Source organism: Anser cygnoides, chromosome 1, assembly GCF_040182565.1.
Source record: "Anser cygnoides isolate HZ-2024a breed goose chromosome 1, Taihu_goose_T2T_genome, whole genome shotgun sequence".
NCBI classification, from domain to species: domain Eukaryota; kingdom Metazoa; phylum Chordata; class Aves; order Anseriformes; family Anatidae; genus Anser; species Anser cygnoides.
This window is the reverse complement of record NC_089873.1, coordinates 46,384,991-47,392,938: the sequence shown is the minus strand read 5'-3', so window position 1 is coordinate 47,392,938 and position 1,007,948 is coordinate 46,384,991. Positions and strand designations below refer to the sequence as shown.

General features: G+C 38.0%; 9 protein-coding genes, 3 long non-coding RNA genes and 4 other non-coding genes across 45 annotated transcripts; 11 read left to right on the top strand and 5 right to left on the bottom strand.

Annotated features, from left to right (window-relative positions):
- The first annotated feature begins 4,902 nt into the window (after positions 1–4,902).
- LOC125182472 (uncharacterized) lies at positions 4,903–24,678 on the top strand. The gene is made up of 6 exons (XR_007162360.2): positions 4,903–5,043; positions 5,696–5,806; positions 21,304–21,521; positions 23,082–23,198; positions 23,791–23,890; positions 23,969–24,678. It is a non-coding gene; the product is annotated as an uncharacterized lncRNA (long non-coding RNA).
- Positions 24,679–112,812: 88,134 nt separating this feature from the next.
- Positions 112,813–131,881, bottom strand: LOC106036884 (uncharacterized). Of its 2 annotated transcripts, none has more exons than XR_001207710.3 (3): positions 131,761–131,881; positions 129,601–129,806; positions 112,813–113,026 (listed from the first exon to the last, which is right to left on the bottom strand). It is a non-coding gene; the product is annotated as an uncharacterized lncRNA (long non-coding RNA). The 2 variants fall into 2 exon arrangements; XR_007162353.2 differs by lacking the exon at positions 112,813–113,026 and adding an exon at positions 128,787–129,466.
- A 157,454-nt stretch (positions 131,882–289,335) lies between these two features.
- On the top strand, positions 289,336–289,407 carry TRNAD-GUC (transfer RNA aspartic acid (anticodon GUC)). The gene has a single exon. It is a non-coding gene; the product is annotated as a tRNA-Asp (tRNA).
- A 179-nt stretch (positions 289,408–289,586) lies between these two features.
- On the bottom strand, positions 289,587–289,658 carry TRNAD-GUC (transfer RNA aspartic acid (anticodon GUC)). The gene has a single exon. It is a non-coding gene; the product is annotated as a tRNA-Asp (tRNA).
- Positions 289,659–290,086: 428 nt separating this feature from the next.
- On the top strand, positions 290,087–290,158 carry TRNAW-CCA (transfer RNA tryptophan (anticodon CCA)). Its single transcript has one exon. It is a non-coding gene; the product is annotated as a tRNA-Trp (tRNA).
- An 8,251-nt stretch (positions 290,159–298,409) lies between these two features.
- Positions 298,410–321,334, top strand: TMPO (thymopoietin). 6 transcript variants are annotated; one of them, XM_048061075.2, is made up of 11 exons: positions 298,413–298,850; positions 307,775–307,901; positions 309,552–309,710; positions 311,177–311,277; positions 315,911–316,030; positions 316,134–316,229; positions 316,784–316,894; positions 317,783–317,872; positions 317,955–318,020; positions 318,183–318,277; positions 319,533–321,334. In XM_048061075.2, exons 1-11 carry the CDS (start codon positions 298,608–298,610, stop codon positions 319,822–319,824), a joined length of 1,500 nt encoding a protein of 499 aa, XP_047917032.1. In that variant the 5' UTR covers positions 298,413–298,607; the 3' UTR covers positions 319,825–321,334. The 6 variants fall into 6 exon arrangements, with proteins under 6 accessions (XP_047917036.1, XP_047917032.1, XP_047917033.1 ...); XM_048061076.2 differs by lacking the exon at positions 317,955–318,020 and having other exon boundaries at positions 298,414–298,850; XM_048061079.2 differs by lacking the exons at positions 315,911–316,030; positions 316,134–316,229 and having other exon boundaries at positions 298,410–298,850.
- Positions 321,335–325,552: 4,218 nt separating this feature from the next.
- Positions 325,553–334,976, top strand: SLC25A3 (solute carrier family 25 member 3). 2 transcript variants are annotated; one of them, XM_048061085.2, is made up of 8 exons: positions 325,553–325,710; positions 325,840–325,993; positions 329,772–329,893; positions 332,534–332,713; positions 332,824–333,005; positions 333,669–333,841; positions 334,423–334,533; positions 334,642–334,976. In XM_048061085.2, exons 2-8 carry the CDS (start codon positions 325,846–325,848, stop codon positions 334,800–334,802), a joined length of 1,077 nt encoding a protein of 358 aa, XP_047917042.1. In that variant the 5' UTR covers positions 325,553–325,710; positions 325,840–325,845; the 3' UTR covers positions 334,803–334,976. The 2 variants fall into 2 exon arrangements, with proteins under 2 accessions (XP_047917042.1, XP_066850735.1); XM_066994634.1 differs by lacking the exon at positions 329,772–329,893 and adding an exon at positions 329,486–329,607.
- LOC125182482 (small nucleolar RNA SNORA53) lies at positions 333,171–333,411 on the top strand. Its single transcript, XR_007162381.1, has one exon. It is a non-coding gene; the product is annotated as a small nucleolar RNA SNORA53 (small nucleolar RNA).
- Positions 334,977–340,419: 5,443 nt separating the features above from the next.
- Positions 340,420–350,662, bottom strand: IKBIP (IKBKB interacting protein). 6 transcript variants are annotated; one of them, XM_048061083.2, is made up of 5 exons: positions 350,251–350,581; positions 349,508–349,662; positions 349,199–349,427; positions 347,468–347,585; positions 344,164–346,108 (listed from the first exon to the last, which is right to left on the bottom strand). In XM_048061083.2, exons 3-5 carry the CDS (start codon positions 349,390–349,392, stop codon positions 345,278–345,280), a joined length of 1,143 nt encoding a protein of 380 aa, XP_047917040.1. In that variant the 5' UTR covers positions 349,393–349,427; positions 349,508–349,662; positions 350,251–350,581; the 3' UTR covers positions 344,164–345,277. The 6 variants fall into 6 exon arrangements, with proteins under 6 accessions (XP_066850724.1, XP_013038131.2, XP_047917040.1 ...); XM_066994623.1 differs by lacking the exons at positions 344,164–346,108; positions 349,199–349,427 and adding an exon at positions 340,420–341,474; XM_013182677.3 differs by lacking the exons at positions 344,164–346,108; positions 349,508–349,662 and adding an exon at positions 340,420–341,474.
- Positions 350,649–387,684, top strand: APAF1 (apoptotic peptidase activating factor 1). 4 transcript variants are annotated; one of them, XM_048061071.2, is made up of 28 exons: positions 350,649–350,806; positions 351,247–351,322; positions 352,686–352,827; positions 353,112–353,301; positions 354,178–354,375; positions 355,402–355,585; positions 359,524–359,636; positions 360,168–360,299; positions 360,675–360,913; positions 361,506–361,673; positions 362,849–362,980; positions 364,129–364,242; positions 364,581–364,759; positions 366,807–366,933; positions 368,997–369,122; positions 369,967–370,098; positions 372,155–372,280; positions 373,335–373,493; positions 373,766–373,894; positions 374,663–374,788; positions 375,594–375,713; positions 378,165–378,290; positions 378,621–378,746; positions 381,059–381,178; positions 381,458–381,583; positions 382,374–382,499; positions 382,942–383,088; positions 386,057–387,684. In XM_048061071.2, the coding sequence occupies exons 3-28, from the start codon at positions 352,690–352,692 to the stop codon at positions 386,198–386,200; spliced, it is 3,747 nt and encodes a 1,248-aa protein (XP_047917028.1). In that variant the 5' UTR covers positions 350,649–350,806; positions 351,247–351,322; positions 352,686–352,689; the 3' UTR covers positions 386,201–387,684. The 4 variants fall into 4 exon arrangements, 3 of the variants coding, with proteins under 3 accessions (XP_047917028.1, XP_047917030.1, XP_047917031.1); XR_010830471.1 differs by lacking the exons at positions 373,766–373,894; positions 374,663–374,788; positions 375,594–375,713; ... (5 more) ...; positions 382,942–383,088; positions 386,057–387,684 and having other exon boundaries at positions 369,967–370,054; positions 373,335–373,471; XM_048061073.2 differs by lacking the exons at positions 368,997–369,122; positions 369,967–370,098; positions 372,155–372,280; ... (9 more) ...; positions 382,942–383,088; positions 386,057–387,684 and adding an exon at positions 367,521–368,976.
- A 13,423-nt stretch (positions 387,685–401,107) lies between these two features.
- Positions 401,108–842,396, bottom strand: ANKS1B (ankyrin repeat and sterile alpha motif domain containing 1B). Of its 11 annotated transcripts, none has more exons than XM_048061068.2 (27): positions 841,926–841,962; positions 791,609–791,689; positions 790,719–790,786; positions 787,807–787,963; positions 775,471–775,767; positions 767,219–767,294; positions 763,940–764,041; positions 755,364–755,474; positions 752,067–752,242; positions 729,994–730,134; positions 707,575–707,740; positions 684,286–684,422; positions 665,133–665,313; positions 623,496–624,079; positions 621,422–621,494; positions 598,766–598,872; positions 571,662–571,760; positions 559,230–559,382; positions 453,847–453,954; positions 448,323–448,502; positions 435,741–435,815; positions 430,480–430,608; positions 426,105–426,176; positions 415,914–416,000; positions 411,147–411,284; positions 404,339–404,506; positions 401,108–403,023 (listed from the first exon to the last, which is right to left on the bottom strand). In XM_048061068.2, exons 5-27 carry the CDS (start codon positions 775,603–775,605, stop codon positions 402,913–402,915), a joined length of 3,309 nt encoding a protein of 1,102 aa, XP_047917025.1. In that variant the 5' UTR covers positions 775,606–775,767; positions 787,807–787,963; positions 790,719–790,786; positions 791,609–791,689; positions 841,926–841,962; the 3' UTR covers positions 401,108–402,912. The 11 variants fall into 11 exon arrangements, with proteins under 11 accessions (XP_047917025.1, XP_047917022.1, XP_047917021.1 ...); XM_048061065.2 differs by lacking the exon at positions 841,926–841,962 and adding an exon at positions 793,893–799,309; XM_048061064.2 differs by lacking the exon at positions 790,719–790,786 and having other exon boundaries at positions 415,914–415,997; positions 841,926–842,396.
- LOC136790477 (uncharacterized) lies at positions 404,806–408,248 on the top strand. The gene is made up of 3 exons (XR_010830468.1): positions 404,806–405,205; positions 406,825–407,014; positions 407,935–408,248. It is a non-coding gene; the product is annotated as an uncharacterized lncRNA (long non-coding RNA).
- A 15,078-nt stretch (positions 842,397–857,474) lies between the features above and the next one.
- Positions 857,475–914,335, bottom strand: BLTP3B (bridge-like lipid transfer protein family member 3B). 3 transcript variants are annotated; one of them, XM_048061147.2, is made up of 22 exons: positions 914,110–914,333; positions 906,711–906,857; positions 896,943–897,105; positions 895,856–895,894; positions 892,725–892,816; positions 891,034–891,223; positions 888,695–888,835; positions 887,993–888,163; positions 886,505–886,685; positions 885,041–885,124; positions 879,544–879,726; positions 879,326–879,444; positions 877,362–877,503; positions 876,044–876,237; positions 873,550–875,039; positions 872,942–873,117; positions 871,387–871,523; positions 869,766–869,916; positions 866,307–866,563; positions 864,056–864,164; positions 861,343–861,512; positions 857,475–859,543 (listed from the first exon to the last, which is right to left on the bottom strand). In XM_048061147.2, exons 3-22 carry the CDS (start codon positions 897,003–897,005, stop codon positions 859,418–859,420), a joined length of 4,215 nt encoding a protein of 1,404 aa, XP_047917104.1. In that variant the 5' UTR covers positions 897,006–897,105; positions 906,711–906,857; positions 914,110–914,333; the 3' UTR covers positions 857,475–859,417. The 3 variants fall into 3 exon arrangements, 2 of the variants coding, with proteins under 2 accessions (XP_047917104.1, XP_047917103.1); XM_048061146.2 differs by lacking the exon at positions 906,711–906,857; XR_007162318.2 differs by lacking the exons at positions 857,475–859,543; positions 861,343–861,512; positions 864,056–864,164; positions 871,387–871,523; positions 906,711–906,857 and having other exon boundaries at positions 866,417–866,563; positions 914,110–914,335.
- A 4,997-nt stretch (positions 914,336–919,332) lies between these two features.
- On the top strand, positions 919,333–928,266 carry ACTR6 (actin related protein 6). 2 transcript variants are annotated; one of them, XM_048061148.2, is made up of 11 exons: positions 919,333–919,548; positions 919,854–919,971; positions 920,961–921,029; positions 922,423–922,546; positions 923,292–923,427; positions 923,518–923,574; positions 924,286–924,384; positions 924,571–924,649; positions 925,988–926,159; positions 927,023–927,161; positions 927,979–928,266. In XM_048061148.2, exons 1-11 carry the CDS (start codon positions 919,481–919,483, stop codon positions 928,106–928,108), a joined length of 1,191 nt encoding a protein of 396 aa, XP_047917105.1. In that variant the 5' UTR covers positions 919,333–919,480; the 3' UTR covers positions 928,109–928,266. The 2 variants fall into 2 exon arrangements, with proteins under 2 accessions (XP_047917105.1, XP_047917106.1); XM_048061149.2 differs by lacking the exons at positions 925,988–926,159; positions 927,023–927,161; positions 927,979–928,266 and adding an exon at positions 926,210–926,896.
- A 2,204-nt stretch (positions 928,267–930,470) lies between these two features.
- SCYL2 (SCY1 like pseudokinase 2) lies at positions 930,471–968,443 on the top strand. 2 transcript variants are annotated; one of them, XM_048061113.2, is made up of 18 exons: positions 930,471–930,712; positions 935,460–935,657; positions 943,845–944,002; positions 946,307–946,451; positions 947,010–947,159; positions 947,803–948,024; positions 948,885–949,001; positions 950,583–950,708; positions 952,089–952,265; positions 954,932–955,054; positions 956,170–956,283; positions 956,758–956,890; positions 958,721–958,839; positions 959,518–959,618; positions 960,299–960,365; positions 960,493–960,582; positions 961,767–961,886; positions 962,516–968,443. In XM_048061113.2, exons 2-18 carry the CDS (start codon positions 935,481–935,483, stop codon positions 963,167–963,169), a joined length of 2,793 nt encoding a protein of 930 aa, XP_047917070.2. In that variant the 5' UTR covers positions 930,471–930,712; positions 935,460–935,480; the 3' UTR covers positions 963,170–968,443. The 2 variants fall into 2 exon arrangements, with proteins under 2 accessions (XP_047917070.2, XP_066850637.1); XM_066994536.1 differs by having other exon boundaries at positions 930,579–930,712; positions 935,460–935,661; positions 943,849–944,002.
- Positions 968,444–977,486: 9,043 nt separating this feature from the next.
- Positions 977,487–1,007,394, top strand: SLC17A8 (solute carrier family 17 member 8). Its single transcript, XM_013182552.3, has 12 exons — positions 977,487–978,048; positions 984,683–984,935; positions 987,279–987,397; positions 993,630–993,744; positions 994,212–994,299; positions 996,955–997,041; positions 997,807–997,946; positions 999,567–999,716; positions 1,000,533–1,000,665; positions 1,002,007–1,002,117; positions 1,003,500–1,003,627; positions 1,004,279–1,007,394. The coding sequence occupies exons 1-12, from the start codon at positions 977,948–977,950 to the stop codon at positions 1,004,615–1,004,617; spliced, it is 1,764 nt and encodes a 587-aa protein (XP_013038006.2). The 5' UTR covers positions 977,487–977,947; the 3' UTR covers positions 1,004,618–1,007,394.
- Positions 1,007,395–1,007,948: the final 554 nt, after the last annotated feature.

Below are 1,007,948 nucleotides of genomic sequence, written 5' to 3'. Positions count from 1 at the left end.
CATACATACTCCATGCTGGATGGACAACAGGGCTGGGCTAGATGTTCTCTCTTCCTTCTGGCCAGGCAAAGCAAAGTGAGGAGGGGACTAATAATCTCTTGCCAGGGGCATGAAAGCTGTTCCAAATTCACCAGAAATAGGTGAAGCTTTACTTCCAGGAGAAAGCAAATGCTCCTTGAGCAGCATTGGGGTGGTTCTACTGCACTTAGCAAAGCAGGTCAGAGTATGTCTTGTCACTTCAAGTAATTTCTACTGGTTTAAAATTATCTCCAGAGAATTAAAAAACAAAGACACCCCAGAGTCTCCACTCTATCACCTCAGGCAAGCATATACCTGTTAAATATGCTGGGGGACTTCAAAGAAATTTCTTGTGTTTGTTTGTTTGTTTGCTTGCTTTGTTTTGCTTTTCAGCTGATCAACTGATGCAATATAAATTATGCATGTGTTTTGAGAGGGGATGCAGCCAAACATATTGATATCTGAAGAGTTTTGTTTCAGTGGTTTGAAAAGGGAAGCAGCTATGCCATGTCCTGAACAGTCTTTGCTCCAAACCTCCAACTACAGCAACCCCGAAAAGGGCTATTTATGGAGGGGAAGTACTAGCATTTTAGAGCAAATTTGGTAAGAGATATACAAATGCATAAGGAAAAACTAACACTGCTTGTACATCACTGAGACTGGACTGAAAATCCTGTTTGGGGTAGGTTGTTTGCTTAGATTTTTAGTTGTTGCTTGGTTGTTTGTTTTCATACATTTGTATGAGTAGCTATATTTCTATTTAGAAAAGCTGACTGTCCAAGAGTTGTGCTATGGAAAGGGAATTTATAGAGGGAATATGGAATTTTGGTAATGGAGGAGCAGAGAGGTCAGCCATGTAAGACCATTCCAGGAGCTTCTGCTTCCCACAAGGGAACAGCCAGTTAGATAATAGTGGTCCCCCTCAAGAAAGCCATCACCCTGCAGTGCCATGACCAGTGCCAGGAGATGCCTGCAATCCTGCTCCTATGGCAACACTGCCATGATGTGCAAGCTCACCAGCTTTCTCTAAAAACCTCTTCCCTCACCACCTTCTTCCATAAAAGTATGTGTATGTGCATGTGTATACAGAAGGTAATATCAGCAGACATTAAGATAAAATAATTAAACATAGCAATGGTGAAAAATAGTGGTCAGAACCACTTACAAGACCTGGTTTAGTCCTTTGTGAATTCTCATATTTTACTATTATTAGCTTGTTCTCTGAAAAGGGACTTAAGGTAGGTTACAGCTTTTCTTTGCATTTGACTATTATTGTATCCAGAATTTTCAGCATATATCAAATCAGATGTGTTGCTCCTTTACTTTTCAGGTGCTAAATTTCAACCTAAAGTTGGACTTAGGCTCACATCCCACCTTTTCCTGAATCATTACCTTTAATATCAGTCTGGCAGGCAAAGAGCGGTGACACCTGGGCAACCTCCCTGACCATATGGGCTTTGCACATGTGTGACAGGGTGGAAACTGGCAAGCAATTCAGATGGCAATGTGGTATAGTGTAGAGGAAACAGAGTCCATCCATCCCTCCGTCTGTCTCTCTCTCTCATTGTTGAGACTTCAAGAAAAGTAACATGCCATTTTAGTTTCCGTAAGTGGAAAATGCTTGATTGGCATAGTCATTTCCTGAATGACAGCTGCATTTTGATTCCATGTTCTTTGATAGAGGAACACTCTGATAGGTCTAATCAGTGCTATGCTTTGGAGGAGTTGAGTTAATAGATACATACATTTATTTATTTATTGTATATCTATGTATGTATCTATACATTATGCAAAATTAACTTAGTTTTACTTCCAAATCTGTTTTTACCATAAACTTAGAAGCCACATGGCACAGCTGGAATGAAGAGTAACTTTCAATTATTCATTGCCTTGATTCCATCAAGAAAAATGTATACCTTCTTTCATCATAGTACAGTACCTTTGAAAGAAGTAATAAAATGATGAACATTGCTTTTTGTGAAATAAAAGAAACAGCATTTTATAACATTGCAATAAAAAACAAAAACAAAAACAAAAACAAAAACAAAAACAAAAACAACTGTATAAGATTAAAAAGAAAAAAAGTTTTACACTCATGAATACACTCATTTGCTGGGAACTTTGTTAAATGCTTTGTGCTGCTTGGCACAGGTTGGTGTCTGCTGCTTTGTTAGAAGATACCCATCGCAGCCACTTTAACTTTTTGAGGTTGCACTTATTTTAATCCCCCAAATGCTTCTGGCAGGGTTACTTACACTGAATCAAGGTTATTATTATAAAAATTCCACATTTCTGCCAATGAGAATGAGATAGTAAGCCATCTTGGCAGGCTAATTTAGGTAACTTTTCAGGTATGCTTATTTAAACAAGGGATGCATGAGAAATGTGAAAAATGCTAGCACTTATCGGAAATGCAAATGTGGCATTTGTTCAGCTTAATATGAATGCCTCTGCACCAGGCAACAACACCAGAAGTGCCAATTAGGATGCAGTCATGGTTCCAAAAATTCACCCTTTCTTTTCAGCTAATATGACATTTTTGTGCTGATTTTTTTTTTCTTGAAGAGTAGCTGTGCTTCAACCTACCTGCACAGAAATGCCAGTCTTGCTGAATTTTAACTAAAAACCTGTTATTGTGCCAGGCATCAATACAGAAGTGTTATGCCTATAATGTGTTTTATTATGGTTAGAATTTAAAGTGCTGTGCCATATAGGTCAATCACTGTTACGAATGACAGCAGTTGTTATCTGCTAGTGAGGACAGCAGTATAATAATAATGTTTATTGCACATCATTTTTCAATGATTTTATGCTATCATTTAGGAGATGAATGAAATGGCTCCCTAGCAGACATGAATGTAAATAAATTAAACATTAAGAACCAGTGAGTTCTAATCATCTTTCTTTAAGATTGCACTAAATGGTTGCAATCAGTGAAATAGATGAGAGATTGCATTAAATTGCCTTTCCAGATACTATATCATGCCAGCTCAAACAAGGTTCACACACATTACAAAACAGCTCAGGTTGAAGGAGCAGCTGGAATGCCTCATAGGCATGCATTAGCTGAGAGTAATGCACTGGTCGCGTAACACTGCTTACAGTCTTTTATATTAACAGACATGGAGCAACAAAGAGAAACCCAAACAAATAAACAAGGGAAAACCTGTAATGTTTTGTTCCTAGGCTTGACTTATATTATAGCTTTATATTAATATATGCCATGGGTTAGGGGATTATGCAGGAGCACAACTTAGGTAGCAATATTATCTTAGCTCTTTCACTCAGCCTCTGCTGTTTTTTTCAGGATTCTGTTGGAAATTCACAGGGCAAAAAGATGACAGGTTGGAGAATGAAGGGTGGTTTGTTACTGTTATGAGATCTATGAGGAAAGAATACAGACACTGTGATATGGGTAGCAGATAGGCAATATCTGAGAAGCTGTCAACAGGAAATGTTAAGGCTAGGTTTTCAGGAACTGACCTCTTATTCTGCCAGCACAAATCCACAAATTAAATTGTGTGAGCAGTTGGGTCACAGAGAGGGATAGACTTCTGCAACCATCTGACCTCAGGTACAGGCACGAAAGTGAACCTGAAATAGGGAGGGCCTCAGGGTCAGCAAAGACAGATTGGAAATCTGTCTCTTAGAGTCTTTAAATGGCAGAAGAGTGAGCACAATTAAAATTGTGATCATTCAGTTCCTCTGCTGCCAATGGTAGGAGTATTGCCTCTTTTCATTTAGCAGTAATACAGCCCAAAGCTATTAAGGCTCTTGCTCTGCTGAACAGTTTTCCTATTAAGAATATTCCTCTTTAAAATAAAAATTAAAAAAAAAAAAATATTTCTAGGTTTCCTTCCCTTCCCAAGTGGCTACTGTTTATCAAATGCACCTCACCTTCCTCCTCAGCCCTCTTAATTTTCATTCCCAGCTCATTGCACGCTGTGTGTTTCAGGAGGATTTTGCTGGAGTGCAGAGAGCAGGACAGGACTTAGCAATGTACAAACCACCTAAGCTTTGGCATTCACCCTCTCCCCAAAACATGCCTTGAACTCACTCTGCTGCTCTGCTGCAGTCTAAGAGGGGATGTTTGTTAGACCCTGCACAGAAACACTCCTTTTGGAGAGGTCAAAATCTGTCTTTTCAATTTCTCTGGACTTTTTATTTTTATTTTTTATTTATTTTTTAAATGTATCCTCACCTTGATCTGTAGTTTTAGTCCACATTCTGAATAGAGACAATTTGGAGCTCAGGTATCTGAAGATGCAACTTGGCTTCTTTGGATTCAGAAAGAAGTGTTAATATTCCTATATTGTTTGTCTTACCTTTTGTTTAGAGCATTGTAGGCTTTTCCTTTCATGAAAAAGAGTAAGAAGTCTGGGAATGAAGGGAAGATTTCTTGACATGTTTTTTGTGCAAATGAGATATAATGTGTGAGAATGTAGCAACTACCTTAAAAATAACTGGCCCCCCCACCCCCCAAAGATTTTGACATTTTTCTTCATTGTGGTCTTTCTTCATCATTTTGGTCTAGCTGAAAAGGATTTGTCAGTGATTTGCTTTGCTTCAAGCCCACGCCAAACTTTGGTACTGACCAGAGCAATTGGTGATGGACTTTCAGGCAGCAGGAGGAGCTGTGCCAGCTGTGCTCAGCTCTCCTTGTTACTTCTGTTCCCAAGCTGCAGAAATGAGAGGCAGAAGAGGGATCTGCTATTCCTACTGTATGGTACAGCCTGGTGGTTTATGGTAATGAAACGTGAATTTTTTCCTGAACTTTCATTTCTAGTTTTAGCATTCAATATCTCTTCCAACAGGAAAACCCAAGATACGGCTGAAACATTTCTCCAGTGTACCAAGCTGACTATGCTATTTATTATTTAACTGAAATAATGAGTTTATATTGAATGCCTAGATGTAGTATCTCTTCACCCCAATAAGAGAAAATAGTGGATGACAGAAAGAGCTCCTGAATTTACTTCTTCTTAAGCTCCAAGCTCTGTCTTCAGGTTTTATTCAGTCTTTCCAGTGAGTACTTTGATTGTAAAACCTTTTAATTTTTTTTTAATTATTATTATTTTATTGTTGTTGATGATTTTAAACTGCACATTCATTCAGTATCTCTCACTCAGCAGTAGACAGAAATCAGCTAGCTCATATCCAACACAAACATCAGAAACAAAGACTTGAGTCAACATCTGGGTGTATATGTTGTAATTGAACTCTTCACAGTTTCAATGAGTGACACCAAAATCTTTAAATGCCTTAAGATTCAATAAAAGAGACCCTCAGGAAGATAGCTCTTTCAAGACCCAACACGAGACAAAGGGAATGATTTTCTGGGTTTTATTTATTTATTCATTTATTTGTAGTATTACTCATCCTTGTGAGTGGGCCAAAATTTATGGCAAAGAGCAGCAAGGTTCAGATGACTTCTCCAAGTGTTTCAGACAGTTGCTGACTCACTCCACAGGAAAAAAAAAATCCATTCTTATCCCTTAATTGCAGGAAAAACAGATGGGAGTCTCTAGGTTCTCCCTATAGCTCCTAACTTTACCTGTCATCACCACAAACCTCCTTAGCAGTGACTATCTGCAGTGTCTGCTGATTTCAAAATCTTGAAGTACTTCCACCAAAAGTGCTTTTCTGAACCCAACAAAAACATATTCTCTAAATTTAGAGAGTCTTGAGGCTACAGAGGACTCCCTTTCATGGACTTTCTGGCATCGCTAGTGTCTGAGGACTGAAGCAGTTTGTGGACTGTGCTAGAAGGAGACATCATCTGTATTTGGTAAGTTACATCTGATCCTATTGCCTGCTGAGCGATCCAACATTTTGCCTGTAGTTTTCATATATGAGGTGAAGTTTTCATCACTGCAGAAAACTTGTGATTTCAGTCTCCAAAATATGAAGTTTTAAGACCCCACAATTCTCACTAAGTTTAATAGAAGCTGTGGGAGACATGTACTTTAAACAAAAAAACTTTTGGTACCCGTGGGATACTGAGACTTCAGTTGCCTTTCTATTAATGCTAGCCATTATGTTTGGGTGGCCTGCTGTCCTTTGTCTTGTTTGACTGTTTAATCTTTTAACTTACAGGCAAAAATATGCATTAGTTCTAAACATGAAAGCTGGCAACATAACTTAGGACCACTTGATTTATATAGGCAACAGTTAGTTATCTACTGTGGGAAGACAGGAAAAATAAACATAACACCTTTTTTGTTATTATTTTACGGTGTTTTGTAGTTGTTGTTGCAGTTTGTCCATGTTCTCATAATTAGCAATTTGGAGGTGATGCCTCTGGTCTGCAAAGAGAGCTTTTCATCCAAAGCCAAATCCAAGGGAGAAGTGCACTGAAACTGATGAAAGTCACCCCAGCAAGATAAGGCACACAGAGCAGGAGGATTCAAGGATATTACCTGTGTTCTGCATCCCTGTAGTAGAAGTGATTTTGATAAGTGAAACTGTGGTTAGACTACAAGATGCAAGTAAAAGAAGGGCAGCTATTGCCTGAAACTATGTACTGTTTTTGCTGACTGGCATTCTAAGATTTTTATGACACATATTCAGGTACTTGAGGCTGGACTTGGACATTAGAGGAAAAATGTATAGGAAGGAGTGTTGTCCATTTGCAAAACATCCAGAGAGCTGTGAAATATGATATGGTGATGAAAACCTGTTTGTATAGTGCTAAAAAACTTGAAATGTGTGCTGTTTTGAGGTTCAAGGGTCGGGAGGGACATTGCACGGAATGGAAATTGGTGTATATCTGGCAAGAGACTAGCAATGTATCTACATAAAGGATCAAAATGATGATAGGGACAAGACAGCATCTCAGCTTGTGGAACCATGATGCAAAATCTTTGCTAACAAAACAGGCTAATGCCCTACAAAGGGAGTGTTCTCCTATCCAGCAGTGCCAACTCAGCTGCTTGCATATGGCAGCTCTGTGAGTTGAAGCAAAAGGCCCCACAGCTTTCTCTTCCTCTTCACTTCCTTTATTATTATTATTATTAATTTATTTATTTTTCATTTATTTGTTTTGTTTCATCTTGTTTTGTTTTGTTTTCAACCAGTTCAACCCCAGGCTGGTTTACTGTGTGGTTGGGTGTTGGCCAGCAGAGCAGCGACTCTTTCAAGGTGTTGACACCAGTGATTCTCCCTTGTGCATTCCCAATTGGTGTAAGGTCCACAAAACAGAATGTCACCAGGTTTCGCTTATGTGTATTGCTTGTATTGTTCTAGACTTCCACTTGACGGCAGTTTTTTAATTGCTATAACTCTATCTGATAAGGGTATAATCTTTTTATCTCACAAAACTGTAAATCCAAGCACTGATACCATTAGGCCAGCATCACAGTATCATCAACCAGTACAATTTCTTACCCTATGGCAGCTAAAAACAAAATCACGTGCTGATACAAGCATTTTCTGTGGGTTCATGTATGTTCACAGCCAGTTTTGACCCTAGAGTATTTAAGACCACACATTTGTCACAGTTTTATCCTTTTATCTCCAGATGACTATCAGGCTGCCTCACATTGCAGGGGAAGTGCATTAACCATTTACAATGGAAAGATCAGTCCCTGGCAGTGATGCAAAGGGTGTGTGATGTCTGCTTTGGTTGGTGTTTTCAGGGTGAGCCTTGGAGATGATCAGCTCGGGAACTAACATTCCTGAAGTGCAACAGTCATAAATCTAACTGATAGGTGCACTTGGGAATGCTGTTGGCTCAAGGACCATTGCAATTCCTCCCAGTATATCAAAGAACCTGGGAACCCATGGAAGTATTAACACAAGTCCTGAGGAGGGCCACAAAGATGGTTAAGGGGCTGGAGTACCTCTCCTACGAAGACAGGATGAGGGAGTTGAGGTTGTTCAGCCTGGAGAAAAGAAGGCCCTGGGGAGACCTTACAGTGGCCTTCCAGTACCTAAAGAGGGTCTACAGGGAAGGGACTTCTTGTCAGGAGTACAGTAATAGGACAAGTATAATGGCTTTAAACTAAAAGAGGTTAGGTTTATGTTAGATACTGGGAGGAAATTCTTCACTCAGAGGGTGGTGAGGCCCTGGAACATGTTGCCCAGAGAAGCTGTGGATGTCCCATCCCTGGAAGTGCTCAAGGCCAGGCTGGATGGGGCTTTGGGCAACCTGGTCTGGTGGGAGGTGTCCCTGCTCATGGCAGGGGGTTGGAACTAGGTGATCCTTAAGGTCCCTTCCAACACAAACCATTCTGTGATCCTGTGATTCTACGATTCTATAATTCTATGACTCTGTGAAACCTTTTTTTCCCCAAAAGTTTTTAATGACAGAATTTCAGAGGGCTTAGAAGTTTCTACACAGCAGCCACAAATGGCCCATAGGTGCACCACCACTGGTCTGCTCTCCACAGACTGGAAACACTGCTGCCTTGGTACTGCACTTACAGCTCTGGAAGTCATCAGATGTAGGCTGCCCTGAGATGCCTTCAAGATCCAGAGACCTTCATGTTCCATTGATCCAAAGGAAAATGAGAGATCGCAGAAACTGCATGATTAACCTGGAGATGATTCATGTCTCACACTGTTTTCAGAGTATAAATCAAAGCTAAATTTGTTGAAGGCTATTTTGGAAGGAAAACCAGCAGTGATTAGGGTACGAAAGCAATATTCATGCTAACTTGGGTAAATTATGATTGTAAGTACCCCCAAATCTCTGTCATCATGCTACCAAAAGCTACTAATATTCCCATCACCTTTTTAAAAAAATAACGTGAATGGGTCAAATTAAATCTAGTGATTTCAGGAGTATTTACTGCTTTTAATTAAGCAAAATACAGAGTTCTTTTTCATGTATTTCTTCCCTGTGTAATTTATTTATCTTAAAAAGAGAGAGAAAGAGAGAGAGAGAATACTTTCCTCTAATTCGGGAATGAAGGTCCTTGCAAATAATTACTTTGTTGACTAATTGCACATTTTCCATAGTGGCATTCTTTAAAGATAATACTTTCTGGTATTTTAAGTGGAAGGAATGTGACGTACTGCTAAACCACAGGCTTTGCTTTTGTATTGTACCAATATTGGGAAATGATGTTGGATGGGTGATGGAAAATATATTTTGAAGACAAATAATAGTGCTAGTAAGGGAACTGAAGCTTTAAGCTGTTAAAGGTGTTTCTCTCTACTGCTTGCTAAAAAAAAATAAAAGGTAGGAATTGGAAGCTCTACAAGTCATCAGCAGGAATTATCTTCCTGGAGATACAGGAGAAAATACAAATCTGCAGGCAAGACCACTTCTAACAGATCTGAACAGTAAAAGCTTACTGAACAGGCTATTTTACTTGCTGGTAAAAACATCTTCTTCTAAAAGAGTTTCATTTAATCGTATCTTGCTCCTGATTTTTCTCTTGACTGAGCAGGTATTTTTCAAGGGGCAAATGAGAATAAACTGGTATTTTATTTATTTATTTATTTATGATGGTTATCTTTACTCAACAATAATCTGTGCAGAGCAGGAATATAGATGTTCTGAAACATCTTACTATTAAATCAATAAAAAACATGAGGAAAGGTCTCAGAGGAGACAATCAAGATAGCTGGAGGACTGGTGGTAAGTGTACCCTTTACCTCACTGTAATCACTTTGAGGTTTTTGATAATATGTTGTTAAATCTGCATTTTCCTTCAGTCTGTCACTGTAGTCAAGGATTCCAAGGATGCAATGTTTTAAAGGGTGTCTTAATAGCTTCTGACATTTTGAATTGTTTACACAGAGTGAAAAAGCTGTGATGACAAACAGAGGAGGTAATTTCAGTGAGAACCTTGAGTGGAGCCAAGTTACACAATGCAGATGAATGGAGGCTGACACAGAGTCCGCTGGGACTGGAAGAGTTGACTATCCTGCTCAGCTTTAGGACTCAGCTTTTGGATATCAGTAACAAAAGTGCAGACACAATGAAAGATCTAAGCAAATTCTTAACGGCTTGACCTTTCAGAAGACTCTATCTATGTGGCTTTTGCCCTTTTCATTGTGACCATCCAGTAGCCTTTCCTTAAAAAAGAAAAAAGAAGAAAAAAAAAAGTCTATGATAAAAGATACAAGCCCTGAATTAATTAATGTGAATATGACAACTTATAGGATGATCTCCTGGGAGCCAGGCAGAGATATGGCTGGGATTTCTAAATATCTCACTTGCATGTGAAGAATGACATTTATGCACAGTCCTCATCATTGTATATGATGAACTTTGTATCCAGGCTTAATGAGACTGTGTATAGCTTTAGTGTTTCTTTCTTCTTTAACAGAAAATACCACTGGAAATAATAGAGGAAAGAAAACAGCAATAACAGAAGGAAAGTCAGAACCCAGCTAGAGCACATCCCTAATGGACTTTGGCAAAGGGCTTTTGCAATAACCAAGGGCAGACTCACCGAGGTTTCTTCACACAGATCATTTCTTTCAGCTTTTGGACTGAAAACAGAGGTAAAACACCTTGTCACAGGCAGAACATGGCACACATTCCAGCCTAAAGCTTTTCCTAGAGCAGTAGGATATGCCAGCCAACACCCAGCTTAATTCCTGTTAATTTTTTCCAATATTCATTATTCAGGTGTTTGTAAAAACAGAAATTAAGTGGATCCATGAGAACATATATCCCGTAAGTACATATCCTATACAAAGTAGCATTGGAAACTGAAAGGCAATGCAGCTAAATTCACAGGAAGTGGGCTGCAGGCTGACAGCAGTGTGGTGAGGAGTAAGTCAGTGGTAACACGCAGCACGCAGCTGGACAAAATAAATGCACTGGCTGAATAGATGATAAAAGATGCAGATGAGTTTTGATAATGGTATTTTCCCCATAGTACTTGGCGTATCCAAGCATCTAGGGGAGGAAACAATTGTTTATAGCAGTAAAAAAGGGCAATAATGACCTTACTGGGCTCTTAGGGAATAGAGCACCAGGGGGCTGGAAAATTCTGGCTGACTGCTTGTAAATACCAATCCTAGCAGCAATACTAGATTAGGGAATGACTTTCCAAGAAAAATCATCGGATCACTGTTGCACGGGTCGTTTACAACCACAAACAGACACTAGACACTGTAAAGGAGTTCTGTACAATATTTCCCTTTATTTTTCTGTGATTAATTCTGAGATGATATACCACCTGAGGTTTCCTGTGATGCTAAATCAATTTCCTTTTGTTCATATTTTATTGTTATAGTTATTGGTTCTGTATAACCTCTAAAAGCTTATTGCCAAGTGTGAAACCTCCTTCATTAGTGCCTGAAGATTCACAAGGTTGTTTTCATGGAAACTTCTACATCTTGACCTCAAATTTGTAGTTTTCGAACAATCTCGGTTGTTGAGATGAAGAATTATTTATTTGTAGAGTCAACAGTGTCTTTACCCCTAAGCTATAATAAAACTGTTAAAACCAAGTGTTCGGTAACTTCCCCGCCAGGAAACATTTTCTGAACCTTTCCCTGTGTAGTTTTCTGTGGTTTGAATTATCATTTGTTAAATATATTATGACATACTATTTACCACAGACCACAGCTTTGAGACCTTTGTGTAGCTATGTCCCCTAGGAATTTCATAAATAAATCACTGCAAACTAGACATGCACTTCAATCCCTTTTGCTGTACTTTACGTCCTCTGAATGATATCTGCTTTGACTTGGAATAGACCAGGTTTATTAATGTTGCTTTATCAGTTGCTAAGGGCTGCAATGTGCTGAAGTGGAATTTGGACATTGCTTCTTCTTAGTATGTGTGGCTTGTAGACCATAAAGCTATTATCCAAGCTGAAGAGGGGAAAAAAAGAGAAAAAAAGAAAAAAAAAGAAAAAAAAAAAAGGAAAGGAAAAACAAGGTACTTGTTATTCAAGACAGCTGAGCAAATTAAAAACTCTTGGTTCATCTAAAAACCTCTACTGAACTTTCCCCAAACAGGAAAATTAATGAAATGTTGCTTGAATATTTGGCTTTTTCCTCCTTATATTCTGACATTAATTTGATCTGAAATTTCATTCTGACACCTAGTCAGTGTCCTTAATATTCATACTGCTTTGGTGGCCCAGGTCTGCACACTCAAGGATTTGCTGGTGAAATAGCAGTGTTTTGTAAAAGTTGGCATTTTTTCTCAGTTGCTTACAGAAAGTAAGTCTTAGAGAATTGGTCAATTATTGGATGTACATCTGATCCGAGTCAGTGAGAGCTGTAGAGATTCAACATTTCTCATTACTGAGCCGTACAGATAAGGAGGTGCCTCAGACTACCTCATGCAGACTTTTGAAAAACAAACAAACAAACAAAAAAAACCTCATTCTGAGTTGCTCTGTTCAAATACTACTGTTTATCCTTCAGGCCTTGTCCATTCAATGATGAATGCATATATATTATAGAATATATATATATATATAATACAACACATTTAAGCACGTAATGAAACTGTAGTTCATGCTTTGGTAGAATACTGAATATGGATAGGTTTAAAGGATGTAGTTTTAGATCTTATTGCTGGAGCATATGTGAACTCTTCCCAAGAAAAGCTCATCTCAGCACTAACAAATGCCCATGCTTATTGTCTTGCCACACTGGGACCAATTGCTATCCTCCCATCCTGTAAAATACATTCCCTGTCCTGTTTTTTGTTTGAATTCAATATGAATACTTCTGCACAGCTTTTGCAATATTCATTTTGTGAGTGGACATTTTTTTTTATTTATTTTTTAATCTGAGTGGCCTTTCTTGTCCTATTTCCATTAAATAACCAGAGGAAAATAATTTTTTTAGGAGTTATATTTATGTTTGTAATAAAAATTAGATGTGTTCCTCACTTGTCATAATTGTTATTTTTTTAATCATGCACCATGTTATCCGCTACTTTGGCTATATATAGCCTCTTTCTATTTAAGTTATAATGAAACAGAAATTTTTTATTTGTTCTTGTTACATAAATATATTTGACTATTTTTTCACATGTACGTTTAAGAAGTTCTTGTTTTGAATCAGTTTAGTGTATTGTTACTTCATGTATTTCAGCACAAAGCATACCAAAGTACTTTGGGCTGTACTGTACTGGGATCAGCCATCCATTTCTGAAATGCCCTCCTGGCATTTCAAAGCTGAATCCATTCTGCAAGAGCAACAATGTGTGAAAACCCATAGCAAAGAACATAAATAATGGTTTATCCAGTTGAAAAGTAGATCCACTGGTTTGTAAATAGGATAGATGTAATTATTGTGCTGCGATTTGGATGCTACTCTGTCGTAAAAGCAACTAACTTTTGCTGTGCCTGAGACATATGTCAATATATTGCCTACTTCATACTCTGTAGATGGTGGATTACCTTTGGTGATCTTTGAGAAGTTAATTATTAGATCTAATGGCTTTATGAGATTAGGTAAATCCCAAAATGAAGTAGGACATCTCTAGTGTATCTCCCACTGTTCTGAGCCTTTGAGTGCCTTTCAAACAGCAGATATCCTATTTATCCTTAATTATAAATAGGTGATGTGTATTTGTATTAACATTTATTATGCAATTGGACGAAGTAAATTAGTGGCACTGAGGCTATAACTGGTATTAAACAATGTAGCCAACTGATCTGCTATAATCTCACAGTGCAAAGCTGACAGATAAAGGTGTTTTTGGAAACTCTGAGATTTCTAAACTTAACAGTAGAGAACTAAGATTTTTGTGTGCTGTGGAATAATTTGTCTTGTAATTTAGCTTTAATTCACATTTTCACAATTAATTAAACATCAACCTAATCATTATACACATAAAGCATTTAAATTGATGTATGAAGAATGATGGGGAATGAATAATGCTTTGAAGATCCATTTCAAATTAGTTGTTTGATTAATGAATATTCCACAAGGGCATTTGTGTGATGACCTCTGTTGATGAGTTAAGGAAAGGCATGTCTGTTTAGATAATGAGAAGACAAAGTGAGTGAGAGTTATCTCTGCATGTAAGTTGTGTAGAATTATGAGGATTAATCTATAAAAAGCATATTACTTTTTCACATTTTTTGTAAGAGATAACATGGAACTATAAGATCACTAAATAAGTTTGGCATTTGAAAGATGCTGTTTAATGATAAAATGTGTTAGCTCTGTATGGCAGTCATCTTTCTCTGGTTACAGAGAACCATAGTGGAGGGCCATTCTCTCTCTCTGAGCCTGTTATGATCCTTCACAGCACCTGACATTTTGATTTCTTGCATGCAACAGAAGATAAATATTTCACACTCTAGCACATTCACTTTTGGTTGCTTCTGTAGTTATAGAAATGAAATAGAAATGTTTTACCTGGTAAAATTATGTAATAGATTGGGTTTCCAGCTGTTTAACTTCAGCAGAGTACAAAATGTTGTGTGTTAAAGTAGTGGTATTCTTATCTATCATAACTGCAGTGTACTTTGGCACCTAGCACCTGGTGTAGGGTTCCTGCCCCTCGTTGGCACCCTCCAAGCTGCTGAACATTCAAGGCAGGATGCAGCACTGGATGAGACAAGCAGGTATTCAGTCTTCTCATGTCTACCTTCTGCAACAACAGAAATGTTGGGAAGAAATTGTTGCTGGGCAGTCTGACTGGTTTTTATGTTTATCACAGGGTACAAATGAAATATTTTATCAATACTTTGGGCAGCAGTCAACTGCCTTTCTGCTCCCTGCATTCAGCTTGTAGCACCAGGGTAATATAGCAACAATAAAACCCTTTGGAAACCACTCCTGAAATTGCTGGAGACAGAGGAGCTCTTCAACAGACAAGGGATACATGATGGGCATCATGACATGGCCACCACTGCCCAGTTGCCCCCTCCAGTGCTGTCAGAGTTATTTACTCCTGTTGTATTTGCCTTTGGGTATCTACACTTTACAGAAGGTGTAAATTGTGCAGAAAACCCATCAGTCAGATTTTTCTTACTTTCCCTTCTCCTAGGCTGTTCTGACTGTGGGAAAAGGGTGCTGTTTGTCAGTAAGAATTCAGCAGGGGTGAGAAAAATCCACTCCAGCCCCTCCTGAGAGTGTCCCCACAGCTGACAAGACTGTGGGTATTAGATCTGGTCAAGAATCTTTTCATATAGCACTTTTTCATTGCAAAATGCATGTGTGTGTGTGTGTGTCTGTGTCTGTGTCAGGATGAAGTTTGCAGTCCAACCCTGACCCTCTAAGCACACAGAATGGGACACAATGGGCCAAACTAAAGATGTCCCAAGTCCATTAGTCTCTCTCCAGAAAGGATAGTTGCTGAGGTGCAAGGAAAGACATGCAAGGAAAGGCTAAGCAGATAGTTTGTTTTCCCTGAGATTCCAGCAGGCCTGGGGTTTCCTTCACTGAAGGTGATGTATTTGTTTTTAGAGAGATACAAAGCTTGTTTGGTTCAGTCAAAGGTCAGGATAGAATCTCCCACATCCTAGTCAATAATATTTATATTCACTGTTTCCCTTTGGTTCAGTGACTACTGAATAATTAAAAGAAAAAGAGAATGCTTCTCATGCAGTCTGGTCCAGAACAAAGATGTGAATGCAGGTTTCAGACACCTTCCCTCACTTCTGTTCCCATTCCCCTGAGTCCCCTTTTCCAATATTTTTTGTTCCCTTAGTAGTAGTCTCAGCAAAAACTGAAACAAAATTCTAATATTTCATCTTCACCCAGGCAGTCACAGAGCAGCCAGGTTTATTCTCTTTGCCCTGAAACAGAGAGAGCAGTCAGAACACGCAGGGCACCCTAGCTCCTCTCTGGAGTATATTGGCTCATTCAGGCTTGATATGACAGCTTGGGGAAGATGTTACCAATTCATTATCAAACACACCATTTTTTCCTTAAGCTGTGTGATTTCAAGGGCCGCATATGAGAATCTGAAAAGGGTGGGGGGGGCGTTGGATGAGGGACAGGGTCAAGGCACTTGTGCATTGAACATCCACAGCTTTTAAGCCACTCAGACTGAAAAATCCCATGTCTCTCAGGTGCTCATCCACTCTTCTTCCTCGGAAGAGGTGGAGAACTTTGTCTGGACCTGCACACAGATATCTTGACTGGGAGGTAATATTTCAAACAACAGTTAATCCTTGTAGGATGACTGCCTGCATATCGGATGGGGTCTGAGGTGTCTGAGGTGATGCATTAAAACAAGACAGATCCTGCCCTCCTCCTCTTGACATAACTTCTCCTGTCTAATGGCATCCCTGCTTTCTCAGGCCTGGGCAGGAGGGATTTCTGCAGACTCAGGTACAGGTAAAGCAAGAGATCCCATTTCCCCAGTTTACGTATTATCGAAAATAATTAGAAGGCAAATTAAAGCAGGCTTGAAGTAAGGGATAAAGCAGTGAAAACAGTGAAATAAGTTTAGAAGTGAAAACATCAGCACAGAGATGTCAATCACATCAGGATAAAACACAGTATTTACACAGGAGAAACCAGGATCATGCCCACTGAGCTGTCTGCCAATATGCTCCTACAGAAAGGCACTATTTATAGCACAGTCATTTTACAGCCTGTAGAAGCCCATAAATATAAGTGCTTAAAATATAGAATACCTTTGCAGTCATCAATGGGTAATCAAGATTTGAAGTTTATAACCCAAAAGGAGTGTTATCATACTGAGGTTTGTCATTATTCTTAGCTTTATTTTTGAATTTTGCTTTGGGTAAAATTAATTCTGTCTTGTGAATGCAGTGAATAAGTGAGAATGACAGCAAAATATATTTATTAATGAGTTCTTTTTAAATAAGACTTTGAATCAATAAATGCAGATGAAGCTGAACTTACACAGAACATTAAGCTGTGACCAGACAAAGCTGTAAAAATAATAAGGTGACTATAATGTTAACATGGTAATTTGTTCAATGCTAATATTCATTTTTCATTGGGCAGTAGATAAAATATTCAGATAAATCTACACCTGCTTTTCTACACAATAAGCACTTAAAAGCTTATGACTGACTTTTGGTGAGGCTTAGGAGCATATAGAATAAATTTATTTTGAAACTGGGGCACAAGCTCCTATTAAATATTAACTTTGAAATCTACCTGGGTAAAGAATCCCTCAACAAAATTTAGAAAGTTACTACACTGTGGAAGTTAGAAAAGGCACCTATAGTGGGATGCTAGTAAACAGAAGTGCTAGGCAAAGGAAATGTCATTTCTTGATTCACACTGAATACCTAATTCCAACTAGTGTAATGTATGGCCTGTCACATGGCATTGATTACATTAAAAGTACGTCACTAGTTAAATAAAATACCTTTAAAACATCCTGTATAATTAGTTCATTTCTAATGATCCACATAGCCTACAGGAATGATCGCAGAAAACAAATAAAGCATCTTCCCCCTCAGCAGGGAGAGCTGGAGCCCTGCACTTTTAGTCCTTGTCTGGTATAAATCGGTTCCTCCACCGACTTTGTTGCTTGGGGATTTGCTGCATTATGTATTTGTCTTTCCTCTTCAGCTCTACCATAAGCAAAGAAGGCAACTGCTAATCTCTAAGCCTCTTATCTTGAGAACAATATCCATGTGTGTGTGTGTGCACGCGCATGCATAGATTCAAAGTTATCACCGGAATAATGAAAGTGCTGGTAACCAGAGATTTTCAGAAAATCTTGACTTCCCCCAAAAGACGCTAAGTGTTGTTAAAATCCTGTGATAGAAGACTGATTGAAAGATCAGATGTAAGGTTTCACCTCCCAGTGCTCAGCTGCATCCAGCATCTCCCAGAGGAACACCCCTCCCAGTGTCCCCAGGAGAAGGGTGTCTAAAGAGGGAGCAACTGGGACAAATTGGCTCAGCTCCACCAGCAGGACAGAATAATATGTCATCACTAAAGGGACTCTTATAATTGTTCAGCAATTTCTTTGACACCTGTGTATGCCATTTTATTTTTTATTATTTTATTTTATTTTATTTTATTTTATTTTATTTTATTTTATTTTATTTTATTTTATTTTATTATTTTTATTTTATTTTATTTTATTTTATTTTATTTTATTTTATTTTATTTTATTTTATTTTATTTTATTTTATTTATTATTATTTTTCCCTATACAGGCTTCTTCTCATTAGTGTCCTGAAAAGAAATAGCCCTTCTGTGAAAAATAAAATGTTGAAAGACTACTTCTAAGTGTGTACTGTTCCACACTTGCATTTGCAGTGGTGAAAACCAGTTGTTACATCTACTGCTGAACCCTTCACAGTCCTGAGCTTATTGAAAGAACAGGGATCAATTTTGAAACTGTGCTGGGAAGAAAAAAAAAAAAAAACTGAGGGGAAAGTATTCAATGACAAGGTATCCAGCCGTGCAAAGATGTTATGAAGGGAGAGCTGCTGCCTTTATTCTTGAACGGCACAATTCAGAGCTTTCAGAGCAATAAAATCACACCTTTGGCAATCATGGGGGATGATTTCTGCACAGAACTGTTGCAATGTAAAACTCGAGGCAACGGACCTTGCATTTGTTTTCCTGGTGCACCTGGAGGAACCTGAGGTGTCGTTTATGAGTTGCCATTCTGGTCCTACAGACGTACCCATGGGAGGGGATGCGCTCCTGGCCTCCCTGCCCGCAGAGCATGGCTGGTGGCCATGGGACAGGACTGTGGGCAACAGAGGCCGTTCATTTCCAAAGAGCTGGGAGGTTCACTCCACATGTGGAGGACCTTGTGTGATCTTTTTCCCCACCCTGCAGTCCCTGGTACAAACAGACTCTTAGCTTTCTAGGCAGGCAGGTTTCTAAATTTTCATCCAAATTTTCAATATATTTTCAGGTTTAACCAAAAGTGATATAGTAAAGTGAGACTCAGCAAAGCAATGGCTTTATTTTGTTTGGTCTCATTTAAAAACTGTGTGGACCAGACCATGAGGCATGCAGACTGTTAGGTACCTGTCTCTCTGAGAATAAACTGTAGCTCCATTGAAGCACCATGGCAGCTCAAGGAAAGATTAATGTTGAACTGTCCTGAGACAAGATATTTTAATTCTATTTAGCAAACTAAATTAGTTCTGCATGGATCAATCCAACCTAAGCCAATCAGTTTCATTTGAATTTTGCATGTAGGAAATTGAAATATGACAGAAAAATTTTGATTCTCCCAAGTTTACTTTCTATTAAAACAAAATCCATTCCACCTCCAAATTCTATATAGAATTCTCAGCTGACATGTAACATTTACTTTTTTCTATTCATGGCTGAAAGCCAACTTCCTTCAAGGTTACTGTTTGTAAAATCCTTTTGCTGGATGGAAGACATGCAAATATCAAAGCTGTCCCTGGACTGACTGGTGTCAGCACAGAAAGGTGCTTCTCCAGCTCATCAAAACATACACTCTGAAACTGGGCAAACATCTCTGAATAAATATTGTATAATGATTTCACCCAAAGGGGCAGGTTTGGGGTTGTAGCCATGCTGGCATGAACTTCCATAGCTTTCGGTCAGCATGGACAGTGGGTTGTGCTTGCTTCTGTCTGCAACAAAATGAGCTGTTTTGAAGAATCATAAGCCAAAAAATTCAACAGCAAGAGTGAGAGAGAGGGGGCATTGTGGAGTCATTTCATGAGGACCAGTGGCTGCTGCTTGCTGGTGAGAGCCATTCCAGACCTTATGCTTGTAATTGGCACTCTAAGATGCTTTTGCTTTTTATGTTTCCAAGTGAGCCATTCAACTAACGTTAATTTCATTCAACGGTAATAAAGGTGAAATCTCTCTAAAAATAATTCTCTTTCTTTGCATTAAGATACGATCCCTAAGTAAACAGGCTTTAATTAATGGCAGAGAGTATTCTGTCAGCTCGCAATACTCCCTTCCTCTGTGGAGCTGCACTAAATTCATGGAGCTTTTAAAATGACTCCTCAGACACAGCATCACTGTTTCCCTTTCATCCTAGCGCCCAACACCCCTCTCTGCAGCGAGACGCAGTGGTTTTGAGCGATATGATACAAAAATAGCTCCTAAGCAGCTGTACTAAGAGTCTGCTGTGCTGTTAGAAAGGAGAAAACCTTTCAGTTTGCTTTATGGAGGTTTGTACAGTGGTGGCATTTCAATATTTTTTAAAACCTCTCATCTTTTTCTGTGCCCTTACTGAGAGGTGAGTCTCCAGCAAACACGGCATGCATACCAGAAGCTGCTTTGTCTTGGAGCTATCCTCACCAGGAGTCAGGGAATGAGATTGTTTTGATGACTCACAGATTAGGTAAAATAGCACTCTAGTTTTCATCAGCCACGGGTCATCTGAGCCTAGCTTTGGTGCTGCAGGGCCAGACACAAGACAGGTTATCTTAGCCCTCAGAAGTGTTTCTGGGAACAGCTTGCTCCTGGCCCCAAGTACCCCAGTTCCAGCCCTGTTTCTCTCTGCAGTGCCTATGAGTTGGGCAGAGCAGACACTGCTGTTCCTGAGTGTTTTCTCAGCCCTTATGGCTACTTGAAATTAGCTCTCTCTGCTGGTAATTTTTCTAAACTGATGTTTGGCTCCCTGCTAGAGCGGTGCTCAGTGCACACAACTTGTTTTGCAGAATCTTGCTGGAAGAGTCCGATGTGAAAACACTGAACAAGCCAAGCAGTGCAAGCTCTCTTTTGCTGTATAGGACCCCCATAACACAAGGGAAAAGGCTTTGGGAAGTACTGCATCCCTAAAGATGTCAATATCTCCCGTGTTACCACTGCAAGGGCAACTCATTGACAACCTGCATATGTTACATACCAGCAAGACTGATCTTTTCCCTGTATCAGAAAGGCATTTAATGATCATTCAGCTAATTTCGAAATGTCCTTGTGATATCTCTCAGGGAAGAAGGCAAACAGTGGTTTTGCTATATTTAACTGCTTTGCTGGTACACAAAGCCAGTGAAGAAACCCTTGCCAGCAGTTACGACCTAATTGATAGCTGGTGACCAAATGGAAGAAGGACCATCTCTGCTGACCTGCTCTAGTGAGTACTGGCATTTCTCACTGTGCACAGAGCAAGACAGGCATTAGTGGTAAGCGGAGCCTAAGCCTTCACACACTGAGGAATTTTGTGCTTAGAAACACAAGAAAGGAGACAGAACTTCAGTTAGAGACACACTGATCAGAATCAAATAGGTAACAGGTGAGGGTGTTGTGGACACGGTGAGTTGAATAGCTTTTTGGTGGCTACACCAGCACGAGCAGGAACTGCCCCTGCTGCTGGCTTTTGCCTGTGTTTCATGCCTCTCTCCTCACCCTGCAGTCCTGTGCTGGCATAGCTTTTTGTTCAGGCAGGCAGTGAAGCAGGCTGGAAGTTAAACAGTCTCGATCATTTTCTTCCATCTTCCATCTTCCATTCTTCAGCTGGATCAAATTTCTCCAGCCTACCTGAGTGCATGGACATGAGTGCAGCAGCAGGGACACAACAATTAAGAGCCAGGAGCAAAACATTGGAAAGGATGGCTGGACGGGGCAGTGACCGGCCTGAGCGGATCTGCCACCATATGCCAGACCACCACTTTGGTCCAGGGAGTGCCATGGAAAGTCTCTGTCTTTTGATTTAACATGGAAAAACCTGCAAGGTAGGAATTATGCCACTTCACTGACTGGATTTCTGGAAAAGAGCTCCAAATTGTATTTTAAAGAGCTTTGATCATACAAAATAGCATACACACGTAGCTTTGGCTTTCCTGTATCTTTTTTGCAGCAAAGAATCAATATGGTTGCTGCAGGTTTTTTTTTAAAAAGTGGTAACCCGATGGCAACTACTTGCTTGTAAAAACGTATTATGGTGGTTCTTACCTTTCTTGGCCATGAAGAATAAGGAAGAATAGTTCTTTCTTTACTTGACTCAAAAATAAGAGATGTATCCATGGAATATGCAGCTCTGTTAATTGGGAAATTCTCCATAGTTGCAGGCAGGCTCCTTGCCTGGTCTCCCCCTTGCTGTAGGGAGCACCCTCTTAACCCAGAACTGCACTATGGCTGCTGAACAAAGGTGAGGCTGGGGGTCTGTGAACAAAAGACAACCAAACCAAGATCTCCTTTTTCCCCAGCCAGGATAGAAATCATGAACTGGAATTGTTTAAAGCAAAAATAAATTTTAAATGAAAGCAAACAATAAAAATGGCTCATTTCTACTTTGTGCAGAAGACTACAGAGGAGTTTTAAAGGGGTCACTTGCAGACGGCATAATTGCCACATGGCAAAATAAACCAAAATTGCTCCTTTTATGTCAGAGATATAACCAAGACTTGGCCTACTTGTTGCACATTTCATATTATAGGCAGAAGTTACGGGTTTATGTACTGGAACTCTCTTTATAACAGCATATCAAAAGTGCTTCACATGAACATATGTTTTCCCATGGTTGTGTTTTCTGAGCATGCTGAACGATTTAGTAATGCCAGCTAATGATGCAAAATGGGTTTCAATAGCAGTTTTAGTGGCTAAATGAATCATACTTAGATAAGGGAAATCTGAAACATTCCAATTTATGCAAAATTGCTAAATGACCTATCCAACACATCTCTAAGGAGAAGTTAACACAGGGTGGTACATGGAACTGGAAAAATACAGCAATGTTTTCTCCTTTATAAAATGAATAGGATTTTAAAGAGAACTTCTGCATGCAATACCAAGTATTTTCTTTATGTTTGTTGTCCTTAAAAAGATTGATACAAGTATTTGGAGATGAATTCTGTTTTTACTTTTTGTTTCTAGTCTGCTGAAATAATAGCTAATTGTCATTTGTTTCGTTTTCTAGTGATTTCTCTCTCTCTTTTTTTTTTTCTTTCTTTTTCTCATTAGATATTAACAAACAGGAAAATAGAAAAATACAAGTACTGTGACTAGCCAAACAAGTGCTGTAGTGCATATTTTATCCTACTTTATTTTATAGACCTATCAAATGTTTTTTTCCTCCAAAAGGAGTTTTTCAAATCTACACAGAATATATGAGAGGATTTCTTACACTGTTTTGGACATGCCAGAGTTGATTAACAAATGCATTCATATTCGTGGAACTAAAATCAAATTACCATAAAACTTACATAAAAGAAATATGGAATTAGCTGAGTTCCATGCCGTGATTTCTATCAGAAAATTATTTGGACTATCAATCTGCTTTGTTTATTTTTTAGGTCATTATATGAAACATTATCAAAAACTTGCTCCTTTGGGAACACTAGAAAATAGGAATGGACAGTAAACCAGTAGAAAATCTTGTTGACATAATAAAAGGCAAGCTGTCCAGAAAAGTAAGTGTTACTCTCAAAACACTAATCACTAAAGATGTTCATGGTATGTGAATTTCATTCAGTCTTCTAGTATTGCTAGATTGTATTTCTAAAAATGGTGCCTGAAAAAAGTGCTTTATTAGGGACATCTGTACTATTTACTGCAGCACTGTGTAGCATTTTATATGGCAAAACACTTCTTAAGTTTTAAATAAATTTTATCCCTGGCGACAAGTTAATAGATATCACACTAGGCTATTTGCTCTGAATTGATTTATGCTGATAGTAGGCAGAAATGGTAGCCTTCATATTCTGAGAGAAAATTGGGAGTGGGATGTGGAGGAGGAAGTAGAGGAAAAATGAATTTTATAGTGATCTTAATTAGAAAAATATTACAGCACTGGGGTCACACAAAGGGAGTAAAGCATTCTTTTACTTTATGGCAGGATGATTGATAGATTCTGCAGAGGATTTGTGGCAAAACCCAACAGTAAATTGCCATAAAGAACAAAAACAACAACAAAAAATACAGCCAGAAACATTTTATTTATTTATTTATTTATTTTTGTGCAACGGGCCCACATAATTAGGATTTTTTTTCCTTTTTTTTAAGATACTTCATATAGTCTTAACCAAGGAATTTTCAAAACAATCTCTACTGAGACATGAAAAACCTATCAACAGAATATAAGACTTAAAATGAATCTGTGAGGGTAAGTATTATTCAGTGCACATAATGAGAAAAATAGAATGTTTAAAGATGACACTGACTTATTTTAATTATTCTTAAGCTTCTCAGACACTGAGACGTGAAGCTGGGGACCAGCAGCACCCAGAATGTGTCTCCTCAATAGCTTGGAAGCGTAAGCAAGGTCTCCATTCAGCTGTAAAGGAACATTATAGGGTGGTGAGATAACTGATAGAAGATTACAGACTGATTAAATTACTGCAAACCAAAAGCAATGAAAATAGCACAAGAAATTAATTTACAGAAAAATCAGTCTTGAAATGTTCTCAAGCAACACTAATTTAAGCTTTTCATTGCTTTGAAGAAATGGTGTTACATGAAACTCAGAACACATTTCAAAGACCTTCAAAACCCTATAGAGGCTTAAATGATTTTCAAATCACAGCCCTTCCTACCTTTCTTTTCTTTTGGTATCACTTAGGAGCATGGTGGGAAAGTAAAGATCTGTATCAGGATAAGGTGTGAGTATTTTTTGTGTCTGGAAAGTGATAAAATGTCCTCTAGAAATCTCAGAGCCCTAGATCTATGTGCATCAAAATATACTGTCAAACATTAAATCTGACCCCAAGACAAGCAAACAAATGCCAACAAATAGCTCCAAGACATGAATAAATTAGAAAATTCATTACTTTTGTGGGCTTTTATAACTTCTCCACTTTGTCTCTAAGAAATACCACAAACAGGAGATCATTTAGAGGACTGGGTTTTAAAGTAGTGGACACCTTAATATATAGTACAGATGGACATGTAAGCAATATAAACTCAGGTATCTACATTTAAACATCTAATTGCATATGGTAAATTATTATCAGCTGCTTCAATGGAAAGTGCAGGGATTCCTTCCAAATGCAGGTATGCAGTTCTCTGCCTCAGTAAGTTCCCTGCCTGCTTCCAGCAGCTGACTCCATGTAGGCTGACTCCTACCTCAAAGGCCATTCCTTGTTCCAAAGATGCTTCTTATTTTTCAAGTCTTCTGTAGGTTAAATGTTCATCATGTGGAAAGTCACTCTCCTTGAATTTACTAAATTTGATGTTATCACATTCCCTGGCTTTCTTCCTTTTTGTTACTGTTTTCATATCCAAAACACAGAAGGTCAAAAAATGTTATTGCATTGATTCTGTATCAATATGTTTTCATATGAAAAGGACACCTTTGGATGTCAGAACAGAAATTGAAAGACAGTAGAATATATTTTAATGTAAATCCAATGATATGTTTTAAAAGCAGAAATTAAACATGTTTCTAAAGAAACAGATTTACAATGTAATTAATAGCTAATTGTACAGTGTTTATATTCTTACTCTCTTGAAGCAGACTGTTTTCTTTAAATATTTCTTTTAAGTCTGAAAGCAGCAGCTGTCTGAAAGGAAGATTTAAATTTTACTTGAAAATTAATCCTGGGTGTAGCAAGTATCAAAAAAGAAAGATAAAAAGTAAGATGACATCCCTCTTTTTTTCTCAACTGTGAAATTATACAAATGACATTACAACATTTCAGAGTGGTTTTTTTTATATATATAAATAATTTTCACTTTACATTGAATATTTGCACATTAATAACTTGGTGATTTTGTCATTTTCAGTGTACTCTTCTTTCATGAACACTGTGTGATTATTCATAATGAGCAGCCGGTGTCTTTGAAAGTACTGTAGACTGTGCAAGTAAGATAAAAAAAAATTATTTTTGTAGTGACTGCAAATGAAAGACCTCATTAATCAACTAGACTCCATTTAAACATTAGCATTAGAAACTTCAGTATGTAATCATTATATGTTTAACCCTTTAAATGCCACACTTTTCAAAGTCACCTGTTGGAACCTGTGAGGCAACATTTCATTAACTCAATGTACGTATTCTGTATGCAACGTGTACTCCAGACGGAAAGTGGAGCTGAAGTCTCCTCCTAGATTCTCAGACTTCTCACTATGTTCACTGAAAGCACTATCTGAGTACTGATGGGAGAAACAGCTGCCTTTCCAAAGCATTTGGATGGGTTAAGAAACTGCTGATACCACAGTAAAGGGTATTTATGAAGTTAATGTGGATGGATTTTTGTATTATAAAGTTAGCCCAGTGATGCTGACTGCATTTGCTTTTCTCTGTATATGTGTGTATTAGCATCCCATTTTATAACTGAAGAAATATTTGAAGTATTATAGAAATGTACCACTTTTCTCTGGGGAAGCTATGGAGATATCTTTTGCAGGTCCCCACTTAAAGCTGAGATGCATTTTGCATTAGTCGTTCAGCCCCTGTTAATTCTGAAATTAACATTTTAGGACCATATTCTGGAGATGTTATAAGAAAAAGGGAAAACAGCCTAAAACTGTGTATCTTTCAACTCAGTTTAATCAGGAGATGGGAGCATAAGACACAAAGTTCCTTTCTTGTAAATTTTGTTTATTACAGGGTGTCAGCAGTTATAGCTTTTTCTTCTTCTTGTTTTTTTCTTCTTGTCTATTTAGTAAAAGGTGAGTCTGATGAAGGCATAAAAAGCACCCTAAAAACTTCTACATTTGTCTCAGTTTGGTGTGCTGCATCCATATGTTTTGAACTCATCTGCTTTTGTCTGGATATTGCCAAGCCCCCCTGGATTCAAGGTTGGATTTTTCCAGGTGTTGCATCCCTACAAGATACAGCTTCTTCAGAGGACCAAGGGCTTACAAGTCATTAAGCTCATAACTTAGTTTGGGCTCACTCACAGCCCAACTATTTAGGGCTTTTAAGAGAAGAACAGAGACCTGAAACAGCGTCAGACTAAAGAAACACTGACTGCTGGTTAGGTAGCCACTGCCAACTGTGCAGTACTGGTCTAGACTCAGATCCAGCTGAGCAAAACTGTGGCTTCCCTGAAGACCTGAAGTATTTGAGGACTTCTGAGGACTGAAAATTAATGTGACACAAGTTTGGTTACTAGGACATATGCATCATAAATGCTAATATAAAATTAGTATTTCAGTGACATCTCAAGATGTTGTTGGAAGATAAATTCTTCTAAAATCTGTATTTACATTAGCTTCAGCAGGACTCCACAGCTCAGAAGCTGCTGGGCAGAGAAGACCACAATCCCAAGGAAACCCATAAACTGTGCCTTCTGCAGTGGAAAAAATGGGAGCTGGGTCAAATACTGTTCTCACATGTTTGCTGAGGAAACATGCTTACCTGAATCCATTTCCTCTTCTGCATTAGCTTCCCTCATTTTGAGACAATAGAAGTGTCCATGTGGACAGGCAACTTGTGCTTGATTTATTGTCATTGATGCTGACACAAGTAATAAATTCAAAGGAAGATGAAAATTGCCTAGCAAGAATGATTCAAATAACGCCTGCCTTCCTGGGCAAAGGAGCACTGATTTGCTTCTCCTCCAATGACAGCATACTCACTGACCTTTACAGGAATGGTGAAAACTGCACACATGCCAATACTTTAGAAATTAATGTCTTTTTATATCTCATCTCTACAAAAACATAAAGAAAAAAATTCAGAAAGAGTTCAATCTGTTTTCTGGCACTTATTCTATGGCAAAAATATGAAAATTAACTCTCCTACCTAAAAAGGGTAGAAATCCTAATTACTCAATAAAAATGTAAAGATGTATTAGAGTGATGTCAAAGTGGTATAAATTCTGAAATGTTGAAGAATATTTTGAAATGATGTGTTTAATATGTGATTCTCTTGTAACAGCCAGCAATCTCAGAAAAAGGCCAATAGAAGTTTCTGTCCACATATTAAGTGCAAGCTACAATTTTCCAAAGTGAATGAAATTAAGGTTTGAAGTTGAAGAGCAATTTGCATCTTAAAACCAATACACCTCATTGAGCACAGTTGATATTAGCATACATTCAAGATAGGAAATAATTGTTGGAAATGTAGTGTGTCTTTGTGTGTCTTTATAACTAGAGATGCTTCTATAGAAAAATATAGACTAACTCTCTTTGCTGCCCAAAGTTATTCTTAAGATGAAGTTTCCTGGGAATACTGTATGTGTTAACTTCAGATGATGCATTATGCGAACTGCTATGCAGAGCTCATACTGGTCCTGCAGAACAAACAGCCTTGAACTTTTGTTAGTTTTCTTGCAGCTTTTCTAGTGTTAAATCTGAATTTGGCTGCCATAAGGAATGATATGGTTTAATGAAAGTGCCTGGCTGGATCTCCTCCTTCCTAAGCCTTCTCAGTGTGTCCATATTCAGGGTGGGCCCTGCCTGAGCAGTGGAACAGAAATTGCACAGCCAAAGCTTCAGCTGAAGGTGGGGTTCAGGGCCTGCAGAGATAGTGGTATCTCGCTGCCAGAGATTAAGAACTCAAACTGAGAAGGCCTGGAGCTACCCTACCTTGCTGGAATGCCTTCGAGTGGCATGCTGGACCAGAAGACCTCTGGAGATCCCTTCCAGCTGCTTTAATCTGGGAGCCTCTAAAATCTTTTGTGCTTCCTGGCTAGCTCACACAAACCTTGCATTAAGAATTGTGTGATTTCTGGAATAGTTAAAGGGCTAAGAGATGATGTAGAAGAAGGGCAAAGGGAGAGGTCAAAAGCACTGATTTGTTAGGGTGGGGGTACCTCTCTGCTTCCTTTTCAAATTAGGATCGAAGTCTGGAACCGAACCTCTCCAAAAAAGTGACGTTTTAACATAAATGGCAGTAAATTGTCTCAAGGTAGAAGACATTCAGGTATGAGTGGTGATAAGCAAAACTCAAAGTATTTTTGACTATTTTGCAATAAGATAAAAATATATGGGGAAATTTTCTGAGGAAAATCTCTGTAACTGGGTTCCTAACCCTTTCAACTGTGAGAACTGAGATGTATAGTGAACCAAAATGAAAAGTACTTGCCAATCTCTCCAGTCCCAGTGAGGTTTGAGATGAACACCTCTTCACCCAGCTGCAGCTGTGCATCAGGCGCATGCTTTCTTTTATTTGGCTCTTGGGACAGACCAAACCTGGAGCCTGATGGACTGCTCAGTAGATAAGAATAAAAGTTCTTCTTCATCATAATTTGCACTGCACTGTTTGGTCAACTTCCATTACAGCTGTCTGCTGTGATGATAGATAGCCCATACCATCTGAGTCACCCAATATTCCTTCCCAAATTAAGTAAAGGAGGAAAAAAACTTAAAATATTTATAATGAAAGTCTGCATATCAAGTTATAGATAACCTCAGCTATGAGCTGGAGTCAGATATCCTCATTTTTCTTGTGTAATTCTGCACATTTTGGTATGAGTCTGACACAGGTCATAGCCCTGGGTTTCTGAGCAGGAGACTGATAACACTATAAGTTGTGACTGTGGGACCAAGAGATAGAAATATCCTTTGGAGTGTGAGTAATAGACAGAAATGTTTTCTACAATGACCAAATATTATTTTTCATCAGCCCTTTAAAAAGTTTCAACCTGCCCTAATTTTCTCCATTGAATTTAATAGAACTGGATTAAACTACAGGGGAGATGAGAACATAAATTTGATTCCTTTCATTCCATGTAATATTAGGGTTTGTATTCTTTCAAGCTGTAATAACCTCTAGACTTCAGCAAAATTGAAAACCTTTAAATAGCCTTTCACAACCTTTCAGCGTAGTAATGAAGTTTTAAGTGCTCACTGGGGATTTTTAGTTCAGAAAAATCTAAGCAGCAGTAGATATTAAAATCTAATGTTTACTTCAACTCTTTTACAGCCTAATGGGTTTTTCTGACAGTGTAATTTTTAAAAGGTTGGGTTTCATTTATTAATACAGTATACTCACCCTGGAACTCTTTCTTCTATAAGGATTCTGGTAGGAGACTTATATTTTGTTGGAGCACCTGAAAACCCAGCTAGAACAAGGAAAAAGAGAAACTTCCTAGGAACAACCAGACAACAAGCAGGTCTTTTTTTTTTTTTTAAAGAAAAAAAAAAAGACTCATGATTTAAACACCACAGGAGGCAAAAAACAAATTAAGAATGTAGATTCCCTGGGTGCACATAATTACAAGTATGTGAGTCACTGGATTCAGCACAGTTGCTCATCTACCTAAAGACCTGGAGAGGATGTCTGCCTGCACACAACTGAGGGAGAGCTAAATGGGCTTTATTTATTTATTTATTAACCTGTTGCTCAAGGGGGTAGTGGTAGGGAGAGAAAATTGCAGGGTGAATTTACACTGATTAAAGAAATGCAGTCTGTGTACACAAGCATTTCTGTGGCACAGTGTGGGACTGGAAGAATTCCGAATTTGTGTGCTGTTAAATTAGTGGAGAAAAGAGGATCTGAATTTCATTGAAACAGTAACAGTATAAGTCCCAGAGGGATATTTTTCATCCCTATATCATTCTACATATGATGTTTTATAAACATATATTTTTATTATGCATAGAAACCGTTATTAGTATTTGCTGGGGACATACAGTAATGTGACTGGAGCTTTGCTTCTTTTTATAATAACACATTCAGATGGCACTTAGATATCTTTTTTTGTTAGTTTTTTTTTTTTGTCTTTCATTTTCTTCTTAAATCATAAAATTAAAGTGTAAGGAAATACAGAAATAAGGACATGAGATAGTGCTCTAAAATTCACGTATCTGTCAGATAAAAGTCCAGTGCTACTAAAGCATAAATTACAGTGTATTTTCATAAAGAAAATAAACGTGTGGGTGACAGAAGATTTTATTATGAATATCTCTTAAGTACATAAGTACATGCATGTGAAAAGAAAGAAGTCCCAACATAGACATACGTGTAGAAACAAAACATCCCATGCTTGGTTTCCAATTTCTAACTAACCTTGACTATTGGTGTGTGCTAAACTTTAAGAGTGTGTTTATTTCTATCAGTTGAACAAAATGTTATTTGGCTGACTACCAGTGCAAAGTGCCCAAAGTCAGCTACTGAAATCCCTGTTATAGATCCTTGTTTACTCGTTCAGGCCAGTGCAGGCTTCTCAGGGAAAGGAGTTTCCTGACATTCCTCTGATGCTCTGCTCTTCCTCTCAGGCTGTACTTCATGGATAAATGCAAGGAGAATCACAAATCTGTGGTAGAAAGTAAGAGCTAAAAACCATTACTGAAGAATAGGAATGACTGTGCTCAGCAACTTGCTCTTCCAGTTACTGGAAGAGCTGCTCTTCCAGTTGCTCTGCCAGTTCCTGGAAGAGCTGAATACAACTATTCAGCACTCCTTGCTCAATAATTGAAAAGTGTTAACATCGCTGAGGATGTCAGTTGTTGAGCAGTGAAAATGGCACAACTCTTCAATCTTCCTGAGTTGAAAAGAGACTAGAGACTTTAGGCAAAGGGAAGAAGCTAAGAAACCACAGAAGTGCTTGCAATATGGTGAGAAAAGCATGAGATGAGAGAGGGAGGGAGAGGGAGAGGAACAAAACATACACTGAAAGAGATTTGAGGGCAATGTTGCTGTTTCAGAACAGGCAGATGTATGAACACTGCAAGAAATGTTATTTCATGAGAAACTCTAGGATACTGAAATGTGGGCTTTGCCATTTCATGTGTCATGTGATGCTCAGGATTTTATACTTGTAATGACTGAGATGTTTTCAAGTTGTTATTTGAATCCCTGCAATGGATATGGCTGTGGCTGCTGTTGCTGCTAGAGGCAAAAGTCTCTAGTCAGCATTCCTCCCCCTCTCCAGATATATGCACTGTTTTTGACCATGTGAATGTAGCTTTCTACATCATGTATGGAATTGAAATGCAGTGCCACTGGAGAGCCACTTGCCTTCAGTCATTACAGACAAAAGGTGTATTAAAATAACTTTGCCATGGAACATCTGGTAGCACACACTGGGCAAAATCCCTCACTGGTATAACTACTGATTCTGTAAGTAATTTAAAGTGCCTCTAACAGAGGAGGCGATGTGTCAGACCCACAGAGGCTCTAAGCCTATGTCTAGTTCTAGACAAGTCAAAGGGATGTTCTGGCCTTTCTTTAGAGTTAACACACTGGTGTTTGTTCACTGCGTTTGGAAAGTTTTGTTCTCTCCACCATGATCCATGGGGCTCCAACCTAGTGTCCTGAGGGAGGAAAGTATGAACTTCAGGCAGACCAAAACAAAAGGACCAGCTAGCACAGCGGCAAATGAAATCACTGCTGTTGAAGATGGGTAATGGGCTTAAGAGAGAATAATCAGGGTATTCATACACATTGTAACTTTGAAAATAGCTATAATCAATAAGGAAAAAAAAAAAAAAAGAAAAAAGATACCTCTGTGAACAGGTCACTAAACCTCTGCTTAATAAGCAAAGGTGAGGGCAGTAGATTAAGAAGCAACCCTGTCATACTGGCTATCTAAGGAACTGGATGCAAAATAATACTGAAAACATCAACAGGTCCACGATTTAAAAAAATTCCCTTCTTCCTCTCTAATGTTGTTTCTCAGTCCTCTTTTTATTTGGAAAGATATAATAACATGAGAATGGACGTCAAAAGACAAGTTTCTGGTACGGTTTTTGGTAGAGTGAGATTTTGAAATGGGAAGTGTCTGAAAATAAGTCAGGACTGTTATGTATGAAGGGGCATTGCCCAGAAGAGGTGGTTTACTCTTGTAGCCCCTTTTACTAAACAACACATATGAGAAGACAAAGTAAAACTGAGAAAAGATCAACTTTAAAAATAAAAATAAAAAAGTGTACTTTAACCAGTATACCCAGACATTAAAGATACTTCCAAATTTCAGGAGCTAAAACAAGAACTGAACATTTGCACGGACAATGAAAACCTACAGTTGTGTTGGATAGAATTCTCTTTTTACACAGTTAAATTAGTCAGGATTATAAAAACTGAAATTGTGGGGCATGAGCCTGTTGCCAGGGGCATGCCTCCAATCCAAAATGGAGCACTCTGTGGATATGACCATATTAACCAAGCAAGAGATGGAACACAGATATCAGCCAGAATTACGCTCTCTGTTACTTCAGTCACTTGAAATCACCATGTTTGTAGAGAGTTTGGGTATGTTCCCATGACACTACACTGAACTTCCTGCCCTATAAGTGACAAAAATAGATATAAACTTCTCTTGTCAGAGGTTGCCACATATGCCTTGCACCTTTCTCTGATTTTAGAACTGCATGAAAAGATCATCTGAGAAAAGAGCTCGAGATCATCCTAGTCAGTCTCTCTTCTGTAGAGCAGGAATAAAAAAAACAGTGTCTCACGTACATTTGTCTCTCTCTGACACAAAAGAATAGACATTCCATGGCCTGTTTATCCATAACCATAAAAAAAAAAAAATCTTTTTTTTGCAGGAGCTTTTTTTTTTTTTCTTTTTTGGTGCTTGCTATTTTCTCTTCTCTCAGTCTCATAAATTGACCCAGTTTTTTCAGTCTTTCATTACAGATCATTCCCATTTCTCCTTCCTCTCCGACTGATGAACAGCTATTCTTCAGTTTCTTCAAAACTCAACATGGCATGTTAGCTTAAGGTTCTTCAGCACTGGTTGTTTATTTTGTGAGCATCTTTATGTGCTTCTTGACCTCTCATACCAGCACTTTTGAAAGAACAGGGCATTGGTTATTCGCATTAGTAACACGGTATGCTGTTTAAGATTTTAGGCTCTGTTCTGACATCTGGTAGGCTAATGGAAATATCGGAGAACAGCAGACTCAGGTGCAATACAGTGCAGAACCCTGATTGATATAGTCCTCTGTTTGATAATGAACCCCTGGTAGCTGCATTTAAATATGTTTTCAACAGTTACACCCCGCCTGGAATAATTTCCCCCAGAACAGTTTTCACGGGCTTTCTTAAGAGGCAGTGTCAAAAGCTTTACTGAAGAGAAGGTCTGTGACATCTACTATAGGTTCCATATCCACTAGTCATTCTCCTGTCACAGGAAGAAATTAGATTGTTTTGATGTGATTGTTCCTGACAAACCAACATTTATTGTTGCTTATCTTGTTTTCTTTTTAGGGTGTACAAATAGTCCTTTCTTTAATAGTTTGTTCCAGTGCTTTTTGGGCATTTGATATTAGGCTAGTAGCTCTCTGGCTCCTCTTGTAGAAATACCATTTTTCTATTGTCCCATCCAAGTTTTCTAATGTCTCACTCGTCATCCATGAATTCTCAAAGATAATGGGTAAAGATTCTGACATTCCTTTAGCCAGCTCTTTGAATACTGTAATTCAGCTGATTATTTTTTAACCTTTTATTTGCCTACATTAACCTGAGACATTACATAGAATATTTGAGTTGGAAGGGACTCACAAGGATCATCTAGTCCAGCTCCTGGGTCCTCAAAGGACCACCCAAAAAATCAGACCATGTGTCTGAGAGCATTGTCTAAACGCTTCTTGAACTCTGGCAGGCTCTGTGCCATGACCACTTTCCTGAGGAGTCTGTTCCAGTGCGTGATCACCCTCTGATTGAAGAATATCCTGATATCCAGTCTGAATCTCCCCTGTTGCAGCTTTAGGTTGTTCCCTTGGGTCCTATTGCTGGTCACCAGAGAGAAGATCTCAGAGCCTGCCTCTTTGCTCCTCCTCATGAGGAAAATGTAGACTGCAATGAGATCTTCCCTCAGTCTCCACATCTCCAGGTTGAACAATGCAAGTGACTTCAGCCGCTCCTTGTATGTCTTCCCCTCTAGACCCTTACCATCTTTGTTGCCCTCCTTTGGACACTCTCTAACGGCTTTATGTCTTTCTTATACTATGGTGCTCAAAACTGCACACAGTACTCAAGGCGAGGGCACAGCAGCACAGAGTACAGCAGGACAATCCCTTCCCTTGACCGACTAACAATGCCGTTTTTGATGTACCCCAGTGTACAGTTGGCCCTCCTGGCCTCCAAGGCACACTGCTGGCTCACATTCAGCTTGTTGTGGACCAAAATCCCCAGATCCCCTTCTGCAGGGCTCCTCTCCAGCATCTCATCCCCCATTCTGTACATATAACAAGGGCTGCCCCTTCCCAGGTGCAGAATCCAACACTTGCTCTTTTTAATCTTCATATTGTTGGTGATTGCCCAGCTCTCTAATTTGTCCAGATCTCTCTGCAAGGCCTCACCACCCTCAACAGAGTCAGCAGCTTCACCCAGTTTGGTATCATCTGCAAACTTACTCAAAAAACCTTCAAGTCCTTCATGCAAATCATTTATGAAAACATCGAAGATGACTGGTCATAAAATGGAGTCCTGGGGAACCCCACTAGTGACAGGTCGCCAGCCTGATGTAACCCCATTTACAAGAATCCTCTGGGCCCAACACATCAGCCAATTGTTCAACCATCTTATTATGCTTTTATCTAACTGTATTCTGGTCATTTTGTCCAGAAGGATACTGTGAGAGACAGTATCAAAAGCTTTACTGAAATCCAGAAAGATTATATAAACATTATCCTGCTGTCCTTGGTATTGGTGGCCATCATATTGTAGCTGGCCTCTCTAGTAAAGACAGATAGAAAAGAAGCAGTACTTCTGGTCTTCTCATCACTACCCGTTGATAATTCTTCCTTTGCAATTTGTGATCCAGCAATTTCTTTCATCTCTTTTTATTACTCATGTTCTTGAATGATTTCTAGTTATGCACCATGTCACTTCATAGTTTTATCTCATTTCATGCTTTTCTGAGTCTATCCCTATAGTCTTATGCTACTCCTGTAAGCCTGTCAGTAAACTGACATCATTTTTGCCTCCTGTATGTGTCTTGAAGTATTTCTGCTAAGTGAAAAGATTATTGTTTACTGAACTCTCTCATTCACTTTATTTTGATTTGCGCTTGTGTCCTTGGTACAGTCATGCTGAAGAACTGCCATCTTTCATGAACTCTTTTTCCCCTTCCGCTTCGCTCCTGGAGATCTGGTCAGTCAATTTGTTGAGGTTATCTTGAAGCTTACTGGTTTCTGTTTTGTTGTTCTCTCTCCATAATGATGCCCACTAAACTTGTTTTCTATATTCAAGTTTTCAAAAGATTCACACCACTAGAATCAAATCTAGAAATATTTTATTTTTTTTTCTCCTGCCAGTTTCTTTGCTATCTCTATCAAGTAGTAGTTGTCAGAGCATCTGGAGAAGAACAGGGTTCTGTTTCCTGGTACATCCAGTTTCCATTAGTTGCCTGAGTAGTTGAAATGCTTGAGTGCCGCCAAATCCTTTTATTTAAATGATCCTGCACATTGCTCGTAAGAGCATGTTCTGTCAGATCATTCAGTTTTGATAGCTTTAATAGATAACCACCACATGTATTTCCTTTTAATTATTACTTAAGAGTTCTTCAGCTACTCAAAAGCCCTCTATGTTCTGGGACCTCGGAGTAAATGAATGCGTCTTTATATCTGAAATACCTGATCCTTCATTTTTTGTCTACCTTTACTTCTCAAGTGAGTTTCATATCCCTTCATATGTTAGTTCTCGGAGTGTGATTGGACTCAGCCTCTTAGGCCAAGTAAGTACTAATTTTGATCACATGTGAAGACTTCAAGTTTCTCTTGTTTCTCCCACAAACCTCATGTATTAGTATGCAGATGTCTAAGATAATCACTGAATTTGATCCATTATTCTCTTCCTTTTCTCATCTCTGATCCCATTTTGAAAAGGTCCCTTCCTACAAAATGGCAGGGCCTGACCAGATAACTCCTGCTAGTACGTATCCATGGTGGCTTGCTTGTTTTGTCACTTCTCCCTCTCAGTCCTGAGGCCTACTTACATAGTCTTTACCAGCTCATGTGAAAAATTGACCTCTGGTGGATTAGAAGGGCTACTGGTGTGATCCATTTAGGACGTTTCTGTATCTCCTGTACTTCCATATACTTTGGAGCTGAAGTTCCGGAAAATGGCAGGGGAGACCTCACTTGGTTCTTTCTGCATCTGTATGAGCTGGAGCCTAATGGCTCCACAGGTGATACATCTGCAAATGCCCATCTATTTCACTTGTCTTTAAGTATAAACCTGAGAAGTTTAGATGTGTTTTATTTATAAGCATAGACCAGGGAGGGAACTGCAGAAGGTAGTTAGTCAGGAGGAAACATCTTCTCTGCAGCTGCATTGTATGTGCACAGAATTTTGCTTCTGTGTCAGCCTTTCAAAAGAGGTCATTACTTGTGGAAGATATAGTGGAAATCACAAAGCTGGAAATCACAACATGTTCTTAAGCCTGCAATGCAACTCACAACTTTATTTTCCTCATAATATCCCTTTTCTGTGGATATTTTTGAGAATTTTATTCCAGAAAGAATATGTAACCCCAGCAAGCACTGCACTTTAGACAAAACTGTGTTGTAAACTGGGCTTTGACCATTTGACCATTGGCCAGTGGTATAGCATTCACGCTTTTACGTTCTCCAATCTTCAACCCACGTATAGCAATGAAACAAATGTGTCTCCAGCATAGTGTAAGTCAACATGCTTATTTTTAGATTTTTTGTGTCTTATGTCTTTGTTTTCATAGCAATTTTAATTCCTACAAAATCACATTTGTGGATAGTGTTTTCCCCTGCTTGCTCTTCAGGAGATGGTGACTATTTCCAGGTAGGTATAAAGAACATATAGCAAAACCATCCACTTGAAAAATTGGGGAACATCAAAGTACAAAAATCAATGACTTGAAAACTGGACATCTTGCCATATGGCTTGTGTGTCCCCTGGGGATGCCAATGGGAAATGCCTGGCCCTAGGTGTACCCAAAGAGGTACCTGCCCTTGGGCTGTACAGCTAGAATCAGGTTCCTCTCCATGTGCTTGGTCCTCCTTGGACTACCAGGCAGCAAGGTGGGAGAGGAAGAGGTAGAGATGGAGGTAGAGGTTCTCTCTCACCCAAGTACCTTGTGGTGAGAATACTTGCCTTGTGCTGGAGGGTTTCCATATGTCAGCAGAGAAAGGAGAGGAATCCAAGAGTCTCGCTTCTCTCACTGAATTTTTAACCAAGAAGCATATCTCCTTCACCTATTCTCTAGTTTTAAACTTGAGAGTTTTAAACTTCAAAACTCTCCTCTCCTCTCCTCTCCTCTCCTCTCCTCTCCTCTCCTCTCCTCTCCTCTCCTCTCCTCTCCTCTCCTCTCCTCTCCTCTCCTCTCCTCTCCTCTCCTCTCCTCTCCTCTCCTCTCCTCTCCTCTCCTCTCCTCTCCTCTCCTCTCTCTCCTCTCCTCTCCTCTCCTCTCCTCTCCTCTCCTCTCCTCTCCTCTCCTCTCCTCTCCTCTCCTCTCCTCTCCTCTCCTCTCCTCTCCTCTCCTCTCCTCTCCTCTCCTCATTATTTTTTTTTGGAAGTTATGTGACTTCTGTAAAAGAACTGATTTTTCTTTCAGATGGTGAGCAGTATAGTCAAATGCTGGAACTGGGTGGACATGAAACTGCTGCTGCTGCTCCTCTTTTTGTTTTATTTTCCTGCTGTTAGAAATTTATTTTTAAAATTGTGCGTAAGTGCATCTCACATGCTACTGTGAAAGACTGAGTTAGTTAAGAGCTACATGATTTGGTTTTATATTACAGATTGGATAAATAAGGGGAAATTCCAGAACTGGGGGTGGTGGTGGGGGAAGCTGAGTAACAGGCAGTAAATGTTGGCAAATCCTATACATTTTAAATAAAAAAATGATCTTTTTAAGCTCTTTTCTTTTGGCACTGCATTGTGTTGAACTATTCTGATGGACTGGACTACAAAGCCATGGGGAAATTCTTTAAAGGTCTGGCACAATCTGGGGCCTTGGTGTGCTTTGACGAATTTAATCGTATAGAGCTGGAGGTAATTGTAGTACCAGTTTCTTAGCAAAGTTGGTATTCAATGAAAGTGACAAGCTTGACAACTTCATTAACAGTACTGACATTAAACAACATTGACTGAAGCTTACTGTTAAATGAAAAAAATACAATTTTAGTACATTTTAATCAAACTCAACTGGTTGTCTATGTCAAATCTGTCCTTGTGATTTTTTTATGGTTTCCGCATTCTCTACTGTAAATGTAGCCAGAGAAATATTGCTTTTGCAACCTTCTGAGCACAGTAACAGAAGGAGGTTTGTGGGGAGACATTGCATTTTGTTGGTGATAGATTAGCTGCAAGATCTCTGTGCTCTGGTATGCAACCTGTCACTCACAGTGTTTTGAAAGACAGGAGTTAACTTTCATCTGCAGAAAGCTCACAGCCAGGGAAAGAGAACTGCTTTAATACCAGGTTTATTACCTTGATGGGGAGGGGGGACAACAACAACAACAACAAAAAATATATACTTCAGAGAGGCATCTGCAACAAACAAGAGCTTTGGTTTTTTTTTGTTTGTTCATTTTTATGGTTTGTTTATTTGCTTGTTGGTTTTGTTTGGTTGTTTTGTTGTGATTTTTTTTTCATTATTCAGAATAGGATTTAAGAAGGCAATTTACTACACTTGTACAAAATATAATTAAATGCCCATATAGGGAAATACTGTGTAACCTACCTTGTTGTATAAACTAAGGTGATCTGGTTGATTTTTTATACTTCCTACATTTTTCTGCCTTTTTTCTTTTTTTTTTTTAAGTCTCAGCTACTCAGAATGCTTGGTAGAAAGTACTGACACTGAATTATGTTATAAATGTTCTTTTAAACTTGTGCTTCTGAGCTAACAGAGGAACAAGCTTTAGAAATACAATATGATCGCTGTATTCTCCATTATATTGTATTAGACTGTTAGAGATACATAGCTATGTCTGGAAGATGCTATGGCTTTAGCATTTTCATTCATTTTGCAGGTTATCATTTAATGCATAGGGAATTTTCCAAAGCATTTGGCAATTTATTAGCTTAAGATTGTGATGGATTTTTGGTTTCATTACACTTAGTAGCACATTAAAACATCAATTTAAAGTTTAAAAACAAAAGTATTAATGTTTTCAAACTGAAAGAGCCTGCACTTCCTTCAGTGCTTATTGTAGCAAATGTTGACTCTTCAGACACCAGTATCTGAGCAGGTGCAGGTGTTGGAAGATATGTCTGGACTCAACCTCCATTATGTTTATTATCAGCAATTTGGGTGGGCTGGTGGAGTGAAGCTGTCAAAAAAATCCAAAAGCAACAATAACATAATGATTTTGCTAGGATGGGCAAAATTATGGGATTGTTTCTCCTTTATTGCTGTTTGCTCCTCTGCTAGAAGTAGAAAGGTTTTCTCACTGGATTGCAGTACCATGAAGAGCAACTGTGCCTGCACAGGTTCTGTTTCAAAAAAACAGGCAGCATGCTCTCCTTTTTATATTACAGTGAAGCACATACCTAGGAAATGCCTGATTGAAATCTTTTTTGCCTTTGTACACTTTTTCCCTTTGCCCAGTGACAGGAGATCCCTCAAGACCAGCACTAAGCTCTTCTTCATTAGAAGCCAGTTTTCAATTTAAATTTTAATTGGAATGGATGACTCAAATACTTACCATTTGCTGTAATTTCTTCATGCAGTTCATCAACAACACAAAGAATATTTCTTGTTTTTTTTTTTGTGTGTTTTTTTTTTTTTTTTAAAGCCAGGTTCCTTTTCTCTGAAAGATTTATTTCTGGTAATTAAAATTATTTTAGATCATTCCATACAGTTTCATTTTTAATAGGATTCATTCTTGCAAAAAGATTTTTTTTTTTTCTTTGAATGTAATGCCACCTAGATGAGTGGATTCTCACACTGTTAGGGTTAGGGTGCCGCTAGGGTTAGGGTTATACTGCATTCATATACAGTCCTAAATGTACTTTTTAACAGTTTTATGATCCATTACAATATGTTATACTAGGTCATATTTATGTATTATCATATACTGGAAGTAATTGTATATAGTTGATGAAAATAACCTGGAGGACTACGCCTCTCCAGTGTTTACTTGTCTTTTTCCTCTGAGGCCTAGACAGAATTTGAAATATTTTCACATTGGAAAGTAAAATATTAGGAAATGTATACAGTAATTTCTGGTCCTCAAACTGTTGAAGAAATGTATTGCCAAAGAAAAGAGTGTCATATAAACAGCAAAGGACTTTATCTAATCAAAGCACAACATACTTGATTAAAGCCTTTTGCATCATCTGGCACCCTGACTCTGCCATAGCTGGGGTGAGCTGGTACAGTCAAGCTTTGGTAGAGACCAGCTAGGAGTTTGAGTGGTCTGATACAATTTGAAGCCTTGTATAGTATATTTAAGATCAGTGCCTGGAAATCCATCAGACGCCAGTAGGTATCTTCTTCTAGTTCAGGTTTCTGGTCAATCCCCACGATCATTCCCAGCCATCGCTCATTATCTATGTAATTGCCCAGCAGTGAGATAGTTAGCTCTGTGTCAGAACGCCAACATCAGAGCTGTGAGTCAGGAAAGACTTTGGGATTTCTGAGGCTTTTTTATCTCTTAAAATGAGCTCAGATCTAACACAGCTCCCAGCCTGTAGACTTCAAGTGAAAAAAAAAAATCATGTTTACAACATGTCCAGTTGCTTCCCTCAGCCCAGTACCATGGCATTGATTTCATTTGCACAAGCTCGGCTAAACAACTGTCATCCTCTCTTGAATCAAGAAATTCACCAAGTTATTAATTCCTCTGCAACTGTCGGAATGGATGAGATAAAAACAGGGAGATCATAAAAGTCCTGTAGGGAGAACCATTGGGAATTCCAATGGGAATTTCACCATTAAAGTAAATAGATCCAAAATTTTGCCTCATCATCGTTAATTGCTCTTCAAAAGCCCTAATACCATCATTCTTAATTTTGTATGAGTATTTCCACAAGAACATTCAGAATACACAGTGGGGTTTGTGCAATTCTTAAATATTTTTGAAGTTACACACTTGAAAATTTTCTTAATGACACTGTAGGAATGAAATAATTGGAAGAAATGGGAAATAAGATATTCTTTATAATTCTGACTATAAAAATATAAAAGACTAAGTTCACCACCAGCCTGTTGCGGGGCCTGAGACTGTGTCACAGGGGTAAGTAGTTACAAGAATTTCAGACTGTAGAGGAATCTAGCCACTAAGCCACTGTATCAGAGCAGGTATTACATTATTATGGATCGCACAATTCAAATAAGTTCAGAATTTCTTTCATTTCATAAAAAGATGCTATGCTTCTTCTGCATGCTTAAGGAAAGTACATTTTGACACATCTATAATCACAGGAAAAGTAATATTCTAACAGGAAAATGGAATAGGACATTATTAAACTAGTAGCCGGCAAAAGAAGTGAACTAATTTTTTCTGCAGGTGCATACCACAAACTAGAGATAAAAACAGTGATGTAATTTCTGTAATAAATATTCTCAAATAAAGAAATCCAACCTTTTGCTTTGTAAACCCAAGAATATTTGTTATTCATAATGAACTGATTAGATTACTAATCTCAGCTATTTTCCCATTTCTTCTCTCTTTTTTTTTTTTTTTTTTCATAGAGTCATAGAATATCCAGAGTTGGAAGGGACCCACAAGGATCATCGAGTCCAACTCCCGGCTCCACATAGGTCTACCCAAAAATTCAGACCACGTGACTAAGTGCACAATCCGAATGCTTCTTAAACTCTGACAGGCTTGGTGCCGTGACTACGTCCCTGGGGAGCCTGTTCCAGTGCACGACAACCCTCTCAGTGAAGAACTTCTTCCTGATGTCCACCCTGAACCTCCCCTATTGCAGCTTGACACCATTTCCTTTGGTCCTATTGCTGCTCACTGAAGAGAATAGATCGGCACCTGCCCCTCCACTCCCTCTCATGAGGAAGCTGTAGACTGCGATGAGGTCTCCCCTCAGCTTCCTCTTTTCCAGGCTGAACAAACCGAGTGACCTCAGCCACTCCTCATGCGTCTTCCCCTTTAGGCCCTTCACCATCTTTGTAGCCCTTATCTGGACACTCTCTAGTAATTTCATATCTTTTTTGTACTGTGGTGCCCGAAACTGCACACAGTACTCGAGGTGAGGCTGCACCAGTGCAGAGTAGAGCAAAGACTAGCGTTTTTTTTGTTTGTTTTGTTTTGGTTTAGTTTGGTTTGGTTTGGTTGGTTCGTTTTGTTTGTTTGGTTTTGTTGTTTTTGCAATGTCTATTCCATGTTTGAAGACATGTGGAATGTGTAGTTAGGAGGGGGCTGTATAGAAATAAACAATACAGTCTTAGAGATACAGAATAATTTATACAGTATTTATTTGTCATTCTCCTCCTGGGGCTGCCATTGGATGCCACTGACCCAGGTGCCCTGCTTGGACATGATGGGTCAGGAGGCATTGCCTCAGGCCCTGTGATGTCTATGAAGACAGCACTCCTGGCTGAATCTGGTTTTCCCCAGATGGTCAGAAGAAATAGAGGATGTGTGTAAAAGCTGTTTCAGATGCACTTTGGGTAAGCTTATGCAAAACAGGTCATGTTACGAAGTGTTTTTGAAGATGCTGGCATCTTCAAAATGGATATGAATTGGATATCCATTGAACTGATATCAATGCAAGATTTCATCAGCCCATTGTTGAGTTAGTGGTTTGTTTCAAGATATCTAATATCTGCTTTGATACTGGCATTTATAAATAATAGAAATTGGTGGAATTATCCTAAAGAAGGGTTTAACTCCCAATTCACATCAGGTAGAAGAGAAAATAAGACCCTTTTCTTTGCTTCACCACACCTGCTTGATTTGATCTCCAGCATGTGTTTTCCCTCATTGGCAGGTTTTGTGTCCTAATGTCCAGCACCCTTCTCTACCCAGCTTCGTAGCCTTACCTGTCCTTTCTCTGCCTCTGATTACAGCCCAGTTTGGTTCCTGCATTATCCTGAAGAAGCTGAAGTATGCACACAGGTTCAGATTTAACACCATCTTCATAGCCACATGCTTTGCTCTGGGACAATGATAAGAATGTTAATAAGAAATCTGAGAATCCTCAAAAGATGTCATTAGTGCATCCTCTGCATCCAAGGAAAAGCACAGATTCAGCCTTGATACAGCCTCACCTTCCAGCTGTGACCTATGTTGCATGCAAAGACTTTTGTATTACAAGGTCATCTCTTTTAGAAACATTAATATTTGAAAGCATTATTGTTGTGTACTGGGAGATGTTCATTTCCAGCCTGTGTCTTCCAAACCCAAATCAACAACAGTAATGCAGATTGTATTTCTTTTTTTTTGCTGAGGCAGAAGTAAGGGAAGATCCATTCCTGCTCTCAGATGTGATGTCCTGATTTGCAACCAGTTCCCTCCAGCAGCATCCCCAGCTTTTCCTCTATCCTGAAAAGATGTGGTACCCTTCAACCACAGGAAATTACTAATTGAATGGCTACAGTTGAGCAGGCAGAGAGCAAAGGAAATCTTACTCCATACCCGTACACTGCCCAACATTTGTCTTGTATATTTGTACACAGATTCTTTCAAAAATATCCTTTTCCCACCAGTCAAGCATCTTCTGGTGTGTATCTCTGTATGCTAAAGATGGTAGTCTAATATTGTCAGTTTTGCACTACTTATGGTAACTTGCCAGGCTGCTTGATTTTCTCTGCAGATTTGTCATTCTCTTGTGCAAGGTATCACTTTACTATCATTATTTATTTACTTATTTATTTATTTAATATTTTTTAATGTATGTGTGTTTACACAGCTGCCTTGAAAGCAGTATGTGATCATTCTTTCCCTAAAAATGCAGGGAACAGATGACTTTTTCTATTTGTTTTCCAAATGTCTCTTTAAAACTTCAGCTCACTTCTAACCACTGAAACCTTCATGATTAGGTTTTGCTGTTTACTTAATAAATAAGCAAACTTGTAAACTCATTTTTCTTGTTTTAACATTTTTAATATCCTTTCTTGGAAATCTTCAGAAGACTCTAGATAATTAGTTTAAATGCCGAAATCCTGTTTTTTCAGTGGGCTGTTTTGATCTTCATGACTATGGGACTATTTGTAGGCTTTGTTCAAAAAATTAAGCATGAAAACATCAATTTTATCCTTTAAAAATAGTTACACTTAAAAATAATCATTTGCTATACTCTCCTAAGGATCTCATGCAATGTACCTCTTACTTTCTTTTATATCAAATGTATTCAAGTTAGGAAACTGAGCACTATGACCATCTTAAAATCTAATATCATCTTAAGACAGATTTAGGCTTTTTCCTGCTACTTAAAATTTTATGAGGTGCAAAGACTGTGCCCTGGAAATGTGTGCCAGCTCCTTTGCTGACAACGCAGAAGGCAGAAGAGGATTGAGATCATTCTTCCAAAGCTATGTACCAGCTCTGCAGTACAAGTCTTGGTAAAAATGCATTTAACATTTACAAAATGAAGCAACTTGAAATCCTGACCTCAGAGCAGTCAAAGAAAGCCTGGTCATTAATTTAGAAGGCATTGTGTGATCTTTTGCTAATTTAACAATGTGTGTTGGCATGTGACTAATGAAAGGAACTACACAAAGTGGTTTATTTGACTGAGGCTTGAATTGTTGCAGATTTAAAAAAAAAAAAAAAAAACAAGCTTTTGAATTCATACTTTCCTTATGACTACATTCCTATAAAACAATGACACTTTATTGGATAGTTGTTTTGTTTAGGAGAACGGTCTTGTTTTTAAGTGAACAATTCACGTCAGACTGGCACTTTCTTCGTGGACATATTGCCAAATTTATATTGAAAACCATGTTAAAATCTATTCTTCCCTTGATATAGTTTTGCATATTTATTTTATGTGAAAAGAATAGATAGTCTGAATAGCCTAAAGATGATATTGAAGCAGAATTGTTCATTACCCTGGCCATTTTAGATCTAACTGCGCACTAATTTTTCAAAGCTTTTGATTATTTGTCATTAAACTTATTATATTTCATTCAGGTAATGGCACCAATATGTTTATAGCATGCAAAAGACTCACTTGCATTTCACCAATGTATTTGACTGTGCTGGTATTTATTCCAAGTATGTAAGTTTCCAAAATTGATAACCACATATCTGTGTATATATTTCATCCTGATAAAAGGTTGCAGTATTTTCAATACATCCCATATTTTGTTTCTTCTTGCAGATGATGTTCAGAGAATTTTTTAACTAAGGGCTCAAGACAATGTTTTTCTGCTTATTTGTTTGTCTGGTTAAAAGAACAGTTAGGATGTTATTCTTAAGTGTACTGCCCTGTTTCTTTGAAAGTGAAAGAGAAACAGGCTTCTAGTTGCCTCAAACATTTGAAAGGATTTCTTCTGAAAAGGTGGATTCTTCTGTTGGAATTTTATATTTCCTTATCTTCAGTAGGGCCAGACTTGAAAGGACTGAAAGAGGTTCCCATTGATTTTTCTGAGAGTCCCTAATCAAGTATCCAAGAAAGAAATTTGACCCCAAAGAGGGATTTCTAGGGCAAGTGGGATTTGTCTGGGCAGTTTGCTTCTGAAGGAAGAAAGCTGTATTCTTTCCTTTCTTGAAAGGCAATTGATGAAAGAAACATAAGGAATGGCTCGGCAAAAAGAAAACGAAAAGCTTCTAAACTGCAGGTAGAAACAATATGTCTTTTGATAAAGCTAATGTTGCTTTGTGTTAAAAGCAGAGTTCAGATCGCCAGGAGTTACACTCTTTGTGCAATGATTTCCTACCTCACGCCATCAAAGGCTCACAAGCGCTGTGCTGAATAAACTACCACTCAAAAAGAAAACCAGGAAAAAGAATAACCCTGAAGGTAAGAGATGATGAACAGGTGCTATCTTTTATAGGGAATGTGATGCAGATCTCGCACAGCATGGTGATGGGGGCAGAGATATCATGGGAGGCATGTTTCAGCCATGTCAGCGCCATGCCTCAGAGCAGGAGCATAGCACTCCTTGGAAACACTGCTCTGGTTCTCAACAACAACAACCAACTAACCAACCAACCAAACAAAAAAAGAACAAAACCATGATTATCTCAGAGACAGGACAAAAGAAGAGTTTGGAGGTGGACTTTTGTGCCGAAGAAGGAGGAACCATACCCAGCCGGGAGCAGCCTCTGAGGCAGCTGTCCTCCAAGCACGAGGCTGAGCCTCCAGGTGGGAAGGCTTCAGGGGTGATACCCTGCCCTGTTCGGTGCTATCCCCATGCCATGCAGACAGTCACTGCCAATGGCACAGGGCAGAGAAAAGACATCCTGAGGGCCTCAGGTGGAAAGGATAATGTTGTTGCACTGGAGTCTGAAGAGACATATCTATAGAGATGCCCATACCTCAAGTAATCAGGTGTCTGTTTCCATTTTTTTTTTTTTTAATGGTCACATCCAGTTCCTGTTTTTATTTTTGTTTTTTCTTCTTCTTTATCCATCCTTCCTTCCTTCCTTCCTTCCTTCCTTCCTTCCTTCCTTCCTTCCTTCCTTCCTTCCTTCCTTCCTTCCTTCCTTCCTTCCTTCCTTCCTTCCTTCCTTCCTTTCTCTCTCTCTCTCTCACCACATTCTTAACCACAATAATTTGTGATGTTGAATCTACAAAACAAAATTCCAAACCTCTGAGTAAAATTTCTGTTCTCTACCCTCGCTTTGTCGAACTGAATTTCAAGCCAATCATTTATGCCAATTTTTTTTCTAAGAAATAAGTTATATTTAACATGCTCATATTAAAAAGGGGCTGTTTATCTATGTTCTTTTTAATACAACATGGAGAAAGTGATTAAAAGTCAAAATAAAATGGAATATTTATTATTTTGCCCATCTGTTAGTTACTTTTTTTTTTTTTTATCCCATCTCTGGACACAGTGGAAAAGAGATTGCATTAATTAATTCAAGCAATTCTCTGTTGTACTATCCAAACATGATGTCTAATATTTGCAGCCTACTTTAGATCTTAAAATACGTGAAGGGAAATTATACAGATATTTTTGAACAGGTGTAGTGATAACTTAGTGGATGATGAAGGTAAAAAGGTGAGGGGAGTGTTTTGTTATTTTTTTTTTCCTGGTATAATTGCATTCACACATACACACACACATGCACAAATAATCACTGAAATTCTTCCTTGCTATGCGCAGCTAAGTTGGAAACAACGTGTTCCCTGTACTTTTTACTCTACCCTGTATGACAACACTATATCTTTGATATTAGATTTCCAGTAGGCAACCTTTTTGCTTTGATGAAATGTGTTTGAGAGGTGGGTTCAAAGTAGAGACTATGCTAGCCTGACTGTCATAAAATGGGATTTTTAAAAGAAACAAGAATGCAAGCTACTTGCTCTCTAGGCATAGAGAAGGTTTTCTATCATGTCAAAGCCTGAAGATTTCATGTTTATACCAACCAGAAATTATTTTCACCTTAACTATGTCTTTTTTTCCAGGCTATATTGTTTTATTGTTTCATATTTTATGTTATGTTATGTTATGATTTTATTATTTTATTATTTTTTCATTTCATTTTATTTATTTTATTTTATTTTATTTTATTTTATTTTATTTTATTTTATTTTATTTATTTCATTTTATTTCTTACTGGCTTATTCCAGAGCTGTGTCCAGCAGCCCAGTACACAGAACAAGACACATCATCACTTCTCCCCATATGTCACAGCCACTCTCTAGGTTGGAAAAATACAAGGATTCCCAATGGCCCAGCAGGATGTCAGGATGGTCTGTTGGTGAGAGAGTCCGCAGACCTCTAGTTTCTACTGTAAGAAAAGCCACCATTTCATTACATGGCTTGTAGCAACTCAAACGGCTTTTCTTTTTAGCAGTCAAACTTGCTGTTAAATTGTGGAAGAACAAAACCTTGTGGAAAGACAAATATTTCATCTAAGCTGACTTTTTTTTCTGGTAAATAAATTTTCTAAAGCAGTTTCTTTGAGGTTTTTCATTATATTCAAGAGGGATTTATCAAGCTTTTTCCTGTTTCTTTGTGTTATCTTAGAGACTCCAGCTAGTCAAACTTTTTAACAGATAGCCAAGTAGCTTAGCTGTATGGGTGCTGAGGGGGAGTGGGCTACAGAGACTGCAAACACCAACAGTTTTGCTGAGGTAGTTTCATGGCCCTCTAACACGAAGCAAAGGCAATACCAACTCTTGATTAAAAAGAAATTCACTCATTTAACATTCTTACTTTTAATATCAATTCAGCATTCAAACAGCAAGTGTGAAAGCACATGCAATATTACTTGTCTTGCTGGTATACATTAAGCCCTTGAATATATTTGAATTCAGAGCTGAAGTTTGACCTAATTTAAAGTTTTCCAATATTATAATTTTAACTTAGATGTATTCCAATGGATGGTGTTATATCAGATATTAAAATGAATTTCAGATTCTTAGTCCTTGACACAGGATCCATCTTTGCAACCTGTGGGTGACAAGAGTAAGATCCATCCTCATTGTCACTGGAAATCTGAAAGTTAATTTCCAGGCACAGGCTTGTTTTGTCAGGATGATTTAAGACCATATACAGAAAAATAATCCCTCATTGAGGAGAATTAAGCTTTGGTCAGAGATGAGACTTGCACGGGATGGCAGGATATGGTCAGAGCAGCTGCCCACATGGCCCCGGGTACAGGGCTGGCCTGACTGGGTGGGGAGGCACTGTGGGGTGCCCCAAACACCCACAAACAGGCTGGGGCAGTGTGGGTACCAACGCCTCTTGGTCTTGTTCACTGAAGAATTTTTTCTGGGGAAATATACACAAAGCTTTCTGGGAGGAGAACTATCCTGGCAACTCTGGGTAAAAGATGTGCCTCGTACATAAGACAAACCCTGAGCTGGGATTTCAACTACATGGAAACAAGGTATGATCTCCACACATCAGAAACTACGTCTCAGTGGGAGGCTTTACCAGACAAAGTCAGCATGGCCCAGTGTGGTAGGCACTACAGCTCTTTAAATAAAATTTGTTTTAGAAGGCTCTTGCTGGAAATGAGAAATTATATATTCTAAATGGGCTTTTAAACTAAGGAAATAAAGACTCAGTGCTTCATTGCTGGATTTGGAAACTATCCAAGGAAGATTTTTAAAGTTTGTGTTCTGTTTACAGTGTGTTCTCACTCATAGTATCAGATAAAATGTTATATTTTCTTACTTTAAGAGTTGTTAATGAGAAAGTTCAACAAACAACCTAACAATGGAATTTACAAAAATAAAAATATTCAGGAGGATATAGAATACAGTTTTATCCAAGATAGTGTAGCTCATCAAAGTATAAACATTCCATTTTCTTTATTTTTATCATCAATGTAAATTCATGAGGATCACACCAACTTTGAATTCGGTTCATTTTATCTTGCCTTTTTTTAAGACAAGAAAATGAGAACAAAGCCATTAATATTTCCAGTTCATGTTTTCCCCCATTTATAATGACATACCAGGAGACTCATAAGGACTGGAAACAAATGTCTGCAAAAAATGTCGTGTTCTTTTTCTTCTAAGCAGGCAGTTGTACAATCAGAGTTGACTTTTTACTTCAATTGGTGTATAAAAAAATCTATAAAACATTCAAGATTCTATCCTAAAATCAATCAAGCATCTTTCTGACATGAAACCCCCCAGTTCAGATCCACCTTAAGCAGTAAATGATAAAGCAGGAGCAATTTCGCCCTCTTGTCATAGTTTAAAAAAAAAAAAAAAAAAAAAAAAAAAAAAAAAAAAGTGAACTCTGTGCAATAAGATTTTAGCACATTTTCTGAAGGTGTAATCCAACCAGAGGAGCAATTTTGCCAAACTTGAGGGTGTTTGTTTTTTTTTTAATAGAAACGTTCTTTTTCATTTGAAAAAACATAAGAGATGAAAGTGGTGATGGAAAGGGATTGTCCCTTACAGTTGTAGCTGTACTGGATTCATGAAGCCTTCTAAGATCCAAATGCATCATTTGAACATCTATTCAAAAGTTGCTGCCAAGGGGCCAACCACTAACACATCAACATCCAGACTAGGATGGCAGGGGGTTCTCTGTCCAGGCTGACAGGTGAACAAATACGGGGTTCAGGCAAAACATTACCCAAAGGATTTCTGTTACATAAGGCTTTCTGTAACCTCGAGTGCATTCATAATAATTTGTGTGTGGTTAAGAAATGTCTTTGCTGAGCATGTATTCCCTATTTGGAAGCATGGGAAGTATCTGATATCTGTGTCAAATATATCCTTTTTTCGGTGTATATTGTCATTACATTTACAAACACCTTGATTGGCTGATGGTGTTAGTTGGGCGAGATTTGGAAAGGTGTAACTTTTCAGCTAGGGACATCAAAAGCATTATCAGTAAAAGTGGCCAGAGGACATTTTTGATGTGGTGGCTCTTCAAATCCTTATAGATTTTTAAGGTGAGACTTTGCATTAAGGATCTATTTATAAACAGATTACAAAAGATTAATTAATTAATTTATTTATTTATTTTTCCCCAAGTGCTTAACTAGCTCTTATGACATACCTCCTGTCAGGTTACTTACTCCTCCCTCCACATATTGATTCTGTTGGTGTCCTTGTGACCATTTGTACTTTGTAGCTGCCTTTTTCTTTACCTCATAAACATGTATGGCACTTGATGCTCCTGCAGCAAGTACACTGAATCATTAAACTGCCCTGTAATCCCTTTCAACCTGTGCATAAAAATGGGACTGTGATGGACTCTCGGTGCACTGGGCCTCTGAGATTCACCTCAAAGTATTCTATTGAAATAATAGAATTATGAACATCGACCAAATATAACTGGTATGTACTAAAACAATAAAAATGTAACAAATATAACTAATCTCGTCTGGTTTTATCAGGAATATTCTGAATGAAGGCAACATACATACAAGTGTAAATAAAGGAACCCCTCCCAAATGCTATATAAATCAGGTGTTCTGTGAAATGGTCTGTAACATCTCCCTACACAAAAAAAAAAAAAAAAAAAAAAAAAAAGTCTAGTTAATTAGACAGCAATTCTGGAGCATAAAAGGGTATATTTCAAAATTCTACTTGCAACAATGGCTGATGCTCACTTTTGAACTGAGGACAAGAAAGAATAGTCTAGTAGTTAACTGGGCTTGAAAGATGAGATCTTTTTTCCAGTATTGCACTTTATGTAAATCTCCAAGGCCAGGATATGTTTCACCTGAATCTGATCCAATATTAAGATATCTTCCTTTGAGCTGACAACTTTGCACTGCCCTGGTGGAGGAGGTGGAGGAGGGGGTGCTTCCAGAGGGTTATTGAGCAGGTGAGCCTGGGGTGACATCTGACTTTCGATACTCAAATTAGGGCAGACAAACACTGTGCTTTGTTCGTCTGACTCACAAGATAATGGCACAAAGAGGCTGTGCAGTAAATGCGTTTAATACACAGAGGTACTCAGGAAGTCTGCTGCTGGAGGCTATATCAGTATCTGAAATAGACACACAGGCAGATTTTGCCAGGACATTCTCAGACAGGAGAGCACTTTCAGGGGTTCTGGGGTTTGCTTTGGTTTATTTTTAGGGTCTATTTGTTCAAAGTATAAGCGAGGATTTAATTGAGTGGGAAATTGGGAGAATACATTTCCTTTGGTAAAATAATTAACATTACTTTTATTAATGTTAAGTAATTAATGTTACTTTAATGTTAAGTGGGAGGAAAGAAATCTATTGCTCATGCCCTGATTATGAATTAACCACTTTTGTGGGAACTTTAAGGAAAGATCGATGTTCTCAATTTTGTTAACTATGTAAGTCTGAAGCTGCTGAGTTGCTGTGAGCTAGCTCACCTGGAAGTGGGGAAAAAGAATTGGTGACACTGGATTGAACTGATGTGGTTATTCTTTATTATTCACATACCTGATCAATTCACAAAGTTCCCACCCCACAGTCAAGGAAAAGTCCTCTTACAATAGATCTTAGCAGATTTATAATAATGCAAAGCAAACTGCAGTATTTACAGAAAGCTAGACATTTTATTTTAGATAAATATGAAATAGAAAGTATAGAAAACATTTTATTTTGTAAACATTGATTTAATTTTTGCATCTGTGTTTTATTATCATTTCTGATAGTCTTTTACAAGTGTTCACGGTGAAGCTGTTCCAGGAAAAAGCTTTTTATCATTTAGAACTTTTTTCTTCTTGATTTGTATAGTAAGAGGCATAGTTACTTGTATTGAACATGAGTGTCCATACCAATAGATTTTAATTTCATAAGGAAATTCCAAGTATCTGTAAAGAACTATAATATAATACGCTTTAAATTCTAAGGAGTGTATTCTCTAGTCTGGAGTTTAGTGGTTCTGGAAAATAAATTGATGGAAATAAATTAAAAGTTAACTGACTTTTATTTAATTTTCATGTTGCTAAGGCTTTAAATGACAGGTGTCACTTGGAATAGATCCTATTCTCCAGACCCACAATCAAAATAACCAATAAAACATATTTGCTTCAATGTTTCTCTACATGTAGAGAACAGAAACTCTCTCTTCTGCAATGTGCAACTCCTGATTCTCATGTGTTTAAGGTGCTGCTTTCCACAGTGAAAATTAAAAGGAAAAAGGAAACAATTTCTGTATACACGGTTATTTGAGCCTGCACCAAAGAGCTGGCTGGAGCCAGCCTTTTCACCCAGATATGGGCAGCAGTAATCAGATTGCTCCCTCAAAACTGCTCTGTTTTGGGTGCAGCTCCGGCCATGCTTAGGCTGTGATTTTTCTGTGCCACAGCACTGCCCTTTATTACCTGCAGGAATCCCAGGAGTAAAAAGGGATAAGTGGGAGAGGAGTGTGCACGCTCAGGATTTCACAGGAATAGCAGCCATTTCTACACTGTCTGTCTTAAAATGGAGACCAGTCAGGGTTTGCTCGTTCTGCAGAGAGACGATTTTCTGCTTGAGATCCTGCAAATTAATTGCCAAGTGTCTCAGCTGTCCCAGGAGAGGCAGTGGAAGGTGTATTGATAGTACCTGCAGATAGCCAGGAGAGATGAGCGGTTAATGGGATTCACCAAGTCACCTCCCCAGCGGGGAAAAGCACTCCTGGTCTTGACTTAAAAATCAAACTTGCCAGTTGGAGAAGCTCTCTGGCTTTGCAAGCTCAGAAACTTCTCCGCACAGCCAGGACTTCTAGGCAGAGTGGAGGGATTTCTGTGTGAAGGGTGGGCTTTGTCCTGGTCACTGTTCCTGTCACTGCAGTGTGAGGGCAAGTAAGAGCTCTTCCAGGGACAGCCAGAGGAGATTGTTCCATCAAGGTTCCTTCTGGACCTAGCCCTGGGAATGTGCTTCGGGAAGGGCTGGGAAAGTTCCCTGTCGTGATGATATCCACTGCAAAACATGGAATTTAATAATATTATTTTGGGGATCTATAAGCAAAGCTTCATCGGACAAAGAGCTGGGTTCCCTGCCTCTCACTGCTGCTGCAGGGGGAAATGCTGGGTCACACACACATGCACCCAGGGCTCTTGCAGACCTCAGCAGAGTTCAGTGGCAGGGTCAGACAATTTTGGAGGGTTTACAGAGCAGTCGAAGCGGTTGCATGCATACAGCTGAAGTGTCAGACAAGGTGAGATGCGAACGCTTGCAGGTTGTGTTCAGCGGTGCAATTTAGCGAAGAGCAACTTGGGGGAGTTCACCACACTGTGGAGTAAGGTGGCGTTGAGTGCAGTGTGTGCATCTGGGCAGACAAGGCAGGGTAGCAGGGGTTCTGGTGAAAATATAAGTGTACTATAGATTTCTTGTTCACATACGTTACTCAGAAAAAGATATATGAAAGCAAGGTCACTGCCAACAACTAATTGAAGCAGAATAAAAACCTTAAGAATTAAGAATTTGGGATTGTTCCATGGAAAACAAATAAGAGGCTCTTCTAACCTTAATATTTTTATCAAGATCCATGAGATTGGATGGCTGGGGCTGAGAGAGAGGAGACACAGTCACTAGGTTGAAACAACTGAACAAATGAGTGCCTGTATGGCTTAGTGAATACTGCACTTAGTTGTGTGAGGTAAGATGCCCAAAACCTCTGATGACAAGAAATGTTACAAATTCTCATCTGCAAGTGAAAATGAAGCAGTCCTTCTTGATTTTGAAAAGTTCCATTCCATGATTTTTTTATTTTATTATTATTATTTTGTCATTGCCTTTTCAAGCTGCTTCACACTGTCTGGGAAGGGGAGTAAAAATGCTCACTACCTCACTGTTAACCTTGTTTACATGAGTTTTAAGGTTGGTCCTATTGGCCTAAGGGGCTCGTCTGATCATCTGGACCATGTCATGAAAAAAATGACCTCCAAACCCTTAAAAGTATACTCAGCTCTACTCTGCAGTGAAGCTAATAGATATTATTACAATCAGGGGAAGCTAGGAGCTGCATTTGGCTCTGCACTGTGTTTTGCACCGTGCCAACCACACTGGGGCACCATGTTCCCCGCATCCCTGCTGAGCTTTTCTCTCCACTTCCAGCCACTCCTCGCCTGCTCTCACTGCTCTTCCCTGTTTGTGCTTCCAGCACTGAGGTGGTTTGTTAGTCCCAGCTGGGGACTCCACACCTCATGGGTCTCAGTCAGCATGCTTTGACTGCTGACGCTAACAGCTGATTTAACACATTTCCCAATTATGATATGCAAAGATGTCATGTGAAACAACCCCCAAGTTCTGTAGAAGTTTTGCTCTCCAGAAATAGTAATTGAAGAGGCAAAACTTCCCAAAAGACAGGGAAGGAGATGTGAGAAGGAGGCTGGCAAGAGAGCAGTGTGAGGGGATGGTGCAGGACTGCACATCTGATCTGACTTGCTTTGCACCTTGCCTTGCACCAAGCACCTTCTTTTTCTATTATCCACTTCAGCAAGTGCTTTTCAGACGTGTGTGGGGAGGAAGACATTTTAAAGGACTTATGTTGCTTCCTGCATTGAAAACAATAGGCTTTGGAAACTGTTTCTCTTAAGAGCTTTGCTGGTTTCTCCCCCAGCCACTTCCCCAGTCTTTCACACCTCTCTCCAGAGACCCCTTTATATTGGGATCATACCGGTCAATGGCCACAGGATAAGGTTATGCATGTATCATCTCTGTCTGGTAAATAAAGTTACGATTGCCATTTTATAGTGAGCACAGGCAGCAGCTCTTCACAAAAAGTTTCCCATTTGATATAAAAGGCCAGTGGAGAAACAGAGCTGGATGGAGACATTTTAACTGAGCTCAGCCAAATCTTTCATTGAAACAAGTGTATGCCAGTATAATTAATCATAGAAAGAGTACCCTGATATTTGGCTAATTTGGAGATGAAGTTCCTTGGACAAAGGGAAAACCAACTGGGATGAACCTAGGCAAATAAAAACAGATACATACCAATGAATCTTTATCAGACCTTCCCAACAAATGAATGAGAATGTATTACCCTTCTCATATATATGTGTAGTATACATGTACCCTACCTTGACACATTTTCCTAATATAATTGCCTTTTTCCGTCCTACCAAATTTCTGCCTCCATCTCCTGCTGTCTTCTCTCCATGGGAAATATGGATTTGCAATGTCTGACAAGTCCATGCTGATTTTAATAGAATTACTTCCAGTCTATGCTGGCATTGATGAGAGGGATGTCTGGTCATTCTCTGTGCCTACTATCTGCAGAAAATCATTCATCCTTAGTTACAATATGTTGACAGGGAGTGTCTGGGATACTGTTGCAGATACTAGGTATTTTGAAAGTGAAAGGGTTTTATCTATGTGAATCTGGTTCATCTAATCTATAAAAGAAATAGAACATAAAATTTCTTTGCTGATCAAACTTAATTTCATTACTTAATGAGTCACGTAATTAAAGGCAACGTGTCCATTTTCCTGTCTGGCCAGACAGTTCCTGGTAGGTGTTGCTGATGCCACCAGATGAAGGGGACTGCTGAGAGCACAAGACTAGTCAGAAGGGAACTGAACCCTGATTTTCTCCTTGCAAGTCTAGTTTTCTACTCTGTAGATATCTATAATCTCTTTTTATGAAATACGATTTCCATGTTGGGCACATTCTCCAATGATAAACCCTACTCTAAGATGCATGCCATCACAAGACAGTGGAGTGAATATGAAATTAGTAAGGACATTTTCTCTTCCTAAAATAAGAGTTTTACTGTGAGGGATATAAATCACAGCCACCTAGCTACCAGAGCGCTAGGTCCAGGAAATAATTAGAGTCTCTTAGCACAGTCCCTATGAAGATGCAACATCTGAGATGCAGATGTTAGGCCAGCAACCTCACAACTCCTGAACTCACAGTTGCAACAGTCTGCTCCTCTGGTCCCTTTTAGAGTGCCAGCTGTCCTGGAGCCTAGCTGCCCCAGGGTGTGCTAGCATCCCCGGAGTTTCCTTGTCTGCTTGGACCTGGATCCATGGATTCTGCTGGTTTCAGCACCTCTAACCTGCTGCTGCCAGAACCATGGAAAAAAAAGTGAAGTTTGTTTTCTATACCCTCAACCAACAGAGTCCTAAAGACATATTTTTCACTTCTTGTGTTCTTGCACAGAAGGAGATGACTTGCAAATATGTCCCTCTATGCTAGCTCATATTTCTTTATTTCCATGGCATTCTTCATTGTATATTTGCCAAGTAATTCCAGGTTGTAATTCATTCAAAACAAAGGGGTTTGTGTGGTGTTTATTCTTTAATGATTGGACAGTGGATTAGAGCAGACTTTTGGCAGAGATCCTTCAAACTTGTTTACATTTCCATCTGTCTCTGCATCTTCCTGAGGTTTTCAGATTATTGTGCATGTACCTTGTTTCATATTCCTAAGAGGAACAGGCATCTTAAAAATAGAAATAAATTAGATATTTCAGGTTTTGAAATTTCACACTTAGGTAATCCTCAGTGTCTAACAGGCAGTTTTTTAGTTGCCTTACGATTCAGAACACTTTTGTTTCTTCTACAGCTAATTTATTATACCCTCCTTGAGAAAACCTGATTGCTTGTTCTTTAGCCTTTAAATGCTTTGGTATAGCTTTTAGTCGTTGTCTTGCATTAATGCGGTGGATCTATAGTTAGGGAGACTAAGAAATATTTCACTTTCATGTGTTAGCTTCAACACTTTGAAAAATAGATCTTAGACTTGGTGTTTCATATTCATCTCCATTTTGCTTTTGAACAAGCATAGAAAAGTGGCATGGTAATTTAAGTTGTTTTGGCAGGGAATTTGCTAGTAGCCTTTACTTCTTGAAACGTATTTGGAAATGCTTTTTTTATTGTTTGAAAAATCTCGAAATGTCATTACAGCTGTGTAGAGTTATTAAATATGCATTTTAATGGAAGCTATGAACTGTTATTTTCTCTTGGATGCATACCTGTATGTGTATGGTGCAGGGGGAGGGGATTGTCAGGCTTTTCTTCTGGAAGTTGCCATTCTCCTTGTTGATCTGAATTATGTTTATTGTGCAATAAATTTCATTTTTTATGGTGTGAAACCTTCCTTCAGTGTGTTTATACTGCCTTGCAGCAACCTCAGTTTTTTATATGTCACAGTGAGCAGCCTGGTTCACAGTGTCTATGCGATTTGATCACAGGATAGTTTTCAAATGGTTCTTTTGGGCATGATTGCAACCTAATCTCTGATAGGACTAAAGCCACACTGATGAACATGAGGTTTTTGCCATATGAAATTTGGATTTGAGATATTTTTGTGTGTTGAAATGATATGACATTTGTGAGCTTAGAAATGCGAACTATGCCATTCTTACATGCTGTATCTGAAATAGTAGCATTCTTTCAAACTACCTGTTTGTGAATCTCAACCTAGCTCCATTAGCTTAAGAAAGGAGATCAAATTAGAACACCTCAGAAGGATAACTGTGCAAATCAGATCCATTTAAATGCCATTAAACTGGATAAACAAAAATGATTCACTTTTGAGAGACTTTTGAGAGTATATCCAAAATGTAATATGCATGTACACCATGGTTGGTGGGTTTATTTTTTCCTCTCCTTTTCCTTGCATATGAAGGTACATATCATTCACAAGAAATATACTGCATATACTTCTGTATTGCAATGGTAGAAAAAAGATCTATGCCTGTTCAGGTATTCCACTGAAAAATAAAATCTTGTTGGTGCAGCTCATCTTCCACAGCTGCAATACCATCACTAAAGGATCCTTGGCTTGTCTAATCATCTTAAGGGATGCCCCTGCCAGGGTTCCTCTCTCTGTGTAAGCATTATCAGCAGGAGCAAATCTCCTCTCCCATTCCCTGCCCTTATCTCATTCTGACACTGAGCATTGGGAGAGTATGGCTGGGAACTGGGGAGCAGAGAAAGGCACCAAAGAGATGGTTTGCTTGCATCCAGGTAGCATGTCATTTGCTTTCATAGCTGCAGGGGAAAAAAAAAAAAAGAAAAAAAAAGAAAAAAAAGAAAAAAAAAAGAAAAAAAAACTCTCTAAAGTGTGAACAGAATCTTCCTGGTTCAATTTCAGAAACACTATTGAAGAGAGAGGAGGAAGTGCTTGAGTGTGTGGACTGATCCAGAACAAATTAATTTATTTTCCTAGGTGCATGCCTCTCTCTATATATATGCAATAAGAACAATAGAAATGACAAAGAGTCATAATGTCTCCTTTCATGTTAAAACAATACCAAGTCCCAGACCTCTCAAGACAGCACCGCTGCTTGTTCTGTAGGTCATTCTGATGGCAAGAGGTTTATGAAGAGATGAAATGTTCTTTATGGGGGGAAAAAAAGGACAAACCTTCAGGTACCTGGGTTCTTTTCCAGTTCTGACACAGAATCAGTAAAGGGTCTCTTTTACACTCATTGTTGCTCTTAAGCCATTTGGGAAAGATTTTTTTTTTTTTAAGTATTATACCCAGAAATTCTTCCTAAACCACAAGACATTCAAAGGTAGAGAGGAGTCCTAGCTGAACAATGGATAAAAAAGAGTAGAGAAGAATGAAAAAGATCCTTTTTATATATAGCACTGTAGCTCTGGATCTGGTCCATGTTGCCTGCAACACACCATAGTCTTCTCAAAGCCTCTGGGTTTGGTCATAAGGGGAAATCCACCTTTTGACTCTTTGCTGCTCTGCTTACCTTCAGTATTGCAGCCTTTCAGACAGGTGGGTTAGCAGAGTGGGCTCTGTGTCACCCAGGGGTGGCAGTGCCTGCGTGTCCCCTGTGCCCCCTGTGCCCGCACCAGAGTGACACCAGTTCTTCTGCCAGAGGTCTTCAGTAGCCACAGATGTCCAGGCAGGGCTCATCCCACAGCACATGGCAAAGAGTAACAGCTGACAAATAGAAGTCTGGAGGCTGTGTCTGAGCTGCACGCTGTAAAGCCGCAGTGATGAGGGATAACACAACGTGGTGGCTCTGGGTGGCTGTTGATGCTCAAAAAGGATGAACTGGTTTCTGCTAGGACTGGCTGCACTCCGTCTCCTCCTGGTGATCATGCAGGGACAGCACGGGTCTCTGTCATGCTAGTAAAGGAAAGGCACACAGGCCCCTGCCTTCCTTACATACCACACTGGCTTATCTTTATGTGTTAAAAAATACTTTGAGCTGTTTAGCACAATCCAATACTCTGCTATGAAAACAGCCCTTTTGTGCATGTACAAATATCTTATCTGGGTCTAAAAGCACACAAAACTGTGTGGGTACAGTTCCTTTTCCATATTATGATTACTGACATTTCTGTTGTGAGAGTCCACATTTAACATTCTTTTGGGGTTGTTTCCATGCACTTACTTTTTACATCCATCTATATACCCATCTGTCTGACACTAATAGGTATGAGAAAGATAATCTTTGCACCTCTAATAGCTGGCTTACCTTTTATTTTAAATGAAAAATTATCCTCCAAAATACATAGAATGCTCTCTTTGATGCCAGCTCAGCATACCACTGAATATCATCTTGGCTTATACCTTTGCTGCTCTGTGGTGGGATTTTGACAACAAACTGTTCATTTTGGGCAGTTTTTTAACTTGTCAACCCTCAGAGATGTTTGAAAGAGACTTTTGATTCACAAAGTTTTATATATGTTTTAGATGATGAAAGGCCAGAATTTTACTTTCATGTTTCAGCAATAAGCATGGAACCCTCTGAACTTTTTTTAAATAGCAAATCTTATTAATTGTAGATGAAGGTTTAAAGGAGATTTAAATAAGAGAAGTTAAAGTGATTACATTAGTGGTAGCCCTGCCCGCACTTTTCTTATCTTTTTTTTTTTTTTGGTTGTTGTTTATTTAATTTCTATGCCTGTCCCACAGCATTCTGTTCTCTGATAACATCATTTCTGACCTCTTCACAGGGGTTGTTTTGCCATCTCCTGACCATGGCATCCTGAATGTATCCATCAGGGAAATCACACAGAAAATGAATCTGCAGCTGGTTTCCTGGTTCAATGGTTAGATAATATAAACCAGGACATTTTTCTTTCTAATACTTTAAAATGTGAATACAGAATTCTTTGGTTTAAGAAAATAATGTGAAAACATTTCAGTGAGATGGTGCATAGCCTTTCATATCCTTAAACAGTTATTGTTTTGAACTATGTATGTGTACTGTTTAAGTAAGTTGATAAATGGACTTCCAGGGCAAAATCTTTAGAAATGTAAAAGTGTATACCTGTATAAAAACAACCTTTCCTTTAAATCCATCCTCCTCTCCTTCCCCTTATCACACTCTTATTTAGGAATGGTACAATGTATTCCTTCATGGATCTGTAACCCTTTGTTATTATTTTGTATGTTGAATCATTTTATGTATTGCATGTTGTAAATTTAGGGCTGTACTACCAGTCCTTCTACCATCCCCCATTAAAAAAACAGAAACAGTTTACTTTAGGGCATATTGCAAATGTTTTCTTTTAAGGGGGGAAATTTAGACTACGCATAACAACAGCTGTCATGGAAAACTGAATAATCTCTTGGTTAAGCATTTTATCTCCATAGATTAATGCTTTTTTGTTGTTGTTGTTTGTTTGTTTGTTTTTTGACAGGTCTCTGAAATAGTGATAGTTTGCTATGATTATATGTTGGTGAGAAGCCCTCTAGGGTGTAAAAAGCTCTGCTTTGAATGTACTTGGTGGGTTCTTGAACAGCAGGAAGCAAAATGTCTAATGGATGAACATAGAGTAGAGCATGTTTTCATGAACCCAAGAACTATCACTATGGAGCAGTTGTGTGGCAGATTTGATTCAATTTCACATGAATGGAGTGATGGATGGTGTTTCAGAGAGCTGAACAGGGCTCCTGTAGTGAAAACTACTAACCACTTTAATTATATTTTCATGTGTGACCTATTTTATAGTGCAATTTTCCTGAAAAGCTTACAATTTGATTTCTCAGACTCAGGAGATTAGTTTGGTTTGAGTTTTCTTTGAAAACTAATGGATACCTGGCAAACTTTTTTCTCCATGTGTGAACATATGTTACAAATAAACCCGACTTATTTAAAGCTATTTTTAAATCTGATACTGAGTAAAAGGCCCATCTGAACCAGTAGTGTACAGTATGAATAAAGTGAACTGCAAAAGACTGAGGAACAGGTTGTGATGAAATCCCTGGTTACCGTCCAACTTGGTTCAGAAATTGTCTTTTCACTGCAGGACTTAAGTGTAGAGGATGACTGTAGGCAAATACGTACATATCTATCTACCTATCTGGAAAGCAAAGGTGTGGCCAATTTGGGGTGGTTTCTGCTGTGATTTACAAGCTGGTGTGCTCCTGAGTACAGTTAAGTGAGTTGAAGACCCAAACAGAATTTCGTTTCGAGGCAAAGGATATATTCTAAGCTTATGCTACTGAGTATAAAAATATTGGAGGAAAAACTGTTATGTACTCATTCTATTTACAGAATACATCTTCCTTTCAGTATAGTCCCTGTTAGTATTTGCTGTGAATTGGATAGCATAAAGATATTATTTTGCACTAGAGTTTAATCTGTTTCTGAAACAAACTGTCATAAGGGAGCACGATGCAAAAGCTGTCCAGAGATATCAGAAAGAAAGACATTTAGCCAACATGAAATTCTGAAAGGAAAACAAAGTTGTGTCTTGAATCAGCAGTAAGTAATCACGAACACACTCATTTTCTTAATGTCCTTGAAACAAATCTGCCATATGAGATAAAAACATAATGTATAAAAATACTGTGGCAAATGTAATGCAACAAGCTACTTTGGTATGACCTGCATCCAGGAGCCTGAGACAACGCTAAATAACAATATTAACATCTAAAATGGTACTGCTGAGAGAAAGGAAAAGGAATTAAGGAGGGCAAGGGAGAGAATGTTGCCAGCAGCAAATTGAAGTGAGATAGAGAACGGGTGAGACCAATGATATAGGAAGAAATTTCTCACAGATGGTGGGAGTGTGGAGGGGGGTGAATACTCCTGAGAGTAGCAGGCATTCAGGGGAGATGGCAGTGCCAGCTAAGTGGAGGAAAGGAGAGTGCAACAGCAGAGACTAATTCCACATTTTCTTATATGCATGTTAAAGAATCGGCTCTCCTGCTGGTTAGGGGCGTGTCTGTGTACTCATCATTGAAGATGCTGGTTTTAGTTTTGTAGGGGCACCTGCTCAGGCTCACACTCATTCTCCCATGTGAGGATTGCACTCTTAAAAAGAGCTCCAAATAATAGATACTTTATTTATTTATTTATCATATTTTCAGGAAGATAAAAATCCATGGAGAACATGTTTGTTTTAACGAGGTCACAAGTTTGCCAGTGGGACTGCTCTGAGACTTATCTGGCAAGAAATGGTTTGTTCGGTGCAGGTCATCTTTTCTTCCCCAGACCTGGGGGAAGAAAATTCCCCACTCCACACCTGTTAACAGTTCTTCAAACAGCTGGAACTTCATTACCTTACTAGTGGGCAAAGTGGCTTACCTCTTCTCATGTCATGACTCAGGACAGCCCACACATTGCTTCCAAATCTGGTTTAGCAGAGACCAGGCCCTGTCCTCCTCCACCCCAGCAATCACACTAAGCTGCAGTGAGCATCATCTGTGTTGTGTCTTTGTGGACTAAATGCCAGTTTCTATGGCTTGAATGGATAGTTTGGAGAATTTTTGTTGTTGTTGTTGTTACTGCTGTTGTTGTTTCAGTTTTTCCATCTTTCATTCAATTGCCCATTTTGAAAGAGAAACTCCTTCCTAGACCCTACATGAGAACCACAGTGACAATTACAAGAGTGCAAAACAATCATTTCTACTGTAGTTTTAAGGACGGCCAGGTCAAATCTGTTGATTCAGGTACACAGGAATATGTTCAGAGAAAGTGTTTATATATCCTGCTTTCAGCCAATGAGGAATCAATGGGTCTTCCTTGATCCTGCCATCATGCCTTCTTTCCTCTGTGCCATCTGTCACCTCTAACTCTGAGGATGTAGATCCTCACAAAGGGAGGAAGAGATGCCCCATAAGGTTGCCACATTTTGTACTGCCAAACTAGAAGTGTCCATGTAAAGCAGAGTAGAAGGACCTGACTTAGCTGGACTGGCAGTAACTTAGGTGCAAGATTAGTCTGCCCACTGATGCTGCAGTTTCCTGCAGGCCAACTTACCCTGCCAACATGGGACCTTCTCCTCCCTAACCAAATAGACATATCCTAGGCCTCTAGTCATTAAGTCACTTGCTTAAAGTTTGTTCAGGAATCTCTAAATGAAATCAAAAGTGCCTTTTGGATGACCTATCCTGTCTTTGAGGGAAAAGAAAAAAAAAAAAAAGTTTTTACTTTGAGGAATCTATTCCATTCTTCTCTTCTTGAGAGCTCGTAATGATCATGCAACACGCATGCAATAACAGTAGCTATCAGCAGGGACATCCGTCCTTTTCAAGAGGGTTCCCAGGAATTCTGGAGTTGTGGAGTTGTTAGTGAAATAGACTGGTGCAATGCAAAAACACATAAGACAATGAGACAAAGAAAAGACAATTCACTAACAGAAAGGCAAAGCAAAAACAATTCAGAAGACAAGATGACCCTAAAGATCAAGAGGAGACCACATGATAATTTTTCTTCATGCAAGAAAAATCTTACTAAAGAGAATTAAAATACGCAAGTACCTCTGTAATATGTCTGTTTTGTGTAGACAGTCACTGCGAGTGCTCCAGGGATGTTGAGTAATCATGACTGGAAGACTAGGAGGGTGATCGCTCTATTAGAGTGTGTCCCACACTGTGAGAAAATAATAATAAATGGATTGCTACATCTTCAACTCTTAATTTAATTTAATTTAATTGCATTTAATTAATATGATTTTTTAATCAAGAAGCAAAATCTAATGTATGATAATAACTCTGCTCTTCAGGAGAGCCTGTGAAAATCATGCATCTTGTTTGTAGATGGTACAAAAATCTGTTTAGCCTGGGGGATAAATGCCTTATATTTCAAGGATATTGAGTTCAAATCTTATGTAGTTTATACTTTCATTAAAATTTCTATTAACTTTTTCCATTGGTATAGGACTTATGATTTAATTCCTTCTTTTCTTTTTTTCTTTCTTTCTTTTTTTTTTTTTTTCAAAGCAGAAATTGATGTATAAGCTCACTTATTTCTCATGTAAGAGAGAGAAATTAACTGAGGGAAGAAGTAAGTGATCTGGTGACTACCTTTATGTCTTTTTGTTAATATAACAGTTTATTTCCAAAAATAAGGTATATTTTAATACGTATACCGATTTGAATAAGGTGTGATGTAAAACTGCTTTCAAATACTCAGGAAAGCTAAGATCTGATTCAGATACCACTGTTTTCCATCTTCATATTCTATAAAGTCCACAGTTCCCCAGTTTGATAAATAAATACATAAAAGTCTCCCATGGGGTGTCCAATACCTAAACTGAAATGCCTTAATGCTGAACAAATAGCTTCATTTTATACCCTGAAACAGGCTGGACAGCCAGCGAAAATCTTCTGTGATATTTCTTCTGCCTTTTTTTCCCTTGAACACAGTAAAATGATAAAACTTCAGAATTCTAATACAGCGTGTGGGATGTGTTCTGCACTCGATGCATTTACTGACACCAAGCTGTGAATTTTCATTACCTTGGGGCAAACGCCAAGGCCACATTTGTGAAGCTCTTTGCTGGTTATGTAGATGAACATCCTGGTGGGGACAATTTGGCTATAGCACCCACAGCAAGCTTTAGACTTCTGTTCCATATGGTCCAGTTGCCTGAGGATAAAATATCAAAATAAGAGCTATAGTATGTCATGTCCAGATGACAAGGATGTTATTAACATGTTACAAGAACAATAATAACTAAGTACTCTATGCTGAGACAGTTCTTCTCATATACTATGCATAACTTTTTATTATTGTTGATATTTAAAAATATACCTTTCAGGCTTGGTTCTTATTCCATTAGTCACACTGCTGTTTTTCAAGGTCTCTTTTTCCTACACAGATGTATTACACTCCAGTCTGAAAAGTAATTGCAAGTCCTTGAGGCTCATAAGGGATTTGAATCCTTTGCTGACTAAGGATGCAATTTAAATAAATGTTCATCGTTAAGCAGGTATGGAGAAGCTGTGTTACACTGGAACTTCAATGTGCTGTAGGTGAAATTTGGTATTACAAAGCACAAAGATATTCTTCTCAAAAAGACCCTTCTTGGAAAGGTCTCACATGAAGAAGAAGAAAAGAGTAAGAACAAGAAACTAAACTTTGTGAACTGCTCTCTCGCAATCCTCCCTCTGTCCTTTCACTCCTCTCATTTTGAAAAGGACCACACAAATACCATTTTATTGCACTGTGAACAAAGACTAGCTAAACCCATCTTGCTTTTCCTGGACATGGAAGGCCAGAGATGAATATACCTTCACAGAGCATGTCTAAAGACCTGAAAACAGGAAAGCTAGGGTGACCTTCGGCGACTCATTACCCTTGCAGGTTAGCGTTCCCTTCTCAGCATAACTGCAGTAGTGTTTTGCAGTTTGTGCCACATGTTCATATTAAACATAAACGAGGGTGCTGGGTGTTATTAGTGATATTATTATTATTAATATTAAGCTTTCCCCTGCTCCAGCACCCCCTTATTTTTTGCCTGTTGTTCCATGGCTTTCCAGAATTGCTAGAAGAAATTTTGAACAGACTACCACTGTAAGACTGGCATCAGGTGAAGTAAACTACAAAAAAAAGTTCTTCTATACAGCTTTAAAGAAAAAAGTTCCCCTTGTTGCCCTAAATAGAGAAACTGCAAAACAGAGGAACCAGCTACTTACTTGTGCACTGCTTCTTTTCCTCACATTTACTCACTGGCTTTGCTTACTTCTCCTTTTCTACCTCCAGGCATTATAAAGCCATAAAAGAGACAAGCAAGTCCATCAGCCCCACAGACTCTCCAGTTCTTCCCCTCTTTCATCCTGCATTTGCAGCTGCTCAGGGACTTGGGTCCTGAGGAACTGCAGTATGGCACGTGCTCAGCATTTTAGACTTAGGGATCCAGTCAGTGTGGGACGTGGTGGTTTAAGGGATAATTTAATGTTGAAGGCAAGTATCATAAGCATGGTTCTGTTGGTTTAGAGGAAGGTATAAAAGGCTGATTTTCTGGGGGTGCAGCAGGAGCCCATCAGCACAGAACCCTGCTCCCTGTTGGCTGTCCCTCCAATCAAGAGCTCATCCCTCCACACCTTAGCAGCATGGGCTAAATGTCAGCTGCTCCTTCCCTCTCCGCCTCAACTTTGCTCTATTCAAGCTGGCCTCATGTTCTTCTCCTCCTCTACTAAATCTGTCATTATCCCCACAGTACTCAAATACTGGTTTTGGTTTTGCATGGAAGGATTCTTCACTACCTCTGAGCATTCATCTGATATCTAGCGAGCAACTGCTAACCCTGTTTAATGCAACATGCTTTGCTGAACCTCTGTCACAGTCATTCCTATTTGCAGTGAGTTCAGCAGAGTCAGGAGGAAAGACTACGGTGGGCAAGCTGTACTTGGTGTCAGGCCACGAGAGGTCAAGAGGTCTGAGACTATAATTTCCCAAGACAAACAGATCTGACCAGAGAGCTATGTCCCCTAGAAACTTACAACCTCTCTCTATCAACTCACTGCACCTTTTCTCTTCCTTCAGATGATATTTAAATCACCTAAATGTCTTAGCATACTCAGTGCTGTGTAAAAACATACTGCTCTGGCATCAGCCACCACAACCATCGGGCTCTGAGCCAACAAGTAGAGGCATTGAGCCATCTCAGGTGAGGGTTCCATGATCTGTTAATGAAACAGAGGTGGTGTTTTAAGGGGTAACTGCTGGTCGTGGTTTTTTGTTGTTGTTGTTTGTTTGTTTGTTTTTATTTATTTTTGTTTGTTTGTTTGCTTGTTTTCATTTCAAGCTGTCTGAGCTAACCCAAAAACCTGAGGTATTTTCTGACTAGTGCTATGACAAGAGAAACTCTGCTTGGACATCAGGGAAAGTGGAACTGCAATTACACAGTGGTGTCTTTCAGCTTTTCTTGTGTTCAGTCTTAAAACCTCTTGGTGTTGTTGCTGTGACCAATAGCTGAAGACTGTGGTATGAGTATTGACTGTGTGATTTGTCTCTAGATCATCAAACCAACTCCTTCCCAGGACATTATATGGTATCTTGACCTGGATTTCCTCCAGAAACAAAGTTTCTATGATGTTGTCTGTGAGTTTCTGTGTCTAATACTTATGAATCAGTCAGTCAGTGTCAATCAGAATTGTGTAGAGGCACAGGGATCAGTGAACATGTTAAGAGACATGTTCATAGTCCTCTGCCCATACATGGTACAGACCAACCTGTGATCGTCCTACATTATCACCCTGAACATGACTGCACCTTTTCTCCCTCTATCCAGATTTCATTTGGGATCCCAAGTGTTGCCCAGTGCAAGGCATGCTTGAATCAGAGAGCATGAAGTGCTTCTGTGTTTCATAATCCAGACAGGAAAAAAAAATCTTAAAGTCCTTCAAGTTTTATGTAAATAGGACCAGGAGAAGACTGATATTTCTGGCGTGGCTTACACTGGAGGGAAGGCTGTGCATGAATCCATACTGTGCCAGACTTCAGGAAATCTGTGTAAGTAAGACTTGAACAGGCACATGTCCCCACCATACACCATGCACACGAGACACTCCCAGCTGCAGGAAAAGCTTCACTTGTAGCTTGTGTTTTGTTAGCCACCTGGCAGACCAAGCAGAAGACACAAACATGTTGGAAGATCATTCTCATTTGTTCTGCTGTTCACAATTACTTGTCTGAAGAAATAAAAGCACAACACTCTTTGCTTTCCTTCTTCCAGCTTATATGACTTTACCTTTATACTGTGCTAACCGTAAGCTTCAGTGTGTATAATATTTTGTTAGAGGCTATAACTGTTTTAGAGGCTGAAAATCAAAAGCTCTTGAGATTTAAACTCAAGCAATGTTTTCTTAGGAAAAGAGAGACTCTCAAAGGGGCTGAATGAACACTAGAATTAGATATTAGAAGTTAAATTTATTGAATTATTATATAAGAAAAGTCATTCTGATAACTTTGGAGAGTTTTCTCTTCCCTCAAGGCCTATAAAATGGCATTTGGAGTATTAAAACATCTCTTCCTTTATAAATAAGGAGGTGGTAAAACAGTGCATTTAAAAAGCAATGATTCAAAAGATTTCTGAAACAGGTCATCTACAAAGTATGTAGCTTGTACAGAATGCACTACAGAAAAATGGTGTGTCAGTCTAGACACCTGCACTGGAAACTAGGTCTTCCTAACTACTGCAGTTATTTGCATTTTAAGTTGAGCACCCAGACAAATTCCATGAGCCAAAGCTTATGAGACAGTAAATAGCTTTGTCTGCCATGTCTGTTGTACAGAAAACAGAGCATGGCACCAGAGGGTGAACACTAGAAATACTGAATTTAGTCTTTGGATAAAAACAGATTTTCTTAGCCATCATACTTGCAGGGTGGTTCACTGAGGGTCATGTCCCTGGGTAGGCACAGGTCTTTGGGCACTGCCAGGGAACAGTTCTGGCTGGGATTTTCAGTCCTGGCACTGCAGTCCCCAGGGTATGGGGACGGACACACTGGGACATCCTTTGCTCAGCCAGAACATCTGGAGGTCAACAAAAGAATAAACTTTGGTTTCATTAAAATCAAAAGCAGTTCCACTGAAAAGTTAGTACACAAAAAGAGGAAGAGTTATTGTGTGTGGCTTAAGTTCAAACAAATTTATGGAGTTGTTTAGTTTACTGCTTTGACTTTGTCTCTGTGACATTAACATTGGTCTAATATCCTTTTTATGTATGTGTAAAAGGTGTGCACAAATGTGTGTTTACACATGTATGCATATGTGAATACATAAGTATTTCTAAGTAACTTTCACTCATTTTCATTCTGTTATGTATGCATAGGTATAGAGAAACTCTCTCAAAAAGAAAAAATACTGGGAATAAGTGTACAGAACAGAAAATGATAAAGGATTGAAAGAGCTTCAAAAATTAGAAAATAAATGTGGAAAATTATTTAATATTTCTTTGGGATAAGTCAAGTATGAATGTGTTTAAAAAAAAAAAAAAGAGGGTAGAAAGAAAAGTGCAGAATGAGTAGGAGGAAGTCAAAGAGCATAGAGTTTATTCAGTAGATCTGCTAGCAAAAGTTTGTAATGAAATTTAACCAGATTGCCAAGTAAGGTAAGACGAGATAAGTACCAAGATCTAACCCTGATGTGCATCAGTGCGTGTTATCTGTAGGCTATAGGCCAATGATTCTTCGTCCTTAGACTTTCTTTATCTTGGTTACAGATTGTAAGGTAAATCTCCACCTTTCAGCACCACTCTGGGCTCTTCAGACATGTGTAGTGTCTTTAGTTTCAGTCCAATGGCTTGAATACATTCTTACTATTGTCTGGATATGGCCAGAAAAACTGTCTTCTGCTGTCTTCTATCATACGTCTCTACCTCTTGAAATATAAAAAATGGTCAAAAAAATATATATACATATACATATACATAAGGCAAAAGAGCATAAATGTTGCAAAGTCCAGCATTTGCAAGTTAGGCAATATCAGACTGAATTTTTCAGGGCATCCTTAATTTTGCCTCCTGGTGAATATGCATTATGATACAGTTTTAATTACAAGGTTGCATACTATTACTTTTCCCCAGGACACTTGCTTCAGCAGGGCACAGGATGGATGGTGCTCACTTAATGAGCAGCTATTCAATATGTTCTTTTATCCTTATTGCTTGGCGTTTGGCCCCAGGCCTTATTTACTGCACACTGCTCAGGCATGGCTCTAAAGACAGAATTATTCATTTCCTACTCAACCGTGCTGTAGTTCTTCTCACTATATCTAAACACATTACAAACCTTAATGAATCTTCACAATACCCTAGGAAGAGCAGGGTCAGCTGTCCCTCTTTTATAGGTAAGGACCTGCAACATTGCCACTTATCCTCAGTGCTAGCATATATTTGAATTTTCTCCTCTATCCCTCTATCCTTTCAAGAAAGATCCTTTTTTTCAAGACAGGCAAAAGAAGCTTCTCCCCACATTTTATTTGTTGAATGTTGTGGGTGAAAATAATAATAATAATAAAAAAAAACAGTACAATCACTCTCAGCTACATAAGCTGTGACCAGACTTCTTTCCTGTAGTATTTATGTACGTATTATATGTATGCATGTAGGAAACTAGGTACATGTATATGAGATACATGTGGCATGCATACCTCCGCGTGAAGGGATGCATGTAAAAGGTCCTAGGTCCTATAAGCAAAGAGACTATGTAAATAAACAAGGCTGAAGCTTTCCCCATCAGAAGGTCCACAGGCTTCAGCACGGCCCCTCCACCTGAGGAGCTGGCCAATGACTTCATGGCTGCTTCCTTAGTGATATATTGAACAGATTTGCTTATGAAATGTAAGACCCCTTATAAATTATATATATTGTGGACATTGGACTCTTTGCCAGCATATTAAGCTCTAAAGCCTTCCATAGTATGCCTGTTTCTAGTAACACACAATTTTAAACCACCTTTGTCTAACAAGGAAAAGAAACTGGGCACAAAAATTGAATGTTCTCTTTTCCTGCTTAACCTCTGCTGTTTAGCACATAAAAGCAGTGAGTTAAAATAAAGACCTGGTGATATTTTATCCTGGGCCAGTGAAATTCAATATCCAATATCCTTTGGTGGATTTCTTGGCTTAAGAAGATGGCAGTTTGCAGGTGCTCCAGAGAGATTAGCCTCTGCTTTGGAATCACTGAGAGGAAATAGTAGAAATGATGGCAGAAAGGCTCTCTTTGGTGTGCTGCTGGAAGAAGATTAAAACATTGACAAATTACTTAAGCATTGATGTACTTATTTTCATTTTTTTTTATTTTTTTTTTTAAGAAATCAGTACAAGCCAGTTGAGTAAGTTACTATATCATGTTTTAAATAAATGTTTGCTGAAGTTCACGACAAAACTCAGTGAAGTTAAGGTTAGGGCTGTAGAATTAGTTCTGTCTGAGATGAGAACATCTCAATGTTCAGATGAAGAAATTTTTAATCAGCAGGTAGATGGGTTTGAGGTTCAAAGCCAAATTCTCTTTGCTGTTTTTCAAATTTATTTATTTTTATTTTTATTTTGACCGGTCAGAACCATTAAGCACATTGAATATCTTGATTCATCTTCTCCATATTCATGATCCCAGTCTGTGAGTTTGTGTCTTTAAACAGATCATTCTCACTGATATTTTTCTGAACATTGTTCTCCACATTACAATAATAGACTCTTTTTAAACTATATGAATCTAATTAGCATACAAAGTTTTGCTCTGGAATGGTGCCTGTAGCTAAACTTTTTGACTGTTCATGAATGCTCATATCTGATGCTGAAATTTTGAGTATCTCTGAGTTCAGATATGAATTTAGATGTTCCCAGCCTTTGGGTTAAGGCATATACGTTTGACAAATCAAGATTTGTTTGAAAGTCATACAAGCATTCCTTTAGAGAGGACCCAATAAAAGCCGTACCCTCTGTGGACTTTGTGCAAGGATTTTGTAGTCACTTCAGTTTTCCAATAGAGGACCTCTCCACTTCTCTTTTGACACTGAGGATACAATGATATTTGCTTAGCCTTGACAACCAGTGAACACTGCTTTCTGAAATGCCATGAGATCAAGGAGAGAACTTAGGGTGAACTAGATTAATCAGGACTGTGTTGTTTTTCCTTTTCTGGTTCACAGAATATTCTCATTTAGTTCACAGTTTTCAGTACAAGATAAATGGGCAAAATACAATTACAGGAGACTGAGTTTCCTTTCTTCTCTTGCCTGATATCTGCTGTGTGTACATTCTCTTCTTATTTTTCCAGCTTTTAGACTTAAAGAGAAACCAAATCTTTCCTGAAGGATTCATGGGAGAAGGAAAATGTGTGTTCCTTAAAAAAACAGCATGTTCAAAGACTTTATTAATTTTTTTTTTATTTATTATTTTTAGACTGTAATTCCAATTAAAAATGAAATGTGTAATGTGTGATCTGATTTTCAGGTGGCTTGGACTTCCAGTTGGAACAAGAGTTTTGGAAGAACTGTGCTCTGTCTTCTGCTGTGTCCCATTCATTTGCAAATCTTTCTTTTAGTATCTGCTGAAGTACTTTCCAAAAGGATGGCCCAGATATTTTTGGCTTTTATTTTTCCTGTTTTCCTTGATCATTTTCCTTTGAATATTAACAGAGTGGTTTTTTTTGTTTGTTTGTTTGTTTGTTTGTTTGTTTGTTTTTAAATTATGGTGTGTGCAACCTGGTTAGAAAATAGCCTCAGTTTGAATAGTAATATAAATTGCACTGATTCTATACGGATGTAGAACATTACTGTGATATGAAAAAAAGTGTTTTGGTTTTTTTTTGTTTTTCCATCAGACTTCCTGGTATTTCATCATCCTTCACTATCACAGATGCTCATCCAGTGAGCTGCCAAGGAAATGGCAAAATAAAGGAATAGTGATTGTCAGGGACCAGTAAGTTAAAAGGTGAAATATGGCGACTTCATTGGGTAGGTACTTTACTGCACTTCCTCTGATATGTCTTCAGAAGTAAGTGACTCCAAAAGCCCGAGTAGCATTCAATAGGTTACTTTGAGCATTGATCTCTTCCCTCTACTTCTATCACTGTTTAAATCATTAGTATATTTATCCAGACTTTGCCATCAGAATGTCACCAGAATCTATTTGCAAGGAACTCAATCTGTTTTCTGTAATTAATACAATTCTAGTAACACGTATGGCTGGTTTTTATTTAAAAAGAGAATATATTAATGTGTGGTAATAATTCCTTTTCATTGAAACAATGAGACAAAGGCAGACTCCACGAAGAACGAAGAAAGGTTCCTGGTTTTGTACCTCCCCTTTGGGGGCGCTCAAAACAATAAGATTCAAAAAATACTATTAAAAGTCCAGCAAGTTCAACATCGATTATCTTCCTGTGATGTTTTCCCCATCCTGGTGACTGATGCCACATGATATGGTGCCAGAAAGTCATCAGTCTGGCAGCTGGGATGTTTTTGTTTTGTTTTGTTTTGTTTTGTTTCATTTTGTTTTGCTCTGCTTTGCTTTGCTTTTCTAACACTGATCCAGTAAATATTTGCTGGGCCATTTGCACCATCTGCCGTGCAAATGTTAGTCCAAGGAAGAATGACAGGCATAGGGGAATATCCATGTTAAAGCACCATTTAAAGTGGAAATGCTGGTGCCAGTGTCAGGAAACCATGAGAACAAAGAAGATGAGCAAGAAATACAAAGGAGAAAAGGATACAGCCTCTGCATCTCTGTAGAAAATTTTCTGATTCCTAGCACCTGTGACCAAAAGTGAAGAGCATGCATCTAACAGCTCCTCTCTCCCCTAAACATTATGAACATGGAAAACCAAGGAACTACATGCATATGGCTTGGCACTAGGAGAGGACAAACTGGTTTGGCTCAGTTGGAAAACATACTGAGCCTCTGTCCAATATCTGCAACTATAAATACTCATTTCTGTGGTTCAAAAACACTTCAGTTTCTGTCTGTCACTCTCAAGCGCTCAGGGGCTTTTGTCTGAGTCAGAAGCTGGGGGAGGTGTGATTTACAGCCAAGTAGGGATCATCTTGAGATATGGCAGTGTTGTTATAAACAAAAAGCCATGAGATGCACCGATGTAATGAAATGCCCATGTTGCCTCAGGCCAAAGATGAGAACTTGTGATATTCTTAAGATAAGTATCTGGTTTTGGTCCCTTCCTCAACTGCATGAGTCAGCTTCGCATTTAATAGATGAAAATCTCACTGTTTCTGAATGCATTTCCTCTTAATGGAACCAACCTTCTTTTGAAATTTTGGTACCCACAGTGTCAGTTCAGATGAACTCTCAAAAAAAAAAAAAGAGATGAATATATGCCTTTCTTTTGTCTGACCACTGGTACAGAGGAAGGAGCAAAGACCATTATATTTTCAGATGCCACATATCTCACAACAGGTCGAGTCAGTCTACAGTAAAACACAAGGGTCTCTGTAACACAAAAGGAAGCAATAAAAGGTGATTTCCTGGGCATCAGCCACTCACTGCTATTGTTGCTGCAACCATACAAAACCCTGTACACCTGATGCTTGACCTTCAATCATTGTAACAATACCACGTGGTTATGAAAGCACTGAATTTCACTTTCTTCCCTTGTAACATTCTCCACTGGCATTTGTGATAGGAATGACGGTTGTCAGAGAAAACGAGGTGTCAAGATGCTTGGACAAAGCCTCAAACATCCATACTGGTAGGAAATCACATACACAAACCAATGATATCTTGACAGCTGTACATTAACAGAGGAATGATTGTTTCAATGGTGGAAAAAATACACACACACAAAACTCAAAAATTTTCTTCTTTGACAAAGTAAAAAAGTGATTAGCATTGCTGATGTTCTTATTAATGACTTCTGCTTACACGTTTCCAGCTAACATCCGATGCATTTTTGCAGCCTAATGGGTTTTCTGGTCACTTTTCTTCCCCATGATGAAAACAAAAGAAAACCTCTGTGCACTAAAATGCAGAGTATCAGCCTTCTAGCTCTATTCAAGTCACGGTAACCATTCACAGGCAAGAAGACACCAATCAGCTGCATGTATTGATATTTCAGTGGAAAGTATAGCCAAGATCACATAATCCTTCCTACTGGAAGAAAGTATAAACAAGTCAGAGTTTGGGAAGCCAAAATTGAATGATCCTACTTATTTACTTTTTTTTTTTTTTGGTATTAAAATTATAAAATTGTTTTCCATGTGCTTCCATGGGATAGATATTTCTCATTTTGTATGTATGTGCAGGACCTTGAGAAAGAATTTTAATTTTTTCTTTCCTGTCAGTGTTCTCAGTGCATTCACAGACTCTTTCAAATCTGATAGAAACAAATTATACTCTCAGCAGGGAAATCAGGATGGCAATTCTTGCCTCTAAACTTTCTTTGCAACCATGTAGGTTATGTTTCCTTGTGTTGCAATGGGGAAGGTTATATATTGCTTCAGTGATGGACTTGCTGTTGTGGATTTGCAAAAGGACAGTGATGTGAGTGAATCTGAAACTGTCATCTTTTTATCGTTTGGTGAGACAAAAGGTAATTTTTAACTGAGTCCCATGTGTCATTCACATGCATTCATCATTCTCTGCAGTCCCATCTATCTGCCACCTTTACCCAACCTGAGGACTGGGAAGCCCACCTCTAGCAAATGGAAAGCATACATTAAAAATAATGAGCACTGTTTTTTTGCAGCATTCCAGAGCTTTTTTTTTTTTCACTGAGGTGTATGTGCAGGTTTATTAGTTTCATTTGGATTTTATTTCTGTTGTTTAACTCTCCTAATAGGTATACTAGCAGCAACCATTAACTGATTCATCATAGATGTACTGATCTGTCACAGAAGTAGAAGAAGGTCAGTGCCCAGTTCTTTCCAATTTTAATTCCAGATGATGCTTTTTACTATCTTGACCTGGTGAGCTCCCACTACATTCAGTTCTTTGTGTCTTGCTATGAGAAGAATGTGTCTTCCTTTCCTTTCAAGCTGTTTGACAGCCACTTCCAGGCAGGAGATAGCAGCTGCAGCAAACTCACATTCTCGTCTTCCTTGTTTGCCCCAAGTGAGATGAAACTATATAAAGGGAGTTTATTCTTCGAGATTGCCAAGGCTGAGGCTTGGGGCACTGTTCTATCATGTTTCACAGGACTGCCATGGATAAGCCATGCAGTTTTCAGACAAAAAATTCCATGTGCTTCCCTGAAAAGGATTTAAATTTTTGGAAAGATGCAACATACTTCTGAAAATATCTGTCTAATGATCAGATGTAGGAAGATGACTTTCATAAAGGGCATATTGTTATGTTAGGATTTGCAGTGTCATTGCTACAGGGACACAGTTAATGTATGCAGTACTTTTAAGCCCATGCATTGTTTAGCAGCTCACATATATTGTATTTTCCCCCTGCTGCCTGAAGGAAAGGAGAAATTTACTATATTAAGCAATAAATATAATATGTAATTGTATTTAGATATAAACTCATATTTCCATGTTATCATTTTTTAAAGGGGACACCCTGAAGGTAATGATTAATTATAAAGTGTGGCTGGATATCAGGAATGATTTTATAAAATTATAAGGAATCCTTTGACATAAAATATCTGTTGGTTTGTGGTGCTTACACATGCCTGGTTTCCATTTCCTCACTTTTTCTGGAGATACAAGTTGGGCATGAACTGAACAGCACACATTATCAATTGCAGATGCACACAGGGCACCAGAGCATCAGAGCATTTAACCTTGTCAAAGTGCTGTCTGTAGCAGGAAAGATGGCACTGCAAGGATCAGGTTGGATGCTTGGCACTCCCTCTGTGCCTCTGCCATCTTTGTGTGCTTGTTTTGCCTTTCAGACAGATGGACCTCAGCACAGCTTCATTTAGTCCAGACTCCAACATTTATATTCTCCAGATAGGTTCTCACCCTGTGGTCTTCATCTTGGTGCTTGAGAAACGTTGCTCACACAACCCTTATTAACAATGGGGGGAGCTGAGGATGCAGGAAGGTTCCTCCTTTCCTCAGAGTGCACACTATCCATCACCATCTTGGAGTTTCTAGAGGTGTCCATGCTTGTCTTCTCCAGTTGTTCAATGTGACAAAGTAATCTCTCGCTGAGAGCATAGACCTTTGGCTCAGTATGGATCTTGGATTTATCAAAGAGCCTATCAGGGCTTTCTAGGTGCCATGCTAACACGTGGGAAAGCATAATGGGTACTAAGCCTTCAGGAAGCAAGTTAACTGAGTTAGATTATACAATTATATTTCTCAGACTATTTTGTATCCTGATACCAATCAAGCATAATTAATCTGTATGTAAATATTATGATTATGTAGCAAGATAGATACATGACTTGCATCTTGGTGAAAACTTTTTCCCAAAATAGTTCTTGAGAAATAAGTCTTTTTCTAGCGGGATTTTTTGGCTTCAAAATCAATTTTCATTCATGTTGGAGAAGGTGGGGGAAGGTAACTAAAATATATTTTGTCATTTTTTCTTTTCTTCAGCATTTTTGCTTAAAAAATAAGGTTTATTCTTGACTGAATCTAGTCAGTGAGCAAGCCACAGGTTACTTAGAGTCTTGCTATATGGAAATGGATGCTCTTGCTGGCAGGAAGTATTTCTGGGGCAGTGGAACACGAGTCTCATATAAGTACAATTACTCGCATCCCGATGTCTTTGAAGCTTTGGGCTTCAGCCCGTTATGTATTGTAACCTGCAGGGCGGATCATTTAGCAACCGATGGAATTCGTTAGACTAGAACAATGATGACATTTGTATTGGCAGCTGTCTAGCAGCAAATATTTTAGTTTCATGCTAAGCGTGTTCAAACCAAATAGGAACTGATTATAAACTCAAGTCAATATTTTGCTGGCAAAAGTAAAGTATTCAGTGAGAAAAAAGTGGCCACTTTTCAGAGAAACTTATTGTAATGTATTATTAATGCAAAGATGATCAGATAAAAACTGGAACTTGGCAAGCTGTCAAAAACTCGGAGTGAATCAAAAATTTATAAAACACTATTGAGTTATAACAATCCTATTATAGATCCCAGCAATCATTTTTGCTGAAGCACGCTCCTTAGATTATTTTACTGTTCAGACATTAGGATACAAGGATTTAAAGCTTTGAAGCTTCTCTCTCTCACACATACTCTTTTCTTTTGGAATAGCATAAAATTAAAAATGAAATTTACACAGTGAATTATTTAGCTCCAGTTCACATTTGGATTGAATAAGAACAATAGAGTTTAAAGTAATGGCAGTATTTTTTCCTTTATGGATTGTATTTTGCTGACTTACATGAAAAATTACTGCTATTACATTCAAGCAGAATGAATTGCTTTATGAAATCTGTAAACTTAATTTGTGCATGCACTCAAACCACTAGCTGCAGACATGATGCTTTCAGGAAAAAAAAAATGGTGAAAAGCTTCTCTGTCTATGGATTTTCTCTCCTTAAGTGTGTTTTAAATTTTTATTACCTTTGTCATTCTTATATATGAGATCCATTCTTCCCAAATACTGGGCAGTGACATTAGGTGGATACATTCTGAAAGGGGCACCTACAATCGTCCATATCTCTGTCTGTCTGTCCCTTTTTGTACAGGGATTTCTAAAGTGCCTATCACTCCAGTATTTAAGCTTCATATTTCTTGCAAATAGCTTAAAGCAAATAAAGTCTTGAAATATCAGTTCTTCTTCTCGATTTCAGCTTTGTCTGTCTCACTTAGGGCTAAGCAATTATTGTTCCTGAGAAGAAAGACCAGGCCTAAAGGTTTCTGAGTTTAAAGCAATGTAGTTCTGAAATAAGGGTAAAACTTCACTTTCTTTCTTATCACATGTGTCTCAGAGCTGAAGATAATCTTATTAGGTCCTGTAAGTCCTAGATACTGTGATAAATGCATAGGAGGAGGGAGGCGTTACTTGCTCATTCTTCTTTGTTTTTTGTCATATTGTCAGATCTTTCAATATTATTCACTTATTACAATTTCTAAGTGATAAGGTAGCTGATTTTTAATAGCAGGCTTTCATAACAGGGAGCAAGGTGTTTAGGAGGGGCTGGAGGGTCTTTCTTTAACACAACAATTCTCCCATGGCTAAGTCACGTCACCATGGGAGAGCATGGACAGACAAGCTTTGTGTGTGTGCTGCAACACAGTTCCCATACAAAACACAGCAAGGCACATTGTCACAATGCTGAGACTGAGACGATGTACCAACTTCCTTGCCCAGCTGGCCGGCCACCTTCAGCATCATGCTAGCCACCAGCTTAGTGCAGATCTTGCAGGCTCAGACTTCAAGTAGAGCCCACCTGCATCGGTCTACACCCCATCATGGAGACCATCTTGTGTTCTCCTTTTGGAACACAGGAAAATGGAGACACTTCATAGGTATTTGAATAATTGATAATGTTAAAATGGAACAGATTAAGCCATTTACCATCCCACCTAAATTCTGAATGCCAGAGCAGCTTTCGTCTGCTCACAGACATAGTGTAATGAAACCACTGTTGAAACCAGTGTTGAAACCACTGTCACATGACCCGTGAATTGTTATTTTTAACTTGACATTTCTTTCATGTCACTGCAGGTGTTTTGAGAAATGGGAAGTAAATGAAATTACTGGGTTCTTTTGAACTAACAGTCTATTGTCAGGTTTATCGTGTTACAGTGGTAACAGCAATTGCCTTAAGTGATTTTTAATGGATAACAGTACACATCAAGTTATGATCTTGTCAGATGTGAAAACTAACCAGTGTTAAGTTTCACCAACATTTGGAAGGAAAAACAGAGAAAATCCTGAGGGTTAAATAAAGCTGGGAGAACAAGAGATTATTAGGAAAAGGAAATAGTAACAGAAAAAGTTATTACAGTTAATTAAAATTAATTGACCATACTGTTTAAAAAAAAAAAGTAATTGTAGCTGCTTATGCAAAATACAGATGAAGATTACTTTGTAATTAAGAAGAACAGAAAGTTGATAAACAGTCACAATTACTTCATTTACATATATATATGATTGGCTCCATATTCCCTAGTCTGACATTTGCCAGGTGAGGAATAGTCACATACGAGAAGAGGAGTAGTCACAGTGCACAATTCAGTTTAAGATGCCTAAATTTAGGTGGCTATTTGTAAGTGTCTGTCCATCTGCTCTACACGTCTAAGCTCCTACTGTGTTCCGTGGAAATTTAGTGGCAACAGGGGAATTTAAAGAGCCACTCAGCTCCCATACCCAGTGGTTTATCAGCCACATAGCTCCCAGAGACCTGTGTGGAAAGGAACATGCTCCTACATTGAAAGGGACATGACATATTCTTCCAGTCAACTGTTATACTGACTATGGTAACACCTTTCTACCTGAATACAAGGTACCTATATAATTCAGGTATTCTACCTGAATACAAGGTACCTGAATACCTGAATACAAATTGAATACAATTGAGACATTCAAAATGCCCTTAATTTATTTTAATTCTTAGTTAAGTCATTATTAGTATGAGAGAATATCTGTGACAGGGCTGCAGAATCACAGAGACTTTCCTTTCATCTAGTGAGAGGAAAGTGATGCATCTCAGCCACACAAATCTTCCCCAACCCTCCTGCAACCCACGTGTGAATTTTTGTCTTGGATACAAACATACATGTTTATTTATTTGACCTTTATTTTGTCTTACTTGGACTGCTCACTTGAATGATGCTCCACACATGTAAACTTAAACAGGCCATTTTTTATTTATTTATTTTTTATTGGGGCTTTTCAAAGGCACTCACTGCTCTCAGCATTTGAGCTCAGCACCCATGCCGAGCGAGTGAGCAGGAAACAGTCTCCTGGAGTCATTTTAAGAGCCTTTCTCTAAATGGTGTTGCACCAGTTACCTAACACTGCATGAAAGCAACATAAAACTGGAAATGCTCTTACCAATGTTTCTGCGCAATCACAGCACTAGGACACCAGCTCTTTGTTCTTGAACTTTTTGAATGGCATAGTATAGTTCAAGTATCACTTGATGCTCAGGTCTGAATCATCTCCCTTCTGCGCAGTGAGTGGCATTATGTCATGGTGGGATTGTAGTTGGTGTTTCTCTCAGATGGTGTTTCAGCATCAGGAATCAGATTTGTATTGGGGGAGGGGAGCAGTTGCATGTTCAGATCTGTCTTCTAGCAGCTGAGGTTAATTTTCTTTCTCTCCATTTTCTATCTGAATTTTAGATAAAGTGAATTGTTCCACAGGTACAGTTTCTAGGTGAGGATCCACCAGCCACATCATTATCTCTGATTTACCTAGAACTATGTTATAGTTTCTTGAATGATCATGCTGGCCTTGCTGCCTTCTTCTCCTCTCTGCTCCCCTCTTCCCTGTTTGGCTGTGATTTGCAGCTCTGGTGTGTAGAAAACTTTTCCACTGGCATTACTGAGCAGAGTTTTCAGCTTGTTAGTATCTGAGCCAGTAAAGCATCTGACTCCATAAGGGCTTGCCTATAAGTGTAAAGAAAGTTCTTGTCCATGTTATTATCTCTTTGGCTATTTGTGAGTGTTGGCCATCCCTTTAAACTGTCAGTTATAAGAACTACCATCTGTATTTGAAGCCCCAGTACTTTACAGATCTTCAGCGTTCCTTCAAAGTGTATGGTGGTCCATTATCTCAAATGAGCTCATTGCAAATACAGTATTTGGTGACTATTACCACAGTGCAATTCGCTAGAGTGCTGGCTAATGTGTTGCTTACTTCAGTTAGTTTCAAAAGAACAACTGTAATAATCAATTATCAGCAGGCAGTGGTTTCCTCCATGTTCAAATAAATCAATTGCCAATTGCTGCCAGGCTCTGCTGGGTGCATCACAAACTGTCATAGCCTCCCGATGCTTCTGTCCCTGGTACTTTGCACTATGGCAATGATTTCTGACCATTTTTACTGTCTGTGCATTCAAGTTGGCCCAATAAAGTCTGCTTGTTTCCCAGTCTTTTGCATAACGCCATCTAAGGTGTCCTCATGAATCTTTTTCAGTCTCTCTTAGTGCATTTTAATTGGAGTCTGTGTTTTCCCCTCTTTCTGCACTTGCTTATTCTCTCAGTCACCTCTGTGGTTTTTGTTTTGTTTTGTTTTGTTTTTTTCTATTTCCATTCCAAAAGTCTCCGGTAGTCAAGGGAACTAGTTTCTATGCAGCCTGGGCTGAGCTTATTATTTCTTTTAAAGGACTCATTGCATTGTCACTCTCAGTTTCTCTCTGGTTTTCAACTCACATATTTTTGCATATCTGGTAAACGGTACAGCAGTGTGTGCACTTGTTCTTCCAAAAACTTTTCTCAGCATTTTGTTTTGTTCTGCATTTTGTCAGTCTTTGAAATTACTCAGTTTTCTATTTCACATTTAAGTTGTACCTTTAATACTTTAGCACTGAGCATGGAAATCACTGTGCCACAAAAGACAAATGCTTGTCAATAATGTCCTTGTATTAATGTAATGCAATATAAAACTAGCCAGACAGGCAAAGGTCTGTCCAGCCCAATATTTTACCCTTGGCAATGGCCAACAGCAGAAGGTTGAGTTTTAATAGCTGTTGGGCATCTAATGATAATTCGGAAATGTTCTCCCATCCTCCAACAAGTTGCATATCAGTAGTTTCCTAAACCAATATGCTGTGGGGTTTTTGGCTTGTTTTTGTATGTTTGTTTGTTTGTTTGTTTGGGGGGAGGGGTTAGTTGTTTGGTTGGTTGGTTGGTTAGTTTGGTTTAGTTTGGTTTGGCTTCATTATTACTATTATTATTACTTATTTAATTACCCTAGGACTATTTTTCTTCTGTAAATTGGACTGGTTGCTTTTTGAATCTATGTGAACTTCTAGCATTCACAAGATGCTGAAGCAAGAAATTCTGCAGCTGAAGTACAATGTGTGTGAAGAACTACCTCCTTTCATCTTTTTGTGAACTTACCACCTCCTAGGGCTACATGATGTTTTCTTCTTCTTCTGCAGAAATAGATGGTGAAGAGCTCCTCCCTAACTGATCTCTCCCTGCTGCTCACAATTTCATAATCTTCTATTATATTCTTCCCTCAGTCATTTCTTTTGCAAGCATAATGTTGTTTTCTGTTTTCCTCTCTGTTCTTTTCCTGATAATTCTTTATGTTGGCTTTTTTTTTCTCACCATAACCATACACTTTGCCTACATTTTCATCTATTTACGCATTAGAAGACTAAGATCTTGCTCCTGAGTGGTAATATCAGATAAAATTGCTCTGTTATGTATCTACAGATTTTCCTCATTTTCCTCATTTTACTTTTCTTTAGTTTGAGTTCTGTTGCCCAGTCATTCAGTTTTAAGAAGTCCTTATGCAGTTTTCCACTGTTGGCTTTCAACTTTCCTACCCTGAATAACCCAGTATTCTCAGTAAACTTTGTCACTTCACTGCCCACCCTCTGCTTTACAGCATTTAAGAATATGTTAAACAGCATGAGTCCCAGCACAGTCCCTGTGGGACTCCATTGGTGACCTCCCTCTGCTGTGAAAATTGGCCATTTACTCTTACCCTTTCTTCCAATTGTTTAATCAATTATTTATTCATGCAACGACCTTCCTTTTTATCCCATGTCTATTTAGTCACTTTGGAAGCCTTTGTAGAAGGACCTTGCTGAATGTCTTTTGGAAATCCATGTAGATTATCAGCCAGATCTCTTTTATCCACATGAATGAAATAAGCAGTTTTTAAAGTGTGAATAATCTGACCTATTTCCAATCACCTACATTAGGTTCAAATGTAGCTACCCTTGGAGTGTTTATTCACTCCACTGACTTGAAAGGGGAATGTAGACACATAGCCATTGGCTTCAAGGAGCTTTCCACTGAAGACCACAGTTATCCTTGCCTTTCTATATAAAATGTATAAGGATATGGGTCTACATCTTCCTGGTCTGCAGGTCATTTATCAGTTGCAGTCCTACAGAAGTCAGCCCTTCTCTCCAAGTCCAGTTTTCTGAAATGGCCCTTGTTCCAGAGTCCATCCATTTGTGCAGGATTTTTAAAGACTGACTTCACTCTTAGCAACTCCGATCCATACACCTGGACGCAGAATAAGAAGCAATATGACAAGACACTTCCTTTGTGCCCCTGTATGTTCCCATTTGGCAATTTGTCATGTAACAATCTGAACATGTGCACTTTCCATTATTTAATAAGTTTATTTTCAGAACTGTGTGGCTTGGTTTTAAATGGGCTTTGTGGTTTCTCTAGCTTGTCCTTTTTTTTTTTTTTTTTTTTCCTTCCCCCCATAGGCTGTCTAATTTTCTTTCAGAATGACTCTTTTCCATGAATGAAAAGGTACAGATTAACACGTTCAATGTCTAGGTTAAATATTTCATCTGCTTATATAAATTGAGAGAGGTATTGATATATCTGTCAACTACTCTTATTGTAACAAAGAAATAATCCTTCACTTAATTCATTATGTTACTATAACAAATATTACTATTTGACCTTGTGAGTATGCTTCTGTAGATGCTTGTCATTTGAGAGTTTCTTTATTTGAATGTTTCAAATGATTGTTAGAATTAACCCAACCGGTTTTCCTTTATACTAATGATATGAATTATTAGAACTGGGATAACTATTCTCCATCTGTAGCATCTTAGCACACCAATTTAGATTTATGTAACAGTTTGGTTGGCTGCATTTCCACTGATAAAAAAATCTGTGTGGAGCAGCTTCTTGGTCCTTCTGGTCCACCAACATTTTTGTTTTCAGTTTCCTAAAAGAGTTCTTTTTTATTTAAATTTTCTTTTCCTTAATCTGCTGAGTTTGTTATTTAATGTGATTAATTCTGAAACATTTTCTTCCATGTCTGAGATGATATAGTAGCATCTATTTCAAAATCTTGCTGGCAGTTTCTGATTAGTTAATTTTAGTCTGAATGAGCTTAAAGTCTCACATGTTATTCTTAGGCATCAACTACAGCTGTCTTTACTGATTTAGACTAAATGCCTATAATTCTATAGTTAACAAATTTAAAACTTTGAATGCCCTATCTCTAGATTTAAATATCACAGTACTTCAGAAGCATGAATATTTTAGGGGGGTAAATTACATGATTTATAGTGATGTATCTGGGGATTTTATTATGTTTCCTTTGAAATACATAATATTATTTAATTCCAGATTAATTTTTCCAGTAGCAAGTCTCAGTATTTCTGAGTCAGCCTTCACAAGCCCTTGTTCTAACATCTGGCTGCTGTTGCCCTTGCCCATGCTCCCAGACCCAGCCTGTCAAACATCAGTTGTTTTGGGCCTCACACTCCTTCAAGGCAGGGTTTCTTCCTCACACATTTGCATTACAGTGCTGGGACATCTCTCCTGCTTTCAAGCCTTAGTGACAGCTGTGGAGCCCAGATCTCCTACTGAGATGTTCCTGGCATGAGGGACCTCCTTGTAGGAGCAGATACAGGCACAAGAACCCCAGCCTCCAGTAGGGCTTTTCTCATCAGGGCCACCCCAGCAGATACCCCCTGGGGTACATGCAACTTTCTACCATGTGCATTCCCATATGCACAGGACATGGTGCTCAGTCCTGCCACATTGCACCAGCCCCAGAAGGTCATTTCCCAGTGCTGGAAGAGCCCCCACCAAGGGCAGGGCCATGTTGGGTTGGATGTGTACGAACATCCCATGTCACATCCCGCTTTGCACTCCAGTTTGACGAGACAGGAAAAGGCTGGAGCAAATGGAGGCTGGTTGCTTCACTGTGTGTCCCAGGGAGGCAGAGTCATGAACAGATGGACTCACATCCCCACATTTGCACAGAAAGCATGTGGCAGATTGAGAAGTTGAGCCCAGACCTCCCAGCTGCCCAGTGTCTGAATGTCTCCACTGTGAAGATGAACTTTTTTTCAGATGAGTTGTAAAGCAGTTAGATTGCTCCTCTGCAGTCATTAAGGATCCCAAGGCTGCTTTTCATGAGCTTCCAATAGTATTACTTAGCTGAGTGTCCTGGCTACTGTCCAGTTTGGCTTACTGCAGGCTACATCTCTAGACTTCCATCATTTCAGTTGTGTAACATATACCATCTTAAAATGTCAGTCAGCACTGCTGATGCTGCCAAAAAGTTACATAGGCTTGCTGCATAGTCACTATATAGCCATGAAGTGAAGCAACGCTTTTATGCAAATGCTGTATGCAGAGTATACTGTCTGCAATTCCAGTGCATGGAATTTTTCATTGTTTTTATGACCATTATTCTTATTGTACGTATTCATATATGATCTCATGGACTAAGGAGCTCTGTGACATGGCAGTCTTTTGACTTGAACTTTAAACTGATTTTATGCACAGAAGTCAGTGTTTTGTTTCAACAGATTTTGGGGGAAAACTCTGGACAGACAGAAAGAGATGAATAATTCTGATCACTCTTTAGACTCTTGGGCGGAGTCTTAAGAAGTTCCTGAGCACCTCTAGAGAATTTTCTCTTCAGTTTGATATTAAAACACATATAGGTTTTCATCCTCTTCTTTTCCTCTTCATTTTGATATTAAAACACACATAGGTTTTCATCCTCTTCTTTTCCTGCCAGATGGCCCTCCCTGAACAATGCCAATGTTAACGAAGTTCTCTAAGTGTGATCCTGGGTCATTCAGATCTGGTAGACTGTGTAGTTTTTGATATTTGACTAGGCTATATAATCATAAATTGAAGTCCCATATGGTCAATGATCTTCACTTTTCCATTCTTTGTTAATGGGGCAAGGCTGTATTTTGAATACTCCTCCTCCTTAGAAAGACAGCTCAGGAAACGAGTCCCAGTACAGGGTATGGCTTCCTTGGCTATAAACTACACCAGGCACACCTTAGGCTGGCATTTACCAGTTGTTTGCAAAATGTATGCTAATCCCAGAACACATTTTAAACTTTGTATTTGTTTTCAGGCTTACTAGTTTCTAAAATGAAGCATGCTAGTTTTGTGAAAGTATTGCATTGACTCCATCTGACAATTGTACACAGTTTTCTCTTTACCACTAACATGATATTCATCAGCCTTCTTAAGAATTTTTTGCTCATTTTCCATACAGAGACTTTTGCCTTCCACTGCTTAAAATAGTGTTCAGGTTCATCTTGAGTTTCTTTCATGGATTTTTCCACTGTTCTATTTTTGTGCGCTCATTTCAAAGCCAGTATAGCTCTTTCTCAGATATGTAGAGAGGGCAAAACATTCTCTAAGCAAAAGACCATCAGTAGACTTCAGTTGCTTTCCTTCTTTCCAGCTAAGTACAGATATATTATTATGTCTACAGCAGCTTTGAATGTAAAGCCCTCTGTATGATGAGCAGTTTTAGATTATCTGGTTTTATTGCCTCTGTTCTTCTAGAGTCTAATCCATTACACCGATGCTGTATGAAATGACTAGAACAGCATGTAAGACCTGTTTGGGATATTAATTATCCCTCTGGGACAAAGATCTTGAAACTTTTCTAGATAAGAAGTGGAAATTGTATTCCTTATATTAGTTAGTAGTGTGAGTTAATATTTGAGACCTCTCGGTAGGTTTTCACTTTCTAGAAGCCTTACAAAGGTGCCATGGCATTGTCAGCCTGCCTTTTCGTTATATATCCTCAAGATATTTGCTGTACAAACTGTTAAAAATGTCCTTCCATGTTAAATGAAATCCAACATTTGTTATATATACTCACAGAAATGTGCTCTAGAAATTGCAGACTATAACCAATTTGAGAAAATGAAATCAATTAGTATCTCACCCACTAGATTATCAGAGCTTGATTTTAAGAAAAAGAAAAAGAAAAAAAAAAAAAAGCTAAAAAGAAAGGCCCAGAAAAAAAAAATGTAAAATCCCCCTGTTACATTCGTGTGTTATTGGCAGATGTCCGAAGCATCTCTGCTTTCTGTACCTCAGAAAGTGGAAGCTACCCTAGAGCATGGCATTTGAAAAGGTGTTGGAGTTCAGATAAACCGCAGGACAGAAACTGGGCTACCAGGGAGAAGGGATGACGAGGGCAAGGATTTCTCAGTCCCACCAGCTGCAGTTCTCTGCTATTGGGAAACTGAATGCTGGGGGGGGCGGGGGTCTTTTGGTGTCAGCCCTTTCTCCCTGTGGCTGAAGGGGGTGCCATGCTGCTCAGCGCTTGGGAAGGCAGTTGACACAACCTGCCCTGCCTGTCATTTCACGCAGCTTGCTCTCCTGGGAGAGAAAGCCATGTTGAAAGCTTAGGGATGAGTGTGAGGCAGTCATCCTGAGCAACGGTAACAATTTGCTCTTAACACAGCCTTTCTCCCATCAACTCTTTGTGCACAGACCTTCCCGAGAATACGAGTTTACTTTCCTTCAGTCCATCTGGAGTAATTTGTGATGACAAACAGATAGCGTGGAGGGAGCAGGCGCGACCCCACGGCAGGACCCTGGCTCCTGCCTAGCAACAGCAGCCGCTGGCCTGCTGGTGGGCCTGCCCCCCGCCCCACGAGGACAAACGCTGGCGTGCTTTGCATGCCGGGCCCCAAAGGGAATAACAGGAGCTGACCCGGCCAGAAATGCCAGGATCACAAAGTCTCGGGGGTTTGGTTGCTAACATAATGCATCATTACGCTGGTGAATCAAACTCCTTGCTTGCTGTTTACAGCCGCATTAAATATAAATAAGAGAACTAAACAAACCGCTGAAAAATAGTCTAATTAAATTGTGTGGTGAGATGGGCCCGTGGCTTTCAGTGCTTTTAATTCCCCATGAAGAAAAGCGTATTCGCTTTCCTTCTTTTTCATGACATTTGTTCCCACACAGAAAGGCTAAAAACAGCTGGCGTTGGCTTGTTATAATAAAGGACTTTTTCCTGTGAACTCGTCTGTGAATGACATTGCAGGGTTAAGCAAAGCGTCTGCAGGACCAAAACAAGACTTAAATCCACAGTAAATATGACCAAACTTTGTGTGCCTGCTGATCTGATTTGCAGAATAAACCTGCTGCTGGCAGGCTTCTTCACTCTCTAGCCTAAGAAAGGAGCAGTCGGGGGCACAGCATAACATGGCATGGCATGGCACGGCACAGCACAGCCCCCTTGCCTGCCCCTGCTAAAGTCTGTGCTCTGCTTTAAGGGAGTTATTTCTTCCAGGCTGGAAGGTAAGCAGGTGCCCAAGTGCCATGCAAGCCAAGGGTTAATTGAGAGTTCTTATAACTCCTTCCCACAAAGCATTCCCTTTGCAACTTTTACAAGATGTAAAAGTGACAGGCTTTGTCAGTGCCACTTGCGGTCTTTTATTTTTCAGTGCTCCTTCTCACTTCAGGTATTTATAAATTAACTTTCTTCAGCTCTAGCTGGCTGTAATTCTGCCTATGGGAGAGGTATCAAACTTCTTATGATTTGTAAACAAGTACATTTCCTTTAAAAATGACTGTGTTTTCACAAACAATGCCCCAGTCCCTAGATTTAGCTCCAGAGAGGTATTTTATGGAAAATACCTTCCAGTCACTCTGCTTCTGATCACAATAGCAGATCTGAAAAATGGCCACTTGCCACATAGTCCTCCAAGCACTTGTAATATCTCCCTTCTCCCAAATCAAATACATTTGAATCTCTTTGCCTCATAGAATCCAGCAGCTTTTTTGGGGGGTGAGGAAAAACACATATTGTGGAGAATGAGAGGCTGAATATTTCCCTCAGGATTCGGGTTGATAAATATTAAAGAATGGAAGCAGTTCTGATTTGTAGAGAAGAAAAAAGACACTACTCCAATCTCCTGGGCCATATTGGAAAGCTTATTTTATTTAGCAAAGAGTGATGAAAATTGCACTAGAGATGTCAACACTTCAGTAGCCCTGAAGCATTTTGGCACCCTCCAGTCGCAGGAACTGAATCGAGAGAGCCTCCCCATCTCCGTGCTCTCTGCCTGTTGTAACAGGTGTGTCAGCGAACACATGCCATGAGCCTGACCACCCCTTTGCCAAAAGGCGGAGAATGGCGCATTGCTGACGAGCCAGTGAGTGCCATTTGGCCAGAGACGGAGCTCGATGACAGTAATCTGTAAAAACAGAAGCAAAACATAACCTTGTGTGAATCTCTGACTGCTGTTTTTTCCTGCAGTGTGTAGCCTCTTGAAAAATATTAGGATTAGGCAATATATTTTAATTACATCAACAGCCATTTTTAGAAGAACACGCTGTGTGGGCTATACAACTCACCAATCACATAAAATGAAATAAGCCACAAGCACCCCCACCTAACCCCTCTTCTGGTCCTTAATCAAATTGTATAGCATTTTGAAATTCTCTAGCAACAGCATTTCTAAAAATAGACACTTAGGCTACCCACATGGAATATTCTTCTAACCTTTTCAAGTGTTTGCAATGACAAAATCATTCCTATTGTAATTAATGGTATCATGTTGAGGAAGATTGGGGAAACATACCTAAAGGCTCTGACAATAATTTTGTTACTAATATATTCCCCTGGTTTGCCTTTGAACTCTGTCATTCCTTGCCTTGCAGCTGTGTTTAATGAGTAGTGAGATTATTCAAATGAGCCCACAGCAAAACGTTGTTTTCTTAGTTCCCAGATCTTGAGAAGACATCTCCTGCCACAGTCAGTAGGCAAAACCTGAATCACAACCTTAGCATAGAATTCAATTTTATGCTTAAGGGTTTGTAAGTACCTTTGTACCCTATAAATATAATTGTGCTCACTTGTGATGGAGCTGATCTCTACTTACAGCAGCTGCCAATGAGCCGGCAATAAAACAAAGGGAGAAACAGTGCAGCCTGTCACCGATGAGTGAGAAGCCAAATGTGACTGTGCTTGTGCTGTAGCATACAGACTTCTGCAAGTAGATTGCAAAGAGAGCTTATAGGATGCTCAGACACAGCAGATTTGTATATGGGAGCTTGCCGCCATCTGTTATTTCCCATTCTTAACCAGTGGGTTTAGTCCCTTAGAGAGAAAAGGAAGACAGAAAGAAATTTAATTCCATTCAAAAATACGTTGTGTGAGAGATATTTTCCAACATAGGAAAAAAAATTAATAAGGTCCAATTTAAAACTGATAAATAGTCAATTCAGTATGGTAGGATTAAGGATTTTTCCTAAGGAATTTACAGAGAGATAAGCATCTCATGAATAAATAAATTTAGCTGCAGCAGACTAACGTATTTATTGATTTGCAAGCCATTTGTTTGAGAGTTTGCCCCTGAGGAGCAGAAGGTATCCTATTATTATTGATAATATATGAGTTACAGTTATATTCAGAAATGACAAACTACATTTAAATGATGTCTCAGGGTTAGAACAAAAACCCACCAAAGACAGGAAATTCAAAGTTAAGTCTGACACTGTGTCAGACTGCATGGTGTCAGGAAAAATGACAGTTGTGTCTTGTCTTTGCATGTCTTGGCTTCTGTGGCTTATATCTCAATTTTAATGGCATACGAGTGATATCATTTCCCTCTAAATTCATTTTTGTTTTACTTTATCATAAATAAAAAAGAACTGTGTAGGACTGTGAATATGGAAAGAGGCCACAACAGCTCTCCTGAGGTGATACCTGCCCATAACAGAAATAACTCTTTACAACCTATTTAAATACCTACTTTCCTCATTGATTCTTATTTATCAGTTATATGCCTATCTGGCTAAGCAATTTATTGATAGCTTTTGCAGACAGATATAAGGGCATAATACCTGGCCATGAAGCTTACAGAGGGGACAGGCAACAGAAAACCAAGGCTTGCAAGGAGGCAATAGAAACCACATGACTGTGACTCTGAGTAGGGACAGGATGTTGTTAGAACTATTTCAAAGACAGATTTGTTTTCCAGTTATCCCTTTTGCTAACATTTGTTGGGGGGAAAAACTTAAAATCAACATTCACTGTACTGGTGACTTGGGTATCCTCTCTACTCTGCCCTGATCAGGAGCTGCTGGTGTTCCTAGGCAAGATCACCTGCTGTAATAAGTCACACAGCTACACTGGTTTTCATCCACTGTCTTCACTGAGGAGCACATAGTAGGTCTTTGAGGACATTTTTCAAGATACTTTTGACCTTTTCTTAATCCACATCCTTGAAGAAGCCATGCCCGAGTCCCAGCTAGCTGTATTGTAGTTACAATTTCCTTGCAGAAAGGAGTTAGCTGAAGTTATACTTGCCTAGGTAGGGAAAAACCCACATTTGCCTTTACAGTGCCTTCTGAGGCAATTCATGAAGCTTAAATTATAATTGACAGGAATAAGAAATGTTCCTAATCTTCTTTATTTGTGTAGCTAACATAAGTCTCTCAGGTTGCATAAATGCTTACCCTTCTGTATTTCAGCTCCTAGATCCAAATGGGAAGCCTAGAGCTGTTTATGCAGCAAATTTGTTGCACTTCACACAGGACTATGCTGTTAAACAATCGACAGATTATATTCACACATCAATGTATTCATAGAAGTTACAAAGGTTACACTCCGGGTTAACTTGCAGGCAGCAAGTGGGGAATTCACCCACTGTAGGGAGGATGGTTCAGTGATACTGGACTATTTAAAGGGGTGATATAAGAAATGTTGCTAATGTGTATGGCAGAAACTGACAGCCTAGACCCTTTCTTTATGTATTTCAGTGCAATACAAGATGTGAGGTGGATGCCCAAACGAGGGCCCTCTGACTGAATATTGGGCTCAACAGTTATATTTCCCTTGAATGTATCCCAGGAGAGGTTTGCCTTCAAAGACTAACACAATATACGTATTTTGCCCACAGTGGGCAAATTCACAGACAGGTGAATTCATCACATTCATGAGATTTTTATGTTGATTAAAATATATATATATATAATAATATTTAGATTTTTTTCAAAGTTTGAAGAAATAAAATCACAGATGTGATGAATTTTAGGTGACCATTAATAGTTTGAACTTGTCTAAGTTAACAAACTGCCATAAATGCTAACAAAAGAATATGAAAAGCTAGTGCAGGTGAGATCTGTTTGATGTTTATTGGAAGCGGAGTGGGAGATAATGTTTTTTGAAGGCAATTTTACAAATAATTCCTACTCTGCTAGACTTGGTCAGCATTTCAGCATGTAACTAATAACTAGGCTCATGGACAGAACTCTTTTTTTTTTTTTTTTTTTTCCAATACCCTTACAGTGGTAATCATGCATCCTGTCAGTTGTTATAAAGATAAAGACAAATGTTCCCCATTGCTGTACTGTCAGCGCATTTCAGTACAAGCAGAAGGGTAGCATAGCACACCTGTTAGATGTGTGGAATATACCATTTGTCTTGTCATTGCTGCAGAATCAGGTGTACCCTGTACTGACAGGATCTTTGGAGCAGGAAAAATTTAGATCAGTCCTTTATGTTGCCGTTGGCCATTCTGCTGCCAGCTGTCCCCTCCTCAAGGCTCTTCAGTAAGTCAGGGGATACGGAGCATCCAAAATCCTAGTTTTTCCATGAGGAAAAGCTTGCATTTTAACTTGGTGCACATCATATAGAAATCCAGTGTGCTATACATTCATTATTAAATATACACAATGTGACTTGGAGGCAGAAGTTCATGATCATGAACTTTCTTCTTTTATTACATTCAGTTTTTGAAGAAACAGATGAGGTTTAGCTTAGCTGTTATCATAAATTGCCATATGGAACAAAACACAGATGATTATTATATTAACACCAATTTTAATATGTTTCATCATGTTATTTCAGCTCCAGTTGTCATGCTATTCTGTTCAGTATATTCATTCAAGAAATTTAATGTTGTATCTTACAAATTGAGATCCTATTACAAACATATGGTGTATAAATAGATTTTGCCACCTGGTGACTGTTAAAAATCTGTAAGGAAGAGATTGCCATAGTGTTAACTCCTCCCTGCTGGAAGTCAATTTTCCAATCACAGACTTTTTAAAGAAACACTAAGAGGTGGAAACTCTTGATTTGCTGCTGTGACAAAGGGTTAATTGTGCTAATTGCATTGTAATACCTGCTCAGTTTAAAGTCTTTCCCTGTTGTGATTGTCTTGGGAGTCAAATTGTTTTTAAATTGGTTTGTCACTTGAATGCATTTGGAACTTTGTGATTAGGGTTGTGGAAACCAAGATAATGTCTAAGTTATATAACAGTTCTTTCCATAATCAATCACTGTCTAGTTTTAGATCTACCTAAGAAGGTTCTTGCACACATGGGAATAAGCTGACTGAGGTAATAGATGAGGTAGGCTAGATGCTTGCTTTCTGCGAATGTTTTTGCTTCTTCCCACCAGCGAGAGCTGTACGGAATATTTGTGGGATTTCTGCTTTATAGAGTCAAGCCCATGACCTCTGAGATATATTACATACCACAAAATGAATGTTAAAAAAGAAAAATATCTCCTAATTCTTGAAAATGTTTGCTTAATCATGTTGTTCTTGTCTGCTCCAACAAATGGAGAAATAAAGCAGAAGACCCCATTTATTGACTGCTCAAATTGATGGACCAGTTTTTTTGGGCCTTGCACCATGGACGGGAATCTGACGATCTGCAAAGAAATTGGGGGGCATTGCTCTTAACGACAGCTTGTTCAGCTGTGCTTGGCAGAAAATATCTACAAACTCAAGTTTTCCAGGCTTCTTTTAATCTGCGTGGACTTCTTGTGTGTTCTTTTGTTTATAGATTGGTAAAGGTATGGAAATGTATGTATGAAGTAGAGGTAGAGAGAAAGGAATGAGACTACTAATAAAATATGTGATTAATGGGTTGAATGGTATGGAAGTGGCTCCAATGGTAACTGGTGATCTGGGGAAAGGTAGTGGTGCCTATGTTCTGTAATGACCTGAGTACCATAAATGCTGAAGATAGATGGGGAGACTTGCTAGGAATACAGTTACTCCAACAGTGTTATAGGGGCCAAGTAAAGGGCAAGTAATTCCCTAGGGAGGAAACTGATAAAAGGCATCAGGATAGATTGATGGAAGGAAAAAGAAATGGGTTAGCTGAAATTTATTGCAGGCCTGGGCAGTGCTTGCTGTGGATAGAGTGGAAATATGAAAGAGAATTGAGTGGCAGTAACAGTCAGATAGAAAAAGTGGAAGTGGCTAGCAGAGAAAAGAAACTGAAGATGTGATTCAGACATTGGATGTAGAAATACTTATAGGTGGGAGCTGGATGCACAAAAGACAGGCATGGGAGGCTGAACCATGGGGGATCAGCAGCTGAGCGGGACATGGACAGGGGATTCGTGGCACATGGGGATGAGCAGTGAAGAGGAGAGCAACACCAAAGGGGGACAGCGAGCATTATGAGTTGTCTGTGTATGTTGTGAGCTGTGATAATGATGGTGGGATGGACTGAAAGCTGTAGCACCCTTATCATGCTGGATACCAGTGTTATGTTTGGCCTCTGTGCAACTCTGAGGTGATGGGGCCATTGCTCATAGCTATGGGGTGCCTAATAAAAAGACAGTGCCTTAGGCACAGGCTACTGAAGATACAGGGATTGTCAGTGGGGAAAAAAAAAAAAAAAGGCAGTAACAACAAAGTGAGTTTTTTCCCCAGTGGGTCATCAATTCACTGTACAGTCAGCCTCCTTGAACCAGCCATGCCAGAGAACTATCAGGGGGACTGTGGAAAAATCACTGAAGACTTTTGTATCTAAAGCAAGTATCTGAGGTGTTATCAGGACTGGAAACAAAACAGGTAAGGCACAGAGGACTTGTCAGGCCATTCATGTATCCCCTCCAAAGCATTTGTGTTCAGCTGCTATGTCATAGTAGCTTCTCGTTTTCCTGTGGTGCATATACTCTTGTCATCCAGTGATGCACATTCATTGGGTCCCCTCGGCTGTTAATGCACAACTGATGGAAAGTTTAAAGATTTGGTTATCACCAGAATTTCTGTCTTAACTCTAGAATAATAATCTCTCTTTCCTTGAATCTTTCAATGGGCAGCCAATTTTAACTTTGACTACTGCAAGCAGGAAAGTGTTTTCATGCATTTGTTTTCTTACCTGCTCTGCACTTGGTTTCTTTCCCTTGGCTTAGATTTTTTTTGAAAATAGGTACAAGTTCCTGCTTCTGTTGTGCATCTGCCCATACTTCTGCTAATTATTTTTCCTGTAGAAATGCTTAAATCACTATTGTTAACAATGAATACATTATAGAACATACAATGTCCTGATGATAACATAGAATTTTACAATCAAGATAAATTATTGTCAGTACTTTTCTTAGTATTTTGTCAGATATAAACTGCATGTGACACAATTTGTTAGGGAGACAGAAATGTACTGTATCAAACTACTGTTCTGTGGCTTCTAAATGACTTTAAATCACATTGTATCCGATAATTACTAATGCTCCATTAAAGATTGGAAAGGCAATTTATTAGGAACTCCCAAAAGTCTTCTTTAAGCAGTGCAATCTGTGTTTGGTTAAAAGTTTACATAAAATCAATACAAAATTATAGCAGCATAAATAGTTAAACAGTTCTCTGTTAATGTTATACTTGAATCTGTTCTCCTCTTGACAGTTTGGAAAATGTAAGTTACAGAGGAAGGGTAACAGATCTCGGGAGAGGAAGATACAAACAGTTTTGCTGTTCTGAGTGCCACAGAATGGAAGAGCATTCATCTATTACTTGCCAGTTATGTCTTTTTGGCCTTCTTTTCATCTGATAGAAGAATCTTGAAAGTGTCATCAAGATAATAGAAAAAGAAACTTTTACTGCATGCTACTTCTTGCTAGTAAAATGTTTAATAAACTTCCATGGCAAGAAGTGATCCCAATTTTAATTAAGGTCCAAATCATCTCCTCTCTACATAAAAATAAGAACAATAAAGCAGCAGGTGCTGAGGCTGGAGAATAAGTGTTTCATTCCTTAAAATAAAATCGAGGACAAAAAAAAACAACCAAACAACAACAAAAAACAGCAACAACGACAAGACTTCAAACAAAACCACAAGTGAAAAATAAACTAAGGAAAATTTCTTTCACCTCCACCTACTCTGCCAGTTTATTCGCTGGGATGGTATTTACTGCTGCCTAGAATTCGCATAACCTTTTTTTTATTAAAAAAAAAAAAAAACTTGTTAAACTGCTCATCAATTTTCCAGCCTCACAGGGTAATTTCAACTGTTTGGTTATGAATTGAACGTATGTTCTACTTACTGAACTAAAGCAATGGATTAGTCATAGCTGGTGTCAAAAGTTGCTTTTGTTTACAATGTGGTGGTGTTGGGTATACAAAAAGAAAGACTCCCAAATGTCACATTTGTACCACAAGTAAATAGTTCAGACCTCAAGCTGGAAACATACATATTAATTCTTTTTCTCTTCTTGGCAAGTAATGTGAAAGAAATAATCTCAAAAGTCTGTGAAGAGCACTTTGCTTTTAAGAGGCACATAACAATTGCGTAAAACAGAACAGGGGCAGAGGCGGGTAGTCTGTTGATTCCCATTGTGTTATTGAAGAGTAAAGGAGGGGTGTTTTGTATCTGATTTGGAAGAGTATAAACAGCACAGTATTTGCAAAGGATTTAAGCAGTGCTCCACATTGCATGGTATCCATTTGTTTCTCTAGCTAGGTCTTTGAAAGCCGCTGCTGTCTGGGCTTTGAGAAACCCAGACAAAAGAATTTCCATTTTTAGGGCTTTTCATCCTACCCAAAAGCACAGTGACCTGCGACTTTGCTCCATAGTAAGTTTCCATAACTATCTTCATGTGAAGAACTCCTCTCTTCTCTCAGTACTGTAGATATCATGGAGACATGCAATTTTATGCCAAATGAAGGATATGGTGTTAAGCAACTCTGTTGCTTTTCTGGTAAAGCAGACTGAAAGCCATTACTTACTGGTGCAATGAACTTGCTTGCCTAACCACAGATAAACCTTAGGAAGAAAAATCCATACTTAGGTTCTGTTTAAAAAAAAAAAAAAAATCAGCAGTCCTTCCCTACCTGAACACCCTATTTGTTTTAGACATAAAATATAATTTCTTAATGAAGGTATGTGTGGATCTTATCAACCAGCAGTTAATGATAAAAGCAAATCTTATAAACAGGCAGACTTTAAATAATACATTAAAGCTTATCACTGATGATATCTTTAATTATAGTAAAGCAAATTGTAAGACAGTCTAATGGGAAATACAAATTACTTGTTAAAATTATTAACAGAGTTAATATGCTTACATTTGTTTATGTGTACAGGAATCATTTCAAATATTTGACTGCAATGACAGTATGTGTAAAGATCAATTAAAAGTCAGGAAGATGAGATATTGGATTTTCAGACCTTAATAGGATTTCATCTGCACTTGTTATATTATGTTATCCACTTATAATTGAGCTTCCATCATATCATAGAATCTGTCACTTTACCAATTTATATTTCTAACCTCTAATGAAACTTCTGTTTCCTAAGGAGAATTTTTGAAACCCATGGTCCTGGTAGAGCTATCTGGTACGAGCACTAATCTGCCCCAGCCTGAGATTGGGGTTCAGGCTATTGACATGAAAAACAAATGCCTACGTAGTTGCCCACTTCTCAAGCATCTCTGTTATCACAAACTGATCTAATAAATAGCCTAGATGGAATAAGAGGCAGTTTTATGCAAAACAAACAAGGTAAATTGATAAGATGAAAATTGCCAGGAGTTAGACTAGTATTAGCTTATTTAATTTGGTGGAATTAAAATAACCACTGCAAATGCAACTAAAATACTTTTGTTTACTGGCCTGTGCAGTCGGCTGAAAGGGTCTTTGATAATCTCTCAGCACTGTTTTTGGAGGGTTCACTTTGAGATGCTTCAACACACTGGTAGTTTCCAGCTATGTGATGCTGATGGGGGATCTTGCACAAGAGGTGCCCAGGGCCCCACTTCACCCAGCCCTGCTTATCTTTTGCATCGACAGAGATGCAGTGGAGAGATCTTGTGGAGCTTTGACTGGGCAGCATCAATGCTAGGATGAGCTGCTGGTTACATGAATGCAGACTCAAAAATAGTGTAAAGACACAGTCTTTTAGTGTTATCATACTGAAGCTATTGTAACTATCCTCATAGGGTAGCTTATCTCTTCTCGTTTCCATTCAATATTCCAAGACAATAACTTGTTCATAAAGTGGACCTTACCTTGGTCAAGGTATTTCTATAGCTAACTTTTTAGCAGTACTGTATTGTAACACCTAGCTTAACCTTGAAACCAACAGATGTAGCTTTGAAATGATCTAATGTTAGGTAGTTCCAAAGTTCATAAAGCCAAGCATTATATGATAACAAAGGGGGGGAAAATGCCAGAGTATATATGCATACTGTCTTTGAAAGCACCTGTTCACATTAAATTTCTGGCCAAAAAAAATACACATTTTTAAAAAGCTTTTTAGAAGGCAGAAGAATTTAAGTTTTTCCTGACATCAGGCTGACTTATGTAAACTCTCCACTGCTAGAGATTGTCTCAATTGATTACACCTGGGATATTAAGCAATGTGCTACAAAGATATCACATTGCACTCTGTCTTCTCCAATCATTTGTTCAGTTGCTTAAAATAAAGAAATATCTTTGGGGAAAAAAAAAAAAAAAAAAGCAGGAGGGGGAAAAAGGGCAGAGAATATGAAAGAATATATACCAGCTTCTTTCTTGATTCTTTGTTGACATTAAACTGGTATTGCTCCTGGCCTAGCCTCAGGTTTATTTACAGAGCCAGGTACTGTTGCTGAGCTGATTTTTAATGGCATGAGAAAAAGCTGAATAGAAATAGACCTGCAAAATAAGCCCAAACATGTATGATTAAAACTACAAGAATTTTCAGGAAAACAAGTCTCACACCATGGGTTTTCCACACTGACCAGTTAGCACTCTCTGTGGCACCCTGGTTATCAGTTGTACTGCTGTTCTCCAGCTGAATGATAAATCCCATTTTAAACACTAAGTACAGAGGAGCAAATGTTTTTATATGAGTGTAGGCTCCCACAAGCGTAAGGAGCTGTTGTGAGCATGCTCATTCCCCACCAACATCCCTTTCACCAACGTGCGAAAGAACTTCTTCACAGTGAGGGTGACGGAGCACTGGATCAGGCTGCCCAGGGAGGTTGTGGAGTCTCCTTCTCTGGAGATATTCAAGGCCTGTCTGGATGCCTACCTGGGCAACCTGCTCTAGAGAACCTGCTTTGGCAGGGGGGTTGGACCCGATGATCTCTTGAGGTACCTTCCAACCCCTACAATTCTGTGATTCTGTGATCCCCCGGCAAAGGAGATTAGAGAGGCCTCCAAAAGCCAGCAGAAACATCCAAAACAATCAGGCAGCCTCCTATTGCTCTGATTTAGGCCTGTCCTCACTGAAATATTGGAGATCCCATTCCCAAGTGAGTGTCCTGAGCACCACAATGGTTCTGGGGAGTTAATGCTCCAGCTCCCAGCAATGCTTCACCCACACCTGGGGTGAGCAACCAGAAGCAGACAAGGTCCTTACCCCACAGTGCTCCCTAGCTGGGTGTCTGTGCAGGGACCCCTGTCCTGGGGATCAGCCCTTTGGCATTTTGCTGTGCCTCAATCTGCAAGCTTGGGATGCTCCTTTCTAGTCCACTGCCTTTTTTTCAGGAAACCCTGTTTCATCATGTCAGATCTTGCACAGCAGCCATTTTGGACACTGAATTTACACAGGCACTGAAGGGGAGTTGATACTTCAAGAACATGGCTCTGGATTTCACTAGGCAGTTTAAAAAAATCACTTATTCCGTTTGTTGGTTTCACCTTAATTGTTTTAATTGCTTTGAAAACGCCAAGCTATATATCCCTGTACATACACAAGAATGTGCTATTTGAAAATCCTTTCATTATCATTTTTGCACTGGATTATTATTATTTTTTTCTGATTTGGTGTGCTTTGATTTTTGACCTTAGTTTTCTTTTAATAAAGAATGAAATGGAGCTGTATAATTTATTAAAGAAAAGAAAAAATATTTCCACTCATTGCAGTTAGATTCTGGGTGGTGCTCAAAGACTTATCTGATGCAGCATGAGGCTTGCTGAGGCACTCATTCCTGCCCTCTTCTGAAAGCTAAAAATGATCATAGAGAGTGAATCAGGATTGTGTATATGATGCAGGTATACACATTGCAGTTGCCTCAGAGTGTACAAACTGTCGAACTTTCACAGCCAATGGGCTAAAACTTGTAATTTCCCCCTTAAAAACAAGTGTCTGCTTTCATTATTTTACTTGCTGGCTTGTTACTATGGAAACATTTACATGAATAATTCATTTCTTCAACTTTATCTTAACAAAGTCAAAGACTGCATCCTAAATACCAAAGCAGACCAAACTTTTTTTTTTTTTTCACTTTCCTCCAGCTAAAATGGTGTTGCTATCTGTTACTATTATTGTGCCTGAGACAAGCATTATCCTTAATTATTATTGGTCATGGCCTTAAATTTTTATTATTCAGTATTTTCAATGATACTTGCACTTAGAGATTATTTTAGTCTATTATTTTCGTTAATTGATCTTCCTGAGACAAAACATTTGAAAATAACACTATGTATAACATTAGCCTTTAAAAAAAAAACATCATTTCTCAGAATTACTTTCCCCTTGCTGATATTTACTAATTGAATGAGAAAGATCAGCCAGACATGGTGATCAAAAGCCCCAAATTTCTCTTTGACTAGGAGATGCATTCCTGCATATGCAGTGAAACTGCTGAATGTGCTAGACCATGCTGCCTTCTGTCACATCAAGTGTGCCAGGAGAACACCAGAAAGCTCCCGGTCCTGCAGAAAGTGACACTGGCCTGGCCACCAGACAAAGGGTGATGGCCGTGGCAGCACGGCTAGTGTGAGAGTAGCAAAAGGTTTTGCAAAAAGCAGGAGAGATGCTCCCCAAGCCTGGCCTGACCACCATGGTGAGACTGCAACATGCAGGCAAGATCATGCAGCGGTCACAGAAAACAGGCATCCTGATGAACACTTTGCATTGCACTTTGAGGAGCATTGCTTGTCCCCCTCGCTGAAAGACACACTGATTTTCTGTTGGCTTTCATTTACCAACCGTGTTTTCACCAGAAAACTCACAGGATTGCTAGGAGGGTCTTGTGTCCCCTGCTAAAATATTTCCAGGCTGCTCATACCTGCAGTATGAGGAGGAAGACAAACTTTTCAGACTGGCTTTTGCAAAATATTTTGATTGTTAGAGGGAAGTGGAGCTGTTTCAAAGAGTTTTGAGTGATTTCCAGTGTCTCAAAAAATTAGTTCTAATTTAGTAGATCTTTTATAATAAGCAATTCATCTGATGACTCTTTAGCTGCTTCACCCTTCATCCCATCTCCTCTGCATATAGCCTGATATTTAATGACTTAGAATCATACCAAAAAAGGACTTGTGGAACTTTCGTAGAATTGAAAACAAGAAAGCCTGTCAATACTTTTAATATTGGAAAAAAAAAAAAAAAAAAAAAAGGCCACTTAGGGACAGCTGAAATCTTACAAAAGCAGCGCAACTGTTCAGCTATATTTTCAAAGATTTGGACAACTCCTGAAAAGAAAAAATGGGAAAAAGTGTTTCTGATTCTGAGTGAATACAGATTTTTTAATGATATTCTCAGTCAATTTCCTATGCAATATGAATGACCAGCAAGCAGAGTTGTCTGATTTTTGTCATATTTATTAATGATGTACAATAGTAGCGTGGTACCCTGTGCAAATTATAAGCTGATTAGTTTTCAGCCATGTCAGCTAGTACTTTGATCCTGTCTGAATTGATATGCTAAGCAAGGAGAAAGTAAATCATTGCTTAGGTGGGAAGCCTATATCAATACTGCATGCTTCTTAGCAAGGCAGGAGAGGAACAACATATAGTTCATCTAGGCTGTTTCTTGTGCTTGAGCCAGCCCAGCCAGAGCTGCCTCAGGCAAGCTGAGCACTGTCAGCTTGTGCTGCATAAGTGTATAGAAGCAGTATGTCCACGCTGCAGAAAATGGTGATGGGATTTTGGTAGGTCAAGGCTGAATCAGTGCTAAGTCCAAATGGCAGCAGAGATGGTGCTGCTGGAAATGCCCTGGCTTAACTTAGCCATAAAGCTGAGCATCTCACCATGTTTGTTCAGTACAGATAGCTTTGTATTCAAGTCTCTGACCATTAATCCTGATGGCTTTGCCAAATCTCTGTGACTGGTTTACTGTTATATCTCCTTCTACAGACAAGCCTCCAACTTCTTAAAATTAATGTGCATGACTGCATGCCATTAAATAGTTGCAAGAATTCACCCTCAAAAGGTCATATTTTATCAGTAGTCAGGGCACTCCTGTTGACAGGTTGAGTTAGGCATTGTGTATATGCACATTTGGGCATTCATATGTCTATGATGAAGTGCTGTGAACAATGTATAACAGGAAAGTTGGGCAAGGGTTCAAATAACTAGCCTCTCTCCATTACGTGAAAACAACACTGTCCTTTAATGTAGCATTATAAAAGCATGACACAGATAACAAGATTAAGAACAAGGACTTGAATCTACCTACTCTAATTCAATAGTTCCTTGAATTGTGATACTACGAAGATATGTACCATGTCTTGTGACAGAAAAGAGAAAGGCTTTAATAGTTTCTATTTAACAACTGCAACACATCCTACAATTTAACTCTTCTCATTATGGCTTTTATTTCAACACACTGTACAATATTTTGCCGTGAGAGATCTGTGTGTCTGTGTATATGAAATTAAGGTGATGGCATCGCAAGTATCTCAATCAGGCTACATCTTGCAAATCACTGTGCAGGGAGGGAATAAAGAGGAAGGAGAAGAGTTACATGGGAAATGACAGTAGAGCACTATCTTTTAAAGTACCTTGTCACAGAAGCACAGTTAGGATCATATTGATTGCAAAACTCACTGCCATGTAAGAATGATGTAGGATACACTAAGGCATTGCAAGTAATCGGAAATGAAACCTTCTGTTATTAGACAAATGGTTTTACTTTTCTTCAGTGTTTTGCAGAAAACAAAGAACTTTTTTTTTGTCAGGGGTGGGGAGGAAGGTAACAAAAAGCACATTGCACTGTAATTATCAGATGAGACCATCATGTTGATTTCTCTTATTTTTGTGTGCTACAGTTCCAACTCACTGATACTGCTCAGAGGGCAGACCCAAAATGAATCTGCTCATGCCTGACAGTAAGTATGAAAGCCCTTGATATATTCCTGTAGTCTCTTGGGTGCTTACAGTGAACAGCATTTTATTTTTTAAGTCATCCATAGTATACATGAGACTCCAATTTGGTGAAGCTTTCTTACTCAAAAAGCCATATAGGCATGGACCTTAATCAACAGGATTTAAAGAGAGTTTTAAAATAAGTCTTTAAGAATGTAGTCCTAGAGAACAATGCAAATGTACTTAAGTATGTACTTAAACGTATTCCTGAGTTAAATCTATTATTCATATGACCAATTTCTAAGAAAAATGTATAAGCTCTCAGCTGTTGTTATGCCCTCTGTAAAATGGGAGTTATTGTACTGATAGCGTGAGCCTTTTGGGAAATCTGTGATATAACACTGAAAACAGTTTGCATGCAGCAGTCTCCCAAGGGATGTGATGTCTTTTGCTGGCAGAGTGAAAGATGTGCTCCTCAGGTGCCGGCACACAGGAGGTTGTGCATAAGGATGTGAACATATATGATGTAGTAGCAGGATGCAGAGCGAGGGGGCTTGGCTTGGAGAAGGACCAAAAAGAAAGGGTATGAAATTTTGTCTGTTGAGTGCCCTGATCTTTTTAGCCATAGCTACTTTCCAAGCCTCCTTATCAGAAGCAACTCCCACAGAAAGATGTGAGGGTAACCACCTTGCCCTTCTATTTGATTTTTCCAGTGCCTTGCTGGTGAGACTTGGCTTATTCACTGGTAAGTGCTGGTTGAGGAAGTGGGAAAGTAATGGAGGTATAACTAGGAAATTTCCTGCTCAGCAGGAACTTGTTGTGTTACTTCCCACAAAGAGCCTCGTGGATCCATCTTGTTTGCAGCAGCTGGAGAGGAAATCCCTGCTAGAGGGATTCAGCCTCCTCTTTGCCGGAAGCCATTCCCTGCACCAGCGGGGAGCAAGCACGGACACAGCGGAGGTTGAAATGAGCTCTTTTATTGGCTGTGCTCAAATGGGGTGTTGCTTGCCTGATAGCCACATAATCTGTGAAGAAATCCACAGATACAAAGTTTCTCTGACAGATTTTCTATGTAACTTCAAAAATTAATTTTAAAGCTAAATCTTAAGTCTGAATTCTCTGACTGTTGTTGAGGGGCAGATTAAAATTGTATCGGTATCCTCGATATTGCATTTCTGACAGAGGACACATCGAGGTTCAAACACAATGTCTGAAGGACCTAAATGAAGGCCTAAGGGATAAACTAGTAATAGCACGCTCCTTTGGTTTATGCATATATAGCCAGAAAAAAAAAAAAAAAAAAAAAAGATACCCTTTCCAGACAATTTCCACATCATTTCCTGTTTCTCTGTGACCATGTTGATCCCATCACTTATTCTCCAGTATCATAAACAAGTCATAATATATTAGTAAAAGCAGTTGCCGAGTTCATATAGCTGACAGGAATCCCGAGAAATAGATTATACAGCATTGATCTCCCAGGAGGCCTTAAATAACAATCTAAAATGTATGGGACAGTGATCACTGGGTTTGATGCTGCAGTTTCAGTTTGGTATTTTGCAATTTATAGTTCCCTGATAAATTGGAATCCATTCAGCTGGTTCATATTATGTGGGACTACAAAACTGTCTATGTTACACTGAAGGATTAAAGTGAGTTGGAAATGACTTGGAGGTGTCTAATGACTTTGCATACAAAAATAACATCAATCCAAAATCATCTCCACCCCATTAGCAGGAATAAGATGCTACAACACATCAACATGTAGACAATGCATTAGTTCAGGGTGCCTCTCCACTCTAACAGGACATTCCAGCCCCTATTTTCAGAATTTCCCACTTGACTGTTTGAAACTATTGCCTTGGGCTAAAACTTGTATTTGTAAAACAGGGTTTCAGCTTGGTGAGATATTATTTTTCCACTCACATTTCTAACATTGCAGAAGGGGATGGGGGTTGAAAATCAAGTTGTCATTCAATTTGTAATGCTCTGAGAGTATAGAAAAGACAATTTGCAGTTTGAAATGTACTTTTCCTTCCTAATTAGTTTCTGGATGTTGGTAACAATCTGATTTTTCTGTGAAAGAATTCCAATAGTACAAGTGGACATACCATTAAATGTTTGCAAAATATTTTGGAAGGTTATGCTTTTCAAGCTAACATCTTTGATACTCTGAAGACTGAATGGGGATTGGTGCCTAAGAAAAAGTTTGTTAAGAACATTAAAGTTGGCAGAGTTGTCTCATTTGAAAATCAGTCTACTACATGTGAGTGATAATATTTTATCAACATGAAATATTTACAGATTTTGTGCATTCGATATAGCTTTTGTACAGTGTAACTGGTGATCTGCACCATGAAGGGTTTGCAGAGCTGTCTCTGAAGGAAGGACTCATTCCCTTATCCATGGTATGTGTGGGAACCCTAGCACTCGATATTGCAAGGATTGACTTTTAGGTACCTCGTTCCAGTGACTTTGGGGACATTTTGTTGCTGCTCTCTTTTGCTCAGCCACTGCACTCGAAGTCCACTTGACTACTTTTCCTCAGAAGCCATGTAGACAAAACCCACCCAGCAGCTGGCAAGCAGTTGGCCATCATTTGCAGCAGAGCAATATTTTGAGTAGATTTTTCTGCTTGGTTATTTCTTGTTTAAAACATTTCAACAGCCTTTTTTACAACCTGGTGACAGGAAGAGGGGTGCCAGGACAGCCCAGGGAGCAGTGGGAGGCCAGCAGGAGTTCTGCTGCCTTCAGCCCATGGCACTGGCCTAGAACTAGGCTGAAGCGCCTTCACTCCCCCAGGCCTTTTACTGAAGATTTCAAACTATCAGGACCATCCATTTTGTTCTACAAATCTGATCCCATGCCACAACTAATTAATTGTATGTTAACGGCAAATTGTGGCAGCTGTTCTTGAGAAAAGGTTTGAAACTGTAGTCTTTTCAAAGCAAGTGTTGTGCCACTCTGTTGAAGGATCCAGCTGGTCTTGCCATCATGCTCCTGCAGAATCGGGTTATTGCTAGTGACAGCATGCTACCCATGAAGCTCTGATGGAATAAAATCAATATCTTTGGTGAGCGTTTGCTCATTTAGATAGTTACTAGAAATGTCTCTTCCCCAATTCTGTAATGATTCCTCTGTTTTTCTGCAGTCTTTTTATGCAGCGGTGCTAAGACCTTATATACAACATGCACTCTCAGCTAGCACCACTCAGAGACAGGATTCTTGGGACAGATGTAAAAGACACACCACTGGCAGGACTCTCACATGAAGTGGAATTTGGGGTCAAGGTCATTTCCCTTCTTCCTGTTTCATCCTCTCCCCAGTGTGAAGGAGGTCACTCCCCCTTCATCTTCTCCATACTATTCAAGTTTCTGTAGGCTTTAATCTTACCACCCCTCAGCTGACTCTCTTCCAGGGTGAGGAATTCTAATCTATTTTTCTGTTCTTGAAAGGATGCCATAGCCTGGCTCTGTTTTCTTCTTCTTCCTCATGTTAGCCAGTTCTCTCACATCAGTTCTGAGGTGACTAAAATCACACAGAGTCATAAAAATGTGTGCACCCTGAATTTATAAATGACATAGGTTATTTTCTGTTTTGTTCTGATAACTTTTCCAATAACTCTGAATATCTGATTTGCCTTTTTTACTCATCATTGTGCTGAGGTGGCTACAAATACAGTATTTCTTTCTGAGTAATGATTGGTAAGTTATCACATCCCTGTACCTGTATAGTTTATGTTATTGTCCACACGCATTCCCTGTTTCATATTTATTACCACTGAACTTCATTTGCCATTTTATCACTCAGTCATATAATATCAGAAGATCCTTCTGCAATTATTCACAATCAACTTTGGTATGCACATGTAGTCACCTCTTTCCCATTTTATAGCTCAGTTCTGAATATCCTGCAGAGCACAGATGCATCCTGGACCTTATAGTAACATTCCTGTACTGTGAAAACTGGTTGTCTGTACTTACTGTGTAACATAAGCCTTTGTTTCCTAGTACTAGCTTTACCTTTTGATCTCAGAAAATCGCTTGCATAAATTTAAAGCAATTTTATATTGAAATGCTTGTAGCTCCTTGCCTCCAGTTTGGAAGGCTGATTCTGGGACTCCTGCTGGGAAGGATTCTGAATTCCTTTCTACATTAGGTATTTGTTTAAAGTTATGATACCTGTTTTGGATTTATTTTTTTTTTATGATTTTGCAAAGCTGCATTTTTATTTAAAAAAAAAAAAATGTGTTTTGCACTTCCACGATGTGGTGTATGGCAATGGTTTTCTTTCTTTTTTTTTTTTTTTTTTTTTAAGATTCTCCTGTGTCTAATATGGATTGCCTTACTTGTTTTTCAGTGGGATCATTGGTAAAACTTCTTTCTGCATAACTTTATCTTTGCAAAGCTTGTGAAAAGATTTTTAAAAAACTCCATTCTCTTTTTGTCTTCATCAAATTCGGTTGAAACTAGGTTCAAAAATTATGTGGGGGAAAAAAAGGCACACAGACACGTGCATGCAGGGTAACAGCATAAGCCTTATCCTTGGGCAGCTGGGCTGAAAGCAAAGTACAGAGGATGTACTCTGAATTCTCCTGTAGTCTTGTATGCTCACTCCATTTCTATACATCTGGCTTTTTGTAGTCTTTGTCAGAAATCTGACATCTCCGGGTATGCACAATGCATACTTCAAGAAAAGACAAAACCACATAGCTATACATACAGGCATATAATAATAGTGATACATTAATTGTTTTGTGAGCTTCCTAGAGTATTTCTATAGTGTCAACTAGTGTTGAATGGAATAATGTGAGTTTTAGCAAAAGCAGTTTCCATGGTTACACTGGAGGTATTCTAAATATAGCAGATGATGTAATCAGTTACAGGGACTAGATACAAGATTGCTGTTTATTTCAGTAAGAAGTTTCTTCTCTGGAGATACCTGTGAGAAAGTGTCTATATTACTTGAGGATACTATTTTTCAAATTATTTCTGTTGTCCCGTGATTTTCTGCTCCTCAGAGCCTTTCCATTTTTCCATTTACAGCCTGGTAGCTTCTTTATAGTTATTATAAATCATATACAACAGATCACTTTAATGCTTTTACAGAATTCTTAACGCCAAATGTAACATTTCAGAAAACAGTTTCCACGTCTGGCCAAAGGAAGATTGTAGTTTTTATAATCTCTTCTATCCCATATATTAAAACCCTGTTATCAGCATCTGTCATATCTGTCCATCCATCTTATCGGTGTATATGTTCATCTATCTTTTGCTCCCATTGCTGTCATGTCTCCAGTGCCCTCTGATCTGATTTTATCCAGAGAGAAAAGTATGGCTTAATGATCTGAACACATCTCCTTTTCCAAGATGTGTAATAAAACATTCCCCTTCCTCACCCCCAACTGAGCAATTATTTCCCAATGGAACACATTTCACTCCATGAAATTTGGGCTAACTACCTTGCATGTGATACACAAGAATGAGAAAATAGGTAGAATGAAGATTTGTTGTCACCAGGAAAAGAAATTAAGAAGGGGGAAGAGGGGAGATAATAATAATCAGGAAATTTATTTACAGTTGTTTTCCCAGCTCTCATTTGTGTCACCATTCTAGTCCCACTGACTCCTGTTGGAATTCTGGTTTCTTTCTGAGAGTATAGTTCATAGTATGTGCCAAGGGAAAATAAGTCACTCGCTATAGACAGAGCAGTTTTCTTCCACAGTCTTTTTTTTTTGTTGTTGTTGTTGTTGCTGTTATATCTACTTTGAGCATTCTTTCTTTAATCAAGAATTCATTTCCATTCCCACTGCTTATTTTACTGTTCTACCCCATATCAACTTTAATTCATTTCAAAAATGACACACTGCATTTCAGGAATGCTAAAAAAAAATATGGTAGGTAAGCTGGAAAAAATGTCCTTTCTGAAAGCACTGCTATACTCAGAGTCATATTTTCTTTGTTTATTAAAAGCAACTGGTCAAAAATTACTTGTCTTCTGAAAGCAGAATGTTGTGAACATGCCATATTTCCAATATCAGCAGAAACAGCATTCCTGTTTTCCATGGGCAAAGAGTCCTAAAGTGTGTAAGGTGCTGCATTAACAGCTAGAGGCTAAAAATCATGCATCCTATTGCATTTTCACCCCTTCCAATAAACCTGTTATTAATCTTAGTGCCTAAACACTTTTTTTTCTGGTGCAGATAGCCTGAAGACGATGATGTGACAGTGACGAAAGACTGCAATAAAGGGCAGCTGAAACTTTTTGGGGAGAGGTTTCTACTTCTGCAAGACAACAGGCAGTGGCAGCATTCGATGAACAGAAATGAATTTTATTTTCAAAATATGAAAGCTCATAGAATTATAGAAATTATGGAAGAAAAAGATATATTGTGCCATCTCTTCCATTCTGGAGGCTGCGGCAGCTTTGTCCCTGCCTTATAAGGTACTTTCTGAGTCTAGGTTTAAGGTCTCAGCAGACAGGGCTTAATAGCTTACTGTGAAAAACTGTTCTTGTACGTGGCAAGTTTCATTATCAAAGCTCGGTTTTATATTTAGATGTGAATGTATCATTTCTGAAAAGATGATCCTTCTATTGCTCCTGCTTTTATCTCTGATACCACTTTAATCAACTCCTTCCCATCCTTAGCATTCAGGTGTTTCTGATACTTCTGGATGGTCCATGTATCCTCCTACTCTTGGTGCTCAGCCTGCCTAGTCATATTTAGGTTTCTCACCTTTCTGTATATGTCAGACCCCCTGATTGCCACTTAACCTTTCCTGGCAAATGTCTCTTCTTCCAGATAGGTTACTGATGCAGTTGAGTAAGACTTTACCTCAGAGTAAGATTGTTTCTGCAGTAGAATTAACCAAGTTGAAGGCTGCAGTTGGTGCTGTATTCCTGACTGGAAGTTGACAGTAGTAGATTTGAAGGGAACAAAATGTAAAAAGCATCTGAGCATGGGAAATAACAATTAAACAGACTCAGTGGGTGAAATACTAGTCCTACTGAAGTCAAAGACAAAATGCAACTGGCCATGATGTTTCTTTGCACTTACAATGAAAGCAGAGCCACCCATGAGGACTCTTTTTTTTTTTTTTTTAACAAGATTGTTTGATCAAGTCCAAATTAGGGTTGTTAAAAACGGACCTGTCTACCAACAATCAGTTTCAAAAACAATACCCCGCTTTTCTTTCAGTCATTCTTTTAAAGGCCTCCTGATCCTGCCTTTCCATTTGGCACCCCAGAGGGAGGGAAGGATGAAGAAAGTGGATGGAGAATTGACAAAGATGATCTTCACAAATGGAGCAGAGGGCAGACATCTATCTGCTCTAGAAAACTCCCAATGCAAATCACCTAGTCTCCATACCTTTCCCTTCTCCATTGTGAGATCTTTCTGTCCCTGTAGTTGTTCCAGTTCAGTAGTTTATGTGGTTGAACTCTGAAGGGACAGATAAAGTACCTGTAATTTTTATGATTGTTTGTTTATTTGTTTTTCAGTTGTGCCTAGCAGGCAAAATTAACAGCCCCAGTGTAGGTTAACTCACTTTGTTCACTTACAGTATATATGCTTGATTCAAAACTAGTGGGAGTCATTTAGTGGCTTGTAACCTAGCAGTGATTTCTCTAAAACTTACCTATGGCTCCCAGATGTGGAGTTTTGCCACTAATTTCAATAGGGTTATCATGGGACTTCCCATGTGTCAGTCAGGTGAACTCTGCTGTCATTCTGGAGTCTGTGCAGAGAAGATAATCAGAGTTTTAACCCAAATCTATAAAAAAAAAAAAAAAAAAAAGCCCAGGAGCTCTCTAAGTGGGCTGGCCACATGAATGAGAGTTAGATGGGGATGAAGCTGGGTACCTGCCCCTTTTTGCCCAGCCAGCACATCTGTACAACAGACAGCGAGGAGTTTGGGAACATATTGTCAGCCTTGGAAGGGAGAAGAGAAACAGACCCATCCCTCTTCCCCTCCAGTCCTTCAACATTTCTGAGACTCAGGACAAGGTGAGAGATGCATGGTTTAGGCAGCAAGTTTATTACCTCTACCCCTCATCATTTAGCAATCCAGGGATGGATACTGACTATACTCTACAGTACAGGTCAGCCATCCTCCTTCAATAAGTTTAGCCAATTTGAGGGCTGCTGCATCCACTCTTCAGGCACGATGCCAATTCATTGTCAGTATCCCATTTTCCTCTCTTCATGCATGATGTACCAGGCTGAAGAGAAGTGGTTTTCTTCTTGATTTGAAGGCAGAGCAAAAGAGTTTGGCACAGGTCAGGAGCTCACCTGTGGTGAGGAAGAAGGAAGGAAGGGAAATGCATGTTCTGCTCGGGAGAAATTCAGTAAATAACTATAAACAGGGATTTGCAGCTGAGATGTGGGCAATGCCAGGCCAAGGTACTTAGAGGCAAAGAGAAGTTTCCAGAACGGCTCCTTCCCTTTCCTTCTGTTATCCACAGCAATAGGTAGGGTGTCTCCAAGCAATAGGGATAATTCTCTGCTCAGAGGGCTCTCCCAGTCACCAGCTGCACAGGCTCTCCAACAAACAGCACGCATCAACAAAATGGCACCACAGACCTCAACTCCCCACAGGCCAATGGTGAAGCTGTGAACCTAAAAGAAATCTTCTGCTACCACATGTAAGATGGGGGTTGGGAGACTCCAGAGGGCAACAGTGACCTCTGAAGGTGGGTGCACCAGAGCCTGAAACTGTTCTGCATACTCTGAAGTTTCAGAGCCAAGCAGGCTGTCGCAGGTCCATAGGACTAAATGCTCACACACACACACACACCTGGCACAAAACGTCCTCCCATCAGGGAGGGAATGAACTAAGCTACTATCTATGGGAAAAATCTGTGAGAAATATCCCTTGGAAGTGTGCCCTCCATTTCCCGCAGACCAGGCCTGGTCTTCACAGTATGTGAAGACAGTAGTTTGTGTTGAAGAAATGCGGAGAGGCCTTGGCCTGTCTCTGATCTTATGCAACCTATTTGCAGTCCTGCCCTAACCCCACCTATACTATTCCTGGATACATGTGGATTTCAAATGCTGGTATACTATAATTATCTCTTACAAGTTTATGTAAAACCTTTCCTACAGCTAGTCTGCATAAACCCAGCCTCTGGTTCTCATAAAAATGGCCTATATTCGCTTGGTTACTCTCTATCTCTGCTTTCCCACCTGTTGTGAACTCAAGTGGCAAGGACTTGGGTGGGGCAGGAGGGGCATTTTTGTATTGACAGTAAAGCCTATGTTACCATTTTGAAAGTCACAAGTTAGGTTAGTTATGGTTTTGGCACAACTAATAAAATACCAAGTACAGTGTTGATGGCCAAGGTGGGGTCCAGACCCTCAGAAGTGGAAGGGACAAATCATGAGAGGTGTGGGTCTGTTTCAGCCTCCTTGCTTTTGCAGATTTACAGGGTGTGAGTTCACAGGAGGCACAATGTTTTTGCATGGTTGGATGTCCACCTGTATTTGATGGGCAAGTGGTGAGACTGAGAGCAGCCTTCCCATGTGCTGCTGGAAGCTGAGCACCCCAAACCACAGCTCTTCTGGCAGCTAGGTTGTATGGAGGACAGACAGCAGCTATCACAGCTCTCTTCTGGACCAGGACTGTGGAGCAAAGCAGTGACAGGAAGCTGGAAGGGACCTCCAAATGGAAAATGGAAAGAGCACTTTGGGGGAGGAGCCCCCAGGAGTGTAAAGTGGAAAAATCCAAGCAGTTCTACTGTTTTTACCCGTCAACTTTGTTCTGTTGTTTCATCTGTGGGTTATTTTTCTTTTGTATACACACTTCACTGTTTCTGTCTCCTTAAAGCTTTCTCTATCTTTCTGTTCTGCTGTGCAAAGCATCAGGGATGCATGGCAAGTTGATTATCCTCATGAAGCAGCTAGCATAACATTGAGATTCAGGCATTTTCTTTATCATTAGCCTAACAAAGCATATAGAGTTGTAGCTAACTGGAAAGATACAGTACATTATTATTGTTATTATTTCTATTTTTGAAAATGAGGACACCGTGGTGTGGGGAGGGGGTGGGCTGCATGAGTGCCTAGACCGACAGTCATTTAATCTGAAATGGAGAGCGAAATGTAATTGGTAGGCTTATACTCATTAGTATGCTGCAGCCTGGATCTATGATTCCTATTAGAAAAAATATTAAAGGGCCACCGTTCGGGGAATTGAAGGTGGCACAAACAATTTAGTGCAGTTTTTCATCAATATCTTGTAGAAGGGTTGCACCTTTTTGACTTTTAAGATTAGAATGCAATATTTAAGGAGAATGTACTCCATCAGCTTTACTTGCAACCTGGCACATCGTCCTTTGAAATATAAATCTTTTGAAAGCAGAATAATTTCTTTGTTAGTCTTCAGTCTGTATCCTTGGGCTGGAATAGTTATTTGGGCTTTCGGTTTTATGTGGCTTATGTGCACCAAAATAAAACACAAGCAAAACAAAAAGCCAAAGGGAAAATGCCATTCATATTCTTATGATCTGACAGAAAGAAAAAGCATTACAAAATCAGAATGTGTATTTTTCTTATATATACTTCTAATAAAAAAAAAAAAGTGAATGATAATCTTTTCAATAAAACAATGGTACAAAAAACCTTCAAGGCTTCAGAGAAAATTACACTCTCTTTTCTTTATAAAACATTAAGTATTTAAAAGAATATAATTATTTATGCATTATTTATAGTCAATACTTCCATTTTTAATTGTGACCGAGTTAAGTTAGATTTGTTGCCAGACTTAATGATAAACTCCTTAACACAAGATATTTTCTCAGCCTGCTAGAGATGATCATAAACTCCCTGCTCTCTTAAGGAAAAATAAACCTATACAAAATGCTAGGTATGTGACAGCAGTGGAGATACATGGTACTCAAGTGGAGAAACATGATGCATCAAAGTCGTGTTATAAAATGGCTTTGTTTTGATACACCAAGATATGAATCAAAAGAGAGCCAATGAAAAAAATTCTTCATTAAGTTCCCAAAGTCAGAGTGTATCCGTAGCAAAGTCAGAGATCATGAGCTTAGAACGGATGGTATAGTTTCTTCTCAATTACTTATTTACGTATTTTAATAATAAGTTTTATTTGAAAGCATCCCCTTCCAGTTTTCTGAAACTATCACATATGCAATTGCTTAAACATGTTTTAGAAGCCCTCATACAAGCAAAGATTAAAGAGTCAGCCTAATTCCTTTCTAATACAGAGACAGTTTAATGTATTACATTTAATCACAATATTGTAATTCATTCACCTAGAAATTCATTAATCATAATTCACGCTGCAAGAAAGCATATTAAAACATAGTGACAGTGGCAAGCAGATCTGTGTTCACGGCAATGTTATTTAAACAACTGCATAGACTTGTAGTTATGCAATTAACCTGCAGTAATAATCTTTGTTTCTACTATTAAACATACCTCATCTGGAAGACAGCCCAAACTGACTGTATAAATATCACTGAGCTAATGGTTTTACTTTGGCTGGTACAGCGGCAGCCAGTCACTAGCAGTGTTCCCTCGGGCTCAATTGTAGGGCCAGTTCTGTTCAACATTTTTTTCAATGGTCTGGATGCAGGAGTTGAATGCATCCTTAGCAAGTTCACTGATGATACTAAACTTGGAGATGCTGTTGACTCTCTGGAAGAACAAGAGGACTTGCAGTGGGATCTAGATATCTTGGAACATTGGACAATCAACAACAGCAAGAAGTTCAACAAAGGTAAATGCAGGGTGCTGTACCTGTGATGGAATAATGCTGGACACGGGTACAGACTAGGAGATGGGTGCCTGGAGAGCAGCTCTAAAGAAAGGGATCTGGGGGGTGCTGCTCAACAGCAAGCTCAATATGAGCCAGCAGTATGCCCTGACAGCCAAGAGGGCAAATTTTGGGGTGCATTAAACACAGCATAGCCAGCCAGTCAAAAGAGATGATTCTCCCTCTATATTTAGCATTGGTGCATCCTCACCTTGAATATTGTGTGCAGTTCTGTACTCTAAAATATAAGAAGAATATTAAAATACTTGAAAGCATCCAGAGGAGGGCAACAAAGCTGATAAAAGGGCTGCATGGCATGTCCTATGAGGAGAGGCTGAAGACTCTTGGTTTGTCTTGTTTGGAGAAAAAGAGGCTAAGAGGCAACCTCATTGCTCTCTACAGCTTCCTGCGGAGCAAAAATGGAAAGTGAGGTGCCAGTCTCTTCTCCCCGATAACCAAAGATAGAACATTCAGGAATGGCACAAAGCTGCACCAGGGGTGGTTCAGACTAGATATTAGGAAAAAAGTTCTTCACCGTGAAAAAATTCTTTACCATGAATTTCTTTTCTGAAGGTGGCTAAACATTGGAACAGGCTTTGAAGTGAAGTGGCTGATGCTCCATGCCTGTCAGTGTTCAAGAGGCATCTGGATAATGTCCTTAATAATATACTTTAACTTTTAGTTATCCCTGAAGTGGTCTGGCTTCTAGATGATCTTTGTAGGTCCCTTCCAACTTAACTATTCCATTTTATTCTAGTATTTCTGTCCTGTATCTTGATGAAACAACTCTTGGGGGCCCCTTAATTTTTGAGTTCTTTGTGTTTAGGTCTTGGTCTCACTCATTTCACATTCTAACTTTGAACCTGAAATGGAAGTTCTCATTGCTGATGGGTAAGAAATTCAGATAAGATAGGAAGGTGGATACCTTTGTTTCTTCTGTTTTTTGTTTGTTTCTTTTATTTGTTTATTTTTTTTTTTTTATGGTGTTTTTCATTTAGTACTGATGAGGCTTCTATCTGGCTGTTTGGCTAGGATGAAAATGACAATTGTGGAATTGTGAATCGTATCAGCATGTCATTAGTAAAACTATGTATTATTTATATAGCGTGCACAGAATTCTGGAGATTTTACATGCACATAATCAAACTATTCCCTATTCCCAAAGTTAGGAGTTGTTGCTGAGTAGTTATTACTAATAAGTAAAAGGAGGCTGGGACACAATACAAGCATACAAACTCATGACTGCAATATTTGAAGTAATTTCTGTAGTCTTTTTCCTTAAGTCTTTTTCCTTTAGTCTTTTTCATGATTCTCTCTCATTTCCTTATCTTAACTAACTTCACAGCCATCCATGCCCACAACTGCTCCCATACCCGATGGAAGCAGATAACACAGCAGTGCGCAGCTGGCCCCAGCTCTTTAGAGTGCTTTCAAGGTGCTCAGGTTTTCTGGTGTATCCTATGGGATTGTAAGTTTTTAGCAGATGTCCTCTTTTTGCTTGGAAGATCCTGAGCCACTTCATATCATCTTGTTGGAAGCAGGAGCTTAGGCACAGGAGACCTGCGATCTCTGCCATTTGTTTCCAGCACTGGATCTCACAGCGAAGTCTAGAGGTACATCTGCATGGAGAAGCTAGCACAGCAACCAGCCCACATGAAAGCTGGCATATGCCTTCCTCTGCATGTCAACCATGCCAGCATGGGCTGAAGCTGATGTCCATCACAAGAAGGTTCTGTGAGCAGATGAGGTGAAATCAATGCCACCGGCATGCAAAAGGGGTGGGGTGGTGCTTAGCTAAAGAAGCCCTGAGGACCTGATGTGCTCACATGGCTCCCAGCACTTAGGTGGAAGCTGGCTGCTCTGAGTTGAAAGAAGGAGAACAAAAATCTTATTGCCTTGGTAGGGTGAAAAAATGGGTTTATGCCTCTTCCAGAAACTGTATGCTAGTAGAGTGGTTGACATTTAGTTGATTTGCAGAGACAATCTTTTTGCTGCCATTGGTCAATGGGGCATGCTTCAAATGTTGCCTGTAGACCTGTAGGTGCTTTGTAATAGGTGACTCCTGTAAAAAATGACAGAAAACTCATTTGCTGACAGCTGTGGGAACAGAGGTTTTTAACAGAATAGCAGTTTCACAATACACTGCTTATCAAGTGATTCCTCAGGGATTATTATTTACACTCGAGGAAATCAGCATTCAGAATCTAGTCGAACACAGGAGGTGTCATGCAATATTGGTGTGAAGAGGGGAGAAGCTGACATTTCAGGAGAATCACACTGGCACAGCCTTGACTGAAGGCAGCATGGTCAGACTGACAACAGAGCAAATATGAGATACCAGAAGATTTGGAGGGGGTGGGATTTTTTTGTCACCAGTGCACTACAAAAAAGAAGAGTATTACTCCACAAATACAAGTACAAAAACTTTGTATTTAGCCTGAAAGTCTGTAAATCAGGCTTTGATCATTTCAGTGTGGCTGCAGGCATGCAGGGGACCTGGGTGAAATGATTGAAGTAGATATCCAACCATTCCTGCTATTTTCTCTGTGAAAAGTTTCCAGAAAATGCCAAACTCCTCGGTGTAACTGTCAGGGCCCTGCAGGGGCTGGCAGACCCAGCCCCATGGGTTTGTCAGGGCAGGGCCTGCCAGCCAGAGCCTGTGCCACCCTCTAGTCGGGAGCAGGGCACCAGGGCAGCCACAGCCCCCTGGGGCACCGGACACGTCCCTGGGGTTAGGGTTTGGCTGAGACCAGGCTGGGATTTGGGCCCACTGGCATACCTGAGCATGGCAAGGCTGTGGGGAGACGGAGCCCAGCCCTGCTGCAGCCTTGCTGGGACAGGGGCTGACAGCACTGGAGGTGACGTGGTGTCCTGGGTCATGGGCCAGTGGAGGAGGCTTGGGGGTCTGAGCTGGGACAGGCAGAGTTGGGGGTGCCCTCAGGCCCCTGAAAATAGTCACTTACACCTCGTGTTTATTAAGACAAATGGATGTGCATGTGTGTAAGCATGCAGTCTGTGGTTTAAAATCAGAACTCAGAAGTACGACTGAACACTCAGAAGTGATGATATGGGGGTTAAAAAAAAAAAAAAAAACCAACAGTATGCTGCTATTTAGTCTTGTCTCCTCCCTGGAAAGCACCTATTTTGACTGTGAGAGTAAAATAAGTGCTTATGTTTGGAGGAAGAGACACGTTGAGTCTATGTGTGCTGTTTAGATAGCTTATACATAAAAGCTTGTGATTCAAGGAGCCAACTGTCTCGCTGAGATAGGCAGTACCAGAAGAAGAAGCATTAAACTGAGAGATCAGATAGCATGTAATAATGCAAAGGGAGACAAGCAAAATCCTCTTGGTGAGTGTATGCTGTGGGTGCAGATGTTATGGCGTTAAGTTTACACTTCCCAGGTTTCCTTAAATACTGCCTGACAGACTAGTCTGGCACTTGAGGTGATAGCAGAGGATGTCCAGGGAATGGAGCATTGTGCTGGCTGGGAAAACCTGAACCATAACCTCAAGACTATTGTGCCCAGCAGGAGAGAAAATATTCAAGCCACAAAAAAAAAAAAAAAAAAAAAAAAAAAAAAAAAAAAAAGGCTGTTAGCACAAGTTCAGGCATCTCAGATGGGAAGGGGAATACAAACCGATAGCTGAGAAGATATGACTGCAAAGCAGGAGAGAAGGAGATGAAGGCTATGGGCAGAGAGTAAAAATAGAGTCCAGGAGAGGAGTCTGAGACATCGGGCATAACGGGATCTCAGGGACTGAAGCAAGGGCAGAAGATTGCAGGTCCCTGGTTGCCTGGCTTACAGACAGTAGAGTCACTATCAAACAGTTGTTTCATGGTTGGCTGTCAAAATGACTATCAGCTTTGCAGAGGAAAGAAATTAAGGGTCAGTGAGAAAAAGGAAGGGTGCAGCATATGTTGTTACGAGGATGACCTGGTAGCTAAGTACCTAGGGTGGGATACAAAGGAGGAGGAAAGAAAAAAGTACTTGAGGGGTACAGTCTCCCTTGAAGCCATTAGAACCAGCCTGGTAGAGCCTGCAGCTAAAACCAGAGCTGTGCACAGCAGGTCAGACAGGTGGGGAAGCTGGCAAAAGAACATTGCTATATATAAAATTAAAAAAAAAAAAAAAAAAAAAGACAGCTGTAACTGTGCTTTTGACAGTTGATTTAACTGCTCACTTTTAATTATATTTTGTCATTTGAAGTGAAATGTATTCCCTTGAAATGTTTTACCCACATAGCTCTTAGCCTTTCTTCCAATTACATCGCACCCATCCTCTTAAAGATTAACAAGCTTTAATGAACTCTATTGTTGTTAATTCATCTCCCTTTTATTTTGACAGTGTGACTTTTGTTTACAATTAGTACTGCTAATGCTATGCAGGGTCGTGTGGGTCGAAAGAAAGAAAAAGATTTCTCTTCAACACGGTAAGACAACAAATGAGTCCATTCCTCTGGAGCGCTTGTTAGTTTTGTTTTGTTTTGTTTTTAATGAAGAAAAATCTCCCAGAAATAGATCTTCTGGTGGGACTTAATCAAACTTAAGCATCTGATTCCAAAAGGCACCTTTGAAAACTCTCCTTCAGCTGCAATGTATGTCTGGAAGGACCTAGGTTTCATAGATATTGGGGATTTTTGCTTAGTTTCTTAAGGAAGTAAGACTGATGTGATCATCCAGTACATTTTTTTTTAACCTACAAATCCTCTTCAAGTCCTTTTTGAACTCATTATTTAGTTTCAACCAGATTTGAAAGCAGAATGACAGTCTTAAATATATTAAATTCCACATGTTTGATGAAAATAAACAGCTGTGTAGAGGAGTAAGACTTTAATTAGGGTACCTACTATGAGAAAGCCTGCAGCATGAGCTTAATCCTTATTAGCCACTGAAGACTCTATGAGAGAGAAAGAGAGGGGGAATAAGAAATCCCAGCTGTGGTCTGAGACGTCTCTGGTCAGAACTCATATTCTCTCAGGCAGTAGCTAATCCAACAAAGAAACCAGCTTTGGGGTGCATTACTTGTAGAATTTCTCCTTTACCTCAAGTATTACATTAGTTAATTATTTTATTTATTTAACTGTGAAAATTTCTAAAAATTCAGTTTGATACCTATCAACTTCACCCAGTGTTAAAAGAGCCAAGCAGCCCATTCTCAACCTGAGATCAAGTGCCCAGGACTGCTCTTGGGCAAGGGCAGAGGTGCATCTGAAGCTCTGGCAGTGTGCACTAAATAAGCTCAAAGATGATGTAGTAGACTGTTTATGATGTTATAGATTGTACTGGTTTAGAGACTCACTTGGGATGTCAAACACTACACTTTGGTTCTTGTTCTGGAGTTGTTCCATTCAACAGTGTTGGAACCCAAGTCTCTCTTCTCACAAAAGCCGCATTCTTTCTTTAAGCTATGGGATTTATATTATCTGTGAGTTTTCTCTATAAATATCTCTCATCAGGCCCTTCCTCCTGGTTTTCATACCTGTCTTGCATTATTTTAATATAGTGGCACACACTCAGGAGAGGGGCTGCTTAGCATCCTTTCCCAAGCTAGCCTATAGCTCCCTTGCTTGTCCTGTGTATACAGAGTGAGGAGATATAAATAAGAATTAACTGGGCCAGAAGAGGAATTGGCATCAAGAACTGAGAACCCACTCAGGCCTTGTAAACAAAGAAGGAGTATAGAATAGCAGAATCACCGAGTGGCCGAGGTTGGAAGGGACCTCTGAAGATCACCCAGTCCAACCCCCCTGCCAAGCAGGATCACCTAGAGCACATTGAGCAGGACAGCATCCAGGTGGGTTTTGAATATCTCCAGAGAAGGAGACTCCACAGCCTCTCTGGGCAACCTGTTCCAGTGCTTTGTCACCCTCACAGTAAAGAAGTACCCTCTCATATTCAGCCAGAACCTCCTGTGCTTCAGTTTGTGCCCATTGCCTTTTGTCCTGTTGCTGGGCACCACTGAAAAGAGACCGACTCCATCCTTTCCGCACCCTCCCCTCAGATATTTATATACATCAGAAGTCAGTCTTCAAGAGGTAGTTCTGGCAGTGACTTCTGCCTGAGGGACAGGACTTACTGCTGTCATTAGCTGCATGTGTCAATTAGCTCCAGGCAGTTAGGAAATTATTCTCACCATATTCTCACTCCCTTATTTTTGCTGGTGTTCTACCTTCCCATACAAGAAGTCTTTGCACAGGTACAAGGGATAACAGTGCCTCTCTTTCCCTGGTACACTGCAGACTATTCAAGAACGCATGGGTCATACAATCCTACGACACCACCTCATAGGTAACACATATGTAGAGGCTCTGCAAGATGCTGAGCTCCGTTAGTTCCTACAGGACTACTGGTGTTCAGTTTGACTACGATGGGGAGCTGGCACTTCAGCAGAGAGCCCCAGGGTAATGATCACTAGGAGCACTAGTATGTGGCTTTTCAAACCTCTTCTGGATAATGCAAGAGTCTGATGAATATTATATTTTTAATAGTTCAACTCTGCTTGGCATAATAATTTTCTGCCTATGGTGTCATGGAGGTGTCTGTCTCAGAACAGCCAATAGCACAAAAAATGTGGTGTTCACAACTTCTTTTTTTCATGCATTCATGCAGAGGAGGTACCTTTAGATTCCTCTGGTGGCTGGTGAAATCTAAACATAAAAGAGTTCCTGTCTTTGATGAAGTCAAATATTAGACTCCTGAACTGAGATCAGAATCAACAGTGGAACATTTAGATGTAGGCACACATAACTTTGTTTGTTGTCAGTTTTCTCCCAGGAAAAAGGAGATGATCAGTGGTTTCAAACAGAGCATAGACTTTAATTGCTTAGTTATTTGCCAGGAGGTAGTAGTCACTAATATGTGACTACACTGTACAAATTGCTTCTGTAAAGTAAACTGGTATTTTTACAGGAACGTGAATGAGATGCTCAAACTGAATTTGAATAGAATTGGAGCAGCTGACTCTTTAAATCCCTTGTGAAAAACATGGACATAGCCTATTACCACTGTACCAGAGCATGTTTGGAACACTAAGGATTGGAATTATTTTTTCAGAACCTGAATACTGTTAAGTTTGAGCCATTTCGCATTCTGTGACAGCAAAACAGATTAATTGTATCTCAGGCTCCATTTTCAGTATGTTTGTCACCAGATTGGGTGAATAGGATCGTAATCCTTCTATTCAGCTGAACTGCAGCTTACTGCATGACCTTTTCAACAAATGTATTTTAATTAGCTGTATGTTCACCTTCTTCCTATTGCTGAAAGCAGGAAAAATGGATTATCGACAGTATGGGGTATTATATATTTAACCTTTTAGGCTGAGAATTTGGACTGGTGTGAAACCAATCTGTATGGATAGCTACCAATGTTGTACAGGTCAAACTGTGGCTAAGCCACAGCTTAATTTTGTACTTTCCGGTGTATATAGTGTACAACTCTGGAACCACAAAATGTTGGTGGTAATTAAATCATCTTTGAAGTTTTCTTCCCTAATTCTTGTCCTTCCCCTTTGTTAGTGGCACCCTCAATCTTTGCATCTAAATGGCATGACAAGGGTCCCTGGTACGTGTTTTGTGCAGAGGTGAAGCAATACTGAAAACATTTGCCCGTCTTGTAAAAATATCTAATTCCAGTCCATTGGTCAAGTACAGCCAGGTCCAATGGCAACATATGCAAAGGGAGAGGGCTGATCAGAGAATCGGTACTTCAGAACACTCCCTAAATGGAACTAATTCATATTTTACTAAAATGGGTAGGAATCCCATAGGAGGGCATATTCTACTGTGGAAGTGTTGGGCAGTGGCTTACCCTTCAATCTGCAGCCTTAAAAGTCTTCAGAGGCTTCTTGTTAAAATAAAAAGAATGTTGTTAGATCTCTACCCTCTGATGCATTTTGTGGTTTTGGCCATGGCTCTCTGTAAATGCTACAGGTGGACTCACTTGAGGATAGTGAGTCTTACTCAACAGCCTTATTCAGAAACCTCAGTTGTCTCCCATGGCATCCTGCTGGAACCCTAGAGTGAGTCACAGGCATTCAGAGACTATGTTAACATTTTTGTCCCAGAGGTGCTATTTTGACCTTGGGATATTGCTCCATCTCTCTGACACCCCCACCCCCATCACCCAACCCTTTATCTGTCTTGTCAGTTCAATGCAGTCTCTTGCAGGCGGTGGCTTACCATTACCTGTGTATCCACATGTTGCCTAGCTAAATGCAGCTGCATGCAGTGTAGCTGGTGTGATGCAAATGCATTGTCAGTGCTAATCCAGGACAAACGAGGGAGGACACCTGTGTGGTTCAACCTTAACCAGCAAGGGAGTTCATATGAAAAATGCAGCTACTACAGCATTCAGTCCTCTGCATTTCCACATCTCGACCCAAGTCCCTGCACCAGAGCCCACTCTGAGCTGCTGGGAAGCTCACTGGCTGTGCTGCGGCCAGGCTGTGCTGGGAGGAGAGACGCCAGCCCATGCACTGGGGCCAGCAATACAGCCTCAGCACTGTGTGCAGCCCTGGACTGCCATGGAGAATGAGGCACTCGCAGCTATGGGTGCTCACAGAACAATTTGGACCCCACTAGAGGGGACTGTGAATAGCTTCTGGTTTTCAGGAAACATAAATGACAAGCTATCAACCCCAGCAATTGGTTTCTATCAGCTTATATTGGTTACATTTTCAAAGCTATGTTCAAAAGAAAAAGGGCAAGAAATATAATGCTTCAATGATACTGCCATTTGCTAGATTCCCTTAATAAGCCAGCTGTGAATAGATGAAATTGCTTTGTGAACCTGCCGCATGAAGCACACGTTCCTGGTAGTTTTCTCATGCAGAGGAATAGCTGCAGAGGTTACAAAACGCCCGATGGATCAGCAGAGCAATTCTGCTGCCAATACCCTGAGTCAAGTTAACTCCTTTGGAAGGGTGCAAGGGAGGAGTACATGCAATGAGGTCATTTTGACCTCTCTCTAGCCAGACGCAGGCACCTATAGCAGCGATGAGGGCAGGAGGCTAACCCAGATAAGGGAGAACAAAACAAGTGCCAGTTTGATATACGAGTACATACTAAGCTTTAAGCCTGGCTCCTGCCCTTTTCTGTGTGTAATAAATGAAATGACCTTCCAGTTAAAGTGTAAGAGATTGGAAAAGACAAAGCCGAGCAGCGAGGCCCTTTTTCCCAGTGCATACCCACATTAGAATTCTGCTCTCACGCTCTCGCAAAGGAAAACTGTAGCTTGAAGAGAAAACAACATAGCATTAAGCCATCCTGGTGTCAAATATTGTAAAAGAAAACAGTTAACGACACAAACTCACTGCATTCTCATTAACAGCTTTGGGTATAATAGCCTCCCTCCCTCAACACCAAACAGGATTTCTTAGTACTCTTTTGTGCTTAAGCCTCCAACTTGGCAATTCCACCCGGCCTGCTGCTCATAAACTGTAACTCCTTTGTCATTCCCAGGTATTTTGTGTGGTTTTTGCTTTTATTGTGGCTTGAAACTATTTTATGACTGCGTTCTATTGTTGTTCTGTGTACAGTAGGTAATGAAACACCTTTATCTGCATCTTTTGCTTCTTTCTTTTATTCTCCCGGCTTAATGACATTATTGTGAGCACCACTGGGACTGTTATGCAGATGTACTGCATACTGGAGAAGTTGCTGCTTCAGGATAAGCCATTACTTTTTGTTGCCCCCACAGGCCTGGGAAAGATAGCTATTACAAACAACTTCCTGCGACAGTTACCTCATGAAAAATATGTTGTATGTCAAATTAACTTCTCAGCGCAGGCCTCAGCTAATCATACCCAGGACATCTTCCTAACGAAAGTCGAAAGGTACCCAGAGTTTTAATTAAAATCAAATATGTAATTGTGCTTAGTTTACTCCACAGAGATTATCCACAAAATAATATGAAATGCTCTCCTTCCATTCCTGACAGAACAAATGAAGGCTGATTTGTTTCTCCGTGTAATGTTTATTACTGGGGAAACTACACTTTAACCAATGTTGACAAATATTCTGATTTATGGGGAATTTCATACAGATATCATCCAGAAACTACATCTCCTTAACTTTGTCTTCTTAGCTGGTTTTGCTTAGAATGATTCAGCTGCCTGTCCCTGGATATTCTTCCATCTAAAGCATATTAAAAGGAATCACCAGATTGTGTCCCAACCAGTAAAGAGAGCCATCTGTTAGGGAAAGGTCTGAACAGTAGGCTATATATGGTACTCGCCAACACATGGAGGGCAAAAAGATCAACTGGAAGAATGGCAACATCCAGGGGATTATATCTAGAAAATGGCTAGCTCTTCAGCATCTAAATCATGCATTTTTAATTCATCACATGGCAGACAAACAAGTCAAACATTAATTGGCATGATAAAAGGGAGCTCATACTGTATTCTACACCTTTCAGTGTGGAGATCCTTGCCTGTCAGACAGCCTGGGCAAAATTTGGATCTTTGCATTTGCAAGCACCAGAAATGAGATCTGTGGGCAACACCAGTTATTAATGAAAATAAAAAAGTGAGGAGAAAGTGCTGAAAACACTCAGCATGGGCATGAGTCGTTAAGAATGTTATGGATGATATTTTTGCTGTTAAAATGTACTGTAATAATTGCAGCTTCCCTAAGCAAACAAAATTAAGAGTTAGACATAACATGAGTAGTTCAACTCCATCAAGAATACATTTTTATGCACACTGGAGTTTGATAAATATTATTATGAAAACTGACAGACTCTACTGAATGAAGAAATATATCCTACCAACAGTACAAAGGACTAGAAAATGCTGTGAGGCTATTTGCTGAAGAGGCTCACAAGTCACAATCATTTTCATCTCTAGATAGTCTAAGATAAAACCACTCCATCTATTTTTATTTTATATTTATATTTATATTTTTCTTTAAGCTGTGTTTCCAGACTTCTGTCATCATCAAAGAGAATATTAAGGTAGTTTAAGCAGGCGGTCTGGAATAACTAGACACCCAAAAATGGCGATTACCAGTGCTGGCAAGTTCACCATAAGATTGTGCTCTCTGAGGTGGGCAGCTGGACTGTTTTAGCCACATTGTAATAGAAATTTACTTGAAAATGAGGAAAATTCTCAGGAGGGAACCATTTGCAATTCATACACATACTATTTTTTATTATTATTATTTTTAATTTTTACGTACACAATGTCCCAAGAAATCCAATCCAGGTAGAGTTTATCTTAAAGAAATGGTATGCAAAGAAAAACTGACAAGCCCCGAGATTTAAAAAAAAAAAAAAGTATGGATACACTAAAATATGGTTTCCTCCCTTCTGGTACCTCTTCCCTCGGTCCCTATACTCATCTCTTCCATCACATACACACACACTGACTGCCTTCTTCATGAATAGGCTGTTCCAGTGTGTCTGGTTAGAAATATAGCACTTCAATAGGCTCTAGGAGAGTGCTAGTTCAACGTAGAGAAGGTCAAAATTGCCAAATTTTGATTACTAACATTATCATTTTCTTCTTTATAAAAATGATTAGAAAAGTCCATGTTTGGATGACTGATTGCAATGGATTAGCTATGAAATGAATGAGAACATGAAGATTTTAAAGAAAAGAAAAGAAAAGAAAAGAAAAGAAAAGAAAAGAAAAGAAAAGAAAAGAAAAGAAAAGAAAAGAAAAGAAAAGAAAAGAAAAGAAAAGAAAAGAAAAGAAAAGAAAAGAAAAGAAAAGAAAAGAAAAGAAAAGAAAAGAAAAGAAAAGAAAAGAAAAGAAAAGAAAAAAAAGAAAAGAAAAGAAAAGAAAAGAAAAGAAAAGAAAAGAAAAGAAAAGAAAAGAAAAGAAAAGAAAAGAAAAGAAAAGAAAAGAAAAGAAAAGAAAAAAGAAAAGAAAAGAAAAGAAAAGAAAAGAAAAGAAAAGAAAAGAAAAGAAAAGAAAAGAAAAGAAAAGAAAAGAAAAGAAAAGAAAAGAAAAGAAAAGAAAAGAAAAGAAAAGAAAAGAAAAAGAAAAGAAAAGAAAAGAAAAGAAAAGAAAAGAAAAGAAAAGAAAAGAAAAGAAAAGAAAAGAAAAGAAAAGAAAAGAAAAGAAAAGAAAAGAAAAGAAAAGAAAAGAAAAGAAAAGAAAAGAAAAGAAAAGAGAAAGAAAGAAAAGAAAGAAAGAAAGAAAAAGAAAGAAAAGAAAGAAGGAAAGAAGGAAAGAAAAAAGAAAGAAAGAAAGAAAGAAAGAAAGAAAGAAAGAAAGAAAGAAAGAAAGAAAGAAAAAGAAAGAAAGAAAGAAAAAAGAAAGAAAAAAAAAGAAAAAGTAACAAATATCTGGAAAAAGTTAAATATTTTGAAGAAAGTGACTCTCATGCTGTTTTTATATTTGCTTCTGAGCCAAAAGCTGCTGAAGAACTTGAAATGTGGTGTTCCAAATCCATAAGAAAGAGATGTACTTTTTAGTGAGAAACACCAGCTACACAGCTTTGAGAGTTTTTAGGACTCAGAGAGGTTTTCTGTCTGATTCTGCCTTGCCATGATCACTTGTGGTTATTCATTAGAGGCCAAGATCACAGTGGTACAACTTGTAGCATAGTTTCTCATCCACTGGAACAGATAGGGAACATTTCAGAAACATTTACTCAGACTGAGAGAATCTCTAATGTGTGCATCTATAAGCACTTCCTGGGAATGAAATCAAACTGTAGTACAGATGTTGCAGAGCTTCATTCTAAGGTTTCCAGTTGATCCCGGAGACTTGTAAAAGCAAAGAACAGAGAAACTGTTCTTGTACAAAAGGTCATTGTTTGTATTTTATTAACTTTTTTATTGCTAAACATCTGCCACTAAATTGGAAGCCTCAGCACAAAGCATGTTGCACTTTATGTACAAATCAACCCAGTCTAGTCTAGCAAAAGTTGATGCTGGGATGGCACAGCACCCAGCTTGGTCCGTATGGTATAGGTGGCGGTCGCCTTGATGCAGGTGCTCTGAAAGTTAAATGTTTGGAAGCACAGGTAGCAATTTGGAAAAAGGAACCTAGCTGTGGGTGGTCGTGGTGTCAGGGAAGCCCTCACAAAACATCTCCAGTGCAGGTGTTCATGGGGGGCCTGGCAGGGCTCACCTCTGGGTACAGAAGTAAGACGAAGGAAGTCAGATGAATACAGATCCATCCAGACAGTCATCCCCTGAGATCAGTGAGGTGGTGGCCCCAGAGGAGAGAGGCAGAGGGAGTCAGTCATACAGGGTTTTCAGGCAGATTGGAGGCAGCAGGAGGCTGTGACAGAAGTACACGGAGTGCCTTTGGTGTAACAAACACTGCCAAACTGCCTGATAAAAGAGGTGCTTAAGTTACATACAGCACAAGGCAACTTTCTGGTCTATAAAGAAATCAGCTAAAGGAGAACCCATCCTGGATCTGTCAGAGTGATTCAGTCAGTGATTATTTCAGTGGAGTATTTGATCAAATGACTCAAACTTCCAGGCATTTTGTCAACTGACTGAAAATGAACACCAGACGTCTGACTACATGCCTGAAGTCACGTACTGAATTAAGCAGTCAAATAAATAAGGGGACTAACAGTTAGCGCACACAGTGTGCTCTCAAAAATGAGATTTCTTTTATTCCCTGACGACAAAGATTGGACTGCCCTTCTTTGAACTGGTGGGGGAGGAAGGACATCCTGTACTTCTCTGTATCTTGTCCAAACCTTCTGCTGAAGGGCAGTGAGGGGGAGGCGAGGGCTGGAGTGTACCCTCTCCTGTGTCAGTCAAAATATTCTGGCCTGGTATATGAGATGGGGCAAGATGCTCTTCAGGGGCTGATGAAGCAACTTCATCTTCTTCTTTGGAGCTTTTTTTGTGCAGCCTATCTCTCAGAGCAGATTGCATTTACCCACCTGCTGAAGCAAATGTGGGTTGAGTGATGTTCATAGTTTTATTACAGCTTCTGTTTTTGAAGTTCTTTGCCTGAACTGCTTCATCTTTCCTTGGTGGCTGTATTTAATTCTTTTTTTTTTTAAAAAAAAAAAAAAAAAAAAAAAAAGAGGGCGATCTTTGCCAACTTCTCTCACAGACAAGGTGTTTTCAGGTTGTACAGTTAGGGCCCTGAGAAGAAACTTATCTGCTTGCGGTGTTATTTTCCATCAGGGCATAAAGGTAGGTTGCACTGTTAAGCACATCACTTCACGCCTGCTTGGGGAACATGAAGTGCTGTTCTGAAAGGCAAGGAGCAAACCAGCACTTTTCCATGCTTGTCTGCACAGCCCTCTGGTGAGTGAAGGGAACTCCACATCCAAGTTGTCCCTGGAGAGGTAGGGATTAATGCAAACCTTTCCTGTGGGGGGGAGTAAGGGGAAGAGCCTGTCCTTAGCAGCATATCTGGGCCCATTGGGCACTGCTGGAGCTGATGCTTGCTGCTGGGACAGAAATGAAGCCTTAGGACAGGTTATAAGGCAGAGAGAATCTTTGTGGCAGATTTCCCAACATGCAAAAATCTGAAAAGGTACTTTGTGAACTGAAAGTGATATTTCCGTATTCGGAAAAAGGACTTTCTGATTCTAAATATATTCCTGTGAATTTGTTTTATGCTCAGCTTCAAGCTGGAGAGAGCTTGCAGGAGCCCTCTAAACACCCAGTCCCCTTTTTCCTTCCATGCAAAGAAACTACCTGAGAATATGTGGCTGTACAGCTGTTCAACATGGAGGAAAAGTGACCTGCTATGAGTACTGCTGGCGGTTCCCTTCATCACCAGAGAAAAACCCCTCACAAATGGCATCCTGTTGGTATTTCTGCAGGGCTCCCTCATCCAGGTTTCAGAGCAGATCTTACTCATCTAGATGAGTTACCACTTCCATTTATTCTAGGCAAGAGGCCTAAGTTAAAATGGAAATTAATGTGTTTGTTAACTTCCCTCTCATTTATGTTTGTTAGCTTTTCTCTTATGCACAGTGAATTAAAAAATAATAATAGCTAATCATGGCCTGGCAGGGATTTTTAATGGATTTAATTTTTCTCCATCATGCTTACGTGTAATCTCTAACATTCAGTGTTTTATGGGCTTGTTATCACTCTAGTAGTGCTTGTAGAGCATGCTTGGAGTGCTTGCAGAAAAACTGCAGGAAATACGTGCTCCCCAAGACCAACAGGTGCTGGTTACCATTCCCAAGCCAAGCAGCGCATGTTTTGTATCTAGATGGCTGCTTTAGCATGATTCACATCAAAGGGGATTTTGTCTTTCTAACAACCACACTGAGGGAAGGGAGCATTTAAAGGAATGACTTACAGCACGTAATCGGTAGTTGGCCTGGAAACACGCTCGGGCTTGGCCCTTGAACTGCCCTTGCTGCGATGAAGCTGACAGACTCTGCGTGCTTTTTGTCAAAATGAAAGGTGGTTACCTTTCACTGCATTGTGACATATTACATATGAAATTATGACGTTATTACACATGAAATAGTAGAACCTGAACGTTGCCTATGTGGGTATGAGTGATGTGCATGTCGGCTGCCCGGGGGATCAGGACCAGCCGGGGTTCATCACTCTCCCCGCACAGGTCCTGCCACTACCCAGGGGGATATTTAGGTTTTGCCAATCAGCTTTGTTCTATAAAGCATGAATCCATTGTAATGCTCCAAAATAGTGAGGGATTGTTGGTCCATGCAGTGCAAGAAGCACTGTTGCTATGGTAACCAATCCTGTATCATTTTTGGTGTTTCTGCAATAAAAAACAATACATATATATATACGTGCATTACTTTTATTAGATTATTGTACCTTTGAAAAGCATTGCTCAGCTTTTTTACCTCAGAATCAACAGTTTAATTTCAGACTGGGTCAGTACCAAAATGATGATCATTGTTATTCCAGATGCTTTTTTGGTGGCCTTTGTGAATTTACTGATGGTCTCAGCTCAATAGATAGTGACAGGTGTCTACACTATTAGTGTCTACTACAATTAGCACTAATTGGTACCTCTATTGGCAGTAGAGATTGGCTAGGGATTTAATGGAGATGAGAGATGAACATGTTCTCTCTGTGTTCATCCCTTCTTTCCCCAAATATACAGCAACACACTTCTGAAATAAACACTCATGGTCAAAGTAAAGAGAAAAAGTTTCAATATTTATTACTTGGTTTGTTCCTGAGCTGTGGCTTAATGGAAGCATTCAATCTCTGAGACTTTCAATTTGGCACTTTTCAGGTGAAATATTCATTACTAGCCTAATTTTTTCCAGGTGCACTTCTGCAGCTGCAATGTATTGTGCCATAATTTAGCACCTGCAGTTCTCCCTAACAGCAAGAATTTCCAACCAGGAAAAAAAAATGGTTGGGTCCAGCCTTGATTTAAATAAATAAAATTTAAAAAGCAGCCCCATCATGAAAAGAGCAACAACAAGCTGCTTTCAAAGAAGGTTTAATCAAGCAAAAGTGTTAGTGATACAATACTGTTTGCTGATAAGCATTAACAAAAAAGAGGGAATCTGTGCATTGCATTTTAAAGCATCTCTTACAAGGCTGTTTTTTTTACTTAATTGTTACTTCCCTTTGTAGGAAAATCTCCCCCATTTGTTAATTTGTTTCTTTTCTTCTTATGCCTGACAAACAGCTCTAACCATGTTAAATTGTTCACTTGTGATAGGGGAAAGGGTTTTATTTATGCCTGTGAAGTTAGTTGAAAGTCTTAGACATGTGAAATATATAGTGAGTTCAAAACAGGTGAATTACACTCCAAATAAGTGTTGGCAGCTCTTTATCTTTTCCTTGTTTTCCATATTTAATTCCACCCTTGAAAGATGGAATATGCATCATTTCCCCATCGTCTCTCTCTGGTTCACATTGAGTGAAGTGTTTTGAATTAATTATGTTAAATTATTAATAGCTCAAGATTTGAAAACATTACAAGGTTTGAGTAATGTTTTATCAGGCAGTAGGTGTATGGTAATTCTGACGTTTTCATACAGTAGAGTACATTTCCAGCTGATAGGTAAAAATAACGACTATATGCTGGAAGCACTGAATTCAGTTCATTGTGAAGCATAATAAGGTAATGAATGTTTAGGCTGCATATTAGGAAAAAAACTGCCATTAATGAATAGACTCCAGGAGAAACAATGAAGGCAGCATTTTTTAGGTCATGTAAAATGAACTGTACAGAAGTATAGAATACAAAACAGTTCTGTATTGGTAAGGACACAAATAACATAAAAAGTTTCTTCTGCACCCGATTCCTGTGATTCTCTCATATGAAATATTCTCTGATATAGCACCTCTACCTGTCCGTTATTAACTGATGGCTAACTAACAGTTTGTTTGTCGGAGAAAAGGAAAAATGCCATAGCATTTAGCCCTCTAAACAAAGCATTGCACTGCTAGAATTATCCTAGCTTAAAGGGCCAAATACAAAGTTTATCTTCCGTTAAATCTCCCCAACATTTTAACTACGGCTGTGAAATAAATGGTCATCTAAATCAAGCTGTATTAATTTCAAGCATTATTTTGAACCTGTTTTATGGTGCTAACAACCATCCAACCGCATTTAAGGGAGAGGCAAGACAGCTGACAAAAGACCTGAGAATTAGCTCTATAATTATTTGCTCAGGGAAAATGGCTTCTTTCCACTTTCAGCCCACGGTGTAGCTGTTGATACATTTCATCAGCCTCGCGTAATAAACCCTGTGGAGGAATTAAGGAGCCAGGAAATATAGGTTAGACTCACAAGACAGACACCTGCACTTCGCGCTCCTTGATGCCCCTGGGTGCTCGCAGCCCACCCCGCCTGCTCTGCCCCCAGCTGCCCGTGTGTCCCCTGGCTCAAGGCACCTCTCCACCTGGGCTGGCATTTAGGCCATTTCTCAGGAGAACTGCCCTACCCCAGGCATTTTTCTGGGGTTGGCACAGTTTACGCTTCTCATACCAAGTAACAAGCTGTTACATGGGCTAACAAGAAATGAGAGCAAAGGGGCGTCTAACTCTCCTGAAAAAGTGGGATTTTGCCTTGCTCTGAGTCTTGCTGTCTCCTGGTGATTGAGGTCTCTGGGCAGGCAGTGGTTCTGGATCTGCTCTTCAGTGACCAGCTCTCTCCAGGTTGTATGCAGTAGCCTCCAGCATCCAGCCTGGGGCTGTGTGGAAGAAGGCAGAGTGCCTAAAAGCTGTGTGTGGCATGACCTAAATCTTCCCTGTGAGTTTAGATTCATTCAAGTAACAAGTCTTAGTGGGAGAGGAAAAATATGTATACATCTGTCCTCATATATCTAACCATAAAGGGTTATATTTCCAAAGGTATTTAGACATCTGTTGAGTCATGTAACTGCTAGAGTGATTTTCAAATGTACCTTAGTAGATCTGACAGCCAGTTCTTATTTCAAAGAGTTATTTGGACAGCCAGCAACATTCTCAAAACATATATCTATTTCTCTGTGTATTGCATATATACTGAAAATCCAGCCCACAGTCTTTTGCAGGGAGAAGCTTGAATGCTATTCATATACATCTATAATATTAAAATAGCCATTCACTGAGCATTTTATAGTACGTTCTACAAGTCTTGGCATCTGAATTAGGTGCTCACAAGGACTCCTGGAGCACTGGGCTTCGATAAGATGGTATCTGCCTTCTACAAAAGAAGAAAATGCATTACTCCTCCTCTAGTTGGGAGCTCTTCCAGTTGTTTCACAACTTGCACACTTGATAGCTGCCATTTCAACTCTACTTCATAACCTTGCATTGCCTGACCCTCATGTCTCAGCAGCGTGGGTACTTTTACATGTCAGCACAACAAATTCAGCTTCAGTAGACAAATATCTTATTTTTTACTATGCAGCTTACCTAGTGTCCACACTTGAGCGCAGTATCATTTTGCTGACAGCCCTACCAGGACTGGTAAGGCCAAAAAAAAAAAAAAAAGAAAGAGAAGTTCTTGCAGGGCCTGTAATTAAAATTTGTTTTCATACTACATACTGAAATGTAGGGTGTAATATCTCAGCTCACTTACATTTATGCTGTTATTTCACAGTGTCACCAGTGTTCACAGTGCAATCAGGATACAAACTGGCAGAACTGAAGCAATCTGCTCTGTAGTTGCCTTTAGTTCAAGTTCTCATTGTCTTGTAATTAGCTGGAGTGAATGCAGCTCCCCAGCAGCACGCTGTGCACAGTGACATGCTTTGGAACGAGGCGCAGGGCTGGAAATAAAAGCGTTTCACTCAGGGTGCCAAAGTGCCTACTGTAGGTGCAACACCGAAATTCGCTTATTATAATCCCTCTTGCCTAATTAATTCCATTGATAGCCATTCATGTTCATCAGTTTTGCTGACAGTCTTTTACAAAGATTTGTCTTTTCCTTTTTCTTTTTTTTCTTTTTTTTTTTTTTTTATTTAAACTGGAATAGTTTTATTAGGTTGTTTACTTCAGAGTAACGTGCCATCTTTGATTAAACTCCATGTGGATTTATAACTATGTCCTCCCCATGTTTCTGTGACCTTTACGGCACATCTGATAAAAATAAAAGGTCATGGATTCCAAAAGAACTGGTTCTAATAATAATGTCAGGCAAGCTCCCCTGAAAGTGTGTGATTTTCCTTCCTTCTTTCTTGTCTTTTCTTCTTCTTTTTTTTTTCCTCTCTCTCTTTCTTCTGCTGTTTCAAAGTAAGATGAAAATTAACATGAATAAAATTAATGGTTTAATTTTGCAGGAGAAAGAAGAGGGTTTACAGTGCTCCACTGGGGAAAAGGGCTTTTGTCTTTGTTGATGACCTAAACATGCCTGCCAAGGAGAAATATGGTGCCCAGCCTCCCATTGAACTGCTGCAGCAATGGATTGACCATGGCTACTGGTTTGACAGGTGCAATAAATATTAATTAGTGTGCTTGGCTACAGCGGAGTAATGATATACACTGTTTCTCTGAAGCGTTAAATTGTAGTGTTAGTCTTTTATAATTCCTCATCTTCTCAGTCACAACAGGAAAACACTCCGAGTTACAAGACTCCCTGTATAGAAAAAGGAATAAAGGCTTATATGTTGAACTGAATTACAGCATGAGAAAGGCAAGCCTATATGGGGGAGAGGCACAACATGCATTTTCATGTTTTTGAGAAAACATCATCAGTATTTAAGCCAGTGCAAAACAGTTCCAAATAAAATTTTAGTTCTTGGTTGTTAAAGGACTAAAACAGGATCATTTGTTTTTCAATGAATGGCTTTGAGGTTAAAACGCATTTGAAGATGGTTTTTCTAACATGCAGCCAGTGTTTAGGGGAAGAGTGGGTAATAGACTCAGGCCCTTTTCTGCATGATTCATGTTAATACTGGTTGTTAGAAAGACTTCAGATTCTTCCTTGTTTATGTCGCATATGTCTATATTCAAAAGAAGTTTACGTTGTTTAAGAGCAAGCCTCATTAATCTTCAGATAAAAAAAAAAAAAGAGTAAAATAGCACCTAGTCATGGAGACTCCATTACAGTGCTTGATTATTAGACAAATGTAACCATACTTTATGATACACTTAATTATATACACCTAAGGTATAAAGCAGCTGCACTTTTACCAAAAGAATGGGCCATTAATTAAGAACTGGTACTTCCTCTAAGCTTTATTACTATTATGGTTCACAATTATGCTTAAACCAGTCATTATGCATATTACTGTACTGAAGATCTTGTTTTCTAGTAATATGTGTTTAACATTGTATTACAACTTTACATGGCAGCCTCAGCCTGTTCCCTCTGTGCCTTTCAAAAGAGAGGCATGAAAGTTGGCAGGTAGTGTCTGCATTTCAATTGGAACTCCTACCTTTCTCTTTACCCTTAACCAAATAAAATAAAGGCTTTAGCTTTTCTGTAGTACAATACAAAGGAGCCAGGAAATAAAAGAGGAGACATGTGGGTGTTTTTAAGTCAGATGTTTTCTCAAAACTATAGAATATTTCTTAATATTTTCAAAGTGAAATTGCACTAGAAGCTTAAAGCATTAGGTAGAATCTTTTTATCATTTTATACTGAACTTGGGAAACAGTGATTGAAATGCATGTAATTTTCCAGCTCCAAAATCTCTCATTTTCTAATGAATAGAGCAGAGTTTCTTTCCTTTTAGGAACAATAAGGCTTTGCATTGTCAGCAGCATTCATATTACCTTACCCTCTGTATAAACCATGAGATGGTGTTTGGGAAGATGCAGGTAGGGACAATGAGAAAACAAACTCATACCATTTTAAATATAAAGGTTTTGCTCCTTTATATACTCAGAATTACTTCTGCTTGTGGGTGCAGCTTGTCACTTGTCAGCCTGTCTGGATGAGCAATATACACAGAAAGAACAATTCGAGGGAGACGATCTTCGCTGGATAAACAACAAAGCATTACTTACCTGGAAGGCAAGAAGACTGGCATGTTTTTTCCCCCAATGACAATCTATAACAAGCAAATATTTGCTGATAATGTCTGACAATATAGCCACAGGAAGACGCAGCTGAGGTAATTCGAGGTAGTATCTTTTACTGTTAGAGGGATCCATGGCTTTCTAAGGTGATTAAACTGTTGGCAGCAAAGCCATTGAGGATGCTAAATAGGAGAGACTTGCTGGTAAAAGACCCACCACTGCCTCAGAGCCTGCTTTACATCACGCTATCTGTGTGCTTACTGCAGACAATGAAAAAAGGTTCCTGGTTTCATGCAGGTAAGAAGTCCCAAGGAAATGGTGCTCTTGTGTTTGTATTGTCTGTTAGCCCCTACCCCCTGCCAACTTTTGAACCAGATTTGTCAGAGCTACTGCAGTCTCAGAGATGTAAAAACATCGTGAACACAGCAGGTGTGACCCTGGTGAGGGAAGGACAGGTGTGGTGCAGGACCAGGCCCACTGTGTGGACTGGGGTATTGGGCTGGGCATGTGGGGGAACCTGAAGCTGCAGTGTTATGTGAAGGGGTGAAAGCTCCCTTGGTTCCTCAGTCATTTGGAAAGAAGTCATTTTTTGTCATAAATAATCAAGAGAGCTTTGCAACTAGACCTTTACCTGGACAATCTGCTTCATGATATATTTTCATTTTTCTACTAGTCAAAGGCCTTTTATAAATTTCAGTGACTGCCGCAGTCCCCTAAAGATAGTCTTGGCCTGCATGAGCCCAATGTACTGAGCTCTGTGCTCAGACCCTTTTGAACATGCCCAAATACTTGTGTCAGAGGGAAAAGCAGATGGTGTGAACTCACTCATACCAGAATTACCCCACATGAAGACTGCCCAAATAGTTCCCAGCTGGATGTGCACAGCTCCATCACCTTTGTGCTACCTGAGCAGGAGCCAGGAGCTAATGTCTGGTCTCTGGAATAGCTCCATCTGGCAGAAGACCAGGGTTGCAGCTCCTTTCATGGCATGAGGAACACAGCACCCTTTACAGGGGAACATGAACTGCCAGAACAAAGTAGCAAACAAGACTTGCTTTCTTACTACGAGAGCTGTTATGACTTTCAATCTACTTTCTGGTAATTTGTTTTAAACCTGTTGCGAACCCACAAGGTATACTTGTGTTTGCTCATCTAGGTTTATTTGTTTGCGTCTGTGTGTATCACATTCAAGCCTACTGGGGGTATGTCTTGAATATGCTAATGAAATGCTTTGACAAACATAGATACCCTGTGCAAACGAGGTGTGGGAGAGGGAGTCACAAGTGCACTAAGGAGGGAAGGAAGATCTAAGCTTAGTTTTGGACTAGGAAGCCTTGCTGGCTGGATCTGCGCATACCGCCAGCAGAAGACAGGTGTACTCTGCAGGAGAAGCTGAATAAATCTGATTCTGAGCAGTATCATCATCATTTTGTATCCACAGCACGTTCATCCCCACGTTCATTTGCGCATCTGTTGTGTATTTAGGTCTTTGTACTCCAGCAAGCCTTAAGTTATGTAAGCGGTTGCACATCTACACCTAATAGACCATATGTTACAAAATGGCTCTGAGGTGGCAAAGTAAGGATGGGCTCAACATGAGGCAGAGAGCTTAACTGTACCAGTGAAGAAATGGAGGGAACATGTAGCAATAAAAAGGAATAAATCCTGCCTTAAGATACTGTGTGGTGGGTAACTTTTCCCATGATGACACAAACATTATTTCCTGATGCTAGGGAAAAAAGAAAAAAAAAAAAAAGAGAGATAAAACACTGCTTGTGTGCTTCTCTTTTCCACTCCCCCTACATAGGCATTGACTGCTTTATTTACTGATACCATTCCCAATGAAAGGATGTGTTTAAAAGGTTAATTTTAAATGCAGTACAGCTCAGTCTGATTTCTTTCATAACCAAGCTTTACATGTAGGGTTTGGACAGACAATCTTGTGTCCTCAACTTACATCAGTTTACAGCCAGTACTTTTTAGTGATGGATTTCTAGTGAACAACGTGAACCTTCAGAGATGTGTTTCTCAGGTGGTTTGGGAAGCAACTGGGTGTTTCTCCCAGTTTGGGAAGGGTGTTTTTTTTGTTAAGCAGGACTTGGCCTTTAGACTGGGCCTGAAGGAATGTGTGATCAGGGAATTTTGTAAAGAAAAATGAGATGTTCACTTGAGCCTTTGCAGGTTACTGGACTATCTGACTCAAGCTGTCTGAGATGGTTGTGTTCAGGTACAAATGGACTGAGACTCTTCTAGGGCAGGTGAATGGATGGAGATCAGTTCTTGCTGTGGACAAACAAATGAAAGTATGTCAGCCAGGCAAAGACAACAGAAGGCTGTCCTTATCCCTGTGCTTCCATCCAGGTAACCCATAAGACCCAGAAGATATTGCATATTTGACAAAGGTCAGCATTCTGGCCAATTTTGTGTAGTATTCTCTATTCCAGTAAATATCACGTTTCCTGGGTTAATCAAGAAACATCTGCTTCATCTGTCCACTACTTGCTTCTGTCTGCTCTAGGGAGAAAGAAATGTGCACATATACCAACTTTTATATATTTATATCTATGTGTCTGTGTATGCATATATGTATGTATGTATATAGTTAGTATAATATCATACAGATACTGAATAGGTCTGTAGATGCTTATGCCATTTCGCGTATTTATGAACACAGTAAGGACGCAGCCCATTATCTGGGGCTTTCCATCATAACAGCTGTGCATCAAAACAGCATCTTTTCTTTCATTTATCTCATTAAGAAAAGTCACCACCTACTCTGTGGCCATTGCTCAAGAATTCTGTGACTTTACGTGTTTGAACTTTGAATAGTATTGCAGAGTCTGACCCAGATACCACCGCAGGCTGCTTATTTGTACGAGATGGAAAAAACCTAACTCACCAGCTATGTTGGATGAGGACAAAAGGTCTAGAGCATTACAGTTTGTAAGTATGTGTGTAAGCAGAGAGTACTGTGTGACTGTACACTGAAGAGTCAGGCAAGTGCCACTTTGTACTGCTGTCAGGGCTGAGCCCAAGGGCTGACTGCCTGGTCCAGCCCTTCCGATGCCTCTTTGAAGTAGCTTGAAGCTACTGGAAGGGCAGTCATGGCAACAAAGGGCTCCTCATGGGCTTTGCATCAGCTGCAAAGCCTACCTGGAAATCTGAGCAAATGCATTTTTGTCTGTGCCAGTCTGTGTGTTGTCCCAGTTAAATAGTTAGTGTTACCCAAGCTGTTAGTAATGTACTCATTTAATATACTCATGTATATGAGCATGTATATAAGCATGTCTCTGGAGACTGTATTCACAGAAGTGTCTGTGGACCAGAACAGTCCTAAGGAGGTACGTATCTAGGGCTTAAGTTTTCAGCTCTGCTACTGAAGAAAGAAGATCATGGAATGTGGAAAGCTTGGGTGCAGACTGGCTGACTTCTCTGCAACTTTTCACCCTCCACATCCCACACCTACTGCTCCTCTGTTCCTATCCAGCCACTTTTTCCCCTTGTTTCCTTCTGAACCTCCAATTTTGAAAAATGAATCCTCTTGAGTAACACTTTTTCACTTTCAGATCTCATACTCTTCTACTTCTGGTGGTTCTGTGATGTTGTAGACAAGGGACAACAAAAGCATTTGTGGACTCAGCTGATATGACCTAGCGGGTTCCCTGTCTATAGTCCCTACCTTCTCCAGGCTGAATTCAGCCCCAAGTCACCAATGCAGACACAGAATATCAGTTGATTTACCTATAAAAGGACTATTGCAAATGATTTGGCTTCTCTGGAGGGCACTGGGAGAAGGCACCGAAGAAGAGAAATTATTTTCCCCATACTCCTCAAGCGATAGATGGTATGAATCTTGCTACAGCAATAAAATATTCTGGCAGCATCTGAAGCTGCATTATGGAGTGTATCATTTATTATTTCTTCATACAGTCATACTTATCATGAGATTATAAAGTTAAATTTATGTATATCATATTTTGAAAATTACCAGAGCCAACTGTGTGGGCTATTTATACTTGATCTATTAATGAGAAAAGTCACTTGGCAGGCACAAAAGAAAAGAAATATATGTTTCAACCCCTTCTTGGATTCTAGATTTTGGAGAGTATTTACACGAAAAAAAAAAAAGTTTCAGAGCATTAATCTTTTTAATCCTCCATCTTCTAAAACGTTATTTTAGAAGGCCAGGATTGAAGAAAGTATGCTGTTCTTCTGTTGAATGCAATCTCCCCCTAGAAAACTGGTTCACACTGTGCAAGGGGCAAGAATGAGGAAGACAAGATCAACTCAGAACCTTCTTCTTTCTCTTGGCTTACACCTCACAACAGCACTCATGAAGTCTTTGTGTGTATCACACAGCATATCTGAGAGGGAGATGTATAATGGAAACATACACATCTCCTTGGATTCACAAATTGGTGATTTACAGGATGTGCACACACTTGTCCATGATGGAGTTTATATAAACCATATGAGATTCACCAGTGTGTTTTTCTTCTGCCCCTCTTCTCAGTGGCCTTATCCCACACAAATCCTTCTTTACATGATGCAAGATGACAGTCTTTCTGTATGCTGTCCTGTTTGATTCTTCAGGTAGCTAACAAAGATTACTGGCCAGCTACTGAACGTTTCTTCTCCTCAAATGGAGCCCCATAGGGCCCCTTGGTCTTTTTCATATTCTGTGCAAATCTTTCCTTGGAAACTAGGTAAGGTTCCTAGCTGCATTTCTCTATATATCTCTTGCTCGCAAATCCTTTCAGTTTCCATAATGTATACCACTACTCCTTGGTGGTGGTATACATCAATCCACGATTTCAAAACACAGACTCCAGAAGGTCACCAGTAAGTGAATGGTGTTAAGTTTTGCATAAAATCCAGAATTGTTGTTATTGAAATGATGGACTCAGAAGTGTTAGTCTAACATTTTTGGGAGTGTTACTATTTCTACTGCTTACACCAATGCTCTTGGTAAATAGCATATGCATTTAACAGTTACTCCTAACAAATTGAGATATGCAAAAAAGATCATATCTTTGTCCCTATCACAATTATTTTAGTTTTGTTGCTCACTGAATAAGAGCATCACTGAAGCTGTCACACATTTCTAACAAGAAAGCAGTTCTTGCCAAGAAAATAAGGGTTTTTATTGAGAAGTCTAGATTTTTTAAAAAAGAAATTAAAACCAACTCTGATGAACAACAGAAAGCATTAAAATGAATAGCCAGGTAATTTTTAATACACAGTTTCAATTGAAAATTTGGAAACATAACTAATATTATTTGACTTTTCTTTATATTTTTATTTTATCTCATTTCATTTTTTTAAAACAAAAAATGTATATTTTTGTATTTACTTGTTCTGTTGTTGTTCTAGTAATACATACTGTTTTATTTCTCAGTCAGAAGTGCTCCCAAACTCCGCGTTATATATATATATGTATAGGTTATATATGTAACTCTCTCTATATATACACTTATATATATAGTATTTATGCTATATATTGTAAATACTTATATATAAGGATATATATAGCCTATACCTATCATGCAAATCACATTTTGAGTCAGTGCCTTGTTTACCTTCTCTACAGTCTTTTTACCATCAGAATGGGAACATTTCAGAGAAAAAAAAAAAAAAGGAAAGATTGTGGAGAAAGGCTATGCTTTGATATTTTTCTGCTGAAATGAAGCATTTTTGGTCAGAGTGTAACCAGCTTAAAATAACAGTCGTCCAATAGCCTCAAAACATGCAGATGAAGGAGCCCGACGGGAAACCATGAAGGATAGGTTTGTTTCACTGCCCAAGAAGAGAAGGAGACAGGAGAAGCCCCAAGGATGGGTAAGAAGATGCCTCCTGTATGTGTTAAGAGTCTGACACTTTAAATTGGTAAGGAAACTGAACTGGGGAAAATCAGGTGGGAGTGTTACTCTTTTGAATATATTTCTTATTTCTTGTGCAGTCTTGATATATGAGACCAGTGGGGCTAGAAACTTCTGCAAAAGCCTGCTGGACTTTTGAACTGTTGCACATTTGTGGAGAACTAAATGGCAAAGCAAAGAGCCTGCAGGGCTTGCACACTGGAAAACTCTTGGGTTAAGCAGTGAAGGGTTTATTGGTGGCCCTGAGAGCATGGCAGTCACATGCCAGGTCCCTACCTCTGTCAAGAGATAAAAGGGAATCTGTGGGGGGAAGCCTGACAGAGAGAAGACAGGGAGTCACCAAGTGCAGCTGAAACAGGAGCAAGCATTTCCATTGTTTTTGTTTGCAAAAGTTCCCAGCTGTTAATCATTTTCAGGAGGAAGAATAGTTGCCTGACAAACACTGACAATCACGAATCTTGTGTGTCACTGAAGAAAGCGAGACTTACTTCTTCCTCCCATTCCTCTGCTCAGGTTTTGCTGCTGCATTCCTCTCTCTGCTGCTCCTCTCTGCTGCTCTCTCTCTGGTGCACTGGCAGGCTGGGGTGACACTCAGCCTGTCGGTGGTGTCAGACAGTACCACGTTGCAGATCACAGCAGCGACCCTCTGTCTTCTCTGCTTCTTTCACGCGTGAAGGGAGCCGTGTGATTGTCTCACAGCAAGCCATAAAGAAGCCGAACCACCAGATGGACTGATCTAGCACCAGTCACGCAGCACTTTTCTAAGGCTCAGGCATCATCCGCATCTTCCCCTCCATCCCACCCCCAGGGGTAGTAGCTTTATGAACTGGAACAAAAATGTGATGAGGCTTTCAAGCCTTCTGACACTGCAGTCCAGGCTCTTTCCTTGTCCACTGCACACTTTCAGCTGAAATTTAGCAGCAGTTTTTCAGAGAAGAAAGAGACAGTGAGTTAACAGAATTACTGCCAAGACTGTTTAAGCAAAATAAAAGAAGCGAGCACAACAAAAGCAAGGGAGAAGTACTGATTGTCAAGAGGGAGCCTCAGAATTATTAGTAAAATAGGGATTAAGTCTCTGCTCTGTTAATCTGGTGTAACTGCAGACACTGGTGATGGCAAAGGCACCTGAGCAAACCTCCAGAGAAAGGAGGCGGCTCCAGTGTGTGAACAGAGGGAAAGGGGAAACACTGAGGAAATGTATTGCATGGCGTCCATCCCCTAACCACATCAGGTCACTGTGCGTTGCAAAAGGATGGCCTTTTGGGGGAATAGTGCCTGTCCCAAAGGCTGAACCTGGGCAGAACATGTTCTCTTGGGGATGTGGGTTTGCCTGTCTGGAGACAGGCAAGAGGACTGGAGACAGCAATTTATTCCTTCAATGTTTTTCCATTGTCTGATTGGCAGACCAGAGATTAAGCCTGTTCCAGTAACATCTCTGAGAATGCAAATCTTAATTTGCTGTTTGTTAAATGCTTAACTAAAATCTGAGGCCTTTATTTTAAACTACAACTGCTAGAACGGGCTCTGTCAGGCATCCATTTGCTTTAGAGAACAGCTCTTCCTGACAGCAGCAGAGATGCAGACAGTTACCTTTTAATACCAGGCTGTGAAAAGCTCACTTCCCCCCCTCCATGCCCCCCCTGCTTTCATTTGCAGTAAACAGCAAAGCCTGTCCTTATCCTGTGCTATGACTCTATTCCACTTTCTGAGGTGCACTTAATAGCACGGGGATGGCGTGGGGTGCTTTGCGCTATCCATTAAAGAGAGCTTGTGGATGGAGAGCAGGCAAATTCATTGGGTTTGGGGGTTGGCAATGATATGAAAAAAAAAAAAAAAAAAAAGAAGTCATTTTTGGTTTTGATGTAGAGAAGACACGGGTGTGGTACAAGTCAAGGACATGCTCTTGGTTGCAGCTATGGCCCCTCCTGGTGGTGGAAGCCATGCAGAGACTCGGTCTCGCTGTCAGTTTTTGATGTAATCTCCACTGATTCCTTCCCTAACAGGGGAAAGGGAAGGGAAACAGGAAGAGCATCTTTCCATTAGGAGCTGACTGAACGTTTTGATGCAGACTTTGCCACTTTTCTGGAATCGCATCCAAGCTCTAAAACTTTGTAACTGTGTGTCCTGCCTTTACTGCCCGTATTGACAGCACTGTGCCAAAGACTTGTGCCCCAAGGAAGAGAATAGGATTTCTGCGTTTGCCTAGAAGGAAGAAAGCAGTGCTATGATTATACCATTTTTCCAATAAAGAGAGAAAAAAAATGATATGCATTCATTAAAATAATTTTTCAATGGTTTTCAGGGCTGTAAGTCATGTATTAGCCATTTCCTACATTTAGGTCAGAACCAAGGTCTGTTTAATAGGCTATTCTATATCCAAAGTAACTAAGAACAAGTGTTTTGATAGGAAGGGATAAGGCTTTTACTGTAGGCAAACACAGCATGCCCTGCTAAGCTCTTAGCTAACTTGATATATAGCCCTGTTCAGGAAAAGGGAATTGTCACTAAATTGTTGCCTTATTTTACCCTTCAGTAGGAATAAAATCAGCCTATAAGAATGAAAAATTTTAATACATCTCTATTACTATACACTCTCCTAATTGGTATTGATCTTCCCTGTGGTACCTGAAATGCCAGAAATTATTTCAGCGAGATTTAAGCTAACACAAATGGGAAAAGGAGAGAAAGATTGACACCAAAAAATGAGGTGGGGAAGTGTAGGTGCTGGCAGAATATACGGCTTCAGCAGCAAGTAAAGAAAATACTTTTTACAAGGGGAGCAACTAAAAACCAGTCAGATTGCAACTGAGATGATAAACAGCTTTAAAAGGAGAGAAATAGAAGAAAATATGTGGTAAGGAAAAAAAAAAAAAAAAAAAAAAAGATTTTCTAAAGAGGGAGGGAGATCTTTTCCGTAAGCTACCAAAGTGGACAAGCTTCAGGAATGGATGCAGATGGGAACATAGCTCATGTCCAGCAAGCTCAGATGAGGTGAGACAATTCCCTGTTGGCAGCTCAGAGCCTCAGTAACGCAGCCAGTGCCAGAACCCTGCCAAGAAATGCCTCTGCAGGTGGCAGTGTGTTACAAAGAGGTAGGATCAGAGGAATTCCTGAGCTTAGTTGAAGCACATGTCATGGGATTTTTGTTCAGTTTGTTTTGCATCCCCTTCAGTTTATGAAGTTCAAATTATCCTAAACTGCATTGTGCCAAACAAGCAGACGCAGTCTCCCTTGCCACAAGCAATGCTTGACAACCCAATGGGCTGCATACAAGATAATGTTGTTTGCTAATAATACAGCCCCAAATGTATTTATCTTGCACCAGGTAAGTAATTAATTTAAAAGTCGATACATATGGCTTCCTTGAAATGGAGAACAACACTAGTACTGGAACATAAGATTTGTAATTTAGTGAGGATATTCAGCACTGTGTAGAAAGCCTGGTTAATCACAGTTTTTCAGCAGCCTTGTCCAATCCTCATAAACAGAATAATGTAATAATGAAGCTCTCTATCACTATGTCATAACGGAGCAAGGGGGGCAAAACTTCATTACACTCTTTTGTCTCACCTTCCATCAGTGTGAGTGAGATAAACAGAGGGACCCAAAATATTCCATCAGTTTCTGGATATCTAATTTAGTTCCTCGGTGGAAAGTTCTTCATTCTTCTTCAGCAATTGATGGGGAAACCACTGAGACAGGGTAACCCTCAAACATGAGCAGACCGGGTTATATATAATTTTAAGTGCTTTACAGCTTTGAAGTGCAGGTCTTAAATAACTTGAATTAGTTGCCTTTTTTCACATTTAACCTTGTATGTGTGCTTTCATCCACATTTTTCTGCAGTGGTGCAGCTACTTGGAAGATGGTATTCCAGCTAGAATACAGGTGCTGAGTTTTGTCTCTGAAACCTCCCTGAGTTGAATTTGAGCACTGACCAAAGTGACATAGAATAAATTTAATTCTCAGGCTTCATAACAGGGCTGAATTATTTTACTTCTTTGCCAGATAAACTTCAGGCTCTCTAAATTATTTCTGACTTACATGAATGAAAAGGAAGGGGAAGCATTTGTGGCATGTCCAAGGAGTAAATGTTTTCTGAAGAGTTCAAAGTTATACAGCTCACATTTCTGTGATGCTCCCAGGCTGCACTCGAAAAAGGTGCTTATTCAGGACCTCATTTTCATTTGCAAGACAACTGTAACTCTGGGATATCTAATGGGCTCTAATTCTGTCCAGTGCATCTGTTTTTACAAAAATCAATGCAATCCTTGGCTGTGTAAATCCTTGTTTCAGGGCCGCTGACATCCAGCCAACAGAGGGAGCACTAGTTTAATTAACAAACCCAATTTCCAGCACTGCCAATATTGCTGCTGGCTGCACAGATAAGAAGGTCAATATGGAAAAGCTATGCAAGCCTTTTCCCCTAAGAACTGGAGGAGGGCAAAATGATTGCCAACAGAACAAAAAGGAAACCTAGTGAGGAATCATTGTCAGGCCACTGTGTGGAACTGAAAAAAAAAAAAAAAAGGAGGGGGATTGGGATAGAGACAAAAATGTGAAGTGTTACTCATTAAGACAAAAGGCAGCTCCCAGGGTGCTGCCCAGTCCTGGGTTTCAGCTGCTACCCGTGAACAAGCAGAGCCCCCTGAGCCAGTGCAACCTTGTATTGAATTCAGGGCCATCTGCCACCTCATTTATCAGAACTAGTTAAAAAAAGATGAAATTCTTTGCAAAGAGACCTGGTAGTGAATTTTGGCATTTCTTTCAATGAAGACTTAATTGCAAATCTTATTTATCCAGTCTACAGATCTGCCACTCTCTGTCTATATGGCAATACACCGCTGCTGTGAACTGGAAAACCAAACAAAGCCAAATCTTCCACTACCATGCTAAAGTTTTGCATGTTTCTTTGTTTTCTTCTTTATAAAATAGGTCTCTGCTTTTTTTTTTTTTTTCCTTTAGTTTGTTTTTGTTTTGACAGGGAGTAGTACTCAAAGATTTGATCACTCAATATTTTGTCATGTTCAGGATATACTTGCCTACATCTTTAAACTCAGGTTTACTCTTTCCATAGCTGTGAAGAAGGAATTAAATACATGAAATCTGTACTTAAATATATGTGTATATATATCCCAAGAACTGTGGGTTACATGAAAATGAGAACTTTTAACAAGGCAAATTCTCTTGTCCTGAATCCTACTTTGGAAATGAATAGGGAAACTTTTCACAGAGGAGCCCCAACACAGCAGGGAGAGAAATATGCTTATGCTAAAAGAGCTCCACAAACACTCATCTCTGCTTGCTAGTCTTTTTCTTTTTTTTTTTTTTTCTTTTTGTGGTGCAGGCCGCTGCACTGGATAACCCAAGTAGGAGTATAAGGCCATAAGATAACAAGACAACTGCAAATGGCCAACCCTGAGGAAAAGTTAAGTTCTATTTGAATTTTCAGTCTTTCAGAAAACCTTCCCTCCTGCTGATAAAAGGCTCATGCCTCCTGTTTCTGTAGTGTACCCTTTCCAGTCTTTCCTGTCTGTAAAAGCCTGTAGAGCCTTTAAAATATCTGGAAAACATAAACTTAGGAGGAAAAGTAAAATGGGGAAGATACAACAGAGGCCCCAGCATTGTAAGAAGCAAAACCTAAGAGCAATAAAAATAGCAGAGAAAGCCATGGGTGAATTAAAACAATAAAGGAGTCATCATGTTAAATTTCGATGTTCTTTTATCAATTACTTCTTCACATTGATTCTCTTTTTTCTGGTGTTTTGATTACACCCATGCTTAGTCCTGTTGTATTGTCAAACTCATAGCTTCTCTGGCTTGATTGACTAGAAGCATGATCAAAGGGCAGAGGTTTATAACTCTGGAAAGTTTCCTTTCAAACGACTTTCATGCTCTCCTTGGAGTCCAAGGGCACGGGAAATGCAGGATACATCCAAGCTCACTTTATCTCCAAAGGATTTCTAAGAACTGCAGATGCTCATAAACAAGATTTGGCTGAACTCTTGACTGACAGTCTAGAGCTGCTGTTTGATATCAGTGTATCCAGTTTCCTGCTGATAAACCAGAGTTATAATATGGTGCTTTGAAACATCAATAGAAATGTACTTTCAAATTTTTATTTTATTTTTAGCGTTTTCTCTTTTTCAAGTTCTCATGTTGCCTCTATTCCACAACAGTTTTGGGCAACAACATGCATGAATGGTCAAGCTGTGGCTGGTGTTTATGTGAATCTTAGTAAACCTTCCCCAGAAAGGATTTTTTAGCAAAATCTCTGGGTAGCATATTCAGCTTGAAGTAGGTAAATGTAACCCATACAAAAATATTTTTGTGACTTTGAAAAGAAGTAAGTAAAAATTTGTATTCCCAATAAAAAAAATAATTAAAAAAGGGTAGGTAGGGGATGGGGGGGAGGGAACAGGGGAAGAGGAATGATGAGTGGCAAAAGTTGTTTGTAAGGCACTTTTTATATTAGTCAATCTGAACATAATTGAAGGCATGAAATTTGAAAGCAGTTTTAAGCTATGCTTCACCAACACAGGGAGGACTGGGTTGCTGAGGGTGTCCACTCCACTATGCTGAATTTAGGAGATGGTCAAAACCAGAGAAAGTCAAGGTTGTTAATCTGGTCTTTCAGTTTTATGGACCAAAAAAATGGAAAGTAAAAACACCGGAAACTGAGGCTAACTTTGAACAAGAACTGTTGCTGCAATGTGGACAAATGTGAAAACACACATCTTTGTGTCAGCCACCCTTCTCTCTCATCATTTCCTACTTCCAAACTCTGCACTTTTGTTGTAGGAAAGTGAACAGATGTGAGCGCGGAGCTCAGAATGAGTACTAAGAAAGACTTCAAGACATCCATACACAGCCTGCAAACATCTCAGATTCAGAAAAGCCTCTGTGTTTGAAAAGGTTGTACAGTTACAAGGAAACGGTTTGATATCTTGGAATTTGAAGACTGCAGGCTTCTTAAAAACATGACATCAATGTATTATTTAGGAAGCAGTGCATTCCCTAGAGCACCCACCAGCTAACTTCCTAATATGACTGAAAAACGTTGTGAAGAAGAGGAGTACCCCAGCCCTTCACCCAAGGGACTAGCTCCTTGCCGAACGTAGACTTTTCAAGCTGCTTTCAGCTTGCATTGTTCCAATCATATCTAACTAGCCTTGTGATTTTTCCTTCTGTAAGGCTGCCTCATGAATCCTCTTTGTACCATATAAATGGCTAGTGTGAAGGGTGAGCGCTGACATACGCTGTTTTGTTCTTTGCCACTTCATCTGAACTCTGCCATTTCAATGGGCAGCCAGCAGTAGAAAGTTTTTGATCACACTGAAAATCCTTGCATTTAAGTGGAGCCTGTTTTGTGAAAGCTGAGGGAATAGGCTGAGGAGTTAATACACCCACTCATCATCTAATCTTGACACCGGCTCATACAAAAGCACAAGTGAATAAAACTGCATCATTTTCTGCTACTTTTTGAAGGTTTTGAGATCACGGGTCTTGGGATTTGCTTTGACACGCTGGCTGTCACTAACATACTTGTGTAATTATTGTACATATTATTGATTTTGAAAGATTCATATTCTCTGCTTTTTTTATTGATTGGTAAGGGGTGATTTTATTGAAGGCAGAACAAGCACCTCCAGCTATTGAAGGAACATGAAAATTAATGCAACTATGGGTACAGGAAGTCTACTGGGTCCTTTGTGATAAAGTTGTAGACAGTCAAATCTGGCAGAGAGGGTACTTTCCTTTCAGACTGTGAAGGTAACAAGAAAATCAGCTAATGATTTCAGGCAATTCATAAAAGCCTTAAAGCTTCTAACAGTAGAAATATTATGAAAGATGCACTGACTCTTCTTTCTCTTGCTTGCTTGATTTTTAACTTGATGAGCCCAAAATATGTTCAGGTTAATGAAATTCTGCCCTTGGAACGTACATTGTACAGTGCAAAATCAAAATTGTTAATGGTAGTGTAGAAATGAGGTGTTCAGTCTAGCTGCCTATAAGCTTAATTTCACTTCACAAGTGATTACTGCTAGTCTGTTCTCTGGTTCCTGAGACAGAAATATTCATCCATTCATTTAGCGTATAATAATAAGCAAAGTCTATATTTGATGTTGTTCAGAACTTACTTTGAACTGTTAAATGGACAACAGTTACCATGCAACTAAAAGGCAATAAATTCTCTGTGATTCATGTTTTAAAGGGAGAGAAATTCTTTGATTTTTAACTTAGCGATGCTTCTCATGAAATATTCAGCTAAAGGTGTAAGCTATGAATTCCCTCCCCTGATGAAGACAAAAAGTGAACAAGTATCGCAACCACGCAGCCTCCTTCAGTCACATGTGAAACAAAGCCTCTCTGGCTCTGTGAAGAGGGTGTGCTCAGGAGTTAAAACAGGTTAAAACAGGACAGAAAAGTCACTTATTTTTTTGGTAGTCCTTGCAGGGAACTTAGCATCAAGTAAAGATGCAGTTTTGCTTTACCTTGCCATGGCAGGATTTAATACTAGGAAGAAACCAACAACATTGGAAAAAGTACCTCTGAAGACAATTTTTGTCTTGAGGCAAGCCCAGTGCCATGAAATGAAAGCAAGCACGTTCAGTTTGCAAAGGTCCAGAGGGCCCCTTTTGATGAATGAGTAATGGGGTAACATCAAAAGCAGATCCCTGGAAATTACAAAACACCTGATACAGGTTCCTGCATTTTGGAGATTTCATGATGTTGAAGAGAGATTTTGTACCAAAAGTGAATTGATGCAGTATTCATAACACACCAGTGATGAGTCATGTTCTGCTGAACAAACTTGCTGAAGCAAATGACCCTCAGCTCACCATCGGGCTTGCTCACTGGCAGATACTGACATTAACAATGGAGCAGGTGTTGTGAAGCTGTGATTCTTTTCCTTCTTTCCTTTTTTTTTTTTTACGCTTTAGATGGGCATATTCTCCTAAATTATTTTGTCAGATATTTCCTTTCTCCCCTCTTTCAAATCGTGCTCCTTTTGTACCTCCACTTTTTCCTCTGCATCCATCACCTCTCCTACACAACATGATCTTCTTTAAAAAATGGAGCATTTCTTCTACTTCTAAGATGTACCAGCATCTTGCAGTTGTAAGGGAAGCATCTCCCTGCAGCAGACAGTTGACAGATACAGGCAGATTGAGCTGTGGATATGCACTGATACAGCCATTGCTTATCCTAGTGACTTGATGAGCTATCCTAGGTGATAGCTCTGGGATTATGTATCACCGGGGCTTTTTTGACGACGATGACTTTATCACTGTGAAGCCTTTTTTACACCTGTGTTGAATATTTAAAGTCTTTTGTCTCATCCAGGATATGGGAAACAGAATGATCCTGTGACTAGAGATACACCACAAATCTTGCCATAGAAAGTCAAGGTTACCCTCATTTTGCAAAAAGGGTAACTCTCCTGAGGTTAACTGTAGTTTTAGCTGCACTTGATGGCTGGGAAACAGTAACAGTGAAATTTTCTTTAGGAGTCCATCGCTGGATTCTTGAGATCTATTGGAAAATGTTCAGTCATCATGCAGCCATTGAACTTGGAGGACAACAGCTGCTTTATCAAAGTCACAAAGCATGAACATGGTAGGGCATGCAGTAGCAGGGAGCAAGGAGCATTCAGCTTTTGAAGTGCTACTTAAGTCAAGTCGATCTTATCTGTCTCCAGGTAACTGCTTTGTCTCACATGGAGCTTCTCATCCTTTTCTTTGGGGTAAGCCTTGGAAATGGTCTTTGAAAAGTAACCAGGATGTAATGACTCTCTCCAAGGGAGTGTTCCAGGTTCAGTGACTCAGATGAATTCATTATTTCTTTTTGGAGAAGAAAAAAAAAAAAAAAACATACTCTGAATTCCTCAAATAATCTCTCTGAAAGACTGTCTAGGAGTATGGAAAAAGAAATGAGAATACACCAAAATGGAAGTTGTATACAAATCCAGACAGAAGGTCCTGTTTCTGTGCCAGCAAAGTAGAAAGGGCTGACAGTGGGGAACGTGGTCCTTCCAGGTCTTAACTGTTGGAGGGCAACACCCCTGATGAGGAAGAAATTTAATTAGTTCTGAATGTTTGTTACAGATCTAGTCTTCTTTCCTTCTAGGCATGTCAGTTCTGCAAAATGGCAAGAGGAGTTACTGGAAGCTCTGTGGTATTACCAAGATATTTCAGCTGTCTTAACACACTCTGTTTTTTTGAAGTAAATAAATGGCTCCAGCCAAAGTTTTCCATTTTGCACATGTAAGAGCACTGTCACTCACAAACAGGTTCAAAAGGTTCATTTGCATGGGTTAGCTGGCAACATTCACATTCCCAGAGATTAAATCTTAGCTGTAAAACCCCTACCATTATTGTACACTGTGGCTCGTAATTGTGTCCGGGTTTATGTGTCAAGAGCAGTCTCAGGCATGTCCATGTACTTTTCATCCTTTTATTGATTCCTTTGCACCTAAAAAGTCACAGCTTCTTCCATTTCAGGAGATGTACTATAGTTCTTCTTTTAAAACAGTATGACACAGTTCAGTAGCTGGAATGTGCTGCAGAGCTGGAACTGCTAGATAGCTTGTTTTTAATTTTCTCCACGGGAAAGAGTAATGTGTAACTTCTCAGCAGAGTAACTGTCACAAAGAAAGAGGATAGAATAAAAGGCATATTTTGGCTCATGTCAAGATAAAACTGAACAAAAAAAAATCTTTCTCACAGTTCTGTCTTTATAACTCTGAAACTGAATTTATATCAAGATTTCTAGTTCAAATACGAAATCAGCCTCAGCCACTCACTGGAGACTGAGACAATTCAAACTTTCCAACATTTTCAGTGTGTTGGATTTTAGTATTAGAAATAGATCTCCAATTAATCCTGAAAAAAAAAAATCCTGTAAAGAAACCAGTACCAGCAGAGAGTGCTGATGCAAGCATAGTGTTGAATTGTTATTTGTGGGAAAACTTCATTACACTTTTACATTTTGCAGGCTGCCTTTCACAAATACATGGGTAGCAATATTAGGACTCATGGGCAATGTCTATGGGGGCACTCTAAAGCAATAGGAACTTGATCTCATTGCTTTTATTTGCTAAAAATGTTTCACAACTTCTTTTATATATTCTGCTAGCATTGGCAGTAGTGATTTCTTTTTAATTAAAATCTCCTAAAAACTGATTTGACAGGGTTCTCTGAAAGAAGAAAAAAAATAAAAAGAAAAAAAAAAAAGAACTGGCAAATTAATTAACTAAACTAGAAGGTCAGTTTTAAAATCCTGCTGCAGACTAATTAAATCCTAGACACTGACATTTTTGGCTAAAAATTGCAACCATAGTAATTAGTGTTGCAGGAAATTTCCATATGCCATTGTGCCAAATGAATGAGAGTATTTCATAATTGTTCCTGTAGGACTTATTGCAAATAGCTGGGAGGGACATGATTCTATTGTAGGATATATGCAAAGGCATCATAGCACTTTCATTCCAGTAAAACTGGCTCCCCAGATTAGTTGCGTGAAAGAGGAAGAAGTCTGACAGATGTTAGGAATATTATAAATTATTATTATAGCGATCTCTTCTCCTTGTTGCCTAACCACTTTTTAAAATAGTGCTATTTTAAGCCGCTACCACTACTTAGAGAAATAGGGCAAGCTATTAGTCAAAAGGCTGTGAATAAATACATGCTGAATATGCAATTAAAAATCACCATTGTGAAGAGTTTTATATCATAAAATGAAAGGTGCTGTTAATTATTTTACTTGCATATATTTAAGCCAACTATACAAAGAGTTTTCTTTTTTCTTTTTTTTTTTTTAATCATTAACTTTTTCAAGACTGCTAAGGATTTGTTAAATGTCAGGCAGTAAAATTAAAATGTCAGTATATGATATAAGGGTCAAGTAGACTTAATAAACCTGAGCTACAGCATTCCACATTTATTTCCAAATATTCTTTTTCTACTGGTAAAAAATTTGAAATGTTTTTTTGTGCAGCTCATGTGCCTTTTGGATATAATAGATTGTTTGAGTGAGTTATTCAGACTTTTCTTATTTAGAAACGTTGTACAAACTTCACTCAGAGGGAAAAAAATTACTCCCATCTTGAGGGGCATTGACATAAGATGATGATCTTGGTAGCTTTTTCTTTAATTATTCTATCTCTTCAAAGAAAATTAAAATGTCAGAATAAGAAAATGACCAATTTACCAAATAATTAAAATAAGTAAAAGATAAATGACTGGTTCAGATGAGAACAAAAAGAGATCATGATGTTGCAGTGAAGGACCAGCCTGAAGAGTGGGCAGTCCGGGCTCACAGAGGCAAGTGTGTCTGAAATGGTGCTCCCAGATGGGCCATCTCCATCCTCCTGTTCCCAGGCACTATTTGTTCCTATTATGTCCATCTTTTATTCTCCACAAAAGTGGCATGATTAGCACTTGGAAAAATAGTTGACAGTCTCCTCTGCAGTTAGCTAAACTGCAAAATGTTCAGCAGAGCCACACCATGTGAGATGGGAGAGAAACTTCAGAGTGTCTCCAAGCCCTGCTGGCCTAATGTCCCCAAGTCTCTGCAGTCAGTCTGCAGTTTCTTCCTTCACAGACTAATGTGATGGTCTGTGACTGACTGCAGCAATCAAGGGGCATTCAGGTGCATGTAGAGAACAATTTTCTGGTTGATGTGTTCTTTCAGGTGAACTCATTCAGTAAAATGGCATTTATTTCATACTTCTCTTACAAAATTTCAGTATTTTATTTCAGGTAGAGAATATATGTCTTTCAAGCTATTGTTTCAGGCTCTATGCAAACTTAAGTCTTCCCACAGTAAAAGTCAGGGTGAGACTGAATAGCAAGTGGATATAATTCATGCTCATAATGGCAGAATTTCGGACACATGCAGTCTTATGTAACTGGTCACCTGTAAATCAACCAGAATGCATGGTTGTTTCAGCTCCTGGGTGCCCCAAGTTTTACACAAGATCTTGAAATTTAGGGAGATTTGTACAAAACTTGCTCCACAGGGTTGTCCAGTCCATAGCAGCCTCTCTCCACTGAGCCTGGGAGTGGGTTGGCTTTGAGAACACTTCTGCTAAAGAGATATATGCTTCTTCTGCTCCTTGCAGAAATGTAGTTTGGAGTTTAAAAAAAAAAAAAAGTTTCAATGCTAAATACTGCACAAATATACATCCAAGTAAAATTAAAGATAGGAACATGTGACCAAAGCACTTGTTTGGGACCCTCCTAAACAATACAACAAGCCTGGGCAGATTTTACAAATACAATTTTACCTGGTTGTTGTTGTTGTTTTATTTTGTTTTGTTTTCTGGATGTCTCAGAATTGTTTTTCCTTTGGGTGACCTTTCTTCAGCAACTATTTTTATACTGTCCAGGAGACACATGCCCCTCCATGTCCACTGCTAGGACATTATCCTTCCACAGAGGAAAACAATAAGCTGTAAGGATATCTCAACTGTTTTGTTCTTGTGGCACCAAACTGAGCTGTTAATCACAATAAATCATTTAGTTTCACAATAAAGCCATCATTCCTGTTTACCTTGGCAAGTTAACACCTTTGGTTTCTTCTAGAAATAACCCTTCAGGCTCTTTGAATGCTTAGGCAGAGGAGGGAGCTATGCTTTCCGTGTGTTCATCCCCAGAACTAGACTCCTGCATTTTTGCAAAGATTACAACAACAGGACAAAATCTTAACAAAGAGGGGCTCACGATCTGCAGGGACACAGGAGCCCTTTATTCAGGCCCAAACTTGAAACAACAGGTATTTGTCCAGTGGCAAATGTTGCTGTTAACTTGATATAGCTGTCAGTATGGACATTGTCATTAGAACTTACTTGTGTCGGCCATTTAACAATATTTGATTAGGGCACTGTGCAAGGGAGGTTTTTATAGATCTGCTGTACAACACCAAGATAGGTATCTCACATCTCTGGGGCTTATTTCCTCAGCCCTAAAAGGCAATATTGATGCTAAGCTTCCCTCACCTCATACAAAGTATATGTACAAATAGGGTACCTATGCTACTTTTACAGGCTTTGAAGTTTGGAAAGAGAAGAAGAACATGGGAGGGCTTTGTCATGCATAATTTGTCCTTTTGCGGCTTTCAAAGCACCCCAGTACATTTTCCCAAATGTCCAGTTTGTATAGAGCTGTCTGAAAACATTTTCAGTACAAGTGTATATCTAATGCAGGCATGGTGGTATAGTCTCCGTATTTTGAATGCATATTTAAAACAGAAATGGTCTTTCGATATCTTCAAATAGCAGCAGGATGCTGTATAATTTACATTGTACCTCATGCAGGCAGGCATATAATCCAGCACCCTGAAGCGGTGCGTGCCACACACTGAGTACTGAGAAGTTACTTGTGCTTGTAGCATATTTGAGAGGCGAGGAGAGACTGGTAAACTCCCTGAGCAGCAGTGCTTTTCTTGAGACAGAGTTCATCCTCTTTTGAAGGCTTTGGAGCACATGAAGCTGAGCTAATCACAAAGAAACCCTCTAATCTCTATCATTACTTCCGTTTTCATGTTAGGCATTGTGACAGCTTTTCCCCCTTGTCATCAGGAGGAGAAAGCCGTGGTTGCTCTCTGGTGAGACCGGAGCTGCTGATGGCAGCCTGAGCTTTCCCAAGTTAGTATTCAGGTTTCATACGCAGGCTGGAAACAGAGAGATGATCTCAGAATGGTGTCTAGAAGTGACTGGCACAATGGGGGTCCAACGTTGCGTCACTCTCGGCTGATTGTCAAACAAAGGTACAGCCAGCCATTACTGAAATGTATTAATTTGAGGAGAAATACAAAAATAAACCAATGACTTAGGGCCCTAACTATTACAGCTAAAGAAATAATACAATAAATCATCAAAATGAAGAAATGTGGCATGAGGCACTGGAAACTGAGAGATATTTTGTCACTAAATTGCGGCATTAATAGTGTTTTGAAGCTTCACATTTAAATTGCCTATTTCTGACACTCAAAATGCACATTAGGAAAATGATGCTTATTTTATAGTTACTCATTAAAAAGAAGGGGATAAATAAGATGGAGTTTTAAGCTATAAATCTTTTTCATAACAAACAACCAATAAGAAAGTATGGGGAAGACAAATAAATGGATAGCAAAAGAATGATTTTTAAAATGCTTTTGTAATCTGGGGTATAAATGAGCAACTGTCTCTTCTGGTCTAGGATGAGTCATTTTTAGAAAATCTGAGTATGATCCTGAATGCTGGAGCTATTCATGTGCTATTTGGTAATGAAGAAAAACTAGAAATAATAGAAAAGGTTATTTCTTTTCTGTTGCAATAATTCAGGCATTGTGCAATTATACTATTTGTCTCTTCTTTGCACGATAGTAATTCTACGTGTATTTCCCCACCTACAGATACATCATCTTTTCTCAGCTAACAAGGCATAACTTCAGATTACCTCGTATAGCCTGCATGACAAATTCAAGGAAAGTATCAGAAGGAACTCACACATCACTGTGGCATTTAGTCTTGCTGGAAAGGTCTTTCATGATCACCTGTGTAACTTTCCAGCACTCGTTAATGTCTGCTCAGTAGCCTGCTGCTGATCGACTGTTTGCATAGCATCTGCATTTATCTAATCTTTATTTATTTTTTAAAGACTGCAAAGTTACAGCTCATTTGCAGTGCTTCAGGATTTGAGTATTAAACAAAAATGCAAATACAGCAGTAAGCCCTTAATGAGATGTATCCAGCTCATTTTTTCAGCATTAACTCCAATCTTTATCTTGTTTGAGCACCCCAGTATAAACTAGTCATCAGTTCCAAAACTTCATTTTATTATATGATCAGCTGCTGCCATGTGTTTTACAAATTTAAATTCTAATTTTATCCACAATAAAAATAATAACGATGTTTCAAACTGGCATTTATTGTCCAAAGGAAAAGAGCTCAACTACTGTAAGAAACCATATCTTCTTCTGCAACTTACAGAGTCAACAAGCCAAAATGCAATGATACACACTGCTGGCTTGGTGGTACTTGACTGATACTTTGCACTGACTTGAAAAGCAATGAAGTCACAACCTAAGGTGATGCTAGTGCCACTCATTTATAACCATAAAAATAGGTCTTCTTGATTAAATTTAAATGCTCCAAGTGATATTCCTATCTGAAAGGATCTGAGCATACACCAAATTTTGGCTCCTAATTTTAGTCTTCTGAAGCAAATGGTATAAAACACAGTTTTGTGTCCAAGAAGAAGGAACACAGTTCTCTCCTAATGCTGCACTATGGTCTAAATCCTCTTGCCCAGGCCACCAGCTAGCTTGTGTCCTCTGACATTACCTATGCCTCACCCAGGTGCTCTGCTTAGCTTCCAGGTGCTCCAGCAGCCCTTCCTTAGGGCCTTTGGAGCTCCCCTTCATCTTCCTCATGTTTGGGCTGGATTGCACATGATAAGGAGAAAGGATGAAAGTGAGCAAGGCTTCCTCTGTCTTCAGTAGTAGTATTTATTCTTTGTCTCTTCTCAAGACTGAACTGTATGGGAGAGAACAGCCTGCAGTTTTGGTTACCCATGAATATAACTAGTTGGAGCAGTCACGGTCACATTCCTCTGCAATGACATGGTCTGCACTAAGGACCAACAGTCTCTCCATTAGCTTTGGGAGATCAGGTCTGTCCCTGATCACATTGATGGTCCTCATTCTGCTACATTTTTCCCAGAATTAAAACTGAAAAACAAAGTTCAAAGCCAAAAAGTGTCTGAGTATTTTGTGAATGTTTCTATTGCAGCATTGATGCTCACAGCAATTTTCCATTCATATTCACTACAAGCAAAATAAGGCTTTATAGGTTTTCCTTCCTATTTTAAAACATGCTTATATGAGTTACTGAATTTTATGCTCAGTTTGTTTTTTATTACTAATGGGTTTCTTTGGGGAACAGAGGCCAAAACTTTGTCACTGTGACAACTTTTATAGCATCTTTGGTATCTTGCTTGGGAAAGAACAAGCTTTCGCAATATTGGGTTGTTGGTCTTAAAATACTCATGATGAAGACTTCATCAGTGTGTCATCTATAAAGCTGATAATATAATATATATTGTAACATAATTAATATAATAAATATTATAAGTAATACGATAAAGATGGTAATATAATAAAATCCTGTGGTTTTTAATCTTCTACATTTTCTCTGGATGCTGCAATGTTTCTCAATTTTCACAGTGGAAAATTTTATAAGTGGCTTGTCTTTATTGTTAGTTCATTTGCACTAAAGAATTATCAGCTTCACAAACTTCTTTGTAGCTCCCAGTGGAACTAGTGCAATTATAAAGTTGTGCCAATTTGGCTTCTTAGCAGAAGGTATCTATTGGAAGAAAACAAATCTCTACATTAGATTCCATCATGAACAAACAAATCGTTTTAATTGGCTGCGTAATGAGATGGCCTTTTGTAAAATATGTACTTGGAAAGTTCACTGTTAAAGTGGATCTCAAGTTCTGCACAGGATGCAGCAAAACTAATTGTATGAAGTACAAGACAGCTATGTTTCAGCTTTTGAAATATACATCATTATGTATTGCTTTTTAGTATCTGTTTATATATTTTTAATAATTTAGCAGACTGAAATCCCACTATTCTATAACATTTTGTACCTGGTTTTATTTGTTAAGAGAAAATTGCAAAGTGTTATGCTGTAGTTATAGGTCCATGTCATTTCAAAAGTATGGTATAGCTCATTGTCTCTTAAAACATAACTGATTTTAAACAGATAGCTTAGAGTTTCAAAGACATTATGTTCAGACTGATAAAATCTACTGCAACCTTTTCTTTCTGTAGATGACTCTAATAACTATATGAACTGTTGTCTTTCTGGTAGTGGAGCAGTGGAGCAGCTCTCACCTTTGGGATCCATTCCCACAATAACTTTATAACTCTTGGTAAAAATTTTCTTATTCCCCTTTTGTGCACATGCCTGCACCCATCCCATACCATTGCACACCAGAAGTAGAAGCACAAACACAAAGGTGATTTCCTTGGCTATCTCCAAGGTCACAAATGCGGGCATGTGTCAGCTTGGGGAGAGGAAAAAGTGGCTTTTAGAATATAATTAGGAGGTCCCCAAAGCCATCCTGTCCTGTGATTCTGTTGATGAGTTAAGTGGTAAGAATCTCTTGTATGTAACTGAGTGCTTCAGCTGTACATTTTACAGTGATGCTGAACAAAGTAGATTGGCTTTTTGTTGAAAAACAAGTTCAATAAATCCATTCCAGAGCTCTCATAAATTTGTGTGCCTGCACAGCAGGTAGCTGTTAGTAGGGATTTTCTTGGCTTTCCCAAGCTCATAGAGGTGAGTATGTGGCAACTTTGCTGGAGCCTGATGAGAGGTCACAGAAGAAAGTTACAAGGCTCTTCATGGAATAACAGCCATTTTGTCTGTTTTCCAATGTCAAACAATTAAATATTTTTGTCTTGTTAAGATTATCTTTATAATGTATAACTTTACTGTTGTTTTGTGCAGTCTTACTCCCTTAAACATAAAGCACATGCACACACTCACCCCCATTTACTACAAAGTTTTCTGTTGAGATCCCTACCAGCTAAGAAGCCAACACTGTGGTATGTGAACAGTCTCAAAAGACTACAAAATATTCTTGAGGTTAGGCTTAGACATATCTAACTAATGAATGAAAAATGGAGTTGCACTTTTAATAGAAGTACTTCCATCAAGCTTTTAGAAATATTTTCATTAAGTACCTTAAGCTATCACATTTCTCTTCTTTATAATCAACGTATCTGAAATTCTTAAACTTCTGCTTTACTATACGCTATTTTATGCTACATATTTATATGCACTTTTACTACTTAGAAGATATTATCCCTGCTTGTTTTCCTTTTTTTCTTCTAAAAGAGGTGCTGTATAACATAAAAGCAGAAAGTGGGAAAGCCGTATCTGAAAACAAGGTCTTTAATTTGTGGTGGTTTAACACCAGTAGGTAACTAAGCACCACCATGCTGCTCTCTAACTCCCCCTCCACAATAAACAGAGGAAGAAAATCTGATGAAAAAAGGCTTGTGGGTTGAAATAAGGCACAATGGGTTTACTTGGCAAGGGGGGTTGCAGGGGTGACCTCCGTGAGAAGAATCAAGAAGCTGACCCATGTTAAATAAGAGCTAGTTTCAACTGGCTCCAAAAGGGATGCATTACTGGCCAGGGCCAAGCCAATAAGCCATGTTGTTTGCACCTCACTGAGAGCACATTTAAGAAACGGAAAAAACTGCTGTGCCACAGCAGCTGGGAGAGCAAGGACTGAGAACTTCCTAACATCAGTCCATGACACTTCCTCTCTGCTGCTCCTTCATGACCACTCTGCCCCTGCTCCACGTGGGGTCCCTCCCACGGGATGCCGTCCTTCCCAAACTGAGCCTGCGGGGGCTTCCCACAGGCAGCTGCTCTTCAAGAACTGCTCCAAGATGGCTCTGTACCACGGGGTCCATCCCCCAGGAACAAACTGCCTGTCCCCCATGGGCAGCAGCTTCCCCCAGACTCCCTGCTCCTGCGTGGGCTCCTCTCCACGGGCTGCAGCTCCGGCCCGGGGCCTGCTCCTGCGGGGGCTCTCCATGGGCCGCAGCCTCCTCCAGGCCACATCCACCTGCTCCACCGGGGGCTCCTCCACGGGCTGCAGCGTGGAGATCTGCTCCGTGTGGGACCCATGGGCTGCAGGGGGACAGCCTGCTCCACCAGGGGCCTCTGCACAGGCCGCAGGGGAACTGCTGCTGTGTGCCTGGAGCACCTCCTGCCCTCCTGCACTGACCCTGGTGATGGCAGGGCTGCTTCTCTCACATTTTCTAACTGCTCTTTCTCAGCTGCTGTTACGCTGCAGTCGTCTCTTTCTTCAATACGTTTTCTACCACTGCAGGAATTGGCTTGCAAAAAAAAAAACACCACTATTTTCTTTTGCATTAGTTAGCATCTCTTTAGTTGAAAAGTTAAAGATTAAATGGGCCACGGTAATAAGCAACTTTTACCCCTTGCAGGTTGCTCCAGGTCAGCTGGTGGCACACCATTTGCATGGCCTGGCTGCTGTCTTTGCTATATTTGGCTGCTACATTTGGCCCATTTGTTCTGGGGAGGGAAAAATAAATAAATAAATAAAGACAGAGAGAAAGAAAAAGAAAAAAGTGAGTGTTTCCTTTGCAGTGTCTTTTAAAAGCAGTGCGTTCACTATCATTAAATCTTTCTCTTTTTTTTTTTTTTTTTTTCCAAAAATACCTGTTCCAGTGGTAAATAAATGCAATTAATATTCAGCGGACACTTGCCTTGACTTCCCTTCTCCAAGTATCCAGGGTTTGTTGCTCTCCTTTATATCTACTGCGTGTCTCATAGCCTTTTGCAAAGCCTCAGACAAGCTTTTTGCTTGGCAAGTGCATCCTTTCCCTTTAGTATTGGTTGGATACAGGTATGATGCTTGCATTCAGGCTGAAAGATTGTTTGAACCATACTAATATTCAGTTGCCAGATTGCTGCTGAAGCTGAGGGTGCACCCTGCCTGACACCAGCATGCTGGTGCCTGAGCCACCAGGGCACATCTTGGCCATGAAAGTTTCTAGTGCAGCAGCAGTCCTGCTGCAGCCCCAGTGCTTCTTCAGAAGAGACCGAGATCTAGAAATTGGTGTCCCAATCTGTGCTTTTTATGAAATGTCTTCTACAGGGCATTTGGATGTTTTCATGAATCAGATATCTTTGAATTATTTACAGAATGTGCTAGCTTCAAAGAACCTAATTAGGGTAGAGTAGCATGTTTTAGGACTGAAAAAAGCAAGCTATGCTCTTGTAAGTAATTACTGCTCTAATGAACAAACTCAGGAGAGTGAAATGCATAAACAGATTTGGTGCGATCAGAACACAGAACATATTTTCATGTCCAAGGACTTCATCAGTGTAATATCTATGAAATGCCACAAGTATATTGTTGCAAAAAGAATAACAGTACTAAAAGCTTTATAGTGCAATATAATCTATTCGGCAACAAAGAGGCAAGTAAATTGTTTCAGTCTGAATTAATACAAAATCAGTACTTACAAACTGACAATGGAATTCTAATATTTCCAGAGAATATTATATTTGAATTTTGTATCAAAATGAATCATATTTAGCCTCTATGCTGCTGACACACCTGTTATCTCAAATTATTTGTCTTCATTTTAGCAGTCACAAACTTTGCCATAAACCTTAAGGAGTTTCATATACCACAATTCAGTTTATAGCATCTTCAGTTGCTGTAAGAAGTGTCCTTATAAAAATCACATCCAAATATACCCTACATATTTCTGCACAATAAATTCCATATGAAATTCCCTCAGTTTTAAAGTCAATTCAAGATTCTTTGATCAAGAGTGCAGATTCAGTCTGGTAGCTTCAAGTTAAACTATGTTATTTCTGTATTTTATGTATCATCGCTGACTATAAAAATTGTAGAATAAGAACTTAACTGGAAATTCTCCAGGGAAGTGTTTGAGACAGAATACAGTATGTTCACGTGTAGCTATATTGCCTCTACTCTGGTGACAGAAAGAAAAATATGTTGGTTTTTTTTTCAGTAAACTGAATGCATATCTCTCAAAAGTCTCACAGGGAATGGCTATTTATTCCAAGCTGCCATTTTAAGATATGTTGTTGGTTTTTTTTTTTGAATGCCACCAATAATAAGGATTCCAGGCAACAAATCAGATCCTGTAACGACTGTTTTACAGTTTCTGTTCTTGTTGATGTTTGATAAGATAATCTCAAACTTCTGTTGAGATGCTAAGGCTGAAATTTGGACCATTTTTGGTCATTAAAAACCCTGGTCCTAAATATATCAGGTCTGTTGGTGAGCAAAACCCCTCATCTATGGGCAGCTGCTAACCTGCTTACTTATTATTGTTCTTAAATCCCCACAGGGTGACAGAGAAATGAAAGATGTCACTGCTCTCCCCACCTTTTTTTATCTGTGGTGTATATGATCTGTATCTCAGTCCTTCAGTTATGATTTTACTCTGCACTATTTACTAAGCACAGGTTAACAGCAGCCTACCTTGTATACTCCCAATGAAAATCAAAGCATCTTCTGTATATTGAGTATATTCTGCTATTAAACCCCAACATTATTAGTTTTTCTTTCATTTTCACAACAGAAATAGAAACATGCCAGTAAGAGAAACTCTTCAATTATCTCTCTCTCTCTTTTTTTTTTTTTTAAGGGCAGATCTGAGCCTTCTGAATCTTGTCCTATTTTTAACAGTTTGCTACAGATAAGGAAAAAGTGGCTTGACTGCTTGCCAAATCCTCCAGATACAATTCAAACATCCCTTCCCTCTCTCTGGCTTTGTCTAGAGTAGGATTTGTAGGGAGGTTGTTTGCAAATGTTTTCTAACCCTTTCAAACCTGTGTGAAAAGTCATGCACTGTTAGGGCAGATTGCCTTTAACAAATGCTTATCTGACCTATCTAAAACTTCCCAAATGTTTGTAACCATGGTCGGCCACTGGCTGGCAGCTGCTTGTTCCTGTGCTGCTGAACACATCACGTCAGTGGATTTTTCTTCCTCGGAGTGCAGCATCAGCTCGAGATACCCCTAAATGTTGTTCAATCTAAGCCAATGAATATTGCACAGGGGCAGACTGGGAGCACACACATCCACTATATATGACTCAGTCAGCTAAACTGTCTTTGTGTGATGGCTGATTAGTCTATCAGAATCCATAGTCCTCAGCGAGGGTTTTCTCTGAGACAGAACTGTAGGACTGCACACAAACCAAATATCTGAGAAGGGAATGGCCTCAAAGAACATGCAGGAACACACGTTCAGAAAAAGTGCACATGATGCCCTGTCTTGCAATGTGCATCATCCTCAGGGATTCATTTAGGCACTCTTCATACAGAGCCTGACTTTGGGTCTCCCAAAGGTCATACTCAGAGCCTGCAGGCACCCAGCTTGCAGAAACTGTAAATGTTGAGCTAAAGATCATTTTCCGTGTTTTACTGTTAGTTTCTGGTCTGTCTCTTGAAAACATCTCCTAGTTATTAAATTCTTATCACAGGTACTTGTTCCTAAACATTAGAGAATGTTTATAGTCTCCATCCACTGCTGTTGCCCTTAGGATCCCAGTATATAGAAACAGGTTTTGTGAGGACCTTGTATAAGGTTTTTCTTTCTTATGAAGAATCTTAGTGATGTGAGCAAGAAGATATTTATCACTGCCACACAGACTGCCTCCTGCCAAAGAGAAAATTGCTTGCTGACTACCAAAGCCAGAGGAACAGAGAGAGATGGATCTATGGAGGAGCGAACAAAGGGAGTGGAAGACACCAGTCCTGAGATACATGTAGTTCTTTGCTATTGTGAAAGCCACACTCATTACTTTTGGAGTCTGAACAGTTATGTAGCAGGACATTCTCTTGACCAGCATTTACCTCATTTTTAAAATACAACTTTCAATATATGTTAGAGCTCATACAATATTCATAAACACAAGTGTCAGCATTGCTTCCCCTCCAACCTAGCCTTCAAGCTGCTGAAGTAGAAATTAGGTTTTGTTCTTGTTGCTGTTTTTAACTTGGCATAGTGTTTGCAAATGTTATTTGCTAGATTTTCTGAGGTGCAGAACAGTAGTTTTGCAGATTACACCTTCTCTGCAGAATGGGCCAACCAAAAGGAAGGTGGGGATATCTTTGTTTCTCTGTCAGGGATAATTGTCACTCCAACATGAAATTTTGGCTCATCTCCTGGTTTGAACAGGTGGACAGATTCTTTGAATCCCTGCTGAGAAAAAAAAAAATCCTTATGTGATTCTGCCTTCTTACCTTGAATTAATTAAGAGTTTTAAAAAATGTTGGAACATAAGGCTTGAGTCACTAACTAAGGCACATGGTTAAGACTTGAAATATTACACTTTTCTGCTTTGCAAATATATCTGAAAGGTTAGCACCCAGTGAAACATGCAGACTCATCTTATGAAAACAAAATCTGAGGAGCATCCATACAGATTTTTGGCCAAATTAAGACCCGATGTTTGAGCAGGTGCAGCTTCCTCATTGTGTGGATAGAGTTTGCCATAAACTGCAGCCTAGAGTTATTGACATTAAAAAGCAGGTGGAATAAGTTTATCCTCTTTTAATTGGACTATAATATTCTCTCATTAGAAAACAAAGCAGCCACCTTGGCATCAGAGGCACAGAAATCATCATGACTTTCTGCTGCCCAGAAAGGCTAGAAAGCTGCCTCTTTTTTCTTTTCTTGTCCTTTGATCAGGTATTTGGAACAAAAAGCTCACAATATGTTACTTTCTCTCCCAGACCTGGTGATTTTTAATACATATTCTCCATAGTCTGTGAAGCCTTAGCTTTATTTCTGGAAGAAAAGAGTAGCCATTGTCCCTTGCTGACTATCCAGGCATATCTGCAGCTTGTGTTGCTGGACCCAAATTAGCTTGCCCTGAGATGCTGGGCAAATTCTTGAAATATACTCATTCTCTGAAATAAGAAACCACTGGTGAGATTTAATTTATGTAGTTCTTTTTTGTATAGATATTTATACTTTTTTTTATTTTTATTTTTATTTATTCTGATGATATCTGAAAGGCGAGAAATGGTTTCAGTGTGAAGAATGTAACTGAGACTCAGGAGATCTGTGTCCTCCTCCTCCCTTCCACCACTCATTTCTCATCTGACTTTTGAATGAGTCATTTACATATCTTTGCATCAGTTTCCCAATGCAATAAAGGAGATTTTACTACTACTTCAGAATAATTCATTAATAGCACTATCATTATTTCCTATCTTCACCTCTATTGTTCCACTGGGAGGTAGACTGTGCCTCCACAGTAACTGGCAGGAGAAATCTGGTTAAGATCTGGTCTCTTTAAGTGTTTGTAAGTATCCAATTAGTAAAATTTGTTTGCCTAAACTCTTCTGCCACACATGTGGATGTGGCACATATTCAGGCAGTGAGACACCTCAGAAAAACAGTGATTCTCCAGCTGTCACTCATCATTTGTTTGACTCTGTTCGACTTTCAACGTCTCTTCCAGTGACAAGCAGGAAGACAAGCCCTCCTGTTTACAATGAATATAGTCTACAGACACAGACTGCGTATATTTATAGTTTCCATCCCACAACAACTGTAATGAACAACCATTTCTCCATACAGTCCTGACTTCCTACAGTGCTGTGTGCTTTCTGCTCCACATGAGGATGGAGAAAACTCAGTGTTTCTTTGGAGTCCTTCAATACCTTTCAGGTTTCAGCCTCTTTGCAATTAATGGATGGCTTGAAAGCTTGCTAGAAAATACAATTCTTTAGCACTGCAGCAGTTCTTCATTTAGTACTTTGCAAGTGAGTTGTAAAAATTTGCCCTGGAGACAGGGAAATGCAAATATAAATTAGATGGAGCACTAATAACATAACATTATGGAACAATGCAAACCGTTTTGGACACCCCACAGAGAAGAAATCCATGCATTCCTTTCTGAATCATCTTTATGGAAATTTCTGTAAACGTGCCATTATTAAAAGAGAGTAGCAATTATTTCCTTCTTTGGTTCATCAGTTGCAGGGAGGGGGAGAATCAACAGGGGAATTAATTTTGTTTTCTTCCCTCTTCTCTTTTCTTCCTTGTGCTTGTCGAAGGGCTATCACACAACAGGAACTGACAGCTCTGAAGCCTCTGCTGGTAGAACAGAGCAAAAAAGATGGGAGAAGTGGTCAACATTGTTACAGATGGGGCTCTGTAGGTGGAAGTAGTTAAGAGAGTAGCAGAAGCAGACAAGGTTGCAGCTAACAAGGCTGCTCAGGAAGCCAAAGCTATTAAGATATGTTGACATAACATTTGCAAGCTTCACAGGGGCCATCATTATAAATTAGATTTAGTATTGATCAGACAGTTCAGCATCGGGGCTGGAGGAAAACTGGACACAAAGTTCTTTACAAAATTGGCACTTAAGATTCTGCCTTCTGATTAACCCAGAAGAACAGAAAAACCTGGTCTCCCAACTGACCTCAAACAGTGTGACTGCTGTCCTCTTCCTGTGGGCACTTAGAAAGTTGCTGTCGTTTGAAGTTGGTATAATCTTTCAAAATTGCCATTGCAATCATAACAAGGACGTTAAAAACGTGCCTGTAAGATACAAGCTAAACCTAACGCATGGCTGCAAATGCTAGCAACTCCTTGCTAATGAGGCCTACTGGAGAATTTGCAAATGTATCATTCAGGATGAAAACCAGCTGGCAGTATATTACAAGGTGTACCAGGGAAGGCACCTGGTGATTTAACACATAGAGAGAAGCAACTTGTGAGACTCATTAGATCAATGGGGATTCCAGCCCTATACCTGAAATTATATGCTCTATCTTCTAGCATTCACCTTTGCTTTGCAAAGCCCACACCTTCATCATTTTTACCCTGTTCTCTCTCTCTCTCTTTTTTTTTTTTTTTTTTTTGATTCTTTTGTTTCAGAAATATTTTCTTGGCTTTCCAGTAAGCACCACCAGAGCAGAAAATACCTGAGGTTTGTAGGGAAGCCACAGGTAATTCACTGCAGCTGAATGTTTCTTTGTCCAGACTGAAGGTTTTGCCATGCTCTCTATTGCTTGGCAGCGTCTAAATCCCATGAGAAAATTGCTGCTGACAGGTTGACAGACTGCTCTGCACCAGCCTGCCACCTGGGTACCATATCATGCAGGGACCAGGTGCTCTCACCACGCCAAACCCCAAAGGAAACACATCCAGCATGGGGAGATGATGGTGGTCCATCCCATCCTGCTACCTGCTCAGTGGCCAAATATCCATCCTGTGGTGCTAGATAGTGATTGAGACTTTTTCCTCTGCCTGACTGACTTGAGTTCAAGCCTCGAACCAAGGTGTGCTGGTACTCACTTGCCCTGCTCCTTTCCTGTGCAAGAACTTAGCACTGTTGGGCTCCAAAACAAAACCAAAAACCAACCCGGTTCTAGCCCTGGGGGTCACCACCTGCACCTCTGCTGGGACTTCCCACTCCACAGCAAGGAAAGCTGGACTACTGTGCAGAAAACAGACACTGACTTCTGTGGCCACCCAGGCAGGGCAGGCCCAGGCCTTTCCTTACACTTCTCCCTATGCCCTTATGCATGGCTGCTTCCACACAAACATCTTGTGTCTTAACATGCGTCGTCTCCACTGGCAGCCAAGAGTCAAGTTTGCTCTTAGGCAACTCTGAACTGCTAACAGGTCCTTGGAAGTAGCTGCTGATAAAATGGAGAAACCTTGACACCATGTCAGCATTTAGCAATCAATAGTTAATGAAGCACAACCTCCCCTTTCCTCCCTGGTGAGGCAATGAAGCTCCACGGATGGTGATGCCCCACTGGGCTGAGCCCAGGGTGCTTGGCCTCACCAGGTCACTGCTGCCCTTCATCTACTCCTCCAAACTCTGCCTGCAGCAGAAAGTGTCCTCACAGAGCTACCCCCACCCTTCAGCTCTCTCACAGGACAGGGAAGTAGGGGATGCCCTTCAGAAGATGAGATGAGGAAACCAGGGCTGCTCAAGTGCCTGACTTTGGAGAGGGCTGGGAGGAACCAGCTCCCCAACTGAGACTGTTCAAGACTTTCTGTCTCATCTCTTCACCTGCAGTGTTCCAGGAAGGAACAGAGGCTGTCCATAAATTGCGGTTTAAATCCGTAATACCCCTACACTGAACTGTCATCAAATGGTTGCAGGTAAAATAACGAGACAAAAATGAAGGCTGGGGAAGGATTTTTATTGCTTTTAAAAGGTCTCTCTTGCAAGATGCTTGCCTTTTATTTCAAAGACGGTGTCAGAGAGTATTAAGAAGGTGGGGGGAAATACAGCCCCTGCATTTGAAGTGGGAAAAAACAATACTTTAATCACCACTCTTATTTATAAAGTAATGTTTTTTACATTTTGTTTCAGGGTGTTTTATTCAGTACATCTTTTGGAACCATTTCACTTTTGGCTTTCTAGGAGATTATGGTAAATGTCAAAATGTCTCTTTGGGCTCATAAAATGATGCCATAATAAAGCATCATTTTAACTTAGAATGGGTAAAACAACCTATAAAATAAAATGGGAGATTTTGACATTAATTGAAAAAGTTACCTGCTTTTCTAGTTTCAGCAGATTCATGTCAGCATTAAAAAAATAAATTAGGTTACAGTTTATTACAACATGTGATGACCTTTAAGTAATTTTATAGCCCATTCTGTTCTGTTGCAGTCTTCTAATCAGCATTGTGTCTGAAGGAAATGAGAAGCTGAATTTCTCCTTCCTCTAAAGTCCTGTTAATTTTAATCATTTTTCATGGAGCTGGATTCATTCCACAGCCAGGTGAGTCCATTTATTTTACAGTATCTGAATCTTGTAATATCCTATTGTTTACTTTTTTTTTTTTTTTACATATATTAACTTTTGAGAGTTTTAGAACTATTGCCAACTAAATGTGAATAAAAGCTAAATGTAGCCACTACAGCATTCAGACCTGTTCCTCTAACTTTGAACATCAGTAAACAGTTCTGCTAGAAACTGTGCATAATTTTCCATTGGAGGACTTTCTTGTACTAGCTGCCATTTATAGAATGAATGTACCCTCCAGGTAAATTTATACTGGCAGTCTTGACGCATGTTTACAAAAAGCTCAACCCTGCACAAACACATACACAGAAACACACACTAGGAGGGTGTTTTAATAAGGCTACAAAATTGTTTTAGAAAGTCTGTGAAGAATGACACCCTGCAAGTTTTCCTAAGTGGGTTTTGCAATTATTTTCTAAAAAAAGGGAGAGAAAAATACATTAACCAAATGCTTCTAGCTGAAATTAAAATGTCCATGATACATTACTTGATGATAATAAATTTATCCCTTCTGTTTTTTCTGATACAGTTATAACTGTATTAGAGTATAAAAGAAAAAACTTTATTCAAATTAAAGAGGTCAGAATTGAACGTTTCAGATAGTTCAATAAAAAGGAAAAGAGAACAGCGATGAAGAACAGCAAGACAGAGAAGCCAGCAGACAAAAAGCCAGCAAGGGACTGTCTTCTCTGTATGGACTGGTAACAGTTCCTAAACCAGGAAAAACCTCAGCTGACTGCTTAGATCAGTTTTCTTCTCAGCATATATCTCATCATTTCCCTTCATGTGTTAGGTCTATTATTACAAAGCATGATAATTTCCACTGTCATATGACTAAGAGAAAAGATTTCTAAAGCTTAGCAGTAAGTACACGTAATAGTTTAGTTTCCTTTGTCATCTGTAATCTGCTGAAGCACTTAATTCCTTTTATTACAATGAAAATACAATATTTCTGTTATCACGTCCAGAGAATTCTGGTGGAAATTATAAGTTTTCTCAGACAAAGTTGTGTTTGACTATTTCTCTGATGAGGTTAAAGGTCAATTTGCTTATAGTTTCCGTGCTTCATTAAAATTCAGCTTCTGTGCTGTGTAATGTGGGTAATATTAATTTTCTAAACATTGATGTACAGCAGCTGCTAACTAATTTCCATAATGGTTGTTCTATTCTAAGGGCATTAAACCTGAAACAAGGTGGATCCAAACGGAAAAAAATGTAGATGATTACTGGCCATCTGCCAAAAAAGACGCTTGGGGATGTGAAATTTCTGGAATCACTGAAGGTTCATTTTGATCAAATATTCATATTCTGAGCCATGTGTCAACAATTTTACTGTTTAAAGATAAGGAGGTTGTGGAGGGGAATATTGACACTATCCTTCACGTGGGAGTTTGCTTTCAGACTTATACAAAGTAGAATATGTTGCTAAAGAAGAATGGAGTTAACATTAAGATGTGTTCAAAGGAAGGTGCAAAAGTACTGGAGGCATGAGTTGCTTCCCTTGGGAAAAGGGAGTGGGTGGGGGAAAGACAGGTCATAGTAATGCACTCGGCTTTGAAGTCAAGAAGAGCCATATGCATGACCATTTGGGAAATGCTTCATATATTTTCATTTCCACAGATTCATTGTACTAATACCATTAGACAGGACTGTTTTTTAACTGAGGGAGCCACAGTCCTGCATTAATAGGTTCACATGCACAGGTGTAGTCCCTGGCTTGTGGGTCTGAACTGGTAGACCAGCCTACATCTTCTCATTGCATCCATTCTGTAATATTTTATTGCTCTGCTCCTAAAAGGCATCTCCTTCTCAGAGAAATTGTCTGCTCCATCCCATTTGGTCCACTTACTGCAGAATAGTTTACCAAGATCTTTCTGCGATCAGCAATGAGTTCTTCCAGCAGACTATTTTTCTATTCCTGGGAATTTCACAAACCACCCTTGATTTTCTCAAGTGGATTTGATAAGCGATGTTATTCAAATATACCTCAATTCATGGGCTATGCAGAATGTGGTTGTGTGATTTGTCTTCATTACTGTTCCAGACTGACTGTGCATCTTGGTCACGTGGCACCACACATGACAGACTGCTTCCTTCCTGGTAAGCTGAGCCTAAATGTGATAAACCAGGGAAGATCTGTAAACAAATGAAATGGTTAAGAGGGCTGTTCTGCCAGTGGAAGATTGGTTAGTACTCCACCTATTCTAGCCTCGTTTCCTTATCACTTGTATTTCCTCAACATACATGGTATGAATATAAAATTGTGAAAAATAAAAATAAAAATAAAAACCATCTACAGATGAAGGAATTCCTACTAATGGGAGATCCCTCTGGACTTACTGAATGCTGGCACAAGTATAGTTTTCTTCATTAGGAGCAATGAGAAGGGACAAGGCAGGGTCAGACATTTGGGGCCATACCTAGAGGAGAGCAATGGCATTCTCAGGATATTCACAGAATCACAGAACTGAAGGGGTTGGAAGGGACCTCGAAAGATCATTGGGTCCAACCCCCCTGCCAAAGCAGGTTCCTTAGAGCAGGCTGCCCAGGTAGGCGTTCAGATGGGCCTTGAATATCTCCAGAGAAGGAGACTCCACAACCTCCCTGGGCAGCTTGTTCCAGTGCTCCGTCACACTCACTGTGAAGAAGTTCTTTCGCATGTTGGTGCGGAACTTCCTGTGCTCTATCTTGTGGTCATTACCCCATGTCCTATCGCCACAAACCACTGAAAAGAGGTTGGCCAAATCCCTCTGTCTCCCACACCTCAGGTATTTATACACATCAATGAGATCCCCTCTCAGTCTTCTCTTCTCCAGGCTGAACAGACCCAGGTCTCTCAGCCTTTCTTCATAGGGAAGATGCTTCAGGCCCCGTATTATCTTTGTGGCCCTCTGCTGGACTCTTTCCAGGAGATACATGTCTTTTTTGTACTGGGGAGCCCAGAATTGGACACAGTACTCCAGGTGAGGCCTGACCAGGACAGAGTAGAGGGGGGGGGATCACCTCCCTTGACCTGCTGGCCACGTTCCTTTTAATGCATGCCAGGATCCCATTGGCTCTCTTGGCCACAAGGGCACACTGCTGGCTTATGGTCAACCTGTCACCCACCAGGACCCCCAGGTCCTTCTCCTCAGAGCTCCTCTCCAGCAGGTCATCCCCCAGCCTGTACTGATATGTGTGGTTGTTCCTTCCCAGGTGCAGGACTCTACGCTTGCTGTTATTAAACTTCATTTGGTTTCTTCCTGCCCATCTCTCCAGCCAGTCCAGGTCCCGCTGAATGGCAGCACAGCCTTCTGGTGTGTCAGCCACTCCTCCCAGCTTTGTGTCATTGGCGTATTTGCTGAGGGCAGACACTATTCCCTCATCAAGGTCATCGATGAAGATGTTGAATAAGACCGGACCCAGCACCGACCCCTGGGGAACGCCGCTAGTCACAGGTCTCCAGCCGGACTCTGCGCCGCCGATCACCACCCTCTGAGCTCGGCCAGTCAGCCAGTTCCCAACCCACCTTACTGTCCACTCCTCTATTCCACACTTTCTCAGCTTTGCTGTCAGGATGTCATGGGAGACAGTATCGAAAGCCTTGCTAAAGTCAAGGTAGATGACATCCACTGCTCTCCCCCCATCTACCCAGCTGGTGATGCCATCATAGAAGGCAATGAGGTTGGTCAAGCATGACTTCCCCTTAGTGAATCTATGCTGACTACTCCTCATACCATTCTTCTCTTCCAATATTCAGAATATTCATTCTCTAGCTTTTGTATGGCAGAGAGACAGCCCACCTTCCGCATCAGACTATGGGCAGAAATGAAGTTTTGTACCTACTCCTGGCTATGCAGACAGGTGCTGAACTGCCAGGGGTTTGCATGTCAGAAATGTCAAATACACCTTGGCAGTGGTCTATTTTTTACCTTTAATTTTCCTGCTGTCCAGGCTCCTCTGATTTCAACCTTGCTTCCCCTCCTTTATCCCCATCCCAGCAATGATTAGGTCAGCTATCGAAAGGATTTAGTGATGTGTGACCCGTAATGAAAAAGTTGTCATGAACATCACAAACCACTCACCCTGTGTGGGAACTGCACTCACCACTTCTGAATATTTCTAACTCACTTGGCAAGGCTTTTCTCTGCACGTGTGAAAACCTAAAAAGGTGTATCTCCATGTCTCCATTGCCCAATTTTCTCCAACCTAGACAATGCTGTGTGTTGCTGAGTATCATGGACTCCATAGGCACTCCCCTTACAGTGTGTGTAGTGGTGAGAATCTGGCTCCTGGTTTCTGGTGCAATCCATGCCAAAGAAATCCACATGAAAAATACATTAAAAAGGTATTTTTTGTTTTTGAGCTCTGGTTTTATAACATAAAAATAGCCAAGCCACCTCCAGTGGTATATCTAGACCAGCTCCATCTGGTCAAACACAAGAATAAAAGCAAGGTAAGAACTAAGAGTTATTTCAGTTTACAGTAATCCCAGAGACTTAGCTTAGTAGCTTTGTAAGACAAAGACTGAATTTGCACCTTCGTATTTAATAGTCCTTGATGGATGTTTCTTTTGTTTATTTATCTAACTGCCTTTTCAACTGAGATATACCTTGGCACCACTGATATTAAATGGGAAATGAAGACACTCACTGAGCCAGCTGGAGTTCAATAAGCATTTGGACAATACTCCCAGACACATAATCTGATTTTGTGTTTTTTTGGGGGGCAGTCTTTTGGGGACCCAGGAGTTGGACTCAATGATCCTTGAGGGTCCCTTCCAACTCAGATATTCTATGATTCTATAAGATGTTTACTAATGAGAATCCTCACTCATCTTTTTATACTGATATCATTTAAACACAAGTTTAACACTTTTTATTTTTTAGATATTTCAGAACAGGTTATTTCTGAAATGAGGAGAAACTTAATAATATCCAGTGAAAATGTGATATTTTGGGAAAGGTAGATATGTTGCTGTAAATAAGAGCTTGGAATGAGGGGGAAAAAAAAGAAAAAAAAAAAGACTTCTTTGCTCTAAATATAGCACTATAATGAGAGATTATGTAGAAAATTAATGACTGCATTTTAGCAGGCTGAACTGACTCTCTCTTCCTGCCCTCAGAGTGGCCATTCAATTTTAACCCTGTTTAAAAGTACCACGTAAATAATTAAAGCTGCCAGGTGGGATGAGTGGAAGGGGCAGTGGGCAGGCACGGCTGGGGACCCTGCTCCCACCCTGAAGGGCCGCATCTCCATCTCTCTCCCATGTGCAAAGGACTTAGGGACTGCTCCCCACCAGCCCCAAGACTGCCCGCCCAGCACTGAAATGTCTTCACCCCTTCACCCACTGGGGTACCAGCAGGCAGAGCAATGGGGGTCCCCTCCTGGTAAGAGGTCCCACCCCTCGCTGTCTGTCACCTGCCTTCCAGAGCTGCCTGTGTGGTTCATTTTGGCCAAAACTGCCAAGTTTGGAGTCTTTGGCTTACCCAATGGGTCTTGCTGGTCCTTAGCAGTTTCCCATCCCATGACGGCAGGTCCCAAAATAATATGACCATTTTATAAGTGTGAAATCCCAAGTTTTCGGTGTTTATCATAGGAAAATAAAGACAAACCGTGCAGGCATTATTTCCCCAGAGAATTAACAAGCTGGGAATGCCAGAATCTGGTGCGAAAGTTGTGCTCATGATCTATTCAAAATAAAGGCATTATGAACGGAGAGGGAGAACGTGGTTTTGTGTTTGCCATTAAAAGTGTCGTTGTGGTGTTCTGTGTTCAGTTACACATTTTATTAGGATAATAATTTCAGTAAACTACATCTGGCTTTCCTGAAGGCTGTCCCCTCAGGTTAAGCAGGCTGTCTAAAAATATCTCCGCTTTTTCTTAAATGTTCCTCCTTTTTATCTTCCTTTTGATAGCTTTTCATTTGAATTATTTCTCTCTCCTTTTTTTTTTAAGATTACATTAGCACTTTTTTTTTTCCATAATTCTATAATCTTTTCAACTCTAGGCTCCTTTGTACTTTGTGCTTTTGTACCCTTTTCTTCTCAAGTCCTTTTCATGTTTCCTCCCTTTTGTTTTTCCCTGGGAGCCTTTATTGTCATTTTATCCTTTATTTTTAGTCTTGAGCTGTACAGTAGGAACTAATACTAAGAAAATTGAAAAGGAAAAAGCTGCATAAGCCAATGTAGTAAAGAACAGTCATATACTGAGCCATAGGAGAACTTACAAATGAAGGCACAGTGGTGAAGCCCATATACTTTTGGTCTCTGTGGTGCAATACCCATGAAAAATAAAACAGTGACATTTCCTTTAAAAGCAAAAAAGGCAAGCCAATAAACAAATAAAAAAGCCCCACACCTGTATGCATCTATGACTTTGCTACAAAAATGGCCTGGAAATGGACCTCTTTGCAGTCGGAATCTGAGCTAAATCCCCCACGCATTAAGATAAATCTATTTTTAAGACACAGATGTGAGAGAATTTGCCTGGAGACTCCTACCAAGTGAGCAGAACCTGACAGTGACGTATTTTGGCTTGTGTTGGAAGCTGACTTATTGTTTTATGAGTTAACAACTTATTGTTTAAATGCTTTAATGCTGATTTATGCCAAGATTGCTTGTTTTGTATAAAGAGGTATAAAACCAGCTATCTTTTATATAAATCACATTCCTGATAAAGTCTCTTTTCAACTGAGGAGACAAACATGGGCAATTAATATTGGGAAAGTGACAGATCGTTGCTACCGTTAAGCTGAACTATCTTTGTGAGTATCAGATTTCTTCCTCGTGTTTTATTTTTCCATGCTGCAACTACAATTGAATAAAAATAAAAGTTTAAAAAAGAGGAGGCTCCAAGCAGTAGCAGACCCATTTTTTCTTCCTTGTTCATTGTTAATTTCTTTCATGCCCCTTCTTATGAGTCGTTCCGCTGATGTTGTTGGTTCCCACCAAACCCAGAGCCATGGGTAGACCCAGTCTTGGTCCCCATGGCAGAGGGGAGCACAAGGTATGCTGCATCCCACTGCTCCCCTGGGCCACCTTGTGTGGGCTTCCCAGGGGATGGAAATGACCAGGGAGGGAAGCAGGATGGCAACTTTTCTGATCCTGCCAGCCTCCCGAGGGAACCACTCCCACAGTTCATAGGGACCAGAGTGCAAAAAGAGATCTCACCCCTCATCTCTTTCCTCAAGTGCTGTATTCACGTATTCTCTATTTTTGATTGTTCCAGCTGTTTTAGACTTTGATGACTGTCTTAAAATTTCCTTTACCTCTATTTAGCATACATTATCATTTGATTCATCTAAGAAGCTACCTCTATGAGTTCCCTGTCTTTCTGTAGCTGCTTCTCTATCCCAGCTGTTCTGCTCCTTTATCCCTGGAGTCTATCTCTGCTGAACGTCTTTGTACTAGAGCTTATTTTAATAGTTTGATAGCATTATGTGTTGTTACAATATGTAAGCAAATAATCTCACTGTTTCAATATGAATTCAATATGCAAAACTACTAGCTGAAACTATGAACTAGAAAGAAAGAACAGAATTGGCTTTGTGGGGTGATGTCAGTTCAAGCATTTTCTCATCAGTATTTTAACCATAAAGATCAGGCAAGTCAGAGATACATTTAAAGCAATAGTCAGGCAACCTGGACTGGAATTCAGCTTCCAGGGACTAGAAAGAGTCACTCACCAACCCCACTACAAGCAGTTGGACCCAGCAGGGCAGTGTCAAGGTAGAGCCAATGGCTTGAGCTGGAGCCCAGGATCAGGTTTGTAACTGCTTCACTTTTCGTCCCTTTCCTCACTAGGCCACTGTGGGGGTCAGGAGGTGCAAAATGTCTCAAAAAATGTCTGAATGTCTGCTGCTGTGGGTGTGTGCAGCTGATGTGATTAGCCAGCTGCATGGCAATTGTTTCACAAATGTGTTCCTCCCACCCAAAAATCAAAAATAACCCTTTAAGTTAAATTCTTCAGTCAGGAGCCTTGGCAGAATGATGTTGCAATAAATTTTATGGAGATATTACCAGGGATGATGAGTTCTTGGGTTATGATGTTTATTAAAGTGTTTATTGGAACCTTGTGGTACAGTAACAAATGATATCATAAAACACATTGCATTACTTCTAATCAGCAAAACAACACAAAACTAGGATATTTGAGACAAACACATTTCTTCTTTTCCTTCATTTACCATTCCATGAAAAAAATCAGATATAATTCTAAAATCTTTTCAATCACACCTAATTTAGAGTACTATGCTATCAAGAATGTCCTTTCTCCCATCCTACATATTTCACCACCTATTCTGTAAGTATTTTGGTCTACTTCAGAGGTGATGTCCCTGGAGTCAATACTTCCCTCCTTGTTTCAGAGGTCTAAAACTTTCAATAGTCATGGCTTATAAACTTAGGGGCACCACCATGGATATCTAATATGTCATAATGTTTTTTCGTGTAACATCCTAAATTATTTTTCATATGAGCTAGGTTTTTAGAGGGTTAAATGTAACCTTTTCAAGGATCTCATGGTTGATCATAAAATATTGGTACCCCTGCTTTCTGTGAGTGATGGTCCCCTAGCCGTACCCTGTTCTTTTTGAAATACAGGTCCACATTAGCACATCTAGCTCTGAAGACATTACCAACGTCCTGTGTTGGGCTGTCATATTTCTTCTCTCTGCTTTACTGTTTCCCTTCTCACAAGACTGTGCTCATCCTGTCTACTGAGACTGTAATTTTTTCATCGCGGTGACTTTCATGGCCAGAGCTTTTGTCAGCTTTGCACAACCGGCATCCCAATGTTGAGGGGCTAGTGCATAGCCAACAGCTCCAGTTTGCTCCTCTTGGCCTGGCGGCAAGAGCTTGGGCTGGCCGAAGCTATGCCAGTGCATGGGCAAAGCTAACACATTGGCACAGCTCTGCTCCTAGAGCCAAGGAAGCTGGCATGATTTGGGGAGGATGGAAGTACACAAAGGGGATGGGAAAAAAGGAGCGCTTTGCTCTGAGATCAGGAAAGTTTATGTCAAATATATAGGTAGGAGCAACCAAACCCTGAGTGAAAAAGACCATCACAGGTGCAGCATAGGGATTGTGGGGAAAGGCGTGTGCCAACTGCGAAGTGATGTATCAGGGACTGGGAATGACAAATGCCTGGAGAGAAAGGAGAGAAGGATGAGGGCTGAGTGTTGCAGAGGAATGGAAATTTCAGTGGCCTGGGGAGTTTTGGGGAGAGTAAGGAAGATTTATGGTGGTTCTGGGTGATGACACAGGTCTCCTTCCTGCACATCCATCTGTGCAGGAAGCAAGAAATGTCCTCTCTGCAGTCACCTCGGCAGCTTAGACAGCCAGTCCCCAACCCTCCTAGCAAAAAAGATAGGCAAAAGCAGGCAAAGAAGCCAAATCTGCAGCAGCCAGAGCTGACCATAATTTTGCAGCCACCAGCAGTTAGCCATCCAAGGCAGCTACCTGCTCTGACTGTGCCTAAATTTTCTCCCAGCTGATCTCAAGTTGGAAGGATGATTCAAAAGGATAAACTGTATATATATGTCTGTTCATAACAAGAGATTTTTTTTTAGCTTTGGAGACTGGTGAGTAATCTGATGAAAATCATTTTAAATAACATGAGGCATGAAAGCATAGTTTATTTATTTATCTATCAGCATTTAATCTAAACCTACTTATTTCTATTCCTGAATGTCTACAGATGCAGAATTGAGGCCTACAATAAGTGGTGGTTTAAACTGAGTGTATTTGACCTAAAACACCTCATCTTCACAATAAAGCCCTTCAAAATGCAAATCTGTGGAAAGAAGGTTCATGTTCACCCCAGCATGACAGAACACTGAGGCTGCTGTCACATGCACTGTCACATCCCTGGCCACAGCCTTGCATGGCTACACAGTGCTCATTTTTCAGCCACAACTCTTACAATTTCTTGCTTGGCACAAGCTGTGAAAGGGAATATCTCCTTTTGACGTGCAGATTTCCTGTTTACATGAGCAACTTTTATCTCGGAAACCAAGAGGTCCATCCCCATCAGAACTTTATTATCTTGTTATAGTACTGTCTTAATACTAATATGGGTAATGTAAAGGAGGTGACTACAAGCTTCAGTCAAACCTGTTGCAACATGCAACAGTTTACCCCATGTAGTAACTATTATATAACACATTTTCTTTTTTTTTTGTGTGTGTGTGGTTTTTTGTTTGTTTGTTTTTCTAAGGTGGGGAGGCATTACTGAGTTCTCATGTATTTGTGCACTGGCACAGTTGTCCCTACTGGGGACTTCACTGCTTCATTCTAGCTTGCAGAGATGGGCATGTGGTGACAAGGGTTGAGCATGAAAAGGTGCTCACCAGAGAGAGCTAAGATGCTACTGGCCACTTTTTGGTTTTCTGACATATAACGACTTACGGTTTTCATCTTGTTGGTATTATCTTGATGATGAATAACATACAGAGAAAACATTTTCTTGCATTCTGTGGCAGAGCTCTCTTGAACCTCCTTTATCTTCAATACACAAGCATACAAACACATTAAAAGTTTTCTGTTGCAATCCCTGCTGGCTAAACATTGTCTTTGTCCAGGAGCCTGCTCTAGTGTGAAGTGGAGGAGATTAAAAAAACTCAGAAGGCTGGAAGGCAGCACCTCATCACCAAGCAGAAAGGCCAACACCAACAAACTCTCTGTGGAGAGAGATATTTGATTTTTGCTAATTTGGACAGCACAGTGGTCAAACAGGAGGCTCAGGTCTGGCCCAGAGATACCACATGGATATGTCAGTAAAAACCAGACTTTTGATAGTACTTAGTTTTAGCACTGTGGCTAGAAAGACCTGAAAAATCATTGCAACATTTGCCCAGGCCATAATGTTATTCTCTAAATATTTCCACACTGTTCCTGTACAATCATATCCATAATTCACTGCTCTCTCCAACAAAAGACAAAACCGGCCTTTTTTTTCACAAATTGAAAGCAGGGAAAGCAGGGACGTAACTGACAGAAATAGCGAGAGGGCAGAGCTGTATGCCAGCTCCGAGACATGAGGCCACGCCAGAGGCCGTGTGGGCAGTGGGAGAGTAGGGGAAGGTGGCAAGGGCCTGCAGAGGCTGGGTGGGCAGAGCCCTGACATGGCGAGCCAGGCAGGCCCCAACAGCTGGAGCGTTGATGGGCCGGAGGGGAGGGAGTGCAATCAGTGTTAATTAATTATGCCGTGTTTATTTTTACTCTGTTATGCTGTGCCCCAGGTGCTTTACTGGTGGAGAGGGAGGGCACACTAATAAATTGGTATTGCTGCTTATTATTATGTACTAATTTGTAGCAGCCATTTGTGGGCTTTTTTTTTTTTTTTTTTTTTTTTTTTTTTAAGCAAGTCAATAAAGATAATATTCCTCTAAGGTGATTTCAAGATAAGAAGGCAGTTTACCAGTGCTCCCAAATTTCAGTCAGCTGTCATTAAATGTGTCTCCGTGGCTGGTGGAAGGCTTTGTAGCTGGGTCAGGGCTGCAGGAGCGGGCTGCAGGGTTGCTAAGGGAACTGCTGTGTCCTGAGATCCTGCTTATGCATCAAACTTTCATCTCACAAAATTTCTGTAGGCAAATCACTGTGAGATGAATGTTAATGTGCTGCATGACTGGGACAAGTGGGCTGAGGTAGCTAGGAGGACTGAGTCACATTTATTTGATTCCATTTTTGTATTATGTGTGTGCACATATGCATATCTAATAGGATGTAAATATATGGTATTACACATGCATTTGTGCTTCTGATATATTAAACCACGGGGATTGTCAGTAATAGTATTTGGGTTTGGGGGAGGGGGTGCTAGGTTTTTTTGGAAGGTGCTGCACAAGAAAAAAAAAAAAAAACACACAGAAAGGTTACTAGAAGGACCTTCATTTTGACAGGCTTTGGATCAGGCTGAAGTGCCGGCAGTCTCGCTGGAGCATTTCTGTCTCTAAAACAGGAGGTAATGGTCAATCAAACAAGTGATACAGGTTAAACTGCACAACTCTTTGAGCTGAAAAATTTTGGCCAAGAATTTTAAACAAACTTTCACTTAAGAAAAAGGCAATAAGCTCTTTAATCTATACAGAGAATAGATCACATGTCTCTTTTTCAGGTGTCACCTTATCAGAGAGGTCCATAGGTAGTCTAGCACACTGCACGCCATTTATCTACCTCAAAAAGTGGAAGGGTTGAGTCAACCCTGCTGGGATTTAAACCTTTGTTTCCAGGGTGTCTGGATATTTCAAAGCTGATACTTAAACTACTAAGCCAACCCCTCTGGCTTAGTTCATTATACAGTGGAGCAGCTTATAGCGAACCCTGACCTATAGCGAAACTGTTTATACCAAAGGAAAGTGAAAATCCTGAATAGCTTCAGTGATGGTGCTGGCTTCTAGCAAGAGTATAATTGGTATATACACATCAATAAAAGTTATAGAAGTTAGTGTATTTTAACTATCGATTGCTGCAATCCTTCTTTAAGGCAATATTTGAATTTTACACAAGTTTTCACTTTAAATTAGTCTTACAATGAAATGTCGTGACTGTGTCATGGGATATGATCCATCAAGAGAGGACTGTAATAATTTTTTTGGTCTCAGAATTTCCCTTGTAGTTTCAGAAACTAGCCAGTTGTTTGATTTTAGATCAGTAAAATAAAAATAAAATAAAATGTTTGAAAAAAATCCTTCTTAACCAAGTTCTCTAGCCCTAAACAGTACAGGCTTGACAGACCATCTGACTATTATAAATTGCTCAGCTCTGCAATTTCCAGGAGCACAGAAGTCTGCTACAACATAGTCTTGTTTGTGTTTGTACTGACGAGCCTTAGATTGATGCAGTTCATAAAGACAAACAGATAACTTTCAATGGCTGACTTGTATCAGCCTTCAGCAGACCGTGAGAAGTAAGTTTTGACCTATATCAGGATTAAGACCTAGAGCATTCCACATTAGGGTAAATTAAACTTTTGTCATATCAACTGGCTCCACTAGAAAATTCAGTTTACAGGCTGTCTGGGCATGCTCTTCCACAAAGGAAAATGGATCATTGTGGAAGAGGGGATTATGCATTTTTCTTTGAAAATGCTTTTTTTTTGAAATGATACAATTCACAAAATTGCCACTGTTGTTATAACATGATAATCTACAGATATAAATGTGGCAAGGTTTGCAGGGGGAGATAGTATCTTTTATTAGACCCTACAGATTGTTGGAAAAAAGCAGTCAGCCTTTCGGATACAAGAGCCATTCTTCAAGGCTGAAATAAAAGCAGTATCTTCAGTCTTAAAGGCAATTGAACAGTTGGTCTTAGTTTAACTTGATTACATTAAATAGTTAGACTATCTGGGTGAGAAAGTGGTTGGTACCTGTGGAGCAGAAGAGTGGTATGAGCAAAGAAAAAGTTGATAAGATTATTAGCTCCTATTGGGGAAAAAGAGAAAAAGACAGGTAATTCATTGCCTGTGAAAGATGAAGGGGCTTGAGGAGGGAATTACAATGTGCCATAAAGTCAATATCTCTATTTAGTCTGTAATTTTTAGTGTCCAGCAGGGGTATGCATTTTAGTACGCTCACTCCTCTTCAAAGGTGCTTTATCATCTCCCTGGAGAGTTAGGCCTGAGTGGTAGCAGATGGAGTAGCTGTTTTGTGAAAAAAGTCCGTCTGCTAACTGGGAGGTTTTGTCCTTTAGTGATGATCTCTGTGAGCTTTTCCAGTGTGAGATTATTGTTATTTTACTCCCATGGAAACTGTGTGAGCATCTGTCTCACTGATCAGTGCATAGTGCTTTCTGGGATGTGCTTATGCAGAAGCCAGGGGGGTTGATGCTTCTGTAGTGGTGCATTTACCATGGTGATCATGGAAACATTGTCAAGTCTCTTGTTTTGCTCAGACACAGTATGGCTCATAGAGTCATTACAATTTTGACTGGAAGTGGTCACTTATTCCCAAGTCCTGTTTAAGCAAGTCTATTGTAAACGCTAAATCAAGATTTGTGGCTCTGTCTAGCCTAGCAAGTATTGAAAACCTGTGAAGTCAGAGATTCACCACCTCTCTGGGAAGTTTGTTCCACTGTTGCTCTACACTCCTAGTGAACAAGTCATTCCTGATGTCCACTCTGAACCTTCAAAACCATGGTTTGTGGTCTTTGCATGTTTTTATACCATCTGCTGCCTAATAGAAGATTTTGTCTATGTAACTTCCTTTTAACTTGTCATAGTCTGCTCTTGGATTCTCCCCTAGTAGTGGGTTTAGGTGGCAAGGTTTTGGTAGCAGGGGGCCATAAGGGTGACTTCTGTGAGAAGAGTCTAGAAGCTGCCCCATGTTTGGTAAGGGCCCCACTGCTGACCAGAGCCGAGCCAATAAGTGATGTTGTTTGCACCCCTGTGATAGCATAATTAAGAAAGGGAACAAAAAAAACAAAAAAAAACCAAAAAAAAAAACCACGCTGCCATACACAGCAGCTGGGAGAGTGAAAGGAGTGAGAAACAGCCTTGCAGGTGCCAAGGTCAGTGAAGAAGGAGGGGGAGAGGTGCTCCAGGTGTTGAAGCAGAAGTCCCCTGCGGCCTGTGGTGAGGACCATGGTGAAGCAGGCTGTCCCCCTGCAGCCCATGGAGTACCACGGTGGAGCAGGGTTCCACCCTGCAGCCCGTGGAGGAGATCACGGTGGAGCAGGTGGGCCTGCACTGATGGAGGCTGCAGCCTGTGGAGGACCCCTGCCAGAGCAGATTCTGGGCTGGACCTGTAGCCTGTGGAGAGGAGACCACATAGGAGCAGGTGACCTGGCAGGAGCTGCTGCCCATGGGAGATCCAGGTGGGTTGGAGCAGTTTGCTCCTGAGGGATGGACCCCGTGGTATGGACCCATATCTGGAGCAGTTCTTGAAGAGCTGCTGCCTGTGGGAAGCCCACGTCAGATCAGTTCAGCAAGGACTGCATCCCATGGGAGGGACCCCACAGCACAGGGGACGAGAGTGACTGAGAAGGAGCGGCGGCAAAGAAGCATTATAGACCGACCACAACCCTCGTTCCCCCATTCCCCTGTGCCGCTCGGGGGGAGGAGGTGGAAGAGGGCGGATGGGGGGAAGACGCTTTTGGTTTCTTTCCTTTCTATCTCACTTCTCTAGCTTGTTAATAATAGGTAATAAATCTTACTTTCTCCCTATGCTGAGTCTGTTTTGCCCATCGTGATAATTGTTGAGCAATCTCCTCGTCCTTATCTCAACCCTGGAGCCCTTTGCATCATATTTTCTCCCCTTTCCCTTTGAGGAGGGGGAGTGAGAGAGCGGTTGTGGTGGAGCTCGGCTGCGCACCCAAGTAAAACCACCACATAAATAGAGGGAAATAACCACCACCCTGTCTCAATCTGCTGGCTGTGATCTTTTAATGGAGCCCAGTACTCAGTTACACTGCACTTCTACAAATATGATTTACTTTAGTAAATCTGTTGATTGTTCCTGGTTACAACCTGTCCTTCATGTGTTTAGAAATGGATGTGCTCTGCTAGTTTTCAAAGTACTGAAGTGGGGCTAACCAGCCTACAGCTCTGTAAATCCAGTAAAGTTGGGTGTAACATCAGCCTTTTCTCAGTTATCAGCAAGCCCTCAAATGCTATGATTTTTCAAAAATGACAGTGGCCTCAGAAGCATATCAGCCATTCTTTCAGCACCTGCTGAGGTGCCCCAACTAGCCCCATGGACTGCAATACATCCACCCACCTTCCCTATATAGTCCCAAGTTGTTGTTTCCCCACAGAGTTGTTCTCATTCCCAAATTGCACTGATGTGTGCAGAGATCTGAGAGCAGGTTTTCTCTGAGACAAAAAGTCATTGAGTGCTTCAGCCTTTTCCACCACTGGGTTCTCTCCCATTCAGAAATGGAAGTGCATTTTCTCTGAGCTTGCTTTTACTTCTGTCATGCTTGTAAAATCACATCTTGTTACCTTTTATGTTTCTTCTCCAGTTTTAACTCCAATTCGGCTTTGGTCTTTCTGGTTTTGTCCCTACATGTCTGAGCAATACTTTTATACTTCTCCTTTGTTGTCTGCCCTTGTTTCCACTTCTTATGCACTTGGCATTTTAGTTCATTAGGAAGCTTCTTGCTTAGCCAAGTGGGCCTCCTGCCAAAATTCCCAGTCTTCCTGAACAATGGACTGAACAAGTGGTGCATGTTGATCTCCAGGAAACTTACTTTTGGCAATAAACTTAATGAGACTAGGGGAGGGAAAGTCTGGGAAATTATTTTCCAAGGAAGGATTCTAACTTTCTTTCCCTATGGAGGACATTTCAATATTTCAAGGTTGCAGTGTTAGCCAATTAGTTGCACACAACTGGTGTGATGCTTTAAATGGAAAGGAGTTCATATTTGGTATTGTAGTGTTTTGTTTAAAGGTGGGATCTATTTTAGCAAAAGAATTCCCTCACAGTGGTCTCGTTTTATTAGCTGTGGGGGTAATTGCATAGTTCTAAGATTTTCCTCAAAGCTAATACACCCCATGCTTCAGGGTCTAAGTGCATACCTCTAAGTGCATGCCTTGCTTTGTTTTAAATGATTAATTTTGGTGATTAGATGATCACAATGGTAGGTGTGCTGGTCTTGGTTCTGGACGTACTCTATCCATTTCTTATGTTGCTGGTTGTGACTAGGAAATTAGGGTTTGTACAGAAAGTGATTAATGAAGCTGTGGTAGAAATCAATTGGGATTCTAGGTTTTCAGTCCAGATGATGAGACTTTCTTAGGTTTATTGTAAGTTATTTATAATCTCTTTTTCATGGTGACTCCTATAGCATCTCGTGGGGGTATATTGTTTTCCCAGCTGTGACAATGCTTGAGGAAAGTGTTATTGAAGGCAAAGTTTTGGGTGCTAAAGGTTAAATGTGTGAGGCAGTCTTTGTTTCAAGGTGCTCTTTCTATCCTACAAATGCTTCTGTTTTCTAGCCTAAGATCCTTCTTTGCTCTGAAAGTACCTACTGCCTTTTTTCACTGCTAAATATAAACATAGAATTCAGAGCAATTGTTCTCTACTCATATTCAGCTTTGAAGAGCATCACTTGTCTTTCAAATCTAATAAAAGATATATCTGTTTTTCTCTTCCAGCTATACCAGTTGATCTAGTAAAATGTATTACTTCTCTACAATCCTCTTCTCCCTCTAATTCAGAGAACATAATGGACTGGATTTGAATAGCTACTCAAATCTGCTTTTTCATCTGTGTCTCCTCTCATTTAGCCACTTGCAGAGCAAGAATCATAAAATCATAGAATCAGAGAGCCATTAAGGTTGAGGAATTTCTGGAGGTCATCTATTCCAATTATTTATTCTAAGCAGAGCTAACTCATTTCTGGTTGCACTTATCTATTCTGAACTTCATGAGGTTCCCCTCAGTCCATTTCTCCAGCCTGTCCATGCCTCTGAGTGGCAGCCCCACCTTCCAACCATCTTCTTTCTCCACTTTTGTTGTCATCCAAAAACTTGCACTCCATCCTTGGAGATCAAACAGCTGTCCTGGGCCTCTTTGCCCTATGGAGAAAAAAAAAAAAATACTAGATGTATAGGAGCAAGCTAAATTATCAACTTCAGTTGGTGGGATTCCAAGAGTAAGGAAGAGGTTTGACCAGGAAGGCTAGAGTCAAGAAAGAAAATATCAGAGGGGACTTTTGTGCAGAAGAAATCTTTTTTCTGGCTTCTAAATCTGAGAAACACAGACATCAAGCAAGAAAGCCATAATATGAAGTACTTTATTTTTCTTTTCAATTTACTTTGATCAAAATACTATTAATTATCTCCACTAATAGAAACCCTCTTTCTATAAAAAGGCGCAGTATGGAACTGACTATCAACCAAGAAGCCAAAAGGGATTCTCTTCAGAAGAATATTTTCCAATTAAGACATCCTCAGTTGAAAAGCATATTCTATAAAACATTTATTTTTTTTTTTTTATAGACTGCTATACTAAGTTCTCTTACTTAGGCAGGTTGTTTCTGAAAAGTTTGCTCTGAGACCAGTTTTATTTGCCCTTGAAGTTTTCTTTCCCTTATGTTTACACATAAGTTTTACATTTTGAGTCTCAGTAGCTTGTGAAGATCTTTAAAACATATTTTAGTTTCGCAACTAAAATAATATTCATGGCATTATAAAAAAGACTTGATTTTTGCACAGTGAATTTCCTGCAAATTAAATAAAAGTATTTAAATAACTGATAAGAGTTAAAATTGAAAAAAAAAAATCTCTAAAAATCAATTCTGAGCATGCTTGTATCTTTGGCTAAATCTAAGCAGAACTGAGTCAACCCCCAACCCTTTTGTGATGCCATTTGACACTTTGTCCAGGTCCAGGCTGAAGAATTGTGAAAGTAGTCCCTGAGACAATTCACAAGATAACAATGTAGGTGTCTCACTGCATGCACACATTGAAGTGTGCTTTGTCTTGACGAAGTGAGAATGGTTTTCTGTTATAAACCAAGCTACTTTTATTTACATTGTTTACCAACCTGTAAACTCTAACCCTGGCACTGGGTTTGGGGGGGTGTTACTTTATAATTCAGTGTGCCTTCTAGTTTGAATGCACCTTCGCTTTAAAGTAAACGCTGTAAGAGAATTTTAGCTCAGGCAAATAAAGTAAATAGCCAAAATAGAAACCTGTGACACGGGTCTGAGGATCATTGTAGCCCATGTTAGCATAAATATATCTCTGGTATAGCAAGAGCCTGGGTTTTCTTTCAGTCTGCATTATCAGTATGTTTTTACCTCCACTGCCTTTTTGTCCGCTTGACTTGGTGTTGTCCTTTTCTTACTACTGAACTCCTCCTCCTGACTGAGGGCTGCGTGAATCTTCCCAGTCATGAACCGAGGGAGCTGCAGCTAGAAAGGGATGTCCTCTCTCTCACTTGATGTTAAAGCACAAAGTTACTTTCCCCTCATTGCACCTATGCTGCTCAGGAGCGAAGAAGAAACCTTTCATGATGTCTTTCAAGCCTAAGCAAGCAGCGGTCTGCTGGCAAGAAATGTAAGCTCAGACTTCAATGGCTATTTCCTGCTTGGGTTGGCTGCCAATACTATAACAAAGACAAAAACTTTGAAGAGAACAGGCCAGATGGCATAGAGGCTTGCAGACCTCTGATATAATGCTGGTCATAACTGATGTACTGATGCCAAACTGTTGTGTCTTAATTGTCCTATGTGGCTACCTTGCAGAGAGCATATATGTCCAGTTCCAGACCTTGATGGGAACTAGAAATGAAATGTCTCTCCTGAACCAGAAGCCGTCTGGCTTCACTTTTCATTCTGCAATAAACATCTCAGTGCCCATCACCCTGTCTGGAGGAGTGACTTGGTCCCATTAAAGGGTGTTCAAGCATGCAAGATACAGCTGATACCAGCTGAAAAATCCCTGAAATCAGATAGTCACTTGACTCTGTGGCTATGGTATATTCAAACCTTGCTATGAGATTTTTGGATTGTGCTGCTTCGCATGTCATCCAATCACCTTTGTCTTGCAAGCCTCAGCCTGCTCATCTGCATCAGTGCAGGGAGGTCAGTGTGGACGCTGACAATGTCATTCAGCATCTCAGCCATTCCTTCAATGTACATGAGAGCCTCACAGATGATCATGCTGCAGACCACTTGTGGACAGGACAAACGGAAGGTCCTTTCTACCTGTGATGTAAGTGCTTCTGGGACAGACATCAGACTTGTTGGCAGCCCACACGCCTTGCAGCATGGATACAAATGAGGTGCCTGGAGGCACTGCAGGGCCTGGAAGAAGAATATAAATGGTTGTCCTCGATGTGCTGCATTGGTCATCAAAAGCAATCTCAAAGGTTGCCTTTGTGATCACACATCAAAAAGCAATGCCCCAAAGAACTACGACATACCTGAGGGTGCCAAAAAGCTACCGGTAACTCCATTTTAAGTTACCTAAGTGCTGAAGCAAAGGCTTCCTAATGTATTTGAAACTATCATGTGTCAAAAGAAATAAATCTCCACTTCAGGTCCATCAGAAGTGCATCTGAAATAATTCAGTGTTACCCCTCAGGAAGGCCCCAGTAGTTTAGCTGTGGTCTAAGCACTCCTGGCTCACTGGGACTGCAGTAAGTCCAATTCAGCTGTGTCCACCTTTGATGTAGTGGTTGGTGCTGGGCATCTCTCTGTCTGGAGCACAGGAGCCCTCTCAGGCAGGACCTCAGGCTGTGCACTGCTCCCCTGGAGAGATGCTCTTCAGAAGACATCAGGAGCAACCTCTGCTTCCATTTGGCCAAAAAACTCTCTCCAGCAGCTTCTCTTGGGGTTGTGCACATAAGACTGGTTCATCCTGTCTAGTGCTTCTTGTCTCCTCCATCCTTCTCCAGCCATCACTGCTTCTCTATTCTTTCTCTGCTTCTTGTGCAGTTTGCAGAATGGGAGGCTGCAAACTCCTCTCACAGTACAGATGAAGCAAGAGCTGATGGTATTTTCAGTGCTTTGTTCTTCAGGACAGCTAAACTATTCCTTGCAGCTGTCCTGAATCAAGGCCAGAGGACCCACTTTATACTATCGAGCAATGACAGTTCTCTCACTTTCTCACTTTTGTTTAAAATAATATATGTAAATGGATGGGGGAAAAATGTCCCTGCAGTATAAGACTGCACAGTTAAATTCCCCACAAAGGCAGAATTTAACTTTCCATATTGAGTGCACCTTGCTACATATATACTATACCTGCTTTTTCTGGTTCTCAGTAAATATATTGAGAGTAACAACTACAATACTTTATTAAAATTTCTTGTGCAGGAGTGCATCACAGCTCACCATGATATTGCTTGACTACCTGTAACTGTGGTACAGAACATATAAAAATGGTGTGGCAATCAAAAGCAATTATAAATGTGGCAGTCTCATTACCAGACTATTTAATCTTAAATTCTGATTATATGTGTGCTCCTCTTTAAGAAGTTTATGATATATTCAACCCACAGTGCGCAGATTGCTGTGCTTTTCTGGTTAAATTAAAGCAAACAAGTGGCATTCATTTCTATCTATAAATTAACATACAAGACGAATGAGAAATTCAATAACTCTGTATGTTAATCATTTTGTAGATACAACAAGCAAAAACATCTTGAAAAACCTGGCTAAAATTCTGTATGTTTTCTTCCAAAAAAAAAAAAAAAAAGGCAGAAAATAATTTAAATCTCTCTCTCTCAAAAAAAAAAAAAAATGGAAAAAAGAAAAAAAGTCTTGTCATTTATAGTTGTGTACTTACCCAATTTTCTCCACCTTGGCTCTGTCTTTCTTTCTTTGTCTGACATGACTAACACCTTGAACACTGATAAAACAATATCTCCTAGAAAATCCTTTTAATTGTTCCACAGGTAATGTAAACACATGCCAGATTCTGAGATCTTTTACTTGGTTTCCACTAATTTGGTTTCTTTGAAATAGGATTTAAAAAAAAAAAAAGAATATATTAATGGTAGAAATCCAAAACTGCTTCTCAAGCTTGCCTGTCATTCTGGGCAAGAGATAATTGCTTTCTACATATATTTTAAAGAGTACTACAAAGTGACAGCAACTGGAAGCATAGAAAAACTACCTTAAAATGCACAAATTAAAACAAACAAGATGCCAGAGGCACTCTTAGGGAAAGAATGAAGTAGTATCCTCCAGGCTCAGCTCTTTCAGATGATCTTAGAGAAGAATGCTAGGGGAAAATGTTGAACTGTCAAAGTAACTGATTTACAAACTCATTCCTATAAAATGACTGTCATTATTCTTGCAGGCTAAAAAACTAGAGCAAGCTCAATGGGCCACAGAACCAAAAATCCAGTACAAATGTATTTTCATAATCACAGCCAGAAAAACCCTGCAGTTTGGAATATCTACCTTAGTTCTGTGAAGTATTAGTCTACGTTTAACATAGGTATCATGTATGTGTTTGAAAAAAAAATGGTACTTCAGAACTATACTTTTTATGTAAAGAAACTGCAGGCAGGACTTTGAGATGAGGGGAAACATTAAGATTATTTTGTGTTCTTTCACATTCATTTCATTTGCACTTTCTCTGCCATTCTCCATCTCAAGGACTTGGGCACTACAAATAAGTGTAGTCATTAAGACTATTTTGGTATGGTTTGTACAGATTTTTCCTCCCCTCTATAATCTGCATGTCTCACAGACAATGCCTGAATCCTGAGGCTTTCCTCTCAACTACATAATTTAAAGAAAGACAGGAAAAAAAAAAAAGTACTTCAGTATTGCTTTATAATATGTGGTTTAATCCACTGCCATCCATTGAACTGCTGAATTTGGTCTTGGGAAAAAATTATCAAATTATCAAGTGTAAAACATATGAACCAAACAGCAAAATAAAATAAAGTAAAATAAATCAAATATTTCCCTATGGTCTTAAAAAAAAAAAAAAAAAGCAGAATCAAGAGCTTCTTCTCCTCAAGCTTCACCAGAGACTCCAGAGACTTTTTTCTTGGAGTCATTCCTGCAGCCTATCCCAGTTTATGGTTTCAGTTCTTTCATACAACACAGCTATTTGTGTTGCTTCTGATCCTGCTGATTTCTTATTAGTGCACCTGCAGATCTTTAAATCTGCCATCACAAAGGCCGAATGAGAAACTGATTGCTTTGCAGATTTGAAGTAGATTCTCATTTTAAGTGCCTAAAATGCAGATGGGTATCTAGCGGGATTTTCAAATACAAATCATCACCTAACTCCCATTGCTTTTATCATTTCTTTTGCATTTTCAGAAGATAGTTTTATCTGTCTGGCAGGCCTTCAAGGTCAAGCTGATACACAAATTAAAAACATTGGGGGAAATTAAAATCCATTTCTGCGAAGCTGATAATATTTGAACTTTGCAGCTTCTATTTATGTAGATACAAATGGAAATGCCCTACTTCTATTAAGCCATATTGTTTACCTAAGAAATATTCTGCGAATTTTGGTTTTAAAATAAATTCCATTTTTCTTGTAGTTTCTCAGAATATCCAAGTTCCTGCAGAGCTGCCATGTTGTTCATCCAAACTCAAAACCCACATAGGGTAGCAAAGGAGAGTATAAGTACACGACTAATCAGAATTGTGCTTACTAAATCAATAGAAGTCATCTGTCTACAGATGACAATGAATTGATGTAAATTGGAGGGTTGCATTTTAGCATATATCATTAGAAGCCAGGATACGAACCTACAATCTGCAAATGCATATATATGTACCTGGAACTTTGTACAACAACAAATACAACTCTATGAATAAATTTGTACAGATCAGGGTCATATAAAATGCATAGATTTTGTGAAGGAATATAATTCTAATTTGTACTGCATCTTTAGGCTACTGAAGTGGACAGAAAGTTGAATGCAATTTGGATCACCAGCACTTTCCAACAAGTAGTCTTCTCTTTGTAGTAATGTCAAGATGGTACCTGGCACACCCTGGTACTTAACTAATGAATATGAACCACCCCATTTAATTTTGTATAGAGTCCCTGAACCACTGAGTTAGGTCCTGGGCACAGTTTCAGCTGTGAGGTCCTTCCTTCAACTCTTCTCAGTGCTGCCTCCTTTTTCCTCTCCAGCCTCTCAGTGAGGAAACATGGTTGAGCTTGTCAGTAATTGAGCAGTGAATGAAGAAGATTAATAAAACCAAGCATAAAATATCAGTGCAATCGAACAGAGAGATCCGATTGCACTCCTGCCTTCAGACATACCAAGCATTCATGACCCTGCAATAATTAAGCTTGAAATTCTTTTATCTTTTTTTTTTTTTTTTCCCCTTGGGAAATGAAACTTCTGCAACTTCTACAAATACACTGCATCTGGGCCTTCAAAGATATTTCCTCCCCTGTTCCAGACAACACTGAACATGGGCCAAAATGAATGATATTTAACAGAGAGACAGTGGTCTTGAAACTTTTATCTCCAGTAAGAGGAAAGACTCCGCTTTTGCCCCTCTGGACAGGTGAGCCTGCTTTTTGCTGTGGATAAGGGCAATCCTCTGCCTGTGGCTCCTTCCCTGGCTCTCTACCAGCATCCCATCAGGACAGAGCTTACTTGGAAACCTCTCCTTTCCAGTAGGTTTGGATCACCAATAGATAAGGAGAAAGATTTTCATCAGACATACTATGGGATGTTTCCTTTCATTTGACAATTTTATATTGTGGAAATTTTGAACATGTGAAAAGATCAGCATTAGACTATTTTCTGCCAAGAAAATATAAGCAAAACAATTTAGACAGGATAGAAAATATTACTATATAAGGCGCATTTTTCTTAGGCCTCCAGAAGCATGATGTTATTTCAAACAAGGTATTGCAAAATAAGTATATGGGAGCTCATTCCTAATATTTCTTTTGCCTCTCAGCTTGACTGCTCCTTGCATCATCCTTCAGCTTCCTTGCACCGTCACAAGATGGAGTGTAGCAAATTACATCCACCAACAGACAGTCAACTCCAGATGCTAACAGCCACTAATTAGTAAGGGAGAAAGGGAGAATGCTGTTTTGCTACCTGTTGCCATAGCATTTAATAGACTCTGTTCTCCCAAACCCCACAGTTTTCCATCCCTCCTGCTCCCCAGGTGCCATTAGTGGAGAATAATGGTTCCCAAGCTGAGGTCTGGAGATCACAGATGGGCTGCAAAGCCACACTTTGAAAGGCTTCCTAATTGGTAGCTCACACGTATGTTCCTGGCTGCAGCAGAGTATTAATGCTGCCTCCCTGGCTAGGTGAAAGCAGGTGTATTCTCCAGCATGAGAAAGGCCCACAGAAGGTCCAGCTGCTGCTTATTGGTCTGGGGAACTAACAGCAGAGGAGTTCATAGATGAATTTCTTGTTGAGCAGTAGTAAATTGCTTCAATAATAAAGTTGCATCTAGAGACAGTAGTTCAAAACTTACCCAGTTCCTGTTAGAAACTTTCAATACTGTGAAACCACAACAAAATATTTATGCCATCACATACTTTTAAAACGTGCTTAGAACATTTTTGAAACGTGCCACTACTGTTTGGTTTTGAGTTTTGGTTTTTACTTTATGTCTGTGTTTGCTCAACATCCATTCATACCCAGAGAAAGTGATATTTATTTGAAAGAAGCTTATTGTTGAAAGTCAGGGTAAATCTATCAGATGTTGAGGCTTCAAGACAGAGAGAAAAGAGGTAGCTATTACTGCTGAGTCCAATGACACTGTGAAATCTTTCTTCTATAGAAGTGGTTTATGTAGAAAAGGTTTATTCATTTATGTGTTAGGAAATTCAAAGACTGGCCTGTGTTCTATATTTATTCACTAACGTTGGTCCCTGGTACTGTTTTCTATCCAGAAGAGGGAACATACCTGTTTCAAAATGCTTATCTTAATTGCATTTCCACAGTAGCAGGAATTTTGTGAGAAGTACTAGTCACAAATAAAAAACACATAAAAAGACCAGCAAATCCTTAATAACTCTTATCACCAGCAAAAAACAGACAGCAGGTAACTTTATTTTAATAAACCTATTTCATTATTCTGAAGACATGTCTATTACAAACACTATTCCTATAAGTGGAGTGCATTATATTCATCACTTTGAATGAAGTAATTCACCTCTCTAATTTCCGAATGCACCAAATATCTAACTTTTCAGACTGTATTTTTGTATTCCTGTGAACAGGTAAAATGTTGTACCATGTGAAAAGAATATTTAAAATAGAAGCTGTAGCATAGAACGGTGTCATCCCCCAAAATCCTGCACAAATTTTCCTTCTATCTTAAGTGGGTAATTACAGCAAGAAATGGCCTTCCTCCTCCAGCCTACAATGCAATCTGGATGTGTAACTGAAGCTTTTCCTGTCAGAACAGGCACAGTGGTGTTCTTGGCAGTCACATCAGAGGATGGAGGGATTTCTGTCATTTCCCCTCTACTCTGCTTTTATGTCTTCTGTTCCTACTTTGTTGCATGACAATTTAACCTAGCTCCTGTTTGTCTTACTCTAACTATTCCTTCATTCTCTCTTTCTTTTACCCTCCTCCTGTTCCTCTTTACCTTTAGCTCCCTGTCCTTCATCTACTCACCTTCTTGTGTTTTATCATAAACCAACGGGCCCTGGGGTGTTCAGACTCCTCTCATGCCATCTGTGGCTTCTCTGCTCTCTCGGTGCATGTCCAACGACACATTGCTCTCTCGGCCATGTGTCGTTGAAGGGACAAATGGTCACCACGTGTTGCGGTGCCGAGGCATGCAAGCACAGGAATCAAAATGTTGTTACACTGCTTTGCCTTCCCCCAAACTCAGACCCAAGTGTGACCTGTGGTATTTTTTTTTGTTTGTTTTGTTTGTTTTTGTTTTTGTTTTTTTGATCAGCTAGATTTACTGAAAAGATCAGTAGAATCCGAGAAAACTGCTCAGGAAGAAAGGACATTGATCTTACCTGCCTTAATGACTGAATCAACAAGGAAACACTGGAGTATCGTGAGATGCCTAGGCTATCACAACTGCAAATAAGCCCCGCTTATCAAAGCAGTGAAATCCATTAAAGAAAATTTTAGTCCGTACCTTTTTGCTGTGTTGAAAATAAACATTATGGGTATGCTGATGAGCTGTGAAGAGAGAAAGAAACAGTGTCAAATTCAGATTATCTCCCCAAATTCCTGTCTGTAGGGAGGCTTTTCAAGCCGATGACAATGGCCACTCTGCACTTCCTCAGCCAGTATCCCATACGCAATTTTGGGATAGAGCATGAAAAGATATGAGGAGCGGCTGAGGTCACTGGGCCTGTTCAGCCTGGAGAAGAGGAGGCTGAGGGGGGACCTCATCACAGTCTACAACTTCCTCGCAAGAGGGAGTGGAGAGGCAGATGACCTATTCTCTGTTATCACCAGTGACAGGACCCGTGGGAACGGTGTGAAGCTGAGGCAGGGGAAGTTTAGGCTAGACATCAGGAAGAGGTTCTTCATCGAGAGGGCGGTCGCACACTGGAACAGGCTCCCCAGTGAAGCAGTCACTGCACCAAGCCTGTCTGAATTTAAGAAGCGATTGGACTGTGCACTTAGTCACATGGTCTAAACTTTTGGGCAGACCTGTGCGGTGCCAGGAGTTGGACTTGATGATCCTTATGGGTCCCTTCCAACTCGGGATATTCTATGATTCTATGATTCTATGATTCTATGAAGATAGGGAAAAGATAATCTCTATCTCTTTTAAATACCAAATGTCTGCATTCCTGCTGAAGAGCACTGGTGCAAAATGCCCCATGGGCTCTGTCCTGGCTTACATCCCCGGTCAGAAGCAATAAAATCCAGCTGGAAACATCTATCAAGTTAGGAGATGATAACTTTTTACCAAATCTCTTCATGTAGCCACCAGGAAGTTAATCTCTTGGAGACTTTCCTTTCAGTGAAGCAACTCCTGCTACTGCTACTATGGATGCTGCAGATGCTGTCAGGCAGTCATGATTCACCCAGTGTCATGGGGAGCTCTGGCATTGCCCTTCTCGTGCCAGGAGCTCCCATTGCATGCAGCAGTTTAAATGCACGGGTCAGCCTTGCATGGCAGTTATAGAGCTGCCATCCCACCCCCTGCAGCTGGCGTTAAAAAGAAGATAAACATCCAAAGTCAAGGGAAAAATAATTTCTGTAATGTTGTGAGTAGATATAATAGTTACACTGAGGAACCAAAATCAAGTCCCGTTATAACAAGAGGAGAAAACTTTTCATCATCTGCTGAGGCAAAGAAATCATTTTCTGCTGTCTCTCTTTTTATGTTTTTTCTTATGCTGAATATAAGAGCTCAATTTTCAATTAAAACATTTCACTTATTTCTGCTCACTACTTAGAAATATAAGGAATGCGTTGTATCGATTAAAAAAAAAAAAAACACTTGACAAGCACAGGACTGTCAAAATTAGTTCATTAGGCTCCATTCAAATGATGTTTCTTGCTATGCTAAGCAACCAAAGTGGTTTAAGGCTTTTGAAATAAAATTGTTAATTGTTTGCTTTTTTTTTTTTCCTTCTGATACATTTTTCTTTGATAGTTTGGGAACACAGTGCTAATTGAAAACCTTTCAGAGGAACTCAATCCTACTCTATAGTCTGTGAAGCAGAGACAGACATTTAAACAAAGTGAAATGGAACACGTCCAGTTGGGGAAAGGCTGTTATTCATTACAGCAGGGATTTCAAGCACCACATGACCACCCATCTCCAAAATCCTCATTATCTGCCTGAAGTATCTGTCAAAGTATGTTTTCTCTATACAGGTTACTGGGAAAAGAAATCACAGGGACTAATCAGACACTGTTGTTGTTGGAAACACTTGATGGGAGAGATGGAAAGGAGAAATGATCCAAGAAAAGGGTAAAAAGAAAAAGTGAAAGGAATAAGTAGCTTGAGACTGTTGTTTAGGAGTTATAGAAAAAGGCAGAGCAGAACAGCAAAGCTGAAAGGCATAACCTGGATGGCAGGGATGGCAACAAAGTGATGCAGACAGAAAGTATAAAATGTGCGCTGTTTTGTTGGGGAAACTGAAGATGAGAGATAATGTTTGGATGAAAAGTGTGCTTCATAAAAAGCATTGTGGTTTCTTAGAATTAAAAACTGTTGACTCTTTCCAGGGGCTAAATGGTGAAGTTGTTTCCCTGAAGTGTAGGTACAACAGCTAGGTTTGGGGCACATAAGAGACTTTCAAAGGCATAAATTCAGTATGAAAACAGAAAAAAACTCTTGATTTTTGAACAACTGTGCGTACCCATTGTGATGCTGTGCATCTATCTTGTATATAAAATAAGCTAACGTGCAATGGCAGAGAGTGTCTGTGCATAATGAGGGCGTGAGGAGGGCAGGATGGCTGTGCTTCCTTCTTAGCTCTGGAAGCACAAACATAAGCACTTTGTTGCATAGCATCAGAAGCACCCAACTTGACTATTCTGGCTCTAAAATCATCCTGGAATTAAAAAGAAAAAAAAAAAAGAAAAAAAGGGGGGGGGGGGGGCGGGGGAGAATAAACGAAAATAAAATTAAACTGTGTACAGAAGGAAATCTTTTGAAATTGTTTCAGTTTTAATTATTTCAAGTTGCTGTGCCTAACCCAAGAAAATGCAATTTAGAAACATTTTCCCCTTTAACACAGTGTTTAATGTTAATCTGCTATTCTCTTCACTATATGGTGTTAATGGATACACCATCTAGCGTGTTTTATGGTACATTTAAACCAGACATCTGGAGAAATAGCCATCAGAGTACTTATCTCTAACACCTATTGTAAAAACAGACTTAATAAAATGAGAACAAATAACAGTGCTGGCAATTACGCTTATCGTGTGTATTCTGGCAAGAAAGGTCAAAAGGTTGTTGGTCTGTATATATATGAACTGATTTTCTGTAATACAGTTTCTCACCTGATTTCCCATAGGTTTTTAGAGGCTTTTTGTCTGAGGGGGAAGGGGGAGGGAAAGTTGGGTTAGGCTACAATATGCCAGAAAATAATCGTGTAACTAACAGAAGAATCTGGTACCCCTACCAAGTAGCCATTTTATGTCAGCAAAGAGTGAAAGAACCTGTCAGGATCTCAGAATACAAAAAGTCCAACGATTTCACAGATTTTACAGGTATGTGCAGATGTGGACAGGGCAGCCATGGCCTCAGCTGCTATACATTACTAGCACATCAAAAGCTATTATTTTAATATTTTTTTTCTAGTTATAGATCTGTTCCAGGGAACATCATTCTATAGTTTTCACTTTTTTCTTTTTTTTTTTTTTCAGATGGATTCAGCATGGAGTTTATGTCTGTTGTATGCTGCTCCAAGCATTTGATGCACTATAAGTCCATAAGATAGCCAGATAGGAACTGAAGTAGTAATTTCAATAGGAAGAAGTTTAAATCAGTACATGGGCAATTTTATTCTGACAGTACTTACCCAAGTTTAGACAATCCACAGTGATGAAGTCTTTCACATAAAAACAGAAAGAATGTTTGTTTGTTTGTTTTTTTCTAGGGTGCTGTAAAGAAATTAATCTGGATTAAATTCAGGAATGAATTTAATGTGGAATAGTTTTGCAAGACTATTTCCCTTATGTACACACTCCAATTCCGGAGGAAGAATGTCCTTTTTCTGATTGATATTAACTCAGCATCTGTGTGGAGAATTAATCCAGAATTGCTTTTGTAGCTAATTTCCCCTGGCAGACATACTCCAAACAGAGGAAATAATCTTTTCTTATAAATTGCAAAAAGCAGGTGTTTTTCCATATACTATATCTTAGTAAACTTAAGTCCGCCATCTAATTCAGCTTTTTTCTCTCTATAACCCATCTAGAACACAGATGCTTGTTTGCATTGATGCTCTTACTTCCTTATCTCTGTTTTTACAATACCACCAAGATTACAGCACACCCTCATATTGCACATGCTAAGAGATGTCTTACAGCCCCAAGAAAATATAAACTAGTTCCTCAAAATAAATATTCCAGCAGAATAACCTACAGGTACACAAAGTTTAATTACAAGTTTGAGGAATTATGTAGGTGAATTCAAAACCAAAACAAAGGAAAAAGCTTTTTGCAGATGAACTTTGTCTAGCATCTGAGCTACTGTGAACTTAGTGCCTAAAATAGTCCTGAATTTCATTAATGGATTTTTGAAAGTCATGGTCTATTTTAATATCCCTTTGTACAAACCAGGCAAACTCAGACAGTTATTACACAGCAGCCTTATTCAGATGGTGCTCATGTTTCTTGAAATAACTTTTTTTCCTGATTTTACAGAAAAGACGCAAAAGAACTAGATTAAATTTGGGGAGCATTCTCATTGTTGCAAGGAAACATCCTGGAGGACGAATGAGCTATTGACATTCTCTCCTGAAGCAAGAAGCTGTCCCAGGAGATCCATAAGAAACAAGAAATAACAACAAAGACTGAAAAACAAATTGATGAAACCAGAGATGGCTGCAGACCTGTAAATAGCTTTTCACACTGTTGCACTTACTTTTTGAATTGAATAGTTTAGATTTGCAAATTGATGGAGAAATCCACTCATTTCTTGAAAAAATCTGTGAGAAGAAGAGATTTCACTTTAAATCCAACTTTAAAATAAATACCAATGCTTATATTTAGTCTGCAAAATCATACCTATTGTAATATGAAGGAGTGCTGAGGGGACAAACCATGGCGTAATTTGAACCATTGTTTTTAATACTTCAGGTGAGATTCAATGTTTCAGTGTTCACAAGTTTGTTTTCCAATATTTTGTATGGGATTAGATTGTAAATCACTCAAGCATGTTAATTAGCTTCCATCTAACCTGCTTTACATCAATTCCATGTATCAATACTCTTTGGCTTAGTTTATTAATCTTGCATCATGTCTATTTACAACAGTGAACAGTCTAATTCATTACACAGAAGATCAGCAATGTTGAAGATCATTATACGTACAGGTGTATTTAAACATACACGCCATTATGGCAAATTTGGGAAATCAAAGAGCTTGCAACTATCGAAGCCTTTAGCAGACATAAAAATGTAAATATTTCATGAAAATTATTTAAAACCTAGCGGTGATTGAATTATGTTGGGATTTGTCCTTGGTGAAACCTGCAGTCGCAAGCACCCTGCTTTAATTCATTCTTGCTCTCCTCACTGCAGGCTGCTATCAATGTGCAGGCTCAAGTCATAAGCTTCAGAATCACTACAAATATTTCCCTCCTTACAGAAGGCATCCTCATGTAAGAAATCTTCTCAACATCCCAAAATATTACAAAGAAACAATAATTATGGCTAATTACTCACTCCCAGTACACTTATTTGTGGTCTACAATTTCAAAAGAGTGAATAGAAGACAGGTGCATAAAATAGACTTAATGAGAACACCAGAAATTAGTTGCTTTAGCTGTAAATTACCACTTTTACATGCTGTATTTTATTTTTAAAAGTAAATGTGTTGCTCATAAAAGATATAAAATTAGTAGGGCTAGAAACTGAGTTCTTTTATTCCACGCCAGAAAAGGCACAACATATTGCCAGTAGTACTGAAAGCTTGCTAACGACATAATATTAATATTCACCAATACCTGGGGGGGTAAATGAATATTGCTTGGCATTAGCCGTAACAAGCACCGAGTCCCACTGTCTCTCTTGAAGAGTTTCATTCACCATCTATATTTGGTGCTTGCTATTATGGTGCAAACTACATCATTTCTACTACTGTGATCATTTTTTCCTCCCTAATTAAACAACTCTTTCCTGATTTGTCTTTCCTTTTTGTCTTATCTTCCAAGCAGGGATACCATCTTTTTTGGCTCTTTCCTTCCAAGGAAATTCTTCATTCAGGATTATGTTTCAGCCTTTCTGCTGTCTCAGAGAGGTGTACCTTCTTTCGCAGTACATAATTTCCTTTGTTATCCTGTGGCCCCAATAAACATTGGAAATTTTCTAAAAGCTTCCACTTTCAGGTTCTTCCTCTCTCACCTAGCAGGGACACAGCCTACAGACCTCACACCCGTGCTTTCCTCTCCTCCCTGGCACTAAACATAAGACACTGATGTAAAAGGAAGCAGTTCCCCTCTGTCTCCTGCCTTTGTTGTGCCTCATTTTGCAGGGTGTCTCTGACTGTCAGCCAGATGCTAGATCAGACAACATGAGATGAGAGGCAGCAGCTGAAAGCAAAACAGCTTTAACCTGTGTTGGGAGGCTTGTCTTTTAGCTGCAGATAATTCCTCCTTGCTTTCCACATTCTCCTGTCTGAGCACTTCAGCAGCCTCAGGTCAGATCTGTAGATGCAAAAAACTAACCTTTGTCAGCAAGTGAAGGCCTGAGACAAAAGCACTCTCTTGCCTTCCAAGGACAAAAATGTATTTTGATCACTGTTAATCTGAGCCAGACTCAAAAACATTTCCCAAGAGGTGCAAGACTTCAGTTTTATCAGCCAGACTGAAATTCTCATCACCTTTTTTTCTTTTCTTTTTTTTTCTTTTTTTCTTATATTGTTCCTGATAAGATAAATTACCTTTGCCCATCTTAGGAGGAAGGTGCTAACATCTCCTGAAATTGTCATGAAATCATTGTGCACCTAAAGACTGCCCAGTGATATCCCAAGGAGATCCCCTGCTCCAAGGCAAGGATGGAACATCCTAAGACGTAGGAACTACTGCCTGAAATTCCCTGTCTTACAGTATTTACCTAGCACTGGCCTGGGTGACCGTAGAAACACTAGGCATTTTCCCCGGGTTTATGTAGGTATATATCTTGATAAAAAAGAAGCAAGGAATTACCAGGAAAATTATGAAGATCACAGCCTGGTTTAGCTGGTCTAGCTGTGTCACACACACTCCTGGTCACTTGATATGGCCACAAGTCTTCCCCATTAATGTTGATGCTGGATGATCCCAGGAAGAACATAATGTCTGTAAAACTTAATAAAACGGGGTAAAAAAATCATTAAAGCTTCCAGTGTCTTGTGCATGTACGTGTGTGGGTATTTTTCCCTAAGACACATTCTCTCTCAGAACAGTAAGCACTTGAGATTTAGTTTTATTGTAACACTCTTTTCTATCTACACTGACGTCATACCTCTGAATTTCACTGAACCAGTCAGATTTAGGATTCAGGTTTCTCTACCCACCATACAGACCTGCCATTCAACATATCCATCCCTCAGCAAAAGTAGCAATGAATTATGTCCTTTTAACTATGGGTAACCTTTGTTAAATTTTTATACTTAATTGAAATTTCCAGTCTCTTTTAAATTGTAGTCCTTCTGGATATTTAATTGGTCCTAGATTTTAAAGATCTATATTCAACTTACAGTATTTGATAGATCTCAAGAGTCTTGTTGCTGGCAGCAAGAACTGTCTCTTTGCCTGGTATATACTCAGGCTTAAATAATATCTTTCTAATTGCTTTTTTCCTTTAACTTAACTTTGAATGAGGAAAAATTCTCTATCATAATTTGGAAAATAAATTGCTATCCCAATTCCTAGTGGGCATTCTCTTGTGGCTTACAGATTAGTGGCTGACCAATGGTTTGAATGTGCTAGAAATTCTCATTGCAAGGAATGTGGAAGCCAGAAATGCATACTGTGTCCCTAATCTGGAAAAAAAGTGTAATGTTTAAAGTGGTTGTATGAGTCTATCTGAAACAGATCCTGGAGGATCCTACAGGTTAGGTATGTGTGAGTAGTTTGAAGCATAGGATCCATTGTGTTCCAGAGACTTCTGAGTGTGGATGTAAATACTTGGGAAGTTGTAGCAGGATCTCAGCCCAAGTGGCATCAGGTTTGAGCTGGGTATCCTTGGCTGCCCAGCAGAAGGGCAAGCCAGGTCTTAGCTTTGCTGCACACTAATGAAGTGCAGTAAGTCAAGGTCTGGTTATTTGGAACAACTTTTTCCATGGCATTGTGCTTTACTGTCTGTTCCACTTTATGTTGATAAGAACATTCATACATTTTCTATTTTTAATACAGACTTGACTCTCTTGAGGGAGAGTTCCTATAAGGAAGGGTAAAGGCTATAGGTACAATAAAAATTAACACCAAATGCTGCACTAGGCTCTCTAATCTGACCTACTAAATGTCATGAACTTATTAAATGTCACTCCAGTATTCTACAAAAAGCTCATAGACTGTAGCTTTATATGTCCCGTAGCAAGCTGTGCTGTGGGTCACAGAGGGAAGAGTCTGACATGTCCTGGGTACCCAGGACCAACAAGGGCAGGGATAGATTCAGATACAAGCACTCACAGAAGCGACCACGCCATGTCCCAGGCTGCAAAGGGTGGGTCTCTTGCACCTCCAGCCCTCCCAAAATACTCCATCACCTGCTTGACCTGGCTCCTGAAGCCACCCAGAGGAGAAGGCACCTGGATGAAGGCTGTGTGCCTAGGCCCCCGCAGGCAGGTCCTGCCCCCAGCCCAGCTGGGTGAATAGAGAGCCACGCTTCCATGCAACAAGCACTCCAGACACCGGAGAAATATCTAAAGAAACCAGCTGCAGCCCAAGAGGGAGATTTACTTATTTACCTTGCAGGTGAGAATCTGAATCCATGCCTTTCATAATGATTTCTGTCTGCATGTGGAGCTGTGAGCATCAGGGTCCCAGAGGGAAGGGGAATATGAGGAGTCATGCAACCACAGGTCCAAGGCCAGGAATGAATACCCCAGCCTGCCTCCTTCCCTCATCAAAAATCAGAGCCAAACATTTTAAAATTTGGGATTTTATCAGATGATCAATTTTAAACAGCAGCTTGAGCTTGAGGTAGGCATGTGCAGGAAAAAAGGGAATTAATTTCTTTCTGTCTCGTCCATGTGCCACTCAGGAGTTGTTTCAAATAGGATTATTTTCTCATTCAAGTTTCAAGGTTAAGATTTGCTCCTATTTATGACTGCAACTCTAAAATCCTTCAAACCAGTAAACTATCACAGTAATTCTAGAAACAAAGGGTGCATAATGAAAAAAAACGAACTGAGAATTGAGAATACTGTGGGCCATGAGTGGAATATATTAACATTCACCTCTAAATGTTTTCCTCGGTTGCTTATATATTAAAAATATAATAAAAAAATCCTTGAAGCATCTATGAGAATGTGTGTTGGTCTCCTTTTGAGAAACACAAATTACTCTTTTTTATTTCTTCTCTGCAAGGGCTTGCAGCAGAACAAAAGCCCAGTAAACAGTGATGAATGGCTCTTCCTTCTCACTGGGGGAGCAGCTTTGGAGAGCCCACATGCTAATCCTGCCCTTACCTGGTTGAAAGATAAATTGTGGGGTGAAATTCTCTGACTTTCAGCCCTAACAACCAACCTCCTCTGGCTGCAAGAGCCACTTCTGTGCACATCTGATTTGTTAGAGCGTTTTGTTTTCCTCTTTCATTTTTGCCTTTGAAGAGGGAGCAAATTGCAACTACCCATGCCTATTATTAAGACCTGAAGAGAAAATGTTTAGATTAAAGATTGTACGAACATTCAAGCAGCAGTGTAATAAGCTCCATTTGGGAGGCAATGTAGCAAGTTCCATATTTTTTATTTGGTTCATTACTTAAAACTAAATAACAATTGCTAGTTTTATTGCTGCCATTTAACAATGCTGGGATTTTCTCTGTTGGTGTTGAAATGTAGTATGATTTCAAATTTTTTTCTCCTTGACATTTTTCTCTACTAGTTTAATATTGATCAACAGCTACATATTGTAATCCCTGCTTTTGCAAGCTGTGATAAAGCACAAAAACACAAAAATAACTCAGAAGAAAGCCTAACTACACTGTTCTTTCTTGTAAAATAAGGCTTACATCTGAGACTACTGTATCCCTCAGGCTTTATTTCACTTGTTACCTTGAGTGAATCACTTAATGATGGGAGGCAAACCTTTGCTAAAAGGTAATTTGGTGATTAAATTGTTAGACCAAAATTCTAGCAAACTATACTTATCATTTGTGAACAGGGCTGTAAAAGGAAGTGGCATCTTCCAAAGTTGCTATTTTGAAATATGTTGGAAACAGATCAGAGTAAAAGACCAATTTTGTCAGTCGCCCATTTGTCTTTCTATACATTTCTGTCTGACTGTTTATTTCTCAGAGGCTCATATCTGTCGAACCTAGTCCTCAGAAAGAAAATAACGTTTGTTCACTTAGAAATGCTTTTTTGCATCAAATACTTGCCATAATCTCAAACATTTAAACAGAGATGATGACAGAGATGCAAACTTGGGCTTGGTTTATTAAATGGAGTGCCATGAAGTGTTGACTGCAGAGGTCTCAGAGAGTAACTGCTAGCACAAACTGTCCCCAGTCACCTGAAGCATATTGCCTGAAAAAAAAGTGCTATTCCTGGCAGATGTATAGACGGAAAAGTGAAATTTCAACACAAAGGGTACTGGGAGAGTAGAAAATATTTCTGGATCTCCTTACTGCCTTCTTGTTGGCTGGGCCCATAGGCAAGATACTGGATGTGCCCCGTAAATGTGGACGTTTGGGTGCATCACCTGGCAGGAGAGCCAGGAGGAGGGAAGGTGCCAGGAGGTGTGGACAGGGTGCCCAGCAGTAGGAGGTGGCACCAGCTGTACTGCAAAGCTGCAGTGCTCAGAGGGAGAGAAGAGCTTTGTTCCTCCTAGAGGCAGGGAGAACAGCGAGCTGGTGGCAGGCTGTCACACCGGAAGGGGGGCTGTTGACGTAAATTACTTACTAGGAAGGAGATGGCTCTTTTGGGGTAGTTTGTTCAGAAGTCGGAATTCCTGAAATTTTGCAACTTTGGGCAAATATTTCAGAAGGCTTACAGAGCCCCTTTTGCCTTTTCAATCTCCTTACTGAAATTTCAGTGCCAGTAATACCAGAGGTCTTGTGAAAGAGACAAGTCTGGTTTTTGAAAACTTTTGCTCAAATATAGCACTACCAAAATTTCTCAGAACACGTTCCCTTCCTGAAATCATTTCAGAGCACCCTAGAAAACACATTTTAATAGGGTGCAAGAGGCTATAGTTTGGGAACTATTAGAGTAAGTGATTTAGTTTTAGGCAGAGGGAATGAATGAGCAATGGCTATAACAGAATTTGTCATTCTAGTTAAAAGCAAGGCAGGCCAAGAGAGAGACCTAGTATTGCTCTGCCCTAGGAACAGCAAAGCCATTCCTCGCAGGACTTCTTTGGACTGTACCTCACTTTGGGAATGTAAAACGCCTCAGCACAGTCCTGGAACAGAACAATTCTTGCTGCAAGGACCTATCAGCATGCTTGGCAAAGGAGAACTTGTCATGTGGGATAGTCTATAAACACCAAGAAGAACAAGCTGGGAGTACAACCAAAAGCACAAATCCATTCTTGCAAAGTACAGATGGGGTCTCTAGAAATATCAAACCAGAAGGATTGAATAAGCAAGCTACTCCTCTCTCTCACCCGCTCACCTTCTATGTGTTTCTGTTTTTAACAATCCTGAGCTGTAGAAATGCCAGTTTTTTTAATCTATAATACCATCTGCGTAGCTTTTCTCAGTGGTATCCTTTCACTTGCATCCTATGTCATTGGTGTGTCTGTCTCTCTTGATGTTGATAATGTTGGCAGCTTCCCTTGAAGTTTCCTATGAGCATACTTTGAATGACAAAGAGGTGTGGGGGGAAGGACAGGCAATGCAAAACAAGTACAAAAATGATTTTTATAGCCTTATGCATACAGAATAGATTTATTTTTGTCTTGGTCCAATTTTCTTCAGCAGCAAAATTTTAAAATCACTGAAAATTTGGCAAAAATAGGCTACCTCACCCTGGTCACTTCTCCTCTGCCCTGCATCAGATTCTTCAAGGAGGACCTTGAAGAACAGTCTAAGTCTGGCTATTGTGATACCATTGTCAGTTGCGCTGACAAATTAGTCTCTGCGATACTTTCACAGCCATTGCAAGAAGAGGACCCTTTGGCTGACCACCTGAGGCAGGGGATGCCCTTAAAATCAATTTTGAAAATAAACAAACAAACAAATAAATAAATAAACTGCTTAACTGTCATGCTGTTCTGTAATAGCAGTATTTACTGTCATGTGATCCTAATATTTAAGTAATACTTCCCGAGCTGCCCCTCTGTGTGACCAGTTTTTCTTGCATAGACCAACTGCCCCAAAGCCACTTAACTGTAATCCAAAGTCCAAAGGACTAAAATCACTTTATTTTCTCCATCCTGCCAAGAATCCACACTTCCACTTTTCCTTTAAGATCATTCATTTTGCTGCTTATGTTTCTCCAGTGCAGAAAATGTGCCAGTTGTATAAGGAGTGGCTAATTCCCCAGTTAACCTCTCTTGCTCTTTCTGCCACAGCAGAGGAATAGACCTCAAGATCAGGAGGCCAGGGAATAGGATGGCAAAGCAGCTATCAGCTTTAAAAATGTATTCTGCTCTGTTCTGTTCTATTCTATGCCATGGCATGCCATTTCCATGCCATCCACCCTGTATCTTCACCCCAGTAACTCAACTTTCTGATCAATCTCCCTTTAGCCCTTGGCAAAGTGAACAAGCCAGACAACTGCAGCTGGGCCTGCAACTGTATCAGAGCTTGGCACAGACAGGGATAGCAAATGTGCCCAGAAGAATAGCTGAGCATCACTAGCACTGATAATCCCTATTTCAAAGGATAATAGAGGACAAGACCCATCACTGTCTCTCCTCCCAGTGCACAGAGGTCTGTGCACCCCTGGAGCAGGACCAGGCTGCCAGAGTCACCAGCCTGCAGGTAGCACATGTCCTGCCCAGTGCCAAGCCTCCACTTATCCTCCTGTCCCTGCAGCACCAGCGGCTAGGACAGATGTTCACTGCTGGACCTGGATGTTGCTCCAAGCCCCTCTCCTTGGTGCTCCTGGAACATGTGGAGGGTCTCTTACTGTGTCTCTGCCTGCATTTGGCCTGCCAAGAAATAAACACTTCTTCAAGAAAATAATAAACTAGCTGTAATCTGCATCTCCAGCTGGCTACATGCAGATGAAAACAGAAGCAGACGAGAAAAAAATCTGGCCAGTGTTTTCTGTCTTTGGTATCTCTCACTGTCATGTGACATTTATGCTGGATGAAAGGAGCCTGGGGCTGAATGAATATAGACCCTCTGCTTCTCTATGTCCCTCTCCTTCTTTTTTCCTCAAGATTTGTAATAAATTTAGGAAACATTTTCTACTTCACTAGCTATGAAATAAGACCATTCTTGTGGGCATGTCCTTTGTCCTACCTCAAGGTCTTCAAACCCAGCGACCCGTGGAAGCCAGGCTTGGCTGTCAACAGGAGGGACTCTCAGAAAGTTTCCGAGTCCCCATGTTGCAATGGCAAAAATACAGGACGTCACTTGAGAAGTGACTGAGGCATTCTTATCTGCCCCCCCTGCACAGCTGCTGGTGGTGAAGAACATGAAGGAAAGAAGCATCTCTGTAGGGTGCATACAATTCACAGAGAAAGACACTTTGATTGTCCCCCACATCCGCAAATTCAGGAAGCTTACAAACTCTTCTCCAATACACAACAATAGCACAATTGAAGGTTATTCAAAGCTGCTTCAGAGTCCTAAAGAATACCACTGAGATGGGTCTCCTGATGGACAATTGCACATTAGCCTACACCGCAGCAGGTGTGGCACACATCTTACTCACGCATTGCCAAAAAATCTACAAAAAGAGATCAGCAAAAGTGTTCTGGCAAATGAACAACTGTACTCTGTGTTTTTTTCTCTCAGAAATTTCTATACAACTAGTAAATTTCAAAAGGTCTAAACATAGGCAACTATTCCTGTTCCTGTATGTAAAACATTCTTGTATGTCCCAAAATGAGAAAAAAAAAAATTGAAAAATAAAGGCAATTCAAATAATGCAGCAGTGATCCTGAGTTGTTCTCTGAGGCAATGGATGCCACCTTTCCGTGTCCTAATGTCCTAAAATGCAGTGCTCTTCTTTACTCTTAGCCAGAACAATCCATACACTTAACAACTAGTTTCCTAAGAAATCTTATCCAAACAGGATAGTTTAAAGTTGCAATTATTGCACACAGGGGCTGGCACTCTGTCTCCACAGTAGTCCACAGGAGGAACAAACCTTCTTTTTCTAGACCATTTAACAAAACAGAGGCCCTGCGACCTTGCTATCCTGGCATATCTGGAGTCCTTGAAACACACCGTTGTCATGGCCTTTCTCTGTGCTTCCCATTCACCTCTATAGTTTAGGTTTTTGAAGTGAAAGATCCAGGTCTCCTTACAGACATCAGAAAGTACAGAATTTCAACCCTTAAGCTGATGTCATAATTGTCTTCAAACACCTCTCTGATCTTTACTGACAATATCATTGTTACAGATCTGCAGTTGTGTAGTTTGCAGACATGTATTTAATTGGAACTTGCTGACTTAAATCCAGCTTCTATCTACATGGCTGTCATTGTACTTCCACAATTAATTGTGAACACAGACACTGTTGCTCAGCAGTTAACAAAACTGATTGCACCAGCACAAATTCATTTAAAAATTCATTAAAAATCAGGATCATTAATGTGTTACATACTTTTGTGCATCCTAGAAATCTTCTGCTGGCACAATGTTGTACTGGGAAAAAGAAAAAAAAAAAAAAAGCCCCATGCAGCAACTTCTCTAACCTTTTCTAACCTTGCTGCCTGCAAAATCATGTTCCTAGCTCCAATGTGATATCCACCAACAAGCAAAGCAGATGAGTCAGCTCATATTTGTTGGTGCAGAAGGTATGGAGATGGAGCATTTTTCTGTAAAAGATATTTTCAGCTGATTCTTGACAATGATTTTAGCAATGTTCTTATGGCAATAATTCATCTAGTCAAAAAACTGAAAAATACAAGCCCAGAAAAGCAAAATCTCCAGCCTGCCCATCTACAGATAAGTGGCAAAACTTGTCCTGGTTTCAGTGGTGCAAACTCACCCTAATATTACTGATTTTGGGATACAGGCTCTCCTCCACTGAGAGAGTCAAAAACTCAGAGCACTTTATTCCCCAAAACAGTATTTATCTGCTAAATTGAAAATCCTCCCTGTTGAAAACATTTCTCCAGATTAATTTGATGTTGCACATTACTCCCACAATGCTGATATTCCCTTCTTTGGTTGTGTAGGACCAAGGCAGATAGACAGTGATATCCAAGGAAGTAAGCTAGGTCTGTGGTTTTCTAAAAGCAATGGTGTACCCCTTGATTTAACAGAGCTAGGTAGAACAGCATAGGGAAGACTTTGCAGCAGAAATGATAATCCAAGAAACAGACAGGGCATTACATGTTTTAACAGAGAGTAAATACCCCGTTCTTCAGGCAAGTAACCAGAAAAGATGGGCAGCAGCTCCCCCCGACCCCTTGCTCCTGCGTGGGCTCTTCTCCACGGGCTGCAGCTCCAGCCCAGGGCCTGCTCCTGCTGGGGGTCTCCATGGGCTGCAGCCTCCTCCAGGCCACATCCACCAGCTGAAACTGGCCCTTACCTAACATGGGGCAGCTTCTGAGCTATTCTCACAGAGGCCACCCCTACAGCCCCACACTACAAAAACCTTGTCATGTAGACCCAATACAAGCACCATGCCTCCACATCCAGCTTAGCTGCTTCATCGGTAGGGAATAGCTACCTGCCACATCCATTGTACTTTGGTCATCTTGGGAGCACCACCAGCTGCTTCGCTTAATGAAAGCTGATTCCGCAAGCTCCAGTGGGCTCATGTAGGTGAGGTGGTGGCACACCATGCAAACTCAAGGTTGATAATGAAGGAGTAATGAGGACCTTAGTGCACTTTATGTCTGTAGAGGCCTAGGAGGTCAGTACCTATGGCAGGAGTGCTGTTCAAATGCTTATCAGTCAATAGATTGTGTGAAGGGCAAAACTGTTATCATTCTGCAAAAATAATGCTCCTAAAAGACACAGATCATACTCATAATTTGCTAATATAGATACAGCTCATTTAATATTTGAGATTTCAAAACAGAATTCAGTGATGTTATCCTCTTGATGTCTAAATGTTACTGTAACTTGTGTCCGTTCATCTGTAGGAGGTAAAAGCATACGGGCACTTACTAGTGAGAGACACTTCGATTCAAAAGCATCTCAACAGTTCTCTGCACTTAAATCTCAAGGCTACAATCCACACTAAGGTTTTAAAATACTGAACAACTTTATTATTCTTCAGTCTTCTTCATTAGTAGGAAAATGCAAGTTCTTTCATGTAGAGTTACTGATAACAGAAGCTGGCTAGTAGAGAATGCCCTGCTGAATTCACAGTGGGGCTTGTGGAATTGGATTGTATAGCAACAAATGCCAACTGCTTAATGTCTCACTGAATTATAGATTTTGGAAGACTGTTTAATAAGAAGGAAAGCAGTTAAGATGGTTTCCACTGAAGTTTACATGTGTATAAAAAGCATGGGACTGGAGTTGATAACATATCTCAGGAGAATTAAATTATTGTTTCACACTCCTTGTAAATTTGAGCCCTTACTGATAGATGCATTACCCTCACTTATATTATGTAAAAGATATCATTAATATACAAAACATCTGGCAGGTCACTTTTTAAAAGGCCTAATGCATTTTTTTTCCATTGGCAAATGATTTTTTTTTCCCCTACGCATTTCATCATTTTTTCTCTGAAGGTGTTACCACATTTCCAAAAGAGGAATGACCGTGGTGTGTTCCTTCACTTTGTACTTCTGTTGTTTGTACAATTCTGTGTTTACCATTTAAATTCAATTAATTTGCATTAGACCACAACATGAAGCTTTCAGCAATTCTGCGTAGGTGAAACATGAGGAGGTCCTACCTCATTCAGGATGCCATCCATCACTGGGGTGGGAGTCACCTTCTACCACAGTAGGTATGCTCAGCACGATGCACAATTAATGCCATGGTATTCCTGTGGATTTATTCAGCATCGCCTTCTGATGGGTTCTGCTCTCAGTGGCTGAAAACTTACACCAGTTTTATACAAACTCCTGCCGTTTTCATCCACTCAGGATTAAAGCAAACTGTCTGCACGATTAAGCTGTACAGAGAAGAACAAATGAAATAAATGAGAGGGCATCCAGCATCCTGCTAATTATTGTGCTTGTGTATGTGCATGAAGTCTCCGTGGGCGCATCCCTGCATGTATATGCCTTCTTATTAGCAGCAAGGCCACTACAAGTACTCTTCAACAGTAAAGTCATCCAGGATTTCCCTGCTTCTTAATTTTGCTACATTTTAATCTGTGGGGCTGAAGTATTCTAGGCAGATTTTCCTGCAGGTTAAATACGTAGGGAAATAGCCAACTGTTCATTTTTTTCTAAGAACAACTTGAAGGAACAATATATACCCTGGCATCATTTCCTGGAAAGGTTAACAGACCCTTTGCTAATTCTGTGCAAATCAACCCAAACTTGACCACATTATAAGCCTTCCTAAGATCCAGTCAGCAGGGCTAGCAGCAGTTTCGACTCAGCTAGCTCTCAGCAGCACATGGGGAAAAGCTCCCCCTTCCAGCTGGAGGTGAGGGTGGAGAGCAGAGCATCTGGCTGTCCATGGATCATACACTGCGGAGGGGACAAGCCAGTGAGCCTGTGTCTGTCTACAGCACATTTGCCTTCAGAGTTTGGAAGGAGCTTAGGCCTCCAGAGCCTCTCCCGTTAGCAAATGGCTGTGACAGCCGTTGGCAAGGCTTTGTTAGCACTGAACCACATGAAGGCTATTGCTAATGCTATCAGCTTTCCACAAGGGTAATTAGTAGAGATCTTTGGTGGCTGAAATTAGCAGAACCTCTGGACTTTAATCTTCCTGCGTCTTTTCGTTCCACCTGAAAAATAAAGATAACAATGTCCCGTCATCTCAGAGAGGAGAAACAGAATTCACCACTACTTGCAAGCCACTTGAAAACAATAGCAGTAACTGCCACCAAAAAGCTGTTGATGAAATTAATAATTATGCATCCAGAGCACGGCTTGAATACAGAGCAATACCCGAGACATGGGGCCACGTGCTGAACGATGATGATAAAACAGAATATTGAAAAGCTGCCCAGCAAGTGATTCTAATCCATCCCAGGCACCTGTGGGTAAAAAAACATGTAGCCATACAATCAAGCACTCATCATAATGAAAAAAAAAAAAAAAGAAAAAGAAAGAAAAAGAAACAGAATAGAACTCTACAAAATGTGCAGGGGCAAGCCTGATTCTGTCACTTCCTAAGTTTTCAGAGCTTCATTTTCTAAACAGTCGTATCCTTTAAAGAGGAAATTTTAAGCAAGGTTGAATGGGGCTTTGAGCAACCTGATTGAGTGGGAGGTGTCCCTGCCCATGGCAGAGGAGTTGGATTTAGATGATCTTTAAGGTCCTTTCCAACCCAAGCCATTCTGTGATTCTACACATAGGAGTACATATATACTCTTACTTCTCTGACTTGGCTTCCACCTCATTCTGGAAAAAATACTGCCTACTGGTTATTTCTATTACAAAGAAAGAAACAAAGAAAAAAATCTATAGAGGGTACTACTCGACCTATTAAAGTGAACAGTAGAGCTGGTGATCTCCAGTGCTTTAAACAAAGTAAAGGATTAACAAGAGTGCCTATTTGCGTGTTCAGCCTATTTCCAAAGCCAGATATTACGTGCCTGGGCATATACTTACCAACCTGATTATCATAGCAATCTCAAAATCTTGATCACACACTAAATTGGTGCAACTGTCATGAATATTCTTGGGTATACAGTTACTTATGCCACAAATTTCGAGCACTATCTTTATTTTCAATACATTGAAGACCACAGGGACAATCACTTCCAACTGTAAGACAGTTCAGCCTGCACAGCTGAAACCATCCTAACAGATTGTTGTAGCCATCCTAAAAATTCCTCAAATTTGGGTGCTTTTTTTAACTACTTAGAAAATCATTCTTGAGGAAATTCAACACTTCCCTGGGTTTTGCTGCAAATTAGCCACCTGCATCAGGAAATGCTCAGCTATTGTATCTAAGGCAGCAGTAACAAAAAAGAGAACAGTCTTAAGGAAAAGTCCAGGTGTGCCTGCATGGATCCTAAAACAACTAAACCCATTAAATAAAAATCAGTAAAGTGTTTGCTATTCACAGCTGCTGCCACAATCGCTTTGCTAGGTTTCACAAGCTGAAGAGGAAAGATTTATTCTTCACCTAACCCCACTTCTGTCAACTGTGCAGAATCCAGGTTAATGTGCTGCTAAATATGTCCTTAGTGACTATCCCAAACACGATGGGGACATCCTAGCTCAGTTGCCCACAGTGTATTTGTGGAAGAGGATGCCATATAAACAGACACTGACCGAAAGTACCACACCTGTGGAAGCAGAAAATACCACCTCAACACAATTGTTTCCTAACCAGATTTCTCTAACCAGCTGAAAAAGAAACTTCATTAATGAAAATGGGCCAAAATAAAAATTGAAACTAATTACTTTAAGCACTTTAATGATTTAGGATTACTAAGCAATTTGGACAAGATAAATTAACAGGAGGTAGTAAGTTAAATGAAGTTTCATACTATTGAATCAAGCATTTTGGTCTTGAAGAATTCATAAATAGCCATAGTAAGTTAATAACTGTCTTGTAATCCTGATGTTTTGTACAGTACTGAAATATCTATAACTTGAAGCAGAAGTGACAATGGTGCTATACTTAGTGAAAGTTACTGCTTGGACAGGTTTGTCCAAAGTTTCCCAGTGAAACTGTTGACCAGCCTATAGTCTAAATATGTCTGCATTAAGTCCTAATACGTCATTACTGGAAAAAGAAGAAATCCTTTATTTTTCTTTTGGACAGGAATTAAAGCTTACCTTGTAAACACCAGTGATGATTTATTATCTAAATGAGTTCCTCCTGTAGTGAACTTCTCAAGGACCTGCCTGTCAATAGTAATGAAATCAACCCATCTTTCTAGTTTTGAGCAGTAACTTTAAATTCCTAATTGAGTCCTTATGGTCTAGTACCATGCCTGACCACTCAAAGCTCCTAACTCTAATGAGTTCAGACAGTGTCAGACTTTGGAGAAGGGTACAGTAAATGCCTCTGAACTTGGTTAAGGCAATGAAGTTGAAAAACAAACAAATAAATATATAAATCTACTTACTTTATCTGCCTGAAATAGTGTTTGATATTCCTAATATGAGAGTCACAGCTATTTCAACAGTAAATTATGTGCAACTCATTGCAAACTTCCTTATCAGAAAGCTAATGCCATGGATTAACACATGGAGCAATTTTTACACCTGAATAATGAAAGTGGGCAGTGAGAACACCTACAAATCAAGAATATATTCCTTAAGCAGACTTTTTCTGATTAAGGTAGAGATGACACTAGCTTCTGGCTTCCCTCACTATACCAAGCATAAATCTAATATGAAGGTATCTCATTTACAGTAATTTGGGTCTATAATTGATATCCCCTCTGAAGATTAAAATATCAAAATAAAATGAAAAAAAAGTCAAAAAAAACTTTATTGGTGATGTAGGTTGTTTGAAACAAAATGTTTTTTCCTGAGTTGCCAAACTCCGTATTCAATGCGTTGCTAGTACAAAAGCATGTATAATGTGAATTAGAGTAAAAAAAATGTAGGTTTGTATTCACATTCAGACTTCTAACTGTTACCATTTAAAAGGGCCATGAGGTACCTGTAGGTACAACTCATTTTTTTTCTACCAGTGCTTTTAGCAGTTTATTCATCTTGGGGAGAGTTTTATTTGTTATTTTGTAGGCAGGAGTGCGCTGGATCTTTGCAGGTTGCTATTCTGAGTGGAGTTTGATTTCCTGCTGTCTCTCTTCATCACCTCTCTCCTTTTGTAGATTCCCCTGCCATTCTCCTGCTTGTATCTCTGAACAGTGGGCATGCTTTTCATTTTAAAAATTACTCCTACTGGGAGCTCACTTAACAGGATTGAACATTCGTGATTTTGCTCTTCAGCAGGTCTTTCCGCTTTTGAAGAAAGAGTTCAGGGCTAGCTACTGTGTTCTGGTCATTGCTGCTTCCCTCAAAAACGAACTTCATTTACGCTTTTTCTTTCCCTGCTGCCTCCTTGTCTTATCAGTTTTCAGTGCCAATGTTTCTCATAGGCCATACACACAGATATTTGTTTCACCCTTTAATTCTGTCTGCCCAGGAGGCTCCCCATTGGTGGCAGATGCCTGCTGAGCCTGGCAGACAGCAGCACCAGGATATCACATTGGAGGTCCTGTGGAGCAGAGTCTTTTCATGCTCAGGACTCCCACAGAGACGATGATGTAACTAATTTTGGCTTTTCTCACCACAGCACTTGGGTGCTCCCCGTGTGAGGGTGCCTGCTCCTGACAACCCCTGTGATGGCACTTCTTGCCAGATGTTGCACTGCAGCCCTGCTGTATCAATGGACTGCTGGTCTTAACAAGCAATATTGCTTCTCAAATGACCGCTTGTGGTCATTCCTCATTACATTATATTAGGCAGTAAGAGTTGGCAAAATTGCTATTGATTGCTCTCCCTACTGGACTACCACTCAGTGTCACCCTGGTAAAGCACCTCAGTCCTCCGTGAATAACTTTTATCCTTCTCCTTTGGTCCTTCACTCATTCAGTGTAAAGTCCAGAATCCTCCCTAGTCTATGCTGAGTTCTCTTCCTCAGCCTAATGTGCTTATATAGAGTGAAGAGTTTGATGTACTGCCCCTCTTGGAAGAAATATCAGATATTTGGAGCAGAGATAGTATCCTTTCACCCCACCCTTTATTTATTGTGTGGTAATGCTATTTCCATGCAGGCATTGCAGTGTTCTTTATAATGCAGAAATGTGAATTTCCTTTCAGACCTTTCAGAGTCAGGAACATGCTCCAGGGAAAGCAGAGGTATCACAGAGACTGCAAGGCAGAGGGAGCACTGTGATTAGGCAGGTTTCAATCCCAGGTATCTTGTACCCTGAACTGGTACACCCAAGCCCTGAATAGGAAATAAGAATTACAGAAGCACCATGCCAAGTGGAACACTTTAATTTTCTTAAATATCCTCCTGCTGTGCCTGTGCATTTCCCTTCTTTATCAAACTTTTCTCAAAATTAGCAAGGTGAAATAGAATTAGAATGTGGAAGTTAACAGAAAAATGATGGATAACAGTAGAAATCTCAAATAATAGGCTGTACCTTTTCATCTTCATGGAATAATGTCTTCCCTGTAACACCCTCATGGTGAAGGTGAGGGATTGTTATTGCCCTCATTTCCACAAACATGGGCAGAATAGCATAGGTAAAACCCTTTTCCACAGCCACAATGAGGAATGAGTTTGGGGATTACTGAACCATGCTTAAAGCAATGTCCTTTATGGGAAGAGAGTTGTCGGCTGCATTATCAAGTACCACACAGGATGGAGAAAAGAAGGAAACTGTGAACTGTATATTACATGTTACCTGTCACCTCCAGACCACAAATTCAGGCAGTTCTTTAGCTCACCAATTGTTTTCTGAAAGGTCAAAATTAAGCTGGATATCCTCCTCCTCCTCCTCTCCCTCCTCCCCTTCCCACTATTTTTGCAGCTATATTACGAACTTTGGTGTGATTTAAGAGGCTCTAGTCCTCCTCTCTGCAGCTTTAGGATGCAAAATTACAATATTTTTCCTTCTATATGCCAATTACATTACCAGTAATATTGGTGTAGTGGCACTATTGTTGAAACACAGGTATGACAATTTCTACTGGAAGGTCTCAGGGCTACAGACTGAGTTATCGGGCATTTATATCACCCAGGGGAAAGTAACTACAAAGAAGCATGACTAGCATTAGGGACAAGCCGAGAAGAAGAAAAGCTTCCAGTCTTCACTGCATTCTCATCTGCTGATTTCCAGCAGCACCCACACTCAGGGATCACTCCCTGAGGCTCCATGGCATGTGTGAGCAAGAAAGATGACTGAGGATATACACTTCAGAGAAACAGCAAGGAGGGATTTGGGACTGCAAATATAATGAGCTGAACTCATCTTTGCTACACCTGTACAACTTCCTCGGATCTCAACGGGTTGCACAAGAGTGAAAGGAAGCTAAGCATTGCACTTTGCACATTGGCACTGAAATTTGTTGCTCTGGGAGAAACCCATAGAAAGCGATGATTAGACGTTATAAAGCATATTTTGAAAAGAGAGGGATTTTTGAAAGCTAGGCTACAGGTTAGTAAAAATGAGAGCGGTACTGAAATGCAATAGCTATGGAAAGAAAAGCCAAAGATGCGATAAAAGGAGGTAGATGTACAGTAGAAAGCTGACTCCTAGAATAGTGCCACATAAGGAGGTTAAGAATACTTTACTGCACAATTAAAGTTAGAAAGAATAAGGGAAAAGCAGCATAATGTACTTTGAGTCAAAGCTAAAGATGGTGTCCATGTTCACAAATGATATCAGTCCTTAATGGAAACAAGGTTTAGTGGATATTTTTAATAGGTCTGCTCCAGAGCATTCTGTTCAAATAAGCACAGAAAAAAAAAAAAAAAAAAAAAAAAAGGTTGTCCTGTTGTTTTTTTTCTTTTCTTTTCCTTTTTTTTTTTTTTCAGAGGTGCTCCTGTCTTTGTACAGAAAAATGCTCCTTGTCCTTCCTCAGATTGTTATTGTCTGTCATTGGCCACTGCCATTTACAAAGCAGCATGTTTCTCTTAAGTGCTTTTTGTTCCCAGAGCACCTTGAACCTAAAAGAAACAGAGGCCTTTAGAAAGCTAATGGAAGTTTCAGGTGCTCAACACCTGTGAAGAGAAGGCTCTGGTTTTCTAGTTTGTCTCAACTTCCCTTTAATCTATCTGTAATAAAAAACATTATATTGAGTTGTTCACTCTAATATGCGTTTCATGCATATATACAGAACCCTGGTTCAGCCATGGTTCTCGTCTTTTGTTTCTGATGTTTGTGATCCATCCCTTTATTTCTGTTTCAGAAAGCTGAGAGGCAAAAGCAAGAATTTCTGCAACATAGAAAAGACGGCAACACTGAAAGCTGTGAGACAGATTCAAAATAGACAGTCACCTGATGCCTGCTCCATTCCTGGATTTATGCTGAAATATTGCGGAGAGTGTCGATGCATTTGTTGAATGCATAAAATCTGTGAGGATGTCTGTCACGTGGGAATCAGTCAGGAAGCCTGGAGCAAGGATACCCATAATTATGCCGTCAAAAGGCTTGCAATAAGTAGCAGAATATTTTATTTGCTGTCAATCCTACAAAAAGTCTTTTATAACACCTGTGTCAGCAGATTCCAGGTCCCAAGAGGTGCTACTTTTTGAAAGCAGCAGAGAATTCAGAAAAGATTTGTGGTGTGCTTGCCAAGTACATTCAGTGGAAAACCTCATTGGTTTAATGAAGTTAGAGGTGGCAGAGGACATCTCAGTTTTGTCTGGGTTGAAGCCACTAATTGTCTCTCCAGGCAAGTCAGACTTTCACACTAATTGATGCTGTTAATTTTCATTTTTAGTGACTCCCGTTATCTATTGCTTTTGTTTCAATAATAGCTAAACCCTTTGGTCAAACCCCTCCCACCCCAGTGCTCTACTGCATAGAGACTCCTAACAAAAGATGCCTCCTGGCTGACACAGAAAGCTTGGGGAAGGCACCAGACAATAAAGGCAGTCTCCGCCAGCTAGCAGAGACCTGAGACCTCCGAGTGCTAGCTGGCTCACATCTAACAAGTGTACATTCTTCTGTATGTCACATTCTTCTGCATGTCCAGCTCTGGAAATAGTTCAAAGGAAGCCAATTTCTCCTCTGTATTTCCAAATTAGCCATGCCTGCTGAGATGCTTTACCACAGCAGAACACTCTTACACAGTCACTAAGCAATAACAAGTCCGCCCATCAGCACTATTTACTGGAAAGATGCCCAGAGAGGTAGTGGTGTCTCCTGCTCTGGAGATATTCAATACCCACCTGGATGCCTTCCTGTGCAATGTGCTCATTGCACAGGAATGGGGGGGTTGTACTAGATGATCTTCAGACATCCCTTCCAACTTCAGCCATTCTGTGATTATGTGACTTTGGTGCTGAAGACATTTTTTGCCTCTTCTCTGTCTGATATCGGAAGGTGCATCCATAGGAATAAGCAGAGATTGTTCTCTGTCCCTGAGGCCACTGGTACAGCACCTCTCTCCTTCATACACCCAAACTTCTGGAGAACATGGAGCTGCACGTGGCCTGCAGTTGTGCGGGTCATTGTGCTAACCCTAGGGCTGTGCCTGAAACCTGGGGAATTCTAAATGGCACTGGCCAAAACCACGTCAGGGACCTTGTTAAGCAACTTCCAGTATAAATGATCCTGGGCCAACAAGCAGACCGGTGTCCTGGCATGGCTTCCTTCACTAGCATAGACAAAGCCACATGATGTCACTTTGTGAACCTTCTGGTTCTGCTGTGTTCATGCATGAGAGTAGCTTGAAAACCAGGGCTCTCCTTTTTGGTGACTGTAAATCAAAGTAGCCCACCTGATCTCAAAAAAGTCAAAAAGAAGTTGAAAAACACAGCTTACCATTTGTATTCAGAGGACCTGTAACTCTTTTAAGTTAACTTATTTTTTCTGCCTAGATATACCACTCTGAGGTAAATAGTCTTTAATTCAAATGATTGTGTCATAAAATGTTTCTTATAACAATTTGTAGTTATGATGCAATTATCTTAATTTTTTCTCTGATGAACCTGTTTCATCAATCGAGGTTTTGATTGACTGTATCTGTGCCTAAAAAGAAAAAATAAAATAAACAGCCATGCCTTGCTGAATCTTTTTCCACTGGCTGTTTCCTACAGTGCCTGCTCACTGGAGCTCTGTAAGTGATATGTGAAGCAAAAGATTCTGCTTGTCAGCCTGTTTCACAGATCCTCTGAAAATAAACACATCAGACGCTGAGCTGAGCTAATGGAACACTTGCTTCTGGATGCTCATTTTTGTGTCAGGTTAATGTCGTGCCCCTGCATGTACCATCTGGAGAGGGGAAAGAAAGATTTGATCAAAAATAAAAATAGCTGGTTTAGGTTTAAGTTTTTCTTTTGTACTGTGAAGTGCAGGAAAGGAAAATGAAAGGGCGTCATTTGCTGTGACCATTGAATAGAATAAGGGCTGTGAATGCCAGCAGGCCTGCTTCTCACCCATGAATCCAGTACTTCATTTGTTTGGGGGGAAAAAAGCTCCATGCACCTTTCCACTGAACCTCAGCAGTGCTTCTCGGTATAAACAATAGCTCATATTGTTGAGGAGGCTTATCGAGAAATTTATGTCAGTAATGATGGGGATTTTCAGCTGGCGTTCCCCAGCATTTGTGAAGCATTTGCTGCCCGTAAGTGTGTTGATAAGCTGCTCGCTGATTAGAATATTCTATCTGCAGTGAAATCAGGCTCCTGTTTCTCTGACATATCTCCTCTGTGTCTTAAAAATACCACTAGCACATCAACAGCTTATCACAGGAAGCTATATGAATTCAGAACATGATTCTCTTGCAAGATCGTTCAGGTTAGGTGTCAGCACAGACTGAAAAAACAAGGCACTAGCAAGAGGTGAACATAACAAGCATATCTCATAATCTTTCAGTGTTATAACCCTCGTTCATGTGCTTTCTGAATATTTGTTGCCTACACTATGCTGGTGTCTGCTTTTGACTGTAGGCTCCTCAGGGCAAGTGTGTCTTTGTGTCAGTAATACACTACCCACTAATGGTACTGCACAGGCAGTAATGAGTGAGGCCATTACACACAGCTGCAAATACAAATAATAGCAGTAGTCTGGGTGCTCTGCTCGGTGTCTAGAGGCTTAAAAGAGGAAATGAATCACCTGATTGCTCATCTGAATAATCACACAGGGAACCTGTATGTTTAACAAGTGTAACACTAATTCACCAGCAGTCATGCAGGAGTCTCTGCCATCCCGATGATGGTGTCTAATGACAGAAGAGCCATGAATGACTGCAATGATGACTCTTGAGTGGAAAGCTGCCATGCCCAAAATAACCGGTGCCATTTGAGTTCACTCGGACATCATGCGGGACACTGCCATCCTCTTGAAAATGTTACTGCTCTTTCTCTTAGTAGGTGTAGGGAAGACCAAGGAGAAAAAGATGTGCATACAAACACAGCCTGGGCACTTGATGATGTAACTTTCAGCTGCAAAGATAAAATGCTGCCAGTGTTGAAGACATTGTCTCGGGGGCTAATACCTGCTTGCTGCTAAGGCTTCCATTCCTTTTTTTAAAAGCTCTTTTAAAATTGGTAGAATTTTGTTTCAGAATATGAAGCTGTCATAATATCTTTGCTAAGTGAGGGGCAGTGTCTAGCAACTGAGTTTTCTTGTGTTGTCTTAACAGCAAATGTTTTCTTGTACAAGTCTTATTAAAATATATGGAAAACACTCATTTTAACCACATATGTGTTTAAAATCTCTGTATTTGCCATGTGTGTACAGAAAAACATGTTGATACAAACATATACCTATGGTTATGGTTTATCTGATGTATTTTATCTGATATTTTTAACATAATTTAAGACATTAGGGATATATCCAAATTCTCTGAAGCCCCTAGGGTTAAGATTTACCTCCTTCTTTACATTTAAGGGTACATAAATCCTAATTCAGGTATATGGAATAGCCATGGAGTTATGCCGTGACTCAGGTAATCTCTACTTGACTTTTGCTTCAAGCAGAGAGATCTTGGGCCAGACCTGGAAGCAGTGAAAAGGATTCCCTTTGCCAGACAAGTATGGACAGCCACCACGCAGCAGCAATATGAAACAAACTCCCCTCTCTTAGCACCCTCTGTGTAGAGGCCTGATGCCCTCTTCCTCCTGTAGCCAGTGATATGAGGCACCCACACAGAAAAGGAAGGGAAGATAAAATTTCTTCAGTATTTTTTTCCCAGACTGTTCAGGCCACAGCTTCCATAAACTGCAATATTTTACTATGTAAAATATTAATGGTCTGTCCCATCGCTATTTGTATGCACATTAAAACACTTTTGCAGGAAAAACTGTTAACAGATAGTATCTCAAAGCCATTTTTAAATTAGTGGTTCTGGTTTTGAAATACTTTTTAAAAGGCTCTGTTTTAGTGTCATGAAGATAAAAACCTTTGCAAAAGTTTGTTCTGTGAAAAATTTGTTCAACTTAGCTAAGAAAGACTTAGAGCTTTGTGTATTTATTAATTATATTAATGTTATTTATTAATGGTAAGTGCATGTAACTGCAACAAGGTTATCATGAACAACATCAGTATACCTTAAAGCAATTTAGTTTAGGCCAAAAGAGGGGGAGAAGTTATCTCTGGCTGATCTTTAGATTTCTTTTGTGGAAATAAAACTAAAAGGCCTTGACTGCACAACATACTTTGTATGCTTAGACTCGCAGCTACCCCTTTTCTCAAAGCTTTTCTTTTAGCCACTCTGTGGCTGTAAGAACAGTTTCATCTGTTCTCTCTGCACTTCTCTATCTTGCCTAAGGTCTGGGAACTTCTGCCAGGAGTGGGAGTAGGACAGGTATAAATGAGACTCCTGACAATCAAACTCTTTCTTGTCTTTCTTTTTGGTCATAAATTCAACGTCACCTTTCCATTAATTAACCTTACATTTGAATAAAAGAAATCTTTTTTTTTTTTTTTCCCTCTGGAAGATGGAAGCTACATCCACACAGGCATTAAAATGCTGCTTCCAAAACTCAGGTCTTTGTAAGCCCCATTCCCTTTACTCTGGAAGCACCTGAAGGCTGTAGCTCTCATTCATCTTTTTCTCAACCAGTGTCTGATTCCGTCTCTTTCCAGAGAAGCCTCTCCCACAGCCCCAGTGCATAGCTCAGCTCCTTCTCAGACAGGAGTGCAGCTGGGACCCCTAAACCAGAGGCTGTGCTTTTCTTCAGGCTTGCTGCTGCAGGGTTCCCAGAGGTGCAGCACCCCATTTCAGGGATTCAGCTGGGATGGTGCAATCAGTCCCCTATACCTGAAGGGATTCCATTGCACTGCCAGCTGCCCAGATGCTGCCCTAACCACAGGCCTGTTGGCCTGTCTTCTGGGCTGGATTTGGACTAATTCTGGGCAAGTTCTCTTGCACAGAATAATAAAATTCTTCTTAGAAATGAGAGATGGGAAGGGGGCACTTGATGCAGCCTGTTCCAATGCTGCACAACCCTTTCAGTAAAGAAATTTCTCCTAATATCCAACCTAAACCTGCCCTGGCACAACTTGAGGCCATTTCCCCTCATCTTATCACTTGGTGCTTGGGGGAAGAGCTCAATCCCCACCTCGCTACAACCTCCTTTATAAAGTACGGTAATGTCTTCCTTGAGCCTTCTCTTCTCCAAGCTAAACAACCCTAGCTCCCTCAACCACTCCTCGTAAGACATGTTCGCTAGACGATGCTTCACCACCTTTGTTGCTCTTCTTTGGACATGCTCCAGCACCTCAATGCCCTTCTTGTAGTGAGGGGTCCAAAACTGAACACAGTATTTGAGGTGAAGCCTCACCAGACATGAGTACAGAGGGACAAACACTTCCCTAGTCCTGCTGGCCACCCTATTTCTGATACAAGCCAGAATGCTCTTGGCCTTCTTGGCCACCTGAGCACACTTCTGGCTCATATTCAGCCGACTATCAACCAGTACCCCTAGGTCCCTTTCTGCCAGGCAGCTTTCCAGACACTCTTCACCTAGCCTGTAGCATTGCATGGGGTTGTTGTGCCCCAAGTGCAGGACCCAGCACTTGGCCTTGTTGAACCTCATACAGTTGGCCTAGTCCCCAGCCTAACCAGATCCATTTGCAGAGCCCTCCTGCCCTCAGGCACATCAACACTTGTTCCTAACTTGGTGTCATAGTGCAAACTTACTCGATCCCCTCATCCAGATCATTGATAAAGATACTGAAGAGAACTGGCCCCAGTACTAAGCCCTGGAGAACACCAGTTGTGACCATCATCCAGCTGGATTTAACTCCATTCACCACGACTCTTTGGCCTGGACAACCAGACAATTTTTAATCCAATGAAGTGTACACCTGCCCAAGCCTTGAGAAGCCAATTTCTTCAGGAGAGTGCTGTGGGAAATGGTGTCAAAAGCCTTACTGAAGTCTAGGTGGACAACATCTGTCTTTCCCTCATCCACTTAGCACATCACCTTGTCATAGAAAGAGACCAGGCTTTTCAAGTAGGACCTGCCTCTGATAAACCTATGCTGACTGGGCCTGATCACCTGGTTGTCCTGTAAGTGCTGCGTGATGACACTCAAGATAAACTGCTCAATGAGCTTCCCCAGCACCAAGGTCAGACTGAGAGGCCTGTAGTTTCCCAGATCCTCCTTCTGGCTCTTCTTGTAGATGGGCATCACATTTGCTAGCCACCAGTCAGCTGGGACCTCCCCTGATAGCCACTACTGCTGGTAAATGATGGAAAGTGGCTTGCCAACTCCCTCAGTACCTTCAGGTGGATCCCATAGACTTGCATACATCTAAGTGGAGTAGCAGGTTGCTAACCATTTCTTCCTGGATTATGACGTCTTCATTCTGCTCTCCTGCCTCTATCTACCAGCTCAGGAGGCTAAATGCCTGGAGAACAACTGGTCTTGCTGCTAAAAATTAAGGCAAAGAAGGCATTACCTTTACATTTACCTCAGCCTTTACCTCATCTCTTGTCACCATGTTTCCCCCCACATCCAATAAAGGATGGAGATTCTCCTTAGTCCTCCTCTTCTTGTTTATGTATTTATAAAAACATTTTTTATTATCTTTAACAGCGATAGACAGATTGAGCTCAAATTGGGCTTTTGCCCTTCTAATTTTGTCCTCGCACAGCCTCACAACATCTTTGTAGTTGTCCTGAGTGGCTTGTCCCTTCTTCCAAAGGTCATAAACGCTCTTTTTCTTCCTGAGCTCTAGCCACAGCTCTCTGTTCAGCTAGGCTGGTCTTCTTCTGTGCCAGCTCATCTTTCAGCATGTGGGGAGAACCTGCTCCTGTGCCTTTAGCATTTCCTTCTTGAAGACTGTCCAGCCTTCCTAGACTCCTTTGCTCTTCAGGACTGCCTCCTAAGAGACTCTGCCAATCAGTCTCCTAAACTGCCCTCCCAAAGCCCGTGGTGGCAATTCTGCTACTCCCCCCCCCCCCCCCCCCCCCGCCCTTAGTTTTCCAAGAATCGAAAACTCTATTAATTTGCAATCGCTGTGCCAGAAATGTCCTCCAACCTCCACATCACCCACAAGCCTTTCTCTATTTATGAGCAAATGGCCCAGTGGGGCGCCAACACTCAGTGGCTCACTCACCAGCTGTGTCAGGAAGTTATTTTCCACACATTGCAGAAACTTCCTATACTGTTTCCTCTTTGCTGTGTTGTATTTCCAGCAGGCATCTGGTAAGTTGAAGTCCCTAACAAGAGCAAGGGCTGGTGATTGTGAGATTTCTCCCAGCCGTTCATAGAATATTTCATCTGCCTTTTTGGCCTGGTTGGCTTGTCCATAAAAGACACCCGCCAGGACATCTGCCTCATTGGCCTTCCCCCTAATTCTTACCCATAAACATTCAACCCTGTCATGACCATTATTATTCTCATGACAATTAAAACACTCCCTAACATAGAGGGCTACCGCATGGTCTTTCCTTCCCAGCCTATCCCTTCTGAGGAGTTTGTAGCCATCCATTGCAGTGCTCCATTCACGCGAGCCATCCCACCATGTTCCGGTGGTAGCAACTGTGTCATATCCCTCCTGCTGCAAAATGGCTTCCAGCTGCTCCAGTTTGTTGCCTGTACTGTGTGCATTGGTGTAGATGCATTTCAGCTGTGCTAGTGATTCTGCCACCTTTTTGCAGGGAGAAGCCCTAATTCATGCATAGCCATTCCTGTGCACTTTTGTGATTTCTACCCCGTCCATGTCCCTTGTGCCTTTGCAGCTGTATGGCTCTCAATCCCCTACCTCAACAGGGGCGGCAGACCAATGGATCTTGCTAGCACACTGTCCTTTAACCATTATCGTGCCACCGCAAGTCTTGTCTCTGTCAAGCCTGGTTTTATCCCTTTCCCCCTTCAAATCTAGTTTAAAACCCTATCAATGAGCCCTGCTAACTCCTGAGAGAAGATCTTCTTCCCCCTTAGAGAATGAGGGAGATTCAACACCTTATCTCCAGATAGGAAAATCCTTTCTGAACACTCACGTCCAACAGAGAAAGAATTTAGGCAGGTGCACTATTTGTTAGCATTTGCTGTTGCCCATTCTCATCTTCTCACAGCAGAGAAGCTCCTTGGAAACCATCTCAAGGCAAACACTTCTGTACATGTGCTGTACAGGGAGACTAACACGGATGTTGCAGATGCTACAAGATGACTAGGAGCAAGGCAATACAATGCTTGTGCTGCTTTCCCCAAATATCCTTTCTGGCACCAGAAGTACCTCCTATAGCGCTAGCAAAGATTGTCAATATCATGTCCATTTTCATGGTTTCCTAGCTTTGGTAAATGCTGGATGAAGTTTTTATTTTTCATTTTTCATATTTGAGAAGGTAATAATTTCCAGACCCACATGACCATCAGTATATATTGTTAGGTTAATATTCATGCAATGTGCATTCAGTGGGACAGTTATCTGAGCTCTGAAATATTTCCATACACACAGCAATCATTTTTAAAAGAATAGAGCTTTTAGCTTGAATCTCATTGAATCAAAATTACTTAGCTACAAAAAATGATAACGTTTCAGAAAATGTAATTGCAATTGCAAAACTATTTACAAAAAATTAGAAGAGGGTTTATTTCCCACAATGACTCTATCACTTTACCAATTGTTTTGTGAATTGTTGGCAAACAATATAGAAGTTTTTTTCACCTTAATGTAATTCATTGCTAGAATTTATTTGACATATAATTTAAGTGTATATTCTTGATTTATAGTTTGTACAAGAGAAATTTACAACAGTATTCAACATTATTTGTTGAGCTGTGTTGGTTAATATTGATTGATAACATGTATCAGATGATAGTTTTCTGTTCCGTGATTAGATGACACTCTTATAGTAAGAGTTTTCCAATGCTAATTCTAATGTTTTTTTAATTCCAAAATTACTTCCGATGAGAATTCTCTTGTAATCATTCAAAATGTCACTTGTTTCACCTATCACTCTTGCTAGCTAATATATATCATATTCAAACAAGGGCAATGAAAAGGGAGCAAACACATCTGAAACAAATGACTGCTAATGGAAATTGCTGAAATTTTCACCTCTTCTCGAAAAAAACTTCACATCAATGTACACACTCACAGAGTTTCCGAATTCTGGATTTGATAGGTCTCCCAGAAACATCTCTCCATGGAGAACATCTTCCCCTTTAACTCTTTAAGACAGGGGTATTTATAAGTGGAATTATTCATGAACGTAATGAAGCTGATATAAACCAGACTTCCAAGTGTTCATCCAGGAGCAGATGTGAAAACCATCCCGTTATGTTAAATGCTAGATCAAACCCTCAGCTGGAATTGAGAGTGAGGTCTGGTTCTAGCACAGACACAGCTGAAAATGCAATAAATACAGCCAGATCAGGGAGTTTGAGCCCAACCTGGCAGTAACCGCATGAGAGAAACCAGCACAAGTGCAAGCTGATGCAAAGTGAAACATCTTGCACTAGCTTCTCCAGACAGTGCTGGAGTGGCAGAGGAGAAGGCCCGTCATGTTACAGGGCATGGAGTGCCTGTTATATGGGCTTTTGCTTCCATTTCTTTGTCCTTACCAAGGTGCTGCACCAAGCAGGCCGCCCCTCGAGGCCGGGAGCGCTCCAGAACAGAACAGGGCCTTACCGAAGCTGGATGCCTGTTTCCTCACAAATGATTCCTTCATCCCCTCAAAACAGGAGAGCTTTGACATAGTCACACAAGGTTTCTTGGCTCTTCTGGGCTTTTTTTTTTTTTTTTGCGGTGGGAAGTACTTGGATTCAGTTTGTGGTAATGAACAGATTTTTGTCTGCTGGCTATGAGAAGTACCACACTGATCTAAATGAGGGCCTTCCTATGACCCTTATAAACTTGACTCCAAAAGGTGGTTTAATAACTAACTTGGTTTGCATGTTTGCATGACCAGGAGGGAATTTTCACCAAATCACAGAATGGTTAAGGTTGGAAGAGACTTCTGAAGGTCATTTGGTGCAACCACCCAGTTGTTTTTTATTTTTTAAATAAACAGGTTCTTTACAAATAAATTGAGTGGAGACAATATGGGGAAACTGCGGTTCCATCATGCAGCCTAGTAACCTGATCGCATTGAGTCCTGAGCAGCTCTTCACCTCCGAAGCTGGGATGGAAGCACGCAGGACTGATGGGGTGGTGGATCTGCAGAAGGCAGCACTGCTATGAAGAACTGAGGTGCCTCCCCCTTTTCTACCCTCCATGCTGGGCGTTGCAGTCCCCATTGCCACAGGCAGCAGCTGGTGCACAGGACTGGGCCAGACTGGCACAGGGTCATGCAGGGACAAGTGGCATAGGAGCCCTGTCACAGAAACATGAGTACCATTTTTCCTTAGGGCTGGGGATGAACCTGCCTGAGTCCCGATGCTGTACTTTGTTAGCTAATGATGCTGGGCTGAGAGTGGGGCATCAAAACGCAAAGTGTGGGAGGAAAGCAGCATGTGAAAGTGCAGTCATTTTTTGGTCAGTCAGGTAGCTATAAGAACAGGAAGATAAAAGACTACTGGAGGTTTCTGCGTAGGCAGATGTTTCACCTGTTATTTGTACAGCTGAGCCATTGATTTGCTTCAGTTGTTTTGGTGTTTGGTTTTTCTTTGTTGTTTTTTCCTAAATTAATGTTCTTTTCCTCCTCCTGTTAAAACAGTTTTTTGTTTCAAACACAGGCTCATCATTCACAAAGGGGAAAGTGTAGTTTCACCAGGTCACCAGGAACACCAAATAAGATATTTTTGAAATTGGATTCCAGGCTGAAGGCAATTGCTAACTTTCTGAGGCCAGCCCTAAGCTGCTGCTGCTGCATAGGTTACCTTTGTCCTTCAGCCAGGGTCATCCTCCTAGTGAATAGACTTCTGCACCAGATCATTCCAAAAGGCCTGAAAGGCTGTAGAAAAAGTGCCAATATCCAAGGATGTCCATGTGCTGTGCTAGAAGCCATATGCTGCGGTTGTCTCCATGCAACAGTTCACTGCCCCTTTATAGCCTGTTGTGCGTAAGAAACCTGTTGTCATGGGCTCCCTCCTTCAACCATCATGAGCATTCTGCCAGCGTCGTCCTTGTTCTTGACTCTAGGCCATGGCTTGTTGCCCATCTAGCAAACTTCTTAAACAGCTCCTGATTTTCAAGCATATTTTCTGACTCGCATCCTCCCTCCAGTAAGATTCTCTTAATATTCCTTAATGATGAGAAATTCAATTCTGTGAAACTCCAAATATAAATATTATTAGTTAGGACTGTCCTTTGTTTGTTCATAATGAATGTAACCAAACCGTATAAGCCCTAGGCAATCAACAACTTGTAGTCTGGGAATTAATCTATTGTTATCTGTTGGAATGAGGCTCCAAACACATAGCTGTCAAGTGCAATCTCCTTTTCCATAGAGAGAAAAAAAAAACTTTTAAATCACTAAAACTCAGACTGTTTTACTACCAGCTGCAGGAGCTCTTCCAAACTTTAGTTCCTCATAATAATGCAGTTTTCAATTTACAATATAGACAGATGCTTTATGAGTAATTCATCCTACTTTCTGGTTTGATCTAATGTTTTGAAGCAGACATCATCTCTTTATTCCACCTCAGTCCCCAGCAACCCTTCTGGAGTTTGTAGTTAGCATATTTTCACACTCCTCCAGCCACTGATCACTTTAGAGGGGGTAGGATAATGCAGGGTGCCATCCCTCCGCCTCAGTCCTTCCTATGAGAACTGCAACCTGAGATTCAAAGATTTCATTCAGGTCAATCACCCTGTTAACTCCCTGCAATGGCAGTTACAGCAGACCTCCTTTCATCAGGGAGAATTTCCAATTTCTTTTGCACAAAACTATCCAACTGGCATTAATGCATTAACTATTCAATTTCTTCTATTCCCAGTCAGCTACTGCACTGTTCAATACAAACGTGACTTCCTGAGATTGAACTACATTTTCCTTCCTAGTTTCCCTCTCCGACATCTTTCACACCCTCCTAGTTGCTTCCCCGATTAAAATAACCCTTTCTTTTTATATTCTCCTGTCCAAGGGGAGAGTAGCGCTGCAGACCTGAAGCATGAGAGCTGCCATGGGAGAGCAATGTACAGCTTGATAGCTCACAAGGATAAGTTGCCCATGTCCTCACTTGCAGCTTCATGAGGTTACAGGACAGCAAAGTGTTCGTTAATGTAGCGCAAAGCTAAGCGCTCGGCTTTCCTACTGGTGCTGAAAGCTGTGCATGGCATATGTGGTATGCTGAACTATCCCACTCAGACAAAAGCTGTAAGAGTGTAGCATGGTTATCTGCATCCTTGACGGAGGCTGCAGCCCCAGAGGTCAGCCTCTTCTGGTAGGCAGTGAATGGGAAGAAAGACAGTGTCTCTGAGTCAGCAGCAGCAGTTCGTCCATCGTGCCCCAAGACAACGAGTCCTGCTCTGCAGTGCTGAGCTATCAGGAGCTCCCCCCGAGGCCACCAACACCACCTCTCTGCTCTATTTCCAGCCTTTGTAGTTTCTGCTCAGGAGTCCATGGGGGGGATTAATGTCATTCCTAATACCTCACTGCCCAGGGCTAAGCAGCCTCTTGCAATATGATGCAAAATTATCAGTTTGCAAATAGACATTCAACTATAAACCACCTGTGGTTAGAAGGGTCCCCTGAGAAACTGCGGAAATCGTGTAATGCCTTATATCCTGCATAAGCAGGCAGCAGGGGAGCTTGTAGGGAGCCCCAAGGCAGCTGTGTAGAGAGGGATCAGGGACTAATCATGGGAAGTGAAGGAGAGCGGGACAGACCTGAGGGGATGTGCATGGGATGCAGTCCACCAGCCCTCTTCAGGGAGAAAAGGGCATTCCCTTCCTCACCTTCTCGACACCTCTGCTGCTCACTGTGCAAAAGAGGGCAGAAAGGCTGCCTCCTCAGCAGATGCACATTCAACCTATGGCAATTAAGTCTTCCAGTTTGCAGATCCCAAAGGATGAGTGACATTTAGCCTGGACAGCACAATCAGAACAAGAATAAACGAGAGATGACAACTTGGTGTCTCTACACATGGCTTCTGTACTGATGGGGTAAAGAAGGTATGCTGGAAAGAAGGTATATCCTGGGAATCTCAGTCCTTCCCTGATCCCCAGAAAATTATGTTTTGGATGTTTCTGGGTAGACTCTCATGCCCTCAGAAAAGCAGTTCTTCAAAATGATATCCATGTCTCTCTGTTTCCTTAGCTGGTACTCTAAAGGGTATGACCAAGACAAGAGTTGGACTTGATGATCCTTATGGGTCCCTTCCAACTTGGGATATTTTATGATTCTGCGATTCTAAGACACACCTAATGCCTAAGGGACATTATTGTTTGAGCTGTAGTGGTGGCATCTCAGACTCTGGAATTGAATCTGACTCTTATATTCACAGAAACTTCCTTGAACTGTTCAGTGGTATTTTAAACTTTAGTTTAAAGGTTTATTTTAGACTTGCATTGAAAATACTTCAACATGCAGGAATAAAAACTAAAATTCATTCAGTTCTCCTGTCCTGGCCATGAATCAGCTTTTCCTCAGTGAGATTTTCAGAGCCTTACTTTCCTTTTCAGAGCCTAACTCTTCTCTCTGGTCACTTAATTGAAGGAGCTCCCCAACTTCACATTTAGAGTTTTCATTCCTTTAAATAGAGTTCCATTTACCATCCACCCATTTTAAATAGAGCTCCATTAATTAGTTAGCATCAGAGAAATACTGGAGTCATCTCTGAATATATATAAGCAATGATATCTAGTAACCTCTCAGAAATATCAGAGGGAAATGAGCAGAGAGGCCAATTTGGATAACGTAGCCTATGCATTGTGGCCATGATGGATGAATGCACTACAATTAGTGGTATAGTAAATCCTCAGCCCACCGTCAAATGGTTTTGTATCCTATGATGGTTTTAGTTCCTGACATTCTGGGTGAACAGAAGCTTGTTACTATGGAAAGAAAATATCTTAATTTGGCGTGTCAATAGTTCTTGGTATGTCAATAGTTCTTGAAAGATTCTCAGTGAACATATGAAGGCCCTATCCTTCTCTCTGGGCAGCTTTATTTATTCAGCTGTTTGTTTTTTTTCTGTGGTCTCTGACTTGAACAAGCAGAGAGGACTCCAGCAGTTAATGTCTCCTAAGCTTTCTGAATGGATGAAGTGTGGCTTTTCATCAATATAGACTGACAGCTGGGATGCCTGGGCTCCACTGCTTCCTGATAACAGTGAAACATAGGGGTTGAATAGGGGATTAACATTACACTTAATTTTCACATGTGACAAGAAGTCTGGATCTGTTGATCTGAGTGACTTTGTAGATGGTCACTCTCCTTTTCTGGGCATCAGATAACAGCAATAATAAGACATTTCTGAGGACATGTGAATGAGCAGCTACTCATCTATCAGCAAAGCAACCTATTATGACTTCTGCTGTGGATGCTGAATTCTTCCCCACATCCTCATCAGATGCAGCAGCGCTCGGGATGGTCCACATAACCAATTGGATTTCAGATTACTTTCAGAAGTTGATTACTAACAGGCTACTCTCAGACTTAAGTATGGAGCAGTTTGTTACTGCCCCACCACAAAAACTTTAAATAAAAAAAAATGTAAAACAAACCACGCACACATTCTTGGGTACGTGCAAAATAAATACAGGAAATATGTGACATTTTTGTGATAACAGGACATTACCATGTACATTAATAGGACAGTCCGTAATAAAATGACTGCTGTTGGTTAAAAACATGGATTTTTTCTGTAACATTATCCTAGAATTTGATAATTCATTTTAAGAGAAAAATATGACAAGTGAATTTGGATATGTTGGAAATTTGCATTTGAGCACCATTCTGCATAGAAGTCCTTCCAAAGCCCTTGAATATAAATGAATCTAAGTTATTTCCATAACACGTTGAACCATTATGCCAATGAATGAAAAGCTCTTCCTAATGCTGCCAATTTATGTTCCAGATTGTATAACAGGAGAGTAATCATACTGCAAAAGTTTCCGAAATATGAATGCTCACATACACAGTGCTGTAGGTTAGCCTACTTTAAAATGGATGTTACTTATTCTTGTGCAGATGAAACTGCACCTCACTATAAATATTTCTGCAATGATGGAGAATTTCTGTTAGGCATTTTATGATCACTCATATGAGTCAGAATAGAGCCTATTCCTGACTTTTCCCATCCAAAAGAATAATCCTATCAGGCTAACCAGTAAATATTCTGAATATTATTTTTTTTCAGAAATTATCTGTGACATCTGCAGTATGTTCCCTGATATAATGAGCAATAACATTGTCACTAGAAGCAGCTTACCAATAGTGCTTCACATAATGCAGAGTTACATTTATTATGATTTTGTGATATGCTCCTATCCATTAATTTAAAGTCAGGAAAGCTATTTAAAATATATCTCTATCTGAAATCATCTGCATTCTGAATTATTAATTTTCTGGAAAAAAAAAAAAAAAACAATGTTAAGTCCAAACTTGTTTTATAGCCTCTGGAGCTATTCTAAGTCAGAACTTCAGCTCTGGTAAATCAGCTTAGTTTACTTGTAGGTCCCAGGGATGAAAAGAATACAGGGAACTTTGTTTATGTCTGCCAGCACAAAACCAGATATACTATCTTGTCCTGCAACCTCAGCTCTGCTATACAGCTTAAGAAACTGGGATTAGGACTTTGTGAGTGTTAGGAGACTTGGGGAAATGGCAACTTTCTAAATGTTTATTGATTAGTTCACTTTAACCTTCCTTCCTGCAGATTCTGCTTAAATTCCCAATAAATTTCTTTTCTCCATTAAATCTGGTTCTCTGCTGAGACATCATTTCTCTTCAGAGATTTATTTCACCTATTTGCCTGTCACATACTTTGTTGTTCATTCACTTTATTACACTGTTTTCCTTTGTTGTTGTTTTTTTTTTCTATTAAGTCTGCAAAGCCTGGCACTCCAAAACCATCTTTAATGACTCATTCCTGAGGCAAATGAGAAATCCTCTGGTCTGGAAAGTCATCTGAGCAGGACACCAGCAGCTATTCCAAACTTACCACTTGAACATGATGTGATAAACTCTTCTACGAAGAGGTAAGGAAAGGGCTATCTCCACTTTTGGGGATCTGGTAGCACAGTGCAGCTTAGAAACATATCGCATAACATTTACCCATTTCTTATAATTACCGTAACAGGTGAGCTTATTAAGTCTTGTAATAACCACTGCTGGGATCCCAAGAGGCATCCGTTCTGCAAAGTGAGGCAGGTGAGAGGCTGAGAGGTAACAAACCCAGAAAAGACTCTGCAACACAGCTCTCCCATGCCAGTTTTCGAGGCAGCTGCCCATCAGGCCAGTTCTTGTCTCTTGCTTCTGGGAGTGGAGTTGCCTGTCTCAGCAATGCTGCCTGCAGTGTTTGACCACGAGTCCACTCTTCAGAGCATGTGGGAAGCTCTGTTCACTTTCTCCCATCACCTTTCTCCAGTACCTGCCTGACCCGGAAGACGCCCATCCCCAAATCTCTTCTTTTATCTTCGGGACAACAAAAGGAATCAAGACTACAACCAGCCTGTCTTCTCAAAGGGAGTAAGAAGAATCCCAGTTCTGTTTTCAGACGAAGGCCTCCAGTTGCCAGTATTTTACCAAGAAGGACCTTCTCCTTCACTCTCAACAATCTTCTCATTTATCTTTGTATACATAAATCCCCTGGCATAAATCTGTCTTGACAGAAACTATCTTCTGTGGGCCAGATGGCCTTTGTGTGTATTTTATCACTAGGGCCAACAAACTGGGGAAGTGCATAGAAACAAAACTCCTTTTGACAACTCCTATCATTGCATTTTAATGATGTAAGGCTTCTAAAAAAAAATATACTTTCAGATGGAACAAGGTTGGTCAGAGTTTTCTGAAGAAAAATAAGAGCATATTCATGACACCCAAACTATGCACCATCTATCATTACTTCCAGCAGGCTTTCAGAAAGGAAATTGAAAATTGACTTGGTTTTGCAAAAAGATTTTTCAGCCAGCATCAGGTGTTAGTTCCCAGGATAGATCATCATCATCAAAAAAAAAAAAAAAAAAGAGCTATCAAATGTTATAAATGTCTTAAATCAGGATAAAAATGTCTTGAAAAATATTCGGTTTTCCCAAACTTTAACATGTCTTTAAAAGGGCAGGTAGAAAAAAATAGTAAAAATGGTGAAATCAGAGAAAAAAAGTGAATTAAAGCCCTCTAGGGTCTGATTTGTTAAAACCATTTCAGTCTAATGCTAAAATACCAGATTAAGAGAAAAGGAATATAAGTAAAATGTGATCAGGAATAACAGGAAGAACATATTTGTTTAGGATAATATTCTATAAATGTCCTTCAATTTAGCAATTTGTAGGTAACAAAATGGATCCCATTTGCATTGATTCTCTGACGTGCAATATAGTTATAAAGATACCTTTGAGATTTGTCTGTTCTCCTGGAGCTAATCTGCTGGCTTGTTTCCTGAAGTTTGTTGAGGAACATGATATCTGTTGCATGATAAACACCACACAGAGGGTTTCCTTAGAAAGCTTTGACTCAAAAGTAAAATAGTGACATTTTAAATGCAGAAGATTAGCAACAGGTGTAAAATAATAAATTCAGATATCACTCTGCTGGGATCTCTTTAATACTTTTAATCCAGCAAAGAAAATTCAGGACAGATATATATGGTTCAAGTTAAAAAGGAGAAACATGATTCTTTAGCAAAAAAAAAAAAAATAGGTCAATCATTTCCACATGCCATTCCTCTTGAAGAATGTTTAATATCCATTTACTTTATGTGCACAGAAATCTTCCAGAACCTGGGGAAAAAAATAATAATAATTAAAAAAAAGTTCTTTTTTCTAAACTGATAAAAATTAGAATTACTAGGAATGCTATGAGAGACCTTGTGCTCAAGATCTGTCAACTGTTGTCTTAACTGAAGAGGTCCATAGAAGAGATTTAGAATTAGCCATTGACCTTTGGAACACCTGCCCAAATCATCCACCAAACCTTTGGAGATTTGTCTATTCCTATTTAACTATGAGAGGACACATAGTGGAAATACATATAAAAAGAAGAAAAAAAAAAGAAAAAAAAGAAAAAAAAACCACAATTAATGCTAATTAACATCACAACTAGTTATCTAAGCAGATTCATTAGAATCTATCTGAACTTGGAGAATAAGTTAACTTTTCATGCCAAGCATTCTTAATTCCATCTCCAGATGTAAAGTTTACACTTGTTACAGGTCCGGTGTGGAGAAGCCCTCAAAGCCCTACACTTCACCCATTCTCAGTCTGGACTAAAGGACTTCAGACTGCTGGGTGACAGCCTGGTTTCATGGAAACTGACAGCAAAGTTCTCACTGACTTCTGTAAAGCCAAAATTTCAGACCTGGGATCTCTGTCTATCACTATTTATGCACACCATACACACATGTACGCGACTGCACTGACTTTGTACAGAGCTTTGCTGCAGATCAGAACATTACTAGACAGACAGCAAAATCCTTGGACTTCTAGAGCAACACATTTCCTGAAGTCCAGCAAAACCAAAATATCCTGAAACTTTTGGTTTTTATTTGCATCTCTCTAAAGCTAAGACCTGCCTCATTTCCTGGTTAAATTTTAAACTGGAAAGCTTAAAGGGCAACAGTATGGCTGCATAAGAACTCAGGGCAGGGCTTGTCACCGCAAGGATGGGAGCTTTGCCCTGCAACAACTTCCTGCATCAGTCGCTGCTCTGAGTTCGGAGAGGAGCCCCATTAGCATGCACTCCGTCTGCACAAGTTTTATTTGTAGAAGTAATGTAGAAGCAGAAAATGCATAGGTTCTCTGCTTGGGGAAAGAAGAGGGTGTGCTGTTCGATGCATTCAAATTAGACTGCCTTTATGGACAGAAGTCCTACTTGTGTGATAAAAGGCAGGGCATTTATCAATGTTCCTCTTCCCTATTGCTATTCAATCCTTTATGAAACTCAGCCTGAAAACATCTGCTGAAACTTTCTTCCACTTACAATTTACCTGTTTTAAATAAAAAGGACTTTGGATAGAACTAAACCATTTTCTTCTTTCATTGTTAATACTTACTTTGCTTTCGAATTGCTGAAATCTGTCTGCAGCTCACTGCTTTCCTTTCTGAACATGTAGTTCCAAGACCTCCTTTTTTAACCAGTGAAGATTCACCTGGGGACTGTCTCCTAGGAGATTTAGATGAAGATTTAAGCAGAACATCTCATTTTAATCAGATTTGTGCATTTTGCATACAAATAAATTTTCATGTAACAATGAAGGTCTTTATATTAATAAGAAAATGTATTAATGTTAGAATGGAAAATACTAGCACAAGAGGCTGGCAGACATTTAGATCCTATTAAAAATTAAAGCAATCAACAAGTTCACAGTTATTCCAGAGTGGGAATCTGATCTGAATAGAGTTTAGGTCTAATGTGATACCACTAAGTCATTATCTGCAAAATAAGCCAAAGAGCAGTATTTATTTTATAAGACAATCCTGTATGAAACACTTTGGCCAGGACAGTACAAAATAAACAAATTGAGCAAACCCTAGATTTGGGGTTATTTAGCACTTTTATTTGCTGGATTTTATTTCAGTTTCAATTCTTGCCCCATTTGACAAAAATCTCTGCTAGGTACAAAAACCCTGCTGTTGGAAAAATGTTAAAGTAGTTTATATCTCTCTGGAAAAGGCACTAGATTTTTTTCTTAGTTTGAGGGTAATGAAATTGCCATTATAGCTTTTTACCTGATTTTTATGATCTGTTTGAAGCTACAATCAGATTAAAATGGGATTTTGCTCTGAGTTGCTTGTTTTCCCTCTGTGAAGTTGGCTCCCTATGCCTGCTGCAGTTTGAAACAAAACCCTTTCTGAAGAGGAATTCCAAATCTTCCAAATCACATTAGGAAGGAAGAACTTGGTATCAAAAGGCCAAGCTGCCACTATTTCTTCCTGATGACTCTCATTTAACAGCCATTAAAATGCAAATAGAACTATGATTTTCAGATCACAAAATTAACATTAACAGCTGGAATGATTGATTAAAGGTCATGGCAACTGTATAACTTAATTTCCTATATAATTGTGTTCAGTTTTCTGCAGATTGTTTGGATTTCTGAATTAATTTTAGCTGTTGCTGAACAGTGACAGGTGCATTTATTGGTCTCTCATTTTTGTTAATATCTTCCTGTGTGAATGATTCCCTTCTTTCCAGGAACCAGAAGAGTACCCAGAGGGGACACTCCAGAATTACTATCTTCAAGTAACAGGTTTTGCAGCATATTAGCAGATCTCTCAGAAGTTTTTTATTGACCTGGACAAGACCAAAATGACAATTCATGGGTAGCTAACAAGTTGTTCCTCCAGGAGCTTTCTCATGCATGCATTTACAGAATAATGCAAATATGGCCCCTAACTTCCCAAGAGGCTTTGAGCTAACTGCTCAGATCCTACTCATCTTAGATCTGGCCCACTTTAATGGATGAAATAAGCCACAGGTAGATGAACTTTCAGTTTATTTTTCAGTCAAGTCATCAATAGGATGAGAAGGCAGCATCTGCCTGTACTGTCCCTTAGTTGTGGAAAATTGAAATTCAGCTGTAAATCTTATTTTACAGCTAGAGTTGGAGTCATTTTTGAAAATCTCAGTGAAAGATCCACAAATACTCACCACCCACAAGTGCAGCCAGAATTCAAAAGAGTTCAGTCCAAGAGTTTGATTTTTTTTTTAATTTTTTTATTTTTGAAATGTCTGCTTATTTCAGTGCTTATCTGGAAGCACATCTAAAAATCAGATCCCAGTGATAGATGCTAAGCACTTCTGAAAATACAACCCTAGCAAAAATGACTTGAGGCCAGAGAGAATCTAAGCTAGCATAACTTGCACCTGACCTCACGGCCACATCCCAGCACAAACACAGCATCAGCTCAAACACTCCTCCTCTCCCCAGCGAGAGCTCCATTCACTGTCTGGTCGCCCAGTCCCACATCTGCCCGCTAAGATGCAGTGAGTCTACAGGGAGCCAGACGAGACTACCAAAAAATTCAGCATTTGAAAAGATCGGGAGAGTGTGTCATTGTGAAAGCAGGGAAGGGCATAGAGGAGTGGAGAAAAAATGTGACAAATTGCCTTTATTTATATATTTTTTTAACTTCTCCTGTTACTGCAGGGGACAGACCCCTGTTCAGGACCACTGAGACATCCTCACCAGACCAACTGCTTGGTTTTCAAACAAACCAAATCTCGTTGCCCCCACTCCCTTCCTGGGGCAATGAGTAGCTGCTGAGGCTTCTGCTCTTTCTACTGACATTGCTGCAGAGTGTTGGAGAATGGTTTATGGTGCACAGGACAGGCAAAGAAGCTGGGCCACGTGTGCCTGCAGGCAACTTCCGATCTTGTCCTTTTGAGTCCTAGGCTTTCGAGTCCTGTGGTTTCCTGAACAGCTCACTCTAGAAAAAGCAGATGTCGAACACGTGCACTGGGGCAGGGAGTGTTCCACAAGCAGTGAGCTAAGCAGCCCTCCGTGTGGGAGAAGGCACCAGGTTGTTTTTATTTTTGCAGCCTGTGCAAGTCTGAAGGTTTAGTCGTAAAAATCCAAGCCACTTCAGCAAGAGGTCTAATTGTTGTTAAAATCAGGAAACGGAGAGCCTGAAATTACCCAGCTCAGGCAAATGAGAGCAAACAGGAATTGGAACGGTTCATTTTCCACAGGCAGACAAAAAGCCTGAAATGAAATTAGCCTTTAAAGTTTTGTCACAGGCGGCGGGGATAATGACTCCTCTGCTGTTTAAATGAACTGAGTGTTCTCACAGCTAAAGTCTCATCTCGGAGCCACAGAACTGTTCGGATAGTCATTATTCCCTGCTACCCACATTCTGAGATGTCTCATACATGAGGGAGAGCAGAGTGTCTTGACACGTATGAGGCAAGGATTTTACCTTGTGGGTTTACAACTAGTACTTGTAAAAACCTGAACTTTTGCCCTTGGAATTCTTTGTTTGTCAGTCAAATACAGATTGCATGAGGAGCATGACAAAAGCAGTCCCGTAGCCATTGTCCGCAGAGCATTATCCCAGAACAGAAGGACTATCTCTAGTGAGGAGAAGGCAATTATTTTCAGGCACGCTAAGTCTTGATTTCTATAGTAAAATTGCCAAAGGGGGGCATCAATATAGGTTATAATGGACTTGACTGCTCCCACATCCCATCTTTTACATATGCTATTCAACAGCTGTCAGATGGAGTCCTTTTGGGTTATACAACATTATCATGGACAAACTGGCCCCTCTTCATGTGAAATTCAAATAAATCAGTCACATTTTTCAGGATTTCATTAACATATAGAGAATTCTGCCCTTTAAAAAATTAAATGCTATTGTCTCACATGCTTTCTATTATGTAGCTGTCAGAGAATGTTGGTAAAATACCACCATTTCTAACTTATATCAGTGTAGCTCTACAGATATACCTCACATTACACAGTTTTGTTTTGTTTTTTCCTCAAAAATACGTTGTCAAAATATAAATTATTAGTATACAGGGAGAACTGATCAGTATAAAAACAGCTTTGAGTTTTCACGGTACCGCAGTGAGAGGACAAAAGTGCTAACAGAGGACTTGTAGTCCTGCATGCATGGAAATACTTGGCAAAAATACTCTTGTGAAAAACTGGCTTACTGGCTCAAGAATGTTTTGCATATAGTTAAAAAAAAAAAAAAAGTGAGAGCACCGGAAAAAAAAAAAAAAAAAAAAAAGCCTGCAAAGAGATGGTTCAGGAACAAAGGAAAAATGACAGAAACTGTCAGTTTGACAGTACTGACATGAGATCAGTACTGGATAACACAGAATTTTCTCTAAGTGCAGAGCAGTGCTTTGCCCGATATCAGTAAAAATGTAAAATACCGATTTATGAATCATCCCAATTCAATGATAATGTCCTTTTGGCTTAATCAGTCTGAGGAAATGATCCCTCATTTGCAGAAATGGTAAGGCTAAAATAATTCAAAAGTGTGCAGTTATATATGTATTTGAACAACCTGAAGGAGTAATTAGCTGCTAGTAGAGCATTCTTGTGGGACTAAAAATAAGGATGATTCAGACTCAGAAAGGGGAAATTTGAATATCCAAATCCTGATCCCGCATCTATGAAATCCAATAACCTTTTGACAATGCTCCTTTTTCTTCAGTCACAGTTTTGTTAAGTTGCACTAGTATTGAGACCTAGGAAAAAGAAATAAAAAATGTTTCCTTCATTATTTAAGTGCTAAGTAGTCATATTATTGTTCATTGAGATTCTTTGAATTGTTTTATTTCTGCAAGCACCTGCTTACTTTGAAATGTCCTTCTGCCTTTGTTTTGCCAATATTTTCAGTATCTGTATGTTTTCTCTGTATGTAAGGGAAAGTTTTCATATGGCAGGCATTTGGCTGGTTTGGATGTTTTATTGCTTTTCTTCAGCATCCTTACATATTTCATTTTACTCCTACCATATCTCTCTTTCTAACTGAATCTATGTCAGAAGTTTAAGTGCACTTCTAGTACACTTTATACATATCATCATCTTGTTGCTACTTGCTTTCAATTAAGATAAAAAGCCCATATTTAGCATTGTTGGTATTGGTTTATAAGTCTGAAATTGTTCATATTTTCATTTGAGGTTTTGACACTCTTCTGAAAGCTGAAGCATCAGCTGAAGCCTCACAACTATTCCAAAAAGAAACGGAGGCTATAAAGTAGAAATAATTTGCCCAAATTCACAGAAAGAGTGAGGATCAGATTTGAAATTAGATGCTCTGGTTTCAATCCCACCCCACTGAAGCCTGCAGATTATCTGCCATTGATTTCCTCTGGCATTTGACCAGACTCTGATTTCATTGCTGTAATCTTGCTAGGGGTTATGAACTTCATTCGTTTCTAACATTGCGGTTTGTGAATGCCTGTGTTATGAGATTCTTCAATTACTAGGCAAAAATAAAATAAAATAATGCTTTCATGGATGGAAACAGCCCTAGCTTAAATGGAGGGTACTGCAACCACATCATGTAATTTAGGAGTATGTGTTTTGCTAGCCACTGCTAGCTGAGGCTTCTGGATCTCTTTCACTTTGCTGGTTGTTCTGAGGCTGATCCTGCATCTCCGTGCCAAACTACTCTTACAAGTAGAGAAGATGCTTACAATTTTTTTCCCCTTGTTATTACTTTACTATGATTTTCCTGAATGTATGTATTGCTTCATGATATTGAGTACCTTCCCCAAATTTCTCGTTTGCAAATTATGCTGGAGTAATCTGGAGAAGGGATTCACTGTTTGAAATGTCACGTTCCAACTCCATATAGTTTTCTTGGCATCTTTCAATGCCCTGATTACATATCACAACTTTTAGACTAGTGTGTCTAGTTTAAAAGCTCAAACTTTTAAATTCAGTTGTCGTTCTTTACTTATGAATTTATGAGTCAATCTATGAAAACTGTCAAAATACAAGCTTTCAATAAGCAGTCTCTCCAGTAAGTTCAGCAGCTGAAGTTTCAATTTTGAATGATTATTATTGGTGGAAAGTTTTAAACAGAGTCTAATAGTAAGGGTGTTAATATACACAGAAAAGTTTTATAGATATTTACCTGACCCTCTTAGCTATATAAATTACCAAAACCATTACTACAGATGATAGATTTCCATGCTAGCACTACGACAGAAGACATTTTTTTTGCAGCAGATCCCTCTGCAGAATGAGTTATAGAACCATACCAAAAATATAACTGAATCTTTTGACATCACAGAAATGTGATTAGTGTGATTTGATTTCTCTCTTCTGTCTAAAACAAAGCACTTGCAGAAGTTAGAGAAACTAAAAGCTTTATGCAGCCCTATCTTGGGGAATATATAGTGGTAACATTAAATCAAATTTTTCAGAGTGGTTCTTATAATTGGGAAAATAATATATTTCTGTGTGTGAGAGACAGGAGACAGGAAGAAAAGAGGGAAATTCTGCAAATGTTTGTCCCAAGGCCAGTAAAACCCTTATGTTGTGTTCTTATATCGTAACATCTTTGAGGATCAGACTATCACTTAGTTGTATGCTTTTGCTGTACCTTGAACACCAAAAGAATATTGAGGAATACTGTCACACAACCAGCTATTATTATCAATTATAACAAGCAAAACCAAATTTGATTCATATGATTTTCCAATCTGACATCTTTACTGTCAGTAAATATTCATGCAGTCAAGCTTCAGTTCCACTGATGTTCAAAACATTGATTTTCACCTTTGGATTCTGAGCTATTCAGCAAACAAACAAACAAACAAACAAACAAAAACATTTAAGTTTGATTGTTACTGTTTTCATTGACATGGTTGATTACCTAAATCATTCAATCAGAGAGCAGAAACAATATATGTGACTTACATAGTTAACATCAAGCTGGAAAGTAGCAAATGTTTACAACACTTTTTTGTGAGCTACTCCAATGCAGAAAAGATTTGGTGAAGAAATAGACTATTAAAAAAGTACGTGTTAGACCTTTTGTTCACTCATCTTTCTCTGGATTAGGAGAAATACTGGTAGACCTAGCCATGAAGTAGTCAATCAATCTTCTAATTTGCTTCAATTTTTTAAAACAACAGGGTTTCTCCAGGTTGCTTAATAAAGACTGAGCTCCCTAAGGACCTCGCATCTCACCCTTGCAATTGGCAAGGGCTAGGAGCCACTAAAGCTGTTTGAAAAGAGGCAGCTGCCAGCATCACATAACCTGCCATGACCAGCTGGTCCCATTATGCAAACAAGTGTCCCTTGGCAAAGCAATCCAACAGTCTCCAGGGTGTATGGCTGCATTTCAGCTGGTAGCTTTGAATGGAAAAAGAAAAAAAAGTTACGGAGAGCAAAAGGTGCTGTGTATAAGTAGGTCTCACTCATCCTCTCTCCAGTGTTGGTGGGTGAATGTTGCTTCAACCTTTTGGTGGAAATGAGAGGTGTTAATTGCAGGCATCAAAGGGCTGTCCCACTCCGGCTGCAAAGTCAGCATGGACTACACGCTGATCCGAGGAGTGAACTGTCTTTGGAGCTGTTTAGCTGTGACTGTAGTCACCGTGATCTCTTAATTTTCTCATGAGAAACATCTTAAATCTGTTTCTCTCTCCTGTGGGGCTCCTTCAGAACCGCTAACAAGAATTGGGAGTGCATGATGATCAACATTTCCCCAGGCACACCAAACTCCAGACAAGCTGATATCAAGGCAATATTTTAGTGCGGGCAAAAAGACACCCAAAGATCCCCCTTCACGTTGTCATAGAAATTATGCAAATATTAAAAGTAATGGAGGTAATAAATACTGTTGCTTGAATGGAAAACTCAGAAGCATACGAAAGGGATAAAGGAAAATGTAGAAGTTGACTGGACTCACTAAACAAGATTGTCCTTTTCCTGCCTAGAATTATCATAATTTTTAAATGATAATACCTTAAAAATCCACAAGCCCACGAGTAGTAAGATTACCAGAGCTGCCCTAGAGAGTTCTCCAGGCAGTCCCCAGTGTCTTCAACAGATCTGTCTGCAAATCCATCATCAGCCTCATTTTGTACAAAAATACTGAAGAACCGAGAAGCAAATTCCTTGAACATTCTTGAACAAAGCATGACTAATCAGCAGAAGCTTTTGCATCTCAGTGACTTTCTCAGACCACTCCTCAGACAAGCTAATGCTGTTAACACAGAGGAAAACTCACTTCAATGTTATCAACATGCATTTTTACTTCTCTCTGTCCTGAATGGTGAAGACATTTTTTTGTGTGTTTACGCTGCATGACAGGCATGTGGCACCTCATAGGAAAGCAAAATAGAATAAAAAGATTGAGAGTCCTGCTTCAGGCTTCAGATCAAGACTCAAAAACTACTGGAGCACTACCCTGTGGCTCTCCCAGAACATCAATTCAAGTTCTGTTGCCACTTAAGCATCCAAAACAAAGCTAAGATTGTGTATACTGAGTATGTCTAACACTAAGTTCTCCTCAAAAACATTTTACTGACTATTCTGTTCTGAAAACAACCAGGCTTGTTGTAACACATTTCTTGGACATGTTATAGTAATTTTCTCTTCTTTCATATGAGAAATAGTTTCTTGGATCCAAAATAAAGCCTTCCTAAATATATGAACCTATTTGCTTGCTCTTTCTTCTCTTATCATCATTCATAAGTCATAATGTAACAGATGCTGTTCCATGTAACTCCAGACTGAGAGATGTTTTTCACTTTCACAACAATTTTTTAGATTCTGAAAATGCTGAAGCTGGTGATTTTAAACCTCCTACTTTACTTTCAAAGTTGCTGAGTCTGCAGAATCAATCTCTGCAATGGTTACTTTCTTTAAGTCTCTCATACATCAGTGAAATAGATACAGAGTCTTCTCTTCATTCTGTTGTGTCTGGAATTAAGGTGGAAATTAGACTTTCTTTATAGATTTACAGACAGATAAAGATTTTTTCAAGATGCTGTCAAAGCAAAGAAATGGTATAATTCCACTGTGTGCTTAAGAGTATCCTTTTAGTAGATTAAAATTTAAGGGATAATTTTAAAAAATACAAACTGCTAAGTGGTAGCACAGCTAGAGATTATAACACTGCTAAAGATATACTATAGCAAAATAAGACAGCAACCAGAAATCTTGTCTATTCCAAAAACTGGATGAGAACCTGAAATCGCAGTTTAAGCAGGAGAGCAGCAGTGAGCAAGGGGACACAATCATTTAGTGTTTAGTTCTCTGACCCAGTTGAGAGGAACTGCTTGAGCCACCTTCTCCTTTCATGCTGGTCAGATGTTCTCTGCCACAGAAACATTTCTGTAGGTCCACTGTGCAAAATTTTCTGTGGACTAAAATACTGAAATCAGGAAATGACACAAAAGAAGAGTTTAATGGATACTGCCACAAGGTCATTAAAAGAAATGGATGAAAACATTTTGCTGGCAAATGAAGGTGCATAAAATAGCTGTGAAAACCTTTGCCTTCTAATAAAACACACAGTTGCTGCTGACAATATAACTAACCCCCAGATTGTTCCCTTTCAGGCTTCAATACATTTCATCTTTGGTTTCCAAAACCTCAAAACATCCTTTCAATTTTAAAAGTTTTCTAAGGAATCTGTTCCTTTCTTTCCCATAGTGGGGGAGAAGGGAAGGATCTCCTGCCAAAGCCTAAACTGTTTGATATTTTCCACATTTAATTTCCAGTGCAACTGAACAAAACTAAAAGCCAGCTTCCATGTGAACCCTTTTGAGCCTCTGTCTCTCTCTGCCTCCCGTTCTTGGTACAACTGACCTTAGCAGATGCTAGGTTTCACATTCCACCTCATTTGCTCCTTTGTTCATAAGCATTTCTGTCCTCCCTATCTTCTCACCACGTGATTGTCTATGATTCCTCTCACAGCTGTCACAAGGCAGGGAAGGGTTGTATTTCTGACATGCCCTCATTGCCCACAGCCTCCATTCCTGGTCAAAAAGAAGAACACCACCAGAAACACTTGCCTGTCTGCATCAGTCTGTCATTGAGCAGCAGATAGGGCAGAGTGCCTTGTGGTGGCATGTTATGTATAAGGCAAAAGTGTAGGACAGGCCAAAAATTCCTTTGAAACGGTGAAGGATCACAGGTCTGGAGTCCTGCTGACATGATCAAGCCCTCACTAAGCGTTGAAGCAAGGCTGTTGGCCCAGCATTCACAAGTGATGCTGCCTCTTCCATTACAAGGTCTTTGTAGAAGACACTGGTGTCAACATCCCTGCCACCTGGAGGTGTCACACTTTGAGGAGAGAAGCACCATTTACCTAAAGTAGCCCGGAGGAAAAACACCAGTCCTGCATTAAAAGCATAACTGTCTTCTAACCTCAATCTCTGTGCTGAGCTGATGAGACAACAGATGATGAAGCAAGGGATGATATTTCTCTAATAGGTCAATTATTCCCTAATTGTCTTTCCCCAAATTTCTTGAAGCTTCCCTTGAAACCTCAGTCACAGGGTAGCTGTCAGTTCCTGGAATAGTTGAGTCTCCATCCTGGAAGCCCTTGAATTCACCCAGCCGTAAAATCAGTCAGCACTAAACAGTATTTCAGGTCTTATATGTACTCCCACAGAGTCTTGGTTTTCCTTCTCACTTACCCTCATTATTTGATGAGCTCTTGGATTTGATAGCTGCTATTCCTAAACAGATGTAAGTACACAGAAAATTAACAAATCTTATATGGAGAAAGTATCGGTTCATTGTCACATTCAATATGAAGTAAATGCAGTCTTTCAAGTCATTAATATTGGTCAAAAAAAAAAAAAGTTAGGAATAATTTATACTATGATTTCACTGCATTTTCAAATCAGTCCATCTCCCTTACATCTAGTCAACTTCACAGCACAATGAAAGCTGACACACTGAAGAATACCAGACTCATTTTACATTCTGTTTCATGGTGTTTCTGGCCTTACTTCTGTGTTTGTCCATGATGTACTACAGAATGTTTCACTTTAAGAAACTTTGACTACTGCCTCTTAGAATATTTATAGTGGGCCATTAATTTGCTAATGCAGTTTTATTTACTTTTAATTCCAAAGGAAATACAGTAGTCATATTCAGAAGATTCTCATAAATGACCAAAAATGTTTTCTAAATACATCATTTTAAGTGCTCTTTTTCTGCCTGCCTAAAGTCACCCCCAAGTTTTACTCGTGGAAGTACTGTTCTTCATTGTTCTCTGTTTTCTCAGTTTCATTTTCTTACTGACTTGATTATGTGCTTCTGCAGGGATGGCATTTTAGAAATGTATTCTTTGATGACAGGAGAAAATTACTTTGTTTGCTTTACCACAAATAGTGGGGAAAATCTTAAATTCTTTACTTGAGCAAAGTCCTGATGACTTCAGTAACTTCTTTGCTAAAAAGTAAAATTGAAGGTACTGTTTTTATGTAAATCTATCTGATCTGAGCCCGCTACAACACAATGAAAGAAATTCAGTGTTGAGAGAGAAGCTTGATGCTGAAGACTTAAATCTGCATGATTGGCTTCAAACATATGTCTAGTTCATTCAGGAACTACTCATTACTTGAAGGGATACACAGGGACAACTCTTATTGTGATTCGTACCCAAGTGTGTCAATATGCAGTCTGTCATGATACAAGGTCCCAAAATAAAATATTCTATTTTGATCCAGATAGGCAACCTTGAATGTTTTTGAAAAAGAAAAGATTCACTTAAATCTTTCGTAATTCAAAGTATTTCCCTGTCTCTGCCAAACAGGTCCTTTCTGACTTTGGGCAAGGCATTTAGACTGAAATGATAACAGGTTATCACTATTTGTGTGCTCCCCATATACAGAAGAACATGTAATGTGAATTCCCGGAGCCAGATTTGCATGCATAGCTGCAGCTGTATATTAGACCTATGGCCTGAACTCACTCATTTCAATAAAATCATACCCTTACAAAAATCAGGACCTGGGTATTTTGAGAAGCTTATGCAAATAGCTGTTGAGTGCCATTGAGACTTACCCTTTCTGTATGACTGACCTACTGCATCAGCCAAGAACCTGAGCTCCTAGGCCATCAACAAATGCTTGTTAACAAAAATTTCTTTATGATATACCCTGTAAAACATATTTGGCTAATGTGTTCAGGGTTTTAAAAATCCGCTTTAATTGCATGAACACTTCTAGTTATTTTTAAAATACCTTCCTTTTTAATAATTGACTGAAATATATGCAAACTGATAAAAGTGCTGTCAAAACAGACATTCATACTCAGATGATTAACACCTGAAGCAACGGTTTTCCTTAGAGAAATGGTGACCTTATAAATGAATTTCAGTGACGCAAAACGGTATCACCTGACTAAGTTACATCATTTTCTCAGCAAGGTCTAGGCAATGTAAGTCTAATTTATTTTCGACTTACTGTCTGCCTGTACCTTAAGTTTGTATTATAATGGTTTATGTAGTTTTGTGGCATATCATCATTCATGATCAAGAAAGGTGGAACTGCCAAGTTCAAAATGGCTTGATCAAATACAGATTCACCTCGTGAATTTAGCTCTACACAGCAGCAAAGCAAGAGAAGTCATGCACTTCCCAGACAGAAGCTTGTGTACAGCATGAGAGTGCCTGTCAGTATCAGAGAAGGAAAATAAAAGAGCACTTTAATTCTCTAAGAGAGCGATTGTGAAGTTAGGGAACACACTCTAAGACTAAACTGAGACCACTTGAAAGTGGAAATGATCTTCAGGTGTAGTTCTAACCTTAGTTCTCCTCTGCAGCAATACCAATCTTTCAATCCTCCTCTCTGTGTATCTTTTTATCTGTTATGCAAAATCTGCTAGGAGAATTCTCTACAATCTTTAGAAGTAAAGCAAAAGATTCAAAGCCCATGCCAATATAGGAATGTGAATGGACTTTTCACATCTAGAGGAATTACGAATTCTCTGAAGGATGTCTGAAAAGCTTGTTGCTCAAAATCAGTGGCAGATTATTATTATTCTGATTATTATTCAGATTATATATTATATTATAGTGCATTCATTCCTGGATGATCGCAGCATCAATAAAAAGCTCCAGAGACAATCCTCCTCCAAAGGAGCTGGTTTCCTCAGATCCAGTAAACACCATATTAAACGGACCCAGACAGGAAGGAAGGCACTGTAAACATAACTCCCAGAATTACTACTGAAACCTGTACTGAAACAAGAAACCAAATTTTTGAATGATTTCTTGGTTATGGTGATTTCCTATTTTCTTGCCTGACATATGACATACCTGTCAGGGATGTGCTGGCCAGAAATAGGTAACTAGAGCAGCTATATAGAAAGGAGACCTGTATGTAAGGCAGTAAGTGAGTCAAAGTAAATAATATCGTCAGTGATTTTTACTGTTTTCCTTTCTCACAATAACTACTTCTAATGATCAGGATTCTTCAACTTTCTTATTTCACTTCACCTCCCAAAGCATTACACTATTCTTTTTAAAAGAAAAAACGAAGAACAACAGCAACAACAAACAGTGGGCAGATGCCATGTTCTCTATGCATTCAGCATTTTCATTGTGAGCTGTGTTGGTCAGCTGTAATTTGCCAGCAAAGTCACCCGATTTGCACTGTGCTTGTTTTCTAGCCGAATCCAGGTGTGAGTGCTTCCAGCATGAATACTGACAGATGAGCATAAAAAATTGCTTCCTGTGAATACTTGCACCTGTCACTGTGTTACTTGTCACTGGGTTTTCATTTGCTGAAAATGTTCAGGAAAACTTGGATAGGTGAATTTCCACTGCAGCAAACATAAGGGAAGAGGTGTGAATTCAGCCACAGGAACTTCACTTTGTATTCTACCCAGAGAGCCTTTCAGCCACAGCACATGATGTCCTTGGACTCTTAAATTTCATAGGCAGTTTCACAGAGGAGACACTGCAAAATGTGGCAAAAAAAGTTAAAAGGTATGTTAACACCCAGCTGTCCATAGATCTGAACCAAATGGGTACCTTGCTTGAGTTATCCGAAATGTGAACAAAACATCTCTCTTTGCTACTCATTGTGGTCCCACTATGTGAAAGAGGAATGGTCTTTACTGAGAATTTCAGAGGTAAGGCCAAGATTGAGTTTATAATGGAAAACAAGTTTCGACCTTAGCTATGCAGAGCCAGTAGCCTCTCCATAATACAACTGTCAGTTCAATTTTTGTCAGTGATATAAACATGGAATTGAAATAAGTGTTAGACTAGGATTTGGATGAAAGTTTTAATCAGATGAGCACCTGCATTCCAAGTCTTAAAAAATCGCTGAAACTGAAATTGTGTGTGAAACATTGCCATCTAGTGGCTGTTTGTGCAATTTCCAACCCTCCCCTTTGTGGAAGAGAATAATGCTAGGGATTATGGCATTCCTGCTCTTCTGTTTTATGAAACCGCGCTGGTCTCTGCATTAGCACAATTCCAGACAAAAAGCTCAAATACCAAGGGTCTTCAGTTCTTTCAAGTTGTATGCTTTTTAAATAAACATTACTTTCTCATAGCAATGAATTGTATTTACATTTAAATGTCAGAGAAAAAAAAAATCACTTCTGTATCTGTGGTGTATCTCCCACAAGGGGAGTTTGCAACAGAGAAGTGAAAGCCCAAAGGAGTCAAGTGGCAAGCCAAAGACCATGCAGCCCAGATCCTGCAAGGAAAATGGAATATCATCATTTTTCCAGCTGAATGTCATTCCTCACTCTCCTTTATCCCATCCTGCTAGCTTTCTGTCTGAAGTCCCCTGGAGTTGCCTCTTTCCCAAAAGCTCCACCACTGTTTTTACCCTCTTGTGGGGGATTGAAACCCTTGGAACCTCCACATGCTGCCCCTGGCAACTAATTCTTTTGCTTTACCACAGGATATCTAGAGCATGGGCAGAGATGGTGAATTTCCTTCTGCCACCTTGTCACCCACGCTCAGCTCTGAGCTGGAGGGACCACATTTGATCTTCATCTCTAGTTAACCCTCTGTTCCTTTGCAGACCTACACCGGGATTTGCAGATGGTCAGGGGGAGTTAGAGGCACAGCAGCAGAAATTCAACTGGGGGCTTAATTTCCTTGGAGAACACTGATAGTTTTTAATAAGAGCAGCAGCAGCAGCAGCAATCTTTGCAAAGGAGGTGCTAATCCATAGGAAATGAGATTGAGAACAGTCGTATTAGTTATTACTGTGACCCAGTTCCTTTGAATCATGGCCCACGCTGGGGGGAAATTAAGAAGTTCTGCTCCTTTCCCAGGTCCATAAGCCGCCTGGTTCTACTTTCTTCTCACCACATTCATCTGATATCCACCAGGTTATGCAGACCTGTTGTCTCACCTTACACAGACAGTATCATGGTGCTTGGAAACCCATGCCCACAAAGTCCTTATCCCCATTAAGGGAAACTGTTGCCTGTAAGTACAGCCATTATCTCACCAAGCTGCAAAGCAGTTCATGCAGTGAAAGCTTTTTCCTTAGGTCTGGAGTGGAGTTCTGGCATTTGGACTAGATGGTATTTGTTTCAAAGTATGCAAGACCTTTGAGGGTAAATATTTGACCTGTCTGTGGTATCGGGTTGAACTGTATATGACAGATATGTTAAAGGTCACACATATTACTAATGATAGAAGGGTTAGCACAAAAATGTAGTTTATTTTATAAAAATAAAAGTAACTAGTGGGTTGCAACAATCAGGCAAATAAAGACATTAAAAGCTTTGAAACAGTTTTGTACTCAGACTCTTTCCAGTTCCTCCTTTTGGAGGTCTGCCCCAGCTAGCCAAACTCAGAAGCGATCTGACAGTCCTATTAAATGTTAGCTGTGTGAAATCAATCAAAAGGACTCTAAATAGCATGTAGCTCTGGGACTGATTCGTGAAACATTACCCTGTCTGATAAGTATGGCCTGCGGATTATTCAGTTATGCACCTAAAGAGTCAAATTCACCAAGCAGTGAACCAAATTCACCAAGCAACCCATCCCCTATATTCTACCCTAAAGAAGAGGAATCCTTGAGCCTCACTGTAAATCACCAGAACATCGGAGGATTATAGAATTTAAACAAATCATCAGAGCTTTTCTAGGCTCTCTGCTTTCTTTGCTTTCCTAATTAACTTTTATGTAACTCATTGTATTACCTACCTGCAATAGGGAGCTGGCACACTAATCCATCTGCAAGGTGACTCCTGTTGTGTGCTATGCAGATTGGGATATTGATATGCTGCTGTGGACTACAAGACATATCTGTTTCTGTCCCTTGTCTGTCATTTGTAGATAGAAAAGGAGGAATGGCTCAGAGACTAACAAGAGAGCTTGATCCTACCATATCTCTAGACTAATGCAGGGAACAATAAGACTGGGATAACCATCCTTACTTAGACATTATGGTGATTGGCTTCGTTACCGTGTCTATGATTGATCTGTGCTTTGAGAGATTCAATCAAATCAAAGCTCTAAATAAATATAGCCTTTGTGATTGTTAATTTTAAGGCAGGATTCAGTGCTTTTAAGCTCTGGCACTTATCTTTGCTCTCTCTGCATTTGAATCTATATAATCAAAATCCCTTTGGGAGCTGTGACTTATTGCAGTCAAACTCACTGCAGTTATGGAGCCCCATAGAAATGATCAACACTTTCTCTTAAGTCCCCTAGACTTATTGTTGATGGTCACTATAAACATTTTTCAGCAGGATTTATTCTGCTCTTAAAAAAGGCAGGTGTTAAAGTTATTAGAGGTACGTCAAGAGTTTGCCAGTTAATACCAGCCTAGAGGTATGTTTACCAATGATAACATGAAAAATAAGAAAGAAAGAAAAAAAAAGTTCTCTGGGAATTAGGATTTGTCAGTTATTTCACAAAGTTTGGGATCATTTTGGGAAAACCAATTTTTAGAAGAAGAGGCTGTATTAAAGTACCATTTCAGCAATCAGACTCTCTAAATCTAAAATGTAGGAAACCTTTCTTGCATGAAATAGCATGTTTCAGTTTCTAGAGATATCTTTTAAAGAGTCAGTCAAGATTACAGAGCTGCCCAAGGATCTCCAGGTGACAGAAGAAGTGTGGACAAGCACTTTTAAACAGTCGGCTTTCACCTGCACAGAGCCCCAGCAGTACCACAATTTTCTGCATTCCTGCCATTTCCAATACACCATACGGAATAACACCTGAACCTCTTCTTGCTTGTACAGGACCCAGCATGCTTTTATGCCTGCCAAAGAAACAGGAGTAATAACAGATTTGAAAGCCTGTTTGTCATTACATACAAATTATTCCCATATATATTATGTTCCATCAAAACATTACTGCATACTCATAATGCATACTGTCCCCAGTTCAAAAAAAAAAAAAAAAAAAGGGAAAGAAAAAAGTGTATTAAGCCAAAAAGATCTATGCACAGATTTGTAGTGGTGTTGAGTTTTCCTGCTGTGATTGCTACAGCAGTCTTTTGAGCAGCCCAAATTTTGTAACCAAATGGGGGAGGGAGTTAAAAGCCAAAGAAATGTAAAGTAATTGTCTGGAAAGTTCCTAAGTGGGTTTTTGAGTGTAGTTTTCCAAGAATGTGCTCTTTTACAGAAAGAAGTGGTTTTTGCTGAGAGCAGTGAGTGTTGCTGATTTACTGAAGTTGATATTGGCTAGCTGCCTGGTTACAGTCCCAGGCACAGAATTATTTGCCTTCCAGGCCACCAGCATTAAGTCCTTCAGCTCATCTCTATTTACTTCAGACACAGCCCAGGAGGTAGGAAAATAGATGCAGGATTTCAAAGGAGTTAGACCACAGACACACTGGACAAGCAATAGTTACATTTACAATGGTTCCAATTTTCACAGGTCTGTTGCAGATCCCACAGTCCCATGTCATGATCCTATGAAAGCAGATACAGGGGAGTACTGCTGTGCCTCGGAGAGGAGTGGGGTGTCTTGCAAGCAGCTCTGTGTACGCTGTGCTTCTCACACGAACTGACCTGAGAGTTCAAAATATACTTACAACCAACAAGGATATTAAAACATTATAGCATGAAGGTAATCCTGCACACAGTGCAATGGCCCATGTCAGCAGGAAGACCTGATAACGCCATCCACTGATGTAGCCTTGGAGTTCGAAGAGGATTTTGTCACACAGGTAGCCCTGCAGTCCTTCCTGGTATTCCCGCTGTAGGCTTGGAAAGGACCTGATGACATTCAGTCTCCCACTATGAAGAGAAATGCATTTATATCGCCTTCCCTGAAAAATGTTGGTACAAAATAAAACATCCTTCAGAAGCCTGTTCCAGAACATAAACATATTTATAGTTTGATTTTTTTTCCTAAATATTTAGCTAAGGTAATGCTTGATGAAACTTCAGCTGCTATTTTCCCAAGACTGTGCTGTTGAGCACAGATGGGTCACTGTCCTCTTATAATAATCTTTTAAATTTTGCAGGGTTGAAAGGCTATTGGAATTACCTCTCCCCAATTACAGTTATCTCTTTTCTGAAGGCAACAAATCCTTTCCTCTTTCATTTCTTACAGATAATGTTTTTTAAACACCTCTGACTATTTTCACTGCTCTTTTTTGGAATGTCTTCCTTTCAGAGCATGGCACTCTGACCTCTCCAAATGCTGTCACACCAGCACTGCAAAGAGTAAATTCTTCTCAGTTCTGTGACACTCTTGTTAATACATCCCAGAGGGAGATTGATTTGCTATGCAACAGTATCTCACTGCCAGATTATTTTCAGTTTGTGGTTCAGTAGAAGCCCCAGACCCTGTTCTGCAATTCTGCTATCTTGCCAGGTATCAGCCATTTTGTGCTTGATTTTGCATCATCATCTACATTTCCTCCTCCTAAACTTCATCTCATTGATCTTAGATCCTCAGTTTCCCAAGTCAGGCTGGCTCTCTAGTTGATAAAAAGCCCCAATTTACAGATGCAGGCACTGCTTTCAGCTGTAGAGACTGTGCTTTAGGCAAGTGCCCCAGCACAGCAGGACCAAGGCTGGAGTGGAGCTCTCCAGGATTAAGGTCCCTGGGTAAGGAAAGTGTCCACACAGGCACACAGAGGAGGAATGGCGGTAATGTCAGAGATGCAACATGTTCCATCCAATGCATTAACTTCCTTTTGTTATACCTCTAGAAGAGAAGAACAAACAAACAAACCAAAAACAACAAACCAAAAAAAAAAATTTTTCTACTGGCAATGTCACTTAAGTGCTTTCACCTTCCAGGTATTAGCGTCTGTGTGCTAACAAAGGGCTGGGTCCCACGCTTACTCAGTAGGTCACAACTGATTCGATCCCTTTTAACTGGCAGCCTGCTGAAAGCAGTTCACATCCTAATGCAAGGGAATGTCATAATCCAGGAAAGCCTTTGTAACCCAATGCACCTATCAGCTCTCAAAAACAGTTTGTTGAACTCATGTAGAATGGGCTGCTTCTAAAATACAACTGTTGATAAGAACTGTAGGTACCAAATTAGAGTTAATGTACAATGCCTTTTAAAAGGGTTTAAAACAGCCGATGCATAAATTAAAAATAATACCTATGCCTGCATTCAGCTGAACTTTGGACTCCAGGAGAATGGAACTTCCATCAAAGAGCAACAAAAAAGAAAAGATATTCTCAGATTTTGTGAAAAGACACAAGCTGAATAATATTACAGTAATAGGCAGGAATTGGCCTAGATTACTGTCCCAGTGGCCAAACAATGCTGCTTAACAAAATCTCTACATATACACCATGCCATAGCAAATGCCACGAATATATCACAGGGTCTAAAGTAATGCTCTCTTCCTCCACTTCACAGGAAAAAAGATACTGCTTACTTAGAAATTTATTACATTGGAATCATATTCACTCAAGACCAAAGAGAAGTCTTTTTCTTCTCCCTCATCCTGTCCTCTTTGTATTGTCTTTAATAATAGCTACCTTCAGGTATGCCCTGTATATGAGTATTTGAACAATATGTATTTGAACAAGTGAGTAAAGTATGTCTTTGTAAAAACAAAGACAACTTATAAATAAAAAGTTATGCATACATTTCATTTCACTTATAAAATGTCCCACAATTTAGTCTTTTTTTGACTGTATGTTACACTAGCCTGAGATCCTACAGCTGAAAATCCATCCAGAACAGCAGTTTACTTTATCACAGACAACATCCCTGGTATAAACAAGGGGGTTCCCAGCACTGTCTCTGTTCTTCTTGACTTCCTTTCATTCATTGTCTAGGACAAACCATCAAGTATCCACACATAATACTGTTTTACTTTTTATTTTTTATAACATGCTATGGAGTCTAACTGCTGTTTGGGTCATAGATGAAATTCTCTACTGCTGAAAACAACTGAAATACTCCTGAAGCTGAAGTAGAATACCTACTTTTAGACCAGCCGGGGCTTGAAACGCCCTATGAAACAGGGACTCAGACACTTCTTGATTTGCATGCTCTGCACAAACCCCATCACTGCTTCTAGTTAGACTGTGTATTAAGAATGGTATGAATTTTATTTTATGGATCAATCGTTATTAAAAATAATTACACAGCATTAGGCAGCAGCCACTTTAAAAATGTCATTATCACAACTGCTGGATTCATCTAAAAAGGAATACCAAAGTGATTCATTTACATTATGGGGGAATAGCCTGCAAGCTTTGATTTCAAAAATCAATTTTTTTTATACAGAGAAATAAAGCAAATGTATTAAAGTGCAGTGGCTTGTTGCAAAACAGTCTCAGACAGTTTTGATGACACATCATTAGCATCGCCAAGGAATGGGAAGAGCCTGGTCAGCTGGTCAACTCCGTCTGTCAGTACCCATGTGGGCAGTACTCTGGGATCAGCAGCAGTGGCAAACACTTTTCAAAAAACACTGTGCCAGTTTAAATACACCAAAGAGCTCCCCTGTATATGGAGAGTTTAATTCTCTCAGATCCCTATCCCATCAGTTTCTGGGCGATTTTTTCCCAAAAGTGAGGCATCAGAAACAACTGTTTTCCGTCTCTCAGACACTGCATGTCAAACTCTGGTAATAACAGCTATTCCTGATGTTTTATTAAAACAGTGCAAAGTGATGTAGTAGGCTATGAACTCAGGCATAACACACCTGAGCTACATTGTGCCCACTTATGCTACGGGTACGGCTGCTGCCATGTCAGATGGGCAAGGCAGACATCCACAGGCAATGCTTCTGAAACAACCAGAGCAGCTACAGCTGCCACAGTGCTAACATCTCTTTTCACTTTGGACTCTTGCACTATCGTGGTAGTGAAGAGTGGCAAAGGCTATAGGACAGATATAACAGAAGTAAGGTTAAAGGTGAGCTAAATCAGTGTAGCGAATTCTTTATCTGTAGGGCATTAGCAGTACAGTATGAAACACCATTTTTCCTGTGAAAGCACATAGACTCAAACTGCATATGACCATATGCTGCAGGTATTTTTAAGCTGTCTAGTTTTGATTCATAAGCCAAACTACTACAAAACACAGAATCTGTGATACAATGGTTGCAACAGAACTGTCAAATGTCACATATTCCCATTAGCGCAAATGTGCAAGATGTAAGGAAAGCCATGTCTGAACTTAACAGGATACCAGGTATACCTAAAGATACATTTTGGTCCATGATTGTGCAAAACAAGTATATTTTCTGCTGCATATATGATTGGATATGCATTAAACATAAGAATATTGATAGATATGCACTGTGTGTTAGTGTCAGGCAATAACAGGCAATCAGAGACAATGCAGTTCTCTGCAACTGAAATAGTGCTTGTTTCATTCCAGTTTGGTTCTGTTTTCACATTTGCAATAGTTCCTATGTTTTCTGGCTTTTATGGTTCTAGCTCCTTTTTGCCTTGGCAAAAGATCACCTGCGGATTACTCTTACTTTGCCTCATAATGAAACATACATTACCTCACTCTGAGGAGAGAAATGTGCACAACGTGCCCTAGAAGCAAAATGCAGACTGAAATGAAATGGTTTAGAATACAGAAAACACGAGGGGAAAAAAAAAAAAAAAAAAGGAAAAGGAGGGGAGAGATGTGGAGAACAGTCCTGAACAGTCCTGGAAATTAAATTGTCTCTGATTATGAAGAAAAGAACACTTTTTTTTTTTTTTTTAAAGCAGTCTACTGAATGATAAATGTAGCGGACTAGGACTGAAATTAAGACCAAAGAGCTCGTTAGTGGAATAATTTTTCCACCTCCAAAATAAGCAAAAAGATCCTAATTTTAAAATTCCAACTGAAAACTTACTGTTTAAAGATCAAAGACAGAACACAAAAATATTACATTTCAGTGTCATGAAGAGTTGTAACAGAAGAAAATTGTTACGATATAAAAAAAGAAAAAAATGGAAATCAAAGAATTTGCACAAATAAAACAAAATTGCTCATGTTCCTGTAGGCATACTGATATCAGAGGCAAATCTTGTTTGTCTCCCTTAAGCTGGTTCTATTTACTGAAACTAAATCCTTGATGGAAGTAGGCTAAATTGAAATTTTCTTTTCATTGGTATTATTGTGTATATTTTTCTATCCAGATTAATAACATTTCCTTTTTCTTCAGCAGCTGAACTACATCTGTACAGAATTCCAAAGAAAGGTTCAAGTTGTTTTAAGCTGAAACAATGGAAAGTTTCCAGGTGGTATCACAGGCAGAAGCAATGTCCATCACAAGACTGTGGCTTACGATTTCTAGAGAGAATCCTTGGAAACACAATGCAGAAGGAGCTGGATGTGCTGCTTACAGTACTTCATGTTGGCAAAATTCATGGCCACAAGGCCACTCTAATTAATTCTGCCCTACTGTGGTAGTACCTGTAGCCTCGGGACTTTGTTGCATTAGGTATTGTACAATCATATGAAAAGTAGATGCTCAGGTGATTACATCATAAGATGGTAACACACAAGCTGGCACAGGGGAGAGCAAGAAAACAGTGAGATGGTAGTACTCACTGAAATAAAAGATGGGCACAGTACAGTGAAAGTCCTCCCAAAAATGGCATTTGCAGCAAAGAGCTTTATGGCAGGACTGAAGGGCAGAACTCTAAACAAAACACTTTTGGACAACAGAAGTCCTATTAGAGCACCATCCCAACAGTCTTACCCCTATTATAGTAAGCTGATATGAAAATAAATGTTTGAGTGCAGTGATTAAAGCAGTCAAGTGTACATCTGCTTGCCCTATATGCAGAATTAAACTGAGATAAAACACAAGGGTCTATGTTTTTTCGACATTTGTTTTTGTCAGATCCATAAAAAGCACAATTACCAAGTTTAATCAGCATGTCTTTCACATGGCTGATCTCACCTGTCTGCACTAGAGAGTCAAAATGTGGCAGCTAATCAGTCCAGTTGTAGAAGCAGATATAAAATAGATAAAAATCAGCCTCCTTGTGGTAGACCTTGCACAAACACAAAGCAGATAGTTCTTGACCCAAAAGGGCATATGAAGATCAGGGAGAAAACATACATAATCTTAAGTGCAGATTTAGTTAATACCTTTTAAAAGACAAAGCCAGGCTTTCATTTACATACTCCATGATAAGCCCAGCATGCTTTTCACTGCCTTCCTCCATTTTGCTCTTGTCCTCCATCCTTCTGTAGCCCTGATTAACTGACATCTGTACTTCCCCAAATTCCCCTTTTCCCTCTAGAGATGCTTACCCAGTGGATTTGGAGGATTTGCTACATTTGTTTTGGATTTCCATGTGTCTGGGTTGACAGAATTGGTGGCACAGTGTTGCACACTGATCCAAAATGAAGGCTGTTGGCAGAAATCTTGGTGATTTCCCGCAATGTATGTACTGTGGCGGTTCCTGCACAATGTCCGTGCAGCACATGTTCAGCATGCCTGACATAAGCAGCAACAGTACCTGCGAACCTCCTTCTGCAGAGGCAGACACATGGCAACCCCACCCATGACAAATTATTGCTTTTTATTTCATGTGCCTGATGCTGCCAAGTGCCTGATGCAGTTTGGTGTGAGGACGGCAGGAGGAACGCAGAAGACTGGTGACACCATTAGCTCCAATCCTGCTTTGTAATCAGCCAGACCCAGGGCTTCGCTGCTCAGCCCTCCTTGTGTGTTTTTAGGGAATCCTGGCAGCCTCCTGCCGCTGGTTGCTGCTCTGGCATGTGAATGGGCCTGGTCGGCCTGGCCCAGTTTGGCCTGCCTTGGGCTTCCTTCCTTGCCTCAGTGCCCTGTGAGGCCAGCCTGTAACAAGGCCTCCATTCACTGCTGTCCCACGCTGCAGGCCCCGCTCTCAGTTCACAGTCGTAAACCCACTAATCAGGCTTTGAATAATGAACGCTAACACTATCCAGCTTCAGAGGCTTTGTCCCACTCTCCTGCCTTGGTTACATTTATTTAGAAGGCAGTTTTTTAATCCCTTTTCCTGACACAAGCTTTATGACTGTGTGCCTCTCTTGGAGCAGACTGACACAAAATGCTCCCCCCAAGGTGACAATTTGTTCAGGGCAGACATATGGGTCTCCGAGTTGTATGTTAAAGAGAGCGTAATACACACACACACCCCCTCCCCAGTAATGCACACCGCTCACAGAAATGTGATTTTTCAGTAGCCCTGAGCACCTCTATCTCCCCGACCCCGGCTGGAAACAGAAACTCTCCACACACAACTGCCACCTGACAAAAACCCTGGCTCCACAGGAGGACCAGGAGGTACTCGGGGCAGGGAGCAAACTCTCCCAACAGCCACCTCCGCCAGCATGCTGGGGCTGCCCTTTGCTCCTACTGGCCTCACTTCAACAAACGCAAAAGGCCATCACATCACGGGAGCCTGTTCCTCCCAGTTAAACATGGCTGAAAACATGCAGTGGATTCAGAATTTATTGGCAGGGTATCTTGCTTCCTCGAGGAAGCTGAAGATTGAAAGTGTGCTGGCAGAGGACGAGTTTTCCAGACTGACCACAAGATGTCCTCCGTACGCCAGTACAAGCCCTGCTAAGGGCGTGCCAAAATGCCGGCTTGAAAGCCCTTTTCGCATAGAGGCATGAAGCTTTCAAAAATGAATTAGAGCTAGACTAAGTTTTCAGTTTAATATTTGTCATGAATTTATTTGTTTTGTTTTGTTTTCCCGTTGTGGTCACACAGAATTAATCCAGTCTGGGTTTTTGTGTGCTAAAAACATGAGGTGCCTTTAGCTGGCCGGCTGCAGGGCCCAGTTGTCCAGACTGCACCGTGCTCCTCGGTGTGGCTAAGGTGCTGTCCTTCACTGCACAGTATGGCTTTGAATCTCTAATTTGATAAATTGTAGAAAGATGGGGAGCAAATAGTGCATTTGCAGTACTAACATTTGGGCAAAATGTTAATCATGTTTCTAATTAACTGTAGAGATCAAAACCTATTCCCATTTCTACCCAGAATTTACCAGTGAAGGGCTCCTAGACACTGCAGGCCGACTCCCTCCCTGTTCCTCCACAGTGAGTGACAGCATTTGTCCTAGCCAGGGAGATATAAATTTAAACATAAAACCAGAGACAGCAGGTGACAGACAGGGGGAAGAGCACAAAACAAAGAAACACAACTGCTCTGTACATTAGGTCATATCACAACCACCACGTAAGGGTGACAAGAAAAATAATGACAGCATGCTGAACGTCAGTGTCAAAGTAGGCCACCACATGCTTTAACTTCCAGTTCTTCATGGCGAGGAGTTTTAAGTAACACTGTTTGGTTTCTGTAGTCAACAACTGGACTCCCCTGTCTCAGGAGACAGATACAAGAAGGTGGAGGAAAGCATGTCAGTTAGCTCTGGATGTGGCCCGACAGGTCTAAGGCCAAAATGGATGATGTCCACTGACTGTGTACTGATCTATTTTATGTATTCAAACCAAAAAGAAATAGTAGTTCAGTCTAACCTTTTTAGATGATTCTCTCACAGCTATGAAAATACAACCACATTGTATTTACCTCTAGTGCAAAGTTCACATGTTGTTACATGTCATTCACAGCATTGGCTTTCTTTTAAAAGGTTATTTGCATTGAAAGATAGAAAAGGGAAAATAGGTGATACTAAAATAGTCAAATATGTCCAACTGTTTTATAATTTGGGAGTCAAATATCTCTCACTAGTGAGCAAAATGCAGAAACGTGGTTTCATTATCCCAAATTAAACACAAATTTGGATACAACTTGGCAATATTTCAGCTGCAAAAGCCCAGTAATAACCACACTTACACAGATGTAAGAGTATCATGGCAAGATAAAAGTGAATCACTTAATTATCAGGAAGATAGAAAAGGGAATTCTAAAATCTAAAATTCACCTTTGAAACTAAGTGGTTCATTCCAGCTCCTGCTATGTCAGCATTAAATTCCATATATGATTAACCTTAAAGGACTATAAGATATTTCCTGAATAAATGCTTTCCAAAATCCTGCTTGAGAAAAGAACCTTATGGCCTGACACAGCCTATGGAAATTTTTATTCCTATTAAAGAAACAAAATCTTGCCCAAAATGTATATATATATTCTTCTGCTTCTCCAAACAGCCCTCAAGGCTCATAAAAAGAAATGAATACTGCTCATTTTAAACACTGGTATGATGCAAACTCTGGCTTTAGAAATCCATAAAGTGTGGATTATCAGAAACCAGGAATGTGTACTGTGCACTACTACAATTCTTTACGTGTGCTTCTCTCGCATTCCTTCCCAATTTGCCACTGTACAAAACAACATATTTTGGCTGATGAGGAATAAAAATTCAGACACGATTTCCCAGCATACTTCAAGGAATGGCTGATAATCCTGGCAGACTTTTCAAATGTGTGTGTAGAGACTGGGAAAGCAATATGAGATTAGAGTAAACCAATGGCCAGAAGCCTTAGGAAAGTGAGCAGCTCCCTTCTGATACTTGTTGCTTGAATATAGGTACTAAGAAAGCAGACTTAGCTGAATGCTATGGAAAGTGCTTGTAGGTAGACCCTGGAGGCCAGATCTGAGAGGAGGCATTGTTCTGTTCTGTATCAACCAAAGTTTCATTCTTTCCTAATCAGAATACCTAAATACTAAAAGTTTCAAGTCCTAGCAAACACAATACTAGGACAGGACTTATATCATCACATTGCTTTAAAACAGGTATAAAGCTACAGGAAAAAAAAAAGACACTTGTCTGGGGTGTGTTATACAGGTATTATCTTAGCAGTATAATTATACCAATGTAATTATGTAGATGAGTACTTAGGTTGCCTTTGTCAGTGTCTCTCATCTTTTATATCACTCCTCACTATAAAACACTATCCAAATCAATGCGTTATGGTTTCAGAGTAAGTTGAATAGTAGGAGGTTGTGGTTTGGCTGCCAAGCAAATTAGAGAGATGAGTACTCTTGCTGGGTAAGAACAAAGGAGCCTGTTCAATAGCAAGCTTGTTCAATAGCAAGCTTGTTCAGGGAATTGAGAGTAGTTACTTCACAGATTCTGACTCTAGATCTTTAGAGTCACTATTCAGGGGACCAGAGCAGATGCTCTGTTTGTGCTTTGTCCAAAGGCAAACATGAGGTGAAACTGCAAGTCCTAAATGCAGCAGCCCAGAGCTGGAGGGAGCAGGACAGGGGTCTGTATTTACCTCAGTATTGCTGATAATGGCATCTATTTATGCATGCATTCTTAGACTCCTTTCTGAAAGTGGTGTAGCTGCAACATGGGATTTCTATTTGGCTAGTTCATACCATGCTGCTGTCTTAGCATTGTCCCTTGGTGACTGGTGCTATGTGTCTCAAAACCTATATTTTCATGTTTGAAACAGGTAGGGTTTAAGAAATCCAGTGAAGACAGCTTGCTAATGCTGCATACATACATTTGCAGATATGAATGTCTAGAAACTGGATTTTTGTTTGCTGACAATGTAGAAAAACCACTTTCCTGTCAAATGCAAACTCAGGTTGTCACAGCAAAGAAAATCTGAGATCATGGCTTTCAAATGTCCAGACCTTCTTGTGTTTTTACCTTTCTAAGTGTTGGTTCCTGGCAACCCTGAGGTGAGATACTTAAAAACAGGGAACAGAGGAGCTGAGCTTGCAAGGAGCCACACGCTTGGCTCCAGGGCTGCATGCTCTCAGCTTACCACTAGCCCCTTGCTTAGTCAAACTGGCAGCTTCTCACACATGCCTCCTCAGCAGACAGATCTGTTCACTTTTTGCTAAAACATCTTCCCACAAAACACTTCAGTTTTGATAAATCAGCACTTTCAGACGAAAAATTGTTCTATATAAAAATAAACAACCAGCTTTAGCTTGGAGAGATGTAGATTAGTTAATTGTATCAGCAAGTGCTGACTTTGAAGCTTAAACATAAACACATCCTTAATACCCAACCAAGCTCTGCTAAGAAGAAAGGATGATTTATAGAGCAATGCAGAGGGTGGCAGAGCCTGAGGCTTGAGATTAAGCCCTAGCTTAATACTTGTTGATATTACTGCATCCTACGCCTCCCAGAAGGAATCACACAATACAGCAGAGAGGGACCAGCTTTTGGATATGCTGTTTTCTGCTCCTGTTAATTATCTCCCAGGTTGAAGTGATCATACTTTGCTCATGTGTATGCTAATAACAAAGGATCTGTTACTGTCACACTAAAAACATTTAGCAATGTGTCCTGAGCAATAAGCTAGGGCAATGTTTTGAGTTGTTTCCCAAAGAATACCCCTCGACTTGGGTTCACTTCACAAATTACATTCTAAATGCTTTTATCGTACTATTTTGCCCCCTGAAAATGAGCTCTAACATTCATAGCCATCTTATTTTTCACTTTCAGGTAAAATTGTTTCTTCGTATGCTTTCTTTAATCATTTTCTATATCATATAGAGTCATATGGGAAACAGTGACAAGCTATTTGTCATAGAAACAGCTAAAATGGCACATGGAAGGTTTAAAGTTCATTCCACCTGGCCACCATGTGGATTATTTTTTTACTGTCATGAATTTAAGGTGGGAAAAATGCATCAAGAGCAGCTGAACATATGATCACGTTCCCACCAGCTTTATGCAGCCCTGCACATGGGGCACAGTCAAAGCCACTGCAGACCAATGGCTCCAACAGACACCAGTGATGTGAAATTGCATGTGAAATTGTGAATTGTATGAAAATGTGAATTGTATGTGAAATTGCACTGGCATCATTTTGTCTTCAAAAGTGTAGGTTAGGCATATCTGGTCCTATGACAGTGAACTCAGGGAACATCCTGCTAAGGCAGTAGCTGGAATATAGATTTATAAACTCTGAAATATTCCTGTGAACTGCTCTGATCCCGTAACTGTGAGTAGTGCAAATAAGTTGACTGGCTGCACGCCAAAGTGCTGGCACTTTCTGGTTGGAGAGTATGCTTTACTCTCTGCCAATGCAGATGTCTAGTCTACCAAGTGCATCCTAGTCATCTGATATTTTCAATTGTTTTTAATAAAAAAATAAAATAAAAATTAATTTGTCAATATCATATGATGTTTTCGTAAAGGCAACATCTGTTATATACGTTATTCAATGTGAAGAATGTTTCGGAGCCTGCAAGCAGCATACCAAAATCTCTGTATCACAGAGAGCAACCCCATGACAGCTGAATAGAAGGGACATCCAAGCCAGTGTTAATACTCACTAATGAGCAATTTCTCAGATGAGCACTAGTCAAACTAAGTAAAGGACAGAAGGAGAACTTCTCTGTCCCAAAGCATCCGATATTCTGCCTACCCACAGAAATCTGCACTAGTCTAAAGTTTGGAGTAGTCACTTTGGTGACATCATTTCTTTAGTAAAATCTCAAGGAAATTTGATAAGCATGTCTGGCCCCCATCACCCTCAAGTTTGTCAGAAGGCCATCTTCTCCAGCTGGAGACCTGTGACTAGCGGCGTTCCCCAGGGGTCAGTGCTGGATCCGGTCTTGTTCATCTTCATCGACAACCTTGATGAGGGAATAGTGTCTACCATCAGCAAGTATGCCAATGACCCAAAGCTGGGAGGAGTGGCTGACACACTAGAAGGCTGTGCTGCCATTCAGCAAGACCTGGACGGGCTGGAGGACTGGGCAGGAAGAAACCAAATGAAGTTTAACAAGAGCAAGTGTTGAGTCCTGCACCTGGGAAGGAACAACCGCACGTATCAGTACAGGCTGGGGGAACGACCTGCTGGAGAGGAGCTCTGTGGAGAAGAACCTGGGGGTCCTGGTGGACGACAGGTTGGCCATGAGCCAGCAGTGTGCCCTGGTGGCCAAGAAGGCCAATGGGATCCTGGGGTGCATTAAAAGGAGCGTGGCCAGCAGGTCAAGAGAGGTGATCCTCCCCTTCTACTCTGCCCTGGTCAGGCCTCACCTGGAGTACTGTGTCCAGTTCTGGGCTCCCCGGTACAAAAAAGACAGGGATCTCCTGGAAAGAGTCCAGCAGAGGGCCACAAAGGTGATACGGGGCCTGGAGCATCTTCCCTATGAAGAAAGGCTGAGAGACCAGGGATCTTATTAATGTTTACAAATACCTTAAGTGTGGGAGACAGAGGGATTTGGCCAACCTCTTTTCAGTGGTTTGTGAGGACATGACAAGGGGCAATGGCCACAAAATGGATCACAGGAAGTTCCGCACCAACATGTGAAAGAACTTCTTCATGGTGAGGGTGACGGAGCACTGGAACAGGCTGCCCAGTGAGGTTGTGGAGTCTCCTTCTCTGGAGATATTCAAGGCCCGTCTGGATGCCTACCTGGGCAACCTGCTCTAGGGAACCTGCTTTGGCAGGGGGGTTGGACCCGATGATCTCTGGAGGTCCTTTCCAACCCCTACAATTCTGTGATTCTTCCCATCCCTGTAAGCTATAGTAAGGCAATCTGTTCTGCTTAGGCAACAATCATATGTCAAGTCCTTTTCAGACAATGCACAATGGCCTGTCTTAACCTCATAGCACAGCAAAGCTACAGCACTTGCTGCAATCATAAAGAACTGCTTTCCCTAAAGCATACTTTGATTTCTGTTGCTATTTTTATTTTCTTTATGCAGAACTTTTTGTTTTTCTCACTTTCTCCCATCTTGCAAATCTCTCCTAAGTACTGCCTGCAAGTTTAACTACTGAACAATTTAACTATCCCTCTGCGACATTTCTGAAGCTATTAAAGTGTGCAGAGATTCAAAAACGGGAAGAAAAACTGGTCTAGGAAATGGAAGTACTGTTGGAATTAGTGTCATGTTCTGAAATTCTGCTTGGAGAAATGACATTGATAAGACCAGTATATATATGTGCTAATTCTTTAAGAACTCCCCCCTTATGTATCTTTGCCCCTGCCAGTTAACACGCTCAAGTTTAATTAGATCTTTATTAAACATTTCTACTTTCTTGCCCAAATCACATTAAAACTTAATTGGCAATGCTTCTTTCCTGCGTATTTTTATTTATCCTATTTTTTTTTCCCCCAGGCCAGCTGGGTTAAGCCAGAGAGCCCTATTCCCTTAACCTCACCAACAACCAGTTCTTTTTTTGTCTTCATTTTTTCCTATTATGCACTTCTGTCCTGTTGTTTTTTTTATTCCTCTCCAGCTACTGTGTAATTCTTCCTGAGCACCAGGCTTAATTCTTGACAGAAATGTAATAACTCGAGAGAGTTTGTACATGCAGGTTTGTGTACTGAGGCTTTAATTCAGAAGTGAGTACCAAATTTAGAACAAATCAGTTACACAAATCTGTTCACGTTACTTTTTCCCTGTATCCAGAGATAGTGGTGCCATATGCAATCAATAGAAGCCAGTTATCTCTCTGACGCTCACTGCAGGTGAATAGAAAACAGAAGGTGCACACTGAGATCTCATTTTCTCCTCCTTGTCATCCATGTCTGTGGTGAATAACTGGTTATAATTAGAACCCCTAGATCTTCTGAATGTAAGTGTTGATGGACTCCTTAGAGTTTCAGATGGCCATATTTGATTGGAAGGAGTTGAAAAGAGCTGGAGAATAGTCCTTCCTCCCCATATCTTGTTAGCTAGTACCACTATGGAGGGAATATACTCCTCCCTAGTAAAAATTTATATATACCTTCTGTTCTCCCCAGACATACAGGTGAATATTGAAATTCAGTATTCATTGATTATTGAATGACCAGAGACAAAAGGTAATTACTTTAAGAAATTGCAATATAATAAATGTAATATATAAAAAATAAATGTAAAACTTTAATAGATATTTATGATAGAAAGGAGGGATCCACATTTTTGCATATGGATGGTATTATTATGTTTCCTTGTTAAAATGCTCTAGCATAGTTTAATCCATTATTTTGATTCACAAATCTTGATAACAAAGACCTTTTCAGCAACAAATGCTTGACAAAGTGCAAGCTTATCATTTATTTACCTTCCAATGAACTTTAAGGTCAAATGAAAAGCTGTCTGTTTCCCAGTGTTAAAAATAAAAATTGTTTGTTCTTGACTCTGAGTAGAAATATTATTGATCTATCATGTCACAAGAAAGATGTTGCATGACCTCGATCCCCTCATACCTGGGATCAGATGAAAAGGTTTTGGAAATTGACCACATGGCCAGTGCGCCATCACCCACTCAGTAGGAGAAGTGCTTCCTGGTATTGAGAGGGAACTATTTGTGTTCCACTTTGTGCCCATTGCCTCTTGTCCTGACACTGGGCACCACTGACAACAGACTGGCTCCATCCTCTTTGCACCTTCCCTTCAGGTATTTATGCACATTGATGAGATCCCCTCTGAGCTTTCTCTTCTCCAGCATGAACAGCCCCAGATCTCTCAGCCTGTTCTAACCGGAGAGCTGCTCCAGCCCCTTGATCGTCTTGGTGGCCCTCCATTGGATTCTTTCCAGTACGTCCATGCTTCTCTTGTACTTGGGGGCACAGAACTGGACACGGTTCTCCAGGTGCAGCCTCACCAATGCTGACTAGAGGGGAAGAAGCACCTCTCTTGAGCTGCTGGCAATACTTTGCCTAATGCACACAAGAATACCATTAGTCTTCTTAGTGGTGAGGCCATATTGCTGATCTTACCAAAGGGCCTGGATTTCACTGGCGATACAGCACTACAAACTCTCCTACCAACCTATCCCACCTGCAGATGCAGTTTCTTGGTGACCTCTGTACAAGCTGTAAAGAGGTAACAGTATTGCATTGTAGCCCATATTTTCCGAGCCCCTGTATTGAAATTAGCCCCTGACAAGCAGTGGCAACTGCAGCACCTCGGATCTTCTGCTTCAATATGACCAACATACCCAGCACGTGCCCAAATGGCATCACATGCCATCTGCTGTTTTACATCCCACCCCAACTTGCAGTTTGTCTCCAGGACAATGAAAAATGGTTTACAGGACTGCTTAAAGAGATGTTGTAAATGGGGTATTCCTGCAGCATGCCAGTTTTATGACTTTCCTGTGACTACTCCAAATGTCTCCTCCTGTGAGACGTACTCCTCCTGTAAGACATAATCCTCCTGTGAGTTCCTCATAAATGGTTATGTCTTGGAGAAAATTATGCTGTTTGCAGAACAACAGCAGCCACTGCCCAGCAAATACCGGGTATATAAAAGGTCAACTATTTTAATGTACTTCAAAAGAGGAAGAAAAACCTCTCCCCTTCAGAAAACCATAACTTCAGGAACCATAACTATGTCCACTAGGTGCATGATAGAGGAGCTCTTCCTGATACAACTACTTCCAAGACTTTTTAAAGTCTTTCTCCTCATGTTATCTACTACAACACATTGTTCTCTATTCCAATTTATCAGCATTTGGAAAGCAAGGAATAGTTAGTCATGTAATGACTAGTCATATCAAATCTTCAGTTGCCTGAAAGGAATTTCATCTATGAAAATGTACTTGTATTCTATAAATTTATTTTTACAATTTGCAAAGGCAGCAAGATGCATACATCTACCTTAGAACAATGTAATTCAGTCACTCTTCAGCAGCTGCTATTAGGCATCTGCTGTACAAATGACACTACCACTTGTAGAAAACAATCAGTCCAGCAAGCCAGAGTTGGTATGTCCTTTGGATATGGTCTCTGATGAATAGTCCCTCTTATTCTTCATTTCCAATCTATTATTAATAACATTGTCCGTGATCATCCAGACACAAAGAATTAAGACAATAATTCACTAAGTGAATACCAAAGCCTTATCTTGCCCAATGGAATAACAGTCATTAAGTTTCTGCCAAAAGACCATTGCTTCAGACATAATGATGAGCAATTATCATCCATGCTTGGAAAGTGTTTATGCATAGTATAGTAAGTTAAAATATCCTCTTTTCTTGGGAGTTGCCGTGTGAGATACCAAACCTATCAATTAAATTACCTAATGAAACACATTTTAATATAAAGCAATCTTCATTCCCAGTGTAACCATCTTCTTAGCAATAGAATATCAAGAATACAAATTAAACCTTTTGTATATGACCATCTTCCTGTAGACAAACTTAATGAAAGAAAAAAAATGGGTCAGAGTAGAAAAAAAATCTGTGTTGCCAAAATCATGACAAATTTTAGGGGAAATATATCTAACTTCTTGGGACAAGGAGGGGGATGTGAAACAAGCAGGAATAACAGTTTCCTAGTTAAGCATGCTTACCTTTACCTGCCTAACTTTGGACACTGTGGATAGTCTGAAATAACACGCTAGCGTCCTAACACTGAAATCCTGTGGCTGCCTCTCTACTGACTACATAGGGAGGGAGTGTTCACAGTATGTTCATGAAGTATTGCAGTTAGGAGCTAGGAGATAGGTGACTGTAATTTAGGCATCACAGTTATGTGCATACAGAGTGAGAAGATGAAGGCAGGCAAAAGAGCCTGCTTAGTCACTCAGATCCCTGACCAGTAAACTTAGGACAATGTGCAAGGCATGCCCGGCAGTTTTTGGACTTCCTGGCAGTTTTTTGGACAATCACCCATCCCCATCCTTTTGTACCTGATCCAACTGTTCAGGGTGAGCCATAAAACTGCCGTTCTTGATGCGTAACTTCATGCTGGTTTCTCTTTGAGAAAGCAACCTGGTGCAGGGGGAGAGTGGACTGCACAGTGACTGTCTTTTGGCTGTATCTTTGAATGCATAAAGAAAATGTTGTGGTTTATGGGCTGTAGAAACTGTGGTTAGAGCCTTCCAAATTTCATATCCTCTTTCCATGAATTCCATGCATAATATCCTCTCTATAAACATAGCTTTATTTGTCTTTTTCCATGTCTTTTAAAAGTTACGCATTCTCTTTATTTCACTTACCAAAACCTCGAACTAAGTCATTGCTTTTCCCCAAAGGAAGTTTAAAAATGGCACTAGCACAAGGCAACACCCAAATTCTGAATGCATCCTGAAACACAAAGGTATTCGAATCTGAGATATGTATCTATCCACAACATCCTTCTCCGAAATATCTCAGCTGAAGTTCTGCATCCGGTCTGAAGAACTAGAACACTTTTCTGTCCCTCCCTAGATTTTAGGCAGACTCAGCTCTAGATACAAGCACGCCTCTTGTTAAGAGAACAGCAATATTATTTGGCCCTGCAGTGCCAATTTTAAGTACAGTTTTACTTTCGGTTCCAAATATAGGGAAAACAGACTGTTACGCTGTGCTACAGGAGGCAGCAGGGAGCACATGATAAGGATGCATGTTGTAACATACAAAACCTAAAACACATACATTTACCTAAAATAAATAAATAAATAATAAAATTAATTAATATATATATATAAGAGAAAAAAAAACTTTAATTTTTATGTTAATCTTTCATCCTGTAGAAATACAGTGTTATTCTACGGGAATGCTGATAATTTAGAATCTCTCTCCTTTGCATACTAAGGAATTGTTTCTGAATAAAAGTGATGACCAGAACACTAATTGATCTTCTGACACAAAAACACATCAGATTCCCAGACTGATCCATACAGTCTTGCAAAGCCGCATCCCACTGTCTTCGGAATCTTCTGTACTGCAGAAGTGATTCAGTTCCCAACTAAGCCCTTCTGAAAAGTGTTTGATTTCTTTCCTTTGTTTAAAAAAAATACCTTCAAGAAAATGTACACTACAATGTACTCGTTATTATTTAACAGTGTTTTTAATATATTGCTATTTAATTACTAATATAAAATGCTAATAATTATTACAATTAATATTATCATTGATTATTAGAAGTAAATTTTAAAAGTATTACCAGTCAGCATGTTTTAAATATCTATAGAAAACAGAATTGCTTTACAAATAATTAGAAAGTGAAAATTTTACCTACTTTAGCTCCTTTTGTCTTTAATTTTCCATTTTGTCTACCTAAGCAATCTAAACAAGTTTTCTGGCTTCTAAATATTATCTTAAATCTTCAACCCTTTTATTGCTTTGCACAGGCCTTATTAGCATGCACTTAATCTAGGAATGTACTAACAGTCAGGTTCTCTCGTCAACACATATTGCTCTTGACAGTGCTTAGCTATAAATAGGCTAGCTTAGCTTTTAATTGTGTGATGTAGAGTTATGAATGACTTGCCATTCTTAATGCACAGTTTCAATTATTTTTGCCTTTTAATCAAGGCTCAAATTTCTTGTATTCTTCCATGGTTCAAAAGGTAGCTTTATTTAAAATTTGGTGAATTATTACTGACTGAACTGATTTTGAAAACAAAAAGGCATTGTCCAAAATTAGTGGGTTTCATAGATGTAAAAATAACTGTGGAAATGTCAGGTAAAGAATTTGCTGAATAACACAGAACTTTCTCATATGAAGAAACAAGATTTACAAATAATAAAGTTCATATTAAATGTTTTAGAATAACATGCTGACACACACAATATATTGCTTGTCTGATGGTGTGTTTCTTAAAGGTTAAAGAAATGTTCCAAGAACTTGCAGGTGTGCAGAATTACATACATAAGCCTCAAGAATGCCAAGCTATTATGATTAAATATACTAATAAACGAGTCAGAGAGAATTCTTCATTCTGTAGCAGATATACATATATATGCATATTTGACATATATACAGCTGTTACTCATAATACCATTTTTTTTATTTTTGTTTTAAGCCTGAAATATTCTGAAAAGCTGAATCTTCAGACTTGCTAATCCAGTAAATTCATTAAATTTTATTTAATAAGTTTTTTGTTTTTGTTTTGTTTTGTTTTGTTTTGTTTTTGGTTTTGGTTTGGGTTTTTGTTTGTTTGTTTGTTTGCTTAAGCAGAAGAGTTTGTAGGATCAGAATTTGGCCAAGATCAGAGAATTTGCAAAATATTATTGGTATTTAGCATTAAAGTGCTTTCAAAAAGCAGAGTAGTCAAACCATTTAAAAAATAATGGTTCAAAAAATACTTTTAGCATTTCCCTTTTTTACTTTTTTAAGCTATATCAGAAAAGATTGTGCCCCCTTTATCCATTTAAACAGAAGAGCCTACTACACCATTTCTTCCAATATGAGTACTTATCATAGAATCATAGAATCATAGAATATCCCGAGTTGCAAGGGACCCAGAAGGGTCATTGAGTCCAACTCCTGGCTCCACACAGGTCTACCCAAAAATTCAGACCATCATGGTGAACACATTCTTTCCTCTCTGTAAAGTTTCAGTACATATTCAAATGCCTGATGCTTTTTTAGTGATCTTTTGATATATTGTTCTGCAATATGTATAGAAAAAAATTACTTTTTTTCTGTTTTCTTGTTTTCATAGTTTCTAAAGTGCTATCATTGGAAATATATCTGTGTATCAACCCATGAATGTTAATACAGTGGACTTAAATTGACCAAAACCTGTTCTCCCTTTCTGGTTCCAGGCAATATTCCTTAATCTCTCCATTATTGTTAAGTAGAAGAAGGGGCAGGAACATTCGGTCATTCAGGAAACCTACTGTGTTCAATAATGAGGAGTTGGACTGCAGAGATGGGAGACTGGACTGCACTGATGATGCAACTTTCATCATTTTCTTCCCCTCAGTCAGTCCTGCTTTGCTGAGGATGGGTAACTGCAGAATTACCCAACTTTAGACAAAAAGGCTAGTTTCATCCTTGGCAACATCCTCAAAATGTGGGTCCTCCTACATAGATAAATAAAGGAAATGATCTAACAGCTTCCCCATTTCCTGCTCCTCTTTACCCTTTCTTTCCTCTCTTATCCACATTCATTATTAAAAAAAAAGTGGACAAAAACAGGCATTAACTGCACATCTGTTTTAGCTCTGGCAAGAGCTCTCAGGATGCAAGTGGCAACAACTACCAAGTGCCTTAATTTCAAAACGGAAATTTTCCTGTGAAAACTTTCTGTGAAAGACTGATTGATCTCTGCTGCCAAGTGAAACAGGGTATGGCCATAGCTAAGACATTGTTGTAAGTCCTCTGCTTTCCAAACACATAATAGTAAAATGCTGTCCATGAATTCAGTTAAAAGAATGTGAGGGAAGGGAAACAAGTGATGTTTTCTCCAGCCATTTTGACCCAGATTGCTGATAGGATTTCATTTTTATGAACTGATTTTTTGTAGGCTGAATTGGACTTCAGGGATATGATTATTTTTTCCTCCTCTTTTTAATACTGCAATTAAAATAAAATGATAATATCAATTTCTGATATCAAATGTGTTTTGAATAAATAGTTTTGCTGGACTGTAAATTAGAATATTTCTGAATGCCACCAGAGGGAGCCAATGCAATTGCAAACTTGAAATTCTAGTTCTGCAAAGAAACTCAAGGAAAGATGATTATCACCCTGCGAAATAGCAGTGAAAGAAATAAAGATTATTGTTCTGAGGAACACTGTTTGTGCTTTTTGGAGCAAAAATCTCCTCCACATTCTAACCGCACTTGATGAGAAACACTAACATAAATGAAAAAAAAAATTGTTTATACATTTTTCCACAGGAGTAGATGTGTTATTTTGCATTGCGTTGAATTTTATTAACCCATTATTTTAATTATTGTTACCTTGACAATGGCTCCCTTCACATATTGCCCCACACCAATTACTAAGCCTTTTTATCATCACTTTGAAGTGACATCTCCAAGCCAGTGAGTGCAGATCAACATCTCCCATCTTTAGCAGCTGTGAGAAAGTTATAAAATGCCCTGTCTTCTCTGAACCTGGTTGTACCTAGCAATGTATCTGATATTTTTCTCTTGCTGCTTTTTGTTTTCTTTTATTAGAATTAGTGATTGTGAATTAACTAGAATTAGATATCGTGATTGTCAGACAATGCATTGCAGAGACACGGTAGTGTTGAGCTCTTACTTAAAGCAGCTGTGCTCTAAGCACATCATTCTCAACTGTTCCTCATTTGTGGTTTTGGCTCTTCAACTGCCTTTAAATATTCATCTCGTTTCAAAATTTAAAGTGCACTATGATTCATTTCTGCATCTTTTTTAAGTGTCAGGCCATTACAATTGAACAAGATAGTTAACCATCTATCACATCTTGAACACTCACTGGTGAATTGTGGGCCAGCAACGTGCACTTGCAGCCCAGAAAGCCAAACGTATCCTGGGCTACCTCAAAAGAAGCATGACTAGCATGTGGAGGGAGGTGATTCTCCCCTTCTACTCTGCTTGTGAGACCCCACCTGGAGCCCTGCATTCAGGTCTGGGGCCCCCAGCACAAGAAGGGCATGGAAGTATTAGAGCAAGTCCAGAGGAGGGCCACGAGGATGATCAAAGGGATGGAGCACATCTATGACGACAGGCTGAAGGAGTTGGGGTTGTTCAGCCTGGAGAAGAAGAGGCTCCAGGAAGACCTTACAGCAGCTTTACACTACCTAAAAGGGGGCCCACAGGAAAGCTGGGGAGGGACTCTTTGTCAGGGAGCATAGTGATAGGACAAGGAGTAAAGGCTTTAAATTAAAAGAGGTTAGATTTAGATTAGATATAAGGAAGAAATTCTTCACTCAGAGGGTGGTGAGGCACTGGCACAGGCTGCCCAGAGAAGCTGTGGGTGCCCCATCCCTGGAGGTGTTCAAGGCCAGGCTGGATGGGGCTTTGGGCAGCCTGGTCTGGTGGGAGGTGTCCCTGCCCATGGCAGGGGTTGGAACCAGATGGTCTTTTAGGTCCCTTCCAAACCATTCCGTGATGCTATGAAAGTGTACATTTGTATTTCTCTATCATGAATAACATTGGAAATGGCAATTAATTTCTGTAAAGGCTTTTTGTTTTGTTTTATACCATCTTCCTTCTTTCATTTGACAAATCTAAAAACCTATCCATTTCCCTTGTATTGTTCATCCATCCCCTAAAAATTGCATCAGAAGCAAAAGAGGCCAATCCCAGAATCTTCTCCAAGCATAGCTGAAGAGGAGCAGCAGTTTCCTCTAGAATCTAAATCACTCTTTTGCATCCCCATGATTTGGATAAGAGCTGGGCTTCCAATTTTTCCTTAAGGAGAAAGAGTAAACCAAGCAACCAACCAAAAAGGTAAAAGAATAGGGAAGAATAGTGAAAAGGGAAGGGAAAGGCGAGCAAAACTGCAAAGTGGAAAAGCCAGAAGTAGGCGTAATATTACAATGCATGACACGGAACAAAACAAAACAAAACAAAACAAAAAACACTACTGAAATAAGACTTAAGCCTTACTGGCTTTTATAAGCCATGAGGACCACTTGGGGTTTCTCAGTGTTTCCCTGTGCGCACAGATTACTACAGTCCTTGCAGCACTCCCTTGAGTAAGGAAAAGACGACTGTGGTTTCTATGTTGTGTGGCCCCTATATCTCAAAGAGAGGGGAAGGGAGCAAACTATTACCCCATCAAGCCATGGGTTTGTCTAGAACAGAAGCTATTCTTCTCTTCCCTGTGCACAGCACAATGAAATAGTACGTGGTGGTGGCCAGAGGATCAGGAACACACAGTGAAGCCAGCACTACGATAAACCGCTAGAGGGCTGGTAGCTGTGATCTAGTGCTTGGTTGTTAAAATAAATGAGTTGTCAACTTTGTCTTTTGCTGAGACTGCTTTTACCACTTTTGTTATTTTTTTAACATTTATCTTTTTTTTTTTTTTGAAAACATTCATCAAGTTCAGAAGGTCTTCTCTAATTGAACCCTTAGAGAAAGATTGCCAGCCTACATTACATTGTTCATCTAAGCTCCATTAACTCAGATGCTATTTAGAAGATTCCAAACTGCCATTCATTTTGCTTTCCACTCAATACCAAATGCTTTCTCAGACAAAATGTACCTTGATGATGCAGTGTGATGTTTCAGTGTCTGTTCACAATGTTGCTTTCTGTCTCAGTTGTGGGGTTTTCTTAACTCTGGATTTTGTGAGTCACCAAGACATTTTTTAGTGATGCATTTCTGTCTGTCATGCTGAAACTTCTCAAAATCTTCACAAAAGCAGCAAAACAAAGAATCATAGAATCATAGAACTGCTTGGGTTGGAAGGGACCTTAAAGCCCATCTATTTCCAACCCCCCTGCCATGGGCAGTGATGCCACCCACTAGATCAGGTTGCCCAGGGCCTCGTCCAGCCTGGTCTTGAACACCTCCAGGGATGGGGCATCCACAGGTTCTCTGGGCAGCCTGTGCCAGTGCCTCACCACCCTCTGAGTGAAGAAGTTCCTCCTAACACCCAATCTAAATCTCCCCACTTTTAGTTTAAAACCATTCTCCCTTGTTCTGTCATTGTCTGCCTAAGCAAAAAGTCGCTCTCCATCTCTTTTATAAGTCTCCTTTAAGTACCGAAAAGCTGCAATGAGGTCACCCCCATTATACTTCCAAAGCACGTTCTGATAGCATTTTCAAGGTGAGGTCAGTTTCCCTTCTGTGAACTGCTAGATAAAAACTAAACTGACTTTTATTCATTCTTGGCTCAGTACACTGACATTTTTTAACCTACTGATTTTCCAGTACTACACTAGGACAATCTCTCAAATGTACAGAGCAGCACTATTCAAGGGCTCTGGCATTACTAAGTTCTGATGTGGGAGCATACAATTCTTTCTCCAAAGCTTCCTGCAGGTTCTTTTGTTTACTTCTAATTTTATACCTTAGGCAGCATTGACTATTTGGTTTTAATACCACTTCATCCTTAAGCTCATCTCTGTTTTAGATGTCCAGTTTACCCCATCATAATCACTTGGCCTGCACTTGTCCATGATGTTTATACCTAGTGAGCATCAGAATGCATGAAAGAAATTTCTGATGATCAACTTTCTAGGATTAAGTTAAATTCACTGAACATTCATTTATTCACAATTGTGTAAAATGGACACCTTTAAAGGTCTTCCCATCCTCTTTACAGTATGATTCATTTCTCTGTGTGATGCCTCATGACATTTTTGATTTAGTCACCTAACTTCAGTCTGTGATGCATTTGCCTGTACTACTTTCTGTGGCTTTTGTTATCTCATGTTTTTTCCTGTCTCTACACTCCATTTTGCTTTCTTAGATTCACTGTTCCTTTTTTTTTGGAATGGCAGGTGTTCACTCCAAGAAGTGATATGATGAGAGAGCTGGACCTCACGATTACATGATGGCTGTGTATGACAGTACCTGATTTATTTCCACGTCTTTATCTCTAGAATTCTCCTTCTTAGGCACTATATTGTGGTCTACTTTGAGGCAATTTATTGACAGTTTCAAGCTCCTAAGAAATGTCGTATTTTAGACCAAGACAGACCAATGGTATAATTGTTTGGATCCACTGCAGTCTTTCATCACAGCTAGGAAGTTATGACTGTTCTTACAGGTACATGATAGGGATATTCTGGTATCCAGAAGTGCATTACTCAAGGACAATTATATCAGTACACAGCGTATCCAGATTTTGCCGTATCCTAACATCTCTAAGGATTTTGCTGCATAAACACTCTTCTGAGATTACTCTGAAACTATACATCCCTGACACCTGAATTCTGTACACAAATTTAATCAACCATCTTCCCTTTAATTACTGAGTCCTATCCTCTGCTTTCTAAGCAGGACATCTCAGTTTTTTGCTGCTCTGAAGTTGAAAACATTCATTAAAAACAGCTAGCCTCTACTTTTCCCAATTTAATTGAATTTTCCAGTTTTTTATAGTATCTATTCAATACAATTGCTTGGCAATCCCCTTTGAGGGGAGAAGTGATCAGAATGTAGATTCTGTCTGGTAAGAAGTTTATTCTTATTGGGAATATCCAGTAGATTTATACCTTGCTATAGGAACATAAACAGCTAGATTCAACTGTTCAACTCTTCTTTCATAATGTTTTTTACCTAAATAGAAAATGCAGTTCTGCATGGGCACTTCTTGTCTGTTTTATTTCACAATTCTTAGGACATAAATTTTCAAGCCCCGAGATTCTTCCAACAAGTTTTTAACAGACTCTCTTTATTAGACAGCTCACGTGATGCAACACGGAGAGGAAGCTGCCCAGCTGTGTGGCTGCATTTAGTACTGTATGAACTATACTAGGCATGCTAATAAGGGAAGGCCCCTTACGTCCCTCCTCCCAGTAATACATCAGGCAGTGCCATACAATGTCACAGTCCCCTTTACCTGGAATTTTTTCAGCTCTTCAGTTGCTGATTTTACACAGGAAGTCCCATCACTCTTTTCCTTAAGTGATGTAAATTTTTCTAATGACTTCTAAATCTTTGTTTTAGCTTGATCATAGTACATTAGCACAGAAAAAGATCGCTAAGTCATACAGACTGCACAACAAATCCATGACACTGTGCAGAAATTACATAAGGTGAAAAACTGTAAATAAATGAGTCCTGTAACTTAATATGCTGTTTTATAACTCATAAATTCTTAGCAAAAAGCTAACTAAATCCTGTGCTGTGAACTTACAGGGTGAAGACACAGACAAAAATTAAATGTAAAATAGAACACAAAGAGCAGACAGAGGGCTGGGTATGTATGAATGGGCATCAGCAGGAGTGTAAAAAATAGCTAAGAGTAATCAGAACCACATATATTCAGTTCACAGCATCTCTTATGGACTCAGGCAACAACCACTGAAGACAACAGCACCAAAGAGCTTGTCTTCTCTTCTAGGGTTTATTTTTACATTGATTTAGGAGCATTATTTGGTAGCTTTTTTGTCTTTCTCTGTTTGGACCCCTTTGGATGGGGTTATAGTCATCTATACAGCAAATCTAAACCCACTGACAATTGGGTCACTTTTCCTAGCTTTCTTCATGGGTTCTGGTTTGAAAAACCCTGTAGATAACTTTCCTTCATCAGGGCAATTTTCCAGAGGCTGTAGTACTTTAGAGGTGACACGGTGCAGGTGTTGACAAGTACTCACCTTGACTACTCTGAAGCAGGTATATTTTTAAGTATTAATATATTCTAAGCCTATCAAAAGCTATCTCAAGAAAATAGAAAGCAATTGCAACATCAAATAGCTTCCTATTTTTTTAATGTGGCCATCAGTCATGTTGTCTTTATGAAAAACAAAGCTTAATGTATTTAATAGAAGACATCATTTTTATAGTGAGGTTTAACAAAGCAGTTCATACTGAGATATGCCCTGATGTAAGAGGTTTGGTCTAGTTCAAGGCATTGTTACATGGCCAAATTTTAAGTGGCTACTTCAAATTAGAGGTGACTTGACTTTGTACCTCTGTTACCCATGAACATGTTGCCTTGTATCCTGCATGCACTGTGTCAAATCCACTGCTTCTGGACTCTGGGATATGAGCACAGCTGCACTGTGAGGATATTGTGTGCAGCCTAGCCTTTAGTTTGGGAAACCTAGCAGCATCTCCAATTATAAAAGCAACTGATGCTCTCAAAGGCAGGAGTGCCATTCACTGGGACTTTGCCAGGCTGGAGAAATAAAACAACATGAATGTCTTCCAATTCAGCAAAGGCAAATGCAAAGTTCTGCAGCAAGGATAGAATAACCCCATGCGGCAGCCAGGAGCTGACTGCTTAAACAGCAGCTTTGTGGAAAAGGCTCTGGATGTCCCAGTGAACAACAGGGATGGAAACGAGGGAGCAATTGCTCTTGTAGCAGTGAAAGCTAATCACATACTGGGCAGCATTAGTAACTGCACAGCCAGTAGGTCAAGAGAAGTGATTACTGCTCCCCACACTCATTGGTCTTGTTTGAGACTGCCTATGGAGTACTGTGCACTGGGGCTCTGCAATACAAGAAAGATATTGATGAACTGGAATTAACCGGGCTCACCAAAAAGATAAGGGAGCTGGAGCACATGTCACTGAGACAGATGGGTCTATTCAGTCCATAGAAAACAAGGCTACAGGATTATCTAATTGTTGTCTTCAGCTACCCAGCAGGATGGTATAGAGACGATGGAGCCAGACTCTTCTTGGAGAAGCACAGCAAAATGAAAAGGCCAACCAATCAAGCAGCAACTTGGCAAATTCCAAGCAGATACAAGGGGAAAAAAATATTACAGTGAGGGAGGACAACCCATTGCAGCAAAGAGGTTGTGGAATGTCCCATCCATGATGATACTCAAAACTCAACTGGGCAAGTACATCGCAAGCTGACTTTCAGGTAAGCAAGCTGAAGGCGGGGTAACAAGATTCCAGTTACAAGGCTGAGCTAGATCCCAGACCTACTCCTGCTTATGGTCATAAAAGGGCCTCTTACAGATGATTGTTGCTCCAGGGATCAACACTCTAGTGATAGCCGATCACTAAACGTACCATGATGAGGAAAGGATGAAATGAGGTTTGGGTTGGGCACATGGAATAGCTATATGCAAATCCTGAAGAGAAGGTAGATGCTTCATACACCTTGGAGCATTGATTCCAGCTCCTAGTACCTGTTCTGCTTTGCACTTACATGTCTCTATGACAAATCATCAGGGAACGCATTTGCTGTGTAACTGTGAGTCACTGCAGCATTGTAATAGTCCATCCACTTTAAAACAACACTTTTGCTTCATAGCTCAGTGCCTCTTCCTGCTTCTGTTCTGCAGTTAATCATCTTCTAGGTTGGAGCACACAATGATGTCTTTGAAGACTAGCTTCAGAAGTGCATATCAGCTTCAATGAGGAAGCAAAGGTGTTTATTGTTTTCACCATAGCAGCGTAGTTGATTAACCCTTCTTTAAGCCTATGTACCATCAACAGCTCAGGTCATAGTACGTATTTTAGCAGATATGATTATTATCCTTGCCAGATGGGGAGTGGGAAGAGGTTGTGCAAGAGCATGAGCTTGCATATTTACGGGCACTTTTGTTTCAGCATTGCACTGGTTGGAAGAAGGTATACAAACTGTGTAAGATGGCTGATGCAGGTAACAGTAGCTGTCCTGAAATGGGAGTGGGGCAGTTGAGGCATGACCAAGGACTCTCACTACTAAAGTAGCTTCTGTTCTGATACGATACCCTTAGCAATGTACTAAGCCATTGAAAATGGGGTGAAACATAACAGAGAGGAGAACATCTTTAGTAAGCTGTTGCAAACTTTGTGTCACTTGTTCTTGGGGCCTTTCAGAGGAAGCCTGGGAAACGAGGAGGTCAGTCCCAGCTGCCAACAGCCGTTCTCTCACTGCAAGGTACCTCCATTGATGCAGCGTTCATCCCTGGATTCTCTGAAATGGTAAACTGTAGAAGCGGTACCAACACTCTGCTGCAGAATCACAAGGACCATGAGAATTATGCAAGCAACATCACTCAAGTTCCTCGTAACACTGCAAGATGCCTCCTCCTTGGACTGCAGTGCTAATATGGCCACTTGTTCTTCCTTTAAACTCTTCAGAGCCTTGGCTTGGGCTCTGCAGAGCCCCCCTGTACCTTTGCTGAAAATACTTCAAGAGTGTGTCACACCATAGCCTTTCCTTGTATCTCCAGGAGGTTCAGAACTCCCAGACAGATCCACTTGTGCCATCATGGCCAAAGCCAAGGAGCAAAACAAAATACCTACATAATTTGCAGTGAGCCCGGTTCTGGTAGTCCAAAAGTACTTAGCGATGCTAGAATTTTGCAAGAGATGTTATGGAGGTAGCAGAAGTCCTGTTCTGAGAAAGGAGAGGTCTGTGTAAAAGCTTTAGGCAAAACCAGCTCTGAGGCAAAGAGCAGCATCAAAGGAAGGTCAGACTGGAGCAAGCACCACTGCTTACACACAGTTGGTTCCACCTCAGCTGCCTGACCATGGGGACCAAGGAACTGAAGCACTGGGAAGTGACTGGTGAAAAGGCTAAACTAGCCAAGCACAGGTGGTCCCACAACATGCAAGCAGGCAATATTTGATCCAGCAGGAAGTCCCACAGGTTAAAGTTAACCATCAGCACCTTTTGAATAAAATTTGAACCTGCCCAGCAAGTTTAGACCAGCCTAGCACCACTGGTTTTGATCCTGCTCCGTGAGGTTTAAAGTCCATCACTTGATCATGGCCCTAGCAGTACGTCTCATGACACCACCTCTAAAGTAATGAAATTATTATGAGACTTTAGTTCTTGGTTTTCACTTGTCAGGATAAAACAGGAATTTGTTGCATCTGCTCAGGAACATATTTATATTCAAATGCTCAAATGAGTAGGCCAGTTTTCTGAAATGCGTCAGTCACGGGTCACATCTTGAGATGCCTACATATGGATTGCTGTTTGTTCTTTAGCTGTGCTTGTCTGAAAAAGCCACCCTGGTGTCCTTTTATCCAACGAAGTATTAGTAGTAGCAGAGATCATCAAAAGAGAGCATGGCTTATTGCAATCGCCTGCTTGCGTGTGGAGCTAATGCTTCATCTAAGAAGTTAATAAAGGAAATACAGTTTCCTGTCTTATGTCGCTGTGTTACCAACTTACAACCACCTTACTGCTGACCAAACCAGGACAGAGCCGCGCAGCCGGCGTGTGTCCTTCAGCCTTTTACTCTCAAATCTCGAAGGAATTGGTTTCCATTTCTCTCTTTCCCTTTTTAGGTAGGTGAGGAGCAGGTGCTGGAGTCCCTTCACCCCAAGGACTGCTGACTGCAGGGCTTCTCAGGTTCCCGTAAAAAAAAAAACTCTCTGCGTGAACCAGATGCAAAAATACGAACGCGAAGGCCCTCCGCGCTGCTTTGCTCCTCGCTGCCCCGAGGCACGGGAACTTCCCTCCCTCCCTGCAAGCAAACGAGGCCCAAAAGCACACAGAAAACGAAGCGCAGCGGGGCTGGCTCCCCCCCCCCCCGCTCCACCGGCTGCTCCCCGAGGCTCAGCCCCTCGCTTCCCCACCCCGCAGGGCGCTGCGGGGCTCCGGGCTGCCCCGCACACGAGGTCGAGGCCCGGGGCCCGGTGGCCGGGGCCCGAGTCCGCGGCCCTGCCCGGGGAGCGGCGGCGCGGCGGGCGCAGCCCCGCGGCTCCTCGTTAGTATAGTGGTGAGTATCCCCGCCTGTCACGCGGGAGACCGGGGTTCGATTCCCCGACGGGGAGAGGCGCTGCTGCTCCGCACTTGTTTTTGTCGTTTCGGGCCTCAAGGAGGCGGCCAGAAAAGGGCCGTTCCCGGGGGGCGCCGCTTCCCCCCGTGCCGCTTTTTGTTTGTTGTCGTTGGCGGAGCGGCGGTGCGGGAGGGGCTTGGAGCTGTTGTTTTTTGAAAAAAAATCGGTTGTGGCCTCCCCGTCGGGGAATCGAACCCCGGTCTCCCGCGTGACAGGCGGGGATACTCACCACTATACTAACGAGGAACTGCCATGTTAACGGCGTTCATGGGCACGGTTTTATGGGTAGGACCATCTTCCACCAGCCCCAACGTTTGTAGTGGGGGTCCGGCCAGGGGGCGGCCTCTGGCCGGTAACCGGGCCCCGCCAGCCCGCGTGTGGCGGCCGGCCGGCGGCGCTGAGCTCGACGCCCCCGAGGCAGCGAGAGGCCCCCGCTGCGAGGGGCCGGCAGTGGGGGTGTAGGCGAGGGGCGTTCACGATTCTGCGCGGGAAGCGGGAAAGGAGCCCGTGGCGGAGGGGAGGGGCCGCGGCGGCGGGCTGCGGCTCGGGTCGGTTCGGTTACCGCAGCGGGGGCGGAGGGGGCTTCGCCGGGATGGTCCCCGAAGGTTCGGCCCCGGCCCGGCCGCGGCCTGCGGTGGGCGAGGTGTAAGGCTCTGCCTAAGGCTGCCCAGCAGGACCTCGTGGCGCAACGGTAGCGCGTCTGACTCCAGATCAGAAGGCTGCGTGTTCGAATCACGTCGGGGTCACGTCCTTTTCCTGCTTTTCCTCCCCCGGCCTTAGCCTGCCTCTTGTCGGGGGAAAAGGAAGGACTCGCCGTGCTGTTCGGTTTTGTTTTTAAGGCGGGACTTCAACCTAGGCGCTTCTTTAGGCATTATGGGTGTGCGTACAGGACTCTAACTTCACACGTAAACATGTGTCCAAGAGCTCCACAAAGACGGTGGGAATTATCAGAAAAAGTTGGAAAGATGCACAGAAGGAGGAGTTCTAAACTTTCAGTGGAACTGAGGCCAAAAAAAAAAAAATAAAGAAATCTGGCAGGAAGACGCTGTGTTCGTGCTCCAGCTCACACGAGAAGTGAAAGTGAGGGCGGGCAGCCTGTGGTACAGGGCGGCCCCAGACCTTTGGCACCAGCAACCTCGGGGGCAAACAAAGCCCTGAACTGGGGGAGCCAGGTGAGGAGAGTCATGTCAGGACGTGGTGGCTTTAGGCTACGCCACAGAACAATGTTCCGAGTCGCCATTTCCACACACTGAGGTGCCGAAGGCAGAAAGACACAGAAAATAATTTATTTTGATCTAGATGTGAGATAGTGAGCCCGAGAGCTAGTATTTTTGTGGTTTGGGTGGCCTAGGAAGTTTGACACTTAACGAAATTTCCTTAGGACGGAAACAGAATGGCTTGTCAAAGGCCTGAATTTGAGAGACAAACATGGCAGAGAGATCTAGGTTTGTAAGGATGGTTTATTAGTGTTGTAAACCATGGCAGAAAATGAAGAGAATACACAAGTCTTAGAAACCAAACTCAGCAGAATCATCACACTTTTTTTTAGACACTTTTGTTTTTAAAGCCTAAGATTTGTTCCATATACCCTTAAAGCCTTACACAAATTATGCAGCCTTTTATGTGCTCTGTTCTAGTGTTTTGCTATCATTACTATTATGAAGCTAATACGTGTAGTTTAACCATGATGTCTCTTTTGTTGTAACTTAAATCCAGTACTCATGCTATTGCCAGCATCAATGGCGAACAGTTTATTCCCTTCCTTTTTATAGCTACTTCTTCCATGTTACAAATTTGTTGTGCCTCCCCATAGCTGTCTGTTTCAGACTAAGACCCTGTTTGCTGGGCCTCTAAATGTTTGTATTGCCTGCCTCTGGAGTCTTTCCACGTGAGTTGCATTTTTAAAGTGCCCAGATCTAGACGTAGTATTTCAGTCAACGTAGATTGTACCGGTTCTGAACAGACAAGGAGTGCCTCACATGCTGTGCTGACCGTACATCCGTTTATGAGGTTAGTACCTTTTTTTTTTTCCTTAACAACGTGATATTGTTACTAAGGGTCAGCCTGTTTTCCACCACAGCACCTAGCAACTCCTCTGCAGGGCTGATACAACTACTGCCTTTTCCCTGTCCTGTTCTTGTTAACTCGATTACTCCAGGCTCAATATTTTACACTTATCCCTATTTAATTTCATTCTGTTTTTCTAGATCATTTCCAGTTCTTCAGAATTAATTTGAATCTTAATTTTGTCTGTCAATATAATTACGGTACCTGCGAGGCTCATATAATGTGCAAATTTATACCTATGTTTTCTATCCCATCACACAGATTTTTAATGGAAATATTGTACAGAATGGAATGCATGAATTCTTCACAGCTTTTGCAGAAAATAATTGATATTTTTTGCAGAAATTAGTAAAATATTGACAGTTTTTGCAGCAACCATATACATATATACACACATACGTATATACATATATGTACATATATGTATACATATACCAGTTTGATCTACTCCACGTTTTCCTGGATTGTGTTTGGTCATATTGTGTGATAATTTGAAAGATGCTGGTACAATCAGGGTATGTGTACAGTCAGGGTATATATACAACATATATTGCATGAGCAGACAGTAAGGTTGATCAAAAACTGTTTGGGCCCGGAGGGTAGTGGACTGTGGTGCAATGTCTATGTGGAGGCCAGTAATGAGCGGAATACCGCAGGGGTCAATACTGAATCCAGCCTCATTCAACACCTTCATTAACAATCTGGACAATGGAGTAGAGTGCACCCTCAGTAAATTCACAGACCACATGAAACTGGGGGGAGTGGCTGCCTCGCCAGAGGGCTGTGCCACCATCCACAGGGACCGCGACAGACTGGAAAGGTGGTCTCACAAGAATCTCATGAAGTTCAGCAAGGAGAAGCGAAGAGTCCTCCACCTGGGGAGGAACAACCCCAGGCACCAGGACATGGTGGGAGCCACCCAGCTGGAAAGCAGAAAAGGACCTAAGAGTCCTGGTGGACACCAAGTAGAACAGGAGTCAGCAATGTGCCCCTGCCACTAGTAAGGCTAATGGTATTCTTCGCTGCATTAGGCAAAGTATCGCCAGCAGGTCAAGAGAGGTGATCCTTCCTTCCCCTCTACTCAGCATTGGTGAGGCTGCACCTGGAGCACTGTGTCCAGTTCTGGGCGCCCCAGTACAAGAGAGACATGGACATACTGGAAAAAGTCCAATGGAAGGCCACCGAGATGATCAAGGAACTGGAGCAGCTCTCCTGTTAGAAGAGGCTGAGAGAGCTGGGGTTGTTCAGCCTGGATAAGAGAATGCTCAGGGGGGATCTCATCAAGGTGCCCAAATACCTGAAGGGAGGGTACAAAGAGCCAGGCTCTTGTCAGTGGTGCCCAGTGTCAGGACAAGAGGCAATGGGCACAAACTGGAACACAAGAGGTTCTGTTTGAACACCAGAAAGCACTTCTCCACTGCGTGGGTGACGGAGCACTGGTACACGTTGCCCAGAGAGATGGTGGAGTCTCCTTCTTTGGAGGTCTTCAAAAGCCACCTGGACATCGTCCTGGGCAACCTGCTCTGGGTGTCCCTGCTTGAGCCAGGGGGTTGGACCAAATGACCTCCAGAGGTCCCTTCCAACATCAACCATCCTGTGATTCTGTGATGTAATTCCTGTTCCTTCTGCTCTATTTACAAGGCCCTTTGGTTCATCACAGAAGAGAACTGGCTTGATGTGATTTCCTCTTGGCACACATTTAGTCTTGACCTTATCTGCTAAATGCTTACAAATTATTTTAGTATTTCTAACATTTTTTTTCTCCAAGAATGAAAGATGAGATCAGCTTAGTCATAAGAGTCAATAAGAGCACTTTATTTACCCTTTTCCTAGAAGGTACTTTCAGCTTTACAAGTTTCTGAAGATACCCACTTAAGATCTTGCAGCTGCTAAGTTTCTCAGAATCATACGATGAATTCCCAATATGAAAACATCTGACTTACTTGATTACTTTCTGACTTGTTTTTTTCCTGTAGTAGCCTGGGTTCTTTCCCCTGCAGTGCTAATGGTGTTAAATGCTGTCAAATTATTTAGAAAAGCCTGAATCAGTTAAATGGTAATAGAGAGATATATCCAATTAAAATAAACAGTGTATCCTACCCTGAAAAGAATATGCATATTCTTCATAAACTTTCTAAGATACAGAGATCCCCTGCAGAAAAGTCAGGTGAGGAAAACTAGACCGGATGCATAGTCTGTTACATGCTTCACTGGTCCTACAAAATGTCTTATGTCTTCACTTTAGCACCCATCGGAGAGGAGGATGTAAGAAGTAGTGGCAATCTGCTTGCATTCCTGTTCTGCTGCCAAAGCAGGTGTGCTGCTCCAAGCATTCCAGATTGCTGCCAGATGACACCCCTGGCTTGCGGTGCGGAGTTCATCTGATGCCAATACAGAAGATCTATTAATAGCATCGCCGCTCTCAGGGTGTGGTTTCACCCTGCATCTAATGTGAGGGCAGGCTGTCACACAGAGGTCAGTCTCGCCTTCCCCTCACCATCCCTGCCTGCCCGTTTCCCCCATTCCACTTGCATCACATCTTGCCATTGTGCAGCAACAGCTGCTGGCTCAGCGTGTGGGCCTGGCGGCACAGCTACGAGACCCGACACAAGGCAGGCGTCAGCAGCGCGTGGCCTGGGATGGGATGAAAAGCGTAATTGTCCCTTTCAACAGCAACACACAACTACCAATGATTAGGTTTAATTTTCTGTCAGTTGTTCTTTGGAGGGAGAGCCGTTCTCCCAAAATCAAAGTAATTTAATTCAAAATTAAATGAAAGAATTAATGCTATGTTCAAACTTTGAAATGTCTGAGATCTTGTGACCGTTTTTTCTCCCTCTCAGTTCCCTATTGGTAAAACGGGGATAATAATTCTCTTCAGTCCCATAGATGTACTATCAAGTTGGCTCCATTAATTCTGAGGCACTCGAGTACTCTGCTGTGTATTTGTTTCTACAGTACATGTGCTTCTGTGCTTTTGTCCCTTTTAGCTTTCGAATACTGCATTTTGTAACCTGCCTGATCTCCTAATACAGATTTTTTTTTCTTATGAAATTATTACAAATTAAATATAGACATATAGACAATAACTTAAATTCTCATAAGGTTAAAAAATCTTGGAGCTGAAATAATAGCTCACATATGGTAAATATAGCTTCTGCTTTATCTTTGTCCGTATATGATAAAAATACATACCGCATACATCTTGTTTGGAAATGATTCAGTGCAGGACACTCCTGTGAACTGTCCTTTTCACTTCATTTTTAACTGTCGGTGTACTTAAGTGGAAACTGATAGTTCAGTTTCCATTCCTCATTGATACAGGCCCTTGTCCATCACAACGCCAGTAATAAGTTTTAAACCACCTAGACCATCCAGTTGTGCACTTTTCTTTCCCTGCCTGCATACAGAGGCATACAGACTTCCCACAAAGCTGGACACCCCTGCATTCAGAACAAGGGCAGCCGCCTGCCTGCCTACCACATCAGGAGACCAAGAGTGTTCCCCAGTGGGTGCAGGAGCCCAGCTTGGTGCCCTGGTAAAACCACGTCCTCTGGCAAATTCAGCAAGAGATGTAACTTTCAGTAAGGCATGCTTTTTTTCTTCCTGCTTTGCCATTTCTACATGGATTACATTTAAAAAGACATTTCTGATAAGAATGCTAGTGCTCATAGAAAGCCACATTATTTTTCTAAATTAGCCAAGAAGATGGACAAGCAACAAGTGATTCTAGAAGGTATAGTTACATTACGCCATAATGATTGGGCAACTGCTTATTTTATTTATAGCAATGCTTTCCAGTTTCTATTGCCTTTCTAAGAGGCAGTATTATTTTCATTGTCAAACTCGCTGTACAGCGAGACTGAATTAATGTTTCATATAGGTTTTTTACATTTCATTTAAATAAGGAAATTTCCATATCAACACAGTCTGAGACAAGGGCATGTCCGTAGCACTTCCTTAAATGTCTTTGCCATGAATGGATTTACAGTTTTCACAATTTTAATATGTATTTTGAGGCAAATATCTAACATGAATGCAAATGATACATGCATATTTCACTATGGATTAAATGTTATCAAAAAATTCCATTGAATTTAGGATAATTTTTTGAACACGCAGATAGAGATAACATATTTTGTCAGTGTAGTTTTTATCATCTATCGGTGGCATTAGAGGTTAAGTACCATAAACATGGGGAAACTCTAAGCTAGAAATCTGAGATAATTAAGAGGCATTCAGTCTTCTCATATCAAAGATGACTGTATGACAGAAAATCTTTTCCTCACACTCAGGAAAGCTAACAAATTCCAGACATTTGGGAGGGTTCTACAAAGGAAGGATTTTTGGCTTCTACTTTCAGCATATTTCACATTTTTAGGCAAGCTTACACCCTTTTTCAGCCAATGAAAATGGCTACAGTCTTACACCATTTTCACTTTTTTCCTAAACCTTTTTGTCACCACTTACACTGACAAGAAGTAAAACATGACTACCTGTTTCTCAGGTAGAAGTAGGTATTCGGGTCTGAAAAACGGAACTTGCTGTTAGCAATAATCATTTAAGTACTGAAATGTTTCTCACAAGGCATGGCAAAAGAAGAGTTGTACTCCAGCCTTTAAGAGGCAAATTGTCTAACAGGCGTATGGACCACTTTGTGCTTTTTTCTTTTCCTGTAAAATATTAGAAAGATCTTTCGAGCTGATTCATAACGAACTTATTCCCTTTGAGTGCTGCACTATGCTTCAAAATGAAAGCTTTCTTTCCTTCAAAGAAAGCAAACAATAAAGGCGCAGATCCTCAGCTATATTAAGGTCTAATTGTGGTGTTAGTTGCAGGTTTGCAGGTTACAGTCAGAGACTGGAGCAGGGCTCCCTAGAGCAGGCTGCCCAGCACCACGTCCAGGCAGCGTTTGAGCATCTCCAGAGAAGGAGACTCCACAACTTCTCTAGGCAGCCTGTTTGAGCGCTGGCACGCTCACAGTGAAGATTTTCCAGTGCTAATCATTATGTATGTGCACATGTTGGCTCTCTCACATGTTACTTTCTGTATCTTTACCTTGCCTGGAGAATGCCTGTTCTTAGGGAACAAAATGAAAATTGTAGAGCTAGGGAATAGAGGACAGTTTTGTGCCAAGGGTTTTTTTTTTTTTTGCTTCAAAGAGAAGTCTACTGCTCTGAAATTGGGAGATACAAAAGTGATATGGGTGATATGATGCTTTTTTAGCTTTTGTCACTTTGGAAGCACTTGAAGATAAGGCAATGAGAGTCCAGTGTCCAAGCAATGTAAAAATACAACCAAGAAAATCGCTCATGACAGATAATGTGTATGTCTGTGGTTGAGGAAATAACTTTAAAAACATAAATGGAATGTAGATAAGAACTATAAGTAAGATTAATCTGAGACTGTGGTTCCACAATCACTCTATTGGATGTTGAAGCTAGCCAGTGCACGATGCAGAGTTTCTACTATCTTTATGCTTCCAAGCCAGCATGGCCTGAGAGCAGAAAGACAAAAAATACAGGTCCAACATAAAGCCAGTTAACCCATCCATTTGTTACAAACAAATCAGAACTGGGAGTGTAACTTTGTGCTGATACTTCATACTTTGTACTTATTACTTCATACCATATTTCCTTCCATGGGAGGAAAACTTCCACCCACAGTTCAGCCTCATTGTCTAACAAACTGAACAGATAAAATACACAACACGAAGAAATTTATACTTTTAGATATGTTATAATGAACTGTGGATGATGGCCAGCCACCTCATATCATTACTTTCACTAAGGTAAATGAAATTCTGCAAACTAAGCTTCTCCCTTGTATTCATGACGTTGTTACACCACACCAGTTCCCGAGTAGGAAGCATCAGACTTGTTGTGGGTAGGCCCCTGCTTTACCTCAAAGTTCCCTTCTGCAGATAACCCTCAGCACTGACACTGCTGTACTACAGCTGACACCATGGCAGTGCCTAGGCAAACCAGAACGACAGCCATCATATTTAGTGATGGAGCAAATCAAACCAGGGGAATTCCTTTTTGTCAATAACCTTAAAGTCTTTCAGGAACTTCAAGAGGAGCGGGTGCAAACACTAACACTGTTTCACGTCCAGGGTTGATGGACAATTTGAAATATTCACATTTCAATTACGTTCACCTCTGATACTGCAATACGGTTCTCAAAAGTGTAGCGTGCATAACCAGAGGTAAATACTAAACAGTTCCTATTGTAGAATGTGAGCAAATTCACAGCGGTGTGCATTCCCAGCAGGCAGTATGTAAACACAGGAAAACATACACGCTTGTTCTGAAGACTCTGTATTTTAAAGTGAGCCCTTCTTCCCCGGCTGGGCAGACTCCCGTGAAATTTTTGAAGTCAGCTTGAAAACAAACAAACAAGCAAAAAGCAAAACAAAACAAACAAAAAAAAAAACCGACAAGCCTTTCCAGTTTTGCAATACGACAGAAACCACTCGAATCGGGTTTTTGTTTGTTTACGGTTTTTAACACGCAAGCCGTCACGGCTGCGGCAGCCGCCCCGCCAAATTTCCCGCTTCCCGCGCGGGTTCGCGATGAGGCGGTGCGGGAACCCGGGCACCTCGGCGGCGATAAGGGCGGGCGCCTTGGCAGCGCTTCAGCGAGCCTCAGGGAAGGGCTTTTGGCGTATGAGGAGCCCTGCCGGGGCTAGAGCCGGCGCCACACGTCGTGGGCTCCCCCTAAAACCCCCTACTATCGCGACAGGCGCGATAGAGGCGCGATAGCGGGCCCACAGAGTCGCCCGTAAGGTGGTGGCGGCGGGGAGACGCCGCCCGGGAGGGAGGGAGGGAGATGGCGGCGGGAGGGGAGATGGCGGCGCCGCCCGCGCCTCTCCCGCCCGAGCCGAATTTAAACTGCGCTGCCAGCCCTCGCGCAAAGCACCAACGCGGCCCGAGCCCGCGCGCCTCTCGCTGTTCCCGCCCGGCGGCCAATCGCGGAGCCTCTTCGTCCCCCTCCTCGCCAATCGGGGCGCGGCTTATTGCGGGCTGGGCGAAGCGCCCGTCGCCGAGCTGCGCTCCTGGCGCGGGGCAGGCGCGTCCCCCCCTCGCCGCGCTTTGTTGCCGCCTCTCCCGGCGGGGCGGCGGCGGCGATGCCCGAGTTCCTGGCCGACCCGTCGGTGCTGACCAAGGAGAAGCTGAAGAGCGAGCTGATCGCCAACAATGTGAGCCTGCCGGGCGGCGAGCAGCGCAAGGACGTGTATGTGCAGCTCTACCTGCAGCACCTCACCGCCCGCAACCCGCCCGCCGCCGCGCAGCCCGACTTCTCCAGCGACGAGGAGCGGGAGCCCACGCCGCTCGGCCCCCGGGGCCGCGGGGCCGCCGCCGCCGGCAGGGTGAGTGCCGCCGCCGCGCTTCACTGCCGCCCGGGGCCCGCCCGCCGCTCCCCCGACGGCCGCTGGAGGCGCGGGGCCGCTCCCCGGGGCCGGGGGGGGGGAGAAGTGGGGACGGCTGGGCCTCCCCTGGGCCGTGTGGAGCGACCTCTACCCCCCGGGAGACCCCCGATGGGGGGAGGTGAGGGTTGGAGGGGTGAGGGAGGGGAGCCCGCGGCTTCCTTCAGGAGGGAGCCTTCCCCCAAGCCGCCCGGAGTCGCCCCGAGGCAGCGCCGGGTGTGTGAGTGTCCCCACGTGGAAGGGGGAGGCTGCGGAAGAGCAGCGTGTTTGGGGTGTGTGGTGCTGCTTTGGTGCGAGGGTGCCCTCCCGTGTGTCCCAGCACATGCTTTATAGCAGTGCCGCTGCTCTGCGTTCTGCCGGCCAGCTGCTGCACGCTTTCCCAGACCTCGTTTTTAATGTCACGTATGTGTAAGGAAAAAGATGGGAGCCATTGCCTCTTAAAATCTTTCCCTTTAGGGAAACGTGTTTTCCCTTTTATATTTTAACGAGTACCCTGTAAATTTGCATGTATTAGGAAAGCTTTCTTTTTATTCATAATTTAAAGGAGGGTGCACTGTCTGCTCTCACGCAAAGGTTTGTACGGTGATTGCAAGCTACTGGAGTTGAGATTTGTGTGACACTACAAGTGTTTAATTCTCTGAAATACTATATTTAAAAGCTCATTTGTAAAGCAGGGGCAGAGGAACAGACTCTTTAAAAGAGATTTCATACTTTAAGTTTTTTAAGGGAGGGGGGAAACAACGGTTGGTGAATTAACAAACTGAAAATTGCAGCTGAAAGAAGATTTCTAACCAAATTACTCATCTGGTTTTTTTCCTAATATTTGCTCAATTCAAACACTTAACTAGTATTCACTGGAGTAACTTTATATTGAACTAGACATTTCTGTAACTTACAATAGTCTGCGTGTAGCATGTTAAAGGTGTTTTCGAGTCCAATAGGCTGTTTGTGTTTCACAGCCTGTAGGAGAATAGAATAGAATTATTGGGTAGATAGAACCATTAAGGTTGGAAAAGACCTCCAAGAACATCTGGTCCAACCGTCCCCCTACCACCAATGTCACCACTAAACCACGTCCGTAAGCAACACGTCCAACCTTTCCTTGAACACCCCCAGGGATGGTGATGCTACCACCTCCCTGGGCAACCTGTTCCATTGCCTGACTGCTCTTTCTGAGAAGAAATGTCTCCTCATTTCCAACCTAAACCTCCCCTGACACAACTTGAGGCTGTTCCCTCTAGTCCTGTCACTAGTTATCTGTGAGAAGAGGCCGACCCCCAGCTCCCCACACCTTCCTTTTGGGTAGTTATAGAGAGCAATAAGGTCTCCCCTGAGCCTCCTCTTCTCCAGACTAAACAACCCCACTTCCCTCAGCCGCCCCTCACAGGACTTGTGTTCCAGGCCCTTCACCAGCCTCGTAGCCCTTTTCTGGACGTGTTCCAGGGCCTTGGTGCCCTTCTTGTACTGAGGGGCTCGAAACTGAAAAACGAAAGTCTCATAACTGCTAAAGTTCCGAGATGTTTTTTAACCTCCTTTCCCTTTTCCTGTGCTTGAGCTTGAACAATTGCGGGTGACTTTTCTGTTGTTTGCAGAGTGGGTGTTACCATTACAGTTCTGTTAACAACAGCTGTAAGGTGCTGCGCTGTTTCTGCTAGTGTTGTGTGTTAATTTCATAGCAGCGTATCTTCGTGTTCCAAAACTTCATGGAATATGCTAGTGGCACTTGTTTGGATTTGGGTGTCCTGTGTCCTGTCTGAAGCCCGACATCCAAGGGAGTGGGATTCTGTTATGGAAACAAAGTAAAATATTTTGATAAGACTAAGAGGGGACAGGAGGGAAAGCACTCAGACTTCTGAGAGAGAGGAACTACAAGCACGGGGCAAAGGGAGGATATTGAGGCTACGAGGCATTATGGAATAGATAAAGAAATGCTGTATTTCCTCAAAGTGCCTTTGTAGGGCCTGGAAACAAAGGTGGATTCAGCATCCTCTACCTTTCACTGTTCTTTGCAACTGCATTGTTTTGTCTTCAGTATTTCGGTTAGGTGTGCACTTAAAAAGGATCAGCAAACAGTTTGCGCTGCATGCGTAAGGAAATAGAAGTGTACTCTATAACTTGCACTGGTACAATAGGAAGAGCTGCATTATTTTTAGGCTGAGATGAGACCAACAAAGTTGCAATGCTTTACTAGTTCCGTTTTTATTTTTATTGCAGGTCTTAGAAATTATAATATTAGTTTGTGTATATTGAGGGGGAAAATGTAAATGGGCTGTTTCAAGCCTTTAGGTAATCAACTTGACAAAACTGTAAAGATATCTCCTGTTATTCTGTGGGATTAAGAAAACAGTGGGCTACCGTCTTCTGTATCACTCCTGAAAGTTGGAGTACTGCTTAATTTGAAGGTTGCAAAAGTCTCTCCCATCCAGGTGATTCAGTTGAGGCTAGTATGAACTTGTAAAAAACTCTGAGAGAGCACTTAGGTGGATTTGCATGTTGGAGGGTTCTGGCCCACTGTGCTTTTTTTCTTTGTGTATTTCTTTGGGCATAGCTTAACTTCATACGAGCATTTAAAACCAAATCTGGCTCGGCGCTGAATTCTCGCTCCCGCTGTTGGACGAGCGAATGCCTGATGCATGGAGGGAGAGAGGGGCCAGAACCGCGCCCAGGGCAAGCAAACGAGCGCTTTGAGCGGAGAGCAGCAACGCAGGCGGGAAGCCTCACTCACCTCTGCCTTCCAGGGCTTGCCCTCAGCGGTCCCGGCCCTCTGGTGCCCCTGCCTGCAGGGACCCAGCCCCGGGCCAGCAGGGACTGCCCGGGCTGGGTGCCGGGGGGCCAGGCACGGCATGGGGCGGGGGGCAGCCGCCAGGAGGCACGGCGGGGAGAGGTTAAGGGAGGGAGGTCGTCTTTGGGTGCCCCGGGGTGGCTGCGAGCAGCTGGCCTGGAGGGTGCCCTGGGCAGCCACGCTGCAGGTGTTGGGAAGATGGGAGCTAAACCGGCTCTCCGGACAGCACAGGTGGGTAGTTTGGTGTTGCTGCGGTCATTGGTAATGTTAAACCTTCTGCTGCGGGCAGTGATGGCTTTAAACAGGTTATGCTGCCATCCTGACGTTCTTCTCTGAGCTCTGGGCATTTGGTAATGCATTCAGGTGCAAGTTGCTCTGTGGATCTTTATCAACAGAGATTGAGAAGAAAAACATTTTCATTCTCCTGCTGCAACTTGGATCTTTTAAATCCGCTGCTCTTCCAGCACAGCTTTATCAATACTACATCCTGATTACCTTTCTCAAAACTAAAAGCCTCACTATATTAGTGATGTATTGGAGGACAGCAAGCTTCATGCACCTATAGTGCCTGTTCTTGTTTCATTTATATTTGTGTGAGTTGTAGAACTTTTTTGTTCCGATACAGTAGTGAACGTACAGGTGATTAACATGAATGTATGAGCAGATAATACCTGAAAGGGGAATTGTTCTGTAGATGGTATTTTTAGGACCTGAAGACATCACATGTTGGAACAGTAAACTCCTAAGGCAGTTAGTGTATTTTTTGGAACCTGAATGTCACAAATAGACTATTGTAATGTAGTAAGATCTTGTATCTCCTCTGAAACTCATTTTCTTACATGTAATGTGATACAGTAAAAATTTCTATTGCTTATGCTGCACTCTGCATTGCACAAGGTGACTTTAAGTGCTGTGAAATACATAAAACTTCCCAAATCAAAGTCAGGAAAAAATGTCATCCCAAATATATTGCTTAAAAGAACTTCCCTGTGAAATATTTGAAAGTGTCTTTTTAAGTGTGGACACTTCTGTAGATGTAACACCTCTCTTCTTGAGCACGTGCCAGGGGTTTCACTGTAGCTATATGTGTTTACCAGGAGGGGGAAAGGCTTTTAAAATAATGCTTTTTGGGAACACGCTTTCTGACGATGATGTCTGCAGTATCCAGCTTCTCCTGCTCTACTAATGTGTATGTTTTTTTTGTCTGGTGTTTTTTTGAGGGGAGGAGGGGGATTTGTCCTCCTTTTTAGCACACTGGTATGTGAGGACAGTGACTGGTACAGGAGACACCTTTTTGCTGCAGGGGGAACCATCTGCATCTGGATGCTCATGGTGTTGGTTGATCATGACCTGAATGTCAAGACAGACAGTTCAAAACGGAAATAACTACAAAATAGCATTTTTGCCTCTGGAAGAGCATTGCTTTCAAGTACGTACCAAAAAAAACCGCCTTGACATTGTTGCCAAACAGGAGCTATTCAGATCTCAGAACACGTAGTTTTTTGACTTTGGTTACTGACGCCTTTCATGTCTCCCTGGAAGAATTTCTTCTGAAAGTGATATTTTTTTTTTACCTTTAAAGTGGTGATATAAAAAAGATCAGTTGGATATCTTCTCAGTACTTCTGTAGATGAAGGTATAATGACATTTGGACCTGAAGGACCTATTGAAATTTTACAGGAGATGCCTATCAAATGTTTTTATTTTTTTGATCAGGTAGCCAGGTAAACACAGAGCTAGCATCTGCGCTTAGTGGTGTAGTTGATACGTAACAATAGCTGTAGCTGATATAACTGTACGATTTCAATCCCTTCCCTGTTGGAAATGGGCAGAATAATAAATCTGTACACTTTGTAAGATGAAGAATGTGGAAGGTGGGACTGCCTGCTTGGGTAGGTGAGAGAATGTAAAGTTTATAAGCTACCTGGTGACAAAAGAGGATCTACTCGGTGTTTCCTATGTGGTCGTATCTCCTGATGATGATTTGTTGTACAAATGTGACCTAGAGTGCAGATCAACACCTTTGTGGGCTTTTAAATGGTGCTCATCTGCAGTGTGAGCAACTGAGTAATTCCCGCCTCAGTGAGAAGTCCTGCCAGGCTCTTCTGCACCTCAGACTTTCTGCAGCTGTAGGATCTTGAACTTGGAAGGCACACTTGTTAGTATGCTAGTGTAAGAATAGTGGCCATATTTAAATAAAATAGACCCAAGTGTCCTGGTGAAGCAATTTTGTCTAACACTTCTCTGTCACTCCTGAACTGACGTGACAAAAGATGCATTTCCAGGTCAGTGTTCAGCTGGTTGAGCCCTGGGAACATCTTGAGTTTGGTTTCTTGATTTGCTTCTCGTTCTGAATTTTTACTTTTTCATCAGAGACTGTGGTGAAACAACTCTTCACCGTGCAGCATTGATCTGTTTTCAGAGCAGATACATTCCTTTTGCTGACTAATGTAGAATTTAGTGCCTGGGGAGGAAGGAGTGGGAGGGGTAAGTAGTCCCTAATCTTATCGTTTAGGACTGTTACCATACATAGGCATGGAAATTCCAAGTCTGGCATGTACTAGCTAGGGTTAAAAGGTAGAATTCTCAAAGCTGAGTGTATCGGCATCTCTGAATTATTGCTGCATAACTTCCTTTCCGTTGTTTATTTTGTCTGCCATGTAGCTTTGTAAATATTATGCCAAAGTCCAAGAGGACTTAGTTTAAAATTAAATTATTCTGCAGCAGAGAACTTTGTGTATGATTGAATAAGAAGTGCAAGGGGAATAGCCCTCTCTATTTCCCTGTGCATGTCTGGTATTGAGACTTGGTAACTGCTGTTCCTTATCTTTTCCCAAGGAGAAATAACTAGTTGCTGCCAGAGATGACGCTGTACAAACAGAGAATTAAAGAGCATTCTGTTGACATGATTTGGGCTTCCTTAGCCTGTCTTAACCTCATTCAGAGAAATAGTAAAGAAGCCCTAAGCCTTTCTGCTGCTGGTGATGAAGCTGCACCTGCTTGCAATTAAAGCCCTTGAATATCCTAGTGTATGGGGCAATTTATCTCAAGATTTGAAAATACTTCTTTTGCTTGATGTCCCATAGTTTTGGTATTATTCAGCGACTTCTTGAAGATGTTCTTGTTTGGTGGACTAGTGCTAGAACTAGTAAAGGTAGTGGTATGGTCTGTCTGACAAACTGGTGTGTGGCTGTTGGATTTCTATTCTGAAACTGAGCCTGACAGATACGCTATCAAATGGCTATGTATTTGACATGAACAAATCTCTCCCTAGTGAAGTATGCTGATGCTCTTCCTAGAAAATGGGCATGACTGGAATTTTTTTAATGCTGCTAGCTCTTGTTGGAATTAGAGGATCTTCAGATAAGGATTTATTAGTCTGGGTACAGCACTGCAAGAATATTGACAGCATTATAGGCAAAGTGATCAGCTATACCACCTTACTTCAGCAAATCTTGGTGTTCAACATAACTTCATTTTAAACACTTCCTCTGCACTGCAGTAAGACTTTAATTTTACTGAAAGTCACCAAACCGGGAATATGCGTTTTTTGTATTTTTCTTTATATTTGCAGTGATAAATTTTATTGCAGGTTCTTTTGATCTGTCTCACAGGATAGTCCAACGAAAAAGTTATGATGCACAGAAAGTGTAGGGGTGTGTTATAATATGATTATGGTAACTTCAAGTAATGTTGCTGAGATTAATGTGGTTGCACCATGGACAAGGTATGTGAGAGGTTCTTTCCTGTCTTCTAGAAGCAGTCCCTGCTTCTAGGGACTAATCCTATGGACTGGTAAGTGGTTAAATGGCAGCTTTGTACTTGTACAAATGAAATCATTTGCTTCTCCTTTAAGGAGAATAGGTATTCAAAAGTAAAAGTTCGAGACCTCGCAGAACACAAGGAAATCAACGCATTGTGCCCTGTTATTGAAGGACACAATTACCTTCAACTTTTCATCCTTCCACTGCCCTTCTTTTCTGCTGAAACTGACTATTCTGATGGTCTAGATTTGTGTTAATACAAAGTGAAACAAAATAAGACAAAGTGAAATGGTGCTTGGAAGAAAAGTATCAAAGATACTGTAGGATGCAAGTTCGCTTGCATTGGAGGACCTTATTACTCATAAGTTGCAGTTAGATTTCTGGTAGCCAAGATTTTTGTAAACTACTTAGAATGCTGCGTAGTTCTTCTGATATCTATTTTCAAAGAGTACAGCCTCTTTTGTGGCATGTAAGAAATATAAAGGCAATGGTAAGTTAAAATGGTTGCAGTATCTTTAACAGCGTTGGAATGTTGACTTGCTGCACCACGTTAGTTGTCTTCTGAAATACCCAAGTATCATCCCAGTTAACCTGGCTGGTGATGTGTGCAAATGCTGGAGCTGACAATAGTCTAAACAGATCCTAACAAGAAAACCCAGCATGCGTTTTGGAACTCTTCCACTGTTTGTACAGGTCAATAGTTGAGGGGGGGGGGAAAAGTCCAGATATGAAATTCTTGTTATATAGCAACACTATTTCAAGTTAAGTGTGACCGACAGATTCAAAAGTAAATTCAAGTCTCCTGTAGTTTAAGGTTGGTTGGTTTTTTGTGTATGGGTTCAGTGGGTTCAGTTATTTCAAAAAATAATCAGATTTTTACATGTAAAAGAAATTGAATGACAGATTTATACCTCACTTGATCAGTCATTAGTCAGATCTGCTACTTCAGTGATCTTATCCTTTCTTCAGACTTCTTGGAGTCTGTTTCTTGAGAACCCTAAGTTCTTAGATTCTTGTTTGTCAGCAGTTAGTTTTAAGTTCATCATGCTGGCATTTTCGCAGTCCAAGAGTTAAAGAAAATCTAACTTAATTACAGAAACAGTTTACGCTGGAAATCCTTATAGCTGTTTAGCTTTAAATATCAAGACCCAGCTTATATTCAAACCAGTATTAAACCGGCACTAATGGCTAGCTAGGTACTGTAGACTTGTATTGGTGATCTTACAGTCTTAAGTGCTATCTTACTAAATATACCAAGGAAAAGCTGTTAATTGTGAGTGAATATGACAACATACTTGCATTTGGAATTTTAGGGTCTTCAGTAAGTAGAAGACCCAAATAGCTCTTCTGGGCAATCAAGTTGCATTACATTAAGTGTATAACTTATATCTGTTTATATCCTCCTACTTCGAGATAGTACTTCAAAGTACTTTGTGTTTCTATCGGATTTTCTCATAGTTGAGAGCAAGCAGTTCCTAAGCATATTTCTGCTGTCATACCTCATCAGTCTTGCAGATCTTGGAGCCTGGAAATGTCTATTGTAGTAACAACACTTGTTCAACTTGGGAAGCCTTCATGATCACTCTGTTTGGATATCGTGGAAACTGCTAATTTGGGAGTAGCATCTTGGCAGATTATTTTGATAACCATCTGTATGTGATGGTGGTGTGTTGCCAACTGTTCAAGTTGTGTTGCCAGAGTTGGGTTTAGCAAGATAGAGCTACAGTAGCAGTGGCCTAAGCAGGCAGGCAGGCTTCTCAGAATTTGAGGGTGTTCTTGGCTTTGCCTTTCCTCTACTTGTTTCGTAACATTGTGTAATCTCACAGAGAACACTAGGAGAAGAGAGGGAATAGGCATTTGGGGAACTTGGATGGGAGGATGTGAATACTGAGGGACCTCCTTCTTATCGTTAGAGGAAGAGGTATTGACCTGCTAGGTAGGAGGATAATGCAAAAAATGCTAATGGCACACAGATATTTGTTGTTTAGTGCTGGTTAAATGTCTAGTAGCTTGCCTCTCCAGTTATTGGAGAGACTCTCTCCTGTTGTATACTTCAAATTAAAATATGTGATCAGAATAATGAGTAAGATTTCTTTATTATTATTATAGAGACATCTTTTAATGGTTATTTCCCTTTATAAGTAGGAAACACGTGTTTATTTGGTAGGTGTAAATGGTTCGAAGGGTTTCATATATGCTTTAAGTTGAGGTGTGTGTGAATATCATCACTTTTCTGGACTCTCATAGCTCCCTGTGCCCTCAGAATAAATGAATAAATAAAAATGTATTAACTGGAAACATTCTGCCTTTTGTTTTTGCAGAAAGCCACGAAAAAATCTGACAAACCTAGGGCAGAGGAGAAGGATGACCTAGATATAACAGAGCTGAGTAATGAAGATCTTCAAGAACAACTTATGAAGTATGGAATAAATCCTGGTCCAATTGTAGGTAAGTCAACTGAACTAGCTAAAATGATCACCTGTTGAATGTGTTGAACTTCACTTCTGAGTACTCTGAGCTTTTCTGATTTGGTCACTTACATAATCAATACTGTTATAGTCTTGTGTTTTGCTGAGGATGGGATGTTTTCATTGAACTATTTACACTGAAAATGCTTGAAGCACTCCTGTGTAGGCAAATCCAGTTTGTTCTTCATGTTCTAGGCCAACTGTACGTGTTCCAGCTTCTGTTCTGAAGCTATGTAACTATTAAAGTTTAGCAGTGTGGTAATAAGCAGGCAACATCTGTACTAGAAAACCTTAAGTACAAAACATGTTACATAATAAGACATTATTATTCAAGAGCAGAACAAGAATACAGAATTTGCCCTTCCTTAGAGTGTTTCCTACTCTGTATTGTGCAGAAATCTTTTCCTTTGCTTATTTCTTTTCTGGCCCCTTGAACTTTGTGTTCTTCCATCCTGCCTGCTGACCTACTTCAGCAGGAGGAATAGGGAGAAGTCCCCACCCCAACTTAATCTCCTGCCTTAGGCAGTCTCCTGTGTTACAAGATCAAAGCTCCTTGCCTTAAAAGACTGTGCGCTGACCTGATAGCAAGGTACTTTGATTTCACAGCTCTTCAGTAGAAGATGGTCTACTCTAGCATGCTGAGCCTTTTGTAGAATGTTTGAAATCCTGAGTGGAAGTGCCAGTGATAGAGCCTGGGAAATGACAGTGATAGAGTCTAGAGTCCTGTGTGCAAATAGTCTTTTATGCATAATACTTTGTTAGCTGTTTCTGTATGTTTTCCCATTCAACTCCGTTCTCTCAGATAGCACTTAAGCCTTCTGGAAAATGCAAATACCTCTGCAGTCTACAAAAATATGTTTAGAAAGACGTTTAAGTTTTTGATTTTAAGTAAAAGCCTTAGTTATTACAGCATGTGGATTCTGTTTCTTGTGAGAGTCTTCCGCTTCTTTTTAAGGATGGCTTCTTAGAAGTTTCCTGATGAGGTTGGACTTTTGGCTGCTAGCAGTGCAGGCACTGGTCACTTCTGCAGATTTTTGCCTGCCCAATCCTGATGTGAGAGTATGTAATAATTTTTTGTTTGAAACAGCTGTCCTGTCAGATTAGGTGAGCTGTCCTAACAGCTAAATGCGGGAAACAAGGGGTTCTGTTTTTGCTGCTTATTTATACCACCTCTGCTTATTGGGCTGAATTTGCTAATAAGTCAAACCTTAAACTAGGAGAAGGTATGTTAATTCCAGGATAAAGAGGTTAAGAGGATAGTGGAATCTGCATGGACACTTACCCTCACAAAATTTAGTGAGATTGACACTGCAAGGGCATGACAACTTGCATATTGTGGCAAATGAAACAAAAAATCTAAAAAGCAGGTAAGTTATCCTTCCCTAGAGAAATGCTTGTAATATTCAGTTTGCTAACAGATCTAAGCTTGTCTTAATTTTCTTGAACCAAAAATTTAGAAGCCTTAGAGGAAGAATTATATACCTGGAGGTATATGCTTTGGGTCATACAGACTGATTAAAAATAGAAAACGTGTCTGGAAATTCGCAAGGGATTATATAATGGTCATGTTCTAGCAGTCATCAGGAAAGACTAAAACTGCATCTGTACCATGTATCTTCCCTTGCTACAGCTACAACTAGGAAACTTTATGAGAAAAAACTGTTGAAACTGATGGAGCAAGGTCCAGAATTGAAGTCACCCATGCCTCTGCCAGTGATTTCTTCAACTACTGAGAACACCAGACAGAACGGAAGTAATGATTCTGACCAGTACAGTGACAATGAAGAAGGTAAGACTGAAGTGGAACTTGCATGTGAACTACTCAAATTATACATAAGTAATACTTGAAGTAGAAGAAATATCTAAAGAGGGCATGATCTGTTGTTGAGGCTTTAATATACTGTTGTAGACCATGTGATAAGTATACTTCATCATGGAGTGCTAGCACAGTGATCTAGGAGCCTGCTTTGGGAAAGGACACTCCAGTGGTAAAATGTTCCCTTCTGTTTGTCCATTTTTTCACATGGAGTTGAGCCTGTAAATCTGGTTCCAGTTTTCATTGCACCTTATTTTTGAGTCTTGTCTTACAATGCACCCAGTAGTTATCTTCATTAGGGGATAGTCTATAAATGTTTGTTAAATTTCAGTACATTAAAAGTATCGTTTAATGTGTTTCTTGTGTATGATAATCTCTTATGTTCTGTTCCTTATGGATGTAGCTTGGTTTGAGTTGATTATTTTCTGGGTGTTTTAATATGTTTGTAAAAAAAAAAAAAAAAGTATGGGGCAGGAGAGGCGGGACCTAAAACACCATCACCAATTACAAAAAGTAAAAACAATATAGGCTCTAAGGAATACATTGGATGGAATGTTTGAAGATGATTATTTTGTGTGGTTCATGGTGATTGCTGTAGTTCTGTGGATTTTTTTTTTTGAAAGGAACATCCAGAGATAGAGCATAAGGGATTGAAATACAACTAGGAAATTAGTTGGATCTCCTTTGTATTGTTGTGCTTGCTTTTGATCTTTGATTTCTTGTACTTGGTGGTGGTGATGGGGTTGTTAGAGGGTTTTGTTTTTGTTCTGGGATAGTCGAGACCCCAATCGTAACTTGACAGCTGTCTCCATTTAATTACCGAACTGTTCAAACATTGAAGGAAAAATGGAAAGTTTCTATACATTCAGGCTTAAAAAGCCCAAGGGATGTTAATAACTGAACTTGAAATCTGTGGTGTAATGCTGTTAGAGTTTTAGTAAGGGGACTGGAAGTGATGCATTCTCTTACTGGTGAGATGACTGCTAACCACTTGCAATTCTCTTGCATCAAAAAGGAGTTCTGTATAAGTACCTATTCTAAAGGAGACTAAATTTACAACCTAAAGCAATGTTGAAAGCTTCAGTCCCCTTACTACAATAAACAGTATGATGTTACTTTTGTTAAAGCAATTGTAACTTGGTATCAGTTCCTAAATGGAACTGCTGGATTAGTCAAAGCTTATCTGAAGTGTAGGATTATTTTTTTGAGGATAGAAGTGACATACTTGGGTCAGAATTTGGAAATAATAAGGTTATTCTTCAGGAGACTTAGTTCTCCATTCAGTGGAGAAACTTAACCTGTACTTCACAACTTTTTTAAGGAAACAATAGTTTGTAACAGTAATAGTGCATCTTAAAATTATTTTTTGGTACTAATTTAAACCAGGTGTAGTTTATTAACAAGTAGTATTTAAAAAAAAATATTAAAACCACTTACAGATCCGAAGACTGAGCTGAGGCTTGAGAAGAGAGAACCACTGAAAGGCAGGACAAAGACTCCAGTAGCACTCAAACAAAGAAGAATTGTTGAACACAACCAGGTATGCTTCATTTAATGGCATCTAGAACAGCTACTAACTGCAGGCAGTGTACTTACTAAATATAATCACACTTGACAAAACGGGCTATGCTGTTTTCAAGTTTAGTTTTTCTTAGCCTATTCTAATACAGCATGAAAATTCTGTGAATTAACTGTAGCTGCTGGTTTTTGCTTGTGTGAGAACATTCAAAATTATGGTCTGCAAAAAACTATTTGCCTCTCTTGCCGGCATCTGTAGCTCTATGTAGAGGAAAACACTAGGTCAATCGTAACATGCTTAGCTTTGGAAGAAAATAAGTCAGAGGTACTGATGTAGTCCTGTTTTATGTTTGTAGACGACTTAATAAAAGGAACGGTTTCTCAAACAAAAGACTTGGAAAATGTTCCCAATCTTTTTGTCTGATAAATATTTTTTTAAATGCCAGAAACATTATCATATTTCTATCTATTTTAGTATCTATCTCTAGATACATGTATGCATTTATAAATTCATGTGTTTATAATTGAGTTAAATATAACAATCCATAAAGTCATGTATTGCATATATATGCACATAAATAAATGCAGGCATATACAGAAATACCCGCATGTGTGTACACATGCATGCAGTTTCTATATAATAGTTCTTCAGCCACACATGTAGCAGCATTACTAGAGTAGACATTAATTCATTGGAAAGCTTCTCCTTAGAAGAAAATAACTGATTTGAATCTCACTGTATGTACTGATTGTCTTTAGAAATACTATTATTGGTTCTCTTTTCCTGGGGAAAGAAGGATTTTACAGAAGCACCTCAGTATTTAGCCAGCAGTTCAAAAGCCTGGATTCAGTATTTGGTGGCTGATCTGTCCTTACGATGTGACAGTGTCAGTAAATATCCTGTTGCACAGCTTAGATTACTTAGGATATTTACAGCACTACTCATCTGACCAATAAGTAGCAGAGTTGTGCTACAGTAAGGACTTGTCCAGAAAACATTCAGGAGGGGCACAAAACCTAACCTGCTAATAGTTTGATATTAGCAGATCAGTAACTTAGTGGATCAGACTTGTCTGACTACTCTGTAGTATGGTAAATGCTAGATTCTTCCTATTCAGATGGCATGTGTGTGTATCAGCATCCTTTTACTATGGGTATTTCTTAAAGCAGGTAACACGCAGCTGTGAGCGTGGGTAATACAACACAACTATGGAGTTCCATAACTAGTTCTGCGTATTTTTGACTGGCTTCTTAGGGATACAGACTAAACTGATCTCACTTCTACAAATCAAAACAAACACATGGTTCAACACACAAAATCAATATTCATTATTCAGTCAATTTCAGCTCGTGATGGTGTTTATAATGGGCATCTAGATTTATAAAGTTCTTGTACTTCTAGGATTATTGCTTCCTAAGTTGCTATCTACCCCAAAATCCCTGCTAGCCTCAATATGTTAGGGTTATTTAATACAGCTATCAACAGACAAAGCTTCATAATCTTTAGGAACCCATTCCCTTTTTATTCTGTATTTTCATGACATTTTTTTAAGTGATGAGGTCTTACTTTTTTGTTCATCCAATTTCACTGTAATAACATTGGGTTATTACTATTTTCTCTTGTAATCTTTGTAATCTTTATCATGCGTAGTATAGATGCAATGTTTTTGCTACTTCCATATTTTAGTAACCAGTGGTTAATGTAATATCACTTGATTAATCCAAAAAGGTATCATTTCAAAGTGATGATACATTCTTCAAGAACTCTAGCTTGTTCAACCTGTGAACTCCTGTCTGCTGTTTAAAAAACAAAACAAACAAAAAAATCACCAATGCTTTATAATTGCTCGAAGCCAAGAGGATGCAAAACCCAGTGTCTTGGGCCAGCAAATACATAGCCATGCATTTTGCTGAGAACGAAACTGGAAGACTGGGAAAATTATAACCTTTATTTTCCCCTTCTGTGAAATTGGATCTTAAGATTGCAGCTTATGTGTCAATTAACCATACTCATTCTACAGAATTATATGCAACTCGTGTTTGCTGTGTGGCACTGGATCTAAGACTGGGGCTCTGAAGAGTGGTGGGCTTGGGCTGGTTGGCAGTGTGGTGTTAACAACCTGTTAGACACTTCTAGGTCCTGTGCAGCACTATTCTTAACCTAGAATAGTGAAAGGATTGTCTGTCATCTGGTGCTGAACTGAAGACTTGGCACTGATGGATGTTGCTATTCTCTTTTAAGAAAAGAGTGCAAATAAGTCTTAGAGCAGGCTGGTTGCAATAGAAATTTGGGGGGGGATTTTATGAGGTCTGTGGGTCTTATCAGATAGCAGTGGAGGACTAAATAAATTTGAGCTTAGTTCTTTGTACATATTTGCCTCCTCATAGTGAACTGGAAGAATTGGAAGAAAACCCTAGCTTGAATGTCCTCTTCCAACCAAGTAGGTGAACATAGAGTTAAAGGTGAAAACCTTGAGCTTAAGGCCTCATAGTGGATGGCACTGGACAGAAAGAGGTGGGCTAAGCCACTTGAGGCCTCCTCACAGTGTAGAAAGTCTCAAGAAGAGCAAGTATTTCTGTAGTGGCATTCTGGTTGTGCTGTTCTTACTCTTCCCTGCTCTTTTGTTTTTGACTACCTGTATGCATATGCTGAATGATACTTCTGAACCACAGCGCTGTAGCTTTCTGTGATTGTATACAGGGTGTTGGTGTATCTAAATGTATTGCATTTTAATAGGGTTTATTTACTTTGAGTATTTGTGGAATAAGCAGAGAACACCTCTTGAATTAATGGTGAGGATAATCCTAAGTGTAGACTTTTTGTCTGTGGAATATGCCCTGCTGAAGTCTGGATGGTTTTCATGCAGTAGGCTTGGTCTTTTCCTAGACTTCTCATGCAAGATCTCCCTGGTACTTAAAATACGTGAGTGTCAAACATGAAAAAGTAAGGAGATAAGGGCTTATTTATTGAAGCACTTCTAATTTTTTATTGTGGGGGGAAAAAAGATTAGTTCCTAGTAAAACAGTCTGGGGCAGGGGAGCTTTCCAATAGTAGGATTAGGGAATTGCCTCTCTGCTTTCTGAAGTGGAATGTATTTGAATGGGACTACTCTGAAATTAGTGTTTTCTCTAAGCTTCTAAGGAAGAACATCTCTCAAATAGAAAGAAGGATATGGGGAGAAGGAGATACGATTGAAGGTGTTGCAGGTTAAGCTTTTGTTAACAGGAAAAGCTGAGAAGTCAGTGTCTGGTGAATGTATAAAGAGGGATCAGGAGACCTTTCATTAGAAGTCTATTTAAACTTAAAAGAATACTGGGAGACATAGGCTGAAATCTACAATTCTATATGAAGCATTTGAATCTATTTGCGTGAAGTCTGTGCATGAATATCCATCATTTGGTTTTCAAAGTATTTCAGTAACTTTGGAATAGGCAAAACACTTTTGCTCCCTCTGCTGGATATGTAGCAGCTGTAACACAGAACTTCTATTTATAAACATTAAACTGCTTAGCTTCTAGTTTCACTGGAGTAACTTACAAGGTACAAGTGGGGAACTGAGAAGGGTGTTAAACTTTTTTTTTTAACCTCTCGATAGATAGGTACTTTCCAGTCTACTCCGAATGCATTCAGTTTTGTGGCTAATATTCTTCCAGAGAAGTTATTTTGTTGTGCAGCACTGGTCTGTGTAATTCCCACTAGCACCAAATGTAACTTAAAGCTTGGCAATGTGCCAGTGGAAGAGATGTTAATGTGCAAAGACTTCAGTATTAACAAATAGCTTTTTATTTCTATAGTTTTTTAAAGATAACCAAATAAAAAGGAAAATATTCTTTAATTTTGAAGAAACAGGCCCTCCTTCATCTCCCTTTCCTTCCAGGTGTGTGCTTGGAATTAGGTTTGAGGAGGATTTTAATTTAATTTTAAATATAGCTTGCGATAAGGCATGGGGAATGGTCCGTTTGTTAATGGCTATAAAAATCTGGCACTTCATGTTGTTACACGGTTGTGTAATGATCTGTTTCAGGCTTGATCGTTTAACCCACAGTTAAGTGAGAATTGAGTGATTTTTCAGCATTATGTGGGAACTTCTAAGATTATAAAACATCTCTCCATCCCTCTTCCCCTCTCCCATATGGAGATAAGATCCTGTTGAAATGCAGGTATCTGTGCCTAAACCACTATTGTCTTGGCTTGAGAGAATATGCTGTTGGGTAAAGAACAAGTTGTTGCATTCTGCTTATGATTGTACTGTTTGGTTTTTCCTTCATTTTTTTTGTATAGGTAGGTAATGTAACAGGCGTAGAAGTTATATCTGCTGTCCATGACTTGATGTGACTACTTGCAGCATTATGGATTTCATGCTATTGCAGTGAGCAGATTAGCTCTTGGTCATTATTTAGTCCGTTCTGTATTTGAAAAATAGCATGGTCTAACATGAGTATTGTGGTCAACACTACCTGTCTAGTTAGCCAGGCATTATTGAACATAAGGTTTCAAGTTTTTTTGTTGTTGGTTTTGTTCTTGGTGGGGGTTTTTAATGTATTCTAGATAAATTGGTTCTGGAGTATGCATGCTATTTTGGCGTTTGTTTTTGGGTATCTGATGTTGAGAGCTGGCTTTCATGTGTTTGATCATGTGTTTGATGCTTGAATAGACTTATTCTCAAGATGGATTTACTGAGACTGCCTGGACAAGTGGATCTTCAAAAAGTGGACCTCTTCAGGCATTTTCTAGGGAGTCTACCAGAGTGTCAAGAAGAACACCAAGGAAAAGGGTGATGAGAGGCTTATTATAATAGAAAAGCTTTTTTTCTCACTATTAGGGTCCCAGTGGCTATTTCATTCAACTGTTTTCTTTTGTTTGTTTTAAACAAACAGGTGGAAGCTACAGCACAGTTGCCTGTAGATGATGCTGTAATATCAGAGAGTACTTCCCTAGCTGACACTATACTGACTGCAAGCGACGAAACCCTAGTAAATATGCTTAGTAAATATATGTAATAAATCATGCGAGTGGTATTCTTCTGTAATATATCTGCTGACAGAACCATTCCTTTTGAAGACATTATTTTAAAGAAAGCAAGACTGTCTTCTATTAAGTAGTCTTTGAAACCACATTCAGTATCTATATTAGTGCCTAGTGGTGATCACTTTGAGATGGCACTAGGTAGTCACCTAGTCTTGTGTCTTTTTCGGGGGAGGGTTGAGAAGAACCACTTTAAAGGCCTTGATTTCTATTTAGTTCATTTAAGCACATGCAGAATATCTGCTTTAAAGTTTGGCTTTTTGTGTGAACTAAACAGCTTTTATGTTTCTAAATGGCTTAAAAGAAACTATTTGGAATGATAAGCAATGCATTTCCTGTGCTTATTTCAGAGTATCTGTTACATAACTTTCTTGAATTTATTGCTAACATACATATTTTTGATACATTGTAAGGGTTTTGTTGTTTGGTTCTATTCCCCTTCCCCCTTTTTATTTTGTGTTTTTGGTTAATTCTGAGTTTGAACAATTTTGAATCTCGGCAGGTTGGCAATAGGGTGCCTGGAAATTTCAAGCATGCAGCTCCTACACTGTCAATCAGTGAACTCTCAGACATGCCCAGAAGAACACCAAAGAAACCATTGATGACAGCTGAAGTAAATAAACTAAAATTCAGATTGATATTGCTTACTTTCTGTGAACGAGATTCTTGTGTGTATGTGTTTAGCCCTTGGTATAGAAGGGATGGAAGGTGTCATTGCCCTGGTGGCACAATAGTTGAACTAGACTAGCATTGTCATGTGGCATCAAAGAGAATATAAAAGTTTATGATCTTCCCCTTTCAGCTTTTTTAAGGGAATGGGGAAGGGTGGGAGGATCCTGTGTTCTTTTTCCCAAGCCAAGTATGTTTGGGGCTATTTCTCCATATGCTGCTATTTTTTCTGTACAGAATGTAACTTTTTCTTTTAAACTATTAACTAGTTCAAAGACAGCGTGAAATTGTTACCTAGCATTGATTTCATATATCAGCATTTTCTGAAGGGAAAAAAAAACCCACAATGTGCCTTAATTGAAGGACTAGAATAGCAGAATTACTTTAAAGTCTGAGTTTAGAAAGCAGCTGCAGATTCCTGTCAGTTACTGGGGGGCGGGGATTCTTCTACTCTTAGCCTATTCAAGCTGTCAAGATTAAGTACTTATTGGAGAAATGTCTAAAGCACTGGCAAGCCCATGTAATTGTATTAATGTAGTACTGTAATATTGTGCAATTCTATGTAACAAGATTATGCTTGGCTAAATTTAAATGGAGTTTATTGCTCCAAGTAATTACTGTAGATAAATGTGCATTAACACTTATGAAGCCTGCTCTACCAATGGACATGAGATTTATGAAATGGTCTATTTTTTTTTTTATAACATGGGTAACTGCAGTTTAGACTTAGTTGTCAAATAGGAGGTGGTGGGAAAACTTGTTTTATTATTTCAAACTGCATATGTTTTCAGTTGGCTGGTGTTTCACTGTACTATGGCATTGTTTATTACAGCAAAAAGAGACAGAGTATCCCCATCAATGCTTGTTTAATCATGTTGGCCATAAACATTCCCGTGACCTGCTCAACACAGCCATGATAGAGGTGATGGTTAATTTTTTTTGATCATCTAGATCATTGGCTGGCAGTTGTATTTGATTTATACAACATATTCTTTATCTTAAAGGAAACTGAGGAGAGCACTGAATGCTTTAAGACACCAAAAGTGACCAGACAGCTGCCAGTAATGAAGGTTAAACCAACTTTTAAAACCCAAGAATTAAGCTGCTTAAATGTCACTGGGTGACTCAAATGCTTTCTTGCAAACTGCATGCGGTTATGGTCACTGAGATAGTTATATAGGAGCTTATTGTTTTGAAGTTTGTTAGGTCTATAACTATTTTTGTTTTTCTAGGTGCTGGAAAGAACTCATACAGAAGAACGAAGAGTAGAAAGGGATATTCTTAAGGAAATGTTCCCTTACGAAGTATCAACACCTACAGGAATTAGGTATTGTTGATGTTTATGGGGGGCTTGTTTCTCAGTTAAAGATGCTTTTCAACTTAAATAGGTTTTCATTAAATTACATTGCTAGACTTCTGAGGAATGACTTTTTGTATTCTGGCTCAGTGACAGGAGAGAGAAACAATTCTGTTTGTGTACGTAGTTTTTTCAGTCAAAAAGCCCTTTTATTTAAACTGGAGAGGATGGAGAGAATATAGCGTTATAGTAGTAATTATTACTGGAACTCTTGGATGCTGGAGGTTAAATGAAGGGGCTTCTCTGTGGTAATGTTTCAGTATTTGAGTTTTTGGCTAGATGCAACTGCTTTTGTTCTGCTGTTACTTAAGGAAAAGTCTCCCAGCACAGATTTGAGCTTTATTTTTGAAAGCTAAAAGTAACTTTCAAATACTGTTTTTTCCTTAAGTAACAGTCCTGTTGTAGTCAAAGACTACTGTGTATGAATAAGGATAGACTAGGAAGGGCTATGAAGTTCTTCTGGAACTCAGCTTTTAAATAAAAACTGGAACAACCCTCTGGATAATCAAGTCATAAAATTTTGACTGTCCCTTTTAGAGACTGAGGTAGTAATTTCTTCTGTGTTAAGATACCGTGAAGTCCACTCTTACATTATTTCCAATGTGTTAACTAAAACTTCAATGTGAAATGCAGTTGCATAAAATCATGCTGTAAGGAGAACGTATAGAATCAGTTACTACTTTTATGGGCACCATTCAGCTCTGTTTTCTCTTGTTTGAGGTTTATCAGTCTAGTTAAATCTATGCCCCGTTTTTTATTAAAACCATGCTTGCATGCTCTCATTGAATATAAGGGCATGGCAATGTATGTGGGTCCCTTAACCCTTACCACTGTTACCTGGCTCAGTGTGTTGACATAGCCATTAGCCACTGGTAACAGTTTAATGGCCTTGGCTAAACCTAGGTTTAGAAATCCTGGAAGGACTGTGTAAGTGGTGAGTAAAGACACAGAAATGCTTTGTAGAGTTTTATTTCTAGTCATGATATGAATGGATGGATTGACAAAGTGGCATTGATTTTTTTTTTTTTTAAAGGGATGTATATTTGAATGCTGAATGGTTAACTTTAACTATTGTATCTTTAAAATATAGCATGTCATTACAAAGTGTTTCAGGTACCCCATTCACTGGAAGTAATTTATAATTCTTCATCTGTACTAAAAATTTTCCTGTATACTTTAGATTGCTCTTTTAAATGTACAACATTCTCTTCTCTTTAATTAACAGCGCTAGCTGCCGTAGACCAATTAAAGGAGCTGCTAGCCGGCCTATAGAGCACACTGACTTCAGAATGGAGGAAAGTTTCGCTAAGTATGCTCCAAGATATGGTACCTCAAGTGACATCAAGTCAGAGAAACCACCAACAAAAAAAGAACGCTCCATTCCCCTTTGGATAAAAATTCTTCTCTTTGTTCTTGTTTCAGTCTTCTTGTTTCTGGTTTATCAGTCTATGGAAACTAATCAAGGAAACCCTTTCTCTAAATATCTGAATATTGTCTCTCGAGACAGTGCCAAATGAGTATCTTTCTGAAAGGCACACCTGATTCGATCTCCTATTTTTAATTGTAGAGAACTCTTCTGCCCTCTCATCGGCTCAAGGACTACTTACAAATAATGTGATTGGAACCTGATAAATTGGATAAATGAAACAAGCTAACATTAAATGGACATCAGTAACTTTCTGGACTTTGGACTAGGAGATCACTTTGCCATAAGAGTAACATTTTTTTAGATCTTTGAACTTTTGTAGGCTTTATTTTTTTAATGTGGACATCCTTTAAATTCATTTTTGAGAAACTGTATATTTGTTTTTGCAAGATCTTGGAAGCTGAGAAGGGTGAACATGTAGTAAAATGTGAAGCTGTGTTTTTTAAAGCTTTCTTTGTACAGAAAAGAAGTTGTACTTTTGTCTATAGATTATGGTGGAGGAAGATTTTTAACACAAGTGATAAAGGGAAATGCATTTCCATGCGTTTTTCAGTAACACTTTAACTGATTTTGGTGTCTTAGGATGTAGGGAGAGTACAACAATCTTTTCTGTAGGTTACTGTAACATTTTAGTAAATGTAACTGTAGACCTGTTTGCATTTCTGTAAGTCATAGAATCATATTAGTAACTGTTTAAGCGTAACATTTAAGTGTATCACTTCATTTTAATGCTTACAGTGTTGTAGGAGCTGAGTACAAACTTAATTGGCGACAGATATTTTAGACGAACTTATTTATTAGTAATACATGTGTAAGACAAAAATTGCATCAAATATAATTTGCTACTAAAATGCCTTTCTTTGGGTAAAGGTTGTTATCTAAATTAATCTGAACTTCAACTTCGGCAGTGGTCTTTCTTAAAAAAGCGAGGTCTTTCCAATACAGCTTTATGTGATTTTTGAATATTCATGTGGAGAGGTATTCTCAAAGTGTGAAAATTCCATATGAAGTTTTATTCTTATATGAAGAGGGCATTGCTGCGTTTTCTTTTACAGTTTCATCTTCAAAGGTGAGATTTACTACATTCATGCAGTTGAGTATTTTTCTCAGTGGAAGCATGCTGAAACACTCTATATTGTGTAACTTAGTTGAGCAGGCAGCTGGCTTCACTACTACCAATAAGGAGTGATAAGCAACAACTTTTCAAAGTGAATGTATACATTTTTGGTGTGCTTAAATCTGCAGCATACAGATGTTCAGTCTCATTGCTTCATACAAAATTGCAATAAATCATACTTATTCTTAAAGTGCTACTTATGAAAAGCTGAGAACATTAGTTAATAGTCTGTTTTTACTTTAGGTACAATTACTGTGTAGACTGTAGTTATGGGGAAAACATTACTTTCTGTGACCTTTGGGACAAACTCGGTAATTTTGTAGCAAAGCAATAGTTTTTTCTGTTAAGAGTAATGTTTTTTTCTTCTAATCTGCTTTTTGAGTATTTCAGATAGCTGAACTTGTGTCCATCCTATAGAAAATTGTAACGTAAGACATTCACTTTTGGTGTCAAAATGCAGGAAAATAAAGATGTTTTTAATGTGTGTAGGTTTTCCTTACCAAAATAAATGCATTGCTTGAAAAAAAAAAAGCGAAAGTAAGACAATTGGTGCATCAGTGGTGTTTTGTGCTGCTAGGAATTCCATGTTTATAAAGGTAAATAAATCTGATACTAAAAACAGAATGGTTTGTGTCAACATTTGGTAAGGGAAATATTCATAACACTTGCACTATAATTTTTGTACAGTAATCTTTTAGCATACATTAGGTCTTTACTTTGAACAGGGGAAAAGCTAGGCAGCTTTTTGGTGATGAAGAATTTTCCTTTTCATGTTATTTTTCATCCCACTTTGCTACATGTGTTAATGTGAAATATATCTTTATCTTCTCTAGTTACATGGAATACTTTCAGTCGACCTTCCTCAGGGATACTGCTAGTGTCATCAAAAACAAACAAAAACCCTGCAGTGCAATTAAATGTCATCATTCTTTCATTTATGCACTGTTTTGGAGAATCTCCAAAAGACACCTTTCAACTTCAGCGTTAATTCACAGTAGGTAAAGACTTTTCCACGTAAGTCTTTAAAGTGATCTATGTGCAGTTCACTTGTAGTTGGAAACAATTTATCTTCCAGAAATGAGTGATCTTTTTGTTTTTCTTGACATTTAGACAGAATCGGGTTAAAATTTCAGCAGCAATCACAAAATAGAGCAATTGTATTGGCTAGTAATATAATAGCATCCAAATTCCAGTTACAAAGATCAGTTGAATTCTTATGTAGTAATTATTTAAGTTTACTTTTAGGCTAGAGGTTACAAAACATCTGAAAAGAGTCTGTGTCAATTAATCAGGACAAATGTTTTTTGTTGGGTGTATGTTATGCTGTATTCCCCCTTCCATCATTGGTCTTGCTGTGTAGGATACTGAAAACATGGCAGATTTTTATTTTCCCAGTCTGAATGAGAGCTTTCTAACATGAAGCTTAAACTTCTCCCATTTAAACTGTGTGGTAATCTGTTAACATTCACAGTTTCAGGTGTCTGGTATCAGGCTAAGAATCACTTCCATGTTCCAACACTTCCAGTGTTGGAACTTAATTTTATGCACCTGATTCATGGTAAGGCTGTGAGAGTTTACATGGTATATAAGACAGGAAACTCTCAAGGAGGGTCTTTAATTTAAAATTGAGGTTTGAAACATCAATTGCATTTAAGTAGGAAACATTGTGAAGGAATTATTTCCTCTTCAGGTTTACATAGCAGTATGTCTGTACTGTCCTGCAGAATGCCGTTTTTCTCATGGCTTGACCTGTGAAAGTCTCTACAGTACCAAAATCCTCAGTTTTTGCCACCACCTTCTCAGATGGTTCTGTACACAAAATGCCTTTATTTTATTTGTAACTAGTTTGTATGAAGTTAAATAGGAACAGGTTAGTTCAAAAATAATGCCTTTAAATAACAGAGCTCTGTAAGAAGGCTCTTCAGCAGAAAAAATGTGTATACTGCAAGTGAAACTTGTAAAATTGTGTGGTATATGTTGTGTATTATTTTTGGCTTGCTTCACCTAGCTAGTCAAAACAGATGTGGGTTAGGTTGTGATGTATAATTTTTAAAATCTTGTGTTTGCAAGCTCAGGTATTTCAGTGTACTTTCAGTTGTCTGTTTAGCTTTTACTTGGCAGTTTTTTTAATATTGCTTGTTAAGGCTAATTACATTTGTCTAACATTTTTCCTATTACTTTTCTGTTTCCTCGGGGAGTGCACCAGGCTGCTTTGCATTGGTGCAACTGCAGGCTATGACAGTTGCATACATGAATGTGTTCATACAGCATATGGTCTGAGTCAATTCAACTTGTAAAATAGTCCTAAGGTGACAAATATGCATATATGTACTGGTTATATATTAGTATGTCTGGGGAGAACTCAAATTAGAAAAGAATTACTAAGGTGAGGAGGCTTATGGTAGTGAATAGTAAGAATAGGAAAGGTTTTGCTGCTTCTGCGTTCTGAGGAGGTGACTGCTGTAGTTCAGTCTAGTTACTTTGGATCCTGGTGAGGGAGGTGCTGTGGTGTTAAAGCTTCTTCCCTTGGGCTATGAAATCTACTCACAGCTTTGACTTGACCTGTTACTGATTCTCTGGAATCACTGTTTAGTAGCTCTTGACACTTTTACAGTGACTGGGTATGTAAAATACATGCTTACCAGCGGAGCAGATGCTACTTGTGCTAACCAGATTAGCAAAGCATCCATCCACACCTTTGATATCTCTTAGTATATTTGTGAAAACAGTAGGTTAACGTGGAGAATGGGCTTATAAGAGCTTTGACTTCATGGGCTTGACCAAAAGGGTAGATGTGTGCCAGGTTCTTGTTAAGACAAGTTCTTGTAAAACAAACTAGTGTAAAGTTTCTTCATTGCATGCTTCTGGGGTGTGTATTAATAATAGAAAAAGACGTGTGTTTAGGAAAGCTTTGGTTTCCAAACTGGTATTTTCCTATTTCCCCAATGTTTGGGAAACTGCTGATTTTAAAAAGATGGATTTATCTTAAAATGGCTGTCTTTTCTATGAATCTGAGACAGGCAGACATGAAAAGGTAGCGTCTTTCAAGTCTTCATCCATTACTATTTTCACTGTGATCAGAAGTCAGATGGTTCAAATTACAGGCTATTGCAATTTTATTCCTTCACATGTAGGAAAAGAAACTGCATAAAATGATAGGCATTCAACAGGAACATGTTATCCCTGTATTTTCACAGGGACATGTTAGGTTCTGCCTTTTAATAGTATTTAATAGTACAGTGGTTTGAAGTTAATTGTTAGCTAAACCCAAATAACTGGTTGTTCTACAGGCTGTAACTCTTCAAGTATCAGTACTGGTTACGCACACAAATTGCCACTGTGAATATAAATATAGTCACATGTTTCATAATTGGAAGGAGCATAGGTTTTCTGCGTGTTAAAAATCAGACAAGTTTGCAAGTGTTAAAAATCAGACAAGTTTGCAAGAATTGGAGTCCTTTATATGTAACTTCAAGATAACAGCCCAAGTCTCAGCTAATAACCTCCAAACATGACTAATTAAAAATAAGTGTTAGTGTTTGGCTTTCAGATAAAAGATATTGCTATCAATTTAGATGCAAGTGAGTAGAGTAGAATGAGTAATGGCAAAAAGAACAATTCTGGCCTGTTGTCCTTGCTGTCAGTGGCAATGAAGGGAACTGTACTTCAGGTTCTCAACTGCTTGCTAAATGAAGCTATTTAAAGTATGCAAGTTTCAGCTGACCTTTTCATACTCAGCAGCCGGAGTCTAGTTTAGTCAAGGGGGAGTTAGCCAACCCAGACTTCTGTGACAGTGCTGTTATGCTTGTCGTTTTTGACAGTCTGCCTGGATTAACGTTATTGTGAATCAAGTCGAGTGGAGCTAAGTTGTAAGGTTAGCATAGCAGGTGGTCATGCTGCTGGAAGTTCCAAAGGGATATTTCTTGTGTAGCGGTACAGGTGTGCTACTAGTTGTGTAACTGCTTTGAGCCCTTTATTTTATTGTGGCTGTGTCTGGTGCTTTGTCTTGTGGGCTTACATTAAGGAGCACTATAATGGAATAGCTGCCTTGAAGTTAGAGAAACCTTGGAGTTTTTACCTCTTCAGTGAATAGAGAGGTGATCTGTGTTGTTCTAGTTTTGTAGCATGTGAAGAATGTTAGAAAAGGCATAGTTAAGGTAGCTAAGCTAAAGCAGGGCTGCTGCATTAAATGTTCTGCCTTCAAAATCGGTAACTGCCCCTCCTGTGGCTGCAGTAACCGAGGTGCGGGCTGTATCTGGGTGCCTGCTGTGCTCATCCTACAAGGGTGAAACGAGCCGGGGAGGCCGCAGCCCGTGGGGGCCGGTGGCTGGGCCTCCTCGCCGGGCTTGGCCTTATCCAGGGCCGTGGGGGCGAGCCCGTTGTTAAGAATAGAGTCTGTGGAGACAGAAAGGGCGTTCAGACGGGGCCAGGGCCGCCTCTGGTCACTGTCACCGTGAGGTGACCGCGGGACATGGATGGCCAAAGCCGGTTGAGGGCCTGCGTGTGGGCAGGGCGGGGTGAGCCACGGCCACGGGGCCAGCACCCAGCACGGCTGCGGCGGCACCGGGAGGGCTGCCAGGGCAGTGCCGGGCCGAGAGGCCCCGTACCCACCCCCCGTGCCCGCGCTGAGGCCCCCGCCGCCCCCTCCCCCACCGCAGGAAGGGCGTCGGCGCGGGCCGCGCGCGCGCGCGGCGGTGCCGGTTCTCGGTGCGCCTCCGCCAATCGCCTGGCGGCTTCTTGGGCGCTGGCTCCTCCCCGCGGCGTCGGCGAAGGACAAAGTCACCGCGCCGGGCCCGCGGTCAGCCTCTCAGCCCTGCCGCCGGCCGAGCAGCGGGCCGCGCGCCGCCGCCATCTTAGGAGGTGAGTCGGGCTGGGGGGGGGGCGCGAGGGGGGCGAACCGCCCGGCCGGGCCCGCCGCTCGCCAAGGCCGCCTCACGCGTGCCGGGCCCGGCCCTCGCCGCCCCGCTGTGCTCTTGTCGCCCGCCCCAGGTCGCCATGTTCTCGTCCATCGCGCCGCTCGCCCGGCTCAACCCGTTTTACGCGCCGCACTTCCAGCTGGTGCAGGACGGCGTGAGGAAGCGCCCGGAGCCCGCCGAGGCGCCCAGCACGCGGCGGAGCTTGGCGGCCGCGTCCGCTGCTGAAGGTGAGAGCGGCGGGGGGGGACGGGGGGGACGGGGGGGTGGCGGCGGAGCGGGGCCCGGTGCCCGCGCCCGTTAGGACGACGGAGAGGGCGCAGCGGCCCCCGGGGTGGGGAGGAGCCGGCGCTGGGCCTACGCGCGGCTGCTTGGAGGACGAGGAAGGGCACGGGCGGGGGAGGCGCTGGCAGCCTGCAGCGCTCTCCGGGCGGCGTGTGCTGGGTGGCACCAAGGGCCCGGCGTTACCGGCAGAGGACACGGGAAGGTCCTGGGCCGGGGCGATTGCAGGGGCCCCGATGGAGGCCCCCTCGGGGGTGGGAGGCTGCTTCATCTAGCTCTGCTGGGCCTGCGGCCTCGGGGGCAGAGGCTGTAGGCCCGTGCTTCTTCCTGAGGAGAAGAGGAAGCACCATATGAATCGGTGACTCTGGATGGAGATGAAATATCCTTTTTATTTGTTGGTTTTAGGTTTTTTTTTTGTTTGAGCCTTTGTTCACAGCTGGAAACCTGAACGTTCATACGCATTCTGTTCTGCTTTCTTTTTCTCCTTGTAAGTTCAGTAGATGTAGGGCGTACTCAAGATAGCTGTTACATAAGATACAGTGATGCTTTTTAGGTTCAAGTCCAAATGTGTCCTGCATGTCTTGTTATAGCAGTCACGACTTCCCAAGGTCAGACCTTGACGATACTCCCAATAGTGAAAGTAGTTCTTAAAATTCAGATTCTTTGAAGCTGTTGATAGGAAAGCATCTGCCTGTTTTTTATTAAAAAAAACCAAACACTATAAAAGGATTTCGATAACATGCATGTTCTGAAATAGTATAACTGTTTAAGTATGTTAGTGCTTGCTTTTATCAAAAAATACCGTAAAATGATTTCAACAAGACACACCTTCTGAAATACTGTAACTGTTGAAGTATGTTAATGCTTTCATATTCAATGTAGGATGTGAAAGACAACTGGGTGTTAGATTTTTATTAAATTAAAAATACTTCTGGGTTTCAGTAGTAATAATTTAGCTAAATAAAACCCAAAATCACTCTTCAGTGTGTCTAAATATATTCTGTAAGTACACGTATTTCTTAAAAGTATTATGTTAAATTTTCATCTATTTTATAGGCAGATACTGATTACCTTTGACTCTTAGTCTTTGCTAGTCTTTCCTGGTATTTTTTTTGTTTCACATGTCACGTAGTTCTCTTGGCCTTTGTGTTCGGAGAATAACCATGTTGCAGAAGATATCTGAGCTTATGCAAGGTCACACAAAGTCAGTACAAAGCACAAGACCTTTTGAGTTCAGCTTGGGGCATCAACCATAACGCAGCTCGAGGCAGAGTGTTTTATGATCAGCTCTTGGAATTTGTCCTTGTTAATGCTTCAAATCTGAAGCAAAGATGACAGCTACATCACAACAAGGACTATGACTATTTTACGTAACAGAGTAGACATGTTTTTGCACTGTATATTTGAGTAGCTTCAGGGCATTTATCTTATGTGGGCATCTAGGTATGTTAGAATGGCGTTCTTGACTGCTTCTGAAATAGAAATCCAGGTATCTACTATGGCTTTCTTTTCCTAATACTGCTATACAACTGCGGGCATAGGTACACGTAAAGAGCATACGGCAAATTGATAATGGCTTGCTTGTCTTAGGTACTGTTTCTGAATGTCTGGCTGGCAGATCAGTCTGAGTACCATTTTAATAAACTAGATATTTAAAGCTCTAAGTTTGTATGGCTTTTACAAAGGTTGGGGAGTAACAGTAAACTGATGTGTAAAAGGGAGTGTGAAAAAGCAGTTCAGGTATCTTGGCAGTATGGCAGTACTGTAGTACTTACTATGCCACAGGCCAAAGATAAAGCTGGACAGAGCTGTCCAGTAATTCAGACCTGGAGTCTGCTCTGAATGCATCTGCATAGAAAACCTCGCCTGTGTATGTTTAACTAATCATTCTGATGAGTTTTAAACAGAATATTACTACTGTCTGGAAAGCTGCCAGCTTAACCATGCTAGGTATATGCAAGTCCAGGAGTAGCATTTGTATAGCAATGAGCAGTAAGTTTAAAAAATTTAAAAAATTCTTACAGGTTAAAGAGAAAATGTCATTTTTATTGTCTTCGTGATTAGTTTTGAAGAATACGGTGAGAAACAGTGTGATGAAAAATCTGGAACGCTTTGGGGAAGCTTTTCTATAATAGGGAAGCTATAAATTGAATAAGTCAGCTAGTGTTAATGGGTGATCTCTTGATGCTTTTAAATGTAATTGGAAATTTTTGTTCATGTTCACAAAGGAATTTATTTCAGAAGAAAAAAAACACGGCAGAGAAACTCTGAATTCAAGGGTAGATTTTTGGTGTCGTGATTTTCATTAGCGCTTCTCTGGATATGTTTCTTCCTAAATTGGTGTAACACTTAATGTCTGTTCTATTACAGTGGCATATATAGCACTAATAGCAAAGGAACCCAAATTATCCATTTCCACTCTTGGGGAATATTTTCTATAAGTGTTTTTTCTATGTCCTTATTCTGTATTATAGCTTTGTTTATTTATATATAATATTTGTCGCAGAAGCAGAGATGTGCTGCTATCTTATGCTTATTTTTGCTGTTAATAGTATATTGAGTGTTTTCTGGTTGTGTGTAATCATAATAGTTCTTATATTGTATAGCTTCTTAAAAAATGGAAGAGAAACTGATTCTTGTTTTTTTAACTGGAGTAACTTTGCTCCATTAGAATTCATGTATCAAAACAAAAACAACTTTTAAAAGTGGATGATTTTATACCCAGTGCTGTGTGGAGCAGTGCAAGTTAAATATCCCTTGACTGAACATGATCCAAAAGCTTCTTTAATGAGCCTTATTAATTAACATTAAATGTGATGATTAAGTCTAAGAAAAATCTAGAGTTTCATTACACAGAAGATGTGTAAATCTCAGTTTCTACATTTGAAAGAAAAATGTGTCTGCATGAAGAATCTGAAAATTACCTGTATAAAGAAAAAATTCAGCCTTAATCTGATCTCTGTGGTCTTCACAATCAATGTTAGTGTGAGATTTTAACTATAGTATTTCCTTAAGAACTAAGGAAAGGGCTTAAAGAAAAGAGCAGCTTTCTTTCCAGGATACTAGAGAAACACTTCCCTTGCTTATTTCCTTGATATAAGAGAATGTTTGATATTGCAATTTTGAGTCATAATTACTACTAGTAGTTTATGGGATTAATTTATATGAGATAAGTGTACTGTATGCTAAAACTTTCACTGCTTTTTTTTAAAGGCATAAACTTAAGTTGGAAGGCTTAGAATCAGATTTTGACAGTCTAAAATGTGTTAATTTAAAACAAGGGAATTATTTTTAATGCTATAGTTACGCAGTATAGCTTGGGAGCTTGTTTTAGTGTAATAATTTTGAGAAGATAGCACTCAGTCAATCTTGTTTCTCTTCTGATCTTCATTACCATGTCTGGTTGATCATATATTTGTAATTTTTTTCTAATTAAATAGAATACAGCTGTGCATATGGCTCAGGCAGATTCTTTATGCTTTGTGGCCTTGGTGGGATTATTAGCTGTGGAACAACACATACAGCACTGGTTCCTCTAGACCTGGTTAAATGCAGAATACAGGTTTGTTCTGCATGTCAGTATGTGGTGAAGCTGATAAAGCATGTTTAGTGTGGTATAATTAATCTACTAATGAAATGGAGCCTTAAACTATCACGTGGACATCATTGTCCAACAGAGCATGGAGTTTATGTAAAAGCATGGTGTGTCTTTATTTTTTGCTGCAGAATACAGTTGTGAATATGGCTCGCTCAAGTTTTATGCTCTCTGTGGCTTTGGTGGGGTCCTAAGTTGTGGCCTGACACACACTGCTGTCGTACCTCTGGATTTAGTGAAATGTCGTATGCAGGTTTGTATTAACTTATAAGTTTCTTAAACTTTTTCTGTACATAGCCAGCATACTAAGAGTTTACAGTAGGTTGTACAACCTTTTCTGGTCAACACACAGCAAATAAATTGAGCATAAATTCTCAAGTCTACTGCTGTGCAGCTTAACAAAATACCACTTCCAAGGGAAGATGAGGCATTTAGGCTAACCTGGGTAAGTTATTTTTGACTGTATTTAAGACAGGTTCAGCTTACTATATTTTCTTGAAAAAACAAACAAAAAACAAACAGCACCCACTATGATGTTATTCCTTGCTGGCTGGTAGGCTACCTAGCACAATTAATGTGTGTCTGAAGTAAGGAAAAACTATCAGTGTTTTGAAGACTTAATAGTTTTTTTTAGCTTGGAGTAACGTGTGTATAATTTTAGCAATTAACATCTTGGATATTACTGCATGAATTATGGCTTGGCTAGTTTCCTTGAAGTGATAGAAGTGTTTCTTCATTGAACTGTAAGTAGTGAAGTCTCATTACAATTAATTATGATACCAGATTCAACACTAAAATCATCTGCTGAACAGCTGTGGCTAAAAACACCACGGTGTTTATTCAGGCCAGTCTGTGCCTCAAGAATGAAGCCAATTAAAGCACACCTAATAATCTCTGAAAATGTAATAGTTAATGGCTTCCCTGTTGCATAGGCTGACACCAATTCTAAAAGTGGCAATTTTGTAATGACAGAATGCCTGAAAATGAGGAGGCAATGAAGAGGACGCTACTTTCTGGTCAGAACTACTAGTCACACTAGGAGAATTGCATGTGATACTCTTTAAAACTGTGTTCTAGAAGGTCTTAGCACTTTACAGGGAAAGGGTTTTTTGCATGCTTGAGAACACTTGAAATTCTGGTCTCAGACTAGTCATTTTGTAACTCATTGGACAAACAGGGTGCATCAAGAGTGGGCAACATGCTTCTACAAAATGCTTTCTACAAAGTTTGGATTGAGGCTTAACTAACTGTGTGGAGAATCTCTATTTCTACCAGTAGGGAAAAGCTGTAGTTGCATGTGTGTGTTATTTCTGGGAGTGTAGCTGAAGTGCACTCATTTATTGTTATGGACAAAGTGTGTCTTCAAAATCCAAGATAGGTAGCTTGACTACGCAGACAAGGATGGGTTTCAGGGGAAGGAAGACATTGATCATGGGTAAAGAGGATGTAGCATCTCAAACAGTTCTTGATCTGATTGTGAATTGGGTTAATGGACAGAACGCCTGAGAGTGCTACAATGTTGCATATATCACTGGGAACAAAGCCTGATACATCCTAGGCTTCAGTTGCTTGACAGATGTGTGTTACTTGGGCTATCTTCTGTGATGAGGGTGGCGATGCATCCCCTTCCTTCTCTAGCACGTAGAGAAAAGTGCAATGAGAAACGTTCCATGTGGCTTGCAGTGTGACCTTGTAAAACCTGTCAACATTTGTCTTTTTACAGGTCCGGTAGGAGATCATGTTACCAATTCTTCCTTGATTCTCCAGGAAGAAAGCTGTTTCCTATCCTCTCTTATCTTTTTAAGAGGAGGTGGTCTCCTATGTTCATTATGTTCTATGGATCATTAAACATGGTTCTGACATGAGACTGTCTCATTTTACAGTACCCAATTAAATATTCTGAATTTCAGTGTTCTGAAATTGAGTCTTTTAAACTTGAAATGTTTAAGTGAATTAGGTCTCAAGTAGGTTGTTGCCAGACTGTGAGACAAAGAATTAGACATTGCAGTTTTGCATGCATGTCCCATAGTTTTTCATGAAAGCTTTGGTTGGCTTCTAATTTGATACTTTTCATCCTCCGAAGGAAATGTTGGGTGATATCAAGTATGAAAGGCAAGAGGACATGACTTAAAATTTGTCAGAATGACCCGTTTCAGAATTTCTGTTGTTTGCTTTCAGATGAAACAAAAATATTCAGGTTGACTTTTTTAATAAGGTCTGATACTCAGAGTATCAGATGACCTCTAGAGGTCCATTCTGACCTCAACCAAAGTTTTTGTGTGCAGAAAATATTTTCAATATAGTGTTTACTGTAAAGTCAAAGCACAAGTGCAGAAGTTCTTGAGTGTTCTTTGATTTGCTTTTCTCTACCTATCTTAGTCTGACTGTCTTGAGGGATCAAACTAATAATGGACAAGTAACCTTTTTTTCCTTAAAAATCAGGTGATTCTTAAGGCTTGGTAACATGGCGTAGGTGCAGCACCTTGTTCATAAGTAGGTGTGACATGTAGGGTTGAGTAGATTGCTGACAGAAGCTGTCAAATTTTTAAAGAATCAAATCTAAGTATAATTGTACAAAAATAGTACTGTCAGTGTTAGAATAGTGACTTCAGTAAATCTTTCTTATGTAGAAGGGCTACAGAGAATAAACGTAAAGCACAATTAAGGCTTCTTGGTTCCTGACTGAGGAATATACTGACTGTTGAAATAAGTTAGGGTTTGAGACTAGCAAGCAACCTACTGCATTTACGTTAGTGTAACTTTGTGGTTGTGATGATATAGAGGGAACCATAGGAATCCACCTTTGTAAGGAAAAGAATTTTCTATTTCAAATGGGGGTGTGAGAAGGGAAATGATAAGCTATATTGTGTAATTAACTGTCTATTCTGTTTAGGTTGATCCACAAAAATACAAGAGCATCTTCAATGGATTTTCAGTGACGGTCAAAGAAGATGGAGTTCGTGGCTTGGCTAAGGGATGGGCTCCAACCTTTATTGGATATTCGATGCAGGGGCTTTGTAAATTTGGTTTCTATGAAGTTTTCAAAATCCTATATGGCAACATGCTTGGAGAGGTAAGCCTTAAGTGTTTGGCATGAGACTGTATATCAGCAACAGTATTTCTGACACAGAGGAATCACAAAAGGATGATTGATTAATGAAAATGTGTTCAAATTCACTTCAGGAAAATGCATATTTGTGGCGTACTTCACTATATCTAGCTGCATCTGCCAGTGCAGAGTTTTTTGCTGACATTGCTCTGGCTCCAATGGAAGCTGCTAAAGTTCGCATCCAGACACAGCCTGGATATGCTAACACTCTGCGGCAAGCTGTACCTAAAATGTTTGGAGAAGAAGGCATCTGGGCGTAAGTCTCTTAATTTCGATTCAGGTTCTTGATTTGGAATATTTTTCGTAATGAAGGGCTGTTGCTAAAACTAATATTGGCTTTAGCTTATAATATTTTTCGTCTTTATAGTTCAAGATAACATAATTAACATCAAAGAATCTGTGCTGAGATGTCTGTTAGTTCCACATGCTCCTTAGATCCATCTTTGTGAGTATCTTTGTGCTGAGTTCTGCTGGATAACTTCAGTTTCCAGCAGTTCCAGTCAGAGATACTCAGCAACTTTTTTGGTTGTACAGTCAAAGATGCTTGAGTCATTGGCATGTGAGAGTAATATAACTGCATGTTAGCCTTCTGTTCTGATAAAAGTGGCTGTAAATATGCAAGTCATTTATCACTATCAGGACTTGGCTGGTATGCAGACATGAGCCTTGCTGCACTTATAGTAGCAGTACTGCATTAGTGCAGTGCATTGTAATCTGAAAAGTGATAACTGTTAGTTCTTGGAAATGAATAAACCAAGGGTGTTCCTGTTCCATAGGTATTGTGACAATCTGGCCTCACGGTGTCAGTTTTTAGAAGTTGTTTTGCAGATAACAGCAATAAGCTAACAATTTTTTTTAGGTTGCAAATATACCTTAAATGCTAGAGAAAATGAAACTGAGTTTCTCTTCTCTGGTTAAGTTTCTACAAAGGTGTCGCTCCACTATGGATGAGACAGATTCCATACACAATGATGAAATTTGCCTGCTTTGAACGTACTGTTGAAGCTCTCTACAAGTATGTTGTTCCCAAGCCACGAAGTGAATGTTCAAAAGGAGAACAGCTGGTAGTCACATTTATTGCAGGCTATATTGGTAAGCAATCTTGAAGTCCTGCACTTTGTTAATGGAGTACAGTAACTCTGGAAGCCTAACCCTTTTCAGAATATCAAATAGGTGGAATCAGAATGGGAGGATTTACATGTAACATTAAAATGTGAAGCTGAAAAACCTTGATTCAATTTGTGAGTGGAATGAGTGGTTAAATGGGTCTGTAGTAGGATGGTACTCTTGATTGTTCTTACGTTAATGTCAAGTTTAGAAACAACAGCTGCTTCAAGTAGGAAAACTTGCATCTTTGCTGTGATGGGAAAGGTCCAGGAAGGTTGAAAGAAGGGGGGAGAAATCAGGACGGAAAAGTGACTTTTAACTTCCAGAGACTCCAAATGAGTTTTATTTCGGCAGAAGGTTTAGCTGCATGAACAGGGCTGAGGTGTTTTCTGATAGTCACATAACACTAATAAGAATGGACCTTTTAGGATACCAGGAGGTTTGGCGAAACTCTGTGCAGTTTATTATTGGTCTAGGGAAGGTGTGGTTTCAGTTGGTTGTGCTTAGTGTACATAGTAATGGTACAGTTAAAATACCACAGAACTAATGTCAAACTGTTTTTTCAGCTGGTGTGTTCTGTGCAATTGTTTCTCATCCTGCTGACTCTGTGGTGTCTGTGTTGAACAAGGAAAAGGGCAGTTCTGCCTCACAGGTTCTTATGAGGCTTGGATTCAAAGGTAAATCCTTACCTTCATGCATTTTGTATTGTTTGTGGTCTCCTGTGTTCTCAAGAGCTTTCTTATTCCCTGGCTTCTTATGCTCATGGCTTTTATTTTGTTCTGCAGGTGTATGGAAAGGCCTGTTTGCCCGTATCATCATGATCGGTACCCTGACTGCACTACAGTGGTTCATCTATGATTCTGTGAAGGTTTATTTCAGACTTCCTCGTCCACCTCCACCTGAAATGCCAGAATCTCTGAAGAAGAAGCTTGGTTTAACTCAGTAGACAACTCATGGACTGACTTTGCTGGCTGTCCCAGTGATGAGTTTCATGAAACTTTTATATATTTGACTATGTAGAAAACAAACTCTATATGATATCATTATTGGCTGTGCCCTCATCCCATGTGAGGGTTTAAATTCTACCACTGTCATTACCTGAAATAAATGAGAAACGGAGTGCTTAGTGTCTGTTTACTACTGCATATGTAAGCTTCACTTCACAGCAGCAAATGCCTCAAATACTTCCCAAGTAAAATAAAAAATAGGCTTTGCTACACTTCAGGAATTAGAGAATTAGGAAATAACTGCAACAAAGTAGGCTTTCGCTGTTCCCAGAGAAGTCCCAAGAATCTCTCCATGTAGTAATTCAGAAACTAACTGCAGTTCTGTGCTGTTTTTTTGAGTCCTCTTTCACTTGTCTATACCGGCTATTACTATACAGTAGCTGGACTCTGAAACGAATGAGATGAGACTGCAGTCTGGTAGGGTATCTGGCTTAGGGCATCTGCATTCTCCATAGAGTTGAGGGGAGCCTTACACATAAAACTATTTCTGCACTGAAGTGATCATCCCAACATAACTTATGCTTACTTGACTGATTTCTGCTTCTCTTGCCTTTGAACTGTATCCAAAGATCTTAGTCCTTCTGCTTGTAGTGTGGAATTAAATGGTAGCTGCTACTTTAACAATAATAAAGCTGATGTTAATGAAGATTCTCAAAGATATCCAACCACTAAAAGTTTACTACAGCTTTATAGTAAAATAAAAAGTGACTGTCTCTTACTGTAGAGATTCAACTTGCCAGCTTTTCCTTAAGCGTGGTACTTCTGTAATTTGATTCTTTCCCCCTTTTTTGGGGGCTCAATTACCTTAATACTGAGTTTTGTTTGAACTGTACATTTCTGCAGTGCAAGAAGCCCATACCATTTTTTTGAACCTTAATTGGTTTAAAGAACTCTAGACTTGTAGGCATTGCAAACTAGCAATGTTTTATAAAGACAATTTTTTTTTCCCCCTGGTCTTTTGTGTAAAATTAGCAGGCTGCCTTTTGAGTTTTGCTTGTTCAAGAAACTTTATAATCACAGAGCAAAATCCAAAAAATGCCTAATAGCATATAAAGGGTTCACCATGTCCAGTACTACTTTGTTCACTTAGTGGAGCTGGAACATAAGTGTCCTTTGTGCAAAGCCATTCAGATCTGTTGTCTTTCAGTGTTTGAGCTGATGATGTTAAACTTAGCTTGGCTTTATGTAAGTTATATTGCTTCTACTTCCTTAGAGTCAAAAGGAGAATTAAAGCAGGCTGTGTTTGGAGTAGCAGACATACCTAGACTGGTACATACATCTTACTGGAATCTGATGTTCTGCTACTACATCGTATAGCGTCGAGAATCCTGCCACTTGGGATACCCTATGACTTTCCGAGATTTGGGATAGTTATGTTACACACGTAAACTAACATTTCACATTTTCAAAGGCAGCAATTCAAAGTAAAACCTATTAAAACTACTGTTATTTCCCTGCTACCATGACACTAAACATTCAAGTAGTGTACATTCTTCCAAGAATGTACATTTCCATACATTCTTGGAAATACACATTCTTGGTAACTGTGTTATACTGCAAAGTCAACTTCTGTAAGTAAATAAAATACTTTATGAAGTACGTTGATGTTGAATTTCAGTGATAAAAGTACATACGTGCTGTTGCCTTTGTTGTGAGCAGGAAGCTTTGAAGTTTAACAAAATGTGAAATGCTCCTAAGACCCTCCATGGAGGACAGCGTTAAAAGGAGACTTTGTACATTGTATGAGTTACTCTGGGAAGAAGAAAAAAAAGCATCACTTGTGCACTGAATATCATAGTTTATATCTGAATATGTTTAAAGGTATGCTTTAACACACTGGACTTTGCTGAAAAATTTCAACTTCTAATCTCGGGAAAGTGAGGCACTACTGTGAACTTTTAAGACAGGCAGAAGAGTGAGACAAAGTTACTTTATACAGTGAGGTAAACTAAATGTCAAGTAAGCCAATGATAAGCTAAATTTCTCAGACAAGACTGTTTCGTGTCGTGTGGAGCAAAATCATGCAGTTCTTCTCTAGAAAAAGTTGGATAACCTGTGGGCAGTTGTTTTAAATATGTGCAGTAATAAGAGAATCTTAAATTCTTTTTCTCCTTCCTGAAACTCTCATATTAAAGATGCTCAGATAGTTTTATCAAGGTAAATCTGAGATAAGACTTCAAGGGACAGCCAACTCTTCTCATTTTCCTTTTTTTTTTTTTTTCTTTTTTTGACTGAGAAAGGCAAAAGAGTTCCACTTCCAGTGTTCTGTTCCAGTGGAAAACCCGTGGAGAGAATTGCCTTGCAGCTGCTAACTTTGTTGATATTCAGCCATAGTTTGGATGTTTGAGATGGAAGGCTTTAACATATAAAATGCTGTTGCACAAAGGGTCACCCACTGAAATCTTTATTCAGCTTCAGTGGGAAAATGGTGGTATTAAAATTATTTAAAGCTCAGCTTTGTTATTGATAACTGCGCTTTATAGCATAACGTAGTATGTTTTCTGAAAGTAGAGAAGATGGGGCGGGAGAGCTACAGTCCTTTGATGGGCTTAGTTTTCAATGCAAGGAAAGTCCTGTATCAAAAAGGAGCACTCCCCTGGAACAAAATATAACTTAGGTAACTCCAGAATGATCATTAACCCAAGAGTGCTTTGTAAAACATGGATTGTGTATGTGCTACTTGTGTAAATTGCATTATGAAGGAGAAAACATTCTTGCTATTGCTGGAGCTGAGATCTGCTTTCTGCTTTAAAACATACTGTCTCCATAAATTTGGAATAAGAACTCCATTGACACCCCGTGTTTGTATTAGAGTGTACTGCAGATCAAATATGCTGATACTTGCTGAAATGCTTGTTACATATTTTAAAATGGGCTATAATAATACAAATAGTTGTAATTCATTTGCATTTCTACATAGAAATGATGTAGTTCACAGTGAAACCAATAAACATCTTGTGTTTTTTTATAGCAAATATGAGTACCTTTTGGATAGATGAGCTTAATAGCTACATGGCCTTCTTACAGGATACAATTTTTGTGACTTGAGTGTTAAGGGAGAAGGCTGTTGCTAGCAAACTTCTTGGCTGAACTGATGTTCTGGCGTCTAAAAGCAGATTTTAGTGCATTGGAATTACTGTACTTGTGTCATTTTTCAGTATTCATCATTTACCATTGTTAACTTTTTTTTTCTTGTTCTCCTTATTAGTTACTGTCTAGAATATAATTGGCAGTTCTACATGCTAAAAGTAAACGTGTCCTGAATAGCATAACAGGTTGGACTGTATGGGATGATAATGCTGTAAGTAGCATAGCTGTAATATTCATTACTACCTGAATCTATCACTTAAAAAATAAATACAATAATAATTGTAGAGGGTATCATTGAGCACCCTTAGAAATGAAATAAGTAAAGTTTTTAACTTTCCCAATCTGATACACTCCTCACTGCTGACAGCACTAAAGCAAGTAAGCAAGGCTAGCAGTCTGAACTAAACTTGTGAAAACATACCTCACCTTTTCCACTATACAACAAGCTTTACCTCTGTCCTTAGACCAAAGCTACTCTAAAACTTTCATTTTTTTTTCTTTCTTTTTTAGTACAGTGCAGATCTTGAAAGGCAAAGTAAAGGTTCATAACACCTGTACAGACTCTGGGAGTATCACAGATAACTCGCCCTCTGAGGATGTTACAGTGGGTGTGTGAACTTGGATTATTATTATTATTTTAAGTAAATTTTACTTCTGTGACTTAAACTTTTTCTCTTTTGCTTGGTAGCAACAAAGTGTCTGAAAGGATCATAATACCTGATTTGGACCTGAACCTCCCAGGAAGGAAGGGTGGCCTGCATACCTCTATAGGTGAAGGGAAATTGATGATTCTGTTAACAGATTTTGCATACGTAATTTCCCATGGACACCACGTGTATGACTGTATACTAATTTTTATGTTCTAGTATTTGGAGCTTACTCATTTGTGTTTGAAAGTGAAATCACCAATTGTTTTTCGTGGCTTATTTTCTGGTTACTGTTCAAAGAGAGTGAGTGCTCTTTTCATTCAGAAAGACCTTTCTGCTGTTGCAAGATTTCTCTGATCAACTGTGCAGCTGAAGTGTAGTTTCCATTTCTCTCACTTGTGTGGATTAAACCATGTAGAGATTTTGTTGAGGCGACAATCTTCATATTAGTCAAAATCTGATATTTTTATGATACATTCAAGCTACCTTCACTCATATTTTCATAACTTGTCATGAGGGTTGCACAGCTCTGTTTCAAATTGTAAGTCTCTGTTCCTACACTGGAAAGCAAATTTATTCATTGCAGGCAGTGTATTTGCCTGGCAAAACACTGCGTAGTTACTGTATTTCAGACCAAAAATATTTAATAGTGATCTATTTTTACCTAGTTTTGCCTCTGAAGATTTTGATACCAGGAGATTAATTGCATCATGAGGGCCTTTGTGAAAAACACTTAGAACAGATTTCTCAGTTATATCAATTTTCTTTTGCTAGTTACGACTACTATGCTTGGTGCCCTCTTTGACAGGACTAATATGAGGTTGCACAGAAAAAAAAGAGTGGTTTAAGGATGAAGGCAACACAGCAAGCAAGGTATGGGAGACAGCAACATGACGAAGAAAAGATACCAAATGCTGAATGAAGGTGAGAACAGTGAGTGGGAGGAATGGTCATCTCTTCCATCAAACCAGTAGCCAACTAGTTGCAAGATGTTCAAATATGACCAACTAAACAATCAAGAAGTTGTAAAGGCCTTACTATACTGTTATACTTTTTAATATAATTTCATTTTTAGGGATTTTTCTCAATTGCTGCCTCTCTCCTAATTGTTTTTAAAATTATTTCTATTCCTAATTAAGTCATTTTCCCCTCTTTTCTCTGCTAAGCCATACCTCAGCATCATGTTACTTCAGTCTTTCTTCTACTGCATTTTCAATTGCCTCAGCTCACTTGAACTCTTGTTCTTCACCACAGAAATACTGCCAGGGGCTTACATCAGTCTGACACTTTGAGACTTAAGTAGTTTCTCTTTGCTGATCTTGCTGCTCACAGTAGTGTAAGGCTAAACAACAATAAATAGCACTGTTAGGATTCCTGAGTGGATATGGTGACACTGGGAGGCCATCAATAGGCTTAGAAGGTCTTTCAAAGCACCACCCCTATATAGAGTTTGATGTTTTAAAGATATAACAATGTTGCACAATTATGTGATTACAATTACATGATTACAATTATAAGGTCTCACAGAAAATCAACCATGACTGATGTGAAAAACTTTTTGCAGGGCGTCAACAGTATTTCTGGGCGTTGCTTGGTTCCCTGTATTATTTAGAAAAAAAAAAAAGTGAACTACTATAGTTTCAAAAGTCAGAATTAACGTATTGAGACTGCTAATGTAGTTTGATTAACTTTTGTTTATTTGGAAACTGCAATTTTATGCAGTTTGCAATTTGGAAACTGCTCCTTTGAAGGAGCAAAAGAAAGCTGATTTGTCAGTCTTGGTCCTGCTTACTGAATGAAAGTAAAGGTAGATACAACATTTTATGCTTGTATACTGTTTTATTGTACAAAACAAGCAGTTTATTAAATATAGCACATCACGCTTCAGAAAGACACAAACATGCAAAGAGAAGTTTTTTGCTCATATTATTAGCTTGTCCCTCAAAATCAGTATGATCTTTTTTCCCACTCTTTTAAAAGAAAGAGGACAAGTCTTTAGTTAAGTTTCAGTGTGCTTCCAAATGAAGCCTTTAAATATTGTCTTTCCTTAGTACTACTCATAATAGAGTAACACTCCTCAAACACTACTATTCTCCAGGCAATGTCATTTCCCAGTGATCAATTCATCTCTGAAATCTTGGTTATTTCATCTTTCATATCTTCGATCTCAGTTTGAACTCTTGTTAGATTGGTCAATTTCTCGTTCAGTAAAGCAATTTCTTTCTCACCTCGCAATACATCCTCAACTAATCTTCCTATTCTCAGTGTTAGGTCATTTATCAAAGGTTCCAAGATGGCAAAATCCTTTTTAAGATTGTACATCTTGGGTTTTAAATCATTTGCAAATGTAACAGTCTTCAGAACTTTTGCTCTGTCACCTTCGAGATTCAAAAGTCTATCTGAATGTTTGTCAAAATCACTCCTTAACTCAGACAATGCTGTCTTAATTTGTTCAATTTTTCTTGCATTACTGGATGCTAAGCTTTGTAGCTTTGTACTTCGGTCAATGCTACTAGTAAGCAGGTCACCTATATTTTCTACTGTCTTCTTTTCACCTTTTTCTACTTTATCTTCTAGTGCTTGCAAAGAACTTGTCAATGCAGTCATCTCTGAGACAAGGCCTGAAATACGCCTTATGTCAGTTTTTACTGTTACAATCTTCAAAGTTATGTTTTTTGCTACAGAAGCTGCATTCTCTTCAGCACTTGTAACTGCATGAAAAAGGGTTGTTAAATTCTTCTGCAGTTCTTCTTTCTTTTTAATTATGTTGCTAGACCATGTTTTCATTGTATAAATATCTTCCTGTAGATGTTTAATGTGAGAAGTTACTTGGAGATCTTCCAGCTGTTCCAATAAGTTCCAAGTCTTTTCACACTAGGGAAATACAAATAAAAATATTTGACAATTTTTCTAACTTAACTCCTACATCAAGATTAAAGTTATACTCTAATGAAATACCTTAGTATTCTGATATTGAAATTGAGAGTAAACCCTGTCTTTAGGAAATAAACTTGTGTTGCAAAACAATTAAAACATTCATTTTTCCTTTCAGCATATGTAACAAATTCAAATATTACTACTTTTTCTGTTCTTAAAAAAAAAAAATACAGGAAGGTTCTATATCATTTTGTAGCATGACCTGAGGGAGGGAGGGGGAAACAAATCATCAAATGCAAATTTCTTTTGATTTACAGAATTTTTTTCTATTGTCTATAATCTGTGTGATCCAGAAAGATTCATGTAGGAAGATATTCAGAAACATTTTAGAAATCTGCCTACTTTAAAGATTTAATTCCAAAGTCATGGAGCATAATTAACAGATGCGTTTTTATTTTGGGGATTGCAACATGTATTTTGAACAAAACATTCACATGAGAAAAAAACCAAAATGAATTAGGCATCATTCTCTTTTGTTTAAACAGCCACCAAAATGCATCACACACAAAAAAATATTACTTGGATAGCCCACTTTCCTGAAAACTATGTTAACGAGGGAAAACTCATGCTACTCTTGGATTTTTGGCTGAATTTGCTAGTTCACTGTTGTGTTTTGTTACTTTAAATGATTGGTTCTTGGTTTTCAAATTTGAGAGGAAGAAATGAAAATATCTGCTCTCTTATTCATACCTCATAGGAAAATAATATACTACAGACATGTTGAAGTATTTCAGAATCATTCACGTTATCACTTAGTTTCTATATCTGAGATGAAATCTGGTTGGGATTATGCTGATTCTTCATGTCAGTAATAACTGTTGACTAGCTACCTAAATTGGCAATGATGGTTATGATATAATGGTTAAATTTAATTTTAAAGCAACAGAGACTCCAAATTACACAAGATACTAGAAAAAGATACAAGAAGAGAGGAGCAGGTCAGGTCTTCAAACACACACACTAGTAATAGCTTGGTTTTCAGCAGTGGAAACATCAATGCACATGAAGGCTGGAACCAGACCTATGACAGGCATAGCTACCATCTTACTCTTCTCCCTAACAAATGGTTCTTTTCTCTGGTAACAGAATAATATTTGAAAACTCAGAGCAAAATATAAAGTCTCCGTATTTTTTTTATTACTATTTTTATGAGAAACACTAAGGACAGATCTTTTATTCAGTACTGCACCTGTTTTTTGCACTTATCTTAATACCCTATTAAAGGACTACCAGGTTGTTTTCAATACTTAAATGCACTTTTAAATTATGTTTCCTTTCAAACATAAAACTTAATGACCAAATTGAAAGGGTAAGCAGAACAATAACAATGCTTATTTGTTAAAGAACCGACAACATATGTTCCTAATTAACTAGTATTTCACAACTCAAAATGCATCTTCATTAAAATGATTAATTGTCAGTAATTTCCCTCAACTAATAAAAATTATCCTATCAACCATCCGCTTGACTATTAAAAGCTAATAATTCTGCAACTAGGCACACACAGAACATGAAAACAGAGGTTGACAAATTAAACAAATTAAAATTAAGGTTAGCCACACTACTAATTTTAAAAACAAAAACAACAAAAAACCCATCTACTTTTTTTTTTTTTTTAATTGGAATGGCATTGTAAACAAAGCTACAATGTAAAATCTTCTGGGTACTGTCTGCTGGCAAACTTTTAATCCAGATTGCTTTCTTTGACTGACACATAGCTTTTAATCATCCACATTTGTATTGTTGCTGAGCAAGCTCCCATGCAACTCAGTAGAAAATGTTTTATGATCTCTACTCTTTTTTATTAATTGATCAAGTTTTCAGAATAGGTTTGACCCGCTGACCTGCATGAATGATATTAATTTGTTCAATCCACAATAAGCCAGTGCAGATCTTGGAGGAAAAAAAAAAACACCACCAAACAATCAAACAAACATATTCTAGAGGCCATAATTAGTTTCACAAAATCATACTAATCTTTTTTTCTGAGGCCAGTAGTAAAAATAACACCAAAGAAACAAGCATTTAAACAACTTGTTAGTGTTGGTCATTCCTCATTAGCACAGAACTGTTTGCTTAAGAACAAAATATTAGAATTTACATTGTAAAGAGCTGTGCTGGGTTTCCTAGTTAACGCCTCCTAAGGATGAGGATTTCCTGTTCCATCTTACGTATATTTAATTTTTAACACAGACAGTGATGATGGAAGGCATTAAATTGGGGACCATACCATTGGTAGTGTTACCACCCTTCTCCAAGCAGAGATGAAATAAAAACACAGTAAAACACACTTGTGAAGAATATTTAAAAAATATTTTAGTATAGTATATATTTATAATATTTTTAATCAAACACTGAACATTAAAGTATGTATTCTGCACTCTTTTCTGGAAGACCAATTCATTTTCAATTAGATTATGCACCAGGACAGGGCGATACACCGCAACATATTTTTATTGAATAACTGTAAGCAGATGTAATCTGTACCTAAGCAATAAATATATGAAACTGATTTCTTAGCATTGAGAAGTACAAGTTTAATTTGTATCAATGTGCAGCATTAACTACTTAGAGAATAATTCAGTACAGATAAATGAATGTAGAAAAATTGAATAACTTAAAACAAATTAATTCATAAACATTATACATTCGTACTGCCTACTAAGCAATTTCCTTCCCAGAATTCAGAAAATGGACATTACCAAGATGTATGTCTGTAGACACAAAATTATGGTGGTCCTGAGATCCAAATTTCAATACATAGCTACCAGCCCTATAATGTAGCACTATGCCCTGTGTAAACTGATCTATGAATAGATTCCACCCCCCCCCCCCCCCCCCCCCCCCCCCCAGAAGTGCATTAGTATCAATGGCTTCCATGAATTGCAGCCCTTGTTTCACCAAAGTTTAGGAAACATTGTCAGTTGACAAACAGTTTCTTCTCCTTTGAAATGCAAACCAATACCAAACAAGTCATGTTATGCCTAAAAGAGAACATTCCATAGAGGAAAACTCGTTAACATTTCTAACAGCAATAAAAAAACCTCTCAGTCTAATACGATGACTGATCACACTGAACTTGCAAAAGAAATAATGGAATAAGAATCCCAGCAGGAATAAGGACTTCAGTCTATACTTAGTCCAAAGACTTCAATGGGAGAACAAAACCGTGACTGAGTTTAGGAAGGAAAAGGATGGAGGTGAAGTCTAATGAGGCTATTTGCATGAAGTCGAACAAATAAAAGATAACACCAGCTGCTATATACCCCCCACCTATAAATACCAATCAAATACAAGGTTCTCAGTAAGGGGTACTTTACTATTTTCTGTAGTGCTGTTGTACCTAAAATTCAGCATCAGCTGTTAAATATGTATTTCGTGCTTTCTTGCATATAATAACATGCGGAGATTCCCACTTCCCATTGAGAAGTCTGTATCATAAGCACAAAAACGTGATGATATATGTAACATATTAAAAATTATCTACAGTGTACAGCTGTTTAGAGCCAAGAACTTAGTTCGTTGTGTTACGAAGTCCATGGAATATGGTAACAAGAAGTAACAACATAAAAACCAAAGTTTTTTTCTTTTTAATGGAAATGAAATATAAATTACAAATTTTAATCTGATGTCTGTATTTCCCCGCTCAGCCTTTCTCCCTCCTCCCCGCATATGCTGGAGTCAAATTATAAATAAACTAATAAAGTGCTTTTTCATCAATGAAAACCCTAAGTCCAAATTCACTTATCCCCATCCTGGTTATTTTTTAACTTAGAGCCTTCTAAAGTTATTCCTTCAGCACTTGAAGATGCTTTTATGTCAGGTACTACTTCTTCTAAAACCACTGTTTTATTTTGCAGTTTCAATATGCTGCCGTTGTACTGCATGGCTTCAAGAATGTTTTGCATCATCTTTGTATCAGAGAGAGTTTTCAACATATTGTTTTCCACAGTATACAGCTTTGTTGTTAATCCCTCTATCTTTTTCTCCATAGTTAGCAATTCACTTGATAGTCTAAGAATAGAATGAATAGCGTTTTCAATTGTTGGCAAATAGGTCTTGCACTCCTCAATTTTAGGTTCATAGGCTGCAAGTTTCTGATTCATGTCTGTGTCCTTGGCTAACAGACCATTCTGTTCCTCTTCTAGCTTCTCGACTACCTTTGCGTGTAAATCCAACTTTTGTTCAACTCTAGTGAATTCCTCATCTTCTTGCCTTTTTACTGTTTTAATATTTCTGGCTGTGCTGTCTTCCAAATCTTTTAATCTTTCTGAAAGGGATTTAATTCTTTGGTCAACCTCATTAATTTGGGAAGTAACTTCTGTATGTATGAACTTCGCTTCAGATTTTATTCCACTAGTGTTTGTGTTCATTTCATCCAAGCTTCTTCTCCAGGAATTTGTAATATTTTGAAACTTCTCATTAATGCTCTGCATCTTTATAGAGAGAGTCTGTTCATTGCTCTGAATATCCCTTATGATGTTATGAAGAGAAGATACTTCCTGCTTAAACTCGGTCATCACAGACATAGATGAAGCAGCATCTTGTAGGACACTTTCAGAAGACTCAAGCTGTATTTATAACACAAAACAACGTCCATATCTACTTAACAAAAGTAAGACTAGAAAACCACTCGCATTTATTTATCAGAGTATAAGGTCCTTTAGAAGCCACTTTAATTGTTACAAAGCTCAACGTTAATATTAGTTTTCACATTTTGTTGTTAAAAAATATTGATTTATTTAGCGTTAAAGAGCCACGTAAAAAGGTATGTTTGTTGATGAATTTCCATACAATGCATACTTTTTTTGGTAAAATATATCACACTGCAAAATGTTGCACGGGATTTAGGTTATCTGAACGTAGTATATAAACACCCAAATTATAGCATAATTATGGTGTTTATATATATAGACGACAACATTATGAGATCAGTGCTAAAACAACATCACTTACATAAGCCATGTTGTTCTCATTCTTTCTAAGATACAAGTGATAATTCTGCAGCCAGCCTAAGTTTTCTACTTAACAGTGTCACACATAGCAATGAAAAAAATAAAATACTACTTTGTTCTCCTAACATTTCAGTGTTTCTTTCCTATTACAGTTATGTAGTAGACCAGTTCTAGTAACTTTTCTTCAAGCAAATGTATATTTGAATTATATACAGAACAGTAACGGTAGAATGAAGTATGTGCATAAACATAAGTTCTCTAAGTAGTTTAGCGTCTAAAAAAAATAAGACAGATACAACTGCTATATTTACATCCTTGAACAATGGTAATGGATTGATACACGTAGGTGCATTAATAAAATTAAGACGAATCCCATTCCTAAGGTGTCTTTTTAAAATAAGAATAAAATCATTTTTATATTTCAAGAGTCAGAATAGCTTTTGATGGACTAAGTGAGTTTTGCTACTACTTTCACCACGGTTATGATTTCCTTATCAATGTGCTCATTGTTCATGTATTAATGTTCATTCTAATATGTACACAAGGTCAGTAAATTAGGATTTAAATAAATAATGCTAAGCAACACACTCAAACTTTTTTCAATGATTGCTACATTGCAAGTATAATACAGAGTACTTCAGAATATTCTTTATCTTCAACAAAACACTTCTGTAAGGTCGATTTTACATTTATCTTCATTTGAAAGACATAAAGAAATGACAAAAAGCAACCTGAACAAGATTCAGTAGCAAATCAATAAATGAAATTAACGAATCAGAAGTGAGACCTGATTTCTTGTGCCGTCTTCACAAATGTTTCAATGAAATATTCACCAAAGGCCAATTCATAGGCAAGTAGAACACATTATAAAAAATTATCAAAAAGAAAAGTCAGTTAAATTTGACTAAAGGACAATGAAATAAGACAATGAAAAATGTTCATCAGAAGTTAATCATTAACATCTTAACTGGATACCTTTTCAGAAATTAAGTTGACTTTATTTTCCATGTCCAGGAACTTTTCAGCTTCTTGCTGCAAGAAGTTGTACCTTTTTTCCATATCAGCAAATCGCCCTGACTGCTGAAATAGGAACCTGCAAATTGCAAAGAAATAAATAATAAATATAACTATATAACTATAGTTAAGCATTCCAGGATCTGATTCACAGGGATTCGTGCTGATAGAATTTGCCAGATCAATATGTGACGGGGGAAAAAAAAATACAGGGCTTAATGAATCTGATCTGTCTTCGTAATGGAACTGCCAGTTTCTAATAGATGTGTAAAAATAAGGAAATATTTGTAGATGTGCTTCATTTTTACACAGGGTACCTTTCAAACAAAAACATCTGAGAAGGCAAACATTTCAGAGAATACAGTGAGGTCATTACATGTTTGTAATGCTTTGCCACACAGTTAAAGTAGTATATTTCACTGATAAAGTATGATTCAACTGGTGGAAATAAAACACACAAGACTAATTTGGACTTTCTTACAAAGCATCACAAAATCATGTATAGCAACCTTTAGATTTAGAAAGGCTGGTTAAGCTAATGCTGCCTAATGTTAAACAGCATTAATCATTTAACATTAATCAACATGTGACCATCCAAGAACAGTAAAGCTTCTGTTATGATGATGCTAGCTTTGTGAACAGACAGTAGATATCTCAGTTCTGTACATACTGGATTCACTCACTGTGAACTTGGGAGCAGAAACAAAGTGAGACAACCAAGCAAACCCCTGATTTTTACTGGGCACCTATTAATCCCTAATCAAGCTTTATTGTAGACTATCCAGCAGTCCTCTTAATAGTAAGAGACATTTTATCTAGAATACAGTTTATTTAAAATACTTGCACTATCATAAATTGATATTCTTTAGTATATTGCATAGCAGTTAAAAGTCTCTAAAAGAACTATGATAAGTCTACATGGATTAAGGTATGCAATGAAAGCTAAAAGTGATAGCTACAAACTGATAAACAGAATGACACAGAGAAATAAAATGATTAGCGATGTTTCTGCCCAATGTTTTATGTGTATCTATTTATGTATGTCATGCATTTATCAAGGACTTAGCATCACACAGATTGCATTATCTAAAATAAGAACAAGTTCTGCAGGATTTTTTAAAGAGCGTAATAGTCTGGATTAATTTCTTGCACTAGAGTTCTGAGAATTTCATCATAGCAGTTCTGCACAAAGCTCAGTTTCTGATGGAACTAATGTATGGATGTCACTAAGATATACTGGAACACCTTTTACAAAGATTAGTTGTCATCTTCTTGAAGACTGCATGAAGAACATTTTACCACACTGCTGAGCAAATCTACTCTACTTCCCTTCTACTGTTGATTTATTTATTCCCTGCCAACTGAGCCTTATTGTGCTTACTGCAAGATTAAGTTGCTCTTCAGAGTTAGATGTAGCCTCCAAAGCAGATATTTACAATTCATGAGCAAGGCACCTTTTAAACTTTCAGCATGATTAAACAGATTAAGCTTCTGTGAATGCCTCACTGTATAACGATATTTCCACACCTGTGAATACTGCTATTCTTTTCTTGACCCTTCTAGCTTTAACATGTTTCTACAGTCACTTAATACAAACAACATATTCAAATGTTACTAATCATGTTGTCCATGACTGAATACAGTATAGAATACAAATGAAAATATTAAAATCCACTGTAGAGGATTACCTACCAGGTCAGCACCAGGCAAGCTGCAAGGGAAATTACATTCAAGGCTGTCCGCGAGTCTACCCAAAAAGAACTCTGATTATTGCTCATCCTGGGACTTGCCAGCTTCCCATGATTACTGCGCTTCTCAAGCTTTTGCAAATCTTCATCGGTCTTGGATAAAGAAATACCTTTTTTCCTCTGCTTAACTTCAGACATTTTGTGTTTTTAAAAAGCAGGAGCAAAAGAGAGAGCTACCAAACAAAACAAAACAAGAGACTTTTTATTTACACAAATACCCCCAAAACGTTTCCTTTGGTGCTTAATATCTTACCTAGTGAGGTGAACTTCCATAAAGCGTCACAATACTTCCATGAGACTTTGTGAAGACTTTTTTTATGTACAACAGAGCACAACTTTCATTTTTTTTTCTGAACTGAACTGACTCTTCAAACCTTAGCTAATTTCACTTTTCCAGAAATATTTTAGCTGTTGAAGAATAAGCCATTTTGAAGACATATTTAGAAGCACAAGAACTGAAATAAGCATGATAATTATTATTTTTATAGTTGGTGATTATTGTCAGGATATTAGCAGAAGTTTCTGTATCCTGTTTTAAATATTTGTACATTTTAAAAAATGTTAGCTCCCATTTATAAATATAGCATTACAAATAAAGATTTAGTTTAGACATGGTCCTGTTGAAATTATTTCATCTGTGAAACTATAGGCAGCAGCTAATATGAAGCCATTCACAGAAAAACACAGAAGACTAATGAAATACATTTAGATAAAAGAAAAACTGTTACTTTCATTAAAAGTGAGGTCCAGCTAAGTGAGTCTCCACTTTCAAAGAGTGCAGAAGCTCACATTCTGCCCAGCCACGTGGAAACCCTGAGGCAGTGTCAGACCCGAGGTCTGCCAGCACTTAATTAAAAAGGGATTAATTGCGCCCGTGCTGGATTCGCTTTGGCACCGTTTGGGACAGGAGCGCGGTGCTTCTTTCCGCATCACTCCGCAACACCGCAGCTTAGGCACACGTCAAAATATAAACGTTTGGATACCAGAGATACTTACTCGGTTGCATGCACGCCTACAAGGCCCTTTTTAAGACTGTCACAAGCGTCTGAAGCTTTGGGCTGTCTGCAAGTAACGGCACCGGGGCGCGCGCTCCGCGCCTGAAGTACGCAGGAAGAAATAAAATAAAACACGTCTCCCCCTCACAAAAGCCTAGCAGGGAAACTATTTTGTATCTCCTCCGGTACCTGCGGGGCTGAGAGCGGGCCTTGCGGGGCGCCAGCTCCGAGGGGGGCAGCACAGGACAACGGCTCGGGGCGAGGAGGGCGGCCCCCAGCTCGCCACGTCAGGCGCGTGCCCGCCTCAGCAGGCCGCTGGGGCTCGCCGCGCGCCGCCGAGGCCTCCGCCACGGCTCTGCGCCGGCGTGGGGCGGCAGCGCCGGGCTCGGGGCTCCGGGCGTTGTGCGCCGCGGGGCGGGGCGGGGGCTGCCGCCGGCACCGGGACGGCCCCGCCCGCCCCCGGGCCCGGAAGGAGGAAGCGCCCGTGGGCCGCCGCTCGGGCGGCGAGCGGCTGCTGCTCCGGGCGAGGCCTCGCTGCCGGCGGCTCCGAGCGGCAGGTAACCAGCGTCGCCCCCCCGCACCGAGGGGAGAGCGGCCGCGGCCCCACGGGGGCGGTCGGGCCGTGGCGGGGTGTGGGGAGGCGGCTGCGGCCGCTGCGGTTTTTGTTCTGGTTTCGCTGCGTGGCTGGGGCGGTGGGGAAAGGGAAAGTGCCTGTAGCCGGCCTCGGTACCTGCCCAAGACTGCGGGGGAAAGGAGCAGTTTGTGTCTTGGTCAGTACTGGAAAGCTTTTCCCTAAAAAATAGCTCTTACCTCGGAAGCGCGTAAATGTATGTTTGTGCACCGGGGGCTGCCAAAGGAAGGTTTAGCCCAGCCTTTGGCAGTGTTGGGTGCTCTGTCGTGTGTCCATGGTATCGCAGTGCACCTGTGGGGAGTCCTGGATCTGGAGGACGTTGGGTTGATCTTGTGGGAATCTGTGAGGGTTTGTTTTGTGTTGTAGTTCAGCCCAGTGCTGCCAACCGCAAGAGGAGTCCTCGTGTCCCCATTGCACGATCCAAGGACTTCAAAATTTTGAGGTATGTAGCGTGAGGAGATGATACACAGATACACTTAACAAGTATGTGAGCTTTCACAGGCCATGAATCTTTAGTTCTGCAAGCTTTCATAAACATAAAGTGACAGAAATGTGGTAAAGGACTTCAGTTCATGTTTGTGGGTCGTCACCCCCAAAATTACCAGTACGTATCTGTTTTTTTTTATTATTATTGGAAACTTCCATTCTCACAGTGAATGCAAGTAGTCTTCTGTGAGTCTCATTAATTGTTAAAGACTGAAGTCTTTATACGTATAGTCTTTATATGTTTACATGAAGTCTTTATATATGTATTTATATTTATACCTGGTTTATATGCCTCCAAGTGGAGCAATTGTGGAAAATCATAGGATCATTTAGGTTAGAAAAGGCCTCTAAGATCATCTGGTCCAATCCTTAACCTATCACTGCCAAGTCAACCATTAAACCACGTCCCTAAGCTCTACATCTACACAACTGTTGACCGCCACAGATGGTGATTCAACCACTTCCCTGGGCAGCCTGTTCCAATGCAGCACATCCCTTTCAGTGCAGAAATTTTTCCTAATATTCAACCTTAAACCTCTCCTGGCAAAATTTAAGGCTGTTTCGTCTTTTCTTGTCACTTGGTGAATGGGAGAAGAGCCTGATTCCTACCTTGCCTCCTTTAAGGTAGCTGTAGAGCATAATAAAGTCTGCCCTGAGTGCTTCCTTTCCTCCGGGCTAAACAACCCCAGCTCCCTCAGCCACTTCTCATAAGACTTGTTCTCCGGGCCCTCCACAAGCTTCATTGCCCTTTGGACATGCTCCAGCACCTGGATGCCCTTATAGTGAGGGGCCCAAAACTGAACACTGTATCAGACTGTAGTAAATTAATTTTGGTAATGTTCAGCTGGATGTTTTGATTTAAAATAATAGCATCTGGTATCTATGTAATACCTGAAGACTATTATTCATATTCACAGTAGCTTGTGAACTATTAAAATGTAAATATTTAATGTACCCTTTTACTCTGTTGAAGAGGAATGATATTAAATTTCCCTTGTAGTACTTCCTTGATGCTGTTGTGCTGTCCAGCCAAGCTGGACAAGTAGGTCTCAAACAGTATAACTAAACTTACGCAACAGTAGTATGAAAGTCATTTTTATCAGAACAGAAGTGAATATCAATTAAGTTTCTGCAGTTTGTAATAGCAGCTTACCTGAAGATTCAGTCTGTTTTCCACTAATGCAGCTACTCTGCTACTTTTTCTGACTTTAATATAAAAATTCTTAAGATAACTTAAAACTGTTTTCATTGTACTTGTAAGTTATGTTCTGTTTCCAGCTTGACTTTTCTTTTTTTCTTTTTTTTTCCCCACACTGAAGAAACATGGATGTGAAGAGTAGAAATTATTTACTCATGAATCGTCAAGCACTGGAGAGAGACATCAAGACCTCTTACATTATGGATCATATGGTAACTGACCAAGTACTAACGTTACAGGAGGAAGAGAAAGTGAAACAGCAGGTAGAATCATCTCTCACTGATTTTTATCTCCCTAGGCTGCTTACGTGTTTTATTGTCCTTTTCAAAAATAATTATTTCTGCCTATTATTACTGGATTCAGCAAATTCTTAATCGTATGCTTAGCTTGCAGTCTTTATTGCACTTCATAAAGTTGAGTTGAGGGCTTGCTCCAATTGTAGCCTGTTTCTGTAACTAAAATCTTGGTCTATAATTGACAGTGATAGATTAGATGATTTCCGAAGTCTCTCAGTTTTGTATAACATCTGTTTTAATATTTATTCTAGAACACACAGAAGGAGCGAGCAGCTATGCTAATAAACATTATTCTTGAAAAAGATAATAATTCATATAGATCCTTTTATAATGCACTGCTTCATGAAGGGTACAGAGATCTTGCTGCACTTCTTCAGGATGGCATTCCTGTCTTCTCCTCTGGTAATGGAAAGAGTTCTCTGGATGGAATGACTTCTTATGGTAAGTGTAACTACAGTGATCCCTGTGCTTCAAAGTAAAGAGAAGTTGTATTTTTATTCCTTGCTAAGTGACTATAATACCTGTTCCAATGAAGCAGGAGTAACCAACAAGTGCATTCACTTGCTTTGCTAGCACAGTAATCAGTATTCCTGTATTTCACATACTTAATACAGTAGGAGAGGATGGTTGAATTTTGTAGGTCATCTTGAAAATGTTCTTATTTAGTAATGTGTATTTTGAAAGACTGGAAACTTCCTGTTTTTTTTTTCCTAAATTGTAACGTTTTACTTAAGTTTACTTAAGATCAGGTGCACATTTACTTTCCTGTTATGCTTTAGCGGCCCTATTACAAGTCCTGCTGTCTTAGCTTCAATCAATGGAAGGCTGGCATGGACCACAATGCTGTGCTGTTACCCGCAAAGTAAAAGCCCTACGTAGCATATTTTCTTTTCTGCTGCATCCTTGGAACAGTAACTTCTGGCTGAGAAAGTGACTTGACTGTTGGGAATAGTAATGTTGAGTTCCCGTGTTTGTTTGCCATAGTTTCTATTGGTTTTGTTAATTATCTTTTCCCTTCCTGGGATTGATGTAACTAGGTCTAGCTTGCAGAAAATATAGTTAATAATTGTGACATTACTGTAGGTGAGGGGCTGGTACCCACTTAGTAATTTATGTCAAACAAGCAATATTTTTTCAGTATCTGCTCTTGTTAGTCCAATAGCTTTTAGAGCATTTGTATGGGATACAAGCTAGGGGAAAGAGGTGACTAGTTATTGATAGAGAATTCTTTGTTTTGTTTCTGTTTTGCTTTGTTTTGAAGAGGTGTCATGTTTAGAAATTGCTTTTCATTTTCATGTTTCTTGTTTTTAACTTCAGTTAAGAGAATTCTCTGTGAAGGAGGAGTACCACAAAGACCGGTTGTGTTTGTCACTCGGCCAAAACTGGTAGATGCTATTAAACAGAAACTGTACTGCTTGGGAAGTGATCCAGGCTGGGTCACAGTTTATGGAATGGCAGGCTGCGGAAAGACTGTTTTAACAGCAGAAGCTTTAAGGGATCACCAGCTCTTGGAAGGTACTTTTATAGAAACATCTCTGTTTTTATATATTGCTACAAGTATACACATATTGGCTGTGTATGATGAAGTATTTTTATGTCATCTTAAAAGTAATTTAGTATTTACGTTGCTAAATTCCATAGGTGTTTTTGAAATATTGGCTTGCAAGTTATAGCTTTCATATCCATAGTGCTCTCATAGTGCTTTCATAGTGCTCTAGGACCACTGAATATTTTACTAATGTATGGAAAAAGATTCTGAGTAGCTTTTTACCTTGGAATCTGCTTTGGTTTATGAGAGTAGATACACCCTTAATTAACCTGAAATTGTTATTTCTGTCAGTGTAAAATGCAAAATAATCATTTTAGTCTTTATTCCTTTTGGACTCTGCTTGTTGAGTCAGACTTTTACCCATGCTTTGTGAGTTTAAAAAATCGTGCTCAAACTGTAACACAGATTTTAATTAGGACATATGTTTGTGGTGCGATTATGCTAGCATTATGTTAGCTTACAGTCAGTGCATCGTAAATGAAATAATCTACTAGTATTTTTTCTGCATAGGACACTTGGAGGAGAAAATGCAACTGAGATAATAGAAAACATAATGGAGGGATAGAGAATACAGCATCCTCTGCTGCAGCTGACTCTTCTAGATGCTTTCTTACTCACTGTTTTGTGATGATTTCACATCCCAGCCTCTTTCTGTAGGGTGAAAACAATGAATGCTGAGTCAGAGTAGCAGGAAGGTTGGATGCAGAAGGGGTTGTCAAGGGTCAGGCAGGAATGCAAGTAGAGAGGAGGGGCAGCATCAGTGGCAGTGTGAATTCTCTGTGGAAACTTGCCCTACAGAGCCTGTTCCTTCAAAAAGAAAAACCAGTAGTCCTGTAGAATCAACCTTCTGTGTTAACAGTGGAGTTTTAAGGTTGCTTGCAATTGACTTTGCAGTTTATATTTTCAATTGTATTATTGATTGCTGTTCTACTCTGCTATAAATACTTCCAGTTTTAAATGTAAAGCATGATTAACATTGCTGCTCCTGTCAGATTATTTTCCAGGAGGAGTTCACTGGATCTCTGTTGGAAAACAGGACAAAGCAGGGCTCCTTATAAAACTACAAAATCTCTGTAGTAGATTAGAACATGACTCTACTCTTTCACAGCGACCACCGCTTAACATTGAGGAGGCTAAAGATCGTCTTCGTTTGCTGATGCTACGCAAATATCCCAGGTGATGTCAGTAAAATGAAACATTATTCGTTTACTCTGAAAGTTTGGTCAGTTACTTTGGTCTAATCATCTGAAGTGTCTGTGTTATGTCTACATGTTTCTGTTTCTAAAAAAAAAAACAACAGAAGAGAACATCCTAACTCTTTCATTTTTTGCTTTCCCTTTTTCTGTTTTACTGTAGAATCATAGAATCATTAAGGTTGGAAAAGACCTCCAAGATCATCTGGTCCAACCAGTCCCCTACCACCAGTAACACCTACTAAACCATGTCCCTAAGCACCAGGTCCAACCTTTCCTTAAGCACCGCCAGGGACGGGGATTCCACCACCTCCCTGGGAAACCCGGTCCAATGCCTGACTGTACTTTTTGAGAAGAAATTTATCCTAATTTCCAACTTGAACCTCCCCTGATACAGCTTGAGGCCATTCGGTCTTGTCCTAGATCATTAGGAAGTGGTATTCAAGTTAAAGCTAACAATGCTTCTGGAATTCTCATGTAGGGACTACCATTAAAATTTTCTATATTTCTAAAGACTGAAATAAGGGTAAAAAGCTGAAGCATAAACAGATGCTTGAAGCAGATATGTAATATACATAAACTCTTTCCCTGTTCAGATGTTTTTTAATGGGGTAACTTAAGGGTAGTCTTGATATCATTGTATTTACCAGGATATCTAGGCTTCTGCTTAAAAAAAATAACAAATGTTAACCAGCCATGCAGGAGTCACCTTCACATAAAAAAAAAAGAGTCATTGAATACTGAAAGTTGGGAATGGATGCAGTTGGAAATAAGAATTGCTCCAGCTTCAGTGTTTTGCAGGTGTCTGGGGATCATAGAGCAGTAAAAGCATGTGTATATTACTGGAGAAAATCTTTCATTTCCAAAACAGTTAAAGTCTTTTTAAAATGTTTGCATTAGAGTTTTAAAGTGAAAGCAAGTTTTCATGAGATGATCAGTCATGGCCAAGAAGGCTTTCACGCTTCAAGAAAATTGACTTGATTTGATCAAGCAGAGTCTTGGCCACTGCACAGCTTTTTGCATGTTTGAGCAATAGTTTTTATTTGTTGGGGACTTCATTACTCCCTGGGAAAACCTGTAGTAAACTAAACAAACCCTGCACCTGAGTGAGGTACCTTAGGAATAATACTCCAATGTTGTGATCTTCTACAGATGATATGTACTAGAAGAGTCATTTTTGTAAGGAAAAAAAGTCTTTCTTGCAAAGAAAATATTAAAAAAAAACCAAAAAACATTTACAAACAAAGCTCCTCACTAAAGCAGAATTTGGATTTTTAGTTCATGCGCAATATTACAGTCTCTTCTGAGTAGAAGTGGGAACTGTGTGTTATTTTCTTGGGAGATACAACTCTATGGTATTGTGAACATCATGGCAGCTGTAAAGCTAACCAGCACCACGGTCTAACATGGCTGCTATGCTGTGCTATATTGTGTGTAGTGCACAAAGTGACTTATTTAAGAGAGACCTTATTTCAAAAAAGCCTTTATGCTGAGGATACTGAGGGGAAGAGAAAATGCTGGCTTTGGAAAACAGTAGGCACTTCGTTGTATTCGAGGGAATTTCAGTTCCAGCCTTGGAAGTGTCTTACAGACTGCTGTACATCTCATGTAGGATGCTGCTGACCTGGAAATGCTGATGCAAGATAATATCTTAGATAGGAATATTGCAGAGAATACCTGCATCTCAAGGAAAAGGAATGAGAAATAAAGGTTTTCTAGTCTGACTGCTTTTCGTTATTTTGAACCTATGTTGATGTGCCCATACTGTTCATTTTAGTCCTGTTTCCCTTCCCTTCTACATCTCTATCCTAAACACTTGGAACGTATTGACAAAGTTGACTCCGAAGGTAGGAACTTCATATCTTTGAAAATTCTGTGTGTTTATGAAAATTGACAGTTGGATAAAGAAGAAAAACCCAAGTAGGTGCCTACAGTGGAAAAAAGGGATGGACAGAATGAGTTCAAGGGAACGTATCTGTTCTCTTGCTAAATGGCCAGATAGCATTCATAGAATCATAGAATGGTTTGGGTTGGAAGGGGCCTTAAAGATCACTTAATTCCAAGCCCCCTGCCATGGGCAGCGACACCACCCACTAGATCAGGTTGCTCAGGGCCTCGTCTAACTTGGTCTTGAACGCCTCCAGGGATGTGGCATTCACAGCCTCTCTGAGCTGGGAAGAGGTTACAGTCTCTGTGCTGCATCCTGCCCAGTTAGGTATATGTCAGAATGCTGTAAGAACAAATTGTGTGTTGTTGGTGATGGGATGTCACAGTGGGCTTGGAGGTAGAGGGACTGCTTCTTACGGGGTGTGAGGTTCATACAGTGCAAGTGTGCTGGAAACCAAGCTTCGCTTTCTGTGGCTTGTGAATGAGCTTGGTCTCCACTAGAAATCTCTTTGGTAACAAAAAGATACTTCAGCTCTTTCCGAATTCAAATTGCAAACGTGGTCTGCTTCTTGGGAGTAAAATACTAGTCAAATGAAAACTCTCTGAGCAAGACAGCATTATGTATATTGTCATATTGTGGTTAAAGAACATCATAGATTCAATTTCCTAAAGTCATAAAGTTCAGAATTAAATATCCTGCATTTGTTTTCAGTATTTTTGTTTGCTTGTTTGTTGGGTCTGTTTTTTTTTCCTTTTCTTTTTAAATAGTTCTAATTAGGGTTGACTATTTGTTGGTATGGTTGGACAACAAAGTCACTGGAACCAAAAGCTGGGAGAACTTTGAAGTTTTGAGACTGTTTAAAAGCATATGATCAGGCTGTAATACATGCTGCCCAGCATATTTTCAAGTGTGAAGGTACCACAAAATTAGTCATTTGTGGCTATGATAGTATTCTTGCAAAATCTTTGATTTACCCAAAAGTTAAATGTGGAGAATTAATGGGGATATTGTATGAAAATGAAACTTGGGTAGCCAAGATTCATATGCAACTTTGAAAATAAGATGTAATGCAGATGCACTTGTTTATGAAGGATAAAATGCTTTTGCCATCAATGCTTATTTATGAATCATTTAGCAGAAGTAAAATATGGAAGTTTTGCCCATTTCAGTGGGAATGGGACAATGTAATCAATGACTAGTGTAGCTGAAAACTATTCCTGGGGCAGGGGCAGGAAAAAGGCAGTGCATTTAAACTTAGCAGGATTGGTAATTTTTTCTCCACAGAACACACAAAGCAAGTAACCGGTATTTCTTTTTATAAATCTTTTTCCCAGCCAGTCTTTTGGACTTCTTTCTCTCTTGGAACCGACTTTTTTAAATACAGTTTTCACTAACTTCACTGTCAGATATAGGAAGGTATAGGAAGTCTGCTATACATCATTCTTGTGAGGTTGTATGAGTAACATACAAATGTGACTAGGTATAAGATATGAATATGTGGTCCCTATAAAATGATGGTTACATAAAAAGAGCCCCATCGTCTTCCTTCAGAAGAAGATTAGTCTCGTACAGCTTTCTGAAGACAGAAGGACAAAACTGAAAATTTTTGAGTTAAGAGGAAGTTGAAATTGTTTATCTCAAGAAGTTTATCTCTAGCTTGTGTCAAGCAGAATTCTGTTAAAAAATGGAGTAAATATTTCTGCTTTTATTGACATCTTGTAATAGAAATATTCTTTAAAATTTTATCAAGTGCACTTCAATTGCAGCCATAAATGGTAAAAATTGGAAAAAATGGTAAAATGGTTAAAAAAAAAAAGTAAAAGTAATAAATACTAAAAACTTCATTCTGGAGATACATTCAGCTTTCTGGCGCAGTGTTTAATGCCCTTTTAAGATATCTTACATGTTAGCGGAAGAAAATTATAAAGTGGTATGTTATTAATTCTGAAAATGTTCTTTCATTATTAAGATGAAATGCTGTGTCTTATTACTAATAGTTGATCTAAAATCTGCAATGTTTTTTCTTGTATTAGGTCTCTTTTGGTCCTGGATGACATCTGGGATTCTTGGGTATTAAAAGCATTTGATAATCAATGTCAAGTTCTTATCACCAGCAGGGACAGGAGTGTAACAGACGCTGTGTCTGGTAAGGAACAGTGTCTTCTCCTGCAGTACGAATTGTGGATGAATATGTATGCAGTTTGATTTTGTGAGCATTTAAAAGAATCTGATAGAACTTGTGTCTGTCAACTTGTGCACAAGTGACAAAGTTTTAGAAGTCTGTTCTATAAGACCTTATGCTCTTACATGAAATACATGTTACATGTTATCCTAAAAGTTGTACATCTATATTGAAGAGTGCAGTGATTCTCAACAGGATAAATTATCACTGTGTGACACTGCTGCTATTAAACTGATTACAGTATGAAGAAGTCATTGCTATGACATACCCGTAATGCAGTTGTAATTATTAGGTTATAAATCTAATTCTTTGTCCATAATGCAAACTTGATTATTTACTTATACTATTTTTCTACTATCCTTAGTACTAAGCATGTAAAATACTATGCATACAATCATGAACCAAATCTTTTGCTCCAGATTTTTATCAGAAAATACTCATTTCCATAGCACTTTAAAAATTCTTTACGTTTTTTCCCTATTTTTCTGTGTCTAGGCAATAAATATGAGATTCATGTAGAAAGTGGACTTGCACATGAGAAAGGACTGGAGGTTTTATCCCTTTTTGTGAATATGAAAATATCAGAACTGCCAGAACAGGCTAACTGCATTATAAGAGAATGCAAAGGTATGATACTCTCCACTTTTTAACTTACCAATGGATTTTTTCTTCTGTTTTGACTTAGAGAAAGAGGAGAGAACATTCCTTGATGCTGTATCCCTTAAGTAAAACACAGGTGTTTGTTGGATGTCTTCTGTTTCTTTAAACAAAAGTCTCATGATGATTTTTCAAGTAGTTCTCTTCAGTGTATTTTTCTTCAGTATACTTAAAAGAGAATAATTTGGTGGGTTTGCAGATGTCTACATGGATAACATTTTGTTTGTTCTCTACACCTCAAGAATTCTACTGATAAATTGGGAAAATTACCTGATTTATTCAACCACTAAACTATTGAATTGTTCCTTGAAAACCTCTAAGATTAATTTAATTTTCTTCCCTCAGGTTCTCCTCTTGTGATATCCTTGATAGGTGCATTATTACGGGACTTCCCCAGTCGCTGGGAGTACTATCTCAAACAGCTGCAGAACAAGCAATTTAAAAGAATAAGAAAATCTTCGTCTTATGATTATGAAGCCCTTGATGAAGCAATGTCCATAAGTGTTGAGCAACTGGATAATGATTTTAAAGACTACTATAAAGACCTCTCTATTCTTCCAAAAGATGTTAAAGTACCTACTAAGGTAATAACAGAAATGCAGTGTGGGCTTTTTTTGTTGTTGTTTTGTGTGTGTGTGTTGCTCTGTGGTCCTCATGGACCCCATTCAATTTGGGATATTCTGTGATTTTTAGTGAGTTAGAAGCAATGAATTAGTCATAAAATTTGTAATTGTGTATAACTTGTTGTATTCAACATAATAATAAATGGTAGATTGGATTCATTGTTATATCGTGACTTTTGTTGTTAGTAGCGAAACTAAAAAATTGTAACTGAGTAAACTTGTTCATAATGTTGGTTTAACGTGCACTGCATGTATAGCTCTTTAGTTAGTTGTACTAACTAATAATTGAGCTCTCTGAGGGCTTGAAAACTCTTACGAAATTCGTCTCTTAAGAAAAGATACGACCACCATAAGTCAGCACAAATGGACAAATGAAGGGGTAATTTGTATTATCTGTCATATGCATAGTCTGGTATGAAAGAACTGGTAACTTACTGAACTTACTGCAGTTTGTAAAATGTCTATAACTTTTACCATGTGTTTTGTTGTCAGTTAACTGTTCTTTTATGATATTAGTTCTGATTATCTTTTCTGTCTTAATGTGCATTTCTAGGTGCTCTGTATTCTTTGGGATATGGAAACCGAAGAAGTTGAAGATATACTGCAGAAATTTGTTAACAAATCACTATTGTTCTGTGATCGTAATGGGAAGTCATTTCATTATTATTTACATGATCTTCAGCTTGACTTTCTTACAGAGAAGAATCGCAACCAGCTTCAGGTACAATTTTGGCTAATCTACTTACTGCTAACCTTGCTCTCCCAAAGTTGGGCATTCAGAAAATGTTCCTTTGTTAAATAGTATCCAGAGCAGGTTCATATAGTAGACCCACAGTGCAGTCGAACTTAATGCTTCCCATCTGTCCTGAAGACCCCCTTAAATACTGGAAGGCTGCTGTAATGTCTCCCTGGAGCCTTCTCTTTTCTAGGCTAAATGACCCCAACTTTCTCAGCGTGTCTTCATAGGAGAGGTGCTCCAGCCCTCTGATCATCCTCATGGTCCTTCTCTGGACCACTCTAACAGCTCCATGTCTTTCTTATGCTGGGAGCCCCACAGCTGAGCACAGCACTCCAGGTGGAGTCTCATGAGAACAGAGTAGAGGGGGGAGAATCTCCTCCTTTGACCTGCTAGCTACACTTCATTTGATGAAGCCCAGAATATGGTTTCTGGGCTGCAAGAGAATATTGTCAAGTTTTCAATGAAATGTCAAGTTTTTCATACACGAGTACTCCAAGCCCTTCTCTGGAGGGCTGCTCTCTATTTACTTGTTGCCAAGCCTGTATTCAGGCTAATCTGAGAGAAGATTCTATACACACTGTATCTCTGTCAAAGATGTTTCCCTCAGGAGAAGGAGTGTTCCACTGATAATTCCAAAGAAATCAAGACCCTACCAGAATAGAAAATTTCTTCTTTAATACTGAGAAATGCTTTTTACTCCTTTTCTCAATTTAAGGCAGTGCTTGCAGGGAAATGTCCTAAAAGTTGGGCCAAATAAATTTATCAGTTTTGAAGGAGAGGGCAGGAAGAGTAGATATGAAGAAAAGGTAAGTTGCTTGCTTTAGATTTACATATGACTTCTAGACTTGCTTTAGTTCTACATATGTTAGGGTCGTTTTTATTGTTGGCTATCCGTGATTAATGTAGTGACTTGATAGCTGTTCTCAGTCTAAGAAGGAAGGTTGTCAGCTGAATTTTCTATTTTTAATGTCCAGAGAATGTTTCTGGGGAAAGCCTTTAGCAGTAAATTAAATGTACAGTTTTTGAAGATAATTTTTTCTTATTTCATTTGTTGACATCTTAGTTTGAGAAATAACAATAATAAAAACCTTAATACTAAAATCAGTCTGTACTTTGGTATAGTATTTGCTGAAGGTGTGTTTTGATTCACGTTGCAGGAGCTACACAAAAACATAGTCAATCAGTACAAGAAATACTACAAGCTTAACATGCCTATTCCATCTCAAGAGGATTGCATGTACTGGTATAACTTCCTAGCATATCACATGGCTGGTGCCAACATGCAGAAGGTGAGTTCTGACTGGGTTTTTGTTTCCCTTCTTGATCCCCCACCTCTCTCCCTTACACCTGCCCTTCCCGTCCAGGCCACTTCTTCCCTCTCAAACCTCTCTGCTCCCAGGCTTTTGTGCAGATATGCACAAAACTGCACTGAACATAAGGTTCTTTAGGGTGTCCACTGATAATCATTGTCTATTACGATGAAAACTACTTTATTTCTACCCTTTGTGTTTTTGTCTTTTCAACCAGTTCATGAGAAGATTTCTTAAAACAGTTTGTGTTTTTTCTCTTCCTTTTGAGGAAGATTTGGTAAGAAATCTTCTCTAAGCTTTTCTGAAAATCCAGGCTCACTACATTATATGATAAAAGTAAAATTGATTTATTCAGAGGATTCAGTTAGATTAGTGAAGAGTTAATTTTTCTATAGAATTATTGTTAGCTTTTCCCGTTATGTCATATTCATTTCTGTGTAAATGTTTGTTCTCTATATTGACAGACTTTGGGAGCCATTTAATGTTAGGCAATATTTAAATCAGTGTTTACTGTTTTTAAACTGGTAATATACTTCAAGTTTGAAGTGTTTTCTCTAAGCAGTTTTTTCTGACCCCAGCAAGTATGTTTCTTTAATACTTCTTGCTTCTGTTTTTCTTGAGGTAGCGCTCTCATTTTTAAATTCAATGCAACTATAGCATCTTTTTATTTTACTGAAACTTTTCATTTGTGAACAACAACAACAGATCACTATTAGCAGATTGATCTTTGCTAGACTGGACTAGAAGAAGCTTTTTTCAGAGTTGTATCCTAAACCAGGTCTTCTGTACTACAGAAATCAAGATTTGCTTCATCCTCCCCATTCCTTCTCTGATTAGCTGTACCAAGGTACAATCCTTTGGTTCCCTATAATACCAGGCTTAGTCTTCTATATCCAGAATTTTCATAGCCAATCAAGTAAGAGGCAGGAAACAGGAAATCACATAACTTTTTAACTGGAGTCAATTGTACTCCAGTTAATGCTAATTGTATATTAATGGCGTTAATTGTATATTAAATACCTCTTGTGTTTTCCTATGCTTTTCCTTTTCCTCTTAGGTAGATGCATCTTAGGTAGATGGTAGATCTTGGAACTCATGCTGTGAACTTTAGCTTGTGTTTCTTGCAGGAACTCCGTGAGCTTATGTTTTCTCTAGATTGGATTAAAGCTAAAACAGAATTGGTAGGGCCTGCTCATCTGATTCATGAATATGTGGAATATAGTTCAGTCCTGGATCAAAAGGTATGTAAAAGGTAAATGATCAGTCTGTTCAAAATATGATTTTCTATCTTTAACTGCATGTTATTTATGTATTTATGGGAGTTATGTAGAAAACTTTAAAAAGTGAAACATAAAGGCAGTGTGAAGTTAAACTTACTTGAAAAATAAGGATAATATGTTTTTCTGAATAGGATAATGAAATATTTCAGTCTATCATATGTACTTGCTAATAGAACTAAGAACTAAAAGTTTCTGTAAGAATATAACCTGTATAGGAAATTAAAAAAAGCAAAGGGCATTTAGAAAATGTATCCACTTTCTGTGTTACCAAATATTATCTGTTCTTGCTCTGTACGTAGGATAGCATAGCACGTGAGAATTTCCAGGAATTTCTGTCTTTAAATGGGCACCTTCTTGGACGACAGCCATTTCCTGACATTATACAGCTGGGTCTTTGTCAACCAGAGACATCAGAGGTATATCAACAAGCCAAGCTACGTGCTCAGAGTGAAACAGGAGCATTTTATTTGGAATGGATGTAAGTAGCAAGTATCCATCTGCTGCTATATTAATCCCTTGGTTCAATAAAATCATGTCATGTGCAACTAAATACATTGTATGACTTTTATAAGGACTTTAAGAAGTACAATATTTTCCATGGGAAAAGAATGTGAAATAATTTTCAGGAGTTTGTGGGGGGAGGGTAACTGGATATGGAAAGCTGCAAATTAGTAATACCTACATAGAAATAAAGGAATATCATAGAATCATAGAATATCCTGAGTTGGAAGGGACCCTTAAGGATCATCAAGTCCAACTCTTGACACCGCACAGGTCTACCCAAAAGTTCAGACCATGTGACTAAGTGCACAGTCCAATCTCTTCTTAAATTCAGACAGGCTCGGTGCAGTGACCACTTCCCTGGGGAGCCTGTTCCAGTGTGCAACCACCCTCTCTGTGAAGAACCCCCTCCTGATGTCAAGCCTAAATTTCCCCTGCCTCAGCTTAACCCCGTTCCCGCGGGTCCTGTCAAATATGTTTTTTACTCAGTGATTGTGTATCTTGAATATCTATACAAAGATGAAACTAAGACTCTTTGAAAATTCTCTAAGTACATTTTTTAGAAAAGTTAGAAATGTAGGGCAAATATTGGGTGTGTTTGCAGTACGTTGTTAGATTTTCTAGTAAAATATGCACTTTAAAAAAAGAAAGTAGTTATGTTAACTTGTCAAATTTTTTGGAAGTAGTGAGGTGAGAAATACTAAAAGGCTTTGTAATCTCTGCCCAGATTTGATATTTCTGGCATTTAAATATTTTTTTTTGCTGCTTTAGTATCTTATTAAGTTGTTTAAGGAAAAATGTATATGTATATAAATATTTTTCTAGGATAGCAAGTAGCCCAGTAGTCATCTGACCATGTAACTGTCAATTAGATTCTCCTGTTCAGTGTTTCTGTTCTACTGTCCTTGATGGTTATAAAACAAAATGACTTTTGGGTAATCAGGGTAATAACAAGGCAGATCAAACCAGGCGGACTTGAATTCTATCATCACTTTGAATATTTGGTTGTTTCATTTTGCATAGCTAACAGAATTGTAACAAAAACAATGGGAAGATACATGCTTTAGAAGAGTCAATGTCCAGGTAGTTTAGGGATGTTAGTTACTTTGGGTATAGGAGACTTAAGCTGAAATGAGCAGAATGAAGATGGATGACTTTGTCTTGAATCCTAGAACAGGGTTTTCAAAATGATTTGTAGGATATGCAGGTGAATAAGTTGTACTCTTGACTAGTAATTTTAGCCTTATTAAAATATAAGGGAAAAAGAAATGTTTTGAAGACTCACTGTTTTGCAGTGAAATTTGTTTTCGTTCTAAAGCTCAGTAACCTTATTCAAGATATTTTACTCATTTTTTTTTTATTGCTGAGCGTGAAGATTGAAGCTGTTGATCATAAAGAACAAAAAAGTGCATGGATTTATTGACTCTAGAAAAAAAAAATCTTGTAACAATATATTCATCACCAAAAATCATCATATTACAGTGACAGCTTTCTGTATTAACACCTGGCTTAACAGGATGATTATGGTTGCTACTAATCCTAAGTCTTTTTTGAAGTGAGGCAAGAACCATGAAAAATGAGTCATTGCTGTAAAAATGAAGTATTTTTCCTTAGATCTAAACAAATGAGTGAATGTTTTTGAGTAAAATTCAAAGAGAACCTGTAGGAGAGCAAGAAGTCTCAAGGAAGTTTATATTTGGACATAGCACGTACCCCCTCATTAAGATGTCATGAGGAAGACTGTCTTGCACTGCAAGAGCTGTGCACATGAAGTAGCATGTTAGTTTCTCATGCACATAGTATCTTTCATGGTTCCTAAGCTTTAAGTGTTGGAGGAGGGCAACGAAAATTCTCAGTGAAAGGAGTAATTTGTTTCCCTTCTTCTGCATGAAGGCTGAGAGGCCAGTTGCTTCTAAAGCTTGCTGCTCAAGATGTGTGAACAAATGTTATCTTTTTAGGGAGGATTTTGAACAATAAACTCTTGGAAATCTAACTCATCTAATATCGACTATCTTACCTTGCAGAAATAAAAAATCTTTGAAAAACCTCTCCCGTCTGGTTGTTCGTCCGCATAGAGATGCGGTTTACCATGCCTGCTTTTCTCAGGACAGACAAAGAATAGCATCATGTGGAGCTGATAAAACACTTCAGGTAACATACCTACGCATGAGTGAAATGTAACACTGTGTACTATTTTCATAACGTTTGTTAAAAGTCTTGTTGCTTTTCTTTTGATACGAAGATCTTACGGATCTAGAACATACTGGAGACAAGTAATTGAAAGGAATGTATTATTACATAAATATCAAGTTGCATGTTTAGAATATTATTTTCTAGTTCAAAAACTAAACTTTGATGTCAGGGTTTTTACTCTAACCAGTGTAATACATCAACATGAAATACCTTTTAATGATACAAGAAAGCCAACAGCCGAAGAAATACATCCCAGCATGTTTTCTATTTGTTTGCAAAAATATTTCCCATCATAGTGGATTTTCTACAGAACTGAAAAGACATTTTAGTTACAGCTCTGCAATTTCCATGGGATTGTAATGGATGTTATACTACTACGGTGCTTAGTAAGTAAATTTTCTTATGTGAAAGAAATAAATCTATAAATGGATGAAAATGAGCCCCAGAAGTTGAGGACAGTAGTAGACGGGAAACAGGTACAAAGTGCTTAGGAAGTGGATAAGGGGAGACAGAGAGGAAAGTGACTAATCCAAATTTGCCAGCAGTCTGCCTGGAGGGGAGCCAGACAGCTCTTGAGAAAACTAGCAATCAGCCAGCCACTAACCTGGTAAAGTATGCATATTCCAGACAGACAAAGGTAAGGGTAAAGAGCAACTTTTCTGCAAGCCTTTGGTATTGTTTTGGGTGCTTGATAAGTTCAGTACTGAAGTAAAAACATTGAGTGGTCCTTAGTTGCTGTTCATTTGCCTATTTAGTGTGTTGTTGTTCGTTTGTTTATTTTATTTGCTGGCTTCTACGTGGCATCCACTTAAGGAGATACTTGGTGGATGTACTAGTTCTATGCTCTGCTGAAGTTACTGTGCCGTGCTTCTGTCCTTCATGGCCTCATTACTGAGACTGCAGTTTTCTTGTTTTTCTTGATTTTTCTAGCAAAAAAGAGTAAAATTTGTGGATTGTGACTGCATTTAACCTAAACTTACATGAAAGAAATAATTGTAAAATTAATAATATTTTTACATTGTTTAACTTTGAACTTATTTGTGTTTTTCCTAATAGTGGCATGGAAATAAAACTAATGTTTTTCAAGTTTTAAAACTACTACTACTGTTTCCATGGAATCAAATATAGCATTAGATTAAGAATAGATATTCCACAGAATTTACTGTAAATTTAGATTTCCTTTTACTTTGATATTTATCTTCTTGTTTTAACAAATACCAACTATATTACATTATTATATTCCCGTTTGATGAAAAAAAGAGTGGGAAAAATAGGGACTTTACAATTGTAGCATCCTGAATGCTGCTGTAAGGAAGAGTTTGTGATTTGTTTACATAACTTAGGAGTATATACCCTTGTAAAGGAAAGGATGGCTTGATTTTTTTCACACTTGTAAAGCAAAATCTCACAATTTGGGGAAAAACGATTAATTTGTAGTACTTCTTCCCAACTGCTCTATTCTTCCAGATCAAGACAGATTTGTGTCATTCTGTACAACTTCTTACTATTACTTTTTTTCCTCTTTCTTCCCCAAATCATCACTTGCTGTTAAAATTCTTTCTTTCGTTAGAAGAATATCATGATATATCAACCTGGAATTTGTACTTTTAATAACAGATTAGGTTTTGTTAATAGATATTGTTTTGTGCAGTTATTCTTAAAATGAGAGAGGGCATGGACTTAGATTTAAAGAGTAGAAAAGGCTTAAATGCTAGAAGACTTAGGTTTAGACTTAAGCTTAAAGGGTTGTCATTAACGAAACGTAATGCATACAGAAACTTTTTAAAAAATATTTTTTCAGTATTTCTTTCCGTAACAATTTCTATTATCTTTACAAAACTGAAACTCCAATTAAATGTTTTTATATTATGTTACCTTGAAATTATAAATGCTTTCAAAATGCAACCAATTTAATGAAGAGTGTAGAGATCTGTTTGAAGGAACACAAACTTATACTTGCGTAGCACGTTTCAAAATTATATGCCAGTTACAAGATTTCATTCTTTATTGTATTTCTTCAGGTGTTTAAAACAGAAAGTGGAGAGATGCTGCTGGAAATAACTGCTCATGAAGATGAAATACTCTGTTGCGCTTTCTCTGCAGATGATAAATATGTAGCAACTTGTTCAGCTGATAAAAAAGTGAAGGTAAGGAAATGGAAAACACTTTTTTTTTTTCAGTGCGATAGTTCTGATTTCAGTTTTAACCAATTCAAACAGAAGAGAGCGTTAGGACTAATTTTTTTTTTTTAAACTGTCTTAAACCTGATGTTGAAAAAACAAAAAAACAAAAACTCGTACTTGTTACGTTAAGCATACTTTGTTAGTTATAATGAAGTTATGTTAGTTGCAATTCTGTATGTATGATGCTCATTTTCCTTGTATTATCAGGTGATTCATTTTAAGTAGAGCATAATGTATGAGTCCAATCCTGTTCATAATATAATGTGAATGCCCATAAAGCTTTTTTCATATTATTTTTCTGGTATATATGAATTATTTGTTTATTTTTAATTCTTCAGTATTGCAGCAAAACCTTGATTGATATTCTAGTCTTTCTCAGATTCTAATCTGAACTATGATTTTTCCCCTTCCCCTTTGATTTCTAAATTGTTCAAACACTTTGCCATGAAAGTTTGTATAATTAATAATAAGCTAAACCTGAATTTTAACAAGACCAGATCAGTTCTGTTTGGTCGTAGACACTTTGTCATTAGAAACTTTGACTGTAGATACTGTGTTCTGATTCTTATCTTGAAAAGCGTATGTATCTCTATCTCGGCTACATTAGTGGAAACAATTTAAAATTACAGCTTTTTGTGCCTAAATATAAATATACATGTTTTCTATTTCTCTTCCAAACATTTTCGATGTGTAATTGAGAACATTTTAGGACGTTATTTGTATTTCAGCATAGTTTATATATGTATATTTTTAAATCAAGTACACTGAATATATTTTAAAGTGTTTTTTGTCCTTCAATTCTGTCTAGATCTGGAATTCAAGAACAGGCAAGTGTATGCACATATATGAAGAACACACAGAGCAGGTCAATTGCTGCCAGTTCAATAACAGAAGTGGTCAGTATCTTTTAGCCACGTGCTCAAATGATACTTTCATCAAAGTAAGTGGAAAAGATTAAGATTAGCAGCATAAGAATAACCACAACAGACTAATTGTTGTTGTATAAAAGTACTTTAAACATTGTAAATTAGTTTTTTTAACCTAAAGAAGAGAGAAGGAAATAGATCAGGAGTACTTACCGCAGCTCTGTCACTGGATTTCAACAAGGCAGAATAGAAGAAATGTTTGTGCTTAGTGAAAGAGAATAAACAAATCCTTACTAGTAGGGTACAATGATAGGGACTCTTGGCAAGACTTTTGGAGGGTGGAATGGGAAAGTTTGGGAGTGGAATACCTGCTTAAAAACAAAATAAGAAAAAATGAAGCAGAAATTTAAGATTTTAAACATTTTTTAAATATGTTTAAAAAAAATCAGGAAAACAACAACCAAACGAACAAACATCCAACCTGGGTGCTGAAGGATTAAAAGTTTTACCTTATGGAAGTGTAGCAGGTGTAATTTTTTTCTTTCCTAAATTCATAGGGCATAGTAAAGAAATAAAAGTGGAAGCCAACAAAATAAGAGTAATCAAAATGAGATTTGTCAGGTTAGCCACCTGGCATTGTTCAGACTGGCAGGCGGTATGTGTACAGAGAGAGCAGAAACGAGATAACTGAAGTCTGTATTTGAGGAAGGGGGGAAAAAAGGAGAATGAAGGATGACTTAGGCTGTTGGATAAGGGTGGAATTTCACAGCACAGTTGGGCAAATCAAATAGTTTACTGGTACTGAAGATGATGGACCTACTATGCTTGCAGTCTGTCTTGCATTTGTTGCAATGCGTGTACTGATCTTACTCTGCATAGTATGGTTCAAGGAGCCAGTTCTGGTGGGATTGATTTTCTCTTTAGTTCCCTGTAGTGGCTCCACTGTCCAGTGTCAGTACAAGAGAAATGCTGGGAATAGACAGTGAGGTGTGGGAGTTTTGGAGGGGGCAGGACTACCTTTTCCAGTTGTAGCAGGCTGTGAGATATTTTAATTGCAATGTGAAATTTCATCTGAAGCGTTCTGGCAAGAGCTTGTGTTTGTGTAAATTGGAGTTAAAATAGACTTGAGGAGCCAATATCAAGATGAAAAGACGAGGCTTTTGTGCTGACCTGGATGTCCTGAGAGATGTGTTTGTTGCCAGAAACTTACATCTTGGAACAAATAGATTTAGAACAAACCTGTTTAAAATGACCACTCTCATGCTGTAAATGTGGCTGAAGTTTTAGACTGTTCAACAGTTTTCATGTGGAATGAATGATAGAACTGAAGTATGCACAATAATAGAATAGAATAGTAAAATAATAGTTGAAAAGACCTGATTGTTTTCAGAGAACACTGTCCAGATAATTGCTCTTGCTTTGAACTCTCACTTGAGCGGTCAAGTGTATTGCATTTATATAGGAGAAGGGGAAGAAATTTGGAAACAGAAAGTGTGGGCTGTAGGCTTGGAAAACTGTGCGTGCACGTGGCCCTAAACATGTGGAATGTTCTTCTGTCTTTATTAATAAGGATGCAGTAATCCAAGAATAACTAGAGAGATCTCATTTTAGTTATTGTATATAAGCTATGTAATTCTGAACTTTGAAATTGAAAGGGAAAGAAACGCAAGACAAAGTTTATTCTTCAGTCTGAAGAAAATTTCAGTAACTTTGTTCTGTTTAAGGGCCTTGTCCTCACTGTACAAAATGTTCTATATAATACTGATGTGAATAATTTTCATGCAAGCTAGCAGATTGAAATAATTTGTGGGGGAGCCTCAGGCATAGCGTAAAGTCTGTGAGCATGTGGGTAAAACTAAGAAAAAATTTTTGAGGATTTGGTTGCCAGTGCACTTTAAGAATGTGAACTGTGTGAATCATAGAATCATTCAGGTTGGAAAAGACTTCTAAGATCATCTGTTCTAACCTTTAACCTAGTACTGACAAGTCCACCACTAAACCATGCTACTACATGTAGTCTACATGTTTCTTGAAGATCTCCAGGATCTTTGAAGAGAAATTTCTCTTTTCAAATTTATCTTGGAACAGTTCATGAATATAATGATATTTATATGTTTGTTTCTCATGCAGCTTTGGGATCTGAAGGGAAAGTATTGTAGAAATACGATGTTTGGTCATGTAAATTCTGTCAATCACTGTAGATTTTCGCCAAATGATGAATATGTTGCCAGCTGCTCAACAGATGGAACAGTAAAGGTACACAGCGTATTTGTTAAATCAAATGCTTGGTTTGATTTTTTTTTTCATAAAATGCAAAACATGTATAAGAAAGCTCTGCATTTGCATAATTAGATTTTAATGAATTAAACCCTGAAACAGTTGAGTATTGGTACTGTTTTTAATGCAATACTTGCAACAGGCTTGTCCATTACCAGAAAAAAAGTTGGGTGTCTGCTGTTCAAAACAAATTCTACCTAGCTTCATTTTGAATCCTTTACTTTTCACCATCTTTTTGAAAAAATGTACGTGGCTAAGAAAGCAAGGGTAGAGGGTGTTTTGAAACTTACTTAAACAAAAAATGTTAATATATATACACATATGTATATTTTTTAATTTTAGTTGAAACATCTGTCATCTCTGAAAATGAGCCATCAGTAGACATAAGTATTAAAAGTAATTTGTGCGCTGTTTGCCATGTGTGTACCAGAAGAGAATTTGAGAGGGTTTTGTTTTGTTTTTCCTTAGAATGTAAGATTTGTTTTTACTGCCTTTGGCTGCAACAGATCTATGCTATTCCAGAATTGCAGTTCTTAAAACATTATATTTCTGTAGAGTTGCTGAAAAGAAGTTGGGAAAGAAGGGTTGCAGTAGCTGTTGTCATTCAGAAGGAAAGTTGTGGTGGAGGATACAGAAGTACTCTAGTTCATTGGCAGGTGCCTCTGTGAAATTAGGGTACAAAACTGGATGTATACCAGATTTCTCATTGTGAGTGGGCTTTATTAAATAGAGTTGCAGAGCAGATGTTATTTTTGTTTTTATTCTTTTGCAGAGTAGAGGTTGAGATGGCCATCTGGGCATGTGAATATTTAATGCCATTTGTTGATTGGGGTAGTGGGAAAGTAGCAAAGGGTTGTTTTGGTGTTCCTTTCTGTTCTCTTCTTTTTTTGTTGTTGTTGGTGGTTTTTGTGTGTGTGTCTTCCTTGCTTTCCTCCCTAGAAGTGATTGGGAGATAGCTCTTCCCTGTTATGTTCTTTATCCTCCGCAGTAAACAGAGATTTCATGTATTTTCTGTATTTTTTTTTTCTTGAAGCTTTGGGAAGTGCGCTCAGCAAATGAACTGAAAACTATTGAGATAAAAGATTTCTTCCAAAATGCAGATGAGCAAGATGATGTGGAGGTTTTAGTAAAATGTTGCTCTTGGTCCAGAAATAGTGACATGATTTTGGCCGTTGCCAAAAATAAACTTTTGGTAAGTACCTCACATTAATAATTTTCTAAAGGTAGTTAGTATACTACTATCTAGATCAAAATTACAAATAACGATTATATTATAGGCCACCTAGATGTTTCAGACATAAGTTGCATGGTTTTAAGTGTGTGTTAAGTAAAAATATGTGGGTGACAAGCATTGACTGAGAGAAATATGTTTTAGATTTGAAGTTGTATGCTGCTGAGTAGATAAACTATGTTTGTAGTGAAGTCATTCCAACTGTGCTAAGTATTGCAATTATGTGTTCACAGCTTTTTGATGTTAAAACAAGCAATTTGTTAACGCAAGTCATCGTAAGTCATCACAGTACAATCCAATATTGTGACTTCTGTGCTGGTGATGAGTTAGTAGCAGTTGCTTTGTCTCATTGTTCTGTTGAGGTAAGTGATTTGATTTTTTTTTTTTTGGTGTAATATAAAGTAATACATTTGTCTGTATCTGTATGCATTTTAACTCTGTGTATGCAGAGTTCAAACAAATGTAGCTCTTTTAACAGGCTTTCAATGTCCTTCATTGTTATAATTTTTGTTTGCTTCTAAAATATAAAATGTAAATTGGGAAATAGTACTTCAAAGCTATACACTCAGCTTAGTTTTATATAAAACCACCACGCTACTGTATTTAGTTAATGTTACCACACTGCGGAGTGTATACCTTCCTGTTGCTTAATTCAACACAAGCAAACAAAACACCCTCCTTTCCTCTTATTACTGTTACAGGATGTGGCAGTTTACTAAAGAGGAATGCAACAGCTGAAATAACTTTGACTAGCATGGCTAACTAAGCCTGTAAAGTATCAGGGTTTTCTGGCTCTTTGTTTTGCTTTTATTTGTTTTTGTTTCGTTTTTGCAACCTACTTGGTCAGATCAACATGTGTTTTTATAACAAGTGATATGTGGTGTTCTTTCTATTTCGTTATTTCTTCTCCCACCTTCATCTCTTTTAGTAGTCAAAGAGGTTGCTGATTCCATTTCTCTGACCATCAAAATGTGATAAACAGGCACAGTTCTTGTTACTTGTCTGATTTCAGAGTAAGAAGTAAGAAAATACTAGAAGAAATAGTAATTAAGTATACTTCTGTGTTTTGCACTATTTTCCCTGAATATACAATCTAAATCAATTTAAGTTCTTTCATATTTTTGTTGTAGTTATGGAATATTAAATCCTTATCAAAAGTAGCAGATTGCAGGGGACACATGAGCTGGGTTCACTGTGTGACATTTTCCCCAGATGGGTCTCTGTTTCTGACATCCTCTGATGACCAGACAATACGAGTAAGATCGCTTTTTTTTAAATATGATTTTGTGTATGTGTGTATAATATTATTTGTTTAAGTAGTTATAACATCATATATATAATACAACCATGTATTTGGTATTATGTATGGGTACATGTTTATATAATATAAATGTAGATATTTATTATAAAGTTATCTGTATATACAGTAAAATGAGTTCTCTTTTTTTTGCATATTTAAGTCCAGTGGCTGTTCAAGAGTAATTGTAACCTATCTTGTTTTAGGTTTTATCTACATAAAAAATTGTGAACTATTTTGAGGGTTCTTTTGTAAGCTTACAAAGTTGATGTTTCTTTCATTATTAGATATATTTGTGTGTTAATATTTAAGATAAATTCCTGTAGTTGTAATGCCTCATTAAAAACTGTGTAAGTTGAACTGTAGCTTACCAAAATAACATTTCCTTCTTTCCAAGTTAACACTTAACATTCTTAACATTTTGAAAGCAATTGAAATATAGAAATCGGTACTTAATGTTTATTGTAATTGAATTTTAACACTCTTTGAAATGGAAAATTGTGGACTGTATAGCTATGATACCAAATACAGAGGAGTCTGCTGGTCAGCCTTGGAAAAAAAGTAATTCTGTTTCATCTATTGGAATCACTATAGTAATTGCACAACCTCACCTAGTAAATAAATATAGAAGGAGGATAACTTCACTGTTTTACAGTTAAAGTTACTTGCAAGTTTATGTGACGTAGATGTATAGGTACTCAGCAAGTTTTATATCTTGTCCTTTAATAAAACTAATGAAATAAAACTAATGTGTTCTTCAACAGATTTGGGAAACGAACAAGGTGTGCAAGTCTTCTGATGCTGTGCTAAAAAGTGAACTAGACGCTGTATTTCACAATGGTGAAGTGATGATTTTAGCAATTTACAATCAGAAGTATATACAAGTAAGCTGTATTTCTCAATGCATTGGTACATTTGAATGTTATCTGCAAATCTCAGTAGGAGAGAGGAAGAACTGAAAGAACTGCTTGTTCATTACTTTTAGCAGCTGAATCTGTAGCAGATGACTCTCAATGTATGGTAACATTTTTATTTCTAGGAACTCTGCCTAGTTTAGTAAGCAAAAACTGAAGATTGAGGGGAAGTTTCCACACTGACGTAGGAACTGAAGCTCGATGTGGAGGAACAAAACTGTTTTTTCTTCAAGACTCGGGAGGTTGTGAGCCCTGGAAGTGTGCTCAGACATGCACAGCAATGTGCACAGTGTACAGTACAGATAGACAAGGTGTTGTTACACAACACAGGTACCTAATGCATCAGACCTACTGCTGAAGTAATAATCTCAAACTGGGGTAATGATACATATAAGCCCACGTCGGCCTGTAGCCTTAGGACAGCATAGAGCCTTTTGTGTTCTAAAAAAAATCATTAATAGTGTATATACTATTTTTACTGTGAGACTTCCTTCCCACCGCCTCGTGTGCCAAGTAATAATACAGCAACTTTCAACATATTTTTTTGCCATTCTGTGATAGCAAAAGCACGGACATTTTTTTTTGTTGTTTTTGTTTGTTTTTAGCATGATTCTCTCATATATCAAATAATGTCAGTTGATAGGATTTTCTATGAAGTGAAGGCAATCAGGCTATTCTTTTCTTATTCGCTCAGGTTATTCTTTTACTTGATTACAACTGTTCAAAAGCAAAAACATTTTCGTATTTGTTGCAGAGTGCTGCTTATGCAAACTGATTGTGTGTGAAGCCATAAAATGGGCAATGCTGTGCCTTTGGCTATGAGGTAGCTATTTCAGGTATTTAGCCTAAAGCAGCAGCTGTCTAGGGTAGAACCTTTGTTCTGGCGTGTGAAATCAGTGAATTCTTATTGCTGGATATGTAGATAGGTGAGTGTTGGAATAGATTCTGCCGCCCTGCAGGACATGGTGCAGATAATCTCTTTGTGTAGGGTCGTGTCCTTTCTCCTAGTTTGGCCAGACACAAGCATGTAAGCTATGTAATCGTGGCTAATCAGCATGACCATCGTCTTTATTTCTAGTCCTAGAGTTCCTTGGGATTTCCTCTTTTTCTTTTCCTATTTTCTGTCTGTCTTTTTTCTGTCCTGTCAGCAAATTAGCCAGTTCTTACTCTACCTAAAAATTCTGTTTAAAAAAAAAGGAAACTTTAAGTGGAATATTGATGATATTTGAATAATAGGTAATATAGCTATAGAAATAATTCAAGTATCTCCATCAGAGCCTTGGCAATAAAGATATTTTTGACTTAGAGCCAACAGGAAGCAGTAAATGTTGAAATTAAAATTTGTGTGAACATTTCAAATATGTGAGAAAAGAAGCTGTAACAGCCACAGTGAAGAGAAAAAACACAATGAATGGAGTTGAATTACTCCTCACATGTAAATGGGTGTAGGATAGTCTATTCTTTAATTTTCCAGAATTATAAAATCTGTAAAACTACTATGCAATGGTGTAATCTGACTGCCATCTAAATTAGTAGATCTGAGGTGTGTGTCTATTAGTAGTATATTTCTATTATAGCTTTCTAGTTGAACCTTTTCCTTGAGGAAGTTGGTGCTTAGATTTGCTGCCCTAAATACAGTATTTTGACATCCTGGAGAGGTGCAGTCATGAGAGAAGACTTTATTGTAGTAAGAGAATAGATTTTTCACCTTCGTACAAGAAGAGAAATTGACCGAAAAGACAAATTGCAGTTAAGCATGTGTACTGTAATTCCACAGTAAATCTCTACTATCACATCTGTAGTTTTTCTCCTAACTGTGATGTTTTACCTTTTGCAATTAGTAAATTAGTAATTTCTCAGAAATGATTTCCTAGTCACCTTTTGATGAACTGTATGGTTGTTTTTAAATACATCATACTGGTAGATTTTTTTTTTTTGTAAATCATTGTATTCTAAAGATTTTTTTTTCTTCCCCCTGGAGAATTAATTTGAGGGCAACACTGAGTTGAAATTTGGTGCACTGTATATGCTAATAAGTTTTAAGTCATGCTTCTGCTCCGTTTGGCATGAATTGGAAAATCTGTCTGGCAAGTAGCTTTGAGCTCAGAGCTTCTTATATGGCTTTTGAAATCTAGGAATAACATGTTGAGTTACTGTTTTCTGTACTCAAACTTTTAAAAGCGTTCTAATATTGAGGTGTTCTTCCTTCTGCAAACTTTTCCCATTCAGAGAGCGTTCCGTTCTATGGAGGTGGTTACACTGACCTTTAAAGAAGTTGATTTATGAAAGTAACTGATCCAGATAATTCAAATTTTAGAAACTGACAAACTATTCTCTTACCATTCTTAGCTCTCTCTTGTAATTTATTTTACTTTACATTTTAAAATATTTTATTAACTTAATTAACTTCCTGTCTTGCAGCTCATTAATGGAAATACAGACAACATTATTATGCAGACAGAACCTCAGGAATCCCTAATTTGCTGCTGTTGCTTAAGTGAAGATCTAAAATTTGCAGCATTTGGACAGGAGAATGGAACAGTAAAGGTATTATATCGTAAACTTTATTTAAAACAATAGGAAAAAATACTTTTATTTAAAAGAATGTCATTTTAATGACTCTACAATCATATTCTTTAGTATAGTACTTTAAAGTTTTTACGTTTGAGTGCTGCTGAAATGCCAATAATTTAGAGGTAATATTAATAACATAGCTCTGCATTTCTTTTTACCAAATACTGAGCTCATGCAATTTTTGTGTTGACTGAGAATGATGTATTTAGTCTCTTTATTAATTAAAACGAATTTAGAAGTTCTTCTCTTCCTTTCTATAAACTATGTAAAGTAAATAGATTTACTGCATTCTTCATTGTAAAGGTATTACAGTTGTTGGATGGGAAAGTTCTGAAATACCGGGAGGCTTACAGGACATCCGTGCAGCATTGTCGATTTACCTCTGATTGTCAGACTCTGATTTCAAGTGCTCATGACGCAGTCATACAGGTTTGGAAGATATATTTTAAAAGATTATATTGTACCCAAAAGCTCATTTAAAACGATCTTTTCTACTATACCTAATGTAAACTTAGTCAATGTCTACTGTATTGTGTGTGTGGAACCATTTTGGTTCTGTGCATTTTGAATGGAGCATCTTTATGTTGCATAAGGGTAAGTTGGTACTCTTGGTTCTATTGTTGCTTTAATTGATGCTTTCCAGCTTTTGCACTTTGCAAGTAATTTATTTGTTGCCAAGGAATTGAAAATAAAAAGTTACTTTTCTCTGGATGACCAGAAACAGGAAGCAGCAAGTTAGAGCACCAGACAGAGGCAAGGGGCTCTAGAAATTGTACCCTCTATTTATACCCTACAGACTAATGAGTATTACACAGTTCTGTTTTTAATACTGTGGATGATAGAACTAACTCCTGTCAGTTGGGTGAAAAGAAAGATTAATTTTTGAACAAGATAACAGTTCAGATTACATAAGTGAAGGGCTTGGGATGCAACCCAGCATTGGCTAAGTATCGTGGGTCTGTCAGTGGGCTTGCCTATATTGTGTAAGGGAATAGGATTAAAAGACCCATCTCTGAGTGGGCTGGTGCTGAGTACAGATACTAGCTAGACATAGAATGACTGCACTAACGTAGGCTCAAATTAATAAACTAAGCCTAGCTACTAAACTAGTATTAGAGCTCATATCAGGGATGCACTTTTGAAGTGAATCTCCTGGCCATTTATACTTTGTGCTTTAGTTTGCCCTTGCAGCACAGTTGCAGGTATGCAGACAGGATTCATAAAGTGAACTAAAGTGTGCGTACTCCAGCTACGTATGGACATTCAGTTAATACAACCAAACTTGAGTTTGAAATAAAACCTCCAAAATCCCCATGGATGCTGGTCCTCGAGCACTGTTTTGCTCAGCGATCTATTTCAACTTCTCTTCTACCTACTTGCTAATGTACATATAGACTGTGCTATGTCCTGCTTCGATTTTTGTTTTGCTCTGACTGCACGGAACTTGTGGGTCTGAGGCTAGCTTGACTGCCTTCGCTATGGCACTCACTCACTACTAGTTAAGGTAGTAGTATGGACAGCTCGCAAGTTTATCACCTTTCTGATGTGGGTGCTTTTTTGCCTAGGTCCTCAGCTCCCCCTAGTGGACAGTGAACCAGATGTCATCTGACCATGTTTGGTTACTGTTCTTTCCTTGATGCAGAAAGCCTATTAATTTGAAAAGCAATTAAATCATTGCTATTTAAATTAAATTGAGGTTGAATAGCTTCTGTAAGATAAAATGACACTTCTTCAATTTTCATTGAATAGTTAAATTAAAAATAGGAATGTAATTTTGCTATCAAAACAAATTGAAATGATATTGCATTAAAAGTACACTTTAAAAATACAAAAGAAATTTAAATCAGGTATAGAGAAGTATGAGGTCTTCCAGATAACAGAAATGTATTTATTGCAATAATCAGAGGTTCAAAGTGGAAAACTTTTGGGGTGCCTAGAAAATGATGGTTTTGCCTTTTTTTTTAATTACCACTAAGTTTTTATAGAATCATAAAATCACAGTATATTCCAAGTTGGAAGGGACCCGCAAGGATCATTTGAGGCCAACTCTTGGCTCCGCACAGGACCACACAGAAATCAGACCATTTGTCTGGTGGTCAAGCCTGTGCCAGTGCCCGACCACCCTCTGGGTGCAGAACCTTTCCCTAACCCCCAGCCTGACCCTCCCCTGTCCCAGCTCCATGCCATTCCCTCGGGTCCTGTCGCTGTCCCCAGAGAGCTGAGCTCAGCGCCTGCCCCTCCGCTCCCCTCGTGAGGGAGCTGCAGGCCGCCATGAGGCCTCCCCTCAGCCTGCTCTGCTCTGGGCTGAACAAACCAAGGGACCTCAGCTGCTCCTCATACGTCCTGCCCTCTAGACTCTTCACCATCCTTATAGCACTCTTTTGGATGCTCTCTAATACTTTTATGCCCTTATATTGTGGTGCACAAAACTGTACTCAATGCTTGAGGTGAGGCCACACCAGTGCAGTAGACAGTCACTTCCCTTGACCAGCTAGCTGTGCTGTGCTCGATGTACCCCAGGATACAGTTGACTCTTTTGGCTGCTAAGCAATTAAAGCAAATTATCCCATAGGTTGATTATTAAGTATTACAGCATGCCTCTTCAATATCTTACCTTTTAATAAGTTGCCACCTCCATAAAACCTTTTTGCATTTCTTGCGGGTTAAAAATAAATCAGCTATTTCATTCTTCAGTTATGTTTGATATATATATTTTTAAAGTATTCCATCTTTATAATTAGGTATGGAATTGGCAGCTGAACGAATGTGTCTTTCTAAGAGGGCACAAGGAAGCTATCAAGGACTTTAGGCTTCTGGAAAGTGCAAAACTTCTTTCTTGGTCATTTGATGGAACAGTTAAGGTAAGTAAAAGACTGTTTATTGACAAATTGTGTAATACATTTTGCTATCTTTTTATTGTATTTTTATTATATTTATTTATACAGTTTATTGATCTTAAAATGGAAGCTGCAGAGACTTAAGACAAAAATATGTTTTCTATTTCTAGTAAGATTTATATTGTTACATTTTAGCAAAAGCTGAGCTTTATCTCCTATGTATTGTCCTGTAAGATGCATGCTTTTAATTTTTTTTTTTTTTAGTGTTATAGTGGAAAAATAGGGTACTTTCGTATTTTGTAGGTTTGGAATATCATCACTGGAAACACAGAAAAAGATTTTGCTTGCCATGGAGGTGCTGTTCTTTCCTGTGCTGTTTCACCTGATGGTAGGAAGTTTTCATCTACTTCTGCTGACAAAACTGCAAAGGTTGGTTGCTTTGTATACAAAAATAAACACAATACCTTGTTTGGCCTGAAATGTCTGCTATATTTTTTATTATGCGGTAACAGGTGATTATTTGTTATCCTGTTGTATTTCTAGTGTTAAGTTTCCTATATGTGTGAAGATGTTTCTAATGCTGTTACAGGCATTCAGAATTGATCTGGATATAATTTGAGGCTGTCCTGGTGACCTCTATACAAATAAAATACACATTTAATGCAGACGTCTGTGCAGAACATTTCATTTACTTTTCTCTATTGATTTCTCTATTAATAGCCTAGTGATATAGTTTGGAAATATAAATTAAGAAAATTTCTGAAACTTCTAGAGAAAGTGTTGTCCATAGTTGCTGGTATCATTTCTGTTCAGAAGCTAGGCTCAAAAAGTAGTGAAATGTTAAATGTTCTGGGGCTACCCCATTAGCTTTTTAAAGTGTCCCATTAGCTTTTTTAAATATAGTTTTGAATTGACTGATGAATCCTTTTTCTAGGGACAATTCTGTGAACTTCCTTATAAACGAATCAGTTGCATTAAAGAGCACATTCCAAAGAAAAATATGTTCACACTTGGTTCTGTAATTTGTAGCAAATGCATTCTTGTGTGATTAATAAAAAGAAACAGGCTATGGTATAATCCGTACATAAGTAAACACATATATGCCTATATATATATATAAAGTACTTTGTACATTTGAACACTAAACCTTTTATAGAAAAAGTGGATGAAGTCATAATTGTTTGTAAAATTACTGTTTTTACTCTTCTTTTTAATTTAGATATGGAGCTTTGAAAGTTCATGTGTTCTTCATGAGCTGAAAGGTCATGAAGCCTGTGTGCGGTGCTGTACTTTCTCTCCTAATAACAAATTACTAGCCACTGGGGATGACAAAGGAGATATAAGGGTACTGCTTTTACCTTGTTGTTTATTTTATAATTTAATTGATAGTTCTCATACTAAAGAATTCTAATAGTTTGTGTTCTGCATGTCTAATTAATTAACATAGTGAATATCAGACAGTTGAAAATAACAAAGATACTTCGAATGTTAATACAGGGAGACAGTAGTTTGTAAACATATTAATAGGTTTATGTTCCATGAATGCTGAGGAACTATGATTCACATGATTTACTGGCAATTCTACTGTGAATTGCATGTATGATTAAATTCTGCAAATATGATACAGTGGTAAGATGGGAGCCCATTTTGGGTGGTTAGTCTGTCACTTCAAATAGAATGTTTATTTAAAAAAAGATAATAATATGGGAACACATATTTCAGCTTTCCTTATTGGAGATTTTTTTTGCCTAAGTTCACTTGTATACATAACCTTTTCTCTCTCTTAGATTTGGGACATTTTAACAGGTGGGTTACTTCACTTCTGCTCCCCAGTCACTGTAGATGAAGGAGAACCAACACACGGTGGCTGGGTAACCGACCTCTCGTTTTCACCTGACAGTGAGATGCTTGTGTCATCTGGAGGCTATCTTAAGGTAAGCCCTGAAATAATAAAATATTCTAACATACCTAATTAAAAGGCAATGCACTGATAATTCTAAAGGAAAACACAAATCTTACATGCTTAAAACAAACAAACCGTACATGTTTTCCTTAAAACAAGACCACTCCATTTTCGTGATTGTCTGGCACTTTTCACTTTTCTTCTCCAATCTGAAAGCTCCCTGAATATGTCTTAAGAATTCTTCAGACTTCTAGGATGGAGTTGGTTTTTGAACTCCATATATGCTATTGTTCACAGAGTTCAAGAAACAATTAGGAACTTGAGAATTTTATTAGCAAAGCCCTTCATTAACATTTTTAATATTAAGGATCTCAGTCATTTCTGTTTGCTTTAATATCCTCTCAATTTCAGCAGCAATATGTTCTTTCTAATGAGCAGAAAAATAATCCTTTTTTTTTTTAAGATAACTGAGTTTTATTTTTTTTCATAAATAAAAATTCAGAAGGCATTGTAAGTGGGAATATTCTGCCTTGAAAGATGTTCTGTAGGTAACTATTGGAAAATGGTATGTTGGAACTGAGAAACTCAGTCTTCATTAGTCTTTCGTTGCTCAGAGTTGTACTAGACAGGAAAAGCATAGGTCTGTCTTTAAGTCTGTGAATTGGGTTCCTCATAATTTTAAATTTCTCATGAGTTTTATTTTTTCCCCTCATGCAGTAGCTAACACCTTAGTTGAAGTGGTGTGTGTGTGTGTGTATGTGTGTGTGCACATGTACCAACAGCTAAGAGACCAAGGAGGGGTTGGATGGATGGATGGATGACCATTTGTGGAGTTCTCATTTCACAAAGTGCCGAAGGGTAGTTGATTGTTGGTCAGTGGATGACCATTGGTTGTGCTACCAGACTAATTCTTTCAAGTCAGTTAGTAACCACTAAACAAAGACCATTGAATTGTCTAATTTTGCATTGAAAACATTTTCTGACATTCATTTCTTCTTAAAGAATAAGGCATGCATCCTGTTTGTAGTTTCCTTCGTGTTTTGTCTTGTGGTTACAAAGTATGGTGTTGTGATGGTTCTTAGTTGTCAAATGGTTTAGGATGTTAGGGACATCTGGATCTCATCTAATCCAGCCAGTTGTTTAGAGTGTTAGGTAAGATTGCTTAGGGCCTTGCCGTGACAAATCTTTCCCCTCCAACCGAAACAGGGAGCTCTCTGGGCCCTGAGAGAAGAGTCTGGCTCTGTCATCACTAACCATCTTTTTGGTAGTTGAAGATGGCAGTTAGCCTTCTCCAGGCTAAACATATTCAATACTCTATCTCTCTTCTATGACCTGTTCCAGGCATCCAGCCATCTCAGTGGCCATGTACTGAACTTGCTGCAGTCTGTCAGCCTCTTTCCTGTACTGGAGGAGGGAGCTCAACACACAGTGACTAAATTGCTGCTTTTTGAATCTAGCAGTCCACCCAGTTTGTCACCTACAATATATTCCACCCACCCAGTCTTTATCTCTCCAGTTTGACTACAAGATAATATGGGAGACCATAGTGAAGGTCTGACTGTAGTTAAGGTAAATCACATCCACCGCTCTTGCCGTGGTGTTTACAGAGCCACCATTAATGTCATAGAAGTCAACTGGGTGGTTTGGCATGATTTGTTTTGGTAAATCCATGCTGGCTGTTAATGACTGCTGTCTTGTCATTCATGTGCCTTGGAATGGCTTCCTGAAAACTTGTTACATAATATTCCCAGGGACTGCAGTGAAGATTATTGGCCTGTATTTCCCAGGGTTGTCCTTTCCCTTTTTAGAAAATTGGAATGGCAAATGCCATTTTCTCATCACTGAGACCAGATTCTGTCACCGTGTCTTCTCAAAGTATTGTATTACTGTTTTTCTTTCAAAATCTACAGGTGGATGAGTATGATGTGCATGCAAACACACCCATACAAACTCCTTTTTAAAGGGAGATCCTAGTCAGTGAAAGTCTGAAACATTTCAGGAGTTTGTACGTCAGAAAATTGAGTGGAGTTAGATTATGCTACATGGAACATACCTTTAAACAAATGATTCATTAAATAACAGACACTTTGGGAAAGGTGTTTTTAATCAAAACATAGCTGTGTAGTTACAAAACTGAATTATGCACGCAACTACTATCGTTACATGCTTCATGAAGTGAGTAAGTTAAAAAGTAGTAATGTCAGCTGCTTTTGTCAAAGGTAATCAAAATTAAGGGTAATCTGTTTCAGTATTTTTCTACTGCACTCAAATATTGGAACAGTAGAGGGTAGACTTCTTATTGGAACAAGTAAAAGGTTTTTGCTGGACTGATTTTGGTTCATTGTGGTCTCCAGTTCTTCTGAGAGCAGTATAAGAAATGTGAAACGATTCTACAGGCATGGAATAAACTGTTGGTAGAAGGTTGTTCTTTGTTACTACTGCTTACTGTACAGCCTCAACAACAACAAAAAAGGATGTACAGACTAACTGGAAAAAAGGCTGTCCTGCTGATGTAACTGAAAAAGGTTAATCTGTATAAGTGATTAATCCTTTTGTGATTCCAGTGAAGTGCGTGGGTTTTTTTGGTTTGCTTTTTTTTTTTCACTTTAGCTATAGTTTCAGTTATACTGTATGGCAGTAAGTTTTGTGTATTCATTTGGTTGTATAAAAATACATAATCTTAAAAAAAAATTAGCTGTGCTACAGTTTACTTCTATTGATTGTATTTTATGAAAGAGCAGTACCTGAATTTGTTTTATATGTGTTCCTTAAATTGAACTGCTTCAGTCTTTTTGAAGTTTCTTTTCATCTGAAAGTCTTATATCTCTAGTAATTAGTCTTTCGCTAAACCTCTTCTATTTAAGATTGCTTGTATTTTTCTCCCTTAGCTCTACCTCTACGAGGAAAGCAGTCAATTGGGCTAGCCATGCTAGGCCTTTTTATATGATTTATTCTAACCGTACTTTAACTAACTGAAAGTGTATTGTTTTATTTTACAGTGGTGGAATGTAACTACTGGAGAATCCTTACAAACATTCTACACAAATGGAACTAACCTTAAGTCGATACATGTGTCCCCTGATTTCAAAGTGTACGTGACTGTTGATAATCTTGGTATTCTTTATGTATTACAGAAATTGTGATTAATGGGCTGAACATTGCAGAGATTAATTCATTTTTTTTGAGCTGGAAACAAATTCTGCTAATTTTTTGTCTCATTAAGCTGTGAATTATAGTGCAGTGTTGCATTCATGATGTTTTCATGCATATTTATGTACATTTGTGCACGTTTTGGCAAATTAATTTGCATTTAATTTTGTTTTTAATAAGCATTATTATAATATTTAAGTCTTGATTTGCATCTTAAGTATATTGCTTCCAATTTTTTAACAAAATTTTATTAAGATTTATTCAAATTAGGTGAAGTTAATAATAAAAGTCGGTAAAAAATAATAGGAATATAATAGGTAATGTATTTTGTGCTAAGGCTGATGGCTAAATGCTCTCTAGTCATGGACACAACTGTACGATAAGAAAAAAAGTTTCCTATGATGCAAGGTTTTTCGTTTACAACAGAATGGAAAGAATTGGAGACATCCTTCATTTGAAAAATGAAATATCTTGGTGCTTCTAGTTCAAAACAAATCAAGTAGCTGTTCAGTTTTCAGCAGCATTGCTTCCCTCTCTCAATGAGAACCTTCATGCTTCTAACCTTGTGGAGATAAAAGTGTATTGTAACATGTACGAGCTATTTCTTGTTAAGGGGGACATCTTGAGTTCTGTTTGCTCGAGGCAAAATCTGAAGGGATATTGGAATTCAAGTGGAAGAGATTGTGCCACGTATCCATTCAGAGGATGAACAGAACTAACCAGCTAAACTGAGATTGGAAATTCTTTAAAAGACTTATATTGAAAAATATTAGAAAGTGTGAATTTTGGTTATTTTTCCTTTTGAAATTACTATTCAGTTAATCACTGTACGCAATAGAGACATTTTATTGTTGTCAGCTTTGTTTACATCAGATTCTTTGTACAGGGCTCTCTTTCCTGGTAATATGTGATTTTTTTATTTTTATTTTTTACAGTCTATTTATAGATTCTATATGGACTAGAATCTTTGACATTTTGTACTTAATAATTGTATTTGACATATCTTTTGTGAATAATTAGTTAACTTTTTTTCTTAGGTGCCAGTAAGCCTTGTTCTAGTAAGTTGCCTCTCAACTACTATGATCAACTGCACAAGCATTAATGTCACGATTTTCATATTTTTGTTGTTGGCGGTAGAACACTTCATTTAAATACTTGATTGCCAAAGGTACATTAGTAAGTGTGTATCAAGTGATACTAAATAGTGAAATTCACACTTCTAGTAATTTTTGTGCGCATTACAGAAGATTTAATATACGTTCTTAATATCTGCCTGTTTTTGACAATCATTTTTTTCCTCTTTTCTAACTTGAAATTCCACTGTTTCTAAGGTGCTATTGAATACGGGTCGGGGTAATTAAAGTACTGCTGGCAGAAATGTAAAGAGAAAAAAATTGATAGAAAAAATGTAATGTTTTGTATTCTAAGTAAGTACAGCATTCAATAAAGATAATCCAAGTAATATTGGCTGAAATTATGAATGAATTTCAATTCTTGAGTGCGAGTTTGTTGTTGTTGTTGGTTTATTTTATTTCTTGTGGGATGGGAGGGAGGGGAAGTGCTGCCTCCTTTATTAAGTTCTATTGTGTCTTTATTGTCAATCTGAATATAATGCTACTTTTCAAACCACATCAAAAATTCTTTGGCAGATAAACAATAGTATTAAATATGATGATGGAGGAAAAAGTGAACAAAGGGAAACTGAAGCCTTGGAACATGTCCTTTAATGTTTGGGACATAGTTGCTTCTACTCTGGCTAGTTTATACAGACCTCATCAATATCCTCCCTGATTACCTGAAGGTGCAAGTAGTGGGATTCTCCTCTCAGCCAGTTTCCCTTGATTGCACAGGCAGTGCTGTCCTTACTGCACTGACCATGTTAGTCAACTTAGAGACCCAACTAGGTAAAAAGATATGGGATAAATGTTTCACATGAGAAACCAGGTCAGAAAGCTGTCTTTCATTACAGTGTTAATGAATCTTGAATGATAGGAAAATCTGATCACAGCTTAATGAAGAAAACGAACGATTGAATTTTATAGTGCATTTTGATTTTGAAGCAAGTAGGTGACAAGTAGCACATAAGCTTGGAAATGTGAGGAACATACAGTGCATTCTTGAATTATTCTTCAAGGATGACAGCACCATAGGATTGTGTTGCTGCCACGGGGGAAGCTGTGCTTCATAGAAGGTGGTGTTAGAGTCTGGACGTTGGCATTTATATACATATGGATGGAGTTGACTACTAAGACTTCATAGGTGTGGTGAAAGAAGAGAAATAGTGATGAGAAAGTCTGAAGAAACAAAGAATAAATATGATTCACAAGAAGAAAATGAAAAACTGTTAAGAGAGGGGGCCAACCAAGACAGCAACATCTTTAAATGTTTAAGAAGTTTAAGGCAGTTCATTCAAACAAAAACAAAGTGCTGCATTGCTGTAAGATTTGGCTGTTTTCTTTGATGCTTAGATGTATTTTAAAAGACACAAAATATAGTTTGACCACAAGATTTTTTATTTATTTTTTATTGAACACTAGTGCCTCCATAATGTCTTGTAATGCCAGATCAAGTAGCGTCACCCAAATTTAACTAATGGGCATTGCCAATTTTATGTAGTTCTTTAACTGAAATTATTATGTGCTTTTGTGCAAACAACTTTAGGTACACTTTCTATTAATGATGCCCGTTAGCTTCTGTAGAAGTTTTGAGTCTCTTCATTTTGGCAATTAGGCCTACAGCTCCTGTACAATTTTTTCTCCTTTGCTCCGTCTCCTTTATTAACAAAAAACTGTACCCACGCAGTGCAACTGCTTAAAAGGAGATCTTTTATTGCCTCGAATTGTGCCATTCCCTTAACTACATCATTCTTCTTTCTAACAGTCATTTGAAATGGAGCCGTGCAGGTATTCCCTGAGGTTTTTCCATGTAGAGGTTTATAGACTTCTTGTCTACTGCTGGAGTGTGTGGGTACAGCTGGAACTGGTAACCTGTTACAAGTAGGGGAATGTCCTCTGCCCCAAAATTATTCTGCCTCCCCTAGAAAATTATGTGGCTAGACTCTCTGTTAGAGAATGCTGTGCGAGTTACAGTCTCTGTATGGAGTCTAGTTAGACCTAGCTACAACAGTGTGTGTCCTCATCTCTGCTCTTTCACAGAAGATGATGCCTTTGAAGGTTTTAGGGGAAAGCCACGCTGAGAAAGAAGTCTGATAGTTTTTTTTTTTTTCCTTCCTGGAAGAGAACAGTGCAGAGAGGCCATGCTATCTTATCTTTGAGAAGACAGTAGATCCAGAACACCAGTAGGTTACAGAGAATTTGTGTGTCTTCTTCCAGTTGCTAGCAGAACATGAACGCCTTACACGAACTGTTCAGTTGCTGTCTCTCCTCTGTAGTAAGTTCAGATGCAACACAAATGGCAATACCAAGGAGTGCAGCGAAGGCCAACCTTGTGTCTGAGAGGTGCTTTCTAGTATTTCCCTGATGGTGCACTCAGATGTGTTTGTTCACATCTTTCCTTCTTCCTTCTGTCTACTACAAATTTATATTGTCTCAGAGGTGGTGATGATGAAACAAGATCTCTGAGGACTTGAGGCACCTTATTTCTGTTGTGATTTCAAAAAGAGCAGAAGCCAAATAAACCTTCCTGTTTGGAGAGAGGATAGCGTGCCAGCTACTCAAAACTCTGTGTGATTTTCATGCGCAATTTCACTTTGCTCTTTCCAGCTAAGAATGGGACACAATTACTGGCTCTGCAAATATGCAATAAGCTGTTAAACAGACTAGGCTTGTTTGTGGCATGAGCTCTGAAGTAGGTTGACCAATATTTTTCAGCACTTACAAAGCTGCCATGCTGTGTGCTGCTACCTACCTTGCATGTTTTATCTTTTTTCCAAAGTAACTCATGCTGGTCTTCCAAAGGCTAGGTCTGATAGAGGCCTAAGCTGGGGTGTCAGAGTGCAACCGAAAAGATCCAGTGAGTGTAAAGGAGTAAGATTTTTAGTCTGCTTGTATTATTGACAACTTCAGTACTTCCTATACCATCTCCTACTGTGACACTTGGGGGATGCTGCACAACTGTGTGATAGTTGGACAATTTAAATGAGGTGTGTGTTCATTTAGAAAGATGAGAATGGTGAAGTATCTCATAAGTATTTCAGTAGGCCTCTTGGGGCCTAACTGACTGGGGCCTGATCTACAAAACACATCAGCTTCCTGTGCTTGTTTCCATGTAACAAGCCATATATTGTATGTGTAACTGGGGCTCTGAGGACAATTATAGATCCTGGTCCTTCAGGCTAGAGAGGATTCTACTTGTTCTGTGCTCAAGAGGGATCATCTGGGTGGCTATTTAGGGTGCCATAATTAAACTGTATACTTATGTGGTATTTTTAATTTCTTCTTATATTTACTTCATTACACTTTGTGTCTCTGTGATTTTTTTTCAGCTTTCTCTAATACTGCCTGAACTCAGATGAATTTTGAAAACTACGATGCCTAAAATGACTCTAAATGAGGCAAAGACAAATTTACCCAGTTCAGCTGTGTAAACGTAAATATGATGCTATTTAGGCAATGCATGTATTATTTCTAATGCATAAATGCATTTAAAGTATACTTAATGTTTAATATTTTAAAAATGGTATTTTCTATTAGTCATGCTTCTGAAGCAATAGGCTATTTTAATTGTTCTCTGCAATTGTGTAAGTAATTTCATTCCCATAGATACATAGGTACTTTCTAGCAGATGAGAGCAGGGATTTCCTTACTCATGCAGTTCTGAAAATCACATTATTTTTTCTGTTACTGTCTCCAAACATAGTAAGAACAGGTCCACGCTTCTCTTCTTCACTAGAGTCAATATTCACAGAATCACAGTATATCCTGAGTTGGAAAGGACCCACAGGAATCATTGAGTCAAACACCTGGCTCCACATAGGACCACCCAAAAATCAGACCATGTGTCTGAGAGCGTTGGCCAAACACTCCTTAAACTCCAGCAAGCTTGGTTCTGTGACCATTTCCCTAGGGAGCCTCTTCTAGTGCCTGACCTTTTGCGTCATGAAGAACCTTTTCTCAGCATCCAGCCTGAACCTCCCCTGATGCAGCCTCATGCCATTTCCTCAGGTCCTATTGCTGGTCACCAGAGGCTTGTTGGGTTTCCAGAGGAAAAAGACAAGATGAGATGGTGCTTCAGGTTTACGTACACTAAGACTTTATAGTGTGCTGATGCAAACCCTTACTCCAATACTAAGAAATTTCAGTCTTGTCATCAGAGAATGTTTTTAGATCCCAGAGATACAATGACAGATACGTTTCTTTTCTTTCTGCACTTCCCGGTTAGAACCACTTAACGTCATCTTTTAATATTATGAGCAGTGTTAGCTGTTGTAGATAAGGCCATTGGCAGAAGTGTTGAGGAAAAAAAAATAAGAAAACACTGAAAAATATACTTTTGGTTAAAAACCACTGCAATAATGCATGAGACGCCTGACATTTTTAATGTGAGGTTTGGAAATGCTTGGAGTTTTGTCTTTTTAACTTTCTTTCTTTATTTATTTTAAGAAAGAGAATAAATGAATGAACAGAAATAGGTATTGGCCAGTGGAAATTTGTCTCTAAATACAGATCATGCATTTTACTTTAAAGGATCTAATCTGAAACTGATAGTCATGCCTTGATGGTTGAGTACTCATCATATTAGATAATAAAATAAGGTACACTTATGCAGGTTGGTAGAGCCAAAATTTTTCAGTGCATTTATATGAATTCTTAAAATATGTTGTGGAGTTTATATTCAGTACAGGATAACAATTATGCATTTTATATTAACAGCTTTACAAATGAGAGATTGAGGAACTATGTGGAAGGGGTCTTATCAGTATTTGACTTTGTGACTTAATTTCAAGAATTGGGAAATGTGAAGAGGAACAATTTTTCAAAGACTTTAAATGGTTTAAATGCTGGTAAAATCTTATTTCTAGTTGAGTATATGTTTAACAAAAGCACACACGCAAAAAAAATGTTGCCTCAGTGCATTTGAAATTTCAAAGCAGTTACAGAAATATTTTAAACATCTTTCAGATTCTGCACTTTCATATTTCTCAAAGCCAAGCAGTTGTGTTTTTGTCCCGTCTAAAAATTGTAGAGCAGATAGTAATTCTCTTTTTCTGCAGTATCAAGGATTCAGCTATAAGATTGCTCTTCTGACTCAGCAGTTTGTTTTTCATCAGTCTGGAGAACTGGGTTTGAGGTCAATTCCCTGGGTACACATTCATTCAAAAAGAAGAGTGGTAAATGGCCAAACTGAATCTGTGGAAGAATTGTTTGTTTTTCATGATGGTATCAGTGAATACCTGCAAGAGACAGGTACAGTTCAATTGAACTAAACATGACCTGGAATTCTCTTCATAGCATATCCTGAGCATTAAAAATCGGTTAAAGAATTAAATACAGTAGATCAGAATAAGCTAAAAGTCTGCCAATTTGATTGTTTTATCTCCTTTTTCTAGAAATATCTGTTGAAATGATTAAACTTTTCTTTATGATAGACATGGGAAAAAAGTCTATCCCTTGAAGTTATGGTCTTTTTTTTTTCTTTTAAATTTCTACCAGCTGTGCAGTTCTTTACACTTTGCAGTTTCACAAGATGTTTTATCTGTCATTACATATCATATTTAGCCCTCAGTAACTGTTAACCTGCTTTCAGATAGGAGTTTCCACTGTTCTAGGTTCTAGTATTGGTAATATTTGCTGGAGAAGATTTGCTGAAAGCAAGGTTGGACTTTACTATCCTTTCTTTTATCACAAAGTGTGGAATACGACATTTTCTCAGTGTGTGCTCCGCATCTCTTTTTTCACCTTGTATTACTGAAAAAAAGAATGACCCTTAACAGACGGTTAGATAGGAGTATCAGGATGCTTTTGTCACTAAAGTATGAATCTAGGCAATTAAGATCACCTTCTCTATTAATGATAATCCTTTCCCTATCTGTATTTTTAGTTTGCATGCAAATTAAACTTCCTGCTTTTCAAAAACTATACCACAGTGCCTCCAGCATGCAGCTTTTTACCTCCATTTTGCCATGCTCATTTTGCTTGAGTTCTGTTAGAATTTATTTTAGGGTATCTACTTACCTATGTAGTACATCTTTTTCTTCTTCTTGTTAAGCAGGAATCCATCCAGAAAATGAGAACTTGATGCAGTGAATACTTCAAGTAGTTAGCAGCAAAGACAAGATTTCTTAACTTTAATATATTCTCCTTTCTCACAAAAATGAAGTTTGGTTTTCTCATTTGGAATTGATAATTATGACAAATAGTACAGGGCTTTGAGCCTAGGTGTCTTCTGTTTAGAAACTTGTGTGTTTTGCACAAAGTTTAAGTTCTAACAAATTGGTTTTCCTTATTGAAATGACTACACTGAGGTATTTTGTTCCTATTTCTAAGGTGAGTGTTCATGGCTGGTAGGATTCCTTAGAAGGAAAAATCAGAAGTACCTACGCACAGTCAATACTTAAAGGCAAGAACAGCTGAATTTGGTATTGTAACCCAAGGACTTGGTCAAAGTGAGACGACTGTAAAAGCTATTCCCCAGAGGAAGTAAAGACAAAATTAGCACAGATAACCCAGTAATTGTGGCATGTTAAAGGTCAAGGTGTAATTGTGGTGGTAGTTTTTGTACAGTGACAGTAGTTGTTTTTTCTTTAACAGTTAAGAACTTTTTGTTTTTCATTTGAAAGGCAAATTTAGCTCTTATGTATTTGGGGGATTTTTTTTTCTACATCTAAGTTTTGTAGGCTATTTTGAATAGGTTATTCAAGCAATTCTGGCATTTTCCCTAACAACTCAAAAGAAATGGAAAACTGGGTACCTTGAGTTATTCTTCTCTTTCAGAGTTGTTTATTCACGAGAGATTCTTACTGTGTTAAACAAGTGAAGCCATAAAACAAACATTTTGGTAATCAGGCCAAAGTACTCATAAATTATCACCAGGCAGCTCTAAATCTGTCATAATTTCTTACTGACTTGTTCACAGGAATGTTTATATAATTGAAAGAAAATATAGAGAGGAAGTTATGTCTCCATTTTACAAGTTAAATCAACTATAGTGAGATGAAGAACACCCACACAGTTGGCTCTGGATCAGCCAAGACATTCTTGAAAAGCAAACCTTAAGAAATCTTTATTATATAACAAAATTACAAAATCAAATACAAGGTGTAAAAATTAGCAGTTTTCCAGGTGTCAGTGATTGTACTCTGCTTGCATTTTCCTTGTATAACAGGATATCACCTTGAGCAGGGAATTACATGTTTGGAATCTTTCCAGAAAAGCTAATTTTGGCATAGGTGGGAACATAGATGTAATTAATGTAGGACGTGTTAGAGCTAGGAATCACTGAAAGGGGTCCACAGAGCCACAGTTCCACAGATGTGGAAAAAACATCTAACCTACTGAATGAGATGCTATCTTATGATATTAAATATCGCCTTAAAAAGAGGTGTAGAAACTGCAGTAAAACATATACAAATATATTAAAAGATGTTTATGATACATTAAAGTATAAATTACAAAGTAAAGTATAGGAGCAAATGATTAGGGTTTGTATGCCAGTCAGTGAAATATCAATAAGAAAAGTAAACGAGAGGTCATTTAGTATTAAAACGCTGCAGTTAGCAAAATGCAGCTTAGGCCATTGATCACAGTGATATAGTTGTGAAATATGATGTTGGAGAGAGAATATTTGGAAATAAATGGCAAAGTGTATCTATTCCATGTAATTTTAGTCACAGGAACAGGAAGTTTATAATCTTAACAGGTGGCAAGGATGATTTGTTCAAACTAAAGAATATTCAATCAGCAAATCCAAACACTAAATAGCCAAATGTCTGAGACATGTAAGATGAAGAGTCTTTTGAACCACTGCTGGTAAAATTCATCATGTCTTTTAAAAATGACAAATTACTAAAGGATCGTGAATCATGACAATTCTAGTATTTAAAATAAGGAGACCGAGGGAACTATTGTTTTCAATTCAGTCCTGAGTAAAATAGTGGAATGGAAGATTTAGGGCTATATGAAAAAGTAGAATCTAGCCTGAACATTGCAGAAATTTTCTATGTATTGCTGATTGTTATGGTTTTATGAGAGATTGGTTTTGTCAGACATTACTGGCAGATATCTAGTTGTTTATCTTGTGTTTTTTATTTTTATTTTTATTTTTTTTTACCCCATCAATGTCAATACATGAACTTTGAATTTCTTTAGGAAATTTGATTCATTCTTTCACAGCATTTTGAAGTGCTTCTATTTTATAGCATTGGTAGAAAACATATTAGATGGATTAAAACATGGGCCACTTCATTGTTACAATGTTATTTAGTGCTTTTGTCCATGACCTAGAAAACCTTTTATGATAAAAATGCAGATGATATAAATTGGTTAAAAGTAAACAGCAAGAATAAGTAGTTATCACTAGATAACGTGAACACATTCAACAACGTGTTTTTTTGTTATGTTATGAATAAGGTATAGTTATGTCATACATAATGGAGTCAAGAACGCCAGTGAGACCATCTTGAAAATGGTGGTGTAGAAATTAAACTTGATGAGGTCATCCATATAATTCCCAAAGTGTTTGCATCGGTATGTAAGCAAGTACATAAAAAAGATTTAGCTTGATGGAGTAAGGAAGTGATCTATGTGTTTCATTAATAATTCATCAGCTGGAAGAGTGTATGAAGCTCTGCTATTTATATTTCAGGGATGAACTGGCTTCAACCAAAATTTAGAAGAGGACTGCAAAAAGTAATCCATGGGTTGGGGAAAAGTCTTGCAATGCAAAGTTTAAGAGCTGAATCCATTTGGTTGAATTGGAGAAAAGGCTGAGAACTGACCCGTTAGTGAGGCATGTGAGAGAGGCAGGACATTTCAGGTTTGCAGACAAAAGAATAACAAGGTCTAGCGGATGGAATGAAAAAAAGAAAGAAAGAAAGAAAGAAAGAAAAGAAAGAAAGAAAGAAAGAAAGAAAGAAAGAAAGAAAGAAAGAAAGAAAGAAAGAAAGAAAGAAAGAAAAAGAAAGAAAGAAAGAAAGAAAGAAAGAAAGAAAGAAAGAAAGAAAGAAAGAAAGAAAGAAAGAAAGAAAGAAAAAGAAAGAAAAAGAACTTGTAAAGTCATGTAAAACAAGGGAATTAAGATCTTAGTTTCTACTTCTCTACACAAAACTGAATCTAAACAAAAGTCTCAGTAAAACATTCAGTTTCTACTTATATGCTCCCATCTGTTCTGTAGCTATGGATTCTGCTTCTAAAGTTATGGATTATTATAAAGCTAAGATCTTTATTGCCTTGCTTTGCATGTCTCACCCAAAAATAGGTGCACAGATGAACCTGAGACCATCTGATCATGTTCCTTGCCTCAGTTCTGTGTAGTCTGTGCTAGAACAGTGATTGTAATGAAATACTGAGACTTAGAGCTTCTGTTGATCATCTGTGGGTCGGGAAAAATTTATTTCTTGCAATGTATAATTTTGCTTCTTAACCTCTTACCTTCCTTTGATTTAGGCTGCTTTAGTAAGTGCAGTATTTAACACAGTTGAGCCATGCCTTCAGGTGCAACAGCTGTTCATTTTTTTTTCTGTTGGTGCAGTTTCCTTGCAGACCACCATTTAAGACTTCTGGCTGGGAAGCAGTTTTCCCCAAAAGCAGGTTGGCAGGGGTATTTTTTCCCATCTTTTTCTGTAGCACAGGGAACAGAACATGTGCATTAGCAGCTGCAATTACTTAGGAACTTCTTACTGAAGTGCTTTCCTGCCATATCAAAAGCTGGGGACAATGGTGGCATATTAATAGTCTCTTTCATATTTTTACTTCTTGTAGCAATCAGTTTAATTTTCTATGATTGAGGCTTTTGGCCTAGGTCATTTCTGGAGATTTGTTTAAGTATAGCTGCGTGAAACATAAATGGTTGTGATACAAGGATGGTCATAGTGACTGATCTAGCATCTTTTAAAATTAACTTCTAATCATATACACCATTTCCAGATACCTGGATGCAGCAGTAGATTTAATTCAATTCTAATGCAAGATTGTTCAGATAATCTGTAACTTTATCTTCAAGACAGCAGATAACAGTATACTATTATTATTTTATTTATTTATTTATTTATTTTCAACATAAGCTCAAGGAATAAGTAGTGCTAGCCCCAATTATATACGTTAGGATATTTTTGCTTAGAACATGCCCAAGCCCTTAATTCTGCAGCCTAGCAATTATCATTATCTAATAATCACAGGCAAAAGAGTGAAGATTGCATTGCATCTACTATATCTTTAAAATCAGTGTAGTCTACTTCTTTTTTCCTCATGGTGTCACTATAGGATAAATTTAATGTTCCTTGGGTAGCCTCCATATTGGAAAATGCTTTGATTTCCCCTGTCTCACTGGATTTCTGGTCTTTCTAATACTTGTTTAGAGGAGATGATAACAAATATATTGCCTTGAAATGTGGACGTGTTCTCTCTGTCATTGACCACCCTTAACATTGTGCATGAATATATATATTTTCTTTTTTAAATGGATTTATTATTGGAATAAATTTAGCTTTGGAAAAGGATCTGGAGAATCTAAGCAGTTCTAATGATTTGAAGGTAGTTATATATAAAAAAGGCATGTAGCTTCTAATTAAATGTGTTTATTATGTTAAATATCCAGGCTGAGGGTGTTAAGGTTTCTCAGCCTGGAGAAGAGGTTATCTGAGGATAACTTATAGTGGTCTTTGCTACAAGAAATCTGTGGATGGACTCTTTATCAGGGAGTATAGTGATAGGACAAGGAGTAATGGCTTTAAACTAAAAGAGGCTGGATTATTTTAGGTATCAGGAACAAATTATTTACTACAAGGGTGGAGAGGCACTGGCACAGGCTGCCCAGAGAAGCTGTGGATGCCCCATCCCTGGAAGTGTTCAAGACCAGGCTGGATGGGGCTTTGGGCAACCTGGTCTGGTGGGAGGTGCCCCTGCCCATGGCAGTGGGTTGGTACTAGGTGATACTTAGAGTCCCTTCCAACACAAACCATTTTGTGATTCTATGAACTCTAACACGTTTCTTGTATGTGAGAAAGTAGTCTAAGGCCCTCAGTTACTCCCTAAACAGAAAGTGTTTTGAATTCAGATTTTTCTGATTGATAGAAAGAATAGTTTTCTTTTCCACACACTTGGTGGCAAGAACAAGGACAGGAGAGAGTGAGAACTTTCTTTGGTTTACATATTGATCACATCTTTTTCTGTCCATTTATTGCAACATAACCCACACCCACATTCTCAAAGACAGCTGGGTAACTCACTTCCATAGCAGGAGTGATGTGGCAGTCGTGAATACATATGCATGTTAATTGGACTGATGACAGATTTGCTTGTGGTATTGTACAGGGGAGGGAGTCAGTCATGGAGGTGCAGCTTCCCCTTCCAGCATTTGGGACACATCCTTCCTTCATGGCAAGAACCATAGACCATAGCCTCCATCTAGCTGGGTTATGAGCTCACAGGTATGAAAGCTAACTAGAACCAGGGTATTCAAAGGTGGACTGGATAGTGATACGGCCAGGAACATTAACTATGCTGCTTTAGCAAAGAAGTTACAGAGCTCTAAACTGTTTCAGAGAAACGGTTCAGCCTGAACAGTATTCCCCTGTGCTCCCCTGGTTTGGAGTCCTTTCTTCTTCCATTCTTCCTGAATTTTCCGTTTCCTTATATACATTCTTTCACTTTCTTCATGTGGTCTTTTTACATGAGATAATGGACATACCTTTTCTTAGGTACATGCCCTCATTTAAATATTGTCTCTGATCCTTATGCCTTGTCTTTCACTTAGTTTGTCACTGCCACACAGTGTGGAGTCAATTGTTTGGGCTTATGGTTTGGAGACAGTTGAAGTTACTATTTCTAGACTGTTGTCTTGTTGACATCTTAGACATCATCCTACAGTGAAGTGTGAAAAAGGATAGATGAACAGAATACACTGAAAGAAATCTAGGGCAAAATTAGATCAGAGTCTGCACATGGCACAAAATTTTATTCTAGAATGGAAACTATAAACTTATTTCATCTTTGGACATGAAAGCTTATTAGCTGTCTATCATGATGTTGTCTTTTGCAAAGGACTGACACAACCTTTTTCATGACCATCTAATTCTCTTCCAAGTGGTCACCATCTTATGGCTATGCCAGTTTTTGATGCTGAGATGGGTAGAAACTAAAAGCCGTGTATAGTGCTGGGGTTCTGCAGAAGCAGCCTCTCTTATATGTGCTGGCAGACTACCAGAACCAGATTTGCTGTATGCCCCCTCCTGTCCGCAGTGAGCAGTAGCTCCTCTGACGTTTAATAAATGCCAGGCCAGGTTGGAATTACCACCATGTCCAGTCTCAAAAGCAACAGCTGCTTCAGAAAGCCTTCCAGCTCCACAACACAGGATTCCCCCCTTGTTACCTCCTGAGTTCCTCCAGTCCTTATGAATTCTCCCAGCAGCTTCTTGCCTTGTATAATAGAGATTTCACTACCCAAATAATGTTCACAATCCTTTGACACCCACGCTTACCTCACTTTGATTCCAATTTCCTTATCATCTCATGTCAAATGCAATCTTTTTATCATCTCTCATCTTTCGCCAGTACTCCACCCTTCCACTGTAAGGCAGTTGTTGCAATTAACTCCCGTGCTCACAACATGCAGATGCTCCAGTTTCTTCATGTACTCTCCTTGATTGCCTCTGCTTCCCTCTTACCTTGAGTAGACAGCACGAAAAGCAATCTTCCTCACTTCCTGATCTTTTGGAGGTGTCTGGCTTTTTCTCTACCTTCACTTTTAAGATTGACCATTGTCTCCTTACTTCCTATAAAATGCCAGCATCCTACAGACTTAAAAAGAAAAAAAAAAAAAGTCAGCTGTTCACCAGAAGGACTAATGATCAAGTGCTAACTCCTTTGGGTTAGTGCAGATTTGTGTCCTGTGTTCAGAGAAGTCTCTTTGGCTCTGAAGAAAGGAATGCTGAGCCATTGTCCCATGACAGAGGGGACCCCATCAATTTGCCTCCAGTGGGCTTATATAAAATCAGTAAGTGCAGGAAATGTTTTCCTCTAAAATCCCAGGTTTCTGCAAACACAGAAGTACCTTATACCCATTAACTCTTATCTTTCCTTCCAGCTTCAATTTATGTCTGCTGTGGGGGCTCCAGTCATTTGCTGACTCACTGTCCCCCCAAACTATTCTCTTCATACTCATTCCCTGTCCTAGCAGTCTTTCATCCGTCTCGTCTTTCATCAGTCTTGCTAGCCATCCTCAGTTGATTTTGCCTCTTATTATCTCTCCCAAACAAGTCCAGCTGCTCGCTGTGCCACCATACCTGTTTGACATCTCTTTGATAAACCTGGATCAAATTTCTCCCACAAGTTGCCATCCTTCCTGTTGCTTCACTTCCCTTGTATCTTAGGGTTGTGTTACAGCTCCTGCCTTTTCCTTTAATTTTAGGGGTCACTCAGCTACCCAGTTTTATAGCCTGAAAATCTGGACATTTTTTACTTTTGGTGTCTGAGGTGTATGCATTTTAACATAACCTCCCCTGCAACTCTTAAGAGTATGCGATTAAATATGGAAAGTCAGCAATTGAATAGTGCACTGAAAAAACAGTTAATTAAGAGCTTTAAAGTATAAGGTGTTTACCATCTGTAAACAAAATCTGTATTCTAAAATAAAGTTGTCTCCACAGCAATGCCTGAGTTTGCGTGGGACAAGATTCAAAGCCCAGTGAAATCGGGGGAAGGGGAGGGAGCACATTTCCCTGACTTCAGTATCCCTTGGCTCAGCCCCTTGTTTCATTTAGCAATGATAAAATAACACACAAAGCCTTGTGACTGTACAACTTCATTTTATTTTGTGTGCTTTTATAGGATATAAATAAATGACAAAATTACAAAATTTATAACTGGAAGCCCAAGCATATTTACATAAGTTTTGTTGCAGTGAGGCTACTATTTACTGTTCTCCTATACAATTTTCCTTTTGGTACCATATTTTTAGTGTTAGTTTTTTACTGTCAGTTGACTACGTACATATCAACAGTGAATAGGCAAAATATGTACAAGGAACTATTTTGTTCAAGTAAATTGAATAATGTATTAAAAGTATGTCATCACTCAGCGCTATGATTAGGTTTAACTAAACCATATACAATTATCAGGTTTAAACCAAGTTCAGTTATCCGTTTTTGGAATTTACCAACTGACCATTCTAACTGAAAATCTCAGCTGGATATGAAATAATAATTAAAAAAACGTTAAGACAACCACACAATTTATCAATATCTCTATAATGAACTTCAAAATGATTCACAATTTGACTGGATAGAACAATATACGTTAAAATGCCATTTTTCTCCTATAGTGATATTTGTACTGTTATAATTTCAGTTCTACATAAATATACATCATGGTATTATACAAATACTCCACAGACATTAAAAAAATTAAAACACTTTAAAGAAAATGTAAGTAAATATTATTTAATCAAATATTAAGCAAATGCTTAACCATTTTGTTCCATGAAAACATTTTTATTACTTTGGAATTTTTTTCTTTTTCTCACCATTTTTATTTAGAAAATGTTTTGCAGTATAATTTTATCAACAATCTTCCAAACAAGTTTTCTGTGACAGAAATCTTGATAGCAAAATCCAGAGTTTTGATTTTGTTTTAGAACCACTGAGATTATTTTTAAAAATACTAGTAGAATTCATGGCTATAGCAATGTCAAACTGCATAAACTATTATGTAGGTGTAGTAGAATGACCATTCATTCCACTTGCATTCCAGACTGATCACACGGAACATCCAGTGCACTGATGCTACAACTTTTATAATTTTCATAATGCTGCAATAGCAATGGTTTAATCAACTTTAAAATAAACAATATTTGTCATAATTAATCTGGCTTCTTTTCCATAAATACTCATATGCTTTCCTATAGTTCTTCTCTTCCATAAAAATATCTAATAAATGTTTTCTGTGCATTATTAATACTTTTTTTCTAACCATTCATAAAACTCTGATCCTTTGTTACAATTCAAGAAGCTCCTATTTCTGTAGAGGATCAAAGGACACCAATGATTACATATAAAACCAGCGCACACAGAAATCAGGGTACCTAATTTCTTGTCACTTTAATGAGTTCTTTATTCAACACAGCAATTATTAATGAATTCAGTGGTTTCACAAATACTCTATTTATTAATTCTGGTTCTATTTCAATTAAAAACTGCCAAGATTTAAATAAAAAACCAATCAAATATCCTACTTGTAGGCAGCATTAGTGTTAGTTAGGAGACCTTTTGTTTTTTTTAAAAAGTAGAATTCTAAAATAAGAAATCAAAGAAAGCACTGTGGCAAAGTCACAAGGGAGAACTGTGTGAAAAATAATGTTTCTCACTCCTCTTGTGGACTGTAATTTTAAAAGTCTTCATATAGTGTCATTCTTCTGTCAGTGCTGCAGGAAGAAGATCACCAGAAATGACTATCAGCCTTTTTCGTTAGTTACAAGGCCACTCATACAGTGCAGTCTTCCTCTCTGCTGGATTGAAACGTTGCCATAAAGGAAAGGCTGTGCTGTGACTGCTTGGAGTGCAAGGCACAACAAGGAACAGGGGGACAGTTTTGTATCAGAAAATTGTAGTTTCATACTTGGTATTAATGCCTCTTTTGGCTTCTTGTCCAGGTTCAACAATCCATGGTAGATTCGCAAGAGTCTTTTGTTCAGATGGATCTATTTGCTTTAAAACAAATGCAAATAAACAGATGGGTTACCATCCCTGCACACAGCATTTCTAGTAGAAGTTTTTTCTTAAAAATAAAATAAAATACTAGAACACACCACAAAACCTTTATCAACAAAGTCCTGTTCTAACGTCTACAGCAGTAGTCTGCAGTGGTCTGCATTCCCATCTACCTGCTGATGGTTGCCCTGATTTACAGTTTAGATCAGAGCTGTGCTGATCCCCAAGCTGTAGCGCATCAAAGCTTGTTAACGCTACATTTAAAGCAACACTTGATCCTGCAAAGTCCTTTCAGTACTGAGACAGATGAAATCAGGAAATGTTCTTTCTTAAAATCCTATGGTGATGAACAAGAAAGTGTATGGTCATACATACACGTTCATGTATACATGTCCCCTTCCCCGCATCCCAGAATTAAATATCGCAGAGTATGGTTCTCCTTTACAGCCAGTGAATATGATACACTATGTAGTCAACTACACGATCACACTATGCTCACTTGATTTAAAATAATTTTCGTAATTTTTGAAAAGCTGTATCGTAAAAGCGCGTTTCCCTGTCAGCTGTGCACTCTAGGATGACACTTTAAATAAAGAAACTCAGTATGTTGCTCTGATGACCTACGATTTTTAGGAATTTGGGATTCCAAAGAAGATATTGAAAAGGTGTATTGAAATGCTTCTGAAACAGGAGGTTCCATAGAGGGTCAAAAAAGCAAAAAAAAAAAAAAAAAGGTAAGAAAAGAAGTTGTTTGGTGTGACAAGAAGATCATTGGAGATTGATTTGGATTTGCAATTTGATTAGGTTTCATCATCTGGCAATCATACACAAATCAAACATCAAAATTTTTGAGATACTGATTTGCACATGCAGTGATTGTGTACCAAAGATAGGTTTAGTGCTGATTTTATTTCTTGACACGAGCTCCGGGAAGCCCATGGAACTGAACAGTTTTAGATGTACGCATTGTCTGTGATACACAACACTTAAAAAAGGACAATACATTGGAATTAGGCTGAATCAATTGAAACTTTGGCATAACTAGAAAAGAGATATGTGCAACACTAGTCAAGCAACTTTCTAAACCGGAGGAACACAAATTGGGCAGTTCTGAGTGGCTTTCTGCACTGCAGTGACATAACCCTACCAGGTGATGAGCAGAGGTGGCACAGCTGAGACGTGGAGAATTTCTGACTCAACAGGTGTATTAACTTACACAGCTTCTACACATGCATCAATTCTTACTGTATAGCTTACTATTATTATTATTGTTATTTTTCTTTTTTTGCATGCACCACTCCTTTCTACTTACCACTGACTTCCGAATACTAACACGTGGTTTTGGAATAGGTTTGGAGGGTTTATTTTCAAAGCTTTCTGGGAGGGTTGAAGAATGGCCCCCTTTTCGTGCTTGTAGTGCAAGCTGATAGGCCACCTCAAATGCTTGTCCTAATGTAAGAATGATTTCATAAGCTAAATTCTGGAACAAAACAAAAACATTTAAAATTGGAGTTAGGTGGAGTTATTGTTAGATATAAGAAGTGACGTAGTACTGTTTACAGAATGCATTGTAATGAAAATAATTAAAAACAATATCTGCTATATTTACATCTGTTATTTGATTTCTCATTTATTAAGGACAATCTATATGTAATCTACTGTAGTGAAAATAACTACTTTAAAAAACTTTGAAAACATTATCTCACTAAACATGAGAAAAGGAGTGGGTGGATGGGTGTCACCTTTTGTTAGAACAAGTCATTAACCCCCTCACCTCTTCCTACCTCACCCTGTATCTGCTGTTCTCAACACCCCACCCATCTTGCACTGCTGTGGGTATCTGACATTCCACCTTCCTCTGGTTCAGACCTCCTTTGCTGACCTCTCCTTCTCCAGAGCTGGCTGACCATAATCCAAACTGCAAGTGAAAGTCTTTTTTTTTTTTTTCCTCCAGGTTTGTGGGGTTGTTTTGGTATATTTATTTCTAGGCTCCTATAAACTTTCCAATGATATTTTGAACACCTGCAGAGCAAACACAAGCCTGCATGCTTACTTTCTTATGTCCTGCATTCTCCTTAGAGTAATTCATACATCTTGGATGTAATTCAGAAGTTACTCTCTCCTTCCTGAACATCTGTAGCCCATAGCTGGGTGCATTCCTGTATTGCTTTGAAATCAGGTGAGCCCTTAAATCACCTACATGCTTTTGATGTAATTTCAGATGTAGTAATTTTACATGACGCATCTTTTTAGCTTGTCAAGTCTAACTGTTGGGTTTGTAATATGCGAGAAAGCAGTGCAAGACACACAGAAATACACTATCTGCCCTTCAGTCGTTAAATAGTTAAAAGACCGTGTCTTATTTCATGCCATATACTACAATTTCACTGCAGTCATGAAGAAATTCTATCCCTTTGTTATCGCACTACACTGAGTGATGTACTTTATAACCTACACTTTCTCTGTAATGAGAGTCTTTATACTCTGTAGAAAAAGTGTAGGCTAAATTCAGCCTATTTGGCTCATTACAACAATCTTATAAAGGTGCCAACTCTGGCCTTTGTTAGGTCAGAGAGAAAACAATTATACTCCTCCACGGGGACATCCTCTCAGCTGTTATGACTGCATTAACAACAGCAAGCTAGCCAAAGTTGCATAGTTTCCTGAGTAAAAACGTTTGTCTGATTTGATAGCAATAGTCTCCAAATTGTCTCACGCTTAATTTAAGGAAACTGGCCAGGACTGAGAAATACTGAGGTTACAGTTTGCCAGTGGAGTCATAAATGAAAGGCTAAAGAGACTATTATAAAGTGGTCTGCCTTTTAGCAGGACACTAGTTATAGAATTAAGACCAATTGAGTATAATCGTTAAAAAGGTACAGAATAATATTATTTGAAATAGACTGCACGTATTAGTAGCACAAGGATATTATTCTAACAACATCTTAATCTGCTTTTGTGACACTAAAGTAGTGTACTATGTCACCATGGGATTATCTACACTGGATATTATTATTGATAAAGGAATACATCAACAGAACAGGGTGTAATAAAGGCTTGGAGAAAAAGCAGACTGTAATACTATTGGGACTGGGAGAATGCACTATCCAGAGAGGTATACATAAAGGTCCATGAGAGGCAGACTGAACAGTTCTGAGATCAGAGTAGAGAAAAGCAGAGAGTCTGCCATGCAGAGACATGGGAAATCTAGTCTAGGTCCTGCATCTTGTCGTAAGCCACTATGGTTTGTTTTCTTGTATAGTGTGTAAAATGAAAAAAATAGGCCTGCCTGGAGCATGCAAACATGTAGCTGTTTCTATAGTTAATACGTATTTGAAATATGACAAACAATACAAAGTGTGTACTGTTCTGTTCAATATTCTAAACATAAACCGAACCATAACTTGTGCATAAATGTTACACATGGTGTACTGTGATAGAGCTTTGAAGAAGTGAAGCATGCACTTCACTTGGATATAATGGAGGGCTTTAGAATTTTACCTTTTAAAATTTAAAACAAAGTATCTGCAAAATTATAACTGAAAAAAAAAAACAAAACACAACAGAAGCAAATAGGTTTGGTTTGAGAAATTTCTCACTTGTAGTACTAGGAGAGGAATATGAAGATGAGAGTTAGCATATATTCTTGGATGGGCTATTACTGGAGAGGTAAGAGCAGGATTCCCTTGAGGATATGGGAGGAAGACAACAACTGTAAAAACCATAATGGAAATCCTTCTGATAGACTGATCAGACCATTTGATTTTTTTTTTTTTTTTTTAACATATGACACGAAAGGAAGTAAACAGGTCTGTCTACCCAAGAGATGCTTAGAACAAAAATTGTAGACCCTGTGGTCGCTGTGGAAGACATTGACCTTTACGTCACCCCATCAAGCTCCTTGGAAAGGAGGTAAATTTTTTAGGACCATGGTGATTCCGAGTGCTGCTACAATCCCATTCTTTGCTCAGCATGGCAGAGAAGGAAAGTGAGTAAGCTAATGCCTTTAAGCAACAATTTGTGTGTTATGAGAAACTGAGGTCAACTGCCTTGTTTCCAGTGTAATGTTATATTTCAATTCCTTAGTGCAAGTCTGAGTCTATTCTTCAACCACTTTAATTCAGCCAACCAATTACAACAGCTAATTGTTTTGCTACAGTTTAGCTTACCTTTTTCTTTTTTTTTTTTCCTGCATAAGTTGCAGCAGGCACTGTTTCTTCATTGTATTTTCATGCTTCCATAAAGCTATGTTGAGGCTTCAGGATTATTTTAAGAATGAGAGCAAGATTGCTAGTTTCTGTCTTTTGATCTACAAAAACTTAAAATGTCACTTGCAAGGGATTTTGCAAGGGATTTTTTTTTTTTTTGAAAAAGTAACATTTTGCCCTTTTGGAAAAACACTTTGGATATAATGAGGATTTGATGGGTTTTTGCTTTTAGGCAACTAATTTTTTCCCCTTTGTGATCAATGTTATATTTGGTCTTTAGACTGAATTTACTGGAGAAGCTTCCTTTGATATCTCACAGATAATTGGTATGAGCTCCCCACCTCATTGGCTGTGTAGGAATGTCGATTAGGAGACCCTCTCTGCAATGTACTGAACTTAAAATCCCAGTAGATAAAACCAAACCAAACACAGTATATGAAATCTTAACTTGAAAAATCTGAAAATTCTATCCCAGTTCAAAATTTCCATTCCCTGGGATGCAATCATTTGCCCAATTCTTAGTCATGATGGAGTCTTCAAGGCCTGATGTCAAGGATTTCTACTATAAAAACCTGACAAATATGGAAGATTATTTATTAGTAAATTGAGTTCTTTGGGTGTAGAGCTGCTATACACGTATGTTTACACTGTTGACTGTACAGATGCTTTACCCTCCAGACCACAAAACATTTACATTTAGGGGCACCTGAAAGGACGTACATTTGTCTGCACTCTAATGCGTCAGCCTTTGTGCATTCAAGAGGAAGAAAGCTCAGCTCACCGAAGCTGGTATGACAAGAGAAGCACACCTGGCATTTGCCTTTAACAGCTGTGGACTCCTGTGCTGCACGAGGTTTTCATGAACAGGCATTCATGCAACTTAAATTCTAGATCCTTTCTCATTGTGGATTTAAAGCAATGATGGGTGTCAAACTCTTTTGAATCCTTCCCTCTCTTCTAACATGACACAGAGAGATATTGTATGCAATACAAAGATGGAAACAGGCTTTCAAAATGTGCTTTTCAGGCTGCTGCAAAAGCCATCTATGTATACTAGGCAAAGAGGAGAGACTCATTTGCTCATGAGCTGAAAGCTCTCTGTGCCTGAGTGTGCTCCATCTCAAGAAAGTTGTGAGGAGGAATTAAAATGCTTTTACACATTCTGCCTAATTTGCCCCTGAGAGGATAGCATCTGGGCATGCTCTCTCTGGGTTTAGGAAAGGAAAGAAGTATTCTGTTCTGAGGACATGCAGATGCTATATTGATTGTACCTGGATGGTCACGCGAACAGAGAACAACTTTCAAAACAAATTTCAGTCTCCAAATCCACTGGAAGAAGGCAATAAAGAGAACTTTGAGACCTGAAAACATGTTTTTTCACCTCTGCTATATATGTATACTAGCTGTTTCCAATGCTTATCCAGCTTAATCTGTGCAATGAAGGACAGAAGAATACAGAAAAGGAAAGTCTTTGGGTTATGCAGAGTACTAGTCTGGCCCTTTACATGAACAAAAGCAGATACTGCTCTAGTTTATGCGGATTGTCTTCTATTAATTGGTGTGTGGCGCAATGAAAGAATACCTGACTGAAATTACTTTGGATATCTCCCATATATGAACTGAACTTTGGAACAGGGACTGTTATGATGGCTTTTTCTCCAGTAGGAATCCCTCACTGGTAGTTTTAGGGCTGCTTTTTCTAAGTGAATGAGTGAAGTGGGTTTCAAATATTGCTCAGTAAATCCTCTTCTCCCCCCAAGCCTTGTCTCCTTCAATATTCTTCAAGCAAGTCTGATGTTTTTCCCAATTTTGATTATAGCATTATAACTCTGAGTAGAGAAGTTGAATGTACAGTCACTTCTAAATAGTAAGTGTCAGTAACGCTGGTAGTTGACATGTTATACTAAAATACTTTCCTACTCAAAAAAAAAAAAAAAAGCTATTTCCCACATTTCCTGAGGAATTGAAGGACCTAAGAGAGTGAAAAAATCATCTAATAGTGTACATTATATTACCATAATATACATGATTTAAGATGCATCTTTTTTATACTTTATTGTGGATTTTACCATTTTGAACTTTACTTTTCTTACCATGGTTGGATTTCCATCTACTAAAAAAATGACAGGGCTGTTTCTATTAGCAAACTGTAAGATCAGGCTCCGTAAATGCTAGACTTAAACAGAAAATTTAAGTTACTCTATGCTTATGTTCTGAGTATCTAGATATTTTTTTCATGGAGCTTGTACTTCCATAAGAAATGTTAGATCCTGAAACATAAAAGAACACACACACACAAAAAGAATATTTGAGTAGATAACACCCAACTGAGGATTATGTAGCAGGAAAAAACTACGACAGTTAGACATTAAATGGCTATTTTATGCAATACAGAAACTTTAAAGTGCTTGGGGTATTAAATGCTCCTCCTAAGGTATGGGAAGTGAGCAAAATGTTAGAATTATTCCTGGATCACTGTTCTTTCCTTGACAAGCAAGGGAAAATGAATTTTACCTGGGTCTGTGTTTGTGCTTGATTATTAGACCTATAAATGAAGACATGGTATTTGGAAACTATTTGTTTTTTAACTGAAATAAGAGTTTTGAGACTTATTTACAAATGAATGCAATCTGTTTTCAAAAGGAAAATGTGGTGTTAGAATAAATTTTCCCCAAACTCCATATCTGGATTATTTGTTAAGCTAAAACTCCCACTGCCGTGACAGAGAGCAGAAGAGAACAGAGGGGCCATCTAGTAATAATAATCTGATGATGGTTACGGGTGTAACTTTTTACACAGGAACATAAAAAGGACAGTGTTCTGCCCAGATCTCTGTTATCACAGATGTTTCAGATCTATGAGATTTAGTGTGGTAGCCAAATATTCCTAGGACCTCTTGAGATATGTAGTTATCTCTCTGTGTGGTCTCCTCTTTCTCAGATCTAAGTTTTTTTTTTTTTTTTGGTTGTCTGTTTAAAGTAAGAATAAAACTTTTCATATTTTCCCTATACGTTTGCAGAAGTTTCAGTTTTCCAGGTTATTCAATACAATACCAAAAGGTTTAAGGAATACTTAGAAAGATGTTTGTGTTATTGGGACTGATCCAGCTAAACACTGAAACCCATGGAGCAGCTGGGCTAAGAAATCCAAAGAAATCACTTACTGAGATAACATCCGATCTCTGTCCAAAAAGCAGACCACATCCACATCATGAACATGGGATGTTTCCAAAGGCCTCCACAATAAAGTGTTTTTCCCTCTCACCCTTTTTTTGTTGGTTTGGAGAGACTGATGAGGGTAAAAACCAAAAAGCTGGAAGTCACCAAACCAGTCCTTCTTTGACTTTGCAGGCGGTGGAACATAGTCCAAAATGCAAAGTTAGTTTAAGCTACCTCTTGAGTCAGCCTTTCAGCAGGACTAAGCACTGAATGTAACGAATATTGATTCATTTCTGATTTATGTGCTATGTGCTAAAATTTCAGACTGGGTGGCCAAAAGTGCTTTTTGTGAACTTCTTGGAAAGCTATAGCGTAGATTAGAAGACTTGTGTGTCAAGACTCACTTGTAAACATGTTTCAAGAATTCATACATGTTATACTGTATTAATGTTTTTGAATAATTTTTGTTTCAATAGCATTTCAAATTTCTCTTGTGCTACTCACTAAAGTTACAGTAAAAATCTGTAATTACAGAGGTGAATTATTTCAGATGTGAAATAAGATAGTATCAAAGAAAATCTTTGCTTTTCTCCAAAAATGTTCATTTACTACCCCATAGTAGATTAGTATTTTCATGTGGTAAATGAACAATACCTTCTATTAATCACTTTATAGCCCGAAAATGATTTAACAGAATTAAAGAACTATAACTATTACAAAGCATTATTAAAGGAAGTATCTTCTATAAACTGACCACATCAAACGCAGTGAATACATGGCAGTAGTGGTGATTAGTCTTCAAGTCTTTAGTGATGTACGCAAATGTAGAAAGGTCTTCAGGGTCTTGTGCAGCACAGGAAATGTTACGGATTTCATGTTCAGCAATAATATTCTGTTCAAAAAAAATCAATCAATTTAGGAATTACATGTAAAAGCTGCAAAAAGATTGCTTTTAGATTTGTATTTACATTCATCTAGTGTGCTGAAGTATTTCAGAAGTTTCTTACTAAGAAGAGATTTAATACGCTCCATGTGTGAGCTTATACATTTCATTTCAGTTTTGATCCTCTCCAACAATAACTAAAACTGTCAATAAGCTGGTAGGCAACAAATGCATTCTACGGTCTTCCCTATGATTTTGCTTGGGTTTTATACAGTTTATGCAGTATTTTTGACAAAAAGACATCTTTCTGGCATAGGGCTGTAAATACAGTTTCAGAGCACTATACAAGCATCTTCCAGTGTTGCTGGTTTTCTGTCTGGTTGTCACTACCTCACACTCTTTCAGGCTACATGGTTTTCAGGACAGGATCTGTTGAAACCCAGCAGGCTCAATATCCTTTTTTTTTTTTTTTTTGCATGTGGTGTTTGATAAAATTCAGATACATTCTTTCAAGAAAACAAAACAAAGCATCATCATTTCTAATTAAAACCCTGAGCTCTTGAAAGGTTTCTGCTTAGCAAGAAGTTTAACTATAGAAGGATCTGGCAACTTTTCTCCACTTAGCAACAACAGCATCCTGTAAGAGATTTAGAAATATTAAACTGTTCATGCACTGAGCAACACTACTTGCAACAGCCAATGTAAGCTACAGCATATGACTGAGGTAGAGGTGGGGCGTGGCTGTCTGATGAAATAAATAAATAAATAAAAAGCTGTCTAAAGCTTTGAAGAAAATTATGAATATTCATTACATAAATTACTGATATGTAATTATTGTGTTCAGACCAAAGGAACCATGAAGCCAGAGAAGAAGATACTGCATAGTGGCTTATGATTAGGCCTTGCTTCTTCAACACACACATTTCAAATAATTTAACAGAAGAACGACTCATTAAATAGGAATTTCCTTAGAGGTTAGTTTATATGATCTTCTGAATTGTGGCCCTCCTGACTGTAGCTACGGCTTTTCCATAAAGCAAACAAACAAAAAAATAACAAAGAAAGAGAACAAGCCTGCTGCAGTATGACATCTCTATTGCACCAAAGAACACATGACATCTGTAATGTCACAGTCCCTCACAGCTCTACATTTCACTGTTGCCTTAGTGGCATCTGTTCAAGTTAAAACAATCTCTGAGCATCTCTGTTTTTCCCTCACCCTTGTCTTTTCCTTTTTTCCTTTCCAACTCCCCTCCTCCTCCTTTTTTTTTTTTTTTTTTTAAGTACAGGAAATATATACAGCTAAGTTACTTAGGATGCTTTGCCATATCTTCTTTCATTTGCTAAGTGGCAACCTTCCCCCTTGTATGTAGGTGTCAAGTTTTCTAAAAGATGTATTAATACACCTAATTGAAGAAATAACGGGTTGGGAAAAATCTTAATAAAAAGCATTCTAGATTTCAAATTACAGAAAAAACATGATAAGGAAATGCTTACCAAAGACACAAAATAATCCTCTTAATCTTATATTGTTGCAACATACTTGATTATTTCTGTTTAATGCATTTTTCATAAAAATGACAAAAACATTACTTATGTTTCAATATATGCTGGTTTATAATGACACGTATAATCTCTGCTTAACGACCATTGGCTTTTTATGTTACTTTAAACATTTTAGTTCCTTTGTTCTCAAATTGATAACTTTTACCCTCAGTAAAGATTTTGATGAGAATTGTAATTATACCAAAACCAGGGATTTAGATATCCCTTTAAGATTACAGATATAGCTGTAATATATTGTCATTGATGTTGTAGTGTCAACATTGTAGTTTAATAAGCAGAAAGAATTAACGCTTGGAAGGTGTTAAAATCGTGTGAAATATTTATGTTAATTCACAACTCACAAAGCAACCAGATGAAAACTGCTCTGCCATGCTGAAACTTTTCCTAGGTGACCTGGGGTTGACACAGGGGTTTGTGCTTTAGAGCTTATTTTAACGTTAAACCAAGTGAAGTTTGGAAACATACCCATTATCAACTTTGTTTTGAATAAAATAAGGTGTGCCTAAAATAAATCCTGTGGATGAAAATCAGTAGTGAAATAGGCTTTTCCCTAGCTTCTACAGGATTATGCTGTGATCTCCTTTCCAAGTTAACAATGTTTTCGGTGCATGCATTTACTGTTTCCTAGGGTCACTACTCCAGTAGACCTATAGTCTTAGTCTATAGAAATTGTAAGGTTATGAACCAGTTTGCTCTTCTGGGTGCACTCCTCTGGCACTGACCGACAATGAAAAATTATTGTTCTAAAATTGTTACTCAGTTTGTCGAGAGCAACCTCCAGAGCTTCTGAAAAAAGAAGGGAAGGTGAAAGTCAGTTCTGCTTCTGCCAAGGAAATACCCCTGAGAGATCAAGTTTTTGATAAGCAACCTTCCCCTTGCTTGCCTACCTTGTGTCAGGCAATCCCTCTCCTTGCAGAAATTATCCTGAAGTTAGGGTTAGCTCTGATCCACGAGAAAATTCTGAAAGTCTGCTTTTTTCTAAGCAGCAATTTCTTTCTGGCCTCACTTGCAAAGAAATGGTGTCATGTCAAAGTGGTGTCATGCCAAGCTTCAAGGCGTCACTGAAATAGCTTTAGTAGAATGAGGTCAGAGCCCCTTTGTTACCTGAAGCTTTGCCTGCTGTAACTTAGAATACAAATTCTTAGCTTGGTGGCATAAAGTAAAAGGATGAACAGCCATGAGAGCTGAGTTTTCAAGCACATAACTGCTAGCTATTTTTGTCATTTAAAAGTATGCATTTATTGCTAAGTGGTGCCCAGCGCTGTCAACTATTAGCTCATACAGAAGCAGTACAAGTCTGAATAGGATCTCACCTTAGTGCTAATCTGTTTTGGGTCTTGAAGGAATTGGGTACAGCACACTGTGGACAAGGCTGATAACAATGCTCCTGGGAGGGTTTCAGGCTATTACCTGGTTTTTACAGAAGGGAAAGGCAGTGCAGATTTTGAACTGAAGAAAGCATTCTACCACTTGAGCAAACACACAGGACTGTGGCATAATTTATCTTGATCAAGTACATCTATTGCACTACTGGCATAATTTTCAGTGGGATCGAACTAGAGGCACTTAATACAATTTGCCCAACTTACTTCAAATTTCCTTCATACATAAGACGAGATGCACTGTACAAAGAGACACTGGAAGCTCCTTGTGTTCTCTTGATTTTTTAAATTTTGTTTAACCTAAGGACATTGCAGTAATATCCCTTACACTACAGAGGAGATTTAAGAGCTGAATACAGCCTTATCCAAGTTATAGTTAATAGCATTACAATGTCCTGATTTATGCCCTGCACATCAGAGAACATAAAGGATATGAGGGTTGCAGAAGCTCCATTTTGGCGCAATGGGAGAAAAAGAAACTGACAGGATTCCCTGGCCTCTCTACTCTAGCCAATATGCCATACCTGACATAATACTAATTTCATCTCTGTTTTTCTTTCATGCTGTCCTCTAACCCTGCATGTGGTTTCCAAACTGTAGCAGATCACAAACCTGCTTTTGTCCCTTCACTTAAAACCCAGTTCTAGTTACACACCTTTAAAAACTGACTGCTTTGTCAAGTTTGAGGGATACTGGGTTAGATGTATGGTGTGATCTGAATGCTCAGCAACACAAAGCAGTTATATATATTATTAACCTGGTCAGGAAGCTGGGTTGCCTGACTTACTTTTTATATTGTGTAGTGCATTTTAGTCACATAACAGGAAAAAAAAAATCATTTCTATTCGTATGCAAGCATCAGTATGAATTGCATTTTCTTGCCAACTTAGACATCAGAAGAGAAATCCATGCATTATTTTACTCCTGCTTACAGGGATTTTACATTTTACTTTGGCTAAACAATAACCCATTGTTCTGTCCATCACTGAGTTCCCCAATCTATCAATTTCTGCCCTTTTTTTTTTTTTTTTAAAGGGGAAGGGAGGTATGTTGTCTGTATTTTGAAATGTAAGAAGCAAAGCACAGGAGCATTGCCACATAGAAAGATGAACAAAATATGGAATTATAACTGTGAAGAAGCTGCTGGAGTTCATTGAGTCAAACGGCTACTACTAGGAACATAGCTGTCAGAGAGGCTCTAACATTTGAAAAGTACACTCACGGCTCATGTTTCTTATTCTTACAATGGCTGGCCCTGGATAAAACCTTGCATCTTCATTGTTTATTGAAACATCTTTACATTCGTATTTTTAGACAAAAATTATATAGACCAACAAATATGTATATATTTTCTGCATATTTAAGGAATTGCATAGAGAAGAACACAGTTAAGGATTCTGTGGAGGCCCCTTGCCAAATGTCTGTTGTGGTGAGCTTGCATTTTAACAGCAGAAGGCCGGACACAATGTTCTCCAACTGAGCCATTAAGTGTGCCTCACTTGTCCTCCAGACAGTGTTTCTGGAGATTGACAATAAGATTACTTTCATTTTGGAGAGAAGAGAAGAGAAAAAGAAAGGAAACACAAAGTGCATATCTGTCCCCTCTGTGGCCTGGTGCTCTTACAGAGCCAGCCTCATAAGTATTCCTATCTGTGAGGACAAAAAGCTGATATTCAATGATTGCACATACCTTATTTGTTGCATCAATAAATTTGACTCCTTTGTACGAGACAGACAGGACAATGGTTGGCACTTTCTTCATTTGTTCTGTAGACTTCTGAAACGAAAATGAAGATGCAGGTGAAGTTACATTGCATTGCAAGAACAGTGATCTTTTCTTCTTCTGACTAAATGCTTCAGTTAAACAACAGGTACTTATCCAAGTATTTGACTTTTTCTTGAGCTGACTGTGTTCTGGGCTTTTGAAATAGCTGCTTTGAAGTTACAAAATTCCACAGTTTATTGCAAGGATGCAAGAACTGCAGAGTCCTGCAGTTTATTGCAAGAATGATAAAAACTCTCTTTTTTCTTAGTACCATGGGAAGAGAATGAAGTAAGTTTGCTATATTTAAAGTGACCAGTCAAGGATTTCCCAAAATATTCATGTTTAACACATCCATCTGATGTGCCCCATTCAGCTCTGCCTCACCTCTCCCTGTCCTTCCCAGCTGTAAAAATTTACAGTGCAGTGTTTTTTTGTAGAACTACTTCTTTGCTGCAATTAGTTGTTATTTAGGAATATTTCACTCTCTCTCTTACCTTCTTGCTGTTATATTCGTGACATGAGATACCCCTGCAGCCCTCCAGGCCTGCCAGTCAATCTGTCAGTCCGATGTTGTATCTTGTAAAGTCTAACTGTCTGCACTTCCTCCAACGTGGTTTCTACTGCAATCTGCTTTACACATGAATTAGCACTGAGGTTTATTCTGCATTCCCTTAGTGCCAGGTTCTCTTACCTACAGTTTATATCTTTGTATAAAGCTATTTTTCTTTTATGCTGTTCTACCTTTGTGTGCCTTCAACGTGAGACATGCAGCTAAGATATTTCTTGCCGAATGATTGGGCAAATATTTGGGATAGATGTAAATTCTCTGCAGAAAGCCTATTGATTAGTTTACAGACTAAATTTACTTAAAAAAAAAAAAAAGAGAGAGGAAGAAAAATAAGTATGGCATAGCTTAGAGCTGATTTGAATTTTTTTAAGGTGGGAGGCAATTACAGAGAAAACTATTATCTACGAAACAACCATAGATAAATAATGTAGATGAAGTTCAGAGAACGCTCACTCATGATAATTTCTGCCAATGATCATAGAGATCAATCAAACATGTTCTTGAGAGGAAACCCTAAGTTCAGATACAGTTAAATATGAAGAAATACCAGCACATAGAATGAGGGTGCAAGCACATCAAAAGGTCTAGAAATGCCATCCAAAAAGATCACGAGAGCAGTTGAAACAAAAGCAGCAGCAGTGGTTTTGTATTCTTGAAAGGAAATTTAAAAAAAGAGATTTAAGCTTGAAAACACAGACTGTATCTGGAAAAAAAAAAAAAGGTGATGGTAACGCAAGACAGCAAACAAATAATAGCTTAAAAGAAAAAAACTGTGAGTCCCTTTATCAGATCTCATTTCTTCCTGAATCAAACAAGGCTCCATTTTTGCCAACATAACATTCAAAGCTACAGATCCAACCACATTCTGCAATTAGTGTCCCGTACTGTGAAGGCTAAAACCTCTAATTAAGTTTTGAAGAGAGCCCCACCCATCCATACAACAGAGAGGAATATTGCATCTCTCAGTATCAAAAGACAAGAGACTCAAGATGATGTCAAGTGTCAATTTATCCTGGAGAAAGCTTCTTTTACCCAGAAGCCTAGACACTTTTTAAAAATGAAAGCTTAAATGATAAAACATTCTGAAAAATCTTACAAAGTCTGAGGGAAGACACTAATCTGATTTGCATGTCTCCGAGTGGAAAACGAAATGGCATCCCTGCCAAAAGGAGAGCAAAGCACATACCTGCGTGTCTCTACAATAGATTTCAACCGACTCTTTTCATAAAATACAATTTCAATGCACACAAAGCATGACAGTGACTGCACAGAAGCTGCAGTACATACATCCATCAGAATAACAAGCAATATACCCCACATATGCTCATATCTAGGCAAAACATTCGCAAATATGACAACATCACTTTAATCATCTGGCAATGCAGCAATCATCCAACTTTTGTCCTTTCTTTCTATCCCGACAGCTACATTCAGGAGCTCTTTGTCTCCCATTTTGATTATTGTAATTATCTCCTTCCTCGTCTCCTTAGCAGCAAAATTCCTCTTCTCCTCCCATACACTATACAAACACAGCTACTTAGTTCACTTATTTTAGCTTTTTGGTCTAATTTGTACTATCTGCTACTTGCCATAAAGGTGAAGCCTCCTGTTGGCTTTGTTGTATCAGCCCCCTGAGAGTCCTCCTTCATCTAGACCAGTACTTTGTACTTTAATCATCTTCTTTATCTGTTCTACATTCACCTTGCTTTGTCTAGGGCAGACCTGATCTTTCATATTTATTGAAGGTTGTGAACAGACAGAAGACAGTATCTGAGTGAAATAGATCATCAAGATGCCATTAATCTGTACGTGGCAAATTAGGAAATGAATCAGAAGCTGATTGACATTTGCAATTTATTATGCCAAACCATCTCAGCTGGTAAGGAGCAGTGGACATTCCTTATCAACTTGCAAACCAAACAAAAACCAGGATTTGTGCAAAGGTGTTCTGGAAGATTGCAATCCAGCATACAAACATGATTTCGGGAAACAATTCTATGCTTATATGCCTGTTAAGCATATAAGCATATACTTATATGCCTGTTGCAACAAACAGTTGGGCAGTGGGGTAATATCCTTGGTAAAGTGCTATTGTGAAAAACACACAGCTCTCTTTCCCTCACTCCACTCCTAGTGACAGATTAACTGAAGTCCACATAAAATTACTCAAGAGTTTTGAGTTGCCATGGTGAGCTCATACTATTTGTTTGTTCATTCCTTTTTTAATGGAGAGGGTGGCAGCCAGGAAGTGTAACGTGAGTTTTCAGAGATACAATACAAATATCATTCGCTCGGGCACTGTAACTGCTTTGGCTCTAGACTCTAGGATGTTGACAGACATCCCACAGCTTTCTTGGTCAGCTCTTTCGGTCCTCTGTGCAGGCCAAGTGGGCATCTCTGCCCATGCCTGTGACCAGAATTTGAGAAGGAGGGACACAGGCATCAGTACTTCCTTTCCTCAGGCTTTTCAGGTGCTAACCACCATATCAATTCTGTTGAGGACATAATGAGGTGACAAAATATTTTCATCCATCTGTTGACTCTGTGGGAAGCATATGGACCTGAGCCAAGGTTATGGGACCCACAGCTGAAGGCTGGCATAGAAAGTCATGTGTATGTTAGCATATGGTCTAATGCTGCAAGGCATGTTCATACCAGAGTAGCAGGACTAGATTTTACCTCATGTAGAAGTAATCGTAGTGACAGGACCCTGTCTTTGGGCAAGTGCTCACTAGCCTGGAACTGGTCACAGTTACTATGAACTCCATGGTGACTGTAACTTTGGCTTTTTATTTTAATATACAACTTTAGGAGAATCATCTGGATGAACAGCAAGTGTATTCTAGGCTTATTGCCATTGCCTGTCTCTGCCATTGCCAGAGGATCAGCTGGTCATCCACAAAGGGACAGATGTGCATGTCCTGTCTCCTCAAGTGCACTGCTCCTGCAGTGAGGAGTCTTAATTCTGCAGAGAGTCTGTATGCCATACAGTGAAATTTGGTCCCAGTTCTGAAATACTTCCTATAGGATAGGTAGATGACAGTGTGGAAGTACACCATGTGAAACACAAGTGCCATAAAACAGGCTTGACTACAGATATGGGAAGATGGAGGAAAGCACTGCCATCCTAAATCTAATGTGACATTTGTTCAGCTTCCGTAGACCCCCCTAAAAGACATGGAGCCCCTTTTTCTTATGAATCAATACCATTTGGAATAGAAGCCTCTCCTTTATTTTGATGCACTGCTGCTGTGCCAAAGCTTCTTTTGCTAATAGACTTTTCTGAAGAAAAAGAATATCTCTGAAAAGAACAAGAAGAGTGAGTGGTCACAGTATAGAAATAAATAAGCTATCTATGGACAACAACATGGTAATTCTTACAGGTTAGCGGCTGGGTTTGAATTGACCTTAGGGCTTCAGTGCCCCTCAGAACTTGCCCTGCTGCAGCCTCAGAGTGAGGGATCTGGCATCTGCTGGAATTCACGGCGCCTGTGAACTCTGTGGAGGGCACTGGCCACACTGCAAGCACATCTGACTTTCTAAGTGAGCTACTGCTTTTCTGCATATTTGCCTGGTTATTACGGTGCTTACTTTTACAGTAAAGGCTGGGATTTACACCTTTCTCAGTCTGCATCTGAACCCATTGCTGCCACTATGCAGGACAGTGACAAACCCATGTCTAGCAGGGGGCCAGACAGGGAGACAGCAAGTTCAACTCTGAATGCATTTCCTGGAAGAAAAAGAGCAGTCTGGGGTTCTAGCTGTTACTTCCAATCCTGTTTATGAATTTTCCTTAGTTTCACTGAAAAAAAGCAAAACTACTACTCACAAGTAGACTCTAAATAGATTTTTATAGTACTACAAACTCTCCAGAGTGAAGGATTTCTACCTGTATTTTGATTTTGAGCTAAAGGCTGTGCAGAACTGCCAGATGTTTATTTAGAATACAAACTAAGCTCCAGATAATTTAATTTGAGATCCACCCAGCCATTGCACCTACCAAATCAAATTAGTCAATGATGACTTAAGAAGCAGAGGATTTTTTTTTCTGTGAATACAGAAATATAAACTAGCTGTTTGCTTTTAAAAAGGAAATACATGCATATACATAACATAAAATCCTAAAGGGCTTTTAATCCTTTCAAGACAGGATTGCACAGCAATACCTTGTTCTGTGCAGAACTGAGAGCATTAATCCAGCTCTTCTGAATACGCCTGCGGTATACAAAACACAGTATCTCTATGCACATACATGCACACAAAGCAGCTGAAGAAGAAATTAAGAAGCACACAGAATGGTGTCTAAGAAAGGTGCTCACACATTCACTTGATATATTGTAGCATATGGTGTAATCCAGCCCACTCTCAAAATGCTTTCACCACATCTATTTATTTTCTGACAAAAGGAATCAAGATACAATGGTACTTCTACTTTGCCACCTTGACCACTTTCATGTACTTATATGTACATAGAAGTACATTTATAACTGGATTACTCCGCTTTCAAATGAAACCAAAATGAAACCACGTTCACTTTTAGGTTTTACTGCATATGTAATTATACTTGATCTTGCAAATACACAGTGAAAAGACATTATTCAACTATGCCAACTCACTAACAACTTCATAAATAAATTTTGCATGCAAGTTTATGAGCCTGTAAAATCTTAAAATTTCATCTTGGCTTTTTACTTTTGCAAACAAATCTCCTAATTCTGTCTTATACTACTTTTTAATAGCTATCTGAAGACTGCAGCTGGTAATTTTACTATTCCATTACGTACTGGAATTGACTTCACTCAGAGAGTCTGAACACTTTCCCATACTGGTAGTTGCTCTTAATTCTAAATGGAATCAAAGTGCACACTTCAAAATATGTGTTGGTATACCACCTACTATCAGATCCGTAAGTCTGTTCCTTATGTAAGGCTTATGAAGCCTTGTTAAGCATTTCCTTTTGAGTGAATCACTTTGGCAACAGCATGCATGAGATGAAATAAAAAGACAAAGTTTGCTTTTGACCTGGTAGATTTGAAGCCAATTTTGAAAATGCAGTCTGCCTTGTAACAAATATTTACTAACTTCTCACAGTCCAAAAGGTTTAAAAATGCTTCACTGACATAATTTAATACCTCTTGGAATATGATAACATCTGTAATCCCTGTGGTACAGAACTGTTTACTTCTCTACAATTAGTGGATGCCTTCAAGCTACATCATTAATATGAACGTTGCACTGGGGATGCACCTGCAACTCATCTACTTGGGAATGAGAGCTCCTTGTTTTTGCAATATCTATACACACTCATCTGCTGCTGACAGGGCATTGCAGCCCTTCTGCACCTTGGATTCCTGTCAGCCAGAGAGTTCAAGGATGTACAGTCTTCTGAAGAACATGGGATGGCATGATGTAGACATGCATAAAGACTAAATGTCTTTAAAACTTCCCACCTCTTCTTTTTCCCTTTTGAATAATATCCATGCACCTGTTACACTGCAGGACCTCACTGCTCCCAAAGCAGTGGTGACACAAGAGATAGAGAGCTACAGGTCCCACTTGGGAGCACAGAGATCAGAGAATCTGTTCATTCTCAAATGCAGTATTTGATCCTGATGTGGTGTTTTACCGGCTAGTTTCACTAGGAGGCCTGTGACAGGCAGTAGTTCTCTCTTCTACTTCTGGAGGAGAAATGGGAATTGAGAAGCAGAAAGGGATTAGCAGAAACAAGATGGTCATTTATATCCAACTTCTTCTGTATGTAGGAAGGAGTAAGGAAGGAATGCCTTAGACCCTATCTCACTTTTCTGTTATCAGAGAAAGAGTCACCTCTTCACTGCTTCATCTTCCTCTCCAGAGATAAGGGAAGCAGATTTTGTGACAATTCCAACTTTGACATTTTGTTCTCAAGTCAGAACATGCTTTTTGAATAGAATTGCATTGCTGGTTCCCCAGAACTTTGATTTGAAATTTAAGAACCTCTTTCCTAATAAGGAAAACTTCTAAGAAAAATATGCAATGTTTGGGAAGGTAGCAGGATCCAAGAACAGAATCTCATCTCTCTCTTGGGAGGGGGCTGATTGGTTCAGATTGTGCAATTTGGTGTATGCAACATGAGTGATTTAACATCACATCAAGGAAAGAATCTACATTGCTGCTGCACTTGTGCTGGTAAGCACGAAACCATTCCCTTCCTACAAGGTCAAGGAATTCAGATGTGTAAATGCCAGATGGAGTCTACTGTAGAAAACAAGTCTTTTCCCAGCTGCAATTAAACTTTATTCCTTTTCTTTATTTTGATGTAAACACATTTTATTCTCTTCTTGTTCCTATGGTGATTTGAAGTGAAGGCAGTAATCTGACTGAAAACACAACTTATAATATTTCCCATTCCATGCTGGGAAAGATGAAAGCTCCTAAGTTCTTGAAGGCATCTCTAAAATATAATTAATAAATATCTCCTGGTCAGGACAGCAAGATTTAATATCCAAGAAACAAAGGTCAGTTTACAACAGGTGAGGAAAGGAGATAAGGAGACAGTACTGTCAACTGCAAAGGGAGTTTATGAGAGAAAATAGCTGGAAACAAATAGGAAATCATAAAACATAAATCCATCCTTGGAGCGCAAATATGTGACTGGAAAAATAAAGTATAATTCCTCTAATAGGCACAGTTCTTGCCAAATATCTGTAATTTTGAATGGCTGCAAGAGTCTGCAATTTGGGTGGGAACAAAAAATGTATATAACCCTACCATTGTGTAGAACTCAATCTAATATATCTGCATGATTTTCCCCAAACAAACCCATCATCTGCCCTGCTGGAGCATACAGCTGTACAATGCTGAGAAGCACAGTGGATGGCCAAGAAGAGTTATTAAGACAGCTATGAACATCTGTCTCTTTTTTTTTTTCTTTTTTTTTTTTTCTTAGACATTATAGTAGATTTAGGATCTCCCTTCTCTCTTAAACTATAAGAGTATATAAGAGGAATAGGCTGCTGTAAGCCTGTCTGTGGAGAGAAGCGAGGGATATCCTCATTACACTTCTTTTCAAGAACCCAAACCATAAATAGCAATAACTGAAAGTTCAGGAAGCCTCCACAACTACCAGGGAGGGATTAGCAGTCAGCAAGTTGTAATTTTTGTTGCTTTTTCTGTATATATGAATGATTAAGGAAGATCAAGATTTTTTCCCACTGATAGGCCTTCATCCTTGTGTGCACTTGCTGACAGGAAAATGTCCAGTGAATACCAACACTATTTTGAACAGCATTAGGTTGAAGAAGAAGCAAAAATCACATTGACAGAAATACTAGATACCTAATTTTCATACCTTCTGATAAAAAAAATTATCTGGCAAACTCCAGAAAGATTAAAAATTTGTTGGAATGATACAACATGATACAAAGTTACATGTAAAGTATTTTGCCCCCAGCCTGTTTCAGACTACAGCATGAAGTTCAACATGTTGTGTATTTGAAATATAGAAGTAGTAAAATAAAACAAATACTAAAATTAAACAGTGCTGTATCACATTAGTATAGCCTTGTGTACAACCTTACTTATTAATAAGAGTATACAAAAGAGACTGAACAAGTGGACAAAATTCAGTACCTGAGAAGCAGTCAGGTAACGTATCTAACTTTTAACCTCTTCTTAGTAAATGAAATGTCCCTTTCAGTACATTTAAAGTAAAATGGAATTATAAAATAATCCATATTTTCAACGACAACATCACATCAATACTTCAGCATGGCTTAGGACAACCTGAACACCCAATTCAAAGACACCAACATTTAGAATAAAATAGACTACCTTGAAAGGATAGATAAAATCTTGATTAAGAACTGTTTCATTCAAATCTTTTTGCAATAAAAATAAAATAAAAAAGTCCCTTAAAATACAAAATAAACATTCTCACAGCATAATGGTTTCAAAATATAATATAAATATATATATAAACAATACAGCAATAGTGTTTATATAAGTGCCCCGTATGGTGCTACAGACTGTTCGTATAACTCCATTATTTTTATGGAAAAATTATAATTTATATTACGTTTGTTTTCAAACAGTTTTTCAGGTGTGTAATTTAAATTTGCCAAGTTTAGAGCATATTTCCAAAAAAAATCTTAAAAATGCTATAAATTATTAACAGTGGCTTTTTTGATGTTTAGCTTCCTAGTTCAGTCAAATAACTTACTGAAGGTGTCATATGATACCATAGTGTCAAATTCCACCCTAAGATCTGTATAAGGATATTCCTTAAAAATTGAAGTGCTACATTAGACAGCTTGAAAACTGAGTTGGAAGATGGTACACTTCCAGCCTCAGTTAATCTCCCCAGAACACGTGTATATGACTACAGATCCTCTCTCTGTCAAGTTGTTGGTTTTTTAAAGAGGAGTTTAAGCCCAGGTAAGGAATGATTAGCATGTGATTAGCCACGGATCTTCAAGCAATCCAGTAAGCATGAATTACTGCCAGCCCTTAGCTTAAACAGCTTGTGCAGAAGTCTGTGTACTGTAGATACGTAACCAATAGTAAATGGTTGTCTGATTGCATGAATTTTACATGTCTTCTAGCTTTATAATTGATCCACATGCTACATCTAGTGTTCAGAGGCATCTTGTCTAAAAGATTTATGATCCATAAAATGAAGTTTTTCACTCACTCGTCTATACATTTTTACATCTTCAGTAGATCATGAAACAATTATATTCTTCATTATTTTATCATGCCAGACATATGTTTGCCATCTCTATAACCAGGAGTGTTTTTACTTCACTACAATTGGGAATGTATCAGGTAGCTGGCCTGGTGTTGTTTTGAGTTTCTGGCAGCATTATATTTGTTGTAGATAGACTGACCCTCATAGTAATTTTCTACAAACCAGCATCAACCCAAAGAGCTACAGTATAATATATGCTTACCAAATGGATGGAAGTCTAACTGCTTTTCCATTAACAGATGAACCTGAATTGATATCCTTTTCATCCTTTGGTCATTAAATGGGTAAGTAATTCATAACTCATGATACATGGTAATACTCATGTGAGTAAAGGCACACGCATGATTATGTGATTGTAGACATCACATATGTAAAAAACAATGACTTTGGTAACATTAACATACTTACTAGTACATGTTTTATATAGTAAATTCAATCTTTATTATCATATATAATATAATCATATATTATTGTATATGTTATGGATCAATTCTGTTTATAAAAAGAAACCAATATAGCACATTTAAGTGTGTGAAAAGTACTTTGAAACAGTCTCAAAGATTCAAGAGGAAACAAAGGATATAATGTATGCATTTGCTTTTCTTAGACAACATGCAAAATAAAGTCTACCTTCAAATTTTGGTGCTAAGTTAAAAGGCAGAGCAGGCCTCTTACTGAATGCCAATGTAAATGTAAGGGCACCAGAAACAAATAGGTAACAAAACATTATAAAACCAAAAAAGGTATAGTACAAGTAATCATCACCTATTATTATTTAATATTATGAAGATTACAGAAGCACATTAATTTACTAACTTACCCTCATCTTTGCACATGCATCCTGTGTTGACTCTGTGCCTCTTAATTCTTTTACCAGCATAGAACCTAAATACTAAAATAAAAACCCATTAAACTTCACATAGCTAATATTTCAGAACAGAAAAACATTTTCAGAAATGCACTAAAAATGCCTCAAAAACCATAGTTCTACCAGACAATTTAATATTGTATGGTTTTAGAGTTTTTCCACCCTGCTGTTCTCTGATAGATCATTTAAAATTATGTTAATCAAACTATGAAACAGGAATGCACAGCAAGTGTATTAAATCAGATGGAGCCCTTTGAAACAGCATGTGAAAGTATTCTAGCTTGTAACCTTAGTCACTCAAGCAACAATCACATACTACAGATTCCATCTGAAAAATACCACTTGATTAAAAAATGGAGAGTTTGCTTTTTTTAGTTGCCATCTCCCAAACTTGTATTGCTATGTGTACAATCCTGTGGGCATGAAGGGCAGCAGAGATGCTAACCTCTCTGTACTCAATCTGTAACTACTTTATGTGTAAACAGCAAACAGAGCCTGATGTCAGCAAACAGAAAACAGATCTGAGCTGCAAACTAACTTAAACCATTATTGCTTCCTAAGAAAAAACTGACCCTGAACTATTATTTCAAGGCTGTTATTGGACCTGAACAGGGTGGCAGTGAGTGCTGGGTCCTGGCTCAGCTCGCTGAAAGCCACCTTCCTCCACAATCAGCCTGCTCACCTCTGAGGGCATGCACATCCTACCTGCCTCTTCCTCACCGCATGACTTGCTGGTGAGGGCACTTTGAGCCCTCCCTTCTGCACCCTAACAGCAGGCTCCACTCCTCTGGATTTGTAGATCTGGGGACTCAGTACTTTCTCAACAAAGTGTGAGTTGCACTGATTCCCCAGGGATGAAGTTGGCTACGTCCTCGCTGCTGTTCTTGCCTGTTAGAGAGTGGTCCTGTTACTGTCAACAGGGTTGTGCAAGGGCCATAGGCTGCATTTCTCCTCTATACACTAGAGGTATGCAGATTTGTTGATGTGCATGTATTTTGTATAGCTCTGTGCACATGGATGTTTCTGCATTTCTATATAGTGTCACATGCAGGTTTGGCTTAATCAAGGAAAGAGAAAGAGGACAGCAGGCTGCCCCTTATCTTCTTCCCAGGCACAGAGATGTCTCTCTGCATTCCCACTGCACTTCAATGCCACGGCTTCTCTTAAGTCTTCCATCCTAAGTAAGCAACTAAGTAAGTTGAAGAGAAGTCATACCACTGGCGAGAACAGGCTAGGTGAGCTCCAGGAGGAAACCCAGCACCGTAGGCAGGAGCCTCTTCCCAGAGGATACTGCAGCCCACCACTGCTGCCTGGCCCATTTCATTCTGCCACGCTGACTTCCCTTGGGAATACCCTAAGGTGGTTTAAGTTAAAAGGCAGTAAGGCACATGGTTTATTGATGGGACTTGGTAGGTCAGGTTGATGGGTGGACTTGATGATCTTTTGATCTTGACTTGAAGGTCTTCGCTACTCTAAATGCTCCTATGATTCTACAACCTAACCAAACCAGAGCGTGAACCAGCTTCACCTCAAACAAGAACTGATCAAAATACAACTTCATTTACAGATAAATGTAAACTGCAAACAGAACAGAAAGTGTGCTGGTTCAACTCTCTGGTCTCTTGACCTAGACTGAGATGTTTTCTTTAAAGCCTTCAGTTCACATTGTGTACCACAGGAGTCTCTGACCTGCAAGAAAATGCATAAATATTTCAATGTAGGCAGTAGCCAAGATGGTGATTAGTGAGCAACACTTTACAGAGCATTATAAACAGAAGGGTGAGCAACACCACTGCTATCAGATAAGTGCAGGCAGAGAGGAACAAGTGAAGGGCATTCCTACAGGACCACAGATGTGAAAGATTTGTAGGTCTAGCAGCTGTGAGTCCAGCCGGGGGTTTGATGGTGACATGAACAGGGTTTTGGGCATTAATTTGATGTGATGGCTTGATATCACCCTTACAAACAAGCAACTGATTTAGAGCAAGTTCAGAAATTAGAAAATTAAACAAAAGCCTTTGGAGTTGAACTGTATCTTTCTCTGAGTCCTTTGCTGTCTGACCTTTGGAATCATTAGCCTTCTCTGAGAAGGATGCAATTTAGTTCTTCAATTTTATTTATTTATTTATCAAATGCGCTATGGCACAAGGATTTGGGATTGCTTGAGAAGCTTGAAAGCTACCAGTTGGGCAGGCATCATGCAAAAAACAACACAAAAAAAAAACCAAAAAAAACCAACAAAAAAAAACACTAAACTGCTTTTGAGCTCACGGCAGAAGAGGAAGGAAGAGAAGACCTGGGCAGCTCTGGTACCATCTGCACAGTGGCAAAAAGACTCGGCTGCAGGCATTCAAAAATGCTTCCCAGGGTGGACTGAAGAACTGACAAACAAATCACAAAGCTACTGTCCAGGTAGGTGTCAGAAGACTCTGAAATTCTTTGAAAGAATTTTACTTTCCTTTGACTTGCTTTGCTTTCAGAAACGTTCCTTCTCAAAGACGCAGAACTTGTGGGAGCAAAGTAGAGGATATCAGTTCAACTGAGTGAAGTGAGATACAACGAAAGTTACCCTCATTACTAACTTCCAAGCCAGTGTTTTACTCTATAAAGCTGAGGTCGTTACAGCTCAGGGAGCTAAGACAGTTCATTGATGCATGGTCCTTCGGGAAGAAAAATGTCTCCTTCACCACTGCTAACTTGGATATTTTGATAGTCCCTTTTTCCTTTTAATCCCAACTTAATTACTTCAATGATCAATATGCCTATCAATCTAGTGCTAAGATTACATCCAATTATGAATTTATTGCTGGATCAAGGAATGAGTTAAGAGGCCCTCTTCAGATAAACCCATTCACTATACCAAAAACATTAAGAAAACTTGAAGTCATTAAGCTGCCTATTGAATTTCAGGTGCTGCACAGGGAGAGAAGGCCCAAGAACAGGTGAGGTGGACTTTGACCATGTCTTCCTGAGGAAGTTGGGAGGTTCCTGTTACTGAACAGGGACAGTTACTCCATTTGTGGTAATTTCTACAGCATGAAGGTCTTATGGAAGATACAGATGCACTTTAGTGAGCCAGGCCTGTAACAACCCTTCTGCCCCTCCTCAGTGGGATCCAGGCTCTCACTTGTGCTTACTTAGTTCCTTATTTCTACCTTTCTGAATTATGTTTTAAATCAGGTTCAGTAGCCCCCAGCTCTCCACAAAAATGCCCTAGTGCTTCGTGAACAGAGCATTATCCTAAAAAGCACTCTGGATCCAAGTCCCATCAGGTGAAGAGGACCTAAAACTCATATCCTGGGCAAGTGGTTAACCTCCAGCTGTTATGCTAAAGGCACAAAAAATATTTAGCCCCTTTCTTTTTAAAAATATCAGTCTTGCTTCATTAGGTGCCCTCTTCTAAAGAGGATGCAGCTGTGTGGATCCCAAGTAGATGGAAGCATCTTCAGCAACTTTACCAGTGCTTTCCAGTAAAGCCAAAAGGGGAAACATAGCAGTTTAAATAGGTAGGCTGAGGCACCTCTTGAGATCTGCAGAAGAACGAGCTGCCCTCCATTGACAAAGCAAACTCAAGGCTTCAGAAACGTGTTTTTCATTTAAAAGTCTCTCAATATGTCTTTTTTTATACTTCAGGAGACCTTCCCCTCCTTCACAAGCATGCATAACAGCCAAAGAACACCAATCTTCCTTAGCTGTAGAAAGAAGCTAAATTTCTCCAGAAATGGAAGTGGGAATGAGTTACAGCTACTGGGAGGTAAAAATAAATACTCCCTGCCTTGAAGGAACTGACTGCTACTGGTACTTTAAGTCGTCATCAGTTTAGGGGAGGTTTGAATTTGCCCTCATCTCACAGATGGAAAATGCTGCTTCAGACCATGACCTCCAACTTCAATTTCCCAAAATAAGTGTAAAAAATTCAGGCAAGGCGATACTCACTTTAAATAATGTGCACTAAACATTATGGTAGGTATAAGGATCTCAATATTATGTTGTTTTATTATTTGTCCTATAAACACTAGACAGGCATTTTTGAAGGATGAGGAGTAGGAGTGTTTTCTCTCACTGTCATTTCTACAACACTTAGCCACTTATTCATAGTGTCATTTCCCTAACACTATTGCTACATGGGCTGCAATATATCAGAAAATTCATAGCAAAAATTACTGTGCATGCTTGTTTCTCATTTATTATAATTACAGTATTGCAGAGGAAGTGGTTTGTTTCATTAAAAGTGATTGACAAAATATTATAAATTAAAAAAAAGTTATCAAAATCTAACATTAATATATTTACTCCAAATCAAACCACTGAATTTATAAACACTTACAAATGCTTTATAATCGCAAGACTGGAAGATGAGTTTCTCTGGATGATGTTGCCAATATTGTACAGGTGTTGATGCTGTAGCTTCATTTGGAGGTCGCAAGGTAATTGAAGGCTCTCCCCAGTCTCCTGTCTGAAAATCAGATGCTCAAGATATAAAAAAAGTTGCAGAAATTCACTATAAAGTAGCCTTCCATAATTGTGATCAATTGACATATTTTCTACATATAGAGCCATGTAGAAGTTGTACTCACTTATTTTAGTTACAGCATTTTTCATGACTTAATTTATAATCCAAACTCATTTACTGTAGTGTTTAATGATGCTTTAATTAAATCTATTTACCTTTAGAATAAAATCATTAGGCACCAGAAATCTTCCTTAAAAATAACTGTTTACAATATATGTATGAGGATGAGAGCACTTGAAAAAAATCATGAGATGCACAAAAGTGCCATTCACAAATTCCGCTATGTGTTTTGCAAGCTTTTCTACACAGCTAATAAGTCTTCCATTATCCAGCATATATAACTGATAACTAACTTTCCTAAATGGCTAAATAACTGAGACTTTGCTTTTATCTGAAGACTTATTATACATTCTTCAAACATATGAGGTATTCTTTAATCTCTTTATGAATATTTACTTTGATCACCTTCTCTCAATGCCTCATTGTAGAATTACTAACACTGCCCTTCCATGTGCATCATTCTCACTGATAAATGATTGTCTTCCTAGAGCTGTCATCTCCCCTCTTTCCTCAAGGAACAAGGGCAGGACTGCAGCTTGTTGCCAAACCCCTTCACATGGCACTCTTCTCCCTTTCAAAAAGAGCCAGTGCAGGCATCTGTACTGGGATCCCCACAGCACAGCAATGCTGGTCTGGGTTTCATCTGACACCACGTATTTTGGACATGGCTTTACTGGACCTGGACTGACATTTGGGCCCTTTGAAGCCTTTGAGGCTCCTTCCACCCATAGATGGCGTCTTTCTCCTCTTCCCAACCTCTCCTCTGTCACCGATCCCACTCATCCCTTAGCCTATCTGGTCTGGTCTCTCTGAATTCCACTCCACTTCTTTCTCTGACTTTTGGGATCAGATCTCTCCTTCCTGATCCTTCTTCTTCCCTTAGTTGTTCTTTCTCAAACTATTTAATCCTCTTCTATATGAGTCTTTCAATTTGGATTACGCTACCACTTTCTTTAACTGTGCATATCTTGTGAATTTTCTGTGTATGTAATATTGCTAAAATGTGTGTTGAAACTAGCAAGGAATCACCTTTTCACACAAAATATGGCTAGAAGTTAAGACTTTTAAAGTAAGAAGTAGTTAAGCATCGAAAACACACGAAAACAATTCTTATTGAACACATTCAAAAGTCTGGCAAACTATCACATCCTACTAATTAAATCAGGACAGAGTAAACAAAACAAGTACATCATTTTCATGTGTCACAAAATAATGAAATGACACACATTTGCACAACTCTGCAATGAAAAGCAAGAGATAAATTTGGAAACAGCAACATTACCCTGCCAATATGGTAACTTCAAGCAAGTGAACATCATAAAACAAGTCGAACCTACTTTATGTTGACACTATTAGTACATCTACAAATTATACAGCATTGTAATTTCTGTTTTGCCCACTTAAGTTGTTTATATGCTATGGGATCTGACTTGAACCTCAAATTTTGAAAGGGAAACATCAGCAATTGCTCAAGTGTTTAGCATTCTTTATCCACAGAAATTAATCCTTCTGACCAGTAATTTATAAAACCCTTCATCATATTTAATCTGCAGTGAGAATTTGATTTAAGAATCAGTTCTTCTTATAAAATATGGTTTCAATCATATTACAAGGGGTAAGAATCTGTATCCTTATTAATACAGTTTGTATTTGACTACAAAAGAAGATGGACTGCATCCCTCACAAATTTCCACAGCATGCTCAGCTGTCTGTCATGAAGTGTTCAAGGCCGTAACTAATGGAACACCTGAAACAGTCCTTTCTTCTAACAAAGATATACTCCTGCATCTTCTCTGTAAGGAAACAGATCTCAGGAGATATATCCTAACCATTTAGCAAAAGGTTATTACGATAGAACAGGAGTAAATTCAGAATACAGAAGCTATAAAAGTACATCCTTTGACCATCTGTCTTTCCACCGAGGAAGCCCAGGGATGGCAGTCAGGGAGGAGCAGTATTTCTACAGAATAAGTGACATTGTGTAGTGCTCCAAACCCTTTTGTTGCACTGGTCTTGAATACAGAAAATGGATGCTACTGGCAAAGTAAGAAGGGTACTTAAGGACTAAAATGAATACAACATTTTACAGATTTAATATCTTTCATGCAAAAGGGAGTCAATGCATGGGGAACTGCATCCCTTCTGCCTGTAAATGAAGAGCGGTGACAAGAGAAACAGTGACTACCTCTCATATTGGTTCAATTTTATAAAGGAGCTAGGAAGCAATAATAATAAGGAAATCAGAAATAATCTTCAATCAGGCTAATAAAAGTAGTGTATAAGAAACTTAGAGAGGGACTGTGAGGAGACTGTTGATTTGTATCCATCAATTACTCTATAAATACATACAGTCATCCAAGTATCTCCTCCTTTTAAATTAGACAAAACAGAAGCAATAATATTGCTATACATGTCTCTAGGATGATCTAAATTCACAATATAACTGAGATTAAGGGAAGGTAGAGAGGGGGAATTTCTGCAGTTCCTGACAGACAACTGCAGCTGAAGACCTTTCATGTACTCTGGTGTTTCTTGCAGAGGGAGCAGATACTAAGAAAAGCAGCATAAAATTAAACATCATAGGTAATATATTATTATGATAGATGAAGGCGAAGAAGAGTTATACATAGTCATAAAAAATTCTTTTGTAACTGTATAATAAGTGCTTTTATATTCAGTTTTCTGGTCTCATTTCCTTTTATTTGTTTCTTACCAAAGTCCTTAGATTTTTAAACTATACTATGGCTACTATTCATTATCTACTTAGACTGAGTTACAGCAAGGTACTCTCCAAAGACCAGATCCATGTATATGCTTAAAAATGTAATTGCTATCACATACTCCCCATCTATTTTTTTTTTTTAATTGAAAGGGAAGAAAGCATTTAAACTGCATTAAGGCAGCTAAAATACTTTCATAAATTTGGGCTTAAAAACCTCTACAGGAAGGAGAAGTTCTTCAGCTGACTCACACCAGTCAGATTCTAAAATTCTGAGATTTAGGATGATTATGATTGTGTCATGATGGCAATTAACTCCAGTTTAAATGCAAAGGTGCAGAAACATCTTTGACCTAGAGAAGAGTTGGGATGACAGTTAAGCCTGGGGTAGAAGAATATGAATTGTAAATCTGAGGAATTGGTGTGGAACAACTCAGTGTTGACGTTTGGAGATTCAGGTCTTTAATAAGCACCTAGAACACTTTCAAGCACTATAGAAATGTTCGGAAATTGTTGTACCGGACCAACTATAATATTTGATTTAGTTTTTAAAAATACATATCGTAAGATAAGAATTTTCTTATTTGAATATTTAATTTGCAATATATATTTGCAAGAAAGAATCAAACATTTAAGCTTATGTATTTTTTATGAGACTATATACGTATGGAGATTTTAATCTATCTGATGAAGTAGAAAGGGAAGAGAGAATCTACTCCTCATCTCACTTTGCATCTCATCAGGCAGCTGTGCAGCTTCTCACGTGGTTTTCACTGTGCTGCCTGTGGTCTGGTGTTCCATGTCTCTAGCCAGCATCTTTCTTCTCACTGGCCTCAGTCACCTTGACAAAAAAGATTTTTTGTTCCACATTTTGCAGATAAATAATTTACATACCAAAGCCATCTCAAGTAAGGTGCCAGAATGGATGAGATTCAATGCTTTTACAGTGACAATTTTTAACCATAAAGGTCATGGCCTTAAAGACCAATTTCTCATGCCTTTGCAGTGCTTCATAGGCCTGGAAACAGGCAGATGTGCACGTCTCAGGGCTCACATACTTGATGTCAAATGAACTGCTGAAGCAGACTACTGCTATTAGGTAATTTCTACTGTTGTAGCACAGGTTATTCTAATTCATCCAATTCTCCGAGAACCATATTTGACTCATATTAAAGGCACCTGGATGCAGTAGTAGTCACAGGTAAGAAGTCATCTGACTACAACTTCTATAAAATCTAACATCTGCCTCATCTTTTTATTAAAATGTCAAGTCAAAAAAACCTCCATGCTATATAAAAAATTAGGCCTAGTTTTGATTGGCATGAATGTATTCATTTTTAACAAGGCCTACAGCTTCTAACTCTTCACCTGTTAAAGCCTCATGCCTAGTTATGGTAACGTGCATTAGTTGCCATGACAACAATAAATTGGAGCACACATAGATACACTGCTTTTCGCTGAAAAATTAATAATTTTCTCTCTGTAAGAATTTTAAATGTTCTGCGGGCCAGCCAAATCCTAATTATTTCCTTATTATTAGTTCCTTTTATATATATATAAATATATATATATATTTGATATAATAGAGATGGGTGTGTGGTGTACCTACCTTTTAAAAGACTCTAAAGCCTGGTAGCCAAAATGGCCCCTCTCTGCCAGAAATAGTGCAAGAAGGCAGTTAAATGGTAGAAACCAGGAGACGTTTACAGACCCTTTGAATGACTGTGCTTGTTGAAGTTTGAACCCCTGACTTGTTCTCACCACACTGCAATACAGATAACTGGTTTTGCTCTCACTTGTACAGCCCATGTGGATTTGTCACAGAAGTTATGAAAATTCAGAGCACTACTGATGCTAGCTAATTCCCCAAAAGTGCCTTACTGCCTTTGCAAACACAACACGTTCCTTGGCTAGGCGAAGCCTATAGATTAAGACAGAAAGGGCAGCAACAACACAGTGTGGGGGTGAAACAGTGCAAACTGCGCTGTTTACACTGTTTCGTGCTTTGAAGAAGTGAGCAAACAAAAACACCAGGAACAGAAATCAAAGCTCCCACCGAGCGAGACTGCTGCTGGCAATCCCCCCGCATCCTGTATGCGCATCATACAGCCAACATACGCGAACCACACGGCACGATACATGGATGCGCGCACACATAGTCCCAAAAGAGGGAGGACAAGTTACAAACTTTTTTTTTTTTTTGTAATTTCAACAACATGACACCCGTAGATAACAGCATGGCGACAGACTGTACATCCATAGAGTGACAACATAGCCATTTATCACTGTATCTTACATTATGAACCTGATGAATCGATGAGAAAGGATATCCTGCATTCTGGTTGGTCCAGATCTCACAGACAGAGGACTGCTAATATAAACAGAAAACTACATCTCATCTTGTAAATATTAATGCACCGCAACTGCCAAAAGGCAAGAATAATTAAGAAAAGGCTTGCAATAACATTAAAGAACGGAGAAAAACAGCTGTTAAAAGTAATTTTTTATTTATTTGCTGACAAAATATTTTTGGACTGACTGGAAGGAAACATAGTTTATTCAGAGATGTTAGAAGAGGCTTCAAACTGTGAGTACAAGAAAACAATTTAGTCAGAAGTGCTGGTGATGTAAAGAGAGAAAGTTATGCAGGCATAAACAGAAAACACAGAGAGCAGAAGAATTGGTTATTTTCAGTTTTTGGCAGGAAAGAAGTTTGAAGTCAACACCCCCAATTAAGTTTTGAGATTTGAATCTCACTCTGCTGGAGATTTTCACAGGGATAGAGAGAGGGAAAAATCTGGCAATATAGTCAACAGGAAAGATCAGTTCTCTTTGCAACAATTACCAGGAAAGAATGCACTGCAATTAAGTGAAGCAGTCAGCCACCATCTCCTTCCACCAACAGTTCCTTTGCATATAAAGTTACAGACAATATTACCTTTGGTATTGACCATGCCCCCACTTAGCAATTAAAAAGGTTTCTTTCAGCATTCTACATTATTTTGTAGATAGTGTGTAGTAGGCAAAGCAAAGTAAGCATACTGTAGCATCTCTAGCAAAAGCAACAGAGCTAGACGAGCACAGCATTCACCAGCATCCGCTACATATTTCCTTGTTTGGACAATCATCAAGAAAGCATCCTGACACCTTAGCAAAAGCTAAGATAACATTTTACAGTAGCCAGGCAACTAAAACAAAGCATCAGATGTAGGAGCTGCCCACAGTATCTTAGGCAGGCAGCAACAAAGAGCACTAAACACACATGAAAAATGCAACTGCAGCATCCAGAATAGCTAGCAATTAAAGTATCAGTAATTTAACAGCAGCAGAGTGTGCATTGCTGGTTCTTAGCAGCAGCAGCAGGAATTCAGCATCGATGCTCAAAACAGATAACCCCAAAAGCGCAGCTCTTCTCAGAAATATGGCTCTTGCTCTTACCTTCAGCAGCCTGAAACCTGGCTGCCTGGCTGGCGACAGACTAGGTTATCAGCTCTGGTTACTGTCAGGGCAGGCTGGCACCCTCTGCACTGACTACTGCGTGTTGCCAGACAGGCTGGTGGCTGCCTAATGTTGTTAATTGTCCCTTATTTCCTTCATAATTTGAAGTGCATGCACACACATCCCTTCCCCCTGCTTCAGTTATTTTTAAATTTTCCCATATCCAGTTAATTTCTTCCCTATCTTGTTTTCAAAATTATTTGTGTTTCCTTAGTGATGCAGAGGGCTCTCAGTGTAAGGCCAGCAGCAAGCACCACTCCAGTGACTCCTGCTGAACTACCTAGCAGTAGTTACCTTTTTATTTTTTTTTTTCCTCCTCGTCTGTATGTCTAGAAAACTGATTTCTGGATGCTCCAGCCATGCCCATCACTGTGATGCCTACCAGAGGCTGTGCCTCAGCCTTTCAAGAAAAGTGTAAAAGTGAAGGCACTTCCATGCCAGGTGCAGCATCCCCAAGCATCTGGCAGTCAAGAAAACATATTGCAGTGCTATTTGGACACACTTGCTGAGGTCCTGAAAGGAATAAGATAAATTAGCACGGCACTGCATGCTAACAGACATTTAATTTCTCTCCAGCACTAAGGGTGCTGGCACAAGGTTGCCGTGATGCTGTCTTATCGTACAGCTGGTTCTCACCACCTTGATATTCTGGAGACAAAGGTTATCCTTCAGTCCTGCCCCTCCTGAGGACTTGCCCTCAAGCAGTGGTGCCTGGTGCCTCCTGCAAACAGCTGTGGCCCTGGCATAGCCGTTCTGTGATAACAGCCCTACACTGCTGTGGCAGGAAATGTATGGATACACCAGGTCCATCTACGGCTGCTTAGGTGCTAACTTACTTGGGAACAGGTAACACAACACTGCAGTAACTGCATAAGCAAGTTTTAAGCTTTTAAATATGGGCAGGAAATCAATCCTTTCTTACACATGCCAATGCTGCCCACCCTGTCCCTCTGTCCCCAGAAAGAGCCTTGTGGGTTAGTCCACTCACTCCAAGAGCTGGGAGCTCTGAATCTGATGCCTTTCTCTGACCGAGGGAATTCACACCTACGTATTTCACCTTCCTCTCTTACGGGTTAAAGCAGCAGAAGATAGGCTGTCTTCAATCCCTTTTATAAATGAAGGGAAGTGCTTCTTATTTTTAATTCACTGGAGAAAGAAGAGTGCACAAAAGCAGATGTTTGAAGCACTCATATGCAAGAGACGAGCTCTGGGTCCAGGTCCCTGCTCCATACCTCCAGGATTAATGGTTTAGAGGGTCTAGAATTAAGCTGAATTACCTTTAAGTACAGGTGACTAGATTTATTAAAGAGGACCAGCAGCGACTGAGAATGTCTCATGACTGCATCAATGGCCAGTGGGAAGTACAGCCATGCAAAACTCATTACTCAGTTCTGTACACATTAATGTTTGAATGACTAAGGTACTGACATGCAATACAGAAGGAACATTAATTTTATGGAAGGTAATGAATTGAAATTCAAAAGCCAACCTCTTCTTTGGACCACTGTAAAAATATTTAGCATTTATTATATACATATTTTATGTCTTCAAAGTGCTGAATTTTTTTAATGAATTATGAAATCCCTGTGAGAAGTACTTAAGGTTGCATACCCTTGTGCTGAAGTGGAAGGAACCAAGGAAAGGAAAAAGGTTAAGTGAACATCTGAGGCCAGAAAATCAGTAGGCAGTAGGAGGGAGAGTTGGTATTAGACTTCAAACATGCCCAATTTTCAGTTCCCAAAACATATGCCCTCAAAAAGAAGGAAAAGAACTAAATCTATGCATGCACTTCCACAGTAATAAACAGAAATACACTTGGGCATTTAATACCACTGATGTAGAAGGTTCTGTGAAAAAGAGAGTTTCACAAATATTTTTTTTTCTTAAGGAACATAGCTAAAAATAATAAAAACAGCACCAGCTATTGTCTGATTAACATCAAACATGCACTTCTCTTATTGGTATGCATTTATCTTTTGGGAAGAACTATGTTCCAACAAGAATCTGATATCCTGATATAAAAGCTATAGATGTCCCATGCATGAAAGACTTCCCAGTTGTCACCATGGAACACAACTCTGACAGACAGGAGGGGTGAAGGAAGAGGGAAAGGGAGTAGCCTGCACTGCACAGCTCCTACCATGTGCTACTGATGATATAGATGGCTGGTTAACAGTGCCAGAGGGAGGGAGGTGAGGCTCTGTGCCACCTGCTCTCCACTCAGCCATCTCCCTTCCTTTCCCAGCAGTCAGTTCTGACATAGCCTCCTAATCACTTCATGATTGCCTTTTAAAAGAGTTGTTTTATGGACATTTTCAGTTCTCTTGTTTATCTAAATTAACCTCTGTGATTCCCAGAAAACACACTCACATAAGAAAAAATATTTCTTACTGCTCTTGCTAACTTCATCTGAGATAGAAGTCAACAAGGTGTAATTATTTCAGACACCTGCAGTGAAGTTAGTAGCCAATCATGTTACAAAGTGTTTCCACATTCCCATCTGCTTCAACTCTTTCTAGTTACTCATATATTTACTTGAAAAAATGTAGGACAGGACATATGTTGGTCTTCAATGTGGCAGGCTGTGTCAGAGATAACTTAGTGCTTTGTAAGGTGAACAAAATTACATGAAAAGTTAGTGTAAGCTCCATCCCTGTTGACAGGGATGACTTGATAATCTGAAGACAGAAAGTAATTTTACCAAAGGCGATCACACACCAATAGGATTGATCATGGAAATGATACCCTTTTTAAGAAGAAGAAAGAAGGAAAGCAACAGAAAGAATATGTGGGCAACATACGCAAAAGGAACAGGGGCTCGGTAGAAAGCAGTCCTGATGTATTCAACACAGGTCAACTTCGTGGCACTTAAGGAGATGTCAAAGATTTACTTAAAGTAGGAGTAATTATCCTCAAAAAGTCATGGAAGATAATAAAAGGACCAAAGAAGGGCTAAAAGAATATTTAAGATGGGAGTAAACAAAGGTTTGGGAATTTATAGCCAGCCAAACTGCAGGGACCAGCAAATTTCTAGCAAAATCATTTAAAAATCCAGTCACTATTCCCTGGTCCTTGTGGCCTTTGGAATCTCCTGACATTGCTCTTGGCCATGTGAAATAAATGCTCATGTATCAATAAATAAATGTGCATGTATCTCCCTCTCTCCCTCTATGCACACATACAAAATTGAGCCTAATGAAAAAGTGTGATCTTGCTGCAATGTGTTACCCACCAGAGCATTTATGGGCCAAGAAAAATTCAAGATGTTTATAATGAGGTTGTTCATGATGAATCATCTTAGATAAATTTCCTTCCTTTGTTGGAAAATGGGCCTACTAAATCATCATCAGCAAGGAGAAGCACAGCAGGACGTGGACACTGATTATGCAACTTCTGATGCGATGTCACGTGATGTTCCCTGTACACAAACTAGCCTGAATCAAAATGCAGCGTTTGCACAAGAAGTTGAAATATACATTTAGAGAAAAATTATCAGTATTTAAGCAGAACTGGACTGGAACATGTCGAGAGAATCTGTAATGACCTGCTCTATGCAGACCCTCTGGGGAGGATCCAGAACTTAGGGACTTTCCAGAATGGGGTAAGAACTGAGAATGGATTTGATGAACTGCAGAAATTGGTCAGATGATATTCAGTACATTAAGAGTATGCCTTGGTAAAGTAAGATTAAATATACAAATAAAATATCAAATAGATTAACAGAGTGTTTTAACGGGGAGGTCACACAGATCTGGAAGTTTCAGTATACTACAAGTGAAATACAGAGGTTTTGCAAATGAATAAGCAAAGCAATATAAGCAATTATCACAGGATAATTCAAGTTGGAAGGGAGCTGAGGAAACTTTCTTTACAACCCCAGCTCAAAGCTTGAGCAGCTGTGAAATGTGACCTGCTTGCTCAGGGTTTCATCCAGTCAGGTCCTGAAAACCTCCAAGGACAGAGATTCCTCAGCCTCTATGAGCAACCTGTCCCACTGCTTGCCTCTCCTTGTGGGGAGGAAGTTTCTCTTGACATCCAGTCTGAGCTTTTCTTCTTTCCATTTTTGTACCCAAAGCCATCTCTTCTCCAGCCAGCCCTGCTCACTCAGCCTCTCCTCATAGGACAAGTGCTGGATCCGGCCCCCAACTGTCTTGGTGGCCCTTCATGGAACTCCCCTCTCCTAAATAAAAAAGAAAGTATTTAATACAGGTAGAATATAGTAATGCATGGGGAGGAATTTCTGTGCCATGCACAGTCACCAGTGAGGCATCATCTGGGGGCAGAGTCCAGTGTTAGACACTGCACTTCAAGGAGGATGGAGGCAAACAAAGGGAATCCAGGAGAGAACAACAAGTCTAGAAAACACCAAGGCATGGCCATAGTTAGGCAAACATCAGCCCCAAATGGTCTGATCAGTCCTAAGCAAGCCTGAGAAGAGGGAGTTGATGCCTTCTGATCATGTTTAGAGAGTTCTTTCTTCTGTTGGCTTCCATGTCTACTCTGCAAGGCCTGCATGTCCACCTTGCAGATCTGGTGCAAGAAGAGGAGCCATGAACCTGATCTCCCCACCGCCTCTACTGTGTGTCCCACCACAGGGCTGAGCCTCAGGAAACTGCTCCCACATCCTGGCACTTAAGCTCCAGTAAGGCACAGAAGGGAAGCAAAGAAACAACAGCAACCCCTACTCTCTGATGCAAATTATCTAGCAGTAACTCGCTGACTATAATTCAGTCTTGTTCCAGAAATGAGGAGAATTTTGGATCAAATCCCAGAAAATCACTTGTGGCACAGCAAACAATCTTTAAAGGTGCAACAGCTGAAAGAAACAAATGAAATGGGATGAATGGGGCTGGCTGGCCCCTTTTGTATTCATCACTCCAAATGTTTCAGGACTGTGGGAGAGCAGTTGTGCAATCTCAATAGATGTTGCGTCCCTGAATGTTCCCCAAGCTCTGGGGAGAGCCTGTCTTACCAACAGGAATAATCACACATCCTCCAGTGGAAAAAAGATCTTCAGAGATGGAGAGTGACATCTGAAATGAGTTCTTTTATAGACAGAGCCAAAATCAGAAATAACAATTCTTATTAGAGTAAGAAACGAGCACCCTCAGGCAGCTTTCACAAGCAGGAGTGTGCCCCAGCACACCACGGGAAGGCAGACGACAGGCCCAGGACCACCGTGATCCTGCAAGGTCTGTCCCCCCAGCCAGGGGCAGGGCTTGAGGTCCCACGCTGCTTTGCCTCTGGGTGCCTGCTGCACACAGGGACATGCCTGGAAAAATTTTCTCTAATGAGAATTGACTGTTAACACACCTGGGTTTCCCTCTCAGCCAGCTGACACCCTCCCTCACATGATGCAGTCAGTTTTCATTTGATTTCCATCCAGTAACCCAGGATTTGGGCACCTGGTGGGGAGGACTGATTGAGGGTCTTCCCACCAGTTTGCTAAGGCTGCCGCTGCCGTGCCTGGTTTCTGGAGGTGCAGCTTTACAGCCGCGGCACTGGCCCAGCAATGTGTGGTGAGCTGCCAAATCTTTGCCAATTGATTACTCCCCTTTCTGCTGGTGCTGCCAGTTACAAGTGCTCCCTAGCCCTTTAGTCTTGCATATAGGAGAGAAACTTCTGGACAAATACCACCCATAAAAATAAAATTTGTGGCTTCAGTCCTCAACATTAGGCACAGGTAACAACATTTTAGCAAAACAAATCCAAAATGCAACAACCCGAGCTCTTTCAGAAGAGCACCCCAAACTCTCAGTACAAGTTATTTCCCAGGAGCTCAAACATGTAGATGTTACATACTAAAATTCAGCTTTGACTCTGAAATATTCAGCCTTTCAATAAGAATATAGTCTCTTTGTCAGTAAAAGCTACCCAGCCTTTTCCATTTTTCATATAATCCGCCTCCATTTTTCATATGATCTTTCCAATACAGAGCTTCTAGCTCACAAGGCTGAGTGTGAAAAAACAGTAAATTAATAAAGAACATCTGTCCCCATCTTGAAAGAACATCTGTCCCCATCTTGGTGTAGTATTTATGGCATTTGTTTGGATCATTAGTACCAAATATAGAAACAACTTCCTTAATTCCATACGATGAAGCAGCATGTAGGTATGATCCACATCCCACGGCTTTATTTCTAAAATGTTAGCTTCTGTAACCTTCATGAAAATATGCACCTTTTTATTTAGACAGAAATTGCTTAGATTTTTCATGTCTTTATCAGTTTACTTGTCCACCGAATAAAAAATACTCTAGGGTTTGTTAAAATTTACACTTCAAGACATAGCAATTTTTGGCATTAATATGTATCTGAATTAAAAAGACAAAATCCAGTAACACCTATATAATGCAATAAAAATAGATTTAGAAACCATTTTTCTTTTGATGTTAAATTGAAGGTTATCATAGATGTCATCTTTCCATATTTAAAAATAAGATGCACCTCAAAATATGAACCATAGAACATCTTGTTTAGATTTTATATACTTTTCTTTAAAATGGCTTTTGTTCATCCCCAGACCGTACACTATTTTTTGCTTATTTGAAAAACAGAATTAAGAAAATCTTAGAAAAAAAGAACAGAATGAAATAAACTGGACATCCATACTTTTGTATTTACTGTTTCTTAAATCCACTATAAAGAATTCTGTTATTTCACCAGTAATTTCCACCATTCATAAAATCCATTTTTCGTTGCTTCTTAGATAATCTCATTTTACACACTGATTTTCTCCTGTGCATATTTTCCTTCACTCACCATAATCTTTAAATCCTTCTAAAGCAGAGAAGGAGACAGAAAAGCATGCAGGAAACAAGCAAATAAAAATGCTATACTATGGTTAAAAGTTAAAACAAAACAAAACAACAAAAAAACCCACAACACTGCAGCCACCACCTAAAAACGGGTCCTATCATACAGGAGTTCTACTTTTGGTTTCTAGAAAATTTCTGTGTCATCTTAGCCAAGTTGCAAAATCCTTATAACTTCATTTTCTTAGCTGTAAAACGGAAAACATAATTTTAAACTATGTAGCCATAGTTTTAAACCACAATGCACTGGAAAAATGAATGCATTAAGATCTATGAAGTATTTGGAAGATATTATTTAGTTGAAGATAAAATTTCAGAGAGAAAAAAAATCACAACTATTTTCCTACAAACAGGTCTTCTTTAATTCTGTCTCTTCTTTTTATTACACTTTTCCTTTACTGTAGAAAAAGGATCTCAGCTGCTAAACCCATTTAAATAACCAGCTTCTACACACAGAATCATAGAATCATTTAGGTTGGAAAAGACCTCTAAGACATCAGTCGTAATCCTTCCTTCAGTGAATTACTATATCTCACAAAACAATGTTACAAAGCAGTATCCCACTAGTTGGGGGAAGCTTTATTTCAAACTTACTACAGTTTGGTTAGCTTGTGCTTTAGGGAAGAGAACAATAGAATCCCTCAGCCAATGGGAACCAAAGCACCCAGAAGGGCTTTCAGAATTAAGTTTGGGTTTAGCATTTCTGGGAAAGAACTACTCTTGCTAGGATTTGCGAATATTTTTTCCAACTCTCAGATCTAAGTGATTCCCTTCCTCCCATCACATCCCACTGGGGTGCCCCTCATACGGACCATGACGATCCTACCAGAAAGCTTAACCTGACTTACTACCTGTTTTACCAAAATCAGCGACAGCCCAGAGCTCTCCTGAGAGCCCTGAAGAGGCTCCCACCCATGTGCCCCCTCCCAAAACAACAGAATTCCGGCACCTCTGGGCACACGGTGCCTTCATTTGTGGGGAGAGCACGTGCCAGCCCTGCTCCACCAGCACTCCCCTCCCCACACCTCCCTGCCTGCTTGCCATGGGGAGGGCTTTTTCAGTGTGTCAACCCCCCAAGCTCTTGCCCACATTTTTTTTTTTTCCCTGCAATGTCTGGGGTGAATTAAGAGCCCACTGCCTTCAATGGGCTCCTCCTTCTGATTTCTTAGGCTTTGCCTCTATGACTTCACTTCTATTTTAAAGGTCTAGGCAATCTTAAGAGCAATCTCAGCTATTTTAAACTACTTTAATTTGATCGCATTAATGTGCAGCTTGCAGGCACAGAACTCAACATCCACAGTCAGAGATGACTCAGACTACTCAAGCCTTTCTGAATTTTTTTTCTTCTTCCTTTTTCTGAAAACAAACTATCTCACAATCTTCTGTACTACCTTCTTGGCAGTTGTGATTTATCCAACCAGACACTGAAGAATTGCACAGTTAACAGTTTGGATGTGAACTGGAGAGCTGGATGACCAAACCTACTCCAGTGGGGAGCGTAAATTGGTTAGACTCATTGTTTATATTCGGATTTTTCCTCTTAGGTCGCAAACAGTCTGCTAGGGAACTGTGAATGAAGGTACATGCTGGCCTTGAGACAAAACCACCCACATTAAGTAAATTTAAATCAGTGCTTCCTCCAGGAAACAAAGTCTTGTATTACTTACAAGCAGATTTGATTATGATTTAGAGAATTGTTTAAGCCCATTTAGCAGATCAAAGGAAAACAGATTTAAACTGATGTGCTCATTGTTTCAACAAACACTGGTTGATATCTGATGCAAAGATCAACATGCTTGATGATTCCCATGTAAAATGTCAGTGAAAACACAGGCCATAGTAAGGATGGCAACTTTAGATCTTGTGATTTTCTCAAAATATCCCCTTCAGATTTTAAATTTTAAATTGAGGCTACAAACAGCCTTATCCTAACATAGTCTAATCAAGTTCATGAAGGCAATACCATGAAAAAGCTCTCATTCCTGTGTTTGCCTCTCTCTTCAAGGCCATAAAATACCCATTAATTTCATTGTGAACAGTATACCTATAACCTTTTCAGAAAATCACAGCAAAGACATTGTTATGCACATCTGTTTACCATGGCACCCAGTAAACATGCAGATTCATACAGCAGCATGCAAACAGCTTAGCAAAGAAATGGTTAAGATAAATAATATGGTTCTTCCAATAATCACTCTAGATTATTTTGTTTGTGAGAAATATTCTAGCTGGAAAGCAGGATTGGTATCAGCCTCAGAAGATGTGTTGAACTGACATAAGCCAAAGGAGCCTGAAAACTGCAAGGAGGAAGTTGTTAGATAAAACATGGAGCAGAAGGCTCGTGTTAATCAAATGGATATCCTTTATTTTCCAGAAATAATTATCACACCTTTAGTTTCAAAGGGGCTTTAGGGGAAAAAAAATTGATGGAAATAGGGTTTATTTTCACAAAGTGCCACTTCACATATTGCAAAAAGTAAATTTAAAAATCTATTTTTGGGCCAGAATGGTTGAAGAAATCCCTGATTAGCCTCTTAATGGGGTGAGTCCAATTTAGTGAGAATGATCACCAGAGGGAGTCACTGACTTTCCCATTAAAGTCAAAGGGAATTTTGCATACATCAGCAATGCAGAATTTGGGGGCAGAGCTGAGAAAGACTCCAAACAGATTGGAGTTCAGGGACTAACAAAAAGTACTGTCTTACAGATTTCACTGAACCCATTTTCCCCTTTGGAGTCCCAAAGGATAACTGTTATATTCCACAGTGAAAGTTAGAAGGCACTGAAGTCATGCAGTGGGTACAAACTAGGTATAAACTCCTGCCTTCCCCACCTCCTCCACTTCAAAAAAATATATATATATATAAAAGATCATGTAATTGGTTTTAAGTGGTTTGGAGTGGCCTAAGTACTGACTACTCAGTTCTCTCTTTGGCTATGCAACATATTACAGCCTCTCGAAAAGCAATCTCAACTGCCTGAAGAAAATCTCTGAGGTATGAGTGTGTCATACCTCAAGGGAATATCAGGACTTCAAGGAGGAAGAGAAAAGAGTGAAAAGTAGAGAGGAAGAATTGCTACTATGGCTTTTTTCTTCTCCAATGTTAGTGACTAAAAGACTAAAAGAGGAAGTGAGAATGGGGATTTGTAAACCAAGTGATGTGATAAACTAAGCAGATGAACCAGTCTACTCAGCCATGAGCAAGTGCGTACTTAATTTTCACACTACTAAGTTTCATGACCTTCAAAGAAATATTTTCACAGTAAGAAGTGGGCTTTTCCTTGCTGGACTTCAGCTCAGCCTTGTTCTTGCCCCGAAAGCCCAGCAGACTTTGATTGGAAAACAAGCTCATTCACCAGGCAACTTTCCCCTTAATTCTGTACAATAACATTACACAGCAGAAAATACAGCAGAAAATGAGGTGATTTAAAAAGGCAAGGAAACAGCCCCGCCCTAACAAATGCAATTTCACTTGCCTAGAAATGTCCTCTGAACAGATCAAATTCAATTTGTTTCTGTGTTCCCAGGTAACAGCAGCACCTTGTTTTGCTTGTTTATTTAATTACTTCTTCTTGTTCATGCAATTAGCTCAGAGACTGCAGCCTTTTGTTCATTATGTTAACCATAATATAGTTATTTGCATAGCTATTTCCATTTCGAGGCTGGATTTTGGGTAGAGACTCTATTTTGGGCTATGCCTGACAACCACTGGGAAGTATCAGGCAAGGCTGAAGGCAGCATCCTGCTATGTGATGGGATGAACCACGCTGTGAACTGCACAGGCTGCCCGGCTGCTTCCAATGGCAAATCGAAGGCATGTCCCCAGCATGCATTGCAAAGCATGGCTGTCTTGCATAGTATGTGCCACCAAAACACAGCTCAGTTCATCCTAAGGCATTTTTGCTGACAAGATGCCAAAGCTCAACTTTACTGACCTTTGGAGCGGTACAGGATATTACTCTGGTCAACACGTGCTTGATTTAAAATTATCAGTACCCATATTTTGGTTGGGTGAAGATTTTTAGAGATGGAGGTTACTTTAGTCTTTCATGAACAGCTTGATTTAATGTCCATTCGGATGTAGTGTTGCTGTGATTCTAAAATGAGCTGTTACACAGTTAAATCTTTTATTAAACACTCAGATGTATCCCCAGATCAAAGTTTAGCAGATTGCTGACCCTCATCACCACACCCACCAGTCCTCTGATTTTTTGACAGCTCATTTTTATCTAAGTTGCTCAGAAACTGAGGAATCTGCACCTTCTTACAGAAACTAGAGGCAGAGGCAGTGCCAGTGGGAGTCTGCATGCTCCGGTATGCAGCAGGCACCTTCATCTCAGCCTGCAGGCACCTAAACACCCCCAAAACTCTTCCTCTCAAGAGAAATGGCACACCAACTTACAGTATTTGAAATAGAACTGGAACAACCAGCTTGGAAAAAATGTCAATCTTTGTGGTTTACAATTCAGCCTTAATATATGTATGACCCATAGCTACGGTTAGAATTAGCTCTGTAACCAACTGCAGCAAAGTGCAGCCTTTTAATGGCATAGTTGTAATCCTACCTGTGCCATCTGCCTCTCCAGCTTTGACCGAGGAATATCATCAAAATAGTTCTCATTTCTTCTCCTCCTTGCATCGCCCTGCATGATAATGTGGGGAACGTCCAGGGAGCCACCAGTAGTGAAAGTGCTTTGGCTAAGTGATGGAGACAACTGAGGAGGAGTGTGGTTACCGCTGGGTTCCTGAACAGAGAGGACAAAAATACAGCATAACAAGAGCAGCATATTGTTCAAACTACACATTTTAAAGTGTATTTCATATAATACTTAAAAAAAAAAATAGGCACAGAGCAAGCAGTCATTTTCTTTCCTCAGAACCTCTCCGTCTCCCTTGTACATGACCAGGAGGAAGGCAGGTTCTAGGAGACGATTCTCTTCTTCCTGTGCATGTGGCTAGGGAGGTGACAGACTACACTCAGAAAACTGGCTCTTTGCCCAAAAATGTGCTACCAAAGGTGCAGAGCCCACATGGAGGGAAGAATACTTCATTACTGCTCTGAGCAAGTGGCAAATTCCTTCCCCAAAACTTCCTTGTATAATATAGCAGTCCCTTACTAGGACTGACAGAGAGATACACAGTGAGTTACTTCTTGTCAAGGCCCAAATGAAGTTGTGATTTAGGACTAGTTGTTTGTAAGATGAAATACATTTTCACCACCTTTTAAGCCACTCTGAGAAGCAAAAGTGATTTGAAAGTGATTTGAACTCTAGCAACATCCCTTGCCTGAAAAAATAAATGCATGAACATTTACAAAATATAGATACTTTGTTTACAATTTTTATAGGTCTTGCAGAACATACTTTAACTTGAGGTACTGGACATCAGAAACAAGCCAAATAACTATTCCTAGAATGATGGAAAGCATCAGAGTACAAACATTTCACCAGGCTTTTCCTGTGCTGAACTGTGACCTTGTATCAGTCAATGTGCAAACACCATGCAAATTGATACATGACCTCTATCTGATTAAGAGCTAAACACATCCTCTTGATCACACATTTTACCAGGATCTGCCACCACACTGGCGACAGACAGCCACCGCACGTACCTTTGGAAACACCTGTTCTCTTGCACACCCCATCAGTTGTTCAAACACAAATTATGAACACCACTGCCCAAGTCCACTGCTCAGCACTGCCTTGGTGACTGCAATCATCATCATCAGAGATGATGACTGCAATCATCATCAACAGCCTTGCTGTTCAGTCAGTGGACACACCATCCAGCATGGACAGTAAAACACTGCTGTAGTGACTGGAGGGGTGTAAAAGTTTCTCTCCCACAATGCTCAACTTCTCTGACACAAGTGGTTCCTCCGGCAGTAAGCTCTCTGGAGCAAAGAACATATCCAGGAGTGTGTTTGCAGTGTCTGAATTACCTATTGCTGTAATACTGTATTTTAATACTGAAAAGCAAGAAGCGACCTGAACATGCTCCACAATGAGAAGCAGCAAAGAACTGTTCCAGTGTGCATGGAGATAAAAAAAAAAAAAGTGCTTTTTCATTTAAATAAAGAATTAAAGTGGATATTTCATGCCTGATTACATTGAACCAAACCTAATTCTGCAAAGCATTAAGGTACTTTACTCCATGCTGTTAAGAAACAAGATATAGTGAAAGAAAACAGAGTTGTAATCTCTTCCAAATGGAAAGAAAAGTTGCAAAATCTCTTTCTGTGCTCAAGTAATAGTAATATCTGATGTTAACATTTGAATTGTAGGAGTCTACGTGACATTATTCCTCACAGTCACAATAACAGGTTAGTGTTTTCCACATTGGTTGACTAAAATCAGGGTAGTTGTTTACAACTTTTAATTCACTGAGTTGTTTTTTTTTTCCATTATTATTATTTTTATTTTAATTCTCTAGCTTGCTTGTGATCTGAGACAAGTACTTGACATTTCCCAGGGCAAAGAAAGGAATGTTTTCCTCTCAGGAATAGTCTTTTCCTCCTTCATGCAAATCCACCTACATTTGGCCCAGTTAAATTCTTCTGAAAATCTGGAGTTTGCATACACTCAGAAGGTTTGGTGAGGCATCATCCCTAAAGCCTGTTCCCGGTTCTTCCACAGACCTAGCACTGACACAATGGTGCACACAACCCTCTGCTGAAAATAATCTGAGTACAGGGGCACCAAACGACTTCCTTTCTAATTGCTGCTACCTGCTGTTCCAGCAAGGTATGTAACCTCTTTCTTACCCTAACCACAATTCACCCGGTGCTAGCACCAATCGACTGACATGGCCATCAGTGGCTCTCAGTGTCAGAAGAGTCTGCAACGGTTATCAAGGTTCCACAAGTTTTTCATATTTTATCAAACTGCATATAAAGAAGAAATTCACCCAAAAATCAATATTGGAAGATTGCTATAAAGGCAAGAATTACAAAGGCAAGAAATAAAAGAATAACGGTGCCTCTGCATTACGGTACAGTATTTAACTGTATGATTTCATGCTATTTTCTCAGAGAAGTCCTTCACAGCACAGATGGATCCTCAATTGTGCAGCATGTTGTCATATACTCAGCACCATGTTACCATTAGTTATTGTGTAATCAGTATTTTATTCTCACCTCATTTCATGGCCCCAAACCTCTTCCCTAAATTCTATTCAGATCCCGCTCTGAAGATAGAATGATTAATATTGTCATTTTCATGATGCTTGTAAGTGCTTTACAAACTTCAATCAATTTATTTTCACCACACCCTGTGACTTCTGGCATTTTATAATCACCACTTTAGTGCGAGGGAACTGAGACACACAGACAAAGGCTAATAAATATCAGCCACTCTGGATGCCCAATTACAGTATCTATTGCCTGATTTTCCAAGTGCTTGTATTCAAAACCCTGCTTCTATTGATCTAATTTGCAGTACTGTGTGCTTAGCACTTGTATAAATCAGACTCCAGACTCCACTCAAATACGCAGAATGTCTGTTACATACAATTAGTGACTGTTTATGAGGCAATTACTTAAATAACTTGCCAAGAATTATCCAAGAGCTTTGTGGAAAAAGCAGGTGTGAATCTGTATTCTCATAGCTACAGCTATTCTTTTAATCACGAAGCTCTGTCTCATTCTTCCTTCATTCCTCTTCACTCCATACCCACTTTCTCATTTCCTTCACGGAGCTGCAGATCAGGCATAGATGGCCACGCAGTGTGCTATCACGTATTCAGTACTGTGCTGTTGCTAGTTACTGTGTATTCACTACCATGTTTCCACCCCACTGTGAACGCAGGGATGCTTGACAATACATTTCACTATTGAAACCTCCTTTGTCCCCACCTCTCAGACCCACCACAAGCTGGAACCACGCAGCTCAGGGCTGGAAAGTGATCTTCAGGAGATCCTTCTCCAGACCACCCTGGCTCCCCTGATGCCTCACTGATGTTTGCCTAGCCAGCTCCAAAAAAAAGGAATTCTTTCTAGTGCATTGAATTTTGTGTTAAACTATCATTACTAATGTTAACACTTCTTCAACATTTCACTCTAAATTGTCATACCTAGTTTAAATTCTGACCTCCAAGGCTGACTGGGTGAAGGTGGGGTTCCATGAAAAACAGTGAAACTGGTCATGTAATTAAATATTACATTATAATGCACTCAAGAAAGGAAAGTAAGACTGCACAGGTAACCTGAGATTCAGCATTTTCTAACTTTTGAGTATATGACTTAGAAATCAAAATAATGTTTCCTTATCACACAGTTAATGTGGAAATAATGTATTTTCTGGAAATTAGTCTATTTGTTCCTATTCTAAATATTTAACTTTTTTTTTCCTTTAAATATATAAAATACCTTAAAAACTAGTATGAAAAGAGTTAAAAAAAAAAGATAAAGTGCTTGCAATAATTAGGTTGACCTTGGGACCTTAAAGAGAGACTCTTTTAATAAGGAACAATCTTTTCTATTAGATATAAATCAATCTAATAGCAGCGGATATTTTATTTAAACCAATTTTCAAGCTAAAATTGTTGCAAACTACAGACCAAATACTATGTCTTTGTTTTGGGTGAAATGGCATGGTTGATGTGAAAGAAATCTTACTCCAAACTCATGTCCTTTACTTTAAGATTCTTTGTGAAGACTCCTATACTATGAAGTGATGAATGACATTTAGCATTTGCCCGCATCAGTAGCTCTAGCTGTGGAGCAGCAGACTACTTTTTATCATTTTGACTACAGATGGAGGACATCCAGCTTTATCTTCACTATTAACTGAGAATACACAATTCTAACCAGTAGCATAGGTTGTGGAAACGTTCCCACCTGCTGAAGAGGAACTAATTCCCCAGTCCAAGGCACTGACAGTACTGAGGAAAAATGTGTGACTTTCAAATGCTGGCCCATGTTTCCTCTTTCCTGGGAGTGTTTTAACACCTGCCATGCATCAGGAAATTATTCACGTAATACAACAAATACAAGATGCTAGAAAAATATCCACACATTTGTGCTATGTGCCTTAGAGCAGGACATCATAGGCTTGTGACACATTTTTTGACATGGCATTAGGAATAGGTTGAATTTGGATTTAAGATGTCTATATGTGGCATTTGAGATTAAGCAGGCTGAAAACAGGCTGGTCACAGAAATCAGGAGCCCTCATTCTGTCTTTCTCTATTTCTCTTCACACCAGGAAATTTAACCTAGGAGCACAGGCCACTCTCTGACATTTGGAAATTTAGTCCCAAATGAGATTCCAGTCACAAATTCAGCCCCATGACAATAATCAAAACCAATCAAATGCAGGAGATGTGACCTAAAATATCAAAATAAAAAGTGTTGATGAATATGAACTCCCTTGCAGAGAACACAGTAGGAATGGGTCATCAGACCATAACTTGGTAAGGGTAACAGACAGCTAAGACGCTGGACCAAAGAAACTGAGAGAATTTGGTGTAATGAGAGGAGACTAAAACTGGGCAAGTGTGAAAAAAAAACAGGGACACTGCAACAAGGCTTCTGGGGGTGGGAATACAAATAAAAAATAAAAATGCAAATAAATTTTTTATACACGGTAACACAGTAAATGCCTTGATGGCATTTTTATCTCAACAATCTCAAGAGGCAATCTTTAAAGAAAGTATAAAGCGTTCCTCTGAAAAGTAAGTGAAAGCATTTTCAAAACATGAACGGAAAACAGTAACTCTCGTTCTGCAATATTGATCGCTTGGGCTGGGACTCCTAAGGGCTGATGCAGACATGCAGCTTGTAGACATCTGTTCCTGAGCTAACTTCTTCAGCTGAGAGGATAAGCTGGCACTTCTAAGACACTACTTATCTCATCCTAACGTAGACATCTGAACCAGGTCAGATGAATCACCCAGTAAAAATGTCAAATTTTCTCCAATGGCTATAAGAGCAGGTGTGGCTGATCAGGTCAGCCTAAGACATCCACACTGTAAACTGCCGAAGAGACATTAAGCTGAATCCCACTCAAAGCAGCCATTGATTTCATGTGAATATTATGAAACGTTTGCTGACTTTTAAAGAAATGCAAACAAATTTTCATGGGGACTCACCCTGAGGGTTATCGACCTAGGTGGTTTCTGAGGAGGATCTTCGTGCAGCCTGTCTCCCAAAGATGCCAGAACGCGCTTCCGGTGGCCAATCAAGCTAATTTTTAAGACCTGAAAAAGTAACAAAAAGATCTCATTAAAAAGAACACATTGGAATCATTAAATAAAGATCCATTTGCACTGAGACCATTCTCACTTTAAACATTTTAACAAGTTAGTCTACCACGCAGGTTAAGGAGACACAGAACAGTGCAAGGCAACAAAAGACAGAGAAAATGAGAAGTGAGATCAGAGGAAAAATCCTGTAAAATGGAGGAAGATACCAAAGTAGGTATGGATGCAGAAAATGAGAAATAGGCTCACAGATGAGTAAGGAGGAGAGAAAAATGACACAGGAAGAGAGTCAGCAAAGCAGAAGCAAAAACAAGGGAAGGGGAGGGAGAGACTGGAAACGTAGAGACGGAGGCAAAAAGTGAATGATAAAGGGATTCATAGGTATGGGAAATATGCGGATATTAAGGACCAGAGAGTGAGGAACAGCCAGGAAATACTTTGAGACAGCGACAAGGGAGAAAATGAACTGCACAATGATCAAATAGTATTACTTTTAAATCTATTCACCATGCCTTTTGCAGGTAATCTCTGAATGACACGCAGAGTTTGCATTTATCTTGGAGAATCATCCTCATGTAAGAAAACCAGGACAAACATTCTCCCCAACCTTGTCCTGGTGGTCTACTACTTTTATCATATGCAATGAAAAATCTCTATTGCACACAAACCTGACCGTCAGTGGACAGGTTCAAATGCCTTCTGCTTGTCTAAACTCCAAAAACACTGCTGAAAAAGTGTTCTAAATTTACTGCAACTACTCCCCACCTGTACCTCTCCATGTCCCTACCACATACAAAAAAACCCACTGTTCTTGGGGAAACAGAAGAACAGAAGAGAAGAAGCAGAAAGTAGGAAACTTAAGCATTATTGGCAAAAACAAAAACAAACACATATTTTGATGCTATTCTTTAATGGCTACAATTGCTTCAAAGTGTAAAGCAGCCATAACTGCAGAAGCAAGCCTCTGTCCTCAGAGGTATCCTCACATAACTCTTGCAGACTGTGTATGGTTTCATACTCCAGAGCTGCCTCCATTCACTCCCAGAAGACAGTACTTCCCACTATATTTAGGACCACCGCGTGTCAACACCCTTCAGTCGAAAGAAACTTCTCACTCATCCTAGAAAAAGTAATAGTACCCACAAAAACCCTGAAAATGGTACCTCTTCAGTGAATAACTACTTCAGCTTAAGCAGTAATATTAAGAAATAACATTCATGAAAAACAAAACAAAACAAAACAACAACAAACAAACAAAACAGAAAACAACAACAAAGAAAATGCAACAACTTTCCAAAGGCATCTCTTAGATCCAGTATCTCAGGCTATGGTACGGCAACACAGCCATCATTCTGGTGGGTGACCTCCTATCCATAGGCAAGTGAATTCACTCACACTTTGTTAAATTTTACTGCACTATCCAACATCATTGAACATCAAGAACATCCTGTTTGCCTGCAACTATAAAATGATGGGCTATGACATGAGAGGCAGCTGAAGAGGGTTGTTGAGACCTTGAAGCCCAGCAGCAGACCCAAGCTGCGGAGTCCCACAGGCCTGTTATGTTCTCTCTCACGTTAGTCTAAATCTGCAGAATCACTCATAAAGCACAGCTTCAGACAGCACAGCATACAGAAATGCCAGAGGCATTCGGGAGACTTATGTATTCAGTTTACATTGAATGTTAAACACAAGGGTGCACAGTTTATCTCAGTATTTAACTGTATGAAACACGTGAAAGAACTACAGCTGCTTTAAGCATTACTCAAGTAATGCACTTCAGTGAACTTGTTTCTTTCATAATGCTTCCCCATCATCAAGAGCATCTACCCAGAGATTTTTAAGTCAATCTACAGTTTGTGGGTCATGTTGAGGTCCTCAGTGCTTTGAATGCCTTATTAGCCATATCAAACCAGGCAAAGAAATCCACACAAAGCAATTCTCTGTGACTTCATACAGCTGCTGAACAGGAGAGGAGTCTTGTGGGACTTCCCACATCAGAGATCAGGATACAGGTCTAAATGGTTAACCTATTTCAAAAAGTGTGCTCATATTCAAAACAATACAGATCTTTAAACACCATCAACACTTCTAAGTTTATTCCATATTTTGTTATTCCACTAAAAAGGTGGTCAACCCAAGAAAGAAGTGGTAGTAGTAGGGATTTAAAGATGCAATCTACACAAACATATCACCCTCAGCTAATAGATCTATTTACTCATCTGAACTATGTATTGTCAACTGAAGACACTTGTTTTCTTCTTGAAATGGACTTGTAAAGCCTGATACTTGACTAATGAATGTAAAATACTGTTTTCTGAGGCACTTCTATATTTGAGTTCTGAGACAAACACCCTGAAATGCCAATAAGTTGTTCTGTGATGGATTATCCTCAACAGTGTTTATCACAACTGTCAAATATCACAAATATAGGCCAATGATGTGTAATAGTAAAGTTGCCTAATGCAATATCTTAGGAACACCTTAAGGTTTTATATCAAAACACCATTAAAAGTCTTGCACATATTTAGCCCACAAGTTAGTTGCTGGTGAATAAATGTCTTCTTTGTACCATGTAACAGTGAAACAAATACCATGCGCTCAAGGGCTATGTAGCAAGACATTTTGTCAAGTGAACTGGAGCCTACTTCATACATGACAATGAAATAAGTTTTACAGTGCGGCTGCAGTAATCAGCTAGAAGATGTCATCAAACTGTGAGTGTAGCTTAAGGCACTGCACAGCCTGTATTTCATTATTAGGACAGGAAAAGCACAATGGTACAATGGTGATCCACACCAACTGTACAATACCTAAGACAAAAATAATGCAACTCCATCTAATATATTTGCTTGTATTTGTAATATAATTAAGGAGAATGGCCCAAATCATTTGTCCAAAGAAATTGTATATGCACACAAACACAATCCTATTTTTATCTCTATCTTCTCCAATGATTAGTATATAAAATAAAATTCCACAAGGAAATGTAAGAAATCCAGAAATATGACCAATGAAACACTCAACATTTAGATTTCTGACTTAGCTGACAGATGTTTAAAAAACAAACACATGTAGCACAGCAACTCCCTGATGGCTGTATATATGCAGATGCTGGAATTAACAAGTTACTCCATCTAAAACTGAGCATTATTTCTGCAACAAACTTCTGCCTGATCTTTTCTTCTGATTGAATAATAGGAATGAACATCGCATTTTTATAATTATTCTACTTTTTTTTTTTTAAATTGGCATTATAAAGATTACTGAAATTCAAGACATCAATTCCCTTTCTTTAGGAATAATGTGAAAAGTTATGGTGCTGTATGGTGCAAAATTAATACTGCAGTAGTGCAAGCAGTCTGGTCTAAAACAGCAACAGCAATCAGACACTAGGAGCTAGCTTCAACGTGGAAAAGCAGAGAGTGATCAGAACAGTACTGGTAATTCTCTAGTGGCAGCATCAGACACTTCAGAATTTAAGCTTCATTTAATTAGTAAACAACCTTAACATTTAGAGCTAAGAAGAAAAAAATTTAAATACAAACCAATAAGGCGTGGTTCTTCTATTTCTGCAAGCAACCAGCCTAAAAAGCTAGCTAAATTCAATTTTATTAAACTGTTGTACTGCTGATCATGCTGCAATAAACTCCAGGCTATTCTGGAAGTGTGGGTGAAGAATATATTGATTATTACCATTTTTCTGCCACAATATCACACCACGGGACTAATCCTAAAACATGATAATGCCCAGAGTACTCATGCAGCTAGCTTAGGTCATCCAGCACAGCTCACCTGATCATCATGCTTGGTATAACTGAAAATTTGAAAATGGATTAAATGCATTACTATATAAATGGCCAGGATGGAGGACACTTTTACTCAAAGTTTGAAAACTCCTACTCATCTAACTGATATCTCTGATCAACAATTCACCATCACCCCAAAAAATAAATACACATACACACACACAAAACAACACCAAACAAAAAACCACACACCAACCAAAATTCCATAGTGTAATAATGGCATAATTTGAAATATAATATGTCTGAGTCATTATACTTTCATAAAAAATGATGACAGTCACTACATGGCAGAGCTGATAAATGACCCCATGCCCCAACCTCCCAGCTCAGCTAAAGCTGTTGTGGGATGTCGGAGACCCAGGAGTCCCATTTACCAAGTAGGCTCGTTAATCTCCTCCACGAGGGCGAGCTCCCATGGGATCAGCCCTAGACCTGAAATGACTGAGAGCTGTGGGAAAAGGCAAGATCCTGCATCCCTCCCACCTCTTTTCTTCCCATCTCACGTGCAGGAACATGAGACGTGCAGGCAAAAGAAAGCAAAAACTATGTAAGGTAGCTACAATATTGAATGCCTGGTGGCTTATCGGCACCAGACACACCCAAACCATATTAAACTTCCATTGCATTTTTCACATACCAATACCTTATTATCTTTCTCATGCTGATCCTCATGCTGTAGCTGCTAGTTCCTTCCAGCCCTACAATCATGACCCCAAATTATCACAAACCCTTGTTCGTTTTTAAACAGTGCAGGGATTCTGTGGTAGCACCCCAAAAGCACAGCAAAGTGCAGGCGCATAGCAAGAGAGAGGCTCCCAAGCATCCTTGCTGCAATTCTGCCCGGAGCAAGACACCTCTGCTTTCCACAATTACAATGGAAGCAATCATTTTTTTATGTATATGAAAAGACTTGCAAGAGACTTATGATTTCATATCATAATGATACGAAATATGTGTCATTATCCCCCTGAATTAATCACCCAACTGGAAACAGATGTCAGTTGTCTTGGTGATAGCATTTCAGAGACAGATGGCTGCCTAACAAGTCCTGTTTCTATATGTTGATCATGAAGAACTGATGTTGTTCCCCACCCCCCCATCCCCCCCCAAAAAAAGAAAAAAAATAGTTGCAAATCTGCAGTTTAATGGTACTGAGTAGCCAGCCAAAGAGCAAGAACCTTCTCAAGGAAAAAACAATTTTGAATCACAGGTACTTATTCCCATCTGAGCTGCAGTGCTGCCAGTTAGCTTGCTGCAGATCAGCGGTGCTGCAGTGATGCTCAGCCCCTGCCATCCCACCTCAGACTCAGGTGCATGAGGATTTACTATTTTTTTTGCAGAAGTGCTCAGGATAGCCTTTGGTACTGTGGAGGCCATGGGAATTTTTGCCTTGACTTCACTGGACATTTTTGTCATTAAATTGTTTTCAAATTTCTCATTAGTTTAAGAATTGGCTGTCTGAATATATCAGGTGCTGGTACTTTTGGCTCCATTAAGGATAAAAACAAAATAATGATTTTGTGCTTGCAATTGATAACTCTCATTATTTCAGTGGAAAAATATTAGTTTAATTTTTCATTAATAAAAATCAAGAAAATACAACGAAACCTGAACAAAAACGAGACCTGGGCATTTTATCTCCTGAGGATGTCTCAGGCTATGTGCTGAATGAACCACTTTTAACATGCATTTTAATTTTAATTTTATTTTTTATTTTTTAATTACAAAGAAGTCAAATCCATGATCTTTAAAAATGTCACAATTTAATATTTTTGGAAGCCTCAGATTTAATGACAAATATTACATATGTGCATTCTTTTTTTTTTTTTTTACACACATGAGGCTCAAAAACATAACTCAGAAATCCTAGAAGTGTATTATACATACAAACACATAGACTATTACAATAATGATTCTAAGAGGAAAGACTGAAAATATTCTTTATGTGAAAAACAGCAAGCACTAAGCAGGTCTGTATACAGAGTGAAATAAATTCCTTCTATTTTCACAGGCACTAAGTGGAAAAAATATTGGACAGCTTGCAAGGTGGAATAAATTCCCAAACTGAATACTAGAAGAGTATTCTTAGACTGTTCTCTCCAGTACTGACTTGCATTTTTACTTCTGTACTGAACTAATAGCGGGTCTAGTTGCTGGCTCAGATCAGATTTGGAAAATGTGCAATCAAAGAGACCAGCAGTGTTGTTCCTGGCCAACCTCCTTGAGGTCCTCAATGTTAATCATACAGGACGATGAAAGAGCAATTGCAACACCAATATGTTATCCTATTATATTTTGCAGGATTACTTACATAGTGGATACGTTTTAATTAATGTTACTGGTACTACAACACATTTCATAATGAGCTAATCATTTACTTATCTACGTTTAATATGCAATTATCAGCCAAACGCATTAATTTGTACACAAGGCTGAAATATAGCTCATATAATGAGAAACTGGAGATAAAATACAAATCTCTGCAGAAAATGCTAACAGCTGTAAAGTTAGTTGATCCTGTTTCTGATCTTGATTCATTTTCATCATGGACTTAATTCCAAGTAAAAGGAAAATAAATAAACAATCCTAAACCAAAATCAAAACATTCAAGCTCTTAAAGAATGGGACATTCTAAATAAAAAGGGTGTTTTTTTTCTTAAAAAAAAAAAAAGATTGATTTCAGCATACATACAGAAAAGCCAAACACTGGACAGGAGAACCTGGGCCAAGCATTAGAACAAATGTTGAGATAGGTTATTCCAAAAGCATTCAAAATCCTGTTATGTTTGCAAGTTACCATTGGATGCTTGAAGACCTAAGTATTACTGTATTAAGGTATTTTCAATTTATTAAATTATTTTTGCATATCGTAAAACATTTACATTAAAAGCATGGCCTCCACCCCTGAATAACTAGTTCAAGCAAAATTGATATGAAGAGGCTATCTATGGCTTACATTTAGGCTGCTATGTGGAGTGATTTGCACAGAACAGCACACACAGCAACCTAAAATACACTTATCCCCTAAAGTATTAAACATTCAATATGAAAAGCATTTATAACCTCTGATACAAGACCCATCACTGGCAATGTCAATACTCTACTATTATAAATTGAGAGCATGATGGTCAGGACACAACCCACCCCAATACATTGCCAAAGTACAGGTGATATGTCCTGTAAGTTTCAGGAAATCTACATGGACCTGACACCTGAAAATAAAGAAGATCTGCAGAAGAAAGTACCAGGGCTGGGAAAAATACCAGATGGATGGGACAGGTGCTGCTCTGCAGAGCAGAAACACACCATGGCAGAGCAAGCTCCCAGGACTGTACCCCAGGGAGCCAACCTGGCTGAAACAAACCTGGGAGACAGGTGAGGAGCAGTCCACTGTAAAGCCAGCTCCTTATCTGTTTCCTCGCTTGACCACAGAAGAACTCACACTGAGGATTGATGATAGGGGAAAGAGAAATGGGGTGGAAATTTTATGCTTACAGAAGTGCATGTCAGACATGAGATGCATCCAGTATGATGAAATCACACCTTCTCTCACACTGGACCACCTGAAAGATGTGGCCAGCTAGCACCAAACAAAGAACCCTAAAGCCAATGTTTTAACAGAAACCATGGTCCATGAGCCTATTCTTTTCAGTATTCAGCGGTTACTACCTTTATTTTTCTAGTTTGTTTGTCAGATGTGTCTGTCATTTTCCCTTCGAGGACTGGAACAAAACTGTCACAAAAAGGGTAGCCATTTCATGAAAATTGTTTTTCTTCTCCTAACTGTTTCTGTCTTATCAGTAATCAGTGCAGATTCACTCCGCTGCAGAGTGGCTGTTTAGCCTTGGCCATACAGTTGTCTTTGACAGCATTTGGCACACTGGATGAAATAAAACATATTTTGTCATGTGCTAGTATAGGCACCATTGACTCTATTTTGGGTTATGCTGTCCAGGGATATCTCTTCTATCAAGATCTTTACCATTTCATTACTTCACAGGAAATATGCAGCTACACATATAAGACATGATGTAAAGAGGAACCTCAATTATTGATATACTAGTTCTGTAGCAACGGCTAGATGATCATTTCACCATGTTACTTTCAGTAAGGACAATCCCGAAAAGAATAAATTTTGAATGACCTATAACCTTAGTACAGGTTATGGCATGACATACAACCTTACTATAACAATATTTAAAAAGAACCTCCACCAAACTATTTTCCCAGTTGTCTTATACTTCTTTGGTTTGCAATCTTTACATAAGCTCATTAAAACAATTATTACAGATTCTGAAAGAAACTCATAGCTTTAAATAAATTGTAGTAGCACCCCTTCCTAGGCTTCACACCCTCCTCAACCTTCATCAGCCTCATCCTCCAGCACCAACTGGAAGAAGCTACAAATGTACAAGCCACTAGCTCATCTCAACTGCAGCTGTTATAATCCATTGCTTTCTTTCAGGTAGTCTAATTGATTAGCATAACTGAAATAAATTAAGAGCAATTTTGTCTAATCTTTGTTTGATTTGGGCTGTGATATTACCTGTCAACTGAACACCTGAACACAACATCTTGTCCATTTTCCAGATACATTATATAGCTTGAAAAAAAAAGCCATTAGTTCTCCCTTAGATTCTTCCTTTGTTTATAATCTCTATACCATCACAACTGTAGCAACACTACTAATGCCTTTAAAAAGGCAATGGCCACCATGGCAGACCAGAATCATACATCACAGGCAGCGCTGGCATCACGCTGTACTTTGACTCTTAATCTGTGAGGAGGAAGCACTGCGGGTGGGAGAGAACAGGCTCTACGAGCACAGCAGGATGGCTGGATTAACTCTGCCAGGGGCAGCAAGGGGACAGCGCAAGCATTTCTCAAAATATCTTTTTCTTTCATGCCTTGAGGTAAGAGCAGGAAGGAACACCATCAAAAAGTGGGGTTACAAAAGGATACAAATAAAGTGGCAAAAATATTTGGCCATCAATAGCTCAAGTGAGTTCTTCCCTTGTAGCTTTGAGCAACATGACAAATTTCAGCATGAAAGATTGTCTGCATCATTTGAGATAAATTAAAACTGCAAGGCTTTTCAGATCATACACATATTCTTATGTAGATCCCTTCATTAAACATTCAACATTAGTCTGGCTTAAGGAAGAGAAATTTTTGTACATAACTAATTCAGAACAAAGAAAGTGGGCAAACTGTACTGAAGAACTCTCCAAAAGGAGGCTGATTCTTCACTACAGTTAACTTTATACAACATCAAAAAGCAGAGTTTGGTCATATTGAACTTGTTTTCCTTGAAGTTACTTCTTAAATTAAAAAGAATATGTGTGTATCTTTTAGAATTCCACCAGTTTTGGCAGCTATATTATTAATGAAGCACCCTGGCAAAACCCACAAGTGAATGGATTATCATGGGAGTCTTTCTCGCTATAAATTCCATTTGAATTTTCTCACTGAGAGGGGTTGGTCGTGTAGCATGTTTTCTTCACCTCTGCTCTTTCTCTATTTTTTCTTCATCCTTATCAAAAGTTCCTGAACAGAGAAAGCTCTCTTCAGAGGGAGTGTCAAAAAGGAGATAAGCCTCATCTGCAAGCCTCAGACTTTGCCTTTCTTGTTCTTTACCTTAGGCCCATCCACCCACATGATAGAGTCAAAAGAAGGAAAGAGTTCAAGGAGTTCATTCTCCACTTTCCCCATCAGTAAACACCATCAGTCCTCATTTTGCAGAGAAGATTCTTGGATCTACAGGAAACCAAAATGACTTAGTGGTACTGTGCACACAGCTAACCACAGGACAGCAACCCCACATTGCAAGAAGTCAAAGGCCTTGAATCACATCTATAACAATTCCCAAACAGCTCCTAATTTTGTTAGGAGTCTCCACAATGTCTAGTCATACCTTTCTATAATTCTAAATATTGCAATATAGCAAATACCCTTGATCCAATGATTAACTGTTCTGATTCTTGAATTATGTTATCATTAATATTTAACTTAAATTGTCTCTTCTCTAGCTCTTGTTCTGTCCTCACTGATTTATGAAAATAATTAATCATTATCTCCTTTGTAACATCCACTCACATGTTGGCGGAAAGTTACATATGCTCTCAATCTCATTCTCTCTAAAAGGAACATGCTCATTATACTATGTGTCTGGTCAAGTTTTCCAGTTGAGACACAGCCATGATTTCTAAAGTACAACACGAGCAGAAAAAAAGACAACTATCCTCCTCCCCTCATCTAAAAAGCAATATAAATATATACATAAAATGTTTACCTTTAAAATAAATAATATAAAACAGAAGAGATAAAAGAACAGTTTTCCTTTTTTTGGCAAGTCATTTATCATAACATACATGCAATTTCACAAAACTTTTCTACCAAGAATATCACACACTCCTAAATTTGTAAACCGTACAAAGGAGCAGACATCTACAAGGTTTTATACATGCTCTCCTTGTTAGTATGCACAACACCCATACATCACTGTCTTTTTCTGCGTTATGCTACTGACTGATGATCGGTTTAATATCCAGCAGCTCTACTCCCGCCCAAATTATTCCCCCAGTACTGCTGCTCAGTAATATACTCAGAGCTTGTTACATTCTTTCATGTGATCTGATCTGTACTTCCAAAATAAATCACTTTCACATTTCTTCAATTAAATCTTATATAACTGATTCAGCCCATTTATGCATTAAAAAGATCATACTCTGTTTTAATCCTATTTTACGAATGCTGCTACACCCTTAAATAATCACCCTTCAGATCAGAAATGCCATGAAAATTCACATTTATTTGGGACAAGTTATTTGGGACCTTTAATTATGCTGGAGCTTGAAATTTTAAACCTGAAAGAAAATGCATAGAAAATGCATAGTTTATATGTATATTTATTTATATGTATTAACTTATAGCATTAGGTATAGTAATCCGTGATACTATTGTGAAGCCACGTTTCTACATGATCTTGTCAGAAATATGCACTACAGTACAGATCACATTAACCCACTGTAACATAAGAAATCCTGTCATGAACATTTTATACCAAATCACTACATGAACTATGATTAATGATGAATCAGAAGAGTAGATTTATATGAATAACAACCAAAGAGGAAAAAAAAAAGCTTATTATGGACAATTAGATGACAATGTAACTTACGTATTTGCTGTGTTCCAATATGCAGCTACTTGGGATGTCTTCACGTGATTTATTTAGACTTAGAATGTACTTCTGAGTTGTACTACAGAATTTGGGGCTTTTCAAATGAAAAAATAAGCCTAAATTTAATCGTTGTCAGTTAAGTATAGTTTTAAAAACTTTTCTATTCATGTACACATCTTGTTTATATGTTGGTTTCTTTCTTTTTTGTATTTGTGATAATCTGGATTTAGAAAAATATAGGGCTTTTCTTACTTTAAGAGCCCTGACATTTATACTTATCTGCTTCTGCTGCAATATTAACCTTTGAATCATAAAATATTTTCTTCTCAAATAAATTTGTTACAGATACTCAACAACATAAGTAAACCAAATTTCTGCACAGAAGGAAAAGTAAATGACTGTGCTACTTTAGTAGTAGGATGAAAAATACGTTAGCTAAAAGGTTAAGACATACTTTTGAAGTTTTTTGTTATGCTGCTGTATCGCACATAAAGGGCTTACTCAGCTAGGGACAATTTCTTAATTTTCAGGAACGCCTGTGTTTTACCTTAACTTGATCAGAGATGGGTGCAGCTGATGTTTTCTGAAGTCTTTTTGAAGTCTTATCTTTCATAAGTCATCTACCAAGTGCTAATGCTCCTACTGTCAGGAAGGGCACTCCCAGGGCACAGGCACCTGCCTTGCTGTCAGCCAAAGCGACAGAACCACCATTGCAGCAGTGCAACAAAGTTTTCCTGTGCAAGTACAGCACAGCCGGTTTAGGGATAATTCTCTAGATTCCTTCAAGATAATTCTCCAGATTCTGAACTTCAAGGTTCAGAACTGTATGTAAAGTTAACAAAATATTTTCAAAGAAAACATGAGATTCTGGCACATCACCTACCCAGGAGATATAAGCCGTATTCCAGTTCAGAAAACAGAGAGCATGGTGAACCCTGAAAGTTTCAAATTTGCTCCTGAAAATCGTTCTCTGCTGGCATAGCTCTCTGGGCATTGTCACGGAGCCGGTTCTAAAGCAGCATGCTGTGATGCTGCCAGGCAGAGAGGGCTATGGAACACAGTGGGATGCTTTCACATGCACTTTTCCACGCCATCCACTCAGTGTCGTCCCTGCTCTGAGCTGTCCTGCAGCCGTCCTATGTTTGGCTGCCGAGAGCAACCGGGGACATGGGGTGATGCTGAGCGCATCTCCACACACCTCAGCACCAGGACGTGCAGACAGCAATGAGTACTGCCAGAGAACTATGCCTGTATAATGTTGCAGCCCGCACTTGTCTTACAGACCAATGTGAGATGAGATTCAGTGTAAGGAACCTCACGCAGGCATGGGATTCCTCCATATCCATGGTTGGGGAGTGAGGGGGAAGCAGGAAAAAAAAAAAAAAAGCCATGTGCAAACCATAAGCAAAAGGATGGCAAGGGAAGGCACAAGCTAGAACCAAGCTGTGACTGTACAAGCAGTTGTATCTGCTGAGAACTTAATATGAAAATGTTAAGTTTTATTAATCCTTTTCTTAACTGCAGAGACAACCAACGCAAGCTCCTGAAATAATTAGGTAAAATGGGAATTTGGAACCTATGAGAGACAAAATGAGCAGCAGAAATTTGAAGAAGCTGAATAACACAGGAGAAGAACAGGGAGACTAAAAAATGGGTCATTATACTAATCAGATGAGAAATAGCTAATGGAAGGACTTACATTTTACAATAAAATTAAAAGGTAGCTATTCGAAAGATACCAATAGGTGACATCCACAAGGCATTTCTGATAAACCAGAGTATATTTATTTTGTTTGCTCTGGCTGTTCAGACACTTTTCCTATCCTCTTCCTTAACAAATTCCACTTCCTTCTCTCTCACTTGTCATCCTTCTCCCTATCTCTCTTCACATCTTATTTTCAGCTCAACAGTTCCTTCTCCAAGTTCCTTTTCCCCTTTCAGCTTTGTTCCAGGTCTCCTTTATTTATTAACTGACTCCCACCCAGCTCAGCAATTTAATCTGCATTTGCAACCATATCACCACCTCATCTACTGACTACTATGGAGGCAACAGGGAGAAACAGCAACAAAAGTACAAGCAAAACCTGCTGACCAAGGAGTAAAGAGCCTGGGGAAAAATGAAAAGGAAGCTGTAAAATCAGATGTGATTTAAAGGCATCTGCTCTTCACTCCAAGCAGTGAAATAACCATGCAATAAACATTTTGAATGTATGTTTAATTTCCATTTTATATGTCATTTATGGTATAACCACCCAAGTGGTTCAGCTTGCAGCAAGAGACAGCCTCATTCTTCAGCAGTCTCTGTCCTTATTTTGCACCTCTAGAATACCGTTGAAATGAAGAGAACAAACACCCACATACATTTCTATTCTTTCGTAGTCTGTACAGTGCGTCTTCTGCACAAGTGGTGCTGCTGGGACCACTGCAACCAGCTCCCCTCCCCAGCTGCGGCCTGTGATGGCTTAGAGCACTACCTGGCACAAAATGATTGCTTAATTCTCTACTGAGATGAGCTATATAGAGAAAATGTTTTACCAACATGAAGCATTTTGCAGAACGGCTGTTCGAGAATGTTTCAAATAAATAAGTGTTGTGCACATGCTCAAAATTTTGGCTCCTGCTGAGGATTTTATTTTATTTTTTAAATTGTCGTTTATTTTATTTTTTAAATTGCTAAAGTTTAAATTTTTAGCTACGTAAAATCTTATGAAATCTCTTCACTAGAACACTAGGATACAATTTTTGTATTGTCTAAATTGCAAATTATTACAGTGTCATGATGTAAAAAATACTTAGCAAATATCAAAATTTACTTCTGTACATTATTATTTTGCTAACAAATTTTCTAAGCCCCCAGGAATTGCCATATATGTTAAAATCATCCAGGGTCAGCTTTATCAATGTATGAGCTTCAGTGGTTCAGAATTTTACATTTAAATTTTTTTTTTTTTTTCAGAAAACATGGCATGTGTTTGTATCAGCAAGTTTCACCCGTCATTATCCATCTCCCTCCTACACCTTTCTAGTATAAAAACCCCTTCTGCTTGCTGACAGAATACTAATTTGGCTTCATTTAAATGCTAAAGCTGCATAGTCCAGCTATCTCATTTAAAATATGTGTAAAGCTGTGAAACAATTGACAAGCACAATGAAGTGTGTCTACTGTAAGATCTGCATGAAATTATTTTTCAATAGACACTGAAAAGTCAAAAGCCAACACTAGCCATTTTTTTTCCCTACATGCATCACCTAAAATCAGAGAAGGGAAAAAAGTAATATTTACTTAGCAGCTCACCACTTTATAACACCTGTTAAAATTAAAGGCCGGGTGATATACCCACAGAATACAGCTTCTATTCATGTGATGACACTCATTCTTGTAACTACAACCACATTTTTATTCCATATGTTTAATAATAAAGTATGCATTAAGAACACCTATATCAAACATAAACCGAGGGCAATTGGAATTTCCATGTATGAATAGTACAAGTGAACTAAATACGGAGAGCTCTATGGACAAGACCTGGGCTGGTATCCCTCAGCAGTACCATCCAGTGAACTCTGCTGAGAGGTCCAAACTGCTGTCCTCAGGAAGGTGTAGTGTTATGGCATAAAACAGAGAGCATAGCGTAACCTGAATGGGCATAATCCATTGACTTGATTCCAAATACTTGGCATGCAAGTGTACGGAAACGTGTAAGTGGAGTTTAAACACACACACACCTTTATATAAAGATGTGTGACATATTTATTCTGTTCATCCATGCACATGTGAATAGAAAGCAAGAAATAAAAATGTGCAAGGGAGCCCTTACACCGCTGCAGAAAATCACAACACGTCTGAAAAGACAGTGACTGCCAAGGCCAGAACTTGATCAGCATCAAACTACTCCATACTAGAGAAAATTGGGAGCAGAGTCTCATATTTCTGAGATGCTTAACTGAAGAATTACTCATTCAGATTTGCTCACAGAAGCTCATATGGTCTATAGCAAGTTCAAAATAAGACAGGTTATTCCCTCCCCTTCCCACCTTCCCCCACTTAGTGAAAATGTAGACACAAGCGAGTGTGCTAAAAATTTCCTCACAACAGTACAGAAGATACATGGACAAGTGAATGATAGAAAAACCTATTGAACTTTACAATGGAATAGGATGGGAAAAAAGCAACTGTTTTTTCTCTTTAAACTCTATAATTCCTGAAAGGTTAAAAAAGAAAAACAACAACAACAACAAAAGACAGAGATTTACCAGTAGAAGAGTCACTAATAAAAATAATTAGTTTCAGAGAGTAAACATAACTTTTGTTGTGCAGATTACAAGACAATAACTGTCATTGGAAACCTCTGTATTTCTAGATAGAAACTAAACCTCATTTACAGTTCAGTATTTTAAAGAAATAAAAACATGGAAGACCTGATTGTAGTTCGAAAACTGCTTTGTGCAACAAGACTAATGCAGGACTGAGTTAAAGAGCTGACCCATATACAGAAAAATAGAATCTAAAATTAAACAGGAAAATGTACATCATTATTTTAACTTAGCTCAGAGTTACACAGCTAAATCTCTGTGCAGCAAACTGAAAAGTTATCTGTGCATTGCAGATTATTATGTGCTCACTGAACACACAACATTTAAATCATTTTTGCTGTTAGTATTGAATTTTTCATGCATTTTAAAGTTGGATAAATGGTTAGGAAAATAATTCAATAGGTCAGCCATTTCATTAACTTTAATATTAAACAACAAAATCATCCAAGCAGAATAATTATTATTATACTTTTTTTTTTGCCTGTGGACCTATGTACTTGTTCAGGGCAGCAGAACCCACTGAGAAACCTTCCCAGCATGCCAAAAGTACCACAGTGCAAGAAATCTGGGGCTGCGTAACTTATGTTCCCCATTGAAATTGTGTTTAGTTCCCACCTAACACTTTACCTTTTAGCTAGATTTGCACATTTGTTCTCAGGCCAAGGCTCCTTGCTCCCAAAGGCTAAGATATGCCTTGCTTTGCTTTAATTTCTGAATGTACACTGAATATCAGCTTAACACAGTTTAATAAATTATCAAGAATACTTATGTTAGGACTTTGACAGTATCTAAAATATTTTGCACAAGGTTATAAATTACCTGCCTGCAAAGATCTAATGCCACTAAAAGTCTCTGTCAAATGTTTCCTGTTGTTAACAAAGGTGACATCCTGGTTTTCTTGATGTTAATGGCAAAATACCACCAACTGCAATGAAGACAGTGTCTCACTTAGAGATGCTGTATTCCAATAAAATAAGGATTACAGTGCTTTGCAGAACTGAAAAGATGTGTACAGTTAAAATGAATGCTAGAATGAAAGCTGACTGTGTAAAAATACTATTTTCTTATTCAACAATCCTACCCTACAAACACATTCAGTCATATAGCTGCTTATACTTCTAGCTATGTACTTATAGCATACTTAATTTCATTTCAATTTCAGAGGTGCACATTATGGTTAGAACAAGCAGATCTGGATTATACTGTTTCACACTACTGTGATTTCATCGTTAGTCTCACCAAAGTCTATCTTCCTCTCAAAGCCACAACCTCTTGAATATCAGCAATATTAATTGGGGAAGAAAATCCCATAACTGCAGCAGAAGCTTTTAATTATCATACAGGAGAAGGAAAGAGAAGCAAAAAACCCGACACATCCTAATTTTTCTGTAATATCTGAAGCTCTGAGTTTGACTAGCTTCTAATCATTTATAAAATTGTAAGAGACAGATGAATTTTAAAATTCTACTTACAGTAACAATCTGCCACAAGCTGGAGCACCCCTACTGAAAATACTGCTCACAGAAACTTTAATATTATGTAAAAGAGAAAGATGGTCTTTCAGATACCAGCTTAGACTTGCAGTCAGTATGCCTGCTGTACCTAAGATAAACCTTTTATTTTCAAACTTGAAAACTTTTACCTTGTGCTCTCTAAGACAAAACGAATATGCCACTTTGCTACCCTTCAATAAATTGTCAGTATTTCACAGCACTGGGTTCTGACTTTCACTTAGGAAGACGGAATTTATAATCTCTCAGGGATGGAAAAAAAAGTTGGACACAACTCAAGTGTAATCAAACCACTAAAAGCAAAAACCTCATGCAAAACTGAATGAGAGAAGTTGTGTGGCAATATTTCTCCCTGGCTGTGCTCCATGAAGGACTGCTGAGACTCACCTGTAAAGGACACTGTTGTTGGCATTAATTCTCTCCTCCTCGCCCACTGATGTATTGTGCAAAACTGAGGCAGACTTGAGACAAGCTGAGGGTGACCTGCAGTTTTAATATCTCTCCTTCCGCTAGACCCTACAGGAACCTCTCCTTGGCTGTTGGGATCAGTGGTTAGCAAGAGCCACAGATCAACTCACCCCAGTCATGACATTAGTCATATAGTAGTATAGGACAAAGATGATAGCTACTTTTACTAAAAGCCACTCTTGATCCTGTAATATTGTCAACTCCTTACCTCTAGCCTGTTTTGTAAACACACACGTTTTACTACAACAGGGACGGGAGTTGGGTATACCCAATTTTGTAAGATTTGTCCTTGCATCTCAGGCATCCAGGATTTCTGTTGCTCTATGGCAAAGTATGAGAGAAGACACAGCCCAGCAAGATGAAAAGCAAAAGGGCTGTAAACTGAACATCAAATGAGTTTGATCCCTGCTTGCTCTGGCTCCAAAGTACATGTGCTCAGATGTGGCCTCCTGCTTCACTAGATAAATAAGTATTGAGTTTAGCAATGTGATTTAAAAAGAAAATTATATGACACAGTATGTTTTATTTCACAGCATGGTAAAAAATGATTAAAGAAATGTGAAGAAGAGTAAAAGACTTGCTCTTTTAGCTTTACTTTCACATACAGTAATATAACAGAACCACTCTGATATGCCGCTGTATGCACCACTTCTATGCCTATTATCCATCTTAGAAAAAATGAAATCTAGACCTACACATTTTACCTTAGAGCAGCAGCACAGGTTTCGTAGAATGAAAGCTTATGAATGGTAAAACAGGAATTTTGCACAGTGAAAACACAGTCCAAGCTTGGGGGTCTATTCTCCTCTTACTGCTTTTATATACTTCCAGTATTCAAGAAAATTATGTAGAAGCATTAAAAGTAGGATAGACTCCTGTGAAATGACCTCACAAATGAAATTAAGAGAGGGAGAGAGCAGTGAATAACTGAATCCCTTGAGCTAGAAGAATGTCATGCTGGAGTGCTGCGGGAGGATATAAAATCTGTGCTACTGTGCACCCACTTTTCAGTGAACCTGTGTAACTTATGAACCTGACAGCAATGCCATACCTACCTACAGGCTCTTCCTATCCTCCCTCCCATACCGTCAGCATGCTTCCACTAAGAACTGCCAAGGAGACTGACACAATGAAAATGCAGTGGTTTGGCTGCCTTTCAACCTTCTATATACCCTGGAGACAGAAGGATTACTTATTATTAGCAATTATGAAATTTAATCCACTATACTACATTGCATATGATCAAGCTTTATTATACTCTAGTGAGTCTTACCATAGTATAAACATCAGATTATAAACCTATTTTTTTAATGTATTGATTTTAATTTTATATAGAGTCAACTTTCTCTGTTGCAATGTGCTCACTTCATTCTGTAATGCTGATAGAGCATGGCCCTTGAGTCATTGAACAGCACTGGCACATGTTTCTACAGGTGCACAGGAGAAAAAAAAACTGATTTCTCTTCCATATTTTCTTCTTAACAAAGGAAAACCTGAAACGTGTGGATTAACTGATAATTAGGGCTATGGATGAAACCTGAAATACTAACAGGAGTGAAACCACATCTCCAAAATCCTAATTCCATTCACAAAATCATTCTGGCCTTCCATGCTGTATCCCCACAATCAGAGTGGAAGAAATAAGTAAGAGCCATAAGAAATGTCCACCCTGGGTGCAGTTTGGCCAGCCACTATTAGATTTGGTTCACAGTTTTCACTCTCTGCCACCTTAAAAAACAGATATTTTGCACTGTTTTCTTATACTGGTCTTTGTTCTCATAAACTATGATACTTAAGAAAATCATAACACTCTTTCTCATGGACCACTACTTTAAGAGAAACACGATCATAACTATCTAAGTGATATTGCACTTGCTGACTACAAGGGAAAAAAACCACCACCTTTAAAAGAATATGTACTCTTTGCTCAGTCAAGGATTACCATACCCTAATCCTTGTTAAACAGTAAAATATTTGATTAGAAAGAGAAAAAAGAGCAAAAGTAATTTTCAAGGTAATCATTTGTACATATTGCTCCACTCTGTCTCTTTCCATCATGGGTGGAAGCTGTATTTGTCTGACTGCTTTCCCCACCTACTAAACAGCAATTCGTACACTGAGGAGCCCTTTTCCACAAACTGTAACACTCTGTTCTGCAGCATAGGCTTTTCCCCCAGGGAGAAACCGTGAGTGCTGGGCACTCGTGACCCTCATCAGTCACATCGCGCTACTGGAAGGCACTTAGTGCCGCGAGGAGCATGCTACGAGAAGCTATATGCAACTGTGCTAGTGCTTTTACTTGAGCCACTCATCGTACAGTGACTTTGAAGAGGCACCTGGTGACTGACATGTTCCACCAGGAACATAAGCAAAGGTGCAGTGTGGATGGATTTGCAATGAATATCTACACAATCCTTCCCTTGCCCCAGACCACAACTCTGTACCTTCCTCCTCTGTATTATCTCCAGCTTCCCTAATCCTTATAGTAATTTCAGCATCCCACCATGGCTTTACCGCTCCTTACCTCCAGTTTTTCTCAACCCCAGCACTGTGAGGAAGATTTTAAAAGGGTTCTCTCTACCCCACATGGGAGTTGGAGAAACTTAATACTTTTGAAATCAATCATTCTTCCAGTTAAATGGCCTACCGGTTCAGAAGTTCAAAAGGCTGACAGCACAAATGCAAAAAATTACTTCCTTAAGTTAAAAAGCATTCCCCCAAATTAAAGTTTAGATGAGTAAATCAGTGATGAAAAATTACAAAATACATTGGTTTTAATAATCATTATAGCCCAGAGCAAGAACTTCAAATGTTTCTTACATAACTGCATACAGAATAACCACAGCTATTTAATCAAATTTCACCTAAAAAAAAATAAGAATAAAAGGGATATGATACTCTTAATACTGTTTTGCTTTCTAAAACCAGAAAAGATAAAGCACCCCAAATTTAGACTCAGCTCAGTACTTCAGTAATGATAAACACAAAGCAGTGAAACAAACCTAGGCTGTGCTTCGTGTCTACAGAATGACATGACATTCATGTGGAATGAATGTCATTCTACGCTCATGACAGAGAAGTGATTAATTAAGCAACGATCCTAAGTGATTTCTCTTACCTGAGTATGCACAACCCCAATTCCCACACACTACTCATTTGACTGAGATTGGAAGAAGAGATCTGCTACTTAGGACTAGCAAGCATCAGGTTGGTCAAAGTTTAAAATGTACCAATATAATCATATTAAAGCATTGCAAAATTAGAAATAATAATTTTTATCAAAATAGCCATACAGAAAATCTACCATTCAGGGAAGAACGAAGTAGTGAACCTGACTGTTCAAATAACAAAAACATCAGGAAGGCAAACGTCCTCTGTCAGGGAAGCTCATTATTTTAATTTAATTTTAATGGGGAATTTTAAGTAGCAGTGAAATGAATTACACAAAGCTTACTAAATCTTAGGAGTTAAGGGAGTCCTATAGTCCAGGTTAGGATGCCTTTATGTGATGATAATGATCCAATAACTCTTTAGATGCTCCCACTGCTGAGATAAAGCATCCAGGACAGCTGCACACCGAGAACCCACCAGCTGCATCTTTGCTCTGGCATGTGAGGTGAAACTTATGGAAGTGAAGATGAGGGTAAACAGACAGGTAACAACCAACTCTGGATGCACAAGCTTCCTTCATATACCAATTTCACTTCACAGTACATGAAACATTAAAACTTCAAAAATTTTAAAAAATCCTATAAATTGAAGACAATAGGAACCAGATACCATTGTATATTCTGAAAACTTTATCCTGCAATGGTTCTAAATACCTTCCCCTTTTCATGATTCACAGAAGAGTGCCATCCTCATGTGTCCTTTTGACTCATGCTGAAGCCTAATTACTTTTTTTTTTTTATTGCTGCACCCATTTTGTCTCATCTGTCCTTTGTTTTCCTTTTATTTGTTTTAATCTTCTAGATTTACAGATATAGCTTTCTAACTTTTATTCTCTTTTAACTCTCTTGTGCTGTCGTTCTTTCTTTTCTGTGACTTTTCAGGAATCCAAACACTGTGAAAGTGTCATTTTGCCTCCTTTTATTTAATCTGCCCATTTATTCCACTGAAATGAAAACCAAAGGAGCAGGAATACTTTAGTTAAGATACTGCCCAAGCCTGCAGCTATTTACTTATGAACTAATTATATGAATGACTGTGTTAGAAGTCATTAGAGGTCTAAGGGAAAATGTCATGTAGGTTATAATATAAAAACTGGAAATAACAGCTGGTTTTCAAGCAGCAGTGTAATACACTATCCACAGCTGCAAATCCCTGTTAGCACAGGTGTTGAGGCACCACAGAGATCAACTTTGCCATCTGCACTGCCCTGTTTTTGTCTGCCTATCACCCATGGCTTGTAGGCTAACCTTTCTCTCCATCACACATTGATAAACACCACTTAAATTCTGTTTAAATAAAGATGGATCTTGCTTTGGAAAAACAAACAAACAAATAAAAAAAACACGCAACAAAAGCACAACAAACCACCACCACCAAACCTGAATGATCAGGACTACACATAATAGACTTTTGAAAAATAAATCCACCAGGATAAGAAAATCAGCATGAGGAATAACTCCTTAGAGGAGGTGAACTGTAGCCTTTTGGAGCTCTGTGCGAATGTCTGAGAACCAAGTTCATACCCCAACAGGTGAGCTTATGGGTTAAAAACGATCAATGTGGGGAAAAGGTCAATGTTTGCTCTAAAAATAGCAGAATTATACATGTGATGTATTATTAAATTTCAAGTCTTTGTGAGGAGGAAAGTTGGGGCAAAAATTCAGGCAAGATAGATTTGAATAAATCTAAAACTAAAACTATGCTCAGTTATTCTATATGCAGTAACTTGGCTAATGCCAAAGAAAACTTTCTTCTCTTAAGTCACTGGCTCCCATCATCTGGAAAGAACAACTGTTCCTCTTTAACGAACTGCAGAAATCCTGCTCCCTGCATTCAAGCATAGTCTTCCAGGACCCACGAACTGCAGCAAGACCTGGTTAATACATGATATGTAAAAGACAGGAGGTTTGAAGAGCAGGGTGAAAGTGTTACCTGGCTGGACTGAATAAGAATAACCTGACCGAAGAGGTGCATCAAGATGATGAGGAATCCACCTGGACTGTATATGCTTCCCTCTCCCAAACACCAGCAAAACGAAAAAAATGAACTGCAGTGACATCTTTGGCCACGGATGACAAAGCATCCAGCACCACCTAGCCAGTCACTGTGCCAGAAGTGGAAGCAGGTGGCACTAGCATTTGCCCTGAAGGCAACTCTGACCATTCTGAATTTCCAGACTTGTGTGAGGAAGGAGGAGGTAGAGTGGCCTGCAGACCACCTGCCAGTCTTCTTGGAGGCAGAAGCGAGATGGCAGCCTGCCACTGGGACTGAGCCAACTTCTGCCCTGGTGACTGACAGGTTTGGTCTTGATCCCTGGAGGAAAACGTATTGTTGCTGGAAAAGCAAGCCCGTCTGTGAAAGGCCAAAAAAAAGTATGAATGGACAATTTAGGGAAATAACTTCTTATAAATCCCCCTTTTTCATTAACACTTTACTTCCTCTTTTTTATTTTTTTATTTTTTTATTTTTTATTGTTAAAATAACTCATTTTAAGACTACTAAATAAATAGTGCTGATTCTGTTGTTTCACTAAATAACTGGACATTCTCAGTAATTAAGCAGCTTTTCTACACAGAGCAGAAGGAAATATTCTAATGTATCGACTATATTTTTCCATGGCACAGAGCACATAAAAATAGGCAATTTCAATAACCATTATTACTGCTACAGTATATATTAATACATTTTGTATAAATCATTGCCTCTACTGTCAACTCTGCTACTGCTCCTGCAAATAAAGCGATACCTTGTTACCTAGCAACTGAGCAAGTCGCTGCTACACTGCAAAAAAAAAAAAAAAAGGAAAAAAAAAACGAAATATATGTATTTATATATCCTCTTGGTTTCACGTTGAGAGAACATCCATAAAGAACAAAGAATAATCCACTTAAATGCCCTGAAATTCAATATTTAAATAAAATATTTTATCCTCTGCATTCCCTAAGTATCCTCAGAAGCTGGGTCTAAATTAAACATGCATTACATATCACTGACAATACAATGTTCTTGCTATGCATTTCTTGGAATATTTTATTAGTGCATATATATGTACACAGACATTACATATATAAGTCATGGCATACACTTAATGCTACTTCTGATCTGTATTAGAATAGGAACAGCTATCACAGGGCTTTCTTTAAAGTCTGCTTGCTTATGCTAAATCAGTTCCTTTCCTTTTTAACATAGCAATGCACAGTATTACCTTTGACTGATGCAATGTCTCTTTTTAGGATTCTGTCATTTGTACAAATTTGTCCTTGTGTTTCATACAAAAAGAAAAGCACGCAACCATACGTACTACAAACCTCATCACTTCATTGCTTTATATTTCATGTCAGTTTCTGACAGATCGCCAACACTACCTTGGTCAAAAATGAAAAATGAGAGCTCAGGAGTCCTACTTGTGTGGATGAGCTACTTGTTCTGGGCAACATGCAGATTCTGCAGCAGCCTCTGAACCCTCTGTGTGTGTCTGGCCCACGCTCTACCCTGAGCTGAAGAATGCAGAAGGATTCATGGCCCCATGACCACACAGTATGAAGACATACCCTTCACTACAACAAGGACTGCCAATAAGCTTGTGAAGTAGGGAGAATATGAAGCCATGAAAATTGCTGTCCTGAAGGCCCACAGTTTCATTAGAAGGTAACTGTTTTTGCATTCAATACTAAGTCATTACACTGCCTACAAATCCAATACAAAATACATCTGAAGACAATGCAGGATGGTTTTCCTAAATTTCACTTCAGAGGTAGGAGCCAATCACACATTATTACAGGTAATGAAAAATTACATCATCGTCGATCATTACATCAAATTACATTAAACACAAATAGTGATAGCATGCAAAGCTTTGAATGCTGCTCCTGCTAGCAGCTTATGTAGTAAAAGTGTTCCTGAAACATGTTGTTAAAGTCCTCTTGAGACTTTTTAAAGTCACCTATCTCTTACAACACAAGGATATTGGATTAGTTAATCATAAGACAAAACTATACACTACCTATATCATGCTGTCTCGAACATCTGCTACTGCTGTAATCCTTGCTGATTCATACCAAGAATATACAGAAAATGATAATATGCTTGCACCCAAAGGCTCCTCATTTTGTGTGGCCCTTACCATTATCTCCAAGTGTTAAATACTAGTTCAAAGTCTTCTGCAGCTTGGTTTTGCCCATTTTTGAACATTCTTACAGCCTTTTAACGAATGTGGAACATATAGCAATGGGTGGGTTTCAGTAAAGAGCGAAATACATACACATGGGTGAGGATGATTTATTGGTTAATGTGGCATTCAAAAGCTTCTTTCAATAAAAATTTTAGAAGTTAGGAAAACACTACAACCTATACATCCTACAAGGATAAAGCAAACATCATACCCTACAGGCTTTGTATGATGAAGTCTGTGCATATTGTCTCTCTCTCTCTCTGGAATGCAGTCTTCAGTGACAGATGGCACAACCACTACCTACAGATGGCTCAAACGGGGCTCCATAGCTTTGATAAATACTGCAATCAACTCCTAGGATAGGTATGGTTCAGGCAGCAGAGCAAACACAGGGAATAAATCCCTCAAAAACTTCTTAACTGTAGAATAATCACACACATAGTATTATCCTAAACAGACAGATGAAAGTCCCGGGCTTTTACTGAGCTGACAGAAATTCAAGACTGCTTAAAAAGAGGTCAATAGTTTAGGATGAAAGTGTTTGAAATTAGCCTCAATCAATTTCTTATCTACTTCATCCAGAAAATCATTTCCACTTTCATCATGGACCAAGCATTCCTGGTAAAAGTATTCTTGCTTTCCAGTAGGATTTGTTATACTTTGAAGGAGCAATCAAACCTATCACTGACAGAGTCTTGGTTTGGTTGGTAGAAAACATCCTTGCCTCAGACGGATGATTCACTACAGCGAGCAGAAGTATTTGAATCACTACTACAAGAAAATCAAAACTCATGGACTGATACTGTGGCTATTTGTAGCAGACTAGCATAATCTTTTCTAATCTTCTACAGAAAGCTGGGAATAAGAACAAATGGAGTGACCTTACACAGGAGCATTTGCTTTAGTTGAACAGACATCTCAGAGACCCTGCTCTCTCACTCCCTACTGTTAAAAAGACAGGTAGGGCTTTGCAATGTCTTTTGTGGCAGCGCAGGACTAGTGATGGGCTATGTTTGTTACTTGTCTTCAGCCACTCAAACTTTGTGCCATTTGGGTTAAAGTCTTCTACAAAATGCCATCTACCAGAATGTTCTCATCAACTAAGTGCTGTAGTGCTACAGGTGTGTATGCAGTACAAAACATAGAAGCTCCAGAAATGTTTTGGATAATCAGTTAAAGAATAAGAATATTCCATTTCAAATTGATGTCGGACAGGAAGGATGGTTTCTGACAAAACTAATTCACCCTTTGCTCTTACACTCATACTTTCTGTTAAGTAGATGCATCTTACATATTCATCTTGAACATACATAGGTATAAATATACCTTTCAGATGCATTACAGCAGGTGGACTACACCTCCATTCAGAGTCCTTGGACTGTAAATCAATTCAGATAAGTTCTCCAGCCCAAACCTTCAGCATAATAGAAAACAATATCTTTGCAGAATGCTCACAAGTGGAGCTCTGCGAGTCTTGTTTCCCAAGAAGTAAAACAACCCCATCGCAGTATTAACAGGTAATATGATGTTTCAGAGCAGCCTTACTAAAATCTAAACTAACATATGCCTACTGGATTCTTGTCTGTGGAAGAAGATACCAGAACTCAAATAAATATTGTAATCATTTTAAACCTTGATTACAGTCCAATTACTGGAATATCTAGAATCTCTCCTGCAGGCCTGAAGTTTCTATTCCCTTCTGCCATCACTACTTTTTCCAGAATTCAAACAGACAACAATAAAACTGCCTCTTTTCAACTACTTATGTCTGCAATTTAATGAGCTTTCTGTCCCTAGCGTCCAAGTTTCACTGCCTGAAAATGTACTGTCAAGTTAGAAGGGAGTCCACTTTTTCAGAGCTTCAAGAAGTAGAAAAGCCTGTACAAACATTTTATTGTTTTATTTTGATGAACTACCTCAACTGTTATCGCTTTTCAGATTACAGAAAACCACAACTGACATTTTTCTTTTTGAGGAACTGCTGTGTAGAGAAGGGAGACAGAGATTGCTATGGTGTCAATGTAATTTCTGAATGCATCACACAATCTTTTGTTATATGTCAAAAGCATAAACAAAAACACTCCATGTGTCATAGTCTACAAAAGATATCAGGTTTTATAGCATAATAATGCATGACAGCTCTCTTAATACTTCTGATAATTCAGTAATTATGTAAATACCTCCAAATTTGATTACACAGATTCACAAATGTCATTTAAGTTTGTGAGCCAAACTCAGACTGCTCTATGTGTGAACACAGCAACATGGAAACCGTTAGAGTGAACTTCGCTATGCCAGTTCTCATACTGCTGGACGAGATCCTCTGATCACTGCAGTAATGTGTGACAAAAAGCGATTTGAAGTCACTTTTTCATAGTTATGATCCCCTAATCCTCAGTTTGAGTCTGTAGGACGTGGAGATGCCTCAGGGCTGAGCTAAGCTTCAACCACCCACTCCCTCCCACAAGCATGGAGATCCAGACCATTGTCTCATCCTCTTCAGAAGGGTCCTGTGCTGAGATGGGGAGAGCAGGAATGGGAGGAACGACAGGAAGCTGGATGGTGAGATCTGCCTTGGAGATCATCAGCTGCAGGGATACTCTTCGCACACTCCAGTAAGGTAGCTCCACCTCTCCTTCACCCACAGAGAAGTGCAAAGGCACCATGGCAAAAGCTTAGGACTCGGTCTTTGGAAATGGTAGACATGTTTACTTGCTATTATCACCTCTCCCAGAGAATCTGACTTGTAAGGACTACTACATTCCTAATAAATGCAAGTAATGCTTCAGGAATATTACTAGTTTTTAACTGGCTCCCTCACCCTCTTGGTTACATCATCACTGTATTAGGATCAACATAACAGGGTTTTAACCAGAACTGGTTGTGGTGGCTGAAATAAGATACTCTAAAGAAAAGATTTTTATAAATGTGACACGTCAGCCCCCTAGCAATAGGAGAAACAGCAGATATAGCTTCTGTATAATGCATGAACACAGGATTACTTCCATGAATCAACAGTTTTGCATTAAACTATAAAATCATCATCATATACAGATAACTAAAAGTAAGGATTGTACCTCCAGAGCAATAATGAGATTATGAAGGTCAAATAACAATCCCATTACTTGTGTTACATAACTCAAAATAGGATGCATGTCAATGCAGGAAAATGGAAAGATGACTGCCGTTTTGTATATATTGACTACTTTAATTCAGATTGTTTCTTTTACAGTAATTCTGTTCTAACTACCTTTAGCAAAATAATTTTTCTTACGCAAAGTTCTTATAGCATACAGTAAGAAAGACATTTTCTAAAAAAATTCTGTGCTATGCTCTGCAGATAAAAAGGGGCTGTTATTTCGCAAAATCCCAGCACAGATTAACCAGCCTCAGACACCAAAAAGCAGCAGGCTGGGGAATCTCTTCTTGGTCAAACAAGCCACTACCCTCAGCTACTGTGGGCTGACTCAAACAAGGCATTAGCAAGTCCTAGGGTACAACACATGTATGATGCTGCACCACATCAAGAGTCAGCAGAAAGGGTAGCTTTTCCTTACTTGTCAAAATAATTAGGAAACTATTTCATTAGAAATACAGAAGCTTCACAATTTTCTGTCAACTAGAGCAGTCTTTGGTATATACAACAACAAAGAAAATATCACCTAAATTCAGTCAAGTATTATTTAAATGGGAAAAATGATTATTTGGGGGGCTAGGACTTGCTCTTTACCTTATGCTTTAAATTGTCTTTATTTTTTAATGAATGTTACCAATATTCTGATTGCAGAAGCATTGTCCTGCAGTACTATCCTTAAATATCAAGACCAAAAGATTTCAACAAAATTTTCAACCTAGGAAGGTCACTTGCTTGTAGATATAGTAGAACAAGGCATATTTAATGAAAGATAGTTCAAAAGGGAAAATCAACACTCTACAGCCCAGCTTTCCAAATTAGAATTGCGTAAATTCAGTTTCCTATTTCTACAACCAGCATTTACAGAGATGAATATCAACTATAATAGTGCTTTCTCTAAAGGCATCTCTCCCTTCGAAAATCACATATTGAATTATGAAGTTTAAAGCCTAATTTTTAGGCAACAAAGATTAAAAATACTGGTCTTGAGCTTTCCTGTTCAACATTTCATCTTCTCAGAAACTCTAGCCAATTAACTGGACAATGCAAATGAATCAAGAACTAAATACAATCACACCAAAAGAGGCATCTCTAGAAAGAATCTATAGGGCTTCTATCAGTGTTAGTGCTCCCATACTAGAGATAGCAATAGGGGGATGCTCACTACTTTCAGAGCAGCATTTCAGGAGCTCCCCAAACACTGCTTTACTGCAGTGGTAACCAAACCTACTCTTTCTAAAAATGTTATTGCTTGTCCTTCTTCCCTGTATTCAGGAGGATTACTCCTGACAAAGTACATGGGACACAGTCTTCAGCCTGCATACTCAATGAAATCAACAGCACTATGACACTTTACACCTGCTGAGAACCTTGTTTGTAAACTCTGAGTGCAACCCTTTGGGGTAGATGATGCTTTCCTCTCCTGCCCTATGTACCCTTGTACATATCATCACTGCACAACTACCACTTAGTCCCGTACAGCTCTGTAAAGAATAAAAATGGCTACAGCAAGCCTTAGAGAGGGAGCAGGAATGGGCACAGCAAACGCTAGAGCTGGAATGGATGTATTTAATTCAGGTCAACCCAAAATGGCATCCTGTGGCAGCTGAAGGGTGGTGGTGGTAAGTAATGCTTACGAAATTAACATGATGCGGACACCGCCACACAAGTACTGTGTTGTGACTGCGACTAATGCATGTGCAAAGTATTTGATGGACAAGTGTGGAGCTGTTTGGTGCTGAGATGGTTGGCTGCAGACAACAGTTTAGAAGCACTCAAAAAAACCAACCCAAAAATATTATCAGCAGAACCCAGGTGGAAAATGATAGTTGTCATATTTAGTACTCTTTCTGTGCTTTCATGCTTAAAGTGCAATGCTGCGGTATTCAGACAATATCAAAGATTTATCGCCATTTTGCATGGGAACGTAAAACTCATATGGACAGTCAATTAATTAAATTAATAAGCATTGGGTAAACCCCTAGAAAAATGTGAGCACCACATACTTTCAAACCTGTGAGTACCTGTTACACTTAGTATTTTAACTGTGAGGTTTAAAAAGAAAAAGATAAGGTTCGGAAGTCTCTTTATAAAGTGTCTTCTGTAGAGCCAATCTTTGCTTCCAAGATACCTGAGCTGAGCATAACACAGATTAGGACTGAGACGTACTTGCAAAGGTCTATGAAAAACCTTGATATCTTGTTTCTTGCTAGTGCTAAGAGCAGGAACAACACCATGTTCAGTTTTTAAATAAAAATAACAACTTGCATTCAGTTTTGTAACGGCTTCAGTAAAAATACAAATGAGTCACGTAATACATCCCCTAGGTTTTGATACAGTATTTTTCTGTGTGACAATTCGCTCCAATACCCACTTACCTCTGTGGTGGTTTATAAATATTAGTACAGAATGTTTTAGTTCTATGTATTTTTATCATATAATAATAATGCAGGTGTTTCACAAACCAATTGGGTACTCACTAATAATGAGTTTGCCAGGTGACTGCATGATTAACAAAGTAACACTTTTTCCAGATTTTAGAGTTATATCATATATATATCATACCTGAGAAATAAAAGCATTACAAAGCATGACAATAGTATAACAGCTCTCTGATTATGGGATCTTCAAGTAGATACTTGGACAGTCTTCAGTTACCTTGAATTTTAAGTACATCAACAATTTGCAAACTGACAAATACCCAATATATTTATTTATGCAATAAGTGACATTATCTAAAACTTTATATAACACTATGAAATTGCTATATTATTTCTACAAGCATTTTTTATGAATCTATTTAAAGTGAGAGCTTTCATACCAATTTCATTTGGGCAAGACGAAGCCTAAAAACAGTCAGATGAACATACATTATAGCTGTAAAACGTGTATATTTATAGTTATTCCTTATATCCACATACATTTTAGTATTATATAATAAATCTTGATGATCACTGGAATTGACTTTGCATTTTCCTATATTAGGAATAATTACATCCAACTATTTTTGTGGCTTACCAATTTACCAGTGGTTTTAGTCATTCACGATACCCAAAAATAAAAAGGTATTAAGTGTAATATGGTGTTCTTCACTGCACAGATACATGATAAAGAAATAAATGAGTTTCAGTATAGCCTTGTACAAGAGCCATATATTCTCACTGAAATCTTTGCCAAAGCTTAACTTCAATGTATAAGGAACCTCATATGTGGGTAAGGCATACATGCAAACACCTACCAGCATTGAAGGTCTGACTCCACAGTGCAGTCAAGAAGACCAGTCAACTAAATGAAGACGTTCTATGATCATCCACAGTCAGACAAGCAGAAAAAGTATTTATCACCTTCAAATTTTACTACACTTAAATGTACTAAAAAACTAAATGCTTATTTCCCGCTGCAGAGAAGCACTTTCCGGAAAAAGTACTTCAGAAATTAAACAATGGGCTAAATCTGCTGTCAAAAAGGTAAAACTCCCTGCTGACTTCATTTGTTATTACTGCAGCTACCATTAAATTTACCCTTTTTACATTAGCAAAACTTAAAGTGTTCTAAACAACAATAAAACCTATTTGGATCTTTGCTGACTGCAGGAACCAGGGACAGAAAGAAGAACAAACCAATTATATGTAACAAACCTCATACATATCACCTTGGATTTCCTACACCAAAAAGCTGTAAGAACATAAGCAAAGAGGTACATCATATCTTAACGTGTCCCAGTTCACATTTTCATGTGTTTCTAATAAGAGCAAACTCCAAAGGTAAAGGTCTAGGAGAAAATTCCCCCCTCAAGCTTTGTAAGGCCTTCTTTGCCCACCAGATGCATATTTCTGGCGTTGGTGGTAATCACATAGCATGTGTAGTACATTTAGAAGAACCAGGATGGTTGTAATTACTTAGTTCTCAACTAGCTGAAATTGGTTTTCCCAAAGGAAAACCGCATGTTTTGGTAGTTTAGCAAGGGAACACACAAGTCTTGAAAATGAGCCAAACATCTACATGGGGAAAAAATTCCAAATCTGAACCATCTATGAAGTGAAAATGCCCCAGTGTTGAACACCAATTTATAATATTGAACAAGAGCCATCAAGCAACAGACAAGCCAGAGACTTTAGAAGATCTTCAGAGCTACTGTCCTTGCTCATTACCTCTTTCCTGAATCAAGCTGTGTTTCAGCCATTTGACTTTAACTTGATCTCAGTTCTCATATATTGGCATCTGAGTCCTACTGAAAAGGAGACAAAGGCCCAGGTATCATCATTTCGCTGTAACACAGCAGCCTCAATGTTCCTGCAATTTCTCTAGAGGTATCACAAAGACAGTCCATTGTGAAAACCCACAGGAATGGGGCAGACAAGGACTATGAAGACATTGGTTGACTTTAAGAATGGCATTGCAGAGCTCTCCAAGATGCTCCTCAGTCAACTGAGTTAGAAATAACCCACTACTAGGAGGCTGACAGTGGTAACTAAGGAATGGAGGAACACCAGAGGTGGTCCTGGTTTTTCCCTTTGTGCTTAGAATACTTCCAGTTCTGACAATAAGAACAGCTTCCACTCCCTGGTCCATGAGGTCTGAGAGAACTTCTCATCTCAGAATCACTGTTCTTCTTCCAAGGAAGAGAGGCTAGCTCTCAAGCACTTTACGTTTGGCTAATGATTGGTTAACACTAGCATCATCATTCCCTTACGCTAGGCACAATGATTGTTATCTGCAGCTCACATGAATTTGGGCACACATACCCACTGCAATATTGCAAGACACTTCACTTTAGAGAAACTCGTGGGGGGTGATGAATGTCAATGAGATTGTTTCCTTTCTTTTACACTATGCTCAAGCTGATGAGAATGAATCAAACACAAATTATTATATATATATTTTTTTGAAATAAAAAAAATATATCTTTGGAGAGGAAAAAACGTTTCCTAGTTGAAGGACCTTCAGAAAAAATGCATTGCTCCAGAGTATGTAAACAGAATGGCAGGAAAAAAACCAGGTATCTCCTCATCTTCTTCCAGAGAAATATCTGGCCCTATGCAAAAGCAACATGACCACTGAAATTCCCCCAGCGACTCTGCATAATCTCTACATGTAATCCATAAACCAAAATGACCTCCGAGAGGTCAAGGTTCAAATAAAAGAGCAGATGCATAGTTTATAGAAATAAACTGTTGAGAATAAGGTATGTGAAGATTTTGAATACATGAAGATTTTTGAATCTCAGTGCTCACGATACTTGTTAACATGCTCAAGCGCTACAGATATTATCACATTTCCTAGCTTCTCTCCTCAAAGGAAAAAAATATACTGAAAGTGTACGGATAGAGACTGCAGTCAAACTATGACAGAAATGTTTTTCCTAGCTTGATTACCTTGTCAAAGCCAGGTTTATCTAGATCATGACCCTTTCATACTAGGAACCAAGACTACTGTCTTGGAGACAAGCTGGCATAGTTGGCACATGGACTAAAAGATCAAACACAAGCAGTCCTCTGCTATTGCCTGCACAAAAGGAAAAAAAAAATACATTGGATTGTAAAGAGTGCCAGGCTGGTACAATTTTCTGAAGGTGTTATTCTCTAGAATTTGACTGTGATTTCTTAAAAATAAGCTTGTAGCTCATATAACTGTGAAAATAACATTGAAAATGTGAACTAGCGTAAACCAACATTTTCCCAAATGTGCAAACAATTGCAAATCATACCTCTCTGTGTAAAAATTGGCCAGTTCATCAAGACCATTGCTAATTTGGAAGACTAATATAAATTTTCAACATTTAGCAAGCAAAGCATTGTGATAATAGGATCGCCAAGAAAAAGGTCCAGTTCTATGAACGTAACTTTGTCTTGCTTAGCATCTGACAAACAAATACAGACTGGACCAAGAATTATACCATTCACTCATTTCTGTTTTAACTTCCAGTCTGCATGCAGAGTAAAAACTCAGGACCAAGGGCCAAGAGATCTTAAATCCAACGTTTGGCAGTTTCTCAGTCTACTCAATGCAAGGTGGAAGTCTCCTATTATTCATTATGCCTATCACTAACACTTAATGAATAAATACAAAGATCCTTACCAAAACGCCAGACGTTCATTCAACAAGAAAGCAAAATCTGTATCCTCCCTGTTATTGGAAATAAAATAAGCATTGCCAACACGGAATTCTGACCACTTCCACTTTAAAATATATCTTATTCTCAAAATGCAAGGCAAATAATGTCTGACCTGGGTCACGGCTCCTTCTTCAAGTTCCTCAGTAGTGAAACTCTTACCGAGAGTCAATCTGCCTTAGTTTCTGCTAAGTTCGCTGCAGCCTTCACAGACAGTATCTTCATTGACAGCTCTGTTCCTAATTTTCCCATCTTCTACCCTCCCTTTTTAACTCCATGTGCCCAATTCCACATAGATATGTTGTTTTCCCCTCTGCAGAAAAATGTGCTAAAAGAAAAAGCATCGAGCCCTTAGCTTTGTAAATTTATTTCAGGGTACTGCATTTAAAAGCCTTATAAATAGAATGAATAGGCATAGTGTATTTTAATTTGCCTTCTTACTAGGTACATTTCTCTCTACCCACCTCTCACATCTCCTTTCTCTGAAGAATAAAATAAAGAAGTTCACCTTTACTACAAAAAGCAGAGTTTACTTTGAATACATCAGCGAATTCTTGCAATTTTAACCTGTCAACCACTTGCACAAATCCTTGAAATAGAACTTCTCAGGTGTGCAAGGTCAGAAGGGTCTCCGAGTGACCACATGAGCGCAGCTGCTATTACTTATGTACACATATTAATAGAAGAACAGAGCTCTTAGCGAACAAATGTTGCTAGACCAAAATTCATCAGTTAAAATCCCTTACTCTCCATGCTTTTCATTGTGTTATGGAGATTTTTAGGATGCTATCGGAACGAAGTTTTAGCCCATCACAGTAATTACCACGCTGCAGGATCAAGGTTTCCTACCTGGCAAACAAGTATCAACTTTACATGAATACTTATAACCTGTATTCGTACTTATTTATGATAAAGCCCCTATTATCATGCAACTGGATCTTATTCCATTGCCTTTTTCTTTCTTTTTCTTTCTTTCTTTCTTTCTTTCTTTCTTTCTTTCTTTCTTTCTTTCTTTCTTTCTTTCTTTCTTTCTTTCTTTCTTTCTTTTTTCTTTCTTTCTTTCTTTCTTCTTTTTTTTTTTTTAAAGCAGGTTATTATATTTTACATTTTGGCATATACAGAAGATGACAGCTTGATTCTTAATGCGTATTTGAACAAGTTACTATCTGTCACGTCGGGGTCTGCTTCACCACTACTCTGTGGCTCACTAGGGGAAGAAGTTAAGATGCTCTCTACGGAATCGCTGCGATGCACCACGCCAGTGATCCCGCTGCAGACGGACACCGGAGTTTTCCTCATTACCGCCGGTGCTGCCGAGGACGGCCTGGAGCACACCTTGATTTCGTGCATGTGGGCACACACCACCACTGATCCCAGCGAGAGCGGGAGGCATTTTGCAAGGCACTTGGCAACACGCCTTAGCCCACATGTTAAAAAGCCTGTCGAAAAGCCTTCCTGCACGTGTGCGGTAAACTGCGTGCCAAACGAAACTGTCAGGTACGGCTTCTGCCTCTCCTAATACCGGCGGCGCCTTCTCGCCGTACGGTCCAACAACTGTCCGCAAAGATGCGCTGCTCCAACGCGAGCCTCCCGAGACACCGCCGCGCGAACCACGACCCCGCACACTTCTGCTTTGCATCCCCCCCTTATTCTCCTTTTATTTGTATTTTTGGGTGGCCGACCGCAGCGCTCCGCTCCGCTCCGGCCCCTCAGCCAGCCCGCAGGACCGGCCGCGGTGCCGCGAAGCCGACACCTCGCCCGGGACAAGTTTCGGACGGCGGGGCGCGGGCGAGTTGCAGAGCCCCGGAGCACCGGGCGGTCCCGACGCGCCCCCCTACCCCCTTCACCCCCCTCCCCGGACCCCGCTCGCCGCCCTCCGGCTCCCCCCCGCCGCCCACCGGCGCTGAGCGCGGCTCGGGAGGAGGGAGCCCACCGGGGCTGCCTCCATCCCCAGCCCCGAGCACCAGCGGGAGGCCGAAACTCCGCCGGCCCCGCCGCCCGCCCCGGGAGCGCGGAGCCCCGCAGCGCCGCCGGCCGGGAGCCGCCACCGCCGCCGCCCGCCCCGGCGCCGGCGGAGGGGGCACCGGCGAGGCCGGGGCTGACATAATCCTGCGAAACCGGCAGCCGCAGCCTCCCGCCCCCACACCCGGGGGTCCGCTGCCGGCGATCCGCCGCCCCCCGGGGGGAGGGGGGGAAGGCGCCGCGTCCCCGTCCCCGTCCCTCCGGGCCGCACGGCGGGGCGGGGGCGGCGCCCGGTGGCCCCGTGGCCGCCCCCCCCCCCCCCGCGTGCGCGCCCGGGGCTCGCCCGGCCCTCCCCTGCCCCCCGGTCTCACCTAGGAACGGCGGCGGCGGCGGCGGGGCTCAGCTGCCGAGCCCGGCGGGGGCGGGGAGGGATGGAGGGAGGGGAGAGGGGGGCGAGGGGGGGCCCCGGCGTGTGCTCGCAGCCGCTACCCCTCGGCGCTCAGCATCCTCCCCGCGCCCCGCGGTGAGTCAGGCAGGGAGAGCGCCGCGGAGCCGCGCACACCGGAGCCCCCGCCGCCCTCCCCGTCCAGCAGCAGCCGCCGCCGCCGCGCGCGCCCCCGCCGCTCCCCCCCCGCTCCCAACCTTGCGCGGGCGCGGGGGCGGGGGCGCGCGCGCGCTCACCGCTGCTCGGTGCGGTCCCGGCGCCGCGCGGGGCTGCGGCGGGCGGGGAGCTGCCGCGGCGCCTCCCCCCGGCCCCCGCCGTTACTATGGATATGCGGAGCCGGCGGATCCTCCGCGCCCACCCGCGCGGGCGGACCCGGAGCTCGCCCCCCCGCCTTCATCCCCCCGGGGACCGGGGGAGCCGCCGCGGAGCTCCGTTCCCGCCGCCGGCCCGCGGGCACCTCCCGCTGCTCCCCCGGCAAAACGTTTTTTTTTTTTTTTGTCTTTTTTTTTTTTTTTTTTTTAACACCAGCGTCTAAATAAATCTTAGCAGGGCTGGGATTCGTGCGGTAATAGGAACAAATAAGCATCCCACAGGATTGTTTACTTGAGTAAGTGCATCCCATTAAGCAGCCGCCGCGCTGCCTAATAAAGGGCACGGAGCGCAGAAGAGAACGCCCCTCCAATTTAACTTCGGGAAATGTCAGAGGACGGAGCCGCACTTTCGGTCCCCCATGGTGGCTCTTATCTCTCACTCTGCTTCCCCGAGGAAGCGAGACACTTGGTGGCTGAGTACATTATCAGGAAAGTTCAGCCCGTTGGGGCCAGATGAAACGTTTTGCCAAGTCAAAAAATTTGACTCCGTCCCGGCAGGCAAAGTGATCCGGCGGCTACGGTTCCTAAGGCAGGTGGCATCGCCCTGGCCTGCTCCCAGCAGAGCTATTGGAGCTGCCAGCCCGTGAGGTGACTCCCCTGGCTTTGGAGCCACCAAGCCTCAAGGAGAGGTGGCTTTGCCATAGCCTGTGAAATACAAAGCTTAATTAGAAAGTCAGAGAAAAATTAAGAGTGTCACTGTCCAGGCACAGCTGTACGCAGCAAAGTCACTGTGCTGAAATGTACAGTGCAAGAGGAAGCACGCGGCCGACTGATGTGGAAGCTGCTGACCTGGTACGCTGACGAGGTGCGCTTTTGAAGCGCACGTGCAGGGCAAGTCCACTGTCTACATTTCTCCAAGACATCTCATTGACTGAATGTGGCAACGTAATCCACGCGCCCTTTCATTCTGCATGCCCAGCTGCATGCATTTATAGAAAACTTCAAGCATGGGTAGCTTTGTGCTCCAAAATATCCCTCTCTGAGGCTCTTTCCCGTGTTTGACCCTCAGAGCTTTCATTAGGTCTTAAACCACCGCTAGGCTGAAATTCTCAAAAGCAAACCTTTCACGAAGTAAACGATCATACTCATAAATGGCTCACTTTGTTATAAACAGCATTGGTCGTGCAGCCCAGCCTCGCTCTCTCAACAAAAAGCCCCTTGGATGTGGGCATGTAGCCACCCAGTTCACCAGCTCATAGCAGGGCAGCTGGGTTCGCTGAGGTGCAACGCGGAGCTGATATCGAACACAGCACTACGTGTGTGAGCAAAGACAGCAGAGTAGGTTTTTCTACGAATTACTAATAGCAACTGTTGACTATTTAAGAGTTGAAAGGTTTGCTTAAAGCAGTAATGCAAGCTTCGATGTCGTAACTGAGTTTAGTTAACCAGCCCCGACAAATTAATGTCGGGGAACCTTCAGCTCAAAACTCAAAAAGCGCATTGCAGGAAGAGGTTTGGAAAGTTATTTTGATTTTAACTGGAGACTCTGCTTTTTCTCACAGCTCGTTTTTCAATAAAACCTTATAGATGCAGTCTGGTGTTTATGTAGATTTGATATAGTCCATACGGAGACAGACTGAACAGAATACAAAAGTTTAGTTTCATCCTGAATCAGGAGAAAACATAAACATTTTGAAATGTTTCCTGAGTAGAATTCCAAAGATTTAGACCGTAGGTATGAAAATGACCATTTCAAAACATTTCTTTTCCATTGTTTAAAAACATGTTAATGCAGGATAAAGTACCACGTCTAAATGACATCATTTTTTGTTCTGACATCAAGGCCTTTTTAAAGCTTGGCAGTATTTCCTTAAAATGTCTAATGATGGTTACAAGTTTGTCTAAATTTTTCTGGTACCTTGGAACCACTTCTCTAGCTCTCCAGCTAAGAAGGCTTTCTGCACAGTTCCATCTCTCTTTGTCCTGGATTGTGTGATCTGCATTTGTAAATTGAAATCAGATTTTCACTATAAATGGGATGTGATCCATTAACAGCTTTCTGAATTAGGAGCAATACCTTAATGGAATCTGAGCCAGAGGAGGAACAAGTTAAGGATGTCAGCGTGAGCCCGATGTGATGATGGCAGAGCGTGGTAGAAGTGCCAGCCGTTTTCTATACCTGCCATAAACTTCATTACCTCCACTGATTGTAACATATTGCAGACTACAGCAGCTCTGCATGAAGGAAGGAAGTGTGTAACAACCAGCAAATCCTAGGAAAGGATGAAGGTTTCTGGCAAGATGGTGAAATAAAGGGCATTTTTAGAAATGTAGAAGTTTGGTGAGGAGGCAAACATGAACCCAGATTGTTGGACTATGTTGAGAAGAAAGATCTGCACGATTTCAGAATGAGGTACGTCTCCCATTTTGCCACTCTTACCTTCACGGTGGCTGGATTCCTTTTGAGCTGACAGCTCTTTCTCTGAGGTCTGGCTGCCTGTAGCTGAGTAGGTGTCATGGCTGTGTCAGTGGTGAGTGAGACATATCTGCACCTGTGTGCTGCCACCAGCCAAAGACAGACATACCTCGTGCTCTCACCCTGCTCTTGTTTTGGAATCGAAGAGAAGTTTGGCTACCATGGATGCTGACAGGTCCAAATAAGTGAAGATAAAAATAAATGAAGTGCTGGACCATTTACCTCTGTCATGTCAGGAACGTATGGTAGGATACTTCACAGTCTGTTCTGTCAGAGATCTGTTACTATATAGGGAAAAATGTTGCCTCCCTCATTGCTGTGAACAGGCCATTTCTTCAGTTAACCTTCTTGTGAACGTTACAGGTTGGGCAGAAATGGGGTTGAGAGGCTGCAGTTTCAGCTTGAGGGCTACTTGGGCCACTGTGCGTTTCAACAAGTGTGGTGAATGTCTTTTCCTGAAGGCAGATTAATAACTTATTTTAGTACTGGGGATCTCGGTGGAAGGGGTAGGGATCCATTTAAAGAGTTTTAGCAAATACTTTTCAAAGCTCCAAAATCCTAGATATGTATGTAAAGGCCAAACTCTGTGATAGTATGGTTGGATCTGATCAGATCAGAAAAATGTTTTTATTTTCTTATGAATTCACTGTGCTTTTCATTGAAATGATCAGCAACGTATGCTGATGTGCTGATCACGGTCATGAAAGCTTGTTTCAACACTTCGTTTATGCACTCTGTAGATTACTACGAGGAGCTGCTCTGGTGGCCGTGATTTTTCCTGTAGGGAGCTAGGCAGCCTGCTTTCTCTTTTACAGCACTGGGACAATCCTGTCAGATTACCTGTTCTTTTTTATGAATGGCTTTAGAATTATTTAAACGCAAGCTTCCTCTGCAGTGGGCAATTTGTGGGCCTGGTTCTCTTAGCTGTTGTGATGCTGCAGGGAAACTTGTAGGTCCTAAAAGATGGAGAAAGGTGGATACCATGTTATCCTGTTATCCTCCTAACCTGGCAGCATTTTAGGATAAGCAGCAGTGACTCTACTAGAGTGTGTTAAAAAAAAAAAAAAGGGGGGGGGGGCTGTTCAGGAATTTTAAGATGACTAAGGCTAGTTGTTAACTAGCCTCATGGGAGAAGCCTACCATTATGACATTTGTATGAATCAAAAAATATCTGACCAGCAGGGTAGCACACTGAGGAAGTCTCCACTCCTGGCTAAAACTAGATCTGCTTTCCTATGCTTGTTTTTCTAGCTATACACACCTTGAAATCATTATGGAAACCACTTGTAGGCAAAAACATCAATGACCATGGAATCTATACCCAAGTAACCTCTACGTGAATGTAATGGAAACACCTAATACAAATGCAATGTCAGAAGTTGGAGCGTTAGGGTCATCAGATTATATTAGATTATTTCTGGAAAAGGATCATCATTCATCTATAGCAAAAAAGACCACATTAAATAAAGAAAACAGTTATCACATCCACAGAGTTGTTCACATGCCATATTTCCCAGGCTCAAGCCAACAGTATCACCACACTGCTCTTCAATGAAGAAGTAAAAACACTTAGATTTGCAGCAAAATGGCCTCTAGCAGTTACTTTTCCTACTGACAAACAATGTTACACATATCTTCAGGGAAAATGAAATCTGTTAGAACAAAGTGATAAAATTGTTTGCTACTTAAAATTCATTGTTAAAAACTTCTGGTTAAATTCATACTGAAAATTTTTAGTCATAGAAAATTATTATCCTCTAGTAATACAGTTTATTCCATGAAATTAAGTTGAAGCAGCTTCTTTTAAGCAAAATTTAACAATATTATATTCTGATTGTTCAAATAACTTCTCTGAAAGTTTGTGCTATTTTTTTTTTCTGAAAAGTTCTGCCTTATAACTTGACTCTTTGCTAGATATAAGTATTTGCTAATTTAAACTGCTTTGCTGATACAAAATAAAATTAATTCTTGTTTGTAAGTAGGAAAGAGATCTTCAATAAAAAGCAAGATAAAATTATTTTAAAGTATGTAAGAGAACTGTTTTTACAATCCTTTCTCAGATTCACATTAATCGATTTTGAATTCCCTGAATAGGGACCAAACAGATTGACTCCATACCATAGGTTACTGTAAGTACACATGAGCATAATAATATTCAGATATTGAAGTAAATAATTGCATAGGTATGTTTACTGAGCAAGAAAATCATATTGTGAAACCAGTAGATAAAAAAATATAATTAGAAATTTTTAGTAGCAAGTTATACTTTCAAAATAAGATGCCAATAGACCCTGTAGCTAAGGTTGAGTATACAGTTGAGAAAGGAAGCAGGGGAGAGGGATTTCTGCAAACAAGAGTTGCAAAAGTCTGTTATTGGACTTATGTATGACACATGGTCCTTAAAGAAAATTAAACTTGCAAGAAAGACTGCACTTGGAAAAATATATGTACCTAACAGTTGACAGAGACTGTAACTTCTAATAGTGCTGTAATAGATCAGGGCAAAATGAATGTACTAACTGCAAAGAGATGAAAAAGCTGTGTTAGCTTGGGTAAGAAGCAAGGACTTAAGTTTAAAGTGAGGAAGAGAAAGGAAGTTGTCATCTTTTGAACACAAAGACAACTCACAGAATGCTGTTTTAAGCAGGAAAGTCTCCTGAGGAATTTATTGCCAGTCCTGCAAGCTGGTTTTATTTTCAGCTCTGGGTCAGCACTCAGAGGATGGGATCTTGCTGTATAGGACAAACCCTTCTGATTGCTTTCCTTGAGGAGAAAACTTAAGAACTAGGAAGAAATCTAGCTATTATACTAACAACAGAATAGTCTTTATATATTTCGCTTACTTCCAGTCTCATAATTAGAAGCTCAAGATCCTATCTTTCAGAATAAATCTTCATTTTGAATTTTTTTTTCTTAAACTTGTACAGAGTTGAAGAGAAGTCTGAAGAAGCTGATAAATTTGGGCTATACGGTCTATTTGGAAATAGCAAATCCAAAGTTGTAAAGTTGTGTGTACATGGAGTTACTGCAGGATCCATACTCGAAGAGATAACTGGGGCTATCTTCTGAAACTGCTGGAAACTCTGCAGGAGCTCATGCTGCAGGCTGCTGGGGTTTGGGAAGGAATTTCACCAACAAACAGATTACACATCTTTAAAAGGAATAAAAATCCCCTCCTCCCCCCCCGCCCCCGATGTTCTTATGGGTCTATTAAAAAAAAAAAAAAAAAAAAAAAAAACATTAGTCAAAGACATCTAAGATCTGAATAAGACTTAAATGCGTGAATGGAGATGTCTGGTTCATACAGGTTGACACATCTGGTTCTCACGGTCTGAGAACTAATTAGTACCCGAGTGCCAAAGGAAGGAATAAATACAAACCACTTTAACCTGCCTTTAGATAAGGTGTCAAGAAATGAGCTGAGCAATTCCTGGGGACGATGGTGGTTATAGAATCATAGAATCATAAAGGTTGGAAAAGACCTCCAAGGTCATCTGGTCCAACTGTCCCCCAACCACCAATGTTACTCACTAAACCATGTCCCTAAGCACCAGGTCCAACCTTTTCTTAAACACCCCCAGGGTCGATGACAGCGGTTTCCCTGGGAAACCTGTTTCAATGCCTAACCACTCTTTCTGAGAAGAAATGTCTTCTAATTTCCAACCTAAAACTCCCCTGGCACAACTTGAGGCCATTCCCTCTTGTCCTAATGCTAGTTATCTGGGAGAAGAGGCTGACCCCCAGCTCCCCACACCTTCCTTTCAGGTAGTTGTAGAGAGCAATAAGGTCTCCCCCGAGCCTCCTTTTCTCCAGACTAAACAATCCCTGTTCCCTTGGCCTCTCCCCACAGGACCTGTGTTCCAGGCCCTTCACCAGCTTCATAGCCCTTCTCTGGACATGCTGCAGGGCCTTGATGTCCTTCTTGTAGTGAGGGGCCTAAAACTGAACATAGTACTCGAGGTGTGGCCTCACCAGAGCAGAGTACAGGGGGATGATCACCTCCCTGGTCCTGCTGGCTACACTGTTCCTGATACAAGTCAGGTTGCCGTTGGCCTTCTTGGCCACCTGGGCACACTGCTGGCTCATGTTCAGTCAAGCATTAACCAACACTCTTGATCCTTTCCCTCTGCACAGCTTTCCAGCCACTCAGCCCAAAGCCTGTAACATGAAATATTTGTGAACACAGTTTATCTGTAAGCAGAAGACAGCACAAGGGAGTTCTTGAGACAGTACAAGTTTTAGGCCTTTCCATTTTGCTTATTTCACTAAAACAGTCCAGAAGTCAGGAGACTGCAACCCAAATTGATACAAAAATAGCTTCTAAAAGTAACTTTTTTTAGGTTTCTACAAATAGTTTTCTGAAAGAAAATACAGTTTTCTGAAAGAAACTATTTGTAATTTGCCCATATACAATCTAGTTTGAAGCCTCTTTAATGTTCCTGTATGGAATATCCATATGACTATAAAGTATAATCTGATTTATGGTAGGTAAATGATTCTTGAAATTGTTAAAAGAAACAGAAATTTTGGAAAAGTACATAGAGACATTTTATTCTTGTGACCATGATGGTTTTTCTAACTTTGACTAACTAAAAAAGAAAATAAAGATGAATGAGTAGATATAATTTAATGAGTGATCAGAAGGCAAAGCAATGAAATAGAGTCAAAATCCTGACGAAGAAATTCATAAACTGGAATATTACCTCAGGACTGTAGAATAGAATCGTTGCTTCCTTATTATCAGATAACCAAACAGGGAACCATGAAATGAACGTACATGAATGTTAGTGTTTATGTTTTCTGGAGGAGAACAGAAGCAGTTATATGGTCTTGAACAGAAGTAAGGAGACGCATGGCTTATTGGATTGACTATCTTTGTGTAGAAGAAGAAAGCATGAAATAAAAGTTGCTTTGTTCTATTGTTTTCCTGTAAATATATTGTTTTCAAAACCTGTCATTCACAGCAGAAGGAATAATTGAGTTAGACAGCTAGTTGAAAAATACGACTTTTGAGCTGGATTGAAAGTAGTCTGAGATAATCTGAAAATACCATGAGACGATCAGCTCAGTAAAGTAAGAAAATTTCCTTTGATTTGGAAATGCACAGAGAAGATAATGGAACACTATATATATATTTTTAATGGTACTGTAAGATGGATATGCATTTGTTTAAAAAAAGTTTAATACTGAATATTTGTATTGGTGTCAAATGCCATGCTGCATAATAATTACTGCACTATAATGGTGGCCATAATATGTTGGCAATATACAAATATTAGATGCAAATGGTCTATTTCTGAGACTGCAGTGTAAAATTGGTCGATATACTATTAGAAGATTCTTAGATGGTTTATAAAGTAGAGTGATCAGAGTCAGAAGAGGATCAAAAGATAAGCAGGAACATTAATAAACAGCCTATTTGGATATCCTAAGTTACTGATAGACGTGGTTGCTTCTCAATTAACATGTTCCACTACAAAATACTGAATTTACAGTTGGAAAATCTAGTTGAAGCATTTTGTCCTGGGAGGATGTATTTTGAATAAGTAAAACAAAACAAAATACTCCATTTAAATCACTTTTTCTTTTTCAAGTCAACTTTTTCAAGTCAATAAAATACAAAAACTGAGTATCTTTCCAAACCAGTGACTTTCTCATGGGATCAATAATTAAGATTTCTTTATTTTCCCAGAAGGGTAGAGTCCCTCAAGGTCTGATTTCCACTACAGCATGAGATTCCTTCTGAACAAATATCACGGTCAATCAGAGAACTCAATAGACTACAGACTATTATGAAATATGTCTGTGGAGAGTGATCCCACAAGAAAATGAATACAGCAGGCTTCTAAATTACATTGCTACAATTTTGTTTTGATTGAAATTTCAAAACAAATATTTGGCTATGTCCAAATTAAACTATTTCAGAATATTTTCTCCATCAAATATTTGTATTGTTTCAGTTGCTCACTATGATTCAGACTTAAAAGAAAATTTAAATTATGGAATATTCACAGGATGAAGATTACATAATTTAATCAGTTTAGGATGAAAATTTAATACAATTTTAGAAATTAACGAAAGACCAAGATATGTTATAAAAATACAAAACCACAGTAATGATTCAGAAAATACCTATCTGTTAGAGCAGGAGGGATTGCTATATATTAAATGCAAAGCAAAGGTACAATGACCTTTAATTCTCTTCCCAGGATCCAATATAAATTGATGCTACATTAATAGTTCACACTGCTGCAGAAGAGATAAAATTGTTATTTTGCTGTATTAAGATATTGGCATTTCATACATAAGAATTTATGGCAACAGGGATTATTTAAGCTGATCACAGGAACACTGGTATAGAAGAAAGGTGATAATGTACATACTCCTGGGCTAATCAGTACATCGTCTCTTTCTTGTCCATGGTTACGCCTGACTGCCACTAGTAAACCGGGAGAATTTCAGAACTCTCTCAGCTGCTGTCTCTCTTAACATCACTCCTTTGCCTTCAAATTGTCCTTTCCCTTCTCCTTGTTTGTTGTGTCCTCTTTAGGCTCAGATATTATTTTTCATACCCTCTGAAAAAACTCAACCCAAGTACTGAGCAAGATGGCTATGCAGTACTAGACACTGATTAAAAGAACAAAGCACTGACTAGGGACACAGTGTTTAGAAGAGATGCACTCTAGCCAAGGAATTCAGATATTTGGGAAACAAGATCTACATGGGATTAAAGTGTTAAGCAAATTCCATCTCAAGGAAAATGACATAACAGGAACCATCTACAATTAATTAAAGGCATGTCATAAAGTAGGCCATTTTTCTGAATTAATCAAAGACAACTGAGGAACTCATTTAACACATAGAAGCGAAAATTTAGGTTAAACATTGGGAAAGGCTGTATAATATCTGAACAAATATTCGTGCCATCACTAGCTTAAACTGAAAAACCATTCAAGAAGTCTTATTTCTTGGGGGGATTCAGAAACAACTAGACCTCATGCTTTAGAAGAGAAAGCATCAGGAGACCCCTAGAGGTCATCTAAAGTCCACACAACCCTGTGGCTACCCTAACCTAAGGCTTTCCCTAAAAGGCAACAAAAATTGGAGACTGATTTACCCCTTGCATTGTATGCAATTAGACTGTATTTAAACCACCCTCTAGGTGCTTTAGACGTTTACTATTATATATACAAACCATTTATTTTCATAAATGTTTTGCTTCAAATACTGTTACATTAAGGACTTCCATGTAACCTTATAATATAAACAGAAAATGGTGAGTTATGGGCACGAGTGAATGAAAAGCAGGCTGAAAAGCCAGATTATCAAAGAATAAATTTGATTTTGTAAATAACAACTTTTGCAAGGCTGTAAAGATGGAATAAAAAACGCTATAAAATTGAATTGTGCATGACAGTGAGTACTTGGTCCCCAGTCTTGTAATATGAATTGTGGTGAGACAATCACACCCAGCATGTTGCAAAGCCCAGTCCCTCGTAACTGGCACTGTATGTTGCATATTTTCATCCATTCAAAAGGATTTCTAAGAAATTACTTTTTTATTAATTTATTTTTTAATCTATTGCACTTTCATTTTCTTTGGAGATCTTATGAACTTCTTTCTCACTTCTAATGAGCTTTTGTAGACAATGGGAATATATTTTTTCTTTTGAAATGCTGCCTGCTCTTCCCAAATGCATATTAGTCAGTGACAATTTTAGCAATCAGGTTTTTTTTTTTTTTTTTTTTCTGGTCAAGGTAAAATCTTGTAGATGCTTCAATTCATTATTTTCAGATAGCATTCATAATTACCTATCCAAATTATTTCTTGAGTTCAGCACAGTATTAACTACAAGGGCCAGAAGGGCTGTTAATTAGCTGTTAATTAAATCTGAAGGTCTGATAGTTCTTATGCATATGGTTCCAGCATTACATCGGCACTCCACAGTGAGCACGGCAGTAGGAATGAGGAAAGGCCCTCAAAAACAAAAAATCTGTTAGGAGATAAAGATGTCCACTAATTCGGAGCGGGGTGAATGCATGTATCAGGGAGTGGGCTTTTTAGAAAATTGTTTTCTACTTGTCTAACTTTTCTACTTTGTCTAACTTTTGTAAAAGTTTTTCTCAGCCATTCTCTTTCTTTTGTGTTGTTTCAGGCAGAAATGGGGCAAAATCCCTGGAAGCTTGCACCTCTCACCTCTTCCCTAATGGATACTGTTTTTTTTTTTTGTTTTTTTTTTTTTGTACCCAGAAAAATCTGGACAGACTAGAAAGAAACCTCCTTCATTTTCTCCCTCTTTTTTTTTTTTTTTTTTTTTTCAGGAGTGCATAATTTTGGTAGTTATTTTTTCCATTAGAATATGGCAAGATTTACTGGTTACAGTTTTCATCTTCACCTACAAATCTATAACAGCAGTGGCAGGTGGTGATAACAACACAATTGCTTTCAGGCTGTCAGAAAAGGTAGCTCTGAGATAATCAGCATTTTGAAGTTGTTTTTTCCAATCTGGAGCATGAAATCAAACTGCTTCTGTTTGCCATTGATACAGGAAGCTTTGTTGTTGATAAATATAATGTGTATAACCTTTTGCAGTATTTAAATAATGGATATATCAACTCATATTTACTTATGTAAAGCACTATGTCTTATCAAATAAATGACATCTTTTAGAGGCCAAAGCACTAAAGCCAACTATAACATAGAATCAATTTTAACAGTATATTTACTTCTGCTAAAATAACCTGAAGAAAAGAAGACAACCTTAAATAACCATATTGAGCTCAAATAGAAAATTGTAATGACATTTCTGAGACATAAACAATGTAATACTTTGAAAATTTGAATGGAGTTTGTCTTTTTTTTCCTTCATTATACCCTCCATTTTTGCCACATGCACGGAACAGATCTCAGCAAAGAAAGAATAATGGAATCACAGAACAGAATAAAATTACTCTTTACCAATCTGGAGAGTAGTATAGTGATTTAAGTAAGTGGGTCGTGCCACTGGAGCAACCCACCACAACTACAAAATTATTCAAAAGCAAAACATTCTCCTTAAAATCTGAGCCTAGAGAAGAACAGAGCCTTCTCAGACAAAAATAGCAGGGAAAATATGCTAATAGTTCAGTAAAGATGCTCAATCTGTTTTTAGTAGACAATTAAGGTGAAGAAAGCTTGTTCCTGCAAAACTACTTTTCTTCTTAGCTTTTCTTTAAAAGTTATTGAGATTTATGTAGAAATTAATTCAGCTTTACTACTTTTATACACGATTTTATAAAACCACAAAGTGTTGTGTTATCTGTAATTTTTTTGTTGTTGTTATCTAATGTTGCGTTATCAACAGTGACTAAATCAGCATCTCTGCATTTTCTCTCCCCTGTGTCAGCAGTAGCTGAAATAGTGATTAATGGTATCACACGTATTACTGGGGGAAAACTTATACTAACTTCTGCCACCTATATGCTTGGGCCCAATGATAATAGCTGAGTTCTAGAATTACAGTTCTCACATGAAAAACTAACTTTTGATGCTATTTTAGACATATAAACTATATTTCCTTACCTCTTTTACCAGAATAAAAACACAGTAATCTTTCAACCTTGGAAAAACAATTTGCTGCTCCATATTTTTCATATTTCAGGAGAAAAATTAAGTTCCCTTTACGTCTTTCCCTGCATTCTTTGTTACCTGCACTATAGTACTGTCTAGTGGAGCACTTCACTTATTTGTCTAGCCAGGCCCATTGCCAAACAAGCTAACAACAAACAAACAAACAAAAACCCAAACCTGTAATAAATTAAGTATCCTGATGGATTTCAGTAATACTCCACGTATACTCACAGTTATATATTTTTCTAATGTCTTGGATAAAAAAGAAATAAAGGAAAGAAAAGCATGACAGCACCAGGATAGCATTCTGTCTTAAAAATGCGTGGACAGTCAAAGGATACTTTAAATTAGCTCTTAAGCAATGACAGCAACAGCAAAGGCTAATCACATTGCCTGACTCTAAGATCAGAGCAGAGAATTGCCAAGAGCAAATCAGTCCAGGCTGGGGTGAGGGTGGTCTTCATGAAGTAAAAGATTGCCTTTCCAGGAAGCAACTAATTCAGTTAGAGAGGGAAACTGGATGATTCTCTTTCATGGAAATATTTTGCCTTATCAGGTTTGGATAAACAGAGGCAATCACAGAGAATATTTAATGTTATTCTCCAGACAAACCTGATGAGTAAAAAATGTTTCAAATCAGTTAATTAATTGCTATTATGGTTCTCCAGTAAAGCCCAGTTTTGAGATAAGAAAGCAAGAGAATCTTCATTCAAGAAGGAGCTTCCAGTAAGAACTCTCCTTGAAAAAGATGTTCCTGATTCTGGTGGAAAGACTGGATAACTAAGATAGCTGAAATGCTACTGTAAGACATTTTGTGTGTCTCACATGACAATGAATTCCTCAGCACCTCTAAATGAGTGTTAATTGACATCGTTTTCTTACAATCCAGCTAGCTGTTCAACATTTCTGTCTGTCTGTGCTGAAAACTTCACTTGGTTTATGAGTGAACAAGGTTGGTCCTGGAAATGGTGACTTAATCTGAGGTCATGGTTACATATTTTTTAGGGCTATGGAGCACACCTTTACTGACAAAAGATAAAATAACAATAATAATAAAAAAAATCACCAAAACCACCGGTGTCAAACTAGTTAGAAAACAGCTAATGCTACCTGATAGGCAATAGACATTTTCAGTATCATTGTGTCAGTTTTTAGAGGATCTTTTCTACTGTAAATGAGGGAAAAATGTACTGGGTGTGTTGAAGTCTACACGCTGCTGCAGCATGCATGAGGAAATCTCACTGATCACAATGAAAAATCTCTTTTTTGATGCTATATTTCTTCCCATTTTATCTCCTCCATTACAGAGCAGCCAGCCCTCACTGAGCCCTGACAAAAACAGGAAACAGGAAACATATCATATGATTTCAAGGTAATATTTACTTTCCTGATAAGCCTCTACCAATTTTTGAAAACCAAAAGCACTCAAAATAGACTATTCAGGACATAAATGTTTAAGTGCTTTATATTTTTAGAGATTATTGCAGGTTACAGTCTGTTAGAATGGTAGTTAAACAGGTTTTAAATTTATCACTTGGATTGTGTAGTTGTCAGATCTTAATAATTGCAGTCCTCTTTATTTTGATGGATGTCCTGTAAGGAAAACCCATAACACTGCACAAAATGTTTCTAGTGGTTTAATGAACGGTACTCTTCCTTGTGAGTAAATAACAAATTAGCAAACAAACCACAGACCACATTATATAAACATTATACCTAATTAGTTGCTGTTGTAAGGGGATTTTTTTTTTAAGTTTCTCAGAAAGCAGATTAATTTTTCTTACTGAGTCATATTTTGGATAATTTGACTCACTATGTTCAATAAATTACCTAAATTGTGTAATTCTCATACTTTTTCATATGATACATTAATAACCCTTTTATCATTATCATTTTTTCCTGTTATCTTCAATTCTTTTTCTGCCTATCTTACACAACTGTTTTCTGCTTCTTGCATTCCATGATCTGCATTCAAGACTTTAAAAAAAATCCATTTTAAATAATAGAAAAGGCAGTTATGTTAAAATAGATATGAAATGAGTATAAATCAGATAATTGAATGAAACACTTGTTCTTAATTACAAGTCAGAATTTATTAAAGTTCCTAATGAGATATCAAGGAGTTTGGTGAAAATGTACTAATATTTTACCACTTCTATTGATTTACTAGAATTTAAATTATTACATTTATCTAGAGGAATTTTGGTAAAGGAATATGTATACTCACAGGTAGTTATTCTATCAAGTTTATCGAAGCGTTTGAGATTAAATTTCAGTACTGATAAAACACAAAAATACTGATGCAAAGATCAGAACATATTAATACAATGGATAGAGAAAAATCAGCAGCAGTGTGACCCTATTTTACAGTTACTCTTTGAATAATCACTGAAATAAACAGGACTGATCCTGCACATGTTTTCAGGAGAAAAGCTTAAGGTGGTAAAAAAGTACCAGCAGCAAAGGGCAAACTGAATACATGTAAACAGTTGCTGGGAACTCTGTGCTAGTCTGAAATGACTTTTTATTACTTCTTCCAAACTATTAGAGGGTTTAACCACTTGGGAAATTTTCATTAGTTGTTGAAAAAAATGCCATCAGCCAGCTTCTCTTTTCCAGTAAGGGATTCCTCTCAAGAAACTCTGTGTAGCTACTGGCTTTGATCTCTGTTCCATTAATCCAGTCTCATGCTTCCTCTCAAAGCATCTGATAACATCCACTTTATGATAAAAATAATTTAACCACCAAATGAGAACTCCCCTGATAAATGTAGAGATTCTGGATGTTATTAAAAACGTGATAGAATATAGTAAAAATTACAATGAAACACACCCTTTTAACATCTGAAATAAGAATTACAGATTGTATTACAAAACAAAGCATTAAAAAAGGCAGATGGCACAAAAAAGCAATCACAATAAATGTGACCAAGAGTTAAAGAAACATTTTTGGAATAGTATCTCAAGATCTGGTAAAAATTGGAAATGATAGAATGAGAATTTTGTTAACAGTGAAGATGTCTGGCATCCAAGATAAATTGAAAGATACAATCAATTTCTGTCCTAAATTTCATGGTAGGAACCCTAAAAAGTTGAAGGTCATGGAAGCCCAAACAGCAGACATCTGAGGTCCACAAAATCAATGCTCCATATGGAGGCTTGACTTGAAAATTAAGACATTTAAGTGACAAGTTTCACATGCTGAAATTATACATACCTGTAGTTTTTAGTACGAAAAAATCTTTTAGAGAAAAAAAAAAAAGGGATTATCTGCTAAGGAACATCAGTGTAACAATATATCCTCAAGATGTGCTTGCTCATGTTTACAAGCCTAATTTATTTACTCTCTACAGTGGTGTGCTGCTGGCCAACCAGAGTACTTTAGGTTGTTTTACTGGTCTTACTGTCTTTTGTGGTAGATTTTTTCCTGATTTTTGCTCTTCTCGGCTGAAATATCCATGTAGTATGTTTATTTTCCTAACCCCCACAAGATATTGCAATAATGGTTTTACATTTCTATCTAATATCAACTTCACTTTTGTGTGTGTGTGCTCATTGTCCATGGACATTTGAACCATATTCTCTTTTGTTATTTTGTCTTTAATATTATTTTCTCTATCTCTAACTTTTATAAATTAATTTAATGTTGAAAGTAAAAAATGTTAATGTCCAATTAACTCTCTGTTAATACAAGGCTATTACCTATATTTTTTTTGTTTTGTCCAGCCTAAATTAAAAGGACCCCAAATGGGGAATTTTCAGCCACTTCCAGAAGTCTTACACACTGTATCTCTAAGACCTCATTGATAATTAACTCTGTTCTTCTTTTACTAATATTATGTCTTTGCTGCCACATACGCCTTTGTGAACAAAATCCAATCCTTCTCCTTCTTTCACATTTTAGTCATTTGCAGACTATTATGTTCCTATTCATGTATGAAAAGTTATACAAATATTCCCCAAATCTGCACCCGTAAGTCAAGCAAGATCTATTTTGTGCTTTATAATTTTTGTATTTTGTCTCTCAAGCTAAAGGTTTATTTGCTTCACTCTGTTTTTTGTTGCTGTTATTTCCCTGAAAATGTTGTTTTCATAATAAAACCTTATATTATTTTTGCACCATATTTCTATAGAGATGATTCAAAGTAAGACAGCTGCCTTCCTAGCCTCTAATAAAATTTTCAATTTGCTATAGCTAAAGCACATTTATAAAGCTGAGTGAAACCACTGTTTTATCAGATTCACCAATAAATACAACCACCTAAGGAACAAAAGATAAAATCTAACATTTAGCCAACCACTAGAACCACTGAGAACTACCACTGAAGAAATTATAGAAGACCTATGGTAGAAGACAAACTACAAAGTGAGTATGACCAAATGTTTCCAATGCAAACAGGTGTGCTAGATCTATAGTAGAAAGACAGAAAGAAAGCAGACAAGAATCCCTAATAAGTATGCTATATATACTGCGATCATATCATTTGCCACTATTAACTTCTACAGCAGGAAAAGCAGACATTTAAATAAAATCATATTGCAGACTGACTATTTGTTGAGGGTTTTCTGAATGCAGAAAGCTGAACTCTGTCATGGCAGCTCTCTTCAAAGTCCCATATTCATTTGTGTCCCCCCTTCCCTGTCCTCTTCCTTGTTTTTCTTCCCCATCCCTAGGACCTAAAGAAACATTTTCTTTAGAACACCAGAGATGCTCTTTGCCCAGGGTAACCTCTGGCCACAAAAAGGGCAAGACAGAAAATTTATGTCATTATTAAATGGAATGTTTTCAGTGTTCTGAAAAAGAAGGCAAGGAAGAAAATTGGCACAAATTAGCCAGTTTGGATAATAATAATAATAATGAGGTATAACAGACTAGTCTGAAAGTGACAGTTATTTTTGACACATAGTGGACAGTTGAGGAAAAGTAAATGAAGAAGGAAGAGCAAACCCAGCAATTTGCTACTTTGTGGTGCTTAATTACCACTCCCAGCTTACTTCCTGCCAGAACAGGGAGGAATCATGCTGCTGCTTTTGGCAGAGATTTGTTCCTTGACACCCCAAAATGGAGCAGCCACTTTTGGCAGGTCTTCTTAGAAGGTAATCCAAGTAAGTCACTACACTTTCCATGCTATCTACAGAAGTGAAGAAGGAATAGTATTCACCTGTTATAGTGAAGAAAACACTTGGGGGTTTCCTATACTGAACATGAACCAAAGTTCAAGTGCTGGAAGTAGTTAACAAAAAAGTCACAATCCAGAGTTCATAGAATCTTAGTATCATAAGATTCTATGAGGTTTGGGTTGGAAGGAGCCCTTAAAGGTCATTAACTCCCCTGCCATGAGCAGGGACATCTTTTGACTAGATCAGGTTTCTCAAAGCCGCATCCAGCCCAGGTCTGAACATTTCCGATGATGGCGCATCCACAAGTACACTGGGCAACCTGTTCCAGTGTCTAAACATCCTTAACATGAACATTTTCTTATGCCCAATCTAAATCTATCTTTCAATTTAAAACCATTGCCCCTTGTCCTGTCACTACAGGTCCTGGTAAAAAGTCTTCATCTTATGAGCGCCCTTTTGAAAAGCTGCAATAAGGTTTCCTTGGAGCCTCCTCCTCTCTAGGATGAACAATCCCAGTTTACTAAATCTTTCTTCATAGGCGAAGCATTCCAGCCCTCTATTTAACAGGTCCATGCCTTGCTTGTGCTGGGGACCACAGATATGGGTGCAGTACTCCCGGTGGGCTCTCACCAGAGCATGACAGATTGGGAGAATCACTCCCCTTAACAATTGCCCATGGTTTTTTGTTGTTGTTGTTTGTTTGTTTGTTTGTTTGTTTTTAAGCATGTACTGCTGGCTCATAACCATTTTTTCATCAACCAGTATCCCCAGGTCCTTCTCTGCAGGGCTGCTCTCAATCAGTTCACCACCCAGTCTGTACTAATACCGCAGACTGACCCAACCCAGACGCAGGACCTTGCATATGGTCTGGTTGACCTTCATGAAGTTCATATGGGCCTGCTCCTCAAGCCTCTGAATGTCCATCTTGATGGTATCCATTCCCTCTAGTGTACCAACTGCACCACTCAGCTTGGAGGTGGTGAGGAAATTGCAAGGGAAATTCCCCACTTGTGAGGGAGTTGTAAGAGACAGTATCTTGGGTTTTTGCAGGACCACTGAAAACTTAATTCTTTATTGACAGAATTATTAAGATAGTAGGAGAAGTAAAAGCACAAGAACAAAATTTTCATTAAGCCTTCATTCAAGTCATTAGAAAGATTGAAGCAAAAAAATGTTACTTTTCTTTAGAACAGAACTCCTTCCAATACCCCATTTGTTGTGCTGTATGTATCCCTGCTGTAGTGGGGTCATATAGGCACGCAGTTACACAAACCACCTGTGAAAACTGACTGCTTTGGTAGGCCAAAACTGACTGAAGATGTTAGAATTAAACAATAAGTTTATTTTATTATTCTAATTTCTATGGGGATACTTGCCTAACAGTAAGTTATACAAAAACTCAAGCAAACTACTGTGCAATAACAACTACCCTAGTCAAATGACAAAATATTTGCCACATTGAATTGTTATTGCACGATAATTATCAGAAATTAATTTAAGTCATTTAAAATGTTTTCATTCACTATAAATCACTCTGAGAATGGCTAAAGCACATTTTAATCAACACACGTCATCCTTTGTATGTATTAGTTGGCCTAAGGTATTATGGCAGGTACACCATAAAGATTCATGCCCGCATAGCAGGAGCCATGTCCAGGTCCATCACGGAATGAAAACTCGCCTTATTCCACACAGCACAACAAACACCACAAATCCAAGGGTTTTGCCTTTGCCAATGACCTTTATCCAAGTCCTGGATATGTCAGAATAAATTATTAAAGGCCAAATGCTCCTATCTGAATAGATAACTCACTTTATTTATTTTTTCTCATTTCATTAATGTATAGATTTCACATCAAATTTACTGGGATAATTTCACCAGCATGTGTAATTCAAAATACTTTCACATCAGCAAAGAAATTTGGGGAAAATACCTCAACTCTTCTAGTCTTTATCCATGAGGAGCCATAGTAACCTGATGCTTTCAGAAGAAGGTATTCTTAAATTATGAGCATCTGTGTTCTCTCTTCTATGTTAAATAACACTTGTCTGCCTTTTCCCCAATGTGAGTGAGATGGTTTGCTCATCTTTACTTCATTCTTCTGAGTGACAGTAAAAAGCAGAAATGATTCCTAAATCCAAATACCTGTACCAACAGTGAGCTGCTGTTCAGAATACTATTTGCAACTTTCAGATTGTATTCCTTCGTTTCCCTTTTTTTTTTTGATAGACATTTAGTACTTAAACATAGAGGTAAACTGTTACTCATAATTCTCAAAGCTTAAAATTAAGAACTTCTTTTAACTTCACTTTGCAAACATAGGTAGACTTGCTGCATAATTTTTCTTGTTTTATATATTACTTTTTTTTTTCTACCCAGCTATAATGTTTTTTGAAATAAAGTTAAAGTTCTGGAAAAGAAGAACTGTGCAGAATATATACTAACATATGCCAATGAGCATAAATAACTTCAAAATCAAGCTGAGAAAAATCAATGCATCCAGTAACACAAATTGACAAGATATGTGAAATGCAAATTTAAAACAGAAGTTATTTCTGATGCATCCAATAGCATGCCACAATGACTATATTTTGTAAACTCCTACATTCAATGTATTATTATTTGATCCTCCAAAGAATATATTAATCAATTATAGCCTCTACATATCTGGAAACATCTGGCATATATGCTTCCAAATACAAAAAGAGTAAACAATGGTCTTACAAACTGAATACAACCCATAAAAGGGAAGCAGTAAAAACACCAGGATGCATACTAAATATAAAACATGCCAAGTAAACCAGATAATTTCCTACAGTAGACAGCATTGTCAGTTCCTGTCCACAGCCTATTTAGCAATCACTTTTTCTTATTATCTGTCTTTCACAGTCCCAGTTTTAGCAGGGGTGCAGTATCTCCCTCTGGGTTTATTCCTCTGAATGTGGTGACCCAAAGCAAGTCAGTGAGAACCACAAGCACTTCAAAAATTGCTGAGCACTTTGCAGAACTGAAATTGTTGAGTGCCCAGGCAAGACTCTGACAATGTGAAACACAGGTCATCATCCCCACAGAATACATCTGCACTGTCAACAGTGATACGCTGCGTACTTAGTTGGAATCAGTCTGGTTTTGAGCATTTATTTTTTGTTGTAGCTAGGTTCTGAATTTCTGCCACATTCTCTCTTTGTACTACAGGAATGTTTATTATTACATAACTGTCAAAGGAAAACAGCTGCATTTTGTGGGAAAATAGTGATTTAAATACCTAAGGCACCCACCTCCTGTCAGACCATAACACAAATTCCAATCCCCCTCCATCAATACCAATGAAGACACCATAGATCCCAAATTCTTCCCTTTCTGACAATATTTTAAGCAGCTTAGTTAAACCAATCTACTGTTTTTAAAAGGGTGGTTGGTGAATTCTAATTCATTATGTTTTAATGACATCTGTTCATATCTGGATTGGACATCACAAGAACAATGTTTAAACTGAGCAACAGCATTCTAGAATATAGGATCAATAGTTTTAGTTTGGTGACATTTTTCAATAAAAAAAAATCTCCGAGCTACTATGTGATTTGCTTTTACATGAATCCATGCCCGTGCCATTTAAAAGAAAAAAGAAACAAAGAAAAAGAAAAAAAAAGTTGTTCCCATAACCCCAAAATAATCTGTTTAAAACTAATTATTTTCTTTGCCTTATCACGATGAAGGCTTAGCACCAATGTCATTCTCAGGCTTCTCAATTTAAAGATGAAAGGGCATGCAGATGCCAAATGCTTATCCCTACAGGTGAAGAAGTGTCCATGTTGCCCAGTAGTAACTCTTTGGGGAAACTACTTAGTGTTAATGGGCTCCCAATAGAATCCTGTTTTCCTAGACCAGGAGTCAGTGATAAACATTAAAATGTTATTTAGGATCTTGTCCACAACAGCAGTTTCAGAAAGAGCAAAGCAAGAATTTTAAATTGGGAACCTGAGGAGCTCTTCTGAGGCACATTTTATTACCCATATATTCTGTAAAATACTGTGATCAAGTTTTCCTTGAACTTCAGGGGATAAATCATGAACAGAACACGAATGTTGCTTTAGCTTTTAGAAAGAATGAAAGCGTAAGTGAAAAGTTCTGTCATTGGAGGAGGAGAGGAAGGGGAAGGGATGACTAAGCCCTGCAGTTCTGGCACATTAAGGGTAGGGGAGAACTGTCCTGAAGCAGGAAAACAATAACCTAAAAAATAAGAAGAAAAGAAAAGTTATTAAAACAGGCAGAAGAATTCTTCTTTATTTGACTGTTAGTTCAGTTCATAATTGGAAGATTTTTAAATAATATGTTTAAATATATTATTGAATGGTTATTTAAATATTTAAATAACCATTTTAAAATAAGAACTGTGTATATTCTATGGATTTACAATAACAATAATATTTCAGCGGGTATTTTTCTAATTGTGAAAAGAGTTCCAGGGCACGTACTGGGCAAAATGTCACTGAAAAGAACTTCAGTAGTTTCTGCTGTTAGCTCAAGGTCTAGGCATGGCAGACTTTCATAATAAAATATATGCTACTATGCCTTCCTGCAGAAATTTCAGCAGTGAGAAAAAAATCTTAGAAATTAAATATTTAGCTGCTAGCATGACAAGAGTTAGTTAAGAAATTAAACAAACTGGATGATGTACAAAGAATAAACAGACTTTTTTTTCTTCAGAAAAGCTTTTTTAATTAAAAATAAACAAACTTGCATTTGATAAAGCAGATAAATTTCTTTAACAGCTATATTTATTATCACCCTCACTTCATGCTTGCAACAGAAAACTTTCAGTAGAGAGGGGTTCAGATGTCATCTCCAAGGAAACTAATTGCATAATGAGCTGATGGGTTTCAGGAAGATATCATTACTTTTCCTTCCTGTTGCCATGGGCTTTGGACGATGCCCATATTGAGTTATTAAAAAAGAAAAAAGCAACCACAACAACAACAACAACAACAAAAACAAACAACTTATTGCTGAAAATTTTCATGTTATTTGATTAACTACTGGAATAAAGAAATGTATTGTTATCGTTTTCTACTAATCAGACAGTATATGCAGTGTTAGGAAGAGAGAACTATTTTAAAGTGCTCTAAAGTAAAATATTATTTTCTATTTAGATCATGAATTGAACTGACAAAATTATGTTAGTGCTTTGGCTGACCTTCTCTGATAGCTAGTTTCTTCATATTTAAGAAAGCATTTTGAAGTTGTTGTTGAAGTGCTTCTGCTGGCTTCTATTGAATCACTATACTGAAATGTTAAGTTTTATTGAAAACTGAATGTTTGTTACGCACAAAAAATATATGTATATATGTGATTATGTGAAAATCTTAGAGGGTTATTTTTTCTGCAAAGTTAATAGTAAACATTTCAGCAAAAGGAGTCTTTTATCAAAATGCAGGTCTTGTCTATACGTTGAAGATTTTCATAGAACAAACCAATCATTTTTGTCCTTTGTCAAATTCTGTCCTGCACTGGTTTATTTTATAATGATTTATGTTGTTGTAACTCTTTTAATTATCAATTCAAGTAGTCCTTGCTACCATTATTCCAAACTGCATTGCTCCACATCTGGTCTCCTCTGCTTAGGGAACTGTGTGCTCTCTTCTGCTCTATGATCCCCTTCATCCTAAGTCATAGTCCCATCTTTTTAAATGTAGATATATCCAAAATTGGCAGCTTGTAATTCTAGCTTGTGACAAGGTCATCAACTGTGAATCTGCTAAATGCATAAGTCCCGTGCTTCTTAACAGCCATGAAAAGATGCTGTTGTTTCACACTTTGGAGAAGAGGCATATATTTTACTTTGCGTTATGTATTTTCTAGCACATTACAGCAAACAAAAAATTCCTATGGGGCCTTGTCAAAGAACTCATGGAGAACTACAGAATATCAAAGACAAAATACCCTTTCTCAGTGCACCAGTCTATTTGCACATGCACTGCACTGGACCAGATTTTCACCTGGCAGTAACCACAGAACCACAATGAGTATTGAGTATTTGGGGTTTGACCTGCAATAAATCATACATTCCTTTGACACCATTTAAGTGACCAGAGTCCAACCAAGTGAAATGTCTGCATTTGGCTGTCTTCATCCTGTTATCTATCCACTAAGAGTATGAACATTTGATAGTCTATAAGAAAGTCAATTGACAATACTGCGGAAAGTCTCTAATCCTGTTGGTACAAAGTGCTTTAAAATAACTAGGTCTCCCATTACTGCTTGTTGAAAAGGATTTGAAAACTTTTCTTCTGGTCTACCTCCATGTTTTGTAAATAATGACAGAACAGAAGATAAATAATCCAGGACCCCAATGTCCTTAAATCCTACAGCTGCTTGGTTTTTTTTCTAATGCTGTAGCCCATTCACAGTATTACTCAAGTATGAAAACAGAGCAGTAAAAGTGGCAACATTTTTTTCTCCACTACATATTTTAATCCCCGATCTGTAAATCAAAATATATTACTTCTCCCTCCTTTTCTGATTTGCTCTGATCTTCATTTTTTTACTTGGCAATGTAACAACATTCAGAAATAAATATTAATGCCCTTGAACCTACCATGGCTATATTTTAAATGAAAAAAAGAATAGTCCAAGAAATATACCAGTATAAAATTAACATAAGGTCACAAATTTGGTGTTGTTGCCCATAACTTGTAGAGATAATAAGATTTTCTTGTACATAAAATTAAATTAAACTACACACTTGAGGTTAAATTCTGTTAATTTAAAAGTTTCTTTTAAAAATCACATAAATGCTGTAAGATATTGTTGTAGCAAGGACTACAAAAGTTTTTTCAATGAATATTCATTTGTAAATAACACATAAATTTGTGACAGGATACACCTCATGATAAATAAACAATTACTACAGATATTACTATTTTGCTTTGCTTTGGAAATGGTGGTATAAAGGAAAAGTTCACAGAAAGAGATCTAGAGCCTTCGTTATATGCTGTGTATGTAGTCTTTCCCCTAGTTCATCACCATTTTGCAAAAAAGGATGTTTCTTCTGTAGTATTATATCAGAGTTAAGAGAGTAGTTGAAGCTTCATACCCCAGAGAACTGCTGTTGTCTAGACTTCCCATTAGAAGCCTTGTGTGCTCCTATCAGCCCTTCCCTCTGAGTTTATACCTAACTTGAAAGCAGTGCCACTAAAGGCAGGTCATGGTATTTCCAATGTCTCAGCCCTTTTCTATCAACTTCAAGAACCTTTTTGATCTTGTTAACATTCTGGCCAGAATCCCTCTACCTTCCACCTCAAAAAGATAAGGTGAGTGGAACCTGAAGGTATATGAATACGTAACATCCATTTCTTCTTCAGGTGTCCTCTGCCAGTCACAGTATATTTGAATCATAGTTGAAAGGGTATTGAAATACTGTTCTGTCAAACCGAGCAGCTGACCTAGAAGACAGATCTAATTAATACTATTTTGTAAAGTATTAATAGAGATCCTTCAAGGACTGGAACATGTCAGAGACATGCTAACTATATGTCCACTGCTGTTGTCATCAATTCAATCCAAATTCTCAGAGAAGAACAAGTGGTATTGCCCTATATCCCTCTTCTCCATCCTGACTAATCCATCTGGATAATGTCTGAGAAATATCTTTCCGTATTTGTAATAAAGATAAGAGATAAAACAATCCCAAGAAATGCAAACTTAGGTTGCTCTTGAAACTTCTTATTCAAATTGTGAATTAACTGTTAATTAATATGAAATGTGTATTTATAGTCTCATTTATGAACAGGAAGGCTTAGAATGATAAATGGCAAATCAATTGATAAGACTAATACGATAGTCAGAGCCCACCTTATCAAAAAGATCCTAGAGAAGGTCAACATTTCAAAAAAGAGCAGCTGCAACTATTGCTAGCAAATTCCTCTAACCTCTAGAAAAAATGAGTCTTACAAAAGCTGTTGAAAAATACATAAATGAAATAAAAGATAATCCACCAAGTTTTCAAATGGATCCAGGCTATATCCTGGCCGAATTAAGTTCCCATGACAGAACTTCATCTTTTACTGGTGAGTACAAATTAACAAGACCTTTCATACATTTTTAAACTATATCATGTGCAAAGGCAAATTTGTCTGTGGGGATATAATGTACTTTGGCTGATTAGTGATATTACAACAGTAGATAGAAATTTGTCTAGACACTTTAAGTACAGTAAATATGCAGAAATGCATTGTACTGATACTCACATGGGATCAAGATGTTGGTCGGGGTCTAGTTTAAACATTTAGCTCCCATGATATCTTCCTGGAATTAATCATTCTGCATCTCAGAGAGAGTGGGTTTTCAAGGACCATTTAAATCCTTTATCCCCTGTATAATAAGAAGGCCTGGGTGATAAATTTTCTTATCCTGTTTATGAACTACATCTGGTATCACTGGCAGAATACTGCTGGAGAAATGAAGAAACTTCACATATCTGTTATCTTGTTCATACAGAATCAATTAGTAATACTGCAAGTTATATCTTAATCATGTGTTGTGTAAAAGGAAAGAGCATTTCTCTAGTGTAATGTATTTTTCCTCCTGTTCAGAAGAATCTGATAATGGCAGCTTATCTTTGGCAGTCCTGGGCTGAGGAAAAGGTTGAATATATCTCAGTGAACTAGATCTATTTGAGCCTATTCACGCATATGCATTGGCCCCTGCTGACTTGCTCTCCTATGTTATTATCCTTGCCTGCAAAAAGCAGGAAAATGTGGTATAACATTCATTGGTAACTCTCAGGTTTTATGCCTTTACTAAATCTTTGTTCTAAGAACAACGAAGATCTTTGAAGGAAGAATTAGAAAAAGATACAAAGGAACTAACAGAATGTTTTTCTGATGGTGCATCCCATGATCGCTATGTGCAGAGAACACTTAAACAGTACAACTGCAGCACATCTTTCCAGTGTTCCCTTTTTCATTAAGAGTACATTTTAATTCTGAAGGTCTGCTGCCAGGTACTATCTTCAGTGTAACAGCATCCTGTCTTAGATGGGTTGAAATGAAGTTACTAGTCCTACTGCTTTTGAATCCTTTGCCTCCACTTAGTAAGATGTGTTGTAGTCACTGAAAGACTATTGTTACACTGCACTGTAGGGAAAGCACAGTAGAATGAAAAAACAACAAAACAAAATAAAATTAAATCCTAAAATCCTACTCTTCTTTCTGGAGAATACACCATAAGAAAAGGAATGCAAAATGTCCATCTTTTAGCACGAAGCACTGCACAAGATGAAGGGAAAAAAGTGGTACCAGTAGTTAATATTTTGTTACATCTGTAAGGGATGAGAAAGTGAATGAAGCAGGAGAACTGTGTTGCTTTAACGAAGCCCAGCTACGCCTCCAAGTCAGCAGCTGAACAGCAACAGAAGACATATTAAAAGAGAAGAATAAGGGACAAGAACTAGCAAAATGCCAGAAATAGTCAAGAAAATGAAGACTCGACAGGAAAAGTTGTATTCAGGAATGGATACTGGATATGATGCAGAAGTGAGCTCAGTGAAGAACTTTGATTGACAATGGTTAAGTGTATCAACATGTATCAGCCTATCTGACCCTGTCCTGAAAACACCTGAGAACACAGACCACTGAAAGTAATTTAATTCTTCTAGTTGCTCTAGACAGATCCTCTTCATGCTGTGAATCACAACAAGCATTCCTATAATCCCTCTAAAAATTGTAGTAGTTCACAGTTGTACAAATATTCATCCATCCTGCACATTGAGTATTTCCACATTACTTCTGTTTTCCAGCTTCTATGTTGTTATATATCAAAGCTTAGGGATGTAGTCATGGCACCAAGCCTGTAAGAGTTTAAGAAGTGTTTGGACTATGCTCTTAGTCATATGGACTGAATTTTTGGGTAGACTTCTGTGGTGCCAGGAGTTGGACTCGATGATCCTTCTGGGTCCGTTCCAACTTGGAATATTCTATGATTCTATGAAAACTATAAAGCTTTATTGCTCTTTAGAATTGCATTTAACTGAAAAATGCCATTAAGTTGCATAGCTCTCTAATAATGTATTTTACTAACAAAATCGAAGTAGATACCTTGGTCTGCAAAAATTTCATACACAACATTACACATGCACAAAACAAAATCTGCTTTCCAAACAAAGCACAGTGCTTACTTGGTCATGATCCTTACATCCAAGAGGACATATGAAGAAACAGCTTTGCAGTCTGCTGAGAGACTTTAGAAAGCCTCTCCATATCTGGTCCCCAACCATCACCTCTGTGTAAGCATCTTTCTGATGTGCAAACACCACAAATATCTACCATATGAAATAAATATTACTCTGTAATTTGGGTAGAAGCACCTTCCTTCACCATATAAACAGCAAAAAGTTTTGTGAAAGAAGGAAGCATGAGACAAGGTGGATCTTTTCGAATATGGTCTGGAATTATACCACTATTATCATCTATCTCAGGGAACAGTTTCATTTTTCATTGTGTGGAGCAGGGTGAAAATTCAAAATGTCATGGTACAATGGACCTTTTCAGATACTTATTAATGTTAATGGATCGATCATACCTAATCAACTAGAACTTGTAGTGTCTTTTGCCCAGTGCAGAGAGGGCAAATATTAGCTATGTATGACTATATAATGTAGGGACAAAAAACTTGTAATTTGTCTTTTTTACTCCAAGTTTCATGGATGATGCAGACTTGTTTTGACTTATCAGAGCACCCGTCCATATTAAAATACCCCCATGGCTGTTTTACCAACATTAAAATGGCTGACTGCAAAGAAAGAGAGTTGCTAGATGGTAAAGGATACATACATTTCACATCTGAGACGACGCGATTAGAGCCCAAGATAGTGTCATTTAGATTTACAGGCAGATAGCCTTCTGTGTTCTGAAGTGTCCAAAAAATAGCCTTATCCCACCAGCTGAAGGCACTTCAGAAAAATATCCTGTAGAAGTAATGGCTGGGCTCATCTCTATTCTCTTCTTTATGCATGAAGGTTCTGATGCTGTTCCATACGTTCCAAAGACATTAGCCATCATGATTGTTATCTATTCACCATGACCTATTCATATGCCTTGCACAGTTAATCACCAATGTTCCCACCTGCTGTTTAACATTATTTTGAAATCTGTTTAGAAATAATTGGAAAATATTACAAGCTAAAGGGAAAAGAATGAAGGAAGCAGTGGTGTTTGATTGTAATTTCAGGAATTTTATTCAGTAGATATCTCAATATTCACCATGGCAAAATCCCATGATGTGTCAGTACCTGTCCAGAATATTATGCAATTGTTATTAAAGGCACTTTTCAAGAGATACAAACTTTGTAACATAATTTCTAATGAGAGAAGGAAAAAACCTGGAAAAAATGAAACTTGGAAAACTTAGTATATAAAACCACAAAAAGTCATCTTACTGAACCTACCCTAAGTAAGTAGACCGTTGCTGATTTTGTGTGTTTAAGTACATGTAAAATTGTTTTTAATATTAAACTTGATCTATCTTTAATAAAAGAAAAAGTAATGTCCCATAGTAGGATCTGTTTTGCCCTATTACTAGATTCAAAAATATGCAGACTAGCTTTTTTTTACATGAAAAGATACATTTTTGATTGTTATATAATAAGTAGAAAGTGAAAAAAAACACCACCTTTTAACAGCTAAAATATATTTGAAATGTATTTTGCCATTTAACAATAGAATTGCAAAAAAGACATTTAGATATACAGGATCTGTCAATAACTAGCTTAGAGAAAAATAAAGTTAAAAATGACCTTCTCTCAGGAATGTAAATAGAAATTAATTAATTATCTAGTAATTTTGAGATTTTCCACCTTTTGATCCCCTTCATTATTCATTTTCCTGTGAATTGTTCTTTGTAATTTTCTCTTAGTATTTTTTAATCTGTTCATTATTATATATTCTTTTTTTGTTCATGTTCACAGTTAGCTCAGTTTTTCTCTCTTATAACTGATTCCAACTGCCTATGTATTTTTTAAAACCATTTTTGGTCATCTTGTTCATTCTTTCAAGCTCACATTCCATTACTGGATAAGCATATCAGTTCCCATTGCAAACTTCCCCACAGTTCTGCCAGCATTCTTCAAACCATTTTTGGAAGCATCAGTTCTGCAGACATGTGAATAATTTTGTCTTGAGTACACATAGTTTTTAACCAACATCACTGACAATTTGTGACAAATATAGAAGCTAGAATGGCAGCCATGAAATACATTTCATATAGTCCACTCCAGAGTCACCAAGTGTCAGTATTAACAGCTTGGTATTAACAGCTTTTGCCAGCTTTGAAGGATTTCAGATCTGAAAATAAAGCACAGGCTCTGAATGATACTCTTAATTCCTCAAACCATCTAGCTGCAAGTAAATGTAAATGAGAATGTATGACCTAAAAGGAATTCTCTCTTCCTTGCTACTCAAAAAAGAAATATCCTTATCAATGTAGATAAAATATCACCATGTATCACCACACTACACAACTGATACCACTGAAATTTTAAAAGGACTTAATACTGAATTGCACAGAATTATTAGGCACTGCTACTACTGTAGTATTACAGTAAACACAACATGAATATTGTTCTTTGTTCTGTATAGCATGTCCTGGTCTTGCACTGTTCATCTGCCTCCAGTCCCTTGACCTCCTAATGCTATTCCTTCTGAAAGCTGAGTTGATTCCACCTCTGTAGTTCCCCAAAGTGAGGATGTAAAATGCCTGAAAGACACCATTTCCCTCAGCCTGCAGTATTCCCCCTAGTCCCTCACAAATGCTGAAACAGACAATAGCTGTGAGCTGGTGTCCTAAAACCCAAGAAGGCAGTGGGTAAAAGGCATTTAGGGGCCCATATTGCAGGAAAAGAGTGTAGGAGGAATGTGGCATCGCAGCATGCTAACATTGCTAACTGCAGCCTTCACCATATGGTACAGTTGACCCATGATCCTAGACCACTGAGATCAGATTAGTTGGACAGTAGGAAAGGGAGAGAGAGAAAAATCCCACCTCAGGCCCTTGAAACTTTGAGGCTCTTCAGTCCAAAGATTTAATAGAACAGCAATAACTTAGGGCTACCATGATTCTCTTTTGTTACTATCATTATCAAGACAGCATCAAATTATATAGTTCATTACTAATGCAATGATACTCTTCTAAGATACAAATACTTATCTATTATTTTGTGCTCCATGAGCTGTTTCCCACAATTACATATCTTATCAGAATATCTTGCTACAAGTCCTAAACATTAAAAAGGGAATGGAAGCAGGAATAACACTAACACTGAGCAACAGTCTTTTATAAGTAGATGCAATGTCAGTGCCTAAGCATTGGAGTAGATGAAGGTTTTAAAAATAGTATTTTGTTGGACTTCACATTGATTCCTAACGCCACTTCTCTCTCTTTAAACCTTTTTTTTTTCTTATCTTTACCTCTATTTGTTCCTTTTCACTCCTATTTCTATGATGTTCAGCATTCTGCTGTTCTTCCTTCAGCTTCTAGACTGACAGCAAAAGCAAAGCTATTTGGGCTGTGCTCCTGTACAACAGCACTTTCCCTTTGGCAAAGAGACAGCAATAAAGACAGGCTCTCATCAGCATCATGGCATTGCTACCTTGTGATCAAGTGCACCTTAGAAGTCTGAGGTGCATTTCTCAACCATGAGAAAAAAACATGCACCCCAATGTACACCTGACAGTATTTACACTTACTTCCTGCTTCTTGGATTTTTTTCTTGTAAAATTCTACACTGCTGAAAGAATGAGAATGGTATTTCTCTCTTGAAAAGAGAAAAAAGCAAAAACAAAAACAAAAACACCCTCTTCCCTTCCTTTCTAATGAACATTTTTACGAAGCTTGGAGTTTTATTGAACTTTTTTTCTTTTCTCATATGCCCCTACAATTATGCAATAATGATTTATGATTTCTTTTCTTGCCAGTAGAGTCTCTAAGGAACAATGCCTTTCAAACTTCTCATTTTCAAAACTTCACTGTTTTCTATCAGTGCAAAGTCTAAAATGTAACCTTGCAGTGTGAATCCAACAAAATTACTGCCTCCTCAAATAAAAGGAAATGACAGAACATTCAGAGTACTTATAAAATAATTTCAGATATATTTTTGGAGTCATCTGGGAAAAATGGCACTACGGTACCTAAAAATACTGATTTTTACCCTGAGGCAGACTACCTATTCCAAATGAGAGACTTAACTTTGAGAAGGATTTTGAATTTTTACAGTAACTGTATTGACTAATTCTGAGTCTTATTTGAAGAGAAATGGAGGGAAAAACAGGAAAGAATAACATAAACAGTTCAACTGAGTAGAAGAAATCCTAACATGAAAAACGGAAATGTACTCCATCTGGAAGAGAAGTTTCTAAACATAGAATATTAGGTTATATGGTTCATGATTAAGATCTGGCAAAAGCCTTCTTTTCTCTGGCAGAACAGACAGTATCTTGACTCTTGAATAATATTCATGATACTGCTGCTGAACAGAGAAGCTTATTAGCTTCTAGGGATATGAAGTTCTGGATCCCCTGGGAAGAGGCCAATATCTTGTTTGAGTTGAATACATTTCACAGATGAAGAGGAGGAAGAAGAGAGAAAAAGATCTTGCCTATTTACTCTGGATGCTATCAGGTTTGGCACAGCTCCTCACAGTGGGCTGATATCCTTGGGCTAGCAAATGTCAGTAATAGTTTTATTTCTTTGGTTGAAAGGACATAAAAATCTGAGTCTGTACCATAACTTATTTGAATTTGTAATTAATCAATATATGTTGCCCAAACTGGAACAAGGAAGAAACACTGCTTGAAACATATCACACATACACACACACACACATAAAAAGCCCTTCAACTAGTTTCTATAGTTTTGTTCTGTAGGCAGTTGTGTGAAATTAGTGAAATCACCTCATTAGTGAAATTATGCAAGATAATCTTGAAAAATCTTCTGGGTATCATAAGGGATTTGAGAGCGATGACAACTGAGGAATCATTTACCTAGGCACTTTAGGCACTACAACAGAATTTCCTTTGTGTCAGATGAAAAAAAAAAAAAAAAAAAAGAATGAGGAACAGGTAATATCACTCAGAATCATATATGAAAGAGTAAAAAAAATCTTCTATAATTGGTTATCTTTAATTTTTTACCAGAGAACCTTTTTTTACCAGAGAACCTTTTCAATTTTGCCTGTGCATCACAGTTCAGTACACCATAGTTCAGTGACTAGCAGCATCATAATCTCACCAGACTGGGGATGTGTCCTGTCCAACATATACAACTTCTTGGTAGGATAAATTAAAGAAAGCAGAGTGCAATAAGGCTATATTGCTTTTTGCTAGGTAAGTTGTTTATCACTCTCTTGTAAACAACCAAGAGGTTAGGGCTTCACAAAGCCATCTACACCAGGCACTACAGCTCCCACTAAGACTACATTCCATGTTTAACTATTGCCTTGATTAATCAAGAAATGGAAGTATTGAACTTATGAAAGTGCACATATTTTTCTAATTATTTCATTTTTATAGTTTTTTTTTTTGGCTAAATATGTTGATCATTTTCTTCTAGTTTTGTGATCATTATCAATTCAAAAATTTAAAATATCAGAGATAAAACAGTCTCACTGTTTTGCATTCTCATTCTCAGATTCTGTTTTTTGCTTATGATGGTAATACTTTCAGTTAAATGAATTTCTTGCCTTAATTAGTCTCCATGTGCACAATAAAATATGAACATAAAGTGGATAAAAATGTGCACGTGGGATAGTTTATTCATCTTGGAGACATTTGGAGAAGATCTCTTTTAATACTTAACTGTTTTCTTAGATTTCTCAGTGGCTGCAGGACATTCAGTATCAACCTTGCCTTTTCAGGGAGAACAAGCAAACTGGAATCCACTCAGTTCGGGAAATACCAAGAATAAAGACTAGTTGTAAAACTGATGTGGAATAACGTAAGCCACAAGTAATACAACAGTGTGGTAATCTGAATTTTCCAGTATGCATGCTGCATTTTTTCATATGAAATTTCATATCATGCAACTAATTATGAATCAGAGGAATTAGTTCTGTGAATTAAAAGAGATGATTGGATAGATTAGATAGCATAAATGTTAATTAAAATGAGATGAAAATATTTTAGGAAGATTTCATGAGCAGCTTAGTTTGTATTGGCCTGTTAAGAATGTCAGCAACGCTTTCTTCAGTCAGAGTATGGAAGCTTTTCTCCTCTTGAGAAGAAATGTTGGAGGATTTACTGCAGTCCAGCTGGATGCAGGAGGCACCTCATCTTCCTCCGGAAGACTGCAGAAAGCCATTTTTCACTGTAGGCCTTGGGCAGCTGGTTTAGCAGGGAGTGAAGAGAATGAAGGTAAAATGAGCTAAAATAGCTAGAAAAGTAGATTCTAATATTTGAATGCAGAAATACACATGCTGCAGCTGTGGCATTACAGAGGCAATTAAATGGGTGTTCCATAATCTTCACTTGACTCACAAGCCAAATGGAATATACCATTTCAAAATTCTGCAGATCTGCCTTCATGCAATACATACATGAATAAGCACTGTATAATAATGTGCTATCTCCAGATTAGTGGATACAACATGACTAAGCGTGCTATTTTAATCACCTTTGCAATGATGATTACTCTACCGTAAGACTCTTCTGAGAATCTTTAATCTAAAACTAGTCATTCATCTCCATTTCTTCCTTGTCACAATCCACCCAGATGCTGTCTAATGTGACCTTTCTACTCCTATTTCACTGTGCCGTTTGCCAGAAGATTATTTTAAATCTGTATCGTCCTTAGTAACAAATATGCCTTATCTGTCTCTTTATCTAGACTGAAAAAGAGAGTGGTTATCTTGATATCTATGATAATCTGTCTAAAGCAGTAGAGTGAAAGGGACTGCACAGGAAATATTTTCATGTCATTTAATTCTGCCTCTCCAGTCTGTTCCACCTTTGTTTTTAAAAATGGAAAAAGGAAACAGACACAGGGTATTTATATGGAAGGCAAGGAATACCTGAAAAAGCTTCCCTATTCGTTAAAATGTTGTCAGTAGTATACTATCTCTGTAAATTCAGTTGCTGAAGGAATAACCTTTATATTTCTTTTATGCTACAAAATTTGTGTACTGATAAATAACAATGATCTTTAGCTATTGTCTGAGGACATGAAGCTCATACATGAAAACAAACTGCAAAACCTGTGTTTATTTGGTGCCATTTAGTTTGCTACATCTTCACTACTTTATTTTTACTTAATATAGTAAAATAATGATGATCACAAACTGGTGATCTCAGAGGGCCTCAGGTAAGCCAGCAACATCCTTGTATAAGAATTATGTTAAAGGGGCTTACCCAAAATTCAAATGGAGGGCTGTGTGTTATCTTCTGTTCTTTACAGAAAGTGTAGAAGAGGTGATGGACCAAAAACTCCTACATATTTGAGAGCTCCCATTCTGCTATGCTCCAACAGATGGCAGGGCTTCCAGGAATTTCTAGTGTTTTTCCTGCTGGGATCCTATGTAAGGTATGGTTGTCCCTCTGCGTGAAAAAAAGGCAGAAGAACAAGCCATCATAAAACATAAGGGATATCCTTGTGTATTTTGTTAAATTAATTTACATAGTAAGAGAAGGAGAAAGCTGTAGTTACTCTTTTTGGTTCTAGATAGTGTTGCTAAATTTTTAAGCACATCTCTACAAAGGGCAAAATAGAAAAGTTCATTTTGTTCTAAAGATAGTGTTTGTTGTCAGAGCATTACCTGTTCTAAGTGTTGGAATTGCTCTGGAAAAATACCATTCATTTAATTGTGTCTATTGTATATTCAAGACAATAATTTACTAGGGACACCTTCATAGTTTTGTGTAAGGTTGCCAGAAGGAACATCTGCTAACAACTAGAAATGAAAACCAGACAATTAAAATATACAAACAGGAGAGGGATAGAACTTCATGGAAACTCTGGACATACTCTGCCCTCAGTTACTTTCATGTAGTTCCAGAATCACTCTTCAGAAATTTAATAGTTACTTTGAAATGAGAAAATATAACTGAACGCAGTATTTGGTTATAAGGTTTGGAAACACATTGTTATTTTCTGCCTAAGAGTATAGAAGTGAATGGAAATGAAGGTTAAAATATACTAACCTCAGTAAATTTAACGGATATTATGCAAGATACCATTTTACTAATCACCTTGCTGATAAAAGTAGCCCTAGCAATGCCACTTGAAAAGAGTCTTTACAATTATTATTGACAATTAAGATGTATGAATAAATGTTTCTGATGAAGCAAACTTACATAGTAGTGAATTGAGTTGAATAAACTCATTTGAACACTTAAAACTTTCTGTTAAATATATGTAATTTTCCTCTGGTGAGACTACTATACAGTTGTTTTTAGTTACCAGAGAGCACAAAAATTCATAGTGGAAATCACAGAGTATATGTAATTCTTACATGCTTCTAAACTCGAACTCTACAAAGAATTTAAGCATGTTCTGAGTTTTGTATGTATTATATTTTATTATGTATTAAATTTGACTCTAATGACATCAGGAGTGAGAGTCTATACTAATAAACATATTCTTATATCTAACTTTCTTTTTAAATTATACTAACCTCTACACAGCTGTGGAGCATGAAATCAATAGTTTTTGTTTGTTTCTATCTCTTCCACAAATTATTAGAGGTAAAGGGCAGGTCAACCAAAATGTAATAAAGTATTTCATTCCATTAGGGAGTGTATGAATTAAGTGAACAGGTCAAAAGTGACCAGCTTTATTCAGCATGATGTATCAGCAAAACAGAACAGCTGCCTTGGGGTATTAGTGAATCAGAGCTTTAATTTTTAATCACTGTATATAATTACTCATATGTCAGAAAGACGATTTAGTTATAGAAGTTACAGTATGAGAAACATATGTACATCTTAACTCTATCATAGTCAAGTATTAGTTCAGGTTCCTTTAATGTTATCAGAGTAAGCAAACTACTACTAAAAAAAAGAAAAAAAGAAAAAAATAAAAAAAAAAAGAATATTTAGTTGCATCAGATATTTTGGGCTAGCATGCAATGCAATGTTGATCACATAAACTCATCCACTAAAGAAGACTTAGTACCTTTCCCTAACCACAGCGCAAAATACCTAAAACTTGCAAATGACCTTTTCTAAATCCCCCTCCACCATTTTTCATCATTAAAATATTTCAATTATAAAGTCATTCTAAATAAAGTCCTCCTTCCAGGGGAATTCACAGAAATTTCTGATAAGTATGTCAAAGCACATTTGAAATGGCCAGTTAATAAGAGAGAGCTAACTGAAAAGCATTTCCATAAATACTTACTTGGAAAAATTGTGACTCTACCTTGGCTGTGTTTGGACTCATTCTAAGTATAATTTCGTGTTCCTATTCAGACAAAGGATTCAAATAGCAGAATAGTCCACAGAAAAGGACCTTTAAAATGAGTATTGGAGAATAAGAGCACAATAAATTTTGAACCTGTAAATGTGACTACTAATAAACTTTGTAATTTTCTTTTAACCAGTCTTGGAAAAATAGTATATGACTCATACATCCAATCAAAGCTCTTTAAAACAGCTTAGATTTTGAATTTCAAATATTTGTAATCGTGAACAGTATATACACTAAAACTTACTCATAGAAATTATCTCATGAATTTAGGAAAATTATAAGATGTTCATGACAAAATCACATGCAGAAATTGAGCTGAAACTAACTGAATACATTATTCACTGAGAATTATTTCTAAATCTCTAGTCATCACCAACCAATATGAGGTACTAAGCTTGTGAAGAAAGAGTAAAAATACTTTAAGCAAGAATAGTATCATACATAGTAGGCAATGTGCACATCCTTCCTCACAAATTTATTACTTACATTTTTAGATATGACAAAATACAATCAGGCTTATTTACTTTGTTTTCCATTTTTATTATAATTTTTGAGAGAGATCAGCATTGTTACAACTACTGGAAGAATGCTCCATGACATACAGTGCAAAGAGAAGAAAATAAACTTTGTGCAAAAAGTTTATTGTAAGAATGCTTTTGCTTTTAGCTTTCCAACAATTTATTGGAAGAAAATAAAAAAACATAAAACACAACAGTAAAATGACAGAGTGATTGATTATTAGCTCATAATCAATATGCACTATATATTTGGATAAACAGTATGGTCAGAGATCTCTGTGCAAACACCACAAAGCAGCAATGGAAAAAAAAATTGTTCAATTTGACAATGTATAGAAAAACTACTTGCAAACTTTGAAACTGTTAACTTAGCATAAAACCTTAACCTGCAGCCTAGGGCCAAGAAGAGGTACTCCATCAGCCCAACAGTATGGCTTTAGACCTACAGTCAGTGAAGTGGTTTGGGCACAGATCGTTTAACCCCTGACTAAAACTGCTTTCTGTTGCTGAGTAGTCACTAGAGACAGAAAGAAACCTGAGTGAGAAAAGCAACCTTTAAATTGGAGATTTGCTAATATTTCCACCCTAACCAAAAACAAATGGCTAATGTGACAGTGCTTTGAGATGGAGCTGTGAATTGCCTCCAACAGAAATCTGTTTAAGACATTCTCCAGGGGAAGGGTGAAGTTTGTTCCAAGAGCCAGGAGCTCAGTTTGAACTTTGGGGATAATGGTCCACATTAGCGCTTTTTAATGTTTTCTGCCTCTGCCCAAGAAACTGTGAGAAGACAGCTCTCTCTCAAGTCTACAGGGGACAATTACATACAGCTGTAAAGTGGAACAGCTGGATTAGTAGGTATTAAAAACAATTTATTTGAATATTTTTTACTTCAGTGCTTGCAATTTTTAAATTCACATTCGTAATTCATGTAGATGATTCTGAGAATGGCCTGAGAGGCAGCAGCGCAGGAAGAGGAATAGATATGGTATCAGGTATGTCAAACAGGCAGAACATTTCTGGAGCAGAGAGAGCAAGTGGGAGAAAGAGAAAATGCAGTGCAATGCACTTCAAAGATGACACTTATGAAGGGGTCCAAGTTCAGTATTAAAATTGATGATTTCCAAAATTTGAAAACACTGAGAGCTTCTTTAATTCATCACTGCCCTATAATTCAGTCTCATGATTCACCCCTGGAATACACCATAACATGAATATTTGCCAATAGATGACTTACACTCATTCACACCTACTTCTCCAATGGAAGACAGAAAGAAAACATGAAGGGCAAGCAGCCTATGGAAATAAAAGAATGGTTTCAGAGAAAAACTAGTCTTTGCTCACTAACAGCAAAACTGTGCTTCCCTCTTCATGTTTTGTTGCAGTCCTGATGCTATAACTCAGACAGAAAGAGTGAGCCTGTGCTTGTCATTCCTATAGTCCAAGGTAAATGAGGTTTCTAAGAACTAGAAGATGAAGATATCTTGAAACACTTTTATTCCCTCAGGAAAAGCCAGCCACAGTATGCTGGGTACGTGGCAAACAGGCAGGCAGTAACTTCACTCTGGCATGTTGGCAAAAAAGCAGAGTGACGGGACAAACATGGGTACCATTCTCTGGCATATATAAAAAGCTAGACATATTAAAGCAACATGAGTGTCTTAAAATGGAGACACTTCTGTTTCAATGATAGGAAGGAAGAAAGAAGGTTGTTGCTTGTATTTTTGTTTTAATAAGAGGAGACCATGAGGAAGTGGTACAGGGACTTGAAAGACTGCCTTCCAAAGGGTGCAGATTCCTCTAGAAGGCTCTCAGAGCTTGTCTCAGAAAGCTGAACCAGTATCCTCTCAGGATATCAGGATATATCATGTTGGAGAAGAAGGGATTGTTAGGCATGTTATTTTTGCATATCTTGTTGGATAACAGACGAGACTCTTTCATTTTGAAGAAAATATTTTTCCACCTTTTTTTTTTTTTTTTTTTTTTTTTTTTTTTTTTTTTAGGAGACAGAAGTGTTCTGCTTATCTACTAATTCAGATTTGATATACAGCACACTTGACCAGGAACAGTCACAATACAAGATTAGTGACAACTTGGCTATGAATGTTGCTAAGTGTTTTCTTTCTTCAAAAAACTGAGTTTAGGAGATGATTTTCTCTTTCTAGCTTACCTTCTTCTGTAATATTTCTTTTTGCTGTTATTGGTCCCTGTTCTTTTTCAGTACTGTTTTGAGATGCTGAACATGGAATCTCTATATAAAGTCAAAGGGGTTCATATCCTATTCTTGTTTACTACCTTCCCCTTACTTATTCTCTTGGACTGTTTCAATCCAGGCTACCTTCAAGACTCCTTGTATAAAAGGAGGAAGACATCATCCCTTGGTCTTCTGTTCTTCTTGAAGTTCAGTGGCTATGCAGCTGACCTCTCCTCTGGCTTCCTTCTGTTGTAAGACCATATGCAATGTCTTCTCACTTTCAACTGCAATATCTTGAAAAGAAATGAAAGGTTTGAGGGGGTTAACAGCAATATTCAATGTAATGCATTTCTCATCAAGTTTTAAATATGCAATATGTGAAAGATAAGTTGGCAGTGGAGCAACATTGATTCAGAACCTCTGAGAACCTAACACGTACTATTGATAAGTCACCTTATTGGGAATACTCCTTGTTAGAGGACCAAATGCTACGTCAGGCTACAGCAGTAGATACTGCAAATCTGCACTCAGTCCTAATCCAGGAGGTCCTGCTTGCACTAGTTAGCATCAATTATAGAAGATGTGGAAGACCTCTTGGCCTTGCAAGCTTTAGTTTTCAGTATTAGCAAATACTGTAAATAAAAGTCAAACTTACTAAACCAGCACAGTGAAAAAATCTTGATAATGTGAAGCAGCCAACAAAGTAATTACAGACTGAAAACAGGATAGGCAGCTATTCCAGTGCCATCATCCGAGCACCTTCTTTAATCATTAATAGTAATTACTAGATAGGCCACAAAGTAGGCTAGTTATTTTCTAGTAAATGAATTTAATGCTTACTGTTTCTCCTCTGGAATACTCACATTCTGCATGGCATGTATCTTTTGGTGACAGCCAACAATAAAATTCAATATTAATTTTGGGGGCCAGCATAGCTCTTGTGTCTGAACAGCAAATTAAAATAGAGCGGCTTATTAAAGTGAAATGTAAAACTAAGAAAACAACTACAAAGAATATTGTGGTTGACTTTTGCAGGTGGTTGGTTGAGACATTAATGAAAAAATATACAGTATCCTGGATACTGTCTGCTGAAGTTAGAAAATATGACATCTGTTCCCACAAAAACACACACCCATAAGAACCATGACATTAAAAAGCAAAATACCTTGTCTGGTGGCTTCATTACTTTCGATAGCCCTCTGTTTCACTTCTTACAGTAAGCTCTCATGCAGGTCCAGAGAGATGTTTTCCCTTCCAGAACAGGTGTGCTCTTTCTCTTGATCACTTTTTTGAATGCTTTCTGTAATACCTGCCCTCCCCTCATTACTCAGTAGACTGTTCTTTGATGGTGTTCAATAGCACGGTAGAGTCTGCAAATGCAAGAAACTTCACAATCTATTCCAAATATTTTAGGTAGAATCAGGTGTATCACCCTACCACAAAGATTCATTTGTCCAAACTTATAAAGATAGGACTTAGCATTTGGTCGCATCAATTCTTGTTGCTGTGACCAACTTCTGAATGATACCTGCTGAATGCTTGGAGTAATTAAAATGAGAAGCTGTAAGTGTTTCTCAATATTCCTTCAAGATGCAAAAACCAGTGCATCTTCTGGTTGTTTGAGGATTTTAATAAAACAATCCTATATATTCATTACTGACATGTAAATAAGTTTTTATGTCCAAAGAAAACAAGTCTGCCTATGAATACTGATACTACAGGTGGCAGAACCCAGCTAAGTAATGTATTATGAATGTATTAAACTTCAAGGGGTAAGCATCTGCCTCCTCCCAGCTCAGGAAGGACCTGTTGCTCTGAAGCATCCAGATGGAAGAAGAGTCATATCTTCACTGACCTACCACTATAGCACAGGAGAGAGAACTGAGGCAGAATATGAACAAGAACTGACAGCTGGGGCTACAGATTTGTATTTTTTTCAGTGTTTCTCACAAAGCTCTTCTGGGAAAACAGTCTTTTTTGTGCAGCAGGGAAGGAAAGAATTATAGTTCTCATAAAAACAAATACAGACTGCTTCAAATCTAATTCACCCATTGCACCCAAGAGAAAAAGATCAGAGATCTGGAATTGATAGGTTGCTGTATATAAATTCAAATATTTAATTAATTTATTTATTTTCCTGTAGAATGTGATTTGTGACTGTGTGTCAGTGCATTTTATTCTGTACATACAAAACCAGATTACTTGGCTTGGTTGCTCAGAAGTTCTTTATCTTATAACAAAAATGCAGTAAGACTGCATGAAAGAGAATGAGGTATATGCCGATCTTCTACCTGCCATCCTATACACTAAGTTCTGTCACTGCTCCCATCAACTTGTGTTATGAAGCAAAGTGAGAGAAGCGGACCACTGAATGAGACTAAATCACAACCTACTTTTGGATCAATCAGAAATGCCCATTAGTGAGCCTGAAACCTGCAGAGAAAAGCTACTCACACTAGAAAGGATACCTCTGTTTATGGCTAAACTGCTCAGTGGAACAGAGCCAGGGAGTGAGCTCAGGCACCACACTGCTGATCATCCACGTTAATTAACTGATAACCTTCTCCCTGGGATAGCCAATTAGCGCTCTCTGGGGCATAGTTCACAAGACAGCCTGCTCCAGGGACCGTTCTCAATAGGTAGTTTGGACATGATCACCTGTTTTTGTAGGAGTAAAAATGAGATTTCTGATGAACAGATAAAAGTCAGGTCATGTCACTACATTTCAGAGGACTGTCCCTAACCATATCTAGTTAGCAATGTCAGTCTGAGTATCACTAGCTCTGTTAAAATCTTTCTTTAGATATTCTCTAACTTGATCAATATCTACTGTATCCTATTTACGTCCACAACCTGAAAACAACCTTTACTGCTTTCCAATACCTACAGACTTGCATCATACACTGAACCTAACTGCTTTCCTTAAACTCTTAAAAGGCTCATGTGGTCTGCTTGTATACTTAAGGGACCTGAAAATAAGAAGGAAGAAAACTGAAACTTCAGCGTTGTGAATACTACTTGACAGCAAGAAATGTTGACCAGAGAATTTCCACAAACCTTTTATATACTGTTAGCATGAAAGTTGCACAAATACCAAACAGTACTTTTTTTTTTTTTTTTTTAGTAGGTATCAATTTTCAAACTCAGAAATCTCCCCACAGCTATACTATACAAGACGTTTTACTGAGTGGAAGTATTTTGCTTCGGAAATAAGACAATTTGCTTTCAAATCTTTTCGGAAGAAACCTCCTACCCTTCAAAATCATCTCCAAATCAAAACCCCTGGAAAATTCAACCTCAAAAAGCATACAGATTCAAACCCCTCTGGCTGTTGCCTGCTTAGTAAGTAAGAACATTTCTATGCTCAATGTATATGATGAATTTGATGTAGTAGAAACTTAAAAGAATTGCAATAAACTAATGGGTCACTTAAAGATGATTATAGGAATACAGAAACATTCTGAAATACGTCATGCCTTCCCCTCCAAATCAGCCCAGAGGATCTCCACACCACTCAGTTTTGGTGACTCACAGAGCTCAGAAGTGTTTTGGCCTATTACTCAACACTCAGTCATTGCTATGATGCAAACATTGCTCTCATCCCCAAACACTACATTAGAGATCACTACCAAGATGTAGTGAGGCAATATTTTGCTGGAACAGAGTACCATGGAATTTGTATATTTGCTTTGTGCAATTTTTATTTCCCATTATATGGTAGCCTTTGAACAGTGGAGGTCAAAAGAACCATAACAAAATAAACCAACAGTGCTACAGTATGCCTTTAAAGACTGCGATACTGTGTATCAAGAGTCTGTGTTAAGTTAAAATGCCATTTTACAGTACATAAATTGTTCCACACTAACTTTCCATGTGGACATACCTAGGGAGTGTATTTGCTGTAAATAAGGTGTACTGCAGAGATAGCTGAAAGCTGTCTATCCACAGCAGCTTCCTGTCTTCACCCCAACATTCATTGGAGTAACTGGCTAACACAAAAGAGGGTTTGGGTTTTCAGGAATGGAAATTTCACAGGTTCTTGGCTTATGACAGATGTTGATTGTCATCATACTCTTGAGTTTTCAAACTTTAGGTGGGATGAAATTCTCCCAGTTTTAGTCACATAAAGGCTAGGCTTCTAGTGTAAAAAAGTAATAACTTTAGCAAAGGATAATTAGTCTCTGGAGGTAGCTATTCTCCTCCACTGACCTTGGAGAGCACCTACACAATACCAGGGATAATAAACGAATACACTTATATCAAAGAGTAGAATTACTAAATTATCTATCTACATATTCCTGAACTTAAATATTACAATAACCAATGAATATATTGCTTGTTAATTATAAACATGAAATTTAATCTAGCATAGCTTTACTTTCTCATCTTTGAAACTGAAAAAGACCTCAGTGGTAAGGATATGATATTTCATAGAAAGTGTCAGTTTTCTGCCAGCAAGCATACCATACATCATCCATATCATCAAAACTTAATAGCTATACACCTATAAAAAAGTTAGAAATTAATTTGCAGAAATGTAATCAAAACCAACAAGAACCAAATTACCATACTTTGTACACATCTCAACAGTTAAAAGACTTAAAAGACCTAGATTGTCACACACAAAGAAAAAAGTCAGATAAACTAGAAAATGACTCAAGTAGAAATGCTTAGAATGTTTCTGTATCATTATCTATATTCTGAAGAAGTTTTCAATAGAAAATGGTTACCTGCTACCTTTAAGCAACAGTAATCCCCAGTAAAGTGATCACTATTATACCCAAATTTATCAGAAGGAATACAAGCAAGTAGGTCACTGCATCAACTCTATGAACTTGTAGAAATATCTAAAGTCTGGTATCATCAATACAAAATGGCTTATGGAAAATTATCAGTATAATGTCAACTACATAAGTAACCAGGTTATTACATTCTGGAGGACCTTAACAACTGGAGTGAGAAAAGGAGTCATTATGCTTACAGTGAACTCATCTACATTAGGGTCAAAGAGTCCTGACTCTTGTGGACTCCTGCTAAATCCATATGTTTCTCCATCTTTTCTCAGTATCCATTCTTTCTTTTTCATCATCAATGGTAAAGCATTGCTTTCAGTCTTCTGCAAAGTGATTCTGGTACATGCACCATGGATCTTTGTGGCATGCATTACACATCAGCTTAGTTCAGCTTTAAAATACTGTGACTTTAAATAAGACTGCTCAAGACTTCTGTTGGTATATTAAACAAAAGTTGAATCATTTCTGGTTCAGGCATTGTCAATAGCAGGGAAAGATTCTGCAACTGAACTACAGGGCATCCTCTACACCCCTAACACTTCCCTTGAAAGGCACAGCTGACTGCTGAAGCTCTGCATTATGGTAAATGAGGTGTGAGGCACCCCACGTGGGATTTCTGTAATACCACAAGACATGTAAAGAATTGCTGATGAAAATGATTCATGGGCTAAGAAATATATAAGGATCGATTCAACACCTATCAACAATTCTATTGTGAAAGATAAATTAACTTTCACTGGGCAAGCAGGTGTATGGGAAATCTGAAATCACACCTTTGCACTGCAGTGCAGGCAGTCATAGCAAATCTGTTGGTGAAGGAAAACAGGGAGATTCCAGTTCATTTGCTTTATACCTGATCAAATGGAAATAAAATTAAAAACACCCATAATAAAATATGGAAATTACCTTTTTTTTCTTTTTTCTTTTTTTTTTCTTTTTCTGTTTGTGTGGATAGAAACACTGATTATGGATCAGGAAGTCACTGTATCAAGTACTGCACAGAGAATAAAGCAATCCTTGCTCTGAGGAGTTTACAATATTAATGTAGCAATGTCTACAGAGTGTGCAATGGAAAAAATAGCAGACTTTAATTTACAGTGGATGTCAAAGTTAGAATGCAATCCAAAAACCTGGATATCAGAATATGATCTTGCTGAAAAACAGGAAAAATTTTGTAAAGAAACAAGATGATGATGAAAGATGTATCACAGACAAATACCTAGATTATTCTTGGCCATACTTTGTATCAACATTTAAAGTCATTTTTAATGGCATGTACAGTAATAAAGTAAAAGAGTAAGAAGAGCAGACTGCCTGTATGGTATTTACAACACAAATCAAATGAGTATACTGGAGTGTACATTAAAATTTAACCCTTTCATCTGCTGCTTGTATGACAGTATTGTAAGAAAGACAAAAATTGAATATTTTTGGCACTAATTAAAACTCCCTGCTGAGATCCAAGTAGTTAGAACTTCATATAAAATATTGTTATAAGCAAGACAGTAATCAAGATGAGTTTTCATATAACCGAGACAAAAAGGACTGGTAATACCAGGATAAAATACAATGAGTGGGAAAATGGAGGAAACAAGCAAAAAAGAATCTATACATTTTTTCAAGCAGCTCTTCTTAAAAGAACTAGTTCTAAGTTCTTTTCTAAGAACTAGTTCTAAGAAGAACTAGGCTCGAGAGGACTGTAAAGAAGAAAAGTGTAGTTGTTAGGTATCATTGTTGACCTTTTCTAATAAACTACTGGTATTAGTTTGTTTTGAAATATGTACTTTATGTTATCAATTTTATGGCTTCTCTATGTTGGTCTAAGAACACTTATAAAACTGTTAATAAATGAGATATCCAGAATAAAGAAAAAAAAAAAGAATATATAGTCAAATAAACTTAAAAAGGGACAATTTTCTAAAGACAGATAGCCAAAAAAATACGATTTTCAGGTTCACAGTGCCCATGTAACTTTATAACAGTGTCAGGACTGAGATACTGTCTGAGCCTGAAGCATGGATCTATAGCCATAGTAATAATTTAAATATGCACAAGAACATTGTTGGGCATCAAGGCCAAATGGTATGAAATAGACCGCATCTATGTTAGTAAATTCTGACTTTGCAAAACTGAGTGATGGCATGCAGTCTGCCTGTAGGGAATGGTCTCTAAAACATTCCAATTCTGGATCTGCCTCTGAGATTCACTGGGGGACAATGCTAGTTGGTATATGCCAAAAGTCCTTCAGGACTATTAACAGGGTCCTTCTGAATGTTTACTCATACAGACGACTACATCCTAGTGCCTGGAGACATTTATGAATGCTGTTTAATTTACTAATACAGACATAGCTGGGGAGTTTGTCCTCCAAAAGTTGCAACTAATTTGGTAATGTACCATAAGCCAGAGAGGATACATTAGTTGTTTGCCTATTATTGCAGCTAGTGCAAATCCAGCTAGAATAACAGAAGCTTACAGGTAACTTAAATACTAATATCCTGGGGGGTCCTGACAGAAATGCATGCAATAATGGTATTTGAAAAACATGTGTGAATTCCGAATCCTAAATCAAGACCATTCTGTAATATTTTCTGTCTCTAGTAGTGTGCTAAGATAGTACAGTGTTAAGAAACACCAAGACAATTTAAAATCTGTCAGGCTGTACCATTTTATGTGTTCTCCCGAGAAACAATATACTGTAAGAGGTTGCACCAGAAACAAAGTACACAATGACAAACATCAGTTAAGATATAATAGAAATAGTACTTTGAAGTACCGAGAGAAAAGAAATACACTTTCAGGCTTCTGACCTCAAGGTCAGTTCTGGAGGTACTGTTTATGAACCGTATGAAAAAGTGGATCATGCTAGCATGACTCACCTCAGTGGTCTCTATCTCCAGGAATAAGACAAACTTGAAACATCCAAATGATGGCAGAAGATTATTTTGTTTGCATATTCCACGTGATTTTTTTAGACCATGAATGACGGCATTCTAAAATTATGTACTATTCCTTTGTTTAAGGTAGGGCTTGTGGGCAGAACTGAAACACAGTAGTATTGCTTCACCTATTGTACTGCTTGGATAAAAGAAAAAGGAGACTGCTCCTTGATGGTGCTTCACACCCACAAATGACCAGTATTGCTTGCAATGATAGTCCCTGGAAATGTCAAGCAACACTAGTTTAAGTATGTGAAAAGCAAACTTCCACAGGTTGTTAACTAGCAAGGTTCTGGGGTTTAAACATAAAGACTGGGTGTTTCTTGTATTTCAAACACACATCCTCTCCAACTTCAGTAACAAACTTTGGCAGAAATAAATTCATGCATTCTTGCATCCAGAAATGGCTACTGAGTGCTTAATTACATTACACTACAGGCTTGGCTACAAAGAGAATTAATTTCTCTCTGTATCCACATCTGCGCTGAACTACCTCAGTCTAAATGGTCTTATGTTTTTCTGAAATAACAGAGGTCACAAGAGAATTTCAACACATAAATCACAGTCCACTGCACATTTCATCTTCTATTTATGTGGTATTTTTAGGGGAGCTTTCTAGAGCTTAGAAGGCATTTAGATCATAGGTTTACAATATTTCAGATATGGATGGTTAGCTATGGCAGGATGAAAGAATGAGTATGAGTTTTAGAAAAAGTGTACCACTTTTTCAGATTATGGATTTTCCTAAGGTGACTTTCACTCTTGCATAGAAAGATGGAGCTTTCTATGACTGCCATCCAAATCAGAGCATGTTCAAGCATGTCCGAATACTTTCCAGACTGGTTTACTTTTCTTGATGAAAGTTTTTGGAAGTGTTTGCTGCAATCTTTTTGACATCCTTGTGCACAGGGAATCATCCCTAGTTCTGGTCTTGCCAATGACTGAAACAGATTTCTATTCTACACCTGCCATGAAAACAAGCAAGAATGTGGCAAAGTGGGGTACCAATCCAGCTGAAATTCCCTGTGCAGGTTGTATGGCAAAGCATCAGATGAACTGTTTTTGGCATAGGCTGCAATAGCTGATGTGTAGACGTTTTGCAGCTTTATATTTAATGGTGAATATAGATGGATTTTACAAGCTTTCTAAACAGTGGGTTACATTATACCAAAAGGAATAAAAACATCACCTATTGAAAGTATCCAAAAGTTTTGGAGATGATGAGCAAGTTAATTATGGAAGTGCTGCTAAGCCCCAAATACAAACCAGAACAAATACGAGCTCAGAAAAACTTGGCCCAAGCACAAACTAGCAGGGATTGCTTTTCTTTATACAAACCGTTTGTAAAATGGACCATCCAAAAAGGTAGGTTCAAGAACTAGAAAAGGCAGAGGAAATAGAAGAAGTTGCAAGATGTGTTTGCCTTTTGCATCCTAATTTTTGTGAAATTTGATCCATGGGCTTTTTATTTATTTATTTATTTATTTATTTATTTTTATTTTATGAGCAGTCAATATCTAATGTTGAAAACCCGTGGCAGATGAATTGTGATTGTCCATAGTAGATGATATGAGCTCTCATTTCTGGCCTGATGAGAGTTTATGCTGTCTGTATTGTGGAGCTCAGTGGGCCTGTCGATGTGATTTATAATGGATCAGCAGGGCAACGGTCAATAAACTTATATTTGCTACATACAAGTCCACAACTCCACCAGGAAAAAAAAAAAAAAAAGGAGAGAGAGAAAGAGTACATTACTGAAGTGGTTCAAAAAAAATAGTTATCAGGATCAGGCTTTTGATGTGCAGACCTTGTTTACCATACCTGTTCTGTGGTATCTTCTGTAACATTCTCCTTAACATTCTGTAAATTTCTCCCACGAACATGCCTATGAAACTCATTCATTAGTGTATTAGGAAAATGCAAACATAGCTGAAGGAAACTGAATTCTGTAGTCTGTTTGTGGAAATGTTTGGAGTAGTTACCTAGCATTAATAACATGTACCATGGTAGCAAAAAGAACCATCTGTGTAACACCTGAAATGGCATATCAGAGAGGAAAAAAAAAATCATACCTTTAAAAAAAACAACAAAACACTTTTGTAGAACTAGGAACATACTCTGAACCTACTCAGCAGAACAAGATTTATAATAATGAATAACACCTTTTACTAGACCAGATTGACACATCTATGAGATCCAGGCAAGCATTTGGGCACAAAGACCTTTCTTCAGGTCTAAAATAGCAACAGTAGCCTTTAAAGGTAAATGCAAACTGTCTATCTTAAGTTTCATATCTCAAGCCATCTGAGAGAACAAGTAGTTGGTATTTGTTAAAGAGAGGAAGTGCAAAGGGTAAAGGTGATAAGTATAAGCTGACTAATAATTCAAGAGTTGTTGTACTGGGCCATAGCAGAGCTCGAAAGTAGAGATCTGTTTAAATCAGTATCCTATCTTAAACAATGGCCCATACAAAAATATAATTCCTATGATTGCATAGTTATTCATGTTCTTCAGTCACACACCACCCTACATGATAGCAATATTGTATATGCAATAAGCACTCTAGTCATTTAAAATTATACTAGTTTAATGATACCTCACAAAAGGAACTAATTACAAGTCCACTTCAATTACACAGCACAATCTAAGAAGATCATTTCTAAGGCTAAAGAAAAACCTAGCTCTAGCAGTTTGCTTGATATATACTATCTATAACTAGCAATAGAATTTCACAGTATTAAAGTGTCATTAAAGTGTACCTTTGAACAAGGGTATTTTATCTTTAATCAAGAATTATGTTATTAATATCACCATTTCACATATAGCTAAATGTTTGGATTTTGACATATTTATAACATGAGTATAGTTAGAAAAACAATACAGAAAAGAAAAAAAAAGAAAAAAAGAAAGAAAAGAAAAATAAAGAAAGAAATGAAGGGAAAGGGAAGGGGAAGGGGAAGGGGAAGGGGAAGGGGAAGGGGAAGGGGAAGGGGAAGGGGAAGGGGAAGGGGAAGGGGAAGGGGAAGGGGAAGGGGAAGGGGAAGGGGAAGGGGAAGGGGAAGGGGAAGGGGAAGGGGAAGGGGAAGGGGAAGGGGAAGGGGAAGGGGAAGGGGAAGGGGAAGGGGAAGGGGAAGGGGAAGGGGAAGGGGAAGGGGAAGGGGAAGGGGAAGGGGAAGGGGAAGGGGAAGGGGAAGGGGAAGGGGAAGGGGAAGGGGAAGGGGAAGGGGAAGGGGAAGGGGAAGGGGAAGGGGAAGGGGAAGGGGAAGGGGAAGGGGAAGGGGAAGGGGAAGGGAAGGGAAGGGAAGGGAAGGGAAGGGAAGGGAAGGGAAGGGAAGGGAAGGGAAGGGAAGGGAAGGGAAGGGAAGGGAAGGGAAGGGAAGGGAAGGGAAGGGAAGGGAAGGGAAGGGAAGGGAAGGGAAGGGAAGGGAAGGGAAGGGAAGGGAAGGGAAGGGAAGGGAAGGGAAGGGAAGGGAAGGGAAGGGAAGGGAAGGGAAGGGAAGGGAAGGGAAGGGAAGGGAAGGGAAGGGAAGGGAAGGGAAGGGAAGGGAAGGGAAGGGAAGGGAAGGGGGAAGGGAAGGGAAGGGAAGGGAAGGGAAGGGAAGGGAAGGGAAGGGAAGGGAAGGGAAGGGAAGGGAAGGGAAGGGAAGGGAAGGGAAGGGAAGGGAAGGGAAGGGAAGGAAAGGAAAGGAAAGGAAAGGAAAGGAAAGGAAAGGAAAGGAAAGGAAAGGAAAGGAAAGGAAAGGAAAGGAAAGGAAAGGAAAGGAAAGGAAAGGAAAGAAAAGAAAAGAAAAGAAAAGAAAAGAAAAGAAAAGAAAAGAAAAGAAAAGAAAAGAAAAGAAAAGAAAAGAAAAGAAAAGAAAAGAAAAGAAAAGAAAAGAAAAGAAAAGAAAAGAAAAGAAAAGAAAAGAAAAGAAAAGAAAAGAAAAGAAAAGAAAAGAAAAGAAAGAAAAGAAAGAAAAGAAAAGAAAAGAAAAGAAAGAAAAATTGCCGTGCACTAACATTCTCAGTACTCGTTAGAAGAGCACCAGAACCACCTAGTGGAGTTTTCACTTATTACAATGCCTCTAAAATGCCTTACTCTTGTAAACTGTAGTAGCAATATATGCTGTTGTATAGGAAAGTTGGAATGTGGTATCAGCACTGAATCACAGAATTTAGGGATGGGGAGCCTCCTACTAGGTTTCTGGCCCATCTTCCTGTCCTGTTTATTGTACACCACTGTTTTCACTTATTTTAAATGCATCAATTGATGTTCACACTGCTCATTCTGAAATACAGCCTTCTAGGTTTTTAAATGGCATAAACAATTTTTTCTTTAAATTACTTTTAAAATGTTTTTAATGCAATTTTTAAAAATTATTGTTATTCTAATGCATTATTCTGACACCCTTTTTGTGTTACACTTCAAACCTATAGAGTTCTGTCATGTCCATTCTGTACTCCATAGCAGTATTGATAATAGTATGAAAATAATGCACAGAAATATCAATGGCAATACAAAATATATTTAGATAATTTCTTTTTATAGCAACATATTCAAACTTTTTTTGTATTCTAAACTAATCGTAGGAATATGGGAGGGAGCTGGTGATTCTGCATGTGTGGTTCATCTATCCTCAGTGTTAGGAAAACGTAATTAATTCATTCCTTCTATGCCACACAGGTACACATTTTATAAGAGCCCACTAGGAAAATGTAAAAGTTATATAGGTCACAGATGTAAAGCATATGTACTAGTTGAACCTGGGAGACATATACAGAGATAATCTGAGCAAGTGTTTGGTTTAGCTGCCAAACACAGAATGAATTTTAATTTTCCTGTGATTAAGTTTACAAAGTATCATCTTGTATAAACCTTATCCTTAGGAAGTGCATTTAGGTTCAAATACTTCCATACTCCTGTAGGCACAGCTGTGAAGAGCACAGCCATCAGAAAATCAAGGTCTGTGTTGAATGGAACTTACCTTGCATGAATAAGAAACACAGAATTTGACTGATGACCTCAGGGTAGGACACAGGAAATTAAAAAGAGAACCTGAAAACTTGTTCTATATGGATTATTCTACACTTTCTCACAAAAGTGGCATGTTTGAAAAGTGAGACTAAAAGAGAAATACTATTTACTTTAGCCACTCTTTCAATACTGAAGACTGTAGGTTTATAAAGATAGGGCAAAAATTGATCTGTTTTGTAATCAATTGCCATAGCAGTAAATGAGGCAGATAGCTACAGGAAAAGAAAATAAAAACAGATGTATGATATATGACTTTCCTAAGGAGTAGGTTGTATTTAACAGTCTGGCACAGCCAGTGATATTTCATGATAAAATGTGTTGGTATACAATGGTGAGCTAAAATAACTTTCTCTGAACATACCAAGACTATCCTCTATGTTTCCACGACAGTGAAACAGGGTTACATAGGAGCCAGGTTTCATCTCAGAAATTTCTATACTGCGACTGTTTTGTTTGCGTGCTATTCTTTGTTTGCTTGTTTGCTTGTTTGATTGTATTTTTTTTTCCTGAATATAGCTTATTATGTTTCCCGTTTACCATATTTTTAGTCAATAATTTCTATTCTCTCATGTATGACACCACGTTCAGATTTAGAGGGATATTAATTTTAAGGAACATAAAATATCCACAACAACAACCTCAGTACCTGAGTAAGGATCCTTTTAACTTAGCAGAGAGAAATAGACAGTTTTAAGGCATGACTCATCTGATGCAATTTAAGCATTTGCTTTAGGATGGGATGATTCATATCAAAGAAATGACTACATTTCTTCAATGATTACAGTGAGAATCTAGACATGTATCTCCTATGACTATGCCTGAGTTGTACACATGAATTCCACTAATATGGCCAGCAACCGATATGTTATGTCTTCATAAATCCCTCTTGTGCTAGTAGAATATGACCTAGCATGTTTCATACAAGTTAAATAAAACACAAACGATTGCTTTCAAAATGCCTGAAATTTCAAGTTATCATTTTGCTATATAAAATATATTTTCAAGAAGATACTTTTGCATGTTTTGGATTTTCTAATGTAATTTTTTAAATTTTGAATATTTTAAGTTTGAAAAAATATATTTCAAGATGAGAGATGAATTTTCTTTTCAGAACTGTGATACTATTATAAAAAATTATCTCTCTTTCTTAAGCCTATTTGTTCTTTTGTTTTAGCAGAAATTATAAAAAAAAAAAAGCATGGCAAGCTTCCAAGATATCCATGATTGAGCACTGTAGGACCAATCACTGCAAGGAACTGTAAGATGTATACGAAAAGCAGAGTTTTTTCTAACAATGTAGTGTCTTGCTTCCACCCACTTAATGACTGGAATATGCAAAAAGACTAATTAATATAACGTACAGATGAAGTACAAATGAAAGACAGTTGTGAATTTTGCCCAACATTGCCTTTTTGGGGGCATAATTTTATAAAGCTGTGTCTTAAAACCTCATTTGGAAATTAAAAGCATTTGCAGAAAGGCTATTTAGATGATGCACTCTAAAATACTGAACAATGTATCTGGGGTTCTTTCTGCTTATCCTTCAGAAGAAAGAGACTGGTTGGGTCCAAACAGTATGGGAATGTTATTGGTCTCTTTTTTTTTTTTTTTTTTTTTTTTATTGTTCATATGGCTCATATGACTGTAATATTGTGTGAAGGCTGGCAGTGGAAAAGTCCTAAAAAAATAAAAGCCAAGGGAGGAAGGACATGAGCAAATTAAGCATAACACAAGAAGCAGATTGGTTAAAGATATATTAAGTTATAGTACGTTCTTCAGTGTTTCTGTATGCTTTGTTTATGTTACTATATACATCTTTACATATTACCTGCACACCTCACTGTACCTTACTGCAACAATAACTTTAGTTCATACATTTAAAACATTCTCAAGAGCTTCATATCAAATAATACATTGACTAAGCATGCTGGATTACTAAAATATCAGTACGTTTTCTGAGGAGATAGAGAAGATTTCCAGAACTTTACGCACAGTATATGCATGCATGCACACACAATGACACACATATCCCCAAGCCACTTCTCAGCTGCTTGCAACACTGCTTTGGTGAAAGCACTGGAGATACAAAACCTTCAGGTATTTCCCAGAATGTACATTGCACTGAGCAACATTTGTTCTTTATGTATTATTACAACTTACTTTCAGCATGTCAGCTAAACAGGACTAGGAACTCAGGTGGGAAACTAATGGTGAGAGCAAACAGAGCTCTGAAATACTTTCATGGAAACAGCCCTTCGAGACAAAAAGGCTGAAGCAGAAAACACAAACAATAAACAGATTGGATTCTACATGGTATTTTTCTGAGATAAGTGTCAGCTAGCTTCTAAAGTAAATAAAACATGCTACATTTTTATTGTTGTACTGCTAGTTGCCTGTAAAGACTGACTCTGGGTATTATCAGAAATACTCACCTCTTTTACAGTTAAGTGAAATGATTTGTTATAAAGAGATATCTCCTTTGCCACATCATCCTACTCTCACTTTGACAGATAATTGGGAAGTGTATTTATTTATTTATTTATTTATTTTAAATTTTGCTACTTTTAAAACATCAGTAAGACTTGACAAAGATTGAATTCGAGTATAAGATTTTAGATATTCAGAATTATGCCTGTTGTGATTCTGATGACAGATTTCTGCTGCATCTGTAAACATATTTCTGATTCTCTTATTCATTTAAATTTACCTTGACATTTTCCCATCAGAAGATTTACAGTTCAGACCCTCTGAGTATATTTACTCTCTTGATAATTGCCACATGTACAGTCAAACCAAATAAGTGAGTTTCAGAACCAAATAAAATTTTTCATTGGTCTATTAACAGTCTGTACTGAATTATGAGCAATATCTTCTTTGACTCTCAGAAGAGAAATAACAGTAGCTCATTGCGTACTTACACAGAAAAAATACTTATCAGAACAAAAAAACAGGAACACTAAAATTATGCTACTTATGGAAATATAAAAAAAATTGTCAGCAATAAACACAAAATCTCAGCTATTTTGCTTAACAGCACCTCCTGCAAGACAGTGAAGGGTTTTTATCCTTGACACATTGGAATAATTTCTGTTAGATCCCTGGGGAAATGCAAAGAAGACAGCAGCTGGTTTGCTTCTGTATCTGAATTCTGAGACCATTCAAAATGTTATGGTGAAAAGCTGAATTATATTAGACCAAAATCCTTAGGAAAATGTTTTGCCCAGAACCTTAGCTTAAATCAAACACCCTTAATGAATATTCCTTAAACTGCTTCTCATATCAAGGTATCATTGACACAAATCTTACCTGGAACACTACCCAATGTTTTATTCCTTCTGTAAATGATGTGGTCATCTTCCACATTTTAGATAAATTATCATTTTGATACCCTGTAGTTGTTTACTAATAACAGTAGGAAAAATAGTGAGAGAAACTAAAATTTTAGATCATATTTTAGAGAGTGTTCTAGGAGCTCTCTAGCTATCCGTGAAGATGATTCTCTGCCACAAAGAGCTAGCAAGCTAACAAATATGAAGACCAAAGGAAAACATGGAAAACCTAATAGTGAAAATAATTCTGAATATTTGAAACTCTCCATATACTAGTGTGGTCATATATTTACACTGCAGACATAAAGTAAGGACTTCACCTAATCTTTTTTTTTTTTTTAATGATACTTATATACCCCATGTATGTTACTCCACTATATATTTCTAAACTTTCTTGCTAAGAAATCTAATGACAGTTGTTTCCCACTCTTGACATCTCATCCTTGCTTATAACTCCCTCATTTACTGCTTTCCCCTGTTTGCAGTTTCCTCTTTCCCACACTTTTGTTCTGGTGAATTTCCAAAGCCAACCTCTCCATATGCTTAAAGGCAAACAAAACTTCTGTCATTTTTTTTTCTCTCACATTAAGTCACATCTTACTGCTTCTACTTCCCAGGGAGCCACAGATTAACACAAAAATGTTCACAGATCAAAGCAGATAACCCAAGATAATGACCTTTGCTATTAAAAGCAGGTAAGAAGAATTATTTCTGCTTGCAAATTGTTCTCAGCTTCAAAAAAAGAAGCAGCATAGATCTCTGTCTACTCTTTAATAATGTAAATTTATGAACTAGCCCAATGTTTTGTCATCCATCCTCCTCGGGTATGACTTTGATATTGCTTATATGAATCTTAACTAAATGTAACTCATAAGACAGGAAGCACAAGCCTTGTGTTTGGTTACGTTCACAGAAAACACGGTAGAACCATATTGCATGTGGGAACACAAATGTTTAAAGTACTTAGATATGCACAATTCTTCTGCTGTTGCTTTATGTGTGCATGTGAGTGTTTATATTTATTTATATATTTATATATTAATATATTTATTTATATTTTTATTATTTATTTATTTGGCTTTCCTGAAGGGTATTTGAAACAAGGACATTATGACAGAAGATTTTCCATCTTCAAGTAGATCATGCTTGTGAAAGAGGGGATGACAAGAAATTCTTTTCAGTTATGGTGATTGCCAGACAGTCAATAGCAGCTCACCTGCATCTGTACAATATGTTTATTTTTTAATTTGCTGTTTGAAATGGTAGTGTGCAGTCTAGACTCTGAGAAAAACAGAATGGCCAAGGACTTGGCCTGACTCTTCTACAATAATAAAAACAGCTATCTGGAAAACAGGTGCATACCCTTTTTCTGATGAATGCCATTGTGGAACATAACTCTGTCTCAGACAGGTTCTGGTCCATCTTTCAACATTTGAAAAATAGTATAAGTAAGATTAAACTATATTTCTCACTAGATTCTCTCCTTACTGCATCTAAATCAGATGTTTAACTCATTGATGAACAAAAATAGATAAACACTGTAAGAGACTTTGAGACTGACTTTGTCTTTTGAACCCCAAAAAAGCAGAAAGATCTTTCATTTTCTATTAACAGACTAATAACAGATTTGCAGCAGCTATGTTATCATTTGTTATCTGAATATCACTGAATATCATTGCACATATAATTTTTTAACTGTTTTCTCTCTCTCTCTCTCTCTCTTTTTTTTTTTTTTTTCCAAATTATGGAATTGAATTTGAAATTATACAACACACGACTTTTAGATGAATGCTGCATTTTTAAGATCTCTACATGATATTAAGAACATTCTTTAAACCAAGCAAGGAAAAGTGCAAACTAATGTAGGAATATAAATCAGGAGTTAAATGTACATAGCTTTGTGATGACATAATCATTATGAAAGGGATCACAGATACCTGTCAATAACTATTTCAAGGGTGTAAACAGTGGGGCTGCCTATATGGTATCTACATCTGTTGAAAACTGGCAACTAGAGATAACAATATCTAATTTTGAAATAATATAGACTGAATACGAAAGGTTTCTCAGCACCACCAGCTATCTTGAATTGCCTCTTATAAAAAGTGACTGAACACTTTTTCCTTTGAACGTTAAAAACAATGAAGAGTAAAATCCTTGAAGATTACATTAGGGACTCAAGCCCTGTTGGCTTTAGGCTACAATAGAACCAATACATCGTTTCCAGCTATATGAATATTTCCTTTCCTCTCGTCCTTATTGTGTTCAAAAAATCTGAATTTACTTCTATTAATACTCTTGGTATAATACTTTTCACTCTTTTTTGAAATCCAGTCTGTGTCTGTATGATACAAATGCAGAGGATTGCAGGGATATCCAAGCTGGCTGTGAACAATGTGAGAAGGGAGAACCAGGCGGAAGACCCAGGGTAATGCTGCTGTCCTATTTCTGGTACATTAAGCACTCTGATAGGTCTACATGGCACAGCACTGCATTTGGTCTTACACCTGAGAATGTTAACAAAATCTGCTGTGCAGGGAGAATATTTCTAAAATGACTGTGAACTTCAACATCCTTTTAGCTAAAATGACTACTGTTCAGTCCTCTGTACCCTTAACTATTAAAACCAGTGGTGAACAGAAGACAAATGATGCAAGTCAAGATCTGATACATTCTTGGGATTTTTTATGGGAAATATTAACCCATCACAATATCCTATAAAGCAATGAAGAAGTAGAAAAAATAATAAAACACTTTAAAGGGGAATGATTTCTCCTTTGCACGCTGCTGAAAGTTAGTTGAAAATCCCAGTATTCTTTTAAAAGCACCAAAATAGTACTGTAGTCCTCTAAAACATTATGTAAAACATTCACTAGTATTATTTCCTTGCAAACAGGGGATACTTCTTTATGATTTTTATAACTGGCCAAATTTCTTCAAAGTAAAGGCAGAAGTAGAGGTTTACAATATTTACATTAGTATATTCACTTGCTTTTATCTATGATGAACTTCAGGTATTTCACACTGACCTTCAATCAACATAATCTATTTTAAAATGATAAGCTAAAACCATGAGAGGTAGGTTTTTGGGGATGAAAATGAAAACATATGAAACAAGTATTTTATTTCAGCAAAACTAGCACAAATTGTCTAGAAAACAAAATTTAAATACTCATAATGAAATCTTTTTAAAGAATCTACCTTCTATTACAATGTACAATTATTATTGTAATGAATGTTTAATGTAATAAATGTTTAGACTGAATGTTTGGGGGGCCATATTTGAAGTACGATGTGTCTAAAATATCTAAACATCAGATTGAAGGATATGAAAAAGGACATGATCTTAAAATAGAAACCAGGTTTTCCTACAGGCACCCCAACACTGAAAAGGTTAAATTGATAAAATATAACTCTTTGTTCAGGGTTCTTCTAAGACACTGAAGGCAGAACAAGTTGTTGCCTAGGGCAACAAAATATTTAGTTACTATTTATTTTATCTTTCTTTCTTTTTTTGTTTTGTTTTTGTAGAGAGCTTGTAGGCTCTGCAGAGAGGTTATTTTCTAGCTTATTTAAAGAGAGTAAGAACTCTTGGCTTGAGCTTCTTCAGTTGTACTCTCCAGAAAGATCACATTCTGAATCTTGAAGTACGAACCTTTTTATAGAACACTAACATTTTAGACAGAAAATCAGATGATAAGGCAATTTATTTTCTGCCTGAATGAAAGGAGATTTTGTTAGGATACTTCAGAGATGATACCCTCTCTAGCGCTAGGCAGAGCTTTAATAAAAAAATTATCTTGCATTACAAATCAATCATTTGTGCTACCTAGTGTGTTACAGGACAAGAAAATGATCCTGCAGGTGGAACACAATAGGTGCTAAAATTGCTCAGCTTTGATTATTAGTGCTAAAAATTGCTGCCAATCACTACCTGATTATAATTTGTTTTGAAGAGCACATGGGGCAGAGAGAAAGAAAAAAGAGAGAAAGAGAGAGAGAGAAAAAAAAAAGGTTTTAAGAATTCTAATATAAGAGCAAAGATTTACCTCAAAAAAGAGGTAACTCGTTGTTAAAAGTTATATCATTTTGATATGACTGAAATCTTTAAAATTAGAAATACATTGAGGAAATGGGAAACATTAAAAGAAATTGCAAATTTCAATTACTTGATTTAATGATCAAACACTGTTATTTTACTATATTTTTAAAATCAGAAATGAAGTTTTTTAAATTACTGTCATAATATAAGGAAATATAAATACAGCATCAGGGAAATTATTGTAAAATACTTAGATAGTCTCTTTTACTTAAATAATCTGTAGTTTAAAATGATACTGGATGGACTAAAGAATTATATTATCAAAAAAGTAAATGCTGTGAAAATCCTCACAGTACAAATGCTTTCTCTTCTTTTCTTCCCTTGTATTTGAACCAAAGCACTGTGTTTAAACTAGAAGAAGTGTTTTTCCTCCCCCTTTCCCCTGTCTAAACACTGTTATCATCCAAGGTGGAAGTAGAAAGAGGTAAATAGCGGATGGCTTGAAGAAATTGCCATGTTTTACATTGTCTTCCGATCTTTTGCAAATAACAGTGTAGGCAAAAGATGATGGCATATTTAAAAAGTATTTTGCATTACCATGAGGAACAGATGGAAGTTTGTACATCAAATCACTCAAGAAGCCAAGATCACTATCTATTCAAAATGTTACATGCAGAAATTGTACAAAAGAGTTAAACATATTATAAAGTTACAATACTGGTACGTGGATTTGTTGAGGATAAAAGCACTTCCATTACGATTGCTAGAGACTGCCACTGCATTGCTACAACATAACAACCATTTCTAAATGATCAGTAAAATCCACAATCATTTACGAACTGAGTGACTGATGGAGCTGCTAGCAGTATTCAAAGCAGAAAGGATCTGACTGCAGAATCTTTTAAAATGCAAGATCCAATAGAGCAAATTTACTACACAATTGCAATTGTTAAGAATATCATACTTGCAAAAGGAACAAAAATGTGCATTATTAAAACCTTTTTGAGACCTCTGTGGGTGCTGTGGATAACAAAATCTACACAGCTATCGTGTATGGGAAAAAATGCTACTTGTATGATATTTCATAGCTTTTTTTATACATGCAGTGAACTTACTGATCCCATTTCAAAGGCAAATAGAGTAATTTAGAGCGTTACTTACAACTGTAGCAGCTCACACGAATTAATGTAATGTCATTTGAGGCATTGTTCTACTAATGTAGGAGCAACTGAGCAAATCCATATACATGCCTTAGCTCATCAAGAAATAATGCAGCAAGAAATCATGCATCATGATGAAAGCTCTTCTGTTTCAGACCCATCTTCAGTATACATAATTTCAAATGTATAAGCAGCTATCCTGCTGTCAAAAAAACTGCTTAATATTGATCATATTATTTAAGCAAATCAGGATAGTTTTGCAAACAGATAAGCCAGAGAATTTGAGCGTTTTTAGAAAGTTTCTTTCATGTTTTCTCATATCAATAAAGGCTGTGAATTAGCCATTTCAAAATTGCAGTTATTTAACATATAAAACACCACAAATGTAGTAGAAAAGCTTCTCCTAAGTGTCTCAATGCACAGATTATTACCTGACTAATGAATGAGAAGACCGAAAGTTCAGCCTGCCTGGCAAAGAATTTTAGAGATTCCCACAAAATTTTCATAGGGTGGAAACATCCGTTTCTTAGTAAACAAGCCCATTTCCTTTTGCAGGATGGCAGAGAGATTCTCAATCATTCTACACTACCTAGAACCTTTGGAATACAAGACGTTTTATTTCGCACCAGTTCATAAAACATGGTTGTCTCTGCAGAAGTGGCACTTATATTTGAAGGGTGAGAGTCCATCATTTAGCTTGCTGCATAATTCTTTACTTTCAGTTATATACACTTAAATATAAATAAATATATACACACGTGTGTGCACATGTGCATCTTTGTAGCTGTTTTAAAAGTATTTGTTCACATAAATTAATTTTAAATACTTTCTTAATCAATTATACTAGCAAAATGCTCCTGAATATTTGGAAAGGCATGAACAAGAAAATGTCATACAGAGAATTTTTCTAAATTAAACAACTATAGAAATTATTTTTAATAAGGTTCCTAATAAGTTGAAATCCCACAGGCTATTGCTAATGCAGATTTATAGTCTTGAAAGCTCTTCTGATTATCAAAAATGGTGCCATTTACAAAGCAACTACAAGAAGAGCTATGGGCATCTTTATCAGTCAGCAGTGTCTCTTGGAGATCAGAAAGGAATGTGGCTCCAAACAGTCCTAATTCTTTCAATGACCTGAAATCTAGCACAGGGCTCTGAGTCAGAGAGGAAAAGGAATGAGAATTCTAGGTCTGCAATTGCAATGTATAAGGATATGTTTTTGAGATGTAATGTTTCATTCTTCCTCAAAATCTGCCTTTGCAGAGTGGTACACTTGGGAAATTAAGTATTAACAAGAGAAGAGTTGCAGAATAATTTGTCAAACAGAATCTGAAGGACAGCCCTCCTAAGAAAAAGGCATCTTTCATGCTGTAGAGCATGAGAAATTAAGCTGTCAAGTGAGCACTGTACAAAATCCATCCATTTGGTGTGTATTACCCAGTCAAGCTGTGAAGTTGCTATCTGTTTTGTTGGAGAAGATGGAGAGGCTGCTAAGCGAGACATTAACCTTGTCAAGAAATCTGAATGCAGTATGTGGTCCATTTTCAAGTCTTTTAAGCAGAGACTTTAAGTTCTACTGACATTATAGGTGCATTAGTTGTCTAAGGCCTCAGAAGAGCTTTGAGAGCTAAGTTCAATACAGAGGTCACTATTATCTATATCCATAGATGCAGGTTTAATATGAATAAAGTAATTCTGACTTTGAAATTAGGATTGTGTAGCTGGCATTCTGTGCATCACAATTGTACAGAGAAGCACTAGAAAGATACAGGACAAGGAATTCTGAAAGTATGAAATGGCTAAGTTTAGCCATTTTGCAAAACTCTTCAGTTTGCAAAAGAGATGACTGAAAGAAATGATAGAAGTGTAAAATGAACCATAGAACAGAAAAAGATAAATAGAGAAGTAATTCAGGGATGAACTTCTTGAAAACCTTGCTATCTGAGGGTGAAAAAATTGATGCTAATTTTAAAAAAAGAATTTCATGGAAGATTTGTGGAAATAAAGGCCTCTAAGCCTGTCCAAGGCAAAGTAGTAAGAATTTAATAATGCATTAATAATGTATCCATGTGGACACATGGATAAATATAACCAGGAAGAGCCAAAGTGACTGTCGTAAAGGCACCTCATATCTAAAAAGCCTATTAGAACTCTTTGAAACAGTCAAAAAATACATAGATAAAGTTGATGATATGTTTGATACAGCTTGTCCAGATTTCTGAAGTCTTTTGACAAACCCAATCTCAAAAGGCTTGTACAAAAAACAAACAAACAAACAAACAAGAGTCAAACAAAAAAAAACAATCATGGCATGATCCCATAAGAAGAGGTTCTTTTACGGCCAAATAGATTGTTAAAACAGGAAACTGTAGAAGAAAACACAGTTTTCACAGTGGAATAAGGTTCCTAGTGAATTTCTGAGTAGATTTGTGAATAGATATCTGCTGTTCAATATATTTATAAATTCCAGAGGAAAGAGGACTAGCAGCAAGATTACAAAACTTGATGATGATTGTAAGCTTTTCAAGGTAAGAAAGACAAGGACCAGTTGTGAAGAAATGGCCCAATTCCAGAAATCCTTCAGCTGAGCGTGATTAATGACGAGAAGAATACCGTGCAGATAGCTTGTAATACACTTGTCCTTTTTACATAGCTTTCCCTGGTCACCTGTTTAAAGTCATTTTTATAGACAGCCCAGTGGGCAAGGTAGAGCCTCTGATCTGTTTAAGTATGGCCATTTTTATGCACTTTTGTTACTACAGTACAAAATCTAGTGAGCTGCAGTGAAAATATCATGTAGCAGCTCTAAATAAAGAGTCACTTTTTCACACAGTGCATATTTAAATTGTGAAACTTGCCAACAATATTGTGGATAGTCCAAAGTATTTAGTTATAAACTAATGGGAGACAGTCCATTGGTAGCTATTTCCTTTCTGCAGTATCTTTGATCTGATCCTGAACAGCAATCATATCCTAATATAAGCCAGGAATACAAGTTGGGCTAGACTGTATCATTAACACTTCCCCAAAAGCTCAAAATATGGAATCTAATTGAATTTATGAAACTATTTTCTTAACATTAATTTTAAAGAAAAGACTGAATCATCCATGTGAAAGATCATTGTACAAAAATAGAAGAGGCTCACAATGCAGAATGAACTACTTGAGAAGAAATTTAAACCAGGCCACTTACATGCACCCTTCCTCCCAGGAGTTCATCTATCTGTGATTCAAGGCCTACTTTCAGGATAACACAGCTGTGTAACCATTCTCAGTTTTCTTTTGAGAAAAGTGCTAGGGCGTGAGAAGGAGCTGTGAGAGAGTACATAGGCTAGAAGCACACAAGATAAGAAAGGTGAAATTGCAGACATAAGTAGGATTGTTGAGGCTGAGGAAACCAGCACCTTGAGGATTCAGTAATAACAACACTCAAATGAAAAGGCATAAAATCCAAAGAAAAAAAGGGAATCGGACGACAGCAATTCAGCAACATCATAGATTATCCTGTTCCACAGAGCAGCAAAGGCCAGCGCTTCCCTACCTGACTGATGACTACTCGCCCAGTAGACTGAGTGACTCATTTGGTGGGGGGGGTGATTTAATGCTTAGTTCATTAGTCCTGCAATGTATTGTGTGTATTAGACAATAAATAACTCACTTTGTACTTTTAACTTGTTTATATCTTGCATGAAGAATCTTTTTGGTAAAAGTTCTGTGAACAGAGTGAATCCCAGAGGGGGAGGGTTACGTAAGTAATCCAGAATAACAGACAAGAATAATATGATTAGTCATGTAGAAGAGCATTTATCCTTTAAAGCAAGGTACATACTTTAGATGGGTTATAGGATTTCAGAACATAGTGGACTTCTTTCAGCAGATTAGACATTTTTCAGAAATGTTACACATAGCTACTGCATTGAATAGATGGTATCTGAATCTGAGTATAGAATTTGACCTTTCTACTGAGCCAAGGAATCTGGGAGATAAAAGCAGAAGTGTTGGAAAAGCCAGTTCTGGGAAAAGGCATATCCTGAATACTTAAAATCTAAGGACAAGGCAATTGTGCTTCAACGGGCACAAACTGAAGCACAGGAAGTTCCATCTGAATGTGAGAGGACACTACCATGAAGGTGACAGAGCACTGGAACAGGTTGCCCAGAGAGGTTGTGAATTCTCCTTCTCTGGAGATATTCAAAACCCACCTGGATGCCATCCTGCACAATGTGCTCTAGGTGATCCTGCTTGGCAGGGGGGTTGGACTGGGTGATCTTCAGAAGTCCCTTCTAACCTCAACCATTCTGTCATTCTGTGTAGTTAGACATATGCGTCCCAAGAAGCACACACCTGAGAAATTAGGCAATGAATTTGGGAAAATTCTTGATCTAAATGAGAAATAAATTAGTGAAACAGAATCTAAACTCCAAAGTCTGGCTTGTTGAAAAAGGACTGGAAAGGCTGATGAAAGATAACACAAATTAATTACTTTTAAAATGACTTTTATGATACAATTGCTTTAAGTAATTGCTGCTTGATTGTGCTTGAAAGAACAAACATTATATGTATGTATACATAAAAGTCCGAAAGAGACTAGCACATAAATTAGAACTGACATTAACTTGATGCAGAAAGCTGCATATTAAAATTGTTTCTGCCAGTAAGGTAGCTGGAAGACCAGAGAAGCTGAAGGAAGATGGCCTTTACCGCTGGCGTCTTGGAATTTCTTCTTTTCTCATGTGCTTGGCATTCTCCTCTCACTTTTTCCAAATGTGCTTGACTAGATGCTAACTTCCAAGGATAGTAAAACAGTGTCAGAAATAAAAGTAAAAGATGTTCTTTTTAGGAATATTTAAAGCTCTGATCATTCCAGTTTCCCATGGGAGTAAGGAGTAACTCACAAAGGTTAACCTTAATGTACTAAAGCTAATCTTCTTAGCATCTCTACATGTCAGTAGGGAGAGACAAATTCCTCTAGGAAGCAATCCAGATAATTAGCCATAATTTAACCACTTTGAATCATCCTCTGCATGATCCTATCTCTCGCCACCTGTTATAGTTTATCAAAGGAATTTATGGAGGCTAGCTTCATTCAGCTGCAGGGAGACTTTCAGAATATGCTCTCTGCTTTTTTTTCTTCCCCCAAAATGGACTGTTTGCTTTAATAACTTAATTTAATAGATTTATGTATTGAAATAGAAATAGAACACCTTGGTCAGCATCACACATGGAAGTTCAGAGACATGCCATCAGTAAAACTCACAATGGTATATTAGATGTCATTATGATAAAGAATGACCTTATTATTAGCATAGGAAAAAATCTAAGACTTCATGAACTTCATCCACCAGCATATGAGTTGATGATGACAAAAAGTGTAGAAAGAATATAGCAAAGAATTTTCATTTTTTAGAATGTAAACAAGGGCTTGTGCAAAAGCAAAGTTGTCTCCTTGTCTCCCCTACACTTTCAGCTATGCTACTTTACTTAATAAAATATATCTACCCTCAAATCTGTTTCTACCACTCCAGAAGCCATGGATGATTTCCCAATAGCATAATGGAAGGAAGTACCGACTAAGAAATAGGAAGCAAGAACGGCTTTTCTGTCAAATTCAGTGGCTGCAACTGCTTAACTGACGGCTAAAATGAAAAAGTTATCATATCTGTAACCCTTTTGTTATGTTTCTATTGAGTACTTGGAGTAGACACAAATGAAACTTCTTGCTCAATCTACAACTGAAGCACTAAGAACCACCAAACCAAGGGTACTTTGAATTCTTTTCAGGATGTTGGGTTGGGATTTTCTGTTATTTTCCAAGTGCCTGGATTCTGAACTACTAAATACAGAAGTCATAATTCCACTGTTAGTGTTTTTGATGCTTATGAAAAATCATGATGCTTCATGAAAAACTTTCTGTAATAAGGTCTTGTATGCCCTGGTCTGAATGGGGAGTTGGAGCCTTTGAAGTTGATTTGAGACGGCAGGACTACAGGTCAGAGATAATCATCTTGTTCTGTCAGACTTCACAGTGCCTCAGACCAATTTTTTATCCATTTCTGAAAGATTCCCCTCCATCCAAACAGCAAAATAACAATAAATACTTCTCTGAGCTACAGATTTTCTTAGGAGACAATTATTTCTTTATGATTAGATAATACTGATTGGTGGGAAAAATCAGAAAAAAAAAAAAAGAAAGGAAATATATATTGACTAGACTAAAAAGAAAATTCTGAGAATGTAGAACTGGTTTACTTACTGTGCTCTTGAACAACACAATCAGGTGGGAAAAATATATACTGTTTGGGTATCTATAACTATACAAATACTTTAGCAACTGTTTAACAGCTCCTCCTTGCAAACCATGGCAGAAAGGAATGTTTTCCCATAAAGCACAGGCCTTAAATGAGAACATGCTGTTAAGCCTTGAAATTAAGAGACGTATGTACTGGTTTCGTTTATACTAATTTTACAGAAGTGTATTCCTGTTAACTTCAGTGCAGGTACTTCCCATTTCATCAGTTTAAGTAAGTTTGGAATTAAACCACAAGCCTTTAATGAGGATTTAATGATCCACTTGGGGGAGCTAAAGGGTAATTTGTTTCTGAATTGATAATGGCAAAATGGTTGGGATGCAAAATAAAGTTACAAAAGGTAATGTGAGCAGACTTCCACTTTTTTCAACTCAGTGCTGGTTTTTCAGTTATATAAGGTTCTAGAGCAAAGGATCCCCAGTTCTTATTAAAATTTCAGCCGCTTACAGAAAAAAGAATTACAGTTATAAATAGCTTAGCAGCAGACGGCCATAAAATCAATCATATCCTAACTTCCTTTATACACCTACAACATACATTGAATGCAACAGACTGAACACATAAGGTTGACTTTGATCCTTACTCTTAATTCTACATTTTCATGCTAGCTAAAATTAACCGTAGTGTGATGGTAAGAAAATAAATTTTAACAAGTAATAGCTTTGTCTTTCAGTTAATATGAAATAGCTCTTTTAAACACTGGTCTCGCAATATACATGCTTGTACCTTGTACACCAGCTACTGTGCTGGAACATGGCTTTGCACCATCCTTACATTTTCCATTTCTCTAGCTTGGAGGGAAGCGGGAACTGTTCCCCACTTTAAAGCTATATCAGCTGCTCTATCTTATGCTTGATTGCCTATGGCTACTGGTAGCCCTTTCAGTCTTCTGGGAACTAGGCACTAATTAGAGGCAGAGATGCAGGACCTTCTATATGGGAAGGAAGAGCACAGCTTTTTGTCTGTAAAGAACTGGTAAAATACGACATTGAACTTTTGTCCATACAGGGACTGCCTTAAAGATCAGATAATATGATGATATAGTTGATTTCAAAAGTCACAGCAGATCCAAAGCTATAATTATCTTTTACAAAACCAAACAACTCAGTTTCAGATACAAAACTTACAGGAATATTCCAGTGGTAGAATTGTACTGTCAATGTCTTCACTGTAACAGTACAAAATTCATCTTATTCCAAATTAATATGCAGTACAGTCCAAATGAAAGTTTATGTTTGCCCATATTTGGGCCTCTAATTTAATTGATTCATGTAAATAAAGTGTCAAGCAAAAGTGATTAAAAAATATTTTGTTCCCCCCAGCATAACTTGGCTATATTTAAGGTTTCTTTCTTTTAAGTTTAACTTAGCCGCAGCATGTGGAAAAAGCAAACTTTAATTATCTTTATAAGAAGTACTGTTGTTAAGCACTTTATAAGTGAAGACATGCTTTGTAGCTATAAACTATAAAAACATATTTTTAAATGTCATTCAACATCCTGAAGTCAGACACAATCACGCTGATTGAATACCATGCTAAAGACAATGGAAAAGCAAATGGAAGCAAAGGATATGGTGAGCTTAGGTATAGCCATAAAAGCTGTAATCATTAACAGTACTTGACGATGGTATTTGTAGTGCAATTTGCTTTTGTGATTTCACTTTACTATGTAAGGACATGTGCTGTAATGTATTTTGGAGGAACTACTGCTACAAATTGACCAACTTACATTAATTAATTCAATCTCCCAGATTTTTTTCACAAGGTCCATCGATGTATAGCCATTAATTAGAAAGGATTTGGTATAGTCACCCAATTCAATGGAATCCAACCATTCAGCTACAGAGGTGGGGTTGTAGCCATCATGACCAATCTGCTTCATCTGAAAAAAAAAAAAAGAAAGAATGAGCACGAATTACTGCTAATATTCTTTAAACACAATTCAGTACAGTGGTTATTTGTATTATTTTTTTTCTGGGTTTTTATTTTCTGACCAACATCCATCTAATGATTGGCATAACATGAAGAAACAATTTTGTGAGTAAAAGCACTTATAAAACTTAGTTTTCAATGGATTTTCTTCTCACAGCTGTTTGTTTTTAAACCAAAATATATTAAGACTGTAGCATGAGTTCAGTTTTTACAAGACATCATAGAATCCATAAGCAAGGGAGGGCAAAAGAAAGAGATAGAGAGAGACATTATTAATATCCTGACTGCATAAAAATGTCAGATTTGCACCTAAGATTTCATAGCAGGGGAAGAAATTAGACTGAGGATTGGATATTTTGCTATCAAATTCCAAATGAAACATATTTCCTTGGTTATATTACTCCTAATTCATCTCTTCTACTAGGTTATCTGATATTTCATAGTGGTTGAAGCCACGGTATATTTTTCCACCCCCAGGGGAAGTTTGAAATAGTCTCGTTCCTCTACCTGGTCACATATTTCATTGAGCTCTTGGGAATTTAATATAGTTTAGATTGCTCTGCTTCTGTAAAGTTGATTGAGATTGGACAATCGAAACAAGTATTATTGGAATAGAACTGACAGAATGACATATACAGAAAAGCACCATGTACATTTATATACCAACACAGGCACAGAAAGCATAATCACATAAATCTCGTTTTCATAAAAAAATAAGAAATACCACTGGTATCTTATTTTTCTGAATTTTGTTAAGCTACTGAGAGGTAAAGAACTCAATTTCTCTTTCACAATTACCTCTCAGTGGCACTAGTGAAGATTTTCAAGCTAACCATTAAAGAAAAAAATGTTTAAATCTGCTTCCTGTGCAGATAGTTATGACATACTGCTCTTACGAATTTTAAAGCAATTTGCAACAGTGGCACAAAGAATTAGAAAAAATTATGCAATAGCTTCAGTTTTCAACAGGATTATTTGCATATCATCTTTGTATTGAAGTGTAACTATTTCTAAAAGACTGAACCGGTAAACTTATATGAAGATTCAGAAGTTTAGAAGGCCTTGTATTTTGTACAGCATCTCCAGAATATGCAAGAGTTGCATGGTGAAAGCCAGTCTCCCATTTCTGCCTGCCTGATTATACGCATTCTTACTTTCTGAGAAACAAGGGAAGTGTGACAGAAACATAATGCTTTGAGCTTAAGTTTGAAGTGAGTGACAAAGTAATTTAAAAATGAGAGAATTCTTATCTTAATATCTTGCCTGAACCCATTTATTTCTCACAGTTTATTTGAAATACAATTTCAATTCAAAGCAGGGAAAAAAGTTAAAGTCTACATTTGAAAGCCAGAGTAGTGTTCGTCTATCTGTCTTTTCAAATGCAGAAAGCCAGCACATCATGATCTTGATCATGGTTTCTTACAGTAGTAGAGAGAAGGGATGCAGACACACTGCATCATGGATATAACAGTTTACTCTTTGGTCTTTTGCTGCATATGTTGGGTATAAAATATTACTGGAAATACTTAAATGATGCAATGAAATTATTATCTTATATCATAAAAGAGAGAGTAGAGAATCCCCATAATTAGCTATGGGAATTACAGCTTTTCAGGTCACGTCTGAAGCAAAGGATTTGTATTAGGAGGTGAGAGTTTACAGGCAGGAATTAAGTTATGACTGTATGACAGTGAATACAATGTTGTTGCTGATCTACACATTGTGAAAGTTAGTTTCATCCTGATTTGGAATGAAAGTTCTAGATGTCAAAAGCATGGCAAACTCTTCTTTCATTGTCATTCAGATTTATTTCAAATTTTTTATTAAAGGTAGTCTGTCCAGCAGACTGTAAAAACATGGAGAACCCTGGTAGCTCTGCCTCCTGTGATGCTTAGTTCAAGAGTTGATTTGAAATAAGTTATGTTTAAAAAACTGATTCTTGAAAAGAAAGGACTCAATAACCAGAAGAAAAATCTAATACAGAAACAACATGAAGAAGATGTATTGGGTTCACAGGGTAGCCATGGCTTTTGAAAGATATAAAGTATTTTTGTTTCCTTTCTCTAACAAAGAAAAGTGAAGCACCTTCAAAACATTTTTTAGAGTATTCAGATGGGAAACATTATGCAAATTTATTCTTTTGGTTAGTACTATTTGACCTTTATGTTTAATAAATGTTGATATTAACATGATTTTTCTTTTGACCTGATTTTGATATGATTTTTTCTTTTTGACCAAACTGGATGAGAAATCCAGAGAAATCTCATCTAGTTTGTAATACTGGTAACCCATCAGTTTCTATGAATGACAAACACAGCATGGGAAACTTCTGAATTCTCAGTTCCCAGTGAACATCTCCATCAGATGGGCTGTTAAAACAGTTATCAGTACCACTGTGGTGTGTTGCAAAGGGATGCAGGCAAGAAAATACAGAACAATCCAAAAAGCAAAAGGCTGAGAACAACTGAAATGTATGTGAAATTTTCACATTTCTGAATTTGGTGCCAATAGACAAAATTGTTAGGTAGTCACTCAGCAGCCTATATGAGCATGCACTAGAGTATTTTTGGGAACCAGCAGGTTCTGGAAACATTTTCCCTCTCCCTACCCCAAAGCCTCGAGTACAAGCACTTTCTTACTGTGCAGGTGAAAGCACTGGCATAGGTTGGCCAGAAAGCTTTTGTAGTCTCCCTCCTTAGGGATCTTCATAAGATGCCTGGACATGGTCCTGGGCAGCCTGCTCTGGGTGGCCCTGCTTGAGCTGGGGGGGTTTTAGCAGATGGCCTCCAGAGGGCCCTGCCAACCTCAGCCGTTCTACAATGCTGTGATTCTGTGATTTGGCTGCCTGTGCTGAAGGCCAAGTCAGGGATGGTGCAGCTGTGTAACCTTGGGTTGGACCCATGCAAGAATGTGCCCCTTGTTGGGGCCACCTTGCCTTCTGCAGGAGCTGCATTTGAGCTCAGACCCATGCCCCTGGGCCTCACCTGAGCTATGCTATAGGTACGCCTGTGCCTGGCCATGTACCTTGCTGACCCTCAACAACTGACACATCCTTCTGAATCAACCTCAGCCTGTCCTCGTCCCTGTGAATTTGCCCTGGGCTATGGCTATCCCCAGGCACTGCCACTGTCCCTGCACTGCTCGCCTTGGGCAGGTGTTTTGTCCTTGTTGGTGACAGCACAGTCCTGCCTGCCCCAGAGTTCTCCTCAGCTCCCAACTCCCCTGCCCTGGTAGGGAGCCGCCTCCTGCTGCTCCCCAACACCGATGACAGAAAATTAATCTCAGAACTAGGATACTTCCTGTAAGTTTCAGCCAAAAAGCAATACTGTTTTGTCATGATCAAAGAAACAATCTCTTTTCTATAGAGATTTTCTAAAATGTGTCTAATACATGAAAACTAATAAACTTTCACTATCAGTCCCCTTGTATGTAAGGTTTTGTTATGTCTGTTAATAACATCAACTAGCTTATTAAGTGTCATTCATAGCTGGCTGTATTTTTTTTCCTTTCAACTATTTATTGACAGATTAGTTATCTAGACATGATAGTATCATTAACAGTATCTGCTTTTCATATAAAAGATTATGGAGTTTTTAAATAAAAGCAAAAACACTTTGAAATGTATCTGCCTAGAAATGCTGCCCCTTTACTTTATTAGAGCTGCAGTTTAGTTGCATCTTATCCATGTTCTCATTAACAGGTTATGGCTCTTGGACTGCATATATTTTTTCTTTTCTGTATTGCACTGTGATCTCAGCCTCCTCTCACAGATCATTTGCACCCTGTAGACTACCTTGCTGATGCTGTTTGCTGTTTGGTTATTTTGTGTTTGTTTGTTTGTTTTTGGAAAGAAAAGGCCTCCTGTCTACTGACCGTATTTGCACATGTAAGACTTCAATCATTTCACACCAGCTACAACAGATGCACCAGTGGTGTCAAACATCAAACCGGCTATGTGCACACTGTTTGACTCAGCGTAGTATAAAATCTCTGAGCTTCAAGTCATGTCTGTTGTAAATACAGCCTTTCAAGGATTAACTGCTCATAAATAGAGGCAATATTGTTCTTCCTCAGACAGTGCTCCCAATTCATTAGGATATCTATAAAGAGCAATACCAGTGCTAGCTGTTTAACTGCAGATAATTTTAGCATGACAAATATGGAAAACGCTAAGGAGGAGGCCCATAGGATTTAGAAGTGATAGAGAAAAAGAAATGTTTAAGAAAATATAATATAAACTAAGTATGGAGGAAGATACAAAACACAGGAGATACAAAACACACTCTCCTTGGTTCTACTGAACTATCATGACTATTGCTTGCTTTGAAATGAATAGAAGCCAGAAGCCAGAAGGAGCTGTTTCTCAAAATAAAATGGTAATATCAAATATCATCCTAGTTGGCTGAGAAATCCTTTACAAGGGACTGCGTGTACATCAGTCTTTTTGGAAGTGCATCACTACTATAACTGTATGGTATTTTACATCTAGATAGAAAGTACTTTAGTTGACTTTTTGTCTCTGAAATGTAGCCAAATAAACATGAATGGAGCTTCAAAGTAATCACATGCACCAGAAGCATCGAGGTGAATTCAGTAACATGACCCATTACCAGTTTTCTGTGATCATCTCAGACAGCTGGGAAACTAATGCTATTTTCTCCACCGGCAATATCAGTATCTGGTGGATCTCATCACTGTATTAAAATCAAGCTTTTTATTCCCTTTGTAAGGAGAAAGAGATGACTTGACTTTCACAGCTTTTTAAATGACAGCAACAATTACAATGAATTTACACACCTGTGTTGGTTTGCAAGAAACATTTTTTAGCAGGCATATAATGCTTTCTTTAAAAATGCTGGCCTATCTGAGATATTTAATCAGCCCTCTCAAAAGCGTGTACCAAACAATCAGCTTCCAATCTGATTCATTCTGGATTGTTGTTATGGGTGGTTGTGGTGGTGATATTTTTTCCTGTCTTTGTGTGTTGTCTATTAAAAAGTATGCATGTCCAAAAAGTGATCAGGTATACTCATATTGTTGGAAGAGGAGATCATTCCTTCTCTGGGGGTGGTGAAAGGGAAGGCTGAGGGGAGACACTTCTGAAGACCACAGTGCCTGGCTGGCACAGGGACACCACAAGAAGCTAGCACCTGCAGTGCTTGAGCAGGACTTGAGCCTGCAGTCAGGGACAGACAGACAGCTGTCAAGGAGGATCAGCTGAACTTCCTATGGACCTGAGGACACTTTTCATTTACTGCTGCTGAGAAAGTGACTAAGTGAAAACTAGGACATGCCTGTAAAGGCACAATGGGTAAGGAAGAGCTCTTATTTTTTTTTGGTTTTCTATTCTGTCTACCTTGTCACTTATTAAAAAAGTTAACTATTCAGGCTGTGTTTTAATAATGTTTGACTTTTCTTTCTACTAAATAAAATCCTTCCATCTTTTTGTGGAGTTTACTATCAAAAGACAGTATAGTCATATTCACAACACTGCCTGATTCAGGGTCCCACCCTAATGGTAAATCCAGACTACCATGAACTCAGTTCAGCTTTTCCTACCACCATTCTGGCACACATCTTCTCTGTGACTTTTTGCAGTTTGAATCTGTCTTCTCAATAAAAAGAAAGATAGATACACACTAACTTTTTTATTTTTTTTTATTTTTTTAAATTTTAAATAGTTGGATTCACATCTGTGAGAAACATAGTTGTGTTTTTGCAATAGAAGGTGTTTTTGCAGTGGAAAATTCCACTAACCTTGCATATTCAAAAGTGATTGTGCAGCATAGCAGTGGGGAGTATGTTAAGCAGATAAGGGGAAGGTCCCACTGTCCCTAAATAAAGAGGCTAGCTAAGAAAAACAGGGTGAGCAGTACGAAATCAGTAAGAACAAAAATCACCGGCCCTCTAGTCACAAGAGAAGAAGAAAAAAAAAATAAAAAAAAAGAAGGAAAAGGAGAAATTGATGGTTGGTCAAATTAAATAGTACATATATGGTACAGAAGTGTGTCGAGTAGGTTGCGAACCTGTAGTACTCAGCCAGTGAGGAAACAGGAGAAATCAGGTGTTGGGTAACAGGAAATATAAGGTTATGACAAACTTGTACTGTGTGCTCCTGCTTGCAGGATGCCCGCCATTGCAATTGCGAATAAAATAGCTTCACAGAAGATCCTATCTGAAGAAAATTATTGAGATTTTTCTCATACATCCAGAAGACTGAAAAGACTTCCTAGTTCTTCATCAGACACCCTGTCTGGGTCAAGGGAAGAAGTCTCATTCAGTATTACTGAGGATGCTTTATGCAACCGTTCAGGGCATTTCTATTTGGTATAATGTAACCTTAAGAAGACCTGAATCTGGAATTTGTGAACTAAGTGGAATGCATGGCCTTTGATCTCATGAGTTTCTATGATTATCACTTCTGAGAGCAGTCCTGTTAGTGATTCTGTGCTCAGTGCTAGAGATTTACAGGCACACTTTCAAAAACTGGCTATTTTAGCACAGACTTACACCTCTGAAGTTAAACATTCATCCTTTGCTGGAACCTCAGTAATTCTGCCTGGTTTACTTTTGACAATATGCTATCAACTTCACTTTAGTTCTTTCCATCCCTCTCAGAGGCTACACTAGTGATGATTTCTTTGGCCCAACAGTACTATGGTTTGGTGCCACAATATGATTTAAAAGTAATCTGATCATTGCCTCTACTTAGCATTGGTTTGGTTTGCTGAATAATCTGGGTACACACTATACAGCTTTGTTTTTAGAGGAAAGTAAATCAGAAGATCAACACGAGACGTGCACCGAATACATTTCAACCTCTATTTTTTTTTCTCTGCCTTTTACTAATGCTCTTTTTCTTGATGATCGAAAAACCAATCAAGCTCTTCAGCTCCACAGAAGATCCCTTGGGGTGCTAACTTGAGCCCCAAGGAAATGACACTGTTCAAGGGATACAAAGATTTGAATCAAGTGGTTGACAACCTTGACTCCAAGTCCTCCAATGGGAAAAAGGACACACACACACTGATCAAATGGTGGAGGTATACCTTTCTGTTTACTTTCAACTGCCCTTAACTTTTCTTGACTCATATTTTCTTCTTCCTTGATACTTTTCCTGATTTCACTGCCTCACTTTCTGTTGCCTTGCTCAGAACTCTGCTTGCTGAATTTTTTGTTGCTTCTATAATGATTTCATTATTCTCCACCTTTTATTAACGCTTTTTGTGACGGTCAGAAAACCCATCACTCTCTTCAGCTTCACAGAAAATTCCATGGGGGTGCTAACTAGAGGCCCAAGGAAATGACGCTTTTCATCAACAACCTGTAAGAAAGTTGAAAGCTTCCTGATAGCAATCTAAGCTGGTGTCAATATCAGAAGGCTGCTGACTTCATGACTGCTGTGAGCAGGCCAGAGGTATTTAACTATGCTCTGTACAGTGACCAGTGGGCCAGCTGCGGAAGAAAGAATAGGAAAAAAATAGCACTCTCTCTCAAATAGAATTTTAGCTTGCCTCAGTGTAGACAGCAGGCAATATGGAGTCAACCACAAAAAAGGAAGTATAAAAAAGCATGTACAGGAATAAGGCTTGCTGTATGGGGAATGGTTGCAGGACCAGTGACATGCTACTGTAATCTACACAAAAAAAATAAATGACAGTGTATCCCATACAGAGTGGCTCACTGACTGAAAGAAGGAAAATGTAAAACATTTGTGGGACTGCTTTAATCAGACAACTATGAAGCACATGCATGGAGGGACCATGAGGTAAACACCCTGAGCTATAGCATAGATGTTTCTAACTGCGTTGTTCTACTGATTCGTTCCTTTGTGTTTCAGAGTGGCAAAACTCGTGTATTTTGTGGATGTAACTCTTCTTTTCTGTCTTTATGGTTAAGGTCTTATAAGCAGTGTAATGAGCAGGTGAGTGGCCTCCTTCCAAGCCTGGTAAGTAATTCCAAAAGGCATAAGAAGGAGGAATAAGCAGGGTAGAAAGCACTTCTCTTGAATGCTGCTTTTCATCTTCAATTCCAGCAGACCAGAAGCAAGAAGTCTCAGCCAGAAAGGGTCATAAATGTTAAAAGCTTGACTTTGCAGCATCTTCTAGTTTGGTCACTATCTTTAGGAATGGAAGTTGCAGTGATCTACCTGTTAGCTGTGCTGAATGGGAGATAATTAAATACCATGATTCAAAATAGCTTGCTAAGCTCTGTAACTTCTAAACCAACAGATACATAGCAATAGCAAACATATGATGTGGTCCCTGTCTGCTATATACACAGCATAGTTGATGTGCACAGGCACAGTAGTTCTGTTTTCCTAAATGCCAGATTTACTGTGCTTGCAAAAATGGGTGTTACATATGAGTAATAGATCTAGCAGTTTTTGGAAGCACAGCTTTACTGCTCATGTAACACTACTTGCAGAGAGCATGTGCTCAATACCCCACTCATGTCCTACTTCTTGTCTGGTTCTGCAAAGCACCCAGGAAACAGGCTCGCTGCCTGCATTCCACTGCTGCAAGATCCCCAGACATGCTCTGTGCCTGAGACCTCTCCATGCAGGAAGAAACAAGCTGCATACTGTAAGAATAGCTCTGAAGCCAGGAGAAAGATGCTTTCAACTATCATCTTTCTTCCATTTGTCAAATGAGAGAATGTGTTCCCATTATGGGCTGGGAGAAGGAGCTTTACACTGAGCAACCCACATGAAAACAATCCCTTTTCTTATCTAGGTCCTCAGATAAGCCAGGATAATTGTTTTCAAAAACACTGCAGCCTCTTAGGAACCCATTGAGAAGTCAATTGCACACAGGCTTTGGATGCCAAAATAACTTGAAAATGATACACTGTGACTGCTATTATTTTCTTAGTCAACTAAGCATATCTTGCAAACAAGTTCTCCCTCAGTATTATATATATATTTTTTCTGAAGTCCTTGTACTATACTTTTAGGCATTGTCCCTAGAACTCTATACAGCTGAAAGTCCTTTTAATAAAGCATATAAAATCCCTCTCCAAAGATTATTGATTTCATTCTGTTTGAACAAAAAATGCTAAATGCAGTATCAAACTCTGCTAAGAGATTTGCTCTAAAACTGGTGTCATGTATAAAATATTTCCATTTTAAGAATTAACTTTACAAATTATATTTCTACTGGAGTGTCTTAACCTTATCTAATAATAATAAGCTATAAAGTGCTCTAGTTAATATTAATATGAAACTTGAATAACTTAAATTACATTAATGTAAGATGAGACTGGGCTCTATCTCTAATCCAACAAAAATAAAGGGTATAATGACAAGCAGAGATCTCATTGAAAGATTTCAATTCTCCCTACAAACATACTAGCTTACTCTCATGAAATACTCTCCTGAAACACAAAATAATTAAGGAAAGATTATATTTTGAAAAAACTGGGTCAAACATGCTTTTTTATACTGATTAAACACAACATAATAAAATGCAACAATTAATTCATCTATATTTCAACAGATATGTGCTTTTTTCCTATTTAAAACTACTTCAAGCTCTAGCAAGTGGTTCCTAAATGTATTTCTGGTGTTTGAAATACAGAAATCTCATCACTCTTTAGGAAACCAGCATTTAGGAGTGAACAAAGCCTTGCTAACATTTAAATGCCTGTTGCATTTTCAGGCTGCAGAGATGAAGGCTGATAAGAATAACAAAAGAAGCTTTAAAAATTAATATTTTAAAACATTGACAATAGATTAGTTTCTTAATTTTTTAGTCTCCAAGTTTATTCTATACTGCCTTAGTATATGGCCCTAAGGAAGTGTCATTCTGTAGATGTTTTTTAAAGCATTTAACTTCTACCTCAACTTCTGAGTTAAGAAGTATCACAAGACAGGAAGGATTAATAGTAAAACTAACAACAGCAGCAGCAGCCATATTGTTAACTACTCAAATGCAAGGAGTCAAGTCTTAAATTAAACAAGGAGTAGAAAGAGGTACCTTTTCAAACAAACCAACTAAAAGAATATCTAATGAGATTCAAATTAGTAAGAATCCAATTATAATTTGAGATCCTAAAGTATTTAGAAGGTACAGACTATTTTGAATGGATGATGACAGAGCTGAACTTATTAGCAAATGGATATGCAGAAACCATTTCATGTTTTCCTGCAGGATGTGAAAGTTTTTTAGATTTTCAGCAAACTTGTAAATAAATCAAGGGTCAGTTACACGAGATAAAATTTACCAGAATCCCAATTTGTGGGCCCCATAACTATTCCAACAGCTGTTCAAACGAATTGGATTTTGAATATGAAATTAAGTATTTTTACTATGTAAGCTCTCTTGTGTTGGTGAATCATTTAAGTGAAAAAATATGATGCACAGCTTTTGGCTGCCTTTATTTTGATATGATATTCTTGCATCAAAGACACATTAGAAAGTTGGTCTTTGAGGACTGTTTTCTCAACAGGGAAGCTGCTAAAGACTACCTCACTGAAGCCCATGCTTTAAGCCTTTCTTTGTTACTTAATTATCTTTGGTTCAGAAGATGTTAATTCTTCCGAGTAACTGCATAAACAGCTTGCTCTCAACTGGTTTTAAGAGGGCTTCTAGATCTTAATTCTATCATCATTTCTCATATTAAGCACATTTTATAAAAAGACCTTAGTTGGAGTCATATGACAAAATCTGGCTCTCAGCATTAGTATATTCTCCAAAAGCAGACATTATTAACAATGTTTTCATAAACACCAGTTACCAAATCTAGATAGCACTAAAATTATGATATATTAAAAATCCATTCATTAATTTTGAACAATTTAAGCAAGAATACAAAAAATCTGGCTTCTCTAAGAAATATGAAAAACAAAAATATTTCATCAGCTAAGAGCAGGGATTAAAATCCCATAAAATGTTTTGAATGATAGCATTGTTCAAAAATTCATAAATTTATAGTTAAACCATAAATATCTGTTGTAATTCATCAAGTACTACTTGTACTACTTAGTACTTAGTACTACTAATACTGTACCATTTATCTCACTTGTCTAATAACGCTATGTGGAACACTGCTGTCTTTAATCATCTTCAGTGTATCAGTGCACAGACTCATTCTGTAGTATATACAGATTGTCTAGCACATCCAGATACACATACAGTTCACAATTTTACATTTTTTTCCATACAAAATAAATCCTTGTTCTCTTTTAAAAGTTGTCCATAAGAACTTATCTAGTAAACTATGCTGCATCAAAAAGCCTCTTCTGGCAAAGTCATCCTCATGCTCCAGGCTGAAAAGTACTTTAACAACTATTCTTACTCTCCAGTGTTATCAAACTGCAAACAGACTAATTTCTATTTACCTTGATTATGCCACACATGCCGCTACCAAGCTCTAGAGCACTCCATGCACTTTACTTAAGGTGTTATTCCTGCCCCAGTATCTTGCACCGAGTGAGTATTTGTATCATTTGTGGCAGCCTTCTGGGCTTTAGTAGTGTCTACTGCTGCTCATTCATTCTCCTCACACAGCTTCCCAAAATCAGTAAGTTTTCATGCTTGGCCCAGTGTGTCCCTCATTTACCTATTCAGGTTTCTGTATGTAGAAACTAGCAGAAGCCTGCACTGATATATTCTAGTGTGTAAAATATAAGAACCACAGCTTTATACCAGTGATTTTAGAATCTATAGTTTAAATCAGTTAGCACTAAAAATGACTGGAAAAATGACTTCAAGTTAATATGTCCACAGCTGAGAAGCAAAAGTACACAGGAGCAAATCAATGTGGAGCCTGCAGGAAGTCTCCAAATCATACATGAAAGACAGGTATTAGGAAAAGCATTTTTCATCCAAAGTTCTGAAGAATGTTTATATAATTCCTGTTTCAAAAGGCAAAGTATTTTTAGGTCATCTGCTATATAAAGACAAACACCTGGTATTCATTGACAGCCTTATTTACATATCTGTAATGACAGAGTCCATAAACAGATTGAAAAGCCAAAAATCATTACAATAAATTCTAAACAGCTATCATTTCAAACTACAGATGTTACTCTCTTCTGCTTCGTTTGTCAACTACATCTACACAAGGTGGGTCCAGTGTGACATTACTTTATGCCACTTTTGCATATGCAACAAATGGCTACAAAAACAGTAGGGAATTATGTTTATCTCCATTCAAAAAAGTGTTTTAAATAATGTGAAAGCTGTAGGTGTTAATTCCCTTGCTTGGATAATAACAGAAACTATACCTTTGGGAGAAGCTGGATTGCCTGGAGTATTCTCTGTCTGTGTCCAGAGTTAAGTATTCCTATTTCCAGGAGATCCTGGTCTTCCATTACGTTGCTTCCCTAAAGAAGTGGGGGGAAAAAAAAGGTAAAATTAAGATGAAAAAATAAAAGATTCCTTCAATAGCTTGAAACAAGCCCTTTCATTGTGTTTAAAAGAGAACACTTTGCATAACTTACGACATCTGACAAGATTAATAAATTACTGGTGACTGCACTCACTGTCACATTGACAAAATGTGGGGGAAGGCACTTGAACTTATGGACAATTGCTATACTGCTGGCAACCGTGTCAGTGGAGCAACTGTAGGGTCCACTCAAGCAAAATACTGGCTGTGAACCTCCTTTTATTTGGCTGGAAACAAGGACATGACTACAGATAAGTGCATTCAAAGTCCGTTTTTTTTTTCATTCGACTCCTGTCTCACCCAGCAATGTCTTATGTTCATTTTAATCCAGTCTGGAAAATACTTAACACATAGGAAGAACAGTAGAGTGGACAAGGATAAAATTCTTTAGTTACTTGTTAGTAAAATGCTGAAGAAACCAAGAGGGGGAGTAGTATCAAAAAAAACCATATGGCTCCCATCCCCCTGAATTTAATTGTACCAGTGCAGTCCTAACTTTACCTGTCACTGCTCTTACCTCCGTGCTTGTGGGCAGGTCAAAGAATTCCTAACATGCAAACAGCAGAAAAAGACCATCTGTTCAAACAATACACAAAATAGGAGTCCATAAAAATCGAGAAAAAAAGCCTCCAGAATTCAAGCTTCTATTCTTAAGATCTGCTAGCAGTAGAAGATGACCTAGAGCTACACATGTAAGAGGGAAATATGACTCCTAAAAGATGATCCTGGAATTCATCCAAACAGTGAGCAGTACAGGCTGAAGATCAAGGAGTCTGATTCCAGCTAGGTGGAAAGTTTAGTGTTTGAAGGATAAGGTACTTGGTTATTTGGCGGTGATTACTGGGAATCACCGGAGACACTACAGTAGCTTAAAAAGTGAATTGCAGCCAGGGATCAAATCAGGATGGTTCAAAGTAGGCTGGAAAACCTACATTCCATTTTTAGACTACCTCATTTCAGACCACACACACACAAATTTTAAAAAATACATTTTCTATTACATTTGTGATCAAAACCCACAAAAATAGCCCAGTTGACCTCTCCGAACTTGTACTCCTGATGCAGTTTCATGAAGCTAATTTGCTATAAGTGAGAATTTTTATTTGCACTCATTTAAAATCACCATGAAATAGGCTTTATGTGGGCAAATCCATGAAAAGCTTCGTCTCCACCTTTCCATTTTGCTTGCTACTTCTGACTCAGTAGAGCTCTTAAGCAGCAACAAAATCAAAAGCTGAGAGGCGCATAACAGAACATGCTTAAATACTTTGCTGAATCAGGGCTTAATAATGGACATTAATTATTTCTGAATATCAAATCTCCTGTCCCAGAGCAACATGGCTTTCTTTCAAAAAGCACAGTGGAATAAGCAATACTTCACCCTATTCAGCTGTTAAATCTTCACTCTTTTCAGATGGACTGATTAGTTTACAGATGTACTCTTGAGGACTCTCAAGTGCTACTCTGCAGAATATCCTGCAAAATCTAGGGGAGGTCTTTTTAAGGCAATCATGGAAACATTACAAAGCTATTACATTTAAAATTATATTTCACAGTACGGGGTATGATTTAAGACTACACGTCTACAAATCATACCCTGAAAGAATTTGTGTGCAGGATCAGAACTGGCTCAGGCAGAGCCCTGCTCTGAAGTGAGAAACTGTGCAATCATGTCGTTATAAGTACATCATGTGGTATAAGAGTGCATGCAGCACAGGCTGTGCAAACAGCGACAGTGATGAGGTGGGGTTAATATCCCATTTATCTCCCTTGTAAACACATACAAAATGTCACTTCTCCTTTCTTCCCCTATGTTAATTAACCTAAAGAGGGCTGTAAATTTAGGGGAAGAACTGGGGGAAAAAAATGCATTTTGGGTTATTGCTGCTAGAAATAGCTAGCATAAAAGGCTTTAGGCAAACTGAGCCAACACAGGATCCAGTCCAAAAAAAAAAAAAAAAAAAAAAAGGACTACATATTTTCATTCATATTAATAAATGCAGCTATTTGTTTCAGCTACTGCTTTCACTTCGTTTACTGTTTTTCAGATTTCACCCTTCATCACTGCAAGATGTTTACGCACAATCAGGGTGTACTCATCACTGAGCTACTATACACTGTTTATTGGTGTCAGCAACCTTGGCAGTTTAAAGTATTCTAAGTTTAAAACCCAGTTCAACAAATACTTAGGCACAAGAAAGAGCCTGCCTGTTTGTGCCAAGTGCATGGCAGAGACAGCATTATTTTATTAATTCTTTACTATTTTTTTTCTTTATGTATTAGCTCATATATATATATATATATTTTTTTTTTCAGCTGGTATTTTTTTTTTATATTTTAAAGTATGTCAAGGTTACAAATATTTAAAACTCAGGAAAGCCTGGAATTAATGTTGCCTCCTTGTCCCCACTCTGGGAAGGCAAGAACCCGGTCCGTTAATGTCTTCAGGCTTCAGAGCTTTTCCTGTGCATTTCCATCAGTGCCAATGGTAGCAGCCACTCATCTCTCCTGTAAAACAGACCTCCTTGTCTCCTGCCAAGGACCTACGCCAGCTCTTCATCTCTCCACACGAGCAAACTGGGGAACTTTAGATAATAATTCTCTATTGCTTTAAATAATAATTCTCTATAGAGGAGTAAACTGATAGTAGAAAGCTGCTGTCTCCTCTGCAGACATGCCTTTGAAGAGAAAGAAACAGTCCCCTGTATTTCTATCTCCCTGGTGTCTGCTCCCATTCTTCCCTTAATCGTGGTCTCTGATACTCTTTTTACCTGATTCCTCTTCTTGCTGTCCTCCAGCCTCCTTCCATAGCCTCCTACATCAAGAGTGAGGAAAGCTTTCCTTCCTTTTTTTTTTTTTTTTGCTGCGGCAGATCAGAGACAAGAGGAGAATTTGTCTCCCTTCTTTTAGCTGCTGTACACATATTTATTATAAGCTGGGCCAAACTTAACCTCAATTAACTTTATGGAGATGACATGGTAAATGTAATTAAAATGAATACGAATACAATAATGTCTTTTCACATTATTTCACCCTCGAAAATAGTTGAGCTATATTAGCTGAAACATTCACCAAAAAGAGATTATCCTAGTACACACCTACAGAATTTCAGTCCGAAGATTTAACTGTGATATGCTTATATAAAAGAGAAAACAGGTTCTTGTAACAGAAAATATGGGACAGCAATCTCTTCTGGGGTTATTATGTTCTTATTATGTAATAAAAACATAAGAGGCTTTGTAATATTACAGCTTTCCTAAGTCTATCGGAAAACTTAGCTGGAAGGAAAACTTACTTCTCAGAATTAAAGCAGGAAGAATATATAAAAATTGCTTATACTAGGGCAGATTCAGATCTCATGCGTGTCAGTTTACACTGTTGAAATTCCTGTCATGCAAATGCGTAAGAGATAGTCTTATATATGAATTAGAAATATTGTGGTTCTGAAGTTCAAGTTAGGAAGGAATACAGCTTATCCTCCCGGGGCTTTGTGGTTCTGCACTACTCTCAGAAATATCATCTTTTTCCCTATAAATACATAAAGGAAGCTGATCTCCTGAGTAAAAAGACAATAGTTTCACAGAACAGTTGGGCTCAAGAATGAAGGAAAAATGACTCTGCATGTGGGAGACTGGAGGCATATGAAAAACAATATAATTGAGAAAACTCAGAAACTCTGCCAAAATCTCAGATAGTTCCTATAAATAAGTTAAGAACAAAAGACATGATGGTATAGTATAAGATAAAGATTTCACTGGCATTTATTTGGGGTGTCCCACACAAAACCATCTCCAGAATCCTCCACCTAAGGTTAATACAGCCTTTCCAAAAAATGCTGGGTTAGATTTTTATACTAGATTCCAAATGCATCTAAGAACATACATATGTATACAGAATCTTTATAAAACAATTTAATTTGGAATATGTCAGACTTGTAGCAACAGAAGTACTACCTCTATTAAAAACAGCCTAATTTTAATACATTAAACAGCTCAAAGAACCTCTAAAATCCAGTCAATGCAAAAGATTCATAAACTTGTAGACTTCATTTACTATCAAAACAGGACATTTTTCAATATTATATTTATATATATATATATTTTAAAGACCAATACACATTCTGCATCCTGTAGGAACAAAAACTCTTTAAGATTTGTCCCTAAAGATATTAAAATATGTTGATTAGAACATATTACAATGGCAGACATAAGTGCATGTTTCTCATTGTTCCCCTTTTGTACCTATGTTTTTAATCTTCCTTCATATATTTTCTGTAGTGGAAACCTACGGCAAAAAAATCCAGTGTCTGGTTCTGGCATCTAAGTAAAGTAAAAATGGTAAAGAAACTTTAAAACAGATGCCAGACACATCACTAGACTTATCTGAAAACTCAGCCATTGAAGCTGGAAGTGAAGGGGTATTGGGAATATGCATTTTGGTCTTATTCTTGCACTTCACCTTGACTAATAGATTGACAATCTGATAAAGGTTAGAAAGAAGTTCCTTAGATCTTCATTGCACTCAAAGTTCTGGAAAAACAAACAAACAAACAACAACAACAACAACAAAACACAACTCAATGAGGAGATAAACACCTATAGAATAATAAAATGGTTTGGGTTGGAAGAGACCTTAAAGACCATCTAATTCCAACCCCCCCTGCCATGGGCAAGGACAACTTCTACTAGACCAGATTTCTCAAAGCCCCATCCAACCTTATTCTCTTTAATGAATAGATGATGTCTATATAAACATGTCCTGTAAGAGCTTCCCACCTTCCCTTCCATCCCCCAATGTACTTTTAACAAAACAGTTTTCTTTCATGCTTTCCAGTTAACTCTTCTGTACATGACCCCTGCACGGTAATCCCTCACAGCCTTTGGAGGCTGAAATAACATCCTATCTTAAACACAAGGATAACTACTTGCGTGTGATTGTACTAGCAATCCTCATATGTGAGGCTACCAAGCTGTGGCTGTGAGCCTCATGTCCAGTAGTGTATGCTGCTGAAATTCTAAAATCATCTATGCATCACTTTGTGTAAACTGAGTAAAAACTAGTTGGAAGAAAGAGAGAAAGAACAAATTAATTGTGCATTTGAGGCTATTTTTCTCCTATATGAAAGAAAATATCCTTATGTAAGAAATGGAAGATTTGGAAGAGTTCTCTTTATAGACTGGCAGCACCAATTAGACCAGCTTTTCTATGCTCATCTATGTCAGCTAGAAGAGGAAAAGCAGTGAATCTGGTTCCTAAAGCTGTGTAAGAACTACTCATGAGATGGAATTGACTTGCTGTGCAGCCATTAGTGAGACCAAATTCAACTGCAGGTGCCAAGTGTCACTGGAGTTGGTTTGCCCAGCAACAGGATTGGTGTGGGTGAGGGAAGGATGACTCCTGTGCCGAGTATAATGTTGATGGGGTAGCACTAATAGATGCCTCACTGTTTTTCCTTGGGCAGAGATATACACTCTCCCTTTTCCTCTTGCAGCTACCCATGTAGCAATCAGCTGCACCTTCAACATATTATCAGCAGGGACTCTGAAAAGCCAGTATCAGTCGGATGTAATACATAGCATTGGGTAAGATCATGGTGTATGTGTGTCACAGACAAGGTTTGGTGTGTGTTTGAAGGACCTTGTCACTATTTCTTCCAATTTGTATTGCAGCAAATCACTGGCTTCCTGAGAGTTGTCACTGCAGGAGCTCAACTGGGGATATTTGAGTTTGAAGAACAGATCTTGCACTTGGGTTTGCAGGATTGCTGGAAATACGGATTGGCAGAGACAGAAAAAAGGATAATATACAATGCAGTACACTTAGCTGGGGTATGTGAGAGTACTTGTGTTCCTGCCACTCAGGGAAAAGAGGGGGGAGCAGGACAGGGGCAGATGGGATTGTTCTTCCATTATACATGCATGGAGATAGAAAACTGACACCAATAGCACCAAAGAGCTGCAGCCACCTGACATCAATGAGAAAGAGTCCTGTTGTGAAGCATAGCTTTGACAATCTTCATTCCAAATCACTTTGCTTCTCACCCACCTAATGCTAATATTTTTTCAAACTGCACCCCCCAAAGTAGGTGACATTTAAACTGTCCTCTGGCTGGGAACCAATTAAAGGCATCTCACGAGATGGTTGCGCAAGATGGTAAGGACACATTGAATAATCAGGACTTTTCATTGTCTCAATCATATGCCACAAGGTTTATACATTTTCATCACAACATAGCTTTTCCACAAGGTAAAAGAGGTTATTCCTTGAAGGCTTGCAAGAAATGACCAGAGAAATGCAGTTTTCAATAATGTAAACTGCTTTTTATTAGTGCAAAAATTTCAGGCATGTGTCACACATTTCTTTTCCAAATGAGAACTGGCGAGTGATCAGAATTTAGCAAGCTTCAGTATGAGTGAAGGGTTGCCTCTCACTAGTACTGCCACTGTTAACATGAAAACAAGATCTGTAAGAATGATTATTGAGTGAAATGTTTAACTTGTACTTTAAGGTCAGAAAGATTTATCAGATTCCTGGAGATACTGCAGAAATTGTTATTTCACCTGCAAGCCTGACAAGACCATGTTAGAAAAATCTCTTGCAGAAGCCTGAAATTCTGCCTTGGGGAAAAAATATTGATTGTAAAATATGTTAGGAAGAATGGACTGAGCATATTGCGAATCATTTGATAACATTCTTCTAAAATTATATTGCCTTTAAACTACTGATACTGAAACTAATTCTCAATCCTCACCCTCCTCTATTATCAGTCTTTATATTTATGACTTCCTTAGCAATTAAAAACCCCACAAAAATAAAGAAGAAAATTGAAGATGGTTTTCCATGTTACTGTCATTTCTTCAGAAAGTAATAATAAACTACTATTGAAATGTTAACTAAAAAAAAAAGGTAAATTTAGTCACAGACAAGAGAAATGGACAGCAATTCAAAGCAGTTAAGGCACAACTCAGGGAATTTGACCCCTAATCTGCAAACTATGCAGTGGTGTGCACTTCTTTCAAAAGAAGTGGAGACCCAGCAGACCCTGAGTCCCACTCTACCCATGTTTTAAAGATCTGGTTCATAGTCAGCTCTCCCTAAAATGAACCTGAAGTAACCAGTACCATTGAAAGACCTTCAAATATTGAGATTCAAATGAACATATAGTCACAGCCCCTTCACACAACAGTAATAGTTAATTAAAGTATAGTGATAATTAAACAATACTGATAGCTGGGACAAGGATTCTTGTAGGAAGAATTTCTGCTATTTTTATCCCCTCTTCCTTGTAGCACTGATTCATTACAACCAACACAATTGTCACATGCAAATTAGCTGCACAGATAAGGTGGCAATTGAAAAAATTACCTCTGATGTTGCACTTGGCCCACTTAATTATGAACACTGTTGACCCAACTCTGTCTGCCTATTTAGTCATAACAATTCAATAAAATAATTATTAATACTTACCTAAATTACATCTTAATGTCTTGAATGTATATTGCAAAGATAATTTCACTTCATTTGAGTAATGAAAATTCTGAGGAGTCTATATTGTACCATTATTCAGATTACTTGAGATAAATGCTAGTTATCCTAGATGTTAAATTTCTCAAAGGACCCAATTTAAAATCAATATTACTGTGAGCTAATTAACAAACTTCTAAATTCTTGGGAAAACACTCCTTTCTCCAGTGAATATATAAGTTTGGGGAGTGCAAGAAGGGGCAAATGGTATTTTCAGAAATAACAAAAATGCTGAATACCTGCTCTGCATGTAACATGGAATTCTGTTCAAACTTGACATTAATGCTGGTGTTTTTGTAATAAATGTAGAAACTCTGCTTACCTCCCAGAAAGTCTCACTGAGTAAATGTGTATGTTTCAAACCACATTTCTGTCTGTCAGGTATTTTTTTGCTCACATTTTTATCAACCCTAGCCATGTTGAGCCACACAAATCAGCCCAAAGAGTATAGACTTAGACTTTAAAATTCTGAGCGGAATCCATATCTTAAAAATAGCTTATTCACAGAGAAGGTCTGTGAAACAGCAGCAAGAAAAACATATGCTCAGAAAAATACTTAAGCCTTCAAAAGATTATGCCCTAAAGTTATGGTTGTGGTCTTGCAAGCCTTTGCTCATCTCCTGCCTGCAGCTGAACTCCACTCATATCTTTTTGCATTTTTACCTCTGGGCTCCCTGGTTTTCTGTTCTGAGTAGATGGAGCAGCTTGGAAACTACATCCAATTTTGCATTTGCAAAGAGTCTAGAAATGAGGCCCTGCTTCTCATAGGTACCATGGGAGCTTGATCTGATGGGAAGTCTTAGAGAATGCCTAGGGCAGAGCCACAGGAGCATGGCATGAACTGTAAGCTGTTCTTTCCTAAAAATGTGACTGAAAGAGGAAGAATTGCTTTATCTTTCTTGTTCATATCACAGCACCGTTATGAGAGGATTCGTGCAGAAGGGAGATCAGGTTTATATGTCTTTCTCAAACTCGAATTTTGGATTTCCTAAAAAGGAGAACAAGCTATGCAATAACTGACAGGGAAGGGCATTCTGGGATTGAGGAGGAATTGTTCTACAGTCCTGCTGAAACTAAATTACCATGAAATTCAGCCAGTAAACCAGAAAGGAACATTATCCTTTAGACCAGTGAGAGATAGGTGTGGTAAATCAATCTTCCACTGCTGTTGCTAGAAATGTTTCTGGTTTACATCCAATAACAGCTAGCTATAAAAAGCAGAGAGAAAGCTACAAATTCAGGACTATCTCTTGCAACTGAGTATCGTAACTTCTGAGCTAAAGAGTCATTTGAGCCTCTAGATAGTACTGTAATTTGAAAGAGTGAGCCAGCTGTCCTCATTCAGAGGGACAACTTTGATGTCGGGATCTAGGGAGCAAGATGGAAAATCCAGCCTCCAAATGGTTTCTAAACCAGAGCTTCAAAGGGAGGCAAAACTTTTCAATATAACTCTTGCCTTGGATTATCTTACTGGCTTCCTCTGCTTATCACTGCAAATCTCTTTATTAAGTGCCTTGCTCTTCCTATTAAGTTATGCAGGGTCTTGTGTGCCAAACTCAATTGCAGGGATCCTGCTCCCAGACACACGAACTGTAAAGTCATATGTGGTCATGTCCACCATAGCTGCCGCTAGCTGTATTTGTAATGTGATCTTGTGGAAGCCTCACCAGGCTGTTTGGGGCCCACTCTCTACACTGCAAAATGAAGCCACAGTCTAATTTTCACATACCCAAACCCTTTTTCGGACATACATCTTAGTAACTGGAGGCTATTAGGTCAACTGAACTTGCTGTTTTAAAATTTTATTACAAAATAGAATGAATTATGAAGCAGCTTCCAAAAACTACTGGAAAATTAATTGTGTTTTCTATGCATTGCTGATTGATTGCTGTGTTTAAATGAGTTTCACGTTCTTCCATGCCTCTTTTGATCTGTTGTGGTGCAGCAAGGGTAAAAGAGAGCTTATAAGTGAAGAAGGCTGCTGTAAAACAAACTGGAATATACTAACTGTCTCTAGCTTAAAATTAAAAGGGTGCAGGGAAAATACAGAATCAGGCTTGCTGGCTAAGTGCAACCATTACGCTGAGAAGTATTTTGATATATTCCTACAGATTTTGTTTGTTAAGGCAGACACAATGCATAGCATGATTGAACAAGGTATTGTTTCCCATTGCACACAGAAGAGATTTCTGTTATGTGTGGTTTTTCTTATACAAACAGTTGTGATTTATTGCCACGGTATATGCAGAGATATTACTCTTCAGGTCCCTGAGGCCTAAGAGGTAAATGGAGATTGTCTCCATTTTCTTCATACTCTTTCTAAAAATATGAGAACATTTGATTAAGGGTTGACAATTTTCTTTTCTTCCTTTCCTTGTTCTTGTAATTCATTTCACATGGGAAGTGGGCTGTGTTTTTCTTATTCCTTCCAATTCAGCAGCTGGGTGGCTTGCTTCACGGGCCCACTCTTGTCACCATGGCAACCAGCAGATTGCTGTAATACGATCCCATGTGCTTGATGTCACTACATGGGGTTATTGTTCCCAGAGAACAATTTGGGAAATGCATTTCCATATTCTCGTAAAGAAAGATTAATTAGTGTTCCACCGCATGGCCGTCCCGCGTGTCACGCGTGGACTGCAGTGTCGTGTAAGGAAGTGCTTCACACACAGCGACTCCACGAAGGGTTCGTGCCACGAAGCCTGTGCCCAGTGCCAAGCAGGCACTGCTCCTTGGAAACGTGCTGGACAGCCACGGCTTCAGCTCTTGAGAATCACTAGCATGACCGTGCTAGGTGAGATCAAAGGTCTACCTCATTGGTTTGGCGTCTCTGCCAGTAGCCAAAACTGAATGCCCGGAAAAGCAAAATATATAAATAATTTGTCTTATATAATGCTTTCGTGCTGTTATTAATGGGTTAAGTTAAAGTGAAGTGCACCAGTATTTAGCTACATTAGAGACTGAATGCTGAATATATAGCAGGCAAAACACCTGATTTTACTCAACAGAAATCCAACATAGATTTTGAGTGATACATAAGGCTCAGTTGCTCTTTAGTGTTTGGGGGAAGCTGATTTACCATCCCTGTTCCAGCTTGCAGCAAATCATCCTTGCACCACAAAGCTGATTTCTTTTTATGTGTCGCAGAGGTGGCAGAGGCTCTGGACTACCCTGCTTACAAATTAACTTTGGGATGATATATTCCACATAAAACAAAATAAGAGCTATCCCTTCAAAAACGGTGTTAAGTTAATAGGCCCAAAATTGTAGACTGCATGGAAGAAAGGATATATCTTCATTCCTAAGGGGGTATTTCACTCTGTCCTGTACTGATTCCTAAAACTTAAACATGGTATAATTGGGGAATGAGTCCAAAGAATAATGGAAAGCTGTTCTGTTTGCACTAAGTTTCTTTAAAAACTAAAGTTTCAATTTTGGAAAACAACTGGGTAGCCACTGATAAAGAAAGCAGTGCACTCTGGAATGATTCACAGAACACTGCATTTCTTAATATATATATATATATATATATTTTGTCAACCCATGACAACATATATATATATTAAATTGAACCATAAAAATGTGGTGTGATCTGGATGTCACCAGTAATACAATATCTGTCACCCAGAACCTATGACAAGCTGTGTAGCTATAGAGTGGATCCCATATACTATATTAATTATCACAGGCATTTAAAGAGTTTGCCAACGATTTTGAAGTATCTTGCCATTGAAAAACAACCTTTATAAATCTGAAATGTAAAATAACCATCCAAATTCAATAAATAAACAAACAAATGTGAAATCAGTTTTCTGTCTGTGTGAGGCAGACCCTAAACTTGGTACTTTCTATTCCCTTTCTTCCTACATATATACTTTTACTTCCTGTGTAATTCATTCTCAATACACGTATTCAGATGTCGTTCAAATACTGTGACCTTCCTTTCTGTTCACATTCTCCTCTTTATTTACACATTTTTTACTCTTTTGCAAATATTCTTGTATTGTTTATCTCAGATACAACACAAAAGCAGTAACTAATTCAACTACTCTGGTTCCATTTTCTACCCATAGCTAAGTAGTTAGGAACTACAAATACTTAGGAAATTACTTACAGGACATGACATTTTTATACCAATCCATTAGTAACTATTTACAGACAGATATAATATTTTATTACCAGTGAATATAAAAAAAAATAAAATTCATGCATTTCAAGAAGTCTGTTCTTGGAAACTGAACTATGTAACTTGTCTCCAGCCAAAGAAACTACTGTCTGCAAAACTTAAAGTCACAGATTGGTTTTACATATTTTATGTACAGTTCTAGCATCTTGATATATTCCTTTCAACTCTTCCACCTGCCTTGCAAATATTATTTCGTTTCAAGAACCTTATATAAAGGTAAATGTATACTGTTATTTAACTGAGGGAGTGATTATTCTTCCCATAGACCTGTTGTATTTTCTTAAAACTCTGAGTTAACATGTTCAAAATGAATGAGAGAACAGTTTGATATATTCTTAGGATAGTATTACCCATATGCAGACTGACCCAGTCCCAAGACACTGCAGAAGAACTCTGCAATGTTGTTACAGCTGATTTTCCAAGTACACATGGCGGGACACCTATTGCAAGAGACCTGTAATCCGACACTCTAATACTTCATTTCCCTCAGTCATAAGAACACTTTCATGCAAGTCAGTCCATCTTGTGTAGTATCCACTGCAATAAGCCTTTTCACCAATCCATTTCCTACACAAGGATACTGCATTTGACAATCAACATTTACGGAGTTTTTTGGGGCCTCCATTCTATCCAAATTCAAGTAGCTTATTTACTGATGCTTTGCAGATTTTTTGTAAGCAAGCTTTTTCTAATTTAACTTTTCTTTGTAATAATAAAAAATGTTCCTAATGGTCATGATGAACACTTAGGAGTCTCACTGCTCCTTTCTGCCTCAAATAGCAGGTCCAAAACAGACCATTAAACCAACAAATCAGATAATCAAAATGCATGCTCTTGACTGAGCAAGACAAAATAGTGAGAGACCATGTAACTTCACTTGATATAATTTCGGTACTTTAGTACGCATTCTTAAAAGGGAAGATTACTGCATTGAATAAAACAGACAAAATAAGAACTGCTGATCTCCACTACACATTAGAGGAATGTTGCAAAGTCACAAAGCTTCAAACTACCAGAATGAAGACTATTCACCACTGGCTTACCACCCTTCACCACAGGATACATATTCTATATGGTACCATACATACAGTATAATTGTATTTCTGAACAATCCATGAATTCAATGCAGGAGGACGGATGGTACTTACGAAACAAGATAGCTGATATTTCTCTTTTTAGCCTTTATCACTCTCTGTGTGGGTCCATGTCTTATATATAGTTCTCCATTGAAAGCTTCACCAGTAAGAATGACTCACTTTCTTCTGACTTTTTTTAGACATTCATTGAAATAATAATAGACAGTTCCAAACAGCAATTAATATATTTTATAAGACTCCTGCAAGGTGCCTTTTTATGCCCATTATACAGATAAAGAATTGGAATAGGACTAATTAGGGCCTGAATTTGAAAAAAATGAATTCTATTAGTTCTCACTGCCTAAGTGTAGGGATTGTTTTCTTCCAGTCCAATGAGTACTTAGGACCTATCTACATATGTATTCAAAGGAGAACTAAAGTCAAATTCAGTTCTAGCTGTGAGCACTCACACTTTTGCAAATCCGAATTTTGCTGCTTCTTTTGTACGTGTGTATCAAAGCATTTTCGACACAAGTTTTGTCAGGAGAGGTTGTCTCAATTTGTAGGTAACTGTCCAAGTAAGTCAGAAGACTGAGTCGCCTTAGAAAATAGAAAAATCTGAATAATATGGTATTGCAAAGCATTCTGGATAACATATCCAGCTTTCTTCAAGGAGTCAGCGGACGTCCAGCCAAGCAAACTAGCTCTCACTCAGCTTCAGCTCTATTAGGCCACAGCTATCTCTCAGAGTGACAAGAATGTTTCTGTGACAACCATTCAGTTTAATGTCCTTCTGCTTCTGTTCAGGACTTTCTAAAATTTGTTAAATCAGTAAAAAGACTTAGAGTCAGATTTCCTCTCTTTCCCTCTTCATTTTCTTTTCTCTCCTCTCCTCTTCATATTCTCTCCTCTCCTCTCCTCTCCTCTCCTCTCCTCTCCTCTCTCTCTCCTCTCCTCTCCTCTCCTCTCCTCTCCTCTCCTCTCCTCTCCTCTCCTCTCCTCTCCTCTCCTCTCCTCTCCTCTCCTCTCCTCTCCTCTCCTCTCCTCTCCTCTCCTCTCCTCTCCTCTCCTCTCCTCTCCTCTCCTCTCCTCTCCTCTCCTCTCCTCTCCTCTCCTCTCCTCTCCTCTCCTCTCCTCTCCTCTCCTCTCCTCTCCTCTCCTCTCCTCTCCTCTCCTCTCCTCTCCTCTCTTCTCCTCTCCTCTCCTCTCCTCTCCTCTCCTCTCCTCTCCTCTCCTCTCCTCTCCTCTCCTCCCTTTCTCCCCACTCCTTTCCTTTCTTCCTTCTTTCTTTCCTTCTTGGATTTGGAGACAAAAAAGGCACACAGGAATTTCTACTGAGTAAAGAAGAAATGGGGGAAAGGGAGAGACGGGGAGCACAAGAAGAGTCCATCCTGAAGGAATAGCATGGCAGGGAGAGAGCTCACATACACATGCATTTTTTGGAAGTAAGATACAGATCTGACTATCTTGGAAATAAATTGGAAGAATGGTACCCAGGTATCTACAGGAGAGATGAGGAATACTGAGATAGTTTCTGCCATGAGTTTGGCTTACAGAAGCAATAAAATGTGTGAATTCAAGATTAAAGTAATTATAAATTACATATAGTTAGCTCATGCACTGAAAATGTTCCTGATTCATTTTGTTTGGGGCATAAAAATATTAATAAGTATTAAATACTCATTTTGTTTTCATGCAATATTTTTAGCATGAGTCCAATCATTGTCACTGAATTTATTAAGAACTTAACTGACAGTACTCAGTGAGATTCCTCAGGTGATCTGGTTAACTCTGGGACCCTCCTAAGAAACTATGCTTTCTAACTACAGATACTTAGAAACCTTTATTGTCTAAGGACAGACACAAGCAGTTGATGACAAGATAGCTCTTAATATACAGATAATTCTATGCCAGGATCCTCTCTTGATTTCATATTTGTAGGCCATCAATATTACATAATTTCATAGGCAGATAATTAAGGGAATGGAGAAGCAGCTTCCACAAACTCATAATCCGAATCAAAAAAGATCCTCAGACATATTGTCCTGTACATTCTCTATAGACCACGTTTCTTCTGCTCGTGCCATAAAGTGTTTTCTTTATTCCCTTTTCCCTTGAGTCTCCATTTCTTATGGTTCAAGAAGAAAGAAAATCAGCAGGCATCTTAAATAAATATATACATGAAGCAAGATGCTATTAAATACATAGCACAGTTAGAGACAGAGAGAAATCAGAACTTACAACAGGAATAGCAGAATTTGCAGTCAAAAAGCCTGTAATTGCAGGGAAGTAAAGATTTGTTTGTATCTGGGTTCTTTGGCATAATACTTCACTCTTGCTGTATAAAGTTATTTTTCTGGGTAGAAAATGAAGACTTACTATATCTACAGGCAATGAAACAAGTAAGTTAAAAAATCTGAACATCAGGAAATAAAAAACATCATGGACAGAATAGACACATTTCCAAATTCCAAGAGAGAAGGAAAATGAAATAAAATCACTTGCATTGTCAATTTATAATTCCTTTCTGGCAACAAGAGGGATGCCTAGGGAGTTCAGAGAAGCTAACAACTATAATATTCATACTATATTTAAAAATGGATCAAGGCTAAAAAACAACTCAGTATTGTGCAATCTTTTATCTTAATGCAGCATAGCAGCTAAGAACTATTATTTTTTATAAACGCCATCTTAAAGATGTAGGCTTTCTATGTGTTTGAAAGGGGAGCTGTTGTTTTGCGAGAGCATACCTGAAGCAGTGAAAAAGCTGTTAAATAGTGTGGCTGCTGAAGAATGGAAGCTATTAATCATTTAAGAAATTTTAAGAGCTGTAACCATCTGCACAGATATTTGTTTTTAGTGTGAGATATAAGATTCTAGTGAGTAAGATGCAGATTTTTTCCCCCTCTTCCTAATTGCAAAGGAGGATTGTGCACAGAGAGGGCCACTCTTAACCAGTTCCTGGCTGCTATGTAGGGAGTCAGTGAAAATACTTTTTTGGCTTCATACCAGAAAGATCATTTGATAGGTGCTTATCCAGTATACTCTTACTCATGGTATTCCAGTTTTTAATATTTCAAGTGATCATTAGCACTCATATCCTCAATAACCTTATCCCTCCACATCTGCCACCCGGGTAAATACTTTGGCTTTGATACTTCAAAACTTGCATCTCGATCTGGTCTTTGGATCAAAATTTTTCTAATAATCAGTCAAAGACTTGCAACACAAACCTAGAGCGGGCACAGTAGATTTTGCAAATTTAGCCCATTGGTGTTCACATCAGTAATGTTGTTAAATCATTCAGTTTCCAGTAATTTAATATAGTACTTCATAAGATAATACTAACAAAAGCCTGAAACGAGATTTCAAGTAAATCATGGGTTGTATGTACAAGTGTATTTACCATCAGTTTCAGGGCAGCCAGTCTAAAACAAACACAGTTTATTGTTGCACGGAGATTTTATCCCATATGCACAGTAATTGAAGCTTAATGAGAATGCAAAAGATACAGAATATGATTATGTTCCACAGTGAATAAGATGTTTGAAATGTTTAATGTAGTGTTTGAAAGTCTACAGAAGTAAATTATTTGGGGAAGAAAATAGCATTTGTATTACTTGTTTCCTGAAAATATATTTCAGTCAGAAGTGGACTAAGGAAAAGATCAGACAGCAGATATGGATTTCATTGTGTAATATTGTACTTATGATGAGTTTAAGTCTGTTGCTAATCAATTATGCTTCTGTAGCATACAATCATAGAAAAGGAAAGGCAGTATGCTTTGTCAGCAGTACACCTTTACCTGACTTTCAGCAGCTGAACAATATAACTTTTTTTCCCTTTAAAAATCAAAAACACCAAATTTCCTTAGAACTGAATCTGTGTTTAGACCCACATAAAACACTTGGACAACATTTTTGGAGGTGGCCTCTGACAAACAGCGCTTAGTTTCCAAAGAATTGTGACAAAAGTGTTTCTAACTGAAGACATTCATTTTTATTTGTCTGAAACAAGTTATCTTTGGAAGTGTTACCCTTTTATCTTTGCTAACTCTTCATAACCCATTTACTAAAATGCAACCATTACTTCCAAAAACAAGATGTGTATTTAGATGTAGAAACACTTAAAAGTGATAACACAATTCCGATGTTCCAGATGATCAATACTAGCCACATGTATATCACTGCTGAATGAGAAAGGAAGGCACTTTGGGGTTTCATAGTTTTAAAAAAACATTGGGCTAAGGTTGTAAAGTCATTAAGCCATGCAACAGCAGAAAAATAAATATATGTTTTACTGTTAAAAGTTAGTTCTTTGAAATGTGTGCTTGTGCATGCTCATGTCTCAGTACAATGAGCAGCAGCAGTTCTGAGGAAAAAAAAACAACAAGTAAATAACCCTGTAATTGAAGACTGTATCGTAAGGCACATGAATGTGAAGGACTAACTGAGGTTGCACATGTAACTCCCTGGTTCTGTATATCTGAATATACGTAATTTTTCACCTTAGGGCTCTTTTTGTGTAATGTGTGTGCATGTGTGTGTGCACGTGTGTGTGAGATCAAGCAGAATGGACAGCATGGACTGTGAAAAGCAGTCAGAACAGGTAGCAGCATGCTAATAAGGGCTTCACAGGCTTCATTGCATTTGTCAGTATAAAGATTAAAACTGATGCTGAGGAGTTGGTACCATTAAAAATATATGGGCATGGGATATGGGAGAAGGAATCATTTTCACCAATGTGTGGGAAAATGGAAGATCTCTAAACTGAAGGAAATTTTGGTTGCCCAAGAAATTTAAAGTGGTCAGGCGAACTCTATACCAGGGTGTTGCTTGCATGGCAATTCTGGTACATCACTTTAGAACAGCTTTTAAAAGGTGACCATAGTTTTACTAGCAAAATTAAGCCTGCCTTTGTTGAAATCTTAATTGTTTTTGATGTAAGGAAAAATTCTCATCTACTTGCTGAGAGGTACAATAAATTGTTTCCTTTACTGGTTTCTCTTAAATATTTTGATTACCTGTTAAGAGCAGAGTTAATTCATTTGAACTTATTTTCGCCCTTCTTCATCCCATCACCACATTCTATTCAATTCCTCCTGTTCTCACCAGACTCACTACTGATGACAGTAGCTATCTGTTGCTACCATTTCCTTCTTGAATAGGGAATTAGTTGTATGGTGAAAGGATGAAGACACAGGTCAAGAGACTGGAAATCTATATTTAAGATGAATCCTGTGACCTGAAATACATATTGCAACTATATTTGTATTTTATTCATCCTCTACTAATTCATTCATTGTCCAGTTCTCAAATGTGATTATTAAAGGATCTCATATTTCTTCTTTAGTTTCTTAAGACTCTTAATCAAACTTCACTAACCTAGATGATTCACATATATTAATCAACAGAGTACTGTTTTAGCTTGTAGTATGATCACTCTCTCTCCTTCCCCCCTCCCCCACCCCCCCACCCCAAATATCTCAGTGGCTTTCATTAATACTGTATTTCACTAATATTGCACTTTTTTCTTTAGCCTAAGACAAAAATGACTCTTATCTGAGTTCTAGCAGTGGTCATAACTTTTTAAATATTCATTTTAGCTATAGTATATTTATCACAGTTTTTTCAGAATGCATTTTACTAACATAGCTAACGTAATGTCATTTTCTCTCTACTAATTTGTCTCCTTATTGTATTTTCATTATTTACCTATTACTTCATGATGTGTTCTGTCTTGTCTTTATTTTAGATACAGTTTCTGTTTTGTTTGTTTATTTTTTCATCTGCATAAATGCCTGAGCTTTTTTTACATCACCCAGTATTCTTTCATAAAGAATAACATGTCCAAGAATTTTATACCGATTTCCAGTTACCTGTTAGTACCCATTAATCTTTCCCTGATAACTCCTTCAGAATCACACAATGTAATTATCTGTAATCAAGCTCCTCTGTACTGCTGTCTCCTTCAAACATTTAACTTCGTCAGGGAAGTCTGTCATTGTTTGAGATTAGTTTACCTATTGGTCCAGACTCCATTTATTTGTTTCTTGTCGGACTATTTTTCTTAAGTGGCATCATAAAATACTGTATATTTTGTTCCTTATTTAATATCTCTCATTGCATAATTTATTTTAGTATTATGAAGTATTTCCAAATAAAATAACTAAGAGCAAACTGTAACTTTATTTTACATATGGGCTACTGATTTTAAGTCTACCATTGTCCTGGATGGTAAAGATTTCCATTATTTATAATGTAAATATTATTATGTAAACATGCAAATGTAAATAAACCAATTATCCTTCGAATCTTCAGTTTTTTAGCCTGAAGAGTAAAAGATCTTAGACTTTCTCCTATTTTAACCTTTAAACTTTCTTTTTCTTTTAATGACCTTTTCATATTGACATGTTTTCCATATCTTTCATAATTTATTAAGAATAGCATTATACATATAATTGTTATACAAACATTGCTAATTCTTGAAGTTTTACCATTGTCTTTTTTGGTAGCAAAATCATCTGGAAAGGTTTTGGCCTTAAATAAATACATAGCAAGAACATTGTATCAGCATGATATCTCTTACTTTATGAGTTATTAAAATATCATGCTTCATTATAACATGTTCAGAATTTTCAGCTGTTTTATCAACGTAATTTTCAGATTAAATATATTCTAATAGTTTCTCATAAACTTCTGTTTAGGGCCAATAGAAAATTCCTTACATGCGAAGTCTCAGAATACTCTTTTTAGGGTTCATCAGTGTTTGCACACTGAGATGAAGGTCTGTTTCTGCACAAGGCAAGCTTTTAGCTCAAGCACAACATTTAACATTAACATTTAACATATTGTTAGAGCAGATGGGACAAATTCCAGCCCTTAAGTACCATACTTGAAGACATGTACTATGAAATAATTTCATTTTTAGTGGTGAAAGTACATGCAATGTTTTTCAAAGTCTGGATAGAAAGTTTGACCCTCTGTTCTTAATGTGGGTAAGACTGAGCCCGGTGCATTGATATGTACGTTGGACAAGCTCTTGTCTCTCAAACTGTTGCAGTGAGCTTCCCAAAGAGACACACAGACACTGCATGTCACTAACTTGAATGGCAGAGGTGAGTGGAAGGATATTCCACTACATACACTGGGACCCAGGTATCCTACTCAGTGTACAGTCTGTGTGCCTTGTATTTACAACCTTGTGTGAAAAAACATTTAAATATAGATGGCCAAATATTCTAGAACAGCCAGACAAACCCTCATCTAAAGGTTAACTTAGCAGAACCTAGCAGAGAGGTAGATGAACCCATCCAAGATCATACCTTTAAGATACAATTGTTGAGAGAGGTTTAGATGAAAACTATTCCTTCTAACTCTCCAGGAATCCACCATGTCCAGGATGTCTTAATGAAGACAACAGTCTGTTTGGAGATGGGCTTCTTATGAATTAATTTTCCATTTGACACTAATAAAAATTCTGTCTTGTTTTTCTTTCTTCTGGTGCACAATCATTATTGCCAAATCTTTCATAAGGTCATTTGTCAAGTGCAGGATCCGACCTACAATGCTTGTGTTTTTTACATAGACACTCACACACCATAAATATATATATATAAACATGAAGCAGATCCTTCTAAATTCCCTTTCTTGTAGGGAAAATCAGAATGAGCACTGCTGCCCCAGATCTTTTATCTGTATGCACTCACATAGGATGATGAAGAATGGTTTGAGGTCCCCTCAACATAGAAAGACAGCACAAGCTATTATTTGCATGTGATATTGAGGAGTATATTAACAAGCTTTTCTGCCCCTTGACTAGCTTGAGGAATGCCAGGACAGAAGCATTAACTGGAGCACACAGAATTGGATTATTTGTTAGACCTGCTGCTGTTGCAGGATGAGATGCACAGTCTTCATCTCTGGCATGTACCTGAGCTCAACTGTGCAGGTCTTATAATAAGAATCCCTACTAGGATGAAAAAAAAGAACTTCAAGCCTCTGGGATGGATGTTCAGAGGGAAGAAAAAAAAAAAGAAACTCTAATAAAAATATTTTGTGTTTTCTTTTTTTTGTGAACACTGGGTAGATTCTAGCCCAAACTGAGCCATTGAAATTTTTCTGTCTACAGGATAGCTACTGAAAAATTAATAAATAAATTAATTAAATCAATAGAACCAGGAGAGAGATTCAGCTGACCAGATGAATCTGCTTTAACTTGTTGTAAAATAAGTACCCTGATAGTTAGCCACTCAGCTAATTACACTTTATGCTCCCTTCATTTTAATAGATGACAAGGTGCTTCACGTAGTAGTCCACAAATAAGAATCTAGTCATTTGAAGTGCTGTAATGTACTGGAATCCAAATGAAGCTCCAGATGGGTACGGGTTCCCCATAGATTCTGTATCATATATTCCTGGCCTATTCAGATGTCTCAAACGACTCAAGTGATTCCAATATGTGGACAACTGAGTACTAAACATCTACTGACTGCCTCACTAAACCTAAACTCTGCCCCACTCTACATTTAACTAACAGGTTGAACTAAGGAAGGAGTTGGCCTGCCTCAAGATCCACAGTCATAAAAGGTTACCAAGGTGAAGGAGAGGAAGACTAGGAAGAGTACAGACTGACAACTAGGTACTTGGCTTGGGGTAAAAGCCAGGGCCACACTGACACTGAGAGGAGCTCCACAGTTAGGGCCAAGCTCTGTAAATCTACCATGAAACTAAAAGCAAGTCCTGGGGTTTACAAGTGAGGTTCAGATGACTAGGCTGAAATTCATGGTTCTGGGTATATACTCTGAGATTGTACCAGATATACAGAAAACCACAGCTTATTCCAGAATCAGTGGAACTTGTATTCTTTCTGCTCTGCTAAAAACATGGCTTGCTGCATATTACTGACTGTGAGTTTTAAGGTTGCCTTCAACAGTTCATCAACTCTGGCTACATTACACATAGACAAGGCTCTGAATGTTCTTGTGCTTCAGATGATTCATGACTGCCCTGATCAGTCCCTGTAGTAGCCATTGTGGACCTGGAGAGCTCAGAGCCTGATTGTTGCAAAGGTCAGTCAGCTGAAAGTCACCAAAATCACTACAGACTAGCAACATGTCAAACATTGGCCTTTTTTTCATTATCTACAGCATGGTTAATTTAAGAAAGATGTTGGCAGACTGACACTCTTTCAAGCTTTCATCTCATGCTCAAATCATCAATCTCTGCACTGGGTATTTTTGGACAAAAGCTGCAGTGGTCTCTACAAGTGCAAGACTCGGGGCCAATGCACGTAGAGAATTTTGTTCAAGTGCATGTCTCTGTAAAGAAATAAAATTGCATCTGTCCTTGATACTTGATACAGAGTTTAAAATCCTCTAGAGAGATTAAAGGCAAGAATTACTAGGTATACCAGGACAGCAAATCCCAGGAATGAGACCTGAGGATAGACTGCAGATAAACTTCAGCAGACAAATAAACCTCTAGACCCAGTAAAAAAAAAAGAAAAATAAAGAAAAAGTAACAGAGAGAGAGAGAGAGAGAGGGAGGGAGAGAGAGAGAGAAGAAAAGTCAAAACTTCACTCAAAACTAAATTCAAAACAGGCAGCCAAGGGGAATTGAAAAGGTAGTCCATGCCTAGCGTTGCAAAAATGGGTAAATACTTGTGCAGGTTAGTTCACAGGATGAATATCAATACTATATGTATAAATATAAATAGAAAATAATTAGAAGGAAAAGAAATGCATATGCACCAGAGATACTACATGGAAAATCAAGACTTCTGTTTTGAGTTCCTATACACGTCATGAGCTCTGTGTGGCCTGGAACATTTATGATTCGTTTCAGCTGCATAAGCATCAGGACTCTAGAACCGCCTCAGATGCTCAGTGGTGTGGCACTTGCCTCCAGCTGTTAATCATGAAGGGCTGGCCTGTCTCCAGTTTTCGTGACAGTAATATCTGTCAGCCCTGTCTGGAAACTCCTGGATTCCCTACAGTATCTCAGCTGGTACTAGATACCAATGTTTAAGCAACTGAATTGATCTGTTAAACATTATGTTAGCAGATATTTCAAGACGTAGATCCTCATCTCAGATTTTTAAGCAGTTTTAAATTCTGTCCTGCAGTCACTCTATGCCTCAGATTCCTAACAGTGAAAGAGAGAGAATTTTAAAATTATTTAGGCAATATTTAGATCCTCAGGCAATGCAAGCCATTTAAGTACTCGGAGGGGTAGAGGTGCATGCTTGTAAATCCACAGCAAAGCTAAAGAATGTCTAGTGTACAATGCCAATTCACATATTAACTGTTATTAGTGAACAATATTTTGGAATGTCAAAAATAAACAAACAAACAAAAAACATAATCTAGTGCTTCATACTTTTATGTTAACTCATCATAAATGGTTTCTGGTCCCATTTTCACTCATACAGTGTTTTAAAGATTTTTAAAGAGAGATTATCTTCATCAAATTGCAATATTAAGCAAGTGATAAAATTTCAGAATATCTTAAATGATTAGAACAACCTATAAATAGACAGTCATATGAAGTCTTTAATCAGGACTAGTCCCCACTGGGCAGTGATTTGATTGAACTGCTTTTATCTCTGTGAATCCAGAATGGAGTCTTTGATGAAGTTCCAAAGTTGTAGAAAGCTGCAGTGAAGGATCTAGTGACATCACACATTTGTATATTTTCATCTGTTCCTCTGCAATTCAATTTTTTTCTCAGCAGACTAAGTTACGTAGGCCTGCAAGTCTGCATAGAGATTATAACTTGCCCCAGGGATTTCCATGGGTCTTATGCATCAGAAAGATGTTCTGTGATTCATTAGGTTTCCTCATGGTTTATATCTAGCTTATATACTACAATTTAAGACTGATCTAATTGTTTTCCTGTGCTTTAGAATTAGTTTAACTGCAAAATAACATTTACATTATGAACACCGCAGTATCATCTGCATCTTCAAATATAGCCTATCCCTGCACAAAGTCATGACAAGTTTTTACATCTGAAGGACACTGCAGCCTATTACACAACAAAATGTCGAAGTTAATAATGATTGCATATATATATATATTCAAGTACGATTCTATTCCTATAAGCATACATGAACCAAGACTTGGAACTGAATCTGCCTCAGGCCTACTAAATGTTATGCAAGTGTCATTCCTGCACAACAATAATAGTAGGTAGGAACTGCAACTTGCTATGTGCGCAAATATTCTGTAAATGCAAATAGAGTAGTTAAGGAAAACAAAACTAAGATTTTAATAGTATGTTTAAACATATTTTAAAAACATAAATATTGATGAACTAAAGCAAAACTATTCATACTTTCAGGTTAATAGCAACCAGGCTGTTTCTTCCTATAAAGTCCACACACTGAGGTAGCATTAACAAATCTTCCTAATTCTAAGCACAGTTTAGGGAATAACTTTCCAAATGCCTGAGGGCGAGTAAACATAAGGAGTTAATTTCTGTGATCTAATGAATGATTAACCATGAAATCCTTTTATCTGAAAAACACCTTTATATTAGAATGTTAATTTAATTAGTAGAATTTTGCCATTGAGAGTTGTATAAATAAGATATATTTGTTCTCAGATGTATGTTATTACATGGACATTAACTATATTGTTGTGATATCCCCTTTCCTGTTCTGAACATCTAGAAAGACCTGTACTACTAAATCATACTTAATAGGAGTGTGATGGTTGTTGCTTAGGCAACAGAATGAATAAATGCAGGTCAGAATGTGCTTCCAGAAAAACAAAAGCAGGAATATGGTACAGAATGAAGAACAAATATGTCTAACTGATTTTTACTGCATTGAAGTATTAGAGTTGTTAGATGTGAAGCAGCTAACCCATCTGAAACACTTGATTTAACAAGCTTATAAAGCTTAATAAAGGCAAACCATTTCTCTTATATTAAAGAAGACTATAACACATTTAAGTTTGGAGAAATCTGGAATTTTGTATTGCCACAGAAGGTGTTTCCCTCTCTCATTTTCTTATATATCTTCCAAATTTAATTTTTTTATTAACATTTTGTCTAGGATGGAAAATATCTTAACAAACTCTCTTTTAAATTTTTCAGGAGAGATTTTCATTACATAATGCTGACATAACCGAAAGAATAATATAAAATAAATTGGTATTTTCTGTTCATTTTACTTCCAATATAATAATGGAAATGCTCAATTTCTGATACAAACAAAAATTGAAACATGCAACAGCATGATAAATAGTGTGAAATCAAAACATTAGTAACTATTAAATTATCGAAATTATATATTTGTATTACTAGACAATTTTCCAGCTTTTTGCCTAATCATTGTATTTACGAGTCTAATCTTCCATTCATATATGCATGCTACCACAACTATAATTAAGAGTAGTTGTGTATTTTACCTGCAATGTATACTTAAGAAAATAATTAATTTAAAATGATTGGAAAACATCAGCTAGTACACATGTTTACAGACATAACTTCATCTGCCCAATACCTGAAAAGTTTGATTTTAGTATTGAATATTAGACTCTCAGATAGAATTTGTATATTTACAAAACTGTACCAATAAGAGACTTAGGGAATGCAAGTCATAAATTCCCACAGAATGTGGCTGGGGTCCCTCCACAGCCAGGGAATGACTGGGAAGCCCTCCAAGGCAGTTTCTTTTAGCTCCTTGGGTGTTCATCATTTACCTGTGGTAGGTGTAACCCTCTGAATTTGTTATGCCACCTACAGCCTCTTGTGAACAATTTCCTTCCGTAGTCTCTTTAAGACTAAATGATCACCTACTTATGTAACTAATGCTACAATATATACAAGAATTTGTACATTTTGGGAAACTGTGTCTTGAAATGCATTTTAGAACATTTTTTATTTTTATTTAACTTTGCAGGGCTGACAGCACACCCTTGGTACTTTGTTTCAAGAATATTTAAAGGAAAAGATTCTAAGGATTTTTATTGATATAAGCAAAATATCACAGGGCAGCCATGTAAAAACAGGAAGAAATCTCTACACTATTATAATGGGGAGATAACATACATCTATGCCTTAATTTTCTAACTGGTAACTCATAACTGTATAGTGATTTGGCAAAAGAAATTAAATAGGAAAACTGCAACTCATAAGATAATTCAATAGTCATAATATTCATATTGTTTCACTTCTGTTTCTTATATGCCAGGTGTAAGCTGTGAAAAGTTAGAACTGTTCCAAGACATACACGGTTACTAAAAATATTGTAAATAAGGGGTGATTAATAATATTTTAAGATCTGATACTTAAAAGAAATGTGTTCAGGATTTTTGCAGGAGATAGAAGTAATGGGAATACCAAAGCAGGTTGAATGTGATTGTAGAATAATCTTATAAGCAAGCTTATTTCTTTACTGTGAATATTCATTTCAATGGAAAGTTTGTCGGACAGATCTAGTTACTTAACACCTCATGTTAATACTGTAAATTCTGAAGTATGCAAAATTTATTTCATTCATTGGTTCCAGATAAATACTGAGAGTTAAAACAGAAAAATGGAACTATTAAGAGGAATGCATTACTTTTCCACACAGGGCATAAGTTTCAACAAGTGAATCCCACAGCCTGATTGTCTAAGATGCAAAAACATTTAACTGAGACATCCAGAATCACTTGCAAAGAGAGCGCATATTATTAAGTAATTATCTGCTATTAAAATACCTCTCAATGCAAGAATGGCATTGCATGCTATTTAGTTATTGCAATGATGATGTTAATGTTTAAATAAAAGTAATAATATGTGAGGTATTTCAGACAGGGGTGCTTACAGCTTTAAATATTGTGAAATTGCCTCCTGCAGTGGATTAAAAGAACAGTGCATTTTTCTTTTTTAACCTGAGGATTGATGAGGGAGAGAAAGAACCTTAATATGCAGCTTTTCTTTTACCATATTTCTGTCTAGAATATTTTGTAACGTGTATAATTTGGAAGTTTATGCTAGGACAGTCTATATATTAATTTAGCTAGACACAGAAAAGTGAAACACTACACAGATCTTCTTAGTGCAATGCAGAATAGCTCTAAGGTTTTTATGATCACATAAGACGCACACAAAAAAGGCAGCTACAGTGTATATACACAGCTATGCACAGAAGATTTCTTACCATAAATTGCACATTGTCAAATCCATTAGCCAGCAAGTGGTTTTCATACTGAGGTAGCCCAATATTTTCCAACCATTGTCCCACTGTCTGGACAGGGCATCGGGGTCCTGTAGGAGGGTGAAGAGGGAGGCGTTTAAGCAACGAATAACCATCCACTGGATAATAGCGGTAGTCCTGGGCTGAGAGGTGGCATTGCCACATTGTGTTCCTGGGAAAGTTGGTATCAAAGGAGCCCGCCAGCTTGACAGATTAATGTTTTCAGCAAGCAGAAAAGTCAGAAGTAAAACATAGTTTACAGGGCAGCATATACCGTAAGATCTGATCCTAGCTCTACATTTCTTAGTTATTAATCTTTACTACAGACCAGTACGTCATACAGGAAAAAAAAAAAAAAAGAAAAAGAAAAAAAAAAGCATATCAAGCTGTCAGCTAAGCTGCTCTCCGTTATATGTGATTGTTGGAATACTCCACAATGAGCAATGCACTGCCAGCAGCAAGAATTCTTTTTATCAAGTACTCCTACACTCATCAGTATGCAGCTCCATGCTTCTTGCTCCCCCTCGCTCGCTCCCCTTCATTACCCAGCCTAGGCTACACCTCGCATTTTCAATAATAGCCATCAGATAAGGCAGATTTTTTTTTTGTCTGCAAGCTGTAAGCCTGCTGCTGCTGCTTCCTCCTACACACCCATCCAAGCGTCAATCTTGAATGATGAGAGCAGTCAAAACAAATGCAGAAAATAGCAAGATTCAAAAGCAACCTAGAGCACTTAAATCTGAATAGAATCTTCATACCAGTTACGCTTTACATATCTGTTTGTTGTAGATTTTTACGTTTCACAAGGCATTAGGAAAGGCAATACATAAACCATAGCCTATGGCACAGTTATTCCCTTTTCCCCTTTTAAAGCAACATAGGTAGTGGTCTGCATTTCTGCTTATATAAGAGCAAAACCCTTTAAAAAAATCAATAATGAATACATTTCACAGTTTTTCTCCTGTGGTACAGCAAATGACATAAACTGCACAACAATTTTAGTCCAAGTAATTAAATTAGCTGCATGATTTCTTCAACCGTAAAATACTATAAGACACAAGAAAACCTTCATGCCAACATGTAATAATTCAACTTGAAAAGGTCACCATTTCAAATGAATAATTAAAGAATATTTTTACTAAATAAAATTTTAAGTTTATATCATTTTCTTACAGAAATATGAATGATAGCAGGCAGACATAGAAGATATGCATAATTTATAATGAGTCTGTATACTTTAGCAACTATAGCTGGAAAAAAATTAAATAAGAAATAGTGAATTTAAAACAAAAGCAAAATTCATTTTCTGCACAAGAAACTGAATATTTCAAGATGGATTTTACATCGATGTTCCATTTTTGAGATGGTTTCTCAAACAGAAACATTTTACACCTTTCTTCTGAGAGGAAAAGTTTACTAAACTTTTGATTTTCATAACAGGCTCAAAGGTTAGAGGCAGAAAATGAATATATTCAGGATACAATTCTAAGAACTCCAGTGGAACTCTGTTTATAGAATGTTAATACTTTTCATTGTTTTTCTTACCCACTGTGAACCTCAAGTATTGACCAGCTCTAAAGAGGAATTTAAATCTAGACATAAGAAAATTACAGATATCTGTCAAGGGCATCATTTGGAATGTATCACATTAAGCAGGAAAATGTTTCATAAAAATCCAAACCTACATTTCAACCAACAAGTTATAATACAAATTTTTTGCAAGTGATATGCGGAGGCTTCCCGAGCAGTAGCAGAATGGATTCTAAACTGAGGTAGATACTTAAAATTAACAATACTGTAAGAGTTTCAACAGCAACCTGACTAGTCCTTGGCCTAAAATTGGATGACCTCTCACTGTCTGATATTGCTGCTTGGATTTGTGGAACAACTTATGCAAACTGAAGTCCATAATGATTTTTTAGAGTAACTTTAGCTGAGCCATAGAAGATCTTTTATGAGGTTGGAAAGTTGCCTAGCCCAGGTCTGTTGTGGGAGTTCACATTACTTCAGGTCTACTGATTTAATATGTTAATACATGAAGAACAAATGGTTCGTTGGGCCTCTCAGAAATAAAAAATAAAAAAAAATACAGAAGCCTCACCAGGACATGGTCAACCTGCAATTGCTGAACAAACTTTTATGAGTTTTCTCAGGAATTTAATAAAAACAGCATGTGAATATCTCCAATACAGAGCATATATTTTTGATGAGTACAGTGTGCACCTAAATGCACCTCAAACAGATTAACAGGTAATCCATTTTTTTTCCTCAGAGAAAGTAGATGTTCCAAAATGACAGGAATCTAGGTCTCATGGAGATACAAATACATTTCTTCACACTTGTCTGTAAATCTTCCCTTTTTTGTAAAGTTTTTTTCTACTTGAATCAGTATCTTTGTACATAATCCACACTGGTTGTGTCCAGTCAAGAGGATAAGTAAATTTGAAAGGGTGGGTAAGCTCTTCAGAGAACAGAATTATCTCAAACACAATGAGAATTAAGACCTTGCTCATTTTTTCTTAGTTGACTGAGAAATCATGAAGTCCTTTGTAAAGGATTCCTGACTTTGTTGTCCCCTCTCCCCCTACGCAGAAAAAATTATTTTGGAAGGAGACCTAGTGAAGCATAATCCTACCATTTCAAAGAATTGTTTGACTGAGTCCTTTATTTCTCGTACATTTACAGACACAAATGTCTCTGTAACTAGTGTCCTCCACCAACGAAAATGTCCTGCCCACAATAAGGCACAGCCAATAATCAATATACCAGTTACACTGCCAAACTGCTTCTTCCTGACCTTACTATAAACAGCATGGAAGTTATGCTGCCAGTGACTATATGAGAAATGCTTGGCTCAATGCCTAGCAAAAATGTAGACAAAATTCCACTTTTGAGTGGCTCCTCAGATACATTTCTTCATGTAGCTGTTGGTATTGTGTCTATCTCCATGGCCCCAGCACTGGATGCTTATAGCACTGTGCGCTCTCCTCCAGTTCTGTCCCCTGCCAGTAATAACTCCGGCTGAGCCCATTGACAACACAACATAAGGTTGCTCAGCAAGGGGAGAGTACATAAGGAGAAACATGGCCAGCTTGCAGCCTTGTCCTTATCCCTGACTATCATCTCATTGCAGAGAGTATCCTGTTATCTCTAACACTTTTTTTTCCCCTCCTTCTTCCACCAAAGGTAGTAGTAAGGCAAAGGCAACGGAAGGCAAAGAGCAATAACAGGAATTAGGATTAAATCTGCCATTACAGGAACTTGCAGCTCACTTGATCTCCTTGTCCTTTACCAGTCAAGGAGACATTTTAGGGGGTCTGCTTGGACAGTTTTTCTGAGCTAGTACAAGTGGAACCTGGAACAGCTGCTGTTGCTTTGGGACCAAAAGCCTATCTCTTCATTTTGCTGAAATCTATGATTCAGTGCCAGCCCCATGGGTGTGAGCTGCAGCAAGCAGTGCCTACTTTGCCTATGCCTAAAGCTGGTCCCAATATTGAAAAACTTGGTGCAAACTGCAAGACATGGTCTCCCCTGCAACATATTTACATATCATTGTGCTTTCCTGTGATTTCAAAGAACAAAAATCCTGTGATAATTCTGTGGCACCACAACCAAAAACAATGTACCTATTCCTGCATGGGAAAACTGACGCATAAATCTCTTACAGGAATAGAAATACTTGGTTCTTTCTCCACAGCAATAGAAGAAGCACATTCAAGTGATGTCTGCAAGAAAGATGCCATCTGGTATGCTATACGATAATTTCTACAAGATGTCTTGTTCCCAGTGAGACTCAGAATATCTGTATTGTGGTGTTGGAATTGATTGAATCTGTGATATCAGAGCGCACATGATTTCATACGCTGGAAGGCAGATTTTCTCTAAATGCTAAGGAATTTATGGTCCCCTCTATTCTGTTGTTTCTACTGTTACCAACATACATTTTTCTTTCTTAATTTTTTTTTTGATTGAGAAAAAGAAATAAATACAATGATTATCATAATTTACTTGCGGAGGAGGTGCTGCCCCAGTTAACATGAATAGATTATTGCAATCTATTTTCTTAGGTAGGTCAATACCTTTTGAAAATGGCTAAATGCTTCCAGTGTTAGAGAATCAAAACTGGGAAAATTTTAGTAGCTACTAATCAAGAAATTTCTGAATGGAGACTGTATGATGATATCATAATATAAAAGAATTAATATTTCAGTTGACAATCAGTTTAGCAGTTCTGTAGAAGAAATCCATACTAAGTATTGTAAACTTTTTTTTTTGGTGAATTACGGCTTTTTGCCTTAACGCTAAATGGGGTATAGAATCACAGAATAGAATCATAGAATCATTAGGTTGGAAAAGACCTTCAAGATCAGCTGGTCCAACCATCCTCTTACTACCAATGTCACCCACTAAACCATGTCCCTAAGCACCACGTCCAACCTTTCCTTAAACACTCCCAGGGATGGTGACACCACCACTTCCCTGGGCAATCTGTTCCAATGCCTGAGTGCTCTTTCTGAGAAGAAATGTCTCCTATTTCCAAACTAAACCTCCCCGGTGCAACTTGAGGCCATTCCCTCTAGCCCTATCACCAGTTATCTGTGAGAAGAGGCTGACTCCCAGCTCCCCACACCTTCTTTTCAGGTACCTGTAGAGAGCAATGAGGTCTCCCCTGAGCCTCCTCTTCTCCTGACTAAACACCGCCGCTCCCCACAGGACTTGTGTTCCAAGCCCTTCACCAGCCTCGTAGCCCTTCTCTGGACATGTTCCAGGGCCTTGATGTCCTTCTTGTACTGAGGGGCCCAAAGCTGAACACAGTACTCGAGGTGTGGCCTCACCAGAGCAGAGTACAGGGGGACAGTCACACCCCTGGTCCTGCTGGCTACATTGATTTTACTCTTGTATTTATGATTTCAGCTGGAGAAAAAAGTTCTCAACTGTATCTCAACAGTGCTAAAGGAGAGTTAGTGTGACTGGGTATTCTAGTGAATAAACTAATCAAACAATGTATATTCTTGGAGAGATGATAAGAATAACTAGGAAAAGGACGTTGTATAAGGAAAACTGTGCCTAACATCCAGCAGACCAATATAGTTAAATACATGTATTACAGGAGAAGTATAGGGGTTCCAAGAGGTGTCTGCAAGGTTCTGCTTTGCCTTGCACATTTCAGTTATTTATATTATTAGCAACTCAAGTGCTTAGGTTTTAAATTATTTTCCCCAGAAAACAGAAAAACCTGGGTACCTTACAGAAAAACTGTAACTTCTGTGATAAGCCCAGCTCTTTGGATGATGATATCATGTTTGGTGATGCTGAATATTTTCCTGAAACTTCTCTTAGAGACATTTTTCATGGTACGTACAGAAACAAAACAAAATGAATAGAAACAGCTTGAATTTAAATAACATTATCTAGTATCTATATTCTAAAGGTTACATTCCATTGCTTATGTATGGGTCAGAACACAAAAATAATTCTGGACCACAACTAATGCAAGCTAGTGGAGCAACCCTCACTGACTAGGAAAATCATCCTCAAAGTTATTTTCTAATTTTCATACCAATATTTATTATAGTCCTACATTATCATTATGTAAGTACAATAATTGTTTCTATAATAACTATTAAAGCACTGTCAATGGTGAATTGTACTTTCTGAACTCCACTGGTCTTTCTCTGAGTTTGTGTTTCTGACTTTTGATGTATTATTTACCCAGTAACAGCTCAGTCGAAGTATTCCATCATGTAACATGTATTTATTACAGACACTCCAAAGTTAACATATTTTTGTGTTCAATTGACTGGTTTGGCAACTTCAGTTTAGCCTTCTTCAGAATCCTTCACATTCAGTGAATGAGGGATAGATAATATAGGAAAATTAGATTTGTTCTTGAGAGCACAGCCATGGGACTAAGACTGGGGGAACTTGATTCTGTTCAATACCCTGTCATTACTACAGAATAGAGCAGGACAGGACACAACATAACACAACACAATATAATAGTTTACTTGGAAGGCACCTACAAAGATCATAAAGTCCAACTGCCTGACCACTTCAGGGTTAAATGAAAGTTAAAGCATCTTATTGAGGGCATTATCCAAATGCATCTTAAACACTGACAAGCATGGGGCATCATCCACTACTCTAGGAAGTCTGTTCCAGTGTTTGACCACCGGCATGGTAAAGAAAATTTTCATTATATCCAGACTGAACCTCCCCTGATGCAGCTTTGTGATGCTGAACAGTATACACAGGGTATACAGTAACATATATCACCACACAGCAAGGTTGCTTGAGATGTACTTAGATATAGTTTCTAGATTCTGATTTTGTAATTTAAATGAATTTTTCTTTTCTAAAGACAACAGGAAAACCAAACTATATTATATATTATTGTGATAGCATTGTAATGACATCAGTGATATTTATATCCTTGGCTGACAGAACAACAATACAAAATGCAACCTGCTAAATTGCAAAAATTACTTAAGAACAGATGGATGTTTCACTGAGAGAGCACATGATCAAAGGCACTGGTTCACACCACAGCTTCATCTAGCTTCAGCCATTCACTAGCTTCATTCATAGTGGCTAGTATTATATGCTTGCAGAAGAGCATAAGAATAAAAAAAGGCATACAGTGATCCTTTACTATCATTCTCCCACTTTCCAGCAGTATGCAGCTCAATGTTTTCCTGAAAGAGCAATCATGTCTTCATGTTTAATAGTATTTTATGTTTTTTTCTGCCAGAATTTCATCTAATTTTAAAGAAAAACTAGACAGTTTGGTGGTTTACAAGATATACCAAGAGACAGAGGGTTGCAGGGAAAGCTAGATTCATCCACCCTCCTTCTGTAACTCTGTTCAATGGGAAATGGATGGAATGTGACTCTGTGCCTTCTGGATGCCACCCAAAGGTAATATGTTATTGTGATCTTGTAGTTCACTCAGGAAAGCTACATTTAGGATGCAATTAAAACCCAGCTGTTTTTTTCATAAGCATGGAAGGAGCTGCTACTGATGGAGGGAGTGTCAAGCAAGTGACATGACGCCAAATCTCAGTGGGTCCCTGCTACACTATATTACTCTAATACGATTTCCTCTGGTAGGACAAGGATATTTCAGTTGCCTGTCATTTTTTCAGGAATCCTATTCACAACCAAAGGGTAAAAGTATACATCCTAATTCTGGCTTCAATACAAGCTAATAACATTTTCTGAAAAAGAGGAGTTAGTTTCTTAGAACAATTTCTGCATTTGTTTCAGGAACTCTTACAGGATAATAGTAACACTACACTTACCACCTATGAGTAATCATTTTCACTGCATTCATCTAGAATGAAAAAATAGCTTGAAGATTTACATGACACCATGACCAATCAAAATGTTGTATTTAATTCAGTAAGGACTTTAGACTACTGTTAAAAACTAGTACACTACATGCATATATATATATGAATGTATAGCGTTTCTAAAAATGCTATGCAGGCCCAACCCTTTAGGCTATAATTCCTGGCACCATAAAAATAAATTCATGTAATTTCAAATTTGAGGAAACCTTTGTACAGCTCTGTGCTAAGCAATACTGGACTAGCAAACAAGAAGAACAGAGAAATATTTGAAGAAAATGTTCAAAAAAAAAAGGAAAAAAAAAAAGAAATAACACCCACTAGACAGAGATATCACAAGAAGTTAAATATAGCTATGAAATCAATGGCAGCTGTCATTTCATAGATTTGGGAAGTGCTACAAGGTCCTGTGGAGAGCAATGGAAACACAGAGGCCTGTACTAACACTGTAGTAAACTGTCAGATCCTTGAAATGATGAAACTTGAAAGTATACAAGATGTAGGCTTAAGAATTTCTCCTGGGGTCCTTTTACAAATCAGATTCAACCTGAGGCACTTTGTCATTTGTTTTCTTTTGCCTAGTTGGGCTGAGAGGCTCCCCTGCCCCAAACGCACCTGATTTTACTGTGATCTCTTTTCAATAACTAATCAGTAAATTCCCTCTCTCCTTCCTGGTCCTTCTAGCTTCATTTTATAATTCCTTTTCAACAGTCCCTATTTACCTTCACTTTTACTTATTCACCTAATATATTATGATCATTTGCTCTCTTTTCATCCTTCATCTGCAGCTACAACAATCTGTTATTTTGCTTCACATCTGCCTTTTTTTGTTTTACTTACTTTTTATTCCACTTCCCCTTTCCAGCCTTTTTAAAATAGGGGAAAGTAATTCATTTTAAAATTAAATTATTTATTCTGATAGCTTATCTCCTGAGATTTGTCTAGAGTTGAGACTATGTGAGGTTTAGGCATTAGGTTAGTCCTGACTTAACTGGAGCAGGCTCTCCAGGGAAGTGGTCACAGCACTACACCTCGTGGAGTTTAAGTAGTATTTGGACAATGCTCTCAGACATACAATTAAATTTTTAGGTAGTCTTGTGTGGAGCCAGGTGTTGGACTCAATGATCCTTGTAGGTCTCTTCCAACTCAAGATATTCTGATTCTACGATTCAACATTTATAAAGATTACATACAGGAGAACATTTTCTTTTCAACGCAACCAGCAGCTAAGTGTAAAGGTGAGAATCTAAATCTATATTAGAAAAATATGCTTAGATGGGAGCTAAGGTAACTTGAAGCTCTTTGTTATAAATAACACCAAACTATCCCTCAGCCATTTCCTTCCCAGAATATTTAAAATCTCAGAAAATAATAATATATAAATGAGATAAAACTGAACACAATTCACTGATATGATAGGAAAAAGTTATAAAAATGAATAAAAAGCAGAAGTGTCAGGGCCCTTAGGGCACCAATGGGCTGTCCCTGTCCATGGTGTGGGATCCCATTTTGGCTCAGTCTGAGGCCATCAGTCCCTTCCCTTGTGATGCTGTCTCTGGCCCTACCTCCTGGATGGACACTGGACCTACATTGTGGGTAGTTCGTGTCCTGGGTGGACCCCTCAGACATACACTACATATTTTTTGAAACTCATGTTTTAACCTTGTCAGCATTCCTGTCCCTGAACCTGTCCCCTTTTGCTCCAGGCTGGCTCCCTGGACAGACCCTGGACATGGCTCATCACTTCCCTTGTCTGCACCTGTCAATGGAGCCTGTTTCCACCACATAGCTCTTTGGGACTGCACTTAGTGGGTGAGGGTACAGCTTGCCACCACTAGGGAACAGCTGGTCCTCTCTGCTCCTTCACAAAAAGTCAGGATATCAACAGAAACTTGCCTCATTGTACAAAAAAATCTAAATCTGACCACCTTCTGTAATGTTTATCCCTGCTAATACAGGCTGTGCAACACCAAAGGAAAACTGCAGTATCTTTCAATGAACGATAAAGACATTACTTCAGTGGGTGGGCATGCTGCCGCAGTTCTGGCAATTCACTGGACTGTTTGCATATGCATGAGGTTACATAAACCCTGCTCTTCCTGTCTGCAAGCTCCTTCACGCCTGACTTCTCAACTCTCACTCTACCGCCTCTGGAGTAGGAACTCTGAATTGGCCTCCCCTACCCGCAGATGGAGCCTAGGATCCTGCTTCAGGAATCTGCACTGATGCCTACAGACACTGTGAACACTTCTCATGGCATTGTACTTGCTCCAGCACAATGTTTTGTTTTAGAAATTGGAATGATAGAAATGCAAATTCCTGGACAAGTTTAATTAACTGTACTCCAGGCATCATTTTTTCCATCTTTCCTTTCTCAAGGCTAATGGATCTCAGCAAAAGCTCAAGTGGTCCTACAGGCTGTAGGTCACCTGAAAAGGTAGTAGTCAGATTGGTTTCACTAACATTTCATAAGATGTTAACAATAATCAATATACTAAACCAAGATCAAAACTAGATCTGTTTTAATAATCAAAAATAACACCTACAGTCATTCTTAAATTCAGGTCTAGAGCTGTTTAGCTACATTCCCTGCTATTCACTGTTTGAAAACTTTCATGAACATGGATTTTTGCTTGTATAAATTTGAGAGGAATGGCTGGTCTCTATATGAACGCTATATTGATCTGCAAATAGGGGGATCTGTGTACTAAGATTTATTCTTTGTAATTATGTTCTCTAAAACATTTCAAATAGTCTACCAGAAAACAGAAATAGCACTAAGTAACTGAGGTGGTCCATCACATCTCATAAATAGAAAAAACAATCAAACTGCAGAATTCATAAGATATATTTATCCAAACTTATGCATGTTCATGAATAATAAATATACTTTAGAAGTAGATATCAGAACAATTCACAATTTTACAATAAATGCTATTCTTAGCATTTAATACTAATTCATATTAGCAATCAATAATTTAACCTCAGACATCTAAGATTTGTAGTAATGCAATAAACTAAAATAAAGAGCTGAAGTCAGCAGTGGATAAAAACTAGAAAAACAAAGTTCTGGGAAGTTTCTTACATCATGGGTTAGAAGCAGAGGTGCTATGTAGTAAAGCAAATAATTCTTGAAGGATTTTAAGGCGTTCAAACACAGTATATTTCTGAATAAATGACAAGGAAACAGGAAAATTGATTCTAGTGTTATGATCACGAACTTGGTTAACAGTCTGGGTTAGAAAGCAAACGAATACACTTTAGTTAGTTTAATATTTTAAATTAATTCATTTTCTGTAGGTGGAACTAAAACTAGAAACAATTCTGTGCTGTAAATTCTATAATAAGCCAAACATTTTTAACTAGCATGTGATGTTCTTGTGATTACTAGAAATGTGAGCTTCCAAGGATTCATATCTATTTAAGTCTAAGGGCTACTAGATTAAGAAGGAAAGATGAGTGAATCAACTGAACTTTCAAGAATCTGTTATTAATTCAGTTTTAGCAGACTTAGATCTTTATATATTTTATGAAAGATAAACTCCATCATAGTCTCAGTAGCCACGAAATCCCTAACCCTCATATGTTTGGTGGTCAAGTACAAGAGCAGTATCTATTTCAACTCAGACAAAAGAAAAACAAAGATAGTGAACAAACTTTTAGAGATTTATCCTTGGTAATCACTTTATGGTTTTCATAAAGTCTGTTTTAGAAGTTAGGAATATTCTGTTCTCTTTAAAGTATTTCCTAGCCACAGACTGTGAAAGCCTCATTTTTCAACAGATGCTTTCAACTCCACTGAGGTGCTAAATCCTATTTTGCATACATTTTGAACCTGATATTAAACTTCATCTTAAGGAGTAAATGCTGTTCAATTCAGTGACATCAGTTGAATTCAGTATTAATATACATGGGTGTAAATGACTACAAGGTTCAAATTAAACTGCAAGGAAAAAATTGAATTTAAGCAGGACTTCTCAAAATCTCAAGTAATCTGATAATTTTCTTTTTCTATCATTTATCACAGCTTGAAATAAATGTCTCAACCTCTGGAATTACAGTAGAATGATTATGAGAGGATTGTAGAATGAAGGCACCATTAGCCTGTCACTTTTTAAGTACACCAACAAACATTCTGACATTACCTTTGTGAAACCCAACCAAACAACCCTTGTGGAGACCACACAGATTCTGAATACTCCACCTGGACTGTCGTGGTTCAAATGAGAAACAGCAAGACTTCAGTCCTACTGCAAATAACCTCAAAAATGTTTTAAGCCATTTTTTTAAGTTCTGACGTCTCCAAACAATCTATCTATGTTGTTCCTTTTATCTCCTATCTAGATAGACATAGACTGGCAATGTTTAACCAGGCAATGCAAAAAGATACAGTATGTACAGCTCAGTGGAAATGCAAAAAGATAATTCATGAGAGCACCTACATGGGTAAATATGATCTGATTTATACATTTTTATTCTACTTTCAGTTTAGTCTGTCTTCATTTGTAGTAGGCTGTTACAAAAACAACTTTAATTAATTGGTATATGAAGAGCATATAGCTGAATATTACATTTACGATACTACAGGGTAAAATTGCCAATATAGTAGGAATACATGAATAATGGAAAATGAAAGAAATGCTTGCAGCTTTTTGCATCCAACTCCCATTGTGTTTATTATAAAACATAGCTAAAAGCTCTACAATTATCCTGCAGTTTGCCCAGTCGTCTGTAAGGTTTGTTTTGGTACTCAACGGATCATTAAAACAGATGCATCTTTATCTCTTGTTAGGCTTTTACAATGTAGTAGTCAACAGAACATTAATCCAATTATTTACAATTTCTTCTGGAGAATTTATATGATCTTTGGGTAAGCTCAGTGGCATGTAATGCATTATGACTATCATGATCTCAGTAAATAAATGTCAAAAATACTTCTTCTAGATAATTATAGCGTTATGCCGTCTGTCCTCCATTATGTTATAATCTAGGCAATCACATGCACCTAAATGACCATTGAAATCATTTGAAATGCAGAGATTTGTAAAATAAATATGAAGATTGGTATGAATGATGCATTAATACAAACGCATGTGTGAAACCACCAGAAGACAGTGGTACAAAGGGTTACAGGTGTGGTCTGCATTGGTAACAAAGGACATAGCTGACAGTTATAAAATACTAAGGAATGTTTTTATCAAGACACTCTGATAAAACAAGAGCACAGATGATTTGCCAGCAAAAGACCCTACACTCACACAAGAGAAAAGCAACAACTTTACAGCGCATTGTATGTGATATGTATCTCCTTGTTATTCCAAAAGGAAGACAAGACTCTAGCCCTAAAATATGCGAGATAAGGAAGCAAAAACAATGAGCACCATTGAAGTTAGAAAAATTCTAAATCAAAACAATCACAGCATAGTAACTGCTGACCCCTTAACACCTATCAAAAAGAGTTATTAGCTACTGCTAATCAAAGCAACCCAACAGATGTGATGATGATACAATAGTAAGCAACTCTTGCCTTTTATATCACACACAATTGACCATGGATGCAAGTTGGATGGACACACACACACACGCGCGCGCGCACACACACACACACACACACACACACAAGCCATGGCACCTTTGGGCACTGAATGTGAAAGTGAGTGATATTTGTAAGAGAATGAGAGTGACTGAAAATAGTTTTGTCTAAAAAAAGCATCACCTTCACCTTCCATAACATCTCATATTGACTTTAGTTACTTGAATTCCCCCCAGCAAGTCTGCCATTCTGACTTAAAATTTCATGTTGACTTTGGAGTTTTAAACAGATATAAGGAATTACAGAATCGGACCCAAAGGTATGGGCCTATTCCCTACAGTGCAGTCCTATAAATGGTGATAAAGAGTTCAGAGGCTTGCAGTTTAAGAAATTTAAACTGCATTTGCTACTGATGAAGCATCAAACAGCACTGGGAGCAGAGACCAGTTGCTGAGCTGTCCGCTCTTATCAACCCCCTTTTCTCTCAGCTACCCAGTCAGGATCCCTCTGCCTATTCTTTTTTTCCTCTTTATGATGCTACAGATATTTTGGTCTTTTTACACTGCATATCAACTTCAATAAGAAGGCAGAATTTGGGAGGGAAGTGATATTATCCTTGTTTTATAGTCTGGTTGTTATCATTGGCTATTGCAAAGTTAAGAGTTGTGGGTTCAAACTTTAAGAGGTCTCCCACTTTGTGAGAGGGTGCATGTCTCATTTTATTAAAATCCATGAATTAAACTCACTTTATCAAAGTGCTTAGTTTAACCACATGAAGATTTAAAAAGGAGAAAGAACTACAGCAAAAGAGACACTAAATTACAATTAAAGTACATACTTTCAAATATATTACTTACCGCTGTGAAAATTGCCTTATGCCAACATGCCTACACATATCTAATTAAAATTCTGCCTTAATTAAGTACTTATATTTTATCTGTTTTCTGCCCTTGAGGAGGGAGGATATTAACAGCTTTGGAGGAAGACCACTTTGCCAAAACTGCAACCATATGGCAGCAAACAGAAAAGGGCCAGCCTAACAAGGCTTCGTTTGTTAAAAGAAAGTTGTACTTCTTTGGAGTGAAATGTTAGCTTTCATAGGCAGAACCTTACTAGGGAAGATGAAGGCTTCATGTCTGAGTAGTGGCAGCAGAACAGACAGAAGAAAGAGAGGAAGCTGAGCATGTTGCTTCTGGCAGTCAAAGGTCTGTGCAATTTCAATTACATTACAATTGTACAGTGTGTAACGTAAACTCTTATTCCTCTTACTCAGCTTTTCTGACTATGGCCCCACATGATTCCACCTTTTCCTAGTCTGCTGAAGTAATATCTGCTTTACTTTCACAGCCTTCATGCTCAAACTCACATCCCTCATAAATCTAAAGAGGAAAATTTCTTGCAATTTTCCCTATATTGAGAAGGAGGAGTCAATTGATAGCAGTAGCCTTGGTCATATCAGTAGACAAGGCAAAACAAACAAAGAAAATAATGTTTAAACGATGAATGCTTACAACTTCAGTTCCAATATGAACTATCAGAGGAAGTACACCACAAAATGCATTCTAATACAGTTCTCCATGATCTACTGTCAATGTGCGGCATTAAATCTATACTGCATGACATAGAAACACGCATACATAGCATGCAGAAGCAGTAAGGTCTTGTCTGTGGAAAAACTTGATGTAAATTGGAGTTGTAGGGTTTATTCTGAACACAGCACAGCCCACTACAACTCTGCTAGTTTCAAATGAGATAGGGCTCATATGTAGTCAGCTCAGGCATACCTGTCTGTTCCAGAGTCCTTCTGGTGTCAAAGTAGCCCTAGAATAGCCAACTCATTGGTCTCTCCGAAGTCATAGACATGATATTACACACTGCTAGAGTAAATATTTGAGAAGTTATGCTAGCTTCCTTGACAATGATCTTATATATGTTACAGTTGTTGTATACACCCAGAAACAATCAGCATTAATCTTTGAAAGGCACTTCCTCAGGTAGTCTCAGTGAGTAAAGTCTGGAGTCTTCATATTGATATTTAGACACAGATGTTGAATGAGATGCTAGGATTATCACCAAGCACCAAAAAAAAAGGGGGGGGGGGGGGGGGAGGGGGGCAGAAAATACACTTTGTGAAAACCAAACTTGCTAACTGTACTAAGAAATTTACTTCCTTCAGTTGTAAGAAAAAAGCTTTCCAGTATATTACACTCCAGGCCATGCAGATCAAGTGACTGAAGGATAATTCAGGAAAATACACCCTGTATTCCTCTAATTAGAACAACAAGGGCACTCAAGGTACATGCTCATCTAAACAAAGAAAACCTGACTAGAGTGGACTTGTATTGCATTTATGGACAGCATCCAAATAAGAACTAATGATTAGCAAAATTATAAATTTGCCTATCAGCCTCCACATGCTAGAATACGTTTGACAGAAGTGGTTCTCTCAAAAGCCTAGCTCAGTCCTAAATTGTTTGTAGATTAACTCAATGTGGAATGACCTTTATTATTTTCCTTGTCTTTATTTTAATTGCTCTGACTTGAAACAATTATTACTTTAATCATGATGATGATATGATAGCCATTACCCATGTTTAAAAAGCTTACCTCCACAGTAGAAAATTCCTTGATCATTCCCTTTCAAGTGACTTGCAAGAGTAAACCGAATCACATATCTGTGAAAAGCTGCTGGGCTCTAGCTAACACAGAAATACTGCTAACCATGGCTTTCTTTATTCCAGAAAAAATGTTTATAATTAGGCAAAGCAAATATGAAATTGAAGTGTTTCTTCTTTTTTACCAGAGAAGTGCAGATGGCTGATATTTAAACATATTAGCTTTTCTAAATCCTTTGCGAAATGTGTGTTACTGATCAGTGGAAGTATCTACTGTGTTGGAAAAAGAAAAAAAAATAGAAAAAACACACAGCTGTTCCATTTATTAAACCCCACCTTATATTTCCCCTTATAATATTGTTCTATAGAGGAGATGGAGATTCATTTCAAATAGTTTAGATATCTACATCTGAGGAGGTCCTCTAGGCTCCCTTTTTAGATACGTCTAGTGCCATTTTCTATGCTACAGACATTTAGATGATGAATACGATACTGAAGAAATGCTCGCTTATCTAACTCCGTATAACTAGCTCAGTTGTATTCAATGTAGTCTGCATGATGGAAGTCTAAATTTAGACATTAAGGATAAGATTAATCTGTTTAACCTAACATTATTTTCATAAAACACATGGTTACTTAATTCGCTTACAGGAAGAACATATGAGACAATGTCAAAAGCTTAGCTGAAGTTAGAATACTGGGCATCTACTGCTCTTTCCTCACCTACAAAATCTGATATCTGCTCATAACAGGGCATTAGACTGCTTTAATAGTTTTGCTCTTGACAAATTCATGTTTGTTACTTATTTCGCTGTTATTTTCTAGATACTTTAATAGTTATCTGTTCAGCAACTCTTCCATGAATTGAAAATAATTCCTTACATTCTCCTTCCTCTCCTCTTTTAAAGATAAACTTTACATCATTGTCGTTTAGTCTGTTGGTAACTCATCCATTCCCCAAGAATTATCTCAGGAAACAACAAATGGGTCTAAAATTATTTCACACTGTTATGAAACACAAAATGAAGTTCATAAAATCAATTTAAAGATACCTAACCTATAAAACCTGTTCTTTCTTTATCTACCATTAAGGTTCTAGCCCTAGGATTAGCTGTGCATGCCATATGCTCACCAATGACCTTTTCAGGAAATGTGTGATAAAAGGTTATTACATATTTTGCCTTCTCTGCACCCACTATGAGCAGCTTATCCCTTCTTATGGTACCTCTTATGGTGCCAAAGATTTCTTTGTTTCTCTTCTCGTTATTAATATACCAATATAATTATATTACATCTCTATTTCTCTTGCTAGTTGCATCTGACAGAGTGCTTTGGCAATTCTGACTTGTCTGTTCATGCTTGCATTATTCTACTATACTTAATAAATAGAGAAATCTTCCTCATTATTTCTAAGGTGAAGGAAAGGATGACAATTTAACCAAGCTGGTCATTGAGACTTTTTTTCTTCACATTGGTGCAGCTTATATTTATGCCTCTAGTAGTGCTCTTTTGAAGAACCCACAAATTTCAGAGAAATACAGAGTAGCAGTAGTCTTGTCTGATGTGCAATCTGGGCCATTGTCCTAAATGGGTTACTTGCTAAGCTCCACTTTCTTACAGGTGCCGCCAAGAAACTTTAAAGAATTAGACAAGTCTTCAGACTCACCATCAGAGACAAAGTCTGCTATTAGAGGCATGAGGGTAAGGGCTCAGCTGGAGTCTTCTAGTATGACAGCCACATAAGGTGGCAAAAGCATATTTCTATTTGCATGCACCCATTTAGCCCTGATGTTGCCCAACAATTCCCTTGATTATAAACTACTACCAGCTTTAAAAGGCAAAAAGGTGGTTCTGCCTTGTGCAAAGGGTCTGAGGCCCGGTGGAGGCTGAGGACCTTTCCCAGTTACAGCCATAGCTGCAGCTCTTGCAGCTGCAATCCAGATGGGTGTCAAGGAAAACGACTGCTCAAGTGTTGGTTTCACGTGTACAAATGCTGGTTTCCTTGACCTTTCCTGATTTTGCTTGAATTGGAGCTAGGAACGGTCAGCGTCTAGTAGCAAAACCAGGCAAAATAGCATCAGCTATTACTAATTTGCTGAGAGTGCAAATATTGTCAGCTGAGCAGAAAGCATGGCAAGCCACTATGAAGTGTTCATAACAGTAGGTAAAAAACAAAGAAGAAAAAGAAATCCCCACAACATATCTCCTACATAGGATTTCATATGATTAGCTACAGCAAAATGCAGCCTAAAACTTTGCGTCTATTTTCTTTTGTAATGTTTTCAAATCATAGAATATCCCAAGTTGAAAGGGACGCACAAGGATCATTGAGTCCAACACCTGTGTGGTTTGGGTTCCAAGGGACCTTAAAGATCATCCAGTTCCAACACCCCTGCCATGGGTGGGGGCACTTTCCACTAGACCAGGTTGCCCAAAGCCCCATCCAGCCTTGCCTTGAACATTTCCAGGCAAAGTTCCCTTTAACTTGCATCCTAGAGATTTTTTTTTTTAAATAAATTATCTAAATTTATTGACATTTACCTCCTTGAGACATGTTTTCCTGGGTAGCCTGCCAATGTAATTTCTTTCCCAACAACTGCCATGATAACTAAATCTGCAATTACTATCAAGTTCTATTGTTTCAGATATGTACCAAGAACCACCATATTCTTCTCTGTTTTCATGCATACCAACAGACATTCAACAGCTCTAAACTAATCCTATGTTAAAGATCTCAAAGCAAACATATTTTTAAAACACAAGCCAACGTTTCCTCTCTCCTTCCCCTTCCTCATCTTCCTGAAGAATTTATACCCTCTAAATGACTGGACTTTTAACGTAGTATATATGATAGATTCTCTGCAATGCTAGCTTTGTCATAATCTTCAATTAATTCTTGTCTATTCCTCATTAATTCTTCCATTAATTCTTATCCATTCCTCATTCTTCTTCTGTTAGTATACTAACAGCTAAGATAGACAGCAAACTGACCCATGACTTTTTGTCTAGTCACTTCTTTAATCCTGTTTTCAGTAATCCTATCTTTCTCAGGGGTTAGAGCAATGTCCAATTTGTTTTATTTTAGGATGAAGATTTTTGTCCTCACCACATTTCTTAATTTCCTTTCTCTCAGAATAGAATTCATGCAGTTATATTTAGGGTGTAGAATAAGGTGTAACTTGACTAAGAATGAAGAGGACAGACAATGATATATCTTGAATCTTCAACCATTTCATCCATTGTCACAGAGACCTATGAAGCACTTTTGATTTACTTAGAATAATTCTTGGCAGTATTATTAGGATCCAGGTAAATGTTTATCATATGATAGTGATCAATAGGATACTTTACAACTTGGTAAATCTGGGCTCCTGTGAAGAAACACACCAGCCATAACCTAAGTTCCAAGTGGTGTAGATGTCTCCATATCACTTATAGTAGAAGGTCACTAGCCAACACCATCTTTTATTTCCTCTCAGCAAGGAAAGTTTTATAGGCTATGGAGAAATGTTTTTTTCATGTGTTAAATCTCTACTTAAGATTAGTTATTACTTGCTCCCTGGTCAGCACTCCTGGCTTTGATTTCAGTTGCGAGCTACTCAGATGTGGAATGCTACCTGCCCTCAGAAGAAACCTGCAGTGAGCAGCCTCTCTAGTGTCAAGTTATTTTTCGAGTACCTGTACTGCCAACAAACTGAAAGCGCTGATTAATATTTTTTGCTTCCAGATACATGCTGTGGATGAAGTTCTCATGATATACTCAGTTTAGATTCTCTTCTTTCCCTGCCTCTCTAATTGCTTCTTAAGAGATTCCTCTGAAAACTTAAATGAAGTTTTCCTAGATTTCACCATTAGGAAAATACAGCCCAAAGTTCCTGTAAATCCATTCAAGGATTTCATCACAAGATGTCATCATTGTTTAATTTAAAATATAGCTATTGATTTATCAGTTTGTGATGTATTTCCTCTCAAATATATACATATATATATTTTGCTGAGTGTGATACTATGCAACAGAAAAAGCTCTTAATGCATACTAGATTATTTGTGCTTAAATTTAATTTCTTTTTTTTTTTCATTAATGGTTCATAATAACACCAAAACACAGGACTAATTAAATACTAAAACGAAGAACTGCATATCAAGCTACATTTGCTTTTCAGTATTATCAGAAATTTTACTGTTTAAAAAGCTAGCAAGAAAAGTGAAGCTTTATATAATGCTCAATAATTTAGCCGATTTCAGCTCTATGTGAAATCTTTTTGACTTATACAGTCTGAATATTAAATAATTCACTATTTTTAATTTCTACTAGCTAATTTTTTTTTTACTCATATAGTAAAATAAAACTAACAAAACCCCTATATTTATATATAAATGGATAACGTTATTTCTGATTATGTGATCATATGTTACTTAATTTTTCTTCCTAAGCATAGGCCAGTTCTTTATGTTTGGCTGTGTTATGCTTAGCACAGAGCTAGGAAGAAGAGAAAATGTGAATGGCAAGTTCTGAGATGGAATTTAGGTTCTTAGCACTACAACACTTGGGCAGATAAAACCCTAAGTAAAGTGCACTGGGATCCAGACAATGCCAACATCTGAATATTGGCAGAGGCAGCACCCATGAGAAACAATGAGGCACCTGAGACACTTTTTGCCAATAAAATATATTTTAAATAGGAGGAGCATGAGATGAATTACTGCAGAACACTTCAAACTAACTCATTCATTAGGGCCAAAGACCTATCTAAAAATCTCTTTTGCTACTTTATCAGTAAGAAAGACATTTATTGTCTTGTGCTAGTTAGCAAGTAGTAATTAATACAAGCTAAAAACATTAGTCAAGTAAAATATGTTATTAGATATACACATATCGCTGTATTAAGGCTCAATTTGAGTGGGAGCAGAACCCAGTCTGCTGTGTGAAATAAACACTCCTTATTTTCTGCTAGATAACCATACTACTTTGTTAATACAAAATAAGAATGTTCTTTAAGTATAGAATCTTAGATATAATGCATTTTATAATTAATAATTTACAAGTTAATAAATTATAATTTATGATTTTATATTTTATAATGCGTTTAATGTTGTGTTATATCAAATGTATTGACATTATTATAAATCAAATATTTGATATCATAATATTATAACACTTTCTATTGCTTGCTGCCTGAACTGGGTTTGACTGAAGCTGGAAAGGCATAAAGGAATGAAAACTGGAAATCATATATGCAAAGCTTAATATAGCTAGCTCTGTAACAGAAATAAATGTTTTTATTACAGTTTGCATGTACAGCAAAATTGATTATATTTACAGAAATGTAGTTTTGTTTTGATTCATAGTACATAGCTTGATTCCTTCATTAAGAGCAAAATCAGATTATCATTCTAAACAAGCTGAAGACCATTAGATGACAGAAAGGAAAAAATGTTAGTTTGCAGGCAGCTGCACACTGAATAGAAAAGTTGTGACTTAAGAGTCCCTTCTGGAAAAAGAAGAGCGATGAAAAGAGTAGATCTCCTGCCAGTTGAAAGAACTGAAGAATCAAATGTAATGTTTGAATGACAAGAAAAATAATGTGTACAGAAGAAGTCACAAAATGCCTAATGACAAGTGTTTCTGAGAGATTCTTTTTGATCTTACATGAAAAAAAACAAAACAAAACAAAACAAAAACAACTGTGGTCAGTCAAAGGAAGGGTTGGAGTAGTGCTTGGATATCATAGAATTACAGAATCATAGAATCATTCAGGTTGGAAAAAACATTTTAAGATTATCTGGTCCAACCTTTAACCTAGTACTGACAAGTCTACCACTAAATCATGCTACTAAGTTCTACAGCTACATGTTTCTTGAAGACCTCCAGGGTTGGTGACTCACTAAGTTATGCAAACTTGAATACTCATACTGTAGCTTTTGTCTCCTTTTCATAGCTCTTACTTGCTGCACAATTTAATAGAGGCCTGATTTTGTGTGGTGCCTGTGCACTATCATGATAAAAATAATAAGAAGCAAATACTGAATTTCTTATATCTTCAGAAATTACTATCTCATAACCTAAAGTTTCTCTGTGAATAATTCTCTATACTGACACTGCAAGTTGCAGAAAGAAAAAAAAAAAAGCCTGCCACAATAACATGCCTAGCAGTTTTCATTGTATTACTCCCTACTTTTTTCCAAAACAAAATCTGAATCTGCTTGTTTGATCTGCAATCATATTTGCATTCAAATCAATCATTTTCTCATTTTCCTAGATTCCCTTGTTATTGTCCAGTTAAAATAGCTGTGTCAACTCTATTTAATTGATAAGAGTTTCATGCCATATAGATATAATTCTCTATGAAATTAATGGTTGTTAAAATACTTTTTTGAAAAAAATCTTAAGTGATAAGGTACATAGTGTCCTGCCTGACACATAAACACATATAATTGTATGGAATCGCTAGCAGGAATGTGCTAGTAGAGGTGAGCTTAAATAAATATGCCTCCAGACCAAATTATTCAGTCATGCAAGTCAGTTTTCTTTCCACCAGCTAGGAAAAAGACATAGTAAAATACTTCCAAAATTCTTATCAGTACAGTTCCACAGATTTATGCTAACACACCAACAAGCTAGTCATGACTAAAGTTCTTAGAATTCACCATGGTAGAGAAGGTTTGCAAATTTTCCCATCATTGTTAACACCATTCACTGGCTGTCAGCAACATTTTCCGTACTGTGCCAAATATTTGCTCAAAACTGCATTAGATAATATAATGCTTTAAAAAGTGTCGGCAGCTATTGGACTATATATACATTGAGTGTCCTACCATTTCGAACGAAAATTCAGCTGAAAAAGATTGGAAAATAGCCCTAGTAGAAGGGCTTCGTTACGAAGTATTTTTCTGTTAAGATTTCAAAGCAACATTAATGATTCCAAATTGCTATTTAAAGTAACAGCTCCAGGATACTGAGCCTAATGCTTCTCTAAAAGTAAACAAGATTGATTCTGTTCATGGTTATTCAAATACTTACAAATGATTTCAAAACAATGGTTTACTTTGCAATATATATCTATGATTTCCCTATAGCCAGCTAAAGCACAATTAAACAAGAGTTTAAGCTGGTTTTCCTTACTTGTAGCGTGATCGTTCATTTCCCCCAGACCAGTATTAATTCCAGCATCTATGGAACTCATGATTTTATCAATCTATAAAAAAGAGAACAGTGAAAACAATTGATGATTGTTATATTTAGTTTTTCATGCATGAAATTCTGGAATAATTACTTTCGTTAAGAAAACAACAGTATAATCAAGACTGCAAAAGGCAAAAATCAAATGGTGACAACTAACTTCTCCACTTTGGTTTTTATTTTGCAACATATTTGTACACATCAAAAGCTAAACCTTGAAACTAATGTTTCTTTTCTTTTCCTACTGTATAGCTCCTGTCATACCAATGATTATGGTCATCTAGCTATATCTCAGTCTTTGAAACTACTTCATGACATTTCTGTATATGGATACAAAGGAGAAAAGTGCATGTATTAAAGTATACGACAGAATGGATTTTAATTATATAGGATAATTTTATTTGGTGATAGCCGTGAACCACAAGAACATGATTTAAGCAGTAATATTAATGCATAAGAATATTTTTTATTATTATTATATATACTTTTTTGTGTTATAAAGTAGTAAATCAATTATTCATTTAAGATTTCCAGAGAACTTCCTAGCTCCCTTTTTTTCTGTCTGCTCCAAGGACCCTGGATAGGTATGAAACATAGCTGTGCCCACATATACCACTTGTGAAACAGAGCTACATTCATGCCAAAGTTCATTTGCAAATTACATTGTACTTACTATGTCAGAACTTTTATACCTACTATTTTTTCCATAAGAACGGCATACACACACACATACAAAAAGTGAATGAAAAGACTGGTGTTGCTAAGGCAGACACAGGGAACCAATTTTTACAGAGCTTAATATTAGGACTACTCTGAAAGCTGACTCCTTTTTTAATACTATGTATTTGTCACTGGTGACAGGAGAAAATCTAGACAACTTAGAATTCATACATACTTTTTTGATAAACTACATTTTTCTTACCCTTAAGAACAATCAAACCTTCTGAAAAGACAAACTGACTAGTTTCAGGATTTCAATATATCTAGGTTAATGGATCAAAACCTGATCCTAAGTACCTTTCCACTGAGAAAGTATCTCCTTTACAGCAAAAACTACCTTCATATGTCCTATCGAACCAGACATTTAAATGAGCTGGAAACCTTTTCCCAGAAAAGTAAACAATCACACAAACAAACTCTCTGCTTTTCTGAAATAAAATGGCACTCTGGAGATGTATATAGAGCCCCATGACAGTCATTTTAAAGAGAAATGCTTGCTTCTCTATATCAGCAGTAAAGATATAAACATTTTGCATTCTTAATTTACCTCAGTAAGATGGCAACTTTCATGTCTATGAAGAATTGCTTACATTCTTTTAATGTAGTATAGTAGAAAGAAAAAAATAAATTAGAAGAAAGAGGTATAAAAGTTAATTTAAATCAAGCTCTAAAACTAAAATAAAGAATTTTGTATGAGAAAGCATGTGTACTATCAATTCAGCACGGAAATTTCTTTTTATAGTTCTGAATTCATTGTAGCTACAAGGGTATTCCCATTTCACACATGAACCAAGGCACAAGATATGTGCCAAGTATTGGGTACACAGGCTATACACCAGTTAGAGGAACATTATATGTAGAGGGTTTGGGAATGCATAATCAACCTAAAATCTTAGACTCTCCATTTCTGCCATCATCTTTTGTCTCTTGGGGGGCATTGCTGTGATGGGAAATAATTAGCAAACATATAAATAATGGGAATAGCCACAATACTTTTATGAATTTTAATAGTGTAAGTGGTGAGGGGTTTAGTAGAAAATAATTTAAATGTCACAACAAATTATAGCATTACCTCATTCGCTATGGAAACAATAGATTTCATTAAACGTATAGCACTTTGAATAAAAATGCATTGCATTTTGTGCCAGCTGTCGAACTACCATGCATTAGACTATGATACACTCTCAGGATTTGTAATGTGGAAGTTCATTTTTTATTTCATCTTTGATATGGAAAAAATAACAGTATTTTCACAATACCGTATATTTGCTTGTTCTTAAAAATGATCAAAACTTACTTCTTCCCATTCTGATGTGAAGGAAGGTGTTCTTTCAGAATTTCCTTTAGAGCACTGTTGATTTGGTGTGGGTTCACTCCAGTTGCTTCTTGCTTTTTTGTCACTTGGAGGATGGGTGATAAGATTAGAATCAGATTTTGAAACATTTTTGTACAAATGCATTTCAAGCAAAGTCTTTGGTAAAGATCGTATTCTCCCAAGTGTGCATGCTCGCTCAACAAATCCTCCAGTAGTAATAACCCACTGTTCACTTATCCTTGTTGATGTGCCAACCAGTGTATGGTTTTCCACTGGTTTAGTTTTAGTATGAAATATGGTTCTGTTTACAACCTGTGGCTTTTTTTTCTTAACAGGAGGATCAGGGTTGTTTTCTTTCCGTAGCTGTATCTGCTGCACTGTGCTCTTGCTCAAAATGTTTTTCTCCAGTGGACTACTGCACTGGTTTGTTTTGCTGTACAGCTGGAGTGGGTTATCAGGTGGGTCACATGCAGGTGATGATCCATGAAGTAAACCTGCAAACTGCTCAGCGGGGTGTCCTTCAGGAAGCTCACTTTCAGTAGATGTCTCTCCATGGCAAAGACGCTCTGAAATGAGAGAGAGTAACTTGTAAAAAAAACTGGGTGATAAAATACTGTAAACAACAAAAACCTTACTCTCTGCAAAATGGTTTTTGTATGCTGCTTGGTTCTTTTTTATGTACAGAAAGAAAAGATACTTATGATATGAATTGATTTATTATTCTCTTAAAAACAATTCTCTCCTTGAACTTGACAGATTTATCCTGAGTGGTTGAAAAAAAAGCCCAAACCACTCAATACTACACGTAAATTCCAGGAAAAAGAAAATTTATAAAATAAAATAGGTTGTTGCTGTTCTATTAATTTGATGGTGTCTCTTTTAATTTGTTACTGAGTTGAATTGTGTACAAATTATACAACTTTGTAAAATGAATTAGCTAGTTACTTTATAGGTATTAAAATACATGAAGAACCTGTATTATCAGGAGTATTGTTAATAATATTTCTTTTTATAGTCATTATAATAATAGTGAATTTACACTATTATGCCTTTTAACTGACAGTCTCTAAGGAATAGATCTGAGTGTTGTTTTTATTTCTGGGAACTTGCAAGAATAGTTTCAGAGTTATAGTAACCTTTGTAAAATAATATGAAATCAAGTCTTTTCTTAAGAACTGAAACAAGTTTTATAGGCAATTTAGCATAAAAAAAAAAAAAAAGGAACTGCAGAAAAATGTATTTCTTGACACAATTCATAGCGGATTATTAAAAATGTATAGCTCTTTTTTATGCCTGTTTCTGTAAGGATCAGGAAAAAAAAAAAAGACCTTTTTTCTATCTGTATCTTTTTCTAACTTCTTCTAACTTATCATTTAAAGTCATCCTATTGATCACATCACTCTATCCACACGGCATTAAGTTAGCGTATTCTATTCAGAATAACTGTGACCCCACAAACAGTTGCATCTCAATAACTACTTCATGAAAGATAAAGACATATATCTCATTCCTGCTAGAAGCCTATGTACATATGTAAACTCTTAACTGTAGGACTGTATGGACACCAAGAGCCACCAGAAGGAATCAAACATGGTATACGTCATTATTTGCAAAGAAATTGAGCAGTTTCCTGCTATTGGCTAAAATATCTCTTGTAAAACAAAATAAAATAAAATCTCAAAATATCACTTCTAAAATAAGACAGTATTTGATATACATATATAGTAGGAAAAATATTTTGGTGTGCATTTCAAATCCCCATCAATTCTTCTACTAGTCAGCAGCTTGAAAATTTAAAATTACATGTTTCTGGCATTTGTTAAACTATCATTATAAAATTCTAATCAAGATTAGGAGTGCAACCTAAGAAAATCTACTTTTCTCATTGGGAAAAAAAAAAGAGAGACTAAAATACATACTTTAGACATTTTGCAACTAAAAAGATAATGACTGTTATATTGAAAGGTTGAATATGGAACACGACAGAGTTTAAGGAATTAATAACTCCAGAAATGTTGATGTGGGGGCAAAAAGCATGAGAAAGAGAGGACATGGAATATTCTTACTTTCTTTGATTTCTGAAAGTGGCTGAATTAATTGTAAGTCTGACATCTTGAAGGTGAACTTAGCATGAAAAATAAATGATGTAAATAATGATTGACCTTGGTGTTCTTCACTTCTATAAAATTTTCAGTAGATGGGATTCAGATCCAGATTAAGACACTTCTTTTTAGGTATCTGAAAGGGTAACAAGTATGTCCCACCATAGTTAGAGATCAGTTTGATAAAGTCAATGGATGCTAGAGAGTGATGCCACACACCGTATGTTGTGGCTAGTCAGTTGAATTTCTCTCCGTACTCCATTATCTGTATTGACTAGACTGCCAATGACTATAATGGGAGATGGCATCCAGTCTGCATTCGGATACCTACATAATCACAAACTGAATCCTATCCCACTCTTCCAGAGACAAGTCTTACAACTTTCTGTTGAATTCACTTAAAAGATAAAGGTGTTTGTCAAGATAAAGAAAGAAGAGTAAATCAGGAAAAAGAAAAGATTACAGACACCTGGATTGCAAGGCTTTCACTAATACCTATGTGATTTTTGCTACATCTATACTAGCAAATAAAAATGGCCAAGCAATATTCTTAGGATCTAAAGGAATTACTTGCCTCATATCCTACATACTCTCCTTCTTCCCAAGACAGCTGGCACATCCAGTTACTGGGAATGGTCTCTGGCCTCGGCTAAAACTTGAGCAATGTCTGGGCACTGTCTTAGTTAGGTACTGCTTGGTATCCATTGGTCATTGGGTAAACCTTGCCAAAATCCACATAACAGTTTAACAGTACAGACTCCAAGCACCATCTCATACCATGATTTTGTTCACTTTGCTACTATAGACAAAAACTATTGTTTCTGAGAACTCCCATTCTTCTATGGTCATTAACTTTATGTAGTCACAACTAAAAAGCGTATCTCACTTCTATTTAGCCGTGATGCTGTGACACCATACCAAAACATTATTTTCAGTTATTTTGTTAGTTGAAGTGGCAGAATTTTGCAATGGATGGAAGGATTCTAAGTATATTGTATGCATCTTTTCAACTTGATCTGTTAGTACAGTTATTGTATTGTATACATATGCATTCTATCCTACCTGTAATTTTCACCTTTTAAACAAGACATAAAGATGTAAACACAAACACTTTAAGGAAGATAGGGAAGATGAAAACAAAGGTTGCCAGTACAACATGTAGTTTTCTGTGTTAACATTGTATTTCACTTTTTATATGATCACCTACTATTGTTCCAAAAAAACCTTGCCTGTTTCTTTTACTGTTCAGAATTAAGTTTGCTTAGTGGAGAATTTTTCAATATATTATATTCTCCTTGTTCAGAAAGAGTAGTACTATTACCTATATACCATAGTATAGAAATCCTTCTTTGAATGCCAAGTAAGTCAGCACCTCCTAAGACTTTTGTATGATGCCCATTATCTCTGTGGTTCACACATTATCTTTACAAGGTGAGTCTATAATGTGATAACATCCTAATCTGATAAATGTGACAAAGGCACAGGGAGTCCAGAAATTTTGGGCATCCAATTTGATATTCTTTGAGATTTGCTTTGTTCAGAGTATTTAACATATAACACAGAATATTTTCAAAGCACGGTTGTTATTGACTTAGTAGTTCCGTAAGTCAAAGCCCTAAAGTCTCAAATTCAGCATTCAAAAAATAAGGAATGCTGTTAATAACTACTTGGATAAAGTTTGGTCTGTCTTGATGAGCAAAACAAAAGCTCTGTCAGAGATAGCATTTTCTCTGGGCAGTATTCAGCTGCCTCAACTGTCATTTATTTTCTTTGATACCTTTTGATTTAACTAAGAATTTTTTAAATTATATTACAAAGGAAGCAAAGATGTCATAGGTATGCCTGCTTCACACTGATTTTGAGCAATGCAGACCAAATCTATATTGGGCAATAAAAAAGACTGGGGTTGTCAAGAAAATATAGTATGCAGTTATGATAAAGGTTAAGAAGCATGCTGCATGCATGCAGCACCACAGTCCTAGAACAGATTATCCAGACAGGTGGTGTCTCCATCTGTGGAGGTTTTCAAGACTAGGCTAGGAAAGATCATGTATGGTCTGATCATCAAAACAGAGTGCTGGACTAGAGGACCTCAGAGGTCCCTTCCAACCAACACTTCCATGACCAATAGTAATTCTAAATATTCTGACTTTTAAATTCGTAACTGTTAGGCTTTTTTTTTTTTTTTTTTTTACCAATACAGTTTGGTATTATTATTTTAGTTTCCTACCACAGCTAATGATTATTACGAGTAAGAATACAGAGCTGAACTATACCACTGCTCTAAACAGTATAGTAGCATATCAGTCATTGTAATGTTCTAAATAAATCATAGGAGGAAAAAAAATCCCTGCAATAGATAATCGTAAAATAATTTGTTAGTTTTTTTTTTTTCTACAAGGAAATATTTATTGTTTTAATACCTGAAACACGAGATATGAAAAATCCTCTTCAAACTGCTATATCTAAAACTGCAACTACCTGTCTTCATTGCCCATGTGAATGTCCTACTAAGATCTCAGTCTCAAGAACTTAAAGTATGAAAAACACTAAACAGGATAACATAATGCTTTTTCTATAACTTTGCTACAATAGGCAACTGTACTTAAATAAAATAAAATCTTTACTTAGCTTTTAATGATTACCAATTCCTAATACTTACAGGTATCTTTTTACTGCTGAATATTTATGCCATAAACTTTAAGACACCAAACTGATACCAAAACCAGTATTTCTTCTGAGACTTCTTAGTGATGTATAAAATGTGATGTTTTGTGTATTTTTTCCTGTCTTTTTTTTCAAACATATTAAAATTATTTTTTTCTTTTGAACTATGCATTGAAAAGATCCTTTCAGTAAGTTGTCTATACTGATGATCCATGTCCTTTGTGGTTAGAATTAATCTTAAATCTGCTGATACATCTCAGAAATCAGGACTGTCCATTCCTAAGGTGTTCTATCTATCTCCTAATTTATCATATGTTTTTGAACCTTTTCATTAGATTTTTTTTTTTTAACCAACTTAGCTGGCACTAAGAATATTGTACAAACTTATATTACTGAGTTCACTGAGTATAGATGTATGTGAGTTATGATAATAGTTTTGTTTTCTCATAGTCTCTTGCATAAATCATCTGAGAATGGACTTTAAGAAACAGCATGGGGATACCATGGAGAGAGAATAGATGTAGAAGGTAAAGCTCTTGGATCAAATCCTGATCAAGAGAAGTTTTCTATTATAAACTCTTTTCTTTCTTTTTGTATGGATGTTTATTTTTGTAAGATCTTGCTTCCTCATCAGATGCTGCTTGTCTTCCCTCCTTATCTTTTTACTTGTAAATATTATCCTAAATACCAATATATAAATAGATTCCTAGTGTCATTACAAGTGCACCCACAGCTTTCCCATTTGTTATGAAAATCACTGTGATACTGCCATATCTGTGTTGCATGGAATACATTTACATTTGGAACAAATAATTCAGTTCTGTCATAATCTCAAAGCCACAGATAAGCATTGCTATTATCACCAGTTTATATACAACCCAACTGGCATTTAGGCAGCAGATTGCAATTCAATCAGCTATTTATTTACACACTGGTGCACCCCAGCACAGTTGTTTGTGGTACATACATAGATCTCTGTGGAATACCATTTCTCACTTTATTTTTTAGAAAATTTGCATTCATGTAAACTTAGAAGTCAGCTTATTCACATTTGTATCTCAAGAGATTCCATGTTTAAAATGGAAATACATTCAGCAGAATAATAGTTATTAATAAGAGTAATGAAAAGAGCTGTAATAGATAAATTATAACGACAGAGTTACATCTTTAACAGGCACTGCTGTTGCCATGGCACAAGTTTCTAATGTAAAATAAAAATCCATTAAAAATTTGTTCTATAGCTATGGTAACAACTGTATTGTGACACCTGTACTACTAATATATTCATATTCTATTTTCATTTGATCCAGAAAGATGTTTTTACCAGCATACTCTGCACATGTGTAATGTCAGTCCAAAAATTTACTCTCAACTCTTTTTTCCACAGAGTTGATTGATAAAACTAACAGTCACACCTGAATAATATTTGGAGAGTACCCTCTCATCAATTCCTACCACTTAGGTAAGCTGGAACCATTTGAAACAGAACGATGGCAAGCGAAGTCATATTTTCATGGTAAAGATCGCTTTGGACACACTAGAATACCTTCACTAGTGATATTGGTTGTATTGTCAAAATGATCATAATAATGGGATTATCAACAAGAAAACGTGTAAGATTGAAGATTCAAAGTATTTAAAAATTGAAGTAGCAATATTCAGTACGTCATTAGTTCACCCAGCAAACAACATGGTGCTCTGACCAAGATCCAGATCTTTGATGTCAGTATGTTGTCTGCAGATATCTTTGATGAGGAAGTGCAATGTTTTCTCACTCTAGGAAATGTTATAGCAAGGTACCATGGACCTGTGTGGGAGATATAACAACATGATTACTAAACAACTAATGAAGAATGTTGGCTTCTACTGTCAACAGCAACAGCACAGAAAAGGAGCAACACTGTCCAGCCAGACTGCTGCTTCTCCTTCTGCTTCCTTCTAAATGTAATGATACCACCAGGAGGTGGTTTGCAAGGTTAGTGTCAGTGGTTTCCAGGCTCTGTGCCCAGGTTCCAATACTACCAGCCTTTCAAAGCCATGTAGTCACTTAGAAATATCACACACACACACACACACACACACACACACACACACACTCAAAGCCATGTAGTCGCTTAGAAATCACACACACACACACACACACACAGACACACACACACACACACACCCACCCCTGTCTTGACTGTGCACTGAAGGATTCTACGGCGTATTGCTTCCTACATTTTCTATAGTTTCACTGTCCATGTTTTACTAATTTATTTCACAGTGACCCATCAGGAACTACAGGGGGAAAGAAAGATTTTTGGGGAAAGACAGTTCCATAAGGAGTTTTCTGAACACTGCTTGCCAGCCCCTAATGAAGAAAAATGCTCTCAGTAAGGAAGGATATTAGGTGGTAATTACTGCTAATTCTAAGCACATTATAATATCCAAATAAAGTTCTTGCAAAAAATATCAGAAACAGGAGTGTAATCTGGTGCAAATAGAGTTAATTTTTACTTTTGTAGAGACGTATTCACTCTGTTGTACATTTTCAGGATTTATTTTTGATACTCATATGTACTCATTCTGTATTTGAGGGGGGCAGAAGTGTAATTTTTACATAGATCACACAGGGTTAATCTTTAACTGCAAAATTCAGCCTAGACAAAAAATGCAGAGCTACAACTGCCACCTCCATAATGCTGTTTCCATGAGAATTTCTTTCTATGTGACTATATAAGGCATGGTTCCTAGACGTTTTAATGACAGCTGTTCATGAACCGTTACATTTTACAGCACAAGAATCTGCCTTATACCTGCTCCTTAAAATAAGAATTATACAGAAAACTAACATATGTTAACAGGTTTATGGATTAAAAATTTCATGCAGATGAACTAATGTTCAACATACCCCAGGTAATACAGCGGACTATTTCAACACCCAGGTTCAAGCTAAAATTCTATTAGAATATCTCAACTCTGCCATACAGAAAAAAAAATAAAATATATATATATAATATATATACAAAAGTGTATATATATATATAATAAAAAATACATCGGTAATTCTTGGTAATACTCAAGCAATCTTTCATAAGGAATTCTGCAAAATGAATGGAAATTGGTGCAAAATGTAATTTTGCAGAAAGCTCACATATAATTGCATTGAGAAATTCTGTGGTAATCTTTTCTTCTTGCAGGAGAAAGCTAGCAGTTGAGTGGGATGTGGCAGTGCTCATAAAGTACATGTTAATCTGGCAATGTAGTACAGCAGTAGAAGAGGAAAATTTGGTGACACCTAATAACCAAAATCTGTGCAAACCAATATGAGTATGACAGATGAGCTCCTGAAACCAAATCCCTGTCTTGAATACTCTATGAAATCTAGTTAATTGTTCCACTCCTGATATTTCACACATCATGTACAAAGAAGGAATGAATGACAAAGTAAATCCTCCGCCAACTAGGAACAAAACTTAGTAATTGTCAAGGCAAAGAAAATGGAAAAAAAAAATGGATTTTTAAAGTACTGTTCCTAAAAGGAGATTTTGCTTAACAATTTCAACACTTCTACTTGGACGGAAGGATTATCCTAAGTAACTTTACAATTTCCCCAAACATAAGAAAAAAATCAGAAAGAATAGAAAATATATGTTCTGGCCTTTGCACTGATGATACACTTCTGTCATTCCTAACCTAGATAAAGCATCTATTTCTGATCTGAGCAGTATTTTTAAGATACTTAGCATGGGATACAAGATAGTTTGCTTCTCCTCTCCTCTGCTGTCCTCTCCTCTCCTGTACAATTTTTTTTCTGTTAGGTAGTATAAATAAAGCTGTAATGACACAAAGTGTCTAAGTCTTAAAAATGCCTAGAATATAGACTGTAGAATTATCGCACAGTCCTAGATGTGCATACATGCATAATCATAGAAGATTACATCCAAAACTGCAAAGTTTTCCAATTCTTGGTGTAATATAAATTCTCTTGAGATGTATTTACAAAATATAAACATCTTAAAAAATTAAAAAAAAACAACAAACAAACAACAACCACAACAAGCAAATAACCTTGACTTGGTGCTGGGCAACTGCTCTAGATGGTCCTGCTTGAGTGGAGGTTGGACCAGATGGCCTTCAGAGGGCCCTTCCAACCTAAACCATTCTGTGATTCTGTGAACCTGTACAATTATGTGCAAAATAATTTTAGCTAAGAATATTTGTTTTCTAGACACTGTGAGAATCTCTAAAATATGTTTAATTTTCACAAATAACTACTCAGCTCCGGACATTTTGGAAACATACGTGCACTTGGAACATGGAATTAACCTGCTATGAATTGTCTATCACTCTTAGGAGAGTCAATGTGTAGTTTTATTAAGCTGCTGGAATGCAGAAAAGCACTAGATCAATTCCAGATTTAGTTATAGGAAAAGCAAGCATTAGACAGTAGTTGAAACACAGAAGAGCAATGAATAAACCTGAAAGACAGCAACTTTCAGGCTCCATCATAAATCTCACTTTATTAAGTTTTCTTACTAGCACAGAACAAAAAGCACCTAAGGAGCTAAAAGGGCCAGTTGAAAATAGGAAAGAGAAATTATTAATCTGCAGCTGTTTTAGGCAAAGTTTCCAAAACAGCCTGTTTCAGACTATTTGCATGAGTATTTGGGTTAACTGTATATTACCAAAACATACAGAAGTTTCCTCCTTGTCTTAAAATAACAGATACAGGTAAGAAAAATTTATTTGAATACTTTTTTTTCTCCTTGGTGTACTTACATTAACAACAAATATGATTATTAAAAACTGCATGAATCATTCTAACTAGTTGCTGGTCACAAGCTCCCTCAGAGACATTTTCTTGGTATTTCCAAATATAGGTCAGTTCTCTTGGTTAGAAACAGAGGGACTGCCATCCATGTTTCTGATCTACAGAGTTTGATGCAGAGGGGCACAATTTAATCCAATTAAACCCCCACTTACATAACTGGTTGAAAAGACATGCAATGCAAGTGCTACTCATAGAAATCTGAATGATTAATCTTCTTTCAGGAGCATGTGAAAGTTAGAGCACAGAACATTAGGGAATAGCTGTGGCAACAGAAAACATTGCCACTCATTCTTCAGTCAAAAGGTATAACTCCAACAGTGCCCTTGCCAGAGAAATTAGTAAGAATGGTCCCTAATCTTAAGGCAAATCAACTGCATCAAATTAGGTAGTTAACTAGTTCTTATCCATGGTGCTGGAAGAAATAAATGCTTCAATATAGGCTACAAGTTCACCAGGTCCCTAAACCGGAAATATCTCAAGCAGGACAGGCCAAGAATGTTACTATTCCTTCATTCTGCTCTGATTTACTAATATGTCACTCAGTATGAGGAAGACTAATTAACAGACATAAATAATTAGTCATCTGTGACCTGAGGGCTCAGTCAAGCCAGATCTGATTGTTCCTTTCATACTGTGTATTTCTGCTCTTTAAGCAAATGTGTCTACATTTCACCTGAGAAACACTTTTGGTAGAGCTCCATCATTAATGTGCCATTTCTGGTGTTCAAGGAACTTTCATTGACCTAGTTTGCCATCACCGTAGTACTGAAGCACTAGCAACCACTATTTACATGTAGGAAACAGCAAAGAATATCATACTCCTCCTGTACTTGGAAAAGTTTCTGCCTGCAGCTTGATAAAGAGGAAATCACACCACTATGATCATGTTTTGTAAATACTTAGATGGGCAGAATATACAGGGGGAGGTCCCTTGTGAATGTCAAGTGATTTTTGAACATATACCTCTTGCAGACAGAGCTGTGAATTCTATCTTGGTTCACCAATCTCATAGCTAGGGGTTATCATTTTCAAATGGAAACAACAGACGAAACTGAGAAAGACCTTTAGAATAGTTTTTACTTCTTGCTGTAACAGATTCTCAAGAGAGGACTAGGACAAAGGACAGTGAATTGTAACTAGAAAAGCTCCAAAACTGCACAGAATAATCCATATTTATAAACACCAATATTCAACAGTCTAAAGTGATAGCATTTTAAAGGACAGATGTATTTCTAAGATAGAATGGATAGAGGAGATGGAAAAAGATAGTACAGGTTTCCTAAAAGGTTTGTACAGTCATGACTGCTATTCAGACAGGCTTCTGTGAACTCAACGTTTTTATGAATGCAGAGAAAGAATTATAGGATCTCCATCATTTATTTTATTCATCTTTAGAAAAATCTCTTCAAAATCTTTGTAGAATGAAACAACAGTTAGAACAGATCACCTGACTCCTTCAAAGATGAGGGAAGCTGAGAATGTAAATGACAGAGGTGAATTTTTATTTTTTATTTTTTCATTGGATAGGATTTCGTTAATCTGTTGGACCTTCTTGGACCTATCATTTTGCTCATAAACCAGTGGATCATTAGGACCTTTCTTCAGTGGGATGTCCATAGGTGATAACTGAAAAATTTGTACTGAAAACAAAAGACAATGAAGCTCTGTACATGGCAATCCACTCACTTTTCTACTGGCCACAATATAGTCTTGGGTGTATTGAATATTGCCTGTGAAGGTATCTGAGCTACTATTTGCCCTTTAGGTATAACAGTTCCCCTCAATTCAGGTTCTAGTTACTGTGGTCAGTCAGGAGGTAGATGGTTCACATTTGTGGTATGGTTTCTAACTGTAAGGTTTGTGTGGTTACAGTGAAAGAACCTGCTATATTGCTCTCAGCATTTCTCACTGAAAACTTACAAAGGCTGCTCTTCCATTTCATATGAAAACAAACTTTCAAACCTTGGTATTTTTCATTACAGAAGTACTTCCCAGATTTCAAACACTTCTTTGGGATTGGATGGTAGAATCAGAAGTAAAAGTGTTCACATTTATCCTTGGAGCTTTTAGAGTACCTAAGGGATTCTCACCAGATACATATTATATTTTTGGGTGAGAGTGGCTTGCTTCAAATTGTCCTTTCTGGGACACTTGTTTTCAGTCCCTACAGAAAGGTACTGGACTCAGTTTTCATGCACACTCTCCTTTCCCCCACCCCCTCCTTTTCCACTGTTACCCCAAAAGAAAAGGAAAATTATGAAAACTGACAGAGTGGCTAATTTCTTCATCAGTCAGACATACAAACACAGCAGGAAACAACAGACCTACTATTTTCTCACATGCGTTCTTCTGTAACTTAGCTGATAATTTGTCTCTTACTTCCACAGATTAATGCATTTGTACCACGCTTAAGCTTCAGCACGTCTTTCTGCAGAGTATTTCTAAATTGTAGCCGCTATCTGCCCAGCTAAAAATTGCTGCCCAAACCACTGTCTTGTATCTATTAAACTTCAGGTTCCTTGATTTCGACCCATTCAAGAACTCTTCTACAAAAATCACCTTCTTGGTACTTTGCAACTCTTCAGTTCTCACTGTTACTTTTAAGGCAATTTGTGGCATGCACATTATTAATATAAACCTTCAAAAGTCATCAAATAATTAATTCCTGTTTTCCATGTGCTGACCCATTATTATTGTTTTGCTATTTTTATTTCTGCTAAGAAATCACGTAGCAGAATTGGATCGCTACAATACTTCACGAGTCAAAGGGATTGCAAAACAGTTGTAAAACTTCATATTTCAATTAAATTGAGAGCTGTAGAAGAATTAACTTTAGTTAATTATGTTGCTGAAAAAGACAATTCCTTGCTTGCCTCAAATCCACTGTTGTTCCTATGAAGCTCTGTGGAGATTCATGATCAACTTACTTTGAAATAACAGTGAATCTTGCAGTGATTTCTTTGGTGCAGACTTGAAGTTGATCCAACAAACTATCTAACCTACCCGACACACTCAGGAGAACTGAGTATGCAGAAGTAGTTCATTAAATCAATCATAATTAACAAATAATCACAGAAACAATATTACAATTGTTTTAATTAGCATATTTCTCACTTGGAATAAATTGGAAATCAAATGATCGCAGTCTCCTGAGTAATTTACACTAATCATTTTTCCCTCTCTTAAAAAAAAAAAAAAAAAGGAAAAAGAAAAAAAATGAAGTATCACAAGCAGCTCATTTTATCACATAGCACTGTAACAGATACCAGTACAGGACTAAATCTTGCAGATTTTTTTTTTTTCAGAAAAAAAGCTTTTAATGTTAGATAATCAGAAATGATAATGAAAACATTCTAATCATGTTTCTGATTAAATGTGGGCAAACACCTTGTTGGTCTCCTTTTGTATCTAACGGGAAAGAAAAAAAAAAAAAAAAAGACGGAGAAAGGAAGCGGGAAGAATGTAAGAATAAAAGAAAAAGAAAGGAAGCATTCTGAAGACCAAATGTTTTAAACCCAGAAAACTTTCATTAGAATTTTGTTTGCAATTGGTCCTAAAAAGGATTTTTTAAATGTGCAAAGTGTTTTTAATATGTTTAATGATGTTTTTAATACCTTTCAAAAGTCCCATGAAAATACGAAGATGAAATGACAAGTGTTTAGCTGGTACTTGCACCTTAAGAGCATAATACTGTTATGTAAACACATAATGGGAAGGAAAACTACTAAAAAAGTAGAAATGTTCACTCCTGGATTAGGTTACCTTGAACATTATGAGATTATTAACACTTCAGCTTATGTTCTTTAATTATTCTGTCTGTACCGACCTAAATGAAAGAAGGCTGTTGGGGGTGTTGGAAAGAAGTGACATGCATTAGAAATTTCAAGGGAGAATGCCAGTTCTTAAATGAACAAGGAGTGAACTACCAGTTGTGACATTTGCTTTCTTCTTTCTAGACTAGTTAACAGGCAACTGTGTTTTTCTAGTCTTTAGACAGAAAAAAATGCATTAAGCTATTAAAACCTTCTACTCAGAGAATAAAGAATGAACTAAATTTTAAAGTAATTGGAATAGCTGCAGTACTGTTAAGCAGAGAATGAATTTGTTGAGACATAATAGGCATATACACTTTTTCTTTTGAGCTTCCTTTCTTCCAACCCTCTGTTGATATGTGTAACAACACCTTGATCAATCTTAAAAAAAATAATAACAATCTAAAAATATAAGGGGAAATATGCTGTGTGTTTCCAACTGATCAGTGAAGTTTAAAAGTAACTTTTATATGAAATTTGATTTACATTCACTTAATTTCACAGTCTGACCGCCAACATAGACTAAAAGTCTATAATTTGTAAGTGGCTTAAGAATATCTGTAATCAATCTTTCACTGTTTTACAGAAGCCCAAGGCATGCAGTAATATCAGTAGAGAAGTACATAAGTCTGAGTAAAAGTTACTGTGTGCTTCTTAAAGTCAGCATCTTTCATCTGCTTCAGTTAAACTATACTTTATTCTAAAGCCAACATTGTGATATATTTACTACATGAAAGACAAAGACTCAGCATACACTGATAAGTTCCAAGGTACTTTTTGCCAGTTTTGGAAGCCAGATCATTGATATAGAACATTAAGTAGAGAACACAATCACACTTGTACAACTACTTTGCAATTCTCAAGTAGAATGGCAGAGCAATAATATTATTTCTCTGCATAGCTAAACCTCTAAGAATTCATGTTGAAATGTAAGAACTGTAAACTGACTCAGATCAAACACAAATATTTCATCATAACTTCACTCTGGATGTGGAAGTATCACCATATATCGAGATGTGAAAATGCTAAAGGTAGGCAACAGACAAGGGTTCTCGGATTGTTAAAGTGGACCTGAGTTTAAGGCAGTGCTAGTCTGTTTTCTCCTAAAGCTTATATGAATGGTAAAATGTTTCAAAAAAGAATATCCACACAGCTGTTGGCTACTCAAATTCATAAACTTAAGCTCAGGAAGTCCCATTTGTATCTGTCCTGCGTATAATAGCACATAATTAGGAGATTTGTCTCCCTGAACAGTATGAACATACAATAGCAGACCCAAAAGAGGAAAAAAAGATGATCCCCGTTCTTAGGTACTAACTATGAAATCAGTTTTTAGTTTTAATTATGGAATCATTTCTTCACAATTTAAGGTTTATTGAAATAATTGTAAAAGGCAAAGCCCCTCCGATTTAATTTAATCTCTATTTTACACTTCATGCTAAATATAATGCATAAAACAGCTTAAATGGAAAGGGAAGGGAAGGGAAGGGAAGGGAAGGGAAGGGAAGGGAAGGGAAGGGAAGGGAAGGGAAGGGAAGGGAAGGGAAGGGAAGGGGGAAGGGAAGGGAAGGGAAGGGAAGGGAAGGGAAGGGAAGGGAAGGGAAGGGAAGGGAAGGGAAGGGAAGGGAAGGGAAGGGAAGGGAAGGGAAGGGAAGGGAAGGGAAGGGAAGGGAAGGGAAGGGAAGGGAAGGGAAGGGAAGGGAAGGGAAGGGAAGGGAAGGGAAGGGAAGGGAAGGGAAGGGAAGGGAAGGGAAGGGAAGGGAAGGGAAGGGAAGGGAAGGGAAGGGAAGGGAAGGAAGGGAAGGGAAGGGAAGGGAAGGGAAGGGAAGGGAAGGGAAGGGAAGGGAAGGGAAGGGAAGGGAAGGGAAGGGAAGGGAAGGGAAGGGAAGGGAAGGGAAGGGAAGGGAAGGGAAGGGAAGCAGAAAAGGACATTTTCAAGATTTAAAATGCATAAAAAGTAAAAATATTCAAGAATAATGAATTAGAAAAGGAAAGTGGTAAAATAGAAAATAGAAGCAGAAGCTAACAGGGGATATTGGAAGAGTATGAATTCCAAATCCAGGGAACTATTGCATGTTACCAAAACTGTACTTCCCTGTAAGAACTTTCAGTCTTCTTGCTACATCTGTATCTCCTGCCAGGCAGCTCGCTTGATCAAGAAATCAAAATTAGATGCCTCTCTTTTCATTTCTGCCATGTTCCTCTCCCATATTAACACAGTAACTGCAAAGTTAAATTACTGCCTGAGTATAAGCTTAGGTTTTCAAACACTTGTTCTATGGACAGCTCTCAGTTTGATGTCCCTCTATTGTATAAAATTGTTAGTTTTACTGTGCACCTTGTCTGAGGTCAATCATGTTTAAATATGACTTTTCTTAGGCAAATAACAATGGAGTTAGTTTTGGTATTATATTTGATTTTGCCAGGTTGTAAATACAATTTATTTTTATGCCAAGATAAACTTCCAACGGCCATGAGCCAAAATTTTTTTAGACAGCTTGTCAATCCTTATACACTTTTATGTGCAATCTTACATATGGCCTGTGTTTTTACTCCTGAACAACAATTCAAATTCAAAATATATTCATAGCCCTCAGCTCAAAATCCTCCATCCCAAGTGACTTCTTCTCCTTCAGTTGTTGTAAGTCTCCAGAACCATATGAGAACAAACAAACAAACAAACAAACATCATCCCAAACCAAAATAAATGGAGAAAAGCTCAAATAGTAAAAAGCTGGAAGCCAAGCTTCAGGCATGGCTGGTAGTGGATACCAAGATCACAGCTGATCTCTGGAGCAGCACAAGAAAAAATCAACACTTCAAGACCTTGAAGAATATCTTCAAGAATTCCAATAATATCTGCACAAAGGAGGGCAAATGAGGACAAGCTCAACCAAGTAACAGTTTGTAAAGGCAGAAGGGGTCAAAATGAAGGAACAGAACACCACAGTCTTTTTTTGACCTCTTTCATGAACACATTCCTTTCTTGTAAGAAGGTGTCCTATGCTGGAAAAAATCCCAAACAAACATCCCCAGTAATACATAGACTTATTTTTAGAATCACAGATGATACAAGGAGGAAGATATTCATGTGTACATATACAGAATCTACTTTTGCTTATGCTAACTTTACAGAGAGACTTCAGCCTTAAACGGTAAAGTTTTATCCTGTATCCTTATGTGACTACAAAACCATTCATGGAGGTTGTATCAAAGAAAAAGATGGAGGTGGAGGGAAGAGTGGAAAATAATTAGGTAAAGGAGTCATCAGGTTGTATCACTCTGAAGAGTATTACAAAATCTAAGGATGCTTTTTAGCCTTTTCATAATGCCTTTCAGCCTTTTGACAAAACAGTTATTTGACGAGCTAATAATTTGCACACCATACCTGCTGCATTCTGCAGAAAATGGAAACACTGACAATGTGCAGGTCCACTGTTTGCAACATAGCACAAGGAACGTTTAGAAGTATTAGGTTTGAGATGGTTACTGTCCTGCTTCCTCCTCAACTTCAACACCTACTCTTAATATAAGCTGGTGAACTAGGCAGACTTGTTTCTTAATTTCAGGTATAAATACTATGATCAATTTGAAAGCATCGGCCCTCAGCACTAGATGTTTCTATCATCCCTTGCACATTCTCATGCAGCTAAACAATACGGGGACTGGGATATGGCTCTATAGCACTCACAAAAGTATCAACAGCAACTGGATCTTACAAGAAACCAACCACCATCTTTTAGATGCAGTTCATCTTCTCTCATATCCCACTCCAATTGCATGTCTGGCAAAACAGGCACCACTCTCTGCCATGGTTTCCAAGCAGTTACCTCCAGCTTGAAGCTTTATGTCTTCTTATAAAAAACACCCTTTCCACAATTTCAGTGGGAATTTTCCAACTCTGTTGGTAAGTTTCTCTCATAAATCTGTCATCATGCCAAATTTCTACTGTTCTAATAGTTTTCACAATACCAACTGCTTTTGCTTGAGAATTGGGGATGCATAGGTGCTTTCCTGGAAGACATCTTTGCAGATGTGACACAAACTAGCTGAATAATAATAATGATTACATTAAATTCACAAATATGAAGCCACTTGGTGATGGAAGAAAAATATAGTTCCACTGATTTTTTTTTCACAGTAGAATATTCAAAACCTACCAAATAAAGACCTGAGTAAAGATTTAACATGTTTAGAAAAAAAAATGTTTTTTACATATTCCACTGGAAATTAATCAAATTGTTTAAAAGAGCAATTATTTATTAGAAATTTGCAAACTGTCAAGAATTCCATAAATCAAGTGATAAAGATATAGGTCATTTATTTCTGAAGAAAACTTCTTTTTTGAAGTATGAGAAGAGAAAGTTGAACATAATTTAAGCTTCTAGTCTTGGTATCAAACTGAAGGCTGAGTCATAAAATCACTTTGAAGGCAGCTGTAATGATATAAAATGTTACTGTGTACCAGCTGTTCACTGAGAGTACTCTGTTAAGAGACTGCCCCTTCCCAAAATAAGTTGTGGTAACCAGTTGAATCAGCACTGATTTTAGTGAAAAAATCTGAACTACCTGAAGTGATAATTTTCCTTGCAGTAAGGGAAAATAAGATTTTATACAACTCAGCTAGATACAAAAGAGAATGTATAGACCTTGCTTATGAAACAGTCAATGTTTTAGTTACCAACTTTAATGGCAAATTTGCTTCTTGTCCAAAAGACTTTCTAGATGATGGAAAAAGCATATGAGATTAAAAGTAATTTGACTGAAAATAGGAGTATGTATTGAAATTGTGTAAAATATCCTTCTCCTCTACATATTAATACAGGTGTATACTAGAAATAAACTCTGCAGATATAAATACTTCAACATTGTCTTGTTTAATGCTTGCCTATCTAGATGCCTACAGAAAATTTATAGAAATCTTTTTATTGTAAGTTAAAATGAACACCTTTGCATCAAGTTCCATCACTATTTAATGTGGCTGAATCATAGTAAGAGGAGAAAAGGAATAGGTGATATAAAAAGTGAGCAGGAAGAAATAAAAACAAAACTACTCAAAGGGACATCAGATGTGACCACACCGCAGTCACAAAAATAACTAAAGTGCACCAAAGGATACACAGTACTGACCAAGGTAGCTTAAAAAAAAGCCTACCTACTTATACACATACAGTATCATTACAGTATGTAGAATAGGTTGTGAAACTTGCCCCTAAAACCAGAGCAAATTAGTCTATTCTATGTTGTATTTTAATACCAATTCTCAAGCTAGAGGCAGTTTAAAGATTTCATACTTGCCAGTTTTGTAGGCATATTCTCTGTTAAGGTAAAATACTGGAGTTGTCAAGGAAGAATAAGGTTTTTGCCTACCTTGCTGTACAATTCAGAAACATTGTAAAATGGAGACAATACTGACTTTTGATGGTATAAGAAATAATTAATATGAATCCATATTTAAGAACTAGGTATTATTATGTTATTACTACTACAATTACTATTGTTAAAGATTATCAAACTATCTTGCAAGTCTTTTCTTTACTGAGCATCATCTGTTCATCTCTGGATTGAGGGAAAAAGGATGTTTACATTAACTCAGAACATTTACTTTTTATTTCTGTGTCTTCCAGCTTTCTTGGACTCATTTTTTCTTATTCCAATAGTGGCGAAAACTTCACAGACAAGATACTTGCACTGTGCCAAAACATACTATTTATATTAACTACTATCCATAAACCAGTTCCAAGAGAAAACTGTGACTCTGATGGCAAAATACAATCACTAAAGCATTCACAAAGATACACAGGAATGTAGGACTGGGTCACCAAATCTAGTTCTTCATAAGAACAGGCATTGGTGCTGCAGAACTTCAGTACTAAAGAGTTGAGAGACCATTGATGGGCATGGCATGAAGTACAGGTTCCAAAACAGCTCTTCCTAGCATTTTAAGACATACAAAAAAGAAATTAAAATTAAAATTAAAAAAAAAAAAAAAAGACTCTATGTTACAGTAAATTGGCAGGAGAGATTAAGAATACTTCAGTTGTCCTTTGTTTTTTCATCTCCATAAAGTTCTTTGGGTGAAAATACCCAGAAGATCCTCTGATAAAACTAACATTCATGAAACTGATACAATAGTTCCTGAGTAATCCATATGGTGTAACATCTGCTACTTTTCAATATAATATTCATTTGCAGTACCACATTTCTCACAGATAGCATGAATGACTACAAAATAATGATTTTGTAATAATTCTGCTTCCAAGAAAACATAAAATGGTGATAGACTGCCATTAAGTTTGGTATGTGAAGCCTTGTACAAAGCCTACTGAAGTCAATGAATGAATATATGATACTGCCTCAGAACCAATTTAAGGAATATATTTCTTAACATGACCATTTGCTTAATGTTTATGAGTTTTAGTGCTAATTTTATTACAATAAAAATCGTGTCTTTAATGAATTGCTAGAAAATAAAATAGATTGTCAAAGTATTTTTAGAAGCAACTTACTTTTTGCTAGCAATGTGTAATTATAACTGTCAAAATCCTCTGGCATCATTTTTCAGGAACAGATATGCAGTAGTTTAAATCTTTATTTTGGAAGCCTAGTATTATATTAAGCTACATTTTCCTATTCTGTTCACACTACTAATATGTAAAGTTTTAAAATGCAAGCCTTCTATTTATTTATTACATCTACCTATGTCACATTGTAAGACATACAAACCTTTAAAAAACAAATCTTATAATGAAACTGTTAAGAAATAGAATACATACTAGTCAAAAGTTTAAATGCAGTTTAAGTTTTCAAATATTGAAAACTAAATACAGCCATGTTTTGTTTGGTATTTACATATGAGCATAGATCTTTTTATCAACATGGTCTCCAAGCGATCAGTTAGTGTTTTTCCCTGCAGTAAGTGTATTAATATTTCTAATTAGCTACCAGGAACATAAAACAGATTTGTTCAGTCTGTATGTAGAAGGCTAATAATATGATAAAAAACTAAGAGCACTAATTTTGCTGTCAATTCTATATCCTGGCAATTACCTCTTATATAGTCTGCACTTTTCTTATGTTAATTAGTGGTGTTTCAAAAGACTTAAATTGTGGAAAAACTTTTTTTTTTTTCAAGAAAAAGCAATAAATTTTGAAACCCCTCCCTTTTTTTTTTTCTAGAAAAAAAAAAGAAGCTTCATTATTCATTTGAATTGGCCAGTTAACTTCAAATTCCAGTGCGTGAGCAAAGCTATCCATATGTGGAACTGTTGCATGGACTGGAGTCTGTAAAACTGTCTTCTCCTGATACTAAAATAGCCACAGGTCTGGATTTTCAGTTTAAGTGTTTTAGAAGACACAAGCACCCTGCAGAGAAGAGACAGTTTATACAAGCAAAAGGCAAAACCAGCAGGTACTTCAGCAAAAGCGCTGTTTTTATAGAATAAATTGCCTTAGTACACAGCTCTTTGGTAGCAGAGATATGAATAGGTACATGACTTTTTCATACTTTTACCCAGCCTGGCTATACAAGAAAAATTTGTTGCGTAGACCCCATCTCAGTATTTTCATGTTTTGGGGACTGCAAAATGCTCCTGTTTTAACTATGGTCAGTTGTGATTCTTAGCTGATCAAAGATGAGAAGAGGAAAAATACAACTTTAAAACCTATCATTTCCCCCTCCGGGTACAAGAACGGTACACTCAAGGAAGTGAGATAAAAGCATCAGAGTTCCTTATCTGTATATGCAGAAAAGTTACACTCCGTTAGTTTATGCTAAATTTGTGTTTTATTTTCTTCACCACTAAAAGGAAGAAATGTTTTAATTTTTCCTTTCATTGCATCTAAGCATCTTATTAAAATGCCTCCTTATTGCCTCAGTTTTTACCCAAAATAAGGTAAATAACATTTACTTCTACAGCCCTGTAGAGAATATTCAGAAATAAATAATAAAAATAAAATTGCATGACAAACATTGCTTCAAAAATGAATGTGTGATATCAAGTATTTAAAGCCAGGAAAGGCAATGGCAGTGTTAGAATTTCAACCTTTCTCATTGTACCAACTCCAACAATCCCACATCTTTTTAATATGTCATTTCTCTGTTTTTCATATTACAGCATATGATCTGAAGGGTACTTAATCTAATTAATACATTTAAGAGCAAGTTAAGAACATAAAATGGTTATTTCTGATCTACCACAAATTTCAATATAATGTACCAATGAAATTTGCTGTAGATTTAACACAGAGGTAGGAGACTTCAAAGAATTTCATATATTCGATTTGTAAAAAAACTGATTAGATTGATACATTTTGTGGAAGTTTTGGGTTTACTGTCCACTTTCTATTTAATCCAAGAGGAGGAGCAGTTAAGCACCTCTTTACCTAGCAAAAGTGGAAACATGAAATCCACTAACAGGACTCCTGAGAAGTACGCTGCTCAGGGACACAAGGAGCTCTGCAGCTCCACCTCTTTCCTGTATTTTCTAGAAGACCCCTCAACATGAACTTTGTGCTTTGTGAGGTGCAATGGGCACCTTCCTTCTGCAGGCACTCGATACTGCAAGCTCTGCACAGCAGTGACTGTGTTCAGGATAAAAGTGAGCAAGAAAGCAGCAGCCGTGTTCCAGTCCTGGTATTTTACTGGTTGCTTAGGCAACCCAGCTCCACTACAAGGAAACTGATAACATGGAAAAGTAATCACACTGAATGGGAATCCACCCAATTTGGAATCAGAAATATCCAGTTTCTGCAGTAGTACATTTTTTACATAAGGTGAGAAACTTTTTTTTGTTTTGTTTTGTTGAGTATTTTACACCAACAAAACTGGAAAAGAACTGATATCAACAACTTACATTCTTTCCAAAATGCATTGAATGATTAGGAAAGCTGAATTTTAAACTCATTCAACCAAACACACTCACTGATATCAGCTTCATAATAAGTGAAGCATTAAAATGTTTTGGATTAATTTCTGTAATCGATACATGCAAAAATTATGGAAGCCATTCTCTTAAAGGCTGGACCAGATGATCTTAGAGGTCTTCTCCAACCTAAATGATTCTGTGATTCTATGATTCTTACCAACTTCGCAGGAAGTTTTACATCGGTAAGATGTAATGGATAAGTTTTTGAGCTTCTTGAGCTGAATGACCCAGCTGATGTCCCAAAGAACAGAGCATATGTTTTGTAAAATCATTGCAATCTAAACACTAGTACAGTTGTAACAAATCAAGGTGGTCATAGTACACCCCTGGCACCACCTTTGATTTTGCTGATGGGGTTCTGGTGACATCTCAGAAAAAAAATCCAGTAATCTATACTTTCTAAATATGTAATAATAATGGAATAAAGAATATAAATTGTAGCATTAATATTACCTCCCCCATAGTAATTTAAGAATACTATTTACAGTAAAGTTAGTTTTAATTTTAGCAGTCATCCTCCACCATAGTCTTCCTAGATAATCTGGTTTTCATTTAAACAAATGAATATCATTTGACAAAGAAATCAAGGTAATTGGGATATTCTAAGTTAGAAGGACAACACAAACAAATAAAGAGTTGAAATGGGTTAGTTCATAGCCAAGAGCTCAATATTAAGCATATTCCATTGAATTTGAAAAATAGCAGATGAGTGGTCATTCCTTGTCTTTTACAAAGTGATGGCCTCCATTTAAACAACAGAAGACCAGTGATAAAAATGTTAGGACAACAGTGATTAATGTCCAGCAACTAAATCTTAGAATAAGTTACTTTCAGTACATCAGATATAGAAAAATAAACTTAATCATAGCAATGAGGCAAATATGAAAGTAAATACTGAAGCTGCTAAACGTTCTTCTTTACGTAGTTTAGTTTAAATGTAAAATTGTAGGACTTGGCATTTAACTCAGTGATATGCCTACAATACTGTTTTTCTGTATAATTTCTACTAATAAATCTGACAATAAATATGTCATCTATTACAGGGGCTATATATTTTTATACTTAACGTAGACGTGAGTTTATGTCTCTGCAAATAGAAAACAATTTTTAGTTTTCTGCTGTGTCATAGGTTAGCACACAGTCAAACATTCCTGTACCGTTGAATACATGCCCTTCCAACTATCTTCATTTGATGTAAATGCTCACGAATTCTGGATCCATATTTCAGCTTTTAAGAGAAATAAAAATTACTATGTATTTATGTATTTACTTATTTATTTATTTAAAAATATTGATGCTGTGAGAACATCAGCTTTGGCTGCCTTACAGAATGAATTCTAGTCATCTCCATATTTTTTTTTTAGTTTAGGTTTTCCTCCAGTCTTTCACTGCATGCTCTAAAAAAAAAAAAAAAAGAAAAAAAGAAAGAAAAAAAAACCTAAAACAAACAAACAACAAAACAACAACAAAAAAAAACAGGAACCCAGGAACTATCTTCTCATAACAGCACCTTTGTTTCCCAAAATCAAACTTAAAGTCTTACATTGCTTGCTTTCACAGTGCTGTACACAGAAAAGGATGCAATAATACACCTTTCGAAATGCACAGAAATTAATAATTAGAAGCACAGACATTCATTCAACTGCTTTGATCCAAATATCATGAACACATTTTAACTACCCCTATCAGGCAGCTACCTCTGAAGAACACAATGGAAACTATTCATCAGACTATGAGCAACATTACGTGTTTTTTTGTTTGTTTGTGTTTTTGTTGTGTTTTTTTTTTTCCATAGAAATTAAACAATTTACTTCCCTTGCTTACTATTTTAAATAGACAAACTATTATGATCTATATGGGTGAAACTGTAATCAGCTTCTGAATGATGCATGAGCAAGGAGAAAAATAGGATCAGTCACAGCTGAAGTCCTTTCACTCTTGTTTATTTTTCATCAAACATTAAAGTTCTATGTTGGAAATCCTAGGAAAACAGAGCATGTCTATGTAGAGGCATGCACAAGCATTTGCTTAACTTAGAAGAATCTTCCTCTGCATAGAGTTTATAGATACTTTAATTATGAAAATAGTTAATTTTTTTTTCAATGTAAGTCACATTTGACAAAGTGTGCCATTTATTATACGAATTAGTTTTGATTATTTCACTGATAACACCAAACTAAATCAGTATGTTTCTGCTGTTTAATCAACTAAGCATTACTTGAATTGACTCACAGTTGGCATAAAACACATTTCAAATGTTAGATAACAAAATATTACGCAAATTATGAAGGAAAAAAAAGTCCAGTGGTAACCCACAATTGTGTACTTTAGACAGCAAAACAATTTACACTGATGAGTCTATTGCAATGTTAAGGAATTTGAAGAAGGTTTATATTAAATTGTTATCTCAAACTGACTCAGATATTTCAAACCCAATAATAAATCCTTTGATTAAGAATATTTTTTTGGAAACTAATACTTACATCAATAGACTACAAGAACTGCTTACACTGAAGGAAATGTCTCTGAAATTAAATTAACAATGACAGTTGTTTCATAAGGGCATGATGTTTTACTGATAGTTCCCTGAAGAAAGCTCAGTTTCATGATAATGTAGCAAAAATAGGTCAAAACTTGAAAGATGAGGATATAATATTCAAGTTTTTAATGCAGGGAAAGATCAAATTTCCACCTGCAATTTTTGTGTTCATTTAATCTTCCCTGTAATAAATTACAGTACAATTGGCAGTGATTACAGTACATTGCAATTTTCTTTTTAAAGATGCAAAAAAAAGCTTCATGAACACAGCAACATTTTGAGTATCAATTTAAATTCCTTGGAGTGAATTTTTGCCATCTGGGAAATGCTTCACACTTAACTTATTTTCAGTAACTCTTTGCAAAATATCAGAGCAGCACAGTTTTCACCAAATCTTTCTTTATAACAAATCTATAATTCCAATATGCTATCTAATTAAAAAAATGCAGAATCACGCTTAAACCATAATTGGTATAACTTTTGTGTCTGTTTTGCTTATTCAGGTTTTGAAGCTTACAACAGCTTTAGTAAATACCTCATCTGAAAGGTACACTTCTATTGTTAACAACACTTTTCAAGGCAGCCTGCACATTTACTGTGCATTTCCAGTTCCAATCTGGTTCCAGACAGAAGTTCAAACTCACTAAAAGATAATCCCATAAGAAACTATCCTACATACTTTCATTTCCCAAATATTACGGCAAATACCATTAAATATTGCAAACACCTTTCACATTTTGGATAAGCATCTTCTATCCTATTACTCTTTCCCAAACATGGTATTCTAAAGTATGTAGCAACACATCCATTTTATTCATTCCAGAAACCTGGATGCTCAGAAAAGCATGTTAGATTAATTTTCCTATGTTTAAGATGTTTATTTTCAGTTGCACTTTAGCTTTTATACCGTCAGTCAAAAATCATTGCTAGTTTATGCAGACAAAAATTCCAGTGATAGGTCATTAAAAGGAAATGCATCTTCCCAACCTCAAACTAGGAAGGTACTGTGATATTTATACTAAATCTGGGAAGTCTGAGAATAGAAAGGTGGCAAAATAAATAGCTTCAAAGATACACTTTGGCTACTGATGAAACCCTTTTGGTATCCTGGACAATACTAGAACTGTCTCCAGTATGATCCAGAGGTCCCCTCCTTAGTGATACCATGTCCTGCCTTCACTTTTTATGAAATCTCCTTATAAATCTCCTTATAATCCTTACTAATATAGGAAGACATAATTGATCCTGAAGGCCTCCGCAGTAGAGAAGATAATTCAATGCAATGATCTTATAATATTTCAAAAATCATAATTTTACAGAAAATGGGTAATAAAATATTCTGAAAACTAGATAGTGGCAATGTGACTAGCTGTGATGGTCTAAACTAAATGTCTCTTTCAAACACAACATAATTTTTCATTTTCTATTTATATACTGCTCTGAATCTACACAGGGCAGACTGCATACTGTTCCTGATCTTCTGTGCATGTGTGAAAGCCTGCCATAAGACCTTGCACCAGCTAGCAAGACAGCTGTTCAAGAACAGCAGACAGCAACTCTCCCTGAAAAATTTTCATGCTAGGGACTGAAGAAATAAACCAATCCTGTTTTCTTTTGGCACATTATACATTATATATATGAGAATACCAGGCAAGGAGATAATAGCCTCTATTAAGTCTCAAAGGAAATAGAGTACGTTTTTCCAGCACCTTCATGCTTATCTAATAACCACTTATCCAGCAGGATTCACAGAAACTTCTTCATTGGCATAATGTGCAATGAACAACAGACCCTCTTTTTCTTCTTTCCTAGAGTAGATTCTACCCAACCGACACAGATCATCTTTAATGCACCTCGTTCAGAAGAGATTGTGACTCTCTGCCCCAATTTAGCCCATAATGTTTTCTGAGTCCTAAGTGCTAAACTTAAAATTAGGAATTTCATATTATTCTGGTTTTAAACGTGTATTTTTCCCAAGCAGAGATTGACTTCACGAGGAAACCACAGAGAATGAGTTATTTCATCTATGGGTAGAAATAATTTTGCTTCTGGCATACACTTCAAAGCAATTTTTAGAATCTGAAACAGAAATAAGTGATGTACTGTGCTAAAATGCCCCAATTTGATCTTTAGCCCTAAAAACACAGGAAGCATGCAGATTTAAATGCTTTTTTAAAGCACAGAATAATCCCAAGTACTGTCAGTTAAGTGTGCCAATGCAATTCAAATCTGTTTTAAATCACTGTTCTGACCTATCATGCACATATTCTAGTTTAGAATTATAGATTTAGTTCAGAATGATATCCCACTGGTTTTGAACTAATGTATTTGCCTCTGGTGTTATTAGAAAGAAAAAGGTCTTCCATGCTGGTAATTTTTAATGTGTTGGAGTCTGATTATATCTAAAATCTGCTAAACTTGGTATGAATATTTCCACTATTACCAATAAGCTTTAGATCAGGCCCCTAGAGAATTTTAACTGGTAATCTGCTTTCTGAACACATTTCTTACTGAATTGAAAAGAAAGATTTTCACTATCAAGTATTCTATTACATCTTCTGAAGATAATTATAACCATAGACATCTTACCAAATATTTTATTTTTCAAAATATATTTGCAAATTTGGGTCTACACAGTGAATTCAAAGAATTACATAGTCTAGGTAACTACTGAAAGGTTTCTCAATAGTTAGCATGGATTCGCCAGTGTAAGTCATGCCAACCAACCCAATAAGCATCTATAATGAAATCACCAGCCAGATGGATGAGGGGAGAGCAGTAGATGTTGTCTTCCTGGACTCAGTAAGGCCTTTGACACTGTTCCCGAAAAGATTCTCATAGAGAAGCTGTTCAGGTATGGGCTGGATGAGCAGACAGTGAGGTGGATCAAGAACTGTCTGGATGGCAGGCCCAAAGGGTAGTGGTCAGTGGTGCAATGTCTATTTGGAGGCCAGTAATGAATGGAATACCTCAGGGGTCAATACTGAATCTAGACCCATTTAACACATTCATTAACGATCTGGACAATAGAGTAGAGTGCACCCTCAGTAAATTCACAGACCACATGAAACTGGGGGGAGTGGAGGCCTCGCCAGAGGGCTGTGCTGCCATCTACAGGGACCTCAACAGACAGGAGAAGTGGGCTGACAAGAATCTCATGAAGTTCAGCAAGGAGAAGCGATGGGGAGGAACAACCCCAGGCACCGGGATATGGTGGGGGTCACCCAGATGGAAAGCAACTCTGGAGAAAAGGACCTAAGAGTCCTGGTGGACACCAAGTAGAACAGGAGTCAGCAATGTGCCCCTGCAACTAGTAAGGCTAATGGTATTCTTGGCTACATTAGGCAAAGTATTGCCAGCAGGTCAAGAGAGGCGATCTACTCAGCATTGGTGAGGCTCCACACCTGAACTACCATGTCCAGTTCTGTGATTCTGTGCTTCTGAAAAGAATGGATTAAACTAGAGAACATATGAAACTACAAGACCAGGAGCATGGGGTATTCAACTGGTGATGTGGAAAACAGAGGCTTAAATTTCTGCTCGGCCTGTGTACTTGAAAGTAGGATTTTATACCATAGATAAATATCCTAACTACTGAGCTGCTGATTATTTGCTTTATCTTTCTTCTCTTCTCTTATTTTGACCTACTTCATTCTTCTTCTTTTCTCACATGGTTTTGACAGGCAACAGTATTCCTGAGTGGGAATAAAAAATACTTTTAAATTTCGCACCAGATGTTAGTATAATCATATCACTGACATTTACTTAAGACAACCACTGGACCTACTGCCATATGTTTAGTTTATTTCAGGCTTACATCACAAGTTTTCATGGACTAAATGACGGGTATAATGACTGCTAAGGAACAAATTTCTCTTAGATGAACATTTATTTGATCAGAAACACAAAAATATTTTTTTTTCTGTATCAACACTGTCATTATCCTTGGATTATCAGATGTAGGACTAGAAAGACTAATAGATGTACAATATAGTTAATGTTCTTTTACTGTTTTCCATATTTTTTCTTAATACTATTTTTTAATTACAGTACTTGGCAATTATTTTTTTCAGTTTAATTTGCTTACAGATAAGATGCTAAATGTACAAGATGTTTTCTGTGTTGATGAAGTGGAGCTTATTTATATACAGATTGATGGATGTATTTTCATTGGTTGAAATTACTGTAGTTGAGTATCAATATGTGAATATGGTTTTCAGCAGCAAAAGGGGTCTTCGTGGTTGTGACACAAAAGAAAAGATAGGAAGGAAAGCTCATAAAATAAGCAAGTTTGCTTATAAGTCCTAACAAGAGTGCATATAGCTCCCAGAAAAGGAAATAAACTCCCATTAGGAAAACATAACACAATATGTATCTATAATGAGAAGTTATAATATGATTCAAGGACTAATCACCTGTGATTATTTAAATAACAGAAAGTGAATAAAGGAAACAACTATATTATACTTTCTAATTGTGTTGATTACTTATGTAGTGCAACCCAATGTCACCCATGGAGTAATAAAGGAAGTGTAGTCTAGACCAGAATACATGACATTATAAAACTTAAAGAGATGTCATTTAAAAAACTAAAAATCTAAAATATGCATTAAGTATGTATACTTGATCAAGATTTCAGGTAACCACTGTCATATGATATTCTTGCTTGGATATTGTATATACTACATTTTTTGATAGTGGTTTGCTTTCACTGCTAGAGAAAAAAAAAATTCCCCATGGCTACAGTTGCTATAGGGATGTACCAGTTGCTGCTATACTGTGGAAGAATGTTTTTGAGGGAAAGAATATGTAACAGTTCAGAATTTCCTGAAATCATGTTTGATTATTTCCTGAAATAAGCGTGTCTGATTATGACACTTGATTGGAACTCAAAAAAGGTCTTTTCAAAAATTTTTCTTAAAAAATTATGCAAGGCACTTAGCCCCTTGGTGCTGCTTACCTTATCTTAAATGAGATTAGGTGATATTCCTGCACCATTTTCACAGTTTAGATACATGGTATTGAGAAACAAGTCACTTGATCATCAGTGCTCTTATAGTAACTCCATAGTAACTCTTATAGGCCATGAGTATATTCTTAGCGCTCCTATATGGGTGGTAAGGAACAGTAGGAGATAGCTCTATCCCACTGTAAAGTAGATTAATTTAACATTTTTTGTAGCATGAAGATTCAACAGATCAGGCTAGGACTAGTTAACTTCTCAAGCCACAAAAACACAACTCATGCATAAATTCAGTGAGTACTTCTGAGTAAATAACACACTGTCCAAAGTAAGCTTCTCCTCACAACACATACATGCATATCTAGGCAGATCAGGGCTACTCTAAGTTCCACAGACTTGCAATAATATCGTTGGTTTTTTTGTTTTATGTATTTATTTATTTATTTACCTGGGGGATTTATTAGAGTACAGTAAGCTCTGAAGGGGAGTACATCACTTAGGAAGGGAAAGCAAAGAAAAGAAAAACTTGAATAAAAAAATCAAACATAGTGGGCGCAAGAAAATGCAACTAAGTTGAATTTAAACTAAACTAGATTTTAATTAGAGTGGTACTATAAATGCTGCAATGATTTTTTTTTTTTTTTTGTACTTGTTTGGGTTTTCACATATAGCTTGAGGTTCTGCATGGAGTTTTTCTCTTCACAAATTAAGATCCTGAATGCAGTTGTGCAAAGACATACTTCTCTACACATAAAGTCAAGCCACTTAAAGCCTGACTGATCTTAGGATCATGGATCTTATTATCAAAGCTACAAGTCATTAAGTGCATTTAAAAAAAATAAATAAATACTGCAGCTAGCATTACAAATGTCAATAACAGTAACAAGCTCCTTGGTAAGATTACGCAGAACTCTGTGTTTGATTTGTTTGATAACACTGGAGATGTGTACTAGTGCCAATATGGATGCTGGGGAGGGAGGACTACAGAGAATCCTGCCAGAGATACATATGGTCACTAACATTCTTTTTAAAATATCTTTTAAAAATAACATCCTTGGGAGATGGATAATATTCTTCTTTATGATTTGTACAAGATGGACCTAGAGGTTTTTCTTAATAGCATACTTCATCATGATAAATACAAAGAAATAAAATACATAAATAATGCCTCTACAGAGTATGTGCTCAGTGCTTTCATTTTTGTAAATTTACAAACAGTAAATAACCACTAATAAGCTCTACACAAATGTAGAAGTCTAATAAGCAAACATCAACAAAAGTGGGAATAAGACTTTTCTTTCAAATGATTTAACAAAGGACTTTTCCCGATATGAGAAAAATATCTCTAACTAGAAGAAAAAAGAAAAAAAGAAAAAAAAAAGCTATGATCCAGAAGAAAATTATTCTATGTTGCAGGAATTAAGAATTTTAATTCTATGAATTACAAATCTTAGTTCTATGAATGGTGCAGCTGACATGCAGAAAACTGCTATCAGCTGGTGTCATAGTCTTTCAGCTCCAGGACACACAAATGAAAGCTATATAACATCAGCAGTGGACTAAATTTTCAGCTTTCGTGATTTTAAGTGATTGGAATTAAAAGGGACAAATGCCTTATGGGGACTAGATGCTTAGTTAAATGTGGAACTCCTTGCAATAACTTCTTGTGGATGCAAAAATTATGCATTGGTTCAAAGGAGAGTGGAAAAATCCACAGAACATAAATCTGCTAAGGGTACTTACTACGTAGGAAACATCTACTGCTTATGAGGCCATTGGTCTGCAAATAGTTGAAGGGTGTAACAACACTGTGAAGAAGTGTCACTATGAATTTTTTTTTCAATTACGTGTTTCCCAAGGCATTCGTATTTGGTTATTGTCAAACATAATACAGGATAGATAAAACTTTACTGTTACACAGGCCAATATTTATAATGCTTTTATTTTATGTCTTTTTGGTTTTATTAAACTTATGAGAATTTATTCAATTGGGTCTCAAGCAGTTTTCATAGATTTTTCAGAGTACAGCTTTGTATCTTCCCCAGACTTCACCATCTATCCCTATCTTCCTCATCTGAACAAGTCAAAACTCTCAGAGAACAGCACCCTCTGTGTACTTCTAAGAAGAAAACAAGTCTCTTACTATGTAACAATTAGAAATAAATAAATAACCACTTTGAATTAATACAACTCTACAATTAGAACTACACTATGACTTGAAATACAACATGAACATTCATAAACAGAACTTACATGACCAAGTCCATAATTTATAGTAGTTTATGTATTTTCAAATACACCCCTTGATAACTTTAATTTGCAAGACATGATGTGATTAGCTTACAAGTTATGACCCCTCAGATTCTTTTCTAAAAAGTTACCGTCCAGGCCACAATTTTTATCCTGAATTTATGCAATTATTTATTTCTACCAAAGCTTAGAAAGCTACACTTCACCTGAGAGTGAGGCATATTTTTAAAATTTTTCAAATTTTTCAGTATGTTTTTGAATTTGAAAACAAACAAACAAAAAAACCTAGATGAAAATATTTCACCCAGGTTTACAGAAAGATCTATTCATTCAGTCTGAAATCAGTCAGAAGTGGCTCTGATTTATCAACCAGTTTCTGCCAAAAATTGATTTTCGATGCTTCATTCAAAATTCTGGAATGCATGGTGTCATCTCCACATAAAAGCATAGTAGCTATTCCAGAATGAGGGCAATCTGGATTCAATTTTATCTTTCATTAAATGACATCAAACTTTCATTTTCTGTAACGATGCTGCCAACTGCATAATACTCTCATATGTGTCTCTTTTACATATTCAACTAGAACTGGTTATAAAATACATAGTTAATTAGTTAATGAGTGAGACTGTCTCTACCCTATCTGTTGGATATTCACCAAGGGTATAGAAGGCTTGTTTTCCCACTAAAATAAAACAACAATATTGTTTTTGTTGTAAAAAAACATAAAAAGTGAGATTTATTACAGCAAATAATAGTAGCATTACAACTGGATAGCAAGGAAGGAAAAGCAGAAAATGATGCATAGAATCATAGAATCATTTATGTTGGAAAAGACCTCCAAGATCATCAAGTACAACCGTCAACCTAGCACTGTCAAGTACACCACTAAACCATGTCCCTAAGCTCCGCATATACCCATCTTTTGAAGACCTTCATGGATGGTGACTCAGCTACTTCCCTGGGTAGTCTGCTCAAATGCTTCACTACCCTTTCAGTGACATTTTTTTCCTAATATCAAACCTAGACCTCCCTGGCACAACTTGAGGCCATTTCCTCTTGTTCTATCACTTGTAGTTTGGGAGAAGAGAACGATCACTACCCTGCTACAATCTCCTTTGAGGTAGTTATAGAGAGCAATGAAATCTCCCCTAAGCCTTCTTTTCTGTAGGCTAAATAACCTCAGTTCCCTCAATTTCTCCTCATAAGACTTGTTTTATAGACCCTTCAGCAGTTTTGTTGCCTTTCTTTGGACACACTCCAGCACCTCAATGCCCTTCTTGTAGTGAGGGGCCGAAAACTGAACACAGTATTCAAGGTGCAGCCTCACCAGAGCTGAATACAGGGGGACAATCACCTGCCTAGTCCTGCTGGCCTTGCTATTTCTGATACAAGCCAGGATGCTGTTGGCCTTCTTGGCCACCTGAGCACACTGCTGGCTCATATTCAGTCAGCTATTGACCAATACCCCCAGGTGCCTTTCCACCAGGCAGCTTTCCAGCCACTCTTCCCCCAGCTTGTAGCGTTGCATGAGGTTGTTGTGTCCCAGTTGTAAGACCCAGCACTTGGCCTTGTTGAACATCATACAGTTGCCCTCGGTCCATTGGTCCAGCCAATCCGGATCCCTCGGTAGACCCTTCTTACCCTCAAGAAGATGAACTCTCCCACCCAACTTGGTGTCATCTGCATGACACCAATGAGGGTACTTAAATTAGTAGCTTAACTTTTTTTATCCTTGAAAGGCACTCAACAGACACAATAGAACGTGTTTTATTTACAATGTAAAGTAACGCTTTTAGCATACTTTTCAGATTAAAATCTTAAATTCATTAAACTATTACCATGTATCTCCCCTCTTGCATCATATCAAAAATTACGTATAAGCAGTTGCATACAGACCTGAAATTCCTCTCAAATTGCACTAGAACGTAATCAAGTTACACCAATGAAAAGACTAGAATTTAACTTCTTTTTCTGATTACTGAACCAGCTCCACTTATAGGTAATACATAGAAAAGTTCACTATTATCTACATTTCATGTATGCAACAAACTCAAAAGGAACAAAATTTATAGAGAGTGCTACAGATTTTTAGAACAATTAGTTTGTTATCATCTAAACCAAATGAATAGGTTGCTGCTGAAAAACAAACCAGATTAAGAGTAACAACTAAAATGCAAATTTGCTCCAAACTTTCCACCTAGCAGACATCTACATGTCTTAACATTAAAAATACTTTTGATAGATATTGATAATCAACTTTAAAATTCTGATTATGTTTGAATTAAATTGAGTTGTGTGAGACTTGTACATTTTACTTTTAGCTGTTTCTGTTTCATACCAAAATATTAAATTCAGAAACGTATAATTGAGTTACACACACAGTAAGAAAGAGAAACAGAAATTGTCTTTCACTTCAGAATGGACTTAGAAGAAGAGAAAACAAATAAAAGCTTTACCTTACTGGTTGGTATACAATACAGTAATACAGATAAACCTTTGTTATTATTATTATTATTATTATTATCTTAACTGCAACTCACTACGTATGCTCAGAGGACTAAAAATTATTATTTTTTTTTAAAGGCACTTTTTTTTTTTTTCCGGTTCCTTCCATTCTAATCATCTCATATAGGCCTCAGAAATACAGCTGTTGAACAGAAAACTTTCTATAAGTTAGAAACATTCTGGAAGGGAGAAGAAGAAGCTCCAAAAGAGCTCTTTAAAACTTTTTTTATAGGTTTACTGTTGTAATATTCAATGTTCTTTCAGAAAAAAAAATAAATTATAGTATGATGAACCACTGCTACATTTCTGTTCTATCATCTTACAAAGAAAAGGGGATGTGTACAACTCAATGCTATGTAACATATTTTTAATAGCGCAAATAGACATGTAGCCAAGCAAGCATATATTACTTTATGATTTTACTTTAAGGGAAAAACAGAGTCAAAGAAGTGACCTGAAACCACCTGTTCCGAGGGATCCTGAGGGAAATATTCCCCCATTTTAAGACAGTCTCTAAGAAATTCTCATTTCCAGCATCATCACAGCATTGCTGTATTTCCTACCTCCCTGTTTGCCAGATTGATGCCCAAGAACTTAGGTTTCCAAAATTAGTAACCGCATTCCACTTATTATATGGTGTTTGTTTCCCTTATTGTCAACATTTAATTGCTAATTAGCCTTATTCAGAGAAAGCAAATATGGGGGAAAGGAACAAATCCTCTAAAGAACAGTAATTTGAATAAAAGACAGATACACATTGCTCCATACATGCTTATCCACATGAGGTCAGATGGTTTAGAAGTTGATTTGAATAGAGATAAACAGTTCATGTCACTTCTTATTTTATTAACACATCCAATGCTATTTCTGACAGCAGGACTTAGAGGTCCCGTCTGCAGTTTTTTTCCTTCAATATGCCTTCTTCAAATTCTTTTATTTTCATATTAGTTTAGTACCAACTTAGTGATCAGAATATCCACATAGTTAGTGACATAGAAGATAGTATGTTTGGAAAGCAGCTTCAAACTAACATTGGCTAAGAGGGTTTAGTCTAGAAAATTCATTTAAGCCTGAGAAAAGACTGAAAGATAACAGTGTATTGTAATTACTGAAGAGCTCGATAACACAATAATGAAATTAGATTGGAAAAACTTAACTTTCTCCAGCAAGACTATTTTGAAGTTCAGGTGGGATGGAATTTAGGTCAGTTAGAATTGTATCTAAATTTTCATGCAATCACTAGTACAAAAGATCAGTTTCTTGCAAAAAGACATGTTGTTTTTGGATGGAATCACAGGAGTCAGCTTCATCTACAGCTTTCCAGGTACCACTGCTATCGGATTTTTGGACATTATACACTCTGTGGTGAACACATTCCTTGTAACACTGAGCTATAATTGCAATGAACTTTGTAAAGCAAGTTATTATGACAAATAAACTTGACAAATTTTGACAAATTATGACAACTTGACAAATAAAAGTTTATAGTATTAATTAACCCTACATTTCTCTATTCCCATGGAATAGACTGTATCTTTGCCTTGTATAACTGTGCAAAGAAGATGCTGGAATTAGAAGCAGCAAAAAGAAGGGCAACATAAGGAGACTGTAACAGGCTACATATGCTGGACAGCTTTAGGGGGACATAAAAGAAATGGTTTGAGACAGTACCAAGTACAATTCCAAGTAGCAGTTCCTGGAATAGCTCTATTACTTCACACTAATTGCACTCAGTTGAACTTGATTAAAAATTGACAGGAAGAAAAGGGATAATCTTAAAGATGAAGGCTCAAGTTACCTTGGTTTAAAGAATGTCTTAGCAGATTTTGGTGTATTGTAATCTTGTAAGCAAGAACATGATGAAGAAAATGAAAAAACACAGAGAAAAGAGGCCTTAAATTTGACCTTCTCAGGCATTTCATCTGGAGTTGTTTGTTTGTTTGTTTGTTTGAGATGCTCTCTACCTGGAAGTGTCTGTATGTAGAAGAGGGGAATGCTTTATTTACCAGCATTTGTTGACTATGTTTACTTTATTACATGGCAATATTTTCCCCTTTTTCTGTCACTGGAATACCATGAGGTTCTTTTGGTAATTACTAAGGGACTGTCAACAGACAAAGACACCTAAAATTCCCCTCTAGCAATGAAAGGTATTTTCTTTTTTCTTTGCATTCCCTTCATTTTGTATTTCACTTCTAGTAATTCCACAACTACTTATAATTGAAGAAATAATGCTTGAAGAGTATACATAGGCATCACAGTTTGATCTTATTAAATCAGATCATAATAAATGAGATATTTGAGTAGAAAACTAGCATTGATAAATACGTGACCTAGTTTAAATAGTAGCTTTGATAATGTCACAGAAAGGATCATTCCTCCAGCAGAATAAAGTTTGACTGCATCTAGGAACGAAATATAGCCAGGAATTTTAAACCAGACCTCTGAACCAAGTTTCTAATACTTCTGTCTCTTTGCAACATATCTAAATAACTACAATAATATGCTGAATATTGTGATTCTCTTGAAAAAGAAAGAACCACAAGCTTATGTTTAAGTGTAGGGCTGGTTTTGCTTCATAAATATCAGGCTTGTGAGACAAAACAACTTGATCAGAAATTTACTTTAAAGAAAGATCTGAAGATACTTCTGAAGAAACCTAATGTGTGACTCAAATAATATTTTTCCCTTGTAGAACAAAAAAAAAATCATAGTCTACATATCGAAGACTGCATTCTTGAATTGTACACTCTGGATTGTTCTAAGGAACAAGGTTGACTTCTTAGATGAATGAAGTAATGTTAATACTAGCCAGAAAACAAGATGTAAAAAGAATAAGAATTGCATTAGGGTATGACAGTGGAGACAGACTTTGTAACTAAGAAATAAACTCGGTAAGGACCTCTAGATATTACAATAAGATGAGGGAAAAACTGTATGCTCTTTTACAGATGAATGGTATGTAGAATTTACTGAAAATGTAGAGATTTTCATGAACTGAAAACACAGATTGCAATGAGATTACAGACAACAGCTTACATTTTTTGCTGCATACATGAACTTTGTAGACTATTTTCTGATCTGAAATGGAACACGAATATATGCAGAGCTGTCTTTTCAATTTCACAACGCAACTACATTAACTCCGTGAAGATGTAGGAAAGTTAATATGAGTTTAGAGAAAGATCCTTTATTCTCACTGATTAAGCAGAAATGAAAAGCAGAGTGACAACTTCAGCTGCAAATGTTGATTGCACCAAGCTGATATTACCAAGATGTCCACAATTTTGCCATCTTTGATCTTTAAGACTTAAGAGTTTCAAAAGGACTTTGGGGATGCTCTATAATAAAACATAGAGGTATAAATTAGACAGGCATCTCCCTGAAAGCCCTTACTGCCCTCTTCTGGAGTAAATGATCTTGCACATCTAGTGGTCTTCACTTTTGTTCAATGTGAGGACCATCTCACTAATAAAAATCATCACCTGATTATCAGGTCTTTATTTTTTCATTTGTGTTGTCATACAAAATGCCTGCCAAACATGCATTTAGATGATCAAGAAAATTATTAGCATTTCACCATGACAGAGGTACATGCAGTAATAACTTCCTCGTGCAATGAAATGGACTCACTTTTACTACAGAAATTTTAATGGTAGTAGCTAATATTTGCATTGACTGACCTTCAACTTGAGGTGAAATGCAACACTATAAAATCATGATCATTCAGTCTGAATTCTAGAATGCTTCTATATGGTCAATCTTCTTACCACAAATAGAGCTGTAAAAATATGTATATATATACCATGCCAAAGCTGCATTCAAAGTCCACCTTGTACATACTGGAGTAAGAAAGTTTCTGTCTACTTGCTGTGGGTTCTTCCACCCATTAAAAACGTTCAAAACAAATAACAGATTTTTCACCCTTACAATTTAAGTGCAGGCAACCTGATACTAAAGTATCTTCTGCCATTCATGCAGGCAACATACATATAGGCATTTTTGTTTACACTGCTGTTGACAAAGCCACCTGACCCACAGCTAAAGCACATAATTACCCTGGACTGTTCTCCAGCTAATTAATCAGAAAATGTTGCAATATGCTATCAGTAGGATAATATAGTGCTGTTGTAGAGTTCAGTGTTTTTCTACTTGAAAGAAACAAACTTCTTGAATACCAGGATCCCTATTTCAACTCAGGGGATGTAGGGAATAGTAAACATCAAGTAAAACTGCCATCCCCAAATCTAAAATGGAATTTTCTCTAGTTCACCAAAAGGTACAAGAGATTGATTCTTCTTTGTCAGCAAACTGTTGAGGTAGATGTAAAATGCTGAAGATTTAAGAATTAGACAGAATCGTTATTTTATTGTATTAATCTCCTGCACTCATCCTGAAGGAAACATAAAAAACCCTGAAACTGAGTAGGGAAATACTAATGCCTTATTTAGATGGTAGTTCCTGATTTAGAAATCCTGTAACAAGCATTTTGATTGTTTCAAGGAAGGCAACAGAAAACTACTAGCTGCAGTTACTATGAAAACGGCTTCCTTCTGTATGTTTTTCTTTTGTGTTCAGGCAGAAGAACCTTGAACTCAAGAAGTACGATAAAATATCTTTTTTCCTTTTACTGATGCTTTTTAAAAAATCCCAAGACACATAAATGCCTAAGAATATAATGCAATAGGAAACACTCAAATACACACAAATCCTCAATTATTGAACTAAATAATTTTTTTCAAGATGCATATCTTCCATGAATTTTCAGAACAAGTTGGCAATTCAGAGGATTATAATCAAGACATATGAAGAATTTAATTGTCACTGTAGATCTGGAAGAGGAACAAGGAACCATTCAGTGAAACAGCAGCTAGTTAAAGAGAGCAGTAGAGAACACTGTTTCTGCTACTCCTTGCTGAGCATTATTATTCAAGGTTTGGCTTTTCAAGTGAGAGACAAACCTCAGCAACCTTTCTAAGAGAGACAATATTTTTCCGTTCTTTCTGGATTTTGCTATTCTCATTACAAATTAGCATCCTTCATCTCGTGCAGAAATAGAGCATCATCTATCGTTAAGGTATCAAAATGATCTTAATGGTGAGCAAAATAAAGCTTTGGTCTTTTCATTCAAACTAAGACTGTGTCTAATCTGTGATGCTACTTTTTAAATAATTTTAGGCTGTAAGCCACCTGAGAATGGGGGATTGCACTTTTACTATAATATTTCATTTACTGATGGTAAATTAATGATTTATTTATGGTAAATTGTACTCTTGACAAATTTATAAAAGATGGCCAGAACTTCAATCATTTTCCCTTTGTTATTTTTTCTTAGCTTTCTAGGCAGAGACAGAAAAGGAAATTTAGCTTCCACTCAATTCATAAATCAAATCATCCACAAATTAGAAAAATACAGTTCTAATGAGCATAAGATTACAGTTCCAGTTTCAGATCGTATGAGATGCGGTGATTACAAGTTACTGAACATAATCCATTGTATATATAACCAAACGAGACAAAATGAAAACAAATCCAGAAATTGTGAAGAAATTAAACAGAATTGTGCAACAGCAGAAATCTGGAGAAGTTCCTTATCTGACTCCAATGAAATTTCTTTCAGTTTTCTTAATTTTGTTTTTAAGGATCAGGATGTATTTAGTACCATTAAACTACCTGAAATAAAATTGTGATTACTGAAGAAAATTTACAGCAGAAACAGAACCCCCCAATTGAAAGAACCAAATGCCCCAGATACCATTCAAATTAATTATTTCCAGTTAGGCTTGAAAAGTTTTGCTAATAATCATGAAATCAGGCACATTCTTTTACTTTCAAAGATAATGTTACAGCCAGTTCAAGAAAAGAAATATGAATACTTTCTGGACATTTTAACTCTTTCTTCATAATAAAGATCATTCTTGGCTTTTTTCAAGACAGTTCTTTAACAATAAAGTTTTATTTTCCTTTAACTATGAAATTAAAATTTTTATGATCATTTAAAAGCAATAAGTTCTACAGATTTCAGAATTTTCAAACCCTACCAACCAGAAATGTACAGGATTCACACCATTTGAAGAAAAATTGTACAGAAGCTTATCAATAAGTTTGTACTAAATCTCTACATTTACATATGCTTTTTGTTTTATAGTAATCTATTTATACCTTAAATACAGTATCCCTTTAAAAGAAATAACTCTATCTGCAGGTCAGGTAAACTAGCTATCAAAGACATTTGTTTCAGTACACTAGCATTCCCAAATACTAGAGTCTTCTGCTATAGATTTAACCTAAATAAAGCAACTTCCATATGAAGTTTGAAAGGACAGAAGTAGCTAAATACATGGTTTATTAACACTTTCTTGCTCCTGAAGTTCTGTTCTGTGAAGAAGAAAAGATTTTGATCCTTTTTAAAGTGTTTTCATTATATAAATCTATATATATAGATAAAACCCTCACAGTTACAATCACACTATAATTCTATGCAATTTTTACTGTCAGAGCCAATAGACATAAGTTTTGCTTTAGTTAATCTCATTACTAATGCAGAAAAAGGAAAATGTCAGGCTACTTAGAAATCTTTGCTTCCTTTTTTTTTCTTTATATATATATATATATATTTATTGAGGTCTACATAATGATTTCTTATTCAACTTTTCCAATTTAAATTCATTTTAAATATGCTGATCACACAATGATGGAAGTAGACGAGTATCTGAATCAGTGTAATTTCCAAACATATGGTACCTAAATTCTAGGCATTTGAGATGCCATCTGAGAGATGCCAACAAGAGTTAGCAACAAGTTGCCAAACCAACAGAGTTTGGTTTATTCAAAATACAACATCCAGGAACAAGTGTATTTTAATATTATAGGTCATGTTAAATGAGACCCCTTTGTTGAGCAACATTAAAAATTCAGGAATAATTATGCATATTTATAATAAATGTATTTCACTACTGAAGACAACAGCAATTTCAGCAAAAGCCCACAGACCTATGGTTTTATTGTTTATAGGCAAAGTAAGCTTTCTTTCTATACCTGTAAGTTCTCTCTCTTCAACGCTGTCTTCCAGAGATCCAAAGGAATAATTAGGTGGACTGATTGCAGGAGTAGAAATAAAACTTGTACAGGCAATGGATGAGTTGATTTCGAAGTAGTCATGGCTGTGATTCATTCGGTGAAATTCCAGAGAAGATACTATTGATGTGCGCTGCTTGGGCTATAAGAAAAAGAAGTTTGGAGTAAAAAATATAGAATTTATATTCATGTATAATTTTTATCACTTGACATTTAGTAAATTTACTTAGAGTTTCTTTCTTTTTACTGTTTTTATTTGGCCCAAAGGTTATACTAGTAAAAATAATTTCAATCAACAAGCTGTTATGAATTAAAGATAATTTCTTTCAAAATTTGGATTAATCTTTATTAGAAAAAAAACGCATATCAATTCTAATCAATTTAATTCAAAATAAGGCTTTACAACCTCATATGTAACTGGAATCATCTTTTACACAGGCAGCTCTGCACCAGCTGCCTTGCTGGATACATCTTGAAAAACAATTAGACTACTTATGCCTGTATAAAGAAATTTACAAAATAATACCAAGCACTCAATACTCAAAAGCAACCCTCTACTGTTTATTCAGTTTTTGAAGGGCTACCTTAAGTTTTCAAAGATTGAAATGTCTGAAAGCTTAGGGGAAAATTGTCAGCTTTAAAAAAAACATATATGGAAATCAGATTTTCTTAATAAGTTTTCATGGAATGCATCTATACTAGTTTCTATCAAGCATGTACTTTTGAAGTAAACTTCTGGATTGACCCCACTCAATGGACTGTACTTTGCACTGCAGACCAGCCTCAGAGCATTAGAAACTCATTCCTTTTGGGTGGACCTACACCATAATGTACATTCCAGGATTGTATAATTCCAGGTCCTTATGTCCTTTTGATGATAAGACTACGCTAAAGCTAGTCCAAAGTAAAATCCATGAAATCTATATAGTTTGAATATCAGGTCAGCAACAATTTTTTCACTCCACAGATCTGTTCCCATTACACTGCACTTCTTATTAATATAGACATAACCATAGTGCTCTCAGTCATAGACTACAAGGCACAGACCAATAATGGTTTGCAACATCATGATAAGCAGTTTGTTGCTAACCTGCAGCACTGATATGGCTCCACACACTAAATAGCCTTGATGCTCCTTGCTGCTTTAGATGCAATGACCTGAAACATTAAATGGCTTCTCCAAAACAGAGGAGGTCCTGCATCCTGGGGTACAGCTGTCTGTATATTTTACCCTGCATGACAGGGAAAAATATCTTGTGAACTGCTGCCCAAGATAACTAAAACTGGAAATAAATTAATAGAGAAAGAGAATAAACATGTTGTCTTGTTGCAACATGTTAGACTTAGCAGGACAGAACATTTGTAAAGGTCAAGGATTTGCTACTTAACTGGTGTCACGACTAAATTATTGTCCCGGGAGCAATGAGATCTTCCTTGGACCATGAAGCTGTTCACCACTCCTTACTTAGAACTACCTATTAAAATACAATCTATCCCAGTGGAGCAATTTTCAATTTTGTTTGTGGTCTATTTCATTTTTAGGTTATGAGAGCTACAATGTTTGTGTTACAAATACAGGACTAGACTGCTTTCACCAAAAATGTACACTTTCTATTGGAATGTCTGACCAAAAAATAAATACATAATTAATAGACTTGGGTTTGGATAACACTGATTGTTTTTTAAAGTTGTGTTGGGCACCATATGAATTAACTGTGTCCTGTTCATACTGATAAAAATTGTGAAGGGTAAATTCGGGCATTCATCTGGAACTCATCTATGGTCTATTAAGGGAATTTACTTTTGTTAATAATTAAATATAGCTTTTTGCTTTGAAAAGCTGATTCCTAGGGCCAGTAATTTCATGGGAGAGTTCAGTGAACAAGGCCAGCTTCCAACATCAGAGTCTGGTTAAAAGTCATTGTTTGGGACCTAAGCCAAAATAAGTCTCTTATCAGGCCAAAAATACCCACATGTGTTAATTAAACCTAAACTGCACACTTGCTAGACAACAAATTCATCAATGACTTAATTATTTCTAAAAGCAAAAAAGATCTCTGGTAATTTAGAAAAATGTTGCTGGCCCTTTTCCAAGCAATGTGTCTTTGTGGTTTTGCAGGAATTCAGCTTCTGAGCTGAAAGACACTTCAAGTAACATGATGTGCAGGATCCTGGTTACTCTTAAACTGAGACAGTTCTTATCCAAAAGGGCAGCTGGGATGGTCCAGCTTAATCGTCCCAAGCAGGTACATAAACAACTGCTCTGGCCTTTGTCCAGTCAGGTTTCCAACCACTGCCTCAACTGTGTGCCGCTTTGTTAGAATCTGAATGACAGCATCTGATGCATCATATACCCCTCTGCTAATTTACGGATGATCAAGTGTTTCACTACTCCTTACTGTACTATTACAAACTACTGTAATATTAAAAAGTTTGACAAAAATACCTGCAGAAGTATCTGGAGCAAAAATAATATTCTGAAGCTTGTTTTACAGACCAGTTTAGTATGCAAATGCTCCTAACTTCTAAAAAACATGTCCATCAATAAGTAGTCATGATTTTCTCTGGATACATGGGATAGTGATTTTAAAATATGTCTATAGTGATTTTCAAAAGATAATTATGGAAGCTGAAATATGCTTTCTATTTGTTCGTGCTAACATGCGACCATCTGCTGATCTGGGTGACACAAAATACTTCCTATATTATTTTGGGCTTTGACATTATTATTATTAATTCAACATATCTCAGCTTAATATGTCTTTCCAATGTAAGGGTTCTGAACATAACCTCAGGCAGGCTCTAGCATGCTGCAGCATAACACTTCTGATTTACTGTTTGGAGTTAACAAGGTTCATCTGCCAACATGTGCCAGTAATTTCTCTACATAATTACTGACGCATCTTACATCCGAGCTTTTGTAGCTAACTAGAGAAGCCTTTTGCTCCATTGCTGGGTCGTGTAAAATATTTTGTTGTTAAAGTATGCTAATGGTTCATTAATATATTCTAACTATATCTGGGAGCCCAAATTCATCAAGTGCAAAGTTAAGCCACAGAAGAACACTGAAAATATCAGATAGGCAAGAAAGGATGATATTCTGCTATTGAGAGCTAACAGTTTCTCTTTATGATACATATAACGGCACATGCATCTCTTTCATTTTATTCTTCAGAGTGTTGGAGTAAGCAGTGGTTCAGTGAGGAACATGGTTCAATTAAGCACAGATTCTGTGTAAAGAACTTCTCTGAGTGAATTAACCTCAAAAACTCATTGCTTATAACACCTGCTTGTGCCTGTGTATATGTGTGTAGTTGATAAGCCATAGAGACACAGTAAAACAATTTATGTTGATTGCATCCCTCTGTTTCTCATTCTCTAAACTACAGTTCACACCTTTTTTTTTTCTACAGTTAAGATTAAATTCAGCTACAGATTCAGATAACTAAATTTATAACATAGCAATTTACATCTACACTAGGTAACTAAGCTCCCATTACAGTCAATTGAGATATACTCAATACAGTCATAGAATCACAGAATCATTAAGGTTGGAAAAGACCTCCAAGATCATTTGGTCCAACCATCCCCCTACCATCACTAAACCATGTCCCTAAGCACCCACTAAATCATGTTCCTAAGCACCACGTCCAACCTTTCCATAAACACTCCCAGGGATGGTGACACTACCACTTCACTAGGCAACCAGTTCCAATGCCTGACTGCTCTTTCTGAGAAAAAATGTCTCCTAATTCCCAACCTATGCCTGCCGTGGCGCAACTTGAGGCCATTCCCTCTAGCCCTATCACTAGTTATCTGTGAGAAGAGGCTGACCTCCAGCTCCCCACACCTTCCTTTCAGGTAGTTGTAGAGGGCAATAAGGTCTCCCCTGAGCCTCCTCTTCTCCAGACTAAACAACCCCAATTCCCTCAGCTGCTCCTCACAGGACTTGTGTTCCAGGCCCTTCACCAGCTTCGTAGCCCTTTTCTGGACATGTTCCAGGGCCTCAGTTTCCTCACAGGCAGAGCCAGCAGCGGTGGTGGCTGGCCATTTAAATCAGGCATTGCTGCCATTTCACAGCCACAGGTGATCGGTTCTGAGGCAGTTGCGTTCTGCAGTGGAGCGGGGGATTGTGGCAGGCAGGCACTTTTCTGCATCAATCATTAGAGCCCAGAAAATAATTCACCTCACCCCAATCAACTTGATTTTAGTTCGCTTGTCTTAATACAGGCATTTAGCATCACTGGATATTCTCTGGGGCATCCCACCTGAGCCTCCAGCAGCCATCCAGAAGACTGCAGGTCTCCCCTACGTTTCGTATCATATCTGACAGCCTCCATATGCATGTGAAAGACAACTTCATGGCATCTCAAATGACATTAGATGCCTATTTTTAGGCAACTGTGTTGAATCCTACATCTCTCTGGAGCATTATGGTAGATTGGACATCCAAATCAGAGATTTTTATGTACAGAGAGAAAAGCACAGCTGTTTTACTCCCATGTTGAATTCCACCTCTAGCACACATGTAGACACACTTGACACCTTACTTCATTTGTTAGAATATGGAGCCAAATTCCAGTCTTACTAGCAGAATTTATAGCCAGTAATGAACAAGTCACTTACTGGAGTCTTGCACCTTGGCCTCCTGGATTGCATCTGCCAAAGCCACTCCCAGATTACATTTCCCAAGATCTGTCAAGACAGGTACTGAATAATTCTAAAAAGATTATTTACTATGTAGAACACCATAATGTCCAGGAAATGTAGTTGGGGTCAAAGTTTTAGAACAGTGGAAATTGTACAAACACAAAACTCTGTCCCAAAGAGAATGCTTCCTTCATTCTTTGTACCAAAGTCGGCTTTGTCAGTCATCACATCCGCTTCATACTACTGAGAAGGTCTGTACGCACTTAGATAATCCTTGTGAATCTATAGCATGCTCATGACTTAACTTTACCCCCATATGTATGCTACATAACCACATACAGATTTGTCCTTAAGTAGTTTTCTTTATTCATTACATTCACATATTTAATTTGTTATGTGTAAATTTCTTTAATGACTGATTTTGTTTACTTTGAAATGTTTCTTGATGACTATTATTTCAATTGTCCTAACACAGACCTAGAAAATCCTAGATCAGTCTAAAACATATCAAATCACCCTAACAAAGAAATTCATCATCAGTGCAAAAGCAAAAATATATCAATAAAAATATTTGAAGATATTGCAACAACAAGATTTAACTAACTTTCAAATCAGGTCTAATAAGAATATTTTCATGCTAAGTCAGTAGTGAATATATATCAATGAAAGATACCACTTAGAATACTGAAAAACAGGAAAGGCATCAAAGTACACATATTGAATTGCCTTTCTACTAAATGTACAAGGAAGACATTACTTAACCGCTCCAATGAATGGAAGCTACATGCAAATTCTGTATGCTAGCATGACTTGTAAGTGAGCATGAGAAGGATCATTCAATATTTCTCACAACATTCAGGAAAGGGAGTTTTACTCCAATTAAATATCCGTATTTCCAATTCCGTTCCCAATTAAACATCAAAATATTTCTACAACTTTGAAGTACTCTGCAATACAAGCTTGTGACTCTACCTTCTCTTATCTGGAATTTGTGTACAGAGCTACTTCACAGTCTTCACAGAATTAATTCTCACAACACTTCTCTGCACTCTGGCAGTTATTAGACCCATTTTACAGATGCCGAACAGGGGTACAGAACTCTCACAAGTGACAGATGTGTGACTCATTCAATCACTGAGAAACAAAAACCCAGTAGAAATTCTGCAGTGTTCCTGATAACTTCCAGCTGCCCGACATAATGTCCTACTTGGGGCAGAGTGGCTGGAAAGCTGTGCAGAGGAAAAGTATCTAGGGATGCTGATTGATGCTTGCCTGAATATGAGCCGGCAGTGTGCCCAGGTGGCCATGAAGGCCAAGGGCATCCTGGCATTCCTTGTATCAGGAACAGTGTAGCCAGCAGGACCAGGGAGGTGATCTGTACTCTGTACAGATCTGCACTCTGCTCTGGTGAGGCCGTACCTCAAGTACTGTGTTCAGTTTTGGGCCCCTCATAACAATAACGTCATTGAAGCCCTGGAACATGTCCAGAAAAGGGCTACGAAGCTGGTGAAGGGCCTGGAACACAAGTCCTATGAGGAGCAGCTGAGGGAATTGGGGTTGTTTAGTCTGGAGAAGAGGAGGCTCGGTGGAGACCTTATTGCTCCCTACAACTACCTGAAAGGAAGGTGTGGGGAGCTGGGGGTCAGCCTCTTCTCACAGATAACTAGTGACAGGACTAGAGAAAATGGCCTCAGGTTGCGCCACGGGAGGTATTGCAGCCAGTCGCCGAGGTGATCGGCTCTGGGGCAGACGCATTCTGCAGCGGAGCAGAGGATCAAGGCGGGCAGGCCTTTCCAGCATCGATGCCACTCGCAGCAGCCGAGGGAGCCGCCAGAGCTCGGCAGCCCTCGCGAGGGCCCTGACGAGGCGTGGGTGGAGCCAGCAGCGCCCCCTCCCTGGCCGTACAAAGGCAGTCCCTAGGAAGCGCGAGAGAGCAGGAGCGCGGCGACCAGGACGGGCAAACACGCTTCAGTCAGGGCAGGGCGCGGCAGTGCGCGCAGGCAGGGCAAGAATGGGGGGGCGCCCTCACCCCTCTTTTCCGACGGACTTTCCAAATGGTGGTTGTGACCTGCTCATGAAGAGCCCAGCCATGGTATCCACCAGGCAGGAAAACACGGCCTCCACATCTCATGTGGCCTCTCCAGCCACAGTCACTGATGTGGCTACCCAGACAGAGGTCTCAGGGAAACACACAGCCGTCCAGGTCTTGGGCTGCAGGGTGTGCCTGAGTCTTCTGTCAGTATCCGACAGCAGCAGCGGTGGGTATGCCTGTGGGAGGTGTGCCCAGGTTGAAGAATTGCTCGGCCTGGTGGTGGAGCTTCGGAAGGAAATGAGTAGGCTAAGGAGCATCAGGGAGTCAGAGAGGGAAATTGACTGGTGGAAGTGTACTCTACCCTCCCTGAGACAGACTCACAAGCCACAACACAAGTAACAAAGGTTCCTCTATCCCACCAGGCAGCCACTACACAGAAGTCAAAAGTTACCCCATCCCGCCAGGCAGCAGGAGGGGACCTAGGCTAGCAGGGGGAATGGAAGCAGGTTGCTGCTCGGGGTGGTAGGCAAGCCCTCTCCCTGCCCACCTCACCCTCCCATCTACCCTTATATAATAGGTATGAGGCTCTAGAACATGACAGTCAAAACAACAATGTAGACGAAAGCCCATCTGGGTTGGAAGGGGTGCCTAAGGCAAAGCAATCTACCCCCCAGCATCGCTACATCTTCTGTCAAGAAAGAAAGAAGGGTTATCGTCATGGGGGACTCCCTTCTGAAAGGGACAGAGGGCCTGATATGCTGTCCGGACCCAACCCACAGGGAAGTCTGCTGCTTCCCTGGGGCTTGGGTAAGAGATATTGCCAGGAAAGTCATTTGCCATGTAGAGCCCACCGACTACTACCCAATACTGGTTTTTCAGTCTGGTAATGATGAAGTAGCAAGGAGAAGTCCGAGAGTGATCAAAAGGGACTTTAGGGATTTGGGGCGACTGGTTAAAGGATCAGGGGCACAGGTTGTGTCTGCCTCTGTCCTTCCGATAGGAGGGATCAGTGTTGACAGGCAGACTCAGCCCATCAATACATGGCTTCGAGACTGGTGCCACCAGCAGAACTTTGGGTTTGTTGATCACAGGAAGGTCTACACAACACCAGGCCTGCCTGCAGCAGATGGGATGCACCTCTCTCAGAAGGGGAAAAGGATTTTTGCCCAGGAGTTAGCGGGGCTGACAGATAGGGCTTTAAACTAGAGTTGGAGGGGGAAATGGATAAAACCAGGCCTGCCGGTGATAAGCTAAAGGATGGCGTGCTAGAATCAGAGGAACCGTGTGCTAGTGAGGTCCTTTGGTCTGCTCCACGAGGTATTGCATACAGTGAGGTGCATTTGAAGTGCTTCTACACAAACGCTTGCAGTATGAGGAATAAACTGGGTTTCATTCCATTGTGCTTAGAGAGCTGGCTGATGTCATTGCAGGACCCCTCTCAATTATTTTTCAATGGTCTTGGGAATCTGGAGAGGTCCCAGTAGACTGGAAGCTGGCAAATGTTGTACCAATTTTCAAGAAGGGTAAGAAAAAAGACCCTGGCACTACAGGCCTGTCAGTCTCACGTCAGTGCCTGGTAAAATTATGGAGAAGATTATCCTTGAAGTTACTAAAGCGCATCTGGGGGACAATGCAGTCATTGGTCCCAGCCAACGTAGGTTCACGAGGGGTAGGTCCTGTTTGACTTACTTGATTTCCTTTTATGATAAGATCACCCATCTAGTCGATCAAGGGAAACCAGCTGATGCGATCTTTTTGGATTTCAGCAAAGCTTTTGACACAGTTTCCCATAGGATCCTAGTGGACACAAGTCCAGCATACAGCTAAACAAAAACATCATACGATGGGTGAGCAATTGACTGATGGGCAGGGCTCAAACGGTTGTAAATGGGGTTGCATCAGGCTGGCGGATGGTCACTCAGTTTTAATCTGCAGAAATCAGCAGGCCTGATTAATTCTCATCAGTCAAGCATGCTGCCAAAAGTTACTTGGTTTATAGGATCTGAACTAAGATCATAGAATGTCTTGGGTTGGAAGGGACCTTAAAGCCCATCTAGTTCCAACCCCCCTGCCATGGGCAGTGATGCCACCCACTAGATCAGGTTGCCGAGGGTCTTGAACACCTCCAGGGACGGTGCGTCCACAGCTTCTCTGGGCAACCTGTTCCAGTGCCTTACCACCGTCTGAGTGATGAACTTCCTCCTAACACCCAATCTAAATCTCCCCTCTTTTAGTTTAAAACCATTCCCTCTTGTCCTCTCATTGTTTGCCTGAGCAAAAAGTTTCTCTCCAACTTCTTTTATAAATCCCCTTTAAGTACTGAAAAGGTGCAATGAGGTCTCCCAGGAGCCTTCTCCTCTTCAGGCTGAACATCCCCAGCTCTCTCAGCCTTTCTTCATAGGACAGCTGCTCCAGCCCTCTGACCAACTTCACAGCCCTTCTCTGGACTCGTTCTAAGAGATCGACATCCTTCTTGTGCTGGGGGCCTCAGATCTGGATGCAGCACTCTGGGTGGGGCCTCACAAGGGCAGAGAGAGGGGGACAATCATCTCCCTTGACCTGCTGGCCACTCCTCTGTTGATACAGCCCAGGATTCAGTTGGCCTTCTGGGCTGCAAGTGCACGCTGCTGGCTCATGTTGAGCTTTTTGTCCACCAGAACCCCCAAGTCCTCTGCTGGGCTACTCTCAGTGCGTTCTTTTCCCAGTCTGTACTCATGTCTGGGATTTCCCCGACCCAGGTGCAGCACCTTGCCCTTAGACTTGCTGAACCTCATTAGGTTCACATGGGCCAACTTTTCTAGCTTGTCCAGGTCCCCTTCGATGGCATGCCTTCTTTCAGTTGTATCAACTGCACCACTCAGCTGCAAACTTGCTGACAGTACACTTGATCCCTTTGTCTATGTTGTTCATAAAGATATTCAACAGCGCTTGTCCCAAGACAGTCCCCTAAGGGACACCATCCATCACCAATGATCAAGTAGCTTTGAAATTGCAAAATCTGGAGATTATGATGGATCTGGTTTTGAGTAATGTATGTCACCTAAAAGTGACAGAATGCACTGAATTGCTACTGTACTCCTGAATCAATTATTCTGTCAAGTCTCAAAATACTATGTTAAACAAGCTGAAGATGCATTGTCTTTTTAACAAGGTAATCTAGTCTTCTGTTACTTCATTTCATATAATTTTATCTTAAATTACACGTACAACTACAATTAAAAATAAAATATAGGCATTTTCAACACCCATCTTGACATTCTTGTTTTTATTTCTTAACATCTTAATTTAGTTTAAGAGCAGAAGGCAGAAATTACACAGTGGCTGGAACATATATATCCCAAGCAGCCACAACAGGGAGCTTACAAGATCATGAGAATTTAGAAAAACACACACACAGATATAAAAATAAAATGGTTTCACTGTAGTTTTTTTTTTCTTGCCTTTTTTTTTTTCTGTGAACTGTAAATCCCTTACTAATAGTATAACACATTTTAAAACTAAGTTAATTTTTAATGGCACTATGAAAGTACTAGAAAATTGTTTGATTTTCTGTTTAGGGAAAGACACCTCTTCCATCCAACATGAGCAGAAAGTGCATACTTCTTCACAATGATCTCCATGACCTATCAGCACACTTTGATCATCTCACCATCAAGGCACATTCAAGGCACATACACAGCTCTTTTCTCTGTGGCTAGAAAGTCATGCAATGTGACTAGGTACCATATATGCACAGTGTTTTCTGTTTCTGTGTTTCTGTTCTCTGTGCATGTTTTACTAGCTCCTCCTTTAGATGTCCTCCACTGGAGTACGTTACTGAACATCGGGGGGTTGATGCCGCCTTCCATCTTACCTCTGGTCTTGTCTCATATGACAAGTGAGACTGGGAATGAATAAGGGGAAGAATGGTTCTTCTCCCAGTTTCCTTTTCCCTTGGCTTTTACTTTCCATTTAATTGCAACCATATCACAGCTGTGGGTTGTGAGGTGTAGTAGTTTTAACACTAAAAACCATAACACTTTTGCAGTGGTTTCCCTCTCTGACTAAAATTTGAAGATACTCCATTATTCCTATCCTAGAAAACATTGCTTGAAATGAGCTCCAAATGGTGAAAAATAATTTTGATAAATAAGAAGGATGTCTTGTTCCTCATTTATATAAATTTCTAGCTTTTAAAGATAAGAAAATGTTATCTTCAGTGAAACACCTGGAAAATGGATGCTGTAAGGCCCTTTTCTTTTTTTTAAAAAAAAAAAAGGAAGAAAAGCTCAGTTTTCAGCTGTTAGCAATATCCCATTTTGAGCCACAGATTATGAAAATTACTTATATCATTACATTTGCATATTAAAAATTTTGAAGGGTCAAGGTGATAGCTGTTTTTTAAGTTGCATGCTACAGATAGCATGCATGTGTGAAAATGTGGTGCATTTTCTGATGATGATAAAAGATTATTCAGTAAGTAAGGTGCTCAAAACTGCCCGGTACTACATACTACATAGAAACAAAGGAAAATGCTACAAATCTGGTGGCTATCCATTATAGCACTGTAGATAAGGCTTTCAACTTCATAATTTTGAACGTATTACCATCTCCAAACATATATATAGTAGGGTAGGGCAACTGGTATAGATTAGTTCACACTCTTGCTATTAAAACTATTAAACTTTCAGAGAAGGTTCTGCAAAAAAAATCTGCCTCCTTGGAATGGACCTTGGCCCATTAAAATTCCAAATTAGGCCCAACAATGGACAATTTTGGAGAGAGGGAATTGTACAGGACCATAACTGTGCAAAGACTGTGTTAAGAATGCAACATATAGTATGGATGACTACCTTAGAGAGCTCAGAGACATTCTCTGACACTGCTTAATTCACTAGTGTCAAAGTACATACCTACCATTCAGTATCCAATCTTTACGCTCAGTATTTCACCAACTTGGACTGTTACAAATTCAGATATGAAAAATTTTCAATTGTTCCGTATCATTTATGTTTATATTGAACCAGGAAACTAAGCCAAGAGAAGTTCTTGAGGTAAACGACCAATTTCACCAGGAAAATGAAGTAATATTCTTAAAGCACAACACTCCTTAAAATAAAGAGTGTTTTTCTGTGTTGTTAGTCTTGTGCTTCAGTATGTTGTTGAACTGTGATTTAATGCACTCACACATACTGCTTGCTGTTTTCATTAGTACTGTGTCTTGGGTAGATTTATTTGTATTTTCATATTATCTCAGCTCTAATTAAAATAGTCCAAATAGAATTATGTTTTATAGTTACGTGACAAAGGGGATATTTTACACTGCATCTCTGTAATAATATTTTGGCTAAAGTTGTTAATAAGTGATCACAAAGTACCCATTATCCTCTAAGGAAATTTTTTGAAAATATCCTCCTCTGGAGCTGTTACATCTTCCACCCATTAACTGTGCAGCAATACAGAAAAATAAAATAAAATAAAAAATCCATCCTGTAAGGCAACTCTAACCATATCCTCTTTTGTATTTTGTACTCAGTATTCTGAAATAACAGAATTTTATCATGTCTGTCCTATTTTCAGTCATGCATATATGAATTACTAATCACATCTTAATGGCATTGACAGTAAATCTTTTCCATCTTTGTTTTCTTTTTTAGGACTGCTTAGGAGCTTTATTTATCTATTTGCTTCTTTGTTTATTCATTTCAATATCATTAGAATGAGAAGATATCAAATTATTTGCAGTGGATTTGCATAGACACTTTAAAGGTTTATAAAAAAAAGCATATTTAGAGATAATTTTCTGAAAAATCTACATACCTAGACTTAACCTTATTGACTGCTGTCAACTACCTTTAAGTGCCTGCAGCCTTAATGGATCTATATAACCTTGAAAACACTATATATTGCAGGAAAAATTTCCAGACCAGACAGAGATGAAGTATGAATCTGTCCATCTGTGGACAATAGAATACATTCAGATTTTAGTGGGTTTAGGGAATGCTCAGCACCTTTCAAAGATAGTCCAAACTTCATAATATCATGTACACAGGGGTGGTTTTTAGCTTTGACATATGGGGTTTATCCCCCACAAAATCCTAACTCTCAATAAAATATTTTAGTCATCTTTCCCTTTTCTGCTAAGCATGGACAGTGCATATGGTTGTATGAATTCCAGCAGCAAAACACGAAAACATGGAGTGTGCAACTGAACTGGGAACATACCGTGTCATGAGCAGTACTTCTCCAAGGAGATATTCATGCTTATTCCCTGGCTGGCTGAGTGCATGGTAGCTTAGGCTGAGCACAGAAAGCAGCTCGTAGGAGAAAAGAAGGTCCCCCATCTGTCCTGTGATCTCATTCAGAAGGTGAGTGTTGAGAACTTACTGTGTAACAGTGTTGTCCAACTCTCTTTTTGTGATCAAATCTAGCAAAGCAAACTTTTTGTGTTGCAAAACACGTTTAGTAAATGCATAATAGGGTTCTCATTCATTTGTGCACGGATGCAATAGCCTTCAGTGGGCATTTCACTGATATTGTCTAATCTTGCAAGCTAACTGTGACGAGGGTCACAAAGCAGAAAGTTAAAAGGTTCTACAAGGTAATGAACATTCAAACACTCTTTTTCAAATATAATAATGAAATATTCCCACTTTGTTAATATTATCTTCGTAATGAATAACATACTCTATTCTTGATCTGTCCAATCTTTGTTGCACACACTTATCAAATTCCACTAAAAAAATTAAATTGTGCCTTGAGATTTCCATCAGCAAAAGCCATTAGAGCTGCCACGTGTATGTGCATGTATTCAGAGCAGCTACATGCTCAGATGGTCAGACAAATGGATAGGTGACATAGGAAGGTGTCAGAAGTACAGAATAAATGGGGCAAAGTAGAACATTGGTAGCAGAACCTGAAACGCTGCAATAGTGGCCAGTAGATGGTTTGGGAAGAGCTAGGGGTACTGCAGTTCGCCAGGGTCATGGGAGAGGAAACAAGATTATTTCACCATAGGGAAAAGTGATTTTCTGGAACAGTGGTTTTAAAGAGCTGGCTGAAATTATATACATGTATAATTTATTATTAGTAGTAGTAGTTCAAAGGACTTCCTGCAGCTAACTGCAAAAAGGATGAGACATAATTTCCTTAAATATAAGTGACTGCCAATTTTTAGGTCAACTGGAGAGGCTCTGGAGTACGTCCTGTGAATGATCTGTCTATTCATGCCCAGGCCACTGGGGGTGGAACATCACAGTCCCTATCTTTCCGTATGCCTAGATGTACTACACGTAAATAAGTATACCGGGCTTACTTATACATGCACAAAATTGTTGTACTGTAGACAAGGCACACCTTATAGCTCAAACAGGTGGGATAGGCCTATCAGAGACTACAGATGTCCTGAAGGTTTCTATGACTGCTTTCAGAAATGAGGCAATTTATTCTGTTCTCTAACATTTAAACTATTATCTTCTATTATACTCTTAGACATCTTAGCCAGAGGGACACATTGAACCATAGATGGAATTGTAACTTTGTTTAAAGAGGTTTTTTAAGAGGTTTAAAAAGCTGAATAGAAAATATATATATATGTAAAGACAGCACATACAACCCCCTCCCCCCCCCAAAAAAAAATTTACTTAGATAGTTGCAGATCTTTGAATTAAAAAGGCAAGAATGAGATGAAGAAAATCTCTGTTCCTTTGTCATTCCATCAGAAGTCCTCCTTACATTACTGAAACAACACTCTTAGGAAGCTTGCCTCACATAAAATGGGGACAGCAGTAATTTATGATGGATAAAATACAGGTCACTTCTATATAATCCACATTTCAACACAAAAATGTGAAATCCACACATCATCAAAAGCTGCACCTACAGTTAACCATTTGAAGCGTACCTTATAAAGACAAGAGAATATGCAAATGCTGGATCACATTTAATAAATTTAGGATTTAAAAGGTGAAAAGTTAGAATTAAATTTTACGACAACTAGCCAATGACTCCCAAGTGAACAGCACCGGCAAAAGAAACAGTCTCTTAGGAAAAAAGGTGCTCTATGTATATAGCTTATTTGTTCAAATGGAGCTGAAATAAGTAATAGATATAAATAAATAATAGATATAAATAAGTAAAAATAAGGACAGTCTTATTCTTTTCTATGATTAATACTAAAAATATATGAAGCTTCATATGCAACCCAGCTTTGTTCAGGCTTCATCCAGACAGAAAACTATAGGAATTATGTTAGAATACTCAGTTTTACTATCACTTTCTAAAATTCCAGTTCTGATAAGATGTTATATTTTACTATATGTGCTAATGTATCTACATTAAAAATCAGAAGAGAGCCTAAAATTTCAGAGGACTCTATTTAGTGCATTAACCTGCTTGGTCTCCTACCACATCTATTATTTTTTCTCCCACGTCCTGTTAGTATACCTCACAGAGGCATGGGCCTTTAATTTGCAACTGTATTACTTTATCTAAGTCTTCATTAAACAGCAATTCATGAGTTAAAAACTTACTAAGATTTATCTGGACAATCTGGAAAAAGGTATCAAGTGATTCAAAACACTACACTAAATTCTGTTTGTTTCTTAGCTGCATATACTTATCTGCATGCATATAAATTTTCAGCAAAACCTCTTTCAGAGTTTTTTTGACCTATGCACTATGTGGCAGACGCTTACAGACCCTGTGAAAATCTGAAAACAAAAAACATGTTTGCAAAATGCTAGATCACAGGTAGAGGCCATAGCTGAGGTGCACAGACAACATAGCACAGATCCCGAATTACTGTTACATGAGCTAGCTTTAGGACTGGAGCAGTAGAGGTGGGTGGCACTGTGGCAGTGAACTTAATGCTGCTTCTGAGATCTGAGTTAATCTCTCTCCAGGGTGCTGCACTGTGCCAGGGAGAAACACCAGTTCAGTGAAACTGGGCTACAGTTTCAGTAATAGCACACTGAACTGAATAGTTGAGACATACCCAAAGAGAGTTTTGGATAGATTTTAGAGAGCAGTGGGATCTCATAAGGGACAAGTGGTAGGGTCACAAAAAATTGCAGGCTTCTCAGCTCAAAATTCATCATAACTAAATGAAGAAAGGATTAATTGCCAAAAATGTAGTGAAAGATGGGAAGAAAAGAGAAATTTCCAGCCAGGTTTTGTGAGGATATGTTTTTAATATAAGGGGTGAATTGAAGGCCAGGTTAAGGGAAAACTGGAAGGAAAAATCAAATTTTCTGTGTAGTCTGAGGAATCCCTTAACTTTCCATGATCCAGACCTCTCAGGATTCACTTTTTATGTACAAGATTGTTCCTGTCTTATACTTCCTAGACATGGTACTTTCACCCCATGGGCTGGCAGTGCAGCATCACAGCCTCCCTCCTTTTTCAGGGACCCCACGTAGCAGATGTAGCTGTCAGGGCCCCCAGCCCAGCTGTGTTTGGTCTGTGAATTTCTAGAAGAGGAGAGCAGAGAAGCCACTGTGCTGTGCTGAACTTCACATATATAGGAATATATTCAGAATCTCTCATGTGCTGAAGCATGTATATACACTGCCACCATGTGACCTGGCACACAGTCTTAGGTGCCTCCAAGCCCAGCTTGCCAGGTTTCTCTTTTCTACTCTCTGCCACCACCTGTCCTCACCAGCCTTCTGGGAGGCAGGAATCTTTGGTCTCTTCTGCTGCTGCTTATACATATCACAGAGAGTAGTTAACATGGTGTTCCTTGTTACTGGGGGTAATATTATATGCACAACCCTCCAGGAAAATAATGTGATGCTATAAGTGAAAATGACAATATATGTTGAAGCACCAGATTCCACTGGCAGTTTCATCGAAGCTACCAAAGCCTGCCCAATGCAAAGCTAGTTGCTGCTAGTTCCCAGTTCTACCTTTCATTGGACAACTCACCGGCCTTTTCCTGTGCTGGATGCACAAGATGTATGAGAAGGGAAAAAGAGTGAAAGCTGGTTTGGAAATGTATGTGCTCCTTGCTATGCAACTATTTAAAGTCTGTTTATTTTGCTAAAAATGTGCAAAGAGGCCCTGGCAGACAACAGAAAATTATTTTGTATGCATTATGTGTCGCTGTCCATTAATTTTACGTGAGTGGTGAGAGGTCAGTCAAGAATAGAAACCCATTGTATTAACCTTCAAAGAGCTTGCAGTGTAAATTAATGCAAAAGGCATGGAATAAAGGAATTAAATACTCTGGCAGAATTAACACTAATGGTTTGCAAACATCACATTGCAAATCTACAACTTCTTTGTCTAAATTCTTGGGTTGATATTTTGGGGGAGGAGATTAAGTAAATAGGTTAAAAAAAAAAAAGAAAGTAAAAGAAAAAGAAAAGGAATACTGAAAGCATGTCCATAAAACACACAGAGAAATGAGAAACATAATGGGATGTGAATGCTGTAGTGCATTCAGCTTCTCTATATATTAGCGTATAGATTTACAATGTACATTAAGTACCTGCCTACATGTGCCTTTCTACTGTTGTCAGCACAGGTAATAGGCCCACACAAGACAGAGATTATCGGATGTGGTGGAGTTCTGATCAGCTATACTGCACAGCTAGCTTTTGTTCTGCAGAATGATGAGAATACTGGGAGTCAGTAAATGGTATGATTTAAATTTGAAAATAGCTCCCCAGAATCTGCTGAATCCATTCAGAGTTAACTAGCAGGAGAACATCACCATTCAGTGTTCTGGGTCCATCTGTTGGCAATATCATGATGAAAACAGCTTTTTAAATGCTATTTTCAATAAGCTATCACACAACAGATTGTTCCAACAATATTCCAATACCTTTCTGTTTGCTTGCCGCCTACTACAAAAAAAATTGTTTAGAGGAAAGGAGGCATTTTAGTACTATACTGATGTATGGTGGGAGGTACAGACAGACTACAGGAACAAGCAAAACTAGAAAGAACTATAAACAGAGAAAAGAAGAAGCCGTTATTTTAGACCCCCCGCAATCTAGATTTAAACCAGGATGGGGAACCCGAACTACTGCAATGTCACAGAGGGATGCTCTGCACCAGTCAGTGGCTAGAATTATTGTGCATCGACAGTTTCAGCCATAGGATGTTAACAGCTCCTCAGAGAGGAATGGCAGGTGCACCTAGCAATTAACTTTAATTTTCTAAGACCTTCTGAATTGCATGCTCCAACGAATACTGAAAAGAAGGCCCACTTCCATCACAGTAACGTTTTCACTTATGCAGCACCCAAACAATCTGCCTTATATAATTCTTACCAAAATACCATGCATCCATCAGCTTACTTCTCAGATAACACAAGTGCCAGCAACATGCCAGCACCATACTGATGATGCAAAGCCTGGATCCACTCGCATCAGTGGCTTAGTGGCAGAGATCAGATCAGCAATGAAGAACAGATGGTTGCATTTGAACCCAGTAATGGGTAGGAGAAGAATAGAAGTTATTCTGGTTAAAGATTCACGCCAATGAAGTTTCACAATTAGTCAATTCAGTATCTAGTTGTGACAGCTTACTTTGGCAGACCTATTTAATTAGGGTGCTAGGTAACCCTGAGGTCTCTTCTGACCTATATTATTATACAATCTTGTGATTCTAAAATAGCCTCTTCTAGCCTGGTTACTGCTACACTGCTGAATCAAGTTCTAAGTTTTATCCATTTTAAAGACATCTCGGAGATGAGGCCAAGGACATCAAGAAATATGTTAAAACTTCCAAATTAAGACAAATAGCTTCTTTTTTCCTTTAGCATGAAAGAAATTGCTATCATAGTGCACTAGGAAGAATTTTTTTACAGCATGATCTCGCTAGGGACCAAGAGCTATAAGAAATATTTCTACCCTTCTGCTTCAAATGCAAGTGTGTCCCACTGACCTGTTCATAAATTGTTGTACTCCTTGAAGAACTACAAGAGGGCACCTAGATTTCAATGTGCTAAAGCATGTTGTTTACCAATACATGAATATGTATATAGCTAGTACTGTTTCTCAATTTTCATATCCTATAAAAGAATGTATGGAACCTCGTGAAGGTATAAAATATTAGGGGACTATGTAAATAGAGATAAATAAAAAGGGAAGAAAACCTGCAAAGGTAATGCACCACTAATGCAGAAAAAAAAAAAAAATGTGGAAGAAATCCAATAGTATATAAAAATACAAAAAAAGTTGCATAAAGATTTCATTCATTATTAATGCTGCAATAAAAATGTACTGATATCTTTGTGCCTTGTTGGGCTCATTCATAAAATATTCTATGTCCTCCTGTTATCAAGACTGCTTCCTAAGCACAGAAAATATTTTAGATTCTGTTTATCTGTCTTTGATCTATATATGTGTTTAGCAACAACATTTTCTTAGAATACATGCAGCAGATCCTGCTTTTCACATGAAAAGTACAACTAAGAAGAGGATGCTTTTGGTGATCACCTACCTGAGGACGTATAACTTTTACTATGTTCTTAAGTGCAGTGTCTGGTGACGGAGGAGAGCAGTCAGGTGTTGGGCCTGTAGAGCTGTTTCTATGGTTACCAGATCCTGGTGCGGTAATTGCTACCTGAGGTGCATTATCTGTGAATAAAAATAGCATTCATGTGAACTTACAAATACTTTATACATTTTAAAATCAAAAATTATTTTGAAAACAAAGCGTTAATTGGAACACTATTTCAACTTCAAAAAAACTATTGAAATTTAAATGTGTTTGGTGAGGAATAGATTGTATATCTATGCTTTTTTTTAAATCATAGAATCATTAAGGTTAGAAATAATTTCCAAGATCATCTGGTCCAACCATCCCCTTATTACCAACATCACCCATTAAAACATGTCCCTAAGCACCACATCCAACCTTTCCTTAAACACCCCCAGGGATGGTGATGCCACCACCTCCCTCGGCAACCTGTTCCAATGCCTGACTGCTCTTTCTGAGAAGATAAGCATACATTTAGGAGGATACGTACATTTAATGGATACATTTAGGAGGATACATACATTTAAAGCATACATTTTGGAGGAAATTTTTCACTCAGAGGATGGTGAGGCACTAGAACATGTTGCCCAGAGAAGTTGTGGATGCCCCATCTCTGGAAATGTTCAAGGCCAGGCTGGATGGGGCTTTGGGCAACCTGGTCTAGCAGGTGGCATCCCTGCCCATGGCAGGGGGGTTGGAACTGGATGGTCTTTAAGGTCCCTTCCAACCCAAGCCATTCTATGATCATTCTATGTTAAGTCAGGATATAACACTCTCTTAATACTTAAGTAAAATCAAGCACCAAAAAAAAACCCCACAAATATTTTACATTTGTTACCTTGAATTAGTAATTGCGAATCCAACTGTTATCACTATAACAGCAGTGACTTAAAAGGGGGCTTTTTAATGTAACTCATCTGTCATACTGGCAAATCCTAACACATAAGACCCGAATCAACAAGTTATTGAAACACATACTTGACGTAGAGCATGCTAGCAGCTGTCATTCACAATTTTCCTGAACACCATGAGCAACATAACTGATCATTGACAATTAGTTACACAGAAACATATTCAGCTTCTCACAAGAAATCTTCATCCTTCATAGAGCTTTGCACTACAGTAGCCACCTTTCTAGCAGTATCTCATCTAGATAACCTACAGCTGGCATAGAAATGTCCACATATGTCCAGGTACTTGGGAAACAGCTGTTCAGAAATGTTTTGTGATACTGTTATCACTTTATGGCACAGTAAAGAACCATTAAAGGGACTTAGAATATCATTTTTAACTTTAAACGTTCTTAATGCAGTTGGAACAATGTAAAGTAAAATTAGTGAAAAACAGGTCAGATGATAGAGAGGACTGAGAAGTAAGGCATAACTTCCCAGCTGTGATGGTAACCAAGCACCAGAAGAACTCAGCAGAAGGCCAAAAGCTCCACGTTACTTCACGCCGTTAGAACTGTATTATTAAAGAAATGGTTTAGTTCAGGTTCCAGAAAAACTCCATTGCCTGGGCACGGTCATGGTGGTCTTTATGAGTCTGAAAATTTATAGAGTACCTTTTTTTCTGGGTCACAAAGGCATGTGGGCCAAGTTCCTTAATGTGCTATATTGCCTGCAGCTCCGCAATAAGATGATGATTACATTCAAACCTCATGTCTGCGAGCCTGCAGGGTTCACAGATGAAAGCCTATTTATTTGTAATTGAGGTGGATTACCAGTCTATCCTTTCACTTTGTGGGCAAATCCACTCCAAAGAAAAAACTCAAATTCCAAATAGACAAATAAACAAAGCCAGCTCCAGCGCCATGTACTAGAGAATTTTTGGTAAGGACTTGACAGGAAAACACCCCACCAAGGCCTTTCCATACTGTTTGGAAATCCCATAGTGAGGATGAAAGTTAAATAGGAATGTTAGGAGCATTTAAATTGAGCTGAAAGTCTCATCCTTTTGTGCTCCAGAATATGAAATACTATCCTGTTACACTCTATGGAAAAAAGACTCATAAAATATAATTATAAATTAAACCCCCCAACTGGGGAATCAGAAACTTTCTTTGAGAAAACCCTGCACTGTGTATGGAGATCCCAAACAAGAGATTATACTGCTGCCAAGACACACAGTAATACAAGAGCCATCTAAGAAGCTAAGAAATAACTTCTAGAGGGATAAACGTTCTATGTGAGTCTATTGAAGTGTACTTAGTGTAGTTACTTATTTACATACTTGTGTGAAAAACAAACAGAAGGATTGTCTCGATCAAACATCTAAACCTATAAGGAACAAAACCTCCCTGGTACTTTAGCAGTCCATGGGTTTCTGTTACTGTTCTTCCACTGTAAAGCCTGTGTAGTTGTGCTTAAGCACAGCTGCCCTTTAGCTATTTAGCACATGAAAGCCTTTAAAGTGAAATCAGGAAGTCTTGCAGATGGGGAAGTATCTTGAGGATGCCTCTCTCAAAGGCCAGACAGTTAGAATGACAGATTGATGCTGGTGGTAAGGAACACAGTTTTCTGCCTGCCTTTTCATTCTGTTTTAAGCCCTTGACTCACCTCAGCTTTGTTTACTCACTTTTTAAATGTGCTGCAGAGGTAACAGAGGTCAAGTTGTATAAATACGTTGTTGTTTTGTTTTTTTTTTTTCCATGGGGATCTGGAGCTTCTTGTTGACCCTGTTCAATGACAGGTCACTACTAGGTTTTGCCCCTAAATACAGTCCTAACTGAGAAGTGTGGAACTAACCGGAAGAGAAATTCTTGGAATGAAGATTTATTGGAAGATACTCATGCAGGGAGGCAGAGCTATTGTATGCCCCCTAGACAGAGATGAGAAAAAACTTTTTGAGCTACAGTGTATACATAAACTATAACCAATTCAGGAACATACACAATATGCAGAAATCTCAAAAAATAGTAGTTACAGTCTTTCCTTCCAAGGAAAATGAAGTGGTAATACAACAAAGCATCTGGCTTTTAGAATCTAAAAATAAAGCTTTACAAAAATAAATAAATAAATAAATAAAAACAATATTTCTCTTTGAAATAAACATCCCAGAAAAAAATCCAACTGCTCAATATTTCATGCCTTCAGTCTTTTCTCAAGGGAATAAAGCATCTGACATGTAATGGTTTCTTGTAAACAATTTCTTTATTGTGGACAGCTGTTTATTTTCACAGTAGGATCTTCCCATTAGGCAACCAATAATGATTTACTACCTGGGTCTGCTCCATCAGAGATAGAATATCACCATCAAATTAGCTACTGCAAACAATTTGGAGGACTTCTCTGGTTATATATACAGTACTCGCTGTTTCATTAAGAATAAATTGAAATATATTCTCTTCTGTAATTACATGCTATAATAATCATGTGTTCATTTTCCTTTCTCTTCTGCTAGTAACAAAACTATTTTTTTTCCTTCCTTCAGGTAACCATAATAATATCACTGGAAGTTTTATTGCATCCTATTATCTCAAAAAGATCTTACCTACTAAATTTCCCTATGAAAGATTAGCTACAGTACCGAGTTTCTGACAGGTGCTATGTGCAGGGCCAAAAGGGAAGTATTTATGGCTGTCATTCTCTTCTAGTTTCAGGCTCAAGTTACAATAAGCTAAGAGATGTTTCTGTACAAGTCAGATAACAACAGGCTCCAGGGATCATCTGGCAGTTAAAATTACTGAAGTGCAGTATGCTCTAACAATATTCCTTCCTGCCTCCATCATACACGACAGACTGTCACAGGGATTATGTTACTGGAGTCAGTCTGATGTTGAAAAATGGTTACTGAAGGCAAAGAAAAAAAATAAAGAAATTATATCATGTTATTTTTTCTAATTTTTTTTTCATAATAAACAAAATAATTTCTAAAGAGGTTAGATAAACTCAGGTTTTGGATTAACTGGACTCATATAATGTGGACTGCAAAAATAGCTATGCTGTTTTACATTCTGGCAAATCTTACTAATTTGGTTGGTTTGTTTGTATATTGATTGGTTCAGCATATGAGGTTTTAAAGGACAGAAAGCATTACCGTACTGTCATGATCACATTTACCATTAAACATCTGATGGATGTACTAAAAAGTACATTTATAACTAAAGAATATACTAAATAACTAAATAACTAAATAAACTACTAAATAACTAAAAAGTTATTCTTAAATTTCTTACAGGATTAGACAGGATTCCATACCTCAAATCTTAATACATCTCAAAATTCTGTTTGCTATTTCTCCCAATTTTTGAAGTATTTACAGAGGAAGTAAACAGTAATGGTCACAATAATGTAGTCCTTCATGCAAAAGAGAAACAATCTGTCTATACTTACTAGCCTTTTCCTTACACATCAAAAGACTGTAGATAAAAATTACAACATTGCTTGGAAGTTAAAGGTCATATTGTTCTTACTGTTATTTAAAAAAATCTTCTTATACTCAAGCCACACTAGCATTATTTCAATTACAGATATTTTTTTCTTTGATTAATAGACAGGTGGATTGATTTTAGTTATACTAAAACATGAATATCGAATCAACTCCACTAAGTCCAGATCAGCCTTTTATTGGTCCATTCCTGTTATTCCATATTTCACCAACAGTTATTTATCTATTCTTACAAGAAAATGCTAAAAAGAAATTGAATAGCATTGAACAAGAACAAATTTACATAATTGGTTCTTTGAAATTTAACAAATTAAAAGTTTGTAAGTCATTTAGTATGGGATATGTTCATTTTTTACAGCACCTGTTTATGAGGATGCTAAGGGAGGAAGGAAGCAGCAAGACAAACACCTCACAAAATCTATTTTTCACCACATTGTCATATACTATACAATTGCAAACAATGATGCTTTTTGTTCTTTTTGTGTGTGTAGTTTTATCTATTACCCAGTTTAATCTTGTTCATAAAAATATTTTAAACTATGAATATACTCTATAATCGTGTCTAACACAACAGATATTATGTAACAATCAATCAGTCTTTTTACAGGAAGAAACATTGGTCTACTACCGCTGACATTACAAATACTCAGTGATTCATTTGTAATGCAACCTTTCAGTACAAAAAGTATTTCTGAATGAAATGAAAAGTACATTATGTAGTGATGTAATGTATTATATATGTCTATCTAATAAGACTAATTTTTGGAACAGAAATTTAGGGTCTAAAGTTAAATTTCTGTGTTAATATGCTGGTAACTAAATTGCTTTCCAAAGAAATAGCATTTTTTTTTTCTCAAAATTTTGAGCAAATCAGAAACTAAATTTCAGAGTTGCTGTCCTGGTTTCAGCTAGGATAGAGTTAATTTTCCTCCTCAGAGATGCGTTTTGGATTTAGGATGAGAATAATGTTGATAACATGCTGTTGTTTTAATTGTTGCAGAGCAGTGCTTACACTAAGCCAAAGACTTTTCAGCTTCTTGTTCTGTCCTGCCAGTGAGCAGGCCAGGGGTGCACCAGTGCAGATGATTTCATGCAATGTTCTAAATGTGAAAGTGGGCCAAAACCCCACATCTCTTTTGGATCCCAGCATTGCGAAAATGCAAAAATGTGAATAAAGATCCAAATGGCTTGATGTTGTATGGGATCAAAATGCTTTTTAGTGTGGTGTCAGGACAGATCTAAGCTTGATCAGTTCTAGCAGATGCAATTTGATGGCCTATTAGAAAACTGTTAGAAAAGCACTCATCTAATCCAGTAATATCTATGATTTTGGACCTGTCTTTAGAAAAAATACAGTGGGAAACTGTTGGAATGCCTTTGTCTGTATATGTTATATGTCCTCTTAACATCAAATGTATTATAAAGAGGCATAAAGCTCTGAAAGGAACATTAAGTCATCAGACAAATCATCTGTCTCAGACAGAAATCAGTCATAGCCTCAACAGAAATCTTGGAAGATTATAAAAGAAGATATCAGGAAATGGTACTATTTGTGGAAGATCAGTCACCAGTAGATGAATTTACATAAGTCTCCTCACAGAGGTAATGGCCACCAGAAAGGCTAATTTCACTGACTGGCTGAGAAATGAACAAGTTGACATAGGTCTCATTATGGACATAAGAACTTATTTTTTTTAACTTCAATAATGGGATCTCACCTAAATGGCAGTTATCATCTAGTCCTTTAAATCTTCATAAAGTGGTATGGAAGAACACTTGTCAGTTATAAATACACTGGAGTGACAGATACGCCAGTATTTTCTCCTTCCATAGATGATCAAAAATATGGAAGCTGTAGCACGAATATAGGATCATGCTGAGGATAAGACTAAGAAACTTTTCCAAATTGTGCCTCAAGGAATCTTTCCTACCATTGCTAAGCTTTCTCTAACTGAGTAAGAGAGTACCAGGCCCACGTGAAGAATCTATGAATCTGATTCTGTGGGATTAAAGAGAGTTTGGGCATGGTGAGCTCACTGAGGCTTGCAGAGGGTTCATTAAAACTCAATTAATTCATTCTAAAGGACAGCAAGGAGAATCACTCCATTACCTTACAACATTCCCATCAACAGATTTCAGTGTAAGTCCTAAAACAATATATCTGAAAATTTTCTATGGAGCCAGTGCTATTTAGGCTCAGCTCATTCATTGTGGATTTACTACTGGTTCCACCAGTAGTAAATTTACAAGGCAGCAGCATACACCAATAAGTAGGTAGTAGATAACAGTGAAAGACCCAAAACTGAGCAGAGTAGATCACAAGACAGTAGGAATTCCCCTGGTTTGATACAGGGCTACCACGTATAAGATTTCTTGGACAGCAAGTGATATAAAAGTGTTACGTCTCCTGAATCTCCTGGATCTATTGCAAAGATTCACAGCAATTGCATAAAGAAAATGAAGTGCTGCAGTTCAAGGAGAAAACCTGGAAAAAACAATAGAAAACCTCCTATTTTGTCAGACGGAGAACAAAGACATGAACATTCTAAAGTAGCCCCAGTTGAGGGACTAGGCAATTTTCCATAGTATAGGATTCAACTTTAAAATTATTCTAACTTGATTAAATCCCCAAAGTAAATCTCTCCTAGATAACTATTCAACATGGCACAAATCTAGGAACTATGGATAAAGACAGCCATGTATTTCAGGATTTCAAGGAATGAACATTACAGGAGAATTTTCAAAAGAGCAGATGGAATACTGAATAATGGAGTCAGTAGGTAGCTAAACTGGATGCATACAGAGAACAGCTGGACTAAGCTGTTTGAATTTGCTCTTTTGAATTTGTTTTGTTTCCTGAACACTTAAACCTGAATAACCATTGTTCTGAGTAGGATTGTAAATATATATCTGCAACTGTCTTGCTGAAAGCACTTGAAGCTATAACTGGTCCAGTCTTGGATGTGGCAGCTATTTCAGGATAGTGTTTGGAATTAATTAGCAGTGAAGTGCATTCCAGTGGCAACAGGGGGTCTGTTTAGTTGTTTCTGCATCATCCACAAGAGTTTGGTATGACTGTTATCAACTTTTTATTTCCCCTAATCACCCACCTGCACAAATAGACTTTGGCACTGCTTCAAGCTTGCATAACCCTTGTAATACCAGGCAACTGTCTGGAATAACATCTCTCATTAAATACTAATGAGAGATGATGGGTGATTTCCACCATTTCCTGTGTAACCTTTTGAGACTGCCTCTGTAAGCTGTTGGTGTCTAACTGAGCATTCAAAAACAACACTACACAGTTGCCATATACTTATTTTTTGTTATATTTTTTGTTGTTGTTGGGTTTCACATGTTTAAAAGTTTTGTAGTGAAATGACTGTATGGTCTACAACAGATATTTCATAGATGGCTACATTTGTGTTGTCTCAGCATGTAGTCTTCATGTTTGTGGAAGTTCAGTGAAATGCCCAAGGTCTAAGTATGGGTGAAAAAATTATTTTTATTTATTTCAGTCATTCACTAAAAGCTAGAAAGCTTAGTAGTCTTGTAAAACAATTCCCCCGCCCTCAAATAATGATCCATATTGGGGATCTTCATGCTTATTATTAAGTTTATCTCACCAGTGAGACGACCCTGAATGCTATCATTTGCATGACTTAGTATTTCACAAGGTTTCTTCTACAATCCAAAGAGAACGTCCAAACTGTGCTGTGCAGGGAAAGTACTTTACTCTTGCAAATATTGTAGTCAACAGGTGAATTAAGCTATGTTTTCAAATTGGATCATAATATAAACTGCATATGTGATCAGAGTAAGTACTTTCAAATCATTTAAATAATACTAATGATAGCCACAAGTTCCATTAATAAATAATTTAAGTAGTCCTGAAGATAAACCTCCCAATATGCATCTATCTTTAATTACAAGGAAATGCAATTTATGGACAAAACTACATTTTCATAAGCTTCATTTCTTCTGAAGTATCAGTTAGTTAGTAAAGCTCTCTAATAAAACACTGAAGTCATAAAACCAAACATTTAAAAGCCAAAGAGCTAGAAATTTTATTTATAAATATTTAAATATCCAGATGTTCTTATCTAAGGTTTGTAAATATTCAAGCAACTCACTCGCTCTCATTTTGGCTCAACTCTAACTCTGGAAATCTTACATTTTTGCATGTAATATATATTTAAAGTATTTTGTTCCAAACCAGAAATGTATATTTTATCCATAGTAAGAGTATACTGATTAACCATAAAGAAGTTGTCCAGCAGGTAGTGTGCACACCTGATACACAGTCAGAATTCAGGGAATCTTAAAAATCTCTGCTATTAATTTTGAAAGCAGTATGGAAACACCTGTAACAAAGCAAATCAGCTATCTAGTCCAATATGTTGCCCCAATAACATCCACGTCATTTGAGAAAGAAAAAGGAAGTACCGTGGGTAATTTTGTAATAATACAACCCAATTTCCAAGCACAAACAGCTAATTTGTGACACTAAAGCACTACAGAATTAGAGTTTTCAGTAATCAAAAAACAAAACAAACAAACAAAAAACCCTTGATCCTATTTTTGAATTTCCAAATCAGATCTTTTTTATAATGGAACCTCAAAACAATTTTGTAATATATTACTTTTAGTTATTGTTATTTACACTTAGCATTTTCTTCTGAAAAATACTAAATTTATTCCCTTTTTATTAATATTCACACAATAAGTTACTTTCCATCGGAGGAAATTCAGGTGAAATGTTATAATGAACTCATTTATTGCATAGCATTAAGCCTACCTTCCAACTGAAAAACCAATATTTACCATAGCAACTTCTACTATGTGTTTTGAATCATCTATACACTTCAACATGTTTAATTTAGTTGGTCTTACAATTTGCAATTTTCTTCACTGTTTTTATCTTCTTAGCTTAGTTTTATATTATCCAAGTACCTGCTAGCTTTGCAGAGTTCTTAAAATTCTTCCTATTGAATGTTCCCATAGTGAAACCTGCTACATTTCTTATAGAAACCACACTTGTTATGGAGTTTGCATAGATCCTTGGAATTTTTAAGAGCTGCATTTAACTATATAAAAGAATGATAAAGATCACACGAAACTTTTCAAATAATAAAAAAAAAAAAGCATGCTATTTGTATTTGCTATTGATATCCAATGAATAAATTGAAATTTCTACATCATTCTGCTTTGGCCCATTTGAAATAGAGCCAAAATAGTATATCCAAACATGAAGAAATATTCACATAAACTGGGTCAGAAATGAAGTACCTGATGGCATCCGACAATTGGTTGGCCAACAAAAGGCCTGGAGGGGAAGACGTACGAGGAACAGCTGAGGTCACTGGGCCTGTTCAGCCTGGAGAAGAGGAGGCTGAGGGGAGACCTCATCACAGTCTACAACTTCCTCGTAAGGGGGTGTCGAGAGGCAGGAGACCTTTTCTCCATTAACACCAGTGACAGGACCCGCGGGAACGGGGTTAAGCTGAGGCAGGGGAAATTTAGGCTTGACATCAGGAGGGGGTTCTTCACAGAGAGGGTGGTTGCACACTGGAACAGGCTCCCCAGGGAAGTGGTCACTGCACCGAGCCTGTCTGAATTTAAGAAGAGATTGGACTGTGCACTTAGTCACATGGTCTGAACTTTTGGGTAGACCTGTGCGGTATCAAGAGTTGGACTTGATGATCCTTAAGGGTCCCTTCCAACTCAGGATATTCTATGATTCTATGATTCTAATTAATAATAAATGAGAGATCATAATTAGATAAAAGTATTTTTTTTCTTTTTTGTTTTTTCCAAGTTTGATGGAGAAAAATATGGCTTAAAAATATTTAACATCCCTTAACTTTCAGTCTTTAACTTCAACAAATTATTACTATTGAATTGCACTGGAATTCTTTTGTTCTTCTTTTCTTTCTTTCATTTTTTTCTGTTTTGAATGAATTAAATACTTCTGCTCTTCTTCAGACCATCTTTAACTGTCAGTCTTTCCTAGTTTAGAGAGAAAATAGAACTGGCTGAATTCTCCCATCAGGGCCAGGAGTAGGGGAAAGCCAAAGTAAAGTTAAGACAGGAAAGCATACCACCAATGCAGCAAAGACGTGGTGTATCTTCCTAATTCTTAGCACTAATTTTTTTTAAAAAAAATTTTCAAACAATTTCTAAAGAATCACCTGTAAAGTATGATCACATACATGTTGCTCCTGATGCTGCAAAATTCCTTAATTTTAACCTTCTTCACCTTCTTCTTAACCTGTCCCATCTCTGGAGGTGTTCAAGGCCAGGTTGTATGGGGCCTTGGCCAACCTGATCTAGTGGGTGGCATCCCTGATGATGGCAAGGGAGTTAGATGATCTTCCAGGTCCCTTCCTACCCAAGCCATTCTGTGATTCTATGACTCACATAAGAACCATACCTTCATGTTCCAAATTCAGAAAAGACAATGAAGTAACAGGGATACACATTTCAGTAGCAGTAAAACTGGGGTTACCTGCTCCTCCTGGCTGAAACATAACATGCTTACTCTGATTTTCCTCACATACAGTTCTTACAGGACAACGGGTAAGCAACAAAAGGCAGAATTCACAGAATTCCTGTCAGTTTTACTGCCAGAACTCATAACCACCACAAACTTTGTATTTCAAATGTTATTATTCTATGTGAATATGAGTCACAAATTCATTGCACACTGTGTTTCTAAGGCTGATATCTAGGAGTTGGGCAAGCAATTAAAAAACATATCGCTTTGTGTTTGCAATGGCTTCACAAGGCCTTTAATACTTTTAAGAAATCCATCCATAGCAAATCCTTGTTAAAGTTTTAATAGTTTGGATGATACAAACTCTGAAAGACAACCTATAGAATTTACCAGAAAAAAATATTTCTTGCTAGCTTTACTTACAAAATAGTCACAGAAAGTTTTGATGTTTTTTCTTCACAACATAGGACAGAAAGAGATGTTGAAGTAATAGACTTGCTCTTGAAGAGAATTTTAACTTCAATCCCAGTATTACTGGTAAGAAAATGATTTTAATTGTACTAAATTATTTAAATATCTTCTAGCAGGGAGGGAATCATTATCTGAAAGTAAATGGAATGGACTGAACAGCTGGAGCTACAGTGGAAAGAACAGAAATTAACAGCTGGTTTTACTATCCTCATCCAGAACAGATAATATTGCATACAGTAATAGAAAATATTATAGAAAAAATAATGCGCTTTGCTCTGGAGTAAAACTAAATGAAGTGATCCTTCTAATTTTTTTTTTCCTGCTTTTTGAGAACAATAAAGCAAGCAAGGGTGAAAACATTCTTTCCTATGGGTTCTTCCAAATCTGCAGTGTTTGAAGTTATACTGGGAAAAAAGGAAAAGAGTAGTTTGATATCCTGCGTGAAGTAGAAAATGATTCTGTCACTGGCTGTTAGTAAAAATATTCTGTATCTATACATATGTGGATTGGCAATGCAAACCCATTCCCATCGTATTTTGATATTTAGCAAAACCCTACATTTCTTGCATACTTCAAATTTGCCTTTGAGATGGCCTGTACAAAAATGAAAATTATATAAATGAGTAAAACCAAAATCTCTGCAAAGCAGTAGAGGGAAACTTTTTGGCAGCAAGTTACATACTGCCATCAGGACTAGCAGATGCAGAAAGAGAGCCAGAAGCAGAGAAAATGGAAGTAAATGAGTTTTTTTTTTTAATTTATTTAACTTAAAATAAAACAGGAGGGAAAATCTTTTTTTTTTTTACAGAATGTAACACTGTACCTTCACTAGGAATCAATGTTTTTCTATTTTTTAATCATCTCTGACACTGAACAAAACAAATAAATCTGTTCATTATGTACAAAAATGGTTTATTTTAGTAATTGCTTAATATTTCTGCAAATATTTTGATTTTAACAACATTTAGCAAGCTATGCCAAGATTTCTGCTTTCCAAGTGTACTAAAGTTAGTAGAAAAGTTTACCTAAAAAATTCATAACACATATCAGAGACTTCAACATCTGTTAGCAGAGCCACCAAACTGACATATGCATGCTGTGTACAGGTAGTTGGGAATCTTTTGACAAATTATTTTCACCATATAAAAACTTATTAATCAAAATTGATTAATCAAAACTGATTTTCATGGGGAAAATTTTCATTTTCAGGGCATTTTCATCAGAAATTATTCTTGGAGCAGGACAGAGCTCCTGTTGCTTGTCTACAAGAAAGGTTAATGTGGAAAAAAAGAAACAAACAAACAAAAACATGAAGTGTGCAGAGCAGGTATTCCATAAGCCTGATGTTTTGACCATTTAGTTCACAGGTTCCACTGGAGCTCACCCCTCTGTTCTGACAGAGAGGGCAGAGATTGAGTGCCTATATCTTGGCATGACATAAAACTAGGATGCAGCTAGGATAGAAGCGTGCTCAATACTTAAAAGCATTCTTACATGCTATGATACAAATGTAGTCACTCGTACCATAGCCAGGTACTTAGGGTTCTCAGCTTGATCGATCCCCCACATCCCATATAAGTGCCCTACCATAGGCCACAGAAATTGCAGGGATCACCCTGCTATCAGATCTAATCCCTAAATTGCAAGCAATCATATAATTGTGCTGTAAGGCAACTGTAGACTACACATTTTCTATTCCCCATCTACAGCTAGTTACAGAGCACTCCCTAACAAATTGTATACTAAATTTACAAACTTTAATACAAAATATCAAAAAAGCCTGAAAATATACAAAAACAGCAGGAGAGAAAAGGAGTATTTTTAATGTCATAATTCTCTGCAACAGCTGAGAATGCCTAGACGATCTTAAGATATGTATATTTCAGTGTCTAATTAATTGTTCAGAGTCAAACAGCTTTATCATGGGACATTGAGACACCAAAACAGTGGAAAAATTCATCTATAACAAAAGACAGCAGAGTTCTTTGCGCAGTTCAAGGCATGCCTATACTGAATTCCCCACTACAGCTTCTGAAAAAAAACTTTAGCTCTTTTTATAATACTTGAACTTTACAGCATTATAGACACAAGCCCAGTGAAGCATGGACTCTCGAGGACTGGATCTCTCAAATTCTAGGGCTCAGTTTCATCCTAATGCAAAATAGGAGAATGTGCAAACTCTTGAGTATAACTTAACAGAAAGTATGGAGTACAAAATAACTGCTTCCCTTCAGGTTCTAAACTGAGCAAAATTCAATCTGAAAAGGTTTGTAGAAAATTAAATTAAAGGTTTGTAGAAAATCCACAGGGGCACTAGGAGGCATATGAGCTAAATGCCTACTGAAGATCTCTCTAAACCCATTACAAAAGATGATATTTCTCTAGAACATGCCAGATGCACATAAAATGTAAACAAATTAAACCATTATTATAGTTGTACTATTACTGCTATTGTTAGCAATTTAATGGAGTTTACAGCAATGTTATTCTTTACATATCTGTAAAATCAATGTCACTTATAAGAGGGACAGTTATTTATATCTGCTCAATTATAAAACAATCCAATTTTGAAGTGTAGAATTACTTATCAGAATGGAATATGTTTTATATGATACATGTATATTTCATCCCTTACTCAAAACTACTTGCAAAGGATGCTGGAACCAATAACCATTTAACAAAGAAAACATTAAAATACTGATAAATAGATTTTCATATGGGCTTTAAAATGCAGAATACCTCAAAATAATTATGTTCCTTTGAATTATTGTCTCGATTTGAAATAAATGTTCTTGTCTGATAGCAAGCAGTCCAGTGTATAATGACACCATTCTAAATGATAATCACACTGGGATGGATGAAGCTCTGTGTTGGTCAGTACGTGTGCATTTTGATGATAAATACTTTCATCACTCATCTGCAAAAATTGTCCAAAACTCCTATGAAAGCTAACTTCTCTTTCAACAGTATTTCAATGAATAATAAGTAATGAATCATGAGAAAATGCGTAGCATATGTCAAGCAGCAGCCTTTTTCTTTCTCTGTGTAGAGAAAATGCATGCTAGTCCTCTGGAAAGTGGAATTATTTTAACAATATAAATATGTTTATTAGAAAATACTGGATAGGTGGAGACGTGCATGCAATTTGACAATGAACTGGTCACATGGTATCAGTCATTCCCGTGTGCTTTAATTTCAGAAATGACATGGTATTTTTAATAACATTTTATTGTTAAGGATGTTATCAAAGACGTTATCTAGAGGAGAATATGATAGGGAGCAATTATCTTAATTATATACTAACAAACTCTTAGAAGGATGATAATGTTGTAAAGGAAAGTACATTAAAGCTGAAATATGTAAGAACTGAAGTGGCTTATGTCAGCCCCCTGTGCATATGCATTCTGAAGTCTTTAATTATGATTGTAAAGCTATTTTCCCACAAAAATAAATAAATAAATTAAATAAATAAATAAAAATCTGCTGCGCTGAGGACATAAAGGAGTGGGGAAAATGGTCAATAGAACAAACCAACTTGCTGCACATTACTCTATGGATGTGACAGGAGAACTAGTATTATAAAAACAGTAGAAATGTGGAATATCTTCGCTAAATATCAAACAGAAACTCGCATGAAAATATGTTTTCATCCAAAGGGAATGATAAATGAGAGGTACTAATGCTAAAATAATTTAATCAATGGATCTATCTAATTTATATACAAGAATTCATAAAGATCTGGCAGGAAGTTATCTCAACAAATGGTGCTGGACTTAGTTCTTAATGGGACTTAGAATAGTGATAATATTTGAGAAGACTAGAAGAAAGCTAATGGAATACACTTAGTAGTTATAGGCTTTCAGTCCAACATAAGGAAAACAGAATAGCTGATATGGATCACCATTAATAATAAATGAAAGGGGTACAGGCAATGCAAATTAGCATAGCTTCAGCAAAAACAGTTATTAATTAATCTGTTTTTTAAATGTAAATATAAGTTTGTTTAATACAAGTAAATAGAGTTTATCTGACATTGCCTTTATAATACATTGGGGTAATATTACATTTGGGTTATTAAAATTTAGTAATGTGGTCTATGTTTGCAACGGAGATAATTTGAAAAAGTTAGTAATGGTTCCAGATTTATTTGCATGAAAGCATCCACTGTATATCACACTCACTCAATCTTATTTTTCAAACTACCCACGTGGAAAAAAAATAATATATATATATTATGTATATATATATCTAATTTCTACACATCTTTAACGTATAAATACCATTTGGTGTGGGAGGGTCAAAAAGCCCATGTAAACCTCATTTCTTTTCATGTTGTCTGTTGGGATTCTTAAAGCTGCTGGTTAAATGCACAAGAATCAGTCAAGTACGAAAAAACAAACAGAGTACTGAATACTTCCACTTCCTGCTTTCTCAGTTCTCTCATCTCTTTTGAGATGCTGATGCTTGATTTTTGCTTGCCTGCATAAAATCTGTTTTTGTCAAATACCTGTTAACAAAATATAAATCAACATAGAATCATAAATGCAGATGAACTGTGCTTCTTTAAGAAAGAGAATACTAAAAAAGCTAATATAAAGCATCCTGTTGGTACTCCAAGAATTGATAGTGCCATTGGAAAAACACAAAAAAGGAAATTAGTATGAAAATGTTAGTATGATAAAACAGAACTCCTGAGCTGTCCACATTTTGGGGATTTTTACTTGGAGAAAATGAACTACGAATTATTGTTTCAGTTTTGTTTTATTTTTTACATGAATAGAAAAATCCTGAAAAATAGAAGCAAATTAGTGCTTGCCAGAAAGTGCTTTAAGAAAAGATGCTTGTAAGGCTGTGAAAGTCACAGGAAGATTCTACATTAATGGGACATTATTCAGTTGTACACCTGCATCTATTTCTTTTTTCTGTTCTCATGAGCAAATACAGAACTTCTTGGATCTTGAAAAAAATACACAGAAGACGTACACAGTATTGTTCCTATGTCCAAACATAATTAAGTGGTGTAACATGCTAAAAAATTCCAACTTTGAAATAAATCCCTCATAGTAACTGAAGATATTTTAAGATCAAGAAAATAATTTAATAGTTGAAATTGCATCTCTGTGGTGCTGTATATTGCAAATAACAAAAAATGAATTTGAGAAAAATGAATTACAAAATGCCAGAAAATACTTTAAAATAAAAATGTATACTTTTATAGTTTATATTATAGGAACAGCTATATCAGCAAACACTCTCCAGCCATAATTTTCATAAATCTTTTCTTTTATATTTAAAAGGTAATTAATATATATTATTTGCACTGAAGAAAAAATAACAAAATGGATTGTAAAGAGCTATACAAAGAGCTATTGTATATTTTGTTCTTCAGCCAGCACTCCCTTAACCTTTACTAAAATGTCATGTGAAGTTAAAAATTCTAATTGCAAACATATGCTAATGCATTAGATGAAAATGCTTTTGATAAGAAGTGTGTAGTCCATACTGTGGCAGGAGGAATGATAAATATGAAACGTATCATAACTGAAACTCAGTCAGGAGAAGGTAGGTCTGGTTTCCAATACACTGTGTTCTGGCAATGATTTTCGTCTTGGAGCTCTGAATGTTATCCTTGTATCTTTATAAATTAATCTGTTAACTAAATTGAGAAGTTCTGTGCTATAGCCAAATTCTCTCCATATGGCTCAGAAAAAGGTTAAAGGAAGACAAATAAGAGCAGAGAAAAAGTTTATACAGGTCTTATAACTAAGGTTGGGCAAGGTATGTCACTATGAATAAATTACTGACCAAAAAGTACAGCCGAAAAATTGTCTCATAATTTACTATTTTCATTTCAAAGTAAATTTCACTAGAAATCAGCTAAAAACAGCAAACATTAAAAGTATTTTCAAAAGGACTAATATAGCGTATAACTGAAAAAAAGGTATCTGTTTTTTGGTTCAGCTATTTCAGGTCTTTTTATAACCCTGATAGCTTCACTTTCCTCTTCTTACACAAAAGAAGGGAGGAATACGAGTATGCATATATTATCATCCAAATTTCAACAGAGGCCAGTACTTTAAATGGATGCATATAGGCAGAAGTAAGAAAAAACAACCTAAATATTCTGTGATAACAAGTACACATCTTTGGAAGACTTCCATGTGACAATTTTACCACTGTATGGAGTACTCTAGCCATCATAACAAGAGTGTATCTATAGACATGCATGTGTCAAATTAGGTTAAATTTCATAGATTCTAGCTATTTTCAGATGACTCTAGATTAATTGTTACACACTGCAGTTACTCTCATTGGTAAGAGACTGCCTTTCTTATTATGCTCTTCTCTCTATACAGCTAAAAAGATCTTTCTTGATCACTGACAGTATTTAATCCTGAGAAGACACTGAGGGTCATGTGTTTAAGTGCACTACATCCTACTATCTCTGTTTTAAATAGCATGTTTAAATGAAATACAGGTCTACCAGCAGCCATTCTGTTTGAAGCAATTTGGCTACATGGACTTCAAAATGTTAGTGCATGATCCTTTAGATTAGTTATAGTTTCAAAATGATGAGGCATAGGTGACACAGGCTAGCCTATTTAATTGCCATTCCATAAAACAAATTGAAGGGCAAGCAGGCAGTTTTGTATATTTGGCAGTGTGATTGTTGCTTCTTATGGCCATTTTGCACTGGTTTACTTACAGCTAGAAAATAGCTGCACAAAAGTGAAGGTATAAATTTGTTACACAAGAAAATATGCATTTGCTATCTAAATCTCAATCTGGAGAATTGAAATGTCCAAATATTCAGAAAAGTGCTGTGAAGATTTGTTGCTGAAAAAATCAGAACTCATGACCTGACAAACAGTACTTTATTTACCAAGCCAAGTGTTTGACGACCTTGGAAACTCTGTAGAAGATTCATATTTTCATTTTGATAACAATTGATAACAATGTTATCACAGCTAGGGTATTTTTTGGTTCAGGTTTCTAAAGAGCTCTCTACTATATATCTGTATGAGATTGTTGACAACACGGTGTTATATAGCAAACACAGGAATGAAAGAAGAGGTGAGCAGACACCTGTCTGTGGCTACAGATTTTCAGATTCCTAGATTCCTTTCCACTGTAGTGATAGAAGAGGAGGAACTCCAAGCTGAGAAAGCAAAATAAATAAATAAATAAATATTTAAAACATCGCAACAAATAGGGCAACTTGGGGGCAGTTAACATATTGTAATAAGTGACAAGTATCCGTGACAAGCATGATGGTTGGACCAGATGATCTTGGAGGTCTTTTCCAACCTTAATGATTATATGATGTTTTATTAGTTTCTCTTCTATGATTATGAGGTTATAAGAAAAAGGTATAGTCCATTATAGATTTATTATCTTGTATGATCATTCCTACAAGTTAATGGAATTCAAGTGCAAATTATGTAATTTTCCTAAGTATCAAACATATCATGACAGACAACAGCAAGATTTCTCCAAAATATACTTAGGTGGGTAAATGTCCAAAACGGCTGCTAAGATATCCCTTCCTTTATTTCTTCCTTTTTCAAATCCTTGCAACATTTTTATCCCCTTGACAAAAGCCGTATCTTAGATGTAACTGTGTAAAGGATCTGTGCCAGGGTTATCTTTAAAATTGTTGACTTGGGAACTCTTGACTATGTAGTGGATGAGAGCTCAGTATAAATGAAGCACCTAAGTATTTAACTTATTTCTCAGGTGGATTTTGCAACCTACGCTGAGTTCTGCACTGCTGCAGCTGAGATGTTTCCAGAGCTACAGATGGTCTAAGGTCTACTCAGTCTTCAACCACTGTAAGATAACATCTGCAAAAAGTAGGTTCCGTGAACTAGAACTCTTCTCCGAGAAAGATTTTCATGCAATACATGGATAGCAATGTCTCTTTCTGTTATAAAGATGCTGCATTAAAACCTTTGTTAATCTGCACGGCCAGACTGACTTTTCCAAAAAAGGATATTTTTTCACAAGTTCAAAAAAAAAAAAAAAAGGTCTGAAAAGTCCTCTCTATTTCCTAATGATACTTGATGAGACCTAAGAACAATTTAAGTAATGTACTGAACACCAGTCATTATTATTAAAATTTTAGCACCTAGACTGCCACCTAGTCTCTCAGGGACCTTCTGCAGGAGAAACTATAGAGGCAAACTGAAAGAGATATGATCTCTCTAACAGGAGAGACACATGCTTATTCCACTGATTTTATTTATTTATTTATTTTTATTTGTAATGTAGCCCATATTTCATTCTATATTTCTGCTACATAAAGTGGGTATGACACCAAGAGGTTCAAGGATGGAGTATGGTAAAAGGGTCCAAGGGTGTAAGTTAAGGCTGTAAGGGTCTTCAACAGCGCATGTCCAAATACAGCATGGTGTTGCAGCCAGATTTCTGCTACCAGAATTCTAGACACTAGATAACTGATAAAAACAACACTGACTTCATGAAGATACTTGACAGTGTCTACTTTAGCATTACAATTATCCAGTACCTTGAGCTTCAGACATTTATTAAGATTTTACACCTATCTGAGGTAACAACTTTGTTGCTAATTGTTCAGAAAACTTAATTACATCCTTAAGATGAACTAATACAATTTTATGGTTATTTTTCAAGGTTAAATATTCCACATCCATTTATTATTATTTTTTTCCTGAAGGAAAGACAGTCTGAAATGACTGGTAGAAATGTCCACTGCAAGAAATGCAGATGCTTCTCAGGAATAGCTTAGCAGAAATATTAATAAGATTGATTTATGAATCAATTGATTTTGGTGACACTGATTTTATGAGATTCATTTAGTAAATCTTCAATCCAAATTTACATTTTACTTAGCAGAAAAAAATGTGTCAGAGTGCCATATTTCAGAACATTCCTATCAAGTCTTAGCTGTTAGTTTAAAAGTAATGAAACTGTGGCAGAGATGCCAGCACATCATCAGAGGTTGACAGAGATGTCAACCTTGTCCTATCAATCTACTGCAGAAACAAAGACCAGCTCAACTCAAACTCAGACAATTTTTTTTTTCTCTTAGACCAGTCCTAATGGGAAGCAATTGTTTTAGCTGCCCGTATAGACCAATAATGTAACTGTTCTTCGTATATAAACCTAATTTCTGGCAAGCAGGTAGACATAGAACTCACACAACACAGGATTTCAGAAGTGGAAATAACAAACTTAGTTTACTTTCTGTCCAGTTTTTCTCCACTACACCTAACAATCATTTGCCATTTGGTGCATGGAGTTCTCATCCTCTGTTATTCCCTACCAGTTCAAGAGTAACATTCAGGAAATTAAAAATAATACAGCAACCTACAAACCAGTCTTTTTCTTCCCAGTAGATCAGAGAACAATAACTGGAAAGGTAATTATTTCCAACCTGTCAGGTGTTTACTAGCAGGACAGATAATAGTTACAACATACAGCTCTCTAGCGTAAAAGGCCAGCCAGAATGACCTTTCTTCTCAATCCAGGAAATTCAGTGACTGAATGCAGTCAGTCTCATTTCTACTTGGCAAGAGCTAGTAATGCCCCAGACAGTGGGAAGAGTTCATCAGAGCATCCTACCACCTGGGGAAAGGAGACTGACAGATGCAATTTTATGTTCAAAGCACTGCCTCATGCTCTGAAAATGAGCACTACACATGACACAGAACAGCAATTTGAAAAAGAGTATTCCCAAAGTCAGCAACTCAGTGATACAAAAATAGGAAATTTCAGAAAAAAGAAAAAAAAAAAGGAATGCAAATTAAATATTTGTTTTAAATGAATGATCTCTGCAATCCTGCATAACTTATTCAAGCAATAAATATGCATGAACTAAACTGGCAGCCTGACATTCACATAAAATTATGCATATTATTAAGTAATTAAAACTGTGAGTGATATGGCTGATTTTATTTGGGTCATTTCTGGTGTAAGATAGCATTCAATGTGATTACAAATATAAGTTACAAGCCATTCCGTTAGATAACTACTATATTTATAGCTTAAAATAAAATCACATTTTGGAATTTGCTCATCTATACAGCTGAATGTTCTTCCCAATAAAATTCCAAGGAAAAGATTATAGCAGTATATATGAACATTAAGACAGAAAGAATTACAATACATTTGTATTGTTAACTTGACTGTTATATATTACAAAGATGACGGGTGCCTCATGAACGTACCACAGCTTCCTTGATTATTCTGTGGTCCTCTGATACAACCCATTTTTAACCATACACAAAATATATTTTCAGATTAAGACCTAAAAATGTCCTTTTTAGCACCTGGTTTACATACTGATTTTAATGGACTTACTAAGCCTATCAAAAATGCCTGTGCTCACCAGACAGCACTTTTCCAAAGCCTGGTATTTTAACTAGTGAAAAGTCCATCTGCATTTTTTCATACTAATTACAGTAGAAAGTTTTGCAGTTGAGCCCTATTTACTATGGAGGCATATAATGAACTCCCTCAGCAAATTCATGGGGCTGAGGCACTGTATGGCAATCTTCCCATTGCAATAAGTATGTTTACAGTGATTAATCAAGTAGAAGTCTGAAAAACAAGGATAATTTGGCATTTTCTTCCTATAGTGAACAACAAACCATAAAATTGTTCAGCACTGTTCTGTACACGCTGCTAATTTTTCAGATTTTCAGAGCCAAAAAATCATCAACAATGTAAAGCTTCAGTTACATGCAAAGTTGTACTGATGTTTGGGTCAGATTCTGATCCATTCTGTGCAACTCTGCAATAAAGATGCTATCCTATCTTGTGTCACCTCTTAGCTCATTGTTCGTAGCAGGTTGCCTCAAGCCATCTTCTGCCCAGATGTTTTGGTGAGATGGGAATTATGATCTACCCCACCTCAGCTTGCAGAATCCAAAGCTGTGGCTTGATTTTTGGTCCTTATATACTATGCCTGATACAGCTGTCACTCTTCCAATTCTAGTTCATCTGTGAAATCAAGAAGGTGCTTCCACTTATGCAGAATAGATATGTAACATGGTGTAGTCAATAATCATCTGTTATTCTTGCATATTTCCCAAATCATAACTCATAATAAAGATAGCATAAGTCAAAAAGTCAACAGACCCTTTCAAATAGGTTTGTGCTGCTGAGAACTCTCATTTGTCAAAGAAGTCTCTCTGTCCAATTACTTACAGTGAAACTACTATATTCTGAATCCTGTACCAGGTGGTGACTAATGAAGAATTCAAGCAAGGCTAATGGAAAAGAGCATATGATTTTGTATAACAGAATAAACAGAGTCCTTACAGATAATATGATTCATCTGACTCAGCATAATTTTGTTGTTTAGTAACCACTGTACCTTCACTGCTGTTTAAACCTGTGTAATACAAATAGCAATCTACCAGAGTGAAAAGATATTTCACTGTCATTTAATAACTCTATCAATTCTTTTTCACTGTTTCATTTTCAAACAGGGAGCAGGTCTTCCTTTATATAACATGGAAACTCAGAGTACTTTAAATTCTGAAGTAGTTGTATAATGTTTTTGCTAAGCACTTCATTAAAAAAAAAAAAAAGAAACAAGTTGGTAAATAGATTATTGGAAATGACTGGGCTTAAAGAAATTTGATTTTTAATGTTGGCTTTTCACAATTGTCTTATGTTTATCTAGGAAATTATTTAAACCTCTGCTTTATTTTCCCTCCTATAGCATTTTGATGTTAATCTTTATTCTGATATTAAGCTCTTATGGTTGCTTATGAAAGGCTATAATCACGCTGAGATAAGTTAATATAGTACTTTATTCTTAAAAAACATAAATAGGTGAAAGTCTACACCTCCTACAACATTACACTTACACAAAAGACTAGTTAAAGAATTATTTGGTGATTTACCTGGTCTTGAGGAAGGTACTCTTGCTATCTCTAGGGAACAAGGCTTTTTGGTCACTGCTATGTCTATTGAATCACAAAGATTGTTGTCATTTTCTGAAGGAACTGCATCCAGAGGTGCAGAGGGTATCGTTTCCAATGCATAACCTCTCTTCTTTGAATAAGATTCCTGAAATGCAAAAAATATAATTAGGTAAGAGAAATGTTTCTCAGTTGACAAAGGCAAAGTAAGTAACTGGCTATCAGGATTTAAAATTCCGCAAGTTAAATACCACATTCTGATGAAATCCAAACTGTAACAGACTGGAAGGATTATCTACATGCTCAGACAAAGATAACATTTCTTTTTTTGTTTGTTTGTTTGTAGTGTTTTTTGTTTTGTTTTGTTTTTGTTTTGTAATATAGTACTTGTGTGGTTACAGAAAAATCTTTATTCATCAATTGTTGCGTTTAGCAAACGCTCCAACATAGCTGGTGTCGCCATACCTGCTTTGCTAGGTTCTAATTCAGGGGATGTCTTTTATTCATATTTTTTTTTAAAGATTATATCTCATCAAAGAGACAATTCCATTTACCACTGCAATTACTTTGTCTTTGGGGATGCTTTTACAATATGCTTATATTATATATAAGAAAGCTAAAGATGTGCCACCTACATTTTGATGTCAGAATCCCAGGATGTGAATGAAGATGACTAACTTCTGTATATTTGAGTGAGCAGCAATAATGGCACAAAGTCCCTTAACAGTTATACATACAGCGAACTCCCAACATTAGGAAATGTTAAGGGAGGGTAAAAAGCCAATAGCTAGAAGTTTTGGTAGAATGCTGAGCTGTCCGATCAAGCAGACTGTCTCTGTAAGAAGATACCATACAATCCCACTGGTGTTTCTTGACATGTGTTTCTGTTTTGGTGTGTTTTTTAATTGCATCAGAAAGCAATTACATGGTCAAAGATATTCCCACACATATAGGACACATGGATGACTGAGAATGTCAAGGACTTTACATAAATCAAATATGATATAATAAAATGGATAGATATTATCATAGTGGTACTTAGAAAGTGACTGAAGAATGTGATGACCAGCGCAGGATGTGGAATAACACCTTTTTCTTCATATCACCTAGTGTAAACTGTGGCTGTGGATAACAGTCCCTTTTTGTAGGTAAATGATTTGTAGTGTTAGCAGATCATTACACTATTAAACTTCTTGCAGTTTTTCCCGCTCGTTGTGTCATGACTGAATTTTTATGAGAGTTCAAAACCTGGTAGAAATTTAAGGACTCTAGAAAGAGTGCTGAGATGGCAGCAACAGGAGACCTACTTCAAAATTGTACATGATGAATTCAGTTGATCCAAATTTTAAACAACTCCCAGGTTAACTGGCTGCTGAATAAAGAATTTGAAAATGAATAATGGAAAGAATTAAAGGAAAAAAATATATACAAAATGGTTGCATCTCTTCATCTTTGACCCTTTCTTGTTTATGTTTAGTCACAGTATGAGCTTCCTGCATGAGCAAGATATCTATATGTTTAAGCTCTGGGACTCCAAAGACAAAACAAAGAATTAGACAAAGTTTGTAAGTGAGCCAACTGAAATTCAAAATACAACTTTTCAAACTTGAGTCATCTTATTCCTTAAATGAAGGTAAGCAAAAATTATTTCTGCAATCCATATCCTCTGTGGATAAATATAAATTTAATTTTTATTATAAAACATATTTATTAAATATATTATAAAATATATTTATTAAATTTTATTTTAAATATAAAATATATTTATTTATTTAAAAATATATATTTATTTTGAATCCTGTGAATTACACTTGCATAAAATGAAGCATGGACATTTTGAAGAGTACAAGCAAAAGAAAAAAGCTTAAAAATACACAGCTTTATTAGTCAAATAAGTATGCATGAGTTGAAACCTTAGGCTTAAATCCAATAAGACTTTAAAATCCTTGCAATTTATAAATAATAGCGCTGTTAACTTTGTAATATATTCCTTTTTATCACAATAAATATAGAAAATATTTCTCCCAAGACTGTATTGTGTAGCATGGAGGCACTGAAGTGGCTGAAATGCAACTGCGGTACAAGAAGAAAGTTCTTTCATATCTTGAAAAAAAGGAATTGCTACCTTGCACATTTAAGTCATCTGTATCAAGACGAAGGTAAAAAATTCTTTACAAGTGCAATGACTAAAACAGCAGACTTCAATTTCATCCTGTACATGCAAGTTTCTACAAGAGTAAGTCAGAATGCCAAAACCTTAGTAATAGAAAATCTATCTAGACAAGCCCATAAAGATTTATTGTAGTCTTAAAATTATCACCAAATACTGCAGCAACACCCTTTTCAGCTCCTGAATTCAGCTACAGAAAATACATTCAAAATGGATATACAAAAAAAAAAAAAAGAAAGGAGAATAGACATTAGATTTTACGTCTCTCTCTCCCAATACTCTGTAGACAAAGTCAGCCAACAGGGATGGCCCAGAGAACAGTGAGACAAGCACAAGGCCAGCAAAAGAATATAGTACTTCTCCGGCCTACAACCCTTTAAGAGTCCCGCACTTCTTAGGTAAAAGGTGCTGACTTTGTATTTCATGTCCATTAACCAAACTTTCTAAAATTACCTTCTCCAGTTGCCTTCAGAGCACATGTAACTTTTTTAAAGGTTGTAGGCACCCTATTTTGTTTTTAGCTATCTCACTACATTTGACGTCCCCTAATTCTTCTATTTTAGGAGGCAACAAATGGTTGTTCCTTACATATCCACTCGTGATTTCACAAACCTCCATCACACACTACCTGGTTCTCTCTTTTAGAGAATGAGAAATTATTCTCTACTTACACAGGTGTTCCAAGCTTTAGACCATCCCTGTCACCCCCACCCTCTCAGTCTTCAGTGATGTGACAGAGTTCAGATTTTCACATGGCGTTCGAGATGGGACTCACCAAAAATCCCTTAGTGACATAATAATGTTCTCCCTTTTGTACTCTATTCCTTTCCTAATTGCTTTCAACACTTTATTCAATTTTCTGAATATTATTCAATATTGTATAATTAACATTGCAGGAATATAAATGTCAGAGAAGAATACATAAAAATGATGAGGTTATTGGGAAAATGGCTGGAATGTAAATCACTGACAAGTAAATTCTTCCTAACTCTTTCCTTAAAAAAGCAAATATAATTTCTGCCAAACAGAACTTAAATAAGTTATTCAAAAAAAAAGGTTATTGATTAAAAACATCTGTAATTCTATCAAATGAACAATAAAATGAAGATGTTAAGCCTTAATTAAAAAGTGTACTTGTAGCAAAACAGACAAAAATCTCATTGCTGGAGGAAAGCAATGTACTCTTCTGGTTGCTGTAACGTGTTCTCCATTTTGCAGTTACTGTGCGCCTTCTAGAAAGTTTTAAGCTCTAAAACCATTCAAGTTAGATGTTAGCAGATCACATAAAATTATCTTCAAGCATCAAGCAATGTGATTCGGTATTTTTTCTAAGACTAAAAACTCTTCAACAATCTTCTCAATAACATCAGGTCTGTTGTCTCACCTCACCCACTTTAATGTGCAGTAATTCTACAGAAATCCTACATATGTCCTAGATATTTTCATCTGCATAATAAAACCTTTTAAAGAAATACAAAATTCCATAATAGTTGAGCAATCTTTAGTTCTGAAATCAAATTAATCTGAGTTTAATTTTTAAAATTCAGAGATGATCCGATATCAAATTTCGGTAAGCTGTTCCAAAAAGTTGAAGATGACAAACGTAACTCACCATCCGCTATAATGTCAGAATTATTTCTTGTTTGAAATTAAAACTTTATAAAAGTAATGTGCTGGGTTGGTACATTAAAATGAGTACTTTAGTGGAAGATAAAAATATATACACAATAGAAGTGAAAGAATGAGTGAGAGGGGGTGAGTCACTCAGAAAGTATTAGGGAACAGCTGCCCATCCTGTTAAGATATAAATTAGCTTATTATATAATAAATATCAATGTGAGACTCAAGTTGTGGACAACATGCAAGGAAAACACCAAGCCCTTTTACTCAGAGGTACTTGGCCAACTGGGTCTCTTCTGAGCATATACTTGATGGTCTAATGTATATCAGCTGTAATCCAAAACCCAAATAGGACTAGAAAACAGAAGAGGAAAGAAAAAGGATGTGATTGTTGACCAGTGGGGGTGAATGTGCTTCTAAAAAAAATAAATATGGTGATTGCAAGTGGTAATTTACAAGTATGAAAAAACAGTATTCCATTTCAAGAGCATATCTTCAAATCCTACATGATTTCGAGTTAGGCCTTTTCTCCATGTTTCTGCCAATCTTTAGCCTTCTAGATACTCTTACATTCCTTACAAGAATCAGTCTGAATGATAGATGCTCAAAGAATGCAATATAAGCAGTATATATAAACTTTTGTATGACCTGAGAACAGAAGGGTAGAGTGAGCTCAGTAAGCATCTAATCTGAAATGACATTCTGACAAGAAGAAAGAATTTGTCTTTAATGTTGTTTTTTTTTTTCCACACCATCCATCTCTTATCCTACAGAAATCAGGTCAAGTTTATTATTTCAAGTATATTATTATGTGAAAAATACATCAGTCAGACATGACTGCCAGATGAACAATAGCAGAAAAGCCATTCTTAAAAGATGGGCTGTTGCACATCATTTGCTATCATTCATAATTTCTCTACAGTGACAACTCATGGAGGTATGTTGTGTTTCAACAGATAATTCTTAATTTCTGTATAACTTAGAAATTCTAAATTCATGAACAGTTGCCTTGACCTCCTGTGGTCTAGCCTATTCACATTTGAAGGCCATACTGTATCCTCTTATTTGAAAACTTGCTGGAACTGGATTTGCTTAAGTCTCTCTTTTGATGTATGACTTCATTGTCATTAAACACTAACCGTCATCAAAACTTATGTGAGAAACCTAATAAGAATCACAAAGATTAGACGAAATAATTAGTTTAGCCTTAAGGAACTTTATTAAAAAAAATATGGAAAATGTATGTCCCTATAAATATTTATACTTGAAAATATAATTTAAGGACACTGATCTAGAAAGAGAATGACTAGTAGGCAGTTTCAATGGCCTTATTGTTGGATAATTCAGATTTTAAAGAAAAATCTAAGGCTATAATTACTGCTGCTAACAGATAAGAAGTATGATATGCAGGTTTTCCTTTTTTTTTTTTTTCCCCCCTGGATAACCCTTAAAGGAGAAATATTCTAATAAAAGTACAAAGGAAGAATGCAATGTATCTGCCACCTTTAGAAATTTTCTTTTTCATTTATATAGACAATGACAAACTGCCATTAAATTCTTACCCTTAAATTCTGCCTAAATTCTAACCACCATAGTAGACTATGTTCTGCCCAACCTATCTTTAGAACATTATGATACTTCTATTAATAAGTCTTTGGAGAGTTATTGATCCTAAATGCACTGCCAGCCCAAAGCTGGTGATTACCATAAGGATGAGGAATGAGTATTGCATTTACCACATTCATGTGTTTGTGTCAAACATACTTCTCAATGTATAGCAATCTGTTTACAAGCAATGTTGTCTGACTGGGAAACTTCACACTGAAATGTTCTTGATAAGTCACCAAAGGTCGCTGATTGAATTCTTGATTCCTCTCAAGAAAGAAGTCCTGAAGTGACTTCTGATCAGTGACTGAAGATGACTGGACAGTTTTTTGACATGCAGCAAGGTGGTGGGGAGAATGCCTGAATCTGAACAATGTTGTGTGAGTATGTTACAATGATGTACTGAGAAAAAATAACTGAAAATATTTCCTGTGTCATCATAACCCAAAACCACAATTAGATGGTGAAATATTTATTTTGACTGCATCTACACTGAAACAAAGCGGTAATATTTCTGTAATTTTATGGCTAGTAAAATCTCTTTTATCTATTGCTAATAATTTAATCAAAGTCGTTTGTATAGTATCATGTAATTAGAATCATTTTTCATGAGTCAAACTATGATGAATGTTCATTGTTATGACAGCTAGAAACACTTGAATATGTAATTTGTCACAGAACAGATAATAAGGTTCACTTCATGATATATTACAGATTTTGGAAAATCCCCAATAATCTCATTTAAGGGTAATGACATCAGAGGATCTACTCTGGTCTGCATGAAATATTTATAATAAAGATTTTTAAAGAGCATTCCTTTCTACCCTCTTACCAAGCTTCTGAAACTGTGGCTTTGCTGTTGTAGGACTAATAAATGTCCAAAGTTATCCAAAATAATTCTTTCCGTCCAGCACCTGAAACAGCAGTAGTGATAATGTTTCAGTAGGTCATTCCCAGAGCTGATAATAATGGATGATAATAATGTTTACACAAAAAGAAACTGGGAGGTTTTATTTTTGTATATTTATATTATTAGAAATGTAAAATAAAGATGATGCATAATTTTTCAGAAACCATTCAAGAAAGCTAGATCCACTATTTCAATTTTTTGTTTGAAAAAAAAAAAAAAGAGCATCATTTATATGGCACCCCAAATGTAGGTTTATCCTCTCTTTTTCAATTGTGTTGTTAAAAATCTAACATTTCATATGAAAAGTCTGCAGATGTCAATCCTTGAGAGCTGAAGGTTCCCACAAAGTTTTACAACACATAAGTAGCTAGTGTAACCTAAATTACAAATGTCTTAGAATTGGGGTAAATTGTGAGCATAATGAATGCATTGTTAATCTCAGCAGCAGAAACATATCCCTATATCTTAAGTAGAGTTTTCATAATTCTATCTAGCAGATACTCATAATTTCAAATGACATTATATTGTTGTAGTCATGCTGCACGTTTTTCCATACATGCAATATTCAGGCCATGAAAAAGAGCAGATGCTTACTCTAATAAATAACTCACTATGAGAAAGAATGTACTGAGCCTAACTAATCTGGTTTATGCAAATGCTAATGGTTGTGTGTGACAATGTTAACATAATGCAGTAACTGGTTTAATAAATGACTCTTAGTTTAGCTGAACAAAATGCATTTACAAACTAGAAAGTAATTTCCAGGTTAAATATCCTTCCATTTTTAACACTGTTTTCATGAACAGAGTTAAACAAAAAAAACACGTCTTGCTTGAATATCAAGCAATAGGAAAATGCGTATTTAAAACAAAGGCTATTATATTAGAAAGATAAAACAAGTAGAAACCTCGGCTCCATGGAAACAATGCTTCTCTGCAAGTTGCTTATGCTCTTATACTTAAGTTTTAAACTCCCTCTCTCACAAACACAAGCAGTTAGCTCAAATTTCAGTAAATTTAGAAAAATCATGACAAAAAAAATAAGAATAGAATATTTATGCATTACTAAGTCTCTGCAAGTTGTTCAAATTTCAGTAAACTTACAAAAATCAGGATAAAAGAAGAATAGAATTTTTATGCATTACTAAGTATGTTAATAAAAACACTGATTTAATCATTGGCTGTCAAAGTATTTGGATATCATTGCAAAGACAGAACTTTATATATGAAGGAAGGTCCACACAAACATCTTACATCACTTTCTCCAGTAAGTGAGAGAATAACTCATTAGAAAATGAGGATCTGGAGTGATGCATCAGAAGAATGAAAAAGCTTCACAGAGCTTCACAGTTTCAATAGGTAAGTTTCAAAGTTCAAAGCACACAGAAGTGTAGGAGGAACGTTCTTCTGATATTGAAGCCTGAAGAGGAAAGAAACTCCTTTCCTCTTTCCTAGACACTGATAAATGCATACGTATTTCTGTCAGGCTCTGAATTTCATTTGGTAACAGCCCTAAAATTCAAAGGTGGTTATAAAGGGACATTTTTACACACTATCAGTTTGTTACATAATCAGACCTCTTCACCTAAAAAAAAAAAAAAAAAAGGAGAGAGAAAGAGAGCGAGAAAGAGAGCAATTGTTTGTTTTTGCTTTGTTTTGTTTTTAAGAAAAGGGTCATAAGAGTTTTATGGAAAAAGTGGTAGACTCCTGACATACAGGGATCCCAATACTATGTGACCAACAACTGACAGGTTCATTATGAGCACCACGTGATTTTTTTTAAACTGTCAACATTAAATCACTTTCCTCTAAGCCAATAAAAGAAATATTTTCCTCTTTTGGTTAATGATTTTGAACATGCCTGAGAAAGATTAGGCGTGAAATATGAGAAGAAAGAGTGAATTAGAATTCATTCTTCTGCCTTTGGGACACAAGGCAGTGAACCATTCATGCTTCCACCTCCACTATGAAAGATGCACAGGCTCAGTCCAGCTCTGAAGCAAATTTTGTCTTCTACCCTACTAAAACTTTTCTAAGGTTTGCCAATCTCATGTTTCCAGTAGAAGCAGAAAACACAAAGTGAAAATAATCTCTCAAATGATAAGAGCCATACCACAGAAAATATTAGGTACTGAAAAACCCTGAAGCAGATTCAGTATTTACTGGAGAGCAAATGCAGCAAAAATGTTATGAAATCCCCTTCTCTTACTCCTCTGTGTTAAGTAGACAGGCTGGAATTTCCTCACATTTCACAGTTTCACTCCTATCTGTAACAGTGCCGGTAAATGAAGAATAAAGGGGTTGCTACAGAGGAGACAGAGGAATTGAATACACCTAAGATCTGGAAGTAAAACACGACACAGAATGCTTTGGGTTGGAACGGACCTTAAGGAGCACCTGTTTCCAACCCCCTACAATGGGCAGGGACACCTCCCACTAAACCAGGTTGCTCAAAGCCCCATCCAATCTGGCCTTGAACACTTCCAGGGATGGGCATCCACAACATCTCTGGGCAACTTGTACCAGTGCCTCATCACCCTCTAAGTAAAGAATTTTTCCTGATATCTAATCTAAACCTACTCTTTTAGTTTAAAGTTATTACCCCTTGCTATCTGTGTAAATGGAAATTTTCACTACTAACCTAAAACAGAAAATAATCCTAGAAAAGCAAACTGACTTGATTACAGGGCAGATAACATCAGTAAAGAGAAGTATTATTGTCAGCACTTTCCTTGCAAAGCTGTACCATTGCAGCTTGCTAATCCAGCATTTGTTAGTAATAATCTGTGCATTTTTAGAAAATATTCTGTATCTGCCCATGCAGCTTGTTAAGAAGTCATGTAAATACTTCACAGATTTGCACAATATACATCAATGATCTGATGCCACGTGAAATGGATTTAGTATAAGCTACAAAAAAACATTTTGTATTTCAGGAAAGGGAGTATCTCACATTTAAAACTTCCAGTTTGATATGAAGATTTAAAAATGTAACTACATTTGGTATAAAAGTTGTTATTGCAATAGTGTAAATCAAGCCTCTTGGAAGAAACCCCTCCTACACAAGCTCCCACCATAAAGTAGAAAGGATGAGAAAATGCTTCTCTGAATATTAAAGTTATTGAAAGACATATAATCAAAAAATAAAAACTTTGTTATGAATAATACCTTTATCTGGTACAAAGCTGAAGAGAAAATGAGATACAAAATCAATGAGAGAACAATATTCTGAAATTGCTCTTTAAAGGTCCCAGGAGGCATGAAAAGTATGGCACACACTTCCTAATTAAATAGAACAAAACAATCTTCAAGTGTCTACAATAAGTATGGTATTTTTACTGCATACTTTTCAGCAGTGTGAAAATGGAATCTAACAATAACAGACATTCAGAGGGAAATATTCATATTGTAAGTTAGAATCAGCATTTAAAAACTGGAAAATAAGTTATGGCATTAAAACAGAATGAGAAACGTGCACCATTGTAGTAGACAAATTTTAGTACAATATTGTTTCAAAGAACCCAGTATTTTCCCATTCAGAACTGTAGTTCAGAACTCAATGGGACTCTATGAGCTATGCAGTTTCCTGGCCAGGAATGTGCCAAAAAAATGTGCCTTTTGTAACATGGCTATTTACAGGTACAAGTTCCATGATCCAGTGTTATCTTTTCATGTTGTCTACATATTCAGAAATTCTATGAGGACTGAACTCAATTGACTAAGACTGAAATATAAGAGCTATATATCAACGTATTTACCTAATTCAATACACATCAATGAAGGAGATACATTCAGCTAAAAAACATTCTACTTCCTTATGGCTCTCTAATTAAGGAGTCCCACTGTTTTATATCAAAGTTTATTTAAGCTTTAATTGTTACCATAATGATTTCTATGGTGTGATAATCTACTTATCTATTGCAAATACCCTTATTTATTGAACAATGGAAACTGAAAATATTGAGATTATATAAAATGAGGTGAATAAGGATTATAAGGGAAATGATGTTGCATTTTCAATTAAATTTGAACTTAGAAAACTTTCTATAGTTTCACTGCAAATTCCTGTTTCAAAAAAGCTAACACAGAATTAGACATTTATTTGGTCAGTGTGCAGGAATCTTGCCACAGATTTGCAGTCACACCAGCTTTCACTGCAGATACTCTCCTTTAATGCTGTGCAATTGTCCTTCGTATGTGAACAAATTACTATGTCAGTGTTTCACACCAACAAAATGCTAAAAAGAATACAAAACTCTTTGCTTACTGATTCTATTTTTTCAGGCTGTGATTCAACTAAGTTAGTTTCTCATACTTCAACAAATGAATAAACTTCACAATAGCAATGTAACTGCTTGAAGTTAACATATACTTGAGTGATTTGAAAACTCAAGATCTTTTCATCCTTTTATGATGAGGAAACAGATTTGGTCAGAAGAAATCTACAAAGCAAAAAGCCTGGATGTAATGTGGAATACCCTAAAGCTGGGCAACAGGAAACGCTTGGCAGCAGATTCCTCTTTCTGACTCTCAAACACCTGAATCAGATTGAAAATGAGATCCTAGCCACTTACACTGTACATTATTCCAGTCAGAAGAAACAAAAAGGGTACACTAATCTGCCCACTTTAGAAGTGGGCAGTAAGGAGCATAGACAGACCTTCTGCTTTGTCAGTTGCATACCCTCAGTAAGTGCTCCAGTGCTTAATTTGCGCACAAATTCAGCTCTAAGGCTAGTCATGCAGTCAAACACACCCCTCTACTCTATGTCTTACACTGGCTGGCTTCCAGTGGCTTCCTGTTCAACAGAAAAGAGCAATCAGTTGAAATTAATTGAATCAATAAGAGATGTCTACACTTTCGCATTGATACAGAGACCACAAGAACCCAGATGGGCTTCTGAATGAACTTCTGACAGTCAATATTTATTCGTCACAATGCAAAACCAATAACTCTGTAAAACCAATCTGAATGAATCAGAATTTAGGCACCTCTCCACATACAAGTGGATTACAACAATCTATTCAGAAAGCCTTGTGAGTATATAGAACTTCAGCATCTGTCAGATATAGAGGCTGACTAGGGAGGAAGCTAGTGGGCTGTAGTACTTAGAGAATTAGGAAGTCTAAAGCACTGAGAGTTATGAATGTTATGCTACATTCAAAATTAAGAATTAAATAGGACTTAACATTGCCTAAAGAGTTTATTTTTTCTCTTCTTTTTCACAATATAAAATTTTGTGAATCAAAAATTGAGATGTAATAAAATTAAAGCCACCTCTGAAATTGTATACTCAACTTGTTACTGTCAAGTTATTAATTTACGTCATTGTCTTCACATTTACATCCTTCATGTTGAAAAGCTCTGCAAAATGACTGGTGGATTGTTCTGGTTATAGGGAGAAACATTTAGAAGGTGTTGTTTTTTTTTTTTTTAAAAAAAAAATCCCTCTTTCTCCAAGGAAAAACAACTATTGTCTATATTATTGTTAGTGTTACTGTTATTTCTATTTATTACAATAAGATTTTCTGTATCAGGACTACTTATTGTTTCTGAAATGTGAACAGAGCATTTGCATTTTATAGCAATATGAACAATTACTAGCATTCTAGGTAGAAAAACATAAAAAAATTAAATTCCTCATTTCCTATCTGAATTGCCTTTCTGTAGAGGCCCTGAAGTCAAAAGACTTATTTGACTAGAATTGGCAGAGCATGTTTTCTATCAGTAAACAAAGTCAAAATACCTTATCATGAAAACATAAAACAATGTAGTCTTACATATTTCCCTTTTATATCTCAAGCAAGGACTATCCTTAACTTCAGTTTCATTTTCTTTGACTTCCAATTCATGATTTCATATTAATTATGAATTATCAATAATGGAAAAATTCATCAGAATGAGTTTGACATCATTGAGAACTCTTAGCCTTAAACTGGGTTTGGATTTTTGCAAATACATATCTCCTGATAAAGTTCTGGATGTATGGAAGCCCAAATGGGATTAAGCAAATTAATGCTTATGCTTAGTAGGCTTAAGTAATTTGGTGAATCAGGGTTTATCTCACTTTCAGCCTCAGTATAATAGGTATTGATAATAGAAACAGTTTTCAGTGAAATACAACAATCAGACATGAGATTAAACCAAGGCACAATCTCTTTTGTACAACAGGAGGGGATTCACAATAACAGACTACAAAATTGTTCATTTTAAATGCTCAATTTTTAGTCAGGTCTCTTCTTTAGAAAGAAATCAGGTCCTATCAATTTTAGACACTTCTCTAGGGACTTACTCTCACTGTTCTGCAAAGCCATGAATTTCCTTACTACTAAAAACTCCTGAAGAAAAAAAAAAAAAGCCCCTTCAATTTCCAGTATTATCTTGCCAACAGTTGTCAAATACATTTGTACACTACCAAAATAAAAAATCCAGGCTCATAAAAAAAAGTTGTAAAATGTCAAGTGCCTTTGAACTGCCTTTGGACAGTGTTAAGTACTGGCACCCAGGTACCTCAAATACCCATTTCTTTATTCATAAAGTCTTTTCTTCCTGTTATTATTATAGAAACAACAAATCCAAAGTATCTATCATGGCTTTTATTCCATAAAAATTAAGACTGAACTGTACACCCAATTTGGTCAGACTAAACTGGAACTTCTAAGTTTTCAAGTTTCAACGGACTGCTTTAATATTTCAGGTACATAGCTGAAGGACTAACATTAAGTTTTTAATATAAAGTTGAACTTCTTTCATGTACAAAACTATTATGCATTATCACTATCCATTTGCTGTGCAATTGGAACTGATTTTTTGTTCCATTTTCCCTTAATTTTTCAAACAATACTGAAAGCAAAAATTCCCTGAAAGTGCATCTTCTGGTTACCACTAAATTGCAAACCACAGAGTAACAAAATGTACTATACTTACTCTGTTTAAGATCTTCCTAGTCCATCACTGTGCCACATTTTAGTTTTGTGGCACAGTGTACATTTGCCAGGACAGTGTCCAACCCAACATTAATTTGTACATGAATGTGAATATTAACAGTTATTAAGTCCATCTTGAAAACCAATATGATTAGCAATAATATATGTCAGATATCATCTGAAATATATTAACACTTCCAGTATTGTTTGACCTCTCTCTTTCTCTGTCTCAGCACATTTAATTTTTCTGTTTTATTATCATACCAAGAGCCAACAAGCACAAACCAACAGTGCCCAGATCAACTCAGTGCCAGTCAGGGATTACCAATCTTTGACAAACAGTAATTTACAAACTGAAAAAAGGTGATTCATTCCTAAATTTTTCAAATATTGAGCTCATTTCAGGTCACATAACTAGAATTTTATATAGAATTACAGGATGTAGATGTTTACATATAATTACATAGAAGAGAACCCTGGAAGTTATCCAACCTCTTTGTCAAAGCAATATTAATCATTTGCTCAGGTTGCTCTAGACATTTTCCAGTCAATTCTGAAAGTATCCAAGGATTAATAGATTACAACATTTCTGGTTACATGACATACCTGTGTAGTGGTGTCTAGATTGTGCTACTAGTACAGTAAAAATGCATACGACACAAAGACATCTGAAGTCATTGGCAACTAGAAATTTACATTGGAAATTAAGAAGTTACATATTACATACAAGAACAAAACGCTCAGCTTCATGCCTTAAAACAATCAGAAAATATAGCATAGCACTAAAATAAGCTGCAGTTTTTCCAATATACTTATTTCCCATCACTGTTCAGCAGGGTATAATCATCACCTGCTGATTCTTTCTAGGCAGAATACATACTGCACTTTTCTGTAGCTACTTCAGTGTGTGGGTGGTATGTTCCTGAAATTACTAATAAAACTTCAGCTTACTCCGAAGAGACAACAACGTAAAGTAAGAGTTTAACAGAAATATTTTTTTATCAGTAATACAGCTTTCCACATCAACCCAATTTAAATAAACTCACCATTTAATCTACTAAATTAGGAAATATAATCATATTTCTCACTAGATGTTAGAAACTATATGAAAATATTATAGATAATATAACAATTGTAGTCTGGCTGGGAGCGGACAGAACCAGGACAGCCTGTTTCAGGTATGCCAAAGCATTCCTGGCTAATGGTGGTTCCAGGAAGATAACTCAGTCTCTACATCATTCTTATCATAACTTATCAAATTAATGCATCAGCAAAGAAGATAACAGATTTCCTGCTCTGTAACATATAAATTAGACTAACGCACAAGGCTTTCTATTTCTAGTTTTGGTGAACTTCAACATCAAGAAATATTAGTCTAATCTGTTTATTTACCAGCCTAATTTGAAATGTTCTTCCACTGAATGCACTGAGAGAGAAAGTTGTTAGGGAAGTGAAGGATGACACAACTTCTTGGGTACAACTTGTTCAAATACTTTAGCCAAGAGTGTTTATTTGAAAAAATGCTCTTTAGTTTTCTCTTGTTAAATAGCAAAGAAGAAATAATCCCTCTTCTATAGTCCCTCCTCCGTACTTCAGCATTCAAAAAGTAACTGTAACACTTGCACTGAGCTTAAAATTTATGAAAATTTTTAGAAGCAGCTGAAAATAGAATAAGTTCAAGTTGGATGAACATGTTAAAATGAAAACATATAATGCCTAATACATCTCACAATATTAATATTCTCCAAAAAGAGACAACATGGATTCATGCTGTCTCTCTCTAGACTGTATCAGTACAGAGATTTTTTAGGAATTGATTTAATATCTATGTGAAAACTCAGTTAGCTTCTTACCTAATTTCCTTGTTCATCTCTTATATATCCAGAACTGTTTTGGGGATTGTAAACATAATCGTAACATAATAATTGTTATTGTCAGGCTTTCTGTAGAATCAACTTTAAACTGCTTTTATCATGGAAATACACATGATGTAGGAGAAAATTACTCCATTTGGCAATATAAATTCCTCTCCATTAGAAACAACTTTTTGAAATGACAATAAAAAGAAGTACAGACAGATGTGATAATCTTCTTGAAACAGGACGTGAAATACACAATCCTATTAACTAATGCATCAAACTCCAAACTCTAAGTATTCCTATCATAGCATACACTGAAACAGTATTAGAGTTTATCATCTAGAAATGTAGTCTAGATTCTACTTTCTCTTCCCTCCTTCCAAATGAGGAAAATTTACTTCCACAGGAAAAGCCAGGGACAATGTTGCTAGAGTTCTCACTTCTAGCAATTTAGGAGTTGTATAAGCACAGTATGTAGATCATTTACTTAAAAGTAAATGTGGAGGTTTCTCAGAAGTTCATTGGTAATAAAAAGGTGAAAATCTGACCTTATGCTAGCAATTCAGTCCTTCTTTAAACTTTCCTCATCTGTATGTTTTTTGTAAACAGCCATGCTTCTGGTAACCGGTAGTATGATTTATGTTTAAGGCTCTTAAATCAAAGCTCATTTTTTTTTTTCCATAGCAACTGCACTACTCTCTTTACTGATATTACTTTTATGTTGTAATAGTTATACACATGTGGTGTTCCTGGCTGGCTCTCATGTCAAACGTAGGGAATAACTGTCAGGGTTTTTAAGTTATACATACGACATTTAATTCAAGACAAAGTGCACTCAAGCTGATCCAGCAGCTTCCTAAATGGGACATAGCTAAACCTACTTTATCCCACAATTATTTTATACCACAATTAGGAAAAAATGCTGGCATGACTGTCAAGATTAAGGTGTGCAGACCACTTGCTTTAAACTGATAATATTGGTGTGATCACACAGGACTCTGCACCACCCATCTCTCTGACATGCCAGACAGCCCTGTATTTATCTCTGTACATCAAGCCCTAACAAGTTCTGTTGCTTAGCAGAGAAATAAGCAGAGCACACTATCCATAAAAAGAGAAAATGAAATGGAAACTACAGAATTTGATACCTTTGGAGTCTGATGTTTTATTCCAAAGAAAATGTGGGTACATATGTATGTGGATACTGATAGAATTTGTAAAACAAACATATTAGGAGCTGAATAGTAAACTAACCTACACCACATAATAGAAGATTAAGACCAAGAAATAATTCTATTACTGGAAAAAAAGGAATGCTCTACATATACTTAATATATTTCTTATCACTTCCTTACCTTGCACCCTTTAACCAATTAATAAATCGATTAAATGTCCTTGCCAAACTGTTCATATTGCTTCCTACTACTTTCCCAAAACCTATGTTCCAGTGAGAGGAGCTATCCTTTGCTCAATATTTTAAGTTGCTGTCATAAGAAGACTTTATGGGAAAAACAGCTAAACTATTGCAGTACCTTTACCTCCATATCTGAACAGTTTAACGGCTATTTCACATATAAATATAATGAGACTGCAGAAGGTAAGGTACTGCCTTCACCACAAGGTAAGAATGAGAGCCAGTACACTAATATTTAGTATTTTTCATATCCCAGTACCCACTGTTACCAGTGTTGTCCCCGTACTTTGGTACCACATAATAACACCATTACAAAGACACACAAACACAGTTTTTCACAAATCCTATCTGCTCTTTCAGCACACAGCATTGGGAGTATTCGAGAAAAGATCCTGTGGTGGAGTACTCTGTCTATACAAATAATAGCCAAGACGTGCATCTATAAAAGCAGATGAAATATGTTTACACATTTACATAGAGAACCTATGTATGAAGTGCATGGAAAACAACCTAGTACATCAATAGGAGTACCTTCTTGGTCTTACACTTCTTTTCTGCTATAACAGGCCAAATAACAACCACATTTCAGCTTCTAGTTTATGTATTTTATCCGTTTCATCAGTATCTGTCACAGACCTGAGTGCACCAATTGGCCTTACTGTCCCTGAACAGCCTCATCTGGGGCCCTTTCCCATACCTGAGTCCATGGGCCCAGGAGCCCCATTTCAGCTCAGCCATGGGCCCTCAGTTCCTGTCTCAGAAAAGCTGCAGGAGTGCCAGTCTCTAATTTTGCCACAGCTGTGCCACATCTGTGTCTGCCCAACAACACTGTTGACCTGGACTCCGACTTGCAGACTGACTTTGCAGCTAGACTTCAGACTTGGCTCATCACCATGGTCTGGCCCTGGTTCCTGATTAACCTCATGAGACCTGATCCTGACCCCAACATACGGACTGACCTTCTGGCTTCTTAGACCTGCCTCAGCACTCTAAACTTGTTGGATGTGCTTGCCCTAGGGCCACCCCTAGCTGCCCCTTCAGCTTGTCCCGCTCCCTCACTGGGTTAAGGTGGTGAGACCCTGCCTGGCAAGGACCAGCCCTGCTACCTGAGGGCTGATCCCATGGTTCCTTGGCACTCGGACACCCAGGGAGTCACCAGACCTCGGTGCACCCCAATGACATCCCCATACTGAATAAAGCAGTGTATTCCAATCACACGAAACTGTAGTTTTCATGCCATTTTGTCTTTTTTACTAGTGTGCACTGAATGTTTCTCTGTTAAGGGGTAGAACTTGGTGTAGCTCTTCTATGCACGTCCAACAAAACACAGGCTTTGCTTGGGCTAGGGTAGAGCTTAGGCCCAGCTCTTTTACCACAGCACACCTCCAAGTTCTTTTATGGTCTTTTTCTGAATGTTAGTTTACAATAAAATAAGATAGACCAAAATGTCATTGAACACTTGTGAACTATCTAAATAGAAGCACACTGCCTTCCCTAGGATTTTGTGATCCTTCCTGCCCTGAGAAAAGGCCTCACACACCTAGTGGATGAGGTTACTACCAGAATACAGTGGAAACAGCTATGTTTGGGGAGTTTGTTTAATTTTTATTTTTAAACGAGGCTGTTAGGATCGTGTGTCTTGCAAAAAGTACTAAAGGAATTAGAGCACTCACAGTAGATATGATCAAGTTCCATCTTTTTTCTGTTTTAGAGATTCACATCCACAGCCCTTATCTATTATTACAGGCTGTTCTGATATAGGGATATTTTCAAGCCTTCTACTATGCTGAAAAAAGTTTTATATGAGTTGAAAATCAACCAGATGAGAAAGTAGCATCCAAAAATGACCATAACTCTGTAGTCTTCTGCTTATCTATGTAAACTCCATATAAACTTTCATACGCATTGAAAAGGAGCAGATTAGGATGAGAAACACTGAAATTCAGACTGGGAAAAATGAGTTGAAGGTTGTATTTCACAGGAGTCAGTCTCCTACTCCAACCATGGGAGCATGACAGGTTAAAAATATGACCTGTGGCACGTTAGCTCAGAAACTAAAAGGTCTGACTGCTACCAAGGAGGTAGCTGTGTTTCTACAGTTATACTGTAGCTATCACTATAATTAATTAACAAGCTGCAGACAATGTGGTGGTACAGTCTTACAATATATGACTAGCAGTCTCAGCAGGTTTGTAGTCAAGGTCAGTTACTGTGCTGAAGCATCTGCTCCTACTTCACTACTATCATTACCTGTTCTGTGATCATTCCTTCAAGAGCATAAATAAAGCTGTAGAATCAACCCAGATATCTGCTGAACTCTGTCCCAACAGCCTGTGTTTCTTCGGAGATCCTCATAACTACCCACACATATATTAGACTGATTGTCCTATTTCTACCTCTGAACTTTCCTATTATATATTTAGCTCAATTACCACTCTCTTCATGAAATCTTCCTCATTTAGATGGTCAATAACAATGTCAAAACATTGCTTCCAGCTTTTATATGATTATCAGGCACTGCTCAAAACTATTTTTATGTTAAAAATCTTGGTAGTTACTGCAGAAAGACTTTACAAGAACTGGAGATCCATGGGAGAGGTGTTAATACTATCATACCACTTATAAAAGTTTAGTTTCAGTTTAACAGCTGTGTCACTGCAGAGTAAACTGCTTCCAACAAAGCCTGGAATGCTAGAATTTTAAGAGTGGAGGTTTACATGCTTTAACATTGTCAAAGTTGTTTTTATTCTATTTGCTTATCTTTAAGATTATTTGAAATTTCTGAATCTGTAGAAAATAGTTACTCAATTATGTAGGTTGAACAAGGGATTTTCTTTTGTACTGACTGACAGTTAGAGAATATATAATCTGGAATTTCCTAAGAAAGGTTCTTTCAGATATAAAATACCCATTTGTGGAAGTCAATATTTTCACAAAAATGCACGTAACAATTTTACCAAGGATGAAATTTCTGTTCAAAGAGAAAGATTAATTTCAGGGAAAAAAAAAAAAAAAAAAAGAAGAAAAAAAAACAGCAGCCACACACAGTAACATAAATCATAAACTACAAGTGGAATTCACAGCCTGCTAAAATAAGAAGAGGCATTTAAATTTCAGTCTCCCAGAATCCAGCTGGGTATCCTTGCTGTCTGGCTTTTGATTATTTTGGGGGTGGATGAAGCTGTTTGTCAACTCCATTCTGATGTAGAATTGAGGAATTTCTAAAATACTGAAATTTTTACAAGATGTAAAGCTTTTCCATCATTCTCTTCCAGAACTTTACCAATTGTGAGACTGCAAAAGAGAGGTGCTTATGCCACCTCTGAGAATACCTGTATTACTATTATGTTAGGTTTTAAAACAATTTACACAGAACTTTCTCTAATAGCCCTTTTTAAAAATGACACTTCTCAGCACTGTATGGACAGAAATTACATACTGTATATCATATCTCCAGCCAAGCCTTTTTTCATAACTACCATAAAGAAATCAAGGAGATATTTGATCTCAAATGTCAAGGAGATAACTGTTCTTCTATTTGGCATAATGAATACTGTTAACTCATAAGGCCATAGATGGATACTGTCATAATCTCACCTAAAATTCACATTCATTTTACCATTTTACAAATCAAGGATCAATTTTATGTTTGGTTTCCTTCAATGTGAAAATACAGTATAATTACATAACTGTAAAATCTATTTTTAACTGGAAGAGAACTGGAAAAATGAACTTGTAGAGTAATTCACAGGGCCTTTTGACTATTTAGCGCTCCTAAGTAAAGTATGGATTTGAAGACATACAGCCAATTATGTTTTTTTATTTCTTCATGATAAAATCTGAATTTTTTTTGACATGGTAGTGTCCTGACCTGAGTATCAAAAATACATTTTTGTACTTTTACCTAAAACATACTGTTGTAGATTTTATCCATCATATTATTTTCAGGCTAATTCAACATATTCATTATAAAGTCATTATAAACACTGAAATAAAAAAGTTTGTGTTCTTGATCCCTTTGAACATGATACTCTCTGCTGCATTCTGAATTGAATGCAGAAGATCCCACTGAATAGTCTAGAAAACTGCACATAGTGTTGGTAACACCTTTTCAGCTGAATTCACTGGCTTGTAATTTTGAGGCTTCTCACTACTTATCTTCCTTCCTTTCTTGCATAAGAAAGAAAATCAAATAATAATAAAAAAATAATATTTCCATCTTCAATTCTTATGGAGAGAAATGAGCTAGAAACAAAGTATGTCATTTCATGAAAGAACAGAGGTTAAATATACTCTTTTTTGTATCCATAATTAAAAATGTTGTTAGTTCTCAGAGCAAGAAAGTTATTGTGAACTTGAATTTAAAAGTTAAATAAGAAGAATCAAAATAATTCAGCAGTGACTACCTTATAATATACATCCTTCTTGAAATTAATCTCTCTTTATGAAAAGGAAAGAGCCAACCAAGCTAACTTTATTTTATTATTCAAATGCTTTCCTCAATTCTATAATACTCTTTAAATATATCAAATATATATATTAAAAAGAAACTAGGAAAACAAAATGTTCTTTAAAATCAGGAAATCACTCCAAAATGGCACACATGTTCATCATAGAAAGTTTAACAATAATTATAATATAGCTAATACATACTTAGAGAAGAAAAGTTTCATTTAAGAAATATTTTTTGAAACAAATTCTTCAAAATAAGGAATTAGCAATTACTGGGCTCCTATTGTTAATCAGGGTGACTCCAATAGCTCTATACCTTGCCAAATGTCTAAAATGACAGATAGTTTGAAGTAGAAAACAGCTACTGAAAACAGAAAGGAGTACAAAAACTGCTTATAAAAAGATAGGGCAGTGCTCATTGTTATTCAAGTACATTAGTTGTCATATCCTGTTTCCATTGACTGCAGTGGAAGCTTTAGCATTGACTTCAAACAGGTGCAAATCTCATGAGACTAAGGGGAATAAAACGTACAGTCATGGTATGAAAGCAACAGTGTATAAAGTGTGGTGAGACAGGATATGTAATTCCAATCTGGTACACAAGAATCTGACAAAGTTCTTTAAATGTAGTGCCAAGTAAGGATGCAACTGAAAAAACAGACTTTTCTAAACAGAAGTTTGGCAGGCCTCCATTCAATGCTACAAGAAAAGCTCAGGAAAGATGTAACAGAAATTAGAACACTAAACTATAGCAGAGGGAAAGAACAAGGGAGACCCAGAAGCAGCCATAAGCATCATCCTGTTCTGTAGCAGTACAATACCGTTTGTTTAGGACACAGCTGTTGGCATGCATTTGTGGATACTGCAAACTGGTCTACTCTGAGCTGTTGAGACTTAGACCCAAGCATATTGCCCATTTTTATTTATTCTCCTCTGTAATATCATGAGCATTCAAAAATGTTAGGGGACTTTTTTTATTTAAACTTACATAATCTTCAAAGAGAAGACAGGCTATATTCTTACATCAGTATAGCTATGCATGATGACCTTAATTAATTCTATAAAGAAAGTAGCTGAGATATCATTATATTAATTAGAAGCTGGTCAAAATTAGAGTGTTTATCCCAAAGGAAACTGTGGACTGCAAAAATGTCTTTCCCAATTGAATCATAAGAGAAAGCTATACAACATAAAAACTGTCTAAAATGAGAGTAATAAACATCAAACTGTATCGATATTAAACTCAGCTGTATAAGTGTTACAACAGGAAAACTGAAACAACATTTCATTTTAAAACTGGATTTTAAGGTTAAAATGAAGACTGAAGGCAACAATTTTGAAGTGAATAAAGCAAGTCTATAAATGACTGTAAGAGATAAGGCACAGAAGAGATTAAGCAGTTATTCTGTAGTTATTAAGCTTTAGGATGAATAGGTAAACATATACCTGTGCAAGCATGGGAAATCCAAGGTTTCTGCATCCATTACAAGGTGTCAGTGCTTCCCATATACCCGAAGGACCACAAGTGTTTTCACCTGCATCATCTTCTTCCTCCTCCCTTGCTGATAAACATGTTGAAGCAGGCCTCTGTGCATAAAGAAACAGTACTTTCAAATTAAACATAGTGATACATTGCAAAGAACCATTTTACTTAATGAAGTGAGCTTAAAAGATTCCCATTTATAAATGTCAAAAGATAACCTCCTATTTTAATACATAGCAATTACTCAATCATTATTCTGTTGTATGAAAATCACACTTTCTCAAGAAGGTGTGTGTTGAGCTACCTGCAATTATACTTTAAATATGAGTGAATATAATAATATACATTAAAAATGTGTATTTATTTTCTTCATTATCAGGTATTTGGCAATTTCTACTTCATTTTAAATTAAAATTAAGTTGAGGACAGCCTGGAGAGAATAAAAACTAACATTTTAAAAAAATATACTATCTTCTAGAAGGAAATAATAGCTGAGAGGATCTAGTTTCAACAGTCATCTGTTATGTTCAGAAGACAAAAACATTTGCCTGGATAAGTCCAAGGTTTTTTCAGAAGAAAAGAAAAGAAAAGAAAAGAAAAGAAAAGAAAAGAAAAGAAAAGAAAAGAAAAGAAAAGAAAAGAAAAGAAAAGAAAAGAAAAGAAAAGAAAAGAAAAGAAAAGAAAAGAAAAGAAAAGAAAAGAAAAGAAAAGAAAAGAAAAGAAAAGAAAAGAAGAGAAGAGAAGAGAAGAGAAGAGAAGAGAAGAGAAGAGAAGAGAAGAGAAGAGAAGAGAAGAGAAGAGAAGAGAAGAGAAGAGAAGAGAAGAGAAGAGAAGAGAAGAGAGAGAGAAGAGAAGAGAAGAGAAGAGAAGAGAAGAGAAGAGAAGAGAAGAGAAGAGAAGAGAAGAGAAGAGAAGAGAGAGAAGAGAGAGAGAAGAGAAGAGAAGAGAAGAGAAGAGAAGAGAAGAGAAGAGAAGAGAAGAGAGAAAAGAAAAGAAAAAAGTTAAATTCAGTCAAAGTAATGAGGTTTCTTTTTTTTTTTTTTTCTCTGACATTTACCAATAGCAGACACATTAGCTTATTATGTTGGCAAAAATATATATATTTTAAAATGTATTTTTTCACTGACTAGAAGGGCTGAAGGGTACTGGAAAATGCTATTAATTTGTGAGTGTTAAGGTTTCTATATTGGCCTCAGTTAGAAAGGAATAATGCTAGTTTTGCTTAAACTGGTATTCTATCTTTCTAATGACAGCTGGAAGCAGAAAAAGTGGACACTTCCCATTTATTTATGTTCTTTTGCTACACAGGATAGTTCACTCCTACTAAATGAATCGCAATAGCAACTTCTGTTGATTTCAGGAGAAAAAGGAGGAGAGTTAAACCAGTTACAAATGATTTTTTAAATCTCATGTTAAAAAAATCATGACAGTAAAAAATTTCATGTTTTACTCACAACTGAATTTTATGCCACAGATAATTATCTTGTCTATATTTAAACTGGAATTTGCAATAGCTGTTCCAGTCTGTTTGACATTTGTTTGTGCAGCCTACCTGATATTCAGATGCCAAGTTCTATCTCTAAGAATGCGTGCTTATCTTAAACAAGCTTTCAGAAGTGGCTGGATTTTTGTCTGACCAACATAATGCTGTTTGAGACAATGGCTGACCGCATCTATTAATGTGGTGGTAACATAGGCTCTAAAGCACTGTTATGAGGCCCACAAGTAAAAAAAAATAAATAAATAAAAATAAAAAAATAAAGGAAGAACACCACTTAACTGCAGATTATTTTAGCCAATAGAATATAGAAATATGTGGAGTGGGGAGTATGCTGCAAGAAACGGCATGTAGAGGTGAAGGAAATGTAGGGGGGAAAGGAAGAGCAGAAACAAAAGCAGTTCTGAAGATGAATACAAGCTGATGGATATGAGTAAGCGAGGCAAAGGCACTGCAAAAGCAAATACTATAAAACTGTATAACATCTGAGGGCCATTTAACCCTTGACTCCTGTGCTAACATATTATACGCATATGTGGTCGGTATACCATTACCTTAAGCAGAATAAATATTTCTAAATTCTATGCCAGCTCACTCACCATGGATGAGAAACACGACACATCCATCTCCACTAGTCTGATTTCCCTCACTTAGGAAATGGTTGTTCCCTTGTTGCAGACTCCTTGAATCTAGCCATATCTTCTAAAGTTAGGTGGATTTATTTACTTCTTATTTTAAAAGTCAATTTCTAAACCATTCTTAGCATGATATTTTATGAGGTTATTTTGACAGTCAAGTGGTACCACAGAATGTGTTGCCGTAGCAACCAGTATTCTTACAGGGACTATTAAAAGGATTGGGTTAACTCTGCACAGTGTCGGTCATGAAGGACTATTACTGCTCTGCATTTGCATAGACAAAGGAAGCAGACTATGAGTCTTTCCCATCTATTTATGATGCCATCTTCCATGGTGTTTGCCCTATGTTTGTATTTTAAATCTCAGAATTGCTGGATCACAGAATAAAGTGCTTCTTGCCCCCTGGAGCAAAAAGCAAAGAACTGCAGCAGTGCTAGGTACAGGAAAGCCTGTAACATACATCTTAAAAGCCAATATAAGTGGATAAAGACAAAGGACACAGAAAAAAATTATACTCAATTCACTTTCCAAAGGCAAAAAATAGACACAAAATCAGAGATATTTCTTAACACAATCAAAGGAGGATGAATAATGAAATTCAATACATTTGAATCATTCAAGGGAGAACATATGAGTTTTTAGCTATTACAGAAACAGAGTAGAAAATCATTATAGCAAAAATATTATTGAGCAACAAAAAGTAAACAAGCAGAATGAGTGAGAGTTGTATTATTTATACTGATGCTCTGTATATAGAGAAAGAACGGAGATCACAGAAATTGAAATTAATGCCGTCGATATGGATGAGAAGTGGGAAATATTATGTAGTCAGATCTCCTGGGCATCAAAAGTAATAATAAAAAAGCAGCAGATGTCAAAATTCATTAGAGACGTTTGGAATACATTGACTAATACTCTGATGCCATGAGACAATCCAGTTTATGACATGACACTGGCTAATTTAAAGAGAACTGAAGAGTAGGGATGGCTCTTTGTATACTGAATGACTGTTTTCTGTCTTCTTCTTCCCCATATTTCTGCTACAGGTAAAGCACTAAAAAGGAAGTATTAGGACAAATGTATATGAAGGCCCAAGAAACAGTTACCACTGTCAGCTTTCTCACACATCCCTGATGCTAGAAGCCCCATTCTTCCCAAACAACAGGCAAAAAGGGCGTGGTAGGAGTTGCTGCAAGGAAGGACAGCTGCATTTGCAAAGAAGGGAAGGAGTTAATGGCTGCATGACAGAAAGGGGAGTCAGAAGTCCCCCAAATGCGACAGACTGGGTTTGCATACACTAGGGAGACGGAGACACCTGGGGGAGGCATATGAGATAGAGAAAGATCTATAATCTATCCATGGACCTCAGACTGTCACACAAGCCCATAAAACCCCCAATCCAGACCACCCAGTTTTCTACTATCCTCTCCCAGCCTTCATTCCTTTCTCAGAACTCCCTCGTTTTTCTGTTATGTTGTAAATTTAATTTTGCCTCCTCAGAGATCCTTTGGACATGAAAATCTAATTTTGTGTGCGCTGCTGGGAAGCCTTGAAATAGCCCTGTGGGGAGAGGTTTAGTGAAACTGAGGTTATTTATGCCCACTTCTCCGAAGAAAAAAAAATATGAAATAAATAGAGAGAAAGAGATTTCTGTCACCTGAAGAAAAACAGACACAATTACAAACCTTTTATAATACCTGTTCTGACTTGGAAAAGAAACAGAAAAAGTAGTTAGAAAATGCCACTTAGATCATAGTTGCTCAATTAACTGAATTTGACATTATGAAATGGTGATGTCAACATAACCTGTAATGCTAAGCTTTCAAAAAGCCAACTCTGTGCAAACTACAAGAGGCATGAATATAAATATCACATATCCTCAAACAAAACAGATAGAAAATCTTAAAAGATATTAGATATCATATGTAAAAAGGAGTAATTGATAGGGAACCACAAGGCTGATACAAAATAAAACATTTAATAAAAGACAGTTATATTGTTATTAGAACATTGAAATAAGTATTAAAATTACTTAAAGCAGTAGCAGACTACTGCTAATAAAATAAACAGAATAATAAAATAAATTAATTTTCTGTGTATGTAAAAGAGAAAGTATAAGAATATAGCAGTAAGAGAGTAGTAAGATCTACAATTAGAGGCAAGTTTTCCTCAGACTTCACTGGGTCTGACGCATCACTTCTAATTCTCGTATCTGATGAGTATTTAGATAATGTCTTTGAAAATTTAGGCATGGAAGTCTTCCTCTTTATGTCTCCATCTACATAAATGGCAGAATTTTCCCCGTAGGAAACCTTGCACTGAAGGATATTTTATTCTGTAAAACAGCTATTTGTTCTTCCAGTAGGTTTGTGTACATCAGCTTGGCTATCACAATAACCTGACATCTCCCTCCTGATCTGAGAACAAGCTAATATTTAGCAACAGACAGGATAGTGAGTACAGATGGAAAAAATAATAATAATAAAAAATACATATATAAATAAAAACAGAGAAAGTCTTTTCCATCCTTAAAAGTCAACACAAAAAGAAAAAGAGAGCACCTCCAGTCTTAACTATTACTTAAAACTACCATGTTCACAGCTTAAAAAGCGTTATGCCATGTATAAAACATACATAAAGTTTTGGCATTCCTTTTTACAGATGACAATTGCTTGAGTACTATATGACCTTACTATCTAGACAAGTCTTTTTTATGAATACAGTTAAATCAAATGAAACCTCTCATCTTCCTTTTCTTCCCCGGTTTTTTGATTTTTTAATGAAAACTGGAGTGCTTTCTACCTTAAAATTTGTACTAGTCAGTGGTAGGCAAATGTGATTAAATCCCCTGGTTTCAGGATAGAGAAGAGACTTTCCTGTAGTCTCTAAAACCAAACATCAAAAGCTTTCTTTACCTGTTGTATCTCTGTTTCAGCATAACTATCATCTGGCTGCTGTGGTACTGCAAATACCCTTTCTGCCAGTACCAACCAGAACAGAACAGCATCAGCAAAACAGTTAGTGATAAAATAACAGGACATACCATTTGGTATTGCACCATAGACACTAACGTTAACATTTTGTTTATTTTGCAGCATATTGCATAGTAAGAAAGATACGCTCTTTGAAATGGAGCAGCAAGGACAAAATCAATTCTTCTTCTGGAAGGCAATCTCTTTCTGCTTATAGAAGGCAGAAAGCAACCAGACATTTGGTAATCTAAATGCTACCACTTAGTCTGGAACAATTAATTCAATGGCAGTTTTCTTTGGAAGAAGTGACTTGACAGCATAGGACCATGCAAATATTTCCTATGATCCTAACCACTGTGAGACAGAGGCATGCTTCTGCCTCTCCTTCATCTGGCCCAAAGGTTATGTAATAATGTTGTGAAATGAAGATGAAAACTCTGCAGTTCTTTTTCTGATAGTCTAAATTTATGTTATACTGAGTGAGGAACTCATAAAGAGGGAATCTGTTTGTAACTGTCCATTATAAATTGGGTTGAGCAGGCTGCTCTGTTGCTACTGCTCCCATGGCCAGAAGGCTCCCCATGCTCACTTGCTGATGCCCATGCCATGACCAGGGAATAGCTTGCTGGCTGTGGAAGGGAAAAAAGCAGCATTTGGGAATGAAATATAACACTGTCAATAACTATTTTTCCACAGCAGGATCCCTGCATTAACCAAATGTACCCTTCTGGGATTCAGTAAGGATCCCAGCAGAGAGAAGCTTCATTTACAAGACACGCTATGTCTTGCAGACAGAACAATGGTGAAATGTTTTGGTAGCCTGGGCACACCTTTCCCACATTCCCCAAGGCACCCTGCTTGGTGTTTTTCTATTTGTTATCCTCATTATCTTGTCTTCCATCTTGCACTGCAAATCTGCAGCCATTCTTTCACAAATACGTTCCTATTTTATATTTCTTTCATCATAGCCTTGCTATGAGTGTGGTTAGAATTTGATTTCACTTCCTGTATTCAGCAATGGGATGCCAGGAGAAGGATGGTCTTGTACTTAAGGCAGCTGAACGATGGAGAACTGTACTGTATCTGCCTCTGCCACCATCCCTGTGAGATGCTGAGCATGTCCCAAGTTTCTCAAACTTCAAAGACAGTTGCTAAGTTTGTGGTCTTCATTTCTTGGCTATATCAAAACCACAGAGGCAAGTTTGCAGAGATGCTGAGCTACATCAGGAATCAGCATGAGATATTCTGTGACCCTTTCCAGTGTTATATGAGACCAAGTGCTCTGAAAGAACAAGCTTTAGCAGTCCTTGAAGAGAGAATCTTGATCACTGCACCACTGCACACCAGCCAAGCAGCACGACTGCCTTTTTTGCTTGCAGTTCTGTAAAACTAAACTTTGTCTGAAGAAGTCAACTGGTTTGAACTCAAGCACAATCATGTCTGAACCTGGAAAGAAATTACTGTAACTGGAAGTCACCAGAAGGTCAGTTGATTCACAGTCATTTACTACATATAACAATAGTAAAATATTTAAAAACTTTGGACAAACATGATTAATTTACATATTTGCTGAAAAGTACATAAACGTTACTGTTATGCAGTTACTGCTGCTCAGTAAGAAAGTGCTATTGATACCCATCATGATGAGCATCCAAGAAATTAATCATTCAAGGGAAGTGTTCCTTCCCCTCTATTCTGCATTGTTTATATACTAACAAAAAGGTCAATCTTGGCTAATTGATTTTTCACTACAGGTGAAAGCTTCTGAAGTGAATGTTGTAATATCGTATAGATGAAGTAGTATTCATATGAAGATTACCACATTCAGTTCAAAGTACATTAAGATTTTCAAATGGCAGAAAATTCAAGAATTCGGTAAACTGCAAAAATGAGAATGGATCACCAAATGCTTTTAGAAATTATATTTTAGCTATAATAAGCAGGTATTATTTAAGAATAAAGTAGTGTATAAAGCCTATAGAATCTTTTTTTTTTTTTTTTGGTGTCTTTGGAAGCATAACTGCATTTGTTTTTCAGTGGGAAATTAACTGCAAAAGGCATAAGCTACTTGAAGCTGCAATATGCATGTTCCTGATTCATAAATGAATTTAAAACATCTTTCTTTTAAACTAGTTAGAACTGCTTAAAAGCTAAATCTTTCATTTGAGCTACTTGCTTAATCTATGGATTAAACTGATCTATGTATTGTTTAATCTATGGATTAAACTAGTTGTCTTTAACATATGAACATACAGGCACTTTCACATCTTATGTACTCCACCCTAATCCTCCATCTCCTCCATCCTGTCCTGTGGGACAGGACTGAATTGCCTTCCAAATTTCTTCCTCCTAACATTAGGTAAAACAAATTGAAACTGTCTTTTAAGCATTTGCCTGCACGGTTAATACCAAGTATCAATACCAAGTATTTGGTATTGATTGCTATTGATACTTGGTATTGATACTTGGCATTAACTGAGAATAACTGATTTGATATTACCTAATATCAAAGCACTTCAAGAGCTTTGCTTGGCCATGGAAAAAGAATTTATCGCTTTGAAGGATAAAGCCCCAAGGGGGAATTCAGTCCAGCAAGCCATATAGTCTGCAATGACACTCTATGCAACAGAAATGCATTTCTAGGGATGCCTTCCCATCCCACAGGCATAGGAGGTTTGACCTTAGTTGGTATGTAGAAAGGGCATACACAAATGTAGGCTATGCAAAAATGCATGAATTTGGCAACTTTTCTTGAGTCTTAAGCATTAAGCACATGAATAGTTCCAATTAAGTTAATGGGATTTCTCATGTTAATGATAGGCTTATGTGTCTCCCTGTATCAAGGACTGTGTTTATATGCACATGACTCACTCCAAAATGTGACTCACTGTGAAAAATTCATGTATCAGTTGAGAAAAACTGACAATGAAAGGTACAGGAGCCTGCAGAAAAGCAAAATTGACCATTAATATTTTCAGAAATATTAAATAGAAATAAAAGCTTATGCATATTTACTTTTCATAAAGAATAAAAATGTAATTCAAAGCAAAGACCAGCATTTTTTGCTTTAAATGTCACAGAAAGTAAAGAAAATACTGCTTGGAGAATAACTACAGAGGCATCTCTGTATTCAACATCCCTATACTATCTGAATATTATCATATAACATTTGAAAAACTCAGTGCAATGTAATTGCAAAGCAAATCAGCTGTAAACCATGTATTTTTCTTTTTTTAAAGTTGTGAAAGAGAGGGTGGGTAAGTGGGTGGCAGAATGATGAAACTTATAGAAAATACATTATTTGTCATGAAATAGAGCAGAAGGAACAGAAATTAAAGTAGGGGAAAAATCAGGTGGTAACTGAGTAGGCAGAAGTCACCACTTTATTACTCCTCCAGTGCAGTTTTTTATTTAGCATACATATTCTCAGTAAAAGTGTGTTACTGAAAATGAAGTTATTATTCCATTAAGATGCTGTTGGTTTAATGAAGGACATAAGAGAAAACCATACCTGAGCAGACAAAGCCATTCTAAAGAGGAATTATATACAGCACTGAGTTAGTCATCTATCTGAAGATGAATGCTGGTTAAGAGCAGCTAATCAAAAAGACCTTAAAGAACATTTGTACTAGATTATCTTTAGATCCATTAGTAACAAATTGCCAGCAGTTTCTCATATTGTACCTAAATGCTAAATACAATATAAAAACAATACAGAAGAATAACTAACAATCAGCCGGATGATGCCACTTGACAGTCAAGTCAGTGGGCTACAGAAGTTGAAGGACTAACTGGAAAAGATCAGTCAAACAGTAATCCACCTTTTGATCTCAGTAAAATGTACAAGGCCTCAGACTCTCCTACAGGTGAAAAAAAGGATTACAGATATATACACACACACCATAAGAGATGCTGAATAGCACATCAACTATCTCTTGTCAGCGACGATGTTGACCAGCACTGTCAACAATTCTCTGTGCAGCCTGACTTACACAGAGTCCAGCTAAATCCTGTCTCCCACTCCTACTCTTTCGTAATTCAAAAGATATGTGGAAGCAGAATTCAAAATCGTCTTCACTAGGAAGGCAAAGGTTTTCCTATGGATGGCAAGAAAAACTACCAGCATGAAGCTCACATACTGCAAGCTGCTGCTTCTTCCTGTCTTATATAATTAAAATAGTCATTTCATTGCAGTTATCTCACTAATGAGGACTACCAGAAGATTTAGGACATTCATTGCTCTTCCCACACTCTCTCTTCTATACTCTTCTATACTGTTCTTTTTAGCTGTGGTATATTCAACATAGTATGGACAGACCTACCCCAACAAAAGTACACCCTTACTTTGTTTTCCAGACATACTCCTCGATAACTTAAGAGCTAATACTTAAATTCTTTCTTCAGCCAGTGATCATACAATGTCTTAAAAGTACCATAAAAAAAAAAAAGGTAATCAAACCAGTGTGACATGCCTTCACCTACAACTCCTACGCAATACTACTTCTTATGAAGTATCTATGACTAAATCAGTAATATGGTAAAATTATTGAGATTCCTTAAAGGAAACACCATTCTGGACGGAGAAAAGGGCAGGGTAGTAAATATTCCAAAACCTGTAAGGAATCAACTACTAATAATTAAAAGAAAGTTCAGCATGGGAATAAAACATTATTACATTTTAATATGATTTGTGTCTAAGATTGGCTGGCAGTGCTGAGGGTGCTTCTTTGCGGGCTTTAATAGTTCATATTCCAAAGATATTGGGCAAAGTACCAATATCAACAGAAATAATAACAGTAGTATTAATAGAAACTGCTCAATTTCAAATAACTACTGAAGCAAATAAAAATGAAGAGCCTCTTCCGAGATTTTCCCTCATGGCACTAAACTGAGGCTTATAATAAGTTTAGGAAGGACAGATGACTAGAGAAAAGAAAATAGGTTATCAAAAATGGTATAAATCATTCAACTCTTACATCCTTCTGGAAAAGCAGAGAAAGCAATGTAAAAACAGATGTGTGTATGGCCAAGTAACCCTAGTTTCTGCTTCTAATCCCAGTACAAAAAGTTACACCACTGAACTCAGACTACGATTTTGGTATATAGGAAAGTTAGAGAAAGACTAAGGAGCGCATTTATAGTACATTGTTGATCTGCACTAATTCCATGGGCAAACATTTCTAATGCACTGTAAAAATCATGCAGTTGCCCCTCTACTCTGAATTACTCCTGATCACATACTTTATGGAGGTGTAAGAATCTGGTCCAATGTACTTTTCTGTCATTCTTTTTCTATTTGCTGAGCTTATTCACAGGGACTGAAAAAATCTATCAACAGAATGTAATGAAACTCTATGTCATGAGTGGTCAGCTACTTCAAGATTTAAGGACAAACATACTTAATCTCTTTTTATGTGTCAAGGAGAAAATGAATGTGTTTTTTGCAAGCAGGATGGGAAAAAAAAATTAAAGAAAGAAATTAAGCAAGTAATACAAAACTGTCCATTTGCCCAAATGTTCTAATTTCATCTACTAAATATTTTTTAAAGAAAACATTCTTTTTGTATTATCTTATCGTGGGATTTTGCCCTCTGAAGTATGGCAAAATAGTGACCATTCATGTTACTCGTATCCTGTTCTCTCTTATTAAGAAGAAGGGAACAAGGGAAACTGGGACTGCTACTGCTAAGAAAGTACCTGCTTATTCAACTTCAAAAGAATCATAGAATATGATACAGTGAAACAATACATTGGTATTTATCTCCATCCCTTAATGGATCCTGTAGGGACCCATGTAGCTTTAACGGATTTGTACACTCCATCTTCTGTTTAGACCATAAGGACAAAACTTCTATGCTGTTCCCCTCACAACAGAAAACATATGAGAGACATACCCATATGGTTTTCACTCTTCTCATGCATTTCCTATCAGATGGTAATCATCAGGCTTTATTCATCTGCCAGTTCCAAACTTATTGAGTTTATTCTTCTACTAATGGAGCAAACATGAAATCAATGGTGATTTCAGGTATATACAAAAGGCATTTAAGAATTTTATCATTTTTTCTCTACTATTTGTCTCCTGTTGTATAGTAGAACACTCATTTATTCTCACGTCGCTATATATTAAAACACACAACCAAACCTGCACTGGTTTGGTTAACAGAGGGAAAGTTCTAGAAATATTACAGAAAAACTTGCCAATGTAACATGCAGAAAAATCAATTACTAAAAAGTTCTAAAATTATTTACTTTTTGTTTTAAGTTTGTGGGATAGAAAAGAGTACATTTGAAAGCTTTCATAGAATGATAGAATCACTTAGGTTGGAAAAGACCTCTAAGACCCTCTGGTCCAACCGTTAACCTAGCACTGCCAAGTCCACCATTAAATCATATCACTAAGCTCTACATCTATATGTTTTTGGAAGACCTTCAGGGATCGTGACTTAACTGCTTCCCTGGGCAGACTGTTCCAAAACTTCACAACTTAAATAAAGAATTTTTTCCTAACATCCTACCTAAAACTAACATTTTTTCCTAACATCCAACTTAAACCTCCCTTGGTGCAACTTCATTCTCCTTCTTTCCTTATTAACTCAGTTACCTTTGCCCTATGGTAAACACCTACATATGACTGTGAAAAATAAATCTACATATTCAAACTCATGCTTTTTAAAAACTACCGAAACTATATTTTTCAAAGAGACTAAACATGTTTTTAGAAACTAAAAGCTAAATGTAACTATATTTTAGAGAGGTCCCTCACATTCTTTGTCAGTCTCATACTTAGTTACATAGTCTATTGCTCAAATGGATTATTAAAGTTTCACAAATATTTCTGAGTCCTTACTGTTAACACTGCCCATCTACTGGATGGACATCTGGGTCTTGATTAAGTTGCCTCTACACTGAGGTCAAGTGCCATCACTGGGTACTCTGCCTCTAACTTCAATTCTAGAACATCACAACTTTCCAAGCCCTTTTTCACATCTGTGAGACCCATGAAGATGTCTCAGCTGCTGACCAGAACAGGACTAGATGTCTCTGTTTATGCAACTGATTTGAAGGATTCAGCTGCCAATAACAGGCATCCTGTGCTATTTTAGACACTGCATGGTAGCTGTTGAACCTTAATCACTGCTCCAGAAAGCATGACAGAGCCCATTTTAGCCTCATGCAAGACACCTTGTGTATCTGCAGCGACATGAGATACTTGATGTTTATACAGCTGAATCGTACCTTTGGAGTTTCTACATCTGTGCTGGTGATACTCTGATTGATTAGGAAGAAAATGAATTTTAAGAAAGGAAAAAAAAAAAAAAGAAGACCATGTTGAAAAAAATTTTTTGTTCTCTTCTGAGGGAGAAGTTGCAAACTTCATTTTGGCTGAAGTACTGGAGAAAAGTCTGAGGAGAGGAGAAACCCATGGGAAATGGAGAGTGTGAGTCCATGACAGTTTTTTGGCAGGCCTCTAGGGAAAGCCAAGGCTTGAAGGAAATATCTTTGTTGACTGATACCAGTCATAGCAGTAATAGCTAGCAGTAATAGCAAAAGTCATCAGTATTGTTGATGATTTATTTTTGTATGACACAAAGTCATTGAAGTTAATATTGCAAAATCACATTTCTAGATGAAAACCTCATAGTATTATCTTCTCATTGTTTTTCAGAAGTGATTGAAACTCTCTCAGAAAATCCCAAATTAAGCTGGAAACTGTAACTTAAAAATGCACACCATGTTGCTCAGTACTGCACACTCACAGGATAATGGGTACTGAGAGTATGGAAGAAAAAGAAGAGCCAAGTGTTCTGCTGCATAAACATGGCAAGAATGCCCACAATGGAACAGGCAGCTTAAAAGTGAAAAGGAAAGGCACAAACGGGGATGAAAAAGAAGGTTCACTTAAACACTGAATAACACACACACAAAATATCTAATTAAAGCAAATATTCTCCATATTGGTAAAATGATCTCAAGATCAGTTCTGATAGTCTACAGACCCTGGGTAATCCTCCTGAGATTAGTAGATTTCTTTGGTACCCAGTTGAGTATAATGACACAGAGATTAGTCTTCAAATTACATACGTGCTCACTATTACAGTGTATGACAGTCTCTGATCTAAAATGGTATTTGTGAAAAAATGCAAGGATCTGCTGTGGTTAATTTAATAAACATAGCTGTCCAACAGGATTCTCGAGTAGATAAAGTAGTACAAATCATTTGCAAAACATCCCAAATTTACATACAGCTTTATAGCCATGAAAATAAACAAGCTCTTTGATCTGAAAAGCTTATATTATAATGACTTTATATGGAAAAAAATGCTACCCCCATATCTGAGATCCTTATGTAAAAGAGATTTAGCTAGAATGAAAGAGTCCACAGCAGGGCAAGCAAAGTGGTTGGTAGTAGAGCAAGATTTACATACAAAATAAACTTGCAAATGCTAGGATTACTTAGTCAGGAAAATGAAAGCTTTAAGAAAGAACAAGCCTGAAGTACTGCAAGTTATGGAGGGTGTGCACAAACTATTTGTTCTTTTCTACTCTGTCAGATTTTACCAGGGAAGAATAAATGCAAGTATATACTTGGGAAGTAAAAGAAAATTCCTATACATACCACACACGTTCTGCAAAACATCCTGATACAGGGGTTATTGAGGTAAACACTGTGGCATATTGGAGCAAAAGGATTAGATACATTTACACACCAGTGCAAGGTAAACACCTAACTACATTCAGAAAGATTCGTATGTCTGTAAGCTATTTTCCTGCAAGTATCTGAGAGTCAAGGAATTTGCCACACATATGAATTGGGCAGACTGACTAAATATTCAGAAAACCATCATAGCAGAAAAGTAGTAGTACTTAATAATACAGATTAGATGAACTGGTGGCTTGGCCAGCACCTCCCCCTAGTTATTCTTTACTCCATGTAGTTTAAATTGTTGTCATGTTTCGGGATTTTATATTCTTAAATAAGTGCTGACTGTCTCACAGGGTATGTCTGTGCAGCACACTGGAGGATTGTCTAGCAATACTTCTACCAGAAATCACAGCAGCAGGGAGCTGCAGGCTAATTTAGTTGGCTGTGAAGCATGCCACCGGGCAAATTATTCTATGTAGAGTTCCACCCGGTTGCAGTTAGGATCCCTCCAACAAAGAAATCTTTATGATGTTGTACTGAAGCATAGCATAACTTACAGATACAGAAAATAACCTGCTGTAGTTCTTTTAATAACTGCAGAACATAGGCTAGGAAAAAATAACAAAGAAATGTCTGAACTTCCCTTGGCTAGGTAAGCTAACTAACAGAAGGGGCAAACATTTGTATGAAGTTCGTATGTTTCCCTCTGCTTCTTTACAATGACTACCTCATATTTAGATAGAATTTAGAAACCATTTTGTATAGTACCTTATACCATACCTGACGACAGAAACTGTGGATGCTTGGTACTGGATGTCAGATTATAAATGTCTGATCAAACTAATTACAGCAACAACAGTTCTTCTCAGTGGGAAATACCACTGTGTGCATAAGAAACTGGAACTAACGGATGGTTTTCGGTTGGGTGGTAGCTTTTAAAAACAATTTATAAAGTTATATAATCTTATCTTCAGAGAGTGGGTAGACCTTTGCAACAAGGGAATCTTAAAATGTAAGGTTTATATACCCTGTGAGGGATGGCTTTCATATCTTTATTTCCAACAGAAACAAGACTTAGCATTTGCTTGTAAAATGAGATTTGTAACCAAACTAGAACTAAGAGCTAGGGATCAACAATACAATATCCTTTCCATGTCATAATTTGGCAATATATAAATTATCTATCACTATCATAAAAAGGGAATTAAGTAAAGTATTCCAAACACTGACCCTTGGTAAAATTATTTTTACTTTTTCTTTGACATCAAAAAGACAAAATGTGAAAATAATTATAGCTAAGATGTATTATCAAAATCAGTAATTTTTAGTATATTAAATAATTTAAAATATACCTGCTTCTCTCCATGGAGTCCCAAAAAATAAGGTCAGATTGTTTTACTATTCCATAATAAATTCCTTAATATTCCTTAATAAATAAGTAACCAAATTTGTTCTTGAATGTGTTTTTAATTTATCCTCATCAATCAGCTACATACTTCTAGCTTGCCCATCATCATCATGTGGAATTTTGTCTCACTCTCCAAATAATGCCTATATGCAAATGTGTGATATTGTCAAAGATGCCACTTTTGATCCAAGACATCAATCGATCTCAGCAATTGTACTATTTCAGCACACCCATTATTTATTTAAATGTTGTGTTAAAGAAAAACACAGTATTATTGAATCCTCAAATAATCCTACTAAATTGTCTCAAAATTCTTCAACAAATTCCAGTGATTATTACTTTGCAAAATAAAAAGTAATCACTTTCAAATTTTTGTGCATGTGCTTTTTATCTAAATTAATTTTTCTTTGTATTAGATAAAAGATAAGAATAACGGACCATGCATAAATTTTATTCAACTTTAATATATTCATTCTAAACTAACTTATTTCCAAAACACACAGTTCTATCATTTCAAATCTCTTAAACATAAAAGAAATCCATAATCATAGCTTTATTGTCTTTATATAACCTCACCTTGATTTTCTGACATGGGAGCTGAAAGTGAATCTTCACTTGAATGTGTACCATCAGGGTTTTCAACAATGTTAATCTGACAAGTTTTTAAGACTATTTTTCTCATTCTGTCTGAGTGTACGTAAGTATCAACTTCCCTTTTTGGATGACAGAATTAAGGATAAATTGACATTTATATTCTTGTGATGAAATCCAAATCTTTTTCCTGAGACTATACAGAACCTTTTTTCATGTTTAAATTTAAATTACTGCTGCCAGCCTTTATTATCTATTATATAACCACATTAAATTTAATCAGATGTACTGCTGCCACTTCTGAGAAATCCCTCCGTAGTACAGTCCCTATAATCCTACATGGTTTTAGTACTTCAGTTTTATTCTGTAAGCAAAAAAATGGGGGCACCTGATAACAAGTTTCTCAGTATATACTCCAGATAATTAAGTAGAATCTTAAAAGAAGAAAAGCATTTTCTGGAATTGTATCTTATTTAGTCTGAACTCATGTCACAAATCCGAAGATACTGCATTTCCACTTGCAAATCTATAATGTAGGTTATGTATTATGCTTCTCAACATAATAGCATAAATATAAAAGCAAACATTGCAAGCAAATATGTACCACACAAGATTAAGATGACTGATCTGAAGAAAATAATTCCATTTGGAGCTTCATTTTTATTTAGTGTGTCTGGCAGAGTTTTATTATTTTAAAATTAGTTCAAAATTTTTCTGCCCTTTTTTTTGTTGTTGTTGTTCCTTAACTCCAAATATGGAGAATATTTGTTTATACTCACGGTGTAAGGAACACAACACTTCTCATATTCATTCTTAATTGAGGATTAGAAATACATAATCACCTTCTGAACAGAATAAGATAAACCTGATTGAGTCAATTAATAATGTTCATTACATTATCAAAATTACAAAAGATTGAAATGTATTGTATCCAACATGTATATCTTGCACATATATATATATACATGCACATGTGTACATAGGGGAGTGCAGAAGTTCTTAATACTCTATATTTTGTTTTGCAAACACATACAAACAAAAAGTAGCATAACATTGGTATCTATAGGAATTTTTTCTTATGTGGACACAAAAAAAAATCTCTCAACTTACTGATTGTTTTTAAATTAAGAAACACAATGAGTAAGTACATCATAATAAAAAAGCATATTTGTGTTTTTAATACCATGTTTAGAACAATTCATTCCCACAGGAGTACATACACAGGAACCCCAAACATGACAAAAAATGGATAATGATGTTTGTTAATACTCCAGGAGAAGAGGAATCTAAATCAAAGCATTTTACTTGCAAGAGCTCTGGAAGATTCCTCACAATATACACTGCAACAATCTTGTGTTTGTTTTCCTGACACTTAATTCTTCTGGATCTTTGGTTTGCAAGTTATACCCATTTAAATTTTCTTACCTGCTCTAGAATTCACAGAGATCTTTTGAATATACACTTGACATGTAACTTCTATGTTATAAAATACCTGTAAATTTAGCCCTGAGATTTTAGTTTGTAGCTTAAATGCATGCCATGATGTTCAAAAATTTTTCTTCTTACAGGAACTAGAGACATTTTAAAGTAGTTTGTACTATCAACTGTGTTAAAAATGCATGATTTTAACATAGCAATGAAAAAAGTTGGAAAACTCTTATATAAGATGGCTGCTTTTGTTCTTGAAATTACTGAGCCAGACTGCCATCTATTGGAAAATAAATACTTCTAAAATTATACTTTTTTTTGAAAACTGAAAATATTATAGGTTATTGTGAAAACCTGATTTTGCTAGCAATCATACTTAAAACAGTTTAATTTTTTAAAAAGAAATTCCTAAGTTAACTGAACTGTTGCAATCAAGGATTTTCCTACATCTTTTCCCATCTCATATTCTGGAAGCACAGTTCATTTTCTGATTTGCTGAACAGTCAAATCCCAGTTATTTGGAGTTAAAGTAATGCACTTCGCAAACATAGTAAAATTGTACTATGTAATATGCCAGCACTGAACAAATACATAGATAGAAAACTCTCCCAGCTCACCTGTGCAGCAGCTGTCTAGGCTTTCCATGTCTTTGCATGCACAGAGGAGCTAAACAGTATATTCAAGTCATAATGAGCAAAATGAAAAATAAGGCAGAAGGGAAACGGGAGTAAAAATCTATGAATCCAACATCAACTCCACCCAGTGTATGCACCTTTGAGAGAAATGCTCAATTCGAACTGAAATGATGCCTAGATATATAAACGCCTTTTTGGAGCTCACTCCAAAATAGCATAATGACCCCCATTTCCAGACACAAAATTATGTTCAATCTGGCCTTTAATTTGTGGAGACAATGAACAGGGGGTTGCTCTGTGATAACTTTTACAACACTTACTTTAATGAATAGTGAAGAAGGATTAAGAAAATATGGAATATTTTACATGATAGCACATCAGAAGTACATAAAAACAAAGACAGAGTTGCAAAATCAAGCACTGAAAATTATAAAAGTTCTGGTGTAGCTTTAACTTTCTTTAGTTTATTCTTAATAATGTGCTCTTCAAATAAACACTTATTCTCATCTGACTTTGTACTATTTAACAAACAAGCATTCAAAACCTTTAACCTCTGTTCTTATTCAGGAAGATAGCACGGTCCACAAACTGTTCTTCAAGAACCCCAAATTTTATCCAGTTTCCCTTTCAGCTTTTGGAATGGAATTGTGCTGTGGGGGCATTTTTACTCATGTCAACAGAGAGCTGACTTGTAATTTGGAATTAAGGTGACTAAACCAAAAATTTTTATCTAGGAACCTCCTTTTCAGTTTCACCTGACATCAGAGCTGTGTAAACTCCACTTCTTATTTGACTTTAAGATACTGTAAACATGTTGACCTCTGGTTTTGTTAATGCCTTGTGTCGCAAGTCATACACCTGGTCAACAGAAACATAATAAAACTTGTAGTAAAACATGTAGTCTTTTCAATGCAAAATTTGACAAAAAGCTTGTACTGGAGGTTGAAGTCCACTAATTCAATCAGAAAAACATGCTGAGTAGTTGGACCACTACTCATCCAACAACTTGGCAAATGGATGACTGGATTCAATTCTGTCCTTGCCCTAAGAGAGTTCTAACACACAACTTCTTCAAAAGAAAATGTAGTATTCTATAGATGCTTTATCATTGATTAACAAACAATGCAAGACATCTGAGGCCAGAGACAGAACAGAATTACTAGTGAATATGCAGTCCTAAGTCATGCTGTCAGGATTGCACTGGTATTTTTCCAGTGGCTGTCATGCACAAAGAATCCTGGAGGGGATCAACTCAGACCTTTTATTTGGGAGACTGTAAATGTGATGTCAAACCCATCTTTATTCCATAGAGAGAACTGAACCCCACTTTCCCACTTTCCAGATGAAGCCTTTTATGGTCCAGTTACTGCATTAAAAAGTAAACATCCCCGGTATCCTTGTGCAAAACAAAAACAGCGAGTTCTGCTCTTTCAAATAACAGGACAGAAGTCCAAACTGCGTACTAGATAGACAGACTTACCTTTCTTCAGTTCTGAATCAATCTAAACTTTACGAAGCCAGAGCAGTGCCACAGGTGATTTGGTCCTCTTCAAAAGAACCAGTTGTTAAAAAAAAAAAAAAAAGCTAGCAAACATCCCTCATTTCCTGAAGCTTTCTCTTTCATATGCCCATGCTAGCTAACTTCAGGAGGTGGCTGCTGATGGTCCTTGTTCCAACTGACCAGGTCTTGACTCACAAGCTCTTATTACCAACAGAAGTTCCTCAGCCTTGCCCTCCTATTTCTCTGAAGAATAGCATGATGCAAAGGGACGGATATGATGTCTCCTAGCAGCCAGTTCCTTCGGAGAATCTCTCAAGGTTCAAAAAACAACATGACAGGTTTTGGAACCTGTTCAGATCATTGGATTACAGAAGTTCAAAAGCTTGCACCAATCTCTGGACCCAGCATTTGTCCAGGACATAACATCACCTGATACATTACCAATGGAGAACTGACTTCTGCACCAGCTCAGAGCTGACACTGCCTTGATTCAATCAGCAATGCCTGTTAGGGGAAAAACTGCTGATTTGAACCTGAAGCAAGTGCTTGCTTGTAGAGGTTCACCTGGTGCAGTTCTCACCCCTGTGCTGGAGCTGGTAAAAAAGAAAGACAACACTTTGTCCCACAGGCAGAAAGAGTCTGTGCTCCAGTGTCACCACACTCCTGTGCTGCCCCTGCTTCCAAAGGGTCTTGGCACATGCAGTAGCAATGAATGTGAGCTAAATGGATGTAGAAAACAGAGGAGTCCCCATTTACCCTACTGAGATTATTTATGGAAGCTTCCCAGCAAGGAGAACACTGAAGTCAGAAAAAAGTTGTAAGAATCTTTTTCTTCCTTAATACATATCCAGGAATCTATTTATGCCTCTCCATGTCTATATATGTTTCTACTTGTCTCTTTCTCTCTGTATATCTACATTCTTATATATAAATACTCATTTAGGTTTCTTCAGCCATCGCCCTTCATTCCACCCTTCACAACCACCTTGCTTGTTGGTTCTGCCCCCAGAATAGTTGGCAACATTAACCTTTGCACCAGAGCTAAACACTTCTCTTCATTTCAGTGCTTTTTCCTGATGATGCCTGGATGGCTCCTTACAGAGCCTGTGGGTTTTCATATCACCCATGCAATACACAGGGAGTCTGTACACCAAGGGAAGGCAGCACTTCCCCAAACTATAAGACTGAATGTCAAACTGGGAATAACAAACTTTCTGGCTACTAGGCAGCCAGGCAGCAACTGAACAGACTTAGTAACCTTAAAATACTTTTAAAAATGAAATGGATCTTTTAGATCAAACAGCAAAATCGCACATCAAAGCAGAGTTCTTTCCATATATAAGCCTGTGTAGTTGGGTCTACTCTAGGGGAAAACATGCTCTGGAGTGTGTACAATCACCCTGATTCTAGTTTTCTTTGAAAGAAAAGCTTGTTTCACTAGTAGGAAAGAGACAGAATATGCTTTAACCAGTCCCTGTTTCTGAAGATTTGTTTACACCTCTGGTTCAATAAACAAATAGATAAAATCTCAGCAAATGTATTTGCCTGATTTACCGGCTCCAGGTAAATTACAGATTTACTGACTGAATACTTCCTATTCACATTCTATTTCATTTAGGTCACTAAAAATTTCATTCCAAGTAGACAGAATTATATGGATTACATTTTCTGCAAAACAGCAGCTGAGCAGATTTAAATAGCAGTTAGCACCTAAATACAGAGAGACACTAAAAAGATGCATAAAAATGCTTAAACGGGTTCAGTACCTTGTTTAGACTGACTTCAGTTTGGGTTACGTACCTAATTGCTCAAATGTAGAAGGGCTTTATAAAAGTAGCTACTGCACTTTAGGGCAGCTAACCATCTTTGTAAATTTCATTCTGTCTACATATATTGTAACAAATCCTTCAGCACATAAAATTCCTTAACTTGCTATGCTTCTCCCTGCACATGAGCATAATTGTTGTTAACTTATTTAAAAAAAAAAATAAATAAATAAATAAAATTGAAATTTAGCATGTAATATTTTCGCTCTGTTCCGTGCATTATTTCCTGGGCAATTCCGTTTACTTTACTTACTGAGGAAGAGAATTCAATTAAAAGAAAAAAAAAAAAAAAAAGTGCCTTGTTACCATGTAATGAAAAAATGAATCCTATAGGACTTTATTCACAGGAATCGTATTAATCAAGTTAAATTTTTAACTGCAGTTGGAAATCACTGAAGTATCAGAACCACAACAATTTTCAGTATTACACACCCAGTCTTTAATACCATTAACTACCAGGAATTAAAATGTGTAGGAATCATAACTGAAGATGGTTAGCTTCTTATTTTGGGGGGCACTTCTGATTAGATCCTACAAGCCTTTAGTCTCAGGTATGGTACTAAGCACACGGATTTCAATTGATTTCTCAAAACAAAAACCACCATCTCCTTGCACTCCCCATGCTCAAAGACAAACTAGCCTGAGCTTTTGGTCATATTAGTGGTGCCATCAAAAGCTTTTCTTAGGTCTGGCAGACAATAACTTTATAAAATTAGGGGAACATTAAATTCTACATGAATATAATATATATAATGAGCACATTATATTCTTTTTTACTGTTATATTGTTAGACTTGTACTATGCTTACTCTTGTACTATTTCTTGAATGTGCCATAAAAATGTGTATATATATATATATATATATAATGCCTTTGTATCCCATCTTACTTACTACATTAAGCTTGGTTTGGCTTCCACTGGTCATAAGTTCTTCCTCTGATATTTTACTAAAATTGTCCAGATAATGATCAGATATTGTATGAGACAGATCTTCAAAAGAGTATTCCTTTTCTTGGCACAATTTGATTTCATCTAAGAGCTTTGATAATTCTCCCGTCACAGCTTCACCTTTAAAAACAGACATACCATTAGTCAATACTTAGAATATCAGAGCTCATTTATGCCGAAAAAGGAAATGCATGTTTTTTACATTTTTGCTTAATATTTCTTACATTCCATGCCTGATCATCTAAACAGTGATCTTCATGCACAATTCTCCCTTCAAGACTAACAGTGTCTCTTTGTAGAATGGGAATCAGTGGAAGAAATCTACATACTTCCATATTCCCTATACTTTGTATTTTAGTTAGGATGACAGACAACATGTACTTACCCCTTCTCTGTTTTCTAACTCTAAAAAGTAGCTAAAAACAGCAACTACCCAAACATGTGAGGTTAATCCAAAAAAGGAAAGTGGCTATAAACACATAAAATTACTGTTTCATACTCTGCATTGTATTCATGTTTGCTGCTGTGATCAGTTAAGACATTACATAGGTTCCATAAGCTCTTAATTAGGTTGGAACTGAGTTTCTGAGAATGCACATCTGTCCCATCAAGGTTGCAATGTTTTACAAATAATTCTTGCTCACTTTCCCAGGACCCAATTTATTGGAATGGTGGAAGGGTATACTGGGATAAAACCAAAAGTTTAAAATATACCTCCCTACAGCAGACTATAAGAAACCCATATTTAGTGCATTCTGTATTGTATTTCATGATTTCTCCTTCATTTATCACATAGCTTCAGTTAAGCAGTTTACCAAAATAGAAGGACAATGTGTTTTGTACGTCTGCACTGAGGGCCACTATTAGAAAGATAACTATTAGAATTACATTGAGTAATACAAGATTAGAATCACATTCAGTGTTAACTCTTCAGCAAATAGCCCACTGGCAGCAGAAGACCTCCACGGAGTAAAAAGCCTCTGTCTTAGAAACAACTCCATTAGGTCCTGATAATCTATTGCATATGTGTTACACAGTTATCTTTAGTAATAACAATAAACATGTAAATGAAAGCAAAGTTTTTTCCAGAGGCAAGTAAGAAACCTCTTCTCTTGAGTGTTTTCCAAGAGTCATACTGTTGGAAACTACAGTCCTTCTACTTAATAAAATACAGAGATAATTTTTTTTTTCCATCCTTGGGAATAAAATGCAGTGAAGAATAAACAGAATGAGCATATTAAACTCAGCATGTGTAAACTGAGTATATGTACACTGATGTAACTAAAGAAGCCCCAGGTAAGAGGCTTCTTTCTGCTTGGTCTACAGCTCTTTATATGTCATTTTTCTTCATAGCCTTTCTTTTTTTTTTTTCTTCCATTGTTTGGTATGCTAGGTAAGCATTAACACAATTTATTCTAAAATATTTTATAAATTACAATTATGGCCAGTTATGACTGCATTTTTAGAGCCAAGAACAGAAGTTGTTAATTAAAAATATCTAACTGAATTTTAATATCTAAGTAACAGAAATTATGTATTCAAAACTCTTGTTGCTCTTAGTCAATGGTAAGTTTGCTCAAAACCTGTAAATGAAACAAAGGTGCAATTAGGACTATTTATATTCAGCTTTCTATTTAGAAAATTGAAATTATTGCAGATTAATATTACATAAAATCAGAAGTAAAAGACCTGAATGTTAAGAACAATGTTTAAAACATGCTAGAGTGCCCCCAGGAAAACACAGGACTACTGTTTCCTACAGATTCATGTTCATGTCCCCTAGCTTGCTCTCAGTGCAAAAACTTTGTGTTCTTCTACATATGCCTTGCAATATTTCTTACTGGGCATGAATGAGTTGAGTGTGGTGAGATGGGAACTGCAAGTGTGCTGACTGACCTGTCTGTAAGTGTATGCTAACTGGCTAACTGCTGCCAGAAAGAATGCATAAAAGATGAATTTTGCCTAAGCTTCTTTCAGTACAGGTACTAGTTAAGGTCTCTCCCCTCTATCCAAATATCTATTTTCATGAAAGTCCCAGGAAGGTAATTGATACATCTATCTCTCTTCCAAATCGGGTTTAAATTTAAATTATTTGAAATTAGATTGTTAGAAAATGACAGATGGATGGATGGGAAGTACAATAATGTGCAATTTCTTTCCTTTAGAATCAGATTACACAACAGATGAGGAAAAGAAAACTAGCATATTTTATAATATTTATATCTTGCAAGTGGAAAAATGGAATGAGATATCATGACTTCATTAAGAAGTAAAACATAGATTAGAATTATTTACTACTTAATTTCAGGATGGACATTTCTATTGCATAGGGTAGCTGACTTCATGAATGATTCTACTAAACTCAAAGGAACTATATATCTTTTCATACATTATATAACTGTTAAGTATCCCAACGGGAAATGTGACTGGAACTAGAGCATTTGTTTACTGTCACCATGAAGATCATAATCTGGCTTGCAGCAGTAAGCTTAGTTTTCTCATGAATTAAACTCTCATGGTAAAAGGGTAAAAAAAAAGGGGGGGCAGAAAAAAAAAATTAAAAAAAACAACAAGGAGAGGCAGAGTTATTTGCCAACAGTCAATTGCATTAACTTTGGATGATTTTAGAAGCCAGTAATGAGGTTTGGTTCTACAATAGGATGGTTTTTATGGAACAGCACAATTACATTGCAATCAGGAAATGCCCTTCTCAAGAGACTGTGGTGTATAAAGGGTGAGTAAGAACATGTACAGTGACAGTGACAGTGAGGTTACATGAAAGGTATGTTAGTAGGCTTATCTGCAGGAATGGGAGAGCGGTACCCAAATGGTCCTTGAAAGAGTCATCCAAATGTAACACAACTGGAAAAGGTACTCATGGTGACAAATTCTCTCTCTGACTTGAATGTCTGCAGAGTATTTTGGCATATTTATTAACCTTCTATTCTACTTATGAAATGCATTATGCTATATAAATTTAAAAGATTTAAGATCAAATAATGTAATACATGGTCATCAATCTGTGACTTGTCCTTTTTGAGAATAGTTCTTCGTTTCCCTGTATGACACAGATTACAGTGTATGCAGTCAAGATAGGTAGTTAATAATGGAAAAAAGCTTCTCAATATCTATCTCTTTATCTTTTTCAATTCATATGTTTGTATAAATGTGTTAGCAATATAATTTTAATAGTAAAGAGAATTTAATACAGCTTCTTTATTCACAGAGTACATGTATTTACTTTTAGCCTTTGGAGATGGAGGAACTTCTGGGGACAAAATGCAAGACTGATGTTCTGCGCATTCCAGTGGGCGTTCCTCTGAAACACTTGCATTTCCTGTTTCCATATATTCTGTAATTTAAAGACACAAATACACTTAAACTCATGAATTATACTGGTTTATTCCAACGAAAAGTATATTTGCTATTTCTTTTTTTTTATAAAACCCTTTCCAATTTTTCATATATCCTTGTAATTACTCATAAACATTGCTACAGGCAATCATTTATTGAAAATACTATAAAACACTATAATGGCCAGTCACCTCATCTAATCTGCTGAAACTGTTACAGAAAGCTCATTGTAAGAGTAATGAGTTGTGACTATCACTGTCTTTTTCCCGTCTTCTTGAAATATCCAAGTAACTTTTCCATTATATTATTACTGTTGAGTCTTCTTTTGTTTAAAATTTGTTAAGATTTTTTAGTCATGATATTACAGATGTTCACAGTGAGTGGAAATATTGATACTAAAAAGACCAAATACTCTACTTGCAGTACAGAGACTGAGTACATGAGGAAAAAGAATGCATTGTCCAAAAAAAAATTACATTTAAGTAGCAGTCTACAAAACTGCATTCTAAAATTTTCCTCCCTTTTGTTTAAAATTTCCATTGTCCCACCTTCATGACTGTGTTTATAAAAACAGGTAAATTTGGAATGATGAATGAAATAGACTTCAGTTTCACTACTATTATTTTTGTGTAAACATACATTATTTTCATGTGGTTTTGTACACAGTCTAGCTCAATGAAACACTAAGACTTTAATGAATGTTATTCCAGGACAAATATTAAATAATAAATTAGAAATTAATTTATGCACTAGTGGATTTTTTTTTTCCAGCAGAGTGAATGGTTCTCAGTTCAGGCAGTTACTTTACATCTTTACTTGCTTGATTTCCTGAGGTTTCCTAACCAGACAGTAAGTACAACAGCACAAATGGCAACACACACCACAGTGAACTACAATAACCACTTTCATCAATTTCACACTGAAGGACTGAAGAGTTTCTGGAAACTGAAAATCTCTCTAATTTAATTTCTGCAGTCTACAACACACTTGTTTAGCTTGCTTTTATTCCTGATTAAATAACAAATCCCCAAACCCAAATACAATCTGTAATAAAATAGGCATCTGAGAAAATGAAATTGGAAATGGCAGAGAACAGCATGCAGTTTCAGAATGCTATGCAGGTTGCCAGTTTTTAAGTCTGTAAGATTTGAAAATGCCCTACATTATGTCTGATGGCTTGTAATGGTCCCCTGGATAATCTGTCATATATTTCTCCATATGAAAATAAGCAAGTTTATTTTTTTCATTTTTTATTTTTTGTGTGTAGTGCTGTAAGCAAAGAAGCAAAGATGAGTTATAAGCAAAAGACCATGAGAAAACCAGCAGCATGACAAAATGCTCTGGAATGTTTTCCAGCTCTGTGAGCTATATTATTGGTCACGTTATTGTATGAGGTGGAGGAGAAATAAAAGGGAAGCTAGACCCAAAGAAAAAAAAAAAAAGGAACGGAAAAAAAATCATGTCTGAAAATATATGCTTGACAATTCTGCAACTGTCCGAAAGCACACCAAAAATAAAGTTCTACCAGTTGTGAGTGTTCAAATTATTGGATAATGATAATGATATTATTAGGAAAGGAAATGCAGGGGAGGGATTGTGAAGAATTTTAACCTTGTAGTCTGATATTCATATAAGACTCTGGTTTTAAAATAGTACTCTATTTTAACTCTTTGGCAGCCCCATTTTCAGACCAATGCACTTACCTGCTGAAGACTAGTTCTGAGGTGGAAATCCCAAGTTTGAGGTAAGTCTCTTAAATACTTAAAAACTACACAATTATTTCCAGAAAACCTCCACAAAAGGCTCAGCACACAGAGTGCTACAGAGGTTTAGAACAGGACAACAAAAAGTACCATACAGTTTTGGATTTCTGTGGGACTTCTAACTTGTTTTTCCTGCTATTGAAAATTCTATGGGGTACATGTAAGAAAAATAAAGACATGGATTCGGTTGTAAGAGCTTGTAGTCTAGGTAAATGAAAACTTACCCATAATGTTATCGAAGAAACAGACACAAATCAGGTGATCTATTTTAAGAGCCAAAGACAAACTACACAAAAGCAGTGGATGCTTTCATCAGCACCAAAATTCAGTTCACCTACAGCTAGTTAGAAATTCATCTTCCATGCCTGTCCAAACTCACTGAAAAAGATGGTACTGTTAACCATCATCTGCCCTGACTATGGTGGTGTACTTGAAAGACTGCTCTGGATTCCATCACTTTCCTCAAAAAAAAAAAAAAAAAAAAAAAAAAGATAATTCAGAACAAAGGCATGCTTAGCCAGTTAGACCACTTAATGACCAGAACATTTTCCTCAGTTGTGGTATCACGGAGTTTAGAGAAAAGACTCGTTCCCGTAATGGGGAGGGTAAAGTCTGCTCAGGACACAACCTGCCAATGCATAATGCGTCTTTCACCAGCTTTCTGCATCATGTCATCTTGTTCCACATTCCACAGACAGCGGGAATGACTAGCAGGATCATGGTGGGTGACACATGTTCTAATATACACATGCTAGAGATGGTTCTTCACCAAACTGGGAAGAATGGAGTATTTTACATCTGTTGACTCAAACAGAAGATTACAGTTAAATAAGGATTAATAATAAGAATTTCAGAAAATTTGCCTACTTAGTAGCATTCTTTTCTACAGCTATTTGATTTTAAAATAGTCTTACTCAATCTAAAGGGCCACGTACACAAAAAGTAGTAGTGTAGAAGTGGTCCCATATCAGTGGAAATAAGAGAAGTAGGGAATATGTCCCCAAGAAGGTAATACGTGCCAGAAAGGTCAAACTACAGCAGCAACTCCAGCTTCCTCACTTTAACATGTGCTAAGTCAAAGCCAAGCAGAAGGGAAGGCTTTAACACGTAAGCCGACACGCAGCTGTCTCGCCTCACAGAGCAGTGAGCGCCAGAAAGCTCAGCCATGAAGGCCACAGGGCCCAGCTCAGCTGGAGTTGCTGCCGAATGTCCTGGGCAGTGAAAGCCTTGGCTCAGGCTTGCTCTAACTTCAGCTCCTCTAGGTCCTCATTCCTCATTGACGTCAGGATTTTTGCTTCATTTATAAACCATGGCTTTTAGAGAGAGATCTTTGTCCCTTTAATTTAATATAAGCACTTTTCCCTTTTGATAGCCTCTATCAGCCAAACCACGGGTTGGATTCACCCAGAGTTCCTCACTAGAGTGACTTCCACTCAAGAGACCAAAAGGTCTTTTTAAACTCCAAAAAGTGAAATTTAATTAGCATAAAAATAAGAACACGTGCCTTTTCAAACAGAAGAATCTCCAATAACTAGGTCAGAAGAATGAGGCAGGCCTGCAGGCCCCACCCTGACACTGCTTGTATCCTTTGCTCCTCCACTGCTCCATGTCCTCCTGAACAGCAGCTGTCTTCACAGCCGCCTCTGTCCTCACCAGGGCTTCCCCCGGGGCCCAGAGCCTTATGCCTCCCAGCACCTGGCTGAGCTCCGCCAGGTCCCCTGCATCCTGCCTCAGCCCGGGAGCTCTCTAGAAGCTCCTAACAAAATGGCTCCCTTGCTCCCTTGGGCAGGAATGATCCCCAGCCCAGCAGAGGCATCATGACCCAGTTCCTTCTGACTACAGGAGCAGCAATGACAGGAAAGCAACTGGTAACTGCTGCCTTCACATCCGCTAAGATGACATGCTTGAGCTAAGGCTGAGGCTGGGCTGACTTTAGCCTCCTAAATTTCAAAGCACAATTTGAATGACTCAATTTTAGCATAATGCCAGAGAAACCAGAAATCTGTAGATGTTTAGGTTGTAGGCACATCAGAAGACATTTGTACACGTCTTCAAGGATGATAAACAGAAATAAGTACTGAGTACTGCTATGATTCTGAGGTAGCAGAGGAAACAGCTAAATAGCACTTAAGTTAATTAATTAACATAGTTAATACTATGCAGCATTTGCAGAATAGCCTTACAAAAGGAGTTGAGAAATCCCCACAGGAAAAAAAAAAATGGGGGGGGGGGAATTAGTACCCCCATTCTTTTCCTCCCACAAAGTTCTAATAAATTCTAGACTGGAAATCTCTTCCATCCTTCCAGTGAGGTTGAAGATGTGTACTGGAGGGACTGGAAAATCTACTTGTCTACAGAAAGGGAGAGAAAGAGAGCGAGAATAAACAAAAGGCCTGTGCTAATGACATTGCAGCTATTTAAGCTGGGGGGAAAAAAAAGGAGTTCTGGTTCTGCTTCTATTCCAGCAGCTGCTTATGTATTTTCCACTTATGAATAATTAGGTAACATGTACAAACTACATTAGTTTCTCAAGCAGCAGCAGCAGAAGAGAAAGGAAATAGTTTTCCATTACATCTCCCTCCATATTGTCTGTAGAGCAGAGCTTACTGTGCCTTCCTGGTACTCCTGTCTTTTCTCATCTGTTTTTCTACTATCTCCTTTTTTTCATAATAACAATAATTCTGTTTCCAAAAATAAAATAAAATAATAGTAAAAGAACAAGATTCTAATAGAGAACATAGTGGTCTGTGGAGAAAGGGTTGAAAGATGGTATAGAATGCACCTGTGTCACGTTCACATGTGCTAAAACTAAAACACAGCTGGTCGGTTTAATTTTAGGAACACTAGCCTTGGCAACATCCCTTTTATCTTCAGTGTCTAATTATAAAGCCCTAAGTGCCAATACTGTTAACTGCTTCAGCACTGAATGCTGTCATTTCATTGCATCCAAGAAATGCATTTGCACTGTAAAATAGCCACACTTGGCACAGTATTCTAATTCTCTGCTTTTTGAGTATATAACAACAAAATAGCTAATTCTTCCTTATCATGTAAAGAATCTATAATAATACTACATTATACTATACTATATGATACTATACTATACGATACTATACTATACAATACTATACGATACTATACTATATTTTTAAATAAGCTCAATGTAGTTCAGAGCAGAACCAGACACAGAAAAAGATGGGACATATATGAAAGACAAAGAATTAAAACTTGAACTGTTATTCTAATAATTCCATCTGTATTTAACAGGCAGTAAAAAGAAAGTTCAGGTGGAATATAGTTTAATCAGCCTTATTCGGGTTGCTCTTGAAAGTGATTTAATTATTTATTTGCCATCTATCAGATAATAACTCTTAAAACCATTTTTTTTAGCAACTTCAATTACTGTTTTCTCAGTATGGTGGAAAAGATTATAAACTAAAGATCACAAAAACATTAAGATCACTTCTAAAACCTCACTGGCAAAAGTTTTTATTTCTTTTTAAGCTATAATCTGTAAAAAGTAGTTTTTAAAAATATCCTTATATAAAGGCAGAACACTAATAGAAACTTCTATCCACAGTTCCTCAGTTCTGGAAGTATTATTCACAGAAAACTACCAGTCCTGTGGGTTTTAGTATCAGCTGAACAGATTTAGTATTGCTGCCTCCATGAACTGCTTCCAAAGATGTAAATTAATTTCTTTCAAGGAACTGCTTTCCCTTCAAAGAAGTTTCTCATCAATATCCTCATAACCAACTGATTATTCTCCCTCAAATCTTTCCATATGACTTTGGGTTTTGGCTCTACTTATAGCATTGAACACTATCTATCAGGCCCACCAGTAATACCAGTCGCTTTATTTTCTAGCCTATTTCTGTCAATCTGTTTATATGCATCTTTCAGCCTTTGTTTTAAATTTTTGAAAACTGTTGTCTTGTGGCAGGAATAAATATTATGCTCTATGTTAATACTATAAACTGTACAGAGATACTTCGGGACCTAACTAGGGTTACTAGGTTTCATAACAATACAAGGGGGAAATGGTAGAAATCAGTAAGAATGCCAGGGGATAAAATCTTACTTTAGCCTGACAACAAGGTGAAATAATCAACTCAATACCATTGTGTCTGCTTAAAGAAAAAAAGAAGAAACTTACAAAATCCAGACAGTATCTGACACCATTCATTTCTTTCCTTTTTCCTGTAGGTCTACATGAAGGAGACATGTAAGCTTCCCTAGACAATCATCTGTACATGGGAGGTTAAACAGGAATGTATTTGGAAGTCTCTAACTCTCTGTCAGCATTTGACCTTTCTTTGCATGGTATTCATTACCCACTGAAGTTGAACTTAATTACAGTACATTCAGGTTTCCCAAAATTCCAGTGCTGCACTGATTTTTCAGCTACAATGGAATAAATGCCCACACTTCAATGAAGAATATATTCATTGGCTTTTTAGAGGCAGGATAGGTCTGCTCTATCATCAGCAGTGCTAGCACTGAATCCTGCCATTCCTGTTTTTATCTTTCAACTTCTTCTCATAGTTCAAACTTGATCTTTGATGGTTAAAGCTTTAGCAAACCCTTTGCTGATGAAAAAGAATCTCACTGGGCTCCACAAGAGAGTTCTGAAGGGGCTCCTCCTGTTTTCTTAAGGTTCAAAATGACATCTTTGTAAACATTGTTCATCCTTGCACATCACTTCTGACTATAAGGCAGACAGAGAAAAATAAACAGCTCTTTGTTACAAGACATCATAATATGAGCTGCAACTACTTAGCAGACTTTATATATTCAAGGCACACATATGAAAGAGATTGCATGTCAAAGCACCAAGAAGCCTTGAAATTGATAAATTTCTTTTTTTGTGGTAAAAACTAAGGGCAGTTACTGACCCATAAAAAGGACAAACCCTTGAGATGGGTTTGGGTGCTGCTATTACTGTTCATAAAGCAAGGGTACTTTGAAGAAAATGTTGACCGGTGGGGTTGATACTGTAAGGATATCACACTGAAGAGAAAATGGAACAATGCAGAGATACTAAAATGACAGCTGTTTTATTTGGCAATGGAATATTATAATGAAGCTTAGATTTATGTCTGAAGGTTGATTGATTTTGATGTCTAAGAAAATGGAAGCTCTGGCTGATCCTTTTCCTTTCTCTGAAGAAGTTTAGGTATGATAATAACCTTCTTTCCCTCTACATAGTGGCAACTCAGTGAGATATAGTTTCACCATATGGTCTGTATCAAATTAGGAGCTCCCTTCTGCTGGCAGAGGGAAGTTCTGCTTGCCTCAGATGGACCTTTCTTCCCACTTTTTGATGACCGTCTCTGTCAGTTACCTGGGACAGAGCTAACTCTGGGACCTGAGTCATATAGGAGACAAGCTCATTAAAACAAACAAATGTTTATTTATATAATTACAACATTGTTTTATATTATTTTTATGTACTATTAAATATATGTAATAAATTATATATTTTATATATTACTGGTTAATTAAAAGAATCAGATCAACTTGCAATCTGCTGTAAGATGGGAGTAAGGTATAGAACTGTATAACTGGAAATAAGGGAGAAGGAACACAGAATGGGACAAAGGGAAAAAGAAAATAGGAAGGATGGAGAGGAGTTAAACTATCCCTTTCAGTAACAGCAGGTTGTTAATTCAGTTGAGCTATAACATGAACCTGAAGCTTAAGAGAAATCTCCCCATCCAGCCTGCAAAATTTTTATTAGAGGAACTTTGTATCTTTTGGTACACCACCTCATTGGAAAAGGTTATCAAAGCTCAATAGCCAGTCTGTAAAGAAAAGAAAACCTGAAGGACACTGTGTGGCCACTTGACCTCATTTTCTCTAGAAAATTTACTTATATTATTAGGTATCAGGGAGACTGAAGCATGAGCTAGTACACTTGTAGCACCCATAGTGAACTGACTAAAATGGCTCATTCAAACACAGGAAAAATACATGTGTAGATGAAGCTGATACTTGCAGTGATCTCCTTAGTTAAACACAGCTAATGAAAGACTAATCTGAAAATGCAGGGGAAAATTTCATACAAGGAAAGAATGATGTGTAATACTGAATTATGTACTTGTTCATATTTGATCACTTTACTGTCATGTTTTAGAGTTTAAAAAAAAAAAAAAAAGGGAAATAATGAAGTTCCATCAGTTTTGTAGCACGAAACTAAGATGAATGAGAACAAACACGTGCAAAAAAAATTTACATTGTTTCTGCTATAATGACAAGAGTTACTGCCTGCTTTATTTATTTATTTTTTTAATTTAAAGACAATGAGAAAAATGCAATGAAATGTTTTGAAAGTTTGTCATCATCATTCAGTCACATTTGTTATTTATGAATGAATCAGGTATCTCAATTCTAGTTTGCCATCACAATTGAATGGAACTGCAGTGAAACATTACAATATATTGTCTTGCAATGAAGAATGTACAAAGCAACACACCATACTAATGTCTATTGTCAGAAAAAGGGAAGAGTTTACTCTGAAATCCAGGTATTCAGAAACTTAATTTTGTGTATCTAGCAAACAAGAATTTTATGTTCTTAAGTCAAAAGAAGAACTCTTTTGTTTAATAAAATATTTTAAAATTAGAAATTACTATATATCTTAGTATGCCTCCATGCTATTCTGATTTGTCTCTAACAAATGTAACTGAATACGACTTACCTTGAAGTAGAGCAGCAATTTGGAGTGACTGTTGAGATGGATGTTCTTTAAGAATATCTAAAACTGTTCTACCCAAACTGTCCTTTATGTTGGTATCAATTCCTGAAAAAGAGAATGATCTGTGGTGGAAATTTTAATCTCAAGTACTTCTGATTATAAATGTGGCATATCAGACTCAATTATATGACAAATTGAATGCAAGCAGTTATACAACTGTAGCAGATTAACAGCTGTGCTACAGTTGAAGTACAACATCCATTTCTGTTTAAAGCTTGAGTAGCCTAAAATTCACATGCTGACATGGATTGTTTTTATGTTTCTGTCACTCATGACAATATAAAGTAAGCTTCTTTAACCAAATTTAGGGGTACTTTAACAGACTGTTCCTACGAAACAACCATTCTGAAAACAATGTTTTATAAAATCAAGAAACACTCTGAATGTTTTTCCTACATGTCTTGATTCTAACACTCCCCAGTCTTCTCTAATTCATTGGGTATTTTTCTAGTGCCTACTACTAGTATGTGTGTTGGGAGCAACACTGAAAAAGTTATTAACCTTCAAAGTTTTGTACTCCCTGAAAAGACTGAAATACCCATATGTAATGTAAGGGCTGTATGCAAAGCCAGAACAGTTACTCACAGACTGCTCAAACTGTTGACTAAGTAATTGGCTCAAACCGTGAACATAAGCACAAATACGTAAGTTTGAGGTTTATCCTAGATAGGTCTCAGAGAATACGATGCACATGCTGCTGCATGAATCTTCATCTTTGTCTTGTGGGGACATCTTTGGGAATGTTGTGGTATGTGTGGAAACTTATGGTATAAGAATGAAGTTGTTTTTTAATTTAGTTGTTTTTTAATTTTTTAATTTAGATGTACTTTCAGAAAAAGTAGAGGGATAAAAGATCATAAGAACCGGAATAAGATTCTTCTCAGGAAACTGAATAGAAGAAATCAGAAGAAGCAGGATTTATGAAGATGTTCTGGAAGCAAGATGGGATCTCTATACTCACCAGAAAAAGCTGCAGCTCTTGCTATTTCCTTACTGAAGGAGAGTTTCCTAATTCATTTTGTGAGAAAGAGATATTTGTTTTCTCAATGAAAATAAAGCCAAAAGATTGCTGGGCTAGTTAGCTATGGTAGCTTATTTTCAGAGTCTGAAGACACCAACTTACACTTTTCATTTGCAATGCTACTCATAACATCTGAGCCATTTTTGAAGCACAACTAGAGAAAAGGGGATTGCTAGATGAAAAGGGACCAGGTGAGGAACACTGCAGAAGTGCAGAGCATTTAAGAGTTGAAGGAATTCACAGTGAAGTTCCTACTCCGATGTCTTGTACAATCATACAGTGGTAGAGGCTATAACATGTACTAGTCTTTGAGAAGTATTATTTATCTGTGGTCTAAGGGCTTCCCATATTTCTGTGATATTCTCCATTCCTTACTATTTATGTGAATTAATATAAAGAGGCCCTGTGTTTCTGAGGGCATGTGCAGATCCCTTTCTGCATCCTCTTTAGTCATCCGTACAGAAAAACATTTTGGAAGAACCTTTTTTTCTGAAAGTAGATCTCAGATCACATATACACAAGATGAGATTTAGTTGAGGAGCTGTGACATTCCTTCTTTTGTACAGTATAATCCCATAAGCACTGATAATAAAGATCAGTAAAAACCTCGCTACAATGGAATTTCATGTATCTCAGAAGAGTTGTTTCTGGATATTCTCATCTTCACTGGTCTTCTTACTTATCTGAGAAGACAGTTGTTCAGATAACAATTTACCTCAAATAATTCTGAAACTCTTACGTAGTAGATAGGTTTGTTGAGACTATATCTATGTTCTCCTCTCCTTTCAGTACAAAAGCAATTCTGATAGACCCAGTGCCTTCCTTCAGAGGCAGCCTAAGTTTATCCAGGCAATGAAGGAGCAGGCAGGATGGCATGTTTGTTAGTAAATAAATGTGCAAATTAGTATTCTGGTGTCTATATCAAAGAAAGAAACCTGTTCTGGCTTAGTTTATGATCTCTTGGGTCAATTTAATTGCAGAACAAGGGCATCCAGGGTGTGTGTGCAGAACTATGGGTAAATATACATATGAGTAGACAGGGGTGTGTATAAATGCATAAATACAGCTTTTAGAACATGTACCTCTATTGACTAAAGGGTAAGTCAAAGCAAAGGCTATGACCAAAGACTATCAGAATGTATGAAGCTCTATATCTTCCTATTGGAACTGCTAAATAACCTCTCCTTTCATCATACTCGGCATTGTTCTCACTTTCAAAACAGGTTCCTGATAGCTCCTCTTGAGCTGATTTTTCATCTTCTCCTACTCATCTACGCATGTGTCCTATGCCTCTTTTACCATGAGAAGACAAATTGCGGAGAAAATGCTGAGGCTCTGATGAAGATATTATGCAGGAAGATGAAATATGAATGGAGTACCAAGGGATCAAACATGCAGCCAGTGCATCCTATTGCTTGGACAACCTTGGTCACATTGCTAGTGGCAGTAAAGCAGGAGAATTAGACCTTGTACATGGGAGCTCTGAAAATGTTTTAATGGAGATTAAATCCCCAGAATCTTGCTTAATAAAAAGCCAGAACTGCACAGTGGTATATCACCTCTTTTTAATGCATGGCGAAACGACTAAAAATAAGTGTCTGCAAAACAGGAAATGAAGAGTTAGAGTATATGGAATTTCCATAATGTAATAACACTGTCATCTCTGAGTGATGACATATAATCAAACTTCCTTCACAGTGGTTACAGAACAGTTTGGGGAGGAAAGCCAATAGGCAGCTTAGGTCAGTTCAGGCATAGTGACAAGAGACTACACTGCTTTATAATCTTAAAGTCATGGAGACCACCACAGGCTCCAATAAACGGAATAAAAGAAGAAATGGGACAATAATGCCTTTTATTTCCTTGCTGAACCTGAATACTCTTGGCTGTCTTTCAGAGTGAATAAAAAAAAATTATGTAGCCATTTCATTCTCAGAACACATTTATTCTCAGAATACAGTGGCATACACTGACTCATACATGGAATTTCTGAGTCTTAGTGAAAACATTACTTTTGTTCTCATTGTGTATCTTCATTTCTTATTCTAAAAGGACATTATTTTAATGATAATTACATGTGATTAGATTTGCAAGGGTTGAGAAATATAACAGTAATTTGAATAAACAAAATGTGAGGAGGCAAACACCAGATTAGGAATACTTAGAGTAGTTGTTCAGTGCTTCCTGTAAGTTAAATTTACCTGTTTCAAGCAAAATGCGTACTACTTCCACCTTTCCAAACAGGGCTGCTTCATGTAGTGCACTCCCTTTTTCTGTCTAGAAAAACAAAAATATTGTGATATTTAAAATACAAATCTGAAATACCAAGGAATCTTTTTGAAAATAATACATTTAGAAAATAAGTATTTTTTTCTCTATATATTATTAAATAATATTGACTGGGCAAGAAAAAATACTACCCTAACGTATTTTTTTTCTTCAAAATAAGAACATAAATGCTGTCAGATCTACTATAAAAATTAACAAATATATAAGAAAATATAAGGCATGTGAAATAAAACTCCCAGTTAACAAAATTGCATTTGTGCAAAATTTCTAAACTCCTGTTATGGGCAGTGAGAAGGTAATTAGTAGTCAGTGGAACATAGCTATTCAGCAGAGTCAGTTTATGTGTAGACATCTACGCTTAGGTATTTTAGTCTGAAAGTGGATCACACCCTAGGGGTTCAATTCAGGTGCACAGTGAGAGCTGCCCGAGGATACCCCACCTGGCCTCCGGCTGTTATTCCAGTTGATGCTGCTTTTGATATGCATCTTATCTGCCCCATGCAGATGCCTTGGATACCCTAAGGCACCTCCATCATTAGAAGTTTATATTTAGATCATTTAAACCCTGCCTTAGACATCTGTGAGCCTGATTTTGCAGAATTCCTTGACACAAAATTCTATGTGAATGGAAATTTTGCTTAAATGTAAAGCTCTGAAAACAAACTAACTCTCTTAACAAGCTACTTATTATTTTGTATTGCTGACTGTTACTCAAGAATCTGAACATTGTTTGGAAATGCCTTTCCAAACAATAGCATCAGCAATAGCTAAAGCACTATTAGATCTCACTGAATCTCTGGCTCATCTGCTTTTTTTGGATAGTAAATTAGTTTTTGAGTGGTTTTGATTCGTGGGCAACTGTTAAAGGATTTGCTGGTTGTATTATTCACTTTTGCTACATTTCTATCCAAATGCAGCTGTCATTTTTGTTATGATGGAAAGACTTCCAGGAAAAAAAAAAAAGTATTTTAACTCTGAAATAAAATAGTACTTTATTATTTATTAGCTATATCAGAATGCACTAGTGTTACAGAGATGCAAATAATAGATACTTAGAAATAATCAGTGATCTTGAGGTGGGATGTGGGCACATGGTAAGCATACATATACGTTCTATCAGTTGCACCTGAAAACTCCTTGTTATATCCTTAATAGGAACTCACTTTTTATCTTTCTTCATACTTAGTACATGGATGTATAAAGTAGAGCATGCCAAATGGCATTTACATTCAGCATATCAGGTACACCATTGGTATAGTAGATAGGAGAAGAAAGTCAATAAGATAATATGCATATGAAATACATATCTCAAAACAATTTCTAATCTTTCAATTTTTCATCTTTCAATCCAGATGTACATTCACAGACATTTTGAATGAGAAAACTAAACATTGAGATTTATTTAGAGATAATTTCAGAATCCTTCATTCAAAAAGCATCTACAGGAGTTTTGCACTAACTGTGACCATCTTTAACACTGGGTGACTCTTCAATGACATAGTGCAACCACAAAGGTACACACAGAGCTTAAGGTGCAGCTCAGAAATTACTGGGAATGGAAACAGTTCTAATAAAGGGCATTGATAGCTAGAGGTCTGATTGTTGAAAAAGGCTTGACCTCAGAAATCTCACATAATGCCTTGACACAACATATTTTCACCATACTGCATTCAGTGTTTGTGCAGATATAGCATTTCCTTTGGATTGGTCACTTACTGACAAGAAAAAACCTTAAGACTGTTGGGTGGACCTGGTACTGTTAACATACAGTTCATTGTCGTCAAGGATGTGAAGTAGAGCTTTGGCCCCCAAAGTATTTGACTTAGGAAATAGAGAAAGTGAAATTCAAAAGCCATAATGGGGAGAGGCTTGGCATAGTAACCTGTCAGAGAAGAACACCAAAAGAGATGGTCAGTCACAATGGATCACTCACTGTTTTAAGAAAATTGGAATGTCTTTCTCATCTTTGAACATAATTGACTATAGTTGAACATATTCTCTCATATCTGAACATGCGCCAGCAATGTGTCCTAGTAGAAAAAAAAAAAGGAGTACAGGCTGGGGGATGACCTGCTGGAGAGCAGCTCCATGGAGAGGGACCTGGGGGTCATGGCGGAAAGCAAGTTAACCACGAGCCAGCAGTATACCCTTGTGGCCAAGAAGGCCAATGGGATCCTAGCCTGCATCAAGAGGAGTGTGGACAGCAGGTCAAGAGAGGTGATCCTCTCCCTCTACTCAGCTCTGGTGAGGCCACACCTGGAATATTTTGTGCAGTTCTGGGCTCCCCAGTACAAGAGGAACGTAGAACTTCCAGAGAGGGTCCAGCATAGAGCCACAAAGATGATTAAGAGATTGGAGCATCTGTCCTATGAGGAAAGACTAAGCAAGCTGGGCCTGTTTAGCCTAGAGAAGAGGAGATGGAGTGGGGATCTTATCAACCTCTATAAATACCTGAGGGGACAATGTAAAGTGGAAGGGGCCAAACTCTTCTCAGTGGTGGCCAGTGATAGGACAAGGGGTAATGGGTATAAATTGAACTACAGGAGGTTTCATCGCCATAAGAGGAAGAACTTCTTTACAGTTTGGGTGACAGAGCACTGGAACAGGCTGCCCAGAGAGGTTGTGGAGTCTCCTTCTTTGGAGATATTCAAAACCCACCTGGTTGTGATCCTGTGTGACATGCTCTAGGTGACCTTGCTTGAGCAGGGTTTTGGACCAGACAAACTCCAGAGGTCCCTTCCAACCTCAGCCATTCTGTGATTCTGTAAGGGATAATAATTACAGTGATGCGTATTTGCATCTATAGAGTACTTGGCTCTGGTGAGGCTGCACCTTGAGTACTATGTTCAGTTTTGGGCCCCTCACTACAAGGATATCAAGGTGCTCGAGAGAGTCCACAGAAGGGCAACGAAGCTGGTGAGGGGTCTGGAGAACAAGTCTTATGAGGAGTGGCTGAGGGAGCTGGGACTGTTCAGCCTGCAGAAGAGGAGGCTCAGGGGCAACCTTATTGCTCTCTATAGGTACTTTAAAGGTGGCTGTAGCGAGGTGGGGATTGGTCTGTTCTCCCACGTGCCCGGTGATAGGACGAGGGGGAATGGGCTAAAGTTGCGCCAGGGGAGGTTTAGGTTAGATATTAGAAAAAACTTCTTTACTGAAAGGGTCGTTAGGCATTGGAATGGACCGCCCAGGGAAGTGGTTGAGTCACGGAGGTCTTTAAAAGATGTTTAGATGTTGAGCTTAGTGATATGGTTTAGTGGTTTAGTGGAGGACTTGTTAGTGTTAGGTCAGAGGTTGGACTAGGTGATCTTGGAGGTTTCTTCCAACCTAGATGATTCTGTGATTTTGTGATGTGCCAGCAATGAAATCCACAGAGGTTCAAATGTTATCAGAAGCCTCAGCACTAAGTTTTAGTCCTGCAGATGAAGTGTAGGAAGAGAAACCAGATGTGTCTTGGCTGAAATTGTAGAGAGATTTCTGTATTAACATTAATAAGGAACCTTTTTCAGTGGAAAAAGCCAACATATTTTAATGACAACATCTATCTAGAATCCATTTGTGTGGGGTGATCAGGATTAATGCTCTGGTATGCTGAATCAACTGCTTAGAGGACAAGGAAGAGAACTGATCCTTAGACTCCTTAGTTAAGAGGTGGGAAAGGTCCTGATATGACAGTTATCAGAACTGGAAGTAGTCCTTCCTATTGATCAAAATTGCCCAAATCAGAGTGACTGAAGGGAAGGCAAGTAACAGTTGACCAAAGCATATACCTCAGAAGAAATGAAACGAAGATTAACATGAGAAGAGGAAATTTGCTGGTGATGTCTAAGACAAATAAATCTGGGGACAACCTGAGAGCATCCAAAGCCAAATGATATTTTTTTTTCTTTTTGCATTTTCTTGTTCCTTGATGTATTCTATGGTGGTATTTCCTGTCATATCTGTACATGATCCTGAAACTCTTTGCAGGTATTCTGCACTGCCCTGAGTTCCAGGGCAGTCTTTGCTTTACAACTCCAAGCTATCAGTCAATGCTAATGAATGCCATATCTGAGAAATGAGGCATATGTTACAAGCAATCTGTCAGGAAGAGGAATTTGAAAGACACACCATATAAACAGTGGACTGATTTGTCCACTATGTAGGTGATTTTCTAAACAAGAAGAGAAATATTACCAGCAAATTGAAAGAAAATCAGTCTGGGAATATGGAGATTGAAAACAGACTTGTGAAATGCAGATATATAATCCTGCATGAGATGTCACAAGGATGAATGCTGACGTAAATCCTAAAAGCTCTAGGCAGGATTTCATGGTAATAGTGAATACCTAATGAGTGAATCAGATCCTTCTTGACCCAAAAAACTGTCCAGATGGCAGAGCTGTCCTTGTTAGCAAAGTGTTCAGTTACCAAACTCCATTTTAACACAAGGTGCTGATGCTCAGGATGAACAGAGCCAAGAGTTACTGGGAGGACTGGCAGAGTAAATTCATATCCCTTTGTAAATGTACATGTGGACTACTATTTGAAGACAGAAATAATGTTTATTGTTGTTGTTGTTGTTTTGGGTGCAATAGAGTACATTACTTAAACTGGAAGTATTAAAAATGTAGTTGCAAATAATCTCTGTATTCTATATTATGTGAAATGCACTAGAGTTTTTAAGTGTAGATCTTTTTCACTTATAAAGGTGTACATATGCACTAATATACTCTTGATGTCTATACTACAACAAGTAAACTTGAAATTTATAGACAATATTCTCTGCTTCACTCTCTGAAGCTTTCATTGCCTTGGATCATATAGCAAAGTGAACACTACCATAATATCTGGAAATTCTTCCACAGTGACATTTAATGCAAGAAATGACAATATTTTTTCATGAACACAGTGAGCTACAGTCTGTTTTAGTTTGCACCAATGTATTACATATCGATTCCCTGACTTAAGTTTTCTGTGTACCAAATAAAAAGAACTATAGCACAAACTGTGCTAAGCGTGTAATAAAATGTCCCTGCCCCAACTAGCTTACAGCTAAATACAGGCAGAGTGTTAGAGCTGGGCACACAAAACAAGCAAGGGTAGAAGGACATTGTGAGTAAGAACACCAAGATACACAGATCAATTTGGTGTACAGTTTGCAGGCTCACATAAAATCATTAAGGTTTTTATTAGAATTGCTTGTTGTTGTTGTTGTTTTAATCATGTAAATATGTGAGAGTTTGTAATTAGGTTACTTGTCTAGTCCTTATTCATTGGCAATTTACTATATGTTTGATATGGGTTTCAGAGATGCTCTGAATCACAGACTGGTAGCTTTGCAAATTGATTCACGGAATATCCACCATACGTAGTGACAGCAAAAAGGGACATAGCTCTTTGCAGAACTTCGGTGACAAGCAATGGAAATTGCCATCGTTACTGAGTCAGACAGGGAAGGCAAATAGGGGTAGATAAAAGTGGGATAGGCAGATGGGGCAAAAGTTGCAAAGTTAGTTACAATTATAAAATTACTGTTTACATGAAACATACTGTACTGTGCAGTATCTTATTTTATACTGAGGGCCCAAAATCTATCACTCACCAAAACCTGTGTATTTTTCATATGTTTCAATTAAAATGAAAACTTCAAAGCATAAAGAGATGAAGCAGATTTGTATTGCCCACTTCTAAATAATTTCAGATTGAAGGATATTGGATAGACCTGGGAAATGAATGTGTGATTAATTCAATCAAAAATTAAATGCTGTCTATTATTAGTCCAAATATTTGCAATGATCAGAAGTGCTCTGGAAGTACAGAAGAGAAAGAGAACATGGCTAAAGTAAGCTTCCCATTTAAACAAACAAATATTTACATTTACAGAGAGTGATGTCAGGCTACTTCTATAATTGTCTCTTTACATTCTGGTAACTCTTTGTTGCTGATAAGCTGAATTTATTTAATGTGTATGAATGTGTACAATTTTCTTTACCACATGGAATTATATTTTGTATATTGTTCTTTCCTAATCAGTGATGCAGAGCAATTTAATGAATATTAAACCACTGAGTTCATTTTAACTAATAGGCTGATATTGTATGCTCTGCTCATTTTAATGAGCTGACAGTTATCATCAACAAAGAAGTTTTCAGAGGTTATAGAAGTTAACAGTATGTGCAGAGCCAACTTGCCAATATGCTAAGATGCAGAACTAAAGAAACATATTGATGGAGAAAATGGATACTGCTGAGGAAATAAATAAATTATATTTCCTTATGGCACTGCAAAAGTTAAAAAATAAAAAAGTCTAAAAATAACAAAGAAAAATAGGAATATAAATAACTTAAAAAATTAGATTGTCAAAAAACTAACAAACCAATCTTATGATTCTATTGTGCATGGCAAATAGATCATCATTACTGAAAGAACCTCTCATTTCTACTTAAGAGATGTCATTTTATAAAATTTGCAGCCACTATATTTATTTAAAAAAAATGTGAAAAAATGGTATAACTATAGATAGAAATAGCTTCGGAGAATTCACAGTAGTGCTAAAAATATCTAGATTACATAAGGGGAAGAACACATTTCATAAAAGCATTGTGTAATATTCAACCCTCACGTAACCATCAGTTTGTAAGTTGCCAAGACAAACTATTTTTCTTCAATTATTCTATTTCTTTAGCATCAATTCAAGCATCATTTCAGCCTCCTTCTGTCTTTTTCCCCATTAATTTGCTACAGATAGAAAAGAAATGGTACATTCAGAAACATATATTTGAGAGTTCAGTTATGTGTTGCTTTAGCATTAAACTTTTCTAAATTACTGAAGTTGTAGTGATAGTAAATTACAGCTGAAACAAAAGAGCCGCATGAGTTTGCCTTTGCAAGTGAATCACTTTTTAGTAAAGAAGATTAAAAGCAAATTTCATGCTGCCCTAGATGCAAACAAAATGGTAGGCAAATACACAAGAAGGTAAAGTACAGAAGAAAAACTGTTTCAGGTCAAAATAGTTTGAAGCAACTAACAACGCCAGCTTTAAACATACTAGAGCTAATAAAAGTTGTAAAATAATTTTATCACATTTTCATTATCATTTAAGATATTTAATCGTAATATATATTAAGATTTTTTTTGCCTTTTTTCATTTATCTTTTTTCTCCCACTTTACATTCTTTTCCTCAAAAGCTAAAAAAAAAATAATAATAATAAAAAAAGCCTTAATTGAAAACCCATGAATAACAAAAGTGCATGGAAACAGGTGTAATCTTTCTTAGTGTACAAAGGTGTTTGATTAAATATGATGGAAGCTTAACGACTACAGATCTTAGCCAAAGTTTAGGCAAATTCACAAGATTAATTAGTACCTATTGATAAAGAATGCTTGGATGTGGCTCTAAGACAGATGTAATTATGTGTTTACTTTTTTCAATTTGAACATAGGTACAAAGTAGAAACCACTTTAATTCAAAGTGCATTATTTATACTAAGACAGCAAGAAAGCTACTTTAAATCTGAAGATAAAACACATTTTAACCTCAGATAAAGTACACCACCAATCAAGTCAAGAGAAATCTTGATTTCACACATAACGGAATCAGGTCTTCTGTAGTTAAAAGTCTTGGACACTTTCCACTACAATGAAGTGGATGTAAAATTTACTGTTGCTGTACCTTGTCTCTGTTCCCATCCATGCCACTTTTATTTAAAGTTACCCCTTCTACACCATTATATTGTATTGTACATGGAATTACACGCATGAAACAGCTGATATATTGGAGTCAGTAGCTGCAGGAGTGTATTGCTATAGAATTTTCTTTTAGATTTATACAACAAATATTTAGAAAAGGAAAAAGAAATCAAAATTATTATCACTTATTTGCTTCATTTTTAGAATGGGATAGCCATGGGTAAATGAGGTGTAATATATATATTTATTTACATGAATGATCGATATGATTTCCGTATCTACACAGATCTTACTTGAGAACACATAATTTGGGTTGTAAAAGATAAATGTATATTTTATATATTATTATATTGTAGTATTTCTAACAAAGTAAATGCAAGTATATATCAAAGGAAAAAAAAAGTTGCATTTCAATCATATTCTAATGATAAAAGAAAGTAAGTAAGGATAGGAAAAAAGGAGGAAAGGAAGAAGGGAAGAAATCGTGCACTAACTTGGCAGCTGACATCCATTCCAGCCTCCAGAAGCACCTGCACAACAGCTTTGTGGCCATTACGTGCAGCAAGATGCAAAGGTGTGTGTTTTCTTGTATTACAGTTCATCAGGTTTGGATATGCTTTGATGATCATTTTTACAACACGCAGACGTCCATAAAGTGCTGCCAGATCCAGAGGTGTTTCTAGTTTGTTGTTCCTTATTGTAGGGTCTGTTAGCTCTTCCAACAAAACAGCAACTACTTCTGAATGACCATACTGAGCTGCACAATGCAATGCTGTTTCATTTTCATTGTTCTGTTAAAACAAAACAAAAGCTTCAGAAATTCATGTTTAATCACACAATGGAATGGTTCTGCTTGCATAAATTGCCTCCATGATATAACTACCTAGTCAGGGTTTGCAATACAATGTATGGTAATACACGCTAAATACTTCAGAATGACTCCACTAAAATTTTAGTAATAATACATCAATACTTCAGCTTTGTGAGTCTCAAACAGATCAGGTCACTGTGTGTCCACATTGTTCCCAATAAATTTTTAACAACATGACCCCCAAAAAACATGTTGCTCATGATGATTAGAGTAGTAAAAATACAGAGAAAAACTGAGTAATAAAAGTATGTCAGGCACAAGGCTACTTTCATATATCACTATAAAAGTTACTATAAAGACAATAATCAAAGCTTGGAAAAAGGTAAAATAGCAACTGTCAATATTCGAAAGACTTTGCATATGACATTTTAAGGAATATGAGTATTTGTATGCTGTGGATGGTGTGTAGTTTTCTTTCACAAAACAACTCCACCCTCAAGTTTTTCCCCAAAAATATTAAATAATAATAAATAAATATTGGGAATAAGCAGTATTCCTTAACTGCTTTATTCCAGTTCTGCTTGTATACTTGCAATCCCAGACAAGTAAGTTCAGGCAGAGAGGAAAGAAATAATTTATAAAGCTCTCTGAATTCTGTATGCCATCTATATTATTAATATATCATATGTAGTCACTATGAAGACTTAAAAGAGGCTAGACACTATAAATTTAAAAACTATGTACATCAACTGCCTCTTCTGATATATCGTATAAAATTTTGTGACAGTTGAAAAGGTTTTAAAAGTAGAAACCCAATAAGCCAGTGTGCCATATAAAGAATTATAAATTTAATGTAAAATCAAAAGAGATACTAGGGAAGCAAAGAAATACAGTTTTGAAGAAAGAAGAAGTAAGTCTGAACCAACAAGCTGTATTTCTAAAGGAAACAACTGAAGAAAGTTCTGGGAACAGAGAGGTGAAAGTAGGTAAAAATGTCTTTTGAAAGACAGAAACAGTGACAGAGTCAGAGAAATGAGGGTTTGGGTTTTACTCAAAAGCTAGCCAGGATGATTGCATAGTAATATCTAGAAAGAAAATATTTACTTTATTATTGTTGTTGTTGTTGTTGTTGTTGTTGTTGTTGTTGTTATTTCCTTGTAACATTGCTCCTAATTTTATTAGGAATTATTTATTATTTATTAGGAATTGAAAACTCTGCTTTGTGATTTTAACATTACTCTTATTTTAATCTCATTTTGTAATTTAATATGACTCAGATGAACCTGGGAAACAGAAGACACAGATCAATAGATTCAGAAATATTTATGCTGCAAATAAACTCTTCGGGTAACTGCAACACCATACAAGTTTGAGGATCCCAAAGAAGGTAATGTATTTCCTGCTAAGCTGCAAGACATAAATTGGAAAGTAGGAAGAGACAGGTAGAAAGTGATAGGTTTCCATTGGTAGGTATGACTTGATGAGTAATAATTATTTGAATTATTGTGAATTGTTAGACCACCCATGGTCTTTCCTCTATTACACTAACTGTAAATTCAGGTAAAAATATGTACTATCACAATACTACATGGCTGCAATGATTTATCAACTACCTGTGATATGCTTTCTGAGTTCTTCTGAAGCCTAACGTATCCTTTACAGGATATAGACAAGGCCCAAGACTGGACAAAACAAATTTGTTTTTGTACAATGGTATACCCACAATTCGTAGGCATAGTCTATTGGAATATATTTACACAGTTTATTAGAACCTATTTATAAAAGCACAGATTTTCAATGTTTCATGGTCAGAACCATATAAATTAACAGGCTATTGCGGAATAATGTTGTGTACAATTACCACAATTAAGTATTAAAATCAGACGATTATGGTAATTTCTGCCTGCAGTTACAGTATTTACATATCCAATGGAAATAGTTCCACAAAGAAATTAGATGTATAACTACCTCCACATTCTGAGAGGTAAATAGTGAAATACACATTTAGTATATAATTGCCAAACAAATATATCTATCTCTTCAATATCTGCTTATGTTTGATTTCTTTTCAAGCGTTTCTGAATAATATGTAAATTATTTGGAATCTTATGCCAATATTATATTATAAAAATATTCTCATTAAAATTTCAGAGACGTAAGATTTAACTTGGCTGTGGTCATTTTCTCAAAAAATGGTGACTGGCCAATTTCAGCATCAGATATAGACATAGAAACCAATTGGTCCAAATTAATGCTGCTGCTCAGTAAACTGAAATTTTCTCCCTCTAAATAGAGAATATCCAGATGAATTTTCATTCAAGGGCATATTTACAAAAAAGGATGTTTTAAAACAGCATGGAGCATAAGACCATCTGTAAATTTGAACAAAATGTAATTATTTTCAAATGAACATTGTTGAACGTTTTTGTATGGTTTGTTCTTCACATTTGCCAAAGTAAATCTACATTTCAGTTAATGAAATGTCAAACTGATTCAAAATCAAAATGAATTAGGTAACAAAGAAATAAAATAGAAGAATCCAACCTGGACAAACATAGCATTTGAATTACCTGCATGTATGCAGCCATTGCATTGCATTTATTGTTATCAGAACTGAAAGGTACTACCTAATTAAAACTTAACAGTATGACATTCTTCCCTCCTTAAGATATAAATTAATGAACTCAATTCAGGAATAAAAGGCAGAATAATTTTTAACTTTCAAAAAAAGAATTACAACTTGTTTAACCATCCGCTAAAATTTTAATTTTATCCGCTTTAACAATTTAGTTGTGTTTACATGAAATAAATCACCTTGGAAACAAACATTTTTCCTGAGGAGAGAGGACAGAGTTTTTAAGTAGGTTTTGACAGAGCCTGCCATCTTCAAATTCAGGAAAGGAGCAAGTGCCTACTGATAGATAGAGTAGGTTCAGCATTACCAGGGAGACCCCTAAGATGGAGGGGATTATAAGAGTATATTAACAGCGATGTCTCAGTAAGTGTTATGAATTTCCTCCTTAAGGCATTTGTTTATAGAAGACACACAGTAAGAATTAAAACAAACAAAATAAAACAAAGCAAAACAAAAAATAAAGTACCCTGACATATGATGATAAGAAACGTTGCTAGTTTAAAAGCTGCTGTTATGTGATTTCTTTGGTCGCAAAAATGATGTTCCTTCTGACTTGTCTAAACTTTTCAGACAATTCTAAATCAGGTGTAACCTTTAAGGTACTTTTTGTCCTTGTATCTCTGAAATAGCTTATTATTTAAAAAATAAAAATAAAAAATTTGGAAGACATGAAAAATTATTCCTGAAGAATTTCATGATAATTTAGTACTATTGCCTACATTTTCAAGCCCAAACATAAACAGTTGTTCCTCAAGTACAGAAAGTTTGTGAGTTAACACTCATTAGAGTGAGCAAATAACCTGATATGAAAATGAGTCTGCATGCAAGTTAACATTATGTGATTAGATCTTCAAATCTGGTATCCAAAGACTAAATACTGCACATAGTACTGAAGAAATAGACTAGAATTCTGTTCGAAATTTCAGATATTGATTTCATGTTAGAAACTACAGAACAGCTGTTAAGACAAAAAGCAGAGACCTGAGGATCAGAGCAAACTAAGAGATACAAAATGTAAGACCAATGTAAGAAAAATAGACCATTATTATGAAAAATAGAACAAAACAGAAGTCCTTAATATTCATAATAATATTTTAACCAAATATTTATTCCTATAGCCCAAAGGGCCTCTTTCAGAACTAAAGAAGGTACCTTATAATTCATCGCTTACATGGGTCTCTTCATGGGCATGGTCTTGGCATTTTCTAGCCTTTCTCTGAATCTGTTCTCTTCCATATACAACCAGAACTTAGACTTCTGTTGCTCCAAAATTGAATAGTGCCTTCAAAACATTGTGTCTGGTCAGTATTGCTGGCTGTATTACATAATTGAGCTAAGAATGCATGCCACCACAAAATCTAGATCGTATTTTAAGGTCTATTAATTAGAGGACAGATTAGCAAATCCATTGTACACAAAATTATTATAGATTGCCTGTCTGATAGTGGAAAGGTACAGGAGATATCCAGGAAATGAATGTCTCCTATGAATATTATATAGGTCCTCGTAAAGCCAGTAAAAAACAATAGGCATATGCAAGACTTTGATTGCACAGTTCTGTAGTTCCTTATTTTTGCCAAGCACATTTTAAAGCTTTTGAAGTCCATGCAAGTATTGTACAAGCAATAATAACTATCAGATAGTGATTTTACAGACCTTTCCAGAGAATGCTCAACATCTTTATTATCTGAACATTTTGACGATGAACTTTAAAAGGCAGACTTCCCTAAATCACCAAGCCATTTCTTTGTCACATAACCCCATGTAGTTATCAAGCAAGACTTTTTTTTTTTGGAAAACTTTTGTGGTACTGCCTCCATTATGAAAGAAGAATTTAAGTTACATAGGATGGAGCACTGGGAAAGTTTGAAAAAATCTGTATGTATAAGGAAATTTGCTCAATAGTCTAATAGAGATAAAATGATACAAAAATAAGGCTTCAATGATTAAATAATTACATAGAGAAAAAATATAGAAATAATATATTCAAGATAGAAAAAGAAATGATCTCAGAATGGTCTGTCTTCATCTATTATAGCAGGTAGGCTGTTTGCCTGAGAAGTTCCACCACTATATGTTAATTTTTAAAAAAAAAAAAAAAGTTTGCCTGCTTAATTCAACAAGTAGCATGTCATTGTAACCAATTACAATGGGAATTAAAGTGCTTTCCTGGATGTCTAGGTCAAGGGTTGAGTGATTTTACAACAGCAACTCTAAACAGAGCCAAGAATGACAAAAGCTCTTGGGAACAACATTGTGACGTCATTGTCCATTCCCTTTGAGGAATGAAACAGTTTTTACATGGTACACAGATTTATACAGTTTATGTGGAAAAATAACTAATGGCATCCTTCTTACCATATGTCAGTACTGGACCTATCTAATTTGAAAATCAGATGGTTTACAGTTGTTTACAACAGAAATGTAATATAATGACAAGTATTTTACTTAAACTAGATATCAGTTTTAAGAGGAGAAATACCCATATATAACCTAGTTAGACTTGGACATTTCCCTCTCCCTGTAGTACTACTACATTTCTTTACACTTCTCTTTAAATCTACCAAAAAAAAAGAATAGTACAGAGATACAGAAATTCTTTACTGCATGATACTCAGATCCATTACTACTTTTCCTTTCTCAGTGCAGTTTAAGCCTCTGTATTCTAATTCCTAATAAACATGTTCAAATGAACATCTTTATTAAAAGATAAATTACGAAAAAAATTGAATCTATATTGTTCTTATATGGATAAGAATAATTTGGAGAATACTTGGATCTAGATAGACTTTTTGAAAAAGATAATTCTCATAAAAGTTGTTGGCATAATTTCTAATTGAATTTCTATGGAAATATGCCTTTACTTAATAAAAAAAATATTTTTATTATTAAAAAAATAAAATGTTTAAAGTTACTGTGTAATTTAGTTGATTATTTTAAACAAAAGTCTTCTTCAAATTTATTGCTGCAAATGGATCAAATCAGTTCAATTGCATCTGAACTTAAAAAAAAAAATCTAAAACAAGTATAATAATAGTTGCAAGGGAAATTCCAGAGTTCATGTGCATATTCTCCAATTTAAATTGGGGAAAAAATATCAAATGTAGAACATGAAAATGATCGCTTTTTTTCAGGTACCTTTGGAACTGAATTTATATTTCTGGAAGTCACTGATGTGTCATTAAGAAAAGCATGCGATGCCTATATTTTATCCTGATGTTTTGGGCAAGTCAGTAAATATATAGATGTTAGGCATTTACAGACGGAACTGAGCTTGGCAAGGGATGCAAAGAATAACAAGGGATTCTATAGGTACATTGACCAGAAAAGAAAGGCTAAGGAGAGCGTACCCCCTCTGAAATACAAGGAGGGAGAACTGGTAATGACAGACATGGAGAAGGCTGAGGTACTCAACAACTTCTTTGCCTCAGTCTTTACTGGCAGTCTGGCTTTCCGTGTCTTTCATTTTCCTGAACCTGTAGTTGTGGGCTGGGGCAGCGAAGTTCCTCCCACTGTAAGCAAAGAGCAAGTTCAAGACCACCTGATGAAACTGAACTGGTACAAGTCTGTGGGGTCTGATGCCATACTTCCCAGGGTCCTGAAATAGCTGGCTGATGGAGTTGCCAAGCCACACTACGTTATATTTGAAAAGTCCTGGCAATCAGGTGAAGTCCCTGGTGACTGGAAAAGGGGAAACACCACTTCCATATTTATATAGAGTAGAAAGGAGGAGCCAGGGAACTACAGACTGCTGAGCCTCACCTCTGTGCCTAGAAAGATCACAGAACAGATCCTCCTCGAAGCAATGTCAAGGTACATGCAAGAAAAAGAGGTGATCCAAGACAGCCAGAATGGCTTCACCAAGGGCAAATCATGCCTGACGAATCTGGTGGCCTTCTATCATGGTGTGACTGCATCAGTTGAAAAGGGAAAACCAACCGAAGTCATCCACCTGGACTTCTGAAAGGCCTTTGACATGGTCCCACATGACATCCTGATCTCCAAATTTGACCGATATGGATTTGAAGGGTGGACCATTCAATGGATAAGGAATTGGCTTGCAGGTCACACCCAGCAAGTGATAGCCAATGGCTCTTTGTCCAGGTGGAGGCCAGTGACAAGTGGTGTCCCTCAGAGATCTGTCTTGGGACCGTTGTAGTCTAATATCTTTATCAACATAGACAATGGGATCAAGTGTATTGTCAGCAAGTTTGCAGATGACACCAAGCTGATTGGTGCGGTTGATACAACAGAAAGAAGGCATGCCATAGAAAGGGACCTGGACAAGCTAGAAAAGTGGGCCCATGTGAACCTAATGAGGTTCAACAAGTCCAAGGGCAAGGTGCTGCACCTGGGTTGCTGCAATCCCAGACATGAGTACAGACTGGGAGAAGAACGCACTGAGAGTAGCCCAGCAGAGGACTTGGGGGTTCTGGTGGACAAAAAGCTCGACATCAGCCAGCAGCGTGCACTTGCAGCCCAGAAGGCCAACTGAATCCTGGGCCGCATCAACAGATGTGTGGCCAGCAGGTCAAGGGAGATGATTGTCCCCCTCTCTCTGCCCTTGTGAGGCCCCACTTGGAGTGCTGCATCCAGATCTGAGGCCCCCAGCACAAGAAGGATGTGGATCTGTTAGAGTGGGTCCAGAGGAAGGTCATGAAGTTGATCAGAGGGCTAGAGCACCTCTCCTACAAAGAAAAGCTGAGAGAACTGGGGGTGTTCAGCCTGAAGAAGAGAAGGCTTTTCAATACTTAAACAGGACTTATAAAAAAGATGGAGAGTGACTTTTTGCTCAGGCAAACAATGATAGAACAAGGGGGGATGGTTTTAAACTAAAAGACAGGAGATTCAGATTGAGTGTTAGGAGGAAGTTCATCACTCAGAGGGTGGTGAGGCACTGGCACGGGTTGCCCAGAGAAGCTGTGGATGCCCCATCCCTGGAGGTGTTCAAGATCAGGTTGGATGAGGCCCTGATCTAGTGGGTGGCATCATTGCCCATGGCAGGGGGGGTGGAACTAGATGATCTTTAAGGTCACTTCCAACCCAAGCCATTCTGTGATTTAAATATTATTAATGCATCCTGTACTCTTTTCCTTCACGTTTCAGAAGAAATGTCAAACAGCATTAAGGAAATCTGAGTGTTCTTTATGACTATTACAATTTGACACACTGAAAAAATCCACAGTGCATTAAATATGTAAATGTAAGTAAAATATGTGCTATGTTCAGAAAGAAAAAGAGGAATATTCACAAAACAGAGAACACCACCTAGAAATTTCACAAGCATTCATATTTTTTCTTGTAAATGTTTTAGTATTCACATTTTCCCAATATATATTTAAAATATATTTTGAACTTTATATTTCTTCCTGATGTGATTCATTTTTTGCATGAGATTATGTTCATTCTTTCCTATGTTTATATTGAACACTGCATATTGAGCTATATGTAACTGTTATTATTAACTTTTGTGTATAATAGGATTTCTTATCAGTTACATTAATTTTGTGATAAGAGTTGCCAAAATAAATGTTTGTACTACCAAGATGTCTTTACATAAGCAAACATGTAAGTAGTTGGAGTCTTAACAGCACACATTTTTATTACATTTGGTATTCATTTACTGACAAATTTTGATCTCTTACTACCTCCTTAATCTTCATACACTCCATAATTTACCTATTTTCAGGTCTTCATCGATGAAGCTTGAGACATTATTTGTCATTTCACCACATTTTGAAATTTAAAACATACATCATTTGGTTTACATGTGTCAACTAAGATTGTTGTATTAAACAGTTTTGGAATTATTCTTGCATATTTGTTATGCTATAACTATCGTCTATATGTAGAATTACCAGCCTACATTCCACCACCCCCATGAAATAATTATCATTTAACTGTAAGACTCTTTACTTTTTTTTTTTTTTTCTTAACTTTATGTGAGAGGAACAGTAGGGGGCATTCAGAGCTTTAGATGCTGGATATGATCCTATGATATTAGTTAACTGCATTATAAATGTGTAGAGAGCAGTTCAATTAATTTACAGTATACCATATTAAATCCATTAATAAATTTAATATACATTTATGCATCATAAGCTTCTCATTTACTTCTTTGTTGAGTTATTCAATCTTACTCTCATTTAAGTGTTTAGAAGTATTTATTTCACATGGAATTTTAATAAAAAAATTAAAAGCAAAGACGTACTATATATTAACTGCAACAGTTTGTTTTTTTAATGAATAAATTTATTTCCTTAAGCTGAAAGCACATAAATTCTTAATCTGATCCTCACAAAAAATAATAATAGCAATAAAGTCTGACTTGAATACATTATTTGCTGTAGTGAAAAGTATCAGGAAAGTATCAGGATAAAATGGTTGTCCTTATCCCAAGGGGAAGGGGAAGGGGAAGGGGAAGGGGAAGGGGAAGGGGAAAGGAGGGGAAAGGAGGGGAGAGGAGGGGAGGGGAGGGGAGGGGAGGGGGAAGGGGAGGGGAGGGGAGGGGAGGGGAGGGGAGGGGAGGGGAGGGGAGGGGAGGGGAAGGGGAAGGGGAAAGGAGGGAAGGGAAGGGAAGGGAAGGGAAGGGAAGGGAAGGGAAGGGAAGGGAAGGGAAGGGAAGGGAAGGGAAGGGAAGGGAAGGGAAGGGAAGGGAAGGGAAGGGAAGGGAAGGGAAGGGAAGGGAAGGGAAGGGAAGGGAAGGGAAGGGAAGGGAAGGGAAGGGAAGGGAAGGGAAGGGAAGGGAAGGGAAGGGAAGGGAAGGGAAGGGAAGGGAAGGGAAGGGAAGGGAAGGGAAGGGAAGGGAAGGGAAGGGAAGGGAAGGGAAGGGAAGGGAAGGGAAGGGAAGGGAAGGGAAGGGAAGGGAAGGGAAGGGAAGGGAAGGGAAGGGAAGGGAAGGGAAGGGAAGGGAAGGGAAGGGAAGGGAAGGGAAGGGAAGGGAAGGGAAGGGAAGGGAAGGGAAGGGAAGGGAAGGGAAGGGAAGGGAAGGGAAGGGAAGGATGTTTTTATAAACTGTGCTTCAGCTGCACAGATTTAAGAACTGCTATGGCTGCTGTGAGAAGCTTACATGCCTTATTGACCCTATTAGCAAATAAGCAAAAACTTTAGAAACATACAGACTCAAGAATGCAAAACACACGTATTCAGATGAGGATGACACTCTGGTGTTACTTGAAGATGTATGGGTGGAGTTGGCTTCATATGAATATGGCATTCCCCTCATTCTGTGATGTGGATAATATTCTCCTGTGTGGAGTGCTATCTAGCAGGGTAACGTCTAGGTGCTAGCAAAGTGGTCCACTGCTAAAGCTAGCCATTGTCTGGAGCAGAACACCAGGGGATTTATAAAGTTAGAACTGTGTATGGGTGAGTTTAACTTCAAAGTTTAATATGATTGAGACTTCTTTAAGGGTCCAATTCCTGTAAGAATTGCTCACACATTTTCCATTATGAAATTTTTGAGTAAAATGGACAATCAGCAGGGGATCTGAACACCAGACCTTTCTTCAGTCTATGGAGTATAGAACCAGGTATATCTCTGCTTATTTGCTCCAGTAATCAAACCAGAGAAACTGGACCCCACACATAATCAAGCTCAAAAATATTGTAAAAATTTGGATGTGTGGGGGATTGGGAAGAAACAGGTTTGAATTTACATTTCTCTTTCTGATCTTAATGAAATGTTTTTCAGCATCCCTCTCTCTGAAGTTCCTGCATAGCTTCCAGGTTTCTGTCAGTAGAACATAAGGAATTTCTTCAAGCAAATGGATAACATGCAACCAGAAAGTTGCTTATTTCTAGTTTGCCACAGAAATAAAATAGAAGAAAACCTTCACATTGACAAATGATAATCCTGTAATTCAACAGGCTCCATCCTGCATGCAACACCTGATGAGAATTAGGAGCTCACAGAAACTACTAATCTACAAATCAAACCACAGAATGACAAGTTTTGTTTCTTGTACTTTTTCTTGGATGAGCCAGGATTTCCCAGAAGTCTTATAATATTATAAGATTTCCCAGAAGTCTGTCACATCAGTGGATTTTATTAGTTTATATTCCTTTATTTCCTCCACTAATACTTCATATTCAAATCATAATTATTGTATGGATTCCAATGGCTAAGTGTATAACCTCACATATCAAATAGATTATTCAAGGGATGGCATCTCCCATTGATTTGGTTTGATATTTAGGTCCTCAATATTTTTCTTTCTTTCAGTTTGCTTTCCTGACACATTAATTTAGACACTGTGGGTGCCTTTCATTTGTCAGATTGTACTTTGCTATTTGAGATGCTCTAGGATATCCTACCTGGAGTCCAGCAGCCACTCCACAGGGACATGGAAATTGTGAGCTTCCTCTGCCACCGTACCTTCCAACCTCTGCAGACATCTCAGCTGCTGCAAGGTCTTAGAAGGTACTGGATTTCTGTGTTAGGGCAAATTAATCCTGCCTTTACTTTAGTCACCAGAATAACCCTGTTGACTCCTCTGATTACACTGACTAGACCTCTCTGGAATATAACAGTACACAAACAGGACATGTAAACACTAAGAGGTAGATCTGAATCTGGAGCTGACTCCCACCTTTGTATTCTGATAACCTTTTGATTACACTGTGAAATTCAATAACTTATGGTTAGTACTCATATTTAAAAGTCCACCTCCAGTCCTCAAGCAGTTCAGCTGATTATAGATGGCATCAGATCTCCTATTTCTGAATATTAATCCTACAAATAGACCTTATAAGTGTATACAGAATGAAAACAGAAGGTGTGCCATATGCTTGACAACAGAATGCAATGTATTTATCCTGCCCTTACCCACATTAATACTCTCATCATTTTTCCTAATATTTATATGTCTTTTCTGCTGTACATGCCAGGCAAATTAATCCATTTCTTTTTGGATATGTGTGTATATGTACACACATATGAACACACGTAGTTCATGTGGTTTGTCATTTATCTCTGCATATCAGTACATTTACAGTGCACTCAAAAAATACCAACAATATTAATCTTATCACAAAGTTTTTTTGTGAATTTGATATCTAATAAAGTAAAAAAAAAAAAAGGTAGCATTAATGCAAATTTACATTAATATTTCCAATGCATTAGGTATAGTATGTCTTCATGTGATTTTTCGGAAAAAAGCAGAAAGATTTTTCATACTCTTTAAATCTAGTATTTTTAGGTCAGTGTCCAACTAGAATCTGGTATGCATATTTTGGAAGATCTTAGTCTTGGAGAAGGAATTACTGGAATGATGGAAAACAGATTATTATTATTTTTTTCAATTTGGCTATAAATTTCCCAGACCTAAAGAGTATGTGCGGCTCTATTCTGATGATGTACACAAATATTTTTAATCACTTCACCTGTTCATTCACTCTGGAGTGTGATGGCCCATGATGGATGAGAATCTTCACAATGTCTACATCTCCTCTCCAGGCAGCCAAGTGAATAGGAAAATAACCTTTATTATCTGCCACATTAGTTGATGCTTCATACTGAAGTAATTTGAGAACTATATCCCTGGAAAACAGGAAGTAAATCTAAAAATTGATGGGAAGCTTATTTTGTTAAGTTTTACATGAACATACATATTACCAAAATTTTTACCCTGAATAACAGAAAAAAAAAAAAAAAGGTTATTGAAGTAAAACAGTTATAAAAATGAAGACCAATCATTTCTAAATATTAAATAGACAGGAAAATATAGCCAAAATGTGCAGCCTATGTTATGACTATAAATGAAACACTTGACTACAAATGAAGATTGTAGTAATACATGAAGGTAAATCCCAAGACAGTTGTTCTCCCAACCTTGATGGAACCTTATTTAATTGCCTATTGTGGATAAAATGTGGCAAAGAAGAGTGAATATATACAGGTCAAAAGGAAACCCCAATTGTCTCCAAAAGAAGTCATAGAGATATTGGAGTCATCTCATCTAAGCCTTGAGGGAGACTTTAAACTGAATTTTGCTTCTCCCTGGTAAGGTCGAATAGCATGAAAACAGCTAAGAAAGAGTAGCTCCACTAAGAAAGACTTTTGCTACATGGAAAGTTCCAGAAAAGTGACTCCTCAGAGAGACTTCTTAGTGCAAATAAGGTTTGAAAGCCTTCTCACATCACAATAGTTGGTCTTGCAGTAGGTAGTCTAGTAGGTAGTCTAGTAGGTAGTCTAATGCAGGTTAGAGCTACAAAGTAGTTTGAAAGGGACACAAATCAAAAGAAACTGAAATTGAAATACTTTGGGGAAAAACAAACACAAAACAAACAAAACAATGCTCCACAATTTATAGATGTCGATGTACAGAAACAATTGGGAGAAGAAGTAGTTCAGAATTTTCTTCAGTCATGTAATTCTGATCCACAATATCTAATTGGTTTAAAGAAACGCATAAACATGTACACATTTTTACCAGAAAAAGCTTCCTGGATCTGGAAGAGAATTTCAAGTCAAATACAGTAAAAATATGATAAGCTGTGCCCCAGCAGAGTTGATTGAATATTGGACACTTACTTGGAATGTGAAAACTTAGACTTCAGTCCCCTGTTGTCAAGTTACAAAATATTACACATTCTTCAACCTTCAGGAATGCCCTGACCTATCACACTTTTCTAGGGTGGGTCTTTTTCGGTGCTCCATAGGAACTTTCTGATCTAAGTTTGAGAGAGCAAAATACTGAGAGTCCTTAGCCCAGTACAATTACTGGGCTAAGTAAAATTACTTAGGGGAGACTGAGATTCAAATCCCTGCCCCAGATATGATTTAATTACCTATATAAAGCAGAGTAGCTTCAATAGGAAAGAGAACCATCCCAGAATAACCAATGAGGAGGGAATTCATTGCGTACAATGATCAAACAGGCACTTGGAGCCTGGTGTCCAAGTGTCCCAGCCACAAATAGCTGCTTAGGTCACTGAGTCTTATGCTCTCACTTTTGATGAAAAACTCTGAAATAGATGAAGTTCATCTTAGTGTAAAGAGTGAAAAATTAAAACCCCAGAAGAAGAACCTTTCTTATTCAGGAAGGCTCCAGTCAAAATATTGTACCCACTATTGATTTTGAATATGAAGTTTCTATTCTGAAACAGAGAGTAGAGCTATTTGTTATCTGTGATGACTAATGAAATTAGAGATACAAGGTGTCTGTCCAATTCTGTTGCTGACAATGCTACCATTGTAGGGGGGTCAGTATGATGAGCTGGACAGGAGGTCCTGAACCATCATGATTTATCATGAAATACATCATAATGTATTTCAATTTACTTTAATATACCAAACTATAAATATGGTTTCAGGAAGTGCTCCTTACCCTGCTATGAGGGTAAGGGATTATAGCATCCAGTGACCATTATGATCTTTCCAAAAACTGCAGTTTTATCTACTGCTGTACACAAGTCCACATCTTGAAGTTCTTTCAGACTTCAGCAGAAGTTTGGCCAACATTGTGACTGAAAATACAATTTGGCTTTTGAATGCTTCAGAATTTCATTGTTTATATTGGTAGGATTCACTTGAAATATGCAATAAATTCAGCTTTATACCACAATATTTTTACTTTGCTGGGTAACTATTGGTTTATACTCAGTATTAAATATCATAAAAACAGTTCTAGTTTGTTTAAAAAATGAGAAAATTTTGCAAGCTAGGGCTTTGGCTTTTGACAATCAGAAATATGCAATTGCAGGGGAAACAATCCATAAACAAGAGAAAATTAATTTTCCCTTTTTTAATAATGACAGAGTTTAATATTTCATATTAAACTTAGAACTAATTCCAGGGAGTTAAAATATGCTGATGGGTGATTCTAAATCTTGCTACAGAATTGAAATTTTGGAAAATATATAATATCTAGTTTAATAGTATTTTAACATTATTTATTTATTCAGAAATAGTATATCATATTTTCACCAAAACATTAATCTGGTCTGCAGAAAATATGCAGGTCTCTAGAATATAATTAAATACTATCCTAAAGGTGTTTTTGTTGTTGTTTTTGTTGTGTGTTTTTTTTTTTAAGCAAGAATGCAAAAATTGTGAAATAAATGAACTAAATGAACTTAAAGATTCATGTTATCTTACAGACAGTCCAAAATCACTTTACAGTTACTGAAAATCACTCTCAATTTCAGTTGTGTTTTGACCAGTTCCTTATCTCCCACAGCGGAATAATCTAAAGCCTTATGTCAAAATTTCCTTAAGTGAAAATTCAGACAGTGTTAACAACCTCGGTTTACAAACAGGACAGCTGGACTGCATTAAATAGGGCAGCTCTTACCTTGGTGATAGTGAGGTCCATCCCACTGGAACGTTATAGACCTTGAAAATCTTTCTTTCTTGGTTTGTCTTAATAACATGCAGTTGTCAGCATAATACAATGGAGGTAACATGGAATAAGGGTCAACTTGTAATAACAGGAGCTACACGCAACAAATTTCAAGGTGTAAAACCAGAATATGTAGCAAGTTTCCACAGCTGTTGTGGTTTTTGTTTGTTTGTTTGTTTGTTTTGTTTTGTTTTGTTTCAAACTGATACTTAAATTACTTAAAGAGTTCACCTGCATCGGTATGCCTGTGCAGTAGCACCCAGTGGGGATATTGCAGGTTTTCCCCAGGCCTGTAGAAGAATGCATATGGTAATGGTAAAAACTACAGAGTCCCATACAAGGTGATGGACAGTTTTTTTCTGTCTTCAAGTGCAAAACTACCAAGTGTTGTTTCAAACTAGTTTTACTTTGACAATGAATAACGTATATATTTTTTTCACAGTATCGTTTCCTTAAACATCCATTGTACTATATATACTATATATGTGTACGTCCACACACACAAGTATACTACATTTTCTGTTGCATTTTCCCCCTAGCTGAAAAACACTAGAGCCACCACTAGCAGAAATGATAAGAAACAAATCAAAAACAAGTAAGAATTTGGAAGACCTGGTATAGAATCAATAACTTCTGAAATGCATTTCCCATTTGTAATTACTACATGGTGATATCAATGATGGGGTCAAAAATTCTTATATTACTTAAATAATCTTATCACCAAGAGGATATAGTAAGTCTGAATTTCCCACTTTTCAATGAAAATTTCAGTGCTATGCTACATATATCAAAGTACAGAGTTAAATATAATTCTACATAAGAACTAAACATGAGGTACTTACTTGTGTCCATTTAAAGCTGCATGATGTAAAGCAGTATAACCTGAACTGTCTGTGCAGTTTATATTTGGTCCACGCCAGATGCTGCAAATAAAGCACAATTTAAAGGTTTGGGTTTTGTTGTTGTTGTGGTGCTGGTTGTTGTTTTTTTTTTTTGGCAAGTAAAGAAATATCAGAAATTCTATGTATAACTCATCTAAAGACTACTGCAACAAGTGTGATTAGACTTTATAAGAGACAAATTATTTTAGAAAGACCTTAAAATAGCAAACGTCATGTTGATATCAATATAATTTATTTATAAAATTTATTTTACATATTCATCGTTATAGAAGTCATGAACTAAATGTAGGGCAGTTCTCAAAGACTAATAACTATTCTGTCATTTCAATTAGATCTGTTCTCCCAGTATTACTGTGGTTATTACTCTGAGGTTATAATCTGATTTTGCACTATTTTTTTCATGAGTATGTATTAATTGACTTTGGGCCAGTTAGTCTAGATTCATACAAAGATAAGACTAGTGAGAACCAATCATATTCTTTCAAGGGACACTAAATTAATACTTTGTTTGGTCTGATATTTTATTTCCCATTTTGACAGTTATGTTTTGACATAAATTATACATATTAAATAAATTAATGAACAGTGTTTTATTTTTGTTATCTTTCCATATTTTACAACACTTTTTTACAGTTAGCTTTATTGTATGCCCCATTTCCCAACCTATTATGGACTGCTCACAAAACAATATAGGAGGTATTTTGTTTCAAAGAAGAAAATGTGACTGCTAATCTACCAAAAAAAAAAATATATAGAAATTGGATACCAGAAGCAGATTGAGTACCTGCATTTCTTTTTTCTAACTGACTAAATTTTAAGTTGACAGTATCATTTGTGGAAGCAATTTTATACCTATTTTTCATTTAGTAACAGAGTTTTCAATCATTAGTATTACAACTTCCAGGATACATGATTATAAATCTTGAATTATAGTCTGTTTTCCTCAGCTTGTAATATACTGTTAACCAGTCATTGGCAAGCAATATATTCCTATTACTTCATACTTTAGAATTAAATGCTGCAGTTTAAAGAAAATAATCTGAAGCTAATAAGGAAAAAGATTTTTTTTCATGTTGTCATTTTTCATGATCTACATCAATAAAATGACGTGCTATGACATGCTTTTTTTAAATTCTGTACTACTGAATCTGTGTTTTATTACTGATGGAATGCTTGTTTCACAGAATGATCCCTACTTCATTACTAAGTATCATGATTAAATAGCTCATAAATTGCAACAGTTGTTTTCCCATAAATACTACATGCACACAGAATTATTTGTGTGATAAACTGTGTTCTGTAATTCTACTAAGTGAATGTAATTCTACATAATTCTGGGTACCTCACCTCTCCCTGCAATTTCACTTCTTGGAAAAACAGGACTAAAACATTTCTTTGAGCACAAAGAAAAAAAAAAAGGCGTTGTTTTTTTTTAACCTTCTCAGAAGTATATAGATGTTCTTTTCTAGTGATGGCAACTTCCAGCTGTAAAAGACACTGTAATTTTTTCCAATTATTTTTTTTTTAATTTCTTGAAATAGAAAAAAATGAGTCCTTGAAATGATAGGTCTTCCATAATAGACAGATGTTATTTATATGGCAAAGACAGGTAGACCTCATATACTGGAAGGAAAGAAATCCCTATCTATTGATATTTTATAACCTCTTTTATAGTTTTGCATAATACGTTATTAGTTATTTTCTTATGCATTGGATCCTACTTTCTTCCTTTGATTTGTACCAGTTCAGAGAAGAAAGAATCAGAAAATACAAAGTGGTATAGAAAGTCATACTTTAAATGTTAAAATAAATGTATAAACAATCAGAATACTAATTTACTTGGTTTTGCTTGCTTGCTTGCTTTGGTTTGGAGTTTTTAATATTTGTTTCCTGATTGTTTTCTCAAAATGCAGTTCATATATTATTCATGATGCATTTGGCCCTTCTTAAAACAAAACAAAACAAAACAAAAAACAGTTCTTTTCTGCCCTAATTTTCTCGTTTAATTCAGGCATGCTTTAATGTGTTGTTTTTCTTCCTCACTATGGTTTTAGGAAACATTTTTCAATACTGAAACTATACAGGATTTTTTTTCAAAACTGGCACTATATAAATGTATCTATATGAAGCTTTACAGGACACCCAGCTTGGGATACAAAGGAGAGTGAGTAAATGCTGATGATGCAGAGAGATGAGACAGGATGGAGAGACTAATCACTTTCACCTCCCAGAAACACATGTTCAAAATCAGAACTTGGTTATCAAACTAAAGGAATCAGGAGACATGAGCAGGACTCAGCTGCAGGCATCTCTTCCCTTGTGCAGGAATCCCCTCCTAGGAGATCTTGCATTGCTGTAGTGTTGCAACATTATTTCCTACAAAATGAATGCAAGTTCAGTAAATACAGTAGATATTTATGCTTTAATTACTGACAATCAAATTCAAATTGGACAGTTCATAAATAGAAATTCTTACCCCCCAAAACTACCAGATGTGGTGAATGGTTCATTTAAATATCTTCTCATGTAATCAGAATATAGCAGGACAAAAGTATAGTGGTATATCAGCTCTGTAGAAACCATCTGACTTTAAAGAAATGTGGGTTGGAGAAAGAGAGGAAGCCTAAAGACCCCTTCTTTGGCATCATACATATAATACATGATGAATTATCAAACATATCAATATATCTGTGTATTAAGACACTTAAATAGTTACTGTGAAACCAACACTAAGGAGAACCTGGAACAAAAAAAATTAAAATTCAACCTCCAGAAAACATGTTCAGTGACAGGAGATTAACTGTTCTTTAGATTTCCATTAATATAGAATGTTCTGAAAAATATGTTTCTACTATTTCTCTGATGCAGCCAACAAGCAAGCTTCTTCATTTTATGTACTTAGTAAGTTAGGGATTTTTTTTCCTACCTATATCACAAATTATGAAAATCTAAAATTCTTAATTAATTTTAAGAAATTAATCAAAACATTTTTGTGTGTGTGTGTAGCAACAAACAAACAATCAGTTTTCTGTGAATGATGAGTTAGAACTCTGAATTAAAACATGATCATCAATGATTTTTCTTCCATTATAACTTGCTGGAGTGAGGCTCAAAGAAACTATGTTATGCTACTTCAACTGCATTGCCAAAAGCAAAAAGGCCTTCTAATTACAGTTTGTTCTCACTGTGGACAAAGAATATTGACCTTTTGAACTGATGTCAAATATTAATTTGAAATACTATTTACTTAGTAAGAAAATTATTTTTTCTTTTTTACAAGCTGAAGATAATTGCATACAAAAAATTGCATTTCAAAAGTGATATGAAAATGACAGACTACTTAAGAAAAAGACGGTTGATTGATTTGTTTTTTTGCAATGCTCTTTGCCATGCTTTTTGCTATATGGAAAAAAAATAGTTGTGAAGTACTTGTTGTTACACACATATGAACACAAAAGAAAGGAAAAGTTAATTCACTTAAACTTCAGAACATAGTCACATTCCCTAACAACAGTACTAGAACATATGATTGTCTTTATATGATTGTTCTACCAAGACCAAAGGAAAATATTGTGGTAAAATTATAAGTCTTTCTTTAAAAGCTGAAGAGAGCTGTCCGATGACATCAGTGTCTGTCGACCCATTGGTTTCACTTAAAGTTTATCTGACAACCAAGTGATAACACTCTCCCATTTCTTTCTTCTCTGAAATGATGTGGCAAGGAAGAGGATGACACTGCCTGGATGGAATCAGTTCCTCCAGAGAAAAATGACAGAGCGCAGTGTTCAAGCCTGCATATTTTGAGGTCTAATTCATGAGGGCTGAGAGAAGCCTAGCACAGGCCTAGACCTTGCCCCTTCCATTCCTCTCCCCACCCTTCCCAGGTTTTCAATATCTTTTGAAGCTGTTCCCAGAGACCCACTGCTTCTTCACAACTACAGAAGTAGTGAATCTCATCTTTCCAGGTCAGTTCTAGTGACGGGAAATACTAAGCTTCACCCTGTTCCCATTGATATCAGTGGTAAACACCAAGCAGCTCATGTAAGTCCAGATTCCTTATTTTTCATGTGTTCCATAGAATAAACATGGAATTATATATATGCATATATATATAGGTATTTGTGTTACTCTGAGTCAAAATCTTCCAAAATTTACATGTCTATTGTTGCATAATCTGACATAAATACATTGCCAAAAGATATACATTGCCAAAAGAGCATATAGCCAGGTTCCTGTACTAATTATTGCTCTGCCTACATTCAGATATATTTTCAGTCATGTAAACTGAGCTTATTCAATATATATGGACAATTTAAAGAGCAATTCTGAAAATGCAAATTTTTTACACAATATTATATATATCATCAGTTATTCAGACATAATTGCATTTTTACTTGCTATGAATCACAGCAAAATACTTCCCATTCTCTACTGTATGCACAAATAAATCAAATTGACAACCATGTTGCTCTAACCTCTTTAAAGTAATAATGTTATTTATCAAACACAGAAGTGCTTCTTTTTAGTAAATGTAATATTTTTTTCTTCCCACAGATTCTTCTTTGATGGGATCCAGTGTAATATAAGGTATATTAGCCTGTATAAAGAATATGTGTTCTTTTCTTGTATGGTTTTAACTATTGTTTACACTGCTTTGCTGTCTTTGAAGTACACTTTCAAATTACTTTGGCTTTCAAATTACCAATTGGCTTTAGTGACACTGAGCAAAACCCCTTTTAGAAATTCACACTTTAAAGCATAATAAATACAATAAGGTAGTCAGAAGCAGAGCCAAAACCAACCTCCCAAATGCATTCTAGGATTATTTATGGGCAAGCACAATTATTGGTGTAAACTGACAACAATAGATGATATCTTGAACATCTTAGATATTTTCAGTATTGAAAACTGCTTTTGCATGTATGAACTGAGAGTTAAAAAGATCAAAATGAAAATAATCAAAATGAGAAAATAAAAAAATAGTTTGAAAATAACTTTTACTTATTTCTACTCATTTAAAATTAATATTATTAACTAAATAAAAAGAGACTGGGTGAACCATTCTTTGAAACACTAATTTAACTTTTATAAGAAATTGTTCAAAATTTACTTTTGAAATGTAAACTGAAGTAGTTCTTAATTTATGGCTTTCATTTTAAAAAAAATCATTATAGAAATGAAATTCTGCCATAAGTAGAACAATTATTTTGGAAAAAAAAAAAAAAAAGTCATACTCATGATAAGAAACCCAAAATAAAGCTGAAAGCCTGGCAAAGTAGTAATCTCTATTCCTTCAGTACAGAGAATTTTTCTTTTAGGCATATTGTAGTACATGAGAAGTCAGTACAATTGAGTAGCTACAATTTCTGTGAAAGTGTCAAATCAAATTTGTTGGAACACAATTAAAATACACATGGAGAGGTAATGTTTCTTGCACATAGAGGAAGGATAACTGTGAAAGTCAGGATGAAAGGGAGCTATATTCCTAATAACGTAACAAGGAATAGTGTGATTTCTTCCTGGGTAGGGATTAAGAGTAACCACACTTCAGACCAGGTCAGAATTTACTTATTGCTTGGTATATTAGAAGGAAACCTCCAACAACTGTATTTCATAAACCCTCTGAATCTCTCTCTCTTAATATTTCAGAATGGAAAGGGCAGAGAGACTATCCACTCAATTAACTTTTTTCTTTTTTTCTTTTTTTTTTTTTAAGTTTATTATATATAATTCTGATTGTTTCACTGTGAAATGCATCTCAAACACATTTCATTTTTGAATGTGTGCATGTGCTTATCTTGTTTTGATTACTGATGTCTAGTTGTGTCAGTGTAAAAAATAAAGCAAAAATTTGTGGTCAAATAATTTATGGGATCAAGTATGTTATTCAAGTTGAAGCTCTGAAACAAATTATTGCATTTGTTTTCTTTAACTTTGATCTATTTACAGTTTGGGCCATAAATAGTTTAAGCCTGGAAAAACATGGAACTTCACTGAACCATGTTATTTCCATACTGATTCTGTTCAATTGATGTGATTTCTATTTAGTACCATAGAATCATTTAAGTTGACAAAGACCTTCAAGTCCAACTGTCAACCTGACCTAATGAGTCCCGCCACTAAACCATGTCCCTTAGTGCCACATCCACGTGTCTCTTAAATATTTCCACTAATGGGGACTCCATCACCACTCCCCTGGGCAGCCTGTTCCAATGTTTGAACACCCTCTGTGTGAAGAAATTCTTCCTAATATCCAATCTAAAGCTCCCCTGGTGCCACTTAAGACCATTTCCTTGAGTCCTATCACTCGTCACCTAAGAAAAGAGACCAACACCCTCCTCTCTACAACCACCTTTCAAGTAGTTGTAGACAGTGATGAGGTCTCCCCTCAGACTCCTTTACTCCAAACTAAACAACCCTAGTTCCCTCAGTTGCTCCTCACATCTTTCTCAGTCCCTCCAACAGCTTCGTTCTTTTCAGCACATCTACCTGTTTCTAACTATGATGAGTTCTATTACATTTTGTAACACATTTACATATTAGTATGATATTAAATATCATAGAGGTTGGATATCCTATTTCTATTGACTATCATAAGTAATTAGATGGGTTAAGAATCATACCTGGAGTGGCTCCTGTACAAGCAGGTCTCAATCCACCACAGTGGTGTGATAATGAGGTGAAGTTATGTCCAATAAATGACTTCCTCCTTCAATAGCTTACGTGAAAATCTATCTACCCATTTAGGAACTGTGAATCCATATACCTAGGCACCTCTACCTTGAAGTGTTCTAAATAGATGGATATCGTGCCTGAATTTTACTGCAAGCGTATATTGACTGTGATCAAGACAGAAAGGATGACAAAGAAACTCTAGGTTGTCCTTCCTCTTTATAGGTATATGGCCAAGTTAATCCAACAAACCTTATTTCAGTGAAAGGCCAGGCGTCTTACAAGATGTTTACCTGTACAAGATATACAGGTATGGCCTACATTCCATAAATTTCATAGTAATATTAAATTATGATTGGAATGGCATGCAGACAGTAATATAAGGCAAATCCAGCCTCCACCTTTCTTTGGCAATGATTTCCAGAAGTAAAGGAAATTCCACCATGCAGCAAATGGGTAAGATACAAAGATTCTGTTCAAGTATCTCCACTCCTTTCCTACCAAGGAGTTATACACTTCAACATGGAAACCTGAAGAGCAAGTAGAGATAAGCTAAGAAGGGAGCATTTAGAAAGCCATTTGATTTCTCATTATGGAGATATACAGACATTCACAAAAAATAATGCTGGGATGCTTCAGTAGCGTCTATTTGTGACTCTATGTCTCTCTGAATGGCAGAGAAGGGTTTCTTCCATCTGTTGTAGAAGCCTCCAGTGTATATACAACTCCTTTTGGATGTTAACTGGGAGCTGACAAGTAAAGATAAATTAGAGTCATTCTACCCTATCTAAGGCACGCACCAATAACAACCTAATACTGTTCATCTTTACAGAGCATTCCTGCTATATACACTGTGCTTGAGTTCAGAATTTGGTTTTGAAAGTCTGTCAAAAGAATTATATGTACAGTAGTAGTTCCACAAAGATGATTATCAAGCAGTACAAAAAGAGGGAAAAAAATTATGAATTTAGCACTACTGACATATTTATCTTCCATGGATCATGCTTCTTTCCTCCATGGAGAGCTATAACAACAGTTGGTTAGATGATGATCTTTTTCAAAACCTGAAAAAAGCAAGATCAGCAGTTAAAGTAATAACATATGCATGAAAGAAAAAAGAGTAATTAAAACAAATCATATAGAACAAAAGCATCATATCCAGCAATCTAAGACTCAAGAAATAGTACCTTATTTGTAATTATTGTTTTTCAAGTTTTGCCAAATACCACTGCTAAATGAACACTGACAAACTTAACAGGCCACATATACCCAGACTAAAATTTGGAGTAAGGTGGCAGTATTTAGAAATATACAAATAACCTGAATTTCAAATAGAAAACCTAGTATACTTGCCCATTACCATTCTTGCTATTGCTAACTATATTTCTGATTGGTACAAGGCTAGTACAGTCAGGAATCCCATTGGCCATCCACACTTTCTCCCATGGAATGAGCTGAGAGAAGGCCAATTATAAATGACAAAAGTGTGTGTGCCTGAGGAGAGGCAGAATCCCAGACACATACAAAGAGACACAAAAGTCCTCAACATCCAAAATACCCTTAGCCATGAGTCTTGGACAGTCAGTGTGACACTGCCGTGCTTTATCATTTGAATAATCTTAGGGCAACAGAAGAATTACAATTGAGGGAAGTAGATATGGTCTTATAAAAGCATATTTTGACACAGTTAGGACCTAACGAGCAACTGTAAAGGATCTTCTTAGGCAAGACATTGTAGAACCTGCATATGAGGACATACAGATTGGCCAAAGAAGAGGCCAGCACAGTACTGTGATAGATGACAGTAATTATACAAAGTATCATACATGTGAGTGTTAATGATAAAAAGCTCATCTGCACATCCGCAAAGGAACACAGAGACTGTGTCAGGTGAGGGACGCCAAATAATACCCCACTCCACCTACTCCCAAGCTCATCACAGGAGAGCCATCAGGCCATGACTTTGCTGACTGAGCCAGCAAAGCACAGAGGCACAATGGCAGGTAAGAACCCAAATTATGGACTCAGAGTAAGTGATAGCCTGTTGGGGCCTCTCCCAGGGCTGTCCTGCAAGAGTCTACCCCCATTGTCCAGGGGTGATAGCCATCAAGATAAGGCCATGCTGGAGCAACTTTCAGACTAAGGGCAGTTACTGCCCAGGAGTAGGGACACATTATGGGATTGCACAATATGTCCTATGGGATTGTTTGGGGAGGAACCAAAGGCATGGAAATGGATGGATTTAGGTGATTTGGGGAGGAACAAGTGTAGGAAAATAGAGTGATAAGGGAATAAAAAGGGCCAGTCACACGTAGATAGTTGTCTGGTCAGTACAATTGTCTGGCCATGTCCTGCACCCAACCTTATTAAATTCCATTCCTGTTTTCCTGGATGAGGGACTCTATTCTGTGCCTGTGTGCGTATGAAAGTCCAGCTGCCAGCAACTGGGTCAGACACAGTTGCATGGTTGAAGGACCCACGTGTCTGGGAGTCAGCAAGTTGAATGGGACCATAGGTCTGAAGGCCCATGCATCCACAGAGCTTGCAACTGTAGGGAGTTCATGTGTGCAGGATTGTGTGATTGCTAGCAAAGGTCAAACTACTTAGCCAAAAAGTAGGTGCATAGCAGACTTCGGCCACTAGGAAATGCGTTCTGGGAGTCTGCAGATCAGGCAGCCTGTGTGTGTGTGTACATACATGCATATTGACACACACTTTGTTTGGTAAAGAGTCTAGCTGGAAGAAAAATAAAAAATGTTGACGAGTACTCAGTCTTCCACTAGAGTAGTTCATGCAGTACTAAACCCAAACAAAATTCACACAGCCTAGCTTCACTGAACTGGAATTCAGTTTACTTGAATTGGTAATCAGTTTCATTTAAAGGTATGTTATGTTATTTTGATAGAGTTAATAGTTGTATCAGTGTAACCGTTATCTTTTTGCATATTATCTGATTTTTTATAAAGGAGAAACACTTTGTCTTTTTGATGATGTCATGCAAAGGAACAGTCGACAAATTAGTCATTCTTTATTAAAGGAATCTGTCATATATGAGGTTGCTTTGCATTTGACCTTTTTCTAACCAGCAAGGCTTCATCATTCTTTATGGAATATTCATCTCGAAGTACACTGCCTGGATATACTGCATAATACTGTGGCTATATTCAGAGAGCAATATGTTCCTGACTAATGTTCGTAAGCTTTGCCTTATCCTAACAGTCAAGACCAATTTGCCTTGAGTTGTTGAAAGGGAGAAAGCTTTCATCAGTTATGACAGCAGGGTTCCTCTGTATTCCAGTTGTCTACAGGGACAAACTGGGGTTTTGCTTAGTTCATAGCGAACCTTGGTATCTCCAGCTTGGCATTGATGAGTCAGACAGATCCTTGGATCCATTCCAGAGTTCTGTCCTTAAGAATCCACTTATCCAGATAGGAAAAAATGTTAACTCTCATTCTGCATCATCCTGCACAAGAACACTGTGGGAACAGCTATTAACTAAATTATGAAAATACCTACTCCAAAGCTAGATCAGCAGGCAATACCTTTAATAAGTGGAATCATTGATGTTTAAGCAATCTGAGCCATGTTTTTAAATTGTTGTTGATGATATCTTCAGGTATGCTCTTATGCGATCTGAGCAATCTGCAGGGATGCCATACAGCTAATGCTGAAGATCAGTGCATCAGATTAGCTGCTCCCATGGAGAGAAACTCCACATGCTATGTTTCATGGATTTGGGCTCCCTACATATACAAGTTAGAAGAGTTCTACATGTTTGTTATGAATCAGACCTATAGGCTTTGTGTAAGATCTCTACATTTGTCAAGATCAACAAGGGCTCCGCTGTATCAGGTAATATTAGCCTATACAATAGAGAGAGAAAAGCAATAAGACATACTTGACTGTATATTTTTCAGTATATATTTACACATATATTGAACTCCAATTAGAAGTAAAAACTCTTCCCAGACAACTGCTCCTTAGTGAAATTATATAAACAATTATTTTCTTTCTGTAACCACAGCAATGGAAATGGATCTTCTGAAAGGTTTTAAAAGCCCCTGCATATCTCATGATTGTAAGATATACTTACATGAATACATCTATGAACACTGAAATGTAGTACATACTACCAGTATTTTCTTTGGAAAAACTGAATGTGTTCTGAGACAGACCACTCCAAATTTTTTCTTTTGTGAAAAGGAATTGAGATCTAAAATACCCACATCAGCATAATATTTCTCAAAGCAGAAACAAACTGAAACAAAGTCACATTTCTCTTTCTCTCAAGAACACAGATATGATGACATATTTTGTTAGAAGATATATTCCTTTAACTTTTCTTTTTTCTTCATTCAAATGTCTGTGAGCTTTCAGGAAGAAGAGCTATAGAGAGCTTTTCCAGAATACATTTTTGGATGGCCAACATAGTATTCACATTCATCATAGATTCATGGAGTTTGCAACTTTAAACTTATTCTTATCATGGACAGGCAAAGTCAATATTTGCTATAAAAGCAGATTTTTAAAAATCTAAATGATTAATTATGCTTCTTGGAACAGTTACTGCCACTTGGTCATATGTAATAAAAATTCCTGAATTTTTGACACTTGAAGGAGCATCGGGAAATCTAACTATATATTTCAACATTTTTTGAGTTATGGATGCTCTTAGAATCATGACCTCATTCCAGAATTAAGCGTTGTTCATCCTAGAAGCCAACCTGGGATTAGATTCTTTGTTCTGGCTCTAGGACACACAGAACAGAACTCTCTATCTGGTATGCCTTTAGTATGTTGCCTTTCCAATCTGTTTTTCCTCAAACATAGAGTAATTCCACCAAACAACAGGAAAAAAAAATAAGATTCCTTTTCCCCCTAGATTCTAAAAGGCCATTCTATACCTCATTTTCAGTTTACGCTGAGATTTGCAAAAGAGATTCACAAATCACCCTATATATAGTAGAGTCTTAATCTCTGCATCAGTGAAATCCATCAATAGCTATTGTGACATATAAGGATGTAACATGCCTAATCATCTCACGTTTTTCTGTTTATATCCACGTGGTATTAGCTCAACTCTCCAGGCAGTTTGCCATTTTCTCAGTTCAAAGCTTTCATATCTTCATGCCATAACAGCAGCAACAATATCCAACTCTTTCCGACAACCTAACAAAAAATTAAGCTAAACTCAGAACAGTAAAAGAGTGCAGCTTCAGCAACTAAATTCCAAAATACAAACACTGTGATATTAAGGCTGTTAAATTCTATCAAGAGTCTATAACATACAGACAACATATAGATAACACTTGTGCTTTCTGGTAGTGTACTTCCTCAATTACTCAAGACTCTTTAGCCCTAAACAGACAGTGAGCAAGATGGAGACTATCTGATGCCTACAACAGTATGTCTTTGCAAGATATAAAGTAATTGAAAGGAACCTCAGTAAAAAGGAATTCAAAATAGTCATAAAAACCCTTCTTATCCATAACATAAAATATTAAACAATTCAAGTCTGTTCTCTAGAGTAGCATAGTTTCAAAACAGAGGTGCACTTAATGTCTTCTCTAGAATGTTAACACAGTTTATCTGTATGTTACCTAGCCTCTTTAAAGTGCTAACACTCTCTCTTTCCATCAGTGTAATATCAATTTTGTTATCAAAAACAAAAACTAGGAAAGACATCTGAAAAATAAATATGAAAAAAAAATAAGTTAGAAACGATAGATTGCGCAAATGAGAAATGATGTTATGCAGAGCAAAAAAACTAGCACCTGTTTAGATTACATCAATCTAATATTCATTTTCTTTATTTCTTTTAAGTGGATTAACATATTAAATAAGGTTGATTAGTGTGAAATTAGCTATTGCAATATGTACAACCGAGCAAAGCCAATCCGCTGATCATGTTTTATAAGAGGCTTAAACATTCTATTCCAGAATGGTTGTTGCATAACCTAAAATGGAGTCTTTGTGACATCCGATCTTTAACACATAGGGCTATTATAATGTCAAATGTCATTGGCATAATATAGAAAATACAGATAAGAAAGACACTGGGATATGTTTTCTGGGACAAAAATAAAATACTAAAACAGAAAATTTTATTCATTTGGAACAATTTGGGCATAAATCCTCTACCCTATGCTCAATCTAATCAGAATGGTTGGAGGAAAAAAGAAAGAAAAAAGAAAAAGAAAACAAAGGAGCTTTCCAATAAGAAAAACATAGAATTAATCATGTCTGAAATAAACAGTATCAAAACAGATGTGTGTTACAGAGCACGCATTTCATTTGCTCTGCTTTGCCAACAGAGGTCAGAATTACCTCAGGAGCATCCAAAGCATTACTATGATCATGATTAGAATTACTTTATCAGCACAAAATTACTACTTTCATAAAGACAAATAACATACTTTAACTAAAAAGGCTAAAGTTTCACAACTTTTCATATTTTAAAGAACTTCCAAAGCTTTTGGGTATCTAACAAGAATGTCACCACTTTAAAATGTCATGAACACTGTTACTGAAATAATCAAAGGTCAATATCCATCATGTCACCAATAAAATATTTTATAGGATGTACTAATAATCACTTGGATTAGTCAGAAAAAATAAATTCAGCCTACATAATGTCTTTTATTGAACAAAATCATTTATGATACATAGCTTAGAAGGCAAAATATAATTACTGAAAAAATATTCAGTAAATCTAAGTCTATTTATATTAGAATTCCCTATTCAAATCCATTCAATGTTATTATATCTATTATTTCTATGAAAATATAAAAAATATAAAAATATAAAAACATTGTTTCTATTGTTTCTGTAAAAAACCTTATTGAATGCAGAAATTAAATCCAAGTCTAAGAGGTTTAAATGACTCAGAAGCTTCTACTATAAAGGAAGACCTCACTGATGTAGAGCATCAAATAACCTAAAAGAGAAAAAAAAAATCTCAACGTATCTAAAGTGAACACTAGGCTTTTGAGTTCTACAAAAACAATGAAATACTAACAAATAAGCTAAACATTCTTTGTACCTCAAATAGTTCAACTGAAGCATGCTTTCCAGAAAACAAAACAGCTACCTACACTAAGTATTCTAAGTGCTCTGTTCAGTTGCAACTTCAGATCATAAACTTATCAGCAATCCTAAAATGCAAATGCGAAATTTGGGGAAAACTACTTAGAGAATGTTAACCAAATAACTTTCTTCTCCTTAAAATAGAACTGATAGGATACTCCAAAAAATCTCTTTTGGCAGATACCTTCATGTAAAAAGCGTTACAGAAATAAATTAATGCTCTTTCTGAACTTACTCATTTGTGAGAGATATTTGGAGAACCCAAATTTGCATGCAAATATTTCTCCCAGTACAACAGGTTTGGAGAAACATTGGAGAAGAGAACCCAGTTCCACAGTGAAAGACTATGCAAAATAATTCATCTGAACTCTCCCTATACACTACTATTAGCAACATGATACATGCAGGACTCATGAAAAAAATACTATCAATTGTTCAGTTGTATTTAATACCAATAGTGTTCCTAGCTCTTTATAATAATACAACAAAAAATGAACAATCCATGACTAAAGAGGTACTTAAGTAACCATTACATATAAGAATAGATTGGCATACAATATAAAAAGGGGAAGTGATACACACAAAAAAATATGGATTTCGGAGGTGGCAGATTTTGTCTTTTTTTTCTTTATTATATGTATAAATCATAGTTATTTTGTTGTTTTATGTTAAAGTTCATTAAACATAAATCATTTGCTCAGAGAAAGGGTTCCTTGTTTTTGTAATCACTAGAAAGGTTTAAATTTTTAGAGAATGATGGAAGGCCCATGACAGATGTATGGGCCAGACTCTCTGGAAGCTACTTAATAGTAACTTTTGAGAGAATCCAGATCCAAAATCCCCTGAAAAGAAAAAAAAAAGAAAAAAAAAAAAAAAAAAAAAAGAAGTCCCTGTTGAATTTACATTAAGTTTTTATTATCTTTAATCTGGGGAACAAAAAGATCCTGTCTACATCTCATTTTAAGAGCTCTTTCAACAGGCAGATTTGACTGCAAGTTCAATCTTGACAGCATAATCTTTTAAAACAAGAAATAATTGTTTCACCAGAGGGCACACAATCTGATTTGGGGTAGTAGTAAGAGGGAGGTTTTTTCTATATTTGGAGTCATATCAGAAAAAATTATTTATTTATTTATTTATTTATTCTAGCAGAAAGCAATTTATAACCTGGTGGAGGCTCCACCCAGAAGAGGCTATTAAATTGAATCTGGACTTTTTTTAGATCAGCTTTCCTGAGTAGCCGGATACCCAGCACCCAAGAAGAACTATAGAAAAAGAGATTCAATCCTTGAACTGTGTATGCTCGTGTAAGGTGTGACTGGTTCTTGGCTGGTCTTTGTTGGCCCCACTATCCAGGCAGAGAACCTCATACAGGTGTGTCTGACAGAGCTCGAGCTACGAACAACTCTATTCTAGTGTGGGGTGCTGTAGCAAGTAAAAAGTAAATGTTTAATCACCTACTGATTAGCTGGTTCATCTCTTTTGTATTTTCAAGAAGTCAACTGAAAAGAACGCAAAGTGATTTGAAGGTGTTTGGCACCTCAAAAGGCACAACAGCTCATCCCAGATTTATATGAAATACCTGCACTGATAAAAAGATTGTCCCATAGTGATACAACGTTAATGTTTATAACTGAGACACTGAATTAACTGGGGATACTTTACTAGCAAAAAGAATTACCAGCCATGATCAGAATAATTCCACAGTTTTTGATCATGCCAGTTCCTGGCTCTGTATGGACAGACAATCTGTAAAAAGTTTTAAGTAAGAGAGTAGTCAAAGTTGAAACATTGCTTTCTCCTTGAAAACAAAAACATAACAGGATGCAGTCCTGAGCAGTTTAAGATTGTAGAAATTTTAAATCTGCACCAAACAAAAACAGAAACAAAACTTCTTACCTTTCTGAAAAACAGAAAATATTAGCAGTTCAATAGCCAGTGTAGCAATAGATTCTCATTAAAGTGAAATATGAATTTTAACCTAGTACACCATATAGTTCTGCCACCTAGGAGACAAAAAATTAGTAACAAATTTGGGACATGAAATCATTTGAGAATGTCTTTGGAGGCTTATTTTAAATGTCAAGATGAAATTTACAGCTTCAGTTTTGATAACACCCTGGTTATAAAACCTTTGCCTAAAGTTAAAAAGATACTAGACTGTCTCTTTAAGTTTGCAAACAGAAACTACTTCTCTGATAGGTTTTCATGTACTTCCCAGTCACTCTGAGCCATCTGAAATTTAACAAATTTTCTGGACAATCGTGTTGAGGTAGTGGAGTTTTGTTTACTTGTCCTCCATGTAAAATAAGCAGAACTGGTGTAGTTCTCATTGAGTATTTTGATTTATAAAATGGCAGTGGGCAATTTGAGATCTAGAATGCTTATGTACTGTTGAGTTTGAAGTACAATCTGCATCATCAAAACCATCTGCATCTGCCTAGCTTCCAGAAGTTACACCATGGGTTATATACAGGTTAGGACCCTCCATTCTGCCATACTGTGAAGGCTATGTCAGTTCCCTTGCCACTTCCAGTCTGAACCATCTAGGAACTCAGTAAATTAAACCTGTTTGGGATCATTCACTGGCATTGAGATTATATTGGCATAGAATGCTCCACACCTATATTATTCAAACCTTCCAAACAAGATAGCTGCATCCAAACTGTCTATCAGGCACATACTAATTCGTAGCTGTGTCTGGTAACTCACTCTTTGGGAGAAGGCCACATGGCACATGCCAGTACCCAGAAATGTTCCTTGGCAGGTTTAAGTTGTTGCCTCACATTCCTGTCATAAATTTGTCAGAAACCAGTCTCCTAACAACAGCACTTCTCAGCTTAGAGGATAGAACAGCAATATCGTCTGGGTTTGGGTCCAGATAGGCTGGATGAACATCGCTCTGCTGTTCATGTTTCTGCTTTATGTGCTTGAGCCTCCAGCAGATGGCACAGAAAGGGACAAATGGTAAACCTACTCCACCCTCTTTTTCAGCCCTTTGCCATACTCTGGGATAAAGGGTAAGAGTGAGGAAAGTTTTTGTGTATGTGAATATCCCGAAGTAACTTCTTTTTGTCCTTCTTCACATGCATACTCATATTGATCAAAACTCAAGCAGTACGTCCACAATTGAACAGTTTATCTGCAAAGTGGTCTAGCAGACTAGTTCTCTGGTCTCAAGCTAAGAAAGGAATCCACAATGGACTCAGAGAGTGGTCTTATTCCAATAAAAGATTAATAGCTATAGCATCATGTGTCTCCTCAGCCTCTTAGTAGAAAGAATATTTAAAATAATTTAAAAAAAAAAAAAAAAGTTTTTAAAAAAACTGGTTCTGAAATGACAAGCTGGGCACAGACCTGAAAAATTCCCACGCGAAAAACACACAAATGTAGTTTCTATAGAGGAACAGGAGCTCTTGGAAAAAACTCACAACCAAATAGTATGGAAGGAACCTAGAAGTGACTGGGTGGGAGAAGAGAATTCCTCCCACCAGGAGGTAAAGAGTTGAAATGAAGGCCAGCCAAAGCCTTTACTAAATTGACAGATTTCTCACTTCTTCACAAATCAAAGAGAAAGAAGCCTTCTTAGGTGAGAGAGACCTAGTTGTGTGTTGGAAATTTGGCCTACTTATCAGGAATAGTATTTCATATAACTAATTAAATGGTCTCTCCAGAAAGAAGAACACGTCTGCGCCTTGTGAGAACAAGTCTAGGATGAAAGTGAGAGTTGGACACCTACACCTATGATGAAGGACGTCCTGGAACTAGGTATTTCCATAGTACCAGACTGTCATACTTCCTTTTAGAATCTCTAAAAAAAAAAAAAAAAAAAAAAAGGGAAATGAAAGGAGGGTATACACCAGGAAATTTAATCAGAGGACAGAGGACGGACAAATAAAAGAGATTCCAGGGTATGACTACACTTGAAACAGGACAGGGGATGCCTTCTATTATCTCTGAGACAAAAAGATAAGATTCTGAAAGGATCAGATCATAAAATTAAATTTTAGTAAGTTGTCTTAAACCACCCACTTATATTTCACAAGCCTAAAATAGGTCAAATTGTTGGATAGTGTATACAGAGCTTTTTGGAATTCATATGGCAAATCTTACATTAAATGCACCAGTCTGAAAGATTAACCAGTTTCTAATACAGAAGAAAGAATTTCCTATCTTTGTTTACATATCTCATTGTGGCTGTGCCACATGTAATCTCTGGTATCTTTTGATTTGGTAAAGAAATATATGACATTTACTTTGAATGGCATATTTTCACTGAGAGGAGTCTACCATGAAGGCCAGTGATTCTTTGCACCAAGGCTTACTGGTATCTCCAGGGGAGGAAAAAGGCATATGCAAGAAGTTGGAATAAAAGAGCATCCTTCTAGAACCACTGAATGGGATGGTCCATTATTATGGAAAATTTAAAATTTGCAGGCAAAATTACAGTCTAAATAGTCTTAAAGTGCTTTTCTGTTCAATAAGCAACCAAGAATCAAGTTTATAATGTTAGTGGATTCCGTGAGGAAAGGTCATTAAAGTAAATGACACCAGGTGGTCCCACACAACCTGACAGATGTTTGAAGAGCTGTTGGAAGTGATATTTCTGCATAGAAACTCTTGTCCAACAAAGTAGAGGAGATGAAAATGAAAACTTAATACCTGTTCAAGAAAGCTACTTTTCTATACCCAAATATGGTGAGGATAAAAAGGCATTCTAGTCTACCAAATAATGGAAACTGTCCCGAGGACACTTGGAGCCATGGAAAATCCAAACTGCAGGATCCTATATTGGAAGCGATAGTGACCAGCTGTAAATAGAAGATAATTCCCAGACAGATAAATAACACTATGGAAAGAAGACTTTTACAAACCAAGAGATACAAACAACTCCTGATGATATAAACATAAAATAGCATTGTATTTTATCATTTGAATTCTTCTCTAAGTTCAAAGTAGATCTCTGCTTCCCTTCGAACTCGAAAGTAGCTGGTATCCTATTAAAAAAAAAAAAAAAAAAGGAATTGATTTCTTGGCCACTTTTGTTCAAAGCTATAAGAAAATTGGAATGGTTCTGTGCAATAATGGGGTTGGAAGGAGAGAAGTAAGTGGATGTTTTAGCTAGTGCCAGTGATGTCCAGTATGACACACATATGTAAATGCAACAAAAGTAGAGGCACCTTATTCTAAACATAACTTCAATGAATTAAAAGTGAATTATATTATTATTTCTCCCTGTTTCTAGAAAAAAAAAAAAAAAGTGTAGCACTCTCATAGTGTATTAGACATATAGCAGTATTTTGTGCTTCAAATGTTGTTAGCAGTTTGTCTGCGCAGAACAACATGGAAATCATATTCTCCAGTGTGCTTCTTCAAGTAGCCAAGTCTGTAGCACAGAACAGTACAGAACAATATTTTCCTGAGGAGGTGACACAGAATCCTGACCACATGCACTAAAAAGCAATGCTACAGAGATCTGAGATCTGCTTAATATGGCATTTTCCTTGTGCTGATAGTCTTTAGGTGGTAGACTTTGTAATTAATGAGGCAAGTCATCGTTCATGGTACATTTAACCTAGGGGATTGGATATTTAATCTTATAATTCCATGAAAAACTTCAATGTTAAATTTTCTGGCATCAATAACTAGAAAATGGAAGTACCTCTTTTTTGGGCACAGCTGTGACAACACTATCAGCCTTGGCACTAAGACTATTTTAAGTCCAGGATTCTTAACACATTTCTCCAGTATCCTCTGCATGCTGGAACAACTCAAAGTATCTGATAAAAGATGAAATCACTGTCCTGACCACAATGCACATTGGAAATACATTCCTAAAGACTCTTGATTTCTTCGGGAGCTGTCTTGGGCAGAATGACCACGAAATGGTAGAGTTCTCTATTCTTGGCGAAGTCAGGAAGGGGATCAGTAAAACTGCTGTCTTGGACTTCCGGAGGGCTGACTTTGAGCTGTTCAGGACACTGGTTGGCAGAGTCCCTTGGGAGGTGGTTCTGAAGGGCAGAGGAGTCCAGGAAGGCTGGGCACTCTTCAAGAAGGAAATCTTAATGGCTCAGGAGCGGTCTGTCCCCACATGCCCAAAGATGAGCCAGCGCGGAAGAAGACTGGCCTGGCTGAACAGAGAATTATGGCTTGAGCTTAGGAGAAAAAAGAGGGTTTATAATCTTTGGAAAAGAGGGCAGGCCACTCAGGAGGACTATAAGGGTGTTGCAAGGCTGTGCAGGGACAAAATTAGAAAGGCCAAAACTTATCTGGAGCTCAATCTGGCTACTGCTGTTAAAGATAACAAAAAATGTTTTTATAAATACATCAACACAAAAAGGAGGACTAAGGAGAATCTCCATCCTTTACTGGATGTGGGGGGAAACTTAGTTACAAGAGATGAGGAAAAGGCTGGGGTGCTTAATGCCTTCTTTGCCTCAGTCTTTAGCGGCAAAACCAGGGTACCCAGTACCCTAAGCTGGTGGAAGGGGATGGGGAGCAGGATGTGGCCCTCATAATCCACGAGGAAATGGTTGGCAACCTGCTACAGCACTTGGATGTACACAAGTTGATGGGACCAGATGGGATCCACCCGAGGGTACTGAGAGAACTGGCGTAGGAGCTGGCCAAGCCGCTTTCCATCATTTATCGGCAGTCCTGGCTATCAGGGGAGGCCCCAGTCGACTGGCGGCTAGCAAACGTGACGCCCATCTACAAGAAGGGCCGGAGGGTAGACCCGGGGAACTATAGGCCTGTTAGTTTGACCTCAGTGCCAGGGAAGCTCATGGAGCAGATTATCTTGAGTGTCATCACACGGCACTTAGAGGGCAACCAGGCGATCAGGCCCAGTCAGCATGGGTTTATGAAAGGCAGGTCCTGCTTGATGAACCTGAACTCCTTCTATGACAAAGTGACACGCTTAGTGGATGAGGGAAAGGCTGTGGATGTGGTCTACCTTGATTTCAGTAAGGCTTTTGACACCATTTCCCACAGCATTCTCCTCAAGAAACTGGCTGCTCATGGCTTGGACTGGCGTACGCTTCATTGGGTTAAAAACTGGCTGGATGGCCGGGCCCAAAGAGTTGTGGTGAACGGAGTCAAATCCAGTTGGAGGCTGGTCACTAGTGGTGTCCCCCAGGGCTCAGTACTGTGGTCAGTCCTCTTTAATATCTTTATCGATGATCTGGATGAGGGGATCGAGTGCACCCTCAGTAAGTTTGCAGATGACACCAAGCTAAGTGCGTGTGTCAATCTGCTCGAGGGTAGGAAGGCTCTGCAGGAGGATCTGGATAGGCTGGACCGATGGGCTGAGGCCAACTGTATGAAGTACAACAAGGCCAAGTGCCGGGTCCTGCACCTGGGGCACAACAACCCCAAGCAGAGCTACAGGCTGGGAGATGAATGGTTGGAAAGCTGCCTGGCAGAGAAGGACCTGGGAGTATTGGTTGATAGTCAGCTGAATATGAGCCAGCAGTGTGCTCAGGTGGCCAAGAAGGCCAACAGCATCCCGGCTTGTATAAGCAGCAGTGTGGCCAGCAGGTCTAGGGAAGTGATTGCCCCCGTACTCGGCTCTGGTGAGGCCGCACCTTGAGTACTGTGTTCAATTTTGGGCCCCTCGCTACAAGAAGGACATGGAGGTGTTCGAGAGGGTCCACAGAAGGGCAACGAAGCTGGTGAGGGGTCTGGAGAACAAGTCTTATGAGGAGCGGCTGAGGGAGCTGGGACTGTTCAGCCTGCAGAAGAGGAGGCTCAGGGGCAACCTTATCTCTCTCTACAGGTACTTTAAAGGAGGCTGTAGAGAGGTGGGGGTTGGTCTATTCTCCCACGTGCCTGGTGACAGGACGAGGGGGAATGGGCTAAAGTTGCGCCATGGGAGGTTTAGATTAGATATTAGGAAAAAATTCTTTACCGAAAGGGTCGTTAGGCATTGGAATGGACTGCCCAGGGAGGTGGTTGAGTCACCATCCCTGGAGGTCTTTAAAAGATGTTTAGATGTTGAGCTTAGTGATATGGTTTAGTGGAGGACTTGTTAGTGTTAGGTCAGAGGTTGGACTAGGTGATCTTGGAGGTCTCTTCCAACCTAGACGATTCTGTGATTCTGTGATTCTTCCCTGGCTGTGAAGATTTCACAGAAGTGTCACTACTTGGTTCCAAAGAAAGTGATCTAGTAGACAGAAAGGGCTGAAGCTTTTACAGTTCTCCCTTCTCTTCTGATGACTTGAAGCCCTAATAAGTACATAATGGTCATAAGCTAAAATACCTATAAAAAGATATCTGCAATGTATTGTGTATTAAAAATCAACTAGAAAATAAATGTCAAACATTGTTTTGCTTGACAAAACAACAAAAATAAGTAAATCAGAAATTTAAAGTATGTGAATTGAGCTCCTATGAGTTCAATCTTGTAATTACTGGCATGAAAAGGACCTGAAGATTTGTTAATTGGCTGTACCATCTTCTTTATGCATGTACATAGTGGCTGTTGTGAATTACAGACACAGCTGGTTGAAGAGTTCTGGTTTCAGCTGCACAAACTTATGTGTGCAGAAGTCAAGCATGGAGCAACATTTAGGAACAATAAAATTTTCAAGTGCTTGAGGAATGAGAAAACAATATACGTCAAGCCCTTCTAGATTGGCTTGGGTGTTGTTTGTGTAATGAGAAAAGAAGAAGAAAAAGGATGATAATGAGAAGAATATTGATACAGAAGAAGGGAAGGGAAAGAAGAGAAAAAAATTGTAGTGGTCCTACTCAATTGCGCAGAGTATCTGTCAATCACAAGATTACAGATAATAATAACTAAAGTTAGTTATAATACAGAAGTCATATTCTTTTGTTAATCTTTGTTTACACTTTATAGTGATGTGGTTCACTGTGAAATAAAAGAAATATATAATCCTAAACTTAGACTCCAACTCACGGACCTCAATTAAAATATAAATGAACAATAATCCATACGCATACAATCCACAGTTAGAAACTACTACTATCTCCTCACACACTGCATAACATAACCTTATTTTAAATTTAAAATATTTTAGAGATAGTTATTGCTATAAGCAAAGACACACATCTACAAACACAGGATAATTTTCTAAATGCTACGTGCTGTGGAAGATTTTGTAAGTAGGAGATATATGTATATAGTATGATTATTCACTTCTTCCTAAGGCAAATATCCTTTTTTGGAAATCATTTCCATACCTAGATACTGAGAAATATCAAGTATAATTCATATTTTTAATATTTCTGAGGGAAAAAGTTTCATATTCTCCAAAAGAAAATTTGTGGATTTTATCTGCATAAAAGCACCCACTTAAAGTCTCACTACACTGAACTCAACATAAGCTTTAAATGAATAAAAACTATAAAAAAGACAACAAAGTTACTATAGAAATTGTCATCAATATTTCAGCATTGTAAAGACAGCAATACAAAATTACTTTTTACTACAACATCTGGTACTATCCTATTATATATAAATTATACATAAAATATTTTGAAGTTGAATGAGCGAAGTTGCTTTGTCAATAATTCAGGCAATACAAGAACAACAATTCCCCATACAACAGTCCTTCTAACAATATTTCTTTCTACTTTTATAGGTTCTGTTATGGTTTTTTTTGTTGTTGTTTTCTTTTTGTACTTGATGAAAATATAAAATGAGGATAAGCTATAGCTGTTTAGTACTTACATAAAATAATGTTTTCCTGATAATTCTTTCTATGTGAAGGGAAAAAAAATCTTTAAATAAAGCTACATTTTCAGGATAAGAGAAATTAAAACAACAAGATTTTACAAATCCTAGTCCAAATCATCAGCATAGTTACTTACAATTACTACTGAGATAAACATATTATTTGTTTGACTTCCAAAACTAAGAGACTGAAGCATCTTTCCTAAGAGTAGAGACTGAGAGAGCTGGGATCATTTAGACTGGAGAAAGCTTAGGGAGGATCTTGCCAAGAAATATCGGGGGGGAGGGGAGCTGTAAAGAAGACAGGCTCTCAGTGGTACCCCATGACAAGACAAGAGGCAATGGGCACAGACTGAAAAACATAAAATTTCACCTGATAGAATAAATATACTCAGTCATTTGAAACCAGGGAGTTGGTGTGTTTGTTTTTTTTTTTCCCCTTTATAAAATGTGTAAGGAATCTCACCAAAGGAAAATTAGACCATCTCAGTTTTGCCTATAGTAACCGTCAGAAGATTTTCTGAAACGCACTATATCTTCATGACTAACCCATTTCTTGTATTTACGAGTGGTAGATTACAACATATCAAAAAGGATAAAATAAATGTTGTCCTTAACTCCATAGGATCTAAAATTGTTCAAGACCCAAAAACTAACTAATTCCAGGTTCTCTTACTGCTGGTCATCCTTGCAGGAAAGTCAAAAGGATGAGCATTTCTCAGGACCATCTCAGAAGGTAAGAGAGTATAACAGCCAAAGAATCCAGAATACTTCATCATTAAGGAGGTCTACTACATACCAAGCGAGTAGAAAAAATTGAATGAAGGTGAACTTTCTTTTTCTGTGTAGATTTCTTCCAAGAAGAGCAATTAGAGAAGCAGTAAGCATCTCTCAGAAGGAAAGAAGCTTAAGAGAAGAACAAGACTGTGCTGTCTTATACATATGACCTATGTCTTATAGCATGTGAGAGGAAGCTGGGAAAAGGTATGGGAGCTGTGTTAATTTAGAGTTCTAAGGACAAAGACACTTGTCTTGGGGATTAAAGGGTTAAAGCAACAGATACTCTCATTGCTGTCAGCCTGGTCTGTCAGAGTTCAAATTTACCAATTATCCTGAAGCCAGCTGTCCATACAATTCCGTTCTAAATTTAATAGCCTTGGGAAAATGTTTTCTTTCTAAATTAAAATGATTTGCCAAAGACAGGGTAAACCACTGCCAAGTAAGATACTCACTTAGCCACACACACATACACACACTTTCACTCTCACTGAACACACCCTTCCTGATTTTATTGTCTCACACTGGTTCCTGAAAAACATCTACAATTTCAAGGAAGATACTTGAGTGTTTTTATACTTTTTACCTTTATTCTCTTCCTCCCACTTTATTTCTCCCCATGATAAATCATTTTTGATAGAAGCTTCCATTTTCCAGAACTTTGAGTTCTATGAACTTGGATGCCTACAGAAATCTGAAATTTGTTCAGATTTAAATTCTTGCTTTCCTAGTTTATCTTGAATTCTGCAATTGACAATCAACTAATACATTTTTAATGTATGCTCAAATTAATGGATAGTAAGTCTTACATTTTCTTCTTGATGACTGACTAATATTGAAGTTCAATTGAAAACTGCCATTAAAAGCATGTTGTTAGAGTAAAAGATCAAGATAAATAGAGAATAACTTGATAATAAGACTTGGTATAATATTGTATTAATAACAAACTAGAAGACAAACATTAACAATAATTACTATCCTTATAGGAACTACTCAGAACTTATTAGGACTCATTTCTAAACAAAAAAAAAATATATATATATATTTATATATATATATAAAGTTTATCTATTTATAAGTCAGAAATTAACGACAATTTCAAACTGTCTTCTGACTTTTTTCAATGTTAAGCCTGACAAAGAATGAGAGCTATGTTTTATTTTGAGGACAGCTATCACAAAATCACTTTAGAAGGCAAACTATGTGTGTGGAAGACTTTGGGAGATGGATGATGCTAGATCTGTTTAAATTAAGCCTTAATGGATTTGATTAATCTGGTATCAGTCAACTGCATGATGTTTCACTGACATTGCTCCTTGTCATTTCCAATTCACCGTCTATTACGCTTTCCATGAATTTTCAGTCATGCACTTCACTAAACATGTTCATGAACACCTTCATAGGAAATAATCTAATGCAACTGAAATAGAATAATGTAACAAAAAACTCATACATAATGGGCCTGTTTCAACTGTTTAAATGCAGTACTCTTCTCAGAATGTTAGTGCAACTATCTGAATATGTGTTTAGAATCCTGTTGGCTTCAGTTGCCTTGGTGATCTACTGAAAGTGAAACTGATACCTCTTGAGGTTCATAGAACCTTTTCAGTTCTCAGATTCAGCCTCAAACACCTCCAGCTGAAGGTGGGTTTGTAACTTCACTGCGAACCACATCTTGAGTGGTGAAGGACAGAGAGGACAATCACCACAGATCCAGTAAAAATTTAAGGATCTATTTTCAAAATATAGGCACTTAGACGTCAAGCTTAAATTATAAGTAAACATTTTAGGTACTGCCTATAGTAGCAGTGAAATTCACTTTACCATTAGGTTTGATATAGCTTCTGAAAACAAAATGGCAAACCTATAGATGCAACATGTCAGTTTATCAAGTTACACTAGCACAGATTTTATCAGCAGGCAAGAGAAAACTTTCAGAAATCTGAGGATCTGCTTTTACCTCAAATCATTTAAGAAATTATTGAAAAGAAATCACAACTCATTCATAGTGATAATATGCTAGCCTTAATACACCACTTGAGTCAAAAATGTTAATTGTTTGAGATGTCAAGAACAGATCTTGATATTTTCGTATAGACCAAATTTCAGCTCCATAGCTAAATAACAGCTTTTGCCCCATCTCCCTGCAGGTAGTGCCAGATATGAATTCCTCTGAGTGTTTCATCAAAAAATGAGCCAGGCACCAGAATGTCTCCCAGGCACCAACACTATTTTTATTAGAGACATCAAAAAGGAGGAAAACAAATACCAAGATGCAACAACTGCTACAAAAGAGCTGGAAAAAGAAGAAGAAGAAATAATAAGACAAAGTAAACGAGATAAAGTTGAAAGGAACTGAATACCAAAATGCAGACATCTGAGGATCTCTACACAGACTGTGAAACAACAAGAACCAGTCACCCATACAAAATAATGTGAAAAGAAATCCCAGCTGTGGCACTCTCTTTTTTGGAAAAAAAAATGAGATGAAGTGTTACTTCTTTCTATGACTTTTGTTTGCTTTGTCATTGTATTGTAAACTATTTGGGATTAGGAATATTACTGTATGTTGCCAGAAAATTTAGGTGCACTGAGCTTACTTGAGATCTCTGTTCTTTTGGTAGTGTGAACAAAAGTATCTGTATAGAATGGCTATTTAAAGTACCTGATATCAAATTCTGCATACTCAGTATTCTTTCTATATTCTGTTATTATCATTTTATTTATATTCTTATAAATATTATTTGATTATCAAAGTATTTTATTGGTTTCAACCCATTTCTGTAGATTATCAAGGTTTTAGTTGCTAGTCCAATCCTGTCCTATAAGGTATTTTGTAGTCTTTTCAAATTTTTGAGCATCTGCCAATTTAAGTAATTTAACTTTGGTTTCTTCCTCCAAAATGAATATACTGAGCAGAATCAAACTTTGGCATTTCCTCAAGTGACAACTCATCTCAAGACACTGCTCAAAGCAAACAAATAGGTTGAAGGAACATGACACCCTTCATACCAGACTTTCTTGAGGTTAGCTTGGAAGTAAGCCACATTTAAATGCACCTTCCTTTTTGTTTTTCAGTTAGAGTAACCTTCTAGTTACTAAGTTTAGAATCTTTATTATTATTATTATTATCTTTTTTATTTTTATTCTGTTTTTATCACCAATTTTGTAGTCTGTTATCTAGCAAAACTTTAATCCATTAAATCATTTATATTCAAGCAAATGTTTTTTTCTCCATAATTATGGTTTTAAAAATCAGTGTCATTTGGTTTACTTAAATGTAATTATGTATTTAAAATAAAAATGTTGCATATTCTCTATTCCCTTCATTATCCAATTTTATAATTGTATTTTAAATGGAAGTGAGTTTTTCATAAATTGTGATTCATGAATAATTAATGTTTTCTGTCCAGGTTCTAGATAATTAACAATTTTTTTTCTCATTATTCAGAGTAAACTTACAGGAAAATATGATATTAAATTTATGGGAAATAATCTTTGGTATAATATTTTTCCTTTCAAAAACTATCAACCATATTGTCAGATGATTTCAGTTCTTCACAGCTTTCTTTAACACAAAGTCCCAAACATGTATTAGATTTTTCTTCAAATAAAATAGATAATGTCTTCAATAAAATAAACCACCCATGCAATATAACAAAAAAGTACTTAAGTATCAAATACTCAAAAATTTGAGTATTTTATTGAAGAAATTTTGCAAGGTCTTCCCCCATTATATATCAGCTAAATACTTTGAAAATGTACTGTTCTCAGTCAAGACTGATTTATAAAGGTTAAGTACTCATTGTACAATATATTGGAGCTACTTCTCCACTTGGAACATCTCATATATACAGTGGTAATAGTGTAACACTGAGTACCTTTAACATGCATATATGGTGGATTCCAGAAAAATATGCTTAATGCCACAAAGGATTCTCACATTTGCTTTCCAGAGTAACTACACAAATCAATAAAATTAACTTCATTTACTGAGAGATGTTTCTTTTGTATATATATACGTGTGTGTATAAACACACACATAAATATCTCATGGAATAGGATTAGACTGCATGTGTGCATGTATTCCCTTTCCTACCCTTTGAACACATTTCATGGCATCTTTCTAGTCCTGTTTGCCATGAAAATCATGTTTAACATTTTTTTGCTGCTCCTAACTCTTCTCTGTAAATCTCATGGAACTGAATATTTTTCTGTACATTTAATATTCCTTTTTTTTCTTAAAAAAGTAGGTTTTTAATCTGCAGATTTTCATGCACTCTTATGGATGATTTTTTGAAAACTTTCATAAATTATATTATTTTATGATTTCTCAAACTATTTCTACAGTACTTGATTACAGTATTCCCTTCATTTTACTAAAAACATCAGATTGTTTTTCATAAACACTAAAGTTCACGCACTAATGCATTCTGTGAATCTGTTCATCCTACCACGCAGAATTAAATAAATCATGGTCTTCTGTACTAACTACACTAAAATGTTACTGCCAATTAAAAAAAAAAAACAAAAGATCCATGGATGTTCTTTCTCTGGCTAACTTTCTTCTTTATGGATGGTAAATTTAGAAGGTGCCCTAGCAACACTGCCTATTATTAATGATTACCTCCAATCCCCAGTGTAAAATCACATTTTATTTTGCTTATGACTACAACTGCTTCATTTGGGTTGGGATTTCATATGTCAAATATCTACCCCAGACTGAAGACTTCTAAGAAAGGAGATCGAGAGTCTAAGGAGAAAATATGGGACTTCTGAGGACAGGGAATGTGAATGAGCAGATGAATGGAAATTCGCAAGAAATTAAAATAAAATTAAATGGGAAGATAGAAAAAGAGGAGTCAACTGGTACAGGCAAGACCAGAAATTTGGTTAGGAGGAGTTGAAGGAATGGAAATAATTGAGTGAAAAGACTGGATGTGTCAGCCTCCAGGGTAAGGCCAAGACTTGTGAAAGGACACAAAGACTGTAACAAGAAGAGTGAGATGTTTGGAATAAAGGCTAAGTCTAAGACGACAGCTGGACAGATTACAAGCACTGAACTTCCACAGAGTGAGCAGAAACATTTGTAAGACACTCTCCCAGAACACATTTTCCTAAAGTGAGTCCCATAATAACTGAGAAAATGTCAGCAACCCTTCTGGCAAAATAATAATGTATATGACCACTGTCTGCTCCGACCAAGCATTCAACTAAGGTACACAGAATTCTCTGCAGCATATCTTAAAATGCCATCTCTGCTGTTGAGCTATATCAGGTCCATTTTGTTAGTGGCTTGCAAGCTTGATCTGGCCTGAAAGATGACTTTGGCCACATGTGCTCATGTTCTTTTATAAGCTGTTACTAGGCAGCCAGCCAGCTGTGATGCAAAAATTGTGCAGGCCTAATGTACATGAGTACACCACAACATTTTAATTTCTAATCTATCGGTTGGTTTGTTTGTTTGTTTTCAAAAAAAGAAAAAAAAAAGAAATTACATAGATACAATTACTTCAAAAGAACATAAGTCACACGCTGAAAAGTTACTAGCACAAATAGGACTTTATAATACTTATTCAACTCCTCCTTATGAATGCATAATATTTGATACCATGATCTACTAATTGTACGGTGGTTTTTTTTTTTTTTTTTTTTTTGGGGGGGGGGGGGTTGGGGGTTGGGGGAATGGTGGGATGTTGACAGTAGGAAAGTCTCCTAAATCTCATTTAGAAAAAATGGTCATTAAGCATGTGACTTTCAGGGTACCCAACTTCATATCCTGAGATATGACTGTAAAAGCACTGACTATTTGCAGTTGCTCTGGCAGTTAGGGCTGTGCTTTGCACTTTTAAATGGTATGTAAAACAAATATTCTGCAAAATCAGAAATAATGTTTTAGATGCTTTGAACTACACATCTAAAATTATCCAGTAACATAGAACTTAATGTCTCAAAGCTTCGCATATCCATTTGTAAAATGGAGTAATAATACCCTGTCATCAAACAGAGTTGTTTTGAAAATAAATGCAGTATGTTTGCAAAACTCTACTGAGAAGCATGTGAGGAAAATAATTCTCTTTACAGAAATACCTGCATAATGTGCACTAAAGGCATAAGACCACATTAACAGTGAGGAAATGAAATACTAAATAGCAACTTACTAAGTGAACATCATCCATCTTGTGCCCTGAAAGAGGAGAAAATTTTATCTGAAAAATACCATGCAATAATGTCCAACATTCAGTGGTACATACAACATACGCTCAGCATACAGTCCACATGCCACATTTCATGGGCAGACTCTCTGGAGACAAACATGAGGACAGAGGCATAGTATCTGCCTTCATAAAGGTAGTTTGGATCTGTCCATGCTCCTTAACCAGCCACCTGCACTTATAATGCTTCCAAAGCCAGCTAAGGTCTGGAAGAACTGTAGCCACATTGTCATGCCACTGAATCTGAGCTGTTAAGTCCTGCTAGACCCAAGCTTGCACTGGGTAGATTTAAGCTGAGTGTCATCCCTCCATGTATGTGAATCTAACCAGAGCAATTTATAGATTATTATCTGGCTGTAAGCACTTCCTAGTGCTTTTGGGTTTAAGAGACTTTAAATGTGCTCTATTGCCTTCAATGGATCCATGCCTAAACTTAAGATCTTTCTGAAACAAGACAGGCTTAGAAAGCGGAGTAGAGACATTTCTGAACATGATACCCATCCAACACAATCTAGTAATATCACCAAAGTCAATCAAATGCTTTTGAATCCAAAATTTTTTCCTCTTTAGTGCCAGTAATCCCTAGTTACATTCTATTTTTCTTTTTGCTTATAGCTGTCATCTACATTACCTCTGAAAATATATCAGACATTCTGATCTAAAGCTCTTTTCTTAGATGTCTGAAGTACTTCATGTTCCTATCAGATATTTCTCTACAGGCTTTTATTCCCTTATGAACTTAAGTATAATCAATTAAATATTCCAGCAACTCTTTAGGATGTTTGCTATTAGTATAACAGCCTCAGTCCCAAGTAAAGAGCATACAACACAAGCATATTTCCATAGTCTAAGTAAGCATGTCTTTTCCTCTATTATTTCATTCTTTTTCTTTTCAATGTTAGATGGGATTACGGGTGACTTTGGCCTATTTTAGTCTGATCATACTTGTCATTAGCTCATCCTCAGGGAGGAATACCTTTTTTTTTTTTCCTAAACAAATACATTAACTTCTCTTTTCAAAAGAGACTACTACTATTTGTAACTACATCATTACATCTAACTATTTCCAGCTCAACAAACAAAGTTTCCTGATTTGTTTTCTTGTATTATATTGTTTCAGGTGATTCTCTTTGTGATGTTAACTGGTAGAAAGAGAGAAAAATAGAGGCTGAGAGAGATGGATGGGGAGAGAGAGGAAGAGAGATGCATTGTGGAGGGAGAGCTGGAGAGTGAGACATTGGTAGGGTGTTGGATGGATGGATAGATAGATGGAAAGAGAGAGAAATTAATGGAGGGAGACACACACCAGGAGGGAGGGTATAAGGAGATAGTGTGAGAGACTGGGGGAGAGAGAGAGAAAGAGAGAGAGAATGTGTGGGGGAAAGGGAGAGAAAGAATATAAAGACACTTGAGAGACCTCTCTGCTCTAAATCATCATATTTCAATAATTCTATACTTCAGTAAACATATTTTCATCCCCAAACAGTTCAGCTAGAAACCATATATGAACAGGGATTATTTCAGCTGATGAAAGTAACTACAGAAGTACAAAACTTTACCATGGACAAGAATGGACTGGCAATATACATGTGGAAAGAGAATAGTTTTAAATTTTGTTCAGTGTTTAAACAAATAAAACCTATGACTGATACAGGTATAATTGTGAAGTTCTTGCTAAGTCTATAAAAATACAGACAGTCTACTTTGAGAAGTTCAGTTCTGTATTCTGTACTTCTTTGAAGTCCAAGCAACAACGAAAAGAAAACTACAAGTCCATTTCAAACACTGCTAACATTTCTGAAACTACCACGAATGCTCTGACACATTTCTTAGTCATTCAAAAAAGTTTTCACTAAAAAATAATGCAGTTTAGAAGTGTTGTTGGAAGAGGATTCAATGCAGTACAAAGAGAACACTCCCTTACTTTGTGACATATTGCCTTTACAGTTCAGTTTGACTTCCCCTTCTTGATTTTTTGATAATTCCACTTTTTTATGTGGTTTTTTAGTTTTTTATCACTGCAAGTTCCATAAAAGCTAGTGCAGTTCAGTGCAAAAAGCTGGTATTTCTCCACTAAACTAGCTTATTTAAAAAAAAAAAAAAAAGTTATCCATTTTAATTTTACTACCCGTTTCAGTAGGATTAGCTGCCCTTCATGGCTATGTCATACATTCATGCACACCTGTATGTGACAGTCAGACCAACACTTCTACTGTCTTGAAAATAGATGGGGAGGGGGTATGGAAGAGGTCACAGCTTCAGTGTCATTGTATCATTTGAGGAATGCATGCCACTAAGGAAAAAATCTTCCTCTTTTCACTGAAGTTTAAATCTACAAAAAGGACATATGGCTACCTGTGACTGCACTCACTTCCAGAATTTATTTCCTTGATAGGCAGGACACTACTCAGAATAACTTACTAAATTTCTTCAGCATGCTTTCTCTTGCTTGTATTATTTTCTGTAGGATGGAAATACCAAGTCCTGTCTCATTAGCATTTAAGTAACATCCATAAACAGAAAAGTGTGTGAAGATAAACTGAGCAATGCAATTATTTACAGAAGATATTTAAGCTGTAGTGGAAAATCCTGATCTGATTGAGAAATTGATAGGCTAGCTCAGTACTGATTAACAGTGAAACACACAAAAGCAACCTGATACCATTTCAAATGGAAAAGAGAATCTAAGAATTTGATATGTGTAATATTTAGCACAAATGTGAGCAGCAACACTCAGTTACACAGTATCATTAATATGCTCAGTGTCTAGTTACTGAATACAATTCTGTTAGCCAAACTGCATTTTGTTAACTTGAAACAAAAACCTATTACTTTTAAGAGAAATTGGATTTAGTATGTGGTCCTAAAAAATTAAAAAAAAAATCACCCAACAACAACAACAACAAAGCAGAAAGTAAATACAACTGAAATGCGATTTAATGTTTATGTGTGCAAGTCTTCAACATTAAATGAAAGAAACAAATATTTTAATCATTCATATCACTGTCAAGTTCTGTATGCTTAGATGCACAAGAATGAGCCTTAATAGTGTTGTAAAGGGAAAGAGATCTGTCATCAAAACTATAGCGCATCTGTCTGCAATGATCTGAATGTTAGGGTGCGTGACTAAAGTTGCATTTGATTAGAGGAATGCACTGAGCAGTGCTAACAGGGACAGGACAGCCCCCTTTGCTGCTCTGATAAATCCGCACTCATTTAAATGGTTCCTGACAACTCCCTATGTGAGTGTCAATCCAGCTGCTTTGAAAGGTAGCATTTGATTTTTAGTTACAGTAAAAATTAAGCAATCCTTTGCAGAGTGCTTTATGCTTTATATGCTTTATGCTTTATAGAAGCCTCATCTGATGCCCAACAAGTGTGGCAGTGCAATTAGCTGGTTCTCTGGAAGGAATCTAAAGGAATATATAGATTGCTTTCTATAGAACTGGGAAAGGAAATACCTAAAGACCCAAATATAACTCGATTCTTTTCAGGAATGTAATGAATTGCCATTTTTACCAAAAAGTTCATTCCACTCAGGAAGATCTCAGCTGTATTCCAGACTTTTCTAAGAATCCCAGAAGACAGCAGCACTGCATGGTGATTGCTGATACTACTGAAAATGCCACAGCATCTCACAGGTCAGGGAAAACTTGGAGAGAGACGTCTACCATGAGCTGACCTTCTGGATAATTGTTCTTAATTCCTCTTTAGAGTATATTGGGAACTTACCCAGAAATGATGACATCTTGTGGCATTTAAGAAAGTCCTATTTTCAAAGGAGATTTGGGTAATGAGGTACTATGAATTGAAGACTAGCCAAGATATTATACTTCCGTCCAAAGAGGTCTAGACACTCTGGCTCCAACCTTTAAAGAGTAATCCTGAGGCCTGCTGTCTCATTCTCTCTTGAGTTTTTGTTGTTGTTGTTTTACCAAGAATACATTTAAACAGAAACACCACAAAAGGATTCAGTTCCTTTCCTCTGCCTTTTTTCAGAGCTGGTGGTTTTTGGTTTTGGCATTTGCCCAAGTAGCTAGGCAGATTCATTCACATATGCTATAAGTCTGCTGGGCAAAGACAAGACAACATCCAACCACTTGTGTCTTTTCTTGTCACTTTAAATACATTTATTTGACATTTCATAGTGTTCATCAGTCTTTGAGGAAGGTGCTGAAAGTGGATCTCTACCTCTCACTCCAACAAGTTACTGTGCCCCATATCCCAAAACAATCCTATCTCCCTGTTCCTCTTACTCTCACCCAGTTTTCTATCTGTCCTTTCAGGCTTCCCAATGAATGTTGTTGTTTTTATGTGCCTTTCTCAAATGTAGTTCCTTCTACATTCTCCAAAAGTATGAACTTAAATCTTCAATTTTTCTTACAGGTCTCCCTGACCTTGGGGTGGGTATCAGCAGCAAAGTCCTCTTTTTCAAGATTGGCATAAGGAACTTCAGGATTCTTAACTTCCTAATTTTGTCCCCTCCCCTTGTTCAAGCCATGTGTCATAGTAAGAAAAAGGAATGGGAGACAAATAGTGGGGAAAGAAGGAATGAGGAGAAAAAATACTATGAAAACAACACTTTGTTGCTGAGGGAAGGGAAAGAAAGCTCTGCTTGTCTCTAACAACTATGGTAGTTAGCTGATTTGTTCCCTGGAGGTTACCTACTGAGGTAGGCAGCCTCTCAGAAAAGATGTTCCCTCATCTGTTTAGCAAAGAGACATTTCTTAGCAACCTCGCTTGTTTTTTTCAAAATTTATTTCCTGATTCTGTGCCCTATTACAGCCAGGTGAGCTTTAAAGCAAGAAGAGGAGAAGCAAATGCTGCAGTGGTTCATTCAGTGGCAAAACAAAAAACAAACAAACGAAAACCACATTTATGCATTGGAAACAAAAAAAATTGGAAAGATTTATGCTGCTGTTCCTTCTTTTCTGACATTTATACGCGTACAACTCTTACACAGTTCTGTAGCACTTAAATGATTCCTGTGGTAAGGATACATTGTCTTAACTGCTACTGGGTCTATGTCTCTGAGTTTTTTTTATACCCTCAGGTTTGATCAAAAGAGTGACAAGACCGTATGATTAAAGTCAACTCCAAGTATGTCTTGGAAACTACCAACAAATACTACACAACGTTCACAGAGAGAAAAGAGTTAGTGTCTATCATTACCAATATAGTCACACTGTATTTTAAAATTGGTTCAATTTTGTTTAGGCATGAGACAAGTATCTAGTATCGTGTGAAACAGTATTAAAAAGTACAATAACAACCAAAAAAAAAAAAAAAAGCAACCACCTGGAATTTATTCCTAAACACGTCCTAAACACAAACTCAAACTTAAGAAGTCACACTGGTCTAGTTTGAGCAATACTAGCCAAAGAGTCTTCTGAGGGTATCAGGCACATTCAACAAGGGAAAATACAAGATAAAAAGAAAGTGTTCCCATTTCAGCATAGTTGAGTCTTTTTTTTTTTTTCACAAGTTAATGCCTTAGAAGTATTTTGGAAATCTAACAATCGTCTGTGTGTTTTTGCTTTTGTTTTCCTGACAGCCCTTTAGTTATATAAATTCCCAGATCTTTTATTTCAGCAAAAATTTAATTGTTTTAAACTATTATCTTATACTACATTAGACTTAATAGGAAATATCTATAAAAATATACAAAAATGCATTCCCATTGTTTTAAATGTCAGCATAAATCATATTGTTCATATATTAATAGCTTGAAATATCAAATGGTCATTTAGCAGGATTTTTTTTATTTATTTATTTCAATGAAAGGTAAAGTTATGGAATATGCAGAGTTAACTGGCTTTCTTGAGATGACTGCCCCATTTTAACAATAGTAGTATATTTAAAAAATCAAAAAACAAAAGACTGCAGTGTCTTCATATCTAGTGCAATGTATTTCCATCTCAATATGAAGATTTTGGCACCCCCAAAATAAACTAACATTCTTTAGCAGGTGTAAAAGCAGGTTTAAAATATACATACAGGTCACTTGACTAAACATCCAGAACTTTAACCCTTTGAAACATTTGCCATTTGTACTTAATCCTTGAAGTGAAGAAAGCGTTTAGACAGGTGCCCTTTAAGTACATACTTGTACCTCTTCAAGGTAAATTTCTCTTTCTAGCGGTGTTTCTTGTTTGTTTGTTTTAAATGATAGATGTGATCTAGATCATAATGAGTGTTGAGTAAAGGAACCTTAGCCTGTAAGGCTCCAGATCTCACTGCATTCCTCATCATCCCATCTCTGCATCAGCAGACCACCTTTAAATCCTCCTGATATCCAAACCTGAACCTGCTCCCCCAAATCAGTTTCTTAGGATTTAGAAAAGGTCAAATCATAGCATCACACTGAGGCTCTCATTGTTTTCCAGATTTTCTGCAAAATCTGCATCTGGATCTAAATCCTCTTTCTTGATTGCATTTCTGATAATCTTCATAAGACCAGTGTCACAATAACATCATAATCAAGTACTAAGGTTTTCAGACTGCTCTAGGCAGTTCCAAATCTATCACATACATTCTTCAGATAACACTGGATGGGTATGCCCTCAAATACTGGTATTATCTCAGAATCCTTGGACCTGTAAATGTATAAACTTCTCATTTTACCTTTCTTTCACTTATTCCTGCCTGAATAAAAAAAAATAAAAAATAAAAAAAAAAAAAAGAGAGAGAGAGAGAGACTGAAAGTTGAAGTTTTTCTCATTTTGGTTAAGCAGTGCCAACATGGCAAGTACTGGTGACCAGAACTAACTTCATCTATTGTAAAGCTGATACTCTTAAAGTAATTCATTAACTCTGATTAGCCAGCATAAATGGAGAAATGATACACATCCCACTTATGCCTCAAACTATCTGTCTAGGGCACAATATATAGGAGGAAATATTTCATCACTGATGAATGACCTTGCTGTTTCCTCAATCATTGTTTCCCTCTCAAGAAGAGAGGACAGACCACCCTTTTCCTGTATGCCAATTTTCATTACCATCTTCACAAATTACTTTCAGTAATTAAAGCTTGATTTTCCTCACCTCACCTTTGCTGTTTCAGGCAATATGAAAAAATAAATAAATAAATAAAAAATCTTCAGGGCCCTGAATCCCACATTACTCTTCATAAGGACATGAAATACACATCAGCAGTTATACTCTTTGTGAATTAATGGAGGCATCCTCCAAATCCTCTGTTCACCACCACAAAGATAGTCTACACCTACATTGTCAACAGATACGTACATTAGACTGCAATGTGTATTTAAAAAATAAAAATAAAATATTGAGGTTGTAAAGGCAAGGATGAAAGTACTGCTGCTAAGTCATCCCACTTATGCATATGTATTAGCCTTAAAAATTACATTATTCCAGATTATTTTTCCCTGTGCAATGAAAACTGGTCTTGGGATGATTTGAGGCTGTATAATAGATGATATAAGAACTGTTTTATTTTTGTAAATCAAAGGTATTAAAAGGTGTGCTGGAATTTACTAAATCAATAAAACAAGCAAAGAAAAGGAACAGCAGTTTAATTCTGCACAGAAATGGATTCTATCCGTGTCTGTACTCCAGGAACAAACCACTGAACATCTGAACATATCTTTATACATTTGAACACATAAAATGCTACATAATTTATAGGGAATGTTCTTCACATAATACTTCATTAAGATGTGAAACCCTTGCTGTGGGATAGTATGAATGCTAAAAATTTGCATTTTTTCAAAGACCATTTGAACAAATGCATGGAAGAAAAATCCACTGGAGCTATTAAATACAAAGACAATACATCTGTCTTGGAAAGCTGCTGTAAATTGCTGGAAGCTGTAGGACTACATTCAAGGATATATTACTTACTATATGTTTGCTTTGATGTTTAATCTTACCAAGACCAGCTTTTAGCCTTTAACTTCCAGACCCTGCTGGAGAAGAATACTGGGCTAGAGGGACATTCATTCTGGCCCAGAAGAGGTGTTCCTATTTTTTCAGATGAACTATATAAATACAGTGAGAAATGAACTCCTTACAGTCTCCTGTTGGAAACACCAATTCAGTGGACACTTCTCACCATAACCTAACTGTGCTTCAGTTAGCATTTGTGAACCGATATTAACACCCTTCCTCAGTTACAGAAGTCCTGTGAAAATATACTCATTAACGTTGTGAAGCAGTCAAATACTATAGTGACAAACAGCACTGAAAAGCCCAGGAGAAAAATGAATCATTCTTTTTCTAGAGAAGTGTTTGAATAGCATGCAGTAAATAAGACTCATAGCTAAACATTGAATAGTAAGGATAAAAAACATTGAATTAACTATTCATTCAATGAGCATTGTCTATCCTGGGCTGCAACTGAGGTAAGGACCTTGTGGAAGAAAAGAGTACATGGCTGTCATTAAATGTATGTAATGCCCCCATTCAGAGGGACAAATAAAAACTGCATAGACAACCTTATTTTTACAATTAACAACATCAGAATGATTGATTTTCTACATGCTTTTAGGCACGTAGAATTTTCTTGACTCTAAAAAAGCAGACTAAAACTCCTGAAATTCCACCATGTGGTGTCACCTTGACAAAGCTTTAATAGATGATTTAAGATCTCTATATCCAACAATTTCTTCCACTTAAACTAAGGGAGTGACTGATGGCAGTTCTACTTATTTTAACGTTAAAAGAGAATGAGACAGTTTGCAAATACATTTCACAATTATTTGTAATAGCAGGGAAATATGGAAGTATCAGGCTTTGAGTGAAAACTATATTTCACTGGATATACATTGTCTCTTTATCCTGCTGAATATAACTCCTCTTTGCTCTGTTCCTTGTATCTTGACTCCTAAATTTGCCTCTTTCACTTCTCACCAGTGCTAATCTCCACAGTCAACCAGTCTCAATTCTTATACCCATTTCTTTTATGAAACATATCTACCATTTGAACCCCCCCCTTTATTTATTTATTTTTTTTTAAATACAACCTACTTGCCCAAACACTCCAAATCAAGTCTGTCTTTCTCCCTGCCTATCTGCTAGGCACATCTCCACCCAGAACACATGCCTATTCCATGCTTTTGCAGGCTCCATTTTCTACTTACGTCATGACTATTAGGCTTTCCAAATCAAGACTTACATAGTCTACATGAAAATAAAAACAGAAGGAATAGATTTCACCACTGTGACAGCCAAACAACAGATTTGTAACATACACATATACTATAAAACACATGCTTTATTTCTGTATTCGACATATTTGGTCCTGCGAAAATGTACTTGTGCACATTACGTGAGAAGAGCCCTAACAGATCATTAGACCACTTGGTTATGCAAGATACTGCTCTGCAATAAATGTGCACAAAACAGGAAGAAGAGTGATTGCAAATTACTTATGAGCATAATCTGACAAATTAGCTATACAGATGACAAGGAGGATATGGAAGTGGATAAATAATTACTTGAGAAAATTGAAAACTAAAAATAAGTGTAAATTATGTGTGTTTTTTTTTAGGAAACCTTACCAACGACTTAATTGAGATTCTGGGGTCAAACTGCTAATACTAATATGCTGGGGTTTTTAATCTGCAAAAATAACCTAGATACACAGATTCACTACTTGTATCTAGTGGCATCTAAAAATGACCTGGATAAGTCAGTAAGTAAACATGGAAGACCTTAAACTCACAGTTAAGTCTCAGAACTGTCAGTAACAAACACACTGGAAAGTTACTTCACAAAGGTTTGAAATTCAGGGAACATGTAGATGGAAAATAGCTATTCAAGCAGATATTCCCAATTCTCATTTATAAGATTTATTTTTATTATTATTTTACCTTCTCTAAAAGGCATGTCTTTACAGGATATTTATACTGGGACACTATAAATACTGTACAACTTAAAACTGTTTCAGCATTTCTCTAAGATACGAAGGGTTCGGAAAGAAACAATCTCACACCAATCACACCATTCTTACAAGAGAAAAAAAAGTTATTAATGAGCAAACTCAAAGACTAAATACAATACAGATGTTTTTTGTAGTGACTAATGTCATGGGAGAAAAAAAAATTAAAAAAAATGTCCATCTCAAGCATAAGAGAGTAAGTAGAAAAGGAATAATTTAGACAAAGCAAAATTGGGCCCACACTAGGAAAGAGATTCTAAATGATCCCCTAGTGAACTCAAAATCCTTCCACCAAATCACTGAATGCAGCCAGTGAGGAAATTCGTTCTTCCTAATACACCACCTTTCTAACTCCAGTCTCCTTTCTCTCAAAAGTGTAGGAAGAATACAGAAGACAATTCTTAAAAGAATTAAAGATGCAGTGGGATGGTGTTGTAAATTTCACTGCCATCGAGTATTCAGACTCCAAAAGTAAAGAAAAGGGCTTACAGCAACAGGGTGCAAGGGTAATTTAAGGTCAACAAATCATGATACTTTGGAGCTGGTATGTTACACAGGCTGTGATATGATATGACAGAAAAAGTAAGGCTCGCAAGGACCATTCACTCTCTCAAAGTAAGGCCAACGAGGTAAGGCTGCCCCAGAACTTCTTGTGCTTAGATTTCTCCAGGGACAGAGATTCCACAAAAGTCTATGAACAACCTTCCCCAGGATTTGACCACCCACTTATTTAAAAAATTAGTCCTACTGTCTAACTAGAATTTCGTATGTGGCAGCTGCTGTCTGTTGCTTCTTGTCCTGCCACTACACACATCCAAGAATTCCAGCCCATCTTCTCACCCTTCTACTTGGTAGGTGAAGGCAGCACTAAGATCACCCACTAGCCTTCCCATCTTCACACAGGACAACTGGAATTCTCTCAGCCTCTCATTATGCATCATGTGCACCAGCCCACAGTAATGTTGCCAGTCTTCTGCTGTTTATCTTTCTCATCTGGAGAATCCACATACTCCACCACCTATGGGACTATACCTGAATATGGGGGATAATAACTTCCTTCATCTCGCCACCTACACCCTTCCTAGCACAGCCTATATGTGTTTGGCTGACCTTGGCTGTGAAGGCTCACTGCTGACTCATGTTCAACTTCTTGTTCACTATCACCTACAGATCCTTTCCTGTTATGTTGTTTTCTGTCCACTTGGTCCCTGGCCTATAGGGGAGCAAGATGTTATTCACTTCTAGCTGCAGGACTTCACACTGGCTTTAGCTGAACTTCATGAGGCTCCAATCAGCCCATTTCTCTAACCTGACCAAGTCCCTCAGTAGCAGGTCATCTCATGATGCCCCCAAGTTTGGTAGTATCTACAAAACTGGTGTACCTCCATTGTAATCAATTTCTGGCCCTTAAATCCTGAGGAAAATCTGTAGTAGACACCAGCAGTGAGAGTTTGCACTGTTGATCACAACCCTGCAAGCCATGAAGTCCAGCCAACTTTCCAACCATCTTATTATCCTCTTATTCAATCCATAGCTCACCATTTGGTCTGAAAGAGACTGCTCTAAAGTCAAGTTAAACAACATTCATGGTGTTTCCCTCATCTACAAAGGCAGTCAGCTCATTGTAGAGAGCAATTAAGGTTGATCAGGCACAATCTGAGTTTGGTAAATCCATGCTGGCTGTTTCCAATCACCTTGTCCTTCATGTGCCTGGAAATGGTTTCCATGATGTTAGTTATGCTCTATAATTTTCTGTAGAAGAGAGATTAGGCTGATGTGCCCAGAGTCTCTTTCTTGCCCTTTTTGAAGAAGGCCATGACATTTTCCTTTTCCAGTTTTCAGAAATTTCATATGTTTGACCTTTCAGTAGCCTCACAGCAACATTGGTTAACACCCTCGGACATAACACATCTGGGACAACACATTCCATTGAATTTAAGTGTTATTCTGGCCTTCCTCTTCCATGTTTCTTTGCCATACAAATTTTGCTGCTAAGCTCAAGAACTTGGAAAGTTAAACTTTACAACCAAAAAACACGGCAGAAAAGGGAGTGAGTGCTTTGCCTTTTCTTTGTCCTTTGTCATTATGTCTCCTGCCCTACTGAGCAGTTGGTCCACTTTTCTTTTGCTGCCAGTGTATTTGATTTTGCCCTTCCCATCCCTCACTAGTTTCAACTCTTGCTAAGCTTTTTCTAGTTCCATCCCTACACAAATGGTGCATCTGTAACAAACCTTTTTAAGTATCTTTCATGTATGTCTAACTTCAACCATCTAGCACTTGATTCTGACCCTAGATCACATAATCTTTTGATTTTCTCTACATTACTTAATGCCTACTACTATGTACAAATTTAACAAAATCAGCTATAAAATATGGAGAGAAATTCTGTGTTGTTTGTTTTAAAACTTAGCTATTTAAGTAAGTGGTCATTTATACATACATTCCACATAAACCTTCTAATAGAATTGCCCTTTTTCTGTTCTTCACTGAAATGTTTTACCCACGAAAAATATTTAAATCAGGGATGCGGCCCAGTTTGAAATAAAATCACTCTATGTCTACTTCAGGGTGAAGTAAATCATTCTGCTCCCTAACTATATTGACTAGATCTCCATTAGCTGTAACTGGAACTTGGACACCTACCACAGACATCAGCACCTATAGAAACATATCTACCACTGGGTGTTTTAAACAGGAACTATATTGCACTCAAGATGTCATTTCTTCTTTCCTTAGAAAATGTACGTGCACTAGATCGGAAACTGTAAAATTATTTTAATAAAAGCACAACCTCATGGAATTAAATCTCTCAGAACCTCTTATATTAGATAGATATACATTATTAGAAATTCAAAGATGTTAAATTAGGTACAGAAGAGTTGTTATATCACTTCTTAAATGCAAAATGAACATATTGAAAATACTGTCATCAGGAAAAAGTAATTAAAAAGTAATAAAAGTCTTCACATAAAGGCTATGAAGTTCAAACAAAATGTATTCCCTACTTCCCAAAAGGATCTATGTACATGAAAATGTCATATCAGTAGGCAGGAATTAACACCACTCATTATGTCTTACGCATTTAACATAAGAAGCTGTCAAAATATTTTATCTTGAAGTAATAAAAATGATTAGGATGTGTACTCTGATTGGAAGTGGCCAACAGAAAAATCCCATAGCAGAAGGGAATTCTGCAGCTGTGGAACTTGTGTATATGCCATTTCCCCAGCCAAGCAGGCTAAGCTTGCTGGAGGAAAGGGAGTGAAATTGTACTCTGAACAATATTGTCTCTTAAGGATTATATACCAGTAGCGTGAATTAAAGCAGTTTATAGGATGCTTCAACTAGTGCTATTGTCAGGGCAATAAAAATGGCCTATAGAGCTATAAGAAGAGAATTTAGCTGTAGAATTTTAAAAACATGGATATGTTCTTCTCGGTCACCAGTGCAGTTACTGTAAAAATGATTGTCCTAAAAGCATCTGCATTTGCTCATCATAACATTTCCAACCTTGACAAGTCACAAGATAGCAGACCTTTCAGATTACATCATTCTTCATTGTTCTATTTCATTTATTTCCCCTCTTAGTTCTCGTAACACACCACCACTTAAAATTAGTAAAGTCATTTAAAAATGTATAATGCAGCATTAATTCTATTGAATCACCAAACTACTAACATCATCGATGTCAGACAAAAGGGAAAACAAGATGGTGTGCAAAATACATTTTTATGGTCCACTGAAGATTTAGACATTCACCACCTCCTAAAGAATTGTTTTAGTAGTATTCTTTTTAGATACTTCAGCTTTTCTTCCTCCTTCCCACTCCCCACTTTCTCCTTAAACTGTTTGTAAATTTTTTCTTATTAGTCTTCCCTGACCCCATCATAATCTCCATCGGTCCTCCCAGCACTACTACATCCCATATCATTCTCTCTATGGGCAGATATGACCACAGTAGATTTTACAGTAGATCTGCAGTTCTCATTTATTTATTTATTTATTTATTTATTTATTTTACATTTGGTCCAACGTTTTTTAGAAAATTAGTAGAATGTAAAATTTAACAGCACTCAGAAAATAAGATGTGAAATGAAAAGTGAGAAATTTATGGACAGAGATTGACTACAGAGCTGTGAATGCAGGGTCATGTTGAGCTCTTAGTGAAAATTCATTACACAAACTTTGTGAATTGACTTGCCCTTAACAATAAGATTTCTACCAGATGTCCTGAAAACTGTCCATATTGCTATCTTTACTTATTGTAAATATTTCAAACTTATGAAGAAATTTAAGTAACTTTATAGATAAAGTCTAGTCTAAACATTGATTGAAAACATTTATCAGATATAAGAATAAAAATAAGTCTAAGAAAGATAGAAAATAACAAAATTAAGGTTACATTGTAGCAGAAGCCCATACATTTGAAAGGGCATACATGCAGAATCAAGGCAGCAATCAACTATCATTGAACACCGTATACTGAACACCATAAATTAAGCGCTGTAGTGGTTATTAATTTGCATTTCATACTGAAGGACAAAAGGAAGAAAAAATGAAATCTGTCTCCAAAAGACTTTAATTTCCTACTTTGACAGGACAAAGAAGGTAATTTGGGAATCTGGAAATGCTGGTTTGTGCTTGGGACACCACTACAAAAACTAGTATGTATTAATTAAAAAAAGTGTAACTAAAATTAGAAATAAGCATAGACTAAATGAATGCCCCATTGACCTATATGTAACAAATACTTGCCAGTTTGCTATCAGCACTGATTATCTGGAATAAATACCTTTTAACTTAGAAGCAAGACTAAAACTGAACTCAGAAGTATGTGAGCCCAGGAACCTGCTGCAGCAAGCCTCATATAATAGAATCTCTATAAAAATCAACCAAAGAATTTTTTTTCTCTTCCTTCAAACAATGTTATTTGCAATGAAGAACAGAACTAGTGCCTCTATTTTTGTTGATAAGGGATCCTTTTGTTATTTAAATTAAAATGTGAAAAAAGGCTGTTAATCTTTTAACCAAAGCTTTGTAAAATATTTTAATTTTAACATACTTTTTGCTCTACAAGCTGTTCTTAAGTGTGATCTGATTTGTCACAGGAAGTTGAGTGAATCGCAGGGCTCTGCATAAGGATAGAAGTAGATTTGTGTGGTTCTCAGCATGCACCAGGGCCATCAGGCTAAACTGTGGCTTTGCTGCGAGCAAGACACTGCTCTGAGAAACAGATGAGGAAACAGATTGTGACTCGCAGACTGACAATCTGCTTGCTGGGTTTCTTATACTTTAGAGAAGAAATATCTTGGGCCAGGCATATATGTGGCGTATTTGCACTAAGTAAGGATGAGCAAAGAATGGAGCCATTCCCCACCACCTCCTGCCAAGTGGAGAAGGGGAAAAAACAGCTCCATGCAGGCTGCTCCGCCCGCCCATGCTGTGTAATGGCAGGAGCCAACAAAGAGCAAAAATGGGCCAACTCACCCTTCCCTACTGCTCCATGCCAGTTCACATAGTAATTCATAATCTACCCCTTAGTCCTGCAAAAAATCCAAAGCTCCTTTAAAATGCAGAGTTTAAAAAGACTACGGATTAGTATTTAATCAAGAACTAACCATTTTATTTAGGCTATAACATACTAGTTGGGCAAAAAGGGTTGTACATGACGGCATATGGCAAAATGATATAAGGTCTCTGAGATCTATGAAAACTTTAAAGTTGTTTTTTTGTTTGTTTGTTTTTTACTAAAACACTTTGAAAGAAACTAAGCCTGTCTCTACCTAGTAATGAAAAACCTGTTGGTCAATAAAACAATGTTATGTGTACGTGTATAATCAAACAAAGATATGGAAAAAAATACTAGTTTATTTAGAAACACTTTAATACTTTTACTTAATGTGTTAAGTCAATTAATGTACATTTAAGGGCTTGGGATACTGAATGATAGATTGTTAGAGGGACAGCAGGATTTCATTCAAATTTTTAGGTTTATACTGGAGTAACAGTAAATTAAAGACAATGAAATAATTTTTAAAAAAACAGTGAAAATTCCTCCTATTTATTTCCAATCAAATCCCTAAAAAACTTTTTTGAAGAAGAAGAATTTTGAAACATAGTTAATACATTAATGCATGACAATTCCAGGAAGTGGAATCTCAGAGGAAAGAGAGAAAAGAAAATTACCTTACTTTTTGGCCTTCTAAACTCTGAACAGTTTTTGAGGTGTCTCAAAATATTCTTGTTTCATAGGTAAAGAACAGATCCCAGCCCTGCACTATTGAGCTGGGTTGGAAACTGTAGCCCACATAGAGGTGTGCAATTCAACCTCAGATGTCCTAGAGTCTAGCTGCATCTCCAAAGGGCACGAGTCTTCGTTAAGTCCATCAGTCCTTGCAGATGACTCAGAAACCCACGCGTATCTAAAGTACAACTAAATAGGTAGGTTTAAGCAACTAAATTATTCTCTGTCATCTGTTCCCTGAGGATTATACTTGAAGTAGTATGTTACCATGCCTTATGTGAGGAATTCACCCTCACTGTGCAATCTTTACATTCCAGAGCAAAGAACGAAGATTGAGGTAAGGGGCCACAAACTGACCTGGGGCCTTGCAGCACATCTCCTGAAGTGCTATACCGTCCACACAGTCAAACACAACAGGTTTGTTGTCATTCCTTCAGATAAACCAATTAGGGCATGAAGTCTTACACAGCAGCCATTATAGATATCTGGGTGCCTATGACCTCTTAATTAAGCATATACCGTTTTTTATGCACTTTGCACATACTGTGATTTAAGCATGTGTTAAGTCCTCACAGGAACTCATTCTTATATCTGTTTGTGTGCTTAACTAGCCTTGCTGAACTGTGTTGTTTCCTGAACTGCCATAATTTAGTATAATGATTTTTAAGTTAGAAGGCTACCCTTTAAACATCAGATAATTTACTACACAATTAGCATCAATGAATATGTTCAACTAGAAAATAACCATGCAGAGGCTTGCCCTGTTTTTTCCCTCAAGTGCCATAAAAGGTGCTGAGTCAGAAAAAAAGTTATAAAAATGTAAATAGAAGATCAGAGTTCAGGTAGTTTGTTCCTCGTTTCAGATAACAATCAATGTGCATCTGTCAATTCATGAATATTAAATTTCATTCACAAGGTACATAATTCCTGCAAAGCAAATTTCCACAAAGAAACGCACCAGGCCGTGGAAGGTTCAGCCACATCAACTGAGTTTTGTTCTTAGAAGAAAGGGAAGATGAACTGCTACTTAGACCAATACATCAGGCACAGTATTAGTCCACCTGCATGCTGAAAGATTTGAACTCTCCCAGTCTAATGCTAGGAACAGCATTGCCAGAAGGAGAAACAAACAACGTGTGCCTTTCTGGGGTACCATTTCAGGAACTCAATGACAACTATAGTGAAACGCTAGAAGACACTATCAAACACAATATCTCCTAAAGAGTGTACAAAAAGAAGAAAAATATGTCCCCATATTTTTTTCTTATCACTTTCTCTTCATCATAACTTTCAAAAGCACTTCTGGAAAACCAATTTTCAGTCTAATAAACTGTATGCAAAAAACACAAGCATAGCTATTTGTAAAGCTACTGCAATCATTTTTCTGTTAAGAAATCTTCAGATTCCCCCCCGTCCTCAAGTTCAAACTTTTATATTATGCTCCTCTAAAACTTGTTATTTTCAGTGAGTGTTGTTCTCCTAAAGAGGGTCTAGATGTTAGTACGACTCCCTTTCAATACCTCCTATTGTTTCCATGTGTCCTGTACCAAGACACAATCCTACCTCTTTGACTTAATCTTGCATGTCATTATGGACCTAACCTATGGTTACTGGCATCTGCTCAGTCACATAACTTCTCCAATAAAGGTAAACTAAAATACCTATCACATATACCTCTTTCTGGAAAGCATGTTCTATAGCTACATAGTAGCTGCTTCTTTGAGCATTTCTGGTGAAGTCAATGAAATTGTTAAGATTCCCTCTAAACAGCATTATGTTCAATAGCATGTTACATTGTGAAATGTTTACACATCTAACCACTACTGACTTCTTTTTAAATGTATTGAATCAACTTCTTTAAAATAGGAAACATTTTAGCAACTGTGTGCTAAATATTTGCTTTTGATTTTTGAAGCTATGTTTACAGAAGCCATAAAAATCCTTTATACCACTAGAAAGAAACAGCATAAATAAAACAATGTGAGTTTTACTTTACTTCGTTTTAAGTTGAGTGCCCTTCCAGAAAAAAAAAAAAAAAAAAAAAAAAAAATTTGAGTTTACAATGTGAAATACTTCGATTCTGAGTGGCCAACAATTACTACCACCACACATCTGTATATACAAAACATGTGGTTAATGGGTTCTGTATACACAAAGTATAACACTTGTTTAATAAAAAAGAGAAAAACACAAGCAAAGACATTCCCTCTGGATATACGGAACTTGTGATATAAAACATGAAAGTAATAGTGCAAGAACATAGCACAGGTGCTAGCCCTGAAGAAACTCACTACACAAATCACGCGGTAGAACCAGATTATAAATGGCTAATCACTGTACTAAAGTGAACTTCACTCTATTACCAAAAATGGTCATCACTTTTTTTTAAAAACGCCTTATATTTTAAATTAAACCAATTATCTGGCATATCCCCTGCTAAGCAACACATGCAAGTACAGCACAAAAAGCAATTGCACGCTGTGTTTTGATTTTGGTCAATGGGCTAGTAATTAAACAATAGTTCAATAAGTAATTGAATTGGAGCACCACAGAAGTTTGGTAAACTATGAATATGTGGACTGTTGTTGTTTACAGCACTAAAAACATCCTCAAAATAAAAAGACTTTATAATAGAATTTACACAACTAAAATTTGGACAGTTACATGAAATATCCTCTGATAGGGAATACTGAAATAATATAAATATAGTGACTAGGATGTACTGGCAATAGAATCAAAAATACATTTTCATTTAAGCGGTTTCCATTTCTCCAGGCCTTTTCCTTCTTTCACAAATAAATAAATAAATAGACTTAACAATCGATTCAAGTTCTAGGTCAACAGTGTGTCTGTTCATTTTGTCATCTCCTGCTACGGCTAGTGTAGTATTCACCACTAGCACTTGGCTGCGTGCTGCAGACCTTCTCTCTGAACACTGCCAAATGTCATAAATGCCTGAGATCATGCTCTTGGGAGTATGATGAAACTTCACACCAGAGCCGTGCTGTAGATTGTCTGAGACATGACATGGTTCAAGTTAAGTCCTTCCACCAGCACGGCCAGTAACCCAGTTTCACTCCGCTAAATCCAGGTACCTTGAAAGTAATCCTGCTATTACCTAACCTGCTCCCTAAGTTTTACGCCTCTGTCTGGCTCGATGATCTCTCAGAGGAAAGATTCCCCGTCTTTGTTGTGTAGGCTCATTACTATGGCATGCCTAATTTCTTCTGCAAGTGAGGGTAGCAACTATGGGTGAGGGGGGAAGCTAAGGCTTTCAACACAAAATTCTCCACATGCAACGCCTTTTCTGTGATTAACCCGTGATTAAAAGTAGTAATTTGGAGATGAGATACCAAAGGTGAGCGGTTAATATATCGTGCGTGTTAGCCCGGCCATAGACATACAAGTTCTGCACCGCCGCTAGTAACAGAATGAACAAGTACCTCACTGACGCATTGAAGGCAAGAAATTCAGAACCGCCGTGTTAATAAAATGCCTGCCTGCGACTTTAAACACAGACACTCTCGTACTCGGCTAGAGAGTGAACCATTTATTGTCACTACCAGGATACAGGGGTGGGAATGGAGATGAGAGGGGCGATGGTGATGGTGAGGAAGAGGAGGTGAATACACCAGCGCCTGACGGGGAATGGTGCCCCTACCTCAGCAAGCTGGATAAGGGAATAGCTCCAGATCCACTGCCCAGGATCCCTCCTTTCCTCCCAGACAGGAGTTTCTCCACCAGAGCCACATTCCCCGTGCGAGCAGCCTCCAGCAGCTCCTGGTCCTTGCCCATGGCCAGGGACCGGGGGCGGCCCCCGCTCTCCACAGCGCGGCTCCGCTCGCCCCACAGCCCTGCCTCGGCGCGGCGCGGAGATTCCTGCAGTCCCCTCCACACCAGCGGGAGCAGCGGCGGGAGGGAGGGAGGGAAGGAGAAGGAGAAGGAGGAGGAGAATCACCTCCTCCTGCTTTCACTGGATCGCTCCTGGGTGGAGTGCGGGAGGGAAGGAGGGAGGAGGGCGGCTCTTCATCGGCCTCGCTCCCTCCCCGGGCACCCCGGCCTGCAGGGACAGCCTCGGCCCCCCGCGCCTGAGGCGGGCCGGGGTGCGGTGGGGCGGGTGGGGGGGGCAGCGCCCTGACGGGGGGCGGCGGGGCGGGCCGGGGGGGCGGTTGCTGGGGAGACGCGGCCGGCGCGCTCCCGGTGGCTGCTCCCTCCCGTCCCTCCCTCCGCCCGCCCCGCCCAACGGCAGGCTCCGGCCGTTGGCGGCCGTTAGGGCTGCGCCGCCATCGGGCCCGTGAGGGGAGGGAGGGAGCGGGGAAAGGACCGGGGTCTGTCAGCCGCAGGGGTGCCCCCGGGGAGCTCCGGGGAGGTGGCGCCGCCTGGCGCTGCGCAAGGGGAAAGGGAGGGAGGGAGGGCGGGCGGGGCGGGCCGCCGCCAGGGCGGGGGGCGAGGCGGCGCTGAGGGGACGTGAGGGGAGGCGGCCGGCATCGCGGGGCTAACCCGGAGCGGCTTCGTTCCGTAGGGTGAGCAGAAAGGCAGAGCCGGGCCCCGTCGGGGTGAGGTGTCGGCTCGGCGAGCGGGGCAGGCGGGGCTGCCGACGGGGGTCAGTCAGGTGCGGGACCGCAGCGCTGTGGTGGTGCGAGGGGTGAGCCCCGCACCACCCGGTGTCCCGGTATCCGAGGTGTCCTGTCAGCCTGCCCCTCGTTCTGGGACGGGTTTCAGACCCGCAGCCTCGTCAATTGCATGGCTTTCTGGCAACAAAATGAATCACGCTCACAGCTTTTGGTTGTTACAAGCTAAGCTGGCCAACCCATAAGCACATCCTTGTTTAATGCACAGCTTGATGCTGTGCGTACACAAAAAGTCCCATTACAGCCCCATGGCCCTGTTTAAGTTTAGCACTTTGTGTAGGTAGCACCAGAGGTACAACAGGCAAAGAAGTTAAGACCCCATGCTGTTCCCCCACTGATTTCAATAGCATTCTCCCATTAACTGTACTCGCAAGATGTAAAACACAGCAATGGCAAAATAGCATTGTGGCAGGCAGGATTTTAATGTTATGTTTTCAGAGTGAGTGTTAATTACTTCAGTTCTATAGTACCTTCAAGTCAATAGAAAGATCCATGTTGATTTCACAAATAATTGGTTTTAGTCCTTGTCAGCAAAAGTTGAACAGATGTTTTCATGCTTTTTTTTTTACCTAATGAAACTATTTTAATCTTTCAAATAGAAAAAAATATATATATATACATATATATATCATCACAGAGACCTATCTTTCCAATATAGTTGTCCACAGCAACAAAACAACATAAAATATCTTTTACCTAGTTTGGCGTTTTCAGAATGTGAAACTGTCTTCTGCAATGTTGTCAACAGGACACGTAATTGAGCACTGACATAAAATTATTAGGTACAGAGACTCTATAACTATGGCCTTTCTGATTGAAACAGTCTGATATAAATAGCAATTGTAAGGTCTGATTCTGTGATCACAAGTGTTTCATTAAAGTTTGTTTTTGAATAAATAAATGCATAATCACATGAGTTTGGATTTACGGCTTAAGTCCTTAGTCACAGCAGAGTCCCAGTGGAAAACCAATGTAAAGCTGAAATAAAAAGTTCTGTATCTTGTTATCAGCCACTTGAGTTCATTAGTTAGCTCCAAAAAGGCTGGCCATAAACTAAGAATACTCCAGCTTTCTGTTCTGAAGGTTCGCGATGTCCTTTGTTGGAGTAGCCATAATTTCCCTTTATTTCTGCCTTGCATTTGATTTTGTATACAGTCTCATTCATCACCTGATAAATACCTTCTCACGTGTTTCTTCTGTATATGTGGCTTGGATAAGCTTCTTGATGTTTGCTGAGAGCCTGAAGAGGTGCCAGTATTCTGTGAAGAGCTAACTGTAAGGCAGGGGTATGTGTGTAAACCTGCACATTAGTGAACAATTAGATTAGAAGCAGATACTAGGGAAAACTCAGTTTTTAAAGAATTTGGATTGTTTATGTGGTTGGATCAGCAGATGGCAAATATGACTCAGTATAAACGTTACATAATTCTTCTTGGGAAAATAAAATCTCAAGACTGTGCTCTAATTGAAAAGATCATCCAGAAAGCTGTGGAAGAACAGTATGGAGAATCAGGATAGAAATATCAATGGAGCAGATGCATGCAGTAGCCAGCAAATTCAGGACGGTTTTATGAATGTAGCAAGGCTCAAAACATACCCCAGTAAACCCATCAGCCCAACAAAATGGCAAATTCCAAACAGAAGGTTTGGTTTAATTAGCAAGTGGAGCAGAAAACATTTATTCTACTAATCTGAAAAAATAAAAAGGAATTTAGGCAGCACTATTTAATGGAAGGGTTAAGCATGGATAAATTCTGAAGGCTACTGAAGCCAAGAATTCAGAACATGGGTTGGTCTGTATCCAGAGATGAAATCAGTAGTGGACTGTAGTAAGAAAAAAAAAAGAGGTACTGAGACTGAGTTGAATGTAAATGGTCGAACCTGTTAGGTGGACTCCTTTGTGTTTTTACATGTCCTACATTCGTTGTTCCTGGTAATACCAGAATGACACCATGGACAGTATTCACCATCACACACACCCCAAATATGATAAATAGGCATGGAATGATGAAACATCTTTATGACTTGCAGTAGTTAGAAATGAGAAAGATAATTTGTAAAACAGCCAAAAGATCTTTCAAAAGCATTATATGGCTTCCGAGCAGTGCTGTTCTATACCACAGCAGAATTTTGATTTTATGATTTTAGTATTTGCAAAGACATTTCAAGTTATGACCACTGCAGCTGTCAGTGCTTAAGTGGCATCACACCTTCAATCTTAAAAATTCGCTTAACACAACATATGCCTTACCTTCTGTTTTCTTCCATTTTCTAAAATACCACAGAAAGCAGTTAGCCTACCTAGAAATTCCTTAATGGGTTTGTTATTTGAAAGGGCTGGGATTGACTATAATAAGCAGAGACTTTCCTTAATGTTTTTACAATGCAACTACCACATGGCTTTGTTCTCATTTCAGGGTGACAACTTCTTGATTTCCTCCTCCTGCAGCCTCCCATTCGTACAGCAAATTAAATAGGTGTTTTCTAAAATTCTCTGTCTTTCTCCTCTATTTTCAAGCAGGAGCATGGAAGAGATATGAAAAACTGAGTTGCAAATATTGGAAAAAAAACAAAACAAAACAAAAAAACGACTGTGGTATTAAAAATAGCTGTGTAGAATTGCAAATGCTAACATCATATTTCAGGACTGCCTGTTGTTAATTCTCTCGTGTAAGGATGAGAAAGTCTTAGAACCCTATACAAATTGTGATGGATGTTTTGAGAGAGCTCAAAATGCTGGAATAAGACATCAGATCAATTTGGCAATAAAAAACAAATAGGTATTAAATAAGCCCAATTATTTTTATCATTATTATATGCCCACAGTAGACTGGGGACAAGAGCTGCAAAAGTACCCTAGAGAAAGAGGTATTTCTCATACACTGCCTACGTGGCGAGGCTCTTTTAGGCTTGATAGTGTCTGTTGGTCTTTCCTGTACATACATTGTGTTAAAATCGTGAATGTCAATCAACCACAACTACCTTTCTGTGTGCGTTGCTCATCTAGCAGATATCTAAACATCAGGCTTGGCTAAGTCCAAAGCTGGGGTCCTGGGAGAAGGTCTGAGCTCTTGGGGCCAGGTGCAGATGCGTGTCGTGTCCCTGTTCCCTGCCAGGGTGGAACCAAGATAGGCTGCCCAGGGAAGTGGTTCGGTCACCATCCCTGGAGATCTTTAAAAGACATTTAGATTTAGAGCTTAGTGATACGGTTTAGTGGAGGACTTGTTAGTGTTAGGTCAGAGGTTGGACTGGGTGATCTTGGAGGTCTCTTCCAACCTAGATGATTCTGTGATTCTGTGAGATGCACATCTGCCTTCTTCTGATGGCCCCGCTCAGCAATCGGCTTTAGTTTAGACATCCAGGCCACAATATTTATATGCAGCTTGGTTCGGGTTGCTCCACTGAAAGGTTAGAAGGACTTACATCCTCTTCCCCTGGAAAAGAAAACAGAAACGGAGGGTACTAAACATGACTTACAAGGAATATAAAAACTCGAAGGTGCTGTGGTTCCAAAAGGGAGCACGATCACTTGGACTCATCAGTTCAAGTAGCAGCTGAAGTAACACGTAAGTCATTGTCGAAGACTTGGCCCCAACAGTCAGCTGACTATACAATTCTGACTAGATCATACTTTCTGTAAGCAATTATTTGCTTTGAGGCACATTGTCGTGGTGTAAATTTGTAATGGAAAAGATCGTGCAAGGAGACAGTCCCTTTCTTAGTGACTGTGCACAGCTGCAAGATGCTGTCTGAGCACTTGCACTGACTGATCCCACTGCGTCGCTCTCTTGGGGTTGGGAACACACTGGAGAAGAGCAAGAAATTAAACCATTATTCTGTCACCCAGGCACTGACCTGCGGAATCATCTGAACGTAGCATGGGAAGCGTGCCGCTTTCCCCAGCGGGCTGTGATATCCCGCTGCCTGAAAGTCGAAGGTGCGTGCAGGCTGCGGGTTGTGTCTGCCCCGGAGAGCCGAGCCTCCAGGAAGCAGCGCTGGGATAGCTCTGACAGTAAGTCAATGCCTGCCGTGCCCTCGCCAGTGCAACTGCGATTTTGCTGGGATGATAACTGCTAAGATTAACTAGCATATCTATACATTTCTTTACATGTATTTGTTGTGTGACAGCAGGTGGGATTAGCAGTATAATTATTCATCCAATCCTTCTGCTCTGATGTAGGTTTCCATCAGTTTGCTATCAAAATATGCCTAAGACTTCTTCATGCATTAGAGAGAAATGCAGAATGAAATGTGAATACAAGTAGGTAAGAGCAGCATGCTGATTAGATGCCCCAAACCAGTGTATGCTGACAGTTACAATACAGTACTAAAGCTCTGCCTGTAAAGCTTGCTGAAATAAAAATAGCTCGTTTCTACCTTTGATACACTGCAACCTCTTTCTGACTTGAAAATATTTCTCCCTTCTTGTCTTTTAAGATATGTATAGCATTGCCAACACATCAGATTTTGACTTCTTGAAAGATTATAAATCTCTGATGAAGCATGCTAGCAATGAGAGACAGAGACTGGAAGCACAGGCAGATGTTAAAAGTGTGTGCAAATATTATCCCTGGCCCTTGAACAGGAGTATACAGGGGGGCTGGTGCACTCTAAGGCAATAGCATAGCTAGAGGTATTCTGACAATGATTTCCATTCTATTTGTGGCTCTACTAATAGTAATTAGTATATAGGAATACATAGGAAATCACTCAAGAGTAACAGAAATGACCGGGGAAGTTGTAGATGCCCCATCCCTGGAAGTGTTCAAGGCCAGGCTGGATGGGGCTCTGGGCAGCCTGGTGTGGTGGGAGGTGTCCCTGCCCATGGCAGGGGGTTGGAACTGAGTGATCCTTAAGGTTCCTTCCAACCCAAACCATTCTGTGATTCTATAAATGGCTGAGCAAACACTAGTTCATCATACATCCTTCAGGCATAGTTATGCTCGTGGGTACACATTTTGATGACCAATAAGGCAGAATGTATTTGAACTTCCAGCTGTGCTTCTCCACAATACGCGGCTTCTGACCTCACTGGTCCAAAAGTGGAAATGAATCATGCATATAGAAGAAAACAGAATAAATTTAGTTAATGATTTGGGAAGACTTGGACCTGTCTATAGGTATTTAAAACGTATAAATGTCAGACTGAGAGCTGGGAAGTAATAGGTTGGTACAACTAAGAATAACAGTTGTATACCTAATGATAAACATTTGAAAGGAGAAATACAAAGTTAGACAAGTTATTGTTAATGTTGTAGTGGAAATTAACATGGAATCAAATTAGCACAATGCTTTTTTTTTTTCCCTCAAAAATCAAATGGATATAGGACTGTCAAATACACAAGAACAATCTTCCACTAATTCTCTTACTAGCTGTAATTTACCAAATCATTGCAGTTTCTAATTTTGATAGTTATCCTTAACAGAAATGATGCAGCAAGCTAACTTTGTACTGGGCTCTTGGGTCTGGCTAGTTGTTTTTGTTTTGTTTTGGTTTTGTTTGTTTGTTTGTTTTTAAATGAACATAACTATTTCCAATGAAAGAAGTTTTTGTCATTTTAACTTCTTCTGGCCCTTCTTCACACGCCAGATCCAAGGGATCAACTGGCATTACAGTGCCATAAGAAGAGGTTTTTTTTAAACATATCAATAAATAAAAACAGCTTGCCTGGACCAGATTCATTTCCCAAAGAGTCTGGTGGAACCTCAAATCTAAAACTCATGCAATGAAAAACTGCGAGGTGCAAACTTTTGTATAAATTGGCCTCGGTGTTAGAAGAGAGGAAGGTAGTGAATGTCATACTAATAACTTTCTAAGAGCTTGAAGAGGGGTTTGGAGAACCAGGGTCTGATCTCTGTGCCTGGCAAACGGATAACATCTGGTTACATACTGTGATGAAGATCCAGTACAGCTTTTCGAAAAGCTAGTCATGTCTCACTCATCTGTCGGAGTTCTTTGAAGGAGTCAAAGAGCATACAGAAAATGGCAATTCAATCAATAGATTGTATTTGGATTTCTAAAAAGCCAGTTTTCACAGTGGTGAGAGGTTGTCAGGACAGCTCTGCAGAGGTCTCCCCTAGGACTTGCACTGTCCAACAAACTCATAGTCTCAGAAGAGAGTATAAAGCAAGTACCAAAGTTTGCTAGTGAAACAACAAATTGCAGAATAAAATTGCTTTCATAAAACTGAGTACGAAAGGCAACGTCATGTCATTGTTCTAGTAGAAAGCAAACAGGAATTGGAATTCAACATTGACAAAAGAAAGTAATAATTTCTCTGTTGTGATGTAAGAGGGAGATTTTGGATTCCCTTTTTTAGAGTTCCAAAACTGCTATTGCATCTCCAGAATTTCATATTGATGTGGGACGCCAGTTGAAAATGCCAGTTTAATGCTACATGGTAATTAAAACGGCAAATAAAATTGTTGGGAATTATTAGGAAAGGAATTAAGCATCATTATGGCAACCTATAAAACCATTGTGTTAGATCTGTCTCAAAAAGATTTTATCAGAAGCAGGACACACTAAAGGATAAGAGGTGCAACCAGATGTACAGTACAGCCTTTGTGTAGCCTAAATAGATGAGGCCACCTTAGCTTTAAAAAGGTTGATCAAGGAGAGGTATAATAGCAGCATATAAAATCTCAAGTGGTAAGGAAAGGGAAAAAATATAAAACCAGTACCCATTATTTTTTCCTAAACAAGAACTAGGGAAACAGTGAAAAATTCAGGGGACAGGCTTAAAACACATTAATGTATTCCTTTCATTCAAACATTTCAATTTAGAATAGGCTTAGGGTTGCTTTGCATTATGCTCGACTGCATACACTTTTACTCTGATAAATCACCTTTTAGAACAGAGACTGATGCATGCACACCGGTGCTAACACAGCACAAGCAATAGCTGTGTAAGCTTTGCTCATCATCTTGCTAACAGATCTGTCATGACTGAGGATACTGCCCTGCGTAAGAATGAGGCTTAATGTCTTATGGAAATTTAAATACACAGCGTATTGCTTACTATATTTTTGTACAGTATATATATACAACCGCAAAGTCAGTCTGATGTTAAGGCTGCTTCTCCTATCTGCCCAGAAGAACAGTTAATACCAAGTTTGACAGAGATGATGATTTTGGGAAGCTGATACTTCACTCGCAGCACAAAATTAGGGCCCCTAATGTTTTATTCAGTTAGCCCAACAGTGAAAAGGCTCTTCATTGTTAATTACTTCTCCAAGTCCCACAAAACAACATTCTAGAGTGTTTATTGAAATTTGAAAGCTAGTCCTGTACTGCCTAAGGAAGAAAGTTATTGTTTTTTGCATGAGAGGACATGGTTATGCAGTGAATTTCTAAATCTCATTTATCTCTTGTGTAACTGGATTAGGGAGGAAAATATTAGCATGAGTAATTTGTTTGCTAATGTGACAACTCTCTCACTCTCAGCCTTCAGACAATACAATAGATTTTGGTCAAAAATAATAATTGGTAAAGTTTCTGGCTAAAACAGCCAATTCATTTGATTTATGCCTTATTTATCTGAACTGAAGGTGACTATCGACCCCAAGCAAAAAAAGCACTACTAATTTTAATTCAGCAGCTGAGTTAAAGCTAAGAGCTCAGGGGCAGAAACATACACAAAAAATATCAAATGTAAGATAAATGTTTAAAGAACACAAAGGCATATTTACCTAGACCTAGTAGCAAAGTTAGTGGAGAGGATTACAGGAATACCAGCGTATCCACAACACTCTTCTTAGTGGAGCTGATTCAGCAAAATGCATTTAGGATTTAATCTGTGGATCCTTTTCCATAGGAAGAAAAGGGGCACGGCTATACATGATAGATGTTTTACTTCCATATTCTGTCAAGAGGATAGAGAGTACAGAGACACACTCTGCTGTGGATATGAAAACAGGCTGACATCGTTGTAGAAAAACATGCAATAATTAATGCAATGTAATCTTTAATCAAATAATTAGGTATAAGACAAATCAAAGCAATTTAATATAACACAAATATTTTTAGATCCTCACCTCTCCCCCCCCCCCCCCCCCCCCCCCCCAAAAAAAAAAAGGTTCAGCATAAGGAGTGTGTATGAATGTATTTAAAAGCAGGGTGAATAATTAAAGTAGGAAAATTCTTCAGTCACATAAATCTGATAACTGCTGTGATGGTTTAGTGGAGGACTTGTTAGTGTTAGGTCAGAGGTTGGACTCGGTGATCTCGAAGGTCTCTTCCAAACTAGATGATTCTGTGAAGTCTTTTACTTTTTTTTTCTCCATTCACATCTGAACCTGTCAAGCACTATATAATTTCTTGAAAATAAGTTTTGCTATGTCAAATTTGTGAGCTTGTGGCACTACTATTTCATCACATAATTCCTTTTTACGGTGAAGAAGCCACCATAAAACAATTGTAAAATTGAAACAGCAAAATACAGAACTGCCCGGTTTTATTTTGATGCTAGCATTTCATCAAACTATTGCTTCTGTGAGCAATACCCCAGTGAAGACTGACCCTGCATTAGTCTAAGACCTTTCTATGGTCTAGTTTGTTTCCCCTCACCTTCTCCCTCTCCCTTATTTTAGCAAGGAAACGATTCAGCTTTAATGTATAAGCTGAGTCAGCTTCTTTTGTTTCATGTAGGACTGCTTTTACATCAAATCATCTATCCCACTCATTTTGAATCTTTTGGTACTTTTATAAAACTCATACCACCTGTTTTAGTAATCAGCATGTCTTCATTTCTTGCCTATTTCTTTCTTGCTACAATCAAGGTTTAAACTCCCTTCATAAAAATTGTCTGTTTTCTACTTTCTTATCTTCTTTAGTATCACTCCATATTTCTCACAGGGAAGATTACTCTGTTAGGATGGCTGTAGCGTACATCATGCTTAGGATACATTCGAGTTACAGCTCTGCCTCATCCTTTTTAAGTATGTGCTGCTTCAGTTACCTTTGTCCAGTAAGAACACTTCGCCTCCACTGCTTCTGAGTCTCAGATCCTTCTGGCTGGCCCATTTCCCGTGGATCTAAGGAACTGTGCTGTAGGTGAGCTCTTGGAAACACTACCTGATATAGTGGAGTCTCCTTTTATCCTAAGTCTCACTTTAGGTAGTTTATACCAATTAGCATAAGTTTCCAAGTGTCCGCAAAGTGAAGGGACATCAGTGAAGTGGGAAACTATGGCAGTGATACTCTAATGGCAGCATTTAGCAGTTAGTAGCCAGCTAGCATGTACATTACGGTGTTGCTCCACATAAAAGTTTCTATCACCACATGGAAAAAACAAACAAACAAAAACCATTACTGCTTATAAATCACTAACACTGCTAGGTACAGCCCTTGCTTTTGACTGCAGCACCCTGGACATAAAGGCAATCACAATGACCTTAAGGATGACAACAATTCAGCTGGATAGTAACAAGTTTTCTTATAAAAGTTACTCAGAATTTGCTCTAATGTATTGTTTTCTCTGCACTTATTTCAAACACTCTTTTCCTCCCCTCTTCTGACAGCAGTGACTTACAGGAGCTGAACAGAGTGCACGTCTTGCATAATGGCAAAGAAAAAGAGAAACTGCATTGTCTGTTTCCACTGCAATATTTTCTTGAGCCCCATTTCACAGGGTCTTTTAAAATCTTCTTAATGTTATGACTGAAGGAATACTTTCCTGTGGTATAAGCTGAAGATACTTCTGATAATTGCAAAGGAAGATTTACGGGCCTCAGCATTCAGGTCATGAACTCTCTCAGATATCCCTTCAGATGAATATGAGTTGGGAACTTTTAACTTGCAATTTTTCTTGAGAGTTACTTGTTGCCAGCTGTTAGTGATTTAGGAGGACTTAGGATGCAGTTAAAGCAAACAGCTCTGATGCTGCTTTAAAGAATTTATCAATGACTGTTTGCAACTGACCATATTTCTTGCATTACTCCTGGATAAGTAACGAAATGCTGGGGATTTTATTATAATTTTTTAAGAAAGCTACTGTACTCAAGAAGTATGTAAATAGATTTTTTTTGTGACTGTTTTCTAGCGCAGATATTGAATCTTGTTTTAGATGTAAATGATTTTTCAGGAATTTTCCTGTTAAGTTTGAGCAGAGGTGCCTCATTTCTACACCAAATTCAGTTCAGATTAAGTGGCTGTGATTATGTTGTTTTCCAGTATATTGACAAATTTTGCAACATGTTCTACCATGTGGCATTGCAGCATGACACCTTAAAAACAAACAAACAACAACAAAAAAAACCACAACTCTCCATCATACCTATCTTGAACTGCAGTCTCTTACTTAAAATTAAAAAAAATAAAATAAAATAAAATAAAAAAAAGAAAAAGAAAAAAAAAAGAAAAAAAAAAGTGGAAGGAACAAACCACATTAAGATTCCAGTGGAATGAAAAGACATCTGCTTGCTATGTTATTTTTTCCAACTATCTGACAAAAATAAAGCAGCCCCATTCCTACAGTAAATTTTATATAGATTGCTTTTCTCTCTGCTTAGTCATTCTGCCTGTATGTTTTTTGGAAAGCTGAACAGGATATAAAAAGACATGACTCCAGATCACACACTACAGTGTTAATATAAACTATCTTGTTAGATTACCATCTGGTGAAGGCATTTGTAAGGTATTATATATGGTTATTCCCCCAAAACACAGAAAAACTTTTCTATATGCTCCATTTACTAAAAATGAATAAATAAAATCAGAGGTTTTCTACTTAGCAAGATAATTGAATAAACTGAAAATGTCAAGGTAGAGTTGTTCATCTGCACAATCCTAGGAAAAATAGAAAAAAAATCCAAACTTTCTATTTTAACAAAAAATGTTGAAGCACTATAAGCACAATAAATATTTTAATATGAAAGGCAAAAAATGTACAAGATTATGTTTTTATAATTTAAATCTAAAAAGAAGAAATAAAATCTTTAAGCGTTCAGGCAGTTCATATGGCTTATTTAAAGAAGAAAACATGAATATGCCATAAAGAAGTCAGTAGAAACAAAGAATATCTAAATTAAAAGTGAAAAAAGCCTGACTTAAAAATCATGCTATGAAATTAATCATCAAAAGTTTATAATATCTCCAAATGTGTATCCTGACATTTTCTAGTTTAATGAGATTGTTCATGAGTCGAGAAACAAAGCAGATTGGTTCCCAGAAGGAAATGAAGCTACAAGTGACTTCTTGGACTGCCATCTAGCGGTAGCTGGGTGAGGGCAGACCTGCTCACCATGTTTTGTTCGTGTTTATAAGGAGAATGAATGAATAATTCGGAATTCTGAGAGCTGTTAAGCACTATTTTTCCTTATTAGTAAAACAATAGTTACTAGTGCAATGTAATTACACTGTAAAATTTATGACAGTTGTACTTTCCATGGTAATGGCTTACTGAGGTTTGGAGACAATGTGAAGACATCCAGGCTTGTTCCAGAGTCTCACTCATTATTCAGCCCTCAGCAGCTCGCACTACCACTTCTGAAGTACTCATCTGTGCATACGTCTATCTGATGTTTGAGATGCTTACCAACCATCCAGCTTGAGTCAAGTCATGGTGGTTTCAAACCTACCCTAGCCTAGAAGAACTGCATTAACCAGTTCATGCATCCCCATGCTACCTGCTTACTATCACAGAAGACACAGCATTAGTCCTTATCCCACACACTATGCAAGGCAGTCAGCATTTTCAGAAGCTCCTTGCCTAGTTGTGGTGCAACTTATTTTTATGTCCAAACTTACGCCCTCAGAAATTCTTAAACGAAGCAAGATTTAGCACTGGAATTACAGGGGAAAAGCTTTAGGAAATGCAGGTACTCCACTTCTGCTGATGTTAAAAAGAGTGACAGCAACAGAAAAGGAGGTGATAGCAAAGAAACAACAAAATAGAGATGCTTTCATGTAACTGGTTAGGCGTGGTTTGGGCAGTGATGCATAAAAACCAAAATGACCTTTTAACAAAGTTAATAATGTTTACCTATTTAAGTAGCTGGCAATGTGATAGAGTTCTCTCTTTGGAGTGCAGAAGCTTCCCCTTCCTTTGGGTAGGAACACAGGCTATTAGGAGAGTTCAGTTGGTTTTTGAAGATTCACTCACTCCTGCAGTTTGTTTCAGCTAGCAAAGTCATGTGGCATGCTTGAAAGATGTTCTATAGTATTTGAGAAGCTGCAAGTTGCAAAAAAGTCATTTGTAAATCTTCAGAGTGTTCCAAAAATACCTCTTTCATAATTTTGATTTTTCATATCCAAAATCCACACTAGCCAATAAGCAAAGATTTTAGTTAGTAGCCAGACAATGTAAAGATAAAATGCCAAATCCTTCCTTACACTCATGCAGAAGTTTAAACTGCTTGAAGCTTGTGAAGTGGCAACAGGTTTGGTCCTGTACTTACACTGAGGAGACAATCAAATTTTAAAAAATCACTTAAAATTCAAAAGAAAAAAGAAAAAAGAAAAAATAATTTTAGAATTATGAGATTTTAAAATTTAAGTTCTTCCATAAGAATGCTAAAAAATACATAGTAACAACTGTGACCAAACAACTCCTATTTATTATTAACTTTAAGATTGATGCTTTCTATTAATTGCATTGAGAAATAGTTCTGTTCCTCCAGCAAAAGATCATGTTGGCAACCTTCCCCTATACATTCTTCGCATCACCTACTACTGATTCACCTGATCTTTGTGCTGCTCATCCTGTCACGTTCCACATGGTTAATAAGTAACAGAAAATCAGGAGGTACATTGCCACAAAACTAAAAAGCGTGCACCTCAGTGCAAATTGTCTGCACCGTTAGAAGCCGTGTGTTTGCCTCCACACATTGCACAGCTGAAGCACATCTCCAAAGCCTGCTAGGAGGTTCACAAAGTTAGGTATCTTAACTGAGGCAATGGGGCTGCTGTTCAAAAGCTGTCAGCTGAAGTGAAATGGTACAGGTTGGAAGAGAAAAAGATAAGATTGTATCACAGTGCTGCTGAAAAGCTCATTTCCCTACTGGGAAGGATGAATTAGTGGATTTCTCAGCAAGTACCCACTCTGTTGCTACTTGACATATTAGCAAAGTCATTTTCAGTTCCTACAACAGATAAAGAGACATTGGTTTAAATCAATACCTGAATCAGAATCCAAAGTACTCTCCAAAGTTCACAGATATCAACAGTGAGCTTAAAATCTACTTCAAGCATTTTGTGATCAATGCTTTTAGAACTTGACCAATGAAAGAACATTTTTATACAGAAACTGCTTTCTCCATCTTTACTTACCCCAAATCTGGTCACTTGGAGCTGTTTACTTCTGCAATACATTGGCATGTTTTGTACTCTTGGAATTGTAGATGCTTGATAGAAGTTTTTACCTTGATCATCACGTTCCTCTTACATTTATTGTGACTAAGGGTAACCATCACCACATCAGGCTTAGGAAATGTTCTGCAGCTAACAATTATCCTTTAGAGATCAATTATGATTCCCACTTAAGCCTCTAAATCAATTCCTAGGGGAGACAGCTTATGGATAAACAGACATAGCTAATGGGACCAGGGAAAATGGATGCAGGCATGGAAAAAAAATTCAGTTCCCTCCCAGCCAGTGCCATGGTTCTTTCTAACAATGGCCACAGTGGGCTTAATCCAAGGACAGGAAAAGCTACTGGCGTGAAGCAGGAACAGGGACGTCAGAGAACAGCTGGGATCTACACACCACTGCCTCTCCAACAGGTATTTTATAAGTAATTCTGTAAGGCATATAACTTAATTTAAAATTGGTGCTTATCGGTATGTTAAGAGTTAATGTAAGAACTAGGACAATGCTTGCCAAATGATTCGATGACTTTTCTTGAGAAAGTGCACAGCCTTTTCAAGGTGAGCTAGCTTGACACACTATTAGACTTTAGAATAGTGTTTCTAAATAAGTTGAATGAGTGTTAGACTAACATGTAGACCAGTTTAAATTTCCACAGAAAATGTAAAATAAAACTTGGTAACAGTTTGCCTGTAAACCTTCTGGAGTCAGTTTTCTGCACACATTGAAGTTCTCCAAACTGTTCCCTACCGTTCTTTGCAGAATAAAAGGCCACGATTCATTTAAGAGGCTCTACCAATGGTACAAATCTCACACGTATGAGTTAAGGAGGTTACAAACACTAGCAGAGCTCCGAGAATGAATTAAATCTTTTTATTTAGTCCAAGGACTTCTAATCACTATTTTTTGGGATAACCTACTAAGGCTTAGTTTAAAATCATTCTTTTGGACATGAATAAACTCTCTCTCCCTTTGTACTTTTTCAACAGCAAAACTCATTTCAGAGTGACACAGTACTATCATTCTCAGTAGTGCCAAATCCACAAGCAAACATACACCTCTATATGAGGATATATAGAGCATAATATGAGCATATTATGCTCATTGCTACAAAACTGCCCTGAAGAGAAATGTATTCAATTGTAATGAAGTGCAAGAAGGTGACGCCCAGAATTTCTGCATCTGTACTGGAAAGAGCTGTTTTGGGATTCTTTTTTGTTGTTGTTGTTGCTAACAGAAACAGGTACTAGCTTGTGCAGTAAGAAGGAAGAGGTGTTTAATATTGCTGTTTATTTCTTTTTAAAAATTAAACAAGTCTCAACATATTATTCCAGCCACATGCTACTAACCACTCTATACATTCCTTTCTTTAGAATAATTCTAACTAGAGCTCGGCAGGGGTAAACTGAGTTAGAATTACTGACTTTAACAGTACCAATCAGAATTCAACCAGCTGAGAACTCCTCCCCTGAATCTGACATGACATTCATGTTAAATTGCACTACCTATATTTAATACTGTGTTGTCTTAAATACCTTTTTGAAATGCACATATTAAGTTTCTCTCTTAGAAACAGCCTTGTTCTTTTTTTTTTTTTTTTTTTAAATCTTATTCAGAATAAGATAAAAGTTCCCATGGGTAATAAAGGGAGTTTCAACTATGGTTTTGGGAGGCAGGCTTTTAAATAGTGCCTGAACCAGTTCTTCCATAGAGTCCCTGATTAAAATTACATACTTTCAATAACTACTTACAGCAGTGAAAATTTCGTGCCCTCCAAAAAGTTTTGATGAAAATCAGTTTAGGCTATCAAACTTTTTAATTAAACATGCAAAGTCAAACCGTAGGATACTAAGTATTTTTGAGTCTTATCTGCATATCTACAAATAAAACTTCCCTCAAACATCCCATGGAGCAGAAACAACTGTGGTGGTAATTAAAATATTGTTAGTTGTCAGATTCAAGGTCACTAGTTAAAATATTCAATCATTTTTATTTCTAGTGAAAACAATCTCTTATGGGCATGTATGTTTTTTGTATGTTGTTTCCAAAATTGTTTAGAAGCACACTCTGATATTCTCTTTTAGTGTTGTGCTTTTTTATTTATCCATCTGTACCAGTTTTTAGCTGAAAATTATTAATTTATACAAATCAGCCATGGTTTAAATTGTATAGTTACATCTCATGTAATCTCACCATTTCATAGGGTAATTGATTCTCTAAAGCTTTTTTTTTTTAAATATATATGTATATATATAATCAAAAAAGCAATATACAATTAATGAATCCCTGTAGGAATTTCCACCCCCACCCCCCAACAAGCATTGACATTACATATTTAAATACACTGGACCAAATCCTTGGTCATGTCTGATGAAGTGCACAGAATCAGACATGGAAGCAAAATGGCTCAAATCTCACCTTTCACGAACTGCTGGATCCTACGGCAGGGCTATCTCCTCATCACAGAGAGAGAAAAACAAATGTGTGAATGTCTAAATTAGACTAGCTGTACAGATGTAGCGGACTTTCATGCAGGAGGAAAGCCCAGTAGTATGCCCTCTTACTTAATTTCTCCAGCATTTACTGTGGTATTTTAGGAGTGCATGTGGAAAGGGTGTATGGAACAAAATAGCACCAGAGGACTATTCTTAAAATCCTCTCTGGGCAAATTATACTGAATTTAGGGACTAGTTTAGGGCTACTATTCTGATTTTCAATAGCTATACTATTCTAGAGGATCTAACCCATATTATCATAGTGCAAATGCAACCTCCTATACAGACATCTGGTAATAATAGAACATAATCTTAACAAACAGAGGTACAGTTTGTTAATGAGGCATGGTACATTTTACTCAGTTATGCAGCTAGGCACCTTCTTTCATTGCTGAGCCATCTGGTTTTCAAAAAACATTTTAAAAATAACATCTCCTTTGATAATATTAAAAGTAGATGATATGATTTTTTTCTTCAGTAAATTAATAAAGTACAGTATAAACTGATTTCTCCAAAGTCATCTCGGTTTAAAACAGGCTGAAAAAAGTTACAATGTTTAATGATAATTTCAGAATAGTAGCTATTTCACAAACATTTTGTTTGTGATGAGAGAACTTTGTGACAAAAAAATAACCACGTCTTCCAGCAATTCACAAACAGTACTTCAGATGCTGTGATCACCCAAAATTCTGTTGATGCCTCACACCAACAGAACATTGTCCTACTGATGATCAACATTCATCTTCTTTATACGATGAAGGAGGGCATCATTTTCCATTTGGACCTCAGCAAGAGCCATTTTAGCTTTGGCTAGTTCCTGTTTGAGACATTCATTTTCTTCAAGAAGCTGAAATGATCAGGTTAGAAACACGTTATTAATATTCCTGCATACTGCCGACTTTTTCCATTACAGCACATTTTAAAATAATATAAACCAATGGTTACATTCATTGCTTGGTTTAGGTTTGTTGGGGCCAGCTGACTGATACCCAGGTAATGACAGTGGAACATGGAGAGAATTGATGAAGATAGATCAAAAGGCAAGGTACCCTGGACTTCATATTTTAGTTACGCCATTTCCATTCGGGAGAGGAGTGGCAATGACACTGGGTTCTGAGCTCCAGGAATAGATTGGTATCCAGTGGGGGAAAAAAAGCTAAAGTGATGTGTGAATTTTTTCACCATCAATTCAAAGTTCATGTATGACTGACAGGTTAGGTTACTAAGGACCTGACTCAACCATCTAATCCTTCACCTGTGGCAGTTGTGCTGTGCAGGGATCAGGGAGATGTTCAGAAGAAAGGAGAGAGGATTATTACAGAGTTTGTGAATCGCTTCTTCATAAAGCTCCATCTGACGTAAAGGGGAAGAATTAGTCTGCAGTGTATTACCACCCTATTTAGAAAGTAGTATTACATTTATTTTGCATGCCTATATACTGAACTATATTATCTGTATTTCATAGTTTCCAGCTCAGATCTCTAAACAGAAGTAACCCTCCCCCAGCCTACTCCTGGATAACCAAACAACTGTGATTATCAATTGTAGTGGGTTTACGTGGCAAGGTTTTGGTAGCAGGGGGCCATAGGGGTGGCTTCTGTGAGAGGGATCTAGAAGCTGCCCCATGTTTGGTAGGGGCCCCACTGCTGACCAGAGCTGAGCCAATAAGCGATGTTGTTTCGCACCTCTGTGAGAGCATATTTAAGACAGGGAAAAAAAACTCTGCGCCACACAGCAGCTGGGAGAGTGAGAGGAGTGAGGAACAGCCTTGCAGGCGCCAAGGTCAGTGAAGAAGGAGGGGGAGAGGTACTCCAGGCGCCAGAGCAGAAGTCCCCTGCAGCCTGTGGTGAGGACCATGGTGAAGCAGGCTGTCCCCCTGCAGCCCATGGAGTACCACGGTGGAGCAGGGTTCTACCCTGCAGCCCATGGAGGAGACCACGGTGGAGCAGGTGGACCTGCACCGATGGAGACTGCGGCCTGTGGAAGACCCCTGCCGGAGCAGATTCCGGGCCGGACCTGTAGCCCATGGAGAGGAGACCACGCAGGAGCAGGTGACCTGTCAGGAGCTGCTGCCCATGGGGGATCCAGGTTGGAGAAGTTTGCTCCTGAGGGATGGACCCTGTGGTACAGAACCATACCTGGAGCAGTTCTTGAAGAGCTGCTGCCTGTGGGCAGCCCACGTCAGATCAGTTCAGCAAGGACTGCATCCTGTGGGAGGGACCCCACAGCACAGGGGACGAGAGTGACTGCGAAGGAGTGGCGGAGAAGAAGTGCTATAGACTGACCATAACCCCCATTCCCCTGTTCCCCTGCGCCGCTCGGGGGGAGGAGGTGGAAGAGGGTGGTTGGGGGGGAAGGTGCTTTTGGTTTCTTTCCTTCGTTTCTCACTTCTCTAGCTTGTTAGTAGTAGGTAATAAATCCTACTATCTCCCTATGCTGAGTCTGTTTTGCCCATCACAATGATTACTGTGCGATCTCCTCGTCCTTATCTCAACCCTTGAGCCCTTTTCATCGTATTTTCTCCCCGTTCCTCTTTGAGGAGGGGGAGTGAGAGAGTGGTTGTGGTAGAGCTCAGCTGCCCACCCGAGTAAAACCACCACATCAATGATTATTGCAACTTTATGGGAGTGAAGGAATTCTCAATACCTCATTTTTGAGGAAGTCAGCTGAATCACTGCTTGATTTAAAAGGTCTGGGAATTTCACAAGTAGTCTGTGTGGCTTGGTCCTGTGTTTTAAATCCAGCAGGTCTAGTTGCTTGTTGCAATGCACTACTTGAATTCTTCATCTTTGACACATCATTTACTCTTTGATTGTCTGTAACACAGAAAGATACTTGAGAGTAGCATTTAGGTTTTTGTATTTTTTTTTTTTTTATAAAGTTTAATTGCCATCAGCACTAAATTAAAAGCACCTTAGCAAACACATTTTTGATATTAGGCATGTCTATATTTACCTTACAAAATCAAATACAAAATTTAAAATAAAATTAAATAAACATTGTATACCCTTTTGGAGGAAGAGAGAAAGGAAAGAAGGCATAAGAAGAAACTATATGTGCATCTTCCAGCTCAAAGAAAATTACCACATTTTTATACTGACTGCTATTATCACCACATGATACGTATCCTGAGTAATTAGCTATACAACAGAGACAACAGAGCTTGCAATTCAGAAAGTGTATCTAAAGAACTATATATTTCAGATCTTCATTATCCAATGCCTGAAACATGCACTGAAACAGGGGGGAGGGAGCACAAGTTTGGTAACTATTAATATTGCTACTGCAGTAATGTCTGCAAGTCCAAATTAGATCTGATGACTGCATTTATATTTGAAGACAGTGAGATAAACTTGCAGAATCAAGTTTTTAAATTAGAAAACAACTTTAAAGATTTACCATTAAGGAAACTTTCTAGCATTTATAACCGAAGTGCACTATAACTTCTATTAAAATATACTGCTGTACACCAAGGGTAAAATGAGGGCGCCATTCTTAATAGTCTAAAATTCCTTTTTCTTAAAGAATTTCTTCTAAATTTTCTTGTTAAATTAATATTTCCTCCAATGTCTAGTATCTAAAGATGACCAAAATGCGTTTTTCAAGCATTTAAAGATATTCAGTCTATTAGATAACGTGGAGAAATTAAAATACAAACACATCATGCCACCATGCATCTCTGAGTAGTCTGGTCCATCTTTTCCATAACCTCCCATTAGGTACGTGAAGGCAGTATTAAGATCACGCTGCAACCTTCTCTTCCTCAAGTGATACAATACATCATATATTGTCAGATTAATTTATTAAGGGCCTGGATGAAGGGGTGGGTGCATCCTCTACAAGTGTATAAACAATACCAAACTGAAGGGTAAGTGACTGACAAGATGAGCAAGGCTGTTCTTCAGAGGGACCTGAACATGCTGTAGAAATAGGCTGACTGGAGTCTCAGGAAATTCAGCTCACGTGTGAAGTCCTGCAGGTGGGAGTAAATAACTTCTTACGCCACTGTAGGACAGGGATCAAATCAACAGAAAGCAACATTACAGGAAAGGATCTGTAGACCTTGGTGAGCAAGAAGTTGAACGTAAGTCAGCAGTGAGCCCTCACAGCCAAGACCAACCACATACAGGCTGCACTACCAAGGGTGTAGATGACCAAACAAAGAAGTTATTATCCCTCCCTATACTCAGCAGCAGTAAGACCACATCTGGAGTACTGGATCTAGTTCTGGATTCCCCAGCGTAAGAAAGATACTGACAGCAGAGGACTACCAAGATGATCATGGCTAGGAGTACATGATGTACAAATACGGGGATTAAGAGAAATGCATTTGTCAACCTGAAGATGGGAAGGCTATGGGGTGATCTGTAAGCTACCTTTGCCTGCCAAGTGAAAGGGTATTGAGAAGATGGACCAGACTTTCCCAGAAGTGTTTGGGAAGTCCTCAAGCACCTCTGGCAAGACAGGCGGCAAGAGACATGAGCTGCAACAAAGGAAATTCTAAGTAGGCATTACTAAATGAAATTAACCATAAGGGTGGCCAAGGATTAGGACAGGTTGCTTAGGACACATTGTGAAATCACCTATTTGATGCTCAGAACTTGACTGGACAGGGTGTTGAGCAACCTGATCTAAATTGCTCCTGCTTTGCACAGGGAGAAGGACCAGATGACCTTCTGTGGTTTCTTCCAACCTAGATTACTCCATGATACTTTGACATATCTGTGTAAGACAACAGTGCAGTTCTACCTCTAAATGTATTGCTTTGTTAACAGTATTTAGTATTTGCCTATACATGTAGAAAGAGAAAAGGATTAACATAGTTCATGAAAGGTATAAAGTTAAATCCCTATTCGAAATACAGTTGCAGTGCCATCATAGCCATAACCTGCCAAGACACTACCATAATATACAAAATTGAAAAGTTACTTGGACTTTTCAGGTAAATTTTTGTTTTACAATATGCTCTACCTACTACCTGTAAGACAAAAACACAAGGACAACACAGAACTCTCTTGGCTAATTGTAAAGAAATGCAACTTTTTGTTTGATTTGTAGTTGATCTTGAAAGAATCTGAGACTTATTATGATGAAGCACTGAGGAAACATACCCTCAGGAAGTTATATGCATATTTCTATTTCTCACAGATTGATTCAGCTGTAGGTTATCACAGACAATACATTACTCAAAAAGGTAACTTTCTTCTAACTACACTTAGAATTAAGGTTTAGTGCAACACTACTTACACAAATTATCAGCAATTATTTTTTCATTATTAGACACGTCTACACAAAAAAAACAGTGTTAATAATAATTAGATTACAATGTTGAGATATCCAGTGGCACGAAGATACAAACCTCTAATGAAAAAAGAGCCATCGTCATTTCTTTCTATCCAGAGTATGTCAATATGTAGTTTTATAGGTACTAGCTCAGACACCTTGAGATTTTCACGTGGACTGTCATCCTAAAAAAATATGAATATTCAAAGATGAGTTTACTAGGAAATCAAAATAGCTAAGATGTTAAATTAAACATAAGTTCATTTAACGAACCTTGAAAGGGAACATTTCAGAGCAGAAATTTCTAACAGGACCTCCACTACTCCATTTTTTTTTCCTGTGGATCATATTAAAGGCCTATATTTATCTCTTGAGTAAGTTCACTGAACTCAATATATACAATCTGACTGAAATACTTCAAAGTATTTTTACAGTCATCTCAATAAGATTAAATCCCAACTCAAGACATCCTTTAGCTCAGGAGCTCTCAGAGTCAGAGATAAGAACCCCACACTATATCTGATTTTCTTTTGAATGATTTAAAGATTCTAAGGGACATGTATCATTCTTAAGGGGACTTTGTCATTTTAGAATTTTGTTTGGGATGACACCAGCTGTAGTTCAGTTACATTATTATACTCATCAGAAGGGAAACGACACAAATTACTTCCTTTGAGGTCCCCACAGGACATTTTTAAAGTTCATTATCCCTGTCAAGCAAAGTAATGCAGTATAATCATAAACTATACATATCAGCATTAAGCACATAAAAAGAAAGCTGTTGAGGTGTAACTGATAAAGTTTCTTGAAACATCACTGAGATTGCAGTAGAAAGTGCAAAAATAAATCAAGAGTTTAAGGAAGATTATTTTCTTTTTTCTCCAGGAAACACACTGCATCAAGTCCCATTCAGAAAAAAAAATAATAACAATAATATACAGTATTGAATAGTCAGTGCAGCATAAAGTTGAACCATATCTTCTTACTCTTTACTACCCAACAATGCTCTGGAAAGGAATCATCTGTGTCTCATATCTGCCATCCGTCAGCCACCATGAGCAGCTTCCCTGTGACATGTGCACAGCTGAGTGAGCACTTTAGTGCTAATGCTGCCAGGCAGACCCTTATTGCCCGTTTATTAATGCACAGCTGTTTTCTCGAGCAGTTTGCTTAAGTCTGCTTTCTTTCCAATAAATCAGCACAATCCTGTTTTTAAAATTTAGGTGATTGTATATTGAAACCTTTCTTTCTGCACTTGAACATTCACATTTGTGATGCACCTAAATCTGGGGAACAGATTCACAGCTCTTACAGAACGTCCTTGCACTACTGCTGGTATAGAAATAGCCCTAAAGGAGTGTTTAAGAATCCTCAGGGGATGGAAAAGCTGCACCAAGTAGAGAGGGAATACTGGTGGATTTTGATATTCAAGTCTGAGTAGAATATTGTACAGGTAACATTTGACCTTCCAGTCCAGAAGGTTAACAGGTTCAAGGCCTTAGCCTACGATGCAGAATTGGAGCTGCTACTCCAGTCCTTGCTATATTCCACATTTACATAGGTGATTATTAATTTCCAATGCAATGTTATAATGATTTTTTTCCAAGTGTAATCATCCTTGAATCCAATGGTTGTGCAGCACAGACACTCCTTTTAAGTGTCCAAAAGGATATCACCTGGAAGACTGGAGTAGCACTGTCCTCTTAGTGTTACTATTTTAAGCTAGAGTGGTGAGAAAAGCTTGCACTGTTTAGTAACTGTTTCTAGGTAGAGCAGAACAGAAAAAACTGGGTTCTAAGAAGCAGTATTCAAGTGGTTTGAACTGGAGTTCTTGTAATCTATTCCTTCTTTTGTACTGCACTTTCATTACATAACCTGTTCTTTAAGTAGGAAAGACAATTACCCTCAAAAATCTGTTTTGTAATTAAAATATCATCACCATGCTAAGCAAAAAAGCCCAGCCAACAAAAAAACAAACAAAACCAAACCAAAACAAAAAAGCACACTGTGCCTGTAGGAATTTGGTATACATTACCTGTAATACTCCTAGATCTTGTCACTCTATAAAACTGACTAGGAAAGGATGGAAAAAAGTACAAAGTATTAATTCACGTAACTAGCTTGGTCATGCAGAGAATTCCTCTCTAGGCATACCACAGAGTTAACCAAATCTATGGATTTTTAAATTGTTTTACTGTTATCTAAAGACTTTACAGAGTATGATAGCAGTTTCTTTGAAGTTAACTGTATCCAGATTAGAAGGTTATCATCAAAGAAATAAGAACACAATTTCTTTAAAGCAGCCAAATAGCTTATCGTTAACATACTTTTAAATTAATCTTCGCATTAGAAACTTTTATCTTCATAGGCATCACTTCTGCAACAGTTTCATCTTCTAGAAAATGCTGAATGTTTGTGAGGGAAGAAGTTAGGAATTCAGCACTGAAGTTCTCTACATGACACTGGAGAAAACCATTTTTTACAGCCAGCATAGAATGTATGATAGCACTGGGCCCACTTTCCCATCTCAAACTAATCTCAGGTGATGAACTAACTGGTCCGGCCACAGATTTACAATCAGAACCTGTTACAAAAGAAAAATAAGTTTGCATTAAAATTTTGCAATGTACAAAAAGCAATTATGATGCAATTAATTATGCTTCTATTGTCCAAATAATTTCCCAGAAGTACTTTGGAAGTATATTCCAGGAATTACAACACTGTGTATATATAATAAATTCAGACAAATTTTGTACGTATATCACTTAAAAGTACTATAGAAAAATAATCCGTATATAGTACTTGTACATCACTGTGACAACAGAAAAGGGTGATACAGAAGTATAGTTGTGCATAAAGGATTTGTGTTTTCTCAATGTCTTGAGAACTGAAAAACAATTATTTTACATATTTTTCCACTAAATCCTTCAGTCTTAATTCAGAAAAACATTTAAGTCAGCTCACACTCTCAGGAGAGCAGGTATTCTCTTGGAAAGGCATAATTTCCTGATTCAGGAACTTACTTGCTAACACACAGGAACGTAAACAGCAATTTAGTAAGATAGAGAACATGAGCATGTGTTGCTTCTATTATTTGGGTGGCAGTAGATTTGAACCTTAAAGGGAACTAGCATTTTCTTGTTAGTTTCAGTGTTTTTAACCAGTAAGGACAACTGTAACATTCAACTGAACAGTTCTAAAAACAAAATAAAAAAACCTAAGGTAACAAGATACTGAAAAACTAAGCCCAGTATCCACGTGTAGTTCAGAAAAAAAGGGTTCACCACCAGAAACAGCTACCCCAAGGGATTTGTTAAAGGTCATATCTGTCACTATGATGTCTGACTTAGAGAACTGACTTATACAACAAAAAGCATATAATGTTCACAACAATCATGTTAAGAAACAAACACTGAAATTTGAAAGATATTTTAAAAAGTAACTCAATTAAAACTAATTGAATTATGTCCGTTTATATTAGTAGAGCATCTACCTGTTAAATGAATTTGAGGACAGAATTAATAAAAAAAAATCATACAGATGCTTCTTGGTTTAACCTCAGCAAAGTCCAATGCTTACAAGCTTAGAAGTCGGAAAAAAGGTAGGCCCTAGGTATTGTGGGACCAGGAAAGAGCACCTGCAACATTGCTCAAAGATTCCAAAGTGTAGAAAACTAAAAGACCATGCATTAAGTCTCAGCCATGAAGCCAACGTCAGTTATCTTGTAGCTACCTGAAACTGCCATAATTGAGATAGAATGGGAGAGAAATAGGGTTAAGCAATTCAGAAGTTTCTACAAACTTCCACATGCACGACAAGGTCTCAGTGAAAAGCATTCTCTCCTATGCAGAGTACCTCTGCCCCACTTCTTTTGTTATTGCTGCCAGACACACGATCTGATGAAAGTCATCGTCCTGTAGCCAGCTCTGCTGGGACGTGCACAGCTGCCACACTGCCCTCAAATTTACTCCTGCAATAGCACACTTTTCCCTTCCTACATTTACTGTGCTAACATTATAGCAAGCTGTAACTGGTTACAACTGTTAATTCAACATTTGAGTAAGTTTTGTTAAAGGTCTAGGGGGAAAGTTGCTGTTTTTTGGATACTTTTCTTATGCTTTTGCTCATTCGTTCTTTTAGTTACCTTTTCTTACTGTTAACTCAAATTCTTTCTTTCAACCCAATTCTCAAGCTTAATCCTAACCTTGATCCTCTAGAATTTGTTTTATTTTTAAATTGCTTCCCTCCTTAGTTCTTATATTAGGATATACGTAGCAGATATGGAGCAGCACTGGCTGCAGAAGATTCCTGACTTGGTACAGAAAGCAGAGCTCTGTGGAGAAGAGAAAAGATGTATGTTGTGGAGTGAGAGTGACCAATGTAGAAAGAAGTGTTGATATGCCACCTATCCAGAAAGCCACCAGAAACAGAAAGGAAGAGATACATAACATCAGTATTTGTAGATCCCAGTCACATTGTAACCGATTGTCCATAAAGGAATCGGTGCACAAGCCTCTCATACGCAGCTGAGCTGGAGGCACGTTCTAGTTTCAGATCCAAGTGAGAGCAGGAAGGTGCCATGTTCTTACTGTTTACTTCCTCTTGCTTTTACGAGGACATGACAGATAACCAGAACTGGCTGCCTGTTGTCTGAAGGTCATCAATGAGACTTCCCTGCTGGACCTCCCTCATGCCTTCAGATGCAAGAACACAATTGCAACATCACGCAACAGCTGCTCAAGCAGCAGCTGCTGGCAACAGCTCAGCTTACCAGAAAGTGACTTTTTTTTTTTTTTTTTTTTTAGCTAGGACATTGGAGGCTGCTTCACCAAGCAGAACCTCCTGAAGAAAATCCGTACTGCTGCAAGGCTGGAAATAAATGGCAGCCAACTGCTGCTATAATTGTTTCCTGGGAAAGGAGATGAACCAGAAGCAGGAGGCAGGTGCATCGGGGATCTGCACCCGCCCAAACCCTGCAGTGCAGCAGAGCTGGCATCTAGCAATCCGTGTGGACGGCTGGCAAAGGGGAGCAAAACAAACTGTGACAGACTGGCATGCCAATACAGCATGCCAAGAAGAAAACCTCACAGTATGTGAACTAGGTTTCCTGGCAGATAATGTACATGTATCCATGCCCAAGAACAGCTCAGACTTAATATACTGGTTGATCTAGTTGTGCCAATATCTGGCATGAAACTACTCTCTGTATGCTTATCAAGTGTATTTAAAAAAGAAAAGAAAGAATAAAGGCTGTCATGGCAGCTTGTTTTTCCTGATACAAAGGCAATTTTAACTTTTTTTAAAGCACAGATTATAAATCGGTTTAAACTGTGGGTTTTAATTTATTGTACAGAAAAGTATCTTTAAGAAATGAAGAAGCTGTCTTCAGAAACAGCCCTTCAAACCAGGGTACAAATAAGTATCATTAGAGCAGTAAGAGTTCCATATTGATGAAACAATAGCAAAATGTAATTTATTTTTTTTTAAACTCAAGTTGTATTAATGAGGAGAAGTCAATGCAATTAATGCATTTTTTTTTAACCCTCCCATCAGAAATGTTTCCTTTTTTTTTTTTTTTTTTTCTTATTTTTGCCTCCTATTCAATGTATGGCAATTAGGAAAGAAACCAGAGTAGATATTCTAAACCAGCATAAAAAGGATGTTACCATACTAGCAGAAGCATAAAACTGTTTTTGCGCTTTAAGGGTAATACAGTGTTTTCATTTATTTAAAACAAATGTTTCCAACTCCAATTTCACAATAGAAATCTCGTTATTAGTTCTTACCCACAGTTCTGTTGCAAAGATAGTGTCGAACGCTGATATTTCCCAGTTGATTTGGTATCACTTGGTTGACCTGAAGGCATATTTCTGTATCTTCGCCTCTGATGTCGATTTCGCCATTAACACCAAATATTTGGAAAACCACAACAGACATCTGTCAACAATATTAAGATTAAAAAATGAGATTTAAAATTGAATTTATATTGGTTATTGTTTATGAAGTTACCTAAACCTTTCTCTCCTCCCTCAAAAGGAAAAGAATCTTTGTACCCATAACCCTTGCTCACAGAAAGTTTTCTCATTTCTTCTTTTCTTTTTGTACCCATCGGCTTGACAATGGGTTGGCTCAACTGTCTGCCCAGACAGACCCTTGTGTTCATAACCCACCCGTAACAATTCAGAACTCGCCAGAAAAGTCATGAAAGTGAGATAGCCCTTCCCCACTCTTGTTAAAGAAGCATGTGTGATACCTGACATTTTTTGAGGCTGCACCCAGCTTCATGTGTATTATAAATGCAACCAAGCATTTCCAGTGCTGAACCAGACCACGGTGAAGAACCAGGACAGAATACTAAACTTCGGCAATTTGCACAGCAGTCAGCCCTTTTTCTCTACTTATTGAATTGCAGTGTCTTTTGAAAAAAGTAGTAGCCAGTTTCAAAAGTCAGCTTTGTTATTGGAATGTTTTATATGTCCATCACCATTACTACTACTTTGGGCTTTTTTCTATTTTTTTGTTTGTTTTAGTTATATTCTGCAAATAGAAAAAAATGCCAGCATATATTTGTGTAACAAGCTGCATGAATTTTATTTTCTTCATATTATTTATATGTGTAAGTAACAAAGTTTATTTGGAAGGAACCCATAATTCAGGTGAGCTTTTTTTTTTTTAAATGAAGGTGAAATTCATTGTATTTTGTTTGATCCATACTCTCTTAGGTTTCCAGTTCTCAACCTTAACTGATACAAGAACATAATTTGAGAAGTGTTGATTAGTACAAAGAACAGCAAGAAGTAGATAGGCAAATAAAGAAAGTTGGTGCCCGCATGGTGTCTCAGGAAGAGAATCTTTCTCCACAACTCCTGTCTTTATAGTCTTCTCTAAATACTGGCCATTGTCCTGACATCATCCTGGACAAGAAGCATTTCTCATCTGACCTGGCTGGACAGTTGTTAAGGTCCTATTTGCAAATCCTACAGAATGCTACCAGTGCTGATGAAATATCTCCATGTAACAGATGTCAGAGTTATGCTTAATATACTCTTGATATGAAAAAACTCTTTTTAAATATCATACTCAATATGTAGGAGCATAAAAGAACATGCTATTATGAAACATCACTATGTATTAAAGCGGAAATATTTCCTGACACTTTAAAGTGGCTACTGTAATTTATCAATAGTGGCTACACAGAGGAGATAAGAACAGAGAATGCTCAGCATAACTTGAATTATAATCTTCATTTGTATTTATTACAATGGCACTAGATCCATAGGCCTACATAGCGCACTAACAAAAACTCCCAAAAATAGTAGAAAATCCCCTCAAAAAGCATTAATTTTATCTTTATTTTAAAGTTCAATTTACTGAACCATGTATTCTAATGCAATTCAATAGTATTACCATTTCTTCACTAGTCTCATGGGCATTCTCTGAAGCAGCACTCATGGCATCTGGAGATGACCCATCACAATTTTCAATCACTGTGCCTCCTTCATGGGCATTTTCTGATGGGCTTTGATAGTTTGTGGCTGTAATACCTTCCATACATGCATCAGAAAAAACGCAAAGTTAGCAGAGCATAACCTGAATCGGTCCTGCATTAAGAATAAACTCAGTGTCCGGTACTGCATAAATACGTTAACTCATTTTTAAAAATGAGTTGAACAGCATATTAAACAAATATTTATGACTGAACTGCCAAATCCATTCCTCATTCAGAGTTTGAAGTTTTAGATGCTATGAAAGTAAGGCAGGATATACTGACAAAAATGAAACGACACTCTGCATGCATTGCATGAAAAACTGTGAAGGGCCTTAGTCTTCCAAATCAAATCTGATTCAGCAGAAAAAAAGGTTAAGGATTCCAAGGTGTGTATCTAAAACACTACACAGCACCTCTAAAGGAAATGCTTGCAGGTTTATGTTTAGAGAAAGTATGTATGTTTTTTCATTAGAGTCATCATGACAGTTAGTGTTTCCTTGACAACTGGGAAGCATGCAGACTTAACTTGCAGTTAAATATTGTTTAAGTTAAAAAGACACATAAAGGTTATTAAAAATGGAAAAAATATTTTATGGCATACTCCTACATATGCATATGCAGAAATGCTCCTACAATCCAAATTTATAACAGGTCTGCAAGTGAAACATTCTTCTCATTACTGCTCTAGGCCAAAAAGAAAATCTACAGAAAAAGAATGTTGTTATTCCTCATTCAAAAATAGAATTTATCAGAAAAGAGGTACCAATAAAATCTTATTATTGTATTTCCTGACATTAGAAAATTATTTAATCAGTTCTACCAGAGAGTTAAATCATTATATTTGCACAACGCTACAGACTATATAGAGACAATTACTGTACAGCTGAATTCATCCCTCAGATCAGGAGCAAAGGCACATGCACAGATGAGCAAAAACTGGACAAGTATTTGTTGTTACACAGTCAATAGGAAGAAACTGCTTCATATGGAACAAGCTGCAAGGAGACTACCAAATTATCTGTCTGATGATTTTCACGACAAGCATTAGTGAATTTTTCTTTTTCCCCCCATCTACTCTTAAAATTGAAGATTCTTTACCACTTCAAGTGTAACACTGATTCAAGGTGCCAGCCTGTAAGCACTTACAGCCAAAAATGGGTGCTTAAAAGCAAAGCAGGGAATAATTCTGCTTAACTCAGGGTTCCCACACAGCACTGCAATGCTTTTACTCTCCTCAAGAGATGTAAACTGACTAGTGCTTAATTAAGCAGCACTACTTAAGTAGCACACCCAGCTGTTTTCCCTTGAAATGATGTGCTGTGAACATACTCGGTATTACTCACTAGTGAAGCTAACAGCAATAGTGTTGTAAGATACTCAGGGTTTGCTGTACCACAATCCTTTTGGGTATTATTTTAGTAACAAACAACATTTTCATAGATTGCTTAAAAATATTTTGTTAAATCTATTTACCTTTCTCCAGAAAGCTTTGGCTATCACTTCCGTCACTCTCCACCAAATGCTCCTCTAGCATCATACTATCAATAGAGATGGTATCCAGAGAGACTTGCGATGGACTTCTTTTCATATTCTTGTAAGAAACAGAGAACGCAGGAAGGCTGGACGGGCAGCGTTCCTTAGGCTTTGCACTTTGAAATAGAAAGACATAGGATATTACTACTTTACGTGAAGGGAATTTCCTAGAAGTTACTTTTAAAAATCCTCTAAACCAGATAAGATACGAAAGAAAAAAAATCTGATTATTCTATAATCCTTTGGCAAGAAAGAGTTAAGCAGAGAAACAACATGCATTCCTGTACATATTTGTATCAATTATTTTCTCAATATATATTTTGTAACATTTAAACTGAAAGTTAAGTAAATTGTTTAACACTATTAGCTAACAGTTCGTTTTAGCTTTTACTGAATGTTACCACATATCTTCAGAATTTAAATACTTTTAAAATTTTCACCTACTAGATGTTCACTTTCACTGCCCATTACTAGAAGTACATGGACAAAAAGATTGATAAATATTTTCAAATTGCAGTAAAACTGATTTAGTATTAGATCTTCTATACCTTGATGAAGGCTGGGATGTAAACATTCTAACTGAGGTCACTTTCTCTTTGTTGATTTCAAGCTCTTCAGATTCTAAGGTAGTTTCTGTTTCCAAGTCAGTGACTTGGTTAAGAAAGCCTTCAGTTGTACCTTCCTGTTCATTTAACTTATTTGAGAACATATTTTTGTCATCCTCTTTATCAATGAAAAATTCAGTAGAATCTTCTCTCTTATTTAAAATGGACACTGAGTCTCTATGATGCAAGCTACTTTTGTCACTTAGAGGTCCACAGACCTCCTCTGAATCACTTCTACTAAAAAGTCCACTGCTTCCTCCTTCACTGGTATCTCCCAAACCTTTATCTGATGCATCATCTGAAAATGACATTCCTTTCTGAAAATCCGTATTACTCTCTGACTTAAACAAAAGAGGATCCGTTAAAATGCCTTTGTTAGCTTCAGCATTCATGGGCTTGCAGTCAGATACATAATCAAGTACTATCTTATTACCAACTAATTTATTCTCTGAAGTAAGAGCTACTCCATTTCCTGAAGGAGAGAGCTCTGATGCCACAGGGCTTTCTTTTTCCACAACTGGAGACTTACAAGGGTTTCCCTGAGTCACTGGGTGGAGTAGTAAGGCTAGTTCTGCGCTTTTCAGCAGGATCCCAATGCAGATATCTGTTTGCTTTGCAGGTTTTCCTGTCACTGCTTCTACATCATTCCTTAAGTTTTCTAGGAGCAATACAAGGGATTCATGGAGAAACAGCAAAAAAAGATACTGATAATGATTGATCTGCATGCTTACATGTTTTTGAACATGGACTAGAACATGTACATCTGCATCAGAGGAAGAGCTTTCAGAAAGCACTCCTGAAGTGTCTGAGAAATGAGACACTTGAATGCCATTGCTCAAGGGCTCTGACTCACTCCTGTAATACTCTTTTAAAAGTTTTTTACGTTGCAACCTATTAGCAAGATCACTAGATTCACTTTTTGGAATGTTAAAAGTTGTCTGATTATGCAATAAAAGCTCCTTTTGCGATTTTGCAAATCTTAATGGCTGGCAAATCCAAAGAGAAAGAGGGAATGAGTCCACGAAGCTTATTGGTCGGCCCTTCCCACTTTTTGTTCCTTCGTAATCTATCCAAAACTGGGAAAAATGCAAGGCCCAAACATCAGTAGCTGCAGATGTCTTTAATGCATACTTATTCAACTTGGGGATGATATAACCTTTATAAACATCATGCATTTTAGTATCTTGTTCATGAGCATGTCTCTGGAAGATAGGATGCAAAAGATTAAAATTCTTCTGGGACTTAGGAAACGTTGTGAAAGTTCTACTGAAAAATTCACAGTCTTTGAAGTTCTGAAACAAAGCTTCCAGATCAGAGTGCCTGCAGTTTGGCGAGTATCTTGTATTTGTAGCAATCATCTCTGAACTCTGAATGGAAATTGCACGAGGTTGATCTTTATGAATTTCAGGTTTATTTTCAGATGGGATGATGAACTGCAAGAGAAATACATTTCATTTAGTTATAAAGATATAGATTAAGAAAATGTATAATTTAAAAAAATAGCAGCCACAAGAGCTAAAATACAGCAACATAATTATATATTAATTTTATATTATTAATTATATATATATAACTCAAGTATACTAATACAGAAGAGGGGTAAGTCAGGCTCGCAGATTAACATTTATTTCTTCTAATTTTTAAGAGGGATACTGTGGCATCTAAAACTCAGTGTTTGTACAAAAACATAAGGGACTCAGGTTTTTCTTCTCTGAAAGACTTAGATTCAAGACAGCTATGTTAGACTGATGTGTCTTATTTCTTAGTTCAGCTAAAAAAAAAAAAAAAAAAGAAAAAACCCTCCTCGACAAACCTTCTCCTCCAAAGATGATGACAAGGAAGGCAAAAATCTGATGTTCAGCTGCATTTACTAATGTCATTCCTCTGGAATAAACATGTAGAGAACAAACTTCTCTACCTGAACTACAGCAAAGGGCCAATATGAAACAAGAAATGTAAAGAATTGGTTTTAGAGAAGGACGTATGCCTTCAGATGGACTAGTTTCTTTACTCCAGGCATTCCCTAAGAAGACCAAAGAGCTTTGATATACTACAATCAGAGGAGCAAGGAAAGTCGCTTGCATTAATATGCAGAGTGCACATACGTTTGCTAGTTATTTTAAATGCAGTTCTAAAGTTTTTCTTTTTGCTATGTCAGCTTCACTGAACACATTGAAATAACGTGTGTTAATACTCCCAATTCAGATCTTCTGTTAAAAACACAAAAACACAAAAGAACACTAGGATATGAATTAGCATCTAAGACAAGTCTGTGTCCAAACCATCATATTTGCATAGTTTTCTAGAGCAATGCTGCTTACTGCATGGGTTGTTTGTTCACTTATTCCTTAAGGTGCTCGGCTAATGGCTTTTCAGAGTAAGAGAATAAGCATTTTCTTCCAAAGAACCTCAAAACCCCTAATCAATGACAGTATACCTTTAACATTAGTCCATCAACTCTGACATCAACATGTTCATCTGATTTTGAGTTATCATTTAACTTGTACATGGCCATGAACTGAATAAGACTCTGTTTCAAATCCAACACAAACTGGTTTAGCCAAAGAATACTTCTCTCATCCAGGGTGAACTGTAAAGCATTCAGCTGGCCATACAAATTTGGACATGGAACTAAAAGAGAAGACAAAATAAAATCATTAGAGTAAATTTATTTATTTATTTATTTAAAGTGAGTACAGACTTCCATTTCCGTCTGTATTTTACGTCAGAATAATGGAAACCCACTCTTTTGGTCCAAAGGAAGACTATGTTGTCAGGGGATGCCTAAAGCAATACTCCTTTCTCTTCAAGCAACTAACTGAATTTTTTGTAAAATATTAAAATATAATGGAGTCAGAGAAAAGGAGGAGGCTGTCCTTCTTACAGAGGAAGGGCAGAACCAAGGAGATTTGCTGTCCTCACGTCCTATCCCCAAGAAATCTACTGACATTTCTGAAATATAAAACAGCCCTAGTCCCGTAACACATTAATTAAATTAACTCCAGCAGATCTTTCATAGCATCTTAGATACTACTGCATTAGTTTGAGTTTTTATGTAGCCAGGCAGTGTAACTACATAAACAGTATATATTGGAGAATGAGAAATTTCTCAGTAAAAATCACAGAATCACAAAATGGCTCAGGTTGGAAAGGACCTCAAAGACCTTTTCTAGTTCTAACCCCCCTGCCATGGGCAGTGATGCCACCCACTAGATCAGGTTGCCCAACCTGACCTTGAACACCTCCAGGGATGGGGCATTCACCACCTCTCTGGGCAACCTGTTCCAGTGCCTCACCAGCCTCGGAGTGAAGGATTTCCTCTTAACATCTAATCTAAACCTCCCCTCTTTTAGTTTAAAACTGTTCCCCCTTGTCCTATCATTATCTGCCCGAGCAAAAAGTTGTTCTCCATATTTTTTTTGTAAGCCCCCTTTAAATATTGAAAAGCTGCAGTGAGGTCACTCCGAAGCCTTCTCTTCTTCAGAGACTGAACATCCCCAGCTCTCTCAGCCTTTCTTCATAGAATAATAAAAACGTTGTGCTTATTTTCAGACTTAAAAAACAGTATTTATAAAAGTCAATATTTATAGGGATTTGCCAGATGCAAGCACTGAGGAAATGAAGCAGTATTATGTACTTTCAAATTTAGAAAACCACTGACCATTTTGAACTGTCAACCTGGAGTCAATATTAAGTTTCATAAAGGGGAAGATTACATAAAAAAATTATCTATCAGTACAAAAAAATCATCTTACTAGGAAAGTCCTTTCCATCTGGGTAGTAATATTCTGTGAATTCAAAATGAATAGCTGGCATTTCTGGTGGAAGATAAAGTGACTTTTTATTGCAGGAGACCAATGTTTTAGGGGAAGAACGGCACTGGTCTGCTGTTGAGACCTGTAAAAGACAGAAGATTAACTTCATTAATACATTATATTTTCATCAATCATTAAGCATTTATAATTGCAAAGGACTGCCCCTGGTAGGGTAACATTCCACTGCTCTCAGATGTAGATCCCCGTCTACACAAAGCGCAAACAGTACAAAACACCTGGTTAACTTTCAGTAGGAGTCTTCACAGAACAGTTGCACAAGAAAACTGTATGGTATTAATGGTACCAGACCCCGTTCACTCGTGAGGCAGGATGCAGTAGGTCACTTTCAAAAGCATTCAGTAGAAGCCTAGAGAGGTCTGATATCTTTATTGCAAACACTACAGTTCCTATATAAGCAATTATGCTAGGACATGGCATATTTGCATACCAGTTGTCCAAAAAGGATCCCGTATCTAGATGATAAGGGATCAATAAGCTAGGTAAGTTTATTATGCAAACGTCATGAAGTCCTTGTACTGTCAAAAGGACAGATTCCAGTACATGGGCCAACTCTGAATTGTATGTTGCTAGGCAAGGTATTCAGCATGCAACTAGCAGGGATATGTATATTTGGCTGTGCCCAAAGGTCTACTTTACAGAAGAATCAAGACACCACAGAAGAATAATCTACTACTTCTGTTTCTTTACAATATAAATTGTGAACCAAGGAGGAGATTGCCTTTTGGTATATATTGGACTCTAAATTTCATGGAATGTACCTTAGTTTAAAACATAACTTGTCAAAACAAAGCTCTTTCATCCAACACTTTGTAGGTCTGACTGCTCATTTGAAGTTGCCAACTTTTAAATACTCAATATATGATGATATATGTAATAGTTCCACTGGAAAAGATGAATAGATAACCTTTATAAGCCTGCTTCACCTATATAGCTGTTTTCAGGTTACAAACATCTCTGTATTAACACAAATTTAAAGAAATGACAGATATATCTAGAAAAATTTTATTGTAATGTCATTATTTCTATATTATTTTTTAAAAACTGAAAAAGTAGCTGTGTAGGAAGGACAGGGAGACAAGCGTCAGAAGAGTAGAAGACAAATGAAAACACTGACGGTACAAAAACACTTGAAACCCAGATGAAGGCTCCTGGAAGCAAGCTCCAACCTCCCACTCTACCAGAAGCGATATGGAAAAAAAGCCCTGGAAATCTGAACAAGAACAAATAGAAGTCACAATGACTAGGGGAACACACCAGGCGTTTTTGTTTGGACCTGAAATTTGGAGTTGGTCCTCCAGTATCACTACCATTCTGCCTTAGAATTATACTCCTCTAATCCAGTTGCCTCCTATCCACCCCAGAGTTAATCTGGACCACCGCCAACAGTTAAAACAACTAACTGAAACAAACAAAAAAATGGTTAAATTCTACTCAAAATATCACTGGGGGAACAGACTAGAGAAGAATAAAAACCATCATTCAACATTTCTTAAAAGCAAACAAAAAAAAGACAACAAAAACTACGTACTTTGAAAAAGATATCAATAAGAGAAACATGAAGTACAAAATCATATTAAAATACTGGGTACCTAACAAAGTATAGTGAAGGATGAAATTCTAAATGTCAGGATTTGTGGGATGATAAAACCTGGATCCAAAACATAATTGTGGTATTGCGGTAGGGTACCATGCAATATAAAGTCAGTAAGGAAATATTCACCAGTTTTAATGAAGTAGAAGCAGGCCCATAAAAGTCTAATACAACAATGAATGGAAAGACTTCTGTTAAATTTCAACAGCTTTAGAATTGCCCCTTAAAAAACATGGTTACATACCAGTCAAGGGCAAAGCAGCCCCAGTTTTACTAACTCAAAGAAATTTACCTGATATATATTGAAATCTGCAAGTCTAACCACAATAGGACTAGACATCAGTTTGCCCTTTGGTTGTTGGGAAGATACAGAGGAAGCCCTAGATGTTCCTTTCGGTATCTGTTCCTTGCCTGTAGGAAAGAACAATGATGGAATCATTGAAAACCGTTGTCTTTACGATAGTTTCAATATTGAATGGAATTAGAGCATTAGCGATGTAAGCAAAGTACCTGTCTGTAGCTTTTGAGGAGATACAGCAGGTGGTGATGTGGCAGGAGAACCTATAAACTGATCCTTCACAGCCTGCTTAAGCAATTCAACATTGCTTTTGAATTCATTTAATAATTCTGTGGCCCATCCACTTCTGGCTTTAGTGGCATCACTATAATGCATCCAGTGATTGCAGCTATCTCCTGCAAATATGAAGGATGGGAGAAAATATTAACTCATTTTATTTGAAAGTTTGCTTCTAACTGGATAACAGATTTTCACTACTTCACTATGTTTTCTTCAAAATAAAATTCCATTGCATGCTGCAATTACAGAACTTAGATGTTACAACAAAAGTTACATATTGCATAAAAACAAGTTGCACTGCTTCATAAATTCACTCATAAAATAATATAATATTGCTACCTGCCTTTTAACACCATTAACTAATGCTCAAAACATCACTGGGTATTTCCAGTTCCGAGAAATTTGATGATGCTAATTTCATATGCTAGAAGATGTCAAATATATACATGCAGATGTACATATATATCTATACATATATATGTGTATATGTGTGTGTGTTTGCATCCGTATATATGTTTCACTAAAAAAAAAAAAGAGAATTTTCCCATGCTCACTCTTTCTAATCTTATCTTCCCCACCAAACTGTGTCCTAAGTTGTTTCTGGTCTCTTTTCAGAAATGTACTCTTTTCTCTTTTTGTCTTGGTTCTTTAGCACCTTCATGCTGAACGACCAAGAAGAAAGCAATCAGTATTCTAGCACAGCACACAGCCTTAAAAATCAATACCATTGGAAATTCTTTTATTTATAGCAAGTTTCTGTTTGTAAAGCATTTACTGTGAAAGAAATTGGGATATCTTCTAAGAGTCTCTGTAAAGACAGTCTACTACCTGTTCATAAGTATGCAATACAAGTAACTTTTACCAAGCAGTACATTACTCTTTAAGTATCAGTATGTCTTACTTCATTTGGGACTTAATGAAGACGTGGAAACTAACACCGGAGTTGTGTAAATACAGTTGACATTAAAATAGGAAAATGCCTTGGAAAAAAATTCTGATTTCAAGTCTAAAAGCAAAGATTTCAGCATGGAAGACACAGTAACAGAGAAAAGTACCACAGGAGATGGCATTTTCCCCATCCTCCTACCTCGTAGTGTTTTGATGGCTATTTGCATCTTTCTAGCTAAGGAAGAAGAGAAGGGAAAAGGGAAGAAAACAGAAAGAGTGCAAGAGGGCAGAGGTAGAATCATAGATTAAATTCAAGTCCAGGAGGATGTTTTTTTCCAAAACAGGGATAAAGTGGGGTCACCCCAGGCATATGTATATAAACTACAGGACAGCAGCATTACAGGGAAAGGTCTCTTACCCTTCCTGGGAAGTCAGTATGGGTGGGTGCCTCTCTGAAGTAACTTTACACCAATGCATGCAGCATGAGGAACAAGTGGAAGCAGGAGTAATTAGAGATCTGCATGCAGTTGCAGGGCTATGATCTTATCGGGATCACAGAGACACACACAACTGAAACACCACTAAGGATGGATACAGGCTCTTTGGGAAGGCAAGGAGGGGGAGTGTCCCTTACTGTGAGAGCGGTGCCTTGCGATGCATGATCAACCAGCCGAGAGCTTACAGATCAGGTCATCTCATCTCGAAGACCATGAGGCGCTCCTCAGACAACTGGAAGAAGTATCACATTCACATGCTCTGCCGGACCCGATTCTTACCGAAAAGGAAGTACTGGCCAGGGATGTGAAGGTCAGGGGCAGCCTTGGCTCCAGTTACCGTGAGATGGTGGAGTTCAGAATCCTGAGGTAAAGCAACAAGGCAAAAAGCAGAATGACAACCCAGGACTTCAGGAGAACAGACTGGAGTACTTGAAAGAATTTCAAGGTATATAACCCTGGATAGAGGAGGGGTACAGGAAAACTGGTTGATTTTCAAGAATCAATTCCAAGCTCAAGAAAGATCCACACTGAAAAGCAGGAAATCAAGCAGAAGAGGCGGGAGACCTCTGTGGATGAACCAGATGTTCCTGACTAATTTCAAATATAAAAAGGAAGGGTACAAGATGTGGAAGCAGCAGCAGGTGACCCAGAAAGAATACAGAAGATGGGGCTAGGAATGCCGAAGCTGACCTCACAAGCTGACATGACATCTGGTAAGACGTGTGAAGGGCAACAAGAAACCCTTCTACAGGTGTATCAGCAGCAAAAGGAAAACTAGGGAAAATTTGGACTTGCTGCTCTTGAGCAGGAGATAAAGGACATGCAGAAGGCAGAGATCCTCTTTGCCTTCTTTGCCACAATATTCACTGGTAAGACTTGCCTTCAAAAGTCCTAGGTCCCTGAGACCATGTGAGAGTTTGGAGCAAGAAGACCTTCCCCTCAGCAGAGGAGTGTTAACTTAGGAAACACTTTAACAGATTAGACATGCCCAAGTCCACCGGATCCTGAAAGGGATGCACATGAGGGTTGAGAGAGCTGTCTAATGCCACAGGAAGGCCATTCCAAATTATCTTTGAAATGTTATTAGTGAATGGTGATCAAGAGAAGTTCCTAAGGACTGAAAGGAAGCAAGTGTCATTCCTATCTTCAAGAAGGACAAAAGGAACAACAGCTTCATCTCAATTCCCAAGAAGGCAGCAGAGAAGTCAGAATCCTGAAAACCATTTCAAAACACATTAAGGACAGGAAGGTGACAGACTAGTCAGCATGAATTTATGGAAGGGAAGTCATGCCTCTTGAACTTCATAGCCTTCTACTGTAAGATGACTGGCTTGGTGATGAGGGAAGAATAGTGGATGTTGTTTACCTTGAATATTATAGCAAGGCTTTCAACACTGTCCCAAGACACGTTCTGTGACAAAATGACGACGTACAGACTAGATAAGTACGTGGTGAGGTAGACAGAAAACTGGTTTAACTGTTGGTTTCAAAGGGCTGGGATAAGCAGTATGAAGTCCACTGGAGGCAGTCAATAATGGTGGTGTATCCCAAAGGTCAATACTGGGGACAATATAACTTCATTAATGACCTGGATGATAGAACAGGCTTTAACTTTGCAGATGGGAGAAATAATTGATAAACCAGGTAGTTGTGCTGCCATTCACAGAGACCTTAAAAGGCTAGAAAAGTGACCCAGTAGGAAGGTCAAAGAAAAATCTAAGTCCCAGACAGGAATAACCCCATGCAACTGTACAGGCTAGGGGCTGACCAGCTGAGAAGCAGCTTTGCAGAACAACCTGGGAATCCTGGTAGACAAGATCAGCTGCACAGGTAAGGGATCTGGTATAAGCTTCTGTGAGAGCAGGTCTGGGAAGACCAGTAAAGAAATGGATTGCTGTACAGACAGGTTTACAACATCCAGCAACAGTCTGTCTTATGTTAGGATTATCACAGTCAATGGACCCACATCCTGCTTCACTTTTCTTAAGTACTATGAAAGGCTGTTGTTGGAAGGATTGATGCTCAACGGATTAGAAGTGTATCTTACAGCACCCACGCTCCCATTAGTCTTGCTGTGGTATGGAACAAAACAAAACCAAAAACCCACAATAGCTCCATCTGCAAATATTATTATTAATTATTGAGGACTTTTTCCTGAAGAGTTCATTGCAATTCCCAGAAAGACTATACCAAAAGGAGCATTTCTAAATATTCCATGGGCCAGAGAAGTACAAAACTGGAAAACAGCCTGGTAACAGTCTCAGAGATACATAGTTGTTTCTTCCTTGCCCACTGTTAGGAAGTATTAATATGCTGTTTTCTTTAAGGACACAGTATTGCAGCATCTCATCTCAGTAAAGTGCTCTGCATATCAGATGACAGTACCAGACTCAGCAGTATATATAAGCATGACACCTACATGGGTAGAGAACTCCCTTTGAACTTACAAAATTAAAAAGTGCTCCTTTTCCCTGGAGTAAAGGGGCTCTCCCACCTCTTAAAATTGCTTGCCCATAGAATTGCCACATTATTCTAATATAGTGAGAAGATGACAACTTCTTAAATTGGAAAGAAAAAGTTCTGGCATGGGCCCTTCCCCTCCACAGACTGGACCAAAGAGGAGCACCCTCCTACATGTTTTTGTGGTTGCCTGCTGTTAGAGAGACTTTGATTTCTGCTACTTAAACGTACTGTATGGAACACTGTTTAAGACTGCAGGAGAACACTACCTTTGCCCTACAGATGACTGTTTCCATCTCTGTTTTCATGCTGTGGGAGTCATGCCCCAAGTATTCATTTCTTTTAAAGCATTCTCAGTCGGCTTCTAACATGCCCATTCAAGAGCCTACTGCTTCAACCTGGCTAAAAATTCTTCCAAAAGAAAATAAAAATCTAATTATTAGTCTACTTCTTCCATTTCTTCCTCCTTTCAAGAGCAGACCTCACAGGAAGTGTAAACAGTGAGACCAGATGTTCCCCTAGACTTCGTAGGAAGTAGCAATGAAAAACAGTATATGAACAGCTGAGTCACAAGACAGGCATGTTAAACACCTGTGACTTGACTTCCCACTTTCACAGGAAAGAAAACTAACATTACACAACTCAACTGATATTGGGCCAATCTATAGAAATGAATATGCTTGTCTAACCCACACTAAATTACTATAAATTTTATAAGGTGCTAAAACTATGCTTGCTATTTAGAAATGAAGTAGATTGGCATTAAATGATTCCATCTGCATCCATGAGTGACAAGAATGACTACAGCAAGCTACTGCTAATTCCTGTCTTTAATGCGCATGGATATCACTCCAAAGAGACTGGTTTGTGTTTGTAAAAAGCAAAACAAAAGCACAATGCCCCCAATCCGCCAAGCAGAAGTCCCTCTCACACTGAAATAGATTGCATTTGATCACAAATTCAAGAGCAAACCTCTTTTGTCTCTTTTATTTTGATAATTGGATAATTGCTGCTGGAATTTTATTTTAAGACTTCTGAAGAACAGATTTACTAGGAATGCTTTATAAGAAATTCTTGGTTGGAAACTGCTAACAGATGTTTCCATAAAAATTCCCCAAAAATATAACAAAATGCTGCCCAACTGACTCCCTACACACTAGCGTTCTTGTTTAGAAAAAAAAAAAGCAGTTTGTAAATGCCCATAAAATGATAAAACTTCTATATGGAAAGAAATCTGCCATATTAGAAGGCTGCATCTGACTCCTGTAGGTATCCAATTAGTGAATTCTCAGTCTGTCTTCTCCTGTCAAAACACATTTTTTTTCACGTCAGAAAAGTGCAAACACCATTTTGTTGGCCAAACGAAACAGTGAACAGGAAAACTGTTTGGCCTAGAATAGTTCATTTACAGGAATTTAATTGGTTCCAGATTGTTTTTGTTGTTTCATTTTACATACAGAAAGTGTACATTTCAAGTGTTTGTAAAACTATTATTATTCAAGCCATATACACATATTTATTTATTTTTTAATTTTAGCTATGCAGTTCCATTTACAGGTAGTTCAAAAAATGCTCACTTTCATACCTGCTTTGTGAAATGGATAATAGTCCACTGTTAAATAGCTGAAAGAAAGCTGCATGGCCCCTCCTGTGACACGTCTATTTGAATCTGTAAAATAAAGCAATGCTCAGCTCTGCAGGTCTTGGATTTAGAACGGTAGTTCTAATGTTCCCTGAAACACCTAACAGCTATTTTTTCTTCCCCCTCTACTATCTCTCTCCCCCCCTACAATCTCATCAACTTCCCTCAAAATTTTCACTCAGGTCGTCTTCACTGTTTTCTAAATATCAGCTTGTAGAAAGAAATCTATGTTCTGTGCTCAATCACTACTAACAAACTGCATATTATTTTAAATGTTACTGAAAAATAAAGGTAACTAACTCTTTGTACACATAATCCTGCAGTTTTTCCTGAAACAAAACTTTTCATACTGAAGATTATGATCAAAGACAGATGTACAAGAATACTGTAAATATAATCTGTTTTCTTATCTGACAGATATTCCTGCAGTGAAGAGGGATGCTGAGAATCTCTCTGTCCTGATTTTCCACTAAATTTAAAATTTCATTAAAAAAAGGAAAAAAAAGATTGAAAAAAAGAGATCTCTCTGAGAACAATAAATCTCAACTTCAGTAGACACATTTCCTTGCATGTAATTTATCTCTAGCCAGTGAGCTGTATGCTCTGCTGCTGTACAAGTATCTTTCCCAGTCAGGGAAATACATTCACTAAGTCTTAAGTTTTTCACTCGCTTTTATAGCAGACCTTGTATCCCTCTGTACATTTTTCAGTGACTAGCCAGCTCCTTGAATATACACTGATTCGTCATTCTCTTCTGACCACTTTCAAAGGCATGAAATGGGTCATTTGTCTTTTTTCCTCTAATTATAAACATGGTACACTGCAGTAGCCTTGGATTAAAATAGTACAAGTACTACAGACAAAAACTATACGGCCACAGAACACTTGTTTTGTTCCTCCAATTCGCTGCAGAACATCCTAAATTTTCAAAATTAGTAACAGAGAAGACTGCTTGTTTATTAGTGTAAACTATCTGTATTTTATAAGGAATATTTACACAAACAGATTGCACAGTGACCCTTTCAAGCAACAGTACTATTGCCGCTGCAGTGCTGATAATACAGTTAGCTAGCAATATAAAGGAAAAATCAGCAGAAACCATCAGTCTGGACAAAATCAGTTTCTAGAAGACAAAAAAGCACTGAAGATTCTAGTACTATTAGCAGTTTTTGTTACATTTATTTTAAAGTAATTGCATTTAACAATGTAATATTCTCCTGGTAGAGGCATCTAGCCAATTTTATGTGTGTCTAGAGACACAGGAAGACAATTCCTCTAAAATAAAAGCTGTTGATTAACATTAGAAGACATTTTGAAGAATCCAGTAAAGACAATTACAGTTTATATGCATGTTACTCAAAAAAAAAAAAAAAAAAAAAAAAAGGAAAGCAAAACCTGAACAGTTACCTTTTTCTTTAGAGTGGATATCATCACATATATGTAGGTCCAAATGGGAAATTACTAAGTGATGAGAAGTTTCCTTAACATCGAAATCATTAAACAATTTCACTATCGCATCATTTTGATCAGGTGCTGCTGTAGTCTGGTGCGCTTTCACCTGCTGAGAGCTGGGTGCAGGAGCAGAGCTCTGAAAATATTTAGTCACATCAATTGGTAGAAATTTATCCTTCCCTTCAAGCTTAAAACCACCACAACTCTTCACTTACTATAAATAGACCTTTCAAATAAGGAAAAATATGCATCATATACATTATGTTCACTTTGGATCGTGAATGAGATTTAAGAGTGTTATTTTAGAATACAGATAGGTTGATCTAATGGCTAGGTGTCACAAAGAGACAATGTCAATTCATGCCCTGTTTTTCCCTTTCCCCACATCTTTATACCCTGTTCTTGCAGCACTGGTATTTCTCTAATTTTTGTTGCAAGCCAGACTAGCAGAAAATTTTTTTTTGCTGGCATCATTTCTGCTAGTTTAGCTCCCCAAACTGTATCACTATAGGCTCAAACACAAGCCAGCGCCAGGATCAGGGAATCGGCAAGATGCAAGTACAGGGAATTGAAGAATCAGAACCTCCCTGCTCAATGACAGCTAGCCATTTGATTGCTGTATCTGAACCATCAAATCACTTTGCAAATCATCAGGACCACCACAAGAACTGAACTCTGCATTACAGTACAATAGTTTTATTGTATGAGATTCGACACAAGTGAATTTATTCAATCAGTCCTAGTAATAAACTGTCGTTTACAGTCCCATCTTTTATCAGGGTATTTGTGCTGCTGCTTCACAGACAAAAAGAGATCCTCCCCACAACACTCACTAGAAAGACCAGTTGGTCTAGCATGCTATATGTGCTGAAAGATGACAAAAATGTTTATGTAAGACTATTTTACATACAGCATAAACATAACATCTATGCCAGCAGATATGTTAAAAGTAGAATTATTTTTTCACCATGTATTCCAACAAGAGAGCTGCATTAAGGAAAGCTCTGATTAAAACCTAGCATTTCAGGACCACGAAAACAAACTGGACCAGCACCTTAAACCATTACAGTAAGTGTATCTATTCATCCATTAATGTTACTTGAGTGTCTCAATTTTATTTATTTATAATTCTTCATCAGAAGCTATTTTAAGACCAGATTTACTAAATAATTTATCAATTTTTAAGTAAACGCAGAAGTCAAAATACTCTGTACATGAATATAGAAACATTTTTTTCTTTCCTGTAATTGACATTAATACACAAAATCTTGTAAAATGAAGTCTTTTATACTACTGTGATCATTCATGATGTAATTCAAGATAGACAGTTGAATGAAAATGAGTAACTTGCATCCTCAAAAAAAAAATCAATTAATGCAACTAACCACATATTATATTTTTAAAAACTTGATACTCATAAAGTGAGACAAGCAGTTATCGTACCTGAGCTGTTTCGGAAGCCAAGCTTTTTCTCTGCTCTGTTGATTTCTCTATGGCTTCACTAAGAGATTTGGCATACTGCACCATGGCTTTCAACTGGGAATCAGTCAAAACCCACAGCAAGTCATCCAGAATCAGAACCAGTTTTGATGCCACCACGTTACAATCCTTTAGCTATAGAATGAAAATTTTAAAAAGTGTCTTATATAAAATGTATGAAAAAGACTGAACAGAACCTCACACTTCTTTAAAAGGAAGTTTCTCCCATATTGAATAAGATTTTAAATGAAAGATACTCTTATTATTTATCTTACTAACTAAAAAGTGCCTATGATATACCACAGCATCTTTATTATTGCCTAACTTATTATGTGCGTAGCATGCATTGAATTCTGAACTGCTTATGTAACCATAAGTAATGTAAATATCGTCTGAATCTAGAGAGATAAGACAAGATGCATCATCATAAATAAAGCTCTGGAGGTCAAATAATTTAATTAGTAGGACCTGTGGAAGTTCTTCATTTTTAAATTCTGTCTGCAGTTATTTAAATTCTGACCACTCTTTCAGTCTTACTGATTACATGTTATAAAAAATTAAACTGGATTAAATTAAAAATCTTTACAATGTGCATATATGCATGGAGAGCCTAAGTTAACTATGAATTCATAAAATAATAGAAGATTTCAAAGTTTTCAAGTTTACCCTTCTTTTAAGTGTGACCCTGATTTTTGATTGGTTCGTAATGAGTCGAACTGGAGCACTCATGATTTCATGCTTAGAACTCTGGATTGCATCCGCTTCTATTCTGATCATCTGCCAGTTGATTTCTTTAAAAGTCAAAACCTTTAAACAGAGAAAAAGAGAAACACACCTTCATGAAATATGACAGTTTACTTCCAACAAAGTATGTGCAGAAGCACATGTGGGTGTACGCATATATCTATACGCACACGCACATCCTTCATGCAGAGCTATATGAACAAGTACATTTTACTCATTTATTCCACTTAGAGGAGTCAAGAATAAAAGCCCTTATCCTGCTCTTTACCTCCAGAATATCGCAGAAATGTCAAGTGAGTTCAAAGCAGGCAGAGCGAAGAACCAGCATTTAAAATATCCAGAAAAAAAACACAACAATGAAGGCATATTTCATACTAGGTTGCTTTTAGTAGACAGCAAAACAGATTGTCTAGTGTGGTCTCAGAACGCTAAATCCTAGTATGTAGGAACAGAGTCAGGAAGGAAGCAAAGCTACAAAAGAGTAGGGGGGTTTATTTTTTTGTTTCAATTAAAGAAAGTTAAACATTAAATATATTTTAAGCTACATAGACTCCACAAACTTTCAAACCAGGAGATAGATTTCTAGAAGACAGTAGGCAAATGTGAAAATAACAACACAAGAACATCAAGTAGAGCTGGATATTGAAAGTCAAATATAGGAAAATGAGTGATTATCCAGTAGCAACATGGAAAATCATCAAATAAACTGGGGCATCAAGAGGAAAAAAAGTTAATTCTAGTTTCCTTAAAACTCATTCCTACATTACTCTTTGAAGAAAAAAGTTCCGCCACAGGGAGAAGCGGAAGAGGGAAGAGTTTGTTAGGTATGTGTCTTATTTTGCAGTTGCCATTCTCTTGTCATCCAGAAAACTGTACAGCCTATGTCCTGCAAATATAAGCAGAGACTTAAGTAAAACATACCCAGTTTGTTTGAGGAGGTACACACAAGGAAGTAGAAAAGATGGAAAGGCATAGTGAAAAGCAGCCTGAAAAATACTGTTTGCAGAAAAGGAAAGTATCTACCCTGTTTGTCCAGAAGCAGCGTAAATAGAACCTCCTAAAAATTCTAAGGAGATTCCTCATTATACTACGTGTAGGTAGAACACGATCTAGAAGAACTTACTTCCTTAAAATGTTTTTAGCATAAATTACCTTTTAGCATAAATTACCTTTATAGTACAGTGTCGGTTTCGTTCTCTCACCATTTATTTTAATGCAATTTATCGCTAATAAATCACTTGCTACAGTTCCTACAAGTCTGTGTTTCCAGAACTCATTGAACCTAATGAAACACTCCTCAAGGAAAGCACTGTTGTATAGGGGGAGGCTATTCCGAACCAAATTCTTCTTAAAAAGCATAAAATCAAAAAATATAGCAATACAAAATTCCATCTATTCAAACTTGAATTCTTCCTATTTAGACTTCATTAACACACAGATAAACTGCAGAAGGGACATGATGCAAACTGTAATAATTAATAATCAGTAATAATTAGCTCTAAGTTTCACCTTTTTTTTTTTTTTTTTAAACGCCTATATATTCAAGGTCTGCTGCATGTCAAAAGTAACTAGTTGTCAATAGAAAACACAACATTCAGCATCAGCCTTGCACTTAGTATACATTTTACTTCAGTTACATGGGAGAAAGCAAAAGAATGATGTACACCAATGCAGGACTTGCATGTTACTTTTCCCAGAGAGTAGCAAAGTATGTACTTTAGTGCTATTACTTTTTTGTACATGTATGATTTAATTATCCCCAGAAAAATGTTCAACTCTTGCATAGAATCTTTATTAGAACTCAGTTAAAATTGTTTAAAGAAAAAAATCTTTTTTAGGAAAGCTCTCACAAGCAAATAAATGACCAGCTAAAGCTTTAAAAATTAAAAACAAAAACAAAAACAAAAAACACCACTTAGTTAATATTGACTTTTTTTTTCCTTCCTGTATTCTTCACATCTGCTGTAGTTTGCATTTTAAAATGGTCAGGGTCTTGGAGAATGTAACAGTGGAACTCTACATATGCTTGCCTTGGTATTCAGTCTTCCCTGAACATCCCCTTTGGGCACTGCTACAGACATATCGTTTGATCTGACTCTCACCTACCATTTTTATGTCCTTGGGTTCTTAGGGAACAGCTGAAATTACTGAGTGCAGTTTCTCCATTCCTGGTAACAGCATGTTTCCTAGTGTGCATTTCAACTACCTCCTCTTCTACCACAAAAATAATATAAAAAAAGTTAGCAAAAGATAATATTCACCTCTCCACGTTGACCTTCTTGTATCCTGGTAAATCTCAGGTCAGCATGTTCCCAATTTGCATTTACACTATATATTCTTAGCTGGGAAAGTTCAAATGAAGCATTAAAGGCTTTTGCACCAATCCTTATTACAATGGAGTTCACAGAAACCGAAATTCCTTCCACCACTTTTTCAGCAAAGCCATATTCACTAGAAGGTGAAATGACAATGTATTAATTACAAGCCAAAGGAAATGTCACAAATTACACTTATTAAACAACTGAAATACAACATAACACAGACCATAATATAAGTTCATAATTTATTCTTTATCAGTTACAATTTTTTGTTAAATATTTGACCCAATTTACACTAACTTCTTCTCTACCCTCTGATCCTAATCTCAAAACAATCATTCTGTGAATAAAGAACATATTTTGGACAATGATCAAACTCCATGAACTATAACAATTAACACAACTTTCCATGGTAAAATATGAATAGAGTGGTATACTTATAAAAATAGATAAAAATTGCTGTGTTTGTATTAAAACAATCTACACTACTATGTAGATACACTACTCTTCTTCATGTATACAAGAGTAATTAGTGTTGAACTATCTGACAGTTCCAATCTGGCTGGTATTTCTTTCTGTGAGCTAAGTTATACTAAGTTATACTAAGTTATGCTGCCCATCAAGACAACTACCTTTTTATATGCAAAATAGCATAAACAGTTCGCTTTGTTTCATCCTACAAAAGAAAGGCATCCTAAATAGTCAAATTTATAGACCAGATCAACAGGTATCCCAGTACTGAGATAAAGCAGCTGCAATTAAATTTTTAGTAAAAATCTTAACCACTCTGAAAGTTCTAGAGTAGTGAATGGAAAATACTGTTTAATATATTCTTTTAACATCTAAATTTATTTGGCTTTGGTTTTTTTCCTGCTTGTTTTAAAAGTACAGTTTAAGTGGTTCGTCATTCCTTTGCCTTTTTATAACTTTCATCCTACACAGAATCTCTATGGCAATGATTTTCAAGCTGTACTCTGTACAAGGAGACAGAGAACCATGGACTACTTCTAAGTATTATACATAAATTACAATAAGAAAACAAATTGTATCATAAAATTCATTTCTCTATACATGGGTCCCTATGCTCACTGAAAAACATTTTGGGTCCATAAAAGAAAAAGATTGGGAAAAAAAAAAAAAAACACTGCTGTAGCAATATGTCATCTTCACAGATTACCAGATATATAGCAAGCATGAAATCTTTCAATAAGATTTCAAAAAGAAGCTAGAACATTAAAATACCACACTAACAAATCTTAATAACATTCATTATACAAAACACACACTCCCACACCATTATATATATTTTCCAAATAAGTTGAAAGGCAAGATATTTAAAATTTTGAAAATTAAAGACAAATCAAATGAGTATATTTTTAACGCAGTAGTTATACTTAAATGAAACATTTCTAGCAAGTTCCATATACGGTTTAGATGTTTTTTCCAGACACAGGTCTGAAATTAAACAGCTCTATCAGTATACATATGTAACTCCGTCCAGAAGTAATAATATTTTAGAGCTGCAACACTATATACTACAGGAAATACGCAGTGAATCTAAGTGTTCTACACTAATTCAAAAAGAGAAAATTAAACTTTTTTTAAATCAAGTACAAGTGAGGATCATTGCTGACCTCTGTCCTGACGCAGTTGCTATAGGAGAGGGTCCATTAGGGGCTCGTGGTTCTTCACATGTGCTCATTTCCATTACAACTTTATCCAAGGACTTGAAAAACAACAGAAAAAAAGTTGGAGACATAAGAGGTAACAAAGTAAAAGGCTGATATATGAAGAAAGAAAGAAAGAAAGAAAGAAAATCACTGATTTTTTTTTTTTTCTAAATATACATAAGACATTCCAGACCATGGCATTTTCCCATAAACTTTTGTAAAGTACCAGAATTACTTTTATTTTTTAAATTTGTTTATAAAGGTTTTCATATTTTGAGAATTCTAACACACTGCCCCAGTTAAATATTGGATTGTAGAATTCTTGATTCGTCATTATTTACCCATCATATATATTTTGAAAAATAGCATTTTGAAAAGGGCATTTAAAAAAAAAAGCATTTTGATTTAATGCATACTCATCTGGGTTTTCTTCCTACATGGTTGTTCTTTCAAAGAAATATTTAACACAGTTCAAAAAAATGTTAATGGAAAATATTTGAACCTAGTCCACTAAAATTCATAATAATAGTGGAAGTTTAGCGCTGAATCTTTAAAACAGAATCTGTACATAAAAATTCATTATATGACTCTTGGCTAATCTAGCAGAAGTATTTTATAGAAAGATGCATTCTAGTATAATTTGCAACACAGCATATTCTAGTATAATTGTATGCTGTTATTGTATTTTTGGTACTTGAAGTGGGATCCTTAAAAAAGAAGCTGGGAATTAAGGGAATGAGACCCAAATCCTATTTTAATTGAAGGCTTTATTAAAATAGCAGAGCTATAACACAAATTACACATAATGCATAATAACAGGGATGAAGAATAAGATGTGAATATACCAAAAGCAAAACTTTATTTCTAGCAACTGAATAAATCCATTAATCTCCTAGCTTATTCACAGTGCAATGTTTGTGACCTAAATTTTGATATAAACTGGGAAGGCTCTTGATTTAAGGCTTATAGTTCTGCAATCTTGTCCCATTTCATGCTCATTAGAAACTCAACAGCTAATATTATGTCCCTGTCTAGCTCTGAGTTTATACCACCTCTTCTGAATTCCTCCATTTACTCCCTTCGCCAGTCAGACAAAACACACCAAAAAGCTTTGTCCTCAAATTAGATTTTTTCACAGGTCAACCTGCCCTACCTACTGCATTTTATTATCATGATGATCACCACAATTCACTTGATCCACAAACTATGCTACTCTTGTCCATGAAGTGATAAGATCATAGATCTTATCCATGATCCCTGGCTACTACCTAGAAACTCATTAGCTTCCTACTCCGTATTTTCTTATACTTCACCATACTGTGAATACTGCTGTCTCAGTTAATGACTTGCTTTGCAAAACATGGGGGGGGGGGATCTAATCCCTTAGTCTGGGGAGGGACAGGGGAAGCAAAGGTTTATTCTAGTTATCCTACCACTTTTGGAATTTTTGACCGTTCTTTTGAGGTTAAATTAAGACCTTTGGAACATTCTCGTTTGTTACACGATTCATGCAAAGAACAGTAGGGCACTGAATACAGAATTCTCTGTAATATACACAAGAGTTAATTACGAACACCTGGATGTAGACATCTGTCTGTTGTTTCCTCACTGGAATCTATTTGTACTTTGTTAGAGGAAAAACTGCTGCATAGCATCCACAGGTCTACAAAGCAATCTTCAAAATTTTACTGCTCATCACATAGAAACAGGAGGAGAGATTGATGAAGAGCAAAGGAAATTTAATATTTGCCACTATGTTAACAGATGGAGTTTTACAAAGGATGACTCAGTTCCAAGAAAGTACTTTTGGCTAGACAACTGGGTTCTAGCTACCTCCTAAGCTATTCAAAAAAGGATGCCAACTAGGGAATGTTAATTAAAATATAATCAAAGTTTCAGTGATAAAGATATCCCAACCAAAATAGTGGAAATTCAGATGTAATAAAGGGCTGAAGTTGGACACTTAGGCCTTTACATTTGTCTTCCTTGAGAAGTCAGAAAGACTGTTGTACAATCTACCATTGAACAGTTATCTTTTGATGTCAGTTTTCATTTAACACATTTGTTCAAGAAAAAATTTATATGACAAAGTTGACCTTGAAAATCACCTTAACCTCAAAGATTACTAAAGTAAGTTCACAGCAAGCAAAGCAAACTGGCCTTGTTACTGTAGGTCAAAGTACGTAATCCTTGAGAATACCATGGCTTAAACTGCTTTCCTAATTTGGCAATTGCATCTTACAGGCAAGAGGTTGAACCATCCCACTTCAGCATTACCATCCTTTAATCTTTGTGTGTCAGGGAAAAGCGGCACAGGCATTAGTACATTACAACTAGGTCACTAGCAAATCCATCAAGAATTTAAAACAACATCTTTTTTTCCAAGTCTGATTCAGAGCTAAGGAATCAGAAGCACATTCAAAAAGTCACCGTGTGTCTGGGAAACACAACAGTTAAAGGCCTGTTCATTCCTAGGCAAGCCCAATTAAGAAAGTTTAACCACCATCAAGCAAATTACTTCTGGTGTTACCACAATTCTCAGTAAACTCATTAAAGAGAAAAATAAAAGAAGTGCAAGACATAGCATCCATTCTAATTGGTTTTGAGTCTCATGTACATCTTTTACATCCTATTTATATCCAAGCTGTATCCTAGGGTGTTATAGAAATCCTGTGAATGTTGTCTGTATCAAACCTGCTGTAACTGGGACCACTGGATAGACTGCAGATACAGAACAGAAAAGTCCTCAGAAAAAGATAGCTCTAAAAGATAGGTAGGAACTTGTAAAAGTACTACTTGGACAAATAACTACCCTTCAGATGAACTTGAGTTAAAACGTAATGCCTGAGGATCTTGACAGAAATCAGCTAACAGCCAAACATTATGACAATGCCCAAAGAAAAAAAGATTAAATAATTACAACAGTAAACTAACAAAAACATTACGGTATCTTGATCTGCTGCTACCCAGAGGACACTTCCTAACTGTCCCTTAATGTTTCAGCTATTTCTAGAACCAATTTGAGAGAACAATATAAATATTTGAGATAAATTCTGCTACAGAGTCTATATTTAGGAGTTGATCTCAGGACTCACCAAAGAGATGGGATGTGTTTTCAATTTTGTCCATGGTATCTGCAATGGAAAACATTACTCTAAGACAAAGTAAATATTAAAGATACAGCAAAATAAAGCACTTGCTTAGGATGTGGTTTAGATATACAAATTATAACTCCTGGACTCAAAAGAACATCACTTTCAAGTTACAAAGTTTATCTGAAAGTACTGTATAAGAAACTTATGCACACATCTCTTTCAGGTGTTAAGAAATAAACTTCAAAATCTACTGAGCTCTGAAAGGAAAACACAGAGGAGCAAAACAGAACCTGTCTCTTTAACACTGAGTTGTCAAACATCCGCAAAGGCAACACTGCCTTCCACATTCTTACCTTTAAAAGGAAATAAAAATCCACATTTGCTCGCTTGGCCTATAAATAATTGCTTGTCTGTAACAAAGTATTAAGAACTAAAGTATTAAGTAAAGAAAGAAGAGACTGAGAAACTGCTAAAATTTGACCAGATAACTTCTGTCAAAACAACCCATAGCTTCATTTCTTACTCTAAATACAAGGATAATCTAGGAGAGGAGATACATTGCTTCAATTCTTCACAGCCACCAGGATCAAAAAAGTGAAGTTGGCTAGATTTAGAGCGTTTTCACATCTCCCACAGAGACAGAATCCCTCCAAAAGATATTTTTGGAGATTGGAAAGGAACAAGAGGGAAAACAGTAAAAAAAAAAAACAACAGAGGGTGAAATAGAAGAAATAAAACATAAAAAAGAACATAGTGAATCATTAAAAGATACCAATTATATCATGGGCAAATATAAGCTTATACCTCTACTTCTATTTCTGAATATGCAAGAATACATTCCATACAAAGAAAAAAAAATTAAAATCACTGTTTATTTTCACCATTTCTTTATGTATTTCATGCCATCATAAGAGAAAAAAATAGTGAGAAATTATTGCTGGTAACAGCTTCGTCTTTCTCTAAAATTTTATCAGGTATTCACCCCAATTTTCTGTTAATACAATGTTGCTCAAAAGTTTGCAGAGACAGAAAGGGGGAAAAAAAAAAGATACGGTTAATTGCCACTTCAGCATAATAAAACACTCACCCTAATGGATGCCTTATTGCAAAAGACTTTGTTTATAGCAAGCCATGTTGGAAGATCCAGCATGTTCTGAAGCACCTCTTGATCCAACTCTAAATTGGTCAGCTGACCTTCCCCCTTTAACGTGCTCAGGTTGATCTTGTCAGGCGACAGATTTTTGGTGAACCTAAGAACAAACATGCAACTTAAGTAAATGCACGTACAGCAAATCAGAGCTGTCCTGCATGCAGCAGACAATTTAACTTAAAGGAATGGTCTGGCACAGCAGGCAGGGGAGATGGAAATTATCTTAGGTACAATTTCACCCTGAAAAGAATTAGTACCACGAAATTTCATGTTTGCTTTGTCTCACTAAATACGTAGACAATTAAATACACTATGAGGTATTTCCCTACTTGTTCATCACCCAGAATAACAGATATTTAATTCAAAATACTTAACTACTTATTTCAAACTATATAAAGTAGAATTGAACCCATCTCACTCTATTTTTCAAAAGAAAAAAAAAATCAAAACCTCTGTGACATATACCGTAATTCCTGGAGCATGCAGAAATGGCTGATAATTTAACTCAGGACAGGTAACAAAAAGGTACTTTTAAACAGTACCTATATTTATATATATATATATAGGTACTGTATGTATATATATATATATATACACACTGTATGTGTGTATATATATATGTACACACACACTATATCTTGAAAAGTTTCATTTATAATATTGTTTTAGTCAGAATTTAACAAAGAAATTATACATTTATATAAACAGGCACACGGCAGTATGGTGAATATAATATACTGGCTGGAAGCTTGAAAAAATAGTCTGATATGCAAAGGCTAAAAAACTGTAGCTACTTAATAGAGAAGACATGCAATATATGTCACTATACTTAAAAGGTGCTATGATTTGCTTATACAATAGAGCAGTCGATGTAACTGTGTCAAATGGTTGACATCCTTGTGAGAGAACACGACAAAATCATGAGTGCTCTGCCCTCAAGTCAACAACCATAGCATTATACCTACCACAAGCTAAAGACTGGCTGTATTTAACCGCACCCACATACAGCCATGGAAATCTGTTTCTGCTCATGAGTGGGTCTAATTTTACAAGATTAGATAGAAGAAAATACTGCTGCTTGCATTACACTTTGAGACATTTCCCACTGAAATCCGCCCATGCTGGTATTTTCCAGGCAGAGCGCAAAAGGGTTGCTCTGTCCAAAATGGAGGCCCTGGTGCGACCCAGAAGTTCCCTTTCCATTCAGACTGGTTTCTGTACAAAGTCCCTATTGAGTAAGACACTCAGCGGGAGATGGTAGAAGAAGGTGAAGAAGGCTGGCAACCTTTTCCTCCTAACAGTTTCCAGCTGTGGCTTGAAAACTGGCTACCATTTTCTTAGCCCAACTGTTTCATTGCTTTCTTATCGTGGTAAGCTTTGGAAATGCATTTACCTAGCCTGACAAAACCAAAATGCCCATATTTACCACTTCTACAGACATTCAGACAGACATCACAAACCTACAGAATTTCATCTCCCTGTCAGTTTAAGCATAAAGAAGAACTCTCAAAGACCAAAACATCTGAGGGTGGAGGGAGCACAGAAGCTTGTTCAGAACTTAAGGTTCAATTATTTTTATTTTTTAAATTATACCAAGTCTGAAGTTATCCAGGGTGTATTTGCAAAAAAATACTAGACGTGCTGCTTATGAGAGAATAGCTGCAGTTGTTTCTGTTGGCTTAAAAAAAAAAATAACCAGAAGAAATGAGCTTTGACTCAAGAATAATATATTTTAATAATTACAGTATTAAAAAATATATTAAGATCAGACTACTAACAAATATATTTTCCTTGACAACTAGTACTTCTAAATGTTCCATTTAGAAACATGAAAATTATTTAAGCCCTCTATTCCTCACATCGTTTTCCAGTTACCCTTCTTTGTTCCTTTTAACAAGAAAGAATAAATTGAAGAGCTGAATATCCTGCCTCAGTAAACCACCCCGTCAATAACTGCAAAATATAAGGTCTCGTATATCAGAAATCATACTGACAAGTCTCATCCAACTTCTTAATTGAAATTCCTAAAATAAACAGCCATTGAACATTTTCGGTCATAACACAGTATCTCTCTCTACTTACTAGATGATAATCACCTTTAAATAACACCAGCTTGTGACTTTTAAGTCACATTTATACAGCAAACGCAAAATATTCTGCCATTACATACACACATGGCTTACTGAGACTCTGATGCTCTTTGTAGCAACTCCCCTCTGGGTCCCCAATAGCTATGGCACACAAGAAACAGCACTCAACTCAAAGGCAGACAGATGTAACCACCAGCTTTGTCTTTGTACTGCAGACAAATCACAGTAAAACCCAGAGGATCTACAGGAACACGTTTCCAAATTCCACAGTGAGAAAGACACCAAAATACCATTAAGGATGAGAATAGAGACAGTAAAGCTAATCTTAAGTTACTTCCAACACCCTTGAACAAAATAAGAGCTGTATCCTACCAACAGGGAGCAGAAGGACAGGGAAGGCAATATCAGCAAGCAGTGTCATTTTTCCTCCCTTTCAGCATAGCTTTTTTTTTTTTTTTTTTTTTTTTAAATAATTCTTCTGAGTGCTGCTTTCAACTTTTCACCTTTCCTTGCAACCAGTGAAAGGGAGAAAGCTCTGTGTGCTGCTTCATCTAGCACCAACCAACACAAGAGGATATCCACCTGGAAGTCTACACCTTTCATTTCAAAGGTCAGAGAAAGGAACTTTAGCAGGAAGGTTGCGAGAAGGTATTTCAGGTTTAGACACCTCTAACAGCTGATTTCTTCATTCCACTCCCCCAGCTGGAATGTCACTGATGAGCGGATGCTGGCGAGACAGTGGCACCTCCCCAAAATCCATAGTAACTTCATAACATATGACAACCACATCTGCTCTGCCCAGAGCCAGTTTTCCACAGAGGATGCCAACACTTTACGTTTCTCTAATAATTCCCTGCTCCTTCTAAACTTAATTGTTCCACAGAATATACTTATGATTGTTTAGCACTTTAGCACTATTTCATACACTACTTCGAATAACAGGAAAGTTTAGTTTCATATGGTAGTTTCTGATTTATAAATAAATAATTCAAAATTACAAGCTGGCATATTTGAGCAGCTAACCCTGCAAAACACGTGATCATACCAGTTCAAATTTAGAAGAATTTGAAGCTTCATGGATAAAATTAAAAAAGGGCCAAACAACAAAAAGAACAGCATTTTGTATTTAAAAACAAAACAAAAAAATCAACAACAACAACAAAAAAACCCTCTTAGGGTAACTACAACTCTCCAAACGGCTTTGTTCTAGGATCCCACCGTGTATCAAACCAGGACATGCCCAGAAGGTGAGCCATGGACACGTTGATGCATTTCTAGTACAGGTTCCAGTGAACTTGCTATGAGTGGGCAAAACCCATCACTGACAATATTGTTAAATAAAATAGATAAAATCAGATAAAATCTGATACAATGTTTTAATACTATTAAATTTTAATTTTATTATTCAATTTAATGTTAATAATATCTTTAAAACTCTGGTGTTAACAATGCCTCGGGGACGTTTTCAAATATTTACTGTCAAGGTTTAAGAACACCACAGCATGGATTTTTAGGCTGGCAAATTACCTCTACATCTAAATAATGACTCTCTCTCTTAGCACTACAACCTGGAATGCTGAAATTGCTTAAACTTTGAGAACTTATTAGGCTATCATATTTATTATTATTTATTATACTTTTTTTTTTATATAAAATCGAGAAGTACGTACCAGAAAGTTAGAACAGAATCTTGTTATTCTGAATAAGCAGCCATCAGAAATATTTGATAATGTTTGACATTGTGAACATGTTAGACAGAAAAACATTTTAAAATTCTCTGAGCTTTTCATGTAATTTCCTGGAACTAGCAGCGTCACCAACTTCACGACATGCACACACCCTTCTCTCTGACTCAGTCCATGCAAACAGCTCCCCCCATCCTGTCTTTTGTTTTTCACCCTGGCGTACATTCCTTAGAACAGCTTAGTTACTCCTTAAAGACTGGCTCAAACTGGGAGCAGAAGCCTTAACGACTGGGCCATGTCTCTGCATAACATCCCATGAGCTTCCTTTCTGAGGGAACAGTGTTGGTGACCACTGCTTGGTGCAAGAAATGAATCAAGGAGAACAGAGGAAAGCAAAAGGAAAGGGCAAGAGGAACAGAAATATAATAATGTACATGGCTGCGTTCAACAAGGTTTTTTATCTCATTGTTTTGCTGAGTTAGTAAGACATCATTGTTAATGAGACAATACATAGTTGGCTTGTTAATACCACGAGCTATTCTTAGCAAAAATGTTTTCATTGATTTAGTTTCAATTTAACAAACTACCCTTCCCTTCTCCGAACATGCAATCTGAAGTTTGAATTACTACATCTAATAGCATGAATTTCAAACCAGTTTAATATTCAATTCTATAAGGTGATAGATTAATGCCATAAAATATCTGACACTTTAAATGCAAGAATCCTGAAATACAGTTAATACCACAAGCAACTTGACACAACTCCCCTGAGCTGTGTCACACACACAATTAATATAATTGTGCTGTTAGACAGACGGTTCAATCTTCTTTTTACAGACTATTGATTAGGAGTTCAATGAAAAGCATAAAAGGTCACAGAATAACAGCACGGTACTAAATAAACGTATGTACAGTAGTCAGGAGCACAATGAATAGTAATCTAGAGGTCTCAGTAAAAGAACTAAAAACCCATACAGAGATGATTTTTTCCTTGCCCAAAATATTTATATTCTGAAGTTTTGCTTGGACAAGAAAGGCTTGGAGTTCTGAATGGGATCTCCACGTTGCAAACAGGAAAGATGGCCAAAAAATGAAACTAGGAAAAAATACAGTGGAGTGGACAGGGGAAGAAGCTATTCTGAAAGGATTAGCTCATGTTTTGTAGAATCGAGCCCACAGATTACGTGAAGTTCAGAGCAGTGCTCCACAAAGGTTTGGAGAGATGCCTTGTCACGTTCAATGAACAGAAACTCCGACCTCTAGATTTAATAGAGAAATTATGGAAGTCTGAATCTCATTTGGACATGGGACACTCAGATGTTTTGCTCATCTACTGAATAGATAATCTGTTCCACCTGGCTCTACCATATGTTCCCCCCTGCCTTCTAAATAAAATTCCTCCAGTGATTTGATCCTACGTATATGCCCTGATCGTGACAGACTATTAAATGTTAATATGAGCCACATGTCTTGCTGATGGCCTTACTATGAACCAGAAATCCTTTAGAAGATACATGGTTCAAAACAACAGGCTCAGAAAAAGGGCAGAATGTCCTAACAAGAACTGGCAACTGTATCAATAATAGAACAGTAGGAACTCACCAGAAAGATTACTTTCTTCCTGTTCCACCTGGCCGAACCAAGTTATTAGATCACTAAGAAATTCAATGTAATTTCTGAAGCAAGAAACACAGTCTTGGTTTTTTTTAAATTGTAGTTCAGTGGAAGATAAAGGTTTCCATGACTCTTGGCAGAAAGGAGGTCTACCATTATTCTGCTCACTGTACCACTTTAAAACTTAAGACTTAGCATTTAAATTGAAAAGAACTAACTCTGTAAAAAAAAAAAAAAAAAAAAAAAGATCACCACAGCATCCACAGCATTTACTGTTATGAATGACTTCCTTGCATATTTGCATGTGTATCTCATTTGTAATACTGCAGATCAAAATTGATTTTCATTAACTGCTCTGATCTGAAAAACCTTTAAAGCCCCCCACCTTTCACTAAGCCAAAAAAAAAAAAAAAAAGTGTCCCAGAAAACAGAAAATAACCTGCTGCAGGCGACATAATAAGTTTCTCTCGTATTTATCTACTGTAACCAGAAGCAATAAATACCAAAGTCTCTCAGGAACAAAACATCACCTGCAGACACTAAGTTCAGGAGCATTGCAATACTTCTCCTCATGACAGCGTATCATTAGTTAAGTCCAAAGTACCAGGATGCTTAGATTTACATGGGAGCAAGTCCTAGATGAGAAAAGACAGACTCCCTAGATTAAAAAAAAACAACTCTACATACCAATAATATTAAGCACAATGACCTTCAGAAGAGTTCTTAGTAACTGTCCCTTCCTGACCCATGTATGACAAGAAGGAGAAAGGATAAGAGACTGAAAACAGTTATACAGCATTAAAAAGATTTAGCTGCCATTGAGGCAAAAGTGTCATCTAAAGACAACAAACTTCACGGATGTAAAGTGCTTGACCTGTACTGAATACAAACACCACGCTTCTGTGGAAGCTGTCCATGCAACAAGATTAGAATCAAGCAACTTCACCTTTTCTTTGTACTTAAAAAAAAAAAAAAAAAAAACTGCAATCAAGATGTCACAAAAGCTGGTACAGAAATTAAGTATACATTAAGTGGCTTAAGGTTAGTAGAAATTGGTCAGGAGACTACAAGAGCACCATGTAATAAGCTCAAGGGATAAGCAGAAATATAAAGGTAGTGGAAAAGGTAGTAGATTGTGAGTAACAGAAATCTTTGAGTGAATTCTGGCTGTTCTAGCGATGTTCTATTTTTAATGCAATGCATCACAGCAGTATTTCACCCAGAATGAAATCATTAACTATGGTTTATGTAAGATTTAGAGTAAATGAATTTTAGCTCCAGAGAATGAGTTAAAATGTGTGATAGCTGACAGGTAACATTAAAGTCACATTCATCAAGTCCTCAGAAAATTGACCTTCTGAAGAACTCAATAGATCAACAAACGGCTTTGCAACAACAGCTGACTCATTGATGATGCAAGATACTAGACGTTTGAAGATAAAACCCAGTAATTTCCATGAATTGTAAATGAAAGGGTTTTTTGTTTATTTGTTTTTGTTTTGTTTTAAGAAAATAAAATTGGAAGATAAGAGAAAATGATGAAAAATTGCCTGACATATAAGGCTCAAGTACTACTATATAAAAAGTATGAATAGGAAGTAGCACTAAATTTCACCATAAAATATGATGGCATGCCCTCATTTTGGATAAAACATTCATTTCTGAAAACATTAAAGCCAATTTAAAAACAGATAGGATAAACAGAAAAAATAATGATGAAGTAATGAAAACTGCACAGAAAGTTAATTGGGTACTCATTTATCAATATAAGAACAAAAAAGACATACCAAGCCAAAAGAGAATGCCTTTAAAACCAATAAAGGGAAACACTCATTACGGAACATTTTAATGACCATGGACCACCAGTACAGAACACAGTACCAAAATCAAAAGCTTAGTAGAATTAAAAAATAATAATAATAATAATGATCAGGCACTCATGGTAAGATTTGTAGGGAGGGGTAATACCTTTTATGCCATCACCACAGTACAATTGACCAGACACACTTGCACAAACACTTCAAGTTCTTTACTGAAGAATGTTCGCAGTACATTAGGCTGAAAATAAAAACTTGTGAGGATAAATTTTAATATTTCTGGACTAAAACCCTACCAAAAACAATGACACTCTCCCAATCTGCACCACAAAAAGAATTGCCATAACACCGTAAAAAACTCACCACCACTATTAGCAGGTAATTAGCCTACAATGGGCATAACTTTGGTGGTTTCAGAGGCTATCCTCCAGCCTTTGTCCAGAAGTCATCTGTATTGGCAAGGTTGTGTCTTGTGTGGATTCTCAAATACCATGCGCTTTTCTGCCAAGAAGCCCCCATCAGTAAATACACTGCAAGGGCTGCCATTCCCTGTATTCTCATAGAGGTAATCACAGGAGACTCGTAAATGGCAATACCAACTGCAGCAGCTGCACCAACCTGCAAATTTCTCAAGAACACCTACCATTGTCTGTCTATAGTACCAGACTGGCACCTTTTTCCACCCACTGACAACAATTTCTGCACGAGTCTAACAACTTAACCCTAATGCCCTTTTAGAGGGCATTCCCGTTTGCACACCCTGCCTGGACCTACTGCACTCAACTGCAAAAAAACAAAACAAAACAAAACAAAACACCAGATGTGACCACAACACCACCACCTGTGACCCTACAGCTTCAGGCCGGACTTTTCAGGCTAAGAAACACGACCTGGAACACCTGAACGGCTCTTATCAGGCCTTTTGACTTGTCATAGTCTAAAGACAGATCTCCTTTCCCCACCCCTGACCAGGCAGATCACTAACTGGAATCCTGACTCAGCACCCAGCCCATGCGTCCACAACCTGTCGCGCCATCCCCCTTCTCTCCTCTCCCATCCTAGGGGGCGGGTGCCTCAATATTACATTTAGTTTTCTGATGCCTTCCAAATAACCGCTTCTATTTCATCACTACACAGGCAGGCTTCAGCGTGGACTTCTACTCAGCTGCCTTCCTAAAGACAACTTAATACACTCATGCGCGCTCTAAGTCCCATTTCTAAGTCGACACTTTCTCAAATACAGACATTCCCACCAACTCTCTTAACAGTATATAAATCTCCCCCTAATTAGTTCTGTAGTAATACATACAGGAAATTATTTTCCTTCTATTTGTAAAGGAAGGTCTTGGTTGTTCTTTGGGTACTGATAGAACCGAAACAGCTGCTGTCATCAATAGCTATTATCTAATTACATGTCATGCAGCAAATCTGCTCAGAAATAGCCAAGCATTGCACAGAGATGAGGAGCTTTCATTGCATGAATGCTAATCACCTTGTAAGTAAAATATTGCTCAATCGTTCATTTATGATAAAACCTCAAACAGACCAATATCAGCTTGTCTATTCCACGAGCTTTTTCATGCATCGTTAACCATGTGTACAAATGGCCAATACCATAAAATCCCAAAAAAATTGTTTAAAACTTGACAATCTTATATACGACAGACCTTAATGTGTATGTTGAGTACAAGAAAACAAAATCCTTAATATGCTAAGACACATCTGGGAAGGTACATGCTATTTCCATATTGCAGGCAGCAAAAGTAACACATCACACTGCGAATCTGTTGATACTTGGTAACTGTTCCATTCCAGTCAAAATACGACATTCTGTAACTAATGCACAGAAAAGGCACTTGACACAAAATAATTTTATAAATTTAAACCAAGAAACAAGAGTGAGGCATAAAAGCACGACACCATCTGCCTTCTGGAAACTGCACCATTTATTTATGTAACATTAGCAGATATCTTATTAATGCTAAGCAATCAGATTTTACAACAAAAAAAAGATTTTTCAGTACGACATAAACTACAAAGCCTATTTTAATTTTTAAAAAAATCAGCTATTCTCTTACATAAACCAGGATAAAAGCTGACTGATCCTCCAAATATCTATCGATAGAGAGAAAAAAAAAAAAAAAGATTAAGTTACACAAAGGAATTAAGCAGGTGAAAGCAATAAACAGCAAATGTCAAGTAGCCTATAGATATGGAGATACGTCTAAAAGATTACATTTAGAAATTATAAATAAATATATGTTTATAACAGGATTGCTGGTGTACTTCCCAAGTCAGTTTTGTAAATTTAGTTTAGGACTTTCTTGTTTTCAAACATACCTGCATAGCAAGCAATTACTTTTTGCAGAATCGTAAGTTCCAAAAACAAAAGAGAGAAAACCCAATTGACATTTTATAGAATTCATTTCAGTCCCAAATCTGTACAAATACATACCACCTCTTACATTTAATCTACAAAGGTGGGAGAGGGGAAGTTACCTGAGGGCAAGGTATTCAGACAAAAGGCCCCTACTCCTGGTGAAAGCAAGTGGTCAGTTGCCACGGTTTCTGAGAAGCGCCTGGTGCTCATTTTGGTAGTAAGGATATTCACAGCAAACCAATCTCCACCAGAGCCAGCAGGGATCGCTGCAGGGAACGGGACACAGGGGACACACAAGGGAGCAAGTTCAAAGGGGAAAAAGGAGTGATACAATAATGTAAGAGATTTTTAGCTAAAGAGAACCGCAGTCACAACAGTTTGCTATACATTAAGACATTCTATAGCTGAAAAGGAAATAGAGCTGTACAAAGTGCTACATTCCCATGAGAATATCCCTTACTGTCTCATACTAAGACACTGCAGCTGTGTTTAAATGAACAGCTTATGTAGAAAAAAAATCAATCCAAGGATCCATATAATACAGCCAAGCGGTTTCAGAGACACTCAGTAAGTATATTTGGAATGTGAGAAGGCAGCTATCCTGGAGCTGCAGCACACAAGAGGCTGTTAGTGTATTTTGAAATGGGAGACAACTTTTCAGTTTTGTTTTGCCTGAGATTTCTCAGCCCACGTTATTTGTTCCCATTCAGCATCTCCACTACACCTGTTTAAAAGTCACCCTACAGAAACATGACTCTACAGAGATAAGGGAGCAGGACTTGCTGGGTTTCATTCTGTACTTGTGGCAGTGCGACGAGGACCAGCATTTTCTAATTTCACAGGGTTTGAAACTGTAGCACATTAAGCCTCTCAAAAATTAAAAAAAAAAATAATAGAATACTTAACTTAGCAAGTCAAATGGCAATGGAAGAAAAGAAATTCTTTGTTAACTGTCTTCACTTTGAAAAGATGCCTCAGACTAAATATAACTAATACTTACACTCTATTATTGCAGGGACAGTACAATCCTAGCCCTTCATAGGCTATTTGTTAGGATATCTGAATGATATTTATGAGATTTATTACAGAACTGAATTACAGATATGTAGTTAGTAGTAGTAGTTATGAATGAGAATTTTTCTACAGTCTCCAGATCCCCAAGCAATGGGAGCGTCTATAACATGAAAATCGTGGGTCCCAAGAGTGCTTCCTCAGGAGTCAGATGAAGAAGCCAGTCGGAGAAAACAAGAGCTCTGGTGTTCTCAAGCTGTATGGTAGTTGCATGGCAGAGCTGCCACAAGATTTGCGCTGGGGTCCTGCCTCACACGTCTAGGAGCAAGGCTCCTAGATCCATGCTAGGAAGCCTGGAAGGATGGAAAGCCATAGCCTGAGCTGGAGCTCTTGTACTTGGTACATTCCTCTCCTGATTCTTCTAATGAAAAGCTGATGGAATGAAGAGATCCAAACTTTGGTTAGCGTCAGCTCCTCAGAGGTGTACAGAAGAACTGTAGGACCTACTGTTTAAGAAACCTTGGTTCCCCAGCAACCTGCCAAAAATTAGGTAGGTATTTGTCACATAATTAGTTGTTAGCAATTATTCTCTTGATTTGAAACAAAAAAATCATGAAACAAATTACTTTGTGTGAGCCTTCCTAATTCTGTTAGTTTTTCATCAGAAATCACCTGATATCCTTTGCCCAGTCTGTTTGTACAAGGAAACTGGAATTAAAACCAAATACCCTTTAACAAGCGCCTTCTACTCAAAGTTTTGTACACAGTTTTATACCTCTTTGATACAAAAAACACTAAGGCTTCAGGAGAAATACCAAATTTCAAAAAAAAAAGAAAAATCACTATGTGTTCTGTTTTCATTCTTCCCCACTGCATACTTGTTTAACCATAACAATTTTATTCCCCACAGACATTATTTAAATACCCTCCTCCCTAAGAATGCTTTGCACTCGTGTATCAGCTGCTTGTACATGAAGTAATCTTCTACATCATTTTAATTCTGGAAACTTATTTCCCTGTCAACCTATTGTGAGAATTGCTTCAAAGGAAATGATCACATACTACGCAACTAAAATGCTACTGATTAATTCATGGCAATTCTGTAAATGCATTAATTTTTAATATGTATACACAAGACTTGTCTGACAAACAAAACTTCAGCAGAACTTTAATGGTACAAAAGTCTGCAAAATCAGCATCCAGATTTATAATACCTTTGCAAAAATTATATAAAACAAACTGAAAGTTAGAAATAAAATTCAGTGAGTTTATTTCATTAACCCAAATGCTCCTGAAGTCTCAAGAGATTTTTATGAATGGGGACACACAAGATTTAATAATTTATATCTTAATATTAACAAATGTACTGATTAAGAACTCTACCAGCAAATAGATTATTGCCGGTTTATCTCCAAAATAAACTTTTTAAATTCAAACAAAGCACCACAGCAATTTCAGTTTGGCTTTTTAGATGCCATTCTGCTACAAAAGCTTAAAATGCAATACAATTGTGAAGCTACTAATAAAAATAGAAGTGAAAAGGGTTTTTTTTTTGGTTGAAAAAAAACACATTCATTGATTCTTTTATGCTTATCAGAATACTACCAACACATTCACACAGGCAAAATCGTTGGCATGAAGTCTCCACTTAGAATCATAATGAAATTTTACATTGTGCTGTATTTTTTTAGTTCCTTTATGTTTGAAATTCAATACTTTTTGTATCTTTCTCTGTTTTCTTCTGCCACCCCAAGCAGTTTTGCTTTACTGCCTGTTCCATTTTTTTTCAGACTCAATTCTTTCACTAGGTTCAGCAGCATGATGTTTGTAATAAACAGATAACACTTTCTGTACGCATTCAGATTAAATATAGACTTATTCAGAACAATGTAGATTGTTCCACCCACTTACATTGTGCTTTGAAGTCCTTCCATACACCACATAAGCCAATAAAGTCAGTCATGTAGAAAACATCCTGTAAATACTTCAGTGTAAGCAGAGAAAGAACCTGTTTTACGCTTATTCTAGGGAAAGTACAAGCTTTGTGTTCTTTGGCTGGCTAAAAAATGGGGTAACTTTCACAAAACTGCAGTAATACAGAAGTAGGATATTCAGTAGGGTGAAAAGAAGCAAACGCCCCTTGCTTCTTATGCTACTAGTCGAAGTTGGAAGTTTCAAAGGTCATCCAAACAACTACAGGTAATTACAAGAAGAAAGTTGTCCTTTCTGGCCAAGTATGTAACCCTGCTACACTAGCAGGTTCGAAGAGAAATAACCCCAATCTCTTGGGGTGGCAACGTGCCCCGCCAAAGAGGTGTATCTCACAGGTACCGAGCAGAGTGACGCACTGGTCAAATATTAGCCGGGACTGATATCGGTGACGCCGTACCAGGTGATGTGATACCGCTGCTCACAGCAGGATGAACCGACCCCTTGGATCCATGCAATCCTTACGTTACTCTTTGTAGAATTAATCTTCCTAGGCATTTTAGGATGATTTTCCAACTACGTGATGGATAATGTTATCGTGAAACATACTGCGATTTTCTTCTACTGAAATCTTAGTGTTTTTGCATCTACTGCTGCAGGTGAGCAAAAGCAAGTTCACCCAGAACCACATAAACTGGCATGAACAGAAAGTGACCTGGATTTCTGCCACACCAAACATTTTTAAGCCACTTAAGATTTTTCAGTGTGTGCACATGTGTAAAAATAGCAAATACGTAAGACTAAAACAAAAAATGTGATTTTCTTTTTCAAGTTGAAGTATGCGCTATCATTGGTAAACTTCAGAGTTAATATGCAATTAAGATGAGGAATATCACAGTCAGTGGGGATGAATTAATGCAGAGGCAAGTTTGGAAGCTTTCCTTCATGCTTCTCAGACTTACACTTAAATAAAACTTTTTTTATAAAAAGGCATGGATCTTGAAGACACATAGAGGGCTCCCTGTTAGACCACAGGTTAGCTAGAAAGGAAATTTTAGTCAATTATATTAAAAGACAAAAAAAAAAAAGTCTTATACAAGCCTGTGTCAGCAACTCCTGATCCCTGATAGTATTTTGGATCTGAACAACTCAAGAGTCAAACCCTGATAGTGATGATGACACCTTTCTAACTACAGGTAGTACAACAGGCACACTATTGGGATCATGCATAGTGAAATCTAGAGTCCTGCTGGCAATCTTTAAAACCGCTGCTTTAAACACTCGTCCACAAACTCTAACAAAGGAAAAAGATGCAGAACTGGAAAGTATCTGCTTATCAAAGCAAAGCAGTCCACAGAAAATCTTGCAAGAAAAGCTGCTCTTCAGCAAGAAATCTCTCGCCCATGAAAAGACATAATGGCACACGTTAAGATTCAATGCGTGTTTCAGTTCATTTCATTCAGAGAAAAAGCCTGACAAGACGAGTAAGCGATACCAAACTCCTAGCCACCATGTTTCATTTCCACCTTTGTGAAGGGTATCGCCATTATTCAGATATACTTGATTCATTGTAGGGCAGATAATGTTATGAAACAAAGGTACTCCACCATGCATGTTCGCCAGAAAAAATGATCCTACTACAATAAGCAGCTGACAAAAATTCAAGGTATCTAGCTTTCAAACAACAAACTCATCTCTTCAGCTTAGTAAACCATGCTTAGTTTCAAATGCTGTATCAAGCACCATATAATCCAAATAACAGAAAAATGTAACTGTGTTCCCTCTTCCTTCCTTCTCCACATTTTCTTCTGCAGCCTTGGAGAAAAGCAATGCGCATTGAAGGGAGTGGACTGAGCTAACACTTCAAGAAATTTCTAAAAGACTGTAAGAAAACTGAAAACCCACCAGCAGACCCTGAAAGAAGGTTCAGATTTGTTACAAAGCTGCAGATTTGTTTCTAAGCTGCAATACAGTATTAAAAAAAAATATTTTACAATCTAAAAAGCCATTTAGATATCAAAACGTTTTCAGAATCCAGTTTGGATCTCCCTCTTCTCCTTCTTTTCAGACCTTAAAGATCCGTATCTATAAGAGTTTCCCCTAGATAACAAATATAGCGTAAGGCTGCTTCACACCCCCAGTGTCCATCAGTCCATCTAAAAGCACCATAAAACTGAATTAATGGAAGCTACAATAACTGAATGACACAAATTACGCTTTTAGTTTTGCATACGCAATATCCAGATGGCTGTAAGAAAGCTGAAATTTGCTAATGGATGTGGTGACAGATATTGCAGCAATCTCTATAGAAAATATTGCTAAATCAATATCCGGGGGGGTGGGATTCGGGGAGGAAGGCCTGGACAATATGCCAGCCAGAGGGCCCTGGCAACCTCAACCATTCTGTGATTTGTGACCAAAAAAGAAAAAAGGAAAGCACAGAGAACTGTAACTGAAGGTAAAAGATTATGTCTTCTATTTGTTCTGTGAAGTACAAATCACATTTGGCTTTGTTCAAAGAGAAATCTAATCACCAAAAATGGAATACAAAGAGAGGAAACAAAGATGAAAATAAATCAAGATAACTGGATAATTCCTTCAACTTTTCCTTTATTATACGTGGACAGTACGTTTCAATCCAGACAGTAATACTTCCCTTGGTGAAGATGACAAAAAGGCATCAGTTTTGAGGAACTATGAGAATTGCAGAACAGGAACCAATATAGTAATAGAATCTGAAGTGAAAGTGTCTTTTGGCACCCTCTCTATTACAGGAACTTCCTTATGCCTTTGGCTCCAGACTGACACAAAACAATGTGTGAAGCCTACGTTAACCCCAGTCTAATAAAATCTAATAAGAAAGGAAAACCTGAAATAAAGAACAATGTTGTGACTTTTGTTGGGGAAAAAAAAAAAATCCTTGAAATTCAAAGAGCCACCTGAATTTGTTCTCTGGTGTAACCAAGTTCTGCAATCACTGAAGTACCAGTTCTGCAGGGAGAAAAGATTATCTGATCATGTGCTTAAGAACACCCATAATAAGGGCTTTAATAATAAGGTCTGTATTTCACTATATTAATGTTGGTGTAGCCTCAATGATCGTGAGCCTCAGCTTTAAACTGCAAACCTCAGATCGTTAGACATATCCCATAAGCTTTTCAAAAATGCCAAAACTTGCACCAATCAATTAAGGTAGTCTTGTTGAATAAGCGTCATCACATCCCACAAGAAAACATACAGATTTATCAACATCAAAAAGTACTTAACGCTGCTTTTCGAAAGCTATTTATTTCACAAACCAGACAAGAGCCAGCTCACGTTACTCGTGCTCAGTTACTAGACACGTGTTTTACTTTAACCTGTAGCATCGAGACCAGTTCACTTCCCTTCTGATACAGCTTGCTAAATGGTGCTATAGGAAGTGAACCGTATCAGTGAATTAAGCTCAGTGATTTCCTGCACACTGCTGACGAGCAGGCTCGCTCAAGGCAGATGACATCTTCGTCCAGCATTCCCATTCTCGCAGTGCTCAGTTACCGTCTTGCGAAAACAAGACTTCTGCATCAGCATTCCCAGCTACAAAAGCTCACAGACAGGGCGGAGGAGAAAAATTACTTCACTGTTGTTTGATACATCATCTTTAAGGGACGGACAGCGACGGGTTGGGAATGGGAATTGTGCCTTCCCTGTGCACCGTTGGCACAATTGTCAAACGACAATCTGGCATTTTATTTGGTTTTCTCTGTTAATTAACAGTAAGATAAACACCTTTGAAAAACCATTAAAAAAAAAAAAAACAGAATGAAATGTTAAAGAAAAAAAAAAAAAGTAGTATGGGGCCAACTTTTCAAGCAATACTGAATTTATAAAAGTAAATCCTGAAGAACAACAGTGCTGCAGTATTGTGACAGATGAGGTACCTACTAGGCTTTTGCCTTTCTTTACAAACGGAAGAAATTTAGCTGTGGCTTTTGGGAATTGTTGTGCAGTTTGTGTGTTTGCATAGTTTCCACGACCTTCCCGCACAGGACCCTGACAGCCCCCAAAACGTTCCAGTGTGACAATTTTTCCTCCTGCTGCCCACGCCGGGTGCAGTTAAGTTCCCCACAAGCCGCCCAAGTTGGCTCATCCCTCCGGCAGCGCCGCCGCCAGCCGCCTTGGCCACCCGGCCCCACCTGGCGCTCCCACAGCTCGGGGGCGGCCGCAGGATCCGCAGGGACCCCGCACCGCTGCGCCCCCCGGCTCCTCCCCGCTCCCCGGGCGCCCCCCGCGGCCGCCGGGGGTCGTCCCTCAGCGCCCCCCCCGGGCACGGCGCGGCGGGCGGGGACTCGCTCGGTGTCCCCCCTCCGCCGCCGGGCGAGGGGCCAGTGGCCGTGCCCACGGCTGTCACGGCGGGACGAGCCCTGGCGAGCCGCCTCGCCCCCCTCCAAGCCCCCGTGAGGCGGCTCCGGGTCTCCCCTCCGCCGGCCAAACGATGCCCGGCTCCTCTTCGCCCCACGCCTGACCGGGCCTCGGGGCCTCTCGCCCGCCGCCGATCCCCCCCGCACGCCTCAGCCCACCCCGGGCAAGGGCGCTGACCTGGAGAGATGCTTCAGGATCTGCTTCTTGATGATGCCCGCCATGGCGTCCGCCTGCCCGCGCCCCTCACGACGACCGGCCGGCACCGGGGCCGCGCCTCATCCCTCCGCCCGCCCCAGCCCGAGCTGCTCGGGCAGACCGCGGGGCGCGCAGCCGCTGCCGCCGCTCCCCCTCACTCGGCGCCCGCCGCCATCTTGGCTGCACCATCGCCTAGTGACGGGGGGCGGTGGCACCGCCGCCCGGCACGGGGAGAGGCGGGCCCGAGGCGGGGCGGGAGGGGGGCACCGCCTCCCCCCGGTGCCTGACGACCCCCTCGGGAGGACGACCGGTGCTTCTGGTGTCCCCCCTCTCCGTCCCGGTGTCTGGTCTTCGCTCTCCCTCCGTGCCCTCGGCTGCCCCGCGGAGCTTGCCTCCCGCCTCCCCCCCGTGCCCCCAGCCCCAAGCCACCGACACTGGTCGGTATCTGGGTGAGAAATCTGTCGTGAAGGGCGGCTGAAAGGTGTAATGTGTACCACAAATGGTTCTAATATGCGGCAGCAGAGATTCCTCCAGATTAAATGCTCATTTGCCTATGTGCGCTAATAGCTGGCGTAATACCTGCACATCGCGTGCTCCCCAAGTGTCAGAGCTGTGACAGATCCATCCACGAGGTCGTTCACGGAAGCAAAATCTGGAGTTCCTCTTAGTTTTCCAGATAAATTCCATTAGTCTAGCTCCTTTGTTCAGTTTCATGAGCCAAGTGAGACATTTATCCTTTTTATACCTCTCTTTACAAGCAATGCTCATTTACAGCTACAAAAAACATTCCTAAAATTTGTTCCATCCGGAATCCCCAAAATCAGTCCAAAATGCTGTGCCAAGCAAACCAACAACCCCGGCAGCAATAAATTTGACGCTGTCAACTCTTCTTCCATAGGAAGTTGTCCAGGAACAGCCCCTGCTCCTGGGCCTCTTCCCTGCCCAGCCATGATCCAGGATGGCCACTGCTGCTCCGCGCTGCCCAAAAGGGACAACGCAAGAAACGCTTACTGACATAAAATGCTACAGGAATGAATTCATGTGCATGTACACGTCATATTTCCCCTAAACTCGGTTTCTTGGCACTTACTCAAACCCCTAGACTTTTAAAATCAGGTTCTTCTCCAGGTGCTTGTATTTCTCAGGGTAATCATGGCACGTATAAAGCCTTATGATAATTTTATGAGGATAGCGTCTCATGCTGTGGCAAAATTTCTAAGCAAGTTAAAAATTAAATGACCGGTAATAGTTTTGTTCCAGTAACCATCTTCTCTGGGGCTCCCTCATTTTAGAAAATGTAACTTGAGAATTTCAGTGGTGGGTAACCAGGTGCTCTAAATAATATTTTTAATCAGAAATAAAATAAAATAAAATAAAATAAAATAAAATAAAATAAAATAAAATAAAATAAAATAAAATAAAATAAAATAAAATAAAATAAAATAAATAGCTAAAACGGGCATGTTTTTCAGGTGTAACCTCTTTCTGAAGACCATTTGCTGGCTCTAGAATATAATCTAGAGCTGGAGAGGAAAGACATCAGACACTACTTTCTTTGCTTCTCATATACATAACAGATTAATAATTTACACGCAATGAACCAAAACCCCAAGGACCTTCAAGTCAGATACATGAAGCAGTAACAGATGAAAAAATAGGTCAGGAAATTAACATTTTCAATTGATTTTTCCAGGCATTTAAAAATCAGTCAGTGTGTAATACTGACCTCATTATATTCTTTAAAGAGATTTATAAAGTGGAAATGAGCTGCTAACGCCTTTATTTATGTTTTAAGTTCTATTTTCTTCAGCTAGAAAAAAAATACCCAATATCTTGGAATTCTTGGAGAAATGTTGTTTATCGTGATAGATTAGTTTCCCACCAAGGAAGAAAATATAGGGGACAAGGTAAGCAGGACCCATGCTGTGTGTTCTCTTTCAAGTGTTCTGCTCACATAGGTCTGGTAGAAAAGGGTAAGTCCAGAGGACAGGCTGATGGAAACTGAAAACAGAAATATTCCTACCTGGCAGGGCTGATCTGAGTCATGACTTCACTTTCTCCCCAGTTTCCTGGAGCACATCGAATGGAGGAAAATGCATAGATCAACCCCTCTTGCTTGGAACAGAATATCTGGTACTTTTTAGATCCTGACACAAATTACTATCAGGATATCCCCAGACTATATTAATTAGACTGTGGTCTGATTCTTCAAATCACAGTCCCATGTTTTCAAGCAGATGAATTTCTGGTAAAATGCTCGTGCTAATTAGACCACCGCTATGTGAAGATGATGCTTAAAACAACATCCTAAAGATCTGCTCTGAATGGAGGAAAGCAATCATTTATGAAGAACCTTGTGAGAGTCTCATCAGCTGTCACCTTAATACAACCACAAGCAGGAAAGAGTGGTTTAGCCTTCCTGACTACTTTGCCCTTAACATTGCTGTGTAGGATTTCTTCATATAGCAAGAAAGGCTCTTTGCTCTTGATTTATCATGTTGAACCCCTATACAACAAGAAACAACAGTCACAGGAGAAGAAAAGAAGGGGAGGCTGTAGTGGCAGATCTGTGCATGTATTGCTATGGGTCCTGCTGATCTGGAACCTGACCCATTGATTTTCCTTCTTGACCTTAGATCTGCCTGGTCACAACAGACCTGCCTGATGAACCTTGGGCTGTGTCTGTCCCTGGCTGACCCCACCAGATCTGCTCCTGAGAACTGACCTGAGAATTAACTTCTGTGCTTGGCCTCAGGCTTCCTTCATCACCAGAAACCTGCCTGATGACCTGGGCTCTGGGCTGACCCCCACAGCCCTGCCCTGCCTGCCCTGCTCCCTGGCTAGGGGTGGTGGGACAGGCCTGGGCTGGGAAGGCCCTGCCCTCGTGGCTGCAGAATCTACCTCAGCTCCTGGCTTTCCTCCTTCAAAGAGCAGTTGGCCCTCATGACACCAACAAAGAACCCCACTAATGGGTGTGTCCGGGATAGTAAAATGATCTCAAAGAAGATCTTTGGCTCATATTTACCACAGATAGTTTCTACAGCCTATCTGTGAATTCCCTCCCTTCAATAGAAGACCCTAGAACCCAAGGCCGTACAGCATTTCCCATCAGGCTGCTCATCTTTCACCATCAGCTAGGCAAAGAAAGGCGCACTGTGTTCAGTTTATGGGTGCCAAGTCCAGGATGCACTTCTGGCGTCAGGATCAAAGAATGCAATAACGCATTCCTCAGGGATGACTTCTGGATGCTTTAAACAACCTGCAAAATCACAGTTGGCACTGTTTGACCATTCTGAGGCCATGTATTCCAACAGAGCACAGCAAATCAGCATTTCTGTGCTTTGCAGGGGGTGTGCAGATGGAGTCCAACTTTTCATGTGGTCGTGTGGATTCCTTCACTGTGTAAACTGGAATGGAATACAGACAGGGAAAAAATACATAACTAGAATCAAAGTAACTTCAGAAACATGAAGAAAACAGAAGAATTAACAAAAATGTTATTATTTTTTCCATTAAATGAGGCAGTAGAGGATGTGGAAAAAGAACAAATAAAGTGTGACCTAAGAAGTTCTGATTTGCTTTCAGTGTGTACTTTGTTTTATACTTGCTGCATGAGAAATTCAGCATGGCTTTGTAGGGATAATGGAAAAAAAAAACCAAACAATTCCAGACATGCAAAGCTTGAGTAGTCTGATGGACCATTGCTCTAAGTTGAAAACCATCACAAAATATGAATTCTAAACTATTGTAATATACAATATACAAATATCAATGTACAAAGTTTGCTGCTGTGTAAAAGTGACTTTGAAGGTCATATTTTTGTATCCTTGCTATGGCACTGACTTTGTTAGGTACTCCATTAACAACAAAGAAGTTTTATCAGAAGTGCCATGCAAATATCTGGGTGAGTGTGTAAGCAAACACAATAAATACGTATGCAACCTGTCCCCTGTTAGCAACGATAGTAAAAAAAAATAATAATAATCTTTAGTTCCTAGTGATTTAAAATACTTATATACATAAACGTAAGTGAACTGTTAAGGGCCTGATATTTATTTTATGAGATCTAAAACAGAAGAAAAAAAAAGAACAGCTAACTGAATTCAATACAAGTTATTACATGATAACGAATGATAATCTAATAGAGCTGGAGCTGGTATCTAGAAGAGGAAAAGGAATTAATTAAATTCTGGCTTTCTCATTTAATTTCATAAGACAAAAGTTAGCAACAGCTATAATGAATTTGTCTCTTACTCTGAGAACTTTATATCGTTAATAAAGGGTGAAGTAACGTTTACATGATTTTACGAATAATGTTGTGTGCTTCATTGTAAATCTGTAAATACCTAAAGCATTGTGTTTTGTGTGTTTTGGGCTTGGAGTTTTAATTACAAAACCAAAATTTACTGTTATGGTACCTGTCAACGGACAAAGAAGGAAAACAACACTTCACAGTGTCCTCTAACAGAATCCTGGAACTCCTGACCTGGAGAAACAGACCTCTGGTAATTCCTGTGACCTCACCTCAAGAGCCAAAGAACGGATCTGCTAGTGCAGGGATTAATGATGCTGTCCTTAAGATCTGACAAGCAGAGATTGGTCTAAAAACTGGTGTGTTCCGCTGCACATGGTGGCTCATGGAAAGACGTCTGATGTTTGTTAGGATGAACAAGAATCACACGGAGTAGCAGTTATCCTTACGGTTTATGTTTCTGGGGGAGTTACGTGGAGATACAAAGTGCTGCGCTACCTATTTTATTGAATGACAGCAGGCGCTGTGATGGTATGTAATGGATAAAGCAAAATTATGGAATCATTAAGGTTGGAAAAGACCTCCAAGATCATCTGGTCCAGCCACCCCCTTCCCACCAATGTCACCCACTAAACCATGTCCCTAAGCACCAGGCCCAACCTTTCCTCGAACACCCCCAGGGACGGTGACCCCACCACCTCCCTGGGCAACCCGTCCCAAGGCCTGACCGCTCGTTCTGAGAAGAAATGTCTCCTCGTTTCCAGCCTGACCCTCCCCTAGAGCAACTTGAGGCCGTTCCCTCCAGCCCTATCTCTGGCTATCCGCGAGAAGAGGCCACCCCCAGCCCCCCACACCCTCCAGTCCTCCCCGCTAGGGGGCGGTGCCGTGACGCAGCCGCACCGGGCCCCACACCCGTCACTTCCCCCGGCGACAGCTTCCGGCGCCGGAGGCGGGCTCTCGGCGTGGGGCGGTCCCGGCGGCACGGCTGCGTCCCGACAGGCAACGCGCGCGCGCTGCCCCTCCGCTCTATGGTAACCACAGAGACCCACGGCGGTGGCGGATCAATACTGGGACGGCGGCGGCCGTGGCGCCGTGGGGAGCATGGCCACGCTGGTGCTGGATAACGGCGCCTACACCGCCAAGATCGGCTACAGCCACGCGCACGTCAGGTGAGGGGCGGGGCGGGGCGAGCCGCGCCGAACTGGGCCCCTCCCTCCCCCGCCCACCGCCGGTACTGCGCCTGCGCACTCGCCGCCGCGAGGCCCCGCCCCCGCGGGCTGTGGGGGGAGGCCCCGCCCCTCTCCTTCAGCGCTGGGTTGGGGGGGGGGAGCTGAGGGATGGGGGGGGCCAGGGCCGAGCTCGCCCCCCGGTAGCCCCCGGCCCCGAGTGGGCTCCAGGCGACCCGCGGCCCGGGGACGTGACGGGACGAGGCCGGTTGCGACGTGTGTCATGGAGCTGTGCCCGTCTCTCGCAGCGTTATCCCCAACTGCCAGTTCAGGTCGAAGACGGCGCGCTTGAAAACCTTCACGGCGAATCAGCTGGATGAGATCAAGGACCCCTCGGGCCTCTTCTACATCCTCCCCTTTCAGAAGGTAACGGGACAGAGCCTGAGCCGAGCCGCGCTGCCGGGCAGCAGCAGGTGCTTCCTGGCATACTTCTTGTGCCGTGTGCGCCCACGGCAGGTTTTGGTGTCGTGACGTACAAGAGGCACGCTGGGCAGCGGGCAGTGTCACAGCGCTGCTGCCAAACGCAGTAAGTGTGTGCAGGGAACGAGTTACCTTGCTCTTCTTCTTGCACAGCTTCTGGCAGCCTTATCTGTGTGTCACACCTCAAGTTCCTTAGCTGGAATTCAAAATCTGCGTGTAGTCTTGTTTCCACCTGGTGCTGCCCCCATACGCTGCATCTGTCAAGTATATAACATAAATGTATAATATATATAACTATTTGGAACCTGTACGTATGTGATTTAAATTTATATGCTAGTTGGACAGTTGTTACTATGGAGAATCTCTTTGTCAAATGTTAGACTGCCTTTTTTATGTCTGCATACTGTTAAAAACTGATAAACACGTGAATATGGTTTTTATATAAGAGTATGCTGTATATATGAATGTATAGAGTATGTAGTGGTATGAATGAAGTAGGATGATTTAATGATTGATCAATGTCAAATCATGTATGTCCTCCTCTAAAGACAGTACCTGTCGACACAGCTTCCCCATCCCTGGAGGTCTTCAAGGCCAGGCTGGATGGGGCTTTGGGCAATGTGGTTTGGTGGGAGGTGTCCCTGCCCGTAGTAGGGGGTTGGACTAGATGGGCTTTAAGGTCCCTTCCAGCCCAAACCATTCTGTGATTCTTTGATTTAGGTGGAGGATATTTGTAACATTGTTTATTTCTTGTTACCTTTACTCTTGGCATAGAATTGTGACAATTTAGACACTTTTACTCTCGGATTTCTTTATACTGCCAGATCATCAATTTTGACATTTTTCGATCTCTAGTAATTGTTTAAAAAGTGAAGTATATTTTTATTTTCTAAATAGTAGTGTTTTTTGGTTTTTTTTTTTCAAAATTCCCACAGGGTTACCTGGTTAATTGGGATGTCCAGAGACAAGTTTGGGATTATCTTTTTGGAAAAGAAATGTATCAAGTAAGAGCCTCTTTCTTTCTTTCTCTTTTTTTTTTTTTTTAAATAATCAATTTGTGTAGGTTAAGCCTTGACAAGTGGATTTAACATAAGTACATCAAATATTAAATAAAACTGCTGAGCTTACTATTCTCTTTGTAAGTGACTTCCATTAGAAATCACAAGGATTTATTGTAAACTGATGAAAATTATGACTTTGAGCTCTGGTATAGGAATTTCAAAAGCATTTAACTTTCCAGTTTTGTGTGTATCCATACTGAGGTCAATTTACATATGTCAATCTTAAATTCACATCAATATAATTAAGAGTTCAAGTTTGTAAAATAAAAAAACAAAAACATCATTATAGACAGATACAATGTGGTTTAGAGATTAAGAAACTCTTCATTTAAGATAGTGATGAACTAAGTCAGTAGGCCAAAAGACAGGCATTAAGTAGCTGTATTTTTGGCTGACCATTTATTGCCAATGAATAAACTGAATTTATAAAATATAAATATATGAAATGCAATTTTCTTGTTTGTCACACCAACTGGATGTAGCCCAAGATGTATAATAAGGCTTCTCTTGTATTTTTTTTTTAAATATGGTGTATTGTTACTTACTCTGAAAGTTTTTGTTTTGTTTTGTTAATATGTAGGATACAGAATGAAAGAGTACCTTAAATATCTTAATCTTCATACTTAAAAATACACAGTTCTGGCTTTTGGTATTTAGCTTTCATTTACATTTTGGAACTAGGTTCCATTCCTTGACAGTTTTTGTTTGTTTGTTTGTTTTTTCATGAGTAAAACCTACAGAGGGAGATACAGCTGGTAATATGTTTGGGGCTGTATCTAGTTATGGTGAAAATAACTGTGAAGTTTTCTCTAATGGAATTCGAGGCATTAGCAAACACAGAAAGTCCAGGATCTTTCGCTGGCCTTGTAAGAGGTCACTGGGAGTTTTGTTGTTTCTGCTTTGTGCTGGACTTTGTCTTTGGTTAATAGATACATGATTTCTTGATGCAAATGCTGAGCTGTTGAAAAGAAATCTTGCTGTAGTTGATACAATTGGTGTAAAGTATCTTTTATGAGTATTGTAGTGTTCTTTATGGGTATCTCTTTAAAATGTTACATTACAATATCTAAGGATGGTAACAGGAGCAGAGTATATAAGGAGGTGCTCCCTTTTATTATGTTTTAAACCATGAATACATTTAATTGTATCACTGCTCATAAAGTCTTCACAAAGGGGAAAAAAAAAAAGTAAAAGTTTATAAGCCTAGCTTCTGCTAACAGATATGGCAAGTGATAATCATGTCTTCAAATTTACACAGTCTTCAATTGCTGCAAAATGTCATAGTGGATTATTTTTTAATTTTTGTTTAAGGACAATCTTTGTGTATTTTTCATAGGTGGATTTTGTAGATACCAACATTATTATCACTGAACCTTATTTTAACTTCAGTTCAATACAAGAATCCATGAATGAAATCCTATTTGAAGAATATCAGTTTCAAGCAGTTCTTAGAGTAAATGGTGAGTATATCCCCTTCTATTTCACATATTATTATTTTCAAGGTTAAAATTCCAACTATGTTTAAATGCATACACATACAAATCACTTAATTTCTTTCCTGGTTCTTGAATAATACACTAATACGTGTACTCAGACTCGATTCAAAATTTTTATGGAAATTGAACCTTTACTTTTATACTACTTTTTTAAGAGTGTCTTGCATATAATTAAAGTAAATCTGGGAGGAGAAAAAGATGGCAGAGATAATGAATATATTTTGAAATAAGATATCATTTGAGGAAGTCTACCAAAGATTTGTGTGGAGACTTTGACAGCATTCCTCTTTTGGGGGTGGTGGTGATTTTTAATTTTGCTTTGTATTTCAAATAAAATGCAGCATTGTGGTCGAGAAATGCATTACCTTACAGGGATCACAGGAAATGGTAAAATAACATCTCAACCCCTTTGAAAAATAGATATCCCTTTAGATTGTTTTGATAAATTGTGGTGTGATCAATCTGTTTAGACCACAGGAGAGGGAACAGAACGTGCACTGGAATCCATGAAAAAGAATAAAGGGGGAGAGGATATACAATACTTAATTTTATCCACTGTCAAAATTAGTTCACTTGTTGGCTATAGTGTTCTGTATTGAGTTCTTAGAAGTCTGAAAAAGACATTTAAAATTTAAAGCACTTTCATATCAATGCGAATTCTAAAAGTGTATATTCATGTAAAGTTTGAATGAAATTTTCTGTTTTTCAGCTGGAGCTCTTAGTGCGCACAGGTATTTCCGGGATAATCCATCTGAGCTATGTTGTATCATTGTGGATAGTGGATACTCTTTTACACATATTGTACCATATTGCAGAAGTAAAAAGAAGAAAGAGGCAATTATCAGGTAAACGCTATTATTAATTTTTTAGGAGAATTGTTTGTTATGCCTGAAGTTAATAATTACAGAATTCCTTGTGTTACTTTTTTTATGTAGGATTAATGTTGGAGGAAAACTCTTAACCAACCATCTGAAGGAGATAATATCTTACAGGTAAAGTAAGGGATTAATTACTGACCATCATCTTGAGACTTGATATAAAATGTGCGGGAAGTTTATGGGGATATTCTTTCTGGTTATGTGAATTTTAGATTAAATGCTGTTTAAAGGGGATTTTTGTCTATTATAATCTGCTGTCATCTTGAGCTTAGACCATCAAAAAAATAATTAAAAACCAACAGCCTAATTCATCCCAGTGCCAGGGCTTTTGAAGTTGCTGAGGGTGTGTGCGTGTTCACAGTTACACAGGTTCTTATATGTTTTCTCAGATGTTTCAGTAGTTCATAAGTCAGCTGTCAAATAAGTGCTACATTTTGATTCTATCTACACCACAAATAAAATTCAATAGAGTTGACATTTTATTAAGTTCTTTCAGCTTAAGACTTTACCTAGGTAAAGAGATAGCAAAGGTGTAATACCTTTGCTATTAAAACTAATTGCAGAGTTACAGCTATTCTTCTTAAGACAGGGCAAACGCAGGTAGATATTTGTGTTTATTAAGTTGCAATGTAATAAAATACTAAGTTCTGGTATATCAGGTATGCTTTTGTAAATTGAATGCAAGCTTTAGATACTAGTACATTTCTGTGATTTGAAATTATGGTAACCTATCTCCAATGCAAGACTTGAACAGGTAATACTAAGAATTATAATTATTCTCAAACTTCTTTGTTTTTTTTTTGTTTGTTTGTTTGTTTTGCACAGGCAACTGCATGTTATGGATGAAACGCATGTAATTAACCAAGTAAAAGAAGATGTGTGTTATGTGTCTCAAGACTTTTACAAGGACATGGAGATTGCCAAGTATGGATACAATGCTATTAAATGTAAAAGTTGGTACTTCTGAATAATCTATTTGTACAGAAAAAAAATATATCCTGTAAATTAGAAATTTTTCCAGTTAAGGCAAGAGAAGTCCAGTCAGTAAAAAATCGTTGGGATGTAGAACTTGTTCTTTATTCTGTTGTGTTTTGCATTCTTCTCTTTTAGATTGAAAGGAGAGGAAAATACTGTAATGGTAGATTATGTTTTGCCAGACTTCAGCACAATCAAAAAAGGATTTTGTAAGGTAATATTTTAAGTATTTTTGGACTGTTTTCCCCTGCACAGATACACTCCTGATGGTCAAATAGACTTTTTTTTCTAGTGCTGCATTGTAACTTCTTTCTGTGCTATGCATTAACTGGCTAAAGTTTCAAAATGCCCGAGTATCACAAGTTGTATTAATTTTCAGTGGCAAATCCGTGAAGTAGCTCAGATGCTTTTAGAAATATTGTGTATTGTTTGAATAATGAATGATGGCATAGGCTCCATCTCTTCCTTCCATATTCTGGTAGAAAAATGACAAAATCCGTCATCTATTTTTGTTGACTTTGTCAAACGGTATATTGTTGTTTCATAGGATGATTCCACACACACTAACTGCTCAAAATGAAGCATTTATTTAGCTTGCGTTCTTCCTGAAGCTTGTTTGTATATAGCAATTCACACATACAATGATACTAACTTGTAGTATACATCTAAATGTAATCACAAAGCCAAATGCACTTGACTATCCTCAGATTTCAGATTGCTGTCAGTGCAAACCTAATAACACGTGTATTTAGTCGCTGCATTTGTGTTAATTTGGTTGCAACCACTGTAGCTAAGAAGTAATTCCATGTGCTGACTTGTTTTTTTGCTACCTCCTTCTTCTGGAGGTAGGTTTTACCTTCCTTCTGAGAATCCTGTGAGCTTTGTGGAAAAAACGGATTCTGACCAGTTACCTAAAGTTTTCCTCTAATTTGCATCTCAGATGAGAGGGAAAGTAGACAGCGGATCACTCATTTCCTTAGGAAGTTGGCATGAAAATGAAATGCTACATTTCTGGCATAGGACTTTATGTTCTATTATTTAAAACTTGCAGCTTTCTATAGTAGTGCTGTCACACACCCTACTCTCAATTATCATGTAACGTTATTGTATTGTGCCTTTTTTTTTATTATTTGTTGAAGGAAGTTTGCTTTGCTTTGTTTTAGTAAGTCTCTGAATTTCATCTAAATGCCCTAGTATGTAGAAAGTTCAGAGCTGTTTAGTAGAACAGCCTGGAAAATCTTCATAGGAATGAAAATTTAACAGTGTTACCTTATTTACTGAGTTGGCCAGAGTTTCAAAAGCAGTCCCTGTATCTTAAGTGTCACTCCTGCGTATATTCACTGTATTTTGCATTGGCAAAACTGCAGCTGATAAGTTGATAGACTCAAATTTAATACCACAGTTTGTATTATTCTTAAAAGACTTCGTAGGTAGTATAACTTAATGTAGAATATTTGGCCTTCCACTGCAGTATATGAAAAAGATTAGCTAAAGACTCCAGGATATAATTTCTTTTCCTAAACTGTGGTTACTATCCTTATCTTTAATTTAGCCAAGGGAGGAGATGGTGTTAAGTGGAAAATACAAGACTGGTGAACAAATACTTCGTCTAACAAATGAAAGATTTGCAGTTCCAGAAATACTCTTCCATCCTTCAGATATTGGTATTCAAGAGATGGGAATTCCTGAAGCTATTGTTGATTCTATTCAGAATTTACCCGAAGGTATAACTTCAAGTGTTCTGAAATTTGTTCTCGTTGTTTGTTTCTTTTAGCTTCTTAAGACTCTTTGGATGCTAATACTCTCAATATGCCAATTATTAAGATGTGAACTGTTCTGTCTTCTGGTATGTGTCACATGCCCTAGGACGGATTATTGTCTGCAAGATGCCGTGTTATGCAAACAGAGCTTTGTGGCGGTACATAGATTGGCTTCTATTTCTGTTTCAGTTAATCACTGCATACTGAACTCTTCCCAACATCATTTACTAATGTGACTTACATGTCTTCAATGATAGAATATACCTGAAATTAGTTTTATGTTTTAGAATATTTCTTCACTGAAAGAAAACTCAAACTGGCCAAAGCCAGTCCAGTCATTCAAGCATCAAAGTCTAAAACCTTTCTGCCTACTGTGTTTTTCAGGAGTAGTATTAATGCTTTCATGTTACAGATTATATACACTAAAGTAGTAGTAACATTAATGTTACTACAAAGAAGACTTCCATAGGTTTTGTGAGAACACATAAGTACGGAGGTGTTGAGGCTATGAAATGATATATGTATATATTTTTTTTTAAGTACAAAATAAAATCCCTTTTGAAAGGGAAATGTGTTGGTAGGCATGCAATCTAACAGACAATTAAAATGTGATTTTTTAGACTTTGGCTTTGATAATTAATGAACAGACTGATCACTTTCCTGTTTTGCATTAAAACTATTTAACTGATGTGATCACTATATGATCACTACTTTGAGTATTTCTTACTCCATTTTGAATTCATAACAAATTTGGGAATAAACTTCAATTTCTAAATAAATCTTTAGTCTCTAATTACAGATATTATTATTTCTTTTTAATTTTAAAGAAATGCAACCTCATTTCTTCAAGAATATAGTTCTGACTGGAGGAAACACCCTTTTTCCGGGCTTCAGAGATCGGGTCTATTCTGAAGTTCGATGCCTCACTCCAACTGACTATGATGTTTCTGTTGTTCTTCCTGAAAAGTAAGTCCTAAACTGTACAGAATAAGCATTTTCTTCTAGCAGAAAAAAATATAAAGTAGGATTTCTTTTGCTGATAAAAGGATAATTAATATTTAAATTCATCCCCTTAATTTAAGTGAACCAACATTGTACAAGAAGGATGTTTTAATCTGGTGTGTTTTCTGACAAACAATGTATTACAGACCGCCTGCTTGTCTGTTACTTTGCCTAATAAAGTTAAGCACACAAGTAGGTGTTTCCAGGAACAGTCCTATTACAAATCGATCAGTAAGACTATAGTTTCATCAAGAGAATTGGATACATAAGTATGCACAATTAGAGTTTAGTCCTTTACTTGAAAGAATTTTCAGCACAGGAATGCTGTCATGTCATTAGTATTGTAGCCACTTTATGGATTTGGAAGGGATAACATCTTTACACCAAGTGAATTTACATTTGAGCCAAAACAAGTAGTCTTTGATAGTACAAAAAAAATTTACCTTTTAAAGTATTATTAAAGAGTATTTTTAAATATTAAGGAATTGTTACCTGTACAAAGTAAATACAAAGAAATCTCTACTTCCTTTCCCACAAAAGGTACTTAATATTTTATAAAAAAGGAAGCCACTTAGCAGTGGTAAAATTTGAAACTGTCTCAAAATTTGTCTGGTGCTGGATGGTTTCATTTAGCAATCAAAAAAATTATCTTGAAACAGTCTCTTCTGATTTTAGATATTTTTTGTTAGGTATCGCTAAATAATTACTGGAAATCATCACTGCATACTTATATTTTAAATGAACTTGGATAAAATTAACAATAGTTTTATTCATTTTTCAGCCCTATTACTTATTCTTGGGAAGGTGGGAAGCTCATTTCTGAAAACGATGACTTTGAAGACATGGTAGTAACTAGAGAAGATTATGAAGAGCATGGGCACAATATCTGTGAAGAGAAATTTGATATATAAGTAGTATAGTTGCTTATATTGTTATTCCAGTGTTTTACTCAGAACTGTGAACTGTGGCTTGTTCTCTGTCAGTTAGGATTGTGTTTTAGCTTTCCTGTACTTAACTGGATTGGGGAAAATTCATTTTCAGAGTTAAAAATAAAGTTTTACAAACCTAATACTATGAAATGTGTGTGTTGCATTTCATTACGTTCTCATCTTTTACTGATAGCTTCATTATTATTCTCACTGCAAAAAACTGATAGCATGAGGCGATAAAAATAGTGAATGCTCTTACTGGTATAACACACGTATTAAGAAGAAATTAAGATACATTAATGGGAGGGGGGGAATTTTTATGAAACTGACTGGACATTAAACACTTCTTAAAAGTTCACTCAAAATTGCCCAAGAGTAATCTGAACACTTCCTTCTTAAAAAGGGGTTTTGGGTTAGTGGGTTCTTGTTTTGGAGAGCAAACAAACCTCTTCCCCTTCCTCTCACCTTTTGGAATTTCTACCAGGCTTATATAGTCTGAGATGAACCAAGTTTGCAGCTGTGGCTTGGTTAATCCTATCTGTGTCCTAGACCTGCATTCCACACAAACAGAAATGCCCCAGCCTGTAGTTACTAGTTCTGTCTACAATGCAACTGTGGCATCAGAAGAAGCTCCTTTACTTTGCCATCAGTGCACGTGGGGCAGGAAAGAGCAACGTTGACAAGCAATAGCCAGATATGAGAGCTGTGCTGGTGTATGTTGCTACACCTGGCTGCCTTGGGTGTCAGGACAGTTAGGCACTCACTCAGGGTGGATAATGGGTGGGCAGGTGCTGACACTGATCTTGACTCATGACTGTAGGTGAATTCCAACCTCCGACCTAACACTAAGTACTCCACTAAACCATATCCCTAAGCTCTACATCTAAACGTCTTTTAAAGACCTCCAGGGATGGTGACTCCACCACCTCCCTGGGCAGCCCGTTCCAATGCTTAATAACCCTTTCGGTAAAGAAGTACTTCCTAACATCCAACCTAAACCTCCCCTGTCGCAACTTTAGCCCATTCCCCCTCGTCCTGTCACTAGGCACGTGGGAGAATAGACCAACCCCCACCTCTCTACAGCCTCCTTTCAGGTAACTGTAGAGAGCGATGAGGTCGCCCCTGAGCCTCCTCTTCTCCAGGCTGAACAACCCCAGCTCCCTCAGCCGCTCCTCGTAAGACTTGTTCTCCAGACCCCTCACCAGCTTGGTCGCCCTTCTCTGGACTCGCTCGAGCACGTCCATGTCCTTCCTGTAGCGAGGGGCCCAAAACTGAACACAGTACTCGAGGTGCGGCCTCACCAGAGCCGAGTACAGGGGCACAATCACTTTAGTTGGGCTGGTGATACTCAAATGGGCTCAGGAATGGCCTATTCCCAGCTGCAGGGCCATATTCCCTCTCTTGTCTGCCTTATGTTAAAGCGCTATTTACCTAGCTTGAAATGAAGGTGGCTGGCTTAGCCAGTTGATGACATGAGTTAAGGAGAAGCTTCAGTGGATTTCATGCCCTTCAGAGGACTTTAACAAGTCTCCTTCCAGTGAGGGGGACTGAAGCAAAACTAGATGCTATTATTTTCTGAAAATTGTTTTTCATGATCTATATGACCTAATCGATCTAGTTGAACAGTCAGAGTTGACCAAATGAACAGGGGAAACAAAGGTGCATACCACCAGCCCCCGGGATCACTCAGAGCATTAAGATACATACATATCCTCATTGCTGGCTTGTGCTTCTTTTCTTCTTCAGATGAGCATGCGGTGTTACAGCCATCTCGCTCCCAATTTGGTAAGCTCCTGTTACTACCCAGAGGTCTCAGAATAAGAGCAATACAGATGAGAACTAAACCCAGCACTCCAGGGAATGAGAAATCTGGATAACAAGCTGTCCCAATTAAACAGTTTACTGAGATGATCCTTCTTCACAAATACAGTTTTTTATACTTTGGACTAGCAACTCCTGGTGGCTTTCCTCTAAGTGGAAGAGGTATCCTCCTGCTTCTGTTTATTAGCCATAGAGGGGACAACTAAGATGTTCGTGCAGAACAATAACTTCTACAAACTCTTGAATATAACTTGTATTATTCTGTGTAAGAAAATATGGGACACCACTCCAAGGAGCATAGTATGCTGTTACTTTGAAATCTTCATATAGAGGTTGTTCACATATGGATTCATGCTGGGAACGGGTTTGATGACACAGAACCTACAAGCAGAGGTGGGGGTGCGGCCAGAATCCCCACCCCCCAGGTGATTTTGGGTGGAACCGTCAGAAACGAGGGGCGGGAGGGGAGCCCCGCGCCCTGCCCCGTCCTTAGCGGCGGGGCCGGGGGTCGGCCGTTGGGCAGGCGGGCGGGCAGGGGCCGCCGCTGCCGCCCCCCGGTGCAGGCAGAGCGGCCCGGCGGAAGCCGGCAGCACCTCACTTCCCGCCGCCCCCCTCGGCCGCCGCCCCGCCGGGGCGGAAGTGAGGCGCTGCCGCCGTCGCTATGGAGTAACCGGAGCGGGACGGGGCCGAGGCGGAGGCAGCGGGACGGGCGGCCCGCCGGGCCCGGCAGCAGGGCCCCGCGCCAGCGGCTTCCCCCGCGCTGAGGTGGGTGAGGGGCCCGCCCGGCCCCGCGGCACGGCGGCTGCCCGCGGCCTAGCGCCGCTGGCTCCGCCGGGGCTGCGGAGCGGAGGGGAAGGGGCCCGGCCTGGAGCCGCGGTCGCTGCCGGCCGGGAGCGGCCCTGGGGCGGCTGGGGGCGGGCGGGGACCCGCCGCGCGCCGCTGGCGGCTCCGGGCTCGCCGTGGGTAAGGAGCGGGGCGCGCTGCGTGCGGGGGGCCGGCCGCGGGAGGCAGCCCCGCGGGTTGCGCAGCGCAGGGATCGCCCCCTGGCAGCGGGTGACAGGCGGGGAGAGCCCCGCTCAGAGCCCCGTGGGGCCCGCTCCGCGGGTCTTCAAGGCTTCGGTTGCGGCTCAGTCCCCAAATGCTGGAAAAAAAGTCATGAAGGTGACTTGCTCGGAGGCAGCGGCACCGTGCACGTTACATCATCGTGTTGGGTCCTCGCGTCATTGTTAAAACAAGTGCCAGAACTCGGTTAAGCCCGATTTTCCTTTTTTTATTTTCCTTTTCCTTTTTTTTTGCATTTATTTCTTTTTTTTCTCTGAGAGTCAGTTGTTCAAGCACCTGTTTTTTTTTTTTTTGTTTTTTTTTTTCCTGTGAATACATCATTGCACAAGTCCAGCTGGCGGGCTGGTAGTTTGGGTTGCGTGGCCTGAAGTAGCCGTGCACCTGCCTTGTTTCGCAATGGGGAATCCCAGCTTCTTATGGGATCAGAGGTCTGGCACTGCATGCGCTGCTGGGAGTGCAGAGTGCACCCCTGTAGTACAGCAGGTGAAGCTGTGAATTACTTCAGGGATAAATTAATAGCTTTAAGTCATGCAGTTAATTTAAATGAGAATTAAAGTGATGGGGGACATTTATTTAGGATTCACTTTTACTTCAGCATTTTCAGTGTTTTGTCTCAGTTCTTACTTTTGGGCGGTTGTTGCTGGTTACCCTTGCCGAGTGGTTAGATTGCTGCTGTGCTGATGTATTCTTGCTGATGTATACCAGCAGAGACACCACTGTCAGTTGTGAGGGGACTTCATACCGTATACTAGATGTCTTCTTAGGATTGTTTCTAGATTTCATACACTTTGTATTGGGATCAGGTTCTTGCTTTCACAGACTTGATATCAGTAACGTTAAGAATACCCTTCAAATTGAAACAGGAGGAAGGCAAAGTTCTTAAATGTTATTGCCTGTCCTGGGTTGCTTGTCTGGACATGAATACTCATAAGATCTTGTATTTTTATCATTTATTACCTTTTAACTTTAATTTCAAGTTCCATTCTGGGTAACTGACTTGCTTTATTGTCCTGTGGTTGTTAATTTTTCTATAAATAGTAGTTAAGTCTTAAAAGAACTGAACAATCAAACGGCTTCCTACAATTGAGATCTAAAATGGCATGTTTCAGATATAGTTAGGATCATCATGTTTTCTGATATTTTAGTTATTACCCCAAATAGTTTAGTTTTTAAACTGTTTTTGTATGGATTTTCTAGGTACGCTGTTCCTGTTGATGTACGTTTCAGTTTTTACTGAAATTGGTAACAACAATCATTTTTTATAGAGCCAAAGAAAAACTCTTTTGTAGAACACAGTCCAAATGTTGACATGAGGATTTCTACAAATGTATAGATGGTGTTAGATGGACATAAACTTAAAACTCAGACTGCTTATTGAGAAGTAAGTTTCTCAGTACGAGTTTTCCCTTAGCTGAATTAATCAGTAGTTTGCATACCGTCAAGCCTGTTGGACAGGGCCTGCCAGGATTGCTTTTTAAACCCTAACCCTTCAGACACTGGAATGCTGTTAGCATTCTCACCTCGCGGCTTTTCCAGGCTTCTCACTGCAGTTAGTCTGTCACCCGCAGCACAAGGCGGTTCTCATACAATTAGTACTACATTTTTCCACTGTCTGTATATATAGAGAAGTTGTTTTTTGAGTTTATCCAACTAATTTGAGCATGCACACACATACATTTTCTTCATCCCATCACTGCAACTATTTTTGTGAAGTCTTTCTCTGGATTTGAGAATTCCAACATAAGATTACGTTGTGTTGATACTACAGATTTGTTGGCTGGGAATGAACAAAACTGAACACAAATAGCACAAAACTTAAAAACAAATTAGATTAGTGATTATCTTAAACTCATTAGGATTGTTTTTATAGTCCTTTAGTATATAGAGTTTTTTCCTGCAGAATAAAACCTAGAGATACCTATTGCTCCTAATTAGAATACTCCATGATCCTTGTTTCTAACAACTTAGCAGGTTAAAGAGAAGTTCCTTTATAGAGGGATCTTGGACAGTGTCCAAAGCTGTTTGGTCTTGGGCTGCACGCTTAAGAATTGCACGTGTTTTTCCATAGCAGAATTGATAAGGTAAAATTGATATATTGTAATAAAGTATCGCAAATAATACAATTATTTACTAAAGGAATTCTGTGATTCCATAGTTTATTTTCAGCAGTGTTCTCAACAAGGGAGTTAGTAAATACCAAGCAAGCACATAATTACTCTTAAGATTATCTCACTGTATTCAGTCTCAGCTCCTCATCCCCATAATTAAGACCTACTTCATCCCGAAGTGCTTCATAATCTGATTCTGCTCCTGAGTGGTCCTGATGAAGCCATAACTTTTTCCGATTTTAAAGCTGATACTTTTATTTTTTATAATGTTTTCTTAAATCTCCTAGTCTGGCTCTCCCTTTAGAGGCACAAAGTAGTGTTACTCAGCTGACGTGGACATTGGAGAAGTGTCTCTGGAGTCACAACGGTAGTGTAATTGCGTGTTTCGCTGTGGAAGGTTACTGAGGGTGGGATATAACTGCTGTGGTAGTCAGGACACGGCAACATCCTGTGTTGCTTCCAGCACAGGGCTAGCATTTGCGTAGAACTAGGTTAGCACCGTGCCATACATCTACGCTGAGTGAATTCTTCAGTTACTCAGAAAATTCTTTTAAGAAAAATTGCTTAGTGTTTTTATTACCTCTTTTAGGAAACAAGTCTGTCCAATTTAGTACTAGCCAGATTATTTGCCTTGAATTTGTATGGAATCAGCTCTGCAGTACCAGGGGGAGAAGGTGTGTATGTCTGAATAACTTTAGTGCAGTCATTTCAGTCAAGTTTGACTGACATACGCAGTTGCCAAAGATAAATAGCTACGGGTTTTGTGAGAGTAAGGAACCGTGGAGAGGAAACAAACTCCCATCTATGTCATGAATGTGGAAAATGCTGGCTGATCAGACACCAGATAATCTGTGTAGACCAGAACAATGCCTTATAATAACTGAGCAGAGGGGTAAGGGTTTAATTCACTGCAGATAGGCACTTCACATCAGATCTGATGGGCATTGGGGCTGATTAGTCTCACCGCTCCCTGGATTGCTTGTTAGTGCCTTCTGCTTCTCTTGTCCTCGTTAGTATGACTTGGAGAACTTCTTTGTCACAACTGAATCTAGTCTCTTCCATTTGAACAGTAGTGACCTCTGCTATTTTTCAAGGTAGTTTTGCACAAATTATGTACCAATTGTACCAATTAACTGAGTATATGAAAAATGAAGCTGTAAGTGAAAATAGTATTTCTACAGATCTCAACATATTTGCTGATGTACTGTTTTAGGTTTATTCTCCTATAGGCTGAAGGCATTAGTATTCTTATTTGAAAAGTTGGATGAAGAAATATCCTTAGATGTTGCATTTGAATATACCACATAATACTGATTCCAGGAAATCATTTCTTTGCCTTCTCTATTCATCTTTGCACACACCGATAAAGATGATGAATGTCTGTGTCTCTCTTTCACTATTTCTTTCATGTCTCCATTCTTTCTTGTGTATCTGCTATCAGAGAGACAGTTGTATAAATGGGATATATTCTTCAAACTTTTGTCTCATGGAATAGACAAATCAGATTTTTGGAATTAATTATGACAACTAAGGAAACCATGAAAGTGCACAGTAGAGGGGAAGGTGAACTAAACGATAAGCAGCCACAGTTAGCTCTTAAATTTGCAAGGTGATATAAATAAACTTGCATGTACAATTTTGCTGCATAAAAAGGCAGTTTGTTGTTCCCTACTCCATCAGGAGCTGATCAGCTCATGAATACTCAGGTCAGACCAATAATGTCAGCAATTCTGATGAGTAAAATTCTAAATCTTGAGTTTGCATTTTGGCAGGCTCAATGTAGGAAAGAACATATTTTATAATTGTCTTTTGTATAGTACAAATCTTTTCACTTGCTGATCTGGGATTTTAAGCAGTCTTTCCTTGCAGAAAATGTGTAGTTCCATAAGCGCTGGAATTAATGGAGCTTGGTTTCATTCGGACTTGGTTTTCCTGCTTGATTGATGTTGATGCACAAGGTGTGAACCTTTCCTTTCATGGGAGCAGTTTGTAGGTTCTCTGCTTTATTCAGTCATTCGTTTTCAAGAAATGGTTGTGTGTTTCAGTCCTCAATTGCTTTGATAGATCTAACGAAGAATGGTCAACAGATTCAAAAGTTTTTGAGGAGGGGGAACAAAGACGTACAGTCCTCATGTGTGTGCTCACAAATATGTTTGCGCAGTATGAATATGTCTGACTGCAGAGCCCTGGAAATTCTATTTCAGTATTCTTTTTTGGGGGGGTTACTCCTATATCCTATTGGATCCTTGGTTAGATGTCCTTTAATATTATAATTTTCAACATTTCTTTTATATTAATAGAATGTCTGAGAGACTGATGCCTTTTTTTTCCTGTCCTTTTAGGATACTACCTTGGTAGAGACCATGGAGTCCATGCTGAATAAACTGAAGAGTACCGTTACGAAGGTAACGGCAGATGTCACCAGCGCCGTCATGGGAAATCCTGTGACCAGGGAGTTTGATGTTGGCCGACATATTGCCAGTGGTGGTAACGGTCTTGCTTGGAAGATATTTAATGGAACTAAAAAATCAACAAAACAGGTGGGTAGTCAAGTAAAGACCTGTTGTTTATAAGCATTAGATAACAGGCTGGTAGGTAGCAGCTCTTAAGTGGTATTTAAAACAAAACCCAACTGGGCAGACGAGTTCTAAGGGTGTAAAATGAATTGAAGACACCAAAACTATTTAAATATAATGTTCTCATCTACATAGGTTATAGATACATTCAGCTTTCGCTGCCAGAGAAGGAAGTGGTTCTGTATTCATAGCGTAAAACTTGACACGAAGATCAAGAATTAACTTGAGTTAAAACTGACCTGACAAGAAGGAAGAAGCTTGTTTGTTTTAACATGGATCAGTTCTCCAGTTTAGTTTACCTTGCAGTTCTGGGGGAAATAATACTAACTCTTTACAGTATTAAAAGATCGTGAACTGTGCCATTATTTGATCTCAGAAAAATAAGCTGTATTTTTTTGCTCAGCTGCAACACAGAAATTGAAAGGTTAGAGATATTATTAAGTCAGGAGATAGAGTGACAGAAGGGTGTGGGGTAGACGAGGAGGGTGTGGTGGAAGTGAGGTTTGCCTTTCTTGTGCAACTTTCAGCCAGGTATATTTGCCTTCTAAAGTAACTCTGATTAAAGTGTTAGTATGTAGAGCATTAGTATATAAACTTTTGCCTCATGTGAAGCCACGTGTAGGTAAAAGTGGAACTGTGGCTATCCTGGTTTTGGCTGAGATAGAGTTAATTTTCTGCGTAGTAGCTGGCATGCTGCTGTGTTTTGGATTTAGGAGAGCAATAATGGTGATTACACACCGATGTTTTAGTGGTTGCAGAGCAGTTCTTATACTGAGTCAAGGACTTTTCAGCCTTTCATGCTGCTGTGCTACCGAGGAGGCTGGGAGGGGACAGAGCCAGGACAGCTGGCCCAGACTGGTCAAAGGGATGTCCCGTACCGTGTGGTGTCATGCTGAACAGTAGAACTGGAGGGAGCTGGACAGGGCAGCGGACGGCTGCTGCTCAGGGACTGGCTGGGCATCAGTTGGCAGGTGGTGAGCAATTGCATTGTGTATTGCTTGTTTTATATATGGTATTATTTTTCCCTTCCTTTTCTGTCCTATTATGCTTTCTTGTCCCATGAGTTTTACCTTTTTCCGCAGTTCTCTCCCCCATCCCACCTGGGGGAAGTGAGCAAACAGCTATGTGGTGCTGAGCTGCTGGCTGGGTTGAACTACAACAGTGACTTTGGAAGAAGGCTTGTCAGAAATAGAGTTGTAAGAGCTGTTATTATAGAGCGTGATTTTGTTGTATGGGAGAAATGTGAAATATCTCTTTCAAACTTGGAGAGGAAATAGAATTTTCAGTGAGTAAATATAAGAGTTAATAAGATACAGCCTTCCGTTAAACTTGATGCTGAAGTGATATGAAGTCACTTAGAGAATGAATCAATGCTACAGATGTGCCAAAAAGAACAGGATACAAGGGAATAACTTTGGAAAACATGGGTATAATCTGTTAGATGGTAGGAAAATAAACTGTAGCAAATGGAAAAGAAACATAACATGCAGAGTGAATAATATGTGGGGAATGTGTGATCTGATTGTGTCAGAATCTGCATAATGTTAAGCATATATTGTGCTCATATGATTCTCCTGCATCTGTCTAGTTGTTCCAGGACTCAATACATCCATTGTTTACTGAATTTACCAAATGTAATGATTTTTTTTGTCTTATTCAAAGCAGTGATAACACTGAAAATATAATTTTGATAGAGCTGATACAATCTCAGTGTTCAGTAAGTAATTGACCTGTACCAGGCATAGCTTTGAGGGTATAGGGGGTTACTGAAACTTCCTTTCAGTCTGCCCAGTTGACAGTATATGGAACTTGTTTCCAGTCTGTCATGTTTTTTCAGCTTTGGATGAGCGTTCTGATGGCTTTACAGAAGGTTAGTTCAAGTATTACTGTATTTGAATCTGTATTGTCTCCGTAAACACCTGTGCGTTTGTATGCCACCCTCGGTCATTAAAAATACAGAGGCAGTTGTATTGCAGAGAATTTTAGCTGGCTGGTGATTTGACATGTAATTACCATTCATTATTAATATTGCCAGTTAGGTAACATCATGTCAGCGTAGTTTGATATTGCAGAACGAAGCTGCCCATCAAGACCAACACTGTATGCTCAATTGCATTGCACTATATCTGTTGTTTAACGTTACATTTTTTTTTCTTTTGCACGTACCTTTAGAGTGTTGCTTGGGCAATATGGAAGTGGCTGGCTGTCTTTTTTAAAAGTGGTAACAGTCATTTCTGTGAAGTCATGCATGGAGCTACAAGCGCTTAGCTTCTATTTAATTACTTATTTATATATTTTTACAGCAAATGTATATTGTGATCTGACAAGCTGGATGTAAGCTTAATCACCCTTCTTGTTACTTTGTAACAACACAAGTAATAAGTCATTGTAGCCATATAAAAACAGCTATGTTTGGATCACTAGTTTTGCAACAGTAGCTTATCTGAAATGTTTGTTCCCAGAACAAGTGGAAGTCATCTGTCTTACAGAAGTTCATCAGCTGAAGTTAAGATTTCAAATGTGTATTAATTCGTTTTCTATTTTAAGTCTGTGACAGTTACAAATTTCCCTATCTTGTGACAGTAGCTACGTATGATACGACAGTAGATACATTCTTTTCAGACTTCTACCTGGTTCCTCCCTTGCTGTTTTTCCTGGTTTTCCAAATGCTTACTTTTTTTTAATACATCATGCCTTTTCTTGCTTACTTTCTTGGTGACTGAATGGTAACCTAACAGAAAGTGAGGAAAATACTTACCTGTGTGCACGTATTTGTCTCGTGCTATTTGATAGCTGATTTACTGCTTGTTTAAAAGATTTTTCTAGTCTTTCTAGTTAACACCCTTTCTAGTTATACAACATTACATCTTTATATGCTTAGGTTTTTCTGGCATAGTGTGGTACTTGTTCTTTTTTCTGTGTAGAAAGAGCAATCAAAGAAAAAGATAGGGTAAGATTGCTTCAGAATGTTCTTGCCAGTTTAATCATAAAAACTAGCAGAATTAAAGAGATAATGGTTTGTACTTCAGGACTGCTACAGTCATGTTTAGCTTTTATTGTGATAGTACTAAATATATTAATGGTAGGTAAATCAGCTGTTTGGTTTTGGCTAATGTACGTGCAGTATCTTTAAAATTAAAACTTTTTGTTATTCAAACTATAAAGGTTAATTAATTTCAAAACTGAAATAGTTGTGTTGTATACCTTATGTCTGAAACAAATTGATGGGAAAGCAAGGTAAAAAAAAAGGCAAACTTTTTTTTAAACGTATGAGTGCATATAAGTAAAAAGGAGAACATGTGAAAGGCAAAACAAAGTTCCTAAAATCAAGCACTCTACCTTAGAATTCCCTTTGTTTCTATGTTTACAACTTAGCCTTTACCAACATGATCACATTTATTTCCACAAATACATCATTCAGTTCACAGGATAGATGGTGAACTGCAGTTATTCAGTATTTTTTCTTTCCTTATTGTTTTGTGCTTAATCTCTGCCATTATTCCTGTACACTATTCTGTATGTCCTTGGAAGTAGAGTGATGGAGTACTGTAGTACTTGGATGTGTTTTGTATCGTTAACGTCCTTTCTCAAGGTGCAATGAAATGGATAGGCAGAAGTGTTGCTATTACATTATCATTGTATTTCCACAGCTTTTAGAATCTTTACGTAGAAGTTCTTAGTAGTTGTGTTTGCTTCTTTATCGACACACAAACCCGGTGTGTTTCTGCAGTCTTTGGGTGGCTTGTCTTTCTCTTGGGGGCAAAAGAGGAAAGTATGACATGGCTGACTGGTTGCCTTTTCCTGGTTGGGGGTAGAGGACACCAAGAGCTAGAATTGAAGTGATGGGGCACAAGTTACTAAGAAGCACCAAAAGTTCTTAGTAGGTGCACTGTTTATATTTGTTTCCTTTGGTCATGGCATTTGTTGATGGACATCGGTAATACTTCTTTCTCTTTGCATGAGAACAGGGTAGGACTTTCTTTTAGTTTTGACTCTTCATTACCTGGTTTCTTAAGATCCAGGAATTACTTTTTTTTCCTTTTTTTTTTTAGCAGTTGTATTGGCTGAGATGGGAGCTGGATTTTTGTTTTCTGTTTGGCTTATAAGGTGTTTAGTTGAGTAAATGTGGATGCATATTTCAAACTGACAATGTTAGCAAGTCTCCAGAGCTGGTGTGCCTTTAATAAGGAATGCAGATCCTACATGAAGCAGGACTGGAAGTGGATTTTGAGGATGTGTTGCGAGACCTCAAATAGCACCCACACAGTTGCTCACTCAATGTCCTCATCAGGACAGGGGAGAAAAATAGGAAGAACAAAAGTGAGAAGAGTTGCAGGTTTCGTAGCTTAATAAGTGTAGAAAAAGGGGAGGGAGCACAAACCAACAGGCAGAGCAAAAGCAATTGTTCACCACTTCCCACAGGCAGACTAATACTCAGCCAGTCCCTGAACAATGGCCACCTTGGAAGACAAACCTCCCCCTACCCCTTGTTCTTCCTCTACATTGTTAATATTGCAGAATGTGACATTATGTGGCATGGAATATCCCTTTTGTCAGTTTGGATATGCTGTCCCAGCTGTGTCTCCTCCCAGTCTCTTGCCTACCCCCAGCCCACATGCTGACAGGGCAGAGTGGGAAAAAGAGGAAACCTTGAACCCTGTACAAGCTCTGTTCAGCCACAGCCAAAAGGTAGATGTGCTATCAGCACCGTTTCAGCCACAAGTCTGAAACACAGCACCATGTGGGCTGCTATATAGAGAAGATGAACTCCATCTCATCCACACCTAGCACAAATAAAAACTGCCCAAAGAAGCCAGAAAAAGGAGGAAAAAAAAAAAAAAAGGAAATTGGAGCATTTAGTGATTCATACTACAAGGATACAAAACCTTTACAAATGCAAGTATTGGTGAAAAACAGGTCTTTGGGACAATGGTCAACAGGATTCCCCTGAAATAGGTGAGCACAATCCAAGAACACTGATTTACCTTTTTCTGCTTAGGGTCTAAAAGTGTTACTGGTGAGCTAATGTGATTATAGCCCAATTAAAATATGTTCTGTGTCTTGCATGTTTTGGGCAATGCTTACTCCTGTTTGCACAGTTAACACCATTTTTATAAGTTGTATGCAAAATACTTAGAGTGACGTTTAATTCCTTGGCAAAGGTATTGTAGAACTGTTTTTTTTTTCAGTGATTCATGATAAAAATTCTAACAACAGATGATTTCTTTAAGATCTTTATCTCGGCAAGTATTTGCATGGTGCACATCATAGCATACAACTGTGTTAACATCATCACTGAGCGTTACCTTTCTAATACTGCTTTGAAGTGAAGCCCTTTAAGCATGTAGGAGGTGAGAAAGAAGGTGCGGGCTGGCTCGTGTTTGTGAGCAGAATTGTGATCTAAACGGAGATCTCTTGAGTGGCTATCTACAGCTCTATGTACTTGTCCGTTCTTCCTGGCTCAGGTGGTGGAGCTATCAGTACACTGCTGAGACAAGAGCATGCTGAACAAGGTGTGTTTACTTTCTGTCACGTAATGAATGGAAGTTTTTGTAATTAAAGATAAAGGCTGTTTTGCCCCTAATTTCATAGAATATCCTGAGTTGGAAGGGACCCTCAAGGATCATCGAGTCCAATTCCTGGCACCATACAGGTCTACCCAAAAATTCAGACCATATGACTAAAAGCATGGTACAAATGTTTCTTAAATTATTTTTTTTCACTTTTTTTAAAGCAGTTGTATTTTTGAATATATTTTATTCTCTTTTACACTGAATTTATTTTCATATCATAAAGTTGGAATTACGATGCAACTGAAGAACTAAATAACAAGTCGTCATTTGCAGAAGGAAGTTTCTCTTCTTTTAAGCCTATGAAGTAAAAAATACAATTGGAAGTTTTCCTAGGTCTTTCTGTGGAAAGAATTACTAACTTTACATAAACCTTTGCAGTTTCAAGTTCCCATGAAAGGAGTTATATCACCAGCAAATGGAACCTCTATCAGCTACAGTCAGTAGCCCTCCTTCCTTTTTAGGGTTGAATATCAGGTGTTGTAAAATAGAAAAGGAAGAACAAAAATGATGTGTTCATAGTCAAAATCTGACAGGGTTATTTGTCTTATGCAGTGCAAAATTCTGAATGCTTTTAAGTGTTTCCAGGTATATTATATCATTTCAGTAATTTTTGTAACTTGAGTATGTTCCGCGGTCTCTCTGGTCTCTCTATAGACTCAGCTCTTCTGTCATTTTTCTGCACGATACTTGGTGACTTATGGGTGTTGAGATACTGTGTTGTTGATGCTTGCATATGAAATTGGTGTAGGTTATAGAATTGAATATCTCCCATTTCGGAATGCTGTATTTTGAATTATTAATACCAGAACACATTGAATATTTTAGGGGACATGGGTAGTCCATGGGCAGCATGGTGATTTTCTTCTGGTATCAGATGTGTTACATGAAAGGAAGGTATTGAAAGAATGTTGCCACACAGCTCAAATTGTTTTGATTCTTGAAACTTCATAATGATGTTTAAAAAAAAAAAAAAAGGCATTTGTACCTACAAAGTCAACGTGACAGCAACTAGAATACCGGAATTTCATATGCATATAAGTATTTGAGCTAATTTTGAATATGTAAATATTCTGTCAAACTTCAAATCATGCAGGATTGCAGCAAGCACCAACAGGACTTATAGCCATCATAAAATATTCAAAATATGGCTGATGTCCCATGCTTTCTGATTTAAATATTCACTATCTGATATTGTTGACTTGTTGAAAACAGAAATGTTTTCAGAATTGCGATATTAGTTGGAGATTTTGTTATTGGTCACTTTACTGCTCAAACCATTAATATGCTGTACTGGAACACGTGTTTCTTTTGAATTGTGAGTAAAAAGTATGTCTGCCATCCCCTGTGATTGGTTCTTCCCTGTGTTATGTCAATGTTACTGTTCGACTCATCCCACTTGGGGCTGGAACAGGGAGAGGAGATGGACAGAATCAGGAAACGCATGCTTAGTTGAGTTAGTTATAGGCATTCACCTGCTAGCAGTTTAATGAAACAGGCACCAGATAAAAAATATAAACTTATTTTTGTGTATTGGACTGATTTATTTATTTATGTTAGTCTATTGCTAGAGGTCATCTTTTTTTAATGAATAATGTAACTGTTCCTGAAGATTTTAGTTAAAATAATGGATATAAAATGTGCAATACTAGAGCATATGTTTCCTCTTGGAACTAAAACTGTGTTTTCATATTATTTTCTACTGTTTTTTAACTTTATTATTCATCATGACACTGTTGTAGGATATAAAAAGGCTTCAGTTTTGTTTCATGATAAAATTTTTTAATTCCTTTTTTCTTCAATTGATTTATTTCTGTTTAATGGCCTCCATAGTGGAGATGTAGTCTCCACTAAAAAATTTTTTTTATTTCACATCCAATTATGTAATTTTGAAGTTTCATATAAATTCCTTAATTTTCTCCTTTTCCATTTGCAGAGGTTGGTTGGAAGAACTCTTTCCTCTATTTTAAAATCTATTGCATTTCTGGCGTTTCATTTTACATGTGAAATGTAAAAAAAATTCCAAATGTGTTATCTTGTGAATGGTCAGGTTAAGTGATTACTCAGATATTCTGTCACCATAAATTCTCTCTCATGAAAATCTAATTTAATATAAAACATATTGGTTTGGAACATAACACTGAGACAGGGTGTAGTTTATTAAAGTACCACTTGATATATTTAATGCCGAATGAATGCATATCCTCAGAATATTTTATTTGTTCATAGTTAATGTAAATGCTTCCGTCTACTTAAAATCAAGCAATTGTCTGTCTTGTGTATCCATTGCTTGGTCATTCTGTAGGTAGACGTTATAGTTTATGCATTACTGTTTGTAAGGTTGGGAGCAGTAGCACAATAATCTTAAAATATATATTCCAGAGGTTATATGCAAACACAATGATTATGACTAGGATAGAGTAAGTAGATAAACATTGATATATACGTAGATACACATTGAAATACTTCTTGCATTGGTAGCATTGAACTGTTGATTTAAAAAATGTGTACACATGTAATTGTGTATAGGCTTTGTTTTTTGGATGTTATATACTGAAAGATTTTTGTTGCTTATTTCTAGGAAGTGGCTGTTTTTGTATTTGATAAGAAGCTAATAGACAAGTACCAAAAATTTGAAAAGGATCAGATTATTGATTCTTTAAAACGAGGTGTTCAGCAGCTAACCAGACTTCGACACCCTCGACTGCTTACTGTTCAACATCCATTGGAAGAATCCAGGTAACCTGTAGTAAAGTTTAGAACAGACTTTCTTAGTTATTGTTTTATTGAATAAAAAAATACCTGGAGCATTCAGCATGTACATCTGATGTATATATTTATATACATCTGAATATATTTACTCATGTGAGAATGGTATTCTGCCCACCCTCAGATCTTTTTTCACCAAGTCGTAGGATGCATCCCTGTTGTAAATCTAATTGATAATCTATTGTGTGATCTTAGGTGTAACTACACATGACCCTTACAGCAAGAATATGTGGTAGTTCAATTAATTTCACTTTTAAAGAAGTCTCTTATATTCGTTTTCCTTCAAAAGGTTGTTCATTCACTTGTTCCATTTATGAGATACTTCATGCATGGGAGATTGGAGACTTTGGGTGAACTGTATCCATTGTGGCCGCATGTGTTTATAAGATCCTCATTTGGCGTTTGAGGGAGACAAAATTTGGTGCATTTTTGTAGTGCTTATTGGATTTATGTGTGATTGGTCGCTAGGCACAGTAATGGGTTAGTCTTACACATTTATTATTCAACTGTAGTGATAACAGCACACTAAAATCTGACAAATAAAATGAAGGTTTTGTGTTAAAATAGAAAGCTGATCCTACTGGGGAAGGTCATGAGGGTTTTCAACTTTTTATTGTCACTCTGAATGTCATCTTGATGTTATTCAGGGAACAGTTAAAGAAGCTGCACTGTACAGCAGACATCAGCCCTTGCAGTGTTCAGTTCCTTTAATTAGATTTGCCCATCCTTCCGTTACTCTGTCTTGGGTCCTTATTTAATTAACTCCTAAAGTTTTTAAAAAAAATAAATAAACAAAAGCCTTTTATTATGCCCTCAAAACAACAGCAACCAGAGTTTGTATGTTGTGAAAAACACAGAATAACCATTTCCTAGGTATTTTTTATCATCTATGCCTTAACTATAACTAAATGTATAAGTTCCATGGTAAAGCTGAAATTGAATTAAAAATGAAGAACTTTGTCTTTCTGTGCTCTGATTCTTCCTTGTGATTACTCCCGAATGAGTTTGTAGCCCTAGTTGTGTTAATAGAAGTGGAGGGGATGCTCTCAACAGAATGGTGATGAGGGTTCAGTCAGGGTAGCTGAGGCTTATGAATCAGGGAATTTTAATTTTCATTTTTTTCCCTTCAGAAAGGCAGCAGGAAAGACTTAAGTCACTAAATCTGGATGAGTAGTAAGAGTCTTGCATGTTTCATCAGTCTTATTTTACAAAGAGCAAGCATGTTAATCTGTTGAGATACAGAAAAGCTTTGTTGTAGATTCATGCTGAGACATTGTGTCTTCTGTGTTATTTTTAAGGAATAAACAAAAAGTTAGGTTAGTCTTCTTGCCTATAATTTTATTATTCAGAAATATATCTTCATTAGTGGTACTCAGCCTCGTTTTCTATGTTGATACTGATGCAATGTTTTAGTGTTCTCATGAAATATTCCTTCTTAGACCGACAATGTGCACTACCATCTACAATGTGCTTTCTCCAATAAAAAAAATCAGGACTTCAACATTTGAAATTTGGAAGCAAAGTGTTACAACTAGTCTACTTTATGTGTGGAAACTTGCTTCATCTATGCTTTTTAGATACCGCTAATACAAAGATCCATAAACAAGACCTTCAGTTGTTCACGAAGAAAGCAGTAGAACAAATAATTAGGAAAGCAGTCACTTTGCAGGCAAAGTGCAGGTCATATAACAAGCATATTTGTGTGTACTTGTTTTATATTACTTTGCAAAGTAAAAGAATATTCAGATGCTACCTTACATGTTGTTACTTTTGCTTCTGATTACAGTTTGACTACATTAAGCATTGCTTCAGTTGGGGGCATGCCAGTTTTAGGCACAGCTAACAGCCTGATTTTACAAGGTTTAACAATAGCAAGAATTATTCATTTGATTTTTCTTGAGTCAGGACAAGAAAAGTACCTATTTAAAAAAAAAAAAAACTTTTTATGAAGCTCTGTGTGCATCATCGGTGATGTTAACAGAATAACCTCATCGGAGTGTTATCAGAATAGAATAACTTAAGCTGATTTATATATTTTCATAAGATTATTTTTTTAAATTTTAAGTTTTTATATATGTGTAAATATATATAAAACTTCTAATATAAATGCTTACAGTGATTCAAAACCTGAAATAAAACATGTTTTTAGGTTAATACCAAGTCTGATAATGCGTGATATGATGTCTGTATTGTTCTTTGTTTGCAGTCAAGAGTTCTATTACATTTATTTACAAGAAACTTTTTTTTGTTGTTTTTCTGTTGTTTTCTCTATAGAGACTGCTTGGCATTTTGTACAGAACCAGTGTGTGCAAGTTTAGCTAATGTTCTTGGCAGCTGGGACAATCTACCTTCTCCTTTACCATCTGACATTAAAGAATACAAACTTTATGATGTGGAGACCAAATATGGCTTGCTTCAGGTATGGCAATTTTGCATTTAAAAATTTCTTATGCATTTAGTATTAATCATCATTTTACAAAGTTTACCTTGTCTGTCTATAGTAAATCAAATAATTGCGAAGTGAGAGATGATAGTGGCCTGATCACTATAAGTTTGAGAGGATGAATACTAGATGCTCTATAAGTTGCTGCTATTTTTGCTTATTCTGACATGGAAAATAAGAAACGGAATGAATCTTTTATATTCTATATAAATGTTTGTACTAGAGGTGTCATTCGTGAATCTTTACTTTCTGTGGAGGGACAATAGCTTTCAGGTTTTATTTGGTGAAAATTTTGTTCAACATTGATAGTTCATCAATGTTAGTAATTTCATCTGCTGCTTACCTATCTGTATTTAATTTCCTTCGTACATAATTTTTAAAACATAGTCTAAAGTCAGTGGTAAAAAATTCCTTTGTTAACATCAATATAACCATGACCACAAGAAATAAGGTTGTAGACATGACAGAAATTTTATAAATGTTGTACAGCATATCTAGGGAAATATTTAACCTGAAATAATCTTTTATTAACAGGTTTCTGAAGGCTTGTCCTTTTTGCATAGCAGTGTTAAAATGGTCCATGGAAATGTTACTCCTGAAAATATAATTTTGAATAAGAGTGGAGCATGGAAAATTACAGGCTTCGATTTTTGTATCCAATCAACAAATCCATCTGAACAGGAGGTAATAGATCTTCAGATAGATTTTCATTATTAAATTTCAAATTCAGATTTCTATCTGAAACCAGGTTCTTGAGCTTGCATTTTAATACAGAATCATTTATTTAATGTTCACCTCTATTTTGTTGGCAGAAAGTTTGAACATACGGTACAGGCTCGAACATATGGTACAGGTCTGGACTGATGCCTTTGGTCATCAGAGAGAAAGAGGCCAACTTGGCTCAGTAGACTCAGAATAGGCTAGTGATGGTCTCAGACCAGCTGAAAGTGCCTGTGGCACTTCTGCTCACCTGCAGAATGTACAGGAGAATGCTCACCTGTAGGCATGTGCCCAAATAGTTTAGTCTATAACATCCATTCTGTGCTTGCTATCTCCTGAAATGAATTCCTATCATAGTTTGTTTCCCTCTTTACAGCAGTGCTATCACATTCACATTACTGTTACTAATTCTAATGTTCAGACTTAACCGCGAGCTGATCACTTGAAGTTACAGACATAGATTCTTAATAGTTTTGCCTTACTCCATTTCTGTTTCATGCATAATTGAATTTGAGTGGATTAGTTTTTCTTTTTTTGCTGCTCGAGTTTCCTATTTAAATTCTATAAAAATCCGTAATAAATGTACTTTTTTTTATTTCTCTCGTAGCCAAAGTTCCCTTGTAAGGAATGGGATCCAAACTTGCCATCCTTGTGTCTTCCAAATCCTGAATATCTGGCACCAGAATACATTCTTTCTGTGAGCTGTGAGACAGCCAGTGATATGTACTCCCTAGGAGCTGTTATGTATGCAGTGTTTAATAAAGGGAAACCAATTTTTGAGGTCAACAAGCAGGATATTTATAAAAGTTTTAGTAGACAACTCGATCAGGTATTCTATTTATAAATATTATACATTGATTTTCATATTTGAAAAGTGACTGTTTTACAGCAGATTTAAATATCTTAGACGCGATACCAGTGCTCCACCACAACCAATCCAGTAATGTTATCTTACTTTGCATGCTGTCTTTACAATAAGGAAAAAAAATCCTGGTAAAATATGGAAAATTAAAATATGTGTAGAGGAAGTTACGTGTACCAACTTTATGAACTACAAAGTTTGTTTTTCAGCTGTTTGCTCTGTAACCATGTTGAATGCTGGTCTTGTAGGATAAATGCTTTACCTGTCAGGGTGAACAGTGTTTTAACAGAAAGCAATGAATGACCAGTGTAGGACTGGTGAAGATTGCCGAGTTCAGAGTGACTTGATCAATTGGTGTCCATTTAATTACCAGCTATTTTACATTCTCTGTGGGCTATGAACATTAACAGAAGACAGTCAATTGGAACAGCTGGCATAATGTACATTCATGTGCAAATTTCCTTTGTATCTTCTTTGGGTGCCCGTTGTTTTAATATTATGTAATGTATTTTAATATGTCTAAACAAGACTTCAGATAATAATGTGTACCTCTTTAAAAATACTGCTTTTGTGTTTTCTAATAACCTGAACACAATTAGAAGTTGGGAACAGGGGGATGTGACCTGACACAGGTAGGCTATTGGGAAATGGAAAGAAAACCGAGGTATCAGAAGCAAATGGGTTGTGAAAGGGGAGGAGGGAGGGATATCAAAGGTGTGGGTAGAGAAACCACCAAGAGGATAAAGTATAGTCCTAATGTATATTGGAAATAGTCATATGCAGGATTTCCTGACTTCATGGTGCATGTGCTTTAATTACTTGTGCAGCTGAGCCGTTTAAGCTCCAGTAATCTTCAGAATATACCAGAGGAGGTGCGTGAACATGTAAAGCTACTCTTAAATGTAGCTCCAGCAGTCAGACCAGATGCAGATCAAATGACTAAGGTCAGTTCGTGGAAACTACAGTGGCTATAGGAAAGAGGGAAAATAGTGTTTGACTTGTAGAAACAATAAAGCTATTTTAAAGTTTTTCTTCTTGTTAATCTTTTGGTTGAAATGTTAAATGTTTTTGAATTACTTGGGAAATAGTAGTGTTAGCTGGTGCCTAAAGTTGTCCTTACTCTAACCTTTGTTAGTATGAAAGAAGTGTATGCTGAAACAGAATTTAAAATAATCATTCAGTGCAACAGTATTTTGTTACTTTCCAATACAGTATTTTCTATGACATATTTTATTAAATTTAGTCTTTAAAAATGTACTGGAAGGATTTTAAAGCCATGAAATGACAAAGAGCACTGAATTTCAGGATTAACTTTTGGCTTATGATTTTTGTGTATTATCATGTAGTTCCAACCCCCCAGCCATGAGCAGGGACACATTCCACTAGATCAGGTTGCTCAAAGCCCCCCATCCGACCTGGCCTTGAACACTTCCAGGTATGGGGCATCCACAGCTTCTCTGGGCAACCTATGCCAGCGCCTCACCACCCTCATAGTGAAGAATTTCTTCCTATTATCTAATCTAAATCTACCTTTTTCAGTTTAAAGCCATTACCCGTGGTCCTATCACTACATGCCCTTGCAAAAAGGCCTTCTCCATCTTTCTTGTAGGCCCCCTTTAGGTACTGGAAGGCTGCTTTAAGGTCTTCCTAAAGCTAATATGGAGCTTTACATGGGCCTTGCTATTTTAAATGAGGTTAAGGTAACCTATGCACAGTGCCACGATCCTGTACTTAAGACTCCTTTTGGTATGTGATTTAGAATGTAGAATTTAAGTCTACGCTTCAGACTAGCTTGAATTCTATGCAGATTTATTTTTTTCTTTATTGCCCTACTCCTATGAGCTTCTCTTTCTGCCTAATGGCAGAAATTCTTTATATGATTTTATATCCTTTCAATTCACATAAATTTTTCAAGTGAAAACAGTTGTCTAAATGGTCTGAGAGACATTCTCTAAGCATGACAAGACCATGAAGTTTGATATATCCCTCCCTGAAACAGAACTAGCAGAAAGGAGGACTCTTAACCATACAAGTTTTCAAATGCAGAACATCCCATTCCGGTCTGTGTAGGTCTGGGATAGACACACTTCTATTCTTTTCATTCAACTGCCAACCAAAAGCTGAATATTCAGGGATGGATTTTAGATTTAACAAAAATAAATAAATCCTGTCCTCATTATGCATTTGCATCAGTCTTTCATGAATGATGTTCTGTTAGTATTAAAGTTTTTTCCTCTTTTGTAGACAAATTATTATTTCATATACAAAGTTAATTTATGTAAACATGATGTGCGTTATTGTGTACTTTAAAATGCTAGGAAAATTGTCTTAATCAACCTTTATCTGTGAATGTTACAGTACTTAGTATGTAAAAATTTACTTTTCTAATCATTAATTGCAGCTACTTTGTTGTAAAGATTTACTGTGATGCATTGAGAAGGTAAAAATATGATTGTGTATGGAATCTTTGTAGTATTATCAATATTGTATCCCTCCAGATCATAAACTTTTTCTCTTATTTTTAGATACCATTCTTTGATGACGTAGGAGCAGTGACACTTCAGTATTTTGATTCATTATTTCAAAGGGATAACCTTCAGAAATCACAGTTTTTTAAAGGGCTACCAAAGGTTCTGCCAAAGCTGCCTAAGGTATGTCTGTATGATTTCTTGAAATAGTTTAAAAATACGTAGTGTTGTACCATAATGGACTGCCATGAGGTTGTCAGAATAGAGCAGTAGGAAAAAAGAGGAGATTAGAAAATAATTTGTGGAAATTTTTCTCAACTATCAATAAATTTGGGAACAGGAAATGGCAAATTGTGCTATATAGCATGTGTAAGGAATCGTTGGTTGCATGTCCTGTTGTAGTTCATCCCACTTTGAAAGGACGTTATCTTCTCCCCTGTTATAAGGCTTTCCCTTTGTTTCCAGGTGCTGTCATAGCTATTTGAAGTTATCTTGCCATGTTTTCTCCCAATTTGTATGTAGGATTGCTTCAGCGTCTTTATGGCACTTTAATGTTGAAGGATGTAAAGCTTCCTTCCCTCAACAGACTAAATGCTTTGCTGTACTAGCAGTACCCAGAACTCTCAAAGGGTCTGTCATTCCACTTCTCTCCTCTGTAGTGCTAGACACTGTCTAGACTGACTCCTTTTCTTTTTGTGGTATTCTCAAATTTATGTAAGACATAATGCATAAATGATGGAAAAGTAGTTTAATACATAATAGAATAGCTGAACTTCTCAACCATCGTGTTACATTTCTTTATTTTTAATTGAATTCAATTTTGAACTACACAGTGCAAAATTCAGACTTCATATTTAACGCTATCTTCTTTTTAATTTAGCTTTTCCCTTTGATCAAAAATTGTTGACATTTTGAATTTGGGCATAGATAGGGCGTAGATAAGATAACCACATTGTCTTTAGTGCATTCACTTTTTTTCTGTCTTAAAAACAAATTATGGAGAGGGACTGTGCCTTTGAGCTGCGTATTTCTCTTTATTGATTTTAAAAGCATTTAAGCTTGCCTAACTCTGCAGTAGACCTCCACATTGTAATTGTCTGTATTTTGTCAGCTGAATCCTGCTTGTAGTGGGAATGTACTTGGAGTCTATGGGGCAGTATAGTAGCTCCGTATGTTCAGAAAAAAGTGAGTGATGGGGTAGTGAAAAACTGATATATAAATCTTCTGGTGGTAAAAGTTTTTATTTTTTTTTCTAAACCAAGTGTGTAGAATGAGTTTTCGTAATTCATATAAGTGATTTAAAGTCCTGTTTTCTGTACGTTTAATAGCTTTTTATTGTCCTTCATAGGTTGTAGTCTCCAATTGTGTCTTGAGTGCAAACAGAAAAGTAATGAAAGTAGCACAGTTTAAATTAGCTTAACTATACTGTGAAAATATTTTCAAAATTGAAAATTGTCTTTTTGGGAGTTGGGGGGGGATTAATATCAGGTTAATACAAAAGCTGTTGAAATGGCACAATAGCAGCATGTTATAACTTGATGTATGATTGTTTTTATCTCTCAGCGTGTTATAATTCAGCGAATTTTGCCTTGCTTGACCTCTGAGTTTGTGAATCCTGATATGGTACCCTTTGTTTTGCCCAATGTTCTACTAATTGCTGAGGAATGCACCAAAGAGGAATATATCAGGCTCATTCTGCCTGATCTTGGTCCTGTTTTTAAGCAGCAAGAACCAATCCAGGTATGTTACAGTTGTTTCGATTACGGTTCAGATTACAGATTTTCTCTTCAGTGCTTCTTCTCTGAAAAATGACTGTTCTAGTTCTCTTCTCTTACCTTCACACAGGTTGCCCAACCTGCTCTGTAATTGTCCAGACAGTCAGCCTTGATTCATACAAAACAGATTTTTTCAGAAAATTTACCTTTATTCCTGCCTTTTTATTTGGGTTTTCTGAAGGTATATTTGCATTTATACATGAGATTAGATTAGTATAAAGGAAACATTCAGTTTTCTACTCAACTCTTACCTTCAGTTGGTTGTAGAAGGTATATTTTAAATCATTATATCACTATTATGGCTGATTTCCACCATGTTGTACAGTACAATATTTGCACATATTCTGCTGGTAACTGAACCTATGTTTTTTTTGCTCGTGTCTGGATCTTTAACACTGTAATCTTGGGGTGGAGAAGTTCAAACTTTGACGCTCTCTTAAACTCTCTTAAAACTGCTGTTTACTTATGATAATAAATCATTTATTTGGGGGCTGTGCACAGATTTGCAAACTTTTTCCATCTTACTCGACAAATGTACTGCGACAGTGCAAGTAAAATATATTTTTTAATTGTTGTTTATATGCATAAAAGTAGTAAGTTATAATTACTGTAAAGGAGCAAAAGATTTGCATCCTTTTTTCAACTCTATGTATGACGATTTTTGAGAATTTTGTTGCTATATTAGCCATCACACCTCAACAAATAAGAGGTAGCTATGCATTCCTTCTAGCTCACCTTGCTTTAATGCTGGCTGCTGTTATTTCTCTGCAAAGCACTAAAAGGCTTTAAACATAGGAATGAACAAGTAGATGTTTTATTTCTGTGAAAACCACATCGGAGAACTCCCATTATTCTGGGGAGGGGAGAAAGGGTACAGCTGTATTACCTCAGAATAGCTCAGAAAATTAGAATTTCTTAGTGTCCTTTTTCTTTGGTACATTGTGGTTTTTTGTTTTGTCTTGAAAAAACTAAATGTCTAATTGACAGGAAGCTAATAAATGTTTCATTTCTACTGTTTCATCCTAAAAGATTACATTGTGTTTTTCTACCTTTAACGTCAGATATGTGAGGCATCCTCTCTGCAAAAAGTTTGTCTCAAGGTTATATCTGGAGCACAATGGGTTTTATTTTTATACATTGATATTTTTAATGTGCACTGTGTACTAGATGACTCATTTCACTTTTATTTCTATGGACTTTAAAGTTTGAGAAAGTTTTTCTAAGACGTCTAGGACAGGTTTTCAAAGTCAATATACCATGAATTTGGGGCAAAAAAAAAAGTTTGTGGTCCCAGAGAACAGAATTCCAGGTCTGATTGGCAACATCGTGTCTGTGCAAGGCACAAATTTAGAGTTCCTGTGTTGTTGTTTTTTGTTTTTTTTTAAACTAATGGGGAGGGTCTGTAAGTGTTTCTTCCAAACACCCTCTCAGGATGTTTTAGATCTGTTTGAAGCTTGTTGCTTGGCTTTTGCAGAACACTTGAGTTTGAAGCAAATGTATCTTGGGAGGCTACTGCATTTCAGTATGAAGAAATTGTTATCCAGTGTTCACAGTGTCTTCATATGATGGAATTTATAGTATTACCATTGAATAATTAATTAAACTGTTCATATCACACTCTTGGAGTTAGTGTGGAATAACTGGAGTGCTATAAATTAACATCTTAGTACACTTGTATTTTTACTTTCTGATGCTTCTGTTTATTTGACCTTCAAGCACTGATAGCTACATATTTTTAGACTTAAAAATTGAAATCACTTTCTCCTGTGAAATACCTGGCTTTTTATTATGAACATAATACCACTTACCACAATTTATCCATGCACTACAACCCACTTTCTATAAGGAGCCTAGATATCAATGGGAAGCCAGTCAGCAGTAGGAGGTTGTCTCACCTATTTCAGATGGTTACCTTGAAATGAGTTGCAAAGCTCTCTGTATTGGAGACCAAGTCTGGATGAATAAGACTAGCAGCTAACTTTTGGATGGCTAAGCCTAAGCAAGATGAATCCCACTTTGTGAACGTGCCATTCTAGTTTTGCTTTTTAGTCAAACTAGATGTGAGTTTTTTCAGCTTTATTTTTTTTTCCATTTTATGATATACAATACCAACATGAAATGGAATAAAGCTATTTTATGTCCATGTGGTAGCTGTAATAATTCATTTCACCTGTTCCCAGTTTTGATTTCAGATTCGCATGGAATGTGGTTTTTACAGGTGGAGTTATGATTAAATGCGTTGAAGACAGCATTTGATCCATGTTTTTGGGGGTCTTTAGATTTTTCAGTAGTGATGTGTGTGAAGAATTTCTGTGGGTTGATTTTAACAAAAGACCATGTTGTAAATAGAAACAAGAACGCCCTCCTCAGTCATTATGGCTACTTATTTCAGAAATATAAGTCTAGAAGACACTTTGTTTGATTTGTATTTGCTGTTCATAAAATGCAATAATATGTCAAAGTGTTTTTTGTTTTCCATGCCTTCAGGCAAGCAACATGGTAAGTGATACCATTTACTGAGTTACAAGAAAACTTCTGAACTTTTAATAATAGATGCAATATACTTTAAATTGTAAGTATACGTTTCTGGAGTTAAAACTTTTGGCTTCTGAACTGTCCTTCTTTTCATAGATCTTACTGATCTTCCTGCAAAAAATGGACTTGCTTCTAACCAAAACTCCACCCGACGAAATAAAGAACAGTGTTCTACCAATGGTTTATAGAGCCTTGGAAGCACCTTCAATTCAGATCCAGGTATAGCAATTGCCACCTTTATTTAAAACTGCCTGATTTCACATGGAGTAACCACTTAACTGTTGTTCTAATGCTCTTATCCTGGATTCTAACTAGGTACCATAGCAAAAAGTAGGATGTACCTTTATGACACATTACCTGTGCTGCAGAAACTGTGCATGCATGCATGCTCTTACCAGTTAGTGATAGGTGCCTTACTCTGCGGTCCCACTGATATGAACATCTGTGTTGACAGTTAACGTGGAAGATCTGCTTTGCTGTAAAATCATGTTAGTACAACTAACTTCTGGTGACATTTTTACACATCTGCATTTTAATCTTTCTCTTTATGCTTTCTATACACTTCTAAGGTGTTTTTGTTGTTTTTGAAAATGGAATTTTCCACTAGAAGTGGATTAACTTCCACTGGAATTAACTTCTATTTAGCCAAAGGTATTCAGGAGTGGGAGGGGGGAGATAAACACAATATTAATTAAAGAAGGACTTGGATAAACAGATGTGACTCTTACCCTTGCAAAGCCTTTGCAGTATTACGGAGAGAAGTTTTTGTTTCTACATACTTGGCTTGAGATTTATCTGCAGTAGCAGTTCAGTTATTCAGGTATTTACTTGCAACCTATACCTAATATTGCTGTCTCTCTTATTTTTTGAGATTGGGCTGAAATTGGGTAATTTTTTTCTTTGTTTCTTAAGTATGTTAAATATGCTCTTTTATAATTCAATCTGCTATCATATTGCTGCAGAGCATTATTGATAGTGCTCAAATTTGCTTGACATTTGTAGAAAAACGTTACATTTTGATGACCCTCGTAATAGAAGTTGTGGTTCTTGTAAAGGTGCTTTGTGTAATGCAAGATATTCTTGTTATCTATGTATTTTATTACAAATTTATGAATACTCTTTCAAATACATTTTTCCAAGTTCTATCTGTGTCATTGTTTTATCATTCTAGATATTTTTAAGTGAGTCTGCATAGCTGAACATGATGAATATTTCCTTAAGAGGAAAGCTTGAGATGACATTTTAAACTAATTTTGACCTTGAGTAATATTAGTACTAATTTTATAATAAACAGGCATCTTTCTCTTTAAACTTACGTGAAATATTTTTTATAGGAGCTTTGCCTAAACATAATTCCCACGTTTGCCAATTTAATAGATTACCCATCAATGAAAAATTCATTAATTCCAAGAATTAAAAATGCATGTTTGCAAACTTCTTCTCTTGCTGTAAGTATTCTAATAATTTTACCTATTTCTCAGTCCTCAGAAAATGTCATTAGTGTTAATTACATTGTTTCTTTCTGCTGTTGTGTTTTCAAATGAAAGCTCATCAATGTGCCCAAATTTCTTCTTTGATTTTTTTACTTTTTTTCAAAATAGTTTACTTTTTTGTTTACTTTAACAATTTTTAAAGTGTTGTTGGCAACTGCCAACTGTTGTTAACAATACTGTAACTATTGGTAAAGTGTGTTCCAGAGTATTATATGTTAACAGTGTTTCTCTTGTAGAAAAGCTAAATTTTTTGTGAGCAATATGCAATTGTATATTTTCCTTTCATAACACAAAAGTTTGCTTTAAATTGTCTTGAAATTTCAGATCTGAAGGTTGTAGTTTCAGAAATGCCTTTCTTCTGAGTTTTGTGTGTTCTTAGGCAAAATACAGTTAAGATTTTGTTTAAAATTTTGTTACCGTACTTCGTAGGTCCGGGTAAACTCACTAGTCTGCCTAGGGAAGATTTTGGAGTACTTAGATAAATGGTTTGTGCTTGATGATATTCTACCTTTTCTACAACAAATTCCATCCAAGGAACCTGCAGTGCTAATGGGAATTCTAGGTAATTAATATTTTCAACTTTCTCTTTTATTCTTTTGATGTTGTGAATTTCAGAGATTCTTTGTAATCACTGATGATCTTTACATAGTGTGTTGCTAAAAACGTCTATTAAAAACTTTGTTTCTGTTTCTTAAGTATGTCTCAGTTCAGTTACTTTATGTATTGTTGGTACTTCTAGTATATCACTAGAATATCACTAGTATATATATTTTGTAGACTTCAAGGCCCAACGTAGTTCTGAGTGTTCTTTGCAGTTCTTAAGCTGTGACACTTTCATGGCCAACAGAGTGACAGAGCTTCTTTTCTTGAGAAGAGTAGATAATCTTTCCTTCTTCGGATGCTGAGCACCTTGCTGGAGCTTTTAAGGTGTAATTATTGGGTTTTCTTACCACTCTCGTGTGTCAGGTGCTATAAATCATTGTCTGTACAGATGTATTGCTCTTCACTGCTGGTTTTGTTAGACTTATTTTGTTGGGGTTTTAAGCAAACGTACAGTGCCTTTGCACTGAAATGGAATGTAGTCTGGGTGAGGTTTCACAAAACAGCTAACAAAACCTGGCATGGCTTATTACTTCTAGAGGGGGAGACCTCACTCCCAGTTGTGCTTTTCTGGTACCGCTCTGGTGCTTGGCTAACTTAGGTTGTATGATTTTAACAGCCTGAATGGGCTTGCAGAGACCAGTTGACCAGAGTCACTGCCAAGAAAGAGGTGACTGTGTGGCCAGGTGTGGAGGACAGTGACCATTTATCTTACTGTTAGCAAAGTGGTAGACAGAAGACCATTTGCAACAGTTGAATCATACAGACAGCAATCCTCGCTAAGCTGTAACATCACAGTAACAAATATGTGACAGCAAAACTATTTTAACATGCTCAAAATCAGCAAGAGGGCATCTATCTGTAGTAATTTTAGCTGCCCTTTCTTCCTTAATCCCTGATTCTTTGGCTTGCATTTGCTATCTAAGAATGAGGGAAAGTGTATCTTTTACCTCAGTTGTATTCTGGAATTCTACTTGGATACAGTGGATAAGCGAAACGCTGTTTGGAAATGATGGGTTGAAATCAATTCATTATACTAGGGTTCCCCTTTTTTTGGAATAATAATACTTTGCATCTTGTGTGTGGTATCCTCTTTAGCCAGCTAACCACTCTGTTCTAATACAAACCATAGCAGATGAAGCACTTTCTGTGCCAGTACGTTCAGTGTTTGCCACCAGAAATGAACTATTTAAGCACACAGGAATCCTCTCAGAAGCTGTATAGAACCGGTACGCTTAACGCTGTATCCCTTGTGCCTGTCACTGTTTCTTTTTCAGTGATTACACAACAAATAAAACATGTCCCATGATTTCTGATCCTATGTATAACACAGACCCAAACTTCTAGGTAAGAAGAGTCTTTGTAAAATGCAATCACTGTTAGTTACAGCAGCATAATAATTACTCCTAGTCACTTGTCCTGCTAGGCAAGAACACTTCCTTAGTTAATGCAGGTTAGTTTCTTTTGGCAATTTGTCAGTTAGTGGTAACTCATTTGCTCATGGTGATCTCTTCAAAGGTAGATATTCTTAGATAATTGACCTGAACAATACATTGACTAGTAATACCAGGTTTCATAGCTGCCAAGTATTACTTTGGGTCTTCTCTTGTTCTGAATGTTAGCAAAACATCTTACTGTAATGTGTTTATATTGTGGATGAGTACTTGTTTCTTATTTTCAAAGAAACAATATGTACTCACTCGGGTGATCAATATACGGAGAGTGCAACTTGGAGTTTGTTCACTTTATTTTCTAAACTTAACAATTTTGCTATTTTGATATTGTATGTCAGGTATTTACAAATGCACATTTACTCATAAGAAATTGGGAATTACCAAAGAACAACTTGCAGGAAAAGTATTGCCGCATCTGATTCCTCTTAGTATTGAGAACAATCTTAATCTCAATCAGGTAGGAACAAAAATGTTCTGCATACTTTTACTTGATAAATTTGCAGAGAATATATTTAAACTGTTGTCACAGGGAAAAAAACCATATTGCTGTTTGTCTCTTTTTTTTTAAAGTAATACAAATGCTTCCAATATTACTGTATTTGCATGCTTAACTTTGTTATTTTCTCAGTGGAGATAACTGATCTAGTATAAAACTTCAAAGTGAATACTGTCACCTTCCAAATATCCTGAAAAAGCAGTTAACAACTAGCATAATTATAATTCAGATTAAAAGTTAAAGTGCAATCTTAATGTTTCTTCATTTAGTTTTGTATGTAAATGTTGCAGATAATATAAAAGTTTAGCAGTGTTCCTATGAAATAACTAAGAAATGGAATACCTAATAGGATTTTTCTGGGGGAGGGGAAACGTATCTGGTAGCATTCAACTGTGCTTTTTGTCTGAGTTATCTCACTTCTGTTTTTTTCAGTAGTATATTGTTTTCACTGTTTCAGTATACACTCCACTTGTAGTTGAGTATCTAACACAAGGTATTGAAACTGGGTTATAAATAATTTAAAAGCCTGTAGTTTATCTCACATCATATACTGTAAGTTTTATGAGATACTGCCTTTTAAGTTACACGTCTGAATTCTGTCACTGCAAAATCCAAACTTCTTGTATGTTTCTTTTACAGTTCAATTCTTTTATCTGTGTTATAAGAGATATGCTTAATAGATTGGAAGCAGAGCATAAAACAAAACTTGAGCAACTTCATGTCATGCAAGAGCAACAGAAGTAAGTGCATGTGTATTAAGTGCATGTGTATTAGAGATGAACTAAGTAAGCAGAAATTTCTTTTTTAGCAAATATGAGAAAACTAGCCATACCAATAAAAATCTAGGTAATTCTTAGTTCAGTGGTTGAGAATTACCTCAAATAAGCGCAATTGTTAGCAAAGATGTATTAGTCCTAGAATGATAGCGTTATTTTGATATAAGTGGTTTTATAAAGCAAAATCCTTTACCCTTATGTTGTTCAGTCACAGTTTATTATAGTTCATACTCAGCTCCACTAGTACAGTTCTGCCTTACATGTATATGCCAAGGATAGTTGCTTTTCTGTAGTTGTTGAGAACACAAGCCACACTGGAGAAACATAAACATAGTGGCAGTGGTAGAAGGCAGCAGTATTTGAATATTTCGAACTATTGAAGTTTCTGAGTCAAATTAACTTGAGCTACCCAAAGTCTGTGTCACCTCATTCAAAGGGAGGAACTAAAAACCACGTGAAACGATTGTTAGGAAACCTTTACAAATTAGAATATTATAATTTTCCAGTCTCTTGTAAGCATTCTAAATATGGCAGTGCTGTTGTAGCACTTTTTATATGTTATTTAAATGCAGAAGAATTTTCTATGCTGCTGATTTAGTGTTGTGGATGTGACTGTAAAGCTATCTTTTTATGATATTGTATAGATCTTTGGATATAGCTAATCAAATGAATGTGTCCGAAGAGGCAAGATCTAGTAGTACAAGTAATCAGGTAAGAGTCAGTATTTCATTGCATTACTTAGATATAGAAATTTAAAATTTAAAATAAGTCAATATTTACATTATCTTAAATTGTAGCATTTCACATAACTTAATTTTGTTTGTTTGATCTTAAATAGATTGACAAGGTATTCAATAATACTGGAACGGACCTTCTAACTAGTGGACCTGACAGTAAAGACAATGAGTTATCATCAAAACAGAAAAAGGTATGTTTTTTTTTTTGTTGTTCTGGAATTCTCTTATATGTGTCTGTCTACTACAAGTTTGGTATGGTTGCATAAAATGAGTATGTGTAAATATTTACCATATTTAAAGCTTTAAAAGAAAAACTGTTCCTGTATTATACAGTGCAATGCCTACTCACATGTGAAAGTGTACTGAAAAATGTTCAAATCACATCCTTGAATTTCTGTGAAAGTCTTGCCTTAAAAATAGCTCTGCACAAAGTAGGCAAATTCGGATTATAAATTTTTCATCACTTTCTTCCTCCTTACAGATATTAGTAAAACTAAAGCTTCAGTAGATCAGGCAACTTTTTTTATAAAATCACGAATGGAGATGAGGATCAAAAATAGATTTTCATGTAGTAACCAACACTAATTTCTAGTGCACAAATTCAAAGTTATGTGAAAAAGAACAGTCAATATGTTAAGGATTGTTAATGTTATGTTTAGGATATGTGAAATTATGGTTCAGTACAGGAAACAAAGAAAAAGCATGACATGACATAGCTTATGCTTGCAGTTAATACTCAATTATAAAATTATTTTCATGGCTATTAATTATTTAAATGCCTTCCTAGATTATGTTTTATCGTTTCTATTTCTAATTACCTGAAGCCTTTCCCTAATTTTAGGTGGAGGGGGAGTGTCCCTGTTTGAGCGGGGAGGTTGGACCAGATGACCTCTAAAGGTCCTTTCCAACCTCAACCATTCTGCGATTGTGTGATTTTTATGATTTTATCCCTCATTAAGAAGAGTTAAAATCCTGAAAGGTTTCCTAAGCAATCTTAAAATAAAATTCCCTTTCAATTCCACTGTTGGTTGTAGTTCTGTATCGAGTACCAGCAGATACTTACATGAACTCAAAAACTGGGAAGACTTTATCTTATGCCCAATATTAAGAAGTCAAAGCTAAAATGATTTTGTTGTGATACCTTTTATTTCAGATCTGCCCAGAATTTCTCATTATGGTGCTTTTAATATTGTATTTATTTAAGTACTTTTTAGCAATCTATAGTAAGAGATTTTGTGCTTATCCACTTTGTTTTATATAAGTAATATTTTCTGTTCTACCACATATTGTTGAATTGACAGTGCTATTTATAAAATAAAAATAACAATAAATAACCATACTGTCCAACTTAGTGTTAGTAATTTCCCTTTTCAAGGCATCACTTACACTTGAAGAGAAGCAAAAGTTAGCTAAAGAACAAGAACAGGCACAGAAACTGAAAAGCCAACCACCTCTTAAGCCACAAGCAACTGCAATAACACCTTCAGTGAAGCAGGTGAGATACAGCAAAGTATTGTACTGTTTCCATTGGAGCCGTGATGCTTTTTTCTTTCAACTACTGTATGTATTTAGCATTTTTGTCCTGTGAATCATCTTTGTTCCAACTGGTACTACAATGGTACAGTTGAGAAAAACTAAATTTTGACCTCCCTTCCATTTGTATCGTTAGCAATATTTCCCACTTCTAAAATTGTAGCAGTTTCTAAAGGCATTGAAGACCATTGCTTAGATATGGAAAAAGCATATAGGGGAAAGAAAAAAAAAAAAGAAAAAAATTGCTCTGAAGGCTTTTTATTATCTAAATACACAAAGGTCTTGGAGTTAGGAATGGGGGGCTTGCAAGCAGATTGTGCTTGGTATATACCAAGTAGTACTTGATGTAAAGTCCTCGTTGTCAAAGAAAAACTGCAAAACAATTAGTTCCAAGTAGCAAAGAATGAAAATAACCTAATTCCACTTATATATAATTACATCTGATGCCCAATTCCATGCAATAAATTAGAGTTTCTGAAAAATGAATGCCACTTCCGCGGGAGCAGTGATAACTACTGTTACTAGTGTGCATATACAGGAAAAGCATTTAACTACATTTTATATATTAACTACATTTTATATATTTTGCAGACAAAAGACTTGACAGATACACTGATAGATAATATGTCATCTCTGACTAGCCATTCCATCAACAAAGCTATAGTGGCATCTTCAAACAGCTTCTCGTCTGTCCCTTCTGTGGGTGTTGGAATGGGATTTTCATCACCTGTTGACAGCACAAAGAGAAATGTAACAACAAATGGACTGAATACTACTATGGGTTTTCAGACTGCTGGATTCAGTATGGGAAGTGGTCCCACTACTCAGAATTTCTTCAGTGGTCCAAGTGCAACAGGAACAACCAAGATGAACATTGTACCAACTGCCAATATACCAAATTACAGTCCTATGAGTGCTGCATCTGCAATCTCTCCACTGACACAACAAAACAGACCCCCAGATATGTCTGCTTTAGATAATCTTTTTGGTCCTCAAAAACCCAAAGTTAGCATGAAACAGTTGGCTCAACAGAAGTCAAACCAGTGGGTTAATCAGTTTGTACCCCCACAAGGGTCCCCAAGTGTGAGCAGTTCAGTCATGGGACCTCAGATGAACATGATAGGACAGCCTGGCTTTGGTATACAGGGTAATCCTTTCTTTGCTCCTCAGAACTTTGCACAACCAGCAAACACGATGACAAACAGCAGCTCAGCTAGCAATGACTTAAAAGATCTTTTTGGGTAAAATGTTTTGTTTTCTTCTTTCAAAGATTGATAAAATTTGAATCATGGGTAAGCTGATTAACATCTTTTTTTGATTAGTAAAAGCATGGCTTGGGGAAACTTTCCACCCACCAAAGTAGAATTCTGCACTGGAAAAAAGACTAATTCTTGCATTCACCTGGTAATGCAGTGGAATTGCGTAAGTGCACAGCCATCTTATGTACTAAAGATTCCCATCTCTTTACCCAACTTCAGAGCACTGAAGGTAGGATGCATGTATTGAATTGAAAAAGAAGGAGCTAAAATTTCAAATATATTTAGAAGTGTATTCAATCAACTCCTGGATTTATACAAAACTGTGTTTCTTAAACAGAAATGCTTAGGGGGTAATAACACTAGCAAATACAACTTAGTGCTATCCTGTCCTGTGGATCATTTTTTTTTGGTGTCTGCTAAATTCAACTTTTTTTTTGATAAGTTGTCACCTGAATTTCACACTAGCTGTCATTATGCGCTATTATGACAGTTTGCAGAAAGTACATTCTTATGTTACCTCAGAATGCTTTGTTAGCCATGCTATATAGTAATATCTCTAACTGATAACTGTGAAAGAGGCTAAGAAAGAATATTTTGCCTTTCTTCTCTGATGAGATGATTGATGAGGTAGTAAACTGCAAGATTGAGTGGTTATAAAATTTTGTCCAAGTTTGGAATAGAGGAAGAACTTTGCTCCAATTGACAACCTGTTTTACAATGTCAGATCCTTGTTACCAAACCCATAGCAAAAGCCACATACCACTTAAGTGGGATTTTAAAATGCGTGTGGTGACTTGGTCGTGTTTACTATACATTTCAGTGTTTTGGTTACCTTGATACTGCTTCTAACTGGTGTGAAGAAGAAGAATATGACTTATTATGGAACCTCCCAGAAAAAAAAGTCTGTAAAATTCAAGTGTTGACTGCCCCAGCTTCTTACAGTTGGTTTGGTTACACAGAAATATCTTGGATTAGTTGTTTTGGGCTCTGTTGGGAAGACGAGAAAGGGCTGCCTGGTAGAAGTTTCACATGGTTTTGTGAAAAAGCAGACTGCCATAAATTGCCTTGCCTAGAATAAACTATTGTATTTTAATTTTGTTTTAATTTAAGTCCTTATGAAGGATAGATGACTATGAAGTGAGTTCTCAAATACAGATTTGTAAGCTCTAGAATATACGGTAAATACACAGGTATTTCAGATCCCTTTTATTGTATTATTCCAAATTTAATAAAGTTCTCCAGAAAATGAAGCAGTAGTTTCTTCTACTTCCCAGAAGGCTGATGTTCAGCTTGCCCATGATAGAATCTCTGCTCTGTCAGATACTACTGTTGGGTTTTAATTTCTTCTTTCCTAGGAATTTCAGGAACTTTCTTATGTAATATTTCGGAGACCCTAGCTGGCTATTTTGAGAAGGAAAGAACTAGTTACCTTTTTTTATGGAAAGCCTACATGCTTTATTTTTCAAAGCCTTTCACTGAAGAAATCGTTCTTTCATTTGCTGCTTAAGAAACCAAAGGGCCTTATGCTGTAAATGTGACTTGTATTTTGGTATATTTCCACAGTTCTAAGCGGTAATAGCATTAAGCATATTTCTTAAAGAATTGTTTATGTATTATAGCTGCTGCCTTAGTCCTATTATTTTAAAATACCTGGGACCAGTGAAATTGTGGTTTAGAAAACAATGCCTAACACATTGTGATGCTTATGTGCTGTTAATATTCATGGTAAACATCTAGGTTATGTTAAAATATCTGTGTAAACTTAACTACGATACTAGAACTGTTAAACTATTTAAGTTCATTTACAGTCACTAGTACTCTATACTCTCAATCACACTAATGTCTTCTTTTATGTCAACTTTAGAAAGCTACATTTTCATAGGGTATCTTAAGGCAACACTGAAGAATTACTTGAATCTGTATTCCTCTAAATTATTGAGAAAATAAGGTTATATCAAAAATAACATCTCTCTGGACTCTACAATATATTACATTAACATATCTATGGTAAAGGCAGTCTTACACATCAGTGTCATGACTTGGGTTTTCAGTACCTGATCCTTCTTTTGTGAGAAGCTTTCAGAACTGGATTTAGGTTTAAGTTATGGAGGGAAAGCAGCTATGGAGGGAAAGTTAACTGAAAAAATTTGATCAGATTGTGATAAAATTTTGTATACTAGACTCCTAAACTCCGGGGTTTGGGGCATGTACTTTTGGCATGGGCCGCTGGAGAATATAAAGTATTTTGTAAAAAAGCCAAAAAAAGTACAAGTTAAAAGTAAGAGAAATTCTTACATGCAGTGCTAATGTGTTGGAATAATATTTTTATCTTGCTCAAGTAATATGAAATGTTTTCTATTTTGTATTTCAGAACATAGTTTTGATTTCTGTCACAATTTTCAGAATGATCAGAGTAGAAGAATAGCTACAAAAAAAACTGAAAAGGGAGCTTATGAAAACAATAGCAGTTTTTCTTTTCAGTTATTTAAAAATACAAAAGGAAAAGTAATTTCAGTTAAAATCAGAGGGTTGCATCCCTCTTCCATGCAGGTACTTCCTATTTAGTGTGTCAGGAAGCTATATATTTGTGAACTTCTCCAATTATTTCTGCTTAACTTAGAGAGAAGAGCAGTTGCAAGAAGTAAGTCACCAAGGCCGTATGCCACTTAGTGCCTGCTACAATAGCTTTTCTCTAGGAAGCCTTGTCCAGATCATCTTTCCCCTTGCATGTCATCATTCTGTGGCTCTGAAGCTGAAAGACTTATGTTGTGGCCAAAGTGAACACCTCTGTCTGAAAGCAACAGCCGTACTTCAGATCCAGTTCATTGTTTGGGTAAGAGTAGGAGGAAGGAACTATGTTATAAATTGTGGGCCTTCCAGGGGCCTTCTATTTCTGGACTTGGATGGAAAGCAGTTACATCTAGTTTGGCCTGAAGTAGAGGGGACTATCTAACCTTATTTTTTTAAAAAGAAGTTTGAAATGGTATATGATGAAGAAATTGCAAATTGTGTTACAGAAATAGTAAGCTGATATAAAATGCATATTTATTATAATGCTTTGACAAATTTGTTACATAAAATTTCAGCACTGTATATCAACCTAATTTAAAGGAATAATAATATATGTAAACGTGGCAGGTTATATCATCATACTACAGCCCTTCACCCTGCACATCCACTGTGCATGCCCAGCTCACCTGGTTCACTTTCTGCTCATTTGTAAAAGAGGAGCAAAGAGGAGAGGGGAGTAAGTTCCTGTTCTTTAATTGATTTATCTATTTACTACAAAAGGAGAAATGCAAAGAGAAGAAGTGGAAATATCTGCACATTTTAAGCATAAGCATTAATGGTGCTTTGGCTGTTCTGTTGTATGCTAAATGAATACTCTTGTACCAAGCAAGACAGTCTTTTCCGTATTAGAATTGTTAGCTCACTGTTTTTGTATTTTTTTTTTTAAGTTTAAAAGTCTCTGAAGCATTCTATGAAAACCCAGTCTTAGAAAACTAATCCTGTAGATGCGAGGATTGTACTAAAGAGGCTTCAAAAACCTGTTCTGCTGGGGCTGTTGGAGAGGAACCTTGAAACTATTGACTTAACTGAGTAGCTTAAAAGCCTGTAGGCCTGCCTTTCTCAAGAGGAGAGAAATGGGAGTGAAATGCTATGAGTGTCATTTCAAGGATGGAGGAAGGAGCAGGTTTTCTGTTTCTTTTCGTACAAATGGTATGGATCAGGCAGAAAACAGTCTGTGGAACCTGCATATGTAAAGAGGACAGCAGTACCAGTCTTTTGAAAGGTAATGGAGTCCACCAACTATCTGGGAGACGAAGAGAAATTTTACTGGGAACATGGGTAGAGTGTCCTAGTTTGTTTTAATGAAGATTGTATGTCTGCCTTTCTCAGTAGTGATGTGAATTAGAAATGGCTTAGGGAAGTTGTGTCCTTAGAGGTCTACCCAGATGTTGAGTACTCCCAAGTAGAATGCTGAATTTTTGAATGCATGGGTGTGCAATGTTTCGAGCATTATTATTTAAAACATTTCTTTCCTGTAAAGCTTTGTTAGCAATATCTCTTTCAGATTGATTTGGAACTTCCAGAAATATCCCAGTGGCCTCCTAAAGTTAGAAAAAATTCTTTTTTTACTGTAATCCCTGTTGTGTATATGTCTGTAGGTAGGTAGGTGTGTATTTGGACTGCAGGATTACAGATTTTGAAGCTCTATTGCACCGTGAGAGCAAAGATTAAATGAGAAGTTAGATTTAAATCAAATCCCACAAGACTTCCATACAGGCAAGCAATTATATGATACTTCTGTTAAGTATTATAAATTCATATTGTTTAGTCCACTTACATCTACATGACTTGAGCAAAAGAGTATGGTTTTTAAAAGGTAAGTTTATGAAAACTGGGTCTCTCATTATAGACGAAATTTTTGGACTCTGCAGTGGTTTTTGTTTTTTGATGAGTTTTTTATGGGGGGGAGTGATATGACTAATTTGTGCCATTTCCAATTAAAGAAATGTAGGGAAGGGGAATACAGAAATATCCTGTTGTATATGTGACCCTTTTTTGTTCTTTGTTAAGAGAAATGCTGCATTTTATATACTCATTGTGAACTTTTATTCTGAAATAGCTGTGAGGAAAACTATCTGGAGAATTTCAGATGATTTAGCTGATTTTCAAGTGAGGTCCTGCTTCGTACCTATCTTTCCACTAGGTTTTGACTGCTGTACAAGGAAAGTACACAGGGCAGTAAAACCTGGGATTCATACACCAAATCCTCTTGCCTTCCAGGCCTCACACCTGTATCAACTGAACATATAAGCAAGCCCCTGAAGTTGTATTGTCTTTAAGTTCTCTGAAACAGTTCTAACTGCTGTACAGATTTCTGATATGAAGTTGTAAATCAAAATGTGTTATAGTGAACTCAGGCCTTGTGCAAAATATTTAATATTTGTTTTTGTCTAATTGTACAGTCTCTGTACTAGTGGCAATTCTATGTTTTGATTGTAAAACATGAAAATTCTCATGTATAAAGTGGTGTTACTGTAGTGTCAGCTGTGATTCATAATTAGAACTGTCATAGCATGGCATTAGTGTATCTCCAACTTAATGGACAGCTCTTCAGAAACAAATTTATTCTTGTATCAACTTTTAAATCAGTTACTTAAAAAATGTAAAAGGTACAGTGACAGTTTTGAGAAATTCATATCACTTTGTACTGTGAATGAGGTTGCCTATAGAAATAAAAGAACTTTTCATATTTTGGTGTTGGATGATTATTTTCAATTTCTATAAAATAATAACTTGTGTGGAAAACTTTCACTTTATATTTTGTTTGAAACATAGTTTATACAATGTAATTTTGAGTTTATTTCTTATCGTGGTTGCTGTCCACAAGTGGTTGCCTTGAAATGTGATCATATATTTCCTGTACAAAAGAATGAAAGTTGTTAGGAAAAACTGACAGGCTAGATATCTCTAAAGTTAGCCTTTACTTCTGAAAATACACTAAGCCCATGCCCAAATCCGGGGTTTTGATGCTACATAGTGATCTCAATTTGTGTTTTCATCGCTTATTTCCCAGAAACCAGCCCTTGCTCTGAACCTGGCTTTCAGGATATGCTGCTTTGTCAGGCTCACAAGTTTGCCAGTGCTTTGAAGGAAGCCAGTGTTCAGTTCTGTGTATGGCATAAATTGATCAAGTATGAGACATCTAAGATCAGATGCTTAGAAGCATCATCCTTGGCTGGAGCTGATACGAGAGAGAAGAGTAAAGGAAGAAAGGTGTGGATCAGGTAGAAGTTGAAAGGTAGCAAGTAGCTCCAATTCCCTCTTCGTGTTTTTTTGCTGTGGATGACAGCATCCCCATTCCTACCCTGTCTCTATCTCTTAAGGGAGGACAGCCTTCCCATATGCCAGCTTTCGGTCCATGGTAGTAGATGAGAGAGTAAGGTTTCAGTACAGTAGTGATGTACTTGATGGTACCCTGCAATGAAAACCATGGTCCTGATCTCAAACTTGAGAGTCCTTGACATGCTAACGTTCTCTTTGTCCACTCTGTTTCTGGGTCTGGGCATTGGTGGGGTTCATAACTATTGCCTTTTTCTTGAACAGGAAAGTCTTAAGTGCTGAAATCCAGTTGTTCTGGGTTGGTTTGCAGTGGCTTAGAATTCATAATTTCATACTTTCATGAATGCACTGATGACTTCAAACAGGAAAAGATGGAAAACTTTGCAGTTTATTGCTCCTCGTGTCAAATACTTTGATACTGGGAGCTAATTATGTCTCCATCCCTTTATTTGATATCTCTAGTTCCTCCTTTGGTGTATGTGGTACACCAGAGCTTTAAGATTATAAACACTGATTTAAAATTGATTAGAGCTGTGTTGCTCTGTCAAGTTTGCAGTCATGAGGAGTGCAGCTCCGTAGGTGTAGGAAATGAGCTGTTTGTCAGGAGTTATGCAAAAAGACATGGTTCGCTTGGTGTTCTTTTGCTATTGCTAGTGGAAATGTACACTTCTGATCTGGATCTCTGAAGCTCACTGTGCTCACATCACCAGCTGGAGACCACTGCAGTTGCTTGGTAGATTGGAAGGCTGGCTCTTGGTGTGACAAGGGGGATTCCAGTCTGTTTTGTAAAAACATTCCCCCCAAAGCAATACAGTTTGCAATTCAGAATTAAAATCCTACCTGTGCACAAACCCAAGAGCAGCTAAGTAAATACTAGTTATTTGATAGTTTTCAAATAATTTACAGTGTACTTTAAACATCAATTTAAGATTTAACAGTAGAGGTCTTTAAAAAAAAAAAAAAAAAAAAAACACTTTTATTTCCTCCTGCATATGACATGTGCCTTTGAGCTATGTTGTTATGGTTCTAATACAGTTTTTTACCGCAAAGTAAGCCAGTTGTGGATGTGGAGCAACTTGAAAATTAGAAATGGTAGAGATTTATGTCCTGCCTGTATCTACTTACCAATTCTTGAAGGTTTTTGTTCTGGCCTTTTTACTTGTGCATTAATCATTGTTTTGCCTTTTGAGTGGAATTTCTCACAGTGCATCTTTTGCAGAACATTCAAAAGACTTTTTTACACTGTTCTGCAATAATTAAGGATAATCAAAGGAGAAACTCCATTCAAAACTCCTCACAGCATCAATAAAAGCATTATCGTTGGCCTGAACACAGTGCTTTGGAGATGGAAGCTGCTTGTGTCAGTTACTACACAAGCTGGGGTTGTTGTATATGTTTGCTTCATGCTAGTGTAAGTCTCTATAAGAGTAAACCAGGTAAAACTTTGGAGAGTTTGCTTTCCATTGGGTGTCTTAAGAACTCAAAAAATACAAATAAATAAAAATAGAAAATAAACTTCTGCCTCTGTCATGCTGATAAAATAGATGCTTACCTACATCACCAAAGCTGTAAGTGCTTCGCTGAAGTCACAGAAATAACCTCAAGTTCAAATAGTTTCTACAGCATTTTTGGCTATCAGATACGTCTATAATTAGAGCAATAAACTTTTGTCTAAACAATCTGTCCTAGCACACCATCAGATAAATTTGGGGGAGATTTGCTAAAAAATAGTTTTGTCTTAGAACAATTATATATTACTAAATCAGGTCAAGAAGATCAGGAAAAATAAAATGACTATGTATTTTGATTACCTGTGTGTTCCAGACTGCTGAAATTGCTGGGTCCAAGAAAATAACTGATGTATTTATAAAATACTCTTTGTTAAATGTCCTTTTTTAAATTCTTCACTTTAATATAATTCTTCTTTAGATCATTATTTCAAGCTAATATAGCATTTAAATTGATGTGATGAGTTTCTGATTTTGATCAACTGTGTTTCTTTATAATTAGTATCTGGTTTGGGTATTTTTGTATTCGACAGGTTTGGTTTTCAACAACATTTAAAGGGGGAGAATGTTTTCATTAGCTTCTCTCATGCTGTTTTCTTTTAAAGAGTTCAGCTTTGGGATTAGAGGAACACAATGAACTACATGACAATTTGGTGAATCAGCTCAGTAACAGCCTGTATTTGCCATAGGTAATGTTTAATAGAGCGTATGCATGTGCTGACTGGCATAGATAACCTGTTGAACATGGTGAGAAGACAATTCCAAAGACTATACATCTCTAGAAAGCTATTTCCTCAGTGAGAGTGAAAGGAAAACCAGACGTTTTTGAGGTTTTCAGTAATTTATAGGTAAATGCTTTCTAAAAACATCAAAGCAGTTCCTTGCTGATAATGACAGGCTTTAACAAGCTGTAGATCTTAACTTTCCAATCGTTCTGTAAAATATAATAAAACTGCCATAAGGTGTCACTATAACCTAAGTAACTTTCAAATAAATTGCAGCATCACACACACATTCTGATCCAGCTACAAGTTATTTTTGCTTTATGAAAGTAAAAAAAAAAAAAGCCTTTTTTATAGTAGTTTATTTTTATGTATGCACAGAAATAGAATAGTTATTGTGGTTGTTTTATCTTGTCACCCTTTCTTAACATTTAGACCTGTTCACTTTTGGGAGAGCAGTAAAGACTTTGCAAAGTTAGCCACATTTAGCTGACTACATTTTGCATAGTGGTAACTGGCTCTATGTCTGTAACGTTTAATTTATTTTTTAGCCTTAGGGAGGGCTTCTATTGAAGTTCATGCTAAACATATTTACTTGTATGAAAGTGAAAATTAAAAAAAGGTTTTCTAGCATTAAGTATATCTGCAGAAATGAGTTCAAATTTTGTGCCTTTTAAAATTATATAGAAGCTCTGTCCTTTACCTGATACCTTCCACACAGAAATGCTTTAAACTCACCCCTCTCCCCCCCCACCTACTGTGTAAGGTGTAAGAAATTACTGCTCATTTAGCAGTTTCCAGTAAGGGAAACTATAAATAAGACTTTCTGTTTGTTATTATTTGCTGCTAGCATGCCAGCAGTCTCTTTTTATTTCTCAGCTAACTGTGATAAAACGTTTTTGGTATCAGCTACCTGATCAGGAAGCAAAAACAAGAAACTGAAGATGACTTTTTAACCCTTTGAAATTAATGCAATTTTTTCCCATAGACATCAGGGAAATAAACACGTCATCTGAACATCTGATTTGGGCTGACTCAACACAAAGCATTTTGACATGGCAGGAAAGAACTTGTAGATGGTTAAATAAAAATCAGAATCCTGAAGTCTTTAAATCCATCTTCATTTATGGAGAAAAAATAGTCATAGTAAAGCCATAGGTTTCAAAACAGGAAGGACCATTTCAATCATTTATGCCAAATCCTTGTATAAGATGGGATTGCAGGTCACCCCATTTATCTTTGATATCAGATGCTGTAGACCACGAAGGCTGAACTCCTACAGTGCCCTTCTTTTGTGTAATGTTACAGTGACTCTTAGGGATGCCAACAGAAATAGGGTCTCCAGTTCACCAGGCAATGTGGAGAAATACACAGGGACATATGCTTTCACCCAAGAGTTTCAAGTTTGAGAAGAAGTTCTTGTCCTTTGAGTGGAGTTTTGCATGTGCAAAGTGCTGGAAGAAACTCTGCTGAGAAGGTAATAGGATCATGGAAACACACCTGCGAACCCTGATCTTAACCTCTGAATCCCAAGCTCATACCTTGATGTGTCCTGATAATCTTATGGTTCCAGGGAGCATGGAGCTGCCGCAGGCTCCAGAAATTAGATGCTGTGACAACATTTGTGATTTGAAGTGTTATCACTTAGGTTAGCTTTCAGACTCTGAGGGGTTGAGACTTGGCCACATGATGAAAGAAATGATCTTCGCTCACACTTACCTATTACACAGCCACTGTATAATACATGACAACATGTCTAAATGTGTTCTCTTTTTTGGTTTTATTTACTGTGCCTATAGTTGTGATTTGCATTGGAAATACGGCTGAAAGAGACTCTCATATAAAATTCAATTGGTGGTTTTTTTGAGAATAATGGGCACAGGAGAAAGCTCAGGCTGCTGCAGTTTCCTCCGCTGAAGAAGCTGACCATCAGCAAGAGTCACAAGAGCATTTTTGTTCCTTGTGGTTGGTGCCCTGGTCTCTGGAGAAGTGCAAAATTGCAACTCCTGTCTCTCAGCACGAGATTGTTATTTATCTTGTTTAATGCTCTGCCTCCTGAGGTGAATTGACAATTTCAGCTTTGAATGCCTTTAATTCTCCCTGAAACTTCAGAAGGGAGGAATACAAAATAAATTCATTTAGAGAAGAGCTCTCATGCTTTCTAAACTTCATCTTGTGATTTCTTGGGGCCCCGACTGTGATTTTTAGCTTTGTGTCCTACCAATACATAGCACACTTGATCATTCTGTCTCATTCTCCATGTCTCCTCATAACTTTTGAACCAATTTCAACGCTTTTTACAGGAGTAGAAATTTTCAAGATCCTAAGTTGCTACACTTTATAAAAAGTAAGCATCAGGATTGCACACACTTGAAAAAATACCAAAAAATCTGTGAGACAGATTTTACAAAGTTGACCATGCCCTGTGAAGTGAGGGTGTTGTATGCTAATTTAGCAGAGACACCAAAAGGTTGAATCGACTTTCCTAGGGTCTTATGGTCATGGCAAGAGTGACTATGATGATTAAATATTTGTAAAGAGCTCAAGTTTTTCTGTTTTACAAGCACTAGTAGAAGTGGCTGCCTGCAAGGTTATGTCAGGGGCCATAGCAAACAGAATCATGCTGTTTAAAAGGTGCCTGCATGTGAAACATGTACGCTGTTCAACCTGCATTGAAACCAGTAACAAAATTCTCCCCTTAAATATGGCAGGCTTTGCCCCAAACATTTTGAGGACTTAACAGCAGGAGTAGCATAACAATGGCTTTTCTAGGCTTTTCAACTAAAGAAATAACTAACAAAGTAGATAGCCTCCAGGTGTACATTTCCTTACACATGTACAGATTATTCTTACAGCTGAGAGTTATCTTTATTGCTAGCTCAGATGCTTTCATGCCTTGCATTCTTGAGGGGATGCTGCCATCCTGAATATTCCACATGTCTTCAGTTATAGCTAGAACAGCGCATCTCCTGTGTGTGTATTTGATCAGTGTCCAAGTTTTCTTACAACTCATTTTATTCTTGAGCATCCAAGGTAATGATAGCATGTGAGCCCTCAGTGGCAGCTGTCTGCATGCTGGTTTTATGTCCATATTGGCTTGAAAATACAGTATTAATACAGCCTTACTAGAGGCCTTTGGGAATATGAGTCTCTAGTTTCAGCTATAACTACAAGTTCTGGGAGCCAGGAGTAGTTTTAATTTTGCAAAATATTTCTCTGCAAGTGCAAAAGAAAATTAAGGTATAGGGTTAAATCAGGAAAAAAAAAATTAGTTGTAATGACAGCTAGGGCCAGCAGGGCTATCACATTAGGTGTTGTAAAGGAAGACAAGAGAGTTCCTCAGCTGACACTCCGGAACACGTACAGGGGTTAGTCTCGAAGGGTTGCCGTCACCTCATCCAGCAGCAGCTGCTTGGGGTCAGGGCGTTCTGCCACCTGGTGAGCCTGGGGAGGGGGAAGTGGAGAAGCAGCACTGCTCCTGTCTAGCAGCTTCCCTGCAGAAAAGCAGGAGTTAGCAACACCCTTTCTTTAACCCCTGGGAGAAAGGTCAGGAAATTTCAAAAGGGGCCACTGCTGTGGCACAGCAGAACTGCAGGTAGTGGAAGGATTTCAAGGTGTAAAGAGGGGGCAGAGGTGAAAATCGCTGTGAGAAACGGACAGTTGTGCTAGCGGTGAGGTGAGTGACATCGCCAATGAGAGCATCAACAGCACTGAGGGGAACGTACCAAGCCAGGTACCACCTAGGACGTATCCCCAGGGGAGATGCTTGATGGGTTCCCAACTGCATGAAGGATGGACTTAAACTTTCACACTAAGGGCAACTACTGTATGCGTAGGAAAGTGAACAAAGCATTAAGTTTTGAGCACAGAGCCTTTAGGGTGTATGCTCTGCGCTCCTTTCATTTGAAGCAGAACCAGAAGACACAGGAGACCAAATTAAAAGCTTCCACTCTACAGCTGCTGGGAGAGATGGATTTTGAACCCCATTTTCCAAGCTGAGCCCTCAGTCTTTCAAGGCAAATTCCTTGCACTTGAATTTGCACCCTTTCCAGTCTGGAGCTGGGTTCCTACATGGCTGTGGGTGTCCAGCTGCCCCATGCTGTCCCAAATGTCAGCAAATAGACATTTGCTGAAATGCAAGACAATTTCACTGCAGGCTTCTACATGTGTATATCCCTACAAATATTCGTACCTCGGCTGTTTGGCGATTACCCTGCCAGTATTGTTTTCTGGGTGCCTTTTGAAAACTGGAGACCCAGTTTTGCTGTGTGTGGGGGGTTATGTTGGGCCTCTGCTCCCTCCCACAGCGGTGACCTTGCTGCTCTGTCATTGTGTCCTGATGGGCCGGGGTGTGCTGTGGCCAGGGTCTGGAGTGAGAAAACAGGAGGAATTCGGCTGTGGCGATGGCCAGGCTCAAGCCTGAACAGTGTGAAGAGGAGGAGGAGGTGCAGCTGCTGAGCATGGGTTGTTGTGCTGCCATGCTGCAGGGGGGCTCCAAGGCACACGGGTGGGCAGTGCTGGGAGATCGCCTTGTGGCCCTCACCTCTGCTGTGGGTGGGCTGCCTGCAAGGTTCAGTGTGGGTCACCTGTGCTGAACCTGAGCTTTCCTGCTGTACATTCATGTGCTGCTGTACAGCACATGAATTATTCAAAAGGGAGAAAGAAACCATAACCAGTTCTGCAGCAAAAAGGTCTCCTCTCTCTCCTCTCCTCTCCTCTCCTCTCCTCTCCTCTCCTCTCCTCTCCTCTCCTCTCCTCTCCTCTCCTCTCCTCTCCTCTCCTCTCCTCTCCTCTCCTCTCCTCTCCTCTCCTCTCCTCTCCTCTCCTCTCCTCTCCTCTCCTCTCCTCTCCTCTCCTCTCCTCTCCTCTCCTCTCCTCTCCTCTCCTCTCCTCTCCTCTCCTCTCCTCTCCTCTCCTCTCCTCTCCTCTCCTCTCCTCTCCTCTCCTCTCCTCTCCTCTCCTCTCCTTTCCAATTATACTTGGAATAAAGGATTTCAGTGCATGCCTTGCTCTTTTCTTTGCTCTCCCAACCATGAGGAAGTGTTTTTCCTGATATTTCCTTACAGTGGAGCTGGGATGATCCAGACATTTGGTATTTGTACTAAATACCAACGTCTTTGTAATTTATATATAGTATTTGTAATAAATACTAAATGTACAGTGACATCTAAAACCCAGAGGCTGGTGGCCCATGCTGGGTGCCAGGAGCCAAGTGGAGAGGAGGACAGTCCTCACCAAGCTTTGGCCCAGATGCACATCCCTCTCAGTCCTACTGACACAGTTCAGACACCAAAACTCGGAGTCTGGAAGTGCCCCAAGGCAGATGAAAACAGCCAAAACCCGGGCTGTTTTCTGGAGGAGCTTGTTTCTCTTCTTCTTCTTCCTTCTCTCTCCCCAGACTGCATGGGGAGGGAGGAGAGCCCAGGCCAGTGGCAGAGCAGGAGTGAAGCTCCTCGGGAGTGGGGGCTGCTGTCCCACCTCTTCCCTCCCCGCTGGTGGCCTGGCAGGCTCCAAATTTAACTCTCCTTGGGGGAAGGTGGAGAATATAAAGCACTCCATTTTTCTGACAGTCAGGACAGTTTCTGCCTTCCCCTCCAGCCAGGGAAGCTGGAATTGCTGACAGGAGCCCAAAGCTAATCTGAAATGGGAGATCTCTCTTTTCTTTTTTTGCTTCCAGAACCCAAACCCGATAAGTGAGGTCTTGACTCATTTGACTCCAGACAACACGCAGGCTTGATGAGGCTGTGTTTCCACAGGAGTTTCCATTAAATGCTTCTACACAGCAGGAAAGGTGTGCTGTCATCACAAATTCGTGTCGAGTTGGAATAGTTTGCCTCTTTCAGCCACTTTGTGTTTTGAAAACACAATGCCTTTCATTTACAGGCACTTTCACTGCTTTTTCAAACAGCATCACACTAACACACCTCTGTACCTGTCTGCCCGCGGGCCCAGCAGCACCAGTAATAAATGCCCGGGCTGGGAAGGGGGTGGTGGGCCCACATGAGCAGGTGCAGGGGGGCCCATCCAGATGGGGGTAAATAGTGAACGGGAGCTGCAGCCTGTGTTCCCCTTCCTGCCGAAAGGACTCGTAAATGTTTAATAAACTTCTTGCCCTTGCCATAGGTGAGGTCCTGCTAATGAACTGGCGCGGCCTGAGGACAGGTATTGTGTCCGTTACTATAGCACCACCTTGCACACATCTCGGTGTGAAGGAGGAGGGGAGGGAGGGAGGCAGGCACGGAGGATGAGTCCTGGCAAGGCGGTGTGAGGTCCGCCCGTGGTGCAGCAGCAGCGGCAGCATCCTGCCCAGGGACAGCAGCCCTCAGCGGTGCCTCCTGCTCGCCTGCTGCAGCCGCTGGACCAGCTGCCTGCGTACAGGTGCCCGACCCTGCACGGATGCACGGCAGCGCTGCTGCAAGCGTGCTGCTGAGTCCCTGAGCACGTCCCGGGGGTTTCGCACCAGGGCTCTTCCCGACTGACTTGCTGGCTTGGGAAGAAGATCTGTGTCCTTTCTTTTTTTTCTTTTCATTTTTTCTTTTCCATGCTCCTTTCTTGAGCAACTGGTTGTTATAGGTAGAGGTCACGAAGGGGACCGGCACAGACTCCTGAGTCTGGAATCAGGAAATATGACAGCAGAAGCAAACGCTTGTTAACATAAGGGATTTACTGAAGAAGGAAGACAAAATGCCTTTCAAAGGGTTCAGTTCACTGAAGGAAAGATTTTTTAACCCAGGAAAGGAAGAGGTGAAGAACACCATTAGTGACTCGCTGGGGAATCTGCGAAGGTAAAATCCTATAGAAAACTCCCAGAGGGATCCCCTGGTTACATTTATTAAAGATAAATGAAATATAGAAAAATATCTAAATATAAAACAGGGTTGCAAAATTAATCTCTGAGTCCAGATGGTGAGAGATACCTCGCTGCAAGACAGATTAAAAGGAGCAGTGTTACAAGAGCATGTGGCTATAGATGATAGAACATTTATATTAAATCAAAGAAGAGGTGAAAATAAGTTATAAAATATTGTTTTAATATTACAAGAAACATGAAAAGAGTGTTTTAATTAAAAAAAAAAAGTTTTAAATAATTAAATGTGAATTCTTCTTTTTTAGCTTGCATGAAAAAACCTGATGATTTAATGGGAATTAACATTCCAAAATGATGCTGCTCCTGGAATTAGAGTAAAGTCCCTAAATTACAGGGACATTTTAGAAAATCTTGTTCTGAATCAGTAAGAGAAATTATATGAAGCAGATCTGTATATGTGTGTATTTATTGAGACTAACACATTAGAAAGAAAAAAAGCAGTTGTTTGCAAAAAGAAGATTAAAGACACTTATCTTAATCTGACACTTTATGAAAAAACAAACGAATATATATTTTTCGATGAATGAAGGTATGATGTAACAAATGACAAGTTTCATAAAGGGATAGAGATTGTTCATTTAAATGGAAGATTATTTCAATTAGTAATGGCCACTGACAACATTTATTTGTGTAATGGATAGCTGACAGCCGGAGAGTTCAGTGCCATTTCTTGCCTGCTTCATGTTAAGTGCTTTAAAACTTTGCAAGGAGCAGGAAAATATTTTAATTATACATCTTTTCAGTGTTTGAATTGCATTTGCTTTTGAATGTATCCTGTTATTTCCTTTTGGGAATGTTATTTTGAGTCAAGATACAGTTCCTGGCACATCTGAACACGCATTTGATCACAAGAAAATGTACAATAATTTGCATGTACTGCATTAAAGCGTGCATGTGCAAGTAAATAAGAATGTACACTTTTATGGAAGTTATTAATATGCACCATTACCTTGCCAGTTACACTGTTCCTATGCCATGTGAACAAAGTATCTGTGTTCCACAGAGCTTCAACTTAACTTTTTTTCATTTACAGTCTTATAGATGAAGTCTGACATTTTGCTTTTTTGACTTTTAAGATATTCCACGGTGATTCAGGGAATGTTTTTCTTTCACAACATCAAACTAAGTCATTTATTCAATCATAAATTCTTATTGCTGTGGGCTCTGTTGGTCAATCTGACCAAATACATGCAGGCTTTCTATTTAGTGATTATATAATGTGGCAGTACAAAGGGTTTGCTATGTGGATATGGCATTCATGCTTTGGATTATCTGGATTATTTTCCTCTTGCAGCTGGGTATCAAGGATATCATGCTGGCTCCTATATAGATGATAGTGCTGGTACTCAACTTCATCAATGTTGCTGCTGAATCAAAACAAAAAATCTGAGCTGAGATACAATAAAGTTTGCTGGACTTCATTATTTTCTGTTTAAATATCTGAATGTCAGTGCCTTTCCTAGGTGTACTATTTTGTGGGCGCTGCAAAACAAGAGTCTGCCCACAGGTTACCTCAGGGTAGCTGGCACCTGGTGACGAGGCAAAGGGGACGGAGCTGGAGAGACCTGAGAGGCATCCTTTCTCTGGGCTGTTGCCAGCAGTTTCATTTGCAAGATCTCAGAAGAAGATCCGTTTGTTGCTAGAGTATCACCAGCTGCAGTAAATACACCAGATGTTTCAGAAAATAGATAGAAACATACCAAATTATATTTTATGCAACATAGGGCTTGCTCTTAATTAGTTAATTACAGTAGGGTATAAAACAAACCAACCAACCAACCAACCAACCAAACAAACAAAAAAACAATTTAGAGGAATCAAGGCTTGGTTGAATAATATCAGTCAGAGCTGGGGCTCTGAAAACCTTATAAGTTTCCCAGAAAAGAAACCTCCTTTTCCTGCAGCGCTTCTTGACAGGTACAAACACTTTGGGCCTTCTTTGTACTTAGTGTATGCAAAGAAAAAATCATGTATTCAAATAAAATCTTAGTCTCTGCCTCTCCTGAGGATTTCAAGAGTCCCTGACCAGCCAACGGCAACTCGGGGCTTACCAATGAATTGGGAATTGACTAAGTGTGTTTACTTCCCAATAATATCACTGTTAATATGAAAAGTAATATGGGCTATGCCCACAGCATAGCTGTACGTAGTCTGGGTTCTACTAGGTGTAGCTCTGACTCCTGCAGACCTTCCTTAATGAATTAAACTGCCCAACCTGCTAAAAACTGCAACCTGAAGCTGGGTGAATTACCCCTGAGTTGGACAGGGCTCCTCTGCCTGCGCTGTATCATAGTCTTGGTCCTCTCAAAGTTTTCCTTTGCACAGAAGTACAGAAAGTTTAATGCACCACAGAGCAAGCAACACCATGAATACCGTGTGGGGTGCCCTGACTCAGTTGTGTGAGGCCCCTTGTACAAAGGCATTAGTGCAAGGGCACACTACGCTTGTGCAGTGCTGCAGCACCCATGGGGCATGAGCCCATTGCATTGACGCTGTGCTGGGAAGGCGCTGGGATTCTGCCCTACAGAGTGAGATTGCAATGCCTGAGAGATGTAGTAGTCCCATCATGTGTAAAAGCTTGAAACATGCTTGAGTTTCATGCAAATATAACACAGAAGCCAGCTTCACAGGTCCCGTGCACCAAGTGACTTAAGAGGGTTTGCCAATCTGCCCTGGGATATTGTATGAATACAACAGGATTTGCTATAGAAAATTATCACCTGGGCAATCCCCAGAGAGTAGATGAGATCTCAGAAGATTGTATTTGCTTTTGGATAAATAATATTTTTTCAATAGTCAGTGTATAGGCTTCTACATCAGGATCATCAATAATTGTTGCACGTGGTGACTGTTGTTGGTTATGCAGGTGTGAAGTTTGAACACCTACAGGTGCTGTAAAAGCCTGTACTATCTGGTAAAAGTCATTTGGGAATGCATTCTAACACATGGCAGGTATTAACATTTGCCTGTTTTTGTAGAATCTATGTCGTTTTAATCAAATGAAGCGGAACAATGTAGTTCTATTCCACTTACACAGTTTGAAGAAATGACTAATTCCTACGCTAAACTGAATAAATACCAACTGGTAAATGTCTACGTGTTCTAGTTTTTTATTATTATTATTATTTTTATTACTGATTTGAATTTTAAAAATTTCTTTCATACTTCCAAAACTCTGTATATGCCAGAGTAAAGCCATTCAGAAAAGAAAAGAAACAATGTCAGCTGGAGAAATTTCAAATACCATAGTTATGACATTTGGGCATGGGACATGGATGCAGGTATCTTCAAATTACCAAGCTTTTCTTACTTGCTGAGTGTTGCATGTTTGCTGAAAAGAGCAGAGTGATGTAAAGACTAAACATATTCCCATGCAGCAAAATATTCTCCAGTGTTAGTCAGATAACTAAAGCAGCTTTCTTCTAAATTATTGGTGTATAACAAGTGAAAATTTCAGTGGCACTACCAAAATATAAGTATCAGTCTTTTTGTGGATTTGACATACCTTCATTTTATGTCTACAGTGTTTAATAAAATAAGACCAAAAAGCAAGGTCAAACACTGGCTCCATGATTGCTTGTACTGCTAATGTTTCACGCCAGTTCCATTTTTGGATTGCTATTGCAAAATCATTTTCTCTGATAGAAATCTTCCACAGGGGGTTAATGTTGAGCTTTGAGGGCATGAAATATTCTGTGAATATTTGGGGTCATGAATCAGTCCTCAATCTGCTTTTATTAAGGAGTAGTTGAATACAATAGCAAAACAATTAATTTCACTGCAGAAACAATGTTGGACCACAGTGCTAGTCCTCCTGGCTCATCACTTCTAACAGTGAATTTGGAGTACAAGGATGTTTTCATGCCTATGTGAAGTGACAGCCAGCTGAAAATGTCCAGATAGGAACAGATGTTTTGGCTTCACATGATGTGTCTAATCTTTGCCAGCTGTCCAAAATAATGCACAAATTAACGTTTAATCTCTCTCATATAAATGGTGTGGTAAAGGTATGAAAAATTGAGGAATTGTGCTTTGATTTAATTCATTCAGTATCTTAGATTATGCTAGAGTAAGACAATAAAATTACTTCTTTTGGTTGTTAATAACTCTTTTAAGATAACAACAGCACTAAAAAAATAATTATTCAATTGTCTTTTCACTTCCTGAGGTCTTTATTTTTGAAATTCTATTCAGTGTACACCTACTGATATAAGCACACTGAGCAAGAAATATATGGTGTCTTTTTTTTTTTTTTTTAAGTGCCTGGCTACATTACTCTCTGTACTCTCATTTCACTAACAATGCTGTCTCCCTGCCAATGAATCATAAGATCTCAATCACCTTCAATAACACCATAGTCATATCACATTTCCTGTGTTACCTTGCTTTAATGCAAACTCCAGCTTACAAAGAACTGATTTAACTTAGAAGTTAGCACTGCTTTGAGCAAGGGGTCAAATCAAATAACCCCCGGAGATCCCTTCTGGCCAAAACACCCTGATTCTGGTGCTTGTTACACATGCAAACTGATGGACTGTAGCATGCTTTTTCTTGTTGCTAAGAGTAAGGCTACAGTAGCAGTTTTATGGTTCAAATTAAAAAGGATTAATATAGTGAATGATGCATACCTTAGCATGTAGCTATAAAGCCTAGAAATACTGATGATATAAGGGAAAATTCATATTGGAAAGATAAGTTTAAATTCACAGGAAGCACCCCAAGAAACCATATATACGATCTATATTTGTAAAACCCTTAATATAGAATACTATCCACTAAGTCATGGGCAGTACAATAGACTTACAGCAATTGGAGTGATTAATCAAAAGCTGTGATTAAACCAAAATTGGTCTCCTGAAAGAGCCAACCAACTACTGTGTAGATCAGCCAGGTGCAGCCCATCCATATATGCTTTGGCAACATTCTTTCATAGCTGATTATTATATGGAAAACTGAAGTCCATTGGATTTCAAATACATTTTAGGCCATGTGTGTGAAGAAAGGAAATAAGTTACTCCTTATCAGAAAGGAGTGAATTAAATCATTTCATCATCTTATACAGCAAGATGGGCTTCTTTTATATTAAGTATCTGTTCATATTTCCCTAGTAGCATGAGCAACTCCATGGCATACACAAAAGGAGCTGGATCATGTGCTCATTGCTTCACAGCAAAGCCAAAGCTGAAAGGCTTCCTAACGTAACTGCCCATCAAGGTTTGGGACTACACTTTAGTGAACACTTAACCTTAAGCTCGTGGGCAGTGTTCAGTGGGCTTTTCGTGTATTCAGAGCTAACCATGTGCTTGAGTATTTCAGCATGTTAGAAAGCCTATATTCTGCATTTAAAACAAAAGCATGAGAAGTTAATGTTAGGAAAGGAAGTATTTATCTCCTGTCTAACAGTGTGTCTTCAGTTCCTTCTGATCTCATCTTTCTTACCAGAGACATTCCCTGTTCATATAGCACAGGATGTTAGTATCTCCAATCAGATTGGGAGATCAAATTAATTTTTAATTGCACTACCACAGGAAAAACTTCCATAAGTGCAGGAAACAGTGATGGGCAACAGCTGTACTGATGAGACCATTTGCCTCTTAAGCCGCTGCTCCTGCTTTGGCTGATGGCAGCAGCTGTTTGCCCCCCATGGGGTCCTCCATTTCACTGCTGGTGGTGCAGGGCTATAGGGAGAACATTTGCTCCTATTCCCAAGCAAATGGGAGGGCCCCTGTGCCTGGCTGTTTCCTCCCTATTCCCCCCAGTCTCACTGCAGTGCCCACACTAAATTTGCTCCCAGGTAAAGCTCATTCAGCCTCTTCTGCTGAGGGGTGGTGAATCAACAGACCAGAAAGTCACTTAATCTTCAGATCTTGTTGCGTATTAAGTACTTTAAAGAAAAGGTTGAGTTTTGCAACGAGCTAAAGCCTCGTGGTGATAGGATGTTTCAGAGCAGAGGGAACACTTGGCGTCAAATCCCTCCAGGCAGAGAAAGCCTGGGCCTGGCTCTTCCACGCCTTCAGTAGGTACCCTGGGGCCTGAGCCTCTGCCCCTCTGCAGCTTAGCCCTGATGTTTGTCTCACAGGTCAAAACAAACTCACTGCAAGCTTGGGGCTGAGAAAAATAAACAAATACATAACACCACGCTTTGTGCTGTATTTGCCCTTTCCTTGAAACCTACTGACAGCTCTGCTTAGTGGATCTAATTAGAAGTTACAATCTTTTTTTTTTTTTTTATATGTATATATTCCTAACAACCAGCAGGATTTATCACAACAGAGCTCAATACACCTCTCATAATCATTCTCATGAACATCCTGCAAGCATTTTTGTAGCTAGCTGTCCAGCCAAGTGTTTAGAGCTTAGAAACTTCAGTGTTTGTTGGTGAAAAAAATATGCAGGCTGTGCCGACCTTTCGAAGTCTGACCAGCTTTAACTCATCACAGTACCAAGAGGCAAACACCTCAGACAGAGGTGATTTAGCAGCTGACTGGAGCACCTACCATCTATATTTTACTGTGTTTACATTTTCATTTTCTCTTGCTTCTTTCATTTAGGAAAATTGACGGCACCAACGTAGAGGAGGATCACATTGAGCTGACAGAAGAGGGGCGGCCTGTGCAGGCCAGCGCCCGCAGGCCGGCCCTGTGCAACTGCTACTGCTGCGGACTGCCCAAGCGCTACATCATTGCCATCATGAGCGGCCTGGGCTTTTGCATTTCCTTTGGGATTAGGTGCAACCTGGGTGTTGCCATCGTGGAAATGGTGAACAATAGCACTGTTTATGTCAATGGCAAACCAGTGCTGCAGGTGAGAAACGATCCTCCTTTCCCTGTTGTGACCCGGCCCCATTGCAGAATCATTGAAGTGCCACATATCAAAGCACTGTATATGTGTAGGTTAACAACTTAGGCAGGCACACATGTGAGTCTGGATTCCCATATATGTGCACATGCTTAACCCTTGTTTAGGTCTCTAAATCACACTAAAAGTCTGTAAGGTCTGAGCATTTGCAATGTCATACAGAGTGTAAGTAACAGAAACGAGAGCTGAGTTGGCTTATATGTTTATCAGGTCCCCAATCTTTTTGTCATAGACAAATTTTGTTGTGGTGGCAGAAGCTTTTACTGTTCACTGTCTCTCGGGGAAATGCACCCTGATGCCAGTACAGAAGGAATGATCAACTGCTGTACATAACGCTGGGCACACTCTATTCAGATTAGTGGATGACTTTCAAGACCTTTAAGTAGTCATTTGGCAGTCTGGCAACAGGTTTTATGGGTTACTGACAGTGTGGATTGTTGTCTAGAAGTATTTGGAATTAGGTGGCAAGCTATTTCAAATTTGCAGTAGATTACATGGCTCATAGCAGATGCCTACAAACTTTTAAAAATGCACCCAAGGAAATGTAGATTCAAAGCATATCTTTGTTTCTCCACTCCTGCCTTGGTTCAGGGTTGTGATATCATAAATCTCTTTCTGGACTTTATAAACATGAATGTATAAAATTGACTTATTTTTGGATCCTTTTATAATATATTATTCACAGGAATATTGACTCTTACTTGACATTTCCGCATATTTCCCTTGAGATATCACAAATATCTGCTCTGTTTTGGGCATGATATGTGAACCCTCCTGATATGGGAACTTTCTCCATGTCTCATGGTGTCTTTGCCTTCAGAAATTAACACTACTTAGAAACTAACCTGGAAAACACTAGCAGAAAATTAGGTATTTAAAAAAAGAAATGCAGGTCAGCACAGGAAAGCAGATCTCTTGACAGAGTTTACATTGGTGGGGAGGGAAATCCTTTAGCCCCTGTAAAACGTGCCTGGCTAATTAATGCCATCTTTCTCCCAGCAAGTCAAATGAGGAGCTGTTTTGTAGTTTGCTTGTTTGGAAAAAAAATCAACCTACTGAGGAAAACTGGTTCTTGCTTTTACACACACGAAGTAATATAGAAAAAAGAGATGTTAAGATCTGTCACTTTAGTTTTCATATTTACGTAGTGTTTTAGTGACAGTTTTAGTTCAGAATCTAAAAGACAATCCGTGCCGTTTTCTCTTAAGACGATTAAACACCTTTCCCTGCCATGTAGTTACCAAGAAAATAAGCATCAAGCAAAACATCATGGTTTCTCTTTTCTCCAGAACAGCCCTTCTGAACTGAGGGTTCAAGGAGAAAATGTCGACGCTAACCTTATGTTAGTGTGATTATAAAGAGTCAGGTGCTGTTCTGACCTCCCAGAATGAAGGGCAGGAGGGGCACCTTGGGTCACCTTTTCTTCACTGCCCCTATGTTTTGTTCTGGGCTTTGGCCATTGCTCTTCCAAGCAAAGTACATCAAAACGGGCTCATCACAGAACAGGAATGACCTTATTCAGGATGAGTTTTGAGAAGACTGAAACTGCTTGCTATCCAAGGCTGAGGTGCATTGCAAAAGCGTTTGTCTTGGCTGTAGACATTTTTGACTCTGAAGCATTTCTGACCAGCCTGGGGGTAGCCTTCAGTATCCAAATCCAGCTCAATGACTGGCATCACTTTTAATAAAAGATACACTAGTCAGCTAGCTAATGTTACCTATCTTTATTTCTATATTGTCTTGTCTTCAGGTGTTACACCCTCCTTTCCTTCTCCCGTACACATTTTCTGCTCCCATACTACTACTTAATGTAGATGCTGGATGGTCAGAGCTTGACAGTGATGAGAAAAAACATGGATAATACAGAACTAGCATGACCAGATCAATTCAAAGAGGATGAGCAACCTTGATAACTGTGTAAATGGATGTGTTCACTGAAAGGTAGCAGGTCCTTGTTATAACACTAAGCAGGCCTGAAAACAAAGGTTTCAGCCCAAAGGGAAGCAGTGGCAAGAAGCAAAGATGAAGGTCCATCACCAACTGCCCTTTGGCTGAAACTTTTTCCTCTCATTCACCCTGATTATAAGCTAAGAGCAGAAGCAGTAATCTCACAAAGCAATTTGACGTCTTTTTGCTTTAACTGGGAGAGGGTTCAAGCTCAGCAACACCAGTGCAAGGAGGCTGTCTTGATTTGCATGATGGGGTGACTTCCATTTGACTTTCAAATAGCGTTTACCTCATAATCAGTATGCTTCATTTTACAGCATTTTTTGTTTGTTTCCTTTGCAGAAAGCCCAATTCAATTGGGATCCAGAGACAGTGGGACTCATACATGGCTCTTTTTTCTGGGGTTACATTGTGACACAAATTCCAGGAGGGTTCATCTCAAACAAATTGGCTGCTAACAGGTAAGAAAACAATAATTGAAAGAGTTAAGACCTACAGCTTTACAGATGACTGTTTTACACAGTTTAGATGATGATTACAAAGTAGTGAATAAAAGTGTTTCAGGAATCTGAAGCTGAACTTGCAATATGTCTATAACCAAAAAAAAAAACTAACCCTAGATTTCTATTATTGATCTGATTTCTGATATTCCCAATTTAACTCATTCATCTCAAATATGTACACATTTCTTGTTTTCTAAACAATAATGCTTCCTGGAGACTGTTAGGAAAATCATACCTGGTATTTCAAACAATGCTTGTAACATTTGTCTTTCAGAAGTTGCCTTAGTGCTTCATAGCTCATCTTACCAGCAAATGAGTTTTTTTCCAATGAAATTTGACTTATCTCCTTTAAAATTTCCCAGTGAATTGAAATGTCTTCCAGAATTTTTGAAGCTGGGCACGTAGGAATTACATGTTCTGAAGGCACAAACCCATCCTCATGCACATGGACATCTTGTCTGTGGCTGGATACAATACTTATGTCTGTAATTAGGATTGCCTAGAACTTTTCTAATAGAGCCTAATGATTTCTCTTTGGCAAACAATGAGCATCTATATGGATTTCTTCCATGCTTATTGTGTTTGTGGGCTGGCATTTTTTTTTAATTCAACTGTTTCTGAAAATGATAAAAAAGTAGCTAATTTTGCCAAAGATAACTTTAGTGTTAGGCTTTACTTCAGAAAATCTTCAGAATTTGGACTACGATCACATCTGAAACAGGGAGGTTGTCTGAAGACAGCTGGTTGTAAATGAGCTCATGAGATGTGCATGTGAAGGAAGTTTGGGATCTACAGATGAAAGAGGATTGGCACTCATACCATTCTCTGCAAATAAGATATGACTTATCTACAAAGGCTTTCATAATAGGAAAAAAATCTTCAAGACCAGATCTATGTGGTTTTGCCCGAATTCAAAGTACTTTGCTCTCTGTATTCTACAGAGAGTTATAGGGGTTACAAGACTGGACATTCTTCCCACCCATATCCTTTATGAAATGACTTCAGGATAGAGTCATCCCATAGAATTCTCCAGAAGTTCAGCCCCAACTCTCCTCTGTCCATAACCCAAAGTTCCTCTGCATTCAGTTTGTACTCCTTCTTCAACACTACTAGCAATCTGTTTTTCATTTCTCTATCACATAAAGTGCCTAAACAGGGTACTTTTCACTCTGTTGAATAAGCCAAACAAATTAGCTAAGCTTAATAATTTCCCCAGTGTTTCCACTCTTGCCACCAGATTTTGCAGCAGAAGGGCCCAAAACCACAGATGTGCACACTGTTGGCTGAATAATTCAGCATATTATTAATTTGGCTTTCATTCCCTTTATTTTCTTACAACCAGTAAAATCAGCTAAGTTTACCCTCTAGCTCAATTTATTCTGTCAGATGACTGCTTTCTTAGGTACATATTATGCATATGCACAGAAAGCTATACTTCTGTCCCCAGGATACTTTCAGACTCTTTCAGAAATTTCAGACAATACAACACCACATTATAGATTTGATTAACATAACTGCATTTAGGAGTAGAATTTGCTCAAGGAACAACACCCCAAAGGATGATCTCAAAGAGAATTCCTGTTTGTAATAATAGGGATCACAAATCTGGCTGACTCCACATTTTTCCTTTATTTGTTGTTTGCCCAACCAATTTCAGCTTGGGTAGATTCAGCAGTGGTATTGAGTTTCTGTTTCAGGGGGGTAACATCTGCTTGCTAAGACCACAGGGCAGGAAACAGAGCTGGGGATTGTCTGTGAACCCACCTCCCCTAGAAAGACAAATGCTTTCTATTTCCCAACTGCACACTGGTAATGATATGTATTATTCTGTCCTGTTATTGACATTATAGATTTAGGTATAGACTCTTTTGTCACCTGTTTAAATCCCGCTCAGCACTGTGGAACCTTGAACACACATGGACCCTTCCACACCTCAGGCGTTTCTCTAATGCAAATAGTTATCTATAATAACGTGGGATTAAGATGGATCTCAGCTGAAAATAATGAGTGATATACGGTTTTGCACCAAAGTCATCTGAAACTGCATAAATTGCTTTATACATGTCCAAATTTGTATGGATCTGCATTCCCCCCAAAAGCTCATGAACCATTTAGTGACTATGTCCCTTTATCTTGCTGCTTATCCTCAAACATGCATAATAGCAAAATTTCATCATTGTTTGGTGGTGACAAGGAGACATGAAACATAAGGCACTCCATTATATCAGTTTTCAGTAACAGCACCCTGCTGACCAGAGGAGTCTTTTGCTGGAGAATTCTGTTTCGATCCAAAAGTAGCAGCTGGCCAAGGATCATGGTGGTGAGGAGAAAAGAATATGTCAATGAACTGAAAAGAACTGGGATATTCTTGGTCACGGTGGAGACCAGTTTCTTTGGGATTAAAGGCAGTGAACTGCTGGAAAGATGCTGGCTGCTTGTGAAAACAATACTTAGCCTCTTGAACAGTAACACAAGAGTGTCTGCTTCTAACAGTATAAATCATACATTTACAGTAGGCGTATTATGGTTGGCATTAAATGAAGTAGCAAAGACTGGAAAATCAATACACAGAGCTAACTGTTTGGATAAGAAAACACGTTCTCTTTCTTATGGCTTATTCTTCCACTTGCTCATTAACTTACATTTTAACATAATTTGCTGTAGTTCCCTGAGATGGTTAACCGTGTTATGATAACACGTGATATCAGTATTAGTGGCAAGGAAGAGGCAAAGTGCAAAACTTTTTTCTTCTCTGATTATAACAGAGAGCTAAGTAATACTTTTTTCTCAGCTAGATGCTTACTTGGCTTTGAAAACAGTCTCCTAAATGTCAAGATACGATCAGAGGCTTTGTGTGCCATTTCAGATTTTCAGACCGCTTTCTATATAAATTCATTCCTTTGTCACTTCCCTCTGTCAGCCTGCCCAGCCTCTTTGCTTTTGTGTTCATTTGCTAAGTGCTTTCTTGTCATTCAGATTATGAGCTGTCTAGGCATTGGCTGTTGTTTTCCTCAATAGGTGTACAGAATTTAGAGAAAATAGCGTTGATCTCTGACTGTAGATTCTTTGCGCTATAATGCTACCATTAATACTGCTATCAATAATAAGCCCAGATTCAAAATATGAGGTGATGCATATTTCCTGTGAATGTTTCCAAAAAGAAACTGAAATATAAACAATCAAAATCCTTATAACAGAAAGAAAGAGAGAGAGAGAGAGAGAAAGAAAAAAAGAAAGAAAAAAAGAAAGAAAGAAAGAAAGAAAGAAAGAAAGAAAGAAAGAAAGAAAGAGAAAGAAAGAAAGAGAAAGAAAGAAAGAAAGAAAGAAAGAAAGAAAGAAAGAAAGAAAGAAAGAAAGAAAGAAAAAGAAAGAAAGAAAGAGAAAGAAAGAAAGAAAAGAGAAAAAGAATCTGACAACAAAAAGTTGTGACACAACAACCCCATGCAATGCTAAAACCTTGGGGCAGAGTGGCTGGAAAACTGTGCAGAAGAGAAGGATCTCATGCTTGAACATGAGCTGTCAGTATGCCCAGGTGGCCAAGAAGGCCAAAGGCATCCTGGCTTGTATCAGAAATAGTGTAGCCAGCAGGACCAGGGAGGTGATCATCCCCCGTACTCTGCTCTGGTGAGGCCGCACCTCGAGTACTGTGTTCAGCTTTGGGACCCTCAGTACAAGAAGGACATTGAGGCCCTGGAGTGCGTCCGGAGAAGGGCTACAAAGCTGGTGAAGGGCCTGGAACACAAGTCCTATGAGGAGTGGCTGAGGGAACTGGGATTGTTTAGTCTGGAGAAGAGGAAGCTCAGGGGAGACCTTATTGCCCTCTGCAACTACCTGAAAGGAAGGTGTGGGGAGCTGAGAGTCAGCTGCTTCTCACACATAACTAGTGATAGGACTAGAGGGAATGGCCTCACGTTGTGCCAGGGGAGGTTTAGGTTGGAAATAGGAGATATTTCTTTCCAGAAAGAGCAGTCAGGCATTGGAACGGGTTGCCCAGGGAGGTGGTGGTGTCACCGTCCCTGGGGGTGTTCAAGGCAAGGTTGGACGTGGTGCTTAGGGACATGGTTGACATTGGTGGTAGGGGGATGGTTGGATCAGATGATCTTGGAGATCTTTTGCAGCCTTAATGATTCTATGATTCTATGAAAGTTCATAAATATTTTGAAGTGGAAGATGATAAATAGCTATGCATAGTAAGATCTGTGTATGTATTTAGTAGAAAAATGAAAAAGGAGAAAATATTTCTACTATCCAGATCTCATGATTTCAGATCAAATATCTGTCTAATACCATTCATACATCAGAATGAAGCTTTATGTGTCATTTTTGAAATGCCACTGGCATAGCAAGCCAATTCAGAACTTGTTCAACATCACTGAATTTGAACAGTTTGAAGAAGGAATGTGAATTATGGTCCTCAAACAGCAGCGTGGTGCCAGCTAGCATCAGTGTAGCTGGGAACTGGGGCCCTTTGCCACAAGGGAGTTCTTGGCTCTCAAGGTGTCACCTTGAGTCTTGGAGCAAGACAGGGCAGCTCTGAGCTGAACTCCCATCTCCTAACCTGCTGTGGTCCCCAGGGCTATCAACATCTGCAACTTTCTATCTACAGAATGAATGATATCCCACACAGAGGCAGTCCACAGGGAACCAGGCATGGTTGCTTTGGGTTGCAGACAACATAAAGATGACAATAAACTTTTGAGGATTAACAGGAATCCATTCAATTTAAACAGTGCTCAGCAGTTGTGGAGAACCCTTTCTGCTGGTTCTGATAGTTTTCAGTTCTGTAACAGGATCTAAGAGGGGATCCTCCTGTATATCAGCTTCCACAGATGCTAGAGTCATGAACTCTTGATATTCAGAGTGTGTGACACAGCTTTTGAAGACCATTTGTGGTACAGAAGGGAAACCAAGCCTTCAGTCAGCCAGGTGTGAATATATATGAAATCCTTATGGGTCCCTTCCAACTTGGGATATTCTATGATTCTATGATTCTAATAAATCAAATATAGCTCAAAATTCCTAATGGTATTAATTTAAATGGTTGTTCCAAAAGGTTGTTCTCAGTCTCTTTCTTGGTTTCCAGTGGTGTTTTCCATGGTGCAACAGCCCCAGCTCTCCAGATGTCCTTTTATGAACTATATAAGGGAACATAAGTGGGCACCCAGGGATGCTTTTTCCTTGCGCTTCAGCATCGGTGCCTGGCAAGCCTGCAGCCCATCTCATACTGCAATGACTTCCCTGTGTCCCAGCTGTCCATCATGTCTATTGTCACTATGGTTTATTATTGACACAATGCAGTAAGTGTGCACCACTCTTTGGCTAAACTTAGGAAACCCCAAGTCCGTGCGGGGAGAGCTCCCACAGACTGTGGTAAACGAGGTAGACTCAGCTCTGAGTGTCATCCCAGGGCCTCTGACTGTCCTGGAGTTTCAGTGATGCTGCTCAGATCTATAACTACCACACAGAGGTTTCTGCTGCCTGTTTCTCTAATGGGTGATAATACCTGGAAAACTGCAAATGATTTCCCAAAAGCTATAGGCTTCAGGGGCATTTAGACTTGTACCCAGCTCTAGGAAGTGCTCTTCCTGAGCAGGATAACAAAATATTTATATCATGGTTTTCATAGAAACCCTCTTGTAGAAACATCTCTTCTATGCCATAGTTACAAAGGACACTTGCTGCTATTATTTAGAGAACTAATGTTGGAAAGGAGTTAATCTTAAACTGTTCTGTTCTATGTTTTAGCAGCAGGAAGTGAAAATAATCAGCACACTCACATATTTCTGAAAGGCACTTACATTAGGCTTTACTTGATTTAAGTTAAACCCTACTGATATAACTGAATTCAAGTACTTTCAAGGATAGATGTGCTTCTCACAGTTCAGGTCTCATATAAACAGCTTAGCTACCAGCTGGTGGCATAAAAACACCCATGCCTAGTTCTCTGATATAAAGAAAAAGCAAACAAACAAACTCAGAATCTTTGTTTCTGTGTACATTAAACTCCTCTTTCATTCAGGGAAAAAATGCATTGACATTATGGGGACTTACCCCCTTTTAATAATAAAACGGCTTATGACTTGGTGGGCAGCAGTGAGATTGTCTTTGAGACTGAACCTAAGTACAGTCTGAAAAGTAGATAATAACTATATTCTCTTCTATTGCTACCTTTTTTTTTTTTTTCCCAAAGGGTATTTGGAGCAGCTATTTTTCTAACATCTACACTGAACATGTTCATCCCTTCTGCAGCAAGAGTACATTATGGCTGTGTGATGTTTGTAAGAATTCTGCAAGGTCTGGTGGAGGTAGGAACACTCACCACTTTTGTTTTGGGAGATTTGGTTCTAAAACATTATAAAAATTTTGGTCAGGTTTTCTGATCTCTCTGCAGTTTTACTTGGTACTCATTTTTTCCATTGGTATTTTTAGGATGATATTTTAAAATCATGCTAATTTATATTTTTAAGTTTATCTTAAAAGGAGATAAAGAGTTTAGGTTTATAGTGCTGGAATTTTATCTAGCTTAGAATATTTGTGCCATCCATGGCATATGTTAAACAGCATTTTTACCCGAGCACACCTTACCATTTGACTTGTTATTCAAGTAAGTTTACCATCTTCATACTGCAAAAATGAAGGTCTTCCAGACTTACTTAACCATTTCTACATAGTTCCATGGTGACAAACAGTTAGACAGGTTGACAGTGTCAGCAACTGCTTGAAGTAGAAATGCAGTGAAAGCAAATCATATGATGTGTGAAATGTCTAACAGGGTGTCACCTACCCAGCCTGCCATGGGATGTGGAGTAAGTGGGCTCCTCCACTGGAGAGAAGCAGGTTGGCAACCACATCATTCTGTGGTAAGTTGATAGGTTTGCAAGTATATAGACGTATATTTTAGTCATTTTATGATTTACAAGAGAAATGCGAACCCTCTGCCTTTTGCTGCATCTGCCCATGGCCACATTAGCTTGCACTCTGAGCTCAGGAACGAGTCTTTTTTCTTTTTTTTTTAATGTACCCCCTTTATTATTTAAAACCAATCCTCAAAATGACTCCAATAGTAAAGTAAAACAAGTCTAGAGATGTCAGATGAGAGAAATTACTTCAGGGATTGTATTTGTTATATGTATTGGATTGACTCTTCTAATCAAGTATGCACTTAATGATTATTTTAAAGGACTTGAGGACTTGGTCAGGCTTGTACTTTGCTCTGCTTACTGGGTTCCTTTCTAATGTTGACAGCCAACTTTCTAGAAGATGGTTGGTGGGAAGTTTGAGAAGACTCTGGGGAGAGGAACCCAGTGGAAAGATGGGAGAAATCAAATTCTTTCATTCCTTTTGGAATCTTTCTAGCCTCTGGCAAGAGCCATAAACCTTGTTATGGAACAGGGAGCAGGAAAAATACTGAGGTTTACACCTTGTTCTTCAAGGATACTCTCTTTTTGGTCACAGCCATGCTACAAAAAGTAATTTTTTTTTTCTTCTTTTAATTCCATTCCTTGGGTAGCAATTTTTGAAAAGAGATGCTGCAGGTCACTCTGCACCACCACATTGTCTTGCTAGAAAAAATGACTGTGACTCTCACACCTTACTGGCCCTTTCATTTCTTCTTTTGGTGAGCCTGTCTGGCTGCTAATTCCAGAGAAAACTGTGAATGCTAGTATCTCTTCATTGACTCCAGGCTAGATTTGTGTAGATGGCTACATGGGAGGAAGATAAAGCATAAACAAAATGTACTCCTTCCACTCTCACCCTAAAAGGTCCAGACATGTGGAGTACAGAGCTGAAATGTTTCTGCTGCAATTTCAGATGAGCTGTGTTGGGAGTGATGGAAAAGGCACTACTCATTAATTCAGTCTGTCATTTCTCATCCTCTAAGACACACTCATCATCTGTATTTGGTGTCCTTTCCCATTTGTAAAAGTGAAATTGGACAGGTGAGCCAGCGTCTAATAATACTGAACAAAAAACAGAAACAGTGATATTTTGAAGAGTGAGCAGGTCAGAATGGAGGAGTAGAAAACAATAAAAACAAATGTAGGTGGTAGGATAAAGCCACCTGTAGATAAATGTCTGTTAGAGATGATATTCAATAGAAAATGTAAGAGTCACAGGAAAAAACAGTCTGTCCATTAGCAGGGGAACTGGAAGTCTTGGGAAAATACGGCACTAAAATACATGTGGAAAGGTAAAAAGAAGAGTAAAATGTGAAAAAAAGCCTTCTTTAATACTGTGGGAATTTTATTTTTCTACAAATGACTCCGGGATATAGCGATTATTTACGGGTTTCAAATTACTGCATAAGAACAGACCAAAGAAAACCCTCCACCCTCAATGCTGAATTCCTAGCACTGGGTAGAGAAAGATCTACCTTGTAGCTCAGCACCCATTTCAGTTTCTACAGAGCACCAATTCTTACACTTGAAAGGTGAAGAGGAACAATGAAAAAATTAGGAAACACATTCCCTGATTCTCTATTTTCTTGCCTGGGGCTTTGCTACTGCTGCAAGAACACTGACTTACACAGAGACAAAGGAGAAGGGTCACTTCTGATTGCAGAGAAGTATTTGCTGAAGAACAGACTGAGGTGTTCCTCTGCATTTGCCAGCAGTTTTAGGTTAAAAGTGTTCATTAACAAAGCACGTAATAATGTCAAAAACACAACTATCTGATTCTCTGGAATAATTCAAAGCAATATGTCTCATATGTGAAGCCACTGGCATTGTTTTGAACTGAAATCAAATGTCCAGATTACATAAATTCACCTTTGGATCTTCATGGAAATTCCTTGCCAAACATTTAAATACTCAGCACTTTCTGCAAGTCACTCAGCAATATGTTTCACCAATTTTACATATTTCCCAATCTGAAAACCTTGGCACAGCCCACTTTTTTATCTTTTTTTTTTTTTCTTTTTCCTGACAATATTTGGCTATATATTCCAGCTGTTTGTCCATGCTGCTGACATGAACTAAACATGGTTAAACAGACTCATGGTTGGTCTGAACACTCCCGCCACTCATGGTGCTTGTTAGGTGGTGGGACTAGAGCCACAATACAAGCTTCTCGGCATATCTGCAGCCATTGGGATTTCTGGACACCAAGAAGGCTTTTGAAACTTGGGCCACTGGCTCCTCTGGACTTTACCTTCTGTGCCACAGGGTTAGGAGGGACTCCCCTCTTGAGCTTATAAAACATGCCTGAATGGTTGTACGCCAACACTGTCAGCTTTGTGAATCCCATTTACCCATTTTACAGACACAGCCCTTCTAGCTGCAAAATGAGCTGGGTGATCCCATCCCACTGAGGGCGAGTCCTTTTCACCATCCCAAGCAAAATTTCACAGTTCTATCACATATCCTATCATGTATGTTCAAAAGAAAACAAGATGCTGCTCAAACAGAAGCATCCCTCCAGTTCTGCCCCTGTGTGCACCTGCCTATACTGGCTATAGTGAAGACTGGGCTCATCTATCTTTGCTGACATGTCTTCTTCACCCTTTTTCTCCTCAGGGTCTTATGCAGGTGCAGTGGTCGCCATGCCATTGGCAGGTGTGCTAGTACAGTATATAGGATGGTCATCAGTCTTTTATATTTATGGTGAGTTGCTTAACAAAGGATCTCTTCTCCTAGACTGGTACTGCCAGCAGTTTTATTAAGTCTATGTATAGGGTATGAATCAAAATCATTCTGGGGAGTGAAGTGGTTACAAATGGGTCTTCCACTTTATTCTCTACTTATTGCAGCTTCTAAAACTTTTGTTTTGTAGTATATTGTAGCATGTTTTAAAATTCTAAAGGCCAGACTACAGCCCATGGTCACCCAGTGACAGAACTGGATGCAGTTGTGCAGGTTGCTCCACAGCACAAACACTCAAGTGTTTCGTGTCCCAGAGCACATGCTACAGCGTGTGGGGCAGCATGTGCTGCCAGCAGGGAGCCTAATGCCTCTGAAACCTTCTGCTCTGAGAAATCTGCCCCATCTGGCTGAGGTGGGTTTTCTCTGTCTTCTCTGGAGACACAGAATGCACCATAAGATTTGCCATTGAAATCTGATTGTGAAGTCTTTGTATGCAGAGTGTGACAATGTTAAGATGAATCTGTTTAGTTCCTACTCCTGGTCCCACATGAAACTTTGCTTCTGCCTTTTCTCTGTCCCATATGTACCACGTCACATGAGTGACAGAATACTCAAATGACATACAATATACACAGAGTTGGGAATCATTTTTTCTTCCTTCCTTTAGCATATTTTCTATGCAGACTTGGTTTACTTGGCTCTTGAAACAAACTTCAAGGCCTGTAGATATTGAAGTATGACTTTATTAGCTTTTAAAACCAAGCTTTGCTTTTCCTGCCTCTCCAGGAATGTTTGGGATAGTTTGGTACTTGTTCTGGCTGCTTCATGCCTATGAGAGCCCTGCTGCACATCCAACAATAACCAGTGAAGAAAGAATATATATAGAAACAAGTATTGGAGAAGGAGCTAACCTAGCTAGTGCAAACGTAAGTAAAAAAAGCTTTTTAGTGGCTGATTATAATTTATGAGCACTTTGCACAATGCTAGCGTATAATGGGATGGATACTGTTAGCTTCATAAGAACAGCAAAGCTATTTGTGTTGATATTTAGGGGCTTTTCATCTTATGAAATCTGCAGGATCAAGCTCATGCAGCTGGAGAAGTTCAGCAACAGGCAAAACATGTAGTGCTGTTTCATCTCTTGACTTATAGAGCACACCCGATCTAGGGAGGGGAAAGGAGTGGGGAGAGCAGGGAACAACGCACTCTGATCTCCTGATCTTGAGTAATCACCAGGTTAGTTAAAAATAAAAATAAAAAAATTACCAGGTTTGTTTAAAAAAAAAAAAGCTTATGGAAAGACCTAAATAAGAAGCTGAATCCAGTTGTTAAATTATCCATCTGCCTTTTGGGCTCCTGCCAAGGATGATTGAAATTCCGAGAGCTCAGATCAGGATTTCTGCCCTGCTCTCTCTCACAGTACCTCAGTGCATTATTTTAAGACTTCTCTCTCCAAGAGGATCCTGGAAGATCCTGCCAACTTAAAAGCAAAATCCTATTTTCCTATCACAATTCTCTCCGTTCCTTTAGGTTACACTTTTTTGCTAGATGTTAAAACCAAAGATATTTCTTGATATACATTCCCTTCTTGGCTTTTAGTCTTGAACATTATGAAAAAAAATAACTCCAAACTCTTTCCTCTACATGTTTTGGATAACAGTCTTGGTGAAAGTATGAAGTATCAGACTCCTTTTGGGCATGCTCCTGAAAATTGGCTGAAGTTACTCAGGTTTTGTTTGGAGACACACACGTGTTCCCGGTCATGCTTTTGCTCTTGCTGTACAGTGGTTTTACTGCAGAGGACACTAGTAGCACCATCATGTGTTCATACATGTCTGCAGGCAGACGGTTGCTTGTAGAACACAACTACAATTTTAATGAAAGATGAATACTAATGTGTATTGCCATAGTTACTTGGTTTACCTTCTGGTTTCAATTCTATTTCAAGTGAAATCTGAAGTGGTTTTTTTTTTTGTTTATTTGTTTGTTTTCATTTTTGTTTTTTCCTGCTGTATGGAATACTGAAGCATAAATAGAAACTGGAAACGCCAAAAAGAAGTTATATAAATTAAATGCTCTGCCACAGACTTTTTTTGCTGAATTAAATGAAATAGGTTGAAGCTGCCTGCTGCTGTGCTAGCAGGTGTTTTTTAGCTTGGAAAATACTTTTTTCATAATCTGTTTGCTGGAATGTCTCAAACCTCATTATATCAAAGAGTTGGGAACAGCACAATATTTTATCTAGTTTTCTTTGACTCTGATTGATCCTGTTATCCCAGCTATGGGATTTCAGATGACCATTTGTAATTTCAGTAAACAGCAATAATAGTACAGTAGTAATCCTAAAAATCTTATCTATTCCAAGAAAGTTTCTCTGCCTCTCTTTAACCACTAATTCAGGACATATCTTTTCATCCATTTTTTGTTGTAAATTGGATGCAATATACTGAATAGTCCTGATAATAAAAGATACTCATCTCTTCATTCTGCCTTATGCCTACTCAAAAATGCCTTTTTTGTTGTTGTTGTTTTTTTGTTTTTCCTAGAAATTTAGTACTCCCTGGAAAAGATTTTTCACTTCAATGCCAGTTTATGCAATCATTGTGGCGAACTTTTGCAGAAGCTGGACCTTTTATTTGCTCCTTATAAGTCAGCCTGCTTACTTTGAAGAGGTCTTTGGATTTGCAATAAGCAAGGTAAACATCTGAGACGAAGCAGTGACCTTCAGACCCCACCACAGGAGATCCAGAGTGCTTGAGGATCTCCAGATCCCTCTTGAGCCATTTCAGTAGATTATTCCCAGTAGCTGGGATGGCATGCTTTTACTGATCTGATAGATATGAAAGCTTGCTAATATCAAATTGTTAACAAAAAGAAAGAACAGGAAAGTTACTTTCATTGATAAAAAAGAAACACATAATCAAAAACAACAGGTAAGTAAAGAGAAATGCACATTTTGTTTAGTGTTACCTGCCAGATTTTCACTTCTGCTCTGGCTTCTCCTCCTGGGCCAAGAGGAGGTATTCACATCACCCTGCTTTGGGCATCTACTCTAACTAGCTAAATTAAAGCAGACTTGTGCTCCTTTGCTGGTCGTTGGAAAGAGGAAAAACTCCTTTGGAGCACCAGCTCCAGACTTTTTAGACAGACTTCTCTTCTTTCTTTTTATTATAGCTTGGGTCCTTTTCCTGTGTCCGTTGCATAGGCACGAGGACTCAGAGCTGGGAAATACCTGGGAGAAAAGCTGGTACTACCTGGATGGGAGCATGCTGGAGTCTCTCAAGCTCCTAGAAATCCTTAAAGCTGGGATAAAGGTAGCCTAAGGTCACCCAGATTTTGTTTGCAGGTCCTCTTGGAGGAAGGGTCCATAATCCACACAAAGATTCATGCTAAAAATGTGTCTGAGAGGGGAAGAAAAAAAAAGGTGAAGAAAAGAGATACAGTTCTTGATCTTTTCCCCCTAAATCCTGAGGAAGTATATCAGCAGTAAACACTCGTTTGTCTAATTGCAGGTTGGCCTTTTGTCTGCAGTTCCCCACATGGTCATGACAATCATCGTACCCATTGGAGGGCAGCTAGCTGACTTCTTACGGAGCAGGAAGATTTTAACCACTACCACTGTAAGGAAGGTCATGAATTGTGGAGGTACTACTGGATTCTGAAAATACAATATTACAGTTGTGTGCTGCACCTGATGCAGATATCATAGTTTGGTCCACATTTTATTGTAATAAGAGAAAAAATTCTAGTTTACTTTTGCAGTTGATTAATCTGAAACATTTAATGGAGAGCAGATGTTAGATGTCCTCATGCTGTAAATCCTTACTCATCAGGCACATCCTTTTAAAAAGGGAGGAGGCAAGATGCATTGTTAATAATTATAAAGGCAATAAGGACTCGCTCAGATGAGATTGTGATAAAACAGGTCTCATTCTGAAAATTTGTATTGACTAAGCTACCCATGTCCTGTGGTGCTGGAGAGACCCCTTCCCAGTGGATACAGCTTTGCATTAACTGGCTGTGTTCCTGTGTGCTACTTCCAGCGGAGCCCACTGACAAATTTAGGCTGGAGATGTCATGTAAAAGAAAAGTGGGGGATGGACTGACTCATTTTTACTCAGCACAAAATAATTTATTTCTAGTTTAGTCACTAGAACTGAAAAATCAATGACATCTGCATGTAACTGGGATATACTAAATTAGAGCAAAAATTTGAAGCCAGATAGCCTGTGGAGTCATGCTCCTGTGCCAGATCCTGGCTTACATTATTTATGGATGGCACAGGCTCCCTGAAATAGAGATGCCTGCAGTCAGAGATGCACACAGTTTGGCTATACATCTTCACAAAGAATTCTCATCTTCTATTTATTCATTGTATTTTCAGGGAGTACTTTCAGGGTCACTCAAAAAAAATAAACAGAAGGACCATAATGTTACATGTTAGAAAATGATAATTTCCAGTAATGCCAGAGACTAGAAGTTGCCTGTGACACCCAGGCATGTCCTATTGTCTTGATGAAACACTTATCTGAAAAATACTCTTTTGTTCCATCTGCCAAGAACTTGTCACATCACTACAGCCATAAGAAATTGAAGGCAAAATGTATTTTTCTCCTTACCCTGTCATGTATTTTGTTCTGTGAATTTTACATTGCTTTTCACAGAATCACTTTTTCATTGTTTCTCTTTACTGCTCGATGAATTAACTTCCCCTGTTCCTTGGGTCATTTATACAACAACAGGGAGTAAAAAGTATATTCTGAACAAAAAGAAAAAAAATTAAAATATTCCTGCAAGTATATTCTCAACAATAAATATTTAAATGTTCCTGTGAATCCACAAGGCTGCCAAGTATATTCAAGAATAGCTTTAAGATATGACAGAACTTTGAGTCATATTAAGCTACTATTTTGGCTAGACCTTAATGGTATCTCTGTGACTAACAGCAATTAGAATGTAATTTATTCCCATGTGTTTAATTTGAAGGCTTTGGAATGGAAGCAACCTTGCTTTTGGTGGTTGGCTATTCTCATACAAAAGGTGTGGCTATTTCCTTTCTGGTTTTAGCAGTAGGTTTCAGTGGCTTTGCAATTTCAGGTAAGAATAATCTTACTATTGATTTTATTATTAATAATAAAAGTGATGTTACTGTTGTCACTATCATAATTTCTATTATTGTGTTTCTTCTTAGCATGGCTGTTTATGGGGTATTCCCTACTACTTCCTAGATCAGGAATAATTCATTTCTATATCTATGAAACATGTTGCATGTAGAATATGAATTTTTGAAAGAACCTGCTCTATATTGTTTCCATTTTACAACAGCTTTGTGCTGTTTGGTTTCTAATGCCTATTTATGGTGTTGGACACCTCTTATCCTTCCATAAAGGGTATCTCTTAAAAGAGGGAGAAAGAATTACTCTGGAATTAATAGTTACTCAAAGGGTACTGGTTGCAACCCCATGGCCAACTGTAGCTGCCAGTTTGCTCTTTCTAGGCCAGTTCCACCTCTGTTGTGTCCTATAACCACCCCTTCTCCAGAACAGCTGTTTCTGCCAGTTGCATGGGGCTTGCCAGTCTCAGACTGACTTTGTAGCTCCAACACTACCTCTGCTATTAAAAATAACATAACTCTTATGAAAATGGAAGCCCACCAGCTGGAAAATGCCAAGGAGATGAACAAAACTGACCAGCAAAATAACTGCTGGTCTTCAGTCTTCTCAGGATTACACAGATGGGAAATAGTTGTGCTACTCAGTTATGAGGTTTTTGCTTGGCAGGCCATTTCTATCAATCAATTTTTATTGTAGAATTTTCCCAGCACTCAGCTTTTTACTGTACTTAATCCCACGAATTTGGAATTCATCACCCTTTCCTGTGATCATCCATGGTTCATATGACTAATTTTCATTACTTAACGCACGATTATTATCTGAGCTGATTTTTACTCTTTGTTTTTATTTCTTAATGAAATATTTACCCAGAAGATATGCTATAGTCAGGGTAATTAATTTTCTTACTGTTTTATATCCTGATTTTGTTGTTGGCTTTTTGTTTGTTTGTTTCAGTATGTTGTTAAAATATTCTTTAAGGAATTGGAAAATGTATTTAAAAAACACTACTACATAAATAAAAAGAAAACTTTTTTAAAAACATCAGACAAACAAACATCAGACTTTCACTTCCTAATTAAAAATGTTTGCTGAGTGCATTGTTTCAGTATAAGATGGGACTTCCCACTACCAAGAAGCAAGGACAAACTATATTTTCCATACAACATGGTCCCCATAGGTGGGGAAAAAAGGGTGTTTGAAAAAGAGAAAAGAGTTACAATGTATCTTCCATCTTTATCACTAAGAAAATACTACCCTTCTTATATGTGTTTTCCTACCTGTTTCAGCCTTGTTCAGCCAGAATGGCTGGAGAAAACCCTGTTGGCTTGGTAGCACAAAGTTGACTATTTCTCTTATGTGTTGTAGGATTCAACGTGAATCACTTGGACATAGCCCCGCGTTACGCCAGCATTCTGATGGGGATCTCCAATGGCGTGGGGACGCTGTCAGGCATGGTGTGCCCACTCATTGTTGGTGCAATGACAAAACATAAGGTAACAATTCTCCATGTCTTCTAGGAAAAGGATTACATTATGCAGCAAAAGACATTTCAAAGCTTTCTGGGAACCCCATTTCATCATCAATCTCTGCAACTTCTTTCTGTTGTTGTTTGTTTATTTTAAAAGTCCACTTCTACAACAGTGCAGGGGCCAGATTCTCAGCTATTAAAAACTAATTATCTGTGTAGGGAGATATTATTTTATACCACCTCAGGCTGAGTCTCTGCAATATATCTATTCTACTAGGAAATGATTAAGGGGCCGACTTGGGAAACTCCTCTGCAATGCAACTCTGGTAGGGTTCCTAAGCAATCACTGATTTACGATTAAGATTAACTCAGTTTTTAGTGAGAGCTCAGCTTTTCCAACTCCATGAATATTTCACATTGCAGAGATAAACTTCACTGTGCTAAAATATAAGCAAACAAAAACCAAAATAACAAAACCCAACATTTTTCTATTGTATTAGCCATTATTATGAAATAAAAAGTCTTCACAATACATCTCATATATTTTTCTATCTGTAACATCAGGAATCAAACAATGATCACAGTCATTGTTCAGTATGTGCTAATTCATGGTCCAATTCATACATTAATATTTCTTTTTACTGCAAACTTAATGAGACCTGCACTGTTCTTTCAGACCCGTGAAGAATGGCAAAACGTCTTTCTGATTGCAGCCTTGGTGCATTACAGTGGAGTGATATTCTATGCTATCTTTGCTTCTGGGGAGAAGCAGGAATGGGCTGACCCTGAAAATCTCAATGAAGAGAAATGTGGCATAATTGATCAAGATGAACTGGCTGAAGAAACTGAGATGAACAATGAAACTTTTGTAAGTCCAAAGAAAATGTATGGTGCTACCAGTCAAAACAGTGAAGTACAGAGAAGGGAATGGAGAAAACAAAAGCAAATGACTCAAGACATGGAAGAACAGACTTCTTACCATTATGAAAATGGAAATTTTCAAGATTTGTCATAGTACTTGAAATTGTAAGGTTTGTATAGCAGCTAGTCCCATCTCCCCTTCTGCCTAGCTGCCCCAAATCATCTGGTATCCATATTTATTTTCTTATTCAATTGTGTAAAATTGGCCTTGTGGCCAGACACAAGGAGTGGTAATTCCCTTCTAGCAGTGTAGAAGATATTTAACAGTGGCACTGAGAGAAGTGACACTAGGTCTTCACTCTGCCACTGGATCCCTTTGGGAGAAGCTCCTGTGCCTGGTAGGAGATGAACAGCCCTGGTAAAGATCCTGCCTGGTGGAAGCCTATGACTGTGGGAGCAATGAGTGCCCTCACCTTCTCATCTGAACAGAGAAAGGACAATGTCATATCAAATGGTGGATCCACAGTGATATATGTGGTTACTGGGGCTCTAGCAGTGTGAGAGTTTGCCCTGAGGGACCCTGTTTTGCCTTTTTAGGATTCTTGTAGGTTGGCATTTGAGCTGCTTAACCCATGTCAAACTGCAAGCTCATGCCAAAAGATCAAAGTGGAGGGAAAAAAAGATTTATGACATGAGGCTCTAATTAATTACTAATAGTCACTCAACAACAGGAAGAGGAACATATAGCAAAGACGGCACAGTATTGCTTCAACAGTTCCTTTAAACTGATCATCAGTCTGCTTTATATGGATAGTCCACAGGGTCTGGATAAGGAGATAAAATGGATACTTGTGAGATTTGTCCCCATCCAAAGATTTTGTGCCGGCATGAAATAATTTTGAATACAAAATCATCATTAGTGATGTAATATTATTAATCCTTATGAAAGGAAATCATCATCCTGCTGGGATTAGGTTTCTCACTCAATTCATTATTGTGAAGTCATTTAAATATATTTTTCTAGTATTATAATGATAGAGTTCCTGTGTCAACCCCAACAATCTTTATTTAGGCAAATGAGCTTACACAAGTAAAGTCTTTAGTTCTGGATCTATAACTTTTTTTTCATCTATGCCACAGTCTCACTGTTGCTACAAATGAAGCACTGTACCATCTAAGAGTTAACAGAATATCTGTGTCTAAAAGTAATTTTATTTTGCTATAGGTATATGGTTTACAATATAAAGTGGCTTTAGCATTTTCCTACACGTTTTAGAATCAACCAGTGGAGCATGCTGTGTCATCACAAACAGTTAGCTGCAACTCAGAGACCCACTGTGGCATTACTATTCATTTCAGAATGGAGAATTTCAGTAAGATATGATTTAAATTGTCTTACATTATTATTGTTGCCTCATTAAATCAAGTGAAAGCGATTCTGTCTAGTCTATGATGTGCTTTGTGATATTTCATTATTATTGTTCTCATGTACCGTATATAGCCACTGTGATGCACACAAGATGAGAATATTTCTAATATTCATTTTGCTGTTTTGTTGAAGCACAATTGAATACTATGAGTGGAATTACACTTGTACATTCATTTGAATCTGTGGATGATTTATATTCCCTACAAATGTAACTAAACACGGAGATTGGGAAGTTAGTGAATTCTCTTTATATATCACTCCTTCATTTCCTACCCAGCAAAATCCAATCTACAACAGTATATATGGATGAGAAGTAAAGTGAGGTGAAGGCATGTCTAATGTCATTTCGATGAGGATTTTTAATTGGTATTATCAGTTAATTTAATTATATGAGCATTGTTATGGTACAGTGCAATCCTACCTCGACACAATGCGGTTTATTAATAAGCCTCTTCAAATATATATATAGATATTTATTCAAAATTTTACACTTCAGTTTAGACTAGAGTTGTTTATTTCACTATTGACTTTTAGAACAGATACAGGAAAATATAATCTTTCTTGCAGGTGATACTCAACATTTGGGGATTTAAGTGGCAGGAGGCGGACAAATGCTCTCACCGGTATATCAAAAAAGCTGGACCAGCTGATGTCAAACTAGGTTGCAACATCCATCACATCTTGTGATAAAAAGAAGGCCACTTCTTTGCATATGCACAAAACAGACAGCTTCTCCTTCCTTCTTCAATCATGTTATACGTAGTTACTACAGGAACTCTTTATCTGGAAAACAGCATTATGAAAGGATTTAATATAAGAATTTAACTATAATCTGGCAGAGAGGAAAGAGGAAGAGAATCAACTAGCTTTAGTAAGAGAAGACCACACAATGATTTTTCAAGTAATAAAGAGGGCTAACACTACTGTTTCACTAGGAGGAACACAAAGTGAGTGAATGTTTTTATTATGACAAAGAATTACAAACATCCTGAAAATTTCAGAAATAGCCAAACATGAGAGCTCGGTTGCCTCTGTGGTCAGTGTAGCTGCTATTTCTTGCTGACATAGATATGCATCACAGCTGTCAGAAGTGACACTTGGTACAGCGTGGAAGAATCATTTCATATCCACAAACAGACCACACTGATTTAGTTCAGAAAATGTTTGACTTCATTGAATAGTTGAGCATTACTTAAAACCTTGAAAGAAATGGTTCAAAAAATTTTGAACAAGCTTTTGCATATAAGCACTTTATTTTCTAAACGTAACTTCCACAGGCACAGTATTATGTCTGAGAAGCTGAAGTTATTTATGTATTGCAAAGCTACGGCTTTCCGGAAATCACATTCAGATATTTGGGCCTTCTCCCTTTCCTTTTCATCTGCTTTAAAATTTTCTGTTGTATTGCATAAACTGTAAACACCAGCACCGGTTGAAGTTACTTTTCTTTCCTGGAAATCTTTGTTACTTAATCAACTGTTTGATCTACTTTGTGGCTTCCACATTACTGTATGACCAAGAATGAAGCCAATTTATTGAGATTAAATAGGCTTCACAACTCCAGGATTACTGGATCTCTTTATCTTCAATCTGCTTCAAGAGTCTTCTCTTGTGTGATCTGAGAGAACACAGTCACTGAGGGTGTTTCTGCTAAAACTGTCTTCTTAAAATATGTTAGAATTTGAAACATTTAAGGAACCAGGAAAACAACTGACATAACCCTAAGCTGACTCCTAAAAAGTTGCAGCTCTAATGTTAATGGATGCAAATAACCCAAATGATTTTTTCTAAGAAATATTATTTTGATTAAAATTCAGTTATTGCATTATTTGCAGATTTTTCTTTCCCCATGTCAAAAATTGCTTCTTCACATTTTCAAATATAAAACAGCACTAGTAAACTCAGTGTTTGATTTGAAAATAGTTTTCTGATTGTAGAAGGAAGAAAGATTTGGTTTATATCAGAAAAGAGATCTGAATCAAGCTAGAGGAAGATACATCCCTCCTCAATGTCAAACGGCAAAATAGACAGGCCACAAAATAATAATTTGAGTAGA

Coding starts and splice junctions, on each gene's coding strand:
- BLTP3B (XM_048061146.2), bottom strand. CDS start 914,153: ATGGCGGGCATCATCAAGAAGCAGATCCTGAAGCATCTCTCCAG. Junction 888,836..891,033: donor AAGAAGGTCAACGTGGAGAG/GTGAATATTATC, acceptor CTCTGTTTAAAG/GTTTTGACTTTTAAAGAAAT. Junction 876,238..877,361: donor AGATGGAAAGGACTTTCCTA/GTAAGATGATTT, acceptor CTTCTCTTTTAG/TTCCATGTCCAAATTTGTAT.
- SLC25A3 (XM_048061085.2), top strand. CDS start 325,846: ATGTTCTCGTCCATCGCGCCGCTCGCCCGGCTCAACCCGTTTTACGCG. Junction 333,006..333,668: donor GGAGAAGAAGGCATCTGGGC/GTAAGTCTCTTA, acceptor TCTCTGGTTAAG/TTTCTACAAAGGTGTCGCTC. Junction 334,534..334,641: donor TATGAGGCTTGGATTCAAAG/GTAAATCCTTAC, acceptor TTTGTTCTGCAG/GTGTATGGAAAGGCCTGTTT.
- ACTR6 (XM_048061148.2), top strand. CDS start 919,481: ATGGCCACGCTGGTGCTGGATAACGGCGCCTACACCGCCAAGATCGGC. Junction 923,575..924,285: donor AAGGAGATAATATCTTACAG/GTAAAGTAAGGG, acceptor TGTTTTGCACAG/GCAACTGCATGTTATGGATG. Junction 927,162..927,978: donor TCTGTTGTTCTTCCTGAAAA/GTAAGTCCTAAA, acceptor TTCATTTTTCAG/CCCTATTACTTATTCTTGGG.
- IKBIP (XM_048061083.2), bottom strand. CDS start 349,392: ATGTCTGAAGTTAAGCAGAGGAAAAAAGGTATTTCTTTATCCAAGACC. Junction 347,586..349,198: donor GCTTGCCTGGTGCTGACCTG/GTAGGTAATCCT, acceptor TGCAATTTGCAG/GTTCCTATTTCAGCAGTCAG. Junction 346,109..347,467: donor TCAACTTAATTTCTGAAAAG/GTATCCAGTTAA, acceptor TTATAAATACAG/CTTGAGTCTTCTGAAAGTGT.
- SCYL2 (XM_048061113.2), top strand. CDS start 935,481: ATGGAGTCCATGCTGAATAAACTGAAGAGTACCGTTACGAAGGTAACG. Junction 956,891..958,720: donor AGTGCTAATGGGAATTCTAG/GTAATTAATATT, acceptor ATTGTATGTCAG/GTATTTACAAATGCACATTT. Junction 959,619..960,298: donor GTCATGCAAGAGCAACAGAA/GTAAGTGCATGT, acceptor GATATTGTATAG/ATCTTTGGATATAGCTAATC.
- APAF1 (XM_048061071.2), top strand. CDS start 352,690: ATGGATGTGAAGAGTAGAAATTATTTACTCATGAATCGTCAAGCACTG. Junction 364,243..364,580: donor GTTCAGTCCTGGATCAAAAG/GTATGTAAAAGG, acceptor CTCTGTACGTAG/GATAGCATAGCACGTGAGAA. Junction 381,179..381,457: donor CATTTGATGGAACAGTTAAG/GTAAGTAAAAGA, acceptor CGTATTTTGTAG/GTTTGGAATATCATCACTGG.
- ANKS1B (XM_048061063.2), bottom strand. CDS start 842,059: ATGGGCAAGGACCAGGAGCTGCTGGAGGCTGCTCGCACGGGGAATGTG. Junction 775,768..787,806: donor ACTCCAGAGTGAATGAACAG/GTGAAGTGATTA, acceptor TTGTTTTAACAG/AACAATGAAAATGAAACAGC. Junction 404,507..411,146: donor TATTCACTGCGTTTGATGTG/GTCAGTTTATAG, acceptor GTTTTGTTCCAG/AATTTAGCTTATGAAATCAT.
- TMPO (XM_048061075.2), top strand. CDS start 298,608: ATGCCCGAGTTCCTGGCCGACCCGTCGGTGCTGACCAAGGAGAAGCTG. Junction 298,851..307,774: donor GGGCCGCCGCCGCCGGCAGG/GTGAGTGCCGCC, acceptor TTGTTTTTGCAG/AAAGCCACGAAAAAATCTGA. Junction 316,031..316,133: donor GAAGAACACCAAGGAAAAGG/GTGATGAGAGGC, acceptor TTAAACAAACAG/GTGGAAGCTACAGCACAGTT.
- SLC17A8 (XM_013182552.3), top strand. CDS start 977,948: ATGCCTTTCAAAGGGTTCAGTTCACTGAAGGAAAGATTTTTTAACCCA. Junction 993,745..994,211: donor TTCTGCAAGGTCTGGTGGAG/GTAGGAACACTC, acceptor AATGTCTAACAG/GGTGTCACCTACCCAGCCTG. Junction 1,000,666..1,002,006: donor GAAGGTCATGAATTGTGGAG/GTACTACTGGAT, acceptor TTTAATTTGAAG/GCTTTGGAATGGAAGCAACC.